This window comes from Taudactylus pleione, unplaced genomic scaffold, assembly GCF_031769625.1.
Source record: "Taudactylus pleione unplaced genomic scaffold, aTauple2 ptg000021l, whole genome shotgun sequence".
Classification (NCBI taxonomy): domain Eukaryota; kingdom Metazoa; phylum Chordata; class Amphibia; order Anura; family Myobatrachidae; genus Taudactylus; species Taudactylus pleione.
The window spans coordinates 2907188-4060620 of NW_028284423.1; the positions used below are offsets into that span (position 1 = coordinate 2907188).

General features: G+C 42.3%; 5 protein-coding genes and 1 non-coding gene across 12 annotated transcripts; 2 read left to right on the forward strand and 4 right to left on the reverse strand.

Annotated features, from left to right (window-relative positions):
- The first annotated feature begins 15748 nt into the window (after positions 1–15748).
- SH3D19 (SH3 domain containing 19) lies at positions 15749–130885 on the forward strand. Of its 3 annotated transcripts, none has more exons than XM_088448293.1 (21): positions 15749–16361; positions 65817–65856; positions 75955–75995; positions 78782–78824; positions 81586–81721; positions 82608–82800; positions 84378–85358; positions 98601–98708; positions 100449–100549; positions 100959–101017; positions 103101–103356; positions 104775–104843; positions 110599–110739; positions 113413–113479; positions 117961–118091; positions 119679–119734; positions 124645–124838; positions 125012–125058; positions 125469–125652; positions 126635–126729; positions 128798–130885. In XM_088448293.1, exons 1-21 carry the CDS (start codon positions 16268–16270, stop codon positions 128903–128905), a joined length of 3144 nt encoding a protein of 1047 aa, XP_088304419.1. In that variant the 5' UTR covers positions 15749–16267; the 3' UTR covers positions 128906–130885. The 3 variants fall into 3 exon arrangements, with proteins under 3 accessions (XP_088304419.1, XP_088304430.1, XP_088304440.1); XM_088448304.1 differs by having other exon boundaries at positions 82611–82800; XM_088448314.1 differs by lacking the exons at positions 15749–16361; positions 65817–65856; positions 75955–75995 and adding an exon at positions 78635–78666.
- Positions 130886–154193: 23308 nt separating this feature from the next.
- On the reverse strand, positions 154194–161974 carry RPS3A (ribosomal protein S3A). Its single transcript, XM_088448329.1, has 6 exons — positions 161866–161974; positions 161267–161370; positions 159724–159911; positions 156651–156859; positions 155462–155571; positions 154194–154368 (listed from the first exon to the last, which is right to left on the reverse strand). Exons 1-6 carry the CDS (start codon positions 161925–161927, stop codon positions 154247–154249), a joined length of 795 nt encoding a protein of 264 aa, XP_088304455.1. The 5' UTR covers positions 161928–161974; the 3' UTR covers positions 154194–154246.
- Positions 156518–156587, reverse strand: LOC148539680 (small nucleolar RNA SNORD73). Its single transcript, XR_015869919.1, has one exon. It is a non-coding gene; the product is annotated as a small nucleolar RNA SNORD73 (small nucleolar RNA).
- Positions 161975–299145: 137171 nt separating the features above from the next.
- On the forward strand, positions 299146–925903 carry LRBA (LPS responsive beige-like anchor protein). 2 transcript variants are annotated; one of them, XM_088448343.1, is made up of 56 exons: positions 299146–299523; positions 330214–330445; positions 343992–344092; positions 345195–345290; positions 345998–346119; positions 349997–350123; positions 350757–350876; positions 357937–358083; positions 358526–358723; positions 359334–359467; positions 361590–361698; positions 363583–363735; positions 366181–366349; positions 366576–366655; positions 372362–372424; positions 379717–379814; positions 379942–380034; positions 382859–382967; positions 384761–384842; positions 388913–389036; positions 389318–389510; positions 396642–397640; positions 398705–398880; positions 403713–403866; positions 405112–405292; positions 406158–406285; positions 407688–407795; positions 414985–415165; positions 417954–418353; positions 427212–427342; positions 431392–431470; positions 435757–435890; positions 445801–445862; positions 504279–504343; positions 525189–525297; positions 569980–570146; positions 641655–641779; positions 670074–670220; positions 673963–674099; positions 734928–735045; positions 740823–740925; positions 742927–743042; positions 743155–743267; positions 757458–757598; positions 762343–762462; positions 776396–776548; positions 818179–818346; positions 826218–826307; positions 835930–836122; positions 839876–839938; positions 849802–849957; positions 863576–863743; positions 907804–907905; positions 908520–908716; positions 922785–922936; positions 924240–925903. In XM_088448343.1, the coding sequence occupies exons 1-56, from the start codon at positions 299323–299325 to the stop codon at positions 924328–924330; spliced, it is 8478 nt and encodes a 2825-aa protein (XP_088304469.1). In that variant the 5' UTR covers positions 299146–299322; the 3' UTR covers positions 924331–925903. The 2 variants fall into 2 exon arrangements, with proteins under 2 accessions (XP_088304469.1, XP_088304480.1); XM_088448354.1 differs by having other exon boundaries at positions 835945–836122; positions 924240–925902.
- On the reverse strand, positions 670825–679066 carry MAB21L2 (mab-21 like 2). 2 transcript variants are annotated; one of them, XR_015869895.1, is made up of 2 exons: positions 676030–679066; positions 670825–674078 (listed from the first exon to the last, which is right to left on the reverse strand). XR_015869895.1 is itself a non-coding variant. In XM_088448365.1 (1 exon), exon 1 carries the CDS (start codon positions 678130–678132, stop codon positions 677053–677055), a length of 1080 nt encoding a protein of 359 aa, XP_088304491.1. In that variant the 5' UTR covers positions 678133–679066; the 3' UTR covers positions 675796–677052. The 2 variants fall into 2 exon arrangements, 1 of the variants encoding a protein (XP_088304491.1); XM_088448365.1 differs by lacking the exon at positions 670825–674078 and having other exon boundaries at positions 675796–679066.
- Positions 925904–977248: 51345 nt separating the features above from the next.
- On the reverse strand, positions 977249–1114950 carry DCLK2 (doublecortin like kinase 2). 3 transcript variants are annotated; one of them, XM_088448381.1, is made up of 18 exons: positions 1114784–1114950; positions 1113894–1114336; positions 1098075–1098409; positions 1034550–1034652; positions 1034246–1034341; positions 1031276–1031326; positions 1024103–1024197; positions 1013689–1013755; positions 1012883–1012991; positions 1011187–1011244; positions 1004567–1004686; positions 1002211–1002357; positions 995883–996016; positions 994877–994954; positions 993328–993424; positions 990929–991009; positions 988039–988152; positions 977249–979714 (listed from the first exon to the last, which is right to left on the reverse strand). In XM_088448381.1, the coding sequence occupies exons 2-18, from the start codon at positions 1114306–1114308 to the stop codon at positions 979571–979573; spliced, it is 2244 nt and encodes a 747-aa protein (XP_088304507.1). In that variant the 5' UTR covers positions 1114309–1114336; positions 1114784–1114950; the 3' UTR covers positions 977249–979570. The 3 variants fall into 3 exon arrangements, 2 of the variants coding, with proteins under 2 accessions (XP_088304507.1, XP_088304516.1); XR_015869896.1 differs by adding an exon at positions 985428–985518 and having other exon boundaries at positions 979636–979714; positions 1113894–1114950; XM_088448390.1 differs by lacking the exon at positions 1031276–1031326 and having other exon boundaries at positions 1113894–1114950.
- Positions 1114951–1153433: the final 38483 nt, after the last annotated feature.

A 1153433-nucleotide genomic window follows, 5' to 3' on the forward strand; every position in this document is an offset into this window, starting at 1 on the left:
GATCGCATCCCATGGGACCCACTCATTTTTATAAAAGTGAGCCCTCAATCCTAATTGTGGGGTAAAATATGCACTATAGCACGTAAATGTGATCTCTGAGTGGTGGTGTGTCTTTGGGGCTGTGATGCCTTTATCAAAGAGGTGAAAAGTGTATAACTCCCGATGCCCGGTATTAGATGTCGAAGCCGGATGGTTGGCTAAGACAGAATCTGTTAAAATCAAAATCTGCACGACGCCATTTTGCGAATGGCTACTCAGCGCCATTTTGCAAATCCTACACAGTATACGGCGCTATGTTATTATTTAGCATTGTGCGTTTCCTACGCAATAGAACATGGTTAAAAGTCCTTAGAAAAACAATACGTACATTTATTAATACACATATATCAGTGATGACTGACAAAGTCTTGTAGACATGTCTGTGACAAATAATTAAGAGTACACAAAGATACTGTGAGTGTTTGCTCCGCATATAGATACAGTATGTCTGTAACAATTGAAGTATAACACAGACACTGATATGCTCAGAGAGAGTGGATTTAGAAACAATTGTCAGACGATTAGCTATCGTTAGAAATTGTAGGCCTTGTTTCCCATGCTGATGTGGTTAAGAGGGACTGACAATTGCATTGTGAATAAACATAGGAAAGCCTTTTGTTAAAATTATCAGACTGCTTGCCAAAGCAAAGTCCATTGACTGTCATTTTTGTTCAGACAGAAGTAATATTACTGTTTGGAATATATATATATATATATATATATATATATGTATATATATGTATATATATTAGGGATGTGCGCCGGACCATTTTTGCCGGATTTGGATTTGGATTTGGTTCTAATTCGTCGTCCGGCTTTGGATTTGGATTTGGATTTGCCAAACTGCGGTGACTGGCTTTGGATTTGGATTTGGATTTGGATTTGGATTTTTTTACAAAAATTGACAAAAAAAGCTAAAATCACATAAATTGGTCTTTTTTTTCTTCCTAGAGTATTATTAACCTCAATAACATTAATTTCCAGTCAATTTAGACCATATCACAGCTTATAATATTGTTTTCAACATTATTGGCCAAAGGTTGCAGTGAGCTGACTGGTTACTAAGCGACAAAGCAGCGGCACAACGACACAGACACCACAGTATAAAGCACATCTATGACACATTGCCACACAGCAGTGGCAGAAATGAAAAGTAGTGCACCCACCCAGTGGGGTACGGCCAGCAGAGTCACAGTACTTGTTTACAAAGTGGGCTACGGCCCTAGGAGTCACAGTGCACAATCTTATTAGCATTACACCGCACATAGGGCCTGATTCACATTACACCATAAAGTAGTGTCTCTTATTTATGTTACGACACACAGTAGTGCCCCTTTTACACAATGCCCACAGTAGTGACCCTTTTACACAATGCCCACAGTAGCGGTGTCCCTTACACAATGTCCCCCAGCAGTGGTGCCCCCTATGCAGTCCCCTTAGTAGTACGGTCCACTATGCAGTGCCCCCAGTTGAATGCTCCCCAGTAGTATGCCCCCCATTAGCAGGCCCCCCCAGTAGTATGTCCCCCATTAGCAGGCCCCCCCAGTAGTATGCCCCCCATTAGCATGCCACCCAGTAGTATGCCCCCCCAGTAGTATGGCTCCCCCAGTAGTAGGCTGCCCCAGTAGCAGGCCCCCCCAGTAGTAGGCTGCTCCAGTAGTAGCCCCCCCTGTAGTATGGGCCCCCCCTGTAGTATGGCCCCCCCTGTAGTAGGCCCCCCCAGTAGTATGGCCCCCCCAGTAGCAGACCCCCCCCCAGTAGTATAGCCCCCCCCAGTAGCAGGCCCCTCTGTAGTATGGCCCCCCCAGTAGTATTGCCTCCCCCAGTAGCAGACCCCCCCCCAGTAGTGCAGACCCCCCCCCAGTAGTATAGCCCCCCCAGTAGCAGGCCCCTCTGTAGTATGGCCCCCCCAGTAGTATAGCCCCCCCCCAGTAGCAGACCCCCCCAGTAGTGCAGACCCCCCCCCCCCCAGTAGCGCCCCCGGACCTTTGACAAGTAAAAAAATAAAAAAAATAAAACTTACCTGTATCCCCGCTCCCGCGCCGTCCGCTCTGTCACACGCTGAGGAGGGAGCCGGAAGACGGAGCTCATGTGTGAGCTCCAGCCGGCTCCCTCCGTGCAGCAGCCAATGAGAGTCTGTGTGACTCTCATTGGCTGCTGTAACAAACACACAGCTGCCGCTGGCGGCTGTGTGTCTGTGTCTGTGTAGGGCAGAGCGCTATCACTGCGCTCTGCCCTACACGCGAGGAGACCTGATGTCGGATTCTCTAGTGAGAATCCGACATCAGGCGGCCGCCGTTCGGCCCCGAACGGGGATCCGAGTCAGGCGGTGAACACCCGAACAGGGTTCGGGTGGACTCGGATCCCCAATGTTCGGAGCGGTTCGGATTCCACAGAATCCGAACCGCTCATCTCTAATATATATACACACACACATATATACATACTTAAACAATCACATGGGTATCCGCAATGCGTGCACACACACACATATATATATATATATATGTGCACGCATTGTGGATACCCATGTGATTAAGTATGTATATATGTGTGTGTGTGTGTGTATGTAGATATATATATATATATATATATATATACATACATACAGTAGCAATTATGAATAGAAACACACACAGCACATGTTTTGCACTGTAACACAAACCCTGCACACAGCGCACCTTTTACATTGCATGTAGACACACAATGCATCCTTACATATAACCATAAATATACACGCACTCATAAAAGGTTCCTGCACGTAATGGTTTATATTAAAGTTATTACTTATGATGTAAAATGTATATATTTGATATTAATGGTATACAACATGATAGACATGGCATGTTTGATACTAAACTGACACACTGTTTATATCCAAATATCTGAACCTATCAGCAAGGGAGTCGCATCTTGCGTTCGATCAGGGCCGGTTCTATGGTTACGCATGGTACGCGGCCGCGTAAGGCGCCACATAGTGAAGGGCGCCGTGGCCGCGACCATGCAGAATTATCAGTGGCTTACTGCGGTGCAGACTGTGTCTCTGTGACACAGCTGCACCGCGCGTGTAGCGCTGACTGGACGGAGTTCGGTCAGCGCTACACAGTGCCAAACACACAGCCGCCGGTGCCGGCAGCTGTGTGTTTGTTTCAGCAGCTGATGAGAGTCTGTCAGACTCTCATCGGCTGCTGCTGCTCCCACTGCGGGAGCCATCTTCCGGCTCCCGCAGTGGGTAATGGGAGAGACTTCATGACGTCATGAAGTCTCTCCCATAATGCAAAGCGGCCCTGGAGAATGGTCGGGAGTAGCTGATAGCGGCGGCGGGAGCAGGAGCGGGGGGTTCAGGTAAGTGTTTGTTTTTGTTTTTTTTTTATTACGTTTGTCTCTACTGGGGGGGGCTACAAGGGGGGATTACTACTGGGGGCACTTGAAGGGGGGATTACTACAGGGGGCACTAGAAGGGAGGATTACTACTTGGGCACTTGAAGGGGGGATTACTATTGGTGGCACTAGAAGGGAGGATTACTACTGGGGGCACTAGAAGGGAGGATTACTACTGGGGGTACTTGAAGGGGGGACTACTACTGGGGGCACTTGAAGGGGGGACTACTACTGGGGGCACTTGAAGGGGGGATTACTAGAGGGGGCACTAGAAGGGAGGATTACTACTTGGGCACTTGAAGGGGGGATTACTACTGGTGGCACTAGAAGGAAGGATTACTACTGGGGACACTAGAAGGAAGGACTACTACTGGGGGCACTAGAAGGGGGGATTACTACTGGGGGCACTAGAAGGGAGGATTACCCCTGGGGGCACTAGAAGGGAGGATTACTACTGGGGGCACTAGAAGGGAGGATTACTACTGGGGGCACTAGAAGGGAGGATTACTACTGGGGGCACTAGAAGGGGGGATTACTACTGGGGGCACTAGAAGGGGGGATTACTACTGGGGGCACTTGAAGGGGGGATTACTACTGGGGGTACTTGAAGGGGGGATTACTACTGGGGCACTAGAAGAGAGGATTACTACTGGGGGCACTTGAAGGGGGGATTACTACTGGTGGCACTAGAAGGGGGGACTACTACTGGGGGCACTAGAAGGGGGGACTACTACTGGGGGCACTAGAAGGGGGGACTACTACTGGGGGCACTAGAAGGGGGGACTACTACTGGGGGCACTTGAAGGGGGGATTACTACTGGGGGCACTTGAAGGGGGGATTACTACTGGGGGCACTAGAAGGGGGGACTACTACTGGGGCACTATATAAGCTTACTAATATGGGCACAAGGGGCACTGCACAGGGGGGACCACTACCGCAGGCACTGCATAGGGGGGGCGCCAAAAAACCTACTCGCTTACCAAAAAATTTGGGCTAGGGCCGGCCCTGCGTTCGATGGTTATGGAATATAGGAAATTATTGGTTAGACTGTATACACTGTAATGTAGTGTCTCTATCTAGTTTAAATCAATTAAAGGAAGACAATGTAATCTGGAGAATTGGGACATACCCCTAGTGAACTGTCCTATGAACTACAGCGTACTACAAAGACCAAGAGCAAGAACCAATGGAATTATGTTTGTCTGTATACATTGTTGTTATCATGATCTGTTAGGGTTAGGGATGTGCAGGCTCGGTTCTACTCGGTTCCGTTCGGTTCTTTTTACCGAATCTTATTGGCTATCGAAAACTCGTGACAGCTGAAACCCAATAAGATCCGGTAAAAAGAACCGAACGGAACCGAGTAGAACCGAGCCTGCACATCCCTAGTTAGGGTATATACCCTGTGTCCAGGTCCCAGTCAGTAGCCATTCTTCTTGGTTGACCGCAAGCTTCTGGATTGATGACTGTAACTGGGACCGATGGGCATGCGTATGTATCGACTGTACCTTGTTTATGTATAATCTTTTGCGCTAATTGCATGTAGATCACAGCGTGTAACTACATGCTTTTTATGTGAATAATAACTTTTTGTGCTTTGGAACCACACTCAAAGTCTGGAAAGCAATTATTTCTTGTGCGACTTACAACGCTAAATAGCGACATTTATGGTGTATAGATTATTAGGTAATCATACCAGGTACTGCTTTAAGCTGGATTTCCAGATGAACTAGTCTAGGAACCAGGAGGATTGCAGGATGCACCAGGTATAGCTGTTAGCAGGATACCGGATGAACTGGTCTAGGAACCAGCAGGATTTCAGGATGCACTTGCAGACAGATACAGCATGAACTATACACAACGGGAAGTAACGAGATGTTCAGGCCCAGAATGCTATCAGAGGAGGATATATATATACCCTGGGTCTGGCAGCAATTCGTGGATATGGACAGGTGGTCTGGTAGTAGTACTCTGAGTGGTGGAGGGCAAAACATGCAGAGGGAGTGATCAACTCTGCAGTACTGAGAGACAGAACCACACCTGCGATTCCAATCAAGGCTAGCAGTGCTCACAGACAGAGGAGGGTCCAGGTGAATAATCACTTGTGGAAAGGAATGCATTCCCAGCATGATCAGAGCAGATCTCCCAGGCAAATTACACACACAGATCCATGAGACAGCTGGCAGGGGTAAGTCTACAGACAAAAGGTGAAAACTAGACAGGGTCGTGACACCGCCCAATGTGAGAGGTGCTGCATTCCTGACTGCTATGAAATGTGTTATTGAAAATACATCTATGAACCTCCACGCCGCTATTTGCTGCATATACACCACAAGAAGTGCTCTTTCTATACCTTCAGTTTGTATCTACAATGCTGGCTCCAGGCTTGTGCATAGCTGTTCTGACAAACAAATCCTGCTGCAGGTGCAGCATCACCACTGCTCTCCTACATCTAGAGCTGGTGAGTTATCCTGCATAATTATTGTGTATCATCACAGCAGCCATTGGATTCACACTGTATTTGACAGAGACATCTGGACAGTAATACAAAGGGATCCATACCCCTTCAATCAGATTTGTCATGCCCTTTCACCATGAGGCCACGCCCATTTTTAATCCTATGTTTAAATTGGAAAAATGAAGAGGGGGACGCCAATGCTCTTTCTGGCCCAGGACACCAAAAAGTCTAGTTACGGTTTTGGTGACACCCATATCCAGAATCACCTGGGAGATTTAAAGTGGAGGATAACATACAAAATTAACTGTGTAGCCTTTACATTGAATACGTAATACACCAGCCAAGTTTAAATTTGCACTTAAACCAACAACACCAGGTTAACTTGTAATCTATTTCAAGACACATCACTGGAAGGGTATGAAGGTGGCCAAACATTAATCCCAACACACATGCAGTAAATATAAACATAAAGTATATGTGAAGAAGATTGTCTATAAAGTATTCACTTTAAATACATAGTCGTAAGGGGTAATGCAGTCACAAACTTTCATACAGCAGATAAAAATGATATTAGGAAAAGTACTACATACCTACTAGCCAGCCCACCGGCATGTCTCCACCTTCAAACTTCTCCCACAGAGATGACTGGTGTAGGATATAGGACGCCTCCTGCTGCATTACCATACTAGTGCTATCGCAGCAGCGACAATGTTAGCAGCTGCGATAATAACTACATCCGCAGCCGAATCAGCCTCTTAGTAAACAATTTATTAAAGTAAGATATCTCACAAAAAATAAAAAAATACACAATGAATGAATCCTAGTATAATCTCTTGGACAAAAGCAAACGAATCCTCTCTAATATATGAGAGACCAATAAACAAAACATCAATAGTATAATGTGTATTGAAGAACTACAAGTCCCAAATTCAATAAATTCTCAGATATTTCATCATAATATAAAACAATGATTAATTCATATGAATATTATTGATTATTTAATGTTTACAGTTTACACACAATATGGTATATTATATTTTATACTATGTCCACCATTTGCATAAAAGGATCCAAATGTGGTTATGTAAATTTAAGACAGGTAAACATTATTTTTTGTCTGTTTTCCCTTTAAGAACAGACGCTTTGCAGAAAAATAAGCCGGGTGAGCAGAAAGAAGACTATTTTTCACAGCAAAGTGAGTACAGTAACACCACACTGTATATATCTGAGTGGTAGATGTGAAAAGCAAACTATAGCCTGTCCTTTTCAGACAGCAACTCTCCTCACATACTTAGTACATTTACACTTACCATTATACAAAAGAATTAAGTCAGACGTCCTGGGGACAACAGGAGAGCACTAGGAGCCTATTCATCATTGTGGGCCAGTTGGCCACAGATAATTAAGTATCTAACTTGCCACGAGTTGCGGAGGTAGATATTTAACTACAGAAGCAATTTAGCAATGGTACTTATCTTTGCTGATCTGGTCGATTGCCCATGCGTGACCTGAGTTCATGCATGCGCACAGCCAGGGGTGTATATAGGGATCCAAGCACCCGTGGCAATGTAATGTACTGGCGCCCCCCTTATGCAGTGCCCCCAGTAGTAATCCCCCAGTAGTAATCCCCCCTATGCTGCATTGCCCCCAGTAGTAGCCTCCCCTATACAGTGCACGCAGTAGTAATCCCCCCTATGCTGCATTGCCCCCAGTAGTAGCCCCCTATACAGTGCCCCCAGTAGTAATCCCCCCTATGCTGCATTGCCCCCAGTAGTAGTCCCCCCTATACAGTGCCAACAGTAGTAGACCCCAGTAGTAGGTCCCTATACAGTGCCTCCAGTAATAGTACCCAGGAGTAGTCTCCCCCTATACAATACCCCCAATAATAGTACCCAGCAGTAGTCCCCCCTATACAGTGCCTCCAGTAATAGTACCCAGTAGTAGCCCCCCTAAACAGTGCCCCCAGTTGTAGACCCCCTATACAGTGCTTCCAGTAGTGGCCACCCCTATACAGTGCTCCCAGTAGTGGCCATCCCTATACAGTGCTCCCAGTAGTGGCCACCCCAATACAGTAGCGGGCACCCCCCCATAAAGTGCCCCAGTAGCGGCCACCCCCTATTTCAGTGCCCCCCCCCCGTAGTGCCAGGCTTCTCCACACACACACACACAAAAAAAATTTCTACTTACCTGGTCCCCACTCCTGACATGACCGCAGCTGTCTGAGTCTCGGCCCGCTCTTCTCCTGCATGGGAGAGATGTCATGACGTATGATGTCTCTCCCGTCACATGCTGTGGGGGGAACCGGAACACGGAGCTCATGAGTGAGCTCCAGCCAGCTCCCTCCGCGGACGATGCAGCAGCTAATGAGAGTCTGTCTGATTCTCATTAGCTGGCTGCTATTACAAACACACAGCCGCCGCTGACGGCTGTCTGTTTGTAAACTGTGTAGGGCAGACCGCTCTCACTGCGGTCTGCCCTACACTTGTGGGGCCGAGGGACTTGTCCACCCCTTGGCTACTGGTGGCACTGACGGGCGGCACCCCCCCTTTGGTCGGCACCCCTGGCGAGTGCCATCCTGGCCAATGGGTAGATACGCCCCTGCGCACAGCCACAGGGCACACAGTGGGGTGGCAGCGGAGGGATTCGTTCGGATCCCCCTTCACAAACCCGGACCTCCTTCCCAGAGGAAAAAGCGGGGCTCCAGGAACCAATGTCATCTGAAGATAGCTGATTCCTGCACGCAAACTCTGAAAACTCTGAATACTAGGAGGTCCCATCCGGCCCTTAATAATTATGCATTTATAATGGCTACGCCCAGCAACAGGGGGGGGGACAAAGGGGACACCCCTACCAGGCCCTGAGGTCCAGAGGGGCCCCAAGGACTTGATGGGCACAAAATGGGGCTGTGGATGGCAGACTCTGTTCCAGCGACCGGGCCGTGGCCGCCGGGACCCATAGACGCCGCCCAGCCCCGAGGCCCTTGTAACCTGGCCCAGGCAGCGCTGGGCTCTTTCAGGTGGCTCAGCTGCGACCTGGGCCAGGACTGACCTTTAAGTGACAAAGCGGCAGCGTGACAGCATAGGCCACGTCACCGCACGTCAGACAGCCTGCTCCGCTGCAGTGTTGAAGCGATAGGGTATGGTAGAGGAATAGGGTCTGGGGCAGCAGAAGATGATGGGTGCTGGGGAAGGAAGAAGGAGAAGGGGACATAGGAAGCTGATAGGGGCTGGGGGCAGAGGAAGGTGATGGGGCTGGAGACAGATGAAGATGATGGGGGCTGGAGATAGAGGAAGATGAAGGGCAGAGAAAGGTGATGGAGGCTGGGGGTAGAAGGTGACACGGGCTGGTGCAGAGGAAGGTGATGGGGGCTGGGGGCAGACGGTGACATGGGCTGGGGGCAGAGGAAGGTGATGGGGCTGGGGATAGAGGAAGATGAAGGGGCAGAGGAAGGTGATGGGGGAGAAGGGGACATGGATTGTGGGCAGAGGAAGGTGATGGGGGCTTCTAGGCTGAGGATGGTGATGAGAGGCTGAATTTGAGGAATGAGTACTGCGGATGGCTGGCTGCAGACACCATCCCTCCTACCCCTGAGGCATCCACAGCACTGTCATCAAGAAGACCTTGCAAGAGATGGCAGCCAAGAACTACAGCCTGCATTGTTAGTGACAGAGAGACAGTGTGGTAAGCCATAGAGTATTTTTACTTTATTTAAAGGCTGGCATATCTTACAGTTAACATTCTCATGCTTCACATATCACACATGCAGGGGAGGGATGTGCGGGATTGGGGGTGGTGTTGAGAAGGTGGGGCCCCCAGAGACATCAGTGTACCAGGCCCCGAGATTTCTGTTGCCGGTCCTGGTAATGGCCCCATAAAGGATAACAAATAGGCCCTTCAGAGGTAGATTTACTAAGACTTCTACAAATGAATAGTGGAGGTGTTGGCTATTATAACCAATCAGATTCTAGCTATCATTTCCTAGCATATATTAGATAAATGATAGCTAGACTCTATTTGTTATGGGGAACAACACATATTTTCCTTTTTAGAAGGTTTAAGACCCCAAACTCAAAGTATAGAACCCTTGGCGTATCTATAATGGGCCAATGATTAATACTTACCTCTCCAGAGTCCCCCGTCGGCGCTGCTGTAACAGAACAAATCACTGGAGAATGGAGTGGCAGCCATTTTTCCCCAGAGATTTGCACAAGCACAGTAGAGGCGTCTCCAGGAATATGGCAAGGGTGCCATGTTACTGGAGACCTGTGCATGCGCAGTAGACTCTGGGACAATGCCAGAATCTACTGCAACACAGACAGGAGGGTGCCCACACGGAGTAGTCTGCACACAGGCTCCCTCATCTCTTAAACCACTCCTGTATATAACATTTGGTGTTAGATACATTTTTACTCACATTTACTAGCAGATTTCTACAATTAATGAGAACGAGTGATGATTTGGTGAAATTGCCTTTTTTGGCATGATCTTAGAGCGATCTACAAGTCACCATATCTATCAGGGATGTGCATTCAGGGGAGGCATACTTCTGAGATTTGATATAAAAAAGATTACAATAATACAAAGAAGATATTTGTAACGTATACACATCTACTTTGTTTATTGTAATAAATTTTATAGTTAACACTCACCAGCTTTGTGGAGCTCCCTGGAATTGCAGGGAGACGAGAGATGAGATGAGATATGAGCCTCACTTCTGTATAGTCAGACATTGATTGCAGAGCTGGGGGCGGAGCCAGAACACGGGCAGCTGCACAGAAAGAGAGCTAATGGAGGCATGCCTCGGAGTATGGGCAGCGTGCTTTGAGCACTGATGGACACCTTGGATGTGTCATGTGACCAGGAAGTGCACTGCAGGTTTAGAGATTGGAGCTCAGTCAGCAGCAGCAAGAGAAGACACAGTGATGCAGGTAGGAGAATCAATGGATGCTGAAGCTTAGTGTAGTGAGGGCAGAGTTACTGTGACTAGGGGGTGAGTCAGGCCCCCAGCACTCAGCCCCATCTCCATCTGTGCCTCCCCAGCCATTTACCTCACTGCACATCACTGATATCTATCAAAGCTAAACTGTTGAGAAATTGCTGCAAAGTATTATAAAGAAGATGTGAAGATGAATTTATTATAAGGGGGACACATTTCCTTTAATTTGGCAGCCAGGAGTTACTAGAAGGCCTCACATGAAAAATTCACATGACCATTGTGGCTAAATGCGTTAGAAGGCGGGACCTGTTATCATGCTGCTGCTCTTGCACTAACGTTTCACCTAGACTGCAAGCAGGTGGTCATTGTACACAGCTATTGCCGCTAGCAGCTATTGCCGACTCTGCTTTTAACAAGCCTACACTGCATAGTGAGATGCTGTTATCCACCGGACAACTCTGGTAAGTTACCCCTGGGAGGTTCACTTTCTAACAGGTTGGAGTATCCTATACACCTGAAGATTCTATCATACCGGCGCTGGCTGTTCCTTGCGTATTAGAGCCAGGCACACACTGTCCAGTTTGCCGTTGCAGCAATACCCCGCAAATGTGTCCAGGTAGTGTGTAAGTGGCATATCTACTGACCCTGGGCCTGATTCAGTATGGATCACACGGTTGCGTTCGCATGCACCTGCTCATTGCGAAAATATGCTAATGAACGCAATCACATGGCAGCACTATACCAAGACATCCACCGCTGTATAAAGCCACCCACTTCCCATGATATGCATCCACAAGTCAGCGAAAACATAGGTAACATCGAGTAACATTGAACCGATATGCACAGTTGAGGATGAACTGCTGAACTTCCTGTCGCCAACTAGATCTCTGGCTACGTATACAATCGCAGGGGTTTCATTATGCACGCGCCTGTAACGGCATTCAAACGCACAGGCACGCCTGCGTTTGCCCGACCACGCCCCTCTTCACCCCCAAACGGTCACTTCCTGTCAATCACTGTGTAATGGGACTGCGTGCGATTCCCGATCATATCGGTCGGTTTGCCCATGCACTCTGCGATGCATGCGCAGAGTGCAAACATCGGCCGGCTGCATGCGAACCAACCTGAATCAGGCCCCCTGTTCCATGTTGCTCCTTTGTGTGGCGCACATTCTGATGCTGCAGTGATTTCAATTAATCATACTCCTGTCTGAGCTTATAAGTACTTCACCATTTGTTTGGGATCCCAAGCTTTTGCTATACTGATTGAAAACATCAGGGAAGGCAGCTGTGATATTTGGATATATGCGATTGTAAAACCAGGCAGATTGAGTATATTACTCTGGACTCACGATTCAATAGTCTGGGACAATCAATAGTATACCTTAATCACGTTTGCTTAAAAAAACATTTTAAGCTAATTAACATCATTTTATATGTAGTTTTTGACACATTGATATTTTAATGTATGTTTTATTATTATGTTTCTTGGTTTGTGTAATATTAAATTTATGTACGTTTTTTGACATTCAACTCATATTTATTATCTTTTATAACACCTGGAGTTTTTTAGGGTTAGTGCTAACTCTTTGGTCTCTTGGCTATTTAAATTTGACCTCGGCATCCATAGATGCGGACATGAAGATACTCAGCTCCCTCCACTTAGAATAACATCGATTATTCATAATCCTCATGCGTATTCAGAGTTTGCAGTTGCCGCATATTGCCGACAATTTGAGTTTTATCCCTCCAGATCGCTAGAAAATAAATCCGGTGGTTTTGACTGTAAATTTGTAGGCAGTATACAGCGATGTGTGGTTATTTCAAACCCACTGGGAAAAACTATGGGCCTGATTCAGAGCCGGACGCTCTGACAGAGCACTCGCTCTGAATCCGGGCCGTCCTTCTGTTTTTTTTAGAGCGGCCTCCTGGCCGCTCGCATAGCTGTGGGTGACCACCCACAGCTATAGCGAGCGGCCAGGAAGATGGTCGCCATGGTCAAGACCATGGCGACCATCGGGCTTGCGACGAGACCCTTGTGGTAGGGTCTCGTTGCCGCAAGCCCTAGAGTGCTTTCGGCTCTAACAGAGCCGAAAGCATTCCCACTGACATCACTTGTGATGTCAGTGGGGCCGGCCCCAGACGGTAGGCTTTGGGAACGCCTCCGTCTGGGCAGCCACGCCCCTGGCCCGCCCACCAAAGGGGGCATGTTGTCACTCAACATCGACAGCACGCCCCCTTTGGTACGAGACCCGGAGCGACGGATTGCCCGTCGCTATCCGGGTCTCGCGCATGCGCACGATGGAGTCGGCTCTGTCGTGCACATGCGAACTGGGCCACCATCAACCCACTTGCGAGCGCACAGCGCTCGCTCGCGGGTCTGAATCAGGCCCTATGTTTGATAAAACTTAGACCTTAAGCTAGGCACAGTACATACTATACAATCGGACCGATCAGCCAATTTTTTACTACTCTGTCCGATAATCTCAGAGGGCTTGATTCACAGGTGCACATAATGTTAATGCCGCTCACAGATGGCTGGTTGTCAGTCTGCATGGTTACCGCTGGGAGACACAGAACGAGTGTGGACGCAAGAGCTGGTAATTTCAGTGGAGGTTCCTGGGAGGGAGGCTAAAAAGATGCAGGTGTGTCGTGGTCAGCGACTGCGTCTAAAGTTGCTCTGACACCGGCAGCCATGTTCAGACTGATAATGAACGCCTGGTGCAATGTTTGATATTGCGACCAATGATGCGACTTACTATGCAGTGGCAGATTAGAGATGCAGTGGGTGGGCGTTTATGTACGAATACCATCAGCCGCAGCATTAGCTAAAAGACGCAGTCGCGCTACGGCATCACAGGCAGTTGCGGCTGCAATAGCTTACACCTCCGAATCAGGCCTAGAGTGTATACACAGCACCCGGGGCCGATTATCATTCCAAAACAGCTGGATTGGATCTGACCTGCTGCAGGCATTTCTCAAAATGGAGAAGCAGAATTCCTGGCCTCGGTGACGCAGGTAAGACGGCCATTCTGAGTAGCCATTGGCTTTCTCAGCTGGCATGCAGCTGCAACCATTGCAACCGTTGGTCGTGATGGTGATCAGTTGCTGCGTCTTCGGACACAGCACTTGGATTTGCAATACTGTCAAGATGTGTCTATTGCCTTCAGAAGCCTCCTGTATCATATGTTCTGTGTCCACATGTGAATCAGGCCCTGTGTCCAGGGCCATCTCTTCCATTGGGCTTGTTTGGCAGTTGCAAAGGGCCCGAAGCTTGTAGGGGCCCACCAACCAGTCCCCCTGCAGCCCGGCCAGTTGGTAAATTTGTGATATTTTTTATAAGCCAGCCGCCGGAGCACTGTATTCTGATCTAACCTCCCCCCCCCCATCCCCCCCCCCCCGGTGACGAGTACTCACCTCAGTCCCAGTTTCACTTCGTCTGCCGGCTTCAGACAGAGGGGCCCATTTATCAAAGTTAATTTGAGGTAAGTATCCCCCGGATGTATGAAAGAGGGACCGCATCAGGTATCTCCGATACCTGCTGCGATCCCTCCATTGCCGCCCGCAGCCGCCTCCCCCATAGGTTTCTATGGGGGATGCAATGCCGCCAAATGTATCAATATCGGGAATGCGAAGCATTCCCAATATTGGCCCCAGCAGCTAACGCTATCTGAAGATAGCGTTAGCCGCCGTAGTCTATGAGGACTTACCGCATTTCAGCCGGCGGAGGGATCTCCCAGATCCCTCCGTCGGCAATGGGCGCCGCTCATGTGCAGTCCGCGGGACTGCGCATGCGCGGCAGTCCCGCATGCACTCCGGCCACATCGCAGGGACGGGCTCCTTTCAGAGCCCGTCTCCTTGCATCTGCCGGTACATACATTCAGCCGGTATGATCGCATTTTGCAATGTGATCATGGGCGGTACTGGATGCCCTGATCGCATTGCAAAATGCGATCATTAATAAATGGGCCCCAGAGTCTCTCTGCATGTGTGGGAGGTCTGATGGGCATGCAGGAGGGTTTTATTTTATTGACCATTTACATTTTGTCCCGTAAATGGGTGGGTAGGGGCCCCAGTGCATTGCTTTGCCCAGTGCCCACACTGCTGTTAAAACAGCCCTGCCTGTGTCCCGGCATTTTCACCTTAAAATAAAGATCTTTCCTACCTTTTCACCTGCTTGGGGGGTGCGCACAAAAAATGCCAATTTGCTAGCAGAGTGTATACGAGTTTGGAATTGGATTGCAAAGACAATACACTGTGATAATTTGCTGAGAAAACGGTTTGCATGAGCCAACTCGCACCTAAATAGATTGACCCCTACAAATCAGATATTCTCAAGATTGTTTAATCACTCTGAAAATTGTAAAGTGGGTTGGATTATGATTGAAATCGTTCAGGTGTATACCTAGCATTAGTCTGTTACTGGGTCAAAATTATGGGGAGAATTTACGAAGCAGCGGCTTCCCGGCGGTTTACAGGTACATATTGAAAACGGCAACCGGAGTCAGTGTAAAGCACGACGCTGCTTCGTAAATTCCCCCCATAGTATCTCTGTCCACCCCTTTGAATAAATGTTGAAATGACACCGACATGCTGAAATCTGAACATCTACATAAAAGCATATTAAGAAATCTATTTCTGACATAGACAATCCATCATTGTCTGTGATTCTGGCAGGTAGGACTTACAATGGATTAATATATATGTACTGTACAGTATATAAAGATTATCTCAGGAGCAATAATATGCAGATTATTACACCTTACAGTAATTCATGTATTAGAGGGGCCAGTTCCCAGCAATGTGTATTTAGGGCAGAAAGTCCTGGCTAGCTGTGATTGCAGGAACTGTGTATTATTCTCACACATGCCTGCACCCATCTACTTGCTGCAGGTACCTCCTCCTCCTCCTCCTCACTCCCTCCCCCTCCGCCTTTTGTTTTACTATCACAGGGAAACCGAGGGAACAATTTCCTGTTGACACCGGAATATTTAGAAAGTGTTGGGAAGGAGGAAAGAAGAGCAGGCGGAGGGGAGGACAGCAGCAGCATCTGGGGTGGAAGTTTGATGCTATTCCCTCTCCTTGCTCCCAGCTGAGGAGTGCCCCTGTGGGGTGACTGTCAGAAGGAGGCCCTGCTTGGATGTATGATCTCACCCAGTACAAAGTTTGGGTGCAGCAGGGGTGACACACATTGGGGATCAGGGTGACAGGAGGAGCTGGGCTGAGATTGGACTGGATGTGAAATCAGGTGCACCCAGGGATCTCTGTGCCTGCTGCTGGGGCACGCAGAGCATTGCATGGGAAAGGATGGCAATGCCTGTCTCTCTCTCCTGCAGGATATGCTGCTGAGCTCTGTGCAGGAATAGCAGACTGATCGCATCTCGGCCTCCTGCAGACGTGGGGAAGAGAAATGTGATTGAATCTCCAATGCTGTTATCCTGTGCTGTCTGCTGATGGCTGAAGCCTGGCTGGAGGAGGAGGAGGAGGAGCTGAGGGACAGTACTGGGAACAGGAGACACAGGAGGTCCAACCTGAACCAAGCTGCAGGTAACCATGGAGAGAGGGGGCTGCAGTGCTGCTGCTGTGCCATGCTCTATGTATGTATGGAGGCAGCAGCACACATGCCTGGGCACAGCAGGCATGCCTACAGAGCCTCCCTAATCCTCAGGGACCTTACACTGATTAGCTGCTGGACAGGGACCAAGGCTATTCTCTGAAAAATGCTAAGCAGGAACCTATGGAAGCATGTTATGGTGGTAGACTGGTGGAGCCATTTTCTTTGCAGCTTCATAGTGTAATATATATATTTTATACTGAAGATTAATTTAACAAGGTAACCACTTATATTTTACAATGCTGTTCAACAAGCTGAGGACTTAGTTGTGTTCTATGTTTTATTCATGGGTTTATTTTAGGACACACAAAAGGGCATGTCTGGCCAGAGTATGTTTCGTGTCAGACCTTTTATATCTTTATTTATACTTTAGTCTAGAACACACCTGAATATCTGTGTAGAGGCTATATGGTACCTTGTGATATTAATTGGGTCCATTTGTCTTAAGCCATCAGCGAAGTGTTTATCACTGTCACCTGGTGCTTAGTGACATCATGTATATGGAATAATGTTTTGTTTACATCATTGTGTAGCCAGTAATACTGTATGGTATCAGTCCAGTAAATAATATAACAATAGTAAATTATACAAATATATTGAGAAGGTCTTGATGAAACTGTATATACATAATTACAGTACTCACAGGTATATGTTTTATACTTAAGTACCTTCAGATATATTTATTGCATTTATTTCTCCCTCTTTATACATTTACACTTATTACACCAGTTTTTGCTTGTGTTGTAAGCTAGCCTTATAAAGAGGGTTACCTCCTTAAAACACTGATTAGAATATTATAGAGCAACTGTCCACAGCTCTTCAGTAACTTTAGCAGTTCTTGTATTTGCCAGCCTTTTGAATCCAAGGTCCAGAAACACATTGGTGATAATATGCTTATAATTCTATTTTATTTTATTAAAGGGTGGTACCTACTGATAAGTTATGTGGTTAAACATCGAAAATATTTAACATACAACCAAGAATGCTTTTGTTTTGCTTTTACCAAGTTACTAACTTATACTCACTTTTTATTTTTCATGACAAATGAAATGGTATAGAAAAAAAAGCCCCATGTCCGGATTAGCAATTCATTCAGTTGATATATGTGATGACATACAGCACTAACTACCATAATGTTAGCCTCAGACTGTGTTATTTAACAAAGTGTACATAACTTGACTATTTTGTAAACGTTATTGCCGACAACGACATATCGTTACAACAATTTCGTATAATCGTCTAGTGTGTTTACGCACTATATTGGTAACGTTGCGCTCTCCCACGGGTCGTTAATGATATCCCCAGTGGTCTGTATTTGCAGTACAGTCTGGGAATATTGGGCCTGATTCAGACCCACTCGCGAGCGGCTGTCCGCTCGCAAGTGGGTCGATGTTCTGGACTGAGCATGCGCACGACGGAGGGAGCTCCGTCGTGCGCATGCGCCAGACGCGACTAGCGAAGGAAAGTCCTTCGCTCGTTGTGTCCGATCAAAGGGGGCGTGCTGTCAATGTTGATTGACAGCACGCCCCCTTTGGTAGGCGTGCCGGGGGCGTGCCTCCCTGACGGGGGCGTTCCCACGGGAACGCCTCCCGTCAAAAGCCGGCCCACTGACATCACTAGTGATGTCAGTGGGAGTGATTTTGGCTCTGATAGAGCCAAAATCACTCCGGAGCTTGCGGTTGAAAACCTCAACTGCAGGCTCCGGCTCGCAGTTTCGATGGTCGCGATGGTCACGACCATCGCGGCCATCAAAATGCACGCTCGTATAGCCTGTGGGTGGTGACCCACAGCTATACGAGCGTCCAGGAGGACGCTCCATTTTCATGGAGACCGGCCCTCATTCAGAGCGTGCGCTCTGCTCAGAGCGTACGGCTCTGAATGAGGGCCATTGTTAGCGATGCCATACTGCCGCATGCGGCATGAACCCGCTCAACCCACCCCCCCAGGCCGTCGTTCGTGGTTGCCGGCATCGGCATGAGTGTATGCACTTACCGATGCCGGCACCCCCAATGGATCCTGTCGCTGCTGATATTGTTGGTACACACATAGTCTCGTGTTTCCGCACCTTAAGTTCTCTTACCAGAGTAACACAGTATTTTATTATGTAGGAATTTTAAAAGGATTTAACCTTCTAGTAAATAGTAAGCATAGTCCCATCAACATTTTGCTTCCCTCGATGTTTGTAATGTATGTGAAAGACTTGCAGAGCACCTTGAGCCATATGTTCAAGGGGAAAAAGTATAGCCTATAAACACAGACTATTATGTATGTTTACTGATTTATGCTTGTAGCTATTAATTGTATCCACCCCTATCTCTAGGCAGTTACTTATAATCACTTATTATATAAACTAAATGCCCCTTTAGATCGTGTTGGGTACGGGATCCTGACGGTCAGAATCCAGACGGATTTTGGTAAGTATTTTAACCCTAACCCAACTGTTCCGCAGCCTAATCCTAACGCAGCCTAACCCTAACACTTACCATCGGGATCTGTTGGGATTGTTATTGTCTGTATTGTGATCGTCGGGATCCTGACTTTGGGGGTCTATTTACTAAGCACTGTTAGGAGATAGTGAAAAGTGATAAGGAGCCAGCCAATCATCTCCCAACTGTCATTTTTTCAAATGCCTGTGAGATGGCAGTTAGGAGCTGATTGGCTGGCACCTTATCACTTTTCACACTGCTTAGTAACTAGACCCCTATATCACTTTAGACCACGGACACATACCCTCTGATGTTGCCTTGTGTTTGACTTGTATTTGTTACTATCATTTGGATATCACTGCAGGCACCCCCACTGTGTTCACCCCCTGTAAGCTAAAAGCGTAAAGCACAATGGGGCTGATGCACAGTTGGCTGTGATTGTGCCTCAAATCATACACAAAAAATACTTACACTGAAACAGTTACTATTGCGGGCAGGTGTAAAGCTAAACCTATCGCAAGATGCAGACACAAGTGGCTATGCACCTGGTTTATGTCAGGCATACATCACCAATGCAAATGTTTTTAACTATTTGTTTTGCTTGCAAAATACACAATCACTATTAGCTCTCGCTGAGCATTAGATGGAAAAAAAACCCTGTAATATAGCAGTAACCCGTCTTGTGTGCGAGAAAGAAATATGTACTTCAGCACACAAAGCACAATAGATGCATGAAGTTGAAAAAATGATAGACATGTGCCAGCAAACATCCAGCCACAAGCCGTCCATTAATGCTGGTGACCATCATCATTGTCACTCTCCAAATGCACCTGTTCTTGACCACTAGCAAGCAATACGACTTTCTGGTTCCGGTCTGTGCCTGGTGGCCCTTTCCCTGTCTCATCTTTCCAGGCACAGACTGGTATAGAAAAAGTAGTGTCCAGTAGAGCCATAACTAGACTTTTTGGTGCCCTGTGCCGGAGAGAGCATTGGCGCCCCCCCTCTATTTTTTAAATAGGGACATAAAATAGTACACTTGAAAAAGGACAATGGCCTCATGGGGATGGGTCAGGGAAGAGATAGGGGAGGCCAGTAGATGCTGGGGGTAAAAGAAGAGGAAGCTACAAGTAAGAATGATAATAAACAGGAAAATTGACAGGCCCAAACAGCGGCCCCTTCCCTACGGTGCCCTGTACCATGGCAGGTCGCACTACCCTAGTTACAGCCCTGGTGTCCAGTTTCAAACAGATGTACATGCATTTTACTAGTGCAGTGTTCTCCCCAGAAATTTTTTCCAGTCGGGTGGCATCAAAGAGTAGCCGGGTGGGGGCCTTCGTAATTATGCGCATGCCGGGAAAAGGGGTATCTCCCTTACCAATCCAGCCCGACAGGTCTCAGGCTGGTCCCCCAGCCTGTATGACTCTCCTTGGCTAGCTGCGCTGCTATGATAAACACACAGCTGCCGCTGGCGGCTGTGTGTGCTTCTGTGTAGGGCAGACCGCTACTCACTGCGGTCTGCCCTACATTTGTGTGACACTAGCGGCGGGTGCGGGCCCCGGTGCAATGCATCGGCTGCACCGCCGATGTTACAGTGCAGGGGGGTGGGGGACTTTTACTGGGCAGACCGCCCGACAAATAAAGCGTGGGGAGAACACTGTAGTGGTAAAAAGTGCTATTAAAATAGTCAGTTTTTATCCATTAAAAATTAAATGTACTAATTGTTTTATGGTCCACGGATTTGTCCACATTAGAACGATATCTGCATGATTTGCCGTATCGGAACGACAAATCGCGCATATCGTCTAATGTGTATGCACAATCACGCTCTCCCACTGACTATATATATACGTATATATATACGTTTGGTTGAGCGTACTGTCGGTCAATCAAACTATATATAGCTGATAACATAACTATAGCAAACTATAGTGTTATGATAGTGAAGGAAGGAGTTGTAGTTTGCCTGAGCTGCTGAAGAAGGGAAAATGAATATGTAATGGAAGGACCTCTAAGACCATTATCCTGAACAGGGCAGAATCTAGGATATCTGTCAACCAGTGCAAGGCAGCAATTTTGCGCCCCCTCCCTTCCCGTACCTGGATTTTGTCCTTGCTCCTCCATAAGGCAGTGCACTAGTCAGAAGTCCCTGGTATAGTGACTTACATTATTCCACACACCATAATGCCCATTACACATTATGCCACACACTGTAATGCCTATTACCAAAGTGCCACTTACATACTGTATTTGCCCAACACCATTTTATGCCGCACAGTAAGGCTTCTAATTACTTTAAAATTACCTGCTCGTTGTCAGGGATTTTATGCTCATTACCAGAGGTTCCATGCTCATTGCTAGGGGTTACATGCTTGTTGCCGGGGGTTTCATGCTCGTTGCCAGGGGGTTTCATGCTCATTGCTATGAGGTCCAATAGGACCTCTAGCATCTGTCTCCTCCTTGGTAGTGCCCATTTTTGGATGGCCGTTTTCAGCAGAGTCCATGCGTGGGGCTAGTCCGCATGAAATCTGCTGAAAGCAGCCATCCAAAAATAGCCACCGCCAAGGAGGAGACAGACACTAGAGGTCGAATAAGGACCTCTAGCATCTGTCTCTTCCTTGGCAGCGGCCATTTTTAGATGGCAGTTTTCTGAATCTGCAGCCTCCAAGCTACTGCGAATCAGCCCTTTTTCACCCCCTGAGTTCTAGCACCCGGTGCACGTGCACCTCTAGGCCCCCCCCCTAGTTGCGGCCCTGTCCTGAATAATAGATTGATTTACAGAGAAGATAAAATAAAATCTGTTTATAGCAAAGTTTTTATTTCTGACAGATATTAGAGAAACCATTCACTGTCTTTTTGGTGTTTTATTTTTTTTCTGAGAGCTGAAACAATCCAGAGAAGGTCCGATGTCGAGAGTACACAGTGCTCAATTATCGTTCTTATTTAAACAATAAATCATCAGATCACGTAATACAATATTTGCGGCACGATATCGACATATTGTTGACAACATACGACTTGCAGCTGTCCAGATCAGAGGGACAGATTCAACTGCTTTTGAAACGATCATCAGCCCCTAGTGCTGTGTACACCAGGGCTGGCTCCAGTGGTCAGAGCACCCTGTGCCGGCCCCCTCCAGAGTGCCCTATCTTCGCGTCCGGCATGGGGCGTGGCCTAATTACCATAGGCCACGCCCCCTACGTGACGTTATTAGGAGGCGTGTCCGCCTCCAAATAACGTCAGGCTGGGGGAAGCCTCACTAGCTGGGCTTCCCCCAGCCCTCTCCCGTCACTGAATGGATGCCGCGCGCATGCGCGCAGCATCCTTTCAGATCCTCCGGGGTCCGGCATAGCTGCGGCGGTGGGGGTCCCCAACCTCCTGATTTAACCACCCGTGGGCCACTTCGGCCCACGGGTGGAACAGCGGGACAGCAATGTCCTGCTGAAATCGGGATGTTGGGGAGGGGTGCACCCTCTATGGGTGGCGCCCCTGTGCGACCGCTCAGGTCGAACACCCCTAGAGCCGGCCCTGGTGTACACACTGTGGAATAATCTGATCACACAGCTGAGAATTGGCTATTTGGCCCAATTATTGCACAGTGCGAACCCCACTTAAGTTTATTTTTAAGACTATGGGGGAGATGTATCAAGTCTTAGACATAAAGTGAAGTTACCCAAAGCAACCAATCAGCTTCTGTTATTTATCTAGCACAGTATTTCAAATGATAGAACGTGCTTTGGGCAACTTATCCACTCTCTCTGGGCCTGATTCAGAACCGCTCGCTCTGAATCAGGGCCGGGATTTTTTTATGTGGTAGGTTCTCGCCCATCGCAAGCCCCAGAGAGCTTTCGGCTCTAACAGAGTCGGAAGCTCTCCACTGACGTCACTTGTGATGTCAGTGGGGCCACCCCCAAACGGCAGGCGTTCTCATGGGAACGCCTCCGTTTGGGCAGCCACCTCCCCGGCCTGCCCACCAAACGGGGCGAGCTGTCACTTAACATCGACAGCTCGCCCCCTTTGGTGCGAGACCAGGAGCGACGGACTGCCCGTCGCTAGCTGGGTCTCGCGCATACGCACGACGGAGCCGGCTCTGTCATGCGCTGTGGGCCACCATCGACCCGCTTGTGAGCGCTCAGCGCTTGCGACCAGTTCTGAATCAGGCCCTCTGTCCTAAGCTTGATACATCTTATTACATATTCCTGTTTTGTGTATCCAACAGTATTATTCTGACAACATTTCCCAAAATGTATTTTTACTATTACAGTAAATGGATAAATACGGCTTTCCACACCTTTACCACTTAAATGGTTGCCAGCATGGGTATGCCACCAGTGGTTTCTTAGGTAGCCTTGCACTGTAATACCTGTACCCAGGCGATATTTATATTTGTATACTCTATGGGGGCGATTCAATTTAGTGGCAGTTGAATAGCGCCAGGAGGGAGCTCTCGGAGCTATTCAATTTACCGCAATGTTTACTCCGACGGAAAGCAGAACTTAAGCCAGAGAAAGCTGGTTCTCCCGACTTAACCTGGGTGTGTTGTTGCGAGAACCGGCATTCTTCAACTAAAGTGCTGGCCGTGAGGCTGTTAGTGCTGCGCTAAGCCGGAACACAGCCTCGCAGCTGGCACTTTAGTCGGATTTCTCCTCGCACCGTCAGGAGGGTGCAAGAAAAAATCATTAGAGGGACTAAACCGTGCGCTGAATTGAATAGCTCTGGGAGCTCTTCCTTGGTGCCATTCATTTCCCGCTGAATTGAATACCCCGCTATATTTTTAAATGGGGGCAATTTAATCCCCAGCACGGTGATGTAGTTCCTGGGATGAGCGCCCGGAGCTATTCAATTGCCTGCATTGTGCCCTGCACTTAAGTCATGAGATGCAGTTTACCGGGACTAATACTGCTTCCACACGGGATGCTGCCCCAAGGCACTAGATAAGTCGGATTAGTGCTCTCACCTCAGGAGGGTACGAGCAGAAATCCTCTAGTCTCTGGATTACAGTGTGGCCAATTGAATAGCTGCAGCCACACATACCAGGAGCTACATCGCTGCACTGGGAATTGAATTGTCCCCAATGTATCTTAATATTTTCTTATTCACAACTGTATTAAATAATCTACTGAAATATCCATATAACCTAGGCACTGAATTGTTTAAAGGACTGTCGCTCTGACATACAATGCAATAGCAGAAAAATTATCACTTACATTTTTATCTCAAGTCGAGTTCAAGGTCATCTGGGTATAGTTTAACTGGAGTGTTTGGTAATTATTCACCTAAGAGATCAATTTCCCTTACAGTAATGGAGACAGATATTTCAGGGAGTGAATATTGTTTTCTTTATTGAATAGATGTATCATTCTGAGAGTGGTGAATGGGATGGGCAATAATCTACATTAAGGCATAACACCCTAATATCTGGCATGGCATTTTGTCTTGCAAGGTTCCCTGCTCTCCACAAAGTCTAATGCTGGGTACACACTAGACCAGGGGTCCTCAAACTTTTTAAACAGGGGGCCAGTTCACTGTCCCTCAGACCGTTGGAGGGCTGGACTATAGTATGAACAAATTCCTATGCACACTGCATATATCTTATTTTGAAGTGAAGAAACAAAACGGGAACAAATACAATATTTAAAATGAAGTAAAGTTAAATCAACAAATTTACCAGTATTTCAATGGGAACTATGGGCCTGCTTTTGGCTAATGAGATGGTCAATGTCTGGTTCCATATTTGTCACTGCTAGTCGTAACAAGTGATGCAAGTGTGCATCCGTTAGTCTTGATCTGGTTGGAGATTTCAAATGTTTCATTCTAGAAAAAGTCTGTTCACAGACATAAGTGCTGCCAAAGATGGTTGCCATGTTGAGTGCATGGTTCCTGAGATGAGGATATGTCTCAGAGGGGAGAGATGCATAGAAATATCAAATTGAATATCCTACACTCCGAGTCAATTTTTCTTTTTCTTGACATCATTGTTTCCTAGGGATTCCAAATTGCTATTAGTAAAATACCAATATATATATACAGCGCTACAAAAACAATATACCAGCAATAACTTTGCCCACACAGAGACATACAGACTGCAAGGCCCATCATTGCAGTCTGATTGGTGAAACTCCGCTTTTACCTCAGGCTCACACTGAGGTAATAATGTTCCCAACTTCCTCCAAGCTGCCTCTGCGCTGTGATGCCTCCGTTTCCCGCACTCTCTCTCCTGCTCTTCGCGCTCCCGCTTCCGACCTTCACTGCCCACAAGTCACCGCTCAGGCGGCCCTCCCAAATGCCCTGGCTTCCTCTGAATCCTGGGAGATGAGAGTTGTAGTCCGGCTGCGCTGTTCGGATCCTCTCACCGCCTGAAGCTAGATTGCAGCCAACAATTCTCATGATCCAGCGCTTCAGCCGGCCAGCCAATTGGCGGCGGCCGCCGCCCCCTCTCCCTCTTCCACCAATGACCATCCTTCTCATGTAAAAAAAAATGACAGACAGGCAGCGGCGGCATAAACACCCGGCGGGCCATATAAATGTCCTCAGTGGGCCGCTTGTGGCCCGCGGGCCGTAGTTTGAGGACCCCTGCACTAGACAATGTGTTATCCGATCCCGCGGATCGGAGCATCATGTCGGGTACATCGTCATCATGTCGGGTACATCGTAATGATATATGCGCTCCTGCAGGTCATTAGCGACATCACAAGTTTTCCCTACTGCAGGGCTGACGGGATGTTTCTAACAATGCCATGCTGCAGAATGTAGCATGACACGTGTGTGTGTGTGTCCCTCCGGTTGGAGCTGGCATCGGCAAGTCTGTATGCACTTGCCGTGTGCCGGGTCCCGTTGCCGGCGATATTGCACTGGGTACACATCATCTAATGTGTGCCCAGCTTAACAGTTTCTGACCAACTAGCTTTGTATTGAGGTGTGTGGGCAACCAGTGTTCTGATGTGTGCCGTTATGATACACAGATCCCCTATGCAGCCAGTCTGACTATAGATGTGATGGAGCCAGGCCACTAAATCATATTATATTACAGGATTAGGATTTTTACAGAAAGGCATTTGTACAATGTTGTCCGGATTCTTTTTTTATTTTAATTTTTATTTTAATCCGTAGAAAAAAGTAATTCCTAAATGTTTTAGATATTTGCATAATGAGGTAGGTAAAGAAGTGTGATTATTCAGGACGTTATGGGCTATTTTGTAGGCATCTCAGAACATTTGCCCCAAACTACATTGTGACCACAGAAAACGCTAATATTAATAATGAAGCCAGTTGTTGCACTGGCAGCTTTTGGTACCTGTGCATTGTAAAAGTGTTACCAGTTAGGAGCAATTTGAGTATAGCAAACTAGTTTTATAATCCCGTGTGTGTATGTATATAAATGTGAAAATTGGTTTGAATAAATAATTGTGTGATGCAGCTTGGTCAAAAACAACCAAACCACACAAAAAATTGCCCCAGGGGGCCCATGATACATGCCACTGATACTTTAGTAACCCAGTTTTTTCAATGTACAAGACATGCATCCTTAATTAAATTGACATGAGAGTCTGCAGACCATGCACTTTTTTTCTATTTCTTCGAATTATGATAATTTCAGTAGATAAATGTGTGTGTGTGTGTGTGTGTGTATATATGTGTGTGTAATATATATATATATATATATATATATATATATATATATATTATATACAGGTTGAGTCTCTCATTTCCAAATATTTCAAAATACGTAATATTTTTAGCACTGAGAAAGTAAGACCTTTGCTTTCTGATGGTTATATGTACACAAACTTTGTTTACAGCACAAAATTATTAAAATACAGTATAAAATAACCTTCAGGCTCTGTGTATATGAAACATAAATTAATTTCATGTATGTACATAAACTTGTTTTTCTGCACAAAATTATTAAAAATATTTTATAAAATGCCTTGCAGGCTGTGTGTATAAGGTTTTTATAACACATAAATGCATTCTGTGTTTAGATTTGGGTCCAATTCGAAGATATCTCATTATGGTATGCAAATATTCCAAAATACGGAATATTCCGATATCCAAAATGCCCCTGGTCCCGAGCATTTTGGATATGGGAGACTCAACCTGTGTGTGTGTGTGTGTGTGTGTGTACGGAAGTATATTCATCAATTTCTACAAACGCTTCTCTAATTATTTATTGGAGCCATGTTTCAGTGATACACCATGGCTGTGACTTTCTCCCTTACATGTTCATGTGACAGAACATCTGCTCTGACACAGCTTTGTTGAGAAAGGTACAGGATGAGGAGAGACTGGCAGATCAGGTTTGGTAGACCACAAGGAGACAGCATACTAAGAATGAGTCAGAAATTGGAGATAAGAAATGTGAAACTGTATAGCCTACCTGCCCTTTACGTGAACATGTTTGTCATAGATTAGTCAGACTCGGGTATGTACGCTAAAGTAATACTTAAGGGGGAGATCTATCAAATCTTGGAGAGAGATAAAGTACCAACCAATCAGCTTCTATGTTATTTTATAGGCTGTGCTAGAAAAATGAAAGTAATACCACATTCACACAGAAAAACTTGAAATATCCGGCTTTTACCCAGCATGTACCCCCCTCCCCTTCACACAGAAAAGCAAATTGCCTGGTCAAGCATTTGAACACGATAAGTTACGATCATCCCGGGTATTTCTTCTGTGTGATAGGCTCAGTCTGGGTCGCAGTTTCCGGGACATCGACTCTGGTAAAAACCATGGCCGAAGTCCCAGGAATTCTGACCAATCCTGACCCTTTCTCACAGAAAAAGACCCAGTGTTGATCCGCAAATTACCAGGTCCAAATGCTTGACCCGGCAATTTGCTTTTCTGTGTGAAAAGGGTATTAGAATCAGATTGGTTGCTATGAGCAACTCACTTTATCGGTCTCCAGACATTTAATATAATGGAATTAATGGAATATTTTTTTCTGGGATTAAATGTGTATGATTAACCTAAATATTCTGTTATGTAAGTAAACACCCTACCTCAGGGCTCAACAAATCCCAGGGGCCAGGTCGCCATGGTATGGATACCTAATTAAAACCTCTATGCAATCCTGTCTATACCTTCTAAAAGCCTGCCTATACCCTCTAAAATTGTCGCAATTTAGCGTAATGAGTCGCACAGTAAATAAATGCCTTCAGACTTTGAATGTGGTTCCAAAGCAGAAAAAGTTATTATTCAATATAAAAACAGATGGTTACACAAGGTACAGTTGTTATATACACACGTGGTCTGGGCCCAGATACCGGCATCAGCATTAGAAACCTCCGTCAACAGCACAGCAAGAAGACTCAAGACTGGGGTCAGAGAGTGCACATATATACACTTACAGGGATAGGCACTACAATAGACAAGTTTTACATGATTCCATTGGTTCTTCTTAAAGGTGCTTCTGTTACAGGATAGTTCATAGGTCAATTCGAATGGACACAAACAGCCTCCCGCTGCATGCTAATCTAAGCTGCTAACATTACAGAGTACATTTTAATGTTTTAACACTCTATAGTCCATAGTTTGCAGACGCATGTTGCGATCTTCTCACCAATGATACCGGAAATCTGTGGAGACACAGTGGATCAGTACAACACCAAACACGGTCTGCTTACCATGTACTTAACCTTAGATATCAAATAACCTTTATTACACAACATTAATAATTACTGCATAAACCTTGGATATTACACTTTAATGATAGGGAACCTTTCATGTAAGTGTGCAGTGTGTAAGTATTGGGGAATTGGGTAAAGACGCTAGTTAGCGTTGTGTGACTATGTGTTTTGTGGAGTACACCATGGTACGTGTTTTGCAGAGATAATCATTTTATATGTTTTAATGACTGTCTGTATTTGTATGGTGAGGACCTTTAACTTCTTTCTATTGCGTGGGAATCGCACGACACTAAATAATAGCATCGCCATATGTACTTTTAATGGCGAGTTTCACTAAAATGGCACTGCGCGGCCAGTCACTAAATGGCGTCTCATTGCCATTCGCAAAATGGCGTCGCCCCGATCTAATTTTAAACCGATCTTGTCTCAGCCAATTATCCGGCTTCGACAGTGGCAACCAGATTTTGCTGCCTGGCCACCAGATTTTACAGGGAAGGAGGAAACAGATCTTTGTCAGCCCCAGTGGAGATTCGTGAGCATGCCTGTAGTATTGCGGCGGGCATTTCATGCACAGCAGTGCATGTGTTGAGTGTCGCCTGCGGTGACTGTTGTGCCTGTATGTCCCAGCCTGCGCGGACTTCTGCCGTCCGTCCCAACTGTCTGCTGTCACCTAACTCCGGCTGCATAGAGCTCTCCGGCAAGACGGTCTGTGTGGCCGGTGATTGCGGCTCCGGAGGGGTCATAGTGTGGCCCAAGGGGGGATGGTGCGGAGGGGTGTTTTGCCTGAGCGTACCCCCTTAGTTGTGTGGCCGTGGGGGTTGGTTTCCTGGTGGGGGGCTTAGCTGCTCAGTAATGTGGCTGTGGGTGAGTGGGGGAGAGGTTGTTTGCTGTGCAGCCACCCCCCAGGCAATGTGGTTGCAGAGGTGTGGTTTGCCTGGGGTACCCCTTAGTGGTGTGGCTGTGGGGGTTGGTTGCCTGGGTGGTGGGTGCTCAGTAATGTGGTCCCGGGGGATTTGCCAGGGAGGAGGGGGGTAGTACTTTCCGGCAGCATTGTTTATGTACAAATGTGGCCTGTTATTTCTGGAAGGGGGGGGCTGGGGGAGGTGGAGCTGTGCAGAGTGAGGGGGGGTCTCCAGTTTACTACATCGATTCAACTGTGGCCATTTTGTGGACTAGTATAGTGTGTACATTTTTTCTACTGAGGTTTGAATTTTAGTGGTGTACAATCTTCTGCATATGCCTGGTGCCCAGCACTGTGGACCTCATTCAGAGGCGGTCGCAAGAAGCGATCGCTCTCTCTGAATGAGGGTGGGCGCTTTTTTTTTTTTTTTTTTTTTTGGTGCGGCCTCCTGGTCACAAGCTAAGCTGTGGGTTACCACCCACAGCTTAGCTAGCGACCAGGGTGATGGTCGTGATGGTGATCACCATCGCAACCATCGGGGCTTGCGACCAGACCCTAAGGTTGGGTCTGGGCACTCACAAGCCCCAAGGAGCTTTCTGCTCTGATCGAGCAGGAAGCGCCCCACTGACATCACTGATGATGTCAGTGAGGCCGCCCACAAAACGGTAGGCGTTCCTTAAGGAACGCCTCCGTTTTGGAAACCACCCCCCCGGCCCGCCTACAAAAGGGGCGAGCTGTTGATCAACATCGACAGCCGCCCCTTTTTTAGCGAGCTCCGGAGCGAGAGAGTTTCTCTTTCGCTCCGGGGCTTGCGCACGCGCAGTGCGGCCGCTGTGCGTGTGCAGGGCTACCCATCGACCCGGTTGCGAGCACATTGGTGCTTGCGACCGGGTCTGAATGACCCCCTGTGTCCTATAGCCAGCGGCATTAGGTTTCAGCTGCCTAAAGTTAAATAGCTTATCAGGTCAAATGGCCAATTATCATGCAGAGCGGGGGGGAGGGGGTCTGGTTTGGTGCATGCAGTTGATTGCATTAAACAGATATCATTGCAATGCTCGGTTTGTAGTCGGGAAGCCGACGGTCGAAATGCCGACCGCCGGCTTCCGACTGTCAAATCCTGGCAGGGTAGTAATGACAGGCGACGAAATCCTGACACCTGTCATTAGACCTACGCCGGGAGCATACCGAACGAAAGTAAGCCTGGCACTGTCAGCCACGGGTGGGATGGTTAGGTTTCAGGGCTCCCGGGGGGACTTAGGGTTAGGCACCCCCCCTGGAAGGGTTAGGGGAAGGGGGGTTAGCGTTAGGCACCCCCGGGGGGAGGTTAGGGTTAGGCACCCCCCCCTAGGGGGGGAGAGGATTAGCAATAGTTAGAATACTTACCATCGGGATTTTCAGGGTTGCCGTTCTTCCACTGTCGGGATTTAAACCGTCGGACAGGTCCAGTGGTCATTCATACTGATCCCCAATACTCTGCCAGATGGTGTGTTTACAGCAATGATTAGTATAGGGGGGTTATATTTGGAAAATTAACCAGCAGTGGATGTCCATAAAGGAGGACTTACGCTTTAGCTCTTCTAAATAAGATTTGGAAGTTTAAACTATCGTTTTAAAGCTAGTTGTGTTTTAACTTATATGTTTTTACTTGAAGGCTTGTCTGGGAGGATTATTCTGGAATGAACGGAGCCCTGGTCAATTTGGTGACTAACCTGGACCGGCACAATGCAGTCCGGGGGGTAAGCATTACAGGGAGGGCGCCGGGCTGGAGAGGTGTCCTCACCGCTGCTTGCTTACAGAGAGCCTTTACAGCTGCACTCATTGCGCCTGGGACAGGCAGGCTGAGGCAGGCAGTGCAGCAATATCATGGGAGGACCTGGCACGGCAAAACTAAGGGATGGAACGGATGGCTGCAGACATAATAAATTCAGGCTGATCAGCGATTTAGCTAATGGGTGGTTTGAATATAATTGTAAGTTATGGCCGTGGCCACCCGGTCAGGAACTAATTTCATTGCCCGCCCCTGGGCAGGAGGAGCTAGTTTGTTCATCTGCCTTGTTAAGTTGTTAGAAGCAGCGTCTCTGCCAGCTATAGCGTGTAGACCAACAGTTTACATGCATGACGTATGCGATGATGTCATGCCGCGCATGTACACTGGTTCTCTCTGTGTGTGGTGTGGTGAGCCCAAAAGGCAGCTTCCTGTCTGTGACGGAGGGGAGGAGGGTGTAAAGTTATAGTTAGCAGGGGGGCACTGAACACCCTAGCACTGGCCCCTGGTCAGAGCTTTTGCAACTGGTATAGTTTCCTTAAGCATCCTGAGTTGTTGCAGCATATGCACCCGATTTACTAAAAGTCCTCATCCTCAGCGTGTACTATTAGTTGTGGAAGATACTGTACATGCTTATGTGCTGGTTTTACTGAACGCTGTGTTTGGAATGTATTAGACTATGCATTCTCATTATTACCTGTTAGGAGTAAACACTGAGCACATTAATGATGCCCAAAGTGAACTGTTTTTTGTTTAATTCTGCATTTGCTCCATAGAGAAAATTCATGTTCACTTTTCATGTGCTGAGGAGAATTTTAATCACTGACTTAAATCTAGTTAATCAGCATATGAAAAATATACAACTCTGTGCATGTGTAGTTCAAGATCACAGATATTACTGACCTAAAAATTGGTTCTTACATTTCAGCTGCCTCTTAATGCAAGTCCACACCTGTCCTTATACAAATGTAGTATCTGAATGCACATAGGACCCTAATAGCATAGCTGCTGTGTCTTCGTACGCAGTGGTTCTGAGAAGATATGCAAATGTCGCAGCCACTGTCTTTTGTACAGAGACGCCCACCGCAGGCCAGATCCGCCGCTTGTGTACAAATACACACCATTAAACAAACATCACTCACACCATCGGACCTCTGACCTGATCCACACTATGACTGCCGTCGCAAGGCCATCGTGGCACATGCGTAGGGCGACTCGGATCAATATGCAATAGTCTAAACATCAGCCAACTGTGAAAATATCGGAATTGCGTCCACCACTGAATAAGGACCTTAGGGCCCGATTCATACCCGCTCGCTAGGCTGCGCTCACACGTAGCCTGCCGATGTGTGCAATGTGCGCATGCGTGATCTTGTCCATGCAATCGGGAAGCATTTGCACGCTATACATAGACCCCTCGCTAGGGGTGACAGGACAAGCCGTTTGTGGGTGGTAACGGGGCGGGTGATGGAAACGGGGGGGGGGATAAGACGCAGCATCATAATACTCGTCACGTGGCTGAATTACACACAGCAGCAATCGCAGTGCTTGCGGTAGGATATGGTAAGCCACAAGTTCTGCGTATGGGTCCGATGTTACTGATTGTTGCATACACTTCCTGGAGATTACATGTATAAGGAAAAGTGGGCGTCTTATGACAGGCTGGTGGGCATCTATATACACACTGCCATCGCACGCCATGACATAGTGGACGTGCTAATGTCTTGCCGTGCGATTGCCGGATTTGCATACTTTGGCAGCTGATGGCTGCGTGCGAACGTATCTAGCGAGCTGGTCTGACTCGGGCCCTTAGCTCTATATGTAACGTAATGGTGGACATGCCCACATTATTTGGCCCCTTTGGTTACAAATTAGCCTTGCTTTTAATCACTAAAACTTAAACTCTGCGTTTGACTTGGGTATTAATGTAGAGTATGCCCATTCCAAGCTTATCTGTCCACAACCATTTGCATTCTTGAGTTTTATTGCATTGCAGCACTTTTTATCTATTTTTTTTTATGTTTTTCTTTTTCCATTTCAGTCGCAAAAGGTTATTGATCTCTATGGGAGTACATTGTAAACATACTTAACTGGAATTAATGTGGTTTATTGATATGACTGAAGCACCACAGAATGGTTATTCCCCACCCTGTCATCAATAGAGGTTAGTTTAATCTTTATTGATGGGTGAATAAAGCAGCGAGTCACAAGACTTCCCGTACTGCAAAGCACTGACATTGTAGCCAATGTGGGAAACCACTTGAGATTGACTCAGGTGAGTCCTAGTCAAATGTAATAGCCTACAAATTGCAGGCATTTATGAGATTTGGTCAAATTAGCCGCTAGATTAAAGCTGCAGTTAAAAAAAAAAAAAAAAAAAATGAGGCCAGTTTGGTTTGGATTATTAAGAAATGATCACTTTAAACCTAACGACTAAATAGCCAAAATCTTGCTGCAACTCTCAGGTTATTACACTTGGGCCCTAGTCCTTTAGAAATTCATTATGTGTCAGTGATCTGAATGGGCCTCGTTTATACAGTTGTATTTGTGGTTTCTTTTTAATTTCTTGTAGTTAACACAAAAGGGGTGATTTAATTCATTGCAATGTTGATCCCTGAGCTATTCAATTCACAGAGATGTTCAGTTCGACTAGAAACACTTAAGACGGAGAATGCCGGTTCTCGCAACTTAAGCAGGGTGTTTGGTCGAGAGAACTGGCATTCTCTGACTGCGTGGCTGTTACTTTAACTAGATGATCATTAGTCGAACTAAATTGTGCGGTCAATTGAATAGCTTCGGGAGCTCCCTATCGGTGCTGTTCAATTCGCATTGAATTTAATTGCCCCCAAAGAATTTGTATAGAAAACAAACAAACATTTCCGATGGGTGACAAGAACAATCCTCTTGGATAACAAAATGATGATCAATTTGATTGGAATACAAGAAGTTTTTTTTTTTCTATTTTATTAATTGATGGAAAAGGTTGTTTCAGAATTGTCTGTTTTATTTACAATGTATTACTTTGTTAGTATAATGGAATGGTGTTTTATGGACCCCTTACTGTTACGCTGGAACTTGAGGTGGCAAAGTTGCTACTCCTGAGGCTTTTCTCATTACACCTGTACCCACAGCCCATGTCTTCCAATCCGGCCGGTGTACGGGCAGTCGGTGGGTCACCCGTACACACAGCCAGATGCACCAATATATCTTTCTGTAATATCGGCATCCGCTGTGCTGCAGGGTCTACCGGATCTGTTTATATATTATGTCATTCACAGACATATCAGGTGTACACATCCGCCCATACACTCGCAATATATTGCTCGTCTGTAGAACAAGAGATATATATGACAAGTGTGTACCCAGCATAGGAGGGATATGTGTTGGGTTGTAGAAAACTCAGTTTTTCTGTGATGTCATCCGGCAATGTTATTACTTATTAGAGGCAGAACACTTGCCATAAAACGCCCCTCACATTTCCTGAGATCCTACATGTAACATCTGCACATACCCCTCAGACCTTGGCATAGTCCCCAATGCAGACTTCCTCACACACACAGACCTGTACATAAAGTGATACAGAAAAAAACTGTAAACCTGCTTGGAATAGGCAAATATCTTTCTGGAGAATAGTAAATAATAATCTCTCTTGTGTTAAACAGCACATAATGAATGGTGACTGTGTTTTGGCTAAGGCACTGGGCTTTTTCATCATTACACGCTATGATGTTGCAGTGTATGCAGTTGAGCTGTTTTTGGTGGACTAGGATCTGTTTCATACTTGCAATCAAAATATCTTTTTGTGGATATTAGCACATAATACTCAATGAAACCACTTATGCTGGGTACACACTGGCAGATATATTGGCAGTTCAATTGAACAGCCGATATATAATGTACGCGTCGGCCATTATGTTAGCCCATATGTCTGTGAACTATGTCGTTAGCAGACATATCGCGTTGGCTGTGTAGCACAGCCTATGGCAGATATATCTGCACATCGTGCTGTGTGTACGGGCGGTCAGCCGAACGCCCGTACACTTGCTGCACAGGCCGCTGTACACTTGCTGCGATGCAACCCCCGGCCAGCAGGACCGCAGTGATGGTTGTTCAGTATATATGAACAACCATCACCTGCAGATCGGTCGATCTGCATATATTTTTCTGGTGTGTACCCACCTTTTAAAGAGTGCAAAATACATAGCTAGACCTTGGCTAAATGTATTTTCCTGCTGGCACTTTAATGCTTTCCATGTATCAGTCTTCATATAACATTTGTGCTGAGCTTTACTGACCTATTCCCCCAAGCATCACATGGGGGCGCCATCCTACTGTGGTAAGAGTCACACAATTGGTTTGTTGTGGAAAAGAACAAAATTAAATACTGACAAAAAAATGCGAAAGAGGTCACTTGTATGTTTTAGCACAAGTGGTTCCAAAACCGTGTGCTTTGGCACCCTGGGATGCCTCAGGGCACTGGCAGGGGTGCCTCGGATTGGTGGTCCAGTACCAAAGAAAATTATTTTTAGTTAATGTGACGGGCAAAACCAGTGCTGATGGCTGCCAATCAAAAAATATGTGGACAAAACTGTTACTGCAAATATATATATATATATATATATATATACACATAATGACTGACATAGTTTAGCATCCCTAACTATAGAAGTAAACTTTGATGTTTCCATAGTTACAGAGGTTGCTAGAGAGCATCGTTTTTTGAAACGTGAGATGGCAGCAACAGTCGGCCTCTGAGCGATTTTAGCCAGAAATCCTAGTTATAGGGCCAGAAGTTATTCAGTATATTGTAGTAATCCACATAATGATTTTAAGTGGGCAACATAAGTTTCACGGGAATTTGTCATGCCATTACCAGAGGGGGCTGATGATGGATAGAGTCTATATAGAAAAGATGGTTACAGGTAGAATAAAGGCTAGTAACTGCTTAATAATGTCAGTCATTACAGAGTTTTAAAACTTAACGCTGTGCCTCGTGCATAATTGAACGTACACCCATTTTCAGGTGTCTCTCGGGTGAATTTTCATTGTTCTGGAACTGAGTGTATGCAAGTACAGGGAACGCAGGGTCGCTTGAAGTTGCACTTGTGATGTAAGATGTGTAATAGGGCGTTCTCCAGTTGGAAATGTTAGTGAGGATGCACTTTATAAAACTGCGGACTATGCACAGTTGTATGGAAGCGTAAATATGCCTTTATAGACTGGTACAAGTCTGTTGCATTTTTTGCATGGTGATTCCATATTATTCATCAAGAGGTGACCAGAAGAGAATTAATGGCCTGATTCAGTAAGGATCGCTTTTGCGTACGCAGCTGCGAATTCAAATGGAATGCAGCTGCAAATGCTTTCTCACATCTGTACTACCTCGCACTCCTGCGTATATATCGGTACCATTGACGCACATCGGCCCATCATGCACAATTAAACCAGGTCTGATCAGCCGCAGAAATTGCAAGTCTCGTCGCACGCAGTGAGTAATAAAGATGTGTATACAATCGCAGTGGCTAATTTATGCACACCCAGGAAACTGCTTTCAAACAAACAGACACTCCCTTGTCACCACCCCCAAACGCTCACAGCCTGTCACTAAGTTTGCAATGGATTTTTCAGTGCGTCCGTAATCGCTGTGCGGTGCATGCGATGTGTTTTAACAATCAATTGATCTGCGTAATTGCATTTGTGTAACTATTCCTTACCTGTGTTCTCCTTCCAGCAACTCACTGAGCATGTGCAAGTATCTGAGTGTTAGGGTTGGTATTAGCCCACAGAATAGTCACCACCATTCCCCACCATCTAATTTGCTTTATGTCTCAGGTAAGGTAGAGAGAGGGCCACAAATCAGCAGCTTTATTTATTTATAATGCATTTTTACTGCTAAAGTAGAATATTTTATTTCTATTTTTTGTAGTGACTTCTGGCAAAATTGTCTTTTTGTTGGTTTCAAATATTTTGATTTTGTTGCAACACGGCATTTTTGTGGTTGCCAGAATGCCTTTATTTTATACATAAAACAAGGAAATAAGAATAAAAGCCTATTAAAATGAATTTTGCTGGTCTAACTGTGGATGGGAGGGCTCCACATTTTCTAGGATTGCCTAAATATCACACCGCTCTGGGGAAAAAGTACATCACCTTATATCAGATATAACTTCAGGTCCTCCACAGCCCAACTTACTATCTTGTGTGCCGGCCTATCGCTGACATTCCCACACTCAGCATCTGATCTGGCAGATTTTGAATGCAACCCGTTGCAAGTTTTTGTCTTCTTGGGAACGGCCATACCCATCCACCTTTTGGCTCCATTGTTGAGAAGGTTTGATTTGTTTATAAAATGGAGTATATCCCCTGCATAGTCTCCAATTCCTCACATACATTTTCAGCAATTTGGTCCACCTAGCCTGATCGTTGAAGCATCCTCTCCTGCATTCTCCTGTCTGAGTGGGTCTAATTGTTGGTTGCTGATTGAAGTCTACCCCCCTCCGCCTTTTCATTATTGTGTTATTTTGCATGATAATTATCTTGTTTGTCTTATCCAGGTCTCTTCTCCCCATCCCCGTTTTTTCCCGTCTGCCGCCACCTCATTGCTTCATACTTTTCAAAATAATATAAACATTTTTTTTAACTACACGCTAGTTAATACCCAGAACCAGTCGTGTTGCTTACTACTTGTGTGGCACCCCACCAACACCCTGTGTTCCTACCCACACTGATGTGCCTATATGAAAATGTAAAATATTAATGTGACTCCTGCCATTGTCTAATATAGGACATGATTTAACTGGTTTCATTAAGGTTCAGGGACTATTTGCACTGCCCCCTCAGCGGTGGTGGACGTCAGGGGACCAGTGAGTACTGTAGCAGGCTCAAGGATTTGAACTAGAGAAAAATGGCAGTTGGTGAGGTAGCTGGACAGGAGAAGAGGCTGCGCTGCCTTGATGCTTACCTGAGGGCTGCGGCTGTACTCCGGGACGAGCAGCGGACGTCTCTGAGGCGGGAAACATCCGATGGGACTAAGCAGTGTCATCCGGGGAGGTTCTGAGAACAATCAGCCTAAGAGGGGTGTGTCGGACGACCCCTAAGGGAGTGCCTCAAGCGCAGCTGCAGAAATATAGAGACTGAGCTTGTAAAGGAGCCGGAGGTTGAGAGCTGATACTGGAGGGGTAAGAAAGCTGCTGCAACCTCAACAAATAGACACTCAGTGACATAAGCGCTTATTAACTGGAGGCCTACAGCTGTCCACCATTACATATGCACAGCAGTCCCTTCAGTGATCAGCTTGGGGTTTATAGACTGCATCATAATAGTAAAATTAACCCCCTGATACCGCATATTGGAGATTAGGTACAACAGTTACCAGCAGTGTTAGGGTGACACTTCAGTGCCAGCACTTGTAATACTATGAACTAAGGTTGCTAAGCAGAGAAGGAACTGACTGTAATACCAACACCATCGCAGCAGGATCATTTACAGAGGATTACAGTGTTGCATTAAATACAGACAAGTACTGTAGCTGGAACAGTTTAAGAACTGTTCTTCATATCCCGGGCAACGAAGGGTGCACCCTATTAACTATTTCAGTGCTGAACTAGCATTGTATGAGACATGTAAAGTGCAGTAGTGTGAGGAAAACATTTTCCTAAAAAGGTGTATAGAAAACTTTGCAATTGTATTCTTGATGCAACCTTGTCCGTTTATCATACTCACGTGAGGTTTTTGTATATATTTTAGAGATGTTAGGGGAATTGCAAAATTAGTCATTTGTTAATTGCCACTAGAGCATACTTACCCATTTATAGTTTGCAGGTTCGAAGTCCAGAGTTCGCTAGTGATCTGCAGGTTCCTGAAAAATAAAATAAACATAAGAAAGGATTCACTATTGCCATCTTTATTGTTATACTATGTTGTCTGATTACATTGTGAATAAACTCATAGTTTAGGGTATCACACTTGTATGATTTTGAGCTGTGCTCTCCATGAATCTACTGAGGTTGTTGTTTTTGTTAATACTGAAGGCGACTAAAAATGAATAGTTGCTGGATGGCAAAGGGGTCTAAACTGCACATTTTTGAGGTTCGCATTTGGCCCATGTGGCTTTAGCAGGCCAACAATGGTTTAGATGGGTTATTTCCCTGTTGTATTCCTCTTGTCTGTTTGTTTTTGAAAGTCCTGTCATGGACGCTATTTGCAGTCAGAATTTCAATTGCATCAGTGGTGGGGGCTTGGGTCAGTAACACCCTGCCAAACTGCGGAACAAGTTTCTCAGGGCAACATGGAGAGGACATTAAAGTCATGTGGCAGTTACCTGAAGGGACTTTATGCAAACCGGCTATATTGTTGTAGGCACAAATATGCACAGTGGTCCTTATTCAGAGATGGACGCAAATCCCATCGTTGGTACGATTCCATACACAGCGGACCTGTGAAAATATGACTCAGCCGCCGTCTTATGCACATAAACGCCCACCTCCGGTGTCTGACATCTGTACATAAGCGGGAACATCGTATAGACTGGTTGCACGTCGAACTTCTGAGTAAGCCTCTGCTGAGTGGCTCTCCTAAGATGCCAGGGCGTCTGCAGCTGCGAATAAATTCAGAGACTCTCTAGAGCACGCCCTGAAAACAGTCTCGACACGTGCTTGTTTCTAACAACTACCGATTACCTCCCCCCAAATGCTGACTACATTTAAATCCCCTCTGAAACTTTGGGCACTTATTCCATCGCTGCGTGTGTGCAATGCGGTCTTGATGCATGGACAATGGCAAAAAAAAAAAATCACTCCACAGCCTGCAACAGTCCCACTATGCAATGGTAAAGTTGCATAAGTGTTAGAAAAGTGGAGTTTAACATTTTTTTTTTAATGTTAACGTAAATGTAAGTGACCACATTTTAAAAGTCTAGCAAAACCAATTTTGCATCTTGACCAAAAGCGGAATAATAACTTGTTTGCAGTGTGGTCATCCATGTGAGCTTAATGCATCTCACCACATGAGGGCTTAGTGTAGGGAGCAGATGACAGCACACACAAAAACTACACTTTAGAATGCAAGGTGCCTTAAGGTGCCCACACACATACCGATCTGCCCACGATCAGCCGATGTGTACGATTTGTGTACGATTTCCCTTGAAACTCTCCCCGGCAGCTGTGCACACGATCTCCACACGATCTGCAAACGATTTGTTGTCCAATCTTCAAACGATCTCTCCTGCAGTCAGACTTTTTACAGTGCATCGCGTCCTAGATTGTCAGATTTGCCCTACTGCACGGCAGATCTGAAGATGCGATGTGCGATCAGCTCACGATTTGGCCATATTTTACATGATCTGTCGTTCCAATGTGTCGGAATCGGCTAGATCGTGTAAAATATCGCTATGTGTGTGGGCACCTTTTACACTGCGAAATAGAGCTTGTAAAAACAAATTTATGTGTAAAAAAAACAGTCACAAAACGTCATAAAATGTATCACTTACAGCTGATCTGTATTTGGATACAATCTGTTGTTTTGAACTAATGGAAAACTGGGCAATGTGCCTGATTCAGACTTGTACGCAAACCTGATAGTTTTCATACAGGCCCGATGGTAGGTGGACTGCACAGGACCTGTTGTCCTCGTTTTCTTCCAACGCAGATTTATTGGCCTCGGCAGCGTAGATGAGGCTGCCAATCTCAGTAGCTTTAGGCTTACTCAGATGACCTATGCTGCAACCTTCCCAAGCGCTGGTCGCGATGGTGATCTGATGCTGCGTCTTCGGACACAGCACTTGGATCTGCTATGCCGGTAGGAGGCGTTTTTTAACCTAAGCGGCCTCCTGCAACATTAGCATATTTGCACACAGCAGCTGCGTGAATTGGAATCGGTATGATTATAACACTGGACGGGACGCCGGCGGCAAGAAGACCGACAGCGTCATCCCGATCTTCAAAATCTTGACAGAGGCCAGTAAGAGCCCTAACCTTCCTTCAGTGGTGTCTAACCCTTACCCTCCCCCCCTCCCCCGGTGGTGCCTAACCCTTACCCCCCCCCCCCTTCCCACACCATAAACCGGTTGGTGCCTAACCCTAAACTATACCATTTAACTGGTATAACTGCCTTAGCTGCAGTATTCATAAGCCATCAGGAACCCCATCGCCAACTATATCCTTAGTAATTTGAATGACCTGTTTCCAGTAAGAGGCCAAAGAAGGGCAGAGCCACCATATATGAAGAGGTGAGCTTAGACCAGGGGTCTTCAACCTTGGCCCTCCAGCTGCTGTGGAACTACACATCCCAGCATGCACTGCCATAGTTTTAGCATGCTGTTATATCAAAAAGGTGGCAGTGAATGCTGTGATGTGTAGTTCCACAGCAGCTGGAGGGCCAAGGTTGAAGACCCTTGACTTAGACTCTTGAACACATATTTTATGATTGGCAGCCACTAGCTCTGGCTTTGAAGATCACAAAAAGTTTCCTTTATCCTGGATCCACCAACCCTTGGGACCCCTGCAAGTGTCCCATGGCACCTCTGCAAGTGCTTTGCAGCAACCCATGGTGCCAGAGCACCCTGTTTGGGAACCGCTGGGCTATGTCATAGATCTAGTAGTCCTGCATTCTTTTAACACAAATGTACAAGAAGCAAGGACTGTGCCATTTAGACCCATTATCCATCTATTGTCAGAACTATCCCTATCTTGTATTTTTGTACTTGTTCCATAATGGTACTAGGTCCTCATCTGGTAAGATGCATTAAACTCCTATAAATGGCCAAACTGGCAACAGATCCTATTTTTCAGTTCTTGGGTCGAGAGACAGAACTCTTAATGTGAAATGATTCTTGTTCGTAGGAGCCCTAAAAGAAGCTCACAACAGCTGCCTTTTAATGTGATTGTTGCCAGGAAGTCTGTTATTTTGAAATAAAAATACCCCAAAAACTTTTCTCAGTAAATAATTATCACTATTAGTAGCTGTCACATAAGCCACATTTGTATTTTTGGCTAAGCGACATCCGATATGAAGTGGCATATTGCAAAATGATCCTATGTTCGTGTCAGCGTATAATGTCAGAGTATATTGTACATTGTATTCACTAGTCAGACCCCCATATTTAGGGGTCTGCTCAGGCGCAGGACTAGTCCAGCGATCTCATTCACAGTCCCCTCTAGCCACAGCATGATTCACATTCTGCGACGTTTGGGGGGCGGAGCTGGGCGTGGCGCCGCCATTTACTGGGAGGGATGAGGCCAGGCTCTGGGTTGGTGGACATAGGTTTCCTGGCCTCACAAGTGACCAAGCACCGGCCAGGCTTATGTAAGCTTCAGCTTACGCAGCCTGGCCAATGGAGCGACCATCGGTGATTCAAGGCAAGGTCTGTGGAGACTGCACTCAGATCACAAATGCAGCAACAACGTGTCTCTTTCATACAGACACCTACTGCTGTATTCACATTTTGTTGGACGGTATTGCACAGCCGCTTCTCTGCAGCTGTGCAATACTGTCTATCTCTCAATCAGGCCCTTGGTGTCTACCAATAGAGTTACAGAAAGTCTTCCTTCTCACTCAAAGCTATTACCTTCTGTTCTGTACTGATCAGTTTGTGAAACGTTACATATGTAGTTGCTAACAGGAATTTTAACCGGATTGTGCAAGACAAATGTTGTGTTTTTGCTTTTATTCACATTTTAAGGGGGCAAATCAATAGTTTTTGCGCTCCTTATCGCGCCTTATCCCCATCTAAATAGATGGGGTGATAATCAATTGGGTTTATTATTTTTTCGCGCTTGATGTGTCTAATTTGCCCGGATTTAGCCATGTAAAAAAGCGACTATACCTGTCTAAAGTCTTTGTTAGTGCACCCAAACGGCATTGTAGCCGCCAAACCACGGGCTTATGGCACATTTCTGCTCGCCATCTCAGGAGGCTGCGGGCATCAATGTGTGCTCCTGCAGCTATTCAAGCCCTAACTGAGCAACGATTGTATTGCTCCGTCTGGTGTCCATTACACCAGAGCCGCACTACAAACATGTGAATTCTTTGCTTCATCAAACATTACTTTATTCATAAACTATTCTTTTCTTTTTCCTACCACATATAAAAATACAAAAAATACAGAGCTGGTGATTCAGTAATTCAGTATTACATATGTATTTGATTGTTCCATTCGTACAAGATGTTTGTTACCGGTTGTCCCTGAGCTTTTTATGGGTGTGTTAGAAATAAAGATAACAAGTGATAACAGTGAGAATACATATCCCTACATAAATAGTAGGAACAATGAACTACACTAGGTAAAGGGGCTGGTTCTGAGTCATACACAATTACATCCATGTGTGCGTCTTATTGTGATCGCCCGTCTGTGACTTTATGCAATGCTGCTACAGAGTCCTTCCCTGGTGTACAGACGTGAGTCTGTGTGCAAGGATCCGTAGACGCTGAAATGCCGATTGGTGAGTCTTTACACACACCATCAGTCGCATCATTGAAACTTGCACCAGTTTCTCCGACTGAGTATGGCCTCGTGGTTGAGCATCTGTGTACGCAACCACTTTCATGTACACGCCTGGACAATCCCATAACACACAGTTCATGTGCTAAGCCACATCCCTGTCACTGCCAAGGAACGCCCACTCCATTTTCGACACATTTGACTCTGTGCGCCTCAATCGCAGTTCTCATTCTGGGCGCACACTATGTGGGCTCATGTGCAGTACTACATTAACGCATGCACAGAAGAGAAAAATCGCTCCACTGCGTCCAACATCGTATGTGCTGCTCAGGCCCAATGTGTTTTATACATATTTGTATTAAAGATATTTTCATTTTTGAATATGAATAACTAACAGTATAGGTAGTTTCATTACAGTTGCAAATTCAGTTTCCTTTAGTATGGCGTCTGCTCTGTCTACGGTTCTTATAAGAGCCACATGGCCCAAATGTAGTAGCCTGATGTTTGCGGGCACTGCCATGATTTCAGCCAGATAGCCACTAGATTTAAAGCTATTAGTTTTAAAGTAAAATCAACCTGGTTTATACCACCTGCCTACATACTACGTACCTGCTATCTACCGAACTACCTACTGTGTACTTACCAACTGCCCACCTATCTACTTACCTACCTTACTACTTATCTACAGTCTATCTACATACTTACCTACCACTTGCTTACATACTACCTACCTGCTATAAACCTAACTACCTATTGTCTTCCATACTGCCCACTTTCCTACCTTAATATTTACCTGTCTACTCTCTACTTACCTATGACCTGCCTATATACTACCAACCTGCTATTAACCTTACTACCAGTTGTCTTGCCCACCTTCTGACTACCTACCTTACTACTTACCGCTCTACTGCCCACTTACCTACTATCAACTACACAGAAGAGACAGGATTGCTGCGCATGTAGCGGTCTGTGAGCTACAATTGGCTAGCGGACAGTGCCAGTTCCAAAATGACTGCAGCACTGTGCCGCTGTCTCTCCATGGATGCCTGCTGGGCCTGGCACCAAATTTACACCTTCTGTTGCTGACACATGAGAGGGAGGTCAGCGGCCACTGCTTGATGTGGAGGTGAGAGGATGCTAGTGGAAAATGGGGAAGTAAGAGGGAGCTTTACTGTGGGGCATAATGTTATAAGGGGCATTACTGTGTGGCATAATGTGAAAGGGGCACTAATTCTGCTTGGCATCACTTGTAAAGAGCATTACTGTGGCATCACTTGTAAAGAGCATTACTGTGTGGCATAAAGTGTTATAGGGGGCATTACTGTGGCATAATGTGTTATAAGGGGCACTACTATTGTGTGGCATAATGTGTATTAGGGGTACTACAGTGTGGTACACTACACTGATGAAAAGTGGGCGCATCTTAAGGACACACCCCTTCGGAGTGACCACATCCCCTTTTCCGGTACATAAGTACGACCTTATATATTCCATGACCCCATTTCAAAATTCTCACTACAACCACTGTATGTGTGTGGTGTGTGTGTGTACAGTCAGGTGCATAAATATTGGGACATTGACAGAATTTTCATATTTTGGCCTCTATTCACCACCACAATGGCTTTGAAATGAAACAAACAAGATGTGCTTTAACTGCAGTCTTTCAGATTTAATTTAAGGGTAATTATATCCAAATCAGGTGAACGGTGTAGGTATTATAACTGTTTCTATATGTGCCTCCCACTTTTTAAGGGGCCAAAAGTAATGGGACTATCAACTCAAAAGCTATTTCATGGACAGGTGTGGGCTATTCCCTCATTATTTCATTATCAATTAAGCAGGTTAAAGGTCTGGAGTTGATTCTAGGTGTGACATTTGCATTTGGAATCAGTTGCTGTCGACTCTCAATATGAGATCCAAAGAGCTGTCACTATCAGTGAAGCAAGGCATCATTAGGCTGAAAAATCAAAATAAACCCATCAGAGAGATAGCAAAAACTTTAGGTGTGGCAATATCAACTGTTTGGAACATTCTTAAAAAGAAAGAACGCATCGGAGAGCTCAGCAACACCAAAAGACCCGGAAGACCACGGAAAACAACTGTGGTGGATGACAGAAGAATTATTTCCTTGGTGAAGAAAAACCCCTTCACAACAGTTGGACAAATCAAGAGGGCTCTCCATGAGGTAGGTGTATATGTGTCAAAGTCAACAATCAAGAGAATACTTCACAAGAGTGAATATAGAGGGTTCACCACAAGATGTAAACCATTGGTGAGCCACAAAAACAGGAAGACCATATTAGAGTTTGCCAAACAACATCTAAAAAAGTCATTACAGTTCTTGAACAACATCCTATGGACAGATGAGACAATGATCAACTTGTACCAGAGTGATGGGAAGAGAAGAGTATGGAGAAGGAAAGTAACTGTTCATGATCCAAAACATACCACCTCATCAGTGAAGCATGGTGGTGGTAGTGTCATGGCGTGGGCATGTATGGCTGCCAATGGAACTGGTTCCCTTGTATTTATTGATGATGTGACTGCTGACAAAAGCAGCAGAATGAATTCTGAAGTGTTTTGGGCAATATTATATGCTCATATTCAGTCAAATGCTTCAGAACTCATTGGACAGCGCTTCACAGTGCAGATGGACAATGACCCGAAGCATACTGCAAAAGCAACCAAAGAGTTTTTTAAGGCTAAAAAGTGGAATGTTATGAAATGGCCAAGTCAATCCTCTGACCTGAATCCGATTGAGCTTGCATTTCACTTGATGAAGACAAAACTGAAGGGAAAATGCCCCAAGAACAAGCAGGAACTGAAGATATTTACAGTAGAGGCCTGGCAGAGCATCACCAGGGATGAAACCCAGCGTCTGGTGATGTCTATGCGTTCCAGACTTCAGGCTGTAATTGCCTGAAAAGGATTTGCAACAAAGTATTAAAAAGTGAGTTAGATTTAGGATTGTTTAGTTTGCCCCATTACTTTTGAGCCCTTAAAAAGTGGAAGGCAAATATAGAAACCGTTGTAATTCCTACACCGTTCACCTGATTTGAATGTAATTACCCTCAAATTAAATCTGAAGGTCTGCAGTTAAAGCACATCTTGTTTGTTTCATTTCAAAGCCATTGTGGTGGTGAATAGAAGCCAAAATATGAAAATTCTGTCAATGTCCCAATATTTATGCACCTGACTGTATGTGGGAGGGCAGCAGGCAGAAATTTGCCTAGGGTGCTTAGAAGCCTTGCATCGGCCCTGTACACATGGAACAATTGTACAGACGATATAGATGGGTTGTTAATGACTGCAAATCGTTAACGATCTATCGTTTGGCAGCAAACAACCTCACGATGCATCTTCTGTCTCCCCGTCGGCTCTCACAAAATGGAGGAGGGGAGTGGCCAGAAAAAGTGACGATCAATCGTTCATCATCCATAACATGTTGAAGAGATCCACGACCAGCGGGAGCACGCATCGGCATCACTATCGTGCCTACACAGCGCATTTTTAAATGACTTGTCGTTCCAATTGGTCAAAAACTGCAATATCGTTTAAAAAATCTTACAATGTGTGGGGGCTTTTAGGGTGTATGGCCAGCTTTAATAGGCAGAAGATATTACTTGCAGTGATTAGTAATAAATTATTTGTCGTCCGCTTTGCTATAGATTAGAAGCCCATATAGGTTATCCATGTCTCCAAAGCTAGCATATTCCACTGCCTTACTATGCAGTAATATGCTACATGCTTATGTCCTGTGTGTGACTATGGGTGTGTCTGCATGCAAAATGCTATGTTACAGTGTCACAGCTGCTGACACTGTAACGTAACATTTCACGTGCAGTTGCACATAGAATATAGGCATGCCGCATATCATTTTAATCAGCAGAAGCTGCTTGTGCGTGCTATTCACATCGCTTTGCAATTAAGACGCATTTAAAAGTAAAAAGTCATACAAATAGATACTCAGCGTTACAAAGTCGCACAGCGCTCACACATTATATTTAACGCGACTTGTAGCGCACGGAGGATAGATGAATGTGGACACATTTGTACATTGTATTTGTACATTGGTGCTCTTTTACATGTCTTTTTCCCTTCCCCTACTTCCCAGCTCCTACCTATTTTCCTCTGCAGGCTCGATTCAATTCAGCGCAATGCTGACTAGCCCTGGGATGGGAGCTGTTTGGTCCTATAGATGCCAGTTAAGTCGGAGAATGCCGGTTCTCGCAATAACCTCAGGGGTGTTTATTTGGAGAATGCCGGTTCTCTTGACTAAAGTGCCCGCTGCGAGGCTGTTAGCGCCGCGCTAAGCCGGAAAACAGCCTTGTGGCCGGCACTTTTGTTGGACTTCTCCTCGCACCCTCAGGGGGGTGCGAGAAGAAATCCTTTAATTGGACCAAACAACGCGTTGAATTGTATCGAGCTCTGTATGTCTATGTATGTCTCTGTCTTTATTTTTGTTATTTTATCATTGTGGGTGTATTTTACCCGTTTGCTTTATTGCTGTGGGTCACACTACACTTCATTGTTTGGGCAATGAAGTGTAGTTCTGGGCAGTGGCTGCTCTATATTTTTTCCATACTGTATAGCAGTGTTGATTTGGATGTTAGACCCAATGTCTGATTTTTTTTTTTTTCTTTACTATATATTGGGGTCTATTTACTAAGCCTTGGATGGAGTACCAGCCAATCCGCTCCTAACTGTCATGTCACAGGCTGTGTTTGAAAAATGATAGGAGCTGGTTGGCTGGTACTTTTTCTCCTTTCACTATCTCCATCCAAGGCTTAGTAAATAGACCTCTAAGCCTTGGAGAAAGATAAAGTATCAACCAATAACCTTTTAACTGTCATTTTTCAAACACCGCATGTAACGTGATAGGAGCTGATTGGTTGGTAGTTTATCTCCATCCACTTTAACTCTTTCCAAGGTTTAGTACATATTTATTTTTATATATTTTATTTTTTTGGTACAAGACTATGGGGTTAATGTAATAGCCTGTGGACTGCAGGCATCTGTGAGTTTCTGTGCAAGACTGCCTGATGTTTTAAAGTAGCAGTCATTTAAAAGGCAAAACCAGGTTGATTTTTCCTTTTAAATGACTTCTAATTTAAAACATTAGCAGTCTTGCACGGAACTCGTCAATGCTTGCAGACTATTAAATTTACCCCTATATCTCAATTGCGGTGTTCTAAAGTTATATTGTACATTTATAATATAGATCATGCGCTCCCAATGCAATCTTGTAGCAGCTTTCTTTTTTTGGTCAGGGAACTGGCCAGTAAGAGATCAATAAATATAGTAAAGAAGCGCTTGAGATGCAAATGAAGTAATTAATGGTGTGTTATATTGCACTGTGATATGATGTTTTCAATACCAGCAATGATGAGACTGACAGACAAACACTCAATACATATAACATAAACAGATGTTTGTAGCGCTTTCTGTGAATAATGATATATCCTGAAAAAGGCTTCCCCTTCACTGCCGTGGCGATAGGAACAAGGTAAAGTGGTCTGACCCTCAGGGTTGTCTTAACAGCAGTGTGGGCCCTGGGCAAAGCAATGCACTGGGCCCCTACCCATCCACTCACGGCAAAAAAATGTAAATGGTCAATAAAATGAAACCCTCCTGCATGCCCATCAGACCTCCCACACATGCAGAGAGACTCTGGCCCTCATTCAGAGGCGCTCACAAAATGTGGGCGGCCGCTTGGGTTTTGAAGTGCGGCCTCCTGGTCGCTAGCTAAGCTGTGGGTTACCACCCATAGCTTTTTAACACCGACCAGGTTGATGGTCGCGATGGGTTTTCCCAAGTAGGCCCAGACTTACCACAGATACTTGGCTGGAGGCACTGTTAACATTATATGTACCACTTAGTGTATAGATGGGGGAGCACAGTAGACCACCTAGTGAAATGGGAGTTAGTAACCTTGTGACCCTTTAGAGGTTAAAGGTGGGTTACATACGTACCCAATTCGTTTTGGACCTCATTAAATGCAAAATTTTAAACGAGTGTTCACCTCAATGTAATCCGTCACAGCAGCTTTACTTCATTTGCATTATTGGGTGTGTCTTAGAAACATTCAACGAATCAGCTGTTGCCTACGTACAGTATGTCATCATCAGCTCCTAACTTGCATCAGGTTTGAGTACCCACAAGTCATGTCCCTCCAATCAGGAGCATTTACGCTTTATCACTGGCCACCTTGAACATATTTTGCATTGACACACTCACAACTGTAGATCGTCCGCATCTACACGCCTCCTCCAACTCTGTCCTGGCCCTCTTGTCATAGGGAGGTGTAAGTGCAATTTTCCATGGTAACGACACGCTCAATAAGAAAATGCTGCAACTTTTACGTCCAACTTTTAATGAGATCCAGTGCAAGTAATTACAGGAGGGTATGGGGTCATTGGAAGCAATAGGCTCCATCCACACACTCGGTCTCCATGCTTTTATTGGCAATGAATGCTAGTAAAAGCATGATTTATAATGTCAGTGGGAAACTGGCGTAAGTAGTACCTTAATACTGAAAGAACATAAGAGTCTTGGAATAGAAAGAAGTAACCCCAGTAAAATAAAATAAATAAAAGCAAATAATGATCCAGGCTACATGATATTTGTTGGGATTTTTTTATTTTTCCTTTTGCAAGAAATCATCCATTTCTTTACGAATTTAGAACACTCTGCTCATGTTCGGTAACCAGAATACATACAATAAAAGTAAAAAACTAATCCAAAAGTGCAAATTGTGCACCTCCCACAATGCATTTTACATTTGTACCTGTTTTTGCACCATACAGTATATTTTTCTTGTGAACGTGGTGGTGACTTTGGACATCAAATATTTGGCTCTCCCAATGGGAGTGACTGGCTAGGCCCATACATGCTATTCCGAGTTCAGGGAGAACACAGAGAACATATTTTATTATTATTTACTCATTGCAAAAGAACGTGAATTTCATACATGCTTGTAGGTATTGGACGCCGGACTTCGGGGTATAATTTCCAGAAACACCCTTTTTGCACACTATATATTGGAATGTACATATTACCAGTGTAATAAAATGCTCCTGGACTCTTATGACTAAAACCTGGATGAGGATAAACCAAGCAGTTTGAATGAAATGAATGAAGTGGGTGGTATAGAACTTTGTAGTGATGTTTTAACCCTTTCTACCACGTACATTTCCATTCACAGTCCCCCTAACCACACTGTGGGTGTGCCGGATAGACCGTTAGCTGCATTAAATGAAAAGCAGCGCACACTTTAGTGCAGTGTTTCCCAACCTCGGTCAACAAAAGCCGGACCCTAAAGCTGGGTACACACTGGACAGATATATCTGCAGATGATGGTGGTTCAGTGTGTATGAACAACCGGCCATAATCTGTCTCTGGCTGGGGGGCGTGTCCCGCCCCTCCCCGCGACCTCTGCTGTATGTATATGGGCGGTCTGGAGACTGCCTGTACACACTGCCCGATGGACAGATATATCGATATATTGGTCATCGGCTGTACAGCAGAGCCGACGCGATATGTCTGTGAACAACGACATTCAGACATATCACTGGTAAACACTGGCCGATGGGCACCCGATATATTGGCCGATCAATTGATCGACCAATATATCGGCCAGTGTTTACCTGCATTCGTGTATCTTGATAAGTGAGGTTGGGGAAACACTGTTAGTGGTTTGCACTTTTAAATGATCTTGTGTGCATCTGTATCTCCAACATAACATTATCCCTAAAAATCTGGAATTGGTTTTACATGTGGCAAAAAAAAAAATGCAAGTTACTCAATTCCTAAGTGACAGCGGGTGTTACAATGGGAGGGGTGATCTGGAAAATAAACACACACAGAAAATTGCCCAAGCACCCTGCTGTGAACCAGTGTAACGCCGGGTACAGACTAGGACAATGTTGTTACGATTTGGCCAAATCATAACAACATATCATGCCGTGTGTATGCACAATAGGTGTGCTCCCGCGGTCTCATGCAATGTCTTCGGGTTTGATGTGTTGCACATCAAACCTGACGTTATCGCATGTGACCCCATTCATGTTACTGAAAGACGGACTGAGTGATCGTTCCATTGGTCATTACATCGTTCTGATGTGTACCCGCGGTACGATATGTTACCTTTAAGGCTGCCATTCTAATCTATAAACACATAGACTACAGATATCTTGGTTACACAGGTTTGCAGTTATATGATAAGCCAAGTCACAATATTCAGTCACATGTTCATGTGTTTTGTAAATTGGGAGCTAACTGACCAGGGGGTACCCAAAATCCTCCAAAATAGCTCACCAAGAACCGGCAACCCCTGTTACTTACTCTCCTCATACAGGCCTTTACAAATAATGCTACATAGTATGCAAGTTACTTAATGAAATATGCTTGCAAATGTGTGTGTAAGATTGCTTTATTGTATGTACAAAGAGAATGGCTACCTGTCACTGAGCTACACACAGTATCTGCAACTGCAGGAATGCACAAAGAGAATGGCTACCTGTCACTGAGCTACACACAGTATCTGCAACTGCAGGAATGCACAAAGAGAATGGCTACCTGTCACTGAGCTACACACAGTATCTGCAACTGCAGGAATGCACAAAGAGAATGGCTACCTGTCACTGAGCTACACACAGTATCTGCAACTGCAGGAATGCACAAAGAGAATGGCTACCTGTCACTGAGCTACACACAGTATCTGCAACTGCAGGAATGCACAAAGAGAATGGCTACCTGTCACTGAGCTACACACAGTATCTACAACTGTAGGAATGCACAAAGAGAATGGCTACCTGTCACTGAGCTACACACAGTATCTGCAACTGCAGGAATGCACAAAGAGAATGGCTACCTGTCACTGAGCTACACACAGTATCTACAACTGCAGGAATGCTGTATAGACCTGAAAAGCAGCCTGTGAGCACATGACAGGTAATTGAGCTAAAGCCCTTTTAACTTTATAGTGTCACTGGTAAAACTAGTTAACTGTAGGAATGTGCAGCACTATGTGGTGTAATATATGTGCTACGGCTGTGTAGTTTTTGTGAACTTCATGTACTGTAGTAAACAGGTCACAAAAATATATATATATATATATGTTATTATTGCTATAGAGTAGGAAACATTTTGCAACAAACCTGGTTTCCTTTTTTTGAGTGGTGAAAGTGAGGAGGATCCAGGCACTTCCTGAATGGCTGCATTCCTGCACTGCTCTTTGACCAGTTTAGCTTTTCCAATCATAAGTGTAGTAACACACAGGACCCATCCCTCTATTCCTCCGCCTCTCTTTCTCTTCTGGATGCTGCTGTGTGATTTCATCTCTCGCTCTCTTGCATGCCACTTCACGCTGAGTTTGGCAGTGTTTGGGGAAATACATTTGGTAACGTAAGCATTTCCACGTTCTTAGATGCTCATAAACAATGCTGGGACTAAGGGGCCAAACTAAAGTTTCATCTGGGTATAGGTAAGACCTGTATTTCATGCATTGTCTTTGTTCCTGTTTCATGTTAGTTGTATATAATATCAAGTTCTACTTGATCAGGCTTTGACTTGTAATTTGTCTTTCTTTATTATAATAGACTAATGAAAATAGTTTGTTGCCAGTTAATTAGATTTGAGCTATGAGCAAGAGGGGGTTGTCAGTAATTTGCCCGGTGTATAATCAATCGTTTAGTGCATCAGTAGTGATAAATGAAGGATACATGAAGTGCCTGTGTATATGCAGTGACTGGATACAGAACAGTTTTGAGAAGTATTGGAAAGTAGATTTAATGTAACGTCAGGATGCACTTCTGTCACTTTGTTTTATTGTTTAGTTTGTTTTTCAGAATCCTGTTGATGTGAATTAATCAGAGAATGTACAATGAAACTTTTGACAATTTAGCTTTTATTTGTACGTATACATAGTTTCCGATTGTCCCTAATTTCCAGGAATAGGCCCAGGTTTTGGAGACTTGTCTCTGGAAATGTCTATATATATATGCTATGATCATTAAATTATAATGAAGCACAGTACATGTAACAAGCTTGGCAATGTAGTGCATCCTAGCCGCTTTCCAGTTAACATGTCGACATGTTCTGAATGTCGATATTGTGAATGTTGAAAGTCACAATACAATTAGGGTTAGAGTTAGTTTTAAGCTAAATAGTACTGTTGACTTTATGTCAGTGTCACCATTGTGTATGTCGACTTCATCTGACGATATTTTGAACCTGTAGACAGGCTGAACACATCGATATTATGGTGTCGACATATTGGATTTCTAAATTCTGCATGTCAACATATCGACTAAGCCATGTGTGATGGGTAAAGATTCACCTGTTCTGTAGTAACCTGTCCTAGAAATGATTTGAGCATCTTGGTAACTATTGCCGCTTAAAATGTTAATTGAAAAATATTGTAGCTTACAAAGGAGAATTTACCTTGGAAACCAAAGCAGCGCTTCATTGTAATGTGAACATGTAGTGAAGGAAACTTAACGTGTAATGAGGCCCTAGAGGTCTTACAAACACAATTTTCTGTCATTTAGGGACACCGCTATATAGTTTGTGCTGTCAAGCTCCCATTGGAGCAGGAAAGGTTAATATGGAATGTCTCCTATAAATTAGGAGGTATTTGCTCAGCTATACAGTGCATTTCCAGATGTTGCATCCTGTCTCGGAACATTGCCAGCAGTGAATCATGGAATAAGCTGCTTTTTACTTTTATTTTTTTCCCCTCCTTTTTGTGGTGGTCTTTTTTTTTTTTTTTTTATCCCCTCTATTTTTAAAGTTGCGGCTGAAGTCTGAGCCTGACCTGTAGATGAGGATACAGCTGTGTAGGTTGCTTTCTCAGCAGTTTACTTTGTTCTAAGTTTAGGTCTTCCATCGGTCACTGGAGAGGCAGGGAAGGTTTTTGTAAAAGACTGGATCATCTCCAGACAAAGCCCAGGGATATATTTTACTATAAAGCTACTATATATAAATGAATCAGTGGTGACCCTAAATACATTTCCCAGCTGTATATGTACTATCCATGAAGTGGGGAAAGGGGGAAACATTTATGTTAAAAGAAAAGCATAAAAATATGTAGAGTACTAACCTACCACACTCCTGGCTCCCCCAGGGTCCTGGGCTTAGAATGCCAACAGAATGTAGTTAGGTTTTCCACATTCAGATGTGGACAATGACAAAGGGGGCAGCATTATGTCACACCTGGCATGCCGGGTTCTACCTCACACTGTCCTCTTTGTCATTTTCATTCTGACTGTTGAAAACTTAACACGGTTACAATACTTTACATCGCATTTCTACCATGTTGGCATGCTGGGTTCCACATAATGCTGTCCTGCCAACACCTGCATAGCATCCATGGCATCTGCCAGCCATGACAGACTCACCACAGTGAAGAGGAGCTCTGGTGCTGTGGGATCGAGGAGTAGGTAAGAAAGTCAGACATGACAACTCTACCTGAATATGAAGGAGACTCCCTGACAAAGTGGTGATCTCCATGACTCCCTGAGAAATCTAGCAATGGGCCTGATTTAGAGTTTTACAGTATTGCACAGACGCAGGGAAGCGGCTGTGCAATACCGTACAGCTAATGTGCTAATGCAGCAGGAGGAGTCTGGTGTTAGAAGTCCCTGACAGCATCGCAGATCTGAGATACAGCATTGGATCTTCTGCAAGGCCATCAGCAATCTGCGTGATCCTGAGGTTATTCCGATTGCCCCTCGCAGCTTAGCAGCCAAGGCCAGGAAGTCTGCATTGGAAGACCCTGGCCTCGGCACTTCCCAAAAAAGGGGATGACATGACCCTCTTTTCCATAACGGAGGCCGGCCCCGCACACCCCCACATGGCTGCAACGTGTCAATCAGGCTGCGGATTTGGTAAACTCATACGCCAGTGGTTTGCGTACTACTCTGGATCAGGCCCAATGTCCAAGAAGACGCTCCATGTACTGATATTTATTTATTTTTCTACTTCAGGATCCATAGACGGTCCACAGGGTGACCTGTTACTAACAGCCCCTGAAAATTTAAAGATTCTTCTAAGTGCGGCCAGCGCGAACAGTCCAGTCCATGCACTGCCGCATCATCACCCCGCTGGTGCTGAGATGCCGGTACTGATCCGGGGATCTCTGCGGGCCTCTGGGGTCTTGGCTAGCACAGACCCCGGAGGTTCCCTAGACTGTAGCGGATGCTACGGGGACGCAGGTAAGCGACCACGGTGGTGCGTGCCGAGTCGCAGGCTTTTTCCTTCAGGGTGGGGGACACTCTGGGGATGACAGCAAGTGTGGCCAGGCACTGAGTCATGCATTCACGCTAAGCCACCTGGGACTGGAGTTCTGGAACACTCCAGTGTCCCAGGGATTAAACGCTGGCCAGGTAACGAAGCATTCCCTGTCTAACAGCTGGCTCCTCCCCGCTGCACAGTGCGCCTTTCCACTGCGGTCTGGTGCGGCTGTGACAGCTTCCTTTTTCCGGCTCCACCCCCCATGAGTTCTTCGGTCATTCTCCTGGCTGTGTGTCGCAGATCTCGTCTGGCGGTGCGGAGTAGGGGTTCCCCTACATACCTCTCCTCTGGATGGCGGTCAGTGTATGTAGCACCTTTGTCCTACTAGGCGCTAAGTTTCTGTAGTTGACCTAAGTAAGTGCCGGTATTGTTTTTTTCTTCTGCATTTGTCTGCCATTGTATGCTAGTGCTGTCTGTCTGGTTTCTTTTCTAAAACTGTCATTCATTTTTTTTTTTGCTATCCCTGTATCTATTCTGAGCCATAGCACTGGTGTAAAGTCGCAATCACATTTATAAAGTATCCTCTTTACTATGTCTGGCAGTGAGAGTGATATGCCTAATTTAGTCCCTACTAAGCTGCTCTGTCAAAAATGTACAGCATTGTTAGGGGCAGGGGACATAGCCTCTGAGGAGTTATGTTTCTCTCTGCGGCTTCTGCCGTTCAACAGGAGCCGCCATGGGAGTGCTTTGCAAAAGCATTGACAACCATTGCGGGGCGTTTGGCTGGCCCTCCTGTGTTTCCACAGTTCGGTTTTCAACAGCAGCATCTTTTGCCAGCACAAAACCTGCTGCAACCACCTGCACCTACACAGGTGTTGCCATCCCCAGTGGGTTAATACAGTTCCTGCTATATTGCAGGGTACCCATCAGCAGACCAGCTAAAAGGGTCTTGCTGTCATCACAATCTACTGTATGGGATGAAGATGATGTGTCATCTGATGATGGACTGCTTCTAGATGAGTCTGATTCTGAGCCCCCTCCTCAAGAGGCAGGGGTCAAGTCAAAAATATATATTCCTGATACAGGCTGTAAATGCAGCCCTGATCATTGAGGAGGATGAGCCTCCTGTGCCCAAGTCTAGACATACATATTTCATGGAAGAAAAGGTGACTGAGGCTACACTCCCATTGTCTGACCAACTGGTGAATCACTTGGCGGTAGCATGGAAAACGCCTGGAAAGCATTATCAACCGCAGAAGCGTCTAGTCTCTGCTTATCCTTTTGCTGAGAATTATTTTTCCAAGTGGAAGACTGCACCGGCGGTGGATTCCCATGTCACACGCTTGGTAAGAAGCGCAACGCTTCCTATGCCTTCCATGTCGTCCCTGAAGGATTCTACAGACAGTAAGGTTAAGGTAGAGGTTTGCCTTAAATCTGTTTATTGCCTTCGGGGGCTGAGTGCAGACCAGATATGGCAATTTGCTGGGTGGCTCGGGCCATGGAATGCTGGCCTAATAGTCTGGAAACATCCTTAGCCCCGAATGCTGCCAGAGAGCAGCTGAATCTGGTGGGAAACCTCCGAGATTCTGCTACCTATATAAATGAGGCAGCTTACTAAATGCCAGGATTTCTTCTTACTTTTATTATGACATCTGTGCATGGTTTGCAAATCTTAAATACTTGATTCCGAGATTTGTGCTAATGCAACCACAACTGCGATCCCTTAGGGATGTCTTCCAAAGCTTCTCCGAGCATAGGGACGCCACTACTGTCTTCATATATCCGTCCGACAATGTGCATCAGCGTAAACATCGGGAACATCGACGCAGATCGCGCAGCCATGCAGTTTCTGAGTGAAGTCTGACCTGTCTCACACACTGCGTCTCTCCTGACACGCTGGGAGCTCTCATGCTGCGAAGGAGAGCGCAATGGCTAATTTATGCACACCCATAAAACAGTTTAAATGCTTCCGACACGCCAACGTTTGCCTACCCACCTCCCGCTACCTCCCCCAAACACTGACTAAATGTCACTCACTTTGCAATCTACTCCCCTGTTCAAATGTAATCGCAAAACAATCACTATGCGTGCGCAGTACGGCTTTCATGCATGTGCAATGGCGAAAAATCGCCCGATCTGCGTAAATATCAGCATTGCGGAAATCTCTGAATCAGGCTTTTGGTTCAAAGCCAAGTCTCCTATTACATTGGCACCTCATCCTAGGTGGCCATCCAATAGTGCCATTAAATCCGTCTTGCGATGGCGTGTAACCATTGTTGATTGTTTCGTATGCATGCGCTGTCAGCTTTGATTTTTGAGCATGCTTAAAAGTTCTGTGCTGCAGACACCACTTCTGCTTATCCGCTGCCGAATTTTACTAATGCAGGCCATTGGATGGGCATCAGAAGGAGTCTTGCCTTGGTTACCAACCATCGCAAACCTGGCATCGATAGGAAAAACAATTTCCATTGAGCTGGGAAAATCTATGTTTGCTAACCTTCAACTTTCGATGTCTACATCACCCCCACTCTCTAGATCAGGGGTGGCCAACCAGTCAGAGGCAAAGAGCCCAAAAATATCTGTAGGTATGTCAAAGAGCCGAGATCATGGCCACGCTGAACGCGCACATTCAAAAAGGGGAGTGGTCAGCTAGGCAATGCCCCTAGTATGATGTTTGTAGGAGCATGTAAAAGCGCATGCACACATTCACCGTGGAGGTAACTATTAAAGGGAAAGAAAAAGCCAGAACAATATAAAACATTGAAAAAACAGATCCATATATATATATATATATATATATATATATATATATATATATATACACACAGTGAAGCAAGCCAGATCCACAAAAAGTGCACTTAAAAGGCAACATACACAAATAATACACTGAAAAAGCCACATCCACATAAAACACACTGAAAAAGCTACATCCACAGAAAATACACTGATAAAGCCATATCCCCATAATATATTGATAAACAAAAAACAGATTGATATAATACAATCCAACCCCTCCATGTGTCATTTCAGCCCCCCATTTGCCACTCTAGCAGCCCCCCATATGTGGCTTCAGAAGACCCCTCGTGTCACTCCAGCCTCCTATATGTCACTCCAGCAGAAGCTCATGTGTCACAACAGCAGACCCTCATTTGCCACTCCAGCTCCCCTCCCTCTCTCCCTGGGCCACTCCAATCAAGCCACCTTCCCCTACATTCCCTCCCACTCCACGGGCCACACCAGCCCCCTCACATGTCACAAATAAAATGGAAAAAAAAACCCTGTTGCGACTGTTTGTGTCACGTAGGTAGGCTCCGGGGTCTGTGACAATGTCCTCCTCGTGACTGAAGGTTCAGTCACAAGTTGAGCTCCGTATACTGTTTGCGGCGTGACATCACCACATTGCCCATACATGCCTCCGGAACGGAGCAAACTGCTGCAAAAAACTACGAGCCTCCTCTGAACAGCTGTGCGCTCATCAGAGGAGGCAGTCAGTGTGGGAAGCCAGCAGGGGGGCCACATCAGAACAACGGAAGAGCCACAGGTTGACCACTACTGCTGTAGATGTTCTATCATAGAGGTTCTCAAACTCTGTCCTCAGGACCCCACACAGGTCACGTTTGCCAGATCTCCTGGCAGGAGCACAGGTGTATTCATTACTCACTGACACATATATTTTAAATGTTCCACAGGTGGAGCTAATTATTTCACTTGTGTTTCTGTGAGGAGACCTAGAAAACATGCACTGTTTGGGGTCCTGAGAACCGAGTTTGAGAACCTGTGTTCTAGCATAACATTAAAAATAAAGAAACATCAGAACTGTGTATGTGCCAAACTATGATACTGCTTTGGGCTCATTTACACTTTGACGTGAGTCAATTTTATGGCTCTCAGGCGGACCAGTACGCGCCCCATCAGCGCCGCACTTAGGTTATACCTTTACAATCTACCTGAAATTATTTTTCTCAAAGTAGGCAAGTAAGAAACAAGTACATATGTTGGGTTTTGTGTTTTTTATTTAACATGAATGATTACCACATTCTAATAGTAAAGTCTTAAGTGGATCTATCTCTTATGGTGCATACACACGATCAGATTTTTCCTTCAGATATGAACGATAACGATTTCAAAATCGTTCAGTCATTCATATCTGAAGGAAAATCGTTCATATCTGACATGCCTGAACGATGGACGATCAACGATGCGCGTTCCCGTTTGTCAGATAACGATATCTGACATCTGATGGGTTTGCAGTCAGACTTGGACGATTCCATTCATTTTAATGCAGTCAAAAATCGTTCAATCGTTCAAATCGTTCAAAACTTTGGTAAAATCGTTCAAATCGTTTAATCGTTCAGTCGTTCATCTGACAAATCTGACAAGTCTGACAAATCTGACCGTGTGTACGCTCCATAAAGTGTAAAATACAAGTTTTCTTAAATGAGGGGAAAAAAATACATGAAAATATACATATGTTATCATAGCTTACTAGAACTAGTCTTATTTTGTGTTTACTATGATGCTGAGTGCAGCTTGTTGCTTTCTGTTATCCTTTAATGTAACAGTGTTTGGCTAGCCAAGGCTATTTTTCTTCAGCTGGCCATGCACGGAGATGCTCCACCCTTTTGTACACGTGCAGAGCAATTGGACGTGGTGTTGTCTTTTGGCCCCTTGGGCCTAGCAACCGGAGCACTTCCCGAAATCTTCTGTTAATGTATTTGGAAGAAAACCACAGGCCAAGTTCATTTTTTCAACTGCACCAAAAATGACCAAATCAGTTTTGCTAAGGTCATTATTTGGCAACCTGCTCCTTATCAGGCCACTCACAGTGAAATATTGTTGTTCAGCCGAAGCATAGGGCAGAATTAATGTTGAGTAACTGTGCTTCCCCAGCCTTGACTTTTCAGCAAAGCTGTATTGAGCAGGGGAAATTATAATTTTATTGAACATGGGAGTTTTAAATACATTAACTTTGTGTTGTATATTTCGTGGTCCTTTTTCGAGTTAGGCCAGATACATGGATGTCACCTTGCAGCAGTCATTCAGGGGGCAGGCCGCACCACTGTATTACCTCTTCCCCTGGACTATCATTTATGTTACTAAACAGCAATCATTTGTGAGGCATACGTTCTGCAGTTATGGACCAGCTTGATATAATTCTGCAAATGAACAATGAAATCTGTACAATGCCATGTAGCCTGGCCTACAGAGGAATTCACAATTTCAGTTTGATCACTGATTAATTTAAAACATTATAAGTAGAAATAATTGCTCCTTGTTCTGTATTTTACATGAGCTGTATTATAATTAATCTAGTACATGTCACAAATAACTCTGCCTCGCCTGTATGGAGTTACAAAGCTTAGAACACTTGGTCCATCTTATTTGATACCATACGTGTTGGTTTGCACCATGTTGGAGCATCAAGGCTCCTTTCACATTACAATATTTCAGCTTTTTCCTTAAATTATAACCTTATATTCAAACTCTTTGACTCTTTTTTCTCATTAAGAATCATTAAGTAGATTCAAACATGCTTTGCTTAAGTAAAATAGTAGAGTTCTCAACTTTCCACCAGTCCTAGATTGATTTGTGCACCTAAAGCTGGGTACACACTAGTAGATATATCGTTAGATTGAATGACGAAAGATATATTGGTTTCGGATTGGCCGTTGTGTACACCCGATATGTCTGAGCAACGTTATTCACAGACACATCATCCAGCTATATCTGTGCATCTGTGTGTGTGTATGGACCAACCCCCGTCTGCCCATTCACTGGCTGCAGGGATCACCGACACTGACATCCCAGCTGGGCGACAAATTTAAATGCCTGCCCAGTTGTAATATCTGGTCTGACATATCAAGCGGTCGGTTGGTAAGTGTGTATAGCTTACCAAATCGGTCGCTCGGTCAGGCGGGTAAGTGTGTGTCCAGTTTAAGATAATACAGAGCAAATATTTGCACCTGGAATATAATACAGAGCAACGATTTACAACTGTGCTGTCGGTGGATGACCCAAATCTCACCTGTTCTTGTATTTTGCAATGCTGATTAGCAGAACTAATTTATATTCAGCAGCTGGGACGTTGGCCTGTGTACGATATTGTACTGATTCTCATTGAGGTGTCTGAAACAGTCAGTGTGCTGTGGAAAACTCAGGTTGTGTGGTGTTTATTTGGCAGCGATAAACAAGACTGGCCTCTGAGTACTGATACTGTTGTAGCTTTATAATGAGATCCCTGCAGATCCGTTCAGCTGCCTTTTTGTGCTGGACTACAGCTTTTGTTTCCATTAATCCATTCAATGGTGTGATGTATGGGTTTCGTGCCAGCAGAAAGCTCTCTGGTTGACTGTACAGCTGGAAATAGTCAGCATGGCTAGGCTGGGTGCTGAATGGCATTTCTACGTGTGAGCTTTGCAAAGCATTGAGATTGTTTGAAAAACTAATATGGAAATAATGATTACCCCCTGAGTATTGGAAAATAGATGTATTGCATTGATTCTGTTCTTTATGATGGGATTCCTTGGTCACTGCACAGACTATTTGTTTTATTTCACACTGTTATAAGATTATTCTGTAAAAAAACAAAAAATATATACAATCTGGTGGCATACACAGCTGTACAAATAACAAGAGCCAGGTAACCAATCCACCTACAACGTTACATTAGATCCTGACTTATGGGAGCACTGCCCTGGCTCCTTATTATTCTGACTCCTAGGTGTTCAATGGGTGCTGATTTCTGCATTTTGGCCTGTTCTCGTAACCATTGTGGGTATTCACAGATAAAGTAAAGCCAACTTTAAATATTGAGTGAAAATAATGGGCAAACATAGTTATCATTGCACTTTTTTTTTTTTTTTTAAATATATATATTTTTTCATTAAAAATCAGTGATACATCCTTTTTTAAGTCCGTGAGACATAAATCAACCTGAAAACTTACTAATGTTCATGATCATGTTCTTTACCTACGGATGGTGGGCCAAAATGTACTGTAAACCTGTCTAATAGTAATTCCTACTGAACAGCAAAGGGGCTATATTGGATCAATGCACCACTAATTCACACAAACTGGTTGAAACTTAGGGCTGATTCAGAGCTGAACGCTCTGACCAGAGCGCTCGCTCTGAATCAGGGCCATCCCAGCTAAATTTGGAGCGCTCACATAGCTGTGGGTGACCACCCACAGCTGTAGCGAGCGGCCAAAAAGATGGTCGCGATGGTCAAAGACCATCGCGACCATCGGGCTTACGACGAGACCCTGTGGTCAGAGCCAAAGTCACTCCCACTGACATCATAACTGATGTCAGTGGGGCCGGACTCAGACGGTAGGCGTTCCCATGGGAACGCCTCCGTCTGGCAGTCACGCCCCCGGCACACCCACCAAAGGGGGCGTGCTGTCAATCAACATCGACAGCACGCCCCCTTTGGTGCGAGACCCGGAGCGTCGGAGAGCCCGTCGCTATCCGGTTCTCGCGCATGCGCACGACGGAGCTCCCTCCGTTGTGCGCATGCGCAGTGGGGCAACATTGACCCGTTTGCGAGCGTCCTTTGCTCGCGAACGGGTCTGAATGACCCCCTTACAGCAGTGCTCTTTGTGCAGGGTGTCTGTGCTGTGCTCAATGTGCAGAATTGCTCTCCAATTGCCAGCCTGTACTTGGCATCACCACACATATAGGCAGCCTGCTTGCCAGCATGTACCGCATCACCATCAATTTGGCAACCTGTGCTCTCATTAGGTTATGTGCCCCTTCTATCCTTCTCTGCAGAGGATCCTCCGACACCTACAACTGTAACCTACAGCCTTGTGACATGCTGCCCTGTTCACACCATGTGGTAGATGTACTAAGCCTTGGAAAGAGATAAAATGGAGAAAGATAAAGTACCAACCAATCAGCTCCTAACTGTCATTTTTAAAACACATCCTGTAACATGGCAGTTAGGAGCTGATTGGTTGATACTTTATCTCTCTCCACCTTTTTCCCCTTCCCATGTGAGCTCATGAGCTCAATAGTATGGCTCTAGCTAGAGTAGCACTGTATGTTATTATATGGCTGTGCCGGGTGTATAAAAGGTCGACATGGTCATTAGGTTGACCATAAAATCTGTAGTCATGTATTTAGGTTGTAGGGTTAAATGGTCAACAATCAAAAGGTCGTCTTTTTACATGTCGACACTAAAATGTTTTTATTTTCTATTTTAGCCTAACCCTAAAAATCAAAAAAAGCCATGTGTCACCTAAATTAATGTCTACAAAATGATGGTCGACCTAATGACTGTGTTGACTTTTTTACTGTCGACCTTCTGGTGTAGACCTTCTGAACGTCAACAATACATCTTTTACCCAGTATGCTGTTGTGCCTTACAGATGTAATCGCTTGGAACCTAATGACATTTCCAGTATACACAGTGGAGATCTAGCTGGAATTTACATTTTCAAGTGCAGAGAAGAAATACTGATACATGAACATAGGTGCTACTTGCTCCTATAGCTAGGGCAGTTTGCTGGTATAAAGTTAATAGCACACACACATTTTCCCCTTTTTCATGGTGGATGAGAACATAAAATTATTGCTATTTCCGTAAGTACATGTGAAAGATCTTACAAATAAAAACGGAATCTTTATGTAATGACGACTGCCAGGATGTCTCCTGTCAGAATACCGACAATGTCATCCCGATGCTTGGTATCCCGACAGGGGTCAGGTAAGTATACTTACCCTAACCCTCCCTTCTTGTACCCTAACCCTCCCCACCCTGCACCCTAACCCTCCCCACCCTGCACCCTAACACTTCTCGTTAGTGCCTACACCTAACCCTCCCCCCTTTGTGCCTAAATCTAACCTTCCCCTCTTTGTGCCTAAACCTAACCCTCCCCATTTGTGCCTAAACTTTAACCCTCCCCTCGTTGTGCCTAAACCTAACCCTCCCCCCTTTGTTGCCTAAACCTAACCCTCCCCCATTTGTGCCTAAACCTAACCCTCCCCCATTTGTGCCTAAACCTAACCCTCCCCCCTTTGTTGCCTAAACCTAACCCTCCCCTCTTTGTGCCTAAACCTAACCCTCCCCCATTTGTGCCTAAACCTAACCCTCCCCCATTTGTGCCTAAACCTAACCCTCCCCCCTTTGTTGCCTAAACCTAACCCTCCCCTCTTTGTGCCTGAACCTAACCCTCCCCCCTTTGTTGCCTAAACCTAACCCTCCCCTCTTTGTGCCTAAACCTAACCCTCCCCTCTTTGTGCCTGAACCTAACCCTCCCCTCTTTGTGCCTGAACCTAACCCTCCCCCCTTTGTGCCTAACCAAGTGGTGCCTAGGTGCCAAACCCACTTCCATAGGGGTGCCTAACCTCCCCCCAAAACCTAACCCCGGTACGCTCCCCAAACCTAACACACACCCCCCCCATCCCCGTGGCTAACGCTAAGGGCACCCCGGACTTGCCTCTTTTGGGCTGGCATTCAGGCGTCAGGATTAAAATAGGCATCGAAATACTGACGCCTGTCATAAGTCCCCTGTCGGTATTATGACCGGCGGCATTGCGGCCACCAGTCTCATAACTACATCCCATAAAGGCTAATCAAAAAGATGTTACACTTGACTGTCCAATTTCATCCCATTGATCACAGTACTTGAAAGCAATGCTAATCACATTTAGGTCATTCTGTGCATGAACAAATTGAGGAAAATATCTTTTAGAAACACTTATACACTTGTCTCTTCCACTATTTGGGATCTTCTGTGTCTGAGTCATTTTGTTATATTGCTGCAAAAACTCAAATTAACATCTGTTCTGTGTTGTTTTTGTGCATAAAGAGTGTTTTGCTTTTTTTAACCAAATAAATGGAAACACGATGATGGGGAACCAAACCTTGTTATAAAAAGTTTCATTTTGGTAAATATTAAAGAGAATTTATGGATTGTTTATTTCATTCTATAATGTAGATTTTCCTATGTGTGTGTGTTTTTAGTTACACTTTTCTTTACTCTTGCTTTATTGCAGAACGCCCAGAAAGAAATAAGCCAGAACATCGGTTTCCCGGGTAAGTTCTGTTTCCAAACATGTTATAACAGTCAATTCTAGTGCCAGAAATTAGGATAACAGCACTTTGTCTGGAAACTGTTAACTTCACACACAAGTGGCTCAGTAACATGCAGTGAATCTACAATTCTGCTGACCAGCTAATTCATTTCTCCAATAACCCCCTCCAAGGAAAATTATATATTTGGATTTTGTGATAACCGTTGTAAACGTTTACAATCTATATAGCGTTTGTTGTTCCTGCAGAAATTCACAACTATGATTCTTTTGATAAACTAAGTGTATATATTACTTGCTCTGATGATTAGCTTGCTGCACTCCACAATTTCCCTTTGTACTTCACTTTCCCTACAATTAATATTCTAGTTTTTATTAATTTCCACATTTAAAAAGAAGTTTTAAAAATTATTTACTCAACCACTTGCCTGAATGAGGGCACGTCTCTCCTCGAACCCTGTTTTCTGCATTGATCAGTGCCCCCAATGTAATCATTCTATCTGTAGAAGTGCCGAATGTCTGACCACCATCTTACTGCGTCAGTGTGTGTGTGTGTGTGTGTGTGTGTGTGTGTGTGTGTGTGTGTGTGTCGGTGATGTATCAAACCGTTGAGAGAGAGAGAGTGGAGACGTTAAACATAGCAACCAATCAGCTTCTAACTGTCATTTATCTAGCACAGACTATGAAATTACAGTCATGCTGCCCATCCACTACCCGACATAGAAACGACAGCACGATTACGACATTGTAATCTTAGTCGTTTGTCAGTCTTTGATGATGAGCCTGCACTGAACGAGCAGTCATTCAGTGCAGGCTCATCAATCATCTGGTAACATGCTCAACCTGACGTTATCGTCAGGTTGACCAGCATGTTTGCCCGATGATAGATGTCCAATACGACCAGCGGGAGCGCGCATCGCTGGTCGTATTAGACATTAAACTTCACGATTTGCCGGCGATTACCAAGCGATTGAGTGATAACGACGGCCGCTCAATCGCTCGGTTTAATCTCCTAGTGGATTTGCAGCATTAGAATCTGATTGGTTGCTATGTTCAACGTCTCCACTTTATCTCTCTCAACGGTTTGATCCATCTTCATCCGGGACATGGAATGTAATTACTTTGGGGGTTTGCAGCCATATGACACCGCAGAGAGCAGGCCTAACATTAAGCTCCACTGCAGCTTGCGCTCTCCAATTTCTTCTGTTGTACTTACCGAAGCTGAGGATGGGGGTTACTAGTGAGAGACATCAGGCATCATTCGGAGAGGGAGAGATAAAGACTTTTTTATTTAAAAACAAATTAACCCTCAACAGAGATGAGCTACGAGGATTGTAGTCTTTCTCATGATTTCTAATATTTTAATTATTAATTTTAACCCCTGTGTATTAAAAGTGAGTCTCACTAATCCTCTACATGCGCGTTAAAAATGCTGATGGTGAGTCTTACACTTCAGTTCAGCAGAATACTAAGGAATATAGGGGAAGATCTCCCTCCATTATCTTCATTATCTATGGTTGTGGGATATCCTATCTCTGCCGGTGTAATGTCAGGGAAGGGTGGATTACACAGGGGAACTAAGGCATGTTATACATTAGTCCCAGAGATTTATGGGAAAATAAATGTGTATGCTTTTTATAAAAAAAACTAGCTGCACTTCTGGAGTTTGTATAGATTCCTATTATCACTAGCAGCATTGGGACGGGGATAACCAGAACCATTGGGACAGATAGGCTTTTGATGTTTTGTTAATATGTGCAGATGTATAGAACCTGGCAGACAGACGGAGAAACGTGCATTAGCCCTCTGATTGGCTGCTCTGAGGTCTGGGTGGCGCCGTTCCTGTGCTTCACTGTCTATCTAATGAGTCATTTTCACTCTACAAATAAGTTCTTCTCAGTCACTTTCCTGCTGTTCACTCATCATTAAACATGACTGGGAGACAGAGCACATCTGCAGCTTGGCTTCTTTTTTACCATGAGACAGGTCCCAGCCCACAGTCCATGCTACTAAGCACTGTGTAGTATTCATTTGTGGAGGAACTTGGAAATCCCTTGGAGACTAGGATCAACACAGGTTAGCATATGGCTGTAAGTGTGGTGTAATCTGGAGGGAGAGGGAGTTGTCTGTAGAAAACATCAATGGTGGAGTTTACATGCGCATGGAGTGTTGCCTCTAGAGAGGTTCAGATAACTGCAGAGAGGATATAGTAGTAGATACTTTTATCAACCCATTGTATCATCTTAGACATCTGCAGCACACACAGCAAATTCCCCCATTGTACTAGTCACAGCTAGCTATCTGAGTTATTTTATACACTAGTTGTTAGATCAGGATCTGTATTGTACAGTAATATCAGATGGACTAATGTATCATTGGGACAGGAGGTTCCTCTGAGATTGGCGGCTGCAGGAAGTTTTTCTTCTGGCAGCCGCCCAATGGGCGTTTCTGACTGGTCGCATCAGATGCGACTATATATGTTGGGAAAGCCCAGCTTGGCAGATGTGACCATAGATGTGACCACACAAGCAAGTGATTTCATGATTTTAAGAAGTTCTTTTATACTAGATGTGGCTTATCAATATACGATATACTGTATGTCAAGGAGAGGGATATTTCTGGTATATAGCTCATCACATGGCTCTCCATTGCTTACTAGTCATCAGATGGGGCCTTACTTTGTATTCTGGCCATCACTAGGGCTGTACATTGTTTTAATTCAGGGGCATCCAAATGTGGCCTGCAGTCGTCACCAATGCGACCCTCTGACCGGCCCGCAGATGGGCGTTTTCTATCCACCACTACACCCCTGCAGCTTTACTACTGTGAGTGAGGAGAACAGAGAGACAGGCAGCAGCCAGCCCAGGTATCCCACCCCTAAGCCATCCCTGGGCTGCCAACCATGCAACAGAGTCAGTCACAGGGTGGACAAAGATGCTGGAGGAACTGATTTGCTTCTGAGGAGTATAGTGACTATGCCATGTGGAGTATAGGGCCATTATCTAAGGGAAATAGGACACTATCTGAGGGATATCGTAAGCTGATGATATACTGACCAAAGTCATTATTGTCGGGACAGTATCGGGAAAATACAGAGCAGGCACTCCCACCGGAACCAGTATGGTTCTAATCCCGCCGGCGGACGCCCGGCAGGGGTAAAGATCCTGAAGCTAGAAAGGTATTAACTAACCTATTTTTACCCCCTAACCCTTCTTTAGGGGTACCTAACCCTAACCTCCCCCCGGGGGTGCCTAACCCCCCCTTCCCCTTCCCTAACCTTAACCTCCCGCGGGGGGTGCCTAACCCTAAGTCCCCCCCGGGAGCCCCTAACCCTCCACCCCGCCCCCCCCCTCCCCTGTGGCTATCCGTGCCCATTTCTCATATTCCCATATTTTTGAGGATTCCTATAAGGCAGTGTTTCAATCTTGGTCCACGAGGCACACTAAGGGGTATATTTACTAAAGTGCGGGCTTTTAAAAGTGGAGATGTTGCCTATAGCAACCAATCACATTCTATGTAACATTTATCTAGCTCCTGCTACAATATAAGATAGAATCTGATTGGTTGCTATGGGCAACATCTCCACTTTAGTAAATATACCACCAGCCCAGGTTTTAAGGATATCCATGCCAGCTAAGCACTCTGTCCGACACTTTGTCAGAGAGAACTTGTATTGGTACAGTATATGTCCATTGTATTTTATTCATGTATGTTTACCATACTCAAACACTGGAAAACAGACAAAAATAGTCGCTCAGACAAATTGATTAAAACACACAAATTCAACCAATTTGAACAATTGTTTTTTTGTCCTTTTTCCAGTGTTTAAAACCATATGATCTACTGTCATTTGCTCCCATACATTACCATGTTTTCATTCCAACCAGGAAGATTGGACAGATATCTGACGGATAATTGTATAGTGTATGCCCGGCACAAGTCTGTCTGATCATATCAGGGCCTGCAAAAGCCATAGGATATCTTTGCCAAATCCTGTTAGGTTACAAGGGTCTCTTTCTAGCCATCCCATATATGGAGGGGGTAAGGGAATATTGTGCCAGTTCCGGACATGTCACCAGTGGTCCTGCCTAAATGGACAGTTTGTCAGTTCTGGGTTCAAGATACAGTAGCAGACATTTTGGTGACACTGTAAACTTTTATAAGTGTACTGTTCCATAAGCCTCTTGAACTGTGTAGTCAGAAAAAGGCATGAGTGATTGGCTCTGTTGTCAAACTATGCACAGAAGATCCTCTCTGATGACCTGATCCAGGTTAGACGCAAGTCGGCCGCATTGGGTGCTTGGAAACAAATTGGTCTGAATTCAGAATTAGTCGCATCTATAATATGTCTGCAATGCACCTATTTATCTGCCTGTGATAGTACTATCAGCACGCAGTTGCACCAACCCCATACTTTGTTCAAGAGATCTGTGTGAAATCGGATAGATCTCTGCATTTGATCAACTATGAGTAGCCTGCTATTCCGCCTACATGTCGAAGAGACGCGGTCAGAGCACTTAGCCTTTGTGTGAATGCGCATTTACACCCACTCAAATGCAACTGCACCTGAGGTGCATTCAAATCTGAGTTACCCTTTGTTGAGCCATGGTGTGTATGCTCTGCTACAAAACGTGTGCAGTGTGTAAAATCGCAAGATCCATCTGCAAAATGGATTCTGTGAAGAATCTTGTCTCAGGTTGCCAGGTTGCTTTCCTGTTTTTCCAGAAGCCATTTATAGAGACTTCTGGTTTTGCTTGTTTATATAAATATATATAGAAGTAAACAGAAATGATATCCAGCGGTCTCTTGCTTGCTGTATTTAGACTGTGAATCTCTACACACTCCTATACATATTTCTGGACTTGACTCTGAGTTACTTTTTAATTTGCTTATTTTTTTAAATAAATAGTCTTAAAAATACAAATACAGTAAAACTGGTTGTCACAGCAGCGGGTGACAGAAGCAGAGTAGTATGCAGCAGGTGACAGAAGCAGAGTCACACATGTAGCGGGTGACCGAAGCAGAGTCACATAAGCAGAGTAGTATGCAGCGGGTGACAGAAGCAGAGTCACATAAGCAGAGTAGTATGCAGCGGGTGATAGATGCTGGGTCACATAAGCAGAATAGTGTGAAGCGGGTGATAGATCCTGGGTCACATAAGCAGAATAGTATGAAGCGGGTGATAGATACAGGGTCACATAAGCAGAGTAGTATGCAGCGGGTGACCGAAGCAGAGTCACATAAGCAGAGTAGTATGCAGCGGGTGATAGATGCTGGGTCACATAAGCAGAATAGTGTGAAGCGGGTGATAGATCCTGGGTCACATAAGCAGAATAGTATGAAGCGGGTGATAGATACAGGGTCACATAAGCAGAGTAGTATGAAGCGGGTGACAGAAGCAGAGTAGTATGCAGCAGGTGACAGAAGCAGAGTAGTATGCAGCAGGTGACAGAAGCAGAGTAGTATGCAGCAGGTGACAAGCAGAGTCACACATGCAACTGGTGAAAAATGCTGGGTCACATAAGCAGAGTCACGTATGCAGCAGGTCACAGAAGCAGACTCACATGCAGCACATCATACATACAGTAACACATGCAACGGGTCACATACTTACAGTAACACAGCGTGTCACACATACTGTGCAGTCATATGCAGCGGGTCTCGCATACAGTCACATGCAGCGAGTCTCACATACTATACAGCCACATGCAGTGGGTCACACATACTATACAGTCACATGCAGCAGGTCTCGCATATAGTCATGAATGCATTGGGTCACACATACTGTACAGTCACATGCAGCGGGTCTCACATATAGTCACATGGAGCAGGTCTCACATATAGTCATGCATGCAGCGGGTCACACATACTGTACAGTCACATGCAGCGGGTCTCACATATAGTCATGCATGCAGCTTGTCACACATACTGTACAGTCACATACTGTAGCGGCAGTCATGCAGCGGGTCACACATACTGTAAAGTCACATGCAGTGTGTCTCACATATAGTCATGCATGCAGCAGGTCACACATACTGTACAGTCACATATTATACAGTCACATGCAGTGTGTCTCACATATAGTCATGCATGCAGCGGGTCACACATACTGTACAGTCATATGCAGCAGGTCTAACATATAGTCATGCATGCATTGGGTCACACATACTATACAGTCACATGCAGCAGGTCTCGCATATAGTCATGCATGCAGCGGGTCACACATACTGTACAGTCACATGCAGCTGGTCTAACATATAGTCATGCATGCATTGGGTCAAACATACTGTACAGTCACATGCAGCAGGTGTCACATATAGTCATGCATGCAGCGGGCCACACATACTGTACAGTCACATACTGTAGCGGCAGTCATGCAGCGGGTCACACATACTGTAAAGTCACATGCAGCGGGTCTCACATATAGTCATGCATGCAGCAGGTCACACATACAGTACAGTCACATATTATACAGTCACATGCAGCGGGTCTCACATATAGTCATGCATGCAGTGGGTCTCGCATACTGTACAGTCACATGCAGCAGGTCTCGCATATAGTCATGCATGCAGCGGGTCACATATATATATATATATATATATATATATATATATATATATATATATATATATAATTTTTTTTTTTTTTTTTTTATATTAGCATTTTCAATATGAACATTACAAAGGCATAAAGAAGACCGTGAATAAATAAATGGCAAATATAGGTAATAAACATGTGAAATGTTGAAGATAATACAAATAAAATATGTTCATAGTAAGAAAAATGCTAATACAGGTTGAGTCTCCCATATCCAAAATGCTTGGGACCAGGGGTATTTTGGATAACGGAATATTCCGTATTTTGGAATATTTGCATAAAATAATGAAATATCTTGGGAATGGGACCCACATCTAAACACAGAATGCATTTATGTGTTATATACATCTTATACACATAGCCTGAAGGTCATTTTATACTATATTTTTAATAATTTTGTGCATCAAAAAAAGTGTGCGTAAATACATGAAATTCATTTATGTTTCAAATACACCTTATAAACACAGCCTGAAGGTTATGTTATACACTATTTTTAATAATTTGTGCTTTAAACAAAGTTTGTGTACATTAAACCATCAGAAAACAAAGGTTTCACTTTCTCAGTCATGCTAAAAATATTCCGTATTTCGGAATATTCCGTATTTCGGAATATTTGGATATGGGAGACTCAACCTGTATACATAAGGAAATGGAAGGGGTAAGGAAAAGAAGGAATGCCCGAGGTCAAAAGAGAAAATGGAATATCAAAGAAGGAGAAATGACAAAGCTCTAATCATTCACAAAAATATACAGCATTCACAAAAATATACACCCGGTCACTACACTCTACGGAACCACCATTCCAAAATATGAATTACAATGCTATGGAGGGTTCCCTAAATAATTTTTCCACTGAAACTCATATTTTGGAATGGTGGTTCCGTAGTGTGTAGTAACAGGGTGTATAAAAATGAAATCTTACTTGACATGAGGGGGTTATTCAAACATAGACGTTCCAACGAGGTCAGTGTGAGGATGCACTGAACAATGTAGGGATGTAACAAAATGAATACATTTCTTGTTGCGTATACAGCATAGCAGTTGTGATCTTGGAAAGAAGAGCCTGGAGCGGGTGTGGTTTGGCTGGTATCAAGAATGATGCACACATGCTGACAATTCTTAACAAAACCTAATTGATAACATGTGAGGAATGTGAAGATCCTGTTCTAGCTTTATCACGCTTTCTGCAGAATTCCCTATCATCTCAGTAGGATGCTGTTTTGTTTTATCTAGAAATAGCTGTGAAATTGAAATGTAAACTCTAATATTATGATTTTTGGACCCTTTTTCCCTTTTTCAGAATGTTTGTTTATCTTATAATTTACTCAGAATGTCAATGTGGTTTTATTTTATCTATGAAGTAGAACAGAAATGCAGGACATATGGCACAAATTATGGAACAATAAAACCATGTTTGTCTGCTAAAAATATAAAAACTAAACTAAATATTATTTACCATTGCAACTAGCAGATGAAGCAGACCTTTATTTATTGCTTAGGTATTACCAGTTATTTTTATAGCACACAGAATATTTGGTCATTCACATCAGTCCCTTCCCCAGTGAAGCTTGCAATCTATATTTTCTAGGGTATGGGGGATCATTGGCCGCCAATGGGATACCCTTAGGAGAGAAAAGGGATTCTCATCTAACCCCATAGAATAGCAGGAGAATAGAGGAGCCTCCGGCGCTGGAGGATGGTATAGCAGCGATCTTGCAATAACCTGATAAATTGTTTCTGTGACTCAGTGCTGTGACTAGACTGTCCCATACAGTCTTTCGGGACTGTCCCGATAATTGTCTCCTCATCAACCAATATAATGATCAGCCTTTTACTCACACTGAGCTATATTATAAAGTATGAATGTAATGTAATTAGTTTATCCAGGACAGGTATAAACATTTCCATTTATACTTGGTGACTCTGTTTTGGTCATTCATACTTCTTATAGCACACTAGCAGGCCCATTCATCAATGATCACATCCTCAATGCGATATTGCAACTATGATCGCATTGCAGTATGCGATCATATAGGCCAAATGTACTAAAGAGTACCCGCAGGGACAAAGGCTCCGATGTGTTTAGAGTGAAGTGTCTATTCACTCCTGTGCTGCAAATAGTTAATGATAACTGGGCCCCTGTGTGAGTAAAAGGTTGATCATTTAGATTGGTTGAAGCTGAGACCACTGTATCTCTATCACTTATATACACATACACATTAGGGTTCATTTTTGTCAGCAGTCAATTAACTAACTTACCAGTATATTTTTGGATTGTGGGAGGAAACCAGAGTATCCAGAGGAAACCCCATGCAAGGCCGTGGTGGGAAAAGACCTCAGTTCATTAAGGCAGTAATGCTAAACATTACACCAACCGTGCTGCACTTATACTGTTATTCTGTTATGTACAGTATGTCTGGGGAAAAAGAGAAAGTGAAAGAAACACATGTAATATAGTATAGTAGACAACCCCCATGGATCCCTCCCACTTCTTCAATGAAATGGGCAGGTAGTCCATTATTTGCTGTGAATCACACCACCATGGCCCACCCACTGCGATGTATTGGTGAGAACCGTGGCATTATGCCACAGGGGTCAGGGACACAATAAGATGATTCATACCTTAAAAAGTAGATAAGTATGACTTTTATAGTACCACCATATTGGGTAGAGCTTTCCAGAGAATGTTGTAACTGCAGTCTTGTTATATGAATATAATTGTGACCTGCCCAAGTTTGCAACAGATAATCATTCTTACATCATGCACTGCAGTGATTATTGTCTTTTCTATATATTTTTTTTTTGCTGCAAAATGATTGTTACAAAATTACGGCCAAAATGCCTGTCTCCCTCTGACTTTATATGTGAACTTCTGACTAGCTTAAAACTCTAGGTGTTCTACCCAGCTACTAGAAAATTGGATCTATCATCTCATCTCTCACTATCCTAAAAAAAAAAACAAAAACAAAAAAAACGTTCAGCTGTGTACGTGACCAAGGGTTTGTTTATCCCTGCGCTTTAGCTTAGTACATGATGTATGTGTTTTCTGTCTGATTCTCATGGGAACAGTCATCTGGAGAATTGGAATGAAGTACACTTGTAGATAAACAGACAGCCTCTCATTGCTTTGCTGTGGGAGAGGGTCTGAAGTTCACATGATGACAGTTTAGTAGTAAGTGGAAATACAAAGGCTGTTTATGCATCTTCACATATTTGTGCATTCGTTGCTTTTTCTTTTTTGTCTCATCTCAATAACAGAATAAAGACAAGTACATTGTGCCACTATGGAACAGCCGCTATGCCAAGTCTCTGGTTTTGATTACACAGGGCTGGGTAGGGTGGGATCATAAGATTATTTTACAGTACTGGCAAGAACAAAGTAAATTGGCTTTTGATATTGGAACTGTCCTTTTTTTGTAGTGATAGAAAGCATGCAAGCCAGGTTTTGTGTAGTTGCACGATTTGTTTTGAATGCCAATTAACCAATAATATTCCTGTTTTACAGACAAGGACCTCTGTCATCCATAAGAGCCGTTATTAAAAGAAGTAAGTTGTATTTATTGTGTGCACACTTGTTATTTATGATGCTTATTGTAATATTTTTAAATGTAGTTTCTCATTATTATATTTTGTTGCGAAGTGTGTCCCTCAACAGCTTCTGTATCCCATGTAGCGATGATATGTCAGTCTGTGGAGCTTTGTTGATTTAGCAGTAGTGTATATATTTATATGATACTGTACACAGCAGACTGTTACAGTACAGATGTGTCCTCATACATGTAGCCTCATTATGCCACGAAACGTCACTTGCCTGGAGTGAGCAGCCAGGTCCCATGCTACTATCAGGGTCACAATGATGAATCGGGCTATTGCGGCCACGACTGCGTCTTTTGCCGCAGCATGACTGCGTCTTTATGCTAATGCTGCGGCCGGTAGGATGTGAACAGAGAATCCCACCGGCTGTGGAAATAATCCGTTGCTGTGCACATTAAGACGTACCACTGGCGATTGCATCAGCCCAATGGAGGAGCAGAATCTCCGTCTGAACATGGCCGCCTGTGTCAGTGCAACTGCGGCAAAAGACGCAGTCGCTGACCGCGACATGCAAACGTCTGGCCAGCCATCCCCATGTTACCTCCCAGGATCGCCCACTGATATCCCCAGCTCTTGCCTCCAAATTTGTTCTGTGGATTCTGCTGGTAACCATCGGGACGCATGCACAGCGAGAATCATATGCATGCACAGACTGGAAACATCGGCCATCTGCGTGCAGCATCGACCTTAAACGCACTTCAATCAGGCCCTCTATGTTTTAAAGGAAAGGGCCCATTTTTCAATTTAAATAGTGAATGCTAATAAATCAGTTTGATACATTCCACCACTCACATGTATACAATAAAGTATGTATAGTTATATGCCCCAGTATAACAAACTTCCAAACCTGTAGCTATGCACAAATGCCTTCATGCAAATACATTACAATAGGAAACCTGCTAACACACACGTGCAAACTTTTGAGCGCTTTTTTATACCATATATTGTCATTTAGCTTTCCGAATGCCAAAATAACAATTTTGTTCCCATCGATGGCCAGCTCAATCACTCTAGTGTTGTATCCCATAAACTTTAATTGCTGCTTATTTCATAATATATTAGTTACATGCTGCCATGGGAAGGTATTTAAAGTAACACTGCCACCGTTAACCTATAGATTCCAGGATAAGTGCCCGGATCTATGGGCTAAAGCGCTTGCGGCAGTCGCGGTAAGGGCAGAAAGCCCTACTGACTGCAGATTTCTATTTGAGCCTCAGGAGGGGGCGAACATAAATCCGTGTTAAGTGCAGCCTGCGGGCTGCAACTGAATAGCCCAGAGCACTGTTACAAGCCCGTCGTAAGTACCGCTGCTAATTAAATCCAACCCTTAGCATTTATCACAACACTATCTATTGCTCTCCTTTAGTATACTATATCTACAGGTCTTTGTGAAAAACATTTATTTAATGATACATGCATTGCATAGATCTTTCCATCTATGCTGCGGGTGTGCTTCTGCAGAGTGAGCGTCCCATCAGGGAAAGTGTGCTGATGTTTTTGTTTCCTCTCTGGCTCGGGTGGATAACAGACGCCATCAGCACTGAACTTCTCTGGATTAACAGCAAGAAACCAAAAAATATTTTTTTTAATTGGACTTCTAAAACTTGTAGTTTCAGCTTACTGTCACTTACTATAAGGCTGGGCAGAAATTATAGTAACTACAGAACAGGATAACCTTTTCGGAGTCAGGCAAACTTCAAAACATTTATGTGATATCTACTAATTAACATCGGAATGTATACATTTCTCTTACAGACATTACATCACGTCAGTCTACATGGTAACCCTTCTCTATGCCCTTCTGTCACCTCCTCCATCCTCTCCTTCACCTCACTTCTGTATCCCCCTAAATCCCATTTTCTGTGCTCACTGTCATTCCTCAATCATTGCCCACCCATTCCCTTTATCCATCATACTCCTCTCCTCATATTCACCATTTATCCTTGATGCCCCTATCATCTCCCTTCATCAGTATTGGCATAATTATCCTCATCCTCAGTCACCATTAAGCCCCCCATCCTTAGTAACCACAATATTCTAAGATAACCCCCTCCATTGTTAACCACTGTTTTGTTATTTACCCACCATTGTGTCAGTAATTAACTTCATCATTAGCCCCATTGTTTTGTCATTAGACTTTCCATCGTTAACCTCTCCCTCACCTTCAAGCGTCTCCTCATCATTTACTTACCGGGGATTTCATCATACATCATTTCCCCTCTGAGCACTAATGTGGCACCTCATAGCCTGAGACTGCTTTATCAAAGGGGAACTGCTCTCTGATCTGCTCCCATCTGGGTAAGCGTAACATTGGCAGTCCAGTATGCTGGTCTGTTCAAGCTGCATTCTTGGTCGTCAGTCTCTGTAGTCAAAACCGAGCTCTGTAATATACACCAAGCCTTCTCTGAGAGCAGCGAGACACGGCAACCCTCCGTGGAGAAGAACAAATGTCCCAGCTCATGTAGGGCACGGCTCCAGGAGATAGGCGTCATGAGAATAATGGGGTTAGATAATAGTAGCGTATTTTAAACTGTATTTTACATAACTGTCATTTTCTGAGACATTTTTTTTATCATCTTTTATAGGATTTTACCTGAAATGTCTTGGAATTGGCTACTTTTAGGTTGTATCTAGTAAATAATTATTGTGCAATATTTTCTGTCTGTTGGTCAAATGAGTGTATGATGTGCATAAATGTTTCCATATCATACGGTAATAGCAAACTGATTTACTTCCAGCTTCCAGGACTACTGCACAGAGCGATCAGCAAAGAGAGAGAAGGTACTGCTCACAACCATTGTCCTATTCCATATAACTGGCTGCTAATTTCTCATAGGCTGGTGACATGGGTCTTATTTAATACGTCATATTGCAAGTTAAAAAAAATAATAATGTAAACATCATTGCCGTTATATACATGAAGGAATGTTTCTACTCTATATACAATGAGTTTTATTACCCTACGTGTGTGTATATGTATATATATATATATATATTTATTTATTTTTCTCTCTAGCTTGGGAGTTTGTTACCCTGTATACATGGGTGCTGGTGTCAGAGACACTGAAAAAGCGCAAAGTGCATTTAAAATGATGCATACATTGTTAAATGTATGGTCTTAATTGGTACAATGATTTTGTGTTTTCACACATGTTTACATATTCTTATTAGTATTAAATCACATGTTAAATGCATTATTTTAACAGCAGTGAGTACATTGCCGAAAGGAATATGGTTCATGGCAGCTACAATATGGTTGCAGGCTATTTTCCTAGTAAATAGACAATTACTTGTATTTTCTGCATCAAAAGTGCTTTTGACATAGAGTATGTATCATTTATACTTGTGTAAACAATATTTCCTCAATCCAAACACCCTTCATCTAATTGCTTTATATTATTTGTGTTTAACCATTTTTCTAACCATCCAAAATGTAAAATGCTAGAACTTACTGGCAGTGATATTGTAGCTTGGGAAAGACTTGGGGAAGTCACTATATAAGTTAGCACTGCTAGGGGGCATCTTACAGGAGGAAGTGTCTATCAGACGTGATGTTACACAAAGGAGCTGATGCTGGTAATTAGGGGAACAGGAACCATTTGCATTCTTTTAGACAAGTGGTTCACTAGAATCAAAGGAATAGATTGTTCTTTAATATTTTGTACCCAGTTCATAGTGCGGTTGGGTCAGATCCTTAGAAATAAGTGGACATGACAGTCTTTGTACTGTGCAATTTGCAAGATTTAAAGCAACGGAAACAAAGGGATTGACCTTGTTACTACACAGCATAGGGCTGTCTGGTAATGGAGCTGTACTGAGAAATATCTTGGGGTAAATGTTCTAGCCTGCAAACTGCAGGCATCGGTGAGTTCCGTGCAAGACTGCCTGATGTTTTAAAGTAGCAGTCATTTAAAAAGCAAAACCAGTTTGATTTTGCCTTTATAAATGACTGCTAAAACATCAGGCAGTATCGTACTGAACTAATCGATACCTGCCGTCCACAGGCTATTACATTTACCCCCTTGTGTTGACACTGTAGGCTCTCTTGCTCAGTCCTTGAGCAGTGCAACGTAAAGGGCCTATCCATTAGCAGATCTTTCTGTAAGATGAAAGACAAAAGATTTATCCCTTGAAAATTCCTGGGGCTGCTGTGACAGATATCTGTCATGTACATAACAGATTTTTACGAACGATATTGCATGACATCATTCTTTGAGTGGATTTTTTTTTTCATTAAAAAAATCGTTCGTCATTTACCGCAAAAGATATTTCTAATATCTGTCAGCGATAAACGATAATTGACCAACATGTTGGAGAGACAAAAGACCAAATTTGTTGTCGCAGGAGAGCGCATTTTTATCGTTCAGAGCCTATCAATTAGCAGATAAATTGAACGACTGAACGATAAATCGTTCATCGTTCAAATTTATCTGCTAATGGATAGGCCCCAGTAGAGTCTTAAAATTGCTTCTAGACATAACAAGCTATGATAGTAGACATCCTATTTTCTCTATACTAGTTTCTATTTCTAAAATGAACAATCTATTTTATCTCCTTGCAAACTGCAGAGTTTTCTAAAAACAGATCATTTATAGATGACTTTTCGTAATAGTCTATTAAATATCCAGTGAGCTGTAGTCTGTCTAATGGCTGAAACTACCTTTACTAAGTCATGTGTTTTATAAAAGTTTCCATCTGGTTTTCTGTGACTCACGGAAGTTATGAGCCTCTCATGTATGTTACACTCCTTTTTCTTTTTCTTTTTCAAAATGTCTATATAGTAACATCACTATGTCAAAGGAAGCAGATTCCCTTAGCAGTTCATTCTCAAGCTTTATCCATCACTCACTGATAGTAAAAGGGACCTCATTACTGACTTTTAGAAATAGACAAGTCTTGGCTTTTCAAGTATGCTATAGAACTGATCTATAAAACTTTAAAGATATAGGGCCTGATTTAGATTTGGAAATAGAGGAAGTAACTATGTACCTGGACAATCCATGTTGCAATGCAAGGGGTGCAAATACACATTTTTTTTTATTATTATTTTTTGCATGCAGGGTAAATACTTGCTGCTTTTGCATGTAGCGGACAAATGCTGGACAGCTTTGTTTTTACACTGCAATTTAAATGTCACCCCTCCAAAATCTAAATCTGTCTGCACATTTTAAATCTGCTCCACCTGCAGTGCAACATGGTTTTACCAAGGAGTATGCACACTCTGGGGGTGATCTGCTAGTATGTATAATGTGCACTAAACTATAGGATATGTTCCCAATTAATATTTGTTTGTTTTTTTATTTAAGTAATCATGTTAGTTGTTGTGGTTTATGACACTTTAACCCCATGTTAGTAGTTTACCCTAATGCCAGCTATACAGAATGTATAAGCCGTATTATAGAATGTAGTTGTTCATTACGCTGTATTACAGAATGTAGTTGTTCTTTGCCGCTGTGTTACAGAATGTTGTTTTACAGAATGTAGTTGTTTTTTAGGCACTATCATAGATATATACATCTGTATTGATTTGCTCTTTCTTCAGACGTCCTGAGATCACCATTGTAGCAGCTGAGCCTATTGGTCCTGGATCTTGGTTTCATGGTGGTCCTCCAGGGGGCTTAGGTTTTCCTCCACCACCCCCACCGCAGTGGAGGCCTAGTGAGTCCCATCCTGCCGAGGTCAGCATCGGTTCATCATGAATTCATCAGTATTTTAGCTACTCTTAGTTTTAACATATTGTGTATTATTTTTTAACAATGAAATGTTATCCAAAATCTGTTTTAGAAGTGTAAACTCATGTTGTCCCACTAGGGAGCAACTAGCTCGGGGAGCAAAATTACTTAGAGGCAAAGGGCTAACCAAGCAAGCAATGTCATTTGTGAGACTTAAGGTTGCTTCTACTAGACTTGGTGCTTGCGAGAGTCAGCATAATCATCATGGGAGCGACTTAGTGGGACAGTAGGCTTGGCAAGGAAGTGCTAGCATGAATGCAATGTAATATATTGGCATCATGGGTCTGGAATATGGAGCCATGTCACCGGCTCTAGGAAGTGGAACACCACAGGCTGCAGGGTTCCTGTCTGGGGTGTCACTTGAACGCTCCTGGCAGTAGTGCTGTAGGGTGCTGTTCCCCATGCAGGTGCTCTGAGTCAGTGAATGTGCCACCCCAGAGCCCTGCACAACTGCTCCGCTCGCAAATTCCACGTCACGGCCATTCACTACATATTGCCCAGCAGTTGTCGGATCCATTTTTAATATTTTTTGTGCTGAATCCTCTACTGCCATATGTCTGTGTACACTAAAGTATAAGAAAACAAAGAGCAGCAGAGAAGATGTTATAATATTAATACTATTACTCTTAATGAAGTATTACCATTATTTTAATTTGTGATTTACTAAAGCATTACATCACTTTATGTGTAATTATTTTACTTGCAGAAATGCATTAACATAGATAAGATAAGTCTTGTAATGTTATGCTAGCTACTGCATATAAACCCTGCACATCATACTCGTAACATTCCCGCAAATGTGGTGCGTTAATTCCATTCTCTATTTGTGCAGCAGCCGCCATCCTATGAACAGGTCATTAAAGAAATCAACCAAGTGCAGGTGGTCACAAGCAGTTCTAATGTGGAGCCCCGGCGGACAACAACATGTGCAACACAGACCGACTTTCACTTGGAAGAAGATCGCACTGTGCCAGGCAATAATGTAATTCATCAGCCTGCTGTTTGTGATCAAGCCACACTTACAGGTATGTTATCAATAGGCCTTAATGGGTATTCACTAGGTTAGTAATAACCAAGTTAACAGAGAACATAATACTTAAAAACAAAATATATATAATTATTATTTTTTTAGCAGTTGCTTGTTGTTTGACGTCCCAGTCTCAAAAAGGATAAATTCAGCGACAAAAGACTACTGCATACTAGTCACCATTTGAAAACCGTTTCCAGGGACACTTTGCTGTTACATAATTGATTGATAGAATGTATGTATACATGTTGCATGTGGAACGCTGCACACAGGACACTATGCTCAATGAAATGCCATGACCATTGGACGAGCGCTCGCTCTGAATCAGGGCGATTTTTTTTTTTTGATTGTTTTGTTTGGCCTCCTGGCCGCTCGCATAGTGGTGGGTGACCACCGACAGCTATTGCGAGCAGCCAGGTTGATGGTCGCAATGGTCAAGACCATCGCGACCATCGGGCTTGCGACGAGACCCTTGTGGTAGGGTCTCGTGGCCACAAGCCCAGTGGGAGAGCTCTAATAGAGCCGGAAGCTCTCCCACTGACATCACTGGTGATGTCAGTGGGGCCGCCCCACCCCCCCCTTCACGCCTACCAAATGGGGCGAGCTGTCAATCACTATCTACAGCTCGCCCCCTTTGGTGCGAGACCCGTAGCGACGGAGCACCCATCGCTAGCCGGGTCTCGCGCATGCACACGATGGAGCCGGCTCCGTCGTGCGCATGCCCAGTGGGCAAGCATCGACCCGGTTACAAGCGCTCAGCCCACTGGACACTATACCTGCCCACATGACCTGACCATGGTACACTATACCTACCCAGTATGGTCTGACCACTGGACACTATACCTACCCAACATGACCTGACCACTGTACACTGGACACTATACCTACCCAACATGACCTGACCACTGTACACTGGACACTATACCTACCCAGCATGACCTTTAAACTGGACACTATACCTACCCACATAACCTGACCACTGTACAATATACCTACCCAAATGACTTGACCACTATATACTCTACCTATATGGTCTGACCACTGGACACTATACCTACCCAACCTGACCTGACCACTTTACACTGGACACTATACATACCCAACATGACCTGACCACTTTACACTGGACACTATACATACCCAACATGACCTGACCACTGTACACTGGACACTATACCTACCCAACATGACCTGACCACTGGACACTATACCCACCCAACATGACTCGATCACTTTAAACTGAACAGTATACCTACCCAGCATGACCTGACCATTTGATCTAATACATACACTTCTGATTTGTTTATTTTTATTATCCTCTTTGACAAATCCCAACCTACAAAGCATTCAGTACAATAACCTGTATTGGGCCGTATTGAGGCTTTCCATGTCGGGATTTTAAAAATTACCCTTTCCTTACCCCTCATTAAATCATTTAGCAGTGATTCTCCCTGTTGTTCTGGTGAAGGTGACACTTAATACTCATGTCTCTGTATATTGTAACACTTTCATTTCCATTTTTTTAATTGCTAGATACTTTTGTTAAAAAAAAAAAATCTTTCTTTTCATCATTAGTGCAAAGGACAACAGAGAGATCCCGCCAGCCGCTAGCTTTTGTGACAAGCAATGTTCAGGACAGTGGTTTACACATAGCAGTCAGTAACACTGCTGGAACTAGCACCCGATACGAAGACTCAAATGTCACCAGATACCCTGTTCCAAGGCCCAGGACAAAATCCAATCTTAAACCTGTAGGAAACGGTTATCTAAGTATTTATCAAGGTAGCAGTGAAGTGTTCTTCCAGCCTACAGCTGAGGGAGATCATCCACCCAATCAGTCTTGTTCAAGTTTTGATGATCATTTTCTGGGGGAATTATTTGAAATGAACAATATGAGCCATGAAAGAAGCCAAAATAGTATTGTATCAAGGATTAAAGCATTTGAATCTCAAGCTGACAGTTCAGAGCATCCTCGAAGACCAGAAATTGTACCACGCTCTATCAACACTAGGGGCGTTGTCACTGGTAAGCCTGCATTGGCTCCAAAACCCATTTCTAACATGACATCTGGTGAATTGGACCCTGGGAAAGATAACAAACCAAAATTTATACCAAGAGATGGACTACAAGATACCAGTGGAACAACCAAACCAGACCTGCCAAAGAAACCAAAGCCAAGTCTCTTGAAAAGCAGCAGCAGTAATGAGTTCCCTGATGTCCTTCTTGGGACTAGTTTGTCTGGAAATCATAGTAAAGATTCTGAAAGGAAGGTCCCGGTTCCTGCCCCAAGGCCTATTGTGCCCAGGAAAACAGTGCAGACTGACCACCCTGCCTCAATGCCAGCAGGAGCCAAACCCCTCATCCCTGCTCCGAAATTGTCTGTAGCTTCTAAAGCCAAAGTATTTAACACAATAGAACCACCTGCAGCCAGGGGGCCTGCCCTAGTAGTGCAGAGCAAGTCAATGGGTGAATTAGACTTGATCAGCTTTGATGATGATATTATAACTCCTGCTTTGCTCACTCCAGATGTCACTAATGGTTCAAAGGCCAATGCTGGTAAGAATAAGTATGAGTCCATTATTTTTACTCTGTGAGAGCTTTATTTGTTTTTCGTGTGTTCTATATGGTACGAAATGAAAACTTTTAGGTTTAATCTTATTCATGCTGTAAGCTGAGTGTCAAACACTGCAAACAATTTTTTATTATAGAAGCATTATATGCATGAAATGCCTTAAACATTGTATAAAAAAGTCCAATCGCACGAACATTGCATAAAAAAAAAAAAGATTGGTATACAGATCATTAATGTAGAAAAATAAAAGTCAACAGTTGAATATTACAAGTTGGATAACAGGGCCTTTGAGAAGCCCCTCAATACATCATAAGGCTTATAATACATATCTGTATTTAATACACAAGAATTGTCAGTACATGATACAAAAGCAAATTGTAATAATAATAACCAAGGAAAAATAAAGTAAAGTAAAATAAAACACTCTCCATCAACCCTTTCCCCCTGCTGAGGTACCCCAGCCCCAGTTACACTGCAAACACATTTTTATCAAAGTAACACCGAAAGCAAAAACAAGAGTAACTTTTTCTTTGCTTATTGATTTGGTGACCGTCAATTCAATTAAAAATGGCGGCACATTTATTGAAGAGTATCCATTGAATATTATCAAATATAACTCTCCTAAATGAAGTTTTTGTTTTGTCTCTGTAAATATGGTCATATATCTGTGACTAAGTATACGTTTATTTACCCAATGTATAATTTTATGTTCTATGGCTCAGTATTAAAGTAATTAATGTGAGTAGATTTTCTCAACACCACTCTAATGCTGAGTACACACTATGTGATATATCGTTCTTACAGCCAACAAACAATATATTGTTCAGTTTGCCGAGTCATGTGTACACACGATATAGCTGTGAACGACATCTTGCAGATATATTGTGCGCATTTGTTGATGTGCATGGGCCACCCACCGCCTGCCCGTAGACTGGCCACAGGAACCGCGGACAATGATATCACAACTGAGTGATCAAATTTAAATGCCCGCCCAGTTGTGATGTCTGGACAGACATATTGAGCAGCCGATTGGTAAATGTGTATGCTTACCAAATTCGGCGCTCAGTCTGCGTGATGGCCGACCGCTGGTTTGCTCAGGTGTGTACTCAAGCATTACTTAGCATGGTATTTCTAGCTTCCTCATTATTTAGTTTAGGTTGTGTTGAAGTATGAAGCATGGCCTAGACTGATTTGCTTCTTCATCCCTGTGTCCCTTCACTTAAACAGAAAATTTGGGAAATAATTTATACGATGCACAAAATGACACTATTATTAGGGATGGTGAAATAGTTCATGTAATAGATTAATCTTAATTAAGCACTTGCACATCTTTATCTCAAATATCTATCCGGCGTCCCGCAAAAGCACTCACTCCTAGGGTAACATGATATATGTACAAAAGGAGATTCAAGGTAATGATAGCATAATAGCTGTACATTTATCATAATATACACCTGTTGGACCTGATTAGGAGTAGGCTGTAATATTGTTACACATATACACACACAAAAACACAGCTGCAGAAAGTGCAGTCTAAGGTATATCTTCAGATCATTTTATATGCTGTGACAGTCAGGGGATGACTAAGATGGGCTGTATGCATACCTTGCTGCAGCTGCAAACTTAATGAAATTTGAAAAAAAACATTAAATAACTAAAAAAAAAAAAAGTGGGAGCCACTTTCCGTATTACGAGCCAACCCCAGCCTGTTTGATTAGCACAAACACCCCTGCAACAGAGGGGATTGGGGAAGTGACTTTTAGGCCCACTAAACAAATTATTGTCTGACTCTAAGGGCAGTGTTCAATTGAAGCGAAAAGTCGTTATCAGCGATAATTTATCGCCGATTTACATTGACTTTTTGTCAGTGCGAAAAGTCAATGTAAAAAAACGCCTTTAGCTGGCGAAAAAAAAGTGCAAAATTGGGATTTAGGGGTGCAGGCTTAAAAAATAGCCTGCACCCCTGGGAATGGCCCCTAAAAATGATCTGTGTGAAAAAAAAAAAGATAGGGACACCCCAAAAAAAAATAAGTTCAATTTTGGGGTAAAAATAAATAAACTTGGGGAACAAAATTTTAACCTAATGAAAATAATTCAGGGGGGTTCCCAAGTATGCGGCAGGTGTTTTAAAGAATGCGGGTAGTAGAGGCAGGTGCATTTTTTAAGAATTTTAAAAATGCACTTTAGGGACTTAAAAATAGGATTGCACCCATTTTCATGTACCTCAAATTTGATGCACCTAGTTTGTTTTTTTTTGTAAAAAAAAATACCTAAGTGCTTTTCTTCACCCCTTCTTCCCAGGTGGAAAAAACACCTGCCGCTGCTATTTAAAAACCATACTTACCTTCCGCAGGCCAAAACGGGGGTACCCTTAGTGATCCACCATGTCAGGACATCATTAAGGGGGTCCCTGGATGAATTCCCGAAAATTCCCTCTTTTTTTTCCGAATTATTACCTTTCCACCGGGTCCCGTTTTTGCTCCTTTATAATTGATTGCGGGGATAATGCGGGCGCGCGCCCGATACTTTATCCCTGCAAAACCTCCGATCCAGCACGGGCTTTTCGCTCCAATATTGAATATGGCCCTAAAGGAGCCTACACACTTACCGATCTGCACACGATCCGACATCATGTACGATTTCCCTTGAAACTCCTCCCCGGAAGCTCTGCAAACGATTTAGTCCATCTTCAAACCATCCAACGTGCATCCGGGACTTTTTTCCAGTGCATTGTGTCCCAGATTGCCAAATCTGCCCTACAGCACAGTAGATATGACGATGTGATGTGCTACCAGCGGGGACGCGCATAGTATCGTGATCGTGAGTGGGGACTCACGATTTGAGCATTTTTTTAAAAAAATCTGTAAGTGTGTAGGCACTTTAAGTCCCAGCAATCCCCAAAAGCCATTAACTGCTTGGGAAGGCTGGAACATAGTCGCCAGAGTATGTTGGTAACTTTAAGAACTCTAAGCAATTATATGGTTTAATTGTTATATATCCTCTCATAGCGGTGGTGCCCTCAAACAATATGGCTACCTCTAGTTTATTTATTTAAAGTTACAGTCTAACTATGTTTATTTGTTTTATTAACAATTATTTATTTTATTTATTTATTAACAGTTTCTTATATAGCGCAGCATATTCCTTTGCGCTTTACAATTGTAAACCTTAATAGAACAAAACTGGGTATTAACAGACAGATATATAGGTAGGAAGGCCCTGCTTACAATCTATAGGGAAATAGGCATTGATATACAAGGATAGGTGCTATATATTGCATTTTGGTCCAGCCAGAATGCACAGTTTCTTGGTGGGCTGCATGATGCATTCACACTGGAATGTCGGCCAAATGTCATGAGGATGTGAGAGAGAGACTGTGTGAGGTTGTGTGTGGACTGTGAAAGGGGATGCAATTAGATATGGAGGCTATGAAGGTTATGTGGGTGGTTCTTGGATCTAATAAGCTTGCCTGAAGAGGTGAGTTTTCAGGGATCGCTTGAAGGATTGGACACTAGAGGAAAGTCTTATTGTGCGTGGTAAGGCATTCCATAGAGTGGATGCAGCCCGAAGAAAGTCCTGTAACCGTGAATGGGAGCAAGTAATGCCTGGGGATGAGAGACGCAGATCTTGTGCTGAGCGGAGAGGTCGGGTAAGGAGATATTTTGAAATGAGTGAAGAGATGTATGTTGGTGTGGTTTGGTTAATAGCCTTATGTGTAAGTAAGAGTATTTTGAATTGAATACGGTAGAAAACCGGCAACCAATGGAGGGACTGACAGAGCGGGAAAGCAGACGATGAACGTTTGGCAAGGAAGATGAGCCTTGCAGCTGCATTCATAATTGATTGTAATAGCGATAACCTGTTTTTGGGAAGACCAGTAAGGAGGCTATTGCAATACTCAATACGGGAAATAATAAGTGCATGGATTAGAGTTTTTGCAGTGTCTTGTGTGAGATATGGTCGAATTTTTATATGTTTTTTAGATGTATGTGACATGATTTTGAGACAGATTGAATGTGGGGAACAAAGGACAGTTCAGAGTCAAGGATGACACCAAGGCAGCGAGCTTGTGGGGCAGGGTGGATTGTCGAGTTATCAACAGTGATAGAGAGATCAGGTTGGTAACTGTTATTGGCTGGTGGAAATATAATTAATTCTGTTTTAGAAATATTAAGTTTCAGGTGGCGAGATGACATCCAAGATGAAATAGCAGAAAGACATTCAGTGACACGGACCAGTACAGATGGTGATAAATCTGGGGAAGATAGGTAGATTTGAGTATCATCCGCATACAGATGGTACTGAAATCCAAAAGAGCTGATTAGTTTGCCAAGAGAGGAGGTACAGATTGAGAATAACAGAGGCCCTAAAACAGAGCCTTGCGGTACTCCAACTGATAGAGGTAGTGAAGAGGAGGCAGAATCAGAAAAACGTACAGTAAATGAGCGATCAGATAGGTAGGAAGAGAACCAAGAAAGAGCTGTGTCCTTAAGACCTAGGGATTGTAGTGTTTGTATGAGAAGAGAGTGGTCAACAGTGTCAAAAGCAGCAGAGAGATCTAGAAGAATTAGGAGTGAGTAATGGCCTTTAGCCTTGGCAGTGACCAGATCATTTACTACCTTAGTCAGTGCTGTCTCTGTGGAGTGTCGGGAACGGAAGCCGGACTGAAGTGGGTCCAATAAGTTATGTGAGTTAAGAAAGTGTGTGAGGCGGGTGTAGACAAGTCTTTCAAGTAGCTTGGAGCTGAGAGATAGGACGGTAATTTGAGAGAGTGTTGGGGTCAGAGTTTTGTTTTTTAGAATAGGAGTAATCACTGCATGCGAGAACAGTGATGGAAAGTTGCCAGTAGAGAGAGAGAGATTACAGATTTTAGTTAGGGTTGGGATAAGCACAGGAGACAGAGCTTTACGGATTTGTGAGGGTAAAGGATCTAGAGTAGAGGTAATAGAGTAGGAGGATGAGAAGAGAGAAGATACTTCATCTTAGTTTGTGAGATCAAATGAAGAGAATGTGCCAGAGGATTCAGGTAGGGAATCGAGCAGGTCACTAGCTGAAGAAGAGCGTACCATTTAATTTCTGATCTCATCGATCTTGTCCCTAAAATAGGAAGCAAAATCTTGTGCACAGATAGTAGCAGGTGGTTTGGGTGAAGGAGGGATAAGAAGCAGTTTAAATGTATTAAAAAGTTGCTTGGGGTTAGAGGCTTGAGCAGAGATAAGAGTTTGGAAATATGTTTGTTTGGCAGTGTCCAGAGAAGTACGATAAGAGTTGTAGATAGTCTTATATGTGAGGAAGTCAGTTGGAGTATGAGACTTTCGCCACTGACGTTCAACTTTACGTGAGAGTTTTTTTTAGATGCCTTGTTAGGTTAGAATGCCACGGTTGACGTCTAACTGTACGTGGTGTGTGATGGGTAGCTGGAGCTACTTCATCGAGAACTTTTTCTAGAATCTGGTTTAGGTGTGATGCAGCAGTCTCAGGAGAAGTGAATGTAGAAATTGGTGAGAGTTGTTGTTGTAGAGAGGTAGATAGTTGTTGAAAGTTAATAGCATCAATATTTCTGCAGGTTTTAGGTTTGGTTAATTTCAAGGACGTTGATGTAATGGAGGAGAGTGTGTGATAAGGTTGTGATCTGAGAGAGGGAAAGGAGCATTAGTGAAATCAGAAAGTGAGCATAGTCGGGTGAATACAAGATCAAGGCAGTGGCCCTCCTGATGAATAGCAGTCAGTCCATTGGGAGGGGCCAAGAGATGAGGTTATAGAGAGTAGTCTAGAGGCATGAGGAGATTGTGGACTGTCAATGGGGATATTGAAATCACCCATAACGATGGTGGAGATGTCTGATGATAGGAAGTGAGGGAGCCAGGCAGAAAAATGTTCCAGAAATTGTTGAGGTGGCCCAGGTGGGCGATAGATAACAACAACTCGCACAGAAAAAGGGGCGAAAGTCTTGATACAGTGTACTTCAAATGATCTAAATGTGAGTGAAAGTACCTGTGGGAGATCTGTGTATGTAACAGGTTGGGAGAGTAATATTCCTACCCCACCTCCTTTACAATTACCAAGCCTGGAGGTGTGTGAGAAGTGTAGGTTACCACATGAAAGTGCAGCAGGAGAGACCGTGTCTGATTGTGTGAGCCATGTTTCTGTTATTGCCAGAAGGTTGAGGTTAGTTGAAATAAAGAGGTCATGGATGGATGTTAGTTTGTTGCAGACAGAGCGTGCATTCCATAAGGCACATTTTAGTGATTTGGAGACTGAAGGGAAGCACGCAATGTTTGAGGTTAGCTGGATTTATAGCTCATTGTGGGTGTGGCATGTGTGTTGGGCCTGGATTTGGTGACATGTCACCAGCTAATAGAAGCAGGGCCGGATTTGCCGCTAGGCAACCTAAGCGGCCGCCTAGGGCCCGGCGGGTCCCAAGGGGCCCTTGACCAGGCCCACCAAAAACTGTCCCTGGGCCTGGGGAGAACCTGCAGCGCTGTTTATATCATGTTGCTACTAGCACCAGCCGGGAGACAGGACACACATACCAGCGCAGTGTAGTAGCAGCATGTCGGAGGCCCGGCTGCTACTAAGCTGGAGGCGGAGTTGAGGTCGGACGGGGCTGGCTGGCCCTATCATTAAGCAGGAAGGGGCGGGCTCGGGGATGCTGCTGCTGAATGGAGTCCCACCGTGAGGAGGATGCAGCTGCGCCCACAACAGACAGTGACAGTGATTCACTGTCTCACTCCCCCGCTGTGCCGCTGTTAAGGCTGGAGCTACGTGAAGAGGCGAGCCATGCAGGCGCCGTGCATATGGAGGTCATAGGCAGGTAAATTTGCTGGTGGGGAGGGGAGGGGAGAAAGGCACGGAACTGTGAGGGGACAGGTGTTTCTGCTGGGCGGGGAGGGAGGTCTGTGCCGTGAGGGGAGAGGGTCTATGGCTGCTGACAGGGGTCGCTGATGGTGGGAGGGGGTGTATGTACTGTAAGGGGAGAGGAGTCTCTGAGGGGAGGGGATCTGTGCTGTCAGGGGAGGGTCTATGGCTGGTGAGACTGAGAGGGGTCTGTGAGGGAAGGGGGTTTCTGTACTTTGAGGGGAGAGGAGTCTGTAAGGGGAGGGTGGGTCTGTGCTGTGAGGAGGGACCTGTGATGTGAGGGGAGAGGGTCTATGGCTGCTGAGAGGGGTCTGTGAGGGAAGGGGGTTTGTGTACTTTGAGGGGAGAGGAGTCTGTAAGGGGAGGGTGGGTCTGTGCTGTGAGGGGGGGACCTGTGGTGTGAGGGGAGAGGGTCTATGGCTGCTGAGAGGTGTCTGTGAGGGGAGTGAGGTGGGAATGATGGGTACTGTGTAAGAGGGCATGTGGCGCAGTCAAGTGGACAGTGAAGGGGCCAGGCTGTCAGTGTGACTATAACAACCAGTACTCTCTACCATTATATATATATATATATATATATATATATATATATATATATATATATATATATATACATACATACAGTCAGGTCCATAAATATTGGGACATTGACAGAATTTTCATATTTTGTCCTCTATTCACCACCACAATGGCTTTGAAATGAAATGGCCTCTTAAAAAGTGGGAGGCACATATTGAAACTGTTGTAATTCCTAAACCGTTCACCCGATTTGGATGTAATTACCCTCAAATTAAATCTGAAAGTCTGCAGTTAAAGCACATCTTGTTTGTTTCATTTCAAAACCATTGTGGTGGTGAATAGAGGCAAAAATCTGAAAATTCTGTCAATGTCCCAATATTTATGGACCGGACTGTGTATGTGTGTATATATATATATATATATATATATATATATATATATATATATATATATATATATATATATATATATGTGTATGTGTGTGTGTGTGTGTGTATATATATATATATGTGTATATGTATATATATATATATATATATATTTTTATTATTATTATTTTTTCTCATATAGTGACATTCTAAAAACTGCATGTATCCTTTAGGTGTCACTAGGTCAAGACTTGACCTGGCGACACCTGCACAGTTTTTACAATGTCACTATATGCCGAAGCATTGGATCATGTGAGATATATATATATATATATATATATATATATTTATCCAAATAGCAGGGCACTCAAGACTGATAGGAATCAAAGTCAGCACAAATAGTCATTTTCAACGTTTCGTCAGGAAATGCTCATCTGAATGAAATGTTGAAAACGATTATTTGTGCTGACTTTGATTTCTAACAGTCTTGAGTGCCGTGCTATTTGGACATGTTTGCAGCTTCTGGCTCAGCAAAGGCACCAAGCAAGGATATGCCTTATGTTTTGTGAGTGCCGGACCAGTTTCTAGTGTGATTGTGTGTGTGTGTATATTTTTATTTGCTGAGTTACTACCTATTGTGTAGGTGGATTTTAGCTTATTTTCTGTTCTCTCACCTTCTCCTGTCTCCCTCTGTTCCTCCTCCCGTCTCCCCCTATGTTCTTCCCCCTTTCCTCCCGTCTCCCTCTGTTCTTCCCCCTTTGCTCCCGTGTCACAGGAGCAAGATAAGGAAAACATGGCCCTCCCCATGTGGAAAAGAATAGGCGGCATTTTTTTGTCTCCAATAAAACGTGTATTGATCACCGATAGATTAAATACACAGTCAACGTTTCAAGGTCCTAAGACCTTTTAGTCAGGATTCAAGAGTGCCTTTCCACAGATTGGACAGGTTTCCTTTGGAGAATTAAAACTGCATATATATATATATATATATATATATATATATATATATATATATATATTGATGCGTGTTTATAATATGATGTGTGTGTCTTGCTCCGGTGACACCTACTGTAATATATGTACAGGATTGTTTGATGGAGGGGGGCCCTAAACAATGGCTTGCCTAGGGCCCCGTGAGGTCTAAATCCGGCTCTGAATAGAAGGAGAGGTATCTGAATATATTGGTGGGATTTGTATGATAGATTTTTATGGTGACAGGTTGTGGATGTTATTGTCAATGTGTATAGATAAGTTAAAAGCTCATGTGTGTTTGTAAGAGGAGAGAAGATTAATGAGGTAGCAATATGTACAGAAGGATGAGCTGCAGGGAGAATAATGGATGTAGTAGCCTTAGAGCGGAAATCAATATGAAACGTAAACTTCTCTGTCGAAGTTTACGTTTCATATCGGAGATTTTATCTGCGTTAAAGTATCGGGCGCGCGCCCGCTTATCCCCGTTTTCAATATGAAATTAACGAAAACGCGAACCCTCGAAGTTGGATTTGCGTAAAGATACAAATTTTTCCTTAAAAAAAACTGTAGGACCCCCCCTAAAGTTGTGAAAACATGGGGGATCACTATGGGTAGCCCCGTTTTAGCCTTTAAATGAAAGTCGGGGATTTAAACAGCTGCAGCAGGTGTTTTTTCCCGACATTGAAGAAGTGATGCAGAAGAGCACTTAGGTTATTTTTTTCGTTTTTTTAAGTGGTCCCATCAAATTTGGGGTACATGAAAATGGGTACTAGCATATGTTTAAGTCCCTAAAGTAAGTTGTTAAAAATTCTGCAATTGTGCACCTGCCGCTATAAATCTATTCTAGAAAACACCTGCCGCATGCATGCAGAATAGCCCTGAACCTATTTCCCTATTGTTAAACAATTTTTTCCCATTTTTTTTTTTTCACCCCAATTTTTAAATTCATTTTTTGGGGTGTCTCTATTTTTTTTTAAAAACTTTTTTTGACACAGTTCTTTTTTAAATGTCATTCCCAGGGGTGCAGGCTATTTTTTTTTAAGCCTGCACCCCTAAACCCCAATTCTGCACTTTATTTCGACACCTATTCAATGGTGAAAAGTTATCCCCGTTTTTTATCAAATACTTTTCGAACCTGCGAAAATTCTTTGAAATTGAATACGGTGTAAAACTAAAACCTGCGATAATGACGTCATAAGTGCGATATTAACGCAAAAACTATGTTTTCGCTCCCATATTGAATACCCCTATTAGAGATGATTCCATGTAGTGAGATAAGAAATAGAAGTTTGTGAAGCATATTTTTCTTAATATAAAAAAAAACAATGTTAAGTAATGGGTTTGTAATTACCTGGTAATAGATGTTGTTCAATGTTTTTTTTAACTGTTCAGAATGCACACTTGATTTTAACCACACTTAATGCATAACCACACCAAGCTGCCCTCATCAAGCTTCCCTAAAGGCCCCCATACATCAGCAATCTGAAAACCACAATTGAACAATTTGAAGATTTATTGCCCGATTTTAGGATTTCCCAATCTAGCAATCTGCGCCCATACATTTACAGATCTTTTTCAGTGATGTGCAGATCGATTGCAGCAAACACAGATCTGGCAATCTTGAAAGGCCCATCATTTTACTAGTAACGGTCTGCAAATCTGCTGATCATGTCCATACACTAGCAATTTACAGCCCCAATCGATTTGTGAAATCCAACATGTTGGACAATCTGATTTAACAATTCCAATCACTTTTTGGTTGCAATCTGCGATCTGTGAAGCCCATACATTGCAGATTTTTAGACACAATCGATTGCAAATTGCACGATTGCTGCAATCCATCTCTGATGTATGGGTGCCTTAAGTTTAAGTAAACAGGCAGTATGACACTATAAACTGTGCTTCAGTGATCCCCATCCAAACACAGGTAATGACTATTGCTAGCAAGTCATAAAAGATTCCCATACATTTAAACAAAACCAATTACAAACATGTACAAAATTATACACATACTTTAAATACCCAGCTAATTTTGCATTAATGCAAATATAGATCAGGAGTTGTGGTTTGCAGGATGGCAAGGAATATCACATACCTTGCCTATACAGCTGCTGGTGCATGGGGGTTAATGCACATTCTGGCACTTGTAGTACAATTATTTATTTATCACCAGTATATTTATTTATTCAGTTAATTATAAAGCAATTGAATTCAGTTGCACTTTACAATTCGACACACAGTTAAAAAAAATTAGACTGAGTGACGACAGATAGCGGTTAGAGGTCCCTGCTCAGACAACCATATTCCGTGGAGAAATAGGAGTTTGTCACATGAGGTTAAGTGATGAATATTGAATATTGATCCAGCCAGATTCCAAGCGCAAAAAAGGTCTTAGTGATTCAAGCTTACAAAACTGTTGGCCTGGGGTCACAGTGTTGTTTGAGTAAAGAAAGAGAACTCATGTAAATATTGCGTGAACTGTGTCAAAGGGTGCTAAATGAATATATTACAGAGGTTTAGTAGGTTTCTCTGGAATATGATAATCTTGCCTGAAGAGGTAAGTTTTTGGAAGCTAGAAGAAAGTTGTTGAGGTCATTCCACAAAGTGTGTGTAGCATGAAAAACTTCTGTAACGTTAAATCTTCTGAAGTGAAGAGATGTATGTTGGTGTAGTCTTGTTTATGGCCTTGTATGGTAGTAGAAGTTATTTATATTGGATTTTGTAAATTACAGACAACCAGTGTTAGGACTGAGAGAGCAGAGCATCAATAGAGGATTTTTTTGCAAAGAAAATCAATCTAGCCGCTGCATTCAGTATAGATTGTAGGGCAGATGGTATGGGAAGGACCAGTAAGGAGACTATTTCAATAGTCAGTGCATGCAAGAGATGATTTTATTAATTTAAAGTTTAAGGTTACACACCTTTTTGTACCTCGACAAGAAGACATCACAAGGTGCACAACATTTCGGGAGGCTCCTTCCTCTTCTTCAGATGCAAGAATTAGAATAATGGGTGTGCTTGAAGAAGGTGGTATAGCCTCCCTAAACATTCTGCAGAATAAAAATAGTTGTTGCACCTATATAAGGGGAAGGAGTAAATATAGTGCACTTTGTATTATCCACTTGTCGAGGTCAAATAAACTAACTCAGATTATTATATAAAATGTATCTGTTGTCTTGTGGTGAGTAGTCTTAAACAGACTGGGACATTGTAGAACTAGAAGTACCAACATGCCTGTCTCTGTTGGAGCATATCGCTCTGCCCACTGAATGAGAATATTCCATTATTCTAAATAAAAACACACAATCCCTTAGCTTATTCCTATCTGCATTCCTCTCCAAAATCCATGGGCATTTTATTTACTCTCATCCTGAAGTAATCCATAATGATCCAATGGTTAAACTTTATTTTTATAAAAGCCCTATTGGATGAGTAAGAACATGCTTCTAGTGGAGCCTCGCTGGCAATGAAAGCAGCAGGGCTAGTTCAAGACTAACCGATTAGAACAGCTTGTCTCTGCTTGCCTGGAGAGTGAGAAAACTGTGCTTGGCTACTTGCATATGTAAACACTACATCGGTTATAAATGAACTACACTGTATCAATGAATTTCACAGATTATTTGACTTTATTTTACTTCTTGACTTTTAGTTTATATGCACCTTAAGTCATCAGTCAAGAATTGATTTTAGACTTGGTTTCATTCTCTGACACAGGTTTCCAGATTACAAAACCGGCGTGATTTCAGCGAAATTTAAAACCGCAATCAGTTATGAGGCTGGTTTTGCTGAAATCTCGGAACCCATTGCATGACCTAAATCACAGGTGTTTGGAACTAGTGACTTTTAGGGAATTATTAAGGCCTACCATGTTTGACACAACCATTGAAGATCTCTGCAACTAATTAATGGACAACAATGACACTAACTAGTATGTTTTTAAAAGCCGTAAATCTGACTGGGAGCGTTTGCTGCAAAGAAGGGGCACTTTATTTAATGCAGAAATTTACATGGTCTTCATGCAGAAAAAGCATGGTCTCCCAAGAACATTGCCATCTTCCCAAGGCAGAACTGCTCTTGTGAAAGTTTGGTTTCTGTTGGAACTCCGTAATCAATATGGTCAAAGGGAGACCGCACAACATAAATAAAATTAAATTAAAAGAAGTCTGTATAAATTAAAGAAGCTAAATTCCTTTTTGCAGTATGACCTTATTGTATATTATTGTATTATGTACCATTGTTTTTTTCTTTTACGTTCTCTTTTTATATTTTAGGATTATTTGATTAATTATGATGGATGGAAAACGTTCAGAAAAGAAATATGGGGCTTGTTTGTAATCCTGATGTCTAAAGATTTATTTTTCTGTAGTTATTTAAATTTTTTGAATGACTCTTCTAATTTTATCAGTGTCTATATACACAAGAACGCCAACAGTTTATAAATGTCCAATTCAAAACATGAAGTGTTTAATAACATGACAAAAACATTCCAAAAGCAAATTTTTCTCTCCTCAGATCCCTTCCAGCTGTTTTCCAAGGAAGAGGCTGAGAAGGAGCAGCCAGCTCCGCCTGCTATGCTGAGAAAGCCCACAGTCATCCGAATCTCTGGGAAGCTGGGAAAATGTGAGCACTGTGCAGCCACCTCTATGGTCTGCCCCCGGGATACTGGCCAACATCGTCATTGTATTGCCATCTCACACATCACTGTGCAGTTCATGTCTCTATTCAGCTATCTGCTTTACCATTGTAGATTTATAGAAGTAAAATATCAGACACCCATACATAATTCTAAGAATAATTATTACTGTTAGATTTACAGCATTTAGGTTGTTGATGTATAAGAGTGCATGGAGCTGAGATTTCACATTGTTTTGAATTAGGTCTGGAAGCTAGTAGTACCTGGATGGAGACTGCCATGTGTGTGATGGAAACTGATATAGAGCCATCATTTTTTCCGCTTCAACTTTTTCAATATCTTGTTATGCCTTTGTCCCTTTGTATAGGTAATTATAGTGAAAAGCGTTAGAGCAAGCTATGGAATTTTCTAACCATCTAAAAATCATGGTCAATTTGGACCTGGAGGGCACCTGTTGTAGTTTTGGGTTCCACGATTTCAGTAATTGTAATGCCATGTGTGTAGCAGAAGCTCGGAATGCAAAGATGTAACTACTATAGTAGCAGAAGTTGCTGCTGCAATGGGCCACCACCTCTGTAACAGCCCCATGTGAGTACATGGAGGACCATTTACCTGAGGGGCTCACAAATGTCTACTTACCGCCCTGTTATAGAAATGTTTACCTTGCAAAAAATTATTTAGTTCAATCATGTATGTCTGGATAAAGAAAAGGGTTTATTGTCCGAACAAGAGAGACACACAGTTTTGAGAGAATATGTTTACAGACTATACTATTATCTACCAATCATAATATAGGTTAATAAACTTCTATATAAAACATGTTAATTCATTAAATCTAACCTATCATATTAAATGTCATGTTATTGCATAGAGGCAAACGCGTGAACAAAATATTCAGACGTTCGGAACATCTGCTGTTTTTACTGCAGTTAAACCATAGCTTCATTTTATATCAGGAACATTGCAAGCCTGGGAAACCCACTTGAGTTATGCTGAGTTCACACTTAACGATGTGTACCCAACACAATGTCCTCCGTGGCAGGCACCGGCAAGTGCATACACATTTGCCGATGCTGGCAGTAACGGAGCGAAAGCTGGGGCCATGTGGCATTCGGCTTGCATGGCCCCTGCTGACAATATCGCCCTGGAGCATGCATCATCAGCGACATAGCTTGTATACACTGGCCGATGTGCCCGATATGACGTCCGATCCGCCAGATCGGATGACATATCGTCTAGTGTGTACCTTTCATTAGAATACAAAATAATATTATGAAGTTTTTACACAGAACATTTTCTCAGAGACGCACTTTTATTTTACTTGTGAACAAGATGGCTTCCAGCTTTTATTTTAGATAAACACTTAACTGTAGCACTCAAACAGAATTGACTATATGGCGAGCATCAACATTTGTGACATCATTTCTTTTGATTTCTTTTGATTGATTTGATTAAGAACATTGGAACTAATGTAGAAAGACTAGATGGTCTTTTTGTTTTATTTTGTGAACTGTACAAGATGAACTACAATCTGGTTAATAGGGTATACAAATACTTTTCTGTGCTGTCACCTGTGCACCAGTTTTCATAGCGCACCAATCACTTAATGTTATCATCAGTCAATTCATGTAAATGAAGGAAAAGAGCTTGGGTAGCATGAAGAAATGTTTGGAGTACAGGTGATGGATTTCCTCACCAAATGGTATAATGTCTACTTCTATTTACAGCATGCGAAGAGCTCCAGATTCCTCCCCCACTTCCTGCTGAAAAACCAGTGGGGAGTCTTTATAGTAAGCCAATGGCAAGAGCACGTCCTACAGCCAGAAAAGTAGGTTCTTAGCATTTATACTTTGTTAGCAAAATTGCAGTGACTTTATAATTCTTCTCATACTATGGTTATGCATGTTAGCCTAGTATTTTTGGACACTGTGCTAGGATTGTTACAACATGCTGCCATATTGGGCCCTTTGAGTAATATATGTCTATTGGAATAGCTTGAGCGATATTATGCTACAAGAGAGCTGTTCAAAATTGTCTGCAAATATATAGTAGAGAATTGCAAAGCAGAAAACGCATTACAATCCATGATTCCGTGAACTGTAGCACACATTGATCACTGCTTTGTAAAACTTTGCTTATCGCCAGCTACATGTTGCCCTTTAATATTCAATAAACCTATCTTTTAGTTTTTTTTTGTAGTTTTTTAGACTCTTTATGCAGAAATATTTATTTTGCAGGAGTGGGAAAAATTTGACAGTGTAGAAGAGACCTGGTCCAGGCCCGCGCTACCTACGAGGTTTGTTTTTTCAAATTGTTTGGGAGGTGGCACACCAGATTAGAGTAAACTATTTATATTCCATGACACATTTTTTTCTAGATTTTATAGACTGAATGTATTGAACCATAACAAACATGATCTTGTAGTAAACAGTAATATTATGTGTATCTGTATTGATGGCAAACCGTAACTATCCGGGATTCTCTTCTAGTTTTGTGTGACTGGTTCCTAAATAATTGATTTCTTTTGCCATTGACTGAAGTATTAACTTTAAGGTTGTGCGCAGTATTAATACTCACATTTGTCTGGCATTATATTAATAAGTAGTATGTGAGAAAGCTGCTGGCTATTCTGATAAATCTGGAATGTGTATTACAGGGGTGGTTCTGGAAGAAAGTGCCAGTCTGCTTAATTAGGTTATTGAAGATTATTGCAAATCAGAGGCAGTATGTTTAATAATGTGGCCTCATGAAACCACTGTGATTCAATATTTATCTTCTTTGCCTTAAAAATGTGTAAATTTATCAAATGTAATGCTATGTGTAATTCTTGGAGAAAAGGAGCATTTTTTTCCATGTAATAATACTGGAGCACCTGAAAGTAGCCTTTTTCTATATTACAATAAAGTTCTACAGTGTTACTGGAAATTGCAAAAGAATAGGACAAAAGATTGGTTTTACTGTGCTTTCTTGCTAAGGGGCATATCCATTTGGCTGCAAGGTCTTGTCCATAAAAAAATATGCGGACCTCGTGACCAATTTTGGATTACTGCGAGTATGTGCTCTCTCGATACCTGCGGTATCCAATTACAAAAAAATCTGGCACAATTTTTTACTTTAAATATATATACCTGAGCAAAAATAAAAAAAGGGAAATCAGCCTGTCCTCTCAAAAAAATTAAAGAAATGTTAAAAAAAACAAAAAAAACTCTTTTCATTTAATTTCGTACGAATAAAACGAAGAAAGAAAAAACCTATAAAAAAATTAGTTTTGGGGTAATTTTAGGTCAATAAAAATTCAAAAAATAAATATATAAACAAACTTTTTAAAGTTTTTAGATTCAAATGAAAAAAAATAAAATGCAAAAATAAATGGGATAAAAAGGTGAATTTGTAAAAAAAAAATAAATGCATTATTTTTGTTATAATAATTGCTTTAATTAAATTGGAGGTGCAGTAATTAAACAAAAGTTGGTTTTGGGCAATCTGAATTAATTGGTTTTAATAACAAATAATGGCATGCAATTATTGGACTATTTAAGCTCATTGGAAACTTCCAATTGCTTAATTAGTCATTAGGTGGGTTTTCTTAGGGGTTCTGAAGCAATTCCCGACAATTTTTCCTAAAAATAACGAATGTAGGAAAAATTAAACCTGCTCTGAAGGTGCACAAAAAAAAATTGCGCGCTCAAAATAAAAAAATCTCGCACCCAATTTATATATCAAAAATCTTGTACCTGCGACAAAACCCCCGCAGCGTAATATTTTTTAAAAATTTGCTCCCAATTGGATATGCTGCTAAGTGTTTCGGCTGCTTGTTACATATTTTGTTTCAGCTCTTTTGGCAAAATTCAATTCTTTCAAGAACACAAAACAAAATTTAACCAACGGTGCATTTTAGAGCATGTTTTGCAGTTTCCTGCTCACCATTGAGAATTGCGATCTTTGTTTTGCAGTATCCTTGCATCTTAAGGTGCTTACACGCTAGACGACTCGCAAAGGATGCAATGTCGTCAACGATTTCTCTTGAACTCCCCCAGCAACTCCCCTGCACTCCCAGACAAACGATATCTTGCATAAATTGTCCAATCTGACAAACTATTTTACCAACGACCTTAATCTTGTTAACGAAATTGTCAGATCTTGCCTGCTGTAGGCAAGATCTGAAGTTGCAACGTACAACCCGCGGGTACACGCATCGGCATCGTGATCATGAGTGGACACTCGCGATTTGGTCATATTTTACACAATTTGTCATTCCAATGTGTCGAAATAGGGCAAATCGTGTTAAATATTGTCTAGTGTGTACGCACCTTAAGATAAAATTAAAACTAAAGTGTTATGCTTATTATGGCATAATTTTACCATATATTCCCATCTAGGCCAATCGGTGTTAAAGTGATGGAAACTCCCCAGCCACCTACACAGAAAGGGCCGCCTGGAAGGCCACCTCCCCCTAAAATTTCCAAAAATGCCTCAAATCGAGATTGTTTACCTCGATCATCCTCTGATGCCGGCCTGAGTGCAAAGCAGAACACGTCTGGGATCAGTAGATCAAAAAGTCAAGTGGTAAAAAGACAGCAACCAGATCTACCTCCTCGACCTAAACCTGGACATCCTCTTTATAATAAATACACGGTATGCTACTAACCTTCTGCTCTGTCCCCAGCTAGCCATCACTCGCCAGGCCCATAACTCACTACCGTCTGGTCTGAAATTGTCAACTTTAAATAATAGTGGTTTTCTGTCCCACACCACGTAAATCAAACCATGAAGTTTCCTTTTCTTCTGGTATATACTTACCTTGTTCTGCGTTCACTTTGAGTCATTGAAGTGAGCACAGGTAAAGTGTTGTTCACTATTTTCAGGTACACTGCAGTCACATTCTGATTCATTACAAGACAATGCACCACTGGTGGATAACCCATGAATTTCTTTTGTTTCCACATGTGTTAATTCACGTAATACTGACTGAGTAAGCAGTGTAGCTGCTTCCACTCATTAATACAGATGTGTCCTCATACATCTAGCCTCAATACACCCCCGCAGTGCGACTTGCCTGGCGTGAGTGAGACGCCAGGTCCCGTGAGGCTCCTCTAGCGCCGGACTTCTTTTTTTGCATCTTTTTTCGATGAAAATGCATCTAAAGGTGCGTATCCATTACGCGATGGGGTAACGACAGTACGACTTCGTAATCGTTCAGTCGTTCCTCATCCTACAAGGTGCCCACACTGAACGATATGAGCGCGCATCGCTGATCGTTTTCGACATCTTCATGCACGATTAATGAGCGTTTGCACGATAACGTTATCGTACAATCGCTCATTTTAATTGGCAAGTGGATACGCGGCTTATGTCGCAATGCAACTAGGACGGACCAGCAGACTGTGCTAATTTATTTGATATGTGACACTTGTATATCTGTGTGCACCTGAGTCTGTATATGAATATGAAGCACAACGGAACTTGGAATGAAGAAAACTGCGGTCGCAACATTATAGCACTTCATATACAGATTCAGAGACTCAGTTGTACACAGATATACAAGTGTCACATATCAGATTAATCAGCACAATCTGTTAATTGCATTGCGACTTCGATTAATTTTTGGCGAAAAAAGATGCAACAAAGATGTATAAGGACACATCTGTACATTAAAATATGAAGGTAAAAATCAAAATTTTTCCCATCCAAAAGAAGTAGGTTTTCTTCCTATCGCCCAGCTGTATGCAAAGTGCCAGCATTTTGCAGCCAAAAAATAGGGGGACCTATGTGTCCTTTGTTCAGTCCATAATGGCCACCTCGTGCTTCCTTTGTGTGCATGATACTGTAAGATTACTGTATTTTTATTCTTTTATTCTGTGTGCATCAAGTCTGAACTGTAGGAATAAACATTAAAGGTTAAAGAAAGCCAGTGACTGTCATGGGAAAGCCCTATCTCTACATGGACAGGTGATCTTGTGTCTTCCAGTGAGTCCCAGTTATGCTGCTAAACATGTGTCTGTATACCCTGATATTACATAGTGTATTCATTGGTCAAAATGTTCAATTTTCAGTTGCCTCTGCCTCATGGACTTGCCGAAAAGGATATTGTGTCCAGTAATCCTGAGGTGCTGTCATTTAAGGTAAATATGTGCTAATGACGCCAACACTGCATTGCTTGTCTTTTAGTCTTCTATAGTGTATTAAGATAATATTAATAATGTGATTTTATAGTTGCAATTATTAGTTAGTAGCTATGGCCTAAATTCTAATATGTGAGTAGTGGATATATAATATCCGTATTTAATTGTTAGAGCAGCTCATTGACATTCAGTGGGATTTTGTTCTACCTACTGTAAAATCCTTAATGGAGGCCCGTCATGTCAGTATGGATGACTGGGGTGACTGTTCCTGGGGAGACATGACAATCTATTGATAGAGCTTTAAAGTTTATTACCAACAAAACTGGAGACCAAAACAGTGAAAAGTAGCCATTGGAAATGAAGATCTAGCATTTACCATATCTTGTCATCCAAAACCACCGACTCAACCAAAAACAGCCAACTAAGGCCCGTATTCAATTAGTTTCGCACCCGCGATACTTTTTCGCATGGCAGACTTTTCGTCTAAATCGCGCATTTTTAGCTGCGGTAACTTATCGTGCACGCCCCCGCTATTCGCCGTATTCAATTTCAAAACACGCGAAGACGCACCTCAGCGAATGCAAACCCGGCGAAAAGTGCTGTCAGATTTGGGGAAATCAGCCTGAAACCCCCTAAAAGATGCACTAACATTGTGGATCAATGTACATGCCCCCGATTAGCCCTAATAAAGCTATTTGGGGTACTTAAGGTGTATCAATTTCTTCTAATTAGGGTCTTTGCTGTAGTGGTGAAGAATAGCATTAAGCAGTTTTTTTTAGTGAAAATAAGTAGTCCTGTCAAATTTGGGGTACTTGAAAGTGGGTGCTAGCATATTTTAAAATCGGTAAAGTTTGAAAAAAAAAAACGCACCTGCAATCAAGAAAACACCTCACCCCTACTTGCAGACTCCCTTAAAATCTATTTTGTTACTTTTTAAGTTTGTACCCCCACTTTGCACTTTTTCACCCCCCTTTTCAAACTAATTTTTTGGGGTGTTACTCTATTTTTTTTTTTTATGCAGTTATACTTAGGGGGGCTGTTCCTAGGGTGCAGAGTGGTTTCCCCACGGTGATACTTTTCCGACAGGCGAAAACTCACATTCTGCAAAAAATGTTTGCAGATCTCGGCTTTTTGCATCTACTTGAATACGGGCCTTAGAGGCAGTAATATGAACACTCCAAAACTTACTGTGCAACAAGTAGTAATGAGGTATAGCAAATGACAGGGCCTTGCAAGCTTTGATGGCATTAAATGTGACGCACAACGTCAGGTGACTAGCAAGAGAGGGGTTTTTATAAGAGGGATATTGCCATTAGGGTTTTCCAAACTTCTTGTTTGACGAGACGCGGGAAGGAATGTCAGTGACAGGAATCCTGCTAGCACCAGTGTTACGTGGGGCAAAGTAAGCTGGCAGCTATTGTGTATGGTCTTAAATTTAGTTTGATTCAGAGAGGGGTTTTGATGCATTTGCCCATGAACCATGATATGCATTATATGTTAGGATCTACTCAGAGATATTTTTCCAATACTTTAGCAAATCTTACTGGTATAACTTTCCTGATTGAGTATCTTCTAATCTAGTATATCTAATTATTTTGAATACCGGAAATGTTTTTGGCCTTTTGTTTGCACATTGAGGACTGTATTGAGTTTTGGAGTTGCTGGAAGCGAATCCATTAGTGCAAGGTTTGCCAGCACCATCTTCAAGAGATTTCTGGTACCTGGGCTAGTGGATATGGGAAATAACCCTTAACTACCTCTGGAATAAGCCCAAAGGATGGGAGACTGAGTGCCTGTACCAGTAGATGTCCAGTACATTGGGCCTGATTCAGCAAGGATCTGCCAATTGTCGCGTTCTGCGCATGCATCGCAGTGTGCGAAAGACTCCACTGCCATAAGGACTGCGATCGCAGTGACTACTCAGAACCATCTCAGAGTTATTGACAGGAAGTTCCATTTGGGGGTGGTAACGGGGCGTTCGGCGAAACGCAGGTGTGCCAGTGCGTTTGAACGCCGTTACAGGGTGCATGCATAAATTTGCCACTGCGATGCCATACGTGCGCTGAGGTTAGCAACTTCTGAGTAAGGTCACACCTTGTGCAAGTGTGCATGAGGCTGCGATGGTACTCAGTTTTGCAGTCTTGCTAAGTATTACGGATGTGTACAGAGGTAAATTGGGCATCCTTATGTTAGGCTGCGTATGGCATTGCGATTGCAATCATTAGCACATCTTCACAGTGAGACTGCGTGTGTAAACGCTATTGCGATCGCAATAGCGATCCTTACTGATACAGGCCCATTGTACAGAAGAATGCAAGACGGGAAACGGAACTCTCAAATGTTGGAAATGAGTCCCTGTAATGTAAATTATAGGGAAAGTGGTAAGGAGGGAACTTGGCAACCCAACTAGGGGAGCAGCACAGCACATCCCCTGAAAGGTCTGCTGATCCAGAGCTGTTCCAATTACTCTTATGGTGCGTACACACTGTACGATAAAGTGGACGACTGAACGTCCATTTTCGTCCATTTTTAACACCAAAAAGATGAACGATGAAGACGACGCGCGTTCCCGCTGGTCGTTCGTCATCATCGTTCATCGGGCTGACATGCAGCAACCTGACGATCTCGTCAGGTTGCTGCATGTCAGGGAATGGGGGAGAGAGCCCGGCGCTGAACGATATCGTTAATGATATCGTTCAGCGGCTGTGCTCAATGTCATGAACGACATTGAGCATAGCCTGCCGGGGACAACACTACACGATATCGCTCAGGGAGCATATCGTCTAGTGTGTACCCACCATTACACAACTGTATTGGCTTTATCAGTCTCACCACTGAATCATTCATCTTTGATACAGTAATGATATGTGCATTCTACCCTACTAGAGATCTCTCTCACCATGGTGATTTGTGTTATAGATGCCATCTGACTCACCACATGCGTATAATTCCTTACATTGCAATTGCGCAGAATACAGAGTAGTACAGTGCTATCCAGTAATCACAGAAGCTAACTAGCTAAACACCAGGTAACTAAAGTTTATATATTGAATTGAAAGGTTTAATACTTCTAAATGGAAATAGGTGAAAGAAAAGGGAGGAAACTGCAATTATATTCCAATCATTAGTTCCTTAGAGTCTTTTCTGAGTGAATAGGAACATTATTCAATAAAGCAGAAATTGGACCACAACAGTTTTGTAAACCTGCTTTATCCCCATTTTTGTGCTGGTCTGGTCCCTTTGTTAGCAAGGAAAGTGATAGCTTATGAACAGGTACATTTTATGGTTGTGTATTATGTCTAACTGCTAAAAGTACGCCAATATACTGTGTATATATTGTCGTTGGATGTAGAGAGAATTCAAGTTACACAAGACCTGTTGTCCTGATCCTATTCTATGATATAAGTTTGGTGTATTCTGGTAAAAAGCTGACTATAGTTATTATGCAGAATACTCCTTATAGATTCAAGATGCTATGTTTGCCATATTTAGCTAAATACTGTTGTCCGTTTAAGTGAATGGGGATATACTATAAGATGCAATCAAACAACTTGCATCATTTAAGATTTGTCCAGTAAGAATTGCCGTATGTTTGGGAGTATCTGGTAGGGTGGGATGAAGGAACGAATAAGGGCACAAGAGAAGTAGAACTCCTATTACTTCTTAAAAAAAATGTTTTTTTTAGTTCAGTTCCACCATATGTGGAACATGATGCCTGTTTTGCATGATTAAACAATATAAACCAATATAAACCAAACTATTCAAACGCTGGATTGAAATGTTCCTAAAGATTCTAGAATTTAATCAATTAGAATAAAATCAGAATATAGAAAGTAAAATACCTTTTGGCTAGATGGCAGGCCAAGCACTAATGACCGGCTGCTATTCACATGGCCCAAAGTGCATGGGACCCTCAAGGGAATACCAAACACTAAAAAACTAGAGCACTAGGACAAAATTCATAGGAATGAGTGGATACAAGATCTCTCTGTAAAAATGAAAGGTATATCTTTGATTTTGACATGTGCAGAACTTCTGTTACTACTTTCTTTAATTTGTGACCATTCTTCAGCTTCTATGGTCTTACCTATTTAGTTTATGGATATCCTTTATAGATTGGTCATGGCTTATTCACATCTGTAGAAAGTTGAGATGAGCCCATTGGGATTTGATTTCGGGTTACAAAATGTTTCTGGTGGGGATAATTGGGTCTTCTCTTATCGATTGATTAGAATGATACAAAATTCTGATTTCAAGAAACTAAAAAAAAACAAAAGTGAGAGGGATGAAAACATTCCTGAAGATCTCTGGCCTCCATTAAGGAGTTGTGTGAAGTTATATCTACTAAAAGCCTAACTCTATAAACAGTCCAAAGTTTAAAGAAGTCTTAAAATGGTCCAGGTAAACTTGCTGGATTTTTCCAGAGTGGGATAATTTTGAAGGCGTTAGTACAGGGCTATATCGTTTATCATCCATCATCCCACAATATTAGAGAAAACCACATAGTCGAAGGGAAGTGTTTGGATGTGGGTCTTTCCTTGGGTGACAGAAAAAATAAGGTGTATAGAGAATACACTCCTAAAAGAATAGCTTCCATTTCTGTCCAAGGCCTTTCATACGGATTAGAATGTGGTAAATGTGATTGTGCCAGATGTGTTACTATATAACAATTCTGAATACTAGGAAGACCACATTCCCTACAGTGTTTCTGAAGTGTATGGGCTTCTTACCTGACCAGACAATTATTGTAATATAGCTCTGCAGTGCTTTCATTATTTGGGAGGATTCTCTTCTCTTTAATAGTCTGAAATAAATATATAATTCAGGACATGCATTTATATTGTAGATATTCTTCTAATCCATCGGATAAATAGTTTATGCCAATCACTTGGGGTTTCTTTATAGTTTTAATCAGGTGAGAACGTTGCTTCAAAGAGTTGCTCATATTGACCAGTTTAGAAGACCCCTAACCTATATTCTATTTTACCAGTGTATTACTTTTTATATAATTACCATTGCAGATTATTTTGCTTAACGATACTCTCTGAATTCACTTTCCTGTGTGTGTTGCCAACATTTATTTGCAGCTATTCAAGGATTGTAGTTATATTGCTTATATAGTCAACAAATAATGTAGCATTCTCTAATTCAAGACTGACCCAGCCCTGGTGGAGACTACAGTCTAATTCCCTACTACAGTCATGCAAATGTGCTTCACACCCATTGGTCACATTAATTGTTTAGCGAAAAGCCCTTTAATCTATCTATTATGCCTTTGGACTGGAGATAGGAGAGAGCCCCTTAGCAAACATTCATTCATGCAGATGTTTAGCCTGACATATGCATAGATAGTTACAGACCTTTAAATATGCTTGATAAGTCCAGATATTTTTTCACCATATTTTGAATATCCATTTTAAAACCCAAGAACACTTAATACTTTCCAGATTCAGGCTAGTGACATACAGGGAGGAATCATAGAATGTCTCAGCTCTCGCACAACTATAAATTATTACAAATGATCATCGAGTTCCCAAACCTAAAATATGTGGGTGCTCTAAGCAATGTGCTACAAGCTTTAGCAAAAGCCAAGTAATTAACCCATGCACTGCTAAGTTACTGCACATAGGCGTTTTAATGCATTACATTCACCCGCTTTCCTATAATGCAGTTACCTAAAGGAATAGATAATACAATGTATGCCTCTGTTGCTCAGCTGTGAAGTTAATATTTGGTTTGTATTTAACACAAACAGCGTGGAGATGTACTGGTGCTACTGGAGCAAAAAGATGATAACTCTATCCACTGCCAAAAGGGAGGCGTAACGGGGGACGTTAAGGTGACGAATATAAAGATCATAACTCCTCTTGATGATGGCTTTGAAAGCAAACAAAAAGTAAGCAGCTTCCTGTCACAATACTGGTGATTTGCAGGGGCGTAACTAGGTATTGAAGGCCCCATGGCAAAAGTTTGTAAGGGCCCCTATGTAACATCCTATAGTGAAAAATGTATATAACACATGTAACTTTGACATGGAAGATGGGCCCCCCTCAGCTCTGGGCTCCATAGCACCTGCACCCCTTGCACCTATGGTAGTTATTCCCATAGATTTTAGTAAAGTGCCCCAATGTGGTGTTTTATAAATAACCAGTAAGGATAACCAGAATAAACACCAATAACGTGCTTTAGCCTTCTCTCTTTTTCTTCCTTCTACTATCTCCACACTTTTTTTTCCCCGACAAGGCTGTTTCTCACTATAAATCCACCCTTACTACTGCCCTTGAATTTGTTATCCCAACAGTTACTATCAAACATCATTGTTCTACACCCCAGCCCTGCCACTCTAGACCAGGCCTGGCCAACCTGTGGCTCTCCAGCTGTTGTGAAACTGCACATCCCAGCATGCCCTGCCACAGTTTTGTTATTAGGGAATGCTAAAACGGTGGCAGGGCATGCTGGGATGTGTAGTTTCACAATAGCTGGAGAGCCACAGGTTGGTCAGGCCTGGTCTAGACTGACCTGCAACCTCCAAAAATGTTCTCGCATCATGGAACAACATTGGAGAAAATACCACTTATTCTCTAACTTTCCTCTGTACTGCTCTTTACTCTTTCTATCTCCAAACAGTCTCATCTCATATCAATGGAGGTATCTCTGGTGCTGTGAGGGGAATGGTAATGTACCATAGAAATGTCAGACCCTATAGGGTGTGACTAAACAATCCCTTACACCTCATATAGAATAGATAATTAATAATTGTGGGAGTTTGTCTAGAGAGAGACATCACAACCTCATATACCGTGGGTCACACCTCTTACTCAGGAAAAGTGAGTGAAAACTATTTTTTTTTTACATTTAATGGCATAGTACACATCAAAATATTGTCATAGATAAACTAATTTAACAGCATAAAGAACACCACTAGTAAAGACAATGCTTTTAAAAAACCTTTTTATTAATTAGCTCTTCTATTTGAGGAGTAAGGGATTGTTTAGACATTATAGGCCTATAGTGTCAATTGACATTTCTATGGTTCATTACTATTCCCCTCTCAGCACCAGATATACCTCCACTTTTAAACTGTATATCTTGGGGTTTAGCTGGGAAACACCTGTTTCTCCTTAGGCTTCAGAGCAAAGATTCCTTCTTGGCGCCACCTATATATCTATTTTTTGTACATTTATGTCAAATCTTGCATCTCCTCAAAATCTTCCAACTCCTGCCACCTCTTTGCCGCCTTTGATTCCCTTCTCTGCCCTCTCCCTCATCGGTTATTGTTTTTGCTAATATATTTTCCTCCTCAAGTTCTACTATCCCTCAGGAAATTTAATTCTAAATCCATTCTCCTGCTCCATCCCCACCTCCTAATGTTGGCCAACACACTCTTTGGACCTTCTCACTCTCCACTGTTGACGTAGTCCATTACCTTCTCCTATCACCATCCACTATGGCCTTGACCCCCTTCTTTTTTCACTCTGCACTTTCTCTTTTGGTGATCTCATCAGCTCCTTCTGTCTCCATTACCACATGTATACTAATGATGATACGAATATCTCTTTCACTGACCTGTCCTACACTGTGTGTCGCACATCCAACTTTCTCTCGTCTATCTCTTCCTGGATGCTTCTGCACTTTCTTACAATTAACATGCGATAGACTGAGCTTATTGTCTCCCCCCTCCAGTATCCTTTCTCCTCCCCACCTCTCTATTTCTGTTTCTAGTACTATTCTCTCACCGCTCACTCAAAGTCCGCTGCCTGGGTGTCATCCTTGAATCCTTCCTGTTTTTCCTTTATGCTATCTTTTATTCTTGCTGCTGTCAACTCTGCAACATCTACAGGATCAACCTGGAAGCAACCACATCTCTTATTCTTGCCTTCATCATCTCCTGCCTGGACTACTAAAACCTGTTTTGTCTGGTCTTCCTCTCTCCCACCTCTTACATCTATCCTCAATGCTGCTTCTCTCATCATCTAATTTCGTCACTCTGGCTGAACATCTTCTCTTTTTAAACTGGTTCACTGGCTCCTCTTACCCTACAGAATCCAGTTTTAACTTCTCATCCTCACTCACTCTTCCTCCTCCAACATCTCAGTTGACACTCCCTCTGGCCCTCTCCGCTCTTCATGAGAGTATTGCCATCACACCTCCCACTCCCATATCCAGGACTTTTCCAGCACTGTTCCCCTTTTGCATTACAAAAGCTGATTCCCAGGTGACCAGCGCAATATCTAGTGCCTATTCCATGGTGACTAGTCTAATTCAATGGCAACTGGAGTACAGCAGAAGAGAGACAGGGCAAGGCTGCTGTTAGTCAACATTTGCTGAGGCCCAGTAGCAACACTTAGGCTACAGTGTTGCCTAGGGGGCCACAATGGTGAAGAATATTGGGTTGATTAGATGGAGATGCAGTTGTCTCCACCACCTATGCCTTAATGCAGCTCTGACATCACGTGGGGTATTGTCCATCATAAAAAACAATTAATGGCCATGTAGCATTTAGAACCTCTTCATAAGGTTGTAAAATAGTTGTTTACTTTTAACATGATTGTTCTTTCCTTGTCTTAAGGAGTTGCCCCAGAGAATGGAAGACAGCCATACACCTCATGCATTGGTGCTGCATGACTTTGTAGGAGGTAAGTTAAGTGAAACCACTGCTTACTCTGGGGTCTATGTACTAAGCCTTAAAGAGAGATAAAGTGGATGGAGATAAATCCTGATTAGTGTTGCTTTATATACATAAATGTACACTTGCAGCGGCGGACCTCTCACTGCCCTGCCACCTATTAAAGGATACCGTCTCTTCTTCCCCTCATTATACAGTCAGGTGCATAAATATTGGGACATTGGACATAATTTTCATATTTTGGCCTCTATTCACCACCACAATGGCTTTGAAATGAAACAAACAAGATGTGCTTTAACTGCAGACTTTCAGATTTAATTTGAGGGTAATTACATCCAAATCAGGTGAACGGTGTAGGAATTACAACGGTTTCTATATGTGCCTCCCACTTTTTAAGGGGCCAAAAGTAATGGGACTATCAACTCAAAAGCTATTTCATGGACAGGTGTGGGCTATTCCCTCGTTATTTCATTATCAATTAAGCAGGTAAAAGGTCTGGAGTTGATTCTAGGTGTGACATTTGCATTTGGAATCAGTTGCTGTCGACTCTCAATATGAGATCCAAAGAGCTGTCACTATCAGTGAAGTAATCCATCATTAGGCTGAAAAATCAAAACAAACCCATCAGAGAGATAGCAAAAACATTAGGTGTGGCCAAGTCAACTGTTTGGAACATTCTTAAAAAGAAAGAATGTATGGGAGAGCTCAGCAACACCAAAAGACCCGGAAGACCACGGGAAACAACTGTGGTGAATGACAGAAGAATTATTTCCCTGGTGAGGAAAAACCCCTTCATAACAGTTGACCAAATCAAGAACACTCTCCAGGAGGTAGGAGTATATGTGTCAAAGTCCACAATCAAGAGAAGACTTCACAAGAGTGAATATATAGAGGGTTCACCACAAGATGTAAACCATTGATGAGCCACAAAAACAGGAAGACCAGATTAGAGTTTTCCAAACAACATCTAAAAAAGCCATTACAGTTCTGGAACAACATCCTATGGACAGATGAGACAAAGATCAACTTGTACCAGAGTGATGGGAAGAGAAGAGTATGGAGAAGGAAATTAACTGCTCATGATCCAAAACATACCACCTCATCAGTGAAGCATGTTGGTGGTAGTGTCATGGTGTGGGCATGTATGGCTGCCAATGGAACTGGTTCCCTTGTATTTATTGATGATGTGACTACTGAGAAAAGCAGCAAAATGAATTCTGAAGTGTTTCGGGAACTATTATATGCTCATATTTAGTCAAATGCTTCAGAACTCATTGGACATCACTTCACAGTGCAGATGGACAATGACCTGAAGCATTCTGCAAAAGCAACCGAGTTTTTTAAGGCTAAAAAGTGGAATGTTATGCAAAGACCAAGTCAATCCCCTGACCTGAATCCGATTGAGCATGCATTTCACTTGATGAAGACAAAACTGAAGGGAAAATGCCCCAAGAACAAGCAGGAACTGAAGACATTTGCAGTAGAGGCCTGGCAGAGCATCACCAGGGATGAAATCCAGCGTCTGGTGATGTCTATGCATTCCAGACTTCAGGCTGTAATTGCCTGCAAAGGATTTGCAACAAAGTATTAAAAAGTGAAAGATAGATAGAGGATTGTTTAGTTTGTCCCATTACTTTTGGCCCCTTAAAAAGTGGGAGGCACATATAGAAACCGTTGTAATTCCTACACCGTTCACCTGATTTGGATGTAATTACCCTCAAATTAAATCTGAAAGTCTGCAGTTAAAGCACATCTTGCTTGTTTCATTTCAAAGCTATTGTGGTGGTGAATAGAGGGCAAAATATGAAAATTCTGTCAATGTCCCAATATTTATGCACCTGACTGTATATTTCAGGTTCTTTTTGCTATGGGTATAGAAAGCTATTGACATTATTGTATTTTTGTAGTTACTGTACTTATTATCAACCTAAAGAACTTTTTCCTATTTTTTTACATTTTACTTTAAAACTTTTGATAAAGTAATAAAAAAATATTGAAAACTATGACATGTGAAGGGTCCTATTTTATTTAATACAGACTTTGAATAGCCGGTAGTTACCCACCACTGTTCATACCGTAGAGGCTCCTTGGCTTGGTGAGCCAGGCTATTTAGCTTACGGTGTCATCTTACTAGCATGCTGTACAGCCCCAATAGCATGGTTAGGGCTGCCATGTTACACATGTTTTCCTAAACCTTTTCTTTGTTTTAACACAAAACCTTAACCTTGCGTTCATTTGTGATGCCCTACTATGAATGAGAGATTATTTATTATTTTTTTTTAAAGGGTAAAAATAAAAGTACAATTTTATCACCGGTGGTCAGACCTTCAGAGGAAGAACAGTACAATATAGTTATAAAAAGCTTTTACACAAGTGCAACGTTACAATTCTATATCCACATAAGCCCAACGGTGACTTGCTCCGACCATGTTACTAGGTGTCAGTGGTGCAGCCATATTCCATCATGTAAAATTAATGAAAATAAAGTATTGTATCTTCAGAAAGTATTTACTTAAATAAAAGGATGTAGAGACTTACATGTCATTAAAAAAGAGCTGTCTGTATTTCTATAGGCTGAACGAGTGAGGGGAGAGTATATTTTCTTCTCCAACAGGCTTTGTGTAGCCTGTACTTAACACAAGAGGACATGTTACTGTTACCTATTTTTAATAAACAAATGTTAGTGTATTTTATCCTTTTCTTGGTTCTTAAATAAAGTACACAAGTAAGATTTAAATACTGATCGTCTGATGACGTGGTTATTAGTCATATACAAATTTTTAGTACAAGGCCAAAACCCTTAAAAAGTTGACACAAACTTTTTAAGGGTACTTTTCCTTCCTTTTTAGCACTGAATAGCATGTAAAATATAGGTGTCGTATAGAATTTAGGTCCTCTAATTTAATACATGTATATATTTTCTAGAAGTCTTTTGAAAAAACAGCACTGGGGCCCTCTAGTGTTCATACTGTGAATTCCTTACTAAGTGCCAATTTCTGTGTACCTGTCTTTGGGGTCTATGTACTAAGCCTTGGAGAGAAATTAAGTTGATAGAAATTAAGTACCAAATAACTAATTTTTCAAACACAGACTGTAAAGTGACTGGAGCTGATTGGTTGGTACTTTATCTCCCTCCAAGGCTTTGTACACAGACCCCTTTACATCTATCTCTCTACCTATGTATCTGTCACATTTGTCATTTAATTTGCTTGGCTCAACATTTTGGTTCCAATGAGAGAGAGCGTTATCGCATGCTTCCCCTTGAAGTAAGTGAAGGAGATAGTCATTGACATGCTATGATCTCTACATCACAGGAGTTGCAGTTGCTACATTTGTACATGTAAACACCACACTACAATGTCCAGCGCATATTGGATTGGGTAGAATGCAGTTGTCAAAATTATATTTTGACCCCCACTGGTCCTCTGCTCGCTTCAAAAATTAGTGATGCAATTTTTTTGCTCAAACAAGAATCCCTTTGTATCATTCAGCTATCTTCTGTGGCCGGTGGCCTGGGCCTCATCCACTATTAGTCGGCCAGATCACCTCAGTGTGTGCAATGGCATTCCCCACAAGGGTGGATATAGAGATTATGTTGTTAGATGGTCATGCTGTTTGCTCCCTCTTTGGCTATAGGCCCCAGGAAGCCTGTTCCCACCCTTTACTCTGTCAATCTCTTGCTCTGTTGTCACGCTGTAACAAAATGGGCAATGTATATCCCTCAGAGCCCAAATAATCCCACTGTGGAGAAACCCCACTTTCTTCCCCGGTCTCACTTCACACATCAGTGATCTGGTCTAAACATAGGTACTTACTCCTGAGCACCCTCCCATCTGTGGGAATCTTCTCTCTATATGATGACCTGATGAAACTTCCTGGGTTTACTAGGGAGCAGAGCCACCAGATTAGACACTTTTTTTCACTCTATGCAGTCACACCCTTCCATGCTGGCCTGTCTCTGAGTTTGATTGTCTCGGTCTATATTGTCATTCTTCTAAAGGTATCCGCTCCACTCCCTATAATGTCCTCTGGTGCTGAAAGAGACCCATGCCAATTTAAATGGGAATCTGATCTGGTGAAGCCGTTCAATAAAGAGGAATAAGATCTCTAAATCATCCATTAATGTCTCCATTAAAACATGTACCTTTTGATACAGTGTGTTTTTCTGTGACAAAAAGGTGCTGGTACTCTCCCAAAGTCACAAGATTTATAGTAGCTTTGTTCAGATGCTTATTTTATTCATTTCTGAAATTATTTCCCTGATTTCTTCCAGTACTAATTATATGAATTAAAAATGATAATAAAATGCAGGAACTGCATCCCATTGAGTATCATCAGAAAACAGGACTGGTGTCGTATATTAATGTTGGAGCTTGTCCATGGACAGTCACAGGGCCTCGTAGATAATATTATGAAGTTATGAAAGTGTTATTCCCTCTTGAAGCGTTTCTTTTGTACTAACGTAGTGATCCTATCATTGCCACTTTTCAGAACATGCAGATGACCTAAGCCTGAGCTCAGGGGAGATTGTGTACCTGCTGGAGAAGGTAGACAATGAGTGGTACAGAGGGAAATGTCATGGAAACAGCGGCATATTTCCAGCCAATCACGTCAGAATATTGGTAGGTAAATACATCTGTACAGTGGTGATTTAACTGCCTTGGGTCCTGGATTATTTTACTGTTTACTGTGTCTAGTTTTGTCTGCATTTGTATTCCCGTATTTTATATATCTGGACACAGAGGAGCAGGCAGACCATAGTGACAGGCTATTATTTACGTAGGACATTCACATCACCTACAGACAGCATGCATCAGTCATAGGACACATACATGCAAATACCTGCTTACACAGCTTCTGCCACAGCTATGGGTCCAGCCATACATTTTATCATTTTATTTTACTATAGTTGCTTTCTGGATTGTCTCTTTGTGCTTGGTAATAGTACAACACAAAATAAGCAGTGAAACCGAAATGAACCATTTGCAGACCACCCCACTTAGTTTTACAGTGCTCAGCAATGATCTGATAATAAAGGCCTGTCCATTACTTTAGAGATTACCGTATATAAACACTTGCTGTAGCAATGGAAACAAACAAATCATAATACTGTCTCCCGTGCTGGAGAGCGAATGGAGTATAAAATAAAAAATGAACAAACATTTGGGTTTTTAGTTGGCTTACAAAAGTATATCAAACTTGTAATATAGATCACATAACTGTATCTCCATATAGGTGTCTCTATAAAAAGTCTCTAATGTATAGGTGATATGTAGGGTCATGCAACATATGTTGTTTTTGTTTTTATAGTGTTTTTCAGAAGCATAAGGGGGAAATGTATCAAACCTACTAAATAGTGGAGTTGTGGACAAGTGTAGAAGATGAACATGTGTTTAAGTCTATAAAATGTTTGCCCTATTGCAATTACGGGCATTACCAATATTAAGCTTACAAGTTCTGCAGTGTATTAAGCCTCTGTTTCTTTTGTTTGCAGTGCCCTAAGACATGGGTTCTCAAACTCGGTCCTCAGGACCCCAAACAGTGCAGGTCTCCTCACAGAATCATAAGTTAAAAAATTAGCTCCACCTGTGGAACTTTTAAAATGTGTCAGTGAGTAATGAATACACTTGTGCTCCTGCTGGGTGACCTGGAAAACGTGAACTGTGTGGGGTCCTGAGGACCGAGTTTGAGAACCTCTGCCCTAAGAGAATGCAACTTCTTGTAGCCCACAAAACACTTCTTGTAGCCTCCTTGTTCTGTAGGATTATAATTCTAGTGTTTTCCAACCAGAGAGCTGTGTCACATGCTTATGGCTATTACTTCTGATAGCAATCACCCTAGTACAGTAACTTTTTTGGGAGGGGGAAGGTGAGTGGCACAAATGCCCCTGAATGCTGTGAATTGTAATCCATCTGTTTCTACTATTATTTATGAAATGCAGATCTATATTATAACAGATGGCATTTCAGCCAGTGAGAAACTTATTCTGAATTTGCCAGCTACGTGGGCTCAGGAAATTCACTGCATAGATGCTTGATGTTATGAGGATGATGACCTTTGACACGCTGATTTATGACTCCTATTATATGAGTTATAACATTTCTGATTGGATTGTAATATATTTGCATATACAAGAATGGCCCAATGGCGGCTGTTATGTGTGGAATGGGGCATATGAATGAGTACTATCTCTAAATGTATTACTTTAGGTTGATATTCCAGAAAAGGTGACTCAGAAGAGAAACTCCTCTGCATCTACAATAAAGTAAGCATGTATAAAAGTAATGATGTATTGTATATGGTGCACACACATAGCTAAACAATTTATAGATGTACTGTATACTTTATTATTTATTGTACCTCCATTTGCTTTAGTCAGGATCATTTCGGAAATTGAAAAAATTAATTGGCATATAGAACAAAAAATGTATACTTGTAATGTCAGATAAAGATACTTTGAGCAAAGTGTTCCCCAATCACGTGTAACCAAAATATTCTTGGAAATTATTGTCCCATTATTTCACATTATAAAGAAAGTAAAGAAATACGGGTGTGGCATAGGTGATCAACAACAGATGGTGGACAGACAATAGGCTGTCAGGGACAAAAGGTCGACAGTGCACATGTTCGACAGGCAGAGAACACCCCACTTCTGCTACTCGTATGATGTTTGATAACATGTATCATAACTGTGTATGTGAATTTGTATGAGTTGTATCAGTTTAAAATTTATGACAAATAGATTCTTGGAATAACAAGACTGCAACAGTGTCTTAGTAGGTGAGGTGAGAGATAAAGGAGCTGATTCTCAAGACCGTATGCAATTAGGAGCGAAAAGCCGTTTTCACGTGTTTTGGGGGGGGGGGTTTCGGAAAATGTTGTCTTTTGTTTTCTTATCCGTATTCAAATACCAGTCCGTTGTTGCTTATGCGTGAAGTCAAGGCACTGAAATAGGCAATACTTTTTTCTCCACAGAATAGCAGGTGAAAAAAAGTGTAAAATCTATATTTTGGGGTGCAGATGTTGGGTAACCACTCAAAACCCTTTGTACCCTCCCCCCCCATGGACAATTCACCCAAAAGAAGAATTTTACATTTCCAGGAACACCCCATAAAACGCCTTTGAAATTTGGGGTGAAAATTAAAAGAGTGGAGGGACATCTTCAAAGACTAGCGAAATAACCTTCTGGGGATGCTCTAAGAAGGGGAGAAGTGTTTTTGGAATTGCAGGTGCTTGTATGCAGGAGGAATTTCACTTTTCTAAACTACACATTAGAGACATAAAAATATGATAGTACCCATTTACAAGCACCCCAAATTTGATGGGACTTCTTATTTGCTCCAAAAAACACAGCTTTATGCCATTCTTCACCACTTTTACCAAGACGCTAGTAGCAAGCAATTACCACCACTTAAGTACCCTAACTAGTTCAATTAAGGCTAATACTAAACTACCATAATGATTTCCGAAGTCAGCCCATCTTTTTCAGAGTGATTCCCCCAATTCAACCTGCGCTTTTCGCCTGGTTCACATTTGCCGGGTCCCGTTTTCACCTGTTTGGGAATTGAATACGGAGGAAATCTGGCGTGCTCACAAAAAGTTTTCGCATCCAAAACACGCAAAGGTAGCGTGGCTGAATGTGTACCCAGCATAAGACATGGCCATGGCCCTCTTTTCAGGGGGAGAATTGCACCCCGTCATTATGCAACAGAAACATACTTTTGTCAGGAACCATTATTTGGCCTCTTACAGTAACAGCAAATTAATTGACCCTTAAAGATTTAACAATGCTAAGGCACTGCTTTGTCCATGGTCACAGAGGTGCATACAGTGAATAAGTACATATTAGAAGTAAACTACAATCTATACACAATACAGGCCATCACCCTCCTGTTGTCCTCTCCTGGAACTCCCTTTAAAGAGAAGGAAAGGAGATGCCACTTATTTTGGTCTTGAAAACTATGTAGCGATGTATCATATTGAATTTCATCTCACACATAAATCTAAACACAAGCTGATCTCTGCATGTTTAGTTTGAGTTTAATCAAGGCGTCCACAAAAAAGATGCCCAGTGCCAGGAGCCATCTAATGTCTGGGCTGGAACTTAAATTCCCAACGTGATAAGACTTTCATCATTACTATACAGAAAGCGTTATCGGGCTGTACAGAGTTGTGTTACAAGCAGGGTATGCATATTCACATAAATACATAATTAGTAGTAATGTGAGAGGGTCTTACCCCGTTTCTACTGCCCCTTTTCACCCACCATTCTTCCCCAACACCCTTACCCTCCTTCATGGCATCAATCACCATTGTGAGTGGCATTGCTGGGAACTGTATGGGAGAGATGTCACACAGATAATACTCTGGCCAGAGTTTCTTTATTTCACTTCTAGATATTGGCTGTTTACTCCTGTTCTAAAGCTACAGCTACACATTACTATTTATTCACTGTCATTCACTAAATGATGATTCTATGACTACTGGTGGCTACACATTACTATTTATTCACTGTCATTCACTAAATGATGATTCTATGATCACTGGTGGCTACACATTACTATTTATTCACAGCCATTCACTAAATGATGATTCTATGACCACTGGTGGCTACACATTACTATTTATTCACTGTCATTCACTAAATGATGATTCTATGACCACTGGTGGCTACACATTACTATTTATTCACTGTCATTCACTAAATGATGATTCTATGACCACTGGTGGCTATACATTACTATTTATTTACCGCCATTCACTAAATGATGATTGTATGACCACTGGTGGCTACACATTACTATTTATTCACTGTCATTCACTAAATGAGCATTGGTGGCTACACATTACTATTTATTCACTGTCATTCACTAAATGATGATTCTATGACCACTGGTGGCTACACATTACTATTTATTCACTGTCATTCACTAAATGATGATTGTATGACCACTGGTGGCTACAAATTACTATTTATTCACTGTCATTCACTAAATGATGATTCTATGACCACTGGTGGCTACACATTACTATTTATTCACTGTCATTCACTAAATTATGATTCTATGACCACTGGTGGCTACACATTACTGTTTAATCACTGTCATTCGCTAAATGATGATTTTATGACCACTGGTGGCTACACATTACTGTTCACCGCCATTCACTAAATGATGATTCTATGACCACTGGTGGCTACACATTACTATTTATTCACTGTCATTCACTAAATGAGCATTGGTGGCTACACATTACTATTTATTCACAGCCATTCACTAAATGATGATTCTATGACCACTGGTGGCTACACATTCCTATTTATTCACCGCCATTCACTAAATGATGATTCTATGACCACTGGTGGCTACACATTACTATTTATTCACTGTCATTCACTAAATGATGATTCTATGACCACTGGTGGCTACACATTCCTATTTATTCACCGCCATTCACTAAATGATGATTCTATGACCACTGGTGGCTACACATTACTATTTATTCACTGTCATTCACTAAATGATGATTGTATGACCACTGGTGGCTACACATTACTATTTATTCACTGTCATTCACTAAATGATGATTCTATGACCACTGGTGGCTACACATTACTATTTATTCACTGTCATTCACTAAATGATGATTGTATGACCACTGGTGGCGACACATTACTATTTATTCACTGTCATTGACTAAATGAGGATTCTATGACCACTGGTGGCTACACGTTACTATTTATTCACCGCCATTCACTAAATGATGATTGTATTACCACTGGTGGCTACACATTACTATTTATTCACTGTCATTCACTAAATGATTATTCTATGACTACTGGTGGCTAAACATTACTATTTATTCACTGCCATTCACTAAATGATGATTCTATGACCACTGGTGGCTACAAATTACTGTTCACTGCCATTCACTAAATGATGATTCTATGACCACTGGTGGCTACACATTACTATTTATTCACTGCCATTCACTAAATGATGATTCTATGACCACTGGTGGCTACAAATTACTGTTCACCGCCATTCACTAAATGATGATTCTATGACCACTGGTGGCTACACATTACTATTTATTCACTGTCATTCTCTAAATGATTATTCTATGACTACTGGTGGCTACACATTACTATCTATTCACCGCCATTCACTAAATGATGATTCTATGACCACTGGTGGCTACACATTACTGTTTAATCACTGCCATTCACTAAATGATGATTCTGTGACCACTGGTGGCTACACGTTACTATTTATTCACCGCCATTCACTAAATGATGATTGTATGACCACTGGTGGCTACACATTACTATTTATTCACTGTCATTCACTAAATGATTATTCTATGACTACTGGTGGCTACACATTACTATTTATTCACTGTCATTCACTAAATGACCACTGGTGGCTACACATTACTATTTATTCACCGCCAGTCACTAAATGATGATTCTATGACCACTGGTGGCTACACATTACTATTTATTCACTGTCATTCACTAAATGATGATTCTGTGACCACTGGTGGCTACACATTACTATTTATTCACTGTCATTCACTAAATTATGATTCTATGACCACTGGTGGTTACACATTACTGTTTAATCACTGTCATTCACTAAATGATGATTTTATGACCACTGGTGGCTACACATTACCTTTTATTCACTGTCATTGACTAAATGATGATTCTATGACCACTGGTGGCTACACGTTACTATTTATTCACCGCCATTCACTAAATGATGATTGTATGACCACTGGTGGCTACACATTACTATTTATTCACTGTCATTCACTAAATGATTATTCTATGACTACTGGTGGCTACACATTACTATTTATTCACCGCCATTCACTAAATGATGATTCTATGACCACTTTTGACTACACATTACTATTTATTCACTGTCATTTACTAATTGATGATTCTATGACCACTGGTGGCTACACATTACTATTTATTCACTGTCATTCACTAAATGATGATTCTATGACCACTTGTGGAATTTCTCAATATCACAAATGACTATATTTGCAGTGTTATCTTTCTCTCTCATAATTACAAACACTATAAAGCAGCGAGGTATCCTTCTGAAATATAGACAAGATACATGTGCACAATACTGATCTGAAGGTATGAATGCTTTTCCCCAGGGGCCCGCGGTGTGTGGCACGTTTTGAATTTATAGGTGATCAGAAAGACGAGCTGAGCTTCAGTGAAGGTGACACTATCATCCTGAGAGAATACATGAACGATGAATGGGTTAAAGGGGAGCTGAGAGGACGTATTGGGATCTTTCCAATCAATTTTGTGGATATTGTGGAAGACTTGCCAAACAAGACTCCAGGTACTTCTGTGGCATAAATAAATAGGGTCACTTGTTTCTGGTTCAAATCATAAATCAGTGCCTCCAAAGTAATACTGTGCGGTAAAATGACCTGACGTGAACCTGCTGCTGTGACAGTGCCAGTGACTGCCAGTCTCTCATGACTTTTTCTCTTTCTCTTTTCTTAACCCCAGATTCTTGGGATTCACAAAAGAATAAAGTGTCCGGATCATCGGCACAGGTACGCATTGGGCAGCAGTAAGATTGTACCTGATACGTAATGAAGGTTTGGAGTGTCATACTGCAGTACGCTGGCTCCCCAGAAAATACAGTAACAATTTCTCACTACAATGTTGAACAATTATTCCCAGAATGTGTATTTCTGGTTATATAAAAAATCAAGACCCCCAACATCAAACAATTAGTAGGGCTACTGGGGTCCCCTAACCACACAGTACACAGTTGTCTTTGCTGCATAAACAAATGGGAATTAATGTTTTAGCTGTGAAACAGTGTCTCCTATTAAGTTAAAATAAATATGACAACTGTTATATCAGCCTTACTTGCCACGCATACCCACAGTAGGTTTAAGTAGCTGCCGCTCCATACCCAAGCTACTCATGCCTCTGGTTTCTTGTTATTTTACAACAGAGCCGCCTGTCTGGGGAATGGGGTGAAGCACTGTATGACTTTACTGCAGAAGCAGAAGCTGACCTGCCCTTCAGAAAAGGAGACAAGATCCTGATTATAGAGCACCTGGACCCGGAGTGGTACAAAGGTCGACTGAATGGCAGAGAAGGGATTTTGCCAGCAGCGTTTGTACAGCTCTGCTCAGGTGTGTGTTGAGCTTAAAATGTCAAAGCCTCAGATATATACACTAGTAATCTTCCTGCCACATTTAGGATGGATGGACAGCAGAATGTTAAATCTTTCAGATTAGCTTTGCCAACAACTGGAAATTGTAATGGGGAAATGGATTCAGTGTGTTAGGTGTATGATTTATATATACAGCCGTACATCTCTGATAGTGAGACACGATTGCCAGTTTCTGCATATTGAGTATTTGCTACAGCTAAGGAATGTCTGGCCATACAGTCACACTAGAAATGCACATTTTTTGTGTGATTATATATTGAATAGGTTTCATGTATTAAGTCAGTAAAGTTTACTTAACATATAATACAATTTTAAATTGACCCAGCTTCTCTACAAATTGGGATGGTGCAGTTTTAAAAAGAAACAAAAAAAACACTTTCCAAATATTCTTTCATCACACAAGCTGCATTGCTTACATGGTAAAGCCCTTTAATTATTTCCCCGAATTAGATCCCTCTATGCAAATCTGATGACTGATTACTTCCTCCAGTAGCCACGACAAGTAGGCTGTCTCAGTCTGAGGTCTGTACCCACTTACATGTGTTTAATATGGACTCACTCGTAGACCTGTCAGTGATAAGCTGGGACTGGGAAGTGTCTGTAATTTGTATGCAGTTCAGCATGTGCATGTGTACTGTAGGCTGCTGCAGGATGGGGATTTGGAAATGTAAGTTATTTACACTGCTAAATCACACAAGCATAGGTTTAGCACTGATCATTTCATGGTATAGAGCAAAACCCTGCAAACATTATTTTTATCCAGGGTTATCATTTTTACATCCACAAGGAGACAGGTCCACTTACAATGAAGGCTATATATCATTATTAATACAATAGCGTGACGACTAACTATAAGTTAAGGTGTGATCGCAGAAAGGACCATGCAGCAACCTGAAGGTTTCTATAAGGTGCACATGGTGATTTCTGTGTCTGTGTTGCAGGACTTACAGCACGGCCATCTCAGGAAGGAATGCCAGCAAAGGCCAGGGCACTTTATGACTTCTGCGGGGAGAACGAGGATGAACTTTCATTTAAGGTACTTTGAGGAATGCAGCTCATCCTATAATAGTTATTGTTTAATCTGCTTCCTTTTGTGTTTAACCTTTCGTTCATTAGAATGATGTGTCTTGTTGATTTTAAAATGAACCTCTATATACCCCTGCCTATACCTTCTAAAATCCTTCCTATAAACCTCTAAGAATAACGCCAATTTGCATACGCATTCTGACCGCAAATAAAGACAGGAGTGGAATCTGTGGTTCCAACGCACAAGTATTATTCAGGTAAAAGTTCAGTCAGTTACACGCAATTGATACATACACAATTTAGGCGTAAAAGGAAATAATACAGACCCAAGTACAGTATACATACGCTGCGCCTCCGGACACGGAGATAGGCATCAGTAAGAGACCCTTAGTTCATACAACATTCAGCATGGACTAAAAAACCAGTATCCGGGCACACATATTTATCCCCCCCAGACTAAAACAGGACAATGGGGAAGTTTCTTGCTGATGTCATTGGTTCCCAGAGGAGAAGCGTATGTTACAGCACATTTAACAGGCTGGTTCAAATAGACTCTCACTGATGCTGAAGTAACGCCCTCTGTAACATTCTAACATTTAAACATTTTGTTGCTTGTAAGTTCTGCGATCCATAACTTGAGTTTGCATGATGCGATCTCTCCACCGATAACACCGGAATGCTGTAAAAAGCGTACGCATCAGAACAAAACCAAACACAACTTGCTTATCATGTATAATACCTTAGTTATCAAATACCTTTATTTCTCAGCATTTAAACTAACTAAACCAACTTAAATCATACATTTTGATGCTTATTGAACCTTATGAGTGAATATGAAATGTGTGGGTATTCAGGGTTTGGTATAAAGACGTATTAATATGTGTATGAAGAAGGGTGCAGTTAACTCTCACTGAGTGAACATTTTAGCAGTGTGACATGCTGGGCTAGATAGTTCTACATGCCTTCTGTCAGCAGGCCCCCACTTGTCCTGTGTTCAAAGGGAAAAACCTATTTTGTTCTCCTAGACTCTTGTGTGAAATGCAAATGTATTATCACCTCAAGCTGTGAAGTTTGGGGCCATCCTGTGTAGGATTCAGACAAATCCAATTGTGTATATCACAATTGCCACAACTTTACTTTATCTGCATCCAGGGATTCCCAATTTGTATGTAAAAATACCCATTGTCTATTTCTATTTACTTTTACTCAGAAAGCTTGCTTTTCCAGATGCCCTGTTCTTAGCTCCTGAGTTGTAACTTGAAATGACGCTGGTCATAAAATGGCGTCTTGCAGATTCTTGTTTCTAAAATGGAGTCTAGCTGCCATTTGTAATGATGGCGTCGCGCACGCTTCAATTTTAAACTGATCTTGTCTCAGCTAATAATCCAGTTTTGACAGTCTATAGAGAAATCAATGTCTAAGGCAACACACATTGAGTCTGAGTCAGAGCCACACTCAATACAGATGTTCACGTAGCTGAGCGATTTTTTGCAACTGCACATTCGCCAAAATTCCTAAAGACTCTTTTAGCGTACGCACAGAGGTGTCATTGAGGTCGAGACGCACAGTATCAGAAATGTTGTGGAAAAGTGATGGGCGGTGACTGGGAGGGGCTACTAGTGCATGCAAATATGGTCTTGTCAGTGGGCGTGTTATGGGAGTGTCGCGGACACGTTAATGCAAGTTGCTGCGATCAGAGCTGCAGGCATAGGAGGCCATAATCAGGCGGAGAAGCTGCATCTGCCGTGGGGCTGCTGCAAGTTTCAATGGTGCGACCGACAGTGGCGTCTAAGGACGCACCAATCGTTATTACTGCATCTCCGGACGCAGAAAGTGGGAGTCTCAGCCCTTACACATTTGGCCGCATGGTTGTACACAAGGGAAGGAGTTTGTAATGGCATCTGCATAAAGTCACAGACAGGCGACAGCCAATAGACACTGCTCTGAGAGCTTCTGGGTGCAGCTTAGGATCAGACCCATTACCTCTTATCACTTTTTTTTTACATTTTTTTTAAAAAGCCACGTATGAATAAGTAATAGAATGCCATGTGTAAGTAAGTCTCCTTCTTCCCTGACAGGCCGGTGATCTAATCTCTGCACTGGAGTCAGTTGATAACGAATGGATGAGCGGAGAACTCCATGGAAGAACGGGAATATTTCCAAAGAACTTTGTTCAGAGATGTTAACAGTATGCAGCAGACATTGCATTGTACCCTCCCACAAAACAGACTATCACCTTTGGTGCCAACTGAACTTTTTATATGAATTGTGTGAGATTTTTGCACTACGTATTTTTGTTTTTTTGTTTTCTTTTTCTTTTTTAATTTTAGAAAAGAAAATGTTTTGTTCTGGTTTATGTATGCGCTGTTTACCTGCTTGTTCTGTATGAATATATCAAGTCCAGTCAGAGATGGTAAATACATATCGCAGGCCATGTAGCAATGTAAAGGGCTTTAAAGAAGAATGTCCTTTATTGAATACACCAATAAATCCTGACTTCTGATCTACCTTGCAGTGTCCCTACAGATGAGGGACACTTAAGTGTCATGGAAGCCAGCGCGGTCAGTGTTATACATGACCAGCCTGGGAGCACGCTGTGTGTAATGTGCTGTATTTTATTGTACTTTCTTATTGCAGATATTCCTTACAGTGGCCAGGCTAGGCAATGCATTCCATGGAAGAATACTACAGTTCCACAGGTTGCTTTAGGGTTGTAGTAGCTACAATCCATTTAGTGCCTCTGTACATTACAGTGACATGTTAATGTTCCTTCATATCCTTATCACTATATATTGTTTTCTTTGGTTACTTACTTACAAGATGTCATTGTTGTATTCAGAAACGTTTCCCTCATAGACGTACTACACTTTTGTTTAGACTGTCCATTTTCCTGCAAATACTCCAGTCATTACTTCAGGGCAGACATCTTTCCTAAGTCCTGGCAACCAATCCTTCTTCAACCCTTATGTAAAACAAATTAGTGATTAGTTTTATAAACCACTAATTTTGGGATGTGACTTTTTGTAGGAATAAGTTATAGCTGACACTTGCAATAAAGCAAAGATACCTGTATTTTTCTGCCTTGAGGTGCCCTCGGAGTCACAGTATGTGGTGGCCATATTGGCACTCGGATGCTCAAAAACAACTTTGCTCCTAAGGGTACAGCTTGGCCACTGAGGACTAGTGTAAAAGCATGGATGCCATAGGCTCCACAAACACATATCCAGCACTCGGCTCTGTGGACAGACTGTTGAGCAGAGATATGTGATATATATATATCTCCAATAGTTTGAATAAATAGCACTCCTTGCCAAAATATACTGTAATACCCGTACTTCCGGCATGACCACAGTGCAGTATTGGTAAATATATTGCTATAGGATGAGTTTTACTTTTCTTTCTTTAATTAATAATCATGTTTCACAATCATTTTCTTTTGGGAGTTGCATTTGTCAGACTTTGATATGACAACATTGACCCGCTAAGCTTTGGAACAAGTGTACATACATAAATAACCCAAGAAGTGGCAAAATGTCACCAATTATCAAGTGGAAATAAGTTGCACTTTACAAATAAGTGCATTAATGAGCTATGAACGTCCATATACAGGGTAGATTTAATGGATTTTATTCTAATCATTCCTTTAGGCACTGTATAAAATACTACTTTTTATGAAGACTGTATCCTTTTTTTCTATATACTGATACACTCTGATGTAAAACAGAAACAAAACTGAAGTGTCATAGTCCGACATGGTGACTGTATGGAGTTGCACCCAAGACCCCACTTCACAACTGAATGTCTCTCTTTTACATTAATTGTAAAATTGTAAATTAATGGGCTCTGAATGAGAAGATTTCAACTTTGTTTCCTCTTTTCCTATTGCAATTTCTGCATCTTGTTATCGCACAAAGATAATACAGTAGATGCAGTGATTGCCTATATCCGCCTCATGTGTCCTCTCTTCTGTCCTATAAACAGCAATGCACTTTAAGGATCTTGATTGCTTTCCCAAGACTCTGATATTATAAACATGTAGAGGTGATAAGTGTAATATGCCTTTCGTAATGGCCTACTGAACACGAGAGGAGGGTATTGCAAGAGGATAATTTGTTTAGAACCTTTCATTGAGCAAATATACATTACTGGAACGCTACATAATAAAAGAAAATAATTTGTAATACATCAAAGAGTGTTGTCTCCTTGTTTGGATAATTTGTTTACTAACAGTCGGTAAGGAGTATATTAATTAGTGGCAAGGTCCAGCAAGTGAAACATAAATTATCTGGGCCCTGGCTACTTCAAAACCTCTGTATACATAAGCCGCCCCTGAATGGCATAATCTCTGTTCTTTACTGGTAGCTGCTAAACAGGTATCTGTCCTGAAACACGAAATTAGTTTGGAAATTGATCTTAGTGGTCCACCAGATATACACTGTGAGGGAAATGGACTTTAGATTTTCAATCTCATCCCTAGTAAATAAGACACTTATACTGTATATTATAGGCGAAAACTAGTTCCCCACATATTGCAGACTGTTATAAATCCTCTTCACTCATTTAAAGTTTGTGCCACTTCAGTAAGTTAACTGGTCAATATGCCTCAGGTGTTTAAAGACATTACTTTAGGCTGAGATGGGTTTCCAGCTTCTGTCTTTATTTGAGAGTATCAGATCATGCGCTATCAATTAATCTGTGTGTGATATGAACTCCACCCCTTAGCACTAATAATGACACCACCTAGCTCTCAGTGCTATGTGATTGTTCTGTGAATCTGCACTTTTGCACACCCTGCAAACTCCGAATGAACATCAGATTCTGACTTCTGGATTGCTTTTGACTACTCTCATTGAACCTTGCTTTGCCTAACTCTCGGTTGCTGATCCCTGCTAGTTGTGTGCCTCTGGATTGTGTAACTATGACACATTTTTGGCCAGATACTTTAAGACACATGTTTAATTGTGATTGCTCACTGTATATTGACCTATTTTAACAAGTGCCCTTGCCACAGGGGTCCAAAGTGAGAAAGCGGGTAACAATACAGAATTCCTTATTATAATATATGGTACTGCTGGAGGGGTTGAGTGAAAAAGAATGTTTTGTCCACATCTGGCTGGTCTGTCCCTCGATTGTTTAGTTTTGGAATGATGTAGTCCACCTTATTAATGATGATCTTATAATTTAAATCTTTAAGTGTCCTTTCATCTTGGATATCCTCTGGAGGGACTGGACAAACACTTGATAAGCTTAACATTGAAATCCTCAATGCAGCCAGGTACTTGGTTGCCAACAAATGGAAGCTCACAGAACTCTCTTCCCAGCAGTAAATGCTCAGTAAAATTTGGTACGACTGACTCCTCTATATTAGCCCATCTTCTCAATCCCATCCCTGGGCTTTCTATACCTTTTACACAGGCTTGGGTTTCTGAAATAGCAATTTATTCAAGGCTCTTCTAGCTGACTCAATGCAAGTGTCATTTTTGTGTTTAGACTCTTATAAGGTTCCCTCTGTGCTTTTTGAGAATGTTCTTAATTGTTTGCATTTCCATCTGATAACATATTTATGGACATCCCATAGTGTGATTTTAGAGGTTTTTCTGTTGTCGTTAAAGCAATGTATTAATACAAAGACCCTCTAGCTGTGTCTTACAGTATATATCGTACAATAATTGTTCGTTCAGTTTGCAGGTCCACTGTCTAGGGCAGGTGTAGCCAACTTGTGGCACTCCAGATGCTGTGAAACAACACAGCCCATCATGCCCTGCCACTGTTTTGCTGTTAGGGTATGCTAAAACTGTGTCAGGGCATACTGAGATGTGTAGTCCCACAGCAGCTGGAGTACCACAGGTTGCCTACTCCGGTCTAGGGAATGCATTGACCAAAGAAAGTGAGAGGTTAACTAGAGTATGGATGGAAGCAAAAGGTAAAATCGTTCTGTTTAGAATGTAGGAAGCACCAGGAATCAACTAACTCATGGAGGTTCCTTCTAACTTTCTGTCCACTAAAATAATCAGCAATTGACATGAGGAAACAATAGCATTACAAACAAGCTTCTTGACCTCTTGTTGCCCCTTTTTTCTGTATTAACTTCCATTTTGGCTGACCATTTAAACTTAAAGAATTCTAAAACAAAAAATTAAACTCCTCAATTAACTGCAATTTTTGTTTATATCCACAGCTACTATCATGGGATTAGGGTTGCATCCAATGAACCATCAGGTTAGGCCTGATAGAGACAGTCCATATAAAAATGTGTCCTTTGAGATGGTAATATATATCTGATACTGAGATATTATTATCCATATGAGACACAGCATAGAGAGCTAATAACAGAGAGCAGGTTATTTAACATAATAATGGAGATGGAAATATTAAATGCTGCCTAATCCATGGGATATAAACAAACAGAATAGAGATAATCAAACTCCGGAAACGCTAACAACAATTATCCTTGAGAAGAAAGTACCTAGTCTCCTATTTTGGAAAGCTTTAGATTTAGCTCAATCAGTTAATTAACATAGCAATCACTTTCTTAAGCTGCCCATCCATTTAGCGATGCGGGGGACGACGGCACAATTACGTCGCCGTCGTCTCCCGCGGGGTGAAGTGCATACACTGAACGTTCAGATGTTCAGTGTATGCAGATCAATCATCCCCGAACATGGCAACCTTACGGCGGTCGTCAGATTGACCGTCATGTTTGGGCGATGATTGATGTTAAAAACAACCAGCGGGCGCGCGCATCGCTGGTCGTTTTTAACCTTTACTGCCCGATTTGCGGGCGATTACCAAGCGATGGAGCGATAACGACCGTCGTTATCGCTCCATCGCTAGGTATGATCGCCTAGTGGATGGGCAGCATTAGCTGGAAACAAGCAAATGGACATCACTGTACGTTGAAAAACCTAGGAAATGGACATTAGATGTAATTGCTGCAAGGGTAATGCAATGTTATACAAGAGGACCTATAAAGAGCGTTCTCAAATAGTGTGTAAGTGTTCCGAGGTGGAGCGATGTTTCCGCTTATTCCTCTCAGCGATGAGCTATTCTTCTGTTCTGGGTATTGATTGACAATATAAAATTTTAATCGACAAGACTCTCACAGAAGGGTCCCATATATTCTGGATATTTTAGCGCACAGGTTCTCAAACTCTGTCCTCAGGATCCCAAACAGTGCATGTTTCCAGGTCTCCTCACAGAATCACAAGTGAAATTATTAGCTCTACCTGTGGATCTTTTAAAGTGTATCAGAGTAATGAATACACCTGTGCACCCGCTGGGTGACCTGGAAAATGTGAACTGTGCGGGGTCCTGAGAACCGAGTTTGAGAACCACTGTTTTAGGGTAATTAGTTTACCAATGTAAAGATCTTGTACACAATTTCTTTTTCCTACCCTGGGTAACCTGGAGAGACTGGGCACCAAATAGTTAAAGCAACTTACCCACAAGCCGAGGCTCCTCTCCTCTATACCTCAGTTTTAAGTTTGGTGCCAGCAGGAGCTGAGCACCAGGTTATTAAGGGGGGGCTATTAGATGGTCCTCCATTTTTATTTGATTACTTTTATTAGTTTATTTAGAGTGTACAGCCATGGCCAAAAGTTTTGAGAATGACACAAATATTGATTTTCGCAAAGTTTGCTGCTTCAGTGTTTTTAGACCTTTTTGTCAGATGTTACTATGATATGAAATGCTTGTAATTTTACTTCTGTATAAGTGTCAAAGGCTTTTATTGACAATTATATTAAGTTTATGCAAAGAGTCAATATTTGCAGTGTTGACCCTTCTTATTCAAGACCTCTGCAATTTGCCCTGGCATGCTGTCAATCAATTCTGGGCCACATACTGACTGATGGCTGCCCCTTCTTGCGTAATCAATGCTTGGAGTTTGTTAGAATTTGTGGGTTTTTGTTTGTCCACCTGACTCTTGAGGATTGACCACAAGTTCTCAATGGGATTAAGGTCTGAGGAGTTTCCTGGTCATGGACTCAAAATGTCGATGTTTTGTTCCCCAAGCCACTTAGTTATCACTTTTGCCTTATGGCAAGGTGCTGCATCATGCTGGAAAAAGCATTGTTCATCACCAAACTGTTCTTGGATGGTTGGGAGAAGTTGCTCTTGGAGGATGGTTTGGTACCATTCTTTATTCATGGCTGTGTTCTTAGGCAACATTGTGAACTCACTTGGCTGAGAAGCAACCCCACACATGAATGGTCTCGGGATGCTTTACTGTTAGCATGATACAGGACGAAGACTTTTGCAGGATGGCCTGGTGTCAAGGGCAGCCAAGAAGCCACTTCTCTCCAGGAAAAACATCAGGGACAGACTGATATTCTGCAAAAGGTACAGGGATTGGACTGCTGAGGACTGGTGTAAAGTTATTTTCTCTGATGAATCCCCTTTCAGATTGTTTGGGGCATCTGAAAAAAATGCTTGTCCGTAGAAGGAGAGGTGAGTGCTACCTGTGTCATGCCAACAGTAAAGCATCCTGAGACCATTCATGTGTGGGGGGTTTCTTCTCAGGCAAAATTGTGAGTGAGCCCACTCCCTTGGCTAAGAACTCAGCCATGCATAAAGAATAGTACCAAAACATCCTCCAAGAGCAACTTCTCCCAACCATCTAAGATCAGTTTGGTGACGAACAATGCCTTTTCCAGCATGATGGAGCACCTTGCCATAAGGCAAAAATGATAACGGCTCGGGGAACAAAACATCGACATTTTGAGTCCATGGTCAGGAAACTCCTCAGACCTTAATCCCATTGACAACTTGTCGTAAATCCTCAAGAGGATTGAGAGACGTACGCTGTTCAGAAGGGCACTGTGTCGCATGTAGACATAGAAGCTCTACTTAGAGCAGTTATGCCTATTCTGTTAGTGGAGGTAAGAGGCACAACCTCCTAGATCTAAGGTTCCTGTTTTCAAAAGATAGAAAAAATCACTGGTGGAATTTCCATCTTCTGCGCAGCTTGAAGATCTCTTAGCGGAAGCATGGTCACACCCTAGTAGACGCTTTCAAGTTTCCAAGCGTATTGCGGCTTTACCCTCTCCCTGCATAGGGCTAAGTGGGAGTTTCCTCCCTCGGTGGATGTCCACATTACCCATCTTATTCGGCCATACCAAATACGTTATCTCTCAAATATACTACGGATAGGAAGTTGGAAAATTTCTTAAACTATTTATGTGAATGCAGGAGCTCTGGCTCGTCCAGCTGTTGCATCTGCTTGGGTAGCTAAAGCTGTAGGCAACTGGGCAGACTCCATGGAGTCTTACCTCGGGCACCCATAGGAGTGACTTAGTGGATATGGTTGCACACGTTAGGGAAACGGCTTCGTTTCGCTCTGAAGCAGCTATAGATTCTGGACTTCTAACCTCTAAGGCAGGGATTCTCAAACTCGGTCCTCTGGACCCCACACAGTTCACGTTTTGCAGGTCACCCAGCAAGTGCACAGGTGTAATCATTACTCAATGACACAATTTAAAAGGTCCACAGGTGGAGATAATTATTTCACTTGATTCAGTGTGGAGATCTGGAAAACATGCACTGTTTGGGGTCCTGAGGACCGAGTTTGAGAACTTGTGCTCTAAGGTTTCAGCTTCTGCAGTTGCTGCCAGAAGAGCTTATTGGCTGCGCACTAGGAAAGCGGATACAGAATTTAAGAAGGCTCTGGAGGCTCTTCTCTATTCATATGACATCCTATTTGGTCCGGAATTGGACAAGATTGTCACTATATTGGCAGCCTCCAAATCAGCTTTTCTGCTGTCTGTTACCACTACAAGAGTCAGGACATTGGTATCTCGTACCTTTCATCTGCAGGGTAAGGCCAGAGGTCAGCCGTTTCCAAGAACGCTACGGTCTGCCTCCAAAAGCTCCAAGCCTAGTGGTAAGCAAGCCTGATCCACCAGACGTCCAGCTGCCAAGCCAGTGGACAAGCCTGCCGCATGATGGGGCTGGCCTCCCGGGGGATCCTGGGGGGAATGGGATTGCAATGCCGCCGGTTCAAATCCCAACAGCAGAGGTAAGTACAGCTAACCCTCTCCCGCTCCCCCAACCCACCTTTAGGGGTGCCTGACCCCGTTAGTGCCTAAATCTAACTAACCCCCCCCCCTTCCCCTAGCCTAATTCTCCCTGGGGGTGCCTAACCCTCCCCCTCAGCAGCTAAGAGGACGGGCGCCCGTACTTACCTCGTTTGGGCCCATGTCGTTCTGCATTTCGGTGTCAGGATTTTCACAGACGTCAGTATCTTGACACGTCATAAATCCCTAGCCGGCATTCCAGTGTCGGGATTGTGACCGGCGGCCTTGCGACCGCTGGTCACATAACTACATCCCCCTCTGAGTGGGAAGCCGGCTTCTTTGCTTTTCGGCAATATGGATGCAGACCAAAATGGATGCTTCGGTCAAGGATGTCATGTCTTGAGGCTACGCCCTTACTTGCATCTTTGGATATGCATGATGCTTACTTGCATATCCCTATAATTACCAATGTTTCCTCAGGTTTGCGGTACAAACCACCCACTACCAATTTCAAACGTTTCCCTTTGGTCTGTCCACGGCCCCTCGTGCGTTCACAAAGGTCATGGCAGTCCAGGCAGCACATATACGAATAATTGGCGTCAGGATTTTCCCATACCGGGACAACTTGCATCTCCTGGCTCAATCTCCAGCGGTGCTCAGGGATCACGTATGTCTGATGATACAGCTGTTTCAATCACATGGGTGGATAATCAAGTGGGAGAAGTCAACGCTGTCTCCATCCCAGGAGATGCTTCACCTGGGAGCCTTGTTGGATTCCATAACTCAGAGAGTCTTCCTTCCTCCGGACAAGATCTTGTCATTGCAAACAAGGACTCGCTGCTTTCTCAGTCTGCGACGAGTCTATTCACTCATGCATGCAAATTCTGGGGTAGTTAGTGTCGACTTCGACATGGTGCAGTACGGACAGTTTCACTCCCGACCTCTCCAGGGACTTATTCTGAGGTGTGGATCAAGTCGCGTTTGAACCTCATGGCTCAGACTTAGTCTCTCTCTACTGTGGTGGCTCAAGCATTCTCATCTGGACAAGGGTCGCCCATTTTGGATCCAGCACTGGGTCCTTCTCACCGCTGATGCAAGCCTTCGGGGGTAGTGGTCGGTAACTTGTCAACTCACCTTTCAGGGCCTTTGGACGCATCAGGAAAGCCAGCTTTCCATAAACATTCTGTAGCTTTGTGCCATGTACAGGGCTCTGTGTCAGGCTCAGCACCTCCTTTGCACTTGTCCAGTGAAGATCCAATCGGACAACGCCACAACGGTGGCCTACATAAATCACCAGGGCAGCACTCTAAGTCAAGGTGCCTTGCAAGAGGTAGGCAGAATTCTTCGCTGGGCGGAGCGGCATCTTCCAGCACTGTCCGCTGTCTTCATCCTGAAATTCTGAAGCAGACTGAGTCGTCAGGACGTACATGCCAGAGAGTGGGTGTGACATCCGGACATCTTCCAATTGTTAATCCATCGCTGGGCCCTACCAGACATCGACATTATGGCGTCTTGCTACAATCACCAGCTTCCGATATATAGCTTCCGCGCCAGGGATCCTGGAGCTCTCCTGGTGGATGCACTGGTGGTTCCTTGGACGTTTCCCCTGAATTATGTCTTCCCTCCGATCCCAATGATTCCTCGGGTCCTTTGCAAATTCAAGCGGGAAGGAGGCACTATGCTTCTGATGGCTCCGGATTGGCCTTGACTCATGTGGTGTGCAGATCTCCTGGGCATGTCCGTAGATGCACCTCTACGGCTTCCGTTGTGGCCAGATCTGCACACTCAGGGTCCATGTTTGCATCCATACATGGCCTGGCCAGGTTCGCTTTGATGAGGTGGCTCTTCCATCCCAAGAGAGAATGGATTCTCAAGACGAGTGGCTCGGTCCATGCTATAGGCTAAAAATCCTTCTGTGCGTGTTTACCACAGGATTTGGTGTACCTACTTTTCCTGGTGTTTGACCAGAGGTCTAAATCCCAGGTCCTTTCAATTCTACAGTCGGGTTTGGACTTGGGCCTTTGTCTTTCATCCTTAAAGGTCCAGGTTTTGGCTTTGACTATTCTTTTTCAAAGACAGCTCTGCTTCCTAAAGTGACAACTTTTTTTCCAGGATGTGCTTCATGTGCAGTAACTATTTGTTGCTCCTGTGGCTCCCTGGGATCTTTCCTTAGTTCTCCAGGCTCTCCATTCTGCTCCCTTTGAACCGTAACAGATGGTCGATTTGCGTTGGCTCACATGGAAAAGTGTGTTTCTTTTGGCCATTGCATCGGCTAGAAGGGTCTCGGATTTGAGTCATTCTCATGTCATTCTCCATTTCTGGTGTTTCATTCTGACAAGATCTTCCGGACTCGCCTAGGCTACCCTTCCAAGGTAGTGTCCCGATTTTATATTAATCAGGCTATAGTAGTTCCTGCATTTCAATCTTCAGATCTATCTCACTCTGAGGCTTTGGATGTCAAACGGACTAAGAAGTTTCATAAGTCGAACTTTTGTCTAGTACAATTTTCACAAGAAAGGATGGCAAGCTACTAAGCAGCTCTTAGCCCACTGGCGTCAATTTACGATTCGCCAGACTTACTCCTTGGCGATCATACCTGCCCCTGCCATGGTGATGGCCCATTCCAGCAGGTCAGTGGGGAGCACAATGTGAGGCTTACACCTTTATCAGATTTTGCGCTTTTGACACTTTTGCGCCTTTGGACGTTCTGTGCTCACTGCAGCTCAGGAGCGTCCCTACCAATAGGGGACAGCTTTAAGATGTTCCAGAGTTGTCCCTGCACCCCCTAGTGGAGGAAAAAGACATGTCTTACGTGTTAAGTCTCTTTCTTTGACTCCATAGGGGGCACAGGGTGGGGGTGGGGGTGTGTGTTTCCTTGGTGACCGGTCTGGCTGTCACCAAGGACTGGCTGTCTGGCTGTACTTCAGTGATATGTATATTCTGTATGTATGCTGGCCTTCCTTCTCTTCTGCCTCACTCCTGCAAACTAAACTGAGGTTGGAATACCAAGATCTGCAAGACCAATACGGAGTCCACCAATAAAACCATGGACTGCTCCCTCTTGAAGCGTTGTAGAATCCAAGGGAGAAGAGGGAACAAATAGACAAATTTTAACATCCATGGCGTTGACAGTGCGTCCACTGCCACTACCTCCGGGTCTCTCAAGTGAGCGCAGTAGAGAGGCAATTGATGTTGACCTGTGGAAGAACCCACCGTTAGACAAGCTGTGAAGAAAAAACTGATGATGTAGTGCATATTCTCCTGTATGCACGTCCTGCCGGCTGAGGTATTCTGCCACCCAATTTTCGACCCCTGGAATAGGCCTTCAGCAGGAGATCGTCCAGGTAAGGGGTAATGTGTTTCCTTCGGAAACAAGGGATCGCTATTATTACAGTGATGACCTTTGTGAATACCCTCGGGGCTGATAACCCGAAGGGTAAGGCCTGAACCTGGAAATGCGAGTTCTGAACTGTCATTCTTAGAAACGCCTGGTGAGACGGCCAGATAAGGATGTGGAGGTAGGCGTCTCTGAAATTTAGAGATACCATGGCTACACCTGACTGAAGGGACTTCGTCTTGAACCTGAAAAGCCTTAGGTAGGGATTGAGATCCTTCAAGTTCAGACTAGGTCTGACCAAACTGATTGGCTTAGGAAACACAAAGAGAATGAGACTGGAGTAAAAACCCTTTCCGGTCTGATTTTTGGGAATGTGTACCACCACTCATGGGTAGAAGCTTGTCTATTGCTTCTTGAAATAAGACACGCCTGTTTTTTTTTACCATAGGTTTACCAGTTTCAAACAACAGAAATCCCAAAGACACGCTCTCTACTCTGGGTACCCCCAGGTGAGAGCGAAGCAGTCATGCACTAAGCTTGGTAGTGGACATAACCTCGTGTTGAGCAGATGTTGTAGCTCCGCCACGTTCTCTGGAAGTCGATTGTCTGCCTCTGAAGCGACCACGTGAACGTCCTGGAGCACGAAAGGAAAGAAACGAGGGTCCCTAGTAAGATCTTTTAGGGGAGGAGCCGTAGACAGAAGATAAGTGGATTAACCCCCAGTAGCTTGAGAAATCCACTTATCCAGATGCACTGCAAGTAATACACTTTCCATGAATGGAAATGCTTCCATAGCTTTCTTAGAGTCTACATCCACCTGCCATTGCTTAAGCCACAGTGCTCTATGTGCCAAAATTGCCTCCTGGAAGCGATATAATAATAGTCTTTGGACGCTTCTTCGAAGGTAAGACACAGCTTTGCCTATGTGCTTTGCTAGTCCAGCAGATTACAATAGCAGGACGCAGTATCACACCTGCAACTGTATAAATGGACTTGAGAGTATTCTTCAATCTCCTGTCTGATGTGTCTTTCAAAGCAGTGGCCTCTTCTGCTATCTGCAGGAAAGAATAAAAAGATAACCGCCAGGACATCTGAAAATCTTTTATCCAATCTGACATCAGGAGAGAATCCAGGTCTTCCGAAACTGGAAATGCAACATCCTCCTTGTATCTGCACTACCTGGCAGATTGCAGAAAATAAAGGCTCTATCCCATCTGACACTGCTTAGTGGCACAGGAAAGAGTCATGGTTTTAGAGATCCAATTAATTTAGCCAAGGACCTCCCTTATGCTTTTAGAGCCGCTGACCTGGAAGCCCCTAGGCATAGAAGTAACCACTGATACTAAAGTAGTAACAAACTGCCTTAAATGCTTTCCTGACCAGCCTAAACCCCTAATTACTTACAGTTCAGGTAAGGCTACCAGTTTCTCTGCAGCAGCGTTTTTCTTTCTACTCCAGGGTCCTTAGGGATCCACAGGAATACCTTGGGGTATAGGCTTCGTCCATGGGCACCACACAGTTAAATCTGTCATCCCAGGATGCACCAGGCCCCCTCTTGTACCCCGCCCCCTGGCCAAGGCACCTGTTTCAGTAGGTGCCCGGCCGGAGCTGTCCATGCTACTGCTCTTGAAGATCTTCAAGAGCAGTAGCATGGACAGTCCAGCGGACGTCCATGCTACCGCTTTGACACTCACGCCGACGCTAACCACCGGTAGTGATCCGGGGAGCTCAGTGGGCTCTTGGGGTTCCAGCTAGCCTGTTCTACTGTCAGCCATTTTACTATCCCTATATCTCCTTTTCTCTCAGCCCTCACGGTGCCAGTGCTGTCAGGGTGGGAATTTGCCCCACAGTTTGAAGTATATCTTACTGTGCAATGGATCACATACCAATATGTCTAGTCAGGATTCTGTGTCTCTTGGTGCCCCTCTCCTGTTTTCCTGCTCCATGTGTAAAGCAGGTGTGGGGGAGGGGGTGTGTACTTCAGGATGGTTTATGCACGTTCACAGGAACCTCCCTGGGCATGTTTTGCACAATCCCTGACTATCCTGGTAATCGACTGTCTGCTCCCCCTTCGTTCCCTCAGTTGGGGTTCACGCAGCAGGCAACAGCCGGTGATAGCACAATGTCTCCTTCAACAGACTCTTTCCCAAACAGAGCCGGTCTGGGTGAACCCTCTGTCTGCCACGATGCAGAACCTAAAGGATCGGTTGCCGCTTACACCTGCTAAGAGACCTTTGTTGTGTTCCCCCCGACTACACAGTATGGGGAGGATGACATGTCATCCGATGAGGGTGAATTTGCAGACGTGTGGCACTGACACCCCACAATCAGAGGTGGGGATGAAGTCCAAGATTTATATTCTAGGCCTTATACGGGCGGTCTGTATGGCCATGGTTATTACAGATGGCAGTCTGCCAGCAACTGTGCCTACATATGCATATTTTAAGGAGGTTAAGGGGGCTGCTGCTGTTTTTCCCCTATCTGGTCAGCTAGTGGATCATTTAGAGGAGGCGCGAAAGGAAACTGTTCCAACCGCAAAAGCGTCTGGCCTATGCATACCCCTTTGCAGAGAATTATTTCACTAAATGTTGCCTCCTCAGGTGGATTCTCATGTGACGCGCTTAGCGAGGTGCGCGACATTACCTATGCCGTCCATGTCCTCTATGACTGATGCAATGGACCGTAAGGCGGAAGAGTGCCTTAAGTCTATCTACTCCCTCGCTGGAGGGGCCTCCAGACCGGCTATGGCAGTCTGCTGGGTAGCTCGGGCCATAGAAAGATGGACAGACGCCGTGGAAGCTTATCTTCGGAGATTTCCAGTGAACAATATGAGATATGGTAAGAACTTACCCTTGTTATCTCTATTTCTACGAAGTCCATAGGGTTCCACAGGATACCTTGGGGTATAGGTGTGACGTCAGTCGCAGGGCACCAAAGAGTTAAGCTTTCAGCCTCCCAGGATGCACTAGGTCCCCCTCCTATACCCCGCCCCCGAGCCAAGGCACCTCAGTTAGTTACCAAGCCATAGGCCGGAGGAGGAGAAGGAAGAGAGAGAACAAAGATCTGGACACATACAAGAATCACATTCTCACCAGAGGGAGACGGAAAACCGGTGACCAGAGCAAAGCCCATCTGCAGCACAGGTGCGACAGGGCGGGAGTCCTGTGGAACCCTATGGACTTCGTAGAAATAGAGATAACAAGGGTAAGTTCTTACCATATCTCATATTTTCTACTTCAGGGTCCATAGGGTATCCACAGGATACCTTGGGGATGTCCCAAAGCAGTATCCTTTAAGGGTGGGGACGCTCCTGTGCAGAAAGGAGAATCCGCCGCCCGAAGGAAGCATCCTGAGAGGCGAAGGTGTCAAACCTGTAATACCTCACGAAGGTATGGACAGAAGACCACGTAGCAGCCTTGCAGATCTGAACTGCCGAGGCACCACGTCGAGCTGCCCACGAAGGACCCACAGACCTAGTGGAATGAGCCTTCAGAGAAGGAGGGACCGGTAGGCCTTCATGAAGATAAGCTTCAGAAATAGCCATACGGATCCAGACTGCCAAAGTTTGCTTTGAAGCAGGCCAACCCTTTTTACGGAAGCCAAAGAGGACAAACAAAGCGTCCGACTTCCTAAACGAAGAAGTGCGGTCAACATAAGTCCTTAAGGCCCGCACAACATCCAAAGAGGCCTCACCCACGGAAAGACCCGGTGAGTTAAAGGCCGGAACAACTATTTCCTCGTTAATATGAAACTGGGAAACAACTTTGGGAAGAAACTCGGGCCGAGTGCGGAGCACTGCCCTGTTCCCATAAAAAACCAAGAAAGGGGGTCTACAAGAAAGAGCCCCTAACTCAGAAACACGTCTGGCCGAAGCAATGGCCAGAAGGAAAACAGTCTTAGCTGTTAGCCATTTAAGATCCACTGAGCCCAGTGGTTCAAACGGCGGTCCTTGGAGAGCCCTCAGGACCACAGCCAAATCCCAAGGCGCCACAGGTGGAACAAAGGGCGGCTGAATGCGGAGAACACCCTGCATAAAGGTGCGCACATCCGGGATTGTAGCAATCCTACGGTGAAACCAGACAGATAGGGCCGAAACCTGTACCTTCAAAGAAGCAAGGCGAAGCCCATGATCTAGTCCCGCTTGCAGGAAGGCGAGAATCCGAGACAGACGAAACTCCCGCGGTGCATAACCTCTCGGTCGATACCACTGGAAGAACGTATGCCACACGCGATGGTATATCCTCGCGGAAGACGGTTTCCGAGCTCGCAACATGGTACGCACCACAGAGCTGGAAAACCCCCGGGACCTCAGCATGGCCGTCTCAACAGCCACGCCGTCAAAGACAGCCGAGTCAGGTCCGGGTGAAGGCAAGGACCCTGAGACAGAAGGTCCGGTTGTAGCGGCAACCGCAGAGGAATGTCCACGGACAGACCCTGAAGGTCTGAGAACCAGTGCCGTCTGGGCCACGCGGGAGCTATCAACAGGAGCGTCCCTCCTTCCTGTTTGAATTTCCGGATTACCCGTGGAAGGGAGACCGGAGGGAACAGGAATGCGAACCGGAACGTCCACCGGACGGACAGAGCATCCACCAGAGACGCCCCTTCGTCTCTTGTGCGAGACCCGTACACCGGCAACTTGTTGTTGTGCCGGGACGCCATGAGGTCGATTTCTGGAAGACCCCACCTGTCCACCAGTAGTTGAAAAACGTCCGGGTGCAGGGACCATTCCCCCGGATGAACGTCCTGGCGACTTAGAAAGTCCGCCTCCCAATTGAGCACTCCCGGGATGAAGACCGCTGATATGGCCGGAAGATTGCGCTCCGCCCAAACCAGGATCCGAGAGACCTCTACGAGAGCCGCCCGACTGCGAGTTCCTCCTTGCCTGTTTATGTAGGCCACGGTGGTAGCGTTGTCCGACTGGACCTGCACCGGGCGACCCTGGAGAAACCGCTGTGCCTGCTGGAGAGCATTGAAGACCGCACGGAGTTCCAAGATATTTATTGGAAGCTCCGCTTCTGTCGGCGTCCACCTGCCCTGGAACAAGTGTGGACCCGAAACTGCTCCCCAGCCCCGAAGACTGGCGTCCGTTGTCAACAGGACCCAATTTGGAACCCAGAACGGACGTCCCTTGTTGAGGTGGGTCGTCTGTAACCACCACGTAAGGGACAGGCGAACCTCCTGGGTGAGCACAATCGTCTGGGACTTCAGAGACTGAGTCAGCCCGTTCCACTTGGACAGGATCAGGTGCTGCAGAGGTCTGGAGTGAAACTGGGCGTATTCCACCATGTCGAACACCGACACCATGGAGCCCAGTAACCTCATCGCCGAGTGTAAGGACACCCGGCGGCTGTGCAGACAACTGCGCACCCTTGACTGTAAAGCAGAGATCTTGTCCTCCGTCACGAAGATCCTTTGCTGTCCCGAGTCCAATAAGGCTCCAAGATGCAGAATCCTCCGAGACGGGATTAGAGTGGACTTCTGCCAGTTGATTAGCCAGCCGTGCCGTTGCAGCAGTGCAATGGTCAGGTCCAAGTGGCGTAACAGGAGCTCTGGAGATCCTGCCACCAATAACAGGTCGTCCAAATACGGCAACATGCGGACTCCCTGCAGCCGCAGAGAAGCCGCCATGACCGCCATCACCTTGGTGAAAACACGTGGTGTTGTTGCCAGGCCAAAAGGTAACGCCCGAAACTGGAAGTGGTCACTGCTGATTGCAAACCTGAGGAACTGTTGATGGCGCCAAAGAATAGGGACATGCAGGTAAGCGTCCTGTATGTCCAATGACACCAAGTAGTCCCCAGGTTCCAGCGCCAGAATGATGGACCGTAGGGTCTCCATCCGAAACTTCGGGACCCGCAAAGACTTGTTGAGTGCTTTGAGGTTGAGAATCGGACGATATGACCCATTGGGTTTCTGTACCAAAAATAGATTTGAATAGAAACCCTGGCCCCTCTGGGAGAATGGAACCGCCACTATAACTCCAGCCTGGAGCATAGTGTGCAATACCTTCCGCAGCTCCGTAGCCTTGTTCCGGTCTGATGGGAGACCCGTGGTGAAGAAGCGAGCCGGGGGTCTGTGCCGGAAGGAGAGGGCGTATCCGTGGGAAACCACCTCCAGAACCCAAGTGTCTGTCGTAGTGGTCGACCAACACTGGGCGAACTGTAGCAGGCGGCCTCCCACCCTGGGATCCCCCAAAGGGAGGCCCGGACCGTCAGGCCGCAGGCTTGTCATCTGGCTTGGGGGCCGGACGTCTGGTACTCCATGCCTGCTTCCGGGGCTTGACCGATTTCTTAGGGCCAGCCTGTCGAGGAAACGACTGTGGTTTGGGCCTGCCCTGGGCCCTAGATGACCGAAAGGACGATGGTCCCGAACCAGAAGGAGCAGCGGCCGACGGGAGACAGGCAGATTTGGCTGCCGCCAGCGTGGCCACAATCTTATCCAGATCCGGACCGAAGAGAACTTCTCCGGTAAACGGCAACGCTTCCAGACCTTTCTTGGAATCTGCGTCCGCCTTCCAGGATCGCAGCCACAAGGTGCGACGAGCAGCTACCGCTGCTGAAGAAATTCTAGACACCAGAGTACTAATGTCTAGAGCCGCCTCGTTGATGTAGGTGGCCGAATCACGGAGATTGCCAATCAACTCCGCCTGATCGGCCGGACAGTCGGATTCAAAAGAAGCCTCTAATGAATCCGCCCAGCGCTCCATCGCTCTGGCAACCCAGCAAATGGCCATAGCCGGCCATGCTGCCCCCCCTGCAAGGGAATAAGCGGACTTCAGGCAGATTTCTACCTTGCGGTCCGTAGCATCCTTAAGGGAGGACATGGATGGCATCGGCAATGTGGCACTACGGACAAGACGGGTCACGTGAGAATCCACCTGTGGAGGGGATTCCCACTTCGCAAAATAATTATCCGCGAACGGATAAGCCACCGCCAGGCGTCTCTGCGGCTGGTATCTTTTGCCAGGTTGTTTCCACGCCTCCTCTAAATGGTCCACCAACTGACCCGAAAGAGGAAAGACTGTGGCATCGCCCTTCACATCTTTGAAAAAGGCATACTTAGATTTAGCCGCTGGGGGAACTTCGTCCTCAATCACCAAGGCTGTGCGGACCGCCCGAATAAGTCCAGGAATATATACTTTGGACTTAGCATCAGCGTCCTTAGTATGGAGAGGTTCCTGATCGTAAGGATCTAGAATCTCCCCATCATCAGACGTCCCTTCGTCATCCTCATAAGGAGCGGACAGAGACGCCACCGGCCTTTTATGAGACCGCATCACAGACTCCCCTTGCAACACATCCGACAAGTGCTGTACAGAACTCGTCAGGGAGTTAACCCACGCTGGCTCCTGAGAACCCGGGAGCGGGGAAATAGGGAGACTGTGGGGTACCACCAATTGTCGTGGGAACCCCTGCATGGGTGACGACACCACAGACTGCTGGGACAAACCCATCGGAGTAAACGCGGGCTGCGGAGCTAACTGGCCCACTAAAGCTGTTAACGCCTGAGCGAAACAAGCCCAGGGCGGCTCCTGTACCGGTGCTGTAACCGTAATAGGCCGCGCCATGGACAAACACTGCCGGCAAAGGCCCTCCGCGCTACCCTCCCCCTCCGCTAACGGTACTTTGCACGTGGTACACTGTAGCCGGAGGGGAAAATCACTTTCAGACATGATGGCACCACGTATGTGACCTCTCTCACCAATTAAGTATTAAATAGGCGAGAGACCACCCTGCAGCACCGCACCGCAAGGGCTTTAGCAGAAAGAACAGGGACAGTAATAAAGCTGACAGTTTAGAGAAGAAAAGATTAAAGGCAGCAGCGCTAGCACAGTCACATACAATGCAGAAAAATAACAATTCCTGCACTAACAGCGCTGATCACTCAACTACACAGACACAGGGCCTGGTAGGACACAGCGCTGCATACACAGACCTGACCACAGCGGAGGAGAGGTATGCGGGGGGACCCAGACCACGATGCTTCCTTCCAGCGCTTCCAGCAGCGTTCACCATGCGTTCTGGAGAAGATGGCCGCCGAGGAGCAGAGAGGAGGCTGGCCTGGGGGAGGAGCGCTGCCACAGGACCAGTCGGCAGCATGCAGAGAGGGCTGTGTGCAGCGGGGGAGGCGCCGGCTGTGAGACAGGGAAGGCGTGCTCCCCTGGCATGCATTTAACCCCTGGGACGCCGCAGCGCTACCGCTCTGCTGCGGTCCGCTGTCCCAGGGGGTAGTGGAAGCGCAGGTTGGTCGCCTGGCTCCACGCTGCAGCCAGTCCCCAGGGAGCCCCCTGCCTGGGGACTTAGGACCATGTGATCAGCGGGGACCCACCGCGGGACCCCGCTGCTTACCTCTGTCCCCCTTGAATCCGGCCATGGTCCGGAGCATCTGGGGTCACCGCTAGCTGTGACCCCAGACGCCCACCAGCATCCCCGGATCAGTACCGGCGTTCTGGTACCGGCGGGGTGTAGGGAAGACAGCATGGACGTCAGGACTGACTGTCCATGCTGTTCATCCAGTTGTGCAGCCACAGCTGCATGAAGAATAAGCTTCAGGGGCTCTTCTAGCCCCCACTCCAACAGGTGCACCCGACTCCGGCCGGGCACCAAACTAAACTGAGGTGCCTTGGCTCGGGGGCGGGGTATAGGAGGGGGACCTAGTGCATCCTGGGAGGCTGAAAGCTTAACTCTTTGGTGCCCTGCGACTGACGTCACACCTATACCCCAAGGTATCCTGTGGATACCCTATGGACCCTGAAGTAGAAAGTCTGTATTAGTGGGCAATTTCCAAGATTCCGTTGCGTACATTAATGAAGCAGCTTTGGATGTGAGTCTACTGGACTTTTAGAATTTTGGCAGTGGCAGAGTCGGCTCGCCGATCCTTGTGGTTATGTTCTTGGAGGGCAGATGCTGAATCCAAGAAGGGCTTGGAATGCTTACCTTATAATGGTCAGGTCCTGTTTGGCCCTGATCTGGACAAGATCGTAGACACACTGGTGGCAGCAAGATGTGCATGTTTTCTTTTAGCACTGGTTCAATCTAGGTCTAGGACCCTGTCCATTCGGCCCTCTCACCCACAGAGTAAGCCTAAGGTGCTGTCCTTTCCGAGGCAGTCAGGATCCAATAAGACCACCAAGCCCAGAAACAGGCTTGGAGCACCAGACGTCCGCCCGCTAAGCAGGACAACAAACTCTCAGCCTGACGGGACGGGACTCCCCTCCGGGGACCCCAAGGTGGGAGGCTGACTTCTGTAATTTGCCCAGTGCTGGTGCCAGACTACCACAGACACTTGGGTAAGGGAAGTGGTCTCTCGGGTATTCCCTCTCATTCCGCAGCAGGCCTCCTCAACAGTCTTCACTGCTGGCCTACCTTCAGATCCAGAGAAGGCTCAGGCAATTCAGGAAGTGGTGCACTCTATGCTCCACATGGGGGTCATAGTGCCAGTCCCGTTACTCCTAAGGGAACAGGTTATTACTCCAACCTCTTTCTGGTTCAAAAAACAAAACAGTTCCTACCACCCTATCCTCAAGTGCCTGAACAAGTTTCTAAGGGTCCCTCTGTTCCAGAGAGAGACTCTGCGTTCCATTATATTAGCTATGGAACCTGGGGATTTTATGATGTCTCTGGATATTCAGGATGCCTATCTGCATATCCCTATTGCCAGGGCTCATCAACATTTCCTCAGATTTGCTGTACTAGACCATTACCAGTTTCAAAATCTGCCGTTTGGCCTCTCTACGCGGGTGATTACCAAGGTAATGGTGGTCATGTCGTCGCACTTGCAGCTACAGGGGGTTCGTCTGCTACCCTACCTGGACAACCTTCTACTGTTAGCAGGGTCTCCCGAAGTACTCTGCAGCCATCTGCAACTGACATTTTCAGTGTTACAGACCCACGGCTGGCTGATAAATTGGAAGGAGTCCTCCCTCTCTCCATCCCAGGAGGATGACCCGTCTGGGTGCACTGTTGGACTCTCAACAGCAGAGGATCTTCTTGACGGTAGAGAAGATCTGTGTTACAGACAAGGATACGCACTTGTCTCCAGGGTCGCCAAGTGTCCATTCACTCAGTGATCCGATTACTGGGGTTCATGGTATCGACGTCCGACATGGTGGTGTATGCCCAATTTCAGTCCAAACCTCTACAGAGGTTGATTCTCTCCAGGTGAGATGGATTAACCCCCTCAGATAAAGACAGACTATGGAGCTTTCTCCGGAGGTGCGACTATCTCTAACTTGGTGGTTACAGACGTCTAATCTCTACAGGGGACGCCCGTTTTAGCGATCCCGGACTGGGTCCTCCTCACGACGCATGTCCGTCTTCGGGGCTGGAGCGCTGTGACAGGTCCACACGTCTTTCAGGGACGGTGGAAGTCAGTGGAGTCTGCCTTCCCGATCAATAAATTGGAACTTCAGACGGTATTCAGAGCACTGCCAGAATCAAGCCTCATTCTGCACGGAAAGCCTGTGCAAAGTAAGACGCCACCACGGTGGCTTTCATCAACAGTCAAGGAGGAACTCGAAGTCAGACGGCCCCTACTTCGGAGTCTCTCCATCGACAAAAGATATTCCACATTCTGACTTGGGCAGAAGGCAATCTCCCAGCCATCTCAGCAGTGTTCATCCCAGGAAGTCCTCAACTGGGAAGCTGACTTCCTCAACTGGCACAATATGCATCCAGGGGAATTGTCTCTTCACCAGGAGGTATTTCAGATCCTAGTGGACAAGTGGGGCTTTCCAGAAAGACAGTATGGCCTCCAGACACAACCACAAGCTGCTAGTGTATGGGTCCAGAACAAGAGACGCAGAGGCTTCTCCTGGTAGACGCTCTGTCAGTATGGTGGATGTTCCAGTTTGCGTACCTGTTTTCTCCATTCTCCCTACTTCCTCGAGTGCTTCCTAAGTTCAGGCAATAAGGGGGTATGATCCTGCTGGTGGCTCCAGCATGACCAAGTCGTCACTTGTACTCAGATCTTCGGAGTCTCTCCATCGACACGCCGTTGCCTCAACATCCGGACCTGTTATCTCAGGGTCCTTGCCTTTACCCGGACCTGGGTCGTCTGTCTTTGACGGCGTGGCTCTTGAGACATCCTTCTTAAGGGCTAAGGGGTTCTCCAGCACTGTGGTGAACACTATGCTCAGAGCTCGGCAACCCGCTTCTGACAGGATTTACCACAGGGTGTGGCATACCTACTTGGAATGGTGCTGCCCCAGGGGGTACGATCCCCAGGTATTTCGGATATCCAGGGCTCTGGCTTTCCTACAGGCGGGCTTAGAAAGGGTCTCCGCCTCCCCTCCTTGAAGGTGCATGTTTCCGCACTGTCACTGTGGTTTTCAGTGAGGGATTGCTCCGCTTCCTGATATTCGCGCTTTCATGCAGGGTGTCCTTTGCATTCAGCCACACTTTGTCCCTCCAGTGGGATTTGGCTATGGTCCATAGGGCTCTCCAAGGACCTCCATTTGAACCCCTGGGCTCAGTTGACTTCAAATGGCTTACAGCGAAGACTGTATTGCTTCAGCTAGAAGGGTGTCAGATTTGGGGGCTCTCGTTGCCCTTTTTCTGATTTTTCACAGGAACAGGGCAGTTCTTAGTACTCACCTTGGTTTCCTTCCAAAGGTAGTATCCAGTTTCGACATTAATGAGGAAATTATAATACCGGCCTTTAACTCACCAGACCTTTCAGCAGGTGAGGCCTCATTGGATGCGATACGTGCTCTCTATATTTACGTGGGCCGGACCAGTTCCCTTCGGAAGTCGGACTCCTTGTTTGTCCTCTACGGTTTCCATAAGAAAGGGAGGACCTGCCAACAAGCAGAGGTTGGCGAGGTGGATTCGCATGGCGATCTCTGAGGCTTACACTCATGAGGGCATTCTAGTAGCGCCCTCTGTTGCTACTCATTCTACTCGGTCTGTGGGTCCTTCGTGTCAGACATTACACATTTGACACTTTTGGTTCTCGGGATGCTTCCTTCGGGCGGCAGGTTCTCCTCTCTGCAGAGGAGCGTCCCCTCCCTTGAAGGATACGGCTTTGGGACATCCCAAGGTATCCCTGTGGATCCCTAAGGACCCTGGAGTAGAAAACAAGAAATATGGTAAGAAATTACCTTTGTTATCTGTTTCTACGAAGTCCTTAGGGACCACAGGGCGCCCACCCTGACGCCCTGTGCTTCTGTAGGGTGGTGTTCTGGTCGCGTTTGTGTCTCCTTTTCTGTGAGAAAGTCTTGTATGTTCCAGACTTTTCTTTTTCTCCTCCTCCGGCTTGATACTAAAACTGAGGTGCCAGGGGACGAGGTATAGGAGGGGGCTCGGTGCATCCTGGGATGACAGATTTAACTGTGTGGTGCCCATGGATGAAGCCTATACCCCAAGGTATCCCTGTGGACCCTAAGGACATCGTAGAAACAGATAACAAAAGGCAAGTTCTTACCATATCTCTTGTCTCCCCTCGGGCACAAACTAAGATTGGGCTTATAGAGGGGTGGGAGCTAGTCACACTTCTTAAAATGTAAAGTGCCAGCTCCCACTTAGCAGTCTATACCCCTCTGTCTTGAAGCCTCCAGTGTCTCCTAGAGGATGACGGAGAAAAAGGGGCTACTGTGGTCATTGCAGCCTGTACATTCTAATCAGATTACATTTTTCAGCCAAGAAACAAACCGGGACTAAAACAAGCAGCTCCAAAAGACATGATTTGTTTGCCCCACAGCTTATATTGGTCAATCAACCCAAAGTGTGCACAGCCACCAACAAAATATAGCTCAAATATGATAATTTAATAAATCTAAAAAATTCCTCCCGATTTGCAAGCAGTGCAGGAATTTATCAGAAGTGTATACACATTCCAGTCAGACCTCTAACCATCTCATTCCCTCTGACACTAACAATAGCACCAGAGGTAGGAAGACGGCAGAGACCCAGGCAGGTGCTGCTCTTATTTCAGCAACTGGCACGACAATGATGGGCTAGAGCAGGGGTGGGGAACCTTTTTCTGCCGAGAACACGGGGTGGGACCACAATTGCCGGTGATTACAGCAATGCCCAGAGCATCCTGAGGATGCTCCGGGGAGCTGTAAAGGCAGCGGTGACCTTCTGAAGCGTCCTAAGGACGCTCCAGGCAGCACTGCTGCATAGATTATGGCTGCACTAGGCCTCCCGCTAGCCAGATGAGGCTAGCAAGAAAAGCTCAGAGGGCCAGACCAAATGATTCAAAGGGCCTTAAAACTGCCACCGGGCCTGAGGTTCCCCCACCCCTGGGCTAGAGGGAGGACAATGGCCAGAGCTCCCTTGCTATGGCACTAGTATATACACACACACAGGCTGGGTTCAGAGGGCTCTTAAAACACAATCAGATCTTCTTTCACGATTACCTGCACAAACATTGGCCAGACTGTATTCTGAGACATCTTTTCTAACATAATTACCTGTATTGTATATTAATTTGAACACCCAGAATTTGTATTTGCTGAAAGAGAGTTGACTCATTGTCCTGTTTAGAATCTAGCCTTGTTTCTGCAGTATTGACAATAAATTCCAACACTTCAGTAACCAGAATGTTGTCCAAGTATGGTCATATCTTTACATCCTGCCACGAATGTGGCCAATACTTTTGTAAGGGTTCATGGAGACCGTGCCAGACCAATAGTTAGAAATGGAACTGCTGTCCGTTGATCCAGGAACTTCCAGTAAAACTGCAACGTGAAAGTATCTTAAAAATCTATGGCTGTTAGTCTCCTTTGTTGATAGAATTCATGGATTCCATTCACAACGGTCTGGTGTAGACAAAACGAGTCTCCTTATTTCCTGAAGTTTTTTTGAAAGGCAATAAGAAACCTTCACCTTTCTGATCTGAAAGAACTTGGGTAATTGTACACGGTTTTGGAAAGCTTCTAGTTTAGCAGTCTAATGAAATGATATCTGCAGCAATTAAACACAGTATTTAAATCTTAGATATTTTTAAGACCATGAAACTTCATATAGGAGTTACTTTATATAAAATATACTATTATATTCATTCAAACCCCCAAAATATCCATTATATTCATTCAAAACCCCACTCACAATGGAAAGCATATTTCAGCTTCCAGACAATGAAAAAAAAAATAGCGATTTTAAATGCAACACACAACACAAATACATAGAACAGTTGTTTTATTTTTTTTTACAAGCTAGATCAGATTGATCATCTCAAACAGACTCCTGCACAGGGGGCTCATATCCATCAGCACGTTCAACTTTGGCGCCTGTGTCATCTCCGGCAGGCTTCCCAGTAGCACCGCCCTCTCCATGAAGCTCCATAAGTTTGCCCACTACAAAAAGAGAGAAAAAAAAAAAAAAGTGATTAACAAACATTTACATGCATCCAATGTATACACAATTGAATCCAGTGATAAGAAAATACAAATTGTAGGTGTATCAGAAAGATCACATGGGTTTAAAATGAGCAATCAACCCATACAAGACCAAAAAAGATTATAAATGACTCAGAAAACAGCCTGCCAACCACGCTAGACTACATCATGCAAGGATACAAAGCTAGAAGGGCGGCAGCAAAGCCAACGGAATCGGTTCAATTCCCGGCAGCGCCTGGCCGACAAAAGCAGAGTTCCCGGCAGCGGAAGCCCGACAGCGTTGGAAATCCCGATTGTCCCTAAGGTAAGTATAAACTAACCTAACCCTAACCTCCCCCCCAAGTGCCTAACCCTAATCCCCCCTCTAAGTGCCTAAGTCTAATCCCCCCCCCCCCTTCTCCGCTGCCTAAATCTAAGTCCCCCGGGGGGGTGCCTATCCCTAAGTCCCCCCCGGATGCCCTAAACCTAACCCTCCTCCCCACCCCACACCCCCTCGCGGCTGTCCGCTCGCGGCGCCCGGGAAATGTCAGGCGCCCGGAATTTCACCCTCGCCGGGATATGACAGTCGGGAAGCCGGCTGTCGGTGTTAAGGCAGCCGGTTTCCAGATTGTATACCCAGCCAACTATGGCAGCAGTCATTGTACGATTTGCAACTATAAATCAATAAAGGGAAAATAAACCACCACATCTACAGATGACCAGACGCATGTAACGTGCCCTTCATATTTTACAAGCTTCTATTGTACTTGCTACAAAACATCCCTAGGTGTGGCATTGCATGTTAAGTCCGTCAGGGCTGCACTGTCACCATTTAGACTACACATGGAACTGTAATCATAGTGGATTATCTGACCAATGCTACATTTTGTCTCACAACAAATCTCTCAACCTACAGAAGACTAACTTCATTCTATAGACAATAGGCGAGGTGCTTATTTGAATCTTAATTAACAAAAGACACTCACTTCCAGAATGTTTGCAACGTTGTAGCTTCATTTTAGTTGCATTAAATGTAATGTATTCTTCAAGTTTAATAAATGAAAACACTTACGCTCAAATTTTGGTTTCTTCAACATCTTGACTTTGCGAACATAGACGTCATGGAGAGGATAGATGGACTGACAGGCTTTCTCAATGTCTTTGCCTATGCTGTCTGGAATCCTACAGAGAAAAGAATGACCATGAATTTAAACACTTCTACATATAGAAATAGCATGCATAAGTATGCCCAAAATAGCCTCAATATGTATTCAAAAAGTGCAAGTTGCTGTAAATGCCATGAAAACATCACCAAAAGTAAATGAACGATTCCAAACACTATAACCTAGAACAGTAGTCCACATGTGGCCCTCCAGCTGCTGTGGAACTAGTGCCCAGCATACCCAGCCACAGTTTTAGCATGCCCGAATAGCAAAACTGTAGCAGGGTATAGTGTTCCCAGCTAGGCTGTTTTAGCCGCTAAGATAGCCTGCCCTGAGACTTCCTCCCCGGCGGGCCGCAGTTTCCCAAGCGTGGGAAAAGTTGAGGTGACCAATCACTGCCCGGTGAATAGACGCCCATGGCATCTATTCACCATGAGGGGAGAGCTTGGGGAAAGCCCGGCAACTTTGTAAGTGCTAGGCAAGTGTGAGACAAATTCAGGGTGTCAAAAGGACACACCCCCTCCCTGATTGGTCACACACTTTCAGAAGCTCTGGCCGGCAAGCTCAGCGCCTTGTCCGCTTCTAGTGGGAACCACTAGGGTATGCTAGAGGGCCACATGTTGAATACCCATGACCTACAAGGTCATTCATCAGTTCACCAAATGGAGAATTGAAAGGCAGCTTCTTTTTTTTTTTTTATATATATATATATAAAGAGGAATATGTGCATACGCGTTACATCAATAGAGCTGGCAGAAGGTTAAAACACATGGCTACTTGGCTTATGGGATTTGACCAGCTCCGACTGACCAAAATCCATAGAAGCATTTTATTTCACTCTTAGCTATGCTAACCTAAACTTCAGTCTGACAGAAGGGTCTGATGAAATACACACAGAAAAACTATTCTAGAAAGGTCAAAAACTCCAAATCGCTTTTTTATTTTGCATTTGAATGGTAAACGGGAATTTCTGAACGATCTCAAAATGGTAATCACAGATTGTCATTTGGGACCCAAACATTGTCATCATTCATTCCCGCATAGAACCATAAAAATATAGTTACAACAGAATATCTGATGGGTCAGCTGGAAACTTACAGCTTGTTAACAACCTCCTTTAGGTCATTAGTCTGCACTTCCCGGGTCATGATCTCCATCATCTTCTTCCGAATTTGGCGGACTTGCTGATGTTGGGCATAAGAAGTCTTTCGGATCTGGTTGTTGCGCTTCTTTGTGAAACCAACACAAAAGAGACGGAGGAGGTAGCCATCCGTTGTCTTTACGTCAACATGCGCTTCAATCATGGTCTATGGAAGAGAAAAAAAACCTTAATCTCACAAATTTCTTTACTGGAACAGTGACATTTATAGTAAACTATACGCAGTGTAAGAGGCTTGAAATTAACATTACATAGAGCTGAAGAATTTGCACTGAACACACACTTCATGTTCTATACTGCACTACACAGATAAAGGCCAGTTAGTTGCTGTGGGTTTAGTGCAATTACGCACAGATGCATGGTTCAGAAATCAGACCTACAGTATTTAATGTTCCTGAACTTCCCTACAAGTACCCTAGTTACATAATCTATAGTACTTTTGCAAAATACCATGTGTCGGCCATATAACCTTAAGGTTAATGGAGAGCACTAAAGTTATAAAAACCTCAAAACAAACATTTAACACGCACTTTTCTGCCTGACCCACAAATCCAATAATCTATTCATGCCATTAAATTATTATAAAATACAGCTAGCAGACAGCAGAATGGTTACCGATTATTTAAAGCATGCAAGTAAAATAGCTGAACACATGTTTTATTATACAAAATTTTGATTTAAGTAAAACATGACACTATACTAAAAAATAGGAAGGTAACAAATGATTGAACAGCCACCAGTAAACTTTAATATAACCTTTCTAAAATGTCCCATCTGGCTGTCTCCTACTAGCACAGCAGAAGTCCAGCTCGCAAGCAGTAACAAGGCAACACTGCTGGGCACCGATCGTGAAGCTATATGGCAATATAATAGTTGCTGTATACTGAACAATGTTCTTACAATACAGCAGGACTCCATAAAGAGTTCTGCATACCACTGCCTCTCACTGATACCCCTCCTCTTGAATCTTATGTAGAAGAGGGACAAGCTGTAATAAAAGGTTAATACGGTATACTGTCATATGCTCTGAAATTGACTATGTATACATTGTCTGTATATTTCATGCAGTTCTAGAATATTAAAAAAAAAATTCTACTGTATGAACTTGCAAAGTTGATTGAGACAAATGTGGCATGATGAAGTGTGTAGTGTGTGCCCGATACCCTGTACAGCGTAGGGAGAAGAGGGCGAGGATTTAAAAAGAAAATAAGTTAACTTAAGTTTTCTGTTCTTTTAACAAAATTGCAGTAGGAAGTATCTCTCTTCCCAATCACAAACTACTATAGCCACCCACACACATTTATAAGGGAGATTTCATTCTGAGCAAAGTCTCAGAGGAGCCTTTTGTGATGTGCTTCTGCCCCTATTAACATTGCTTATACCTGCATGTATGCAAAAATAAACCCTACTCAGTACCATAACAACCCGCAGAGAGACGTCTCTCTTGATTGAATCTTCCCCTAATGGCTAATCGTGCTATTCACGATGGCTCGCAACGATCATCTAATGTGTGTACCCCCAATTCATTGTTTGATTAATGGTCTGGTCGCATCTTCCAATTAGATGAGCTGCATGTCAGATGGGACGATGCAACCGGCTATGCAGTGCGGTAATATTACTCCTATAACATTATTTTGTGTCATTGTGCGGTGGAACGTGCAGAGTGTACGTAGACACAATATAGCGTTATATCGTATGGGCAGAGCCAGCCCTAGCCAAATTAGTGCCCTAGGCAAGATTTTGAGTGGTGCCCCCGGTCACTGTGCTGTGCTCCCAGCACAGCATCCATCACATCACCCCTCTCCCAGCACTGCACTCCTCACCCAGAACCTTTTCTACAAGTACCCTAGTTACATAGTCTGAACGGTTTTTGCAAAATACCCTGTATTGGCCATATAATCGTAAGGTTACTGGAGAGCACTAAAGAACAGTTATGTAAAACAAAACAAAAATTCTGCAGACTTATTAAACAGACTCCTCTCCCGACGCAGCACCCATCATCCAGCCCTCATCCAGCACAGCACCGTCTCTCAACACAGCACCCATCATCCCAGCCTTCATCCAGCACAGCACCGTCTCCCAACGCAGCACCCATCATCCCAGCCCTCATCCAGCACAGTACCGTCTCCCAACGCAGCACCCATCATCCCAGCCCTCATCCAGCACAGCACCGTCTCCCAACACAGCACTGTGTCAGCACCCCTGACCTGACCCATCCCTCATATTCCAGCACAGTAATTCCCCCTCACCCAGCACCCTACTTTCACAGCACGATGGCACCCCTCACATGTGCCAGTACCCCTGTCCCAGCATAGCAGCCCCCCTCACCCAGCACACCTATACCAGCAGAGCACCCCTCTCCCAGCAGTGAGCATCACAGCACTTCGGCTTTCTCCCAATTCCAGACTCACTTCACTTGAGCTCAGCCTACAAAGCCACCCGACTCGAGATACAGAAAACCAAAGGACTGCGGATGCGTTTTTCCTGGCTCAGGCTGGTAGGTCTCAGTTGTGCGTGACATTTGCTGGAGGCGGAGCCCCTAGCCGTGAGGTGCGACTCACTACTCCAAGCTCTGCAAAGGCCTGTGGAAGGTGCAGCCCTCCTGCAGCCATTTACTTATAGTTCTTAATGAGCCTCTGCCCATGCGCAGCTCATTCTCATCACAGTAGTGGCCGCTGTCCCAAATTCAGCCCGGCGCTAACTACTAGCTGTCACCCAGGTACCCCGCCCCAACAATCCGCCGCCAGCTGCACACTCACTGTTTGCTGCTGCCGGGCCAGATCGGAGTAGCAGCTGACAGTCTCAGCCCAGCTGACAGCAGGTGCGTCGGCCGTGCCTGCCCCAAATCCCCACCGGCCCTAGGCATTTGTATAGTTTGCCTATGCCTAGGGCCGGCTCTGCGTATGGGACCATTGCTAGGTAGTCCCACTACACTGATCTAGATTAATGTGCAAAAGCATCTCAAATTGTTCAAAATTGAAATAGCTAACTTTCAAAGTTACATGTACATACCTGCCATTTCTTCACCATAGAGCACATCTTGTCGCGGGTCAGATCCATGCCATGGAAGTTAGTGAGACAGTTCTTGCCCTGGACATCTTCTGTAATGAGCTTGAATTTACGGAAGGCTACTTCGTCATTCTGCAGGTCAGCAAGGCTCACCTCAAACACACGCCCCTTGAGACCATCAGAGGCAATTTCTTTTTTGAAAGGAAGATTAATGAAAATATTGGAGGGGAAAGGGATGAAAACACAGAAATGGCAGCAAGTTGTTAGCAAATCAAATGGGGATGACAAAGATCTAAAGCTGTCCTGATTTATGTCATAGGAGACCAAAACATTGCAATCATTCATTCCCATCTTCTATAAACTGGAACATGATAAAACCAGGGAATGGTTTACAGAAAGGTATTTTGTGTTAACATTTATAGACCCTTATAATCCCAAATCGATGAAAAAGGACAATGAATCAAACTCATGGCCTACATAAACACTACGTAGGAAAATGACTGCACTACCAAATAATAAATTAACAGTTACATGCGCTGCAATATCTGATATACACTTCTTCTAGACTAGAGAATGTATTTCTTCTCCGTGCCTGAAAGATCAAATTTATTTTCAGAAAGTCACTAAATGTGTAATGTTGTAACCCTAAGGCATTGAGTTACAATTAAACTGCCCATTACTAGTACATGGCATTGGGAGAGATCATTGTGTCATACCAACAAAACATTTTTCGCTTAAGCTTTATTTTAACTACTTAAAATATATAGATGTAGTTAATAGGTACAGCTATAGGAGGGTAATTGTATTAGTAGTGGAATAAACTTGTACATTGGAACCAGGAGGAAAACAAACAAGATAGTACATGTTAAACAAACACAATATGCACTTAGATTAGTGACGTTTGAAGATTTGTATATATTAGCAGATAAAAGTTCACCTATGTTTATGTCCAGCATTCCAGTGCAGGCTTGGACTGCCCATTCCAGTTACTAACAGTACCCCCACAATCACACATTGGACACTATACAGAAATGTTTTGAACGTTTTCCAGAGCCTCAATATTTCTAGGCATGCAACTAATGGTGCGTACACATGGTCAGATTTGTCAGATGAACGATTTGAACGATTTTACCAAAGTATTGAACGATTTTTGACTGCATTAAAATGAATGGAATCGTCCAAGTCTGACTGCAAACACATCAGATGTCAGATATCGTTATCTGACAAACGGGAACGCGCATCGTTCATCGTCCAGGCATGTCAGATATGTCAGATTTTCCTGCAGGTATGAACGACTGAACGATTTTTAAATCATTATCGTTCAGATCTGAAGGAAAAATCTGCCCGTGTGTATGCACCATAACTTCCAGACTTTGTAGCCACATCGCCATTTTGTTACTATGGCCAGAGTGCATACAAACAGTGTTATGTGGAGTTTCACACCATGACACCCTAAGACAGTTCTGCTTTAAATAGACAACTGCTGTCGCCCCAAGCACCTGTAAATCACATACATATCCCCCAACATGTCTGTACCGTTACTTACTGGTTCCCTGTGTCCTCGTTACCAGGGTCTTCCCAAGGTTGCGGATATTGAACATCGCTGGTGCCTTAACATCATACCAATCCTTTTTGGAGAACGGGTCAACTCTAAAAAGCAAAGAGGCACCAAACTTCAGATTGGCCAATTTACATCTAACACGTAGTCACAGCAGCTACATACATGATGGCACCACAATTACTGACACACGGACATGCTACTGTACCTGGGACAAGCCTGGGAACAGCTCCATGCCAGTCTAAGGACTGTTCCCATCAGGCCAAGCAGCTGCACAGTGCTGCCCAGCCATAGTGACAGGCTGCAGTGCCCCACATACAGGCATACACCGCACTGCCATGCTGGCTAACTAGGTACAATGACGTCCTCCGGCCTGCCCTGCACACACAGCCTGCTCTCAGGGCCAGGAGCTGGGGAAGCCTCTCTCCCATGCCGGGGAAGCAGCCGCCAGCACGTAAAGCGCAGCGTCCCTGGCTGGTCACTATCCACCGCATATCGGCGCCATCCTGGGACCCGGACACTGCGCCCCCAGCAGGACACCCCACCAGCACATCCCCCTAAATGGCCGCGCCGATATTGCTACTCACATCTTCTTCTTGGCACCCTTCTTGCCGCCTTTGGTCAGCCGCTTGTTCTTGCCGACTGCCATCTTGCAGAGCTGGGAGAGAAAGAGGAAGCGCAGGCCGCACACGCGAGATTTCAGGGAGACACCAGCGAGAGGGAGAGGACGCACGCCTGCCGCGCTGATAACGAGGACCCCTACAGGCGGGATAGAGTAAGCGCAGCAGAAGGAATAAACATGTACATATCATTATGGCATTACAATAGATAGAATGCATTATACCAACTTCTAAAGAAAAAAAAAATCCTTAGTGTTTGTGTTTAAGGGAACATGGAGCTGCTAAGATTAAACACACTATTTCAAAACATTTTTCATTGTAATATTTATTTTCTACAAATAAATATGAAGTTTAGACTGGTCACTATTCAATATTTTCTAGATGATGATTTCTGATTTTTATTGGTGTTGCTAACAGGTCTGTGGATCCTTGGCCAAACCTTTGGCTCCGACCCCTCTAATTTACTTTTGTCCAACTCCCTCATAAATGGCAAATTTATATTAATGTATATTTATTAGAAATACCAAATGTGCAGCTTTTATTTTCCTGTCTGTTTAGAGAACAGAGGCCCTGATTCAGAGGCGCTCGCAAGTGGCCGTTCGTTCGTTGTCAGCCGATGTTGTCAAACCACGCATGCGTTGGTGTAACAGTGCGCATGTGCGTACGTCTGATTGCAGTGATTTTTTTTTTGTGGGCTTTTAAAATATTTGTGTTTCTTTTTTAGGGAAACAATATTGTACGCATGTTTGTTTTTTTCATTTTTTTTTTTGGCCAAGAAACCAATCGTCCTTTTGTTTTTTGCTAAGTGTTAATTAAAACTCATAAATTGTTTTTAACCCTTGGTTTTTTTTTTAAATTAAATGTTTTTATTTCCGTTGTATTGTTTGCAAGTTTGTTTGAGGGATTACCTTTTAACCAGTTTTTGAATAAATCAACAATAGAATTTTGCAGTTTTTGAACATAATTTTATTACATGATTGTGTCCATTTTTGGATTTATTTATTTTTTTCATAAACATATTTATTTTAAGGTAAAAAAATGTACAAATGATTTTGGCCACACACAAACAAAATAAGTGGCATTTTAACAAAAAAAATAAAAACAAATAAAAACAATACACAAGAAAGGAGAGGGAGGTTTTTGGCATGAAGGAATATGGGGCAAACACAGAAATGGATTGTGGGGAAATTAGCCAGTGCTTTCATCGCCTTTTAGGCCGTTTGGCCGGGGGTTGGAGGGAGCCTGAACGGATCCGGGATCTTCTTCGGCTGGCCTGGCCAGAGGCAGATGTTGTGGCCTCTGGACTAGGCATAGGGCTAGGCACATTTGGAGGGATGGCTGTTGTTGTGCCAGAGGTCGAGGGTCCTGATGTTCCGGCAGGAAGGGAGGCCGGCTCCAACATGTGCTGGCAAACGAGCTGCTCCAGGGCATTTTCAATTCTCACGTTGGCCGCAGCAGTTTCCTCCAGGGTGTAGCAGATTGGCGTCCATCCTCAGCAGAATCTCGGTGTGCTGATCCGTTTTAACATTGAGATCAGTGAGGAGGGCCACTGCCTGCCACAGGGTCCCCAGCCGGATCTACTGCTTCCTCCCCTGCAGAGCCAGAAGAAATTCTGCGGCCAAAGCTCACCTCTGGAGCAGACTCATCCGCCTGTGTCTCTGTGAGAAAAAAGAGAAAAGAGTCAAATTATAATCTAGATATTTTCCAAAACACATTTCTGAGTTGTTAACATTACAACATTTACCTGGGGCAACATGAGGAGCCGCAAAGTCTGGCATGTCGGTATCCATGCTCGACACGCCAAACACCTCCTCATCCTGCACACACCCCTGTGCCAGCGCCTCCAAATCCGTGAGCTCAAGTGACACAGGGGTGGGACCCCCACCTGTCCCCCCTGCATGCCTAGCCCTATCAGCCAGTTTTTGTTTAAGCCGATATTTGAAGTCGCTCCATCTGTTGGTTAAAAAGTTTGCATTATTACTGCAGTATTTGGACCTGTAAACACTTTTTAGTCAAATGTAGTTTTTACGTACCGGCGTTTGACCTCCCGGGTTGAACGTTCAAACTCACCCACCCCATTGACAGCACTGGCTATGTCGTCCCACAGTTTCCATCTCTGGGTTGCACCCATATTCCTTGGTGCCTGTGCCAGGTTGTCGTTGCACATTTGCACCAAAACCACAATTTCCTTCCTTGTGAATTGTGGCTGCCTTTTTTTCTTGGCCCTAGTTTGCCTACTAGGCCCAGCAGCCTCTTTCATGGCATCCTCCACACCTTTTTTTTAAATGGTTTAAAATTTTTTAATGTAAAATGTTTCAAAATGTAATGTTAAACATAAGCATTTTCCCATAAAAAAACAAATACTTACATGGCGCCTCTTGGCTAGTACTTTGCTGCTCTGTACTCATTGTGTTTTTTCTCAATGCAGCAGACCGATTTGGGCCTTCAGTGACGTTTTTATACATGTGTCAGCATTATTCGGCCGCATCATTCTTTGTGCGCTCCTATTGTCCGTCCTTAATTTGAGCGGGAAAATGTAGACTATTTATGGCTTGGTGTGACTCCATTCGAGGTGGCATTGTTTGATTGTTGGAGGTATTTCGGTGTAGAGTGGTTTGTTGTTTCGTTGGTGGAACGTAAAGGAGCGTTTTTTTTATTACTTTCTTTGTTTAAGTTAGCATTTTTGCCTATTTTTATTTGCTATTTTTCTTTATATTTTTGAGTAAGTATTTCAATAATTCCCATAAACATTTATTAATAAATTGTGGCAACATTTTTATACTGTTTGTTTTTGGGTTTTTTTTAAAGTTATTTTGGCTGGAACCCAAGTGACCTTTTATAACTTTTTGATATTTGTCTGTTTTTGGTAAGTGTTTTTGGTTTTATTAATTAACAAATTAGGGGGGTCATTCATACCCACTCACGAGCGGCAGTCCGCTCGCAAGTGGGTCGATGTTCCCCACTGCGCATGCGCACAACGGAGGGAGCTCTGTCGTGCGCATGCGCGAGACCCGACGAGCGAAGGACTTTCCTTTGCTCGGAGTGTCTCATCAAAGGGGGCGTGCTGTCGATGGTGACTGACAGCTCGCCCCCTTTGGTGGGCGTGCTGGGGGCGTGCCTGCCAGACGGAGGCGTTCCAAAGGGAACGCCTACCGTCTGAAACCGGCCCCACTGACATCACTAGTGATGTCAGTGGGAGTGATTTTGGCTCTGATAGAGCCAAAATCACTCCTGGCCTTGCGGTTGAGAAACCCAACCGCAGGCTTTTACTCGCAGTTCCGATGGTCGCGATGGTCAAGACCATCGCGACCATCATTTTGCACGCTCGTATATGCTGTGGGTGGTAACCCACAGCTATACGAGCGTCCAGGAGGACGCTCCATATTAATGGAGGTGGGCCCTGATTCAGAGCGAGCGCTCTGGTCAGAGCGTCTGGCTCTGAATCAGGGCCTAGATGTGTTTTGTTCTTAGCATATGTTTCGCTAAGTAATGTGTGCTTGTTCTGTGTAAAATCATGTCTTAAGTCTAAAAGTAGCATACTATTTTGCAAACTAATGTGTGCTTGTTCTGTGTAAAATCATGTCTTAAGTCTAAATGTAGCGTACTATTTTGCAAACTAATGTGTGCTTGTTCTGTGTAAAATCATGTCTTAAGTCTAAATGTAGCGTACTATTTTGCAAACTAATGTGTGCTTGTTCTGTGTAAAATCATGTCTTAAGTCTAAATGTAGCGTACTATTTTGCGAAATAATGTGTGCTTGTTCTGTGTAAAATCATGTCTTAAGTCTAAATGTAGCGTACTATTTTGCGATCTAATGTGTGCTTGTTCTGTGTAAAATCATGTCTTAAGTCTAAATGTAGCGTACTATTTTGCGAAATAATGTGTGCTCCCTTCTCTAAATTTTAGAAAACTATATTTGGTTTACTTCCTAGTTTATAAAATGAATCTTAAAAATATTTTCTCCTTTTGAAATGTAGGTGGATTTTCACATGACACTACCCAGGCCTGTAAGATTCTTTGGTTTTCTTTGAAAAGATAAGTATATTTTTCTTAACACATTTGTCTAAAACAATAACTACCTTGCTTAACATTTCAGGTTGATGTTGGTTGTATTCTCTTGGCCATGGTTCCAGAACCCGACCAACCTCAACTTCGTCCCAGGCGTAGGTCTCGTAGGCGTGCAAGGCCCCAGATATATAGAACACGTGCCACCCTTTTTGGAATGCCAGATGATGAGGTATTAAGGCGCTACCGTCTGCCTCCAAAAATCATCATAGACACTCTCTCATTAATAGAGAGTGATCTTGAACGGCAAATTGACAGTCCTACAGTAATACCACCACTTATGCAATTAATGTCGGTGTTACATTTTTGTGCCTCAGGATCCTTTCAAACCACCGTGGGAATAGTCGCAGGAATCTCCCAATCCTCCTTTTCAAGGATCCTGAGGGGAGTGATGGATGCACTATTTAAACACCTCCATCATTTTATTAAAATGCCATTGGATATGGGTTCCCTTAATGTGGTGAAGGATAAATTTTACCAAATTGCTGGCTTCCCACACATCATAGGGGTTGTGGATGGCACTCACATACCACTTCAGCCTCCAGCAATGCTGGAGGCAATATTTAGGAACCAAAAACACTTTCATTCGATGAATGTAATGGTGGTATGTGATGCCTCCCTCCAGATCCTGTCCCTAAATGCCAAATTCCCAGGCAGTGCACATGATTCCTTCGTCATCCGGCAATCAGGGATTTGGCACAAATTAAAAAACCTACAAGCTGGTGATGCGTGGCTTCTGGGTAAGTTGACACCTTCTGTTGAAACCAATGCAAAGCTTGGTACACAATGGTCCTGATGTTGTTTTTTATATTTTCACAGGAGACAGTGGTTACCCTTGCACGCCCTGGCTGCTCACTCCTTATTTGGTTCCCACACCAGGGCCACAAAGTCAGTATAATTCCGCACTTACAGCCACCAGGCAGGTGGTGGAGCGCTGTATCGGCCTCATGTATTTGCCGGCTATGGTTTCCAAAATTGTGGTCCTGTGTGGGATATTTCACAACATCGCCATAAGGAGTGGTGTCCCAATGCAGCCAGAGGATGCCTTGCCTGAGGACGGCCCCCCCGAGGTTGGTCGGAGGTCAGTATGTGGGGGGGCCATACGCGATCAAATTGTTGCCAGATTTTTTAGGTAATTATTTCCACAAAGTTATTTAATTGATACAATGTAGAAATATTTTTTTGGGGGGGATTTTGGAATTTTTTGGTCTTTTGTGTGTGTTTTAACTGTGTGATTTTGTTTTGACAATTCACTTGGTGTTTATTATTTGTGTGCAATAAATTTATTTTTTTCATTAAACAACCATTTCCTTCGTAAATTACAAACAAGTGAAACCTGCTCCAAAAAATGCAAACATGCTTAATGCCTAATACTGTAATTTCTTAATTTCTAAACTTTCGTACCCTGCTTTGTGGCTAAAAACAAACACCAAAGGTATTATGGTGAATCAATATATTTACAATTCTAGGCCTAAGCAGGTTGCTTTAATTTTTACATTACCACCAAAAATATTTAATTTATTTTTGACGTTAAGTCTAAAAACCTATTGGTATTGTTATGTGTTTAATGTGCAAGCTTACATACTTACTTGACCTTTCTACAAACAAATTGACATTACTTAAAAACACAGGGACAAATAGTAGACTTATGTAAGGTTCAACAATCTAAGATTTACAGACAAGGAATGGGACTTAAATAAATCAAAATAAACTTTTTTTTATTTTATTTTATTTTTTTGTCAAAATACAGAAAATTATTGGCGCAGGATCGCCAAAATGTGGTCCAAGGCCACCAGCATGCCAATTTCATGGCCCCGGAGTTCCACCAATCCTCCTGCAATGGCCTCGTTAAGCCTCTGGGCCTCTGTGGTGAAAAAAAATGTGCGGGTTACTAAAATGACACCTTCATTTAGAATGTTCAAGCCCACAAAAAATTCAGGCTATACCAAAAAAAAACATCAGTTACAAAAACATGTCCAAAAAAAAAGGAATGCCAAACGAAAAGATTTTCAAAAAATAAGGGGCCAAAAAGTAGAAATAACCTAAAAAAACATATGTCTTAAACCTAAGCAAAACTACGACATTTGTTGGTACCGTAAACAAGAAAGACACAAGTGGGAGTGTTTGGACATGTGTCATATGTGTAAGGGGAAAACATCCTTGACATTGTTTCACAAAGATATATATAAAAAACATTTGAACTACTTTACTATTTTGAACTGCACAGGCAAAAGGACAACATCAAACAAATTAATTTCCACAATAAAAAACCAAAAAAAACCCCCAAAACCCATAGTTTACAATGTAAACATACCAGCGACACTGCGGACTGGGCCTGGAGCCACGAAATCCTCCTCATCTGAGGTGGGCCAGTGGGTAAGTGAAGGAGGAGGGGTTATGGCTGAGGGAGTGGAGGATGTGGAAAAGTGAGGTGGGTTTTGAGGGGAGGGGAAAGTTGGAGGGATGGTCAGGTGAGGAGAGGGAAGGGACTGAAGGATGGCAAGGTCTGGGGTGGAGGGGGAATTTGGGGAAGAGTGGGCAGGGGATGTTTGAGTGGGAGTGGGGGATAGGGGACGAGCCACACGTCAGCGCCTTCTGACTATCCGCTCTGCCCCTAAATGATGGAGAAAAACATTTTTAATTATTTTTTTTTTTTTTTTCAATTTTGGGATAAAATAATAAAAACAGGGATATACTGTAAACAAGCACACGCAGGTATGACCAAAATAATAAAAACAGGGATATACTGTAAACAAGCACACGCAGGTATGACCAAAATAATAAAAACAGGGATATACTGTAAACAAGCACACGCAGGTATGACCAAAATAATAAAAACAGGGATATACTGTAAACAAGCACACGCAGGTATGAGAAAAAAAATAAAATAAAACAGACACAGAAACACTTACTTTGGCCAATCCGGCGCCGCAAAAGGGCCAGCAGGCATGGTGATCGGATCCTCAGATCCGACCACCTGCGTTCCAACTGGCCGATATTACGGCGCTAGCCGAGGGAAAGCAGGCGGCGACGCACCTCCGCGTAGGCCCTACGCTTTTGAAGATTGGTCCGGTCCGGCTTTCACCGATACCCTGATGAATCATAGATGCCTGTACATGAGTTCATGTGATCACTGATATTTATTCCCTCCCGCCCCCCATGTCTCTCTGCAGTATGTCCCTGTTTTTTCTCTCTGCCCCTCTTTTTTCTCTCCCCCCCTCGTTTCCTCCTCTCTCCCATGTTGCTGTAGCCTATGCATATTATGGGATGTAGGTGGCATCCCGGTGCACTGAATGCCAGCACACACAAACCCGGCACCGGAATCCAGACAAGGGTCAGAATCCCGGGTCAATAATCCCGGCTCGACAACCCCGGCAGCTGCAATCCCGAAGGTAAATTTTAGGGTTAGGGTTATGCTGGCCATACACTAGAATGATATTGTTCCAACCAGCCAAATAGTTGGCTGTTTGGAATGATAATCATCTAGTGTGTGGGAGCAAATGATAATCAGCCGTTTGCTCCCACGTGCTGAAAAACAGCCAAATACGGTTGTACCAACTAGTTGGTGAAAATCAAACGTTTGATTTTCACCAACTAATCGTTCTAGTGTAAGGGGAGCTTTCAGCACAAGGGAGAGGGTTAGTGATTCTAGGGTTCTAGGGTTAGGCTGCAGGAGGGGAAGGTTAGGCACAAGGGAAAGGGTTTGTATTAGGCTGCGAGGGGGGTTAGGCTGCGGGAGGGGAGGGTAAGGGTTAGGCTGCAGGAGAGGGAGTTAGGGTTAGGCATTAGGGGGAGGGTTAGTTTTAGCCTGCAGGAATGGTGGGTTAGAGGTAGGATTAGGGGAAGGGTTAAATTACTTACCTGCAGGCATCGGTATTTCAACCATCGGAGTTCGGGTGCCAGGATTTCGACTGCCGGCATTCTGTATGCCGGGATTGCGTACCCAACCCCATATTACAAAAATCATGCTGAGTTGCTATGTCCTAAATGTACTCAGAAATACTTTTTTCATGTTATAAGCATTGAGCAGATAGCAGTGCAAATGTAACAAGGCTTATTCCCTCAACTTCATAGTTGTTTCGAAAGATTTAATTTAGCTAACCCCACTGTTATACCCCTTGGGCCCTTTCACATCGCAAAAGTAACCTGGGATATTGCCGGGTCGAGGTGCAGTGTGAACACGCCACCAGAAAAATTGTCGGGTCCAGCGACTTGGCATTTCAATCTTGCAATCAAGCAAGGTTGAACTTGGGAACAAGACAGGTTGATGTGCAGTGTGAACGGGTCCAACTCTCGTTATTCCACCCTGGACTCAGAAGCAGCGATGATTGGATGTTCCTGTGTCTCCTTTAATGATGTCAGCAGACAAAGCCCTGGACACACGCGCAGCACACTGCAGACAGCAACATCATTCCTGTATTAAAGTAAACGGGTTTAATATACCATAACACAAATACAGCAATATCCATTTGGAGTGAGGGAGTTGCTGGCCATAAGGGACCAGGAGGAAATAAGAAGACAGATGACAGGCTAAGTGAAAGACGCTGTTGTCTACAAAAATATAGCAAAGATCCTGGAATCCCACAGCTTCCATAGGACTCGGCAGCAGGTGGTATATTATTATTATTGTTTATTTATATGGCGCCACAAGTGTTCCGCAGCACCTTACAAAGTACATAAACAAATAGGTTGATTTACAGCACAGTACAGTACAATACAATACAGGACATGGATAATATACATTGCTACATTCGCGATCATAACTCCCAGACAGGGGCGGATTGGCAGTTACTTTCTGCGGGGAAAATCCCGGTGGGCTGATTGGTTGTGGGGCCGCTTTTCCATTGAGGCCCCGCCCCCTTATCCCCGTCACCCGCGGCCACTGGGTCCTGACACAGACTTACTATATTTTTACAGGCACCAGGACCAGCTGACTGTCAGCTCTGCCTCTGCCTTGCCGCGCCTGAGCCTCTCTCATGAGGCCAGCGCGGCCTATTTAAACCCCGCCCAGCATGCCTTTGGCGTCACACGCCGCGGAGCAGTGAAGAAGAAAAGAAGTGGAGCGGCCTGCGGGTGACAGCGGCAGAGGTAAGTTGCGGCGCCGGCGGGAATGGGAGGCCGCCAAGGCAGTCTGTCTCCTCTCTACTCTTCCCTCCCCAAGCTGTGAAGTGTCAGGTTTCATTTCACAGCCTGGGGAGAGGGCAGAGCGGAGAGGAGACATTCTGGCTAGCTGCAGTGCAGGACATTGGGGCTAGGTCCATCAGGAGAGACTCGGGATGTCTGGGGTGGGGGCCCTTCTAAGGGGGAGAGGAGATCTGTCTAAGGGGGAGGTGTTGAGGGGAGATGATCTGTCTAAGGGGGAGGTGGTGAGGGGAGATGATCTGTCTAAGGGGGATGGGGTGAGGGGAGATGATGTGTCTAAGTGGGATGGGAGATGATGTGTCTCTAAGGGGGACATGGTGAGGGGAGATGATGGGTCTAAGGGGGAGAGGGTGAGGGGAGATGTGTCTAATGGGGAGAGGGTGAGGGGAGATAATGTGTCTAAGGGGGAGAGAGTGAGGGGAGATGATGTGTCTAAGGGGGAGAGGGTGAGGGGAGATGATCTGTCTAAGGGTGAGGGGGTGAGGGGAGATGATCTATCTAAGGGTAAGGGGGTGAGGGGAGATGATCTGTCTAAGTGTTAAAGTGGGAGGGGGTGAGGGGAGATGATCTGTCTAAGGGTGAGGGGGTGAGGGGAGATGATCTAAGTGTCAAAGGGGGAGGGGGTGAGTGGAGATTATGTGTCTAAGGGGGAGGGGGTGAGGGGAGATGATGTGTCTAAGGGGGAAGGGGTGAGGGGAGATCTGCTAAAATGTGGGGGATGGACTTTCTGTGGGGAGGGGGTCTGCTATACTGAGATGATCTGTCTGTGGGGTGGGCTCATTTTGTTCTAAGGAGATATATTTCTGCGGGGAGGGGGGATGCTATACTGAGATGATCTGTTCTAAGGGGAGATGATATTTCTGTGGGGAGGTGTCTGCTATACTAGGTGGAGATGGTCTGTCTGTGGGGAGGGGCTCTGCTACACTAGGGGTGCGGGACATGATCTGTGGGGATGGGGGTATTCTGTGCTAAGGGGAGATAACCTGTGTGTGAGAAAGAAGGGTATTTCTGTGCTAGGGCAGGAAGACGCCACTAAGGAGACGCAGGATGATGGTGCTGGGGAGACGCAGGATGATGGCGCCTGGGAGACGCAGGAGGATGGCACTGTGGGGAGACACAGGCGAATGGTGCCAGAGAGAATTGGGGGTGGCACTGGAGAGGCGCAGGGGGATAGCGCTGAAGAAACACTTAAGGGGATAGGCTGGAGACACACCAGGACGGTAGGAACGCTGATACTATTAGAAGAAAACACTGGGGCACAGTAATCTTCAGTAAGATAACAATTCTAATGAAACCATATTCTAATGCAAATGGTACCAAATGAGCAAATATATTTTATTAATATTAAATTGTTCAATATAGGAAACTCCCATTTTGTCCTGCCCCAAAACATGTTACTATGTATTATCTGGTTAAACTTCTGTTGCATGATGATGACATTGGCTTTATTGCTACACAAACAGGCGGCTTCCGGACCATGTGATCTCCTACATGAATAGTGATCACCGACTCAAGAAACTGCCTGTCCAAGAAGGATCAATTTCTTCAGAGGTTCCCCGCTGCAGAGAAATCATAAAAGGTAAGAAAATACTTCTTCACCTGCTCGCTGTGCTTATTCAGTAAAGAGAGGGATTAGGGGCATGGCCATCATCTCCTGGAGCTGTGGGCATGCCCCTAGCATGAAATAATGGGGGGAGTGGCTTGTGGGCATGGCATTTCTTATTAGACCACACCCCTTGTAATTAGGCCAGACTCACTTTTCCAGTTAAAATGCTTTGATGAAATAGTGAATCATGAGAGCCCGTTTGAAGGATTGAAGAGAGGCACTCAGAATTTTTTTTATAAAAGTGCATGAGCACAATAGATATAGAAGTGGAGCTGCCCGCTTAGACTGGTAATACTATGACATATGTGCCAGTGTTTTCGGACACACAGCATTATGTACACCTGTCAGCCTGTCATCCAGCTTAGCAGGATGGGAAAGCAGCCGGACCTGTGCTCAGAAACCACCAGCAGCGTGCCAGTCTCACAAGCAGGCCCATCAGCCTCACATGCATGCCCATCAGCCTCAGGGCCGCCGAGAGCAGCGCCGGGCCCAGGTGACAGGGGGCGTGACCTAATCGTGGGAAGCATGGCCATGTCCCCTTATAAAAAAAAAATTACTTTTGGGAAGAGGGAGCTGTGTGCCGCTCAGCCTGGTGCACAGCCAATGGGGGCCGTGATAAGTGTGATCGCTCCCCCCGTAGCGTAGGCATAGGAGACTGCTTTGGCTACTGCTTAAGCAGCCATGAGCAGTCTCCCAGTGCAGCCCAGCACACAGCAGTGTGTGCTGGGCTGCTGTGACTTAAGAGGGAGGAGGAGCAGTGCCGGGCCCCTGCAGCAAGCCCAGGCCCGGGTAATTTGTACCCACTCCCCCCCCTCTCGGTGCCCCTGATCATCCTCACAAGCAAGCCCATCCTCGCCACTGTTACTACCGGATGACCCAGACGACAGCATTCTGCAAGATTCTGCGGGCCATAATGATAGCGTTTCATCAAGCATTCAGGCGGTTGTTGAGACACAGGCTTGTGCAAGTGGAACACGCAGAAACCCCAGCTTTACGGAGAAATAGTAAGTATTAAATTAAAATACAACACACATAATACTCTGGATTACATGTATGAAGTAGTGAAAAAGGTGGACAGGTGTGCCAGTGGATAAATTGCCCATGGTAACCAACTAGTTTTCATGGATAACTACGACACTGGCAGAGTTCTCCACTGTAAATTCATTTTTAAAACATATACACAATGATCAATTCATAGAGTTCAAATAATATTTATAAAAAGCAAAATAATATATGTTGCAGAGTGTAGCTTGTGTGCAGGCGGAGGAGGCCACAAACACATTTGCTAACACCACTGCTATTTTATATACTCTCACTGATGACTCATTTTTTGTTTATTATTTCCACAGTATATACGGTTCCGCCAAAGAGAAAAAAATCCAATAAAACTGAGCAAGCAGCCTGTATTATGACAAGTGTCCTGGTTGAAAAATGACAGGAAATGGACGCTGCAATGTCCACACAGGAAGACGCTCGTCTAAACAGGTTTCTGCAGGCAGAGTGTGATATGCAAAATTCATTTATTCCCCAGCTCTAGGACATGATGGATTGAACGCCAAAGGGAATCCCAGCATTTCCAGATGGAGTTTCTGGAGCAAATGTTTAGTCGCAGTCACAGTCCCACCACAACAGCAGGGTCCACACCACCCAAATCAGCCTTATCCCCAGTACAATGAGGTCCATTACTATGACCGCAGTCAACCTCCTGAAAGCCATGACAATCCAGATTATCCTATTTACAGGAATCTACCATAACTCTGCATGTTGGTTTTAAAATATTTTGTCTAAGTCCTAGGTCTTCTGGTGCAAAAATGTTATATGTTTTTCAGTTTTGGTTTTGGATCTGGATTTTTTCTTAAAATATCATAAAATCAGCTAAAATTGGCCTTTTTTTGTTCCTACAGTATTATTAATCTCAATAACATTTATTTCCAGTCATTTCCAATTAATTTTGACCACCTCACAATATTAATTTTTTTATCTAGTTAAGGCCAAAAGGTTGCATCCAGATAGCTGGCTGACAAAGCTAAGTGACACAGTGGGCGGCACTAAAAGGTGGCAGTTCAGCTTCCAATTTCCAACACGGATACAGTGTGTTATACAGTGTGGGTTGGATACACCAATAGTGTCAGCAGAGAGGGGTTGCTGACGGTGTCCTCAGTACATGGAATGGCAGTGCTGCGGTGCTGGCAGTGTCCTCAGTGAAGGGTACTGGCAATGTCGGCAGTGCCAGTGGTGTCTTTAGTGTAGGTTTGCTGGCTGTGTCAGCAGTGCGGGGGTTGCTGACGGTGTTCTCAGTACATTAAATGGCGGTGCTGGCAGTGTCCTCAGTGAAGGGTACCGGCCATGTCGGCAGTGCCAGCAGTGTCTTTAGTGCAGGTTTGCTGGCTGTGTCGGCAGTTCAGGGGTTGCTGATGGTGTCCTCAGGACATGGAATGGAAGTGCTGCGGTGCTGGCAGTGTCCTCAGTGAAGGGTACCGGCGATGTCGGCAGTGCCAGTGGTGTCTTTTATGCAGGTTTGCTGGCTGTGTTGGCAGTGCAGGGCTGTTCTTTATGAAGGGTGCCGGTGGTGTCGGCAGAGCAGAGGTGCCAGCGGTGTCCTCATTGCAGGTTTGCTGACTGTGTCAGCAGTGCAGGGGTGTTCTCAATGCAGGGTGCCAGCGGTGTCCTCAGTGCATGTGTGCTGACAGTGTCAGCAGTGCACAGGTGCTGGTGGTGTCCTCAGTGTGGCAGTGTCAGCAGTGTGGGGGTCGCTGACGGTGTCCTCAGCATGTGGGGCAGCAGTGCTGGGGTGCCGGCAGTGTCGGCAGTGGGGGATGCTGCCATTGGGGGTGCCGGCAGTGTCGGCAGCGGGGGGTGCCGGCAGTGTCAGGCTGCGGAGGATGGCAGACACCATCTTCTTTTTCTTAATATGTGCATATTAAATGGGCTTAATGCTGATTGGCTGAGAACCATGACAGACGGCTCTCTCAGCCAATCAGCGTTAAGCCTGCTCAATACAAAACCCACTCATCCCTAGTTATAACACGTACGTATCCTGTAGGCAATGATTTTACGAAACATATGATATTTTGAATGTTCTATTTTGCTACATTACATTTTGTATATGTTTCCAATTTTAAAATGTATATTGAAAACCTTTTTGAACAATATACCACACACATTGTAATGTGTGTTGAAGTTAAAATTTATAAACAGGTACACGGGTTGAACCGAAAAATAAACCTTTTTATTTTTAAACAACACGTTTGCCTTTCTTTAGCTAACTAGTGAAGGAAGGTTGGCTGTTAGAGCTGCCCAGATCTGTTCTGCGATACAGCTATGGTCCCCAACATACAGTAGACTGTAGATTCACGTTCAGGGAAATCAAAATCTGACTCCTGCACAGTCTACTCTGGCAGGAACTGCTCCTTCCCAAGCTCACATATGTTGTGCAGTACACAACACGCAGCTACAACGTCAGGCACAATCATGAGGTCCATATAACAGCGCTTCATCAGACAGCGCCAACGTCCTTTTAAGCGGCTAAATGCATTCTCAACGGCCATCCTTGCTGAACTCAGGGTGTGTGTGTAAATGCAATTTGTTCTGGGCCCAACTGTACATGTTGAGTGAAGCCCTTAATCAGCCAGCGCCATAAAGGGTAGACTAAATCCCCAATAACGTGAACCCGGGATCTCGACCCCATCAATAGTCTTGGATTTTTAATGGAAAAATATAAAAATTGGCAAGGTGGAAAAAGCATAATCACATGGAGTTACCTGTACAGCATTGCAGATTCTAAATATGTCCTTTGAGTCTAATACTACGTATAATTCGCAGTGCGCGTGCACAAGCCATTCGTTGTGATCTGATTTTGGTAGCTCCTAAGCCACTATCAGGTCGCTACTTTGAGTGACAGATAGTGCCGTTTGTGGGTGGTAACAGGGGAAGGTGCTTGTGAACGGGTGAGTGGATGTGTGAACGCAGGTGTGTCTGGCCGACAAAATGACGTTTAAAGGGCGTGCATAATTAGCAAAGTAGCGTCATTGTACAGGTCACCTGCATGTATTTCAGCCAGCGCTGATCGCTGTGCTTGCAGCAGGCTAAGGCTGCCCCGGGGGCTGCGAGCATCTCCGATGGCTCACGATGGTCTCAATTAATCCTTCATTTCCCGGAGCTGACGTGTGTTGCGAGAGGCACGGGGGCGTCTTCAGACATTTGCGAGCGCACTTTGCCGTAGCTCGCTAAAACATAGTGGGTGTCCTTATGCGATGCAGTGCGAGCGCTTCATTTAAATATCCGGCCCCATTTTGCCAGCGAGCGATCGCATCTTGCGAGCGGCTCTGAATCAGGTCCTTAGTCTGAAGCACGTAGCACAGCATACAGTATTTGTACCACTTAAAATTGAGTATACATCATGGCAGCGTACAATAATATTTGTAATGCCTAGTAGGTCCTCAAACTACACATGCTGGGTATTTTTAGCATATGAGATAATTGTAATAGAAAATATTTAGGTTTAGAAATCGCAGTATGTACAATTGAAAAATTGGTGTTTAAGTTTCAGCTGGGCAGTGGATGTAAAACTAACCATCGCATAGTCATACACCGTGCTGCCACAGCGAACAAATACAGAAAATTATTATTATTATTATCCTTTATTAATATGGTGCCACAAAGGTTCTGCAGCGCCTTACACAGTACATAAATGAGCACACAAGAAAAATTGTTAATAGTAATACAAAACAATGCAGGACAAGGACATGATTTATAAACATTGCTGTGTAACACAAGCAGCAGGGCGTCAGCAACCAAGTGTTAGGTGCCAATTGGGGGGTTAGTATTAAATGATAGTATAAGTAGGGGCTAGAGAAGCACGTGAGGGATGAGGGCCCTGCTCATGAGAGCTTACATTCTAAAGGGGAAGGGCAGACAGACAGGGGCGACACAGATGGGATAGATAGTGAGAAAGGAGCATGGAGCAGTGGCTTAGGATACAGTATATGCTGCGGAATGTGTGTGTTTAAGATGACCTTATGTTATGTCAAAATTAAGTCCTTCGTTCATCTATATGTACAAAATAAAATAGTTGCACTTTAATTTTTGTCTGTTACATTTTAGCATCTAAATACATCCAGCTAAAAATGCAGCTATTATGGGTGCCCTGCCATCCTAATAGTGAATACTTTAGTCCCGGCTGCTGGGTGCTATGCCATGCTCCTGTGAGTGAGTGTTTCTCATTTGCTAGACCCACTCACAAAGGGGTGCAGCCATGCCCAACATGCTGTGGTCCCACAGGATGTTGCTGTACCCTGGCCAGTAGCGTAACTAGGGGGGGTCGGGCAGGGTGCGTGCCCTGGGCGCCATGGGACCGGCGGCGCGGGGGGGGGCGCCACCGGCCACGGTCCGGCCCGCCCTAGTTAGCCACAAGTGTAGCGCCGACCGCAGTGATTGCGGACGGCGCTACACATTTACACAGGACCGGAGCTAGGCTTCCAGTGCCGGTCCTGTGCTGCACACCTGAGCCCGTTCCCTCCCCTGAGCGCTTGCCCAATAGCGCCAGGAGGCGGGCTCAGGCTGTGCATAACACATGCATAGCCGCCAGCACTGGCGGTGATGCGTGTGTTAAACAGCAACCAATGAGAGTCAGAAAGACTCTCATTGACTGCAGCAGCACCCACTGCAAAAGCCGGACTTCCGTCCGGCTCCTGCAGTGGGTAATGGGACTGACGTCATGACGTCTGTCCCATAATGCTGAGCGCGCCAGCCCGGGAGGACTGGTGGGCGGCGTCGCAGACCGGAGCAGCAGCAGCGTGGATTCAGGTAAGTATGTTTTTATATATATATACATATATTTTTTTTTTTAACCTATCTGCAGAACGGGGGAGAGGGATGGCTACTACTGGGAGGACCTCTACTGGGGGTGGGGGCACCATTATTGGGAGGACCTCTACTGGGGGGGGGCTACTACTGGGGGCACTTAATCGGGAGGGGGAACCTCTACTGGGGACTACTACTTGGGGGGGAACTACCACTGGGGGCATTATAAAAGGGGCCTACTAGTAGAGGCACTGCACTCGGGGGACCACTACTGGGGGCAATAATAGGAAGGGCCACTACAGGGGGCACTGGATAGGGGGGATCACTACTGGGTGCCTGCATAAGGGGACCACTACTGGGAAAACTGCATGGGGGGGACTACTGCTGGGGGCAATATATAAAGGGCACTGCATAGGGGGGGGGACTACTACTAGGGGCACCATATAAAGGGCACTGCATAGGGGGATACCGCTACTGGGCACACTGCATTGTGGGGACTGCTACTGGGAGCACTGCATAAGGGGGAACACTACATGGGGCACTGCATTTGGGGGGACCACTACTGGGGATACTGTATAAGGGGCACTGCTATGGGCCTGCATAAGAGGGACCACAACTCCATACTGGGGGTACTGTATAAGGGGTACTACTGGGGTTAAGGTGCATATGGATAGGAATGTTCAGTGTGAAAATAAAGGGGTGTGTCATGTTGACACTCCCCATTTTTAAGTGACCACGCCCATTTTTTCACCGCGCGCCAAAGGCACGCGCACATCGGGGGAGGAGGGGGGCTCCCTTTTCAAATTTGCCCTGGGCTCCAAATACCCTAGTTACGCCACTGACCCCTTGGCAGCCCTGGAGGTGACAGGCAGGGACAAGAGGAAATGGGGCTTAGTGGTGGGGTAGCAAGGTGATGGAGGGAGGGAGGTGGTTGAGAGTGGAGGAACAGGAAAGGTGGGGGAAAGAAGCAGAGGGTTGGAAAGCAGAAAAGACATAAAAATGTAGAATGCACCTGGCGCAAATCTTATTTAAAAGCACTATTCAAATCAGGAAAAGATTACTGAATCTGCAGCTCTCTATATGGGAGATCTACTCACAATCTCATAGGTACATATATGTTAGAAAAAGGATAAAAAGGAGCACTAGAAACAGTAATAGTTAATACATATTTATTATCCTATAAATGCACATAAAAATATATATATATACATTTTTCCAATAAAATTACTTTAGTGCCGTCCGGCCGGCAATATTTTATAACCCAATTGCTATCAATAAATCCAACAAAATAAAAACCACATATAAATGATACGTTTATAAAATCCACATTATTTGGGTTCTGTGTAGACTTCTAATGGCAAAACCCTTAGATAATTACTAGTTGTTCCACATCATTTTAAGCCTGCCGCAAATTGACACATATAATTATAAATACAACAAATATACAAATAATCTTCTTTCCAGCTGTAAAGATAGTTTTGCAACAAGTTGGTAATTGTTATCCTTTGTAATAGGTTGATTTATAGCAGCGTTTGTTCAATTTCTGCACTCCTGTAGTAAAAAAACGGACATAGGTATTTCTCCAATTATTTATAGCTGCTTGGTAGTGATTTGGCACTACAATATTTAGCTTTATATTGAGAATCATATACAGTCTCTAAAGAACAGCTAGTTAGCTGTAATTCTGCCCATAAATGCCTTTTTCAGAGTCTCTGCAATCTGCATCATTTATCCATCATGGCCATGTGGCTATATACAAAAAAAAAAAATGCAACTCTTTACCGAGATTTTGAACCCGCAGTTCCAGGGGATCTTCCAAGAGACTCACCCGCTGCTACCTTTTGGTTCCCGTTGCTCGTTTCTAAAGGTGAGTACACACTATAGCGATATATCTGCAGAACGAGTGATCTGCAGATATATCTGCAGATGATGGCCGTTCATACACACTGAACGACCATCATCTGCATGCTGCAGCGGATCCCGGTGGCCTGAGGGCAGGTAGGGGGTGTGGCCTAATTGCGGACCTCGTTGCCATGCCCCTTTCAAGAAAAAAAATAAAACATTCACGTTGCGGCGCTGCGCACTGGGGAGGGGGCGCTGTGAGCCCCTCAGTCTGGTGCACAGCCAATGGGGGGCGCGATGAGTGTGATCATTCCCCTCCTTTGGCATAGGAGACTCTCCGGTTGCTGCTTTAGCAGCCTCGAACAGTCTCCATGTGCAAACCAGCACACAGCAGCGTGTGCTGGGCTGCTGTGACCTAAGAGGGATGGGGAGCGGTGCCGGTCCTGGGTAAAAAGTAAAAGCTTGCAGCTCCCTCCCTCTCAGCACCCCTGTGTACTGGCGATCGGCTGATCGCCCGTACACACTTGCCAATGAACGTCGTTCACACGTCTGTACACACTGGCCGATGGGGGGCATGATATATTGGCCAATCAATTGATCGGCCAATATATTGGCCAGTGTGTACCCAGCATAAGGGATGTAGACATACAGTGCCCTTTAGTATTATGCTAGGTGAGTGTAAGTCAATACCAGCTGGCGTCACTGTATAAAAAATACGTGTTTCTCTGCCTCAGAAATCGTCATCTTCCTCAGTTAGGATTGGAAAGCAGACAGATGAGAGAAAAAGGGGGAACAGCAAGTAGAGGAGACAAGAGGGGGAGGATAGAGGTGGATAAAGTAGGTTAAGTAGAGGATTATGTAGACACTAAATAAGGGGGTGTTTGAAGGGTGTTCATGCTGTGGACGAGGTAATAAGTGAGATGAAAACTGGAGTGGAGGCTGTGTGATGTAGAGACAGTGTGGATAAAAGAAGTTAAATGTTCAAAAATACTGGTAAAAGAACAGTGCTGCTAATGTATGAGCCCAGCTCCAAAAGTGAAATATAAAGAGAGGTAGGTGAGTTGTGGGTGCCGGAATTAGTAATTAAAATAAATGTTTAAAGTAGGGATGAGCGGGTTCGGATTTCTGAAATCCGAACCCCCCCGATCCGAGGCCGATCCGAGTCAGGCTCGACTTTTCCCGCCTGACTCGGATCTGAAATCGAGGCAAAACGTCATCATCCCGCCTTCCGAGTCTCGCGGGTTTTGGATCCTATATAAGGTACCCGCGTCGGCGCCATTTTCTCACTCGGCTGTGGACAGTGAAGAGGGAGGGTGGGAGTTAGGGCTGGCTGGGCTGTGTAGTGTAGTGTAGTGCAGAGTAGTGTTGTGCTGTGCTGTGCTGCGCTGTGCTGCTGTTGTCCACTACTTCAAAGTCCATAGGGGCTGGCTGTGTTGTGCTGTGCTGCTGTTGTTAATAGGGGCTGTGTCCACTACTTCAAAGTCCATAGGGGCTGGCTGGACTGTGTTGTGCAGTCAGTTCTCCATAGGGGCTGTGTCCACTCCAAAGTCCTGTGCAGTGTCCCAGTCCTAAAGGGTTGCTGTAGTGTTGTCCAGGGGGTGCTCTGTCCATCAGGGGTGCTCCCCCCAAGTGCTAAAAAACTAATATTTTTTGTGTGTTTGTGAATTGTGTGCGCAGTAGCCGCACGTGCATCAACAAAGTAGTGCCAAGCGTGCGCCTGTGTCATAAGTAAAGGGCCGGCTGGCTTGACCGTTAAACGGTGCTGTAACCCCCAAAGTACACTCCAGTCCAAACGAAAAAAAAAATTATTTTCTGTGTTTGTGAATTGTGTGCGCAGTAGCCGCACGTGCATCAACAAAGTAGTGCCAAGCGTGCGCCTGTGTCATAAGTAAAGGGCCGGCTGGCTTGACCGTTAAAGGGTGCTGTAACCCCCAAAGTACACTCCAGTCCAAACCAAAAAAAAAATTATTTTCTGTGTTTGTGAATTGTGTGCGCAGTAGCCGCATGTGCATCAACAAAGTAGTGCCAAGCGTGCGCCTGTGTCATAAGTAAAGGACCGGCTGGCTTGACCGTTAAAGGGTGCTGTAACCCCCAAAGTACACTCCAGTCCAAACCAAAAAAAAAATTATTTTCTGTGTTTGTGAATTGTGTGCGCAGTAGCCGCACGTGCATCAACAAAGTAGTGCCAAGCGTGCGCCTGTGTCATAAGTAAAGGGCCGGCTGGCTTGACCGTTAAAGGGTGCTGTAACCCCCAAAGTACACTCCAAACCAAAAAAAAAAATATTTTCTGTGTTTGTGAATTGTGTGCGCAGTAGCCGCACGTGCATCAACAAAGTAGTGCCAAGCGTGCGCCTGTGTCATAAGTAAAGGGCCGGCTGGCTTGACCGTTAAAGGGTGCTGTAACCCCCAAAGTACACTCCAAACCAAAAAAAAAAATATTTTCTGTGTTTGTGACATGTGTGCACTGTGGCTGCACGTGCATCAACAAAGGAGCAGCGCCAAGCATGCGCCTGTGTCCCATAAGTAAAGAGCCGGCTGGCTCATTTCTTAAAGGGTGGTGTAACCCACAAAGTGCACTACTCTCCAGCAAAAATAAAAAAATATTTTCTGTGTTTGTGTGCGCTTTAGCCGCACGTATATATCAATATAACATAAATGGAGGACCAAACTTTCTACGATAAAAATAAAATAGGGAAAGATCAAGAACCACTTCCTCCTAGTGCTATTGCTGCTGCTGGGAGTTGTTCATCATCCCAGAGAGGAAGTAGGAACATCACTACTTTTACTAAACAATTGACCCTCCAACAGTCCCTAGCGATGAGGATGAAGTACGACTGCAGTCATCCTGAAGCAAAACGTATAACTGAGGCCTTGACTGCTATGTTGGTGTTAGACGTGCGTCCGGTATCCGCCATTAGTGCAGTGGGATTTAGACAATTGATGGAGGTAGTGTGTCCCCGGTTCCAAATCCCGTCTAGATTCCACCTGCATCCTCAAAGCAGCAGCGACAAGCGTGCGTCTGTCTGTTAAAGGGTGGTGACACCCTCAAAGTGTGCTACACAAACAATAAAAATATTGTTCTTTTTTTTTCGGTCTTTGTGAATTGTGTGGGCTGTAGCCGCACTTGCATCCTCAAAGCAGCAGCGACAAGCGTGCGTCTGTCTGTTAAAGGATTACATCGGTGACAGCATCCAAGTAGGCATGTCAGACAGTCCGTACCTGTACTGGCAGGAAAAAGAAGCAATTTGGAGGTCCCTGTACAAACTGGCTCTATTTTACCTGAGTTGCCTCCCCTCCAGTGTGTACTCCGAAAGAGTGTTTAGTGCAGCCGGGAACCTTGTCAGCGAAAGGCGTAGGAGGTTGCTTCCACAAAATGTGGAGAAGATGATGTTCATAAAATGAATTATCAACTCTTCCAGGGAGACCAGCCTCCAGAACGTACAGAGGGACCTGTGGTTCCAGCGGGGACGAATTAATACTCTGTGAGGATGAGGATGTACACACTGAAGAGGGTGAGGAATCGGTGGATGAGGAGGATGAGGATGACATCTTGCCTCCGTAGAGCCAGTTTGTGCAGGGACAGATTAATTGCCAGCTTGTTTTGTGGGGGCCCAAACGAACCAATCATTTCAGCCACAGTTGTGTGGCAGACCCTGGCGCTGAAATGATTGGTTTGTTAAAGTGTGCATGTCCTGTTTATACAACATAAGGGTGGGTGGGAGGGCCCAAGGACATTTCCATCTTGCACCTCTTTTTTTTTCTTTGCATTATGTACAGTTTGGGGCCTAGTTTTTCTAACTGCCATCCTGTCTGCCACTGCAGTTTCACGCCTAGATGGGTCACGTGTTTGTGCCGCCCACTCGTGTCGCTTAGCATAGTCATCCAGCTACCTCGGTGCAACCTTTTGGACATAAAAACACTATTGTGAGGTGTGAGGTGTTCAGAATAGACTGGAAATGAGTGGAAATTAAGGTTATTGAGGTTAATAATAGCATAGGAGCAGAAAAACCTACAAATTCTGTGATTTTAGTTGTTTTTATGCTTTTTTTCAAAAAAATACAGATCCAAAACACAAAACCCAGAACCCAAAACACGGAAGGGTGGTTTTGGCAAAACCAATCCAGATCCAAAACACGAAGAAAGATCCAGATCCAAAACCAAAACACAAAACACGAAAAGTGGCCGGTGCACACCCCTAGTTTAAAGTGGACAGATGTGATGCAATGGAAAAAGGCAATACAATCACGATGTTCAGTAGTATGAAGGCAAAAATTACAATGTAAAGAGCTGATCCGGTCAGAGGTGTTATGAACAACAAGAGCAATCAATAAGAGCAGCACGCAGATAGGGAAGTATTTGCAATGTCTAAGCAGGGAGTGCAGTAAGGACTTTCCTGGATATGCATACAGCAGCTGTTAATGATGGTGAATTAGCTAATTAACAAAACTATGTTGCTTGTTGTCCTTCAGAAAGTATTCTGGCTTTGAGGATGTTCTCCCTCAGTTTTCCTCCAGCTTAACTCCGGCGTAACTCCATCTTAGTTATCAAATTGCAATTACACTTATAATCTAACACTTTGAATATAACACAGACTATAGCAGCCTATGGCTATGCAGCCTAACTTATCAGTAATAAGTATATCTACAGACATTTGTCTGTGAGATAATAAATAAGTATAACTGTGCGTGTCCACAAATTGCCTGCTATGACAGATGAGTTGAATATAACACAATCTGAAAATGAATATTATATTCTTACCTCTCTTGGGAAAAGCCATCCGCCTCGGTCGACCTCTGCTAGGCGGAGCAGATTGGAATTTGCAAGGACTCTCGAGTCATGTGCTCGTCCGGGCCACCCAATAAAGACATCTGTGATGCTATAAATATATAATAGTAATAATGTATAACAAGTTTTCAAAAGGACACACATTAGTACATGTGTACACAATATAAAACACTCACTGGATAACAAAAACAACAGCTTACCAATACTTGTGGTCTACAACGGCCTGTAAGACGATGGCATGCCAGCCTTTTCTATTATTATTTTTATTATTATTATTATTACCAGTTATTTATATAGCGCGCACATATTCTGCAGCGCTTTATAAAGCATATTATAATAGTCTGCCGGGTTGTCACGGGGAGCAATGATGGGGATGTATGTACCGTCTATGGCACCTGCGCACTGTGGATACCCACGCCTCAGGAAACCTTGTATTGTATCCTCTAAGTGCTCTCCTTGCGGCAGGTTGATGAACCGCTGGTAGAGAGTGTCCAGAAATGCTCGTATCACCTCATGCAGACTGTGGATAGCCCAACTCCAAACAGGCAGGAGAGTGTACGGTTCTCTCCTGGAGTAGCATACCACCACAATGCAATGGCTAGCCTCCTGCTTGGCTGTATGGGTCTCCTAAAATTGGTGGACTGCCTTAAAAAGTGGTGGGGTCAGTAGATCCAGCAGGTAATAGAATGTCGCACGCAACATCCGAAAGTGGGCCATCTGCTGCACGTCCTGAAAAGTTTCCACAGTCACCATAAAAGCTTCTTCAAGCTGGCGGTCTTGAGCCCACAATCTTCAGTCAGCTGACATGTTCAGTTTGAGAATAGTGGTCACGGTGGAGGATATGAGTCGTTGCCTTCTCAGCCACAATCTGCGCCCTCCTCCTGAAATAACTGTACAGTATGCTGCACAGTGTCAGAAGCTGCATCATGCTCTCACTGGCTGAATGAAACCGCAGGAAAGCACAAACACTCATGAGCTCTTGAAAACACATAGGTAGTCTGTCGGCCATGATTGCTGCAATGCTGTGAGCAGTCCCCACCCCTCCCTTTGGTTACCATTTGTGACCTCATCTATGTGAGCCTGTAAAAAGTAAATTTTTTATTACATCCATAGGGTATTACAGGGCAGACCCAGGTTCAGTGTGAATGGATCTGACCTGGGAATAACCCAGGTCGAAGGTGCAGTGTGAAAGGGGTCTGACCCGGGTTGCAGCCAAGATCCCGGGTCAGAGCCGGGTTTGCGATGTGAAACGTGTATAGTTTTGTCATCCGTTATAACCTTGCCTCATAATACATGCAGAATATATTCAAATATATGCACACAGCTCAGTGATACTTTTTCAATGGCTGCGTATATGCGCACTGCATGTCACCTGCAGGCGCGTGCTTCACTTGCCACAATAAAGTGGTCAAGTACTGGTTCAGTAAATGGAGGCTGGGGGAAGGTGGGTGTGTAGGCTGTGCCAGGGTAGTATGGTGGCGACATGTCACTTACTGGTCTCTGCGGCTCGCCCCTACACTCTGTCCCCTGCTATGTGGGAGGCATTGGTGGAGAAAGGCAGGTGCACACTGCAGACATTCAATTTTAATTAGAAGCTAGAGTCGGAATTGCTACATTTCTACTGACTTTGGCCCTCATTCAGAGCCACTCGCTAGCGGCAGTACGCTCGTTCCGAGCGATGTTCGCACATCTGCGCATGCGTACGGTTTTTAGTACGCATGCGCGAACCAGTCAGTGCGGCTGAAAATCGTTTGTACGCAATATAGCGAGTGCCTGCTATTTTGAGTGACAGAATGAGGCGTATGTGGGTGGTAACAGGGGAAGGTGCTTGAAAACGGGGAGTGGAGATCAGAACGCAGGCGTGCTTAAAGGTCAAAACGGGCGTTTTATGGGTGTGCATAATTAATATAGCAGCGTCATTGACCACGTCACTTGGTTTTTTTTAACTCAGAACTGCACGCAAAATAGCGGTTGAAAAAACCAACCACAAGAATAGCGAGCAGTTCATATCCTGTTCGATGTACTCGATTAATCTAATAAATAGCGGACATGACGTATGGTGCGAGCGGCCAGGGGGCGTTTTTAACAAATAAACGAGCGTATGTTTTGCTCGCTCGTTCAGACTAAGAGGTGTGAACAGACTGCAATGTGCGAACGGATCATTTGAATAGCCACCCCTTGTTTTTGAACGAACGCAAATAGCGAACGGCTCTGAATGAGGGCCTTTGCCTCCACAACTCTGCTCCAAAGCCCTGGTTCCTATCCTAAGCAGGCGGAGTGCTGTGTGCAACACCAATTAGTTTATTAGCCTGCCATAGGCAGGTGCCCCATTTTAAGTACCAGGAGTTAAGCTGGGTACAGGGGCGCCACAAAGTTTTTGGGTTGGTAGCACAAGCACTTTCAGTGTCTGTCATTTAGGAGAATGGCCGGACTAAGGGCCTGATTCAGAGCCGCTCGTAAGCGGCCGCTCGTTCGTTCCGAGCGATGTTTGCCCAACTGCGCATGCGTACGGATTTTAATACGCATGCGCGAACCAGTCAGTGTGGCCGAAAATCGTTTGTTCGCTAAATAGCGAATGCCTGCTATTTTGAGTGACAGGAGGAGGCGTATGTGGGTGGTAACAGGGGAAGGTGCTTGAAAACGGGGTGTGGAGATCCGAACGAAGACGTGCTTAAAGGTCAAAACGGGCGTTTTATGGGTGTGCATAATTAATACAGCAGCATCATTGACCACGTCACTGGGTTATTTTATAGTCAGAACTGCTCGCAAGATTGCGGTAGGAAAAACCAACCACAAGAATAGCGAGCAGTTCATACGCTGGTCGATGTACTCGATTAATCTAATAAATAGTGGACATGACGTAGGATGCGAGCGGCCAGAGGGCGTAGTTATCCAAAAAACGACCGCACGTTTTGTTCGCTCGTTCAGACATGGAGGCGTCAACAGACCGCAAAGAGCGAATGGTTCATTTGAATAGCCACCCCCTTTTCCTGAACGACCGTCCACAAATAGCGTCCGGCTCTGAATCAGGCCCTAAGTGAAGTACAGTGGCGAGGCGGAAGCAGTTTGCAACATCTGAGCTTTCTGCTAGGATTAAGGATGTCCTTCAGAGGTGTTCTTCATTTTAGTGTTAGGTGGCTTCAGAGCCGTCCCTCAGGTCACGGGGCTCTAGGCAGCTGCCTAATAGTAATGTCGGATCTTATTGTGGCACTACAAGTGCTAGCATGCACTGACAACCAATTTGTGTTGTTAAATGCTATAGCTTGTAGACCTATATTATTTGACAAAAGTACTGCTCTTGAGGGGCACACACTGGGATAGTAATTAGCCGAGCAGCCAATAATTCACACCCAGATTGGTTAATCATGGACAAAAAATGTCTTGGGGTGTCAGTTTATTCTGGCATTTGTACTGCCACAATAGTTACCATTGGGTTTTAGAGTAGCCACATGCACTATGTCAGGTGAACTTGTGGATAGCCTGAATGCAGGATCCCAGGTAAGTAAACTTTTGGCACCAAGCTTTACTTTACTTTTTGCCGCCAGAAACTGAATCTCCATTTTAAGCAACTGCTATGAACAAATTTATATTAATCAAATTTTGTTGACTGTCTTAAAAAGATGTAAAGTGGTAAATTCCAATTTGTCCTAATGCAATGAATGGATTAATTCCACATTAGAACGATATCTATAAAGCCTACAGACAAGAATGTATAATTCAATATTTGCTATTTTTACTATGCATAAGAGATAAAATAATTCCTTCTTCCCTGTAGCAAATGGGAAATAGATCTAATTCTCAGTCAATATTTTGGTTATACATTAACTTGTGCAGCCACAGATGAGTTATTTTCTTGAGAATTATGTATATAATCATACTGAAACAATTGTCAAATGAAGATATTAATTAGCATAGCCATCATGAGAGAGCTGAATTAAGGTTTTGGGGGGGCCCAGGGGACTTAAGACAAGAAACCCCCCATGGTCTAAAATGAAGAGCATATTGTCACCAGCTTTGGGTGCGTGGCACACCATCATTCCATCCTGCATGTCTCTATGACAATGACAGACATGCAGGAAAATCAAGAGGAGAACAGGGGCACCTGGTCCGTGGGCTCCCTGAGAGTGGAGGTCTGGAATACATGCCCGCAGGGGCGACAAGAGGGGAGGAGCAGATTCTAATTACCCAGGCTTGATGGAGGGGTTTGGTGGGGCCTGGTTCAACTGCTAAGGAGGACGTTGTTCCCCACAGCCCTGCTGAGGGAGACAGATGTCTGCCTGCGGGGCAGCCGGGGAGACTATGGGGGTTATTTTTAGGTGGTGTGGCCACTTTTTATTTGAGCATCACATCAACTTACAGACATCAAGCATAATATCTTGAAAATACAGAAACAAAATATCTAAAAAATGCACACACTACCGTCCAAAAGTTTGGTGTCACTTAGAAATTTCCTTATTTTTGAATGAAAAGCACAATTTTTTCAATGAAGATAACATTGAATTAATCAGGAATACACTCTATACATTGTTAATGTGGTAAATGACTATACTAGCTGCAAACGTCTGGTTTTTAAAGGAATATCTACATAGGTGTATAGAGGCCCATTTCCAGCAACCATCACTCCAGTGATCTAATGGTACATTGTGTTTGCTAAGCGCATTAGAAGACTAATGGATGATTAGAAAACCCTTGAAAAACCTTGTGCAATTATGTTAGCACAGCTGAAAATGGGTTTGCGCTTTAGAGAAGCTATAAAACTGGCCTTCCTTTGAGCTAGTTGAGTATCTGGAGCAACACATTTGTGGGTTCGATTATACTCTCCAAATGGCCAGAAAAAGAGAACTTTCATGTGAAACTCAACAGTCTATTCTTGTTCTTAGAAATGAAGGCTATTTCATGTGAGAAATTGCCAAGAAATTGAACATTTCCTACAACAGTGTGTACTACTCCCTTCAGAGAACAGCACAAACAGGCTCTAACCAGAGTAGAAAGAGAAGTGGGAGGCCCCGGTGCACAACTATGCAAGAAGACAAGTATATTAGAGTCTCTAGTTTGAGAAATAAATGCTTCACAAGTCCTCAACTGGCAGCTTCATTAAATGGTACCCGCAAAACACCAGTGTCAATGTCTACAGTGAAGAGGCAACTCCGGGATGCTGGCCTTCTAGGCAGAGTGGCAAAGAAAAAGCCATATCTGAGACTGGCTAATAAAAGGAAATGATTAATATTGGCAAAAGAACACAGACATTGGACAGAGGAAGATTGGAAAAGTGTTATGGACAGACGAATCGAAGTTTGAGGTGTTTGGTTCACACAGAAGAACATTTGTGAGATGCAGAACAAGTGAAAAGATGCTAGAAGAGTGCCTGACGCCTCTGTCAAGCAAGGTGGAGGTAATGTGATGGTCTGGAGCTGCTTTGGTGCTGGTAAAGTGGGAGATTTGTACAAGGTAAAAGGGATTTTGAATAAGGAAGGCTATCACTCCATTTTGCAACACCATGCCATACCCTGTGGACAGCTGTTGATTGGAGCCAAATTCCTCCTCCAACAGGACAATGACCCAAACAACACCTCCAAATTATGCAAGAAGCATGGTATTCTGTCTGTAATGGAGTGGCCAGCGCAGTCACCAGATCTCAACCCCATTGAGCTGTTGTGAGAGCAGCTTGACCGTATGGTACACAAGAAGTGCCCATCAAGCCAATCCAACTTGTGGGAGGTGCTTCAGGAAGCGTGGGTTAAAATTTCTTCAGATTACCTCAAACAAATTAACAGCTAGAATGTCAAAGGTGTGCAATGCTGTAATTGCTGCAAAAGGAGCATTCTTTGACGAAAGCAAAGTTTGAAGGACAAAATTATTATTTCAAATAAAAATCATTATTTCTAACCTTGCCAATGTCTTGACTATATGTTCTATTCATTTTGCAACTCATTTGATAAATAAAAGTCAGTTTTCATGTAAAACACAAAATTTTTTGGGTGACCCCAAACTTTTGAACAGTAGTATATACATCATATACAGAGATATACAATAATGTACATAGATGTAGTCAACCATATGGCTAGTATGTACACATCCAAATACATAACAAACATAATGACTGCTTTAAGGCCCTGACCCAGTTGGGTCTTTGCTAGAGACAAGAAGAGCCAAAGACCAAATCAAGTAATTATAAGGTATCAAGGAGTTAGTCCTCCAGTATTATGGGAGGATCGCCTAGCTCAAAATTAATTCTTAATGTTGGAAAAACAATACATGTTTTTGTATTCAGCACACAACATTTGCCGTATTGGCAGATCCTATAAGCAGGGGCGCCGATAGCCACACCAGGCCCAAGGGAAGAAGGGGGCGTGGCCTAATCATGGGAGGCGTGGCCAAGCCCCTTTAGGGGAAAAGAGAGATAAAAACATTTTTGAGGAGGGCGCTGTGAGCCCCTCAGCCTGGCACATAGCCAGTGGGGAGCGCGATCAGTGTGATCGCTCTCCCCACAGGCATTGGAGACTGCTGTGGCTGCGAGCAGTCTCCCAGTGGAGCCCAGCACACAGCAGCTTGTGCTGGGCTGCTTTGATGTAAGAGGGAGGGGGGCAGTGCCGGACCCAGGACCCCACTGGACTCCTCTAGCAAGCCCGGACCCAGGTAATTAGTACCCGCTCCCCCCCCTGTCGGCGCCCCTGCCTATAAGCATACTTACATACACTCCCGGAACTTGCGGGAGGCTCCTGATTTTTCGGGTAGACCCCCGCACCCCCGGAAGTGTAGGCAGAGCTCCCGCATCCTGCCCACTTCCTAGTGAAGCGGGTAGGATGGGGAGATTTAATGGGAAATTTTTGGTATGCGTTGAGGGGGCGGGTCTAAATTGCACAATTTGCATAATTTAGTCCCGCCCCCTCCTCGTGGGACCCACACATCACAGACTTTTCCGGGAAAATGGAGACGGGGGCCTAATTACATCACCAGCCCTGCCCCCATCCCCTCGAACCAGCCTGAAGGAGCAGCTGTCCAGGCTACTCCCGGAAAGCCTACCTACAAAGTAGGTAAGTATGCCTATAAGGGTAATAGGTGTCAGCAGTGTGCATTGGAGGTTAGTCCACAATGCAGAAAATCAGGCATTGGTTTATTAACCAGTGACAATCAGAGTATTGTAAAGTAATGGCGGTGCCAGTATATCTCTTATTCTCTTCTATATACAGTCAGGTCCATAAATATTGGGACATTGACAGAATTTTTATATTTTGGCCTCTATTCACCACCACAATGGCTTTGAAATGAAACAAACAAGATGTGCTTTAACTGCAGACTTTCAGAATTAATTTGAGGGTAATTACATCCAAATCAGGTGAACGGTGTAGGAATTACAACGGTTTCTGTATGTGCCTCCCACTTTTTAAGGGGCCAAAAGTAATGGGACAAACTAAACAATCCTAAATCTAACTTTCACTTTTTAATACTTTGTTGCAAATCCTTTGCAGGCAATTACAGCCTGAAGTCTGGAACGCATAGACATCACCAAACGCTGGGTTTCATCCCTGGTGATGCTCTGCCAGGCCTCTACTGCAAATGTCTTCAGTTCCTGCCTGTTCTTGGGGCATTTTCCCTTCACTTGTCTTCATCAAGTGAAATGCATGCTCAATCGGATTCAGGTCAGGGGATTGACTTGGCCATTGCATAACATTCCACTTTTTAGCCTTAAAAAACTCTTTGTTTGCTCTTGCAGTATGCTTCGGGTCATTGTTCATCTGCACTGTGAAGCGCCGTCCAATGAGTTCTGAAGTATGTGACTGAATATGAGCATATAATATTGTCCGAAACACTTCAGAATTCATTCTGATGCTTTTGTCAGCAGTCACATCATCAATAAATACAAGGGAACCAGTTCCATTGGCAGCCATACATTCCCACGCCATGACACTACCACCACCATGCTTCACTGATGAGGTGGTATGTTTTGGATCATGAGCAGTTCCTTTCCTTCACTTCTCTACCCATCACTCTGGTACAAGTTGATCTTTGTCTCATCTGTCCATAGGATGTTGTTCCAGAACTGTAATGGCTTTTTTAGATGTTGTTTGGCAAACTCTAATCTGGTCTTCCTGTTTTTGTGGCTCACCAATGGTTTGCATCTTGTGGTGAACCCTCTATATTCACTCTTGTGAAGTCTTCTCTTGATTGTTGACTTTGACACATATACATCTACCTCCTGGAGAGTGTTCTTGATTTGGCCAACTGTTGTGAAGGGGTTTTTCTTCACCAGGGAAATAATTCTTTTGTCATCCACCACAGTTGTTTTCCGTGGTCTTCCGAGTCTTTTGGTGTTGCTGAGCTCTCCGGTGCGTTCTTTCTTTTTAAGAATGTTCCAAACAGTTGATTTGGCCACACCTAATGTTTTTGCTATCTCTCTGATGGGTTTGTTTTGATTTTTCAGCCTAATGATGGCTTGCCTCACTGATAGTGACAGCTCTTTGGATCTCATATTGAGAGTTGATAGCAACTGATTCCAAATGCAAATGTCACACCTAGAATCAACTCCAGACCTTTTACCTGCTTAATTGATAATGAAATAATGAGGGAATAGCTCACACCTGTCCATGAAATAGCTTTTGAGTTGATAGTCCCATTACTTTTGGTCCCTTAAAAAGTGGGAGGCACATATTGAAACTGTTGTAATTCCTACACCGTTCACCCAATTTGGATGTAATTACCCTCAAATTAAATCTGAAAGTCTGCAGTTAAGGCACGTCTTGTTTGTTTCATTTCAAAACCATTGTGGTGGTGAATAGAGGCCAAAATCTGAAAATTCTGTCAATGTCCCAATATTTATGGACCTGACTGTATATATATATATATATATAAAATAAAATCTACGATTTAGGGGTCTGCTAATCTCTTGAACCACTGGACAGATTTTGATAGGGTTTTCACTATTCTATACAGCATTGGCAGAGGAAGGTTTAGGTGTATGAATCATTCATCTGTGAAATAAGGGAGCCGAGCAGTGGTGATTTTAGTGAAGCAAAGTCACACAAAAAATATCTTGCACCAAGCTGCTGTATAGGAGCTGGCCAGGTTGCTGAAACAGCAAGAGACAGTGAGAACCAATCAGAGATAGCAATATGTTCTGTTGCTTAACAGCAGCCTAGAGAGGGGAGGGAGTCAGGGACTGAGCAGGGTCACGTCTGAGGTAGACAAAGTGTGAGAGACAGCCTCCAATAAACCCATGAAGATGACCTTATGCAGACACAGTAGCCAGGAAGGAGCCAGGGGAGGCATACAGTAGTGATAAGGAATTAAGAAAAGAAAAAACCTTCAGAACACCATTATAGATTTCCATTTGATGGTGGCAAACACCGGACCGCCACCATCAAATGGTAAAAACACTGCTGTCGGAACAAAAACATCAAAGGTTAATAACCATCAGATTCTGATGTCCATCCTTACGCTGAACCTGCAGGCTGACTCTGGCAAACCACTCCTCCACCATGAAGTGCTCCTTTCCCATTATTATGTTCCCATTCAGCCACATGCCCACCGTGAACAGGAGGCACCTCCCATGGAAGTCAGCGCTGTTCTCAGACAGGAGCACCACAGCAAGGAAGTTCAACAGGGAACTCAGGAAATACAGGATACATTGTGCAAAAGAGGTCATTGCTAATTGCCATATTCGGCAGCTGGGGACGGGTGTGCATGGAGGCTATGGAAATATGCACAGGTGCTCCAGCCCCTGGTACATGCTGCTGATAATGCATATGGTAGCTGCAGTACAAATCTCTCATCTTCCTGCCATTCCCTGCACATCCCAGTGGCCGGGCCCCAGCCAGCTGCAGGGTAGCAGCAGTGGGGGTTGTGGTGACACTGGTAAGATGCAGAGGGCAGGAGTGAGAAGCAGGGGATTGTGGTGAGATGCAGAGGCCTGTGATAGGATGCAAGGGGCTGTGGTAAAATATATAATGCTGTGGTGAAATTCAGAGGGCAGGAGTGAGAAGCAGGAGACTGTTGTGAGATGCGGGGGGTAGGAGTAAGAAACAGGAGGCTGTTGTGAGAAGCAGGGGGTTGTGGTGAGATGTAGGGGACTGTGGTGACATGGCGTAGGTTGTTATGAGATGCAGAGGGCTTTGGTGAGATGAAATTGCTCCCTTGAGAAGCTGGGGTGGGTCGCTAGTCATGTAGATATATCGGTGCATCTGCCGGTGTTTGCATGTGATCAGCCGACTGACCCATATACTGGCCCGCAGGAACCGACAACACTGGCATCACAACTGGCAAATTTAGATGCCTGTCCAGTTGTGATGTCTGGCCAGACATTGAGCGGCTGATTGGTTAGTGTGTATTGCTTACCAAATCGGTTGCTTGGTTGGTGGAACGGTTGGCCGGTGGGTTGGTCAGGTGTGTACCCAGTTTAAAACATGAAGAGGATGAATGTAATTAATTCATTAGAGCGTAATTAACTAGATCTATGAGGAGTATAATAAATATATAAAACCATAAACACAATGGGCACCCTCCTATTTCTAAAGGTATAATTTGAATTTACTTTAAATGTTGGGCCTTTTTACCTTAAATTGGGGCAGTTTATATTTAGATAGAAGATGTAGATCTAAAAATCCTGATTTAATTTGTATCATCACACCATTAATATACATGATATGCTTGTCACACTGGCGACTTATTAGGGGAATTTTAAAGTAATACAAATTAGCAGTACTGTCAGATTTGTCCAAGACATTTAAGCATTTTTGCCATAATTTTAGTACACAAGTACATTTTATTAACCTTCCCCAATTTGTTTATTTAGTAATTTTGTATTTTTTAAAGAATAAAAAAAAAAATACATGATCATGTTGGTGCTATTTCTGTTTTCAAATTAGCAAATGTCTCAAAAGAAATCCATACGGCTGCAAATGACATTCACCTCAAGCTAATGAACCACCTTCTGTGCCATATGCCTAGTAGTGGGTTGGAGTTTTAAAACAAACCCCCTAATGTCATATTCAGTTCAACTGCATGTCTTTTCCATAAAAATCAGTGTATAAAGCGGCAATCACTTCACACTATTCACTAGAGAGAGAGATCTGCTGGAGGTCAGTCCAATATCAAAACAATGGAATTAAATATCTGGTGTACCAGACCTATGACAGCATTCTGACATATATCCTCCCAGATGTATGCTGAATTGGTTTCTCTGCCTTAATTCCTTCTGTAAACTACATACACTAAGTACACTCCATCTAGCCGTTCTCCCAGCTGTCATGTGAAATAACATTAGTATTAGTAAAGTCAGTGTCTAGTCCATAAAAGCAATGGTGACCACACATGCTGCGGTAATTACAGAGAGATCTGGCAATTTTCAGGGATTGTACAGTGCTTTCAGGGTATAATTTTGTCTAATTACTAATATCATTGAATGATTTTCTAACCCATCTTTAGTAATGTCAACTTGTTTATTGGATTTGTAAAATGAGTTAAAAAAATAAAACAACATAAAAATGCAATTGAGCAGGAAGAGAAAGGGGTGTGGTCAGGGTCGGCGCAACTCACTCAGCAGATCCTGCACTGCAGGGAGGCGCCAGGCTGGAGAGGCGCTCTCCCTGCAGCTGCTGCTGAGTCAGTTGTTGATGCTGCCGGCGGTACACCTGTCAGTTGTTGTTTGCCAGGGGCGGTACACCTGTCAGTTGTTGTTTGCCTGGGGCGGTACACCTGTCAGTTGTTGTTTACCAGGGGCGGTACACCTGTCAGTTGTTGTTTGCCTGGGGCGGTACACCTGTCAGTTGTTGTTTACCAGGGGCGGTACACCTGTCAGTTGTTGTTTGACTGGGGTGTTACACCTGTCAAACCATAACGCAAGTATCCTAAGGTGAGCTCAGGGCGGACAGAAATCTCCCAGCTACCGCTGCGCCTGTCAAACTGTATGACAGGCAGCAGCAGCCTGCAGCAGACAAGCGCAGCCGAGCCTGAGCGGCTCTTCACACAGTCCCACCCCTTGCTAATCGTGGGCTGGGGGGCAGGGTGTTAGATGCCCCCCTGGGCCGGTACAATGTAGCTTCAGTGAAGACATTCACTATTATGTGTGTGCATGGGTATTATTGTGTTCTTGTATGTGTGAGGGGTGTATTCATTATCTGTTATATGTGGGTCAATGATGGTCTCTGCAGTATCTGGTGGTCACTGCAATGCTCTCTACATTATCTGGCGGTTACTGTGTTGCTCTCTGCATTATCTGGTGGTCACTGCAATGCTCTTTGCATTATCTGGTGGTCACTACAACGCTCTGCATTATCTGGTGGTCACTGCAACGCTCTCTGCATTATCTGGTGGTCACTTCAATACTCTCGGCATTATATTGCATCACTGCGATGCTCTCTGCATTATCTGGTGGTCACTGAGATACTCTGCATTATATTGCATCACTGCGATGCTCTCTGCATTATCTGGTGGTCACTGCGATGCTCTCTGCATTATCTGGTGGTCACTGAGATACTCTCTGCATTATATGGCATCACTGCGATGCTCTCTGCATTATCTGGTGGTCACTGAGATACTCTGCATTACATTGCATCACTGCGATGCTCTCTGCATTATCTGGTGGTCACTGGGATGCTCTTTGCATTATCTGGTGGTCACTGAGATACTCTCTGCATTATATTGCATCACTGCGATGCTCTCTGCATTATCTGGTGGTCACTGCGATGCTCTTTGCATTATCTGGTGGTCACTGAGATACTCTCTGCATTATATGGCATCGCTGCTCTCTGCATTATCTGGTGGACACTGAAACGGTCTATATATTGTCTGGGGGTCACTACAACACTCTCTGCATCATCGCAAAAACAAAAGGAGAGCTGGATTAAGAGAAAATGGGGTAAATGTAATAGGGTGTGAGTTTATTCGCACATATGGATTCACACCTAATCACATGTTTTTTAGTTGTGAGTATCACTCTCAAATCACATATGTAATAGGTAGCGATATTTCAGCCACATACACTGTTCGCGTGCGACGTCTCATGAGGAAACCCTCAGGAAAAGTCGCAAATTTTAGAGCAACCGGAATGCGAAATTCATTTCAGCAAAGTCCCATGACTTAGGCATCACAAACACTATATAAACCCCTGAACCACCATATTGTGCTTTGATAGGGAGTGAGGAGCTGAGTGAATGAGAGGAGAGGTATGGTCTGACTGCAGACACAGTGACGCAGCATGGCAAGCAGGAGAGATGGGGGAGCTCAGCAGAGGCTGGAGGAGTAGGCAGATCAGGAGGTGTTTGTCAGGCATAGTCACAGCCATCACTAGGAGGAAGGATTGTCTGACCAGGAAGCGCAGGAGGAGGATGATGACACACAGGTGGAGGAGGAAAATGAAGAGGAGGAGACTGAGGGGCCTATTCATTAAACGTAAAAATTCAATGTAGATAATTAGCTTTAGAACTCTCATGGAGTTCTAGCTAATTATAGGTGGAATTCATCATTCCACCTCTCCATAAGTATCTATTCCGAAAAGCTGTCATTTTTGCGATGACAGCTTTTCGGGAAATAGATACTTTTCCCTGCCTACACTACCTTATCACATCTGGAAGCAGTGCTGCGCATGCGCTGTTACATCTGTAAAACCAGCGCATGCGCAGCACTGCCTACAGATGCGTTAAGTTTCGTAAGCCCCCCGGACCCTCCCCCCCCTCCGCCCTCCGCTCACCTTCCCCCCCCCGACTTACCTGTCCGCGCAGCAGCCTCCGGCTCCGTCCTGCTAGTCTGTCATGTGGTTTCCCAGCAGACCACATGACAGATTAGAAAAAAAAAATATTTTTTTTTCTTTTTCTAAACTTTCTTGTGCTCTGCTGGGGAGCACACATGACAGACCAGCCTCCGGAGACTGAGGACGGAGCAGAGCGCCGGAGGGACTCGTCGGGGGACCTGCACACGCGGATACAGGTAAGTGGATTCTGCTATTCGCCACCTCACAGTGGCGAATAGTAACTGCATCAAACTCCGAAAATTGATAATTTTCGGAATTTGATGAATACCATAATTTCCACATCCCCATACTAATGTATGGGGAGTGTGGAAATTAACGCAGGGGAACTTAGCAAGGAGATATCTGTGATATCTCCTGTGTTAAGTCTGTTCATGAATACCAAAATAACGTTATTTAAGGAAAATGTCCTTAAAAACGTTATTTTAGTGTTGATGAATAGGCCCCTGAGTCTGCTGGTTCTTTGCCTGGGAAGATGTGCTGTGGGCGCAATATGCACTTCACCGATGAAGAATATGTTGCACTGGTACATGCTATGGTACCAGCGTTCACACATCTCCTGGGAGAACGCGCAGACTGTACCCCCCTGGCCAGAAAGAAACAAATGTGGGTTGGCATCACAGAAGCTGCTAATTCTGTTAGTAGCTGCAGACGTGACATTTACAACATTAAAAAACATTACAACAATATCAAACGTGTTAAAGAGGAAAATGGCGGATGAAGTTAAGCAGTCCCGCAAGACGGGATGCATTCAGGAAGCAGACGGTCGAAATGCCAACCGCCGGCTTCCCAACTGTCAAATCCCGGCAGGGTACTAATGACAGGCGTCGAAATCCTGACGCCTGTCATTATACCTATGCCGGGAGACCGACGGCCGGCATACCGAACAAAGGTAAGCTGGGCAGCAGGCGCGGACAGCCGTGGGGGGGAGGGTTAGGCTAGGGGAAGGGGGGATTAGGGTTAGGCACCCCCGGGGGGAGGTTAGAGTTAGGCACCCCCCGGGAGACACATTTAGGCTGCGGGGAAGTGGGGGTTAGGTTTAGGCATCTACGGGGGGTTTATGCACTAGGGGAGAGGTTAGGGATAGGCACCCCTAAGGGAGCATTAGGGTTTGGGGGGGGGTCTGTTGCCGGTCTTCCGGCGTTGGGATTTCAACTGCTGGTTTCATACCGATCCCCCGCAAGACCGGTGGTGGGCATCACATCCCCATACACTACACATCTTATGAACAAGAGCTGAAACAGATAATTCAACCAGAGATCCTACCCGGAACTCAGATTGAGGGTACAGACAGACCTCCAAACCTGGCCTCTATTGATGAGTAATATAACAATACTCATATTACATATTTGTATTAGCATAATTTTCTTGGGTGTTAGTACTGCTCTATTACTGTACAATAAGCTGCTGCTGTAGAACTACACGTACAAGTATGCTGTGACCTAAATTGAGTAGAAAAGGTTTCAATGTTTGGGCATGCTGGGATGTGTTGTGCAACAGCCCTTAGTTTTTTATAGTTTTTTTTTGTTTGCTTGTGTAAAGTATAATGTTAGCAAGTAAAAATAGAATTGAAATCAACACTAATATGTTTTTTTAGATAAGCTAGCACAGAAAGGGCCATTGCACTGTTAGCTTAAAAACTACAGTCATTTTTTTTGTTGCTCTAAATAATTTGTAAACATATGTAATGGAGCAAATAATAATGTCTGGAATTGTTCCACAGATGCTCCAGGGAGGGAGAATTCAAAGGCAAAAAGGGCTCCTCCACATGTGGAAGAACATGTTGCAGGTATGTGCTAAAATAGAAATGTAGAAAACACATCAAATTAGTATGTACATTAACATTTAATGATGAAATAGACCCAAACCAAACATGCTTTAATGAGGACATTATCCTTAGATTTTAATACACATAACTTTAGATTAATTTCATGTGGCCACAATCTGAAAACAATGCAGAAGCATTAAAAAAAATTAATTGATGCGTGTTTTTATTTTTGTTCTAAAAAAACTTACCAGACACTCTCATTGTCCCAAATATACAGTATATATATATATATATATATATATATATATATATATAGCATGCAGCATCTTCCACGGTTACAGCTCAGTTATACATCTTAAGTAATCTGTTTGTAGGCATACAGCTTGAACACATATACACAGACATATTCTGTAACATTGTGTCACAAATACGTGAAAAATACTGCTGTATGATCCTCTGTTGAACCTCATTCCCGCCCTCTGTATTGACAACGCCCTCTGATGGGAAAGGGTCCGGCTCCCCCACAACTGCTGCAATGTCCCCAAGGTCATCATGGCCTTGCCAATGGGCCATGTTATGGAGCATGCAGCACGACCGGATGATGTCACACACTTTACACACATCTTTAAGTAGGATGCCAGCCGACCGGTCCAAACAATGAAACCTGCTTTTCAAAACCCCAAAGGTACGCTCTATTACTGACCTTGTAGCAATTGTTGTACTGGTGCTGTAAAAGGCATTGTGGTCGCAACAGAGGTATCATGAGCCAAGTCTGACACCCATATCCTGAGTCACCTAAATGATGAAAGAGGGTGTTTAAAAACTTAAATTAAACCTACTCAAATAGCATTTTTAAAATGCAAACACTTTAATTACATGTAAAGATAGAATCAGTACTAATTGCAATCCTGGCATTTTGTAATTTAAAAAACAATGGCAAAAATAAAATAAAAAAACAGTACAGCAACACACACCTAATCCAACTTAAATGTAAACTATTTGTAACTTGAAAAATAACATACCAAGTAGCCAGCCCTCTGACATGTGTCCTTCTTGAAACCTCTCCCACACGGCTGACTGGCGCAGGATATAGGCATCATGGCAAGACCCAGGGTAACCTGCAACCACACTGAGAATCTTGAGGTTAGCATTGCAGACCACCTGCACATTGAGGGAGTGGTAGCCATGTCTATTTACAAAGACATACCACTTCAAGTGTGGCGATTTGATCCCAATGTGGGTGCAGTCTATGGCTCCCAGCACATTAGGCAATGCTGAGAGCCGATAGAAAGCTACCTTAAGGTCCTGCCACTTGGACTCACAACAAGGGAATGAGATATATGTTTGCCACAACTTCTTCAGGGCAGATAACACTTGAAATAAATGCCTAGAGAAAGTGGCTTGTGTAATACCCCGCACTCACTGACTGAAATGAGCCAGTGCCAAAAAAATGCAGGGCACACATTCATTTATGCAGCCCAGGCACTGCACAGCTGCTACCAGCCAAAGGCTCCAAATCATCTCTCACCTGCTCATATAGGGTCATGAGGTTTGTGCAGTTCAATATAAATAACTGAACCACTTCATGATTTGAGCAGGAGTCCAGGTCCATCCTCAGTCTATATCCTCACCTGGCATGAAGCAGAATAGGGACCTGGATCTGGTGATGCTCCTGCGCCCTCCTCCTGTGCAGCTCCTCCATAGACAGCAGGCCACAAGCATACAGCTCCAATGAAGAATGTACAAACTCCATTTCTCCAAGCCCCACAGATGCAATGGCTGTAGGCGTGGTTTATATGGGGATGTGATTAAGTTTATAGAATTCACATGGGTTAATTTGGCTCAGATTTTTAAAATTTATGAAACTGACTTTAAACTCGCCGATCTGATCCTGGTCTAAAGTTTTTGCTATTTTTAGTAAAGATTGGAGTGCAAATTCCTAACTCACACTCTATTACATTTGGAGAGTTGTATCTTTAACACTGGAAAACAACTGGATGCGAGTTTCAAAATGGCGAATTTGAACAAGAAAAGAAACATGTGAAAAAGCCTGTTCTCACACTCTATTACATTTGAGAGTTTATGTCAAACTCGTAAAAAAAAATCTAATGTATTACATTTACCCCAATTTATTTAATTAATAAAAACCAATAAAAATAAAAATCACTATATAAAATGCATGTAACATCATAAACAACATACAATTGATGTGTACATACCAGGTTATAAAAACCACAGACAAACCATAAGAACATTTTATATATAGTGTCACCAAGACTTATTATTTAATTTGAGCAAATCGTCACATGTAGACCAGTCTGTAGTCGGGTTAATTATAGCCAACAAACCATTAGTAATAAGCAAGACATGCAGTCTCCAGCCACATATAAGCGCAGTCACAGTCAGCAGGTAAGTAGAATGTTATTATATTAAACCAGTCTTTCTGTGGTAAGTATGATGTATTAATATTACCTGACAACGCACCCGCTGTCCCTGATCTGCGGTGGCCAGCCGCTATAATGGGGGACTGTGTTGGTAGGCGGGGCTTTGAATCCCAGCGTCCCAGTCACTGAAGTGCTGCTGCTTTGAAATGCTATTCGGCTGTCATTGGTGCAGGCAGTCTCTGACAAATGGCTTGTCCTGCATATAGCCGCTGTATGTCCTATTGGTTAGGAACCTTTTGGGCTGTGGGCCTGATTCAGAGCCGCTCGTAAGCGGCCGCTCGTTCGCTCCGAGCGATATTCGCACATCTGCGCATGCGTATGGGTCGTAATGCGCATGCGCCATCCAGTCATTGCGGTCGGAAATCGTGCGCTCGCAAAACAGCGAGGGCCTGCTAATTTGAGTGAAAGAATGAGGCGTTTGTGAGTGGTAACAGGGGAAGGTGCTTGAAAACGGGGAATGGAGATCCGAACGCAGGCGTGCCAAACGGTCAAAACGGGCGGTTAATGGGTGTGCATAATTAACAAAGCAGCGTCATCAACCACGTCACTTGGTTGTCTTTAAGCCTGAACTGCTCGCAGTGATTGCGGGAAGTAAAACCTACCACAAGCACTGCGAGCAGTTCAGACGCCTTTCGATGTACTCGATTAATCTAATAAATAGCAGAGATGACGTATGATGCGAATGGCTAGGGGGCGTCTCTACAAAATAGCAAGCGCATGTTTCGTTCGCTCGCTCAGACATAGAGGCGTCAACAGACCGCAAAGAGCGAGCGCTCAATTTAAATAGCCGGACCCTTTTTCTGAACGACCGTTCGCAAATAGCGTCCGGCTCTGAATCAGGCCCTGTGTTCAAATGCTGCAGTATGGGACTGCTCAATGTGTCCTTGCTCACCTTGTCTCAGTGTCTGCTCAGCACTTCCTGGTATGTCACAGTTTTGCCGCGTTTCTCGACCTATCACGTGGGTCGTTTAATCAGAGGTCCATTATCTAGCAGTCGCCTTTACATTAAAATGAACTTCACCCAAGCTAAACAGTACTGTAATCTGCTTTCGTACTAAGATAGGCCTAATAGTAATGTTGTACATGAGTTTACATGAATGGCAAGTAAGAGACACTGACTCATGCACTGCTGCCTGAATGAATTAACTGTTTGGTTTATAGTGTCATATTTTTAGGTATATGTAATATACAGCTTTCCCTTATAAAATCCTATAGGTTAACTAGCTGTTTAAAATGTTTGAAATTGTATGTTTTCCTAACAGCCCAGGAAATGAGCAGAGAGGGTAACCCATGTGGGAGGTGTCTGTCGCAAGGGCCTGTGCGATACGGTAAACCTGCCCTGCGCAGCAGGGAGGCACAAGGCTGGAGAGGTGCCGCCCTCTCCATTTGCCGAGCACCTGCTGAGATTTTGTTACCAGCGGGCGCCCGGTGGCTCCCTCCAAGCTGCCAGAGGCTGGAGCTCACTCCAGAGCTCCACCCTCTGGCTCCCGCAGTGTGTATAGGGAGAGACGTTATGATGTCATGGCCTCTCTCCCATAGTGCCGAGTGCGAGGAGCTGTCAGAAGGCGGCAGGAGCAGGGCTTTATGTAAGTACAGTGTTGTCTGTCAGTCATTATTTGTAAGGGGCATTATTACTGTATGTCATTATGTGTAAGGGGCACTACTACTGTGGGCATTGTGTGAGGGGCACAACTACTGTGGGCATTATGTAAGGGGAACTACTACTGTGGGCATTGTGTATAAGGGGCACTACTGTAAGCATTGTGTCAGGACTTTGACTATTTCAGTAAATAAACATAAACTACACTTGCCTAAGTTCCATTGTGGTCGTTGGAGGATCTATGCTGCTTGCTGGTGTTCATCACATGCAGTGTGCAGAGAGTTAAAGTGATCATCTGTTTCTTAGGTGGAGACCTCCTTGAGAATGTATATTTCCTCTTCTCAAGACGACTGGATGGATTTTTTGCCTTGGGCTGAGTTTGCCCATAATTTTCACTATTCGTCTGCTACAGGTGTAAGTCCTTTTTTCGCCGGAATCCTCGAGTTCCTGAGCTTCAAGCAGTTCCTACAGTGGACGTTCCGGCAGCCAAAGCTACTCTCCAACATTTTTCCGGAATTTGAGACAGGTACATAAGTGTCTTAGGAAAGCCTCTCATAATTATAACATTTTTGATGATAGAAAACGTTCGGCTGTTCCTAAATATTCTGTCTGTGATCGTGTCTGGTTGTCCACTAGAAATCTTCGACTTAAAGTACCCACTATGAAATTTGCTCCCCGGTATATTGGGTCTTTCCGTATTGTAAAAATGATCAATCCAGTGGCATGTAAGTTACAGTTACCTCCAACTATGCGTGTACCTAACTACTTTCATGTCTCCTTGCTTAGACCATTGATTCTTAATCAGTTTCATGACAACTTGCCTAAAGTACCTCCTATAACAACTTCTCGAGGAGTGGAGTTTGAGATTGATAAGATTCTGGATTCACGCAAGCATCAAAATCAGTTGCAATATCTGGTAGACTGGAAGGGCTATGGCCCGGAGGAGAGATCTTGGATTAAAGACTCTAATGTCCATGCTCCTAAGTTGATACGTAATTTTCATGCTAAATTTCCTTTTAAACCTGGTGGGTGTTCGGAGACCACCCAAAAAGGGGGGGGTACTGTCAGGACTTTGACTAATTCAGTACATAAAGAGAAACTACACTTGCCGAAGTTCCATTGTGGTCATTGGAGGATCTATCCTGGTTGCTGGTGTTCATCACATGCCTTGATTGCTTATTATTCCAAACCTGATTCTATTTGGGTCACATGTTCTGAACTTCCTATGGATCACAGTCCTCTAGTATACAGCCTGTTACTAACTATGCCTCATTGTCTGTGCAACGTTACTTTCAGGTCTTCCTTGGACTCCTGCCAGATCCCCGCTGTGCCTGGTGTATGCTGTGGACCTTGCTACATCCCTGCTCGTGTTCCAGTTCAAGTTCTGATACAGGTTATCAGCTGCACTACAGAGCTCAGCATTGCCATTGTTTTTCCGTTGTTATCCTGCTCTATTACTACTACTCCATTCTACGCTACACTATTTGGTCTACTTGTTATTATTGACTCATACGGACACTGGGGTTACTTCTTCTACGGTTGTCAACTGCACCGTTACAGTCTATCCGGACCTTCATTACGCTGCAGGGCTCAACCCTGTTCCGTACCTTCATCACATCTCAGGGCTCAACCCCGCTCCGGACCTTCGTCACATTGCAGGGCTCAATCCTGCTCCAGACCTTCATCCTGCCGCAGGGCTCAACCCTGTTCCGGATCTCCATCACGTCTCAGGGCTCAGACCAGTTCTGGACCCTCATCACGCCTCAGGGCTCAACCTAGTTCCAGATCTTCATTACATCTCAGGGCTTTACCTTGTTCTAGATCTTCATTACGTCTCAGGGCTTTACCTTGTTCCAGATCTTGTTACATCTCAGGGCTCAACTCTGTTCCGGACCTCCGTCACGCTACAGGGCTCAACCCTGTTATTGATCTCCATTCTATCCTGAGGCCCTAGCCTCGTGTTGGACTCAGGGTTTCACCCTACACCAGTCTGTACTTCGAACTTTGTTTCTCACAGGGGCATACCCCTGCACCGGTTAGTGCATGTCATGAACTTTCTGTTATTGAGATTTAATGTGGAAATTTGCCACACAGTTTTTGTTCTTGAATAAATTCTATCTACTTTTATTTCCTGCTAGTGATATTTCATGAAAAGGTCATTCCTAAAACCACCTCAGTTCATACTCCCTATTAAGCCTGACTCTTCACAGGAGTCTCAAGTGTCTGTAGCCATGACAGTTTGCACAGACCTAAGAATGAACCCGGATCTGGAACAGGCTACTGGGGTACAGGTGCTCCAGGGTTTGACCGCCCGTCTGGAAGTACAGGAAAATACAAAAGTTCAAGTTTTGCAATGTTTACAGGATCTTTCTACACGTTTGAATAAATTTAAGATACCTGCTACGAATGCATCAGTGGTTTCTGCTTCTCATTTACGTCTACCGACTCCAACCTCTTATGATGGTAATCCAAAAACCTGCAGAGGATTTCTCAACCAATGTGAGATTCATTTTGTGTTATTACTGCAAACTTTTTCCACCCCTCGTATTAAAGTGGCTTATATAATGTCATTATTGTCTGGTACTGCTCTCGAATGGGCCCCTCCTTTATGGGAGAGAAATGATGATTTAATGTCTAATTACCAAGCTTTTGTTTCTACTTTTAAGAGGATATTTGACGAACCTGGAGGATCAGTGGCCGCGTCTGTGGACATTTTGCGATTGAAACAGGGAATATCTCCAGTTGGTCAGTATGTGGTTCATTTTTAAACTATAGCGGCAGAACTTAAGTTTAATAATGAATCATTAAGAGCAGCCTATTGGAATGGTCTTTCTGAGAAACTTAAAGATGAATTATTGACTCGGGATCTTCCTGAGAATTTGGATGAGTTGATTTCATTGACTATTAAAATTGATTTGCGGATGCGAGAACGAGGGGTTCAGAGGAGTCGTACTGAGCATACTAAAATTTCTCTTCCCCAGTCTCGCTCCTTTCATGGTACAACTGATGAACCTATGCAAATTAATAAATCTAAGTTATCGGAAGTAGAAAAGCAACGTAGGAGGCATTCTAATTTGTGTTTGTACTGTGCGTCCTCTGAACATTTGTTGGCTAAATGTCCAATAAGGCCGGGAAATGGTCATCCCTAGTTGATGGAGGGGAAGTCAAACTAGGGTTTCTCTCAAAGCATTTCCCCAAAAAGGATTGTTTAATCTCTGTTGGTATTCCTGATTCTGGTTCTTCGTGTCAAGTGTTTTCTGCCTTGGTAGATTCTGGAGCAGCTGGCAACTTTAGTTTGTCTTCATTGGTTCAAGAGTTGCAGATTCCTGTTGTAAAATTATCCCATTCTCTTTCCCTCTCTGCAGTGAATGGGACTAGAATTTCTAATGGATATGTTACGGATCAAATGAAGTATATGAAGCTGAGGGTTGGAGCTTTGCATGGAGAAAGTTTAGAGTTGTTGGTATTACCTACTTCTATGTATGATATAGTTCTTGGTTTACCATGGTTAACTCTTAATAACCCTCATATTGATTGGACTTGTTCTCAAATTCTTTCTTGGAGTACTAAATGCCAACTAAATTGTTTGATTCCTGTTGCACGATTGGCTGAAGTAAAAGTAGATGTTCCACCTTCTCTCCCACAGCCTTATCATGAGTTTGCTGATGTCTTTTCTGAACAGGCGGCAGACGTACTTCCCTGGGATTGTCCTATTGAACTTATTCCTGGTAAAGTGCCACCCAAAGGTCGAGTATACCCTCTCTCTGACCCTGAAACTCAAGCCATGTCGGAGTATGTGCAAGACAACCTGCAGAAGGGGTTCACCAGGCCTTCCTCGTCAACCCGCTGGAGCTGGATTCTTTTTTGTAAAGAAAAAAGATGACGGACTTCATCCATGTATCGACTTTTGAGGTCTAAATGAGATCACGGTAAAAAATAAATATCCTTTGCCTCTTATTACAGAGCTGTTCGACAGAGTTAAGGGGTCTCGACTGTTAACTAAACTTGGCTTAAGGGGAGCTTATAATTTGATCAGAATTAAAGAAGGAGATGAGTGGAAAACTGCGTTTAATACGCGAGATGGTCATTATGAGAACCTCGTTATGCCTTTTGGCTTATGTAATGCTCCCGCAGTGTTCCAGGAGTTTGTGAATTAAATTTTCTGAGATATACTTTATCAGTTTGTTATTGTTTATCTTGATGATATTTAAATTTTTTCCAGGAATCTTTCTGATCATCGTGTTCATGTCAAAGAGGTACTAAGTCATCTTCGAGCTAATAAGCTTTATGGTAAGATCTCTAAGTGTGTTTTTGAGGTCCCGGTTATACCCTTTTTGGGGTATATTATCTCTGGTTCTGAACTTCAGATGGACCCCGAGAAGGCTATACAAGATTTTGTTTTGCCCACTTCATTAAAGTCTATTCAGAGATTTTAGGCTTTGCCAATTATTATAGAATGTTTATCAAAGCATTTTCAACGATTGTGGCCCCAATTTCTGCTATGACAAGAAAAGGGGCTAACCCCAAAGTGTGGTCCCCAGAGGCATTGAATACCTTCCAGACTCTCAAAGATGCATTTTCTACGGTTCCTATTTTAGTTCAACCTGATGTTGAGAAACCATTTTTATTGGAAGTGGATGCATCCACTTATGGAGTTGGCCGCAGATGGGAGAACAGTGTTTTGTGGTTTCTTTTCACAAAAGTTTTCCAGTGCTGAGAGTAACTATTCCATCGGGGACCAAGAATTATTAGCTATTAAATTAGCGTTAGAGGAATGGAGATATTTGCTAGAAGGTGCAAAGCATCCAATTACCAGTTTTACAGATCATAAGAATTTGTTGTATTTGAAGACAGCTCATTGCTTGAACCCACGACAGGCTCGTTGGGCACTCTTTTTCTCCCGTATTGATTTTATCCTCAAGTATCATCCAGGTTCATTGAATAAAAAGGCATAAGCACTTTCTCGCTCAATGTTGAAAGAGAAAGAACAAAATGAGGATCAAAGGTACCCTATAATAAACCCTCTGGACTTCTTCAACTTCCATCTCTCCTGATCCTCCTCCTGGAAGGATATTTGTGACACCTGAATTACGAGGTAAACTCCTTTCTTGGGCTCATAATTCTCGTTTCTCTGGACATCCAGGGGTTCATAAAATGTATTCATTCCTGCAACGTTCATATTGGTGGTCCTCTATGAAAAAAGATATTCAAGAGTTTATACTTTCTTGTTCTAAATGTGTACAACATAAATCCTCCTGGCGGTCTCCTGTGGGTCCCCTCCATCCACTACCCATCCCTATCCAACCATGGACCCATTTTTCCATGGATTTTATTACAGATCTTCCCGAATGCAGGGGGTGTACGGTTATTTGGGTAGTGGTGGATCGTTTTACCAAAATGGCCCTTTTTTGTACTTTGGCACGAATTCCATCAGCCCCCAAACAAGCACAAATTTTTATCAAGGAGATATTCCATCTTCATGGACTTCCTTCTGAAATAGTGTCTGATCGTGATGTTCAGTTTGTTGCTCGTTTTTGGAAGGCGTTATGTTCGTCATTACAAATTAAATTACAATTTTCTTCTGCATATCATCCTCAGTGAAATGGACAAACCGAAAGAATGAACCAGGATTTGCAGACCTTCTTGAGAATGTATATTTCCTCTTCTCAAGACGACTGGATGGATTTTTTGCTTTGGGCTGAGTTTGCCCATAATTTTCACTATTCGTCTGCTACAGGTGTAAGTCCCTTTTTCGCCAACTGTGGCCGCATCCTCGAGTTCCTGAGCTTCAATCAGTTCTTACAGTGGATGTTCCAGCAGCCAAAGCTACTCTCCAACATTTTTCCGGAATTTGGAGACAGGTACATAAGTGTCTTAGGAAAGCCTCTCATAATAATAAAATTTTTGCTGATAGAAAACGTTCGACTGTTCCTAAATATTCTGATGATGATCGTGTCTGGTTGTCCACTAGAAATCTTCGACTTAAAGTACCCACTATGAAATTCCCCCCCCCCGGTATATTGGGCCTTTCCGTATTGTAAACATGATCAATCCAGTGGCATGTAAGTTACAGTTACCTCCAACTATGCGTGTACCTAACTCCTTTCATGTCTCCTTGCTTGGACCATTGATTCTTAATCAGTTTCATGACAGCTTGCCTAAAGTACCTCCTATAACAACTTCTCGAGGAGTGGAGTTTGAGATTGATAAGATTCTGGATTCACGTAAGCATCAAAATCAGTTGCAATATCTGGTAGACAGGAAGGGTTATGGCCCGGAGGAGAGATCTTGGATTAAAGACTCTGCTGTCCATGCTCCTAAATTGATACGTAATTTTCATGCTAAATTTCCTTTTAAACCTGGTGGGTGTTCGGAGACCACCCAAAAAGGGGGGGGGGAGTATTGTCAGGACTTTGACTATTTCAGTACATAAAGATAAACTACACTTGCCGAAGTTCCATTGTGGTCGTTGGAGGATCTATCCTGGTTGCTGGCGTCATCACATGCAGTGTGCAGAATGTTAAAGTGATCATTTGTTTCTTAGGTGTCGTCAGGTTGTTGGGTTCCTTGATTGCTTATTATTCCAAACCTGATTCTATTTGGTTACATGTTCTGAACTTCCTATGGATCACAGTCCTCTAGTATACAGCCTGTTACTAACTATGCCTCATTCTCTGTGCAACGTTACTTTCAGGTCTTCCTTGGACTCCTGCCAGATCCCCGCTGTGCCTGGTGTATGCTGTGGACCTTGCTAAATTCCTGCTCATGTTCCGGTTCAAGTTCTGATACAGGTTATCAGCTGCACTACAGAGCTCAGCATTGCCATTGTTTTTCCGTTGTTATCCTGCTCTATTACTACTACTACTCCATTCTACGCTACACTATTTGGTCTACTTGTTATTATTGACTCATACAGACACTGGGGTTACTTCTTCTACAGTTGTCAACTGCACCGTTACAGTCTAACTTTATCAGAACCTCATTATGCCACAGAGTTCAACCCTGCTCCGTACCTTCATTATGCCACAGGGCTCAACCCTGCTCCGGACCTTCATCACATCGCAGGGCTCAATCCTGCTCTGGACCTTCGTCACATCGCAGGGCTCAACCCTGCTCCATACCTTCATCCTGTCGCAGGGCTCAACCCTGTTCCAGATCTCCATCACGTCTCAGGGCTCAACCCTGTTCCGGACCCTCATCATGTCTCAGGGATCAACCCTGTTCTGGATCTTCATTACGTCTCAGGGCTTAACCTCATTCCGGATCTTGTTACATCTCAGGGCTCAACCCTGTTCCGGACCTCCGTCATGCTACAGGGCTCAACCCTGTTATTGACCTCCATTCTATCCTGAGGCCCTAGCCTCGTGTCGGACTCAGCGTTTCACCCTACACCAGTTCAGTGTGTACTTCGAACTTTTCTCACAGGGGCATGCCCCTGCACCAGTTAGTGCATGTCATGAACTTTGTGTAATTGAGATTTAATGTGGAACTTTGCCATACAGTTTTTGTTCTTGAATAAATTCTATTTAATTTATTTCGTGCTAGTGATATTTCATGAAAAGGTAATTCCTAAAACCACCTCAGTTCATACTACTTAGTAAGCCTGACTCTTCCCAGGAGTCTCAAGTGTCTGTAGCTGTGACATATTGTGTATAAGAGGCACTACTACTCTGTGTCATAACATGAATAAGGGACACTACTGTAATATGAATCAGGGGCACTATGTATGTGTGCTGTAATGTGAATAAGATTGTGCTACTTTGTGAAGTAATTTGAATTAGGGGTACTATTGTGTAGCCATGCCTCTTCCTTGTGAGACCACGCTGCTTTTTTTGTGGTGCACACGTTATAAAAACTGGGGAAAGGGTGCAAATTTATAGGTTGCAGAGGGGAGCCGAACACCCTAGCACCAGCCCTGGGTGGGTTGGTAAAATGAATATCGGGTCCACCTTTTTGTACCTTTGGAGGCCCTAGGAAGACTGTCCTGGTGTTTCTTCATATATGTTTTAATACATTAAATATGAGATATAGGGTTGTATTTTGCAATTGATGTAACACAAATGTGGCACCACGCTAAGACCCTGTGTGACCCTTGCAGAGGTGCCCTTACAAAGATGTAAAGTTATAGTGTGCTTCCTGCCATTGTCTAATATAGGCTATGATTCAACTGTTTTCATTGGGGTTCAGGGACCCCTCAATGCTGCTGGACATTAAGGGACCAGTGAGTACTTTGGAGGCTCAAGGATTGAACTAGAGGCAACAGCAGTTGGTGGCTGCACTGTGTTAGGTAACTGCTGGAGGGCATGGATCAGTGCTGTGTGGTGAGGTAAATAGCTGGGGAGGCACTAGCTAGTATCAGAGCCAGATTTACAGATACATATATGTACCCGAGGGTTCATGTGTGCCTTATACAATGGTGCAGCAGTATTTAGTGCTGGAAATTTGGTGTTTTGATCAGGGATGTGCAGAAAAGGTAGACAGGGGAGGCAGTGCCTCACCTGCCATACACTTTTTATTCCATAGTTTTGACTATAAAAATTATTACAATTAAAGAAATAAGATATTTATAATATTTTCTTTTAATATTTCTTATAATTTTTATATTAAAAACTGTGAAGTACACCTAGGTATGACAGGAAAGTCTCTGCATCACCTCACTGCACATCTCTGAAGCAGAGCTGCACGGTGTGTGTATTTTACTTGGGATTCAGTGGTTCCCTGGATGCTGTGAGGAGAGCGATGGGTGGAGCATAAAGCAGCGCTGTGTGGGAAGCGAAGCCCGGTGGTACAGCTGTAAGTCCCAGCTGATCAATGTCCTTCAGCACCATTCCAGCAGGCTCAGCAGCAGATGGTGTGTGGCAGAGACCAAAGACGCAACCTCGGCGGGCTGAGAAGCAGACACCATTACCTTATAAGGAGGTTGGTGGGCAGCAGTTTGGAGCAGTGCCAGAGAGGGGACAGCCAGTAGTAAAAAGGAGCAGCATCTCTGACAGGCTCCATCAGCTTTGGGGACATTGTACACATCAGGAGGGGTATTGCAGCTTTGCACCCTGACATCACACACCAGCTGACAGACATTACAGTTTGCTAGAGACTGGCCATATCCAGTGCAGATTAACTGCAAAAACACTATAGCAGAGGTTTCCTTCAGCACCCCATTTTTTAATGTATATAAATCCCCTCTGGAGGAAACTAGAACCCATAAAAAAGCACCTATATGGGTGCGAAACGCGTTGAAAGAAGCAGCGGAGGTTTACACCATCCAAGTGTGATTGAGCGAATAAACCCGGAACCGCATTGCCATACCCGCCCAGCATCTGACGTCATTTCCAGGCACTGCGGTCATGGAGAAGAACACTGTGTACCAGCCCTTCCACTCTCTCCAAGGAGAACCGGACTCAAGTGGTAATTGTGGGACAGATAGAGCTAGTAAGGTACTTAACATCAGTACTAGAAGATTATTTCCGTCAGTTTTCTGTTTACTCCAAGAATAAGAAAGTGCATCTGTATTACACCTCAGACAGGAATAAGCACAAATAGGCTGTTAACCAGTGATTTAATAGTAAAACCTGCAGGAGGAATTCTGTGACAGAGCAATGGTAGTCAGCAACTACACAGTGCTGGTTACTTTCTACATAGAAAAGAGTGTCATCCCAAAAAAGTGCACCACCTGTAAAGTAATCAACATATATATCTACTGTATAACTATCTATTTATCTATCTATCTATACATATATATATACAGACACATCATACTTGCCTGGAAAAGTGGGCAAGACTCCCAGCCGGCGGCATACCCCCAGACTCCCCCTGCACCTCCACACAGACATGCACACACCTGCAGTGGTGGATGGGGAGGCGATGACGAGATTTGTGTTATCATTGCCCCGTCTCCTGCTTTATAATGACGGTATTCACAGCATTATGTATTGGGGTGTAGCCACGATGATGCACTCTCACAGTCACACCCTGCTCCGCCCCCAATTCCGCATCATGGTCAACCCCCTTCCCTGCTATGCCTATCTGCCTACCCTCTCCTGGAGGAATAGTAGATGCATAACAATAGAAAGTTCTGCATACATTATTTGTCCGTGGTAGCACTTTTAAGAAAAATAAAAATATCTTTTGAAAAGATTACATTGGGGTTCTATTATTCCAATATAAAAAATATCCTGCACAACTGACCCTAATTTGTACTTTGTACCCCTCTCAGAAGGGGCAGCCAGACTGTTGGCAAGTATAATATATACATGTCGTGGTACTTGGTGTGTTAAACATATAATTATTTACTTATCCTATTGCATTGGTCAGTTTAACCAATCTTTTGTTAATGTGTAATATACTCACAGGTATTGTTGTTGTGAAACTTACTAAAATCATTACAGTTGTAGTCTAGTAATAGTAAAGTGCATAAAAGTATGATTAATAGTCTAAAGAGATATTACAATAAAGCTATTTGTTCTGGTTAAGTGTATTTGATGGCAGTAGAGGAGATATCTCGCCTGCAATGGCCACCCATGCCATGAGGTCACAAAGAAGCTAAATAATTGCATTAGTGATACACACTATACAATGTTTAATATAATATATTGCCCCGATGTGGATAGAAATGATATTTTGTACACATCGCATAGCATGTATGCATGATCCGTCGTTCCCTGCCATCGTTCGTCGCAGTGTCCCCTCTGCTGTGCAGCATGTCAGATGGGACGATGCAATGAACGACACAGTGCTGTTATATGCAGCATGTAACAATACATTGCACCATCTTACGGAAGATCGTGCAGTGTGTACAGCCTGTGCGATGTATTGTTACATTCCTCACCGCATTACTGGGTTGCACTGTCGTATGATGTGAATGCAGTTTAACACATCGCAGGGATGAGCTCCTTTCTGAGCCCCTGTCCCTAGATGTGATTGTTGATACCTTCCAACGAACAATAATTTGTTATTGCCGTGAATCACAGCGATAAGAAATTGTAATTATTGGGTTTAGAACCCAATAAATAATAAATATACCCCAAAATGTTTTATTCATGTTCTTCATTCATCACCAATATTCTTTTATGCTTTTCATTTATCCAGTTAACTGGAGCATGATGCATGTATAATGAAAACACATTCATATTTGATGGGGATGCAGTTGAAATACCAGCTTGCGAGATGCCGAGCTCAGAATGCCGGTGCCGGAATCCTGACACCAGTTAGAATCCCAGTGCCGGCATCCCCACCATCGGCATCTCAACGGTAAGTAGTGGGGTTAAGAGGAGGGTTATGAGTTAAGGTTAGGCATTAAGGGGAGGAGGGTTAAGCACTACGGGGGGGTTAAGTTTGGGCACTAGTGAGGGAGGGTTAGGGGTACGGTTAGGATACATATCCGAATCCTAACCCTGTAGGGATACCAGCATCGGGAGTCTGACCACCGGCATCCCGATCGCCGGCATCCTGTACCCAGCCCATTTAATGTATTGAACAATTGCAAATATGTCAGTAGTTCAAATAAATTATCATGTTAAATTCATTTGGTCATTGGGAACTTTTCCAATTTGGCTCCTCTAGAAATTACTATAGTCACTATATTACTATATTCACTATATTCACTATATTCACTATATTACTATATTCACTTTTTGATGCATTTCAAATGTACACAAATCATGTATCAGATTAAACTTGACAGTAGAATATTTTGTAAGGATTGGTAAAACTGCATTACATTTGTATACAATTTTCCCTTGATCCAGAACATCTTGCTACAGATATACAGTACACGAATCTGTATGGCCTGAAGATGCATCATTACTTCTCTAAGCCTATTGTTATAGCTACCACAGAAATAACAGCATCTTCATATTCCTGTGAGACACACATCCAATGATGATTGGGAAAATGATTGAGTATCCACGTAACTCCCCTTGGTGACTTTGTAATTATGAAAGTAATAGTTTCTTAGGCTATTATACAAGAGCAATAGAACATATTGTCCTATTCTTTGAAACAAACTGTAACTTCAGGGACATTGGACTGTGATATTTATTATTAACAATTACGTATATATATATATATATATATATATATATATATATATATATATATAAACTTTCAGTAAATTTAAATAAATTTACAGTAAATGATGACAATTTTCTAATGACCACGTCACAACTGTAAATATAATCATCAGGATTGGCTGTCTCGAAATGAGTGACAAAGCAGCAACACAAGTATATGTCAGTTTAAAATGAAATACAACAACTATGAAGCATAGTGGCACAGAAGTGTCAGAAGTGTCAGATAGGATGACAGAGTAATAGAGTACATAACACCAATAAAACATACATTGACTGATAGGATGGCTCCCAATTTTGAGTCCAGACTTTTCGCCTGGTGGACTTTTCGCCCCCATCACCTGTTTTCCTGGCGGAAATGTATCGCGCGCGTGCCCGCTATTCCCTGTATTCAATTCCAAAGTATGCGAATTCGGGAATCGGCAAAACTTTGTTCGGTGAAAAAATACGGGAATTTTCGGGAAATAATTGTAGGACCCCCCTAAAGATGTCCAGACATGGGGGATCACTATGGGTACCCCTGTTTTAGCCTTCAAATTAATGTCGGGTTTTTAAATATCCGCGGCAGGTGTTTTTTTCCCGACATTGAAGTAGTGATGCAGAAGAGCACTTAGCTTTTTTTTTTCATTTTTAAAAGTGGTTTCATCAAATTTGGGGTACATGAAAATGGGTACTAGCATATTTTTATGTCCCTAAACTAATTTCTTCAAAAATGCACCTGCCGCTAATAGCCTATTCTAGAAAACACCTGCTGCATACTTACAGAATACACCTGAACCTATTTCGCTATTTTTAAACACTGTTCCCCTTTTTTTTTTTCTCCCCAAAATTTTAAACAATTTTTTTGGGGTGTCCCGATTTTTTCTTTTTTGCACATTTCGTTTTAAGGGGACATTCCCAAGGGTGCAGGCTAGTTTTTTTAAGCCTCCACCCCAAAACCCCAATTCTGCATTTTTTTTCGTCTGCTAAAGGCTGGCGAAAAATTAACCCCGTTTTTTACATCGACTTTTCGCATTCCGACATTTCACCTCAAATTGAATACCGGCATATGCATGCAATGGGGCCTGACATTTCGCCTCAAATTGAATACGGGCATATGCATGCAATGGGGCCTGCATACACACTTTAGGGCAGGGGCGTCTTAGGAGAGGAGGGGGCCCGTGTGCATTCCCCTTCCGAGGCCCCCTCCTCTCTCCCCGGCAGCTGCCATCAAGCTGACGCGGCTGACCGGCGACTGCAGCATCAGTAGACTCTGGGCACTAGTCTGTGTCCAGAGTCTACTGAGCATGCGCAGATCACCGGGAAAATGGCATGGCCGCCATATTCCTGATGATTACCTCATTGCGCATGCTCAAGATGTTGGAAAAATGCCCACGACAGCCATTTTATGCATGGCTGAGACAGCCGACGAGGGACCTCAGAGAGGTAAGTATTAGATAATATGGGTGCAGGGTATGAGGTGTAGGCTCCCCCTGGACCCAGGAGCCAGTGTATAATGCACATCCTGCACCCATTATGCATACGCCCCTGCCTCAGGGCGCTTACTGGGGATACAGTGTACTGCGCAAGTCAAAAGTATCTTAACTGCATATGGAAGGAAGGGAAAGACTCCGGGATGGGCATTCTCACTTAGGAGGAGAGGTACTAAGCCTTGGAGAGAGATAAAGTGGAGAGAGATAAAGTACCAACCAATCAGCTCCTAACTGTCTTTTTACAGGCTTTCTTTTAAAAAAGACAGGACCTAATTGGTTGGTACTTTATCTCTCAGGCTTAGTACATCTACCCCATAGTCACATAGTCAATATACAGTATGGGCATGTTCACGGACCTGCTGCTATTCTGAGTTGTGATCTTTTGTGGAAATAACCGGTGGTAGGAGTACATTTTGCACCTGCTCCCCGGTAGGTGTAAGTCCTATACAATGATGATGATGGACAGCACATGATAACACCATGCCAGAGTGCTTGATTGCTTAATTAATAACTGAGGAGAATGTAATGCACTTGATAAGAACAGATTTAATTACTATAGTATCTGTCATGCAAAGCTGTGACATTTTTTTCTTAAACATATGAGGGTTGTCTAAAAAGTAATGCCTAAATGCTCATAACTGTGAAATAATATGCAATATTTATTTGAAACTTTGTCAGTTTGTAATTTAATATGTCTGCTAGCTATATATGTATTTTTGTTTAGGTAGTCCAATAAATACCATGGAATCCAAGATGAAACACAGAGCCGTCATTGAATTTCTGGAAAAAGAAGGCTGCAGTTCTACAGAAATCCACAGAAGACTGAAAAGAGTTTATGGTGAGCATACAATTGACTATAGCAATGTCAGAAGGTGGATGAAGCATTTTCAATTGGGTGAATCGTCCGTCTACGACAAACCTCGTGGTGGCAGACCATCAACTGCAGTGACAGCAGAGAACCGACACAAAGTCGATGCCATGATTCATGATTCATCGTGTGACCATCAGAGATGTCAGTGATGAACTTGAATGTAGCCATGGCATTGTAAAAACACTAATCAATGATTTAGGATATCATGAAGTGTGTGCTAAGTGGGTTCCAAAGCAATTAACCAGGGATCATAAGGCCCAGAGGGTGGAAGTGTGCAATGACCTTTTGACCAACTTTGAAGCCAACCCTGAGACGTTTCTGGAAAATGTCATTACAGGAGATGAGACCTGGGTATTCCTCTATGGAAACACACAAGTTCACATAGGCCAAAAAAGTTTAAATCACAGCAATCCATAAACAAAGTCATGGCCACATTCTTCTGGGATTGCCGAGGTGTTATTCTCATCGATTACTTGGAACCAAACCAATCAATCAACAATGATCGATACATTATTACACTTAAGAAACCATCTGCAAAAAAAGGTCAACAATTCCATTGTCAAATGTCATCTTACACCACGACAATGCCAGACCTCACACTTCGATGGCAACATCTGCGGCCATTGCCAAAATGGGGTGGGCAATAATGCCACATCTACCATACAGTCCTGATTTGGCCCCTTCTGACTTTCATCTGTTTGGCCCTCTCAAATACGGTCTCTGGGGTCAAAATTTTGAAGACATAGAGGTTGTTAAAATCGTCATATGTTCCTGGGTCAAACACCAACCACTGGAATTTTTCCAAAGTGGATTCACAGCTTGGGTTGGAGAGGTGGAGAAAATGTTTGAGGGCAGATGATGAATTTTTTGAGTAGAGTCATTCTGTTACGAAGACTTCAAAGTATTTTACTGCAAATTTTCAAATCTGTACCTATAATAAAATTTGAGTTGTGAGCATTTAGGCATTACTTTTTGAACAACCTTCGTAGCTGCATTTAGATCACATGATGGCAATATTACTTTGGGATCTATGTCACTGATACAATGTTTTTTTTGTTTGTGTTGTTTTTTTAAACCTTTTAACAGTCAACAGTCAACAGATATATATTACATCATTGCATAAATAAATGGTGATAAATGATCCATAAAAGAAGAGGAATGTAGATAAAATGCACCCAAAGAACCAGTGTTTCATGTTTGTGTAAGAAGGGCAAGGGTCTCCAAACCTCAGATGAAAGTGGTTATTATAATTTCCATGACCCTTGTGGCTATATGTCTGGAACAATTTACTGAAAGTAGATAATTACATACTGCTATACTAACTCACATTGGGGAAGAAGATTTATATCTTCTAAAGAGGACAGTGGAGAAGTTGTCCATAGCAGCCAATCAAATTCTACCTATAATTTTATAGCATTTACTAGATAAATGATAGCTAAGAGTTGACCGGTTGCTATGGGAAATGTGCATAATTAATAGGCATCGTCATTGTACACGTCACCTGGTTGTATTTCACACTGAAGTGATCATAGTGCTTGCGGAAGGGTATAGTCAAACACAAGCGCTGCGATCGCATCCGATTGTCCTTGATGTACCAATGGTTTCATACACTTCCTGGAGATGACGTGCGCAAGTGGTCATCTTATAACAGGCTGGTGGGCATCTGCATACTCAAAGTGATCGCACGCCAAGACATAGTGGGCGTGCTTATGCCTTGCCGTGCAATTGCCTGCCTTGCTGCTTGTGTGCCGGATTTGCTTACGCTGGGTGCGAGCGAATGCATCTAGCGAGCGGGTCTGAATGAGCTACATAATCCTTTGCCTCCAAACTCCTTACCCTCACATCTTCATTTGGTCTCTCCCAATGGACCTTCTCATCCTCCCATGTGAGTGGGCATTTGCTTGATCTGGTCTTCACTCACCGTTGTGATATTTCTGATTACTCCAATTACCCATTCCCCCTCTCTGACCATTACCTTCTCTCTTTTAACTTATCCCTCTCTCCATCCCCTCCTCTACCTCATAAGGCCACCATCACTAAGCGTAACATTGAGGCTATTGACAGTTTCTGTCAGGACTGCGACTGTTTCAGTACATAAAGATAGACTACTTTTGCCAAAGTTCCATTGTGGTCATTGGAGGTGTTATCCTGCTTGCTGGCAAGCTTCTCATTCAGGGGATAAAGTGTTAAAGTGATCATCTGTTTCCCAGGTGTCGTCAGGTTGTGGGATTCCTAGATTGCTCATTATTTCAAACCTGATTCCATTTGGGTCACATGTTCTGAAACTTCCTATGGATCACAGACCTCTTGTATAAAGCCTGTTACTAACTGTGTCTCAGTGACTGTGCAACAGTACTTTCAGGTCTTCCTTGGACTCCTGCCAGATCCCTGCTGTGCCTGTGGATCGCTGTGGACTTTGTTATATTCCAGATGAACTTCTGATGTCAGTGACCTGCTGCACTGCAGGGCCCAGCATTCATATTGCCTAAGTATTGCTTATTGCTCCATCACTGCAGTTTCACCATTTTGCTGCACTATTTACTTTGCCTGTTGTCTTTCCATTCCTGTGGATATTGAATTCATTCTTGTTACAGTTGTCAACTGCACCATTACAGTGTCACCTCTGCATCACGGGGCTCAACCTCGCTCCGAACCCTAGCCACACCACAGGGTCCAACCCTGCTACAATATTCTCTGCATCACGGGGCTCAACCCCACTACAATCTTCTCCACATCACGGGGCTCAACCCTGCTACAATCTTCTCCCCATTATGGGGCTCAACCCCACTACAATCTTCTCCGCATCACGGGGCTCAACCCTGCTACAATCTTCTCCGCATCATGGGGCTCAACCCCACTACAATCCTCTCTGCATCACGGGGCTCAACCCCGCTCCGAACTCTAGCCACGCCGCAGGGCTCAACCCTGTCCTGCAATCTCATCGCCTTACAGGGCTTAACCCTGCTCAGGCTTCACTACCCCACAAGGCTCAAGTTTGCTTTATCTCTCACTGCACCGCAGGGCTCAGCCCTGTCCCGGAACTATATTATTCTGCAGGGCCCGCTCTGCTCTGGATTTCCTTTACTACAAGGTTCTACCCTGGCAAAGGTCCTCAGTGTCATCCTGAGGTGTTGGCCTCATTCTGGACTCGGGGTTCCCTACCACGTTAGTTCTGATATGTTTAAGACTGCATATATAATATATATATATATACAGGGGCGGATTGGGATGGAAAAGCAGCCCGGGAAATTTCTGGAAGCAGCCCTTATGGGGGCGGGTCTGTAGATGGGGTGGGGCTTTGAACAGGGTGGTATAGTTCCTCCTCATAGAGATGATTCTGAGTTGGAGGCAGTTGCAGCCTTCCTTGCATCTTTTGCGGTATTTGCGCCTGTGACTTTATGCTAATGTAGCTATAAAACTGGCATATCAGTGGCAAACAACCCTGTGAGTATTAATCACTAAGGCTCTGTTCTCAAGCAAGGAACCAGTTTCCAATATCCTCTGGACGCGCTGTCTACTAACAGGCTTGTCTGCCCCTGATATGCCAGTTTTTCTGATGTACATGCGATTTATTGTAAGTGAGAGTCTTCCTTACCTATATGGTGATTTCTCTGCAAAGGGGAAACTCTGAAGAAATTTGTCCTCCCAGGACAGATTGTGACTTCAGTTGGTATTCACTATTGAGGTAAGAGATCACATGGTCCAAAGACGTCTGTTTGTGTAGGAATATAAACAATATCATAAACACATAACAGAAGTTCAACCACATAATACATAGTAACAGAAGTTTTAGTGCAGGGCAATTTGTGAACTTCCCTGATCAAACAATTATATTAGTAAACTTTTTATGATATTTTGTGCTACCGCTCGCCGCAAGTTTTATTTTTAACCTTAATTTACTACTGACCCGCTCGCCGGCAAGCGGTAATGGTATTGAAGCATCCAGCTGTGGTTTTCTGCCCATCTGGCTGCCGGCGTGTAAGGAGGATCAGTGTGGACGCCAGTAAACAGGAGGTGGTGAGCTGGATGGAGGGAGCGGAGCCTAGAAGGCGGATAGTGGGAGGATAGGGGTGGAGAGCGGGAGGGAAGGGGCGGACAAAGCTGCATTGTGGGCAGGACCTCGGATGATGAAGTCTTCTAGCCGGGACCTTAGCACTCGTCAGTGCTATATAAAAGCTACTGAACTCTGGAGAGTTTCAATGAAGACAACGCGCAGTAAGTGGCAAATACCGCTCGTCATTAAATAGTACCAGACTGCTATTTCTTATGCAGACATGATAAAATAGTGCTGCCTAAAAACCACGGTATGTCATGATAAATACATCCGGCTGTAATTAACATATGCAATGAGTTTGTAATGGATCAAACTTGTTAGTAAATGGAGCCCTGTATTTGCTAATTTGGTACAATTTGTACCAGTAATATGGTTTCCGTAGAATTGGTGCCTTAATGAAGATTACTGTTCCTGAGAGTTTTCCTTCTAATTCTGCCAGGTGCGGGTAATATCCAGCTACTTTCCCCCAGTTCTATTCAGCCTTACTCCCCCTGTGTATCTCCAGCCCCCCATGTGTCACTCTAGCCTTATTCCCAATGTATCTGTAGTTCCAGCATCCTTCTGTCCCTCCAGCCTAACCTCTCTATGCCTCTCCAGCCTCACCCTATCACCCGGTCTCTCTAGCTCAAGATCAAATCTATAATAGTGAGATATCACATTCTATCTTGATATTGGCACTGGTGTTGTTTTTTATTTGTTTGTACTTATGTCATGCTCCTAGTATTTCACAACCATCACATATTTTTGTGCCTCCCCCTTCTACAAATGTCTAGTGCTAATTAAAATAACCATATCTGCCAAACACATGTTTTTGTCTATGGTAGTCTCAGGGAGTGCATTATAAAGTTTTGAATTTTAAAGGATAATAAATTTGTAATAGTGTGCCCCATAAAGAAGTACTTTTTCTCCTCTTTCATGTACTAAAATACTTCTGAGAGGACCAACTCTATCTTTTAAAACAGGGATTTGAATCCAAGAAATATTGGCTCTTCTATAATATGGTGCTGTGCTGTGGTCAGCTCTCATTCCAGTTACTTACCGTATTCTGCGTTTTCCTGCTGCTCTTCTAGCCGCGGCTCCTCTCTGCTTGCCACAAGTGCGGCGCACGTGACATCACACGCTGCGTCGCAATATAGAAGAAACTTTATTGCACCTGCCACAGTGCAGCAACAAGCCAATGAATGCATGGGGAGACCTGAGACAGGGCTCCCACTCCGTTCAAGTTCCTGCTTGTAGAATGAATGGGGAACGCTGCCGCGATCGGAGCTGAGCTCCGATCGTGGCAGTCAGCCCCACAGCAATATGATTCGGCCCGGTGTCAAGCCACAGAGGTGAACAGGGGGCCAGCCCAGCGGGAACTCTCCCGAGTTCCCGGCCGCCCAATCTGCCCCTGTATATATATATATATATATTATATTTTTTTGGGGGGGGGATTCTCTCCTATACTTATTATTGCATATGTGAGCCTCTGTGCTGTTTGAGACTTTATTTGAGACCTTGCTGATTATCATTCTTTTGTGAATAAATTCTATTTTTCTTTTGTCCTGTGCTACTGAGTTTTATGGAAAGGTCATTCCTAAGACCACCCCAGTTTGTTGTGCCTAGTAGGCCTGCCTCCCTCCAGGAGTCTCAAGTGTTGGCAGTCATGACAGTTTCTTTTTCTCCCCTTTTTGACTCACTTCTCCCCCCTATTCTCTCTCCTGCCCTGAATAAGCTGCTTCCCTATACAATGCCTCCCTTACTTTTGCTCTTGACCTTGTTGCTTTGTCAATCACTACTCACCCTCGCAGATCACCCTCAACCCTGGCATTCCAAATAGTAGGGTCCTTTTGTCATTTCTTTTTATTTGATGAACCCATAAAAAAAAGTTTTTTTGCTACAAACCTTTATCTTTCTTTTTTTGGAATACCCTCCCTATCAACTGGTGAAGTATATCCCTCTGAACAGAAGAACAGGGTGACCAGATACAAGTACCTGCTATATGAATTGTTTGCATCAGAAATCGGTGAGTGGAATGTTATGGGAGCAACCCCGATATTTTAATACCTACTGAGTAGTGACGGAATAAACATCTGTATTTAAGACTACAAGAGTAATATTGATATACGCATGACATGAGTTTTGAAGTGTGAGTTGTATGCAAGGGGACCCCCCGAAACTTTACCTGGCCATATTGGGAAGCTGTTAGTTGTCAATATGTTCTAAATAAGGAACTTATACATAAATGTGTTCAAACAGGATTACACTATTTTGTATTTGTTTTCTGTTTTTCTTTTATGTATGAACCTTGATCCAAGTGTGAATATGGACACATACACGAAAGGGAAATACATTCCATTGATTTTACTTTATCAAGCGCCATTATACCCAAAATATTTTTGTTTAGATATTCATATATTTGGAGTATTTGGTGAAGTTCTTTTTCTGATTCCTTGAGCGTATTGTTTACAAACGCATTACCACCTTTCTTTCCTCCCACTCCCTCCTTGACCCTTTTCAGTCTGGCTTCCATTCTCCCCACTCCACTGAAACTGCCCTCACGAGTTAGGAGTCAGCGACCTCCTTGCTGCCAAATCCAAGGGACACTACTCTCTGCTCATTCTCCTTGACCTCTCTGTTGCTTTTGACACTGTGGACCACCCTTTCCTGCTGCAAATCCTTCACTCCCTTAGTCTACGTGACACTGCCCTCTCCTGGTTGTCCTCCTACCTCTCTGATGGATCCTTCTCTGTCTCCTCTGATGACTCTTCTTCCCTCCCACATCCTCTTACAGTCGGTGTTCCCCAAGGTTCTGTTCTTGGACCTCTCCTATTCTCCCTCTATACGTCCTCTGTAGGTGAACTCATCAGTTCTGTTGACCTCCATTATCATCTCTAGTCTGATGATACTCAGATCTATCTTTCCTCCCCTGACCTCTCCCCCTCTCTCCTCACTCATATCTCCAACTGTCTCCCTGCTATATTTTCCTGGATGTCCCAGAGGTTTCTTAAACGTAATATGTCTAAGACTGAGCCGATCATCTTCCCACCCTCCCACAGAAATTCACTTCCCACTATTTCTTTATCAATTGATGGCACAACTATCTCCTCTAGCCCCAAAGTCTTGGAGATATTCTGGACTCCTCCCTCTCTCTTCAAACCACATATCCAGAACCTCTCACAGTCTTGTCATTTCCATCTCAAAAATGTTTCCAGGATCAGACCCTCTTTTTACTACTAAGACCCCCTAATACACTAACTGATCATCTCCCTCCTCCTATCTGTCCTCCCCAACTCCCATCTTTCTCCTCTCCAGTCTGTCCTCAATGCTGCAACTCGGCTCATCTTTCTCTCCAAATGCTCTACATCTGAGTCCCCTCTCCTACAAGGCCTCCACTGTCTCCTCCTCCCCTTCAGAACTCAATTCAAGGTTCTCACACTCGCTTACAAAGCCCTCACCCATTCCTCTCCAGCGCTACACAGCACAAACACACAGCCGCCAGCACTGGCAGCTGTGTGTTTGCTGTAATCAGCAGCCGCTGAGAGTCTGTCAGACTCTAATCGGCTGCTGCTGCTCCCACTGCGGGAGCCATCTTCCGGCTCCCGCAGTGGGTAATGGGAGAGCCGTCGTCATGACGACGTCTCTCCCATAATGCAAAGCGGCCAGAGGAGCCGGTGGAAGCGTCGGGACCAGGAGCGGGAGTTTCAGGTAAGTGGGTTTTTTTTTATAAAGTCTCTCTACACTGGGGGGGGCTACTATGGGGGCCCTACCAGGGGGGGGGATTTCTATGATAGCACTACCAGGGGGGGATTACTACTGGGGGCACTACCAGGGGGGGATTACTACTGGGGGCACTACAAGGGGGGGACTACTACTACTGGGGGCACTACAAGGGGGGGACTACTACTACTGGGGGAACTACAAAGGGGGACTACTACTACTGGGGGCACTACCAGGGGGGGGATTACTATGGGGGCACTACCAGGGGGGGGATTTCTATGGTGGCACTACCAGGGGTGGATTACTACTGGGGGCACTACCAGGGGGGTGGATTACTACTGGGGGCACTACAAGGGGGGGACTACTACTCCTGGGGGAACTACAATTGGGGACTACTACTACTGGGGGCACTACAAGGGGGGGTTTACTATGGGGGCACTACCTAGGGGGGGATTTCTATGGTGGCACTACCAGGGGGGGATTACTACTGGGGGCACTACCAGGGGGGTGGATTACTACTGCGGGCACTACAAGGGGGGGACTACTACTCCTGGGGGAACTACAATTGGGGACTACTCCTACTGGGGGCACTACAAGGAGGGGTTACTACTGGGGGCACTACAAGGGGAGGGGACTACTACTAGGGGCACTGCATAGGGGGAAAGGGACTACTACTAGGGGCACTACATAGGGGGAGGGGACTACCACTGGGGGCACTGTGAGGGACCACTGCTGGGGGCTCTATATAAAGGGCAATACTGGGGGTACTGCATAGGGGGGAGACTACAACTGGGGCCACTATTTAAGGGACATTGCATAAGGGTTACCACTATTGGGGGCACTGCATGGGGGGGTGGACTGCTACTGGGGGCACTGCATAGGGGGTACCACTATTGGGGGCACTATATAAGGGGCTTACTACTGGGGGCACAAGGGGCACTGAACAGGGGGGACCACTACTGGGGGCACAAGGGGCACTGCATAGGGGGGATCACTACTGGGGGCACTACTGGAGGCCTGCATAAGGGTGTTCTCTCCTGTGGCACACGGGGGCACTGCATATGGGCACTACGACAGGGGGCTGCCCCTAATCTTAATTTTTACCTTACATTAATTCCATATGGACCCGCCTCCTCCATGAAACACTTGAGGGGGGGCGGCGCCGTAGCACGCACGTTCTTCGGGCACCCTGGCTACACACTACTCCTCTGCCAGGGCCGCCTGCATGCATTTGCCCCCCAGGCTAAAAGTTGCCAGCCAGCCCCTGTTCTTGCCCCAGTTGGTGGCATGGCAGATCCGATTTCTTTACCTGCTGCTGAAATATTCTTCATGCGGTCTCTGAATGCTGAAAATGCCTGGAAATTTTACATTCCACAGACAGTATCTCCTATACAGACCTCTTTTTTTAAGTTCACCCAAGATGTAATATATATACACATTTCACTCCAAAACCTGCAAAGAGGAATACTAAGGAGAGTCATAGCATTATGAGCCATTTTGCTATAGCATTCCTTAGTTTAACCAAGAGATTACCACCAGTATATTTATTTGTGAAGCCAGTATAACAGGGAGAAGGTGCCTATATGATTAAAGTCTTACCTCTACTTAGTTTAGTATGGCAAAGGATACAGATGGCTTGACAAATGTCTATGTTGATAATGACAATACACTTGTCATGGGTATGTGGAGGTACCACTGGTGACAGCCTTACGTGGACACAATCAACATCATCCTCATTATCTTGTTCAAGGCCAATATATTAATCATTGTTATAATAACTATTGTTAGAATCACAATTCTACCCTCATAGGGTTACACATTAGCAAGTTCTAAAGTAGTATCCTCAATTTCTATGTCTGTCATGGACACTGCTTTTGCACTGGGCATTCTGGTATGTTTAACTGGAGAAGCAGAAGCACTATAAGCAAAAAGTGGTTATGTCCTGAGCCTTTCCTAGCCACTGCCAGTGGTATGTAGGATGTTTTCCAACTTTTCCTGTGTTTTTTTTTTGTTAACAACTCACCACATTCATCAGAAGTTTAAAACTGAAATCAAGTACTAATATTTTCTTTGAGATTGCCAAACATTGTTTGGATTTGGAGCACTCCTCTTTACACTTCTTCTCAAATGACCTTTATGACTAGTGTAAGTTAAAAAAAGAAAAAAGTATGACAACTGTTCCTGGATGTTCCTGTTCTATAGAAAGATAGACAACAGTAGTAGTTACTTGAAGATGTTGCTGCCTTTCCACCAGATGAACCCCAAGGAGCACTGCTACTTTACAATTCAGACACTGCTCCGCAATATCCTTCAAATTAACACTTATGGTTCGTTTATTATATATATTTGTGTATGTGTGTTTGTTTCAAGTTGAGTCAGACAGTACTCTGTTTTTGCAGTTTGTTTTCAGAAATTTGATATTGCCCTACTATTTAAATTAATAAATGCTTTGTTTTTATTTTCATTTTTTAGGTACTGCTCTGAACATTTTTTTGAAGCTTGCTTTCTGTAATAAAATAATGCTTTAATTCCTCCCAATTTTTTTTAAACATGTTTTTATTGAACATTAGCTGTAGTACCTTGGCATTGCCCGGGCAAGTCCATGACCAAATGTGATTAGATTTAAATTGATAGTGGATTTTGTAGGCGGACATCTGAGTGACATTTAAAGTAATATTATGAAGAACATAAACAATAGTAGTGAAGTTCACCACAAGCAAAGACATTGTTAAAGATAGATATTTTGGACGAAGGCATGTAATTATATTTGTTACAAATTACAGATTGGTCAAATTAGGTTGTATAAGATCTGATTGTATGCTATTGTGATTCATAATATTAAACCACCATTCCTTGGGCTTGTTCTGTTCTGTATTCCAATAGGATAATTTTGGTGACCCTGCAGAGACCACCACACCGTGCGGTTATGGAATATCATTAATAAAGTTCTTATTTTAAATATACTTTTAGTATATTTATAATGTTACATAACTGTATATTGATGTTTAGTCTTATTTTAATCAGCATTTAATTTGTAGCGTATTATAGATAAATATTGCATCCCTGTTGTAAACATAAATGTAATATTATTGGTATAATGTTTTAGATCCAGTTTATGTATAGTTAAACAATGCAATGTGCTTAACCTGAAACTGAAACTTCCCCCTCTCCAATGATACTGTGAGACAAAGGAATTCCAGACTGGGATAGTTTTGGCGTGACCCTCAGGCTAATGAAGATCCGACTGCTTACACACAAAGAAGAAAGAACTGACCTATCCGACATCGAGCATATACATATCCCTGCCTGTTTCCAATTATCTTATTCCCTAAGGACTATTTGAAAGTGAACTTATAAATTGTACTGCAGTGACTGTTTGAAGTCAGTTCATTCAGAATTGAAGCCTTGTATTGGTGCCAACCGCGCTTGCGTATTGTAAGGGGCGGTACGCTATTTATTTCTGTTTGCAAATAAATCCTTTGGACTTTGGAACTCCAAGTGAGCTGAGCAGACTTTAAAATTATTTACCTTTCATAACATTTAATGTTTTTCTTTCTGTCTCTAATATACAGTATATGGATTGTCACCGCTTGAAACTCATGAACAAGCAACATAAAGCTGTACATGTGAAAAGCAAGACGTCTCCAAGTGCATACCTGACATTTTCAGAGTTTGGCCCTGTGAGTAGTTGATGGACATGGCAAATGCTAGCTTCAGGGGGAGTAGGAGACGCTTAAATTGAAATGGTAGATCAGTAGGTATTATGTGAATCTTGGACATTTTCTCCCGTTGGCAATCCTGTCAAAATGGTAGCTCCAATATTTATTCTGAGTCTCATAATACGTAATCTCGTACCGTTACATAGTTTGCACACCTCCATCTACCTGATTGTTATTAAAGCGCTGTATTCAATTAAAGGATCATAGTGAAATGCCGCCTTTAGCATAGACACCCAATCAGCCATCTTCAAATTAGCGCTTGTAACACATTGCTGTTGAAGCCTTTCATCTTGCTGTTTGTCTGATTGGGATGCACGAAATGAGGTCTGATAGTCAGCAGCAGTCTGTCAGCGCATAATAGTTTGCACTTGGTTCTCAGCTGCTCAAAACTTCATTTGTAGCTGGGCTTGCCTGTGCACTCTCATTTGTGTTTGCACAGAAGTTTCTCCACTGCAACCAATTTTTGCTGCTTTACCCTTAGAGGATATTTTTGACAAATTGCTCTTACGCTTGCCTGCCATTATTATTGGTATAAAGTGTGTGTGTGTAGGCGCGTGCAATTATTGAAAGAACACTGGAAGCAAACTAGACTGGAAAGATGCTAGGGAAAGATAGTAATGCTATAGTCTTTTATGTTTGCAGTGCTTGTCAGTTATAGGAAAACATACAGCCCATGTTCTAATCCAGCCTGTAAACTATTTTTATGACAATTTTCAAGTCAATTGATCGAAGGGTTTGGTCATGATTGAGTAATAAACATATATTTCATTTTTCTATATTAGTAGGAATATCAGAGAAAGAGTACAGTTAGCAATGCGGAAGGTGGTCCCAATTTTGTTTTACATTCCAGAAATCAATAAAATGCTGATTTTACCCTGACCCTCTCTCCCCAACAATCAATAACTTGTTTATATTATTACAATTATTATTTTAATGTCTATTCCTAATTACTTTACCAATATTCTAGTTTTATAAGTAGTCAATGATTGTCTTCACCATTTCACACCCACTTTAATACAATTCCAGCAGACTATGATCAGTAAACAATCAGTAAATAAATTGTAGAGATCTACAGTAAATGCTCGATATCTACAGTACTGCTTGATTGCGTTTTTACCCTTTCCAATCCTCTCTAAACCACTATTACAGTGCAGAATTCCAGCAATCAATTTGTAGATGATATATATTGAAAAATAGTTACCTGAGAGAGATTACAGGCCAATACAATCAAGGTCCAACATTTCCTGGAAATTACATTGCCTTATTTCCAGATCTAAATTTGGCAGGAGTAACTGAGCCATGACTCAAAACTTGGTTCTGACAAACTTATTTAAATTGGAACCACTCATGTCTAAATAAAACTTAAAAAAAATGACATAGTGATACAATAATATTAAACAGAAAGTAAAGATGAAAGTGCCCACATGAGTTTATAATCTAGGAGGTATGAAGGATACTTGATATATAAGATAGAGTAGGGGCAGGGCCGGTTCTAGACATTGTGGAGCTCAGGGCCAAACTTCCCAGTTGCGCAACCCCTCATAGAAACAATAATAGTGTTTATAGATGGTGTTCCTCTGCGCACGCCTTCGGTGCACACGCTTCCGGAAAGGGGGACTTTACTGATCAGGGAGGGGGCGTGTCCTGGAGGAACAACCCAATTCATCAGCAGTCTCCTATGGCTGTGGGGGGGAGCAATCACACTGATCGCGCCCCCCTCCTGCTTAGCACCGGGCTGGGGGCTTACAGCACCCCCTCCCCAGCGCTCAATGTTGCTACGCTGAAAAGGTGATATTTATTTTTTTTTTTTTCAAGGGGGCGTGGCCACGCTGCCCACAATTAGGCTATGCCCCATCCATTACCCGGGCCCGGCCAGGCTCTCAACGACCCTGGGTATTACAGCGGAGCTCTCACTGTCACACACTGCTTGGTATAGGTTGTCTGTCACTGAGTCTCAGTAACAGGCAGCCTATACCGAGCAGTGGGCCTGATTCAGAACCGGACACTCTTTGAGAGCGCTCGCTCTGAATCAGGGCATCCCTGTTATTTTTTAAAGATGGCCTCCTGGCTGCTCGCTAAGCTGTGGGTGACCACCCACAGCTTTAGCGAGCGGCCAGGTGATGGTTGCTATGGTCACGACCATCACAACCATCGGGGCTTGCAGCACGACCCTTGTGGTAGGGTCTTGTTCCCGCAAGCCCCAGTGAGCTTTCGGCTCTAATAGAGCCAGAAGCTCACCCACTGACATCACTTGTGATGTCAGTGGTGCCGCCCCCAAATGGCAGGCGTTCCTTCGGGAATGCCTCCGTTTGGCCAGCCACCCCCCCTGCCCTCTCCAAAACGGGTCAAGCTGTCAATCACAATCGACAGCTGCCCCGCTTTGGTGCGAGACCCGTAGTGACGGAGCGTCCGTCGCTGGCCGGGTCTCACGCATGCGCATGCCTGAGCCGGCTCCAGCGTGCGCATGCGCAGTGGGGGACCATCGACCAACTTGCGAGCGCTGTGCACTCACGAGTTGGTCTGAATCAGGCCCAGTGTGTGAAGAAAGGCACAGTGGGGTCGTGGGTCAGGAATAAGGGGTGGCCGCTGCGGCTAGGACCTGCTGCTGCCGGCGCCAAGGGCGGATTGGAATGGAAAATCACCCCGGAATATATCTGGTAGCAGCCCTAATGGGGGCAAGTCTGTTGAGGGGGCAGGGTCTGTGGAGGGAGGGCAGTAAACAATAATATATTATATATCCCTATATTCCCTACCCTCCAACATGACCCATTCCACCCGGTACAAATTGCTCTGCTCCTGAACTTCCCACCTTATTTATTATTGTACCAGGTGGAGAAGGCCATATTGGAGGGTCTGTATATCTAATATATATAAATATATATATATATATATATATATACACATATATACTATATATAATATCGGGGGAGTGTTTGGAGCTGTGAGGGGAAAACAGGAAAGGGGACGAGGGGGTGCTGCGGATGGTGGGGGGCAGAGTTTGGAGCTGTGAGGAGAGAGTTGGAAAGGGGACCTATTTTTTGGGGGGGGGGTTGAGAGTGCCTTGGATGGGGGAAGTGTTTGGAGCTGTAAGGATAGAGGAGGAAAGAGGGCATGTGTGTGTGTGGGGGATTGCAGCTGTGAGAAAAGAGCAGGAAAGGGGACATGTGTTGGTGGGGGGGGTGTGGGGGTGGCTGTCAGGATGCAACGGTCAAAATCCCGACACCTGTCATTTTGCCTATGCCGGGAGCCCGACGCCCGGCATACCGATCTAATGTAAGGACAGCCTTACACTGTGGTTGGAGAGGATAGTACTTGGCTTATTTGACTTAATTGTCGATTGTTGTTTGCTGGTGTAAGTAGTCTTGTCTTTTTCTGTTGTCTAGTTATTTTTTACAGTGAATATTTACTTTTGTCCTGTATCATTTTAAGTTTTGTTTTGTCATTATTTGTGTGTGTCTGTGGTGTGTGTGGGTAGTGGTGTTGGAGGTGGTTTGCTTTTTTCTTTTATTTCTCTGTGTTTAGTGTTATTTGTGTTCATGGCGGAGGGCCATAGGCGTCATTACAATGGGTGCAATGTGTGTGGTGCACATGGGCCCCTGGGTCCAGGGGGCCCATTCCACACCCATAGGTAATTATACTTACCTCTTCACCGATTTCCGAAGTGCTGCTCTGCAGCGCCGGACCGGCGGTGCAGAGAAGCAAGCACTCACTGTGAAAATGGCGGCTGCCATTTTCACAGTTATCTGCGCATGCGCTGAAAAGATGTCCCCGGGAAAGTAGGCGCGGGTGCCATTTTCCTGGAGAACCGCGCATGCGCTGTAGAGTCTAGCATGAAGCCAGAATCTACAGCGCTCAGTGCCACTGAGCCGCAGACAGAGAGGAGGGGGCCCAAACGGAGGCTGCACATGGGCCCCTCTCCTCTCTTAAAACACCCCTGCAGAGGGCAGTGGTAGTAGGAGACCAGTGGAGGTAGAGGTTTAAGTATCTGTGTAGTAGCCTTTGGAAGAGTCAGAGGCTGATGATGATGTGTCTTTGCTCAGGGCAAAGACCAAAGCAGCATATCCATTAGACGATTTTAATGAGCGATTGAACAATTACGACATTGTAATCGTTCAATCACTCATTAATCGTGCACAAATTGTGCACTATAATGTCGGAAACGACCAGCAATGTGCGTTCTCGCTGGTTGTTTCCAACATCAATCATCGCCTGAACATGCTGGTTTAATCTGCCGATAACGACAGATTAGCCATGTTCAGGGAGGGTGCCTACACTGAACGATATATCGTTCAGTGTAGGCACTACAGGGGATCAGGAATGACAGCTCAAGAGTGGCCACAACGTGCAGTTCACATTTGAGGAAATTGTGGCCCTTGTGAGAGGGGTTCTGAAACATTTTTAAGTGTTGTTTAGGCAGCATGCCTCTAGAACAAGTGGATGCAAAAACTCCCTCATTTGGAAACAAATATTGGATGAGGCGAATTGTTCTAGTTCATTGAAGCGCAGTGTCTTCAAAAAGCACTTCAGTGACATTAAGCGTTGCATGAAGCCGAAAATGGCCCCAGAGGGGCGGATGGAAAGGCAGACTGATGACGCATCACCATTTTAGCAGGAATGGCTGAAATATGAAGAGCTAGGGGTAAATTTACTAAAGTGAGAGTTTTTAAAAGTGAGTTTTAAAAGTGATGTTGCCCATAGCAACCAATCAGATTCTACTTAACATTTAACGAGCACCTTCGAGAAGATAATAGCTAGAATTTGATTGGTTGCTGTGGTCAACATCACTTTTAAAACTCACTTCTAAAAACTGTCACTTTAGTAAATTTACCCCCTTACTGTGCAGTATTATTCTGCCAGAAGTGGTGCAAGGTAACTTTGTACAAGACTCTGATGCCCCACCCAAAAAGAGTGAGTAATGACTTCATGTTCACCTTTGTATTGTTTGATAAATGTTCTGTCTATGAAATAATATTTTGTAAATATAATGTACACATATTTACTGAAAATGTGCATAGTTCTTTACAAACTGTATTTTTTTTATATTTTTTGCATACATGGAAATGTCACTTTGCAATCATAAAACAAATATGTCCACACAGCCATCATATTTAGTATGGCAATACTTAGGTGAGTTTTCCAAAACAGGCAAACTGTTTTTTTTTCGTTGTGCTTTAAAGAATTATAAATAAATAAAAATATTATTGTCATGTATTATTCAATAAATGTGAATATACATGATGCCTATACAAAGTACAGTTGATTGTATTGTATTTAAATACTTAGGCTAGTCTACATAGCATCCCTCTCTGATGTTTTGTAAACTATGTACATGCATATGTTGCCAGCCTACATGGATGTTTGTTAAATGTGTCAAAAAAACATATTTAAAAACAGTATTTGATGTATTTATTTTCACATGTTACATCACAGGCAAAAGTACATGTGTCAAAAGAAAATCAACACACCTACCCTTAAGGCAGGATGAGATTCAGGCAGGTAAATACCATTTCTGGTTTATAGTGTGTTTCGTGTCAAAACAGAATCCTGCAAACTAAAATACACTTTTTGTAAGGCCCATCTTCAGCGTGCCAATCTGCCAGGTAAAAATAAAAGCCTTCAAACCTCACTCAAGCAAACATAAACAATTGCCCCATACACTGCATACACCTCCATGTGCACAAACATTTGGTGAGTATCTGGGGGAAACAAAAAAACAAACAAGTTTCATTTCAGAAAAATTACAGCTTTACTGCATTACACATTGTTCACTTAGTAGGTGTTAGATGAATCTATTACCGTATATACTCGAGTATAAGTCGACCCGAATATAAGCCGAGGTACCTACTTTTACCACAAAAAACTGGGAAAACTTATTGACTCGAGTATAAGCCTAGGGTGGGAAATGCAGAAGCTGGTAGTGCCCCCAGTAGTAATTCCCCCTGGTTGTGCCCCCAGTAGTAATCCCCCCTGGTAGTGCCCCCAGTAGTAATTCCCATGTTCAGGGGAATTACTACAAAATGACTACAAAAAAGTGGTTTCATTATCAACAGATTTGCTGCTGTAAGGACAATAAATAAACATGTTTAGTGTAAAGTGTCTTTGACATACATTGACAACCAGGAACATCAAGAGCCGCGCCTGGCCCTGGGGAAGGGGGCGTGTACTAATTGCAGGAGGCGTGGAGCACCTCAGCCCGGCGCAAAGCCGGGAGGGGGGTGTCCGATCAGTGTGATCGCTCCCCCCCACATGCATAGGAGACTGCTGCTGCTGCTCGGCAGCTGCGAGCAGTCTCTCACTGCAGCCCAGCACACAGCAGCGTACTGGGCTGCTGTGAGATAAGAGGGAGGTGGGGTGGCACCAAACCTGGGCCCCCGACAGGCCCCTTTAGCAAGCCCGGGCCTGGGTAATTCGTACCCGCTCCCCCCTCTCTTGGCGCTCCTGTTGACATGTCTTTCATATATAGTGGAGACTTTCACATCACCTGATCACTGAGGAACATTATTCAGATTGACACTACAGCATACTTACCGAGGGGGCAGCCAAGTCAGCACAGAGTGGTGTCCGGAAAGGTGGGCTGTGCGAGGGGGTGGTGGCGCAATTGTGTCATCGTGGCCCCGTCCCTCGTTATACAGTGCTGAGAAAACAGGCATTGTATATCGGGGGCAGGGACTACGATTACGCAATGCAGCGCATGGATCACTTAATCTCCCCTGGACCGCCCACTTATTCTCGGTAAGTGGGCGGCTGTGGTGGGGCATTGGGGTGCAAGCAGTTGGAGGGGGGTGCAAGAGACTTGCCCACTTTTCCGGGTGGCCGCTACAGACAGTTCACAATCAATATGACTTTCCCTTTGACACACCACCTAACCCTGGTGTTTGAGGATAGTGCTTATATTTTCTGTCTAAGTATCTTTGATAGCTTTGAAACTGCTTATTTTTTCTGGAAGCAAATGGTTAACAGACATTATATTCCATACTGGTGTATGGAGTAGAAACAAAAGAAACAATAAATTGCTGTAATAATACAAATACCTTTCAACCAGGGGTTCAGGTTACAGTTTTCAAAACACATAACAGATTCTATTGTGGGATTCAAGAGTTAGTTGCAAACATTCACCACTCACATATTGATTCACTGATTCCATTTCTGCAATGAGAAGAGCAGAATATCCTAATCTATACTAATATAATAAGAACATTGTGTCTGTCTGTTTGTCCCAAGTTGGCACAAAAACGACTGAACCGATTTTCATGAAAACTGAATCACTTTGTAGTGGAAACTCCTAGAAATAACCTACATTTTGTTTCATACACATCCGTCAAGGTAAAGCTGATCAATAACAACATTTATTGAAATTATCAATGCAAGAGATAGGTATGGCATCATGAGTACAGCCGGTAAGCGGTGGGGGGACAGGTGCTTTGGGCCCACGTTCATTTGAATAGGATACAAAGCAGTCTGTGCACTGAGCACACAGGGACATTGGTGTAAGCGGTGGGTGAAGGCGCTGCTGCCACCAATCTGCATAGAGATGCTGGTCACATGGGCCACTCCCACAACAGGGCCCATATGCAAAGCAATGCAACTATAACATATCAATTAAAAAAAAATTGTTGCAGAAGCGATTTCATCGTGGGCGAAGCTTCGAACAACAGCTAGTATGAAATAATCTTGAACCTAGAATTTTTTTTTAGAAAAACCTATGAAATATACACAGTGGGCTAAAGCTTTTTCTACTCAGTACTTGTGACGAGGAGCATATTTTGTGAACATCCAGCTGCCGCTCAGTTACACCAATTCTGCCAGATCTCCCAACTGTCGCAATTTAGGTGAGACAGTCCAGCTTTCAGGCATGGCAAGGCTGCAGAGTCTTGTAGGGGAGGAACTTTGGAATGTTTCCTTTGGGGACTGGGGCCAGCCCAGCAAGTGGGTATGCCCCCAGCATGATGAAACATTGGGGTGTGCTGTGCAAATGCACATATGCCCCTTTTCCTGGACGTGCGCAGTGTCCCTTCCTCCAATTCTCCAATGTTGGGAAGTGTGCATTTAGCAGTACCTAGAGATGTGACTGTCATGTGCCTATAGTTGATCACTGTTGTGTATACTTGGAGGCCTGAGCAGTGCAAATAGCAAGAGCCGCTGCAAACCAAACTAATCTGGCCATTTCTGTTACAGAGTAAAGCGCATGTTTATCTCGCACAGTACCACTACCTTCCCAACAATAATAAATGTAGGCAGTAGTTGGAGCATTTGCTTAACAATGGTATTGCTGGTTGGCAAAAGCCTGAGAGTAGGCATTCCTACAAATGGGAGGTGAAATATAAGAGATCCCATTTACTCATAAACAAGCCTCCTTGGGGCCAGATTCTGATATTCACGTTGAAACTTTTTTTGCTACACGCATGTGTGAAAATCCCCAAAAACTCCTATGGCACAAATGTTACACAGTGATGCATTACTGATTGGAAATGTAAAATGAAATGAAATATATTGGAAATCTACAGAATGTGTCTTGGCAGTGATTAGGAGGTAGCACTTTAGATGCACGGAGATGGCCCGTCTCATGGGCGTGTTATGGGCATACTTGCCGGCCTTTTGGCTGCCTCCTTCGAGAGGAGGCAGCCAGATCGGCACTGCGGGGGGCTGGGGCTCAGTAAAGGAGGGCAGGTCTGGGGGCAGAGATGGGCGGGGCTCAGTGGAAATGGGTGGCTCTGCGGGGCGTGATGATGCAATTAAATCATTGTAGTCCCACTCCCTCTATGCAATGCCGAGATTTCCGGCATTGTGTAGTGGGGGGCAGAGCCACGATATCGTGATTCAATGCGAGTCACGTCATCGGCCATCTGTGCCACTCTCTTCACTGGAGAAGTGGGCAGCTGCGTCCGGGTGGCCCCAGTCCCTGGGAGATTTGTCCACCTTTGCGATTGGCCAGGAATGCCACCAAATTTTTGTAAGCCTCCCTGCTATTCCAGGATGGTTGGCAAGTATGATTATGGGAGTGTTGTGGGCATGTCACTAAAGTGTTTGTTGCTTACACAGAAGCTTCATCCTTCACATTGGAAACCATACTCCGATGGAAGAGATGGTTACATCGAAAGATACACTATGTGGAACTCCAGCATCTATAGATGCTTAAAGCGCACGGGTGCACTCAAGGGTAGGGCTTTGTACCTGCATTTGCATAATGTCACAGATGTATGAAATAAAAAAGACACAGTAGTGACAGCAGCAGTGTTGGATTCAGAATCAGGCCTTTAATGCCTTGCAAACCCTGGCATGCCTACAGACAGGGGTGGATTGGGCTACCAGGACGCCGGGCCAGTTCCTACTGGGCCGGTCCCTTTGTGGCCGCCCTTCATTCACCTCTGCTCAGCTGGCCCAGCTACCGTGATCAGAGCTGATCATCTCCGACTGGGCAGTGTTACAGCTTCTGCGCATGTGTAGAAGCTCACTGTAGTTAAAGCAAAATGGCTGACGGGGCTACTGCATGCCCAGCAGCACCTCTTCCCAATATCCTTTGCGGAGCCATCAGTCACCATTGATGGCTCCGCCTCCAGCCTGTTGGCAGCCCGCCTCCATCACCAGCTACATCTACACCCTGCACACACAGCAGCCAGCCCGGCTGCACAGTGCACACAGAAGCCAAGAACAGGAGTCGCCCGCCAATAGACGGTATGTACACTAATACTGTATCTAATAAATCTGCCTGCCTGTTTATAATATCTACTATATATAGTAGCAGCAATGCCAAGAAAAACTATATATACAGTATATATTAGGGGTGAGCGGGTTCGGATTTCTGAAATCCGAACCCCCCCGAGCCCCCCCGATCCGAGTCCGATCCGAGTCAGGCTCGACTTTTCCCGCCTGACTCGGATCTGAAATCGAGGCAAAACGTCATCATCCCGCCTTCCGAGTCTCGCGGGTTTTGGATCCTATATAAGGTACCCGCGTCGGCGCCATTTTCTCACTCGGCTGTGGACAGTGAAGAGGGAGGGTGGGAGTTAGGGCTGTGTAGTGTAGTGTAGTGTAGTGCTGCTGTTGTCCACTACTTCAAAGTCCATAGGGGCTGGCTGTGTTGTGCTGCTGTTGTTAATAGGGGCTGTGTCCACTACTTCAAAGTCCATAGGGGCTGGCTGGACTGTGTTGTGCAGTCAGTTCTCCATAGGGGCTGTGTCCACTCCAAAGTCCTGTGCAGTGTCCCAGTCCTAAAGGAGTGCTGTAGTGTTGTCCAGGGGGTGCTCTGTCCATCAGGGGTGCTCCCCCCAAGTGCTAAAAAAATAATATATTTTCTGTGTTTGTGAATTGTGTGCGCAGTAGCCGCACGTGCATCAACAAAGTAGTGCCAAGCGTGCGCCTGTGTCATAAGTAAAGGGCTGGCTGGCTTGACCGTTAAAGGGTGCTGTAACCCCCGAAAGTACACTCCAGTCCAAACCAAAAAAAAATTATTTTCTGTGTTTGTGAATTGTGTGCGCAGTAGCCGCACGTGCATCAACAAAGTAGTGCCAAGCGTGCGCCTGTGTCATAAGTAAAGGGCCGGCTGGCTTGACTGTTAAGGGTGCTGTAACCCCCGAAAGTACACTCCAGTCCAAACCAAAAAAAAATTATTTTCTGTGTTTGTGAATTGTGTGCGCAGTAGCCGCACGTGCATCAACAAAGTAGTGCCAAGCGTGCGCCTGTGTCATAAGTAAAGGGCCGGCTGGCTTGACCGTTAAGGGTGCTGTAACCCCCGAAAGTACACTCCAGTCCAAACCAAAAAAAAAATTATTTTCTGTGTTTGTGAATTGTGTGCGCAGTAGCCGCACGTGCATCAACAAAGTAGTGCCAAGCGTGCACCTGTGTCATAAGTAAAGGGCCGGCTGGCTTGACCGTTAAGGGTGCTGTAACCCCCGAAAGTACACTCCAGTCCAAACCAAAAAAAAAATTATTTTCTGTGTTTGTGAATTGTGTGCGCAGTAGCCGCACGTGCATCAACAAAGTAGTGCCAAGCGTGCGCCTGTGTCATAAATAAAGGGCCGGCTGGCTGGACCGTTAAAGGGTGCTGTAACCCCCGAAAGTACACTCCAGTCCAAACCAAAAAAAAATTATTTTCTGTGTTTGTGAATTGTGTGCGCAGTAGCCGCACGTGCATCAACAAAGTAGTGCCAAGCGTGCGCCTGTGTCATAAGTAAAGGGCCGGCTGGCTTGACCGTTAAAGGGTGCTGTAACCCCCGAAAGTACACTCCAGTCCAAACCCAAAAAAAATTATTTTCTGTGTTTGTGAATTGTGTGCGCAGTAGCCGCACGTGCATCAACAAAGTAGTGCCAAGCGTGCGCCTGTGTCATAAGTAAAGGGCCGGCTGGCTTGACCGTTAAAGGGTGCTGTAACCCCCTAAGTACACTCCAGTCCAAACCAAAAAAAAAATTATTTTCTGTGTTTGTGAATTGTGTGCGCAGTAGCCGCACGTGCATCAACAAAGTAGTGCCAAGCGTGCGCCTGTGTCATAAGTAAAGGGCCGGCTGGCTTGACCGTTAAAGGGTGCTGTAACCCCCGAAAGTACACTCCAGTCCAAACCAAAAAAAAAATTATTTTCTGTGTTTGTGAATTGTGTGCGCAGTAGCCGCACGTGCATCAACAAAGTAGTGCCAAGCGTGCGCCTGTGTCATAAGTAAAGGGCCGGCTGGCTTGACCGTTAAAGGGTGCTGTAACCCCCGAAAGTACACTCCAGTCCAAACCCAAAAAAAATTTTTTTCTGTGTTTGTGAATTGTGTGCGCAGTAGCCGCACGTGCATCAACAAAGTAGTGCCAAGCGTGCGCCTGTGTCATAAGTAAAGGGCCGGCTGGCTTGACCGTTAAAGGGTGCTGTAACCCCCTAAGTACACTCCAGTCCAAACCAAAAAAAAAATTATTTTCTGTGTTTGTGAATTGTGTGCGCAGTAGCCGCACGTGCATCAACAAAGTAGTGCCAAGCGTGCGCCTGTGTCATAAGTAAAGGGCCGGCTGGCTTGACCGTTAAAGGGTGCTGTAACCCCCGAAAGTACACTCCAGTCCAAACCAAAAAAAAATTATTTTCTGTGTTTGTGAATTGTGTGCGCAGTAGCCGCACGTGCATCAACAAAGTAGTGCCAAGCGTGCGCCTGTGTCATAAGTAAAGGGCCGGCTGGCTTGACCGTTAAAGGGTGCTGTAACCCACAAAGTACACTCCAGTCCAAACCCCAAAAAAAATTATTTTCTGTGTTTAGCCGCACGTATATATCAAATCGATATAACATAAATGGAGGACCAAACTTTCTCCGATAAAAATAAAATAGAGAAAGATCAAGAACCACTTCCTCCTAGTGCTGAAGCTGCTGCCACTAGTCATGACATAGACGATAACATGCCATCAACGTCGTCTGCCAAGGCCGATGCCCAATGTCATAGTAGAGGGCACATACAATCCCAAATGGCAAAGTTCAGGAAAATGACCTTGAAAAAGACATTTAAATCAGCTGAAGAGAAACGTAAACTTGCCAATATGCCATTTACGACACGGAGTGGCAAGGAACGGCTAAGGTCGATCCCTAGTATGTTCATGACTAGTGGTTCAGCTTCACATGACGATGGAAGCCCTCCTCCCACTAAAAAAATCAAAAGAGTTAAGCTGGCAAAAGCACAGCGAAGAACTGTGCTTTCTAAGAAGATATCACAAATCCCCAAGGAGAGTCCAAGTGTGGTGGTGGTTGCGATGCCTGACCTTCCCAGCACTGGACGGGAAGAGGTGGCTCTTTCCACCATTTGCACGCCCCCTGCAAGTGCTGAAAGGAGCACCCACAGTCCACTTGCTGATATGCAAATTGAAGATGTCACTGTTGAAGTACAACAGGATGAGGATACTGGTGTAGCTGGCGCTGAGGAGGAAGTTGGCGAGGAGGATTCTGATGGTGATGTGGTTTGTTTAAATCAGGCTCCGGGGGAGACAGTTGTTGTCCGTGGGATGAAAAAGCCCATCACGGTCATGCCTGGGCAGAAGACCAAACATTCCACCTCTTTGGTCTGGCAATATTTCTATCCAAATCCGGACAACAACTGTCTTGCCATATGTACCATATGTAAAGGTGAAATAAGTAGGGGTAGGGACGTCAACCACTTAGGAACATCCTCCCTTATACGGCACCTGCAGCGCGTTCATAAAAAGTTACTGTCAAGTTCAGAAACTTTGGCTAAGACCGTAAGCAGTCCAGGGACACCTAAATCCCGTTGTCCTGTTGTATCCAAGCGCCTGCAAACCACACCGTCAACTCCCTCCTCGTCAATTTCCTCCTTAGTTAGGATCGGAAGTAGTCCTGCAGGCCATGTCACTGGCATGACTGACTCTCCTATCCGGGATTCCTCCGGAGGATCCTGCATTGCTACGCCTACTGCTGCCGCTGCTGCTGTTGCTGCTGCTGGGAGTCGTTCATCATCCCAGAGAGGAAGTAGGAACACCACTACTTTTACTAAACAATTGACCCTCCAACAGTCCTTAGCGAGGAGGATGAAGTACGACAGCAGTCATCCTGAAGCAAAACGTATAACTGAGGCCTTGACTGCTATGTTGGTGTTAGACGTGCGTCCGGTATCCGCCATTAGTGCAGTGGGATTTAGACAATTGATGGAGGTAGTGTGTCCCCGGTTCCAAATCCCGTCTAGATTCCACTTCACTAGGCAGGCGATACCGAGACTGTACAGAAACGTCAGAAAAAGTGTCCTCAGTGTCCTGAAAAATGCCGTTGTACACAATGTCCACTTAACCACGGACATGTGGACAAGTGGAACAGGGCAGACTAAGGACTATATGACTGTGACAGCCCACTGGGTAGATGTATCACCTTACGCAGCAACAGCAGCAGCGTCACCAGTAGCAGCATCTCAGAAATGCCAGCTCGTTACAAGGCAGGCTACGCTGTGTATCACCGGTTTCAGTAAGAGGCACACCGCCGACAACCTCTTAGAGAAACTGAGGGAAATCATCGCCCAGTGGCTTACCCCACTTAGACTCTCCTGGGGATTTGTGATATCTGACAACGCCACCAATATTGTGCGGGCATTACATCTGGGCAAATTCCAGCACGTCCCATGTTTTGCTCACACAATAAACTTGGTGGTGCAGAATTTTCTGAAAAGCGACAGGGGCGTGCAGGAGACGCTTTGGGTGGCCCGAAAAATTTCTGGCCACTTTCGCCATTCAGCGACTGCGTGCCGAAGACTGGAGCACCAGCAAACACTCTTGAACCTGCCCCGCCATCACCTGAAGCAAGAGGTTGTGACGCGGTGGAACTCAACCCTCTATATGCTTCAGAGGATGGAGGAGCAGCAAAAGGCCATACAAGCCTATACATCCACCTATGACATAGGCAAAGGAGGGGGTATGCACCTGACTCAAGCGCAGTGGAGAATGATTTCCGTGTTGTGCAAGGTTCTCCAGCCCTTCGAACTTGCCACACGTGAAGTCAGTTCAGACACTGCCAGCTTGAGTCAGGTCATTCCCCTCATCAGGCTTTTGCAGAAGCAGCTGGAGAAAGTGAAGGAGGAGCTAAGACGGAGCGATTCCGCTCGGCATGTGGGACTTGTGGATGAAGCCCTTCATTCGCTTTGCCAGGATTCCAGGGTGGTCAATCTGTTGAAATCAGACCACTACGTTTTGGCCACCGTGCTCGATCCTAGGTTTAAAGCCTATGTGGTGTCTCTCTTTCCGGCCGACACAAGCCTGCAGAGGTGCAAAGACCTGCTGGTGAACACACTGTCAGCTGAAGCGGAACGTGACACGTCAACGGCTCCTTCTTCATTTTCTCCTGCAACTGGGGCTGCCAGGAAAAAACTTAGGTATCCTAAGCAACCCGCTGGCGGTGATGCAGGGCAGGCAGGACCAAGTTTGGACATCTGGTCCGGACTGAAGGACCTGGCAACAATTTCTGACATGTCTACTGTCACTGCATATGATACTGTCACCATTGACAGAATGGTGGAGGATTACATCGGTGACAGCATCCAAGTAGGCATGGCAGACAGTCCATACCTGTACTGGCAGGAAAAAGAGGCAATTTGGAGGCCCCTGTACAAACTGGCTCTATTTTACCTGAGTTGCCCCCCCTCCAGTGTGTACTCCGAAAGAGTGTTTAGTGCAGCCGGGAACCTTGTCAGCGAAAGGCATAGGAGGTTGCTTCCACAGAATGTGGAGAAGATGATGTTCATCAAAATGAATTATCAGCTCTTCCAGGGAGACCAGCCTCCAGAAGGTACAGAGGGACCTGTGGTGGTGGATTCAAGTGGGGACGAGTTAATACTTTGTGAGGATGAGGATGTACACACTGAAGAGGGTGAGGAATCGGTGGATGAGGAGGATGAGGATGACATCTTGCCTCCATAGAGCCAGTTTGTGCAGGGACACATTAATTGCCAGCTTGTTTTGTGGGGGCCCAAACGAACCAATCATTTCAGCCACAGTTGTGTGGCAGACCCTGGCGCTGAAATGATTGGTTTGTTAAAGTGTGCATGTCCTGTTTATACAACATAAGGGTGGGTGGGAGGGCCCAAGGACAATTCCATCTTGCACCTCTTTTTTTTCTTTGCATTATGTACAGTTTGGGGCCTAGTTTTTCAAACTGCCATCCTGTCTGCCACTGCAGTTTCACGCCTAGATGGGTCACGTGTTTGTGCCGCCCACTCGTGTCGCTTAGCATAGTCATCCAGCTACCTCGGTGCAACGTTTTGGACATAAAAACACTATTGTGAGGTGTGAGGTGTTCAGAATAGACTGGAAATGAGTGGAAATTAAGGTTATTGAGGTTAATAATAGCATAGGAGCAGAAAAACCTACAAATTCTGTGATTTTAGCTGTTTTTATGCTTTTTTTAAAAAAAATACAGATCCAAAACACAAAACCCAGAACCCAAAACACGGAAGGGTGGTTTTGGCAAAACCAATCCAGATCCAAAACACGAAGAAAGATCCAGATCCAAAACCAAAACACAAAACACGAAAAGTGGCCGGTGCACACCCCTAGTATATATATATATATATATATATATATATATCTATATCATATTCAATTTCTTGACACTGCAGCTATTAGTGTCAAGGGGGGGATTTGGAGCTGAAGGACCAGGGCTAGGGAATAATGAGGCAGGCAGGGGAATAGGGGGCCAATGTGTTTTATTTTTTCGTGTAGGGGACAATGTTTTTGATTGTCTTTCCTGTGGGGGCCATTGTGTTTGTTTTCCCCTAGGTGGCCAATTTGTTGTTTTGTTTTTTTCTGTGGGGGCCACAAGTTTATTAAACATACATGCACACACACATGCACAGTCACACACACTATCTCACATACTCACCTATGTATCCCTGAAGCCATTTCGCGTCCTCTTCTCCAGTAGAAAATCCATAGGTATCTGTAAAAAAATAAATCTATACTCTATATGCATGGATCACGTCCTCTTCATTCCAAAGTAGGCATCCATAGGGCTTGGCAAAACAATAAACCGAAAAATCGCTTATCACAGGACATTAGTACTGTCCTTTAAGGACAGTACTACCCGAATGATGGCTCAGCGGCGGGATTTCACTATAGAAATCCCGGTGCAGAGCACTCTTTGGCTGAGAGAGGCGATTTCGGTTCCCATCATTGAAGTCAAAAGTGGGAACCGCTCATTGGTTGAAAGGCGAAAGGCTCGTGATGTCAGTAGTTGGACTTCCTGCTCTATTAGAGCAGGAAGTCCACTGGGGCTTGCGGCAACGAGACCCTACCCCAAGGGTCTTGTCGCAAGCCTGATGGTCGCGATGGTCTTGACCATCGCGACCATCACCTGGCCGCTCGCATAAGCTGTGGGTGGTAACCCACAGCTATGCGAGCGGCCAAGAGGCCGCAACTAAAAAAACAAACGCCTGCCCTGATTCAGGGCCTGTGCCTTCTTACTTCTCAGACTTCTTTTATAAAAAAAATGCTGATAAAAAAATTATATATATATATATATATATATATATATATATTGTAACAGGGTCGGGGAACTGGTACCATCTCCTGGGGTAGATGACACTGCGCAGCAGCTGAGAAATCACACAAAGTCCGTTGGTCTGATGCAACTGGCCTCAGCCAGTTTTATTATTATGCAGCAAAACAAAATAAACAGAAATAAACGCCTTGCCGTCTGGCACTAACTAAACACAGAAGTGATCCTAGCTCACTAATAATACAAAGTACAAGAAGTTTTTACTAGGCTTGGTTTACCTGGTTTCTAACACAGATACATAAAAGACTCTTCCCTTGTGGGTGTCCCAAGGTTGCACTGTATGTTATCACACTCTAAAATGAAGCAGTGCAAACCAATAGAGAACAAGAGGTTTCAACACATTCCGTTTTCTAACACCATTGGACTCATGTTCTAGAGCAGATGTGTTAAACTCGCGGCCCCAAATGCATATTTTTGCGGCCACACATTTACTATTGAAAAACAAGTGGAATGACGGTCGCTGGAAAGCCAGCTGAGTTCCTGCTGGGCAGGCACACTCATACTGCTGTGGGGCCGGCTGCCGCGAATGGAGCTTAGCTCCGATCGAGCAGCATTCACCTTTCTGCCTGCGGAGGAAGATTCTGCACATGCACAGAATCTATATATCTAGGGACGGTAAAATGTCTGCGCAGGGAGCTGCTGCGCCTGTGCATGCCCGGCTGCAACAGCTACTCCCATGGGCATTTGCAGTTCTGACTTCACAAACCTCTGCCCCCTGCCGCACCCAGCCTGCTCATGACCAGGTGCACTGACGACATCACGCTGTCCGCACCCTCAGTCTGTGCCTAGCTACCCGCGAAGAGTGAAGAGCAGGAGGACTCATCTGCATTTTGCAAGCAAGAGGAGCAGACGGCTGTCAAAGAAGAAGGTAAATTGGAAGGGGCTTGCACAGGGGTTGGAAGCTGAATAGACAAGAACAGAAGGCACATAGGGCTAATGGCTGGAGAGGACACAGGAAGCAAGAGGGGACACGAGGCATGTGGCTGTAGGGACCATCGCGACCATCGGGCTTGCGACGAGACCCTTGTGGTAGGGTCTCGTTGCCGCAAGCCCCAGAGAGATTTTGGCTCTAACAGAGCCGAAATCTCTCCCACTGACGTCACTCGTGAGGTCAGTGGGGCCGCCCTCAAACGGAGGCGTTCACATGGGAACGCCTCCGTTTGGGCAGCCACTCACCTGGCCCGCCCACCAAACGGGGTTGAGTGACAGCACGCCCCCTTTGGTACGAGACCCGGAGCGACGGATTGCCCATTGCTATCCGGGTCTCGCTCATGCGCACGACGGAGCCGGCTCCATCGTGCGCATGCGCTCTGGGCCACCATCGACCCGGTTGCGAGCGCTCAGCGCTTGCGACCGGGTCTGAATCAGGCCCAGAGGGGGCTGGAATGGACATATGTTCCACGTCAGAGAGAAACCACCATATAGATAAGCCTTGCCTATATAGTTATTTCTCTCTAATGTGGAACATATGTCCCTTCAGCCACATGACCCATGTGTCCCCTCTAACTGAGATTGGAAAATTGGTGACAACAAAAAGATGTCAAATATCAAGAATAAAACAATAAAGTTAATGTTTTCTTCCTGATACTTGACATCTCTTTGCTTAAACTTTATTGTTGGTTTTTCTTAATAATAAACATTTCAAAATTGCATATAAGACATTTTTTTTTCTTGCGGCCCACATACTCTTAGACCTTGAATATTCTGCCCGGTTGGGATTTTGAGTATGACATGCCTGTTCTAGTGACTACCAGACCTAAGTATAGTAAGATCAGAAAAGAATGATCTTCCTCCTTAATGTGACATACTTATCTTTCTGCTTTAGTCTTGGTGAAAGCCAAATAAAGAGGGTCAGCTCATGAAGCACAGGACAATTAGCAGCTGTACGATCAGCCCTTTGCAACTCCAAACACAATATCGTAATCACGCATCCCTCCAGGTATATTCCAGCAATTTACTAAATGGAACAGTTTATCTGAATTTGAAAGTTTGACACCTTAATTTCCCATTGCTGTTACCACTTTGAAGTGTATTGCTATTCCAGAGAGATTAGTTGCTTCACACTTTTGAGATCCACATGGCCGATTCCTCATGGAACATTTACTATAAATGGCCTACTGACTGAGGGTTCAGAGATGTTTGCTAACCCGATGGTTAGCGCACAACTTCGATGGTGAGTGGTCTGCGCATGCACAGGACCCGTTCGAGTCCAGACTTTCCCAACCTGCAGCATGATTGACATGGAAACAGGGGCGTGTCACAGTCATTTTCCTGAGAAGGTCGAGGCCACAGCTTCAGCTGCTGTTGCCTGGCCAAAGGAGCAACAACTGCGAAAATCGGCCGTGATGGTGATCACAGGCTGTGAGCTCGTCGTAGTGCTGGGATCGCAGATGCAGCAAGGAGATGTCTGTTTCCTACAGACACCTCCTGCTGCCTTGCATTTGAGATGGATGGAATTGCACAGCCGCTTGTGTGCAGCTCTGCAATTCCGTCCATCTGCATAAATGCATTATTCTTCTGCTATATATCTGTTATAAATATATTTCCTCCATTTAAGATATTTGAAGGTTACTGAAGATAGGTCACTGTCATTTTATGGGTTTCTTCAATGCCACAAATTGTAAAAATGCTAACAGTTAATATTGAATGTATAGCAAATAAGAAACTAACCAGTATATTGCCAGACACCCAAAACACATTTATTAGAGGATTACACTCATCTCTGACAATTACACCAGAGCCTTTAGTTTCTTTAACCCTGAATGGCCTTTGTTCAGGACCTCCCCTTACCTACAATGCTCTCCCTTTCCTTCACATGCATTCATCCCTTAGTACCCTTTGGGCCAAATGTTTTCTATATGAATGGTCATTTTCTTTGACCTATTAACCACTTAAATGGCGAATATTATTTCCAAACACTGCTCAGAAATTGTCATATTTTCTATGATTGAATTAGGTCAAGAACATCTATTTAAAACTTATCCACAATGTATTTATATATAATATATATTTTTTAAACACATAACATTAATATTGATTATTACAACACCAACTACCAATATATATCGAACACTATTCTTCCAGCAGCCGCCCATTGTGTGTTTCTAACTAGTTGCATCTGATGCGTCCATGCCAGGCAAGTGGTTAATCTTTAAAACACTGTTTCAGTTCATTGCCTCCTCCCCACCAACTACATAATTCCACTACCTTATGAATCAAGTATTTCTCGCATGTCTTTTAGGCCAGGTCCACATCAGGCAATATATTTGACAATATATATTGCTCCAACACGGATCGGAACGATTGCAAAGTGTGTACCCTTGATTGCGCGTTCACGTGAGTCATCAGTGACATCCCGTCAGATGGGATGACGTGATTGACGAATGCATGTAGATGAATGCAGGTTGGAAGGGTATATTGTGCAGATGTACACCAGATCATGCACTTTGTACGCTGCCCCGATATATCCTTCCATCCGGCATCGGGTCGGCTGGGATACACAACATTCTGTTTTGTACCTTGCCTTAGATTCTAACCTTAATGTTAATTTTCACCTACTTTTGTAGAAATTAAGATATAATGAATAGACCCCCAAATAAAATCTGTAGGAATTGTTTGCATCAACTTTCAAGGCTTAATTTACTTTCCTTGCTGCAGAACAGCTGTACGTTTTTAACCCAATACTTGTTCTCTAAACAAAAGAAAACTTTTTGTTTATAACTCTGAAACTTATTTTTTTTCAGATTTTGTTAACCTAGGCTGTTTTTTTTTTTTAAATTAACCTTTAGCAGTTTGCCGCTTACCTTTGTTCCATTTCAGTTTATTCACCTGACTTGAATTGATAAAATTTCAACAAATAATGGAGAAATAGGGGTTCTCTAAAGCTTTGGATCAGTAGCGTTCATGAAACTCCTCGTGACAAAGACAGAGGGCCTGATTCAGATATGGAGGCACTGTCAATATTTATACAAATTGAGCGATTGTTAGCCATTACGCATGTGTGTAAGTCACATTGCACATGCGCAGCAATTGAATTATGATCACACTCACACAGATGATTCACTCACAAAGTGAGTGACGGGTAGTCACCATTTGGGGCAGGTTACGGGGGATGGTTAGAAAAACGCAGACACGTTGGACCGTTTAAACAGTTTTCTGGGCATACAGAAATTAGCCACTGCATTCTTGCTCGCAGCAGGAGAGCTCTCTGCATGTCTAGAGACCTACTATGTATGCGACAGCTTTGACTTACTCAGAAGGATGATGGCCGCCTGATCTGCGTTCGATGTTTCCGGTTTTCTGCATGAGGGGCGAATGTGAGCTGCTTTCAGTGGGCGCCTCTAAGCACTGCCGAGTTGCCCTTTAGCATATTTTCGCAAATGCGATGGCATTAGCGTCCACATCTGCATCATGCCCAGAGGTTGGCCTTTCCTCTATAGCTATATGTGATATTTATTAAAGCTATTTTAAAGAAAGCAGTATGAAGAAACAGCCTCAAGAGAGGGCCAAACCGCTTGATGCATACCAGATTAATAAAGCTAAGTAGCTGATTCATATAAATGTTGTGTAACTGGACACCATTTTATTAATAGCCAAAAAAATGGGTCTTACCTACTGTAGGCGCTAATCAGTTCTAAACCATATGGGAACATATGAGAGGTATTCAGTTTTAAATGAAACAAATATGACATTTATTTATCATAATAGAAAACATGTGATAATAAAAAACACGTGAAGATGTATGAAAACATGAAACATTTAACATACAAACTCATGAATGGGGGGATCCCAAAGATTATGGGTTAGGTCCAAGAATTCATGGGTTTGGGAATGATGGGCAAATGCCCCGACAAAGCGAGTAGATCCAATCAGATTTACCAGGATGTGGATTGAAGCTGGATGGGTGAGTGGGATGGACCATGGGAATGTCCAGAGTATTCCTTGGGATTGGTGATAGTATAAAAATGTCCCACAGGATGGGTAAGTATATATTCATATTTCAGTAAAAAGATGAAACTTGATAACATGAAGTATTTAAGTAAAGTCGTATTGGAGGAGAGGTGGGGGGCCAGCAGGTGTTGGTTTGCAGGGATTCCGGGTGGCCCTGCAATGGCTCCACTGGTTTGTACCCAAATTGTCCGGGGGTCTTTGTTTGTTGTACTTCTGGTCCAGGAGATGACACAGGTGTAGATAGCCATCCCACTCACCCATTGAGCTTCAATCCACATGCTGGTAAATCTGATTGGATCTACTCGCTTTGTCGGGGCATTTGCCCATCATTCCCAAACCCATGAATTCTTGGACCTAACCCATAATCTTTGGGATCCCCCCATTCATGATTTTGTATGTTAAAAGTTTCATGTTTTCATACGTCTTCACGTGTTTCACATACACCTACACTACCATTTTATTAATGCCACTACAGCATCCTCCAAAAATAATAGTATGTGAAATGGATTGTGGGATATTAATAAGTATATCATTTATTTGTATGACATGTTTCTCTTGGAGAGAACTCATTTTGAGACATGGATGGTGGCAATGATAGCACAAGTTATTAATTCTGTTGTGTGCACCAAAAATATGTATTTTTAGCTTTTTTTAACCATAGCTGATTTATGTCTGCTGTGTTTGACTGAGGCAAATGCACGTACTTGTGGTGCATTATCACAATTCACAAAAACACAAAACACAACCGGCCCCACTGACATCACAAGTGATGTCAGTGGGAGTGCCCTCGGCTCTAATAGAGCCGAAAGCACTCCAGGGCTTGCGGCAGACGAGACCCTACCACAAGAGTCTCGTCGCAAGCCAGATGGTCGCGATAGTCTCGACCATCGCGACCATCATTTTGGCCGCTCGCTATAGCTGTGGGTAGTCACCCACAGCTATGCGAGCGGCCAGGAGGCCGCTCAAAAAAAACAGAGGGATGGCCCTGATTCAGAGCGAGCGCTCTGTCAGAGCGTCCAGCTCTTAATCAGGGCCAGTGGCTGGCAGAGAGATATTGCTGCGTTAGACATTTAAATGGCCCTCAAGACTTAAAACTGCTTGACAATGTGGAGATAGTTATAGGCTTTATAAATAGACCCCACTGTGATTTAGGCTTCTCAGCTTCATTCCTACATCAAATTTACCTCAATCAGACATTTAATGGATCACGATACACATTACCTTCACCTAGACTGGCAGCATTACATAACTGCATGCATGAACACGGTTTTCCTGCAGCGGTTTGGAAGAAGCCCACAACTGTGCTCTGTGCTGGTAGGGATGAATGATCATTGCTTGCCATACAGCACAATTAGCGTTGGGGGACAAACGGTAGGATCTAGGCTTCCGCAAGGATTCCTGCTCTAGTAATGCAGGAAGTCCACTACTGACATCAGTAGTGATGTCAGTAAGACCTCCCTACAAACGGCAGGCATTCATAAGCGAACCCCTGCATTTGTCCAGCCACCCCCCTTACCCACCCACAAAGTGGGGCGAGCTATCACTCACCATCGACAGCCGCCCTGTCTTGTTGCGAGCCCCGTAGCGACTGAACTTCAGTCGCTTGGCGGGGCTCGCACACGCGCACGCTGGATGCGGCACATGCGCAGTGCCTAAACATCGGGCCGCTTCGAGCAGCTCTGAATCAGGGCCTCTATTCCCAATATAAATCGATATTCAACATCAATACTACCTACTTGGGGCTCCTGCTCTGTCTGCAATCTACTTACATTTTTTTTTTTGCCTTTTAAATTATGTTTATTTTAAAACATCAGCCAGACTTGCCGGGAACCTGCTGATACCTGCAGTTCGCAGGCTATTACATTTACCCCATACTATGGGCCTGATTCAGAGATGGATGCAATGCCGATGTTTATGCAGTTGTGCGATTATTGGTAGTCTGTACACATGGGTGAAATTGCCGTTAAAGTCAGCGGGAAGATTCCTGATGGGACGATGTGCTTGTTGGGCCATCTGTCAGCCGCTAACTTTATTTTGCATGCACTTCCATTATACCGTTGGGCTGGACCGCGTTAAATGATAGGTGGCCGGCTAAAGTATGAGGCCAGGAACCGGGCAGATAATAACTCAGTCAGCCTGTGGGGCTGTGGGTCCGCGGCTGTCTAATGAGGTGGGCGGAGCTAAGTGGGCGGCGGACAGTAATCAGACAGCCGGCTGGGATGAGAGAGGCCGGGCTGACTGATGAGTTGGTCGTCAGATGGAGCTGAGGATGGGAGTAGTAAAGGAAGGTACAGGAAGTACCAGTGTGTTGATATGGTGGAGAATGCGGGTAATCACACACTGAAGTTTGCAGCAAGAAAAAAAAAATTTCCTTTAAAATTTAAAGGGACAGACACGAAGTTGTGAAATCCATGAAGGTGGTGTCAGCAGATGCTCAGAGAGGCCAGGTTCTGCTTTCAGCCTACCTCTAAAGACAACATGGAGGACATTGTAAAAGCCTTGTTCCAAGCTATGGCAGCTCAGCAAGAAGCTACCAGGGCTCAGCAGGAAACGAACAAAATCCAGCAGGAATCCACCAGGATGCAACTATAGGCCTTGCAGACCACCCAGAGGCAACAACAAGTCACCATCGTGGTAACCCGCCAGGCCTTAGCGGAAAACCGCCAGGATTTAGCGGAAAACAGCCATGCCATAAAAGAGGTGGTACAGCACCTAGTAGACCGGTCTGGAGATGCATCCGCTGACCGTCCAACCCACACCCACTCCATACGCACCAGTCATTTTTTACAGAAGATAATTTCAAATGTTGATGTGGAGGCATATCTCACGGTGTTTGAGAGAACAGCAGAAAGGGAGAGTTGGCCCAAGGAACAGTGGGCAAGTCTTGTGGTACCCTTCCTGTCTGGAGAACCACAAAAGGCCTACTATGATTTGTGCCTGGCTGATGCAAAGGACTATGTAAAACTAAAACGGGAGATCCTAACTCGCTTGGGAGTCACCTCATTTGTTCGTGCCCAACGAGTCCACCGCTGGGAGTTCCAAATGGAAAAGACTCCACGCTCACAGATGCATGACCTCATCCATCTAACCAAAAAATGGCTACAGCCCGAGAGGCTGACAGGACCACAGATCATGGAAAGAGTCGTGATGGACCGCTATCTGCGATCGCTACCTGCAACTCTGCGCAAGTGGGTGAGCCATGCAGACACTAAGTCCACAGACAAGTTAGTTGAACTGATGGAGAGGTACGTGGCAGCTGAGGAGCTGATGAGTGTGCCCCACCGAGCCCTGATGGCGCGCGTCGGTGAACTCCCATTGACACTGGTAAGACTGCTCCAGGGGAGAAGGTTGCTGGCCGGTGGAATGTTCTCAAGCCTGGGGGTGTGGAACCTGGAGACAGAACCAACAAGAAAAATACTACAGTCGCGCAAGCATCATTGCTTTTTAATGAAATAGAGCAAATAGAACCCTCATATTTTATATATATATATATATATATATATATATATACATATATATAAAATTAAATAATTCTTCGATTGAGGGGTGCTACCACTGACACCTATATCATATATATAGAAGAAGAGAGAAAGAAGCGAAATGTCATGTGTGGTGCACTTCAATTAAAACATAACTTTTATTAGTATCACAGGCTAATAACCTATTAGGAAAGAGGAGCAGCGAAAATTATTTAAAAAGATATTAAGTGTAATAAAGAAAAGAAATGTGATTAAAAAATAGAACGCGACATGTGTGTCCTGACCTACTATGTTATAATAAAGATTAACTGTTACTGTTTGTGACTGTGTGTCTAATTACTATAGTAGAACCATGTGTTTAAATATCCTATTCAAATTCATAAGTATAGCACACATATGTCACATATAATCAGTATCGAAACTTCATTCAATTATTTGTTGAGTGTGTTAAAGGTTGTTACTTTGGGGGATGTTAGCATATAGTATAATCATGTGTCCACATAGGGAACCCTTATATAGGCTCACTGGTTAAGTTCACCTTGTAGCTTGGTTCATTAGGTATTTACACATTGCAAGATGTTACCATACTATATAATTATTCTTATAGGGAATTCCAATATGGGCTCAAATGTCCATTTATCAAGTAGCGTAGTTCATTTGTATGTCAGCATATCAACATGCACATTTGTATTAATTCATACAATTCTGTTTTACACTATTAGGTTAAAATCGACATTTGGGAGTAATTCTCCTTATACACCATCAAAATCAGGGTGTATAAAATGTCTAATCAGACATTTTCTGCCAGAATATTGTGCGTGGAAAATTGTTTATTAATCACGCTATTTGAATGGAATCACCCCTCAATTAGGTTTGCTACTGTGCTCAAATTATCCAGAAAGGAGATCTCTCCTATTACAGACAGTGCTTCTGGGAAGTATGCAAATACAGTATGGTAGTATCAGCGTTCCTCATCAATCATACATGCAGTAGTCTATAAAAACTCCCCTACATCATGGCTCCTTATATTTGGTTGTTAAACCAATCTATCACTGAGCACATGTAATAACACACTAGATTCACTAATTATACAACATAATTAACATTAGGTCGGATCACACACGTCGCTGCCAACGCAGCGTTTCGCTAACCAGCTTTATCAAGGCAAGCCGAATCACACGTCGGGGCATCCTTATATACCCGGACGTATCGTCCTGCACCAATCATAAGTCGTCCCAGTATCGACTATCCAATGGTAAACAGCCCTGTTCCGGTCAGCTCCGCCCATCTCTCAATGATTGACTGACGGGGAATCCCAAGGAAAATAATGACGTCAGGTCAGGTCATCCATTAGCCCGTACTACTCCAGACTCAATCAGAAGATCACTGATCCGCATCTCCAAATAGCCCCATAATAAGAAATAACTGTAGGGGGATGATCCTCTATCTCTTATCCATTTTTAGTACGCGAATCATAGGAGTATGATTGATCCGTATGAATGGTTGATTATTAAAGTAAAACTATAGTTATATGTTCTAATGCTGGTCACATGATCTTCCCATAATAATATGTATAGGGAATTATACAGACAAACTTAATGGATGCATCATTAAACTGATGCTTATAATCCTTCATATATCAATCCCTAAAGTATCTTATCCATAATTCATGATGTAAATACTCCAAAAATGTATATATGGATTGTCAATCCTACATATATAGTATTGTATGATTGTTCTTATATTCTGTATATAACTCGTAGTCAAATAACCATAGTATAATAAAAATGAGTAAATATCATATACAAATAGAAAAGTGTTTAAAAGAAAACAATAATATTATAAGTGCAAATAGTGAAGGTGAATAATAATGTAAGAGAGACCATAAGGGTCTCAAGTAAATAAAGTGAAAAAACAATTTATGATAAAAGGGAGAAATGGAAGTAGAAAATATATATAATAAGTAAAAAAATGAATAAATAAAAAAAATAAAATGAAAAAATTAAAAATAAAAATAGAAAATATATATGTTTAAATAATGTCATATCGAACATAAAAATAATATGTAAATTGCACGGGACAGTGAGATGTGTGCATAGTACAAGTGAAAGTAATTCCAAAATACTGTGTATCTCATGTGAAGGTAAAATTATAAAAAAAAGACTATATAAGGATCTAAGAATACTCAGGAAACTTAGGCCCTCTTTCAGAGCCGTACGCTCTGAGCAGAGCGCACGCTCTGAATGAGGGCCGCCCTCCATAATTATGGAGCGTCCTCCTGGACGCTCGTATAGCTGTGGGTCACCACCCACAGCCTATACGAGCGTGCAGTTTGATGGCCGCGATGGTCTTGACCATCGCGACCATCGCCACTGCGAGCCGGAGCCTGCGGTTGAGTTTTTCAACCGCAAGGCCCGGAGTGATTTTGGCTCTATCAGAGCCAAAATCACTCCCACTGACATCACTAGTGATGTCAGTGGGCCGGCTTCTGACGGTAGGCGTTCCCTTGGGAACGCCCCCGTCAGGGAGGCACGCCCCCGGCATGCCCACCAAAGGGGGCGTGCTGTCAATCAACATCGACAGCACGCCCCCTTTGATCAGACACAACGAGCGAAGGAAAGTCCTTCGCTCGTCGCGTCTGGCGCATGCGCACGACGGAGCTCCCGCCGTCTTGTGCATGCGCAGTGCACAACATCGACCCACTTGCGAGCAGACAGGCGCTTGCGAGTGGGTCTGAATCAGGCCCTTAGTTCCCTTAATACAATCGAACTTTATGTATTTCTCATATATTTCATATCTGGAGTAGATTACAAGTCTACCATTGTGGGTCTTAAAACTCACAAATTATTAAAAAGGATTAATATAAAAAGATCATACCTATTTGCCATGGATTTACCACAGAAAATCATTTACTGAATATCGATTGGAGTTGTGGGAAAGTATTGACACATTCATTTATTCCATGATGTAAATATTCCAAAAATATATACATGGATTGTCAATCCTACATATATAGTATTGTATAATTGTTCTTATATTATCTGTATAAATCATAGCCAAATAACCATAGTATATTAAAAATGAGTAAATATCATATATAGAAAAATAAAAAAATGTATAAAGAAAAAAAATAATATTATAAGTGCAAACAGTGAAGGTGCATAATAATGTAAGAGAGACCATAAGAGTCTCAAGTAAATAAAGTGAAAAAAAAAAATTATGATAAAAGGGAAAAATATAAATAAAAATTGTATAATAAATAAAAAATATATAAGTAAATAAATAAATAAATAAAAATAAAAATAAACATTTTTAAAATATGAAATATATATGTTTAAATAATGTCATATCAAACATAAAAATGATATATAAATTGCACGTTACAGTGAAATGCATGCGTAATACAAGTGGAAGTAATAACAAAATAGTGTGTATCTCATGTGAAGGTAAAATTATATAAAAAAAGGGTTATATAAGAACCTAAGAGTACTCAGGAAACTTAGGCCCTCATTCAGACCCACTCGCAAGCGGGCGCACGTACGTTAGGCGTACATACAAAATTATTTAAATTCAATGGCTCGCTCGTATTTTCGTTCGCATCTAAAATTCCTCCCTAAACTCTGACGACCCCTCCTCTAACTAACGAGCGTACGAAATAGCGAGCGTACATCCCCGAAATGGCTTGAAAGGAACGCACGCACAAGTATAAACAGGAAGTGGCCTTGTCAGATGTCGATTACCTGCTCCTTTATTCTGCCTACCTCCATCAATCGTATCATGCCAATCAATGTATCAATTAGCTTAATTGTTTGTTTTTTTTCAACACAATGCAAGAAACTTTACTCTTGTCCGTGTTTGTGTTTACCCGCAGAATACGTACGGATGAAACATTCGCTTTTATTGTTCAAAAAACATGTGAACCACAATTAAACAATTGTTCTATTGCTGTGGATCCCCGCATATTTCCCTGGGTTCATTTCTTTATTTAAATTTGCTTACGCATGTCACTGCATCAAGCCTATCATAACTCTCCAGAGATTTCTGGCCCTGTCGAACACATGACTCATACACTAACCAATAAAATTGCTCCTGTTAATTTCCAAAATACATTAGCCAATCAGTAAATTTTTACACACTTTATCAAAAATGATTTTTAAGAAAAACACCATTGCCATCATCAGAGCCTCCGCATTCACCAGGCGCGAGCTGCTGGTGCTTACGGAGGTCATTGATCGCCGGATCACCAGCCAACCTCAACCCATCACCAACCGGCAGAAGCGCTCCGCGTATGCGGAGGCACGGTCCCGCCTGCGGTCCTTCGGCTCACGCCGAAACATCGGGCAGCTGGAGCGCAGGTGGTCCGACCTGCAACGGCGAACGCCCCGCTTGCTGGCATGCTTTCGCATGCAGATCGAGGAAAGTAAGTGTTATGTATTGTGGTTTTAATGTTTGTGTTTGTGGGGCAAACTGCGTGTGCATGTTTTCCTGTCTGTCCTATTTATTATTTGTACTCATATCTGCGTGTGCATGTTTTCCTGTCTGTCCTATTTATTATTTGTACTCATATCTGCGTGTGCATGTTTTCCTGTCTGTCCTATTTATTATTTGTACTCATATCTGCGTGTGCATGTTTTCCTGTCTGTCCTATTTATTATTTGTACTCATATCTGCGTGTGCATGTTTTCCTGTCTGTCCTATTTATTATTTGTACTCATATCTGCGTGTGCATGTTTTCCCTCTATTTCTGATTTATTCATTCTACTCCTATTTGGCTTATTTTTTGGGTTGTTTTTTTTTTTTAGTTTTGGTCCCCGGATTTGTCCATAAACTAACCGCAATTTCTTTGACATATTTTAGGGGGACAGCCAAGACTCCGCCGTCACCGTCCGTCCAGACGGCGTTCCCGGCCACTATCCCCAACCCCCAGTCAACACTCCACCCCAAATCTTTCCCCTATTCCCCACTCCTCCCCATCCTTCCCAGACCCTCTCCCGAAAATGTCGGGCCTCCTTCCCCTCCGTCCCACTTCCCCCTCTCCTCCACCCACCCCTCTTCCAATTACCCCCTCCCCGGAGTCCATCATAACTCCTCCCCATTCTTTGGGGAATGACGGATCCTCCGAGGAGGATCATGGAGGCATTTCCGGAGCTCCCGTTTTGGCTCCCGGTATGTTTTTTTTTTGTTTTTTTTAAAAGCACAAACTGTTTGTATGTAATCATGTGTCGTGCCTTTCTTCGTGTTTTTGTGGCTTGACTTTTGGTGATTTTGCAGTTTGCCTTTACCTCTTCCTGGTGATTTCAACATACACATATCACACCTGTGGGAATTTGTACATAGGCCTTGTATTTTTGGCAGCACCCCCTTTTTTTTTTTTTTTTAGGTTTAGGAGTGATTTCGTTGTGTTTTTGTTTTTTTAATGTGGATTCCCTATTGTTGTATTAACCCACACACTTTTCTCACCCACAGAGGAACAGAGGCGTCGGCAAGAGGTGGCGGATTGTGTTGGCCAGATGCGCCAACATGTAATTGGCATTCTTGTGGCCCTCGACCGGCTGTCTGGCCTCCTTCCCCAGTAGTTTTTTTATTTTTGTTATCTTTTCAAAATAAATTTTTTCAGACAAATATACGTTCTGGCTCATTTTTTAAATCCAAAACCAAGATAGTTTAGCATGACATAAGTAGACTGTTCCTGCAAGGATTTCCCTTTTTTAAAAGTTAGATTGTGTTTTGTCTTTGTATGTCAAACAGACACAAGAAACACATAACAGTAACAATGTCATTTCCCTTTTTGGGTGTAGTGTCAATTACATATTTCTACATTTTACAGGTTCCTAGTTGGTGCGCAAGCTGCTTAGGGCAATCTTACAAATCCCAAGGTTGGGCCAGGCTTCCTTTTGGTGTGGGTTGGGAAGCTGAAAACATATTTCAGTTTAGCTCAACTGGCGTCAGTACTGGATTACCCCTTAGTCAAATGTAACTTGTGTTAACCTGGTTACACTTGCTGTTAACGTCCCAAAAAAGGAAGACCATTTCACTCTCCAAACATTTATTCACAACATAACAGAGAAAACAAAGTGGTCACTCCCAAAAAAAGAACACAGTGATAAATTCAAATACAACACATACCAAGAAATAATTAAATAAAAACAAAAAATCAAGAACTGGTTGACGAAGGACCATGCCAACATGATTCCACAAACATGGCGTTGCGATATGGGTTCCAGAATATATGCCCAAAAGGACCAGATCCAGGTTTGGTAAGGATAGCAGGAAGTAGTGAGCGTTGGAGTGCCAAAGATTATGTGAACAAACAGAAGATGGTGAGAAAAAAAACACAAAATTAGATGTTCGCAAACAAACACAAACACATTAGGTATAAACACTGTAGTTTTGTTACAACTTACCTAAAAAATCTGGCCACCACATCATCGCGTATGGCCCCCCCACATACTGACCTCCGACCAACCTCGGGGGGGCCATCCTCAGGTAAGGCATCCTCTGGCTGCATTGGGACACCACTCCTTATGGCAATGTTGTGAAATATCCCACACAGGACCACAATTTTAGACACCATATCCGGCACATACATGAGCTCGCCACCAGAGCGGTGGAGGCATCTGAATCGGCCTTTTAAAAGGCCGATACAGCGCTCCACCACTTGCCTGGTGGCTGTAAGTGCGGAATTATATGCACTTTGTGGCCCTGGTGTGGGAGCCAAATAAGGAGTGAGCAGCCAGGACATGCAAGGGTATCCACTGTCTCCTGTGAAAAAAAATAGACAACATCAGGAACACTGTGTATCAAGCTTAACATTGTTATGTACTAAAGGTCTCCACTTACCCAGAAGCCACGCATCACCAGCTTGTAGGTTGGTTAATTTCTGCCATATCCCTGATTGCCGGATGACGAAGGAGTCATGAGCACTTCCTGGTAATTTAGCATTCAGGGACAGGATCTGGAGGGAGGCATCACATACCACCATTACATTCAGGGAGTGATAGTGTTTACGGTTTCTAAATATTGCCTCCAGCCGTGCTGGAGGCTGAAGTGGTATGTGAGTACCATCCACAACCCCTATGATGTGTGGGAAGCCAGCTATTTGGTAAAAATTGGCCTTGGCCACACTAAGGGCACCCATATCCAAAGGCATTTTAATAAAATGATGGAGGTGCTTGAAAAGTGCCTCCATCACTGCCCTCAGGATCCGGGAAAAGGAGGATTGGGAGATGCCCGCCACTATTCCCACCGTTGTTTGAAACGATCCTGAGGCACAGAAATGTAACACCGCCATAAATTGCGTCAGTGGTGGTATTGCTGTTGGACTGTCAATTTGCCGCTCAAGATCACTTTCTATTAATGAGAGAGTGTCTATGATGATTTTGGGAGGTAGACGGTAGCGTCTTAAAACCTCATCATCGGGCATTCCAAAAAGGGTGACACGTGTTCGAAATATCTGGGGCCTTGCATGCCTACGATGCCTACGCCTGGGACGAGTTTGAGGTTGGTCGTCTTCCGGGAGCAGGGCCAGAACAATTCGCCCCAGATCTACCTGAAATTCAAAGTTTACAATGTAAGGCTTTTGAGCCACCCCAAAAGTAACATAAAACAACTTAGCTTTATGATACCATCCATAGCTGCTTACATGCCGGGGTATTGTCATGATACGTATAAACTGTAAAAAAGCCAAAAATGAGACATCAAAAATTTAGAGGGTGATTTTATGTTTGTCAAATTGGTGCAAGCCAACACATAAAATAGGCGAAACACACATTTGGCCATCGATGAAAACGACATTGAAACCGTACGTCAAATAGGGGTCAAATGGACCCCAAAAATGGAAAAGGGAAAAGCAAAACTGGTTTACATGATGAATAAGCCTCGAAAAATGGGTTAATTAGTTCGCAAATGCAAGTCACTACACCAACAGTCAAAAATGCGTTAATTAGTTCGCAAATGCAAGTCACTACACCAACAGTCAAAAATGCGTTAATTAGTTCGCAAATGCAAGTCACTACACCAACAGTCAAAAATGCGTTAATTAGTTCGCAAATGCAAGTCACTACACCAACAGTCAAAAATGCGTTAATTAGTTCGCAAATGCAAGTCACTACACCAACAGTCAAAAATGCGTTAATTAGTTCGCAAATGCAAGTCACTACACCAACAGTCAAAAATGCGTTAATTAGTTCGCAAATGCAAGAAAAATAATGGACTTACCAAAATCGAATATATAAGATTTCCAACAAAAAGGTCTTTGGGTCCGAAAGCCAAAACAAACTAAAATAGATGAAATTAGTGTAAAAAAAAATATATAAAACAAAAAACCAGAAGTAGACACCAATTGGCCACAAATTAGACTGCACAAAACTTACCAAATCAGGAAACGATGGCAAAAAATAAACCAAAAAAATGCGAACGGAAAACCAAAACAACTGTAGCAAAACAAAAAAAATACAAACACCGCCAAATCCTCCAACCGCAAACAACCAAATCCAACCAACTTAACCGCCAACAATCCAACAACGCAACCTCGACTCCACACACACCAAGCCATAAATAGTGTTTATTTTCCCGCACAAATTAAGGATGAATCATAGGGACGCACAATCAATGATGCGGCCGCAAACTAAGGACGCATGTATAAATACGTCACAAAATCACATTTAATTTCTGGTTGATTTCATTCTGGAAGCAGAGACATGGCTTCAGACCAGGGAAACAATGGCCAAAATTCCGGCAGTAAGGCCTTCATGCATTTTGTCTCAATGATTCTTTTAAAACATAATATTGTGCAAGTTGTGAAGTGGCTAAATCTGCATATTTACCCAAATAGGTGAGGAGGATGACATGGAAAAGACTGCTGGCCCCAGTCAACCCGCCAAAGCTGCCAAAAAAAAAGGCAGCCACATTTCACAAGCAAGGAGATGGAGGTTTTGATCCAGAAGTGCGTTGACATCCTGCCCCAGGCAGCCAGGAATATGAGCCAAAGCCAGAAGTGGAGAATGTGGGAGGAGGTCGCCGTTGCTGTCAATAGGGTGGGTGATTATGTCCGTCTAGCCCGGGATGTCAAACGGCGGTAAGTAAACACTTTCCCATCCTATAAACAAACCCCATTGTAAAAAAAAGGATAATGGTTCCAATTTCATTCCACAGATGGGCAGACTTCAAATATCGTCTCAAGCAAAAACTTGCCGACAGGGCTAGGCATGCAAGGGGGACAGGTGGGGGTCCCACCCCTGTGTCATTGGAGTTGACAGACTTAGAAGAGCTGGCACAGGGGTGTGTGCAGGCTGTGGAGGTGTTTGGCGTGTCCAACATGGATACGGACATGCCAGACTTTGCGGCTCCTCATGTTGGCCAAGGTAAGTCTTGTGATGTCACCAACTCTGAAATGCTATTGTGCCAATATGTAGATTCTAATGTGAGTCTTTTCGCATTTTTCCTAACAGAGAAAGAGGTGGATGAGTCTGCTCCAGAGGGGAGCCTTGGCCGCAGAATTTCTGCTGGCTCTGCAGGGGAGGAACCAGTACATCCGGCTGAGGACCCTGCAGAAGCCAGTCCAGGGCGTGCCCCCTCGCAGGCAGTGGGCCTCCTCACAGAACTCAATTTTAAATCGGATTTCCATACGGAGATTCTGCAGAGGATGGACGCCAGTCTGATACGGGTGGCTGAGGCCCTGGAGCAAAATGCTGCAGCCAACGTGACCATTGCTCAGGCCCTGGCGGAAAATACCAGGGCCAACATCCGCATCGCCGATGCCCTGGAGCAGCTCGTTCGCCAGCACATGGTGGAGCCGACCTCCCTTCCTGCCGGAACATCCGGATCCTCCACCTCTGGCACAACATCAGCCAATCCTCCAAATGTGCCTAGCCCTGTGCCTAGTCCAGAGGCCACAACATCTGCCTCTGGACAGGCCAGCCCGATGGCATCCCGGACCCGGTCTGGCGCCCACCCTCACCCAGCCAAACGGGCGAGAAAACGGTGACAGCAATGGCGACTTTTCCCACACTCCTTCTGTGCTTGGCTCATATTCCTTTCTGGTCAAAACTTCCCTCTCCTTTCTTGTGAAATTTTTTTAAATTTGGTATTTACGTTTATGTTACCAGTTATGGCTTTTTTTTTTTTTTTAACAAATATCTTTGCCACAAAAAAAAAGCAACAAAATATTAGGCCAATTTGTTTGTGTTTAAACAATAAATTTAAAACAAAAAACTGACATTGTATTGTGACATTATTGTACAATGGGTTACATTTAATCCTGGCCCTAAAGGCAAAAACTGACCCTCTTAAAAAAAAAAAAATGCCTCTTTAAGGAACGTTTAAAAAAGCACATAGCGATGCAAATTCCACAGTAAACCAAAAAAAAGGGGAGCTAATTAAAACATGATGACATTATTGTTACAATAGGCCATAACCAACAAATTGTGGCCAAAATAAAACACCAAAAATGTACGCTAATTGATTGTGTAATCATGACATTAGCAGCTCTGATTTCCACCTGCGTACGCTTTTGTGCTATCCCAATAAACTGCTTTCCAAACACATACCAAGCCGGTTTTCAATCCAACACTAATTACTTTACTGACCAGCCGCGATTAATCGCAGCACCATCGTTGAGTCCCGGGACGGAGGAGAAGGCCATCGCCAATGTGGTCGAGTAATCCTGACCCTAAGCTGTGCGAGCATTTTGAAGGGAAAGCGGATGTTCCAGTGACGTATGAGACGGTCCGAACACATTTGACGTTCGCATCTGCTAATGTATGTACGCCCCAAAAACGCCTCGCCACGCCTGCGTTTTTTCATCTCCACCCCCGTCAACACCCAAAAACGCCCTGTTCTGTCAATCACATTTGACATGTCACTTCCTGTACGCTATTTTAGGAACGAGAGAAAAAAAACTCGCAATCTGCCGTACGCACATGCGCAGTGTAACACCGACGCATGCGCGGTTAGTCAACATCGGAACGCAACGAGCGTACTGTTGTTAACGTGCGGCCCTGAATGAGGGCCTTAGTTCCCTTAAAAAAATCGAACTATGTGTATTTCTCATATATTACATATTTGGGGTAGATTACAAGTCTACTATTAAGGGTCTTAATACTCATAAATTATAATTGTATCAAACCTACAATTTTATTTCAGAAAAGCCGTATAATTATTCTCTTCATTCAACCCTTTTGGTATTAGGGTATCCATAAGGAATACAAGTCTGGTCTCTTGTTTGAGAAGTTCGCAATCCATGTCCCCACCCCTGATGTTGGTTTTGATTTTTCTCATTCCATAAGCTCTCAAACCCATGGACTTGCCTTCATGAAATTGCAAAAAATGTCTCGCTACTGGCGTCAATGGTTTAAAAAGCAGCTGTTCACGTTTGGCATTTCTTATATCTCCCAAATGTTCTAAAATTCTCTTTTTGAGAGGTCTGATCGTTTTGCAAATGTATTCCTTATTACAGGGACATTTCAAATTGTATATTACAGCCGTAGTATTACAATCAATATAGTCACAAATCTGCCAGATCTTATAAAATTTGTCTCTGTAATTTTCAGTTGTAATCATTGTCCAACATGCCTTACAAGTACCACACCTCCTGGATCCCTTCTTAGAGTACAATGGCTTCCTAGGTTCCTCAGAGTGGCTCCGAACTAGAATATACTTCAAGTTCTTGGACCGTCTCCAACTTATATTGATCTTATCTCCAACAATTTCTGTGAGATCTCTATCTGTTCTTAACACATTTAGATGTCTCTGAAGGATCTCTTGTATCTGTTTCCATTCATAACAGAATGTCCCTATAAACCTCACACATTCTGGTTCCTTCTTTTTTATTCCAGATGTTAGCAATTCATCACTCGTATATTTAATAGTCTCCTCACAGGCTTTCTTTATTATCCTATTACTATAGCCACGAGACTTCAATCTTCCACTCAGTTGATCTGATCTTTTCTGAAATATATAGTCCTCCGAGCAGTTCCGCTTCATGCGAAGGAATTCGCCCTTAGGTAATCCCCTCAAAACTGGAGGAAAATGAGAGCTCTTGCTATGTAAGAGACTGTTGATCGATGTTTTCTTACGATATAGATCTGTTGATATATGTCCATCTCTTTCAATGGTAAAGGAGATGTCTAAGAAGTTGATACTTACTTTGCTTGCTTCATGTGTTAATTTCAGGTTGAGTTTGTTGGTATTCAACTTCATTAGGAATTCCTCAAAGTGTTTCACTTCTCCCTCCCAAACTATCAAGAGATCATCAATATATCTGAGCCAAAGAGTAATGTGTTTCGTGTAGATATAATTTTCCTCACTAAACACATGTTCTCTCTCCCACCATCCCAGGTAGAGGTTAGCATACGTGGGGGCACAAGTGGTCCCCATCGCAGTACCTCGTACCTGGAGGTAGAAGTTATGATTACACACAAAGAAGTTTTTGGTGAATACAAATCGTAGTAAAGAAATTAGAAAGTTATTGAGAGCTGTATTCTGATCCATACTTAAAAAATACTCTACCGCCTTGATTCCATGTTCATGGTTAATACTCGTGTACAAACTCTCTACATCGCAAGTTATTAGCCACGTATTCTCATTCAAAATCACATCCTGGATTTTGTTCAATACATCCGACGTATCTTTAATGAAAGATGGTAATCCCAAAACATAATCCCTTAGATGGAAATCTAAGAACTTGCTAGCATTTTCTGTGAGGCTACCCATCCTGGAGACAATTGGTCTTCCAGGTGGGTTAGTCTCACTTTTATGAATCTTGGGTAGTAAGTATAAAGTTGGTATCCTTGGATGTTCCGTTCTCAAAAAATCATAGTCCTTCTTCGTTATGACACCCTCATTCTTAGCTTTCAATATGATCCTATTATATAGTTCCATGAAGTCATTGATGGGGTTAAAGATCAAACGTCCATAACAAGAGACATCCTCCAGTTGTCCCAGGGGTAACTCCCAGAGAAAGCAGGGACAGTATAGGACAATCCTTAAGAGGACCAGAAGGAGAAAGAAGAGGAAAACGAAATTTCAGGGACTGGAGGGAAGAACCCAGGGACTACAGATGATACATGAAATAGAAGAATCTGATTCCCTGAGGGTTGTTAATCTAACAGATAGAATACTTACAACATTTCAGATAGAAGTCCTTAATAAGGGATTATCCTTCTCGCCCACACAGACATTTGACAGATTTGAGTATGAAAAGGATGTAAACCTTTTCGCAAGGAAGCTTCTTCTAAAAAAGTTTTTTAGAAATACAAGAGATTTTGATGGATTAACACCTACCCCCATGATCCTCTCTGAGGAAGAATTGACAGCTGTCTCGATATTAGAGGAATTAGGCGGGACACAAATGTCTTTGGGACAAACTGAAACACTAGTCCCACATGAATCATCAGGAACCAAGACCAGTTCATTGAGAAGGAAATCCATATTTTGTCCTGATACATCGATCTGTCCCCAAGTTAAAATCTTTGTTGATCTTGTGAGTAAGGATTTGGATATTTTGGAGGGTAATAAAAAGATCATGAATTATGATTACAATTTAGGAAGAGAAGAACGAAAAGCATTAAGAGAAATGCAGACATGGACAGATACTATAATTAAACCATCTGATAAAGGTGGCAATGTGGTTCTTTGGTCCAAGGAAAAATATGTAAAAGAATTAAATCGACAACTGGAGGATGTCTCTTGTTATGGACGTTTGATCTTTAACCCCATCAATGACTTCATGGAACTATATAATAGGATCATATTGAAAGCTAAGAATGAGGGTGTCATAACGAAGAAGGACTATGATTTTTTGAGAACGGAACATCCAAGGATACCAACTTTATACTTACTACCCAAGATTCATAAAAGTGAGACTAACCCACCTGGAAGACCAATTGTCTCCAGGATGGGTAGCCTCACAGAAAATGCTAGCAAGTTCTTAGATTTCCATCTAAGGGATTTTGTTTTGGGATTACCATCTTTCATTAAAGATATGTCGGATGTATTGAACAAAATCCAGGATGTGATTTTGAATGAGAATACGTGGCTAATAACTTGCAATGTAGAGAGTTTGTACATGAGTATTAACCATGAACATGGAATCAAGGCGGTAGAGTATTTTTTAAGTATGGATCAGAATACAGCTCTCAATAACTTTTTAATTTCTTTGCTATGATTTGTACTCACCAAAAACTTCTTTGTGTGTAATCATAACTTCTACCTCCAGGTACGAGGTACTGCGATGGGGATCACTTGTGCCCCCACGTATGCTAACCTCTACCTGGGATGGTGGGAGAGAGAACATGTGTTTAGTGAGGAAAATTATATCTACACGAAACACATTACTCTTTGGCTCAGATATATTGATGATCTCTTGATAGTTTGGGAGGGAGAAGTGAAACACTTTGAGGAATTCCTAATGAAGTTGAATACCAACAAACTCAACCTGAAATTAACACATGAAGCAAGCAAAATAAGTATCAACTTCTTAGACATCTCCCTTACCATCGAAAGAGATGGACATATATCAAAAGATCTATATCGTAAGAAAACATCGATCAACAGTCTCTTACATAGCAAGAGCTCTCATTTTCCTCCAGTTTTGAGGGGATTACCTAAGGGCGAATTCTTTCGCATGAAGCGGAACTGCTCGGAGGACTATATATTTCAGAAAAGATCAGATCAACTGAGTGGAAGATTGAAGTCTCGTGGCTATAGTAATAGGATAATAAAGAAAGCCCGTGAGGAGACTATTAAATATACGAGAGATGAATTGCTAACATCTGGAATAAAAAAGAAGGAACCAGAATGTGTGAGGTTTATAGGGACATTCTATTATGAATGGAAACAGATACAAAAGATCCTTCAGAGACATCTAAATGTGTTAAGAACAGATAGAGATCTCACAGAAATTGTTGGAGATAAGATCAATATAAGTTGGAGACGGTCCAAGAACTTGAAGGATATTCTAGTTCGGAGCCACTTTGAGGAACCTAGGAAGCCATTGTACTCTAAGAAGGGATCCAGGAGGTGTGGTACTTGTAAGGCATGTTGGACAATGATTACAACTGAAAATTACAGAGACAAATTTAATAAGATCTGGCAGATTCGTGACTATATTGATTGTAATACTACGGCTGTAATATACAATTTGAAATGTCCCTGTAATAAGGAATACATTTGCAAAATGATCAGACCTCTCAAAAAGAGAATTTTAGAACATTTGGGAGATATAAGAAATGCCAAACGTGAACAGCTGCTTTTTAAACCATTGACGCCAGTAGCGAGACATTTTTTGCAATTTCATGAAGGCAAGTCCATGGGTTTGAGAGCTTATGGAATGAGAAAAATCAAAACCAACATCAGGGGTGGGGACATGGATTGCGAACTTCTCAAACAAGAGACCAGACTTGTATTCCTTATGGATACCCTAATACCAAAAGGGTTGAATGAAGAGAATAATTATACGGCTTTTCTGAAATAAAATTGTAGGTTTGATACAATTATAATTTATGAGTATTAAGACCTGTAATCTACCCCAAATATGTAATATATGAGAAATACACATAGTTCGATTTTTTTAAGGGAACTAAGTTTCCTGAGTACTCTTAGATTCTTATATAACCCTTTTTTTTATATAATTTTACCTTCACATGAGATACACACTATTTTGTTATTACTTCCACTTGTATTATGCATGCATTTCACTGTAACGTGCAATTTATATATCATTTTATGTTTGATATGACATTATTTAAACATATATATTTCATATTTTAAAATTTTTTATTTTTATTTTTATTTATTTAATTATTTACTTATATATTTTTTATTTATTATACATTTTTTATTTATGTTTTTCCCTTTTATCATAATTTTTTTTCACTTTATTTACTTGAGACTCTTATGGTCTCTCTTACATTATTATTCACCTTCACTGTTTGCACTTATAATGTTATTTTTTTTCTTTATACATTTTTTTATTTTTCTATATATGATATTTACTCATTTTTAATATACTATGGTTATTTGGCTATAAGTTATACAGATAATATAAGAACAATTATACAATACTATATATGTAGGATTGACAATCCATGTATATATTTTTGGAATATTTACATCATGGAATAAATGAATGTGTCAATACTTTCCCACAACTCCAATCGATATTCAGTAAATGATTTTCTGTGGTAAATCCGTGGCAAATAGGTATGATCTTTTTATATTAATCCTTTTTAATAATTTGTGAGTTTTAAGACCCACAATGGTAGACTTGTAATCTACTCCAGACATGAAATATATGAGAAATACATAAAGTTTGATTGTATTAAGGGAACTAAGTTTCCTGAGTATTCTTAGATCCTTATATAGTCTTTTTTTTATAATTTTACCTTCACATGAGATACACAGTATTTTGGAATTACTTTCACTTGTACTATGCACACATCTCACTGTCACGTGCAATTTACATATTATTTTTATGTTTGATATGACATTATTTAAACATATATATTTTCTATTTTTATTTTTTTCATTTTATTTTTATTTATTTATTCATTTTTTTACCTATTATATATATTTTCTACTTCCATTTCTCCCTTTTATCATAAATTGTTTTTTCACTTTATTTACTTGAGACCCTTATGGTCTTTCTTACATTATTATTCACCTTCACTATTTGCACTTATAATATTATTTTTTTCTTTTAAACACTTTTCTATTTGTATATGATATTTACTCATTTTTATTATACTATGGTTATTTGACTACAAGTTATATACAGAATATAAGAACAATCATACAATACTATATATGTAGGATTGGCAATCCATATATACATTTTTGGAGTATTTACATCATGAATTATGGATAAGATACTTTAGGGATTGATATATGAAGGATTATAAGCATCAGTTTAATGATGCATCCATTAAGTTTGTCTGTATAATTCCCTATACATATTATTATGGGGAGATCATGTGACCAGCATTAGAACATATAACTATACTTTTACTTTAATAATCAACCATTCATACGGATCAATCATACTCCTATGATTCGTGTACTAAAAATGGATAAGAGATAGAGGATCATCCCCCTATAGTTATTTCTTATTATGGGGCTATTTGGAGATGCGGACCAGTGATATTCTGATTGAGTCTGGAGTAGTGCGGGCTAATGGATGACCTGACCTGACGTCATTATTTTCCTTGGGAGTCCCCGTCAGTCAATCATTTAGAGATGGGCAGAGCTGACTGGAACAGGGCTGTTTACCATTTTATAGTCGATACTGGGACAACTTATGATTGGTGCAGGACGATACGTCCGGGTATATAAGGATGCCTCGGCTTGCCTTGAAAAAGCTGGTTAGCGAAATGCTGCGTTGGCAGCGACGTGTCTGATCTGACCTAACATTAATTATGTTGTATAATTAGTGAATCTAGTGTGTTATTACATGTGCTCAGTGATAGATTGGTTTAACAACCAAATATAAGGAGCCATGATGTAGGGGAGTTTTTATAGACTACTGCATATATGATTGATGAGGAACGCTGATACTACCATACTGTATTTGCATACTTCCCAGAAGCACTGTCTGTAATAGGAGAGATCTCCTTTCTGGATAATTTGAGCACAGTAGCAAACCTAATTGAGGGGTGATTCCATTCAAATAGCGTGATTAATAAACAATTTTCCACGCACAATATTCTGGCAGAAAATGTCTGATTAGACATTTTATACACCCTGATTTTGATGGTGTATAAGGAGAATTACTCCCAAATGTCGATTTTAACCTAATAGTGTAAAACAGAATTGTATGAATACAAATGGGCATGTTGATATGCTGACATACAAATGAACTGTGCTACTTGATAAATGGACATTTGAGCCCATATTGGAATTCCCTATAAGAATAATTATATAGTATGGTAACATCTTGCAATGTGTAAATACCTAATGAACCAAGCTACAAGGTGGACTTAACCAGTGAGCCTATATAAGGGTTCCCTATGTGGACACATGATTATACTATATGCTAACATCCCCCAAAGTAACAACCTTTAACACACTCAACAAATAATTGATTGAAGTTTCGATACTGATTATATGTGACATATGTGTGCTATACTTATGAATTTGAATAGGATATTTAAACACATGGTTCTACTATAGTAATTAGACACACAGTCACAAACAGTAACAGTTAATCTTTATTATAACATAGTAGGTCAGGACACACATGTCGCGTTCTATTTTTTAATCACATTTCTTTTCTTTATTACACTTAATATCTTTTTAAATAATTTTCGCTGCTCCTCTTTCCTAATAGGATATTAGCCTGTGATACTAATAAAAGTTACGTTTTAATTGAAGTGTACCACACATGACATTTCGCTTCTGTCTCTCTTCTTTTATATATATGAACCTGGAGACAGGCCAGCCAGGCCAGGAAGGTTCCTACCCCGTAAAAGACTAGATATTAATGTAATTCAATGTTTCCGATGTGGTGGTTTCGGCCATATTGCGGCCAATTATTCACTTATCTCTGAACCTATGCAATGTGATATTGCTCATGTCAACCGCAGGATGTCTTTCTTTGCACAACCAGCCTGTACTGCTGACCGGCAGATTGAGACAGATAAGCACATGTGTATACTCACTGTAGAAGGCAACCGAGTAGAGGCTCTGTTAGATTCTGGTAGCCAGGTCACACTTATGAAAGCTGAACTGGTGAACCCCTTGAAGCATAAGGGGAAAACTGGTGGCGTGACCTGCAAACATGGGGATACCCAGTATTATGTTACTGCAGAAGTGAACATAGCAACACCATTTGGTTCCGCGATAGTCTCTGTGGGTTTGGTACATGGCTTAATGTATGATGCAATATTGGGGAGAGACTTTGCTCACTTCTGTAAGTTGTGGGAAAGCTGATTTTGCACAGAGGTAAATCACCCTGACTCGTTTGAGAGGGTTACTGACGTAGTAGCAGAGTCAGAGATGTTCCCTTTTTCTAGTATGATTGACGAACTAGAGAATGCGGAGCATGATGGTGTTTCACCAAGTGGTGTGCCTCCCACTGAGGTAGGGAGTGTTATTGAGCCCGTGGATTGCCTGCCTGATCTTGAGGTCAGGAGAGAGGTCTTTGCCGTGGAGCAGTTATATGACCCTACTCTGGTAAAAGCCAGGGAGAATGTCAAGGTGATCAACGGTAAACCCATAGACCCCGATAGTCCTTTGTCATATCCTCACATGGCAGTATGTCAGGATTTGTTGTATAAGGTGACTAAGAAGGGGGAAGATATTGTGGAACAATTAATAGTTCCCAAAGCATACAGAACAGTGAGATCTGGCCCATGGTCATATAACGGCAGGCCATTTAGGGGTAGAGAAAACTACTGAGCGAATTGTGCAGAGGTTTTTTGGCCTGGGGTCCATAAAAGATGTATCTGACTATTGTGCGTCCTCCCCTGTATGTCAGTATCATGCTCCAAGGCCACATTTCAAAAGTCCCCTGGTTCCGTTACCCATTATTGAGGTTCCGTTTGAAAGAATAGCTATGGATTTGGTTGGGCCATTAATGAAATCTGCTCGGGGCCATCAATATATTCTGGTGATAATGGATTACGCTACCAGGTACCAGGAAGCAATACCATTATGCAATACGTCAACCAAGACCATTGCTAGAGAATTAGTCCATATCTTTAGCAGGTTGGGAATACCTGAGGAGATCCTGACTGACCAAGGTACCCCATTTATGTCAAAATTCATGAAGGAGTTATGCCGCCTGTTTAAACTTGACCAATTAAGAACCTCTGTGTACCATCTCCAGACCGATGGGTTAGTGGAGAGGTTTAATAAAACTTTAAAACACATGCTAAGTAAAGTAGTGGACAAAGATGGTAGAGATTGGGATTACTTGTTGCCTTATTTGCTGTCGGCCATAAGAGAGGTTCCAGAATCCTCTGCAGGGTTTTCCCCTTTTGATTTATTGTACGGGAGACATCCAAGGGGGCTACTTGACATTGCCAAAGAGACATGGGAGGGACAGTCCAGTCCGTATAAAACAGTTATTGAGCATGTTTCTCAAATGCAAGAAAGAATTGCTGCTGTGGTGCCGATAGTAAAAGAGCACGTGGAACAGGCCCAACAGATGGTATACAACTGCAATGCTCGCTTACGCAACTTTGCTCCTGGGGACAGAGTGTTGGTGTTGGTTCCCAGAGTAGAAAGTAAACTTTTGGCTAAATGGCAAGGACCCTTTGAAATCTTAGAAAAAGTGGGGCAGGTCAATTATAAAGTTTACCAGCCGGGGAAAAGAAAGCCAGAACAGATATACCCTGGAAGGACAGAGCAGCACTGTCAGCCATCCGAGCCCCTCCAGTAAACCCAGGGCCCATGGTACCCAAAGTGACAGTGGCAAAAACCCTGTCAGCCAGTCAACAGCAGGAATTAAAGGAATTTCTGATCAGAAATAGGGTGCTGTTTTCTGACCTACCAGGGAAAACCACAGTCATCAAACATGACATAATCACTGACCCAGGGGTTAAGGTTAACCTAAAGCCCTATAGCTTACCAGAAGCCCAAAAGAATCAGTCTCGAAGGAAATTAAAAAAATGTTAGAGTTGGGTGTAATTGAAGAATTGCATAGTGAGTGGTCAAGTCCCATTGTGCTAATTCCAAAACCCGATTGGAGTATGCGATTCTGCAATGACTTCCGGAAATTGAACAGTGTGTCAAAGTTCGATGCCTACCCTATGCCTAGGGTGGACAAATTAATTGAAAGGCTGGGGACAGCCAGATATTTAACTACTCTTGACTTAACCATAGGGTATTGGCAAGTGCCGTTAACTGAGAACGCCAAAGACAGCTTTTTCTGCACCAGAGGGGTTGTTTCAATACAAGCTGTTGCCCTTTGGGCTACATGGGGCACCTGCTACCTTTCAAAGAATGATGGACAGGATTCTAAGGCCCCATAGACAGTATGCTGCTGCTTATCTGGATGATGTGGTCATTCATAGTCCTGATTGGCAGTCTCACTTGCCCAGAGTACAAGCAGTGTTGGACTCCATCTATAAGGCAGGTTTGACTGCCAACCCAAAAAAGTGTTGTATGGGGATGGAAGAAGTAAAATATCTTGGGTACACCATTGGCAGAGGTTTGATAAAGCCACAGCTCAATAAGATTGAGGCAATCCAAAACTGGCCACGACCACTGAATAAGAAGCAGGTGAGAGCCTTCTTATGGATCACTGGGTATTATAGGAGGTTTATACCCAATTTTGCCACCATTGCAGTCCCACTAACTGACCTTGTCAAAGGCAAACAGAAAGTCATGGTGGAATGGGGTCCTGAAGCAGAGAAGGCTTTCCAGGAGTTAAAAATAGCGTTATGTACCCAACCAGTTCTGATGACCCTATATTTACACAGAGATTGTTGTTCAAACCGATGCATCAGATGTAGGCATCGGAGCTGTCCTGTCCCAAAACAAAGTGGGTGAAGAACACCCGGTTTTCTTCTTAAGCCGGAAATTAAATGTACATGAAAGAAACTATCCTACGGTCGAGAAAGAAGCATTGGCCATAAAGTGGGCATTAGAGACTCTCAGTTACTACTTGGTGGGAAGAAAGTTCAGATTGATCACTGACCATGCCCCTCTGAAATGGATGTCAGAAAACAAGGACAGTAATGCAAGAATAACAAGATGGTTCTTGGCATTAGAAACCTTTAAATTTACGGTAGAACACAGGTCAGGAAGCCAGCTGGTCAACGCAGATGCTTTGACACGTGTCCATTGTTTGGGGGCTGCGGTTGTTCCGCCCCACAGGTCAAAACAAAGGGGGGGGATATGTTATAGAAGCACTGGTAAAGTGGTCAATGGCAGGTACATTTGTCCTAGGTTTTTGGACTATGTGTTCTAAAAAAAAAAACCCAGGAGAAGTCTATTTTGTAAGCAGACCAGAGTTTTGTTTTTTTGGAAAAGCCGGTTTGGGTCCTGGGGGTGTGGATGTGAGGAGAGTGAGGGCTCCATCCACAGGCCACTCCAGGTTTTGGGCCTTTCAGCCTGGAAATGGTTAATATAAGCATGGTTTGTTGAGTGTCTCACACCTGGGAGAGCAGGCAGACTAGCCACTTGGTGATAATCCTTGTAAGTACTGTGCACGTGTTTTGTTGATGGTGAGGACAATAGGCCCTACCATTATTATAGAGAGGGAATCTGCTGTGCAGCTAGTTAGCCCAGCCGGGCTAGGACTTATGTTTATGTTTTGTTTATATTCATTTGGCACAATAAAGACTGGCACCGACCAGTTTGTACGAGAACCCCAGACTTGTATCCTGTTTTCCACGGCTGATGTGTGTGTAAAGAGGGAGTCCATCTACCCCAGGAGACAGACCCCTATCCCGGCTGTGTCACAATACCCTTGCCACATTCTCCATCTCCACCTCTATCTATGCCCCTGATAATTCCCCCTGCTGTGCCTCTACCCCCTTTGCCACCATCTCCATTTGTCCCCCTCCTTCTTTCCCCATCTGTACTGTACCTCTGCTACCACATCATGTGTGCATATTCTACCACCACACCCCCATGGCTGGTGGCTGCCATCAGAAGCCGGGCCGCAGACCACAGAAGGAAAGCCATGTACAGCACCACATACAGGTAAGCACACTTTTCTATTATATCATTTTATATTTTGTCTATATTTTTTGTATATGGGAGGTAGTTGAAATACTGGCGTGCGGTAAGTAGTGGGGTTAGGGGGAGGATTAGGCAATAGGCAGAGGGGGAGGGATTTCGGCATCTGTATTCTGACTGCCGAGATCCCGAGCGCCAACCCATGTATAAATAAATATATATATATATATATGTGCAAAAAGACTACTATACTATATTTTCATTTTTTAATATATTTTTATTTTGGCTCAGTAGTATACAAGCAGAATTGCACTACTATACTATATTTATATACAGGGGCGGATTGGCTGTTACTCACAGTGGGAAGATTCCCGAATAGTGTGTGGGGCCGCTTGTCACCTGTGGCCCTGGCCCCATCCCCCTTAGTATGTCGCCCAGTCATGAGTTTCTTGCAAGACAGACAACCACTGGCTGCCTGTCACAGCTAGTGGTGCCGACCTTTGATATCGCTAGAAGTCCCTACCCAGCTGAAAGAGAGGTATGCGCGCCACAAATGCCAGTGACGTCACTCACTTCGGAGGCAGAGTGGGTCCACGTCCGGCAGGAAGAGGTAAGTTCAGCAGGACTGTCTGCACTGCATGCCTGGGCCGCCGTCAGCTTCCGTCTGCCAGCCGGACTGTAGAGAGGAGGGGATAGGGAGTGGATACAATCATGGCTGGCAGGGAGACTCAGAGTCACTGAGTAAGTCTGTTTTTCAGGCCAGCGCTGTCATCAACACCTGCTGCAGCCAGTCGGTCAAAAAAAATGTCCTGCAGCTTGCTTATTCTATTTATTTGTTTTCTATAAACGTTTTACTTCATATTGAAATGTTTATTTTCATTAAACCGCTGTGGATTTTTATGAGTTTATTGGTCTAATTAATATATGCAGCTTGCATTGCAGGACATTTTTTTTAAAAGACTGACTGGCTGGCTGCAGAGCTGCACTAGCTGACAGGGGAGATTACAATATCGTAATCGTGCAGTCATTTCACAGTCTGTAAGTGGATACGCACCTATACTTTAGGCTTACAAACTTGTAAGGACTTAATTCTGTCTGTTCTTATTTTATTACTGTATTTGTTAACAATTGCAAAGAAAGTATTAATAATAATAGTATGTGAAGTGGCAATAAGTGTATTTGTATATATGGTATGTACTGTACATCTATGGAAGAGTAATATACATTGTGTGAGGTGGTAGGTAGTGTATATATATATATATATATATATGTATATATACAATCATGTGCAAGAAAAACTGAGACAGCCGCTTCCATTCCCTATGCATGCCACCACGCCCCCGCATTAAACTGTTTCTTCCGCAATTGAATGTCACGGACAGCAACATCTGGCACACATTGTAACATCCGATCAATTGATGAATTGAGGTTACAAATGTTTCGGGCAGGTGAATAGGAAAAGCCCATTAAGCAATGGACCCAAATGCCAACAAGGGACTTGGCTCTCTCATGAACCTATTGATATTGTACTGTACATGCAAAGAGAGCATTACGCTCAGTGCCAGCAGTACAGGAGTTGAGTTACGTAAAGGCTAACTTTTCCCACCTAGAATGTGCAATCAAGAAGCCGGAAGAAGCAACTCTCCCAATGACAGAAGCACTTCAGCTCATGCAGGAGGTAAGGAAAAAAGTGGCTCCTGGACCAGTTGGGACATCCATAGCCAAGGAGTTGGAGGCTGTGCTGGACATAATCACAATTTCAAGAAGATTAAAAAAGTGGGTCTTATTCTCTTTGGAGAGAGTGCAAGAAACACTGCCTTGGAATCCTGTGGAAATAGCATCCTTTACCTCATATGACATGGAGCGCAGTTTTAGCGCATTCAGTTCGAGGTTTTACTCCTGAAAACTTGTCAAAGTGTTTAATTGCTCAGTGTCATGTTAGAAGTAGGAATGTTCTAACTTAGGAGTTTCAAATTAGTAGTTTTCATATATGGCACAGTGTTTCATACATAATGGTATATTGTATTTCATTGTTAAGACTCAAACTAGGAGTTTCAAATGAGTAGTTATCATATGTTATTCATATATAATATGTTGTGTGGTTTTGTTTTATATTCATACAACCGATAAATTACTAAATTTAATTGTTTAAAAACTATAAAATCCCAAAATATGGATTGAAAAAAACTAATTTCTTCTTCAGGGTCCATAGGGCTCCACAGGGAGACCTTGGGGTGTAGGTGGTGGTTGAGGACCGGGCACTGAACAGTTAAAGCTTTGCTCCCATATACCCCATCCCCGAGGCTATTCAGTTTTCGTCGGTGCCCGGCCGGAGTCGGGTCACCATTATAACAGCTTTAATTTTTATGATTTTCTTTATTTTACATTTATTCTTCTGAGCCGGCAGCAGCAGACTGTCCACGACTGCTCCATCACCCCTCTGCTACCTCATCATGTGTGCAATGCCAGCTCCGCCTGGTGCTCTAGGCGGGCATCCCGGGGACCTTGCTAGCCGGCCCCGCGGGCAGACCCAGACTGCAGCCTGCTTGCGGTGGCCCGCAAATGGGCAGTCTTAACTCTGGTCTCAGGGGATGGACCGGAGGTGCTGAGGGTGAACACTGGCTCCGACCACGTGATCCACTATACCACCAGGGTACATATGGAGCGGGAATCCAGTGTCCCAGTGGTTACCAATCAGCATGGGGAGGTCAGCTTTCCCTATTACAGCGGTCCCTCCCCTCAGGGTGCCATTCCTGTGAGGTCTAGCTTCTCTGAGCTGCTCTGCTCCTCCGACCACGCCCCCCTCAGAGGTCTCTGGCGACCATCTTCTACAGGCTCAGCCAAAGCTCTCTCAGGGAATCGCAGGGTCCGGTCCCCCAACATACCTCTCACAGGATACAGGTTAAGTAGCACTATAGCCTACCAGCCTTTAAGATTGATTTTACAGTTATATGTATTTCTGCATTGTATGAGACTTATGCTGGCGCTGTCTATCTGTATATTCTCTCTATACTGTCAGCATATATCTTTCCCTTTTTTTTCTAATCTTTGCCCTAAAATACAGGTGTATTCAGAGTTTTCTGTACCTCACATTTCTTGTATATTGTGAAGGTTGTCACATAGTTAGTTACTGTACTGTGCCATATTTTGTGCTGTGCACTCCTGCAGCTTGCCCAAGCATAAGACAAGATCAGTATATTGCATTCTCACTTGTATATCACATACCTAGTGGTTGCATATTACTCAGTGAAATATTTTGTGCTATACTACTCTGCAGCTATGTCTAGCAAAGGCAAGAGTATCACACAAGCAGCTGCACCCATATGGCTCTCATGCAAATTATGTGATGCAGGCTTAAATGAGGATTTAATAGAGGATGGGCTATGTGCTAAGTGTTATACCCCTCCAGGCCCATCAGATCCCTCAGCCATGGCTCAGGACTCCACCTGGGCTTCCTTTTCTCAGGTACTGGACACTATTGTGGACCACCTAACAGTCCCGGCTGGAATTCCCCCCATGGGGTTGCTACAACAGGTACAAGCAATGCAGGTACCTCCTATGCCCCCTCCATGGGTAGACATACTCTCTAACTCAGTACAAAGTCTGGCGGCTACCTCTACAGCCTTTCAAAATATGTCGCAAGGTGAGAAGTCCCTACCCAGTAAGACTACTAAGTGTCCTGTGTTATTTTCACAGTCTACACAGCTCTCAGATTCTGAGGTGTCATCTAAAGAGGCAGAAGATGCTGATCTCTCTAAAACGGAGGCAGAAGCAGAGATTCAGTCTAAAATTAATATACCTGCTTTGGTGCGAGCGGTTAGATCTATCTTACAAATAGAAGTTGATGAACCCGGCCCCAGAGCAAAGCACTCACTATTAAAATGACAAAAAGTGGCTTCAGCAGAGTTTGCCCTCTCGGATCAACTAGTTGAGCAAATGGCAGAGGCTTGGCAGATGCTTAGTAAGAGGTTTCAGCCCCCAAAACACCTGACCTCTAGTTATCATTTTCCTGCAGCTCATTGTGCAAGATGGGAGACTATCCCTGCGGTGGATTCCCATGTCATGCATTTGATTAAAAGCGCTACATTACCTATCCCTACAGTTTCCTCACTAAAGGACCCTATGGATAAAAAAGATTGAAACTGGCCTTAAATCTGTGTACTCTCATTCAGGTGCCATTGCTTGCCCGACCATGGCTATTGCAAGGGTGGCTAAAGCAATTGAGAGCTTGGCAGACGCCCTTGAAGAATCTTTTCCCTCAGATGCCTATCAGGATCAGATATCTTATGTAGCTCATATAAGAGATGCAGCGTCATATATTGGAGAAGCGTCTTTGACCTTTGGGCCTGATTCAGAGCCGTTCGCTATTTGTGGTCGTTCGTTTAAAAACAAGGGGTGGCTATTGAAATGATCCGTACGCACATTGCAGTCTGTTCACACCTCTAAGTCTGAACGAGCGAGCAAAACATACGCTCGTTTATTTGTTAAAAACGCCCCCTGGCCGCTCGCATCCTACGTCATGTCCGCTATTTATTAGATTAATCGAGTACATCGACCAGCGTATGAACTGCTCGCTATTCTTGTGGTTGGTGTTTGCTACCACAAATTTGCGAGCAGTTCTGGCTATAAAATAACCCAGTGACGTGGTCAATGACGCTGCTGTTTTAAATATACACACCCATAAAACGCACGTTTTGACCTTTAAGCACGCCTGCGTTCGGATCTCCACTCCCCATTTTCAAGCTCCTTCCCCTGTTACCACCCACATACGCCTCATTCTGTCACTCAAAATAGCAGGCCCTCGCTATATTGCGTACCAACGATTTTCGGCCGCACTGACTGGTTCGCGCATGCGTACTAAAAACCGTACGCATGCGCAGATGTGCAAACATCGCTCGGAATGAGCGTACTGCCGCTAACGAGCGGCTCTGAATGAGGGCCTTTGTCCTTTAAATATAGGAAAAAATTAAATAATATATGGTGCAGACGGAATTAATGTCCTGGGGGGGTTGCGCTCTGGAGGGGTGGCGTCCTGTGCCCTCCGGTCCGACAACTTACCCTTCTTCTTGCTGTTGATGTTAATCCTTGTGTGAAATGCCCTTTCAGGTACACAGGACCTCATTCAGAGTCGGTCGTTGCGGCCACACGGTCGTATGCAAACAATGTTTTTCTTTCTGCGCCTGTGCATGTGCGCACGAGCTCTACCGATCAAAAATACTGTCGGTCGTAGGGCTTCCGACACGGAAGTGGATTGCTAAAGTTGATTGACAGGAAAGACCGTTTGTGGGAGTATACGGGGGTGGTGGTCTGCAAAAGGAGGCGTTCTTCAGCGTTTCCAGGCGTTTTAGGGGAGGGCATAAATTACCTGCTTCGTATGACCAAGAATTGCGGATGCATGAAAACGTCACTCTACGAACAGGCTGATCGTCCAGGCTAACGTAGGCAAGAAGCGTCCGTAAGCCACAACAGTACAATCGTTAATCTGATGTTACCTGGGATGTTTCGATTTGGAACCACACAAACCAAGCAGCTAAGATTGCTGCATTGTAACTATTAACACTGCTAATTACCTTGTAACTGATTTCACTTGCGTGTGCATTAGGGAATTCGTAACACAAATGTTTATTTGTGCTTTTTAAACATTTTTTTGGGAAAACAGTTTTTAAAACATCTAGCATTGTGTTTTGCGTAGCAGCCTTTTCAGATACCACACTTTTTAAACCTTGTATACATTGATATAGTTAAAGATAGTCATTTTTGGTATTCATTTTTTTTATTTTTTTGAAATTTGCCTTTCATCACAATGTAAATATTAATTGTTTCGGCAACATTTGTATATAATTAAAATAATTTTTTTTAAAAACTAGAAAAATTTTTTTTTGTTAAAATTAAAAAAAGAGCTTGAGACATTGGTGACAAGAAATATGGGGACTGGACAACAGGTGAGGGAGGAGATATCCAGGGCTACTTGCATCGTTTGGGCCGGCTCGGAGGAAGAGGTAAGCTACGGAAGGCCAACTGGCATGTAACACCTGGCCTGGCCAGAGGTAGATGGGATTTCCTCTGGCCTAGCTATAGGGCTCTCCATACTTGAGGGGGTGGCTGTTGGGCTGCCAGAGGTGGTGGTCCTGGGAGGAAGGGAGTCTCGCTCCATCATGGAAGGTGGGTTGACCTGCTCCTGGGTATTGGCCAAATGATCTAGGTCCCCAACATTGGTCTCCAGGGCCACCGCCACCCTCACCAGAGTGGTCTCCATCCTCAGAAGAACACATCTGTTCTCCTGAGTTTGGGAGACCAACCTGGTGAGGAGAGGCACTGCTCGGTCTGATGGTTGCCCTGGAGTAGACTCCACAGGGTCCCCAGATGGAGTACTTGGATCCTCCCCTGCAGAGTCTCCATCTGTGCTGGACCCAGACCTGACCTCAGGAGCAGGCACTACCTCCTCTGAGTCCGGAATATAAAAAACAAATTTGTTATTTGTTTTGCGGAAAAAAAAAAGCATAGACGTTTGAGCTTTATACTTTTTGTCTAACAAAATAAAATTACCTTCTTGCACATGTGGAGCGTTGAAGTTGGCCATGTCAGTGTCCAAAGTGGACACGCCGACTATCTCCTCTTCCGTCACACATCCCTGAGCCAACGTCTCCAACCTTGTCAAGGCCAGCTCCTCAGGGATGGGACCACCACCTGTCCCCGCAGCATGGTCCACCCTACTCCGTAGCTTCCTCTTCAGTTGGTACTTGAAATCCATCCAGCTGTCAATGTTATTTTGGAAAATTGAAGTGTTAGTTTATTTAAATAAGATCAAGCATTGGACTTCAGTACACTCACAATATCATTTTCTTACCATTTTTTTCTATCTGTATTTTGTAGGTTGTCCCCACAGCATTAACAGCCCTGGATATCTCCTCCCAAATCCTGTCTTTGGCTCCAGCCCCCATATTTCTTGGTGCATTGACAAGGTTCTCTATTGTCATGGTCACCAATGTCTCAAGCTCGATCCGTGAAAACAGAGGGTTTCTTGGCCTTGGCCTGCTTGGGCCCACCTCCTCCTCCTCTACTGGTAGACTTTGATTCCCAGCACCTACAACAAATTTTAAATTAGAAAAAATTTTAAACATTTTTTAAGGGAAATATGACCAGTTCTTGTGTTGTGGAAAAAATGTGATTTGCACTTACCTGGCTCAGTTGGCCTCTGCTCACCATGCTCCTCACTTGACATTCTGCTAACCTGTGAGAGAGCATGAAGAATACTGCTTGTGCAGACTTTTTCATAGATGTGATCGCATCCCTGGATTGGTTACCCGTGCATCCTTATTTCCCTAACTACAAATGCACACCTTTCCTGCATTCCGTAATTACTGGGTGGGTTGTGTTAGATGTGATCGCATCCCTGGATTGGTTACCCGTGCATCCTTATTTCCCTAACTACAAATGCACACCTTTCCTGCATTCTGTAATTACTGCGTGGGTTGTGCTAGATGTGAGCGCATCCCTGGATTGGTTACCCGTGCATCCTTATTTCCCTAACTACAAATGCACACCTTTCCTGCATTCCGTAATTACTGCGTGGGTTGTGCTAGATGTGAGCGCATCCCTGGATTGGTTACCCGTGCATCCTTATTTCCCTAACTACAAATGCACACCTTTCCTGCATTCCATAATTACTGCGTGGGTTGTGCGAGATGTGATCGCATCCCTGGATTGGTTACCCGTGCATCCTTATTTCCCTAACTACAAATGCACACCTTTCCTGCATTCCGTAATTACTGCGTGGGTTGTGCTAGATGTGATCGCATCCCTGGATTGGTTACCCGTGCATCCTTATTTCCCTAACTACAAATGCACACCTTTCCTGCATGTTTCAATAATTGGGGTTTGGTTTCTTTATTTAAGGCAAAGCCAAATTTTCCCTTACTTGTGGGTTGTAGTTGGAGTGTTTGGTGGTGCAGGAGGTGTTTGATAGTGGTTACATTGTTTGAAGTTGTTTGAGAGGTGCTTGTGTGTGTTGTTTGAGAGGTGCTTGTGTGTGTTGTTTGAGAGGTGCTTGTGTGAGTTGTTTGTGTGTTTGTTTTTATTTTGGTTGTGGGGTTTTTTTTGGTTTATTTTTTTTTTTAGTTAATTTTTTTTTTTTTTAATTTCCTTTATCTTTCTTTTTTTTTGTGTGTTCCTTAATTTTGGGTAGGGTTTTTTTTGTTTACTTTCTTTTGGGTGGTGGTTTTTTGTTTTTTTACTTTTTTTGGTGGTGGTGGTTTTTGTGTTCCTTTATGTTGGGTTTTTTTTTTTTTTTAGTGTTATGTTTTTGGTGGTGGTTTTTGTTTGTCAAATTTGATTGGTGCTGACATTTAACAAACCCCGTTAATTGTTGTGCTTGAGCCGGTTACTTGTTTGGTTTGGGTGGCCGGGATTTTGAATCCTTAAAAAATCCAACGTTATTCGAAGAATCAAGTAAGTGTGCCAGCCTACTGCATTTCATTTTTATTTTTTTTTGGATCAACAATCCTAAAAAACTTACATTTTTGGTACTAACTTTTTTTATAATTTATTAAAGGTGTTTAACAGTCCATTTTGGGCTTGAATCAGGTAAGTGTCTATTTATTCAAACCTACACTTATTTTTAAAAGAATTAAAAATATAACTTTTAATATTGTTTATTGATCTATTTGGTAAATGTAAATTTGTACATTTAACAACAATTCATATTGACGATTTAAAAAATTAAGCATGGTTTTAACAATAATAGTAGTAATATTGGTTTGTACTCAAAAAATCTAATTAATTTTTTTATTCCCTCTAATTTTAAAAACGTACAACAAATACACATGTAGTGATTTCCGAAGATGGCACTGCCCGACCCTGTAAGAATATGCACCATTATTATAAAGCTAAGTATTTTTGCACAAATAATCAAAAAACACTCTGTAGAACCAATTTAAAATATAAATTTAACTTTACAGAGCGATGTTGGACAGCTAATAGTGGCCATGTTGACCCCCACCAACCTTCCTCAGCCTCCTCCTGGGCATAGGCATAGGAGGCATGCAAGGGCCAAGATATATAGAACACATGTCACCCTTTTTGGAATGCCTGATGATGTGGTTGTAACCACTTATCGCCTGCCTCCAAATATTATCCTAGACACTCTTTCAATAATAAAGAATGATCTAGAAAGTCAGATTAACATTTCTACAGCAATCTCACCACTTACACAGTTGTTGGCGGTGTTACATTTCTGCGCTTCATGGTCCTTCCAAACCACTGTGGGGCTGGTGGGTGGCCTCTCCCAGCTCTCATTTTCACAGATCCTGAGGCGTGTGCTAGATGCATTTTTCAATCATCTAGCACATTTTATTAGTATGCCTTAGGATATGGAAGCCCTTGATGTGGTAAAGCAGAAGTTTTTTGAAATTGCAGGCTTTCCACACGTCATAGGGGTAGTGGATGGCTCTCACATAGTACTTCAGCCCCCTGCATGCAGGGAACAAATATATAGGAACCGAAAACATTACCATTCCCTAAATGTAATGGTGCTATGTGATGCCTCCCTCCAGATCCTCTCCCTGAATGCCAAATTCCCAGGCTGCAGCCATGATGCGTATGTGATCCAGCATTCAGGGATTTGGCCAAAATTAAGCACACTGTAAGCTCATGACGCGTGGATTCTTGGTAAGTAAAAATCCAGTATGTATCTCTAGTAATAGTGTAAACAGGTTTTCATGGTGAATGTATCTTTTGGTGTCCCATTTCCATCAGGTGACAGTGGATATCCTTGCACGCCCTGGCTGCTGACTCCTTATTTGACTCCCACACCAGGGCCCCAAACTCACTATAATGCCGCGTTTACTGCCACCAGGCAGGTGGTGGAGCGCTGTATCTGCCTTTTAAAGGGCCGGTTCCGGTGTCTCCATCACTCTGGTGGTGCACTCATGTACTCGCCGGATATGGTTTCTCGCATTGTGGTCCTGTGTGGGATTTTACACAACATTGCAATAAGGAGTCGAGTACTCATGCAGCCAGAGGCCTTGCCAGAGCATGGCCCCCCGGAGGAAGGTGTTGTGATGCTGTCTGGGGGGGGCAGACGCGATGATGTTGTTTCACATTTTTTTAGGTAGGCATATTTACATTTTTATTTAAAAAAAAAACACTTTTTGCAAATGTATTTTACCTTTTTCTTTTGTTTTCTTTTCCTATCAACCAAATCACAACACTTTCCAAAACCTTGCCTTTTGTTTTAGTAATTTGTATGTTTCCCATTCAAAAATCTGTTTGTTTTTTACTATAGTTGTTTATGTTTGACTAAGCCAGATGTTTTATTTGCCCAAACCCTGAGGACATTTGTTATGTGTGAATCTGTTATGAAATTATTTTTACCAGTAAAAACCTGTTGGCAACATGTTTGTTATTTAATAAATGTTTTCAATTAAATACAAATGTTGGTTTTTGTTTTTAAAAAAAGAAAGCCATTTTGAGGTAGATAATGTATGCCAACCCATAAATAAAAAATATACATTACTGCAAATGTTCTTAAGGTTTACTAATACATTTTTTAAGTTCTTACACTATGGAAAGGCACCCACCTTTGTTCACAATTTTTTTTACATGCAGAATTACACCCTTTAATGTGTGGCAAAAAAGAGGACAAATGTTTGAAATACAAAAACTTTATTTTTTTGGGGGTCAGAAAAATGAAAAAAAAAAAAGTAAACAAAAAAACTAAACATCCTCCAAACGCCCCACTATTCTTTGGAGGCAGCAGTAGGCCTGCATTAAATATCCAGAGGTGTCTCTGAGCTCCTCCTTAATTTCCCTCAGGATGTGGGTTTGCTCTGTGGAAAATATAAAAATTTTGAGGATTAAATACTTCATTAAAATTACAAACAATTTAACATTACACATTATTCAATGTACCAAAAAGTGTTTAAACACAATGATGTTACGGTGTGTTTGAAAGTATCAGCCACACAACATTATTAATAGGTTTTTACTTTTATGTTGTTAAACTAATTGGAAACCCTAACTATGTGGCATAAGCCAAAAACCACTATGATGATGTTAAAAATAATGGGAGGTGTATTCTTAAGTCATGATGGCCATATCCTTAAAACACAATGCACGTATTCACTTCTAGAATGTTGTTGATAAACCTAAAATACAATGTGTTTGTTTGCTATGGAAAACATCACTTTGCCTAAGTTCATTATAAACACAGTGTACACAACATCAACAAGGGTAGTCTGGTTCCTAGCACCTTGCCAAGTTGGGTGACATGTTTTTTTACATTGTAAAATATTAATCCGAATGTAATCATTATTTCCTAAAAATACAAAACATTTTTAAAAAACCACTAAACCTATATTTTTGTGGTCCACAATAAAAAAAAGGCCCAGCCACAAAACCTAAGGTCGTAATTCTGAAAAACAGCATTACTGCGCAATGATTTGGAACCCCATACAGAAAATTTTTAAACCAAAAAAAAAAGGTCATAAATTTGTACAAATACATGGATAACAACACCCAAAAATAAAAAAAAACATACCCACGTATGTGGGCGGAGATCCTTCCGGTGAAGGAGAATATTCGGGAGTGGGGGGAATAGTTGAAGAGGAAATGGAGAAGGAAAGAACCAAGGGAGATTTGAGAAATTTGGGATGAGTGGGCAGGGGAGGGAGGAATACTTGGGGAGGATTGGAAGAGGGAGGGTTACTGGGGGAGTATGGTGGTGGGGAGGGAGGGCTGAGGAGATGCAGAAGGTGAGGGCTGCAGGTTTTCACCAGCATGTCTTTGCATTCTGCGTGCCCTTCTCTGTCTCCGCTGTGCTTCTAAAATGTAAACATAAAATCCCCCCCAAAAAATAGTTTAGAATTTCGGCTACACAATACAAGTACACTTTACACATTCTGGACAATAGGGACAACATACAGGAGGGTTTTTTAACATTGACTAAAATAATTGGCAAAGGAACATACATTTTTAACAGTACACTAATTATTACTTTTAAACAAACGCATACTTACGTCTGCGTATTTGCGCCCGCAAATTCATGAGGAGCGCAGGCGACCGGCGCCGCAGGTCGGACCAGCGCCTCTCTAATTGGGTAATATTGCCCTGTACCCCGCTGATCGGAGGGCTCGCCTCACCTCCGCATAGGCCGCACGCTTTATGCGGTTGGAAATGGGCGGCACCGCGTGGGTAATCCGCATGTCCAGGATGTTTACCAGGACAAGCAACTCTCTCCTGGTAAAGGCCTAGGCTCTCATGATGACAATGGCCGATTTTTCAGAAAACATGAAATATACATGGGGTACAAAAAATATGATTGGCTAAAATATTTACTTTCCTGAAAAAAACCACTATTGGCCAATCCTTTAATCATGTGTCCCGAAAAATAAGGTCACATTTGATTGGCTACAACACACAGTGTGCAATTACAAACATAAGAGTGCAAATGATCCTAACGCAAAATGCACATGCATTTATAAAGTTAACACAATTAGCAAAAGTACATTCACAGTTAATAAACCTTACTTTGTTTTTCAAATTGTGTATAAAAAAAAAAAACGGAGAAAACAACCACGAAATGAACAATAAAGTTTATTGACACATGATAAAAAACTCGTTTTAAAGAACAGCAAGAGTTAAACACTTAATTAGATAATTGACAACAAGCTAATAACAAGCTGATCGATAGTCCATGTAAACATGACATGTGACCATCAAAACAGCACATAAGGCCGCAAACATCAGAACATAATTAGCATACAGCGACTGACAGCGCCTGACTACGATTGACTCGTTCGTTCAGATCAGTCGGTAGCTAGAGGAGGTGCAGTGCTAACGAATGGGCGTCACTTTGTTTACGATCGCCCTGCCGTACGATCGGATTTTGTGGTCATTGGCCGTACGACCGTGCGGCTGCAACGACTGACTCTGAATGAGGTCCACAGTCTCTCCGCCTCCATTGGAGTGTGTGACAAGTTACACACTCTCTATAGGTCCCGTTGATTCACCAGATGCGGCGAGACCACCGAAACCACAATTGATCACATGGTCGCCGGCTATCGATCGCCACGGCCGGCCGCTCTACCCACCGGATGGTGGGGAGACTAGTTCCGTATGAAGGCAGTTATGGTGTGTGCCATGTGCATACTTCCTGGATACTCTGGTTTGCCTTTCACTTCCTGAATTGAGCGAAGCCTCGCTGAATCTTTGGGAACAACTATTCTTGTTAGTGCTTAGTCCTGTAAGCATTGCTATATTAGCGTGTGTTCCAAAGATGGATTGAATGTTGTCCAACGCATTGCAGCCTTTTGGCCTTCCTCAGGGATGTGAATGTGCCATTGCTTGCCCGACCATGGCTATTGCAAGGGTGGCTAAAGCAACTGAGAGCTTGGCAGACGCCCTTGAAGAATCTTTTCCCTCAGATGCCTCTCAGGATCAGATGTCTTATGTAGCTCATATAAGAGATGCAGCTTCATATATTGGAGAAGTGTCTTTGGATGCCAGTCTCCTAGCTTCTAGAGCTTCGGCCACGGCGGTGTCTGCCCGCTGCATTCTGTGGCTGCGGTCATGAAAGGCGGATACAGATACTATGAAATCCTCAGAAGCATTACCTTACAATGGGGAGATCTTGTTTGGCCCAGACTTGGACAAGATTGTAGACACATTAGCAGCATCAAAGACTGCCTTTAGCAGCTACCGCAAAACCTAGGACAACATCCTTTAGTCCCCAAGGAAAGCCTAACAGTCAGTCCTTTCCTAGGCACTCGGCTTCCACTAGGGTTGCTAAGCCGAGGACCAAGCAGACCTGGACCACCAGACGTCCTGCTTCAAAATCCGAGGACAAGCCTTCAGCCTGATGAGACAGGCCTCCGCAGAGTAGGAGGCAGACTTATTCAGTTTGCCCAGTGCTGGCGTCAAACCACCACAGATGCTTGGGTAAGAGAAGTGGTCTCCCACGGGTGTGCCCTCTCATTTCTAAGACGGCCTCCACCAATTTTTCTACACAGGCCCTCCGTAAGACCGGAATAGGGCCCTGCTCATCCAGAAAGCCATTCAGTCCTTGCTGCAAGCAGGGGTTGTAGTTCCAGTCCAGCTATCACAGCGAGGGAACGGTTATTATTTTTGTCTCTTTCTGGTTCAGAAGCCAAATGGGTCTCATCGGCCTATCCTCAAATCTCTGAACAAGTTCATCAGGGTACCCAGGTTCACGATGGAAATCCTACACTCTATTATCCTAGCTATGGAGTGTCACGGCTGCCGACACTTGAGACTCCTGGAGGGAGGCAGGCCTACTAGGCACAATAAACTGGGGTGGTCTTTGGAATTACCTTTCCATGAAACTCTGTAGCACAGGATTAAAGTAAAATAGAATTTATTCACAAAAGAATTATAATCAGTAAGGTCTCATATAAAGTCTCAAACAGCACAGAGATTCATATATGCAATAACAAATATAGGAGAGAATCCCCAAATATATATGCAGTCTTTAACATATAAGGACTAACGTGGCAGGGAACCCAAAGTCCAGTATGAGGCTATCACCTCAGGATGGCATTGAGGACCTTGGGCAGGGTAGAACCCTGTAGTAATGGAAATCCGGAGTAGAGCGAGGCCGGCAGAATAATATAGTTCCGGGACAGGGCCGAGACCTGCGGTGCAGTGAGAGATGAAGAAAACTTGAGCCTTGTGGTATAATGAAGACAGAGCAAGATTAAACCCTGTAACGTAGCTAGAGTACGGAGCGGGGTTGAGCCCCGTGATGCGGAGAAGATTGTAGCAGGGTTGAGCCCTGTGGTGCGGCTAGGGTTCGGAGCGGGGTTGAGCCCTGTGATGCGGAGAAGATTGCAGTAGCGTTGAGCCCTGTGGTGTGGCTAGGGTTCGGAGCAGGGTTGCAGTGCAGTGACCGGTCAACACTCCTTCCAGGGACGTTGGACATCAGCCGAGTTGACCTGGCCAATCATAGTATTGAAATTCCGAGCCATCTACAAAGCTCTCAATCTGGCTCAGGACATTCTTCAGGGCAAGCCTGTACAAGTGAGGTCTGACAATGCCACAGCAGTGGCCTACATCATTAACCAAGGAGGCACTCGAAGTCGGTCAGCAATGATAGAAGTTTCACGCATTCTCACATGGGCCAAAGGTCACCTCCCGGCTAGTTCCAAAGGTCACCTCCCGCACATGGGCCAAAGGTCACCTCCCGCAGTGTTCACTCCGGGAGTTATAAACTGGGAAGCAGACTTCCTCAGCCATCACGACGTGCATGCCGGTGAATAGTCTCTCCACCCAGAAGTCTTTCAACTTCTAGTGGACAAATGGGGCCTACCAGAGGTGGACCTGATGGCCTCCAGACACAATCACAGACTGCCAGTATACGGGTCCAGAACAATGGACACCAGGACAGCCTTCGTAGATGCCTTATCAGTGAAGTGGACCTTCCATCTGGCATACATATTCCCTCCAGTCTCCCTTCTTCCTCTATTTCTTCCAAAGTTCAAACAAGACGGAGGCACTGTCCTGCTGGTGGCCCCAGCATGGCCCAGACGGCATTGGTACTCACATCTTCAGAGCCTCTCCATAGTGCACCGTTCCTGCTACCTCAGCGGCTGGACCTGATGTCTCAGGCTCCCTGTCTTCACCCGGACTTGGGTGGTCTGTATTTGAGGGCGTGGCTCTTGAGACATCCCTCCTGAGGTCTAAAGGGTTTTCTTGCTCTGTGGCTCAGACTATGCTCAGAGCACGTAAGCCGGCCTCTTTACCATAGAGTGTGGCATACCTACTTCCAATGGTGTGATGCAAGAAGCTATGACCCTCATGTGTTTCGGTTCTCTAGAGTCCTGGCCTTCCTTCAAGCTGGAATGGATCTTGGACTCCTCTTAACTTCGCTGAAGGTACGTCTCTGCTCTTTCCATTTGGTTCCAGCATAGAATTGCTTCACTGCCGGATGTCCACACCTTTCTGCAAGGTGTCCTCTGCATACAACCTCCCTTTGTCCCTCCTGTGGCTCCGTGGTGTTTGTCAGATGCTCTTCTTTGATACATTTGCCTCTCAGGATTCTTCATATGGATGCCAGATTCTCTTCTAAGCTCAGGAGCGTCCCCAACCTTGAATATTTGCTTTGGGACATCCCCAAGGTCTCCCTGTGGAGCCCTATGGACCCTGAAGAAGAAAATGAGCTATGGTAAAATTTACCTTCGTTAACTCTCTTTCTTCAAAGTCCATAGGGTCCACAGGGCACCCGCCCTGACGCACCTGGCTTCTATGGGCTATGTTTCCTAGTCACCTGTTTCCCGTCTCCTTCTGTGTACCAGTCTTCCTTCTCTCCTCTTCTCCTCCGGAGGTGTGTATGTGCATAATGCTGCATACACACAGAACAACTAGAAGAACCATAGATATCATTGATAGATTTCACTCCAACTTTCTGTAGTGCAGGTCAAACGATTTTGGTTGTACACACTGACAGGTATCTATGATAGATATGTCAGTGAAGCTATTTTTTTACAGGCAAATCTTTACAAAATCTTCCAAGTTGGCCTACATGCATGAAAGACCATAGATATCGTTATCGTTCATGCGGGAACGCGCATCGTTGGTCATTGTCAGGTTGGTGACTGCAAAAGAGTGAAAGATATGAACGAAAACGATATGAACGATATCGTACAAATCGCTCTTAAAAGTCGGACCGTGTGTACACACCATTAGGTTTGTCACAAACTGAAGTGCCTATGGTTCGGGGTATAGGGGTAAGAACCTTTGCATCCTGGGAGCAAAGCTTTAACTGTTCGGTGCCCGGTCCCTATGGACTTCGAAGAAAGAGAGTTAACGAAGGTAACTTTTATCATAACTCTCATTTTGACATACAACATTTTTTTCATCATTATACATTATCTATATAGATGCATAGACACATTGACACATGCTGACCAGGCTAATCAGGTTACACTTACGCCTTCAAGCAAAACCTCTTAAAAAAATTTAATTTGAGCACATTTTATCTCAGGTAGAGGATTGTTTTGCTTATCAAAGCAATTACTGGTTTCATTCTCATGGTAATAAAACTGGGCGTCTAATCACTAACCTACTTAGAGGTACTCAATCCCCCATGATTATACAATCCCAGAAAACTGTAGATGGTTGCCGGGTATTCTGGGAAGCAGATCACAGAAACACTTAAGGCGTTTTACAAGCAATTATATGCCACTGATACTATTACCATGACAAAACTTTTTTGACATGGCTTATGCCTTCCACAATTGTCTCCCCAACAGTCCGAGGCTTTAACGTTTCCCATCACTCTTGCAGAAATTACTAAAGTAATTAAATAATTCAAACCATTTAAAGCACTGGGTCCCGATGGCTTATAAAATATTATTATAAAATTTTGCTCCCTAGAATTGGAAATACGTTGGTGGCTGTTTACAGTTCCATTCTTGAAACAAAAACGCTACCAAGATAGATTCATTTGGCGACCCTCAAGTTCTTTCTGGTAGGGACCTGGAACTGCCTGGTTCCTATAGACCCATATTTCTTCTAAACTCAAATTACAAAATCACCACAAACATTATGGCAGAACGCCTTAAATTAGTGCTTCCTTCGCTGGTACACCCGGATCAAACTGGTTTTGTGTGGGGCCATAACTCAATGGTGAACTTTTGCAAGGTTTTTACTATTCAGCAGTGGTTGTAGTTTTCCAGGAGCTCAGACTGCACTTGCACTAGGCAAGGTTGTACCCACTCCCCACTTATATTTGCCTTAGCATTAGAACCCCTGGCCATTGCTTTAAGTTGTAAACACCTTACGGGGATCCGAGTGGGAACGCAAGAGACTAAATTAGCATTACTTGCTGATGATATGATGTTGTTTATTACAAACTCACCCCTCTCAGTCCCTACAGTGGCAGATATCCTAATTTGTTTTGGTTCCTTTGCAGGGTACAGGATGAGTTATCACAAATCAGAATACATGCGTTGAATTTATTTTCTCAATCTGATTACCAACCCTTATAATCAGCCCATTTAAAGAGCGGAATCCTCCCTGAAATAACTTGGCATACATATTACTTAAATTCTCTCTAGGCTATGCAGTGCAAACTACACACCTATATTGGCAAAGATTGAACACCTTTTGGATGGCTGGCCTTTGCTTCCACTGTCTCTACTTGGCAGAATAGAGATACTTAAAAGCATTATATTCCCGAAACGATCTTACCTTATACAAATGTTGCCATTAAGTCTCTCTAGAAGTGATATGGCTTATTGTTATAGGCTGTATTCTAAACTTCTGTGGGCCACAGAAAAATGATAGCGCTTATTTTTTCCAGCAAATTAAAGTCTTTCCAGTATTTTGGGGTATAGAAAAATGTATGTATAGTGTTTTTATACAAGTTTGTAAAGAATTTAAAAAAAAAAAGTGTTACCTTGCATGTGCAAATTCTAAAAACCTCTCTTCTGTCAATACAACACCTTCACGTACCTGTCCCGGGTTGGGTACAATATCCCGGCAGTGACCATCCAGATGGTCACAATACCAGCAGCGAAATACCAACGGTCAAAATCCTTACTAGTTATGCTGAGTATTGTAAACCTACCAATCCACTTTGGCAGCCTAACCCTCCCCCTAGTGCTTAACTCTAATACTCACCGACGGGATTCATTGGTATTTTGATAGTTGGGATTCTGCTGCCGGTATTGCGACCATCAGGATGGTCACTGCAGGGATCCTGACTACATCCCCTTGTTCCACATCATTTAACCCATTATTGAGCTTTTTAGAGAAAATGACCAGAAAACTGACATGTTTTATTAGACAAAGTATGCTATTTACAATAAAACCCTCCAGTGTTTCTGCACTGTGGCCCTGATTCAGAGCCGGACGCTCTGACAGAATGCTTGCTCTGATTCAGGGCCGGCCTTTGGGTTTTTTTTTTAGGGCGGCCTCTTGGGAAGTGACCACCCACAGCTATAGCGAGCGGCCAGGAAGATGGTCGTGATGGTCAAGAACATCGCGACCATCGGGCTTGCGACAAGACCCTTGTGGTAGGGTCTTGTTGCCGCAAGCCCAAGAGTGCTTTCGGCTCTAACAGAGCCCGTCGCTATCCAGGTCTCGCACACGACGGAGCCGGCTCCGTCGTGCGCATGCGCACTGGGCCACCATCGACCCGCTTGCGAGCGGGTCTGAATCAGGCCCAGTGTCGTGATATATTCCCTAACTTTCAACTGCACAGGAGGTTGCGCACAAAATAAATGTAAATTTACCCTGAAAAATTAATGCAAGTTTAAAATTGGATTGCAAATGAAATTCGCACTGCGAGTTCGCCGTGACAATGGTTTGCAGGTCCTAACGCGCACCTTATTGGATTGACCCAGTGGATTTTAATATGTATGTACTGTACAGGATCTGTTAGAGTAATATATAGTGTGGGAAGTAGCAGGCACTTTATATAATATGTACTATGGGTCTGATTAATTACAGATCGCTTTTGCTATCGCAGCTCTGTAATCACACACAGGTCTGCTGCGAAAATATGCTAATGAATGCTCACACTGCAAGCAGAGACGCCAGCTCTCTCACATCCGTAATACCTTGCAGTCCTGCGTATACATCGGTAACATCGAGTACCATCGACCCCTCATGCGGAATTAAAGCAGCCCTGACCTTAGAAATTACTAACCTCGTTGCACACAGTAAGAACTCAAGCTGCGTATGCCCTTGCAATGGCTAATATAGGCACGTCCGTATAACGGCGTTCAAACGGACAGGCACGCCTGCGTCTCTCCAACCACTTGCCCGTCACCACCCCCATACGCTGACTACCTGTCACTCACTCTGCAATGGCTTACCGTGCCCATTGTGCACTGCGATGCATACGCAGTACGCAACAATCGGTCAACTGCGTGCGCTGTGGCAGTTGCGATCCTTAATATCTAGAATAGTAATATATAGTGTGGGAAGTAGCAAGCAGCATATATAATATGTACTATAGCTAGAAGTGTAATATATAGTGTGGGAAGTAGCAGGCAGTGTATATAATATGTAAGTACTATATCTGGAAGGTACTATATATATATATATATATATATATATATATATATATATATATATATATATATATATGTGTAAGAGTAGCAGGCAATGTATATAATATTACTGTATCTGGAATAGTAATATATAGGTGCTGCATAAAGCAAGCATGCAATTTTTCCTCCTCACACTCGAGGCTCTAACCCGACTAGGTGAGTGTCCCCGGGTGCACGGTGCCGCCCCCATGTGCTACCACCGGCGCCAGCTACTGCTGGCTCTACCTGCGGCGGGGAGGAAAAAGGTCTGCTGGAGAGAGATACCGTCCAATCAATGAGCTCGAGCGCCAGGGACAGGACAGACCAATGGTAGCGCTGCCGTGGCAGGAGCCCGCAGCTGGCAGCCAGTAGTGTGCAGGGCAGCGGTGACAGGCACCAATGGCGGGGCGCAGGGGGCGGGGAGCGGCGGCGGCCACTTCCTAGGACGCTGCAGTGAGTGAGAGGGGGCGCTGATCCCGGCGCACCTGATACAGGGAGGAGTTCCCGGTGTGCGGCGGTAGCAGCAGCAGTCCCGGCCCGGATACCGGCGCCCGTCTGCCCCCACATTACCCCGGCACCGAAGGCAGCCTTATCCCACAGCTAGCGAGGCACGGCGGGCCCTGTGCGACCCTGCACCCAGCCATGGCCGGCCAGGAAAGACAGGTGCAGACAACAGGTGAGGAGAGGAGAGCGGCAGCGGAGGGCCCCGACCCTGGAGGTGCCATGGCCCTAGGCCCGGGAGTGCCCATTCGGGGCATTCGTATGAAGTTCGCAGTGCTGAGCGGGCTGCTGGAGGTCGGGGAGGTGAGCACAAGAGACCTGGTGGAGACTGTCTTCAACCTGGTGAGTATGAGATGCGGCCAGAACAGTCACTCTGCAGAGTGTCACATCCTCCTGCAGGTCACCTTGCTCTAAGCTTCCCTGCTCCTCCTGAGCTTCCCCCTTCATGCACTATGGGCTAATGGTAGCAGGTTCATATGACAGGGCAGCTGCAATACCACACCACATACATACATACCTCTGACAACTTCCTGAGCGCAGTCTCTCTCTCTGAGGGGGTGATCACAGGGGTATGTGTACATACTGTACTTCTGCCTGGTGCTGAGAGACCTCTGTTCTTATTGGGCCTGATTCTGAGTTGCACGCAACTCCGCTCTGTGTAGGGATGGACATCGGAAGTTGATGAATAGCAACCTTGATGTTCACGATTCGATGGAAGTACATATTTGAATTGCAGGTATGCCGTAGTTGTCAGCAGCGGTGGCTCCTACGCTCTTAGAGGTGGGGGGCCTCTGCTGCCGAGAAGACTGATCCCGAGGGGGACTCACTGCGGGTGTAGCTACTGGCTGAGTCACAGTGCCTGCAAAAACGATGTGACAGCGGCGGAGAGCCGAACATGCGCACTTTCACCGGCTTCCATAGGGCTGCATCGTCTGCAGCTCCTAGGAGCCTGGTAGGGCTGGCTGAAAGACAGAGTAGCGGCTTCATCCTGGAAGCTGCTCTCTGCTATAGCAGCCCGGACTGGCAGTCCCACCTCCCCCCTGAGACTGCCTGTTGTGTATCTGATTGGCAGCTGGCGCTTCCACTAGGAATCCACTGCCAGTAACAGTGTAGAGTGCAGTTCTGATTACAATGAGGTGGCAGGTTTTAATTGGAGGGCTGCAGCCTCGCAGCCCCTAGGCAAAATCTGCCACTGGTTGTCAGTCATCAATTTCAGCTTTTTGATGCCCATACAATGGCTGGCTGCTTCTGTGCCACTTCCAGGTGTCCGAAGCTTAACTAATGTTCACATGCTCGAAGCTCTGAATGTTTCTGTGCATGCGCACAATAAAACAATTGGTAGCTATCACATTGCTGGATATGATATGATGATTCTGATATCTATCCCTAGATCTGCAGACTGATCCCACATTCTCTAGCAACTGTACATGCGCCTGCATATGCAGCACTGAGCAACTATGGGCAGTTTAGCGTTGTATACATCTCAGCTGCATCTCCACTTGCAGCTTAGTGAAGGTAACTGGGCATTTGCACATAGGATGTGTGCTGTGGGCATGCAGATGGAATCACAAGGTATTCAGAGTTGTGCTTATGATTTTCAGATGAATCTTGCATCAAGGGTAGAGCCGTTGAAAGTCTGCACTCATTGGGGGCAATTCAATTCAGCGCGATGATGAATAGCCGCGGGAGGGAGCTCCCGCAGCTATTCAATTCAATGTGCTGTGTGCCTTGTTGGGAAGCAGGTAAGTCAGAGAATGCCGGTTCTCGTGACTTAGCCTGGGTATTAAGGAGCGGTAACCGGCACGCGGCTGTTAGCGTTGTGCTAAGCCGGCAAACAGCTGCGTGCCCGGCACTTTTGTCGGATTTCTCTTCGCATCCCCAGGGGTGTGTGAGACGAAATCCTTTGCCCGCCCAAACAGTGCGTTGAATTGAATAGCTGCGGGAGCTCACTCCCGGGGCTATTCATCATCGCACTGAATTGAATTTCACAAGCGATGGATGGGGGCCGTGCGGTCAACTCTGAATATACAGCCATGGCCAAAAGTTTTGAGAATTACACAAGTATTGGTTTTCACAAAGTTTGCTGCTTCAGTGTTTTAGACTTTTTTGTCAGATGTTACTATGGTATACTGAAGTAAAATTACAAGCAATTCATAAGTGTCAAAGGCTTTTATTTACAATTGCATTAAGTCAATATTTGCAGTGTTGACCCTACTGTTTCAAGACCTCTGCAATTCGCCCTGGCATGCTGTCAATCAACATCTGGGCCACATTCTGACTGATGGACGCCCATTCTTGCCTAATCAATGCTTGGAGTTTCAGAATTTGTGGGTTTTTGAGGATTGACCACAAGTTCTCAGTGGGATTAAGGTCTGGGAAGTTTCCTGGCCATGGATCCAAAATTTCAATGTTTTGTTCCCCGAGCCACTTAGTTATCACTTTTTCCTTATGGCAAGGTGCTCCATCATGCTGGAAAAGGCGATGGTTAGTCCCAAACTGTTCTTGGATGGTTGGGAGAAGTTGCTTTTGGAGGATGTTTTGGTACCATTCTTTATTCATGGCTGTGTTCTTTTGCAAAATTGTGAATTATCTCACTCCCTTGGCAGCCAAGCAACCCCACACATGAATGGTCTCAGTATGCTTTTACTGTTGGCATGACACAGGATGATGGAGCACCTTGCCATAAGGTAAAAGTGTTACCTAAGTGGCTCGAGAAACAAACCATAGAAATTTTGTGTCCATGGCCAGGAAACACCCCAGACCTTAATCCCATTGAGAATTTGTGGTCAATCCAAAAGAGGTGGGTGGACAAACAAAAACCCACAAATTCTGACAAACTCCAAGCATTGATTAGGCAAGAATGGGCGGCACTCCGTCAGTATGTGGCCCAGAAGTTGATTGACAGCATGTCAGGGCAAATTGCGGAGGTCTTCAAAAAGAATGGTCAACACTGCAAATATTGACTCTTTGCATAAACTTAATGTAATTGTCAATAAAAGCCTTTGGCACTTATGAAATGCTTCTAAGTTTACTTCAGTGTACCATAGTAACATCTGACAAAAAGGTCTACAAATACTGAAGCAGCAAACTTTGAAAACCAATACTTGTCATTCTCAAAACTTTTGGCCATGGCTGTAGGCAGATACTCACATTTATTTCCAAGCACACAATGCGTCTGAATTGTGTGCAACTCTATATCTGGGTCATTGTGTTTTAACTTCGATCGTAGTGGTCGGCCAATATCCTGCAAGAGTGTTTGGAATCTGCGAACTCTGTCCCTCTGTATCTTTCAATGTTCTTGGTATTTGCTTTATATGTGAAAGCTTGTGACTTTTGTAAATACTTATACTATAGAAATTTGTGATTTTGTCACCTGTAAACTATACAATTATTATAAATCAATGCGCAGTTATGCAAACTTTTTGTAAAGGTCATAAATCTTCAAATTCTGAAGTTATGGTTATATGTAATCAGGGCCGTAACTAGGGTGGTGTGGCTGGTGCCGCCACAGAGAGTGGAACTGGCTCCCCCCACCACTCTTCTACTGAAGGGGCATGTCACTCATGACGTCTCTCCTCTGCTCCCACATTTCCTATGGTGAGGAGCTGTTGGTGAGTCACCCTCAAGTGCAGTATGGTTGTTGGCGGCGCTGTGTCCATCAGTGAGCGAGCACTGTCTGCAGCAGGTCATACACAGACAGTGACCTTTCCGGTGGGGGCCAGCACCAGCAGGTGTGTGACAGTGACAGCAGGGAGCCTGTTTGATCCCCGGCAGTCAGAGGGACTCTATCAGTGGTGCTGTTCTAGTGCTGCAGCTGCAGACTAGTCACAGTGCATGCATTTGAGTGGGTTGAGGGGGGATTATTAGTACTATGACTTAAATTTGAGAATCCCCTTAGAGCACTACTGTGTGGGCATAATATGTATAAAGGGGCACTGCTGTGTTGCATAATGTGTATAAGGGGCTCTACTGTGTGGTGTAACATGTATAAAGGGTTTGGGGTAGTACATTGTGTTGTAATGTGAATAATGGTCACTACTGTGCGGTGTAATGTGAATTGGTACTTTTGTGTGGCCACGTTCCTTTCCTGTGAGGCCACGCCCCTTTTTTTGGTGTGCCCCTTTGCCGCGCACTATCCCTGTTTAAAATATAGGGGGGGGGGGAGGTACCAATGCCCTTTCTGGCACAGGACATGAAATTGATTACTTGCGACTTTTTATATACTAAGGAATGTCTGTTCAGTCTACATCATGCGGCTCCCACTGCTGCAATGAAAGGCACTTGCAACATGGCGAATGAAGGGTCACAAACGCTACTAGATCTTTATAATACACAAGATTTCCTAATAAACACACAAGTGGTGATATGAGAACTCAGTGTATACAGGTGTTTGGTATATTAAAATTATTGTACATTATGTGGCAAAGATAACTGTGTGCTAAATGAGCAATCTGCTCTGTCAGTTTGAAATGCCTATTCTGATGTAGTTAAACACAGGCATCAGGTGGTTCTGTCTTATTATTCTAGGGAGATATTGCCTCAGGGTTAGCTAGAGCTGTGATCAGCAGGTGTATGGAATACGATTCAGTGCAGGTGCTTCAGTCAGGCCTTCTCATGCAGAAAATGTGTAGTGCAAGCTAATGTTAATTATATTTAAACTGCAACAGGCAGCCTTATCATACCACGTGTGCCTCAGATTCATACAGGAAGAGTGTGTCCTTCTTTTAAGCTACAGTCATTGAGTTTAGTATCCTTTGTAGGCCTAGGTCAGATGATTTGTACTGTCATGTCATCCAGGAAATGGATACTTTTATGGCATGAGTGGGATTTAGCTTTGCATTGTTAAAACTACTTTTGTGAATGAAAAGCAGTCCGAAAACCAGCTGTGGTTTCTGATAACTAAGTTGGCATATTTACATACCCATTAAAAGAAAGAATGCAACATAAATATCAAGGAGTCCTTGTATTAGTCTGTGTGTGAATATATAGCATTTTGTGTGTATGTGATTGATGCAAAGTGTTTAGTATTATTAAAATGAATGATCTGTGGAAATGTAAATATTTTTGCACAATCCCGATCATGCTGTCTAGGGGAGTTCTGCTTAATTTAGTGGCTACGCAGGGGGCATGCAATCAGTTTCAGAGCTATGTGCCCAGCTTCTTACAGTATTGGGTAGTGGGTGTAACAGAGAAAATATTAACATGCTTCCTCTGTTGAGCCACCCACCCAGAACCTTAATTGCCAAAATAATAGTATCGTCAGCACTAGTGTCTTTTAATGCCAGGAAAGGGCTCTGAGTGATCTTAATTGAAAAGACACATATGCACTACTTCATTGACCTGCAAAATACATTAATATACTTTTTTTTTTTTTGTTTTTTTTCTTCTTCTACTAAAACCCTTTGGTTTATGATAAAAAAAAAATTGTAACAAAAAGAAAAGTGTCATTTATTTCTTGCAATTGTTTAAGGGCAGGAAGGGAAATTAGTTTCTGGTAACAATGCAACCTTAAATTTTCAGTATGCCGAATGAAAAGCTCACAGAAGTTTTGAGGCTTACGTTAAGGTCTTCCCTTACAGTTGTCCAACTTGTTTTACAAAGTTTAAATACATATCCAGGAAATAGGTTTGCTGCTTTTGGCAATATGGTATGTGTCTAAATCCACCATTTAAACAGAATAATTAGACCTTAGGAAACTGGTGTCTTCACTTGAGACCTAGGATCAGTTACAATGTCTTCTCTAAACAAGAACTATGCTCTTTCTATGTCCAGTGCTTGGTTTAAGGTTTCACTGTGGGAGTCCTGCCTCACAGAAACCTATGTTAATAATACCTGCAGTGCTAACATATTCACTTTTTTTGTATTCTATATTAGATTGTTATAGAACTATTAATTTGGGAAGGAGTGAACACAAATCCTAACCTATATTGTGTAGAATGAGTTTTCTGCGTCTATTTAAATAGTTCCTTTTTGTTTAGCACTTTTTCTTGTTTCATGGCAATTTTGTTTGTTTTTAAGATATACAGGAAACTTCTTTTTAGTATCCAGAATAAAATTTAGAGCAGTAATCCCACATACTGTATAATTTTTTTGTTTCTTTTAAATATAAAATTAAGACCATTTTAAGCATGTGTCTGATAGTTAGGATTCTTCGTTATGTTACAAATCATTATCTCTTTTGAAAGTCTCCATGCTGGCTCATAACTATTAGCATGCAACAGGGAGGAAAGGGGGAGGATGTTATATTGCCAAACGAAGTCAGAAGGGCATTCCAAAGCCTCTCTGCTCACCACAATGTGCCTTGAGACTGTGGTTGAATTGTAGTCCAAAAAAATTCTAATTAACAATTCTAAGAAATAAGAAAATAAGGGTGAAAAAACCCACAGCTTTATCAAGGAGTCTGAATCCAACCAGAAATTAACCACATATCTTCATCTAGGTTACTGTGAAGGGTGTTTTCACAAATTTAGGAAAAAATAAATTAAATACTTATTGTAAAAAGAATACTTTATTATCATAAAAGTGAACATATGCCTTTTTTTTATAGAAAGGCATATATCTTCAAAGAGCCAGGTTACAAATATTCTCAATATTTAACATTGTCCTCCAGAACAAATTCTCTATCTTCATAAACCGTAGCACTTAAAAATGCCCACAGTATTAAAGTCAGTTGGTTCAATCAGTCACTGTGATAATGATGACAACAAATGGTTATAGGTGCTTTCCTCAGGAACAGACCTAATTTGCAGTATAAGGGTGTCTATCTTCCCTCTTCTCCAACAGCCAATAGTAGCAAATGATTAGCTGAATACTTAAGCTACCACAATGTAAAAGCTGTATAGTCCCGAGTCCTTTGGTAATAAGTGAGGAGCCATTTTCCAATTACTGTGCCTCCGCCGCAGCATGTACTTGTGTGCTGTCATCTAGAAGTGAAACCCCGTCTGCTCCTCTTGTGCAGCCACAAGTGCAAGTGGGTGAGGTAGTCTATGGAACCACTAATAACCCTTTTGCATGTGAACGTGCATTAACCCAGATTTTTGCTATGTGTAAATGCAAACAACCCTGAACGAAGTTCCGATTTTCCGGGAATTTCCCGGCTCTCAGCCCGACCCTGGTAAAGAGCAGGGTCGGGCTGAGACCCAGGAAATTCCCGGATGTTTAGTCTGAAAGGAGCTTAAGTTTAATTCCCATACCCATTGACTTGCTTTTACTTAATTTTTAAGAAAAGGCTAATAAAAGCATGCTTTTTGACACCAGTTAGGGGCATGTCATGTTTACTTTATTGATCAACTGGCTCAAAAGCCTAAGGTTCATGATGATCTCTTGCAAACTTCTAAGCATGGAGATACTTAATATAAATATTCAATTCTCATCAGCTTTGGAATTTTTGAGCTGACCATAAAATTATTTTCTGGTAACATAAATGTTCAGCAATGCCACTGATGTGTCTTTTGTGGACACCAGGATTCAGTTAATTTAAACTGTCATGTGTTACTGACACCTGCTCCTTTACGAAGTGGGGACGTCACTTATTACTAATAGTAAAACGATCTTCCGCAGTTAACTTGGGATGAATGTAATACCGACTCTGTGTGAATGGAATTTCTGTGAGGCCAAGGTTCTTATGAGAGTCCTAGTCCTTTTCATTAGTGTTTTTTTTTTTTTTAACTTACCTTAATTTGGTAAGGTAGATAACATACCACAACCAACATTAACAGGGGTATTCAATATGGAAGCGAAAAGTCTGTGCTTGACTTTTCGCTCCACATCGGAGATTTTCCTGGGATAAAGTATCGGGCGTGCGCCCGCTTTATCCCCGTATTCAATATAAAAGCTACGAAAATAAAAACCTGCGAAGTGGGATCTGCGTAAAAAAAAACGTAATTTACCTGGAATAAATTGTAGGACCCCCCTAAAACTGTAAAAACATGGGGGATCACTATGGGTACCCCCGTTTTAGCCTGCAAATGAAAGTCGGGGATTTAAATAGCCGCAGCAGGTGCTTTTTTCCCGACATTGAAGAAGTGCTGCAGAAGAGCACTTAGGTTATTTTTTTTTTAGTGGTCCCATCAAATTTGGGGTACATGAAAATGGGTACTAGCATATTTTTAAGTCCCTAAAGTCTTTATTTAAAAATTCTGCAAATATTCACCTGCCGCTAATAGCCTATTCTAGAGAACACCTGCCGCATACTTGCAGAATAGCCCTGAACCAATTTCCCTATTTTTAAACACTTTTTTTTTCCCTTTTTTTTTTATCCCAAATTTAAAATAATTTTTTTGGGGTGTCCATATTTTTTTTTTTTTTTTTGACACAGTTTATTTTAAAATGACATGCCCAGGGATGCAGGCTATTTATTTTTAAGCCTGCACCCCTAAACTCCAATTCTGCACTTTTTCGCCACCTATTCAGTGGTGAAAAGTTATCCCCTTTTTTTTTAAATTTGAAATTGAATACAGTGTAAAACCAAAACCAGCGAAAAATGACGTCATCGGTGTGAAATTATCGCAAAAAATGACTTTTCGCTCCATATTGAATACCCCAGTAAGAAGTATAAAAAAACTTAATTCAGCAATACAGTGCACTAACATGAACCAACAATTACCGAATTTAATGTTCCGATGCTTCCCTATGCTTTGGAACTTACGGGCATTTACCTCTTGCCCTACTTGAAGGCATGTAAGATGCACTGTGAATAACGACTATCGCTGTGACATAATTACAGATACCTTGCTGGCTAAAGTCAGTTTATCAGGTTAGGCCTCATAAAATATATTGCTATGAGATACAATTAAATGAGCCCTTAGAACTCTTAAGGTAAAACAACTTGACCAAGGATTTGCTGGTATTTTTGAGGGCATCTGACTCCACACTTGAGAATCAATATCCTGGCTTCCTAAAGATGAGTAACCCTTGCAGAAAAATGAAGGCTTCATACATATTTCTCAATGCAAATGTACTGCTGGCCATATTGTAACACTAGTCAAAGGCCATTCCCACCTATGTAACATATTTTATTTCTCTCTGTACCGCTGTGATAGGAGAGAGCACCCTTCTTTTAGCTGGTGACTGATCATTGATTTTGGGTTTATGATAGATGGTCCACTCTCTGAACTCTCTATTTTTACTCAAGCTGGGTACACTATACAATATATTGGCCATTTAGTGTGTACCCCCAAGTCCACCCAATTCATCTGATGAATTGGGTGGTCGCTGCTTCCAGTCTGATGTGAGGTGTATACCAAGCCTTGTTTATTACTTGGTAATGCAGTCACTGGGCTCGTTCACTGTGATTTCGGCTGCTCTTTACAAGGGTTGCTGACAACATACATTTCACTTGTAAAGTGCACAGTGACCTGTGACTGCATGCCATATACTATCATGTTGGGAGCTCTACAAAAAGTAATCCAGGCATGGTGTGTGTGTGTGTGTGTATATGAGTGAAGCATCATCAGCCTTCAGCTCTCCCCCTGCTTCTTGTGTGAGTAAAGTTAAATTAAGTTGTCAGTTGATAATACAGGCCATTTATCTTAGTTCCAAGTAGCTTTGATGTTTTTATCTTCTACCCCCTGCCTTGATGTGTTTCCCTAATGTTGCTTCATTTCCATTGTTAAGTTGCAGCCTGGTCCTCTGCCATGATTACATTTAAAATGTCATTGTTCAAGAGCTTCACCTTCCTTCTTCCCAAAATGCCTGAAATTGTTTTGCTCTTTAAAAATGTGAAGTTCGTGGGATTTAAAATGTTAAATCTTACCTTGACTAATAATGTTTAAGAAGACCGTATTGCCTTGCTCATCCATCCAGTGAGCTATCAGAGAAGTGCCCTCTAAGAACACCATGGGGGTTGTGTTAATTTCCGAGTTTATGAAATCAGCATGTTTTTGGCTATATTTAAAGCGTCAATTGCTTACAAAGCTGGTTTAGCTGCAAACTTGCAGAAAACACGCTGGTTCCTTAAACTCTGAACCTATTACATAAACATTAATTTAAAAAAAATATTAGGGGTTAACATTTGTAGATAAATATCAAAGGCCTTCATAATGTTTGGTAGTGTGAGGTTAGGCCACAGTCACAAAAAAACAATGCTATATACTGGTGCCCACTATGGACACATCCCTCTTTATTTCTTCAGATTAGCTGTGGTAGTTCCCCATATATCATAGGTGTGCACAAGAGCCTTTCACATTCAAATTTCATGCTTTATGAGAATGAGGGGGTAGTGCTCGAAGGGGCTTTTTAGAATGTATTTTTCAGTTCCACTTTTAGGCAGTCAGGACTATGTGAAGAAATTAACTCTCTGCTTTCTGTCGTCACTGTGTAGGCAACAAAAACTTGCAAATTGTTTTACGTTCTCACTTGGGGCGAGATGTATTAAGCCATTGCATCATAGATGAAATATATTCTGCCACCTACTGGTATGCACTTACAAATGCGATTACACTTGCAAAGGAAATCTCTTCCGAAAAGAGCTGCCCTTAGTGAATAGGGGACTTCTAATTTATGACTTGGGAGTCCTGCGCTTCTCAATGTGTGAGCTGCAGGGGACCCTGGGAGGCATCCGGAAAGAAGCCTGTAGGCTTCTATTAGGTAACAGCAATAGATTGTGTTGCTTACTGGGTACAAGCTCTGGATAGTTTTGCTTTCTGGAGCCTTGTACATATGGGGAATACAGTCAAAACTCAGAAAAACTGCAGTTTTCAACGTTTTGGCCGCATTTTCACTTTAGTACATCCCACCCTTGATGTGTTACCAGCATAGCATTTCAATTACTGAGTTGGTTTAAGCTGGCATCATTATAATGTAGAGCAAGGTAGTGATCGATCTAGGTCCAGCATGGGGCAGGGCGCAGGACCATAAAAGAACTATCCTGCATGCCGAAAAGGGGGCATGGCTACGAGCGTCGGTGTCCTTAAGATGCTCCACCTTTTAATCACTCTTGGGGGAGTGCCCAGCTCTTGGGGACATTCTGGGGTGCCCCTAAGCTCTCCACTCACTGTGCACGGCATCTATTTACCTGCGGTGAGCACTGCATTGCAACGTTTCTTACCCGCAGGACACAGCGGCCCGCAGGTGGCAACTGCACTCTGCAGGATATTTCAGCTGTACGCTGCCATAAGGACAGGGTGTATTTTGAAATCTGGCAGGGCGCGGTGTCCTGCTAAAACAGCATGGCAGGAATGCTAGCAGGGTAGGTGATGGTTTTTTTTTTTTTTCTGTGAGTGCCAAATCGTAACTTTACAAGCACCAAAATAGTGAGTGGTGAAACCATTGCAACATATAAAAATAATTATGGGAGCTAAAAATGTTAGTGGCTCCCCTGTCCTTCCTTTTTTTAATCTAGTTTGGTCAGGTTAAATTGGTGATTTGTGGTCTGGAGAGGAAGTCATGCTTTATAACTTTGTACTGTTGTTCAACTATGAGCAGGACTAACTGTATCAGGGTTCACTCACCAGAGGCCCAGACTTTGTTGGGTATGCAGGCCATGCTTGGCTCTTTCAATTTGATTTGTGTATAGCATACTAAGTATGTCTCCCCTATGAAGGGAGGAGCAGAGAGCATACTAGGAAAGCTACGGAAACCACGAGTGCCACTTAAATATGCTTTGATTGGCCCTAGTGTTGCCTATGCCTGATAGAGTATAGCAGTGGTTCCCAAACTGCCTGCCGTGGGGTACTTGCAGGGGTGCCACGGGTTGGTGTTCAAGACCAAACCAAGGGGGCGATTCAATTAAACAACAATTGAATACCGACGGGAGGGAGCTCCCAGAGCTATTTAATGCACCGCGATGTTTACTTTGTCGGGAAGTAGTTAAGTCGGAGAATACCCCCCCCCAAATTATGTATGGTCAATGTAATAGTCAAAACCAATGTTACTGGTCCTAAAATATGTGGAAAAGCAAAAGCCCAACTCTGTCCACCACCACATAACTGAACCTAAGGGTGACCGGTTTACTTTATTTAATGATGTTTTCTGAATTTCTCAATAAGAAACTTTTGGCCTAGGGGTGTTGTGAAAAAAATGCTGATACGCTAAGGCGCCATGATTTAATAAAGTTTGGGAAATATTAGAGTATAGTTTACTTTTATCTGTATGTATTTAAACTGTTATATCTTGTATGTACATCAAAAAGAACATGTTTTAGTTTATTTTTAATTAATTTGCATATCTTTTGTTCATAATAATCTAGACTTTCTTGAAATTCAGTTATTTCAATGAATAATTGCATCATAATTCAACAAAACTTAAGGGCAGCTTTGATGGGTCAATCACTTCCTCCACTCTGATTCACATTCTAATTAAATTTTTGTAATTTAATTAGGTTACTTCCCGGAACGGCTAATACATCCTAATGTTTTCTTCACTCCCCTGCAGCAGGTGGTGATGATAGGAGGTAGGTGCTTCTGTAGCTAGGCAGGCAGAGTTTGACTAACAGCTTTGCACAGGTGCTACCTAGAAAAGCAGTGTGTGTATTAATGGATCTACACTTGAGCAGTGTCTGTGTCGTTACAGTAACTCGCATGACTGCATTCACCACTTTTGTGACCTGACTCCAGCAGGACTTTGTTCTAGAGATTTGAGAAAAGCATTGGTAGTCATTTTATACAGAGCTGCAGTAGTACACACCAAGTTAGCGCGAAACATGGATGCTAAATACATTGTTCAAAGTAGTACATTTTAAATTATGAAATTAAAATATTGGTGTGAATGGTCCCTTACCTTAGCTAGAAATTTAGTACATTTCCTAAGGCAGATCTACACTTTCCCATTCCTATTTATGTTTTAGTCCTAATTGTACCATCATCTAACTTAAAAGATAACTCTAGTAAAATCTGGAAAATTTTAACAATGATCAGTTCCCAAAGGTTCACATGGCTTTCAGGACAGATGGCGTGTCTCCTCAAATCGTATTGCGCCTTCACATTCTCAGTGGCAGTGTGCTGTTGGTGTCGCAAAGTCCAGAAAATGTAAACTGATGATAAAAATTGAATTCTGTATAGAAAAGAACAGGAACTGTACTGTGCAGATAGTCAGTTTGGTCAAACCAATTACGTTTTCAGGGAAGTGTAGGGTCCGTAGGCTGCTTTGCGTTCAACATGCTGCTGTAGCACTGGTTCATTGGTGAATAACTCCTAATGGCATGGACTGTGAAGTGCAGTGCAGGAGAATCTGTTTTCTGTCTGTAGCAAATGGAGCCAAATATTAGTTTATGATAAACTGGCAAGGTGAATATCTCCCCCCCCGCCCCAAACAAAAAAAAAATAATCTATCATGATAATGAGTGGGTTAAATAACAATTTATGAGTTAAGCAAAAAATATACATCTGGGACAGGGTCTGATGTTTTCCTTGTATATCAATGTTCTCTATGCATGTAGTCATAAATTAAAATTAAATTGAAGACTCTATTGTTTGTCTGCATTTACACATAGGAAAGGACTATACTGCACAACTCAGGACAGTGCTGTATTTGTGCTATGATATAGCTGTATATCTATCTTTTTCCTCCATTTCTTTGGTATTTCAGCAGTGTGAGCATGTGAATTGCAGTAGATATAGCTATAAAATATGAATTTGCTCATGCAACTAATTTGATTATTTGTTTAAAGGGGTGTTCATCTCATGTCAGTATTAGGACTCTTATGTGATTCCAAGAAGTTTTAAGGAAATTTCTCATCTTGCCCTTTTATTAATTGAAATATTGGTCTAATGCTGCTTACTCAGTTTGTTTAAAATGGTTTATTCTGCAACTGTGTGAAACCGCTAGCTGTAAATTACTTTTAGTTTTTTTTTCTTGTGTATTAGAAACTTTGCTGGGTACATGTAAGCCTTTCCAAAGAAGAAATGATTCAATAGATCAAAGAATACATCACTTCTGTGACCCAATTTCTTTCACCCATTCTTCTTATCTCATAATAATGTGAGAACGTCATTCTCATTGTGAAGTAGTCTAGCACCATCTGTAGTGCCATATGCAAGGCAAATATCCTATAAGAGGAAATTGCTAAAGGCAACATAGTGCTGCAGGCAGGATAAAGGAAAACTAGGATTCTAAATATTTGTCTGTAGTTACAGAAAATAGTTGCTCAGCTACATACTGAAGTTTTTTTTAAGTGTCTTTCTAAACTTTGATTTGTTACTTCTCCAATATACTACATTGTCTAAAATGTGATGTTAGACCAAATAATTTCATCAAAAACAGTTATTACAACTATTTCTGCATGGAGTCCTCCAGCACTATATTTATGACTGAATTAATCTTGCTGGCCTTTGGGGCCTTAGCTCCTCGAACCTATTTTGATTACGTGCTGGTGTCAACATTTTCAATGTCAACATGGTTACTGTCAACCTTCTGACCAAATACCCACTGATATAGTTGGGTTTGATTAGTTGACAGTCATCGTGTCCACATTCATCATAGACAAAACTCGGAAATGAGGGTCCCACAGCACAATGGACAACACCTGGTGCAACAAAAGGGGTGGATTGTTGACTTTGGCAGATTACTTACCTCTGGTGGATTATTACAGCCTTGTTATTATCTGCATCGGCCACTGAATGTTGCCAAGGACTGTGGGAAAAACCATTCATCCAATACCAGTAACACTGTGTACTATTTGGAAGGAGGATCCATTAAGGAACAATCAGATATGGTTCACCCATACTAATATGTGTCTTTTAAACATTCATATTATTTATTCATTATTATTTAATTTTTTATTTTTCTTGTATATGCACTTTATGTTTTTAGTGTAATATTGGATTCAATTTTGTATAAGAATTGCCATATCAAGTGTCCATTGGTAAACCTTTTTATATACAATAGTAGCGCTGGAATTTCTTGTTTCTTATATATGTGTTTTAAAGGGGCTGACATCCCCCCCTTTTTTCCAGCGGCTCTCTGACAGCGCTTAGGTCTAGTTTTTCTTTGGGTATTTACTTTTCTCTTTCATCCACTAGGGGACACTGGAGGTGCTTACGCTGGGGTATAGAGGCGTGGATAACTGGAGCCGGCACTTTAAATTATTTAGAAGTGTGAAGCTCCTCCCCCTCTATGCCCCATCAGCCCTCAGTTTAGAAAATGTGCCTCATGGAGCTGGTCACAATCTGCTGTGATCCAGCAGCACATATATGTTTATTATTTTCTTTTATTTAGGTTTATTTATTTTGTACACGTTTTACACTATACTAGGTACCCTTCGCCACCTCTCTAAAGGTGGGGCCCGGGTACCTGGCGCCCTGTCCTTATAGAAGGCAGGAAGGAGTGCGCAGCGCTTATATGAAAAGCATGACAGCTCCTTACCGCCACAGCACATTCTCAACATGGAAGAAGGGAAGTGCTGAAGCTGCAGAGAGACTCCATCGGGGACCACGCAGTGAGTAATCACCTGCGCATCCCCCGGCTCCCAGCCTCGCCGCTGCCCAGCGGTTTTACACAATTAGAATGCTGGGCAGCTAATGCAGAGCACTATGCTCTCCCGCTGATAAGCTCGGCACCCGGCTCAGTCTGGTGCGGGGCAGCTGATAAAGTGCGCTACAAGCGCGACCACCTGCTCACCCTCCCGCCCGGCTTTCCCTCTCCCCGCTGTTCAGTAGCGCGGGGCAGGGGATAAGTGCGCTACTAGGCGCCTGCTCTCCCTCCTCCCGCCCGGCTCTCCCTCTCCCCGCGGTTACAGTAGCGCGGGGCAGGGGATAAGTGCGCTACAAGCGCGACCAGGCTACCCGCCGGGCTCTCGCTCTCCCTGCTGTTACACGCGGGGCAGAGAGGCGGTAAAGCGGTCTGCTGTACACGCGGTGTTGCGCGCGGGGGGAGGTTAATGGCCACAGAAGCCATCTTGTAAAGCCCTTTGGGCATAAAGAAGGGGGCGGAGCTTAAAGGCAGCGCGGGTCTCTCTCTACGCGGCAAGCGGCTGTATACAGCAGGGCTGCCGCTTACTTATTACTGTCACCCCTCCATGTGCTGATGAGCCCTCATAGAGGAGTAATATTCATTCTAGCACCCTGTCACAAACCGTGCAGTTCCTCTTTCGTGCCTGGGGTGTCTCTCTCTGCTTTGGTGCTTCTAGCACACTGGTCTGTATCTCAGTAGTCTGTTATGTTAGCTGAGTGTGCTAGAAGCACCAGAGCAGAGTTCAACAACCCAGGCAGGAAAGAGGATCTGCAGGGTTGTGACTGGTGCAGGGTGCTAGAATGAACACTAAAGGAGGCTTCTGACACCGATATAGGCCCGTATTCAACTAGAGGCGAAAAGTTGGAAAAGTTTCGCCTGTCCAACTTTTCATCTCCTTCGCTTGTTTCAGAGGCGGAAGCTTTGTGCGCGTCCCTGCTTTTCTCCCTATTCAATTCCTAAACAGGCGAGAACGGAAAGCGACGAATGAGGAACAGGCGGAAAGTACTGTCAGAATTGGGGAAATCAGTCTGTACCCCAAAAAAAGATGCACTAACATAAGGAATCAATGTAGATGTGTACTAATACACCTAATAAAAGTGTTTGGGGTAGAAGAATGCATACAGCAGTATTTTTTGGTGAAAATAAGTAGTCCAGTCAAATTTGGGGTACTTGAAAATGGGTGCTAGCATATTTTAATGTTTCTAAAGTGAACTTTTTAAAAAAACTTCAAAAACGGACGTGCTACATGTACCTGCAATTCCCAAAACAGCTGACCTATCCTTCCGGACCCCCAAGAAGTCGATTTCGCTAGTTTTTATGCTTGTCACCCCACCTTTTACTTTCGCCCCCAAAATGAAAGTACTTTTTTGGGGTGTTCTGAGGTTATTTTTTTGTTGCTGTTGATTTATCCTTTTGGGGGGCTGTCCCAAGGGTTCTGAGTCGTTTCCCCACGTTTGCACTCCAAAATAACAATTTAGCACTTTTTTTCTCCTGCTATTCATAGGAGATACTTTTCTGCCTATTACAATGCATTGACTTTCCGCTTAGGCGATATCGTCCTGGAATAGAATATGGAGATACTTTGAAAACAGGTGGAAAGTCCAAATCTGCGGAACCTTATCTCCAAATGGCACTTTTCGCCTCTAATTTAATCCGGCCCATAGTTGGATAACTAGCATTGTCTGATTGACTTAATTCTGTTAAATAAATATTAAGTGTGTGTGTGGGGGGGGGGGGTTGGTTTAAATTGGGGGCTATGTTGAGGTTTCATTTCTTTATTATAATTTTAATTTTCTGTCTTCAAGCAACATGTCAGCTAGTAGCTGCATTCCGTTTCTGTCATTAAAAATTATAGTATATTTTCCTCAGGTTTTTAGGGTATAAGGGAAACTAAAAAGAAATTGAAATAAGGTATGCATAGAGACTTTTCTCTATGAAACAAAGCGTATCTTGTTTTCCTAGGGCCTAGAACGAAGCTTAGGGCTTGTACTAATCTCTGCTGCATTAGCAGGAACTCCACTGATGGCCTCCGGTCCTTCGGATCACAGGGGAAATGGCCTCTTTATTAAAACAATGCCGTACGATGGCACAAATATGCAGTGGGCAGCATCTCTAATCCAGCTGGTAGTATAATAAGAGAACTGGGAATATTCTGATCTTGTAATGATGGTTTGTTTTTCAGAGTACTTTTCTGGCTAACTCCCTATTGCATAAACAAAAGAAGGGGTTTGAGGATCGCACAGGATTAATACTGAGTGTTATACCTGGGTCTATTAAGTCCAAAAACAAGTAGAACTAGTGTTTGCTATTATTTGAACCAACTTTCATTAATTATTAGCCACACCGTGGAATAGAATTATTACGTTGGTGGTGCTCCCCAGAGTCAGAAAGAAATTAACAGTAAGAACAAGATAAAGAAGACTCTTTGCTGGAGGCACTACTTGTGTACAGTGAATATTAATAAAATGTAACTTTTAATATATCTCTTAAAATATGACAAAAGACAGACACATAGTATACATAACATAGATAATTTTGTCCTTTTTCAATTAGGAAAAAACAGGTATTTCATAATATCATTAATCACAATAATTGTATCAGAGTAGAAACAATATAATAATAATGATCCTATTTGGCTACATAGAGACACATTATAGAGAAAATGGAGCTACAGCATCACATATATGTTATGTATACAATGTGTCTGTTTGTCTTTTGTCATATTTTAAGAGATATATTAAGTTACATTTTTTTAATATTCACTGTACACAAGTAGTGCCTCCAGCAAAGAGTCTTCTTTATCTTGTTCTTACTGTTAACTCCCTATTGCATTAGCAAAGTTTCTGCACAAAAAAATTCTTTGCTAGAATGTGTTCAATTATCTTATGTATAAAAGGTATAATTAAGTTCTATTTTTAATTTGCACTGTTTCTATGACTACTACATTCTTAGAAATGTGTTACACCATTTTGCATAGTTTGTAACCAAAGTAGAGTCAAGCTTCTAGTGAAGAGATGACACTTTAATATATGGTGTACACTGTGGGGATGATTCTGAGTTAGGAGCAAATCAAAAGATAAAAAAAAAAAAAGGGGAACTCTGAATTTTGGTAATATCATGTTGCACTGCCTGTGGGGCAGAAAATGTGCAGGGTCAGATTGGGGAGGGGCATGTGCTAGTTCATATGTAAATTGCAGTATAAAATTAAAACTGCCAATATTTGTGGGTTACATGTAAAAGCAGGCAGTATTTACCCTGCATGCAATAAATAAATACATTTTAAATAATGTTAAAGTTTCGGGCACTTAACCTCTGGGTTTTAGCTCCCAAGGCAAGTCCTGCGGCTGATGGAATCCCCCCTTAGGATAGTGTTTTTATGGCACCTAACACAAATCACAATGGTAACTGTCTATTGCCCTATCCCCTATGTATGAATCAACACTCTATACAAGATACTTCTGTAAAGCTAGTCTACCAAGCCGTAAGTCACTCTGCTTGTCTTAGTTTGAAATGTTCCTCCCTCTGAGAAGCTGTAAAGTAGGGTAAACCTATTTAGTTATGTAAAGAGTGAAGTTCTTTAATGTATGCTCTTCATCTAAATAGTGAGCAGCCTTTAAATTTAGTAGGTATAGCACTAGCAAGTTTGAGGGTGTGAGCTGCTTTATTGTCTGCAATTCTGTCAACAAGTATGTACGAAATCCTTGCTGAATTCAATTTGTAACATTCGAGGAACCATAACGTGATGCTGTATAGTAACAAATGCTAGGAAGCACAGATAACACATGCGGAAATGAATGTAAAATACAGTAACTCAGTTCTTTTATTGTTTTTGTATTTTCTTTTACGTAATTATTCATTTATGCACATGCTATCTGCACTACCTAAGCTTATTTAAGTGATCTTGGGTACCTTTACTGGAAGCGATTTGCAGTTGTTACAAATTAAAATCTAAAGGTGCATACACACGTAACCGTTTTGTAACCAACGATTTTCTGTATCTGTCAGATTTGAAAAAGTGAATGATTTTTTTTGAAGTGTAATAATCGATTTTTACAACGATGAACGAAAAATGTTCCTTCCCTTAATGAAAATCGTTTTGTTGGACAGTCTGAAATGAACTTCAAACGGGAGTGCGCTTGAATGATTTTCGTTCATCTTTATAACTATTTTTTCATCTTGAACGATAACGACGTCTTTATAGTTAAATCGTTCACAAAATTGTTGCGTGTGTACGCACCTTTAGACCACCAGTCCTCAGGTAACTGCAACAGGTGCATCTACAGACAGGTATTTCTGTCTGTTCCTGCAGTTCTACATCTAATTGCATCTGTGAACTCCTCCTACATTTTCATGCCCCTGCCCTCCCCATTATGCTTCTCTAGACTTATCGAGGCTCATATGTCAGATGCTACCAACAGTACATTCGCATATATGCATGTAATCTTTGTGAGCATTTGCTGTGAAAATTTAGAGTGCGCTGTGTAAGCTGGCAAAAGTTCAACTCTGCGCCACGGTCACACTGCTCTATTTTGAAATCTGTGTACTGCGATTGGAAGGCTTTGAAATTTAACCACTTGCCTGGAATTACGCATAGTTTGCAACTCCTCCAGGCTGCGCGTTAACTGACATGGCAGCAAAGGATGCGACGTGTCAGAAATGTATAGTAGGCGACTGCCACAATGTAATCTTCCAGCAGCGCATCCCGACCCTCTGCAACCCTGTACCCTCCCCCAGTGTCTGCCATGATCGGTCAGCATGGCAGGACCCCTCACCCGGTGATTAACCACCTCTCAGCACCCCAGTGTGTTCCTGGCGCCTGCTTAGAGGAACAGCTGCTGGAGAAATCAAAGTTGTGATGGTTGCTATGTTCCGATCATCAATAGCCCGATACATATAGATGATCAATGTAATAAATATGAATGTTCAGTTTCAAATAAATAATATAAAATTTATATATTATATATATATATATATATATATATATATATATATATAATAAATAAATAAATTAAATAGTGTTGGATAAGTCATAAATAGGTGTTCTTGACCTAATTCAATCATGAAAAAAAAAAAAAAATTTGTGACTTTTTTTTTTTTTTTTTGAGTCCAGTTAAGTGGTTAAGGAAGCGGTTGCTGGCCCCGAGCATCTGTCCCTCTGTCTAGCATTATGCCAACTTTGTCCAAACATTACCAGATGCATATTAATAAGTTGATCTTTGGAAGAAAATGTTTCAGTAAAATACACCTTTTATGATCTATAAATGCTTTTTGTGGAGTCTTTTTTATGAGTGTATTTACAGTGGAACATGTGAGACTCTCTCGGCATCTAATAAAGAGCTAGTCTCCCTGCTTATTATCGCCCAGACTGTTTCCAGCTTCTATTGTATATGGTAATGTAAGAGATGCTGCTGTCTTTCCAGCTGAGACCTGCCGATGAATTGCTTGATCCCTTTCCCACTGCCAGCTGGGAGATGAATGGGCTGGTGATCTTGTATCTCTCTCTGTCCGTTCTGCTAAAACAAAGAGATCTGCTCACCTCTAATTGTTTTGCTTTCATTCATGTGTGTGACTGCCACACGTTCACTACAGTGGTAACCTACTAGTGTGCACTGCAATGATTCCGTACGGAAATCGTTTTGTTAGACCACACTGAGAAGGAAATGGGAATCTCTGGTAAAATGTGCACAGATGCTGAATTGTACCAATGCAGGTTCTTGATTGACTGAATGCTGTCCTTTAGTAATGGTGTGGTTTCATTCTGATATTCAGTTAGCTTTAATAAAGTACACAGCCACAGTGCAGGGGAGGATTATGCGTAAGAGCCCATATAAATAAAAGTTGCATGCAGGAGTTCATAAAACTAAAATGATGCCTAATTTTTTAAATCCCGGTACTGTAATGTTGTTTAATTAAATGAAATATTAACAGATAGTGCTGCTGGGTTGATGCCATGTGTTGTGGATATATATAGATCTCCTAGGCTTGGAATATAAACATTTGTCCTCTGTGGGGAGATTTCCTAACTATCCCTAAAGTTGGTATCCATATTTTACACAAGGTTCAGTCACTCGACATCAGCAATCGCCATCTTATGTTGTCATCCCCACCTTACTTATGCTGGGTACACACCTATAAAATCATCGGGACATTCTTTCCATTTTGAACCTGTTCATTCGATATCACAAGAGTGTGTACGCACCTTCCATCAAGTTTTGTTGGATGAAAACTGTAAGAATGGAAGGATTGCATGTGTACAATTTTGAGGACAAAAATTAACTTACTCCATTTTCGGATGATTGTCCATTGTGTCTCTCTCTCTATCTATCTATCTATCTATCTATCTATCTATCTATATATATATATATATATATATATATATATATATATATATATATATATCCACAATGGTCCGGCACTCGCATAACATGTAACTTGCCCGGTGCCTCCACAAAAAAGCATAGATACCACATCACACGAGTGCGGCACTCACGGCTGTGAAAACGTTCAATAAATGCAACACTGCAAAGTGATTACAACGTTTCAATCATCTATATGATTTTCGTCAGGTAGTACAAGGAAATCAGACATCTTACCTTATAACTTTTCACCCAGCATGTGACACACTGCGCAGCGCGTTCCAGCACAGAGCATGTGTGAGCGCACATTGATGACGTCAACCACATCATCATGCAGTCTCTGTCAGTGAACTGAATAGGAACCCATCACCATGGAGACAAAACATAACAGATACACAGAGTAAGAGAAAAATCAATACCGTAAATGCACAATAAACACAGATTTACATGATAACATCCAGATAAAGCCAAACTTCATTGCGAAGATGTACACGATAAGATAACTAATAAACAATTAGCTAAGACACCCTAAGGGTAATACCTCATTCAGACCTTTAGGAGCAATAACATCAAGATAGTGAAATCAAAACGATTCACGTTTCAACAACATTAAATTCCTATCACCTCCTCTAGTGGGTTGAGGGACCTGATCGATCATCCTGTATTTCAGGCATGAAAGGTTGTGTCCTGCCTCAATAAAGTGGCGAGCCACTGGCTGGTCACTGGTGCCTTTAGTAAGAGCCATTCTGATGGTAGACCTATGGACTCCCATTCTTTCTTTAAACTTTCTTGTGGTCTTACCAATATAGGTAAGTCCACAGAGGCACAGTATTTGATAGATCACATGAGTTGATTCACATGTTAAATGATATTTTCTATATAATTTCTTGCCAGAATGTGGGTGGTAAAACAGATCGCCAGAAAGCATATATCTTTGGAATCCAGCTTCTGGCAGATTTTACTCCCATGCCCGTGATGTCAGTTTTAACCAATAAATTCCGAAGGTTATCACCCCTGGAATAACATGCACGTAATGGACGCTTAATGAGCTCGCTCACACTCCATGCATGACTGGAGGGCATCTTTTCATGCAGAAAGGTTCCTCCTTTCATTCTCAGTGTCTGATTACATAGGTACCTTGCTGCAGTTTAACGTCATAGTCTGCCATGTGATCTTTAGTTACAAAGGGTGTGTAGCAGTAGATATCTGACAACTAATGTTTTAAAGGTTTACTGTGTGTCCATATCTGGCATTGGAAAGCTTTTCTAAGCATATGCACTGGCGATAATTGTCTTTTTCTATATGGAGGCTGTGTAATACACCAGAGGATTTATTTGTGATGCAGCAAACAGGATTATTCCCACATGAGACTGTACAAGTTGTTGTGCATATTGTACGTTAACTATGGCTGTTTTCCTATCTTGACTCTTCATATTCATTTTCTCACTATAAATTGGCCCATTTATTGGAACCTCTGTTCATACCGCTATTCATCAGAATATTCAGTGAATTGAGTTGCTTTTGCAAAACACGTTTCAAAATGCATAAAGCATTGTATTAATAAGTTTTATCTGATGACTTCACATTCTTTTTTTTTTCCAATGGATTTTATTGAATTTTCAAAAAACATACACATATACAATAAAAGTAAAATTAAATAAAAAAAAAAAGGGAGAAAATGGGGAGGAGGTACTGTAATACACAATAATAATAATAATAATCAATACCATGCATAAGTATCACAAACACAAATGAAAATTCGTTAATGTAGAAAACAGACCGATACTTTACAATCAGGACCTATCTCCAAGTAGCAGATCCACTCCCTCACCTTCAGTTACATATTCATGCCACTTAAACAAACGCATCATTGGTGCGGAGGTGGACGTGGAATAAGCAACTTCTACTGTTTCCATCAGGAAATCAAATTTTACCTTATGGATAATCTTATATATAGTAGGTAGGTTAGATGATTTCCATAATTGTGCTATTGCTGTTTTTGCTGCTATTAGGATATGTCCCATTATATAGCAGTCACTTTTGGACAAATTTGAGGGGTAGATGTGAAGTAGAGCTAAAGATGGCTGTACACTCACTTTCAAAACCTTAGAGATTAAATCAAATATAGCCTTCCACAAAGCCGTGAGATGAGAACAACTCCAGAAAATATTAAATATGTCCCCTTCGTACACATTGCATCTCCAGCAGTATTTTGATTGTGCTGGCCATATTACATGTAGTTTGGCTGGGGTAAAGTATAACCTATGAAGTATTTTATATTGTTGCTCTAAATGATTATAGCACTTGGACAGTTTGGGCAGTGGTTTATATAGATTCCCACTGTTGGAGAGTATATGACTCCTGAAGATCTGACTCCCAGTGATCTTGGGATTTAAATTTGACTTGGGGGCAAGCCTCAAGGCACTTAGTATACCAAAAACCTATTGAACCCTTGGAGTTTCCCTTTTTCAGTCTAGCCAAAAAATCTGGAGCTGGAGGTTCCAGAGGACCGCTCAATTTCGTAGCACTAACCAACCAATGTTGAATACGGAGATATGTAAATAATTCTCCTTGTGGTAATTGAAAATGAGATTGAATATGAGCAAAGGGGATGAGTGAGGTAGAACTCGAGATGTCAGCAATAGATTCTATACCGCGAGAACACCAGAGTTTTACCGATATGTCTGGGATTAGGCAGGAAATAGCGGCTAAGGAGAAAGTTCTAGCCGGTAATGTAATACAATTAGACTTAATTACTATTTCATCCCACAATTTAAGGGAGTCAGTAATTGCTCTAGGGGTATGTTTTGGTAGAGGGCGCATTTGTGCGGGAGTCCAATTTAGTTCTTCCAAGGGGAATTTGTCTAGTAATGCCCTTTCTAGGTCAACCCAAGGTTTAATGTTGAGGGGAAGAAACCAGTCACTAATTTGAGAAACTAAACAAGCTGACTGATATATAACTAGGTCTGGAATTTGTAACCCCCCTTGTTTCTTAGGGTTAGTCAAACGCTGGTAAGCTATCCGTGGTTTTACCCTTCCAGATATAGGACACTATGAGTTTACACGTCTTGATTAGATATTGTTTTGGAACCAAAAAAGGAATGGTCCAGAATAGGTACATTAATTTTGGCAGAATTGTCATTTTGAATGCCGCGAGGCGCCCCAACCAGGAGATTTCAAAACCCAACCAATTAATGTAGCAATTCCTTTGTGATTCGTAAAGAAACTGCCAATGAAGGCAGTCAAATGCCTTCTCGGCATCTAGGTATAAGAGAATAAACTCCTTGCATCGCCTCAACATAAGTTCTGCCAGATCAAGACTCTGCGTGTGTTATCTGATGCCTGTCTGCCACCGACAAAGCCCACCTGGCCCCGGTGGATCAGATGAGGAATTAGAGGGGATAGACGTGTGGCTAACATTTTGGCATAAATTTTAATATCGGAATTGAGTAAGGCTATTGGGCAGAAGTTCGGGCAGGTAGTGGGTGGTTTTCCTGGTTTAGGAAGAGTAATAATTTGAGCTTCCAGCGTCTCTGTTGGAAAACTGCCCTGACCCGAGACATAATTAAATAAGTAAGTAAATAACGGGGAGATAGAGCTCGCAAAATACTTATAGAATGAGTTTGTAAGAGAGAACTGGGAAGAGAGCTCTTTCAGGTGCAGGGGATCCGTGAGTCTTAGCCTATACACACCCGATTTACCTTAGGCTAACAGGGACCTCCTGATAAGCAGCAATGTATCTCTGCTGCAGTCACGCTGGAAGCAACCGTGCCCTACCACCTGCCGTAACCCCAGATCGCGGCCACCAGGACCCCGAGAAAGCCTGAAGGTGGGACGCCACAATGTCCGCTGTGCTTTTAAATGTAGAAGCCCAGGCGCCGCGGTGTAGGGTCAGAGCCTCAAATCCTCAGGAGGCTGCAGTCTAGTATTGCGGGGGCACAGGGTGTGGACCAATCAGCAACCCAAACTGCACTTTAGCAAGGGAGGCCATGTGGGACACTGTATTTAAGACTCTGCTCCTGACAAATAGAGCTATAGCAGTCATAGGACATAGGCACATCAGCCACTGAATGAACCTTTGCAGGCCCCGCGGGACGCTGGCGGTGTGTCAGCCGACACTTCAAATTCCGCCGCGTGCAGGTACAGCCTGCGAGCGCAGCTCCTGGTGTTGGGACCAAACAGCACTGAACCGGCAGGGGGCTTGGAGCAGGTAAATTACTACTCACTGTGTGGAAGGGTAGGGCCGGGAACCAGTCCGTCTGCACTCCGCACGACGGTCGAGTCAGGGACCCCGTCACTCACAGGCCCAAATCGAGGCCCCGGCTTGAAGCGGAAGTCCAGGCCACAATCCGCGAAGGCACTTAAAAGTGCCTACCGACTCCGTGACCCGAACCCCTCAGTGTAGGGATGTCAGGGGTGCACTCGGGCGCGGTGATAAGCCCTCCGGAGGTTAGAAAAAGGACTTTTAATGGTCCTCAAACTGGAGCTGCCTTGAGTACGTCCTCTCTCCTCTCTCGTCAGGCCACGCCCCCCGATGACTTTACATTCTTAATCTTGTTACTACATTTAAAGTAACTTTTCATGTGACATGCTTTAGGACACTAGTTTTGTAATGAGTCAGTTCTGTCATGAATATAAAATTCTATGAAAATATTTAAATTATGCTGATGAGAGATTTCCTTTTCACTGGTAAAATTTATGATGCAACATATGATTGGCATTTTGGTCTAACACAGGAGACCTCTTCATCCTCCCACTCCAATGGCCACACCCTGGATCTTGTCTTTTCTGAACTGCTGCATTATCTCAGACTTCATTGATTCTGCATTCCCTCCCTCTGATCATCCTATTCACTCCTTTTAGTTTCTCTCTCCCTCCCATCATCCCTTCCTTCTCCAAGTTCACTCTCACCAAGCGCAACCTTAACTCTCTTGATCTGAACTTATTCTCCTCTTCTCTGGACTTTTCTCTCTGACATTTTGAACCTTTCCTGTCCCGTCCTAGCTGTCTCCCTTGAACACCTCCCTCACGTCTGCCCTTGGCTCCATAGCCACGGCTGTTGCTATTTGCATCCATCGATCTGCACAACAATTTTGGCACTCTAGACTTAAGGCCCCCATACATCAGCAATTGATTGCAGCAATTCTGGAATTTGCAATCGATTGTGTATAAAAATCTTTCCCTTTTTCAATCGATTGCAGATAGCAAAATTTCCACAATCGATTGTGTATAAAAATCTTTCCATTTTTCAATCGATTGCAAATTACAGAATTGCTGCAATCAATTGCTGATGTATGGGATCTTTACATGCTTCCTGTAGAAATGCTCACACACTGCTGATCAGTACTGGAGGAAATTGCACTCTCATGGCTATTTCCTCCACTTCAAATTATTACTATACTTCTAGAGCTTTGCTCTTACCCACACTATACAGTCCTAGTTTAAGTCTCTTATCTTTTCTCAATCCACCAACCCTCGCCATCTCTTTGACAGTTTAAAGTTCCTCCTTTGTCTTCTCACTCTCCTCGCCCCTTTTTAAAACTTTAGCCCTCGACTTTGCCTACTTCATGTGCTAGATTGATACTATCCGCAAGGATATCAAGTCTCTCTGCTCTTCTCCTATCCCTCCCCTCAGTCAGGTTTCTGTCCTGCTAATTCTACAGAAACCACCCTCAATGAGGATTCCAGTTAACTCCTTAGTGCCAAAGCCAGCGGTCACTGGGCCTGATTCAGTAAGCATCGTTAATCTCCGTGATCGCTATGTCATACGCAGCCTAACAGAAGGACGCCCCCATCACCTTACACACATCCGTAATACTTAGCAAGAATGCAAAACCATCGGTAACAAAGAGTACAACCAGAACCTCACGCGAACTTGCACAAGATCTGACCTTACTCAGGAATTGCCAACCTCATCACACGCAGTGAAAGCCCAAGCTGTGTAGGGTATCGCAATGGCTAATTTATGCATGCCCCTGCAACATAGTTGCCGACTTTCTGGCTGCTCCTTCCGGGAGGGAGCAGCCAGATCGGCAGGGCAGTGGGGGGCGTGGCCTAAAAAAGGGGGCGTGTTTGGACGGGTGCCTGACGCTTGTAGGCGTCGCGGGGTCACGCGATTGCGTCTTTTTGGCCCCGCCCCCGCTACACAATGCTGATAATACAGGCATTGTGAGGAAGGGGGCGGGGCCAAAATGACACGAATCGTGTCACTGGCTGCCCTCGCAGCGGGGACTAGGACTAAATTGCAGTGGATGTTGGGGGGATCGGCGGCCGCCGGGAGGCTTGCCTGCCTTTCCAGGGGCGCGGGAGCTGCACCCAATTATCGGGAGGCTCCCGCCCAAATCGGGAGGGTAGGCAACCCTGCCCTGCAACTGCTTTCAAATGCACTGGCATGCCTGCGTTTTGCCAACCCCCTCCCCCGTCACACCCCCAAACGATACTTCCTGTGATTCACTCTGCGTTGGGTCTGCGTAGTCACTGCGATCACAGTCCCGATCGCAGTGGAGTCTTTGTGCACTGCGAATGCAACAATTGGCCAATTGCGTATGTGATCGCAATAGCGAAGCTTGCTGAATCATGCCCTCTGTCACTTCTCTCTTCTCATTCTTCTCAGTCTATCCACTGACTTTGCGTTAATATCACTGGTTTTAGTTTTACACCGTATTCAATTTCAAAGACTTATCGCAGTTTTGAAAAGTCTTTGATAAAAAACGGGGATAACTTTTCACCATTGAATAGGTGTCGAAAAAAAGTGCAGAATTGGGGTTTAGGGGTGCAGGCTTAAAAAAAATAGCCGGCACCCCTGAGATTGACATTTAAAAAAGAACTGTGTCAAAAAAAGTTTTACAAAAAAATAGGGACACCGCAAAAAATTTATTTAAAAATTGGGGTGCAAAAAAAAAAATGGGAAAAAATTGTTAAACAATAGGGAAATAGGTTCAGGGCTATTCTGCAAGTATGCGGCAGGTGTTTTCTAGAATAGAATTATAGCGGCAGGTGCACAAATGCAGAATTTTTAAAAACTGACTTTAGGGACTTAAAAATATGCTAGTACCCCAAATTTGATGGGACCACTAAAAAAAACGAAAAAAATAACCTAAGTGCTCTTCTGCATCACTTCTTCAATGTCGGGAAAAAAACACCTGCTCCGGCTATTTAAATCCCCGACTTTCAATTAAAGGCTAAAACGGGGGTATCCATAGTGTTCCCCCATGTTTTTACAACTTTAGGGGGGTCTTACAATTATTTTAAGGAAAAATTCGTAACTTTACGCAAATCCAACTTCGGAGTTTCCCGTTTTCGTTAATTTTATTTTGAATACGGGGATAAGCGGGAGCGCGCACCATACCTTTACGCAGAAAAAAAACTCCGATATGAAACGTTAACTGCGCCAGGGAAGTTAACCTTTCATATTGAATACCCCTCTTAGACTCTTCACTTTATTTGTTTCTTTGTCCATTCCCTCTCATTGTTCACCTATCTCAATGACTGCTCCTTTTCAGTCTCTGTCTAAGACCACCTGCCAGCCCCATCCATTGCTAGTCAGCCTTTTCCAAGGCTCTGCCCTTGGTCCCCTGCTTTTTTCAATTTATACCGCCTCCTTTGGTAAACTCCTCGGTTCCTTTGGTCTCCAAAACCACAGTTAGTTAACAATACTCAAATGTGCCTATACTTCCCAGTCCTTCCTTGGGTCTTTAACTGTTTAATCCTGAATGTCTGAGTTTTAACAAATTAAACATTTCCAAAACTAAACTCTACTCTATTTCAATAATATCTCCCTACTGGCTATCTAGGTGTAATTTTTGACTTCTTCCTATTCTTCACCCTACAAGTTTAAAATATATTCCACTGTTGCAGCTTCCATCTCGACAACATCTCTAAGATCAGGTTCTTTCTAACCGCTGATGCCACCAAACTCTTATGTACACAGTCATCATCTTCCGTTTCCACTATTGTAGACTGTTTCTCTCTGACCACCTCCTCACTCCCCTTTTCCACTTCACTCTATCATGATCACTGCTGCTTGTCTCATTCCTTTCTAAATGCTCTGTCTGCCACAGCCCCCTACAACATGCTTCACCAGCTCCCCATACCCTGAGTTTAGTTTAAACTCCTAACCCTCACTTACAAACCACTTATTAACTATCTGCCCTCCTACTGCTGACTTCATCTCTATGTACATTTCCGTCCACCTACTTAGCTCTTCTGACTACTGTCTCTACCCCCTCATGGTCAACTACTCTTATGTCCACCTCCAGGATTTCTCCCGGTCTACCCCATTCCTCTGAAACTCACTCCCATACTAAATCAGACATTCTCCCAGTATTACCATCTTCAAATGTTCGCTCAGCAAACACCTTTTCACCAAAGTCTTCCATCCCTCCTCCTAAATCTCCACTATTCTCTCATCCCCTGGCCTTCTCTACTCCTCGTTCACCTTCTACTTGTTCACCCATCTCCCTAGCATGTAATCTCTCATGGGAGGAAAGCCCTCCTTCCTCATGTTCCTCCCCAGCAGTATCCTTGCTTTTAGTGCTCCTTGTATTTCCTAGTCCCCTTTAGCGACCCTGGTTCTGTAAAAACATAATAATATATATCGAAATATTTGTCCATTTGGTGCAAATCCTTTCAAATTAATCATCTGCTCAAAAATTCTTGCACTGTATTGAAAGCTGTTGCTTCTGCACTTTACTGTAGTCTACCACTTGATGTTCCTTGTGGCTGTATTCTATTTCTGGCTTCTTGTTGCACGTTGTGACAAAGCCGGTAGAGAATAGTTACGTTGCTGTGCAGCAGAGTTGTGAATGATTGTTATACTGTGCACATTGTAAAGTTGGAAAGAAATGATAGATACAAATATTTCATGGCAATAGTGTACATTCTATCCCTCTTCAGTCTTCAAATAAATGACTGTAAATGTGTGTATTTGTATTCAGTAAAATAAACATTGTAATCTGTTAGACAATGCATATATTTTTATATAAGGGTAATTGTAGTGCAACCAGGATGGCTTATATCTCCCTGAATACTATGGTAACTTTAATTAGATGAGGATATTTTTCAAAAATGTTGATTTTTAGATGAAAATGTTTACTGAAATGAAGTTAATGAACTGTGCCCAAAGGATCTGGGAACAAATCTGTTTGGTATAGATTGGGCTGGTATTCGCACTCTCTTGTTACATATCCTACAGTTTAATGTTAAATCATTTTTTTTTTTTTTTTTTTTTTTTTGCATGATGGCTCATTAATTTATAACTCTCATTCTCATGATATTAAAATTATTACAGCTTGTAGGAGGACAATTTGATTTGGAGATGAATTTCATTATTCAAGAGGGGGAGAGCATTTTCTGTATGGTCGAATTGTTGAACAAATGCGATGTCCCCTGCCAAGCAGAGATCTGCAGCATCTTCACTGCCATCTTGAAGAAAAGCATTCGCAATCTCCTGATCTGCACAGAAGTCGGCTTGGTTGAACAAGTATTGAACATAATTGACAAAGTTGATGGCATAATTGCAGGTAATAAATTAATGCTACCATCTAGGGTATGTTGTTAGAGCAGTAACCCATGTCTAATACTCGTATAATGAATGTACAATCTGCGGTTAAAAGGCATATTGCAGACTGGGATTGATTTCTTAACACTAAACTAGTCACATGGTATAAGATGGACATTCAGCCCGATCCATGGATGGATTGATGTGTAAGCAATTTGGGGTCACAATTTGGATGGCTAATTTTGCATAGTTTCAGCAGTCAAGTGATGCAGTGAGGGATCCAATATTATGGTCATCTGGTTAGCCCTCCTGTTACAGAATACCAAATGATCTCATATGAACAAATGAAGGTCATTAGCTGATCCAAATTTCCAATCTGTTATGTTGGATCAGAATAGATGTTATGAAACCACAACTACCTGCTAGTTCAGTAAAAAATGGCAGTGGCCCCAGCCGTAGCCCTCCCCTGCCAGTGGCCCCAGCCGTAGCCCTCCCCTGCCAGTGGCCCCAGCCGTAGCCCTCCCCTGCCAGTGGCCCCAGCCGTAGCCCTCCCCTGCCAGTGGGCCCAGCCGTAGCCCTCCCCTGCCAGTGGGCCCAGCCGTAGTTTTTTTTTATTTATTTTTTTATTAGAGTTGTTGACAAAACAGTACAATAAGACTTTGGACTGTAGAGTGTGTTGAACCTATGACTCACTACTTTTGTTAGACATGTAATATGAAAATAGGAGCAATACAGAAATAGTAGTTACTGTGTATTGATTCCCCCATCCCCCCCTCTATTTTACTAGTTTTACACTACTTAAAGTTGCATTGATCATTCACAGTGCTGCATAAGTCTTTTCACAGCCACATCTGAATAAATAACTAAGTGAGCGGCCAATCACAAACGCTAATCCCCTGATCCACCCACGTCTTTCTCCATTTTAAAGTAGTGAACAGCATTGATTTCCCAGTTCTGACTTGCATGCAGATGTTTTTCCATGGAGTTTGGCTAGGGGTGGTAGAAGACTAGTAAAATTAAATGTGTACATGGTATTGCAGCTTTACATAATAGACCATTATGCTTAACTGACAGAGTGCCCGGTGTGTGTGCTTGACATTTATTAGTAAAAAACAAGCCTACAAAAAGCATGCCTATACACACTGATCAAGAGCGAACGGTGAAAGTTAATAGTAAGGACAACATAACTTCATGCTTATTAATGTAATAAGAGTATATGATTGATATACCCGGATCAAACAGATTTTATGCCTGGAAAGTCTACGGATCAAAATCTACGCAGGTTGTACTGGGTCATTCCATGCCAAATCATCACGGCTTCCAACCCGACTGTTTCAGATTTCCATGAAATTTGGTAGGATGATAGACAGCCTAAAGTAACTATATGTAAAACATTAGCCCTCAGTGTTACACTGTATTAATGCTACAGGGTTGCAAACATGACAAAAAAATGTAAAATGTATGCTGGCCAGGTCGCCTAAAACGAATCATAATTTTGTTTCTAATTGTGGTAGAACTTTCATGTTGGTCTTGTTTTGAAGGTAAGGGTCCATACTTTTCATAAAAAATAGTTTTTATTTTAATATTGACTTTTACGTTTCAAAGTCACATGATGTGACCTTTGACCGTGAATATTTTTAAAAAGTGTATGTTTAATTTTTTGTACATATATAGTATGTTATACACTTAAATAAAATCTCTCTTTGGAATAAGTTTCATTTTGGGAAGCCTTTGGGAACAGAAAATATGAAGTACGACAGTTGAACCCTTCTTGCATTAACCATGCAACTGGCAAGTTCATACTTGTCTTGTAGTGTGTCTCTCTCTGTTCTAGGGATGGCCATTGGTGGTTTTTCATTGATGGTCACCATCAATGGTACAATAGCAATCTATGGTGAACCATCGATGGTTTGCACCACTTGATGGCCACCGCTGCCAGGTATCTGGCATGGCAAGCCTTGAGCTAATTAAAAAAAAAAAGGGGGCATGGCTTAGCAGATGGTGAGGGGGAGGGGCTAAGCTCTGTGTCATGAGCAGAAAAAAACCCCGGGTTCCACTTTGCCATCGATGGCAGAAAATAATTGGCTCTCAAACCATTGAACATTGGTAGTAAACCATCGATATTTGTAAACTATTGATGGTCGATGGCCATCTCTACTGTGTTCTTCTCGGTCTGGCTGCAGCTTCTGCATTGAGAACTAGTGATACAAGGGACTAAGGGCCTGTTTCATTACGGATTGCAAGTGTGATTGCGGCTGCGATTACGCGCGCAGATCTGTTGTGAAAGTATGCTAATGTTAGCAATCGCAATATCGTCGCAATCTAATATACAGATGCCCACTTCCCCTGTCTCACATCCATAATACCTTGCATACCTGCAAAAACATCAGTAACATCAAGTACCATTGGAGCGTCACGCACAATTACAACAGGTCAGACCTTACTCTGACCAAACTTTGCTGCATGCAGTGAGACCTCAAGCTGCATATGCCGTCGCAGGGGCTAATTTATTCAAGCTCCTTGTAACGGTGTCCAAACATACAGGCACGCCTGCGTTTCACCGACCCAGTCACCATCCCCGGTCACTTCCTGTCAATCACAATGTGATGACTCTGCATGGTGTGTGCGATCGCAGTGTTGCATTCGCACACGCGCATTGTGATGCATACACATGCGCAGAATGTAACAATTGCCCGGCTGCTTGCGTAATCGCACTTGTGATCCCTGTTGAATCGGGCCCTAAGACAGTTTAACTGATACAGTTAATCAGTGAATAGTGGTAGTTTGATCAAGAGTGTGACAAATGGATAAAAAGTACATTAAGACTCAGTGCTGCAACCCATTTGATATTAAAGAATACAGCAGCAGTAGAATATTATCAGGCACAGGTTCCTCAGCTGGAATATGGAATTATATCCTTTTTTATAACTTTTGCAATTTTTGCAGCTTTCCTTTCTGCAATAGTTTTGTTCTTTCATTATTTTCCTATTGATAACTTTCATTTAATTACTGCAAAGCTGATTCAGTCCTGCTTGTCACTTCTGTGTCACTTTCCTCATCAATTGATGTGCTCGGTCCTTCTTCAGCAGTTAAAGAATCCCTTTTAATTTGTATCCTACAGTTATCACAAATCATTTGATCACAAATCATTGATCACTATTGACATGTGGCTGTATTCCTTTAAATGTTTTCTACTGCTGCTATGTCCTTTGATATCAATGGGTTGCAGCACTAAGGACTTAATTCAGAGTCGGTCGAAGCGGCTGCACGGTCGTACTAGCGGCTACGATCAGAAATTTCTCCTTGAACAATGCCAGGTCGGTAGTTTGAGTGACAGATTGCGGCGTTTGTGGGTGGTAACAGGGGAAGGTGCTTGAAAACGGGGGTGTGGAGATCCGAACGCAGGCGTGCCTCATTATGCGAACGGCGTTTTATGGGAGTGCATAATTAACAAAGTAGTGTCATGGCACACGTGACAGGGGAGGTTTTACACTGACATGATTGTAGAGCTTAAGAGAGGGTCGGGTCAATCTTTAGCTCTACGACCAGTTCCGATGGCATACGATGCTCGCGATTAATCCTTATGTAGCCGGAGATGACGCACTATGCGTACGAAATGTGGGCGTATTTTTAGCGATCCGACCGCATCCGCCCCTTGGTCGGCCAGCTAACGATCCGACCTTAGGGACGCAACATGCGTGTGCATCATTTGCATATCCGGACCCTTTTTCTATACGACCGTGCGGCCGCTTCGACCGACTCTGAATGAGGTCCTAATGTACTTATCCATTTGTCACGCTCTTGATCAAACTACCACTATTCGCTGATAAACTGTATAGGTTTCCAAACGTGGTCCTCAAGGCACCCCAACAGTTCAGGTTTTAGAAATATCCATGGTTGAGCACCCAAAAAGCACCTCCACTGTCCTACACCATAGACACCGTAACCTACATAAATACTTGACACAATAAAAGCCTGGTAAGCAGTCATTACTACACATTTCCTTGTATTTGCCAGATACAGTATAAGGGTCATTCCATGCCAAATCATTACAGCTTCCAACCCGACCGTTCGATGACGCAATTCACGCTGAACACGTCATCATGGCCTCACACCTTGCTTGTCATTGCCGGTAATATCGGCATTGTGTAAAGGTGGCGGGGCCATAATGACACAAACGCCTAGTCATGCCCCCCTGCTCAGCTTCTAATGCTGGGTGATATCCCCAGCCACGGCCCCTATGCCGACCTGGCTGCCCCCTCCCGTAGGGAAGCATGTCTTGTATAACTAGTTTTCAATGCAGAAGGTGCAGCCAGACTGAGTGGTGCAAACCATAGAGTGCTATTGTATCATCGATGGTTATCACTGATGGAGTCATCGTGGAAAATCACCGATGGCAATCCCTAGAACACAGAGAGAGACACTACAAGACAAGTATGAACTTGCCAGTTGCATGGTTAGTGCAAGAAGGGTTCAACTGCCATACTTAATATATATTATTTTTTACTCCTGTTCCCAAAGGATTCCCAAAATGAAACTTATACCAAAGAGAGATTGCATTTAGGCGTATAACCGACTTTATGTACGAAAAAATGAAACATATATATATATATATATATATATATATATATATATATTTTTAGATTTTTAAGGTCAAAGGTCACGTGACCTTCAAATATAAAAGTCAACATTTAAATATAAAACAATTTTTCACGAAAACTATGGTCCCTTCACAACAAGACCAATATGAGAGTTCTACCACAATTAGAAGCAAAGTTATGATTCATTTTAGTTGACCTGGCCAGCATACATTTTACATTTTTTTGTCATGTTTGCAAATCTGTAGCATTAATACCGTGCATCACTGAGGGCTAATATTTTACATATGGAAGTTACTTTAGGCTGTCTACCATCCTACCAAATTTCCCGAAAATTTGAGATGGTCGGGTTGAAAAGTCACTTTTTTTGTGATGATTTGGCAAGGAATGACACTGCTATCACTTAGAGAGGAGTGACCTAATAGAGCTGGGCGCTGTGGTGGTATCTCTGGATGCTACCAAAGCCTTTGATTCGGTTGAATGGGACTACCTCTGAGAGGTCCTTCGCAAATTTGGCTTTGGTCCTTGTTTTATCTGCTGGATTCAGTTATTGTATTCTTCCCCGGCAGCTTGTGTTTCGGTAAATGACTATACCACGGCCCTTTTATCCCTAGCCAGAGGGACTCTTTTGCTAGCCCTATTTGCGCTTTCTATTGAGCCCCTTGTGTGTTTCCTGTGCACTTCCCCTGATATACGTGGTCTTACTGCTGGGGTGGTGGAGGACTTTGTAGTCCTATATGCAGGCGATATGCTTTTATTCCTGGAGGATGCATCTGTCTCCCTGGATGCGATTTTAAAAATAGTTAAGCAAACCGGAGAAGCTTCCAAATATGTTATCAATTGGGATAAATCTAATTCATTCTCTATTTCCGGTAATATACCTGTATCCAACCCCTCTACTTGTCCACTTTAGTCGTCCCTGAGGTTTAAATATTTGGGAGTGTGGATTACACCTGACGCTAATAGCGGTATATTTACTAAAGAGCTGGTTTTTAGAAATAGAGTTGTTGCCCATAGTAACCAATCAGATTCTAGCTATTATAGTCTAGAAGGTGCTAGATAAATGACAAGTAGAATATGATTGGTTGCTATGGGCAACAACTCTATTTCTAAAAACCCGCACTTTAGTTAATATACCTCTGTCTCTTAAAATATTGATCCAATTACCTCCATCTTTAAATTAAGGGTGCATACATGGAAAAATGTGCCTCTTACTGTTATGAGGCGCATTCATCTTTTTAAAATGTAAATTCAGCCCAAGTGTTTGTATCTTCTACAGCACTTTCCGGTTTATATCCCTAAAGCAGTTTTTTCTGATAATGTCTTCATTTATATGAGGGGGGACGACGACAAAGACCTGCTCGAGTAGCTAATAAAATCCTATACATATCTAAGGCTTTGGGTGGTTTAGGCCTCCCTAATCTCAGTCTGTACTATATGGCTTCTCAATTGGTCCATTTTTCAGGTTGGATTTCTGAGGAATGGAATATACTCGGATTGGTTTTCTAGCTGAGCGGGTGGGGTCCTCTTTATTTCCCTTACAATTTCTGTTGTCTGGTTTTTCTGTTTCTGGTCTTCCTTTTATGCTACGGCAGGCCCTTATGGTCTGGCATTTTGCTCATACTCTATTTCTCCAGGCGGACTCTGATGAGTATTCTCCCCTTTGGATTAACTGTTCCTGCTCTGAATTGTTTAAACTCTCTTCTGATAATATTTGGATTGGAAATGGGGTATCCTCCTTAGGTCGATTATATGAAGGTGGGGTGTTTAAATCTTTTTTGCACTTACAGTTGGAGTTTGGTTCTCCTAATACGGCTTTATATAGACATTTGCAATAGCGACATGCAATGCAGGCCCAATTTGGTGACTCCCCTCCAATAATATCTCCCCCTCCAGTTAAAACTATGGTCAGGCGGTTGGGCTCTAGGAGTGTCAAATTTCTTCTATATATGCTTAATACTAACTTGTTACCAGAGTTTTTAGATCCCCTAAAACGTAAATGGGAAGTTGATCTGGGTTCTATTTCCGATGAACAATTGTCATAAATTTTAGGTTCTAATAAATTTACCACCCCATGTGTGAGGTACCAGCAGATTTTCTTTTTTGCATAGGTTGTACCGTACGCCACTTTCCTTACAGTGGTATAGTGTGCTGCCCAATGCTAATTGCCCATGATGCTATGTGAATGTACGGTAGTGTTTTAATTATGGTGAAAAGTCTGGGACGATATTCGGACCACATCCCCTTCACTTCCCCCGTTAGACACAAGGATATGTTTATTTGGATTGGATTTGGAGGGATCACACTAATTGGTACTTTATAGGTATACTCTATGCCTTATTAGGTTATAAAATAGGTTATAATAGCCAGAGTCTGGTTTGCAGCCGAGCCTCCTGATATCAAAAGGAGAGCGCTGGTTAGTGATGTCGTTAAACATGAAGGATATCGATTTAGAAATTGCAGTGCTATGTCTCTATACTATAAAAATGGGATAGGTGGTGCCAGTCCAGACTGGGTAAAAGGTCTGACACTTCCTTAGCATTCTAGTACCAAATTTATATTTTCAGATACTTTTTGTCATTTAGACACGTCTTACAAGAGTTACCTATTTGTTCATAAATTCCACTGCACGCATCTTATTTATAATATGCAATTGCTCCAGTTTTGTTATATGGATACTCATAACAAAGGTTAAGGTGTATTCTTCTTTTTCTTGGATTGTATTCAGTCCCTTATTTTTTTCATGTATTGATTTATGTATTGCCTTATCATAATGATGTAATTGTTATGTTCTGTTTGTATTTCTTTGTTGTGTGTTTACATAAAACACTAATAAAAAAATGACTTGACTGAAAAAAATGTATATTTGATTGCCTAGTTAGTACATTAGATGTTATACTGCTTAAATGCTCCTTTTATAATATCCTGTAACCTTCGCCCCACCTATAACACTTTGTACCACCTTGTCGCATCCAAGTTACCCCCAAGCTCCCTGTCCTCTGCTATGACTTTTCTGTGAGTCCTTATTCGGTGTAATTGCTGAATTATTACAGTTTTTCCCAGCAATTAGAACTTCCATGCATAGCAGAGACACTGCTGCACTTCCACATAATGAAACTCTGAAGAGACTGTCTCTTTTCTGATAACAAGCTTTCTCTTCCATCCACTAGGGGACACTGGAGGTGCTTACGCTGGGGTATAGAGGCGTGGATAGCTGGAGCCGGCACTTTAAATAATTTTGAAGTGTGAAGCTCCTCCCCCTCTATGCCCCACCAGCCCTCAGTTTAGAAAATGTGCCTACGGAGCTGGTCACATTATGCTGTGCTCCAGCAATACATTTATTTTATTATTTTCTAACATCTTTTTTTTTTTACACCTTTTAGGTACCCTTCGCCACCTCTCTAAAGGTGGGGTCCGGGTACCTGGCGCCCTGTCCTTAATAGAAGGCAGGAAGGAGTGCACAGTGCTTATACTAAAAGCACTGACGGCTCCTTACCGCCACACACACACAGCACTTCTACAAAGCCGGGCTGCCGGGCAGTCTTCAGAAGCGGCTGCCGGTCAGGTGACTCCCTCTTAAGAAGGAAGTGCTGTTCGGAGGGAAGCCGTCCAGGGAGCGCAGTGAGTAAATCACCTGCGCATCCCCCGTCTCCTGCCCCGCGGGATGCAGAGAGCGCTGTGGCGCTGATAATAGAGCTTCTCCCCTCTTCCCACTGCTGAGCGGCTAGAGGCTCCTGTTCAGCGGGGCTTGAGCAGCGCTACAGCGCTGCTCATTGACTTGCATCTCCCCTCTCCCCGCTGCTGAGCACAGCGGGGCTTGCAGGGGAAGGTGATTACTAAGTGTGGCAGCCATATTAGAGCCCCTGTGGGCTTGAGGAAGGGGGGCGGAGCTTAACAGCGCGGGCTCCCTGTCCAATTTACGCGGCAGCGGCTGTGAGAACAGCGTGGCTGCTGTTTGTTTAACCCACTGTTGTCCATTTATAGGTAGGGTGCAGCACATGCAGAAGGCTGATTCTCCTGACTACATCCCTGGCAAGAGGCTGTGAGTAATCACTGGGGTGTAAGTGCAGGGAATCTAATCTGTGGGAGGGAGTACCTCTTCCTCTGTGTCCCAACCAGCCTTCTGTTTTATTTCTAATTCACTTCTGGTGTACCTCTGGGTGACTTTGTGTATCTATGTCAAACAGAACAAAAGCGTCTCAAAAGATGTTTTTCTGTTCTAAGTGTAACAACAAACTATCCAGGCCGCATGCCACTGGATCCACGTTATGTAATGCTTGTATAGCAATAGATCCACCGATGGCTATTACGGCCACACCTGCTCCTCCATGGGCCGCTGACATGGTAGGAGTAATGACGGATTTAACTTCAGAGTTAGCTGAGGCACGTAAGTCTCAACCTCCCTGGGTGGCGGGGCTAACTAAGTCTCTAGACACCCTGGTACAGGTTATGGGTACAGCGGCATCTGCACCCTCCACACAAAAGCGTACTCTGACGACTGTTCTCCAGTCAGAGGAGTCGGATGAAGAATTCCTCACTACGGATGATACCGAAGAGGAGAATTGGAGGACACGTTACAGGACGGTACCTCTCAGGAATTGGAGTCCACTTCTCCCGGGGTGGAATCTCTAATTTTGGCGGTTAAAAAAAAACAAAACAAAAAAAACCCACTGAATTTACCTGAGGATGTAATTCCTGCATCCCAGGAGTGTGAATTATTTCATGAACAAAGAGCTCGGTAGTTTTTCCGTTCTCACTGCAACTTCAACAGCAGCTCTCATTGGCCTGGAAACAACCGGATAAATGGTTCCAAATTCCGCGCCGGTTTCCATCTAGCTACCCTTTTCTATCATCCATGCTGGACAAGTGGGAAACGCCTCCTCCAGTAGATGCGTCCGTCTCCCGTCTCTAAGAAAACAGCACTCCCAGTACCGGGGGCTACAGTACTAAAAGATCGTTAGGATCGTAAGTTGGAGACAACGCTAAGATCTATTTATACTGCAGCGGGTGCTCAACTTAGACCCACCCTTGTTACCGCTTGGGTTAACAAGGCGGTGGTTTTGCTGGGCTGACCAGTTGATTACCGGTTTGGACTCTGGTACCTCTAGAGCAGAGTTACGTCTACTTGCAGAACACATATGTGAGTCTGCAGTTTACTTGGGCGAAGCTTCAAAAGATATCAGTGAGATTAGTGCTCGCATATCCGCTTCTGCTATTTAGGTTGGTTGCGCACTTGGCATGCGGATGCAGAATCTAAGCTTGCGGTGGAGGGTTTACCATTCACTGGCGATATGCTCTTTGGCCCAGAATTAGCCAAATGGATATTCCAGTCCACGGGGGGTAAGTCTTCCTTCCTCCCATCAACTGCTCCGACCCCCAGAAGATCTTACAATGGACCTTCGTTTCATTCCTTTCGTGTGCGTCATTCCTTTCGTGGTAGAGCCAGAGGTGCTCCCACGCAAACTAGACGGCAGTGGTAGAGGTCGTCCACACACGGTTGCACGTAGACCAGAGCCTAAACCAGCAAGAAAAAAAAAAAACAGGTGGCATGACTGTCTTCCGTCCCAACTCGTACCTTCTGCAGTGGGAGCCCGTCTGCAGAACTTTCCACAAGTTTGGAACCACCAGACATCTACAGACCCGTGGATCCGCAGACTAATTTCCCTGGGGTTCCGAATAGACTTCGAAGTCCCCCCTCCACCTCGGTTCTTCACTACAAGTCTGCCAACACCTGTAGACGGGGCCAGGGTTCTACAGGAGGCTATCCAGTCTCTAGCGGTATAGTCTGTGCTAGTTCCGGTTCCGGAACATCAAAGAGGTATGGGATTTTACTCAAGCCTGTTTGTAGTACCCAAGCCGGATGGCTCGGTCAGGGCCCATCTTAAACCTCAAGTCCTTGAACCTCTATCTGAAGATGTATCGTTTCAAAATGGCAGTCATAGTGAGTTTGGATCCAGGGGAGTTCCTATTATCCCTGGATTTCAAGGATGCCTATCTCCATGTTCCCATCTGGGAACCACACCAGACCTTTCTGCGTTTTGCCATATTGAAAGATCATTATCAGTTTCGGGCATTGCTGTTCGGGTTATCCCCGGCTCGCCGCATATTCACCAAACTCATGTCAGTCATGATCGCTCTCCTTCAGTCATCAGGAGTGAACATAATCCCTTATTTGGACGACCTGTTACTCAAGGCTCCATCGGTGTCTCTTCTATCAGATCATGCCTTACTGACATATTACACTCTAATCCAACACTGTTGGATAATCAACTTCAAGAAGTCGAATCTCAGTCTGTCCCAGAAACTTCTGTTTCTGGGCATGATATTGGATACGAAATCACGGAGGATATTTCTTCCAACAGACAAGGCCAGGGATATCCGGTTATTGGTTCAACTGGTCCTCAGACCAAAGAAAGTGTCAATGCTTCTTTGTCTGCATCTCTTGGGGAAGATGGTAGCTGCTTGCGAAGCGCTACAGATTGGCCGGTTCCACTCCAGGGTATTTCAGCTGGACCTGCTAACACAGGAGTCAGGGTCTCATCTGCTTCTACATCGACAGATCTGTCTGAGCCCGGTTACCAGAGTAGCCCTTCTTTGGTGAACACAATCCAACAATCTGTTAGCAGGCAGAAGATTTGGAGTGTGGGACTGGATCATCGTAACAACGGATGCCAGCCTTCGAGGATGGGGAGCAGTAGTCCTCGATTATTACTTTCAGGGTCGATGGTCCCCTCTAGAACAGAAGTGGCCCATAAATGTTTTGGAACTCAGAGTGATTTACAATGCTCTGATAGAGGCAACAGAGTTTTTAAAGGCTCGTCCGGTAAGAGTTCAGTCCAACAACGCGACGGCCGTCACTTACATCAACCGCCAAGGAGGGATTCTGAGTCGCATGGCTATGCGAGAAGTAACTCAGATCCTTCGGTGGGCCGAGAACCAGTCAGAATGGCAGCTTCATCCAGACGTGTTCAACGTGCTGATACGTCAATGGGGATGTCCTCTGGTGGACCTCATGACGTCACGATTGAATCATCAGCTCCCATTATACATGTCAAGTCGAGATCCGCAGGCGGAAGCTGTAGACGCTCTGACAAGTCCGTGGATCTACGACTTCGTTTACATTCTTCCACCGATTCCGCTTCTTCCTCGTCTTTTAGAAAGGATAAAACAAGAGACAGCCTCTGTAATTCTCGTGGCTCCAAACTGGCCTCGGAGAAGTTGTTGGACGATCAGTGGCCCCTTCCTCTGCGCCCGGATCTTCTACAGCAGGGCCTTTTCATACACCACAACTTAGCGCAGCTGCGTTTAACAGGGTGGCTCTTGAAACCGATATCCTAAGACGCAAAGGCATCCCAGACACGGTTATTCCCACCATGCTACGCGCCAGGAAGCCAGTTTCAGCTGCGCATTATCGCATCTGGCGTGCTTATATCTCACGGTGTTCCAGTCTGGCTCTTCCATCTAGGACTTCTAGTTTGTCCCGGTTTTTTGCTTTTCCTTCAGACGGGTCTGGATTCTGGCCTTCGTCTGGGAACCTTAACGGTGCAGGTTTCTGCCCTCTCCATTTTCTTTCAAAGGAAACTGGCCCTGAGGTGCAGACGTTTCTTCAAGGAGTCTTGCGCGTGCAGCCTCCTTTTGTACCTCCAATAGCTCTCTGGGACCTTAGCTTGGTGCTTCTGTTTCTTCAGTATCCCATGTTTGAACCTTTGGAGAAGGTTGATGTTAAGTACCTGTCTTGGAAGACTGTTCTCCTCTTGGCTCTCGCTTCGGCTCGTAGGGTTTCGGAATTGGGTGCTCTGTCCTATAAGCCACCTTACCTTGTGTTTCATGCCGATAGGGCAGAACTCCAGACGGTAGCCGCCTTCCTTCTCAAGGTAGTGTCGCCTTTTCATATTAATCAGCCTATTGTGGTACCGTCGTTGGTGGAGGACTCTGGTGGTCCTTCTACCTTGGATGTGGTTCGGGCTCTCCGGATCTATGTTGCCAGGACAGCGTCCCTCCGTAGTCAGTCGCTTTTTGTCCTCTATGATGCTGTGCATGGGTTGGCCAGCATCCAGGTACGTTGGATCCGGCTGACTATTCATCAGGCTTATGTTAGTGCCGACCGTTGGCCTCCTTCGTCTATTTCAGCTCATCCCACACGTTCTGTGGGTGCGTCATGGGCGGCCAGTAGAGGAGCCTCCACGTCACAGTTGTGCCGTGCGGCCACTTGGTCTTCAGTTCACACGTTTGTCAGATTTTACAAATTTGATACGTTTGCTATGTCGGTATCCCGTTTTTGCCGCCTGCAGGCGCTGCAGAGCGCTCCCGCCCGTGGGGAAAACTTTGGGACGTCCCCAGCGTAAGCACCTCCAGTGTCCCCTAGTGGATGAAAGAAAAAATGGGATTTTGGTACCTACCAGTAAATCCTTTTCTCTGATTCCACAGGGGACACTGGACGCACACCTCTGCGCTCCTTAGCCTGCCTGTTCGGCTTGTTCCATATGTTGTATGATTCAGTTATTGTGTGTTCTTCTCTCCCTTTTTTTGCTCCGCTTGTTCTCCATCTCCTCTCGGCCTTCATTTTCTAAACTGAGGGCTGGTGGGGCATAGAGGGGGAGGAGCTTCACACTTCTAAATTATTTAAAGTGCCGGCTCCAGCTATCCACGCCTCTATACCCCAGCGTAAGCACCTCCAGTGTCCCCTGTGGAATCAGAGAAAAGGATTTACTGGTAGGTACCAAAATCCCATTTTAATTCCTGGCTATACATTGCAGTATGCATGGTCTCTACAGGTCAAGGGGGACATGATCTCTTCTGTACATCGTGGCTTTTAGTCTCCCAGGCTACCAATTTTTGGCCTTTTTTTTTTCTTTCTAGATCTGCAAGCTAATTAACCTTTAATAACCTCATTACTGTGTATGAAGGACTTTTATTTTATCACTCTGTTTTTTGTTGCATGAACATCACCTTGTGTTTTACCTGTTACAGATCTTTTGGTGGACATGTTGGGTGTTTTGGCGAGCTACAGTCTCACTGTCCGAGAGCTAAAGCTGTTTTTCAGTAAGCTACAAGGAGAAAAGGGAGAATGGGTGAGAGACCTTTTTTTGCTTGGGTACTTTTATAGTATATATATTTTATAAAAAACAAAATCTCCATCCTTAAAGAAAAACTTCACACAACAATTAATTTTAGTATTGAGTGGCACTCACTGCATTAATGTAAGATAGTGTAATTGGTTCGTCCATTTACCAGTCTTCTTAAAGCCTTAAATGTTCCAGTGCTGTTCTGTAGTCCCGATGCTGCCGACCTATTTGTTATTGATGCACCGACACGGTGAGCTCCCCACTACTGTGCCGCAATCGCTCAAGACAAGTAAAATATGTTGGCTCTTTAAAAATTGATGGTGATGATAATAAATACTCTGATTTTTATCTTCAATATATAGAACTCCTACCAAGTGCTAAATATGAGATACTGTTGAAATTATTTTCTTAACCTACTATGTTTGTATCTGTCCTGATCAAGTGTTGCATATTAAATGTTTTCACTGGTGTAAGTGGTTGCAAGCTCTATAAAGTTGATTCTTTGGGTGATATTTCTGACACCACCTATTAAAATGTAAATATTTGGTAAAAATGGCCATTTAAAGGTCATTAGTCAATGTTTGCTCCCAGACCTTAAGTTATACCATGCATGCATACAGAACATACAACTCACATGTAATCTATCCTTATATAGAGGTGTAAATGTTTATGGACCAAATGTAGGGCTTTTCCTTAGTTGCATGTGGCCAGTGGCAGCCTCTCCACTACCAGCTCTCTGCAGGCTATACCTAAAAGCTAAAATCACCAGCTGTGACAAAGATTCTTTACAATAAGAGTTGGTGAAACTGTATACAGCGCGCCCTCATAAGAGCCCCAGCACATCTGCAAAGCACAGTGGTGCTTACAATTTAAATATTCATTAATGAAACCTTCACAATGAAAGAAACCGATCTAGAATTCCAGTAAATGCAGAGAAACGTATACGGGTTTCTAATATGTTACTGCAATTTCCAGTCACAAAATATATACGGTTATTAAATAAAAAATGTATACAGATATATCTGCTGAATGGAGAAAAGATGCAATGATGTTAGGCGTTTCAATATCATTACCCTTATTGTCATAAATTTGTATCCATGCTCTTTAGCCTCTACACGCAGTTAAGCTATTGTCTGTGTTAAAGCACATGCCTCAGAAGTATGGTCCTGATGCCTTCTTCAACTTTCCTGGGAAGAGTGCTGCAGTAAGTACCTTGAGTCTTAACTCCTCTGCACTGCCTTATTATTATGTTTCCGGCAATGCAATGAACACTAGAGCCATGTGCAATCAGATCCATTGTTATAGCAAATGCCATCAGTGTGGCCCTCCAAATAAAAACATTGCTTTATAAAACCCATAAGCGTACATGGTTCCTGATACATTAGTCTTCTTGGTCTATAATGGACTAAGCTGAGATCGTAACATGGATCAAAATCTCCATTTGTGTGTTTGAAGGCCCTTTAGTTTTCCTTTCCCACTTTTTGTATATGTTTGCCAAGAAAGCATTTGATATCATTGTTAAATAATTCAAAACTAATAAAACCAATATTACACACGTATTGTATTTTATGCACCATTGCCTAATCTGTGACTGTGAAAGTGCTGATTCTTGAGGGCTCAGGGAGGTTTATATAACTAAGAAAATTAGTATCTATTTAGACAATGACACAGCTGCATCTTGTACCAGTATGTAGCAATCATGTTGGTTAAGTGATTGTGCATAGTTCATTCAGGTTGTGTAATACAATATCTTCTTCCCTCTAATAATAATAATGTGATTATTGCATATTTTTTATTATATGCTGACTAATGGTTGTTGCAGCTTAATATCTGTATTGTGAAAGTGTTATAAAATGTGCTATGCTTGGTGTTTAAGCCATTATGAAATGTTAATTATGAATTTATCTTTAGGCCATTGCCTTACCCCCAATAGCTAAATGGCCATATCAGAATGGATTCACATTTCACACTTGGCTGAGAATGGATCCCATAAACAACATCAATGTGGACAAGGCAAAACCATATTTGTATTGGTAAGTGTGGTATATTCCTTCTGCATAGTGGGCACACTTACCTTTGAGTTGGTATTTGGCGTATTGGGAAAAGTGATGAGATTAACACCTAAATTTGTTGCTAGTTAGATTACTCTTTACCTACAATTGTATTTCATTATACAGAGTTTTTTTTTTCTTTTAATTTGGGAAAAATTAAGTGTATCTGCGTGCAATGTACTGTATATTAGTCAGATACAACCTGCCATTAAATCTAAAGTATTGGTTACTTAAAGCAAAACATTTTGAGGATGCAAAACAAATGAATTCATTAAAAAAATATAAAAATCCTAAACATGGTTTGGGGAAAAACTGATTTTGTGAAACTTTTTATTGTATTGATATTATCTTACACTGTTGTGGATGTTTTTTTATTGATTTTTTTAAACCTTAGTTTTTAACAAAACAGTGTAATAACCGTCAGACGCCAAGGAGACAGCAATTAAAAAATTGTGTAAGACAGCCATCTAATAAACAAAATACCTTCTGATTTACTTGTACAATACCATCTTAGTAGTAGCAGTTTTACAAGTGGCTAAACATGCCTTGAATTGGAAAAGAAATCTAGCGTTTGAAGGAAGAGCAGATGGCACTCTCTGATTTGGATCACACTACTTAAAAGTTAAAACTAACTGTTTTGTATCTGACATGCTATAGTAGAAGGGAAGCGTGCAGCACTAGTATATTGGTCCCTTTTACATGTGAATGGAGGTGAATGGGATCCTAAAAGAATAGTCCATACATGTTTTATGTAGTTCCTACAGATTTGGTTAGAGGTCATAGTTGTAGTACTTGCAGGCTCTTAAGACTTGAAGTTAAGCTTATTCATGATGTCCACGGGGACTGCCACTACAGGGCCAAATAAGGAGGTCTCACAGTGCCAGGTCTTCCACTCAAGCTTCAGAAGATTAAACCAGGAACTGGGGCTGGTACAACATTGCCAAGCACCCCCCCCCCCCCCCCCAATCTTGCTATGGGGCTCACCCATGTAACTGATCCAAATAAATTTTAAGGTGGGTTTCTGTGGCTTTGTTAAATGCATATTAAAAATGTTTCAATACAGGAACTTTTTACGATTCCTGCCTAATATTTGGCAAGCCACAGTAGACAAAGTATCTAATTTGAAGACCATAGACCTCACTGAAAATGTCTGTGCTATGGGTATATCTGGGAATGGTTTGGACAGATCATCACTTATTTATACATATTTTCCAACTGTGATATGTGTGTGCCCTCACGTGTTATCACTTACCACTAGATTGTGACCTGCTTTGGGCTTAGATTTCTCAGCCAGCAGAATAAAAGTGTGAAGCCTATTCCTTTTCTTTCCTAGCTGGAAAATAATTATATTATACTCTATACTTTAGTACTTTATTTTATATAGACAGTTGGATCCTAAATTAATTTGTCATTGGGAGATTTGAAGTTTCAGGTCCTACTGTAATAGGTTGTGCTTACATGTTTGTAATATTATTTTATATATGAGGCACTATACATGGGTAACTTCAAAATTTTCAGGTCTCTTTTGAGTAAGATATATCTTCTGATACAGGATTCCTTGAATCTAGCATACACTATATATTCTTGTACTTTGCAAATATCTAGTCACAAGGTGTATTATTTGCACCCATCTTGTGCAGGCACAGAATTTATGCTTTGTAAGTAACGTATTCACTGATCTGCAGCCTACAGATTCGCCGCTACAAGAGATGCATGCTGGTGACAATACTGCAGTGCATACTTGTATCATATCTAAATTGGTCTGTTTTTATAACCTAAATATTCAAGTTCCCCACTGCTACCACTGTCTGGGAGAGTGTAAAATATCCCCATGCACCCTGTACAGATGCTGCATATTGCCTTCTGCTTGTTTCCCAGTGTCTTTGTCTTTAGCTCCTCTGTACTTGCTATGTGCGAGAGGTATGAGATAAGCCAAAGCCTTCTGGGAGCAGGCGTGAGCTAATTTCCGCAGCAGTTCCAATTACCTTGCATATAGCGTGCTCAGATTTCATGCTTTTCTCATTGGTGGAGTGAACAGTGAAGGCACTTCGTTTTAGGCTGTATGAATATACAAGAAAATTCTCAGTGACCTTTATGACAGGTCCTCTGCAATAATGGCGGTGTTCCCTATTCCAATCACCATGCAACAACTGCCAATTCATTTAAAGGAACAATGTTGCTAAAATAACATTTAAGGAGCAGGGGCAACAGAACTATTTTATGTTGGGGAGCAAGATAAAAATCATCCTGGCGTCCCCCCCCCCCCCCCCCCCTCTCGTCACTCTACCCTCCCCTCCCAATTACCTAAGGCTGTGGAAAGGGGTCTATCCACTACCCTTACCTAAGCAGTGGCCGCAGACTGTCAGAGATTGTGCTTCATAGTAATAGCTGCACAGCATGGAGGAGGAAGTGTAATTTGCAGTGTTTTAACTTAAAGACCGGCACATTACACCTCCTCCTCCATGCTATAATAAAGCACAGCCCCTGACAGTCCGCTGCTGCTGCTCCTTTCAAATGTTTTTGGGGCTGGCACACCGCCACCTTCCGTCCCGACTTCCATGTTGAGGAGTAAAATTGCTATTGATATTCCTTTTAATAGAGATTTACATGTGATTGCCTCCCCACCCACAGTTTCACTCTTTGATTTAATTAAGCAACCTCTCTGTTCAAGACACACTTTAAAACTGAATTAAGTTACCCATACATGAGGAGGTACTGTCTAATTGTGGAGTGACCACATCTATACCCATGCCACATGTGTACTGCTAAATTGGACCGATATGGCTGTTCTGTCCTTGGCTTGACCAGCTTGATCCTTTAGGGCCCAATTAGTCTGGCTAGCTTCTGATCATTGGCAGAACTGAATTTCCTCCACTCCCAATCTCTTTCAGATGTTGAACTATCTATAAATGGCAGATTGATCTTCCAGCTCACTGGATGTATGGCCATTTGCTACCAGTTGTACGGAACCCAAAATTTGTAATCTGTGGGGTACCCCCTCCTTCATCCTAAAGTATTCCTTTAGGAACTAGGAGTATTTTTATGATACAGGAATTGTACAGTCTTTACTCAGAAAAATGGATGATGAAACGTGGATGAAGATGCATACTGTATGTTCTCTCCCTCCCTATGCTCTGTAGCTTCCCCATGTGGGCATACTGCCATGTATGACTCCAGTTTGTAACCCAGGTTATTGTCACATTACAAATACGAATGATTATGTCAAATGTATCTTAGTGTGTACAGTGTGTGTATAGAGCAGGGGTTCCCAACCATGGTCCTCAAGGCACACTACCAGTCCAGGTTTTAGGGATAGCCATAGTTGAGCACAAGTGACTTAATTAGTACCTCAGTTATATTGATTTAAGCATCTGAGCACAATCATGGATATCACTAAAACCAAGACTGTTAGTGTGCCTTGAGGACAGAGGTTGGGATTAACACTGGTATAGAGGAATGGGATTGAAATGTCGGTTCTGTTTAGCCGCCAGTTCAAATCCCAACAGCGGATGCCCAACATGAGGAGATACCGACTGGGATTGGTAAGTATACTAACCCTCCCCTGTGCCCCCTAACCCTCCCTTAGTGGTGCCTAACTCTAACCTCCCCCTGGTGGTGCCTAACCCTAATTTCCCCCCCCAAACCTAATGCTAACCCCACTAGACTCCGTAATACTAACCCTCCCTTGCCGGGATTCCGCTGTCTGCATTGAGACCGGCGGCTCTCATCACTACATCCCTGTATAGATATAGATAATTTTTTGTATATATATATTGTTTTCTCTTTTGCACAGTTTTTATTATACGAAAATCTAATGAGGAGAGTAAATACTGCCTTTTATTATATTCCTCTTTCTTAGCTTCAGAACAAACAAAGGACTTGGGTATTCTGCTCATTTTGTTGGTGGTTGCTTAATTGTCACATCCATAAAGTCCAAGGGAAAAGGCTTCCAGCATTGCGTGAAGTTTGATTTCAAGCCACAGAAGGTGAGAAATGTTTAGTACGGGACTTTTCGCACCTAATTGAATATGCCCCCATGTCGACATTATGTGGTCATCCTTTTGACTGCTGACATAAAATACCACACACGAGCAGTATAGTTGAATGGTATCGGTTAAATGTTATAGACAAATAGGTATATTTTACAGCGCAGTAAGTACTTTTCTACCTATAGAGATCTAGGTAAATATTTGGCAGCTTTAGTGTAAAGAAGTAGAAAATGACACCTACCTGCTGTGACAAATGCTTGCAGCTTTTCATGTTATGATACTCAGTCAGTAACACTTTTAAGTCGAGATGAGCAGTTCGGTTTTACTTGGTTCTATTCGGATCTCAAAAACTGCATCATATTGGCTATACGGCTAGAACGTGTTTTGGATAGCCAATGAGATAAATCCGAATTTGTACAAATTTGGTGAAAAGAACAGAGTTGAAACCGAACTGCGCATCTACTTTTAAGTAATAAAAATCACTGTATTGATATAATTTTATGTTTACAAGTTATTAATATTCAATTAGGGTCTATAGCATTTTTCTTATAGAATCCCTGTTCTTAAAATCGATTTTGTTGTGCTAATGTTGTCTTAAAGCAATAAATATTTTTATTATGTTTGCCTTAGTGGTATATGGTGTCAATCGTCCACATTTACAATCGATGGAAGAACAGTGAACTACGATGTTATGTGAATGGTGAATTAGCTTCATATGGCGAGATAACCTGGCTTGTCAATACAAGTGACGTGAGTTCATTGACTGCGGCTTTACCAGCTTGAGTGCTATTAGCACCAGTCACAGATTTTAACATATTCTATTTTACATCTTTTGCTGTTTCACAGGATTTAATTTTAAAGGGGTAATTTATTAAACTGATTAGAAAGAGGTGTAATAAAACAAAGATATAGTGCCCCTGCATCGCACACTGTATGTGAGTCTCCAGTTCTGCTGCTGGTTGCACATGGGGCATATGCAATATGCACATCTGGTGTGGCAAAGGGAAATCTGCATATTTCCAGTTCTCCAGCCCACTGAGACTGTGAAGTTGGCTGGAAAACTGAAATAAAGCTTTAAAAAAGGAAGAGGAGGTTTTCTAGAAATTGATACCCAGAACATAGTTGCTATGACCAAAACCTTGTTTTTCTCATCTCCTTGGTTACTATCAATTGGGCGATTCAATTCAGCGCGAATTGAATAGTGCTGGGAGCGAGCCTTCGGAGCTATTCAATTCAGTGCGCTGTTTGGGTGGGCTAAGGATTTTTCCTCGCACTCCTCTGGGGATGCGAGGAGAAATCCAACCAGAGAATGCCAGTTAACGCGCCTTAACACCCTTGTTAAGCCGCAATAACCGGCATTCTCTGACCACACAGAGCACTGACTTGAATAGCGCAGGGAGCTATTCAATTCGCGTTGAATTGAATCTCCCCCAATGTTTGTTTTTAGAATGTTATTTTAATGACTTACCTATTTTGCTGTTGTGAGGCATTTCAAATGTTTTGATTCTGATGAAGAGTTAGGGATCATAGTGTATGGCTGGGTACACACTAGGTGACCCGCCAATTCAACGCCTGATGGTAATTTGGCACAATATATCGGGCGGTCGGTACACACTGAATACGGTGAATGACTGCTTAATATATAGTTCACCTGCACTATGCACTTTACTGGCGTCAGCAGCTGGGTCGCTCCATCGGCCCCTTGGGAGCGCGCATAGTGCATACACACGAACCGGACGATATGTCGGTCCAATTTGGATTATTGTCAGAGAAATTGTCTAGTGTGTATCCAGCATATGAATGTTGTGCAGATGAGAAGAATGTCAAATGTTCATTCTGATGTCCACTGGGGAGCTGCCTGGGGTGGGCATGCGCAGGGGAGCTGCTGGGGGTGGGCATGCGCAGGGGAGCTGCTGGAGGTGCCTGTTTGTGTTTGGAAATAGATTCTTTGATCATATAGTAAGCATAGGCAACACATTATAGCGGTTAACTGTGATCTAATGTACCTTGGCGATGGCTGCAAAAAATTATTATTCTAGTTGAATTGCGGCTCAAGAAAATGCCTGTTTAAATGATCATTTAAAGCAATGCAGTTGTGGTAGGAGGATGTAGAAACAAATTTTCTAAAGCAGTGTGTTCAATGTAAGACCAAATTTGTGCAGTACGTAAAATGTACATACAATATTAAATTTGACACAAACCAACCGTCAGTGATTGCTATACATAATTGACACAAATGTAGCTAAAAACATTCCAGGGTCTCTGGAATTTTAATTTGAACTAGTTTACATTCCTTTTTCATCCATCTGGGGGATGCCATTATCTCTGGGTTATGCATAGTAAGCTGTGGAGTCTGGCACTAACTAATTAAGACTGGTGCCCACCCCCTATATAAATACTCCCCTTCCACTAGAATCTCACTCTTGTTTGTAGTGCGTTGGAGTAAGGCACTAGCTACGTCTAGCTTTTAGTTAGGTTTAATTTTTCTGTTTGGTTTGGGTGCTTAGTTCCTGGCAACAGGCAACAAGCACTAGCAGAGTGGGAGCTAGATAGATAGAAATAGAGGTTTGTGTGAACCCTGTATCCCACTCTAAAGACGGCCCCTGGGGAAGTCTCCAAACTACATAGTCCCTGGGTCTCTCTCCATACCAAATACGCATCTGAGGAGGCCGCTGGCAAAAAGGTAAGCTTGATACATTTTATAGGTAAATGACCTTGTTTGCTGTATTTACTGCTTCCCGGCATGCCGCTTTAGCAGAGCGGCTGGCCATGCAGCAGCAGCTGTAGAACCCCAGTGCATGCGCCTCCACCTTTCCCAGGCTTCTGCAGGGCTCACCGATTTCAACCCCCTGACGGAGACCTCCGGCTGACGTTACAGAGCTGAACATGCTGCTTGCTTTTGTGTGAGAGGGTGGCTCGTTGAACGCCCCCATGATGCGGCGCCGCGGTAACATCAGAGCTCTGCAGTTATCTGGATGGAAGCGCCGGCGACTAGGAAACCTCCCCAAGTATTTTATTTCAGAACAGGATACCAAGCTTTGAGAAATTCCACCCATGGTGGATGCTACTATTGCTAGGTTGGTCAGGAATACTGTTATTCGAACAACACAGTCTGTAACACCTAATGATCCTATAAATAGATTGAGGCTTTACTTAAATCTATAGTCACTTTGACAGGAGTCTCGTTGCATCCTGTCCTGGCCAGCGCCAGGATAAAGGCTATCAATTCCTGGATGACCCAGATGATTACTGAATTTCAATCAGAGGATTTGTCTGAAGCTAGTTCATTAGCTGATCAGCTTTTGGAAGCTCTGACCTATAAAGGTGATACTTTAATAGATACTATCCATGTACAGGTTCATATTTCCGCTTTGGCCATTTCCGCCAGCGGTTCTCTATCGCTTAAAACATGGAAGGCAGACATAGAGTCCAAGCAAGGCTTTTGGGGGTTTTCTGTTTGTTCCAGAATGAACTAAAATTATTTCTCAGGTCATGGGAGGCAAAGGTCCTTACCTTCCAGTGTCAACACCAAAACCAAAATCCCCTAAGTTTCGTTCCTTTCGGACCCAAGGCAGGGGAAGCTTTCAGGCCTTTCCGGAGTATGCCTAGGGCTCCCCGTAGAGGTGCCTTCAGGTTGCATGGTGTCCTTGGCACCTGTCGCCCTTCTGCTGAGTCAGCAGGTCAATCAACATGACTCTCACAGGACTGGGACCCATCCCCTGGTGGGAGGCCACTTGATCAAATTCCTGGAAACTTGGATTCAATCCAACCCGGATTTTTGGATAAATCAATTGGTAGCCAGGGGTTACATTTTAGATTTGGAGGGTCCTGTTCCAGAAAGATTTCTTTTCCACTCCTCTCCCTGCGGATGGCTGCAGAAAGGCGACTCTCATACAAGCAATTTCTACGCTTTGCGACAACGGAGTAATTATTCCGGTTCTACAGCAGGACCTGGGGTTTACGCCAGTCTTTTCTTGGTAGACAATCCGGACATGTTGTTTTGTCTCATTCTCAACCTCAGGGGGTTAAATGCTTATCTCCACTTGGAAAAATTCCAGAGGAGTCCATAAGGTCAGTCATTTGTTCCATGGAGGAAGGGATATTTCTGACCTCCATAGATATCAAGGATGCCTACCTCCCATATTCCAATATGGTCATCAACATCTTCTGTGGTTTGCAGTGGAGTACCGGCATTTTCAGTTCCAGGCTCTGCCATTCGGTTTGTCCACTGCTCCAAGAGTCTTTACAAAGGTTATGGCACACATTATCTTCCTATTCAGGAGTGGGGGGGTCAATATGTTGGTTTATATGGATGATTTGTTGCTAAGGGCACCTTCAATAGCCCTATTGCAACAGCAACTTCAGATTACCATAGGCATGCCTCAGATTCGGCTGGATCATCAATTTACCCAAGTTAAATTTAATTTCATCTCAAAGGATGGTATTTTTGGGTCTTCTCTTCGACACCCAAAGTCACAGAGTGTTTCTTCCGCAGGCAAAGATTCAGGATATTCAATCCAAAATAAGGAAAATTTTACAGATGCCTCATATCTCAGTCATCAGGGCTATGCAGCTACTGGGGAAAAGGGTGGCTTCATTCGAAGCCGTTCCTTTCGCCAGAGGCGATGCCTGGCCACTGCAAGACCAATTGCTTCGTCAAGGGTGAAATCAGACCCTCGATTAAACAAGCAGATGTTCAGATTATCTCTGCAGACCCGTCAGTCACTTCTTTGGCTACAGGATGCAAATGTGAACAGGGGTTGCCAATTATCAGTAATAAATTTGATAATTGTCACCACAGATGCCAGCCTAACAGGCTGAGGGGCGGTGGTTCTAAACATGCACCTACAGTGTCTTTGATCCGTCCAGGAAGCTTCTCTTTACATAAATATACTGGAATTGAGGGTGATTCGGTAAGCATTGGTTCAGACTCAATCCCATCTAAGGAGCCTACCAGTGTGAATTCAATCAGACAATGCCACGGCAGTTGCTTATATAAACAAGCAGGGTTGCACACGCAGCTGGCGAGCAAAGAGGGATGTTTCTTACATCCTTCTTTGGGCAGAAAGTTGGGTTCCAGCTATATTGGCAATTTACATTCCAGGGGTGGACATCTGGGAGGCGGACTTCCTAAGGCACCACAGTGTGCATACAGGGGATTGGGAAGTGCACCAGGAAGTGTTTGCAGAAAAAGTCTCCAGATGGGGGTCTCCAGACATAGATCTAATGGCTTCTCATATCAACAAGAAACTTCCAAGGTACGATTCTCTGTCCCGGGATCCTCAGGCATCTCTGGCGGATGCCATGACAGCACCTTGAGTGTTCCAGCTGGAATACATCTTTCCTCCTCTGGTAATGTTACCAAGGGTAATTCAGCGGATTCGATCAGTGGCACAGCCGGTCATTCTGGTGGCTCCAGACTGGCCACACAGTCATTGGTACACAGTTCTTCGGAACATGCTGGCAGACGTTCCGTATCGACTGCCCCTGCGTCCAGATCTGTTGCTTCAGGGTCCATCCCATCACCCCGATTTGCCTCATTTGGCTTTGACGCATGGTTGTTGAATCCATCATCTTGAGGGTCAAAGGGTTTTCAGAATCTGTTGTGAAAACCATGATAGAGGTTTGAAAACCAGTCACTTCCCAGATTTATCATCGGATATGGAGTATATATATTTCTTGGTGTGAACGACATAAGTTCAAATCCGAAAAGTTCACAGTGTCTCGTCTCATGTCTCTTCTGCAAGATGGGTTGGTTAAAGGTCCTAGATTCTCTCAAATTCCAGCCCTATTGATTCTGATTCATAAACAATTAGCCACCATTCCTAAGTTCAAACCTTCTTGCAGGGGGTTCTTCGCATACAGCCTCCTTATGTCCCGCTGGTTCCACCATGGGACTTGCATTTAGTTTTGGAGGCTCTTCAAAAGGCACTTTTTGAGCCTTGGGAAATCTGTAGAATTGCAATATCTCACTTTGAAGGTTAATTTTCGTCACTTTCCTGTAAATCCCCACTTTACAGTTTTCATGAGGTTAGGGTAGTGTTACGCACTAAACCTTCCTTTCTCCCGAAAGTGTTCTTGGCTTTCCAAATTAACCAGCATATTGTCCTTCCATCCTTTTGCCAGGCTTCAGTGACTAGCAAAGCTTCTTTCTTAGTACTGTTGGATGTGGTACGTGCTTAATGCATTTACTTGGAGCGCACTGCGTCTTTGAGGTGTACGGATTCTTTGCTGGTGTTGGTTGATGCACCAAAAAGAGGCTGGCCAGTCTCGAAAGGATCCATGGCTAGATGGGTCACTTCTGCCATCCGACAGGCATATTTGCTTTCAAATGTGACTGTTCCAGACTCAATTCGGGCCCACTTGACTTGTGCTGTCGGGGCTTCTTGGGCTGTGTGGCATGGTGACACCGTTGAGCAGCTGTGCAAAGCAGCTACCTGGTCATCTGTATACACTTTTACAAAATGTTACCGCTTCTATACATTTGGAGCAAGGGACGCCAGTGTTGGGCAAAAGATTCTTCGAGTGGTCCGCTCCTATGCTCCCCCCCCCCCCCCTTAATTGGCTTGCTTTGGTAGATCCCAGAGGTAATGGTATCCCCCAGATGGCTAAAAAAGGAAATACTATTTTTACTTGCCATAAAATCTCTTCCTTGGAGTCCATTTAGGGGATGCTGGGATCCCTCCCTTGTTTGGTTTCATGCTAGTTACCTGTTGATTTACTGGTTTTCTCAGTTCCTCCATGGGTCTTTATCCGGCTTTGTTAAACATAGACTGAGGGTCTAGTGGAAGGGGACAGGTTATACAGGGGGTGGGAGCCAGTCTTAGTTAGTGTCCGACTTCACATATCACTATTCAGAACTCAACGGTATTGGCATCTTCCAGATGGACTCCAAGGAAGAGATTTTACGGCAAGTAAAAATCATTACTTAAAATAAAAATAAAGTTTTGCCTTAAATGGCATCTTGAATCGATATACTGATCACTATATATGTATAAGTGGCAAAGTATGGAACTTTAAAGTTGCGTGAAATGCCTGTCAAAATTGTAATTGGAGCTATTAATGGTGAGGAGGGGCAGATATTATTATTTAAAATAAACTGTAACTTTTAGGGGCAGAATAATTTTCGCTTTTGTCGACAGTAGGCTGTTTCTGTTCCAGCATCTGTAGGCTGTGAGCAGAATAAGCTTTTTGTTCATGAAACAGTTTGCCATTTAAACAGCTTCTGCTGCTAATTCAATCTGCCCCTTAGTGGCCAGTTTAAATCAAAATAGGAAAAGAACACCTAAAAATTTACTGCTCCAGCACTGTGAGATGGGGTCAGCAGTACTACTCTCCAGGGAAATCTTTGGTTTATTCCAATGTAGTAATGTAACAACAGGTCTTTTGTGGACTGTCCAAATTAAATGCTTTCAGTTATATTCCTATTGCTGATTACTTCTGTGCTAGTCGGCATTCTTTTCTGACAGAATATATTTAAAAAATTAAAATTATTTCTATTAAATATCGCTATACTAGAGACAGCAACACTTGTTGCGTAGGAGATCATTAGAGCCATGAGCAGCCTTGTTTGTCAATGCTTGCTTCATCGGGGCATTCATGTTTAGCTCAACCAAGGCCCCCAAAATTATTCCCAAGTCATACTTTCATAAATACATCATATAAAATATAAATTTATTTTACGTTTCTAGAAAAAGGTGAGAACTATAGTTTCCTTTCCGTTGTTTTTATGTAGTATTGTGATCTACAAGTCACATACAGGAAGATGTTTTATGGTTTCTTTCATATGTATATTATCTATCTTCTTTAGACGTTCGACAAGTGTTTCTTGGGTTCATCTGAAACAGCAGACGCTAACCGAGTATTTTGTGGGCAAATGGCTTCTGTCTACCTATTCAGCGAAGCCCTTAATGCCGCTCAGATCTTTGCAATTTATCAATTGGGCCCATCATACAAGGTAATGCTTGTGACCCATGCAATTAGCTTTAACAGGATCCCAAAATAGGGGTTGTGTGTGTATGTATGTATGTATGTATGTATGTATGTATGTATATTTATATTTGTGTATATAATTTAGTATTTAAATCTATGGGGTATTTTTTACCAAAGATTGGAGTGATATAAAGTGGATAGGTGTAAGCTGCTAACCAATTATCTTTTAACTGTCACTTTACAGGCTGTTTGAAAAGTGTTAGGAGCTGATTGGTTAATACTTTATCTTTCTCCACATTATCTCACTCCAAGCTTTGATAAATACCTCCCTAGATGTTTATTATGACATTTTCATTATGAGCTGGTTCATCTTGAAATCTGTGCTTGAACTAGTACGAAGTGGTATTTGTAGATTTTTTTTTTGCACTTGACTGGTCTGAAAATGAGCCTCTTCCTCCTTTTTACAGGGTACATTTAAATTCAAGACGGAAAGTGACCTCTTTCTTGCAGAGCACCACAAGTTGTTGTTGTATGATGGCAAGCTGTCTGGTTCCATCGCATTCACATACAACCCAAGAGCCACCGATGCTCAGCTCTGCCTGGAATCCTCTCCCAAAGATAATGCCTCTATATTTGTGCACTCACCCCATGCCCTGATGCTTCAGGTACAACAGCTTCTTAGTGTGTGCAAAACTGCCAGCTTTACTATGGAGGATGTGGTCTCTTCTGTAGTAGGATTAAATCATTATCTAGTCTTGCTACATAAATTGACTCTGAATATTATTACAAATATTGACATTATCACAGCGCTCTTTGTCTTCCCAACCTGCAATGTATTGTGCTGGGTATAGATAGACAACTGTAATCTGGATACTTCTGTTTAGCCAACTATTCATTTTTATTAGTAAAACAGGCGTGGTGACTCCTTTTACACTTCTGCAGCTATCATTGTCTGCATTGCAGATGGGCTACATGCACACTGGGTTTACAATTTTTCTCTTCCGAGGTGTTCTAAAACATATGAAGCCCTTGTAAAACGCAGGGAAAATGTTATTTAATGTATTTTTTTTCCACATGAGACATTACATATATTATTACTACAGTGCACTGTTTTGTGACCCCTCCCCTTAGTGTACCTGCGATGCTTGTAGACACAGTGATATGTGGTTAAGAAGCATTTGTCATGAAACTGATAACTTCCTGTACAATCGCTCAGACTTTCACTTCCCTTAAGATGCAAAATTTTGACCACCTATTTTTATATGTATTTTCCAGGACGTGAAAGCTGTGTTAACCCACTCCATTCAGAGTGCTATGCATTCCATTGGAGGAGTGCAGGTTCTCTTCCCTCTCTTTGCGCAGCTGGACTATAAGCAATACGGGTCTGATCACATTGACACTACTGTCTGGTGAGTTAATATGAATTTTTGGAATTTGTTTAGTTAATATTGTCTGACTGTGGGGTAAATCTACTAAGCAAGCTGGGTTTTCTGCGTTTTCCTGGCATATTTGCATCCCACAGATTTATGAAGCTAAAAACCACAGCAAAAATGGCTAAATATAAATTTGTTGCCTCTGACAGACAATTTTGTCTAAAGAGCAGCATGGATCCCGGCCTCCTTCTGTAAGAGAATCTAGCCCCATACTGATGGCACAATGGCTTATTCCTAACACTCATAGTTTAATGTTAGAAAATATCTCTACAGTACAAGCATGCCGAATCATGCCCAATTTTTTAATGGCTGCCAGGGTTTGATGACACTTGGAGAGCCATGAAAGAATAAAAAATGAAGACACTGACAGACACATTGAAAATGTTATTGAAAAAATCCCCATCCCCACATTACCCTCTTTTACCTGTTGTTTATATAAATCCAATGGGAGGATCATCTTCGATCCATGTAGCCACAATGTCCTGGCTTGGCAAAGAAGAAAAACCACATAAAACAATGCACAGCTGGTCCCCCATACAAATAACCGGTATAACGTCATTTAGTAGGTTTTCGAACTTGCCCCTTGATATGTCTGGTGGTTAGTGCTCTTTTTAATAATAATTAATAATAATAATAAAAAAAATAAATTGGGGTGGTGATTTGTGATCTCTACGGGTATTTGGCTATGGTTTTTACCTTCATTAAAAAGAAGAAAAAAACAAGCCTAGAACAGCACTGCATGAATCCAAGGTATCTGTGCAGCACTGCTCTGCGTTTTCACCATGGGTCAACTATTAAAAAAAAATCCCTAATAGTTGCCTGAGTGCGTGTTGTGCGAACATAGGCCCTCATTCAGAGCCACTCGCTATTTGCTGTCGTTCGTTCTAAAACAAGGGGTGGCTATTCAAATGAACCGTTCGCTGTTTGCGGTCTGTTCACGCCTCTATGTCTGAACGAGCGAACAAAACTTGCGTTCGTTTTTTGGAAAAATACGCCCCCTGGCCGCTCGCATCCTACGTCATGTCCGCTATTTATTAGATTAATCGAGTACATCGACAAGGGTATGAACTGCTCGCTATTCTTGGGGTTGGTGTTTGCTACCACAATTTTGCGAGCAGTTCTGACTATAAAATAACCCAGTGACGTGGTCAATGACGCTGCTGTTTTAAATATGCACACCCATAAAACGCCCGTTTTGACCTTTAAGCACGCCTGCGTTCTGATTTCCACTCCCCATTTTAAAGCACCTTCCCCTGTTACCACCCACATACGCCTCTTTCTGTCACTCAAATTAGCAGGCATTCGCTGTTTTGCGAGCACATGAATTTCGGCCGCACTGACTGGTTAGCGCATGCGTATAACGATCCGTACGCATGCGCAGTTGGGCTAACATCGCTCAGAACGAACGAGCGGCCGCTAACGAGCGGCTCTGAATCAGGCCCATAGTCTGGATTGCAGATATAGGGCTGGTGCAAGTGTGTGTGCTGATGATGATGACTGCTATTTAACTTAACCAAGCAAACAGGTAGGTGTGCAGCAGTTGCATAGCTGCATTCAACTCTGTGTGGGTGCATTTAGTTCCAAACACGTAACACAAATGCAGTTGCTGACAACTTGCGTGCAACATTGGGCCTTAGTCTTTATATACCCTGATTAATATGTCTTCAGTCTGATAGGAATATTAATACTGTGATTTTCAAGTTTTATTCCTGAATAAGTAGCAAAATGTAATGTATATTGTAGAGAGCAGAGTTTCCCAAATTCCAGATGGTTAAATCAAATGTACTGATGTACTAATTAAGTCACCTGCGCTCAAGCATAGATATCCTTAAAACTAGAGCTGTAGTGGCGGAGTTTATAAACCTCTGGTATAGAGCCATATAAGGACAATGTGTCCACAATCTTTTACTTCTAAAGACAATATAAGATTAATGTACTGTGCCTTTCATTATACTTGAATTTGATATAGTTCCTTTCATGATGTTTCCAGTACTAAGTTGATTCACAAGCTAATAAATATTGTTTTGTGCGGTACTTTTTGAATGCAAAGGTTTTTTTTTTCGGTCTGATAACTTTTTTTCTTTTGTCCTCCCTTAAGTTCCACTCTGTTGGCCTTCATTTTGGAGTTGCTGAAAAACTCTCTCGCTATGCAAGAACAGATGCTCTCCTCAAAGGGCTTCCTTGTAATAGGCTACAGTCTAGAGAAGGTAAGTTTAATGGACATGAGCAGTTCCAGATGTGTGGTGGAAAGCTTCACACTCATCTGTGATATTGATATAGTTTTAAAAATGCAATGAAATGCAGGCAGTTATTCATTGATTGTATTTGCAATGCACAGTTTTATCAGATTTTCTGTCATAAATTATGACACTGCACAGATTTTTTTTTTTTTCTCATTGAAAAAAACACAAGCCGTATAGATATTTGTGCATCTTTACAGTTGTATCATTATACAGCCATGGCCAAAAGTTTTGAGTAAAGCATCCTGAGACCATTCATGTGTGGGGTTGCTTCTCAGCCAAGGGAGTGGGCTCACTCTCAATTTTGCCTAAGAACATCCTCCAAGAGCAACTTCTCCCAACCATCCAAGAAAAGTTTGGTGATGAACAATGCCTTTTCCAGCATGATAGTTATCACTTTTGCCTTATGGGAGGTGCTCTAAGTGGCCAGGAAACTCCCCAGACCTTCATCCCATTGAGAATTTGTGGTCAATCCTCAAGAGGTGGGTGGACAAACAAAAACCCACAAATTCTGACAAACTCCAAGCATTGATTAGGCAAGAATGGGCGGCCATCAGTCAATATGTGGCCCAGAAGTTGATTGACAGCATGCCAGGGCGAATTGCAGAGGTCTTGAAAAAGAAGGGTCAACACTGCAAATATTTACTCTTTGCAAAAATTTTATGTAATTGTCAATAAAAGTCTTCGACACTTATGAAATGCTTGTAATTTTACTTCAGTATACCATAGTAACATCTGACAAAAAGGTCTAAAAACACTGAAGCAGCAAACTTTGTGAAAACCAATACTTGTTATTCTCAAAACTTTTGGCCATGCTGCAGTTGCACTAAAAAGTCCCTCTTGGCACATTAGGTCCCATGAGGCTCTGCTTGCACCGGGCATTTTTTTTGCGAAAAATTAATCTAAGTCGCAATGTGATGTATCTAGCATGCACCAGCAGACACTGCTGATTAATTTGATATGACACTTGTATATCTGTGTGCGAGCGAGTCTCTGAATCTGCAGCCAAGTTCCGTTGTGCTTCATAAACAGACTCGTGCACACAGATATACAAGTGTTGCACATTAAATTAATCAGCAGTGTCTGCTGGTGCGTCCTATGTGCAAAGATGCCCAGTGCTAGCAGAGTAACACAGGGTGGGTGCCTAACGTCAGGTAAGTCGCGCTGCATGGCGCATTGAGGCTAGATGTATGAGGACACATTGCTTTCTTGTTGACTGAACTCATTCCCAACAAACTCATTTTATATTTTGTATTGAATTAAAAATGGTCTTTTGTAGACGTTATCTGACTTGTGCATTAAATTTTAAAAGGCTTTTAATTGCATTTAGAATAACAAAATCTTCACATGTCTCCTCCACACTTGTTTTAATTTACTTGAGAAATTAATTTTAGCTGATAGTGGTCAATGTGTTCCGGTCAAGTATTCTTGTGTATACAAGTTGGGGATAAAAACTCAGTAACATCTCGCACTAACAGTCCCATCCCTGTAAAAAAGAAAAACCCAATTAATTAATATGTGAAAAATCAATAATTATTTCTAAACATGGCAATCTTTAAGTGATTTCTACCTTTTGGGTGGCTGTGATTTTAACAGAAACCTTCCCCATATTGTAAAGCAACCTGTGGGTTTGCTTCGTGTGACCTGTCGTTCTCCAGTTTACAGCCTACAAAGATGTATTTTTGCATTTTGTTTTTTTCCTATTACAGCTGACATGCACTGTATCTGAAAACACTGTATTCTCTTTTGGGAACAGCAGTTCCTATTTAAATGTGATACAACGCATTCAGTGGAATTGATAATTTTCGTAAACAAAAGCTTATTTTCTTCTCTCCCTTTGTCTGTGTACAGTCTTCCAAATTGCATGTTACTAACACCGTCCTAGAGCTCAGCCTGGCATTTTCCAAATACCTGAGCACTTTGCATAATGGGGTCCCCTTACTGAAACAGTTGTGTGACCACATTCTACTTAACCCAGCAATATGGATTCATACATCAGCAAAGGTCAGTGCATTTTTTTTCTTAACTTTTCCTTTTTCAAAATACTAAAGGCACATAATTACCTGCATGGACTTGTAGAATCTGTTTCATCCATATAGGTTGTTTTTACTACGTTTCATATTCAGCTGTATTTGACACCACAAATGTCCCACACAAATTTGCTAGGACATCTACATTGATATGCAGGCCATACATCTACAGCTCTGATTCCCCGTTCTGCCGATCCCCCGGCCATGATCTGTCGGGAAAAAACAGCATGTTCAAAATCCCCAAATTGCCGATCCCAATAATTTTTTGGTTGGGTTTGATGAATTGAGGATTTCCAACAAGTCAGATTTCCCTGACCCCGCCATCGGCAGAACGGGATTGATGCAATTCATCACAGATGTATGGGCCGCATAACAATGCTATATTCAAAGCTCCAATCTCCCACTTCATCGATATGTGGGTGTTGGCTGAACTGAAAATTTCAGGACGAGCGGCTTCAGCTCATTATTTCCCTGAAGTGACAGTGGCGCAACACCAGTTATGTGGGGGTACTGCCCCTGCCTTTTCTATAACCGCACAATCTGGCATGGATGGTGGTGTGCATGTGTGGTTGGGGCCAATGCCATATCATCCACCAGTGCTGGGCCCTAAGCCAAACTGGTACCAGTTATTTTTATAGCAGTGCCCCAGGATGCTGCTACCATTTTAGTGCTCTGATTGACTCCAGATTATTGTATCTTTCTAGCCTTGCCACCTTTTTCTCCTCTAATGCCGTTTGTTACCCCCTTCTGAAGAATACATGCTATAAGCAAGTGTTGCTCTGATCCAAGTAAAACAAAGTTTAAAATGTAAACCAGGTTTCTTTATCTGTTATCCACATGTAAGCTAAACTTGGTTTACATTGCAATAGACATGGAGGTTCTAGATAATTACCCTGTAATTGATGTAACCTGAAAATAACACTAGCATGGCAAAAAAGCTTTTAATTTAGTGTATTATTTATTTGTAGTTTGCATGTGTTGTGTGTTAGAAAGAAGTAACCTCTTTACCCATTGAGTGCAGGCATACCATTCTATGAACTGTGAACCAAGGTCCCTGATCAGAGCAGTTAGGATAAGGAGGCATAGGTTGTAGGGCACAGGTTTACAAACTCTGTCCTCTGGGCCCTAAACAGGTCATGTTTTCCAGGTCTCCTCACAGAATCACAAGTGAAATAATTAGCTTCACCTGTTTGTCTTTAAAATGCGTCAGTGAGTAATGACTACACCTGTGCACCTACCAGGTGACCTGGAAAGGAAAATGTGAACTGTTTGGGATCCTGACGACCGAGTTTGAGAACAGGTTGTTTTACGGGATGCCGGCGGTCAGAATCCCAACAAGGTTAGGATACAGACACCTATCGCTCAGTACCCTAGCTCTAACCCTTATCCTAGTGCTTACCCCTAACCCCAGTACTTGCCGTCAGGATGCCGGCCCCAGGATTCTGACAGGTGTCGGGATTCTGGCGCCGGCATCCCAAGTGTTGGCATCCCGACTATCGGTCTTTTGACCGGATCCCTTTGAGAATTACTGGTGTAGTGTTGTAACTCTTGTTGCAAATTGTGGTGTGACCACTGCTGCAACTCCTATTCACTTTGCTACCACAGGGCTGTGACCTGGACAGTGCCCTCCTGCATTTCAGGCAGACCCATTCTATGTGCCAGTTGTGGACTTTCCTGAACTCCTGCATGTCGGTCCTTCTCTTTTTATAGCTAGCTGGGCAGAAATGGCTCCTCTACCAGGTGTAGCTCACAGTGGACTGCCTGACCTAAACATTTGGGAGACTTTAATATGCATTATTGTCCCTAACCCAGAGCAGTCCTCAAGACTGGTTTACACAGGTCTGTTCATCCTTGCTCATAGCGAACTTAATAACCACCTTTAAGGATTTAGGGGTAAAGTTATAGTTTATTACAAAGGATGAAAGCCTTATTATTCAGGACTGAACCATTACTCCAGTAAGCTTAGTACTAGATTTTTTTTTTTTATTGATATAAATGTCTGCAAGTACAGTTACCTGTTCAGCATGGCTTCATAGTTTGTTTTTACTCGAGCAATATTCACTCCCTCGCACACAATGGATTCCTACTTCTCATTGCAGAAGTATTGCTATTATGTTGACTTTTGCCTATGACCTATGTACCCATAGCTGGCATCTCATGCCTGGAGTAAATGAGATGTGGCTGTTTTGCAACCCAGTTGTACCAAGTAGTGCACCTACCCACACACAGATTCCAAAGCAACAAAACAGGGCGATTAAAGAAACTATATGATTTAAAGAAAGGTTAAAACTCCTTGCCTTATATTTATAGAGCAGTTTATTTTATACATAGTAATTTTTCTAGTGTTTAATTTCTAGTGAAGGGTAGTACCTTGTTTTTTTAAATGTATTTGACCCAAATACTAATTTGCTGTCTGTAGGTACAGTTGGCCTTGTACACCTACATGTCCACTGACTTCATCAGCACAGTTAACATCTACAACGCAGTGCGGAGAATCGGGACCGTACTCCTTGTGATGCACACTCTGAAATATTTCTATTGGGTTGTTAATCCCCAGGACCGCAGTGGCATTATCCCGAAAGGATTGGGTATATTGAGTTTTTATTCTGTCTTTGAATTTGCATGGATGTATATGTAATGTCTTTCGTATATGTGTGTGTATGTATAAATGTATGTGGATATGTTTGTAGACATATATTTTTGCTACTTAGACTTTCTATGTAAAGTTGAGACTGTCTAATGCAGAATTTCTTAATAGCATGAATACTGTGTATTAACTATTTAATTTGAACTTGTCTGTGTATGTAACCCAAGATGGACCCCGGCCTAACCAGAAGGAGATCCTGTCTCTCCGAGCATTCCTGCTTATTTTTATAAAGCAGTTGGTGATGAAGGTAATATACTCATATCATGGTTGCCATTAGACAAACATGGGGAAAGTTTTCTCCTGTTTGTTTTACTCTCTATACGTGTTGTGCCTTGTCCTCTGATTAAGACCAGAAACAATCTTTTGAAAACCTGAACCCAAAAAATCAATGGATTTTTCCTCTTGAGCAGTCTTTGGTCATTTAATTGCAATTTATGGAGTAATTGAAATCTGCTGGTCCCACTTCTGGTGAGGACTATTTAGAGACTGATGGAGCATGCATTGGGACACCAACTGCTAATTTTATATATAAAATTAATTGGCCTGTTTGTCCGGTTATGCATTCTGACACCCCTGCACCACTTGGAATGAAACCAACGTGAGGTGGTCCATTTGGATCCTGGATAGATTTTAGGGGGGGGGTTAGGGTCCTGGTCGGACCTCCCGTTGGTTTACGCTGGGCAGAACTTTGACCCGGGAAGCCTTTTCTGAGCCTTCCATTGGATGGATTTGGACAATAAAACTTCAGAGTGGTAACATTGGATCCCAGAAGACAGGGGGTTGAGGTCCCCGTCTGACCTCCTGTTGGTGCACGCTGGGCAGAACTTTAACCCGGGGAGCCTATTCTGGGCCTTACACTAGATGGATTTGGATGAAAACTTCAGAAGAGGTGGCAATTTGTCTGGGATGCCTAATGGAGTGGTTGGGGTCCCGGTCGGACCTCAAGGTGGAGTGCTTCGTGCAGAACTTTGACCCAGGGAACCTGTTGTGGGCCTTCCACTGGATGTATTTGTACGACATCATATAATAGAACTTGAAGATTTAAACCCGACAACCGTATCAGAATGATGGCAAATGCGTCATATAGAAAAGTGAGCCCCGGTTGCGGGCCATGGCAATCCAGCATTGCAATCGGCTCCATACAGTGAGGGGAGGGAAGGTTCCTGCGCCAAAAGAACCTTGTGGGTCATCCAATAAACTTTAATTCCACATGGCAACCTTAAAACAACTATGAATCTGTAGGCGAAGCGAATCGGGCAGGTAATCTTTTTAACTTCCCACCTGCAAAAAAACATTTGGGTACATGGTTCTTTAAGTAGTGAGACCTCTACCCATTCCATGCAAAACACAAAATAGAGTTTGGAATAAGAGAGGCCCACAGTAGGGGGACGTTCCTGAATCCGAGACTGCAAAATGGATTTATAGACTACCACATACACTTTGTATACGTTTACTTTCAAATCTATTGGATTGTAGAGAGACTGGTCTACAACACAGAGAACCAAATGAGAATAGGCAAAAATATAGAGTTATGGTAGACTTGCCTAGAATAATGCCTTTTCTTCGAGGTCCACAGGGATGCCATGGGGATATTATGGTTGGAAGACCAGGCACCAAAGAGTTAAAGCTTTGACTCCCAAAATGCCCCGGTTCCTCCTCCATATATACCCCGCCCCTAGAAATAGGACTTCAGTTTAGTTAACAAGCTTAAAGGCAGGAGAAGGAAGAACAATCGTACACCAGAAACACTCTTACAGAAGATGAAAGAATCTGTGACTGAAAGAAAATCACCCAATGAAGCCAGGTGTGTCAGGGTGGGTGCCCTGTGGACCCTTTGGACCTCGAAGACAAGGAGTTATCTAGGTAAGTCTACCATAACTCTATATTTCTTCTTTGGGGTCCATAGGAATCCACAGGGATACTATGGGGATGTCCTATAGCAGTTCCCCTAGGGTGGGGGACTCTCCTGAGCAGAAAGGAGAACTTGTCGCCCAAAGGAAGCATCCTGGGAGGCTAAAGTATCAAAGGCATAAAACCTAATAAAAGTGTGGACAGAAGACCATGTGGAAGCCTTGCACAATTGTTCAGCAGAGGCACCATGACTGAATGCCCACCTTGACCCTACAGACCGAGTAGAATGTACTGTCACCGAGCTTGGGACAGGAGGATCAGCCTGTGTGTACACCTGAGAGATAGTCATGCGTAACCATCTCTCCAGAGTCTGCTTATTAGCTGGCCATCCTCGTTTGTGAAAACCATATAACAAAAAGAGAATCTGATTTTCTAACACAGTTGTATGCTCCACATAAGTACGGAGAGCAGGAACTACATCTAGCGAGGTTTCACCTACAGAAAGGTCTGGAGCCTGGAAAAGCTGGAACAACAATTTCTTAATTTACATGAAAACAGGACACTACCTTAGGAAGGTAATCCTCCCTTGTACGAAGAACCGCTTTATCCTGGTGTAAAATAAAAAATGAGCGACAAGAGAGCGCTGACAAATCAGAGACTCTGCGAGCAGAAGAGATGGCAAGAAGAAAAAGTCTTTGCTGTCAACAACTTCAAATCTACAGAGTCTAAAGGTTCAAATGGGGAAGCATGTAACCCCTTAAGAACCAAAGACAAAATCCCATGGTGCTACCGTTGGAACAAAAGGAGGCTGAACTTGCAGAACTCCTTGGGAAAAATTCTAATCTGGTAATGAAGCAATCTTCTTCTGGAACCAGACTGACAGTACTGCACTCGTCTAACCCTGCCTGCAGAAAAGCCAGTATCCTGGAAATCTTGAACACCTTAGGATCATCTTCCTTATGAGAACACCATTGACCAAAAGAATGCCAAATTCTGTAATAGATGCAGCATCGTTTGAATTCCAGAGCTGGAAAATCCCTTCGCTTTTAAAATGGAAGATTCAAGAGCCACGCCATCAAAGTCAGACTGGCATGTCTGGATGTTGGCAGGGATCCTGCATTAGCAGATCCTGCCACAGAAGAAAGGATATGGACTGTCTACTGACAGATTCTGTATGTCTGTGAACTAATGTTGTCTGGGCCAAGCCGGAGCCACCAGTATTACTGCTCCGCCTTCCTGCTTGAATTTCCTGAGAACTCTTGGGAGCAAGGAAATTGGAGGATTTCCCACCTAATGCACTCTCCCTGTGGGAGAGTGTAAAAAGACACTAGTCTTTTTGGAATCGAGGAACAGTCTCTACCTGGAGTGTTCCATGCTTCCCCCATAAGCTCAGTGAGCTGTTCAGGTTGAGGCAATCCATCTTAAATCATCTTCTGGTTCTGAACACCAGGTTTATCAGGTTTTAGGAGCCGGTACTTCATCTTCTAGGAAGAGAAGACACTATCAGTTTGGAATACTGACTATACACATTATTAGTCACTGTATTGTTTGATACAATTTGTTACTTCCTCCTAGAAGCTGATGAAGGCATTTAGCCTTAAGAAATAATTATTTGCAACATAAATAACAGAATAAACTATAAGTAATGAACCACTGTGTTACTAAACACTGATCATATTAAAAGAGTGACAAGTTTCGTTTTGCATATTTTATTATACACATTAATTTTCATCTCTTTTGCACAATTCTATTTTTTTTATATTTCACCATCTTAACAAATGTAATATAGTGAGATAGTTTAATGCATACCTATAAAAATATAAAATTTTAAATTACCAATGTGGGTCCCAGTGCACCAATTAAAATTACTTACTTTTCTTCTTGGTATTTGTGATTTCAGGAATAGGAAAATGTTTGTTTTAAGAATTATTTATAAGGATAGGTGAGGAAAGACATCCAGCCAGTGGGAGAGACCATTTGGTAGTACCATAGTCAAAGGCAGAGCAAATTATAATGTACAGAAATTATTTAATGGCCAGACATGGGGGTAAATAGCAGGGGATCAAGGAAATTGGACCAGTGTAAAGAGGAAATAATATTGATTGTTTGTGTGTAGTGTACTGCTTGGTGAATTGCAAATTGGGGGTTAATTCTGACTGTCAGGGATATACTACGGTATTGGTGTAAGTAAAAGTGGAGTAAAGCGAATCTCTAATAATACGAAGGATACTGGCAAAACTAGAGTGAGATTGGGGAAATTGATACCACTATTGTCTGGCATTGATTGAACTTGAGGAGGCTAATATTGGGGTATTTGATTCCATATGAAGGCATGGAATGCCGCATTAACAAGCTTCTTCTCTCTGGTACAAAACAATAGGTAATACTTGCAGCGGGTATAATAGTTTGGGAAAACTGATCATATTGAGAAGTTAGGCTCTACTATGATAAGGATTTTTGATGTTTGAATGGTAACTTCACCAACAGAACTGTTGACATGGAGCAAGTAGAGGTGTATAGAAAACGAATCAATCAGGAAAAGTTAGGAACAAGCTTGTTCTGAAAATATGGCATGAAGATGTGACGTCAAGACACAGTCAAAAGCTTTCTCTGCATCTAAACTGAAAAGCATAGGGAGAGACTGAGGAGGGACGGGTGGCTGTCAGGATGGAGGCAACAACTAGTCTCACACCTGAGTGTCGACCATTGGTAAAACCAAGCGCACTGGTTTTTATTATTGGTGATCTCACCAGTATATGTAAATTATATATAACTAAAAGTATTGACATGAAAAAATAAAACATTTAAATAAAAATAAATTTGAAGTGGGGAAAAAAACAAAACAAGAAAAAGGAAGATTACTACAATTTCAAAATTACGTTTATAATGAAATCCAACAGCAACACTAAACCATTGGGGACAATCTTAAATACTGGCATGTACTTAAACTGGACCATTACTTAAAACCAATCATCGCCACCAAACAGAAAAATATTTATAAAAGTGATCAACTTGAACTGCGTAACAAGTTTTATCCCTATGACATCATTAAACTCTACAAGCAATATGAACAAAGGCTTTCATCACTGCCTAAATTTTGAAGGATGTAAAACCACAGCTGTGAAAGCAACTAAACCAACCTCAACATTCAAATCGCACCAATGTAGAATTTCGGATTAAGGACTGTATATCATGTGAATCAGAAAGTATATCTACTACAGTGCCCTAGTGGCCTCTAATACATTGAACAAACCAAAATAAAAATAAACACACATCCAAAAATATTTATAATAGCAACAGTGGTCTGTCAATGCATAGTGGGTCCAACCACTTTTCCTTGATCCACAAGGATCCAACGGGATTGAAATTCTGAGGCATTCAAAAAATAAACCAGCACTGGAGATTAGGAGATTTGATGTACACATTAACACAAAATAAAGCAATTGGATTGATGTCAAAACATTCATCTGCTTTTGTTCATATTTCTGTTTCCAACACTATCCCCTATTTTATCACTCAACCAAGCCTAATGGCTTTCTTCTAGAGATGTGCGGGTTTGGTTTTACTCTGTTCTTTTCGCCAAAATTATCGCAAGTTTGGATTTATTTTATTGGTTTTCCAAAAAACGTGATAGCCGATAGCCAATAAGATGCCGTTTTTGAGATCCGAACATATCCGAGTAAAGCCAAACCCGCACATCTTTCTTCCCATCTTTTTTTTCTAATCCCTTCTGTTTTTCACCGCCGCAGCTCATTTGCCCTTTCAACTTTTCTACATGCACATCCTGCCAACATATATCCATTTATTTTTTGATCTTTAAATGCTAGATTTATGCCAGCCTGTTTGATAAAGGTATATGCCTTTATTACTCTCATTCTTCAGAGATATATATTCTGCATTTTGCAGCATTTCCTAGAAAAAAAACTATATATTAAAGAGTGGTAATGTCTACCCTGAAGTCATTAATACCCACTTAGTCAATACTGTGCATTCTGCCCTTATTATTCAGGCCATGTTATGTAAATTCCAGTGTGAGTGTTAGATAGCTCTCTGTTACATGCTAAAACACCCGCCCTAAGGTTTGGATTTGTATGTTCTGCAGGATTATGGAGTGAAAGAAGATGAATTGCAGGCAATTCTAAATTTCCTGCTGACCGTCCACGAGGTGAGTAAATGGCTTAGTTTTTTTGTTTTCATAATATTGCTTTGCAATGTTGCCACATGGTGGCACTGTTTAAGCCCTACATTCAGAAGACTTTATGGCTTAGGCTATATCAGGTGTGTTGGTGAATCTCCCATTCGAGTAAGTTTCTCATATTTTAATAAATTAGAGCATGGTTCTTATTAATTGCATTTTGGACAGAACGGTGACATATTGGTTAACATTGCTGCCTCACAACACTGGGAATCATGGGTTTGATTCCAACCAGGTTCATATCTGTGTGTAGTTTGTATATTCCCCTTTGTTTATGTGGGTTAATCTCCAGGTGATCTTGTTTCCTCCCTCAGTCTAAAAACATACTGATACCACTTTCAGACAGTAAATGCCAAAAAACCCGGAAGTCCCGGGAATTTAGACCTGGGTTGACCCATTCAGACAGAAAAAGGACCAGTGTAAATCACCAAATTACCGGGTAGAATTGTTTAACCCGGTAATTTGGATTTCTGCCTGAAAGGGGTATGAGAGGTTAATTAGCTGCTGAATAAATGCATTCTAGTGTGTGTGTTTTTTTTGTCTGTATGGTAGGGAACTTACCCTCTACAATGGAAAAGTGGATTAGTTGTCCATAACAGAAAGCACATCCACAGTCCCAGCACCACTGATGGAAATTATTAAATATGCTCTGTACAGCCCTGCAAAATGAGATTGGTACTAAATAAATAATAATTTTGTCCAAGACCTTACTAGGATTATGTATGTGATTGTCTTTGCTGAGTACAACTGCCAGAGTCTGCATTAACCCCCATGCACCATCAGCTGTCTAGGCAATGTATGTGATTGTCATTGCTGAGTACAACTGCCAGAGTCTGCATTAACCCCCATGCACCATCAGCTGTCTAGGCAATGTATGTGATATTATTTGACATCCTGCAAACCACAACTCATAATCTATAGTTGCATTAATGCAAAATTACCTGTGTCTTTAAAGTATGTGTTTAATTTTGTACATGCTTGTAATTGGTATTGTTTAAACGTCTGTGAATCGTTTTTGACTTGCTAGCCCTAGTCATTACCTGTGTTTGGATGGGGTACACTGAAGCATAGTTTATAGTGTCATACTGCCTGTTTACATAAACTTAGTGCAATATATGTCCATTGATCAATCTGATTTCAAGCAGCTGACCAATTGGCTCAGATGTAAGCTGGTGTCTTAAGCAGGCATATTATTTTTGAGGTGCGTACACACAAAACAATGTTGGTAACCAACGATTTTAGTGTTAGCGATTTTCGTTCAGCTTTTCCCTTGAAAAAGTGAATGAAAATCGTTCACTAAAAATCGTTTGTCACTAAATTACTGAACGATTTTCATGAACAATGAACGATTTTTTTAATCATTCATATAGTGAATGGAAATCGTTCATCGTTTATCGTTCATTATGTACAACATGAACGATTTTCTGAACGAAAATCGTTTGTGGACAGTCAGAATGGACGATGAACTACAAATGCGAATGCGCATGAACGATTATCGTTCATCGTTCAGCATAAAAAGATGAACAATTTTACAAACTATTTAACGACGTCATTATAGTTAAATTGTTCAAAAAATCGTTGTGTGTACGTACCTTTAAATAACAGTTGAAAAACATTGAACAACATCTAAGACCAGGTAATTATAAACCCATTACTTAAAAAAAATACATTTTTTTTTTTTTTTCAAATACAAAAAAGAAAATGTATCAAAAACTTTGTTTTATAATCTCACTCCATGGAATCATATCTAAGGCTACTACATCCTTTACTCTCACTGCAGCTCATCCTTCTGTACATATTGCTACCTCAGTAATCTACTCTCCACTTATAAACACACATGAGCTTTTAACTTATCTATACACAGTGACAATAACATCTACAACCTGTCGCCATAAAATCTTTCGGACAAATCCAACAATTATATTTATATCTCTCTCCTGCTGCTTCTATTAGCTGGTGACATATCACCAAATCCAGGCCCAACCCACATTCCACACCCACAACGAACTATAAATCCAGCTAACTTCATAAACATTGCGTACCTCCCTTCACCATCCAAGTCATTAAAATGTGCCTTATGGAATGCACGCTCTGTCTGCAATAAGCTAACATCCATCCATGACCTCTTTATTTCAACTAACCTCAACCTTCTGGCAATAACAGAAACATGGCTTACACAATCAGACAGTCTCCCCTGTTGCACTTTCACATGGTAACCTACACTTCTCACACACCTCCAGGCCTGGTAATTGTAAATGAGGTGAGGTAGGAATATTACTCTCCCAATCTTTCACATACACAGTTCTCCCACAGGTACCTTCACTCACATTTACATCATTTTGAAGTACATTCTATCAGGACTTTCACCCCATTCTGTCTGCGCGTTGCTGTTATCTATCGCCCACCTGGGCCACCTCAAGTTCTGGAACACTTTTCTGCCTGGCTCCTTCACTTTCTATCCTCAGACATCTCCACCATCATTATGGGTGATTTCAATATCCCCATTGACAGTCCACAATCTCCTCATGCCTCCAGACTACTCTCTCTAACCTCCTCTCTTGGCCTCTCCCAATGGACTGACTCCTCTACTCATCAGCAGGGCCACTGCCTTGATCTTGCATTTACCAGACTATGCTCAGTTTCTGATTTCACTAATGCTTCTTTCCTTCTCTCTGATCACAACCTTATCACCTGCACACTCTCCTCCATTACATCAACGTCATTGAAATCAACCAAACCTAAAACCCGCAGAAATATTAATGCTATTAACTTTCAACAACTATGTACCTTCTACAACAACAACTTTCACCAATTTCTTTCTACATTCACTTCTCCTGAGACTGCTGCATCACACCTAAACCAGATTCTAGAAAAAGCCCTCGATGAAGTAGCTCCAGCTACCCATCACACGCCACGTAGATTTAGACGTCAACCATGGCATTGTAGCTTAACAAGGCATCTACAAAAACTCACGTAAAGTTGAACGTCAGTGGCGAAAGTCTCATACTCCAAGTGACTTCCTCACATTTATGACTATCTACAACTCTTATCGTACTGCTCTGGACACTACCAAACATATTTCCAATCTCTAATCTCTGCTCAAGCCTCTAACCCCAAGCGACTTTTTAATACATTTAACTGCTTCTTACCCCTCCATCACCCAAACCACCTGCTACTATCTGTGCACAAGATCTTGCTTCCTATTTTAGGGGCACGATTGATGAGATCCGAAATGAAATGGAAGGCTCTTCCTCAGCTAGTGACCTGCTCAATTCCCTACCTGAACCCTGTGGCACATTCTCTTCAATTGATCTCACAAACGAAGATGAGATATCTACACTCTTCTCATCATCCTACTCTATTACCTCTCCTCTAGATCCTATACCCTCACAAATCAGTAAAGCTCTGTCTCCTGTGCTTATCCCAACTCTAACTAAAATCTGTAATCTCTCTCTCTCTCTCTCTACTGGCAACTTCCATCACCAGTGATCACGGTGAGCCAAAAAAATTGTGGGTCCCTGGGACCCCTCACTTTCCTAAATTGGGGTCCTACCTGACCTTTTCTGGGTCCCATCGGAATTAAAGTTTTTAACCTTTAGTGCACAATGAGACATTTTTCCATAATAGACTCAGGTGCTGGTAATCTACATTAGAGCTGCCAGTGTTAACCAACTACAGTTTTAGGGGCCCATTTATTATTGAATATTTGAGGTAAAATCCACAAAAACACTTTTTCACCTGCTGTGATCCCTCCATTCCCGTTGGCAGCCGCATCCCCCATAGGTTTCTATGAGGGATGTAATGCTGCCAGATTTATCAATATCCGGAATGCGATGCATTCCCGACATTGGCCCCATCAGCTAACACCATTAATAATAATTATTTCACCATCAGCAGGCTTATCATGCAGGCCCATGATATACAAAGAGCCCATCTATAGGAAGCAGAGGCTGCACATCACCACCACTACTGCCAGCACCACTAACAATCCCCCCTTCTCCACTACTTACAGCATCACAAACAACCCTCCCACTACTCCCAACATCACTAACAACCCCCACTACTCCTAGCATCACCAACAACCCCCCACCACTACTCCTAGCATCACCAACAACCCCCCACCACTACTCCTAGCATCACCAACAACCCCCCACCACTACTCCTAGCATCACTAACAACCCTCCCACTACTCCCAGCATCAGTAGCAACCCCGCACTACTCCCAGCATCAGTAGCAACCCCGCACTACTCCCAGCATCAGTAGCAACCCCGCACTACTCCCTGCATCACTAGCAACCCCCTACTAACTCTCTGCATCAATAACAACCCCCCCACTACTCCTAACATCACTCACAACCCCCCCCCACTACTCCCAGTTTTTTCAGAGGAGGAGGCAGGAGCGGGCAATACAGCTAGGGAGGGACATGAGAAGTGCGCCTGGCCCCAGCACCCCAGGCTCCGCTACATACCCGCTGTCGGAGCGTGATGTTCATGCTCCTAGCAGGTCCCTGGAACAGTAGGAGCGGAGGTGCTGTTACGCCGCCGAGCAAGACCAGCTTTATGTTGTGGCATGACAGCACCTCCGCTCCTACTGTTCCAGGGACCTGCTAGGAGCATGAACATCGACATGATGAAGTCTGACAGTAATTCCCGCAGCTGTACCAACCCCCACTCACCGCGCTACCCCTCTTTACAAATACCTTCAACCTGGGGGGGCCGGGGTGTTCACACTGGTGTCGGGGCGCAGTCTTCGGGCCAGATAGGCCTCCAGGACCAGGCACAGTCTTTGGGCCGGGGGGCCACAGGGACCAGTCTTCGGGCTGGGGTGTGCCGGGACCAGTCATCGGGCCGGGGGATCAGGCACACTACTCCTCAGGCTACCCCCTGATCGTCATCGTCGTCCTGGCCGGCAGCTGCACCCTGCTCCTAGCGGCCATCTGCACCATTGCCATCACCACCTGCAGCTGGCGCCGGAGGGAGAGCAAGACAGCCACGGTGGAGAGAGACCTCTCCGAACTGGATAAAGGAGAGCAGGACGGCGAGGGGCTGATAGACAGCCAGAAGTGCAACCTGTTCGATGCCAGGCCCTTCACCAACAGCACCCCTTTCACGGGGGCGGAGGCTGCAGCTACCCCGGAGGTGGCCGGTACGGAGGAGAACTATGGGACGTGTCTGTACAACACACAGAAGAGGCTGAGGACTAACAACAGCGAGGTAAGCGAGTGTGTGGGGTACAGACTGCTATCTGCCTACCGCAGAGTTACACCCCAGCTCCCGGGTACGGCGCATAATTGCTCCTTTAATAGAGCTCCCTGAGACATCAATCATATACCAGTATACCAGGAGCAAGGGGATTGGCCAGCAGAGGAGCGCATCCCCGGGGACCCAACCACTCTGAAAAAGTGAGTCCCCGGGCTTCATTTGTGGGTAAAATACGCGATACAGCGCGTATTTGCGAAAACTGATCACTGTTCAAGCACGCAGTGATTACTGCCATTCTGAAAAAAATTAATTCTGACCCTAACACTCTCTCAAATTACCGTCGTATCTCCCAGCTCCCATGCCCCTCCAAGCTACTTGAGAGACTTGTCTACCCGCCTCACACACATTCTTAACTCACACAATTTATTGGACCCACGTCAGTCCGACTTTCGTTCCCAACACTCCACAGAGACAGCACTGACTAAGGTAGTAAATGATGTTGTCACTGCCAAGGCTAAAGGCCATTACGCACTCCTAATTCTTCTAGATCTCTCTGCTGCTTTTGACACTGTTGACCACTCTCTTCTCATACAAACACTACAATCCCTAGGTCTTAAGGACACAGCTCTTTCTTGGTTCTCTTCCTACCTATCTGATCGCTCTCTTACTGTTCGTTTTTCTGATTCTCCCTCTTCTTCGCTACCTCTATCAGTTGGAGTACTGCAAGGCTCTGTCTTAGGTCCTCTGCTATTCTCAATCTATACCACCTCTTTTGGCAAACTAATCTGCTCTTTTGGATTTCAGTACCAGCTGTATGCGGATGATACTCAAATCTACCTATCTTCCCCAGATTTATCACCATCTGTATTGGTCCGTGTCACTGAATGTCTTTCTGCCATTTCAACTTGGATGTCATCTCGCCACCTGAAACTTAATATTTCCATCGGCCAATAACAGTTACCAACCTGATCTCTCTATCACTGTTGATAACTCGACAATCCACCCTGCCCCACAAGCTCGCTGCCTTGGTGTCATCCTTGACTCTAAACTGTCCTTTGTTCCCCACATTCAATCTGTCTCAAAATCATGTTGCATACATCTAAAAAACATATTGAAAATTTGACCATATCTCACACAAGACACTGCAAAAACTCTAATCCATGCACTTATTATTTCCCGCATTGACTATTGCAATAGCTTCCTTACTGGTCTTCCCAAAAACAGGCTATCACCATTACAATCCATTATGAATGCAGCTGCAAGGCTTATCTTCCTTGCGAAACGTTTATCGTCTGCTGCCCCACTCTGTCAGTCCCTCCATTGATTGCCGTTTTTTTTTCTACCATATTCAATACAAAATACTTTCACTTACACATAAGGCTATTAACCAAACCTCACCAACATACATCTCTTCACTCATCTCAAAATATCTCCCAACCTGACCTCTCCGCTCAGCACAAGATCTGCGTCTCTCATCTCCATGCATTACTTGCTCCCATTCATGGTTATAGGACTTTCTTCGGGCTGCACCCACTCTATGGAATGCCCTACCTCGCACAATAAGACTTTCCTCTAGTCTCCAATCCTTCAAGCGTTCCCTGAATACTCACCTCTTCAGGCAAGCTTATCAGATTCCAGAACCTCTTACATAACCTACATAGCTTTCATATCTAATTACATACCCTTTTACAGTCCACACACAATCTCGCACATGGTCTTTCTCTCACATCCTCATGACATTTGGTCGACATTCCTGTGTGACTGGATCATGCAGCCCACCAAGAAACTGTGCTTTCTGGCTGGACCAAAATGCAATATATATCACCTATCCTTGTGTATCAATGCCTATTTCCCTATAGGTTGTAAGCTGGCGAGCAGGGCCTTCCAACCTATATATCTGTCTGTTATTACCCAGTTTTGTTCTATTAATGTTTACAATTGTAAAGCGCAACGGATTATGCTGTGCTATATAAGAAACTGTTAATAAATAAAATAAAATAAATAGGATTGAAAGATTTTATCATTGAGTGCATCTGTTCACCATGTTCCTTCTCTGTGTAGGATGACAACTTGATGGATGTTCTGCAGTTACTTGTTGCACTGATGTCTGAGCACCCAAGTTCCATGATTCCAGCTTTTGATCAAAGGAATGGTTTAAGGTGAGAATTTTTCTAAATTGCATTTAGTCTTATATATAATATAGTTAGATTTACTTAAAGATTGATTTTTTTTTTACTTATCTTTTGGTTCTTCCTTGTCCCCCTTCCCCTTACTTATCTATAACAGGGTCGTTTATAAGCTGCTGGCATCAAAGAGTGAAGGAATAAGAGTCCAAGCTTTAAAAGTCCTGGGATACTTTTTGAAGCACTTGTCACCAAAGTAAGTGTGATGACGTTTAGGCCCATATTCAATTAGACGCGAAAAGTCGGAAAGTTTTCGCCTATTGTACTTTCCACCGCATTCGCCTGTTTGGGGTGCAAATTCGCGGCATGCGCGACCCAGCGATTCGCCCTATTCAGTTGCTGAACTGGCGAAAATGCAAATAGGCGAATGCATAACAGGCAGAAAGTACTGAATAGATTGGGGGAATCAGTCTGTATCCCAATATAAGACACACACTGACATCATTACAGATGTGTACTATTAACCCTAATAAATGTACTTTGTGTTCTTAAGTTGTGTTAAGAGCTTTCTAGAAGCATATTTGTAAAAGTGGTGAAGAATGATCGAAAACAGTATTTTTTTCGTAAAATAAAGAGTCCAGTCAAATTTGTGGTACTTGAAAATGGGGGCTAGCATTTTTTTGAGTCTTTAAAGTGCACTTTTAAAAAATGTGAAAAATCCACCTGCTGCATGCACCTGCATTCTTAAAAACACCTGCCCCATCTGTACAGCCCCCAAAGAAATCTGTTTCATTACTTTTTATCCTTGTCCCCCCACTTTTTTCATCTTCGCCTCAAAAATTACATCTTTTTTTGGGGGGTTCTAAGGTAATTTTTGTGTGTGCTTCATTTGTCTTTTTGGGGGGTGTCCAAAGGGTTCTGAATCCCCAAAATAGAGATTTTGCGCTTTTTTCCACTTGCCATTCAGTGGAGAAACTTTTGAGTTTCTGCTTAGGCAAATTGGTCCCGGAATTGAATTTGGAGATAAGACGCAAACAGGCGAAAAGCGGCAATAGGCGAAACTTTTTCACCGATCACGGCTTTTCGCCCCTAATTGAATCCGGCCCTATGTCTGTTTACGATTGTAATTATTAAGACAAATAGGAGTATATCACTAATGTTGCAGGGGTGCAAACAAGGCTTTGAAAAAGCGATCTTACACTTAATATGTGCTTTGTAAGTGTAACACAAATAACCAATAACGTAGTGCAGTTATCGGTTATTGTGCAATAAAACACTTTCCATACCATTTGAAATGGAGTTGGGAGCTCTTCATATATCCGTACCTCTCACCTAGTAAAAAAATAAACGTATGGATTGTGCATATGAAGCAAATATTGATATGTATAAATCTTTGTTATCCAGACTTGATGTCTGGTTTTGGTCGTACCATAGAGCTGCCCATGTAGGTTTCCTACTTACAAATATGGCGGTGTTTAGCCTATATTGACCCACTGAGGCACATGCTTTGCAGTGGTAGTCTATAACAAAGAATGAAATACTGAACCACTTAATGCAGCTAATTTAGGAATATTGTATTGTAATAGTTTAATGAAATATAAGAATACACACAACTTATGGCAAGACAGCTGCCAACAAACCTATTTATACCAGTTTAGCTGGTCAACCCGTTTTATGTATAGTTGTCCACACAATCCATGACATTAGATGCAATTGTGAATGATTATATGTATTTTATATATAGTACAGTGCTTACTACCTGCACACTTGCAGCCAAACTTATAACCACTTATAAAGCATCAGGAGCTGCTTAAATAATGTGCTTTGAATGGAAGCAATAGCATCCATGAAATGACACATGTAGCTGGCGCTGAAGGGTCTCACATCCCTTAAGATCTCCTCCTGAAACTTCGTATTTGCTTAACTACAGAGTAGGATGTGCTAATCACCCTCTCAGTACTTCAGTAACTCTGACAAGAGTGATGCCTTTTTAAGCTGGGTACACACTAAATGATATGTGTACCCAGCGATGTGATTGACGAGTAGGAGGCACTGAAAATGTACACAATATCAGCAATTAGCTTTTAGTACCTATCACAGTGTTGGCTAACCTTGACACTCCAGCTGTTGTGGAACTATATATCCCAGCATGCCCTGCCACAGTTTTAGCATGCCCTAATAGCAAAACTGTAGCAGTGCATGCTGGGTTATGTAGTTCCATTACAGCTGGAGTGTCAAGGTTAGCCAACACTGACCTATCACAATTCAAATAGAAGGAAGGATTGAACAATGTCAAATAGCAAGAAAGTATTGAACAATGTGACATGCATTATGAGCCTTAAAGTACATCATGAGTGACAGATGTAGCGGTTTATAAATGAAACTGTAACATGGGGAGGAAAAGGACGGAAGGGGTGGAAGGTATGTTGAGGTGAGCCACGAAAACATCAACAAATCAGTTAAAGGTAAATGTAGCCGTTTGGAAGGTGTATGAAACAAAAGCCATATGACGACTACCTAAGTCGTTACACATGGGGTTCTAAGTATTAACGAATTGTAGGGATACAAGGGATGGCATTTTTTTTATGAATTTAGTGTTTTAGCAACATGGTTTTCCCTAGTTGCTACTGTAGATGCTACTATTAATTACAGGAGTTGGCAATGTTTTTCTCTTTGGGGAGGCAGACATTGAATATATCAAGGCAAAAAAATTTTGGGACTGCCACCACCGTTACATTATATACAAACATTTACAAATTTATTAGATGAGAACTAATAATGTTAGTGGCTTTTCTGTCCTGTTATTTGGCTGTGATAAGAACAAACTGTGGGTTCACTCACCAGAGGTCCAGGCTTCACTAGGTATGCAGGCCATGCTTGGGTTGAAAGGTCTAGCATGCTAAAAAGTTCTACCCTGTGAGGGGAGGAGATGAAAGAAACTGACCCCGTCGGTGCCACAGTAGGTGACAAACATATCCCTGAGTTTATAGTTGGTACCATGTACCACCTGTATTACATATTGATTTGATAATATTTTAGTGTTGCACAATTTTTTTTTTTTTTTTTTTCCTCTGTTACAGGAGGAAAATTGAAGTTATGCAGGCCCATGGGTTATTCTCTCTCCTGTCTGAGAGACTGATGTTGGAGGCAAAAACAATCACTGTCACAACATACAATGTGCTTTTTGAGGTAAAAATTCCATTTGTAACTTTTTCCCTCATTGGTTAGCATGGGTACAATTAATGCACTCATTCAGAATGTTTCCTTTCTTCCCCAGTTGATCAACTTATCACTTTAATCATTATTAAAAAAATTTTTGTGAACTGCTCCTGTTATATAAATGGATGCCATCACCAGAAAAATATCTAATTGGCTCTAGAAAGTTTTTTTTTTTTTTTTTTTCCTTCATGCAGTAATTTGGGTACCTAGAAAACTTGTGACTCTAAGGAAAGCTTTACACACATGTACAGGAAGTGTGAGCCAATGCTAATTGACCTATATTTGATTTTTACTGCTTCAAGCTAATGTGTCTATTAAAGTATATATCTCTCTTATTTTTGGACATTTCCATGGTGTGACTCCCTCAGATTATAACTGTTTTTTTGTGAAATCTTTATCCAAGGTATAATGAAGTACACTCCATCTGGGAATGCCCATTATTTCACATCTCAAATATATACACTGTATATATGTGTTAGTGGTTCATTGAGGAGCTGCAGAAGTTAAATATTTTCAATGGTTGTTACATTTGTTAAAGCTTATTATTATTATTCACTTTAATATTAATATTATCATTGACTGTATAATTACAGTATAATGTATTAATCCTTTTATTATTTTTATTTATTTCCTATTATCTTTTATTTGTTTTTCTTTTTTTTTTACTATTAATAGTAATTGTATTTTTACTTTTATTTTTTTCATTATCTTTGTTTTGTTCATTGATAAAGGTCCACAAAGTATCCACAGCTGCATACATAGGGTAATGACACTACACATTTACAAAATAATGCGAGATGCCTGGCGCAGCGCGCATGAGCCACCAGGACCTGTGCGACTTGCTGAACGTCTTTTTTTGTGTCTTTTTCATCTGAAAATTAGTCTTGGTTGCAAACCGATGTGACAAACTGCTTCACGAGACTGCACTGTTTAATTTGATAGATAGATAGAGATATATATATATATATATAGCAGCGGACGCAGCATTGTAGCACTTTGTGTACAGATTCAGACTCATACGCGCACGGGTGTACAAGTGTCACATATCAAATTAATCAGCGCAGTCAATGATTTCTTTTTTTCACGTAAAATTTGCGCTGTAATTTTTCTCTTAAGTATGCAACTTACGAAAATTTTGGGGGTATTTATCATTAGGGGACTTTTTCAAAGGGCTCTGAAAGAAATTTCCCACCTTTTAGGCAAAAATTTAGATTTAACATTTTTTTTCTTCTGGTCTGAGATGGAGAAAACTATACTATTATCGCGGGTGTGATAATATCTGCGAAAAAATCTGCAAATATCGGCCGATATTATCGCTACTAATTGAATCCGGCCCTAAGATGCATTTTGGGGTGAACAGTAAGGGAGGAACATTAAGTTTACATGGACACAAATTAGCATAATAACAAATGAATGGATGCAATTAGCAGAATAAATCACAGCATGCAGAAACAACTCTGCATAACTCATAACAGGAGCAAACAAAGTGGACAGAGTGGATACACACATGTGACCTAGTGTAGAGATCCCTGCCCCTGGGAGCTTGCATTCTTGATGCTGAAGGTGATGATAGACAATAGTAGCTAAAGGGGCATTGAACAATCATGGTCCAGTTAGTTAGTAGTAGCTGGGAAGCTAAACACCATGTTTTATGAACAGGGTAATGCACAAACCATGTGACTACTGTATTTTGCAATAATTTACAAATCCTATTTCATAACTCAAATTTTAAATATTAACAACATATTAATGGTTTGTTTCAGATTCTCATAGAACAAATTAGCACTCAGGTGATACATAAGCAACATGCTGACCCGGACTCCACCGTCAAAATACAAAATCCTTGTAAGTAGAGATAATCATTTATGGTTTCTGTGTATATACTATAGTAGATTGAGAATACAGAGTAGCAGGGAATCCATTAATCCATAACTGTATATTTGCTCCAGTAGGAGCTAATATACGGCATATTTTAGGAAAGTGCTAGAACCAATGTGATAATGAGCTATACTTTGGATACTTACACATGTAATAGAAGAGATGTCAATTAGGTCGAAATGCAAGATTGAAATATAAAAGTAGTCCTTTGTATAAGTGAGTGTAAACGATATGATACAAAGCTAGAATGGCTAAATTCTGAATTCTTTCAAAAAATTTAATCTTCGAAAGATTTATAATTGGTACAGATACATGACAGATTATATACTTATAAGCAGTAAATTAATAAATGGTTAAGTGTAGGCTATGTATTTTTAATGGGCAATTTTTCTGATATACAAGGTATATCATTATCATTAGAACATTGTTTCTCAAACTCAGTACCGAATGGTTAACGTTTCCCAGGTCACCCAGCTGAAGAACAGGTGTAGTCATTACTCACTTGCACAATTTAAAAAATTGACAGGTAGTGCTAATGATTTCACTTGTGATTCTTTGAAGAGGCTAGGAAAAAACATACTGTTTGGGGTCCTGAGGACAGAGTTTGAGTACCTATGTGTTACAGAAATAGGAAATAGAAATAAATTCGATTTAGGGCCATATTCAATATGGGAGCGAAAAGTCCGTGCTGGACTTTTCGCTCCACATCGGAGGTTAGAGTGGGGATAAAGTATTTGGCGCCTGCCCGCTTATCCCCATATTTAATTTAAAAGGAGCGAAAACTGGACCCGTCGAAATTGGATCTGCAAAAAAAAAACGGGAATTTTCGGGAAATGAGCCTGGAACCCCCCATGAAGATGTCCAGACATGGTGGATCACTATGGGTACCCCCATTTTTGCCTGCTGAAGGAAGTCAGGGTTTGGAATATTTGGGTTTGCAAATTTGCGGCTATGAAGAAGTGGTGAAGAATAGCACTTACATTTTCTTTGGGGGGAAAATAACTATTCCTATCAAATTTGGGGTACATGAAAATGGGGGGTAAGCATTTTTTTTTAAGTCCCTAAAGATATTTTTAAAAATTCTGCAAAAATGCACCTGCCGCTACTCCGGCACCTGCCGCATATAAGGGAACCCCTCTGGATTAAATTTAGCTATTTTAGAAGTGTGTTTTGTTTTTTTTGCCCCAAAATTTACAAAAAATGTTTTGGGGTGTCCCGATTTTTTTTTTTTTTTTAAAAACTGTTTTTTAGCACAGATCGTTTTTATGGGCCATTCCCAGGGGTGCAGGCTATTTTTTTTAAAGCATGCACCCCTATACCCCAATTCTGCACTTTTTTTCGCCAGCTAAAGGCTGGTAAAACTTATCCCCGTTTTTTTGCAAAGACTTTTCACACCGGCGAAAAGTCTTTGTAACTGAATACGGGGATAATTGAAACATGCGAAAATGACGTCATCGGCGAGAATTTATCGCCGATTCCGACTTTTTGCATCCAAATTGAATATGGCCCTTAATGTATAAAAATGATATTGTTAAAGGACACCACCTTTTTCCCACACAGGTATTACAAAGAGGACTTGCAGAACTCATTCATGCTTTAGTAGTGTTGTCATTGCATGTTTGTTTCTTCAAGTATTCCCTTCACTTCTTCCGAATTACCCATGTTAGTCTCATCCAGGCGTAATAATCTTCACCATACAATAATTTGTGAAGTTATGTAGTGGTAAGGTATGGGTACAATATAATTTGGATGTGCGTGTTATGTAATTGGGGCCATGGCTTTGGTATAGAGGTCTGACGTTTTGTTACAAGAGAAAGAGATGGCAGACACCAGTCTTTACAGCGAGATAACATAACAATGTGTGGGAGATGCATCAAACCCAGTGACGTGCAGCGAGGTCAATGGATGGGGAGGCACTGGCTAGTATCAGAGCCAAATTTACACACACACATATATGAACCTGCCCCACTTGCACAGATTCCCCCCTCCCCCGTGCACACAGATTCCCCCCCTCCCCCGTGCACACAGATTCCCTCTCCCCTCCCTCGTGCACACAGATTCCCTCTCCCCTCCCCCGTGCACACAGATTCCCTCTCCCCTCCCCCGTGCACACAGATTCCCTCTCCCCTCCCCCGTGCACACAGATTCCCTCTCCCCTCCCCCGTGCACACAGATTCCCTCTCCCCTCCCCCGTGCACACAGATTCCCTCTCCCCTCCCCCGCGCACACAGATTCCCTCTCCCCTCCCCCGCGCACACAGATTCCCTCTCCCCTCCCCCGTGCACTCAGATTCCCTCTCCCCTCCCCCGTGCACTCAGATTCCCTCTCCCCTCCCCCGTGCACTCAGATTCCCTCTCCCCTCCCCCGTGCACTCAGATTCCCTCTCCCCTCCCCCGTGCACTCAGATTCCCTCTCCCCTCCCCCGTGCACTCAGATTCCCTCTCCCCTCCCCCGTGCACTCAGATTCCCTCTCCCCTCCCCCGTGCACTCAGATTCCCTCTCCCCTCCCCCGTGCACTCAGATTCCCTCTCCCCTCCCCCGTGCACTCAGATTCCCTCTCCCCTCCCCCGTGCATATTCCAATTTCCTTCTCTTCTCAGTGCTGCTGCTAAACTCTGGTGCCTGAGTACTTCCTGAACTGGTCACCTGATCATCAGAGGTGTCCATCAGAGTTCAAGGCATTCCGCCTCACAGTCAAGCATGCCTCCATTAGCTCTTTTTCTCTGTGTTTTATTGGCTGCTTTGTGGCCCAGCCGCCATCTCCAGCGATATCAGAGGTGGGGGTGAGCTTTTACTGCCTCGTCTCCCTGTATTTCTAGAGAATGCTGCAATTTTGGTGAGTTTTGCCTATAAAAACGATCAGAATAATACAAAGAAGATATTTATAAGTTATAAATATCATCTTTGTATTATTATTAATCATTTTTATAAGCAAAACTTTGCAGTCTGACAGTGAGTATGAGAGGGGAGGCTCTGCCTTCCCTGACTGCACGTCCCTGATCAAACTGTGGAGAGAGGGAAAGTCATCACCCATCCGCTCCTAACTATCATGTTTGAAAAATTACAGCTGCTGATTTGGTTTAGTTCTTTATCACTCTCCAAGCTTTAAAAAATGTCCCCCTGTGTTACTTATGCACACCATAGCAATTGTGGCAGCTTGTTGCTGGAGATTGATTTTGTAATGCTATGTGCAGGATTGCAAGGCAGAGAATGTCAGTTTTATCCTTCTATATATTTTCATGGGCAGAATACTGGCTATGGCAATAGTGAACATTTTGTAGTGAGCACTGGTGATTTGTGTAGTAGCCACGGTTTGTGAAATTCCCCCATAGTTACAGAACGCCAGTTTAGAAAACGCTTGTGTGCGATTACCATACCCATATTACCCACCTCACCTTCCAACTCTAGACATAACCAAGGCTATTTATGACCTTATTTTTATATGCTTGCAGACACAGTAAAGATGGAAATAATAAATCCCCTCGCCCTCTTGGTGTAGATGGTCTTCCTCAGCAATATAGTCTTATTTGCAGGATATGTGTAACAGATGGTGCTTGGAATGAATCAGCATGTTATGTGATAGACATTTTCTGTAGTTTTGATTTCCTTACACCTGAATCCCCATGTGTTTGCATAGAGAAAGCATCTGTCTGTAGGGCTGACAGCTTGGCTGACACTTTCTATGATTCACTACCTGCAGGCTCCCTGCCATTCTTCCTGGAGTTTTGATTGTTACAAACACATGCAAATATTGATCTAGTGCTCAGATTTAAGTGTCTAGCTGAAGTAAAGGCAGACTGATTTTTTTTTTTTTTGTAGAAATGTGTGTGTATATATATAATATGCTTGTGTGTATTTATGTCCTATTAAACGTATTGGAACGTATAGCTGTGGAGTATATAGTTGTTGATTAGAATATTTGTCTGTACTGTAATCTACAGAACAGTATATTCACTATTAGAACCCTGCTAACTATTTTATTCACTATCCTGGTATGTAGTCATGGACTATGAAATATTCTAGAATTCTGTTTCCTAGTGATTCTCAAAGTGATAGCTACACTTCTGCGGAACTCTCCTGCATCTCAAGAAGTCATGGAAGTGCGGCGGATCTTCCTTTCGGACATGATAAAACTCTTTAATAATAGCAGAGACAACAGAAGGTACGCGGCTCAGATATGGTTGGTTTTTCTGTAGAAAGTCATTATTGTGTATTAGGTTGGGCAAAAGTACACTGATCATTAATTCCTCAGCCCCGTTCACTAATGGATCTTGGATTATGTAATGGTAGATAAGGCTCCTGTTTATTAAATGTAATGTCACAAATATCTTGAAGCTGGTTAAATGTATAATATACAGTAGTAATGAGAAGTGTTCTCTTTTTATATAAAATTCTATTTAGAAAAATGTTTTTGGTATGTGACCTGTACGCTGTTACTTGCAGGAGCTTGCTGCAGTGCTCGGTGTGGCAGGAGTGGATGCTGTCTCTGTGCTATTTTAACCCCAGAAACACTGATGAGCAGAAGGTTACAGAAATGGTGTATGCCATCTTTCGTATCCTCCTGTACCATGCTGTGAAATATGAATGGGGCGGGTGGCGTGTTTGGGTGGACACGATCTCAATCACACATTCAAAGGTAACTATATTTACTCTTTTGTCAGCTGTTATTTTTTTATAGTGTCTTTGGATTTTAGTGCAAATGTAACCTAGGGGAACTATTTGTTATATAGAATAAATAGCTATAGATTAGTGATTACATTCATCCCAATGTACAATGCTTGCGCTCCATTAAGGAACTACCAGCTTTGCATATTTTAAATCAAAATGATAAATTGCTGTAGAGTATGCTGGTGTTATGTAAATGAATAAAGATATCAATAACAAAAACCTTTAGTCACTGCAATGGAATTTCATATGAACAGTAGATACAGCAGAACATGGCTGTTCACAAGCTGTGTGTAATAAAGCAGCATATAGCTACATCTAGAAGTGGCTCATTTGATGACTGGACTTTATTATTTTCTTACAGTACGATATGACATCTATTATAAACCTCTAGCGAAGGATGTAAACTACATCCCCTTACTCAGGATTAGTCTATTTAAATTCATTGAAAGCTTCTCTTTTGCTGTATCACAAAGCATGTCTGTCCAATGGCAGCTAGCTTTCCTTTCATCGACAACATGTATGGCAGCCAAACTATACAAAATTAGTAAGCAAGCCTTGAAAGTCAATAATAGAAACTTACGTCGGACCTGTACCGCTGTGGGTGGTGCAGGCAGAAAGATTCACAACCGATTTGCAATTCGGTAATAAATATCACAGTTTGTCACAATGCATGTGATAAGAAACCGGAATTAGGTGCTATAAGATATGAAGTCCATGGATTCGAAAAAAAAGTTTCCATAACAAATAGTTCTTGCAATTAATACAAAAATAACGAGGGACTTCTAATTAGCCAATTTTCCGTTGTTTAGTGTTTGTCTAGGAATTAAGGATTTAAGCAAGTGGTTCTCAAAGTGGGTGTCACGGCACACTTGGAGAGGTGCCACAGGTTTGTGGTCCTGGACCAAATTTAATTATTCATGGTCATTGTGATAGGCAAAACTAGTGCTGGTGGCTGCCAATCATAAAATATGTGGACAAGCAGAAGCACAACCCTGTCCACCGCCACATAACTTCAAAGGATGACCGGTAAGCACAATTTATTTATATTAATAATTTTTGCTGGATTTCTCAATAAGATACTTCTGGCCTAGGGGTGCCGTAAACAAAAATGATACTCTAGGGCGCTGCCATTAAAAAAACGTTTGGTAACCACTTAAGCTTTGTAAAAATGTGAGAAAATATGATGTATGAATTCTACGAAGATGGGGAAGGAATGAAAATGTACCCATACACAAGTAAGCCATTAAATATTTGTGACAAACCAAATATCTTCATCTCCTGTAATAGGATAGGGTTTTTTTTCAGTTGGGATGTTTACTAACCTACGTATATCCTAACATTACTAATTTGAACTCTTAATCATTGCCAAATATATTTTTAAAAAGTTTGAATTGGACATTGGTTGTGTAGTATGTGTTTTCATGGCGATTCTGTAATTGGTGCATTCCAGTATTAAGAAACCTTAATATTTGCATTAGCTGACAATGAAAAATAAAGGTAAAAACAACTGGACACAAATTTTGTTGTGCTGCATAGACCACAAGGTGGCGGAAATGTGCTGCAGAAGTGTGGCTTAGCTTTGTAATACTGGCAGAGCAAGCTATATGTACATACTTTTTAAGATAAAGACTTTACGTTGAAAATGAAAGAGGTTTTAATAGTTAGAAGAATCATTAAGAAATGCAAGCCATGATTTTTAGAGAACATTGATTATGTTGTGCATTCATTAGTTAACAATATTAACCAATTGCATAGAGCAGGCAGTCTAATTAGAATCCATATGTACAGTCTTTGTTACCAGTGTAACTGTCTGCAATTAACTCCCCTCATTATTTTAAGCTCGCCATAACCTTTGGCTACTAATTTAAAACACCTTTCCTTGATAAAAAGAACAAGTGTTCCAAAATTGGAAAGGCTTTGCAGTGCTACATATCAAGATACGTGCATCTGCTATAAAAAGCCAAAGAAACTCAATTGCAATTTTATTGTCCGGTTTGATAGATTTCCTGCCACCTTTGTAGCAGCGTAGCTGTTTGTCAATGTAGCCCTCTCCTCCCACAGCTGAACCACACTTTATAAGCCGTAACTGCTATACCAGCAATAATTGTCCTACTCTCGTTACTTTCCTCTAAAGAATTCAGTGTTATGTTGGGTTTTTTTTCCCCTGCATCTGTTTGTGTATACTAAAAACATTTAATCGTGTATATTTTCATTTATTTAAAAAGAAATGTACCTCTTTTATCTCCGTCATAAATAATATATTACATAAATGTATGTGTAATATCATTTTAGTTTGTAATAATAATAATGGGGGTTTCATTGTGTCAGAATTAGATTTTTTTTAGTGAAGAAATATTGTGTATGTATGGCACTGTACTTAAAATATTTTTAAGAACAAATGTAATTTTTTTAAAATTTCTGATAATTGTAAAATTTTTAAATACCATTCGAGAATTGCTGAGATGCTTACACTTTTATACAGTACCATCGTTTGGTCGAAGTGTACTGAAATTTTTATTTTATTGAACTTGTAGAAAGGCTAATATGCATATTCCAAAATAAATGCTATTTGTTCCTACTTTTTATTTGATTAACAAGCTTTAAACATGTGTGCCCTTTGACATTTAAATTCCAAGCTCCATGAACTGTTCGTTGGTTAAATACTAGTGACGGCCTTTTGGTTGGAGATTTAACGATGATCCTTAAAATGTGTCCCCTTGTGAAATGTGTTTAAATTTATGTATTTAACTACAGACCTAATTTAAAATAAGATGGCATATCTGACAATATTGGAATAAGAGTGGGAAAGAAATGTAAAAAAATAAAACTGGGTTAGAACGGCTCAACATTATCCATATGAAATAGTCTGGAAACATTTTATGCATCCTTTCAATATCCAGTATCTACAAGGATTGTTTCATTTTATCTGCCTTATTGAAGCTTTTTTGTTTGACATTTCCAAACAGCATGCAAGTTAACAGATTTCAGTACAATGTGTGGAATGTAGGAACAGTTGTGTTTAGTGTATAGCCTTAGAATTGTTGAGAGCGTTCCAGCAGTGGGGTAAGGTTGGGAAGTTAAGTGAGCTATCATTACCCAAGCATCTGCAAAGCTTTGACTAGCTCAATTATTTCCAGTCCTCCTTAGCTAGGTACCCCTGTGGCATTAAGCAAAACTGTTTTTGTTGCAAAAACTTTTTATGTACTTCTCTGACGTGACCTCGAAAAGCTTTTTTTTCCTCCTTTGTTTTACAGTAGTAGTTTTTTTTTTTTTTTTCAAATTCGGTTTTACTCTGGTTAAGGCATGTTTTGCCTAAATTCATATAGTTGTCATGTTGTTTAATCAAAACAGTTCAAAAATGGTTACCAGTGTACTTGTTAAACAAAATATTAATAAGGATGTTTGTAAAAAGATCTAGAGGTAAGTTACTAGAAGTAGATTTCAAATCTATTTTAACTAGATCCAAATCTATGTTGTGTTTAAGGGGCTAAATCGCACATTTACTGACATTTAAAATTAATATAAAAAATAGTTTGTTAGTAAATGTGCGGTTTACCCCCATGAAGCACAACATTGCTTTAGATCAATTTTAAAATCGACCTTTAGTAACTTTAACTCCTAGTTTCTGCCTGCAAATGCTAAAAAACATAATAGTGATTAACTTCTGGCCATTAAGTCATGTAGAGCTTTTTTTTTCCGATCAACATTTTTGTGTACTTGTATGAAATATAATTTTTTTTATTTATATTGTTTATACCAGATGTGTAGTCTTGTACAGATACTTAATTGCTTATTGACAAATGCTTTAGCATTTGGTTTAGTTTAAACCAACAGTTCTCACTTGCCTGACACAGTGGCGTGTATGGTCTTTCTATGTACACATTCTTGACCTGTCTGTTGATATCGGCAAAGAGTGTTTGTAGTCCAACTTCATTTCCATCTTTTCCCAGCTTAAGTATTGAATTAATACTGGTAGGTTAATTGGCTCCCTACAAAAATTAACCATAGTGCGTATGTGTGTGTGCATGTGATAGGGAATATAGATTGTTAGCTCTTCTGGGGCAGGGACTGATGTGAACAGTCAAATATTCTCTGTAAAGCGCTGTGGAATATGTGTGCGCTATATAAATAACTGGTAATAAAATAAACAAATGATAATCTGATCAGTGGAACATTATAGATTCGCAGTATGCCAACATTTTAATTGCAGCTCAAAATGTACTCAATTTTATTTAGACATGCATTTTATTTTAATAGTGATATCAGTTAAAGAAATGTTTTCTATACTTAATAAAAATGTGTCTTGAAATCAATATTGCAAAAATAAAATTTAAAATTGTTTGTTTTTTATTGGCTATTGTATTGCTATGGCCTCTGTGTGCTTCACATTTGATGTTGGCACCTTCCATTCTATTAGCCTGTGATTACTGCAATCTGTTAATTGGCAATAAAATGCTACCTTATTTCCTGCCCAGAGTCCAGTAACAAGAGGACAATATGTTTTGTGCAAAATACCGTTCACAAGAAGTAGAAAAAAAAATGCTTTAATTGAAGCTTAATTTAAATGTTAAAGTAACCCAAAAGGTTTAACAATTTCACCTATGTATATTTTATTTAAATTCCGGTTTAAGCAGTGAGAAACTATGGGAATGAGTTTCTGTATAGAACCAACTCTGTAGTGTAAGGAGGGCATGCTGTTTTCTGTACAAGCTGAGCGGCCATCTACACACTATCTGAATTCCAGATAAAATTGGAGCCATGATGATTCCCCCTTGCTTTTTAAATGGTCAATTTCTAGAAAGGGGTGTTGTTCATTTTTGGCATTTATTTGTTTATCCTTCGAAGGAATTGACTGTAAACTAGCAGCACAGGAGTTGGTAGACTGGAACTATTTATTCTGAGATTGTGTACATGTATGGATTAACTTTCCAATCAGAGTGAAGATTAATGACTGGCCTTTTAGCCAGCTAATTTACAACAAAATCTAGTAATTAATTGCAAACTATCAGCTTTTCCATTACACATGCAAGTGACAGAAGAATAACAACCATTCAATGGACTAGCTATAGATACTGGCTTGCTCCTGATACTTTAGAACTGCTGCACTCTCTTCTTGGCATGATAGACTGTGGGCATTCTAGAAACAATATAGAGTCATGAGTTACTCTAGGCAATAAATTGAGTAAATATTTTTAAAAAATGCACAATTAGTACTTCAGTCGTTTGTTTTTGTATATTGCTTGGTGTGTTTTTAGAACCTACAAGTGTCAGGTTACAGCATGTAAAGACCGTATTCTGTGGCCAAACATTACAACATGGGAGTGAGCATCAGTATAAACATTAAATATAATGTTTATAAAAACAAGCCAGCAAAAATTGCTGTTTTTTTTTTTTATTCAGGCTTCCATCCTGGGGAATATTGTTATTTGGCATCTGCATGCAATTACATTTGTAGTAACAAACATTGGAAGTGAGGGGTTTTCTGTACCAAAAAAATGCAGTATAGCAAATATCCCACAGTAACCAATTAGAAATATTCTAAATGGTAGTCGACATACCAAAACATATTGCTACTTCATGGCTATGTGTCAGTTGATTGCGCAATTCAGTAGCAAAGATTCATTTTGTTACAGATTTTGCTTGAGTTGTCCATCGGTTCTGGCCTGAGGATTTTTACGTATTCGTTTTTTGTTTTGTCCCTCGCCAACATTTTTCATGCAGCATGGAGTAATACTTCTCTTCTGCATCATTTTAATTAAATATTTTTTTTATTTTTAAATAGGATAGCATTTTTTAAAGTAATTAAAGCTGTTCACTAGTTTATATATACTGAATTTAAAAGTATGACTGACTGATTGCTTCACCTTGTCTGGATAGCACGTTACAACACTGATTAGCTTGGAGGCCTCAGAACACTGAAGTTGAGCGAGTGTCCAACCAGTCCCCTTTAATTGCAGCGCTTGTATGTTCTCCCACTGTTTGCCTGTACTTCTTCTTATGGTCCAAAAACCAGATTAATCGGATACTGATGAAGTTAACCCTTTTGTATGTGCGCATGTGGTAGGAAATATCGATTGTAGTGCCACTGGGGCAGGGACTTATGCGAGTGATTAAATATTTTCTGTAAAATGCCTAGGAATGTGTAGGTGCTATATAAAGTTTTATATAAATATTTCTTTGGACTACATAATTACATACTGCCGTTCTATCATCATGTCACTATTATTATTTAGCTTGTGTATTAAACACTTAATTTAGCTGAAGCATTTCATTTTCCTGTTAAAAATCTTTTTGTGCAACACACATTTTGCAGTACTTTGTTTTTCAAAAACATTATTTTGCATAATTTTTTGGGGGGGATTATACTGATGTGTCCATATACACCTATCCTCAAAAAGTGTGGCAGAGTTTGCGACTAAGTTGTGCCTAGTACACTGTGGACTGGATTCAATTAGTCATGGAAAATAACAGCGGGCTAATGCAGTGGCTGGCGCTATTTAATTGTAGCCCGCAGACTGAACTAAACCCAAATTTACGTTCGAGCCTATGGGAGGCTCGAACAGAGAACCACAGTAAGTGCCCTTATCACGGGTGCTGTGAGCGCATTAGCTCATAGCTCCAAGTACTTATCTCTGATTCTATGGGATAAGGCGCGTAAGACGCAGATTTAACGCACGTGGTAGAGGGCATCTGAATGAATAGCCTTGGGTGTAAAAGTTTGAGGCTACTAGCATTTTTCTTTGCGCTCTTAATTACCGCGGCTAATTGAATCCAGCCCTGTAAGTGTACCAAGATGCACAATTAAGGAATAAGTGCATAATATAAGGTAAAAATCCTAGACTGGTCTGATATGAGTGACCTGCGCCTTGCATCGTTATGCTTTGTCTGCGACTTTTTATACTAATTCCTTTGTTACAAAAAAACTCATCCTAAGTACATAGTACACTATATGCAAAATTAAGGAAAGTGCACAGCTTGGTAATCGCGCCATATGGCGCAATAGGATAGCTGTATGAATACACATTAAACATTTGGAAAATTATTTGAAAAAAGTTTAACTAAAAAAAAAAATTAACTGTTGGCTTCTATCCATTTTCAGGTCACTTTTGAAATGCACAAAGAAAGCTTGGCTCAGGTCTTCAGGGACTATGAAGACCATGTGGATGGAGAAATAGGACCTGGTCCATCAAGTCCTATACGTACCGTTTCTGGATATAGCAGACCATATGATACCGGGCCCCAAACACCACCTTTAGAACGGACAGAAACCGCATCAAATATAGAATATCCAGACGGAGGTGCAACTACAGAAAGAGAACAGAAGCATGAGGGTGTGGACAGTCTTTCCCTATCTGTAGGAAACCTGCAAAGTAAAATAGAAACTGACGTAGGTGTTGTGACTGAGTTATCACATAATCAGAATGATATCATTGCAAAGGTCGCAGTAAATGACTCAAAGGGTTCCACAGATGGAGAGATTGCAACCACAGTCTCCAATGAAAGTCAGGCTGAAGAAGCTAGCTCTGCAATAGGTGCTAATTGCAATGCGATTGAGAGTGTTGACACTTCAAGCAGCATGGCCGTGAGCCTGGATAAGGCGGAAGGCCAAGCAAATGGGGACATCACTCTGGTAGACAGTGAAGACTTGGCAACAGAGATTGAGGTTTCAAAAGAGAGTGAATATTTGGATTTGCAGAAGGAAAACCCCAAAGAAAGTAACAGCGAGGTAGTAAGCACACAGTTGCCATGTACAGAAGCTGTTGACGACTCAAGTGCACGTTCTAACAATCTATCAACAGAGACTGCTCAGGATGAGACTGTTACTCCAGATGCCTCTGAGACTGACCCTGTCCCAGAGGAAACTGTTGACGTTTGTGCGGTAAATGTAGACAAGGACATGGCTTCTACTGTCATACCCAGTTCATATGACACAGGAGATCTAACCACCAGCACCACCACCATCACCTCAGATGTTCAGAACTGTGATAAGAAAATTGCTAAGCTTGATGTGTCAAGTATTGCTACTGATACTGAAAACTTGGAACTAAAAGCTAGTGCAAGCTGTGAGCCAGACCTGTCTCCAAGACCAGGACCTGAGGTATTTACAATGCACTTTTATTTACGACATGTTTGTTAGCCAAACTTTAAGGGTTCGCGAGTATCTATTATATTCCTTTTTCTGGTCAGTGTTGCCCATTTGTACCCACTTTTGAATTTGATATCTGCAAGAATATATGGCTTTCATGTGTGAAGCAGGACTTTTATGTTCAACTGGATTCCTGATCTGTGCATGAATTTACCTTCAACTGAATGGATTCCTGCTGAAATCAGAAATGCACCACAATCGTACATACAATGTGCATTCGAGAAAAGTGTGTTGTATGTGTAAGGTTTCTCTAAACAATATGGATGCATGAACTTCATTTAATAAAATGCCTTTTGTTTGTTATTGAAGTTGGTAAAATAAGTTGTCTATGCAGTCCATTTCATGTACAGAAGTAACTTGTGACTTGTATCTTGCATACAAAACATGATTTGAAACATTGGGCCTGATTCAGAGACGGACGCTAATGCACTTTTCATGCAGATCGAGCAACTATTTGCCACTGCACATGCGCTGCGATCGCATTGCGATTAAGCATGCACCGAGGAATCCATTGCTAATTGAGTGCCAGACTGCCAGCGTTTGGGGGTGGTAATGGGTAGTGGTCACAAAAATGCAGACGTGCCTGTCCGTTTAAACGATGTTATATGGGCATGCATAAATTATCCACTGCTATTGCATACGCAGCTCTGTGTGTCAGAGGAGCACCCAAGGCTGTGTCAGGTCAGACCTGCCGTTGGGGTAAGATGACCGCCGATGTGCTTAGATGTTACCGATGTATACGTTGGTATGCGTCGCATGCAGGTAAGAAAGCAGTGGGCGTCTTTATGATCAGATGATCTTTCCTAACATTAGCATATTGTTGCAGCTGAGTTGCGTACGAAAACGCAGTTGCGATCGCATTAGCGTCCGTCTCTGAATCGAGCCCATTGTACTAGTTTCTGCTGCGGAAGCCATTACAGATGTTGGGTTAAATAGTGCATATTAATTTATTTTTACTTTAATCCATTGCATGTAGCATCATATTTACTTCATTTCTATGTTTTGCTTTTGAATAGCCTGTAAAACAGCCAGTTGCACATGAAGGAGAACGAGTGCCTCCGTCTGATGGACAGAGAAGAGATTCAAGATCTACAATGTTTCGTATCCCTGAGTTTAAATGGTCATTGATGCACCAGCGGCTGCTAACAGACTTATTATTTTCCATTGAAACTGATATTCAAATGTGGCGAAGGTTAGTTTTCTGACATTAATGGAAAACCACAAATGTATTTCTCGGTCCGTGTATTGCTTAGCAGTGCTGTGGCATTAGTAGAAATGTTTCAAAATAAAACATAGTATATAGATTTTAGTGATGGTATTAATGCCTATAAAGACGGCTGACTTGTCAGTCCCGTTTCCCAGGCGCTCCTCCCGATCAGTCTCATGCGTCTCTGAACATATGAGCCCGATCACTATCTTGCAGAAGAAATCTAATCGTGTTAACCAAAACAAAAACCGAAAAGACCAGAACAGCAGTGTTTGTCTCTCTGCTCTGAAAACATTTAAAGTTTTGTTCAAAACCAGAAATAAAACTAGCTGCATAGTGAAGTTGAAGTGTCCCTTGTCCAGACTGTGAGTGTAAGTAAGCAACACATAGTATGATCCTAATAATGTTGGTAGTGCTACAGTAAAGGCCAGAGATGGGTGAGGAGCACTAAACTTATGTTAGTACAGCAAGTTAAAAGATTAGCAGCATTGTACAGTAGTTACTGGAGAATATATGACCATGAGATTGTGTTGCATTTATTTAATTACCCTAAAGTAACTAATAATTATTTGTTAGCAAAAGTGGTCACTTTTTTTGGAGTAATTAAATTACTCCTTTATTAACCTTTTAAGGACTATATCTTTCTATCTTTCCAAAGAAGAGTATGACAAAATAATGTATTGTACCATTATAGATACCCCATAACATACAGATGTGTCCACATGCATCTATCCTCTGTGCGCTACAAGTCGCGTTACATATAATGCGAGAGCGCCGTGCAACTCTTTAGCACTGTTTTTATCATGCAACTTTTTACCTTCAAATGCGTCTTTTTCGCACATCGAATAGGACACACAAGCAGCTTCTGCTGGTTAAGATATGTGGCATGCCTATATTCTGTGTGCAACAACATGGGAAACGCCACGTTACAGTGTCAGTGACTGACACTGTAACGTAGCATTTCGCATGCAGCATATCATTTTAATCAGCAGAAGCTGCGCAAATAGGATGCATTTGAAGGGAAGCATGACGTGACTAGAAGGGCTGTTTAACGCCCAAGATGTGGGCACATCTGTAATGTGAAATCTTGCACATCTTCTGTGAAGACCTGCCTTACCATTGGCGAGGTATAGAATGATCAAATGATCTGAAACTTTGTGTATAGTTTGATACAGCAAATATTAATGCGTTGGTTGAGGTGGGGTAACGGGAGCCACAAGCAAATAGATGACAGGATAAGTTTTTAAATGGGAGGTATTGCATTCTGCCTGCTTTAAAATGGCGTTCCCACAAAAAAAGCTGAGGATTTGTACATTGCTTTTTATTATGCTATATGAGATGAAAATTTCTCCTTTAATCACACAGAAACAGCCATACATGTGGTGCTATTAAACGCAATTAATAGAAGTAATGTCCTTGCGTCAATCTGTCCAGTTTCGATTTATTTTTTCTATTAGTATGACCAGCATAGGTGTAAAGTAGGAATTGTTAATTAAAAATATTTATTCTTCATAAAAAAAAGAGAGAAGCAAAATAATATTTCATAGAATGACATTGGAGTGTAAGCATAATTTTCAGAGTATGCTCACCATAGCAATATTGTCTAAGTGACTGTGTCTCAAGACCGATGAGTTTACCATTTTAATTGGTTACCTTACAAAAAAAATCCCATCCCTAATAGTCCTTTCATCCCACTTACAGGGGTATTCAATATGGGAGCGATAACATCGTTTTTGCGTTAATATCGCACTTATGACGTCATTATCGCAGGCTTTAGTTTTACACCGTATTCAATTTCAAAGACTTATCGCAGTTTTGAAAAGTCTTTGGGCCTGATCCAGACCCACTCGCGAGCGGCTGTACGCTCGCAAGTGGGTCGATGGTCTGCACTGAGCATGCGCACGACGGAGGGAGCTCCGTCGTGCGCATGCGCCAGACACGACGAGCGAAGGACTTTCCTTCGCTCGTTGTGTCCGATCAAAGGGGGCGTGCTGTCAATGTTGATTGACAGCACGCCCCCTTTGGTGGGCGTGCCGGGGGCGTGCCTCCCTGCCGGGGGCGTTCCCCCGGGAACGCCTCCCGTCAGAAGCCGGCCCACTGACATCACTAGTGATGTCAGTGGGAGTGATTTTGGCTCTGATAGAGCCAAAATCACTCCGGAGCTTGCGGTTGAAAACCTCAACCGCAGGCTCCGGCTCGCAATTTCGATGGTCGCGATGGTCACGACCATCGCGGCCATCAAAATGCACGCTCGTATAGCCTGTGGGTGGTGACCCACAGCTATACGAGCGTCCAGGAGGACGCTCCATGAAAAAGGAGCCCGGCCCTCATGCAGAGCGTGCGCTCTGCTCAGAGCGTACGGCTCTGAATGAGGGCCTTTGATAAAATACGGGGATTACTTTTCACCATTGAAAATGGGAAAAAATTGTTTAAAAATAGGGAAATAGGTTCAGGGCTATTCTGCAAGTATGCGGCAGATGTTTTCTAGAATAGATTTATAGCGGCAGGTGCACAAATGCAGAATTTTTAAAAACTTACTTTAGGGACATCAAAATATGCTAGTACCCATTTTCATGTACCCCAAATTTTATGGGACCACTTAAAAAAACGAAAAAAAACAAAAACCTGTGCTCTTCTGCATCACTTCTTCAATGTCGGGAAAAAACACCTGCTGTGGCTATTTAAATCCCCGACTTTCATCTAAAGGCTAAAACGGGGGTACCCATAGTGATCCCCCATGTTTTTACAACTTTAGGGGGGGTCTTACAATTTTTTTAAGGAAAAATTCGTAACTTTACGCAAATCCAACTTCGGAGGCTCCCGTTTTCGGTAATTTTATATTGAAAACGGGGATAAGCGGGGGCACGCCCGATACTTTAACGCAGGTAAAAACTCCAATATGAAACATTAACTTCGACAGTGAAGTTAACGTTTCATATTGAATACCCCTCTTAGTGAGAAATCTATAAAATGCAATCTTTTTGCCCTGCCACAGTTTTGCTATTTGGCCATGCTAAAACTGTTGCAAGGCATGTTGGGATGTGTAGTTCAGCAACAGCTGTAGGGCCGCTTATTGCCCACCCCTGCTCTAAACCATGGGTAGGTAACCTCTGGCACTCCAGCCGCTGTGCAACTACACCTACCAGCATGCCTTGCCACAGTTTTGCTGTTAGGCCATGCTAAAACTGGCAAGGCATGCTTGGATGTGTAGTTCCACAGCAGCTGGAGTGCCACTGGTTGCCTACTCCTGGTCTAAGCATTTCCCTGCATCATCTACATCCTGAGAACTACAATATACAGCAAACACCACAAGAAACATAGATTTTAGTATCTATTTTTCTCTTTGTACCCTCTAAAAGCTATGGGTAAACAAATATCTGAGGGTGCGTACACATTAGATGATTTTTTGATCGATTTGCCAGATTCCGACGCATCGGAACAACAAACCGTTGAAATCGTCATGTGTGTACGCACTATGCGTGCTGCCGCGGCGTCGCCCCTCTCATCTTCAGGTTGTTCCTACATGCAGCTCAATCTGACAAAATCATGCAGTGTGTACCCTCTACCGAGCGACCAGGCAATATGCTTAACATTATATAGTTAACGATGAAATGATCGAACGACGCACGAATGGTCGTTTGGTAGATTGTACAGTTTGCACTATATCGTTTGTCTGGGAGTACAAAGGAAACCTGGGTGATCATCGCGTTATTTACAAGTCATCTAGCACCTTAAGGCCCGTATTCAATTGCTGGCGAAAAGTCTGCTAAGTTTCACCTGCCAGACTGTTCGCCGACATCGTGTGTTTTTGGAGAAAACACTTTTTGTGCGCGCGGCCGCTTTTCGCCCTATTCAATTCCAAAGGACGCGAAAACACGTCCCGGCGAATCTCAAACAGTGCATCTTTTGGAGGGTGTCAGGCTGCGTTCCCCAAATCTGACAGCACTTATCGCCTGACATGGGGGATCACTATGGATTAGCCCTGCTGAAGGTAGTTGTTGTGCTTAAATGGTCTCAATAGCTGCTATTTAGCGTCTTTGCACAAGTGGTGAACAGCATTTAGCAAGTATTTTTTGCAAAAATAAGTAGTCCCAGCAAATTTGGGGTACATGAAAATGGGTGCAAGCATGTTTAAAAATTGCTACAGTGAGGTTTTAAAAAACGCACCTTCAGCAAACACCTGCAATCAAAAAAACACCTGGGGCATACTTGGGGGACCCCCTTTCACTAGTTTTTAAGTTTGTCCCCCAACTTTGAACTTTTTTGGCCCCAAAACAAAAGTACTTTTTTGGGGTGATCTGAAGTGGTTTTTTTTTTTTTTTTTCTTTTAAACTTTTTTTTTTTTTTTTTTTTGACAGTTAACCTTTGGGGGACTGTCCCAAGGCTGCAGTGGTGTTTCTGCAACTTTGCACCCAAAACCCCCAATTCTGCACTTTTTACTGCCTGCATTCAGAGGTGAATCTTTTCCGCTGGTTACAAGGCGCAGACTTTTTACACCGGCGAAAAGTCTTTGGAATTGAATACGGGGATAAGTTCTCGCCTAGCGAAATGACGTCATCGGCGGAAACTTTTCGCCGAAAACTGCTTTTCGCCTGCAATTGAATATGACCCTAAGTCTGCTAATTGCACATATATAATGTGATATATCTACTACATTATGTTCCTGGATCACACATTAAAATAAGCGTAATGGTAGAATGGCTTTGTGGCAGTTTTTAGTGTATTCCACAGAGTAGGAAAGGAATTGCTATGAAACAAATTATTTTTTTCTTTACTACACATGGTTATCTGTTTGTTTGCTTTTTTATTTTGTGTAGCCACTCTACAAAGACTATAATGGACTTTGTGAACAGCAGTGATAATGTAATTTTTGTGCACAATACAATCCACCTCATCTCTCAGATTACTGACAACATGATAATGGCTTGTGGTGGAATACTACCATTACTTTCTGCAGCAACTTCTGCTACGGTGAGTATTGCTCCTTATTATGGATTTCATTTTCAATAAATTATTTTATACTCTAGGTTACGAGTATGTGTGCAATATAAATGAGTGCATGCACAAGTTTATGCCCTTGTATTGAGTGTATATTTGTGTTTGAAATTGTGCAGGAGAGTTCTTTATTCCACAAGATGCTTGATGGAGCTGGAAAACTCTGTTACCGGACGCCATTCTGCATTTTGTGGTGTCATTCTGTCAATTTAGGAAGCCATTCTGTAGAGTCAGGTGTCTTTCTAAAAACATCCATGAATCCTTGATGGTGTTCAAATAAAGTTGCTGTAAATAACATAACCTATAGCTAACATGTATGCAAGGGGATTGTCAGACTTTCATAACACTCCTTACATTAGTAAATAATTGGGGTGAGGAGGATCTTGAAGTAGCATTAAGTAATGATTATAATTAACTTTGCCTCCAAAGAAATGAGTTTACCCAACCCATAACAGGAAAATTAATTGCACAACATTATTAAACCACCAGAACTGTTTAAACAAGTGGTTATATTATAGAGGCTGTAAACATGCACTCATTCGATTGTCAAGGACATGGTGAGACCAGTTTCACCTGACCACCTCACCTTCCTCCACTCCTCGGTAGCCCATGGCTTGTGCTATTTGGAACACTAACCTCTCAGAAGTGCATTATCAGGTGTGATGAGTAGTTTGTAAGCTGCAATCAGATTTTTATATCCTTTTTGTTTGACTAATTTGATCAAACTGGCTGTATTATGGTTTCTGCCTACAGATTGCTGTTGCTATTTTTACTTTAAGTTCCATTATGTCTCTTTACATACCTCTGCTTGTACTCCTCTATCTTGGTTACTGAGGTCTACTCATGCAGCTCTGCTAGCCACAATCGTAGGCAACGTGGGCAGTCCAGCATTCTAGTGTATAACACTGATCAGACTACAATGTGATCTGCTTATTGCATGTGGCAGACCTATGTGCAATTCCTTGCTTTCAATAAGCTTTGAGGCCCCTAAATACTACTACTGTATATGTATATTTTAGAGCAATTACTATATAAATATCTCTATAACTATCCAACTACATGTTTGTATCTTTAATGATTTGGCTGTGTTTTTCTTTATGCCTTTGCATTGTTCACAACTATATCTTGCACATACCGTAAGCTTTTCTATTCTGAAGAGCACTATGGACGCTCCTTCAAATATCGTAATCTGCATACGTTTGCAATTTGCTCTCTTTTCAGCATGAACTGGAAAATATTGAACCAACCCAAGGCTTATCTATAGAGGCATCTATTACATTCCTGCAGAGAGCTATTGGCCTGGTAGATGTCCTCATTTTTGCAAGTTCTCTGGGCTTTGCAGACATTGAGGCTGAAAAGAACATGTCCTCTGGGGGAGTATTGCGTCAGTGTCTTCGATTAGGTGAGTTGATTTTTAACTGTTCAGAAAACATAGCTATGTACCTTTTTATTCCCCTGAATATATTTTTTTTTTATATGGTCTTTCTTTACATCAATGGGGTAATTGCAAACTGCCATTCTCCTTAAACAGACAAGGTAGTAAGCAATATCTGCTGCATTAAGATCGTTTCCTAGTGGTTTAATGTCCAGCTTAATTATTTGTATTTTGTTATTGGAGTTATGTGACACAAAACATTTCAGACCTGTTATATTGAACAAAGAACCTTTACATTTTTAGTCTATAAAATGATCTCCATGTAAAGACTTTTGATGTCAATTAGCCCCAAAGGATTGGTAATAAATAGTTTTTAGTTATCTCTCACCATAGATGTAACATTCATTCTATAAAGCGTGCATGCACAAGTTGCTGCAGTGTTAGATATCTATCCCTACAAGATGAAAACTGGTTCTGATACATCATTTGCCTGTGCTGTAGCTTGCAGAAACCAGTTAATAGTAGTGTAGATGATCCATTATTTTTTTTTTTGGTAAATCTTTTTGCACTAGGTAGTTGTCAGCCTCCCTACCGCAGAAAAACCAGGCATTTCCTATGATACTGTCCATTCAAGAGCAAGCGTTTCATTCAGCGTGCTCTCTCCAGGCCAGCTACCCCCACAAACTAGAGAGCTGGGAGGTATATTGGCTCAAGAGCCTGTTGAAGTGAATCTGACAATTTATCTGTAATGTAAGAGATTAGAATTTATGTTGGAAAGTGAACACTCCAGTAATTTTATTCAGAGGTTGTCTCTATTTTATTGGATGTTGTTTGAAAGCAAAACTGGTAAAATGACTATTAATACGTCTGTTTCTTCCCTCTTCCCATTCAGTTTGTGCAGTTGCTGTTAGAAATTGCCTGGAGTGTCAGCAGCATTTGCAATTAAAATCCACAGGAGAAAATATGAAAAACCAGAAGGCAATTCATGGCCTGGTGAGCACAGCAAAGTCTGCTGCAAAGGTAATGTGTGTGTGTGTGTGCAAAGCATGCTGAAAAACCGTGTTTTTCATTACGTTCCAAACAAAAAGGACTGTGTTTTGAGGCTTCACTGATCATAGAAGCCTGTATAGCTGTATAACCTCCTGTACAGAAAACCTTTTCTGCATCCACTGCTAAGCAACACTGGATCATTGTAATCATTACGTCAAATTGCTAGTTTGGTCTTATCGTCAGGTCTGCATAGTTGTTTTTGATTTTCATTTTTCCAGTTTGATTTTATTTCCTTTTTTTAAAAGTTTTGTGAAGTGAGTGTCCTCATTTGCGTAGGGGTGGGAATGAATGGTATTTACACTATGGTGATGGTGTACTTGGATGAGGGTAATGTAGAAATATTCTCTGATTTGAGTACTTAAATGTATGAGCTTGCAGTGGCTTCAACTTTTTAGTAAATAAAAGTAGTAGTGTATAAATATTGCTCTTCCTCCTGCACAAATGTGAGCAGAAATGCTTCTATCTAACTAATTCTGATTGGGGACAGAAACAAAAAAAAGATATAAAGCATAGCAGGCTCTGCTAACAGATAATTACTGTAAAGTAAAGCTTTGCAGCAGTAGTTATATTATACAGTAGTATATGTAAAGGGAATAAGTAAAATAAGGTTAGGAGGCCTTGGAGAAGTGTATGATCTTAGTTTGGGGCATAGTGGTATGCGCGCCTCACCACTGCTGGTTATCGTTCTAGAGTTTTTTACTAGAATACTACTATCTACTTTTTGTGAAGTACCTGATTTTAAGTTATTTTCTTCCAATAAAAGTGCATAGACAGGTACCAAATACATTGTGCTCAATGGACCACTGGATAGAGTTTGCTCATTTTAAACTTTCAAGGCTAATTTAACTCATACTTGCCAACTCTCCCTCATTGTCAGGGAGACTCCCTGAAATAGTAGCAATCTCCCTGTCTCCCTGAAGAGTCTAGTAATCTCCCTCATTTCATCCTTACCCCCATTATGAAGCTGTTATATTAAAAAACAGAGATATATACATTCAAATGGGCTTATTAGTGTCATTTCCTTGCATTGGTTATTATAAGGCACAATGATCCCTATAAATTTCTAAAAAGTATTAGTGTTTTCATCAACAAACAGATCTTACTAACTGCTTTTGGGCTGGTTTACATTTGGATGTAAGTCAGGTTTAGGACACGCCTCTCAGATTTATCAGTACACGCCCATCACATGTATGACACGCCTCTCAGATTTATCAGTACACGCCCACTGTAACACGCGCTCATAGGTGCTGCTTTCACAATCTCCCTGAAATGCTTTTTTAAAAGTAGGCAAGTATGATTTAACTTTAAGTGGCAAAACATGTTCTGGTAGCCAAATAAAAATCCTTCTGTAATTCTTCTTGTACTTGTACAGAGCCCAATTGACATTGCTACTGGAGGTATTTCCCCTATCCGAGACCTTGACAGGCTTCTGCAAGACATGGATATAAACCGCTTACGAGCTGTGGTCTTCAGAGATGTGGTGAGCGGAAGATCAATATCTTATTGCTGCATTAACTGTAAATTTGTTATTGAGAGTCCTAATGTTATGCTTGTCTTACTTTCTGGTCCTGGAGGTATTCTTTGTGTATTAGTCCTCATACCAACATGGCTTATTAACTGTAATAGTAAAGATAATTAGTTGTAGTGTGTGACCTGTACCTATTGGATTTTGTTACTTGTGTTAATTTGTTATGGCCTTTATTGGAATGCTACTTGCTCACTTTACATGCCTTGAAAACTACATAATTATATCTTTTGGAAGTGCCGATGTAAGTGCCGATGTTTAGATTGCCTGTGTGTGTTGTTTATTTTCCCCTCTTACATCAGTGACCACATCAAATGAGCACACATGGTTGAATTTGTTGTTATATTTCTGCCGACAGTAGAGGGATGCAGTCGGCATACTGACAGTCAGAATCCTAGCGCTCACCATCCCTGCGGCGGGATCCCGATGGGTCAGAATGCCGACAACGTCTAACGTTAAGTAGGAGTGTTAGTTAGGCTACCGGAGGGCAGGGTTAGGGTTAGACTGTGGGGAGGGGGGGGGGGGTGGGTTAGGGTTGGACTGTGGAGGGGAGATGGGTTAAGGTTAGGCTGCGGGTGGGGGGGAGGGTTAAGGTTAGCCTGCGGGAGGTGGGTGCGTTAGGATTAGGTTTACCATGAAAATACTTACTGAAATCTGCCTGCACTTTCACCGTCTGGATCCTGTTGCCAGCATTCTGACCGTTGGGATTCTGACTGTCGTGATGCCATACCCAACCCGGCAGAAGATACTTGCCTGGGCGAAAGGAATATACTAAATTTCTGCACACATTAACCGGTTACATGAATGTTTCCTTCCTTTGAACATGCTAATTTAGTCGCTCTTACATAACTCATTAAAATGTGTCTGCCCGTGGATTTTGGGACTAATAAGGGTTTTGGTTATTTTTTAAAGTGGTGATCATCCCAAACTACTACTAGCAGACATGGCATGTCAAATCAGCTGCTGTCTGACAACCTGGTAGAATTTATGAGCACTTTTGGGACTGCGGCAACAGCCACTAATGGTGCAGGGTGGGCAAATATCTCCCAGATCGTTTCAGGAATGGGACTTATGATGGATAAAGGAGGAGGCATCATATACTTTATATGTAGGCATGACCATGCCGCTTTTCCACCAAAGTCCCTGGTCTGACCCAGGATTTTGTACACTGACCCTGTTCTCACTGCGGCGCTGACCGAGGATATTCCCGGGTCGGTGACGTTTCACACTGCACATGGGTACAGTGCTGACGCTTGGAGATGACATCATCACCAAGCATCAGAAACTCCAGCTCTCCCCTGAACGCTAGACCGGAATGGATCAGGGAACTGGGGAGGGGGAGAGGGTGCCCTTGCAAGAGGGTGTCCTGGAAGGGTGTCTGATGTCACAGCTGTCACCAGAGAGGTGGGTAGGGTAAAAACCGTAATGGTCTGGACCATACGGGGAGGCTGTAATTTCTCCTTCCCCGGAGACAGCTGTCTCAGACACCTTCCGATTTCACCCAATCACCATGCTGTAACCTGGTCCTGGGTTGGATGACCTGGGTTACCCATTTATATTGAGCCTTACCCATGTTAAACCCTGCTTGAGGAGCCATTTGCCCTATGAGCCATTGCCACTAAGCTGTGACCTGGGCTTGACATGTCAATAACCCGGGTTTTGGGGCGGTGGAAAAGGTGTATGAGTTGATGAGATAAAACTGTCCTTTATTCATAGCTTCCAATGGAGGAGTGTTATTTGTGGTAAAAATTTATCATAACAATGTAACAAACTGCTTGTAACTGAGCACTTCTTGTACATGGGAGTATTTTTCACTTGTCACGGAATGTGGGCTTTTATTAACATTTTATTCTCCTTGCTGTCCTTAATATTAATTTAGAAAATAAATTCTTTGGATGTTATTTGCTTCATTTAAATAGACCAAATACAAAGGCATGTCTTTATTTAACAGTATTTTATTTTTCTATTTATTGCTTTTTTTAATTGTTAGTAGGCTATGTGTGGTTGTGTGTGTGTGTGTGTATGTATATATATGTGTGTATGGATATATATATGTGTGTGTGTGTATATGGATATATATATATATTTATATATATTTATTTTATATTAATTAGGAATGTGCAGGCTCGGTTAGGTTTGAGTTTGCACGCCGAGTCCGGATTTTCCCCTCCAAAAAATGGGACTCAGAAAGAGGCAAAACGTCATCTTGCATGGGCAAACATCATCATTCTTGAACTTTTGTCCAGGAATGATGATGATTGTCCATGCAAGATGACGTTTCTTGGAGGGAAAAATCCGAACTCTGCGTGCAAACTCGAACCTATCCGAGCCTGCACATCCCTAATAAATATATATATATATATATATTAGGGATGTGCAGGCTCGGATAGGTTCGAGTTTGCACGTTGAGTTCGGATTTTTCCCTCCAAAAAAACGGAACTCAGAAAGAGGCTAAACGTCATCTTACATGGACGAACATCATCAGCCTCTTTCTGAGTTCGGTTTTTTTGGAGGGAAAAATCCGAACTCAATGTGCAAACTCGAACCTATCCGAGCCTGCACATCCCTAATATATATATATATATATATATATATTTTTTTTAAATTTATTTACACTCTAGATCTATATATTACGATCTCTCAAACACGCAAGTAATCAATGTGAGTTAAATTTGCAAAACTATTGGAAAAAGTAAAATTATCCACAAAGAAGAAAGCACAGGGTCGGGTCTACTGTCTGTCAAATGCTAAATACCCATATAATTGGGTCGCTGCTCCCTGCTTCAAATGTTCCTGATTTCTCGCAGGATGGAATTTCTGTTAAAATAAATAGAAGAGGGGATGCACCATAGCTTCATAGTAATAGTAATGCTTGTACTAAAATGATTAACTCTGTGGGCTGGTTACCACATGGCTTAATACTTAACTAGTAAGGGCAAACTGCTTACACCACGCTGTGCCCTCTGTCGAAGGCGGCGAAACGCGTCAGATCGTAGTCTTGTGAAGTCAAACACACCAGTATCGGATCTTCAGACATCGTGGCTCCAGCACGGAAAGTTCTTTTGGAGGTGGCTGGCGTGGCGCGAGAGTCCAAGTACAGCATAGTGTAAGCAGTTTGCCCCGACTGGTTCAGTATTAAGCCATGTGGTAACTAGCCCACAGAGTTAATCATTTCGGTACGAGCATTACTATGAAGCTTGTGGAGATGTTTTATGTCTGTAAAATAATAATAATAATAATAATAATAATAAAAAAAATATATTTATTAATACATACATACGCGCACACTCGTTCAGTGGTGCAGCACTCCTGGTCCATATAGAATTATGACACAGTCCGCACAGTGGTATATATCAACGTTTCAGTGCCTTTTAATGCTTATGGCACTTTCATCAGGATCAACTTACATAATAAAATAGTCTTACCTTATATAAGGCGCTATTACCCAGAAGCGGTACATCCACCCGGCCGGCGGCGCTGCAAAATGACATCACTCCAAGTAGTGAGTCAAGCATTTGTGCCATGACCAAGACAGCCCCCAACGCTACAAAGAATACACAGCAATGAGACTTTCAGAAGGTGGCGCTGTCTTGCAGCTACGAACCACAATCATTAAAAAGATAATCATCAAAATGGATAAATAAGCATATAGCACATTACATACATTGTAATACATAGGATATAAACAATGAATCATATGCTATAGCTACACCTATATGCCCTAACAATGTCTTATCCCATAAAAATACCAAATCATGAGACGTACATTTTCTAATGCAAGGTAAATTACTTGGTCAATTACAACCTCTATATAACTAGCAAAGGCAAAAATGATCCTAAAAGGTATGTGACAAAAATCCCCAATGGGCTAGTTCACCTATAACTATAACACTATGCTTCTAATACCTAATCAAAATGAATTAAACCCAAATGGTCGTTTAGTCCCTTGGGAACAAGGGTACCTAATTTGTAAATCCAGTGAGTTTTGGTCTGTAGTAATCTAAGCACACAGTCTCCACCCCTAACAGACAAGGGGACCAGATCTACTAAATTAATGAACATCACCAAAGATAAAATATCTGCCTTTTAAGCCATACACAAACCAGTACTTTAGAATGATACATCTATTAACTGGCATGAAAAGCTGAACAATCAGTCACAGATATATAAACGTAACCTAATAATAAAATTTTAAAAACCCAAGCTGGATGCTGATTATGAAAACCAAAATATATACCGCTGGACTGATGGGGCTAAATATGACCGCAAGAAAACATTTTTTAGCAGAAATTTCAGACGTGGTTACGAAAGGGAATCCTCTGAGTTTTCAACCTCAGCAAGTGAGATGGATAAGAGTCAAAACTCCAAAGGTGAGGGTCACTCTTTAGAGGTAACTACCCGGGCCAAGTGGTCAGGAGGAAGAGAAGGTGGAGACACTACGCTCGACGCAGGCATCAGTGGCAGAGGAAGGGGGCATGGAAAACTCGAAGAAAACTTGGTGATAAACCTATCTTGTTATGAATTAACACCTACTGAGACTAAAATACTTGCTATGGGCCTATCATTCGTACCCATGAGCAAATTTGACCCATTCCAGTGGCAAATTGAGCAATATTGCTTTCAGCGACAACTTAAATTAAAGGAATATTTTGCGAAATCTCCCCCAGTCTTGACTCCACACATTGGTTAAAGTGTAACCTCAATCAACTTTTTAACCAGTGTCCAATAATGCGTCTATTCGCACTTTTGTCAGGATTTTAGATCCCCACTACAGTATCACGATTGCCCCCTATGAGACATAATTTGACTGGTGAAGAGCGTGCAGACAAGGGAGGTGCTTTAGTGAGCCAGGATCGACACAAGTATATTCAAGAAATCGAGAGACAACTCTGTGATAATTTGACTTATCATTTATTGGATAAAGACCCTACTGTTATTTTAAAAAAGGACTTGCAAGTGATTCTTACAGATGTAGTGAGCAATTACATAATTCCTAAGAAATTGATGGAGGCTTTAATACCTGCAATCCTGTGGTAACAAACCTATATACTACTCTGCAGATTCATAAAAACTATGGATAATCCACCAGGACATCCCATAATTGTGGCTAACAACTCTTTGTCAACCTGTGTCAATGTACTTGGATAGCCTATTACTGCCTTGTATACAAGCTCATCCGAACTTTCTGTTGGATACAGTTACATTATTAAGAAAACTCCAGCTTCTTCCAAATTTTGATAATGGTGTATGGCAGTGTAACATTGATATCAACAGCCTATACACTATAATTCCAAATGAGCTAGGGTTTGCGGCTGTTAGGCGTTACATTTCTGGACATACATTATACCAGGGACCTGATCTTACTCTTATAATAGAACTGCTCTATATGATTTTGACAAGAAATGTCTTATTTTTTTAATGGCAGATTCTATCTACAATGTGTTGGCTGTGCGATGGGGTCCAGTGTGGCCCCATCATACGCCAACATATTTATGTTCGAAGTTAAGGATGAGATCTTCTTTAGTAACGTTGATGTAGCTAGGCTCATACATAGCCTTTTACACTAGGTATATGGACAACCTACTTCTATTTTGGCAAGGCACTAAAGAGGCATTCATAGATTTGATGGAGAAACATAATAGCAAAGATCATCCAGTCAAGTTCACATACAGTATCAGTGATCAGTGTATCAATTTCCTAGATGTGCAATTGTCCATTAAAATAGTAAGATATTGCAAGCTAAACAAGAAGTCATTAACTTAGATAGGAATAGCCTACTTGTTTCCAAGCCAATATTACCATGGGTTTGGCAATATAACCCGGCGAGCAGTGAGATGAAGAGCATCTCTAAAAAAAAACAACTATGGCCTATGATATAAAGTGATAATGATCTGAAATTCAAGGACACAAGGATAATGCCATGTTATAGGCGTAATAGAACCGTAGAGAGATAATTATTATGACAGATATTGCTAACAATATACCATTGACAAATAGCTTTTTGCCCACTAAAATTACTTGCCTGTAACAGCAAGTTCGTGATTTACCAGATACTGTGTCCTTGCGGATTATCGTATATTGGTAAAACTGAACGAACATTCAAAGAGCGCATGGCAGCTCATCGCTCCACTATTAGAGCCGCCATTACCGATGGCACGTCACTTTTCTAGTGCTTCACATCCCTTGGCATCGCTCAAATGTAGAATAATAGACCATGTCCCTTTGTCTGTTAGGGGTGGAGACCGTACGCATAGATTGCTACAGACCGAACTAGCTGGATTTACAAATTAGGTACCCTCGTTCCCAATGGACTTAATGACCATTTGGGGTTAAATAATTTTGTTTCGATATTATGAGCATAGTGTTATAGTTATAGGTGAACTAGCCCATTGGGGATTTTTGTCACATACTAATTAGAATCATATCTGCCTTTGCTAGCTATATAGAGGTTGCAGTTGACCAAGTAATTGACCTTAGAAAATGTACGTCTCATGATTTGGTACGTTTATGGGATAAGACATTGTTAGGGCATATAGGTGTAGCTATAGACTGATTCATTGTTTATATCCTATGTATTGCTATGTATGTAATGCTTATATATCCTTTTTGATGATTATCTTTTTGATTGTGGTTAGTAGCTGCAAGACAGCGCCACCTTCTGAAAGTCTCATTGCTGTGTATTCTTTGTAGCATTGGGGGTTGTCTTGGGGATGGCACGGATGCTTGACTCACTACTTGGAGTGATGTCTATTTTGCAGCACCGCCGGCCGGGTGTATGTCCTGCTTCCGGGTAATTGCGTACACGAGGTGATGGGGCATTATATAAGGTAAGACAGATTTATTATGCATTTTGATGCTGATGAAAGTGCCATGAGCATTAAAGGCACTGAAACGTTGATATATACCAATATGCGGCTGTGTCATAATTCTATATGGACCAGGAGTGCTGCACCACCGAGCAACTTTGTATGTATTTATTTCTGTGCGGGCATCCAGTAGTGTATTCCTTTGAAAGGGAGAGCCGGACTCTGCTAATTTTGGGGTAAACTTGTCATATATTAAACCCTTATAGTTATTACTAAACGCCTACATTGGGGAAGCCGATTGAGCATTTATTTTGCTGTGTTTTGTTTCCATTGTGTAGGATGATAGCAAACAGGCTCAGTTTCTAGCACTGGCTGTTGTTTACTTCATCTCGGTGCTCATGGTATCTAAATATCGAGACATCCTGGAGCCTCAGAATGAGAGGAGGCAGCCTCAAGCGAGCACTGCTTCCAGTGACATGGAGAATGGTAGTGGCGATACTGCTACGTTAGGATTACAAGGTAGTTTATACATGTAATCTAAAGAAATACACAAACTGTCTTCAGAAGCTGCAACATGGCTCAGTTGTTTACTACAATACAGAAGTATTTCTGTGTGGGTTATCTTCAAATTCTAAATTGATGTCACGTAATTCTTTAAGGAGGGTTTACGGTAAAAATAAAAAAATCCTCTTTTATGATGATCATTTTTTATGTTTTTGTTTTCCTTCTTCCTGGTAAAAAAAAATGTATATCCCCTCAAAAAAAACGAATTCAGGTACTAGACCAATTAATCCAAAAGACTTCCGAATCATGCAGCTGTCTAATGGGATGCAGCTCTCCCCCGAAACAACCCCCACCTCCCCCCTGCTCCCCAAAAAGAAAACATCGAAAAAAGGGAACTGCAGTTTATATTAAAAAATAAACCAGTGTAAAATACCTAAACCATTTATTAACACAATCACAGTGAAATTAACCAGTATAAAAAACACCTAAAACATACAACAGCAACTACTAGAAAAATTATTGTAAAATAATTCTTAACCTCTACCTAATATAGGCAGAGCGATTGAGAAGGCTTCTCAAATTTTGGTCTACAATAGCAAGTGTTGTGCTGGGTACACATTGGCAGATATATTGGCCGATCAATTGATCTGCCAATATATCAGGTGCCCTTCAGTCAGTTTGTACCAGCGTTTTGTCTGTGAACGATGTAGTTCAGACGTATTCAGTCGGCTGTGCTGCACAGCCGATGCCCAATATACCTGCATATATATTGGGGCACCGTGCTGTGTGTACAGGCGGTCAGCCAACCGCCCGTACACCTGCGTCGGCAGCCGCGGGGAAGGGGGCACGACATGCTTCTGCCCAGCGGGACCAGCCCCCTTCCAACACACAAAACACTGATGATTTGTATGAACAATCATCTGCAGATATCTGTTCAGTGTGTGCCCAGCTTTAGAGTTGTAACATTACACAGGTGATTCTACTACTAGCATGAAGACCAAATAGTTTTTATCCACAGCATTGTCTCTCCAACCTAGATAATTAGATAAGAAGGTTCATTAGGGGATCAGAACATACCACCAGTAGTAATAACTCTCCATTGTAGACTAATTGTGTATAATGGCAAAAGCAAATTAAACAAGTTGTTCTTCTGTTGAGTACACACTGATAGATATCTTGGCAGATCAATTAATCGGCCAATATATCGGGTGCCCGTCGGCCAGTGTGTACCAGCGATATGTCTGTGAACGACGTTGTTCAGACATATCGAATCAGCTCTGCGACACAGCCGATGGCAGATATTTCTGCAGATATATCTGTCCATCGGTCAGTGAGTACGGGCGGTCTGGCGACCGCCCATACACTTGCAGCAGAGGCTGCGGGGTAGAGGCCCCCCGGCCAGCGGGACCTGCGGCCAGAGTCAGATGATGATTGTTCAGTGGATATGAATGACCATCAACTGCAGATCACTCATACCCAGCTTTTCAGTGTATGACACAATGTACACAGTAAGCACTGAGACCAGCCAAAGGTACAAGTTCATTATGAGATTAGCTATTGTTTAAATCAGGGGTGGGGGAACCTTTTTTCTGCCGAGGGCCACTTTGATGTATATAACATTATTCGTGGGCCCAATGCAGGCCACGCCCCTCCTCATGACATCACACAGGGGCATGGCCACGATCGCCGGTGATTACAGCAATGCCCGGAGCATCTTGAGGATGCTCCGAGGAGCTGTAAGGGCAGCGGTGTGACCATCTGAAGTGTCCTTAGGACGCACCTGGCGGCACTTCTGTATAGATTTTGGCTGCAGGGTGCAATTCTAGGCACAGTGCTAGCCAGATGAGGCTAGCCGAAAAAAGCTCAGAGGGCCAGACCAAATGATTCTGGGGGCCTTGTACAGCCCCGGGCAGGAGGTTCCCCATCCCTGGTTTAAATCATAGTAATACCTTTTAAAGAATAAATCCTATGATATTGCACAGGTTCATTATGAAACAAAACATCCCTTTAATAAATAAGACTCTGTTATTAGTCAAACAAAGACTGGCCGTTCTGCCCATAATAGACACATTTTAAAAGCGGAGTGAGTAGTCTAAAGTGCAACCAGCAAGTAGTCTCTGTGGGGTTTCTAGTATAAAAATTGTTCTATTTTCCCAGATCTTGATAAAAAAAATTGTTTGTGTTCTAGAAGCACTCACTGTTGGTCACCATGTAGTTGATAGCCTTGATGCGTGTCTCTGCACTCAGCGATTTCTTTAGAAGGAGATGACATTGTAAGACTCTGCAATGTTGCATAGCACATTATGCTGCTCTCTCTCTATAATGTGTTGTAAAGCAGAGCATATTACTGAGCAACAGGTTGGCTGGAGAGCTGCATTGACCCATTGTTTACCATGCAGACAGGGAGCAGAAAGCTGAATGTGGGCCTCTAAAGAGGTAATGAAGAAATCTTAATTCAGGTTGACAATCCCACTAAAAATGACACCCTGTTTGCGCTACAGCTCTCCTTTTTTAATTTAACTCTGCTTGTGGCCTTTTATTTTTTCATGTTCAAATAATTTGTTTGGGATTATAAATATAAATTATAAGAGGTCTAACTTGACCTGTTTTAAATAGAATAGTGCTCCCGAATGCTCAGTGAGACTGGTTGTTTTATTGATCTAAGGTACAGTGTGTTTGTCAGATTATTATTAAATATTCGATTTCTAAGCCCCTTCCATCAAATATAGTAAACAATACTGGCTTGATTTTTATATAGATGTTTAATTTGTCTTTTTATTTTTGTATGGGTGTTTGTCTGTAGATGGCACACAAGTTGTAGCACCAGCCACCAGAGATGATTCGGAGGGCACCATATCTGTAAGAAGGAGAGACTCTGGTATTGGCGAGGAACCTGTTTTAGAACCTAGCAGCAATTCAGATGCTGATGCTGGGACGAATCATGTCAGTTCAGGTCCTGATGCCGTTAGTGAAGTCTTACACACACTGTCGTCAGAAGTCAGGAAACCACAGGAGAGTGGAAATGATGGTGTAACTGAGCAGGCACCCACCAAAAATGTGAACGTAAAGGACATTCTCCGTAGCCTGGTCAGCGCGCCAGCTGAAGAATCACCGATAGATCCTGCTTTGTTACCACCTACGTTTCTTGGTGCACTGGGTGATCCTGCTGTGGACCATGCTGTGCAGTTCCGATCGTTTGACAGGTAATTTATTTTGTTGTACCAATATGTAGTATGTGCTAAAAGCAAAGTAATAGATTTGTTAGGATACATTCTTAGTTCATTGTACTTTCTTCTATACAAAGTGGGCAACAGGCCTTCTTATGTTGGTGGAACAGTCAGATACAAATATTAAGTACATAAACACAGTGAACTGAAGACATTTGGTAGTTAAGCCGTCACACACACACTCATATAAGTTGAACCTACCTAGACCTGTTCCTGATAAATGCAATTATCATTATCCCATGTACATGTTATGTAACACTATACTGTATTGCTTTGCACTACAGTAAAGAAGTTCTCAAACTTAGCGGTGATCTATAATATGTTATAATGAATATAGATTTATTCTCATCAAACGTGTGCATCTACCCCACCTTGTGTTAAGTAGTAGAGGAGCACATGTTAAAATCCCTCCCCAGACCAGGGGGCCCTGCAGGTTCTTATTATAGTCCTTCCGTTACTGTCCATGGCAAGTAACACCTGACTCCAAATCCTAAGGGTGGGGAGAGTAAGTTAGACGTGTTACTGTTTAATCACAGTAGTTGTTACGTGGATCAATGATCCTTCAGGCAACCACACTTTACAGACCATATTAATGAGTGCCGTTTGTGGGTAATGCTCCAGAAGCTAAAGGTCTGACGTGAATGGCCTCTTACAGACTTGCTCTGCCAGAATACCAACAGCATTGTTCTTGTTGAATTGAACCATGACTGAAGAAAATGAAAATGACATTCATCAAAAAGAAAAAAAAAATAATATATATATATTTACCTTTACCCACGTTTCATTTGTGTCTGTTATTGGGACCAGTGCGTCCAACCCTTCAGGGCTTCTGAATTTTCTGCCAATGTATGAATGTATGCAGTGAATGTTACTTTCTGAAGAGTAAACCCTTGGCTAATGATGCTCCGTATCCCTGTAGCTTTAACACCAATCAAGAGGATATGACCAATCATAATTAGGTAACAGAATGTGACTGACTTTTAATCAGAATAAACTTTTTGAGCTGAGATGGTTGCTTGTGTGTTTAAATGCTATTTTGCTACATAGTAAAGGAGGGGACATTATGGACTGTGACTGTGCCTTGATGACAGTCTTGGTAAAAGTGTCCTCACACTATAGCATCCTTTTTCAATAAAAATGGACTGTAATTGCCTAATATTCAGTGTTTCAATTTCCTTTTTGCCTTATGGATGCTGTTGAAATTCAGCTGTAACTGATGCATTTGGGCTCCTTCTACTCACAAAATAGGGCTTCTTTAATTACCTGTTTGTGGCCTTTTAACTGTGCAGTCCAGAATATACATTTTCAGGGGAATTGGTCCTTTGGGATAAATGTACAGTAATTGCTTTAGGTAGTGGAATGTGTATTGTTTTTGTCTTCTAGATTTCTCTAGAAAGTTCCATACAATTAAGATACTTGTCCTAATATGTAACCAAACAAAACTGTATTTGCTGCCAAAAATTGTTCCAATGTGAGTTTTGGATAGACTAGAAAATAGAAAACTATTCCCAGCTAAGCAGACATCCATATGACCATAGTGAAGGTGCGAAACCCCTCATTAAATGGTTTTAGTAACAGTCTTCCTTCTGTGGAGACTTTTTGGTTTCTAGTTACATAAAACTAAATTATATCTGTCTGGATTTCAATCTATATTGAAATACAAAAGCATACCTAGCTTTCACTTATAGTTAGCCTGTTTACTGTAGAGTTTTTATCTAACTGGTGGGGGGTTTGGAAAGCTGCTTTAATATGTGTTCTTTATTTTAAGGTAATGTATTGGTGTGATTTATTTTAGATTTGCAGAACATGTATTCTTAAATGTGCCAGGTGGGTTGTGGGTAAAAGGGAGTCCAGTGTTGTGCCCAGGTATGGAAGCTGATTGGGTACACATTGTTCAGGGGAAGCAACAAGAATGCATACTGGAGCCATCCAAGTAGTGTTTTTAGGCTAGGCTAGTGCCACCTCTTCTGTTTACTACACTTGTCCTCTAAGGTAGGCACCTTGGCTTATATGACTGGTTGCTGGAGTTCTGGATCTGGATATATGTATTCATAGGTATATGTATGTGTGTGTATGGCTCATATGCTACCAACTCAGAAGTGGCTGAGATACGTACAGCTCTGTACATGGACAAGTACATGGTTCAATCATGTATTTATTTATTTTTTTTAAGTAAAATTACGCCCTATTTTCTTCTTTCAAACTTTGCATCATCCCCTATGAGTCTGTTGCATTTGACTATAAATAAGAATTGGTGGACTATTTATCCCTTTTTAATTTGTACTTTTCCAATAAAGGGCAGTTTTCTAATCTGTAGAGTATTTAACAAAATCGATTGCATGTTTTAAAAACATGCTGTTTTTCATACTCGACGTCTTGGTCCGGTGGCAGGGCAGGCCTTAACCACTGTACACTCTTAAATGTAAAGACCCCTTGTCTGCTAGTTCTTCTCATGTATCCTTTAGTGCGGTGTCCCTGGGAATTTCAAAGCATCCCTCTGATCCTGCATTTATCTCTGGAATGCTTTGTCAGAAATCAAAACTCTCCTCATATCTTAAGGATTATCATGTATCCAGCTATAGCTGGAAAGTATACAGTAACAGCTAGGCTAGTGCATTTCCACTGAAATACTGCCAGGAGAGCAGCTGCTGTATGCAAGGTGTACACATTAGTTCCCATGTTAGTAATGTCCCCGTTATCCATCTTAACATCCATTTTGGTGATTAGTGGGTGCCTGAAATATATACTGATAAAGTTCAAGGTCTGGTCTGGTTTCTTGTCTCCTACTCTCTGCAGAAAATGGGAATTGTTAAAATGTCTTTTACTTATTTATTTCTAATGTGCTCAATGGTCATTCTTTTAGATAAGCCTTTCAAATGACTCCAGATGATGAGGCATTCTCTAGTATATGTACATTTTGTTCCATAGGATTAATGTGTGGTTTGAAACTCGTAAGGAAACAATTGATAGAGATTGCTGCATTAAATATAGAAAGACTGGTCAGGATTAGGCATGGCGGCAGTGTATTTAGGAATTAAATCGTATGTATAAGTGGGTTTCGGCAACATGTACAAATGCTCTGTGTAAATTGAAATTTAAGTTCTTCATTCTTGCTACAAATATTAAAGGACTTAAAATATTTATTTGAATGCAAGTTTAATTATGCTGTAATGTCTACCTTGTGACATGGATGAGGTGTGAACTACTTAATTGCTTGTAATTATTTGAATGTAAATTTACTCTATCAGTCTCTTGAGTATACACCGTTCTGCCACAACATTAAAACCACCTGCCTAATATTGTGTAGAACCCTTGTGCCTTCAAAACAGCCCTGTCCTGTAAATTGCGAGGTGGCGCCTCCATGGCTCAGACTTGTTTTTCCAGCACATCCCACAGATGCTCGATCAGATTCAGATCTGGGGAATTTGGAGGCCAAGTCAACACCTTTTATCTTTGTCCCTCAAGCCATTCCTGAACAATTTTTGCAGTGTGGCAGGGTGAATTCATGTTGAAATGAGGCCATTGCCATCAGGGAATACTATTGCCATGAAGACCAGGCCACCACCTTCCATTGCTCCATGGACCAGTTCTGACTCTCACATGCCCATTGTTGGCGGTGACTAGGGGTCACAATGGGCACTCTGACCTGTCTGCGGATACCCAGTAAGCTGCAATGCTTTGTGTGCTTTGATACCTTTCTATCATAGCCAGCATTAACTTTTTCAGCAAATTGTGCTACAGTAGCTCTTCTTTGGGATCAGACCAGACGGGCTAACTTTCACTCCTTATGCTCATCAATGAGCCTTGGGCGCCCATGACCCTGTCGCCGGTTTATTAGTAGACCTTCCTTTCATTGCTTTTGGTAGGTACCACAGCATACCAGGAACACTCCATAAGACTTGCAGTTTTGGAGATAAACTGACCCAGTCATCTAGCCATCACAATATTGCCCTTGTCAAAGTCGCTCAGGTCCTTACACTTGCCCATTTTTCCTGCTTCTAATACATGAACTTCAAGAACTGTGTTAGCTTGCTGCCCTAATATATTACACCTCTTCACAGTTGCCAGTGTAATGAGATAATCAATGTTATTCACTTCACTTGTCAGTGGTTTTAATGTTATGGCTGATTGGTGTACAGATGTGTCCTTCTACATCTCTCCTCAATATGCCACGCATCACTACATGCCTGTCATGAGTGAGCCCCTAGCTCCTGTGCAACTCTGCTAGCGTTGGCCGTCTTTTTTTTTTTTCTTTGTAGAGAATGCTTCTAAGTCGCAATGCGATGCGACTAGGACGCATCAAGAGACACTGCTGATCAATATTATATGTAACACTTCTATATCTGTGTGTGACTGAGTCTGTATACAGAACTTGGCATGGCGCTTCATCTTAGCACTTCATATGCTGGTGCAGAGACTCAAACAGATATACAAATGCCATAAACTAACACAAGAAAAACTGAGCACTTGTATAGGTGCACTTAAGACCTTGTTTAATATTTAAAATGAATACACTTTATTGGTATGCTTTAAAAATTCTATTAATAAAATATAAAAAACTGTGAAATATGTTAAAATATACAGTAGGAAGTGAATAAGAAACAGAATGTGCATTAAAATAGGTTCTAAAACCTTTGGCTGCTTTCTGTTTTCACTGTTATAATTTGCATAATAAAGGCTACATAGCCTTCACTTCCTATAATTTAACATATTTCACAGTTTTTGATATTTAATTTTTAAAGCATAACAATAAAGTTTATATTAATTTCTGAAATAAGGTATTTAGTGCACCTACACAAGTACTCACTTTTTCTAATGTAAATGTTTATGGTCTCAGCAGATTAGTGGGTGGCACCTCATTATTATCAGACAGGGATTTTGTTATTAGATCCGAATAAGAGAGAGACATTGTACAGTATGAGAATAAGACTGTGTTCATACACTATTGTGGATATAAGTGTGTGTGTTTGTGTGTGTGTATGCGTGTGTGTGTATGTGTATATATATGTATGTGTGTGTATGTATGTATATATAATTATAATGGCACAGCCGTGCACTTATATTAAGGCTGGATGTAAACAAAACAGAAATCTCCATAGAGAATTCCGGAGGGGGAGGGGGGGGCATGGTGTTTATGGGGTTACACACCTCAAAAGCTGTTGAAGGTACCAAGCTGAAATTTGGCATGGACGGGTAGAGCTGTTGTTCGGTGCTTCAGGTGGGTGGAAAACAGTTGGGCTGATGGGGGAAGAGACAGCAGCACGGATGAGGGGGGGGGGGGTGCGCGCAGAGTGCGGTGTATGGACTGCTACAGAGTGGTATGGACCCAGGAAGACAGTGCTGTGCAGATGGATGAAGACAGATTGGTGTGTATGAAACAATACTGGCTAGCACGAATGAGAGAACACACAACAGTAGGGATTGGGGAAAACAAATTGGTGTGGATGTGTGGGTAAACAGTGGTGCGGATGTGGGGGAAGACAGAGTTGTGCAGAAGGATGAAAGAGTGGCAAAGATGAGGGCAAGGCAGAGCGCCATGGCTGGGGGGAAGTAGTGGTGCAGATGTAAGGAAACAGAATGGCACAGATGCAAGAAGACAGGGCAGTGCAGATGGGCAAAGACAGATTGATGCGGCTTAGGGAATACAGACTACCACAGTTGGGAGACCACACAGCAAGATAGAGCAGCATGGAGGCATATAGGGGAAGAAAGTGTACGTGCATAGACACAGTAGAATAGTTTCAGCAATTAGGGATCTGAATGTGTTTTCTGAATGAAATAGATGTATTGAGTGAGAAGGATGTTGCAAGCCAGTGGGATTGTTGTGTTGACCGAATGGGAAGATTGTGGGCACTGAGTGGGATGTGGGAGCCACATAACTGCTCAGACCTCAGTTGCATAGACTGCATGTGTGTATTCAAATGAGCACACAATTGTGTGAATTAGCAGCTCCACCATTTTGTGAGTGACGGCAATCTCACTCACACTGCATCTGTAGTTAACCACAGGGTGTGATGGCATACCATATCTGTATTGCGCAAGGAACACGTCCATTAAGGCGTCAGCCTTAATGATCAGAATTTCATTGCTTTTTTAAGTTTGAGTGGCAGAAATTCCGAATTTGCACGCCGAGTTCGGATTTTTCCCTCCAAAAAAACGGAACTCAGAAAGAGGCTAAACGTCATCTTGCATGTAATTCTATGTTTAAGAAGTGTGTTGTTCTTATAATTTACTTTCTTTATGGGTTTTCTTTTTGAAGTCATCTGTAGGACCATGAGATAATATAAGAAACTTGTTATAATGAAAAAACAAATGTGTCCACATTCATCTTACTTCCTTGCGCGGTAAGCAGCCCTTCTAGTCGCGCAATGCTGTGGCGTGACTCTGATAATCCCTGCATTTTCGGTGCAACATCTGCTATAAGTGATGGGCACCCAGCAGCGCAGACTATGGAATAGCTCACGATCGTTTAGACCAGAACTGTGGGCGTGAAAAAAAAATGTAATTCCCACCTATGAATGTCAACATTATAAATGTCGACATGACAGCATTCCAGTGTCCTGCATGACCAATGAAAAACATACATATTGGCTCCCACATAAAAAAAAAACATACTACATTGGCCTCCACAGGAATAAAACACACTACATTGGCCTCCACAGGAATAAAACACACTACATTGGCCTCCACAGGAATAAAACACACTACATTGGCCTCCACAGGAATAAAACACACTACATTGGCCTCCACAGGAATAAAATTCACTACATTGGCCTCCACAGGAATAAAACACGCTACATTGGCCTCCACAGGAATAAAACACACTACTTTGGCCTCCACAGGAATAAAACACACTACTTTGGCCTCCACAAAAATAAAACACGCTACATTGGCCTCCACAGGAATAAAACACGCTACATTGGCCTCCACAGGAATAAAACACGCTACATTGGCCTCCACAAAAATAAAACACACATATTGGCCTCCACAGGAATAAAACACACTACATTGGCCTCCACAGGAATAAGACACACTACATTGGCCTCCACAGGAATAAGACACACTACATTGGCCTCCACAGGAATAAGACACACTACATTGGCCTCCACAGGAATAAAACACACTACATTGGCCTCCACAGGAATAAAACACACTACATTGGCCTCCACAAAAATAAAACACACAACAGTACAAGTGCGCTGAGCTGACAGCCGCGGCACACTTGACAACCGCAAGCGGCACACTAGTGTGCCACGGCACAGTGGTTGGAAAACGCTGATGTAGAATATCAAGCAGACAAAGTGCAAAATCCTACCCATGTATATATATGTGTATGTATGTGTGTGTATATATATATATAAAATTTATCTCTAACTTCACCATACTTTCTATATGCAGTATGAATTCATGTACAAGTAACCCAGGCAAAAAACTGTTAGTCAGCCAGATAATAGATTTATCTGACCTCAAGACTATCAAGCAAAGAGTGGAAATTAACAGAAAATGAGTGCATGTATGGGACTTATTGATTATTACTAATAATTCCACCAGTGATTAAGCAGAGAGTCAGAAGGAATTGCCTTTAGTGGTTAGGGCCTCTGGGATAAATAGATGTTGAGGATTTGGCGGTCTTTGGGCTCCTATCATTGTGTACCACCAGTGTAGACTGTTTAGTGTAATTAAGGTGAAGAACTGGATTCAGAGTAGCCACCTTCTAAAATCTGATAAAACTAAAAAATCACCAGTTGTGCGGGAATGGTCTCTGCTGTACAGGTTTATGTCTTTTAAGCACATGTACTTTTAGCTAAGATGTAATATAGCTAGGTCTGGTGATCTGTGCTCATTCAACAGGCAATAATTATCTGCACTCAAAGCCTTCTTACAGTTCAGCATAATTGGGACTAATAACACACTGACCTTATGCCTGAGAATATTTATGGTCGCTGGTCTTTTCACCCTTGTCCTGTCAGAAGTGATGTAAGCCGCTCTTTGAAATCACTGCCTTTCTCAATATTGGGAACTTAAGAGATACATTGCTTTTAAATATGACAGTGGACTGTTAAAGTGTAGCTAAATGTTGGATTTTGCAGCATGGTGGAACTTGCATGTGACATTGTATAGAAAGAGCTATCTGATTTATGGGATTAAGTTCCTAATGGTCGAGAAGGCTTCCACTGAATAATTGGCTATCGCTTTATTCACTTGTCATGGTACAATGACTTGTGTATTAAGGAAATGGGGTTTGTTAGAGGGAAGGAAGCCTTGCATGTCATCAAGAATCAAGGTGTCTCAGAGGACAACGTGATAATCAGCTTTGCCGGCCTTGAGAACAGATTTGATTTGTGATGCCTACTGATAACATCTAGTTAACTTTTAAGCAAAAATAATGAAAAATGTGTATATGGAATGAAGTGGATGTCAGATTTGCTTCTTTGTATTAATCTGTGGAAGTCTTTATCTATGGGAGCAGTTGTTTTCAGCCTGTGTACACAATGTAGTGTGTGAGTATACGATATTGCTGTTTTATGTGTACAATTATACTATCTTGTAATAAGTAATACAACAGTATAAATAGCTAAGTACAAATACATTGACTATTTTTTCTCTTTTTGTGTTTAATTATATATATATATTTTTAGATTTCATGATTTGCTCAATTTGTTTCAGAAATTATCATATTGTTTATTCCCCCAGTATTAGTTACTACCTATTGAGAGCAAGGTGTTACCCCACTGGTTTTAATTTAATGCAATACTTAGTAAATACAACTTACTACTAAAGCCTTAGAACTAGCAGTTAATAACCATTTGCCTCTGTGGTGGTGTTTTCCTCAGGAGTGTTGTTATAGCACAGAAGAAGTCTGCTACCTCTGCGCCATCCACCATCAGCGCTGTACCCCATGCAGTCAGTGTGGTGTCTTCGGTGGAAGCGTCCCAAAGTGCAGACGCGGACAGAGACTCCTCTGGTAAGTTCTTTATATTCTGATTCACAACATGATCTAGCATGCAAATGGGACTGACTCTCTTTACAAATGTCTGGTCTATTTTGCATTCAAAGAGTAAAGTTGATGGTTTATTGCAAATTATTGTTAGGTTTGTTTAAGTGCAGATGAAAGTTGGGTTTAATACCCTCTGTTGGCAAAATACCTACATCTTACAGTAGTTGCATGCTGCCCAGGCTAGTAAACCTGAAGGTTTGTGAATAAAGACTACTCTGCATACTGTAACTTTTGTCACATGGCAGCATTTCTTTTTAAACACATGAGTGCAAATTTGTAATTTCCTGATTTTTTTTTTTTTTTTCACATCAATCTAAACTGCTTAACAAAAATCTAGATGCTAAGTTAGTGTTCACTCTAGGTCTGGCAGCAGGCAATGCTCTGAACCTAGAGATAGGGCAAAGAAAAGGGGGCGTGTCTTTATGACACGTTCCCTTTTCGTCACTGCTGGGGGCGTGCCTGGCACTTAGATATGCCAGGTAGCCCCCAAGCGCTGTGGTCACTGTGAATGGATGCATGTGCCCGGCATCCATTCACCGGCGGTGACCGCTGCGCTGTCGTTTTGACCACCCGCGGGACACTGCGACCTGCAGGTGGAGACAGAACCTGCAGGCTTTCTCTTCGGGGCGCCACGCTGGAGGGCAGGGTGCATTCTGCCCTTAAGAAATAGGGCAGGGTGTGGCGCCCCGCTGAAACAGCCTAGCGGGAACACTAGCTAAGTTTTAAGTGCGTATGTTGTCCTACACTCATATTGAAATTAAGCTAGTTTACAGAAGGGTTTTCTGGTGTTTTTACAAGAGAATACTCATGTACAGTATGTACTCCACTGTTCTCTAGCACCAAAAAATAAAAAAACATGTTTGTTAGGCCAAATACAAACTCTATATATCCAGTTTATAATTACATTCTTTTAAAAGTTGTCATGAGACAATTATTTTCCAGTTTAAGTTGTTTTCGATCCAGTTTTCCCCGGGCACCAGAGGTGGATCCAGGGGGAAGAGGTCCGGCAGAGGGAGAGCAGAGAAGACTGCTGCGGTTCAGCAATAGCAGCCTCCCTCCCCAGCTCAGCACACGCTGCTGTGTGCTGGGCTTGGGAGGGTCCAGGGAAGCTGTCACTGCTGAGCACTGGCGGTCTCTGTTCTCTCCCTGCTGGATGTCCCACTGCCCTGCTATACAGTGGGCAGGGGAGAAATGTTTAGAGGGGGATTTACACTGCCTGGCATGGTCAATTATTTACAGACATCTGGTGGTTCTCAACTCCAGTACCACCAACAGGCCATGTGTTGTGGATTTATTTAATCATGCTCAGGTGAGTTAATCTATTTTGCTGTGCCAGTAAATTATTCCACCTGCTTCCACAGACTTAAATCTATAAAACCTAACCTGTTGGGAAAACTTGAGGGTTGAGAACCACTGGTATACAGCGTTATGCTAGTCAGCCACATAAAGGTACAGTAAAGTTTGGGCGGCACAGTTCTGATTTCTGGGCACTTCCTCCATCCCACACTCACCTGCCATGATGTGCTCCGCATTAAAAGGCTGCTTTTATGGGAAGGAGATGGAGAGGAGACAGTCCAGCTTTCAGAAGTCATGGACATGTCCCAGTTATGCATGGCGGCATGTGCACAAATTTGTCCTAATTTAGAAAGTTGTCAGCTATGCAATAGTACATACACAGTTTCCAGCAGTGTTTTATAATACTCGCAGTGAAGCAGGTCAGACTAAAAGCTCCAGATGACTTGAGGCAAATAATTGACATAATTGTAGCATAAATATAACTGGTGATATCACCGCAAAATGATGAGAGAGAATGTTGCACAAGATTCCAAATAAGGCATATAAGATAATAAGAAAGTATGTAATATTGTCATGTCGACATGAAACATTGTATTTTTTAATCTACCAGAAATAACACAATTATGGGACATGGTAACAATAATAATCATATCTTTGAGAAAAAATGTGAGTTAATTTTTTGATGTTGAGATAATCCAAACAAAGCATTCCTGTCATATACACACAAAGTAGTGCTATACAAAGACATGTGCGTTCCTCCTGTGGTGCTCTAGCTCACACAGAGCAGTGTACGTGCTTTATGTGGCAGAACAGGTAAGTGGCAATTATGCTTTATGCTGACTAGTTTTGGAGAGAGATTTTCTGTACACATGTGCTGCAATTCGCTGAGCTGGTCACATATGCCAAAAGGCCTCACGGGTGATGCTAAATCCAAGTGACCAGAAGGACCTCTGACATCACAACCATGTGACCTGCGTCTGCAGGGGGAGGTGCAAGGCCAGGGAGCTAGCAGTTTACTATCCACGTGGACATAGAGTGGGATTAGTAACCTGATGTCCAAAGCGTGGCAATCGAAGCCGTGAGGGTACACATTGGGTCCCATGTTCTGAACCTTGCTTCCCCCCTGCTGTCGCGGGTCACATGGTTGAGACATAGGAGGTCTTTCAGCTCACTTTACTTTAGACCTAACCATTTTAGTTGTGTTCAAAATTTAAAGTAAACCCATCATTCAAAACAAAGTTCCTAGGTATCTTTTAACATACAGAGACATTTATTAAAGAACCTTTATGTCACCAAAGCACATTTTCATTGTCCATTTTCTGTTTTACACTACTGTAATAATTCTGAATCTTTCCTTTCTCATTAGATAGGCTAGTCAGGGAGTTTGGTATAGCATTGCTACATGATGCAACTAGTAACCGTTAGTGAATGATGCATTTTACTGTAAGTCTTGATTCCTATTCACAAATGTGTATTTATTATAAGGTATGTGTTGACGATAAGTTTTTATTTTTTGTACTACATCTTGTATAAATGTTTCTACACTGTGCATTTATAGCCATGCTTGCTAAGCATAATACCTAAACTAGTAAGACCAGTATGCATTTTAATTAAGAAATGGGAATTACACATGTATGTCCTGTAAAAGGAAAAATACATTTATTGTGAGCCTTTTATTATTTTCACTACGATTGCCTGAGCTGTATATGTGTAGGTGTTAGGCCCCTCATGAATAGAGTTTGAGTTGTGGAATATATAAATCTGAACCTACATAGACAGAGTACTGCTGTTCTGGAATTTGTAAAGTTTTCCTTTCACAGAGACCTCATCGTAATACCTCCTAATAACCTCAATTTAAATAGGTTATTTTTTTTGTTTCGGGGGGAAATGTCTATTAAATCCCTACCTATTAAATCCCTACCTAGAACATAAGTTCGTAAACAGCAACTTTAAAATTAATGAAAATAGAGGGCTACGTTTTTCCAGGTTGCACAATCTTAGTACACATGTAAATGTAATCTTCACTTATATTTCTGTGTTTAAATGAAAACCCACAATGTTCTTTAGCCGGTAAGATTAACAGATTAAAGTCCTTTCAGAGTAAATACAAATACATAAACTCCCTTTATGAGGCAGCAGGAAAGAGAAAGGGTCTTAAATGATACTTTATTGCAAAAGACATTATTTGTCTAGCGCCTTGGGGACTGTGAATGTTCAATAAGCTGTGTGGAGAAGGGTGCTAGACAGATGATCTATTTGCATTTTCTTTTATGTTCTTGTGAGTGTCTGTAAAACTGTCAGTTTGAAGGAGCCAGTTTATCAGTGAAAGGATAAGAGCTGGATAAGTCGGTTTGATTCCACATGTTTGGAGTGGCTACTGTACTTATTACCCACATCTGCATTTCTAGATATTATCAGTCTTTGTAGCGATGGAAATCTGATTTTATACTCTAGCAGGCTTTTTGTTTTAAAGTTTGTTTATTTGCTATTTTATTTGATCATTTTTAAAGCGGCTAAGGTGGTTAATGCTCATGCACTACATACTCATAGATTTACACATACAAACCATGTGAAACACTGATCATTTTTATTTTATTTTTTTCTAGATTTCTATTCTTGTAATGCACTCTATGTAATGCACTGAATTTCTTCAACTGTATTAAAGTGCTACATATAGAACATGTATAATGTGTGTTTTAATTTACATATTTTTCTTATAGGCAGTGGATCATCTAATGCAAAGCTGCCATCTGTCCAGGCTGTCAGTCCTGTGTTAGAGGATTCTGCTTCTCATATGAGGTGAGCCTGTCTATTTCTCCAATGGCATATCCTAAGTTACAGGCACTCTAACTATTTTTCGCCTTCATCTAGGCTGGGGGACACTGGACCATGGGGTTGTAGATTGGGACTGCAGGAGATGACACTTAAACAAATAACCTGTAGCTTTAAACCTAGCTCCTCCCCTTTGCAACCCTAGCATGCCTGTGTATTTTAAGTGCCAATGGAGTGGGGCATGGTTTGGGTAGCTAGTTTGTGTTTTGTTTTTAAACTTTAGCTTTTCTTTTATAGTAAGGTCCTGTGCGCTGCTTTTAGCAGTGCACAGTGGGAGTGCAGCGGCTTCAGGAGCTGGCTCAGCTTGCCTGATTGCGTCGGGGAGGGGTGCACAAACTGGCGGCGCCACCCATTGCATTCTGTTCTAATCTGAAACCGCCTGGACCCGTGGACAGTGCGCACTCACCCTTTTAGAGGGTGCCAGGTGTCAGCGCTGTCGCGGATGGCGGCCTTATCTTGCCGAGTTTAAGGGGCGACTCCTTCATGAAACTGTGCCAGTAACTGGCATCTCGGGTCAAACCAAGTGTCTTCCCCACAAGGGAGGTGGAGTAACACTTTAGGAAGGTGATTGGAGAGAGAGAGCGGGGTTGGGGTGAGGAGCTGTCTCATCTGCCTCTGCGGGTTGGAAATTCTCGCAGGCATAGTTTTCCTTCACTTCCTCTCCTCTGCAGCTATTAGCCTCTCTAGGAAGACTAAGTATCCTTATTTTATTATTGCCTGTGTTTTGGAGATTGTGACAGTTTCATAGTGACCTGTGTTTTAAGGTCTACTTGCATCCGCTGCAAATAGTGAGACCGTGTGTGGCCTATGATGGACAAAACAAAGTCGGTCAAAGTGAAGAGCACTACTATGGCATTATTTTTTACCCAGTGCAATTTTAAATTACTGTGTGGACAATTGGACTCAGGAGCACTGTGCATGGACTGTCAGATGGGCCGAGTGGAGTGCAGGCTTCAGGAGGCGCCTGACCTGGCAGAGCTAGAGGTGGGCTCTGGGTCGGTCGGTCTCCGACTTGGTAAGGCTTGTAGAGCTTCAGCAAAAGGAACAGGTGTGATGGCGGCTTCCGCGCTTGTTTCTTCCATGCTGGGTACTGGATTGCGTGCTCCTGGCGGTGTGATTCCCCAACCATGGTCTAAACCGTCCTGGCTTTGTACCATGGAGCGTACAGCGTTAGTATTCTGATAAAGTTTCCTCTTATCTGGAATTTTTTTTTTGAGGATACTAAGCTGTGTATAAGCGTGTACCTTCTTCCAGGCGTCCGTTAGTGTCGGAAGAGGAGTAGGGCAAATTTCTGTATGAGTTGGTCCTCCCGGAGGGTGAGGATTTGGAGTCTTCCTTGGGTCAGGGTGTGGAAAATCTTATTACAGAGGTACGGCAGTCTCTGGACTGCCTGGTTCTGGATACCCGAGCACAGGTGGTGAGACCATTCAAACGTTGACGCAAGAGGATTGTTACTTTTCCTGTTTCATTTGGATCTCTCAGATCTCATCGAGGAGGTGTTTCCTCTTCCGCCAGACCATATGACCAAGTGGGAGCAAACTCCCAAGGTTGATGCGGCGGTGGCATGTTTAGCTAAGCACACTGCTTTTCCTGTTCAGGGCTCGGCGTCCTCTAAGGATCTGCTGGATAAGACATTGGGAGGTTGTCGTAAGTCTATTTTTATTAGCTATTGGGTAGTTATTCGACCTATCCTGGGCCGACAAACTTGTCGCGGAACTTCAGTGATTTATCCAGGGATACATTACTGGACTTGGCAGAACAGCTTCGAGGTACAGCTAAATGTGTGTGAGAGGCCGTGCCGGACAGCGCTCAGGTAGCCTGCAGAGTTTCGGCTATAGCCATCTCAGCTCGGAGGCCACTGTGGCTCCAAATCCAAGTGTTCATTGGAATTCCTTCCCTTTGTTGGTGGTGTTCTTTTCGGGCCTGAGTTAGATGCCATTATTGCCCAAGCTATTGGGGGCGAAAAGCACAGGGTCAACTTTTTTTGGGGCTTTTCACTCTTTCGAGGTATAGCGTTCACTAGAGGCCCGAGGCCGTTTTTTCCACAGCAGGGGTTCGGTTCCTAGGAGCAGATTTTCTGGTACCAACAGGCGCTTGGGATCAAAGGCTCCGGAGAATCCTAGCGCCTGAGGGGTACCTCCCCACCCAGTCCTGTCAGGGGTAGGCGGACACCTGCCCCAGTTAAGAGACCTGTGGGTGGAGCTGACGCCTGAGTGCAGGGCTTCGTTTCCTGCATTTATGTAATCTACCTCATGGATCTGCCGACGCAACGCTTTTTTGCAACAGCTCTTCCACAAGACACTGAGAAGAGGGGGGGCATTGGACCAGACTATTAGTTCCCTATTTTCTGGGTTATTATTCCGGTTCCAGCACTGGAACAGAAACTGTCTTTCTACTCCAACTTGTTCTTTGTTCAAAAACCGAACAGCTCTTTCAAGCTGATACGGGTTTTTCGCGCCTTGAACATCAGACTGTGGATGGACCATTTCCGGATGGAATCTCTGAGATCGGTGATCCATGGCATGGAGGCCTGGGCTCCTGGACAGCACGTCATGGGTCTTCGGCTGAACAAATCTGCCGTGCAGCTACGTGATCCACACATTCGCTTGTTTTTTACTGGTTTCATGCTTTTGCCTCTGGTGATGCTCACTTTGGGCGTACGGTTCTCTGGTCAGGCAGTTCTCTGGTCAGCCTGAGTGTTCCCTCCCCTGGGGGAGGCTGTTGAATTTCCCATGGCCCCGTGTACCCCAGCCTTGATGAAGGAGAAATTGGAATCTTTGGTTACTTTCTATTGAATCCTTTTCTTTGAATCAGGTTGGGGGACACTGCGTTCTCTCCATCATGCTCAGTAGTGCAGCGTTTTGTTTTTGCCTATTTGTTTCCTATGGTTTTGTTTGTTGCCACAGTTTCGTTTGTTACCACAGTTTCTCTCAGTTACTGCTTCTCCTTACCAGGCACTTTTAAAGTTGTAGCTAGGATTAAAGCTTACAGGTTGTTTTAATGCAAGTTCCTGCAGTTCCAATCAACCCCAATTGTCCAGTGTCCCCCAGCCTGATTCAGAGAAAGGGATTCAACCGTACTGGGAATACTTAGCGATAGCTGTCATACTGTGTAATGCTCATGTGTATAAACTTCTGTCAGTAATATTACTGTATGAATTCTGACTGATGTAATCACTTTAGTGTTAATTAGGAAAACGTGTGTATTTTAAGAAGCCCACAATTTACTGTTACAGATATTAGAAATCCTATCTGAGTTACAGGTTGGCATTTAATAAATACTTGCCTACTCTCCCAGAATGGCCGGGAGGCTCTCGGTAATAGAGTGGTGCGCACAAGCCGCCTGGAAAAGAGGGCAAGTCTTCCACAACTCCCTCTAGTAGCCCGCACCCCCCACCCCGCCAGCCGTTCGCAAACCCTAGCAGCTGCCCACTTACAGTGCACAAGTGGGTGGTCCAGGTGGGAATCGGTGGCGCGTTTTGTGCTGAATCGTACCATCGTAGCCCTGCCCCTAACTATACAATGCCCGTGATCTTGGCACTCTATAGCGGGGACGAAGCCATTATAAGGCGATTGCAACCTCCATCTCCCACCCCTCAACCTATGCACCCATCATGCCCCCTATTGGCTGACCTGGTTGCCTCCTTCTGAAGAAGAGGGCAGAAAAGTCAGTATGATTTAAAAGCACAAGGCTGTAGGTGCCATATAATCATGGGAGATGCATTACATCCTATATATTATAGGATATTATTTTCTATGACTATCTGTGCAGACTTAATCATTCAGTAGACTTTGTCCCTCTTGTCCTTTTACTATCTTTTAGTATTTATCTTGTAAGCCTTATTAATTTAATTCTCCAGCAATAGCTTGGCACTGTAAACTAGTGTCAGTTGGTAAGTATTGTATAATCTGGTATGAACTATGAAGTCATTTGGGGGTATGAGCTTATATTGAAGATCTGAAAATGATAGAGCATGCAAAGAAGTAGCAGACACAAATCCTCACGTTTGCCCATGGCCTGCACAGAGGGATACCAATTTGTGTAGCATATTCCTCTCTCACTACATTTTTTAGATGACTGTGCCTCTAGGTAACTCTTAGAATGAGACTTCACGACTTACTTATGTCTCTAATAAGCTGTTGCTATGCTTGAATTTATTGCATACAAGACCAGTGCCTTAATTAAACCCTTTACATCTCTATCTTTTCTGACCATTTGGGGAGTTTAAGTAAACTGGTCTCTTTTTATATTAGTATTACAGATCGGCTGGAGCATGCATTGGAGAAGGCTGCCCCTCTTCTGAGGGAGATATTTGTTGATTTCGCCCCATTTCTGTCTCGCACACTTTTAGGCAGTCACGGCCAAGAGTTACTTATTGAGGGAACAAGTAAGTAAAAACCTTTTTTTTTATTTTTTTTTTGTTATTCCAAAACTCTCAAAATCTATAATACAAGCAGCTTAAATTCTGACTCCATAGTTGGAGGCCCAGCCCACCCTCAGAGCCCCCTGCGGCTGCCATACAGTGCTCTCCCCCCCCCCCCCCCCCACACACACACACAGACACAGCCAGCACTACAGATGTTTCCTCATACACCTAGCCTCAATACACCATGCGGCATGAGATGCCTGGAGCAATTGAGCTGCGCCGAGCATTGTAGTGACCTTTTCTTTCACAGTGCAGATGCAGCAAAATACCACTCAATATGTACCAGAGACCCAGGCTGCGACTTTAATTGCACAGGAATTGGTTTTAAAGGTATACAAAATCGCAGATGAAGCACAACAAAACTTGACGGGAAAAAAGGAGCAGCCGCTGCATCAAGGCATTTTGTGTACAGATTCAGACTAATTCGCACACAGATGTATAAGTGTTGCATATCAAATTAATCAGTGCAGTCTTGATAAGCAGTTTTGTTGCATTGCAACTAAGACACATTCGGGAGAAAAAGACATGAAAAAGACGCTTGGCGGCAAGCTGAGTCACACGGGACCTGGTGCGCCAAGGAGGGCTCTTTGTTGCTACTGCTGCAATAGTTTTTGAAGACACATCTGTCCTGTCAGCACCTGGCGCTGTGCTCCACGTGTGCTCAACTCCTTCCACTTACAGCAGCCACAGGGCACCTCCCCCCACTCGTCCCAGTGAGAGATTGTATAGGATGAGGGACAAATGAGAGAAATGGGAGGGAGGAGGTGGCCAGTGAGAGAGAAGTGAGGCAGTTAAAAAGGGGACAGGGATATGAGAGAGACATGGGGAAAAAATGGACTGAAATGACAGATGGATGTGGGGGGGATGACAGATGGGAAGGTACCTGTCGGTGCTTGTTGGAGTTGGACACCCACACCACTGCCCATGCGTAACCCACTGCACACCCGCACAGTGACACCCTCCCTTTGTGTCCCCACAAACCCCCCAAAACAATGACCAGAGAGCAAAGATGGTGGAAAGAAGGCAGAATTGAGAGCGATGGGAGAAGGGGGTGAAATTACAAAGATTGGATGGATGACAGATTAAGTAGATACGGTGGTGCTATGAGGCTGTGGAGAGACGCGGGGGTGCATGAGGCTGTGGTGAGACGCGGGGGTGCATGAGGCTGTGGAGAGACACCTAGGCGAAGGGCATGAGTCTGGAGAGACTTGGTGGAGAACACATTGAGGGATTGGGATGGAGACGCACAGAGGAGATAAAACTATATGATATCCAGAATAGCTAGTGACCCGGACGAATAATGGGTTAAAAATACTAGTTGATATTAATCTGGTAAAACCTTTCTATTTAAAAGTATAATTAAAAGCTCTTGAAATTACCTGTATAACATGTATAGTATAGCAATGTTGCATATACTCCGATTGCCTTTGTGACTACAAATTGTCCTAAGGAACAATTTGGAACAATGGGATGTAGTCTGGAAGCCGATGGTCTAAATGCCGGCTTCCAGACTCTCTAATCCCGGCGTGGTTCTCATGACAGGCGTCGAACTCGACGCCTGTCATTAACCATATGCCGGAGGACCGTCGCCCGGCATACTGAACGATGGTAGGCCAGCCGCAGACAGCCGTGGGGTGGGGGGGGTTTAGGTTTAGAGCCCCCTGGGGGACTTGGGGTTAGGCACCCCCGGGAGGGTTAGGTTTAGGCTGGGGGAAGGGGGGTTAGGGTTAGACACCCCCGTGGTGGAGGTTATGGTTAGACACCCCCCTGGGGGACTTAGGTTTAGGCAGTGGGGAAGGGGAGGTTAGGTTTAGGCACTTAAGGGGAGGTTAGGGTTAGGCACCCCTAAAGGAGGGTTAAGGGGTAGAATTAGGTTAGCGATACTTACCTTAGGGACGATCGGGATCTTCACCCTTGCCGGGCTGCAGCTGTCGGGATTTGACCGGCCAGGCCATTTGCCCGGCGGTAATACCTACTACACCCCTTTTTCTTCGAAATTCACAGGGCATCCACTCTGACGCACCTCGCTTCATTGGGTAATCTTTTTTTCGAGCACGGATTCCCTCATTTTCTGAGAGAGTTTTTGTGTACGATTGTTCTTCCTTTTCCTCTTTCCTTCTCCTGCCTTGGGCTTGTTTACAGAACTAATTGCCTGTGGCCGGGGGCGAGGTATATATGGAGGAGGACCAGAGGCATCCTGGGAGCTGAAAGCTTAACTGTTTGGTGCTTGGATCACTCCAACCACATTATCCACTTGGTATTCCTGTGGACCCTATGAACTTCGAAGAAAATGTTTTTTATAGTTTTACAAATATTTTTTAACAGTATGTTGAATAATGGATACATTAAGCAAAATCATACCCTCCTGCCAAGGATGCAGAGTGTTGCCCGTTTTTTGAGGAGGTGTATCTTTTCAGATCTCCCCTGTTGGTCAGCACTAGAAGAAACAGTGTAATCATCCAATTTTTATTAGCGGCAAATACAGTGCCTTGCAAAAGTATTCACCCTCCTTGGCTTTTTTACCTTTTTTGTTATATTACAACCTGTTATTTATTTTTTTAATGTGCATTTTATGTGATGGATCTGCACAAAATAGCCTAATTTGGTGAAGTGAAATGAGAAAAATATATCTTAAAAAGAATCTTTATAAATAAAATTCTGAAAATTGGCATGTGCATATGTAATCACCCCCTTTGCTATGAAGCCCCTCAAAAGTTCTGCTGCAACCATTTACCTTCAGAAGTCACATAATTAGTGAAATGAAGCTCACCTGTGTGAAATCTAAGTGTCACGTGATTTGTCAGTATAAACACACCTTTTCTGAAAGGCCCCAGAAGCTGCAACATCACTAAGCAAGAGGCAACACACCATGAAGACCAAGAAGCTCTCCAAACAAGTCAGGGATAAAGTTGATGAGAAGTACAATTCTGGGTTGGATTATAAAAAATATCCAAATCTTTGATGATCCCCCGGAGCACCATCAAATCCATCATCATCAAATGGAAAGAACTTGGTACCACAACAAACCGGACAAGAGAGGGCTACCCACCAAAACTCACAGACCGGGCAAGGAGGGCATTAATCAGAGGCAGCACAGAGACCAAAGGTAACCCTGAAGGAGCTGCAGAGTTCCACAGCAGAGACTGATGTATCTGTGCATGTGACCACAATAAGCCGTACACTCCATAGAGCTGGGCTTTATGGAAGAGTGGCCAGAAAAAAGCCATTTCTTAATGATAAAAATAAGAACACATGATTTGAGTTTGCCAAAGGCATGTGGGCGACTCCCCAATTGTTTGGAGGAAGGTGCTCTGGTCAGATGAGACTAAGGCCCTCATTCAGAGCCGTTCGCTATTTGCGTTCGTTCGTTCAAAAACAAGGGGTGGCTATGCAAATGATCCGTTCGCACATTGCAGTCTGTTCACACCTCTAAGTCTGAACGAGCGAGCAAAACATACGCTCGTTTATTTGGTAAAAACGCCCCCTGGCCGCTCGCACCATACGTCATGTCCGCTATTTATTAGATTTATCGAGTACATCGAACAGGATATGAACTGCTCGCTATTCTTGTGGTTGGTTTTTTCAACCGCTATTTTGCGAGCAGTTCTGAGTTTAAAAAAACCAAGTGACGTGGTCATTGACGCTGCTGTATTAATTATGCACACCCATAAAACGCCCGTTTTGACCTTTAAGCACGCCTGCGATCGGATCTCCACTCCCCGTTTTCAAGCACCTTCCCCTGTTACCACCCACATACGCCTCATTCTGTCACTCAAAATAGCAGGCACTCGCTATATTGCGTACAAATGATTTTCGGCCGCACTGACTGGTTCGCGCATGCGTACTAAAAACCGTACGCATGCGCGGATGTGCGAACATCGTTCGGAACGAGCGTACTGCCGCTAGCGAGTGGCTCTGAATGAGGGCCTAAATTTGAACTTTTCTGCCACCAAGGAAAACGCTATGTCTGGCGCAAACCCAACACATCCCATCACCCCAAGAACACCATCCTCATAGTGAAACATGGTGGTGGCAGCATCATTCTGTGGGGATATAATTTTCATCAGCAGGGACTGGGAAACTGATTCGAGTCGAGGGAAAGATGGTTGGTGCTAAATACAGGGATATTCTTGAGCAAAACCCGTTTCAGTATGCCTGTGATTTGGGACTGGGATGGAGGTTCACCTTCCAGCAGGACAATGACCAGAAGCATACTGCTAAAGCAACACTCGAGTGGTTTAAGGGGAAACATTTAAATGTGTTGGAATGGCCTAGTCAAAGTCCAGATCTCAATCCAATTGAGAATCTGTGGTCAGACTTGAAGATTGCTTTTCACAAGAGGAAACCATCCAACATGAAGGAGCTGGAGCAGTTTTGCCTTGAGGAATAGGCAAAGTCCCAGGGGCAAGATGTGGCAAGCTCATAGAGACTTATCCAAAGCGACTTGCAGCTGTAATTGCCACAAAAGGTGGCTCGACAAATTACTGACTTTAGGGGGGTAAATAGTTATGCACGCTGAAGTTTTCTATTATGTTGTCCTAAATGTTGTTGGATTCACAATATTAAAAAAAAAAAAAACACAACTTCACAGTTGTAGGCATGTTCTGTGAATGAAATGATGCACACCTTCAAACAATCCATTTTAATTCCAGGTTGTGAGGCAACAAAACATGAAAAATGCAAAGGGTGGTGAATACTTTTTCAAGGCACTGTATGTCAGTAGCTATTAGATCTTTGTTACATTGAAATGTATATTTAGTAGGGAGTGCTATGTCAAATGTGGTATGGCCACAATTGTATGAAGAATAAGATTCTAAAGTTGTTTAAACATTTTATATTACTTACTGCAAATAAAGATGCATTTAAAAGTGTGATTCTTTGGCAAGCCTATTAGGCATATGGCTAAGGGTTATTAAGTAGAACTTTTCAAAGCCACTGAATCTTTGGCAGTTTTAAGCCTCTAAATTTAAAGGGGCAATAATTTTAAATACAAAACTAGGCGTGTACTTAATTTTATTGCACCATGAAATCCAGCATCCACAATCGGTGAAGACACTGCGGCTTTGAAAAGTTTTGCATAGTAAATTTAGGCCTAGTCTCTAACCATGCATTACACACTGACTGAGTTTCATCTGGATAACCCAGGCCTGCTATTATCAAAAGCATGGGTAAAAGTGTTTATCCTAAACTGAAATAATAACCTAAATAAATGATGCACTTTCACTTACAAGTGCTGCATGACTGATGTTCTGTGCTACTTAGTCATTCGTAATTGCACCTTACATTTCAACACCAATGGTTTTTCAACACCATGACTATCTTTCAGAGACATTATTTTATTTAAAACTATAAATAAATTAATAGTGCAATAAAACATAGATGGGTGAGGTACTTTTAGAGAGTGATTGTTATCATTTTTGGATGTTATCTGCAGAAGCACAACACATGTTAAACTGATTCCTAATAAGTTTTGTGTTCTTGCATAGTAGTCATTATATATGCAGAGAAAGGAAATGGTTAATTGACCTTTGCTTTCTCCACTGCAGCCCTTTCCTTTAGCCCTCTAGCTATCAATCAAGTTTCCATTTTGCTTGGTGGCAGCAGACATCCCGAACACTCTTATTAGTACTTTGACCCTTGGCCCCATAGTAAACCTAAGCAGGCGCTTAAGTAAGGTACCTATGAGATATTTTTGATTGTTTATACTCATGGAGATGGAGGTGGTGGTGGTAGTAGTAGTGGGGGTGAAAGCTTTCCATTTATAAACATGGACAACAAGTAGAATATGAATGCAATGTGATTGTCACTCTGCATCTCCCACATATAAAACACAACAAACTGTATAGTAATCCTAGCTTCAACAAAATTGGTCTGTACCCCATATCACTGCTATGTGAGTGATCCTACTGCCTCTTAGATATTATAATGGTCACGGAAATTCACATTTAATATGTAGACTCTCTATGGTATACAGGTTGAGTCTCCCATATCCAAAATGCTTGGGACCAGGGGTATTTTGGATAACGGAATATTCCGTATTTTGGAATATTTGCATATCATAATGCAATAACTTGGGAATGGGACCCCAATATACACAAAGAATGCATTTATGTGTTATATACACCTTATACACACAGCCTGCAGGTAATTTTATACAACATTTTCAATAATTTTGTGGCTCAAGCAAAGTTTGTGTACACAAATGAAATTAATTTATGTTTCATATACACCTTATACACACAGCCTGAAGGTAATTCTATACAATATTTTTAATAATTTGTGCCTTAGACAAAATTTGTGTACATTGAACCATAAAAAATCAAAGATTTCATTATCTCAGTCATGTAAAAATTATTCCGTATTTCGGAATATTCCATATTTCGGAATATTTGGATATGGGAGACTCAACCTGTACTAATTTTTTATATGTAAATTCTAGAGTTTATGTAGTGCTGTACAAATATTGTATTTTGTCATTGTGACATTTTACTGTTCATTTAACCACTGAGCCACACTTTTTCCTACAATTGGTTTTCTTCAACAATCTTTATGCTTCACGGTGCTGAAAATTTAATTTTTTTTATTTTTTATTTTTCCCCAAGCCAACAAATATTGCACCTAATTTGTGTAGGTGGCAGACACATGGCCCATACATTACTGATGTAAACATCTTTTGGGCTCATCTTTTTCGATGTTCTGTCTCACCTAAAATTTGCTGCATTGCAGGTTATAAATGTAGATTATACACAGGTTACCTGGTGTTCACAGCAGTTGTGAGATGATTCATGTACCTGTCAAGAATGCCACTGAGAGAGCACCGGCCAGGAACTACTTTTCTATATACATTTTACCAGAGTCTGTCATAGGTCTTCGTTTTTGTAAACTTTGATAATTTCAGTGTAACTTAGATTCAATAGCAACTGACATGTCAGCCATTGTTCTATGCATGTTGCCTACACTCAGTCTTTCATTGCTGACTGGCAGGGAAGATCTGTGATCGATCTACCTTAACAGCAATGCGACCTTTTTGGAACTGTAGAAATCTCTGATGTCACCTTTATGACTTCACAGAATTATTTGCATACAATGGGACACTTCAGCAGTCCTACTGAGTAGTGCATAGCATTCACTTTGAACTCTATGTACAACAAATATATATATATGTGTGTGTGTGTGTGTATGTATATATATGTATGTGTGTATATATATATATATATATATATCTATATATATATATATATATATATATATATATATCTATATCAGCTTTTTTGGTGTTTTACTTAAAATATATAATTTTCAAAACGGAGAAACAAATGCAAATACATCTACCCATCAGCCATAACATTAAAACCACTTGCCTAATATTGTGTTGGTCCCCCTTGTGCCATAAAAACAGCTCTGACACATCGAGACTTGGATTTCACAAGACCTCTGAAGGTGTCATGTAGTATCTGGTACCAAGGCTCTAGCAGCAGACTATTTTTAAGTCCTCTAAGTTGCGAGGTGGAGCCATGGGTCGGGCTGGTTTTTCCAACACATCCCACAGATGCTTGATCGAAATTGAGATCTGGGTAATTTGGAGGCCAAGTCAACACCTTGAACTCTTTGTAATGTTCCACAAACCCTTCCTAACCAATTTTTGCAGTGTGGCAGGGTGCATTATCCTGCTGAAAGATGCCATCAGGGAATACCGCTGTCCTGAAGGGGTGAACTGGGTCGGCAACATTGTCTAGGTAAGGGAATTAATGTGAAAGTAACATCCACATAAATGGCAGGACCCAAAGTTTCTCAGTAGAAAATGACCTCTGCCTGTTTACCTTATACACATTGTGCACCCTGGTGCCATCTCTTCCCCAGGTAACAAAGCACATGCAGCCAGCCGTCCACATCATGTAAAAGAAAACGTGATTCACCAGTCTAGGCCAGCTTCTTTCATTGCTCCATTGCTCAGTTCTATAGCTCATGTGCTCATTGTAGGTGCTTTCGGCTTTGGACAGGGGCCAGCATGGGCACTCTGACCATTCTACAGCTAAGTATCCCCTTATGCAGCAAGCTGTGATGCACTGTGTGTTCTGATACTTTTATATAATAGCCAGCATTAACTTTTTCAGCAAAATGTGCTACAGTAGATCTTCTGTGGGATTGGACCAAACAGGCTAGCCTTTGCGCCCCACGCTCATCAATGATGACCCTGTCCCCAATTTACTGGATGTCCTTCCTTGGACCACTTTTGGTAGGTTCTAACCCCTGCATACAGGGAACACCCCAAAAGACCTGCAGTTCTTGAGATGCTCTGACCCAGTCATCTAGCCATCGCAATTTTGCCCTTGTCAAAGTCACTTAGATTTTTACACTTGCCCGTTATTCCTGCTGCCAACACATCGTCTAGAACGAAGTGTTCACTTGCTGCCTAGTATATCTCATACCTTGACATGTGCCAGTGTAATGAGATAGTCAATGTTATTCACTTCACCTGTAAGTTTATTTTTGGAATCTTAATCCTGATTTTTTTATTATATAAATTTGGCCTATGCTGTATTCAGATGGCTATTTTAAGAATGAAAACATACAAGAGATGGAGATGAGATATAGCACATGTATGTTATAATGTGCTTATCTAAGGGTGGACTGTGGAAGACTAATTTACAAGAAACATATTTACATAATTCCATATTTACATATGCTGTATGCTTTATAATGAAACAGTTCATGAAATTCAATATGCCTTTGCACATACATTTTGCCTTGTGCAAACTCACATTTAAATGGAGAAATTAGGTAAGGTGTCTTTAAGGCCGCTCCCAAGGAAAACTGTTCATCTGAAAGAGTGTACAAGAGCTTGTCCATTTATGTATAGTTTTGTCCGAGAGATATTTAGTGAAAGAGTCGCAACAAATATAGAAATGCAGAACACCATGATCATCTCATAAAGGAATCTGATAATGTCAGTGGGTGTACAGGGGGCGTATTACCTGAAGATTGCAATGAAGTATAAATACTCTGTAACAATGTCAATGGGGGTTGATTGCTACATTAACCCTTGGATATGTTCTCCCAGTTAAAAGGGCTAGATCTATTTATTTAATTAATTAATAAAATGACATTCTTAAGTATACTGGATTGGACTTTATTACTATATGCAACAATGGAACACCTGATAAAAGGTAGACTTAAACAGTTATGAAACCTATAACTTAATATATGTAAAATGTCATAACGTATGTGCTTGACTTCACATTTCCCATCAAAACTGTTGCCTGTATAAATTCTGCCATTAGCAGAGGCAATTGGGTTCATAGGGCCTAATTCAGAGATGTACACTGTAGCTCCACCAGTGCCTTTGTATGCAGCGGCTGTGCTACAATATGCAAAAGCCACAGGACGAATCTTGTGTACATAGACTACTGCTGCCGGCTTCTGTGTTCCACTTCTGCGCCTGGAGACACAGCATCAGATTACTTGCGTTGCCATCAGACATCTTGGTTACTCAGAATGTCCGATGTCCTCTTATTGCCGAGACCAGGAAATCTGTCAGAAGCCGCAGACCCTGGCCTAGGCACGCATTGAATGTGGAGCTGACTAACCATCGCTTTCAGGACAGCAGCCCGTCACCACTCCTCCCCACCCCCCAAGCTGCTGCAGCATGTCAGTCATGCTGCGGCTTATGTGGCACTGCGACTCGATGCAGATGCCGATCTGCACATGTGCAGTGCAGATTGCAAAACATTAGAGTTGTATGTAAACCATTGGTTTGTGTACAACTCTGAATCAGATCCACAGTCCAGTCAACAGACGTTAATATCTGAAATTAAAATTTTTGTGACCTTGTTCGTTTTCCCTTCTAACTGTCCTTTTTTATTTATTTTAGGTCTGGTGTGCATGAAGTCTAGTAGCTCGGTTGTGGAGTTGGTCATGCTGCTGTGCTCCCAGGTATGTATACATTCTCTCTCTGTCTTTTTCGTCTGTTATATGGGTCAAATGCCAGCTCATGTCTTCCAGCTGCCGTGGAACTACACATTCCAGCATGCATTAATAGCAAAACTGCGGCAGAACATGCTGGGATGTATAGTTCCACAGCAGTTTGAGGCCCACATGTTGAACACCCCTGGACTAGATAAAGGATTCAAGTCTTACTTTTCCAATTGCAATAAATCTTTGATGCCTTAGAAATTTGCTTAGACCATAATTTTGTGGATACACTGTAAAGAACGATTATGGAACAACCATGGCAACCACAGTCACATGGCACATGATTTAATGAGTAGAGATGCTTTGGAACTCTCCACTGAGCTCGTGCCTGCTCTTTGTACTTTAAGTAGCACTCCCTTCATATTACTTTCGGAGAGCTGTGTTGGATCTGTGTAGCTGGCAGCAATTAATTAATTTTCCTATGTATTAAGATAGATGTGTTATCTGTACAGAGGATACTATTCCATACATTTAAGATGCAACTTTGCAAACCTAAGGCATACTGCAATAACATATATTTTTTTTTTTTAATGTGGCTTTTCTGTTTGGAGAGGAGAAGCTTTCTCCTGGCTGCCCTTTCATTAAATCCATATAGGCCTTGTTCAGTTTTTCTCAGGTGGTAGTCATGAAGTTTAAAATGTACCATTTTAAGATACCAGTAGATCCCAGCAATGAGAGTCCTGTAAAATGTCTTCTAGTGATTTTCTATTTGTAAGTGGTTGTCACTGTTAAATGATGGATGTCATTGTTTGGAAATTACCTTCCAGACCTATGAGCTGCAACAACTCCTTCTCAGAGATTATTGTAGATGTTTTCCTCCTTGGCATGGTGGTAACACAGACCTAAATGCCCTGGACAGAACTGCCAAAGATTCTGCTGTAGAGGTGGTCGCACTTGCTGCTGCTTACATAATGAATTGCTGGAATTACCAGCTTTTATTGGCATGGAAGCAGTAAGGATGTGCTTTAATAAATAATAATAAAAAAAAATAAAAATATATATAATATTTTATATTCAGTATGTATGTGTGTTATGTATAGGGAATATAGAGAATAAGTAAGACACTCCTGTTTTATATGATATAGTAATGTATTGCAATAATCCTGCAGGGATTAGTGTCCGTGGATATGTAACCCATAGGCATACTGCGTTATTATCTACGTGAGACTTAAGGCACATGTCAATGGACCTGCCTTGAGTGACTTATGTATGACAGGTCATATGTATTCATTCTGTCCATTTAGATCAGGTTACCGATTTGCCAAAGGACTTTGCAGGATAAACTGACCTAGGACAGTTGGCTTTTCTAAAAGTTCAGAAGTGCCATGCTGAACAATCCACATTGGATATCTGATTTCTACTGACTTTTAAGCTCCTTTTAAATTTTGTATTCAAGCTGTTTTTCTGTTTTATAAAAATTAAAATGTTTCATGTAAATGTTTGTGGGTTTCTATCTACAGGAGAAGTGTTGCTTATCTGCAGTATATTACAATCAGTGCAGTCTCATTTGTGTGTCTTCTCCCTTCACACAACACCAGTGTGGCCTGCCTATATAAACTGGGCTACTACCAAGTATTTGATGTACACAGAGGACACCGATAGTCATGTCCCTGGAAATAATATTGCAAATAATCTGCATCTAGGCTGGCTTTTTGTCTGCCTGTATTGGACACACTAAATGAGGAATGTGCATGAAAGGTTTAACCAATTTAACTGTAGATGGCCAATGTAACAAGTAATATAATTACATTATTGGGACAACTACTTTGGTGTTTAAATAATAGTGGTGTACTAAGATCATATTTTAATTGCGTGTGTGAAATACATTCACAATGGCCTAAACAATTCTGATGTGTAATTTTAAGTTTGGAAGCAAAATGTGTCCTGTGCATTAAAGTGTAAAAGAAGCCACATCTTGTATTTGGCTTAACCTGCACCTTGTTCCTACACCCTTTGTATGTAGCCAGATGTTGCTTTCAGTGTACAGTACATCAGCATTTAATAGTAAAATTGTCTGTGTGTGGATGAAACTGGACTTTTTGAAGTTCTCCATAGTGATTAGTATACTAATAAAATCTTGAGAAAGTACAGGAATGAGCGTACTGCAGCAGTGGTATTGAGGTCCAGGATGCTACCCTACTTCAGCATATATGTGTATTACCAACATCTCAATGTCAATTAAATAGAAATTATTTTTGTACAGTGCACAGCATGTCCACTTTATATAATGAATTTTAGATCTGCAAGGGGCTGCGGTCTAAACCTTCTATGACCTCTTGTATTTTACTCATTCATTAAATTCTGCTTCTAGGTTTCTCTTCTGTAATTAAAGTAAAATGGTTTTTATTGAGTTCTGGTATCTCTTAAAGAATAAGGTGTTCTTCCTTATTGTCCTGCTAGTAAATCCTGTCACCGAATGGTTCAGAATAGCTTTTTTTAATGAGAAGCGTATCAGTCTGTAGGTCAAGGGTTCTGACCCATTGACAAACCTTTGACCTTCATTTGCAACCTGCATGGCAAGCCTGCCCGATTAATAAGGATAATGCAAAATTAATGTTTCTTTGTATCGATTCATTTTATGTTAGTGCTTATACCACCAAATTTATTTAGACTGAACTGATAGACATTTCATGAATACAAATGAAGGAATCATAGAAGGTGTGAAGAATCAATGGTTCACATTGTCAATAAAGCGCAATAAGAACAATTACTTTAGAAGATTACACCTAATGGATTTTACAATGAAGTATCAAGACGTAGTTATGTTTCTAGTGAGCTTATTATTGCAGGCACAGGTCACAATGTAGCTCCCGCTAAGACTGATGGAACTTGTCTGCCTCAAAGCAATGACCATATATTGAAACAAAGGACAGATATATGAAGTATTCTGCATGCCATGCTGTTTACTAAAACAGTACAGCATTTATGGCCTATCTGAGAGTTTACCATTTGTCTTTCATTTGTGTGACAGGAATGCTTAAAACCATAGACACATTTTGAAGTTTAACAGTAAACATTCTGTGATGTTTCTTTGAACCCTTTTTAAACAAACACAAAGCTGTTAATTTGAGTTTGAGTAACCTACATATTTCTATAAGGTTTCAAAATACGGGCTTATTGGCAAGGTGAGTAAATGGTTCTAGAGTAGTGGTCTGCACACTTTATTCCTGTACTTCGGTTTGATCTAGTAGTCATTTCCATAGTTGCCTACTTTCCAGGTTTGGCATAGGGTCTCCTCATTAACCAGGGTGCAAAATAATGGCCTGCATCTCTGAACAGCAAGCAAAATGTTTGTTTTCTGGCTAATACAAAAATGTGGCTGCTTTTTAAAAAATAAATGTAAAAAATTCCCTTCAATCTGAAACTACGTTATAAATCCCCTATATTACACCAGTAAATAGGAACAGTTACAAAAAAAAGAGACCTATTTTAATCTTCCAATCCATAACAGCAAAATGACAACTAACTGGCCAATTTCATTGGGCTAAGTTCAATTCAAAGTAATGTTGAATAGCCGTGGGATGGAGCTCCCGCAGCTATTCAATACACCGCGCTGTTTGAGCGCGCTAAGGATTTCTTCTCGCACCCCCCTGGGGATGCAAGGAGAAATCCGACCAAAGTGCCGGTTAACGTGCCTTAACACCCTTGTTAAGGCGCGATAACGGGCAATTCTCCGACCACACAGCACACTGAATTGAATATCTCCAGGAGCTCGCTCCCGGCGCTATTCAATTCTCGTTAAATTGAATCGCCCCCATTAAGACTGATTGTGCCTGAATGCAACTTCTTGGGGAGTTATAAAGCCAGTGACCCCTGAAAGTGCGTATTTTGGGACTCCTGAAGCATGCACTCTCCATCATATAGGCAGCTCTTGCCCTTGATCAGTTGGTTTCATACCTATATGGATAAAATGTGCTTTTAAGTCATTCTACTTTTAATATATCTTTTCTTGCACAGCAGCCATACATGAAAATTGGCATTTCTGTGTCTAGTTCAGCTATCTGGTCAGGGAAATTATTTTAATTTGAGCTTTTTTATTTGACGAGAGTAGATATGGGTACCACTAAAATTCATGTAATCACATTTGTGCCTTAAATCATAGTGCCACACATGTACTGTACAATTGTTTTTATAGATACTACATTTTTTTTATACATTTTTGTAAGGTGTTATTATGTTAGCCCACAAAATGGCTGCTTCTGTGTGCCCATGGCATGCTCACTTTCATTATTGTATGTTTTCCTCTAGTTTTATGTTCTTCATTTCACTAGAAAAAAGAACAATGATCATTGTCACCTTAATGTATCTGATCAATGTTTATTACAAGAATCCCATCACTTAACCTGTGGACAGCGTACTTACATTAAGCACTATTTATTTTGGCTTATAAATGAGTAGTATACACACCTAAGCAATTTTAAATGTGTGACGTGTCTGAATTTTATTTGTTTTTTGGTGTTGGTATATCAGGGTGCATTTTTTGTTTAGACATACTTTAAGGGTACACTAGATAGACTAGAGCAGAACATTGTTTTTTTGGTATAAAAAAAGCAAATTATGTAGCTATCACAGGGTGAAATCGTTCACCTCTTACTATTGCATACACATTTGATGCTTTTCTTTGCAGTATTTTTCAAGCAGAGTTTTGGAAGCATTGGCTGCAAAATAAATGACATTTTCTAATGCATCTATTTATCATCTGTGTCACAGCCCTGTGTAATGCTAATCTAATAACTGCATATGGAACAATTGTTTAGTAGATTTGGATGCAAGGTTGTTACTCTTTCACAGAAATGGTGGAAATTCACTTTATCTACAGAAATGGAATAAGCCCTCCTTATGTGTGGCAGTTTGAAAGTGTGAATGATAAAAAGTGTAATTCTCGAATAGGCTCCAGATGTTATTGGCTTGTTATAGTGTGATAATTACATTTTTCACTTACAATTTTCCTTATTCAAAGAGGTCATGGTGGCAATCGCCAAAGCGATTCATTTTCTTAAGAAGTGTACTGTCTTGGGCTGTATGAAACCTAGAGATATATGAAATTGAATGTCTGCTCAACGCTTTCCAGATACTGGGAGGGGGCTGCTTCACTTTGATGGATTGACTTTCTTCTTTTTTGGGAGGGGTGTGCTGAGATAAGGTAGGAAGTGATATTCAACTGCTAAAATTCTAATTAATTTTTTTAAAAGTGATGGAAGGGTTTGAGGGGGAAAGATCGAGGGATCAGGTCAAAAATTGGATTTTAATTGTTTAAATAATATGGCAGCTTTACAAAGTTAACATTTATAAATGTGGCGTGAAACTTTCAACATTTGTCATGTCTCATGGATGTAATGAAGTAGGGAATAAGTTAAGTGCTTAATTAAATAACCCACATAGACTGGCTTGCACTTGGAATTGTGTTTTCCCTTTTACAGGGCTAACACGGTCATTAAGTTCTGTGATGTTAAAATGTTGTTGGATTTCAAATGTGAAGATGCCAAGTATGAACAAGTGCTAAATTGCTGTCCTTACACTCCTCTAGTAAATGGGCATTGCTACTTAAAGCTACCATGTTATCTACATTGCACCACAGCTGCAGAATACACCGCAGAGAGCAAGTAATGTGCTCGGTATGGGGGTGATTTGGGGTTGCATGCAACTCCACTTTGCGGACAGTTCTTTCTGTTTTTTGTGCTGTGCATGCTCTGTGGTTGAGCATGTGCATCTGTGAGCAGATACGGGCTGTTCAGAGGTGTAGCTATTGGTCACGTATCCACTTGTGGTTGAATGGTTGGTGTTCTCTTACAACAGGCTGGTACAAAGCCTGCCTGATGGTCACTGTAGTTGCTTCTACAAGCGGATGAATAGGGTTGTATGGATGAACACTAGGTGTGTGTACATTGGTAGGGAATATAGATTGTTAGCTCCACTGGGGCAGGGACTGATGCAAATGACTGACATATACTCTGTAAAGCGCAGCAGAATGTGTGCACTATATAAATATTTTTTAATTAATAAATGATAACTCTGAATCAGTGATTGCATGTCTCCAGATATTAGATGTTAAATGCCAGTATTTTATATATGGGAAAAAAAAACACTTAGGGCCGTATTCAATTAGCGGTGAAATCGCCAACGATAATATCATCCGATTTTGATGATTTTTGCGAGATATCACAGATTCCGGCATGCACGCTCCCGCTTTTTGCAAGATGAAAAAACAAACTGGTAGGTGCGATAAATTATCAGGCAAAAACAGGTAAAAATGTCAGGACATTCAGGAAAATTAGTCTGTACCCCCCAAAAAAGGCTAACACCATAGGAAATCAAATTAGAAGTCTATTATTGACCATAATAAAATTATTTAGGGTACTTAAATTGTCTGTTGGCTGTAATTTGCATATATGAAAAATTATAGAAAGCTATTTTTTTCCAGGAAATTACTGCTGCAGTTAAATTGAGGTTACGTAAAAATGGCTGCAAGTATATTTTGGTTTAGTAAAAGCGCACTTTTAAAAACCGTTAAAAAAATAACACCTGCTGCAGCCACCTGCAATGTTTAAAACATCTGTAGCGTCCATATGCCTCCCCCCCCTTCCCCGAAATACCAGACCCAATATGTTAAACCCATTTTCAACGATTATTTTTTCACCCAAAACTTGACAGGTCATTTTTGACCAACTTACACTAATTACAACCAACTTTTGGGGTAAATTAACTTTAGGGAGGTGGCCAAAGGGTTCTGAAAGAAATCACCACAATTTTAGGCAAAAATAAGGATTTTGCATTTTTTTTTTCACCTGGTCTGAGATGGTGAAAACTTTTCGCCTATTTCACACTATCCAATTATCACGGGTGCAATATTATCATACAAAAATAGTCGATAATTGGCCAATGATATTGTCGCCGTTATCACCGCTAATTGAAGATGCCCCTAAGGTGGTTAGTACTTTTTGGGGGTTCGCTTATGAGGAGTTCAACAAATGTGGTTATAAAATACATTTTATATTTTAAATTGTCTAAAGCAGGCTTAGTGCAGCAGAAAGGCTTTGCACATTCAAAGTCCTGATGCATATTAATCTTGCTTTGTATATTAACAATTAGCTATAAAATAAGTATTCTGTCCTCTCTAATCAGTTAATGCCTTGGTGACTTAAAGCAAAGTCAAGCCTATGTGCCTTGATAAACTATTCTTACTTGAAAGTTAAGAACTCTCGTTCTGTTTGCCCTCTGCAGTGTGCATTAATGATACTGTTTACTTTACAATTAAGTGTGTGTGTGTGTTGTCTCTTGCCTTTGATAGATACTGTAAGTATATTTTTTGGGGGATGGAGGTATAAAGTTATGCGCAGGGCTCTGTTTGGAGTGGAGGGGGATCGGCTGTATTTTAATAATTATCCTATTTATGTGGCCCCTCCCCCCCAATTTTTTTTTTATTATTATTACATTTTTATTTTAAATTTTTTTTTAAATAGAAAAGGAATATGCCCGCGATCGGTTTTACCCGTATCATACATGGTACCAGCAGCGTGGCAATATTATTGCCATAAATGTATACAAAACAGAAAAGCTTTTGCCATCAGTGCTAACAATAATATACTGCAAATCTATATGTGTAGCAAATAAAACCAAGGGGATTTTGTCATGATTTGATCAAAGCATTTAAGCCTGCAGCCCAGCTTAAGGGGACCCCTTGTTTTTCTGCAGCTCCCTACACTAACATATATGCCCAGCACACCATTACATTGCAGTTAAAATGTACTCGCCTCCTAGATACAGACGGACACATCTATACATGAGCTGGCTGTGAGCAACACCCAACTAGGCCTTAATTGAATATATAAAATCTCTACTCCCCCCCCCCCCCCCCCAAAAAAAAACCACACACACACAAAGAAAAAACTCCCTGATCGATGTATCGACGTCTCCGTTTTGCCACTAGGGTAACAGAGGGCACTGTAGGTATTTGGCACTACAGGGAAAGATTTGCTGACCATAGCCCTTCTAATGTACTGCCTGTTTAATGTGTCAGGTTGAGGTTTTATATAATACGCCACTAAAAGTTTCTGCCAGTTATATCCTGTTAATTCCTGAGTGTATAATGCTTGGGTGCTGTGGTATACATCAATGGATAGCTGTGTTTGGAAAAATTTACACACACTAGCATCACTTATGATTATTTTTTTCTCACATGTCCACTATCCCTAAAAGTTTAGAGCTGCTTCTAGGCTTGGTTTCCCAACAATGGCCCTGAGAAGTTTGTCCCGGTCCGTTAGTCAGATGTGGTCCACAGCCCCACTCCATGTATGTGTGAATGCATTTCTACTACTTTGTTCTCCAGATCTTAACTGAGTGAACCATGTACCTACTGATATGTCCTTCCTCGTCTATCATTCATACATTATGAGTTGCGCTACACAGGGCGCATGAGTGCCGCCGTCTCCCATTTAACTTGGCCGTCGCAGGGGGCGCTTTTTTTCGGAGCAGACTTTGCTGATTCAAATTATATGCGGTATATGAATGTTCTGTGTCCGGCCGAGTCTGTAAAACACAATGGAATGTGGTGTGAAAACAGCCGCTGACACTGTAACGTAGCTTATCCTATACAGATACAGCTGCAGTCGCACACAGTACATACACATGCAGATGTCCAGGGCCGAAATAAAGCTTTTGGGGGCCTCAGCGCATCCCCTAAGCCACACAGAGCCCTGCTGCCTCCATCCCCACCCCTGATTACTCACCTGGCTGTCATCCTCCCGATTCCGACAGAGCTGCTCTCTAGTTTCCTCATCAGAGCTGCTGTATGCAGTAGAACACAGCAACGGCAGCTGAGCCCCAATCCGGGAACGAGTGCCACTGGACACATGTTATCGGCAGGGTCACACCGACACTGTGTGGGGGCCCGGGGCTTCTGCCCCTGTCGCCCCTCTCCCCTCTTAATCCGGACCTGCACATATCATTTTACTCAGCAAAGTCAACTTGTGCATCTTATTCACATCTAATTGCAAATGACTCATTTGTGGTGAAAAAGACGCTCGGCATGATTAAAGTTGCCCATGATTAGGCGTGACTAGAAGGGCTAGAAGGGCTTGCTGCAGCAGCAACAACAATGAATGAGGACACATCTGTATGATTCTTAATACACTAATTTTGCACTGGTCTTTGGGACAAAGAAATTAATTGGTGTCTACACATCCCAAAAGTGACAAATTTAAATAAAAATAAAAAAAATTAAAAACTTATATTAAAGGGAGTATTTAATTTTTGTTACACAAGTAAATTGGGTTTTATATTGTTACATTTTCTTAATTTATTACATATTCAGTATTTCACAACTATGTCATCTAAATATGATAATCTTCTGTTGGAACAAAGTATTTGTAGGATTTTTTTCTACACTGTAGCACATTTATTATAACAGTGGCTGGTTCTCCAAACATTTAAACAAGCCTGGTAGGAAACCATTGCAGTTTTCTATAACATTTATGCAGTACAGGTTGAGTCTCCCATATCCAAAATGCTTGGGACCAGGGGTATTGTGGATAACGAAATATTCCGTATTTTGCAATAGTTTCATATCATAATGAAATATCTTAGGAATGGGACCCCAATATACACACATAATGCATTTATGTTATATACACCCAGCCTGCAGGTAATTTTATACAATATTTTCAATAACTTTGTGACTCAAACAAAGTTTGTGTACATACATGAAATTCATTTACAGTCAGGTGCATAAATATTGGGACATTGACAGAATTTTCATATTTTGGCCTCTATTTACCACCACAATGGCTTTGAAATGAAACAAACAAGATGTGATTTAACTGCAGACTTTCAGATTTAATTTGAGGGTAATTAATTGCATCCAAATCAGGTGAACAGTGTAGGAATTACAACAGTTTCTATATGTGCCTCCCACTTTTTAAGGGGCCAAAAGTAATGGGACAAACTAAACAATCCTAAATCTAACTTTCACTTTTTAATACTTTGTTGCAAATCCTTTGCAGGCAATTACAGCCTGAAGTCTGGAACGCATAGACATCACCATACGCTGGATTTCATCCCTGGTGATGCCCTGCCAGGCCTCTACTGCAAATGTCTTCAGTTCCTGCTTGTTCTTGGGGCGTTTTCCCTTCAGTTTTGACTTTTTAGCCTTAAAAAACCCTTTGGCTGCTTTTGCATTATGCTTCGGGTCATTGTCCATCTGCACTGTGAAGCGCCGTACAATGAGTTCTGAAGCATTTGACTGAATATGAGCATATAATATTGCCTGAAACACTTCAGAATTCATTCTGCTGCTTTTGTCAGCAGTCACATCATCAATAAATACAAGGGAACCAGTTCCATTGGCAGCCATACATGCCCACGCCATGACACTACCACCACCATGCTTCACTGATGAGGTGGTATGTTTTGGATCATGAGCTGTTCCTTTCCTTCTCCATACTCTTCTCTTCCCATCACTCTGGTACAAGTTGATCTTTGTCTCATCTGTCCATCGGATGTTGTTCCAGAACTGTACTGGCTTTTTTAGATGTTGTTTGGCAAACTCTAATCTGGTCTTCCTGTTTTTGAGGCTCACCAATGGTTTACCTCTTGTGGTGAACCCTCTATAGTCACTCTTGTGAAGTCTTCTCCTGATTGTTGACTTTGACACATATACGCCTACTTCCTGGGGAGTGTTCTTGATTTGGCCAACTGTTGTGAAGGGGTTTTCCTTCACCAAGGAAATAATTCTTCTGTCATCCACCACAGTTGTTTTCAGTGGTCTTCCGGGTCTTTTGGTGTTGCTGAGCTCTCCGGTGCGTTCTTTCTTCTTAAGAATGTTCCAAACAGTTGATTTGGCCACACCTAATGTTTTTGCTATCTCTCTGATGGGTTTGTTTTTGATTTTTCAGCCTAATGATGGCTTGCTTCACTGATAGTGACAGCTCTTTGGATCTCATATTGAGAGTCGACAGCAACTGATTCCAAATGCAAATGTCACACCTAGAATCAACTCCAGACCTTTTACCTGCTTAATTGATAATGAAATAACGAGGGAATAGCCCACACCTGTCCATGAAATAGCTTTTGAGTTGATAGTCCCATTACTTTTGGCCCCTTAAAAAGTGGGAGGCACATATAGAAACATTTGTAATTCCTACACCGTTCACCTGATTTGGATGTAATTACCCTCAAATTAAATCTGAAAGTCTGCAGTTAAAGCACATCTTGTTTGTTTCATTTCAAAGCTATTGTGGTGGTGAATAGAGGTGAATGTCCCAATATTTATGCACCTGACTGTATGTTTTATATACACCTTATACACACAGCCTGAAGGTCATTTTATACAATATTTTTTATAATTTGTTCCTTAGACAAAGTTTGTGTACATTGTACCATCAAAAATCAAAGGATTCAATTTCTCAGTCATGCCAGATTAATTCCGTATTTCGGAATATTTGGATGAGACTCAACCTGTACATGAAGATATCAATATCGATATTATGCAAACCTACAGTGCTACTTTTAGGTCTGATTAGTAATATACCTCACAGTATTTATTACTCTATCAAGCATGTTGGTTCTATTTTTTTCCATGTTTCATCTTTAATGGTATACACACATCATAATTTTGTATTACAAAGAAAGTAGATTTTGGATTTATTTTTGCTATGTCAAATTTTGACCGTCAAAATCTAATGTAAGAGTCACAGGAAAACATTAGACAAATACTCTTATAAATATGATGTCACACATCGGGGTTTCAGCTCCAGTTCCCATGGGGTCTATTTACTAAGCAGTATTAGGAGACAGAGTGAAAAGTGATAAGGTGCCAGCCAATCAGCTCCTATCACTTTTCACTCTGTCTCCTAACACTGCTTAGTAAATAGACCTCCAGGTTTGGCAGTGTCGCACCACTCTCCTCCCTGGTTGGTTCTGGCATCCCTGACCTGGCACTACTGCTGTGTGCCTGGCATTTACCCTCCTGTCAGTTCCCACTGCGTCGGAGCATGGGTGCGGCCATATTGTATTTGTTCACTTGACTACATTCTGCCAGCAGCTGCGCTCGCGTGACCTGTTGGCCAATAGGTGCTGGGAGCAGCCTATTTAAACTATGTCCTTTGCCCTAGTTCATTGCTAGAATACCTTTCTTCTCCCTGAGAACAGTCTCCTTGATCTCTCCCTGAAAACAGATCCTTGCTGCAGTGGCTTACTGCTCTGTTCCAGTTTCTGCATCTGACATTTTCTAGTGTCCTGTGCTTACAAAGTGCATCTGCCTCAGCCTCAAGTGCTTACAAGTGCATCTAACTGAGCTTCCAGTGCCCTAGACTCATACACTAGCCACCTGTGTGTATAAGTGCTTCATGCATCCTTTCAGTCTGCATTAATTCCAAGCGTCTACCATCTGGGCTGTACTGCACTTCGCACCCATTTCAGCAGGTGTCCCACTGCACGCTGGTGTATCCATCTGTTTGTACTGTTCAGCCACTCTATTATCATCTCCTGCAGACTGACACCAGTACTACAGGCGCTATGCTGGGGTCATCTACTGCCTGTCTCTACTCACTACAGTTCTGAGTACAGTATCCTTGAGAGACTATACCTGTTGTGTTTCCAGCACTCTATCCAGGATTCTCCTAAAGACTATATCTGTACGTTCACAAGCACAGATGCATATCCTTCTAGTAGTGGTCTAAAGAGTAGGAGCTTTATTAAGGCCTCAAATTTCCACTACTCTCACAGAAAATAATATACAGATCTAGGGTTTGTTGTGGTAGTGCCAAGGGGCCAATACAAAACAAATCTTAAGTGTGGAATTTTTCAGTAATGCACCTAATCTACTCAAATTAAAATCACTGAGATGTAGTGCATGTTTTCTTTGTGTGGTGTTATTTTGATTCAGCAGTTTCTGTAGTTCGTTTCTTAGTGGGTTACTAAAATCTAACCTTTTAATGCTAGCATTTCTGTTATTTAAGAGGACCGTATATGAAAAATAAATAAGTTTCTGTTCTGATCATCCTCTGCTACCCATAGTGGCCTGGAAATCTAAAATGAACAGTTCTATACAGCGGCACCTCCTACCTTTTCCTGGCAGGGGGGCTGCCTGTGTAGTGTCCCGGCCAGCTTTGTCCTGTTCTCTCTTCGGCAGAGCACCTGTAGGTGCATTGTGTATGCGCAATGCATCTGGCAGGACCCACAACTGGCGCATGCACAGAAGCCCTGGCTTCTAGGGACTGCATTGGCTGCAGCTCCTAAGAGACGCTCATGGCAAGGCAAGAGAGTGACTTCCCCCCATTGGAGGTGCTCTCACTGCTCATCGCGGTTAGGACTGGTGGTCTCTGGGGGAGAAAATACCTCTCCCGGGACTGCCTGTCTAGCTGTGGTTAGCAGATAGCGCTTCTACTATGAAGCCAGTTCTAGTAAACACTCACTGGGGTGGCAGATTTTATGGGGGTGGGGTTGGGGAGGGGAACCATAGTTTCAATATGATCATTTCCAACATTTCAAGTGAAAGTAAATGTAAGTGCTCTTAAGAAGGGTACAAACTGATACCTTATTTTGTATATCTATACAGAGCATCTGCTAGTGTGTACAGCTGATATGTCTGTGAACGACGTCGCTCAGACACATCCGATCTGCTGTGCAGCACGGCAGATAATGCTATAAATGCAGATATATCGTTTTATCTGCTGGTGTTTACGGGCGACCTGCCAATCGCCTGTACACATGCTGCAGGCATCCGGCGGTGAGTGACCGCTCAACTGTGCGGGCAAATTTAAATGCCAACTGTGCAGGCATATCACCAGAATGATTGGTAAGGGTGTAACCACTTACCAATCGTTAGATAGGTCGGCTTAAGTGAAATGGATGTACTGCTGTGGATTTCACTCTCCATGTAAACTGTTTAAGGCTTATTGATATTCTAAATTAATGGTGTTTTTACTCTCTCAGCGTTAATGCAATATAAGAAAAACCACATGCTGAAAGTGTTGAGAACCTATTGTTTGGCTGAAAGGGTACTAGCGGTAAAAGGTGGTATTTGATACTATTTACTGCAGAATTGTCACTGAATATTTTATCCCTGTGCACCGCTCTTTTCTGTGTGTGGTTATGACAGCTATTTTCTTTCCACTTAAGGTCTAAGAAATATTTCATGTAATATTACGGCAGAACATTTTTGTTTATTTGACATTAATATAGTTTTTGAAACAATAGACATTGCATTCAAGGCCACTTGATAAAAGCGTTGTTTTGCTCATCCTAATTCAGGATGACATACATTCCAATAACACTACCTCCCTTCCAAGGCTTAAAGCTAAATTTATGGCTATGCATTGTGAAGTGCATCATTTAAAAATGGTTTCAACCCAAAACATCTAATAAATAAATAATGTGTATGGCTACTAGGTCGCAGACTTTCCAGGCTAGAAATCATCCCATCGGATACTGTGCAGGCCACTATCAGAGAGGGCCTGTCAGATAAATCTTGCAGTAGCTGCATTCATGTCCTGTAAATCACATGTTATTGTGCTGCCTTCTGCCAGGTCATCTATTCTTCTCCCATTTATCAGAAATACATAGGATGTGTTGGAAAAACTCGCACCATCTCGTCTGGCCCATGAGTCTAACGTAATGAAATGAGCAAATAAGAGAAATCCAAATAAGTATTAAATGTGAATTTCAAACTTTGTCTTTCAATCAACAACCATAACATTGAAACTAAATGATGTGTAAATTATTATTTGGTACCTAAGTTCAGGTACTTCCTTCGCAATGATTTTTATTTTTTATTTAGACTCCAGAAATAAAATGTAGATACTTTTACATATCTGTATGGAATTAAGAAAAATATTGTAAATTTGCCCTGTTTTATTCCTTTTACTTGTATGAATGCCATTTTAGCAAAGTAAATTTCTGCCAAAAGGTAAAACAATAATATAATATTGGTGTGATCAGTCTGCCTCTCCATATGTACTCAATCAACTAGAGACTTTGGTTCCTTTTATGTGCATATTTGTATTGTATCATTGCAATTTAATAAGAGAACATAATCTGTATGACTCCTCCAGGGCAGCAATGACTTAATTAGTGAGAGCGGTGGTTACATTATTTTGTATTGCCCTCTCGCAGGGTATTGCCGTCTTTGAGGTATTGCTATCAGCTGGCAGAGCATATTGGGGTTTGCAGTTTGACAACAAACTGTGAAGCCACAAGTTGTCCTCATTTGCATGCTCACTTGTGCGGCCACATCGGACAGGGGTCCTGTGTTGCTTGGGCTGGGCGGCTGAATTTGCTCGTGATTTTAGTCTCAGGAACAATTTTCAGAGGGAGAGTTGTGGAGGTCTATGGTGCAAAAACACTTGTTGCCTACACAGATTCTTTCACAGGTGACTATAACAACATACCCCTCTTCAACTAGAAGCACAGAATCAGAAATACTGTTCTACAAGATTCACATATTAATGCCAATGTCCTAAAATGCAATCCATTCATATACACCTTTCAAATGTATATATTCCAAGATGTCCACTTCATTAATTCATGGGGAAAAAAAGTTACACTTCGATGTCAACGACTCCTCAGAGTAGAATTACAAACTCTTTGTGGAGCCTTAGGAGTGGACAAAGGTCATATACTTATGTTGGAGAATCTTTAACCAGACCCATAGGAGAGGATCCATTTTAATGTAGCTACTCTTCTGTGAAATACATTTTGGTCTGGAGCTGCCTCTTCCTCTGTAATGTTGTTACAGGTCTGTAAAGGAAAAATGTCAACACCATATGTTTGATAGCTGCATGCCGTACTGTCTTTTGTACATTAACATAAAAAAGCATAATACTGCATAATTGAAATGTTTTTGTGACTAGAAGACTACAGACGTGTCCATTATACACTGTAGCTTCAGCCATGCCAGGGCCCGGGTGACTCGGTCGCCGAGCGTCTTTCTCACTCAGAATGTGTCTCTTATTCACATAAATTAAACTGGGAGTAACAAAACTACATTGCTAGATTACACTCATCAATTTAATGTGTGACATTTGTACATCTCAGTCTGTGTAAAAAGGGCTTTGATGCGAACGGCCTCAGATTTCTCACGACAAATTCCGTTGTGTTTAATGTGCAACTTTGCAGGTGTGTAAAACCAATTTCTGTACAATTAATGTTGCAGCCCAGAGTCTATAGTACACTGTGAGCGGCTTTTCACGGAGTTTCTGATGCATATAAGAGGCAAAATTTTAAGAAAAGTACATACACATTACTGCTCTCGGAGCGCCTCAGTCGCGCCGGGCATCAGTGGCGGATGCCCCCCAACACACGGCTAAACACATAGCACATGGAACATAGGAGAGCGCTGTTTGGTTGGGAGATTTGGGGTGAGAGTCCTGGATGGGTATACATGCAGCCATTGGCGTAAGAATACAGAGTATGGCAGGAGAGGATCTCCAGACCAAGTTCAACAAAAGAAGGAATTGGATCAGCCGACAGCACCGGAACCCCATGCACTCAACGGTTTAAATGTCAGTGTTTGCTTGTGTGATGTATACAGTTAGTTGAATTTTTTTATTTGATTTTACAGTATGTGTGTGTCTATGTATGTATGCATCCCGGCCGCAACTAGGGGTGTGCGGCCGCACATAGAGCAGGGCTCTGTGGGAGCACTGTCGCCACCCCACGGCCCCTGCTTCTGGCTGCAGGGTGCCTGGAACTGGCACCCTGCATCCATTGGACACTACAGACAGACACCCTACCATAATTACAGCTGCCCGGAGCGTCACTGCTGCAGCTTCAGGTGATTGCGGCACTGCCCCCTTATGCGCGACGTCATGATGTCACGCGCAAAGGGGGCCGGCACAGGGCACTCAGAGTATGTATGTGAGGAGTGAAGTCGGGATTAATTTGTAAACCGCCCCCCTAAAAAAGAAGTCTAGATCCACCCCTGCCGGGCATCTCGTACATATGGCATATAGATGCTACATAAATAGATGTATAAGGGCACATCTTTATATGTGCTTATCAGTCTTTACTAATGTAGCTGTGTTACTTGCATGTTACATACATCCTATTTAATTGAAGCTACATAATGGGAATCACATACCAATGATGACAAATAATGTATATAAAGATCTAATTATAAAGTTAAGTCTAACAATTTGCAATTTGTACTGTAGTTCGTTCTGACCCTAATTAAACTCTGAGCTACTTGAAAATGTATGGTGACATTTTGGTAAGGCGACACATGATTGTGTTGGTCTGTTAATATTGATGTTTTGTATAATTGTACATAAACAATATATTAAATAAAATGGACTAGTCATTCATCATAAAGAAAAGAGAGCGTTTAATTTGACATGACCTTTATTGTGAAGTAAAGAAGACCAGGTCCCTTTATGCAATTACAGAAAGCCATTTGCTTGTTGACATTTGTTGTCATTTACAGTGAGCATTTTATTTTGACATTGCAAAAAATGTACTGAAGCGATGACCGGATTCTGTAGCGCGTATCTCTGAAAGAGCGTTCTGCCTCATATTAAGCACAAATATGTATAGGTCAATTTGTTTGCTCTGTTTTTTTATGTTGGGGGCTGAAAAAGAAAAACCTTTTTAGAATTATTTAATACAAATATTTGAATTTACAGCCCTTGTGAAAATATCTGAATCGTACAAGCTTACCATCCTTTTGATTTGGGGTTTGGTTTCCTTTTTACCAATTCTCCATTTAATTTGGTGCATGTCTCACTGCTATACCATAGCCTTGTCTATATTTTTCAAGTTCATTTATGTATGGTGTTTGTGGAATATACTGTGATGCATTTGATTTTCAATGTATTTTTGTCAAAAAATGTCTACTTGGCCCCTGCTAACAGTGATGTCTGGCTTTCAGAACTAAATGCCATGAACACATTACACATTAACAAAGCTGTTATTTTGTACATTTGGAATATAATTGTAACCCCTATTTTCTAGCTGATTTTACCTTTTTAAATGATTGCTGCTTAAAAATATGGGCAGACTCAACCGTGGCTGCATCTCTGTTGCCCCCGGTCTGTTACACAAGATTCCTTGAGGGTAGATATTGATGCTTTTACCACTCCCAGACAAGTCCAATTATTTTATTTATTTATTTTAAGTTGGATCCCAGTCTATTAGGAGCAATAACCCATTGATCCCTATCTTGGCTTCGGTTTAACATGTTTCTGGTCTCCAGAAATTGTGCTTCATGTTCTGATAGACTGTCTTCCTCAAGCCATGCTGATATATGGGGAATGGGCCTTCCTAAGTACATATACCGTGTTTTCCTGTGTAAAGGCCGCAGCGTTTTCACTGATGCAGCAATCACAATGAGACGTTCTTTAGCAGTGTTGCTGTACAGTAGCAGGTAAAACTATTTCATACGTAACATTGAGCAACATATAATTAACCTAAATATTAAACCTCACACATTTTGCCAGCCTGTGCTCATAGCCCATCACTACACAGAGCAGTCCACACTACATTACCTGCCGGTTACTCCATGACGGCTACCTCCCTAGAGGAAAACTCATAGTGCATCATGAGAGAATGTCTCTAGCTCCTCATTATCTACACAAATTAAATTGAATGTGTGGAAGGTATATAATATAGCTGGTACCCACCAGGCTACAGAAAATATATGGATTCAGTTCACCTCTGAGCTGTGGTGATATAGGATCTTCCCTCTACAATTGATAATTCTACTGTAAAGGTGCGTACACACTGGGCGATAAAGTAGACTGAACGATAACGATATCGTTCAGTCGTTCACTATATCGTCCATTTTTTACACCAAAACGATGAATGATAACAACGATGCGCCTTCCCGCGGGTCGTTCGTGATTGTCGTTCATCGGGCAAACATGCAGGCCAATCTGACGATATCATCAGGTTGCTGCATGTTGGGGAATGGAGGAGAGATCCCGGCACTGAACGATATCGTTAATGATATCGTTCAGCGGCTGTGCTCAATGTCATGAACGACATTGAGCACAACCTGCCGGGGACACACTAGACGATATCGCTCATGGAGCATATCGCCTAGTGTGTACGCACCTTAAGATTGTTGCCTTCTCGGAAGAAATCTCAGATCTTTAAAGTACAGTGACCACATCACAGTCAGTAAAAATCTGTTGTCCTTCTTCCTGGGAGTCCCCATGAAAGGTTTAGAAACCGATACATTAGCTAACAAGATCATCACCACAACTAGATTCCTTATAGCCTTTCACTGAGAGTGTCTTGATGCTCTCTCCTAGCATTAATCATTAACTAAATTTGGCACCTTGCTGAAAAAAAATGCATATTTCCTTATAATCAGACCTTTATTTTAGTTCTTCTTACGATGATGACCTTTAATATCTAGGTAGAGCTCTACCTTCATCCTATTAATGTCAAATTTGACATTCCTTTATTCGAATACGCGGGCACACTCATCCCCTATTCTCCTCTAAAGCTGGGTACACACCTATACAGTCATCGGGCCGTTCTTTTAATATCGAGAGAACAACTGTTGCATTGTATAGATGTGTACGCTGTCCCCATGCAGGGGCGTTAGCCGATAAACAGCTTTTACCACTTCTGCAACGGTCAGGATCGGGAGGTCACATCTTATGTACTGTTTAATATATATCGATTCGACCTCCCGATCTCATAGAAGCCCGTACACACTGTGCTATGTCTGCACCGTGTGTACGCGGCTGACAGGGGGTCACACTGGGGACAGACTGCACGGCTGATCGGGACAGTTTTACCTGATCAGCCTGCAATCGAAAAAGTGTGTACCCGGCTTAAAAGCAACCTACAGTACAATCATTTGCCCATATGGGTCTGTCAGATTCATTTACATAACTGCTATGGTAATTTCACTCAGGAAATTATATTTCCTATTTATCATGTTTTTCATCTGTTATATCCTTACCACAATTGTTGACTTGCTATATTATGTGGTATTGCCTAGTATTTGAAAATAAAGCTGTAAAAAGTGACACAATCCTCCTTAGTGCAATAATTTTATTGCAGGCTAATAGACGCTAATAAAATGTTTCACCTACAATAAAGTTATTGCATTTAAAATGACCTGTGTCCTTTTCATGTGCTGTCTCACCTAATAAATAAATACATATAAATATTCTCTATAGCATCTGAAGATTAGAAGACCTTTTTTTTTCTCTCCTTTTTAAGCCGCAGGTTTAATGTGAAAAGACAGTTTTACCAGTCTGAAATCTGAGCAGTGTGTTGCAGATGTTACAGCTAAAGCATATAATAATTTAGGTCTAAAGCAGTCATTTTGTGAAATACAAGACTTCCTGTTGCGACTCCTGCACACTATGGTTCAAAAAACATCACTATTTAAGGTGAAATTCATAGAAAAAGAAGCACACCCTGTGGCTTGGCAGTCTAGTCAGAAGGATGAGACCATGCTGACCTCTTTGGAAAATCTTTGAACGTTATTCTCAAGGGTGGTTGATGCAAAACAAAGTAATATCAACTGGCACTTAATTCTGGTAGCTCCCTGCTGATTGGGCTATGCATTGAAATGGGACTCTTCCTGACAGGAAGCTGAGCTCTAAACCTGGAGACTGCATAAAGTACTGTGTGCTTTCATTCGGCTCCCCTACTGTTACAGCATAGCTGTTGTGTAGACCTTACGCTCCATACTGCTAACTCAGATGTTCACAGTGGTCCATGCCTAGCCTAGAATTTCTTCAGTGTCCACATGTGCAATAAAGTCAAATTGTAGATTGATTTATACGTAAGCATCTTCAATGTACTACATTTAGACTTAAATGAAAGTATACACAGCCTTGGGTATATCTCGGATTCAAGACTCAACTAAAACACCAATCCACTGTCTCTATTTACTACAACCTCCATCTAGTGGGCCATTCCCCTTATCTATTGTATCCAGATCAATCCATTTTAAACACTCCACATTCTACTGCTCCTTTTTTTTTTTTTTTTTAAGAAATCCCTCCACTAAGTAGCTTACTACACTCTCCAGAATACAATTCAAAATCCTCATCTTCCACTACAAACACCCTCAACCACTGAACCATTATTTATATAATGCACATTACAGAATGCTTTACAGAGAATATTAGACAATCACATGAATTCCTGCCCCATAGGAGCTTGCAGTTTATATTCCCTGCCAACTTAACCTATCAGCATGTTTTTGGAATGTGGAAGTAACCAGAGTACCTGGAGGAAGCCCACGCAAACACAGGACGCACGTACAAACTCCACAGACATAGAGCTTTTGTCTGGAATTGGACTCATGACCTTACTGCTAACCACTACACCTCTATGCTGCCCTTCCTTTAATTTCATTCTTCTTTATATGCTCACCCCCTCTGATCTGCCATTGGGCACAAATAACCTTCTGTTTCAAACTTTATTTTAGTTTTGTGCTACTATTTTGAAAGCGTAACAAAATATTTGTGCCATTTGAAATCTGCAAAGTGAAACCATTTGCGCCTTCACATTATATTGGAATATTGCGCTTATACCTGCTTTTACAGTTTTGCATGATTGTCTGTGGGCCTGATGCAGAGACGGAGTAGCCTATGTTTACACAAATTGCCAATGTTTTGACTACTGCGTATGTGCTGTGATGGTCTTGCAACGACGGTCGTAATGTGCATTAGGATGTAGAGTGATTGGAGTGTCTGTTTGTGGGGGGATGGATACAAAATTGCAGGCATGTCGCAACCATTTTGGGGGAGTGTCGCAGCCAGCGACTGCGTCCCAGCATGCTGGCTAAATGGCGCCAGCTTCTTAGTTCTGTCAGACATTCTGAGCGACCTTTGGGTTTCTCAGATGTTTGTATGCAAGCCGCGGATCTGAGATGCGGAATGTGGGTGTCTCAGTACAAATCCCGGTGGCTGTGACATTGGCGTATTTTCGCACATTCACTGCATACAAAGATGCATCAGCAACGCGATTAGCGTTCCCTTCTGAATTAGGCCACTAGACTTCTTACCTTGCTTTGTTTAGATGAGGATGTGAGAAGTAATGATGGGATAGACCAGTTTGTTCCTGACTACCAACACCAATCTCTCAAATTTGGGACAATGGTAGCACAGAACTTAACCTGAAAGGAAGCACTGATCATTTTACATGCTTGTATGTTTAACTTGAGTCATGCTCAATGTTTCCAATGCACAATTGTATTTTTTTTTTAATTATTTTAAATTCAAAATAGCTTACAAAGACATAAATACTTTTTGTAGTGCTGAGCAGATCTCCAGTTATTCAGTTGAAATAGGTGAATGGAGTCCTCTCAACAAATGAAAACATGTAAAAGTACACACGGTCAGCACTGACCTGCAACAATTACTATGGACAGTGACACGCAATGAAACCAGGTTGTGATAGAAAAATAGTTATTTATACAGTTTTGTGTTAACATTTGTTCTGTATAAAATACTTAATTTATGGCAACAGTCTGTTTAATGCACTTTTATTTTATGCACATTCTGCTATTTCTGTAGTGTTTACTCTGATGTTTCATTTCTGTGATGAACTCTAAATAGTGGAGGAGTGACGCCGATCTCCTCTGTATAACTGGATGACTTGTCACAGAGTTTCCCAAACTCCGCCCTTACAGTCCAGGTTTGAAGGATATCCATGCTTAAGCACAGGTGACTTAATTAGTACCTCATTCAATTTGATTTAACCAGCTAGACTCCAGCATCAATATTGTTAAAACCTGGACTGTAATGATGGAGTTTGGGAAACTCTGGCTAAGCAGGGGCAAACGCAGGATTTTTAGGGGGGGGGTTTCCATAATATATATTATATATATATATATATATATGTATGTGTGTGTGTGTGTATATATATAGGCACACACAGCATACATACATAACATACACACACAACTTATTACTTCCAAACACACACACATTGCATACTTACACACACCCTATTTGCCGGGCTACTGCTGCCGGGTGGCCGTGATGATCCTCCCTCTTTTTCAGTTCCGTAACTAGACATTGCCCCCCTTCCCCCGTCATTTCTCACCAATTAGTATTCACCTTAAATAAATAAATAGGGAAATAGTGATAGAGTTTTTTTGCAAAGGAAAAAAAACTCCAGAGCAGTTAGTATTTTACATTACTATATCCCACCCTCCTACCCTCCCGGGACGTTCCCGATGAAGATGCACCAGCACCTGGTCAATTGAACCACACTGACACTATTATTTTTATAAAACCATGGTTCCAAACAGCCCCCCCCTTTCACTGGGACTCCTATGTTTAACACACATACATCACAAACACCCTATCCCCTTCCTCCCCACACACACACACAACACACACATCACAAACACCCTCCCCCCCAGGACTTCAATGTCACACACACATCACACACGTACATCACACAGATACAGCACACACATACCACCTAACGAGCCAACGCTAACAGGAGACTGACCTGACTTGATTCTGCAGTCAGCCTCTCAGTGCCATTCAGCCTTCCCGCACCGCGCCCAAACAGCTCCTCGTCCTCGATCCCTTGTAGGCTATGCTGCATGCACTGTGGGACTCAGTTGAGTGACATCTCTCCTTAGAGCCAGTGCACCATGCTGGGCCGGGGAAGGCAGAGTTCACAGCATGGTTGTGGATAGATCCCCTTCCATAGATGTATCTACTGAAGGGGATCTACGCACAACCCTCACAGCAGTGGGACAGGCAGGTGCGCCACTGATATACATCGCAGCGGGCACCCGGCAAATAGAAATTGCAGCAGCGGTGGGTCTGCCCCTAGAGCATTCTCCGATCTGTGCGGCCACCCTGCTTACAGCCAGAGACGGAGACAAGGCTGTCTCCGTCTCAGAATTTTTTTTTTTGGATGGTCAGGGGGGGCTTCTGAGTACTCAAACCCCCCCTGCGTGCGCTTGTGCTAAGCATTTAGATAATATTCACAATTTACTAAAATTGGAACACATGAGGCATTATATACATTTCCTTGAATAGTATGGTGTTCAATTCAATAAATGCTTAACGTCTTTTTTTTTTTTTTTTTTGCTTACAAGAAACATTAAAGCTTTGTTATTTAAATGAAAAGCATGAGTGTTTTCCCTTATACGGTAGCAAAATTCGGGAACCGCAGTTACGAGTTTCATTACAATGTTAAGTGCATTGCTATTTTCCGCTACTTGTCTTGTACTATTAGTGAAAATGTCTATTTGCATTTTGAGCACTTCAGGATATACAGTATTTTAAGATCATGGGAATATAATTGTTCGCATATTGCACTATATAGAGTTCCTTTATGAAGAGAACGTCCTATATGAATGGGATATTTCTTTGATTTGGCTTATTAAAAGTGAGTAGGGTTGGGTATTCGATCCCAGCGGTCAGAATACAGACAGCTGCATCCCAACAGTCAGAATCCCGACACCAGTAGGTAAGTACTCCTAACGCTAACCTCTACCCCTCCCCTAAAGCTCCATCCCCAGTGCTTCAACCTAACTCCCCCCCCCCCCCCCCTTCCTTAGTGCCTGCCTTTAACCCTAACCCTCCCCCTAACCCCTGATACTTACCTTCGGGATGCCATCGGTCGGGATTCTGGAGGCGGGATACTGACTGTCAGGTTTCCGGCTCGCTCCGGTATGTAGACCACTTGACTCCCGCACACCGGAATGCTAACTACATCCCCTATAATGGTCTTTATTTAGCTAAAGTGTCTACCACAAATTCATATAACATTGGATTCTTATTAGTAATTGCTGCTGTGGACCGTGTTAATTAACGGGAGGATGTGTTTATTGCACGGATGGGCAGTGTTGTGTTTGTTATTTCTGAATGCAGAATACCAAGAAGCTGCTGAGTTAGGAGTCTACAGAGAACACAGTACTTGTGTTTTTTTTTTGCATCTGAAGCCATTATGTGCTGTAAAATAATAAAGGATTTCTTTTATTAAGTTACTTGTAATTAACTTCAGCACAAAAAAAATCAAATAAATCAACCTTAATCTGTTTTGTTTGCGTTTTCATTTCTGTTTCACCGCTTTAACGTAGATTCTTTCTGTCGTCTTTTTACATAAAGTATGGAGCTGTAATTACTTTTTTGAATTAGTCTTTGACAAGCTAATGTGCATGTTGATCCAAAAATTGATTAAAGAAAAAAACTAATGAATTTTATATAACTCTTCAAGGATTTGTTAGTCATAAATATTCTACAGCAGCCTTTCTTTTGAAATCTAGAAACATTGAGCTGTCATATTAAACATGGAGTTAAGCAGTGTTAATACCTGTTATGTTACTCTTGAGCTTGTGATAAAGGGTTCTGTGTTGTAATTTCTATATTCTTACAAATGGGTAAACAAAAATAAAATGTAATGTGGTTTAAAACCATGCTGATTATTTTTCACAGAATACTAGTAAGTAGTGCAGTATTGTGAAATTGTATTCAGGGCTGATGATGCCTTTTAGCAAAAGAGAGGAATCCAGGGTGTATATTTACTAAAGGAAGAGTTTTTAGAAATGGAGATGTTGCCCATAGCAACCAATCAGATTCTACTTAACATTTAACTAGCACCTTCTAGAAGATGGCTAGAATCTGATTGGTTGCTATGGGCAACATCTCCATTTCTAAAAACTCTCACTTTAGTAAATTTACCCCCATCTAATAGTATTATGAAAAAATTAACTACTGGCACAGGATAAAGCCTGGCCTTATAGCCAAGCAGTACTGTCACCATGTTGGCCAGTCAATAGTAAAAGGAACCTGTTATGGTAGACGTGCAAGGGAGGGACCTGATGCAGCCCAGGGATGACCAGGTGGATAAACCCATAAAGACAAAAGATTTCTAATCCTTAATCAAAAGGCTACATGTGTAACACAAAACACCCTAATTAAAAAATTGTTCAGAAATAGAATTATGCCAATTTCTAATGTTTGTGCAGTTTACCAATGAAAACATGTTTTGTTTTGTTTTTGTATAAAGATCTTTTATTTAAAATAGAATACGGGAATGTGTGCAATAGTAAACTGTTTAATCTGTAAACTGTGATAGGTAACACTTCATATAATTGTACAATAATTTTGGCTACACAGGCTGCATTATCAGCTGTGATGATTAACTCGATATCACAGTGTGTGGCCCTAACACAACCATAATGTTTGATAATCTGATGAAAATAGATGGTATCGCTATCTGCCATGTTGGTAAATTCACTTGGGGCATGACTGTTTCATTGTGTAGTCACCTTCAGAAATCTCAAATAGGTCCTAGATGTCTCAAGTGATCCATCTGCCCAGGGAGACTGGTCAAATGCCTGTAATTTGGAAACCTACGTGATTTGACAAATTGGACCTGTCGCTCAGGGACAGAGCAGCACCATTTCCCTGTGTTTGACCTTAAACTACTCCTGTTTTTATATTCAGTGCTAAGAAACCTTTGTTGCAGGTTCAAACAAATTAAGGACAATGCAGCAAGAAATCACACCAATATTTATTTGTATGCGGTAGTACTGAGTCATTTCAGTAATTAAAGGATTCCTAAATGTATTCAAATTCTTCAATTGATTATAAACCTACAATATTGTAACACAATTAGGGTTTGTATTATACTAAAGGAAGTTTCAACAACATTTTACCGCCTCCTAAAAAAAGCAAACATGCAAATGTCACTATTGTATTGTATCAATCACTAAATAAAACATTAAGAATAAAACGTTGAGATTTGTGTACTGGAAGCCAAGGGAATGCATGGTTTCCTGTTTTGTTTGATAATGCAACATAGAAAGTATGTGTTTGTATGTATTTATGGTATAATAAAAATAATTGGTCCTTTGATGTACTTTCTAATGGCAACCTTACCCATTTTCCCTGAAGCAGTGTCTAATGAACAAGCCATACTTTTTTTTTTTTTTTTTTTTAACCACTTGGGCATGTAATTCCCTACAGACCTGACTTCAGACCTCAGAGGGCAGCAGCTGCCATTTGTCTTCAAGGCTGCAGTTGTCAAACAGACTGACCATGTACTAATAGGATACATTTTATACAGCCTCTCCATACATGATTGTAACAGAATCCTAATGATGATCATCTGTTCAGAGCTTGTGTCTGGTGAGTTTTAAAGCAAGTTTTATAACCCCCTTCTTGAAACCAAACTCTATTATTGATTAGAAGGAGAACTTGAATTGGTCATGTAAAAGAATATCCCCTTTAGAGTACATTTTCAGATGAGCTGTTAGGTTACACATTTGGTTATATTTACTGTGTTAACATGCACATTTGGTTGTGCAATTCCCAGGCACACTTATCAGTATTTCCTATATTTTAATAAAGATCATTCTAAAATGATGGAAACTAGTTTGTTGTATAATTTGCATCTTTTCGTATTTCTTTTTGGATATTTGCTTTAAATCTGTGTAGTTCAAGATTTGCATGAAAGCAGCTGTATATTAATATGCATGATGGGGGAATTCAATTCAGCGCGATGGTGAATAGCCGTGGGAGGGAGCTCCCGCAGTTATTCAATTCAATGCGCTGTGTGCCTTGTTGGGAAACATGTAAGTCACTCTCGTGACTTAACCTGGGTGTTAAGGCGCAGTAACCGGAATTCTCTGACTAAAGTGCCGTGCGCGCGGCTGTTACTGCCGCGTTAAGCCGACAAACAGCTGAGTGCCTGGCATTTTTGTCGGATTTCTCCTTGCATCCCAACGGGAGTACGATAAGAAATCCTTTGCCTGCCCAAACATCGCGTTGAATTGAATAGCTGTGGGATCTCCCTCCCGCTGTTTTTCACCATCGCACTGAATTGAATTCCCCCTAGTGTGCTTTATACATGATAGCTACTGTAACTTTTTATATAAATCTGAGCACTCCCACATGTAATTACTCATGACGTAACTTCTTTTTCCTGCAGAAGTTAATGAGCCTCTTCTCTAAATGCTAAATCATGTGTCTTCCATAGTCCTAACTAAAATGATGATTCAACCAAAATCTATTTTGGTTAGAAATAGATATGTGCACAATCAACATGTCACTTACATGTGGTACCCTGAGTCCACATCCCGCTAATGGTGCTATCGTTGCTATAGTCCCTTCTTTCTAGGATGCATCTTGAGGATGGACCTTGACAGCATCTGCGTGTGACCGTGCAGTGTAGGGTCAGCTTGTTGTCCTTGTTTCCACACACCGCAGATGGCAAGGAACCCGTAATGATGTAAAATACTGTATGTTACAGTCACTATGGATCAACAGCAAAAATAACTTTGCATTCATCATTTATATATTAATACATTTTGTACCTATTGTTTCACTTAAGTTGCTGTATGTGAATGTAGTAATACATGCCAAAATCCTGGCACAATTGTATGAATCTGTTAAGTAAAAAAAAAAAAAAAAGGAACGTGTGACTCGTGTCTGGATACCCTAGACACAGATGGAGCCACTAACATGATCTATCTGGGAGAGGTTGTTTCAAATGTACAGTAAGTAACAGCCTACTTGTATTTTTACTTGTGTTTGAGTACGTTGCATCATAGCTTCCCCAGTGCCTCTTGCTCCATTCAGTGAGTTTAGCTGAAGTTAAATGTATTGAGGCCAACTAAGCCATGCAAGAAAAAAATACTAGTTAACATTTCACTACTTTGTTGGTTCAAATGCATGCCACGTTTTTCCCAAGTACCTGTTGCAGGCTGTCACGGCCAGGGTATTTCAGCATGGCGCTAGGCGGGTGTTACCTGTGAGGTCGTTGTGGCGCGGGCTGTCTGGTGGCGGAGCTGGTGTCTGGCTGGGGGCTTTGGCTGCGCGCGTTGTTGTGCGGCTCTGTTGTCACACTGCGCTGGTGAGGCCTGGCGGTGTCTCCGTTCCGTTTGGCATGGGCGCCGCCATCTTGCCTTCTGGCCATGTGATGCGGCTGGCCAATCCTGGTGAGTCACATGTTCCCTCCGGCCAGTAACAGCACGGCATGGGGTATTTAGGAAGGGTCAGTGCCTTCCTTCTTTGCCAGTGCAACGTGTATCTCAGCCTAGCTGAGAGGGAGTTCTCTGTGCTTTCCTGTTCCTGTGAATTCGCTGTCTGCCAGTCTGCCTGTCAGCTCCTAGCTCCCACTGGACTACCCCGCTTCCTCCATCACCCTTGCCCATACCTGAGTGCCTGAGCCTGCTGACATCCTGCGCTTCAGTTCACTACCTGTATACCTGGCTTGTTTATTTTCAGCTCACTACAAACCTGGCTTGATTATTTTCAGTTTCACTACCTGCACACCTAGACAGCTTTAATTGTTTCTACTTGGACATTAACCCTTTTACTCCCACCACAGAACTCTTGTGCACATTATATATTCCAGGACTTTTATTTACTGCCATTATCTATCTACTCAAGCACTTATTAAAAATTCTAGTTTTATTTTTAAATCTGCTTCTGTGATCACTCCTGCTACCACCCCGGGTCCACAAACAACCCAGAACATCACACAGGCTGACTGTGGCAAGATTATTTATTTGCTTGCTTGCTTTGTTCTGAATTAAAGCATTTGGGAACCCCCTCTCTTGAAATCTTGTTTGTCTTTGAGATTTTTTAGAGTTATAGGTATCAGTCATCAAGGTTCTATACCACTGGTCTACAACCTTAATTGGGGTGGGAACTACTTGAGAAAAATGAGACTTCATGAAGAGCCACATTTTATTTTTCAATGCTATAATCTGGCTAATAACCAAATTTGTCATATAAAAACAACAAAACATTTAATAATACAGTGATAAAGATACTAGGCTTTGGATGGAGATAAAGTGAACGGATGTAAAGTGCCAGCCAATCAGCTCCTAACTGCGATTTTTCAAACACAGCCTGTGACATGGCAGTTGGGAGTTGATTGGCTGGGACTAGATCTCCATTCACTTTATGGTTCCTCACCCCCTTTTCAAAGTGCCTGATCTGTACCTCTGATGCCTGTTGAGAACTGTCAGGGTGGGGCAGGGTGCTGCTTGATGTATTATGCTGGTGGGACAGTGGATGGCCTAGTCCCACACTTCCACCTGGTCCCACACTCCCACCAAATAGTGCCCGGTCAGCGCTTCTGTTAACGCGGTCAGTGGCGAGCCTGCTAGCAGTGTCTGTGCGCCGCATGACGTACACGTCTTATGTGCGGCTTGCGTGCCGTGATGTTAGAGCCGTAAGGCGAGCTATCCCGCTGTGCTGTCGCCGTAAGCCGAGCTAACGAGATTGCGTCCTTGAGCCACCGGTCACTTGCGAGCAATGTGTTAGCGACCGCTGTTCTATACAATATTACTTTTAATTATGCTGTATGTTTTCTAGAGATACAATCATTATTTATGCATAGAATTATTCAAGGGAAATGCAAATCTTAAAGGACAACTAAACACATTTTAAATGAAATATGTTCCATGAAGGTACAATGCATAGTGTAGTTCAGTTGTTTTAAAAAGTAAAATATTACCTTCCTACTTCATTAGATAATTCAAGCTAATGGGGTCTGATACAGGTAGAAAAAAAATAGTCACTAACTACACACAGTCTTGTTGGTAGATATTCATGTCATTTTGTAGCTTTACCTGTTCTTCAATATTCAGTTGTTCTGTCCTCAGTTGTTGTTGTAACCCAAGGTTTCCCAAATGCCACCATTACAGTCCAGGTTTTAAGGATATCCATGCTTGAGTCAAGATGGTTAAATCAAATTGACTGAGGTACTAATGAAGAAAGGATCTCCTCAAAACCTAGATACTAATGAAAGTGTTTAGGAAGCTCTGTTGTAACCACTTATCGTCCTTTTCTACTTGCAATGGGTTGTGATACTTCTATTGAAAGACAAAATACTTTAATACTCCATGCAATATAGAGTGTAATTCCCAGTGTTTCTGCATGAATAGTCTTGCAGCAACATCTTGTTTCACTGTGGATATCCAGTGAAGGCTCTATGCCCTGAAGCCCCATGCTAACAATGTCCATTAAGAACTACAAATTTAACAAATAACTGGGAATTCTTCTCACAGCATCTCCATGAGGTTGACATCTATGGCCTTGCTAAAACCTTTTTTTTTTTTTTTTTTTTTTTTAAACCAGCTATTCAGTTGTAGTTATGCTGGTGTGTTAAGAACATTATTATTATTATTATCCTTTATATGGCGCCACAAGTGTACCGCAGCGCCTTACATAGTACATAGAACTAATAGGTGAACAAGAAACAAGTAACTTACAGTACAATACAGTACAGGACAAGGACCCGATTTATATACATTGCTGCAATAGCGATTAAAGCACTCACAATAAGCAGCCAGGAGTTGGCAGTCACGATTTGGTGCCCTTATGGGGAGTAAAGAGTAGAAGAAAATGTAAGGAGGACATGAGGGAAGAGGTTCCTGGTCGTGAGCGCTTACATTCTAAAGGGGAGGGGCAGACAGATGGGCGTGATACAGAAGGGGAAGATAGGGAGGAAAGAGCATGAGGTGGGTTAGGATGAGTGCTGGAAGGCCTTGATGAAGTAGTGGGTCTTGAGAGCCCGTTTGAAGATTTGTAGAGAGGTGGAGAGTCTGATGGGGAAAGGGGGGAATCCTAAAGGTAGGGAGCAGCACGGGCAAAATCTTGGATGCGGGAGTGGGAGGAAGTAATCAGTTGGCAAGAGAGGCGGCATGCATTTGTTGAGCGAAGTGGACGGGTGGGAGTGTGAAGGGAGAGAAGGTCAGAAATATATGCGGGAGAGGATTTGGTGAGGGCTTTGTAGGCAAGTGTAAGAACCTTGAATTGGCATCTGAAGGGGAAGGGGAGCCAGTGTAGGGCTTGAAGGAGAGAGGGGAAGCAGATGTAGAACGTCTGGAGAGGAAGATGAGCTGAGCAGCAGCATTGAGAACAGATTGTAGTGAAGAGAGGTGAGAGACTGGGAGGCCAGCTAGTAGAAGGTTACAGTAGTCCAATCTGGAGATGACCAGTGAGTGGATGGGGGTTTTAGTGGCATCCTGGGTGAGCAAAGGTCTAATCCTGGAGATATTTTTTAGGTGGAAACAGCAGGAATGCGAGAGGTGCTGAATGTGTGGTTTGAAGGAGAGGGAGGAGTCTAGGATAAATCCAAGACAGCGCACTTTGGGGCTAGAGGAGATAGTTGTGCCATCAATGGATAATGAAATTGTGGGAAGTGATGTAGTGGAAGAGGGTGGGAAGATGATCAGCTCAGTCTTAGACATGTTAAGTTTAAGAAAGCGCTGGGACATCCATGAAGAGACAGCAGAGAGACAGTTGGAGATACGGGTAAGGAGCGAGGGGGAGAGCTCAGGGGTGGAAAGGTAAATTTGAGTGTCATCAGCATAGAGATATTGGAGGTCAAAGGAGTTAATGAGTTCACCTAAAGAGGATGTATATAGGGAGAAAAGGAGAGGTCCAAGAACAGAATCTTGGGGAACTCCTACTGTTAGTGAAAGTGGGGGGGAGGAGGTGTCATGAGAGGGCACAGAGAAGGAACATTGTCCTATAGCATATCCATTTCAGCTGCAATTGTCAGATGGTCTCACATTTTCTACTAGAATACAGTGGTTCCCAAACTTTCTCAGTTCGAGGCACGCTTAAGGTCTCCATAATTTTTTTAAGACGCCGTCAAGCCAAGATAATTACAGCGCAGTCCCGTTTTTCATGTAGTTGGGTCAAAATAACAGGATAAGTTTTTCAAAAACAAAGAGAAAAACTGCTATACTTACCCATTGCCCCCTCCGTCTCTCTACTATTGCCCTCTTTGTCTCCCTCCCATTGCCCCTTCTCCCCCCCTTTTCCCCCCTCCTCCTTACTTACCTATTAGTTGTGATAGCCAGCGCCGTTCTGCAGTATCGCTCCTGAGATCAGACACTCTAGGACCACATTCAGCAACAGGCAGCCTCAGCATTTACTGCCTGTTGATTTACAGTGACAGCTCTCCCATGTTCATTGCAACAGCCCCCCGCCACTTTGAGACACCACAAAACAAAATACACTAGCCGGCCTCTTTAGACTACCGGCTGCCATAGCCCCCTGGTGACAGCACCTTGTCACCCCAGGGAGCCACTGCTCTAGTGTAAAGAGGTTTGCATGGCTAACTCAATGGGGTCAACCCTATTAGCCGTGAAGAAGTGCGACTATATGCCACACTTAATCCCATGGGTCCAGGGTGTGATTTGGCCATGAGGGCCAGTTACAGTGCAGTTGTTAGCATTTCTACCCGTTGTAAGGAATCCAGGTGTTGTGGTTACAAAACAACCTTAATCCCTTATCCCCTTCACCTCTGTCCTTGATACTTGGGCTGAGTTTCTTATCTTGTGGTAAAAATTTTGTTTTTAATCAATGATAGTGTTGTGCATTAAATCCAATTAACTCCACTTTTGTCTTACCTGTAATGCTCCATTTAAATTATACAGTCTTCAGTGTTCTTCATTTGTAAATATTATAATGGTGTAAACCGTATAATGATGGACATTAAATTGTCTGGTAAAAATCGGTTCAATTGATTCTGAGCATTCATAATGTTTATTGTATAGCGGTCAGCCATAGCAGTAAAACCACTGACAAGTGAAGTGAATAACATTGATTATATCATTACAATGGCACCTGTCATGGGGTGGGATATATTCGGCAGTAAGTGAACAGTCAGTTCTTGAAGCTGATGTGTTGGAATAAGGAAAAATGGGCAAATGTGAGGACATGAATGAATTTGACAATGGCCAAATTGTGATGGCTAGATGACTGGGTCAGTGCATCTCCAATTCGGCAGGTCTTATTGGGTGTTCCTGGTATGCAGTGGTCAGAACCTACCAAAAGTGGTCCAAGAAAGGACAACCAGTGAACCGGCAACAGAATCATGGTTGACCAAGGCTCAATGATGCGCATAGGGAGCGAAGGCTAGCCCGACTGGTCCTATCCCACAGCAGAGCTACTGTAGCACAGATTGCTGAAAAAGGTAATGCTGGTTATGATAGGAAGGTGTCAGAACACAGTGCATCGCAGCATCACTGCAGGCAAGGTCAGAGTGCCCATGGTGACCTTTGTCATCTGCCAAAAGCGACTGCAATGGGCACGTGAGCATCAGAGCTGGACCATGGAGCAATGGAAAAAAAGTGGCCTGGTCTGATGAATCAAGTTTTTTCTTTTACATCATGTAGACGGCTGGTTGTATGTGTATCATTACCCGGGGAATAAATGGCACCAGGATGCACTATGAGAAAAAGGCAAGCCGGCAGAGGCAGTGTGATGCTCTGGGCAATGTTCTGCTGGGAAACCTTAGGTCCTGCCATTCATTGGATGTTACCTAGACACCTACCACCCACCTAAACATTGTTGCAGACCAAGTACCCCAGTTCATGGCAACGGTATTCCATGATGGCAGTGGCCTTTTTCAGCAGGATAATGGGCTCCAAATTTCCCAGATCTCAATTTGATTGAGCATCTTTGGTATGTGCTGGAAAATCAACTCTGGGCCATGGAGGCCCTTCCTCTCAACCTACATGACTTATGAGATCTGTTTCCAGCATCTTTGCCAGATATCACAGGATATCCCCCCCCCCCCTTCAGACGTCTTGTGAAATCCATGGCTCTACGGGTCAGAGCTGTTTCTATGTCATGAGGGGGAGCTACACAATATTAGGCAGGGCATGTTAAGGTTACGGCTGACCGGTGTTTATAGAACTGTGTCTATGTATGTGTGTAAATATACAGTACTGTGCAAAAGGTTTAGGCAGGTGTGGAAAAAATGCTGCAAAGTAAGAATGCTTTAAAAAAAAATAGAAGTGTTTAATAGTTTATTTTTAGCAATTAACAAAATGCAAAGTGAATGTACAGAAGAGAAATCTAAATCAAATCAATATTTGGTGTGACCACCCTTTGACTTCAAAACAGCATCAATTCTTCTAGGCACCTTTGCACAAAGTCAGGGATTTTGCAAGATCGTAGTCATGTGTATGATTAACCAATTATACCAAACAGGTGATAATGATCATCATTTTCTTATGTAGGTTGAAAGTCATTAACTGAAACAGAAACACCTGCCTAAAACACTTTTGCACAGCATTTTGTATATATATATATATATATATATATATAGATATATATAGATAGTACCAGTCAAAAGTTTGGACACACCTTCTCATTCACTGTTTTTTGTTTATTTAAATTATTTCCAACATAGTAGATTAATACTGAAGACATCAAAACTATGAAAGAACACATATGGAATTATGTTGTAAACAAAAAAGTGTTAAATCAAAATATGTTTTATATTTTAGATTCCTCAAAGTAGCCCCCTTTTGCTTGGATGACAGCTTTGCACACTCTTGGCATTCTCTCAATCAGCTTCATGAGGTAGTCTCCTGGAATGGTTTTGAATTAACAGGTGTGCCTTGTCAAGAGTCAATCTGTGGAATTACTTGCCTTCTTAATGTGTTTGAGACCTTCAGATGTGTTGTGCAGAGGTAGGGTTGGTACACAGTGGACACCACTATTTGACTACTGTTGTAATCCATACTATGGCACCAACCACTCAACTCAGTAAAGAGAAACAACAGTCCATCATTCCTTTAAGACATGAAGGTCAGTCGATACGGAAAATTTCAAGAACTTTGAATGTATCCTCAAAGTGCAGTTGCAAAAACCATCAAATGCTATGATGAAACTGGCTCTCATGAGGACCGCCCCAGGAAAGGAAGACCAAGAGTTACCTCTGCTGCAGAGGATAAGTTCATTAGAGTTACCAGCCTCAGAAACCGCTACTTAACAGCACCTCAGATTAGAGACCACATAAAGTAGCAGACAAATCTCAACATCAACTGTTCAGAGGATACTGCGTGAATCAGGCCTTCATGGTTGTATTGCTGTGAAGAAGCCACTTCTGAGGATGAACAACGAGAAGAAGAGAATTGTTTGGGCCACGAAACAGAAGGAATGGACATTAGACCAGTTGAATCTGTACTTTGGTCTAATGAGTCCAATTTGAGATTTTTGGTTCCTACCACCGTGTCTTTGTGAGACGCAGAAAAGGTGAGCTGATGGTTTCTGCATGTGTGGTTCCCACTGTGAAGCATGGTGTGGGGGTGCTTTGCTGGTGACACTGTTGGTGATTTATTCAAAATTCAAGGCACACTTAACCAGCATGGCTACCACAGCATTCTGCAGCGCTATGCCACCCCATCTGGTTTGCGCTTACTGGGACCATCATTTGTTTTTCAACAAGACAATGACCCCAAACACACCTCTAGGCTATGTAAGGGCTACTTGACCAAGAAGGAATGTGTGGAGTGCTTTGTCAGATGACCTGGCCTCCACAATCACGCGACGTAAACCCAATTGAGCTGGTTTGGGATGAGTTGGACCGCAGAGTGAAGGAAAAGCAGCCAACAAGTGCTCAGCACCTCTGGGAACGCCTTCAAGACTGTTGGAAAACCATTCCAGGAGACTACCTCATGAAACTGATTGAGAGAATGCCAAGAGTGCGCAAGCAAAAGGGGGCTACTTTGAGGAATCTATTTAATATTTTTTTTTAAACGGAACATTCATATTTATTACATTGATCATCAATATATCGGACTATTGATGATCGGAACATAGCAACCATCGCAACTTTAATTTCCCCAGCAGCTGTTCTAAGCGGGCTCCAGGAACACACTGGGGAGCTGAGAGGTGGTTAATCGCCGGGTGAGGGGTCCTGCTGTGCTAACCGATCAGCGGTGAACGGCAGCATGGCAGACACTGGGGGAGGGTGCAGGAATGCAGAGGGGCCGGGAAGATTACATTGTGTATATATACACACGGTGGTTCGTCGGACCGGCACTCTGCTGAACTGAAAATACTGTGCTTCAGTGCCCTCTGTATGTAGGTGTATAGAGAAGCAGAAGTCAGCGGCACTTGAAGTCTTGTATGAAGTTATTTAATGTGCTTCTTACACATCCTTTATGTGTAAGGAGCACATTAAATAGCTTCATACAAGACTTCAAGTGCCGCTGACTTCTGTATATATACAGTCTGGTGCATAAATATTGGGACATTGACAGAATTTTCAAATTTTGGCCTCTATTCACCACTACAATGGCTTTGAAATTAAACAAACAAGATGTGCTTTAACTGCAGGCTTTCAGATTTAATTTGAGGGTAATTACATCCAAATCAGGTGAACGGTGTAGGAATTACAACGGTTTCTATATGTGCCTCCCACTTTTTTAGGGGCCAAAAGTAATGGGACAAACTAAACAATCCTAAATCTAACTTTCACTTTTTAATACTTTGTTGCAAATCCTTTGCAGGCAATTACAGCCTAAAGTCTGGAACGCATAGACATCACCAGACGCTGGGTTTCATCCCTGGTGATGCTCTGCCAGGCCTCTACTGCAAATGTCTTCAGTTCCTGCTTGTTCTTGGGGCATTTTCCCTTCAGTTTTGTCTTCATCAAGTGAAATGCATGCTCAATCGGATTCAGGTCAGGGGGTTGACTTGGCCATTGCATAACATTCCACTTTTTAGCCTTAAAAAACTCTTTGGCTGCTTTTGCAGTATGCTTCGGGTCATTGTCCATCTACACTGTGAAGCGCTGTCCAATAAGTTCTGAAGCATTTGACTGAATATGAGCATATAATATTTCCCGAAACACTTTAGAATTCATTCTGCTGCTTTTGTCAGCAGTCACATCATCAATAAATGCAAGGGAACCAGTTCAATTGGCAACCATACATGCCCAAGCCAGCCCAAGCCATGACACTACCACCACCATGCTTCACTGATGAGGTGGTATGTTTTGGATCATGAGCAATTCCTTTCCTTCTCCATACTCTTCTCTTCCCATCACTCTGGTACAAGGTGATCTTTGTCTCATCTTCCATAGGATGTTGTTCCCGAACTGCAATGGCTTTTTTAGATGTTTGGCAAACTCTAATCTGGTCTTCCTGTTTTTGAGGCTCACCAATGGTTTACATCTTATGGTGAACCCTCTATATTCACTCTTGTGAAGTCTTCTCTTGATTGTTGACTTTGACACATATACATCTACCTCCTGGAGAGTGTTCTTGATTTGGCCAACTGTTGTGAAGGGGTTTCTACATCAGGGTCCATAGGGTATCCACAGGATACCTTGGGGTATAGGTGATGTCAGGCATCAGGCACCATAGAGTTAAGTTTTCAGCCTCCCAGGATGCACTAGGGTCCCCCTCCTATACCCCGCCCCCGAGCCAAGGCATCTGTTTTCGTTGGTGCCCGGCTCTGAGTCGGAGCACCTGTTTAGAGGGGGGGGCTAAGGATAGTCCCTGAAGTTTTCTTCAAGGCAGCTGTGGCTGCCCATCTGGAAGTACAGCATGGACAGTCACTACTGATGTCCATGCTGTCTTCCTTACACCCCCGCCGGTACCAGAACGCCGGTACTGATCTGGGGATGCTGGTAGGCATCTGGGGTCACAGCTAGCGGTGACCCCAGATGTTTGGGACCATGGCTGGATTCAAGGGGGCAGCAGGTAAGCAGCGGGGTCCCGCAGTGGGTCCCCGCTGAAACATGGTCCAGAGTCCCCAGGCAGGGGGCTCCCTGGGGACTGGCTGTAGCGTGGAGCCAGGTAGTCAACCTGCACTTCCACTACCCCCCTGGGACAGCGGACCGCAGCTGAGCGGTAGCGCTGCGGTGTCCCAGGGGTTAATTGCATGCCAGGGGAGCGCGCCTTCCCCTCTGCACACAGCCCTCTCTCCACCTGCCGATTGGCCCTGTGGCAGTGCTTCTTCCCCAGGCCGGCCGCCTCTCTGCTCCTCGGTGGCCATCTTTATGGAAGCATGGTGGCATACCTCTCCTCCGTTGGAACAGGTCTGTGTATGCAGCGCTATGTCCTACCAGGCCCTGTGTCTGCGTAGTTGAGGATCAGCGCTGATAGTGCAGGGATTGATTTCATTGCATTGTATGTGACTGCTGCTAACGTCTGCTGCCTGTACTTTCACTTTCTACTGTCAGCCATTTCACTGTCCCTGCTCCTCTTCTGCTAAAGCCCTTGCGGTGCGGTGATTGCATGGTGGTTCTCCCACTATACTAAGAAGCTGGAGAGGAAAATCACTCTCAGACATGATGGTAAGTTTGTGACCCCTCTCACTGATACTCTGTGTACTACGTGCAAGGTACCTATAGCGGAGGGGGAAGGTAACGCGGAGGGGCTATGTCGACAGTGTTTTTTATTGGCGCGACCAATTACTGTCACGGCTCCAGTAGAGGAACCGCCCTGGGCTTGTTTCTCCAAAGCGCTTACAACCCTAGTGGGCCAGTTAGCTCCGCAACCTGCGTTCTCACAGATGGGATTGTCCCAGCAGTCAGTGGTGTCGTCACCCATGCATTCTTTTCCGAGACAACTGATGGTACCCCACAGTCTCCCTATTTCCCCTCCTCAGGTCTCTCAGGAGCCTGCGTGGGTTAATTCACTAACAAGTTCTGTACAGCATTTGTTGGACGTGTTACAAGGGGAGTCTGTGTTGCGGCCTCACAAGCGGCCGGTGGCGTCTCTGTCTGCTCCTTATGAGGATGACGACGTGACGTCCGATGATGGGGAGATTCTGGATCTTTCTGACCAAGAACCTCTCCGTACTAAAGAGTCAGACGCTAAGTCTAGGGTTTATATTCCTGGCCTTATTCGTGCAGTCCGCACAGCTTTAGTTTTTGAGAATGATGATCCTCCGGTGTCAAAGTCCAAATATGCCTTTTTCAAGGATATTAAGGGTGACGCCACAGTGTTTCCTCTTTCGGGTCAGTTAGTAGACCATTTAGAGGAGGCGTGGAAACATCCTGGTAAACGGTATCAGCCTCAAAGACGTTTAGCGGTGGCTTATCCGTTTGCGGACAATTATTTTTCTAAGTGGGAATCCCCTCCTCAGGTGGATTCTCATGTGAGACGCCTAGTCCGAAGTTCCACATTGTCCATGCCCTCTATGTCCTCCTTGAAGGATGCTACGGACCGTAAGGTGGAGATCTGCCTAAAGTCCATTTATTCCCTCGCCGGGGGGGGGGCATCCAGTCTGGCTACGGCCGTATCTTGGGTAGCCAGAGCTATGGAGCGCTGGGCGGATAGTTTGGAGGCTTCTTTGGATTCCGACTGTTCGGCTGAACAGTCCGAGTTGGTAGGCAACCTTCGAGATTCGGCCACTTACATCAATGAAGCGGCCTTGGATATTAGTACCCTCACTTCTCTGATTTCTTTGGCAGCTATTGCTGCTCGTCGCACTTTATGGTTGCGATCCTGGAAGGCGGACGCTGATTCCAAAAAGGGATTGGAAGCTTTGCCCTTTAATGGAGAAGTCCGGATCTGGACAAAATTGCGGCAACGCTGGCGGCAGCCAAGTCTGCATGTCTCCCGTCTGCTGCGGTCCCTTCCAGTTCAGGTACGTCGGCCTTATAGGTCCCAGGGTTGGCCTAAAGCACAGTCCTTTCTCCGACAGGCTGGCCCCAAGAAATCGGCCAAGCCCAGGAAACAGGCCTGGAGTACCAGACGTCCGGCCCCTAAGGCTGATGACAAGCCTGCGGCCTGACGGTACGGGCCTTCCTTTGGGGGATCCCAAAGTGGGAGGCCGCCTACGGCAGTTCGCCCAGTTTTGGTCAGCAACTATGACAGACACTTGGGTTCACGAGGTGGTTTCTCACAGGTATGCCCTCTCCTTTCGGCACAAACCCCTATCCCGATTCTTCACCACGGGTCTTCCCTTAGACCAGAACAAAGCCATTGAACTGCGAAAGGTTTTGCACACTTTGCTCCAGGCTGGAGTTATAGTGCCTGTTCCATTCTCCCAGAGGGGCCAGGGTTTCTATTCCAATCTATTTTTGGTGCAGAAACCCAATGGGTCGTACTCTCCGATTCTCAACCTCAAGGCACTCAAGTCCTTGCGGGTGCCGCGGTTTCGGATGGAAACCCGACGGTTCATCATTCTGGCGCTGGAACCTGGGGATTGCATGGTGTCGTTGAACATACAGGACGCTTACCTGCATGTCCCTATTCTTTTGCGTCACCAACAGTTCCTCAAGTTTGCAATCCGCAACGATCACTTTCAGTTCCTGGCGTTACCTTTTGGCCTGGCGACAGCACCACGGGTGTTCACCAAGGTTATGGCGGTCATGGCGGCGTTCCTGTGGCTGCAGGGAGTCCGCATGTTGCCGTACCTAGACGACCTTTTGTTGGTAGCAGGGTCTCCAGAGCTCCTTCTACACTACTTGGATCTGACGATTGCAGTACTGCAACGGCACGGCTGGTTGATAAACTGGTAAAAGTCCACCCTAATCCCGTCTCTGAGGATTCTGCACCTCGGATCCTTATTGGACAGCAGTCAGCAGCGGATCTCTGTGACGGGAGAAAAGATCTCTGCCTTGCAGTTGAGGGTGCGCAGTTGTCTGCAGAGTCGCCGTGTATGTCTACACTCGGCGATGAGGTTACTGGGCTCCATGGTGTCAGTATTCGACATGGTGGAATATGCCCAGTTTCACTCCAGACCTCTACAGCAATTGATCCTGTCCAAATGGAATGGACTGCCTCAGAGTGTAAATTCCCAGACGATGGTGCTCACTCCGGAGGTTCGCCTGTCCCTTGCCTGGTGGTTGCAGACGACCCATCTCAACAAGGGTCGTCCGTTTTGGGTGGAGAACTGGGTCCTATTGACAACGGACGCCAGCCTTCGGGGCTGGGGAGCGGTCACGGGTCCACACTTGTTCCAGGGCAGATGGACTCAGGCGGAAAAGGAGCTTCCGATAAACATCTTGGAACTCTGCGCCATTTTCAATGCTCTCCAGCAGGCACAGCGGGTTCTCCAAGGTCACCCCGAGCAGGTCCAGTCGGAGAACGCCACCACCGTGGCTTACATAAATTGAATAAGGAGGAATCCGAAGTCGGGCGGCACTCATAGAGGTGTCCCGCATCCTGGTCTGGGCGGAGCGCAATCTCCCGGCCATATCAGCAGTATTCATCCCGGGAGTCCTCAATTGGGAGGCCGACTTTCTCAGTCGCCAGGACATTCATCCGGGGGAGTGGTCTCTGCACCAGGACGTCTTTCAACTTCTGGTGGACAGGTGGGGTCTTCCAGAGATCGACCTCATGGCGTCACGGCACAACAACAAGTTGCCGGTGTACGGGTCTCGCACAAGAGATGAAAAGGCGTCTCTGGTGGATGCTCTGTCCGTCCGGTGGACGTTCCGGTTTGCTTATCTCTTTCCTCCGTTTTCTCTTCCATGGGTAATCCGGAAATTCAAACAGGAAGGAGGAACGCTCCTGTTGATAGCTCCCGCGTGGTCCAGGCGGCACTGGTTCTCAGACCTTCAGGGTCTGTCCGTGGACAGTCCTCTGCGGTTGCCGGTACGACCGGATTTACTGTCTCAGGGTCCTTGTCTTCACCCGGATCTGACTCGGCTGTCTTTGACGGCGTGGCTGTCGAGACGGCCATGTTAAGGTCCAGGGGGTTTTCCAGCTCTGTAGTACGAACTATGCTAAGAGCTCGGAAGCCGCCTTCTGCAAGAATATACCTTCGTGTGTGGCATACGTTCTTCCAGTGGTGTCGGCTGAGAGGTTATGCACCTCGGGAGTTCCGTCTGTCTAGAGTGTTGGCCTTCCTACAGGCGGGACTAGACCATGGGCTTCGCCTTGCTTCTTTGAAGGTGCAGGTGTTTGCCTGTCTGGTTATATCGTAGGATTGCTACAATCCCTGATGTGCGCACCTTTATGCAGGGTGTTCTTAGAATTCAGCCGCCATTTGTTCCACCGGTGGCGCCTTGGGATTTAGCTGTGGTCCTGAGGGCTCTCCAGGGACCGCCGTTTGAACCACTGGGCTCAGTGGACCTTAAATGGCTGACAGCTAAAACAATTTTCCTTCTGGCCATCGCTTCGGCCAGACGTGTTTCTGACTTAGGGGCTCTATCCTGTAGACACCCTTTCCTGATTTTTCATGGGAACGGGGCAGTGCTGCGCACTCGTCCTGAATTTCTTCCCAAAGTTGTTTATCGTTTTCATATCAACGAGGAAATCGCTGTGCCGGCTTTTAACTCACCTGACCTTTCAGTGGGTGAGGCCACTTTGGATGTTGTGCGGGCCTTAAGAATTTATGTTGACCACACTTCGTTTAGGAAGTCTGACGCCTTGTTTGTCCTCTATGGCTTCCGTAAAAAGGGTTGGCCTGCTTCAAAGCAGACTTTGGCAGGTTGGATTCGTATGGCCATTTCAGAAGCTTATCTTCGTGAAGGCCTTCCGGTTCCTTCCTCTGTGAGGGCTCATTCCACTAGGTCTGTGGGTCCTTCGTGGGCAGCTCGAGGTGGTGCCTCGGCAGTCCAGATCTGCAAGGCTGCCACGTGGTCCTCTGTCCATACCTTTGTGAGGTATTACGCGTTTGACACCTTTGCCTCTCAGAATGCTTCCTTTGGGCGGCGGATTCTCCTTTCAGCACAGGAGCGTCCCCACCCTTGAAGGATACTGCTTTGGGACATCCCCAAGGTATCCTGTGGATACCCTATGGACCCTGATATAGAAAATATGAGATATGGTAAGAACTTACCTTTGTTATGTCTATTTCTACGAAGTCCATAGGGTTTCACATGACTCCCGCCCTGTCGCACCTGTGCTGCAGATGGGCTTTACTCTGGTCACCGGTTTTTCCGTCTCCCTCTGGTGAGAATGTGATTCTTGTGTGTGTCCAGATCTTTTTTTCTCTCTCTTCCTTCTCCTCCTCCGGCCTATGGCTTGGTACGTAACTGAGATGCCTTGGCTCGGGGGCGGGGTATAGGAGGGGGACCCTACTGCATCCTGGGAGGCTGAAAACTTAGCTCTATGGTGCCCAATGCCTGACGTCATCACCTATACCCCCAAGGTATCCTGTTGAACCCTATGGACTTCGTAGAAATAGAGATAACAAAGGTAAGTTCTTACCATATCTCATATATTTTCTTCACCAGAGAAATAATATTATTCTGTCATCCACCACAGTTGTTTTCCGTGGTCTTCCGGGTCTTTTGGTGTTGCTGAGCTCTCCGGTGCATTCTTTCTTTTTAAGAATGTTCCAAACAGTTGATTTGGCCACACCTAATGTTTTTGCTATCTCTCTGATGGGTTTGTTTTGATTTTTCAGCCTAATGATGGCTTGCTTCACTGATAGTGACAGCTCTTTGGATCTCATATTGAGAGTTGACAGCAACTGATTCCAAATGCAAATGTCACACCTAGAATCAACTCCAGACCTTTTACCTGCTTAATTGATAATGAAATAACGAGGGAATAGCCCACACTTGTCCATGAAATAGCTTTTGAGTTGATAGTCCCATTACTTTTGGCCCCTTAAAAAGTGGAAGGCACATATAGAAACCATTGTAATTCCTACACCGTTCACCTGATTTGGATGTAATTACCCTCAAATTAAATCTGAAAGTCTGCAGTTAAAGCACATCTTGTTTGTTTCATTTCAAAACCATTGTGGTGGTGAATAGAGGCCAAAATATGAAAATTCTGTCAATGTCCCAATATTTATGCACCTGACTGTATGTATATATATTTTTAATATAGAGGTAACACTTCTAATGTATCTGATGTAAACGTGATATATTATTGATTAGGAGCTGGTTGAAATTACATTTATTGATGAGCAGTTCGGGTGTACTTGAAAAAGCTCCAAGTACAGAGCGAAACTAGTCAACAGAAGGGTTAATAATACCCAAAGGCTGCTCCTGGAAGTCCTGATATACCTGTCCTGCCGCAGCATATTGTCAGCCTGTAACACTGAGCTGAGAGAATACCACCACTTAAAGCTAAAAGGAAATTGACACGCTCCGTGGTCTCTCCTGAAGTCCGACAAAAAACACAGAGCAGCGTAGTGCTGCTGTCTTCACCCACAAGCTTGCACGGGAGGACCAGTGCGGTGTGTATATAAAGACTAATACCCCTTTCAGACATACAACCCGGGAAATTTCCTGCTCAGACCCGGGAATTTCTCCTGTGCAAATTCCCGGGTATTTGGTCAAGACCCCCCTTTCACACTGCAGTGTCTACCCGGGAAATTCCCAGGTAGACCCCTTTCAGACATAAGCCAGGTTTTTTAGTTTTAAATATTACCTGCCTCTCCTCTCCTCTGCTCTTCCTAACCTATCCCCTTTCCGGCTGCCGCTGATGATGTCATCATCATGCAGCAGGCAGCCATCCAATCAAAGTGCAGCCTCTATCTATAATATAATAACTCCTATCTACCCTGGTGGTCCAGCGGGAGTGCGGGCGGCCTGCTGTGGCTGCAAACCACCAGCGGTCTCCAGCGCCGGTGTGAGGACCCGGCCATGGTCGCTGACTCGTTTGTCAGCGCCACAGCCACCGGTGCGGGGGGGTGATGAGCAGCAGCGCAGAGCGTCCTACAGGACACTCTGCACTGCCAACTCATTGTAATGAGCAGCAGCGTAGAGCGTCCTATAGGACGCTCTGCACTGTCAATGTAAAAGTTGCTTGGTGCTGCCCGGGAGTAGTAAATTCCCGGGTAGCACCATTCAGACAGAAGCAGGGTAATTTCCCGGGACTTAAGTCCCGGGAAAAACCCTGGTCAATTGCAGGGGCGGCTACCCGGGAACATGTTCCCGGTTAGGCACCTTTCAGACAGACTCGGGTACCCGGGAATTAGGCCAAATTCCCGGGATTCTCGAGATGTCTGAGAGGGGTATAAGTTAACACACCGCATTAAAAACTTTGTGATCTGAACCCATGTATACAGGCTGATTAAGGAAACAAAGTTACTATCTTAACTTGCCGGTGAGCACATTGTATCTATCAAACACGCAGGAGACTGTAATTAGCCTCACTGATTTGTGAGATGACAGACTTGGACTTTTATGGGTTAAGATGGCCATACACGCTACAATTATCGGGGCGATCCGCCCAATGTCCGCGAATTGCCCAGATAATTGTAATGTGTGTGCGACCGACCGAAGGTTAAGTATTGCTTGGTCAGGCATGACTGACTGTCCAACATGCCCGTCCGATGCGATATTTAGGGGGCAACCTGTCGGCCTCATCGGGCAGTGTATGCCCAGCCGCGGCTGACAGACCGACATCTCCTGTGTTCAAGGAACAGGGAAATGTCGCCTCCCCTGGGGGCGGAGCGCAGATGATGTCTGCCAAATACAATGTGAGATATCTCACAGCGTTTGCGCGGACATCTGCGGCTGGCAGGCTGCCAGATAAAATATCTGTTGGTCTGTCACATTTTATCTGGCCGTGTATAGTTAAGCTGGGCAACTATTTACTAATACTACTAAATTGAATATTGCAGCCAAAGTGGTATTATTTCAAGCTATTTTCATGTAAAAAAATAAATAAATTATATATTTGCTATATGATGTGTGTTTTAGTTACTGTATGTAAGTGTCTATTAAATATGTAATTTTATTGAGAGAAGCCTTGTTGAATTGAATTTGAGTCAAGTGAAACTACAGTATCCTGGTTTATACATAAAATCCACGTATAGGCACAATCCATTTTTTGAGGTTTTTTTTAAATATAGAATGGGTGGAATATTTTGTTGTGCCATTTCATTAAATGTATGGCCCCATGGAAATATTTATTGGTGTAATGAGAACCATTATACGATGCAAAACAGGACATTTATTATTCAAGGTTTCATAGTAAAAATCCAATGTGCATTACAGCAAATCAAACAATAATATTTCAATGTATCAATGCTAGGTTTATGAATTTGTTGACCTTTCTGTGGAGATCAAGCAATTGATACTTTACTGTAAAGTAATGGGCAAGTTGTTTAAAAGTATTTGTTGAAGGCATTATACATTTAAAGCAAGGATATATAACAGCGCACAGATATTTATTGCTCTATTCATCTTAATCCACATATATCTAACCCCCTTTTTTTTTTTCGGTTTGGTTCTGCTATATGTTGCACAAATACATAAAAAATGAGAGGTAGGATAGAATATGCGTTTCAGTGGCTTTCAGTAGAAATGGGATTTATAGTTTTGTCCATATCATTGAATGTCAGTGATTTTATGTCCTTTTATTATTATTTTTTTTAACTTGGAGAAGTTGCACATTATATATACTCCATAATCTACAACTTGTTTTTAGTAGTGTCTTTCTAACAAGAGAAGATGAAAAATCACTTTGAATCTGTTGCTGATTCTGGTCTTAAAAGTTGCTCTTCCTCCAGATAAATTATTTTAGTACCGTTTTCCTTCCATTGCTCTGTCGGTCCTCTTAGTGCCCAGGCCAACTAATGTAAGAGTAATGGTGCATACACACGGTCCAACTTAAAACCAGATAACGATATTGTTTGATTATTTATATCATTATTTTTTTCAGCTCCTCTAACGAGCAAACGATGGTCAATGTGCAGGAACGTATTATCGAAATCCACCATCGCCCATGCATGCAGGCCAACCTGGTTGATATCGACCAGGTTAGCCTGTTTGTTCTAGGGACCCGCAATCGCTGATCGCGGGATCGTTAAGTCGTTAGGGGGTTGGTGCATGTGCTGGATGTTCGATATCGCACATGCAGGACGATCAGACGACGATATCTGATCGTTGTCTGATCGACCCGTGTGTACGGGCCATTAGATACACTTTATCCAAAAGTAAGGCCAAAACAATATGTATTGCCTTAAGCCTGGAAAGTTGCGCAATCTATATTACTCAACTGCAAATAAGAGTAGAAGTATAATGGGTGGCACAATGGAGACCTATAATATAATAATAATAATAATATAATTATTTTTTTTTAGAAGTATGAAAATACTGATCCTTGTTTCTTCCATTACTTTATATTGAAGTCTTCTTCCTCTGTCAGTGTCCCTTTGCAGTCACTATTCTAGCAGCCTTGTCTATGCCAAAATGACTCTATTCTGTGGGTCTTCGCCTTCTGGGTTCTGACCAGGATGCTACTCTCTGTACCAGTATAGTGAACAATGTAGCAATCCTCATGGATATTTGTGTCAGAATGTAGAAGAGACTCCTAGACGAGTCCATTTCTTTTTTCTTTGTTATAGTTTTGTTCCTGAGTGTAATACATGGGTGGTAAAAGAATTGTTCCCAACTATTTATAAGGATAATGGAAATCACATTGATATGGTGACCTGTATAATAGCACTTAATGTATGACTATGAGACCTATTTATAAAAAAAACGCGAAGGGGCCTGGCTAATTATAATTCCGTATTGTGGAGTAAGTATTGATTTTTTTCTGTAGCTATGTGCTGGGACAAAGGCTATCCTGGGGCAGAGATGAACAGTAAAGTGATAGATATTGCTATATCTTCACTGTAATTTGTGACACTGCGGATACACAGCCATAAGGTCACGCATGCAGAGCGGCATTTTGCAAAAATAACTGCATTCATGGGCCTGATTTAGAGTTTTATGCTATTAGCTTTGCTGATACAAATTTGGACGCAGCAACGATGCTAACACATGCAAATTCTGCGAGTGGCCTCTGAGGACAAAAGATGTCCCCTGATGGCAACGCAGAACTGAGTACTGCATCCGAAGACACAGAATCTGATCACCATTGCGACTATTGGTCGCGTCATCTGCCAACTGAATGAGCTTAGGACGCAGACACTGGCCTTGGCACACCCCGAAAATGGGAGCCTTTGGGAATGCTAGCTGTCACTGCCTATTCCCCGCCCCCAAATCGCAGCGGCATGTCAATCCATGCTTTGGCTTGGGGAAACTGCCACAGGACTGCAACCGTAGTCACGGAAGGAGACCTGCACATGCGCAGCGCACATCTTGTGCATGCTCAGATCTCCAACAATCAGAATTGTAAGCAAATGGGTTTCAGTACAACTCTGAATCAGGCCCAATGTACGGAGGCTGCTGGAGAAGGGTACTTTTATAAAATCTTTTTTCTTATAAAATTCCTTCATCGGCACAAAGTAGCTATGGACATCTGAAGATAAAATAATAATGCAGACTGTGGCCTGCAAAGCTAATTAGCCTTTTGCGGCGATAGCTATGAAATCTCTTGCATTTACTGTTCTGACTATTGTTAAATCAATGATTTAAGTAAAAAGGATCTTGATAAATAGGTCCATATGTGCTTTATAGTCACAGAACTCCTCCATGAGTCTAATCTTTTACATAAGGGGATATATTCTGTTTATAGGGCATACATCACATGAACATATGTAAACTGTTAGTCCATTTTACTTGTATATGAGGATCACCATAGGTTTCATATTGAAACTTTGTATATTAGAAGAATTAATTCACACCCGGCTGAGACAAAATATTTGAAGTCCCCTTGGGTTTCCATGAGCTGTATAAAATTAATAAAAATATCCTCCTATTTTACCGTAGGGAATACATATGTCCAGTTATTTATACTGGTTTGTGTTTTTGTTGTGGATTGCAATCATTTTTGTACTTTTGTGTGTTCTTTCATTCACAGATTAAAAAAAAAAAAAATAGTATTCATTTTAACTGTTTAAAGCAGTGCTTATCTTTTAATCAATTACAGTAATATAAGAAAAAACATACAAAGGCCAGAAATAAAAGATCTTTTGTCCCTTTTCTAGTGGACTGCAAGCACAATCTAATGGACTCTCCAACAGCTGATTCGAATATGTATTAGCTGAGTACTTCCATTGATTTCATTGATTTAAATGGATATCACCCTTTGGTTGCAGTGTGATCTGCCACTTTGGAGCAGATTAAATTACCCTCTAGAGGTGTTAAGATGTTATATAGAGAAGGGGCGTAAAAACAGCTTGTATTTGACACAGCAGCTGAGATAATGTCTAGTAAGTATGGCTGTTTGTGTTATAATGCTTTGTTCACCAAAGCTGCTTTGGAGTGGTGCTGAGAGAGTGCTGACATTAAAGGCAAACACTGTTGAAATGTTCTTGATAGTTTTGTTTTAAGTACTTTCTTATTACTATAACACCAGTCACCCTTCTCCTCTGATGGGGTCTCATTTGACCTTGTTACGTTTATTTTGTTAGCTACATCATGAATCCTTTTTCTTTTTTATTAATTTTTCACCACTTTTTTTTTTTTTTTATATCTTGTGTACAGGTTGAGTCTCCCATATCCAAAATGCTTGGGACCAGGGGTATTTTGGATAACAGAATATTCCGTAAATTTGGAATATTTGCATATCATAATGAAATATCTTGGGAATGGGACCCCAATATACACACAGAATGCATTTATGTGTTATATACACCTTATATTCACTGCCTGCAGGTAATTTTATACAATAATTTTGTGGCTCAAGCAATGCTTGTGTACATGCATGAAATTCATTTATGTTTCATATACAGCTTATACACACAGCCTGAAGGTAATTTTATACAATATTTTTAATAATTTGTGCCTTAGACAAAGTTTGTGTACATTTAACCATCAAAAATCAAAGGTTTCATTATCTCAGTCATGACAAAATTATTCCGTGTTTCGGAATATTTGGATATGGGAGACTCAACCTGTATAATAATTTGCGCTTAAGGATTTTAATATACAGGTTGAGTCTCCCATATCCAAATATTCAGAAATACAGATTTTTTTTTTTTTAGCATGACTGAGCTAGTTAAACCTTTTGCTTTTTGATGATTGAAAGTACACAAATTTTGTCTGAGCCACAAAATTATTGAAATATATTATATAAAATTACCTGCAGGCTGTGTATATTATGTGTATGTGAAACGTAAATGCATTCTGTGTTTAGATTTGGGTCCCTTTCCCAAGATATTTCATAATGGTATGCAAATATTCCAAAATATGGAATATTCCGATATCCAAAATAACCCCTGGATATGGGAGACTCGACCTGTATTTATTTCACAGAACTGTGAAATAAAGGCTATTTGTGGAGCAGAGAGACTTTTAAAATTTGAGAGTAGGTTTGAGAGGTTAATAATCTCTTACAGAACAAAGGTTTAGCCCTCTGGATACCTTTCTTGCCAGCTTGTGTGATAATATTTATGCTGCTATTGCGTTTTTGTCTGTTTACTTGCTGTAAAATTTTGTATGAATTCTTAAATGTCACCAGACAGGGTTGCTAAAACTACTATTGCAGTGGTTCTCAAACTCGATTCTCAGGATCCCACACAGTTCACGTTTTCCAGGTCACCTAGCAGGTGCACAGGTGTAGTCATTACTCACTGACATATTTTAAAAGATCCACAGGTGGAGGTAATTATCTCACATGTGATTTTGTGAGGAAAACATGCACTGTTTGGGGTCCTGAGGACTGAGTTTGAGAACTTGTGTTCTATTGCATTGTTTCTTTGTCATGTATCAGAGGGGTCTATTTGCATCCAATAGGCGAACCACTAGTTTGCCACCTGGTCTGGATAGACATGCTGAAGCCTTGTTGCACATAGCTGTCTCAATGAACTAAAAGCTGAGGGAGGTCCCAGGACCAACCAAGGCAACATGTATCATGGCGAGGCCAGGGGGGCTTCAGGAAGTTGCAAAGTTGCAGCATAGCTGTTTGTATGTTGGATGTAACCTGGTCATTGCCGATGCAGGTTAACTGCTTTGGTTCTACTGGACACGGTGGCAAGGATTGGCTGCAACAGTGTGCAGAACAGGAAATAGTGGCTACAAGGGAATCAAGGTGCCTCCATGGACTTTGCTACTTTGTGCTTCCTGCAGAAGCCTGAAAATATTGAGTTTAGGGCCTGATTCATATGTAGACGCAATTCTGATTTGTACACACTTGAGCGCTTATCGGCCGACCGTGCTTGCATCACGGCCGCATTGCCCATGAGCCAAGCTACCTTAGCGATACCGCTTGTAGTGAGGATGTCTTTGCAAAGTGATTGACATTCATGGGCAGTTTGGAGGAGGTTATGGGGACTAGCGAAAAAGGCAGACGTGTCGTGACCATTATATCTACCTACATCTGCGATACCGCAAACAGAAAATATGGTGCCAGCGTCTCAGTTCCCTCCGCAATTCTACACGACCATAGGGTTACTCAGGTGGTTGATTATTGAAGGATATGCGAAAGCCGCTGCATATTTCTACACACTTGCTTGGCTCTGCGAAGTCGGTGGGTGTCTCAATACATTTCCAGGCAACTGCAGCATTCGCATATTTTCGTACAGGATAGCATTAGCGTCCACATCTGAACCAGGCCCTTATTCCCTCCCACATGGGCAGAGGAGTGAGGAGCGTAACATTAAAGTGTGTGTGGCAAAGATGCATATGAGTGTGTGTAATTACAGTGTGGTGAACCTCCTGCCATTGTCACATGTATAATATTTTGTGTTGTGTGCCTTTATACAATAAAATTGCATCTACCTACTATACACTTAGGGGATTTATTTAAGCAGGTTGGGGCACATTAATTGTTACCTGCGGACAGACCAGGGCAAAAGATTCAAGTGTACTCCTGATATTGTCGCTACTGTAAAGCCGGGTATCCACTACCTGATTGAACGATAACGACATCGTTATCATTCAACCGTTTGTCAGTCGGGCGGCTTAATGTCAAAAACGACCAGCGATGCGCTCTCTCGCCCGATCATGCTGGTCAATCTGCAGATAACGACAGATTGGGCATGTTCGGTGATGAGGGAGGGTGCCTGCACTGTATGAATGATCGTTCAGTGTAGGCACAGCACAGATTGTGAAATGACTGCACGATTACAATGTCGTAATCGAGCATTCGTTTCACAGTCTGCTAGTGGATGTGCCCTTTAAGTCTCAACTGAAATTTGTGCACTTAAAGGTGCGTACACACTGGGCGATAAAGTGGACGACTGAACGATAACGATATCGTTATCGTTCAGTCGTCCACTTTATTGTCCATTTTTAAGCCCAAAAAGATGAACGATAACGACAACGCGCGTTCCCGCGGGTCGTTCGTCATCATCGTTCATCAGGCTGACATGCAGGCCAACCTGACGATGTCGTCAGGTTGCTGCATGTCAGGGAATGGGGGAGAGAGCCCGGCGCTGAACGATATCGTTAATGATGTCGTTCAGCGGCTGTGCTCAATGTCATGAACGACATTGAGCACACCCTGCCCGGGGACACACTAGACGATATCGCTCAGGGAGCATATCATCTAGTGTGTATGCACCTTGCGTCTTGAAATGTTGGTCTTGACTTGTAATACTGCTGCAGTAGCTTCTCATATATACCATGATTTTGTATGCTTATGAATTGGCTGTTGTCAGCAAAAAGCAATTCCCATAGATTTTGTGATACGAGTACAGCTGATGAGTACGTTTCTTTTCTTTTTTTTCTGACCCACAAAACCCAGCTTGGTTTTGCAGTTAAAATTATTGCTGCTTTAAAAATACGGGAGGACTTGCAGGAGTTCCTGCAGCGGCTGCAGTTTGTTATCTAATACATAAGCCTCCATGTGTCTGATGCAATTAATTACACAAAACGTCTAACCTTAAATAACTTGGCTGGCCCTAAATCATGCTGGTGACCCTAGAAACTCATCCATTTAGTCAGAGGATTATTCTATAGCTATGGAGCTAGAAGGGTCCTGCAGCGCTTTACAAAGGGATGACCTAAAGCTTGAAAATAGTAGTGTACCTTCTTTATCAGCCATTGTTTTTTCCATTGTCTGAAATGTACATATCTGATTTTACTAATTATAATCTTTTTACTTCTATTTAAAAAAAAATAACCAGATCATTCTCTTGATATTATTTAAAGGTTTTTATTTATATTATGTTGAATGCTATTTATTCTATTTAGTGATCTTTAGTTTAAAGAATTTCAATAACTCATTTAGTGATGTATGCCGTACTTGGATGTGTGAAGAAAAGGGTTATTTTCAGATATAAACAATCAATTTACAAGTCAACAGATAATGGTCAATTATGCAGCAGATGGAGCAATCAATATTATATGTTAATGACAACGAAGGCAATTAATTGAGTTTGCATTCTTGCAAAGATTTATTTACTCTTTATTTTAATACTTCCTTTATTCTCTAACAATATCAGGAAAATATATACGTTTCTGAACACATCACAAATATGTGACCGCGATGTATGTTGGCTATCAGTGTAGTATAGTAGAGTAACATGACCAGATGTATTTTATACAGTCCCCATGTGCCCAGCTTTGCCTATACCATACTGGTTTTTAACTATGGGAGTCTCTAACTCTCCAGCGTTCAGGGTTGTGGCACATTTACATGAACTACAGTAGTTGAAATGGTTAAATTTTTACTGCAATTGGTTCTCCATAGGTATAATTTGCTGTCATATATGGACAGATGTGCCAGTCTCCAACCAGTGCTGTTACTCTAGGCAGATACATACGTACATACATACGCCTGACCATTACATCAAAATACTGTAATGACATTGTTTTCAAATACATATACTTTAATATGGAGTTGGTCCCCCTATTGCAGCTATAACAGCTTCCACTCTTCTTGGAAGGCTTTCCACAAGATTTTGGAGTGTTTCTATGGGTATTTGTGCCCATTCATTCTGTAGAGCATTAATTAAGACAGGCATTGATGGTGGACAAGAAGGCCTGGCTCGCAATCTCCATTCCAGTTCATCCCAAAGGCGCTCGATGGTCAAGGCTCTGTGGAGGCCAGTCAAGTTCTTCCACACCGAACTCATCAAACCATGTCTTTATAATCCTTGCGTTGTGCACTGGGGCACAGTCATATTGGAATAGAAAAGGGCCTTCCCCAAACTGTTGCCACAAAGTTAAAAGCATAGCATTGTCCAAACTGTCTTAGTATGTTGAAGCATTAATATTGCCCTTCACTGGAGATAAGGGGCATAGCCCAAACCCTGAAAAACAGCCCCATACCATTATCCCTCCTCCACCAAACTTCACAGTTGGCACAATTTAGTCAGACAGGTAACGTTCTCCCGGCGTCTGCCACACCAGACTCGCCCATCTGACTGCCAAACAGAGAAGCGTGATTAGTCACTCCACAGAACACGTTTCCACAGTCCAGGGTCAGTGTGCACCACTCCATCAGATGCAATATAATATATATATATATATATATATATATATATATAACATACCACCAACGTTTCGGGACTCTCCCGTCCCTTTGTCAAGGTTATGCTTTTGCCTTGACCAAGGGACGGGAGAGTCCCGAAACGTTGGTGGTATGTGGATACAATGTAACTTAAACTAAAAGACTTTTTCACTAAATCTCCGAGTGCCGCAGCTTGTTTGTGTTGGACATATATATATATATATATATATATATATATATATATATAATGTGTATATGTATAATACACACAGTATGTATACAGAGGCCTGTATTCAATTTGAGGCGAAAAGTCAGACCTTGGACTTTTTGCCATCATCGGAGGTTTTTCCAGGAATAAAGTATCGGGCGTGTGCCCGCTTATCCCCGTATTCAATTTTGGATCCGGCGAAAACGGGTCCAGGCGGAAAGGTAAGTATGGAAAAGTCCTGCCAATTTTCGGGAAATCATCTTGGCACCCCACTAAAGTTGGTCTGACACGAGGGATCACTATGGGTACCCCCGTTTTGGCCTGCGGAAGGTGAGTCGGGTTGTTAAATAGCCGCGGCAGGTGCATAAATGCACCTGTGAAGAAAAGCTTTTTTTTTTTTTAAATAACTATGCCCATCAAATTTGGGGTACATGAAAATGGGTGCAAGCATATTTTTAAGTCCCTAAAGTAATTTCTTAAAATTCTGCAAAAATGCACCTGCTGCATTCTAGAAAACACGCATACATGGGAACCCCCCCTGAATCAATTTCGCTAGTTTAAAACTTTGTTCCCCAATATTATTTTTTTTTTGCCCCCAAAATGAAAGTACGTTTTTTGGATGTCCTGAGGATTTTTTAACATTTCTTTTTACACAGATTACTTTTAGGAGACACTCCCAAGCTGCACCCCTAAACCCCAATTCTGCACTGTTTTTCGCCATGTATTACACGTTGAAAACTTATCTCCGTTTTTTTAATAAAGACTTTTCACACCTGCACTATGGGGATAAGTGAAACGGATGAAAATGACATCGGCGATAAATTATCGCCGATAATGGACTTTTCGCCTCAAATTGAATATGGCCCATAGTGTGTGCAACCTAATTAATATGGTTTTACTAGTGCAGAGCAACAGTTTCATAATTGAATCAAACTTCATATAAATGGTAAGATTTTGGGGCTTATTTAATAACATGACAATATTGTTTTATATGTTGACCATTTAAAACAAAACTACGTTTTGTATAATGGTATGACAATCAGGTAATCGTTATGACAGTTGTGTCATAATCTACTTTTTTTAATGCTTGTGAAACGTATATATACTCGTTAAGTGAATGTGATTCAGTTCAGTAATGTTTGCTGATGTAGCAGAGCAACCATTTACTGCTGGTCTAATGCCTGGGCACCCTAGTTGCTGACTGCATTGGAGAGGCAGAAAAATGCTCTGTTGCTGTATCTTATATTTCAGCAATAGGAGAACTGGAACAGCACATTTTACAGATTATTCAGTAGGTTTTTTTTTTAAGTGTTTTGTTTTATGTATTTAAGAACTATAAAGAGAAACCTTGCTGTCCTTGTACAGCTATCTTGTGGTTTGTGTTCCTGCAATATCTCGGTGGTGTTTCAGGAGCGCTCTATATACAGGACCCCAGGATAAGGTACTGCAGGAAATGTTTGTCAATTAGGCACAATCTGGAATATTGACATAGCTGAATCCACTCTGCAGTCCATCCTTTCTTAAGTGTTGAAATGTGCTTTACAGTTACATGGTTGCATTAGTGGTAGGCCTGAGGCTTTTATAGTGTTTCTCCCCTGTGCCCCTGGGAGACCAATAACCAAGGCTATTATGCGCTTTGTATAGTGCATTGTTTTGTGATTGTTCTAGAAGCCATTGGTTGCATGATGAAATATTGAATTGATTATGGGACAGTGCAAATTGTTTTACATAAACCACAACTGAAATGTACAAAGTTTATTCCATAAACATATTTTTTTGTCCTTTTTATTTCCCTTCTTACATTTTTTGTATTTATAAATAGAGGAGTTAAGTTGGATAAAAATAGTTATAGATCACCTTAGCGCTGAAACAGAGTTGAGCGACGCCCCGTTTGTTGCGTGTTTTTGTTTGAATTCGCACTACATATGCACAGAAGTATGGGAGGTGCAGAGTCCTACATATTCCCATCAGATCTACACTTACCAATAGAGATGAGGAACTGACTGCGTTAAAGCAGGGTGTTCTCTCATAGGCAAAGTCACTGAGAGCATCTTCGTACAAATGTCCCCATGCAGACCAGCACATCTGCCATTGTAGGGTTGGTGTCATGGTGCGTACACACTTTCTGATATTTTAAACGACTGAACAATAACGATATCATTCAGTCGTTCACTATATCGGCCGGTGTGTACACTAAAACAATAACGACCAACCAACGATACACGCTCCCGCAGGTCGTTGGTCATTGTCGTTCATCGCCCAAACATGCAGGCCAACATGACTATATTATCAGGTTGTTGCATGTTCGGGGATAAGGGAGGGTGCCCGCCACTGAACGAGATCGTTCATGATATTGTTCAGTGTGTGTTCTTAATGTCGTTAACTACAAACCCCTGCCGGGGACACACTAGACCAGTGGTCTCCAACCTGTAGCTCGCGAGCTACCGGTAGCTCGCAGGCTTAATCTTGGTAGCTCAGCTAGCTGCAGTACTGCCGAGTCAACTTGGAGGAAGTGACCTCTGATGTGTGCTCCCCCATCGACGCCATGGGTGGAGCCACAGGGAAGCACATCAGGTGATTTCCGCAGCCTTTACAGCAATCACCTGACGTGCTTCCCCGGCGTCTGCAGAACGAGTGACCCCCGCCCAGCCCTGCCACAAAGTCACACAGCAGCCCTGCCTATATATTTTGCTTCTCTACTGCACTTACCTCCTTGGAGCCGGTAATTAACAGTGAAATGCGCCTGTGCTTACATTTACAAACTACAACAATATCACTGTAATAATTAAAAGCATTGTTATTTTCTATGAAACATATTTTTTTTCCCATTTTTATTAAATGACCTTAATTTGTTCGGTCATTTGCCTGATTTTTTTTTTTTTCTACAATTTTAGTAGCTCTTCAGGAGGTTGCATTTTTCTAAAGTAGCTCACACCCCAATTAACGTTGGAGACCACTGCACTAGACGATATCGCTCATGGAGCGAATTGTCTAGTATGTACGCACCTTAAGTCTACTCTGATGATAATAGATCTCCAGATATGTACAACTCTGTATATGGACTAATATGCACTTTTCTTCCTGCACACTCTTCCTAGGAATATTATAGGCACAATTTACTTCCAATTCTGCATATATTTCTATTATCCAATATTACGTTTGACATAGCACATGACTGGAAGCGGAGGAAATCGCAAGGCTACCATCCATATCACAGTCACAGCCAAACCTGTGACTCTAACCTACATTGTAATCAGCTAAAAGCTAAATATATTTACTCATGTTATATCTCTTCTTCACCTTCCAGGAATGGCAGAACTCTATTCAGAAAAATGCTGGCCTTGCGTTCATTGAGTTGGTTAATGAAGGAAGGTAAATGTATTTGTTTTTGTTATCTATTACTGTCTGAAAGATTTGCATGTCTATTATAAGTTGTGTATACATTTTTATTACATATATAGGCATTATATCCTGATTGTACACCCCTCACCCTACCTGTGTGACTGTTTTGTTATTGTTTTATCCATTATTTTTCATTTAACAATACTTACAAAAACCTGGGCTTAAATTTAATTCAATATTTTCATAGTATCACATCATTATAGTCAAGTTGACATGATATGGTAGGGGGTTCTTTTACTTACCCCTCCTTTCTTTTGTGAATTTAATTTCTATGAAAGGATTATGCAGTCAGGTAGAGAATAGATGATGGTAGAGAACGGAGTTTTTTTTTTAATACATGTAAAGGTATGGAAACGTTTTACATACTGTACATCTCCTTAGTTCTTTTTTAGAAGGCCATTTGTATTTCCTTTTCAATCCTCCATGGCAGCCATTACAATGGGAAGCTTTCCTTCTAGTTTAGGTGGAGGCAGGATAGATGAAAACACTCCGAGATGGTCTATAATAGAGATCCTCCTCTTCTCTGACTTGTCCTGTCTGTAGTAATTGGTAAGTCAGATAGGGACCTATTTATCAATAAATATTGGCGGGTGTTTCCGGGGGGTAACAGCAAATATTTAGTATCCCCCAAATGTAGGACGGAGGGACTGCAGCAGGTATCTCCAATATCTGCTGCGATCCCTCTATTCCCGCTGGCAGCCGCCACTCCTATAGATTTCTATAGGGGATGCAATGCTGCCATATTTACCAAGTTCCAGAATGCGATGCATTCCAGAGATTGGCCCCCGCAGATACCACCATCTGTACACACTGACGTGGTCACATGCAGGGACGGGCTCCTTTCGGAGCTCCTGTCCCTGCATTTGATTTTTGTTACATCCAGGCGTATGATTACATCCGGCAATACAATTATGGGAGCTAATATTGCGCCCAGATCGCATTGCAAATGCGACCATTAATTAATGGGCCCCTTAGTGTTTTATTGTCTGCTGTAGTACAATAAAACTGTACAGTGCAATAATGCTGCAAGTTGAGAACTGTGGGAACAGTCTGCTACCTCTGGAAGCCGTTCTGCTTGTGAAAAGTGAGAGCGCACTTTTGTATAAACACTTGTGCTCTGCATGTGCGTTCATACCATATCATTGAAATAAGCCCCTGCAAGGACCAGGTGGCAGAGGGAGGACTCGTAGCATTCCCTGTCCTTGCAAATGAGCTGGTTTGAATTGCTTATGGAAGAAATAGCATCTGTAATAAATTTGGACCCTGTCCCATCCCAAAAGCAGAAAAACACCTGCTCAAGGTTAGCACCTAAGTAATGGGTGTTTTATTTTGTGCACTTCTATACTGGATTGAAAGTGTGCTCTTAATCAGTGCTCTTGTAGAGCCTGTGGAAGGGATTAAGAAAGCCAGCCAGCAGGATATAGCAGCATAAAGTCTAAATAGTTTGTGATAAACCCTTTCTGCTTAACAAAGATGTCTTTTATACAAAATACAGTTCTCTGATTAAGGGAAGGAGTTAACCTTCAGCGCAGTAAAAAAAAATATTTTGCATAAACATTTTCAACATCACATGCAGCACAAATCTTGTGAAAAGGCACCTAATTTCCCAGAGGCTCTACAACCACACTGAAAAATATATTCTGAACTATCACTTTTTCAATAATTGCAATAAACGTAGTACACCCAAAATTTTAGGGTTTACCTTGAGCTGTTGTGTGTTTTGGCTTAGGGCTCAGGCTGATTTGTAGGTTTTTGTGGAATCATTGAACAGTAGATCTGTTTCTTGGCTTGACTTTGGTATACAAATAATGCTGGAAGCACATGCATGTGCAATAGTCTCCTCAGCGTGGAAATTATACATTTTCAAATTTTTTCTATTATATTTTTTTAATTCAATATTCTTTTAATTTTCCCATTTCAAAAAAATAAGACAAATACAATTCTCAGACAACATATGGAATACATACAGCCATGGCCAAAAGTTTTGAGAATGACACAAGTGTTGGTTTTCACAAAGTCTGCTGCTTTTTATGATGGCAATTCACATATACTCCAGAATGTTATGAAGAGTGATCAGATGAATTGCAATTAATTGCTAAGTCCCTCTTTGCCATGACAATTAACTTAATCCCCAAAACAACATTTCCACTGCATTTCAGCCCTGCCACAAAAGGACCGGCTGACGACATGTCAGAGATTCTCTCGTTAACACAGGTGAGAGTGTTGATGACGACAAGGCTGGAGATCACTCTGTCATGCTGATTGAGTTAGAATAAGAGGCTGGAAGCTTTAAAAGGAGGGTGGAGCTTGAAATCATTGTTCTTCCTCTGTTAACCATGGTTACCTGCAAGGAAACACATGCAGTCATCATTGCTTTGCACATAAAGGGCTTCACAGGCAAGGATGTTGCTACTAGTAAGATTGCACCTAAATCAACCATTTATCAGATCATCAAGAACTTCAAAGAGAGAGGTTAAACAGTTGTGAAGAATGCTTCAGGGTGCCCAAGAACGTCCAGCAAGCGTCAGGACCGTCTACTAAAGTTGTTTCAGCTGCTGGATTTGGGCACCACCAGTGCAGAGCTTGCTCAGGAATGGCAGCAGGCAGATGTGAGTGCATCTTCACGCACAGTGAGGCGAAGGAAAATGGCCTGGTGTCAAGAAGGGCAGCCAAGAAGCCACTTCTCTCCAGGAAAAACATCAAGGACAGATTGATATTCTGCAAAAGGTACAGGGATTGGACTGCTGAGGACTGGGGTAAAGTTATTTTCTCTGGTGAATCCCATTTCATATTATTTGGGGCATCTGAAAAAACACTTGTCTGGAGAAGGAAAGGTGAGCGCTACCATCAGTCCTGTGTCATGCCAACAGTAAAGCATCCTGAGACTATTCATGTGTGGGGTTGCTTCTCAGCCAAGGGAGTGGGCTCGCTCACAATTTTGCCTAAGAACACAGCCATGAATAAAGATTGGTACCAAAACATCTTTTCTCCCAACCATCCAAGAACAGTTTGGTGATGAACAATGCCTTTTCCAGCATGATGGAGCACCTTGCCATAAGGCAAAAGTGATGACTTTTGACTTTGAGATTTTTTCTGTATACTGTCCTCTCCAATCTCTCTCAAATCTTTTGCCGGTCTTATTCATTCAGTATTGTCTTCATTTTATTTATTTAATTGAACTACATTGTATTAAATTTGTGAGGAGTTTCTCACATCCTATATAAAAGTTACAATTTTAAATTTTTATCATACAGATAAATACAAGCGCGTCTATACATATGCTAAAATCCTACGGATTGGATACAATTAGGCTGCTATATCGTACAGTGTATGGACATGATTTCGGATAGTGTGCGCACCTGTGGGGGTCGTACATCACAGCCCCAGATCTTACTGCAGGTTTAGTCGATCTGGGGATGCGACGTGCGATCCCATGCAGCTCTGTGGGGGAGAGGGGGAGCCAGCATATCGGGAGGTCGGCCACCCGATCGCACAGTGTGTGGTGATCGCCCGATATGTCGGACGTCGGATTTCCTGTCGCATCACATGGTACATATCGCCCCGTGTATGGCCAGCTTAAGAGACAGGAAGAAGACACTGGTTAAGAGAATGAGCACTGTTATTTAGCATACCAGTGAGTGTTTTTAAAACTGTCTCTACCCATCCAGAATGCCCTTGTGCTATTGTATTTCATTGAGTATTAGAGGATAAAGCTTTTATTCCTTATTATTTATTCCATCAGAAGAATTGCTCTATATTATGGACAATTGTGTCAAAGCCAGACAATTTTGCATGGAGTCTGTGAATTCTGTCTTCAGAACTATTATCAAAGGAAATTTTCTAGCACAATAGATGTAAAAATGCTTATTTTCATGTTCCGGTGGCAGTACAGCACAAGTTATTGAATTATGCACCAACACTTCCAATTCATTGGTCTGCCTTTTTTTTTTAGCAACATGTCCAAGAACCTTTACAAAAGTGGTGGTGAAGTTAACAGAAAATATGGTCAAGATATGGCTCCTTTTAAATGATAAAATGGTAATAGGTCGAAACATGGAGTCAGTGCCAAGACAATGAGAATTGGACAAAAAGTCAACTGGTCCCATTATAACAGCAAATAAAATTTCTGGCTGAACAAGATGTTCCAAGTACACTATTCGAAGACATCAACTACAGATCCATCAGCAGACAACGTTAAGGAAAAGGCTTCAACTGTTTAAGAATGTTTGCCTTTACTTTAGGTCTGGTCTCGTGAACAAGTTGGCACATGCAGTCTTCATCTGGAATGACTGATCATGTGGGACCACAATTAGGCATCTCCTGGCACACAACATCAGATTATCAAGACCCACCAAGAGGTCTCTCTCATTGTGCCAAAATTAGACATATTGAATGTCACTCTTCTTTGCAGAATGGCTTACACTAAGTATAGATATGGAAGCTGCATAAAAAAGAGGCTTAAGCTGGGGTACACACGGACAGATACATTGGACGATCAATTGATCGGCCAATGTATCTGCTGCCCGTCGGTCAGTGTGTACCCGCGATATGTCGGTGAACATCGGCGTTCACCGACATACCGCATTGGCTGTGCTGCACAGCCGATGGACAGATATGTCTGCAGACATATCTGTCCATCGGCAGGTGTGTACGAGCGGTCTGCAGACTGTCCGTACATACAGCGGCAGCCGCGAGGAAGGGGGCGGGACATGTACCCCGCCGGGACCCGCCCCCTGGTCGCCGAGTCCCGCAGATGATGGCCGTTCAGTGTGTATGAACAACCATCATCTGCAGATATATCTGCAGATCACTCGATCTGCAGATATATCTGTCGGGTGTGTACCCACCTTTACAAATGCAGATAGTTCTGAGCAGATCCTCCTTCTTGAGTGAGTAGTTGGCAAACTGGGACCTTTCGGTGCTTGATAACTTGTGATAATTGGTACCTTTTGAAATACATCCTAAAAAGAACAAATCTAACACTGGGGGAAATATTGGGCAAACAAATACCTTGAGAAACACAAAAGGAGACCTCAATGAGAGAGGAATTCAGGAAGTATGTTTATTGGACCACGGGGATGGGTAGATGTTCAGAGACTGGGAACTTTTTTTTTTTGGATAAAGTATTCTTTATTAAAGAATTTTTTCAGTTTTAAACACATACAAAATAAACAAAAAGAACATTCCACATTCAGTGTTCCTGAGCAACAAATAATATAAAATAAAATTGGGAAATCATGTTATAAACCAAAATGAAATCAACCATATAAATTCTAGCTATAGCTAAGTCAGAGGGAGTGCATATCTCGACTCTACCCATCTTGTCCAAATACGGTTAAATTCATCTAGTCCAAATACGGTTAAATTTAGACTCTGCTTTACGGACAAGGTATAAATATTGCTCATGTTCCAGAGTAGCATTAACCAAAGAAACCCACTTCTGAAATTCAGGCCCACTAGGAGCCAACTATGATCGGGCCAAACAGACTTTTGCCAGAGCACATAAATTAATCGCATATTGAGTGCTACAATGGTCCAGCTCATCATCTTCTCTAGCCCCCAAAGTACAGAATTTAGGCACTGTACTGTAATGGGAATACTGGTGTGAGACATAGTAGCCCTTACCTTAATCCAAAAAACCTGAACCACTGAACATTCCCACAATAAATGCTAAATGTGCCCTGAATAATACCACATTTTAGGACAGAGATTAGACTGTGTACCTCCAAAACGTACTAATCTCACAGGGGTTAAATATACTCTGTGTAAAATAAATAATTGTATCCACTGAAAATGTATAGATGCAGTAGCCTTGCATGGAAACCCTAAAACTGATTCCCACTGCTCATCACTGAAAACACCTACTTCAGATTCCCAACCACTACGCAGTTTGGCTAAACCATCCCCATGATGCGATGACATCCTATAAGAATATACAATTGACACTGACTGCCGAGGACCTAAAGATAACACAAATTCTTTTACTGGAGAATTGGAAATAGAAGGAGGAACATCCTGAAATTGGGCAGTTAGGGCATGTCTGAGTTGCAAAAACCTATAGAAATATGTAGCCGGAAGATTAAATTCTTCCTTCAGTTGAGTAAAAGACTTCAAAACACCATTTGAAATATAACTGTCCCACTGTACCGATACCTCTTTTATCCCAAACCTGTCTAACAGAAAGAGTGTCCAATTCAGAGAAACGACACTAACACCACAAGGGGGGGTCCGGATCAATGTCATCAAACTGGATTAGTGCATGTACCTCTCGCCATATATTAATTGCTTGAACAAGTAGGGGAGGACTACTCCTGGAAATCTTACCACTTAGCAAGGTCTGCATTGGGGTATGTCCCGGCATTGCCCGTGACACAGAGAGTAAGTAAGGAGTCAGCATGGCGGTCGTGCAACCAAGACCGAACATGAGCCAACTGTGCAGCATAGTAGTAGAATTGAAATTTTGAAAGGGCCATACCACCATTCACCCTGGATCCAGTGAGAACATCAATTTTCAATCGAGGCCTCTTACCTGCCCAAATAAGCAAAGAAAGCATACTATTTAATTGCCGAAATATAGATGCAGGAATATATACTGGGGACTGTTGCAATATATAGAGAAATTTGGGTTGCAACACCATTTTTATCAGGTTCACTGTGCCCATAATTGTAAGATGAAGCTTAGTCCAAGAACCAATCTTTAAATTCAAATCTATAAAATCTCCTGTTTGATTAGATATCCAGACCCCAAAATATTTAAATCTAGAAACCCAACAAAGAGGCATAGGCATCTCAGGAGCAACAGGAGGAGCACCCTCAATGGTAATATAAAAGATTTACCCCAATTAGTAACGAGGTCTGAATAGCCGCTAAACTCTGCAAATATTTTGAAAAACGCAGGCATGGCTTTCCTATAATCTTTAAGGAACAAAAGTAAATCATCTGTGTATAAAGCTATTGTATGAACTCTAGTACCCAGCTGCAATCCCACAACATCAGAGTGAGCCCACAGAATACATGCCAGTGGTTCTATTGCTAGGGCAAAAAGGGCAGGGGATAATGGACAACCCTGTCTCGTACCACGAAATAATGAAAATGGAGGGGAAATAAAACCGTGAACAGATATTCTAGCATTGGGTCTATCATATACAAGTTGTACCCATTTGAGGAAGACAGGCCCCACCCCCATACACCGTATAACCTCGCACAAATAGGGCCATTTGACCGAGTCAAAAGCCTTTGCCGCAACGACTGAAGCTGCTTCCTGGTCGTGAGATGCCTGCAAATGAGTGTAAAGACGTCTAATGTTTATTGAGGTAGATTGACCCGGCATGAAACCGGTTTGATCCGGATGCACTATAAAGGCAATAACCTGGTTAAGTCTCAGAGACAATATTTTTGCAAGTATTTTGGCATCGTTATTGATCAGTGATATTGGTCTATAGGCATCAGGGAATCTAGGATCCTTCCCAGGCTTTGGCAAGACAATAATAACAGCCTCCGACATAAAGGATGGAAATACACCTTCCTCATACAAATCATTAAATAACTGAAACAATCTAGGAGTAAATAACCCAGCATGTTTTTTATATAATTCAATTGGTATGCCGTCATTACCTGGGGCTTTGCCACCAGGGAAGGACTTGATAGCAACCTCTATCTCTTCCAGGATGAATGGGGCATCAAGAAAGGCTTGGGCCTCAGGCGACAAGGAAGGTAAGCTAATATTAGCCACATAAGACTGCAGTTCGGCCATGGAACAGGACAACCTAGTACTATGTATGTCCTTATAGAAAGTAAAGAAAAGGTCTGCTATATCCGGAGTAGAATTAACAACCGTACCATCAGGACGCACAAGCTCAGCAACGATCGGAGATGGACGATCAGCGTGTACTAGGTGTGCTAGAGAACTCCCTGTCCTATCTGCATTCACATAGATTTAAATAATAGACTATGCATATTCCTATCGGAGATATGAGCTGTCCACGCAGACTGAGCTGCCAACCAATGGATCCTAGACGTATCCAATTTGTCCCTCAAATAGACCAGTTCCAATTGACGTGACTCTGATTCAAGTTCGGCTTCTGTCCTTCTATAAAACAGCTTCAGCTCAGCAACACACTTAATCCGAGTACCTCGCATATATGCCTTAAAGGAGTCCCACACAACTACCGCTGAGGCAGAGCCAATATTATCCGCAAAATACCCATCCCACAAAGCCTCTAATTCAGAACCAGCTTTCATTTGAATAAGCCAGAAGGGATGTAACTTCCAAAATGCTTGACCTCTAGGACTATCTGCCTTCAAGGACATCATGAGGGGAGAATGATCAGACACCCCTCTGGCTTTATAAGTAACATGACATATATTGGGGAGCAGACTGGGGGAAACCAAAGCCAAATCAATTCTCGAAAAAGAATAAGTCGCGGAGAAACATGGGAACTGCTGTAAACCCGAATGTTTAACCCTCCAGGCATCTATCCACCCCAGGCTCTCTCTAAAGCTAGCAAAACCCGATTTCCCTCTAACCAACTGTAAATGAGAGGTAGCGCGCCATTTGTCCATAAAGGGGTCTAGGAGAGTGTTAAAGTTCCCTAAACAAAGTATCGGAGTACCTGGAGATAGAGCCACAAACTCAGCTGCACACTTCAACACCTCATATGAAAAAGGAGGTGGTATATATACAGCTAATATATATAAAGGCATGGAATGTATCTTACAGTCAAGAAACGCATATCTTCCATATGGATCCAACTTAACTGAATTTAACACAAGACAGATTTTTTTTATTACAGTCGGACCCCCCTGGACGATGACGTGTGGGAGGCGTGTTATGCCCAGCCCACCCACGGCCATTTAAGAGAGAGCAGTCTACTATCAACTAAATGGGTCTCTGTTAAACAATATAACGCTGATATTATTTGTCTAAACATCTTCTGTACCAGAGAGCGTTTAACTTTATTATTGATTCCACGGACATTCCATGTAAGAAAATTTACCTTAGCCATAGCACAATGAAGAGCTCATAACTGCAAATTTCACAACATTTCCCCCTCAAACCCAGCATATAGAAACACTGAAAAATAACATCTAATATAACACCAGATCTAAAAATAATAATAAAAAAAACCTCCCAAAACCTCCAGTCCTCCCCTGCCCCCCACCCCAACATCGGCATATATATCCCAAACACCCACAAATTATGAAATTAAACTGATCTCAAACCCACAAGGGAGCAATAGAGTATAGCTTCAACCTTGGCCCTCCAGCTGCTGTGGAACTACACATCCCAGCATGCACTGCCACCTTTTTGATATAACAGCATGCTAAAACTATGGCAGTGCATGCTGGGATGTGTAGTTCCACAGCAGCTGGAGGGCCAAGGTTGAAGACCCCTGGTGCAGCAGCTACCAATGCAAGGGAGCCCCCCGGCAATAAAAAAAAAAACAGGAAAAAAAACAGCGCGATAGACACATAATTAAATCTATACATCACACATCAATATTAGAAAAGCAAAATATAGAATTTTGGTAAATAACTAATATAGAACCTGCATCTTCAAAAAAAACCCACAGAACTATTATATATCAGCAGTGAACATGTAGAAGTTCAGGTTGGAGCTAATTGACTGTTCCCCGAAGCGTAACGATCCAGCCACGCAGCCGCCTCCCGTGGAGTTGAGAAAAATTTAGATTCCCCATCTGCCACAATCCGGAAATTGGGTGGGAATATCATAGCATATGATAAATTAAGGTCTCTGAGTCTACGCTTAATAGGAAGCAATTGAGCTCTATCTTTTTGGACCTCCATTGCATAATCTGGGAAAGTAAAAATCTTCATGCCATTCATAGACAGAGGACCTTTAATGCGTCCCATCCATGACCCTGCATCCCGGTCTTTATAATTTAGCAATTTTGCAATAAAGGTGGGAGGTGGAGCACCAGGCAGAGGGCGGCGAGCAGGAACACGGTGCGCCCTTTCCACAGCAAATTGTAAGGTAATTCCAGCGTAGGCGGCCCTCCATACCAGCAATTTGTTTTGAATAGTGGCCATTTGTTGACTCATAGAAGATACCTTATCTTTCAGGGGACCATCAAATCCTCTAGGTTAGATATGCGAGTTTCCACCTCACTCACCCATTCCCTGACTTGCTGCACATCCTGTCGCAGGAGAGAGAGGTCGCATTGCACCTTTTCAATTTTATCCGAAAGACATTTCTCACTACCCGCAATAGCCTCCAGTACTTGCTGCAGAGTAACCAGAGGTGGGGCCCCAGTACTTGATCCCTGCGACTCACCTGCAGCTTCAGGGTTAGAGGATTCACTTTGTACCAGAGGAGGCGGAGCCCGAGAGGAAGGCTGGCGAGCAAACTTTACCAGCTTAGCTGCTGCGGCAGCAGCCTGCCCAGATATTCCCATGGTAGCAGCACAATCCCGCTGTGCGAATATTTAATTTGTAGACAGGGAGGGGTGAAAAAGGAGCCAGTCACGAGCCACAATATTCTATAATATATTAGTAACACTCAGTCCCACATGCAGGCAGGTAGAGTTGGAAAATAATGAAGCCACTCAGAGACTATAAAGTTATATAATATAGTAGCAGCACTCAGTCCCACACAGAGCCAGGCAGGAACTGTAACAATATAATATGCAGGCAGGGAGGACTGGAGAATCATGAAGCCACTCGGAGACTGTAAAGATATCTAATATAGTAACAGCACTCAGTCCCACACAGAGCCAGGCAGGAACTGTCAACTTAACATGCAGGCAGGGAGGGCTGAAAGAGGAGAAATCCAGTCAAAAACTGTGAAGTTATATATTAGCACAGCACTCAGTCCCAGAGGTAGCCAGGCAGGAGCTGTGGGGAGACACTATATAGGCAGGAATGGCTGTAAGGAGACAGAGCCAGTCAGGGAGTGTAATATCCTACAATATGACAGCACCACACAGGTCTCCAAGCAGGAACTGCAGTGGCACACAGCACTTACACAGCACCCAGAGCAAGACAGCAGTTGTCACCGACAGGCAGGTCAAAATGGAGGATGAAGGGAAGATGGGTGCCGGACAAAAGAAGCCACGCCCACCTCACGATCTCCAGTGAACCGAACAGTCGGGCAGCAGAGGTAAGGCAGGCTAGGTGAAAATAGGGCAGGGCACCCCTGTAGACCACCACTGTCTAAACCCGAGCGTGCGGATGTACAGGCTCCAGCCACGCCCAGGACAACACAGACACAGGCGCTCAGTGTAGAAGGGGAGCAGGATCACAGCAGAGCAGCGGCTCAAAACGGAAGCGGTAGCGCCGACCAGGACCCCGGAACGCTTCCTCAGGTGCCTCGTACTCTTATAGGTCTAATGTGACCTAAATACAGCTGGTCTATTGAGCAGGATTGCAAAATCGGATCTTAAGCCGGGGAGCTCTCCGGACTCACGTCTCACTCCACTGCCACCGTAGCCCCGCCCCCCCCAGAGACTGGGAACTTAGGTGTATTTGGAGTTATCTCCAAGGACTGTAGACTATCCTTTCTTTACCGTTTAAGAGAATTTAATTTCAACTGAGGACCCCCCCAAGTGCACTCAAAGATTACAAAGAGTTCTCTAGGTTGTAGAGTTATTGCTCAGTGGGATAGGCCATCCATTGGCATAGACCAGCAGCCCTGACGAAAAGTACATAATAGCATTGCTCAGGAGCTGCAAGATGTCATTGTTTTAGCTAGCTATAAATGATCCCCCAAGTAATCTTCAACATCAGTCTATGCATAGTTTTGAACATAGGGCCTAATTCAGAACCGCTCGCAAGCTGGTCGATGGCCGGGCAGTGCGTTTGTGTGAGCCTTGGGGCGAGTGAGAAATTCACTCGCTCCGGAGGTCGCTACAAACGGGGCGGCTGTCGATGTTGATAGACAGCTCGCCCCGTTTTGTAGGCGTTCCTGAAGGAACACCTGCCATTTGGGGGCGGCCCTACTGACATCACGAGTGATGTCAGTAGTGAGCTTCCGGCTCTATTAGACCATCACCTGTCCGCTCGCGAAAGCTTAGCGAGCGGCCAGAAGGCTGGTCAAAAAAAAAAGAAAAGGCCCTTTGGACCTGCCAGTTGCCTCCGGCAGCGAGCGGGTCTGAATCAGGGCCATAGACCGTAGGGATCCTGAGAGAGGGTTAAGCAAAAAATATCGGGGTAACTTTTAATTTTATATGAATTTTAAACCACCCAAGCAGTCATTAGTGACAACCAGATCTTGAGAAGAATTTGAGTGTACATTAATAGTGTTAATAAAGTCAGAGTGATTTTGGGATATCTGCATTGCTAGGTATTTGAACTTCCTTAACCTGCTTCACAAGAGGTAAGAAGGGTAGTGAGGTTTGGGGATGCGTAGTCAGTCTAAAATTAAGCAGGTGCACCACATACTTAATCCCAGTAAATTATGTTCCCAGAGAACTGAGCTAACTCATAAAATGGCATCAACAAATTAGATAGACTTCTCAGCATCCCACACATACAGTAAGACCAATTGCTCTTGGAGGGAAGGTTTCATTTAAATATGATTCTCCAGATGGAGTTAAACTTTTCATTTCTTCAGCTCTTATAAGAGTACAGCTATTTATAACTTAATACCTTGGTTATCTGGTGGACCATAAGAAGAATAGACCGTGAAGAGAGCATTTTGTAATCACAGGGCTAGACATGGAAGTTTTTGAGGTGGGTAATGATGAAATAGTGTCATTTATTTCCTCCAAGGTGAAGTCATGCCTCATGAAAATATTGACGGATGTCATCTGACAATTGGGGGAGGTGTTCAATAGTTTATTTATTTTTTTTCATTATACTCACGTGGCATGATGGTAAAATACTGTCCTGTCGTACCTTGAATTTCACTGCAACGTAAATAATAATAAAAAGTTATATAGTATCACTTAATGCTCCATCAGAGAAATGGGTAACGCCATAACCCCCAAATATTATAAATGCTGATGAATTTCAAATTACAAAGTGTAGCATGTCCCTTTTTGCTGCTTGTAGCATCACTCATTTTACTAATAAATATGTAGTTTGGTAGTAACATTTTCAAACCAATATGTTGGGCCTAATTCTGAGTTGGGAGTAAAGCATAAAAGAGCAAGTAACTGTGCACCTTGGTAAAACCATGCTGCACTGCAGGTGGGGCAGGTGTAAAATGTGCTTTATGCTGGGTACACACTGACAGATACATTGGCCGATCAATTGATCGGCCAATGTATCTGCTGCCCGGTGGCCAGTGTGTACCCGCGATATGTCGGTGAACTTCGCCGTTCACCGACATATCGCATTGGCTGTGCTACACAACCGATGGACAGATATGTCTGCAGACATATCTGTCCATTGGCAAGTGTGTACGTGCGGTCTGCAGACCGCCCGTACACACACAGCCGTGAGGAGGGGGTCGGGACACGCCGCCGGGACCCGAGGGCACAAGCAGATGATGTCCATTCAGTGTGTGTGAACGACCATCTGCAGATATATCTGACAGGTGTGTACCCACCCTAAAGGGGGGTATCCACTAGGCGATTTCGTTATCGTGCAATCACTTGCAAATCGCGCATGCATCGGGCATGTTTTGGTTGGAAGCAACTAGCGATGCACGTGCACGCTGGTCGCTTCCGACATCTCTCATCGCCCGTACATGCTGGTCAACCTGACGATCCCGTCAGGTTCAGCATATGCGGGGATGATAGATGTGCCTGGACTGAATGAGTGAACGTTCAGTCTAGGCATCTCACTAGATATACAAACGAGAGCACGATTGCAATGTCGTAATCGTGCTCTCATTTGTATATCTAGTAGTGGATACCCGCCTTTAGAGATTTAGAATTGGGAGTGGCGTGTCCTAACTCATATCTAAACTGCAGTGGAAAAATGTGTCCAGCATGTGTGGGCTATATGCAAAAGCAGCCAGTATTTACCCCCATGCACTAAAATAAAATAACAATGGGCTGAATTCAATTCAGTGCGATGATGAATAGCCGCAGGAGGGAGCTCCCGCAGCTATTCAATACACTGCACTGTTTGCCTTGCCGGGAATTGGTTAAGTCAGAGAATGCTGGTTCTCGCAACTTAACCTGGGTGTTAAAGCGCAGTATCCGGCTTTCTCTGACTAAAGTGCCGGGGCATGGCTATTAGCACCGGGACTACCAGAGGCAGACCTCATGGCCTCAGGCCCCAACCACAGGGTCCCCAGGTACTGTCCAGAACCAGGGATCCTGCAGCAGAGTTTGTGGACGCTCTAGCAGTGAAGTGGGTCTACAAGCTAGCGTATCTTTCCTCTGATCTCCCTCCTCCCAAGGGTCATCAGAAAATTTCAAGCAGGAGGGTGGCACAGTCATACTGATAGCCGCCGCTTGGCCCAGACGTCATTGGTTCACCGACCTTCAGAGTCTCTCCATAGACACTCCATGGCCTCTTCCTCTAAGGCTGGACCTGTTAACACAGGGTCCCTGTCTGCATCCGGACCTTCATAGTCTGTCTTTAACGGCGTGGCTCTTGACTCTTCCATCTTAAGAGCAAAGGTGTTTTACCAGTTCTTTAATTCAGACAATGCTTAGGGCATGGAAATCTTCCTCTACCCGCATTTATTAGAGTTTGGCACTCATATTTTCAATGGTGTAAGCATAGAAAATATGATCCTGACGTTTTTAGGGTCTCCCGAGTGCTTGCTTTTCTTCAGGCTGGGTTAGACTGGGGTCTCCGCCTGGCAACCCTGAAAGTTCAGGCATCTGCACTCTCAGTTTGGTTCTCAGCGAAGGATCGCCCCGCTGCCTGATGTTAAGACATTTTTTCAGGGTGTTCTGAGGGTTCAGCCTCCCTTGTCCCTCCGATGGCTCTGTGGGATTTGTCTTTGGTTCTCAGGTCTCTACAGGCTCCCCCTTTCGAACTCCTGAAATCAGTAGACCTTAAGTGGTTGACAACGAAGACAGTTTTTCTTCTTGCTATCTCCTCTACCCGCAGGGTCTCTGATTTGGCAGGCCTTTCTTGTCGCTCTCCCTTTTTTATTTTTTATCAGGATAGAGCTATTCTTCGTACCAGGGTGGATTACCTTCCTAAGGTTGTATCCCGTTTTGTAGTTCCAGCCTTCCAGTCTTCAGACCTCTCTGTAGGTGAAGCTTCTCTGGATGTTGTACGCATCCTACGTACATTGCCCCAACTCCATTAGGAAATCGGATTCTCTTTTTGTGTTGTATGGCTGTCATAAGTGAGGATGGCCAGCTAACAACAGACTCTGGCCATATGGCTTCGTATGACAGTTTCTCAAGCTTACACACAAACTGATCTCTCTGCTCCAAACACAGTGACAGCACATTCTACTCGATCTGTGGGACCATCTTGGGCGTTCCGCTGTGGGGCCTCTGCTGAACCGTTGTGAAAGGCAGCCACGTGGTCTTCCGTCCACACTTTTCTCAAAATGTATGCATTTGATACATTTGCCTCTCAGGATGTTTTCTTTGGGCGCCGGATTCTCCTTTCTGCTAAATAGGAACGTCCCCACCCTTAAAGGAACTGCTTTTGGGACATCCCAAAGGTAATTCCTGTGGACCCTATGGACCCCGAAGAAGAAAATAAGAGTTATGGTATAACATACCTTTATTAACTCTTTCTTTGAGGTCTATAGGGTCCACAAGACACCCAACCTAACGCACCTGGTGTTATTGGCTAATCTTTTTCTTTTGTATCTCTGATTCCCTCTTCTCAGAGAGAGTGTTTCTGAGGTACAATTGTCCTTCCTACTAGTCTGTCATTCTCCTGCCTTGGGCTTAGTAACAAACTAAATGCCTGTAGCCCGGGGCGTGGTATATATGAAGGAGGACCCAGTGCATCCTGGGAGCTAAAGCTTTTAACTGTTTGGTGTCTGGATCATTCCAATCACATACCCCAAGGCAATTCCTGTGGGTCCTATGTACCTTGAAGAAAAAGAGTTAACAAAGGTATGTTATACCATAACTCTTATTTTTGCTTTACTACCAACTCAGAATCAGGTCCATTTGTACCGAAAGTGTTTTGACAGCAAGAGAAATATACCACACACATTGTGATTTTGTGATTAAATTTTTTTAATCCTAAAGTATTAGATATACATATGTGTCCTCATACACTATTGCTGCAGTCACACCAAACAGTCCCTTTCAATGTGCCAGGTCCCATGTGACTCTGCTTGGACATTTCACAGTGGTGTGTAGATTTCTTAACACTCTTCTTTATATTCTCCAAAATGTCCTGTTCTATCTGGTGTGCTAAACTAGATTGTTGTTAGACAGGAACTCTGGGTCAAGATGAACCTATTCAACTAGAAATGTATGCTAAAATTGAAAATTCAATTTAGTTGAATTGACCACATTCACCACCTAAAACTGTGCAATGTATGGCCAGCTTAACGTCGCACAGATGGAGTAACTGAGTGGTTTGCTCCAAGAACCCAACCGGAAACTTTCATACTCGCATTTAATGCATACTTGCTTACATTTTAAATCTACTCTCCGGGAAAAGCCCCGGAGGGGAGATGCAGCTGGGCGATATGTCGTTCAGTATGGGCACCCTCCCTCATCCCTGAACATGCACAACCTGACTATCTCATCAGGTTGGCCTGCATGTTCAGGCGATGACAGATGCCGGCAACGACCAGCAGGAGTGCGCATCGCTGGTCGTTGCCGGCATAAGTACTGCATGATTAATGAACAATAACGATGTCGCTATCGTTCATTTTAATCGTGTCGTGGATATGCACCTTTACCTGTAGCCACTATAATGTCCTGTGAATCATAATAAACTTTATATGATCTTTACAGTATATAAACAGGAGAAATAGCGCTCCCAATGTTTACCAAAGTGTGTTTTTCCTCCTTTGGCTTTTTGTAGACCACATATGTTATCATATAGAGAGCATTTACACAAGAAGATCAACTTAGAATTCCCCAGCTTAACTTCATGATCAATAAAGCTCTTTTAATTATTCTAGTCGCTCATATCATTATCAGCCTTTGGAAACCAGTTACAAAAGTCTGCAGCACTAGACAGTCGGCATAACAAATCATACAAAATACAAGCCCGGTACAAAACAGGTTAGATACGAGGCTGATGGAGGAGGTGCTGGCTTGATACCAACGGTAGAAAGGGCCACGTTCACCTTAGCATACTATGTGTTTATACAATGGTGTATGAGCCACCAAATTCAATGTGTGTTTTATAAATATAACCTATCTTTAAAGCTGGATTATAGGCGGGACAGTTGGTGTACTTTCATGAGGAGGGGGAAGCAAACAACAAGGACCCTTAAATGAATTGCCATACCTAGACACTGCCCTACTTATACATAAATCAGGCAAACATTTCAGGCAATAAAGTTTTATTGGCAGTGCCCCACAAATATGAATCCAGCTCTGTCTAGCTCTCAGTCTCTAAGTAGTGAGGTCTCTTTATCAGGGCTGTGGAGTGTACAGGAAAGAACGTGGCGTTTGTAGTGTCTGTATCTGGTACTTTAAAGCTTGCCCTTTAATTGTTAGCATTGTTTTTGTTCACATATGTTGCACACGTCCCTCCTTTAGATGGGAGCTCATGCTAATGGCGAAATAGAGCAGATGTGGCAAATAATACCTGCCAATGTGGAAGACAAGGAGGGAGCAAAAACGGGGATACAAATCTGTGTTTATCAGCCATTTAAATGCTATCTGTACTAGCAGGCAAAGTAACGTGCATCATTTATATACGCATGAGTTATGCTGTGCTAACATCAAAAATGTATGCTAAATATAACATTCACTTGCTGCTTCAGAATTGAAAAGAAAATGATCTGGTCTTTTAGAGAGTAGAAGCACAAAACTAGTTTACTTTCCTCCCTTCTTATAGAGCTTAACCTCTTGGCTTGTAAAACAAATTTTGTAAATCTTTGCATCATACTGGTTTCAGAAGCCTGAATGTGGAGACCTCTTTCTATCAACCTTGATCCCAGAGGTCACAGAACAGTAACACGAGTGTTCAGTTACACTGCCTAGGCCTGTTCTGTTGTTGTTTCCTATTATGCAGGGGTGGCCTGCCATGACCTTCTTTGATAGAGTAACTGCTTCAGATTGTTTCCTTTATTAATGTTTCATTACTATAGATAACATGGAGTATCGCCAAACAAAGAAGCACTCGTGTATGTTACCTACTGACTAGATAACATCATTCACAAGATATCGACTAATCTTCACTTCTCCTTTCATATGTTACATGCTGTGGCTGCCACTTAACTGCAATTTTTTAAATTATTTTCTTTTTAAATCAATTTTTTTTTTTTTTATTAATGAAAACTGTGCTTCCTAGTAATGTTAGGCTACATGGTAAATTAAAAAAAATAATTCTGAAACGTGAACATTTGCTTCAGCACCTGCCCGGAGTTACAGAATCCTCTCAAGAATTGGGTCTATAGGGGAAATACTGGTTGTTATTTTATTTCTCTATTTTTATCTGTCCTGTCACAGAATCCAGTATATATTGGAACATGGGTAGATAGTGACATGGAATGGGATTTTAATGCCTTTTAATTGTTACTGTTCAGCTAGGCATATGTGGAATTATTAAATTTAGATTTTGTTAGCAATGCTATAGGAGGCACTGCAGTATGAGAATGTCCTGTGGAATGTTGGCATCTGACTACAAAACCTCATGTTTTTCTAGTGGTCTTAAGTGTCCTGACTGGAATTGCCATTCAACAAAATAAAAAATTTAAATATCCCCTTGATAAGTGACCCAATCATACACTACGAACTTTTGACGCCCCGAGCCTCTGCTTTACCACTAACTAGCCTTTCAGAAGTGACAGTTTTTTCAGGTTTGTTTGATTTCTCGTTTCGCACTAGAACAGGACAAACGACAATTTTTTAGCAGCCTACGTATTTTGTTCTGAGGGGTGTTGTCTGGGTTTTTTTGTATAATGGATAAAAGGGCCTCAGTGAACTATAACTATATTGTGACTACACACAGTTGTCACTTCAGAGATCCTAGTCTTGCTGATCACCTTTTACACTCACAGCCAAGTGGGTCATGCAGTGTTTTTCCATGCAGTCTTCTAACCTCTGCGAGGAGTTGTGGGAGGTATGTTATTTACATTTTAGTTTTTTTTTTTTTTATCACACCCACCCCTTAGAAGCACTAACTCGCGCTTAAGGTCTTCCTGTCACAGTGGAAGCCTGTTTAGCGCTGGAGTTGATTGAGGATTTCAGGTTGGAGGTAAACTTACTCAGCTTATAAAAGGTATTTTATTTTTATGGTAAAGGAAAGGTGGAACCCATACTTCTATCTCTGGAATATTTTGATGCAATGTTGCTGTTCTCTAATCCAAACATGTTTTTCTGTGACTTATGAGACCAATCAGTGAGGTTAATTCAATTAGGGGTGAATTGCTGGCTCCTTAAATGTGTCAGAATTTGTTTCTAAATCGCACACTTTAGTTCGCTGCCTCTTAAGGATGCGTATTAAAATATACACGTTAGTTTGGCTGATATGTGCACTACTTTTCCCCTAATTTAATTGCTCCCAGTGTATATAAATCTTAAGGTCATCCTATCAGATAAAAGCAGTGCTTAAATATGAGTTTGACACCCTTCTGACAGTTGTACTTTAGTGACTAGAAATGCTAGTGACAGGAAAATGAGAAACGAATATCCCATCATTCCTGGCAATAGAAGTAAAAAAAAACTTAAAATTTAAAAAATGACTGGTCCTATTAGGTCATGGGATCACACAGCAGGGTTAGTCTGCAAATAATATCCTTGGATAAAGCTGCGTGTCGTGGTGTATGCTCATAGTGGATGTTGTTACATGTTTGACATTTTTTATTTCTATTAGCTAAGTTCCAGGCCATTGGAGGTGCTTTCATGTGGAAAACAGGGAAAGGCAGTAATTAATTGTAGTGCCAAAAAAAAAGTTTTAGGGTCTACTCATTCTGGTTAATGCAGAGAAAATTCATATGAAAAAGGGAGAAGTAGTAGAATTTTTTTTTATTATTTGAAGCAATGATGGTAAGTGCACTGTGTCTTAGTCTAACTTCCCACTGTAGAGATTTCTCTACTTCTTTATTGTATTTTGCACTGCTTTTCAGTCACCAGGCAAGAGGTGTTATAAGAGAAGGAAAAATGGCGAAGTACCGCATAACATGTCAGAGCCTGCATGGAGTTACTGATTGTAAAAGGGTAAAAAAAAAAAGCAGGCCACAGCCCTGATCTGACTCAATCATTTTCTACATTTTCCACGTGAGGCCACAGCCCTGATCTGATCAAATCATATTCTACATATTCCGTGCAAGTCCACAGATCTGATCAAATCATGTTCTACATATTCCATGCAAGTCCACAGATCTGATCAAATCATGTTTTACATATTCAATGCAAGGCCACAGCCCTGATCTGATCAAATGTTGGTCTATGTATTCCTTGCAAGGCCACAGCCTGATCTGACCAAGTCATATTCTACATATTCCGTGCAAGTCCACAGATCTGATCAAATAGTGTTCTACATATTCCATGCAAGGCCACAGCCCTGATCTGATCAAATCACGTTTTACATATTCCCTTGTGGTCTTTGAAGCGAAGGACTATCCCATAAATATTGAGACTGTTGAAACGTATGTCAGACAAAGCTGTTAGTAGGAACATTTCATGTGATCCAGGTATTCTTTTTATTACTGAATCTTACATGGCTTTTTGGATTAAATGCAGAGGTTTAGTATGTTAGACTAGTTGGTACATTTTTGTTATCCTGCATGTAGAGTACGTATTCAGTATTCTAAAGCGCTGATTTTTCCCCCTGTGGTGTATTGTAGATTGCTAAGCCAGACCATGAAAGATCACCTGGTAAGAGTTGCAAACGAAGCAGAATTTATACTGAGCAGGCAGCGTGCAGAAGAAATACACAGACACTCTGAGTTTGAGGTAAGTCTAATAACTTTATTTTGTTGTATCCCAATAAAATTTTCTCCATTTGCAACCAGATTATTCTACGATTCCCACTTACAGCTTATTTTTTTGTTATAAATACATCCCGTCTTTATAGTTTTTAAATATACTCTGGTACAGAGCTTACAATTGCAAAAAATATTAGTCTTTCTCCCATTCTAGTGCTTCTTATTTTGTATTAACAGATTACTGTAGCAGCTGCCTCAACTATTAATGTTATTTTAACTAATGGTATTATTTTATTTATGCAAGGCCTTCCTCCCTCCTGTTCTTCCCCTGCATTATCCACGTAACGTCTTTTCCCCTTCAGTAACCCCGACTCTGTTTGCTCGCCCATATGTTGGCTTACAGGGTCATTAAGTACTGTATCAATTCCCTCCCGCACCAGAGTCCGCATGCTTCTGCAAGTTGCCCTACTGTTTCCCTTGTCTGTAGTGATGTTGTAATGATATGTTCAGCATTTGTGTATTGTACTTCTTATGCTCTGATTATGCTCTGATACTCTTATTGTGAAAAGTTTTTGTTACCCCGTACAGCACTGCGGACATTTTGTGGTGCTTTACAAATAAGTTAATAATAATTTTTCATAGTGATGGATTAGTTTGCGTGTGCTTACACATTACAGACAATAGGGGACAATCCTATTCCGTGTGATGATCTCGCCAGTGAGATTCATTGCGGCAGTCGGAGCCATAACTAGTCTTTTTGGTGCCCTGTGCCAGAGAGAGCATTGGCGCCCCCCTATTTTTTAAATAGGGACATAAGAGAAAGAGAAAAAGGGCCATGGCCTCATGGAAAAGGGCCAGGGAAGAGAGAGGGGAAATCAGGAGATACTGGGGATAAAAAAAGAGGAAGCTACAAGTGAGAATGATCATGAGGAAAATTGACAGGCCAAAACAGCGCCCCCTGCCCTGCGGTGCCCTGTGCCATGGCACTGGTCGCACTACCCTAGTTACGGCCCTGGCAGCAGTGGCTGCACTTTACGGCAGCTCGGATTTGCCCAGTTTTGCTCATTAGCCCCATAGAGCTGCGAGCATAATTTGGCGAATTCAGGGTCGAGTCGGGCTGCGATGGGTGCGATGTGCCGGTCCGTTGCCGGCATTTTAACGCCGTTACAACGGCACATCGCACCCTTAGCACAGAGTAGAATTGACCCCATAGAAAAATAGAATCGCAGAAACGGCCTGATGCAGGCTTTATTTTGTGGAGGAAATATTTGATAGGAGTTGGGCCATGAATCTGGACTAGCTACACATCTGGTTTAAGATAATATATGGAAGTCTGAGAAGTTGTGGAGGTTTCATTGCGACAGATATTAAGTCTTAAGGTGCATACACACGTAAAGATTTTCTATCCAACCATCCAACTAGTTGATTGGTTGGTATGAAAATCTGGTAAGGTATGAAAGCAAATGACAATCAGCAATTTGCTCCTAAATGCCGGAAAATTGACAAAAACTGTTGTTTGAATAAATTGTTTAGATCAGACATTTAACAAACTTGTCTGATGACCATTTTCATCTGTTTTCTGGCATTTAGGAGCAAATTGCTGATCATCATTTACTCCCATACGTTACCAGATTTTCATTCCAACCAATCAACTAGTTGGATGGTTGGACAGAAAATCTTTACGTGTGTACCCAGCTTAAATGAAACAATAGTTGGCTGAGATGTAATAGGGCCTAAATACAGAGAAAGAAGTTATTTGAAGTGTATATTTTTAGATAATCTATGTCTAACAAGGGAAGTCTCTGGCTAGATCTGCCTTTTTTTATAAATAATTTTTATTGAACAGTCTAAGACAATAAGGTTACAGAAACAAAGAGGGATAGGGGAAAATCCAACATGGAATAAATGCACACTTGGAAACATATTAATGGATACGTTCTGCAAAAGCCAATGATAAGGATTTACTTACGAACTGTTTGAGTTGTGGTTGAACATTATGGTGAAAGTCAGAAGACTAGAGTAATGGACAAGCCCCCACCATCTGAGACAGTTACGCCATGTAAACTACTTAATGACAGGGGCAGAATATGGTACTCCCATAGACGCCATGTCAATTTGGCTATATTATAGGGGAAGGTACTTTGAAAGTTTAGTGATCTAGAGGTGGGGTTAAAAGTGTAGCAAGGCCTACCTCAGTGGAAGTCTTAAGCCGGGTACACACCGGATCGACATGTATCGTCCACATCGGCCAGTGTGTACCAGCTATGTAATTTACACTCCTGTGCGTCGTCAGTGACATCGCCCGTCTGACCTGCATGCAGGTCCAACGGGCGGTAGCAGCATGGCCCCCTCTGTTGCTTTGTCGCTGCCGGCATTGGCAAGTGTGTATGCACTTGTCGATGCCGGGACCCGCTGTGGACGACATTGTACTGGGTACACATAGTTTAGTGATACTCAGATCTTGTCAAGCCAAACCCTTTTGGCCACAGAAGTAGCAGAAATGGGCAATTCCAGAACATATGCGTACTATTGCCAATCTGGTTCCAATGGTATTGTCAACCTAATTTTTAGTACTTTGAACAAATTTTTTGGCAGTCTATTGGGGGTGAGACAGCATTTGTCCATTAATTTAACATGCGCCTCAAAGTGGTTTAAGCATGTAGAAAATGTAGTTACATTAGATGGTGGAGTTGTAAAACTTAGCATTAGAGATGTTGTGAATATCATGAGCATTTGAAAGGAGACTACAATCAGGGCTGGGTCTGTATCAATATGAAAATGTTACGGCAAACTGGACTGTGACACTAGTTAAAAAATCACTTGTGGGCACTACATTGATCTAATTGCATCCATGGGCAGCAAACATACATAGATCGAGTAAGCTGCATCCAAAAGATGTGTGCTACAAATTCTCATGATTACTGGAGCAAGTATATGGGTCATTGCTACCAATATGGTCAGGAGTCGAATGCAGACACATAATTATGGCAATAATGCACATGTTAGCGGGTGAAATTAAGAATATATTTGGTTACACATACAATTAAAGCCAATAACAAGATAACCGTTAACCAAATGAGTAGAAATGTTTTGAGGAGCATCGCGATAGGACAATGTTATAGTGATAATAAAATTAATGTGGTGTTTTGAGAAGTTGGTGGTTAATGGCTCTTGGGTCCAAAAGTTCTTGTAGAAAAGAGCCCACAGGTCATGGCAATGAGTAATTTGCCACTTTTGTGAGTGTAGTCTCAGTGGAGTGGTTGGAGGTCTGCTTCTAAAATATCAAGCAAGTTATTATCTGAGAGGCCATGGGTAGTGAGGGTGTAGACAAGCTGCTCAATAAACTCATAGATGAGGGTAAATAGATATGGGTCATAGGTTAGGAAGAGAGACAGGAACAATAGAAATTTTCTTTAGTATTTGTGTGATAACCACATATTTTAGAGACAACAGAAATGTACCAGCAGTAAGGAAGAGTTTGAATAAGTAGGTTAGGACTTTGATTAATGTAGGAGATGGATTGCAAAGGGCTCTGAGAGAACAGGGTCAAAAGAACAGGTAGTAGAGGTGGGAGAAAAGGAGAAGTGCAGCAACTTCATCTGTCATAGTGATAAGAGCACAGGATTGCATGTGCGAAAGGCACTAGAGTGTAATTTACTGTGGTGCAGTGTCATTAATTACTGCATCTGTTTTATCTTCAAAGAAGACACGTACCCACATAAAAATATGGTGTAATCCCGGACTCCCCTAAAATACCAAAATTATGATAGTCTGGGATTCTCAAAATGAATTAGTCTCTCTCCACTTAGTAATTCTGTAACATTTGTCTTTTAGTGAGAATGAGTTTGTTGCTGATTGATAAGCTGGGAAACAAACAAAATGCTAGTATAGAATACGCATACCCCTCCCCTTGACTTGTGAATTTATGAAGCAATGCGAGAATGCTCTGCATGCTTATCCTCCAGCTGTGCCAGGGGAATGAAAGCACCTTTTTGGATACTTAAAGCCATATTCAATTAGAAGCGAAAAGCCGTTTTCGGGGGGTCTGCAAGTATGGGGGAATGTGTTTTTTAGGATTGCAGATGTTTGCTGAAGGTGCGTTTTTAATGCTTGACTTTAGCAACTATAAAATATGCTTGCATCCATCTTCATGTACCCCAAATTTTGATGGGAATACTTATTTTCCCCCAAAAAAGTTGCAAAATGCTATTCATCACCATTTGCTGAAAGACGCTAAATAGCGCCTATTGAGACCATTTAAAAACCCCAAATACCTTTACCAGGGCTATTCGGGGGTACCCATAGTGATCCCCCATGTCAGTGCATCTTTTGGGAGGTGTCAGGCTGATTTCCCCAAAACTGACAGAACTTTTCGCTGATTTCAGTTACGCCGGGTCCCGTTGTCGCCAATTTGGAATTGAATACGGGGATAAGCGGAGACGAGCGCGATACTTTTTCGCACCCAAAACCAGTGATGAAGGCGAAAAGACCGGCAACGGACTTTTCGCTTCTAATTAAGTACGGCCCTTAGAAGCTGACACTGGACTAAAATGAATTTGAAATACTTCCAATGTGCAAAAAAATTTGTTCCATTAATGACCACATTAATTTGAATGATTCTTCTTACCTTTTGAAGATGATAGTGGATAAATAAAGGCATCATAGTGAAAATGCTTGTTAGGTTCCATCCTAAAAAAAAAAAAAAAAAGCTTTAGTCTTTGCTTAGGAAACTTGAAAGATTTGAGACTAGCCATAAGACCTCCTTATCGAAGTATCTTATGTAGTTTGATACAAGGGGTCACTTACATAAAGCTCTTAATGACCAGATTAAGTTAGCCCTTTATAGGTGCTGCAATTAATTTTTCATCTGGTTTGATTATTCTGACCACATGGCTAAGGCACTTAGGGCCATATCCAATTAGCTCCGAACACTGTTCGGGCGCTAATTGTTCCCCGCGATCAGCGAAAAATAGGGATTTTTTGCCGATAATCCCCGATTTTCGCTGATATTTTTTTGGATCCCTATCCTAGTACTTAAGGCGAATTAATAGGATAGTTCGCCCGTTAACACATGGGAGCCGCGAAAAAACAGCACTTATTGTGGATTATTTTTCGGGACACATCAGGTCCCGAATAATCCCCCCCCCCCCCGATAAGTGCCGCCATGCCGACTACGGGGCTAATTGGATAGCCCGGGCGAGCTAATTAGCTGCAGTAATTTACCACGGCTAATTGGATATGGCCCGTGGTAACCAGAAGACTTGGGGGGGAACTTAAAAAACCAAAAAAACTGCACTGGTATAGGCAATATGCAGCTCAGTTCATGCATGCCTGTATAGAAAAGAACAAGCGCAAATACATGCAAGTAGTGTTGAAGGTGAACTTCGGTGTGCAGTGTATTGGAAGCTACAATCCCAACAAACCAAAATATAAAATGAACGTAAACACAAAGAGAATAATCAATAATGTTATTGCTATTTTGGTGTTGGTACAGGAACATCAAACCACAAAGATTTTGTGGTCCAGGATATTGTAGAACAAGTAGCATGTTAGAAAGCCAGTTCTTACACTGTACTGACCTTTTAGTTTCTCTTCTATCTCCACTGTGGTTGTTGGGATTTGTCCGTCTGTTTCCTCTGTTACATGTAGCGGCGTTCATCAGCGGAAGTGACATCATACATCGATTTTGCAGCAGCGTAGTGTCAAAGGGCACTACATCCAAAAGGCCAAAGTGTTTTGTGCTAAGGCACATTTTCAAGGATCCCCAGACGGGAAAGGAGGAAACATTTTTCAGGGAATAGTCATTGATTTACATGCTTATTATACTAAGCTATATAGCATCATTAAAATGTATACCATTGTAGATTATAAAGGATATCCTCTTTCTTGAAATTTGTAACTTTCGCCTGGTTTACAGACGACCTAGGGGAAATTACAGCTGTCTGTTCTTCCTCAATAGGAGAAGATCTAATGTTTTCCTTTAGGGGGCTGGTTTAGCGATTAATCTGGACTCTGCCCCTCTATAGTTCTAATTCCTCCCACTTTCTAGTTCTAAAGGTGCATACACACGTAAAGATTTTCTGCCTAACCATCCAACTAGTTGATTGGTTGGAATGAAAATCTGGTAAGGTATGAAAGCAAATGACAATCAGCAATTTTCTCCAAAATGCTGGAAAAAGGACAAAAACTGTTGTTTGAACAAATTGTTTAGATCAAACATTTAACAAACTTGTCTAAATGACCATTTTCATCTGTTTTCTGGCATTTAGGAACAAATTGCTGATCATCAGTTACTCCCATACGTTACCAGATTTTCATTCCAACCAATCAACTAGTTGGATGGTTGGACAGAAAATCTTTACGTGTGTATGCCGCTATAGTGTTACAATACAAATACAATTAAAATGATAACAAAATACACCTGTGTGCATCACCCCCCCCCCCCTGTATTAAAATACCCACTTCACAGCCCTTAGTTAAGGGTCTGCAAAATTCACAGTTCACCTTTTTGGAGATTTAAGAACTGTGATACTGCATTTATCATCGTGAGAAACATAACACATGAAGTATCTGTAGTAATGTATAACATGCTTGCACCTTTGTTAATAACATGTGGTGATTTAATCAACCAGTGTTAAAATAAATAATGGAAAGGTTTTGAACACCATACCTCTTATACCATAATCACACACTTGATGTGTGAGCTATTTGCAACTATGTACTATAGCTTCCACACTAATTTTAGATATTTGTAAGCTAATGTTAATGCTTAGGTTACACTCTCGTAGCCAGGCTGATCAGCTTCACCGCTGTTCATCAACAGACAAAAGTCCGGCCCTAATGGTTGTAATGAAGTTATAATTGCCTGCTGTAAAATGTTTTTTATCGAAGTTTCCATTGGGGTCCATTCTTCTTCAATCCTTAGATATTGCTACTAGACAATTGTTTTTGCAAAACAATTGCAAGAAAACTGTTACAAAATTACAGTACTCCAGTTACAGACCAATCTCCCTCCTCGACATAGATATCAAGCGGTTTGCCAAACTGATAGCGAATTTGGCTTAAGATCCTTCTAATCTATATGACCAATTGGGATTAGGACCTGGTGGGAGGCCAGGAATATTGCTAGCAATTGTCAGCACACCTTTCTGCTTTTAAGGTATTACCAAAATCATTGATTTCATCCATCATATAAAAAAACTTTAATATCTAGGCACCGTTCTAGTTAACTGACGCTGAGAATGCCTTTAATTGGCACTTTCTTTTTCACCTTTTGGTTCATTTGGTATTGGTTCTTACTAGCCTTAATAGGATTCTCTCTCTATACAAGAATATCTCAGCTAGTATAAAAAATGGTATACATCAGAGAGGTGCCTCTTATGTCTTTTGACCTTCGTTCTATGCTTCAAATTCTAAGCTAAGTGTAATTTGTGCTAAACTAAATGTTTCTTTAGCTGGTTGGGGTGGAGTCACTACAAAATAGTTTGAAGATCTCTTAGCTACAGTTGCTAATCCAGTGGTCTCCCTCCCCAATATGGTGGTGGAGTTCCATACTTTGGGCAACTGTCTAACTTTAATAATACTTCAGATCTGCATGGAATTTCATTGTGCACACTATAGTTTTATTCCCAATTCATGTACTTGGATGTGATGCTTTCAAAACATTCCTATCAACTTTTTTAATTCCGATATCACTTCGCTCTTAGGGGCCTATGTATTAATAATTGTGGCACTGCCACAATTATTAACAGTTTATTGAATGGAAATATCCCCGCTTTGCACTACAGTTAACTCGCAGGTACAGCGGTAGCAATAACCACTGTGCCTGCGCGTTGCATTCCCAGCATATTGGAGGAGTAATTGTAAAAGACTCCTCTGAGGGATCAGACACTGCGCATGTGCACAATGTCAGATTCGGGAGTTGTCCAGAAGCTGCAGGAGAGGTTTCCGAAGATCCGTCTCCTGCAAGATTGCCTCCATAAGCTTCCAAATAGGCTTGGAAAAATCCAGTAGTAGTGGAGAAGAGCTGCAAGTTCTGTGTGGTGAATGCACATGGCCTGATTGTGGAAGTGCAGATGAGTGTAATTTTTTGTTGTATTGTTTTTTTTGTTTTTTATTTTATTCCCCAGCTGCTACTGAAATCAAGGTAGGAAAAAGAGACCAGACTTTTGTAGGATTGTGGGCTTCTCCTTGGTTTGGTAGAATATAAACCCAGAATGTGCAAGTGTGTGTGTATATGGACTGATGTCTTTCATGTTGAACTGGGAAGAGAACATAGGTGGTCTTACTGATGAGGATCAGGGAAGCGCTGTCCAGAATGAGCCTCTCAAGTAACTCTTTTGGGTAAGAGTGTGGGCTCCTGTGCAGATCCCAGGACTAATTGTCCCACGGTTGAATTCCAAAACCTGTCTGGCACTTAGGTCAAGGAAATATTAATCAAATGATCTACAAATGTGCCCTTTTCCTGTTGTCCTTAGTGACCGTTATAATGACAAGAACCTGGCTTGCTCCAAAACAACCCTGTGTTGTATAAGTGAAAAGCAGTTGATAAAGATACAGTGCATCATGGGAGATATTTGTATACAAGTGGTGATACTGTTAACAAATATCTGAAAGAATGGTGCCATAAAAGGGAGTCTCGTTTTAATGTAAGCTGAGTTGATTATATACATTTAGAACCCCCATGGGAAAACCATGCTCTGCACATTACTGTACACACTATATAGCCGCCTTGTACCTTTCATTGATTATGAGAAACATTTACTTGATGATCACTACTAAGTTTTCACATCTTTGACATTTTATATAAGTTCTCAAACGTAATTCTTAATTGTATATTTTGAACAAAACCTCTACCGCGGAGCTGTGACCGGTATTGCTACCTCTCAATGCGTGTTCTCTTGCTTTTGCTATTGTCTGTATGATTTTTTTTTTTTTTTTTTAAATCAATAAAAACTTTTTTTTTTAAATTTTTTGTTGTATTCCATTTGATTATTTAACTTTGCAATTCCAAGAGAAGAGTAATGACAGAGGTCCATGTTTCTCATGCAGTGGTTATCCGGGCCCAGCTTTCAAGCTATGCATTGTATAGTAAACTCTCTGCACTTCATCCATAGCAGTTCCTTGTTGCAAACAGAGATGTGGTTAGATATCTGCAGTGCATGGCTTTATTATACAGAAATGGGCAGCTTGTTTCACTTGCCACATCAAGAGGTTCGACGACAGTCCTGCAGAGATGAAACGTGTTCGCTTCTTCAATCGCTACATAATTGTTTGAATAGGGAATGCTTAACAACTTCATAGAATAATTTATTTGGAAGGTTCATGCTTGACTTCACTTGCTGGTTTACCAGAACAGAAAACATTTATCTGATTTTTTTTTTTTCTCATGTCTTTCGAGATATCAAAGTAAAACAAATCAGTTCTAATTCACTACCAAATTCAGACTGGGGGCTCTATTTATTACCATTATATTTACTAAAATAAAGTGTGAAAGGGTGTTTTTACTCCCTTTTCACATCATTTTAGTATCAACTAAAGTTACTTAAGGGCAATTGGAATAGAATTCGTAAAATTCTACCCCAAGCCCTAATTATCACTTCTTTTTAGTAATCAGATCGCATTTCCCATAATTGTAATGGGAAATGCGATCTGTGTGCAAGTTACTAAAAATAAATGGTGAAAAAATACTGGGGAAAGCCCTGTGATAATAACTTCACCTGGAGGTGGCGTTATCCAGGGTCTCTCCCGGTTACCGGACTACTGCTCTACTCTAAAAGGCAGAACAGAGCCCAGAGCCGGCCCCAGTGATCAGCTGTGTGGTCTAAACAGACCACACACTGATCACTGCTTAAAAAAAAACTAAAAAAAAAAAAAAACTGACCGGAGATCGGGCTCCGGTGTCCGGTGATGTCCTCCCTCCGTTCAGCTGGTCTCCCATCCTGTACTGGGACCCGGTCAGCTGCATGAGAAACATAGACCCCGATCACCGGAGGTAAGTGTAATTAACTGAGAGGGGTTTGCGGGGGTGAGTCTTAGTGGCGGCCGGTCAGGGCATTCGCGACACTTGTGATAAGTATGCGGAGGGGATTCGCAGGGACAGAGCTTTATCGCAAGCTCTGTCCCTGCAAGGGAGTTTTAGTAAATCCCTGTGATATTGGCGAATTCAGTCGGTAATATCAAGCTACAATCTGCATTCAATATGCGGATTGTAGTAAATAGAGCCCTATGTAACCTGACCACCTGGCGTGTGGAACATATCCACCTAGATCTAGAGAATTTTGCAGTAGGTCCCGAACAGAGCTCTTTCCTATTTGAATGCATGCAATTGTATAGGCAAAAAGATATATGTTGATATTCTGGTGCAGCAATATGTATACTAGCTGTAGCTATTCTGGCTTGATTTCATCATCAATTAATGACAGTTTTATATTTCGAAAAGGTAAAGCTATAGAGACTAGAGTTTAGAGAGCTATAATTGGGGTGAATTATTCATAACACTTAAAATAACATTTAAAATATATCATCTATAGTAAAAATAACTTATGGCCTTGATGTCTCCTTTAATGCACATGGATTAAGGCATATTTTAAGAGACTCCATTTACATTCAGATTTGAGTTATAGTATAATACTGAATATGTTAAATCTAGGGTATGAGCTTTTGATACCAATACGCTGCAGTTTTCTCCCGTCCTGAAGCAGGCCCTCAGACTTACAATTGTTTTCAACGATGTTCACATTTACATAAACAGTGTGTTCATGGTAAGCAACATTCACTGCCTGTTTCTGGAACCCTACTTCTAGTTACTGATTATAGCGCACAGGTTTGGCACCGCCCCCCAATCTGCATTTGCTAAGGATTGTACATGGTTTTGCAGAAATACCTATTTTTATTCCTCTGTGTTCGATTGAAAGAGGGCAAAATCTCTCCAGTTTCTTTTTCTACCCTTCTTTTTGCTTCACTAAAATTTATTCTAAATCTACAATGTTTTACCACTTGTCAGACATTATGCAGAGCAGAAAAGTTCTCTATGTGATTTCTCTGCAGTGATTAAATGTAACATTTGCTTAGATGCAGGAAATTTACTATTTTTTTTTTCCTTTTCAGTTAGATTTCATCATGCGTAGCATTCAAGGATTCTTCACAATGTTAATCTTATTCCATTCTGCTTTATATTCTGCTCTCGAGGTGTGGTAAACAGAGACTAGTTTCTTTTCATATTGATCTATGGACCTTAGGCTACTTTTTTTTCCACAAATTCAGCATTGTATTAGGAAACAATAAATCAAACAGAAAACAGGCAATAACCTTTTAAGCCTATGAAACTGCACAGGCGTACAATAGACCTGTCTGAGGACACCAAATAGTTTCATGCATATGCATACAGAGTGACACACACATTGCGGGGAAGGTATAAGTGTGTGCCTATGCGTGTCTAGTATAAAAAAAACAGATTGCAGGCATTATGCATTCAGGTTGATCACATAGATGAAACAAAAGGCGCCAAAAGTTGGTGAAAAAGGTGCCAACAAAGGCAGAAAGATCATACTAATAGGGGTATTCAATATGAAACGTTAACTTCACTGTCGAAGTTAACGTTTCATATCGGAGTTTTTACCTGCGTTAAAGTATCGGGCGCACTCCCGCTTATACCCGTATTCAATATAAAATTAACGAAAACTGGAAACTCCGAAGTTGGATTTGCGTAAAGTTACAAATTTTTCCTTAAAAAAATTGTAAGACCCCCCTAAAGTAGTAAAAACATGGGGGAACACTATGGGTACCCCCGTTTTAGCCTTTAATTGAAAGTCGGGGATTTAAATAGCCGCAGCAGGTGTTTTTTTCCGACATTGAAGAAGTGATGCAGAAGAGCACTTAGGTTATTTTTTTCGTTTTTTTAAGAGGTCCCATAAAATTTGGGGTACATGCAAATGGGTACTAGCATATTTTGATGTCCCTAAAGTAAGTTTTTAAAAATTCTGCATTTGTGCACCTGTCGCTATAATTCTATTCTAGAAAACATCTGCCGCATACTTGCAGAATAGCCCTGAACCTATTCCCTATTGTTAAACAATTTTTTCCCATTTTTTTTTTTACCCCAATTTTGAAATTCATTTTTTGGGGTGTCCCTATTTTTTTTTTAAACTTTTTTTGACAGTTCTTGTTTAAATGTCATTCCCAGGGGTGCAGGCTATTTTTTTTAAGCCTGCACCCCTAAACCCCAATTCTGCACTTTTTTTCGACACCTATTCAATGGTGAAAAGTTATCCCCGTTTTTTATGAAAGACTTTTCAAAACTGCGATAAGTCTTTGAAATTGAATACGGTGTAAAAGTCAAACCTGCGATAATGACGTCAAAAGTGCGATATTAACGCAAAAACGATGTTATCGCTCCCATATTGAATACCCCTGTTAGAGTATTAGCTGGGATACCCGGTGTTGCACGAGTTGAAGAATGGACCTTGAAGTGTATAAGCAGCCTTCATTTTTTACTTTGCATGACCAACATTGGAGACCATGGTATATGAAAATGTGCTTGGAGAAAATTAGTAACTGTCAGTTCAGGTGCAGTGTGACAGTTGATCCTCTGACTCACTACTCTTCTGTTGGAGCTCTGCCTGCCCCCCACTGGTACATAACTTAGATCATTGCAGTTTTAGACACTGGAAGACTTCCTGAGCGAACTTGCTTAAACCATTATCTCAATTCAGAGACGACGCTGCCTACTTGTTGGGCACCATGTAGGCCTCCATGGCCCTGACAAACTTCAAACATAGACAAAAACCTAATCTTGGTCAAACTACACCACCATGCCAAATTTGATGGAGCTAGGTACAAAACTCTGGCCATGCATAAAGGATAAACAGACATACAGACACACACTTTCTTGCTTATTATATAGATATCCACATAGAAAATAAAAATAACTGAGTATTGAAGTTCATTGTATATTTCAATGTAGAGTCAATACAAACCTGAAGAAAACTAGTTTAAATATTAATTGCAAGACATGATTTATGATAATATTGGTACAGCAGGGGTGAGAATTGGAAGCATTGTTACTGGAAAATACATAACCATCAAATCCTGTATTACATTTATTTAATTGCCCTGCTCTCATATACTCTGCATGCTTCTGTCACTCTACACTCTGATAATTACCAGCTACCACATGCACCAGTCACACATTAGATCACAATATAATTTACCCACCCTGCTGCCACAGTTTTCATGTATTCTTCTTCTACTACTTTTTGAACCATAATGACATCATGTTTTGCTAAATTTTAATTACCATAAAGGGGCCTATCCATTAGCAGATCTTTCTGAAAGACAGAAGATTTATCTTTTGAAAATTCCTGGGGCTGCTGTGACAGATATCTGTCATGTACATGACAGATTTTTCCGAACGATATTGCATGACATCATTCTGGGAGTGGATTTTTTTTTTTGTTTCTATTCATTTTCATAAAAAAAATCGTTTGTCGTTTACCGCGAAAGATATTTCTAATATCTGTCAGCGATAAACGATAATTGACCAACATGTTGGAGAGACAAAAGACCCAATTTGTCGGCTGCGGGAGAGCGCATTTTTATCGTTCAGGGCCTATCCAATAGCAGATAAATTGAACGACTGAACAATAAATCGTTCATCGTTCAAATTTATCTGCTATTGTATAGGCCCCTTAAGGTTCAAATTGTAATATTCATTGAAAATATACAATTGCCATTTATAATGGAATAGAACGTTTAGCATACCTAGTCCTCAGCCCTGCTGTGATTTATGGTTTTATTTTTGCAAATATCTACCTATCTTGCAGTAAATGTTAGCTGTATGATCTAACTGTGTGTATGTTTTAGTGTTTAAAATGGCAAAATTTCTGTTGCCTTCTCTTCTTATAGGGAAAATATTGTGTGTGTGTGTATATATATATAAAATTTCCCACTACTGTCTGCTGTAGTTATTTTTGAATTATCTGAAAAGCTATTATTGGTTGCAATTGTAATGATAAATCATAGCATTTTATTTAAACTTGCTGTGACTCACTGTTCATGCACCTGTAGTGTATCCGTGTATCCAGAACATTTATGCTGCCTAATAAATAAAACAGGGTATCACTATCCTGGTTTTTATGCACAGGAAGGGGCGTGGCTGAATGAAAATGCAAGTTTGGTTTGTGATCTGATTTTACTTCCACATACATTTAAGGTGGGTACACACTATACAGATATATCTGCAGATGATGATCGTTCATACACACTGGCTGCAGGCCCCGGCGGCCAGTGGGCGTGTCGGGGGGGTGTGTCCCGGCCCCCTCCCCGCGGCTGCCGCTGTGTATGTACGGGCGGTCTGCTGACCGCCCGTACACACCTGCTGATGGACACATATCTGCAGACATATTAGTCTATCGGCTGTGCAGCACAGCCAATGCGCTATGTCTGTGAACGACGACGACGTTTAACGACATGTCGGCCGACGGGCAGCCGATATATTGGCTGATAAATTGGTCGGCCAATATATCTGTCAGTGTGTATCCAGCATTACATGATTATAACTTGATCTCATTTTGAACACTTCTAGCTCCATGTCACTCCACTTGCAAAAGTCAATCTCTATAGGAATGCATTGTATTCAGTACACAAAATGACACAATCTTGGTGTTGATAGGCATATCATGATTGGGACTCTTCTGTTCATGTTTTGGTTAGATAATGGTCAGGGCTTATGTCTCTATTTTGGCTTTGAAAATGTTGAGAGGTATTACACAGTCATGCAACATAGAGAACCAGCACCCACCTAAACAGATGTCTGGTTTCTTTAGATAGCTCATGCTGGAACATATTTAGTTATGTACATACAAATGTTTTATCAGACATGTTATTTTATATAGATTCTGCTTTCTATGAACTTTGCAGATGTGAGAACAACACTTTAGTTGTAGGAGTAGATGCCGCTGAAATACATACGTCTCTGCGTTACCGCTCTTATGTATCCTGGTAATGGAGAGTGTAAAAACGCATGACAAAGCTCCACAAATAGGCCTACGTCTGGGCACAGGCTAAACAATTAATATTTTACAAACTAGACTTGTAGAGTGATGATAGTGGTAACAACGATAATCACTACACAGAACACCTATTTATTTGGTTGTTATTGTAACTGTGCAGCCAGAGAGATGTGCTCATTTCTAAATGTAACAAGAACATACCGGTAGTTAACATTTACAAACCTCTTACATAATTACACTGCTTTGCTCTGCTACTGAGGTACTGTAGATGCTGCAGCTTTACATTTTATGTAAACTTCCATATTGGGTTGCCATTCTATAGTTCATCTATAATCAAATTAGGCTCCTTTTTAAGCTGACAGATGTATGTTGTCAATGTGAATGTATTCTGAATGTTCCCAGCTATGTCTGCATACCAGTTCTACTCTGTACATAAGACGCAATGGAAAGCTGATGGTCCAAAACAATACTGCCCTTTCTCCTTGCAGCTCGAGCAGTGATTCACTCTAATTTTCATCTGTAGATCCAAGTTTTACATGTGACATGTTTGAAAGAGAGGAGGTTGTATTCCCGCACCAAATCTTCACTGAGTAAACATTGTTTACTAATTTGGGTTATTAATGTCCTCAATGATGGCATGTTGTTGAATATTACTTCAGATACAGTATGGTTTGAGGATACAGATATATATTAAAAATGTAAGTTATCTTACATAACAGTTACTATGTACATTTACAAATATGCGGGTAAGTTTTCCCATACTTAGAATGTGAGATATGACATTGCATGTGCACGTACCAGGGAGCTGATCTGAAGCTACCGTTATCAGACCTGTCAGAGGGGATTGGTATGAAATATCCCGACGCCGGAAGACCGACAACAGTGAAGATCCCGACAGTTAAAAAGGTAAGTATTCACTAACCCCCCCATAACCCTAACCACCACACCCTTGGTGCCTAACCCCCCCCCCCATCCACGCAGCCTAAACCTAAGTCTCCCGGGGGGGGGGGTGCTTAACCCTAACCTCCTCTCGGGGGTGCTTAACCCTAGCCCCCCCTTCCCCTAGCCCAGGAGTGGGGAACCTTTTTTCTGTTGAGGGCCATTTTGATATATATATTATTTGTGGGCCTGGTGCAGGCCACGCCCCCTCCGTGTGATGGGGCCACAATCGCCGGTGATTACAGCATTGCCCGGAGCATCCTGAGGATGCTCCAGGAGCTGTAAGGGCAGCGGCATGACCATCTGAAGTGTCCTAAGGATGTTCCTGGTGGCACTGCTGCATAGATTCTGGCTGCAGGGTGCTATTCTAGGCACCCTGCTAGCCAGATGAGGCTATCAGAAAAAAGCTCCAAGGGCCACACAAAATGATTCCGGGGGCCTTATAAGGCCCCCGGGCCTGAGGTTCTCCATCCCTGCCCTAGCCTAACCCTCCCGGGGGGGTGCTTAACCTTAAGTTCCCCCCATGATCCCCTAACCCTTCCCCTCTCCCGCCCTTCGTTCGGTATGCCGGACGTCCGGCTTCCGTCGTAGGTATGACGGGTGTCGGGATTTCGACGCCTGTCATTAGTACCCTGCCGGGATTTGATGGTCAGGAAGCCGGCGGTCAGCATTTCGACAGTCTGCTTCCTGACTGCATCCTTGTCAGAGTTTGCATGGCTTTAGTCTGGGTGCACTGGTTTCCTACCACAGTCCCATAGACCTACACACAGTCCAATGACTACTACAGCCAAGCACCTCTTGGACTGTCCCCCAAAGGTAAACTGTGTCAAAAAAATGTTTTAAAGTTACCCAGGACCCCCAAAAAAGTACTTTCGTTTTGGGGGCAAAAAAAAAAAGTTGGGGGACAAGCTTCTAAACTAGCGAAATAGACTCAGGGAGGGTCCCCAAGTATGCCACAGGTGGTTTTTTTTTTTTGCAGGTGGTTGCGGCAGGTGGAATTTTCACGATTTTAAAAGATCACATTAGCTACTTTAAAATATGCTTGCACCCATTTTCATGTACCTCAAATTTGCTGGGACTACTCATTTTACAAAAAAAAAACTTGCCAAGTACTATTCTTCATCACTTTTTCAAAGACGCTAAACAGCACCTATTGAGACCATTTAAAGACCCAAAATAAATTCAGCAGGGCTATACGGGGGTACCCATAGTGAACCCCCATGTCACAGCATCTTTAGGGGGGTGTCAGGCTGATTTCCCCAAAAATGACAGCACTTTTCGCTCACTTCGTTTTTGCTGGGTCCTGTTTTCGCCAATTTGAAATTGAATAGGGGATACGCGGGGACGAGCGCGATACTTTATCGCACCCAAAACCTCCAATATCGGCGCAAAGTCCGGCAACTGACTTTTTGCATCTGATTGAATATGGCCCTAAATGTCATATCTGTCCACTCATCTTCCCGAACCCCTCTTATCCCTGATAAAAAATAAAATAAGCCTCCTGTAGTGTCCCTGCCACTGACACATCCTTCCCTCCACTCCCACTATGTGTTTGTGGCCCCACCAGTCTCTGATCTTTGCCCTCGCTTTTTTCACTGTATACCTCTTCTACTGGGGAACTAGTTTGCCTCCAGGACCACCTCTATGCTGGCGACACCCAATTCTACCTCTTCTCCCATGACCTCTTCCCTTCTGGACTATCTTGGGTAACCAACTGTCTTCTGCTTTTTTTACATGGATGTCCCAATGCTACCCAAAGTATGTCCAAAACAGAACTTCTATTTTTCCATCCTCTCCTAGTCTGCATCTCTCCTTAAGTCTCCCTCATTACAATAACACACTTCTGTCTTCTAAGCCCATCTACCTAGGTGTCCCACTTGAGTCCACCCACTACTTTATTCCTGTTGTCTTCAATATTGCCAGAATATGCACTTTTGCTACCCGCAATGCTAACAGAACTCTTCTCCACACTCGCTATCTCTCGCTTTGATTACTGCTACCTCCTGCTATATGGCATTTACCTCATCCATGTGTCTACACTTCAGACCATCTTTAATGCCACAGCAAGTCTAATCTTTCTCTCACTGCTCTACATCTGCGCCACTTTGCAAATCCCTACCCTGGTTCTCTGAGTCATCCAGAACCCAATTCAAATGACTAACCCTTACCTCTGACCTACGCCTCGTAACGGCACTAGTATTAACTTCTCACTCCTGCTATGACCTCATGTACCGCCTCTGTGCACTCTTCCTTTTCCTTTTAGAATGGAAGCTCCCTCCTGAGCACGGCCCACCATACCATTTGTTTTCATGGCTGCATTTTACAGTTATTTAAACACTTTTCTATGTCTTCTAAAAATAGGCAGCATAGTTCTTTATAATGATTTCTATATTGATGGCCATCATCTTTTGTTTAGTGGCTTCTTTATACAGGCCAGCAGCAGAAAACTTGGGGCCTGGTATACTGATGTCTCTGGGGGTCACACTACACTTGACCCAGCACCCACACATCCCTCCCCTGCATTTGTGTTATGTGATGCATAATAATGTTATTGAAAGATATGCCAGCCTTTAAATAAAGTAAAAATAGACTGTCTCTCTGTCACTGATAACGCAGTCTGTAGTTCTTGTCTGCTATCTCTTCCAAGGTTGTCTTGTTAACAGTGCTATGGATGCCCCCAGTGTAGGAGGGAGGGTGTCTGCAGCCATCCTCAGTCCTCAGCCCCTCATCACCTTACTCAGCCCTTAGCCTCTCATCACCATCCTCAATTACAGCCCCCATCACCTCAGTCCCTCACCACCACAGCCTGCCAAGTCAGCAGGGGCGTCGATGGTGTTCGACAAAGTGACCTATGTCACATCGCTGCCTCATCGACCACAAGGTCACGCTAGGTCTGAGCCACCTGGAAGAGCCCAGCTCTGCCCAGGCCAGGCTGCAAGGGAGCTGCTCGGTGGGAATGGGTTCCAGTGGTGGCCACACCCTTGTGCGGCTACTCAGCTGCAGTGGGCCTCGAACTGGCCCTGTGACGTGGTGTTGGATGCCGGCTTGATTTTTTTTAGGCTAGTTGTGAACCTTGAGGCCTAGTACGGGTGTACCCTTAGTGTCTCCCCCCTGTCACCAGGCCTGTCTTCTTATATTGTACATTTTGTACAGTGAAGAGATCCTTGGCTGCGCTACTCACCTCTGGTCTCTGGTGCGGGATCCTGGGCAGCAGCCGGTCTTCTTTGCGGCAACGCTTCAGCTGCAGGGCGCAGGTCTTCTCCACGTTGACTGGGGTTCCTGGTGTAGAGTGATGTCATCCTCCAGCGCTGCCGGCAGAGTCTCCAGTCCATGGGCGTGGCCATCTAGCTGTAGACAGGGTTCACCAGCCACTCCTGGATCTCTGGTCAGCTGGGAGTCAGCCACCAATCAGTAACAGGCACTGCAAATATAAACCCTCCTAGGATGCTCATTCAGTGCCTGTACAACGTCTTCTCAAGTCCTCTTATTTGGCTCCTGTTACGGTCTAGCCTTAGACTATATTGCCGTGTCCTGCTCTACGGTTTAAAAACAGCAATTTGGGTAAAAACTGGAAGCACCTAAAGACGCTACTCGGGGTACAAACCCGGAGCACCTATAGACTCACACCTGTGCATTCCGTCCATATCTCCGTGACTCATCTCAGCGTACTACATTTGGAGCTCGACGCACCTTTGTGTACTCAGGACTCACACACATCACAAGCCAACACCATCACAGTCTAGCTGGATATACCTCTGTATCTTTGACCTAGGATCCCCGTCTCGTCTTACTGGGCGAACCCGGGTGACTCGGACTCAGGATTCCTGCATCCGTCTACTGAGGATAATTCAGCGTCATCTGACTAATGTCCTGCTTGCTATGGAGTTAATACACTGATACCAGCCGTCTTGCTCCTACTACGCTGCTACCTTCTTGTCACAGATTCTCAAGACTCACGTTCTTTCTCTGGACTATAAGTTCTGATGCTACCCATCATTCCCAGCAATCCTCTGTTTCTTTAATAAACCTTGTAATCTTAAATCTGCTTGGATTCCAAATAGGTTTTCCTCATAGGAGAAATAATATCTGAAACCTCCTCAGTTCCTACTGCTATGGTCTCTGCCTGCAGAGTCTGATTCGTCACAGGAGGCCAACTTCCATAGAGTCGTGACAATGATTAGTGATTGTGTCTGTTTCCAGATTTATAAGCGACAACAATTGAAAGACCCCTCACTCTCCTCTCTTGATCATCTAATTGGAACACCTGGCCTTAGTAGTTTGTATATCATAGAGATATTCACATGCAATGGAATGTTGTATACAATTTAGTAAAGACAGTACATTTCCTTTGTTTTAATACAGTTTTCTTTTACTGATGATGATCATATCAATACAGGAATTCAAATAATACTTTCACCAAAATAATTTGCTAAGTGCATCTTGTAAGTTTGTCCTGGGTATGCAGCATTTTAACTTTCTTAAGCCTCTCTTTCAAACAATTTCCCTTCCAGCCCTAATTTTTTACAAATAAAATAAATAGTTTACATTGTAAGAATGTGTAGCCTCTTGTTGGCAAACACTGCATTCTTCCAGTGTGCATTAGAGCTAGATAATTCACACCTATCTGATCATCTGCACCTGTTACCTGAGAATATAGAATTCCTAAGGATGTCATTCAATTCTTCCATCAAAACAGAAAGAAGTGAATTATTAAAAAGATAAACTTAAATTTATGTTTGCTCTCTGTCAGAGTTCATATCCACAGCCAACCTTGATAGAAGATCAGAATGATTTAGACAAGTTTGCTTTAGAGATTCATAACATATGCTAGCCGGATGGAATTGAGTTATCTCTGCTCTGGAGAGTAGGTTATTGTAGCAGGAGCTGACAGAGATGAAGATAAGTGAGGGAAATTCAATTACCTTTTAGTGTTTTCTTTCTAATAGGATTCTTATTGTGAAAAAGATCCTTAGATGATGCACCTCTATTGCTTAGTAAGGTTTTAAAAATATCTGTTTTCCTGCAGGGCTCTTCATTCACGTCAAATGTAATTTTTTTTTCTGCGTCTGCAAATGCACAAACAAAAAGCCATTGTGTTACTTTAGCCTCAGTTGTTGCTCTTAGTGGTGCCTTATTTTAGTGTGTAGCCCACACTGCCAGCATAAGTGGCAGGTAAAGACAAAGAATTCAGGCACCACAACAGTCATATCAGTTCATACAATAGTAATTATTATTATATAAAAATGGAAGCCTACAGAGTTATAACTGAACTAAGAGTACCTGTAATGATAGATAAGAAGATCAGAAGGAGACTAGCCAATTTACCCAGTTCCATTCCTTTTGTTTGAAGTCTGTGACTTACTGAACTTGTCAGGTAAGTGGTCATTGGTGGGATAGCCGAAACACTTGATAGCTTCATAACTGGAGGTAGTTGAAATACCGACTTTCGGGATGCCGGAAACCTGACACCAGTCAGAATCTCAGCTCTGGCATCCCAACCACAAGTACTGGGTTTAGGGGGGATGCTGTTTCGGGATTCTGACCACTGGGATCCCGAGCACCGGCATCCTGTACCCAACCCCTTCATATCATCTAGGTAAAGCAAAAATTACCTGGAACAGAGTTATACAACTCATTCAGTACACATTCTGAGATTTATGTTCAACAGCATATTAAAATAATGTTGGGGTTGGTTCTGTTTAAAAAATGTCATGTGTGACCCAGTAAATTTTAAAAGATCACTAAACACCAAAACTAAAATTTTCAAATGTGAAGCCGTAAAGTAAAATTTATCAGTGCCACCCAAAAGTGAGCAGTGTGAATTAAGTTCTCCCACTGCATTGCATACTTTACAAAGTCAGATTTCGGAATTAATAATATCTGGTACTGTATGTTCATAAACCACTAACCTTAATTTTTGTTGTGAAATGCCTCCTTCTGTATCCCTATAGAAATATTGCTTTCTTGAGAAATGATGGACACAACACTTTATAGAAACCTTTTATGAGTGATCTACTTAAGTTTTCACAAAACTTATGGGGGTATATATACTAACGTGAGAGTTTTCAGCAGTGGTGATGTTGCCCATAGCAACCAATCAGATTCTGCTTAACACTTAACTAGAACCTTCTAGAAGATAATAGCTAGAATCTGATTTGTTTCTATGGGAAACATCTCCACTTCTAAAAACTCTCACTAAATTTACTTGGTATGATCTTGAAATGGGCCGCAAAGAAACATCTTAACATTTTGCAGTTTATTTTCTGATTATCTTTAATATCTTGAAACAATACTGGAGACACCTTGAATGAGTTACATAAATACTGTTCGTAGATGATACGGAAGGGATGTAATTATGAGACCGGCGCCTATCTTAATCCAAATGCCGAAGGACGCCAGCCCGAACTAGGTAAGTTCGTGGCGTCCTTAGCGTTAGCTGTCTGGGGAGGGGGGAGAGGGGATTAGGTTTAGGGAGCGTAGCAGGGTTAGGTTTTGGGGTGGTGGTTAGAGTTAGGCACCCCTAGGCGGGAGGGTTTGGCACCACTGGGAGGAGGGGGTTAGTGTTGGGCACTAAGGGGGGAGGGTAAAGTATACTTACCCGACCCCGATGCCGCTGTCGGTATTCTGACGAGGTATCCCGACAGCCTGCATTACAGATTCCGATACGTAATACAGCACCTGTTCTAATGTTCCCTATAGTGATTATTCTGAGAGTCACTTTGTAATAATGAATACGATAAGGTGAACAAACTGATAAGACTTTAAACTCACTCTCTAATTGTTCTATAATATTGATCTCTTTGAGAGTCTCTAACTGACTGCAGTGACAACTGGAACTGGAGGCATATACAGTGTTTTACGTGATGTCTGATCTTAAAGATAGCATGAAACTAGCAATCGTTTGATATTTAGCCCAGTATATGGTGGTTTAGGGTAGAATATGCAAGTTATCTCAATTTAAGACCTTCATATTAGTTTGGAATATCAACCACTGATCAGATTTCTAACTTGACCTTCTTTGACCTGACCAAACATAATATCTATTGTGGTGGTTATGATTTAATCTTAGAGATTTTTCTTGTCTTTAAAGGTCTGATCTACTGATTATAAAACGTCCTGCTGTAGTATTGTGCTTGGCATAATTCCAGATCTAAAATTACCATTGATTCGTGAGATTACATGGTATGAAAGGGACTATTGGTTGCCCAGTGAATGTTCTACAAGAAAAAATAATAGTCTGTGTGCCTATGTTGGAGAGACTACAGCTAAGTTAGTGCAACTTCTGTATTTCTCCTCAGTAGGATGGCTAATACAAGGAGGATTTGAATTGGAGGAATTTAGCATGCCTTTCCAGAGTGTGTTGGCAAAAATTAAGTTTGTAAAAAGGATTTAATTTTGATAAGGCATGCAATCGTTCATGTTCTGACCACTTTCTAGGTTGGAACACAAGGTTACCCACTGCAGAACAGTTGGGAAAACTTCTGTCACATGATTTTTTTTTTTTTGATTTTTTTTAATGGTTTGAATTAAGGAAATAGGTCTTTCTATGGTTTTATTTCTGAAACATAGAATTTATGTACAGTTTCTGTAACTTAAGTTGTCCAAACAATTGTAAAGGAACATTGTTTGACTCTATACTTGTCTAGGATACATTCATCTATATAATAAGCAAGAAAGTGTGTGCATCTGTTAGTCCTTTATGCATGGCCAGAGTTTTGTATCTAGCTTTGACCAGGATTAGGTTGTTGCTATTTTGGAAGTTTGACAGGGACATGGAGGTCTACATGGTGCCCACAAAGTAGTCTGTCTTGTCTCGGATTTAAAATTTTTGTTTAAGCTAGTTTGCTCAGGATGTCTTCCAGTGCCTAAAACTGCACTGATCTGAAGGCACAGGCTGATATGTAGTGAGTGATATGTAGAGCAGTGAGTCAGAGGATCAACTATCACACTGCACTTGCCCTGACAGTTACTAATTTCCTCCATGCACACACAAATGGATAGGTCCTTTTCAGGGCTAAAACCTTGTTGGCAAACAGTGGGGTCCTTTTCAGGGTCAATGGAATGGGGTTATAGGCAAGGACAATGTAAAAAAAATGAAGGATACAAATGTACTTCAAGGTCCATTCTTCAACCTGGGCAACCCCGGGTATCCCAGCTAGTTTTGAATAGAAGTTGATCTCTCAACTTTTTTTTCTTATGTCAAACATTTTCTCTGGTGTCGAAGGTGAAGAAAAAATTATTGGTTAGGGCGATAAAACCTTGGAGCTAGGCCATCTTTGTTTCTACCATCTGTAATAGATGTCTTTGAAAGGGCATAATTCAAAGAAACTGCAATTGGACCTCACACTTATTTGAATCTGCCCCTTGGAGTTAAACTCAGTTGCAACTAAAAAGATAAGGATCCTGCTCTGTTCTGTTAAAGTTGTTTATAATAATGTTTGAGGCCCAATCCCTCCAGAAAGAGGAGAGCTAAGGGCAATGCCACCCATATGACAGCCCCTCCTACAGTAATAGGAAACATCAGGCAATAATTTATTTTAATGTTCTGGGACATAGTACCATCGATACAGCAGGTTATAGCGATATTCTTTAATTTCAATACAGATAGAGCTGGTGGCTGTATTTTCCTTGAAGATTTTGAAAACATAAAGGGGATCCAAATAGTCAGTGTTTGAAATAGGTATAAGAATCTAAGGAGAACATTCATCTTAATAGTATTTATGTGGCCTATCCAGGAGATAAAGTAGGGGGATCAATTGTCAAAGTCCCATTTTAACTTACTGAAAAACATTTTTTTCATGCAAGACACTTGTCTAATCCAGTGGTTCTCAAACTCAGTCCTCAGGCCCCCCACACAGTACACATTTTGCAAGTCACCCAGCAGGTGCACAGGTGTAATCATTACTCACTGCCACATTTTAAAAGATCCACAGGTGGAGCTGATTATGTCACTTGTGATGCTGTGAGGGGCCCTGGAAAACATGCACTGTTTGGGGTCCTTAGGACCGAGTTTGAGAACCTGTGCTCTAATCAGTTAGGGTCCAAATCTGTCTCTGACATAGACCCGTAAAGTTGATAACTAGGTAGGGCTGCATATAGAGAAGCGTATGCTTCCACTCCCACAGGGTTTCACAGATGATAGACTATCGGATCCATATATAATGTCATGGACCCATAAATAACTTTCTCCAGCATGTGTACATCACCTACAGAGGAGCAGGCTGTGGAGTAGCCCTTCTTTATATATAGTTCTCTAACAGTTTCATTGGACAGTAATAAAGTTGGTAAAATGTGTGATTAATTTATTGTAAGGGAGTCAGGATAGCACGAATCCATATAAAACCATAATGGATCATGGGCACTGGACATAGACCTATCACTTTTCTGAGACAACCTTGTTACTGTAATATTTGCATATCTTACGGGGTCACCAATCCTTCGACTGTATTCAGGGTTGGACTGTCCCACAGGGGAAATCCCTCTGTTAGGTTCCAGACTGTGCACTGAAATTATACATGGTAACTTAATTAGAGGGTCAGTTAACTGTTAGAGCAAAAACATGGATGAACATGGGTGCTTGGTTTGTTTCTATAGAAACTATTCCACGATTCGTCCTCCTGCCTATCAAGATTAGAAGTTAACAGATCATTTGTTTTCTTGTATGAAAATAAAATTTCAAAATGGAGTTGAGCGGTTCATTTTGACTCAGTTCTGTTTGCCACATTAGTGCAAGTTTGGATTTATTTTATTGGCTATCCAAAACACGTGAGAACCAGATGGCTAAAATTATTCCGTTTTTGAGATTGGAACATGACCGAGTAAAACCTAACCGCTCATCTATAATTTAAAGTATAGCATATTGCAAACTTAGATTGTATTAGTAAAAAATAAAAAGTAACAAACACAATTCCACTGATAATAACTTAGATAATTGGACCTTTTTTATTGTAGTGGCAGACCCCAATAGGTATCCTTGAGTTTGCAATATGATTATAGTTATAGCCTATGACTTTATCACCTTGACTGGTGCTCCATTAGCTTCAGAACTGTGATCGTGCAGATCCCAAACTCCTGATGTAGTGAGGGCCGAAGCGAATATATTCCAATGAATATTCTAACCCTCTGTCTGCCTATCCTCATCCTCCCCATCCATTTTGCCAACTGTGCCTTAATTCTCCCCAGTATCTGAAGATGAAGTTGTGGTCCTTATCCCCGTCCCCCCGACCATATCCCTTCCTGTCTCTCTTGATGCTTGTTCCCATCTTGCCCACCTATTCAATCCCTCCCTCCCTCTCATCAGGAAATGTTCCCGCTGCATTCAAGTATGCCCTTATCTCCCCCATTCTTAAAAAATCCACCCTTGATCTTAACACTCTCTCCAATTACCACCCCATGTTTCGCCTCCCCTTTGCCTCCAAACTCCTTGAGTGGATTGTCTAAAACTGCCTTTCTTTTCTCCAACTCACTGTTTGGCCCATTTCAGTCTGGCTTTCATACTCTCCACTCTACAGAAACTGCCCTCACTAATGTCAGCAATGACCTCTTTGCTGCCAAATCCAAGGGCCAGTTCTCTCTGCTCATTCTCCTTTACCTCTCTGCTGCTTTTAACACTGTGGACCACCCTCTCATCCTGCAAATTCTTCATTCCCTCAGTCTGCATGATACTGTCCTCTCTTGGCTGTTTTCCTACCTCTCTGACCATTCTTCCTCTGTCTCCTCTCATGACTGCACTTCTCCCCATTTCCTCTATCGGTAGGTGTCGTCTAAGTTTCTGTTAGACTTCTCTTTTATGCATCCTCTCTTAATGCACTCATCCGCTCTATTGGCCTCCAATATCGCTCTCTGCTGATGACATTCAGATCTATGGTACCAGTCAAAAATTTGGACACACCTTCCCATTCAATGGTTTTTGTTTATTTAAATTAATTTCAACATAGTAGATTAATACTGAAGACATCAAAACTATGAAAGAACACATATGGAATTATGTTGTAAACAACATAGTGTTAAACAAATCAAAATATGTTTTATATTTTAAATTCCTCAAAGTAGCCCCCTTTTCCATGGATGACAGCTTTGCGCACTCTTGGCATTCTCTCAATCAGCTTCATGAGGTAGTCTCCAGGAATGGTTTTGAATTAACAGGTGTGCCTTGTCAAGAGTTAATCTGTGGAACTACTTGCCTTCTTTATGTGTTTGAGACCATCAGTTGTGTTGTGCAGAGGTAGGGTTAGTACACAGTGGACACCACTATTTTGACTACTATTGTAATCCATATTATGGCACCAATCACTCAACTCAGTAAAGAGAAACGACAGTCTATCATTACTTTAAGACATGAAGGTCAGTCGATACGGAAAATTTCAAGAACTTTGAATGTATCCTCAAGTGCAGTTGCAAAAACCATCAAATGCTATGATGAAGCTGGCTCTCATGAGGACCGCCCCAGGAAAGGAAGACCAAGAGTTACCTCTGCTGCAGAGGATAAGTTCATAGTTGCCAGCCTCAGAAACCACTACTTAACAGCACCTCAGATTAGAGACCACATAGTCTTCACACTGTTCAAGTAGCAGACAAATCTCAACATCAACTGTTCAGAGGAGACTGCGTGAATCAGGCATCCATGGTCATATTGCTGCAAAGAAGCCACTTCTGAGGATGAACAACAAGAAGAGGAGACTTGTTTGGGCAAAGAAAGACAAGGAATGGACATTAGACCAGTGGAAATCTGTACTTTGGTCTGATGAGTCCAAATTTGAGATTTTTGGTTCCAACCACCTTGTCTTTATGAGACACAGCGAAGGTGAGCAGATGGTTTCTGCATGTGTGGTTCCCACTGTGAAGCATGGAGGAGGAGGTGTGTGGGGGTGCTTTGCTGGTGACCCTGTTGGTGATTTATTCAAAATTCAAGGCACACTTAACCAGCATGGCTGCCACAGCATTCTGCAGTGCCATGCCATCCCATCTGGTGGCACTTACTGGGACCATCATTTGTTTTTCAACAAGACAATGACCCCAAACACGCCTCCACAATCACCCGACCTAAACCCAATTGAGCTGGTTTGGGATGAGTTGGACCGCAGAGTGAAGGAAAAGCAGCCAACCAGTTCTCAGCACCTGTGGGAACTCCTTCAAAACTGTTGGAAAACCATTCCAGGCTACCTCATGAGCTGATTGAGAGAATGCCAAGAGTGTGCAAAGCTGTCATCCAAGCAAAAGGAGGCTACTTTGAGGAATCTAAAATATAAAACATATTTTGATTTGTTTAACACTTTTTTGTTTACAACATAATTCCATATGTGTTCTTTCATAGTTTTGATGTCTTCAGTATTAACCTACTATGTTGAAAATAATTTAAATAAACAAAAACCATTGAATGGGAGGTGTGTCCAAACTTTTGACTGGTACTCACTCATATCTCCATTTGTTTCTCTGTTATAATAAACAAAAACTAGTTCAGTCGCTTAAATTATAATCAAATTGAATGGATATGATGAACTCCTATTACAAAAAAAGCAACTCCTAGAAGTGACACTGCAATCTCTGCTTGAAACGACTAAATAGTTATAATAATTAATATTAAATAAAAGAGCGCTTATATATAAAATTACACAATTAATAACAATGTATATAAATCGATAGCAATGTTCATACATTCTACATATAAGCAATATTAAAGCCACAGAAAGAACGCAAAAACAAACACATAAGTGAATATATTTTTTTAAAAAAAGCTCATGTAGCTTGCCTCTTTCAATTAAAAAAAACCCACACACTTGGCATATATTAGGCAGCGGGATTAATACAGCAAAGCCTAAAAGACATTTCCTCATGTGGTAAGGAGCACTGCTCACCGCAAGACTTGGATCCAAGGGGAGGTAGAGATAAAGCATTGGTAAGTGGCCGTATAAACGGCATTATACTTCTCTGTCCTCAAGGGCAATTGGAACTTTCGTTATATATTGATTCCCAATACATGTATGATTATATACATCTATAAGCACTGCCTAATATATGCCAAGAGTGTGGCTTTTTAATTGAGAGGCACGCTACATGAGCTTCTTTTTTTTTTAAAAAAATTGAGTCTAGCTACAGTAAATACTGTATATCTTTCAATTCACACCCACACAGAATTAAAAGCAAATTGCTCTCCCATAGTCTGACCCAGGACAAAGGGTTCCAAACATTTTATTACCTGTTCCCCCTCTCATAGTAAGGTCATGACCAATTCAGGATACACCCCAGGACTGCCCACATAACCTTTTCTCGAAATTCAAATAACTGTACATATTTTCCCCTGTGTCAAAGCTACATGAAATATGGTATGTTCACTTTAATCTCTCTTACTTAAGCTATAATAAGAGTGTAAACAAGACTGTTCTGTGCTGTGTGATTGGTTAGATGCCTCATGTCTCCCAAACCATACATCCTAGCGACTCTTAATTCACTCCAGTCCAGTGTACTTCAGGTATTTTTCTATTATTTTGGGAATCCATAGCTGTAGTACATATATTATTATTTTTAGTGAGCAACATATGGTGAGACCTTGGTCTCTGCTTTTAGTCTGAATACTCTTTTAGTCAGATGGCTGTTTGCTTACCTCTTACTGTGTTAGACAGCTAGGCATTCTTTTGTAATCTAGATGCAGACTTAGACAAAGACTTTTGACCTCATTCAGAGTCTCTCGCAAGCACTGTGCGCTCGCAAGCGGCCCGATGGTTTGCGAACGCGCATGCGCACATGCTTCCTTTTGCGCATGCGCGAACTACTCTGTGCGATCGCAGCTCGCTCGCCCAGCAAAGACAGCCCAGTGGAATGAGTGACAGGAGAGGCCGTTTGTGGGTGGTAACAGGGGCAGGACACTAATAATGGGGGAGTGGAGGTGCGAACGCAGGTGTGCCCGAGCGTTTCAACGCTGTTTTTAAGGCGTGCATAATTAACAGGCAGCATCATAGTACACGTCACATGCTTGTTTTTTACACTGAAGTCCTTGCAGTGCTTGCGGCAGGGTAAGGCAACTACAAGCGCTGCGATCGATACCGATGGTGCTCGATGTACCAGTGTTTTAATACACTTCCTGGAGATGACGTGCGCTAGTGGGCGTCTCTACATAGACTATTGGGTGTCGGCATACACAGAGCGATCGCTCGCACAGCCAAAGTGGGTGTGCTTATGCCTTGGCGAGCGATCGCTTCCCATGGCACCACTTTGAAAAATTTGCATACGCTGCATGCGAGCGGCTCTGAATGAGGTCCTTTGTGTTTACCAATCTCCTCTAGCTGAGGCTACTGGTCTGCACAGGTAGTTTTATTCTGCTCACAGGATATCATAAGGGATGTACATTTTAATAAAAATATACATAGCCTCCTCTGGCTTTCTGACTGTTATTAAAACTCCTATTGATCTGTGTTGGCCGAGTTTTAACATTATATCAAATGAACATAACAAAGGGCCCTCATAGACCTTACATTTACAAAATCAAGTTCATATATACAGTTATCATTTGAGCAATAGTTTAATTATCACTGGAAGACATTTTCCTCTCTATGCCCTGATCTTTACTAGACCCATTGCAGTTTTCATTGTTTTAGACACTCTGGTGTGTATGGTGATCCCATATTATTTGTAGAGTCCCTTATTGTGGTATATTTTGACAGGATCACAATCATGTGATTTATTATTATACATATGCTACATTATACTGTATTCCCTACAGTGCATAATCTGGTAGAATATATTGCATGTACTATCAGTATTTATAAAGGAGCCCAGACCATGCACTCTAGTATCCATGTTCTCTGCAGACTATGGGCTCTCTAATGGTTGGCTAAGCTTCTCCTGTGGCTGGCCACACCCCTTGTGCATTGATCCCTACTACTGCATTCCCCTGGTGGGCCCTTCATGCCCCAGTCTGACATTTACTCTAATTAACACATTCTGTCCTTACTCATGTTGTCAATTTGCCCAACCCAAAATTAATATCTGCCCACTGGAGAAGTTAATGGAGCAACAGGACCTGGAGAAGTTGAAGCAGGTTTGTCTGCTTAATCATTGTTAATCACAAGGCAAAAATGTTATCTTTCACAGACAAAGATGACTGTAAACAATGAGGTTTTTCGCCTCATTCTGAGATCCGAACTGGGCGGGAAGTTCCAAAACCAGACCACTCCTTTGTAGTTATTTGTAGTGTTGCTCTTCTCTGACTTTAATCTTAAGGGGCCTATTCATCATGGCATAATTATCACTTGTGATAATTATGTTTTAAACTCCCTGCGAGTTTAAAAAATGTTTTGGAGACATTCATCATGCCTCCCTAACAAAAGTATCACTTCCGAAAGCTGCTCTTTTTGTGGAGTCAGCTGTCGGAAAAGTGATACTTTTCCCCATGCAGCTGAGGTATCCACAAGGATTTCGTCACTGCTGCATGGCTCTCCCCCGTCTAATTCCCTCGCTGGCTCACTACCTCCCTCCCCACAGCGCATCCGGTGTCCGACCCGGGCCCCCTCCCACCCGGGCATGGGTGCCCGATGCCCCCCCCCCCGCAAGTGTCCGATGCCCCCCCTTCTTGGGGGTAAGCTGGTGTTGGTTGATGAAAATACGAGGGGCCCGCCATATATATTCAAAACAAGGACCGCACAGAACCTGGTGCTGGTTATGCTTTTGGTGGGGGACCTCACATAATTTTTTTATTTTATTTTGACACCGTCATTCCCTTTTAACACAGAAGTTCTGCTAAAAGCTGCTGCTGAGGCTAAGGCAAGTCTACTATTTTGCGGTTTTCTTTTTTAAATTGTTTTGCGCAAGTTTACAACTCGCAACCTTATATATTGTGCGAGTTGTATATTTTACATGGGAAACATCCAGATGTAATTTTTGTGCAAGACGAGAAGGCTTGATGCGAGTTTGCATGTTCTTGCACTCTATTACATTCGGCGAATGCAAACTCGCTAGTTTTGCAGAAAATACGCACGTTTTTAAAAGTCGCACTTTATTGCATTTACCCCAATATTAATTTTGTAAAGCGGGCCATACAGCAGCCGATCCGATGGATTGGTATGATTTGGCTGCTGTATCGCACCGTGTATGGGCATGATGTCGGACCGAGTGCGAACCCTTGGAGTCGTGCATCGCACCCCCTGATTTTACTGCAGGATCAGTCGATCAGGGGATGCGATGTGCGATCCCATGCAGCGCTATTCGGGTGGGGGAGAGGGGAACGGGCATATCGGGCGGTCGGCCACCTGATCGCACTGTGTGTGGGGACTGCCCTATATGTTGGACGTCGGATCCCCCATCGTGTCGCATGGTATCATCGCACAGTGTGTGGTCGGCTTTAGTTCTATTCAATAGGAGACTTGCATTGATGTTGAAAATACAAGTAGAAGGCTTTGCTGTGGCGAGTCTGTGTACAGCATCTGTGAAATCCCAAACTGTTCTAATTTCATAAGCATTTCTTTTACAAAAGTTCAGACCTGCTTTGATAATTTGTTACATGTGTGTTGCTGTGTGTTGCTACTTGAGAAGCACATACAATAGCCACTTTATTATTATTATTTGCTGTAAAAGTTTGCATGTTATATGCTTTTGGATAAAATGTTTTTGTGGAAAATGCATTTATTTTTTTACCCAGGGAATGATTTGAAACCCTTATCATGTGAGCATCGGTGTAAATTACATTAAAATGTGGTTTGGAAGCTGCAAGATGCCAGAGATTTCAAAGCTCACATATTGTATACAGTCCATTAAAACAAGAAGAAATAGTAGATGTACTTTTGATAAGTGTGCTGCCTCTGGTAACCTTGATGGCTATTATCAAGAGGATGATACTATATCTATTTCATTGGTTTACGCTTTTATTTTTTCCCTTGCTGAGAAAAATCAATACTTTCAGGCAGAGGATGACAGAAGCATCACTTCAGAACTGAGCTTGCCTGACAGACATTGTCATTGGCTGACTTTTGTTTGCTGCTGTGGTCTCCAGCTTTCATCCTTCTGGGGCTCATGCAAGCGTTTTTGTAGCATTTCCCTAGGTAGAATTTGAAAACCAGAGGTCAAGTGTACAAATAGTTCTAGGTAGACAATGTTGTCTTCATTTTGCTGGAGTGTTCTGTTACACTGGCAGCTCAGTGATGGCTTTTTGGTCATTTTTGGCATTTGAATGGCAGTCTTACATTAAGGCCTTCAAAATGTTACATTGAGACCTAACTATGTGCTCTATTGTCCATGTATAAACATTGTCTTGTTTTAGCATGTGCTGATGTGTCTACATATAGCTATCCTCCGTGTGCTACAAGTTGCATTACACAACAGTTGAGTGTTGTGCGACTCTGTAGCGCTGAGCGTCTTTCCGTGTGACTTTTTCCCTTATTATCTTAGTGATGCAAATAGGACGCACAAGCAACTTCTGCTGATTAAAATAAGCGGCATGCCTATATTCTGTGACCGACTGTGGGTGTATCCGCATGCAAAATGCTATGTTACAGTGTCTGCGGCTATGGCACTGCAACGTAGCATTTCGCATGCAGATACAGTCAGTCGCACACAGAATATAGGCATGCCGCCTGTCATGTTAATCAACATAAACGTCTTGTGTGTACTATTTTCATCACTTTGTAAATAAGGCGCATTTTAAGGTAAAAAGTTGCATGAAAATACGCTCATGCAACTTTAATTTAATACATCCCCTCTCCTCCCTCTCTCTCATGCTGTGTGTGTGTGTGTATGTATGTGTGTATGTATATATATATATATATATATATATATATAATATGTATGTATGTATATTTATATATTTCAAAATATTTTATAGAATCTGAAATATTTCCCTTTTTTCTTATTTGTTTTAGCCAGATAACTGAGTTTCCATTACATTTCTAATTAACTAATGAATTCTCCTCCTTATACGCGATCATGTTTGATCACTTCTTTGTAGTACAACAGCCCATGAGCAGTATGGTAATATATATGCCACAGAACAAGGGGTCTGTAAATGTATATTCAGCCTAAATGCCTTCTGAATTATTTACTACTAATTTATCTGGCACTGCTGCTTTAATGCCTTCAGATCATTAAATCAGTAGTCCATGTTCAGGGGGAAATACATTATCTTTCTCTAAGAAGTGAAAACACTGCAGTTTGTCGAAGTCATTTGTAAGATTTAACTATTTGTGTGCACTTTTTTTGTTAAATACTGTGGTTCTAAAACATGACTAGGGGGTATATTTACTAAAAGTGTTTTTTTTTTTTATAATGGACATGTTGCCCATAGCATCAAGTCACATTCTATCTATTATCTTCTAGAAGGTACTAGATAAATTAGAAGTAGAATTTGGTTGCTAAGGGAAACATCTCCACTTCTAAAATCTTGCACTTTAATAATTATATACCTAGGTATCTGACGTGAATTGTGCTTTTCAGCAGAAAGGTTGGAAATGTAATATAATTAGGTAAAACCATGATGGAATAGAACATATGAATACAATGTGACAGTAGCCGTACACAGTGCCATGGAGCAGCTGCAAATGTGAATGGCATCCTGGGAAATCAGAGGCACCCAGAGAGGGGTGGGTATAAAGTGTATGATCCTGGCAATGGTGACCATGGTGATGCAGGCTCTTGCTCCATTAATGCTGGTTTGTAAGATGAGGAAAGTGACTGCTTAACCATAGCCCTATAGTCAGAGTGCACAACCTAGAGGAACACCAAGAAGCAACTGTAGCCCAGGCCCAAAATTACTGTTGGTTGTCTTGTGGGAAGGGGATAAAGGGGATGAAGTATATACAGTATATTACCATTGCATAAGTTAATCAGATCACATCTCCAGTATGCTGTGCAGTTTATGGCACCACACTGTAAGGTTGTAATCCAGCTTTAAGCTCTCTGTAGGATAGCTAGAGCTGGTTCAGAGGTAGGCAAGTTCATTAATAAAGGGAATAGAACGGCATCTTGCATGGATGAACATCATCATTCCTGGACTTTTGTCCAGGAATGATGATCGTCCATGCAAGATGACGTTTTGCCTCTTTCTGAGTTCCGTTTTTTTGGAGGGAAAAATCCGAACTCAACGTGCAAACTTGAACCTATCCGAGCCTGCACATCCCTAATATATATATATATATATATATATATATATATATATATATATATATACAGTATACATGCCAATAGCCCGGCACTCCCACAATCTTACTAATGTCCAACGGTGCCCTCTGGAAAGATTTGATATGAAACCAGATGAAAACAAGCAGCAGCACTCGTGTGTGTGTATATTTATATATATTTGATGGACTGTTCAGCATTACACACACTGACACAGTGACAGACACACTCACAAAGACTACACATACAGACACACAGGGCTGCCATCAGAAATTGTGGGGCCCAGTACAAACAAACAAAGCAGGACCCCCCACAACCTCTACACACTGAGCTACCCCCTATATTTATTACACACACACACACACACACACACACACACACATAACCCATCTCAAGCCCCCAAAAAACTGTTAGTATACAACCCCCCCACAATATAATACTACACACCCTAACCTACCTTCCCTACCTGATATATTACATCCTTAAGCCTATCTCAATTCACAGATAATATTTAAGTATACACCCCCAGATACATTAATATACCTCTCATCCCCCCTTCCCATCCGATGCATAACTATACACCTCCAGATACATTTACCTCACCCCCTTCATACATCAGGGTATAGTAATGTATGAAGGGGGTGAGGTAAACCCAACTCACCCCCCCAGACAATGTTTACCCCCCCATACATTACACCTCTCAACCCCCAGACAATATGTTTACCCCTCCATACATTACACCCCTCAAACTACCTCACCAGGCCCCAGGTAATATACGTATATACCCCCACCTCACCCACATAACATGATTAAGTACATCATTCACAATACGGTACTTAACTCTAATTGCAGCATTATGTGTCCCTCACACTCCGGCTGCTGCCTGCATGGGACATAGACAGGCCCGTCATAGCAGGAGGGGGCGGGGCCTCGTAGAGGGGAGTAGACTCTGGAAAAAGCAGGGAGAAGGGACCTCACACTCCACCTGCCATAGAGACAGACAGGCCAGGCAGAGCAGGAGAGAGAGGAGGGGGCGGGACTCAGATAGGGGGCGGGGAGAGGGGACTTAACTCGTCCCCTGCAGGGGAGAAAGAAGAACAGGTGGCCTTGCATAGATGCAATGTTGCAGCTTGTTAATGGAGCAGTGCTCTGCCCTCCTGCATGCCGCTAGTCACAGTGCTGATCCTAACCGTAAACTGCTCTGTAGTTACAGGCAGACATCTGCTTGTAGCAGTTCCCAGGCAGGATCATCTGCATTGTGCGGGGCCCCCTCTGAGCCCGGTACATAATTTCCGGCTGTACCCCCCTGATGGCGGCAGTGACACAGACTTACTACACACACCGACAGACACAATACACACGCACACCAACACAGACTACACACACACATCCAGGCAAACAATGACAGCATCATTTATTAAAGAAACACCCCCACACCCCCCTCACCGGCGGCTCCAAGATAGAGCGCTGGGAATAGAGAGCCTCTCACAACGCAATGCCCCATCGGAACTGCCTAGAAGGAGCTGCGCGCTGCCACTACAGCGCTCCCTACATTCAGCTAGCAGCCCAGCCAGTTGCAAGTTAGCTGAACTCCGGCTGCTCCTTCTAATTCAGCTGCGTAGCGATGGAGCGGCGGCCAGGGGGGGTTTCTAGGTACTCGGAAACCCCCCCTGCGTGCGCGTATGAAACGTGTGGGGCACTAATGACTTGGTTCAAACTGGACAAGTCCGTCGTTCCCTTAAAGAACTATGGGTACTTCAGTACTCGGCTGTTAAATACCTCTGTATCTTAAATTTGAGATATGCGGCAACAGTAATTTCTGCATGAGTTTGGGAAAAAAAGTACGCTTATGTAACAGGCCAATAGTCTCCAATTGATCGGTTTAAACTTTAAATCTGCATTTTATTGAGAAATAGTTATGCTAAATTTAGTGCTTTTCGTAGAGCCTCAGGTCTCTGGACTTAGATGGGGGAAAGCCAGGTAGCAACACGCATCTTATTGCTGAAGCAAGTAAATTGCACATGCAGCACAGTGAAAATGGATAGCGGTAAAACGGTAAAGCATGTGGTAAAGTATAAGTAGTAGCATGCACAGTATGGCAGAATCACCATTATACATAGTCATAATATCCAAGATAGCATCCTCATGTGTTCTAGTCTCAAGCTCCAAACTTAACAGGCATGATAGCCCAATGTCCATTACATGTATATTGCACTGCTGACCACAGTTCTATGTAAACCGCAAGCCTGTGTCCACCAGACATCCAAGCAATGAATACACGTGAACTCAGCTGCCCTAAATCATGCTGTAAAGGGATGGATACATGTATTTGTTTTCAGTATGGATTTAGCTTTACAAATATTCTTAGTTGTGAAATTATATGAAATATTTAATAGCAAGACTTGAACAAATAGTTATTTTACCTTTCATGCAGTAGTAGAAACATCATTTTGAGAAAAAACCTGCTTACAATGTACAGCTATTGCCAGACATTGTTCTGTGAAAAATTCTCACTCCCTTTTAGGGCTCTATTTACTACAATCTGCATTTAAAATGCGGTATTAGTATGATATTACCGTATTGCGAATTTAGAAAATATTACAGGAATTTATCAAAAATGCAATAAAGCTCTGTCTCTGCGAATAACATCCGCATGTTTCTCCCTGTATTTTTTGGAAAAAATACAGGGAGAATGTCTGCGCATGCAACGCCGCCGGATAGCGCAACCTCTTTCCTTCGTGCAACCTCCTGATGGTGGTGATATCGCAGGGCTTCCCCCCCGGTATTTTTTCACATTTTATTTTTTTAGTAAATCTGGCTAGATCACTTTTCCCATTACAATTATCAGAAATGCGATAATTGGGGTTTGGAGTATAATTTAAAGAATTGTACTCCTGTGGCCGGGTCCCAGTTCCACTGAAAGGGGTTAACCCCCGTGCTGCAGCTCCATATTAAAAATGTTATTGGCGCTAGGCGCCTATTTTAAATATGTATTGCTGGCACCAGGCGTTGAGTGTTAAATTAATTTTAATATGTTGACTCTGCCGTGGCCCGGACCCTCTCCGGCGGCAGCACTATGTGGTGCGCCGCACCGGAAGACTGTATACAAAGATCCCCTGCAGCTGGGCCATGGTCCCAGGCTGCAGGGGGAGGGATTAGGTGCAAAGAGCCACGCTGGGGACCGGGAGCCTATCTCCTGGTGTCCCAGCTCCACAGTGCAGAGAGGGCCGCTGCAGCTGGGACTTAGTCCCAGGGCTGCATGGCTCTGTGCTGACCGATGGGGACCGGGAGCTTGGCTCCATTGAGCTTGACTCCCAGGCGTCCCAGCACTACAGTATAATGCAGCTAAGTGGAATGGCTGTACGCTGGGGGACAGGGAGAGCCCGCTCCTTCGGACCCCCAGCGCTGTGGGCAGGTATAAAGCAGCTCAACCCCCGGTGAGCTGCGCTGCACTGGCGGAGAGTCCTCGGCTGCAGGGCTCTGTTAGTGAAGCTCAGAGCTATGGGCATAGTTGGCAAATAAATATATAAACAGTTTAAATATGTGCCATGTAATAGTGTGTATGCAGCCCTGATCCAGGAAAGCAGTTCCTGAGCTACAGTGTTAAATGTATAAAGACTGGTGCAGGGCACTAGGCACAGAGTATGTATTTTAAATGTATATATTTGATTTAAAGTATCTTAAATATATTTGTAAGTGGAATTGCATTTACCTTTTGTCCTGGAAAGCCAGGGGGTTTCCCAGCCCCCTTCCAGGAATGCAGTCTGCCTCCCAATGCAGCCTCATGCCTGAAAGTGGTATGAGGGGGATGCATGGGGAGCTGGCCAATGCAGCAAGCTAATTGATTTCAGGGAGCTCCAAAGAGCTTCCCCTCCATGTCAAGGAAACCCTTCCTGGGGACCTTGGTTGCCCATTTCTGGAGCCTAGATTCAGGCTATAGGTGACAGGCCTGGTCCCTTAGCAGATTCCTGGAAGCACGTTTTGGAGGGAATGTTTTTCATTCCAGACGTGATAGAGCCTGGGCGTCGCTGAGCCCTGCGCGTGGCTCAGGCACAGGGGAGTGACCACTTCCCACTGCCCATAGGGGACAATGTTAAAGGTGAGCATGCCTTGGGCATGCAAAGCACATGCACTTAATTTGATTGGGTAAAAACCAGAGGGCGGACTTACCCCCTGTGGTAATGTGTATTGGAGTGACATAAACAAGGCCTACGAGTCTGGTAATGTGTGTCTTTTTGTACATCAAGAAGGGATGAACTGCTGTAACATCTGTATGCTGTGATACCCCCCAAAGGGAAGATCCTTTTGAAGACTATTTGAGCAATAAAACTCTTGCTTTTGCAAACGACTACATCTGAATCCTGCAACAACATAATTGAGGAAAACGCTATTCCGTTACCCGGCTGTTCCGGATTGAGCCCAGTGTCTCCAAGCTCTAGCCCTCTGCCAGCTACCGTGCATAGCCTGGTCCATTGCTAGGGATCCGTGAAATCAGCCGACACCAATCAGGAGGTATGGCCGCAACTAGTCCATGCATACGCAGCAGAAGATGTTCCAGGTGCCGGCGGTAGGAGCCTGGCTGTACGTAAGCAGTTCCAAGTGCCGATGGTAGAGGTTTGGTGGTGGCAGCAAGGTACCCGTCCCCTGCGCAGAGGGTAGAGTCAGTAACAGGCAGTTTCTGACGGTAAGAGGGAATCCCTGATAACCCAAGATCCAAAGGGGATAAAAACTAATCAGTGATTGGGTGGCAAGCTGAGGTCATCCATTCACATTGCCCTTAGTAAATTTATGTGAAACTAAAATAATGTGGAAAGGGTGTGAAAACACCCCTTTTCACTTTATTTTAGTAAAAATGTTAATAAATAGAGCCCTTAGTGTGATACTGGGATTAGGATTTAAACACTAGTTATTCTTGTGCCAGCCTCTGTTGTTGTATTCTTCTCAGTTTAATATTGTGATTAGTAAGAGCATAAAACCGGTAGATGTTGCCCAAAGATTGGTACTGTCAATGCAAAATATTGTATGCAGACATGTAAAAATTGTCTATATATAAAGTACATATAAGTTGCTTATTACTAATATGCTCCTTTACTTGTCTGTAGCCTGGGTGCTGTTTCATGCAGTCATTTTTTTAGAGTTCCGTGGTTTGTCCCACGGGTGTAAGCAGGAGGACCAATCCGAAGCCACAGTCTTGTGACTCTCCTCACATACCCCTGAGTGTACCTCCATTTATATTATTTTGCAGCTTATTTTCTTTAGTAGCAATAGATAATCTTCTATTGCTACAATGTTGTAATAAAACTTACTGCTTTGTTACCCAGTGGGGCCCTCTGCATATTCACTGACTCATCATACATGCTAACTGCATTGGCAGATTTTACTTTCATTTTTTTTTAAAGTTCTGAATATATAAAGCTTTGTGTCCTTTCTTGCATGTCTGCTATCGCTATTCTGAGATGGTGATGGCAATTGTTGGACAGCTGCCGCTGGACTTGTTTAATAGACTTCCCTATCCAACGCAAAGGCTGTTGCTCACCTGGAAGATTCCTAAATAAGCCCTATTCCCTCAAATAGTTGATTTAGGGATTTTCTCTATATCATAAATAGACTTCTTATTGTGCTGGAGAAAGATCCACTTTAAACAATGTAATAACATTATTCAAATACATGCTGTAAACTATAGCATCTAATCAGATGGTATTTAGTCTGTATATCGACGGTGAGGATGCCGGTGGTCTGAATCCCGGCGCCAGAATCCCGACGGCAGTCTGGCGGGGAAAGCTCACTCATGGGTAACAGCGGGGATCGTTGTACCAGCTGCCCAACTTCACTATTGCAGTGAATGCCGGGATGGTCCAGTGTGCACTCGCCTGCATACCTCCAACGCATTTCAACATTGTTGTCTTTCTCAAGGGCCTATGTGTTAGTGAAGCTGTGTGACTCACCAAGCAGCAGCATGTGTAACACATTCCTGGCTGGATCTGTTGACCTGCTATGTACCCTGTATACCTACTGCATTAACCCTGTTATGCTGCAACCCTGTTGTTCTGATCTACCCAGTCAGTAAACAACAACCTGGTTAAGTTATTAATTGTGTGAACTGATCTCTATCGTACACCACTGCCACCTGTATCCACATATATAGGTTCTGCCAATACTATGTGCGCATGTTTGTGAATGTTGCAACCATAGTTGACAATTCTACCTGTATCACCTTTTTATGTTTATATAACTTCTGACCATTGTCTTGATCACTAACCACACTCACAGTAGGAATTCTCAGTCCGTTCTAGTAATAAACCGCTACCACATCTATTACCCCTATATGCAAAGACACTTTCCTATATCATTTTGTATGATCAACTTTATTTGTTTTTAACAAACTATATAGTATTTTAGTGAAAGGGTGTGGTGGTGTTTTTTGCAATTGTTGGTAGGTTCTCTTGTACCCCAGAAATATTGCATGCATACAGAGCATCGCTTATTATGCTATATGTTCATGGAACCATAGCCCAGTTTAGGGAACAATGATCAGTATGGTAATGTGATGTTAAAGGTCAGTGCAAACTGTTAGCAGCTATACAGTACACCTACTTTATCTCCAGATGATCGAGTATAATTTTTATTTTCAAATGTCTGATATGCAAAGGCTAATGAGGGGCACTGAAGAGGATGTTTTATGTAACTTAAATCTGTTAAAAGCCAGTATATACTCAGCTGATGTGGTGGCATTCTCCTCACAGCTCTTAGTTTGTTTTGGTAAGTGAGATTTTGTGACTGAAGGATGCTTACTTTATCATAATATAGTCTGATAACTTTAGTAGGCTTTCATTTATTGTCCATTTGATCATTTTCCCGGTACAACTGAAGCAACAGGCAGAAATACAGTGCTTAAGTTATTATTTTTCATAATTTGCTAGTGAACTTTAAACAAAATGTCAGTATTTAAATGTCTTTTAAAGTTTAATGTTTCCATACACTGTACTACAATGCTTAATTTTAATTTTATATTATAAGGTCAAATGCAGCGCTAATGTTCCACAAAGAGACAGAGATTGATAATCGGTAAAGAATGGGCCTCTAATGTGATTTATTTCTATAGATTTTATGTCAGGTATGAAAAGTTGCTGTTCAAATTGTAAAGACTGATCCATTAGACCATTAGGAAGCACTTTAAGCATTTAGTACTTCCTTGTTTCTCCGTTTTTAGAAGTATGCTTTTTCAACTTTGTTTGTGTAAATATATTTTTAAATGCTTAATTCCTTTCTGCAAAATGTAATTCCTGAATTATCTGGAATGTATCCTGATTGCTACTTTAGCATCAGGGTAGCACAGATCAGGCCAAAGCTGGCTAGATATGGTAATTTGACACGACATTAGCTCCATCTATTTTTAGATATTCTGTTTATTTGTTAATCTGACAAATATGGTGATATATATACATAAATGTACTTAATAGTTACTTGTATAGCACATACACATTATGCAGCAGTTTACAGGAATACTTAGTCACTCACATCAATCCCTGCCCCAGTGGAGATGGCCATATAAATTTCTGAACACACACTCACACTCTATAAGAAGCCATTTAAACTACCATTATGACTTTTGGGGTGTGGGAAGAACCTGGAGGCAACTCACGTAAAACATCAGGAGAATATACAAACTCCACACAGATAGAGCTCTGGTTGGAATTCAGCACATGATTTCAGTGCAGCAAGCTATCACAGTGCCACAAATTAATTCAATATCAATTTCTACAGTATGTGATACTTGCATGATTGGACCTGCCCAATCCCTTTAGTTTGTAGCATTAGAACCACATATATAGGTGGGTCTGTGTAAGATGTGAGTCATTCTGTCTAATTTGACATTGTCCGCCACAATGTCCTCCTCTGGCCCCTGCATCAAAGGAGACTCTTCACCAAACTCCAAAAGGCTCTCCTCCTAAGCTTACGTCATGTGAGGATCAGGCTTAGAATGAGAGAGTTTGGTAGAGCAATTCTCTTAAGAATGAGAAGGTTGCATGTGATTGGCGAGTGACTGACCGCTCTGGCATGGACCTACCCCAATTGTCGTTTGAAGAATGTGTCTGCATTCTGATGAGTTTTCTGATAGGCAGTCTGAAAAAGAAAGCAAACAGATACACTTTAGTAAATGATGTACATTAAATAAACACAAAATTTTGGAAAGTTGTGTTAAAATTAGGTCTGCCCAAACATTACAGTAGCTGATTTTCATTGTTCTGTAATACAGCCACACAGGTTTTCTCTGTCTATTCAGGGTATCCTCTCCAGGGCCCATTCTCATAATGCTCATATTGCTGTGGAAACTAAGGCAAATAACACTTCAAGATGGGGCGTGTAAAGTGTTAAGACCTTTTTATTCACATTTGTCGTAGCTGTCCGTTTGAACAACATAGCTGCGCAGCAAAGGAAACAAATAATCTCGATCCTCCACCATTTCTACTGCATTGTTCGCTGAACACAAGAGAAACTGCTCCTCTGGCTAGGCCCCAAGAGAAAACCATTACTACACTTAGAATGACCTTGAATAAATGACACATTTGGTATCTTGTCACAGCACTAGGAGGATTGAGATTTGGTCCAGTACCCCTTGGGTTAGCTGAACATACTGGAGTGTGAGTGGAGCTTGATGACCTTATGATGCATTTCTTCATGTGGACCACTGAGGGAGACTGAAGTCGCAGAGAGGAATCCACGACCAGAATGCAAGAGGGATATGCTGAGGGACAGATAGCCGGGTCCCTCGATAGACAGGTTGTAGGCTTACAGGATAGCCTGTTTTGGGCAAGTGCAGCTTTCCAGGATTTGCCTCTTAACAGGCGTATTAGGCAAGGGCAGGCGTTTTTTTGGTTTTTTTGTTACTTTTTTTCTTGACCGTGTTATTTGATGAAAAAAAAATATATAGTAAAATGTCCACAAATGTCTTGTACACGATATGGAAATCTGAGTTCTATACAAGAATATCTTACTACATTCTACAATGCTTACTGTATAAATGACAAAAGTAAATAAAATAGTGATAGGCAACCTGATACACTTCAGGGAACGCATTAGACGGCCCTCTAACCTTCAAAAGGGCCGCACATTACTCTTAATTTCAGTATTAAGTTAAATCAATATGTTTAATCAATGAAAGAGACACCTATCTCTAATTGCAAAGCAGCAGGCATCTTAGACAAGCGTTACAAGATTTAACAACCAAGTATCACATTGAAAAGTTGCCCTTCACTGGCATCGGATTAGAAAAAAACAATTTTGAAAATAGAGCCACAGCAGTTTAGTTACTTGTAGCATATGCTACCTGCACATTTTTTGCTGTGAAGTATTTAATGCTATCTAAAATGTACCAATAGTTTACCTTACCATCCTAACTGCTTTTCTTCATTTCCATCTTGTTTACAGATTGTCATAATGTTACCTTTCCCAAAGTAGTGACAGGCTAATGAGGTAGAGATACAGCGTTTCCCATGAGCTTGCACTCTATAGGACTGAATGTAAACACTGTACTCTAGCAACACGTAACAAATAGACGCCATAACCAAAGTGAACGCAACTTTTAGTTAACTGCTTTTCTTAGCAAATATATATATATTTAAATATTATTTTAAATCCAAATTATTGCTTCTTTCCACTAGTCCCTTTCTGCACAATATTCAGCAGAAAAGAGAGAAGATGAAAAGATGTGTGACCATTTAATAAGGGCGGCCAAGTACAGGGACCATGTGACTGCGACACAGCTGGTGCAGAAAATCGTCAATATTCTCACAGACAAACATGGAGCTTGGGGGAGTTCTTCTGTAAGGTAAGACCATTCTTAAAGTTTGTACTGCCATTGAAGTTATCCAAGGACAGGTGAAATGGTAACAAGTGTAATTTATCTTGAGTTTGAAATAGAGCATGTAAAAGGGTGTGTATGTATATATGTATTTATATATAGATTTTTTTTTTTTTAAATTAGAGATGTTTGGTTCTCCAGAAATCCGAATCCACCCGTATTTCGTGAATCTGGGTAAATCAGAGTCGCAGTTCTAATCTCCTGAGGAAATCTGGGTCGCAGTTCTGATCTTTTTGAGGTTCGGAATTCGGATTTTAAATCCGAATTTCGGGTTTTGAATTGCATAAATTACATGATTTTAGCTGTTTTTAAAACATTTTATCTATTTTTTATTTAAAAAAAAAAATCCAGATCCTGAACCAAAACACTTGAGGGCTGTTTGCAAAAACAAATCCCGATCCAAAACTTTAAAGGAGATACAGATCCAAAACCAAAACATGGGGGTCGGCGCACATCCCCAATATATATGTATATAGTGTTCACTCTAGCTCCGGCGGCAGGCAGGGTGCCGAAGCTAGAGAGGGCAACTTTGTGCGCGCGGGCGAAAAGGGGGCGTGGCCATACAAGGGGGAGTGTCTATAAGACGCGTCCCCTTTTTCATCATACTTTGCGGCATGCCCGGCACTTACGGACATGCCGGGCAGCCCCCAAGCGCTGCAGACAGGGAGAACAGATGCCGGGCGCATGTGCCCGGCGTCTATTCTCCGGCGGTGACCGGGTCACCGCACATTTCTCCACCCGCGGGACACTGCATCCCGCGGGTGAAGACTGCACCCGCAGCTTGTGAGGGCAGGGTGCTTTTTGCCCTCCTTCTTTAGGGCAGGGTGCCACACCCTGCTAAAACAGCCTAGCGGGACCGCTATGTATATGTGTACATACATACACATATATATATCTATATATATATATATATATATATATATATACACATACACATACACAGTCAGGTGCATAAATATTGGGCAATTGACAGAATTTTAATATTTTGGCCTCTATTCACCACCGGAATGGCTTTGAAATGAAACAAACAAGATGTGCTTTAACTGCAGACTTTCAGCTTTAATTTGAGGGTAATTACATCCAAATCAGGTGAACGGTGTAGGAATTACAACGGTTTCTATATGTACCTCCCACTTTTTAAGGGGCCAAAAGTAATGGGACTATCAACTCAAAAGCTAATTCATGGACAGGTGTGGGCTATTCCCTCGTTATTGCATTATCAATTAAGCAGGTAAAAGGTCTGGAGTTGATTCTAGGTGTGACATTTGCATTTGGAATCAGTTGCTGTCGACTCTCAATATGAGATCCAAAGAGCTGTCACTATCAGTGAAGCAAGCCATCATTAGGCTGAAAAATCAAAACAAACCCATCAGAGAGAGAGCGAAAACATTAGGTGTGGCCAAATCAACTGTTTGGAACATTCTTAAAAAGAAAGAACACACCGGAGAGCTCAGCAATACCAAAAGACCCGGAAGACCACGGAAAACAACTGTGGTGGATGACAGAAGAATTATTTCCCTAATGAAGAAAAACCCCTTCATAACAGTTGGCCAAATCAAGAACACTCTCCAGGAGGTAGGTGTATATGTGTCAAAGTCAACAATCAAGAGAAGACTTCACAAAAGTGAATATAGAGGGTTCACCACAAGATGTAAACCATTGGTGAGCCTCAAAAACAGGAAGACCAGATTAGAGTTTGCCAAACAACATCTAAAAAAGCCATTACAGTTCTGGAACAACATCCTATGGACAGATGAGACAAAGATCAACTTGTACCAGAGTGATGGGAAGAGAAGAGTATGGAGAAGGAAAGGAACTGCTCATGATCCTAAACATACCACCTCATCAGTGAAGCATGGTGGTGGAAGTGTCATGGCGTGGGCATGTATGGCTGCCAATGGAACTGGTTCCCTTGTATTTATTGATGATGTGACTGCTGACAAAAGCAGCAGAATGATTTCTGAAGTGTTTCGGGCAATATTATATGCTCATATTCAGTCAAATGCTTCAGAACTCATTAGACGGCGCTTCACAGTGCAGATGGACAATGACCTGAAGCATACTGCAAAAGCAGCCAAAGAGTTTTTTTAAGACTAAAAAGTGGAATGTTATGCAATGGCCAAGTCAATCCCCTGACCTGAATCCGATTGAGCATGCATTTCACTTGATGAAGACAAAACTGAAGGGAAAATGCCCCAAGAACAAGCGGGAACTGAAGACATTTGCAGTAGAGGCCTGGCAGAGCATCACCAGGGATGAAACCCAGCGTCTGGTGATGTCTATGCGTTCCAGACTTCAGGCTGTAATTGCCTGCAAAGGATTTGCAACAAAGTATTAAAAAGTGAAAGTTAGATTTAGGATTGTTTAGTTTGTCCCATTACTGTTGGCCCCTTAAAAAGTGGGAGGCTCATATAGAAACCATTGTAATTCCTACACCGTTCACCTGATTTGAATGTAATGACCCTCAAATTAAGTCTGAAAGTCTGCAGTTAAAGTACATCTTGTTTGTTTCATTTCAAAGCCATTGTGGTGGTGAATAGAGGCCAAAATATGAAAATTCTGTCAATGTCCCAATATTTATGCACCTGACTGTATGTCTACAATGTATAAGGTCTGGCACTCCTCTCTTGAGCCCCGCTTTCTGACTGGCTTGGGTGCCTTCCTAGGGGTTAGCATACCCCAACATAGCAAAATATTGGAAGGCTGCACTCAAAGACTGTAAACTTGGTGAAAGGCGTGGTGTTTGTTAAATCAACATTTTAGGGTTTCCCCCCTCCTCGGGACCCAGGTGTGTCGTGATGAAGGTGGTGAACCCCGAAACGTCAATTTAGTAGACACAAAAGTAGACTAATATTTAGTAAAAATATTCTGGTGGCTGTATAGCAAAGAGTCACCAAAGAGTTAATCCTACGGGTACAGATCTGAATTCTGCTTATTTTATTTTTGGTGCCATGAGCATCTGAAATAGCTGTTTAACTGAGTGCACTGAGCACATTTTCCATAAACATCCATGATCACTATATTCACATCTGTTCATGCTGCCTTCATTATGTGTTGGACACAGCTGACGCTACTGTACAGAAAGCACAGCATTGCTATACCCAAAATAAAATAATCGGTCAGTGCCATCATTATGTGAATAACAGGTTTTGTCTATTTCATACCTTTAAAACAATTTATGTTGCTGTATTGGAACAAACTATTGGCACCACATGCATGTGGAAAAGCACTAGACTGGACAGCCTCCCCTTTCCTCTCCCCTAAAAGACCTTTCAATGCCACTCATGCCAGAGCAGGTGCGCACAGGGCCCATTCATCGCTACCCTGCCATGCAAAGCGAACAGGACATAACTCTCAACCTTCCAGCCCAATTAGGACAAATCTGCTGGAATCAGATTGAAGGGACAGGTTTGTCAAAACAGGACTGTCCTGCCTAAATCAGGACAGTTGGAAGGCATGGTGTTTTATTCTATATACTTTTTTGTTACTTGTTGTGTTATAATCTTGTGTGTTTGCCCAAATGTTTATTTTTTGAAAGTTTAGAGTTTTTTTTGTTTTTTTTTGCAGTATTCACCTTGCATAAGTCATAGTGTGCAAAACGCATTTCTTTTTGTTTTTACATTTTGTGAAAATATCATGGAATTTAGATGTGAGTTGATTAGAGATTTGCTTTTATTGTATGAAACAAGTGGGATCCATCTACTGTATAAGCGCATACCTTCATATATTAAAGCACAAAATGCCATAGGGAATTGTTCTCTCCCCATTGCAATTGCAACAATCATAAGACATTCATTACATACTAGCCTAGAAATCCATATTTGGTAATACATATATGTAAATCACGATATAATGTGTTATGCTATCAGAATATGTAAACATACATCTCAGGTAGTACTTGAAATTCTTATTAATGTTTCACACTTTAGTCATCTATTTAGTTAATTTCCATCAATCTTGTACCCTATTAGTCAAGAGAAGGCATTACGTTCTAAAACTGTTGCATCTGTTTTTGGGTACGTACACTGATTGTACAAGTGACACCAAGAGATTGCCATGTACGCTCCATGTGTCCGTTATCCTTGTGTACAGTGTTGCATTAAATTCTATATATAGTTCAGTATAAATGATATAAAACAGGCAACCAATATTTATTACCCAGTAAACTCAATAGGAAATAGTGCTATCACTGAGTCATTAGGTATGCAGGCAGTATTCACATGGATATATCTGGACTCCGCTATGTAGGTGTTAGGTTATGTGAGCACGTTTTGCTTTTGCATCTATCAGAGTGGCGTATTTCAACTGGTTTTTCAGAATTTCTTGCTATTTTCCTTTATGGTGAACTTGTAAAACATTTACATATATGTGAAATGCAGTAAAGAAATGTTTTTGCATATAATCTAAAGTGAGTGAATGTCACAAGTAACGAACACACTATTTATACATTCTTTGCAGAACATGACCTTTTGTCACTGAACAGAAACATATAGGGAAAATGTTGTAGGAATGTTGCTCCTTCAATTGTTCTGTGTGTAATAAGATCTTACTAATAATTAAATTTATTTAAATATATTCCCAACGGTTCTTTTTGAAACCTAGAGCTGGAGCTATGTGGCGAGCTGGAGCTATGTGGCAAAAGAGAGAAAAAAAAGTTCTTTATTATAAGTTAAATGCACATCCTTTTATATATGAAGCTGTCACTTCCTGAGTATATGCATTGTGTGAATGACTCCATTGGAGACACATGAATTCTCAGACGCTACTCTGTAGGCCAAAGCAACTTACTTTAAGTGTTTCACACTTTCCTTTACATTTTTATTATAGAATTGTAATAATTTTTGCTTGACAACATGAGCTAATAAGCCATTACTTTCACGGGGATGTAGTCACCGCCTGTCTAAATCCCAACGGCTAAAGCCCGACAAGGGACTTAAGATAGGTGTTGAAATACCGACACCTATCTTAATCCCGGCGCCGGAACACAGAAGGACGCCTGCCCGAACTAGGTAAATCTGGGGCATCCTTAGTGTTAGCTGCAGGGGGGGAGGGTTAGGATTAGGTTACATAGCGGGGTTAGCGTTAGGTTTTTTTGGGTTGAGATTAGTGTTATGCACCCCTAGGGGGGAGGGTTAGGGTGTACTGTGGTTATGCACACAACCAATTTGCCTACTTTATGCTACGCAAACTGGCAAATGTCCAGCTCTGCATCAGCCCCTACTAGCGTTCCCGCTAGACTGTTTTAGCGTGGTGTGGCGCCCTGCCCTTTTTCTGGAGGGCAAAAGCGCCCTGCCCTAACAGCCTGCGGGAACTGTCTTCACCCGCGGGTCGCAGTGTCCCGCGGGTGAAGAAATGTGCGGTGACCCGGTCACCGCCGGGGAATAGACACCGGGCGCATGCGCCCGGCATCTATTCTCCCTATCTGCAGGGCTTGGGGGCTGCCCGGCGTGTCCGTAAGTGCCAGGCACGCCCCCAAGAGTGACGAAAAGGGGACGCATCTTATAGACACGCCCCCTTTTCGATGACCACGCCCCCTTAAAGTGCCCTCTCTAGCTCCGGCGCCCTGCCTTGCGCCGGAGCTAGAGTGAACACTACCCTACAGTATGTGCCTGTCCTGCTAAACAAATGAATGAAAATAAAGTGGATTTTGATAGAATTCATATTGCAATATTGTAGCGAACAAGTTACCATTTGCTGGAATAAAAAGTGTAGATATTATTCCCCAATATCTGCCTGCTTTGGTTGGAGTCCAGTATACACAGGGTTGTCTTAACAGCAGTGTGGGCCCTGGGCAAAGCAAATGTAAATGTTCAATAAAATTAAACCCTCCTGCATGGCCCTCATGACCTCCCACACATGCAGAGAGACTGTTAGACTGTTCTGAAGCCGCGGATGCAGGGGGGCGGTTGGTGGACCCCTACAAGCTTCGGGTCCTTGGGCAACTGCCCAACAAGCCCAATGGAGGAGATGGCCCTGAGTATACATGTATTGCAGTGTTTGTTGTTTAAGGCTATCATAATAATAGTTGCACATGTGGCGTTTGAGTATAATGATTTTATATGCCATTATGCATATTGTATAATATTTGGATAATCAAATGTGCAGTCAGTCAACTTGAGTGGGTTAATAGATTTTAATAGTATGCATTGCTATATGCAGTATTTATCTTGTTTTACAAATGGTGGCATGATGAGGTGTCTCATAATGTCATTCACCTAACTGAATTCCAAGCAGTGTTATCCCACAAGCTGCATATTATGTACTTATATTAAAGTATCAGGTCAGCCTTTCACATGGCTTTATGCACAAATGCGTAATTAGGAATTGTTAAGGATTTTGAAGATCTCCTATCTGTTGTCCTATGAAAAACATGAATATAAATCAAAACAAATTGATTTAATTAAATGTATATCCCTTCGGAATCCTAATTAAAACCAAAGCTCGGCACTACAAGTGTTAATATGATCTTGTTTTCATGTCTTCTAATAAATGGATTCTCCTAAGTATTCTGGTTTAATTTAGTTTATGCTGTTTTCCTCTCTGTCCTGTGGAATTCATATGGCTTGCTTGTTGCCAGGACTCGGAGCTTTAATACTTTCCCATTAATGTCATTTATTTTGTTTCAGTATTGATGGCTTTCCTAATGCTGTCCGATCAGTAAGCTGCAACGCTGGCAGCTGGCCCAGGATCGGCACTGGTTTTAATAAATCACAATCAGACCCATGCCATTACATCAATATTTTTAGTCAATTATAGAGAAGGTCAGGTGCTGCATTCAGCGATGAAACTCCAGCATGTGGCATTATAAGAAAACATCTGGTACTGCAACAAAAATGCAAGTTGGGAAAATTGAGAGAGAGTGAAAAATCAATATTACCAAATTTGAGGCAGATCAAATTAAATCTGCATGATTATGGGCAAACCACAGATGATTACAGGCTTGACCACAGTGTGGTTATTAAACCTAATTCTGTTATACGCAGAGAAATTCCCAAGTTCCAGTTCAATAAAAATGAAAATATTCTTTTCTCCGAAGCAGATGGGATTTGTTGTTCCCTCACAGCAGGCATCTAATATCTTTTGACACCTAGTGACCTGTCTGAATGCAATTTGTGTCTTAATATCTGGCTTACACAAGCTGCTGCCACAGAGAGAAAGTCATCGTGTTCTTTATTCATGGAGATTTTTCCAGATATTATTTTTTTTTCCTGTCCCTCTGTGGAAACCAGGGGAAAAGGTATTCAGTTCACATAGTAGGCTCTGGTGAATGTTTGTCCTTTACTGTCATTGAATACTGTTATTTTTTTTTTTTTGTTTTGTTCCAAATTGGTTCAAGATTTCACTGGGAAAAATTGTAGCTGCCAGCGAGTACCTGTTCTCATACATTAATGTCACCTGAAGCGAGGCTCAGGTGAAAAGAAGAAAGAACGCTGATAAGGAACAACGGAATAAGCAAAAAATGAGCCCACAAATGAACAGAATGGCAGAAGTAATTTTTCCCCACACTGTGCAGCGAGCAGGCATTGTGTTTATTTGGGTCAGGAGACAAATCATCTTTCATGTAGATGACACCTGGTAAAGTGTCTGAATGTAAGAAGGATGAGAAGAGATGATGGAGAACAGTGGATGAAAGTCTCGGAGGACAGGCTACCCTTTCTCATCGCGTCCTTCATTGCATTCTAATAGGCTGACTAATGTACCATAGAAATTCACTCTGGTTCTTCGCCTAGTAAAGGACAGAGAGTGGCACTCCTCATCTTTGAAATAAAATTCATAGGTAAAATTGCAGACATAAATTATCGGAGGCGCGGCAATAAGGATTTCTGCGCTTTTCTATAAAACCGGTCGGCTGTTTTTACATTAACACATAGAAGCAGTTAAGTTGCAGCTGCTTTTAAGACACTGTTTGAGATTGCTTGGAATATGGTCTAATGGATGCCCTCAAGCTAGAGGCAGCTTTTTTTTTTTTTCCCCTATGAAACATTCATCTTTCCCCCCCCTCCCTCTCTTTTTATTTTTCCTCCTTAAGTCTGCATGTCAAGAGCCCTGCCGGTAAAAATCTTTGTGATGCTCTCTTCAATTTTTCTTCAGTAAATCAAATCTTCTTCCTTTCAGAAAAGATGAATGCTAGAAGGTGCGGGTGTTATAAAAGAAAAAAAGAAGACTGCAAAAAATCAATGCGGGCAAAATTGAAACAGTATGCCTTTCTATCGATTGGCCTTGTGAAATCGAAACTAACAGCTTTGTAACTGTTCCAGTGGACAGTTAGCTGACCTGTAATGGACAAACTATCAATATTAGCATTACTATTTTATCTTGTAGTATGTCATTTTGGAAGGAGAGGCCACCTCCAGAAGTGGGGGCTTGGGCTGATATTTTAATGAAATATACAAGAGGTTTATTTCAGTGCATTGCACTTGTCTTTAGTTATTTGCAGATAAGGACAGTACTTGACAAATCAAGATAACAACATTAGGCTCATTTACAAATTGCGGAACGTAAGAAAAAACTAAATAAAAACCTTGCCAAGACTAAACTTGAGCATTAAAGTCTAATGCTGCTTCTCCTATTGTTTGTGCTGGTTGGAGATTCCGACAGCAGCAAATGGGTTACACAGCTGCTGTTGTGTTTTTTTTTTGTATATTACTTCTGTGATGAGATTTCACTTAGCATTTTTATAATGAATGAAAATGGGTTCCTTGTAGAATTGCAATCCCATTAGCCTGCAGTGCACTGAAATGTGAAATGCAATCAAAGAAAATGTATGCAGACCAAAAAAAAAAAAATACATGGCTTCTCCCCAGCCCCCTCAATGCTTTTCTTTCACCGTTTCCCCACCCTGCAGTTATTGCACTTGACATCAGTGTAAAGTAACATTCATTGCTCTCTCTGGAGCTCTGACGATGTTTGGAATTTTTTTTATTGCCAACATTGGCCCAAGTAGTAATATTGTGAAATGGCTTAATAAAACTAACAATTCTCCCAGTTGTAGCTCCATTGAACCCCCCCCCCCACACACAATACACAATGACAAACAATCATTTATATAAGGCAGCACCATATATGATTGTGAGTTCTGTGCTGTTTAATGCAAAGTTGTACAACTGCATTTAAAATAAATGTGTAGCTTATAAAGCTGTTTATTGGCAGCAGTTCATATAATTTGTATCTTTCTAATAAACATATTTTTTCTATACATTTTAGTATATTTTTCCAAAGAAATGATAGCTATTTTCTCCTCTGTCTTCTGATGGGCAGTAGGACAGCCAGCACAACGCTAAAGCGACAGACCTTTGGAAACAGTCTTTTAAATCTTGGCAACTTCATAAGTAGAAGCAGTGGAGCCATGTATACTGTTATGTATAAAGCACCAACATGTTTCTCCGCCTGTAAGATAGAGATGCAAGACAAACCTTTGTAGTGTCATGGCAGGACTCATCTGACCCTGCATCATGTGTGGTTTTGTAAGGATTAACCAAACAAAACCACCTGGTCTTTCTAAAAATGATTAAAATAGCCACATACACCATCAGACTTAACATTTAAGCTGCGTACACACGTATCGATTTTGTAAATGAACGATTTTCGTTCACTTTTTAAAGGGAAAACTGAACAAAAATCATTCATTTACTAAATGTAGTGAATGATTTTATGAACTACAAACGATTTTTCTAATTTCCCTTAATGAAAATCGTTAAGTTGGTCAGTCAGAATGGACGATAAACTACAAACGGGAACGCGCATGAACGATTTTCATTAATCATTATAACTCAGAAACTGAACGACTTTTTTTAAACGATAACGACGTCGTTATAGTTAAATCGTTCAAAAAATTGTTAAATGTGTATGCACCTTTTAGCATCTCTGTTACTCTCATCCATGTGGGGGATGTCATTACAGTACTTCTGGGTTATGCGTAGTGAGGTGTGGAGTCGGGCACAAACTAATTAAGACTGTCTCCCATCCCCTATATAACCCCTCCCCTTCCACTAGAGCCTCAGGCTTGTTTTCAGTGCCTTGGAGTAAGGCACTAGCTAAGTCCTAGCTTTTATTTTAGTTTTCATAGAATATATTATACTGTAAGTAGTCTCTTTAATATGGGGCTTCGAGAAGATTCCTCATGCTGTAGATGTGGCACGAATGAGGCAACTCTCTGGCATCTCCTTTGCTAGTGCCAGGCTGTGCACCTTATTTGAAACCAGATGTCAGACTGTGTCCGTATTACTTTACCTGCTTGGCCCCCCTTGACACACTTATTTGTCTCTTTGGTTTCTCCCCTCAAGAATGGTCTAATATTACAATCTATAAGTATATTTTTAAACTGTTATCTCTGGCCAAGGTTATTATAGCACGGGCATGACTGGGGTGGATCCTCCTTCTTTCATAGCTGGATCTGCCTGGTCAATGATACTGGTAATCACAGGAGATTTCTGTATATAGCTAGAGGATCTCTCCACAAAATTTCACAAAATATGGTCACCAAAATATGGTCGAACGGGCAGCTCCTTTTTATCTGACACTGGCTGATTTGGGAAGGGGGTGCTGCCAGCACGGGTGTGGATTAACATATAGACAGTAAAAAGGTTGACAGTGTCTAGATAGATAACCAGATGTTAGACAGACAGTCAATAGGTCGACTAGGACAAAATGTCGACAGACAAAAGGTCGTCACACTAAAGGTCGACATGTAAGAAGGTCAACGAGGACAAATTTTCGACATGAAAATGGTTGACACATTTTAATTTTTTTTTTTTTAGCCCTAATCTTCACCCTAACTTCACCTTGGTGCCTAACCCTAACCATCGGGGTAAGGTATCTGACCCGAACCATCCCTTCTAGTGCCTAGCCCTAACCCTCTGGTAAGTGCCTAACCTTTCCTCCTGGTGCCTAACCCTAAACCTAACCCTAAAAAACAAAACAGAAATAATGTGTTCGACCATTTTTTGTCGACCATTTTCATGTCGACCTTTATGAACCTGTCTACCTTTTGTACCTGACGACATTCTTACATGTCGACCTTTAGTGTCGACCTTTTATCGCTGTCGACCTTTTGTCCCAGTTGACCTATTGACTGTCCGACATCTGGTGTCTATCTAGACCAGGGATGGGGAACCTCAGGCCCGGGAGCCGTATAAGGTCTGTGAAATCATTTGGTCTGGCCCTCTGAGCTTTTCTCTGCTAGCCTATCTGGCTAGCAGGGTACCTAGACTGGCACTCTGCAGCCAGAATCCATGCAGCAGTGCCGCCTGGAGAGTCCATAGGATGCTTCAAACGGTCACACAGATGCCCTTACAGCTCCCCGGAGCATACTCTGAATGCTTACGGGCATTGCTGCAATCACTGGCGATTGTGGCCCCGCCCTGTTTGACGTCACATGGAGGGAGCGTGGCCTGCACCTGACCCGCAGATAATGTTATATATATATATATATATATATATATATTTCTCAAAATGTCCTTCGGCAGAAAAAAGGTTTCCCACCCCTGAGCTTGACATTGTTGACCCTTTTACTGTCTATAGTTCGGCACCCTGCCAGCACTTGTTCTTGTATTATTTTATTTGTTGCCACACTGCTTTACTATTATTTTGCTAATGATATGTTTTGCATATATATATATATATATATATATATCTATATGTATGTATATCTATATGTATACTGCTGCATAACTGTACATATGTCATGTTCTTGTATATGTTGTTTCTATCTATTTTTCTTTATTGAAAAATCAATACCTAGCTATGTCCTAGCTTTTGGTTAGATTTAATTTCTTTATTTTGCTGTTTGGTTTGGGTACTTAGGGCCTGATTCAGAGCCGCTCGTAAGCGGCCGCTCGTTCGTTCCGAGCGATGTTTGCACAACTGCGCATGCGTACGGATCATAATACGCATGCGCGAACCCGTGAGTGCGGCCGAAAATCGTTTGTTCGCTAAATAGCGAATGCCTGCTATTTTGAGTGACACAATGAGGCGTATGTGGGTGGTAACAGGGGAAGGTGCTTGAAAACGGGGAGTGGAGATCTGAACGCAGACGTGCTTAAAGGTCAAAACGGGCGTTTTATGGGTGTGCATAATTAATACAGCAGCGTCATTGACCACGTCACTGGGTTATTTTATAGTCAGAACTGCTCGCAAGATTGCGGTAGGAAAAACCAACCACAAGAATAGCGAGCAGTTCATATGCTGGTCGATGTACTCGATTAATCTAATAGCGGACATGACGTAGGATGCGAGCGGCCAGGGGGCGTAGTTTTCCAAAAAACGACCGCATGTTTGGTTCGCTCGTTCAGACCTAGAGGCGTGAACAGACCACAAAGAGCAAACTGTTCATTTGAATAGCCACCCCTTTTTTCTGAACGAGCGAGCGCAAATAGCGTCCGGCTCTGAATGAGGTCCACAGTCCCTGGCAACAGATGACAAGCACTAGCAGAGTGGGAGTAGATAGGTTTGTGTGTAACCCTGTATCTCACTCTAAAGACAGCCCCTGGGAGAGTCACCAAACTACATAGTCCCTGGGTCTCTCTCAATACCAGACACACAACTGAGGGGGCTGCTGGCAAAAAGGTAAGCTTTATACATTTTTTATGTAAAATACCTTGTTGCTGTATTTACTGCCTCCCGGCACGCCGCTTTTACTCCGAGTGGCCGGGCAAGTTATAACTCGCATAGCTGCAGCTGTAGGGGCGGCGTGCCTCACACCTCCCCGGGATTCCACAGCACCCGCAGCTTTAAAAGCCCGACTGTTCCTCCTGGAGGACCGCTGGCTGGGATTACAGAGCAGCAATATGCTGCCGGCTTTGTGGAAGAGAGAGGCTTGTTGAACGCCCCCCAGGACATGGCATCGCTGCACATGCAGGCGCGCTGTCTGTGAAGTCATCAGTACAAGCCGCGGTAACATCAGAGCTCTGTGGTCTCTGGATAGAAACACCAGAGGTTAGTTAATGCCCAGGATGACGTCCGGCGTCCTGAATGAAGTAGGACGCCGATGGCGTACCCAGCCACACCTCCTCCAGGTATTTGAGTAACAGCAGGCTCACGGTGCTTCAGAGTCACGGACAAACAGGTGTTGAGCACTGCTGGAGTTCTGCTTGGCTGAGAGTCACTGCAAATTACAGTGGGGTGGCTGTCTATTACAGCTAAGCAGTTTAACTGGCATTATTACTTCTGGGTATACCTGGTGATATATGTTGGTGTTATAACATTGCGATCTATACACTGTATATAAGCACTTTTTACTGCACGGTTTCTGAGGAATCTAGGCAGTAACATACATTTTTATACTAAAGATTATTTGTTTGCCTTTGGTTTTTTGCAAGTGAATATGGAGTCCAGGGATTTTTGTTTGCATTTAAAAAGGTGATTTAGAGTCTTATTTAGCCTCTTAATATTTTCTGTTATTCAGAAGCAGTGGTTGTTATTTACAAAAAAAACCCATCTTTTTCTATTCAAACAGTGCTACACTTTTTCCAGAGGAATTTAGGTTGCTATCTGTATTGGTTAGATTTGACTTTCTCTCTCAGTATGGAGAAGCTAGACACGGGTTCCAATAAACAGGGTTTAGTCACTTTTTATTTTTGTACAAAATGTGAGAGAAAATTGGCAAAAAGTACGGACCCAGGGTCGCTCTGTGCTGGTTGTTAACAGGGGAATTACCGGGATGTTCGGCTGAACAGTCGGCGATGGCTGAATTGGGCCAGGTGTATGGCTGAGGCCATAGGTGAATTACGTCACTCTCAGGCAAATTATATATTACCCTGTGCTCAAGCTCCTACTTTGTCTGATCTTTCGGTAGAGTACAGATGGGCCCAGGATATGGGAAGATGTCTTGCTCAGATGGCAATGTCCCTAATAAAATGGTAATGTCCACAGGGGCCACAGCCGCTAAGAGATGTTCCGGCCATTCCTCAGTGGATTTTCCTGGAGAAAAGGCTTCAGCTACCTCTTCCCAGGAAGATGGGGAATTGGATTATGACTGGGTAAACACCTTAAACTGGCAGGGTGACTCCAATTCTGATTCAGGAGTTTCTATGTTGATGGATGCTGTCAGTGAGACTTTGCATCTACAGAAAACAGCTATTCCAGTGACTAGTTCAGTTTCTTTCTTTAAACGTAAGAAGAAACATGTATCTGTTTTCCCAGAATTTTCACATTTTGAGGAAATATTAAAAGCCTGGTTAAAACCGGATTCAAAATTTCATATTCCGAAAAAATTTAAGTATCTTTATCCCTTTTCGAACGGATACCAAGCTTTGGGAAATGCCACCCATGGTGGATGTTTTTATTGCTAGGTTGGACAGGAATACACAACACCGTCTGTAACTTCTAAAGATCCTATGCACAGAAAGAATGAGGCTGTACTTAAATATTTATTCACTTTGTCAGGAGTGTCACTGTGCCCAGTTTTGGCCAGCGCCTGGGTGATAAAGGCTATCAGTTCCTGGATGAACCAGATGGATCTTCAGACTGGGTTTTAATCAGGGGATTTGTCTAAAGCTAGTTCTCTAGCTGATCAAATTGTGAAAGCTCAACCTATATAGGTGATGCTTTAATACAGAGGTAGCCAACCTCGGTCCTCGAGAGCTGCTAACAGTTCACGTTTTCCAGACCACCTAGCTGGTGCACAGCTATATTCATTACTCACTAACACAATTGAAAAGATCCACAGGTGGAGCTAATTATTTCACTTGTGATTCTGTGAGGAGACATGGAACACATGCACTGTTGGTAGCTCTCGAGAACCATGGTTGACTACCCCTGCTTTAATAGATACTATCCATGTACAGTCTCCTATTTCCGCTTTGGCCATTTCCGCCAGACGTTCTCTTTAGCTTAAAACATGGAAGGCAGACACAGTCCAAGCATGCTTTAAAGGCATTGCCTTTTAGAAGACGTTTTCTGTTTGGTCCAAAATTAACTAAATTATTTCTTTTGTCACGGGAGGTTTAAGTCCTTACCTTCCCGTATCAACACAAAAACCAAAATCCCCTATGTTTCGTTCCTATCGAACTCCAGGCAGGGGAAACTTTTAGGCCTTCTGGGGTGTACCTAGGGACCCGTCCTCTGATGGGAGGCCGCTTACTCAAATTCCGGGAAACTTGGATTCAATCCACCCCGGATTTTTGGATAAGTCCACTAGTAACCAGGGGTTACATTTTAGATTTGGAAGGTCCTGCTCCAGAAAGATTCTTTTCCACTCCTCTCCCTTCGGATGGCTGCAGAAAGGCGGCTTTCATACAAGCAATTTCTGCGCTTTCTGATTCCGGAGTAATTATTCTGGTTCTACAGCAGGGCCTGGGGTTTACTCCAGTCTTTTCTTGGTAGACAAACCGGACAAGTTGTTTTGTCTCATTCTCAACCTCTGGGTTAAATGCTTATCTCCACTTGGAAAAATTCCAGATGGTATCCATAAGGTCAGTCATTTGTTCCATGGAGGAAGAGGAATTTCTGGCCTCCATAGATATCAAGGATGCCTACCTCCATATTCCTATTTGGCGGGTTCATCAACATCTTCTGCGGTTTGCAGTGGGGCATCAGCATTTACAGTCCAGGCTCTGCCATTCGTTTTGACCACTTCTCCCAGAGTTATGGCACATATGATCGCTCTACTCAGGGTTGGGAGGATCAATGTGTTGGCTTCTCTGGATGACTTGTTGCGAAGGGCACCCTCAATAGTCCTATTGCAACAACATCTTCAGATTACCATAGGCATGCTCCAGAGATTCAGCTGGATCATCCATTTTCCTATATCAAATTAAAATTCATCTCAGGGGGTGGTATATTTGGGTCTTCTCTTCAACACTCGGGGGTATTCAATTAGGCTGCGAAAAGTCGGAATTGACGTCATTTTCGCCTATTTCAATTATCCCCGTATTCAATTTCAAAGACTTTTCACAGGTTCGAAAAGTATTTGAAAAAAAACATGGATAACTTTTCACCATGTTTTTAAAGTGCAGAATTGGGGTTTAGGGGTGCAGGCTGAAAAAAAATAACCTGCACCCCTGGGAATGACATTTAAAAATAAACTGTGTCAAAAAAGTAAAAAAAAAAAATAGGGATACCCCAAAAAAATTTACAAAAAATTTGGGGTAAAAACAGTGTTTAAAAATAGGGAACTAGGTTCAGGGCTATTCTGCAAGTATGCGGCAGGTGTGTTCTAGAATAGGCTTTTAGCGGCAGGTGCATTTTTGCAGAAATTTAAAAAAATTACTTTAAGGACTTAAAAATATGCTAGTACCCATTTTCATGTACCCCAAATTTGATGGGACCACTTAATAAAAGGAAAAAAAAAACCTAAGTGCTCTTCTGCATCACTTCTTCAATGTAGGGAAAAAAACGCCTGCTGCGGCTATTTAAAAACCCGACTTTCTTCTGCAGGCAAAAACGGGGGTACCCATAGTGATCCCCCATGTGTGGACATCTTTAGGGGGGTCCTACAATTATTTCCCGAAAACTCCTGGTTTTTTTCGTAGATCCCATTTCGCCGGGTCTGTTTTTCGCTCATTCATTTTAAATTGAATACGAGGATAAAGCGCCCGATACTTTATTTCCAGAAAAGCTCCGATGTGGAGCGAAGTGTCCAGCACAGACTTTTCGTTCCCTAATTGAATACGGGCCTTAGTGTTAGTGTTTCTTCCGCAGGCGCTGATTCAGGAACTTCAATCCAAAATAAGGACCATTTTACAGATGCCTCATATCTCAGTCCTCAGGGCTTTGCAGCTACTGGAAAAAATGGTGGCTTCATTCGAAGCCGTTCATTTCACCAGATTTCATGCCCAACCACTGCAAAGCCAATTGCTTCATCGATGGGTGAAGTCAGACCCTCGATTAAACAGGCAGATGTTTAGATTATCTCTGCAGACTCGTCAGTCACTTCTTTGGTGGCTACAGGATGCAAATCTGAAAAGGAGTTTCCAATTGTCAGTAATAAATTGAACCATTGTCACCACAGATGCCAGCCTAACAGGCGGGGGGCGGTGGTTCTAGATAGGCACCTACACAGGGTCTTTGGTCCATCCAGGAAGCTTCTCTTTCCATAAATATACTGGAATTAAGGGTGATTCAGTATGCATTGGTTCAGGCTCCGCTCCAACAAAGGAGCCTACCAGTGCGAATCCAATCAGACAATGTCACAGCAGTTGCTTATGTAAACAAGCAGGGTGGCACACACAGCTGGCGAGCAATGAGGGAAGTTTCTCATATCCTCCATTGGGCAGGAAAATGGGTTACAGCTATTTCGGCAATTTACATTCTTGGGCTGGACAACTGGCAGGCGGACTTCTTAAGTCGCCACAGTGTGCATCCAAGGGAATGGGAATTACACCAGGAGGTGTTAGCAGAAATAGTTTCTAGATGGGGATCTCCAGACCTAGATCTAATGGCTTCTCGTCTCAAGTAACTTCCAAGGTACGGATCTCGGTCCCGGGAATCTCAGGCATCTCTGGTGGACAGGGCTGCCACCAAAAATTGTGGGGCCTTGTACTAATAAAATAGGCAGGGCCCCCTGGGGGAGAGCATACGGCAGGGAAGGCTGCACCTTATTGGAGGGGGCAGGGTAGGAAAGGCTGGAGTAGGGGGGCGGCACAGGGAAGGGAGGGCTGTTAGCAGTAGGGGAGAGGCACAGGGCATGGGAGGCTGTCTGGACTTGGGGGTGATGGGAGTGGACACGCAGTGAAAGGCTAGCTGCTTTAGGGGGACCTATGTACTTACCTTAGCTGGTCCGGAGAGAGCGGGGCCCGGGTTGCAGGGCCACAGCAGTGCAGTTATGCATCGGCAGCCAGCTAGAAAGCATCGGTCGGTGGGACTTCAAATATGGCACTGGCCGCGAATCAATCACAGCTCACGGACCGGCAGCCAATCAGCAGCGGCCACTGCTGATTGGCTGCTCGCGGGACAACCAATCAGGAACGGCCGCTCCTAATTGGCTGTCGTTCTCCAATCAGGAGCAGTCGCTCCTGATTGGCTGCCGTTCCATGAGCTCTAATTGACTCGCGACTGGCTACTTAATTGGAATGCTGCCTGTGTCGTCTTCCTGGCTGCAGTCTATAATAATGACCATCCATTAATGCTGGCATCCGGGTCCCCTCTCTCTCTGGGGCCGGGACTACCAGCCCGGCAGACCCCCCCTGATGGCGGCCCTGCTGGTGGATGCCATGACAGCACCTTGAGTGTTCCAGCTGGGATACATCTTTCCTCTTCTGGTAATGTTACCAAAGGTAATTCGTCGGATTCTATTAGTGGCATGGCCGGTCATTCAGGTGGCTCCAGACTGGTCGCGCCGTCATTGGTACACAGTTCTTCGGAACTTGCTGACAGATGTTCCATATCATCTGCATCTAGATTTGTTACTTCAGGGTCCATGTTGTCACCCCAGTTGCTTCGCTTGGTTTTGACGCAATGGTTCTTGAATCCAATATCTTGAGGGCCAAAGGGTTTTCAGAATCTGTTATGAAACCAATGATACAGTCTTGCAAACCAGTCACTTCCCAGCATTGTCATCAGATATGGAAGATATATATTTATTTGTGTGAATGACACAAGTTTAAACTAGAAAAGTTCCGAGTGTCTCTTTTCTTTTCTGCAAGAGGGGTTGGTTAAGGGTCTTAGATTGTTTTGTCTTAAGGGGCAAATTTCGGCTCTATCGATCCTGTTTCAGAGGAAATTGGCCACCATTCCTGATGATCAAACCTTCTTGCAGGGGGTTCTTTTCATACAACCTTATGTCCCGCTTGCTCCTTTTTGGGACTTGAATTTAGTTTTGGAGGCGCTTCAAAATGCACCGTTTGAGCCTTTGGAATCTGTAGAATTGTGATATCTCACTTTGAAGGTTGTTTTCCTTTTGGCCATTGCACCGGCCAGAAGGGTTTCTGAGTTAGTGGCTCTTTTTTGTAAATCTCAGCTTCTCATTTTTCATGAAGATAGGGTAGTGTTACGCATTAAACCTTCCTTTCTTCTGAAGGTGGTATCGGCTTTCCACATTAACCAGGGTGTTGTCCTTCCAGCTTTTCGCCAGGATTCAGTGACTAGTGAAGCTTCTTCCTTAGCACTGTTGGAGGTGGTACGTGCATTTCTCATTTACTTGAAGCACACTGCGTCTTTGAGGCGTACAGATTCCCTTTTGGTGTTGATTTGATGCACCAATAAGAGGCTGGCCAGCCTTGAAAGGACCCATCGCAAGATGAGTCACTTCCATTTGACAGTCATATTTGTCCTTGAATGTGATGGTTCCGGCCTCAATTAGGACCCACTTGACTCATGCTTTTGGGTGTTCTTGGGCTGTAAGGAATGGTGCCTCGGTTAAGCATCTGTGCAAATCAGCTACCTGGTCATAAGTACACACTTTTACAAAATTTTACTGCTTCCATACTTTTGGAGCGAGGGAAGCCAGTGTTTGGCAAAAAATTATTTGAAAAAGGAATTACAATTTTTACTAACCGTAAAATCTCTTCTTTGGTGTCCATCTGGGGGATGCCGGGATCCCTCCCTTGTTTGGTTTCATACTAGTTACCTATTAGTTTCTGGTTTCTCAGTTCTTTTGTGAGTATTTCTCCGTATTTGTTAAACATAGACTATGGTTCTAGTGGGAGGGGTTATATAGGGGGTGGAAGCCAGTTTTAATTAGTGTCTGACTCGACACCTCACTGCGCATAACCGAGAAGTAATGGCATCCCCCAGATCAGGGGGAGTAAAAAATCTTATTTTTGCCACCACTAATGTTGGAGTACAAAGATGATACTTTGAGGAAGTTTTAGTCACTCTGTCTTTTTTCTCACAATACAATCACAACCTAAAATAATCAGAGGTATTGTAAAAATTCCTAATATTTAGTAATCTAGGCTTGATAACAGGCAAGTTTGTCTGTCACATGGACTCATTGAGAGCACAAAAACAGAATGATACTAAAATGCAGTGTAATATGATGAGATTGATTCCCTCGAACAGGCAATGTTCCTATAATCATGCTTAGGTTCTTAAATATTCTCTTGTGCCGCCACCACTGCTCTTCATGGTGAGGTCACTAAAGAAGGATGTTTGTTTTTTTATTACCCTTGTGCTCCAACACATTTTATTCAGGAATATTATTATAAATAAAATGTTTCCCTTTTGGAACATGTTAGATACATACTATTACCTCCAGTCAAAGAATGACCCATTTCTGCACAGACACTTATGAAACAGCATGTATTTGATGTGGCTCATTCCCCTGTGTATGCATATATACAGACCCCATCTCGCATATGGATTAGAAAGGGCACCGTTATGATATAGCGGAGTTTCACTGTATAAATATATAATGACCTGGAAGTGACAATGCACCACATATTAAAGGTACCATAAAACCTATGTAATAAGCTTCTCTAATAAAATCCTGTAGTAGCGTGTCATGCTTCTTTGACACATACATAACCCAGCAAGTGGCAGACCCCGTACACACTGCTAATTGCTAGATAAAACACCAGCACCCTTGGTGCACACAGTGATTTCACAATATAAGAACATCTTACATCTTTTCTATATGCAGACAGCAGGGCCAACCAAGCACTGTCCCCACAATTAGTATCAAGACTCCGGTACAGCCTTTCACAACCTTCTGTTATCTTCGACAGATCTGCTGCAAGCTTCAAAACAGTACAGTTTCCCGAGATGTTGCGTCTTTCTTCTGCTGGCCTCCATCCCTCCTGGAGCTGCTCTTTCCTCAGCCAGACTCTCCATAACCCGGAAATTGTGGGGGCCGCCATCTTGGGACTCCCAGCTACTGTGTGCCTATGGACTGCCTTGGTCTGTTTCCTGCATCAGCTGCAACACTTTCCATGGCTCTTAAGTCTGCCTGCCTCAGTATACAGGTTGTTGACTGACTGGCTACCTACACCCCCTGCAGAATTACAATACCCCTTATCTCATCACCTTGTTATTTCAGTGATTTTTTTTGTCCACACCCATGGGACCTCTGCAGTTCTTTTTATATCTGATGTAAAGTCCAGCATGTATAAACCCACTAGGGACCATCATGCCTGTTAGACGGGGCAAGCTTTCTACCCTTGCACCTCCTATTAGATTTGTATCACAGAAAACCCCTGATCCAGTGCCTGCCGGAAAGCCTTCAGCAGTGTCAACTTCTATGGATACCTCTCCCCCTGGCTCTGACCTCACCCTTGACCCCTCTGCTGATGTTCCGCTTACAGTCCGCACGCTCCATCAGATGCTTCAGGCGTTTCGGATGGATCTGACTTTCAAGCCTCAGTCAAACAACTTACCGGTGAGGTGACAGGTATTGGTGATCGTACTAATACCTTGGAGAATAAAATCCAAGAAATAGTCTCTTCACATAACTTCCTCCTTACCTCTCACAATTCTGTTCTGGTGGAACTAGCGACTGTTGAGGACAAATAAGCTGACTTGGACGACAGGTCAGGAGAAATAACATTAAGATCAGCCGTGTTCCGGAATCTGTGTCTAATGATGACCTTCGAGACTTTGCTCTGTCCCTCTTCAAAAAATTATTGCCCTCTATGGAAGATCAGGACTTGTTGATCGACGGCATCCACCGTTTCCCTAAACCTCGGTCAGCCCCTGCAAGCTCTCCCCGAGACGTTCTACTGTGTCTTCACTTTCACTCTCAGGAGAACATTCTTAGAGCTGCACTTTTGGCGGAAGATACAGATGTTTTAAACAATCTTCAGCTATTCTCGGACCTCTCGATCCACACCATAAACAAACGCAGATCCTTTCAACCCATCACAAAAGCTCTTCGGGACTATGATATACAATACCGTTGGGGGTTTCCAGTAAAGCTTCTGGTGCAAAAAGCAAGATCTGCATGTGTTATATCATCCCTGGAAGCCTGCGCCAAACTGCTGACAGAATGGAATATTCTTGTTTCCATTGCCTTGTTTTCCCAAGGTCCTCTTCTCCAGTCAGCTAGGTCCCAGGTGAGATAAAGATATTCCAGGCTACTCTCCTTGCATTTCTCTAGTGCTTCCGGACATTTGTTAACTGAGATACGAGCTACTTTAATTCAGGTTGTTGCTTACTTTGTTATATTGACTTTATCTGTTGACGACCAGGCCCTTTATTGGGAGCATCATTCTCTCCTGCTTCCTTTCTAGGTGTTCCACTTCTAGACACTACACATTGGGCCCCTCAGCCGCAAGTATTTACGGTTTATGGACTTGTAGTGTGTTTTATTGCCTAGACTATGCGGTTTCTTTATTGTTTGCTGTTGAGTACTGTTGTTCTTCTCTCTATTCAGTTAAACTGAACTTTTAAGTCATTACAGTAGGTTACTATTATATTATATTATAATGTTTTGTAATTTACAGTGCCTTGCAAAAGTATTTACCCCTTTGCATTTTTCATGTTTTGTTGCCTCACAACCTGGAATTAAAATGGATTGTTTGAAGGCGTGCATCATTTCATTCACAGAACATGCCTACAACTGTGAAGTTGTGTTTTGTTTTATATTGTGAATCAAACAACATTTAGGACAACATAACAGAAAACTTCAGCGTGCAGAATTATTCACCCCCCTAAAGTCAGTACTTTGTTGATCCACCTTTTGCAGCAATTACAGCTGCAAGTCGCTTTGGATAAGTCTCTATGAGCTTGCCACATCTTGCCCCTGGGATTTTTGCCTATTCCTCAAGGCAAAACTGCTCCAGCTCCTTCATGTTGGATGGTTTCCGCTTGTGAAAAGCAATCTTCAAGCCTGACCACAGATTCTCAATTGGATTGAGATCTGGACTTTGACTAGGCCATTCCAACACATTTAAATGTTTCCCCTTAAACCACTTGTGTGTTGCTTTAGCAGTATGCTTCGGGTCATTGTCCTGCTGGAAGGTGAACCTCCGTCCCAGTCTCAAATCACAGGCAGACTGAAACAGGTTTTGCTCAAGAATATCCCTGTATTTAGCACCATCCATCTTTCCCTCGACTCAAATCAGTTTCCCAGTCCCTGCTGCTTAAAAACATCCCACTGTGGGGATGGTGTTCTTGGGGTGATGGGATGTGTTGGGTTAGCGCCAGACATAGCATTTTCCTTGGTGACCGAAAAGTTAAATTTTAGTCTCATCTGTCCAGAGTACCTTCCTCCATACATTTGGGGAGTCGCCCACGTGACTTTTGGCAAACTCAAATCGTGTCGTCTTATTTTTATAACTAAGTAATGACTTTTTTCTGGCCACTCTTCCAGCTCTATGTAGTGTACAGCTTATTGTGGTCACATGCACAGATACACCAGTCTTTGCTGTGGAACTGTGCAACTCCTTCAGGGTTACCTTTGGTCTCTGTGCTGCCTCTCTGATTAATGCCCTTCTTACCTGGTCTGTGAGTTTTGGTGGGCGGCCCTCTCTTGGCAGGTTTGTTGTGGTTCCATGTTCTTTCCATTTGATGATGAATGATGGATTTGATGGTGCTCTGGGGGATCATCAAAGATTTGGATATATTTTTATAACCCAACCCAGAATTGTAGTTCTCAACAACTTTGTCCCTGACTTGTATGGAGAGCTCCTTGGTCTTCATGGTGTGATGCCTCTTGGTTAGTGGTGTTGCAGCCTCTGGGGCCTTTCAGAAAAGGTGTGTTTATACTGACAGATCATGTGACACTTAGATTCAAACAGGTGGACTTTATTTCACTAATTGTGAGTTGTAAAGGTAATTGGTTGCACCAGAATTTTTAAGGGGCTTAATAGCAAGGGGGTGATTACATTTGCACATTCCAATTTTCAGAATTGTATTTATAAAGATTCTGTTTATATATATTTTTCACATTTCACTTCACCAAATTAGATGACTATGGGCCTGATTCAGACCCACTCGCGAGCGGCTGTCCGCTCGCAAGTGGGTCGATGTTATGGACTGAGCATGCGCACGACGGAGGGAGCTCCGTCGTGCGCATGCGCCAGACGCGACGAGCGAAGGAAAGTCCTTCGCTCGTTGTGTCCGATCAAAGGGGGCGTGCTGTCAATGTTGATTGACAGCACGCCCCCTTTGGTGGGCGTGCCAGGGGCGTGCCTCCCTGACGGGGGCGTTCCCACGGGAACGCCTCCCGTCAAAAGCCGGCCCACTGACATCACTAGTGATGTCAGTGGGAGTTATTTTGGCTCTGATAGAGCCAAAATCACTCCGGAGCTTGCGGTTGAAAACCTCAACCGCAGGCTCCGGCTCGCAAATTCGATGGTCGCGATGGTCTCGACCATCGCGACCATCACAATGCACGCTCGTATAGCCTGTGGGTGGTGACCCACAGCTATACGAGCGTCCAGGAGGACGCTCCATGAAAATGGAGCCCGGCCCTCATTCAGAACGTGCGCTCTGCTCAGAGCGTACGGCTCTGAATGAGGGCCTATGTGCAGATCCATCACAAAATTCAGATTAAAAATTTACAGGTTGTAATGTAAGAAAAATGGTAAAAAGCCAAGGGGGGTGAATACTTTTCCAAGGCACTGTATGTTCTATTCATGTAAGGTCTTATGGGTGGGGAATGGGACAGTCAACCCACACATGTTAACTATTTTGCCATATTTTTTCATAGCGGCAACTACTGTGGCCCGATATACTGGGACTTTTGGTTTTTTTTGCCTCCTCCCCATTTCTCCTTTTTCTTTCTCTAGTTTTACATTTTTTCCCCTTGTTTTGTATAACAGGTACATCTAGGACATATTTTCTCTCCTTTATTGTTTTATTATGCCCAATGGTTAAGGTTTTCTCTTTAAATGTCAAACGGCTTAATTGCCCGCATAAGCGACGGTTGTCCCTTTAAATTTCCACCAACATAAAGCTAATATTGTCACCCTACGAGAGACACATTTTTCCTCCCTGGCACCTCCTGTATTCAAAGATCATAGATATCCCTTATGCTATATTGCCAATGGCCCATCCAAGTGTAATGGTGTTGCTATTTTGTTCCATGTAAATACCCCATTTACTTTGCATTGAAAATTTGAGGCTAAAAATGGCAGGTTTCTCATTCTCACTGGCATTTTTGAGGAAGTCCCGGTTACACTGGTATCTCTATATGCTCCTAATTCTCGGCAAATCCCATTTTCTTCAAAATGTTTTTGAGGAAATCTCTAAAGTCCGCCGAGGAGCTCTTATATTGGTGGGTGACTTTAATTTGGTCTTTGATCCCAAACTAGATAGCTCCTCCCCCCTAGGACACCCTTTCTCAACTCGTGATGTGGGCCCCTCCCTTGCCTTTAAGAAACTGTTGGCAGAGTTTGATCTATATGATGCTGGCACACTCATTTGCCTGATGAGAGAGATTATACCTTTTTCTCCTCAGTTCACAATAGTTACTCCAGAATAGATCTTATCCTTCTAGAGAAACAAACCCTTCAGTTTACTAAAAAGATTAAAATTCTTCCCATTGCATGGTCCGACCACGCTCCCATTCTATGGATTTGGGATATGGGTCGTCAGGTTCCCTCTACATGCCCTTGGCATATTCCTGAGTGTCAATTACATGATCCTGAGACTCTTAAAGCTCTTACTGACTCCCTCACATTGTATACGCAGACTAACTCCCCTACTGATACACCTATTGGTGTGCTTTGAAAGTGGTACTCCGCGTGACTTCCATCCAGAAGGGAGCCCAGCTTAAAGCTAATTCCCCAAAAACAAGGAGTCTACCCTACGGTCTTTGGAGTCTCGGAATCAAGCCTATCCTACTAGAACATTACGTAAATAGCTCCTGGAGGTGCGACAACAGCTTCAGAAACTTTTCATGCTCCGCATGCATTAGGCTCTTTCCCGCCTCCGCCATAAGTTGTATACTTCCGGGAATAAAGCTTCCAGTCTACTAGCACGTAAGCTCCTTGGCCGTCAGGCTCATAATAGGATTAAATGTCATCTTACTCCATCCGATTCACGATGTTTTAACCCCCTTGACATTGCCAATTTCTTTTCAAATTATTGCGCAAAATTGTATAATTTACATGAAGACCCTTCCACTCCCCAACCTTCAGCTGACATTGTTTCTTCTTTTCTATACAGCCCTTCTCTCCCCTCTTTAGATTAAGATAGCCTGGCGTCCCTGAATGCCCCATGGTCTTTGGAGGAGATACAGCTGGTAATTCGACAGCTGTCTAAGGGTAAGGCCCCTGGCCCTGACTGTTTTGTTAACTCCTTTTACTCTGCATTCAGTGAGGTCCTTTACCCTGTTCTCCTACAACTATATAGGGAGGCTTCTAACACTGGCTCTTTTCCAGCTGAAATGGTGGAAGCTCAAATTGTAACTATCCCAAAAAACCGGTAAGGACCCCTGTGACTGTAAGAACTATAGACCAATAGCACCTCTTAACACAGGTGTAAAGATCTTTGCTAGATTTATAGCTAATCGCCTTAATCCCTTACTCCCAGAGCTGATGCATCCAGACCAGGTAGGCTTCGTTCTTGGACGCCAGGCTCCTGATAATACCCACATAACTGTTAAAACTTCGATATTCTTTATTAATCTCTCATTAAAATGATGTCAACGAATGGAAGGAAATCCAAAGAACCCTACAGAAACACTGGCATGTTCTTACTTTGGATACAGATTTGGCTAAGATTCTAGGAGACAAAATAAACATTAGTTGGCGGAAATCTGCCAATCTGAGGGACAGACTAGTGCACAGTCACTTCAAGCCATATGGAAAACATAAGGATAATATAGTGGGATGTTATGCATGCATGAGATGTAAGGCATGTAAATACATTGAGCAAAGAAAAGACACTTCTGACAGATATAGCAACAAGATCAAAATTAAAGAGTATATAAACTGCAATACAATTTGAGTGATATACTGCGTATATGGTACTTGTGGCCTAAAATATATAGGGATGACCAGTAGGCAACTAAAACAGAGAATCCTTGAGCATTTCAGGAATGCTAAACTAGATCAATCAAAATTCAAGACTTTCACTACTGTGGCCAGACATTTCTTAAGAAAACGCAATGCGGATCCGAATCAACTTAAAGCCTGGGGTCTAGAGAAAATCAAAATCAGAGGAGGAGATATTAACAAGGCATTATTAAAAAGAGAATTGAGAATATTTTTGATGAACAGCATTGAACCTTATGGATTAAATGAAAGAAATCAATTTACAACCTTTTTGTGAATACCCCATTCTTAGTATATTAACAATCTGCAGTCAGATTGAAAGAAAAATATATATAACAGAAATAAGAATATAATGATGTAGAATATTGGAGTCATGATCATCATACCAGCAACAGATTGAAGAGGTTATTTCCATATAACCATAAAATCTATGATTTAAGTGTGTGTTTTTATTAGGACTTAATGATAAGATTAACAAAGTATGGAACAGATTTTATTAGTACTTGAATGGGAGACCACCTTGATGACTATAATGTTGAGGGGTATCAACATATTTGATCTTCAACAAGTGATGGTTTCAGACCATGGTTTGGGAAATTTGCATATTCCTACATTGAATGGTTAAGTACTATAATTAGAGCTAATATATCCCAAGAAAATATATATATATATGTATACGGGTATGGACATCGATACATGCATATGAGTACTATTCACATTTACATTACAGAAATTAGTACATGGGGAAGTGAATATAAAGTGTTATTTCTCTTAATTTTCATTAAAACAATATGACTCAGCACATTGCTGACACCAGAGGAATACTATTCAAGAGTTATCCATGGAAATGTGATTAGGGAGTATAATATTTTATTGTATAAAGTTGTTATTATGGTGGTAGCTTAATTCACATTAGTCAAATCCTTAGTGATGTGATCACAATTATTGGTACTGACGGTGATTCACAACATTCATATATTTTACATTTTAGAAACAAGTCACTTATTATTAAATATATAATTTAATATGGGCACCAGATTTCACTGCATTTAATTTTATATTAAAATACTACACATTTATATATACTGTGTATGTGTGTGTGTATGTGTATGTATGTGTATATATATATATATATATATATATATATATATATATAATAAAAATGTTCACACTTGTATGGTTTCATACCACTTGTTAATATAATTGAATATGGGACTAGATTTCGCTGAATTCATAGTATACCATTCAAAATATTAATATATTGGGAGAAACACACTACTATAAGGGACATTTTACATCCATTATGGACGGAGCTAATATACAGTCAGGTGCATAAATATTGGGACATTGACAGAATTTTCATGTTTTGGCCTCTATTCACCACCACAATAGCTTTGAAATGAAACAAACAAGATGTGCTTTAACTGCAGACTTTCAGATTTAATTTGAGGGTAATTGCATCCAAATCAGGTGAACGGTGTAGGAATTACAACAGTTTCTATATGTGCCTCCCACTTTTTAAGGGGCCAAAAGTAATGGGACAAACGAAACAATCCTAAATCAAACTTTCACTTTTTAATACTTTGTTGCAAATCCTTTGCAGGCAATTACAGCCTGAAGTCTGGAACGCATAGACATCACCAGATGCTGGGTTTAATCCCTGGTGATGCTCTGCCAGGCCTCTACTGCAAATGTCTTCAGTACCTGCTTGTTCTTGGGGCATTTTCCCTTCAGTGTTGTCTTCATCAAGTGAAATGCACGCTCAATCGGATTCAGGTCAGGGGATTGACTTGGCCATTGCATAACATTCCATTTTTTAGCCTTAAAAAAAAAAAAACTCTGGTTGCTTTTGCAGTATGCTTCGGCTCATTGTCCATCTGCCCTGTGAAGCGCCGTCCAATGAGTTCTGAAGCATTTGACTGAATATGAGCATATAATATTGCCGGAAAAATTCCAGAATTTATTCTGCTGCTTTTGTCAGCAGTCACATCATCAATAAATACAAGGGAACCAGTTCCATTGGCAGCCATACATGCCCACTCTATGACACTACCACCACCATGCTTCACTGATGAGGTGGTATGTTTTGGATCATGAGCAGTTCCTTTCCTTCTCCATACTCTTCTCTTCCCATCACTCTGGTCCAAGTTGATCTTTGTTTCATTGGTCCATAGGATGTTGTTCCAGAACTGTAATGGCTTTCTTAGATGTTGTTTGGCAAACTCTAATCTGGTCTTCCTGTTTTTGTGGCTCACCAATGGCTTACATCTTGTGGTGAACCATCTATATTCACTCTTGTGAAGTCTTCTCTTTATTGTTGACTTTGACACATATACACCTACCTCCTGGAGAGTGTTCTTGATTTGGCCAACTATTGTGAAGGGGCTTTTCTTCACCAGGGAAATAATTCTTCTGTCATCCACCACAGTTGTTTTCTGTGGTCTTCCAGGTCTTTTGGTGTTGCTGAGCTCTCTGGTGCATTCTTTCTTTTTAAGAATGTTCCAAACAGTTGATTTGGCCACACCTAATGTTTTTGCTATCTCTCTGATGGGTTTGTTTTGATTTTTCAGCCTCATGATGGCTTGCTTCACTGATAGTGACAGCTCTTTGGATCTCATATTGAGAGTCAACAGCAACTGATTCCAAATGCAAATGTCACACCTAGAATCAACTCCAGACCTTTTACCTGCTTAATTTATAATGCAATAACGAGGGAATAGCCCACACCTGTCCATGAAATAGCTTTTGAGTTGATAGTCCCATTACTTTTGGCCCCTTAAAAAGTGGGAGGTACATATAGAAACCGTTGTAATTCCTACACCGTTCACCTGATTTGGATGTAATTACCCTCACATTAAATCTGAAAGTCTGCAGTTAAAGCATATCTTGTTTGTTTCATTTCAAAGCCATTCTGGTGGTGAATAGAGGCCAAAATATGAAAATTCTGTCAATGTCCCAATATTTATGCAACTGACTGTATGTGCGTGTATGTATATGTATGCATGTATGTGTGTGTGTGTGTGTGTATATATATATATATATATATATATATATATATATATATATATATATATATGTGTGTGTGTTTCTGTTATTTGGAAACCTACTTGTTAATTCATTTAATATACTAAGGGACTATGATAGGATAATGGCAACCTATGTTCGTGGCAAAATTAAATATTGGTGCCTCATTAGTTGTTTAATTTAATTATGAGGCAACCACAGCATACTAAAAATAATTGCATACATTTGGTTAAAGAATCACTGAGATTGAGGTAATATTATATTTATTTATAGATTAAACTATAATTGACATTTATCTGTGGATGACGTAACGACTCCAACGGCCAGGAGCCGAAGACTACATACATAATAACTAGACATTGAGATAACATCAGGGGTAGTGGAATCAATGACAACTTGGGCGGCAACAGTAAGTTTAAACAGACCAACCAGCATGCGATCCGGGGAATAAATGAGGACGGGCAGCGGCACTCGGGTTGATACTGCCTTGATAAAGCAGCCATGCAAAACGCGTGTTGGCGTTTTCATCCTAAGAGGGGTATTCAATATGAAAGGTTAACTTCCCTGGCGAAGTTAACGTTTCATATCGGAGTTTTTTTCTGCGTAAAGGTATGGTGCGCGCTCCCGCTTATCCCCGTATTCAAAATAAAATTAACGAAAACGGGAAACTCCGAAGTTGAATTTGCGTAAAGTTACGAATTTTTCCTTAAAATAATTGTAAGACCCCCCCTAAAGTTGTAAAAACATGGGGGAACACTATGGGTACCCCCGTTTTAGCCTTTAATTGAAAGTCGGGGATTTAAATAGCCGCAGCAGGTGTTTTTTTCCCGACATTGAAGAATTGATGCAGAAGAGCACTTAGGTTATTTTTTTTGTTTTTTTAAGTGGTCCCATCAAATTCGGGGTACATGAAAATGGGTACTAGCATATTTTTAAGTCCCTAATGTCAGTTTTTAAAAAGTCTGCAATTGTGCACCTGCCGCTATAAATCTATTCTAGAAAACATCTGCCGCATCCTTGCAGAATAGCCCTGAACCTATTTCCCTACTGTTTAACAATTTTTTCCCAGTTTTTTTTTGCACCCCCAATTTTTTAATTTTTTGGGGTGTCCCCATTTTTTTCATAACTTTTTTTTGACACAGTACTTTTTTAAATGTCAATCTCAGGGGTGCAGGCTATTTTTTTTAAGCCTGCACCCCTAAACCCCAATTCTGCACTTTTTTTCGACACCTATTCAATGGTGAAAAGTTATCACCGTTTTTTATCAAAGACTTTTCAAAACTGCGATAAGTCTTTGAAATTGAATAGGGTGTAAAACTAAAACCAGTGATATTAACGCAAAAAACGATGTTATCGCACCCATATTGAATACCCCTATAAATCCGTTGATCATATTAAATTGATATAGGGATGGTTTGATGTATGCTATGATGTATGTTACGGACTGCAGTAGTAAGAGATTACTGTCAGTCAGGACAGCGTTCAGACATCTGAGAAGTACACTGGAACGTTACTATAAACATAAGGAGAAACATTCACCTTTATAATAGAAATTATGCAGAGCTGTGCGGCTCATAATTAAACAGTGAAATTTATCTGCCCTGGAGCTGGAGATAGGTGAATGGCTGCACTTGTAACAAATTCAGGCTGTCATATGAAAGTGGATACATTGTGACCTACTTGTAACATTCATTACATGATAGTAGCTATTGTGACCTACTTGTAACATTCATTACATGATAGTAGCTATTGTGACCTACTTGTAACATTCATTACATGATAGTAGCTATTGTGACCTACTTGTAACATTCATTACATGATAGTAGCTATTGTGACCTACTTGTAACATTCATTACATGATAGTAGCTATTGTGACCTACTTGTAACATTCATGTCATGATAGTAGCTACTGGAGAGTTTCTTCACTATAAATCAACAGTGTCATTAGTAGAAAATAACAACTGATTTGAGTACTATTCTATATTAAAGAGGTGGAATTATAAAAATATTGCATATTGAAAACTCAAGTAAACCAATTCCCAGGAGGAATACATATATTTAATCAATGGTATTAAATCTAAGTTTAAAGTACACGATTTCTAACACTATTTTTCATACACACTACTTTTTCTATATCTAACCTTTGACTGAATTTTAATATTTTGCCTATTTGGTAACCCCTAATTAAATAATTTTAATGACAATTTAATAAAGAATATCAAAGTTTTAAGTTATTTCAGTGCTCAGTGTGAACTAAAACTAAGTACACCATAACAAATACACTTTTGTTTCTTTAAATGTTGTACACATTACAGTATATGGTAACACCTTAGGAGAAATTACTTAGATACTAATAAATTTCCCTGACAATAATTTTGGATAATATTATCCACTACGCAACCTTACTGAGCGATTGCACGATTGACATCGTAATCGTGCAATCGCTCAGTAATCGGCCGCAAATCGGGCATTTAAATGTCAAAAAATGACCAGCGATGCATGTACCCGCTGGTCGTTTTGAAATCTATCATCGCCCGTACATGCTGGCCAACCTGACTATCACGTCAGGTTCAGCATGTACGGGGATGATGGATGTGCCTACATTGAACGACTGAACGTTCAGTGTAGGCATATCACAGACTGTGAAACGACAGCACGATTATAATGTCGTAATCGTGCTCTCGTTTCACAGTCGGGAAGTGGATGTGCGGCATAAGTCTTTCTTTCAATATCTGAGTTAGTGTCACACTTAAATGTGAGCTAATAATAAATATTCACCTTATTACAATTATTACTGGTGCAGGACCAAAATATAGTCTCTTGAATTCCTGATAATACCCGTAGTTTAGATTTGATTGAATGGGTGTCATATACTAAGTCACAATTCCTTCTCCTTTCTCTCGATGCTGAAAAAGCATTCAACAGACTCCACTGGGGTATATGCGTCAGGTGATATCCAAATTTGGACTTAAAGATGTCATTATGCAGATTATCTAAATATTCTCGTGGAGCCATTTTTTATTGGTATTCCCTATTGTCAAGCCCCGGATTTGACAATCAAATCCCCTGTCCATCTTGAATGGGAGACAGATCTTCAACGTTCTTTCACCCTTAAACAATGGGAATCTATTTATCTTCTTTTTCCTTATCTAAATGTACCAACCACACCTAAATGCATGTTAAACTTTTAAATAGACTGTATTTGACACCTACTAGACTATATAAGATATGGCTCAATTTTTCCAATCTCTGCTGGCGTATTTGCCACTCTGATGGTACCATTTACCATGTTTTTTGGGATTGCCCTGTCTTGCGTCCTTTTTGGACGGAGGTGTTTGCTCTTATACATGATGTCCTAGGTCTCACTTTACCACCAGACCACTTTTTAGCTTTTCTACATTGGTACCCCACTACTACTGTTCCTAAATCTACCTATTATGTTCTCGGTAACATTTTAATTTCTGCTAGGGCTACCATAGCTCAATATTGGAAATATCCCTCCCTACACATTGGAAATATCCCCCCCTCCAAATGCTAAGGTTTTAGCCAAAACGCATTTTCATTTTGAAATGGAGACGAGAGGGGCTTCTTACTCCATGGCCCCCTCCCCTATAGTGAAATGGTATCCATGGCATTTATATGTCACAGATGGTAAGGCTGTGCCCCTTGTACACCCTATCTCCTAGATTCCTACCCCCCCCCCCCTTTAACCTTAATGAACCTCCAACGGTGGATTTGGATGCTTGATTTATTCCTTATTATGTAACTATAGATTTGATGTTTGTCTGTGAATGACCTGTTACCCTTCTCTTATTTGTTCCCCCCACCCTGTTATTTCCTTTTCTTTTTTCTGTATCCCTAGAATTGTTTACATATAATCAATAAAAAATTATTGATGGGGAAAAAAAAACAAGGGACAGGCACCCATTTTTTTCTGCTTTTGGAAATAGACTATTACACTGTGAAATCCATGGTGGTGTCTCTGTTAGATGCTTATGGAAGTCAGATTTTGCTTCACCTCTGTACCAAGAGCGAACATGAAAGCCATAATTAAAGCACTGTAACATGCTGCAACAGCTCAGCAGGAAGCTTCCAGGTTGCAGCAATTGGCCATTGAGGAGGCCCAGAGACAACAGTAATTGGATGTTGAGGAGATTTAGAGGCATCAAAAATTGGTCTTTTGAGGAAGTATAGAGACAACAGCAAGTGGATTTTGAGGAAAACCACAACAATCATTAACAGGACTGTGATGTCTTCTGAGAAGTGGTACAGCATCTGGCAGCTCTGTCTGAAAATGCTTCCACGGATATCCCAACATAGTCCAGCTTTCATACGGGCCATTGATTTTCTGTGTAAGATTACAAAAAGTGATGACGTTGAATCAGCTTTTAAAAGAATTGCTGAGAGAGAACATTGGTCTAAAAGTCTGTGGGCAGGCCTCTTGGAATGTTTCCTGTCGGGAACCGCAAAAAGCATACTTTGACTTGAGCCTTGCTGATGCCAAAGACTAAGATAAACTAAATACTGAAATTCTAACCTGTTTGGGTGTCACAGTGTCTGTTTGAGCTCAACGAGTTAATCACTGGGGAAGTGGATAAACCTCCCCACTCTCAATAGCAAGACAATCTCACCAAGAAATGGCTACAGACTCTGACAAGGCCACAGAACATAGAAAGGGTTGTTATGGATCGATCTGTGGTCCCTGTGTGCAGTTCTGCTCAAGTGGGTGAGCCACAGGGAACTTAAAACAGCAGACCAACTTGTCAAAATGGTTCTGACTATACCCAACTGCCCCTAATCCTGCAACAGCGATCTCCAGTAACAACTGGTAAGACTGTTCCAGAAGAAAAGGGGGCTGGGCAGTGGAGTGAATGTATGTATCCTGAGACTGTAGGCTTGGAACCTGGAGATTGGCCAGCTGTGCCAGGAATGTTCCAGGGTCATATTAGACTTGATACAAATATGATTAGATGTGGTGGATTGGGCCATGTTGCTGCTACTTGTCCACTTATTTCAGAACCTATGCAATTTAATACAACTTGTGTCAATCGCAGAATATCTTTTTTGTTCAGCTCTTCTCCTGCACTTCCGACCGACAGACTAATCTAGATAAACCAGTATATAATCACTTAACGATACTGGATCAGAACCTCTATACACACCTTCCTATACCTTCTAATATCCTGCCTATACCTTCTAAGGATGACGCTAATTTGCGTACGCAGCCATACAGTAAATAAAGACTTAAGACTTGGAATCAGTGGTTCCAACGCACAAGTATTATTCAAATAAAAGTAAAGTCAGTTACACGCAATTGAGGCGCAAAGGAATTATACAGACCCAAGTACAGTATACATACGCAGCACTTCCGGTTCCAGGTGTTAGGCATCAGCAAGAAACCCCTCGTCTATCAGCATTCAGCACGAAGACTAAAGACCCAGTGTTGGAGCACACATATTTATACCCCCCCAGGAATAGCCAAAACAATAGAGACGTTTGTTGCAGAGCATTTAACAGGCTGGTTCAAATAGACTCACCCAGCCTCTAACAACTGGGGGTCTCTGCCCTCCCACCCCATGCAATCATCCTAACAGTTGTTCATATAATATACATTTTGTTGCTTGAAGTCTCTGCAGTCCATAAGTTGAGAATGCATGATGCGATCTCCCTACCGATAAGAACGGAATAATGTGGAAAGATTACGCATCAGTACAAAACCAAACACGGCTTATCTAGCATGTATAAAACCTTAGTTACCAAATATCTTTATTTCACAGCGTTTATATTAACTGAACAAACTTAAATCTTATACTTTGAAGCTAATGGAACCTTGTAAGTGAATATGTAATGTGTGAGTGTACAGGGTTTGATATGAAGACGCTAGTTAACTTGGTGCGGATGCGTGCGCATTTAGCTACTAAACAGTGTTTTTCTTATGCATTTGCTAATATGCGACTAGTTAACAGCGCTATTATGCGTATCATTGTGTATATGGGAAATGATGGAAGATACAATCGCATGATGCTAATAGTATTATCGCCACATGTACTAAAGTGTGAGTTTATCTAAAATGGCGCTTAGGCGGCCATTCGCAAAATGGCGTCTTGCGATCTCACTTCCAAGATGGCGTCTTGCGGCCAGTCGCAAGATGGCGTCGCCGCAATTCAATTTTAAACTGAACTTGTCTCAGCCAATTACTCAGCTTCGACACACTGTAGAAGGCAAACAGGGTAGAGACTCTGTTAGATTCTGGTAGTACCTTGCCGTCTCTAGACTTAACCAAAGGGTACTAATAAATACTGTTGACAGACAATGCAAAAGAAAAGACAGCTTTTTTTTTTTTTTTGCATCGGAGGGGTGTTCCAATTGAAGGTGTTGCCATTTGGGTTACATGGGGCACCCGCCACCTTTGAGTATGAAAGACACAGAGCCTGATTCAGAGCCGGACGCTCTGACCAGAGCGCTCGCTCTGAATCAGGGCCCTCCTCCCTGAAAATGGAGCGGCCTCATGGACGCTCGCATAGCTGTGGGTTACCACCCACAGCTATAGCGAGCGTCCATGATGATGGTCAAGACCATCGCGACCATCGGGCTTGCGACGAGACCCTGCAGTAGGGTCTCGGTGACCACAAGCCCTGGAGTGATTTTGGCTCCATCAGAGCCAAAATCACTCCCACTGGCATCACTAGTGATGTCAGTGGGGCCGGACTCAGACGGTAGGCGTTCCCATGGGAACGCCTCCGTCTGGCAGCCACGCCCACCAAAGGGGGCGTGCTGTCACTCACCATCGACAGCACGCCCCCTTTGGGGCGAGACCCATAACGACGGCTTGGCCGTCGTTATTCGGGTCTCGCGCATGTGCACGACGGAGCTCCCTCCGTCGTGCGCATGCGCAATTAGACACCAACGACCCGCTTGCGAGCGGGTCTGAATCAGCCCCACAATTCGATGACCCCATAGACAGTATGCTTTTACTTATCTCTATGACGTAGTCCTCTATAGTCATATTGACAAAATTACTTTTAGGGTACTAGAGGTGTTGGACTCCATCTGTGAGGCAGGATTGACAGCCAACCGATAAATGCAGAGGTTTGATAAAGCCCCAACTTAATAAAATAAAAGCATTACAAAATTTGCCACCACCCCTAAATAAGAAGCAGATGAGGGCTTTCTTAGGACTCGCAGGGTATTGTAGAAGGTTTATACTCAATTTTGCCACATGTTGCTGTACCGTTGACTGACGTTACCAAGTGCAAACAGTCCGTTATGGTTAAATGGAACCCTGATACAGAAAAGGCTTTTCAAGTGGGCGTTAGAAACACTAAGGTACTACATTGTCTGAAAATCAAGAGAGCAATGGGAGATTAATAAGATGGTTTTTGGCATTGCAACATTTTATATTATCAGAACATAGTCCAGGAAGTCAACTGGCCAAAACATATGCTTTGTCCCATGTCCTTTCTTAAGAATCACCTGATCAATGTGAGCTGTAAAACAAAACATAGGAGTACATAAAATTCTCCTCCATTCAGTTTTGTGAAATGTCAGTGATCTATCCAACAGTTTGCCCAGTTTTTGAGTATACAGTAGCTATATTTTATGTAGTGTGTTACTGCCAAATGATTAACTGATTTGATATCTGCATTAACCAGCAGCTGTACAGGTGTGCCTAATAGGGGAGGTAGTTGAAATCCCAGCTGTCGGGTTGCCGGTGCTCAGAATGACTGCGCCGGCATACCTATGGTAAGTAGTGGGTTATGGTTAGGCACTAGGGCGAGGGTTAGGGTTAGGCACTAGGGGGAGGAGAGTTAGGTTTAGACACTGGTGGGGGATGTTAGGTTTAGGGTCAGGGGAGAGATGGTTGGGTGTAGGGTTAGGATACTTACCTGCAGGTGTCTGTATCCTAACCCTGTCGGGATGCCGGCGTCGAGATTCTGACCGTATCCACCCCCCCAATAGAGTGGCCACTGAGTGTATATGTTTATGGAGGAAGTTATCACGTGTTGTAGGAGGATGAATGTACAAACTAGCTAACTAAACCACCTAACAGATATAGATGTAGATATTTCGCCTTGGCAGAAAAAACTTGAATTGTTTATTATATTTTACCTATAGGAGCTGGCAATATATGTACACTTGGACCAATAGTTAGTATATGTAGTGACAATGCTACATCTTAATCTTTGTAACGCTTCTGTTAGGTGCTTAGGGTCTGTACACATTACTTCTCCAAAACAGACTCTAGCACGCTATAGTTTATTTTTCTCTTTCTCCTGCTTTGTCTCTAGTTACCCTAGCTCTGTGCAAACATGTTGCAAGATCAAGTTGGTATGTTATTCACATTGTCGGTTCATTTGTTTTACTTTCTGTCAAGAAGTGAGGAGCTAATCTATTTTTAATGGGATTATATAGTTTATGTCAGTAGCAATGTGCTGTATTTTCTTTAAAATGCTGGTAAATTTCCAACGCAAAATTGTTTTGTCCCATGTTATAATTTACTGGAGAATTTGCAAACACAGATTATCTGTGATGTAAATTCTCATGATGTTCTTAACCCTATGAGAAATCTATGTCCACCAGTGTGGTACTGCTGTTCCCAGCAGCGAGGCATATTAATCCTTTACACTAAACAGTGTAGCCACAATACCTTGTTACCAAAGGAAAATGAATGTGTTTTGTACCAGACAGGATTTAAAAGAATTTAGTTAGAAAATCATTTAAGATAACATTTACCTTTCAGCGTATAAACATCAGAGTTGCTGAGATTAAAAAGAATACCAACAAGATGTCAAGTGTACGATATATAACTGATAAAGCGTTCCATATGGTATTTCACTTTTCACAGAGATCCATCAAAACATCCTCACTCTGGGCCCTATTTAGGATTGGGACGATGGACTAGCATAAACATCTTTAATGATCTCAAACTTTTTCTTGGTAACTTTCATTTTGTCAAACAAATCTGGTAATGGTCTGTCTTTTTTTAACTATGTAGGTGGCTGAAGATGTGGATTTTGTCAGATAATTGTTAGGCAAGGAAGTCTGTGGCACAATCACTAGCTCATCCCACTTACAAGCTTTTACAGTTTAAATGGTCCACTACAGATGACAAGCCAACATGGTTAAGATTTGTGGTGATTGTGAATAAGAACCTTAATCAATGTCAAGTTGTTGGGATGCATATTGATTTTGTGCTGGGTCAAAAGGATTTATTTCAGTACAGTAGTATATAGGAGGGGCTGGCTTACATGTTATTGACTACCTTCATCTTGTGAAGCTTTTAACATCAAATTCCCCTGAAATGTACTGCGAGACTGGGTTATATAGTGCCGTAAACAGTTATGCAATACCACTTAGATATTAAGGTGCATAGATAAAATATGTATTGAAATACCAAGAAAAAAATGCATATTATTTAGGAGTCCAAAAAATTAAAACTGTTACAATCTTACTTTATACTGTATAGCGATTAGTTGTACACTTCAAAGTTAAAGGCTTGGTTCATATTTTTCTGCAGATGCTGTAATAACTATTATATGCAGAAACATATTTAATAAATTTTCAATACTGTATTATCTCTTTTAAATTGCCATTTATTTATAATTAACAATTTATTTAATTTGTTGAATTCATGATCAATCAAAGTTTTGATAAAGCTTTCAAAGAGCATTTCAGGATTTCTCCCAGTTCTGAAAACTGGAATTAGGTCTACTCACTAGCCATAATCAAGAGACTGCGGCTTGTGTTTTGTCTTTTAACACACACTTAGGGTGGAAGTAAGTGGTAAATACATAGGATCCGGTCAAAATCCTGCTGGCACCAGCATCCCGACACCTATCAGAATCTCGGCGTCGGCATCCCGACTGCCAGCTTCCTGGCGGTAAGTACTGGGTTTAGGTTTACACACTAGGAAGATGGTTAGTGTTAGGCACAAACGGGAGAGGTTTAGGTTTAGAATACGGGGAGGGGGGAAGTTTGTTTTAGGGACTAGGGGGGAGGTTAGGTTTAGGCCCCAGGGAGGGGGTTAGGTGTAAGCAGAAGGGGAGGGTTAAGATACTGACCGACAAGTGTCGGTATCCTAACCCTGTCGGCATGCCGGCATCTGGATTTTGACCGCCAGAATCGGCATCCCATACCCAAACCAAATAAATAATGCTACTTCCTTGTGCCACACAGTGCGATCGCGGAATTTGCATACCCGGCACCTTTTGGCAGCGAGCGATCGCGGCTTATCGTCCGGGTCCGAATCAGGCCCACTGTTCCTACTGCACAGTTTAATAATTGGGGGCTTTTTCTTTTCGAGAATTGAAACACTTTTTCAAAATAAAGATAGTGTGACATTTTTTGGGGTGGAAACCTTTTGAATCTGCAATACCTAGAACTTGGGAGAAGACTTAAGCTACCCATACACTGTGCGTTATGCACCTTGGGACGTGACGGCCGATCTGATGGCCGACATATCGGGCGGTCCCCACACACTGAGCGATCCGCTGCCCGATATGCCGGCACCCCCCTCCCCCACCCGCATAGCGCTGCATGGGATCGTACATCGCGTCCCCAGATCAAGTGAGCATGCAGTAAGATGTGGAGGTGCAATGTACAACCCCAGGGGAGATATCATGCCCATACACGGTACGATATAGCAGAAATATCATACCAATCCCTTGGATCGACTGCTATATCGCACGGTGTATGTGGGCCTTTAGACAAGCCAGCAGGGCAGTAACCCAAATCAGAAACAGATAAAGATAGAAAAGTCTCAACATGTAGACAAAAGACCTGTTATTTTTAACCCTAAGCCATATTGGAGTTGCTTAACTAAAATAAAAATTCTATGTCCTCGAGTGGCCCATTCAAAACCCAGACCTCTGTCCCATCGACAGTCTGAGGAAAATTAAAATTGCTTTCACAGCATTTTCCTCCGGTTTCCATTCACCTTTTTTGAACTTAAGCAGTATTGCTAATATGAATGGGCAATCTCTAAAATCAATCTCTCTTTTTTTTATCTGTAAAGTTGAGTGACTTTAATTATTATTTGACTTTAGTATTACATGTACAGTGGTAAAAACAAAAAATTTTTTTGATTCTGTGTAAAATAGCTTCTCGGCAGGCTTAAGATGAAATTTAAAGCGGCTCTAATATGAAGTGCAAAATACGATGGACTTTGCACTTCATATTAGTGCTACTTTGAGCTCAAATCAACCTAGAAGCAGTTGTTTTGTAAATATAAACCTGAGTTGAATGAATGTAAGCTCTCTATAGATAGATCCAAGTCTATTCTAGATCAGCACAGACATGTGCATCTGTAAATTATGCTTTTCTGAAATCTATGAACGTGCAAGGATGGTATGCCTTTTATATGGTTACAGTGCAATATATTGTTTTGCTTTTACAGAAAAGGTATCTTTTTATTTAAGGTCAATGTTGGGAGCCTCAACAGTATCTAAAGGGATATAAAACACTTTTTTACATTCTGTTTATAAGTTGAATTGTTTGCAGGAGTACAATATCTGTGCAGTATTGATCGTCAGGGTCCAGTAGTTAGTCAAAGGCTATCTCCTCTGACTAACCCTTTAGCAGGATGTCACCCTCCTCCCTGTGATAGATTGTTACAATCTCAGCCAGTGTAATTACACACTAACCAAGTGGGTCATTTATTTCTGCACCTTCACCATTTACCAAAAATCTCCTTTATCTTTAGAAGCCAGCTCTTCCCCTTGCAGTAAAAGCAAGTTAATGGTAACATAAAACATTGCTGTTTATAGTAGAGGTAGAAACAAACAAGAAGTCTAGAACTTCAAGTTTTACATACAGTACGGTTTCTATATATTAATGTAAGAACTAAAGTATCTTTTCTGAACTGAGGTTTTGTCTTTAGTTATTTTCTTTTGCTAGTGCAGATACAGTTTTATATCTACATCCCAGTCATTTATTTCAAGTAGTTGTATTTAGTTAACTCATGAACTACAATCCATGCACAGTATGTATGGTACTACCATACATATAACCCACATAAGCTGTGTGTATTTATAAAGTCTGGTAAAGTGTAGTGGAGGTTTATTACCCTCATGCGTGTAATCTGGTCAAAATGTGTATGGTACATGCCATAGATTTAGTCCAGGAAATGTACATTGTCCATACAGAAAGTCTATGCAATTTGGGAAATGTGTATGTTGGCCTCACCACATGTAGATGTAATTAATAACCTGTCATTGCTCATTTTGCCAACAAAGTCATTATATGTTATTTACATCTCTTTGTATGCATGCGTGGCAGTCTAGCTATATGCATATGTATAATATAAGCGTACATAAATGCATATATATGCGTGACATTGACACCTCCAAGATGCCTCACAATGTATCAACCTGGTGATGTTGCTGACAGAATATCTAATAACCTTTATACAAAGTCTATGAAGTGGGGGCAGAGCATGATTCTCTTAGACACACATCTGATCAGCCTCGCCCCCTCCCTGTGGACCTGTCATTTGTGGCACTATTCTACCCAACCTACCCACTTCACTAGGAAATGGGTCGGGTGTGGGAGAACTACCCATTCTTCTGTGGGCCTGGGAGACTCCCTGAAAATGTCTGTGTCTTCTGGGAGATAGATAAGAATGCACATAGGCTAGTCAGCTTTAAATAGTAAAAGAGTGAGCGATCGTATTCAGGGCAAGGATTTAACACCAGCTAATTAAGATAGTCATGGTGCAGCTTACAAAGGTGTGCTTTTCCAGTTTGCGGGGCAATTGATGTGGGACAAGCTGTCCGATCTAATAGAGAGATGATCTGTGTTAGCGTAATGCTAGGTATCGCCAAGGGAAAAAAGTATGTTCCACACAAGAGGTGGGGCATGATGGTGCAAAGTGTCTGGCCCCTTGCCATTAGGTGTCACTTGTATTTCCCCCCGGGATCCTCTTGGAGAAGAGAATATAGAAGTTGGCAAGCATGCCCAGGTGTCTTGTTTGATCTGTCTAACTGCAGCCACACCATGATGTTTTCCAGCAGGTGTCACTGTGTGACAGCAGAATACAGTATGCTTGTGTGTGTGTGTGTATATGTTTACATTATATATAGTATAATTCTCATTCTATACTGACCCCCAGAATAACATTACTGTGACTGTGTCTTATTGCTCCAATAAGTATTTTTTTCCCATCTTACCTTGTGACAAGTTCTTATTTTCTACAGATTGTAAGCTTGTTGGCATCACCTTCATACTGTATGTTAATACCCAACCCGATTTTGGCGCCTGTCCAGCAATGTCTATATCGCTATATACAGTATATATTAAACTCATAGAAAAATAATCAGAAAGCTGCCATTTTCAGCCATGCATCGCCACAAGTCAGTCTCCCACTTTTCAGTATTTTAAATAGAAATCACCAGATGGAATAGGTGCTGAGTAAAGTTCCAGTGTTGCTGAAATATACAGTAGTTGTACCTCTGGCTGGTGAGATTACTCTTACCAAAAAGTACAGCAGTCCCAGCCTGTACGGCAGGGTTTTAATGTCTTGGAGAAGGGGGCCTACAAAAAAAAGTTATAAAATGACACAATATCCATACAGTGTGTTAGACAACATATAATAGGTGTCTATTTACTAAGCAGTGTTAGGAGACAAAGTGAAATGAGATACGGTACCAGCCAATCAGCTCCTAACTGCCATGTCACAGGCTGTGTTTGAAAAATGACATTTGGAAGCTGATTGGCTGGTACCTCCTCTCCTTTCACTTTGTCTCCTAACACTGCTTAGTAAATTGACCCCATAGTCCCTTGTGTCCTAGAATTTTGAAGCTAGCTACATTATATATAAACACATGGTTTATAAAAAGTGCAGTGCTGTAGCTTCTGTAAGCATTATTTAACAGTAACTGTAAGCATTATTTATAAAAACCCACTTCACCTGAGCTTCTGGTATGTCTGGTACAATACAGTGATTGTTCATATGACTTTGCATCCTCTCTCTAGCGTGCGCTAAAATTTATAGTGCAATAATTAGTATATCATTTTCAGTGCTCCAATGAACTTTTGTCATAAAAATGTAAGAGGTTTTTAATTGCCAGTAATCAGGACTGCGTGTTAAAAGACTGCAGATAATTAGGAGTTCATTTGCATTTCTCTTCTCACAAATTTTCTTAGTGTTTGCAATAACTTAATTCTTTTGTTTTCCTCTTGAGGATTGGTTATTCCTGCTTTGCTAGAGTGTTCATTTTCTCTGCTGCCCATGTGGCATTGTGTGCGAAAACGATGTTCTAATATATTCCGCTTTGTATTATTAGTGGTCCCAACGGTTGTTTAATTTTTCTTTAAAATAAACGTTTATGTATGTGTACATGTGTATGCGTATATGCATATGTATTTAGTATGTATGTGTGTGTACATATGTGTATATGAATATGTATATGTGTGTATATTTTAGAGACATATATTAGAGATGAGCTGTTTGGTTTCGGCTCAGATTTCCCCGCTCAGTTCGGATCTCAGCACGAAGCAAAAAGCCATATTTCACAGAATCTGTGCTGAGGTGTTCATGAAAGATGACGTTTTGCCTCATTCTGACAACCACACTTGGTGTAAAGATCTGAGACTAAACCAAACCGCTACTCTCTAGTATGAGGTTTGTGTGTGTGTGTACATATATATTAATAAAATAGGTTGTATGTATGTTCCTGATGAACTCGAATAACTGAACCGATTTTGATCGCGATTTCACTGAAATGTTCCTTGAGATCCTCCGAGTAACATAGGCTATGAATCATCTCGCTATCATGTTAATTGGCTACACACACCACACATACACATACACCACACATATACATACACATACACCACACATATACATACACACTCACCACAAATATGCAGTTTCCGAATTTTTTTTTGGTGGAGATTTCACAATGCCTTAGTAGAAAATCTTTACTTTGTCATGACAGTGTTGCAGGAAAAAGGGCGCGCCCGACTTCCGTGATTTACGACTTCCACCCGTGCGGCTCCGGGTGCAGGACTTTTGCATTATGGTTGTATGTATAGAGCTACTGAACCGATTTCGGGTTTTCACTGAAATGTTCCTTGCGATACACACATCCAAGACATACACACACCACACATATATACATACACCACACAGTTATACACACACGCAGGTGCCTGTCCCTACAGCATAGCAGTAAATCCTCAATATAGGCTACACTCATGGACAGGGTCATAACTAGGATGGTGCAACATGTACCACGGCACAGGGCACCATAGGAAGGGGCTCTGTTCGGGCCTGTCAATTTTCTGCTTGTAATCATTCTCACTTATAGCTTCCTCCCCCCATCTTCTCCATGGCCATCTGGCCACCTCCCCAAGCACCTTCAGTCACATTCTTTAATTTAATACACACATTTCAAAATATTGTCATACCCAGGACTCGAACCTATCATCTCTCACATAGCAGTTAGACACCTTACACATGGAGCGATCTGCCCCACAATTCTAATGGCAGCCCTGAACACAGCCATCGATTTTCGACCCTGGTGTTCCCAGTACACCTCTGAGTTCAGCTGCTGGCGCAGGGTACCTACATGGATTTCCTCGCCGCTGATTTGTGCTGCAGGTACACTACAAGTAGAACTTTTTCTATACCCTTACCACACCACAGGTTCTCAAATTCAGGTTCTCGGGACCCCAAACAGTGCATGTTTTCCAGGTCTCCTCACAGAATCACAAGTGAAAAAATGAACTCCACCTGTGGAACTTTTAAAATGTGTTAGTGAGCAATGAATACACATGTGCACCTGCTGGGTGACCTGGAAAACGTGAACTGTGTGGGATCCTGAGGACCGAGTTTGAGAACCTCTGATCTACACTGTCAGCTCCAGGCTTGTGCATGGCTGTGTTTGGATGGACATATTTTGTTGCAGGTGCTCTCCTACATCTAGGGCTGGTGAGTTATTCTGCATAACTATTCTGTATAATCAAAGCAGCCTTTGGATTCACACTGTGTTTGGCAGTGACACTTGGATAACAGTGGTTCAATGGGATACGGTACCCCTTCATCATTGCACGGGACAAATCATGGCCCTCATGGCCCTTTCCCATGAGGCCACGCCCCTTTTTGGGGTACTTGTCTCATATCCCTATTTGAAAAATGGGAGGGCAGGGGGTGCCAATGCTGCTTTTGGCACAGGGAACCAAAAAGTCTAGTTACAGCTGTGGGCTGTTCGGTTGGATGCAGTTCATATGGGGAAGCCTTTACTGCCGAAAACTAGCAAATTTGCCGCCAGAGTTTTCGCGATAGCAGCATTAGAGGGAAAAAAAATTATATCAAAAGATTTTGCCATACTCCTGTTTGTCCACGTCACTGCCAGCAGGACTCCCTTGTCTTCAGGAGGATGATGGTAAGGGATGAGGAAGAGAGAAGTGGAAGATGAAAGGGTGTGGCGGGAAGAGAAAATGTGGTTTTGTGAAGGGTACAGGGAAAAGGTGGGTGTGGGAAACCAGTGTTATCTGGGAGGGCTGCAACTGAATGGTCACAGAACAGGGAAGGCTAGACCTGGGGGTTGCAGAGCAGGGTGGGCTAGACCTGAAGGACACAGGGCAGGGAGGGCTAGACTAAGAAAAAGTGCAGGACAGGGTGGGCTGGACCTATTGGGGGCATAGGGATAGCAATACATGGTGGGGGGTGGCACAGGGAAGGATGGATTAGGGAAGGGGAACACGGCAGAGAATACTGGGCTAGGGAGGCGGGCACATGGCAGTGAAGGCTGAATCTGGGGGTGCATATGGCAGGGAAGGCTGAGTAAACAACACTGCCCATTACTATATGTAAAAGATGCCAAGCATCCCCCACTGTAGGAGTGATGCCATGCAGGCAGCAGGGGGGGGGGGGGTACTTGCTAATGCTACATAAGGTGCCAATGCCTGGGTCTCACCAGCTGCCCAGGAACTGCAAGTCCCTGGATGCCCTGATGGGTGCTGGGGAGAGACATTGGGGGCACGCGGGTGGGGGCTGGGTACCTGGCTGGGGACCCAGCTCTGCATGTCGTCGGCTGGACTGTGTGTGTGTCTCCGGGGTGATACTGATGCCTGGGCTCCGTTACAGCCGCCACAGCAGCAATCAGGGAACAGGCTGGGGGTGGGGTTACACAGTAACCGGTGGAATGTAATGAGTAACCCGGCCGGGGTGACAGGCTTGAACACAAGAGAGTGACAGGCTTGAACACAAGAGAGTGAGACAGCAGCTAAGCCGAGGCGGCCATAGCATTTTGAATATGGCGCCAGCCACGAGCCAATCAGGAGTGGCTGCCGGTCCGTGAGTGGCATCATAAAGGCCGTGACCGCTGCGGTTTAGCATGATGGCAGGCAGGTTCCGGAACGCCGTTCCTGATTACATCATTTTTTTAAATAAAGGCCCCCATACACTGTGTGATATAGCAGCCGATTTGGGGCCCTTGACTTTAGGACCGGCATTCAGGTCCATTCCGCCTGAAAAATAGTCCTGGATATATTATATACTGTATGTGTGTGTTTATATATATATATATATATATATATATATATATATATAAATAATAAAATGAGATATCCGGACTCACTCACACTTTTACTGACTCGTCAACACCTATCCCAAACTCCTAGACCTAGAAACATTAATATATGTATATATGCCTTCCATGACGCAGGTACCCACTAAGAAGGGATTTTCTGAAATTCGACTCATAAGGTGGTGAAACGGGCAAAAATGTTTCCTCCCCCTGTGCAATGTCATGACTGACTGTCTCGTCGTGGCTGTAGCACAGGTCATATTCAAACACCAACTGTCATCCTAAGTGCTGCCAAACATCACTGGCAGTTGATGTGGCTCCTCTATTTAAATAGTGAGGGACGGAAATGTGTTACTACACAGGTGAGAGAGGAAAATGTGTTACAACAGCAGTGAGAGGGGAATATGTAACTACACTTTTGAGGGAGGGTAATTTGTTACTATAGAGGTGAGGGAAGAAAATGTGTTACTACACAGGTGAGGGAGGGGAATGTCAAATGTGTTACTATGGGATGAGGGAAGGGAATGTGTTCCAACATGGGAGAGGGAGGGGAATATGTTACTTCAGTGGTGAGTGAGGGTAATGTGTTACTCCAGAGGTGAGGGAGGGGAATAAGTTACTTCAGGTGTGAGTGAGGGTATTGTGTTAATACAGGTGTCAGGGGGGGGATTGCATTTATACACTGGGGACGGAGGGGAATGACGAATGTGTTACAACACGGGCAAGGGAGGGAAATGTGTTACTATAGAGGTGAGGGAGTGGAATGTGTTAGCACACAGGTGCAGGAGGGTAATGTTTTACTATAGCACGGTGGGAGGGGATGCATTATTATAGAGGAGAAGGATTAATGTGTTATTGGAGTGGTGAGATAGAAATGGAAACAGTAATTATATAGGTAGTGAGGGGGATGCAGGAGGGTGAACGATACTTATGGAAATCTATAGGACTCCCAAAAATGTGTGGGTCCACTGGACACTTCAGTAGATTAGGCAAGTATACCCATTTTCACTAGCTACTTGGTTGTTTTTTGCCCTATACATCAAAGAGCTACTGCAAGAGATAACACTGCTACAGTCGGTGAGGACCATATCAGTGATTAGTTATATTTAGCTGTAGACAAAACTGTAGTTAAATGACTAAGCAGAATCTAAAAAAAAAAAAACTCGATCCACACGGATTCCTTTACTTCACCAAATGTGAATCAACAATCCTTTGCTCGCAGGAGCTCTTACAAAGAGTATATGGGATGTAGAGAAAGTATGTACGATTTCTTTGGCACCTTTTTCATTTTAACATCTTGTAAATATTATCTGTAAATTTCAATGTGGTCTGTACAAAAACTTTTTGCTTTCAAACTGCATGAAAGGCCTCTATCTCAACACCGCATATTCAGTTCAATAGTCATCTTCTAAGTGAATCAAATACAAAATATTTGTTTCATTTTTAAAGGGAATCAGTATGAATCACCGCCGGACCTAAGCCCGGCGGATGAAATACCGACTCCAGAAGGCCGGCAGCTGAAGAACCCGACTAAGGTAAGTAACACCCCTAACCCTCCCCTTTCCCCCCCTTAACTTCCCTAACCTACCCCCTAGTGCCTAACCCTAACCTCCCCCCAGGGGTGCCTAAACCTAACCCTCCCGGGGGATGCCTAAACCGAACCAACCGGTGGTGGTGCGTGAACCTTAACTCACCCTTCTCGTAGTCTAAACCTAACCCTCCTGGTGGGTGCCTAACCCTAAATCGCCCCGAGAGTCCATAATCCTAACCCACCGGCTTCCTGACTACATCCCATTTAAGTCTTCATTTGTAACATAGGGCAATGCTCTTGGCATTGGGACCATCTCTTTTATATGATTCAAATTGGTTATTCCTGTAAAGGGTTTGTAGTCCTTGCTTATCATATGAATATTTGTAGAAGTCAGAGGATGGCAGAGCATATTTGACTTTGAAGTTCATAGGAACAGAACATTGAGTTGTCTTTTGCAAAATGTAAAAATGTCTTCTCAAAGTACAATTTTGAATAAAGTCTGGAATCAGACCCTCAGTAACAGCTAAAGACATACAGATGAAGAAAATGGTGTATGGTAGGTCAGATTGTTTTCAGAATACCAGGATTGAAGCCATAGCTGAATAAACCTGAATTGGCTTTTGCAGACTGCGTACGCTCACTTACATATACTGATTTCAACAGTTCTTACACTTTGCGCTTTAGAGCAATGGGATACATTAGGGAATGGGTGGGTAAGTGTGGCGCCCCTAGACCAACTTCTGCCAACATACCATGGCAACCAGGGTCCATGCTGTTCAAAGAAGAGAAAAAAACACCATAAAAAAAGTATTAGATTTTACTCATGCTTGCAGGGGTTGGGTATGGGATCCTGGTGGTCGGGAAGCCCGGCGGTCAGAATACCGACAGTGGCATCCGATAGTCAGAATCCTGACACATGCAGGTAAGTACCTTAAACCTAACCCTCCCCCTAACCCTAATACTTACCGTCGGGATGTTAGCACCTTGGATTCTTGAGCCGGGAATCCGACTGCTGTCTGGATTCCCGCCCCAGTTCTCTGACCGCCAGCAACCTGACCGCCGGGATGCCGACTACATCCCATTTGCAGATTTTACTCCAAAGGAATTTTAAATAATTAACAAAAAAAAAAAATTTTTTAACAATGCAGACTTGCTGTGTCCTGCTGGGCATACAATGGCAGATAAGATGCCTGTCAGACCGACAGACATTTTATCTGAAGCCAGTCACCCTGCAGATATCACGGGCATACACTGTGAGAGATCTCAGTGAATTGGCCCCGTTATCTGCGCTCCTCCCTAGGGGAGGAGACATTTCCCTGTTCCTTCCCTGTCTGTCAGTTGGCCGCTGCTGGGCATACACTGCCCGATGAGGCCGACATTTAACTTCGCATCGGACAGGCATGCTGGACAATCCGACATGCCAGACCAATCAATATTTTACCCTTGGTCGCCCACACAAACAGTACAATTATCGGGGAGATCCGCTGATATCAGGAGGATCACCCCGATAATTGTATAGTGTATTCCCGGCTTAAGGAACCGCAATAAGAAAGACAAACCCCCTGGCTTGTCGCCAATAAACAAACATCAATATAGTTCAATAGCTGCTGAACCTCATGTGGACTCTGGGGGCTCAATTCCTTAGTAGGCAGGGAAGAAAATGCACAAAAAATGTCTTTACTTAACCTGATATTAGAAAGCCATTAACAACAATGCAACATTATTAGTTATTGTGTGTATTGCATGAAATGTGTGCTGAATGTAATATGCTAACTTCAAGTCTACAGTGGCTTGTTCTAGTAGGATTTGTTGGTGGGCCTTCAGCCACTGATACTGTGTGGGCACGATTGTAGGTGTAATTAGTCCTGGACAATTAAGTGGTTGTTTCATCTTAATACTGCTAGTGGGAATAGGGATTTACATTAGTAATGTGTACATAAAAAAGAAAAGGATTACTGGTGGATTTCTAGAAATGAATGTAGTTTATGCATCACATAAAGTCAACTGTATAAGTAAACATCCATATTAACGTTTCATTCATGAAAGCCGATTTCAGCGTAACGTCTCACTTAGCTGTGAGCTATCAACATGATGCTTCCACTGTGATAAATGATGCATCTTTATATAGTGACTTTGACAGAACTAAGGCCATGATACCATTTACCACCATAAAATGTAGAGTACTACCTAGTTCGGGACTGGGTTCCTGCTTTTACAATAAAGATCATACAGTCACCATGAATATCAAATGTGAATTGCTGCTTCTAAGCATTCTCTTATTCATGTTGTGTATTTCTTAGTGTGTTTTATGGAATTATTTTTGTTATTGTTATGTTTCTTAGTTTTGGATGCTGCATGTACGATTTACTTGCAATCGCCATAAGTAAACACTTTAGGGCCTGTAGTGTCCTCTATTGATATGACTTCCCTCTAAGCACTAATCACTGGCACATGTCAATAATGATTGACATACAATGTCACTGGGTTTTAACACAATGCGAGTGAGTAACAGAGAGGTTATAAAGTTGCTGGGGGCAGATGTTCGTTCTGAGTTTGGAAAACAGGATGATGTAGCTGTGGGCGAATAGAGAGGGGCGCTGTGTTAAGCTGTTGCAGGGCCAGATCATATTGAAGTACAGTCGTGGTAGGGCTTGATATTTGTTGTTACTTTCACCAAAAACACCAAATAGGTTAGAGAGATGTTTGTCAAAAAGCCACCAAGGTAAATTTGGCAGCAGTAAATCATGCACTGTGTTTATACCAGATATACGCCATGTACATTTACATCCATGTTTATATCCTTTTGTTTTGCAAACTTCACATACTTCTGCAATACATCAGAGCAACTTCCCATATCGCTTACAAGAAAGAAACACAAAAACATAATCTATCCTGAGCAACAGAGAGAGTACCGCTTATTAACTGTGCTTTCACAAGTAGCTGATCACAAGCAGTTCACTAATACAGGTATTCGTCGTCATGATCATCAACTATTTGCACCTAGCTTTGACTGCTTCATATATGAATCTCTGTCCTGGTCTGCATGTGTTCTCACTTATGCAAACATTCCCTTACTGTGCTTGTCCAATGTTGGAAAGCCCCTTCCTTTCCCTATTCAACCTCCCCAACGGCAGGCTAGAATAAGTGCCAAAATAACGCAAATCTGCATAGGCGCATATGCAAGTGCTCTAATGAATGGGGAGAACGTTTTCATGCAAAATAAGCTATGCGGATTGGCATAGTACTCGCATTATGTCCATTGTTTCCAAATAAGTCTATCTCATGGCAATTATGGTCCACATTAATTCCATCTGTCAATATTCTCAACAACCCATTGTAGAATTTGGATATTACTAAATTGAAAGACATAAGAAAAACATTGAGCATTTGAAACATTTATAGAAAATGAAGTTAACAACTCTGTGTTAAAATGGATGTAGTTTATTATCCCATCTGTCTGGATTCCAGCGCTCAGATACCATTCGCCGGTATCCCGACACCAGTCACAGTCCCGGCACTGGCCTTCCGACCGCAGGTATCTCGACAGTATTGGGGTCGGGGTTGGAGTTAGGCACTAGGGGAAGGGTTAGGGTTAGGCACTAGGGAGAGAGGGTTAGGTTTAGGCTGCGTGGGTGGGAGGTTAGGTTTAGGCTGTGGGGGAGGGAGGTAATGTGTAGGCGCTGGGGGTGGAGAGTTAGGGCCAGAGGTAGGGTCCTAACACTGTCGGGACGCCAGCATCTGGATTCTGACAGCCAGGAAACCCTTATTCAACCCCTTATGAGGAAGGCTTATATAGTGCAAATGATAGTAACTGAGCCAACTGGAGCCCTTTCTTTTAACTCATTGCCATTATCCAGTTAGTGGCCGGGTTTCAGAGTCTTAAATCTTACATGACTGCTTCATGCCTGCTGCTGTGACCATAGTTAATTTGAAAACTGTGCAGAATAATATAGTTTTGAAAGCACAGTGTGTAAAATGCAATAATGTTAGTATAAAATATACAGCAATGCAGAATACATTTAAGTTTAGTCCTCGCATGTCTACATTCACCTTTGCACTGTATAATACAAGGAAAGTACAATTTTAGATATCGTTGTATGAAGTGATGGAGATGGGAAAATCTGGAGATTGTGAGACAGAAATCATTTCCTAGCAGTCTCTGCAGTTCGCTCACAACATTATAAATGACTGTTTCTCCATAAGGAAGTGACTAGCTTTGCAATGATGTATGAAATAATATGCATTTTGCATGTCCTGTTTGGAATGATAAAGGTCATATAGTATCATTTACATAATCTTCCAGTGAGAAAATGAAGTGTTAGCTGCATTTTCTGTGGAACATATACATTATCTGAGGCTTGAACCGTTCATTATTCATGAAAGTTAATTTTACAGTGGGTGTGAATGATCTCTTATGGCTGCCTTTTTTTTGATCATTCTGTAAAATAATATGTGGCAAAGGCTGCACAAATAGCAGGCAAACGAGTAAAGAGTGATACATTTGCATGGCTCTCCGTGCACCCGATTGGATCTTGATGGATGGCAACCATTTGTCTTTGTCAAAAAAAGGAGAAAAATTCAGACATTGAAATAAGAGTGCTATCAAAGTTTCTACAGTGCCAGAAAATGATCTTAATGCTACATTCTGCATAGTCAGTCTGAGTTTAAAATATATATATATATATATATATATATATATATATATATATATATATAATCCTTACAGTCTTCTAAATCCTTATCTGTATGTTCAATTTATTCATATATGGAGTCAGTGGTTGGAAATTAGTTTGTTCACTTAAATAATGGAATGGCTGTGCAAGTGTATGGTAGAGGAGTAAACTTCTGTCATTACAAATGTAGAAATTTCATGTTTAGGTCCAATAAAACCAATGTTGTAACCGAATACACCATTGTGTCTAAGTTTACCTATAGTTTTTGATTGTGTGTGTTATCCTTGTGTTCCAAGGAAATATGTGATGGCAAGATAGAAATATGATTATCTTGATATTCATCATTTTGCAAACCTATTGATGTAATTGGTAAATTATAAAAAAAAAACTGGATAAACGAGGCATGCTCAACTAATCAATCTATTATAACTTTGCACACATGAAAAAAGACATTCTACCAATTAGGTTTATATATATATATATATATATATATATATATATATATATATATAGTGTATGTATTCTTTTATTTGCTTCAGTAAAAAAAAAAAAAAAAAAAACTCCCAAGGTTCATATTGGATTTAAAAAGTATCAAAGCTAGGAAATAAACAATTCCATGTTACTAATTTCATGGAGCAAAGAAGCCTTTAAAATCTGGCAATCATGACATGGTAGTGAGTGTTTTCTTTGTGATTAGAATTCCTCTGGCCTGTAAAAGGGAAACAAAAGAAGCTCCATCAACGACATCACTACCTATGTATATGTGGGTAAGCAGGTTTTATCCCCAGCTAAATGTAAAAAAAAAAATATATATTCTCCTCTGGCATCGAGAAGTTAGCAGCAGATCCTTTAAGTCCTGTAATTGCCAGGTGGGTCCTCCATGACTCTGACTTATTTTTCCAGCACATCGCACAGATTGTTGATCAGATTGAGATATGGGCAATTTGGAGGCCAAGTCAGCACACTGAACTCTTTGCCATGTTCCGCAAAACATTCCGGAACCATTTTTGCAGTGTGGCAGGAAGCATCCTGCTTAAAGAACCCACTGCCAACAGAGAATACCGTTGCCATGAGTGGTGTTCTTGGTCTGCATCAATGGTAGTACGTGTCAAGGTAACATCCACATGAATGCTAGGATAAAAGGTTGACCAGCAGAACATTGCCCGGAGCATCACATTGCCTCAGCTGGCTTGCATTCTTCCCATAGTGCATCCTGGTGCCATCTCTTCGCCATGTAAATGACACACACGCACCCTGCCGGCCACATTATGTAAAACAAAACGTGATTAATCAGACCAGCTCCATGCTCCAGTTTTGTCGTTCACATGCCCACGTGTCTGCAGCTAGAAAGAAAATGCAGGTCTGCACTCTTAAGCACGAAGAATACTGATAGTCAAAACAATTATAATACATTTTAATGGAGTATAAAAAACAACACATTGAAATGAGCTCTATTCTAGGTAAGTCCTAGATAAATTGATATGTGTCAGTATTAGGAATGTTAGAAACCCACCTGTTGAGGTTCACCATGACGTGGTAGGTGGGCATGCATTTTTGGCCAAACGTGCCAAGAAACACTATTTATACTCCATGAAAAATGTAGAGTTTATTATAGTTGTTTTGATTATAAGTATTTTTAGTGCTTAGTGCAGTGTTCCTCTAAGAGTGCATAGTTTCCATTTGGTGCACAGGTGTATTCATTACTGACTGACACATTTTAAAATATCCGCAGGTGGTGCTAATTATTTTATTTGTGATTCTGTGAGGAGACCTGGAAAATGTGCTCCCTGAGGAATGATTTTGGGAAACGCTGGCATAGTGTGTACCTGCAAACTCATTTTTTTCTGCATAGCACGAAGTCTCAGCTTGGTAGCACCTTTTAATGTTTAAAATTAGGGTGTGCATCTAGCCCCCCCCCCCTTAACCAGTCTGCAGATACGCAGCCCCATGTGCAGAAAATAGCAATGCACTGTGTTCTGACACTTTTCTGTCACAGCCAACATTTACTTTTTCAGCAATTTGTATCACAGTAGCTCCTCTTCTGTGGTATAGGTCCAGACGGGCTTTCTTTCGCTTCCCACCTGCATCATTGAGCCTTGGGTGCCCATTATTCTGACGCTGGTTCACTGGCTGTCCTTCCTTGGACCACTTTTGGTGGGTACTAACTACTGTATAACGGGAACACCCCACAAGACCTGCCGGATTGGAGATGCTCTGACCAAGTCATCTAGCCATTACAATTTGGCCCTTTAACAATTGCCCAGATCCTTACATTTGCCCATTTTTCTTGCTTCCAGCACATCAACTTCAAGAGCTGACTGTTTACTTGCTGCCTAATATATCCCACCCCTTGACAGGGTAACAAGATTATCAATCTTATTCACTTCGCCTGTTAGTGGTTTTAATGTTATGACTGTCGGTGTATATATACAAGTGTGTTTCAGTAAATAAGGTAACAAAGACATCTCATTGCGTAAACGTATTCGACTCATACATATATTTATAATCAATAGTATGGCCTTGGAATGGATTATTTTTCCACATAGTGCCCATACTTGTCTAAGCACTTGTTCCAACGGTACACCAAGGCATGCATCCTGGCCTAGAAGAAATCCATGTAAAACGCCTGAAGCCAGGACATGACTGTTTGCTGAACTTCAGTCTGTTGCGAATTGCACCCAGGTGCTTCTTCAATTGTCCAAAGAGATGTAAATCATTTAGGATTGTAGGGAGGATGGTCCAGTACCTTCCAATTGTAGCGCCGTAACAACTCGCGTGTGTGGTTGACTGAGTGTGGCCTGGCATTATCGCTCAGCAAACAAGGTCGTTCTCAACTAATTGCACTCCGCAACCGGCTCAATGTGTCACAAAAGCGGACAGCATTCACAGTATCACTCTTGGTGTGGAAATCAACAAGAAGCATGCCCTTGTTTTCCCAAAACTCGGCCACTATGACATTCTTTGCTGATGGAGTTGTTTTCGTATTTCTTTGAATGTGGGGATGATGGGTATTTCCATATCATGGATGCTTGCTTTGTTTGCTGTGTCACATGATGCACCCACGTTTCATCGCCTGTAACAATTTGCTACAGCAGCTGCACTCCCTGCTCATGGTACTGTGTCAAGTGCACAAGAGACATTCCCATCCTATTGGTTTTGTGAACTTCTATGAGTTGCTTCTGTACCCAACGTGAATACATTTTGCTGTACCCCAGTTGCTCATGAACGATGTTGTGCACAGTACCCACTGGGTTGTTGATTTTGTCAGCAATATCACTAACTTGACACAGTCTGTCATCCTGAATCAGACTTTGAGTGTGGCACAAATTGTCATCTGTGTTGAACGTGCTTGGCCAGCTGGATCGCTGCTTATCCTGAACGTTTGTCCTGCCATAATCAAAGGCAGTGACCCAAACCAGTCTCCGTGACATATGATCTCCGTACACCTCAAAGTTGGCGATGAGTTTCAGCTGCTGATGTACCCTTTAGATGCAGAAATCTGTTCATACACTAGGGTCACAGGGTAGGTTTAGTGTGCGGGAGGGAGGGGAATGGTTAGGATACTTACCAACAGATGTCCATATCCTAACCCTGTCGGGATGCCGGTGTCGGGATTCTGACCGCCGAGATCTGGAGCGCCGGCATCTTGTACCCAGTTTCCGCCAGCTCCTCCATCTTACAACTGATGTTGGGACATATGACTGCTGCGCAGTCAAATGGCTGTGAGGGGAAGCAGTGGTCTACCACTTCCAATGTGGGTAAAGTCAGGATACCAATAGGAAGCATTTCGTATAACACTTCTTCAGGGAAGAACCAGGTTATGTGGGCCATCCCTGCAAGAAGCAGGCAGGACTCTGTGACTTTGCATGAGGTTGTACACAGACTAGTTGCCATTGATTGTTAAGGCTGAAGAACTGAGGTAATGTTCTGATTGAGGGCTGTTTCTTATCTTCTGATGCTGTTTGCAGGGAAAAGGCCGGGTCAGCACTAACATTGAAAAAAAATATATATTTTTTTTGTATCAAAACAGCTTGTTACAGTGTAACTAGACTTTGGTAATTTTCCTCAGGGGCCTGTGGTGCCTGCTCTCATGTAAGCAAGATATATAGGGAAAAAGTGCACCAAAACACAGAGGTTAATAAATCAGCATCAACTATCTGACACGGCTGGAAACACTGTATCGAAGTCTGCTGTAGAGATGACAACGATGGGCAGTAAAACGTCATGGCAGATGATGCGTAGCCCCAGCACACAGCTTCCGGGACTGGCCGGGGGATGTGGAGGAGAGATCGAAAGATCTCTCCCCTACTCCTGGAGCGCCCATAAGAAAGCAGTAGTCTACACCATCTGATGATGGTGTAAACTACCGGTGCTAAACTCCTAAAAGTTTAGCTTTTTGGAGTTTAGTAAGTAGGGGTCAGATCGTAGCCCCCATTGATGATAATGGGGACTGCAATCTGAAGTGCTAATTAGCACTTTGCAGGAGATTTCTGTGAAATCTCCTGCAATGTGCCATTAGTACATAGCATTGATACATAAAATTATGTATACACTTTTTATGTAAAAAATGGCTTGATACATAGGTCCCTTGGACCGTTCCTAGTGTAACTGTCTTTGTTCCATGATGGTGACCCAACTTGTATCATGAACCATAATATATATATATAAACAAGCATCTGAAATAAAGTGTAATGTGTTTCACAAATGTATAGTACTCCTGCTGCCCAAAAAAATCCTGTGTGAATGATTGCATTGTATTCTAAATAATTGAAGTACGCACTTATGAATTACATAGATTTCTGTGATATCTCTCTTATGGGCTTAGATGGGGCTTCATTACACTACAGGCAAATTCCTGCAGTATTATTTTTGTTAGCCTTCTAGTAAGAGGCTATCCACTGATATCTCTGAAAGCCTTGGCACATTTTGGGAGAGCTGCTGTAGGATTTCTCCTACCCTCCTACTGTAATGCTGCTGAATTCAGTTAAATTGAGCACTGTTACTATTACTTTGTTTAAGATTTTACTTTTGTACTTAAAATATATTACACAAGCTTACATCCACTTTCAATCAAACTAGCTAATTCCACTACTCTTTCACAACTACCTCTGTTTTTACCATCCTCCTTCTGCCAGAGTCATCTAGATGGCACCCTCATTTCTCACCCTCCCGTGGCTATTCCTCATACTGAATCTATTTCCCCATCTCCATGATACACCTGTGTCCTTTTAAACTATTTGTCTTTAGTTGGAGCATAGACTACAGCTAATCGCCCTGCTGGCCTATAATGCTTTCACAGAAATTCGGATCTGTTATGATGGTGTATTTGGTATGGCGTTTTATTAAGTTGTTATGCATATCCTACTACAAAGTGTCTCTTTCGAAAATTTCAAATATATTCTCTACATTTTTCTTCTCCAATCCTGCCGTCCAGGATTGAAGTTCATCCTCCGTCACGCTAAAGTCTGCCTCAGTTTGATGAGTAGGGTCATCAAAATATCTTCTCTATTAGAGTAAGATAGTGTGAAAGAAAAATAATTAAAGTGTAAATAGATATTTGTAAAGTGTAGTATATCTGCACACAGCATAGGGTCTTCATTTCTTTATTACACACACACATTGAATTTGTAAATACAAATTGGACCATGTTTTTTTTATTTCCGTAAAAAGACAGTTTACATTGCTGTCAATCCGATTAGGTGCAAGTTGGGACCTGCGAGCCATTCTCACGGTGAACTAGCACCACAAATTACATTTACAATTCAATTCCAAACTTGCATTGATTTGTGAAAAGGTAGGAAAAATGTTGCAGGTGTTAATGATGTGGGACAGGTACGTGGAGGTGTAAATGATGTGGGACAGGTACGTGCAGGTGTTAATGATGTGGGACAGGTATGTTGTAAGTGTAAATGATGTGGGACAGGTATGTGGGGGTGTAAATGATGTGGGACAGGTATGTTGTAGGTGTACATGATGTGGGGCAGCTATGTTGGAGGTATAAATGATGTGGGACAGGTATGTTGTAGGTGTAAATGATGTGGGACAGTTACATGGAGGTGTAAATGATGTGGGCTAGGTATGTGAAGGTGTAAATGATGGGGGACAGGTATGTTGGAGGTGCAAATGATGTGGGACAGCTACGTGGAGTTAATTGTTAATTCCAACTTTTTATAAACTTGTATAAAAATACTGTAAAGTTACTATACAGACATTTTCTGGACCCTAAAATGCTGGTAACACTTTTTAATTTGCTGAAAAACACTTGCTGGCTATCATTAATACCATTAATAAAAAGTGCCAAATTCAGCCATTTGACTCAGTTTAAGAATATACAGTACTTTCCTTATGGACACTGACAGCCTTCTATATAGTGCTGCTATATCAGGTGTCACTTTTTTGGAGTCCAGGATGGTTTCCCCACTTTATCATGCAATTCTCCCAGGTCGCATTTTGTAGAAAAGTTGTGCAACCTCATGGCAAGTACTGCGAATTGGGATGTCCAATTAAATCTCGAGTTTCTCGGGTGCGCACATTCACGTGATGTATGTGAGTCTAATGAAACCAACTCTTTTGCATACTCGTTCCTAATTGAATTGACCCAATTATGTGATACTAACATTTTGCTGTGGTGTAATTTCTGACACTTTAGTCCACGTCCAGTGCAGCCTATAACATTATCTTCCCTCCACAGGTACAAAACCACCCAAAAGAGAGCAAAACCTTAGTTGGAATCAAACCAATGGTGTTGGTGCTATCAGACAGCAGTGCCAGCTTGTCACCAAGTTGGAAAACCAAGAAGCCATTGTTATTATTTGAAGCTTAGTTAGACATCAATCTCTAGCGAAGTCTAGACCACTCCCACATACGGTAGACTCATATAAAGATAAAGTGATTTTTTTTTTGGCTTTTATTTCAGCACTATTTTTTTCCTATCTATAGTGCTGTATCTAGTGAACCTTCTTACTAGGTTAGAAGAATTTGAATAATATGCAATAATTTATTCATTAACCCTTTTTTGAGTATTAGATTAGAGGGTTTGTCTTGTGATGCCAGCCAAAGAGATGAATAATTTACCATCTTTGCATAACATTCGAAGCAGGAGAATTGAAAGGATTGATGGCGGTGAAGGTTAACACATTTTAGCAGGTTTCATTAGCTTTTCATTGTCATATGTTTGTGTCTCCAGCTGAAATAAGCCTTGCAGGAGATCCTAGTCTTGGGAACTAATTACTTGTACCGATTGCCATTCTGATGAATAGACCCTCATTGAACCATTCCCCATAGACCTAGAGCATTGCGCGATTCCCAACTGCAGCCTGCCTGATATTTGATAATAATTTTAACAGATAAATGTAAGAAAACAGAATGATGAAGTACCCATGCAGTCTATTCAGACTATCATAGAAACACACACACAGCCAGCTGTGCCTGTTTTTTCTCTAGAATCACTAATGGGAACATTTCCGTTATTAATCGAGCTTTATGAACGGCCTTACTTTTTAGTATAATTGTTTTGTGGTGCTTTTGTTGTTCCTGCTTTTAGCCTTTGTTCGTCTTTTTATTTTTTGATTCTTGATTTGGTTTATTTTATTATTTTAACTTTACAAATATGCACGTTTACATTTATTACTTTGAAGCATATCGAATAGAATTATAGAGGCTAATGGTGCGTACACACTTGGCGATTAGGAATGACAGTATGATTACGACATCGTAATTGTACAGTCGTTCCTGATCCCCCTGTAGTGCCTACACTGAACGATATGTCGTTCAGTGCAGGCACCCTCCCTCATCCCTGAACATGGCCAATCTGTCGTTATCAGCCAATTGACCGGCATGTTCAGGCAACGATAGATGTCGGAAATGACCAGCGGGAGCGCGCATCGCTGGTTGTTTCCGACATTGGGGCATATTCAATTAGGTGCAAAAAGTCCTGTACTTTTTGCATGCCTGACTTTTCGCCGACATCGCTAGTTTTCAATGCGAAAAAGTATTGTGCTCTTCCCCGCTTATCCCCGTATTCAATTAGAAATCAGCAAAAACGGGACCCGACGTAACTGTAACACGCGAAAAGTACTGTCAGATTTGGGGAAATCAGTCTGACACCCCCCAAAAGATGCACTGACATTGGGGATCACTATAGATACCTTCAGCAAGGCTATTCGGGGGTATTTGGGGTACTTAAATGCTGTCAATAGCTGCTATTTAGCGTCTTTGCAGAAATGGTGAAGAATAGCATTTAGCAGTTTTTTGGCACACAATAAGTAGTCCCAGCAAATTTGGGGTATATGAAAATGGGTGCTAGGTTATTTTAAAGTTGCTAAAGTGAAGTTTTAAAAAAAAATGCCAACAAAATCCACCACCTGCAAACTTAAAAACACCTGGTGCATACTTGGGGACCCCCCTTGAGTATATTTCGCTAGTTTTTAAATTTGTCCCCCAACTTTGGACTTTTTCGCCCTTAAAATGAAAGTACTTTTTAGGGTGTGAACTAAAGTATTTAAACTTTTTTTGACGCAGTTTACCTTTGGGGGACTGTCCCAAGGGTGCAGGGCACCCCAAAACCCCAATTCTGCACTTTTTTTCGACACCTATTAATAGGCAAAACTTTTTCACAGGTTCCATTGCATTGAGTTTCTGCATCGGTGAAAAGTCTCCGGCATTGAATATGGAGGAAGCTTTTCGCATGGCGAAATGACGTCACTTGTGAAACTTTATCGTTGAAAGCGGCTTTTCACACATAATACGGCCCATTATAGTGCACGATTTATGAGCGATTGAACGATTATGATGTCATAATCGCTCATTAATATCACCAAGTGTGTATGCACCATTAGTTTACAACATAAAGAAAACTTACGGTGCAATGGACGGTTAAATATTCATCTATTTCTCCAATTAGAAATCACGATACTTCATATAAAGCATTGAAAGGTTGTCAAGCACATGACGCAAATCATAGGTCGCAGCCTACTTCATCAGATTATTGGTCTTGGCCATATCCATTGGGATAGTCTAGAACACAGGTTCTGAAACTCTGGGCCTGATTCAGACCCAGTCGCAAGCGCTGGACGCTCGCAACCGGGTCGATGGAGGCCCACAGCGCATACGCACGACAGAGCCGGCTCCGTCGTGCGCATGCGCGAGTCCCGGCTAGCGACGGGCGATCCGTCGCTCCGGGTCTTGCACCAAAGGGGGCGAGCTGTCGATGTTGTGACAGCTCGCCCCCTTTGGTGGGTGGGCCGGGGGGGGTGGCTGCCCAAACGGAGGCGTTACCGTGAGAACGCCTGCCGTTTGGGGGCGGCCCCACTGACATTACAAGTGATGTCAGTGGAGAGCTTCCGGCTCTGTTAGAGCCAAAAGCTCTCTGGGTCTTGCGATGAATGAGACCCTACCACAAGGGTCTCGTTGCAAGTCCAATGGTCGCGATGGACTTGACCATCGCGACCATCATCATGGTTGCTCGCTATAGCTGTGGGTGGTCACAAGAGGCCACTCCAAAAAAAAAAGCCCAGCCCTGATTCAGAGTTAGCGCTCTGTCAGAGCGTCCGGGTCTGAATCAGGCCCTCTCTGCTTAGGACCCCAAACAGTGCATGTTTTCCAGGTCTCACAGAATCACAAGTGAAATAATTAGCACCACCTGTGGATCTTATAAAAAATGTCAGTGAGTAATGAATACACCTGTGCACCTGCCAAGTGACTTTGAAAATGTGAACTGTGTGGGGTCCTGAGGACCATGTTTGAGACCCACTGACCTAGAAGTGCCGTGAGTAACAAATGTCCATGTCAGCTGGTTTCTGCATCTAAATTGCCTTCCACTCCACAAATGATCGTTCACCCGGTCTTGAAACATTTCAAATTATTGTCCTTGTGTGGCGCTGTGACATTATAAAGTCACTTTATGTACGAATCTTCACAGCCATAAACTTGTTTTTAGTATTAAGTTCCAATTGCTTTTGTTTAAGTCTCGACTGATTCTGATTTGAATTTTGTGAAAATGATCATTTAAGTTTTTAAATGCTTTATCACTAATGAGCTTTATTCATTGGATGCTATTTTAGAGCTGCATTTTAACTTGGACTTTAGAAATTTGACAACATATTTAAAAATTTGTAATGACAAAAAATGTGAGGATGGAAGCTAATTTTGCAAGAAGGCAAACTGTCAGTATAGAACAAGAACAAACATAATGTTGCCATGCCCTCAGTGAGTTAATGAGGAGGTTGTACCCTAAGTTTAGGATTTAGATTTCATTATATGTCTTCTCTCTGCCTGACCAGTTATAGATCCAGTTAAGATAAGGTAAAAGCTACCTCACAATCCTGGAACCTAGGGATATCTTCCCTTCATACCCCGATTGTAGGTTATCTGGAATTGACCATCTTTTACCTTCTCTTTTATGTGGTTTGTGTCATGATTTCATCAATGTACAGCTCTGCATAATGTCAGCGCTTTTACCCAAACAGCTGACATTAGCATGTAGGATGTCGGCACACAACTCTTCATTTAAAAGGCCAATGTTGTGGAAAAAATACAGAAATTAGTGCAATAACTTTGTCTAAAGGAAATTAATTATACAGGTTGAGTCTCCCATATCTAAATATTAGGACGGAATATTCCGAAATATGGAATTTTTTGAGTGTAAATTAGATAGTGACACCTTTTGATGGTTCAATGTACACAAACTTTGATTAATGCACAAAATTATTAAAACTATTGTATAACATCAACTTCAGGCTGTGTATAAGGTGTATATGAAACATAAATGAATTTCATGTATGCACACAAACTTTGATGCACAAAATTATTAAAAATAAATGCATTCTGTGTTTAGGTTGGGTCCCATTCCCAAGATCTCATTATGGTATGCAAATATTCCATAATACTTCTGGTCCCAAGCATGGGAGACGCAACCTGTATCATCAAATGAGTGTTTCAACTTCTCCCATGTAACAGCTCTTGGGTGTAATATTCCGACAAAAGTTGCTGCGCCATCCTGAAAGATATTACCACTGTAGCCCTTTGTACATCTGTTTATTTCAGTACCCATGTAAGGGCAAAGTGGGAGACTGCACCATTGCCTAATGCTGGCATACTCTACTTCTAGTATATTTCCAGTTTTCTTTAAAAGAATGACCTTTCCCAAAGGTGTAAAAATACCCCATACAGCCTTTAGGGGGTTACTGGGATCTTTGATGAGCAGTAGTATGCCATCTGTGTATAGCAATTTATGCTCCTTCAAATCTCCCAATTTTCGCCCCATTAGATCAGTGGGGTGTGAATCATTACGGTGTTAAGAATTACAGTTATAGGGGTCATCCTTACTGGTTCGCATCTCCAAATCAGAGAAGAATTGAATAAAGTTGTATCACTGCTCAAGGCCATAACTAGGGTGGCGCGGCCAATGTGCTTGCATAGAGTGCACATTCTCTGTGGGAGGAACCGACCGCCTAGACCTGTGTATGCGCCACCACCACTGACTGCCTGCCCAATGTATAATAGTAGCGGTTAGCCCAGCTCCTTCTGTGCTGGACGCACCGCTGCTAATATACATTACAGCACTGCAGCTGCCTTCCCCGTGTGCTCCACCCCCTCTCGAGCTCCTGCAGTGTTTGCAGGGAATGGACTTCTACTGGGCACAGTCAGGATCCTTTCCTGGGCTGCTGCTGGGCACAGCTGCACAACAACTAAGGTAAACAACATAGCTGCTCCTCAGAGGAGGAGGAATGAGGTTCAGGGGCTCTACCCTGGTATATGTGTATAAGGGACTCTGCCATGGCATAATGTGTATAAGTGGCTCTACTGTGGCATAACGTGTATAAGGGACTCTACTGTGGCATAACGTGTATAAGCTGCTCTACTGTGTGACGTAATGTGTATAAGGGGCACTACTAGTGTGTGGCATAACGTGTATAAAGGGGTGCTACTGCGTGGTGTAATGTGATTAACAAACACTACTGTGTGGTATAATGTAAATTGGTACCATTTTGTGGGCACGCCCGTTCCTCATGAACCTATGCACCCTATATTTTTGGCACAAACTGTCCCTTTTGAACGGTGTTGGTGGTTGGGGAGGGCACCAATTTTCTTTCTGGCACAGGGCACCATTATGTCAGGTTACAGTTCTGTCACTGTCGTTCAGACTCATTCTAATGGCTTGCTTTATTTCTGTAACTGTCTGAATATGCACATTATCATTGTGACAACCTAGATTATCGTATAGCCTACTCAGATGTGGCATTTGCTGGTGTGAATTCTTCCTCATATGTGTAAATAATATCCATTATTACAACATTGAGTGTTACGATCGGTGTCTTCCTTAGTAGGAAATGGGGCTGATAAGAGCCATAGTCCACCTTTGGGAACAAGGAAAATTCTGGGATTATTGCATAAATTGACAGTAACGTGTTTGAGAATAGTGCTCTAAAATAAATAGTTCAGGGACTAAACCATTTCAGGTTAGATGGGTATCCTGCTATGGGGACCTTTTAATTTTAAAAATATAGAATTTTATATATACATGCATACAGAGTATTCAAAAGTAACGCAGCCATATGGGGAAACTATTTCACAGAGAGTGCTGGAAGTGGCTGCCGTTCTGTGCTGCACACAAATGGACACTGCTGATCATGTTCTTGAACACTGAAGTGTTTCCTGTGAAATTGCATAAACACATTCTGAATGGTCACTTGCCATTCTGGAATACTGTACGTGTGAGTTGCGTAGGCAGCATCCTTCAGGTACCTCCACAAGAAAAAGTCACACGTCGGACAACTTTTCCTCTGTTAACACCTCCGGTTGACCATTTGATGGAGGATTTGTATGGAGTAAATGTTCCGTACTTATTTGTGAAGGTCTCCTGCGTCCGGGCATAACTAACGGAGTAGATGTATTGCATGACAATGAATATACTCTGCCGCGACGTGTACCCCATGGGTCCTCAGTTCTGGTTTTCATTGTTTTCTTCTTTTCCAGTTGGTGAAAAACAATTACATTTGTTTCCCCTATACGGTTGCCTAACTTTTTGAACACCGTGTGTGTGTGTGTGTGTGTGTGTGTGTGTGTGTATGCATATATATATATGTATATATAATCAGCCATACATTAAAACCACCTGACTAATATTGTGTAGGTACTCATGCAACAAAACACCTCTGACTCATTGAGGCATGGACTCCACAAGAGCTCTTAAGGTGTCCTGTGGTGCCTGGCACCAAGACGGTAGCAGCAGATCCTTAAAGTCATGTAGGTTACAAGATGGGGGCCTTCATGGCTCGGACTTGTTTTTCCAGCAGATCCCACAGGTGCTCATCGGATTGAGATCCGGGAAATTTGGAGGCTGAGTCAACACCTGGAGCGCTCTTGTCGTGTCCTCAAACTATTCCTCAACAATTGTTGCGGTGTGGCAAGGCGCATTATCCTGCTGAAAGAGGCCACGGCCATCAGGGAATATTTTTGCCATAAAGGGGAATACTTGGTCTGCACCAAAGTTTAGGTAGCTGGTATTGGTTAAAGTAACATACACGTGAATGCCAGATGGTTTCCCAGCAGAACCTTGCCCAGAGCATCACACTCTCCACTGGCTTGCCTTCTTCCAGTGGTGCGTCCTGGTGCCATCTCTTTTCTAGGTAAACTATGCACACCACCCGGCAGTCAGGGCCGGTTTATAGGCAGGGTGGCAGGGGTGTCCGCACATAGGGGAACCCCTGCTCTATGGTGTATATATATATATATATATATATATATATATATGGGTCCTATTTCTCAAGCTTATTCTTCTGATTTCTCCTGCAGCATTCCAACACTGTACACATACGCTGTGTCAGCTTCAACAGGAGAAGTTTTTCAGAAACGTGAAAGACTTCCAAAAAATCCAGTAATATAACACGCAGGGACATCAGTTACCGAAACTTTTGTCCCTGCAAGTTCCCTTTGGTACATACACTTGTATATCTGTGTGCGACTAAATACGTAGCACAATGGTCCTTGGCGTGGAAATAAGCTGCGGCTGCTGCATCGTAGCACTATGTTTACAGACTCAGACGCACAAAGATATACAAGTGTTACATATCAAATTAATCAGTGCAGTCTCATGAAGTTGTTTGACCTACTGTACCTCACTGGAAGGGCTGTTTGGCACAACTGCAGCAGTAGTGTATGAGAATACAGCTGTACTAACCACTTGTATTCTGGGAGCACCCCACAAGATCTGCCATTTTGGAGATGCTCTCACCAGTCGTCTAGCCATCACAATTTGGCCCTTAGCAAAGTTGCTTAGATCCTTATGCTTGCCCATTTTTCCTGCTCACAACACATCAACTTCAAGAATTGAGTGTTCACTTGCTGCCTAATATATTCCGCCCCTTGTCAGGTGCCAGATCATCAATAATAATGTAATCAATGTCATTCACACCTGTTATTGGTTTTAATGTTATGACTGATCAGTGTATAAATATACTGTATATATGCAGTGAAGTGCCAAAAGTCATAAGATTAAAAGGTAATGGTAGATGTGTCACCGTACAGTGATGTCTTGGAAATGCCCAGACCTGCAACCGTTGTAATCTGACATCTCGTGAGTCAGTTTAAACAGCGGCTAGGCTGCTCATGGCAAGGCGACATGAATTATCAGAGTTTGAATGCGGCATTATAGTGGTTGCCCGAAGGATGGGACGTTCCATAGCCAAAGTGCGGACAAATATTCCTCGATCTATGGTGTCACATGTGTACTGGGAATACCTCATAGAAGGCATTACCAGCGCGGTGGCTGACCACAGGTGCTTAATGATCATGAATGGCGACACTGGCTCAATTCACATCCACATTCAATGCAGGAGATACCAGACGCATATCCAGAAGGTCAGTGCAGCGTTCTTTAGCTTCCCTGGGATATAGGAGCAGAAGACCCACCAGAGTGCCCCTGTTAACACTAGGACACAGCGCCTCACCTGGGCTTGTAACGTCACTAATTGGACCCTAGAAGACTGGCAACATGTGGCTTGGTCCGATGAGTCATGGCCCAGTTGTTTTGGGCTGATGGTAGAGTTCGGGTGTGGTGCAGACCCCATGAGGCCATGGACCCCAGTTGTCAGCAAAGCACCGTGGAGGCTGTTTGTATGTGTGTGTGTGTGTATATATATATATATATATATATGTATGTATAATTTTATGAAAGTCCTGGTGAGATGTTTCTGTACATGGAAGCCAGAGATCCTTCCAAGTCAGATTGTCATTGTGTGCATAGGCCAGCCCTCTACAAGTGTTGTCATCAAGACTTCATCACAGGGCTGGTCTAGCACACTATGTTCTAAATTTAAATATTATATACATAAATCTGAAACATTGCACCTCTAATTATTCATAGCACATTCTGTTACAATAATTAACAATTGTTATACCTATAAAAAAACCTTTCTTATAATTTTTTAATGTGTATATTTTTTTGTTATAACTAACCTTATATTGCTTTAGATTAAACCTAATTTCAAAAAGAGAGACTTATTGGATAATTACTTTAAATACCCTGCAGCCCTTTCATTTAACCCTCTTTTTCTTTTAAGGTTCCACCAGCCCTGGAATAGAGGTTTTTCTAGCATATTAATGATTCTGCAACTTTTTCCTATGTAAGATGTACTGAGATAATCGTTTTTTTGGAATACGCAGACTTAAAGCAAAAGGTTTTAGTGCTTATTGCATGAATCGTGCACACAGATTTGAGACTTTTTCATTGCAAGCATTCAAGCTGGGACCTGTGTCTGTCATTTAATGTGGAGTGGACTGGTAAAAGTGCACCAATAATCTTTGTCTTCTATTTATATATAATGGGTTTTTTTTTAATTCATAAACTGATGTCGTGGGTTCAATTCCCACTACGCCCCTAACTGTGTGGAGTTTGTATATTCTCCCTGTGCTTGCGTGTGTTCCCTCCCACATTCCAAAAACATACTGGTAGGTTAATTGGCTCACAAAAAAATGAACCCTAGTATTGAATATAGATTGTAAGCTCCACTGAGGCAGGGACTGATGTGAATGGCCAAATATTCTTTGTAAAGCATGGCAGAATATGTTTGCGCTATATAAATAACTGGTAATAATTAAATAAGTGTGGTGGACATGCTTGTGTTTGAGCAGCTCTTTGTTTTACCCATGATAAAGCACTGGAGACCTCGACCTACAGTCCCTGCTCATGATGAGTATATGATATAAAGTTCCCTTGATACTGCTGTGAAGGGTTTCATGAGATGCGGGGACAGGTCCAGGCCCACATTCAGATAGTTACATTTGTATTTCTAAACTGTTGCGTTTTAGTTAAATTAATAGATCAGGCATGTCTATAGCTTTAGTTTAGATGTAGTACATACCTATATTTTCTGCAGTATATCTCCCATCTATCCTGATAACTGCATAGTCTTTATAGTATTACATGACCAGCATGGGTTTTATAGCTGGTCCGTTGTATGGCAATATTGGACAACTCTGAGCTCTGTCAGAGGCTGTGCATTATACTCACAGAAATGTAAATGTTTTCTCTCACAGACAGATACACCAGCAGAGCATCTCACCTGTGAGTGGGAATCAGCACTGCTCCCCGCTGTTGCTATTAGGAAACAACATAGACAATAGAATCTGTAGAGCATGCTGTATTTAGAGGCACTATGAATAAAAGTGTTGCATATCTGATTTGGTTACCCCAGAGGCTAAAGGTTATGAATATTTTAGAGGATGATTTTAATTAAATTCCTGCACATCTAAACAGAGTAATATTTTATTATCACGTGCATCAAACAGGCACAAGCAAGATTTTCATTAAAGTTAACACTTTAAGGGCAAATGGTGTTCGGTATGATTTACTGACCTTGTGAGGGAAAGGCACAAATTAGGAAGAAAAATGATGAAAGGGGACAGACTTTGATTAATATAGGTAATGCTATCCTATATTTATAATAGCCTATTCCCTATTCTGTTTTATAAATGCAGTCTCTGGGTGAGATGCCCTGCTGGGGCTGAAATGAGCCTGAAATCGGAGCACATGCCACTAGTGCACAGGGAAGTTGATCACACTGTCAGCAATTCATTTTACAATGATGTATTTAGTGTGCATTTCACCTTCCTACCAAGCAGAGGGATTCCTTAGATGGAAAAGTGATATTGTTCTTTTCAAGGACATACCTAAAGAGAAATTATTAGTAATACGGACTGAAACTAGTGAAGAATGTGTCTGTATGAGTGCAAATGCAGATCGAGGTTATGTGAATTATCTTTATTACATTCATATACAAATAAGAAAATAAAATATGCATTTCATGCCAGCCCATTGAATTTTTTCTGGCTGGTAGTTTATACCGTACCTGTGTGTATAAATAGGACTTCACCGTTATATTTGGGAGTACTATAGCTCATTGTTTGGTATCGCTAGTAATTAATTTTTAATCATCAACCAGTGACTAAAATGTACACAGCAAGTAATCCAAAGGTGGCACGAAAAAAGTATTTTGTGATCCTATAAAATGTAAAATAAAAACAAGCCATTAAACCAGCTGTTACTTTGTTTTGGTTTTGAACTGATTTACAGCTTTGTAAGTGATACTGTAAAATAAATGTAGTTACAATTGTTCATTGGCTCGTTTCGGATAGGTCCACTGACATTTGGAGTTGTTACTTTCTTAGCTTTTCTATACATAATAAACTGCGTAAAATGAAATGTAATTAGAAAGTAGCATCTGATGAAGGAGCTCTTCAGTGAAGAAGAGATTAATAAGTTGAATTATGCAATGTTGACAGTTTTAACAGCAAACGTGAAAGAAAGAGCTAAGCAAACAGGGAAAGCTTTCTGTGAAAATTCACAGCTACCATGCTGTTTGGTAATGTGTAACATGTGTGCTCCCTGTGTTTTGTTGTAGCCGTCCCCGGGAGTTCTGGCGCCTTGACTACTGGGAAGATGACTTAAGGCGCCGTCGACGGTTTGTGCGGAACCCCCTTGGATCTACACATCCTGAAGCAACGCTCAAAGCAGCCGTAGACCATGGTCAGTATCCCTAAGATAAATCCCTTTATCAGCAAAAATATATTTTGTAATGGGGGAAGGGGGGATTCTTTCACATATTGCTACTCCTTACAGTGGTTAATAGTACAGATGTTAGAGACATGGCCATTATTATAGAGATACTGTAGTGAAGCTAAGAGATGGGACACCTTTTACAAAAGCAAAAAAAAAAATAGTCCTCTGCGGTTTTGTAAAATATGTTCAGTAACTGTGTTAGCAACATAATGCTGACATCCTTCATTAAAGCACTTTTGAGCATTTACCAATACTCCTATCCATATTCTTTTGGAACATGATACTTAATATATGCACAAATATTCTGTGTACATAATCTATATTTTGTTGGTGATAAAAATGCTGTTTGCTGTCGGGTTACTTATCTTTCTAACATACTCAACCTATGGGGAAAAAAAAGCAGGATTGTCATTTTAAAGTCACTTTATATGGCTTAGGGCCACCGTGTGTGGCTAGTTGGACTCTGTCGTACCGAAATGTTGAGTGGAATTGTGCAGAAAGAAGGCAGCACTATTGTTCCATGGGATAATAACTAAGCTGATGCTTGGCTCATAGTGGTAGAATTTGCAGTCTTGGGTGTCGTACCAGAATATCCCATAAGTGTTTGATGGGGACCATATCTGGTTACTGAGGGGCCATGATTAATGTCATGCTGCTTAAATTACTGGTGGAACATGCGCTTTGTGGAAGGTGTCAGTCTCCTTTTCCTGTCGGGAAGAAACGCTGCAGTATAGGCTGAAGAACACTCCGTACAGCTAAACAGGGATTAGCATTGACCATGCTGAACTTATCTATTGATATATGGTGGAGAATGATAGTTCTGGCATCTCATTTTTCCCAACTGTTCAGGAGCCCTTTACTGTTTGAGATTTAAGTGGTGCAAAGGTAATGTTAATTGAGCATTAATGGCAGGACCGTTTTGGCAAAGAAATGCAGTGGTCTCACATTCTGTATTTGAATCTCAAAGATTTGCTGTTTAAACTAGACTAGCCCAAATGTATCTAATAAAGTTTAACTCATGGCTTCTCCATGCACATAATCTTGGTATCAAGTATGACTTTCCCGAACAAGGGCTTGCATCAGAATAAAATTGGTGAATCACTAGGAATCACTGTCGTGACCACCTGGATAATCTGGAGAACTCTTGCTCCAAAAAACATGATTTGGAGAATATTACTGTTGTGGTACTATCCCAATTCTGTATTCTCAACACTGTCTGAGACATATGCACAGAAATTAGAGGACCCAATACCATTTATCAATAGTTAGTGTGGTGGGGGGGACAGCTACAAGTCCCCCCTCCGATGCACATGCCAGAGAAAATGTTTTAGTGTATGAATCATGCACACCAAAACTTGATAATGTATTTAAATTTAAAGCACTTACTTTTGTGATCCAGTGGTTCCCAGCAGTGTGAGGCTGCCCCTCTCTGTTCACAAGTGCAGGGAATTGGCAGTGATGGAACTTTTGCATAAACCCCATGCAAGTGAGATTGAGAGAGGGGGCTGACAGTTTTTGGTTACTTGATTCATTCCCCATGCAAAGACTGGGGTGTGGCAACGCAGTTCTAACTTTCTGTTGCATAGAGTGACCCTGTAGAAGGAGGACTTTCACCCCAAGATATGGTGTCCAGCCTCCGCCTCTGGTTTAGAGGTTGCACCAGATTCTAGGCACAAAAGTTCAAAATGTTGTTTGGGTGGGAGATTTAAAGATTAATGTCCTGATTTCTGTGTATTTTTTGCATCTTATGCTAATGCTGCAGATGGCTGCTTGGAATAAAAATCTAGTAGTGTATTTGGAGCAAATGACAATCGACCATTTGCTCCCAAACACTGGAAAACAGATGAAAATGTTCATAAATCATTTTGATTTAAACAATTTGTCTGAACGACTGCTTGTGCATTTTCTGGTATTTGGGAGCAAATTATTGATTGTCATTTGCTCCGATAAATTATTTGGATGGTTGGACAGATCATCTTAAGGCATATGGTCCGCTTTAGCCTGAGTAACAAGCAAAAAAGATTAGAAGCATAAGAGGTCCCAGGTGATGGTGGAGTGACTGTAACACCTCCCACAACTGCGTCATCATGTTGTGTAAGTTAATCTCACATTTGGTGTGTAGGTCACTCACATGCGAAATGTGAAAACAGGTTGTTGACAGATAATAAAACCCATACAAATCGATCACCAACTGGGTGGCAGAGTAAGCCCATCCTGTCACTTTTGGTCTTTTGAACTTTGCATGTTTTGGATACGCACATACAGACATTAGGTATTTCTGTCTCCCCTCTGTTCCATAATTTGCAGCTGAAAGGAGGGGTAGCAAACTCAGAGAAAGCAAGAGTGATGGTGCCTACACACATAGCAATGTGCTCACGATCCGACCTGAGGCACGATTTCCCCTGAACTCTCCCCAGGCAGCTCCCCGGCAGTCGTCACAATTTGGAGTAAAAAAATGTCCAACCTGGCTTAAGATCGATCGTGCATCCAGTGCATAAGTCACCCATAGTTTTATTATTTTAAACACCACTCTTAAGCTTAACTTAACTAAATAAATAAGACACAGACAACTGTATAGAATTGGAAAAAGAGGTCACAGCCAAATTTATTAATATCAAATTAGAATTGAATTAATTAGTCCTGGTGGCGAAAAAGCAGTGCTACCTCGGTCTACAGCTCGTAATTGTTCGCTTTACCAAAATGGGGTGGAGATTTCCACCCCGTGCGCAAGCCATCCTTTGTAGTACCCCCTCCCCTTAACTAGCACAGTGCTGGTCCCTCCCTAGGATGGAGAACTGGTTCTCCCCTAAAGTAGAAACCGACTCGCCTCTCTCAAAGGAGGAATGCTAGCCAAGCTCTGCTGCGCTAAATTGAGCCGCCGAGCAGCACTGCTTTCCGCCTACTGCGCCTTACCTGCTGGATCAAGAAACACCATATATTCCAACGAAAAACGTATTGGTACAAACCAATTTCTTACAACAAATGAATATTGGTACAAACCAATTTCTCAATATGCCGGGTGGGTAAGTGGGATCACAAACTGGAAAGAGGCAGTTGATTCCTCCTCCAGCCTTAATATACTAGTGCTAAACCCCATCTCAATGGGGCAGCTAACAGATAATGACTGGCAACTGACCTCTACCAATTGTAAACTATCAACAAAAAACAGCTTTAAGTAGTACTGTACCAAATAAAAAACAGTGTGCTTATATCTTCTCAAGCTTATTAAAGCATTCGAATATTTTTGTGTCCCAGATTGGCAAATCTGCCTTACAGCACGGCAGATCTGAAGATGTGATGTACGACGAACGGGAACACTCATCGGCATTGTGATCCTGAGTAGAAACTCACAGTTTGGGCATATTTTTCATCGATTTGTCATCACGATTCGTTGAAATCGGGCAAATCGTGTAAAAAAATGCTGTGTGTATGTAGGCACCTTGAGTCACGCTAGTACTAATATTTCACATTGTATTAGGTCTCTGTAGTTCAATAAGGGATCATTGGCTGATATAAATGTTGAATCTTATTGTGGTTAAATAAGACTGTAAGGTGTTAGGTCAACAATAATCAATACTTGACAGAATAGAAAGCCTTTAATGTGTAGCCTACAATGCCATGTTTAAGACATCATACCCTGTAGGAAGACTAGGTTGCTCATAATTGGAATAATTGGCTCATGTATCCTGGAGAGGTCAAGTATGTAACCGCATCAGAAATGGTTAATTTAGAGACTGTCAACCAAGAGAGTGCGAATTGTGGAGATTTTGATTTTTAATTGCTGTACCCTGGTATGGAAATAAAATAAAAATTGTCTTGGCCTTAAAAATAGACGTTGAACCACAGCAAGATCTAACTTTTCTGTCCTGTGTATTGTGGGAGGAGATATTTCTCTTGATGCATTTCCCGATAGAGTTCAGCTTCTCCATCTTCCTAGAGTCTGAAAACACAGTGACACAAAAAGTGGCGTGTCTGTAACACTCTGCGCATATGATGTACAGCAGAGACATCACAGGAGGTGTGTCTGCAGTTCCTGGCTACAAACAATATACAAAATGGCTCCTGGTGAATATAGAGGCACGTTTAGGCGGCCTAACCTGTCTATTGGTGATAGCTGGCGTGCCACTGGTTCCCACTTAACATCCGGCGCATGTGCACAGCAAGACCCCTTAATTTTGCCACTGATTAGGGGTGCACCATGAAGCTCCAGACAGCTTGTTTCTCATCACTGACTTGCATAGGTAGAAGTTCAAATTTACATTTGCCATTTTCCAAACTTGAAAAATACAAATTAATTAAACATAGGTAGAAACTTAGTTTCCTCCTTCAGTATATTGCTAATTATAGGAATGTCCATTTTTATTTGGTATAGCCTTCATTTAAGACCCAGATGAATGCACAAGATTGTATAAATCCTTTAATGCTTTGCACATCTCTGTGGTGGAAATGACTTTGAGGCGCTAACTCCCTCCCTATTTTCCTTTCTTGATTGCCCTTAACTACTCGGATTGTTCTGTTGATCTTCCCAACTACAGATCATATCCGGGATTTAAAGTTAGTAAAATAATGGAAAAATCTCCCTCCCACAAAAGATCAACTTAAAAGTTAAAACACATCTTCTGTTGCCCAATATATATTTTTTTTAAGACCAATTTATTATGACGAGCACAATATATAGAAATACGTAAGAATTATTCCTAAAGGTTAGTGCAGATGGGTATTTGAAAGAGAAAGTGAGCATAGTGAGACACCCATAACACGAGTTTTATATGGCTTCTTTACCTGGAAGAATAAAAGCAGTGCACATTTATGTTAAATTCCTTAGGAAAAAAGATGTTTGATATTTTTTTTGTGGATTTGAGTAAATTGAATGTCATAGATGTGCAATTTACTTACATGATATACACTAAGTCACTCACTTTTGACAAGGGCTTCTCTGCCTTGGAGCATGAATTCTATATCTTCCTTATTGTCATCACATATTCTATGATATATAGGTGTTCAGTAGAAAGTTATATACCTGTGGACGCATCTCCATTGATATTAAATCTTCCTGCTAAAAATCTATATCAAGCAGCGTGAAGCACTGTCTGTTTGAAAAGTAAAATATGACTGCACCTCTCCTATGTTGTTTTTCATTATTTGTATGAGAGCTTTCCATGCATCGGAGCATCTTTAAAAATAAATATAAAAAATGTGCTTTTAAATCATACAGCATTGCATAGAAGTGCATATCCAGCAATCAGAAAAGGAAAATATATTTGGTTTACTCAGTTTAAAGCGTGGTCACTTGAAGCATTTGTCAGTGGTCTTGGCTGAGCACACCATTTATTGCAGGTGTATTTTCATGTGTGTAACATTAAGCCATAGCTTTCTTTATATTTATAAAAGCTGACCGATAAGCAAGGACTTAAAAATACAGACAAATTAATTTCAAACCTTTATAATCTATAAAACGACCTATTTTACCTCTCTACAAATATCAATTACCTTCATGACTGTTCTGCTTATGGGTTTAACTCCTTCGTCCCTGAGTGTTATCTAACGCCTGTGCAAGTTGTTTGGTTTATTTAGAAGAAATATTGCTACATTTTTGTTATATGGGGAAGTCGATTAATGACCGTAAGCCAGTATTGAACTTTTAAGGGAAAACGCCAACATGCAGAAATGACATTGTGCTCTCTCAAGTTCTCCAGCTGAGGTAAGAAGTCTGTGTAGCTTTAGGTGATGCAAGAAGATATAAATAATCTGCTCCTGGACGGTGGACAGTTTTGTGCATTGGAACCTGGAACAGCTTAGCCTATATACCTGTGATGCCATGTTCAAAAGTCACTTAAACCTTTTTGGGGTAAATTATCTCTTTGAATTGTACTCAGCAGGGGCGTAACTAGAACTTGACAAAGGTCCACGGTTGGGACCAAAACGTTGATCCTGTATTTACTTTTAATTGTTGGAATAAAGGACTTTTTTTTTTTAGAAGACTGGTGAGTGCACCCCTTTTTTCAAAGGTTATATATAAATGTATATACATGTGTGTATATATATGTATATACAAATATATATTTCTTCTTCGGGGTCCATGGGGTCCACAGCCATTACGTTGGGGTATGAATCCCGGTCACCAAACAGTTAATACAAACGAGCTCTCTGCTCCCAGGATGCACCGGGTTTCCTCCTCATATACCCCACCTCCTGCCTCAAGTAGCCAGTTCTTCCTGTTTGGTGTGTTCACCACATAGACAGTGGGACTGCTGGAGCAGAAAAAAAAGAGAGTTTTGCTCTCTATCTCAGTTGGTGGTCCGAGCTGTCCTGGAAGAAGCCTCGCACCTGATTGGAGGCGCATCGGCCACGCGCAGCAACTACCTCCTCCGGCGCCGCACCGCTAGCCTTGGCAGGGGATTCGGTAGGGGCTTTCTGGCCCTGGACCGCAACCGGATCAAGGGGATGGCAGGTAAGCAGATGGTTGCGGCGGCCGCTGACACTGACGCCAGGGCAGTCTCCCTGTATACCTTGCCTACTGCTGGTCTAGGTTTTTACAGGGCTCTATCCTACCTAAGCTGAGGCTGATTATGGTAGTGGGAGCTTATATGCATATGGCTCGCAGAGTATTTATGCATGACATGTGATTGTTGTTTATGCATACTGTTTCTTCTGTAAAAGAACTGTAATTCCTGTATACTGTCACTGTCCTCCCCTTCCCTTGCTACAGGTGTGTGGGTTGAGAGTAGAAAGCAGCACATATACACTCAGAGCCAGTGGCATAGTGTTATGTCTAATGAGTCTGAGGGTCAGGTGGCGGGAGCCCCGTTGCTGATATCCTGTGTAGCCTGCAAGGCAGGTTTGTCCCCACAGGACTTTCTACAAAATGGGCTTTGTGGGAGCTGTTTCAGACAGCCACCACACCAATTAAGTTTGCTTGTTTCAGGCCCTGAGCCTCCTTGGGCATCATTTTCTCAGGTTATGGCTCAGGTGGCGGAACGGCTGGCTGCCCCGGTACCATCTGTTTGGGGTTTGTCTCAGCAGATGCATCACATGCCCATGATGTGGCCGCCTTGGATGGACCCTGGTGCTGGTAAGGTTATGGCATCATCCTCGGGGGTTTTTCAGCCTCAGGCTGTCAAGTCAAAGCAGCCTAAATCTAGGCGCCATGTACCGCCTTACATGGGTGAGTACTCGAGTGCCTCCTCCTCCAAGGAACAGGCACAGGACTTTTCGCAGGAGTCTAGCTCCGTGGAGGCTGATGATCATTTCCCAGTAGCCGATGTCCCTTTTCTGATAAGGGCTGTAAAATCGGTATTAAATATCGAGGAAGGGGATCTTCCGCTTAGGAAAGCCCCCCTGTTCAAGTGCCAAAAAGTGGTTAAGGCAGAATTCCCAAGATCAGAACATTTATCAGAACTTATGGAGGAAGCCTGGGTCCGTCCGGATAAGATAAGCCATTCTTCTAATAGAATGGCGCTTCTATATCCTTTTCCAGCAGAGGACTGTGCCAAGTGGGAGAATCCACCATCAGTTGATGTGCACATGGCACAGCTGATTAAACATTACCACTTTGCTAATCCCAGAAGTTTCGCTGAAGGAAACCATGGATAGGAGACTGGAGTCTTGTCTCAAATCAATTTTGTCGCTGGCAGGAACGGCCACCTGCCCAGCTGAGGCCACTGCCTGGGTAGCAAGAGCTATTGAGGAGTGGGCCAAAACTGGAGTCTTTACCAGATGCCTCTAAGGAACAACTGGATATGATCTCCTTTATTAGAGAAGGGGCCTCTTATTTTGGTGATGCCGCCTTGGATGCAGGGATCCTTTCCTCTAAAGAGGGTTTCGGCTGCAGGGCAAGGCCAAAGGTCAGCCCTCAGCGAGATTTCCACCAAGAAAGGCAGGACCCAGGAAGCCCTGGCAGAACAAACGTCCAGGATCTAGGGTCCAGGATAAACCAGTAGCCTGATGGGACGGGCCTCCCCCTGGGGGATCCCAGGGTGGGGGGGCCGACTGCTTCGGTTCTCAGAGCCCTGGCACCTCACGACGGAGGATGCCTGGGTTCAGGGAGTTGTTTCCCGAGGGTACGCCCTGACGTTTTGGAGGACTCCTCCTCAAAGGTTCTTTTGTGTAAACCCGCAGGTGGGTTCAGAAAGAGCTTTGGCCCTTCAGAAGGCTATTCTTGCCTTACTAGCATCAGAAGTAGTGATTCCGGTGCCAGAGAACCAGTTCCGAGAGGGGTTTTACTCCAATCTGTTCTTGGTTCTGAAACCGAATGGGTCATACCGGCCTATTCTAAATCTGAGAGAGCTCAACAAATTTGTTCGAGCCCCCGGTTCAGGATGGAAACATTGCAATCGACTGTGTTGGCAATGGAACAGGGGGACTATATGGTGTCCCTAGACATACAAGATGCCTACCTTCACATCCCAATCACACAGGCTCATCAAAAATGTCTTCGTTTTGCGGTAGGGGAGGAACATTTTCAGTTCCAGGCCCTGCCGTTTGACCTGTCCACAGCCCCTTGGGTATTCACCAAGGTGATGGCAGTGATGATGGCATGCCTCAAGCGCCAAGGCGTCAGGATTTTGCCTTACTTGGATGACCTCCTGTTGCTGGGGCAGTCCCCACAGCAGTTACAGGATCATTTGAGGCTGACAGTATCATGTCTGTACAGTCACGGCTGGATCATAAACTGGCAAAAGTCGTCACCCTGTCCAGTAGAACAGATGTCATTTGGGAGCGAGATTGGACTCCGTGGTGCAGAGAATATATCTGCTGGAGGAGAAGATCCTTGCTCTACAATAAAGAATACGCAGGTTGCTTCGCAACAGGCAAATATCCATTCTAGTAGCCATGCAGGTCCTGGGGTCGATGGTGGCCACCTTCAGGATGGTGGAATACGCTCAACACCACTCTAGACCACTGCAGCAATTCATTCTGTCTCGCTGGAACAAGGATCATCGCACGATAAGGTCCCAGCTACTGCATCTCTCTCCAGAGATACGGTTGTCCCTGACCTGGTGGTTGCAGACAAAGCATCTCAGGCAGGGTCGCCCCTTTTGGGTGTCGGATTGGACATTAGTCAAAACCGACGCCAGTCTTCAAGGTTGGGGGGCGATGACTGGGTCACACACTTTCCAAGGAAAGTGGTCAGTGACGGAAAGCCGGCTACCGATAAATATCCTGGAACTAAGAGCTATATTCAAAGCTTTAGTGCAGGTTCAGGATATCTTAAAGGGCAGGTCGGTGCAGATACAGTCGGACAATCGCACTGCGGTCGCCTACCTAAATCATCAAGGGGGCACGAGGAGTCGGGCCGCCTTGACAGAGGTATCAAGAATCCTGGTATGGGCAGAGACTCATCTGCCCACGATATCTGCCGTGTTCATTCCAGGAATCCTGAATTGGGAGGCCGATTTTCTCAGTCGGCAAGAGATAAATGCAGGGGAATGGGCCCTACATCCACAGGTTTTTCGGAACCTTGTGGACAGGTGGGGTCTACCAGAAATAGATCTGATGGCATCAAGAAGGAACAACAAGGTTCCCAGGTACGGATCCTGGACAAGAGATCCGAGAGCCGAGTTTGTGGACACACTGACAGTAAAGTGGTGTTACAAGCTGGTATATCGGTTTTCCCCATTTGCTCTTCTGCCCAGAGTGGTCAGAAAGATCAAACAAGAGGGCAGCACCGTCATATTAATAGCTCCGGCGTGGCCGAGACGGCACTGGTTCACAGATCTACGGTCTCTCTCCATAGACACTCCATGGCCTCTGCCATTGAGACCGGATCTGTTGCTACAGGGTCCCTGCTGGTACCCTGATCTTCATCGGCTATCTTTGACGGCATGGCTCTTGAGGCCTCCATCTTGACGGAAAAGGGGTTTTCTGAGTCTGTTATACGGACGATGCTGAAGGCACGAAAACCATCCTCAGCCCGTATATATTATAGGGTTTGGCATACTTTCTTTCAGTGGTGTGAACTGAAAGGGTATGATCCACATAAATTCCTGATATCCAGAGTGCTGGATTTTCTTCAAAGCGGTCTTTAAAAAGGGCTACGCCTGGCCTCTTTAAGGGTACAGGTGTCAGCTCTTTCAGTCTGGTTCCAACATAAAATTGCTCTGAGACCGGCTATAAAGACCTTTTTTCAGGGGGTGTTGAGGATTCAGCCTCCCTTCGTTTCCCCGGATGTTCCGTGGGACTTGACTCTAGTTCTGAAGGTTTTACAGGTTTCTCCGTTCGAGCCTTTAAATTCAATAGACTTCAAGTGGCTAACAGCAAAGAACGTATTCCTCCTTGCTATGGCATCTGCATGTAGAGTGTCGGATTTAGCTGCGCTTTCCTTCCGGGAGCCGTTCTTGATATTTCATCAAGATAGAGCAGTACTACGTACTAGGGAGTGTTACCTTCCGAAAGTGGTGTCTAAATTTCATATTAATGAAGAAATAGTAGTTCCAGCATTTCAGGGCACAAGTCTCTCACAAGGTGAGGCTTCCCTGGATGTGGTCCGGGCGTTGAGAATTTATGTTAAACGCACGAGCAAATGGAGGAAGTCCGATTCACTTTTTGTGCTTTATGGTTGTCATAAGCGTGGCTGGCCAGCCAATATACAGACACTGGCCAGGTGGATTCGCATGGCAATTTCATTGCCACAGGCTGGTATGCGTGTGCCAGATTCAGTGACGGCACATTCTACTAGGGCGGTAGGTCCATCATGGGCGGCCCGCCGGGGTGCTGCTGCTGAGCAATTATGTAAAGCAGCCACATGGTCTTCCATCCATACCTTTGTCAAATTTTATGCCTTTGACACTTTTGCCTCTCAGGATGCCTCCTTCGAGCGTAGGATTCTCCTCTCTTCCGAGAGTCAGGAGCGTCCCCGCCCGTAGGGTTAGTGCTTTGGGATATCCCCAACGTAATGGCTGTGGACCCCATGGACCCCGAAGAAGAAAATAAGAGTTGACAGTGGAGATTGAGTGCCGACCGTTTGTAATCTATACATCTGAGGAACACAGCTACAGAGAAGTGCTAAATGCAAATTATCTATCACTCCCCTTCTTAATGTTTGTTACTAAAGTTTAGTGTAATTATACACATGCATACTCTTGAGAAACACAAGCAATGGTTACGAGCTTTCATTTTTTGTTCCTTTGTTATTAATCTTATATTATTGTGGTGGTTCTGTATTTCAGCAGTAGCGCACACAGGATTGTGAGAATAAACTTGTTTGCATTTAGTTTGATCTGTAAAGCGCTATACTAATACAATATTTCCTGTACCCTGGCCACAAAGCGATAATGCCTAACAGAAATTGGTAAAGTTCACCTGTGTGACTATGACAGGACACGTAGCACATGCAATAGACGACCGTCAGCAATAAGACAAATTATTATTTTGGTGGAAATGTGCAAAACTGTCAGTGTAGCATTTTTAAAAATAAATTTAGGGCATATTTTTCCAATTCATTATCAGCCATCCTGATTTTTACACATATGTGAGACCGTTTTTATAACATGTAGCCAAATGTGTATGTGATTCATAATCTTTTCTTCTTCTGTGCAACATATATTCATATCTATTTTACATTGCTGTCAAATAATATGGTTTAAATGTTTTTTTGCATATCTTTGCCTGTAGAGCAAAGGGAAAAAAAAAGTGAATGGTCCATAGCAGGCAGTGGTGTAGCAAGTAGATGGCAAGTGTTTTATGGCACTTTTGAGTTTGTGTATGAGGGTTAATGGAAATATGAAAAAGGGACATAGAATAAATGAATAAGAATAGTAGATCGTGGCAGAGTAGGGTACCACGTGTAGAATTTGAGGAGGCAGATGTGTAAGCGGTGAGATATAGTTATAGTCATGGGATGCAATGCTCTTGGAAAATTAACCCCTTGCAGTTTAGGGAATCTCTTGTTCTGTGAAGGACACAGCCCTCCATTATTACAGCTTGCAAAGAGCAGCATTAATATGGAGTTTTTTCTTTTGAAATGAATCTTTCACGTAGTAGTTATTCTTGTGTGGTAAAAACAAGAGTCATGTAAAACGGATACGTTTTAATCTCACTAGAAAACTAGAATATTACATTTGAAGATCACATATGTAATATTTGTATACACTGAACAAAGACATTTTGTAATGAAAGGTACAAACACACCCCTGCTGCCATTGCTAGCACTGGCCTCTGGTGTTAGTGGAGTGATATTGGCTATGATGTATCTTCTGTGTAAGTGGAATCAATACTAGTTTAGTGGGTTTTATTTGCTGTTGCTAGCAATATGTGCATCAAGCTGACAAATGCTCTTTTATCTGAAGCAAATGAAATAAAGGAGATGGGGATGTATAACCCGTTCAGCCATAACACCTGCAAATTTGATTGTAAAACAGCATATTTTCAAGAAAACTGATAATGCCTGAAATACTATCAGTGTGTTTATAAAAGAGGCTTGTTTTTAGGTAGCAAATACAATTCTGTGTATTGGAGTTATGCAAAGTCATATAGGTAAATTGTTTCTTTGAAATTGTACAGCTACTTGTTCAACATTTTTTATCCAATTGTTCGTCCATATGTGATTTTTTTTTATTTCAGATTATTTTAAATTCCATTTTGATGGATAGGAATTGCTTTAGTGTTGCATATAGGATACAGGGATTTGTTAGTTACATGCTCTGGGACTCCAGGCATTATTGGAATATGGGTGTTTGTGTGAGCAATGTATAGAAGTGTTGGAAAGCAACATTGCTAGTGTCTGATGCTGATATTTTTAGACTGTGCAGATGTTAAATTCAAAGCAATCTTTTGTATTTGGATTGATGGGATCTAAAGCAGCCTCTAATGTGAAGGTGGCAGTGTAAATACCTGAAGACGAATGTTCTCTGTTCTGACGATCAATATAAGCCCGAAGACTATACTTCTGGCTATCTTCTAGTTAAAAACAAATTTGTTAATTCTGACAATTTAATTGCCCTTTCCAAGTTCGCATTAGCTTTCCTCAGAGACAACCTCAAGCCATTTTTCAACATGGAACCCTTCCCTAGAGTTATTTATAGGAGTCATTGTCTTGAAATTTGTATTCTCGGAGATATATTAATGGAAACAAACTGCTTTTATATACAAAGCCCCAAGAAATTATTTGAGTGGAATTGCACATTCTTTTAAACTGTCCTGAGTCCCTGACCTTCAGTATTATTTTACATATGAAGAGGGATGCAATATGAATGTTGCAAAGAGATGTCAAATATGATTTCTTGTTTGTTTTTTGTGCACAATTTAAAGATATGTTGAGCAACACTGTTGCTTTTCCCCTGACTCATTATTTTATAAACTGTGTACCCCAGGATCATTTCTTGAAACTGTAAAAGGACTAAACATGTCTACAATGGTCTCTAGAGCTCTGCAAATCTTACACTGAGTAATGTTTGTAAACCTTCACTTTCCATTTATGTTAGAAGAATGGTGTCAATTATTTATGCCCCTATCTCTAGATGCACTTGACATCTCTGACCTGCACTTCTCTTTAATGAACTTATACTCAAACTCTGTTTCCAGTTGCATCATCTGCCCAGGAATACCAAAAAGATTGCAAGCTGTAGTGGATGATTTTCACCTTTCACTTAAATATCAGAAATTGATAATTGGGGATAAGCACAAATGGATAATCTATATTGGGCCTTTCAAGACCATATACCCCCTCCTCCCCCATTTGCAGTCATTCATTTATCTGGCAGTGTTGTGTTTTTGGGAAAGAGAGGGCATTCCTATGTTGGCATATTGAATGGTTTAAAAAGAAAAGTTGGAAAAAAATTTTTTTTCCATTATTAGGGGGGGATTTAATAAAGCTTGGAGAGAGATACAATTCTGAGCGATAAAGCACCAACCAATCAGCTCCTAATTGTTATTTTTCAAACACAGCCTGTAACGTGGCCGTTACTGTAGGAGCTCATTGGTTGATGCTTTCCCTCACAATTTTATCTCTCTCCAAGCTTTATTAAATCTCCCCGTTTATAAAAGGTTACTTATACATTACATGCTAGAGTCTGGCTTGCACTGTCATTCTTGTGTGCACTCTACACTGAAGCATTGCATGTACTTCTCTCTGAAACAGGGTTGTATCTAGGGGTCCGAGCGCCCCTGGCAAAGTAATGGACTGGCGGGCCCTCCCCTAATTTTTTCTAAACAATTACCCTCTGTACTTCTAAAGTTAAGAACAAAGAACTTAAAGATTAATTTAATATAAAAAATTATGATGTATATAATAATAAGCCCTTTCTGTCTCTCCACCCAGCACCCCCTTCTGTCTCCATCAACCAGTACCCCCTTCTGTATCACCAGTCTGTCTACTCAGCCAACACCTCCTTCTGTCTCACCAGCTAGCCCTTATGTCTCTCCAGCCATCACACCCTTCTGTCTCCAGCCAGCACCCCTGTCTGTTTATTCAACCAGCACACCCTACTGTCTCATCAGCCACCGCCCTTCTGTTTCACCAGCCGCCCCCCCTTCTCTCTCCAGCCGCCCCCCCTTCTCTCTCCAGCCGCCCCCCCTTCTCTCTCCAGCCGCCCCCCTTCTCTCTCCAGCCGCCCCCCCCTTCTCTCTCCAGCCGCCCCCCCCTTCTCTCTCCAGCCGCCCCCCCTTCTCTCTCCAGCCGCCCCCCCTTCTCTCTCCAGCCGCCCCCCCTTCTCTCTCCAGCTGCCCCCCCTTCTCTCTCCAGCCGCCCCCCCTTCTCTCTCCAGCCGCCCCCCCTTCTCCTCTGACCGGCCAGCCGCCCCCCCTTCGGCTCTGACCGGCCAGCCGCCCCCCCTTCGGCTCTGACCGGCCAGCCGCCCCCCCTTCGGCTCTGACCCGGCCAGCCCCCCCTTTTTTCTCAATTGTGTATAGATCCCCTTCAGTCTCCCTTCTGTCTCCCAAGCCAGCTCCCATATGTTTCATCAGCCAGTACCACTTTATGGTTCATCAGCCAGTCCCCCTTCTTAGAACGTTAAATAAAAACGTTTAAACAAATTACAGTTCTGCTTGTTGGTTCTGGTTAGCTTTAAGTGTCTCAACTTTATACGAGCATGTTTGGGACTAACAAAACTGTATCAAAAAAGAGAAAAATAAGGGCATTCTGATGGAAAATGACCAGTTGTATATTGCTACACAGCAAATATGTAAAACTGTCTTTTGTTTGTAAAATGTAAATGTTGCCTATAGTATATTAACCTGCTTGTACGCCGCATAATACTCATTGCGCCTTGATTAGCCTTATTACTTTGGATTGCAGAAACTGCCTCAAATTGATTTCCCATGCCAATGAGAGAGATCTGTTATAGCATTCCAATTAGTGATGATATTGCTTAAGAAAAAAATGGCAAATTCATAGACTTGGAAAGAAAATGATGATTTGAATAGTAATACCTTTGATCATGTGACGTGTTTTATAATCCTATTTAAGTCCCTCACATCGGTCTGCCTGATTGTGAACTGCTCATTCAATGTGTGTGGGTTTTTTCTTTTTGTTTTCAATATAACTCCATTCTCAAAACTGAGTTGCATTGTTGCTCAGCACACTGGACAAGCCTTCCCCATTCATTGTTTCCCTACTTTCCTTGAAGTTGGGTCTTGAGCTATTAGCCTATGCTATTATCATCTGATAGCTGAGTTTCTTTTCTTACTCTGACTTTAAATTGGTTACACATACTAATTCAATGCAGGACAGGAAATGGAACACTGGCCGCAGATCATCACAAATACTTATTGCAGCAACACGGCTGGTACACTAGCACCCAGCAAAAGGGAATATTTTCCACACAGATGTATGACATTAGGATGTTAAAGCCTTTTTGCAGCCCCTTTTTCAGGGCAGTGTTTCCAACCTTCCAACAGTGCATGCATTGGGGTATACATTTATCCTCTGGATCCGATTCATTGAAATAAAATTGCTGATTAGTGTTTATTGCAGTTTTTTCCTAACACTTTCTTCTCACTATTGCTGCTGTTGGTTTTATTGATGACACCGCGTTATGATGCTGGTTGATGAGGCTTTGTTTCCTATCTGGCAATGTATTTGGCCACCATTCTGAATTTACTGCAGGATAGTAAATGGAGTGCTACCAGTGAAAATGACAGCAATGGCTGTATTCCTGGTGGCTAATATTCTGTTCCCAGAGATGCTAGTAACCTGTGCTATTATACTATGCTGTTTCCTGGTTTGCACTGAGTGCTATAGAATTGTTTCTTTTTATGTTTGCAAAGTAATTGGAAATAAATACAGTCAGATACATGATGAAGCAGGTTTGGTGATACTGCTTTTTATTTCAGTTTGATCTGCTTTCTAGGAGCGATTGCAGATAATATCTGCGTAATGCAATACTACATATTTGCACAATATCTTTTCTGTACCCCACACTGATTTATAATGGCAGTTACATTTTTGGAACCAGGTTATTTTTATGCTGATTATTATACCTCTCTGTTTAACATTCATTTTCTAATTCCTCCCTGCTACTGAAGGATACACGTCCTGGTTTCTTTGTTTGCCATGTGTATGAAACCAGATTGTGCAGGAGTGTATTACTGTAATTGGATAGGTAAACTGCCAGAAAATAACACACCACATTCCCACCTGTAAAATGACCGTCAGCACGTCTAGATTTTGGCTGTTTTCATATTGTGGATATCAATCTACTCTCGAGACCGCTGTAACAAAAATGACTATAACGTTTTGGCTGACATCCCAGGAAAGCACTCCCTCCTAATCCTACTGGACATCACTGCTGCTTTCAACACTGTGGATCATCCCTTTTCCTCCCCATGCTGATCAATGTACTTTCAGTTTGAGACACTGCCCTCTTATGGAACCTTTCCCGTCTTACTGACAGTTGCTCCGAATTTAATTTCCTCCCACCTCCTATTCTTCTTTACTTTAATGATGTCCTTCAATTTCACGACCTCTGCTCTCTTCACTTCCACACTTCATAAACAAATACTTATCAGTTTTCCAAGTTTATTTTGTGATCCAGCCTTTGTAATCAGGCCTTGGAATCGGGGGAAAGTGTGTACTGGTTTTGCTTTCCTGTAGTATCAATGTGATGTATAACTTAAAAACATTGGCGATGAGTTGTGCTAGATATGTAGCTTGAAATATACTCGCCAAACATTTATTCAATCACAGCGAACTTATCAAAGCAGAGTATCTACATAAAATGCGCTTCATCCCATAAACGCTGCATTTCTCAGTATAGAATGTAGGCTCATTCTTAGGGGCCCATTTATCAAAGAGTTTTGTCATACGCAACAAGTTTTAAAACTCATTGCATATCATAAATGGTGCTCCAGCCAATCAGCTCCCAACTATCCTTTTTCAAACAGATGACAGTTAGGAGCTGATTGGCTGGAGCACCATTATCATGTGCAACGAGTTTTAAAACTCATTGCGTATGCTAAAACCCGTTGATGATTGGGCCCCTTAATCCATAGATTATTTACTTAAAAGAACGCATCATTAAAGCATTATTTAATTTACATGCAAGGGCAGCATAATTGTTGACGAAATAACACATTAAACAGCCTGTAGTTTTGTCTGTACTGTATGTTAGTGTAATCCTTATATGTGGCCCAAAAAGTAACAGGCAAATTAGTAAATGGTTTTGGTTTATTACTGGTATACAACTCTTTATCCATAGACTCTAAATCAGGCTTCATTGTAAGCCAACTCCAAAACCAATTATTATTATTATCCTTTATTTATATGGCGCAACAAGTCTTCCGCAGCGCCTTACATAGTACATAAAACTAATAAGTGAACAAGAAACAAGTACATTACAGTGCAGGACAAGGATATGATTTATTAAGATTGCTGCAATAGCGATTAAAGCAGCAGGGAGTTGGTAGTAAAGTGTTAGGTGCCCTTATGGGGAGTAAGGAGTAGAAGAAAATGTAAAGAGAAGCACTTGAGGGAAGAGGTCCCTGCTCGTGAGAGCTTACATTCTAAAGGGGAGGGGCAGATAGACAGGCGTGAGACAGAAGGGGAAGATAGGGAGGAAAGAGCATGAGGTGGTTAGGATGAGAGCTGGAAGGCCTTGATGAAGTAGTGGGTCTTGAGAGCCCGTTTGAAGATTTGTAGAGAGGTGGAGAGTCAGAGAGGGAGAGCGTTCCAAAGGTAGGGAGCAGCACGGGCAAAATCTTGGATGTGGGAGGAAGTAATCAGTTGGCAAGAGAGGCGGCATGCATATGTTGAGTAAAGTGGGCGGGCGGGAGTGTGTATAGAGAAGGTCAGAAATGTATGTGGGAGAGGAATGGGTGAGGGCTTTGTAGGCGAGTGTAAGAACCTTGAATTGGCATCTGAAGGAGAAGGGGAGCCAGTGTAGGGCTTGAAGGAGAGGGGAAGCAGATGTAGAATGTCTGAAGAGGAAGATGAGCCGAGCAGCAGCATTGAGATCCGATTGTAGTGTGAGAGACTGGGAGGCCAGCTAGGAAAAGGTTACAGTAGTCCAATCTGGAGATGACCAGCGAGTGGATGAGGATTTTAGTGCCATCCTGGGTGAGGAAGGGTCTAATCCTGGAGATATTTTTTTAGGTGGCAACGGCAGGACTGCGGGGAGGTGCTGAATGTGTGGTTTAAAGGAGAGGGAGGAGTCTAGGATAAATCCAAGACAGCGCACTTTGGGGCTAGAGGAGATAGTTGTGCCATCAATAGATAATGAAATTGTGGGAAGTAAGGTATTGGAAGATGGTGGGAAGATGATCAGCTCAGTCTTAGACATGTTACGTTTAAGAAAGCGCTGGGACATCCATGAAGAGACAGCAGAGAGACAGTTGGAGATACGGGTAAGGAGCGAAGGAGAGAGCTCAGTGGTGGAAAGGTAAATTGAGTATAAACCGCATAGAGATGATATTGGAGGTCAAAGGAGTTTGAGTTCACCTAAAGAGGATGTATATAGGGAGAAAAGGAGAGGTCCAAGAACAGAACCTTGGGGAACTCTACTGTTAATGGAAATGGGGAGGAAGAGGAGTCATGAGAGGAGACAGAGAAGGAACGATCAGAGAGGTAGGAGGACAGCCAGGAGAGGTCAGTGCCATGTAAACCAAGAGAGTGAAGGATTTTCAGGAGGAGAGGGTGGTCTACAGTGTCCAATGCAGCAGAGAGGTCAAGGAGAATGAGTAGAGAGTAGTGGCCCTTGGATTTGACAGCAAGGAGGTCATTGCTGACTTTTGTGAGGGCAGTTTCAGTGGAGTGGTGAGAATGTAAGCCAGATTGAAATGAGTCAAGGAGGGAGTGGGAGGAAAGAAAGGTGGTAAGGCAGTTGTAAACAATACGCTCAAGGAGTTTGGAAGCAAAAGGAGAAGAGAGATGGTTCGTTAGTTGGAGAGTATGTTAGGATCAAGGGTAGTATCAATGTAATGTATAACTTAAAAACGTTGTCGATGAATTGTGCTAGATATGTAGCTTGAAATATACACTGCAGTAAAATTCAGTTACCAATAAGTATAATTAATAAAGCAGGCATAGGAGGTGGAATACACTGCAGTCAAATTCAGTATCCAGTTTGGCCATTAATTTATGTATTTGACACTTAATTTAAGTAACAATTACTGAGCAGGCCCTTTGTGTAAAAAAAAGTACTAAAGTCTACTCCATCTGCATGGAACAGACATCCCACAACAATCACTGTGTAATTTTACTTTGCTAATCCAATGTGTGTAATGTTAGCTTCAAATTTTATATGAAAGCCCCCATACCATGACAATTGTGTTGACATTGTAAGTAACCTCATTATATACTTCAGTACAAGCTTTTAGTAGCTACATGTCATTGATGAATTAGCTGGTGCAGTACGTGCATGTCTCTGTGGCAAAGGACCGCTAAATATAAAATACTTTGTTTATGATAATGCACTACTACTATTTTTTTTTTTCACTCTGTGGTTCCTGTTCACATTTCCACAACTCCTAAAAAGGGGAGAAAAAAAAAATAGTATTTGTGCAGTGTGTGTGTGTATGTATATGTGTGTGTATGTATATATATATATATATATATATATATATACACACAAAGCGACAGGCTGGCACGCCAATATGTTTAACATATACTTGCCCAGGTGCCATTTCAGGACCAAGTTCCAAGCCCCAATATATTCCCACAGAAGAGCGGCACTCCAGGGTCATTCAGTCACAGATACAGGATACCAAGTCCAAGATAATTATCTTGGACTTGGTATCTGTGACTGAATGACCCTGGAGTGCCGCTCTCCTGTGGGAATATATATATATTCACACATATTATATATATATATATATATATATATATATATATACATTCAGTATATATGTGTACGTACATGTATATACAGTGCATTCGGAAAGTATTCATAGCGCTTCACTTTTTCCACATTTTGTTATGTTGCACATTCCAAAATGGAATAAATTCATTTTTGTCCTCCAAATTCTACACACAATACCCCATAATGACAATGTGTAAAAGTTCTTTGAGATTCTTGCAAATTTAATAAAAAAAACTCCTAAGAAATCACATGTACAGTACATAAGTATTCACAGCCTCTGCTCAGTACATTGTTGATGCACCTTTGGCAGCAATTACAGCCTCAAGTATTTTTGAATATGATGCCACAAGCTTGGCACACCTGTCTTTTGGCAGTTTCACCCATTCCTGGTTTGTGTTCTGACATGCACTGTCAAGTGTGGGACCTTATATAGACAGGTGTATGCCTTTCAAAATCATGTCCAAACAGCTGAATTTACCACAGGTGGACTCCAATTAAGCTGTAGGAACATCTCAAGGATGATCAGTGGAAACAGGATGCACCTGAGCTCAATTTTGAGCTTCATGGCAAAGGCTGTGAATACTTATGTACATGTGATTTCTTAGTTTATTTTTGTTATAAAATTTGCAAAAATCTCAAACTTTTTACACGTTGTCATTATGGGGTATTGTGTGTAGAATTTTGAAGACAAACATTTTTTTAATAAGACTGTCACGATAAAATGTGGAAAAAGTGAAGCGCTGTGAATACTTTCCGGATGCACTGTAAACCACTCATCCTATGACGGGGTACACACACACTGAATGACACAGACACACATTGAGACACACACACCTCTATCACTAAAAAACATGAATGCAGCAGGCAAATAAATACAACCAGCATGATTTATTAAATACCCCCCACCCCCCAGTAGTGCCCCTTATACAGTGCCCACAGTAGTGGTCCCCCTATGCAGTGCCTCCAGTAGTGCCCCTTATACAGTGCCCCCAGTGTGTTTCCCCCCTATGTAGTGTGCCCAGTTGTGGTTCCCCTATGCAGTGCCCCTTATACAGTGCCCCCAGTAGTACCTCTTATACAGTGCCCCCAGTAGTGGTTCCACTATGCAGTGCCCCTTATACAGTTCCTCATATACAGTGCCCCCAGTAGCAGTGCCCATACTAGTGGTCCCCCTATGCAGTACCCCCAGTAGTGGTCCCCCTATGTAGTGCCCCTTTTACAGTGCCCCCAGTAGTGGTCCCCCCTATCCAGTGCCCCCAGTAGTGGTCCCCCCTATCCAGTGCCCCCAGTAGTGGTCCCCCCTATCCAATGCCCCCAGTACTGGTCCCCCTATGCAGTGCCCCCAGTTCTGGTCCCCCTATGCAGTGCCCACAGTAGTGGTCCCCTTATACAGCGGTCCCAGTAGTGGTCTGCTATATGCAGTGCCCCTTATACAGTGCCCCCAGTAGTGCCTCTTATACAGTGCCCCCAGTAGTGCCTCTTATACAGTGCCCCCAGTAGTGCCTCTTATACAGTGCCCCCAGTAGTGCCTCTTATACAGTGCCCCCAGTAGTGCCTCTTATACAGTGCCCCCAGTAGTGCCCACAGTAGTGGTTCACCTATGCAGTGCCCCTTATACAGTTCCTCATATACGGTGCCCCCGTATGTAGTGCCCCCAGTAGCGGTCCCCTGTGCAGTGTCCCTTATACAGTGCCCCCCAGTAGTGGTCGCCCCTATGCAGTGCCCCCAGTAGTGGTCCCCCTATGCAGTACCCTTACTAGTGGTCCCCATATGCAGTGCCCCCAGTAGTGGTCCCCCTATGTAGTGGCCCCAGTAGTGGTCCCCCCTTTGCAGTGTCCCCAGTAGTGGTCTGCCCTATGCAGTGCCCCTTACATATATAACACAATATACTTACCTGAATCCCCGCACCTTCCCCCGCTGCCATCCGCTCCTCTGTCCTCCCGCTCTGCACTATGGGAGAGACGTCATGAAGTCTCTCCCATCACCCACTGCGGGAGCCAGAAGGCAGAGCTCATGAGTAAGCTCCAGTCCAGTTCTCTCTGTGGATGCAGAAGCTAATGAGTCTGTCTGACTCTCATTGGCTGCTAAAACAAACACACCGCTGCCAGCGGTGCTGTGTTTGTCACTGTGTAGTGGGGACCGCACTCACTGCGGTCTGCACTACACTTGAAACAGACGGTTTCTGGGCACTCAGAAAACCCCACCCACTGCGTGTGCGTATGAGTTTAGTGAATTTTTAAATAGGTTCTAAAAGCATTTATGTATAAAATGTGTGCTACATAAAATATAATTCACAACTCTGCAGTAGATTTTTGGAAGAGTTTACATATGGGCCTTCTATTCCTCAGACTGAAACTGGTGATTAGAATTACAGTCTTCAGAATTCCCAGCTCTGGTGCAGTTATTGTGACAGTGAGCAGACTCGTACAGCGGTCTGGAAATGATGCATGTCATTTGTTGCAGATTTACTACACAGCGTTGGACTGGAGTAATTAGGGTCCATCAGACATTCTAGCTGAGGAACCTACTATATATTTCTAAAAAAAACAGGAAGGTTTGTACTTCTAGCATATACATATTATACTGTGATTGCAGAATAACATACAGTAGAGAGATGACTTTAGAATGTTTGTTTTTGTGGGACGTTTCAGAGATGCCACTTAAGCTTTGGACATAAGCTGGTAACTTTAGTGCAGAGGCCGACCAGCTGTAAGCTGAGAGCGAGGCTTGTGACATCCTTGTAACTTTCATAACTGGTTGCTGTCCTGACTACACTTCTCTGTAAAATCCAGTTACTATTGTAGAGAAAGTATGTAAATTATGCTCTCTAACCATTAAGTTGCATACCCACGAACATCAACAAACTGCACAAATCATTATACATTCGAGGTTCATACAACCATTCCTACTGACCCCAAAAAATAGGGAAGCAATCGGGGAGCCGACTGCCTAAATACCGGCAGCCGGCTTCCCGACTGTCTTATCCCGGCATGGGTGACCTGCGCCCGGCATCATGATCGTAGTGATGCCGGGCGCCGGGAGCGGACAGCCGCGGGGGGTCAGGGTTAGGTTTAGGGCTCCCGGGGGGGGACTTAGGGTTAGGCAACCCCCCCAGGAGGGTTAGGTTTAGGCAGCGGGGAAGGGGGTGGTTAGGGTTAGGCACTTAGAGGGGGGATTAGGGTTAGGCACTTGGGGGGGGGAGTTAGGGTTAAGCACCCCTAAGGAGGGTTAGGGTTAGGGGGGTTAGGTTAGTCTATACTTACCTATCCACGATCGGGATTTCCAGCGCTGACGGGAATCGAACCGTATATCATACCCATTCCCATGTAGAGATGCCTATTAACAGCATAGGTTGGCTGGAAATATCTGATGCCGTACTGAACAGTACATGTATAATGAAACAGTATTCCAAACCGATTTTAATGTAGTCCAATATTTCATTGAAATAGAGACGCCCGCTAATGAGTGTGACTGTGAGGACATAGAAAAAGCAGTCATGTAGAGTGTAGGCTGAGATGCATGTTCTTTTAGAGTATTCTTTGGGGCACATTTAGGTAGATTGGCATCTTTGAATACACAAAATGTGTAATAGACGATTTCTAGGCATAGCAATGCATGGTATAGATGCAATATTTGCTCTGTATTCTTCTTCCGAATTTGAAATGGCATATTTGTTCAATCACCTGTTTTACGGGTCTGTGACTGCATTACACTGGATTTCAAATGCACACCCACCATAGCCACAGAAAGAGTGCACTTTTTGAACCTAAAATGTAAATATATAATATTGTTAGTGATCCTAAAAAAAAATAAGTTACCCAAGTTATAAGTTAGATGGTTTGTTGAAGACTTACTTATTGTAGAATGCTATAAACAGAATTACTTAGCATTTGTGCTGTGATAAAAAAAAATATGTTTTTATAACTATATCACTTACCTAGGAATGTGTGCAGTATTCATTTTACTATTGCTAGTCACACATAGGCAAGAGAGAGCCCTTATTGCTAGACATATAGTGTGCCATGCCACTCTCCCTTGCATGTGCATCTCCTAGTCCTGGCAAATGCCTTCTTTGTTCTTCCATGCTGCAGTCAGCTTCCAGTGTCCTGCAAAGCAATGGGCAGCACTAAAGGAACCCATAACCTGTCTGGAAGGTGCCAGAGTCTGTCATTCTATAAGAGATTACTTTTGGTAATTATGAATAGTCATAGAACCGTGGAGTAATGGTGGCAGACGTAACTATGGCAGGTGCAGCGATCAACTCTGCTCAATTCAGTTCCTTTATATGAATGCAAAAGACCTTCAAACCGTAATGTAAGTTCAAATCATGGGTATAATGTTGTTTGCTTTATTTGCACTCTTTATAGATTTGTGTTAGCATTTGGCTATACAAGATAGGACAGCACTCATAGGAATGCTTCAGTAATTGTGCTTATACTCTTTAAATGTTAGTGTCTCGTCTGGGGGTAGAGGTTTCCCAAAGCCAGCACCCTTGACAAATGGAGGGATCTAGAGGGGATCATTCAGAACAATCACCCCCCAGCTTTGGCCAGCCCTAGTGTTTGTGGTTTATACCTTGGCCATCCACCAGTCAGAATGCAGGGACAGATGTGTTTTTTTTTTTTTTTTTATAATTCCTCCACCAACCCACTCTTGATCCACCACTGATATAGAGTAGAGGCACTGGTATGCCTTATTTTTGCAGCGTAGTGCAAAATCAAGATTTACTTTTGCTTGGGCAAGGGTATTTCAATGAGAGGAAACATTTTTAGGGGTGCTCCATGTTTTACTAATGCTTAACTATTGTCACTATACAAATGTGCTTGGATTTTGCTCCACTGTTTAGTACTGAGACCTCCCAGTTGATAACTAAGAGAAAAGAACACTTTACCCACTGTGAGGAATAGAAAAAGCTTCCAGCACACAAGTATAAAATTTAAAAAATACAATCCCAATGTCCGTTACTTTAAGACCTAAACCAAGCAATATGTTAGAAATATTGAGATTTATTTGTGTAAAGGTGTGGTTCTAAAGTGGTAGAAGATTGAACTTGATGTGACATTTACACTTTTTCACTGTATGCCTCTTCCGAGTTCTTTGCATTGTAGCCACTCTACATTTGCAGAGGTATTTCCAAAGACCATACAGTAAGCACGCACCATGAACTCCAATGGACTGTCCATCTTGGCACAATAGCTCAAAAAAATGTTATATGTGATTAATGGCATGCTTTGAAAAATGAGATCCAGTGTTGTGCATGTGGATAACACAGATAATCATATAATACTGGAAATATTTTATGTTTTATTCTATTTTGTGTGTTGAGTTTTGGAAACATGCAAAGGATACTAACTCCCAGTGTTGGACTGGTCCACGGGGGTACAGGGGAAAGCTCTGGAGGGCCTCACTGCCTAAGGGCCCCTCCGCTCCCCTAAGGATCAGGTTCCAGGCTGTGCACTTGAATTATACTTAGGTTACATTATACTGCACAGGTCCATGGTGCATTTTCTTTTTTTTTGGTTGAATTCAGTTAGCTTAGTCAATTTAACGGAGGTGAAAAAGCGAAGTGGCCTTGGGCTTTAAAGCCAGCCCCCTTTTCAATCGAGCCCCTTTTCAACGCCCCTTAAATGAACATGTTAATGGGCAGTTATCACACAGAATCTGTGATAAGTTCATGGACCTATGCCTCAACATGGTCGCGGCACCTGTTAACACGCTAGTTATCGGGGATTTCTTTCCCTGTTAAGTGCAGCCTGCGGGGCTGCCTTTGGGGCTAATTGAGTAGCTCCGGGGGATCAATTCGTCGGCAGTAAATTACCATGGCTAATTGAATTCCCTCCATTATTATGTATGCACTAGCAGTATTTACTATATTTTTATTTTTAAAGGGCCCAGGCCATGCACTTTAATGATTAGCCAAGCCTCTGTGGAGGCTGGCCACACCCCTATGTATGGGTCCCTGTCACCGCATTCCCCTGGTGGGCCCTTCATGCCCCAGTTCAACACTGCTAGTACCTCTTTATTAAACTGGTACTATGGATAGGAGGCTTTTTCAGCAATATGGCAGCACTCGGTGACTAAATATAAATCATTTTCTGATTAAAGACATTCCACTGTTTATTGAAAGACAAAACAATACAGTTTAATTTTGTTTTAAAACTTTTATTACAGTTAAATTGGTGAAGTGTAGAGATGCAATTGAGTACTTATCTTACAATAAAATATCAGTTTTGAAGAGACTTCTTATATCTGTTAATACATAAGTATTTTTATTAATATTTGGGCGTTTGGCCTATTACGTTATACTGTTGGGGTTTAGGGATGATATCTCGTGGCAATCATTTGATAATTATGTTAATAAATGCAAAAAAGCCTAGGAAACAGTTGTCTCTGCTAAATAGTGCATACTGGTATATGTTTCTGAACAGTATAAAGTGATAGTGAACCCTACTAGCAATGTTGGAGCATTGATCAGATTACGGTGTGAGAACGTGATGCTTTCAGTGTTGTGGAGGAAATGTTGACATCTCTGAAATGATGATTAAACCTATAAAGTCTAGACTTGGTTTATAAAACTGCAGCTATTTTATGGCCAGTTCTAAACACAATCATTATCCTTTAATTTGTGTTCAGGGTAGCTGCGCTCTAATTACTGAAGGAAAGAAAAGAAAGTCCTGTGGCATAGTGCTATTAGGCCACTGAGATTTGTGAAAGGCCCCAGCCCATGTGGTGTGTATTAGAGCAATGTTGGTAATTTCACTGCTGCTAACTTAAAATCCTCAAGGGGGAGTTAATTACAGGAAAACCATTCCAAATATCAATATGCTGCATATTTTCCATGACAAGGGCTTTCTCAGCTCAGGTTGAACAATTGCAAAATGTTGCACATATGCTACCTTCCCAAACTGGAATGGTGTTTCATTTCTGGCTGTATTAGGCCTCTATTCCTCCAATGGCAGCCTCCTAGCTTTATAGAGGTTTATTTATGTAAAGACAAGTGTTCTCACAATGGGGGGTGGACAGTTTTTTTTTCTTGCACCTTTTGATTGAAAGTTTGCATTTTAGTCAACAGGGCTGTAACAAGACTTATATTCTGCATTGCAGCTAAGGGGATTCCCCTTTTTCTGGTACTGTTAGGTTGTGGAACAACAGATTTTGTTTGCTGTGGAGATCTGTGTTGATCATTTTACTGGACTACACATTAAATTTTAAAGATAAAATAAAGGTTTGTCTTAGTGCAGAATAAATATCCATTAGAGGAATTATGTTATTTAATTGCATGATTGTACTCCCATAGCTGGTAAATAATCTCACTTCTCATTCTGTCAGGCATTGATACATGGGCAATTATCTCCATGTTGTGATGATTTTATTTGAAGCCCTGACAGACATGCTACTCAATCCCAAACAATATGGGGACAATGCATAGTTTGTTCATACATAATTTGTGTAACAGGCTGCCATTTTGTTCTTACTTGCTGTATTCGGCATTTCTCATATCAGCTGTTTGTTTACTTGAAAGTTCTCTATATGCCCACAGCCCAAACATGGGTCCTTTCTACATGCAGTAGACCTATTGTATTGTATAGCCAAGTGCATGTTAATTGTAAGATGTATTCCCCGATGAACCCTTTTCATGCAGTACATTGCTATAAATAGCAGCTAACAAGTGATATTCTGTCTTTTTTTATACTACAGTGTTAAAAGAATGATCATTTAAAAAGGATTTTTTTAAATTGTGTATTAACTTAAGGCATGTATTGGACTGTGTCATAATTAATTTATTCATATAAGCTCATTGTGAACAATAAATACAAAAAAAAATCACACAATGGTGTACATTTTATACAGTGTTTATAAAGTAGATTAAATACCATGTTACCACACTGTGCGTCATTGAGTGAATACATGTACTAAAGCGCTTGAAATGCCTCCATGATGACAATTCTTGTTGCACAGTACATTTAAACTTCTTATTTTCAGTTACCTTTTGTGAAAGTGATGTTTGATGTTCTTTCCTTTACTTGTAGATTCAGAAGAAGATGCCATTGTAAAAGGAAAGCAGTCCATCAAGAGTAACATTTTGGGAGGGCAGAACTCTGAGAGTGATAACCTTCTGGAAGGAGATGATGACACCTTGTCATCACTGGAAGAGAAGGACCTGGAAAATCTGACAGGTAAACTGGAAGCCATATCTGCCAAGATGCAGTCTCTACGACCCTTGCAGTACAGTGCTCCTGCCCAACGCTGTTTTCTCTTCAAACAGAGATCGTACTCCACTTATCAGACCCTTGTAATCATGATTTTTTTATCCATCTTACTTAACCTTTTAATTACCAAACTGTTCCCCATGATTAATAACCCTGCCCACCTTTACAGAATATTTAATTACTGACCCTGCAGACTGCACCTCTTTTCATCTATAGTCATGGCTGGGCAGTATCTCTCCACATATTATTCCAAGTTATTTGCCAGCCACCTAATTATGAATGCAAGTTTGGATGTTAAAAGGGCTAATTTGGGTGTATTTAATTATGCTTAAAGTAGCACAAACTAAAATATAGTATTGCCTACACTCTGAGGTACTGCCCATCTCGTCCACTCTGTTTACCAAGCCTTTGCCCACTTCAATATAAATTGATAACACTGCATAGAATATTTAAAATACTAAAAAAAAACATAAAGGAAAAAAAATGTTAAATTACTATTTTTGATTGCATGGTGGCTAATAATAAAAACAAGAAAAATTTACACTTACACATTTTTTTTTTATTTTTTTTTTAGACATTTTCAAAAGTTAAAGATGAGAACCAGAAAAAAAAAATTTTAAGCTGTGAACCACAATAGTACTACACAGCATATTTTATATATTTCATTTGATATTCTGATTTACAATCATAAATCTATAGTTACTTACCATACAGTAATGCCATGCTCTGTCACACTCGCACTAGAACTGTTGGGGTAAATAAATGTTCTATTCAGAAAGGTCTTATTAACTACATTTTTATTTATTTTTTTTTTAGCATTAGATTTTTTAATGGCATGAATCGTTTTTTGAACAGAATTTTCCATTGAACTTATTTAGTTTTAATTCACAGGTACCTGCAAATGTCTCCTCACTCGAATTGCTTTCCACCTGGTTAATAGGGTACCTATTCTATCTTATGGCTGTGCAGATGGGGCCTGCCTCAACCCCTATTTCCCCAAAGCCCCCAACACCATGTCAATTACACAAAGTCATTGCTTTGAGAACCTCACATAAAATAGCTTGCTGTGCTGGGACTTCCTATTCACTGACATTGAATGAGCATTGCAGCTAAGGGGATGTTCCCATATGTACAGGCTGTATGCAGGAGGTGCAGATTGCCACTAGCAGAAAGGTGGGATCCTTTATAAGGCTGAGGCATTTACAGGTAGCACTCTGCACTTTTTAATGTGAATATTAAATGTTACATGGGAGTATTATTTTAGCCACCGAGAGTTTATTGGTGAAACTGTAAGAGTCGTCGTTAACTTTTATAAATCAATCATCTGTGTTTTATACACAGATGATATGAGCTACTTGGTTGGACTATACAACACAATCATAATCAATACAAAAATATTTTTAATAAAGAATAAATTAATTTCTAAATATGAATTTGTTTTTCACTGGTTTTTACATTCATGGTTTTAAATGTACAATGCAGATCCTCCAGGACACCTCTCATATGAATGTATTACAGGTGTTATGTCAGCAAGTGTAGTTTGCTGCATTTCTCCTTTGTTATATATAATCTTCAATGAGGTCGGATGATTTATAGATGGATATTTATATTCTGCATTTATTAAACTTAAATAGTGGGCAGTGTATTGAAAAGGCTACTTTTCAAATAAATACGATTTGTAATTATATTTGTACAGAATGACACAATCTCATTTCTAAATTCACACAAGGCTAGGGCTATGAAATAACAGGGGGCTCCATCATTGCAGAGATATTACAAGGAAGAAAATATCTAAAACAAGATTACATTTTCTTTCCCTAATGTATAGACATCCTCTTCTGCCGAACACAATACTACTTTAATTGAGGTGACAGAGACTTAATTACATAATCCTGGCAATGGCAATAGGATTAAGAGGTAATCCTCCATAATAAAGTGGTGTGCCTAGGAAATGGAGTGTCTCTGGGCCAGGCTTCCCTTGCCTCATGCAGCTGCCCTTTCCCTCCTGTAATTGAATGTCTGGGAGTGATTGGGAAAATGTTATTTCGCCCCTGGATTACATGCTAATGCACAGGGTGCAAGGGAACACAGGGCTGCTTATTTCATTCATTTGTGAAGGTGAGCGCTGGGAAATCAAGGCAGGTCTGTAGCTATCTGCTGCCCATCTGCAAACACAATGTATCTGTACACTGGGAATAGAGGGCAGAGCTTCTCCCTCATTGTCCACATGGCACACATGAAGATTGATGGCAGATTAAAGACACTCACCCGTCTAACAATCGATGGAAATGACAATTCATCTGAAATTTTTTGGCAGTAATTCACCAAAATCATTACCTGGCCCCCCTGCTCCTCATACCCTCAGCACTATATTAATCCGAAGTTTCCATGTCACTCATGCACTGCACGGCACGGCAACCTGAATATAGATATGCTTTCTGTGCAGAAGTGATCTCCCTGCTAAAGCACTGACTGGCGGATCAATAAGCATGATGTGCCTGGTTGCAGGGTTGTCTGATGGTGTAAATGCATAGTGGTGCAGGGGGTCTGAGGGTGCATACATGTAAATGTATAATGGTGTCTGTGGGTGCATACGTCATACGCGTAAATGTATAACTATACAAAGTGTCTGAGGGTGCATCAGTGTAAATGTATATTAGTGCAGGGGGTGTAAATGTATAACTGTGCAAAGTGACTGAGGTTGCATACGTGTTAATGTATATTGTAAATGTACAGTATAACGGTGCAGGGTGTCTGAGGGTGCATACGTGTAAATGTATAAAGCTGCAGGGTGTCTGAGGGTGCATACGTGTAAATGTATAAAGCTGCAGGGTGTCTGAGGGTGCATACGTGTAGGTGCAGGGTGTCTGAGGGTGCATACGTGTAAATGTATAAAGCTGCAGGGTGTCTGAGGGTGCATACGTGTAAATGTATAAAGCTGCAGGGTGTCTGAGGGTGCATACGTGTAAATGTATAAAGGTGGAGGGTGTCTGAGGGTGCATACGTGTAAATGTGTAAAGGTGGAGGGTGTCTGAGGGTGCCTACGTGTAAATGTAGAAAGCTGCAGGGTGTCTGAGGGGTGCATACGTGTAAATGTAGAAAGGTGCAGGGTGTCTGAGGGTGCATACCTGTAAATGTATAAAGGTGGAGTGTGTCTGAGGGTGCATACGTGTAAATGTATAAAGGTGCAGGGTATCTGAGGGTACATACGTGAAAACTATATGGCGCAGGGTGTCTGGGAGTGCATATGTGTAAATGCATATTCCTACCATGCATTATGCAGAATAATCCCTGCATCGATTATACCGGGCTCTATAGGGCAGAGGCCGAGGAAATGTGATTATATTAATGTGAATGCGCTGAGCTGGAAAGAGCCCCCGGCTGCACAATTCTGACGCATCATACACTCTGGGAAACATGCAGATGTCCTAAAACAGACCTGAATCATTGGCTGCTCTGAAAAACTTTGTACCTAAAACATGCATTAAAGATCTGCTGCTATAATATGATCTTGCACATATGCCCCCTGGCAATGATGGCCCTGAATAATATACGTGCATACAGCAATGGCTGGTGACCGGGCTGAATGTCCTCTTTCCTGTTATATGGGCGATCCAAGCCCGGGTTGCTAGTACACATAATGTGGTTCTGCATTGTTATATTAATGGGGGTTCTGCTCCAGGGGTCTCACACAATAATGTCTTGGCAGGTCCGGTGAGCCTGAGCACTCCTGCTCAATTAGTAGCTCCCTCCATTGTGTTGAAAGGAATCCTGTCCGTCACATCGTTTGAGCTGTACTTTGAGGTGGATGAAGATGATCCCAACCTTAAGAAAATTGATCCAAAGGTAAGAGGAAGAGTAACAGTCTCCCGATGATTAATTACACACTGCTTGTGACAAGTTACCCTGCTACGGTCAGTGATATTTTCTACTACGCATGGGTTAGGTATATTATATAGAATTAGATTAAATTGCAAATAATATAATATTTACATTATCCCTTTGCTGCCACTGCACAGAGCAGAGTACACCAGTGTACTTCCACAGTGTACAAAGCACCTACATTGTAATTACAGTGTGCTTGGCTAATTAAATGTTCCTATGCAATAGTTGCATACCAGGGCAAGTAACCGTGTAATGAACATTGATTAGATGTGGTACTTACTATGTGTCACAGTTTTCCCCTCATATATGCAGAAGCTTGTTATTGATGGGTGAGGATATCTGGTAACAAGAGGGCCTGTGCCCGGGATACTCAGTGCTGTGCACACCGCCCAGGGCCTATCTAGCCTGCAGTATACCTGCCCCGTTACCTAAATTCACTGGCTACATTTCATTCTGCATAAATACTTAATTTGCCTGTTTTCCTCAGCAATTAAGCTTATAGCGTTATGTTTTTTTTTTTTTTCATTTGGGGTGTAAATTATAGTAGAGCTGCCCTCATGTCATTTTAATTTACTAATCTTGTGTGTTCTCAATGTAACTTTACGGAGCTCTTCCTATTATTAGTCATCACTCTGGCCGAAGCAATGTGTACATTTTCTTTGTTTTACTTTTGTTTCTTATTGCCATTTTTATTGTTAAACGAAATCACTAACTTGATACTAAACAATGTTTATATATCAGAGCTGTGTTATGTGTGATTAACACACTCGTATTATGTCCAATATTTATATTATAGAAGAAAACAAAGCTCGTGTCGTGTCCTGTCATGTATACGTTAGAGATTGTGTTAATCAGTGAAGAAGAAAACATTATGACAAGCTTTATAGCCGGCCTGCGGTGTAGATAGGATCTGAGAGATAAGAATCCCTGTTTATATTCACACTTTGTTGCTTGTTTTTACAGGGAACCAGTAGCCAGTGGCTTGCATGGTATATAAAGTATAGGAGTGTAAAATTACTGGGCAATTATCTTTTTTTGTAACTTTAATATATGGAATATTGCTATGCTTTTATTAAACGAATGCCTTGTTAAAATACGCTACAAAGAATTTACAATTGTTAAAATATATTCGTTGTATTTGTGTTTTCCTTACGTTTAGTTTTACGCTTCAAACTTTTTTTTTTTAAATAAATAACCTAATTGTTCAGAAAGAATATAGTAATTTCAAATCCACAATTTAATGTGAAGTATAACGATTAGTTAATATTAAATTCCCTTCCATAACAATGCAGTAAATTTAAAAATCTTTTGGATACAAGCTGTAGGGTGTTTAATTGTATTTTAAGGCCCCTAGGCCTTGATCAATCGGCTAGAACTGATCTCAATTACATGGGAATATGTTTAACATTGTGCTGCTAATATTTTGTGCAATATATTTGTTGGTAACCCGTACTAAAACAATTAATCATATTACAGTAAAAAGAATATTAGTAAATGTTTGACCTTTTTACGGAGTAGATTAGAATTATGTAATTAAAAGTGCTAGAAAGTAAAACATTATAGTTACGAATACCCAACATATAGGATACACAGGACGTTCTCACTCATGCAGATACAAATCACTTCTCCACCGATCACAGCCAACAAGACAGAGATCTGAAGTTATAGCATTTGTTTTTTATTATTATTATTATTATTATTATTATTCAGGTTTCATTGTGTCAGCTGCAGACCACAGTCTGACGTTGGCACTAAAATACATTTAACATCGGTAAACTTTTTAAAAGAGATTTGTACATATATAGTTTAAATAATTTTTTGTTCACTTTGTGACAAACATTCAGGCAAAATAAAAAAAAAGAAAATTGCTACATTTTATCTGAAAATGTACCTTCAATTTTCTTAAGTCCGATTGCTTCTTGTGTGACTTGATTCACATTGTTTGGAAGGAGAGGGTCCCCCCCCCTCCCCCCTCTCCTCCTGTGCAACGAAATGTCATTTTACGTCTCAGCTCTATAGAGAAAAACACAAAAAAATCCCTTTGAAGAGTGCTGGAGTCTGGTCCACTCTTACTTCTCATTACACATCAGTAATGGTACTGCCAAACGTAGACAAAAGAATGGCTCTGTGCTCCCAATTAGCCCAAGAGCACCTAGTGAAGCAGATTTCTTTTAGACATAGCTGCAGTGAGCCACGATCGCTTTACAGTCTGTCTCTGGAGTCCCCGTGAAATAAGATGCAAAGGAGTTTGAAAAAGTTGTGATCAATGCTTTTTTCTTTGAATTAGCTTTTGAGACCAGGCTTGTAAAAATAGCTGGAGTTGCATTAAATGTAGAACTTAAATAAGATCAAATAATAATAATAAAAGAAAAAACATTTGAACCCAATAGATTTAGTGACAGGAGTTATTAGCCCCCGGCTAAGCCATAGCACTCTCTTGTCCCCAATGGGTTAAACAGTGATCTTTAGCCGTGTGCCTATCAGTCACTTTGTATAAGCTATTGCTAGAATCATTCAAGTGATAATTCGGATCCCCTTGCCTGTTTAGCGATCTGCAAGTGCATTTAGTATTTGAGTGTGCTATATATATATATATATAAACAAAAAGATATATAGAGGGGATTGACCATAACTTTTTATGCACTCCTGATGTGCTTTCTATGTAGAGCAGGCTGAATGTGCGTGGGGAGATTGGGAATGTATGTACTCCACTCATCGTTCCCATGCAATGTCCTGAGGCCTGCAGTGGAAGTCAGTCTCCCTGATGCAATGTCCTGTGGCCTGCAGAGGAAGTCAGTGGAATGTGGTCTTCCGTGGCTTTGGCTGGCAGTGGGGTATATGGCCTCCCACATGCCATGACTGTGCCAGGTCTCTGTACTTGCACCATGAGTGAGTATGGCAGCACCCCAGGCGCTCATAACTTATCCAGGCTTTTGGGGTTGGTGAGGATCTCCCGGGCCAGCCTCCACGTCTGCTTGGCCGCACTCTCCAGCGCAGAGTGGGGCTTGCCCTGGAAGAGGTCAAGGTTGGGCAGGAAATAGTGCGGGCACCGGCGGCACTGCAGGCAGGAGATGAGCTGCAGCAGGATGCCGTTCAGCCGGTCCCCCAGGCAGGCCTCGTCCCAGTCCGTCTCCCGGGGGTGCTTCTCGCACTCGTACAGCAGCAGGGTCTTCATGTGATAGTTGTTGAGCGGCTGCCCCGGGAGCTCCAGGTGCCGGTCCCGCAGCGTTTTAAGCACGGACAGACACTTGTTCCTGCAGCCGCCCAGCAGCAGGCGGTTCTCGGCCTCTGCGAACTGTAGCACCCAGGCGTCACTCTCCGCGGAGCTCTGCTTGCCGGTCAGGGAGTAGCACTCTTTGGAGAGCAGGTTGAAACCCTCTGCCTTCACCTCAGCCACCCGGTTGGGGCCCGGCCAGGGGATGTGGGGCAGGGGCCACTGCGCCGCGCTGCGGGGCCATATGCCGGTGCACTTGAAGGCCGGGGTGATCTGCACCACGTAGCGCTCCCGGATCCGCAGTCTGACCTCGCTGGTGTCCGCGATCATCTTCACCACGTCCCTGTAGCTGCACTTGTCCACGGCCTGGGCCACCAGCGTCTGGAAGCGGGAGCGGATCTTGCGGGCGGACAGGTAGCCGGAGGCCGTGATGAACTCCACCCAGAGGGACATGCTCCGCTTGCGTCCGTCGCTGAGCTTCAGCACCGCGCAGCCCGGCAGGGAGCCGTCATCCACGAAGTTGAAGACCCCCATCTGGTTGAGGTACAGCACCACTTCGAACTCGGTGGGAGAGACCACCTCCAGACCCTCGTAGCGGGCATCGATCTCGGTGAGGGAGCTGATGAAGCGCGGCTCCTGCACCTCCACCTCCTTCAGCACGTCGGACACCACCTTGCACACTTCCCGGATGGTCTTGGCGATGGCCGCCTTCCTGGCCTGGCAGCGCTCCGTGTAGTACTTGTTCAGCTGGTAGACCAGCTTGGCTTGGGCGGCGATCATGTTGGGGCACAGGTCCGGGTTGTACACCGGGGGGTCGCAGTACGCTGAGGGATCCAATGCTTTGCCCCGTGGTAGTCAGTGTGACAGACAGATGCCCTGTGCCAGTGCCACTCTATGAGCTAGGGGTGGTCAGATGCTGCTATGCTGACCTCTGAGGTTGCTGCTGCTCCTGTCAGGCCGGTGAGCAGTGCTAGTATATAGTACATAGGCGAGGAGATGTGGTGTCACAGCCCCAAGAGTGAGCCCAGGCGCTGCACCAGGCTGAGCTGGCTTCTTTGCATGACCCCTTCCTTACTACTTTTACTCTTCTTCTTCTTCCCCTCTTGGAGGCGTATCCGGGGTTCCTGTATGCACAGCCAATCCTCACACACTTATCCCCGGTGGCGGCAATCCATGGCAGTATGTAATGAGGCCGTGGTGGCAGAGGTGGCACGGGGCGCTGTGTGCCCTCCTGTCTCTCACTGGCCGGCTCTCAGGGTTAGTACAGGACTTGCATAGAGTTTTATCAATGGTCCCAGGGCCCTGGCGGGGGGGCGGGTCTTCCTCGCTACAATAGAATGCTTAGCTGTCAGCGCCCCAGCCAATCAGAGGGCGCGGCGGCCAGTGAGAGGGAGAGAGATAGATAGAGAGAGTGCATCCCTGTACCAGCAGCACTCCGTCCTTACCCAGCGTCTCCCCGTCCGCTCTCCGCCTCACCTGCACGCTGCTGCCCCGGTCACCTCGCCACCCCAGCACCGTCTCGCAGGCGCCGCTCACTAAAGGGACTTTCGGAATTCACTAAAATAGCTCCAAGTGGTATTGGGTGCTGAGCTCTGTGCTGAGGGGTGTGTGATTCTGTGTGTGTGTGTATGAGCAGTGACTGCTGTGTGTGTATGGTGTGTGTGTATATGATTATCTATTGCTGTGTCTGTGTGTGTATAAATCTATGCAGTGAAAGTGACATAAGAGCAGCCTGGCTGAGAGTGAGTGCTGTGACAGAGGGGCACTGCAAGCATTGTGTCCGGGGGCCTCCTGCTCCGAGCAAGGGGTTATCACGTCACATCCCTTCTCTATTATTAAACATCTGTTTTCGTTTCACATCAGACTGATCGGCGAACACAAAAACATGTCTTGTAGAAAATAAAAATAAACCACTAATGCTGGACAATAGTGTAGATAACCTGCCTCTTTCTTTACACGTTCTGTTTAATACCCAACAATGTAACTGCATTTCTTTTTAGGTTGCATTTTAAATTAATTTCGTTCTATATTGTCCATAAGTTTATATGATGGGGTTTATTTATTTTTTTTAATGAAGAGGAAAATCTGCGATTTCTAATAATTTTTTACGTACATTGGTGTATTCGCCATTACTACTTCTATGCAGCCCGTTCAGATAGACGTGTGTTGGGATCTACGGATATACAAATCAGTTCCCTGTTTCCTTGTACGGTGCCCGTCATCTGTGTATGCTGGTTTTATTGGTACAGAAAAGTAAATATTGCTATGATATTCCTACAGTATATGTGTGTGCAAAGATATATAGATACACTTGCAAATATAAGTTTGTGTATGCGTGTATATATATATATATATATATATATATATATATATATATAAAATTATATAGTATGTGTGTGTGTATATATGTATATATATATATGTACACCATTTTTATGTATGTGCGTGTAATACATAATAAATATATATATATATATATATATATATATATATATAAAATGTGTGTGTGTTATAAGTTGGTTCGAAACTATAATGTACAAACTATTTGTATGACTCTGGTTGTGTGTAGCTTAAAGTCTATATTTTAAATTGTGAAATAAATGTCAATGTGTCCATCTTCCTAAGTAGAGAGTTGCTGCATATCAACCTATCCTTCTCAAATGAAGCCGATAGAGGCATTAATATAGATTGTATTTAATGAAATAGGAGATTGTACTTCATTAAATAGGGGGAAAACCATTGCATTGCTGTCAGCGAACGCTGTATAGGGTCCCTGTATACACCTGTATGCATTGTGTGCCTGTACCCCGATGTGTCTCCAGCCTAATGCGGCCCCTTCCCTTCTATCTCTGCCATAGGAGCATGTACATGGAAATCACCAGCAGGCTATTCTTATGTTAAAGCGGTCCACTTTTGTGAAGTAAAATCTTATGATTTACGTATAGTCTTAAACAAAATGTATGATTTTATATATTTACACAGGGAATACACTCGCCTACATTATACGGAGAAGTTTGTTCTAGTTCTATACACTATATTAATATGAATCTAGTAATATGGGTAGAAGCGCTAAACATGTCAATAGTGCAGCAAGGCAGCTAAATTCCACCACCTTGCTGCTATGTGCCATGCACTTGCTGGGCATCACTCGTCATGTGAAGTGCATTACCTCCTGTGTGCTGTGTAGAAGACGCATCAGGGCAGGTAGGGTGCATTGGGGGCAGTGCAGTGTCTGCAGGGTAAGTGAAGGCTGGGCTGCTGATCACTGATGAGTGGGCACAGAGAATTATCCCCTCCTGTCTCTGATCATGGTTGCACGGCTCACAGGCTGCTGTAGCCGCTTCCTCGCCTTTGCTATGTACAGTCGCAGGGATTTGTTGTTGCACGTTGCCACAAAGTGCCTGGATGTGTGTTTGGTAATATGCAAAGACGCAGCGTGTCTCCCATGCCTGGCCTGGACGGGTAGGTAAATGTCACTTGCGAGAAAAGCAAAGCCCCGTGCGATGTACTCAGAGGGTAGAGATATGAAAGACACTGATCACACTTGTACTAATGAGTCCTGGGAGGGAGCACACCGGGTCACATTAGCACATTGCCCATAATCATAGAGAGTGGAGGAGCCGATTGTTACACACTTGTGTGTTTGGTTACAACAAATCAATCGTTTTACTGTTTATTTCCTTTAATGTAATCAATTATTATTTCCCCGTTTGCTCTGACATTGTTGCAAGGCTGTTGCTTATGCATTAATTGGGGTTTAAGAGCCAAGGTAACTAAATGTTACAGTGTGAAAACAAAAATATTGAAGAAAATCTGTATTGCCCAAATTTCTAGAATATGCTGGATATTACCAATATGAATGCAATGGTGTTTGCTGAGTACATGAAGTTAGGTTTAATTTATTTCTGTATATTTTTCTCTTTAATGTTTTTATTTAATTTGAATCTTGTTTTTAGCAATTAAATTGGTTTCTGGATTTTAGAACTAAAGGGCTGCTGTTCTTTTAGAGTAGAATCTACCTTTTGCAATTCCTAACATTGAACAATTTGTGGAAATAAATGGCCCCTATAGAAATCAAAACTTGCAACTTTTGCGAGTTCAGTGTGATAATGTTGATTTAGGAGCTACAAATATTTTTACTGTATAAGGAATGATTGCAACATAATACAATTATCAGTTTTATAAATTAGTACCAGTTGCAATATGTTTCTTTTAACAAGAATTTAATGTTTTTTTTTGTTTGTTTAATAAAAATAAGAGCCACACGATTCCATTTATAGAAACTTTATGAGAAAAAAATCTAGTGCCCTTTGCCTGTCATTTTAATACATTCCTGCATTGTTGATGAAGCCTAAATCGCTGCTGGGAATGTGCATGAATTTGAAAAAGTGATTCAGTATTAGGTTTTTTTTTTTTTTCATCGGCAAAGTAGAGCTAACGGTTTTAGAAATGTCTGGAGATATGACAGTCTTAATCCTGTTTACAGTAGTACATTTTGCCTGCCTTTTTGTTGCTTTTGTTTCTGGAAACTTCATTTGTTCAGATGTATACTATATAACAAAATGCTTTCGGCTTGCAGTTTCAGCAAAAATCTTAAATCTTGCCCTGAATTATTGGCTCTAAATTTTACAAGATATTATATGTATCCAATTTTTTGATTAGTTATCTTGTTTCTTCGAGGAATTTTTTATTTTGAAGTGTTTATTTCAGTTGTTCAGTATTAAAAAGATGTTGGAATTTGTAAATACACAGGGCTGTTTTTTTCCTGAAATCCAGAGTTGTATACATTTCCCGGCTTTTTTTTTATCTTTGTAAAAATAAATAATATATATACTCCCTATATTTCAGGTACATACCATAGATATGATTGTAAGCTTGCGAGCAGAGCCTTCCTACCTCTGTCTGTCTCTGTTCTATTTATGTTTCCAATTGTGAAGCGCAACGGAATATGTTGCGCTATATAAGAAACTGTTAATACAATACAGTAAAAATAAATGATTAAATCTTAATCTCACCCCTGTAACTGAACAAAGGCACTGACTACAATAGTATTTATTTTTACTGCAATATCCTACCTGAATACATTTAATGTAAAGTCATTATAGGAGTGTGCATAACAATGTCTTCAGCAGTCTTTTCAGTTGACACGGGCAGCATTGCATTCTTACAGCATCACCGTCCAAAATTTGTTTCTGTTTGGATATTAGTTAATATAAATGTTTAATTAAAGTCATAAATTAGATTTTGAATGCAAACCTCTGAGCGTTGGTGGTTTTCAGTATGTGGATACAATTTATTAAAGCCAAATACTAATGCTGAGCTGTTGTTCGGAAGAATAAAAGAAAACACCACCACATTAACTGTGCTTAACATTCCCTGAACATTCATGCACTTTACTTGATTCTATGCTTCATCATGGTTTATATATTGTAGCTTTCTATATACATCTGTAGAAGATTGTATCCTTCTCTAGACTAATCATTTAGAAATGATAGCAAAATTCAATATACATTTCCATAGTTGCAGTGTACATTTCCTCAGTGTGCCTGAGTTATTGATGTTATGTTCAGTTGAAATTTAGATTATGGCAATTTTTTTAAATTTGATATTTTGTTGCAATTAAAACACCAATTTTTTTTTCTTGTAGCATATTCTCTTCAATAGTGTCCAGGCTTCAGACTGTAACCTACAATATTAATCTGTAGAACAGGGTGCCTAACATTACCTGTAGTACCAATCTGTAGAATAGGGTGCCTAACATTGCCTGTAGTACCAATATGTAGAATAGGGTGCTTAACATAGCCTGTAGTACTAATCTGTAGAATAGGATGCCTATCATAGCCTGTAGTACTAATCTGTAGAATAGGATGCCTAACGTTGCCTGTAGTACCAATCTGTAGAATAGGGTTCTAACATTGCCTGTAGTACCAATATGTAGAATAGGGTGCCTAACATAGCCTGTAGTACTAATCTGTAGATAAGGGTGCCTAACATACCCTGTAGTACTAATCTGTAGAATATAATGCCTATCATAGCCTGTAGTACTAATCTGTAGAATAGGATGCCTAACATTGCCTGTAGTACCAATCTGTAGAATAGGATGCCTATCATAGCCTGTAGTACTAATCTGTAGAATAGGATGCCTATCATTGCCTGTAGTACCAATCTGTAGAATAGGGTTCTAACATTGCCTGTAGTACCAATCTGTAGAATAGGGTGCCTAACAACATTGCTTTCATAAATCTATTTTTTTTTCCTCTTACATTTTATTTTTAAATTGAATGTAAACTATAGTATTTTTGTCTAAGTGATATATAAGCGCTGGTTTCTGCGGTGGGACGTAATACCTCTCCCTCTGGTATCTGCTTAAGAAATACATCAGTTGTGGTGTTTATGCGAAAGTCCTTCTTTGTACAAAGGTAGCTGTATATTTGTTTATTGCTTTAATTTAGTTTGCATTAACAGGATTCCAACTGCAGCTTCCTAGAAAAATTGTAACAGCAGCAAATTAATGTCATATCATTTATCACTTGACGACAGTCTATATACATGATATTTTAGCTTTAGCAATACCAAAACACTTTTTTGTTTCCTTTACTGTGTTATCATGAATAGAAATGAGTAAAGACTCAATCGAATGTACTTATAGTACCGCTCCTCCAGAACTTTCTGCAACTGTGGGGAATGCAGCAATAGTGTTGCTGTGCTTCGGTTTGGGAATCAGGAAAAGCTGTATCATCTGCACCCAACCAGCTTAAAAGCTATATATATATGCATTCGGACACTCCTGCACCGATTGGGATTAAACCAACACGAGGTGGTCCAGTTGGATTCTGGCCAGGTTTTCGTGGGTTTAGGGTCCTGGTTGGACCTCCAGTTGGTGTACGCTGGGCAGAACTTTGACCCAGGGAGCTTTTTCTGATCCTTACACTGTATGGATTTGGACGAAAACTTCACAGAGGGGTGACAATTGGTCTGGGATGCATAACTTAATAACTTGAAGATTAGGTCCCGGTCGGACCTCCCATTGGGTTACGTTGGGCAGAACTTTGACCCGGGGAGCATGTTCTGGGCCTTTCACTGGATGGATTTGGATGAAAACTTAACAGAGGGGTGGCAATAGTATTAAGAAAATAAGGCACTCAAAAGGGGCAAAAAATACTTATGGAAAATACATTCTGGCCCACGACATTATGTCATAGTTAATGAGAGGTTCAGGAGTTCCTGCTTGTTCCCGCTGAAAAATAGCACTGTGTATATATATTTTTATAATTATAAAGTCTCTGTGTGTATTTATATGTGTTCGGTGGATTGTGACATGGGTGAATTTCATGTGTGATAGCAGTGGTACGCATTTGTTCCAACGTATGGTAATATATTATTTTTTGGATTCAGATTTTAAACGTGTCCGTGTTCTCCGCCTCCAATGTTCAGTGGACAGTGCAGATGTCACAAATTTCACTAAAATAGCAACCTCGTTGTGCATTGGCCCTGGTTATGGGGCATCGGAGTGGGGTTATTAAGGCCTCTTCTAAGATACAAGGATCCTAAGAAGGAAAGCTAATGGAGTTCACAGTGTTGCTGTATAAAACGCATACAGCCACTTTGCCTAGAAGAAACGCCTTCTGTTTTATTAGTTTGCATGTTAAAATCATAAGGCATTTCTCATTTCCTTGCTGTATGACAGAAATCATTTTTTGTGATCGAGAGAATGGGAGCTTTTCCCTAACTAGAAATCAGGATGCAAACCAGCTGTCTAGGCCTAGTCCTGCCAATCTGTTTCTCTTCTGTTTTCTTCCTTCTATCTCCTTTTATTATCTCTGGATCCTAAGAAGCCTTTCTGATTTTCTGGCAGCCTTTGTCTGGGGCCTGGTTTGTTGGGATGACATTAGCTCTGGATAGCGGGAAAGAACTCTGATCTATAGCTCTGACTGCTTTCATATGATTTGCTCCCTGGGTCTGGACACTCTCCATGCCCTTTCACTTCACTATCAGATAGGCACAGAGAATGATTTGAGGTGCTACCAGATGCATAGTTAATCATTGTATCGGGGCCGCATATAGATCCATCATGGCTTGATTAGGCCTACTTTTTCCCAGCTGTTGCTGATTCCCCTTCCTCCTTAAGTGAAACTACTGCATGCGGCCTTAATTCTGTAACTCTCCTGTAACTCACACTCCGGTATTTGGTGTAGGCATTTAAATTTGGAACCTTTACTAATTTTAGTTGTATGATCCTGTCAGAGTGGAGAGAGAACTTGTGATAACCTCTGTCACATAGTATCTGAAAGAGCAGGCGACTCAAGGACGTTCTCGTTCTGTGTACAGGGTTTATCTGCTAATGCCATTCAGAATCAGCAGGGGTTACCTACACAGGTGTTTTATAGACCCTCCAGCATGACACTTTATACTTGTTATAAAAGGCACAGCTCCCACAATGTGTACTTTTACATATTGCAGTTATGTTGGCTGAATTCATTCATTGATCAGACGGGGAGGGGGTGTCTTGAAAACATTAAGCATCAACTCAGCCCAGGTTCTTGCAACAGTAAAAGTGTAAAGAACAGAAATAGTATACTTGGTGGAGGAGGTCACGTTGGAGGCTCTGTAACACCTCTTTGTCGTCTTTTAGCGTCTGACTTCCAACATATAGGGAATGTATTTATCAATTGTGAGGAGAAAGAGTACCGACCAATCAGCTTCTAACTTACATTGTACGGGCTGTGTTTGAAAAATGAGTTAGGAGATGATTGGTTGGTACTTTTTTTCTCACCATTTTATCTCTCTGCAAGCTTTGATAGACAACCCCCCACCTTAGTAGTAAACAAAGATCTCTTCATATGCCTGGATAGTTTTATATCTTCTTTTCATCATTTCTGGACAGTCAGCCTGATCATTACTTATACCTTCAACAGTAGAACACCTTTAAAATCTTCTATGAGTTTAGTCAATGAAAGGACGTATAACAATTGGAACATATTTTAATGGTAATATTGGTTTTACAATGAGTAAAAGTGTGTAGTTGGCGCAGTACTAACAATTATGGCTTTGTTGTAATTATTTTACCTGGTTGTTTTTAAGTTTATTTTGCTTAAGGTGGTAATCACTATTGTTCTTTTCAGTCTATCCATATATATTCAATAAGCAGGCCCTCCTCATGTTGCATCACTCATTGTTCTTCAATGGTAGGATAAGGTTCAGGGAAGGCGAAATAGGTCTAGATATGAGGATTCTCTCATACAGTATATTAGCAATGTGTAAGGCAGCATGGTCTTTGTTAGTGGTTTGTACATCTCTGTGACATATTGTTTTGAAAGAACATGTCATTTCATTTTAATCTAATAGGCATTACTTGAAGACTAACATTATAGTGTGTCATATCTAAGTGATACCAAACTACAGTTGAAAGCATCTGTTGCATTGATAGGAGGTCTAAGATACAGGCTTGGTAGTTGCACAGCTCTCATTGAGAATGAATAAATACCAGGGATATACCCCACCACTAAATCTTTAGTTAATTGAATGAAAGAAAAAATTCCAGCTAATTTACAAGGTAATTTATTTATCATAGTAATTGCATTACTTGTTCCATGGTCGCTAATGGACTTTTTTAATATTGAGAGTGAAATATATTCTTTGCATAGTTGGCAAAAACCTTACAAATTAGTTTCAAACTTGTGTGGTCTGATTCTTATTAGCTGACACGTTATTTGGCAGTTCCTTTAAAATAGAGAGATTACTTACTAGAGCATTGTGCTGTAATTGGTTTTATACATATAAAGCTATATCATTGTAGTTTTAATACTAAATATGTAAAGCAAAATATTTAATTTCAAAATATATCTTAAATTCTTATACACCTTTTTCATGGAGGTGTCCAATTTGGAGTTCGTTGGTAAATTTACCATTCTGGTTTATTTTATGCTTTGCATATTTTGCATATTAAGTTTTATCATTTTTAATGCTATTTTTGTTTTTCTGATTTAAGCACAAGCTATAAATATGCATTTTTATTTGCATCTCCATGAATGTCCAATTGTCCATGGATGGACAATAATTGGTGAACCTTTGTTTATGAGGCTTCACTAAGGAATTCAGTGTGAGGGTTAGTGTAGGGTTCTTCAGTTGTGTGTTCAAGGGCTTGCCCCAACTGATAACACCCTTGTTGGCGTGAAAGTGCAATGCAAATTATGACAGTTACAACTCTCTGTTTTGTTTAACTTGTCAGTGGATTTCCTGGCTCTCAGCCCATGCAATGGTGTTTCCAGCTAGTCCATACTCACCCTAAATTCAAAAGGTCACATTTATACAGGCAGCCCAAGGCAGGGCCTAATTGATGAGGAGGGCAAAGACAGAATTTACTGTTCTGCTAGCTAGTTTTATATCAGTGTCCTGAAAGCATTAGGCAGTCAGAGCCCTTTCTCATGTAAAGGCCGACCCTAGACAGAAGCTGGCAATCAGAGGAAGCAGTCACAGGAACCAGTGCAAGCAGGCTATTGATTTTTCTGTTAGGTCTAAGTAGTTTGTTGGATGGGTAATCGGTGACAGAGGCAGATATGTTGTTATTGATGAGCTCTAGAACAGTGGTGACATGACAGGCTCATATTTTTTCAGCATTGACATTATGCAACCAGTAGTGTTTAATAAATCAAAACTCCTTTAGAGCCTAGCTGCTGAAGTAGCGAGAAAAACAGTATGACTTCTGCTTTGTGTGTCCGTACGCAACACATATAGATCGAATATATATATATATATATATATATATATATACATATATATATATATACATTTGTCCAAATAATTGATTGTGAGACATTATCTTGTTTAATATTAGGTCTCTCTTGATTTAAGGTCTCACTTTGTGGCTTATATGTGTGTATAAATTTACGAACATAGATGTGTATGTGTGTGTGTGTGTATATATATATATATATATATATATATATATATACACACACACACAGAAAGATGCATGAATTAATATACTGCTGTGAATGGTTAAATATCCTCTAATACACTTCAGAATGTGTGCGCTTTATAAATAACAAAATAGGTAAGTGTTATGTAGAGCATTTTATATTTGCCTTCTCTCTCTAATATATATAAATATATATATATATATATATATATATATATATATATATGTATGTCAGGTGCATAAATATTGGGACATTGACAGAATTTTCATATTTTGGCCTCTATTCACCACCACAATGGCTATGAAATTAAACAAACAAGATGTGCTTTAACTGCAGACTTTCAGATTTAATTTGAGGGTTTCTATATGTGCCTCCCACTTTTTAAAGAGGGCAAAAGTAATGGGACAAACTAAACAATCCTAAAGCTAACTTTCACTTTTTAATACTTTGTTGCAAATCCTTTGCAGGCAATTACAGCCTGAAGTCTGGAATGCATAGACATCACCAGACGCTGGGTTTCATCCCTGGTGATGCTCTGCCAGGCCTCTACTGCAAATGTCTTCTGTTCCAGCTTGTTCTTCGGGCATTTTCCCTTCAGTTTTGTCTTCATCAAGTTTTTGCTATCTCTCTGATGGGTTTGTTTTGATTTTTCAGCCTAATGATGGCTTGCTTCACTGATAGTGACAGCTGTTTGGATCTCATATTGAGAGTCGACAGCAACTGATTCCAAATGCAAATGTCACACCTAGAATCAACACCAGACCTTTTACCTGCTTAATTGATAATGAAATAATGAGGGAATAGCCCACACCTGTCCATGAAATAGCTTTTGAGTTGATAGTCCCATTACTTTGGCCCCTTAAAAAGTGGGAGGCACATATAGAAACCGTTGTAATTCCTACACCGTTCACCTGATTTGGATGTAATTACCCTCAAATTAAATCTGAAAGTCTGCAGTTAAAGAAGCACATCTTGTTTGTTTCACTTCAAAGCCATTGGGGTGGTGAATAGAGGCCAAAATATGAAAATTCTGTCAATGTCCCAATATTTATGCACCTGACTGTATGTGTGTGTACATAATCAAACTTTATGTAGGGTACATAGTTCTTTTTGCTTTGAACACTCTATGTAGGGTGCATAGTTCTTTTTGCTTTGAACACTTTATGTAGGGTGCATAGTTCTTTTTGCTTTGATATGGAAAGGAAGAGGAAATATTAAGAAACTCATCTGTCGTTATCAAATACAGTGTAGCTACCTAAAGACTAATATTATTCATCACGCAGATGATAATGGCAATTTCGGAGGTATTCTTTCTAATATTGTAGGCACATTTTTATTGGATTGGTTTAGGTGTAATATGATAAAATATAAATATTGCCAACTTCTGAATGAAAGGTATGCATAGCTGTCTAAGGGAGTCTGGCCTTTTATGCCATGAAGATGAAAAACAGCAACAGCTCTGTGCTTCCTTGAAATATAGACATGCAATTAAGATGTTTGTACTCCACATAAACAAAGCATACATAAATAGTTAGGGGAAGGTTAAGTTACTACAAAATGGTTTAGGTTTAACTTCACCATGTTGCTCTGCATTTAATCAGTGTACACTGCCACAGCAGCACACCAATAATACACTGCCGTCCCTAATCCACTTTTAATTCCTGGTTTCCTTTTCCTGATTTCCATGTTTTAAAATAAAAGACAATAAAATGGCTCTTAATTTTTTTTTTTTCTATTCCCATTATGAAGAAAAACTATACTTTGGTCCTGATGCATTTGCCAGTAACTACTGAAATGCAGTCCCCTTACTGCAATAATCAACAACAGGTCTTGGTTTAATTAAAGTTTATTAGGGATATATAATAATAATAAAAAAAGTCTTTCAGAGTTATGACTTGTTTTGACGTTTAAGGTGGAATGGTCTTTTTTTCCCATTAAGAAGAAATAATGAATTGTGTGTACTAAAATCAGAAATTGATTATACATTTTTTACTAATGTATGGTCATTTACGTTTAAGATATTGCTGCATTAAAAATGAAATACAAAAAAAACTTTACTCATTTTTACCTTTTGACATAACCATCAAAATACACTTGTATAACTTGGCAAGATGGCACATGCTTTTGATTGACGTACAAAAAAAAATTGGATGAAATGAAACAGGATCCATAATGTTTTGTAAAAACTTCCTTTTAAATAATTCCTAGCCCTGGCATCTTGTTTAACATAGTTTGTGATGTTACACAGAGCTTGATTCTGTTTCAGAAGAGAGCCGCAGTGTTCGGAAGCTATGTTACACAGCATACTGGGCGGTAGATCTTCTCACGTTATTGTATGTCTGACTGTATGCCATCACTTTATGGGAACATTTTTGAAAGTGGAGTCAAAAAAAATCTCTAGTAAAAAAATAATCCAAATATTTGAGATTTGACATTATTGGGAATATAGAATTGTTGAGCTGCACCACTTTTTTCTCCAGTATATTTTTTACCTAACTTTTTAGAAATTAGAAATGTCTCCGTATATTCTGTCTGAATGCATCAGTTTAATCTAAACATATTAGACATACTGCAAATCATCTAACAAAAAATAGCTGAATACCAAGGTGGCTAGGCTTTGCCTACTACTTTTTAGAATTGCTGTACAGTAGGTCAACTCACATTATTGTTACTTAGGACCAGCAGCGGCTGGTTTACCTGTCTGGCCTCGGGGAGGTCTGTAATTATGTGTATGCGCAGTATCACAATCTCGCACATGCGCACAAATTAGCAAACTTGCCGGCTTCTCAGGACTGCATCGGCTGCAGCCCCTAGGAGCTGGTAAGGGCAGCGGGGAATGGCTTCACATTGGAAGTGCTCTCTGTTATTGCAGTCTGGACTGGCAGTCCCAGGGGGAGAAAACACAGATCCCTAGGACTGCCTGTTTGGCTTTAATGAGCAGGAAACACTCCCAGTGGGAAGCTACTGATAGACAGCCCCTAGAAAAATCTGTCATGGCCTAGGACCTCTTTCTCTGTCTAGACGTAATTATGATTATATATAATGTTCTAGATTATATACAGTGCTGTACTACAGAGAAAAGGACATGATGCAAATAAATTACATGCAATGGCATGAACAAGAAAGTAAAAGTGCCCTGTCTAAATTTGCTTCTAATCTAAAAGGCATAAACACTTCATAACTTACGGTAGCAGAATAACAACAATTATAGTTGATGATTGGGAATGTGAATGCAACCACTGCTGGCCAGTAGCAGCATGAGCCTCTCGTCCAACAATAAACCATTCATGGGCAACTGGCACCTCCATGCAGGCACCTTTTGGTACGGTACTGTTGATGCAAGGAAAGGCATACATGTGTATATTTGTTCTCTCTCTCTCTCTCTCTCTCTCTCTCTCTCTCTCTCTCTCTCTCTCTCTCATCCCCTCCCCCCCCCTCTCCCCCAATATTCCGAAACACAGATTTTTTTTTTTTTTTTACATGACTGAGATAGTGAAACCTTTGCTTTTGGATGGTTCAGTGTACACAAACTTTGTTAAAGGTACAGATTTATTAAAAAATATTGTATAAAATTACCTGCAGGTTGTGTGTGTATAAGAAACATTAATGAATTTCATATATGTACACAAACTTTAAGGCACAAAATTATTAAAAAATATTGTATAAAATTACCTGCAGGCTATGTGTATAGGGTGTATATAATAAAATGCATTCTGTGCTTCGATTTGGGCCCCATTCCCAATATATTTCATTATGGTTTGCAAATATTCAAAAACACGGAATATTCCGATAACCAAAATACCCCTGGTCCCAAGCATTTTGAATATGGGAGACTCAACCTGTGTGTGTATATGTGTATGGTGTGTGTATATATATATATATATATATATATGTGTGTGTGTGTGTGTGTGTGTGTGTGTGTGTATGTATGTATGTATGTATGTATATATATATATAATGTCCCCGATTTAGAGGTGTGTTTGTTTGGGCTAATCTCTTAATGGGTGGATGGATTTTGATGGGGTTTTCACTATTCTATACAGCATTGGTCGAGGAAGTTTTAGGTGTATGAACCATTCATCTGTGACAAAATGGAGCCGAGCAGTGACTATTTTAGTGAAGCAAAGTCACAGAAAATAATCTTGCACCATTCTGCTGTGTAGGAGCTGGCTAGGGTGCTGAAACAGCAAGAGACAGTGAGGGGTATATTTACTAAAGTGCAGGTTTTTAGAAGTGGAGATGTTGCCCATATCAACCAATCAGATTGTAGATGATATCTTCTAGAAGGTGCTAGATAAATTTTACATAGAATTTGATTGGTTGCTATGGGCAACATCTCCAATTCTAAAAACCTGCACTTTAGTAAATATACCCCTGGGAGTCTATCAGAGATAGTATTGTGGCCTGTTGCTTAGCAGCTGCCTAGAGAGGGGGTGGGGGGGAGTCAGGAACTGAGCATGGTCACGTCTGAGGCTAACAGAGTGAGAAACCGCCTCCAGCGAACCCATAAAGATGCCCTGATGCAGATACAGTAGTAGCCAGGAAGGAGTCGGGGAGGCATAGCTGCCAGGAATTAAAAAAAAAAAACACACAGAAAATACATCGATTGTTTTCCATTCGATGGTGGCAAAACATCGGACCACCGCCATCAAATGGTGAAAACACTACCATCGGAACAAAGACATTGATGGTTAGCAAACATTGAATTCCGATGTCCATCCCTACACTAAACCTGCAGGCGGACTCTAGCCACAACTCCTCCACTGCGAAGTGCTCCCTTTAAAGTGTTATGTTCCTGCTCAGCCAAATGCCCTCAGTGACCTCCCATGGAAGTCAGCACTGTTCTGGGACAGGGGCACCCTGGCGAGGAAGCTCAACAGGAAGCCCGGGAAATACAGGGTACATTGTGCAAAGAGGCAATTGCTCATCACCATGTTGGGCAGCTGGGGAGGGGTGCGCATGGAGGCTATGGAAATATGCACAGGTGCCCCAGCCCCGAGTACATGAATGCTTACAGTAGCTGCAATACAGATCTCTCATCCATGATCCTCCTGTCCTTCCCAGCACATCCCGGGCCCCAGCCAGCTGCAGGGCAGCAGCAGTGGGGGTTGTGATGTCACTGGTGAGATGCAGGGAGCAGGAGTGCGAAGCAGGGGGTTGTGGTGAGATGCAGGAGACTGTGATGACATGGCTTAGGTTGTTATGAGATGCAGGGGGCTTTGGCATGATGAAATTGCTCTCCTGTGAAGCAGAGGCGGGTCACTAGTATAGATATAGTGTTGTGTCAATATATAAGTATCGGATGAAATACACCTCATCACTAGCTCATTAATCCGTTTAAAGCGTGTGTTTACATATATATATATATCTGTTGGAAAACCAAATTAAGAGTGAATGAATATGAAATAATCATAATGTTAAAACCATCAAGCAGTCTTCTTTGAACAAAATGAGAGCATGTCTTAGGTGTTAAGTATAGACACCCACTGTAGCCGAGCTGGACTAAGACAAACATTCATGCACAGCAATATGGTATTTAATTCACATCATTTTCAACTTAATGAAATATTCTATTCAAATAGTTAACATGCATAACCAGTAGAGAGCAATGAGGAAATTGCCCTTTTTTTTGCCCATGTTCTCTCTCTCCTGGCCCTGTTCTACCACTCTTTTACCTCCTTCCCCTCATGTCTCTTGACCCCGTCTCCCTGTTTCTCTTGCTCCTGCCCTCCTCTTTCTCTGACTCGTCTCCCCTCACCCCTGTCCCCCCCCCCCCCCCCCCACTCTCACCCTGTCCCCTTCAATAAAGTTACATTCTAAAAATATTGACCTATTACATTGATAGCATTTGGGTGATATTGGAGGTATCAGTGATTTGTTGTTTGCTATTTGTGTAGTCTTATTTTAATGTGAGCTAAAACTATTCTAAGATTTTTGGTCCTATTGATCGAGTACTTTTTTCATAACGTTATGTAGAAAATGTAGTTTCTGCATAATTGTACGAATTGTTGCTATGTGCTAACAGCTTAATGCAAGAGAAATCTCCTGCCGGAGGCTAATTAGCGCCGCAGACCACAGTCCCCATTGTTATTATGGGGACTATGATCTGACCCCTATGTACCAAACTCCAAAAAGCAAAGCTTTACATAGTTTGGGTCCATAGGTTTACGCCATCCTCATGTTGCGTAAACTATTTTAAGCCTATGAAGCCTATCTTGCAGGAGAGGGAATCTCACGGTCCCTCTACCACAGCCTCTGCTCGGCTTCCAAATCTGACGTTGTGCGAATTCTCAGTGTCAGATTGACAGATTCCCCCCAAAATGTGAAATACTCCTTCAGTATGTGGGGATGTAACTCGCAGGGACAGCGTTTAGCACTACCATGAGAGTTACACTTTGTACCAGAATTAATATTTTAATTTTGAATGAAAATATCCCTGCTGTGTACTCACTGTTAATAATTGCATCAGTAAAGGATGCTTACTTACACATTCCAATTTGGGAGGGGGATCAGCATGTATTATGCTTCGTGGTGCTCTTGGATTACTTCGAATTTCGGGATTTGCCATTTGAGTTGTCAGTGGTTTTGGAGTTTTTACCAAAGTAATGTCATTTGTGGTGGTCACTCTGCGGCTTCGGGGGATATGGCTAATGCTTTATCTGGGTAATCTTCTCCTTGCAGCCCAGTCAGCAAGCATCCTGCAGGAACACCTGAACCTAATGATTCAACTTCTTCTGTCCCTTGGGTGGCTCCTCAATTGGCACAAGTCAAGCCTTGTACCTTCACAGCGACTGGTACACTTTTAGCCCCTCTTGGACCTGCCGGCATAGAGGGTTGGACGACACAGGAAGTCCGGCTGCCCATCAACATCTTGGAACTCCAGGCGATTCACAAAACTTGGTGTCAGGTAAGTCACCTTCCACAAGGTCATCCAGTCAAGGTTCACTCAGACAAAGCCACAACCATCGCCTATATCAATCATCAGGGCGGCATAATGTCTTCAAGCTTTGTGCAAAGTATGCAGATTTCTTGAGTGGGCGGAACAGTTACTGCTAACTCTGTTGACAGTCTGCCTGTCAGTTGTCAAACTCCAGAGTGTAGACTACCTAAGCAGCCAGAATATTCACCATGGAGAATTGTGTCTCCACCCAGAGGTCTTTCAACAATTTGTGGACTGCTGAAGCCTTCCTTCTATAGATCTAATGGTGTCCCGTCTGACCCACAGGATGGCTCGTTACTGCACCAGTATGCAGGATCCTGTGGCTTTTCTGGTGGATACTATGTTGGTTCATTGGACCTTCCCTCTCATGTATCTTTTTTTTTCCCCTATGTCTCTTCTGCCTCGGGTCATCTACAAGCCAAAGCAAAAAGGCGGACCAGCCATCCTTGTTGCTCCAGAGTGGCCACGCAGGGGCGTGTTACACCGACTTTAGTAGCATGTTGGTAGCTTCACCTTGGCGCCTGCCCCTCCAACCTGATCTCTCGCAAGGACCATTCCTATACCAAGATCTTTCTCAACTGGCTTTGACGGGGTGGCTGTTGAAACAGCCCTCTTGAAGGCTCAAAGGTTCACAGATGTTGTTGTCAAGACTATGCTCTTTGCCAGGAAAACTATTTTGGCCAAGGCGTACCACACTTCGCCTGGTGTGCTCTTCAGAAACACAATCCAGAAGTGTTTAATCTCCCCAACATTCCATCTTTACTGCAAGCAGGGTTGTATATGGGTCTCTGTCTGTCTTCTTTGAAGGTTCAGGCTTGGTCCCTCTTTGTTTATTTTGATAGCAGTACACCAGGCTGTCCAGACTTTTCTGCAGGGGGTATTTCACATCCAAACCCCTTTTGTTCCACCTTTTACACCCTGGGATTTGGTACTGTCCCTCAGCGCTATTCGACGGGCCTGCCTTTGGACTCACATGGAAGACAGTTTTCCTTCTGGCCATGTCCTCAGCCCGAGGGGTCTCTGAGCTAGGTGTGTTGTCTCACAGATATCTGTTTCTGATATTTCACCCAGACCGATTGGTCCTGCGTACTACTTGGATGTTTCTTCCGAAAGTTGTTTATCGTTTTCATATCAGTCAGGAGATTGTGGTCCCCTCCTTTCCGTGGAGGATCAAGGGGACCCTCAATTGTCCTTACGATCTTTGTATTTAGTACATAGCTCTATGTATTTACGTAGACAGGTCTCAGGACATTTGACGTAAGGACTCTTTGTTTCTGATTTATTTTGTTGTCAGATGAGATCACATGTTGGATCAGAGGGGCCATGTGTCAGGCTTACTCTTCATCTGGAACAAAAACTATAAAATTAGTACCCTCTTGTGCGCTAATCAATGCAGTCTATATATTCTGAAACATAAGAGTTTCACCAATACTCAAACTCAATATATGCATTAAAATTGTAACTGATATAATGGCACTTTGAATAAAATGTACTCCCCTGTTAATGTGAATCTGTGTCCTCAATGAAGATCCTCAAATAAACATGTAAAGAGAAAAAAACAAAATACAATCGTGTAATCTCGTTTTTATAGTATGCAAATAATATTTCATAAATTGTCCTCTTTCAAATTATGAACTTCTCTCAATACATGAGAGAATAAATTATTGGGGATGCCACCCACACATTTAACTCAGCCTTAGACTTGTAATCAGGAGTATCACAATATGTTTCTCCCCAAGCAGGTCACCACCTTCCTTCCGTCCCACTGGGTAAATAGTCCAGCAGTAAAACCAGTCATCCCCCACCAATGCGTTTCGACCCTTTAGTGAGTTTTTATCAAGGTGTATGGGGTGACTGAAGTAAACATTCTTATAAATCCTACTAATTAGCAACCTTGTGCAGTCAACCTATGGCTGTACTGTACTGTGGGGCAGAAGGAAGATATATACCTGGACTCTTATGGGATCCCTAACATCTAGATGTCCGGTATTGGAGACTATTCGTAACTCTGTTGAGTGGATATCCGATATTTTAAATCGGGAACTTGGAATCTGCTGTAATAAAAAGGTTATTTTGCCACATAACCTTTCTCTTGGGAGTAATAAAATTTTGAGCTGACTTCATGAGAACAAGGTGTCCAGATGTTGCTTTCCAAGGATATTTGATGTGCCTATTACCAAGTGGAGTTTTGTGAGTGCTATGTGGAGGGGGCCATCCTGAATTTTCTTATCTTCATGGTGGTGGCCTGCTTGGGGAGAAGAATATTGTGATACTCCTGATTACATGCCTAAGGCTGTGAGTTAAATGTGTGGGGGGCATCCTATATAGCTTCCTTCTGCAGTTTCTTCAAAGCGCCATTATATCCATTGCAATTTTTATGCATATATTACTCTACATCTGGACTTCCGGTTTGAGACACTGTAAGGGCACACTAGACCTGGTCGATGTGGACCTCCTGTGTGGCTCGTGGTGCTTCTGCGGAGCAGCTTTGCAGGGCTGCCTCCTGGTCCTCAACACACACATTCCTCGAAATGTGTTGCTTTGATACCTTCACCTCCAGGGATGCTGATTTTTGGCAAAGGGTTTTGTGCACAGCTCAGGTGCATTCCCTGCTTTAGTGGACAGCTTTGAGACATCCCCATGGTTTCTCCAGTGTCCCCCATTGCTGTAAGAGAAAACAAGATTTTGGTTCTACCTGATGAATCTTTTTCGCTGCGGCCATGGAGGACACTGGATGCCTTCCCATACGCTCCCGGCTTGGCTTGGAGGTTGTGTGGTGCTCCAGGTTCGATAACCTTCATTTGTGTGTCTTGTTTTGTATACCTGGTTTTGTTTTCCTCCTCCTCTCCACTTTCTGTCCTTTGGGCTTGCGGAGTATAGGGGAGGAGGAGCCTAAGCTGTCCAAAAAGTAATCTTTTTAGTGTCCAGACTCCACCAGCACCAGTAATTCCCCATGGTTTCTCCAGTGTTCCCTGTGTGTCACAGTTGGTACTTGAGTTACCTGACTCAGGTGATGAACTGGATTCAGTGGAGACCGGCTTGACTGGAACCATGGATGTTGTAAATAGCTCTATTTGCATATGAATTGTATGACAGTGAGAACTGCCTTTGATGATGAATGATAGGAACAGGAAACTTGTAACGTTGGAGTGGAACCAGTAGAAAACTTGGAGGGAATGGCAGGAAGGCGTGCTGAGCTGGACAGGGTACCAGTATGCAGTCTTGCAGAATTGGACTATGAACCATAAGGATTTCCGGATGCGCCAGGTATAGCTATTAGCAGGATTGCTGATTGAACTGGTCTGGGAACCAGCAGGATTTCTGGATATGCCAGGTATTGCTATTAGCAGGATTGCTAGATAAACTGGTCAGGGAACCAGCAGGAATTTTAGATATGCCAGGTATTGCTGCCAGCAGGATTACTGCATAAACTGGTCTGGGAATCAGCAGGATTTCCGGATGCACCAGGGGTTGCTGCCAGTAGGAGCCTGGGATACACTTGTACACAGGGAGGCAGATATAGCACAATCTGTACACCATGGGAAGTAACGAGATGTTCAGGCACTGAATGCTATCAGAGGAGGATGTTTATACCCTGGGTTTTGCAGGAATTGGTGGATACAGTCAGGTGGTCTGGCAGTAGCACTCTGAGTGGTGTAGGGCACAACATGCAGAAGGAGAAAACATATCTGCAGTACTGAGAGTCAGAACTACACCTGCGATTCCAATCAAGATTAGCAGTGTTTCACAGACAGGAAAGGACCCAGGTGAATAATCACTGTGGAAAGGAGTGCATAGTCCAAATGCATACAGAGAAGTGCTGCAGCCAGCATGCAGATCTCCCAGGCAAATTACACATACAAATTCACAAGACAGTTGGCAGGGCAAGTCTAAAGGCAAAAAGGTGAAAAACTCGTCAGGGTCGTGACACTATGGCCTCAGAGTAAAAGATTTAGCAGGTAAGAACATAAATCTTGTTTTCGTCCTGCATTATTTTCTCACCAAACTGTAGTTAGAGCCGGCCCTAGGCAAGATTTTGAGTGGTGCCCCCTCCCATGGGATCCTGAAAAGGGGTGCGGCCCCACAGAAGGGGCATGGTCTCACTGTGCTGTGCTCCTACCACTGATCCCAGCACCCCTCTCCTTGTACAGAACAGATCACTGCACCCCTATAACACCAGAGCACACCTCTGCCAGCAGTGAGCACTACAGCACCTCGGCCCTCACCCATTTCCAGACATACTTACCTTGAGCACAGCCTGCAGAAATGTCCGACTCCAGGTACAGCAAGTCACGGGCGGTGGACCCGCTTTTTCTGGCTCAGACTTGCAAGCCGCGTCCTAGTGCATGCTGCCCCAGTGCTAACCACTAGCCACCGTCCAGTTGCCCCACCCCGCAAACAACCACCGGCTGTTCTGCCTCTGCCCACTCACTGTTTGCTCCTGAGCTCCGACCGTGGACACTGCGTTGAGGCAGTAGCAGCTACCAGATACACTGCAGGCAGCAAGTTCCCCGGCTGTGCATGTCCCAATCCTCTGCTGGCCCTAGGGGGACTTGGATGCCCCATGGCATGCCAAATGCTCTACACATTTGCTTAGTTTGCCTATGCCTAGGGCTGGGTCTGACTGTAGTAATTTACTTTTTTCTTTGTGGATTTTGGAACTTTCTGGATAAAGGGTTTGCGTATAAGGACTGCTATACTTGTATATCCCAAGCTGTGTTTATGAACTTTCTGCAACACTCCTATGTAATCTTGGCTGGTATAGGAACTGTAAGTCCATGTGTTATTGCTGACTTCTGATACTGAACTGTAGAGGACACTTGCAGTACTGCAGACATATTTTATATGAGTTGGAATCTCTCTTCAAATACTTGTTATCTATATGGATATAATTGTGAATTATGTTCAATAAACCAAGGGTGAAAAAAAGGTTATGCATTTAGACCCCCTTCTTTTTTTTTTATATTTCCATTATAGTAGACAATTCATCTGCCATTGGCCCAAATAGAAATCTTCATTGGTTCTTTTGCTCTCTCGTACAGTAACTCTGATACTCCCCTCTGTCCACAGTGTGTCAGAGGAGTCATTATGAATGACCTATGTAAATAATTTCCCACTTACTACTAATGACAAAACCCCTCAAACTACTCACAGATGTAGGTTATTACTGTGTATTTGTAATGTTTTTTAGCCATACACAGGGCACAATGACCTTTGTTGTTATAAACTATATGTTTGTGTTGTGGAATGATGTCCCAGCTGTCAGTCTGTTTCGGGGGTGGTGTGGTTTAGGTGTATATGTGTTGTAACTATTTAGTGCTATGGTATGCTTCTGGAGTTTAGTTTGTGCAGATTACATGTACATAACCTTGTTTCACTGTGATGCATTTACTTAATTCACTAGGAGAATCAGTAGAGAATCCCTCTGCCGTATCGCTGGCATAAAAAAATGAAACGATGGAAAGGAGACAAATTAAATTTTCATGAAAGAAAACCCTAATCAGCAGTGACAGTGTAAGAGAGAGATGATTGCCACTTGGTCATTGTGCAGAAGCACTTACTGTAGATTTGGTGTCAGAGCTTCTGTTAATGATGACTAATGTCTCTCTCTGAACAAGTGCCCTCTCCTGCTGCTTCTGCCGCCGATACAGCCCAGAGAGGATGTGCCTGGAAATACAGCAATGTGCTAAAACAAAGGCAGCCAACACCGCCTCTGCGTGCTCAGCTAGATCTTACTGGGGTGTTGTGCATGCTTACTGCTTATATCAATATACGTGCATGCATTGCTAATTATGTATAACAGTGATGGGGTGGGAAGTGGAAAAATAAAAAATAACCTTTTCTTCACAAATATTATGGTTGTGCCTATATTTCTGTTACCCTCTTCTGTAGACGTGTGACACTGTAACCCTCTTCTGTAGTCCCGATTTATAGTATTTTAGTGATACCCATTATTTATTACCATTAGTATCATCATTTAATTTTGCTTTTGTGTGGATTGTGGATGAATTCTTTCTCCTCTTTGATCTTATGTCTGAGTGTCCCCATTGCTTATACATAGGATGCAGCCATTTTGTGGGCAGAACAAATATTCATAAGGCTGCAGTCTGATTATTCAGGAGAAATTAGCACATCTGCTGAATAATCCAATTTTTTTTACTTTTATATAAATAAGTCCTTTATATTGTGTGTGTGTTTGTGTGTGTGTGTGTGTATATATATATATATATATGTGTGTGTGTGTGTGTGTGTGTGTGTGTGTGTGTATGTATGTGTGTATATATATGTATAATGGCATCTGTTCTGTACATGCTCCAGACATGTACTCCTAATTGTCCTTGGAATTCTTTGCCTAATCTAATCATTGGTGTAAACAGACATGTAATACAGGGAGTCCCATAGATATAATACAGTGTTGTATCAGTTTTTGTAATTATTATTTTGTGTATTGTATTGGTACAATAAAATGAATTCTTAGACATTGTAGCTTTTTTATTTTTTCCTAAATTGAGATAGTTTCAGGAGAGCATTGCTATTGCCTGTCACATTTTTCTAATACATCTTTTGGTGTGACAAGTCTGGAAGAGCTGGAGAACACAGATGTCATAGCAGGCAGACAACACTAATTACACTGGGATTTTTCATCCCTTATGCCTGTATGAAACGGTCAATTTCACAACTTGTCCACATGCACACGGTATCCTTATAAGTGGCCATCAAGCCCCCTCCTGCTGTCTTTACTGTATCTACAGAAAGGTATTTTACACAATGCTGTAGTTCATAATTTCTAATTAATATATTTTAGGTAATCATAGTAAAGCCTATTAGCCTCAAATGAGATGCTGGTTGTTGTATTATAGAGTCCTGTAAAACTGGTATAATGAGGTGCTGCGTTATGCATTATACATGGTAGATCATATCATATAATTTATTAACATTAACTTATATTAGCACATATTCTATTGTGCTTTACAATGAGCTATGTATGTGGGATGACTTCCATAAACATTTTCTCTTTATCAAACTAACTCATTGCTATTTTAAGATACCGACATTATATCTACTAGTAAAATGTTTTTATATTCTTAAAGTCATTTCAGTTTAGGCACTGCCTTTGTCTGGCAGATAAAGCCTCACCGTTCATAGTTATATAATTTTTCTTTTCAGTGAATTCAACAGCAATTCCCTGCAGTGCATTGTTCCTATAGGGGTACATGGGTTAACTTGGGGTTACAGCAAGGCTAAAAGCTGGGGAAATAGGAGATCCAGTGTTTGCATCAGAAGCTGATACAGCAGATACAGGAGCAACTTTATCAGAGATGTATGATGAGATAAATCCGCAGTCTCTGCTGTGCAGTTATAGTAATTATGACTAATGAACCGTCCAGTCTGGATAAAATGGCATGCCCACAGGGATTGTGTCCACTCGGTTGTGACTTATGCAAGCTGAACAAAACATGGACGCTGCTCTAGATTTTGTCATCAGGCAGAGCTGTGTGTGTTGGGGGCTTTGTACACACAGATTGTTTCACTGGAAATATGTCCAGTTATATGTAATAGTCACGTTTAAATGAATCGCTGTAATATGAAATTCTGTCAAATAATTCTCTTATATAATGATATTGGAGGATTCAGGTACCCAGTCTGGCGTAAACAAACCTGACATAGTAGAAAACTAGAAAACAAATACTTTTTTATATGCTATATTTCTATTAAATGTGTGTGTTTGCAAATGAGGAATCTGCTTTAAAATAATGCAGGAACATTTCAATGTCAAACACCACCCTTCAGGCTCAAGCTGCTATGGATCTTTTTCTTATGTCCGAGATACTATGCTGTCAGATTCTGAATAGTTGTTGAGCAGAGAGAAAGGATAGCCAATGCATTCCACCGTTGTTTTTATTATAATCTGGGCATATTCTCCATGTCACCATATTTTTTGTTAAGTACAACTTTTTATTTTAATCAATAAAATGGTGCATACTACAGTATGTGTGTATGTGTTTATATTACTGTGTGCATATGCATATATATATATATTAATTCCCTGAAATATGGTTCAATATCTGACATATATATTGGAAATAATTAATAGCTAGTTTTGTTTTGCATACTACAATCTTCTGCACCCCTGACCCATTTCATACACTAATGTGGAAATAGCTTTATTTAGTAGTGTGGCTGAAACAATTGTGGATCACTGCTCCAAATAATAAATAATTGCCTACCAATTTACCTCTTGCTATAAAAAATATCACATTCTAAAAATACTGCATATTTATATAATTTTTAACCACTTGGGAGCAGATAAATTATGTAGTTTAACATTGTATTAAAAAAGTAACTGGCGCCAAGCTATTAATAACATTGTTTCCATTTAAAGTTGTAGTCCATATATTTTATTACATTTTAGAAGTATTATATCCATTAATAGTGTTACCTCTAAGCTTGACCTTAAATGTCAATTTATTGCATTTAGTTTTAAAAATATATTGAATTTAATTCAAGTTTAAAAATCTTTTATGATGATAAACTTTTGTTTTTTAATCATCTTGTTTTTATCTGCTATGTAATCAGCCGACTGAATCTGTTCTTAGTACAGTGAATTCATGTGGACTATCAATAAAGAAACCAGAATGCTTTGAGATAACTAGCCTTTGTAGTTTGCATAAAAGTTAACATTTCTCTCTTAATCTTTTATTGCTCTGGTGTTCAGGGAGTTATGTATAAATATTTGTGTGTGTATGTAGATATATATTTGTGTATATTAATGTTAATGTGTGTTTGTAGATATATATATATATATATATATATATATATATATGTGTGTGGGGGTGTATAAAAGTGTATGTGTGTGTATGTATATATATATATATATATATATATATATATATATATATATATATATATATATATATATGTGTGTGTATATATAAAAAATCCAAGGTCCTAGAAAGGAACAGGCGGCACTCCAAATGTAAACAAAATGTATTCAAAACATTAAGGTGAGAAAGACATAATTCAAAAAACAAAATGTATTCAAAACATTAAGGTGAGAAAGACATCATTCATCATGATGAATGATGTCTTTCTCACCTTAATGTTTTGAAGACATTTTGTTTACATTTGGATTTGGAGTGCCGCCTGTTCCTTTCTAGGACCTTGGATTTTTTGTATGATCATCTAGGAAGGCACCCAGAACGCTGCATTATTTATCCAGAGTGCCAGGCTCTACAAGATATATATGTGTACCCTGGCATGTTGACGTTTACCTGGGAGCCCTGGACACAATGTTGTTTATGTATGTGTGAGTGTGTATGTGTATGTATATGTATATATATAAATAATATATAACTTTATTTATACACCCCCACATATTTATTACTTTATGAGACGAATTAAAACTTGCAGCTGCTCAGGAAGTCTGGAAATTCAATTGGAACAGTAATATATTTGTTTAACATTGCAACTTAAGCTGCTGTGCTTTGATACAATTTATTGAACGCCTACAATTGCATGCATAACTTGGCTGTGGTTTCAAAATAGTTTAGTTGTACGTTATACTAACCAGAAAACAGACGTGAAAGATCTAAAAATTATTTTGCCGACACATCACTAGATGCAATTTCTGTGCGGCAGGGACATCTCAGTCTCAGTGGTTAGCCTCAAGTGTGTGATCAGAGTTGGGTTGCACCAGTTGAATAAAAACATCCCCTTATTAACTGTCTTCTTATTAACCCCAATAATGGTTGTCACTATAATGTGTCATCGCATAGCTGCAACAAGTGGGAGCACTATAATGCTTTATCAGCACTGGATCTAGGTCAGGGTATAGTCTGTAAATACAGTGTCTAATTTAGACTTAATTTGCATGCACACATAACGATTTTGTAACCATCTATTTTCTGTCAGATTTTCCCTTGAAAAAGTGAACGATTTTTGAAGTGTAATGAACGATTTTTATAACGAACAAAAAATTTCCTTCCCTTAATGAAAATTGTTATGTTGGACAGTCTGAAATGGATGATGAACGATAACTACAGACGGGATCGAGTTTGAACGTTTATCGTTCATTGTTTTAACTCAGAAACTGAATGATTTTTTGAACGATAACAACATCGTTAACAACAAATCGTTCAAAAAATTGCTACGTGTGTATGTACCTTTACGAAATAATCCAGCTAAAAGGTGTAATTTTGCAAGATGTGCTGCAGAGGGGAGGGAACAAAATGTAAATATGCAGGCAGATTAATTGATGGAGGGGTGTGTCCTAGCTAATCCCTAAATCAGTCTTCAAATGAAGTCGTCCAGCTTTTGTATACATGTAAAAGCAGACAGTATTTGCCTGATTGTAAAAGTGCATTACAACATGGTTTGCTCAGCTGCAAATTGACACCCTTTAGCTTCAGTTGCTCTTAAATCTAAATGAGGCCCATATTATTATTATTATTATTATTATTATTATTATTATTATTATTATTATTATTATTATTATTATTATTATCCTTTATTTATATGGCGCCACAAGTATTCTGCAACGCCTTACATAGTACATAGAACTAACAAGTAACAAGTAACTTACAGTACATTACAGTGCAGGACAAGGACACGATTTATATACATTGCTGCAATAGCGATTAAAGCACTCACAATAAGCAGCCGGGAGTTGGCAGTCACGTGTTAGGTGCCCTAATGGGGAGAAAAGAGTCAAAGAAAATGTAAAAGAGAAGCACATGAGGGAAGAGGTCCCTGCTCATGAGAGCTTACATTCTAAAGGGGAGCCTCTATTGCTAATCATTTGCTAGATAGTCAGCCGTGTAATATCAGTTCGAAACAAGTAGTGTTTTTAAAGTTTTTCTTTTAGTCAGGTAAAACCTGATGTTGGATTTGGGACGTGCCAAAGGGGGCTTTCATACAGAGACTGCTTCATACAGCTGACTCGCCGTAGATGGAATTGCAGCTCAACAGGTGTTTGATACTCTGATTAATCTATCTAGGAATATGTTAGAGCAGGGGTATTCAACTACATATCTCAGCATGCCCTAACTGTAGTCCCACAGTAGCTGGAGGGCCACATGTTCAATACCCCTGTGGTAGGGGTTATGTCTGCAAATAAAAATTCCCCTTACCCCCAAAAAGAAACAGTGATTACTTTTTTTTTTTATCTTTAAAATCCAGTACCATTGTAAACCTATGAAGCACCAGGGCTAGGTTTACACATGTAGATTGCATATTGCTGAAAGTAACCATTCTTTTGAAACATTCTTTAGTCCTGATGAGCAGTTTTGTTGGAGTGGAAGTGTTTGCATTTTCCGTGCCACATTCTTATTCCTTATAGATTTTATTTATAGGCAATAGTGCATGTAAGCAGATCGCAGGGGCAGAACTATAGGAGACAGTGGAGGTGCCTGCTGCCAGGCTCCAGGTCTAAAGGGGCACCTCCTCCATTGTCAACAACATATTCACCCCACTTAGAGCTGTAACTATGTACCCGCAGTGTACTGTCATGGCCGCCCAATACACCCCTTCCCAGCACCTGAGAAGCCACCATACACTAGTGGAGAGCTCCATGTCAGACCGCAAGCTGCTGCCTTCGTCTATCTATAGCCTGTCTGCATGCGAATTGCTACATTACAGTGTCAGCGGCCTGGACGGGGGCGGGGCACCAAATTATAACTTGCCTCCGGGCATCTGGATTGAACTTGCGCCACTGTAGAAATGGATGGGAACAGTGCTCGGGTAACCCAATATTTGCGTAGATCCTTCAAGAAAAACCATTCAGTACTAGCTTAGAGAGTATTTCTTTTTTTTTTTTTTTAAATGCGAAAAACCTTTCTAAAGTATCGGAGCAATATTCTGCAAATTTTTTCAGGTACAGATTCTGTACTGTACATTGAGATTCTGTAATGAAGAATATAGTTCCAGATATTCACTTTTAATAAAGCTGGAAACACACACTGCATGTCTAGCCATTTGGCCTGTGATCTGTGAGCAGTTTGGATACATATATGGCTGGTCAATTCTTACAGCTCCATTTGTTTAGGCAAGGGTCTGAGGTACTTGGTATGTATTTTTTAATACATTTTTTGGGCTGGCCAAGACTATATATGACCTACTCCACTCCCCATCTCCCCCTGAGTTTGGAGACATTTAAGTATGTTGAGGATACACAGTTTTGTTTTTTACAGATTGAGGGGGAATTCAATTAGACCTAATTTTTTTTCTGGCTAATAAAACGTAATTTTAACGCTTAAATGGCCTTCGTGCAATTCAATTAGATCACGTTTTATTCGCCTGAAAAAATATCTGTTTTTAGGGTGAATACACATAGGTTCACAGATCCTAACAGATCCTATCACAGATCCCATGTGTCAACATTGACTCCTGCCCAAAAACAGATAAACAGGGACGCCGGGAGGGGGGGGGAAGGTATTACCAGTGTTTGGTTTGTTGGAGGGGCCCAGGTCCGACACCACTGCTCCCCGCCATCCCCCTTCCTGTCAGCAGTCCAACACCTGCTGCTATGTGGTGGGCTGCAGTAGGACTAAGGAGACTGCTCTCCCTGTGCAGAGGAGCATTCGTCCAGGACACGCTCCCCTATATCCCAGGCGGCATTGTTAATACTTGTTTTTGTTTTTTCCCCCTAAGGGGTGTGGCCACACATTTAGACCCAATAAATGGTGTCTTTGGGTCTAATTATATTAGCCCGGGGAATCAATTAGTCAGCGGTAAAGTATCGTGGCTAATTGAATTCCCCCCTATGTCTAGTAAACTATTATAATAGGATAGGGCAGAGGTTTCCAAATACGGTCCTCAAGGCACCCCAACAGTTCAGGTTTTAGAGAGATCAATGATTGAGCACAGGTGGTTAAATCAAATTGACTGAGGTACTAATTAAGTCACATGTGAACAAGCATGGATATCCTTAAAAACTGGACTGTTAGGGTGCCTTGAGGACAGAGTTTGAGAACCTCTGGGATTGGGGTTATATTTTCACTATCCCCATTGAAAGACAAAAAAAAATCCCAAAACATATGCTGACTACTCATTGGCATTTTTGGCCTGAGCTTGCAATTGTGTTTTGTGTGTGCTTTATAGCAAAGACATATTTTGAGTTTATAGTCCCTTTTAAAAGTATTGAAACCTGAATCTGCGCCCAACTAAAAGGATTGTATTTTATATATACCAGAGTTTCCCAAACTCCACCATTACAGACTAGGTTCTAAGGATGTACATGCATAAGCACAAGTGAATTTAATTACAGGTAGTACCACAATTTGTTTTAACCAACTGGATTCAAGCATGGATATCCTTAAAACCTGGGCTGTAATGGCAAAGTTTGAGAAACTCTGAAATATACAGCCATGGCCAAAAGTTTTGAGAATGACACAAGTTTTGGTTTTCACAAAGTTTGCGGCTTCAGTGGTTTTAGACCTTTTTCTCAGATGTTACTATGGTATACTGAAGTAAAAATAAAAGCCTTTGACACTTATGAAATGCTTGTATTGACAATTACATTAGGTTTATGCAAAGAGTCAATATTTGCAGTGTTGACCCTTCTTTTTCAAGACCTCTGCAATTCACTCTGGCGTGCTATCAATCAACTTCTGGGCCACATACTGACTGATGGCCGCCCATTCTTGCCTAATCAATGCTTGGCATTTGTCAGAATTTGTGGGTTTTTGAGTGTCCACCCGCCTCTTGAAGATTGACCACAAATTCTCAATGGGATTAAGGTCTGGGGAGTTTCCTGGCCATGGACCCAAAATTTCAATGTTTTGTTCCCCGAGCCACTTGGAGCACCTTGCCATAAGGCAAAAGTGATAACTATCATGCTGGAAAAGGCATTGTTCATCACCAAATTGTTCTTGGATGGTTGGGAGAAATTGCTCTTGGAGGATGTTTTGGTACCATTCTTTATTCATGGCTGTGTTATTAGGGAAAATCATTGCCTCGATTATAAAAGACAACTGTTGTGCTATCTTCTTAGGAACAAAAGTGTATAATCGTCCAAACAAATATGAAGCTCCATCAAGTTCATCTATGATAAATAGGCAAACAAAATGCAATCAGGTTTGATCAATCAGAAGGATATGCAGTCTGACAATGGCTGCATGGCCTGCGTCTTCATTATTGGACAAAAGGATAGATGTTCATTCCTCATTGGCATGTTTACGGGGAAGTGCTTGTACGTGGAATCATTCCAGTCCAGTAAAAGTTGTCCTAAATATACTAAGAAAATTTAAAATTGCATCACCATTTATAACTAACAATTGCTAATGTAGAGCATTAATTGCCTGTCTGCTCAAGTTGTATATTATAATATAAATAGTTTATAGAATGTTTTAGTACACTTCTAAAAACTTGTTTTTGGAATGGTGTTTGTATTCTGTGTGTAGAACCGAAACAAGAACACATAGCAAAGGTTGGTGCCAATGTACTCTATTAAAAGTCTTATTCTATATGAATAACAACAGCAATATTTTCATTTGTGTGATGTTTCGATCTCTATAATGTTGTAACTCTAGTATGTCTAAATGCCTGAGAAAAATGTTACTGGTAAAGTAACCATGGGTATTATTTAAACAACATAAAATATCACTGCTTTGCCACTTAGTACATTTCTCAAGATGATCATCAGAGGTTTAAAATAAATATTGGTACACAGCAACATGATTGAATGCCAAGCAAGTTACACTTTTATGTTCGAGCCCTAAATCCCTGTGTTGGGATCATAATTTTCACAGTCTGAATGTGAAAAGTTGAAAAAATGGAAATGTTCGTACAGAGCATAATTCAGACTGACACATAAAAATTACATTTGTATTAGTAGTTAAAATATTTTATTTTTTTTCAATGCAATTTGATTGTAGCATGTCCAGAAAAAAAAACATACATCAGTGGATTGAAAAAAGGAAAACCTCAAAATACAATTCTATAGAATAGTTACACACATTAAAAAGATAAATTTATCACAAAACTCAAATTTACATATGTTAAGGGACATTAAAAATAACATGTTCCATGGCAATTATAAGAATTATAGTATCATAATTGACATTGATCAGTAAAAGGCAATAATCATTACAACATTTAAAAATAAATAAAACTTAAATACAAAATTATTCCGCTGGCATGACTGGGTTAAAGGGAGAGCAAAAATTAAATAGGTAATCAGGGCAGAAGTACAATAGAGGGGTTACCCGTACAAAGATTGGGCTCATACCACGTAGTAGCTTGAAAGCAATCCCTATTATATTGTTGGCGTGGCTATGAGAGGATGGCTATATAGCTTTCCCATGTCACAAATATGTTTGCAGTGCGATTTTATTTCTAAAGGGAAGCCTCCATCCAATATTTTTCTGGATTATTCCTCTCATTTTCAGATGCATTTTACGCAGATGATTTAAAAAATTCTATAAAAATGAGCAATTAAATACCAAATGAAACTAAATGTAGAAAAGTAAGCAGCACAACACTAAAAAAATTTGCAGGTTTGTAACCTACTAAAGTTTTATACATATATATATATATATATATATATATATATATCAGCTACACCACCATTACAAAAAAAAGTCCATTGTATTAAGAAGCAAGCAGCTAGTAAAATCGATAAAAAATAACAAATGCAGCGGTATAGAGGGCATGGTACATATATCAGCCTGATACCATCATTAAATGGGCTATTTTCTTTGAATTTTATTGGCTGTTTGCTCCTTAATACACTGGTCTTATTTTTGTAATGGTTTTGTGCTGGTCTTTTTTTGGCTTGGCTGAGCTTATTTGCCCGGGTTTAAATTTTCAAGTTATTAAGTTTTGTTATGTGATGTCATTGAAATCCATCCAGTAGAAGGCCCAGAACAGGCTCCCTCGGTCAAAGTTCCCAGCCGGCGCATTTCGCCGGGACGTCTGACTGGGACCCCCAACCACTCCATTAGGCATCCAAGTCCAATAGCCACCCCTCTGTGACGCTTTCATCCAAATCCGTCCAGCGTACACCAACGGGAGGTCCAACTGGGACCTCAACCTCCTAGGACAGCGGTTCCCAAAGTGTGTGCCGCTGTACTTATACAGGGTTGCTGCTGGTGGATGGTCCGAAAGCAATTTAACTGGTCAGGCTGCGCGCTGCCTCTCTAAGCAGCCTGCGGCCATTTACACAGCACAGCCATCCCCATTTCTGTTGACACTCACTGATTGTGAGAGCCGTGCGACCCTGCCCCCTCCACCTCCTGCCTTTTATGCTCTTACACCTCAGTGTTTACCAGACTCCTCTGTCTATGTGACAGTCAGTTGAAGCCATGAGGTAGTGTAATTGTTAATATCAATTAAAACTGAATATATGTAATGTAATATATATATTTTTTTAATCATTACATTTGTTATTGTCAAATAAGCTGTATTTATATCACTGGGTGGACTGGAAGGGGAGTATTGTGGACCATGGTAAAGCTTATTATTATTACATGGTTATAGATATTTTAAATAGAGATAAAGTGCAAAATCATTTTACACTTTATCTTTATTTAAATTATCTACAACCATGTAATAATTTAATTACCATGGTCCTCATTACACTCTTCCACCACACACCAGTGCTAAATATACAGCTAATTTGTTGCTGTATCTGGGCCTGATTCAGAGATGAACGCTATGCTGCATACGAAGAAGGAGCATCGGAGCAATTTTCGTAAACATTGGCCATCTGAGTAACCCTCTGGTTACTCAGGATGTCCGATTAATTCACTCTGCCGGGGCAGCTACTGGCTTCAGCACACACAGAATATGTAATGCTGCCCATCTCAGCCCCCAAATGCCAGCAGCATGTCAATAATGCTGAAGTTTTTGGGCCACTGCGAGCGACTGCACATGCATAGACCGACTTCTGCGCATGCACAGATCTAAAAACATCGGAGAGGTGTGTATAAAAATTGGGTTTACATACAGTACATCTTGCACATTTGCAAATCAAAATAAAGTTATTACTTAGTTATTGGTATATAAAGTTAGGTATTTTCTTTTGACCTAGGGGTGCCACGAAAAGAATGATAAGACACTAAGGGTGAAATAAAGTAAAAAAGTTTGGGAACCACTGGTCTAGCATGTCTTCTGGGATCCAATGTTACCACTCCAGTGGAAGGTTCAGAACAGGCTCCCCAGGTCAAAGTTCTGCCCAGCGTCCACCAACAGGAGGTCCGACCGGGACCCTAACCCCCTCTAAAACCTGGCATGGATTCAACTGTACCACCTCGCGTTGGTTTCATCCCAGTTGGTGCAGGGATATCCGAATGCATAACCGAAAGATAAACAGTCCAGTGATTTTCATTTATAAGACTTGTTGCTGTGTTGCTATGTGGCCTAATAGCCAGTGGCGTAACTTAGGGCAGGTTGGCCGGGGCTCGTGCCCTGGGTGCAGTCGAACTGGTGGCATGGGGGGGCACCGGGTACATTTTGGTTCTTTGTCTTTACGGTCCATAAGTTGCGAACGCATGTTCCGATCTTCATACCGATGATATCAGAAAGCTGTGGATAAAGTGCAGATCAGTATAATACCAAACACTGTTTATTTATCATGTATTAAACCTTAGATACCAAATAGTCTCTATTTCACAGCATTTGTAATAAATGAATAAAACTTGGATCTTTTACTTTATAGCTATGGAACCTTTTGTGTAAGTGTGCATTATGTAAGTATTAGGTATATGAGAAAAGCCGCTAGTTAGGTTTATCTGATTTGGGGCAGATGTGCATGCATGCAGCTAATAAACAGCGTTCGCATGCAGGTTATTGTGCATTCACTACTGTGCGTCATGTTAGCAGCGCAACTGTGCGCAATGTGTGGTGTTTATGCATGAGATTCTATTTACGATGGATTTAACATATATATATATATATATATACACACACACATATCTCATTCCTTACTAACAGTTTCAAACTGCAATGCAAATGTGTTATGGGCAGTGAGCTTCACTTCTCAAAGTTAATAGCTTACTTTTTTCTATACTAAATAACTATTTTAGACTTGGCAGCTTTATCTTGAAAGCTGTGGAATATATTAGCCAACAAACAAACTTCTTTGTAAGTGTGTTAATGTATGTATGTATATGTATATATATGTGTGTATATATTTATATATATATATATATATACACACGTGTGTGTGTGTGTGTGTGTGTGTGTGTGTGTATATATATATATATATATATATATATATATATATTTATTTATTTATTTATTTTTAATTTTTTTCTTATTTTTCCTAAAATCACAACTAGTTACTGAATCTAGTACACACAATTTTAGGCAGCCAATTAAAAGAGCTGGAAGGCCATGCAGAGTTTTTTTTTTTTCTTGTGGAAATATATTGTACTACAGAGCCATAACTAGACTTTTTGTTGCCCTGTGCCAGAGAGAGAATTGGTGCCCCTCCCCCACTTTTAAAATAGGGACAAAAGATAGTGCACCTGAAAAAGGGCCAATGCTTCATGGGAAAGGGCCAGGGAACAGACAGGGGAGGCCAGGAGATGCTGGGGATAAAAAAAAGAGAAAGCTACAAGTGAGAATTATAATAAACAGGAAAATTTACAGTCCCAAACACCACCCCCTGCCCTGCGGTGCCCTGTGCCTTGCCACTGGTCGCACTACCCTAATTAAAGCCCTGTTGTACTATAACCATCTTTATTCCACTGTAATAGTGGTAAGCAGTTTATAGAAACAGCAACATATATATTTATCTACAATTTTGGTGCTAATAGTCCACACATAAACAGTGATGATTATGAAAACCTGTAGAGCTTATTAAGAAAATAATATTTTCAGAACCCATAGTAGGTCTCTAATTTTGCTACAGAATCTTAAAACTGAAGGAATAAAATGTAAAGTTTATTAAAAAGGGTGATATTTACTATCATGGGCGTCAGAACGGGGGGGGACATGGGGGCAGCTTGCCCCCCAAAAAAACATTTGAAAAGCGTGGCGGCCACGGACGGTTAGGGTCTGTGCTTTATAGCAATAGGCTGCACAGCCCCTGCACCGCACGGAGGAGGAGGTGTAATGTGCTGTCTTTAAGTTAAAACACTGCACATTACACCTGCTCCTCCATGTTGTGCAGGGGATGTGCAGCCTATTGCTATAAAGCACAGCTCCTAACCGTCCGAGGCCGCTGCTCAGGTGAGAGGGAAGGAGAAGGGGGGACGCGTCCCCCAACATAAAATTGTTCTTACGCACCTGTTTACTATCAATAAATAAAGTAAATTCACCCGTTGTTTAACTGTCACTATATCAATTTACTCTCATATATACGATCACTACATTAGGTTTTATATTACGCTTTTAATGTAATAAATAAGTTATATTTTAGACTATCATTATTAAATGTGTGTGCCACATAAAAGGATAATTTCCTTGTCTAAACTTCTATACAGTTAAATATGCAAATGTCCTTCTGTGCCTTGTGTTTACCTACAAATACCTGGAAAGTATTATTAAGATGCATACTTTTGTGGCTGCACCCCTACCCCATTGCATCAGCTTCACATTATGGTGATAACTTCGCGTGGTCTAGTCCAGGGATTTGCAACATGTGGCCCGCCAGCTGCTGTGGAACTATACATTCCAGCATGTCCTACAATAGCTTTGCTATTAGGGCATACTCCAATTGTGGCATGGCATGCTGAGATGTGCAGTTCCACAGCATCTCGAGTGCCAAACATTGCCTTCCCCTGGTCTAGTCTGTCACAATCTAGTGAATAAATGAAAATTTGTGCATTGTATTGGTATTAGTTATATTATTTATTAACATTTATATGGTGTACACATATTCTAGAGTGCAATACAGAGAATATTTCAGTCATTCACCGTAGACCCTGCCCCACTGGAGATTACAATCTATATTCCCTATTACATGGACACACACCTACACATGAACAGAAGTTACCAAACACGGCCCTCAATGCACCCTAACAGTCCAGGTTTTATCTTTTTAAGTATTTACATGATTGACCACAGGTGACTTAATTAGTACCTCAGTCAATTTGATTTAACAGCACGTGCTCAACCTTGGATAACTGTAATATCTGAACTGTTGGGGTGCCTTGAGGAACACATTTGGGAATCTCTGCACTAGGGTATTTTTTTTTGTCAATAGTTAAGTAACTTACAAGTATGTTTTTCAAGTGTGGGAGGAAACACTGGAAGAACGTACAAACTCTACACAGATTGACCATGACTGGGACTTTAGCTCATGCCCTTTTTGTTAACCACTACACCAACCATATTGGCGGTTTTCTTACCTTAATTATTCTAGTCTCATAACATTTCATACAGAAACATAAGTTGATATTATAGTTGATTTGAAGATGCTGCAACCCAACATAGACTGGAACAGGCAATTTTGAATACCCCTGAATAGGTGTGGGATCACTCCATCATTATGTTTATGCGGTACCATCACTTTTCTACTGTTCCTGAACCATGCACACCATTGCAGAACAGTACCCCACAGTATCATGATAATACAGCCACCCCAACTGAATATTAGTGGCATAAATTACATTGTTACAGTAGGGTAAATATACTATTACTGAATTGCGACCAAGGTTTCAGTCCTGGCGCCTAATTTTTACAAGGACCAGGTATTTCTAATAAAGCTTATCGTTACATAAAAAAAAAAAAAAAGGTGGTTACAGGCATGGGCATTTCATAAGGTGTCTGTTATATGTGGATTAATGTGTTCCCGCCCCATTCAGTGTGGCTCTGCTTCCTCTATTCTGCTGGATACAAGTTAAGCGGCCAGGGGTGGTGTGGGAACCGGAGGGAAAAGCTTCCAAGAGAGCGCAGGGAGAAGCAGGGGGCAACCATGACCTTGTTGGGAAAGCAGCTGTCTTCTAACAGCAGCCAGTGCAGAGCAAAACTAACTGTATAATGTGCTGGAGAAACTCCGGGGCTGGGCTTTCATCTACTACGTATTCAGTAAATACAATCACTTTCTGAGCTATTTTGGATGCTGATGTACTCCTGACTGATGTGCTATATAGTTGTCATTTCATGAGCTGGGATACACCTGGTCAAATGCACAATCACCTGGGATTTATATATAAGAAGAATTGGCAAATCTTAGAGGTTATTCTTTATTAGCATGGCTCCCATATAAAGTATTTACCCATTTGCAACATGTGTGTGTAATAGTTTTTTTTTCTTAAATGTGTGCACTGAATAAAGCAAAGTCCTAGAAGTTTTGCCTTTGAAGGCTGCTTAGTGACCTGTGATCATCACACTGTGGACCAGGGTCCCTGTGTGCAAATATCAGCTAGTTACGGTAGCCTCTACTAGTGTGCCTCTGCCCCAACCCTCCCCAAGTGTGCCTTGATCCCGCTCCCCAAGTGTGCATCTGCCACCATCCGGTCCTAATTGTGCCTCTGATCGTCCCTCGGAAGTGTGCTTCTTTCCTGCTCCCTCCCCAAATTACATGTCTTATCCTATGTACTTATATTACTCATTATCCCACGTGTGGCATAATATGAAATTGGGTCCTACTGTGTAGCATAATATGAATTTGGGCCCTACTATGTGGGATAATATGAATTTTGGCCCTACTATGTGGGATAATATGAATTTTGGCCCTACTTTTTGGGAAAATATGAATGTGTTCTACTGTGTGGCATATTTTGATATGGGGTCAGAGATGGGCATGTAGCAGAATCTGATGACCATTGAGGGAGTATGTGTAGTTGTCTGATGGCATGTGGGGAGGTTGAGGGGCATTGAAGGGGCATGTGTGGTGGTCTATACAAGTTTTCATATATTTTGGACAGAAGCGATGGTCTGGCTCCTAAACATTTAAGTTGGCTACTAGATATTGCAAGAATTTGTCAAGCCCTGAATTACTGTATCATAGACAATATGAATCTATGTAGGTAAATGTAATACAATAACTACTGGCCAGGACTTGAATCTATGCAGGCTCTCTCATATTGCTTCTGCATATGTCCATTGACTCAAACTTGTTAATGTTTCCCTTCCTATATGAAAGCCAGTTTTATTGTGATTGCCCATAATTTAATATTACAAACCTGGATTGCAAATCACGAAATTGAGACACTTTCCAACCCACTTCCATGTACTCCTAGAACTTTTCATTAATTCAGGAACAATAATTATATACAGTACTTACTAATATTTAGTTTTTTGCATTGGTGACCCTGGGATTTGTCGTTAATCTGATATGACACTCCCAGGAAGAGGCCTGTTTGCAGGTGTGGCGGCCAGAGTTGCACACTTGTCCTGGGAGGCCTAGTGGTGACTGTAGGCTCAGGAGAGGAGGCTCTGGAATAATGAACTTAAATGGGGTCAGAGGAGAAGAAACTGCAGAGTTAGGGAAAGGGAGAGGACAATACAATGCTGGAGTCTAAAGTTTGTGTTCCTGCAGTCAGTGAGTGTGAAGCTCATATAGGATTTGTGCATCACCCACATGAGCTGCAAGCAATGTGTGCCTTGCTGCATCTCTCAGGAATGACATTAAGTCCTTGCAGTATTGTTGTGCTACATATTCTTAAAACTGATCAACATGGCAACATTACTCATTTTAGTTTGATCGTTGTAATTCTCATGAAAATTAAGACATGTTGTAATTTTTTTTTTTTAATACTGTAGTATAAAGATTAATATTGACTTGTGTGTGGACATTACTTTGTTACATGTGTACTGTATATATACATTAAATACTGTAAACACAGGCTATTAAAGGCTATTTCTGGTATGGTTCCAGGCCTTTTAATGATTAAAGTGGCAGTATTTGCCTTTTATAGTGTACTAATATATATTTACTAGTCTAAGGAAGCGGTGAGAAGGGCAACTGTTTAGATGCTACTTCAGGCAAGAAGCAATTTGTTTGTTGGTTACACCATTACTAGAGTGAATGCTCTCCTGATTCTTCCATGATGTTATAGAAATCTATATAAGTAATTATACTTACAGAGTTTAATAGCCATATTTTTATTTTGTGTGCTTCTTTAATGTAATGTTAATTCAGTATTGTTCATGAACATACTGTCATCCTTAGCTCTACTATCCCACTGAGTTTTTTTCTCTCTCTTTTATCCACTTTAACAGCTTAATTTTTTTTTTTCCTGAACAAAAGATTCTAGGCAGTTTGTGTAAAAAGACTCATTCATGATTGCAGGAGAGTTCACCTTTAAGTCTGGAAAAGAGTGAAAGGAGGCTATTTTATACACCACCCTGCTTCCAATCCAATTAAGAGCTCAATAATAGACGGATTAAAAGAAGTTTACTCCTTAGCAAAAGGAAAGCTTTTTAAGTAGCGCATGTTGATAGCAAAAGGCTAGAAGGGGGAAAGCGGAGAGAATTATTGAGATAATAGGCAGTAATCTTAACGCGTCTGATGTTTACGCTGGCCCCAATCTAGCAGACCTTCATAGCTGGGAGAACAATAATTCCGGGTCTTTAACCATTTTGTTGCTGGGCTTTGGTTGTCTTTTCAATTTCTTCACTTGACTGTTGGATGGTTGTACACTTTAGAAATGCCACCCAGCAAAAAGACTTGTGTTTTTTAATTTATTTTTTTCTTGAATAAATACACTTCTGCTCTTCAGCTGGAATAGAAGCAGACTAAAATAATAACATTAAACAGGTTTGGTGAAAAGAGTTTAAATAAAGATCTTGTTTAGAGTGCAAACTACAAAAACGTTATTTTGGTTAAACAGGTGCCAAGAAATACCCACTCTTGGTTTGCTAATGAATATTATGCTGTGTGTAATAGTTTGTATAAATTAACTTCTTTAAATATTATGTATGCTATATTTTAAACTACCTGGGATCACCGGCATTACCCGTGTTGAAGACTGGATTCTGAAGTACACCTCCGCCTTTATTTGTTTAAATTGCCCTCTCCTATAACCCCATTCCATTGATCCTGAAAAGGAACCCACTGTTTGCTAACATGCATGCAAACAGTGGCGTCACTACAGGGGGTGCAAAGGGTGTGGCTGCTACGGTGCCCGAGCTGCCTCTGTGGCCTACCACTTCCTCTGCACCCAGTCACACACTCAAGGTGGGCCTGTCCAGTCAGTTCCGTCAAGGGGGCCCCGGGTGTTAGCAATGTTGATTTGGTGCTGGCCCACCAGCTGATTACAGCTGGCGCACTGGCAGGCAGTCTTGGACAGACAGCACCGCTGGTTGCGAGGCAATTGGAGCTCACGGACTGGCAGCCAATCAGCAGTTTTGGCTCCTGATTGGCTGCTGGTCCACAATCTCCGATTGGCTCGTGGCCGGCACCAGATTCAAATTGCGCAGGCGCTGTCTGTCCATGTCTGCTGCTGCCTGCCAGTGTGCCAGCTGTAATTAACTGGCGCCTGGCCCCAAATACGCACAGTTCAAACGCTGCTCCCCCCCTTCCCTCTTACCTGTCAGCAGCCCAGCACGCAGCTGGGCTGCAATGGGAGACTGCCTGTGGAAGGGGGGGGGAGCGATCACACTGATCGCACCCCCACCTGAATTTGCATCGGGCTGAGGGGCTCACAGTGCCCCCACCCTTCCCCAGTGTGCAGAGCTGCAAAAGGTTTTTTTCGAAGGAACTGTGGCCACGCCTCCTGTGTTTAGGCAACGCCCCTTCCCATGGGCCTGCGATGGCTCTCTACGCCTCTGGTTACGCCCTTGCATGGAAACACAGAGGCTCTGATTTTCATTTGAACTTGCCTGAGTCATCAAGTTTGCTCAGACTGAGGTTAAAAGTATACTTTTGTTACATTCTCACAGGTTTTTGGCAGACCGACAATTTCCACTGGAGCCAGCCCTGGAACCTGTGTAGTTTGTGTCCCCATTTTTAGTGATTGTGCGTGGCCCTGACAAAGTTCAAACCTTGGCAAACACCTAATCCTGGTCAAACCACATCACCATGCCAAATTTGGTGAAGCTAGATCCAAAACTCTGGGCGCGCATAAAGAACAAAAAGACGGAGAGATAGACACACACGCTTTCTCGCTTAACATATAGATTGTCCCTTTCTGTTTCTGGTATTTGAATCCAAAAGTATACTAGACCTCTGGATGCAAATTTTCCAAAAACACCACTTACTATACAGTACGTGTTTCCTGTAGAAGGTGGTGGTAGACATTTTATTGGTAAATCCAGTATTTAGAGCATCATTTCAATGGGTGCTACTGACTACATTTCTATATATATATATAGATATATATATATATATATATATATATATATATATATAGATATATATATAATATATATAATGCACAACGTGATGTTACCAGTTCTTAGTGAATTGTCTGACTTTTGGCTCAATCTGCAAAATAGCCACTGGGTCATTCCATGTCAAGTGGACCAGTTTTGAAAATCGTACCCATCTGAACATCACCAATTTTGATAAAATTTTACATGAAGGTTGGTTATATGTCAGACTAACTTAGGAAAAAAAATAGTTCACAGTATGCAGTAGTAGCATAGCTATGGCCCTCAAAGTAGGGGGTGGGTGCAACTATCAAAATTGGAGATGGTCAGGTGGTGGTCCCCTTGACATGGAATGACCCCACCGAGAGTACGCCATGACTAGAGTTTGTTTTTGTTTTTTTGTTTCATTTATGTGAGATGTTACATTGGCAAGGCTGTTTTGCTTTTTTTTTTTATTCTTTCAACTTATTTTTGGAGAAATAAAAGTTGAATTAATGCAGTGAAAATAGTTTGGGAGGTTTTTAGTATACATGCCTAGGACCAATATGCAACAAGCTGCTCCAATTCTAAGTAAAGCTACTAACATGACAAACAATCCAGAGGATGCTTTACTCACCCATTACTATTTTTCAGAAACTGATCTCTGTTGAACATAACATATGATACATAGTGCTTGTTACAGGTACATTGTTTATTCAAAATAAAACTCTTCACATGATGAAATTAGCCATTTTCTGGGCAGGTATACATGTTCAAGAGCATTCATGAGAGTTTGAGCACATGTTCTGCCAATAACATGCCTGAGAAACCTATTTACATTCTCAATTTGCAAGACACCTGACTTGTTGCAATATTTTGTATAATTCTGCCTGTGTGGCAGGAAGATGACTAAACACACTGGCATATATATTGGTCACGTTCTGATGGGATATATCAACATGCCTGGTTACAATGGGATTGATTATCATCAAACTGTTCTAATCTATTGTGATAATTTAAGGACCTGAGCACTACGATAATAAGTAATTGCCTGATATCACTGCTTACATTGAAATGTATCTGGCCAGTTTAAGAGTTTTACCCATCATGCAGTGCTGATGTTGGAAATATCATATGGCCAGTACACTTTTTAAGTGGAATAATATAATTATATATTATCTTAAATAATATGAGACTTAAAAGCCAGATAAGGTTAGCTTGAATGACAACTGGCTGCACAATTATGGAGAACTTGTTGAACATTGAAAGATGGAGCATGGAGTGTTTGCCTAGTGACCACTGTAGAAAGTACACCATGCTCTTACAGCAATTTCTGTTTGTTGCATTCATTGCACGGTCTAATTCATTATGCTGCAGCTTGAATTGTACTGCTAATATTACATATAACAAAATATCATATACTTGACACTACTGGAAGAAAATATAAAAAGTAAGGCAGAGTATAACCTCATATGACTAGTGCTTTACAATTATAAATCCCTTCAATTAAATCTTCCTGCTATGTATCGCAAATGGCTGAATCACAGTGACCCACTACAGGGAAAACAAGTGCAGTCCATGGAGAGCATTATGGAAGAGATTCCATAGAGTTCTGTTGTGAGTTATGGGCAGACTTAGTCCAAGATCCACCATGCGTGACAGCTCTTGGCTTTAGTTGGAGCTGCTAGATGGAATTGCTGGACATATGGGGAAGGGGTTGATGAAAAAGGAGTTAATTAAAGTACTCACCAGAAGTTGGGATGCTTACACTTTTTTTAATATGGACATATTATGTAATTTCTATTCAGAAGTGTTTCACATTATATTTAGGGGGATGTAGTTTATATGCCGGCGGACGGGGTGCCGGCCGCCGTTATACAGACACCGGAATCCCGTCGCCCGGCAAAATGCAGATGCCCCTATCCCAAAGGGGATCAGGATACCGGCGTGGGCATCCCGACCGCGGGAATCTTGAATGAAGGATCCGGATAAGTATCTGCATTAGGCTGGGGATGGGGTGGTTAGGTTTTGGCACCACCGGGGGAAGTTAGGGTTAGGCACCCTCCCGGGAGGGTTAGGATTTGGCTGCGGTGAGGGGGGATATGATTAGGCACCACCGGGGGGAGGTTAGGGTCTGGCACCCTCCCGGGAGGGTTTAGTTTAGGGTGCTGGAAGGGAGGGGTTAGGGTTAGGCACCACCGGGGAAAGGCAGTTCACTCATCTGGCTACCGGCGTCGGGATTTGAACTGGCGGCTATTCATACCCATTCCATATTTAAGCTATGTTAATAAACGCAAGTAAATCTGTCACTAGAATACACTTCTCTGTATGATAGAGGTTTCTTGTCATTAGCATTTTAACCAGTATTAAAATCCAACTACATAATCTAGGTTCAATTTTCAGCATTTTGAACTTTCACAGAGACCTTTATAAATATATACATTAATTGCAAATTATTTTTTTATATCTAATTATAAAATTTGATAATTTTTAAAATGTCATAATTGCATATGATTGTGATAAAACATTTGGAAAATGTCAACATTTTCAGACGGTTATATTTTGATGGCCACAATTAAAATCAGTGACTCTATTTTATTTTTTATCAAATATGAGAAGTATGTGTCATGGCATCACTACAGGTTGAGTTTCCTATATCCAAATATTCCAAAATACAGATATATTTTTTAGCATGACTGAGATAGCCTTTGCTTTTTGATGGTTCAATGTAAACAAACTTTATTTAAGGCACAAAGTTATTACAAATATAGTATAAAATTACCTTCAGGCTGTGTGTATAAGGTGTATATGAAACATAAATGAATTTCATGTATGTACACAAACCTTGTTTGATGCACAAAATTATTGAATATATTGTATAAAATGACCTGCAGGCTGTGTGTATAAGGTGTATATAACACACAAATGCATTCTGTGTGTATATTTGGTCTCATTCCCAAGATATCTCATGATGATATGCATGTATTGGTCCCAAGCATTTTGAATATGGGAGACTCAATCTGTATAAGCTGCTCACACCTGGTACTGCTTGACCTTATATTTTTATGTCACTGCTCCCACACCCCTATATTAAAGATATGTATCCCGTTGGCTTCAAGGATTTCTTTGTGTGCTAAGATTGTTTATTTTGCAGTATAGAATAAAGTAAGCACATATATGTATATTGATTACTTCATTTAATTGGGACAAGAATGGCTCTGCCGAAATATGAATATCGTGCTACACACAATTTAAATGAACAACATGTATCATTTTTCTTTTTGTCCGGTTTTCAAATGCATTGACAAGCCTGGTTTATCTTATAGGTCTGTGTAAGTCATATTCAAGTGTCGCTATAGTAAGGTCTTTTGTACATTTAAACTTTATTTATCTTACAAATGAAGGCCACTCAATTTGTAGAACAACTGGCTATTATTATTTCCAGCTATTCTGCAGTCTTATTATTGTTCTGATCTTTTTTCTTCTATGCTTAGCATGTAGTGGGCTAAATGTTTAATGAGTCAATGTGTTAAAGGCTTCACTTTTCTTCCAATTAACCCCAAGACCACGCTGGCATTTTCGTAAATCCACAGAAGTATTTTGTGAGGCCGAAAGGGTAATCTGCAGGCAGGCTGTGAAGAATGTAAAAAGACTAACCTGCTAACAAACACTGCAATGGGACAAAAAGAGCTTAATCCGTATTATGGTAAATGCAGGCTTAATGTCCCAAAAAGGGCTTTGCCAGTGAGGAGAGAACAATGAGGCTTCACCAATAATAATAATAAAAAAAAACCCAGTGCTTTTATTTGGACTCAAAATTGTCACAGATGAATAACTCATAACACAGAGAAAAGTTGCTTTTTAAAGTATTGCTAAGCTGTGAGACTAGTTACAAAGAGATGCCTCTACATTGTGTTCAGGAGCTGAATAGTTTTAACAGTTGTAATAATGAGATTGCCTGAAAACATAGGATACATTTGAACATGCCAGGTCAGCTTAATTATATTACTCTGTGCTCCATACACATTAAAAATTACGTTTTTGAACTGAGCTAGTGATTTAGTTGTTTCTGCTCTTTTCACTGCTAAACATCTGTTCTACAGTCCATATTTATATATTTTGTTACACTTGATAAAGAGGCACTTTGTTAGCTCATATTTCAAGTTGGACAAATAATACAAACAACAAGTATGCTTGGTATAAAGTGTAATCAAGGAAATGACAATAAAAATATCACAGTGGAAATCACACTAGACACTGTTCTATCTTTATTCTGGATATTTCAGTTACAGTATAGCACGTAAGCTCCTGGGCTGGTGACAAAGGAGAGAAATGTCATTAACATCATTCTTGAGGGTTTAGAACTAAAAATGATGAAGTCTGCTTTGTGTAGTAATGTATTTACACCTGGCAAATTGGATTTTGGTTCCTAATCCTGTAGCAAATGTTTCATATGAAGAATGCCCCGAACAAGTACAGAAAATAGTTTCACGTTAAAGGAGAACTGACTCAATGTATAACTCCACTTAACTTTGTCATTTAAAAATAGTATAACTTTGGGGTGGGGGAAGTTTTTGTAGATCAAGGAAATACTCTTCTGCAAAGGCGACTCTGGGGGCGATTCAGACCCGGACACTAAGCTGCACTCTCTCGCAGCCAAAAGGGGCCGGGTATGTAAATTCCATGATCGCACTGTCTGGTATAAGGACGCCCTCTATGTCTTAGAGAGCGACGGCAGAGTGAGCGCACGACGGTATAAAGACGCCCACTTTTCTTACGTAGCACACGTCATCTCCAGGAAGTGTGTTTAATCAGAACCATCGATAACCATCGGAGCAGCACGCAGTGCTTGAGGTAGACCCTACCCCACCGCAAGCTCTGCGATCACTGCAGGCTGAAATACAACCAAGTGACGTGTACAATGACGCTTCCATGCTAATTATGCACACCCATAAAACTCCCAGACACGCCTGCATTCACAGCACCACTCTCCCGTTCACAAGCACCTTCCCGTTACCACCCACAAACTGCACTATCTGTAACTCAAAGTAGCGCTTAGTCTTTGTGCTACGAGCACACAATTCCCGATCGCAGTGACTGGTTCTCGCACGTGTACTTTGAATGCGCAGACGGGCGACAATCGTCCATAGCGAGCGTTGGCGGCTTAGCGTCCGGGTCTGAATCAGGCCCTCTGCTCCTATGAGTCCTTCACAATTCTGCCCATTTGCCTTCAACAACCCTGCACAGAGCCATTTCTGCCTCAGGGATTTGTGAGTCTTTAGAATATTTGGAGCTGTGGGGCTGGCTGTAGTGCCAAGCAAACATTGGAACAACCCCAATTTTATTATTACTGGGGCAAAGGATAACATAGATTTGTTTATTTTTCAATGTCAGTTGTTAGATCTGTTTATAAAGAGCATTGAATACAATTACTTGAAGAAATGTATTAAAATTGTTATTTATAGAATATATTTATTTTATTTATTAACAGTTTCTTATATAGCGCAGCAAATTCCGTCGCGATTTACAATTTGAATCAACATTAACATTATACCGGGTTGTTAAATACATACATACATAAAAGACATACATAAGGGTAAGAGGGCCCTGCTCGCAAGCTTACAATCTATAGAACGTGTTTGTAGCGTGTCATGTTTATATGTGAGACCCACTCATTGTGTAGCACATGCAAGCTTTGCATATTGAAATAATGATTTATATTGTTAGCTCCACATTAGAGGGAATGTGTAAAAGCGCAGTCCCTATGAGCAAATGTTTTGGTTGTGGCTTTGTGAGCAATGGATGCAGGGATGGCCCTTTTTGTTCCTTTCCGTCACTTTGATGTGATCATCAGTGGAGCAGAACTTGGGCCACATTCATAAGCTCTCATTAGGCAGCCCATTTGTCTGAGACCTCATTAATTTGATAAACTCATACTCTGATAAACAATGACAGCAATATATGACTAGATAGGCTGAATAATTTTACAGCTTTAATTGCTTCTTTATTTACTTGCATAATATGACTAGTGTGTTTCATGTATAGATAACGAGTGTGCTCCATTATTCTCCCAGATGGCACTAATGTAGCAGCATTGACACCATGCTGTCTGTACAGGAGCAATTACTACTCTCTCATTTATAGACCCTCGAGTATGTTCTCTGATTTTCAAGGGTAGCCCATGTTTAAACATAACAGTGCAGGGCACAGGTCGCATCCATGCTCTCAGGATTGGATGAGTTGACATGGTCATATGGTTCTATGCAGGAGCTGATGCCAGAAGTTTGATTGAACAACTAGAGCTGAGTTTATTGCATGAGTCCAAATGTGTCTCACAGAAGACATCAATGAAAGACAGGGGACTGTATGCTCCTCATATACTTCTGATCTCTTGGTCAGCTGTGACTTCCTGTGCTTTCTCCTTTTCTATTGCAAAACCTAATATAGTGATCAGCTTATACTGTATATCCAGGTAATGAGGCTGATTCTGAGTTGGGTGTAAAGCAAAAAAGAGCTAGTAACTGTGCACCTTGATGCACTGCAGGTGGGGCAGATTTGAAATGTGCAGACACATTTAGATTTGGGGGGTAGGGGGGGCGTGTCTAAACCCAAATCTCAATTGCAATGCACAAATAAAGCTGTCCAGTATTTGTGGGCTACATGGAAAAACAATAAATCTATTTGCATCCCCTGCATTGCGTCATGGTTTGTTCCAGATACAAAGTAACTTGCTTTTTGTTTGCTTTGCTCCCGTCTCAGAATCAGGCCCAAAGTCTCAGCATTACGGTGTTGAATATTCGGAAGACAATGGACTTGCCTTGTCTGGTAAAACAATGAGAATTATTTTGTATGCTATATTTTAGCAGCGCATAGAAGTCCCGATATCTGAGTCTTTCAGATCTGTTAGAGAAATTGCAATTTTCTGTGGTCATTTTGGTTGGCACCTTTGCTTTTATAAAATAAATGGTATGATTTGAATTGAACTGTAAAAACACACATTACTTGGTTGGTAAACAAGCATGAGTGATAAATGAGCAGCAATGGGAGCCAATAAGCAAACCAGCGCTATTACATACTTTGCTAAAATCTGGACAATTGTAAAGACATTTTATGATCCAGCAACAGTCTACTTACTGAGAAGTGTCTTAAATCATTATGGCTTTTATTTGTGTAATATTCCCTACTTTCCCTTAATTCACTTTTCTTGACAGTTATGGACATGTTTCCTAATAGCTCTGGCATTTAAAGATAAGACTGCTTGTAAACAGATTAACTTTTTTTTAAATAGGCAGCAATTTCATCCACAATAATGTACCAATTCATAAAGTAACCACTGCAACCAAAAATTTGAAAACAAGATAAATGACCTATTGTATAATGCCTACTATTAGGCTGACTTGATGGCCCTGTGTTCAGGAAGATAAGCCCCTTGTATTATTGCACTGTAATAAAATGAGATCATGTTTTAGCACTATAGATAAAGGAAACAGTGGATATATTTAATACAAGGGCTCAAAACACTTAACGTCCATAGCCTACATAAATACAGTGCCCGGTTGCCTGTAAAACAAATTATATTTCCAAGTAATATTTTAATGCGGGTTGCATTTAAAAAGAGAAAAAGGAAATTAGGTGATTGAAGTTCAATTTGTAGCCTGTTATTAACCATTCCCACTTGACTATATCAGTAAGAGGATAATGGATGCGGGTTTTATTATTACCTTCCCTATAAAATGAAGTGGTATCTGAGATAAGGAGGTGCGAATAATGAACATTGCGCGTTACAAAATCAGTCAGAGGTCCCATGTCTGTAACAGCCTGGGTTTATGGGAAGTTGCTTTTGTCTTACATTTGTTTTGATATAAGTCATTGGGATTAAAGCTTGTGCCAACCATAAGGGTCTAGAGCACATTCCTGGCACAGTGTTTATCAAATGATTACTATTATTAATTGTATTATTATTTTACTATGAGTATTATCCATAGTATAATATTTTATATCCTATCAAACATCTGACCTTAACCATATCTTTATTATTGCTATTATTTTGATTAGCACTGTTACCCTTATAGAAACTATAGAAATAATGCAGAGTTATCCCTATATTGTAAGCACTAGCAAGCATGGCCTCTGTATTTTCCATGTTATTATGTAATTTGAACACTTTCATTATATATGTACTTAACTCAAGTTATGTTCTTATCTTCTCTATTCTTGTGCTTTTTTTAAGCTTATGCATTGGGCTGTGGAACCCTTGTGATCCATATATATATATCTACTAATAATAGTCGCTGGAATATATTATATTTGTCGCTATTTAAGCATTTTCATGAATCCGTATGTAAGATGTAGTTTAATATGCGAATACGATTTGAGAAATGATCTTTCCACGTAATGAACCCGCAAGTATAGTAAAACCTTAGCACATGATGCCATGATGATGGAGGGCTGTGTTTGGTAAAGTACTTCGAAACTGATAAATATTTAAAAATAATTTGGTGCTACCTGTGTTCTAATATCTCTGTGTAATATAAAGGTTCCTATGAGATATTAGTATGGGGGTTGCTGCAGACTTTGTGCATAGTGATAACTTCCGCCTAAATCTGTCTCTTCCTAGCAACAAATATTCAAAGTCATAAAGAGTGAGTACTGGTATTGTATCTCTCATAGACTTACACTGCAGTGGTGATGGACTCTGCTGTCCATGCATTCTGCACCACTGGTGGTTGCATGCAGGATTGGATTTATAGTGTTTACTTTCGGAGCACAGGCCAGGTAATTCTATAGCCACCCTACAGTATACGATGACAGAGGCAACTGTTGATTTGCTCCTAAATTAGACTCTGGCTTCTTATGTCGGTTACTTTCCTTAACTCTCTTAAATGTTTTAGTAATAGCAGGAGAATTTCTCAAGTTTCATATATCAGCCAGCCTTATTTATTATAAGAGATGTTGCCAGTTTTGTAGCCAAAAGATGGGGGTTACTTTTCCAGATATCTAGTTTCTAAGTTTAAATATGTTCTGCATCAAAGTAGTTCATGATTTGTGTTTAATAAAAAAGCAGTAGCAAAATTTGAAGTTAACTTAAGATTTTGCCACAGACCTTGCTAGTAATAGCGCCAATTTGGTAGCCATGACCTCAAAGTAATGACATCAAATAATGAATGAGAGAATAAAAGGAACATGAGTGTTTCAGGGAGTACTGCGTGCAACTCTGGTTATAACACCTTACCCAGTTACTAGGGGAGCATATGGACTACTTTGCACCAGTTTTACTACATTATTATAAATAATAGAAGTATTTTGTCAGTTTTACGTGCTTAGGGCAGAAAGTCCAGATAGAGGAGGTTTTATTGCTTGGTACCGCACAATGTAGAGTGCTAATCCTGAAGCGTTTGTGAGCTTGGCAATATACTCTTGTGGCTGAGCAGTTTGTTGTAAACAGTCTTATCATACTGCCGAAGAAATTCCTAAGTTAATAGTTTTCCCCAATGCCGAAGCTGGTACAATGAAGCATGTTATCAGTATGTGGCCGATGTGTATTGTCATGTGTCTTATTTGTCTGTTACAAGGTCCAGTGCGTTTAAAAGTTAGTGCATTAAGTTGTGGCCATACAAAGTGAAGGAACCAGTGAGAGATGGGGGGAAATGTACTAAGCCGTGGAGAGATAAAGTACCAACCAATCAGCTCCTAACTGTCACATTATAGGCTGTGTTTGAACAATGACAGGAGCTGATTGGTTTGTACTCTCTCTCTCCACTTCATGCCTCTCCAAGGCTTAGTTTATCTACCCCTATAGAGAGAGAGAGATAGGAATATTCAAGAATGATGTAGGTGCAAGCTCTCATCTGTAAAAAGTCTGTTAGACTCTCTCTCTATGTATAACTAGCAGGTCTAAAGGGAAGCTGTTCAATAGCTGCATTAGTAGTAGACTTAATATTGTGGGGCCCTGTGAAACTTGCATCTAAAAGGCGCCAACATCCTGATGGCAGCCCTGAGACAGCGGATATCCGAGCTGAGAGAAGTTATACAGGATACACTGTTGAGATTTATAGTAAGGCTATTTTTAGGACCTGATGTGTTTGATCATATTCACATTCTGGTATTACGGGGGAAAAAAATCCCCCAAATCTGTGCTCAGTTCTCTGATAAAGCAGGCAATGATATTGGGGCTTACACAAGCATTGTAGCACTATTCTCTGGAGAAATGCACAGCAGCCGCGATCCCCATCGGAAGCAAGCCGACTTTCTAGGGCTCCTAGTGCTGTGTGAGCTGCTGCTCTGTAGTGTTATTAGTAGATTGTTTGTTTTGGGGATCCAGCGGGGCTTCAGGATTCCTACCCGCAATCATCAGGCAGCTTGACTTTGGGCACCGCCTCAGGTGATGGCAGGGCATCAGGTGACAGGGGACAGCACTGGCTGGCCAGCACCTGCTATAACCCGGCCTGTGGGACTCTCTATCACAGCTGACTTCCAGCAGGCACTACGCAGCCTTGTGTCGGTATACAGGCACTCCCAAGTTGAAAAGCTCAGAGGTCCGGTTGTGCATGTGAGATACGTTTGCAGGGAGGACTTGCTGCACAAGCTGCCATGTAAACGTCAGCTTGTGATAGGATTCGGGGGCTGTACACCATCTCAGGATGGTGTACAGTTACACTACAAAGTTCCCAAAAAAAGAAAAACTTTTTCAGAACTTGATGAATGACATCAGCCCAGCCCAGCAAACTTTAAACAAACCCTGCCTGCTCAATTTTCCCCATTTCCATGTTTCCATTCTGGCACACTGATAGAGAAGAGCATGGGCTGCTTGGCTTTCTGTGTTTTATATACAAATGTTTTCCAGTGCTGCATTATATTGCATCTTTGCAATGCAATGTTGCTGGCTCCAGTGTCTGTCTTGGGGCATGACGGACCCACTGGTGGAATGCAGTGGTAGGGCCCCATGCTTTATGGGTGTGGCCAGCCACCATAGAGGCTTGGCTAACTATTAGAGAGTGCATGGTCTGGGCCCCTTTATAAATATTGTAAATATTGAAGGTGCATGCATGATAATCTAGCAAACTGATAAACAGCAATGCACTCTGGTGAATGCATCATAGCAGGGGCATATCTATAATTGGTGCAGGGTGTGCGGGGAACACGGGCCCCTGGGTCCAGGGGTGCCCCGTACCGCACACCCTGCACCCATAATATTACTTGCCTCTCCGGAGTCCCAAGTCAGAGCAGGGGTCCGGCGCTGCAAAACGACTGGAAAATGGCCGCAGCGGCCATTTTCCCGTCGCTTGCGCATGTGCAGTACAGGGAAAATGGCCGTGGACCTGTGCATCCACTATAGACTCTCGGCACACTCTAGTGCCCAGAGTCTATAACTCCGGCGCTGGCCGCGCACGGTTCAGTGCACTACCGGCCGCCGGGCAGAGAAGAGGGGGCCCTGTCGGAGACTGCACACGGGCCCCCTCCTCTCTAGAAACACCCCTGCACCATAGTCTTGGGAATGCTCTATTATATCACATGTATTTAATAATTAAGCTTAATAGAGTAACAATGTGTATTTTAAATACACAGTCTGGATCCTGATCCCTAGAGGAAGGGGCGGGGCCCACCGGGGATTTCCACTGTACCCTTGTGGACCAGTCCAACCCTGGCTGGTCACATACACTTTTATGACTTGTTGCATTTTTCCTCCATTAATATCTTATTATATCAAAGTTTGAAACTAAACCATAAGTTACTACTAAAGACAGTTTGAAATATTTACAGGCTCGGGTCTTTAGGTGCATCTCTTTTGCACAACTATTACGCAATGAAACAGGAATTTTACTTGCTGTAAATCTGTCTGCAACATTAGCTTTTAAAGGAATAGTTTTACCCATCTAAGACAACATCAATTTGGCATTCTTTGCTTCATGTATCAAATGGCATTTTATGAAAATATCAATAGCATTGGTTAATATAAAAGAAATTAATTTTTAAAAGCAGACTAAAGGTTGACATGTGAAATATTGCATTGCCTTGCCGAAGAAGCATTTCTGTTCTCTTGTGAAATTTCAGGTCAAGAGGTCAAGTAATTTTCCCAGTCTTCAATGGGATTCAGTGAAATATGAACTTCATTGTCACCCAGCCCCATGGTGATAAGATAAAATGAGCTGATACATCATTTGCTGGGGCCTTATCATCTCCTCCGGTAATCAGAAGAGAAAACATCAGATGTTTCCAGCTATCTACCAGCGCATGTTACACACCCAATACTAAAGTCTTTTGTGCCAGATCAATACACAATTCACTGGATTTATTGAATTCTTTTCTTTAATGTCCACTGCCTAACTACCCAAATAAATCTACTCCATGTTATTATTTCTGTTTTAATGGTAATTTTTCTTCTAATAGATTTCCTCTCATATCTGAAGCAATGCATTTTTTGGAAACAATTATTTTCTGTGTCTACTGGTATTGTCTATGTACCATATACATATTCACCTCTGGACATGCAATAGTTTTGTGTTATTTTTACTCTTGGAAGACCAAATAAACATCACCTACGTTGCTGGTAGGGAAATTAGTACTAAATGGTACTACAGTGAATGTTATACATTAGCACTGTTTTTAATGGCACTGGCTTCAGTTAACACACTGGATTCAGTTACTAAAGCTGCCTTGTCATAGTTTGAGGTTGTCATAGACCTAAAGTGCTACAAAAAGCCGTAAGTTGAACTGTCATTTATCAGTTATAAGTCAAGTTCATAAGTATAGTTATGAGCAGAGCTTTCTATTGTGCCACGATTAGCTGGTACAACTGCTGTAAGAACTGCTCACCCACCTCCAGTTATTTCTGGAGCTACAGCTAAGACATATTGAAGTTGGTTAAATGTGTTATCCAGCTGATTATGTCTGATTATTGTTCTGCAAATCAGCTGCCTCTGTAGCACCTTTACAAACCACCGCAAAGCTGGGTCTTTCAGCATGCATTGTGTGGGGCTCATGCTTGCTCTCCAATTTACATAAACATTAACTGGGAACACTGCTTTAACCCCATGGATTGATCTGATAAAAAAAATAAATACTCCAACGGGGGAACATATATCCTGTGTCTGGTTTCATTTGGCCTGGGCAGTAGGTAAAATGCACACCTTATATCAGCAATATCAGGATTGTAGATTTACAGAAGTTTTGTGCTTCCCACCTGGCTCATTTTGATATTAACATAGTCCAATTACAACACGTAAATGTGATTTATAACATATGTTTTATTTATTTCTGTTTATCTGAGCATATGGGAAAAAATTAGCCTCTTTACAAACTTCAACATTGAAATCCTTGCGATCAACCAGAGTACACAGAGTTTATACAGCATACGTTACTGTGTAGCATATTTGTACTAGATACATGAGTGGGATTTGGTGCATTCACATTTTTACCAGTAAAGGCTGCAGTATATTTCACAGCCATTAAACTTGACATGATGACACTTGAGCAAAGGTAGAAATGCAGTTTCCATGCCAACGAGTTCATTGGCGGACTGGACCTCTGTTTAGGGTGCTGTCAATGTATAGAGTAAAGTCCCACAGAAGACAGTCTTACATATAATCCAGTTTTAATTGAACTCCGGAGACTTTGAAGTACTTCTGTAGAAGGGGATGATTGCATTGCATGGTGGAGCAGAGGCCTCATTTGAAACTAATCTTGTCTGATAGGATCAACAACTATTTTCAGGTAGCTGATAAATGTTTTTTTTTTTTTTTTTCTTTTCTCAGTGATGCACAATATAGATACAGTAGATGCACATATGCAATAACCATTTACTAGTATCTGGTATTATTGCTCTGTGCAAGTACTTTAAGAAGAAAACAGAAGTCTAGGTATAGCATGCTCTATAAGGGGGACTTGAAAAAGAAAATATTTTTATATAGCACTCTTCTCAAACACATTGTATTCTCTTTTAATAATCAAATCGTATTCTTTTTAAGAATGAAAAAGTTAGTGTATAGAAATATATATAATACAGTATATGTGGGTGTACACAATATACATGTGTCTTTATTATCTGCATTTGTGTAATATCTAGAAGGATAATTTCCACAACTACTACTGTGAGGTTGCTTCAACCTTATTAAGACGTGTTTTTGTGTTCAATCTATCATTAAAAGCTACATTTATTGTAACATCCTTCAAAACTGTTACTTCCAGCTACAGCGATCATCTTTTTTGTGTCCCAATCCAAATAGCAATTCCTTTTTTTTCTTATACCATGTATCAGTTTATTATTTTGTAAGTACTGAGTATTGTTTCCAATTTGTATTACTTGTATTAAAATCCTAGGACTTGGCAAATATCTAAAGTTCTAAATAGTTTACAATCTAGTCATAATTTTCTTTCTTGCGAACATTATTGTTAATGATTTGTAGGCCTGCCCTAAGTACATTGAAAAGTATAATTCAACTTTCTGATTCAGAATTTTACCTAGTGTGGCAAATTTAGATACTGGTTTTCAAATGTAGTAATTGAAGTAAATAAATTATTTCTTTATAATTTCCTAGATTCTCGCCTACACCGAGGGAGTGCATGGAAAATGGATGTTTACAGAGATTCGTGCCATATTTTCACGACGTTATCTTCTGCAAAATACAGCATTGGAAATATTCATGGCAAACAGAGGTAACAGTATAATGGGAAAGTATGAACAACTCCTTTAGATATATATATATATATATATATATATATATATATATATATATATATATGATAGATAAATAATCCCAATAAGCAGTGTATAACATCAGTGTTTGTGCAGGGGTATGTCTGTGTATGTGGGGTGGAGGGGCATGTGTGCGTGCATGTGAATATCTAGCGTTATATATAAGGTACTATTCGAAAGTTTTAGAACACTCCCATTTTTCCGAATGTAAGCAATTCAAGGTCAGTAATAAATTGAAATGGTACAAGGGTAAGCTGTAAACTGATAGAAGTTAAAAAAAATTAAAAAAAGCCTTGTTCAGGGATCATGTAATGGGTTAACAACTTACAGCTATTCTGCAGCAATGAAAAAGGATAGTTGTCTACTGAAGAGTGGAAGATGGTCTCATTGACTGATGAATCTCAGTGTGTGGGGTTTATCTACTAAGGACGATGATTTTAACAGTAAAACACACCCTTTTTTATTATTATTATTAGAAGCACATTTAAATTTTAAACTTAAAAGTGCCAGGAAGTAAATAAACCTCTGTGACACCAAGGGATATATTTACTAAAGTGTGGGTTTTTAGAAGTGGAGATGTTGCCCATAGCAACCAATCCGATTCTACTTAACATTTATGTAGTAGCCTTCTAGAAGATTAAAGCTAGAATCTGATTGGTTGATATGGGCAACATCTCCATTTCTAAAAACCTGCACTTTAGTAAATATACCCCTAACTGTCAAACATGGAGGAGGAAACGTGATTGTCTGGCATCTTGCACAGAGTGACTTGCATCTTCAACCAAAAGGGCTAGCATAGAATTTTGCAGCACCATGCAATACCTTCTGGGTCTATGCCTAGTTGGTCAAGGGTTCATCCAACAAGATGATAATGACCAAACATACCTGTCAGATCTACATTTGAGAAAAAAACAAGGCCGTATTCTTCAAATCATAGAATGTCCCGCGCAGTCTCCATATTTAAGGGAGATGTATCAAACCTTGCCTATAGCACCCAATCAGATTCTACCAGTCATTTTAAAGATTATACTTGATAAATTATAGCTACAAACTGATTGGATGATATGGGCAACTTCTCAACCTGTTCTCTTCTCCACTCTTTTGAAGGTTTGATAAATATTCCCCTACATGTGCAAGACCTTTGTGGGAACTTCTGCAGCAGTGTTTGGGAGAACTTCCTCAACAATATTTTATTTCCATTGTAGAAAGAATGTGTTTGATGGTTATGGGCTCTATTCATTGTTAATTTCTGGGTTGAAACGGAACCCGATAATTAACATTCCTACTCGCCGCAAGCGCCGGAGCAATTCATCATTGGAGACAGCTGATCCGAAAATCGGCTGTCTCCCCCGAGTCTTTTCCTTTCAGAGCAGTGAAACTAGTGCGCATGCGTGACCTACAGGCCCGGCGTCTGACGGAAGGAGCCGAACAGGGGCAGAGGGATCCAAAAGGCAAATGCTCCTGCAGTCAAGCTCCGAAAATATTTTATTTTTGGAGCTTGATGAATTTTGTCCCCATACTAGTGTATGGGGACAGCGGGCCATACTGGGAGAGAAAGGTAAGCAGGAGATAACTGTAATATCTCCTGCATTACCTATTTGATGAATGGCCCGAAAACTTAATTTCTACAAAAGCAGATAAAAATGCTCTTGTAGAAATTAAATGATGATGAATAGACCATTATATGTTTAAAAATTGGCTGCTGTGAGTTAAAAATGTAGATGACAAAACTGTAAATATTGGGTGTATTTGAATACTATTCACTGGTAGTGTGTACTATCCATGTATATGTGTTATGTACACAGACATTTACTGGAGGTTTTTTAAATATTCCTCTGATATCTCTTTACTGCACCTTTTTAAATAGGAAAAAAAATATTTTCACTAACCTAAAGATAAAAAAAGTATATTTTGAAATAAATGCAGTAAGACACTTTAGTTTGTTTATTTTATACATGGATTGCAAAAACATTTGTGTACGTTTGGACATGTTCAGTGACTTAATTTAATGAAGGAGAAAGCGAAACACATGGAAACAGATTTGATCGCACTCGACGTTGGTCACTGTAAACAATTATAATTTATATAATAAAATTGAATTATAATTTCCTATAGTATGTATATAGATTATTCTCCACAGTCATAAACAATTGTTTGACAATTCATCCAAACAAAACTAGCTCAAGAAGAACATTTAGCTACAATGAATGCGGGCAATGGAATTTTTGTGCTAGTCTCTTACAAACCATTATTTAAAAAGCACTGCTCTACACAAATATCTACACCATGTCCCATCCCATTACATAATGGTTATAAATGTAATCTAATAACTTTCTGTAAAGCTACCATGTGGATAAATTTATATTGTAAAGAAAACTAAGAGAAAAGCAATAGTGGCTTATCATGAGAAACAATAAATTGTCCATGTGTATGTGGAGGATGCGTGTAAAAGTGTACACTGTAATTATATTGTTTATTGTATTACTGCTTAAGGAGTCCCATGGGATAAAAAAAAACGCCCTTATTTTGTTTGAGATGAGATTTTTTTATTTGCTGGTGATTTTAAAAAGAGGCCTTTGTTATCCATTTAATGATTTTACTATATACTGAAACATAATTGCACTACACCTGATGGGAGGCAATGAGTTTTTATTCTACTTTTTGGTGATCATTCAACTTCAGGTTATGACGTCCTGAGTTACTATAAGTTACTATGAAAAACCCAGCAGATAATGCTATACTCCTTAATCATTACATATAGCAAAAATGAGCAAATAAATGTACCTATTTTTTTTTCTTTAAGAACAACCTAAGCTTTGAGCTGCTGTGGATTTTAGGTAATATAGTAAATATATGGAGTTTCTATAATTCTAGTGCTCCACATTTTTTTCCACTACACTGGGTGGCTGTCTCTGGATTTATCTCAGGATAATAATATAATATACGTTTTATAATATTTGAAGGCACCAAGAACAGAATTTCCTTATTTTCAGTTTTGGCAAATATAAAAGTGTAATAATGGAAATTATTTGCACAGCGTACTTTGACAATAGATTATATTGCAACTGATGCCATTGTTTAGGAATATATGTTGCATCATACATAGCTGCCAAAATGACACTTGTTTTGGTGGGGTAGAACCTCTCAACACTGATAAATATTTTTGTTGTTGTTTGAACTATTCCATATACAGTAGCAGTGGCATAACTAGGGTATTTGGAACCCAAGGCAAGTTGAAAAATGGAGCCCCCCCCCCCCTATGTGCACACGCCCAGAATAGGGCATGGTCACATGTCACAAGGGGTGTGGCCACTGAAAATGGCACACACCCCTTTCTCGTCACTCTGGGAACATTCTTTTCCATATGCACCTTAATGCAGTGCCCCCTATGCAGTGCCACAAGTAGTGGTCCCCCTTATACAGTACCCCCAGTAGTGGTCCCCCTTATGCAGGGTCATATTAGTGCCCCAGTAGTGGTCCCCCTTATGCAGGGTCATATTAGTGCTCCTTATACAGTGCCCCCAGTAGTGGTCCCCCTTATGCAGGCCCCCAGTAGTGCCCTTTTACAGTGCCCCCAGTAGTGGTTCCCCTTATGCAGTGCCTCCAGTAGTGGTCCCCCTTATGCAGGACCCCAGTAGTGCCCCCAGTGGTGATCCCCCTTATGCAGGCCCCCAGTAGTGGTTCCCCTTATGCAGGCCCCCAGTAGTGGTTCCCCTTATGCAGGCCCCCATTAGTGATCCCCCTTATGCAGGCCCCCAGTAGTGATCCCCGCTATGCAGTGCCCCTTATCCAGTGCCCCCTGTAGTGGTCCTCCCTATTCAGTGCCCCCAGTAGTGATACAGTGCCAGTAGTGCCCAAAACATGACATACACACAAAAAACAGAAAACACTGACTTACCTGAATAACCACTCCTGCCGTGCCCGCCGCTGTCTACTCCTCCGTCCTCCCGCTTGGTACTATGGGAGAGACGTCATGATGTCTCTCCCATTACCCACTGCAGGAGCCAGAAGGCAGAGCTCATGAGTGAGCTCCAGCCCGGCTCTGGCAGTGGGCGCGGCAGCCAATGAGTCTGTCTGACTCTCATTGGCTGCTGGAACACACACATCGCCGCCGGTGCTGCGGTCTGCACTACACTGGCTGACTAGAGCGGGCCTGTACTGTGGCCAGCGGCGCCCAGGGCACGAGCCCCCGCAGCCCTGCCCCAGTTACGCCACTGTACAGTAGAAATGGGAGGTAGTCAGCATCCCGGCAGATGAGTTGCGGATGGTCAAATACCGGCGCCGGAAACCTGACTGCAGTCGGGATCCAGAATCCCGACCACCGGCATCCTGAAGGTAAGTATCAGGGATTACGGGGAGGGTTAGGGTTAGGCACTAAGGTGGGAGGGTTAGGTTTAGGCACTAGTGGGGGAGTCTAGGTTCAGGAACTGGGGAGGAAGGGGTAAGTGTTAGCATTAGGGTACTTACCTAATGACGTCGAGATTCTGACTGGCGGGATGCCGCTGTCAATTATTATGACCACTAATATGCAGACTTCTGGGATCCAATACCCAACCTAGTAGAAATATAATGCACACTGTTCTGGTGGATTCCTGTGTTCCCCCAGCAAACAGTCATATCACATACTTTCTCAAAGTATTTTGGTTCTAAATCTGTCCTGAAAAACTTTGCGTAGAGATAATGTACCCCTGTTAGATTTAGTATGGAGCATCATAACAGTGTAAAACGGTTATCCACCCCAATAGTGTTAATGTTGAATGGAACAGACCGTATACTGCAGTGGTGAGTTCTGTGATTCTTTAGTCTTTACAGGTTGTGAAATGTGGACTTTGACTTGTTTATAGAAACATTGGTTCTCAAAAGAAGCAGAGGGCTGCACAACTGTGCTAATATTCTAGTTCCTGTTATCTGGGTAATGCAGTATTCAACCTCCATAGAATAGTGATTCGGGATTGTATCCCTGCACTTACTGACTTCTCGCTCATCACCTCCTTTGGTCTGTAAGGAGCTGAAGCGTTCTGACACAGTGTCTGTAAAATGATAAGGACCAGACTTTCTATGCTCACTACTGTGCATTCCCCAGATGGTGCTAAGCTTTACTCTCTCCGTGGAAGCTGATTTGTTTATAATTGTTTATTAGCATTTATTTATATATTACCAGCAAATTTCTTAGCACTTTACAATTGGGACAAAATGGTCCTAAAATAAGACCAGGTATTGACGGACAGAGGGTCTAATTAGGGTTGGAAACCGTTTTCACTTACATTAAGGAAGGGCAAACCTATACCCCTGCTTGATCCTTTCCTATCTTAATTCTCTATTTCATGCAATACCCCTAGTTTGATGAAACATGATTTTAGTGTAAAAATGAAAAGGCACCCAAGGAGAGGTAGCTTACGTATATACGGCTGTTGGCTACTGATTTTTCCAGAAGGCTATGGAAACCAAATATCCTTTTAAACTGGGAAACTTCTCAATGGAACAAATGTCGCAGCTCCCAGGGGAATATTGTTCTATGGGAGGAAGTGGATTGAAGGAAAATGAAAGTGTAAAACTTTGATAATTTAGAAAATAGACTATATTAGTAGAATACTTTTATTTGAAAGTAACACAATAAATTAAAAATGTCTGACTTAATTAGGTTTGTCTGTCATGTGTAAACAGCGTACATGAAACATCAGTAATCTGATTACAAAAGTAAGTCTGACATACTGGCGTTCTTGTTTCCAATGTGCAGTGGCTGTCATGTTCAACTTTCCAGACCAGTCTACAGTGAAAAAGGTTGTCCACTGTCTCCCCAGAGTTGGCATTGGCACGAACTTTGGGCTTCCCCAAACCAGGTAACATGACAGCTTCCTATCTTTGTTAATCTATGTTCTATCTATAATGTTTTTAAGCCTGCTATAATAATTTTTATTCTTTACGCAAATTAACCTCCAAATCCAATGAAAGGTATTCTTTCGATAAATCAATCAAATTATTTGTTTAATTATCTTTTTGCTGATTTTTTTTAAATTATATGTTACAGCATGGAGGAAATGATCTAGGGAGATAGAAAGATGTTGGTGAAGTGTTGTGTTAAATGGAGATATTCTGGGAATGCATTATGCATATACGCATCATAAATATGTATGAGGGAAAGTGCACAGACAATAACCGTTAAAAAGCTGTACCACATTCACACTGATGTGATTTATGGTGCTAGGAAATGTGCCTATCCTTGCATGAGCTTCCAAATGCACATCTGAATTTGTCTTCACTATAGTTCAAAATGTACAACTGCCCGATTTACCTTATGTTTAAAAGTGGTATTAAGTTGTGTGATTTTCCTGTGTGTATCTTTTGTGGACTGTGACTGGTTATCAGCTGCCCTATCAGTTGCCCACTGGATGGTGCCGCTGTGCCCGGGGAGTACTGGGGGTATTTTTACTAAAGTACAAGTTTTTAGAAGTGGAGATGTTGCCCATAGCAACCAATCATATTCTAGCTATTATCTTCTAGAAGGTGCTAGATAAATGTTATATAGAATCTGATTGGTTGCTATGGGCAGCATCTCCAGTTCTCAAAACCCGCACTTTAGTAAATATACCCCCTGGTGTTAAATGTTCTTTGTCAGGTGACTATGGATTATAGAGGAGTAATACCACACACCTATATTCTCACCTCAAAAAGTATGAGACTGATGGGGCTGTGTAATGAAGCCCAGCTAAACCACCATGTCATCGGTCTCAAGTTGTCCAGAATTTGTTTGGAGAAGATTCTGGGGAGTTCTGACGAATGATGTGGCCACCACGTTCGCCGAACATGAACCCAATTGAGCATTTGTGGGACGTGGTGGCGAGGTCCATTAGCACCCAAGATCCTGCACCTACAAATATCAGGGAGCTATGGGACGCTATCCAGACGCTATGGGTCAAAATCTCACCAGAGATCTTCCGTCCACTTGTGGAATTGATGCCACGTCGAGTAGCTGCACTTTGCCAGGCTAGCGGGGGTCCTACACGATACTAGGCATCTATCCCATGACTTGGCACTCCAGTGTAGGGCCATTGTATTAATGCATCTCATTTCTATGGTACATTAAGCGAAAGTACTGTAGAAGTTCAAACTTTCAAATCTGCTCCCTTACCGAGCTTTATCTCAATAATTCAGCCTGTGGCCAGGCTTTTGTAATACACCACCTTATGTGTGTAAACACTCTTCTATAATGTGATTGACTCAAAGGTGGTGCAAAATGTCAACAGTCAGAATGTCGACATTGCGAGCATCAACAGTTGGTATGTAGACATAACATTTTGCTACGGTTAGAGCCCTACCCTGTAACTGACAGCCTAACCCTGGCCCTGTAATGTCGACATCACGACTACATATCAATTGCCTCATGTGATCGTTATACATTCACTTCAGTAGACAAACTGCTCTACTGTGCACTTTGCTGTTTAGGTGGATTCTACAATTACATGTTCATAGTCTAGTACAGTGATTCCCAACCTCGGTCCTCAAGGCACAATAATAGTCCTGGTTTTAGTGATATCCATGCTTAAACACAGATAGTTAAATCAAAATTACTGAGGTGCTAATTAAGTCACCTGTGCTCAATTCTGGCTATTCTTAAAACCTGGACTGTTAGTGTGCCTTGAGGACCATGGTTGTGAACCCCTGGTCTAGTGGGTTTTCATATGTCTCGCCTGCTGTTTCTTTACTAATTCACCACACACACTAACTTTTTACATTATGTACTTGTATACTTCAGTATTATCTTGATCAACTAGAAATTGATTATATTTAATAGTTTTTTGTTCTCTAAGCTGGAATTTTAAATATCTTCTTCTTCTTGGCAGACGCATCTCCCTGGCTAGTCCTCGGCAGATATTCAAAGCATCAAACATGACTCAGCGTTGGCAGCACAGAGAAATCTCAAACTTTGAATACTTAATGTTCTTGAACACGATAGCTGGTAATGCAATGGCTGTGTGCTCTGTATATGTTTTGTGTTTCTCTCAGGACCTGTGTTTCCAATGTGTGACATCTGATCTGACAGCGGTACCAATAACTATTTGTTTTACCAGGGCGATCCTACAATGACTTGAATCAGTATCCAGTATTTCCATGGGTCATCACAAACTATGAATCTGAAGAGCTGGACTTGACCCTTCCAAGCAATTTCAGAGATTTATCAAAGGTGTGTAGCAAAATATACAGTAACCGGTAACAGTAAATCTATAATTTGTATTTCTCTCAGCTTTGCTCTGTATTTTAATTGGTTATGTGCCATGTACTTGAATTGCACATGCACATTGTGTTCTGTAGTGGATTCTCAGAACCTATGGCGAGGAGTATAACGGCAGCCATAATAGCCCATGCTGTGGGTTGCCTGTAGCATAGAAATAAATGTGTTTTTCTATGGTCTACAACCATTTCACTTGCATATTGATTATCTCCGGCAAGTAAAGAATTTTGCAGCTACTAAAGAGTGAGGCAATGTCTATGTGAGTCCGGCAGTTGTGTCAGGTTTGTGTGATGTGCACTGGAACGTTGGATAATACAATATATCTGACATGGAGTAGACCTCTGTGGGTGATTGTCCTTTAAAGTGCCAACACACTGCACTATCACACCCAAATTCAGTAGGCTTAATGTTGTGTAGTTTGGATTTATCAGTTGAAAATTAAACTGTAATATGTTGCTCTAGAAGCACTTTTGAATGGGCAGGGACCTCCTTAAATTTACTGTAGGTCCTATATGTGACATAGCCAAAAGCACACCATGACTTCCCTTCAGTTTTTCTACCAAACATCTCACACCATAGCATGACTATTCTTCTGAAGGTTGAAACATTAGATCAAATGCTAAACGGGCCATGCTGGTTATAAAGGTTTATGAAAGACTTCCCCGAAGGAAGCTGACACTGCGCATACGCACAGGCTGATGGAGAGGGAATGGAAGATCTCTCTTCTGCTCATAAGCCTCCATAAACTGAAAGCCGTTTACATCAGCTGAAGATGGTGTAAACTAATGGGGCCAAACTCCAAAAATCGTTTTCTAAATAATTTCTATGCAAAAAAAGCTTGGTAAATAGGCCTCTAAGTATGAAAAATAATTTGTGGCACAGAGGAATTGCACCATCTTTTACTAGTGCAACTTCTATTGCTGCACCTTTGTGATTGGGTGAAGGACTCTGTAAGTCTGGCCATTTATGATGGATACCTTTACTAAGAAATAGCTGTTCGATACACTCTGCTAGAAGTGCATCTGGCCATCAACTGAATATATGGCAAGGGTTCCAGTTACAAAGCAGACCCTTTTAGGGCTGATTTTGAGTTGGGAACAAAGCAAAAAAATAGTTATTTTCACACCTACGTAAACCACGTTGCAATGCAAGGGGTGCAAATACATTTCTCTATGTTTTTTTTCTTGTATACAGGGTGAATACTGGATGTTCTTGCAATTAGCCCACGAATGCATGACAACTTTTTGTTTTTCAGTACAAGTTATATTTCAGTTAGTACAAATGCCTTCCAAATCCAATGTTACATCAGATGTCCCAGGGATCTTTTTACTAAGCCTCATCCATACTTATGGTTTAGGTATCTTATAGATCTGGAGCAATTAAAAAGCAAACAAAAACTTGGGGCCTGATTCAGAGCCGCTCGTAAGCGGCCGCTCATTCGTTACGAGCGATGTTTGCACAACTGCGCATGCGTACGGATCGTAATACGCATGCGTGAACCAGTCAGTGCGGCCGAAAATCGTTTGTTCGCTAAATAGCGAATGCCTGCTATTTTGAGTGACAGGAGGAGGCGTATGTGGGTGGTAACAGGGGAAGGTGCTTGAAAACGGGGAGTGGAGATCCGGACGCAGGCGTGCTTAAAGGTCAAAACGGGCGTTTTATGGGTGTGCATAATTAATACAGCAGCGTCATTGACCACGTCACTGGGTTATTTTATAGTCAGAACTGCTCGCAAGATTGTGGTAGGAAAAACCAACCACAAGAATAGCGAGCAGTTCATGCGCTGGTCGATGTACTCGATTAATCTAATAAATAGCGGACATGACGTAGGATGCGAGCGGCCAGGGGGCGTAGTTTTCCAAAAAACGACCGCATGTTTGGTTCGCTCGTTCAGACCTAGAGGCGTGAACAGACCGCAAAGAGCGAACGGTTCATTTGAATAGCCACCCCTTTTTTCTGAACGAGCGAGCGCAAATAGCGTCCGGCTCTGAATGAGGTCCTTAGTGCAGGAGGTATCGGAGACAATTATTCTGCTTAATGCAATGGCAAGAAAGCTGGGTCACAACCTGGGAGTAAAGTGATGGCTAAAGCTCTTGTCAGAGCTGTTGTCACAACGAGAATATTTTCAGAAATAGGCACATTAAATTGTTTCTGATTGCTACGATTTGTGGCATCAAGAATTTATCATTTATGGGGTGGCATTGCATTTTTTGTTAAATAGGCCCCTTAGTCTGGAGTAAGATGTGTAAACTTTCCTCACCAAGGCCAATACACACAGAGCATAGGAAGACATGGTTGTAATGTCTTTGTTTGATAAAATCTTATTTGTTTTAAATAATCTTTCTTTTGTTGGAAACTTCACCTTTTGTCATTTTAGATTTTGTATAACACTTTAGTGATTTATTACTTTCCATTTAGCTGTAAATTGTTTTATTTTCTATTACCCCTAATTAATCTGGTTCATGCAATAGAATATAGACAAGACATTTTAATGGCTCATTCACACGAGCTAAACACTTGTTACCTTCCAAACTGAAAGCAATGAGAACATAGGTAAATACTGATAGCAAAGGATCCTTTATACACATGGACAGCATTGAAATGTGCAGAATGAAAGTGGCCAGGTTTAAATTAATCTGACAGTAAGCACCATGCATGGACATATTTCATTGATGTTTATACAGGCTATGTATGTGACACAGCATAAGGATTAATAAATCCCTTGCTTGTAATTTGTACTTGGTGTTATAATAGCGTCACTCTTGTGGACAAACTCTAATTGAGAGCTAGAGCACGACATTCTCACCAGTGTTACTTAGCTGCTGAGCCTGGTGGAGACTTCGTAATTCCAGTTAAGCATAAAATAAAGGGACGGGGGCGGGTATACTTTCTTTTTTTTTTTTTTTTAACAATTGTTACCAAACATTTTAAAATATTTTGTCACAGTAGTGGGCCTGACTCAGCACGGATCGCAATTGCAATCACGTACGCAGATCAGCCGATTGTTGCATACTGCATATGCACCGCACTATGCATGTGCCGCGATCGCACTGCGATTATGGATGCACATAGAAATTCATCGCAGAGTGAGTGACAGGCTGTGAGCGTTTGGGGGTGGTGACAGGTGAGTGGTTGCAGAAACGCAGGCGTGTCTGTCCGTTTGAACGATGTTGCATGGGCGTGAATAAATTAGCGATGAGACTTGCAATTTCTGAGACGGGTCAGAGCTGCTGTAATTGTGCGTGACAGTGCTTCGATGTTACCGATGTATACACAGGACTGCGAGGTATTACGGATGTGAGAAAGCAGTAGCAGGCATCTCTATGCTGGCTGAGCGGTGGCAGACTTTAGCATATTTTTGCAGCTGCATCGCGTGTGATTACACAGCTGCAATCGCAATTGCGATCCGTGCTGAATCAGGCCCAGTGTTTATGTAGTAAATTATCACCAGTGTGCATGCATCCAGGGCAGGAAAAGACTTGCCGCATGTTGCTGTAACACCTAGGAGTTTTCTGCTCCGCACAGTTCTTTTAGAGTTACTGTAGGATTTAGTGTGCTGGTACATATTTTGCCTTTTTATGTATTTTTTCACTCTCAAATTATGGATGACACCCAAACTGCAGACACCGGGGGCTGAGGAATGAGAGAACTTACAAGAGCTGTCTGTCTGGTACACAGACAAAGGTTAGATAAGAGACAGACCTGCATCTAGTGACTAGAATGGAGACAAATTACAGTAAAATGATTTTCCACAGAGAGAAAGGAGTTTAGAGTATATACAGAATAGTCGAAGTTAAAGCCAGAAGAGGTATGAGGACAAGGAATGAGCGGAGTGTTAGAGCAGTTTAATAATCTCACCCAGAGAACTGCAGAATGGTCCCAATTATGTACTTCGTGTTCTCTATTTTCTTTTGTTTTATTACATGTATGGGGTGATGCAGAATTGCACGCAAGTTTGCAGCAATTGTACTCAAACCGTGTGCACAGAACTAAATGCGGCTATTCATCCATATGCTGGATTGTGTGCGCATCTATGCGACTACACCGCCCCATCCATTTGCTTGTGGAAATAGCTGTCATTAATATCAGCGCACACTTGCGTTAGCATAAATATCTCTGGAGTAAGACAGCCAGGTAATATCAATCTGGCTATGCCCAACAATTCCGCCTACGTGTAAACTCTCCAATACCCACCCAGTTATGCCCATTCACCTGCAAGTAGAGCTGTGACTGAAATGCATATAACTGTGAATCCTCCTACAGGCGCGTGCTCGGCTACAGAGCAAAAGCATTGTGAAAAATCACAAGATCCATCTTCTGTTATGGTATTTTTATAAGTCGTCTATTTCAACAATGCTTCCTTACTTGCCTATCTGGTTAATTATAGTTGGGAGCAGCAATGTTTGTTATTGTGAAACCAATCTAGAGTTATGCAATTAGATGCCCAAAGGTATAAAAGGTATTTCTTCTTCAGGGTCCATAGGGCTCCACAGGGAGACAATGGGGGTGTAGGTGGGCCCTGGAGGACCGGATACCAACAGCAAAGCTTTTCAATCCCAGGATGCTCCGGTCCTTCCCCCTATACCCCGCCCACAACCTGAGGGCAACTCCGTTTCGTTGGTGTCCGGCAGGAGCTGGATCACCATTTTTAACAGTGGGGCTGCTTCAAGCTTATTTTTATGATTTATTTTTATTTCTAGTGTTTTGACTACTGTGCAGCAGCAAAAGACTGTCCCTTTGACGTCTGCTCTGCTGCTCCATCACCCCTCCACGGCGCCGTGACACCAAGCCCCAGCTAGGTACTCCTGGCAGTGCTCTAAAGGGGACTAGCTAGCAGGCTCCTCGGACCCAAGACTGCAGCCCGGAATCCAGGGGACAGCTAAGGCGGACCCCCACTTGCGGGGGCCCGCGTCTTTACACAGTCCAACCTCCGTTCTCTGGAGACGGACTGGAGGTGCTGATGTGGACACTGGTGCGCCCACGACTCCACTAGACCACCAGGGCTTTAATATACTGGTGCAGGGCATATTTAGAGGCCAGGGGACCCGGTAGTTAACTTCAACACTGGGAGAAGGCACTCTCCCTCCAGCCCCTCTCCCAGCTCAGGGCGATATTCCACTGTGGTCTAGCCATTCCCTGAGCTGCTCCTGCCTCACCCTCCGTCCCCTCAGAGACGCATGGGAGCACTTTTCTGCTTCATGGGTCTCCAGAAACACTGGGTCCAGTCTCCTGTACACCTCTCCCACGGGCCAGATACCTGGGTAAGAGAAGTGGTCTCCCATGGATATGCCCTATTCTTCATAAGGCGACCCCACCCCACCCCCCCAAAGCAGTTCTTTTGCATAGGACCTCCATCGGACCCAAGCAAGGCCCTGCTGCTCCAAAAAGCCATTCTGTCCTTACTGAATTAACCAGTAATAATTCTGGTCCCCTCCTCACAACGAGGTATGGGCTGCTATTCTACCCTTTTCCTGGTTCAGAAGCCCAACGGGTCTCATTGGCCAATCCTCACCCTCAAATTTCGGAACAAGTTTATCAGGGTGTCCAGGTTTAGATAAACCCTCTGCTCTATTATCCTAGTTATGGAGCATTGGGATTTTTGTGGTGTCTCTGGACCTTCAGGACACTTACCTACATGTACCTATAGTGCATTCTCATCAACAATATCTCCGGTTTGCTATTCTGCAGCAGCATTACCAATTTCAGGCTCTACCGTTTGGCCTCTCAACGGCCCCTCGGGTCTTTACCAGAATCATGGCAGTTATGGCAGCCTACCTTCGTCATCAAGGGATCAGACTACTCCTGTATTTAGATGACCTCTTGCTGTTGGCCAGAACCACAGATATTCTTCACCGCCGTCTGCAGGTAACAAATGCACGGTTGGCTGATCAACTGAAAAATGTCACCGAGAGTCAATTCACGCTGCAATGCAGACATTGGGATCACCTTCAACATGGTGGAGTTCGCTCAGTTTCACTCCAGGCCCTATCACCTGATCCTCTCCAGGTGGAACGGGCTACCCCATCTACTTCGATCCCAGATGATGGGCCTTCCCCCCCGGAGGTTCGCCTGTCCCTAGCCTGGTGGCTACAGACATTCCATTTAGACAAGGGTCACCCCTTTTGGATCCCGGACTGGGCTCTCTTCACCATGGATGCAAGCCTCCAAGGGTGGGGCGCAGTGACTGGCCAGCACTCCTTCCAGGGCCCCTGGACCCCAGTCGAGGCAGTGTTACCAATCAATGTCTTGGAACTTCGAGCTATCTACAGAGCTGTCACACTGGCTCAGGATATTCTTCAGGGCATGCCAGTACAAGTAAGTCCGACAACGCCACAGCAGTGGCCTACCTCAATTACCAAGGAGGCACTCGAAGTCGGGCAGCAATGGCAGAAGTGTCTCACATGGACTGAACGCCATCTCCCAGCAATTTCCGCAGTATTCATCCTGGGAGTTCTCAATTGGGAAGCAGATTTAATCAGCCGTCACAACGTGCATGCAGGAGAGTGGTCTCTACATGCAGAAGTCTTTCAGCTACTGGTGGACAAATGGGGTCTGTCAGATGTAGAGCTCATGGCTTTAAGACACAACAACAGACTTCCAGTACAGGTTGAGTCTCCCATATCTAAATACTCCGAAATACGGAATATTTTCAGCATGACTGAGATAGTGAAACCTTTGTTTTTTGATGATTCAATGTACACAAACTTTATTTAAGGCACAAAATTATTTAAAAAAAAGTATAAAATGACCTACAGGCTTTGTGTATATGATACATAAATTAATTTCATGTACGTACACAAACTTTGAACCACAAAATTATTGAAAATATTGTATAATAAGGTGTATATGTATCATAAATAACTTCTGTGTTTAGATTTGGGCAGTATTCCTAAGACATTACCATATGGTATACAAATATTCCAAAATACCCTTGGTCCCAAGCATTTTGCATATGGGAGACTCGACCTGTATATGGAACCAGGACAAGGGACCCCGACGCAGCCTTCGTGGACGCATTGTCAGTGAAATGGACCTTCCATTTGGCATATCTCTTTCCCTCAATATCCCTCGAGTTCTTCGAAAGTTAAAGCAGGAAGGGGGCACAGTCTTGTTGATAGCTCCGGTTTTGCCCAGATGCCATTGGTACTCTGATCTTCAAAGTTTCTCCATAGACATTCCTCTTCAACTTCCTCTATGAGTAGACCTGTTGGCTCAGGGTCCATGTATACATCTGTACCTAGCCCGTCTGTCTTTAATGGCTTGGCTCTTGAGACATCCCTCCTAACTGCTAATGGAGTTTTCAGCTCTCTGGTCCATACCGTGCTCAGGGCCCGTAAACCAGCCTCAGCCAGGATTTATCACAGAATATGGCATACATATTTCCAAGGGTGTACTTCGAGAAACTATGACTCAAGTTTTTAATGTGTCTGGTATTCTTGCCTTTTTTCTATACCGGATGTTCACACCTTCCTGCAAAGTGTTCTACATATGCAGCCTCCCTTTGTCCCTCCTGTGGCTCCATGGGATTTGGCAGTGGTGCTTCAAGCACTTCAGGAACATCCAATTGAACTCCTGGAATCAATGGATGTCAAGTGGCTCACTGCGAAGGCTCAGTTTCTTCTGGCTATCGCATCTGCCCTTAGGGTATTGGATTTGGGGGCGCTTTCATTTCGCTCCCCCTTTTTAATCTTTCATCGGGACAGGGCTGTTCTTAGAACACGCCCGGGTTTCCTTCCCAAGGTGGTTTTCTCGTTTCCACCTAAATGAGGAAATTGTGGTTCCGGCCTTTCAATCACCAGACATCTCGGCAGGTGAGGCCTCTTTGGATGTTGTCCGTGCTCTGAAGATCTACAAGGACCATACTACTTCCATCAGGAAATCTTTGTCCTATATGGATTCCACAAGAAGGGATGGCCAGCTAACAAACAGACTGTGGCCAGATGGATTCGCATGACTATCTCACAGGCTTGCAAGCAGTCTGGCCTTCCTGTGCCGGCTACAGTATCTGCTCATTCTACTTGCTCTGTGGGTCCCTTGTGGCCAGCCCGGCGTGGCGCCTCAGCTGAACTGCTATGCAGGGGGGCCACCTGGTCTTCTGTCCACACCTTTCTTAGGTTTTATGCCTTTGATACATTTGTCTCTCAGGATGCTTTCTGCTCCTGCCTTGGGCTTGTTAACAAAACTGAGTTGCCCTCAGGCTGTGGGCGGGGTATAGGGGGAAGAACTGGAGCATCTTGGGATTGAAAAGCTTTGCTGTTGGTATCCGGTCCTCCAGGTCCCACCTACACCCCATTGTCTCCCTGTGGACCCTATTGAATTCGAAGTAAGAGAGTTAACAATGGTAAGTTTTACCATAACTCCTTTTTCTAGTCTAATACTGTATTTAAAAATTTGTAGTAATGTAAAATATATAGCGTTACAAGTATGAGAGCCCAACAATCTAAGAGTTTAGCTTATGTTACTAGTTTATATTAATGTGACTGATAAATGATAAATGTCGGATATCATCTAGTGCGTTAGATGTCGACCAAGTCTGAAATTTACACACCAGCTCTCTTATTTTGTTTGAGGAATCTATTTACATATATTTTCAGCCCGACCAGCTTTGTTTATGCAACTGTGCACATGTTTAGGGAAGGAATTCCTCTGTGCATATGCTGCAATAACACAGACATCTAACACAGAGTTATTTTTTTTTTTTTTAAATTGCCACGTTTAATATATATTTTTCAATCTTACATGCATTTAAAAGAAAAAAAAGCACAAACTCTAGTGTTGCACTTGGGACAGTTTCAGTGCTATCAGAGCTACAGATAGAATGGAAACTGCAATAATATTGTAGCAAAGTCAGTGGTTACAAAGTTTAGGTTCCTTATGTAAACTACTTGCTGTGTAACTGCTACTGGAGTTACTGCTGTACCTTCTGCTGCTGCTGAGTTTGCTGATTTTCTGTTCTAAGTAATTGGCGGTTGCTCCTGATGTAACAGTAGAAAGAAAAGGCAGTGATACAAATCATTCTTGTGTTTTTACATTTTTTTTTCATATATCAAATGGAATCCTTAATTTGTTTATATCAATGTTATCAAAAGTTTGTCACATGAGGACATTGACAATTTTTACTGTGTTTGAATTACATTACATATATGAATGATGTCGTCATTATCTCAATAGTCTTGGATAATCTAAGACATAGACATTGTGTTCTTTTCTTATTTTACTTATTTATACACCTTTATCACCTTTATCAAACTTATGGCAAGTATGTTACAACTTTATCTAAATTAAATTAAATTAATCTTTCTCCCCCATGTATAGCAAACATTTTTTTCACTGATCTCCTCAGTGTTCCCACAATTTTTAGAGCTCAGTTCTCCACCTTCTGGGAGGGTGTCCTTTTTGGGGCATATGTATATATTGTTTTACATTTCCATATGAATGTGTCTGTGATCCTGGCGGCCAGTGTGTCTAAAATATTACTTTTAGTATTGTGTTCTATGCTTAATGCTGGCTTTGTCCACCTCTGGGGGGGAAGATGTATCAAGTATTGGAGAGAGATAAAGTGGAGAAGATAAAGTACCAATCAGTTTGATTCTAGCTGTCAGTTTACAGGCTGTGCTAGAAAAACAACAGAAGCTGACTGGTACTTCGTCTCTCTCCAAAGCTTGATACATCTCCCCCTAGGACTTTGGCAGTTTTTACAAATGTAACATGCAGCGCTACATAATGTGTTAGCAATTGTCATCTGCATAGTGTATGTGGGACATATACAACAGTTATGTGCGGTGAGATGAGGCAGAGCCATTCCTGTCATATTTAGTTTTACTCCAAAAGTTTGACTATAAAAAAAATTTAAAGAAAAAATTATAAATAACTTCTTTGTATTATTCTAATCATTTTTATAGTCAAAACTCTGTAGTAAAAGTGTATGGCAGGTGAGGCACTGCCTCCCCTGCCTACCTTTTCCGTGCATCCCTGATCAAAACTTACCAATTTCCAGCACTATATACCGCTGCACCTTTGTATAATGCCCACACGCATCCTCGGGTTTATATATGTATCTGTATATCTGGCCTCCCTAGCCATTTATCTCACCGCACATCACTGATCTATTGAAACATCTTTCCTGAATAGAAGTGTTTACAGAAGAACAATAAAAAACGTACAGTTTCATGGATTTTGCCACGTGTTCTTTGCATGTGCAGTTTACTTGGTTCATTTTTATTCTCTGGTTTTTTTTGTTTGCTTTTATTGGTTTTGTTAGTTTTAGATCCTATGCAAAAGATAAATTCGGCATGTAGAAATACACTGATAAGTCAGGCCCTGGCATTCAGGTTTTAGTATCTGCATAAAATTGTTTACAGTTTCTATTTATGAGTATATTTTTTTCCTGTCATGGAAATAAACTATGGCACGCCTGTCATCAACAATGTTATATTTATTACTAAAAAGTAAGCATGGTGGGATAGGGTTGGTTGGGGGCAGGATGACGAAAGCTGGGCATTGTTTTTCTTCTTTTCTTCTCTGTTGCTCCTGCTCTGTCCCTCTCTCTCCTTAGCTCACTGTCTTTACCTGTTTCATTAGTTCTCCAAACTGGATTGTATAAATATTTTCACCATCCCTGCTGCAGTGCAGGAAATCCATTTTTTTCCCACTCTGGCCATTTACACCACCCTGGCATAGTCAATTTATGCAAACTCCTTAAAATGGTATAGGCAGCATAGTCAAGTCATGGTAAGGGCATGCCAAGTGCTTTTGATATATTGGCTTTCTTCTGTAGCAGTGAACGGAACGTTCCATCTACATAGCTTGTCCTGCTTAATGCGGGACATTTGGGAAGTATGAAATATCTGTTGCTCAAAATCCCTTTACCTGTCAGGAAGGCATATTCTTTATCGCAGTGCATGGGGACGGTCACTGGATCTGACACTGGCCAGTCCTCCACTTTCACTGCAGTTTTGTACATTTATAAAGTAGAGGAAGTGTGTATGGCATATAACAAGGTCAAGGTACATAATGAATATAAGTAGCTAGGTCCTAGATGCCTATACGTAGACTACTGATTTGCCATCAAGATAATCTTACAGCACTTCTGGAAATATCCTAAATTTCATATTGGAAAAAGGTTACATAGTAGTCCCCTGCTTATAACAGATTCCCAACCATTCAGTAGAAATCTAATGCCATTTGGAATGCAAATTTGCGAATGTTCTGCAACTAGATTGTGATGTTTTTGACGAATTTTCAAACTATAATTTTTTCCTCATTTAAAACTATAATAAAGTGATTATTGACTGCAAGTTTTTTAAATGATGTCTAATATGTGCACAATTTAAATATACGTGCAGTAGCTACCTAATGTCATTGTCAAAATGAAATCACTAAAAAATACTAAAATATACCAAACAGCAGGCAGAGATGACACTATGTATCAAAGTTTTGAGAGCATCCCAGTTGATTCACCTGAAACTACATAAAGTAAAAGTAGATAAGTTAGGCAAGAGGTATTCCAGAGTAGGCTTGGTCAGTGACAGGTTGATGCACCCTAGTAACATTTACCTGGAACTATTCCCTAAGAGGAGCCGCAATTAAAGTACCACTACACAAAACATTTCAGTCAGTTACTGTAATGAAATAAACCATTAATTGAAATTATTGTATATGCTGTTGCCAATTAATTGTATCCCAAAGTTCCACCTGTTTTTGGTCCAGTCTAATTAAACAAACAATTTAATTAAGTGGACTATAATATTTATAATGTGGCTTGATTCCATGCACAGTGCTGGAGCTTAGTAAACTGTTTTTATGGTATATTAAAACATAGCCTACAGCAGTTGTCAGGAAGATATAGGCCAGCACAGTAAAATGTATTAGCCCAATATATTGTCTCCATTTTATTATGAGGAAGCTATGATGTACAGCTCTGTCACTGCAAATCTATTGTTCAAGGGTTTGCACTATTTTCTCTGCTCTGCCATTAATTTATAGCGGTAAACAATATGTAGCCCTTCAACTGCAGCAAAGCAGAATCTTTTAATGAGGTGGATGTTATTACCACAATAAATCAGTGCATTCATGTTATGTATAATTCAAACTGTGTATTCCCTCTGTAAGTTCTCTGAGTAAGCTGATAGTGTGTCATTGTCAGAACACAGCTATACTTTTTATATTTATTCTTTTTTCCTTTTACTTGGAGACTGGATTGAATTTTTTTTTCTTTTCTTTATTCAATTGCAAATGAGAGTTGAAGAATGTTCTAGCCAGTATGAGAAACGGAACTGTAACAATTACATTAAGAATCAATAGTGCAGGTTCTGTGGCGGCATCGATCTGTGCATGCTGCTGTTTTCACTAGAGGCAACAAAATCAGTCCTAATTGGTTTTAGTGGTATCTCCAAGAAACATAATTCTATAACCATTGATTAGAGGTGGGTGCGTAGTTCAAGAGCTTGGAAGCACACAGTCATTTGTTAAAATGCTGTGGGGAGAATTGCATTTCAGTGTTTATTCTATTTCCCATTAACTCCCTGTTGTGCAGACTGTATGTTGCAACATGTATCCTATAACTAAACCATGCGCAGAATTACCATTTACCAGTATTGGGTTACAAAGAACAGGTCTGTGATAGTGGAGACTTGTTCCATCCGAAATAGCTACCACTTATTAACCAAGAGTAGTTTACATATTGTACAGCTGCTTATTGTTATATACATAGTACAGGTTAGGTCTCCCATATCTAAAATGCTTGGGACATGGGGTATTTTGGACATCGGAATATTCGGTAGTTTGGAATATTTGCATACCATAATGAGATCTTGGGAATGGTAACTAAATCTAAACACAGAATGCATTTATGTTTTATATACACCTTATACACAAAGCTTGCAGGTAATTTCATACAATATTTTCAATAATTTTGTGGCTCAAACAAAGTTTGTGTACATTCATGAAAATCATTTGTTTCATATACACCTTATACACAGAGCCTGAAGGTAATTTTATATAATATTTTTAATAATTCTGTGCCTACAAAGTTTGTGTACATTCATGAAAATCATTTGTTTCATATACACCTTATACACAGAGCCTGAAGGTAATTTTATACAATATTTTTAATAATTCTGTGCCTACAAAGTTTGTGTACATTGAACCATCAAAAAGCAAAGGTTTCACTATCTCATTCATGCTAAAGAAAAAAAAATCCATATTTCGGAATATTTTAATATGGGAGACTCAACCTGTGTGTAATATTGTCATGGATGTCTATTAAAATATATAGAACATATTTTCTGTGTGACCCATTTCCTATCTTTCTGTCTGTTGGTTGTGACAAATTACTTGTATATTAAACAATTAATAGAAACTGTATTAAAGCTATAAGGTAAAAAAACTATTAAAAAGCAAAAAGTTTCTTCCACAAATACCTCCCCATCATACATACACCACGTAACACTTTGTGTGTGATATTTGTGCACTTTACATGTGTGTCTCAAACTCTGATTTGTGAATTTCGCACATAATAATAGATGCTACAACACCATCCGCATATTTGTCTGCTGAATCTTGGTCTCTTCAAAGCTCTTCCTTAGCTTGTGTGCAACAATGAGGGAAAAGCTGGAACAAACTATAATTCTTCGTCCTCTTATCTATGCCATACCATGTAAACACATACCATGTATTCACATATCTTGTATCCTAATACCAGAGAGGATTATTCTATTTTATATATGTATGTGTGTGTATATGTCTGATATATATATATAAAATCATATTCTCGGTTGTGTTTCCTTGTAACCTGTGAGGCTAATTGGTGCATACAGATGTATATCCATTTGTGGGTAATTATTTGTTCTTAATCACTTAGATGGTATTGAGCATTTACAGTATCTGCACTCGTTCCATGTGTAGATCTATAATTTGCTCTCCCACCTGGGATTAATTATATTTTGGAGTGCTGGTTCATTCCTTTGTCACTATACATAACATCACTAATATCCCTAACTGCAGTGCGCCCTGTAGCTGTTGGTCAAGACTATCCTTTTATAGTACTTCAAGCATAAAACCATAGCATTATTCCTGCTTATTTATACACACACACATATATCTGTAACACTAATATTTTAAAATTGTGATTCTACCTTCCAGCCTGTCGGAGCATTGAATCCCAAACGAGCAGCCTTCTTCGAAGAGCGCTATGTTACCTGGGAGGATGATCAAGTTCCAAAGTTTCACTATGGCACCCACTACTCTACTGCAAGCTTTGTACTCAGCTGGCTTCTAAGACTTGTAAGTCCTATCTGAAATTGCATTCACTGCAGATAAAGCTAGGAACCAAAGAAATTGTGACCATGATTGCATGTTAAAATTCAGCCGCTAAAAGCCTGTGAAGTCACTTAGCTCATATGCGAAATGCAATAAGATGTTTAATTATAAATGCTCAATGATGTGTATGGTTCTAAATAAGTGGTTAGGAGTTGGACCAGGGAAATTGAGGAACCACATGCAGTCCAAGTAAGGATCTCCACAAACACGTTATGGGGCACAATGCGTATGTCTGAAGTATAACACAAATACTCTTTGCAGGACTCCAAGTACACCTTGATATACACCTATGCATGTAGCTTTATGAAGCAAGATGGTGTTTGTCGGGGAATAGAAGTTTGCAGCAGCCTATATGTGGGATAAGGGAATCCCTTATAAAGTACAGAGTAGGTGGGACAGATTTCCTCCGTCCCGTTGCACATTTGTAGGTGCACTTTGCACAGTATAAAGCAAAAGGGGCCACAGGTAAGAAAGACAATCCTGATGCCTCCTCACTCTCAAGATGTGTTTGTGCCATAAATGCAACTAATCCGAGCAGTAGCTTAGAAAACCTGAAATGTTTAAATCGATGAAAGCGTTAGGAGGGGAGGTTAGACAATCAGGGGGGGGGGGGGATTAAATTAGCCCTGATAAGTTTTTCGGGGGAATAAAATGGCACTTACTGCATTTTTTCTGCCTTTGTGCAATTCAATAAGATCCTGACTTATTCGCCTGAAAAGTATCCGTTTTCTGGCGAATATACATAAAATCTGTGTACGGTCACAGACCTATGTGTTTTCGCGGCCACGAAAGCGTGGCTGCTTATCTGGGATTTTTTTTTCACCTGCCACAGGCAAGTGAAAAAAAACAAGTCCCCGTTTACTGCAGGCTCCGGGGGATCACTTATTGCCCCCCCCCCCCTCCCCCCAAGAGTGATACTGTGTGCAGTGCTCATCTTTACACTTTTCTGCACACCAAGCCACATTTTTAGTTTGATAAGACCATAGAAACACACAGGTTGTAAGTAAATACGTCTTGCGCTGTAACATGTGCGTGCTTTATAAATGCCTCCATATAGTGTTTAAGACTTCAGTTAAAGCCTTGGATTTATGTAACGCGCGTAAGTATATAATATATGATTTGCTATCTGTTTGGCCTTTGAATGCAGGATTGATATGTTGCCCTTTGTTGATATTTTCCCATTAAAGTTAAACTTGACCTGTCGCTGTCACTGACCTTTAGTAAACGTACGTCCATAGGCAATGAAATCTTTCCACACTGTCATTTTAATGTTAGTAATAGATGCTCTGTCAGCAATATTTATATGCCACAAGTGCGTTGTAACCTAGAGCTTACTATCACCCATGGTAATGTTGAAGGGTAAGTCAGTGCAATGGCTGACTTGGCTGCCATGGGTCGCAGTACGTTTGGCCGATTTTCCCGATAGAGTTAAGCTAATAAATGTTCCTTAGTAACACTGGAGTTTCAATCTTGTGTTCACAACACGCTGGTTAGTGTATTTCTTGTTTTGTTTTCTTTAAAAGTTCTGCACATAGGCATTTTATCTGTGCTCCTGTTCTGTGGCTGGGTATGATGAAATAAAATGTGGTTAGAATACACAGCAAAATAGGAATTTTATAATACTTGACTGATTAATCAAAATAGAAAAGAATTATCATGATTCTATTTTCATGATTTGAAAATTTGCAATGACATTAATAGACCAGATTATCTCCATAGAGTGTAGCATTCACTAGTTTGTGGGGAGTTCTAGCTGCATTTTCCTGCAGCTTAATGCACTACATATTAAAGAAACTTGGACGCAGAGAAACAGTCCTACATTAGTGTTTTATAGGGTTAATGTTTCAATCAAATAGGATTGAATATATAAAATAAAATATCAGGTACAGGACTTTTCTCAGTGATTATATTTATTACACTTGTACACTGTATAAGTATTGCACCTAAGAGAGATCATCTTCTTGAAGTCTTTGTTTCAATACAGACTTTGCTTAAATTTCTCATTTGCATTCTTGTCTATAGCCAGTGTCATTTATCTGTCTCTAATAATGTTAAGCAGCCATATTAAGGATCCCGTGTAATGCGTTGGTGTTTGGTGGATTAATCAGGAATTGAGTTTATTGATAGCATGTTGGTTTACAATAGTCTATGTTTCTGTAAACCTAAGCGGTAATTCATCTAGTAGAAAGTAATTTCTTCGGGAGAGCATTAGCAGCATACCATTAATTAAAGCTTGTTAGAATGGTACAAGCAGACATAAATCCTTGATATAATTTATGGTGCCTTGCTAATTTTAGGCAATTATCTACTAATATGGGCTTAAGTGTTCTTTAACTAAGAGGAGGCTTTTAAATCCTTTAAGCATTTCTCCCAATCATAAATTCCATGTGAAGAAAAATCAAAGGTAGTTTTATGCACCTAAGCTAAAAAAATGTCACAACAAAGAGGATGCCTGCTATTGGTTCATGCTAACAATCAAAACATTTTTTTCCAGAAATATTCATGCCCCTGTGATCACTTATCCGGTGATACATTTTTGTATTCAGCATATCTCCTCAATTTTAATGTTATTTGTTTATTATTCAAGGTTTTCAATGCTTTGCATTCACAACTTTGTATATTAAAGTTTCCATCCCAATCCATTCAAATTTTTGGAAGCAGCCCTAACGGGGCAGGGTCTGCTGAGGGGGTGGGATTCTCTCTGCTTAAATGGCCTGATTCTGAGTTGGACGCTGTCGCGGCTACCAACTACCATGCGTCCGAATGTGCAAGAACTGAGACACCTACTTTTAGCTTCTACAGACTGCAGTACCACTTGGTGCACCTTCTAGACGCCACCATCGTTTGCACCATAAAAAACTTGCACCAGCCCTATGCAAGTTGCATGTCATCCATCTAAGTATGGCCTACAGTGATTCAGCGTCTCTGTACACAGCTACTTTCAGTGACACCCTCTCGGCATTCCAATAACACGTTCAAACATATACATAACCACCCGGGACCTTTGTCAAGGTAGTATTATCAGTGCAATATTGTATAAGTTCAGCCAAAAAAAACAGTAAAAAAAGCATAGCACTTATGGAGACACAGACATGTCCCCCCGGCCCCCATACTTATGCCATCATAAGAGGGAAGTCCTTCAGACTCCCGCCAAAAGGAACGCATGAGGTCACTTCCGGTTGCGGGTCGCCGACCATTTGCTCCCCCGGAATCTGGGTTCGCCTGGGGAAACTAGAATAACATATCATGTGAGCCAGAATCGGACAGATATATATTTATAGCCTACAAAACAATGGAGTGGGTCTCAATAAACAGGGACAAATAAACCAACTGAAAAACCAAGGAGGGGGAAAATTTTAAAAATAAAATAAACGGTCAGTAGGACAGGTATATGTTTTGATTTTGGCTTGTTATTTGGACATTAAATGCACTGTTTTATGCTTTACTTAATGTCTGGTGAGTGACATCATTTCCCTATTAGGATCTATGTGAATAGAGTTTGTTCTCTGAAATGTTGACATCTAAACTGGAGTGAGAGAATTTTTTGATATTTTTACAAGCCTGGAGTGCCGTCCATTCATCAGGCTGCATACTAATTATATATATATATATATATATATATATATATATATATATAATGTGTATATATATATTTATTATAGCATCAAGAGGTCCGGCATTCCAAAACAACTTAATATATAACTCCAAGCGGTGCCTTTACATTTAAACTCAATAGACACATACCATTGGTGCGGCACTCACTCATAAATAGACAACTCCACTCACGGTTTATGCGTCAATGTCCTCTGGATGTACTCCTGTGAGATATATATATATATATATATATGTATGTGTGTGTATGTATGTATATATATATATATATATATATATATATATATATATATATGGGACGCATATATAAGTGGCCACCTGCTGACTCATATTCCTGGCTGCTTTCACTCAGAGGGAGCTGGAGGCGGAGCCATCAGTGGTGACTGACAGGCTCCGCAAAGGCTTATGAGAGCAGCTCCCACATCGGACATTCTTTTTTTTTCCTTCAGGTATCTTCTACGCGTGAGCAGAAGCTGTTAGCTAACACTGCCCGATCGGAGCTGAGATCTGATCGTGCCAGCTAGCCCAGCACAGGGGTGATGGACGGACACTGAGGGGACAACAGGACCGGCCCAGTGTGAACTGGCTCGGCGGCACAATTTGCCCCTGATTATACACTACTGGTCCTCTAAGCTTCGGGGGGGCAAGACCAGGCAATAACCATCATTAGGCCCTGCCCCCTTTAGCAGGGAGCTGCCTAAATGACACGATTTGTGTCATTTAGCCCCACCCCTACCTACACCCACAAATTTCTCGGAAAATCTCCACATCCTACCCACTTAACTAGGAGGTGGGCAGGATGCGTGAGATCTGCTTACTCTTTCGGAGGTGCGGGGGGTTACCCAAAAAAATTGTGAGCCTCCCGCGACTTTCGGGAGAGTAGGCATGTATACTTTTCATGTTGTTGTGTTATGTCATATAATCTGCAATATCATTGTGTTTATAATTGTCACTTGTGTCACTATTACAAATAGAATTGATCACCTTTTTAATGCATCTGTGGGAGTAATGCTAATTGCGACAGGAAATCACTTACATTACGTATGACATAAGAACATAAGACGCCTCTCTTTATCTTTTTTTTTTTTTTTTATAGGAACCTTTTACAACATTTTTCCTGAATTTTCAAGGTGGAAAATTTGACCATGCAGACAGAGCATTTTCTTCGGTCTCACGAGCCTGGCGTAACTCGCAGCGCGACACCTCAGATATCAAAGTAAGATGGTCAATCTCTGTGCATTTCTTACAACCGTATAGTGAGGTTTCTGGATCAAAATATTTTTTATTTTAGTTTTCATAGTATACAATTACTAAACTTAAACAAATGTTAGGAATGGAATTGGACTGGGATTTTATGGTCTGGCACAAATGACAGTTTTTGTGCTTTTTAAAGCTGCCTATCTCTTGTAAGGGGATCACATGTGCATTTAATATGACACAGTAATGGTTTCAAGTCATGCCCTAGCAGCCTCTTATGGTACATAACTGATTCTATCTTTGTTTTATAAGTTATAACTCAGATTTTGTTGTCCATATTCATATGTAAAGTTATGTTACGCATATGGTTCATCTTAGTGGTTCATTTACAAAGATTATAATAATGCCGCAATGGATCTGAATTTCCACTTAATTCCATACTGGGTATGCGTCACTGACCGTGACCATTTAGAAGCTGGGAAGCACAACCGTCACATAAAGTGACCTGGAGCACTCAGCGCCACATTTGGAGGGTTCTATCTTTTCAGAAGTAACCAGTAATAATGCCATCATGTACTCATGATATTTACTGCCTGACCGTTCCAATACCAGGACACAGAGATCACATAGCACCCAAGTTAAAATACTCAGTCATCATGTATAGCAGGCCTGGCCAACCTGTGGCTCTCCAGTTGTTGTGAAACTACAAGTACCTGCCATTGTTTTGCTATTAGGGAATGCTAAAATTGTGGCAGGGCATGCTAGGACTTGTGAAACTACAACAGCTGGAGAGCCCATATTGGCCAGGCCTGGTGTATAGTATAAAAGCTAAAAAATGCTTCATGGGTGACTTTGTGCATATTTAAAACTAATTCCTGTGTGGTTAAAGTCGCAGCCCAGATTGAGTGATGTTTTGCTGCATCTGTGGCAGGGGCGTTTCTAGAGAGGAGGGGGCCCATGTGCAGTCTCCAACACGGGTCCCCTCCTCTGTCCAGCGGCCAGCAGCTCACTGAGCTGTGCGCGGCCAGCGCCGGAGTTATAGACTCTGGGCACTAAAGTCTATAGAGTATGCACAGGTCACCAGGAAAATGGGCACGGCGAACTTTTCCCTGTACTGCGCATGCGCGAACGACGGGAAAATGGTGGCGGCAGCCATTTTCCAGTCGTTTCTACAGCGCCAGACCGCCGCTCCGACGTGGGACTCTGGAGAGGTAAGAAATACTATGGGTGCAGGGTGTGCTGTGCGGGACCCCCAGGGTATAGATATGCCCCTGGTCTGTGGTGCGAATAAGACGCAAATTTAAAGAAAGTCGTTGCGCTACAACACTTGGTGCGGCTCACTTGCATCAGGCATCTCGTGCCGCATGGCATATTGAGGATAGGCGTATGAGGACACATCTGTATAAGTTAGTAGATGGTAAAAAAGAATTGGGGGAGGGGAGGGAAAACCGCATAGGAATAGGATGAACGTTTAAAAAATAAACATGTATATATGTTGGTCTCTAATCTACTTGACAAACATTCAGGGTATTCAGATCAGATTATTTAGGCCACCTATACTGCCAAAAGGATTATCATTCATAGGTGTAACACTGTGGCCAGTCAGTGGTGTTCCCCAGAGTCAAATATACATAAATGCAAACTAAGAAAAAAAGTACTCTGTGTGGGGACAAGCTTAAAGAAGGAGACAGTAATAATTTAAAAAAAAAATGTATCTCATTTAAAAATTCACTTTTATTAAGATCTGTTAAAAATATGGAGCAATATAGGTAATAACTAAAACTTATTGGTAATTATTTTGGAATGTCTACAAAAATTCTTGTGCTACAATATGTCAAGCGATATATTCGTTACTTCACAATAACTTGCTTCACAAATAGATTATAGTTCTGATATTACTAGCTGATAGTGTGGAGCAGAACATACAGTATGCAGCTATATAATGCTTCTGCATATATTTTTTTTAATCTAATTTGTTCGAGTTATGCAGTGAAATATAGGTAAGACCCTGTTGTTACTCAAAAGGGGCCCCTTTAAGCATATTCACACACATCCTAGATTACATGAAACACATGGAAATGGACACCATAAATACATATACCCTATACTCTCAAATGAGATGGAATCAGAGGGTAGAGGCAATCAATAATGCAGGAGGAATCCTACGTCACATGGTGACGTAACTATTATCTCGTTTCCTGACAGATTGTAGCACAAGAAGAATTTTAGCAGAAATTCCAATATAATTAGCAATATGTATTTGTTATTACGGATTTGCGCCATGTTTGTAACATATATTAATAAAATTTAAGTTTTAAATGTAATACAATTTTTTCTGTTGTCTATTTTTTTGTTATTTGTGGCCCCCACACAGTAGATTTCCTTAGTTTGCATACTATAGCAAATGCTAAAGTTACAAAGTTAAAACTCATAATAAAACATGTTTGCTAATATGTAGATTGTTTTTAAAAGAACATTGCTTCAAACTAATATTATGTATACATATCCCTGATGACCTTGGTAGACACACAGGGTGTAATGGACAGGTTCTCATTTGGACAATGAAGGTACGGTTACATGCAGCATCTACATCAGCTTTCCTTTCTCTTAATATATTACAATTAACAATGTTTTGTTTTTTCTTTCATTTAAAGCCTTGTATCATTTTACACAGCGATAAAGGTGATAATAACTTAATTGCTGCCTGATCCTAGCCAGTTTAGCCTTGGATCTATGACCTTCCTCCTGCTTCCCAGTGCCCTGAAAACTCCTTTTTCTGTGTGTGCCCTGGGGCAGCCGTCACATTTCTTGTGACCTGTAACTTGGAAGGATTTTAGAGGAAAAACATACCCTATTTAGAAGTAGTGAGCCCCAGTCTTACTCTTCAATTCATATATATTTGTACAGCTCATTTATTTCTATTTTTTTTACCATATATATTCTTTATTTTGAATTTTTATGCATAAACAAAAAATACAGCCAGGTAAATACGCCATATAGAAAACAAAAGAGATGCCCGAATCTGTAGCAGATCTCGAGTAACATGAAAAACTACTTAACCTTCATGTGATGAGAGAGAAATATAATGGTAAATAAAAGAAGAAAAAAGATGAAGAAGGGGGGGGGATATGCCTGATGGTGGGTAGGTTGGTTGGGAGGGAGACTCCGCATGGTGGCAAATATGTACAGAGTGATAAAGGTAATGGCGAAACCTGGAGGAGTATGGGAAGTTGCTAGGGTCCTAGTAATTGTAAGAGCTCAACACATGGAAACAGCATACTAAGAGGAGCAGCCAAAATGAGGAGTAAAAAGGGGACTCTTTTTAAACTCCATCTAGGAAAACCAAGTGGAAGTAAATTCAGAGAATCCGTCCGCCACGAACAGGGAAGCACCAATGGGTAGGTAACAAAACTTTAGCAGCATTATTGAGATGCTTAAACACAGTCTTTTTATAGGTTGAGATCATGATTTTAGCCAAAACCCAGGGTCAGTCAGGATGTCCATCCCCAAAATAGAGACAACACACATTATTCCAGGGAACAATTTTGTACATTCCCAACAATTGCGGAAGATAGTGGCCGAGGCCACATCACACCTCCAATATGAAGCCGGGATCATAGCATTAAACCTATGGAGGATGACTGAGAGAGCAGGCGTGAGTTAGCTGAAATATCTTGGTCCATTTGCTATTAGCCAGTGGACTAGGCAAGCCCCTGTTCCACTGGTCTACATATCTGGCATGGACCCGTTCTTCTCCTCCACAAGTAGTTTGTAGATAACTGAAATTACTTGCTGCAGCTGTTCAAAAGGTGTAAGGTCCCTTTTGAATATGTTGTAACCTACTGGCGCAAAATACGAAATATCTGATCTGCAGGAATGACCAATGGTCACCTCCAGACAGTGAAAACTTATTTGACAGTTCCTGAAAAGTGACACTGCACCATGGCCCCACTAGCTGGCCTGCCCGCTGGAGATCTCCAAAAGTCCAGACTTAATAAGTCTGGAGTTGTATTCTTGGGACAAAATCTTTGTTATGGAATAAGGGGGGGCCAGGGATAAAGGGGAGGACAATCCTCTGCTGGAGTGAAGCCTACTTCAGCAGTCTAGGGTAGACAAAACAGTAGGATGGTACAATTTGGGTAAGTTAGATAGCCAGGGTGCAATATATATAGGTATCTGTAGCTAACTCTTTTTCAGTTAGACTCATTACTTAATGTTGGCCAATCGCTACCAATGTAAAATCCTAGTCAGCAGCACTTCGGCCTTTATAACATGCCCCGACCACACCTGGGTCTCCTACCTTCCCAGGTAAACCCACAGGCTAACATCTGCAGATCCGATAGGTCGGAGTTTTATCGGCACTGTCTGTTAGACATGCAGCAGCCTTGGTAAGATACTCATTTTTTTTTCCCGTAAATATTTTATTGTAAAACTGCAAGTTTCAATAATAACAGTCAATGGCAAAATAGGGCAATAAGAATGGCACAAAATGAGCTATATAATTTCACAATGCAAGAAAAATATGGAGAATCCACTGCAGCGTATAAAATGTGGTAAAGCATGTAGCAATAGCCAAGCATTTAAACTCAACAAATGCGTAAACACAGTGTGTCAAAAAAAAGGGCGAATTAAAAGGGGGGTTACTGGAAAATATTTCCAATTTATACCATGCTATCAAACTGCAGATTGGAGAGTTTCCTTAACTTGAGGGGGTAGAGTGACAATATACAGAAGCCAGATGGAAAATAATTTTTCTGCCCTCTTATCTTTGTTAATAGTCATTTCCAGCCAGAACATGGAACACATAGGACGCTCTAGATTGTAAAAGGGCTAAAGTTAACGTTTCAGATTAAATTTATTGGGACAGTAAGTTGTTGTTGTTGTTTTTTTTGGCAGCTGCCACAATTTTTGCCAGTAAACTGGCGTGTACCATTGGAAAGGCGGCGGGAACTAGATAGGTGGGGAAGTGATATTCCACAAAGTCTACTCTAAGTGTGGACTAAAGACCAGGATTTCCTCACAGGACCACATGCAACGCATTAAATCCGCTTCTGGCTGTCCACACTTGAAACAATTAGAGTTTGTAGAAACTCCAATGCTAAATCTTAATTGATGGGTGAAACAAGCACGGCGCAATCATTTATAGTGCATCTCCGTGTATAATGCTGAAATTAATTGTTTGTTTAATATAACAAAATATATAAGATTGGTGCACATGGATATAGTGGGAAACGTAGAGTGCAATTCCAATTGCCTCCATATCTAAACATGATACACATCGTATGTGTGCATAAATAATAGAATACTTCATAAAAGAGCAGCGAGACAGCACATCATCCAATCTACAACCCTCGGTTAAGGTAGGAAGTTGGGGTAACAGGGTGATATAACTACGTACAGGTTGAGTGTCCCGTATCCAAACTGCTTGGGACCAGGGGTATTTAAGATATCGGAATATTCTGGATTTTGGAATATATGCATACCATAATGAGATATCTTGGGAATGGGAGCCAAGTCTAAACACAGAATGCATTTATGTTTTATATACACCTTATACACACAGCCTGCCGGTAATTTTATATATTATTTTCAATAATTTTGTGGCTCAAACAAAGTTTGTGTACATACATGAAATTAATTTTTCATATACACACAGCCTGAAGATATTTTTATACAATATTTTTAATAATTGTGTGCCTTAAACAAAGTGTGTGTACATTGAACTATCAAAAAGCAAAGGTTTCACTATCTCATTCATGTTTTAAAAAAAATTCCATAATTCGGGAATATTCCGGATTTCGGAATGTTTGGATATGGGAGACTCAACCTGTACTTGAAAATAAATAAGGGGATCTGAAGTTGAAGGTAGCTCTCCTGTAAATAATCGTGGGAATAAATGGTCATAATAGACTAATATTTGGTAAATATATTGAAGCCCATGTAGGTTCTATGTTGTAAAAACATGTATTAGAAATCATGCAGTAAGTCTAGGGTTGTGGCCTACAGGGAGAAATAACAGGACACCTTCATTTGAGATTGAGCATGGCGCCAAGCTAAGCATGTGGTATGTATCAAGAGATTATGTATTAAATGAGGTGGGAAAGAGGAGGGACACACATCAATGGAATATATAGTTTTTTCCCAAACTGTGTCACCAATTCCATCTGTGCCTTTGATCCAATCAATTGCATAGCGGTAATTTGCTGCAATGGCATAAGATAGTAAGCACGGTAAATTCACGCCTTCTAAATTAGGTGATTGGCTTATTTTATATAAAGTGATTCTGGATTTTTTGTCCGCCCAGATAAATTTTCTGATGGCCTTATTCAGAATTTTCAAATTAGATTCTAGTGGAAGCAAAAGAAGCATCTGTAACAAATTTAACATCCTGGGAAAGGATATCATTTTAGTTAACTTATACCTACCAATATATGAGAGGGGGAGATATTTCCATTTTTTTAAATCATGATGTGTATGCTGTATTAGGGCAGTAAAATTGGCGTAAAGGCCAGTGGAATGTGGGGGTAATGTGAAGACCCAAATATTTTAAGATAGCCTTGGCACATTAATTGGGAAATAATTGTTTCATCCTCTTGCGGCATAAGGTTGCAGATCTAAAGCTTCCGTTTTAGTGTAATTTATTAAGAAGCCCAAGACAACAGGAAAGTCCAGCAAAATGTCAAGCAGTTTGGGAAGCGCAGAATGCAGATTTCTGAAAAATAACAATAAATCATCGGCATAAACAAAACCAGGTATAGTCAGAGTATAGTCCCCTATGTCTACACCCAAAGGAAAAAGCTGCGGATGAGGGGATCTATGGTCAGATGAAATAAAGGGGAATATATATATTTTAATAACATTTATTTTGCCCAACCAGGTAGATTTATGGGATGCCCATATTAAGTCTGAGCGTATTTTGGTCAAGAGGGGCAGGAAGTTGAGATTAAACAGGTTGCTAGTGTCATTGGAAAGAGTAATTCCCATGTAACATTTGAGAATGGTGTCAGGAAAAGCAAAATGTTGAATGTAAGCATTTAACCACAACCTCCAGCATGTTCAAATGCAAAGCTACTGATTTTGTATAATTAATCCTAAAGACAAATGTGTGTAGAATTCAGCCACATGTATCAGGAGAGTGGTAAGTAAATAGTCGGCGAATAAGGCCAGCTTAAATCCCCCATCTCCCCCCCCCCCCCCCCTGCTAGGCAGACCCCTTATATATTTTGAATACATTTAATTGTCCCAAGGCTTCTGTACACAATATGAAAATAAAAGGTACAGAGGGCAGCTTTGTCTCTTTCCATTAGCTATAAACACCGGTTGTGAAATGGTACCGTTAATCCTAGTGGACAGGTATTTATAGAGAAACAGGACTTTTTGCAAGCAGGAACATCCCAGGCCCATGTTCTCCATCACCCCTGCCATAAACTGCCAATCCTCCCTATCAAAGGCTTTCTCTGCACCTGTAGACAAAAAACAAAGTTTACTATGAGAGACATGGTGGATCAGGTTAATGATCTTTGTAGTATTCTCACCGGACTCACTGCCAGGCACAAATCCGACTTGATCAGAATGGATTGTCAGGCAAATACAGTTTCAGGTGACTGGCAATCATCTTGGCAGAAAGTTTAACATCAATATTTAGAAGAGATATACTGTAGGTATGTAGCTAGAGCACAGGGAGAGATCCTTTTCCTTTTTTTTGCAGGACTGCTATATGGGCTTCCAATGATTGGCCAGAAAAATAACTTTCATCTGAAACCTTATTGAAAGTCTGAAGCATAAGGGGCATAAGTTTGTCTTTAAACACTTTATAGTAGAAGATGGAGAACCCATCCAGACCGAATTCCTGAGTAGAAAAGGGCAACTCAAGAGCATCCTGAGCTGCATCGTAAAGCCTATGGATAGCACAGCTTATAAGATATTGAGTTATCCTCTCCTATCAAGAGTGGTTCCTCCATTGGGAGAAATTTAGAGATGTTGTAAAGTTTAGTATAAAATAAGTGAAAGGCCTTTGTAATCCCCTTATCTACAAAATTAACTGTGCCAGAGTCATCTTTTATAGAGTGAATATAAGTAATGGATCTCTGGTTTCTAAGTGCCTGGCTTGCCCCCCACAAAATATCTGTTCCTGAATTTACAAAAAGCCAGTTTAACTTTTAAAATCTAGCAATTTGTTCAATGCAGCCCTCGTCTGAAACAACTCGACATAGAATGGGGACATGGACCTTTGTGGCTCATTTTCAAAAGTTTTATTTTTTGAAGCAAAATTTTCTTTTAAGCTTCTTGTTTCTTAAGATACAATTCCTATTGGATGAGCTTTCCATGGACAACATATTTGTGGGCTTTCCACACCATATTATATTGCATATTCTTCCAAAAAGCTCATCCAGCTGAGTCTTGCTTTGTGAATTGTAAAGAAAGAGCTCATTCAGGTGACACATCCAGTTCTGACAAGACTTGTTGGGAAGAGAAAAGAGGGTAAGGTACTGTATACAGGTGCTTTGCAGGCCAAGTAATCAAACCTATAGAGGCCAATCTGAAGAGATGAAGAAATCTATTATTTAAATTTATATAGTTTATTCTAGGTCGGTCAGGAAGAGCCGCAGTAGGGGCACCATCCAGGTCTATGACACACTAAACAGTATACAACAACATATAATTTATTAAGCCATTAACAGAAAATTAATACTTGCATGGCCTAATTGAGGTTCCAAGGAAGTTCAAGAAGCAGGCAGAAGTACATGGCTGGTAGGAACATGGGGCTTGCTCCTGAGGTGTCTGACAGTCTTCCAGACATCCCTGTGAGGCAGGGGAAGATTACGAGTAGCCACAAAGACAATGATGAAAAGGAATCCAGATCTGCTGGGCCATGGAAGGAGAACATCTCTCACAGGACGGACACTGAGGGGAAAGCCCTATCGGAACTTGACACCTTTTCTGTGCAGTTCTGCCGTGAGAGGCTTGAGAACTCAACGTTGCTGCAAGGTCTGCCACAAGAGATCCTGGAAGATCTGGATTTCATGACCATTAAAGTTTTTATATGGTCAAGACGTCTGGCTTTCTTTATAATCGCCTCCTTGGTTTTGTGGAAATGTAAACAATAGTTAATGTCTCAAGGAGTACCACTTTGAAGATCCCTAGGGCACAGAGCTGGATGTGCTCTGTTAAACAACATCTAAAAGTCCGGAGCCAACTTCAGCAGCTCGTTTGGTAGGACTTATGGACCTCATTCAGAGGCGGTCGTTAGATGCAAGCGTTCGCTCTGAATGAGGGCGGTCGCTTGCATCTTGTAGTGCCGCCTCTTGGTCAATCGCTAAGCTGTGGGTTACCACCCACAGCTCTAGCGACCGACCAGGGTGATGGTCGCGATGGTCAAGCCCATCGTGACCATCGGGGCTTGCGACGAGACCCTAAGGTTGGGTCTCGGCCCTCGCAAGCCCAAGGAAGCTTCCTGCTCTGATCGAGCAGAAAGCTCCCCACTGATATCACTGCTGATGTCAGTGGGGCCGCCCCCAAACGGCAAGCGTTCCTTCGGGAACGCCTCCGTTTGGCCTGCCACGCCCCCTGCCATCCTCCCAAACGGGGAGAGCTGTCACTCACCATCGACAGCTCGCCCCCTTTGGTGCGAGACCCCTAGTGACGGAGCGCCTGTCGCTAGCCGAGTCTCGCGCATGCGCACGTTGGAGCCGGCTCCGACGTGCGCATGCCCAGTGGGGGAACATCGACACGGTTGCGAGCGCTCAGCGCTTGCGACCGGATCTGAATGACTCCCTTAATCTTTAAGCTTGCCCTGTACTCTCAAATTGTTGCAGCGGCCCCAGTTATCTAAATCTTCCCCTCAATATTGTATCTCCCTCATTTAACTGGCCTGCACGTAGAAGAGTTCCTGCATGGTAGCAGTAAGATTGTTCTCTCTGCCTTCCTCCAGAGCTCCTATCTAGAATCAATCTGTAAGAGTTCTGACTGAGAGGCAGAAATATGAGTTTTCATAGTATCTATCTATGCTAAAGCTCTTGGAAATCTTGCTTGGTCGGCATAGATTTTAGTTGCTGAATTCGGCTTTTGTGGCATGCGGCTGAGGAGAAGTAAATTGAGGCGAAGATCATGGACGAGGCCATGTTACCTGGTGACGTTGGAAAGAGTGGTCCTGTGAGGGGGGGATGCAGTGGGGCTGCTAAGTATTGAATGCAGCATAGATTTAGAAGTGGACCCTCTGGTTCTCCCTTTGTTTGTCTCCGGAAGACCCTTCTTGACCTTCTGCATTTAGGAAGTGGTTCAGCATGCAATTAGATAGAAAAATAGTATCATGGTAGAAGCAGAAGATTGTGCATGGTCCATATAGAGGATATGGCTGTTGATTATTCCTTTCCCTTAAAAGATAAATGGGGGCACCTTTATGGAGACATCAAAGCTGACAATCCAGCATCTTGAAAAGAAAACAAAAAGGACCCATAGGTGGGAGTGAATGTGCTAGTGCATGCCCTCGGTTGCAAGGACATCGTAGGCATTAGTGGAGGGAGAGAGGGGTTAAACGCTGTAGGGCAGTCCTTACCCCAGGTGGTGAGGTACACTGACACAGAGAGAGGCACATGCGGTGTACATGGAGAAAGCTGTAAGGTAGCTGACCTGGTCACAGTCCCAGCAAGAGAGATTAAATGAAAAAAGGAGCTACAAGCAAATTGTACCTATTTCTTAGGTCAACATCTGTGACAAGGGCACAGGTAAACAGACAATTCCAAAAGCTGCATCTCCCACTCCTCTGAGCACACTAGTCCCTGAAGATCACTGCACAAGGCCCTGAACCTGACCATGGGACCTGCAGCAGCCTGCCTGAAGAGTCCCTGCCAGAGACGCCACGAGTGAGCAGCCTAGAAAACGGTGTCTGCTCCCCGCAGTGAAAAAGCACCGTGACTGGTGACCGGACGCGTCATGGGATGCAGCAGGCCCACACCGCACTTAGGTGGGGAGTTTCGGTGGCTCAAGAGGGTGGATAGAGTTATGTGTAAGCAGAGCAGAGCATAGCTAAAACACATCTGCCATCTTCTGCTCCAAGGCCACGCCTTCTGCTCATTTTGTTTGCATATTTCAATAAACTATTAAAGTATCTTCAGATTGAGCCTGAATATGAGTTGAAAGCAGCTTGGCTGCAGATGCACCCGCTTTGCATGCTCTTAAAAAAAAAATATATATATATTTTCAGGTCATCTGTCTATATGCAGAGGAGTTGGCATCTCTGCAATTGACTGTCCCTGATCCCTACACATAGTTTGATAGCTGTCATCCTCACCAGGACACAATTAAATCTGCCTATACTTGGTGCAAAGGTTATATCTGAAAACACATGTATGTATTTACACTCAACTTTGCATAGCCAGCAGTTGCATCAATACTCACTGTGCCTATTTAATATTGTCCCATTGCAACCAATCCTAGTGGAGGTACGACTGAAATGCGTAAGACAATGCATCACCTATACTTGCATATGTTTGCAGGGTACACGTTTAAATTACCGACGGACAGAATCCCGGGCCCCCAATACTTTAATCAGCTGTAGAGCAGTAGGGAGGTGAAGTCCGAGTAGAAAGCGGAGCTACACAACAAGGATACATTCACAAAAGCTGTAACTGGAGAAAGCAGGGAAAAAACTGGTATACAATCGGGAGGCCCGGCTGCCTTAATGCCGGCAGCCGGCTTCCCGACTGTCATATCCCGGCGAGGGATGAAATGCCGGGCGTCTAGATGTAGACGCCTGACAGTTCACTGACGCTGGGAGACCGGTGCCCGGCATCCCGATCGAAGGGATGCCGGGCGTCTAGATGTAGACGCCTGACATTTCACTGACACTGGGAGACCGGTGCCCGGCATCCCGATCGAAGGGATGCCAGGCGCCGTGAGCGGACAGCCGCACGGGGGAGGGTTAGGTTTAGGGCACCCGGGGGGGACTTTGGGTTAGGCACCCCACCTGGGAGGTTAGGGTTAGGCTAGGGGGAGGGAGGGAGGGTTAGGGTTAGGCACCCCCGGGGGACTCAGGTTTAGGCAGCGGGGAAGGGGGGGTTAGGGTTAGGCACTTGGGGGGGAGGTTAGGGTTAGGCACCCCTAAGGTGGGTTAGGGGGTTAGGTTAGTAGATACTTACCTTAGGACGATCGGGATTTCCAGCGCTGCGGTCTTCCACTGCCGGGAACTCTGCATCTGTCGGCCAGGCACTGCCGGGAATCGATCATACCGATTCCAAAAAACTAAATTGTGTAACCTGAACTTCACAATTGTTTGACAACCTTGAGTTTTTAAAACTGATTTTAAAGGCAGGTGCTCATATTTAATAGGCTGCAATTTGCTGGCCCCAGTGTGATTTAGGTGAAATAGTTGCTAGATTTAAAGCGACACTTCATTTTAATTGAAAAACCAGGTTGTTTTTACTTTCAAATGAAATGCCACTTTAAATCTAGCATCTCTCTGAAATCACGCTTGGACCAGCTAATCACAGCCTATTACATGCGGGCCATTGTTTGTTTGCCAGAATAATCCTGAATGTATATATATTTGTGCTTATGTTTTTAATTTCAACCTATGAAATTACCTTTAGAAAATATTGTCTTAACTACTTAACTGCCAATTTTTTTTCCACAAAACCTCACAGAAATTGTCTGGTGTGCTGTTTTTTTTTTTTTTTTTTTTAAATTTAATAAAGTTTCAAAAGTATTTTTAATATGTTTTAAATAGTTTATTTTAAATATACCTAGGGATATTTTGCTCCTCAACCCCCCATCCCACTGTGTCCATAGGCCCCTATTGGCAATAGACACCCCAGTATAAATTGTTCTCCATTAGTTTTACCTCCCTAGTGGTAATTGATCCTAAGATGAGTAACCCCCCACCCCCAGTTTAATAGGTCGCCATTTATGGACTTGCCTTCCTCCTTAACCAGTGACTAGTGTAATTGAATTTAAAATCCCTTCATCCCCCATGTTTTATTAATTGGGGCATTACACCCACTTCCCCCCCTCACTCTCAGTGCCATTGCCTCCCCCCCCCCAACACCACCATGGGGTATTACTCCCCCATAGATGTGGCTGAGAGTGGAAAAGATGGTTTAGTAGAAGGTCATCAGTGGAAGTCTCGTGTTAAAAAATAATTGCCAGTAATCTGAAACCCCCTGTTAAAATCTGACTTCAGTAGTATCCGGACTGCATCATTGTGGATGCAGATATAAACAGAGTAGTATGGTTTTTTTTGTCTGCCATGACTGCATAGGCAGTTGTGTGTTCTCTGTACGACATGTCAACCCATGGAGTCCATAAGCCCTTGCAGTGAGACCTACTGTATGTGATTGATTGCTGTAATGCATATAGGTAGGGAGGTCAACACTCACAAAAAAATGTAATGTGTTAATAGTGTATGTACTAAAAGCTTCTGAGATGTTCCCATTTCTACAGGACAGTTCCTGACTTCTGTAAAATCCCCTTGGGCTATATATTATTCTGCGGCTTATTCATGAACAAATTCATCCATGAATTGATTTGGATTTTCCACTTCTAATCTCTTCCTTGAGCATAATTGTATACTTAAAATGGGATGTGGTCATAATCCCAACCATGGCGATTCCAGCGCTCAGAATGCTGGTGCCGTAATCCTGACACCTCTCAGGTTCCCAGCTACGGCATCCCGACCGCTGGAATACCGAAGTTAAGTAGCCAGGGGAGGGTAAGGGTTAGGCACTATAGGGTTAGGGTTAGGTGTCAGAATTCTGACCGGCGAGATCCCGAGCGCCGGCATCCCATATTCAACCCCTTAAGATAAATTATGAGAATTTTGTAGTTTAATGGACATGTTATAAAATGGGCACGAGGCAGACAAATTTCCATTGAACACATGATTTGATATGACTATGTCATGACATATATGGATGTGTTACAAATACTGTAATGCTTTATATGGATTGTTCCTGCAGGAGCTCATTCCTGAATTCTATTATCTGCCGGAGATGTTTGTCAACTTAAATGATTACAATCTTGGGGTGATGGATGACGGAACAGTAGTGTCTGATGTGGAGCTTCCACCATGGGCTAAGTCGCCGGAGGACTTTGTCCGCATAAACAGACTGGTAAGATCATCAATGACTGTGTATTTCTTCCTCTCAGAGTTTCCTGCTGACATCACCTTAGACAAAAACAGAATATAATAAACTAAATCTATGTCTATAGACGCACAAGCCTGTCATGTGTATTCACATACGATGTCTAGCATGTTGTTTTGCGATTTTGCATGATTAACTAATGAGTAAGCCCTATGTGGAATACACATACCTCCCACCCGTCTGGCTTTTGACAGGACAGTACCAGGTTCTGCAGTCTGCCCATCCATCCAGACTCACAGGATACTGGAAGGCAGGTACCTCTGGTGCACGTGGCAAGTGAATCATATTGTAGGAGGAGTGTAGTGAGGTAGCACTACAGAAGGGTTGTAGCCACTCCTACTGTGACACAGCCACATTCCCAGCGTGCTGAATTTTGTCCCGCTGCAAACATTCGTAATGTTGGGGGGTATAGAATGTTTATTTTTTTCCATATGCTTGCCTAATATCTTATAAGGCCACATGCATTTATGCCATAAAACCTTCTGCTCTGCCCATGTATGAAATAACAATGATCTGTTCTTGGCAACCACTAGATACCTTATCTACATGTACTGTTTGGTGAGAATCTTTGCATTAAAAAAGTTTTTCAGTGCAAATGTTTAATTGTAATTTCAGAATATAATAGGACTTTAGCAACAATATGATCAGCACTCAGGTAAATTGGGACTATCTGAAAAGGGCAGCCTGCACAAGGAGTAGACCCACCTCCAAAACCAAATATATCAAATTAATACAGTGCGGCTCTTGTTTTTAGATCTAAGTGCTTGTCCCGTGAGCGCCCCAGATCTCTGTATATTACAGAAATGAGTCACATTACAAGGTGCGAGTTTTTCCACAGTTTTAACTAGCAGGTACTCACATGTGAGTCCAAATGGAACCCTAAAACTTGCTTCCTATAACATTTGCGAGTTGCGGGACAAATTCGCACGTTCTGAATATGCAGAAATGTGCGCGTTTGCCTCGTACAAAAAAAGAAACCGTGCACCCTATTACATTTGGCCCTATGAGTAGTCTCTGGTGAGCTTATCACTCTTCAATTTTAAAATTGGAATGCAATGTTTCAAATTTTAGATTACGGTGCAATCTCTTTCATGCATGTTAGAAATGCATCTAGAAAACCTGTGAACAGCATACATTCATTTGTAAGCAATTATTACCTATATAAAACAAAGTCCTGCATATGAATTTTTAAAATGTCTCCTTTTCCCAAGCTCCGTGATAACGCTGCCTTATAGATTCCAGGGGCTGCTCCATACAGCTGTTTTTTTTCCCCGAGCTCTGTGGTTGTGGCTGAAAACCTGTGATATGTCATTTTTTTTTACGAAAATAAAGAAATTGGGAAAGTAATCGAAAAGTATACAGAAGGGGTGTAACTATGGCACTGTGCTAAATTACAGTTGCCAGAGCCTACAGCTTAATGCAGCCCTGAAGGTAGGATTTTAACATATTTACATTACCTAAAAAATATACTAAAGATGAGATTTCTTGATCATAAACAGGGGTGAGTTTAAAGTTTCCTTAGTAGGATTAAGAAGCACTATCCAATACCAACAATGAAGAGCCAACTTAGAGATAAGGTGTATGTGAAACTTTAGAAATAAAGATGCATATAATATGCTGCTACTTCAATACGGGATCTCCTGGACCCAGTGTCACTACTACACTGGTACGATAAGAAATGATGTACAGTATGAGGAGTGTGGAAAAGAGATGAGCCTCTAATTGATTAGGATGCAGGATCAAAACATTATATCAATCAAAATATAATTGCACTTTGTATTCTTGGTTAAAATAGCATAATCTCTTTGATCCATCTAGGGATATGATGTCTCTGCATGCAGTCAGAGGCGAGTTGCCAATCTGGCCCTTGGTTGTGGGTCCTCTCATCTGTCTCCCTCGCTCCTGTCTCTGGAGCAAACACTACCACTTTCAATAGGCTGCTCCTACTGCAAGCTGTGGCTTCTTTGTGTAGAGATGATTATTCCATGCCCTGTTTCAACCCAGGATCCTAAGTGCAATTTATGCTTTATATATTGTTTTTTTATCCTGCATTTTGTTTATCAGAGCTTTTCATTTTTTCGGTGCTCTGCCTACCACACAAATAACATAAAAAGTGGCAGCTCTGAATGACCTAAAATCTGCAGAAGGGAATAGTGAAGCTATTTAGACGTCACCTCTTGGCATACTTGCCTACTTTTGAAAAAGCGTTTCTGGGAGATTGTGAAATAAACATGTATGAGCGTGGCAGTAAAATGAACGCGTACTGCTACACCTGAGAGGCGTGCCATAAAAGTGATTTGCATATATTCAAATGTGAACAAGTCCCAAAGCAGTTAGTAAGATCTACTTGTGATGAAAACACATTTACACATTTCAGGGCTTGCTCATATATTGTGTTTTACAAGTGGTTCCATATAAGTGGCCACGAGAAACCTTATATGAAAATGTATTGTTCTTTATAACCAATGCAGGGAAATGGCACTGATGATCCAATTTGAATGTATGTATCTCATTTTTTTTCCATGTATATAACAGCTACTTAATGAGGGAAAGGTGCAATCAGGGAGATTGCTACTATTTCTGGGAGTCTCCCTGACAATCAGGGAGAGTTGGAAAAGTATGCCTGTTGGTGTAAAACAAAGTTTAGCTGATCTTACTATCCTGGCCTTTCCTTCTGTCTCCTCACTAGCTCTGATACACTTTTTTTTAACATTAAGTCCATTCAGACAGGGATGTGTAGGCAGGGGAGGCAGAGCCTCTCCTGTCATACTCCCTCCCCTATCATGCTCCCTGTCATGCTCCAGTGTTTTGATATAAAAACTGTTTTTATACATGTGTGCCTCCCCAGCCATTGACCTCACCGCCCGTCACTGCATTAAGGTAAGTGGTAGAGTGGTCTAATTATATTTACATTTTAGAGCCAGGCTAGAAAAAATATCATGGGCAGTCAAAAAATGTTCTTTAGTGACCAAAGTGGTCTCCACCTTCCCTGCACCCTAGTGATTGTTACCTGTTTCCAGCATTTAAATCTGATAGGATCTCTTAAAGCTGTAAGAGCGCTTCATAGATCAACTCTGTCAGAGCTCCCCAGTATTTCTGAGCTTCGTGCAAAAGCAGCCAGTGTGTGTTTTGTACCACTTGAAGCATCATTTGTCCAGGTACAAATATACACTCTAGATGGGATTGCTCCCAACACTACATGAGGCTACTAGTTGAAGTCTGTGACAAACATATGAGCAGTTTGAGTGACCTGGGAATCCACATTTTGCACATCCTCGTGGGATGTAAAATGTTTTTTTACTATGTGAGTAATGATTGACATCTCTCTTTACAGCTACATTTACACACATCAGAAAAACACCATGCAAGCAACGTAATAGGAAAATAGCTTTCTGTAACTCTGCTGGTATGAAGACATTATGCAGGAAGAAAGCTTGCTGCCAAACAAATTGATTCACTGTAGACTGTTTAAAACCAAACATGCCTCTGTAAGAGTTTTTCATTTATGTGGTTATTCCGAGGGAGCTGAAGTGACTTCCCAGTTTACTTCCTCCAGCCCACAGATTATATGCAGTGATTACTGATCCTGAAAAGCACACCACTTTGATACGTGACCTTTTTGTGGTGCTAATCGGGTTCCCAATATCATTATACTTCTCATTAATCATATTTCCAAAAGCCAGTCAGGCAGCCAGACAGACACAGCCCCTGATTTCAGGCCTGTGTTGGCAGGTTTGTGTTTTTGCTGATTATTATACTGCTATTCTTTGACTTCTAACACACCATCACCACATCAAGCTGTGTGCTACAATTAAAGTCAGATGGTTCTCAGGTTGAACAGGCAGATAAAGTTGCAGTTGTCTGTCTTCCTGAAGCTAACCAGCACCAGGACAGATTATATAAAGGATAGTTGATAATGACTGACTGTACAGTATGGGGTCAAAAACTGGGGATCAAAACATTAATTAAATGACATAAATGTTTTTTTACTGATTTATTTCTGCACTTAATTACTGCATAGCGCCCCCCCAATTTTATTTATGTTAGCAGATATCTTCATGATGACTCCTTGTGCCTAGTGTGACAAAGCTTCTCACTATGGGCTCTATTTATTAACATTATTTTTTACTAAAATAAAGTGAAAAGGGGTGTTTTCACATTATTTTAGTATCACCTACAGTAACTAAAGTGCAATTGGCGTAGAATTTGTACGCTGATACACTGCAAAAAAAAAAAAACTGACCTGACTCCAGGGACCGGAGTTCGGGGCTCCGGTTATGTCCTCTCTCCGGTCAGCTGGTCTCCCATGCTGCACTGCGGCCTGGTCGTCACCTGACAGGGTCCCAGTGCAATATGCGATGTCACCTGACCGGAGGACATCACCAGAGCCCGGATCATGCAGGTAAGTGTAATTAAGGGAGAGGGGGGGCTGCTGGGGGGAATCCACGATTGTGGGGGGCGGGGCTTGGTGACGGGGGGGTAGCAGCGGCGGTCGGTCGGCGCATGCGCGGGGCACTTGTCACAGTATTTTTTTGCGAAAAATACTGTGACTAGTGTGCGAAGGGGATTCGCAGGGACAGAACTTTCTCGCAAACTCTGTCCTTGCAAGGGATTTGTAGTAAATCCCTGTGATATTGCCTGAATTCGCAATGCGAATTCACTCAGTAATATCACACTACAATCTGCATTACCAATGCGGATTGTAGTAAATAGACCCTGACCTGATATTACATATATATGATAAATGTCACTGGAGTAATCAATTACGCAATTGTCTCTTTTCTTGCAGATTTCAGTTGTTGATTTTTGTTTTATTTTATGAATTTCAGAACATTTTCCACTAGTTACAGATTTTAGATTCTACAAAGAAGTCCTGTGATTGCTGCTTCTGCAAATGTATGAATATTTGTATTTTCAGATGTAGAATACACTGGTCTCCAGTATGAGAGGAGCTGGAACTGGTTGGTTTTGCTTTCTATCAGATGTCATATAAATATTACTTTGCATTCTTTGCATTTTTCACTTTCTCTCAAAACCTTTATTTGCTGAGATTCATACAGCATCTGCACAAGCTTCATTATGATTCTGGGGCCTATTTATGATGTTAATTTTCAGGGACCGAATGGACCCTGATAATTAACATTTTAACTCGCCGCAGCTGCCCTGACCAGTTCATCATTTCTCCAGCGTGGTGACAGTTGATGTGAAATCAGCTATACCCGCGAGCGGCTTCATTGCTCCTTTCGGGGCAGTGACGTGAGTGCGCATGCGCGACCTACTGGTCACGCATGCGCACAAGAGCCCTGACGTCCAGCGGAATAACCTGGACAGGGTCGGAGGGATCCAAAATAATCCCTCTTCGCAACCTGGACCTCCTTCCCAAAGGCAAGGAGCAGGTTGCGAGCCCGGGGGCAGGAGCATTCGCCGTACCGCACTCAAGCTCCAAAAATATTATATTTTCAGAGCTTGATGAATTCTGTCCCCATACTAGTGTTGATGAATTCTGTCCCCATACTAGTGTATGGGAACAGCGGGCCATTCCACAAAAGGAAGGTAAGTAGGAGATCTGTGATATCTCTTGCTTTACCTTCTTGTTGAATGGCCCGATAACTTAATTTTTACAATTGCAGATGAAAATGTTAATTTTCACCTGCTTTTGTGAGTGATGATGAATAGGCCCCTATGGGTGTTATGTTACAGAAAGATTAATTATGTGTGAATTGTCCACTATACTTTAATGGTGCTATTCAGTATGTTTATTAAGAGCTTTTTCTTGATTGTACAGAGAGGTCCATTCACCATCACTTAATTTCTACAAAAGCAGGTGAAAATTAAAATTTTCACCTACTTTTGTAGAAATTAGGGATCAGGGACTATTCATTATAAAGGTAATACAGGAGCCATCACTGATATCTCCTGCTTACCTTTCACCCCCGATCTGTCCCACTGTCCCCATACACTATTATGGGGACCTAAATTCATCAAGCTCCGAGATTGACCGAGGGAGCATTCGCCATCTTCATGTAGTGTTTGCTCCCGCTCCACCTCCTTCTGCCGGACATCGGGACATTGTCGTGAAGCCCAGTTCAGAATCGGGCTTGGCAGTTCTAAGTTTCACTGCTCTGAAAGGAGCAGTGAAGGGGATTGCAGAGACAGTTGATTTTCGGATTAGCTGTCTCCGCCCTGGAGCATTGTTGAATTGCTCCGGTTAATATGTATTCTACTGCAGGGAGTTAGATAATTATATGGGGCAGTCCGGCCCCTGATAATTAACATGATGAATGGACCCCAGAATGCCTTGCAGGATCGCTTCCTGTGTACGATTTGGTGTAAAGCCCTGTTTTACATAAATTCATTAATAAAGAAGTTGCCTAGTAACATTATGGATTCAAAACCATGCTAGTTGATGCATCATTCTTAATCTAAAAATAAAATGCACTATTTAAAAGTTATGAAATCTTGGAAGCCTGCAGTTACTCCTTCCATTAAGAACAGTTCTCCAAAGGGAATATGTTCATACAGATGGAGAAATGTTCTTTTGCAGCTAGCTGTACCATTGAGGGTATTGCTCTCCATGGATTTAGTTCAAGCATTCACAAACTCATAAATTGATACTGGTTTCTACCACCCGCATTATTCTGTTTGTTGTGCACAAGATATTTTATTATTTTTATTATATGTAGATCCACAAGGGCTCTGTTGTGCTGCACCTTAGTAGTTAGGCATACAGCGTAACCATTGCAAATGTAATGGTTGAACAGATAGGACAGTTATAGACGAAAGGTCAACTTTACAGATACCTAGCAACATTATCAAAAAATGCCACTTCCGCAACTCTATTAAAAAGGGAAGTCAGGAGTGGAGCTAGCAGTGCCGAAATGCTTTTATAATAATGAGGAGGCAGCTAAGGAGAATTTAGGACCTCTATTATCAGCCAGGGTTTCATCAACCGTAACGTCTGCATTTATAAAATTGATGTTGCAAGTCAGAGAGTCAGGAGGAGAGTGAAAGGAGGGCCGGGCCGATTCACATATTTTAGTGTTACGGGTCTACATTGTTCATTGTCATTATACTGTAAATGCTGTAATGGCTAGAATTGACCACGTTGATTTAAAGGTATTCCTTGCTGTGCATGTGTTTCCAGGACTAATGGTAACAACTTGATCACTTTGTATAGAGTTGCCAGATCAGCTATATTTCTACACTCTTTTGACATTTCTTATTATTTAGAGGCAACAGGTGCTTGGTATCAATGTATGCATTTTTTATCTCATTCTAACATACTAATTACATTTTCCATCAGGTATTCTGTTGACACTATTTTTTTTAACGGTGAATCTGCTCTGGGAAATATAAGATACACAAGAAGCTAGCTGGCTTGTTGGACATGGGTGTCAGATTTGGATGGTACATGCTCATATTGCACACACAGAGCATTTGTAGTCACATAATCTAGCAACACCTTGAAAGCAGAGCAGTGTTTAACCAGCTTGTCCCACGCCTAGTTTATTTTGGCCCTTTAAGCCAATAGTTGAAATACCATTACATGATCCCAAGGGAAGAACATTTTATATTGCTTGTTAGGCTTTTTTTCTCTTCCTGCGATCATAAATTGGAGATATTGTTTTCAGGAATTGAAATGGCTGATTTCCAGTTAATTCTGAATAAGCAGTGTAAAACACTGATCTGTATGGCATAGCTGTCAGTAGTGAAAGACATGTCTAAATTTTCACCATTTTAGCATATACGATTTACAGCTTAGTGGTCTGTAAAATAGCAATGGTACATGTCCTCTTTAGCTGCTGTAATCAAATACGTATTTCTTTTATTGGAAACTATTTTCCCTGGGGCTTCATTTTGTGTTGCAGTTTCTATGCCAAGGGTTAAATCAGCATTGTGTGTTTGACAGCCTCTTCATATGTTCTAACTACTATATAAAGATGATCAGGTATATTTTATCAGCTGTGTGTTTAAATGTGGAGTTACTGGGAGTGATTGTCACACCCTTCCTAAAAGAACAGGCCAGGTTTTACCCAAGAATGTGAATTTAATTAGGAACGTTGGCTAGTCTAAAAATGTCACTATGACATTACAGCAAGCAGTCACTAGAATAATTTCCTTCACGTATAGCTAAAGTGGGACTGGTTTCTCTAAATCCGCTCTTATGAAGGCAGGCCAGTGCCCAACTCCTCTACTTTAATATAAAGCTTGCTGGTTGGTAACTACTAGTCATGACTGCGTGAGAACAAGCTTGCGGGGAGACTGTTTCTTGCATTCCATTTCTTTTTCATTTACTCTTGTTAGATTAAGTTCCTTTTGCCTTCTCTGGCAGTGGGGTTTGGGGAAGTGTGTTTAGTTTGTGATTTAGGATTTTTTTTAGATGTTTTATTGTCCCCTTATTTTAGCTTTAAAAAAAAAAACACTTTTTTTTGTTGGAATATATATCTTCTTTTACACAGTGGTATAGATTGGGTGGCTCTGGCAGAGAGGATTTGGTCTCGTAGGGAGATTTAAATCTTTGCATGCAGAGACGCTATGCTGCAAAAGATTCCAGCTACTATTTCATTGTACAGATGTGACCACATACATCTACCGACAGTGGCTGTGACACTATAACGTAGCATTTTACATGCAGAACACCTGCAATCGGGCACACATCATCGGCACGCTGCATATCATTTTAATCAGCTGAAACTGCTTGTGCGTCCTATTCACACCACTTTGCAAGTAAGATGCATTTTAAGGGAAAATGTTGCCCGAAAAGACGCTCAGCGCTACTGAGTCACGCCACGGCATGGCGCGACTAGAAGGGCCATTTAACGCGCAAGGCGGCTAGCTGTATGAGGACACATCTGTAGTTTTAATATTTTGTAAGTCTTGCCACTGTAGTTTTGGTATGTAAAAGCTACAAGAAGCTTGTGTACAGCAAATACCGATATGTATTGAGTGAAGGCGCCGTTATTGCTATTTATTTACAATTTCTTATAGAATGAAAATAACTTTTTAGTATTTTATGCTTCTTTTTGCAGAAGACCTGGTACAAGTACATATGTTTTAACGTATTGTGGGAGATGGCTATTGTTTGTTTTCATATTATAAATTACTGTCTTGGTAGGAATAATTACCGGGGTTTAATAAATTCATGCATGATAATGTGAGTAGACTTTATAAGAATACTGTTTATCACTTTTACCATGTCATATACTTACTGAGAGCGACAAAACAAATGTGGGACTTTTCATCCAAATTGTAATATAGCATTTAAATTGCTCTAGAGTTACAGTATGTTGTACATTAACATTTTATTGCAAATTGCCTTCTGCTTCAAGGTGACAAATACCCTGGTACTGAGCGATTTATGGCCTGTGATGCTGCTTTAAAGGGATATAAATTATTAAAAGAAACAATAACTTCAAGATAGTTTTAATATTCCTTAACAAGCATACTTTACTAATTAAAATCACAACATCCGCAGTATAATTTTTGTTAGATTTTTTGTAAGTGCAACTAAAACACAGCATATAAGTGTATATCCTATAGAAGGGAAGTTTATTCGTCTTCATAACTTCTGTAAGACGAAAGTGCTGCGTTGTTTTTAAACTACTAAAGCAGTACTGAGTTAAACACAGTTACTAATTATTTAGATTGTTTTATATATATATATGAAACAGTCAAAACACATAGGTGTGTGTATATGTGTTATATATATATATATATATATATATATATATATACATACACATACAGTCAGGTGCATAAATATTGGGACATTGACAGAATTTTCATATTTTTGGCCTCTATTCACCACCACAATGGCTTTGTCATGAAACAAACAAGATGTGCTTTAACTGCAGACTTTCAGATTTAGTTTGAGGGTAATTACATCCAAATCAGGTGAATGGTGTAGGAATTACAACGGTTTCTATATGTGCCTCCCACTTTTTAAGGGGCCAAAAGTAATGGGACAAACTAAACAATCCTAAATCTGACTTTCACTTTTTAATACTTTGTTGCAAATCCTTTGCAGGCAATTACAGCCTGAAGTCTGGAATGCATAGACATCACCAGACGCTGGGTTTCATCCCTGGTGATGCTCTGCCAGGCCTCTACTGCAAATGTCTTCAGTTCCTGCTTGTTCTTGGGGCATTTTCCCTTCAGTTTTGTCTTCATTAAGTGAAATGCATGCTCAATCGGATTCAGGTCAGGGGATTGACTTGGCCATTGCATAACATTCCACCTTTTAGCCTTAAAGTCTTTGGTTGCTTTTGCAGTATGCTTCGGGTCATTGTCCATCTGCACTGTGAAGTGCTGTCCAATGAGTTCTGAAGCATTTGACTGAATATGAGCAAATAATATTGCCCGAAACACTTCAGAATTCATTCTGCTGCTTTTGTCAGCAGTCACATCATCAATAAATACAAGGGAACCAGTTCCATTGGCAGCCATACATGCCCACGCCATGACACTACCACCATCATGCTTCACTGATGAGGTGGTATGTTTTGGATCATGAGCAGTTCCTTTCCTTCTCCATACTCTTCTCTTCCCATCAGTCTGGTCCAAGTTGATCTTTGTCTCATCTGTCCATAGGATGTTGTTCCAGAACTGTAATGGCTTTTTTAGATGTTGTTTGGCAAACTCTAATCTGGTCTTCCTGTTTTTGTGGCTCACCAGTGGTTTACATCTTGTGGTGAACCCTCTATATTCACTCTTGTGAAGTCTTCTCTTGATTGTTGACTTTGACAGATATACACCTACCTCCTGTAGAGTGTTCTTTTTTTGGCCAACTGTTGTGAAGGGGTTTTTCTTCACCAGGGAAATAATTCTTCTGTCATCCACCACAGTTGTTTTCAGTGGTCTTCCGGGTCTTTTGGTGTTGCTGAGCTCTCCGGTGCGTTCTTTCTTTTTAAGAATGTTCCAAACAGTTGATTTGGCCACACCTAATGTTTTTGCTATCTCTCTGATGGGTTTGTTTTGATTTTTCAGCCGAATGATGGCTTGCTTCACTGATAGTGACAGCTCTTTGGATCTCATATTGAGAGTCGACAGCAACTGATTCCAAATGCAAATGTCACACCTAGAATCAACTCCAGACCTTTTACCTGCTTAATTGATAATGAAATAATGAGGGAATAGCCCACACCTGTCCATGAAATAGCTTTTGAGTTGATAGTCCCATTACTGTTGGCCCCTTAAAAAGTGGGAGGCACATATAGAAACCGTTGTAATTCCTACACCGTTCATCTGATTTGGATGTAATTACCCTCAAATTAAATCTGAAAGTCTGCAGTTAAAGTACATCTTGTTTGTTTAATTTCAAAGCCATTGTGGTGGTGAATAGAGGCCAAAATATGAAAATTCTGCCCATGTCCCAATATTTAGGCACCTGACTGTAAATATGTGTGTGTGTGTATATATATATATATATATATATATATATATACACACACACACATAGAGATAGATATATACACAGACACACACACAGTGGCTGAACTACTATGGGTGCACCTACTACAGCAGGGGTATTCAACATGCGTCCCCCCAGCTGCTGTGGAGCTGCACACCCCAGCATTCTCTTCGCAGTTTTAACATGCCCTTATTGCAATACTCTGGCAGTCTATGCTGAGATGTGTAGTACTAGTATGGCATATTGAATTACCCCTATGCTACATGGTCTGGAGGTGAGGGGTGCTAGTCATTGCTTCCACCCTCTCCTCTGTAAGGTATCCGCAGCACTACATGGGGCCCCTGGAGTTCTTTATGGAAAGCACATCTGCAGTGGGTGCAAGCGCTAGCTACACATGCTCAATACAGGCTCCCTCTGCCCTATGCAAAGTGTAGGTCTGGACTATGGGGGTGTTGGCTCTGTATTCTCAGATGGACAGATAGACACTGGGAGGTCTTCATATGAAGCACAATATGGGGTATATTAATAATCCATGTATATTTAATACATTACTCCACAATATGTCTCTATTTAACAATAAATTAGGGAAGCTTGGGTTTGTATATAATTATACACTAGTGTTTGTGGTGTTTCGGAAAGAATTGTCTATTCATGATGTGGTGTTTGCCAACAAATACAAAAATAATTCATGGCTGTTGTGCTAAGATCTAACTTTAAATACTGGTTTGAAAGTCTTTTTTTTTTTTTTACCCAATAGATACAATAAAAAGTGTTGTTTTTTTTTATGATTAACACTGATATAATTCAGATGATTTTTTTTGCTTTGTAAACTGTTTGATAATTTCGGTAAGGTTCATGCACATTCCAGCTGCCTTTTACAATGGTAGGAACTGGGCATCTGTTTGGCAAGTACCCATAATGTATACACAGGAGAGAGAGTGTGTAGGTGATCAATGGAGCAAGCACTATGCAGATGGCCCTGTGTCTGTCCCCTTCTCACTGTGCGGCATGAAGCCAGGTATTTCCTGAACACAATGTAACCTGACAATACAGAAAATGTCTGGGAGATAATTATTTCATGTGTTCCCTTTCCAGAAAGACTCGCTGCTATTTGTAATGCACAGAAAGAGTTAAGTGTTATGGCTGCATTAAGGTGTTAATGTGTCTGATTTAACTTTATATTCTTGCTTTCCTCTAAGAGTTTTATCCATAACAATGAATCTAAGGTTCTGACCATATTTCCAACACTTGGATGAAGGATTTGAAAGTTGCAGAATCCTATAAAATCAATTCAGTGTACATGTTCTAATAATACTACGGTCTTCTCTTGTTCCTAATCCAGTACTTTCTTCGGAGATTAAACATTTTCAATCAGTAATCTATTCCCTCCGTGTTATCTCTGGTCTCTCAAGTCATCCCTTATTACTTTTTCGTACACATGTCCCCACACTCTACATATCTCACCTACCACCGTCCCAGTGACTTACCCACCATCACAATTGCCACACATTTGTAACCACCCCCACATGCATCTCCTATTGCCATACTAACTACTTCTAATCTGTTCATAAATAGTATACGCCCATCTCACCCCTCACAATTTACAAGCTTGCCACTATAAATTAGGGAATGTTTTATGTCATGTAATGTTTGAATATACTTGATCTTGACATGTACTCTGCTCTGGAACACTGCTCACCTGTGTCTGTATTTTCCCTTGAGTCACAGTCTTCATGTTTGCTCTTGTGTGATGCCTGTGTTCTCGCCACCTTGTCACTACACTTGCTAATTCTTGAATGTCTGTCAAATGACACCTTCTCAGTCTCATTCTGTGTTTCTGTTTCAGCCAAGTAGCTGTACTCAAGCCTCCCCCAACTTCTGAAAATTCACCAGCTCAATATTACTCATTTGGATAATAAGTCCAAATACCAGACCTGTAAAATATTTTTTCACCTCTTCACTAAACACTCACCTACCAATATATACATTACTCGTCAGAAGTTTTCGAACACCACCATTTTTCCAGATTTTATTGAAATTTATGCAATTTAATGTCCATGTACTCTGAAATTACCACATAGAACAAATAATTGGAAATCAAAAGAAGTCATAGAATTATTTTGTTTAACATCATTTAGTATACATTTTTTGACTGCTAAAAGTAAGTCACTCTTTTACAAATGTAACTTTCGAACGCACTTATGGCATTCTTTCTACAATGGAGATCATATTTTGTTCAGGAAGTTCTTCCAAACACTTTTGCAGAAGTATTTTCTGACATCGCCTGGAGGTATGATTTGGGTCATTATCTTGCTGTAGGAGGACCCCCTTGGCCAACTAGATGTAGACAGGGTCGGTTCTAGACATTGTGGAGCTCAGAGCGAAAGTCCCCAGTTGCGCCCCCCCCCTTCCTTAAAAAAAAAAAAAAAAAGCTTTTACAGACGGTGGCTGGCGTGACCAATCGGGGTGGGGGGCCACAATTCATCACACTTTGGTGGCGTGCCCGGCACTTACTGAGGTGCTGGGCTTGACTACACCCAAGCTCTCCCCTCACGATGAGTAATTGCTGTACATAGTAATGCGCCTTATACAGTAAAGCCCTTATAACACATTATGCCACACGCAGTAATGCCCTTTATAATACATTGTAGGAGCTGCTCTTCAGTAGTATATGGGTATGTAAATGAGACTGCCTCCAGTAGTCAGTGTCAGTCTCTATTAGTAAGTGGTACCTGGGTAAGTGTAGGAGCCTGTCTCTATTGGTAAGTGGTTTTGTGCGCTGGGGAGCTTTCTGCCTGCAGTGGTACTTGCCTCGATGCCTTCGAGCTGGGGCAGGCAGGTGTACGGTCTGGCGACGTCATTGTGCCTAAGCCGCGGTCTGTGCTGCAGGGCCAGTGCAGTGGCGGGGCCCGGGCCGCTGGGGTTGTCAACTTCGGGCTGACCGCTGTTAGTGTAGTAGACGTATAGCAGCAGCATAACCCAAATACCATCACCGCCTCCACAAAGTACAAGCGGGAGCACACTCTGTTGCCCTCCTGTATGGCCGGACCAGCGAGGGCTTCTACTGGAGTGGTGGGGTGAAACTTACATACAGTCCTCCTTATATACATATATACAAACAGTCCTCTTTATTACTTACATATATACAGTCCTCCTTACATACATACTATATGCAGTCCTCCTTACTTGCATACATACTACATACAGTCCTGCTTACATACATAGGTCCCGTATTCAATTAGGGAGCGAAAAGTCCATGCTGGACTTTTCACTCCACAACGGAGCTCTTCTGGGGATAAAGTATCGGGCGCGTGCCCACTTGATCCCCGCATTCAATTTAAAGTGAGCGAAAACGGGATCCGGCGAATTGGGATCTACGGGGAAAAAAAGGGAATTTTCAGGAAATAATTGTAGGACCCCCCCTAAAGATGTCCAGACATGGGGGATCACTATGGGTACTCCCGTTTTTGCCTGCAGAAGAAAGTCGGGTTTTTAAATAGCCGCTGCAGGTGTTTTTTTCCCGACATTGAAGAAGTGATGCAGAAGAGCACTTAGGGGGTTTTTTTGTTTTTTTTAAGTGGTCCCATCAAATTTGGTATACATGAAAATGGGTACTAGCATATTTTTAAGTCTGCCGCTAATAGCCTATTCTAGAAAACACCTGCTGCATACTTACAGAATACTCATGAACCTATTTCCTTATTTTTAAACACTGTTTCCCCCCCTTTTTTTTTTTTTTCATCCCAAATTTTTAAATCATTCTTTTGGTGTGTCCCTATTTTTCTTTTTTTTACTTTTTTTGACACAGTTTACTTTTAAATTACATTCCCAGGGGTGCAGGTTATTTTTTTTTTTTAAGCCTGCACCCCTAAACTCCAATTCTGCACTTTTTTTCGCCATGTAAAACATGGTGCAAAGTTATTCCCGTTTTCTTTTTAAATACTTTTCGAACTTGCGAAAAGTCTTTGAAATTGAATATGGGGATAATTGAAATAGGCGAAAATGACGTCATCGGCGAAAAATTATTGCTGATTCCTACTTTACGCAGCCTAATTGAATAACCCCCATAGTCCTCCATACATACAGTCCTCCTTACTTACATCATACAGTCCTCCTTACATTATATATATATATATATATATATATAAAAGCGCCCTGCCCTAACAGCCTGCGGGAGCCGTTCTCACCCGCGGGACGCAGTGTCCCGCGGGTGGACAAACATGCTGTGACCCGGTCACCGCCGGAGAATAGACGCTGGACGCCCCCTTTTCATAACCACGCCCCCTTTTCGGCCGCGCGCGCGCAAGGTTGCCCTCTCTAGCTCCGGCACCCTTCCTGCCTCCGGAGCTAGAGGGAACACTATATATATATATATATATATATATATATATACATACAGTCCTATTTATTACTTACATACATATAGTCCTCCTTACATACATACTACATACAGTCCTCCTTACATACATACTACATACAGTCCTCCTCACTTACATACATAGTCCTGTATACTATTAATACAGTGCTAGTAGCAGGAAGCTGCCAGGCTCGGCTAATGCTGCAGGCAGCTACTCAGCTGTAGGATAAAGGATCCTCCATATCATGCACTGATCACTGGAGAAGCTCTAAGATCAGCAGAAATGTCTACACTCACTCCTTACAGTACGCGGGCTCCCCCCTCCAAAGTGTTACCTGCCGAGGGCTTCTCTCCAACCTCCCGGCAAACCTCACAAGAGCAGCAGTGCAGCAATCGATTACACTGGTCTGAGGCAGGCTGTTTAATGGATAAGGATACCAAGCCTGCGCTCCACGGGCCAGCACAGTGGGGTCGTGAGTAGCGGGCTGCGGGCTAGCTCCTGCTGCAGTCTCCGATACTTCTTTTTTTTTTTTTTCTTATACGGGGGACTTGGCGGCGCCTTTGTGTGGTCGGCGCTCCGGGCAACGGCCCTGTTAGCCCGCCCCTAGAACCGTCCCTGGATGTAGACCAGAGAGTATTACATGATGCTGAAAAATGCTGTGGTAGCAATTTTGGTTCAGAATGCAAGTCACCAACTCAGGATCCAGCAAAAGAGCCCCAGACCATCACTCTTCCTCCTCCATGTTTGACAGTTGGTATCATAAGGGTTTATTTGCCAAGTCAGTGGTTCACAAACTTTCTTTAATCATGGCACCCTAGAGTATCAGCATTTTTTCAAAACACTGCTAGGCCAAAAGTTTCTTACTGAGAATTTCAGCAAAAATTAATAAATTAATGAACTTGCTCTTTGCTGTCATCCTTAGGTTCAGTTGTGTGGTGGTGGACTTGGTTACGCTTCTGCTTGGCCACGTATTTTATGACTAGCAGCCACCAGCACTGGTTTTGTCTGTCACATTGACCATATATAACTTGAATTGGTACTGGACCACCAACCCATGGCATCCAGTTTGGGAACCACTTTAGTAAGGGATTTCAGGTCCACTGTTAGGAAAAAAGATTTTTTTTTTTTTTTATAATTTTTTGTGTGTGTTACTTTAAGGGGGAAACAACTTTATTTTAATAATAGAGCATTTTGTTCCTTTGCTGCCATCCTTTCCTTGGTAAATAGGCAACCAATAGGCTGTTGCTGGAGGCACCCAGTTACAGTCACCACCAGCAGTAGCCTTTTTAAATAGGGCATTATAAGTAAATCCCTTAAGTTTACACCTAGAGACAATAAAACCTTTTATATCATGATGGTGCCATAATCTGGCTGCAAGGTGACCTTTGGACCATACTTTCTTACTCCCCCGGAAAGGGTGGGAGACTCGCAAAAATTGGGTGGTTCTCCCGACCACCCAGAAGAGTGGGCAAGTCTCCCAGACCCGGCCGCCACCTGCCACCACTCATCTGCAGCGGCCCACTTACCGAGTGAAGGTAGGCGACCGTCATTACATGCACTTTCCTGCGACTTGTCTACCCTGAGCCAGGAAGCCAGCAAGCATGCGTTGGGCTATATTAAGTGGCGCAACTGTATGTCCTGTGCCCCTGGGTTCATAAGTAGATTGACTAGGAAGACATATTTAATAATCTTGGGAAACAGACAGCTAATGGAATAGCATTATGCAATATCTTTTTATTTTTTTTATGTGCAAACAATGATTTTCATCTGAATATTACTGCATTTTAACTTATGCTTGGTCATATCTGTCTTTTGTAAAAAGGTGAGAACCTGGGGGTGAGTGATTTGCTGCATAGTTTATTTTACTTAAGGAATTTTTTTTTTTCCTGGTAGATTTTGAAGACAATCCTTTGCTTCTATTGGATTACAGACGTGTTCTGGACAGCCTCGGCTGCTGCATAGCATAGTGATATTTTAATTTACTGGTCAGACATGTTTACTGTGTACTGTGTAGTTTATGAGTGTTACCATAAATGAGGTAATCGAACATTTTGGTTTCCATATGTTAAACATTACATGATGTAATGCAGCTGCACCCACCCACTAACTGTGGAAATTGTAAAAATGTACTTCACTTAGGCCAAAGGCTTTAGGTTGCTATCTGTAGTTGATAATTGAGTACTTTATTAATAGAATCGAGCAACAAACAAGTAAAAATATATATACAGTATATATATTTTATTTGTAGTACAAGACCGCAAATAAGAGATTTGGTTTTATTGCATGCATTATAAGATTGAGGGACAGAATGGTAAATCAAGTTGACATTCATATTTACGATTCCTTGGTTTTCTAGTAACAGTAACTAAAGTATGTAACTTGTGTTGTCCAATGTTACAGGTCATTTTTGTTTTTGATGAAAAACCAAAACACAGAGGGGTAGAAATGTGTAAAATGGAAATTTAGAGGCATTTCTCATAGGAAACATTGTGATTCTGGTTATCATTTTATAGGATGTGATAGATAAATGATGAGCTTAATACCTCTAACTTCTCTTTCAAGAAGTTTTTTCATAAATCTACCCCAAATTCTAGGGTTTGTGTTATTTCATTTAACTCCTACGCTGCGGAGCACGAGTGAGGCTAGTGCTCCGGATATACAGCTAGACTGAGGAGGACAGACTACATTCGTCCCCTTCAGCTAGGAGCAGCGTTACAAAAAAAAATTGATCTTTGTCCCACTGGTCCCAATGACTTGGTGAGGACTCCTGGCAGCTCCTAGGCTGGACCAAGAAATGCTGTGGACACGTTCATGTGCACCAAAATCCCTTTGGTAATATAAATATTGGGGGAGGGACTTTAAGTCCCTCTGTCTCCCCAACCCCACCACCTAGAAAGATGGGGGCACCCTTGTTTGAAAGCGGGGAATCCACTCTCTAAACTGTGTGTCCCCAAATAGAAATGATTGCTTGGTGATCAGTGTGATCACCAGCATCGTAATATGGCTTTACGGCATCCTGCGACGGACACACACCTCAACAACATGATATCATGACAGGAGGAGCAGCATCACTGCAGGAGCATCCTCAGGATGCTCTGCGGTGCTGTAAAGGCTGCAGGTAGCATATCTGGTGCGTCCAAAGACACTGGCTGCAGGGTGCAGTTCCTGCGCTAAGGAAAATAATTGTTTTCCGTATATGGGTGGTTGGGCACTTATCGCCAATAATTACACCCTTATATGTGACATTGCTCTTTAAAATTATATGGCTCCCATAACCGCTATTGTCAATATTGCCCAGCATTATGGAAATAGTTTTCCATAAATGGGGGAAGGGCACATTGTGTACAAACATGGGAATACCCTGTCGTGAAAAATGATGATATGCTGTTTTGTGTCTCTTGTTCACCAGGCAATAACTGAAACATTTCACAGAAAGTTACAGTTTTCAAAGGTGAGGTGGGGGGATCTCCAAAGCCCATATCTCTCCCATCTTGTGTCAAATAAAAAAGTGATCCCTCATTTAATGCAGTAGATTGTCTAATTTATAAAATGGTAGACCTTGTTGGTTGCCACCGCATTCTTTCTACATGTAATAAGCGTTTAAATCAAGACAGCGAAAATGTGAAAAAAAAAATGCATTTTCATTTCATGTGCAAATATTTTGGTGAAAACCTACACACAGAATCCTGTTTTTTTTTACTATTTTTGAATTATTGGTGAAACAAGAAAAACAAATTATAAATAAAAAAATAAAAAAAATGTAATTTGCTTTTGGTTCCCTTTCTTGAAATCTCAAGATAAAAACACTTTTTTGTTCATTTGGTTTTATTACTTTTTGATGTGTAAAAAGACTATTTACTGAAAACAGTCTTCTGAAAAAAAAAGTTTTAATTTGTGTGGGTGCTGCATAAAAAAAAAATCTGTGATATTGATGGTGGAATGTGACAAGCGCTAATGTCCTCCGCTCAATGGTGAGAAAACCCTCAGCAACAAAGGGGTTAAACTTTGAAAGCACGTATTTATTAACACTTCTATAGAGCCAGCAAATTATGTTGGCATCCAGTTTGCTCTAGAACACTTCTGAACTGTATTTATATTTGTATTTTCTCTTTAGTCACTGTTACAGCAGTGATATTCAGCATAAGAAAATGGAGCCCCATATTGCTAGCAATAGTTATACAGGGTTTCTGAAATAGTACTTTATAATCAAGGTTGGCTGATAATCTAGTTATTTTGGTGGTACTGCTGCCGATATTGTTAACTTGCTATAAGTGGGCTCATCTCCTGCATCTAATGATGACAGCCATTTTGTGCAAATCATGTTATCAAGCCAAACCCACTTTGGTGAACACAGATTATGAAGGGATGTGATAACACGATTAGTGCAATCATAAACATCATCCCTCCAATTTGATATAAGTAGCTTCAAAAAATCATGCTGGCCTCATTTTACAGCTCTCCAGCAGACAGGGAGAGGAAAACCGCTTTATAGGCCATCTTGTAAAGTTCCTTAAATTTTGTATACTTAAAATACTACGTTCATTCAAAATTTGCTTGAAAAATACATTGCTTAGCATATGGAAAATAGGATTCTCGTCTCTGATAGTTAACTTGGTGGAAATGTCAGCCCCTGACTTGTAGGCAAGTTGGTTTGCCAATGACCCCTCAAAATAAGGGCATTGGCGCCACCCCCTATGATTAGTACCCTTGCTTTTGTGGGGGTAGCCGGAAATACTGTACTTTTAACTAGTGTCAATATTTTTATAAAAGTATTCTTTTTTTTATTTTATTTTATGGGGTGAATCTTGAAATATAAAACTTTTTATTTGGGTCATGATATTATGTTATCATGATTAACGAGTTTTCACCATGATTTAAAGTAATCTTTAGCTGGGAGTTTTGTCTCTCTTAAAAAAAAGGTTTTTAGAGAAATTTTCATCCCTGTGTATACAGAATACACAGAGATGAAAAATTCTCTAAAAACCTGTTTTTGTTTTTTTAATATGGGTTTGTTTCCAGTTGGTGTGTACACATTTCTTTTCCATGGGATTAATAGTAGTTGTCCACTTTAAACAACTCCTTTATTACGAACTATAAACCCACATATAACAAGGGACTATTTATTTTAATTTTTTGCTAAAAAGTAAAAAAAATAAATTGACTTTTTTAGAAATTATTTATTTGTGAAACACTTAAAATATATATATATTTTTTTATTTATTGATGTTGCTGTATGTTTTTGTGTGTGTCCCAAGCACAAGATCCCCTCATCTAGGCCATCAGTTCATTAAAGCATTTCTCTGTTACTAGTTCTAAGTCAAATGCATTTCCAGTGTTGTGTTCCCATAGACTTGAGCAGACACACACTGTATAGATCTGCTCAATTACCTGATGTATGGAACCTAAACAGATTCTCTCCTGTTTTATCTGTCTTTCTCTGGAGCCATCCTCCCAAGTTAAAGAATGATAAACGAGACCCTAGCATGAGAATCTGCGCTAGTTCCAAACATTTCATCTGGTGTATAAACAACTGTTCCCTTTTACCTTTAACTGCGCATGAAGCCTTCCCCACTGAAGCTTTGCCATCTAAATAAAGTTACAAAGTGATTTTTTTTTGTTTTAGTGAACTAAATGTTTAAATTATAGTTATGTGGCTACTTTTTTTCTATTCTTTTTACATGTTGTGAATATGGGCAATTATCATGAGCAATCATAAACTGTTCTGACCTTACATCCTAACCATAAAGCCAATTGTTTTTGTAAACCCCCCTCCCCCTTTATCCAAATTGTTTGGATTATGAAAGATTTAAAGGATTTTGAAACACTTAAAAACAAAAAACTAAAACAAGGTGTCCGGTGTCTGCATCTTGCAGAGCGGAATACCTGTGCATTTTCAGGCTGTCTCAAGCCACTGTTACAGTTTGAAGACTTGTCAAGATTCATGTACAATAAAACATCCTAACGATTAAATAAGTAACATGATTATCCTCTATACACAATGTCATACATACAACATCTCCAGGTTCATGTATGTATGATATCACAGGTATAAAAGGCTGTTTGTCTTCTAAACGGTATGGCCTATATTTTCTGATGTGTTTTATTTATTTTTTTATAAATGAGGCTTCCGTCAGCATTATTAATGAAAGTGCATTTTGGTTTTAGTTTATTTACTCCAAGACTATAGATTTTCTGGCTGCTAATGAGGACTTTAGAAAGTGAAGAGTGTATACAATAACTGGCAGGCCAATTCCTCTGAGTTACTTTCAGTCGAGAAACATACTGCGTTCATAATATGAGGAATGGTAGATTGTAATAGATGACATTTTATAGCACTTTAGATAGAAACAAATATGTTAATAAAGTGTCCCTATATGATGCAATACTACACAATCATATTCTGACATTGATCGTACAGGTTAGTGCTTTGTCTCTCACCCCCAGAGCTTCTGTGAAGATACTACATTATTATATGTATATATTTTAGCTAAGTAAAGGAAACCACAATTGTTTCAGTAGCAAGCATCTATTCCATATTAGAGATCAGCCAATAAAAATGACCAATTATCAGTTTCTCGATTGTCTGCATTTATGAGGTGGAAATTCTTTTGTATTTTAGCTGACTGTATGTTTGTTTTCTTTTCAGAAATTGCATAACACTTTGGAAGATAATCACGTCCTTGCTTGAATTAGGGAAATAGTTTGTCATATTATACCTGGTCTCTTTTAGTCCATATGTTATTTATAGCTGGTGAATACTGTAGTTTAAAACTTTTTATGCTTAGTCCACAATGTTACCATATATATATATATATATATATTTATAAATACTAAAAATAAAGCTCTCTGTTTCCTTGAGTAGTATACACTTTACAGGAATGCACAAGAGTACGTGTCGTGGTACTGCCTGAGATGGTTTCCATCATTTTGACTTTAGATGCTTTATGTTTAACAGTTTTCAGATTTATATAGTTTTTGTTTGGCTGTCAAAACATTTAATTATATCTTGCTCAAAGGTGTAAAGCTGTCAAATAAATCTGAGCCTTTGCATAAACATTGCTGAATCTGCTACCACCAGTGCTACACTGAGTGGGCTGTGCCAGCTTTTTCCAGACACTCTGAAGCAGGTAGTACTAATGTACTGCTGCTGTATGTGTGGGTTATTTTTTTTTTTGTTGTTGTCAAACATTTTATTTAAGGATAGTAATAACATAAGTTTGTTCAATATACTGTGCATGTTGTAGAAGTTAAGACCAGCTCTTTTTCATTAAACTTTTAATTATTCTAATGTATTTTTTTTTTCAAAACAGTATAATTGAAAGTCAAGTATTTAATTAAAGTATGTAACCAATGAAGCTTTATCCATGTATAATGTAAAATATAAGGAGTTCAAGCATAATTTATTTGACCAAAAGACACATAATCCATACATTTATTTAAGCCCCAACTGTTTTTTTGTTCAAAAGACACATAATCCATACATTTATTTAAGCCTCAACTGTTTTTTTTGTTTTTGCCTCCAGTAACTAAATTGCTGGGTGTCTAATTTACCTTTTTAAGTAGAAATTTGTGTATAGCAATAGAAAAACTCCCCAGACTGATGTCTGCTAGACATAAGTCTCAATAAGTGCGGTACAAGATTTCAAGCTGACACGTTGTATAAAACCAGACATTTAGACAGCATCATTGTATGTCACCTGTCTGGGGGTATACATTCAACCATCAGCCATAACATTCAAACCACCATAATCCCTCTTCTTTCTTCCCTCTGTCTTTTTCCTACCCTTTCCATCTCATAATTCCTTTATTTGCATTTTTCTATGCATCTTATTTTCTCATTTTGTCTTTTTTTTTTTTATATTTTTCCTTTTTTTTTCTTTTTATTAAAGTTGTACAACTTGCATTATGTTCATTGTAACTAGATGCAATACATAATTTGTAATAGGATTTATCCTTTTTTTTTACTTCCCAGTGATATTTTCTTGTTTTATATTCATGTAATGTACTGTAGTGTTCTCACAAAGGGGGAATTTAATTAGCCCAGATAAATTAAAAGGGAGGTTTCCTCAGGCCTGTTAAATGAACGTGTTAACGGGCGTTAACACACAGAATCCATGTAAGGTACAAGGATTTGTGCGTTAACCAGTTGTTATCACCCGATAATGCAGGGTTAACGCAGATTTCTTTCTGGGTCTCAGGACACCCGAAAAGAATTCCCTGATAAGCGGGGCTAATTGAATATAGCCCATAATTCGGTTAGCATCCGTTAACTTAATGGGGCAAATTGAATTCAACCCCAAAATATTTATTATCGTATGTATCTATGTCAATTATTTATTACTACTTTTTCCGTTCAAACCAGTTTGGTGACAAAAAACCAACCCAAAAAACATAATACTGTTTAGGTCCTCCCGTGCCGCCAAAACAGCTCTGACCCATCAAGGCATGGACTCCACAAGACCTCTGAAGGTTACGTGTGGTATCTGGCACCATGATTTTGTTTTTACAGTGCATCCCACAGATTCTCGATCGTTTAAGATCTGGGGAATTTGGAGGCCAAGTCAACACCTTGAACTCGTTGTCATGTTCCTCAAACCATTCCTGAACAATATTTTGCCGTGTGGCAGGGCACATAATCCTGCTGCAATAGGCCACTGCCATCAGGAAATACTGTTGCCATGAAGGGGTGTACTTGGTCTGCAACAAAGTTTAGGTAGGTGGTAAGTAACATCCACATGAATTCCAGGACCCAAGGTTTCCCAGTAGAACATTGCCCAGAGCATCACACTGCTTCTGCTGGCTTGCCTTCCCCTAGTGCACCCATGATGTAAAAGAAATCTTTATTTATCAGACCAGGCCTCCTCCTTCCATGGCCCAGTTCTATAGCTCCTGTGCCCATTGTAGGTGCTTTTGTCAGTGGACAGGGGTCGGCACGGGCATTCTGACCAGTCTGCAGCTACATAGCAAGCTGTCATGCAATGTTTGTTCTTACACCTTTCTATCATAGCCAGCATTCACTTTTTCTGCAATTTGTGCTACAGCAGCTCTTCTGTGGGAATGGACCAGACAGGCTAGCTTTCACTCCCCACGCCCATCAATGAGACTTGGGCACCCATGTCTCTGTTGCTGGTTCACCAGTTGTCCTTCCTTGGACCACTTCTGGTAGGTAGTAACCACTGCATTCCGGGAACACCCCACAAGGGAACCTGTATGAATGACCGCCGGACGAGAGCCCGGCGGTCGAAATCCCTACGACGGCAGGCCGAACTGCGCCGATCCCGAAGGGGGTAAGTAAAGTACCTAACCCTACACCCCCTTCCCCGCATAAACCTAACCCTCCCTGGGGGTGCCTAACCCCCCTTCCTCTAGCCTAACCCTCCCCGAGGGGGTGCCTAACCCTTACCTTCCCCCGGGGGTGCCTAACCCCCCCCTTCCTCTAGCCTAACCCTCCCCGAGGGGGTGCCTAACCCTAAGTCCCCCTGGGGCTCCCTAAACCTAATTCCCCCCATCCCTTGCTACGTGGATACTTACCCCCGGTGTTGGACGATGGGACCGGCGTCCTGTCAGGGTCCCGGCTTCGGGATTAACATAGGTGTCGGTGTTTCAATGCCTATGTTAGATCCCTTGCCGGGATTACTCTATCGGGATTGTGACTGCCGGTCACATGACTGCATCCTCTACACAAGACCTGCCGTCTGGCGATGCTCTAACCAATTGATCTTACACAATTTTGCCCTTGTTATTTACGTAAATTTGTAAAAAAAAATTTAGACCCGATCTAAACATGCGCAGGAACAGTTTTGTCTGTATCATATAAAGTTATTTCTACAATAACAACATAGTTGAGCATACCATAAATACATGTCCATTCAATAAGAACGGCTTGAAATTGAGAAGGGCTATTTATGCTTGATCTTACATTATAGAGGTTTCATAGTTTTTTTCCAGTTTCTGTTAAATTGGAGGTAATTACTCCTTATTTAATCACAAAGCTGCATTCTTTCTTGGCGTGCCATCGTTTGAAGCTGTTGCTTTCAAAGACAATACAAGGTACTTGAAGCACACATTAGTAATGTCTACCATATGCCACTGGGTCCATTACTCTGGCCAACCCATCCATTTGAGGGGGAATGAGTATTGCACAATAGAATGTACAGATGTGTCCTCATACACCAAGCCTCAATACGCCATGTGGCGTGAGCTGCGCCAAGCGGTTGGTATCACAACTTTTACTTTAAATTTGCGTCTTATTCGTACCACAGACGCAGCGAAACACCACTCAATCTGTATCAAGAGACACCAGGCTGCATCTTAAACCACAAATAAATTTATTTTAAATATGTGCAAAGTCGCAGATGAAGGATAACGGTACTTGGCATGAAAAAAAGCCGCAGTCGCTGCATCGTAGCACTTCTTATACAGATTCAGACTCATTCGCACACACATATACAAGTGACGAATATCAAATGAATCAGTGCAGCGGTTTTGTCGCCTCCGATTGTTTAATTTGTGCGACAGACACACACCTGATGTGCCAAGAAGGGCTGTTTGGCACGACTGATGACACAACTGTACCACACCCCTGATAGAAAAGGACTGAGGTCCAATTTCCTTGATCCTTCTGATATCTAAATTAATATAGAGAAGATCAGGAGTGATCTTTTGAAATTACCTTGTCAATACAATATTTCGAATGAAAGCTTGTTTCAAGAAGTGTTCATAGGGAATAGGGAAGGATAAATATGGTTTGTTAGCAGATATATTTTAGTGTGTAAAAACCAAATGTAGTTGATCTGTATATTATGCAGTTCTAGAGTCATGTTCGTCAAGTAACTCCTGCCATTTATTATAAACATTTTACGTATTATGGCCTAAAGCATTAGCCTTTCTGGGCCAATATGTTATTGCTGTGGATTTTGTGACATTGAGGTATTTCATAATGATTTACAATCCAAATAAACAATAATTCCAGCATTTTTGGACAGCATGGATTTGAATTGACTTACAAAATACATTGTGTATTCATATTCTGATAACTTTGCTGTGTTTGTTATGTTATTTGTTTTATATGGAATCCCGACATTCAATAGCTCAATATAGCATTCAAATTTAAAACTATATGTTACTAAGGGAGACCATAGCAATTTAACATTAGACAGGGTAATATCATGATGTAATTAGGATAACCCCAGATGATGTAATGCTTAGCATTACTGCTTCACAGCACTGAGGTATTGGGTTCAAATCCTACCACGGCCCTAACTGTGTGTGGAGTTTCTATATTCTCCCTGCGATTGCGGGTGTTTCCTCCAGGTACTCTGGTATCCTTTCTAGGTTAATTTGCTCCCAGCAAAAATTAACCCATGTGTGCGTGTGCATGTGGAGGGGAATATTGATTGTAAATTCCACTAAAGTAGGGACTGATGAGAATGGCCAAATATTCTCTATAAAGCGCTGCAGAATATGTGTGAGCTATATAAATAACTGGTGGTAAATAAAATAAAAAATAACCCCTAGTGGCAGAAAGGACCACATTGTATTAGAATAGACCTGAATTAGTCTCGCCTACCTACAATAATAAAACATCTCAAAACAAAGATCAATTAAAATAAACTGGATCTAAACTTTGATAACTTGTCAAGTTACTGTTGGATTCTGTTTAATTTTAAATGGAGTCATCGGTGAGACCTATTGCTCTCTCATAAGACTCACTAAGGTATTGGCTAAAAGGAGGCATGTAATGATAGAGTGTAAAGAAAAGTGATATTCTGGCCATATATATGCATCTTATCTACACATTTAGCATCAAATAACTAATATTTGAGCTAATACAAATAGTGTAGCACTATTTAAAGCAGAGTAAGTTTCAACAGAATATAGAACATAAAAAATGCAAATCTATCACTTCATTGAGGTACATACAAATGGTCATTAAGGGGTTCGCTAAAGAAAATCCAATATCAATGGCATAGATATGCTTTAGGGGGTTTATTTGACCTTCTAAAGTAATGTCTGTAAGTACCTCCTGCCTAGACATGATAGTTTACATTCAGAGATAAAATATGAAAATCATTTCTGTTGCTTAATGTCAAGGGCGTTTTCACGTTTACAGAACATTCCATTCTTATAGTACCTCTGGTTGGAAGCTGTGCTCCGAGTCCACTTGATGTTATTAGTATTACTTCATGGTAACTGGTAATGCTGGTCAAGATGTTCCATGTGTGTGGTATCAAGTGCCTGCAGGCGAAGTTTAGTCTATTGAATCTGGATTAGTTTACGCCGCCAGCTTTAGTGAAATCCTATTTTCTACTCATCCAAGCCATTTACTGTTTAGATTTTCTCGATAAGTGTATGGTGGATACATGAGGACATTTCTGGAATTTTTCTCCTTTCTGTAGTGAAATTAAGTTTTTTATTGTGGTTAGTAGCTTACTAATATTGTTATATTGTACCAATACAGATTTTCTTTTTTCTTTTTGTCTCAGTTGTTTCTTGTCTCAATTTTTTTGCATTGTTGCAGGGTCTATACTGAATGGATGCTAATGATATTGGATTGTTAAACACATACATATTCAGCTTACAAAAACATACATGCACATGTTAAACAAATCATTTTCTCAATATCACACTAAACAAACAAGACTGACTACATACAAAAATATGAAAATGTCATAATAAGCATAAGTAAAACTTAAAATTTATAGTCGGTAAGGGAGTATTTTATATATTGGTTTCCTTCAGTCCAGCAGTCTCATATTGATGACTGGGTGCTGCCATAATTTCTTTGAAAGAGGTCTGATGGGCTCCATGCCTTAATAGAGCAATATGGCATCCTGGCTGGCCCCATACCCACACATGTGGCATCACGAAGAGGGAGGCGGAAGCTGAGAACCAGGCGCACCCAGTCAGTTCTCCGATGGATCTCCAGGCATCCTGCTAGTCAAATGCTGATGCCAATGGGTCGACAATGGTGCCGCTCTCTCAGCCTTGGACCCTGGAAGTTGGCACCGCTTGCACACCCCTAGCAGTAGCCCTGCATTGGGCTTTCCTGTGGGGACTATGCTAAGAAAAAATTATATGATATGACTTGTTGTAGTCCTGTTGCATTATGAGTATATAACATTCATTGTGGATGGATGGTGTGCATCAATCTTTGTAGATTAGAAAATAAAAGTCAATTGTATCAGTTATCCTTGTAGGGATATCTTTTTTCACTTTTTGTGGCAGGGGTAGTTATTTTGAGTTTATAGTTATTTCTTCTGTAGCTAAACAGTAATGAAACTTCTGAACCCCTCCGTCTAGCCAGCACAAACTACCGACATCACTCTACAAGTGCCTTTAATCTCAAAACAATTCAATACATTTTGTTCAATTACAGTAATTTAAATGACTTATCTTTAAAAAAAAAAAAAAAAAAAGTGTCTACTGAGCAAATATTTTTTTTAAATCCTCCTGCTGAAGTCCAGAACACATTATTATGGATGAAATGCATTGAGACAGTTCTTATGTTTAGGATATTTCTTTTCTTATGGCTATATTGTTCCCGTTGTTCAAATAAACTCTATTTGCACTATTTTAAATGTACACAGAATACTTTCTTTTGTGTAATAAATGTATTTTTTTAGACGTATTACACTATAATATTATTTTTAATTTCTTTATGCTTTTAAGAAGTTTGGATTCTGAGATTTGCGACACCTGTTGAAAGATCACAGTTAACAAATGAGGATTTGGAATCACCTTTAATTAATTTCCAAGTTTCACTAATTTATTTCACTAGGAGGCGTTCCCTTCCCTCACTGTAAACTCCATCTGGGAGACGGAGGAGCTTGTGGAGTAGGGAGCAAAATTAGTCGAACGCAGACAAGCATCGGGGAGGGAGATCGATAGATTGTATGTATATATATATATATAGTCAGGTCCATAAATATTGGGACATTGACAGAATTTTCAGATTTTGGCCTCTATTCACCACCACAATGGTTTTGCAATGAAACAAACAAGATGTGCTTTAACTGCAGACTTTCAGATTTAATTTGAGGGTAATTACATCCAAATCGGGTGAACGGTGTAGGCATTACAACAGTTTCAATATGTGCCTCCCACTTTTTAAGGGGCCAAAAGTAATGGGACTATCAACTCAAAAGCTATTTCATGGACAGGTGTGGGCTATTCCCTCGTTATTTCATTATCAATTAAGCAGGTAAATGGTCTGGAGTTGATTCTAGTTGTGACATTTGCATTTGAACGGTGTAGGAATTACAACGGTTTCTATATGTGCCTCCCACTTTTTAATGGGCCAAACATAATGGGACAAACTAAACAATCCTAAATCTGACTTTCACTTTTTAATACTTTGCAGACAATTACAGCCTGAAGTCTGGAACGCATAGACATCACCAGACGCTGGGTTTCATCCCTGGTGATGCTCTGCCAGGCCTCTACTGCAATTGTCTTCAGTTCCTGCTTGTTCTTGGGGCATTTTCCCTTCAGTTTTGTCTTCATCAAGTGAAATGCATGCTCAATCGAATTCATGTCAGGGGATTGACTTGGCCATTGCATAACATTCCACTTTTTAGTCTTAAAAAACTCTTTGGTTGTTTTTGCAGTATGCTTCGGGTCATTGTCCATCTGCTCTGTGAAGCTCCGTCCAATGAGTTCTGAAGCATTTGACTGAATATGAGCATATAATATTGCAAAAAAACACTTGAGAATTCATTCTGCTGCTTTTGTCAGCAGTCACATCATCAATAAATACAAGGGAACCAGTTCCATTGGCAGCCATACATGCCCACGCCATGACACTACCACCACCATGCTTCACTGATGAGGTGGTATGTTTTGGATCATGAGCAGCTCCTTTCCTTCTCCATACTCTTCTCTTCCCATCACTGGTACAAGTTGATCTTTGTCTCATCTGTCCATAGGATGTTGTTCCAGAACTGTAATGGCTTTTTTAGATGTTGTTTGGCAAACTCTAATCTGGTCTTCCTGTTTTTGTGGCTCACCAGTGGTTTACATCTTGTGGTGAACCCTCTATATTCACTCTTATGAAGTCTTCTCTTGATTGTTGACTTTGACAGATATACACCTACCTCCTGTAGAGTGTTCTTTTTTTGGCCAACTGTTGTGAAGGGGTTTTTCTTCACCAGGGAAATAATTCTTCTGTCATCCACCACAGTTGTTTTCAGTGGTCTTCCGGGTCTTTTGGTGTTGCTGAGCTCTCCGGTGCGTTCTTTCTTTTTAAGAATGTTCCAAACAGTTGATTTGGCCACACCTAATGTTTTTGCTATCTCTCTGATGGGTTTGTTTTTGATTTTTCAGCCTAATGATGGCTTGCTTCACTGATAGCGACAGCTCTTTGGATCTCATATTGAGAGTCGACAGCAACTGATTTCAAATGCAAATGTCACACCTAGAATCAACTCCAGACCTTTTACCTGCTTAATTGATAATGAAATAATGAGTGAATAGCTCACACCTGTCCATTAAATAGCTTTTGAGTTGATAGTCCCATTAGTTTTGGCCCCTTAAAAAGTGTGAGGCACATATAGAAACCGTTGTAATTCCTACACCATTCATCTGATTTGGATGTAATTATCCTCAAATTAAGTCTGAAAGTCTACAGTTAAAGCACATCTTGTTTGTTTCAATTCAAAGCCATTGTGGTGGTGAATAGAGGCCAAAATATGAAAATTCTGTCAATGTCCCAATATTTATGCACCTGACTGTGTGTGTGTGTGTATGTATGTATATATATATATATATATATATATATACACACACACACACACACACAGGAGCGCCGAGAGGGTGGGGGGCGGATTACCAGGGCCTGGCCATGCCAGGGAGCCTGGGCCACAGCTCACCAGTACCCGTTTTGCCGTTTGCTTTGTTTTTTAACCTTTTTCTAAAAAAATTTAATTAGATCACCTGTACTAAACCTCCGCGTGCGGCAGTTTGGGTGGGAGGGTAGGAGGAATGTGTGTGGGGTGTCTTGGTCACTAGACTGTGTCACTCACTCACCTGACTGAGGGAAGAGCCGCGGAATGCGCCACTGACTGCTGTGGGTGTGACAGTGCTGCAGTTTCTATTTTTTCAATGTATAAATATAATAAGAGCATCCATCCTTTAGTGTATTATAATAGGTGTGTGTGTGTGTGTGTGTGTGTATATATATATATATATATATATCTAAAAAATATATACAAAATTCGACCATATCTCACACAAGACACTGCAAAAACTCTAATCCATGCACTCATTATTTCCCGCATTGACTATTGCAATAGTCTCCTTACTGGTCTTCCCAAAAACAGGCTATCGCCATTACAATCCATTATGAATGCAGCTGCGAGGCTTATCTTCCTTGCCAAACGTTCATCGTCTGCTGCCCCGCTCTGTCAGTCCCTCCATTGGTTGCCGGTTTTCTACCATATTCAATACAAAATACTGTTACTTACACATAAGGCCATTAACCGAATTACACCAACATACATCTCTTCACTCATCTCAAAATATCTCCCAACCCGACCTCTCCGCTCAGCACAAGAACTGCGTCTCTCATCCCCACGTATTACTTGCTCCCATTTACGGTTACAGGACTTTCTTCGGGCTGCACCCACTCTATGGAATGCCTTACCACACACAATAAGACTTACCTCTACTCTTCAATCCTTCAAGCGTTCCCTGAAAACTCACCTCTTCAGACAAGCTTATCAGATTCCAGAACCGACCACATAACCTTCATAGCTTCCATGTCTTATCACATCCCCTCTCACAGTCCACACATTACCTCACATATTGTCTTTCTTTCACATACTTCTGACATTTTGCCGACATTCCTGTGTGACTGGATCATGCAGCCCACCAAGAAACTCTGCATTCTGGCCAGACCAAATTGCAATATATATAGCACCTATCCTTGTGTATCAATGCCTGTTTCCCTATAGATTGTAAGCTTGCAAGCAGGGCCCTCTTACCTCTATGTCTGTCTGTTATTACCCTGTTTTGTTCTATCAATGTTTCCAATTGTAAAGCGCAACGGAATATGCTGCGCTATATAAGAAACTGTTAATAAATAAATAAATAATATATATAAACAATATAGATATCTATAGCTATCTAAATGTGTGTAATATATCTATCTAAATGTATGAGATATATATATATATATATATATATATAGAGGTGTGTGTGTGGATATAAATATATATATATACGTGTGTGTATATAAATATATATGCACGTGTGTGTGTGTATATAAATATATATATACACGTGTGTGTGTATATAGAGATCGCACTTACATGCTATAGCACATTCTGTTACCCAAAATTACAGTGGAAGACCCACTTTCGCTAAATAAGGGGGTCCTGGGGGATGCACTCTGCAACTAATGACAGCTGTGATGTCCAGCAGACAATTGCATCCGATAGTATTCCCGCTAGGCTGTTTCAGTGGGGCGCCGAGCCCTGCCCAATTTTAAAAGGGCAAACTGTGCCCTGCCCTTTTAGCAGCGCCCCACTAAAACAGCCTGCACTGTGCCTTCACCCGTGGGCCGCAGTGTCCCGAGGGTGAGAAAGGTTGCGGTGACCGATAACCGCCAAGTGAATAAACGCGTGATGGGAGATCTTAGGGAAGCCAAGCACCTCCGTAAGTGCTGTCCACGCCCCCAAGTGTGACAATTTAGGGGCATGTCACAAAGGACGCGCCCCCTCCTTGGCCTGCCATGCCCCCATCCATTTCGGGAGCGGGCGCGCCTTGGGCATGTGCAGAGGCTCTTTGCCCGCAACTTGCCGCGGTCTAGCGGAAACACTAATACAGCTGCTATGTGCTGCGGCCAATTAGATTTAGCCCTTTCTCCCCCTCCAATAGACGGTGGAAATGTCATGTGCTGCGAATGACTCTGGGAAGTTGCTGTACCGGGGTCCAGGATTTCTCTTGGCAGCCCTGTGTATATGTGTGTGTGTGTGTGTATATATGTATATGCTGCAAAGAGGTGGAGCATGCATAGAGTAGGACAGTCTTTTCATGCAATCAAATAGACTACCTACGAGGACTTGCAGAGCAACTGCTGTCCCTGCAAGGATTTGGAAAGATAATTATCTAGATCAGTGGTCTCCAACCTGTAGCTCGCAAGCTACTGGTAGCTCACTGTATTAATTTTGGTAGATCACCTAGCTGCAGTACTGCCGAGTCAACTATGAGGAAGTGATCTCTGACGTGTGTTCCCCCGTGGCATTGACGTTGAGCCACAGGGAAAGCACGTCAGGTGATTTGCCGCTTCCACGTTCCACCCAAGGTGTCTACACTACGGCGGAGCGAGTGACTCCCGGCCAGCCCTGCCAGAAAATCACACAGCAGCCCTGCCTATATCTTTTGCTCCTCTGCTGCACGTACCTCCTTGGAGGCGGTAATTAACAGTGAAATGGGGTTTTTTTGTGCATACATTTTATTTACAAATTACAACATCACTGTAATAATTAAATGCATTTTTATTTTCTATGAAACATTTATTTATTTTTTTTCATTAAATTACCTTCAATTGTTTGATTATTAGCCAGCTTTTTTTTTTTTGTACAATTTTAGTAGCTCTTCAGGAGGTTTCATTTTTCAAAAGTAGCTCACACCTCAGTTAACGTTGGAGACCACTGATCTAGATGATATTGGCCGAAAATATTAAAGCCAATATCGTGATTATTGTTAGTGTCAAAATGATTCGCCAGACTTAGACTAAAAATACATAAAGCCAAATACAACTTGAAGTACAATTTTTTTTTAACCCTTATATTGCAAGGTAAGATTTGTCAAATCAAGCCAAGAACTTAGTCCAGTAATAAAATAATAATAATATTCTGAGGGAACCAGACTATATAATATACAGTATTCAGTATTGTCTGTGCTGTTGATTCTGTAATGTTACTGTGACTGTGTGTGTCACTATCACAGCCTGGTTCTGGTGTACAGTCAGCAGCCTCTCTACCTATGCTCTGTATCTATCTATGGCTTCTCTCTATCTATTGTCTCAGACCCTGGGTCTCTCTGGGGACAGTAGTACCTGGTCTGGGAAGTAGCAATCCTTCCAAACCATTGCCGAAATCCACACTGCCCATGCACTGCGGCGGGCAGGGAGAATGGACAGCCGGCCGCCATTGACATTAGTACATGAGGCTGGCCACCAGGGACCAACTCCAGCTTCTCTTCCGCCCTCCAGCCAGGCTCCACCGGCTTCTGACTCTTAACAGTCCTGTCCCTGCGGCTGCCACTCCAGTGACCGGGACATTTGTGCGTCCTGAAGGCAATTATCAGGACGGAAGGCCAGAAACCAGTATGATCCCTGGGAAAACAGGGATGTATAACATCTCTAAGTGTGTACAACGACACGATCCTTCCTTCTGATCACTAGGACAGATAAATTGGATGGTCGGAAGAAACAATTTTATAGTGTGCACACGTGAATATCTAAGGTTTTCCTTGCAGAACAAATCGTGACTTCATTGCATATTAAGTGAAAACTGTACAGTGTACCCAGCTTAATGGTGCATACACACGATCAGATTTTTTCTTCAGATATGGACAATAACGATTTAAAAATCGTTCAGTCGTTCATATCTGATGTAAAATCGTTCATATCTGACATGCCTGGACGATCAACGATGCGCGTTCCCGTTTGTCAGATAACGATATCTGACATCTGATGGGTTTGCAGTCAGACTTGGACGATTCCATTCATTTTAATGCAGTTAAAAATCGTTCAATAGTTCAAATCGTTGAAAACTTTGGTCAAATCGTCCAAATCGTTCAAATCGTTTAATCGTTCAGTCGTTCATCTGACAAATCTGACAAGTCTGACAAATCTGACCGTGTGTACGCTCCATTACACTGTAGTATTTGTCAGATTGGTCCGACTTCAGAAGAGTGACTTTTTTTTTTCCCAATGCAAAAGATGGAAGTGTTTTCCCTGAAAGGCCAGATCCTGTCATAGAAAATGGTGGAGCCCCATATTAATAATCTTCCTCATGCTGATATGCATTAATGTGGATGACCATGCCTGACTAAGTTTTTGAAAATTTATTCCAATTGGATTGACAGCCTCTGTAATTGCTCATATTTATACCAGACCATTTTTTTTTTCTATGTATTGTTTGTTTTTGCCTATGTATAATGCGTTTAAAGTTAAATTGTATTCATGATTTTTAATTTTTTTTAACATCTTAAATAAAGCGATAATAAAGTATAATTATACTCAGGATGGTGGATATTATAAATCCAAGTGTGATCAGTATTTTGTTGTCCACATTTAGTGTTTGCATACAGCATATGGATATATTTTATGCTCCCACCTGGACAGACTTAAACATGACATGTCCTTTTTAAAGAAAGACTATTTGGGTTATGTTTTGCAATTAAAAAGCTTATTTATAAAAATTATTGAAAGTACAACAGTGCAGTTATTACAAGTGGTAACATTCACCATAATTAAAAACATTTCATGTATCTTATTACAGTGTAGGATTTACAGTATGTTTTAGTCCCTTTTTTTTTTTTTTAAACAAAAACTTGTTTTATTTGATCTTTTTTAGCATGCTTGTTGCTAACATTTGGTTGTGACGTGAATGCTGTACATTTTAGCATGTTTCAAGTGTATTCGTCTCTATGCTTAGTAGATCTCATTAAAGAAACCGATATTAGCACGAGACAGTTTGTCATGGCTGATATGAGCCCCAGGGGAATGTAATGACAATCTGTGTACTGCTTCACACCACAACCTATTCATAGTCCGATTTGATTCTTAACAATTGGACTTCAGACTCTGATTTATTTTCCCATAAATCTGCAGCATTGCATAATATTGTATTTCTGTTCGACATTTTAGTGGATTTTGTTTTTTACAAATTTTCCTCAGAGCACACATTGGGCATAATTGATGCTCAAAGCCAGCTTTGGGAGCACTAAGAATTGATTGGTTTTGTTAGGTTTCCGACTTGTGAAGGGGGGGGATGTTAGTGCTCCTTGGTTGTACACATATTTAATGAGTCTTAATGAGGCAATTCTTTTGTGAAGACAAAGGGTAAAAATTAAGGAAGGTGTTAATTTTCACATCCCTGGGAGTACATCTGAAGGTCATTATTCTACACTTGGCAACTCCTTCCCACCCATGTGATCTCTAAAACATATTTATTTTTATTTTTAGCAACTAGAATAAAAATCCTATTAAATGTTACCATTCAGAAGGGACACCCTTTTTTTGTTTCTTTTCAGTGGGTGTAATGGTTAAACAACCACTAATAAAGGAAAAGGTTTGTGCTTGGATGCATGAATGCTAGCCGCTTGCTTGGAGCAAGATGATCTCATTAATGCCATGGTGTGCATCCTAGGATATGGAATAGAAATACTTGCCTGCAAACTTTAACTGCTGCTTGTCATTCCAAGCTCTTAAATAAACATTTGAAGGAAACACATCCGATTCATAGTGGGTGATTCATTCTGATGTGGTTCTCTTTTTCTAAGCTGTTTTCTAATTAGACCTTCTGTCAAAGTACAGGCATTGCTCTTGGGTATAATTTACTGTTACATCCCATTTCACATTAAAAATGTAGCTTATTAGCTTAACAGAGCGGGGATAACTGAAAATTGCATCTCTTCTGTGCACACTCTTTTATGATCAATCTAGAACTCTATCTGCTGCAGCCCCTATGTGTGTATCACTTAATTTTGGTTTCTGGCCATAAATCTCTTCAAAACTCTGGTGCAGAGACTATATAACAGTGTTTCCTAGTGACAGTCAGTCAGTACCTGTGTATTTGTGTGTGTATATACGTATACTATTTTATGTAATGGTATTTTATAATTGGGTCATAGTCAATAACTGGTAGTTTTGCTGACATAACAAAGAAAGATGCACTCCTGTAGATATGTAGTTTTGATCTGCAATAAGTTTGAATTAGTTTTACAGGTGCGATCTGTTGTAGAAAGAATTATATAGCTTCATCGTTTTTCTCTAAATATTATGTACAACATAATTACAGAGAATGGTAATATAGGGAGTGACAAATTTAAATCAATATATATATTACTGTACTATAATATTTCATTAAGTACTGGCATGTTGTTCCTAAAGCTCAGTTTCTCAGATTTTTTGTATATTTATAGTGCCGATCTCCACCATTTTTGTTACTAGGCACAAGCCTTTAAAAACCTGCTCTCCTCGACCTGTACAACATTTCATTACAGTGATTTCAACTTTTCTCCATTCTGGAACTTTCAGTATTTTCTGCCTGTTATTCAGAACTCTTCTTAAATGTAAATACAGTATATTCACTTCAGTACCAAATATTCATTATTAATATGTAGTAAAATAAACGTGTTCTGCAACCCATACAAATTCATATTAAGATTTTGGGGCCTATTGTATCAAGCTGTTTGAAACATAAAAATATGCAGAAACTGCTAATTAGCGCTGCAGATCGCAATAGCCATTATTATCAATGGGGACTGCGATCTCACCCCTTGTACTAAACTCCAAAAAGCTAAGCTATTCGGAGTTTAGCCTCGGTAGTTTACATCATCTTCAGATGGTGTAAACTACTGTAAGCCTATGGGGGTTCTAGGTGCAGGAGAGAGATCTCTCTATCTCTCTCACAGCCCCTGGCCGGCCCCGGAAGCTGACACTGTGCACATGCGCAGTGTCAGCCTCCCCCGGAGAAGTCTTTCACTTCTGTGAAAGACTTCTCCTAAATGCCGGGGATATAACTCGCAGGGACATCGGTTACCGCAACCGCTGTACCTGCAAGTTCCCCTTTGTACATAGCGGGGATATTTTTTTCATTAAAACGAAAATATTCCCTGCGAGTTGGACTGATTAATCGCGGCAGTAACGCGATTGTTGATACATAGACCCCTTAATGCTGACATAAAACGATTTACAAACAAAAATACTAAGCTTTAAATAGCAAGAAGTTAAAACAAATAATGTGGTTTGTTCTCTTGTATTGTGATGCATTTATTTTATGCATCCCTGTCAATTTTCAGTAATGGTAAATAGTGATTATAAATTCATTTTAAAATGTTTTATTTTTAAACATTTTTTTTTTCTTTTCACAAAGAAAGCACTATCCATTGTGCAGATCAAACTATTTTATATAATAAAATTATCAAAAAACATTGCGCTCACAAAATTAGTGAAACTAAAGGTGTTGTTTATACACTGCATCTCCTTATCGAGCTACAAGAAAAATTTTCTAAAGGAAAAGTGAATGGACAAAGCAGGAATATATCTACTGCGTGAAGCCAGCATCATTGAAGCTAACCACAGGTTCAGTATGGTCTGCAGTATACAGTAATGGGGCCCATACATCTGCTACTGATTGCCGCCTGGATCAGGGGATCGGGAAATCCAACATGTTGGATTTCTCTGATTTGTTGACCCGACCAAAAAATAATCGGGATCGGCAGCATGGCCTTGCTAACGATATCCCCAGATTAAGCTGCATGTACAGCTGACTGGTGATATCGTTAACAACCCGCGGGAGCACGCATCATTCATCGGTGAGTGCATACACACTGGACTATATGATTGATATATCGTTATCGTTCAAGGATATCGTCTAGTGTGTACGAGCCTTTACCAATTGTTGAGGTAAGCCTGGTATGGGGAAGCAGAGTTCATTTCTGGTGTCAATGCTGATCCTACAGTATTTTAGATTTCCATTACTCAAAGCTTTGAACATATTTCCTCAGTACTAAATGTTTTATATTACTTTCTTTTTATCTGCACGTAGGTTTTGCTGTAAATTTTCTTAATGTTCAAAAGGTGCTTCACGTTACGTTGCAGCTTGTTTTTTATTACTAATTCATACTTCACTCATTACTTCAGTACCTTGCTCTGTGATTGTGTTGAACAACCTCATATTTTAGTCTACTTCAAGCGTGAAATTTACACTTTCCAGTAAATGCGATTTAATCACCGCTGCCCTACAGAAAAGGTTTGTTCTTCACCACATGAAAACAAATAAATAAAACATAACATTATACAGGAATAAACCACCATGATAATTTGCATTGCTTTTATTTCAGCTCTGTGATTTTTTTTATAGCTTGCGAAACACTTATTAGATCTCTAGTGGTTGTCTCTTATTAAGCAATTGCACATGCATTAATTTTTAATAGGATAAATACTGAATTTTATGATTTTAATTTTGAGAGTATATTTATGTGAATGGTTATCACAGGTGGGCATTTTGTAGCTGGATTATCACGATGTAAATTAGACTAAGTGTACTTTGTAATCAAATATTCTGATAAATATGTTCAAGTATTTTTCGAATTTTAGCATTTCCCATTATCATTTGCTAGCAATATTTTGTTAATGGTACACCATCCGTGTATCTAAAAGAACTTTCATATTTCTTTATGTTCCTAATTTGTATATTTATACGCCCACTTGATATAGTATAATTTTTTTATTTTTTATATATATTTGTTTATTTATTTAAATACACGTTGCTTTGTTTGATGCGTGAACATATATTATTGTTTTATTTTTTTAATATATGAGCACCACAGATACTTTGGCAGGCTAAAGATATGAAAGTGTTTGATTGAAAGTTCTAATTAAGTGAATCTTTAGAAATTAGCTGAAATTAGCTGTCAGAGAGGCACATTTAAATGAGTAACGAGAGGCTTTGGCAGTAAACATTTAAATGATATAAATTGCCATTTAAGTGTATGGTTTAATGTTTGTCATACATTAATGTGACATCTGACTGCAGTGACAATCAAACAGCCTGCTGTAATTCGAACATATTTAAGGCTTTTGTGTTTAGTGCCACCCACAAATTAAGACAATTGCTGTTTTATGTGCCATCTCTAAGGCTGTGTTTAAGTCTTTGTTAATGAAAGAAGTCCATCATTTTTGTTGAATAGGTATCTATACTTTGTATTGATTGTACAATCCTATTATTAGCAGTAATGGCAGTTGGCTATTCTAACCATTGGACTTTAAAAGAGGGGCTTTATGAAGATGTTAAAAGGAGGAAGATAAAATCTAGTTTATATGAGTTTAGGAATAATTGCCTCTTGTATGATATGATATGTATCGCTCCAGAATATAGATATATAGAGGTGTAATATGTAGTTGCACCACTTGTCCCTGCAGTCTGCTGCTTGTGGTAGGTTTAGTTTGTCAGAAGGTCCAGTGTTCCTTCTGCCAGACTGTCGTATCAATGACTAGGTTTGATAAAGTAATTACTGTTTTTGTGCCCATGTATCATAAAAGGCAAGAGGGAAAAATAAAATCTTTAAATTTAAAAGCTAGGACAGGACAAGCATCGTGAATAGCTTTTCTCAATTTTCCATGACTACAAATAACTCTTATTCCATTTTAAGTATTTTATTAAAATTAATTTTCAGTTGATTCAAGCAGTAAAATAAATTGTAGCAGAATGTGTTGTATGTGCATTATTATTATTATTATATCTTTATGTGATAAATATGAATTACTTGATACCAATAGATCAATCTGAATGACCTCACTAAGGGATTGAAAGTCACAGCAGTCAGTTAAACTGAGGAGTTATTGTTATTGTCAGGAAAGCAGGTGAGCTACTCATATTTAGGAGAATAGGAGGTGCCTGTCAGCATGTGTGTGACCTAACACTTTGGTTAGGTCGTACTTACATTGAAGTTACACAGACCGGTGACTGTCAAACGGCAGAAGTTGCCTAGGACATAAATAATGAAGTATATAGTTTAAGATTGTCTTCACCTGATCCGTTTTTCTACATCTGTGCTTGCCATACCTAAGTGTCCATCTACTTTCATTGCAGGCTCTGGAAAGCGAGTTTGTCTCTTGCCAACTTCACCAATGGATTGATCTTATTTTTGGCTACAAGCAACAGGGTCCGGAAGCTGTTCGAGCACTAAATATGTTCTATTACTTGACCTATGAAGGAGCTATCAATCTCAGTTCCATAACAGATCCTGTCCTAAGAGAGGTATATTATTCTAGATTTATGATTTGTAAAAAAAAAAGGATATATTCACAAAATACAGGATATTTTTGCATTTATAATGGCTGCACTAATGTCCATTGTTTGTACTTTTAATTGTCCTTACTGGGAGATTCTTTAGGGCTTTGCTGATGAACACTGGATGTGTGCATCATTTTCAAATCAGTTCCGCAAAATGTTTTCCTCACAACTAGTTGTGGACAGAGGGAGAAGGTCAGTTAAAGTAATGGAAGTCTGGGCATCTATGGTGCTGATATGGTAAAACTGGTGTGGGCGTGGGTGGTGAATTTAAAAAAAAAAAATTAGGGATGCTCACGTTACAACTACCATATCATTAAAAAAATACCATGCTGAGACATGACTGCCGGCAGCAATATACTGGAGTGCTCCAGCACTCCCAGCACACACAGACTAGCTCCTGTGGGTGTAGCTCACTTTGAGATTCTCTTATATTAGTGATTCTGCAGAAGAATGTTTGTTTTTCAGGTTGTAAATACTAATTAAAATCAAGTTATAACTCCAGCATAACACACAGCTATGAAATATGTGCAGCTCTCACTATTCCCTTTAAATTGGTTAGTGCATTTTTGCATTGGTATGGTAGAATTAGGAAATACTTTTGTGAAGTTTGTTTTTGTACAAGAAGTGCTGCTTACACTTACATTTATGTAACATACAAGATCATTTCATCATAGTGAAAGCGTAATTTTTTTCCTCTTCTTTTTCTGTCAATTTTTAAGTTTAAGTTAGAGATTTATTTCAATCCAACCAGTACTCTAGGACACAGTCTGCCATTAATCCTTTCTTCAAACATAAACAACATCAGTCTTTAAAACATTGTTAACATTTGTTAAATGCTTTAGGAACCATACTACGCAGCTTTTCTTCTGCAGGTGCCTGACTGATCTTTGTGGCAAACACTACGTAAGGACTGGCGAGTGGGACTATAATGTGTAAAGCTTAGAATTTTAAATGTTCACGATAAAGAAAAATAGTTTGTGCGTGCTGTAAAGCTCTAAGAAAGAAAAACTGAACTGATTATGGAGTAGCAGAGTTGTAAAACAAGTCGATTACTAGCTTAAAATAAAATACACCTGCCATGTCCTTCATTGGACTTACTTATATAGCTGGGCATACATTATCAGATAACACGTCTGTCAGACCATCAAACATTTTATCTGACAGTCTGAAACCAGCAGATATCGAGGCAATACACAGTGAGAAATGATACAGTGCATGGCCTACAATATCTGGATTCCTCCCCTGGGGAGGAGACCTCTCCACGTTGCTCCACTGTGAAGGAACAAGGGAAACGTCAGACGGTCGGCCAAGGACAGCGCATACACTGCCAGATGAGCCAACTTGCAGCTCACAACTTATCATTCAGCATGTCCGACAGACCGATAATTTGTGGTTGGTCACGGAAATACACAGTACAATAATTATCGGCCAGATAACTGTATATTGTAAGCCCAGCATATGTTTTATATTTTCCATTAAGCTTACATTTTCCTTATAGTCCATTGATCTCTACATCTATGCTTAAGTTGATATACTAGCCTTGTGAATACAACTAAAACCTATTTCCACATAAACAATGTATTTTAACCACATTAGAAACTACAGTTACTACACATTTCTACTTACTGTCCAAAGAGCACTCCTAGCAATAACAGAAGGACATCTGCTGAAATTGTCATTATACGTTGCTGTTGGTGCCAGACATAACTTATTTTCTATAACCTATTATGCCCTTACTTTCCTACTTTTGAATAGTCCTTGCCTGGAGAGAATATGCAGGTGGGCAGTGATGGGGCGGGGCTAGACTATTCTAGTCATTAGGACCCTCTTATGATGAAATGCTGCGGATCATGCACGTATGAATAGGAGGCCGGGCCAACTGACATGATTATCATAGAATCGCTTCATTAAGCCCCGCCCCTCCCGACTGTCCACAGATTCTCCCTGTTCTGTCCACTTCACTTGGAAGTGGGCGGGAAAAGTGCCGGGGGATGCGGGGGGCTATCCGAAAAATCGGGAGCTGGTTTGGAGCAGGGCTCTGTGCCGCCATTTTCTGGCCCCACCCCTGAACACATGATGTTACAATGAGGAAGTGAATCTGCCTGCACCTGGATGCTCTGCAAGCCAAATGCAGGTGCCGTTGGGCAGCGACAGTGCTGCACCCTGGGCAAATGCACCACTCACACACCCCTAGATAAGGCCCTGAATGGGAGTATAGCAAATAAAAATAGGCTCACTATTGCAAAGCCATGTTGCACTGCATGTAGGGCAGATTTCAAATGTGAGCGATATAAAGATTTTAAATGTGCCCTAGTTTACTCTAAATTGCAGTGTAAAAAAATTGCCTAGAACTTGTGGGCTACATGCAAAAGCAGCCAGTATTTACCCTGCATGCACAAACAAATAAAGGTAATGCACTCCTTGCAAACTTACATGTTAAGAGCATTTTTCAAAATGTTGAAAGCACCAAGATAAGATTATTATTGCCAGCACCGACTATGCATGTATTTGAAGTCCCTGGTAAATCCCTGCCATCCTGCTTTATTATTCTGCTGTTTCATTATCATTTTGTGTCCAGTAGCCAAAGCAGTAGGTGTTTTGTACAAGCACATCAAACTTAGACATAGATACTGTTTGAAATTATCCATGAACTCCGTGCCTCTGAATGTTATTGAGTGACATTTGTTTCTGTTGCTCGTGTCTGCTTTGACTAGCTGGTTTGTCTCAGATTGGCAGTCAGGATTATATTTCAGTCAACCAACAGATGTAAGAGTCGAGAACAAGGCAGGTTGTTTTGTTTTTTTAACTGTGTCATACCTAGAAATTGGAGAGTCTTATTGTTGCGCAGTGTTACACACTTTTCATTAGCCTATCTTCTTTTGTAAGGGGTTAATATATGTGGGAAGTATTAGCTATTGAAAAAACATTAATGGAAAAATCTTTTCATTTCAGCTTCAGACAATAATGGTTTCCTGTATAACCTCAAATACTTTGTTGAATTTTTATATAATCAGTCTTAAAGTTCTTAAAAGGCACTCCTAACAAGTGTATGCACAGACTGAGAGAAAGTTATACTATCTGTAATCATTATCCTATGAAGGTAGAGCTCTATTTTCACCACTAATAGTCCATAAAATGTCATATGTGTTTTTACATCACACGCACTTGCTCCTAACTAAACAAAGTTAATTACTGGCATGGGTACCTAAAAAACTTTTTTTTCGACTGCTTTTGACATTTTTTAAATTAATCTTTATAATCTTCACATTAAATCAGAGCCCAGGGACAGTGGAAGAGCCAAAGGAAGCAGGATGGGGATTAAGGTAGAACCGGACTAGGCAGGGCCTGTAGCATGGGAAGCCCTTGCAAGTAGCAATGTAAATAATTAAACCTGACTAGATAGTGGTATAAAAGCTTTGGTGATGAACACAGGACCAGGCAAGAGAGCTGAAACAGATACGTGTTTTTTATTTGCTAAGCTCTATAGGTTACTTTATAAAAATGAGCAATTAAGAATTATAAGGGGAGATGTATCAAACTTTCTAAAGCAACCCATTAGCTCCTAGCTATCATTTACTTAGTACATTCTATAAAAGTATAGGTAGAATATGATTGGTTGTTATGGGAAACTTATCCTATTTAGAAGGTTTGAGATATCTCCTAAATTTCACGGACAACATTAAAGATTGATTTGTTTTATCCTGTCCATGTTGTTTATGGTAGAATAATAATTTAGGATTCTTTTCTTCACGAGTACCAACATTTATATTACCCAAACAACATACCACTAGCACAGCAAGAATGCGGTGATAATCTGCGTCTACTCTTTCACATTATCAGTAGTATATTATGACTATTTCTTATATATAGTTGTGTTTTAACTGTGAATCAGTGGTCGGTATATCAGTGGGGGTATGGAACATCTAAGGTTGTACTTATCGGAAAACGGGATTTGGACACTGAAGAAGTGGTGTCTTAAGTTGGGAAAGGGGGCGTGGCCACTAAAAAGGTGCATATCCTTAAGAGACACCCCTTTTTATTAATTCTAGTGTATTACACCGTAGTACCTTATACACATTGTGCCACATAATAGTAATGCCCCTAATACAATGCCCACAGTAGTAGTGCCCATAATAAAATACCAACAGTAGTCATGCCCCTATACAAATCCCACAGTAGTAGTGCCCCCTATACAGTGCTCACAGTAGTAGTGCCCCCTAAACAATGCTCACAGTAGTAGCGCCCCCTGTATTACACTGATTGCCCAAAGTACTAGCGCCACCTATACATTGCTTGCCCACACTAGTAGTATCCCTATACAATGCCCACAGTAGTAGTGCCCACTATACATTGCCCACAGTAAGTGCCCCTTGTAGTAGTGCCCCTTACACATAGACACACACACAAACAGTACTTATCTGAAGCCCTGCTCCTGCGCCCGCTGTCATCCGACCACTCCTCACGCTCGTCACTGTGGTAGAGACTCCCAACACCCACTGCGGGAACCGGAAGGAGGAGCTTAGGAGTGCGTTCCGTCCTCCGGCTGTAGTTGGGTAACAAAATCTTAGTGGGTGCCTGGCATATGAAGAAGGCAGTGGAGGCTCAGTGCTCGAAGTGCCGGGATCCCATACCGTTGTATATCGGCATACTACTGTGAAATATAATTCATTAATATAAATACCTATGCAAACCCTTCTTTGTTCCTATGACATAAAATGCCATTTCACATATGTGAGCCACGTGATATTGCACACAGTATTTGAAGAAACTCGGCCAGGAGGTTGTTCCAAACGGAATCAGTATGATTTACCGCCGGCCGCGGAGGACCGGCAGTGAAGATCCCAACACATAAGTATTTTTTCTATTTACTAACCTAACCTCCCCCCCAAGTGTCTAAGTGCCTAAACCTAACCCCCCCTTCCCCGCAGCCTAACCCTAAATCTACCGGGGGTGCCTAACCCCCCCCTTCCCCTAGCCTGACCCTAACCTCCCGGGGGGGGGTGCCTAACCCTAAGTCCTCCCCGGGAGCCCCTAACCTAACCCCCCCCCCTGCTGCTGTCTTCGCCCGACTTACCTTAGATCCGTAAGCCGCATGTCGGGCTCCCGGCGTAGGTCTAATGACAGTTGTCGGGATTGATGCCAGTCATTAGACAGTCGGGATGCTGACGGTCGGCATTTAGACCGTCGGCATCCCGACTGCATACTGTTCCAAACATCTTGGAGAAGTAACCACAGATCTTCTGTGGATGTAGGCTTGCTCAATCCTTCTGTCTTTTCGTCTTTTCAAGTAACTATTAACATTTCTATTTTTTAAAGCATTCCTACTTTGCAGCATTTTTTCCACACATGCCTAAAGCTTTTGCACAGTATTGTGTATGTGTATGTATATATATATATATATATATATATATATATATATATATAATATATAATTCTCGATTGTCAAGTTAGTAGACGAGTGCAGAATAAGTGCTAGTAAATTAATTTAAATTCCTCTCTCCCTCAGTGGTTAGAAAGACTTTCATTAAAGTGTCCGGTTTGGAATTAGCTGTACTGTACATGTGGTCGCATTAGGAGTTCTCTGATTCCTGCAGAAAGTTCTGAGTTAGTAGGTTAATTATGCATTTTATTTTTGTACCTCATATTAGAGATTAACTGTTTAATGGATATTTTGAATATATGAGCGGTCCTAAAGCTTTTATGGATTAGATTGGCCATAAAATGTCTATGCACAGCATCTTGCCCCTTCCTGTTATAGTTGGTCTGTTTTTGTTTCACAATTCACAACCTTAGTTATATCAGACAGTCATGAAAAAAGCAATTTTGAATGTGTGTCTGTAGAGGAAAAGTAACAAACCTATGTATTTACCTTAACTGCATCCATATGTGCAGTGTTTTCTACATTCCCTCTAAGCACTGGCTGGAAGCTCTTCTACCACGAGCAGTCTCTCACTACATACGGTGCTCTCAGCCTAGATTCCAGAACGGTATCCTCCGACATGTAAAGGCCAAACCTAATATGAACAAGGAAGCCAAGTCTACATAAAAAAAATTTAAATAAAAAAAAAATGCATAATTATATAGTCTGCATACTTTTTTTGCGATGTGTGGAAAAATAGCTATTGAGTATAAAAGTTAATAGATTAATTGTATTATGATAACATGAAGTCTTGAGTACTATTTATCTGTGTTCCACTATTTGCCCTTTCCACTGGTTCCTATGACTGGTCATTAAGCGCTTCTGTGCTGCTCACAGGCAGTGTGTTGAAATACCTCTGCTACTATATGCATCGCAAATGAGTGACCTGTACATCTAGAGTTCAGTTTAATTAATTAAACAATGCCTCTAATATTACATTCTCATATTTAAGTGGTGTTCTCCTTTGTGCATACTTTAAAGCTGTAATACCTAACAGTAAAACATTCTACAGCCCCAGCCAAAACCCAGGGGGAAGATGTGAGTGGGAGGGCCGATCATAAGCCACAATTCAGAAATGACAGCCTGTGACTGCTCCTGGTTATTACACACAGAGCCCTGGAAAATTGCTGCATGTAGGGGGCACCTTAGTAAAATCGGTACTTGTGTACTTTACGGATTCATTGCAGAGAGAACCCAATTAATGTTTTAAATGGTTCTTGTGTACTTTACGTACACAAGTACCAAAAGTTGTCCCCACCTAAAGAAGAAACTTGTCCCCTTGCGGGCTCGCTACGTTGGCCACAAGGTTAACTTCCCCCTCTATGCCCACTTGGATGGTAGGGAATGACGCTGGACACTGGGAATGACGATGGACACTGGCTGATGACGTCAGGGTCATCTCCGTGAATTTGATTTAGCCATTACCATGATTGATAATAATGAGTGTAGGACACGGTTCTCTCTGCAATGAGTCTGTAAAGTACACAAGTACCGTAAAATCTTTTACGTAGGTGGTGCTGCAGCTTTACAGGAAACATGCTTAAAAAAATAAATAAATAACATATTTCAGTTGTCCATGGACAAATAACTAATCTCTGTATAGTCTTAAACTGATTATCAGCAATATTTAAGCTGTATATTACAAACATGCGCTTATAGCTGGAGGAACCAATCTAATACGGTCAGAAGTTGTCAAACTATTTATGGTCACTACAATGAGTCATGGGGACGTAAATTCCAATTTTTTGCAAAAGGTCAGTGTCTATATGGAACTATATGTAACTGCTGTTCTTTATGTAGTTACTTGTGTATGAATAATCTATTCCTTAACACAAGTTGTTCATTTTAATGGCAAATGTTCTCAAAATTATAAATCGTAATGTGATATTTTACAATTTCATAATGCTTCATGTTAGTTTAAGAGTTTAAGGTAATATTAAGTTGAAGTTAATAAATAGAAGTAATCCACTCTGTTAAAGAAGCCATTCACATTTATTAATGTTGGATATTGACAACATACATAAATTTGACGTGTTTTTTTTAGTGTGTGATTGTGGTTTAATTGTATGTTGTTGCTTTTTCCTTTAGTGGGCTTTTTATTTTACTAACATTGGGATGTAGTTTATCTGTAAAGCAAGCTGTGCATACTTGGGCTAATAATCAGCCGTGCAGCCGAAATGCCTGGTTTCTGATTGTAATGGCACAGTCTGTGTCTGCTTAATATCACAAAATAGGATGGATACATTTTGCATTGTTTCTCATGGAAATAACATTTATACTCCTAAAATGACTTCACCATAAATAACAGTGCCAAGTACTAAACTTATGTAGAGTATGATGCACAGCAGGATTTAGGAGGTTATGTTCTAAAGCTCATATTTTGCACCCTATGCTAAACTACTTTTCCCGTTTTAAGGGTGTGGAAGCTCAAATCCGTAGTTTTGGACAGAACCCTTCACATCTGTTAATAGAGCCGCATCCTCCCAGGAGCTCAGCCATGCAAGTGGTAAGTAAATTGGTAGCCTATCCAATGTTACTACATGTATTAAACCAGTGTTTTCAAACCTAGACTAGATGCTTTAAACAGTGCTCCAACCAATTCAGTCTCCTCCCACAAGTGCTTATTATGTTACTTTATGAAAAGGTTACAGAGTAAATGACACGTTGGTCTTTTTCAGTTATTCACATAGTATCCTTTATTATCAAGCTGATAATTAAATTGATTTGATCTAGTTTTACTATATCTGGCCCCTGTAGATTATACCTGCCTTTATAGCTTATGAAATATATATAATTTATATTATTTGTACAAGAGCCTCACCATTTGTACAATGCGTTACACAACTAAAAGATTAGGAATAAATAAAATTTCGGACAATGTTAGGAAAAATTAGGTTTTCAGATTAGATTTGGGGCCAAAGATAACAATTTTGACTCAAGGAATGTGAGAGGTAAATAACCTACAGAATAAGTTTTAGGGCATGGTCGAGCTATTGGAGTTATTTTTGTTTTAGAAGAACAAAGAACATTCCTTGGCATATAGAATATTTATGGTAGCAAATCTAGAAAGTTACAGCAGAATAGGTTGCTGCAATGATGCTTAAGCAGGTTGCACCATTAGAGCTGGCAATGTATGCAGAGAGGAGGAGATAATCCTAAAGTTTAGCATTAATGACTGCACAGGAGAAGATGGTACAAAGGTAGTATGTCTTTGTAAGCAGGGGAGGCACAATCATGATCCAAAATCATGTTCATTTGAAAGATTCAAGTCTAATCATTACATAGTCGGAACCCATTCTAAGAAGTGTTTGCAGGCTATATTCCAAAACTGTTTTGCTTGCAGGTAAAATGATCAACAGGTGACTTGAGCATATACAATGTTTCTCAGTGACGGAAACTTGGGGAAATTGTATTTAAATAGATGACATTTAAAAAGAAATTATGTCTTTCTTGGCTCTGGAAGGCGAGACTTTAATTTCTGGGTGGTTTTTGGAGCATTACAAGTAGATGACACATTTAAACACATTGGCTGTCTGCCACTCTTGCTCAGTTAGTCTTGCTTTTTCAACCCATTTAAAGCTTGCATGTTCACGTGACTCAAGTTGTAGTTCTGTCCATAATTTATTTAAATTTTTTTTAACCCTCACAGTTACGACCATAGATCCTACCTTGTCTGTGTTGTTAGCACCACCATTAGTGGGCAGTGCTGCTACACAGAGCATTCTTCCTTAACAGGGCAAGTGCATGATGCAGAGAAGCACATGTGCTCGCTGCCTGCACAACTTGAGTCCACAAATCAAATATAAATCAAATATAAAGTTAATAAAATGTACTTACAATATAAACCATGTTCCATCCAAAATGTGTTAAAACAGAGTTCATCGTTTTCTTTCATACCTGGTTTTCCTCAATCCCACAAATTACACTGTTACCTGTGTGGACACTAGAGGCCTCCAAACATCGGGACCATTTGTCCCAATTTAAAATGCCACTTGAGCAAGTTATGTTTAAGGGGAAATGAGTCCTGGGAACTTCAAACTGGGAAAAACCGAAACATGCAGACCATTTTGTAACGGAAATTGATCCGTCGTGTAAACTGGAATAATAGACGTCCTGGCTTTATTACAGTTACTTTTTGTCCATGCTGAAAGAAGTCAAACAGTATGTTTTTATATGCTCACCATAGTCACAGGTGATAACTGTACCATGCATGTTTTATATAAAAAAACATATATGTGACATATAATATGGAGGTCAAATATCACGTTGCTTCTTCTAAGAAGTATACAATCAACCTCTTGACTAAACAGTTAAATGAATAATACCAATAAAATAGGTATACACATTTGTTTTGCATTTTGCTATTGTTAGGCATTTCTTATTTGCTCATAATGCTTTTTCTTTTCCTTGGGGCTATTATGTGCACATTTTTATTTTCGCAGGAGAAATTAAAGCCATCTTGCTCTGTGTTAAGTGCACCAGTCATAATATATACCAGGTGTAGTAATTAGCAACCACATGAAGGCAGCCTATTTGTCTGGTTGGCTGCTGTTGTTGAATCCCCTTGTGCCTTCACACTATCAGATAGCTGGATTTAATTGAGGCCACATCAGATGAGGCATTACTGACACCTTTAATTGAATGAGCATCCAGGGAGAATTAACTCATAATATTGATTGGCTTTTAGCCACTTGCTCAGAAGGGTGTCTAGATAGCTTATTAGTTGCCTTTATTTACACCTTTGTGCAAAGAGTACAAACAGGGATTCATAGTACAATATATTTTTGTAAGTACTCTTAATAACTTTTTTAAAAGGTCTGATCATAAAAATGCAAATGCAAATTTAATAGCCTTTTAGTATGGAAAAAAGATAAGTTTTACGTTATCACAATACACAGTAATGTTTTTTTTTAAACACACTAATAGTTTGATTTCTGTGCACATTAATTTGTCTTCTGATAATTCCGGATATTGTACTTTAAAATATAGTACATACTGACACTTTTGTGGTGAAACCAATTTTAAAGTTGTGATCATCGGCGCAAGGTCAGAGGGGATTTAGAACCCTGCAATTGTCCAGCATTCTTCATTCACTTTAATGTTGACTGACCTGAGCCTCTCTTCGATTTAGACTACTGTGGTGGTAAAATTGTGGCATTCTAGAATGCCTATCTGACCTTGCTCTAAGGTGAGAATATAATTCAGTTTCAAAACCAATGCTCTTTTGTTTGGGTAATACTATTATTTTATAATAATGCAAAACTTTATGCTTGTGGTGTTATCAAATAATTGCTTTTTTTTTCAATATCTCAATGTGTTTTATGCATCTTCTCTAAAGCGCCTTATTGATTTTCCTATATTTATTTAATCAGATATAAATTCTGTTTCTTGGATCCTGCCCCTTATGTTGCTTGCATGATATTAAACATTGCTTTTATGCTGATAAATTATGGTTGAGCTTTGGGTCATTTGTATAATATTTATTTTAATTCTGTATTCTTTGTGAAGCTTGGCGTGATCTGTCTGACTCACAGCAGCAAGCCCAGTGAGGAATGAAAACCTATGAATCAATATCACTTAGAAAGTTAGCTATGCAATCGATTATACAATGTTACCATTATTTCTTGGACTGTTGTTAGTAATAATGCAAAATGAAAAATATAATTTAAATAATAAGTCTAATCAACTGAAAGATTAAGTTTTTGATTATTATTTTACTCTATTAATGAAAAGTTCTTGCTTAATTTAAAGAGAGATTCGTTTAGCTGGGAGATAATATCAGAACCTCATGCACTAATCTAATGTGAGCTATTCAGGTAGAAAACCTCAATGGGGCACAAGCAAAATTAAGGGACTCCTGAGGGTGACAGACAGCACTCAGTGCCATGTGAGACCGATATGAGATGTGTTTCCTCCCTTAATTACCCGCAATGTGCTCAGCGACACTTTCCTTCGGAAGATGCTTAATCAAGTGTTAAGTATATATGTCAATAAAAATGAGACGCGTAGATATGAGCTTCAAATAATATAGTTATGATTAGAAGATACTTAAGATTATAGTGTTTGTATAGTAAGGTATATCGGTCAGGTCACCTACAGATTTGATGAATCCATATTTCTGGGGTAATTTTACATTTATGAGATTGAAGCTTTTACTGGTTCCTACATTCTTACCACAAAATGGATGCCTGCACAACAGGTCACAGGCACACTTACAAATATAATACGTATATAATCACTTTCCAGCGTAAAGTTCATAAAACAGGGGTGGGGAACCTTTTTACTGCCAAGGGCCTTTTTGATATATAGAACCTTATTCACGGGCCTGGTGCAGGCCACGCTCCCATGTGATGTCACACGGGGCAGGGCCACAATCGCCGTTAATTACAGCAATGCTAGGAGCATCCTGAAGATGCTCCGAGGAGCTGTAAGGTTAGCAGTGTACCGTGAAAAAGGTCCTAAAGACGCTGCTGGCGCCACTGCTGCATAGATTCTGGCTGCAGTGTGCCATTCTGGGGACCCCGCTAGCCATGTGAGGTTAGCAGAGAAAAGCTCCGCAGGCCTTATATGTCCCCCGGGCCTGAGGTTCCCCATCCCTGCCATAAAAGAATGTTATTTTGGGCTACACTACTGAACTCAAGCTTCCATGAGTCAGAGGCTCGAAAAATAGAACAGATACAGTTCTTATTTTGTGCTATGTGCCAATTCTATTTATGCACATGAATTAAAAGTTAAAATGTCAGCAACTGTTGAGGAAGCAAAATTTTGATATTAAGAGGCGGCTGGATTGGGTTGATCCTTGATGAGTGGCAGCTAGTCACAGTAATGCACTCAATTGTACAAAATAAATATTATGTTTAATAGGTTAAGATATTCCTTTTTAAAAAAAAAAAAAAAAAAAAGATTTTGTTGGATTTTTGAGGGTACAATAAACAAAACGGCATAGTTGGGTCAAAAGACACAAGAAGGCATAATATTCCAAGCCATATGAGAGATAACACGAACACAGTTAAGCTTCGCAATTATAAATCGAAACAAACCCCTAATGTTTTTAAATGTGGTAAGAGATATCACTATCAGAAAAGAGAAGAATGAGAGAGAGACGGAGGGGAACAAAGATGGGGGAAAGCGAGGAAGTGTTAGTAAGGAAAAATAGGGAAGGTAAGTGGCAGGAAGAGTTGGCATGTGGAGTCACTTCCAAGAGGTCATTCTAAGCTAAGTATGCGTCTCCTGATAGACTAACCAAGGAGCCCACGTCTCCGAAAACTTAGCAACATTTTCATGAATTTGGCAAGTGATATTTTCTAAGTTATATGTATGCCAAGTCGAGCCCTGCAGGGCAGCTGAGGACGGAAGGTCCAGTTTTTTCCAAGATGATGCAATCGCACAATTAGCAGCATTGAGAATATGTCTAATAAGAGATTGGGTGAGTTTATCACAGCTATTGATAGGTCGCGGGGGAAGGGAAAAGGATAAGCACGGGGGAATGGAGATACTTGTGACCTGTAGAATCAACCTATGTACTTTCTCCCAATAGCCTTTAATTTTAGGGCAATGCCGCCAAATGTGAACCAGAGACCCCTCACCTCCACAGCACCTATCTGAGGACTGAGGGAAAATAGCCTGAACTCGTGTAGGGACCAGATACCACCTATACATTCTCTTATATGCGTTTCCATTGATTCTGACACAAATGGAAGACTTCGCCATCAGCTCGCAAATTTTGATCCATTCTTTAGGATCCAAAGGAATGCCCATGTCTCTTTCCCAGGCCAGTTCGTGCGGCTCCTTTTAAGGGCCGGTTTTGACCTAGGAGAAGGTTATAGAAAGTGGAAATAAGCCCTTTAGAGCCGGAACGGAGTAAGCAGAGGGACTCCAAAAGAGAATAAGATGGGTGAGACCCTGAGCCAATTACCGTGGTAAAAAGATGATGCAATTGGAGATATTGAAAGAAGTATCTTGTTGGTATTCCTAACCTATCTTGTAGATTGGAGAACTCAGGAAAACGGGCAAACAGGAGCAATATCTCTCAAGAATTTAATATCCTTTGCCGTCCAAGGGGAGAAAGATTTAGGGTTCAATCCAGGTACAAAAAAAACATTATTTCATAGTGGAGTCATAGCGGGGCGATTCTGCGTCAAGGCAAATGTCCTATTGCAGTAGTCCCAAATAGACAAAGAGAAGCGAAGGGCTGGGGGAATAGAAAGGGTGGGTGGTCTAAACTTGTGATCCATCCAAAGAGAGAGTAAGGGGAATGAAAGGTAAGTAGCTGAGCTTCTAAGTCCACCCAACCCCTAGTGCAGGACGGAGCATGTGCAAGAACAGCCTGGGTTAAGTAGACAGCTAGATAGTATTTGTGGAAGTTTGATAGCCCCAAACCCCCCTCTCTACCACGGTAACATAAGATACGAAAGCGGACTCCTAGGTTTACGGCCCGACCAGACAAACCTGGAGACCATCCGCTGCAAGATAGTTAAAAAGATCGAGGGGACTCTGACTGGGAGCGTCTGAAACAGGTACAGAAATCTTGGAAGCACATTCATTTTGATGGCGTTAACTCGTCCAGTCCAAGAATAAAATGAGCTCCCCAGGTGTTCAGATCTCGGCGAATCCTATCTAAGAGTGGAGGGAAGTTGGCAGCAAATAATTTATCATAAGTGTTGGTTAGGTGGACACCGAGATATTTTATAGATCGGGAACAACATCAAAAGGAATAGGAGCTACGCCAAGGAGAGATAGTCGTGAGGTCCAAGAGTATAGGTAAGACTGCCTTTTTATCCTGATTTATTTTAAAATTTGACAGGCGACCATAGGATTGGATTTCTTCAAAGACCGCAGGGAGAGAAGAGATGGGGTGGGTCAAAGTGAGAAGGACATCGTCCGTGTAGAGAGCCACTTTATGGTGAGACTGATCAACTGAAATGCCCGTGATTGTCGGATTGTTGCGAATGCTTGCTGCTAGGGGCTCCATGATCAGGGCAAAGGGGAGCAGCGACAGAAGACAACCCTGACGGGTGCCATTTAAAATACTGAAAGGAGAAGAAGCAAAACCGTTGGCCAGGACCAAAGCAGATGGGTTAAAATATAAATTCCCTCTGAAACCAAAAGCATGAAGAGTGGATTTCAAGAAGGTCCTATCAACCCTGTCAAAGGCCTTCTCAGCATCCAAGGCCACCACCAGTGCAGAGAGCGACCTCGTGTTAGCAAAATTAATGAGGTCAATGACCTTCCGGGTGTTATCAAAGACCTGCCAGCCGGGGATGAAACCCACCTGATCACGGTGGACCAAGGAGGGAATAACACGGGCGAGGCGAGAAGCCAGGAGCTTAGCAAAGATTTTCAGATCAACATTAAGAAGGGATATTGGTCTGTAGCTAGCGCACAAGTCGGGGCCTCTACCTTCCTTATGAATAACCACTATCTCAGCCCTGGTGGTGGCCTCATCAAACTTCTGACCCGATAGAACAGTGTTATAAAGGTTCAACAGCAGAGGAGAGAGGGAGGAAAGGAATCTCTTGTACAAAGCCGCAGTAAACCCATCCGGGCCAGGGGCAGAGGAGGACTTCATGGACTTCACTACCAACTCCAATTCTTCATATGTGAAGTCTTCATTGAGGGCAGATACCTGTGAAGCAGATAAGCAAGGCAATCTACATGAGATAAGATATGTAGAAGTGGCTGCAGAAAGAGAAGAGGGGGAGAGCTCACGATTTTGAAGAGAATAAAGCGAAGAGTAAAAGTCCCTAAAGATATTAGCAATGGATTTTGGATCATATTGAGGGGAACCAGTAGAGTCTAGAATTTTTAGGATCCTATTTTTGGTGCGCTTAGTTTGGAGCTTACGCGCTAAGATTCTATCCACCTTATCTCCACGCTCTAGAATCTTTCTTTTAGCCATTTAGAGTACGGGACGCCTTTGATGAGAGAAGTTGGTTCAGTTGGGCTCTACTTGAGCGAAGTTGGCGAAAGAATTTATCTTTAGGAAACCTCTGGCACTTCTCAGTTAAGACTGAAGTTTTAGCCTCTAGATTGTATATTTCCTTTCTTTCTATTTTTCTACGGGTGGAAAAGATTTGAAGGAAGGTTGTTAGTAACGGATAGAGGGTAGAGAAGGAACTGCGTCTGATCAACAGGCCGCAGAAGGTGCACGATAGAAACAGCACATCCTGTGCACTTGGGGCTCGGGGGGGTAGCCCAGAGAGCATGGACAGACATAAAATAATGCAAACAAAACTTATCAGTACAATATTTCAAATATGATATAGAAATGAGGAGAGAAACGAGTAAGTAGAAAAGAAAGAAAGGAGTCGAGGAGAACCAATATAAACAAATATATTAGATGTTGTGAAAGGAAAAGTCTCCCTTGCGACCATTCACACCAGTGAGAAATGAAAAAGAAAAAGGAGGAATAACAGAGAAAAAAAAAAGGTAAAAAATAGACAATGAGGAAGGAAAACATGGATCAGATGACAATACATTAGTAGAAAAGAACATTAGGTCAAGATATTCTTATAAATTTCAGGAGAGATAAACTGGGCATTGAAGGAGGAGATCCTGGTTTAATTGGTGGCTACAGATCCTTTATGGATGCAGAAAACATCCTGAACTTTGTCCATCCACTGATCGGGTTATTTACTTTCAGTGGGACATATTTTGTTCCATTCTGCCGCAATGGCTACAATAGGTAATTATATTCCACAAAAAGCTGGTAAATAAAAAAAAGGGCTCATCACATGTAGAAGGATGAAAAGATTTAAAAAAAAATGTATTTAAAGGGGCAGTCCAAACTAAAAGTGTTAGGGCTTTGAAGTGACCATTTTACATTTGCTGGCACGAACATTCCTGGGACAGGATACAGTGTCAGAAATGATTGCACACAGTATCTGTGCAGGTGTACCTGAAAATTGGGGCTACATCTGTGTATCTGAAATAAAATCTGCTTAGTTTTTTAGTTTGTAATTTATGCCTGTAGACTAAATTTGCCAATGTTTTGTATACAAAGATGTATAGATTTCCACATGGAGATAAGCTCGGTATTGCAGCAGTTTTGCCTTGAAACCGAATCTTCAAAAAGGTTGTGACTGTACAGAGAGCATCAGGTCACCACTGACTTACTATTCACAACACCGACTGTCCTGCACTAAAGCCCTGATTGGAGGTTGAAGTGTCCACAGAATTCCTCAAATTAACCACTTAACTGACGTGGTCGTATGGGATGTGAACGCAGCCAGCTGTGCTTCAGCTGACAAGGTGCAACCACCCCGCACCGCTGTGTTTTTGAAGAGGAAATTTGTTCTACACATGTGCAGAACAGAACTCCGCAGACTCTCCTCTGGACCCGGCAATTTCTGACCGGTTTTGCTGGAAAAATCATCAGTTAAGTGGTTAAAGGTGGTTATTTCTTACTTAGGGCAAAAGTGCAGTAATCCGTAACAGTGACTTAACAAATCACTCAGATCTAATACAGGTTGGACAATTCTGGTAATTGCTGACTGCACTTTATTAGTAAATAGCCCTTAAGCTGCATACACACACAACGATTTTGTTACAAACTATTTTATGAACGATTTTCTGTCAGATTATCTGTCAGATTTTTTAAAGTGTAATGAACGATTTTTTTGACCTACAAACGATTTTTGCATATTCCCTTAATGAAAATCGTTGAGTTGACAAGTCTGACTGAACTACAAACTTGAATGCGCATGAATGATAATCGTTCAGCTTTAGTACAAAACTACCACAGGGAAGTTAGGTAATGTAAAACCAGTTGTAAAATAACAACATTAAAGATTCGTTTTGGGGATGTGTGGGTTTTTTTGTGATGTAATAAGAACCCATATTCCCAAGGTTTTATAATCTGTGCCTGGACAATAAATCAGGATCGGTTGAAATGCCTGCTTTGTGTTGCAGAGTTACAGTAGGAGATTCTGGCTCTTTCATTTCCCCACTGGGCTTGTTACTATTGCGTTTGCTTTGCATGTGTTGCTGCTGTAAGATTGTCTATTATAATCAGGTCTTCATTCTCTTGTCCTGTTTTCCTCCCCTTGTGTTCTTTGATGTGTCTTTCTCTGTACACTTTGTTCCCTTTTTCCACTTGTGTCTGGGTTCCTGTTGTACCCACTCAACAGTATCTCCTCCTGCAGACACCACTGATGTTTACGGACCAAGCTCAGCACGATGTCATTATGGTTCTAAAGTTTCCGTCCAACTCTCCCGTCACTCATGTTGCAGCGAACACTCAGCCAGGATTGGCTACCCCTGCAGTCATTACTGTCACTGCTAACAGGCTGTTTGCTGTGAACAAGTGGCACAGTCTTCCAGGTGAGTTTAAGACAAATTCACCTGAAATATTATCCCTTACAGCTTTTTTTTTTTACCATGTTTAACGTGTTCATTTGAACGGTTTGCCACAATGAGTGCAGGATCTGATCGTGGACTTTAGATTAATTTATTGGTACTAAAAGTTGTGTGTGTTTGAAAGTGACAAACGTTGTACAAAGTGATAACTAAAATGGTTTAGCATGCTGAGTAGATCTATTCACTACAGTTAATATAAACCAGGTTAGTCTTGATTCAGCATGGATCGCTATTGCAACAGCGTAGGCAGATCGATCGATGGTGCGTACTGCGCATTTGTATGCAGCACAGTGAGCATGCATGAGTTAGCATTGCGATCGTTTTGCAATCACTCAAGCAACATGAAAGCCATCACAGAGCAAGAGATATAGGCTGTGAGCGTTTGGGGGTGGTTATGGGGGTGTGGTCAGAGAAACACAAGTGTGTGTGTCCGTTTGAACACTGTTGCCTGGGCGTGCATAAATTAGCCACTGAGACAGCATACACAGCTTGAATACTCAGTGCGTTCAACAAGACTTTCAGTTCCTGCGGCAGGTCAGACTTGCTGTAATTGTGCGTGAGGGGCCGATGTTACGCAATGTTCTCGATGTATATGCAGGACTGCAAGGTATTACGGATGTGAGATAGTGGTAGTGGGCGTCTCTATGCTTGCTGTGCGATGGCTTTGCAATTACATTCATTAGCATATTTTCACAGCAGACCCCCGTGCGTAATTTCTGCTACGATCGCAATAGCGATCCATGCTGAATCAGGCCCACAGTCTGTGTGATAGTAATGAGTCTGTTAGAGTGATATCATTTCAGTACAAGTTTAGATGTCGTGTAAGAAATGATTGAGAGTAAATCTATCACACATACATAGGTAAAGTAAGAAAACGACATGGATTAATTATGTCTAATAAAAAAAATAAAAAATGCAATGGGATATTTCTGTGTATAGTATGCTGACCTGTCAGAAATTGGCAGTCTTAGTACTGGGTCAGGGGATCACTATTTCATTTCAAAGATGCACAAGGTTGATCATATTTTCCATTTCTTTTAAAAAGTTTATATATGTCACCGCCTTCTTGTTGGTCAAAGTTTATAGCTAATAAACCAGAGCTATTGGCTTACTTTCTTAGGAAGTCAATGTTTTGTGACTGTACCTGTTTACTGTCCCATATAGTACTAGTCACAGTCACACAAGGGCTTTAGGGAAGGAAATGGATACAGCTTGTATAACCTGTTGCTGCATCATGGCTCGCTTACATGGGCTAGTCACCTGGGCAAATTTGTAGCCAACCCTTAACTGATCCTTTTTTTTTTTTTTTTTTTTTTTTATTTACAAATGTCATTCATTAAATATTAACAGGTACTGTACAAGGAAAAGGATGCGATCATGACATTTACAAACAACATGAGGAGTTGTACTGTACAGTTTTTCAGCCCCTAAAATGTTGTATGATCAAGGGTAGATACTTCATAGTCAGCAATGGTCTTTGGATTTTGATATGATAGACCTTCAGATCAGTAAGCGTTATCAAAATGTTTGCAGGGTTAAAGATGAACCTTGGAGTCAGCACATTTGGTTAATATTTTCATATATGTACTGGCATGCAACCATTAACTACTTAGCATGTACTGTACTAAAAATGTTCCCAAATACACTTGAAATACACATTCTGTGTTTAAATTGGGAAGGAAGCAATGCTTCAGGAGCAGTGTCCTCTGTAATTCGCCATTGGCAGGATATTGGAACATACTTTTAGGAGCAATATTGGTGCTACACAAAGAAGTGCACCACTTGCCACAGGCAGCAGATGGTTGTCTGCTTTAGGTCAGACTGCTTCTTGTTGTTTCATTTCACATAGTGCCATGTTAGGCATCAGGACAGGGAAAGTACTGCACCTGTTACTGGATCCTAGCTGACTACAAATATAGGGCCTTATTTTGAGGGAGACTTAAATGCTATTTGTGCCTTTTTTTCACAAGTTGCATTATATTTTTAATGCGCAAGAACAAATTTTTGCAAAGGGCATCTTCTGTCAGTAATAGGACTGCTGTGCGTACATCTAGGAGTCCAAGACTGGGGCTGGAATTAATGCAGACAGTTGGTGTGCATATGCGAGCTGTGGGCATGCAGATGCAGCAAAGTACAGTAAGGGCATGATGTGTCATGGCAGATGCATAGTCACAAACATGAACATATGGAGTGGTTTGAGTTGTGGGTGCTCTGACTGTGGGTGTATCTGCATGCGAAAAGCTACATTACAGTGTCACAGCCTCTGCTGGATGCCTATATTCTGTGTGCAACTGCGGGTGTATCTGATTGCGAAATGCTATGTTAGTGTCACAGCCGCTGCTGGAAGCCTATATTCTGTGTGCAACTGCGGATATATATACATGCGAAAAGCTACGTTATAGGCATCCACTGCTGGATGCCTATATTCTGTGTGCAACCTGCGGATATATCTGCATGCGAAATGCTACATTACAGTGTCACAGCCGCTGCGGGATGCCTATATTCTGTGTGCAACTGCGGGTGTATCTGATTGCGAAAAGCTACGTTACAGTGTCACAGCCGCTGCGGGATGCCTATATTCTTTGTGCAACTGCGGGTGTATCTGCATGCGAAATGCTACATTACAGTGTCACAGCCGCTACGGGATGCCTATATTCTGTGTGCTACTGCGGATATATCTGCATGCAAAATGCTACGTTACAGTGTCACAGCCGCTGCGGGATGCCTATATTCTGTGTGCAACTGCGGATATATCTGCATGCGAAAAGCTACGTTAGTGTCACAGCCGCTGCGGGATGCCTTTATTCTGTGTGCAACTGCGGGTGTATCTGCATGCGAAATGCTACGTTACAGTGTCACAGCCGCTGCGGGATGCCTATATTCTTTGTGCAACTGCGGATATATCTGCATGCAAAATGCTACGTTACAGTGTCACAGCCGCTGCGGGATGCCTATATTCTTTGTGCAACTGCGGATATATCTGCATGCGAAATGCTACATTACAGTGTCACAGCCGCTGCGGGATGCCTATATTCTGTGTGCAACTGCGGGTGTATCTGATTGCGAAATGCTACGTTACAGTGTCACAGCCGCTGCGGGATGCCTATATTCTTTGTGCAACCTCGGGTGTATCTGATTGCGAAATGCTACGTTACAGTGTCACAGCCGCTGCGGGATGCCTATATTCTTTGTGCAACTGCGGGTGTATCTGATTGCGAAATGCTACGTTACAGTGTCACAGCTGCTGTGACATGCTTATATTCTGTGTGCAACTGCAGATATATCTGCATGCGAAATGCTACGTTAGTGTCACAGCCGCTGACACTGTAATGCAATATTTTGCAGGCAGATACACCCGCAGTCGGACACAGAATATAGACATGCCACAAAAATGCAACTTTTTTTTTTCCTGTTTGTGTCTCACTGTGAATAAGGCCTAAAATGTACAGTACAATTCTGTACACCGTAATAATGCTGAACTGTAGCCACATCAATAAGAGATGTGCCCTACTGGCGAATTACATTTCTGAATGTCCTGTAGAGAATAATATAGAGGTATATGTACAATACATGCATGCTTTGTGTTGATCTGAAAGTCTCCCCCTTTGTCTTTCTCTTTGTGTGTATTTGCCTCAGACTATCCTTGGCGTATTTGTCTGCTTTTTTTTTTTTATCCTATACACACATTTGTACTAAACCATTTTTCCCTCTCTTTAGCCCATCAAGGTGCTGTGCAGGACCAGCCGTACCAGCTGCCGGTGGAGATCGATCCTCTCATAGGTCTGTCATTCCCTCCTCTCTCTGCGATTCATTAAGCACTGTATGGTAGCCCTGAAGTATAGATTACTGTTGTTTTTCACTTGCCAGTTGTCTGGAATGGAATTCTCCTGATAAACCATTTGCATGCAAATTGGAATGCAATGAGCTGTGGCTATGCTGGTATTTCATCAACTCCCCCTCGTTGGCTTGCCTAATTTGAACAGGCCTAGGACGTGTGTCACCGAAAATTAATATGGATGCCGTAATAATGTGTGATTGAGAATGGCGCATGAAACACTGTCAGGATAATATTGGATCTTTTCATCACTCAGACTTGTTGATGAGCAGGAGCGAGGCCCTGCTATGATGAATTGGCACTCAGTAATGTGCTGGAGCTGCAGTTTTTTTTCCTAGGGAAATTTTCATTATAACAGTAAGGTTGTTCACACAGAACTAAAACCTTGGTGTTAAGGCTTCATTATTAAATGTAATCTTTTTTTTCCCTCATGGTCCTGCCTTATTGCATTGCATATTAATGTGACCTTCCAGGTAGATGCAGCTTGTGTGTATTTTGCACTAATACTTGTATGACTATGTACAGCAACATATAATGTATGATCAGGTCAAGCCTGGAAACACTGTGGTGTTTTATATCCTTTACCCATACATAAATGAACCTTTTGTCATGCACTTGATTTTTAATATGCGGGAAAATACCTGCTTGTTGGCATATGTACAAAGAGCTTTTTTTTGCAGTTGAGGTAAATAGCTGTGCGTGCATCATATTATGTGTAGTGCAGTCTCATCTTTCTCTGTCAGTCTGCTGTTCCCTTATGTGAGGAGTCAGGATGATGAGCAGTGAGATATGGTTTTATCCTCCTCAGAAGTGGAGAGCAGTCTCTCTGTGACTTATAGTGTGAGCTCCCACCGATGGAAATGGATGAGCTGCAGTTCATTATCATAGAGTTTGCTAGGCTTCCCCATCATTAAGTCCCCTGATAATAGTAAAGGAACAGCAGGAAAGCTCTGCTTACTAGCTACAAAAGCATTTTAACTCTTTTTTTTTTTTATGTGACTTGAAATCCCACTGTCTGCTCAGCAGTTATGTTGCTATGTTCTGGGTATTTTGTACACTTTACTTTCTTGTTCCAAACAGCTATGAGCAATCTTTTAAAAATGTGTGAGTGGGGTGATTGGATGACCATTTCACGATTTATATAGTATTAGGCAATATAACACACAGGACACCAGCAGCACAGACGCTTTACTGCTTTCATCTAATGATGGGTACACACCTGACAGATTTGCCAATCGATGATAGGGACTAGCCAATTTTTGGAGCTTTAAAACAATCCAATTTTGAGCCTACACAATTACTGAGCTGAGAAGGAGCACGTCATTGCTAATTTAATACAAACACCCACAAATGTGACATTTTTAACTTGAACTATCTGCAGGAATGCCGTACACGCTACATTTTCATACCAGCAGTATACCGATGACTGTTATACAGCACTCCTCATAATGGGACCTGATGACACGATTGCAGCGTACACATTATCAGGCAGAACGGTCGGAAATTGGCTTTTTGGCCCGATTATTGTATAGTGTGTACCCAGCTTCAGATGATGATTGTACTGTGTAAAGTATAGCCTAATGCGCTCCCTACTCTGAATTATACAGACATTAGAAGCTACTAGGTAGAGTGCTTTTATACAGCTCACAGACCACTTTAATGTCTTAAGCTAAGGCACTCTGTAATACATGGACTATGGACCTGATTCAGAGCCGCTCGAATCCAGCGTATGCAAATTTTTCAAAGTGACTACATGGGAAGCGATCGCTCGCCAAGGCATAAGCACACCCACTTTGGCTGTACGAGCGATCGCTCTGTGTATGCAGACACCCATAAGCTTATGTCGAGACGCCCACTACGCACGTCATCTCCAGGAAAGTGTATTAAAACATTGGTACATCGAGCACCATCGGTAGCGAACGCAGCACTTGTGGTTGCCTTACCCTGCCGCAAGCACTGCGAGGACTTCAGTGTAAAAAACAGGCATGTGACGTGTACTATGACGCTGCCTGTTTATTATGCACGCCTTAAAAACTGCGATGAAACACTGAGCACGTCTGCGTTCGCAGCCTTCACACCCCCGTTATTAGTGTCCTTCCCCTGTTCCCACCCACAAACGACCTCCTGTCACTCATTTCACTGGGCTGTCTTTGCTGGGCGAGCGGGATGCGATCGCTCAGAGTAGTTCTCTCACGCGCAGAACGAAGCGTGTGCATGCACGTTAGCAAACCATCGGGCCACTTGCGAGTGCACAGCGCTAGCGAGCGGGTCTGAATGAGGTCCAGTGTCCTTAGCAATACTTTAATACATACAAACGATCATTCTCTTTTGTCTTCTTATTTGTACATTTAATAAAATGTGTAAGTGCCCCGAACATTAATAGCAGTTCCCTATAAGATAGATATTTTGCCTGATGCTTCTTTATACTGTATACAGTACTAACTTTTTTTTCTTGTAAAAGGACTGACAGTCACAGGGAGATGGAAAATGTGGGATTTTCTGGCCAATCTGACACTGTTTAGGGAAAGATGGGAAGAAAGAACAGGGACAAGCCAGTGTCACGAAGGAGCTTTCTTTATGTAACGTTAGTCAAGATGTAAATCAGAACAGGCGGTTCTGGAAAATAACAAGCCTGATGGCACCCGCAGAGAAGAGAAGCATTTACTTACTGAGGAATTCTGTGCTGAGCAAAATGGAATGAAGGAGTATTGATGTTGCAGCTACTTTCGTTTTTCCTGAGCATAAACATATCAGTTTCTTTTGTATAACTCATGTCTGCAGAATAGTCTCACTTTCATCTCTTATAAAGTGTATTAACCTTGAGACTGGGAGTATCAGACATGTTTGTACATATGTATCCCCACTGCTACTTGATAAGTCACATGTGATGAAACGCAGGCGGTCATGAACATAAGCACGTTTCTTTATGCAATACAAACATCACTTTTGTGTTCACCAGCCTAGGTTAAAATATAATTGTGTCTTCTACCTAGGTGAATGTATTAAGCAGATCCATTGGAGAAATGAGTCTCCTGGTTGAAGTTTTGTTAGAGGATTAATAGGACTGACTCATTACGCCTTGAAAATTGAGTAGTTAGAAATCCGATTTGATCTAAAGTTATTGTAGGAAAATATTTGCCCAATTCAGATGACTAGTATACTGCAGAAAGCACTGTCATGGTGCAGGAACTAGCAAAACCAGGGCCACCTTCTACTTACCCCACAATTGGTAAATAGAACATGTTTGTCGCCACTTGGGGAGGGGAGGGTTGGGGGGGCATTTGATTTGGAGCAATGGTGACTTGACTCATCTGACTTTCAACGCTTCTAAAAGCTCATACACACTAGACGATGTGCTCTATGAACGATATTGGTGACAGATTTCCCTTGAACTTTCTGTAGTGAAGGACAAACGTTATTTGGGTGTACACACTGAAAGATATCGTACAGTGAAGTCATCCTGCCACATCTCTGAACAGGCAATTCTTGATGATATCGTCAGATTGGCCTGCATGTACGGACGACAAAAGACATCGTTAACGACCCTCTGGAGCGCGCATCATTGGTCGTTCACTGCATACACACTGAGCAATATGAACGATATGTTGTTGAATGATATCGTTATCGTCCATATCATTTATAAAAATCGTCTAGTGTGTATGCGGCTTTGGCATATAACTGACCACCAGCTGCAACAGATCTGCAAGTCCACAATACTCCTCACTGCGGTGCGATCTCCTGGTGGATATGTGTGTCATTATGGTGGTACAGCTACCTACTGACATCCAACGTGTTTTGTCACAAATGACCTATTCAGGGTGTGATTAAATAGTCTTGTAAATCCTAGCATCCTCCACGCGTTCAGCAGTGATCCTGTCAGAAGTTGAACAGGTGTATATAGGTCTTCAAGTCTGTTAAGTCACCTCATAAGAAGGGTCTAGAGGGGAGGAGTGTAACCTAAAACAACATAATACATTTTGATATAAGCCTAATATATGCACATTTTTTCATTCAAATAGATTTTACATATACTACACTATAAGCACCCTATTGGTGTTTGTGTTTTGTGTATATATGTATATATTTATATATATATATAAAATATATATTAGTATAAAATGTGTGTGAAAAGGGAAATCAGGTGGGGGGAAAACGAACACGGTGCGTAGTGTGTAAGCTCCCAGACAGGAGCAGTCTTTTACGATAGTTCTGGTGCGATTAGGGCTGTTTACAACTGAGTAATAGTTTTGAAACTTTAGACGGAAAAAAAATGACTTGTATGAGAAAGCACTCGTAATGCTGTCGTTCTGATTCTCAGAGCTATAATCCAAATCCCTGGCTGGGATAAACTACAATACTGACTTGTTTACCCGCCAAGGGAACATATTATTGCCTCGTAAAGCAACAACAATCCTTATTATTCACAAGGCATCTAGAGCAAAACTCAGAGCAGACACTTTATAGTCATATCAACCTACATTATTTTTTGCAGCATTGTAGCTCACCGATCTTTCATATCCGTGGCACTCAATATGAAAGAAGAAAAGTAAGAAGTTTAGGGATGAATATGTTGTTGGGTACTATGTACATACTTTGGTCTATCTTTGCTGGTAGGTACTGTACAGCTAAAAATTCTGTAGGTTTACTTTCAATTAAAATTTGTTGAAATACAAATATTACTAGAATACCACCATGGAAATGGAAAAGGTCTCCCTTTAAGTAAATTTGTTTAATTTCTATGGTGTAAATGACATGCTAGAGGAGCAGTACACAGTGTTCTCCCCAGGTTGTTTTCTGCAGGCGCATCGCCCGGCAGAAACAGCCTACCGCCTGGCACTTACCCCCTGCGCATTCCCTGACCCCCTTGCCGACCCCTGCTGTAGAACGCTGGCCTTTGAAGCGACCGGATGCTAAAGAAACCTCCGATCACTTCAGAGGCAAGCATTCTGAGTGATGCACTGCCCGGGTGACTTCATGACTTCACCCGCGACGTGAGGAGCCTGCCCTGTACGCCTGCTGGATCTATTAGATCCAGTCAGACTGAGGCAGCGAGAGTGGGAGCGCAAGCACGAGCACCGAGCATGTTAAGGTAAGTTCTGGGTTGGGGCTGGGACCAGTCTGGGGGCTGTGCATAAGGGGCACTATTTAAGCCTGGGGGCACTGCATAAGGGGCCAGTCTGGTGGCACTGCATAAGGGGCACTATTTAAGCCTGGGGGCACTGCATAAGGGACCAGCCTGGAGGCATTGCATAGGGGCACTACTGTATAAAGGGGAAAACTACAGGGGGCAATGTATAAAGGGGAAAACTACAGGGGGCACTGTATAAAGGGCACAAATACAGGGGGCACTGCATATGGGGATAACTACAGGGGGCACTGCATAATGGGCACTTTTGACTGAAAGTCAGTGGGGGAGCAGCCTGAGACCTGTTGGGCTGGAATGGTAAGGGAGATACCCATTTTCCCGGCGCGCGCATAATTGCGAAGGCCCCCACCCGGCTACTTCTTGATGTCACCCGGGTGGAAAACATTTCTGGGGAGAACGCGGAGAACAGCATTATCCATGTGAATGATAGGAACATATTCTGTGGATTCGGTTTGCTTTCTTAACTTGACACCAATGATTTAAGCCTTAGGAGAAGTGGAGAACCCCTACCTTGGATGAAGCCATCTAACATGAATTTTGTTCTTACATTGTGATTCCTGTTAATTGATTAGTGTAGTACATGTACACGCCAAACCATTACTACTAGTATGTTAAATTAGCATATTATTTAGGGAATAACCATTGACACCATTCAGCAAAACATAAAAATCTCCAAAATGCATTGAGAATGTAATTTTGACATCTCTCTAAGGGCTCTATTCATTATGTTAATTATTGGGGTCTGAGGTGACCCCGATAATTAACATTTCAACTCGCGGTGAGCGCTGAAGCAATGATGAATCCGTAAATCAGCTGACTATCTTTCATTGTTCACGCATGTGCTTAAAAGCCCTGGCGTCCGGCAAAAGGAGCCGAACAGGGGTGGAGGGCCTCTTAGCAAACCCGGGACTGCTGGAACAAACGCCACCTGAAAATGGCGAATGCTCCCGCAGTCAAGCTCCGAAAATATTGTATATTTGGAGCTTGATGAATTCTGTCCCCATACTAGTGAATGAGGACAGCGGGCCATTTTGGGAGAGAAAGGTAAGCAGGAGTTATCTGATATCTCCTGCATTACCTTTTTGATGAATGACCCGAAAATATAATTTCTACAAAAGCAAGTGAAAATTTTCACCTGCTTTTGTAGAAATTAAGTGATAATTAATAGAGCCCTACAACTTGTGGCTATTAAATAGCGAGACTGATGCTATATGTTTAATTATATTAAGTACATTTTAACTCCTTTCCCCTTCTATGTACTCCCCTTCTGCATCCACACACTGCTGCATTCTTATTTTCCTTTGGTCAAAGCCGTGCTGTAGCTTATCTGCCAGCTGTCTGAACAGATCCGTCCTTATCTTCTTTACCTCAGTAACTGATGCAAAACGGGTCCCCTTGAGTACAGATTTGACTTTAGGGAAAAGAAAGAAGTCACATGGTGCTAGGTCTGGCGAGTATGGAGGTTGTTCTAGAACTGCAATCTGTTTCTCGGACAGAAACTGCGTCACAGAGAGAGCTGTGTGGGCTAGTGCGTTGTCCTGATGGAGGATGAAACAATTTTTCCACAATTCTGGCCTCTACTGATTCTCTCCCGCAAAGTTGCTAGAACATTTTTGTAGTAATGTCGATTCATTGTTGCACCTTCTGGTACCCAGTCTTCCAAAATAACACCCTTGATATCAAAGTAAACAATTAACCTGGCTTTGGATTTGCTTTCACATGCTTTCCTCATTCCTGTTGATGATGGTGTTTTCCAATGCATGGACTGACATTTTGTCTTAGGATTGTACTGGAAGATCCATGTTTAATCACAGGGATAACTTTATCTAAAAAATGTGAATCTGTTTCAATTTGTTCCACAATGTCTACAAGTTTGCTTGCAATTTTTGACGGGCTCAAAAGTGAGATGCCTTGGAACCATCTTAGCACAAACTTTTGTCATGTTAAGATCTTGATTCAAAACTTGCCTAACAGTTTCTTTGTCGATGTTTACCATTTCTGCTATCATACGGATGCTGAGTTGATATTCAATTCGCACAATTTTTTTCCCACATTTTCATTTGTTTTTGATATGCAAGGCCTCCAATATCCTTACGGCCTTCACTAAATCATCTGTGTCACTCAAACACACTTGCATGTGACATACAATATGCCCCGTAAGCCTCGGTTAGCATACAGAAAGATTCGGTGGCATTTTGTTGAATTTAACTAAAAAGCTTAAGTTAACAAGTTACTCTACTTTTGAACTAAGCATTTTTACAACGCAAGGGAAAAACACAACTTCTTCGAACACTGTGTGACAGCAAATTATCTATGCAAGAGGGGTGAAACTTGCAAAACCGCTTTAGGATAGTCCAAGGTCAATGTTCCTCCAATCCCTTTTAACTCTCATTGTTTAATAGCCACACCTCATATGTAGCCCTCTAGGTGCGTTTGCTGGCTTTGTACAATTTGACAGCACCTGTGCAGTAAACAGTGTTACTGTACCATTGCTGTATTTGGAAATTTTTAGAACCTTGCAGTACCACTGCCACCACTAAATATGGGCTTGTATAATATTGTTTTAACAATAAACTCAAACTGTCTACACATAATTGGGATGGACTATTATGTAAGGAATCATTGTGCTGAACCACGGTATTATAGACAACAAGCAGTAGTAACATGGTGGAGAAGGTTTATTCACTACCACATTCTGACAACAGGTTCATTCATCCAAGAGGTGTAGTAAGTATCTCTCCTTAAGCTGGCCCTTTCTAATAGCCCCCAGCCGCAGGAGCCCATTTTCAAAATAATAGTGGTAGTGTTCTCATTACCCACCTTCTCCATTTGATTGAAACATGCCATGCATAGACCAGGTTAGTGGCAGCTACACATTGGTGTCATCAAGCACTCAAGCTGCTCTTATGACCCCAGCCAGTTGCTACACTCACTGGTTACAGGAAGGTGAGGAGTATGACACCAGTCACCTGCTGTCCATTGCATTAGATGCACGTGAATGACAGTGCTTGTAGAAGTACAGGAAAGGGAGGACTGTACCTTACTAGTGTTGCCAGATCCGGTCATACCACAGTGTCCAGTGACATAAATAAACATGTCTCACAGCTAAGGTTTAGGTAAAGAAACTACTCTAAACGTTAACAGGCAAATATATAGAACTTGTACACACAAGTTTCAAATATCAAAATATTGTACTTTTCTCATCATTTGGGGTCGATCCAATTAGCCGCGATGATCTGGCTGGCGCGAGTCTTCACGGCAGTGGGCGCACTTTACGGCAGCCCGAATGCGCAGAATTTTGTTTGCAGCCCCATAGAGCTGCGAGCAAAATTCCGCGAATTTGGGCTCAGAGCGGGCCACGAAGGGTGCGAGATACCAGTCCGTTGCCGGCGTTTTAACGCCGTTGCAACGGCAACTTGCACCCTTCACAGCTAATTGGATCGACCCCTATGACTTATATTTGTTAACACTTGTCAAAGCTTGCCTGCTGTATAGTATACTCTGTACTTAATAAGTGCTCCCGTTATATTGTACCGAACAGTAATGCTCATGTATGCTGCAGGCAATGTGAAAATTGATGCAAAGTGAATAAAATGCTGGTTAGTGTGTAGTTGGATTAAAACCAGATGGGTCCCTAGGCAGCATGCAGCTTTGGGCCCCTGTACCCCCTCTATTTTGGGCCCAAGTCATGAGCCTAGTGTGCCTAATGTATGATCTGGCTGTGTTGTGTTCATGTCCTTTTGTTAACATTTTTGTGACTATCTGCACCACGGTGTGATTAACATGTTTTAATAATGCCCCTAAATGCTTAAAATTAACACCTTGCGTATTACGTTTTAATAATTTTGATATGTATTTAACAATTTCCCATTTACAATGAAACACATCATTTATATGAAAATATACTATTTTATTGCATTTTTGATTTGATGGGAGTCTTACTTTGATATACACTGTAGAATTTGTTGCTCAAGATTAATCAAGATCATGAATCTCTGCATCCTTCTGGCTTTACATTGTCATTCCTGAAGATTGTGACTGTCCTACAAAAGAAAATATATTCAGTGTGCAGTGTTACTCTTTGTTGTAGTCTCACTGTCATGCTGGCTTTCACACATGGTCTACCCTTGTTTAGCAATAAATTTAAAGCAATCCAAGGATTGCTGGTAAGAGACATGTCAGCAAACCTCCGCCAAGTCAAGTAGCTATTTTTCAAAGTGTGTTTTATTACAAATAGCTTGGTCTGGAAAGCGGGTGGAATTTAATGCAGAGTATGGATTAGAATCATCTTCTGTTAGAATTTCAGACTTACATTGGAAGGAACCCTTTCTATCCTTTTCCTGCAGTCTATTTATTATCAGTGCTCTGCAGTTTAGTAATGCCCGGATAATGTTGTTACAAGACAGGCCAAACAAATAAATAACTCTCTCTATGTCAGCTTAATTGGGGCTGTTTTTTGTTGCTGTGCCTTTATTGCTAAAGAGGCTGATTTAAATGGATTTATTTGACTGTAGTCTGTTAAAGAGAACATGTATTAAATCTGCATTTCTTGTACCAGTCTCTTTATGTTGAAATGCCAGTTAATTTGATGGTATTAGGGATTGATATATGAAAACTGTGAAGCAAAAAAGTAATGTATGTTTATATATTATGTTTTTGCAGCCAGTAACACCGGACTGCACAGGCGGCAAATCTCTGATCTCTTAGACCAAAGCATCCAGGTCCATTCTCAGTGTTTTGTGATCACAGCAGACAACCGTTTCATTATAGTCTGTGGCTTTTGGGACAAAAGTTTCCGTGTATATTCAACCGACACAGGTAAGTTAAGTTTTAAAGTGCACATGTAGATATGAAGCTGTACTAACCTCTGCACTATTTGTGTCTACAAGTTTGTGTGTGTGTGTATATATGTGTATATATATATATATATATATATATATATATATATATGCATACACTCTGAGTTGACCTGAGTTGGGGGTGGGGGCATTACATTTTTGCTATGGGGCCCACAAAGTTCTAGTTGTGCCCCTGTATGATTGGTTCTTATTATAACAAAAGTCACCAGTAAAGGACGTATGGAATGCACAGTAACCACAGTATGACATGCTAGGGGAGCAGTGTTGCAAGTGGCGTAACTATAAATTTTGCTCCCCCCTGCCAAAAAAGTTTCTGGTGCATTCCCATCCCCCATGGCATTTTGGTACTCAGCAGTTTTTAGGCAATTTGGCTCCCAGTGCAAACAGTTAAAAATGCACCCCCATTGACCGTTTACACTGTAATTTTTCCTCCTTATAGTAATGCCCCTTACACATTATGCCACACACCATAATGCCCATTACACATTATTCCACACACCATAATGTCCATTACATATGACTCCACACACCATAATGCCCATTACAAAATATGCCACATACAGTAATGCCCATTTCACAATATGCCACTCACCGTAATGCCCATTTCACAATATGCCATGCACTGTAATGCCCATTAAACATTAAGCCACACACCGTAATGCCCATTACACATTAGGCCACACACCGTAATGCCCTATACACATTAGGCCACACACCGTAATGCTCATTGCACATTATGCCACACACCGTAATGCCCATTACACTTTATGCCACACACCATAATACTCATTGCACATTATGGCACACACCATAATGCCCTTTGTACATTATGCCACATACTGTAATGCCCATTACACATTATGCCACATACATTGTTGCCCCTAACACAATTTTATGCCCCACGGTAAGGCTTATTATTACTTTTAAATTACCTGCTCATTGCCAGGGGTCTCCTGCTGGTTGCCAGGGGTCTCCTGCTGGTTGCCAGGGGTCTCCTGCTGGTTGCCAGGGGTCTCCTGCTGGTTGCCAGGGGTCTCCTGCTGGTTGCCAGGGGTATCCTGCTGGTTGCCAGGGAGTTTCCTGCTGGTTGGCAAGGAGCTTCCTGCTGGTTGGCAAGGGGTTTCCTGCTGGTTGGCAAGGGGTTTCCTGCTGGTTGGCAAGGGGTTTCCTGCTTGTTGGCAAGGGTTTCCTGCTTGTTGGCAAGAGTTTCCTGCTTGTTGGCAAGAGTTTCCTGCTGGTTGGCAAGGGTTTCCTGCTGGTTGGCAAGGGTTTCCTGCTGGTTGGCAAGGGTTTCCTGCTGGTTGCCAGGGGTTTCCTGCTGGTTGCCAGGGGTTTCCTGCTGGTTGCCAGGGGTTTCCTGCTGGTTGCCAGGGGTTTCCTGCTGGTTGCCAGGGGTTTCCTGCTGGTTGCCAGGGGTTTCCTGCTGGTTGTCAGGGTTTCCATGCTCATTGTCAGGAGTCTCATGCTCATTGTCAGGAGTCTCATGCTCATTGTCAGGGGTTTTATACTGTGGGTTTCATGCTTATTGCCAGGGGTTTCCTGCTGGTTGCCAGGGGTTTCCTGCTGGTTGCCAGGGGTTTCCTGCTGGTTGCCAGGGGTTTCCTGCTGGTTGCCAGGGGTTTCCTGCTCGTTGTCAGGGTTTCCATGCTCATTGTCAGGAGTCTCATGCTCATTGTCAGGGGTTTTATACTGTGGGTCTCCTGCTGGTTGCCAGGGGTTTCATGCTGGTTGCCAGGGGTTTCATGCTGGTTGCCAGCGGTTCCATGCTTGTTGCCAGCGGTTCCATGCTTGTTGCCAGCGGTTCCATGCTTGTTGCCAGCGGTTCCATGCTTGTTGCCAGCGGTTCCATGCTTGTTGCCAGCGGTTCCATGCTTGTTGTCAGCGGTTCCATGCTTGTTGTCAGCGGTTCCATGCTTGTTGTCAGCGGTTCCATGCTTGTTGTCAGCGGTTCCATGCTTGTTGTCAGCGGTTCCATGCTTGTTGTCAGCGGTTCCATGCTTGTTGTCAGCGGTTCCATGCTTGTTGTCAGCGGTTCCATGCTTGTTGTCAGCGGTTCCATGCTCGTTGCCACGAGTTTCATGTTCCTTGTCACCGTAATGCTCATTGCACATTATGCCACACACTAATTCCCATTGCACAGTATGCTACACACCATGATGCCCATTACACATTATGCCACATTCATTTTTACCCCTGACACCATTTTATGCCCCACAGTAAGGCTTTTTATTACTTTAAAATTCATGCTGGTTGCCAGGGGGGTTTCATGCTGGTTGCCAGGGAGGGGGGGGTTTCATGCTTGTTGTCATCATTTCCATGCTCATTGTCAGGAGTCTCATGCTCGTTGTCAGGGGTTTTATACTCTGGATTTCATGCTGGTTGCCGGGGGTTTCATGCTGGTTGCCGGGGGTTTCATGCTGGTTGCCGGGGGTTTCATGCTGGTTGCCGGGGGTTTCATGCTGGTTGCCGGGGGTTTCATGCTGGTTGCCGAGGGTTTCATGCTCTTTGCCGAGGATTTCATGCTCTTTGCCAGTGGTCCCATGCTCTTTGCCAGGGGTCCCATGCTCATTGCCAGGGGTCCCATGCTTGTTGTCAGGGTTTCAATGCTCATTATCAGGAGTCTCATGCTAGTTGTCAGGGGTTTTATACTCTGGATTTCATGCTGGTTGCCAGGGGTTTCATGCTGGTTGCCAGGGGTTTCATGCTGGTTGCCAGGGGTTTCTTGCTGGTTGCCAGGGGTTCCATGCTCATTGTCAGGAGTCTCATGCTCATTGTCAGGGGTTTTATACTGTGGGTTTCATGCTCATTGCCAGGGGTTTCATGCTGGTTGCCAGGGGTTTCATGCTGGTTGCCAGGGGTTTTATGCTCGTTGCCAGGGATCTCATGCTCGTTGTCAGGTTTCACGTGAGAAGATGCAACTTTCTGCATGTTGTCCCGGCGGCGCCAGCGTTCCCGGCACTTCTGGTTAACACTATGTGCTGGCCTGACAGACGCTAGAGGTCCAGTAATGCCCATTACACATTATGCCACATACATTTTTGCCCCTGACACCATTTATGTCCCACAATAAGGCTTTTTATTACTTTTAAATTTCCTACTCTTTGCCAGGGGTCTCATGCGCGTTGCCAGGGGTCTCAACTTTCTGCATCTTCTCCCAGCAACGCCAGCGTTCCCAGCACTTCCGGGTAACACTATGCTCTGCCCTGACAGACTCTGGAGGTCCGGTAGGACCTCTACCATTTGTCTCCTCCTAGGTGGCGGCCATTTTTGGAGGGAAGTTTTCAGCAGATTCCATGCAGACGGTCAGTCCGCATAGAGTCTGAAGCCACCGCGCCCCCTACGGGGGCTATTCTTAGATTTCCTAAGGTTTGTGCTAAGAGGAAACTAGCTTCCACAAACCTTCTATATGATGCTCTCACAATCATGTAGGTGAGCTCTGAAATGCCATATGTACTCACTCATTTTCTACAATGTTCAAAAGTGCAGGGGGCCTTAAATCCTTCAAATATACATTTATTACCGAGAGCATAATACCTTATTTACTGATGGAACAAATGAAATGTTTATATACAATAACATTATGTAAAAAACACAGATTCAAAGGTAGATGCTAACTATTTTAAATGGTTTAAATCTGCGCATACAGTTGCCTTTAGACCCAGTTGCTGCTGCCGTTGTTGGATTATAGTTAGCAGCTCTTTTCGGGGCGGGGAGGGGGAAGCTTTTCAGTAAATGGTGGCTTGTCGGCCCCGGCTTTTTGTGTAATCTGTTTAAAATGGTTCATACAAGACTATGAGGGTTATTCAATATGAAAGGTTAACTTCCCTGGCGAAGTTAACGTTTCATATCGGAGTTTTTTTCTGCGTAAAGGTATGGTGCGCGCTCCCGCTTATCCCCGTATTCAAAATAAAATTTACGAAAACGGGAAACTCCGAAGTTGGATTTGCATAAAGTTACGAATTTTTCCTTAAAATAATTGTAAGACCCCCCTAAAGTTGTAAAAACATGGGGGAACACTATGGGTACCCCCGTTTTAGCCTTTAATTGAAAGTCGGGGCTTTAAATAGCCGCAGCAGGTGTTTTTTTCCCGACATTGAAGAAGTGATGCAGAAGAGCACTTAGGTTATTTTTTTCGTTTTTTTTAAGTGGTCCCATCAAATTTGGGGTACATGAAAATGGGTACTAGCATATTTTGATGTCCCTAAAGTCAGTTTTTAAAAATTCTTCATTTGTGCACCTGCCGCTATAATTCTATTCTAGAAAACACCTGCCGCATGCATGCAGAATAGCCCTGAACCTATTTGCCTATTGTTTAACAATTTTTTCCCATTTTTTTTTTTTTGCACCCCAATTTTTAAATTAATTTTTTGCGGTGTCCCTATTTTTTTTTTAAACTTTTTTTGACACAGTTCTTTTTTAAATGTCAATCTCAGGGGTGCAGGCTATTTTTTTTAAGCCTGCACCCCTAAACCCCAATTCTGCACTTTTTTTTGACACCTATTCAATGGTGAAAAGTTATCACCGTTTTTTATCAAAGACTTTTCAAAACTGCGATAAGTCTTTGAAATTGAATACGGTGTAAAACTAAAACCAGTGATATTAACGCAAAAAAAGTTAAAAAGTGCGATATTAACGCAAAAAACGATGTTATCGCACCCATATTGAATACCCCTATTACTGTCAATAAAACAGTAAATGAACACATAGTCCAGACATATCCACAAGTGTTGCCACTAATCAGGCCTAAGGGGGGTGGGGAGGGGACTGGAAGAGGGGACTTAAGGTGGACAGTGTAGTTCGGGGGTCTTTCCTTGAATATCAAACAATAAAACCAGATGGTAGTGAGGTCAGAAGACGTCAGTTTAGAAGAGGACGTAAGATCTTCTTGGTCATATAGAGATCAACCCTCTGGAACCACTGAAAGATATGGGGCCGAATGGGGGACCTCCAAAAGCATGGGATAAGCGCTCTCGCCGTGTTTAAGAGATGATGGAGTAGCAATTTCTTAAATTGGGAGAGGGTCCTAGCCATAAGACTGAAAAGCCAAACTTCGGGTGTGTCAGGAAGCAGGAGTCCAGTGATTATCTCTGAGACCACCCAGTAGTGCGAGTAGGCAGTGAAGAGATATAATGCCTGAGATGAAGGTAAACCCAAAACGAGTTGGACGGAAGACCAAATGTGTGCTCAAGATCTGTAAAGGATTGCAACCCTCCGGAATCTACGAAGTGACCTAGACGTAATATACCCATTGAAGACAAAATGGAGATGAGTGTTAATGATAGCCCAAGCGGAATATCTGGCTTATGTAGCAATGGTATGAGTAGCGAGGTACCTGAATGAAGGAGGGGATGTGTCTTAAGTTTTTTTCAGCATATGAGGGTAGGATCCAAAGTGGGATGATGAAAACAGGGATTTTTTTAAGCCATGGGAGAACACAGGAGGGGAGTTGTACTGCATGACCCTCAATAAGTGGCCACTGCTTAGTGGCTGGAAAACTACATTTCTATAATCCTGCCCAAATGTGCCGAATGGTAGTAGCTTAGAAAGTGAGGAAGCTGAAGGCTCCCTCTAGAGCGGCTTTGAATGGGTACTGCCAACTGAGGTTTATTATTTCCCCAAACAAACTTCCCCACGATATCCTGCAATTCCCTAATAATGATTCAGGACCATAATTGGGAGAGTTTGTAGCAGGTAGAGGACCTTTTGGTAAGACATTCATTTTTATAGTATTAATTCTGCCTTTCCAGGACAGTCCTAATAATGACACTTTCTTAAAATCAGCTTTGAACTTATTTAACAAAGAGAGAGAAATTAAGCTGTAAAAGGTTAGCGTTCGTATTGGCCAAAATAACCCAGAGATACCTAAACTGGGACGGGTGCCAGTTGGCTTCCCTATTTTTAAGGCGTGCCGAAGCCAGCAACTGCGTCTTCTGATGCAGATTCACTGGTCATGGCCTTAGTAGCGGCGTACATTCTGAGCAGCCTTTAGATGGTCAAGATGATCCGACATTGTGTCTTCAGATGCATGCAGTGGATCTGAGAAGCCGGATGTGGACATCTCATTACTAAGGACGGCACCACCAGCATTTGCATACCTTCTCAGATCGGCTGCTACCGAAGACGCTGTACTGACCACCTGCGTCCACCTCTGAATCAGGCCCATAATTGCATAGACTAACCCCTCAGGGACTGCGATTGCCCCTACCCCATTACAGAAAGATTTAAACAGAACAGAATGACGAATCACTCTAACAAGGCCCATGTGCTTGCTTCTCATTTTGCAGCTATATTGTTGTTTCTTTGTGTGATAATTGGATTTTCATTTTGGTGGTTTTCTATGAGTCTTGTTTATTCTGTCCATAGGTCCTATTTAGTGTAATCAAGTGTTTATTTTTATTCATTACACTTTATTTGAAATTCTGTATGTTCGGGTCTCGCTGTTACTCACACCAGCATTTTATTGTACAGTACATTTGGAAAGTATTCACATCGCTTCACTTTTTCGCATTTTGTTATGTTACAGCAGGGGTTCTCAACCACGGTCCTCAAGGCACACTAACAGTCCAGGTTTTAAGGATAACCATACTTGAACACAGCTGAGTTAATTAGTACCTCAGTTATTTTGACTTAACTACCCATGCTTAACCATGGATATCACTAAAACCAGGACTGTTAGTGTGCCTTGAGGACCGAGGTTGGGAATCACTGCGTTACAGCATTATTCCAAAATGGAATACATTCATTTTTGTTCTCAAAATTCTACACACAATACCCCATAATGACAACATGTAAAAAAATTTTGTTACGATTTTTGCAAATTTTATTTAAAAAAAAAAAAAAACTAAGAAATCACATGTACATGAGTATTCACAAACTTTGCTCAATACTTTGTTGATGCACCTTTGGCAGCAATTACAGCCTCAAGTCTTTTTTGAATATGATGCCACAAGCTTTTGGCACACCTATCTTTGGGCAGTTTCGCCCATTCCTCTTTGCAGCACCTCTTAAGCTCCATCAGGTTGGATGGGGAGTGTCAGTGCACAGCCATTTTCACATCTCTCCAGAGATGTTCAATTGGATTCAAGTCTGGGCTCTGGCTAGGCCACTCAAGGACATTCATAGAGTTGTCCTGAAGCCACTCCTTTGATATCTTGGCTGTGTACTTAAGGTAGTTGTCCTGCTGAAAGATGAACTATCGCCCCAGTCTGAGGTCAAGAGTGCTCTGGAGCAGGTTTTCATCCATGATGTCTCTGTACATTGCTGCATTCATCTTTCCCTCTATCCTGACTAGTCTCCCAGTTCCTGCCGCTGAAAAACATCCCCACAGCATGATGCTGCCAACACCATGCTTCACTGTAGGGATGTTATTGGCCTGGCGATGAGCGATGCCTGGTTTCCTCCAAACATAACACCTGGCATTCATGCCAGAGAGTACAATCTTTGTCTCTCATGGTCTGAGAGTCTTTCAGGTGCATTTTGGCAAACTCCAGGCGGGCTGCTATGTGCTTTTTACTAAGGAGTGGCTTCTGTCTGGCCACTCTACCATACAGGCCTGATTGGTGGATTGCTGCAGAGATGGTTATCCTTATGGAAGGTTCTCCTCTCTCCACAGAGGAATGCTGTAGCTCTGACAGAGTGACCATCGGGTTCTTGGTCACCTCCCTTCTCCCCCAATCGCTCAGTTTAGATGGCCGGCCAACTCTAGGAAGAGTCCTGGTGGTTCTGAACTTCTTCCATTTACTGATGATGGAGGCCACTGTGCTCATTGGGACCTTCAAAGCAGCAGATATTTTCTGTACCCTTCCCAAGATCTAAAGATCCTGTCTCGGAGGTCTACAGACAATTCCTTGGACTTCATGCTTGGTTTGTGCTCTGACATGCACTGTCAAGTGTGATACCTTTATATAGACAGGTGTATGCCTTTCAAAATCCTGTCCACTCAACTGAATTTACCACAGGTGGACTCCAATTAAGCTGTAGGAACATCTCAAGGAAGATCAGTGGAAACAGGATGCACCTGAGCTCAATTTTGAGCTTCATGGCAAAGGCTGTGAACACTTATGTACATGTGATTTCTTAGTGTTTTGTTTTTTTTTGTTTAAATAAATTAGCAAAAATCTCAAAAAAACTTCTTACACGTTGTCATTATGGGTTATTTTGGAATAAGGCTGTAACATAACAAAATATGGAAAAAGTGAAGCGTGAATACTTTCTGGATGCATTGTATGCGTGAGATTTGATAACTCTTGTTTCCATCTATGAGTTCCTGTTGTGGATTCTTTGGTTACAGTCAACTGTTTAATGTTTTAAATGGATAGGCAATATTTAAATATTGTCTGCACGCCAATACCAATATCATGCCTTGAAAAAGGTCGGAACATTAGGAAGTTTCCCCTCTGCCGGAATATTTATAACGCCCATTAGTAAGCACTTGGACTTGATAGTGTGGTTCAATACACTCTGGGTCTGATTCAGACCCACTCACAAGCGGGTTGATGTTGGCCCAGTGCGCATGCGCACGAGGGAGCCGGCTCCGTCGTGCGCATGCGCGAGACCCGGATAGCGACGGGCAAGCCGTCGCTCTGGGTCTCGTACCACAGGGGGCGTGCTGTCGATGGTGAGTGACAGCATGCCCCCTTTGGTGGGCGTGCCAGGGGCGTGACTGCCCAGACGGAGGCATTCCCATGGGAACGCCTACCATCTGGGGCCGGCCCCACTGACATCACAAGTGATGTCAGTGGGAGTGCTCTCAGCTCTGATAGAGCCGAAAGCACTCCAGGGCTTGCGGCAACGAGACCCTACCACAAGAGTCTTGTCGCAAGCCCGATGGTCGCGATGGTCTTGACCATCGTGACCATCTTTCTGGTCACCCACAGCTATACGAGCGGCCAGGAGGCCGCTCTAAAAATTAAGAAGGACGGCCCTGATTCAGAGCGAGCGCTCTGTCAGAGAGTCCGGCTCTGAATCAGGGTCTCTGTTCTGCTGAAGTCCTCCTATATTCCGGTAGGGGCATGTGATTTTTAGGGTAACTGCCATTCCCTGAGGGATAGTTTTCTGTGATATAGGGGTCTTTCATGAAAAAAGTGAAAACTGAATTGCTACTTTTCACTATATACGCCATCCTGAGATGGAGCAACCATTTTTTAGAAGCGAAACGGACAGCTGAGCTTCTATGATTTGCTCTACCCTCACTAAAAATTAAGTATATAAATAGAGAGAAATATGCACTTATAATTAAAACAAAAAATATAATAATATGGAATAAAAATTAATGAACAAATACTATACCAATAAAAAATAATAAAATATATTATATAAAATAAAAAATAATAAATAAAATATAATTTTTTTTTTATCTATTATATTGTATTATTTTTTATTGGTTTAGTTTTTATTAATTCATTTTTATTCCTTATTCTATTTCTTGTTTTAATTATAAGTGCATATTTCTCTCTATATACTTAATTTTTAGTAGTGATCTAATTTCATTTTTAGATTATTATTATTATATGTCATTAGTACAGTTATCCTAAACACATCGTTAAATTTTAATAGCACTGAGCTACTTATACTTACACAGAGCAGCATACTATTACCTACCTTTCCTCTACCCATGCTAGTGTATGGGTAAGTGATTTGTATACTAAGCAAGGGCAGTGCTGGAGAAATCTCAATTTCTCCACGGTAACTCCTTCTATGAATAGGAGAAAGCAGTGAAAATCTGTTTTATCACTAATAAAGGGCTTTTCACTGCTTCGTGAACTGACCCCTTGATGTGTTTGTGTACACATTGTATATATTTACACAGTTTTTTTGTTCCATCAGTACAGAAGTTATGTGAGATTTTTGCTTCTGGTCCTTCCTCTGAAAATAAATATTTCTGGGATTTGGAGCCTCCTACGTTTTTGAAAAGTGGAATAAATGAGTGGATACCGATAAAATTTCTTAGCTCAACTACATGACTAATATACCCAATATATTCATGTATTTCGTGATTTCATTCACACAGGAGGCATTAATAGCTTTATTGACCACTTTTAATTTAAATACATGATATTATTTCATTTTGTTTTTATCCCTTCAAAAAACTTTGTACAAGGTAAGTGCTTTCTGTCAAAGGAAGAAATCTATATATTATCTATTATATATTATTATTAGAAATCTATTAACTATGATTATTGTATAGCTCACACACATTCCCCAGCGCTTTACAGAGAATATTTGGCCATTTACATCACTACCTGCCCCAGTGGAGCGTACAATCTTTATTCCTTACCACGTGCTCACACACATACACACTAGGGATAATTTTTGTTGGTAGCCAATTAACCTACCAGTATATTTTTGAAGTGGGGGAGGAAAGCAGAGTACCCAAATGAAACCCACGCAAGCACAGGGAGAAAATGTGTGTGTGTGTGTGTGTACATATATATGTGCAACTAGAAACAAATTCCAAAAACAAAATTAGAATCTGACACTCAATAAATGAGTGGCTACTACTTACTCAGTATAAAGGTGCCTACACACTTACCGATTTTTTTACACGATCTGGCCGATTCCGACGCATCAGAACGACAGATCGTGTAAAAAATGCCCAAATCGTGAGTCCCCACTCAAGATCACGCTGCGATGCGCGTCCTCGCTGGTCTCGCATCATTAGATATGCCGTGCTGTAGGGTAGATCTGGCAATCTGGGACACAATGCACTGGAAAAAAGTCACAGATGCACAATAGATCATTTGAAGATGGACCAAATCGTGTGCAGAGCTGCCGGGGAGGAGTTTCAAGGGAAATCGTACACAATGTCGGATCGTGTGCAGATCAGGAAGTGTGTAGGCCCTACCTTAAGAGATGTGCTGTTGATCACATAAAAAGAAAAAACATTGATAGTGAAGAATATGAGCGCCTAAATGTGTCTGGAAAATTAGAACATTTGTGAAGTGTGTGTTTATGTATGTATGTGTATATATATATATATATATATATGTGTGTATATATATATATATATATATATGTATGTGTGTGTGTGTGTGTATATATATATATATATATATATATATATATATATATATATATACAGAAAATAGCCGGCACTCCTCCACTGCTTGAAAAATAACTTGCGCCCAGTGCCCTCTGTATTACCTCGCCTATTTGGGTGAGGAACAAATATATGTCCAAATCAGCGTCACTCGTGGCGACTTGATAAATGACACAAACCCCCGTTGTAATGTCAACGTTTCAGGGTCTTTAATGGCCCTTTCGTCAGGATATTATCCTGACGAAAGGGCCATTAAAGACCCTGAAACGATGACATTACAACAGGGTTTGTGTCATTTATCAAGTCGCCACGAGTCCTGACGAAAGGGCCATTAAAGACCCTGAAACGTTGACATTACAACGGGGTTTGTGTCATTTATCAAGTCGCCACGAGTGCCTCTGATTTGGACATATATATATATATATATATATATATATATATATACACACCCATATTGATAATAAATGACTACTTATCTGGTGGTAGTATCTTCGGCCAAATGACCCTTATTGGTTTCATGAAATAAAAAATAATAGTGCGTACGATTTTTCAACCCCGAAGATGATACTACCAGATACGTTGTCATTAATTATCAACACGGGTATATTTTTATATATATTTCACAAACGCTCTTATTTTCCAGACACATTTAGGTGCTCATACTCTTCACTATCTATATATATATATATATATATATATATATATATATATATAATATGTGCGTGGCGTGTACCCATCAGCCATAACATTAAAACTGCTGACAGGTAAAGTGAGTGACATTGATTATCTCATTACAATGACACCTGTCAGGGGATGAGATATATTAGGCTCCACCTGAACAGTTGATGTGTTGTAAGTAGGAAAAATGGGTAAGCATAAGGATTTGAGCGACTTTGACAAGGGCCAAATTGTGATGGCTGGATAAAGGGGTCAGAGCATCTCCAAAATGGCAGATCTTGTGGGGTGTTCCTAATATGCAGCTGCAGTTAGTACCTACCAAAAGTGGTCCAAGGAAGGACAACCGATGAACTGGCGACAGGATCATGGGCACCCAAGGTTCACTGATGCACATGGAGAGCGAAGGCTAGCCTTTCTGGTGCGATCCCACACGGTTGAACTGGCCCATAGGGGTACAGGGGAAATCCCTGCTGACTGGGAGCTATACCATCTGATGCAGGTATGAAGAAGGAGGCAGGCTCAGTGCAGAAAAGAGAGCACTGACATCGCTGTTATAACTTTTAAGCTGCGACTCAGACTCACAAATGAGCAGGAGTCTGTGGCACGACTGGCGTTCGGAGTACAAGCTCCAGTTGCTACGCATCTAACTGCAGTGTATATGTGTGTTAATATACTGTGTTAACCTTTACATGTCTGATTAAAAGATTGAGCAGTTCAATTAAGGCATTAGATAACAGTAAGGAGCAAAAAGCCTTACTTGCCAACTTTTGGTTTTAATTGCACTTTTTAAAGGATCGTTTACCAGCCGTGCAAACGTTAACACGTGATCTATGGTTCCTGAGGTATATTTTACTTGCCTCTCTAAATGCACCTCTTTCTTCTTACACGTGTATATTTGAAGGATTTTACTGTATTCGTCTTGACATGTGGGACACAGGATTAACACGTCTGTGAAAGCTGTTAGAAAGAAACTCTACCGTGTGTTTCTGATTGTTTAATGGCACCAGTTCTTTTAAAATTCCCAGGGATTTTTTTTCTTTTCTTCCACCCAGTTTGGTTGGAGCCGTACACATTTTAGTCATCTTGTGACAGGCGTGTTTGCATCCTCAGAGATCACTTAGAGTGAGGAAAAAAATATTATTGCCATTTCTCTGTGAGCCCGAGGAGCAGGGTAAACACGTGCAAGCCCCCATGTAATGTATAGCAGCACAGCACAATAAGTGTTCTACTCAATTATATTCTATCACTTCTGAATAAAGGGGCCCTTTTCTTTTTAGCATTCCTTGTTTTGTTTTTATACTTGTAACAGGAAATTCTTGTGGCGTAAATCATTTTTTCTAAGTAGAGCCAATACTGAAAAGGCATCATAAACCCTCTCCTGGCAGTGGGAATTATTTTCAGGCGGCCTTTTACATCCCGCAGTGCTAAGGGCCTGTGTCTGTTTTCCTTTTTCTCTTTTATTTCTTTTTATTTGCAACAGCGCTGTCAAATAAAACCAAATAACTAGAAATTGTGTTCTGTCAAAAAAAGGGAAATCCTAGTGCTTGAGAGAATACAATTTTTTTCTGTAGGAGTATTTAGGGCTTATATGATGCAAAACCTTAGGTATGAGAAATAAAGAAGACGTCTTAAAATATATTTTATAAAATAAATGCAGCTTTATTTATGAACCGGCTGCAGTTTTTTACCGTCTCTGGGTTGTATCGTGAACAAAATACAATATTTAGAGATTTGCAGAAATTTTTTTTCCCGCATTTTACGTATTTTTTTTTTTATAGATTTAGATTTTCAAAGATGGTTTGTTTTATTTTCATTAATTTTGATAGGCTTGTTTTAATAAGATAAAATTTTATTGTTCCAGGTAAACTGACTCAGGTGGTGTTTGGGCACTGGGATGTGGTCACATGCCTGGCCCGGTCTGAGTCCTACATCGGAGGGGACTGTTACATTCTCTCAGGATCACGTGATGCTACACTTTTGCTGTGGTACTGGAATGGCAAAAACAATGGAATTGGAGACAATCCAAACAGTAAGCAAAGTTCCATTTCACTTAATTTGTCATTTTATGTTCTTTCACATTATTTAAATTTTTTGTAAAGTAAGCCATAAATAGAGGAGTTGGGAATTGTCACTTTTAAACAGAGCAATACCCTGTTGTGCAACATTGCTTCGCACTATTAATGTACTCCCAGTACTTGGGGAAAAAATTTTTTAAGGTGCGAGTTGGGTCCTGCAAGCTGTTCTCACGTCGAACTCGCACCACGAATTGCATTTGCAATTCAATTCCGCATTGATTTTTCAAAGGAATACATGTTTATTGTGTGCACACCCTCCTGAGCAGGAAAAAAGGTAGGGAAAATGTTTATTTCAAGGTAAAAATGTCAGAAGACCGTTCAGAAACTCTGATACTCCCCTCCCAATGATAAACCATTCATTTGGAGGGGTTTAAATAGCATAATTTGGCCAATAAAGAAATGGCAGTTTTCAAGTGAATTTCTCTATAAAGATCAATGAAGGATACATGATGTGGGACAGGTATGTGGAGATGTTGTATGGATGGGAGAGGGATTTTAGAACTTCATACAACCTGTACAAAAACAGTATTTTTCTTTATTTCAAAATGCTGAAAAGACTAACTTGCTAAAAATAAAACACTTTCTTGCTATCATTTTGATAAGCCATTTGACACCTTTTAAGAACCTCCAGTCCTTAAGGCCACTAAAAGCCTTCTGTATGGTCCTGCTATCACAGTTGCCATTTTTTGGGTGGTGCAGGTTGGTTTCTCCACTTTTTCATGAGCTTCTCCTAGGTCGCTTTTTATTGAAAATTCGCACAACCTCGCCGTGTGTACTGCAAATTAGCATTTATAATTGAATCTCGCATTTCTCAGGTGTGCACAGTCACGTAATGTGTGTGAGTTTCATGAGACAAACTCGCTTTTGCAATTTCACTTATAATTGAATTGCCAGCTACATTAAGGTGAGAGCACCTGCTGCATTTATTCTGTAGTTCTGTACATTTTGTAAAACATGCTCACCAGCTTTTCTCACATCTGATCACCACCTAGCAGGTTTTCTCACACATACCTCTGGGAGAGTCACGCTTCGTAGTGCCCAGGCCTTGTTGGCCTCTTAATGGCCCTGTCTGTGCCCACAACATTTTGTCAAACATGCCCCTCTGCTTATCAGGTTTTCTCAAACTCTAGCTTATCTCATACATGACCAGCAGCTTTTCTCCCACGTAGCACTGTGCCCACCAGCTTTTGTCAAAAACATATTCCTCGCTGTACGCCAACTTGACCTATACACATATTCCTCATTGCACGCCAAAATGCTCCTGCACAAATTTCTCCCTGCACTTCAAATTGCCCCTATGCATATTCTTCCTTGCATGCCAACATGCCCTCTGCACATATTCCCCCTTGTTTACCAACATACGCCCAGCATATATTCCTCCTGCACACCAACTCCCCCCCTGCACAGCCAATAGTTTCTATATTACACTCGTTGCTTACGTATTTCCAGCAGTGGTGTCATCTACACATGAGCTGGTATACCAGCAGCCTAGGAGTAATCTAAACAGGCACTACTAGGCTAGTTACCGTCCCCAGGTGTCTATGAACAACTGGGGTGGACAAAAATAAGCACCCCAGATGGTGCCGCCTATCAGTCCTGGGACCTGGAACATGAGCTCTGTTACTGCACTGGTGAAAGGTAGGCCAAACAAGAATATTTCTGATTTGTTCCATTTGTGTATATTATCAGACCATCATGTTGAGAGTGATCATAAGCCAGAATGAATATATGATTTCAGTAAATAAAGTATCCAGCTAGCAGCAATGAGTAGTTTGCAGGAAGTTTTGCCCATCTTAAATGCTGGGTACTGATATATATATTGTAAAGTGTTTTTTATATGGTTTAATTGATGGTTGTCTCATTGATTTATTGAGTAGCATGTAAATGCTTCCAGTCCCGAACACTTTTACATGCTTTCTAGTTGTTCTCTGCCAGCTAATGTGGTAGATGGGTTTTGAACATCTAAAGCCGCGTATCCGCTTGCCGATTAAACAGAGCAATTGAACGATAACGACATCGTTATCGTTCAATCGCTCATTAATCGTGCACAAATTGGGCATGAAAATGTCAAAAACGACCAGCAATGCGCACTCCCGCTGGTCATTTTCGACATTAATCATTGTCTGAACGTGCCGATCAATCTGCCGATAATGACAGATTGGGCATGTTCGGGGATGAGGGAGGGTGCCTGCATTGAACGACATATCGTTCAGTGTAGGCACTATAGGGGAAGAGGAACAACTGTACTATTACAATGTTGTAATTGTACTGTCGATCCAAGATCTGCAAGTGGATACGCACCTTAAGACAATTAAAGAAAAATAACTAAACAAAAGCATATTGGAAGCAGTGAGTGGACGGGGAGCAAAACATCACTACGTAAGGCAAAAACACCAAGTGTAATAATGGCTAACCTTTGAAGAACTGAGGCATTGAGGGTTGATTGTAGAGGTAAAAACTCAGCTATTGTCTGAAATGTTTAGTGGCAGATTTTGCCAAGATTCTAATGGAAGAAATAGCAGATTTAAGCAATAGAATTTGTATATAAAGAGCAGTAAATATAATTCAAAAGATAAAGCAGCATGTGGGATCCACTGATAATTCAGCTCTACCAGCAGTATTCTTAATATCTGTCAATGGGCAATATTTAGGTGGGTAGTTTACAAGTTCTGTTGTGAATAATGTAGTTGTAATCACTGCACTGCTGAGTAGAAGTTGAACTCGTCCTAAGCACAGCAAGGTCCTAATCCATTCTGGGACCCACAGATTCATAGGTGTCCCCTCTTTCAAATGATGTAACACCAGTGGAGTTATTCTCTGGTGATCACGTGTGACCACCAAAGCACACCCCTGCACTGCAGAAATAATTATGAAGTCCAGGGATGGGGGAATATTCCTCCCATCCTAGCTTCAATAAACTCAGGAGCAGATAGGTAGAACAGTAAAAGATTGCAACTGGTAAAGATTCAAATTAACCAGCAGCCATGCCATTATGGATGACTGGTGAATGTGGAATTTGACCTTTTGGATTTAGCAGTGTTATACATAACAGAAGGTATTTTGCAAAGGATCCAAAGAGCAAGACTCTTTAGTGATTGTTGTATCGTATAGCCATTTTACTTTATTCTATGTAGATTGAAATGCAAGCTTTAAACTGGAGTTTATTACTTGCTTCTTATTATTGCTGAGAGTATAGATGTACAGTACTGTAATTTCTAGGCACACTGTTATTGGACAGGTGCATCTAAATCAGGGTTTTCAAACTTTTTTAAAAAAAAATTCACCTTTCACATCCCATAAAACTTCATATATTTTATTCAGTGACGTTTTTAATAGTATTCAGCGCATAGGTAGGTATAACGGGTATGTAGCCTCCATCTTGGAAATACTTGGTCTACATTGATCTTTGTAAATTGACCTTACTGCATTCTAGTGGATTTTTGGAATTGCAACTGACCTTATGACGTTTTTGAGGAATCTGGTTATCATATACAGTATATAAATGTTTTTATATTAGCGTGTCTATATGTACATAAGAGAAAATCCAATGTATACCTATGCACTATTGAAAATAGGGGACTTTGTCTAAAGACGTATATATGTAAAATAAGTGTAAAAATATATCAGATGTGCTAAGGAACATTTGTCTATGCGTATTTTGTAGCAGTGTTCCTCCAGCACCATGCCACTCTTTTTTTTTTTTTTTCTTTGCAAGTTTATTGCAGCAAGTTAAACACCCTGCAAAGCATGTTTGTTACTATAGAGAAGTAAGAAATTAATTAAGCCAGGAAGTAATTAATGCATAAGCTCCAGAACAAATAGTTAAAACTGCAGTGTCTCTTAGTTCGCCACTTTAAATTATTGGAGGAGAGAGTGAAAAAGCTTTGACCAATCAGAAGCTGTTCTCTTTTGATTTTAGTTTCTAATTGGTCCTTCCACTCAAGCAGCATTAGTCAAACAAACATGTATGCATGAGTTGTCACCTATACATTAGGAAACCCGTCTAGCCATTTTTAAGGTTGGGGGATTCCCTAAACGCTTAGGGAGAGCTGGTTTTCAGTACTATCCTATAAGTGAACCCTGCTTCTCTCCCCTTTGAAGTAAACCATAGCATTACTATAGAGGCAAAATGAAACTCTTGAGAAGCTAGATGTCTACTCCTGTACTGTACAGGTCTCTTTGCACTCTGATTAGGAGGAAATAATTGCTGTACAATACCGTCTGTGGAGCTGTGCAATACCATCCATCTTTGAATGAGGCCCTAGGTCCAGTTTAGTGTAAGAGATCTCTATCCTAGGATACTAGCCACATCAAGGTGTCTGGGTAGGCAATTGAAAAAAAAAAATAAAGAGATCAATATTAGATTAAGCCCTGATGTACCTACATACAGAGACTTCACAGGTATTCATATTTTGGGGAGTGCTCATTTATAACCCCCAAATTGATTGCATTTTATATGGTTGCCTTCTATTTCCTGGGTATATATTATATGCCTGCTCAGCCATAGCTATTCGGGGGAGGGGGGAGCTTGGTGGCCCACCCTGCATAGCCTGTGCGAAAAAAAATAAATGATAGTGTTTGCTGAGGTTATGGGCCACATAAATTACTTTTTCTCAATTGTATGTAAACCTCACTCATGTTAAATTGTATGTTGTTTTTTTATGTTAATTTAATCTTATATTTCTTTGAGTTGTGCTATTCTACAAGTTTACTAGAAACATCTGGCTTCACTGCTTTGTGCGTTATGCTTTATATAAACAGAATGTGATCTTGTATGCTTTAATTTGTGCCAATAAACAGATCTTTGATTAAGTACTACGGGCAAAATTTACTAAGCGACGGGTTCTAAACCCCGGTGGTTTGGCAGCGCTTTTGCTATCCATAGATTTACTAATGCCAAAACTGCTGCAAAACCGCCGTCAAAACAAATTTTAGAATAGAACAGGGCTGTCACTTAGAGGCCGCTACCAAACCCCCAGGGTTTAGAACCCGCCGCTTAGTAAATTTTGCCCTACAAATGTAAAAGAAAGTTTTATTGTAGTTATGGAATATATATGCAAGTTATTGTGGTATAGGTGTATTTGAATGTTATGTTACAAGTACTTAGTAACACAGGCACATGGGGGAGAGATAGAAATGAGTGCAGCCATGGAGGCAAACATACAAAGCTCCACAACCACACACATATTACCCCATATACACACAGGTCTCTTGATTACACTACAGTTTAATAGACTGGGATGAATAAAACAATTGTTGCTTAAAATGTTTTTAATAGCAATTGTTTCACTGAAGGCATGCAATGCATATTATGTTCTGGCTGCACTAATATCCGCTGTCACTTTTCTGCTGTATATATGAAATGAAAACACATGGAAAACAAATTAATACTTTGGTCTATTAATAATAAAAAAAAACATCCCCATGATTCAGCACAGAAACATGCTATGAGTTTTAGCCTATCCCCAGTGGTGTAACTAGGGGGGGTCGAGCAGGGTGTGTTCCCTGGACGCCGTGGGACCGTCGGCGCGGGGGGCGCCGCCGACCACGGTCCAGCCCGCCCTAGTTAGCCAGTGTAGCGCCGACCGCAGTGAGTGCGGTCAGCACTACACATTTACACAGGACCGGCGCTAGGCTTCCAGCATCGGTCCTGTGCTGCACAGCTGAGCCCGTTCCCTCCCCCTGAGCGCTTTAACGATACTGCCTTTGAACCTCTATATACCCCTGCCCATACCTTCTAATATCCTGCCTATAAACCTCTAAGGATGACGCTAATTTTCATACGCAGTCATGCAGTAAATAAAGACTCCAGACCTAGAACCTGTGGTTCCAAAGCACAAAGTATTATTCAAGTAAAAGTACAGCAGTTACACGCTATGATCCTCATATAATCTTAGCGCAAAGAGATTATACAGACCCAAGTACAATTATACATACGCAGCACTCTCTGGTCCAGATGTTAGGCATCAGCAAGAAACCCCTCGTCAATCAGCATTCAGCACGAAGACTAGGAATCCAGGGTCAGAGCACACATATTTATACCCCCCAGGAATAAACAACACAATAGAGAAGTTTGTTGCTAATACCATTGGTCCTAAAGGAGAGGGCATATGTTACAAGGCATTTAACAGGTTGGTTCAAATTAGAGATGAGCGGGTTCGGATTTACTCGGATTTACTCAGATCTCAAAACGGCATTTTATTGGCTATCAGCTATCACGTGTTTTGGATAGCCAATAAAATAAGTCCGAACTAATCCGAACTTGCGATAAGAACCGAGTAAATCCGAACCTGCACATCTCTAGTTCAAATAGACACAATCCAGCCTCTAACAACTGGTAGTTTCTGGTTTCCCGCCTCATGCAAATCCTAACAGTTGTTCATATAATGTACATTTTGTTGCTTGAAGTCTCTGCGGTCCATAAGTTGAGAATGCATGTTGCGATCTCTCCATCGATATTACCGGAATACTGTTGAGAGAGTACGCATCAGTACAATACCAAACATGGCTTACTTATCACGTATAAAACCTTAGTTACGAAATAACCTTTATTTCCTAGCAATGATAATAAATGTGCGTTCTGAAATCTTATACCTTAAAGCTTATGGAACCTTGTTTGTGAATATGTAATGTGTGAGTATGTGGGGTTTGATGTAAAGATGCTAGTTAACTTGGGGCAGATGCGTGTGCATGGCGCTAATATTCAGCGTTTTCATACAGGTTCTTATGCATTATGCACAGCGCAATTGTGCGTATTAATGTGTGTATGAGAAATGGTGCACTTAAATCTCACTTAAAATCACAGTGATTACGCAATTATAGCATGAGCCTCTACAGGCACATGAATTCTTTAGAGCACAGAGATAATGCTGATCTGAAGTCTTAGAGAATCTGTGTGGAGGGAGACCACCATAGACCGACATGGGGAGCACTTCTTCGCTCTCAGCTATCCCTAGAAGTGAACACCTAGCAGTGTGGAATGCTGAGCATTATAGTTCAATGACTTGCTCGTGCCCCAGCAGCCCCCACCCTTTTCAGGCACCAAAATACTTGTCTTTGTTCTCCCAGGGCCTGTGTAAATGCAAATTAGCACAGCTACAAGACCCAAACCTCAGATAACACTCTTGGCTTTGAAGGTATTTTATTGTAGGAAGCCTGCTAATGTAAGGTGCTACAAACGACCCTCTTGCTGTATTCGAGCAGGGCCACATGGAGTGAGAGCAGACGTTATGTCCATGAAGCTTGTCTTCACAGGCTAGTTGTCTAGTGGCCATTTGCTCTGTTTAGCTAATGCAAACCAATTTTGACATACTGTACAGCCATTTCTGAAATATATCCTTTAGGGGAATTATAATAATATACATACTTTATCCAGAGCACCCAAACTACGTAAAGTCATGAAATGGGCTTTTGATGAATCGCCGTAACTTATGGCAATGGTCACAGATGCAATCGCATGATGCTAATAGTAATATCACCACATGTACTAAAGTGTGAGTTTATCTAAAATGGCGCTTAAGCGGCCATTCGCAAAATGGCGTCTTGCGATCTCATTTCCAAGATGGCATCTTGTGGCCAGTCGCAAGATGGCATCGCTGCGATCCAATTTTAAACTGATGCCCAATAGCGCCAGGAGGCAGGCTCAGGCTGTGCATAACACACGCATCGCCGCCAGCGCTGGTGGCGATGCGTGTGTTAAACAGCAGCCAATGAGAGTCAGATAGACTCTCATTGACTGCTGCAGCAGTCTCTCCCATAATGCTGAGCGCGCCAGCCCGGGAGGAGTGGCGGGAGCGGTGTCGCGGTCCGGAGCAGCAGCGTGGATTCAGGTAAGTATATTTGTACATATATATTTTTTAAACCTGTGTGCACTACTGGAGGCACAACGGGGAGGGGAGTGGCTACTACTGGGGGAACCTCTCCTGGGGGTGGGGGCACAACCGGGGAGGGGGGGTGGCTACTACTGGGGGTACCATTACTGGGAGGACCTCTACTGGGGGCACTTAATCGGGAGGGGGAACCTCTACTGCGGACTACTGCTTGGGGGGGTGGGACTACTACTGGGGGCATTATAAAAGGGGCCTACTACTAGGGGCACTGCACTGGGGGGACCACTACTGGAGGCAATAATAGGAAGGACCACTACAGGGGGCACTGGATAAGGGGGGATCACTACTGGGGGCCTGCATCAGGGGGACCACTACTGGGAAAACTGCATGGGGGGGACTACTGCTGGGGGCACTATATAAAGGGCACTGCATAAGGAGATACCACTATTGGGTGCACTGCATTGTGGGGACTGATACTGGGGGCACTGCATAAGGGGGAACACTACATGGGGCACTGCATTTGGGGGGACCACTACTGGGGGCACTGTATAAGGGGAACTAATTGGGGTTGTATAAGGGGGACCACTACTGGGGATACTGTATAAGGGGCACTACTGGGGTTAAGGTGCATATGGATAGGAATGTTCAGCGTGAAAATAAAGGGGTGTGTCATGTTGACACGCCCCATTTTTAAGTGACCACACCCATTTTTTGCCACGCACATATCGGGAGGGGGGGCGCTCCCTTTTCAAATTTGCCATGGGCTCCAAATACCCTAGTTACGCCACTGCCTATCCCAAGTCTTACATGATTAGCGTGCACAAATGCCAAACTAAATTTACCAGTCCTTCTAGGTACGGACTCTCCAGTCCACCCCTGTACATATTAATATATATATTACTGTCAGTAGACACAAGTCGTGTTCACATTAGAAGCGAACCGTTGTATTCTCTTATAAACTGATTGATGTTTATTACAGTCATTCTCTGTTCCTGTAGACCAGTGGTTCTCAAAGTCGGTCCTCAGGACCCCACACAGGTCACGTTTTCCAGGTCACCCAGCAGGTGCACAGGTGTACTCATTACTCACTGACACATTTTAAAAGATCCACAGGTGGAGCTAATTACTTCACTTGTGATTCTGTGAGGAGACATGGAAAACGTGCACTGTTTGGGGTCCCGAGGACCAAGTTTGAGAACCTGTGCTGTAGACCAAATGCATAGTGCCAACTTCCTGCTAATATATTCTGTTGCAGGTTTTAAAGACTGAAATGACCCTAACTTTCAATGTTGTCCATTTAGTGCAGCACAGTTTCTAGTTGTACATGTTAAATGCAGTTATCACCCCATTTTCATATTCCTTACGACAAGATGGGGATTGTAGTGTTTCAAGAACATATAGGGCAGCAAAGTGTACTGCAAATTATTCTAAAACATTGACACCTATTCACGTGAAGCAAAAAACCGAGCTTGAAATACCAACAGTGGACAGGTTAAGGGGCTTCTTGGCAGCCATCATTCTGTAGCATGAGGACGGCAGTGCAATTGTGTTGTAGTATTAGGGGGGAATTCAATTAAGGTCAATAACTTAATGGGGGTGGGAGGTAGCCTGAGACAATTCAATTAGTGTCCATTTTTCTCCAGAGCCCCTTTTTAATGGCCATTTAAAAGGGGCATTAAATGCAGTTGACAACCATTAACTCATAGAGTCCATTTTTAAGTTCACGGACCTATGCGCTAACTGGGTCTTTACACCTGTTATTGCACAGTTGTCAGATTTCTTTTCGGGTTTCTGGAGACCCGAAACGAAAACTCTGAAAAGCGGAAAAATTGAATACGAGCCAGCGAATAATTCGCACCCATTCAGTTACCTGGTCTAATAGAATTTCCCTGTTAGGCTAGGTAAACACCTGAACGATGTAACAAATGATGCAACGGCCGAGGCAATTTCACTTACAATCATACGATCCCAGAACACACGATATAGAGCGTTCACACTATGCAGTCTTTGGAATGACGGCACGATATATATCGTGTCCGGGGGTTGTAGCCACTTAATTGTTTCTCCTGTACACTATGTGCGGTCCTGCGTAAACACTACACAATATACACCACATCGTTCATTGGATCGTCTCATCTGACGTCGCAATCAGATGGGATAATGCGATGAACGAGGTGTGTAAGCCATAGATTGGTGAACACACTATGCAGTGGTGGCACAGATTGGTCAAAACTACGAAGATTGCACAATATATCATATAGTGTGTACCCAGCTTTACCTACATTGTCTGTCTGAGTTTCTATATTACTGCGCACATTGTCTTTTTTTTATTTTCAATTAAAATCACTAGTCATTTTTGTTGTCCACTTACAAATTAGCAATTGCTAATTTATGTTTAATTATGTTATGTTCTGCTTCCCTTTTAGTTTTCTCCTTTTTCCCCCTCTGTTTTACAAATTTAACATCACATGAAATGTTGCCCAGTTTAATGCAACACAACATAGTACAAACCTATGGATTGCTGATAAATGATTCCTCCTACGTTGCATTGGTCTAAAAAAAAAAAAAAAAAAAATATTTGTGGGACATGATGAATAATTCACTTAGAGGTGATCTTCAGGCAAAGAACAAAAGACTCTTGGTAGTGTCAGCCTTACTACATCACCCTCCTCCCATCAGTGCTTCAGCTTGTAGCCTGGATAATAGGAGATCCGCATTTATACAGTCTTCATCACACGTATTTGCAATATGGAAGATGCACTGAAATTCTATTATGAGATAATTTTTCTCTATTTTATCATTTTGGAGTTTATTTTCCATTACAATTGTGATACAATAATTTTTGTTTAAAATTATATTTTATTTTTCTTTTTTTTCCTAGTTATATCTGAAAGTCCTTTTTACATATCGCCTTGTGGGATTATTTAAATAGAACCAAGCCGTGTTTTATAAATATGCGGAAATAGCGTGAATGGACGTTGCATATCGTTAGCTATTTGTGCAGTATTAAAATAGTATTTGTGACCCTGCTGATTACATTCTGTTTGCTAGGATAAATCTTACAACACCCTTTTTTACAGATAGATAATTTAAAGAGCACATAAGTAAATTTGCAAATGTTTATCAGTCATGTAATACATGCTAGTTTGAAAATGCATATTTTCTAAAATAAAAAAAAAGAAAATCCCAATATTACAGCACCCATACCTCACCAATACGGTGGGACTATTGGAGGAAGCCAGCTGACTTTCAGCATTTATAAAAAATACAGGGAGAGGTTTCATTCTTTCCCAAATAAAGTACAGTTCTTTGCTGCGGAATGTAATAGGTCACAAATTTGTAAAACTGCAGATTTTTCAGCGATTTTGCTTCGAGAATTAATCAGACATTTAGGGGGAGACGTTTCAAACTTTTCAGTGAGAGAAAGTGAACTAGTTGCCCATAGCAACCAATCAGCTTCTAAATGTTATTTTATAAACTGTTAGGTAAATGACAGCTAGAACTACGCTTTATCTCTGCCGAAGGTTTGACACATCATTACTATTTTTTTTTTATTTATAGGCAAATCGAACCTGGTTTTGACTTTAAAATATTGCCGCTTTAAATCTTGCTGCAAAATCGCCTGAAAGTCAGTAGTTTTACAAACCTATACAGTCTTGCCTTTATGCTCAGAAAGGAAACATTTCACATTAGTCGTATTTGCAGTTAGCTGGAATGAAGCAGTTGAAATAATGTAATTGAAAGAAAACACAAAAGTAAATAATGTTTATACTATGTGTAAAACATTATGCAATCAAACACAAAAGTTATATACTGGAATTGTATATAGAATTATTATATATAATATAATAAAATATCTCCATCTTATCAAAGAAGAATTAGAACAGCAGACTTTTAATATCAAGAGCCAAATGTAATAGGGTGAGAGTTTAGCAGTAAACTCTCACTTTTTAAACTCTGACAATGTAATAGAGTCCGAGAACATGCAAACTGGCATGTTTTTAGGCAAAACAAACCTCACGATTTTAACTTTTATCCAGCTGTTTTCCAATTTTGAAGATAAAACTCGACCAATGTGAGTTTACTGCTAAACTCTCACATTTTCTAAACTGTCACCTGATTACATTTGGCCCCAAACGTCAACCAACATAATAGTCTCTAGGTTCTAAAGAACCACCAGTGTTTGGGCATAAAATGTATATTTATTAATGTTACAACACAGTTTTTGGTAAGTTACTTAATCATCCCATGCAAAACATAGTAGCAACATTGAAGATATATATATATATATATATATATATATATATATATATATATACACACACACGAGTATGTGTGTGTGTATATATATGTCTTGTAAATTTCATTAATCGCTGCTCACACTAACAATTGCTGAATTACATAAAAATATGCTCATATTTAGGTAATGAAGAATACACCCATAACTTCTGGTATCTTTTCGTGGTTGTACTGTCAGTGTTTTCAATAATAAAGGATTATGTAAAACCTCTATCGATGTGCTTTATGCAATATAGCATTTAACATATTAAAGCTTTACAATTAATATCCTTCATGCAGCACTTAAAATAAATAAGACAAGTTATTTAAGTATAAAGCAACTAAAAAGTTCCTTTGCGTATTTTCAGTAAGTACATTAATGCAGGTTACCAGCCGTGCCGCATAAATTTCATCCGCTGCATAGTGCAACATTTGTTGAACTATTTTGCATCTTGTCAAGTGCAGGACTAGAATGTGGGTTTTGAAAGGTAATTAAAAATGATTTAAAAACTTCATTATAAAAAGAATATTATGTTGGTGCAGTTTGATCTTATAAGCAGCACACTGTAAAATAACCTAGTTGTCCAATGCTGTGGATAAGGCTGGTTTTGTTAGATATGGAATGATACAAAATCAGAAATCTTGTATTTACTGTGTGTGCACTCTATTCTTTACAGTATTGGTTTCTTTGACAAACAAGGTTTAAGTGTCTTCTATTTGCAAACGTTCTGAGATGCTCAACCATTTTTCAGCAGCTGGTATGTTTTCAAAATTAACTTTACAGCCAGGGCGCACACTATAATACTTGTTCGTTTATAGAGAGATACCTTACATAGTTTACATACTGACAGTAAATGATTTGTAAAGCTTCTGTGTAATCATTTAAACCTTCCTGTCATTAAATATTTTGTAAGTATTAGGTCAAGTGAATAAACCGTACAGTACGAACGTTAGAGATAAAACAAAATGCATGTTGGACCTTCAGAGATATGACATTGGTGGTTTGTGGTACTGTCCAATTGTAATTGTACGTTGGACAAAGCTGGAACTTTCTTCTGTTGGAGCTGTGCACATTTTTAAGAGGCTGGGACTAATTACAATGATGAATTCCGGCCCTTGATGGATTATTTAGGTAAAAATTAGTTTTGATTTGAAGGGATCAATCCATCTAAATTCTGCAATCACAGCTACTTGTGTAAGAAAAATAAATACTACAGCAGCTTCTCGTCACTGAACTTTAGGATGTAATCAAAGGAGTGTAGAAAATCCCCCCTGCCCTTACCCAAACTGTACAATTGCAACAACTCCCCAAACAGTACTAGCAACAGCAAATAACACAAACTTATTAATTTGGTGATAGAAGAGACGTAATCAGTTATTACGCTTCATTTAATAAAATATCAAATTTAATAACTAGCCATTTTCATCAATCCTATATCTTGCATTTCTGTTGTGTGTCTGTCTGAAAATCATGATTCTTTAATGTTACCAAACGTACATGTGCCAGTTGTTATGAATTTTTTTCATTTCTAGATTAATATATCCACACAGCTAAAATTACTGCACAAAATTATCTCTTTTATGAAAATTACACAAGCATTTCAGTGTTACGAAGTATATTCTCAAAATGTGTGCGTGTGTGCGTATATATATATATATATATATATATTTATATAATATTTTGTTATGGGGGGCGACACTCGCAGACATGTAGAAACAAATACCACACTGGTCTTCCTGATGAAAATTTGCTTATAGATTTAAATGTTGAATGAGGAGACCAGTGTAGTATTTTTTCTACATGTCTGTGAGTGCCACCCTCAATAGAAATATTAAAACTGTTTTAATGAATGCAGAGCACCCGTGAAAATTGATACAGCATTGAGGTTAAGTGCCGAGTAGAATTTATATATATATATATATATATATATATATCAGTATACTTTATTAGAGGCATGTTTTATACCAAAGAGGCATATATCACTAGTGATAATTTTTATTGAATACACTTTTGTTATTTATTTTATTGTATCCCTAGTAAATAATTGTGTACACTTGGAATTATTTGCAGTAGGATGAAGTGTTTAGGCTTTAGAATTCATACATTATGTTCATTTATACATACATACATACATACAGTATATGTAGCACAAATTCTACATGGTATATCTGTATTCTGATGCTGATTAGTTCTGCAGTTTGTAGGGTTATTTTGTGTTTAATGTAAAATCCTCTTTAAGCACAGCAATAGTGCCATCTGATGGTAGGTATTTTATAATACAAAAGATAGGTAACACTTTGTATGATTCACAGTGAATTTTAAACTGTGTTGCACAGTTTCAAGCCTATAAATCACATGCAAGTAAATGTTCTTCTTTACAGTTTGGCCATGGACTATAAAAAATAAAAATAAACTTCACCGTTTAGTTAAATTATTGTTTTGTTTATTTCTTCAGATACTATGTGTGAACTCTCTGCATTGCTACCTATTTCTTATGTCATAGGTCTACTTTAGTTTGTTGGTCCATTTGTTTCCAGCAGAGGGGGGGGAATACAATGTAGTAAGTGCAGTAGCAAATAATAACAGTCACTGTATAAATAAAGATGTAAAATACACTACCGTTCAAAAGTTTGGGGTCACTTAGAAATATCCTTATTTTTGAAAGAAAAGCACTGTTTTTTTCAATGAAGAACACATAAAATTAATCAGAAATATACTCTATACATTGTTAATGTGGTAAATGACTATAGTAGCTGCAAACGTCTGGTTTTTAAAGGAATATCTACATAGGTGTATAGAGGCCCATTTCCAGCAACCATCACTCCAGTGTTCTAATGGTATATTGTGTTTGCTAAGCGCATTAGAAGACTAATGGATGATTAGAAAACCCTTGTGCAATTATGTTAGCACAGCTGAAAATGGGTTTGCTCGTTAGAGAAGCTATAAAACTGGCCTTCCTTTGAGCTAGTTGAGTATCTGGAGCATCACATTTGCGGGTTCGATTATACTCTCCAAATGGCCAGAAAAAGAGAACTTTCATGTGAAACTCAACAGTCTATTCTTGTTCTTAGAAATGAAGGCTATTCCATGCGAGAAATTGGCAAGAGAACATTTCCTACAATGGTGTGTACTACTCCCTTCAGAGAACAGCACAAACAGGCTTCAACCAGAGTAGAAAGAGAAGTGGAGGCCCCGGTGCACAACTGTGCAAGAAGACAAGTACATTAGAGTCTATAGTTTGAGAAACAGATGCCTCACAAGTCCTCAACTGGCAGCTTCATTAAATAGTATCCGCAAAACGCCAGTGTCAACGTCTACAGTGAAGAGGCGACTTCGGGATGCTGGCCTTCTAGGCAGAATGGCAAAGAAAAAGCCATATCTGAGACTGGCCAATAAAAGGAAAAGATTAATATGGGCAAAAGAACACAGACATTGGATAGAGGAAGATTGGAAAAAAGTGTTATGGACAGATGAATCAAAGTTTGAGGTGTTTGGATCACACAGAAGAACATTTGTGAGATGCAGAACAAGTGAAAAGATGCTGGAAGAGTGCCTGACTCCATCTGTCACGCATGGTGGAGGTAATGTGATGGTTTGGGGCTGCTTTGATGCTGGTAACATGGGAGATTTATACAAGGTAAAAGGGATTTTGAATAAGGAAGGCTATCACTCAATTTTGCAATGCCATACCCTGTGGACAGAGCTTTATTGGAGCCACTTTCCTCCTTCAACAGGGTATTGACCCAAAGCACACCTCCAAATTATGCAAGAACTATTTAGGGAAGAAGCAGGCAGCTGGTATTCTGTCTGTAATGGAGTGGCCAGCACAGTCACCAGATCTCAACCCCATTGAGCTGTTGTGGGAGCAGCTTGACCGTATGGTACGCAAGAAGTGCCCATCAAGCCAATCCAACTTGTGGGAGGTGCTTCTGGAAGCGTGGGGTGAAATTTCTTCAGATTACCTCAACAAATTAACAGCTAGAATTCCAAAGGTCTGCAATGCTGTAATTGCTGCAAAAGGAGCATTCTTTGACGAAAGCAAAGTTTGAAGGGCAAAATTATTATTTCAAATAAAAATCATTATTTTTAACCTTGCCAGTGTCTTGACTATATGTTTTATTCATTTTGCAACTCATTTATAAATAAGTTAGTTTTCATATAAAACACGAAATTGTCTGGGTGACCCCAAACTTTTGAACGGTAGTGTATATAGTAGTAAAAAATCAGTAGGGACAAATCAAGGGTGGCAAATTCAGGATTGTGGGGTCGTCTAACTAAACAAATACAAACTTGTTTTTTTTGTTTGTATAACGCTAACTGAAATCTATCAGTTACCCATGAGGAGTGAAATGTGTGGGGCCCGAATTGTATATTTGTCTCCAGAAATGGGTTGTATACTGGTCATTGACATGCATTCTGTCTTGTGTAGTGGTCATTCGATTGCTCTCTTTACTGTATATTGGTAACATGTATGAGCTCTGTGTTGTATTGTGCTAGACTAGTACAGTATATCTGTCAAATACTCTTATTATTTTGTGGTCATTAGAGGCTCTCTGTATTTTAGATGATGATAGTATAGTCTCTGTGGTGTTTCAGTCACTAGGCAATGGACTTTGTATTAATTATTTTTTACTAATATGCTCTCTGTATTGTATATTGGTCACTAAAAAGCTCTCCGTATTGTATATCGATCACTAAGATCTCTATTGATCACTAATTTGCTTTCTTTATCATACTAGTCACTGCAAAGGTTTCTATATTCAAAAATGATTTCTAGAATGCTTTTTGCATTATTTAGTTCAACCTTGAAATTACTCTGTATTGTATATCAGGCACTAAAATGCTTTTCTGTATTCTATAGAGGTTAGCAGAATAGATTTTGCATTAAAGTGGTTAGATGGGATTGTGTTGAAATAACAATTTTCCATATAGCTCATTGGCAGTTCATAAAGATGCCCACAAGTTGCTGGCATAGCTAGTTATTAATTGGGACACACTGCTAGAAGCGCGTGGGCCACCTATTTTGGTTTGACACAGATGTCTTATGCTATCACACTCCTTTACCTATGCTGAAATTAGGGAGTGTGCTCTAATTTAGAGGGTGAAAACCAAAGAGAAATTAAAACCAATCAATTGAAGGATTATCATTTTGGTTTTATAGCACTGCAATTTATTGTAACCATTTGTGCTCAGTAAGTGGCCTCTGAGTTGCTGTGCTGGTCCCAGAATCCGTGTGAGACACTTTTTTATGTGCACGCTTCTATTTTTTTATTATCTCAATTACCAGATATGTAACACCATGTGATTTTTATCCTTGAACCACCCTCCCATTAAGATCATCCTCTAGTTCATGGTAGTGCCCCCAATTTGCCACTTCCACACCCCCTGTCTCGCTGTCAAGACCTCAGATGTTGGGAGGTTATATCTATACATTTTTACTTCTTGCCTCTTTGCTCTGGTCTGGCAGTAAAGCTGTTAAATAATGCTAAAATATAAATGCGATACTTCTCAACATTTTAAGAAGAAGAAAAAAGCTGGATTCTAGTCTACAGAATCCAAATACCTGATCTGTATTCTAAAGTATCACCTACTTTTCAGTAAATTCTGAAATTCAGAATTATCCAAACAAGAAACAGGTAAGTAGCTAACTGATTTCTAGGTAAGTCTAATTACTTAACCAATTTTAAGACTACTTCCCAGTATTTTACAATTCAGTACAGATTAATGCAAACAAGACAACAGACATTTAACAAAATAACTTTATGTAGGGCCGGCAATACCATAAAATGGTAATGACACAACAGTCACTGAATTTAGAAAAGGATACGTTATGTTAAACAATAGGAGAATGGGTAGGTCTATATCTGGCCATATTAAATTGCAAGTCTGATTCAACATCTGCATCATTGCTTGGCTTCCCTATACATTTTATTCTAGCCAAAAAAAAAGTAATTTTGTTTTTAATGTATTTTTGATTTGTTACAAGTGTGTTGTAATTTATAGTAATGAGCACTAGAACAGGTGGTCAAATAGCCTGTACTGTAATTTATCAGTTGTGATATTCTGGCCTAATTAACCAGTATTTTGTAGCTCTGTATATTTCTGCTCTGCGCTGACAGATTAATAGGAAGAAGGCCTGTGTTTAAATCCCGCAGCTGAAGGGACAGACAACTAGGCTGTTTGTTTATTCTATTATTACGATTTACCTTACAAAAATTGTTTGCTTCCTGGCTTCGTTCTCTAGTCCCCGTCTAGAAGCCAGCTATACAGACTTTTGTAAAGCATTTTCAAACAGAATTAATGCATGGAACTTTGAGAAAAGGATCCGCATTTAAATTCTACAGCCATACATGTTTGTTATTACGATTCATATACATGCTTTCTCTTTTTTTTTTTGGAGGGGGAGGGGAAACTGAGTTAATTCATGCCATATGGAGCTGGAATCCGCCATACTTGAACACAGTACAATTATTTACCTTGCTTAGTTGCTGAGAAAAATGAATATACCATACAACCCTCGGGCTATGTCTATAAACAGAGGAAAGGGTGATTTATGCCTGGGAACTACAAGTCTGTAATTTAAACCAACCATTTGTGTAACTAGACTTTGATGCAGTTTAACTGTATTTGATAACAAAAATAACACACAAATAGGAAGTGTGATGTACCTACAATTAGTATTTTAATTTGCAGTTACTCTAGTAAGACGAGTCCTAACTGCACATGTAAACATTGTGCATAACTTCATTTATTTTCAAGCAGTCATGTAAATATAGTGTGATATAGTAATATTTGCAAACTTTCTGGTTAGCGTTCGAATTGTCACTTCTTCATGTTGATGTAACTACTATTAAATTATATATTACTTATACTGCTTATTCACTGTATTTTATGTTGTTTTGTTATTGTGTTGTACTGGTGCTGCAAGTCACGCATGAGAAATAAGTTATCTCAATTTTGAAACCCAACGCTAATATTTTAGAATGCAGTGGTGGCAACAGCGCTATTGGCTGTTATTTGAATTCTTTTAATATTTTTTTTCTCTTTCTTATTACATTTATTTATTACAAACAGGAGTAAAGGTGGAGAATTGTGAACAAGCTCTAACTATTAAATATCAGTGCAGTAATTGATCCTCATACTATGGCACAGAGGACTTGAAAGAACAGCATATGTTCTACTTTCAGTTTGCTCTATATGTAAATTCAGTTAACATTTTTAAAAATCCATTACTGACTTATTTACATTTTTTCCAAAAAACGCTCAGATATAGTCGTGTTTTTTTTTTACATGATTTTATTTGTGTATGTATATATATATATATATACAGTCAGTTCCATAAATATTGGGACATTGACAGAATTTTCATATTTTGTCCTCTATTCACCACCACAATGGCTTTGAAATGAAACAAACAAGATGTGATTTAACTGAAGACTTTCAGATTTAATTTGAGGGTAAATACATCCAAATCAGGTGAACGGTGTAGGAATTACAACGGTTTCTATATGTGCCTCCCACTTTTTAAGGGGCCAAAAGTAATGGGACAAACTAAACAATCCTAAATCTAACTTTCACTTTTTAATACTTTGTTGCAAATCCTTTGCAGGCAGTTACAGCCTTTAGTCTGGAACTCATAGACAACACCAGACGCTGGGTTTCATCCCTGGTGATGCTCTGCCAGGCTTCTACTGCAAATGTCTTCAGTTCCTGCTTGTTCTTGGGGCATTTTCCCTTCAGTTTTGTCTTCATCAAGTGAAATGCATGCTCAATCGGATTCAGGTCAGGGGATTGACTTGGCCATTGCATAACATTCCACTTTTTAGCCTTAAAAAACTCTTTGGTTGCTTTTGCAGTATGCTTCGGGTCATTGTCCATCTGCACTGTGAAGCGCTGTCCAATGAGTTCTGAAGCATTTGACTGAATATGAGCATATAATATTGCCCAAAACACTTCAGAATTCATTCTGCTGCTTTTGTCAGCAGTCACATCATCAATAAATACAAGGGAACCAGTTCCATTGGCAGCCATACATGCCCACGCCATGACACTACCACTACCATGCTTCACTGATGAGGTGGTATGTTTTGGATCATGAGCAGTTCCTTTCCTTCTCTTCTCTTCCCATCACTCTGGTACAAGTTGATCTTTGTCTCATCTGTCAATAGCATGTTGTTCCAGAACTGTAATGGCTTTTTTAGATGTTGTTTGGCAAACTCTAATCTGGTCTTCCTGTTTTTGTGGCTCACCAATGGTTTGCATCTTGTGGTGAACCCTCTATATTCACTCTTGTGAAGTCTTCTCTTGATTGTTGGCTTTGACACATATACATCTACCTCCTGGAGAGTGTTCTTGATTTGGCCAACTGTTGTGAAGGGGTTTTTCTTCACCAGGGAAATAATTCTTCTGTCATCCACCACAGTTGTTTTCCGTGGTCTTCCGGGTCTTTTGGTGTTGCTGAGCTCTCCGATGCGTTCTTTCTTTCTAAGAATGTTCCAAACAGTTGATTTGGCCACACCTAATGTTTTTGCTATCTCTCTGATGGGTTTGTTTTGATTTTTCAGCCTAATGATGGCTTGCTTCACTGATGGTGACAGCTCTTTGGATCTCATATCGAGAGTTGACAGCAACTGATTCCAAATGCAAATGTCACACCTAGAATCAACTCCAGACCTTTTACCTGCTTAATTGATAATGAAATAACGAGGGAATAGCCCACACCTGTCCATAAAATAGCTTTTGAGTTGATAGTCCCATTACTTTTGGCCCCTTAAAAAGTGGGAGGCACATATTGAAACTGTTGTAATTCCTACACCGTTCACCCGATTTGGAAGTAATTACCCTCACATTAAATCTGAAAGTCTGCAGTTAAAGCACATCTTGTTTGTTTCATTTCAAAACCATTGTGGTGGTGAATAGAGGCCAAAATCTGAAAATTCTGTCAATGTACCAATATTTATGGACCTGACTGTGTGTATATATATATATTTTATACACACACACACACGATACTGTGCAAAAGTTTTAGCCAGTTGTGGAAAAAATGCTGCAAAGTGAGAGTGCTTTCAAAAATAGTGTCAATAGTTTATTTTTATCAATTTACAAAATGCAAAGTGAATGAACAGAGAGAAATCTAAATCAAATCAATATTTGGTGTGACCACCCCTTGCCTTCAAAACAGCATCAATTCTTCTAGGAACATTTGCACAAAGGCAGGGATTTTGTAGGATTATAGTCAGATGTATGATTAATCAATCATACCAAACAGGTGATGATGATCATTATTTTCATATGTAGGTTGAAACACAGACATTAACTGAAACAGAAACAGCTGTGCAGGAGGCTTGAAACTGGGTGAGGAACAGCCAAACTCTGCTACAAAGGTGAGGTTGTGGAAGACAGTTTCATGTCACAGGTCATACTCCATGGCAAGACTGAGCACATCAACAAGACACAAGGTGGTTATACTGCATCAGCAAGGTCGCTCCCAGGCAAAGATTTCAAAGCAGACTGGGGTTTCAAGATGTGCTGTTCAAGCTCTTTTGAAGAAGCACAAAGAAATGGGCAACGTTGAGGACCTTAGACGCAGTGGTCGGCCAAGGAAACTTAGCTCATCAGATGAAAGACTTGCTTACTTCCCTTCTAAATCGGAAAATGTGCAGCAGCACCATCAGCTCAGAACTGGCAGAAACTAGGTACATCCATCTACTGTTCAGAGAATTCTGTCCAGAAGTGGTATTCATGAAAGAATTGCGGCCAAAAAGCCATATCTTCAATGTGGAAAGGCCAAGTGACCCAACTATGCTTGAAAACATAGTAACTGGGGTGCAGAAAAATGGCAGCAGGTGCTTTGGACTGATGTATCAAAAATTTAAATATTTGTTTGTAACAGAAGGCATTTTGTTTGCCGAAGGGTTGGAGAGCGGTATAAAAATGAGTGTCTCCAGGTAGCAGTGAAGCATGGTGGAGGTTTCTCTGCAAGTCTGGGGCTGCATTTCAGCAAATGGAGTTTGGGATTTGGTCAGAAATAATGGTGTCCTCAGTGCTGAGAAATACAGGCAGGTACTTATCCATCATGTAATACCATCAGGGAGGCGTCTCATTGGCTCGAAATTTATTCTGCAACAGGACAATGACCCCAAACATAGAGCCAAAGTCATTAAGAACTATTTTCAGAGTAAGGAAGAACAAGGAGTCCTGGAAATTATGATTTGGCCCCCAGAGAGCCCTGATCTAAACATCATCAAGTCTGTTTGGGATCACATGAAGAGACAGAAGGATTTGAGCAAGGATTTGAGCAAGCCTACATCCACAGAAGATCTGTGGTTAGTTCTCCAAAATGTTTGGAACAACCTCCCTGTCGAGTTCCTTCAAAAACTGTGTGCAAGTGTACATAGAAGAATTGATGCTGTTTTGAAGGCAAAGGGTGGTCACACACTTTTGGCCAAACTTTTCTTAAAAGTAGATAGGTGTACCTGAGTCCCACTGCTTTCTGCAAGTTTTGAGTTGATGGCATTGCTGGATATATTCCGATTTAGCCTTCTACACAGCTGTTTCTGTCTCAGTTAATGACTTTTTCAACCTACATATGAAAATGATGATCATTATCACCTGTTTGGAATGATTGGTTAATCATACACCTGACTATAATCCTACAAAATCCCTAACTTTGTGCAAGGTTACCTAGAAGAATTGATGCTGTTTTGAAGGCAAAGGGTGGTCACACCAAATATTTATTTGATTTAGATTTTTTTCTGTTCATTCACTTTGCATTTTGTTAATTGATAAATAAATGAACACTACTATTTTTGAAAGCATTCTTAAGGTGGCCATACATCAGCGACTGTTAGTTGTGATGCGATGGGAAATGCCACCGTTTCCGGGTGGAAACGCCGACCTCCCACCATCTATGTTCGGATTGTAGACATTTGCCATGTTAAATGCCGGCGATTTGATAATCGCAATCATTTTTTGATCGCGATCGTCAAATCGGCAAAATCCAACATGTTGGATTTCTGCGATCCCACGATGCCGGGTTGCAACATCGCGGGTTCGTGGCAATCCATCGCAGATGGGGCCCATTACTTTGCAGCATTTATTCCACACCTGCCTAAAACTTTTGCATAGTACTGCATAGATATATATATAGATACAAATCCTATGGGTAGGTAGAAAAACGACACCATGCTCGGCACTGCAGTGTAAACTTTGCTGTGATGCAGTCTATTTGAAAATATACAGTATATTTTTTTTATACTGCAATGCAGAGCATGGTGTGGTTTTTCTACCTACTCATAGGATTTTGTACAGTATGGAGCACGGGCACGTAGTGAGTTGAACTATGTAAAGGAGAACTGCACGGAAAGGAGCCCCCTGAAAGGGTCGACCCACCTCCCCAGTCTCTCCCCCCCACCACCACACCCACCCTGTTGCCCAGGACTATATAGGAGAAGCACTGTGACTACTCCAATAAAACCATTTACTCCCACCTTGTGTCCACCTCTGTCATTCCATTTGTCCACCCCTCCCCACTTAATCACACCACACACACTAGCAGCCACATATACACAGTCCAACACACCCCCATCATCATTGCACCCACAGGGCGAGCGCACCTTCCGTACCCCACGGTCTCTATCCTATTTTACGCAGGACCCGGTACACCTGCGATCAGGAAGTGCAGCACCCCACTCACTCATATAGCACACCTTTCAGCCCACTAACATATCACATCTGCCCACACAGCAGAGCGCAGTCCTACCCAACCATCACCATAGTATATACTACAGTTTGGAGACTGTTCCATCCCGTAAGCGTTACTTCCGGTCCCGGAGGGATGTTGGGGGTGGAGCAATGATTGGGTCTTCTTACCATGGGTATATAAGCTGGCCAAGGGTGAGGGTGTCTATATGTCCTGTGTCACGCTGGTGATGTCCTGAGGAAGGCCGAGTTTATGCAGTCGAAACGTCGACTTGTGCCACTTGAGTATGTCATGACCTCCTAAGAAGGTTTTTTTTTTCTATTTCACTATATCAAATATTTGAAAAGAGAAGCACTGGTGAGTGCGTTTTTTACAAATTGGATTATTGATTGGTGCCCGTACTGGCTTCATTGCTTTAAGTGAGTGCTGAACCCCGTTTGAAGATATATATATATATATATATATATATATATATATATATATATACTGCAAGGAAGCGGCACTCCTGAATATGTGCAAATCACTGCAATAAATACCTAAAATCCGGTGCCTTTCAAACAGCTATACACATGGTGCAAAGAAGTTGTCATATATACATGATGGCGGCACTCAGGAAAAGACAGACTCGCAGGGTGAGTAACCAACGTTTCAATGCTGTATTATGTAGTGCATTTTCAAATAGACGAAAATGCACTACCCAATACAGCAATGAAACGTTGGTTACTCACCCTGCGAGTCTGTCTTTTTTCCTGAGTGCCGCCATCATGGATGGAGATATATATATATATATATATATATATATCTATTAGACGCATAACATTAATATTTTTTTTTTAAATCGAGAAATGATACATCGGTCCATCAATAATCGGAACATTGCGAATTTACATATTCTCGGCGACTGCCAGATATACACAGGTGCAAAGCGTCTCTTTTCATTACATATCCCTCTGCCAGGTGGGTGGTGCCGCTTTGCTGACAGATCACTTCATCCAGCGTTGGTGGGCAGAAACTGTGCTAGAAGCCCTTGGTGCAGAGGGACGAAGAGGTCTCTGAGACTGGCAGCTGCTGGAATATTATCTCCCACAGGGCGTTTCTGACTGGTTGCATCAGATGCGGCCATGTCAGGGAAAGACCAGCCTGGTGTGGTCGCCTCCAGGGCCAGATTAAGGTCTGTGGGGGCCCCTGGGCAACAAACGTGTGGGGGCCCCTGTCAATAAAATTTTAATATATATATATTCTGTGTGTGTGTGTATACGTGTATGTATATATATATATATATATATATATATATACATATATATATATATATATATATATACATACATATATATATATACAGGTTGAGTATCCCATATCCAAATATTCCGAAATACGGAATATTCTGAAATACGGAATATTTTTAGCATGACTGAGATAGTGAAAACTTTGATTTTTGATGGTTCAATGCACACGAACTTTGTTTAAGGCACAAAATTATTAAAAATAAAGTATAAATTGACCTATAGGCTGTGTGTATATGGTGTATATGACACAAATAAATTTCATTTCAAACTTTGTTTGAGGCACAAAATTATTGAAAATATTGTATAACATTACCTTCAGGCTGTGTGTATAAGGTGTATATAAATCATAAATGCATTCTGTGTTTAGATTTGGGCACTATACCTAAGACATTTTAATATGGTATGCAATTATTCCAAAATACGGAATATTCCGATATCCAAAATACCCCTGGTCCCGAGCATTTTGGATATGGGAGATTCAACCTGTGTGTATGTGTATATATATACACATACACCAGACATTTCTTGTGATTATTATATATATATATATATATATATATATATATATATATATATATATATACATACATATACATATATATATATATGTATATGTATGTATATATATATATATATATTATAATAATCACAAGAAATGTCTGGCACTCACTTTGTCAGGTGCATGAATACTGCTCCCCATTGCCTTCCTTAACAGCAAACCGAGGCATAGCTTGTTGCAGGCAATACAAACAGACTTGAGACGGCACTCAGGGATAAATAAACCTTACCTCATGTAGCACACCTGTTACAATGCATCACACACTGTAACTGCGTCCGACCCCTCCTTCCTGTGAACAGCATCACAAGTAATCATAGTAACCCAATGTAAACAAAGGAAGTACGAGTCATCTGGACCACCCACCAATCATGGTAAAGTAAAGCAGGGTTGCCAAGCAGCGCAGCAAAACAAAGAAATCCCATCACCACATAAAACATCAGCCAGTCTGAGTGACAGATCGGTGCACCAAGGACACGCCCGGACGGCGGATCATAGCCCTCAGAAAATGGCTCTGTTATTAAGCATAGAGTGTGTGCAAACACAATAATTTATATACACAGTAATAATGTGGCCAGGGGCTGGGGACAGTGGACCTCATTCAGAGCCGGTCGCACAGAGTGTGCGGTCGGTCTGAATGAGGGGAGGACGTCTTGAATTTTCAAGACGTCCTCCTTTGCGGTGGTAAGGCTGTGGATTAACACCCACAGCCTTATGACCGCCTAAGGTGATGGTCGCGATGGTCTTGACCATCGCGACCATCGGGGCTTACGACGAGACCCTAGGGTAGGGTCTCCCTTGTCGTAAGCCCCGGAGAGCTTTTGGCTCTGTCTGAGCCGGAAGCTCTCCACTGACATCACTAGTGATGTCAGTGGGGCCGCCCCCAAACGGTAGGCGTTCCCATGGGAACACCCCCTTTTGGGCTGCCACCCCCCCGGCCTGCCTTCCAAACGGGGCGAGCTGTCAATCGACATCGACAGCTCGCCCCCTTTGGATCGAGACCCGCTACGACCGGCGCTGTCGGTCGTAGCGGGTCTCACGCATGCGCACGACGGCGCCGTCATGCGCATGCTCTGTGGGGGGCCATCGACCCGGTCAGAGCGCATCGGCGCTAACGACCGGGTCTGAATGACCCCCAGTGTGTGGCGGCCCCGGAACTATCGCCCCTGTCACCCTGCCTATAATCCAGCCCTGGTCGCATCTGATGCGACCATGCCTGGCAAGTGGTTAATATAATTGGGATTCCATTTGCTTACTGCAGCTGAAATAAGAGGGGTTATTTTTCTTCAGATGATTTACTGTTTTACTAGTATTTGGGACACATCATTTGCCGTGTCACTTTTACTTTATGTTCCACTACTGTCTCCCCCCTCTCCTTCCATCTACCCTATGCTCTTCCCCCTTTCCTTTTGTCTCCCACATGTTTTTCACTGCTCTACCTTATGCCAAAAGCTCCACTCCCAGTGTTTGGCTCAGCGGTGGCTATATGTCCCTCCTGCGCATCAGTGATGTGGGTGGATGCCGGTGGAGGGGGTGATAGTTTACACGACTACCAGTGGGGGATGGTGCTGATTCGCGGAATCTCTTAGGGGGGCTGACGGTTAGCTGGGGAGAGGAGATACTGTGCCCAAGCAGACAGAGCTGGAAGGGATTGGGAATTCCCTGCAGCTCTCTAATGCAAAGCTGCTATATATAAGCCTTGTAGCATTATATAATAGATGCATGCGATATTGCCTTTTTTTCTGAGTTTTTGAATTCCTTCAGAGATTTTCAATTGCAATTCGCATGTAAAAAAATGTATTTCAAGGGGGGAAAAAAAGTACTTTGTACACATCAGTTCTGATTACTCAAATATTAATTGTAAATGCTCGGGTAAAAAGCATAGTACGAATTCAGCACACCAACTGTTGCAATTGCACATTTATATTTCACTTTGCTAAAAAAATAAAAATAAAATGGTAATATACAGTATCAAACCATAAAACCAAATACAGAGTCTAGGTGGTCACCTGAAAGAAAGAAATTATTCTTTTTACAAATTTTTTTTTCTTCGCAAAAGATTTTACATTTTGCAAAGTTTATTTGAAAATGCACACATTATTCTAATATTCCGGACTAATGCCTTCCGTCAGATACCCATATCCACTTATAAAAAACAACATGCATGAGCGCCTAATTGTTTATATGTATATATTTAAGTATGTATATATTAAATGTATGTGTAATAAATATATATACAGTATATTTATTAGTATACTGTGTGTGTGTGTGTATATATATATATATATATATATATATATATATACTTTTTAAGAAAAGCACTGTATACTGTGTATATAAAATTATGTATTATGTATATTATTTTATATTGTAATGGTTTTTCCAAAAGTGCTTGAAATGACATTTTATCCTCCAATATCTTTTGAGAAGAGCTTCCCTAATCTAGAATGGTTCAGTCTGCACTTATATGCTAAGAATATACAATAATGCCTTGCAATTTTACAGTCATCTATATCAATATGCTTAACATAAGTTGCTAATAGAATTTTGGGTTGCATTCGGTCTGAGAAGAAAAATAAATATTTTTTTCTTTCTGTAGCTTGTGTGGTATAAATCTTTACCTTAGCCTAGAGTTTACCTAGTGTAATATATGCCATTTACAAAAAAAAAAAAAAAACTTCCTTGCACAATGTCGTCTTTCTAAAAGCTGCTGGACTTTCTGTGAGGACTTTTTTTTTCTTTCAGGAAACAGAATCTTTGCTGTAATTATTCCCATTACAGGGATATAGATCATGGTTTGATGTCATTATTGCAAAGATATGCTCTCAGTCCATAAAAATGCCACTTCAGATTGATGTTATGAAAATGGCTAAACATTCCTTACGAGCACTTTTTTTTTACCAGTTTATTTCCTCCCTTATTTTTACATTATTTATTTATTTCTACAGTCCCCCAGAAAATAATGCTTAATATTTATCTTTTCACTGCACTTTCTGAAATGCAGAAAGGATGTAAAACACATATAATTTAGGAGCATAAAAATTTTAGCAAACCATTTTAATGATAACGGGCTAGATATGTATGCATATGTATAGGTATGTATATATAAAATATACACTTTTATAATGTTTGTGTAGAGTATGCAACTGAGGAACTTTATCATTCTACAAAAATATTTTAATGAAACAACTGTTTGCCTATGTGTGTTTGTGTGCGTATGCTTCATTGTGTGTATACAGTGATATTATTTGTCACTCTAGATGATGCATGGGTCAATTACCGGTGTGCCATCCTCAGGATTATATACAAAATGGTCCCACTGGTGAATAGCTATAAAGCCCCAAATGGAAAAAATAGGCAGCACTCCACGGATTTAAACAAGTTAAGTTATATTATGCATGAAAAATATAAGAAAAAAAAGTCTTGGAACAACAAACGTCTAGGTCAACGTTTCAGTGCTTTTAATAGGCACTTTAGTCATGAGCATATATGCAAGTTATATTTACAAAAAACAATGGAGCCCCAGTGTCTCATTAAGTCCCGATCTATCCATTTGGTCTCTAATACCCTTTTAGACATACTGTAGCGAGATTCCTGGATTCTTTCCGGGGCTCACAGGCACGAGTGTGGTTAGTGGCTTTTTAAGGTGAGACTGCTTTATATTTCACAGTGTTCTGGACTAAAGTGCCTATTAAAAGTACTGAAATGTTGAACTAGACGTTTGTTCCGGAATGGGTATGAGATTCCTGTCAGCGGCAGCCCGACAGGAGCAGAGTGCGACGCAGCGGAAGCCCGACAGCCCTGGAAATCCCGATCGTGGATAGGTAAGTGTCCACTAACCTAACCCCCCTAACCCTAACCCTCCTTAGGGGTGCCTAACCCTAACTTCCCCCCCAAGTGCCTAACCCTAATCCCCCCTCTAAGTGCCTAACCCTAACCACCCCCTTCCCCGCTACCTAAACCTAAGTCTCCCGGGGGGGTGCCTAACCCTAAGTCCCCCCCGGGGGTGCCTAACCCTAAGTCCCCCCCGGGGGTGCCTAACCCTAAGTCCCCCCCGGGGGTGCCTAACCCTAAGTCCCCCCCGGGGGTGCCTAACCCTAAGTCCCCCCCGGGGGTGCCTAACCCGAAGTCCCCCCCGGGGGTGCCTAACCCTAAGTCCCCCCCCGGGGGTGCCTAACCCTAAGTCCCCCCCCCGGGAGCCCTAAACCTAACCCTCCCCCCCCCCCCCCCGCGGCTGTCCGCTCGCGGCGCCCAGCATCACTGTGATCGTGATGCCGTGCGCCAGTCTCCCGGCGTCGGGGAAATGCGCGCGTCTACATCTAGACGCCCGGCATTTCACCCATGCCGGGATAAGACAGTCGGGAAGCCGACTGCCGGTATATAGGCAGTCGGCTTCCCGTTGTTCCAAATAGGCAATGGAGGAAGCAGATTTAGGTCTGTATTCAATTAGAGGCAAAAAGCCACAATCAGCGAAAAAGTTTCGCCTATTGCAGCTTTTCGCCTGGTCAGAACTTATCTCCAAATTCAATTCCAGCCGGATTTCACTTACACGGAAACTTAATGCAATGTAATAGGCAAAAAAAATTCACCTATGAATAGCAGGTGAAAAGAAGTGCAAAATCTTTATTTTGGGGTGCAAACATGGGAAAAAGACCTAGAACCCTTGACACAGTCCCCCAAAGGCCAAATCTTGAAAAAATAAGAGACCCTTAAAAACACCCCAAAAAAGTACTTTCATTTTTGGGGCGAAAAAGTAAAGAGTGGGGGAACAAGCATAAAAGCTAGCGAAATAGACTTCTTGGGGGTCTGCAAGGATGGGTCAGGTGTTTTTGGTATTGCAGGTGCATGTAGCAGGTGCGTATTTGAAATTTTTTAAAAGTTCACTTTGGAAACAATTAAATATGCTTGCACCCATTTTCAAGTACCCCAAATTTGACAGGACTAATTATTTTCACCTAAAAATACTGCTTTGTGCCATTCTTCACCACATTTGCATAAGAAGCTAATAAGAAGCTATTTAAACTACTTAAATACCCCAAACATTTTTATTAGGGCTATTAGAACACATGTACGTTGATTGCCTATGTTAGTGCATCTTTTTTTTGGGTACAGACTGACTTCCCCACTTCTGACAGTACTTTCCGCCTGTTACGCATTTGCCGCTTTCTGTTTTCGTGTGGTTTGGAATTGAATAGGGCGAAAAGCGAGGGCGCGCCCGAAAAGTTGTCACCTCTGAAACAGGCGAAGGAGGCGGTAAATTGGACAGGCGACAACTTTCCAACTTTTTGCCTCTAATTGAATACGGGCCATAGTCACAAGAGTAGACCATGGAATGATTGTTGGTGCCATGTTCACCAAGATGACCATGTTCTCGACATATTGACAAGTCCAAGTGTAGCTACAACTCATATAGTTCTTTTCCAGTAGTAAAGGGTTGTGTTTGCCCGTAATGTTGTTAAGGGAGTGTTTTCCCTGCACAGACTGAATGCTAATAGCTACTTAGTGAGCAATCATTTTCATCACTAGTCGCAGCATCATTTTTTAACTGGAGAGCGTCTTCCAAGGTGACATTGCCCCCTTCCATAGAACAGTGTTGTCACCCAGTGGTTTGACACTGTTGTTAACCATATGTCCTCTATGCTTAACAGTCACCAGTTCTGAACCCAGTCAAACATTTAATGGATATAAGTGAATGACGCCTCACTTAGGTGTCAGCTGAGTGACTTTATTTTACTGTAAGAATATGGCAACCGGTGAAATTTGGATTAAAAACAAATAGTGCTTTAGACAAAATTACCAAAGAAAATGTGAGAATTTGCATTGAAAGGGCAAGTTTTCTTTTTAAATGGCAGAGATGGCATACACATGTATGCTAATGAAAGCTCTTGAGAGAGAGAGATAAAGAACATAATGCTATTACAACCCAAATTTGGGAAGCCAAGCCACAGACTAACCAATATGGGCTACCTGGTCGTATAGAGCTACTGTACATTTAGAATTGCTCATCCTCATTTAGTGCAGACACCCAAATGGAATTTATTGCAAGTACCTATCCATTCCAAATAGAGCTCAAGAAGTGTCTATTTACAAAGATAAAAGCTGATGTAGTGATGTGGAAGAGAATAGTTAAAGATGTTTGGGGAATAGGTTCATCTTCACTGACCTCCTCACTCAAGTTATCAGAATATTCTCCTATTTTACATAGCCAAGTTTGCTTTATTTATTTGAATAATGGTACTTGGTTCTTATCATTCAGATGAGTATTTTCAGATGTTAAATTCATCTGTAAATATTGTACTGATGCTTCTGCCATATTTTCTAGGGAGTCAGTAGATATGTGGATTGGATAGAAGTTTGTTCATCTCTTATAGATTATTCTCTGCCGGTTAGGATAAGGAGGATGTCATCCACAAACAGCAACAGCGTAAACTCTTGTGAGCCCATTTGAATTCTTGACACATTAAGGTTTGTATGTATTCTTATGGCTAAAGGCTCAATTCATAATGCAAAGAGGAGAGGGAAAGGGGGCTGGCATGGCCCCTGTCTGGTGACATTACTAATCAGTACTGAGAGAGGAAACTATATCTGCATTTCAAAGTAAGCCTAAGGACCGAATAGAGGAAGTATATACAATCCAAGCCAGGGCCTGTGAAACTAAGCATTTCAGAGTGTGAGACTAAAAGCCCAATTCAGTCAAAAGTATTGTCACAATGATTAGAGATTCATAAGGATATTATTAGAATTTCCCCAATGAAATGGCAGTTAGATTTCTCAAGACAGATTTTGTTCTCTGTTACTTATACTATAGGGTGTGTATTGGCATTTCCTAGTCTGCCATTTTATAGTTTGTCAACAGAAGTATGATATTTGTAGTGTTTAGCCTGAATCATAGAGTCCTCCGGGAATGAAGGAAAGCGGAACTAGTGGATGTTTATAACTCTGCCAATTCATAGCTAGCTTTATTCATGCCTGCAGCACTTAGCCAGTATCAAGCTTCTATTTTGGAATGCACCGCAAATTTTTAGGCTGAAAGCATTTGTGTTTAAACAATGGCTAGAGGATACCAGGCAAAGGGTTCCAAACTTGTGATTTGACATTTCCACCGACACAAGGCCTGATTTAGAGATTTATGTAAATTTGTTAGTTACGTAAACTTCCAATTTTATTTTTCTCTATCTGCGCATACACAGATCCTGTGACATCGGGCGCAGTGCCCCAAAATCAGCAGCATTAGTGACATGCTGTTGGATTTTGGACGCGGCGACAAGGAGCATTACAGAAAACGGGGATGTTGGCCCCATTTTCTGGCCATGCTGAAGCCACTGGTTGTGTCTTTGGACACTTCATTGGCTGCGGCGGTGTGATTTTGCCTGACATCCTGAGTAACCTGAGGGTTACTCAGATGTCTGATGTTCACGCAGTTGATCAGATGCTGCATCTTTGGAAGCAGCAGCTGATCAGAGAAGCTGGTAGTGGGTTACTTTTTACTTAAGATGCCTCCTGCGGCTTTTGTGTATCTTGGCAAAGTACAAAGACGCAGCGGCTGTGCCAATATCATAATTCTCTGAATCAGTCCTACAGTCCTGGTTTATTTTCTTTTCTAACACTCACATGTTAAAATAATAATATACATAAAAACAAAATCATGAATAAATATTTGTATGCATAAAAAACAAACTATTTACAGGTAATTTACAATTGAAATATAAATAATCTATAATCTCCACTGCATAAATACAACATAGTTTCTTCCGTGTTACCCATAATGCATCCTGGCATCTTTTACTCTACCCACATGTTCTGACACTTTTTTTTTTTTTTTTAAACTGTCCTAAAAGAATAACAGAATTATATTGGTTACAGCACTTTCTTTTCTTTCCTGTGCTCTGCTAAATTAAAGTCAACCATAATCTAGGGTGTTGCAGTGAAAGGTAATGTAGTGATGCAGTTTTTACAGAACGTGGATAGATTACCGGGGTAACTTCTCAGCAGATGTGTGTGGGGGACTTGTAAAATAAAATATAAAAGTGCCTAAGACCAATCGACTATTGTATTTGTTATATTGAGTAAACTAATATCTGTTTCTGATAACTTTTCTGTGTTATGGTGCTTTGTACTGACATGGTGCATGGCGAGCAGGGTTGTGTTTTGTAGCAGATTTTAGGGATCTTTAATCTCATCTGCCCTATTCATCTCCCTGAAAGATCTCTATAAAGATGCAGAGAGCAGTCCTTTTAGTCCCTCTTTGGGCTTTGCACCAGCGCTCATAAACCTTTTTAAGGGACAAAGACTCGCTATAGCTTTGATGTCACTGGGACTAGCTTTTCTCTCCTAAGCTTGTTTTTCTAGCACAGTTTAGAAAATGTAAGTGGTGCCCCTAAAGCAGCACATGTTTAAAACTAAAAATCTTCCTCAGCCCCAAATCTTTTAAAGCGATTTGTTCTGCTTTACAATCAGCTCTTTAAAAGATCTTTACCATTGAGGAAACCATTCCCTAAACCATACATCTTGGCCCTAGGTTCTGTAAAAACTTTCATATCTATGAATGTGATTGCGAATATCCTCAGTGCTTCTAAAGAACACCTTAAATTGGTGGTATTCATGTCTCTTATGCTAGTTAACTTTTAATTATTCCACTTTTAATAGCATCTGCTAATCATTGCTGGCTTTTTCATTGTCCACACTGTGTATGCTGCTGTGCAGAGGCATAAGTTAAATGTTATGCATGCAGTTAAATACATAGTATGCTAGAACAATGTTTATATCTTGTTATGGGTCACTTAACCTAACATCACCAGTGTATGCAATGATTAAAAAAAAAAAAGTATTTACCGTATATACTGGAGTATAAGCCGAGTTTTTCAGGACATTTTTTGTGCTGAAAAAGCCCCCCCTCGGCTTATACTCGAGTGATGTTCCAGGACCACCATGAAAAGTACCTGCTTGAGGTGGCCGGCTGTAGCAGTGTGAGATATCCCCGGGGTGCGCTGCCCCGTCTGATCCCACTGCGCTGGTGACCTGCTCTGCACTGTATGCTTCCAGGTGAGCGGCGCCCGCAAACCCCCCCCCCCACCCCCCGTTGACCGTGCGCCAGAGCAGTTAGTGGCGAGGGGTGCTGATGCGAAGCCGAGATGCCCTCACTGGTTGCAATGCGCACATCCTGACAGTGGGTTCACTGTTATCCAGAGCAGCATAACTGCTGGGTACCGCTGCTTCTAATGAATGTGCTTCCACTGTAGTGGAAGCCTGGGGTCTCAGCTGAATGTATAAAAGTAAAGTAAATTGTTGATACCATATTGGATTTGTTGACTCTCTTTTCCACTTACAGAGCTAGTTTACTGTTTTTCTTTGAAATAAATATTCAAAAACATTTAACCTACTGATGCCTCAATTAATGTAATTTTATTGGTATCTATTTTTATTTTTGAAATTTACCAGTAGCTGCTGCATTTCCCACCCTAGGCTTATACTCGAGTCAATAAGTTTTCCCAGTTTTTTGTGGTAAAATTAGGTGCCTCGGCTTATATTCGGGTCGACTTATACTCAACTATATACGGTAGTTTGCCATGTACTTTTACATGCATCTATTAAACAATTGCAAATATAATATATATTCATATATTTGTTTCTTGTGAGGTGCAGTATAGTACAATTTTTATGGAACGCTCAGGGAACATTTTGCAGCAGACATAGAGATCATAGAATGCCTGTAGTATATAACAGGAGTGGTTCGTACATGACTAACACCAGCACAAAATGCTACATCCTTTAAATATAATTTGCTTAGTCCCTTTGTCCGGAACTCTCTTTGAATTTGAATATCTCACAGACTAATTAAGATATTGATGTGATTCTTTTGCAACTGATTTCAATCAAAAATAAATTACAGAATTTGGAATAAACCTGTATAAAATTTTATGAAAAAAAAATAGACAAAAACCATAATAAATGCTTTGGTATAGCTAACCTTAAAATGTCAAGAAACCTACCAGAACACAGAGCCGGCACAGTGTCTCGGGGGAAGCAGGATCGGGGTGCCATGTGCAAACACTGTTTACATTCTGCTCAGTTTGGCTCCTGATTGACCGCCTGGCTGCGTGACGTAGCTATTGCATAATGAGGGAGGGCACACTGGCGGCACAACACGTGAGGCTGCTGCCGTAGGTGGTGCTCTTCCCTCACCTATTTTCTCCAACACGTCGATTCCAGGCTAGCAACTCCCAGCCAACCAGCACCGGGTTTTCAAAAGCAACGCCTCTTTTATTTGCTTTCCACGAGAGCTGCTGGCAGCCGCTGATTTGCGAGAGGCTGGGAGACGGTGAGGCGGAGTAACAGTGCATTTATCATTTGCATCTATAGGGGCTCAGCTTGCAATACCCCCTGGAAACGGTCCATTTTGCTTCAGAGTCTATGGGCAAATATATCATCGCACTTACAAATTGGCGAAATGTTACATTGAAAAAATCCTCAAAAACCATAAAAGGGCGTGGCTTAGTTGGTTATGTTTCACACGCATCTTTTATTACCCGATTACGTCGTTTTAACATATGATCTAGCCATTATCTAGCAAAGCATTTTCCATACGTATGTTCTGTGTTTAAATTGGCGACATGTTCGCCACGGGCATACTAGTGCTTTAGTAAATACCAGTTTTGTCATTGTAACATTTTCTTATCCATGCCATAAGCCATCGCTGCTTGTTCTAGTCAGTGAAGGTGGTGGCAGGTAGGGCTGAAACATGGACATCATCTATGGACCAGGCAAGAAGTAATTTCTGAAAAGGATGGATTATTTTGCATGAACATTAATAATAAATCATTATATTGCAGTCACGGTTCCATGTTTTCCTAAGTACTGTAAAACCTACACATGTCTGTTTTTTTTCGAAGATGGGTATTAAAGAGGTAAATGAAGGCAGTATAGCATTGCTCTGTGCTGACATCCAATTTAGTGCTTTATTTTCCTCCAGTCCCTGCTCTCCTAGGATTTTATAGCGTCAGTCTTTTCTGGGTAAATAATATTTGGCTGAGAAATTTATGAAGTCACATACACATTTAATTAAGAACTTGAATTACATGGTTCTGTGTCTAATGTGACTTGATTCTGCTGGAGTGTTTATGGTGAGAGGTATTATTTTATTTTAGCTCAGTGTGGTGCACAATGTTTTATGGTGTGCAGCTTTGGCAGTGAACACTAAACTTTGATATAAAAATTGCAAAAATGTTTCTTTAACACTGGATGCACAACTAGCACATACATTTATTTAATGCGGCAGTACAGTATTGTACTTTGATTTAGTGTTGTACTTCCTTTTAAGGTTACTCCCATTTTTTTAAAGAAAATGTTGAATTTAATACATATATAATTTTACTTACAGTATATTCCTCAAACTGTAGAATACACTTTGTATTTTACCATGTATTTGTCAGGATATCTGTATTCTGTGCCATAGAGCTTACATAAAAATGTTAGTTTTGGTGCCTAATAATATCTGAACATCATTTAGTTCTTAAACCTTCAAAGTATGTAGACAAAAGCTAACTTTGTATGCTGCACACAGTATGAGATGGAAAAGGTTTTAATATGGACCGCTTTCATTTTTGTATTTGATTGCTGAGCCAACCACCCAGGAATATTGGCATTTGCAATTCTGTGGTGTTAAGTATGGAGTTTATATGCAGTGCATGGTTTTACTTATAATGAGAGAAAAAAATTCTTATAGTTTTGTGGAATAGCAAAATGAAAAGTATTAATATAATAATTAATTTTTTTTTGCATAATAGTCTAAAGTTGTATTAATCTAAATAATGTGTTTCTTTAGATATGTATTGAATTTTAATGTTTGGCATGTATTTTATTTTCAGAATAAGCTTTGCCAGTTTTAACTACATTTTGGTGAAATATACAGCAGGGGGAAGGGAATAATTAGTTTTTATGGTAGAAAATTAAATAAATATGTAAAATATAAGAGTAAATGTAGTATAGAGAATGAAAGGAATAAATAAAATACTGTAGGTAGCTTTTTACCCAATATAGCAAAAAAAAACAACTATTGAAACTACCAACATGGTGGGCTATTTTAAGGAAATTAAGCAAAGGAAAAATTGGTGTAGTTGTTCCAAAGAAATTAATTCTTAAGCAGAAAGTCAGTTGTTTTTCTGGGCACCTTAACTAATGGGTGCCCGACATTTCTGCTCGCAGACTCCTGAGATAGCAAGCAGAAATGTGTGAAAAGTCAATGTTTTGGGTGCCCTATCCAGGACTTTAGACGATTTGCATGCCCAAGCCCAGGGCTTTTGGGCATGAACGCAATAATTAATAGGCATCCAAAAAAATTTAATTGCTTTGTCAGACGCCCATTAATTATAGCCACCCAAAAAAAAAAACATTGAATCGCCCGATTAGACTTTGTAGCGCTGTTTAGCACTTTATTTTTCTAAAGCAGTTTTATTTTATTTTTTATATATATTTAAAGGCATGGTGACAAAAATAATTTATAAATCAGGAAAGAAATTGACACATGTCCATATAGTATTAATCACCTACCAAAAGAGAATGAACACACTTTATTACAAGGTATGCAGATCAAAATATCAAACATAGGCAGCATATTTTAAAATAAACATTTCTAAAATTTAATATTTGAAGAACTCCAGTTAATGTTAATTTTAAATATAATATCCCAAAGTTTGTGGTAACTTTTTTCCTAAAGGAACAAAGTATTGTGAAAAGACATTTTCTCGAATGTTCTCTCATCACTAAAAAAACCACAACTCCCAATAAGATGCAACGTATTTTTTGTGAATATTTGTGTATGCATCCCTTCTCACCCCATTTGTCACCACCTTCCCCCCCACCTACACACCCTCCTTTATATTTTCTACCATTATTGTAAAAACCTCATTGAAGCTTAGTTAGTACTCTAATTCTAGAACTCTAAAAATAAAAAAAGCAAATGCAAAATGTTCAGAATTGATTACATTTGGTATAATATAATGGAGTTCTTCTGTCTACATTTTAACACAAGCTTTTCAATGCCCATGTGCATGAGGGCATTTCGACATTCCCAAACATGTCTATTGGTATGGAATTGGTGTGATCATGGCTGATGTTACCACTGGAGTTTACTTTCACCATTGATTCAGCAGTTTAATTGGAATACTTGTTCAGGGTTATAGCATGTCAGGTGACCTTAACTGTGCATTATGGAGAGCATCAGCATACATCACATGTAACACATTAATGAAATGTAGAGAAGGAGACCGATTACACAGGTCTTCCGATGGAAACCGTTTGTCACAAACGTGGAATTTGTGAGCTGTGTTCCCGGACTGGGCCTTGGATCTGTATTATTTGGCGCAGACGCTCGCTGGAGGAGGCTTGGCTTAATGAAGTTTCTCCGCATGAGAGGGTGCAGCGAACTGACAGGAGTTTGAGGAATGCGGCAGTAACGAGATAGCTAGGAAGCTACGTGGAGCGGCTGGATAGCCTAGGGTAGACGTTGGTAGCTGAGTGGCTACGTGGAGCGGCTGGATAGCCGTGGGTAGACGTTGGTAGCTGAGTGGTTACGTGGAGCGGCTGGATAGCCGTGGGTAGACGTTGGTAGCTGAGAGGCTACGTGGAGCGGCTGGATAGCCGTGGGTAGACGTTGGCAGCTGAGTGGCTACGTGGAGCGGCTGGATAGCCGTGGGTAGACGTTGGTAGCTGAGTGGCTACGTGGAGCGGCTGGATAGCCGTGTGTAGACGTTGGTAGCTGAGAGGCTACGTGGAGCGGCTGGATAGCCGTGGGTAGACGTTGGTAGCTGAGTGGCTACGTGGAGCGGCTGGATAGCCGTGGGTAGACGTTGGTAGCTGAGTGGCTACGTGGAGCGGCTGGATAGCCGTGTGTAGACGTTGGTAGCTGAGAGGCTACGTGGAGCGGCTGGATAGCCGTGGGTAGACGTTGGTAGCTGAGTGGCTACGTGGAGCGGCTGGATAGCCGTGTGTAGACGTTGGTAGCTGAGAGGCTACGTGGAGCGGCTGGATAGCCGTGGGTAGACGTTGGTAGCTGAGTGGCTACGTGGAGCGGCTGGATAGCCGTGTGTAGACGTTGGTAGCTGAGAGGCTACGTGGAGCGGCTGGATAGCCGTGGGTAGACGTTGGTAGCTGAGCGGCTACGTGGAGCGGCTGGAGCGCAGTGGGAAGGCTACTTAGCTAAACTAAGAAACTAGTTGCACTGGCAACTTGTGTGAGCATTGGGGATCCTTTTATAGTGGACACTGGGAGCTGACAGGCTGAGAGAGAAGGAGAAGGCTCCTCATTGGTGGAAGTGGGGTCACATGGGCAATCCAAGATGGCCGCGCCCATGGACCGGAGGACAGCGCTTCCTGGAGGTAGTCAGCGGGGACCAGCGGTGAGCAGGAGCCGGCGTGGGAGCAGCACAGCAGCGGGACCTTCCAGAGGACAACAGCGTACAGCGCGGGAGCCGGAAGACAGCGCGGGTCAGCGCCCGCACAGGTAAGCGACGGCGTCTGATTCTGGGGTCTCCAGGCCGGTGTGTGACACCGTTTCACAAAAAAAATGCTTAAAAAAATCCCAACGTACTATTTTTCCACATAATAAAAAATGTATTTCACTATTCATTTATCCATTCTTACATATAAACATATTTATAGTTAGGCCCCTTCAGTTACTGAATTTAGTATTATTTGAAAATCTGATGTAATTATTGGAAGAAAAAGAATACATGGGGGTTGGTAAATGATCAGTTGGTCACTCTGTCACTGAAAGAAAATTTAGCTATTGTTCTCACAAAGCTCAACTACTAAGATCACAGATGGATGATGTAATGATCTTAAGGTACTGCCCATACACCTTGAACAGCAAGGAGATTACACAAAATACCTATGCTATTTGGTGCAAATGGGGCAGCTGAGCAAATAGCTAATACTGGATAAAAAAAATGCCCTAGCAGGGCTGATGTAACACCTAGATTAATTGTTGGTGGATTCTCGCCCCTCCCCCTCCGCCCCCAAAAAAACAAAACAAAAAAAAACACCTTCACCTGAAACTAGGACTTATGAGGCAGGTTGTAAGCTTGTATGTCAGTCTGTTACCCAGTCTAGTGCTATTACTGTTTGTTCCCATTGTAAAGTACAACGGAATATGCTGGCGCTGTTTAAGTAATAATAAAGTATCTGTTTAGAAAGCTTCTGGGACTGTCAGATGCCAAATTAAAAGAAGCCATTTTTGTTGGACCAGGCATTTGAAAACTCCTAACAGACAGTGAGTTTAAAAAAAAACAAATGGAAACTGTTGAAAGAGAAGTTTGGAATGTTTTTAATGACATTTATTGAAATTCTTGAGGAACTATTACGTCCATATCTTCAAGCAAATCTTGGAAAACGTTCAGTGAGCTTGAAAATCCACTTTTTGAATGATCACTTAGAACACTTTATTGAAAACCTTGGAGGTATTAGTGAAGAACATGGAGTAAGGTTCCACCAAGATGTAAAGGAGTTGGAACAATGATACCAGGGATGAAGAAACACTAGTGTTGGAGGCTACACATACAAGACCTGAATTGGCCATATATATATATATATATATATATATATATATCATACATTTTGTGAATGATCCTTACATCTTAGAGAAACATTTTATTTAGTTTTTAAATCAGCACACCAAATACCTTTTGGGATAAGCCATAGATTTGCATACAAATTGTAATAAGTCAGATTTTGCAGGCCTGTGTTATTGATAGTAAAATTTGCCAGTATGATTGAGGTGAGCTATTATAGTAGATTGCTGGACTGTATGGGAGCATCTTGGTGGTTTGAAAATATGCGAATACAATAGTGAAAGCCAACATGAGTTAAGGGTGGTTATAACATTTTTAATCACAAAGTAAATACACATAAATGTGTTTGTGTTCATGTGATGAATTTTGTTTCCCAGTATCCAAGATTTGTTACCTAGATTAAGGACTCAATTAACATACCATTGTGTTGTGCACAATTTTTTTGTCTTTAATTGTACATGTAGACAAATTCTCAAACAAAGTAAATATATTTAATTATGGTCAGTTGTCCTGCATTGATTTAATTAATACCAAAAGTGCATTTGTAAACTACAGACATTGGAGTATCGGAATGTTCTTTTTTTTTTTTTTTAATGTAAACTATGTATATCAGTGCATTTTTGTGTGTCCATGTTTCTTTCTGCACTTTCCTGGCAATTATATAAATCTTTGTTAATAATGAGTTAATGGGGGCCCATGAGAGTGTATTTTTAATCAATTTGTCAGTGTTTAAAACATACATTGGATAGATTTGTTTACTAAAAATATGCCCTAAACAAGAGCAATACATTAGATCAGTGGTTCCCAAACTTTTTTGAATCTCTGTGCCCTAGAGTATCAGGATTGTTTTCACGGCACCCCTAAATTTAAGTTTGTTATTGAGAAATTCAGAAAAAAATGTAGTAAAATAGTAAAGTGAAGTAAATTGTGCATACCTGTCATCCTTAATCAACCTGTTATATGGTGGGGACAGGTTAGCACTTCTGTTTGTTAACATATTTACATTACATTGACCATAATTATTTTGATTTGGTGCTGGGCCACCAACCTGAGGCACCCCTGCAAGTGTCCCGAGGCATGGTGCACAGTTTGGGAACCACTGCATTAGATATTTTATTGTCCAAATTGTCCAACATAGCTAGTTGATTGGCTGCAATTGGTTACTGGCCAGTTTTACTTTTTTAACATTTTAGTAAGTCAATAAATGTTAACATTACAGATTTATTACAATTGATACATTTTTACATTTACTTGTGTCTGTGCTGTATGATGGATTCAGGTGCATGTCGACACACATCTTTATTGTTTTTTTTACAAGATGCAAATAATTTATGACTGTTATTTACTATGCTGGATTCTGTAGTTCTTTTGTACCTTCATACACTTGTCTTAGCAAATATTTCAAAAGTTCTCTTACGTCTCCGGCAACGAATGACAATCCCCTAACATTTTTTTTAATCTTATAGTCTGTGTTCTTTGTGTGTAAAAGAGATATCTATTTCAATTACACTCTCACATTTGTAGTAAGGTCAAGATAAAGAACCCCTTGATCTTGTTCAAACTACTCACATGCCGACAGTATAATTTCAAAAAACGACCCCCTTCCCCTCTCTTTTCTCGTGCAGGTTTTGCTACATGAAAAGAAAAACCCATGTGCAAGACATTATTGTAGTTCTGTGCTGTCTGTCTGTGGCGACTGTTACCTCTCTTATTATGGTGTTTCCCCTCCCACCTACTCTCACAAGCAAGTTACTTACAGCAGCATGAAACATTCTCAAAAACAAATAGTATTTACTAATTTTAATTTATAATTCCTTACCAATTTTCACAATGAAAAAAATCTGCAAATATCTCACTACCATTCACTACAAATAATGATGCGATGTATGCAATAATAGCAATTCTGGTGGGATTCTGGTGAATGGGAGTAGGTGATACCTGTGCTGGAAAGTTATGATGGACCTTATATAATTTTGTAATTGGTTACATTTTGCCAAAATCTAACCAAGTTAGGATGCCTCCCAAAATTGAGTTTTCCAAATTTGGTTCTCGGCTTTCCATGCCTAATCACGTTGCTTTTGTTTTAGCTTTTGTTTTTTAAATAGTTTCCCAAACATTTTTTTCCCGGAGTTGGGCTGACCATACAGGACAATTTTTGTTTGAAGGGCCTAAAACCACAGTTCCTTCAGCTTTTGTAATTTTGGAGAGGAGGTAGTGAAATTCAACACTTTAATAGATCATGGTCCAGCAACCCAGCTTGTCCTATCAGAAAATGGAGAAAAAAAAGGCTTAAAGGTGCAAGCAGTTACCATACAGTAAAACTGTTGCTGAGCTGTCCAAAGCTTTCAATCAAAGTTCTAAGAGGTTAAGGTACACAAATGAGTACATTAATTACAGTTTAAGACATGCTGATACTATATCCACCATTAAATAGACAAAAACTGAAAAATGTGAATTAAACTATAAAGTGTTTCCTGTATGAATAATTTTCTGCTACTGCAGCCATACTAGATTAAATCCTTAGAGTCATTATTTTCTTGCAGTTGTACATTTAGAATGCACATCATCGTCCACGTAATGACTTTAGAGAGGATCGGGTGGCCATACTATTGGCAAGGTTATTTAATATGACTAACAGTCACAGGTAAAATTGATTCTTGGTCTCTGTTGCCACACTGGTGGTGTGGAATTAAAGTTTCTAGGAAACATGCCAAGAGGAAACACTACCTTTAGGATTTCAGTCTACGTTCTGTTCTCTATTAGCAACTTGTCATTTGTGTTCTCTTTCTTCCCAATTGTAGGTGAATTTGCTACACCACGTGCAATTCTGACTGGCCATGACTGTGAAATTACCTGCGCTACTGTTTGTGCAGAGCTGGGCTTGGTGATAAGTGGTTCAAAAGGTAAAGAATTTATACTCCAATCATATAAACTGATAGACTGTAAAGTGCACAATATTGATTTCATTTTCTTATATGTAATACCTGCTCATGGGATGTCAAAAGGCGTACAATAACAATGTTGACACCACAATGTTGACAGATATGATGTGCAATGCTGACATTAGGGTCAGGCAGTGATACCGGAGGGTAAGGCATGAGGGGGTAGTTACTTAGGCTGCGTGTGAGTGGGAGAAAGAGGGGGGTGGAGGGTTTTAGGGCTAGGCACTGAGGGAGGTTTAGGGATAAGGGGGACTGTACTTACTGGTATGCTAGCGCATCAGATGCTGCTGCCTGACTGTGTTATGACCACCGGTATCCATAAGCCGTCCTGCCCCGGTAAGTGACCGCTGAGCCACCAAGGACTTTATGCTAACATTCTGTCAGTGTTTACAGGAGGAATATCAACATAATGACGATGTTGACATTCACTTGTGGACTTTATGAATGTCGACATATCATACCTAACCTCCTGCTCATGACTAAGTTTGACTAGATGTTCGTTGTGATGGGTAATTGATGATTGGGTGTATGAAATATTTATCACTAGTTTTTTCTCTTTTTTTTGTGTGTTTCAGAAGGTCCATGTCTGATACATTCTATGAATGGTGACCTTCTGAGGACACTTGAAGCTCCTGGAAACTGTCTTCGACCTAAACTTATCCAGGCTTCAAGAGAGGGGCACTGTGTTATATACTATGAAAGGGGCCTTTTCTGTGTATTTGGTGTAAATGGGAAACTTCAAGCCACAATGGAAATTGATGATAATACACGGGTAAGAGTATTCTGCATTCTATGAGCTAAGAAATGCATAAAAGAAATATGGCTTATGTTATAGCGTAGTACGTGTAGTGAAAGCAAATCTACAATTGGTTACTTACTATGGGGTTCACTGTATTGTGCTATTTACACTACATTCCTAAATAAACCTTTATAATACAGTGACATATTCTGACGCCAAGTGTTGTGCAATTTAAAACTTTCAGCCATAAAAAGGTACTTTTATTATATGAATTTACTGACTCCTGTTGCGTCTTAGTAGTGTCGCATTGTGACTAAGAGGTAGTTTCGCCATGAAAGACACCTGGCGCTAGCAGAGTCGCACAGGACCTGGCGACGTCGAAAAGGGCTGTTTGGCGCAACTGCAGTAATAAGAGGACACAACTGTAGTTACACTTATACTATTTCAGGTTAAAGTCCTCTTGTAACTGTTTGATAGATAACTTATATTAAAATATTATGTTTCTGCAGTAGGTCCATCTTTTGCTTTTAGTTCTAAAGATGGATACACACTATACAATGTATTGTCCAATATATTGTTCCGCCGCGGATCAGAAACACCATATTGTGCGCATTGTATAGTGTGTACGTTCAATCCGTCATTCATTGCCGTCATTTATTGAATTGTCCCATCTGCTGTGCTGTACATCAGATGAGGCAATTCCACAGCCGACACAGTGTTACATGCAGAATGTAATTAAATATTGCACCGTGGTACGACTGACCGTGTAGTGTGTACGGCAACGCGTAGTATCGCATTGTTGGGTCACACCATTATATAGTGTGTACACTGCTGAACTTTCAACTATTTACAGTGTACACTGATGTTCCAAAAGTCATGGGGTAGGTGTCTGGTATTGTGTAGGACCCCCTCTAGCCTAAAGAAATACAGCAACTTGCCGTGGAATCGATTCCACAAGTGAACAGAAGACCTCTGGAGAGATTTTGACTCATGCCATCTGGATAGCTTCCATTTGTAGGTGCAGGATCTTGAATGCGAAAGGTCCTCTCCACCACTTCCCATAAATGATTGATTTGGTAAGTCGGGCAAACGTGGTGACCGCACCATTAGTCGGAACTCTACAGAATGCTCCTTGAACCAATTCTGGACAACTTGGGACCTATGACACGGTGCATTATCCTGGAATACTCCATTCTTGTGTGAGTACATGAAGTCCATGAAGGACTGCAAATGATCATCAAGCAATGGTTAACGGTCAATGATGTGTTCAGGTTGTCCAGCGGACCAAACTCATGGCACGTGACCACACCCCACACCATTATGGAACCACCCCAGCCTGTACAGTGCCTAGTAGACAATTGGGTTCCATGGTCTCATGGGGTCCATGCCAAACCCGAACCCCACCATCAGCCCGAAATGACTGGAACTGTTACTCATCAAACCACACCACATTGCCAGTCCTCCTGGGCCCAATTAGTGATGTCACAATCCCAGTTGAGGCACTGTGTCCAGTGTCGTATTGTTAACAGGGGCACTCTGGTGGGTCTTCTGCTCCCATAACCCATGGAAGCTAAAGAATTCTGCACTGACCTGCTGGATTTGCGTCTGGTACTTTCTGAGTTGAACGTGGATGTGATTTCAACCAGTGTCACTGGTCTGTTACCATGGACAATTCTGGCCAGTGGTCATGATCATCATGCACCCGTGATCGGCCACTGCGCTGTCCACTGTGGGTGGTAATGCCTTCCATGAGGTATTGCTGGTACAAATGTGACACTGTAGATCAAGGAATGTTGAATGTCCGCACTACTTCGGAATGGAATAGAATGTCCCATTGATCAGGCGCCCACTATCATGCCCCGTTCAAACTCCAATATTTCACATCACATTATGGTGGTACCATCTACCATTACCTTTACATACTGCTATTTCACAACTTTTGGCACTTCAGTATATATGAACTCAAAATATTATTCAACAATTCATTCTGTGCATGGTAATATGTCCACAACAATTGATCTAGGCTGGGCCTACATACAGATGTGGCATGTTAAACAGCCCTTCTAGTCACGCCATGCTACGGCACGACTTGGTAGTTATGAGTATCTCTTTGTGTAACTTTTTCCCTTAAAATTAATTTTATTCGCAAAGCGACAGGAATAGGACGCAGAAACAGCTTCTGCTAATTAAAATGATATGCACCATGCCTATGTACTGTGTGTGACTGCGGTTGTATCTGCATGCAAAATGCTACGTTACAGTGTTATAACCACTGACACTGTAACGTTGCATTTCGCATGTAGAGATTACCGCTTGCCGTATAGCATGCGGTAAAGTTGCATTTAGAGATCACCGCTTGCCGTATAGCATGCGGTAAAGTTGCATTTAGAGATTACCGCATGCCGTATAGCATTTTAGCAAAAGCTGCTTGTGTGTCCCATTCACATTGCTTTGCAATAAGACACATTTGCGCCAGAAAAGATGCTTAGAACTACCGAGTCGCACTGTGCTCACGTGTTATGAGTAATGTGACTTTGCACATGGAGGATAGATGTATGTGGACACATCTGTAGATGATGCTTATGCTGGCCATACACGCTACAATTATCGGGGCGATCCGCCTGATCTCTGCGGATCGCCCCGATAATTGTAGCGTGGGGGGCGACCGAGGGTTAAATATTGCTCGGTCGGGCATGCCGGATTGTCCAGCATGCCCCTCCGATGCGATATTTCCCGGTAAACTGTCGGCCGCATCGGGCAGTGTATGCTCAGCCGCGGCCGACAGACAGACATTTACTGTGTTCCAACCCTACGGAAGGAACAGGGAAATGTCTCCTCCCCCGGGGGCGGAGCGCAGGTGTCTGCCGAATACACTGTGAGAGAAATCTCACAGTGTATGCCGGCGACATCTGCGGCTGGCAGCCGTCCAGATAAAATGTCTGTCGGTCTGACAGACATTTTATCTGGCCGTGTATGCCCAGCATTAGTCAGACATTTTTAAGAGATTTATTTTATAGCAGTTTGCAAATTTTGTAACTAATTGTTTGTATTGTGCATAGCTACACATGAAATTTTTTATTTTTACTGTGATGATCTTTGATTGCTCAATTTCACAGTTAAAGTGCCTTCCATGCATTTCAGTTAATCTCATCCATGAGTTTATTAGGAGCAGGAGATTGCTGCTCTCAAAAGATTTTAGGCATTTTTGGGCAAATGCTCATTTGAAACAGGAAAGTATATTTCTCTGGCCGATTTAAACTCTTGCATAAAATCTCATTAAATACTGTAGTTTTGTTTTTTCCTTTGAGATAATACTTGAGGGTGAAAATCACAAATAAAAAGGCATTAAAGGACCACTAATCCCAAAAGATACAATTTTCAGATCTGTACTATTATATAAAACACACTGCTAACCAGATATTATAATGCAGTATTATCCCTATACTCCATTAAAGATTGCTGAAGCTCCTTCCATATGGTTGGGACAATATTTTTCTCGTACGCCATAAGAAAACACTAAACCACACAGTGCATTTTTACAAAGCAAGTCTGCAATGCTGTCAGTCATTCCATATCTGCTGTGTTCGAGAAGCACTTCTTTGGTAACATGGCAGAGAGAATGAAAGCACACATGGTGGACACATACTAAAGTTATTTCAGGTACATGTGTTTTTCCGCTTTTTAATAGACACCCTTAGCTATATTAGCATTTCAAATTGTATTTTGCTTGTTAAGTAATAATCTGCCTAATTTTGTATGTACTTTAAATCTCCTATTTGTGAGTGCCACACTGTAGTGAGTGATGTGAATGGGCACACAACTTATTTTGTCTGTGTGCTTTGCTTACATTATATATTTGAACTGATCTTTTTATTGTAATATTTTATAGTGGTCTATAGAAAATAATGTCAGAGGTTTGGCATAAATAATGACCCAGTGTTTGGTATCGAAATTGCCCACCATTCAATTTCCCATTAAACTGGTTGGCTTATATCAAAAAGCTTTTATTGCATTACAAATAATGATATACTAGCCCATAAACATGCTGGTATACAGTGCTGCAGCATTGGATAACATTGCAGTCTATTTTAGCGGTAAGTATTAGTACTAAGAGATAAATAGTTTAATATACTCTACAAGAGGGTTATAACAGGTCTGTGTGGTTCACTTTAACAACATGTAATTAGCATTTATGATGCTGTGCCTGTCTCTATACCAGGGGTTCTCAACCATGGTCCTCAAGGCACACTAACAGTCCAGGTTTTAAGGATAGCCACACTTGAGCACAGGTGACTTAATTAGTACCTCAGTTACTTTGATTTAACCATCTGTGCTTAAGCATGGATATCACTAAAACCAGGACTGTTGGTGTGCCTTGAGGGCCGAGGTTGGGAATCACTGCTTTTATACCTTCAGTGTGCCCAATTAAGATTTAGAGGGGTACTTACAGCAACACTTGCCATGGTTAATGACTCAGAAGGCAACTTTATTGAAAAAGAGGGGCACATCTTTCATATATAAGATATTATAATACATAGCTAGAGAGTGCCCTCTATGAAGGACTCTCACAAAATATGGTATAGATTTGGTGTTACCCACAATAGGTCCTGTGAATGTGGGTGTGCCACTTGTAAGTGATCATTTGATACAGTACAAATAAGTAATTTTTTTTATTTATAGAACATTGGTATATTATACAACGCTGTTTAATGAGGGGAGAGCATGATGCCTTTAAATTTGATACATTGATATTAAACAGAAGATACGGATAGCAGTGCCCAAATGAGCTTACAGTCTAAGTTAGGGGTCTGGGGAACAACTGACACCAAAGGCAGTGGAATAACAATTGTGGCTGTTGGTTGTCTGTCTGACTACTTTAAGGCAGAAGAATTATCAGCCAAGTATTATAGCAGCCATTAGTCACTGGCAGTGGAGTGGTAAGGTTGGAGTGAGGAAAAGCCATGGAAGGTAGAGAAACTAGTCACTTTAGAAATATTAAGACTGTCAGTTGCCGGCAGCTATAGCAATAATTATCTTAAGCATTATAAATCGAATATTCATGTAAGTATGGAAAACCCATATTTTTTTTTAGTCATTAAAACTAATTCTGATAAAATTCCTGCTCTGTTTGTATTATTTTCCCTATTTCCTTGTGTGCATTTTGTGGCATAGAATTATCACATGCCTCCTCATACTGTAAGCATGTGTTCTCTGTTACAGCTGTTCCCAGCTCTGTACGTTGTTATTAGATTGCTTAGGATAACTTACCAGCAACTTTTATTTTATATACTCTACAATTTACCACGTGCATTAATAGACAGCTGAGAGAGAAAAGTATGTGCAGGTACATGTAGTACACACACGCAAATCACGTGTGTGAAAGTCATTGCGTGTAATCTCCTTATTAGTTTGGCTGTGGGTTTAATGGGCAACTAACAATAAAATAATTACACCGTATGTCCAAGCCTATTAAGTTATTACTAAGCCAAAGAGCATATTTTAGTCACACAAGCATCTGCTGTGATTTATTCCCAGATCCATCTTAGACTGACTAAACCTCTCCCACCTTGGGTGTTTACCAGTGTGTTATTTACCATCACTGGGCAGAGGAGAGAGTTTGTGCATCATCATCATCACCTGTGTACAATATACAGACTCTATTTTCTGTTGTTTTTTTTACTTCTCTTTTGCAATAATAATGTTCATAATCTGTCACTTTCAGTTGTGATTATGTTGTCAGCCAAGCTAATAAATCTGTAAAATATCCTGAAATCCCTTGCCGGCTAGAACAGTTTCTGTAGTGTTTCAGTGTGTGCTGGGAGCTAGGGTTTGTTGCCTCAGGCTGGGGAAGTCCGCAGTCCAGGCAAACACATGTGTACCTCAGCCACATGTTTTCTTCTTGTTTTTTTTTTTTTTTTTTCCAAAGCAGTCCCTGTTGGGTTTTAGAGTTAAACAATCCACAGCGCCTTTTCCCCATCTGCTTCTGCACTTTATCATGCTGGCAGGCAAGTGGCAACTGTGTGATTAAAGTCCAGCTCCCCCCAATGTGTAGTACCTGCCCATGGCTGTGGCAGACTGATGTTTTCACTGCTTTCTTCTCAAGTAATAGGAAGGGGGGGAGGGTGCCAGAGGTGAAACCAAGGAAACCTAAGGTCAAGTCTGACTGCCATTGAGTGAATGAGGGGAGTTAAACAGGTTGTGTTTCATGTGTCACAGTAAGCCCAAGCCCACAGGATGTCAACAAAAGTAACAATTTACAATCATCGGACACAGGACAGAATTCTAATTTACTTTCTTGTAGCCTGCTCATGAAATCTACCAAGAGACCTCCAGACTGCCTGGGGATACTCAGAGCCTAATCAATGTTATACACCTGTTTTTGTTTTAAATGCTGCGTTGCCCACCATAGCCCCAGCCAAAAGCACGTCAAAGCACATCTACCATGCAATGTTTAGATGTCAGAATTAATAACTTGGATGGAAAGAAATCCACTCCTAAAACAGAGCTGTTACCTGAGGCAAAGACACTAGCTCTTGCACCCCAAGGGATCCAATTATTTGCTTTGTCTGGAGATTGGAAAGGGCACAGTAGCTGCTTACACACCATAATCTACTGGGTACAAGTGATTTCTTTGTTTGTGTTTAAGAAAATAATAGAAGCAAACAGCAGCATTGGTGTTCTAGATCATCTATAAAGCTGTTTGTTTGGTATTTCCCCATTGCCACCCTTTGTAGACATGACTCTGTCAGTGCAATTGATTTCACGTCCCTTTATATAATGCGTGTACTGCGCCGTTACTTATTTTTTATTTTTTTTATAGCAACATGTATTAGGGGAAAAAGTAGTATTGTAGTTATAAACTATTTTTTTGTACAGTACTCCTTGTCTTTTTGTAAAATTTATTACTTTACTTAGAAATCATTTTAGTGTAACATCTTACTGTCTCTCATTGTTTGTGTACAGCAGGCATGTCCAACTCAAAATACCATCCGGACCGAATATTCAAGGTCTAAGAGTGCGTGGGCCGCAAGAAAAAAAAAGTGTTCTATGCAATTTTGAAAGGTTTATTATTAATAAAAACGAATGCAGTGCCCCTTATGCAATGCCCCCTGTATTGGAGCCCCTTATGCAATGCCACTGTAGTTGTGCCAATTATGCAATGCCCCTTGTATTAGAGCCCATTATGCAAAGCCTCTGTAGTTGTGCCCAGTATGCAATGCCCCCTGCATTAGAGCCCCTTATGCAATGCCACTGTAGTTGTGCCCATTATGCAATGCCCCCTGTATAAGAGCTCCTTATGCAATGCCACATCCAGGCGGCACGGATCCCGCTCCTGCGCCCTGAGTGCATTATTCCATGTGCTGCAACTTGTGTCAACTAGGCGGCACAGGCCGCACTCCTGTGTCCAGTGTGCACCTTCTAGTGCACTGCCGCCAGTGTCATCCCGGCAGCACTTGGCACACCTCAGCGTCCAGAATACGCAATCTTGCGTTACACCGCTAGTGTCATCTCTTCTGCATTTAGCACATTAGGCTCCTAGGTAATCGTCCCTACCAATTCTGACAGCTGGCCTGTTAAGCGACCAGAGGCTTCTTTAGTCTCTGATAGCTTCAGAGACCAGCATTCCTAGTTTTAAATACACAAAACACTTCTCGATCGGAGCTAGGCTTCGATCGCGGCAGGGGTTTGGGCTGCATGATATTTGTATTTGGGCCCTTACAGTCAGGCTGCATAAAATGTTTATTTGGGTCACATGTTTGACATGCCTCGTGTACAGTATGTGGAGGCTTAGGGAGGTATCCAATTAGCCGCAATCGGCGAAAAACGGGGATTTATTGCAGATTATCCATGTTTTTCGACCACGTTTTTTTTTCCCCCTATCCTGTTATTTCGGACAAATAATATGATACAACACATAGGATCCGTGATAAGCTCACGGACCTATGTGTTTTCACCATTGAGGCTGTGAAACAACTGCATTTATCGTGGATTATTTTAAGCTCCTGATAAGTACTGGTGTCGGGCAGACTTCGGGGCTAATTGGGTAACACCAGGGGATCCATTGTTCAGGGCTAATTGGATACCACCCTTAGAATTTTATCAGTAAGGAAGTTTCTGTCAGGGAAAGTACACTCATACTGTAGGCAACTGCTACGTAATACTAATCTTTCATCTACAGTTGTGTCCACATCTATCTTCTGTTTTTTTCGTGCAACTTTTCCCTTAACAGTGTGTCTTATTCACAAAGCGATGTTACGTTACAGTGTCAGCGGCTGTAAATAAGATGCAATGTAAGGGAAAAAGTTGCATGAAAAGACGCTCAACGCGCCACGGCATGACACAATTAGGTCTGTTTAACATGCAAGAAGGCTAGATGTATGTGGACACATCTGTAGGATTTGCTTTATTTAAGCCATCAGATTTCAGCAGCCAACACTATCATTGCATAGCCTCTTCCACCTAGAACTTTAAGGCTTATGCAATTTTAATTATTTAAACACTTGGTCATATAAGGAAAGAGGAGCCTTCCTGATGAAAGATCAGTAAAATATGTACAGTACCTATTTTTATAGTTGCTACAGAGCAGCCAGTTGGTGTACACAGACCGAAGCTTAATTTTTAATTAATACTGACCAAACAGCCCCATTGGATTATCTGTGGAACAGTAATGTGAATGGGATGGTCTGTTGGTTTAAGTTTCTGTTATTACATAAATTATAGCATTCAGGTTAATTTTGTTCCCATAAATTGGTAATGCTCTGCTTGGACCATCTACAAGTTATGTTGGTGGCTCTGTGAGTGTGAAGGCTTGCTGTGTTTATCAGCTGCAGAGAGATCAATAGAATCCCTGCACTGAGTAATCTCTCTTGGGTCTCTATCCAGGCTTACTCCTGGGGGACTACGCTCAGCTGACTAAAATGATGAACTCTGACACTACATGGCTACTGAACACTATCAGAACCTTTGTTATAGTTCGCTTTTAAACACAATATTTTTGTTAAATCATTTTTATAATTATTGAAGTGAATTTTCAGATTTCTTCTCATCTATTTTCGATGTAGCTTGTAGGTAGAAAGCACTTACCATTCTTCACGCTCATCCGACAGTATATCAGTATCACACTTTTATACTTTTATTTGTAGATGGCTTGCCTGAGAACATTGTGACTGAAATTGTCCATACTAGATTTGCATACCATCCGACCATACTTTATCTACAGCACCACAATGTCCCGGGAGGCTCCTTAGTGGCTGGGTGCTGATGACACGATTTGGGCGATTTGGCTCTGCCTTCACTGCCCATAAAAGTTTCCATTTGCATCATCACAGCATCACTGAGCAGCAAGGGGTGGGCTGTGATGACACCCCCATGCATCATCACACCCCCTGCAATATCCCCCTGTACCTCCCCTCCGGGGTTAGCAAGTATGCTTTAAAAGGAAGTCCAACCCCTATTTTTGTGGCCAAATTCCACTGTCCTTTTTTATTATTATGTACTTAAAAGGAGCCATAAGGGATTCATAGCGCAGTACAAGCTGAAAGCAAACAATAAGATACAGAAGTACAGCCATATATAAATTCATGTAGAGATATAAGTACATTGTGCGGTTAACATAACTATGTACAGAAGAGGAAGAGGGGAGAGCCCTGCTCATATAAGCTTACAATCATCTTTTCTTCCAAGACGTTCCTATTTTGAATATGATTATAGATCTGTATGGAAAGACTCATGTATTGGCTTCTGAAAGCATCTGTTTGGCCCCTACATTTAGACTGGCATTTATTATATTTACATGCTTTGTAGTGTGCGTTTGTGTATACGAAGATGTGATTTATAGTCATTTGTTTCTGAAAGTTTGCAGAAGTGCCTATAATACAAGAAAGATCACATTTAAAGTTCCCCTCTACAGCCATTTGTAATGTAAAGCGGCATGTATCTGCTTTACCCTTCAGCATTTACTCATATTTACTTCCCATAAACGTCTGCACTCACCTTTTTGTAGTCCTCATTCTCTATAATCCATGCCATATTTCTTATCTTGCCTGTTAGATATTTCCAACTCCCTCTACAGGGATGTCTCTGATCATATTTACCCTTATCTTTGCCTCCTTGTGCCCCCTCTTTACTTGATGTTAGACAGTCTGCATAAAGATTTTCTGACTCATCAGCTTTACATATGATATGTTTCCTGACATGAAAAGGTCAGTCTTCCAGTCTGTGTGCGCTGAGCTGGGAAATATGTACACATTCAGTATATGCAGTTGTATTCATATTTTACTTTTTCCACAGACAGATTAAATCCATTTCAAAATGGAAAAGGGAACATACTGTAGTACACTTTCCATGGGCGATTCATAGGCTTAGCGGACCTTTTTTATTCTATATTTATGCCCCTGCCCGACGATGCTTTTGGTGGTCATATACCAAACACACTAATGCACTCACCTGGCATACAGTACATGTAATATGTTTCACATACTGGAAGTGAGACATCTATATTGGGTTACTCTCCAACAGGCAAAATAATCCAGCCAGGAGTCCTCCATTACTGTTTGGGGGAAGACATTTTGGGAATCACTGTGTTAGCTGTAGAATATTCATTATTTGTCAGAGACCTCAAACATTGGTTTTCCCATTGTGTATTAACCTGGTGGGAATGCCACCTATATAAGAGCAATCAATTATTCTTTACTTAAAATTATTTAGTGTGTTATTTAATATCTTTATATTACCATATGCTCAGTAAATGAAATAGCATCCAATCCTTCCACCTCTGTTTGCAAAGTGAATGAGCTCACATTGGTTTGTGATGAATGTACAGTATGGGATTCATATACCTGAATAGATGGCCAGTGACAGCAATTTCAGATTCAAAGACAAAATATCAGTTTTGAGAAAAAAATGACACTCCAAAACATTTGCTTCATCTTGCAGAGGGTGGAAATTGTGACCTGCGAGGACACATTCACAAATTGGATAATCTGAATAGATGGATCTAATTTAATAAAGACATCGGAGGAATCACTTTCTCGGGTTATAGAAGGGTTAAAGATTAATGGCTTTAATTTGCCTCTTACTATAGCATTTTTCTCATAAAATGCTCAGAATATAAAACGGTAGTGAACCGTGACTGGGAGGTTAATGGATTTTCTTCAGATGAATTTTCTAAGTGTAGCAAATAATTATTTGTCATGGTAATAATTGCAATTTCAAAATAGCCTCAGGGGATTGCAGCAGTGCAAACGAGGGAGCAAAATGAGTATTGATTTAGCTTATGTAATATTCTTTGTCAGTATTTCTGTGTGGTGATACATAAAGGTTCCACGGCTCATTCATGTTGATCACATATCGTATATTGCTGCAGAAGAGCATTGATCAGAATGTACACCATTATCTAATGGGACAGGTTTGTATGTGGATGTGCTGCATGGTGTACTGTGTTCATCACTACTGGGGTTTGTGCTTTTATGTTCAGTCAATTTTTTTTTGTTGTTGGTTAGTTTACTACTTGCTGCAATATTTAATATAAAGTATGACACGGTCACGGTATGCATCTAATTGTCCTGGTGTGCTTAGATGTAGATGTTCTGGAAAGTGTAATGAGAAAAGATATATGTTTTAGGATTGGATCCCTTTGGAAAACTTCCTCCCTTCCCATCTGCTCTCCCCCTGGGTGTCCTCTGATATACAGTGCATCCGAAAAGTATTCACAACGCTTCACTTTTTCCACATTTTGTTCTGTTAGAGCCTTATTCCAAAATTGAATAAATTTATTTTTGTCCTCAAAATTCTACACACAATACCCCATAATGACAACGTGTAAACAGTTGTTTTGCAATTTTTGATAATTTAATAAAGGAAAAAAAAAGAAAAAAATCACATGTACATAAGTATTCACATGCTTTGCTCAATACTTTGTTGATGCACCTTTGGCAGCAATTACAGCCTCAAGTATTTTTTAATATGATGCCACAAGCTTGGCACACCTATCTTTGGGCAGTTTCGCCCATTCCTCTTTGCAGCACCTCTCAAGCTCCATCAGGTTGGATGGGAAGCGTCAGTGCACAGCCATTTTCAGATTTCTCCAGAGATGTTCAATTGGATTCAAGTCTGGGCTCTGGCTGGGCCACTCTAGGACATTCACAGAGTTGTCCTGAACCCACTACTTTGATTTCTTCGCTGTGTGCTTAGGGTCGTTTCCTGCTGAAAGATGAACTATCGCCCCAGTCTGAGGTCAAGAGCGCTCTGGAGCAGGTTTTCATCCAGGATGTCTCTGTACATTGCTGCATTCATCTTTCCCTCTATCCTGACTAGTCTCCCAGTTCCTGCCACTGAAAAACATCCCCACAGCATGATGCTGCCACCATCATGCTTCACTGTAGGGATGGTATTGGCCTGGTGATGAGCGGTGCCTGGTTTGCTCCAAACATAATGCCTGGCATTCACGCCAAAGAGTTCAATCTTTTTCTCATCAGACCAGTCTGGCCACTCCAATATACAGGCCTGATTGGTGGATTGCTTCAGAGATGGTTGTCCTTCTGGAAGGTTCTCCTCTCTCCACAGAGGAATGCTGTAGCTCTGACAGAGTGACCATAGGTCAGTTTAGACCGCCGACCAACTCTAGGAAGAGTCCTGGTGGTTCCGAACTTCTTCCATTTATGGATGATGGAGGCCACTGTGCTCATTGGGACCTTCAAAGCAGCAGATATATTTCTGTATCCTTCCGCAGATTTGTGCCTCGAGACAATCCTGTCTCGGAGCTATACAGACAATTCCTTGGTCTACATGATTGGTTTGTGCTCTGACATGCACTGTCAAGTATGAGAACTTATATAGACAGGTGTATGCCTTTCAAAATCATGTCCAATCAACTCAATTTACCACAGGTGGACTACAATTAAGCTGTAGGAACATCTCAAGGATGATCAGTGGAAACAGGATGCCCCTGAGCTCAATATTGAGCTTCATGGCAAAGGCCGTGAATACTTAAGTACATGTGATTTCTGAAGCTGCATACACACACACACACACAACGATTTAGTAAATGAACGATTTTAGTAAACTATTTTAGTTCATTTTTTCAAGGGAAAAATTTACGAAAATCATTTACTAAAATCGTTCATTTACTAAATATAATGAACGATTTTGATGAACTACAAACAATTTTTGCATATTCCCTTACTTAAAATCGTTGAGTTGGTCAGTTCTACTGAACTACAAACATGAACGCGCATGAACAATAATCGTTCATAGTTTTAATTTAGAAAGTGAATGATTTTTCCAACGATTGAACGATAAATGATATTGTTATCGATTATTAAAAAAATCGTGTGTGTATGCACCTTTAGTGGGTTTTTTATAAATTAAATTTGCAAAAATCACGTTGTCATTATGGGGTATAGTGTGTAGAATTTTGAGGACAAAAATTAATTTATTCCATTTTGGAATAAGGCTGTAACAGAACAAAATGTGGAAAAAGTGAAGCGTTGTGAATACTTTCTGGATGCACTGTGTAAGTAACATAGATATTTTGTTTTTCTATGTTTTGATTGATTGTGCTATTCCAGTGCTAATGTTGCTTTACTTTATCAGGTTTTTGCACTCGCTCATATTGTGGTGTTAAAACGATATTTTCTTTAAAGCAAATACTTCAATAAAATATTATGTTAAAAATAAAAAATAATACAAAGTTCATATGGTAAAATCTACAGTGGCTTATAGTACATTTGTTAGAATCTATAGACAACACTACAGACAGATTACATGCATATGAACATAAGTGCTCACTGGACATATTAATGAGAACACTGCTTCACGAAAATATAGTGCACATCTATAACTTCACAACATTATTTGTTATGCTCATGTAAAATATATAGGATTTTCCCTGAAATTATACATTAAGGGGAATGCAATGTAGATTTTTGTTTGCATTTACTGGTTGTAAAAGGCACAAACGAAATGGCAACACAACTGTCCTCAATGTGTTACCTTATGTTTAAGGCTATATTGTGATAATTTGCTACATCCTGAAAATATGTATATAGCACACGTTTCCCTGCGATTCTGCGTGTAACTTGGTGTGTGTTGTATCTTCTAGGCAATACTGTTGAGTCGGGATGGACAGTACCTGCTCACAGGAGGAGATAGTGGAGTTGTCATGATTTGGCAAGTTTGTGACCTGAAACAACTGTTTGCCTATCCAGGCTGTGATGCCGGCATCCGATCCATGGCCTTGTCTTATGACCAAAGGTAAGTATAACCTGTTTGATAAGCGTAGCTGTCCAATGCTCAGAGCATCACCACCAAGAGGCAAAGTATAGCTGTCTAGTACTCCGTGCATGACCAACAGGAGACTAAGTATAGCTGTCTAGTACTCAGAGCAAAGTAATACTGTCTAGTACTCATTGCATGAAAACCAGGAGAAAAAGTATAGCTGTCTAATACTCAAAGCAAAGTATGGCTGTCTAGTACTCATTGCATGATAACCAGGAGTAGTCTGTGCATGACCACCAAGAGACAAAGTATAGCTGTCTAGTACTTTTTGCACGATAACCAAGAGACAAAGTACAGCTGTCTAGTACTCATTGCATACTAACCAGGAGACAAAGACTAGCTGTCTAGTACTTATTGCATAATAACCAGGAGACAAAGAATAGCCGGCTAGTTATCAGAGCAATGACCACCAGGAGATAAAGCTGTCTAGTACTCAGAGCAAAGTATAGCTGTCTAGTACTCATTGCATGACCACCAGGAGACAAAATATAGCTGTCTAGTACTCATTGCATAATAACCAGGAGACAAAGAATAGCCGGCTAGTTATCAGAGCAATGACCACCAGGATATAAAGCTGTCTAGTACTCAGAGCAAAGTATAGCTGTCTAGTACTCATTGCATGACCACCAGGAGACAAAATATAGCGGTCTAGTACTCAAAGCATGACCACCAAGAGGCAAAGTATAGATGTCGTCTAGTACTCCATTGCATGGTAACCAGGAGACAAAATATAGCTGTCTAGTACTCAGAGCATGATAACCAGGAGATAAAGTATAGCTGTCTGGTGCATGACCATCAGGAGAACAACGTATACTGTTCAGGAACTGATTTACACGCAGACAGGATTGTCTAGTAATAATGATGGTACATCTTCCTCTCATATTATGATATTATAGACTGTATAACAACCATTTTTATAGTGTGTCAAATAAAACCTTTGGTCTTGTTAGTTCATTTGATAGCTCATTAAATATAACTTCTTCCAGTCACAGCCCACCTTCTACATAAAGACACAGCTTAATTGTCTACACTAAATTAGACCACAGCTAATGGAAAACACACGCTGCAATCACTGGCTATCAGGGGGTTAAATTAGGTTTGCAGTTAATTTAATGTGTGCCTTACTGCTTTTACGACAATAAATAACCACACTGCGTGTTAAATGTAGACTTTCTCCTGTCTTTCCTATTGCTATTTAATTCTGGTCGTGTGCAATTATTAGACGGTTTGCTCAGAATTTAATCATCTGTCTAAATATCTGGTTTCAATTCACTTTCAGGTGCATTATGACCGGCATGGCATCTGGGAGCATTGTGCTCTTCTACAACGACTTTAACCGCTGGCACCACGAATATCAGACAAGATACTGATAGCAAGCAAGATGCCCGCACTGTACTGATGCACTGATACCGCTCACTTCTGGCAGGCCACGCAAGTCACCTGCCGCCGCTTAGGTCCTTTATAAATGGCTAATTACATCTGAATGTAATTTAAATGAAACTCAAATCAGCAAACTATTTTTAGAGTTAATTGCTATTTTTGTAGACCTTGCTTTACCTTTTTTTTGTGGGTACAAAAAAACAAGCAGAAGTATAAAAGGCTGCTGGGATTCTGTAGTAAAACAAATATATAAATAAATATATATTTTTTAGTCCTATGGAGAAGATTATTTTCATCTGTGTCTCTTGAAAATAAGCTTAATATGGTGGCTGGATCATTTATGCCAGGTCTCTGACTAGCTTTCCTGTATCTTGAGTTTATCTGAGGGTTTTCTTTCCCGTGGGCACCTTTCTAACATGCTATGTAGTGCTGCCACACTTTTCTTTTCTCTCTCTTTCCAAAAGATTGTACAGTCATAGCTCTGAGAAATCTTCAGTCAAATTGTAGTAATTATTGTTAATTGAATTTGAAACATTAGGAAGAAATCAGTTTCATCCGGATGCCAGAGTATATAAGTTCAGGGAAAGATTAAATATATTGTTCTCCCTCAAAATTACTCTTCCTTTGTTTAAAGTGGAATTAAATGGTTTGGAGATATAACATATTAAACTTGTTTAGCTGCATAGTACCCATAGCTCAAATGTGCTGCAACCAGATTTTAGCTCAGATAACGTAATAATGTCTTATTGGTAGCAGTGGGTTACTGCACATTATTGCTATTGACATTACGTTGTTAAATAGGCTTTGAAGTGAGTGGAGCTGATGTTAAATCACTCAAATGTTTCTTCACATTTTTATGAAAATGTTGATATCTAGTAAATTATAGATGGCTTCTTAAAATGTGCGGACAGGTTAAAATGTAACAGGTGAAGTCCACAGTTTTTAAATACTCTTATAAATCTGTTCAAGAAAACCCAGACATGTTCTCTTTAGTAGTCTAGAATTTCTATATTGCTCCAACTGGCTTACTACTTTCTACTAGTTTTAGCACCAAATCATGTTAATAAATTTTTGTGTAAAACCCGTCTAGTGTGTACCTGGACAGACCTAAAGTAATAATCTAATCTAAACAACATCAAGTTATTTTGTTGTTACATAGTCTTACCTTTTCTACAAGATTGCTGTGCAGAATACTGTAAAACTATTTGTGAAAAAAAAGAACTGTATTGTTTCGTATGTCTGTATTGCATAAGGACTTGTTTGTACTTTGTGATCTCCTTGTGGGCTGAACCTACATTCCACATGTTTCTTAATCAAAGATTTGTCTACTGGATCACTAGTACAGCTCACCTTTTTCTACTCATTCAATAAGCATATTTTAATTAGCTCAAGTGTGGGATGAAGTAAGTTTGAATGGACAAAAATAAATAAAATGGAATTTGTAATTGCAAATCAGAAATGTAACTTTATTTTTTGGGGTTGTGGATGTTGATCATATTTCTTCTTATGAAGTGGTGGCTCCAGAACAAAACATTTGCAGCTCTATTTGTATAGCTGTGTCCTGCTCAGGGCCTGTATTCCTGGACCTAGATAGGTGTACCATACTTTGGAATGAGCTTGGCCACAGTCAATGCTCTGATATGGTAGAGGCACCTAATGTGCCAGAAAGGAGAAATAATGTTAACAATTGTACTTCTGTACATCTCAGAGTTTGTAGATGATGTATGCTTACAAGGGCGCACAGACAATATGAGAAGAAGAAAGAAGTATATGCACCTTTTTGGTTTCTCCATTTGATGGATGATGGTCAATTTTTGGGGGTAAATGTATTGAGCTGCTGGTTTTGCCATCCATTTTTAAAATGGCAATGTTATTAAAACCAATAACCGTCGCATTTTACCTTTAATAACATTGCCGTTTTAAAAATGTCCAGTAAAATTGCAGAAAAATTGGTGATTTTGAAAGCCAGCAGCTAAAAGATTTTAATTATAACTTTATGTTCAGTTCTGCTTCTATTTATCAAGCAAGGTTTTTGAATATTGTTTAACATAAAGCTGTAAAATTGGAATAGAACATTGTCCTAGTGTTACCACATCTTTACCAAATTATACCTCCCATTGGCATATCTATAATGGGTGCATGGGCCCCTGGGACCAGGAGGTCCCACACTGCACACTCTGCTCCAATATAATTATACTTGCCTCTCTGGAGTGCTGCGGAAATCACAGGGAAAATGGCGCAGGTGGAGATTTTCCTGGAGATTTGTGCATGCACAGTAGAGAAGTCACTGGGAACATGGTGCAGGCGCCATTTTCACGGTGATCTGTGCATGTGCAGCATAATCTGGAACAAAGCCAGACTGTACTGCACTGCCATAGAAGAGCTGCCCTCATTTGTCCTTGCCTGTCACCTGTGCATAGTGTAAGCCGACATTTTGTTGTTCTGAACCATTATTCATGGTATGCGGTTTGTCAGTTCCTTAGGAACTCATGAGCTCACTGAGACACTTTATAATCATTAGGCATAGGGGCCCTGGTTCCTTGTAAATTTAAACACTGTGTTCTCATGAATATTGATTCAATCCAGAAAATTGTCACAACCTCAAAGGCAACAAGTGCTATTTAATAGGGACTTTAATACTCAAAACATGGCAGATTCTCTTCAGCCATTCTCTGAATTGGTCATTAAACAGCCAACTATTTATGTCTGAATTGTCCCTTCATTCTTTTAGCGTCAGCTGCCTATGAATTACATTTGTCGTTAATATTGGGCATCCCAAAAAGGTTGGAAAATATGCAGTTTAAAAGATGGTGACACCAATAAATCTGTTAGCAGAAGTGGAATCTGCTTCATGGCCATAGCTGTCATGAATGTTAATATTCCTAGGAGGTGGCAATGGAACTGCAGCTGGAAGGGTTGAATAATAGTTGTGCTGTTGATGAATTTGGTCTTGTTTGATATGTTTCAAGATCTTAAAATCAACTGTTTCCACAATGCATGTGAATCCATATAACATTGCCTGCAGCTGTTATGGGTCATTGCTATAAGCCATGGTCACGGCTTTGCTTATGCTGTAGAGTGCAGGTGCACAAACAGATAAAACTCCAAAACTATTAAATATATATATAATATGTTCATATGTTTTGCGTTATTTAATTTGACCAATTGACACATTTTAAAAAATTGACACTTACATTCATAAAATAAAATAATCATAATTTCTGCTTGTTTGATATGTCAGGCTTTACAGAAAAGAGGATTTAAGAACAAATCTATGATGATTAGCTGTCCGCACAGTCATATTCATTTCCATTAGTGCAAGTTTTATTATACTACCCACTAATTCACAGGGGTAACAGAACTGTATTTTAACATACACCTATTCCTACATTGAGAGTCAACAGCCGACTTAGCAACTGGTAAAATATTTAACCAATTTAATTGAGTCATACAGCTTTTGGGGGTATAAGAAATAAAAAAAAAAAAGTCCTTGGGAACCTTTGCTTCAAACAGATAATTTATAAAATTCTGGATCTAATTTCATAAGAAAAAAAAAGGAACTTTACCCTGTGACTGCAACTCCTCCGACAGGCTGGGTTGGAAGTGGGGTACACATTTCCAGTTTGATATATGTATAGTACCATCTGTAGAGAAAAGTATAAGCCATCTCTGCCAATTGCAGCTGAAATTCAGGTGCAAGATATTGAGTCTATAAATTCTGCCCGATAGTTATTCTCTCATCCGGCCTAAAATCAATCTCCAACTTGACCACCTATGTCCTATGGGACACAAATCTGACTTCCAAAAGTATATTCTAAATAGAGGAAATCATACACTTTCCCCAAGGGATTGTGGAGACATAGAGATTCAAAAGGGAAACATCACACAGGGAAGCAAGAGAACAACATGGCAAATTAGAAACATATCAGGCCAGCCATAGGATATTTTTGGGAGATGAAATCTAGTGAAATGGCCTTTGTATGTTAGATGCGAAATACAGCTGGCCCAGAAAGCTGAAACTTACATATGCTTGATTTCCATATTGTTAGTGCAAATCTAAGGGAAGGCAACAATGTTAGACTGATATGCGAACAGGAGCGGGGTGAGAAGTGGGAGAGGACCAAAGCTATAACTTCACTATCCAACCACAACCAGACAGTAGTATCTGTTATAGTCAGGGACAGCCCTGCCTCCTACTGTAATGGCTTTTTTAAGGAACACTTTGTTTGCTGTCCATGGTGACATTTCCGCTAACACAGAATATTTATAAATTGAAAGGACTTGAAAATAGTGCTGTAGTTTTGGGAAGTTTATCATTTTGATGGCAATGATCCTGCCTAGTCACAAAATAATCAATGGTTTCCAAGAAGAAATATTTGTAGACATTTTGCAGAGGAATGAAGGAAACATTTTTCATGATAAACAAAGCTAAATTTTTTCAGGGGAGGGATATGAGGGCTCAGGGTCTTAGATTTTGAAAAATCATCCTCGAATAGGAATATTTTGTATTCTGAATCGCCCACCTTCATTCCCTGAATGTCTTTGAAAGGTCTAATCAGAGCGGGCAGGGGTTCAATTACCATGGCAAATAGTGGGCATAATGGGCAAGCTTTCAGGGTATTATTATGTATGTTACAGGTTCTTCAACTCAGTCCTCAGGACCCCAAACATTGAAGGTTTCCAGGTCTCCTCACAGAATCACATGTGAAATATTATCTCCACCTGTGGACCTTTTAAAATGTGTCAGTGAGTAATAAATACACCTGTGCTCTTCTACTGGGTGACCTGGAAAACATGACCTGTATGGACTCCTGAGGACCAAGTTTGAGAACCACTGATGTATGATAATTAAGTAGAAAAAGGGAAATAATCGACCAAGGCAGTTGGGGATGAATATAAGGAGAGAAAGTTCCCTGACCACAGTCAGAGTCAAATTCACTGGAAATTCGGTCAAAGGCTTTCTTGGCATCCAGGAAGAGAGACTATAGGGGTATTATTATTATTGACAGTTTGGATCATTCTGGTGGTTGCTCTCATGTTATCCTTGACTTGACCATCAGGGATAAATCTGAACTGGTCACATTGAATCAAGATCACGAGAACTTAGGTTTACCCTATTAGCCAGGATCTTGGCATACAGCTTAGACTGAGCCTGATGCTCAGTCACATGCATTGGAGAGATTTATTATCTTCTACACATGTATCTAAGTCGCATTGTGCAGGCACCCACATGGCATTAGAGTTGCGTTTGAGGAGCATGGGAGACGCACGCTGTAAAAATGTATTGAAAATGTATTGTGGCGTGCCTGGGCAGTGACAGGGAGGTGGTCCATCTTATGGGCGATTGTGGGTGTATCACTGTAGTGTTAGTGTACACAACCGCTCACCAATCGGTATGTCAGTGTCTATGGTGGTTGGCTCATGAAGAGCTGAATTAAAGAGGGAGTGGAGAGACGGGGTCGAGGGAAGATTTGACATGCAGTAAATGCTGCTTTAACACAAAGTACTGGAGACCGAAAATTAGGCAATGTGGGAGTCCCAGCAACAGGAAAATAATACTCTGCACACTGGGGTGCTGTACTGACCCCAAGGAAAGCATATGAAATTAGGCATGGATCTAATGTAGGACATCACTAGATTAAATGGAGCACTAATTATAATGGGAAACTTTTAGCTACGTGATGTGGGCTGGAGTGGGTATAGAAGTATACGTACTGAAAGCCTTAGAAGGGAGTCCACTCTCAAAGAAATAATTAAGAAGTAAATATAGGGCCAAATGCAATTAGTCGTAACATTACTGAGATAAGCTTACTGTGTATCATATACTTGCGTTGAGGGTTTTTGCTCTTTAATTATGCCCCTTTCAACCTTCGAACCGGGAAATAAATGAGTCTAACAACCTGTGAATTTCCTGGGTCTCAGTCCCCGACCCTGGTACAGAGCAGGATTGCAGATCCAGGACTCCGACGCCGGTCGGCCCTTTTCACACATAGTCTAGACCCGGGTCAGTACGTGTGCACTGGCAAAAACCCTGGTGCTTAGGCTATGTGTGAAAGGGGTATTAGAAATTGCAGCTTTTAGTTTGCTACACCAGAGTAGGTAAAAATTGTAAAGAATCCTTATTTTAAAGGTAAAAATATTGGGACTTATTGTAGGATCTCTGGTATCTCCCTTGCAAATTAATAATTATTCACTTGAGAGGCATTTAAATAGCAATATCTGGTCAATAAAGAACATCATCTCTCAGTCAATTGTCAGGACTACAATGGCAAAGTGGTGCTGGTGGGTAGAGTACAGAAGAACAACATGAGCAATCTAGTTCCTCCTGGAAGAGTGCTGTATGCAGTGATTGTTTAGTGAACACTGATCATTTTTATAACTTGAATTCTGTTATATATGACTCTGAGCTGACATTGATAAATAGCAGGTGGTACTAGCGCCCACTCCTGTATGAAGTGCCAGTAATAGACCAGGGGGTCAGTTAGGTCCAATGGCTGGCACACAGTTTTCAAACCACATTTGCTTTCCTATTTTTATCATTTTTTCCCCCTATAATACCAATAAAATTGTTTAAAAAAAAGACCATATAAAATTAATTTCTGTAGACTAAGAAACAAAAAAAGTAACAAAAAGGGCAAATTGCCAAAGCGTGAGAATGTAGCTGCCCATGAAAACTGTATAGTCAAATTTATTTTAGTAAACATTTGCATTGTTTTAACTTCCATTCTTTTCCATTCTCTAACCTGTTTCACCTTCTTAAATAAACGTGGTCCTAATGGGTCAATGCCCCCACTTCTTGTTAATATAGAATATTTAATCACATAATGATTGTTTATACTAAACATGTATATCTGTAATATGTTCATTATTGGTGTTTTAAGCAGTACAGGACTATCTGGAGACTATTAGGAGACAGGCCGGATGAGGAAGCTGGAACATGACGCAGATCTGGAGCTGACACGTCTTCATAGCAGAACCTGATAAATGTTTTTCGTTTCTGGTCTTCAGTGCATGAATTTGGATAAATACAAGAATGTAATCATTTAAAACCCGTAGATGAGGCAGCACAGTCTTGCACTTTCTCTTCTGCTGAAATCTGTTTTGTACTATATCATTAAAGTCAATAGTCTATATTAAAGCAATTCTGTCAGCAATCAGGAAACTCGCAATGGCTATCCTAGGCCATGTAGAATAACATCGTCTGAAACAGGATACACTTGAAGGTCCAAGGTTATTTGTTTGTGTGCCATAATCAAAGGCTGGGCAGAAAATGCCCTACATCCAAAAATGAGGATATTCTTCCTGATGGTGTTTATCTTAATTGAAATGCTGCTAGAAATTACCTTAGGCTGTGTAATTTAAGAATGTCAAGTACCCCCTGGGAAAAGCACAATGAACATGGGGGAAACATGTGCACGTACCTGATCCAAATAAATGTTTCTCTGGTGGAAATGCTTTGTCTGCAGATGGCTAAGCTTATTACTAAAATATAACTTGGGGAATCAATGTGGCTATTTTAATTTATATTTAAAGCAAGTTAAGGGATCCTCTAGATTTTTTAAATTAATTTATAAATGTTATTATCATCCTTTATGTTGCAGAAGCCCCATACAGCCAGATATTTTTCATAAAGCACATCAGTCCCAGCCCCAGTGGAGCTTGCAATCTAATTCCCCTACCACATGCAAACAAATACACTTATTGAAGGAATAATTTAGTCACAATCCTATTATCCCACAAGTGTTAGGCCCTTGAGAGGAAGCCCGCACATAAACACCATGCAAACAGCACCTTGCTTGTACTTAACAAGGCACCATTGCATTAAGGCTGCAGTAGATTATTGACTCCTCTCCAATGTCCGGGAGACTTCCCGATATTTGGGTAAACCATATTGGCAGAACCTGTGTTAAAAGGTGTCAGCGTTGTGTGATGGAGGTCAGTGCACATGATGAATAGTGTAACCAGGGATTGGTTCTTTAACAAGGTTGAACAGCAGGATGTGAGACAACAGAGGGTTAATGCAGCACAATGCAGGAACATGCAACGGGAGACAGATTCAGCCAGAAGCAGGTTAATACAGGTAGAATGCAGTAGTATTTGTTTTGCACACCTGCATGTACATGCAGTGGGACTTCTAGTGCATGAGGCATGTTCTCACTTATACCCCTTTCACAGATGCTGCAATAACCTGAGTTACTGTGCAGTGTAATGGGGCCAGGTTGAAATAAGGCGGGTTGAGCGACCCGGCATTTTAGACTGGGGTAACGTTGAACACTGGTTGCGATGTAGTGTGAACAGGTAACCCTGGTCCATGCGTCCAGGTTCCATTCACAGCATAGGAAGAAAGATCTCATCTCCAATTACGTCGGCTCGGCACGTGATGGCGGTGGCCAAGCAATAAGCCGGAACAGGCCATCAGTCTGAAAGGGGTCTCAGCCAGGTCGCATCCTGGATGGACATGTGAACAAAATCCGGCATTGCAATGTGAAAAGGGTATAAGGGGTCTATTTACTAACCCTTGGATGACAATAAAGTGAACGGAGGTAAAGTACCAGCCAAACAGCTCCTAACTGCCATGTCACAGGAGCTGGTCGGTTGGTACTTTATCTCTTTTCACTTTTGATTGGAATCCCCCTCCAGGATCTCCCAGATGGAAGTCCCACAAAGTCAGCAACTATACAGCAGTGTTACCCCCGTAGTTATGATGTGCAGCAGACCATGACCACAAGTAGCTATTCCTACTATGTGACCAACACTATCTCTCTGAAAAGCACAGGGCAGTTTTATGGTATTACAGTGTTAAAGCTGTTACACTATGTCATCATAGCAGGGCCACATTGTAACAGGCCCCTGCCCGCACTATTCTATCACTAGTAAGCCGCACTGTATTATATGTCACAGCTTTGTTCCAGGTAGACGCATAAGTATGTCAAATTTAAGAGCCATGGAGTGCACCTTTTAGCTCCTTGTTTACTCTTAAACAGTATATAGCGATGTCACCAGATTCCTCCTTGCACAACTTCTTCCTATAGTAAAAGTCTCTCATTAGAAAGTAATCATGAATGGGATTGTCCTTTGTGTCTTTTGTATGTATGCATCGTTTCAATCAGTGCTCCATTTAGTAAAATAAAGTGATTGCCTTTAAACATGGCAAGCAGACTGTGCTAATTATGTTTGGAAATTATATCCTGGTTCTTGAGTTTAAGCTTTATTTCATACATGTATGTCACTGGAAATCAATGCACTGCAAATTTCTATTTAAGGACATGGGCAAAATAACAAAGTAAATACAATTTTATAAAAAATACGCAGCCAGAGCATAGATGTAAAGGAAAAAAGGTAGCGCTATATGAAGAGATGAGTCACACATATGTGACAAATAGTGCTATCAAAAGCAAGATATACAAAAGTCTATAATGCACAAAAAGTTGATATATTAATGTATGTCGTTTCTAAATACATGATTATACAGTCAGTGTCAAAACTAAAAGGAAAAATGAATGCAGCAAACAGTCACCAAACATTAACAGTGACTAACACATAAAGCGCCATAAGGGATCCGCAGCGCATTAAAAACTACATAAACAGAAATAGTGAACAAAACAAGAAAAAAGTTACTTACAGTACTGAACATTACAGGACATGGACAAGTTTACAAACATTGCTGCATTAACGTCAGGTCATAGTACCCAAATAGGTAGCAGGTGGAAGAACCCCAGGGATAAGTGCTGCTGTTGTCAGTGGGGAAGAAATTATGGTATAAGCGAGGGAAGGAAAAGTACATGAGGGCCCTGCTCATGAGAGCTTACAATATAAAGATATAGGAGGTGATTCAGAGGTAGTTGCAGTAGCGGCTGCTACTGTATCTTTATGTTAATGTCCTATTGAGACGCCCATCAGATGTGCGTACAAAGAAGCGCTATCAACCCGACCATCGGACATTGCACCTGCCTATGGCAGGTGTAGAATGTCCGACTGACCATGATCACCGGTGCCTTTAGATGCTGACACTGACATGCCCGTGACTGGTAGCCACACCCCACCCCCAGTTACCACCAAAGAACAGGGCAGCACAGATGGTGTAATGGTTAGCATTACTGCCTCACAGCACTGAGGTCATGGTTTTGATTCCCACCACGGCCCTACCTGTGTGGAGTTTGTATGTTCTCCCTGTGCTTGCGTGGGTTTCCTTCAGGTGCTTCGGTTTCCTCCCACACTCCAAAAAATATACTGGTAGGTAAATTGGCTCCCAACACAGATTAACCCTAGTGTGTATGTGTGTGAGCATGTGATAGGGAATATAGATTGTAAGTTCCACTGGGGCAGGGACTGATGTGAATGGCCAAATATTCTCTGTAAAGCGCTGCAGAATATGTGTGCGCTATATAAATAATTGGTAATAAATAAGAACCGACCATTGAAATTGCATGGACCTGCATCTCTGGGACGAATTCAGATATTTACATAAATCTCCGTGCTTGCGGATCTGTTTCTGCGATGTCGGATGCCCCTAGCCAACATTAATGGAAATGCAGCTTTTCTACTCAGAAATCATTGACATTGTTAAGGCACATCATGACGAATATATGCAAACTCAAACTAATCATTCATGAGAGACCTGATCAAGAAAATTGTTTGGCTGCAGTATCATGATCGTTGCTTCGGCCCACAAAAGTGCTGCCTCTGCTGTGTGCTGTCAGGTGCTCTACAAGAGGAGACACTTCGGCCTACACAAGTGCTGCCTCTGCTGTGTGCTGTCAGGTGCTCTACAAGAGGAGACACTTCGGCCTACACAAGTGCTGCCTCCGCTGTGTGCTGTCAGGTGTTCTACAAGAGGAGACTCTTCGGCCTACACAAGTGCTGCCTTTGCTGTGTGCTGTCAGGTGCTCTACAATAGGAGACACTTCGGCCTACACAAGTGCTGCCTCTGCTGTGTGCTGTCAGGTGCTCTACAAGAGGAGACTCTTCGGCCTACACAAGTGCTACCTTTGCTGTGTGCTGTCAGGTGCTCTACAAGAGGAGACACTTCGGCCTACACAAGTGCTGCCTCTGCTGTGTGCTGTCAGGTGCTCTACAAGAGGAGACACTTCGGCCTACGCAAGTGCTGCATGTTGTCAGGTGCTCTACAAGAGGAGACCCTTCGGCCTACACAAGTGCTGCCTCTGCTGTGTGCTGTCAGGTGCTCTACAAGAGGAGACACTTCGGCCTACACAAGTGCTGCCTCCGCTGTGTGCTGTCAGGTGCTCTACAAGAGGAGACGCTTCGGCCTACACAAGTGCTGCCTCCGCTGTGTGCTATCAGGTGCTCTACAAGAGGAGACGCTTCAGCCTACACAAGTGCTGCCTCCGCTGTGTGCTATCAGGTGCTCTACAAGAGTAGACACTTCGGCCTACACAAGTGCTGCCTCCACTGTGTGCTGTCAGGTACTCTACAAGAAGAGACGCTTCGGCCTACACAAGTGCTGCCTCCGCTGTGTGCTGTCAGGTGCTCTAAAGAGGAGACACTTCGGCCTACACAAGTGCTGCCTCCGCTGTGTGCTGTCAGGTGCTCTACAAGAGGAGACACTTCGGCCTACACAAGTGCTGCCTCCGCTGTGTGCTGTCAGGTGCTCTACAAGAGGAAACACTTCGGCCTACACAAGTGCTGCCTCCGCTGTGTGCTGTCAGGTACTCTACAAGAGGAGACGCTTCGGCCTACACAAGTGCTGCCTCCGCTGTGTGCTGTCAGGTGCTCTACAAGAGGAGACGCTTCAGCCTACACAAGTGCTGCCTCCGCTGTGTGCTGTCAGGTGCTCTACAAGAGGAAACACTTCGGCCTACACGTGCTGCCTTGTTGCTACCTTCACTACATATACAGTACACTAGCAATTCTCTCACATTCAAACAATGTTAGATACATAGGTAAAGACTTAGATACAGATGCAAAACTGCTATGCTCAGCACATGGGCAGATAAACCATAGTCCCTGCAAGTGTGGTAATTGACAACTGAAAATATATTATCCTAAAAAAAATTGTTACTAATTGCATTTTTTTTTTTATATTTTCATCTATGTCTTGGGCAAACATTATATTAACCCAAAGTCATTTAAGCATTGTGTCTTAAAACAACCTATTCCATTGTTTGCATAAAGAAACCAATAATTACTACAGGCCATGCTAGAAAACCAAATAAGGGAATTTATATATATCAGGTTATCTCCCAGCTGCCCCCTGACCAGCATGAGCATATACATCTGACTTTTTCCTTTAATGATATCTTGATGGAACTTTCCATACCGCTGGAGAATGAGCAAGGCCAGTAAGATTAGAAAGGCACAAATTAGAAAAGACATTGATTTCTAAAATTACTGCTGTAATCATGGGAGCTTCATGGATGTTAAAATAAGGAATGTTTTTCATGATGGAGGAACGCTGATCAGGAACAGAGATTACCGTTTTGGTCCTCATACTTGATTCTACTTCCTCTGTAATGAGATCGCATATGGTCATTTGAAAGAAATGACACAAAATGATTAAGTTGAATATGTTATAACATGAAAAAAAACATCCACAGCTGCAGATTGAGGAGCAAACGTATTCCCATACAGTAGTTCCTGATTGTACAAAGCCCTGTTTTTATTTATAAAGATAATTTTTCATGTTATGAATGAAACCTAAATCCATTTAATAGAATATTTTACTGGAGCCTACTTTCATGCTATGTACCCTAGTGACAGCAGAGTCACGGCTTCAACAAGCAATGAGAGTATGTTTCACATATAGGGGTATCCTGCCTTTGGGGCTTGTTCATACTGTACCTCCTGTGAATGTGCACTTTTCACATGTACAGTATTTTACAGTCATTTTTCATTTTATTTGCAGTGCTAGTCTTTACAATATTGAAATCTTATATTTGACATCCTGGGCCCAGCATTACATTATGTGTAGTGTGCTAAGGTGAAAATTTACGTTAGTAATTGAAACGTTGACTAATGAGTCAGTGTTTGCTGGTGTCTGTTTATCAAGACCTTTAAAAACCTGAGTGCTGCCGTCAGTCCACAAAACTTTTGATATTTTTTGGAGGGCACCCAGGTTGTTGCTAGTTTTCGTAATGAGTGCTGAGCATTCTACAATATGTATGTGTGTATATATATATATATATATATATATATATATATAGTCCCCAGGAGACCAGTGTAATATAAATTACATTTACTGGGACTCAAATTCAATTGTAACACAAGGTATTGAAATCATTACCATAAGAATCATGAGATAAAACAGTCCAGAAACTCATGTTTTTGTAAATGAAGTGATCCAGTGAGACAGACACTTCCAGGGCAAATATAGTATCCCAGGAACAATTGGTATATACAGAAATGTATACAAACGTAAAACTGGAGAATCAAATTCTAAAATCTTCTGACATCACAATTTTCAAAGGATAATGGTCTATTTACTAAGAAGCAGCAGTAACAGATTTTATATCACCGCATTTATCTTGAAAATGTTACAGACAGGTGAGTGATGCTCAGTTACACTGGTGATACAGCCTATTTGTATACAGCCTGCACTGTATACAAATAGAAAATGTATATATATTTTTCATGTATTTATCTTTAGATTTTCTTTTTAAGTTCAATAATATAGCATTTATTCCTATGGATCATCTGCGATCTCCATCTTGAGATAGCAATACCCACTAGAGGGTTTGCGGAGGTAGATGTAAATAGGCTTCACCCAGGCTTGGCAACAGGGGTGTACTATGTGGACAGTTGTACTGGGCTCTAGACTCCTAGGGGCCCTGGCCACTAAGGAGATTGCAGAGTCTAGTCTAGGATCTGACCACTGCTGCCACCCCTGCCTGTGTTGCTGCAATTAATACTGCAGGGCACAGGCATAAAGAAGGAGCCTGGTGGTCAGTCAGCACAATAAAGTTGTTTTTCTTTGAATTTGCGGTACAGTGCGCAAAATCATAACATTGCGCAACTGTGTGGCAGAGGACCCACGAAGAGGAGCAGCAGAAGACAGAGAAGGTAAGTGTGGGCAGGGGCTGGAGCCAGAGAGACAATGCAGGAAAGGGGGGAGGTGCTGGTGCTGGAGAGAAATAGGGGATGGAGATGCAAGAGCTGGAGAAACATGGGGGGAAGGTGTCAGAGGTTTGGAGACAATGGAGGGGGGGGCGGTATTGGAGCTGGAGAGACATAGTTGAATGGGGCTGGAGCGACAGAGTGGGATGAGGCTGGGTCTGGAGGAAAAAGGGATTAGGCTGCAGAGAAGGAGGAGGATGATGTTGAAAATACAGGAATGATGGTACTAAAAACACTAGGATGGGACTGGAGAGACACAGAGAAGATAAGCTAATGTCTGACCAGCCTGTACCTAGCGGTGAGGCATGGGGGGGGGGGGCAAGACTTCTGTTTCTGACCCTGGCTTTACCAAAGAGAATCACAAAATATACCACCAGTTATAATAATCTCAGGCTGGAGGGTGATTGGGTGAATACCCTTTTTTATGCAGAAATGGGGTTTCTATCTCTAATAAATCATTCAAAGGTTGAGGTCAGAGCATGCCAGAGTTGTTGTTATTCTCCTGTATATGACATCAACCTATCACATAGTTTTTCCATATAATATTTAATCATTTCAGTCCTTGACCAAGTGGAGCTGACAATCTAGAACACACACAATTCCTTTAGAAGTCAGGTAAGCTACCAGTTTGTCTTTGGCGTTTAGGAGTTAACCAGAGGAGCTGGAGAAAACTCACATGAATGCAGAGTAAACATACAAACTAGACACAATAAAATACCCTGGTCAGAATAAAACCCATAGCCCAGCGATGCGAGGCAGCAATGACGAAAAGGTCAGACACCAGAGGTAGCAGGAAAGAGTCGCCTCCGGACCACTGAGCCTACTACAAATTAATCATGCATAGTACTGTATATGCTTCTACATTACAGTCACACAGCTCTCCCCACCTGCAGATGCATTTGTTCCACTTCCTTACCAAGTGTTCCTCACACCTCTTAGATTATTAATTTATTTGGCCAAGGCCATCTTTACTTTGTTTCATGACATTGTTCATAATATTTTTTAAATGTACTGTGCTGTGTAATATGTTGGCACTTTATAAATATAAAATATACGTGCCTCGGATCCTCTCTCCGGGCACTGTGGTTGGGTCAATGTATTTCATCGGATTTTCATAGGAAAGCCAGAGGGGTAGCAAAACTGTTTCATGGAGATCTTCATTACTCTATTCTCCACTCGGAGGTAGACACCAAAGGCGCTACTTGATGTAGAAGTGTGGGCTCCCATTATACCATGGTAAATATCTATGCTCCAATGTTGCCACTTCTGACTTTTAGCGGGATCTTACCCACCTCCAGGAACAGCGAACTACCTTTCCCCTGATCTTGGGTGGGGATATCAATTCCGTAAATGACCCTCAACTTGATACGCAACCTCCCCATAGACTTTTTAGCCATTCCTCATGGAGACATTCAATCCCTCAAATTTACTCTCCGGCTCACGGACATCTGGCGCCTTCTTAATCCCACAGATGAAGCATTTACTTTTCTTTCTGGAGTACACCATTCATGGTCCCGAATTGGCACAATTTTATTAGCTAGTAACATCGGTTCACCACGCAGATATTCACAATATTTTAATTTCAGATCATGCACCAGTTTTGCTATCTCTTACTCGTTCTGTGCAGGCAAGTAGTTCACGTCTCTGGTGCTTCCCGAACTATCTTTACCAATCTACAGAGTTTAGGGATTTCCTTACCACACAGTGGGCAAACTATTTAGACGATAATTTGGAATGCTGGGACAGACTAACAAAACAGTTGTACGGGATCATATTATTGACTTTGTATCTAGACAAAACAAAAAATACGCTAAACAGCACACATCCTTGTATGCTGCCTTATCTAATTTTTTATGGATTCATTTAGCTTTACAGTCTGATGACTCTTTGCATCATTATACATAAGCTAAACAACTTCTAAATTATTTTCTATTATGTCAGGCCAAAAGGGACTTGGTGTTTTCCAAGTTCAAATATTTTCGTTGGGGTAACAATACTGGTCGACTGTTGGCGACTATGGCTAAATCAAGTAAACCTCGTAGATTTATTACAGCAATTAGACACCCACCTTCAGGATCCCCCAATTACTAGTTCCCCAGATATTTAAAAAAAAATTTGAATCTTATTTTTACTGATCTATACTCTGCTCCCTCTTTTGATGCAGCCGCGCACGATACACTTATGCAAGAGGCAAATTTACCTCCTCTTCATCTCAATCGGAGGGGTTGAGCGAGGACATCACCCTAGACAAAGTTACTGCAGCCATTTCTCAGCTTCAACTTCACCAAGCTCCTGGCCCTGATGGCCTGTCCCACGAATATTACAAAATTCTAAAACCTCATGTTGCCCCCGCTTTGGTGCAATTATTCAATGATATTCTCCATAACCATATGCCTTTCCCACATTTCAATTCAGCCCACACTATTTTACTTCCTAAACCTCATCGAGACCCTCAGCTCCTTGATTCTTACTGCCCTATAACTTTGCTCAACACAGGCATTAAATTGTTAGCCAAGATTATGTCGGACAGACTCCAACTTATTCTTCCTCAGATTTTTACTACCCACCAACTAGGTTTTGTGCGTGACCATCACTCTGTCAGGGGAGTGAGAATTGCTATTGCCACACTGTGGTCGCTTCTTCTTTTCAAGATGTACGTACTGCAAATGCTCTAATTAGTTTAGACACAAAGCATTTGACACTGTTCTATGGCCACATCTGTTCTCTATTCTTTCTCATTGAAATTTCCACCCTACTTTTATAAATCTTATTCGATATCTTTACATGTCCCTGTCCACCTCCCTACTCCTTAATGGTTATTGGGGAGTAGTAGGTATTACCGCCGGCCGCATGGCTGACGGCTCAATTCCCAACAGCAGCAGCCCGGCAGGGGTGAAGATCCCGATTGTTAAAAAGGTAAGTATCGCTAACCTAATTTTACCCCCTAACCCTCCCTTAGAGGTGCCTAACCCTTCCTAAGTGCCTAAACCTAACCCCCCCCTTCCCCGCAGCCTAAACTTAAATCTCCTGGGGGGATGCCTAACCCTAACCTCCCCCCTGGGGGTGCCTAATCCTAACCTCCCCCTGTGGGTGCCTAACCCTAACCCCCCCTTCCCCTAGCCTAAACCTAACCCTCCCGAGGGGGTGCCTAACCCAGAGATCTCCCCCTGGGAGCCCTAAACCTCCCCCCCCCGTGGCTGTCCGCGCCCGGCTTACCTTCGTTCAGTATGTCCGCCGTATGGATAATGACAGGCGTCGAGTTTTCGACGCCTGTCATTAGTACCTTGCTGGGATTAGAGAGTCTGGAAGCTGGCGGTCGGCATTTAGACCATCAGCTTCCTGACTACATCCCAGTTATTGAACCTTTACCTATGCGATACCCGACAGGGGTGTCCACTTTCTCCGCTCCTTTTTAATATAGCTATCGATCCCCTTCTACATATATTACAAAATGACACTATCATTAAAGGCATCTCCATTGGCTCTAAAAAAAAAATAAAACTAACTGCGTTTGCGGATGACATTTTATTATATATATCCAACCCTTCAGACAGGCTGTGAGGAAGAGCCCAGAGCTCGAAAATGCATTGGAAGTGGAAAGGAGCTGTAAGGTGGAGTTGTGCATTGATTCCAGGGACCACGTTTACAAATGCTGAGTCGGGGAATGTCCATAGACCCTTGATCCACAAGATTAACATCTATGTGCGTCTGAAATCTGGACTTCTGGTATAGTTTGCACTCCTATATCACTTTACTTTGATTATTTTTAAAGGATGACTTTTACCTATTTTCTGTGTATGAAATACATTTTGTTATACTATATAGCATGATTGGAAGGTTTTTTTTATCCCCTTTTCCTATATTTCTTTCACATGTACATTGAAGACTTTCAGTCCTGAAGGACGTACAGAGGAAGGATTACTGTGAAAAACCCTTTCTAGGGTAGTATTGCTTCAATATAGAACAACATAAGATATTTTATATCCTGTTTAATTTATCAGATGAGTACAATTTTATGTGCCAAGTTCTGACCTAAAATATATTATTTGATCTGTTCACTTTGTTTTTGAGAGGTCAAAAACTATAGGAGGAGAACTAAACTGCTGAAATTTAGGAGCGCCCAACAGTGTCCCCCAACAACTTTATATTAAACCCTTGCCTTGCAGCTTGTATGACATAAAACAACTATCGTTCAAAGTTCTGATCATACAGGTAATTTGTGGGCTCCTGCAGTTGGCACAACGTATTGCATGTTCTGGTGGGAGGAACTTGGCACATCCTGGGTGTTCCTTACCGCGGGTGCACAGCCTCTGTCCCACCACAAAAGGACATTTTTGCATCATCACAAATATGGCAAATATTGGGTCTCATCATATATCTTCAGCCCAACACATTCTGCACCTTCCAAGGGAACTTTAAATGGAAAATCTCATTTATTTGTAGCCTAATATGATCAATTACTGCTATAAAAAATCACAGAAAAGTGTCATGTGCTACAGACAGCCCATTTACTCTCACACCCACGAAGCATTAAAGACATAAAGGAGGGTAACCCAAGCGATTTTAAATTGTCAAGTAAAAGTGAATAAAGGGATTGGTCCTACAGTGGTATTAGTCTGGACAGTGAAGTGATGTTTATGCTCCTTACACAATGTGATTCTCTACAATCCTGCAAAAACAAACGCTGATTTCTGGCAGAAGTTTTGTGATTGTGCAACTATGCAGGTCTGCTAGGAGATCTAACAGGCCCAATACTAGGCTGCGTGGTTACACCCCATTGTTAATACAGGGCCACTTTACATAATGCATTGCCCACTTAAAGAGGTGTGGCCACATAGTCTTAGGGCCCAATTGCTTTGTACCCTTCCTCCACTGTCTCAGCGTCCCTGCATCTATGATGACAGAAGTTAGACAATTATATACCTTTTTTCTACCTCATGTTGAAAAAAAAAAATCTATATATCTCCATGTTTTGCACGTTCATATGATATATTTATAATGAGGACTATATTAAAGCAGCAGCTGCCGACATAGTTAAATAAATCAAACCACTGTATTATATAAAAACATGTGCATTATTGATTATTCTTTGATTATGAAGACACTTATATGATGTATCTATTTAACTTTACATGCAGGAAAAGTTTTTTACATTTTCCTACTTGGGTGCCAGCCTGTGATAGTGAGGAGCTATGGGGCTATATTTCCTTCTGGAAGTACCTATAGTCTTGTATCTGTTTATGGTCACAGATCTATGTTGCTGATGAATGCATAGTGCAACCAACACATATTTTTGAATGAGCACATTAGAAAATCAATAATGTCCTCTATTAAGCAGTTAATTAATTATTTTGACTATGCACCCCCAGGCGGGATGTAGGTAGTTACCATCCCGGCGATCAGGATGCGCCGGAATCCCGAGAGCAGTCGAAATCCCGGTGCCAGAATCCCGACTGCCACCATCTTGACTGTAAGTATTAGGGTTAGGGGGAGGGTTAGGTTCAGGTTAGGGGTTAGCATTCGGACTAGGGTTAGGCTGCAGAGGGTGGAGGATTAGGCTGCGGGAGAGAAGAGTTAAGTATAGGCTGCAGAGGGTGGAGGGTTAGGGTTAGGCTGCAGGAGGGGAGGCTTGTTAGATTCTGACTGTCGGGACGCCGCTGTCTGTATTCTGGCTCTGTACCCATCCCCACCTGGCACGACAATTGCAAACGCTTTTCACCTGCATTTTCCTTTCAATTTTAGAGTTTCAGAGGTGACAATTCAAAGCATTAGATGCAGCTAAGCCAACATTTTTTAAATAATTAATATCATGGAGGGAATTTAATTCTCTGTGGTGCCAGCACAATGTTCAGCTGCACTCATTATGGTATAATACAGTAGCGAAACATTGCTAGTTTTCCTGCATACCTCTATGACGTACCAGGGAAAATGAGTAATATTACTGGCTGTAAAGTGCCCTCACCCAACAGTCGCGCAGGAACTCCACGAACATTATATCACCCCTATGACAACTGCTAACAATGCAATACAACACAAAATAAATCTAAGCACAAATAGATAGAACATCATACATGTCAACATTGTCTCTACATCTCGCTACTACAGTTCAAAGCCTCCAATAGTAAATAGAAGCCCAGGCTTTCCAATGCAATAAACTATGTACACAGACTGCAGAGTTCAAGTAATAGTTAACATTGCATTAGCAGCATTATTTTTGCCTGTTTGATAAATTGCTTAATTATATACTTATTGTTTTTTTGCATCCAATTTATCTTAAAAAAAAAATAAAAAATCCCAACCAAACAAACAAAAAATAACGGTTAGTTACTTCCTGTATATAATCTGTGTGCAGTCATTGGGGAGGGTTCATGTAATAAATCACACCCTTTCATGGGATACAATTTTTTTAAATAAAAAACAAAAAAAAGGTTTTTAATTTTAACCAACATATCAGAAACGGTGAAAATGGTGGTATAAAGTATTGCTTGTTATGAGAAGTATAAATTAAATATGAAAAGTAAAGTATTTTTTCCAGAGTAAAAATCATCTTTGATATTAGAGCCTGTATATACACTAACCAGGTACATAGTGTGTGGATAACAAAGGTTATTACAGAGATAAATCAAAGCTGTGTTAGGCAGTATACTAAACATGAAAGAGAACACTTTAGGATGAAACTCATTGTGAAGTAATTAGATGTGTGGCATCTTTAATATTTTAATATGTTTTAACTCTCATCCTAGGTATCACTTGCATTATTTACAACACTCTATTGCCTGCATTTATCAACGCAGTCATGAACAATCTAACATCATGCTAAGCGTTTCTCTGGGAGAGTTTGCAAGCAGTGATTTATTCTATTGCTAGAAACACAAAAAGAATGAAAATCATATTTTCGCCCTACATAAAATGTAATAAAACATTGTCTCTAGAAATGTTATTTCTGGAGTAATGTAAAATATTACCATTTATCTACTGTTCTTTATGTCATATACACTGACTTTTTAGTGGTTGTTTTGGAGGCGGGTTGTACATGCAGGGGCTGATACCTAGTGGAACATAAACCTGTTTGCAGGGCGTATTTTGTGTGTTTGCGCACTGTGCGTGCTCCTGCACATACACAAGTACAACCGAAGTAGAGTTGTATACATTTCTTTTGCATCTATAATTACCATTATCACGTAGACAAAGCTCAGTGACAGCATGTTGGTGGAACTGCGGATAATGCAATATCTTTTGCACGTAGAATAGGGAGATAAATGTGACTCATGGGTGTAACTACAATAGCTTCAAGGGGTGCAGCCGCTATGGGGCCCAGAGCTGAGGGGGGCCCATCTTCCTTGTCAAAGTTACATGTGTTATATATATGTTTCACCATTGGGTGGTACATAGGGGTCCTTACAAACTTTTGCTACGGAGCCTTTAAATACCTAGTTATGCCCCTGACACAGTATGGGAGCACTTACCCCTGAATTTCATCCAAACCTGGATCCTTACAAAACATAGTTTTATCAAGACATCTTCATATATTCAATTAATGTATATATGAATTAGACTATATCATTTTCTGTGCTCCTAAATGTTTAGAGAATAGGACAAATGATACAGTATGCAAATGTGCTCTATGCACAGTAAGTTTACTCTTCATGCTCCTTACATCTCCCCCTGCTGGGTAATAATCATTTTCAAAACGGATCTGCTGCATACCTGTTCATATACTGGGAGTCTCAGGGTGTACGCACAGTCAGACACCTTTCCAATCCTATGCTCAAATGTCCCCTAACATTTGTACAGACACATACCTGTATATCGTTCTTCTCAATTGTGACCTAGCCTTCTTACCGGCATAACACTATACTAGTACAGTCACCTCTTTTATATCTCCCATGGATTGGGGTAATCTATTGGATACTGCTTTTCTATCCGCTGGATATTCCGGTAGAGCTACAGCTTATTTCTATAGTATATTGAGAATTTTACAGGATCATTCTTTATGGGCATTACTACATGGCAAACACACTTTCCGAATACGAGGCTGATAACCTACACACTCTTCAATATTCCCTTAGAACAATCTCCGCTACTACTTATAGAGAGATGTTCTATGCCCTGTGGTGTTGTTACGATATTCTGGATTCATATTAAACAATTGGCATTAGCTGACATATGGCCTGATTCGGCAGAGCACGCTAGCACACTGCTGAACGCAGATGCATGATGTTCAGGAATCTGCGCAGGCACCTGACCCGCACTGCGCATGTGCACTATGGGTACTGCGTGTTCACTCGCAGACTGGCAACAGACTGTCAGTGATTGACTGTCTGCTGTCATTTGTGGGCGGGAGGGGGCGGCCCACAAATGGCAGCAGACTGTCAATCAGGCGTGTCGCCCTCGTTGGGGTGGGGGGCGGGGGAAAGGAAGAAGCCAGGATCTCTGTCGGCTGATGGAGATTTCCTGGCCTCCTTCTCTCATCTGCGGCGGCTGGCTTGCATGACCCCATGGGTCACTTGGCCAGCCAATGTTCTCTCAGATTGTACAGCACAACTCTGATAAGTAATGTATGCAGGAGGTGTGATGCCTCCTCCTACATTACCATAATTGCAAGGACGGAAATGCAAAGCTGTTTGCGTGCAGCTTTGCAATTCCGTCCTAAGCTGAATCAGGCCCTTAGTCAATTATATTCCATTGACTCTGGAGTGGGCAGTATTGGGACATCTCCCGGGGACCACTTCAGTGTCTTCATGCTACAAAAACATAAGATTAATTCTTTCAACTGTAGTTATAAAATGCATCCTTGACCAGTGGATTCAACCAACCCATCCATCTTTAGCTATCTTTCGAGAGAAATTACTTTGTCTTCAAAATGGATTATCCATCATAAGGAAGAATAATACAGAACAATTTTTCTCAATTTGGGTAAGCTTTATTGACACTGTACATGTTGATCAACAATATGATATGAAACCAGAATACATAAAAAAAAAACGCCTACACTTAAATGGTAACGGCAAAGCTGGGCCTGGGCGAGCGTGACTCACCCCTAATCTTTTTTTTTTCCCTTTATGTTCTCCTCTCCTTCCCCACCACTTCTCCTCACTTTTTCTTTCAATTGCTTTTGATTGTATTTGAATCATTAGTTTATAATTTTTAGAATGAAAGAATGACAAAGCCATTTTTTTAATTATTTTTATATTATTACGACTTAAAATACAATTTCATAATTTTGATGTAACCAGATGGAATCACGTGCCTATACAACTAATGGTGCATACACACGATCAGATTTTTTCTTCAGATATGGACGATAACGATTTAAAAATCGTTCAGTCGTTCATATCTGAAGGAAAATCGTTCATATCTGACATGCCTGAACGATGGACGATCAACGATGCGCGTTCCCGTTTGTCAGATAACGATATCTGACATCTGATGGGTTTGCAGTCAGACTTGGACGATTCCATTCATTTTAATGCAGTCAAAAATCGTTCAAATCGTTCAAATCGTTCAAAACTTTGGTAAAATCGTTCAAATCGTTCAGATCGTTTAATCGTTCAATCGTTCATCTGACAAATCTGACAAGTCTGACAAATCTGACCGTGTGTACGCTCCATAACAGTAGCAAATTTAATGAATAATGACATCACTGAATTGTGATATTGTCTCTTTATTTCCTTTTTTTAAATTTTCATATAACATGTTACCATGTATTCGAGTACAGATTTACATTGTATCACCTTTTGTAAATTTTGTATGTACAGTAGTATTACAATAAACAAAGAAAACATTGTAAAACCTGTCTAATGGATCTTGTAATGTTTCTTGATTTCAACAAAAACATTTCAGTAAAAAAAAAAATCCTCCAAAACAAAATGAGTGTACAGGACTGTCCGTTTGGGTTAGGGATTTTATTATTATTTTATTTTTTCTGAAGACCAGTGGACTACTACATGGACCGAAGAGGAGCCAATTCAATGGGTTTGTTAAATATGATATTTAAACCAAAACAATTTGCATTAAAGAACTCCCCCTTCAGTGTGTGTGTATTGTCATTATTTTAATATTTTATTTAGAGATGGACTACAAGTGACAGCAGGCCCTTAATGCCCGGCATCCTAACATTTGTTGTTCCACAAGTGTCTGCAGGCTAGCTGGGACCTGTAGTCCCATTGTAAATAACAATATTATTTTCTATTTTTTACACCATTAACCCTGCACCCATATTTGGGGGTTCCCGACTTTCTGAGGAATTCTAGGCCTAGGCTGACCAGTTTGGGGCTGGTTTACATTTTGGCAGGGGAACCCCACACTTTGTTTCTCCCTGCTATAGCATAAGCCCTCAGCTGGTTCAGTCCTCTGCTGCTTATTGGAATATCCAGGGGACCCCATCGCCCCTAGATTTTCCAGTACTTGACCAGGCTAAGAGAGCTGTTTTTTGGTTTTCTTTTTTGATGAGGGGGTAACGCATCTTTTTTTAACATTAAACATTTATCTACTGCTTTACACACCAAAGCCTGCACGGATCATACTGATCTGTGCTGTGCTGTGAACCTGGCACATATTAACAGCAAATTAATGCTTCTATTTAACAGCAGAGTCTATCGTAACGGGGGAAATCTGACAGGGTTTTATACATAAAAATGATGACCGGTACAAATTACGCTTAGTTAATACTACATTTAAAGTTTAAACCCTCCAAACTGCCGGCGATATTCATCGATGTAGATCAGAAGTCAAACATGATTCAGAGTAAATTTGCCCCTCACTCTCAATTTGCCTGGATCTGAAATGGATCTTCCTCTCTGTCTGTCTCTTCTCTGCTGCCGGCGCTTGGCTCCGCCCCCTGAGAGCACTGCCAGTGATTCCGCTCCCCGCAGCAATGGCCATGGAGCTGTAGTTTATAACTGGCCGGCCGGCCGCTGGCGACGACAGACAGTGACAGTGCAGGGGCTGCATCAAACGGGCCGCACCCAAATGCTACCTATGATGGATAGATTATCTATCGATCTATCTATCTCAAAATATATTTACTCAGGTATGTGTAACATATCTTATTAATACAAAAGCAGAAGTTTAGAAATCACTATTCAGGGTGCTGAGAGTAGTATATTCAGATTAGGGCTTCCATGTGTTCTGGTTTTCCAGGGCTCTGCGTTTCTGTGCTGCAGGGAATTGTAAAGCCAGGATGCTTATTTTCATAAAGGGATTAGTGGGAATATGATTTCCCAGCTTTGGCAAATACAGGAAGCATAGAGTGGAAACAAACTGCACTTCACATGGGCGTCCTGTTTATTTTTTGTTTCAAACTGATGGGAGCCCTAATTCAGACATAAAAAGCAATGGCAGATTCCCATTACATGAGCTCGGCAAGGAAGACATGGAGACCCCGGGCAGGGTCTGCAGATAATTGTGTGTAAAGGAGCCAATATGTGTACACTGCTGCTTGGCATTCATTGTGTCTTTTTATTCATCTATAAGACACAAGACCCATCTGTTTACTGGCACCTGAATGTGTAGTAATAATAATAATTATAATATGAATCGCTGAGTGTAGTAGAGAGCTGCACTTGGCATCAGCACAAGGTGCTGGAGGCACTGACTGATTAAAAGGGTCGTAGCCTCCTCTAGTGGTCACAACAGAAATGTATTTATCAGGAAGTTGGAACAAGTGAAAACTAAATGAGGTTGTGATAATATAATTGCACGTCTGCATTCACCTAAACATGTGACACAAGCTGTGCTAGTTCTGTAAAGACAGCGCAGAGCAGTGTGGATACATATAAGGGTATGAGATTAGGCTATTCAGCATGTGGCTGGATTGTGTCGAGGGCTGATAACAGCCATTTCCCAACTGAACTTGTAATACCCCACAGTTGCCATTTTAGAAAAGGATTGAAATCAGTGTCATCTTAAAATGAAGTAAAAAAAACAAAAAAAAAAAAACAGAAAGAGATGAATAAGTGACAGATGGAGCTGTGGAGAGAGCTGAGGAGACGCCATTGCACAGTGATAAGCAGCTGAGACAGCAGAGAAAAAAATGGAAAAGTGTCTGGGACTTAGGGGTATAGTTACAACAGTGCAGGTTTTTATAAGTGGAGTTGTTGCCCATAGCAACCAATCAGATTCTACTTAACATTTATCTAGCACCTTCTAGAAGATAATTGATAGAATCTGATTGGTTGCTATGGGTACCCACACCATGTGTTTACCCAGTAATGGGACAACGCAATGGAATGATACACTGCAACGTCCGTACGCACTGCATGATGCTGTGCATGATGGCGCGATGCTCTGTTCCAGACTGCATTTATCAGCATGGTGTCGTTCATTACATTGTCCCATCTGACGTGCAGCACATCAGATGGGAAGTTGCGATGACTGAAGCTTGTGAACACGCAATTGAGTGTACACACTGGGGAGGGAAATCCAATTAGCCATGGGGTTTACCCCGCAGCTAATTACCCACGGCCAGCAATTCATTTAGCGGGGTTAACGTCATGCGTCACTTTCCAGAGGTGGATTTTCCCTCACCGCTTCAGATGCTATGAGGAAAGTCTGTGAAAAAAGGTACCGCGGGGGTTTAAGGTGTGGGAAAAACCCATTAATCAGTGGGTACCCATGCATTAAGCCCCAAAGCTATTTGTATTCCCCCCACTATGCCATGTGAACAATATGTTGTTCCAATTTGCCTCAAACCAACAAATCATCCAATATATCGCCTAATGTGTACCCAGCCTAACAAATGGATCCACTGCCTAAAGTCATTTTATGTATATGGTTGTGATGTAATGTCCAGAAAACACCCCATATTAACCACCCTTGTCACAAATTACTCATCCCATGTGTACTCTGACATCTGACAGCCACAGTTATATCAATAGTAACTTATACAAGTCGTTCCTCCATCAGTACTAATATGACCACTGTGCCCAGTCATAAATCTAGCTGTAGTAGTGTACCTAGTAATAAGCCCAGCAGTAATACAGCCAGCTACTAGTAGCGATTCCCATTACTGTGCCATCAGCAGTATTTGCAGGGAATAAGTCAAGCAGTAGCAGCAGTGACTAGTAATATGACCAGCAGTGTTGGTACTACCCAGTGGTATGCCAAGCAGTAGTGGTAATGACTGGTAATATGGCTAGTAGTAGTAATAAGGGCCAGCAGTGGCAGTTCACTGTCTCTAAGGTGCCCCACAGAATGTAGTGCTTCCTCAGCAGCTCTGTGTCCCATGATTGGAGGGTTTGTGATGCAGGCTTCTCAGTGGTCACCGGTATCGCATATATAGTAGGAGTCCAGGTGCACCTGGCAAAGTGAAGGATTTGGCTAACATACTACTTCTCAGCTGCACAGCAGCTCCATAACATCATGGTGATTCTGTGATGGAGCTCAGAGCAAAAGGCAAAGCCTGGGGTAATTAGCGAACTCCTTCCGTAGCGCCATGCAGCCAGGGACCCCTGGGAGGTTAAACTTTGTGGCTGGCTGAGCTGGCCGGTGAACAACCTTTGACTGAAGGCCCCTAATGAGTGCCACCCTGGCAACATGTTCCTCTCTAGATAGCCTAACCTCCCTCGTTCCAGTAGAGGACAGGGGAGATAAAACAAATCAATTAAAAAAACAAAAACACTTGGGACATTGCTATCCAGGTGTACCTGTACTTTCTGCACACATGAAATAAGCAGTGTCAGGTGACAAGAGTTAGAACAGAGGTTCCCAAACCCATTATAGCTCCCCAACAGTTTTTAGAGATATCCATGATGGAGCACAGATGGTTAAATCAAATGACTGAGACACTAAAACCTGAACTGTTTGGGAGCCTTGACAACCGCTTTTGGGAATGGTTAGAATAATTTAGGACTAATGGGAATAATAGATTACCCTAACTGGGTATGATTACAAAAATCCAGAAAACATGACCTGTTGGTGGTACTTGAGGATTGGAAAAAAAAGTGAAAGCCCCTGGACAAGGGCACACTTCATTTGTTATCCATCTCTGTTCTGCAAGTATCTAGGTCCCGATACAAGGCTTTTTCAAAATATTACACCTCTATACCTAGCAATAGAAAATGTTCATTCCTGAAGTGATGAATTGTCAGCAGCACACGTATGCAGTATATTATGGTGACATTCAACGCAACGTGTAAGCAACAGTGTGCATGTGAAAGAGAGCCCTGTGATGCCGCAATAGAGAGATCATCAGAGCCAGGTGTCAGCAGAGCTGTGGTAAAACCATGCAGGGAACCAGGAGAACGTGGTGTCTTACTTGTCAGGACTGTAAAGAGCAGAAGACAAATGTGCGGTCACCAGGGTAAAACATAGTCTCTAAAATGAAGCATCAATATTCTGTACAGAAGTCTGACTGGGAACGTCCAGCGTCCTGTAATAGACAGGGAAAAGACTGGCTTTGAAAAGAGTTGAACTCAGGACAATTGTCATTGAAATTTGTTTGAAATATCAGAGGTGATGACAGAACAAAATAGGAAAAAGAATAACAGACATTAACATTAGATGGAATTTTAGCTTTGTAGCACTGACTATAGTTCTAAGCAATGGTTATTTTATTACTAGTTTCCCGTTATAGTTATTGGTAACTCTCTTGTAAATGATCTGTACATTTTTGGGTTAAGATGAATCATTACTCCCATGAGGTTATACACATAGATGTTACACAGCCAGAGAAATAACTACAACTTTATAGGACCCACAGTAAAATCTTAGAGGCCTCAAGGTCTCTATATAGGGACATCCTTTCTCACTGCCACTCACTTATCTTTCTCAGCTGCTGCCACTTTGGACTTCACCTGCTGCTCAGAGAACAGAACTTAAAATGTCAGCTCCCACGTAAATTGTTGTTTGTTATATTTTCTCATGTGTTATGCTATAAGCTTCTTTTGTCTGATTTTACCATTCTATTTTCTAGCAAACATTCCATCCATTCTAACCATTGTGTGACCAAGATAATAGGAAACTACTACAGTGAGTGCACGTGTAATAGACAAACCATATTGCACATTGCTTTGTTCAACCTATTTCCTTCCTTGATTTAGCTGGTCTTTGTGAGACAATGCTGCCATCCAGTGGACAGTACTATATTTACTACTAGTGCCTGGTTTCCATGCTACAGGAAATTGCATGTTAAAAATAAAATAAGCAATTCAGCTAAGTCACAGAAACAGACAAATCTCAGGTGCACAACTCCAAATAATTATTAATATATATAAATGCAATAAAATTTTGCAATCAATAGAGGTTTTTAGCATAATTATGGCCAAGGTTATGGACCTACCCACCCTATCCAGGTAACCTCTTTCGGGTAGGTCCCTAACATACTAGGGTTCAAATCCAAGAGCGCAGGACCCCCCAAAACTGGACCAGCCAAGCCGCCCCAGGGCACCACCATAGTAAGAAAAGTGCAGTGTAAAGAGATAGTTAGGAGCAGCTGCTGCTGCATATAAAGAATGAAAATATAAAAGTGAAGTACATATATATTAAACACACAGTGAAGGGTTAAAATGTGTTATAAAGGAAAATGTGTTACAATGCGGTGCCCCGAGACAGCTCAACCAACACAATCCAGGGGGACCCACGCCCCAAAAATGAACCAAAGTTGCACTTCAGCTAAGTCACCTTATGTCCTTGTATCTTCTTGATAGGTGAGGAAGACAATTTGCGTTCAGGGAAATATAGTCTATCCTAAAACAGCAAAGGATATGGTAAGTTAATCATTGGAAAGAGGGAAGCAGGGCAAAAAGGTACATACAGACATCAGGAGCAGACATACTGTATTACTAAGGACTAGGTTATTAATGCTACCGGTCATAAGCCACTCCTTACAATGCAGATCTACAAACACCGCACAGCATTGACGTTCACAGAAATATTGTATGGAATAATGTGTATAAATGGGACAGCCATAATGGCAGCCAGGAAAGTATGGTGCAGTATCCAGAGCTGTAACTAGACTTTTTGGTGCCCTGTGCCAGAAAGAGCATTGGCACCCCTCTCATTTTTCAAAGGGACATAATGCACCCAGAAAAGGGGAATGGCCTCATGGGAAAGGACCAGGGAAGAGATAGGGGAGGCCAGGAGATGCTGGGGATGAAATCAGAGGAAGCTACAAGTGAGAATGATAATAAACAGAAATTTGACAGGCCCAAAAGGCGCCCCCTGACCTGTGGTGCCCTGTGCGATGGCACCGGCCGCACTACCCTAGCTACGGCCCTGGCATTATCTATAAGTCATTTCCTGGTCACTTTGCTAAATCAGGCCCAAAGCTCCAATGGGCAATGCAGATGATGATGATTTTATTGCACCTAATCAGTAACAGAGGACGGTAATGTGATCGCAGCTGCAATTTCACACGTTGGAAAGCTTACCCGGGCATAGGGACACCCACTTCTGCCTTCTCATCTGCGTCCAACGTCATGTGCCTGCGTAAGCATTGGTAACATCGATGCATATCGGGTGGCCATTGCGGCAGGTCTGATCTGTCTCAAATACTACAGCTCTTCTCGCACACAGAGAGATCTCATGCTGCGAAAACGATAGCAATGGCTAATTTATGCACGCCCACGGATCAGCGTTTACATGGTTAGACATGCTTGCATTCACCTAACCCCCCGTTACCTCCCCCAAATTCTGACAACATGACATTAATTGTGCAAATGATTGCGATGTGAGTATGTAATCGCAAAATGATTGCACCGTGTGCGCAGTGCGACTTACAAGCGCAATGGCAAATAATTGCCCAATCTGCGTAAATCCGCTGCTGAGTCAGGCCCTTTGAGCACTATCATTCATATTCGATACTGGCCAATGTTTTCCAAGAACACTTTGCTGTTGAGCCAGATGCCATGTAAGCACAAGGAACACTTACCTCTTTATCTGCCTCTTTCCTGTTATCCCTGATTCCTAACACACACACCATATGTGGCCTCCTTCTCCTCCCCAGTGCTGAGCTCTTAGCCGGCTCTGACTACTTACTCAACGAACTGAGAGCACATAGGACATAAGGAACTAGAGAAGAGAGGGAGGCTGCATCTGGAGAAGGTATGTGTGTAAATCAGGGCAGTCGCCCTGATTCATACTTGCTGACATTTTATTGATCTTCTGCGGGAGAAGCCCAGAGAGAGGTTGTAGCTGGTTACTAAGGAGACGGGACCGCACAATTCGTGTCATGAAACCCACATTGCTGCATAAACTTGCAAATCATGGGTCTGATAAGAGCGGGTGGAGCCAAAATGACACTACTCTTATTTAATTGCATAATATTGGCCCTGCCCCTCTCCACGACTCCACTGTTCCTGTCATTATACTCCACATCCTGTACCCTCCACTAGGTACTTGTCGTTATTCGGGAGATCCATACACTCTTCTGGGGGTCCAGGGGACTACGCAAAAAAATTGAGAATCTAAGCCAAATCACTAACTTCCCCATTCATTGGACAACTAAAGTATTTCAGTGGGTGCAGAAAGCCTATTGAAATGCACTGTCCATAGAATTGAGTGGCAAAAATGAAATGAATAACTAGCGACCCACCCTGGCTTCGCACGGAGCAATTTTAACTTGCCACAGTCCCCTGTATATCACAACAGGCTTCTGTTTCTTACTCCTGCACCCTGCATTTTACCACAACATCCTATATTTCACCACAGTCCCTTGCATCCCCTCACAGGCCCCTGCTTCTCACTACTTCTTCTTACCACTGCCCCCTGCATTACACCACAGGCCTCTGCTTCTCACTCCTGCCCCTGCATTTCACCAGTGTCACCACAACCCCTCATTGCTGCTGCCCTGCAGCTGACTGGGGCCTGGCCACTGACGTGCTGGAAAGGGCAGGAGGATCATGGCTGAGAGATTAGTATAGCAGCTACTGTAATGTAAGCATTATCAGCAGCATGGCCCCGAGGCTGGGGCTTCTGTGCATATTTCCATAGCCTCCATGCTCACCCCTTTGCAGAATGTACCTTGTATTTCCTGGATTTCCTGTTGAGCTTCCTCCCCTGTCCGAGAACAGCACTGACTTCCATGGGAGGTATCTCCTGTTCACCGAGGGCGTGTGGCTGAGTGGGAACATCTCACTGGAGTGGGAACACTTCACAGTGGAGGAGTGGTGGCTGGAATCTGCCTGCAGGTTCAGCGTAGGGATGGACATCGTAATCCAATGGTTACTAACCATCAATGTTCTGTTCCGATGGTAGTGTTTGCCACCATCGAATGGAAATCATTTGATAGTGTGTTTTTTTAAATTACTGATAGCTGTGCCTCCCCTGGCTCCTTCCTGTTTACTGTGTCTGCATCAGGGCATCTTCATGGGTTCATTGGAGGCTGTCTCTCACTCTGTCTGCCTCAGATGTGACCCTGCTCAGTCCCCTGACTCCCTCCCCTCTCTAGGCTGCAGATAAGCAACAGGCCACATTGCTATCTCTGATTGGCTCTCACTGTCTCAGAGAGCCAGTCAGAGTGCAGCCCTCGGTCCTGCAGCAGCAGCTGCAATTCACTCACACAGCACAACAGTTTTTTCTGTGACTTGCTTCTTTCCAAGTCTGAGTTTCAAATGCTCTATTGCTGTTTCAGCACCCTGGCCAGCTCCTATACAGCAGCTTAGTGCAATATTTTGTTTTGTGATTTGCTTTACTAAACTCGTCACTGCTAAGCTCCCTTATATCACAGAAGAATGGTTCATACACCTGAAACTTCCTCGAGCAATGCTGTATAGAATAGAGAAAACCCCATCAAAATCCATCCAGTCATTCAAGAGATTAGCCAGAATGAGCAGACAGACCCCTAAACAGGGGACTTTATTTTATATATATATATATATATATATATATATATATATATATAGAGAGAGAGAGAGAAAACAAATGTTTAAATGCTGGCCACTTGTCATTGACTGAACAGATACTGACATCCAGGTCTATTGACAACTTTAGGGAGTTAGCAGGATAGCAATTAAATTTTCTGATGTGCTGTTGTTCATGGAACATGTTGGTGTTTGTAGTTCCACAAGTCCCATATGCCTGTAGTCTACAATAATATTTAAACTAGGTTTTCTTTAATTGCTTATTTAGGTACTAGAGCATTTTCAAGTGGCAACACTTTGCTTTCTGCACTCATCACAATGCATTGCCCTTTGGAATAAATAGGAAATTTGTGTATGGGAGTTCAAAAGATCTGCAACCAATTTTCATGTAGGAATTTAATTCTAAGGGGCATATTCTATTGGCTGCGTGAATAGCAAAAAACCCGCACCTGCAAGGTTCTTCCTGCAGGTGCGGGTTTTTTGCTATTCAATTAGGTGCGCGTTTTTTGTTTTTATTTACTTGCTGGGAGTTTTTTTTGTCACGCACCACCAGAGCAAGCGTGATTTTCCCTAAAATCGTTATTTTTAGGAAAATTCAGTGGGACTTGCTCTGGCACCCCGGCGGCACCCTCCCCTTAGGACTAATTAAGTAATTTGAAGTTTCCAATTGGCTTAATTAGTCCTTAATTACTCATCTTCCGAAGCGCTGTATTCTGTATCCTGCGTCGGGAGCCGGCTCTTCTGCAGCAGGGTGAGTATGTCGGTGCGTGTGGTGCTTGTAAGTGTGTATGAGTGTGTGTGTGTGACCCCCAGTGTATGTGTGACCCCGCCGGAATGGGAGCTGGGAGAACTACATCTCCCAGCAGCCCTTGCCCCTCCCACCAGCCCCTGGAGCCTCCCAGGAGCCCCCAGGACTCCCAGCAGCCCCCATTCCAGTAAGAAGAGAGAGGGGAGGCCACGGAGACCACCGGCCAGGTAAGTGTTGATTTTTTTTTTAGATTTACGCGGCGCAGGGTTTTCAGGGCTGCAAACCCCGTTGCCACTATTTTTTAATTGAATAACGCGGGTAGCAGGAGCGCGCATACCTGCGGTATTTCTAAATTGGGCACGAGGGGCGTGAGGTTTTTTTCTCGCTAAACCTCGCGCCCAATTGTATATACCCCATAGCGTATTGTTTAGTAAGCAGAATTGTTAAAAATGGTGTGTAAAAATGTAATATTGAATAATAAAAGAAATCTACAAAATGTTGAAAATACCATCATTCAAATATGGAGAACTTTTTATTACATCAGAAACAAAAAGTACTGTACATCTTTCCTTTTTTATCTCAAACAAATGGTCTTATTTTTATTTAACTACAGTGCATTACATATTTAGTTGATCTAAAATTACATATATTCAAAGAACAAATACTTTTCTGGGCTTTTAGGGTTTCCATAACAACACGTTACAATAGATAAATTTCACTTCAAAAGCGATGTAACCAGAAATGACAGCGCCAGGCAAGATTAAAAAAAAAAGTGGTGTCCATTGTAATTGTTGTTTAAAATGTTGGCTGAATTCTTATATTGATACTGAAATAAACACACTGGAAACACAAATTAGGGAAACTAGGGAATCCTGGTGGTAACCACCTCAGTCATGGAGGATATTAGTTACTGAGGATATATATGAGTCTGTAATATGGGAGGGAGATAGTGTCAGAACATGACAATCCATTCCCACTTTCAATCCGGTAAGACAGCATCGCAGCTGCGTGGACTTTGGGAGGCCGTCCGATGATTGCTTACCCCACGCTCGCCACTGAGTGCACCATGTCATGGTCCCTGCAAGGAGAAAAAAAAAGCACCTGTCAAACCGTAATGCAGGTGTCCTAAGGCGAGCTCAGGGAGGACAGAAAAGGCCTCTCTCACTCCCTGCTTTCTGTTCTCATCCCCTGTACCTCGCTCATGGGGTGGTGGGGGACATGGAGACTCTGGTAGAAGCACAGCTCTTGCCACTACCGCCTGTGCAGCAGCAGCTGCTACTACTGGAAAGCAAGGTGGATGAAAGGTGGCCCAGAGGGATAGAAAGATCTGCAGGAGATCAAGAAAGCGTCGGTGGTGCTGGGAGTTTGTGGAAGCCCCTCTGACCAAGGTGAATCCCTGGATCAAGACTAGCGGTGGCCACAGAGAGCCATTCAATGGGCAGCTCCCGGAAGGTAAGTGCACCAGGAGAGCCACCATTTCATCGTGGTAGATGGGCTGTTTGCTGGATTACAGCCTGGGTCACCCCTGGATGGGGTTGTATGTGTGTGGGGGGTGTAAGAGTGCCACTTATCTGGCTCTTCTCTGCGTACAATCTGTGTGTCCCTATTCCTGTCTGGGGTGTTGCACCTGTTCGCACGAGGAGTAGATCTGGGGTTTTACTCTTTGCCACTGAAACTGTACTTCATCTCCGGTGCTGGGTCTGCCTCATTATGGATCTAAGGCTGAGCACTATGTGGGTGAAATGTGCTGTTTTCATTTTTAAGGGATCATCCCTCATAGGGCTGCCCCACATGACTTTGATGTATTTTAGGGGGTGCTTATAAGGTCACCTGCTGGCAACTTGATCCCTCCCCTCCTTCTAATACTAGGCTTGTGACACAGAAAAGAGAAGTGGGGGGCGGTGACAAAAGGGGTTGCCTAGTATGTCCTTTGATGACACTGCAGTCTGGCCTAGTGAGTAGAGGATTGGTGACTCCATACCAGCACCCATGATGTTTGCTTGTGTCCCTCCTGTGATGTGGGCAGGTGGGAGAAGAGGATATAGTGTAGTTCAGTGTCCATGTGATAGTTAATATAAATTGTAAGTTCCACTTTGGCATGGACTGATGTGAATTTCCAAACTCTCTGTAAAGCATTGAAGAATATTTGCGCTATATAAATAACTCACCTTCGCTATAGTGCTTCAACATGTCCCACTTTGCTGTACTCAATAATTTAACTAACAAGTACTCTCTGTAATACTCTTAATCCGACTCTGGTCTTGGGCAATTATTGTCTTTACTCCTGCACCTATGATGGCTAGCCACACTCCCTCAATAAGATGGCCACATCCCTTCAGCTTTGCACCTCCTTCCTTCAGTGGGCCCCTACAATTGCATTCCCACTGTGGGCCCTTCATGCCCCATTCTAACAACGGAGATGTGAGCTAAATTACTTTGAGCCTGGAATTATTGTTGGTGCCAGACGGGGTGTTTTGAATACTTTAGAAAATGCTAATCTCCAAGGGAGCGTAGCCTGGAGTAGCTAGGAGTAGGCAGCTCTTTCTCAGCTCTCTGGCTGAAATCCTGATAAATATTCTGTATTTGCCTGTTTCCTCTCCGGACTGCCTCCTAGCGTGGGGTAATCTCTCCTGCCTGCTTTGTGGGGGACTCTCCATTGGGTATATTCCTGCATTCTCTTTGAAGATCTGCGAGGCTGGGCCGTCCACTATACCCGGACCTGGTGGTTCTGTCCCGACTCCTGCGACTACCTAGTGGAGTGGTGATTACCTACTGGATTTCTCTTTACCTTCGGCTGCGTCTCCTAGGGTGTTATAGCCAGGTCCCGCTGTTGACTTCTACGTGGTTGCAGCTTGTCAGCGCCGGTGTTTGGGGCGCCTGGGACTAGGTCTGCCGCCATTTTGTTGCTGTAGTCCTCCCTGCCCACCTTCTGGATATCCTTGCAGTGCTGATACTACTTGGTGCGCAACTGAATGACCGGCTGGCTTGTCTGTCTCAATATCAAAATATAATAAGTAATGAGTCTGCGCAGAGACTGCAGCCAGTAGGACTCTAGAGACTCCTTATATATATTTAATTGTACATCATTTAGGGATTTATAAGAGTCCCACTCCGACGCAGTCACAATTCTATATATTAAAAGGGATCGATTTCTTACATAAAAATAAAAGGTAAGTCCACCAGATGATTCTTTCAACTCTTTATCCACAATTGTTCTTTTCCTCCTCAATTTCTCAATAGGACACACCCAAGCAGGTGAATGCTAAGGGAGAGGACTTTTTGGACTGGTGACCAGGTGAACTGAGCGGGAATTCGGGTTGGTGTCCGGGACCTCCGGTGTTGGCCGTTTACATCTTTATGTCCCTGGTATCCGGGTCCAGTATATCTCCCAAGTGGATTATGCACCCTGTGTGGTGTTATATGCTTTATGATTTTATTCTTATGTGAGTGTGATGATTTTTTAAAATAATTTTTTTGTGCATCATACGTTATTGCACTATGTTTCCTTTTTCTTTTTGTGAGGAATATTGAATATAAAGGCTCTTGGTGTGTCCTATTGAGAAATTGAGGAGGAAAAGAACAATTGTGGATAAAGAGTTGAAAGAATCATCTGGTAGACTTACCTTTTATTTTTCTGTAAGAAATCGATCCCTTTTAATATATAGAATTGTGACTGCGCCGGAGTGGGACTCTTATATATATATTTCATTGTCTGTCTCAATGTTGGTCATTTCTGCTTGATGCCTCCTGTAAACCTACTTCCTTAGCTGTGCACATTGGTTATCTTTTGATGGTGTTTTTTGCAGCTGTGCCGCTCTAGGTCATTGATCTGGTCTCCCTGCTGCTCTGGTCTCCTGATCTGTGGATATTTTCTCCTGCTGGTTTGAGAATTCCTATGGTGAATACTTACCTACTGCCTCAGCTGTGATCAGCTCGTTGTTTTCAAGATCTCCTGATATTTACTTTCCTGGACTTAGAGAGAGAGAAAGTGCATTAATATCTCTTCTTTCACTCTGTTGTATGCATACACTTTGCCATAAATATATAGCGTACTACTAAGCATTAATATATATTGTTATATATTGTTGCAATCTGCTGTGTGCGCACACATGGCCCGAATTATACAGCGTATGGCTGAGTACTTGGATATGTACACCTAGCTCAGATTACAAAGCGTACAGCGGAACAAGGATGAGGACACAATTAAGAGATCTTTCACACCATTCAATAATACAATGTTAATCAGTATGATTTAAAATGTATTGTTGTCTCCTGTTCTGCTGCGCTACGAGCATACATTCAGCCCTGAATTAGAGGAAAAAATGTCTTAATTGCTTGAATTACTGGTATGTCATACTGTTGTATACCGACACACTTCGAGTGTTTTTTATATATATATATATATATATACTTTCAAAAATAGTTTATTTTTATCGATCAACAAAATGCACAGTGAATGAACAGAAGAGAAATCTAAATCAAATCAATATTTGGTGTGACCTCCCTTTGCCTTCAAAACAGCATCAGTTCTTCTAGGCACACTTGCACACAGTTTTTGAAGGAACGCGGCAGGGAGGTTGTTCCAAACATCTTGGAGAACTAACCACAGATCTTCTGTGGATGTAGGCTTGGTCAAATCCTTCTGTCTTTTCATGTAATCCCAGACAGACTCAATGATGTTGAGATCATAGGTCTGTGGGGGCCATATCATCACTTCCAGGACTCCTATTCTTCTTTACGCTGAAGATTTACTTATTTAATTTATTTATTACCAGTTATTTATATAGCGCATATTCCGCAGCGCTGTACAGAGAATATTCGGCCATTCACATCAGTCCCTGACCCAGTGGAGCTTACACTCTATGGCCCTCATTCAGAGCCGTACGCAAACAGCAGTACGCTCGTTGCATTCCGATGTTGACTAACCGCGCCTGCGTCGGTGTAATACTGCGCATGTGCGTACGGCAGATTGCGAGCTTTTTTGGTCTCGTTTGTCAAATAGCGTACAGGAAGTGACATGTCAAATGTGATTGACAGAACAGGGCGTTTTTGGGTGTTGACGGGGGTGGAGATGGAAAAACGCAGGCGTGGCGAGGCGTTTTTGGGGCGTACATACATTAGCAGATGCGAGCGTAAAATGTGTACGGACCGACTCATACGTCACTGGATGATCCTCTTTCCCTTCAAAATGCTCGCACAGCTTAAGGTCTGGATTACTCGACCACATTGGCGATGGCCTTCTCCTCCATCCCGGCACTCCACGATGTTGCTGCGATTAATCGCGGGTGGTCAGAACAGCAATTAGTGTTGGATTGAAAACCGGCTTGGTATGTGTTTTGAAAGCAGTTTTTTGTGTTAGCACAAAAGCGTACGCAGGTGGAAATCATAGCTGCTAATGTGATGATTACACAATCAATTTACGTACATTTGTGGTTGTTTCTTTTGGGCTCAATTTGTTGGTTAGGGCCTATTGTAACAATAATGTCATCATGTTTTTTGGCTTTTACCTTTTTCTTTTGGCCTGTTGAATTTGCATCGTTACGTTAAATTTGAAACGTTCCTTAAAGAGCCCTTTTTTTGGGGGGCATGTAAAATGTGGTTTTTGCCAGTTTGTGCCTTTTGGCCCAGGATTAAATGTAATCCATTTTGACAATAATGTGAGAATACAATGTCAGTTTTTTACTTTTTTTTTATTGCTCAAAAAAAAAAAAAAAAAAAACCAATTTGTGGCAAAGTTTTTTTGCAGGATTCATTCCCAAAGTTACAATAATTGGGCCAACATAAAAGATTTATGAAATGTAGAACACAAAATTAAAAACAATTCACAAGAAAGGAGAGGGAAGTTTTGACCAGAAAGGAATATGAGCCAAGCACAGAAGGAGTGTGGGAAAAGTCGCCATTGCTGTCACCGTTTTTTCACCCGTTTGGCTGGGGGAGGGAGGGCGCCAGACCGGGTCCGGGATGTCATCGGGCTTGCCTGTCCAGAGGCAGATGTTGTGGCCTCTGGACTAGGCACAGGGCTAGGCACATTTGGAGGATTGGCTGATGTTGTGCCAGAGGTGGAGGATCCTGATGTTCCGGCAGGAAGGGAGGTCGGCTCCACCATGTGCTGGCGAACGACCTGCTCCAGGGCATTGGCGATGCGGATGTTGGCCCTGGTATTTTCCGCCAGGGCCTGACCAATGGTCACGTTGGCCGCAGCATTTTGCTCCAGGGCCTCAGCCACCCGTAGCAGACTGGCGTCCATCCTCTGCAGAATCTCCGTATGGCAATCCGATTTGAAATTGAGTTCTGTGAGGAGGGCCACTGCCTGCGAGGGGGATTGCCCTGGACTGGCTTCTGCAGGGTCCTCAGCCGGATGTGCTGGTTCCTCCCCTGCAGAGCCAGCAGAAATTCGGCGGCCAAGGCTCCCTTCTGGAGCAGACTCATCCGCCTGTGTCTCTGTTAGGAAAAATGAGAAAAGACTCACATTAGAATCTACATATTGGCCCACTAACATTTCAGAGTTGGTGACATCACAAGATTTACCTGGGACAACATGAGGAGCCGCAAAGTCTGGCATGTCCGTATCCATGTTGGACACGCCAAACACCTCCACAGGCTGCACACACCCCTGTGCCAGCTCTTCTAAATCCGTCAACTCCAATGACACAGGGGTGGGACCCCCACCTGTCCCCCTTGCATGCCTAGCCCTGTCCGCGAGTTTTTGCTTTAGGCGATATTTGAAGTCGCCCCATCTGTGGGATAAAATGGGAACCATTATCCTTTTGTTTAAAATGGGGTTTGTTTATAGGGGGGGCAAGTGTTTACTTACCGCCGTTTGACATCCCGGGCTAGACGGACATAATCACCCACCCTATTGACAGCAACGGCTACCTCTTCCCACATTCTCCACTTCTGGCTTGTACTCATATTCCTGTCTGCCTGTGGCAGGATGTCCACACACTTCTGAATCAAAACCTCCATCTCCTTTCTTGTGAAATGTGGCTGCCTTTTCTTTTTGGCAGCTTTGGCCGAAATACTGGGCCCAGCAGCCTCTTCCATGTCATCCTCCTCACCTATTTGTGTAAATATGCAGATTTCTTAAATTCACAACTTGCCCAATCTTATGTTTCAAATTAATCATTGAGACAAAATGCATGAAAGACTTACCGCCTGACTCTTGTCCATTGTTTCCCTGGTCTGTAGCCATGTCTGAGGTCCAAACAAGAAATACACCAGAATTTAAATGTGTTTTCGTGACGTATTTATACATGCGTCCTTATTTTGCGGCCGCATCATTGATTGTGCGTTCCTATGATCCCTCCTTAATTTGTGCGGGAAACGAAACACTATTTATGGCTTGGTGTGTCTCGAGTCGACGTGGCGTTTTTGGATTGTTGGAGGTTACCTTGGTTGGAGTTTCTTGTTTGCGGATTAAGGAGTTGGCGTTTGGAGTTTATTTGGTTTGCTAGATTTGCGTTTTTATTTTCCGTTCGGTTTTTTTTGGAATTTTTTTTTGGCCTCGTTTCTTGACTTGGTAAGTTTTGTGAAGTCTAACTTTGGTTCAATTGGTGTCTCATTTTGTTTCTTCTTGTTCTTAATTTTTTGATCCATAATTTCATCTCTTTTAGGTTTTTTTTTATTTCGGACCCAAAGACCTTTTGATTGGGAATCTTATATATTTGCTCTTGGTAAGTCCATTTTTTAACTTGTATTTGCGAACTAATTAGCGCATTTTTCTATGTTTGTTTATTAACTTGTATTTGCGAACTAATTAGCGCATTTTTCTCTGTTTGTATAGTGACTTGTATTGGTGAACTAATTAGCGCATTTTTCTATGTTTGTTTATTAACTTGTATTTGCGAACTAATTAGCGCATTTTTCTCTGTTTGTATAGTGACTTGTATTGGTGAACTAATTAGCGCATTTTTCTATGTTTGTTTATTAACTTGTATTTGCGAACTAATTAGCGCATTTTTCTCTGTTTGTATAGTGACTTGTATTGGCGAACTAATTAGCGCATTTTTCTATGTTTGTTTATTAACTTGTATTTGCAAACTAATTAGCGCATTTTCCTCTGTTTGTATAGTGACTTGTATTGGCGAACTAATTAGCGCATTTTTCTATGTTTGTTTATTAACTTGTATTTGCAAACTAATTAGCGCATTTTTCTCTGTTTGTATAGTGACTTGTATTGGCGAACTAATTAGCGCATTTTTCTGTTTGTTTATTAACTTGTATTTGCGAACTAATTAGCGCATTTTTCTCTGTTTGTATAGTGACTTGTATTGGCGAACTAATTAGCGCATTTTTCTATGTTAGTTCGCAAATACAAGTTAATAAACAAACATAGAAAAATGCGCTAATTAGTTCGCCAATACAAGTCACTATACAAACTGTGAAAAATGCGCTAATTAGTTCGCAAATACAAGTTAATAAACAAATTAGCGCATTTTTCACAGTTTGTATAGTGACTTGTATTGGCGAACTAATTAGCGCATTTTTAAATGCTTATTCATCCTGTAAAATTGTTTGTGGTTGCCCTTTAGCATTTTTGGCTTACATTTCACCCCATTTTGATGTACTGTGTGCAATGTCGTTTTGCTCTTTGCCCAAATGTGTGTTTCGCCTATTTTATGTTTTGTCTAGCACCAAATTTAGAAACATAAATGCACAGACTAAACTTTTACAAATTAATATTGGGATTATTTTCAGTTTGGACGTATCATGACAATACCCCGGCATGTAAGCAGCAATGGATGGTATCATCAAGCTAAGTTGTTTTAATTTTCTTTTGGGGTGGGTCCAAAGCCTTACATTCAAATCTTGCCATTTCAGGTTGATCTGGGTCGGATTGTTCTGGCCATGCTCCCGGAAGCCGACCAACCTCAATCTCGTCCCAGGCGTAGGCATCATAGGTGTGCAAGGCCCCAGATATTTCGAACACGTGTCACCCTTTTTGGAATGCCCGATGATGAGGTTTTAAGACGCTACCGTCTTCCTCCCAAAATCATCATAGACACTTTCTCATTAATAGAGAGTGATCTTGAGCGGCAAATTGACAGTCCAACAGCAATACCACCACTTACGCAATTTATGGCGGTGTTACATTTCTGTGCCTCAGGATCGTTTCAAACAATGGTGGGAATAGTGGCGGGCATCTCACAATCCTCCTTTTCCAGGATCCTGAGGGCAGTGATGGAGGCACTTTTCAAGCACCTCCATCATTTTATTAAAATGCCTTTGGATATGGGTGCCCTTAGTGTGGCCAAGGCCAATTTTTACCAAATAGCTGGCTTCCCACACATCATAGGGGTTGTGGATGGTACTCACATACCACTTCAGCCTCCAGCACGGCTGGAGGCAATATTTCGCAACCGTAAACACTATCACTCCCTGAATGTAATGGTGGTATGTGATGCCTCCCTCCAGATCCTGTCCCTGAATGCAAAATTACCAGGAAGTGCACATGACTCCGTCATCCGGCAATCAGGGATATGGCACAAATTAAACAACCTACAAGCTGGTGATGCGTGGCTTCTGGGTAAGTGGAGACCTTTAGTACATAACAATGTTAAGCTTCATACAGAGTGATCCTGATGTTGTCTATTCTTTTTCACAGGAGACAGTGGATACCCTTGCATGCCCTGGCTGCTCACTCCTTATTTGGCTCCCACACCAGGCCCACAAAGTGAGTTTAATACCGCACTTACAGCCACCAGGCAAGTGGTGGAGCGCTGTATCGGCCTTTTAAAAGGCCGATTCAGATGCCTCCACCGCTCTGGTGGCGAGCTCATGTATTTGCCGGATATGGTTTCGAAAATTGTGGTCCTGTGTGGGATATTTCACAACATCGCCATAAGGAGTGGTGTTCCAATGCAGCCAGAGGATGCCTTACCTGAGGATGGCCCCCCCGAGGTTGGTTGGAGGTCAGTATGTGGGGGGGCCATACGCGATGATGTGGTGGCCCGATATTTTAGGTAATTATTGACCAAACAACAGTGTGTATACCCAATGTGTTACGTTTTTTTGGCGTTCATCTTTTTTGATATTAATTCTTGCACCATCTTCTGTTTGTTTGCATAATCTTTGCCACTCCCATGATGACTACTTCCTGCTACCCTTCAAAAACCTTTATGTGGAAACTTCTGGAATATATTATGACACCCATATTGCAACGCCATATTTTTTAAATCATGTGGGCATGGACCTTCGTCAACCAGTTCTTGATTTGTTGTGTGTTTGTTTCCTGTTTTTGGTATGTGGTGTATTTCTGATTATCACTGTGTGTTTTGTTTGTGAGTGACCACTTTGTTTTTTGATTTCTGTTGTGAATAAATATTTGGAGAGTGTAATTTGTTTCCTTTTTGGGCACGTTAGAAGCAAGTGTAAACAAACTCCCAAACGTTAATTTTACCTAAGGGGTAACCCAGTAATGAAGCAAGTGGAGCTAAAATGTAATATGTTTTCGGGGTACTAACCAACACACCAAGGAATCCTGTACAATCAGTTGCCTTCGTAAGATTGTCCTAAGCAGATTGGCCACCAAATAGGAACCTGTAAAATGTTGTAAACTATCATGTTGTCCACCCCAAAAAAGGAAAATGACATTGGTACTGGGAGGTGTTTCTTGTGCCTGTTTGCCTTCAAAATACAACACACAATCTGTAGTGAGATTCTTTGGCAATCCTTGCTTGAAGAGTCTACTTATGTCAGTGTAAAGAATCTTGGATTTACTAAAAATGCATGAGACAGAGCGTGAATTAAAACTGATTTATTTGTAAACAATTAGAAAAAAAAACAAACAAAAAAACTAATTCCTAAGGAGGACCGCCAGATGGTCAAGGCCCTGCAGAAGCCCGGTGACTTGCTCCCGCATACGTGCCACACACTGACAGATTTCTGCCCAACGCCTCTGTTCCTCTGTGGGTGACAAAAGTTTGGGGATTAATACATCAATAATGAAGCAACATTAAAAAAAAACACAAAACAAGCAAACCAAAACTTAAAAGCTTGTGGCAAAAAAAAACATTACACGGATAAAACCCAGCACCCCAAAATGTCCTAGGCCAAAAATACAAGGGCCCTAAAAAAATGCACACAGGTGTGATATGTGTATGGTGAAATCAGCAGGAACAGGTAAAGACAACCCCCAAAAATACCCTAAGGCGACAGAAAGCCAACAAAAATGGGGACGACACATGATTAAATACAAACAGTTTGCGGTGCCCAAAACAAAAAAAAAAACATACCGTTCGGCAAAACACCAGAGCGAGAAGCCACTCCCTCGACCACCTCGGAGGTGGCTACATTCCCCAAACCTAGGGGCAGGGTGTTTGAAGAATCCTGGGAGGGGGTATTTGGAGGAGGGGCGGATGGAGAAGAGGGGGAATTGGGCTGGAGGGGAAGTAGACCAGAAATCTCGGCCACAGGGTCTGGGGAGGAGGGGGTAATTGAGGAATTGGGGGTTGGAGAGAGGGGCCGGGACCGGCGTCTTGTCTGGCGATGATGCCGTAGTCTTTGCTGTGCCCCTAAAAGATGTAAAAAATATTGTGGTTAGTTTCAACAGGAATCCAAATAAAAAAAAACAAGTACAATGACTAAATAGGACAGACATGAAAACATGCACATGCAGATATGACTACAATGACTAAATAGGACAGACATGAAAACATGCACACGCAGTTAGGGCCCACAAGATAAACTTGAAAACCACAGTCCATAAAACTTACTTTCCTCGATCTGCATGCGAAAGCATGCCAGCAAGCGGGCGTACGCCGGTGCAGGTCCGACCACCTGCGCTCCAGCTGGCCAATATGTCGGCGTGAGCCAAAGGAGCGCAGGCGGCGACGTACCTCCGCATATGCGGAACGCTTTCGGCTATTTGAGATGGGTGGAGGCTGACTGGTGATCCGCCTGTCCATCACCTCCGTGAGCACCAGCAGTTCACGCCTGGTGAATGCGGCGGATCTCATGATGGCAATGGTGTATTTTTAGAAAATTATTTTTAATAAAGCACCCAAAAAAAATTTGATTGGCTAATGTATTTGGGAAATTAACAGGACAAATTCTATTGGTTAGTGTATGAGTCATGTGTCCGACAGGGCCACAAATCTATTGAGAGTTATGATAGGCTTGATGCAGTGACATGCGTAAGCAAATTTAAATAAAGAAATGAACCACAGAAAATTTGTGGGGATACAAACAAATAGAACAATTGTTTAATTGTGGCTAACATGTCTTTTGGACAATAAAAGCGAAGGTTTCAGCCGTACGTATTCTGCGAGTAAACACAAACACGGACAAGATTAAAGTTTATTGCATTGTGTTGAAAAAACAACAACAATTAAGCTAATTGATACATTGATTGGCATGATACGATTGAGGGAGGTAGGCAGAAAAAACGAGCAGGTCATCGGAATCTGACAGGCCCACTTCCGGTTTGTACTTGTGCGTGCGTTCTCTTCAAGCCATTTCGGGGATGTACGCTCGCTATTTGGCACGCTCGTTAGAGGAGGGGTCGCCTGAGTTTGGGGCGGATTTTTAGCTGTGTACGAAAATACGAGCGAGTGCTTGAATTTAAATATTTTTTTACGTACGCCGAACGTACGTACGCCCACTTGCGAGTGGGTCTGAATCAGGGCCTATATTCCCTACCACATGCTCAAATACAGACGAGGGGTAATTTTTGTTAGGAGCCAATTGACCTACCAGTATATTTTTGGAGTGTGGGGGGAAACCGGAGCACCCGGAGGAAACCCATGCAAACACAAGGAGAATAAGCAAACTCCACACAGTTAGGGCCGTAGTGGGTATCGAACCAACAACCTCAGTGCTGTGAGGCAGTAATGGTAACCATTACACCGTCTGTGCTGACCTGAAGATAGTTTTTAAAACATTGGCTGTATGTTTGGGGTTGTTGCAGAATACATTTGGAGACAATCAGGTGCCTCCCTGATGGTATTGCATGATACAGCATTAAGGACACCATTAATCCTGACCAAATCCCAAACTCCATTTGCTGAAATGCAGCCCCAAACTTGCAAGGAACCTCCAGCATGCTTCACTGTTGCCTGCAGACACTCATTATTGTGCCGTTCTCCAGCCCTTCGGCACACAAACTGCCTTCTGATACAGCCAAATATTAAAATTGACTCATCAGTCCAGAGCACCTGCTGCCATTTTTCTGTGTTTCTATGTTTTCGTACAAAGTTGTGTCTCTTTGCCTTGTTTCCACATCGAAGGTATGGCTTTTTGGCCACAATTCTTCCATGAAGACCACTTCTGGCCAGATTTCTCCTAACAGTAGATGGGCATACCTGGGTCCCACTGGTTTCTGCCAGTTGAGCTGCTGGACATCTTCCGATTTCGAAGGGTTAATGATACGTGCCTTCGGGTACTTGTTCTATCCAATTGTTTGCTCATTTATGTCCTTCAACATACCGTTACACTATATGACACTGTCAATGTCACACTTATTTTATTCCCTGTCAACCACATTTATTGTGTATTATTGTTTTGTAGGTTTATACTTATAAAAATAATTCTCAATTTAAGAAGAAAAAGAAAATGCTAGTCTCCTGGAATAATTCATGCAAGCAAAACACATCCAATGAATGGGTGAAAACACCTTGTTTGAGGGGAAGACAGGTTTAAGTTGACAGGAAGCAAAATACCATTACAACAGTGGTATGTAGAAGAGACTCTGTCAAAGCATTTAACCTTGAAGTGGGTATGCTACCGCAGCAGAAGATCACAATGGGTTCCACTCCAGTTAGGGAACAGGAAACCTGAAGCTACAGTGGGCACAGGCTCACCAAAACAGAATAGTTGAAGATTGGAAAATGTTGCCTGGTCTGACAAATATCAATTTCTGCTGCAACATGCAATGGTTGGGATGTAATCTGGCATAAACAGCAAGAATCCATGGTCCATCCTGCCTTGTATCCATTATCTAAGGCAGTGGTTATCAATCTGGGTCCTCAGGACCCCACACAGGTCAAGTTTTGCAGGTCACCCAGCAGCTGCACTGGTGTACTCATTACTCACTGACATTTTAAAAGATCCACAGATTAAGCTAATTATTTCACCTGTGATTCTGAGGAGACCTGGAAAACATGCACCGTTTGTGGTCCTGAGGACAGAGTTTGAGAAACTGTGGTCTAAGGTATGGTGCAATTTGTGGGTAATGTTTTCATGACACAAATTAGACCCCTTAATATCAACTGAGGATGGTCAAAGCCTACCTGACTAATGTTGCCGACCATGTTCATCACTTTCTGGATACAGTCTACCCATTTTCTAATAGCACATTATCCTGCTGGAAGTAGCTATGTCAAAAAGCACACGTTATGTCTAGCTGGCTCGAGACCATGATAATAAGGTCAGTGTACTCCAATGACCTCCACAGTCAGATTTCAATCCATAGAGCACCTTTGGGATGTGGTGTAATGAGAGAATTGCAACATGAATGTGAAAGCTGACAAATCTGCAACAGCTATGTGATGAGGTCATGTCAATATGGAGTCTTGTGAGTCCAAGCCACAAAGAAATCAGTCTATTATGGAGACAAAGGGTGATCCTACCCAGTACTAGAATGAAGCACCTAATAAAGTTTCACTGAGTGAATATTTCCATACGTACAGATGAGGCAGTTTTGATTCATGAGCTTTGATGTGCACTTTATCCTTTAGTAAAACGGGTGGTTCACAAACCACACCTGATATCACATCTCCCATAAACATGATTCTTCTCTAAACTAAACCAGGATTACAAATATTATTTGTAATAAATTATCCATCCTATATAACAAAACACCCTCATATGGAAATTACATTGCATTCATGGTGACTTGTAGTCCAACACATACAAAATGTATATATTAGTAGAATAAGCTGTGATTTAATGCTTACATAGCAGCAGGGTTATACCATTATGAAGATGAGCATATTTTAGTGTCAGGAGTGTTCTGGCATTACTAAATAGCAAATGTGGTTTAACGTAGAATGAGGCTGTTATTTAAATGAAAAATAAATAAACTGAGCTGTCACATAACCCAGTATACAGAACACGGGAAAGGACTATGGAACTGACAGTACACAAAGAATTACAGGACAAGTCTTCCTTATTTACCTAACTTTGCTGTGTATGTACCACGGCAGCTGAAGTTTTACCAAAATGTATCTTTGTTGCATTTTAGCTATTTTTCAGTGGCCTACAGTAAATAATCAACTTAAAAGATCTCCACCTCAGTTGTAAACCAAATAAAGTAGTACAAGTAGATAGTAGTTGCCTTTGCTTCTCTATTACAAAACATTTATTCCCCCCATCATCATCATCAGAGGTCTGCCTACATACCATTGCCTATTCTTTGTGCTAAATCCTGGGAAAATATTTTAAATAGCCAACTATTCTATTATTGTCGAGTAAAAAATTTGTCTGCACCTGAATTTACTGAGATATATGAACAAACCAAGGATGATAATTAAAATAAATTTATTAACACAATAATAACAATTTAGCTTGCTAATAGAACTGCAGTTCCTAAAATAGACACAATAAAATCTCTTAGCAGAGACAATGTATCACTCTGCATGTAAACACCAATGTTGAATATTTAGTGCTAATTCCCAGAGGGCACAAATTAATGTCAATGATAATTAATATTCCAGCATATGTAAAGTCTGATATATTGAAAAAATATTGGTTTCCTCAAGTTGGAACAGACCACAGAGGTATCTGGGCAACGTTTCCTATACCGGAAACGTTTAGAAGCAGTTATTGCTGCACAAGGGGGGGTCATACCAAATACTGAAAGCAAAAGTTAACATACTTTTGACACTCACAGATATGTGATATTGGATAATTTCCCCCACCCCAAAAGATTAGCACGTCTAATTTTTTTGCCTCATATGTTTAATTTGGTTTTATCTACTTTTAGGACATGTGAAAATCTGAGGTAGTTTTAGGCCAATTTCAGCAGAAATATAGAAAGTTCTGAAGGGTTCACAAACTTTCAAGCACCACTGTAACTCTGTTCCCATGTGCACAATGGCACTACAGCAGTTTTATCTTAAACTAGCTGATCTACCCAGTTTCACCAGGGTAGACCTTAGAAATTTACTGTTTCCATTTCCATGTCACCACTCCAGTAACACATTAATCATTCACCTCTATAGTAATGCATCAGTGCTATAGTAAGACATTTCCCTCCCTCACCAGTGTTGTGTTAGTACACAGGTGAGGGAGTGTAATGTGTTACTACAGAGCAGTGGCGGATCCAAGGGGGGGGGGCGACTGGAGCGATCGCGCGCACCCCCCCCTCTGCTCCTCCTGCTGCTGTGTCCAGTGACGGAGTGCTGCTGCTGGCTGATGGGCCCTGTATGGGGGGGTGTGTAGGTAGGTCCCTATGTAAGTGTGTAGGTCCCTATGTAAGTGTGGGTGTGTAGCTAGGTCCCTATGTAAGTGTGGGTGAGTAGGTAGGTTCCTTGGTAAGTGTGGGTGAGTAGGTAGGTTCCTTGGTAAGTGTGGGTGTGTAGGTATGTCCCTATGTAAGTGTGGGTGTGTAGGTATGTCCCTGTGTAATATATGCGTGTGCTATATATATATATATTATATACATATACACACACAATGGGGCATATTCAAATGTGCACGAGAATAGCAAAAAACCCCTGTGAGGTTTTTCCTGCAGGTGCGGGTTTTTTGTTGTTCTATTAGGTGTGTTTTTTTTAAAAACACGCACCGGGAGGTTTTTTTCACGCACCTCCTGAGCAAGCGTGATTTATCCTAAAATCGATGAATTAAGGAAAAATCACCGGGACTAATTAAGCAATTGGAAGTATCCAGTTAGCTTAGTCCTTAATTACTCACCTTCCTCAGCGCTGTCTTCTGCATCTTCTTCTGCATCCAGCGTCGGGAGCCGGCTCTTCTGCAGCAGGGTGAGTATGTCAGTGTGTGTGGTGTATGTGTGTATGAGTGTGTGTGTATGAGTGTGTGTGACCCCCGGTGCGGTGTGTGTGGCCCCCCCGGAATGGGCGCTGGGAGAACTACATCTCCCAGCAGCCGTTGCTCCTCCCATCAGCCCCCAGGACTCCCAGCAGCCCCCTCTCCAGTAAGAAGAGAGAGGGGAAGCCACTGGGAGCCGCGGAGACCCCCTGCCAGGTAGGGGTTTTGTCATTTTTTTCATTTCACGTGGCGCAGGGTTTTCAGAGCTGAAAATCACGCGACCACTATTTTTTTAATTGAATACCGCGGATAGCGGGAGCGCGCATACCCGCAGTATTCCGGAATTGGGCGCAAGATTTTTAACTCGCTAAACCTCGCGCCCAATAGTATATGCCCCAATGTGTTTATGTGCATGTGTCGTATGAGATAGAGATATATTATATATATATATATATATATATATATCTCTATCTCTATGTGTGTGTATGTCCAGGAATACTGGCCGGCACCTTGCAGTCACCACTGTACTACACCTTCTGGCATCGCTAACTGAGGGGGAAGCATGGAGGGCTCTCACACACACGTTTCAGTGTGAATTCCAAGCAAATGCGGTCATCTATTGTAGTGTTGGAGAAGTTAAATGCGAATTCACACCAAGAGTTTGTATACATAGGTGCTCCAAAATAAGAAATACAGATAATGGAATAATCCATGTGACCATCAAACTAAAAAACAAAACAAAAAACAGCTTTAAAGGGGAGACGTTTAGGACTAGAAAGGGGTGGTGCCAGGATAGAAAAGAGGAGTCAGGGTTATCATTAAACCACCACCTCTAAATGAAAAGTCTAGATCTGCCAATGCTACAGAGGTGAGGGAGTGAAACAACACATTTGACATTCTTCTCCCTCACCTGTGTAGAAATATATTCCCTCCTCATACCTGTAGTAGCACATCACCATAACTGATCCCTGTAGTTACTTATTCCAGAGGTGAGGGAGGCGAATAACACATTCCCCTCCCTCACCTCTGTAGTAACACAATCCCTTCCATCACTATTAAAAAAGGGGAGCCACACCAACTGCCAGTGATGTTTGGCAGCACTTTGGTGTTTGTATCATTGTGGCTGTAGCACAGTTCATATTCAGACAGGACAATACACAGAGGAAACAGTTTAGTCCCTTTCAACCCCTTAGGAGCCGAATTACAAAAAATCCCTTCTTAGTGGTACCTTCGTCATGAAGGGCATATTCCTCCCGATTTTCATGTTTCTAGGTTTGGGCTGGATGTTGAGGAGTCAGTCAGGGCATTTGTGTGTGTGTGTGTATATATATATATATATATATATATATATATATATATATATTACTGTAGTTTCTAAAAATACACAATCACCCAAGGACACATGTGCAAGTCAATGGAACAGCTTGTATAAAGCATTCTGTTATAAATTTATGTAAGAAAAAGACTGATCAGTAGCTCTTACAAGGTTGAAAAGGTGAATACTCATTTGTCTGGAAATGAAATTTAACTTACCTTACTGTAATTAATGGTTGGGACTGTAATTAACAGTCTCTTGAAATATGGTTGTCATCAAGTTAGAATACACTGAATATATAATAACAAATATTTAGAACCTGTCATTAAAACAGTTTCATTTTATGATGGTTATGTAGAACTAATGTATATACACAGCAGAGAGCTTTGGAGAGTAGTATATTTTTATGTAATGTAATAATATACTAAAGGTCCGTATTCAATTAGGGAGCGAAAAGTCCACTTACATAGACTAGCGGGACGACGCAGTCTATCTGAGGTTGGCAGGATGGCGTGGCTGCCAGACGGAGGCGTTCCCATGGGAATGCCTACCGTCTGAGTCCGGCCCCACTGACATCACTAGTGATGTCAGTGGGAGTGATTTTGGCTCTGATAGAGCCAAAAACACTCCAGGGCTTGCGGTCACCGAGACCCTACCGCAGGGTCTCGTCGCAAGCCCGATGGTCGCGATGGTCTTGACCATCGCGACCATCATCATGGACGCTCGCTATAGCTGTGGGTGGTAACCCACAGCTATGCGAGTGTCCATGAGGCCGCTCCAAGTTGAGGGAGGAGGGCCCTGATTCAGAGCGAGCGCTTTGGTCAGAGCGTCCGGCTCTGAATCAGGCCCAGAGCCCCATGGTGGACAGGTAAGGTATAACTGCCAAGTAAAGTCTCTCTTGATGTTCTCAGCTTACAGTGAAAGGATTTTTCATATTTTTATGCAGCAGTGGCCATCACCGCTAGTAACAGACACATCAGGCAAATAATCTAATAACCTATACAAAGTAATCAGCAAGTAAAAACACTGCCAGTTTTCCATGAAGAGGGTGTTTATTGGAAATATTTAACACTTCTAGTACAAAATGAAAACCATATATTAAGAGAATCTAAAACATGATCAGAAAATAATTAGAAACAAATACATTAAGGGTCATACTATGTGAAAATATATCCGTGCACATGAAAAGTGCAATGCTGAGAAAAATAAAACTACAAAAACTATGACATTCATTTCCAGACTTTAGGCAAAGTCGGGCAGAACTGCACTCCCTAATTCTGTGTTTTTATGTATAGTTACTCTTAGAATGGGGTTTGGCTGTAAATACATATAAAATGAAGCTTAGCATATTTTTATGGCGTTCAGTTTCCTGGAAGTGCCATTCCTAAGGAAATATATGTATATGTAATCTCTAGATGCATTTCCCCCAATTCTTTCTGGTTAGGCAACAGGAGCTCTTCTCGGAATGTAGACTATAAAGGCTTAATAATTCACATTCAGTGAGCGCTATTAAAGCACATTTACCAGGCTTTAACACAGGTAAGCCAAGAAAGTGAGTGAATGGGCATGTAGAGATTTACACACACTTTCTGACAAGCGTTGCTTTGCGCATCATTGTCCACATTGCCAGTAGCGCTCACAAGCGTTGTCGCTCATACAATAAAAGTTTTCTCTAGGCTTTGACAGATGTTGTTTTGCAATGCCCGTATGTTGGAGCCGGTGCTGTTACTGACAATTACATTGTACAACATACTTTCACAGTAAAGTATTGGAAACTCCTTGTATGAAAACACATCTTTTAAGCTCTGCGTTACCAAACAGAGCTAAACCTCAGTAACAGCTGCTTTTATGGGGGCTAAGATATCGATGTGCTTGAATTGATCAAATGTAGATTATGGACAATTTTGTTCATCACGCAACTTATGTTTTGGTGCATTGCAGAAATACCTGTTTAATTGTCCACATTGCTGTGCAATACACATTTCACTAGGGACTGTGATATGCTATTAGGTCACATGATGGAAGAAAAACTGCCATGTATACATTCAAGTGTTCCAGCCAATCATTAAAGGGAGCATGAGATCACAGTATATTTAACCAACTGTAAATAGTATATTATTTATATGGCTGGAGAGGTAAAGATGTTTATTGAATAAGTCAGTTTACATGAAATATTAAAATTTCACAGCAGAGAATTAGATGGGACTCCATCCTAAAAATTATCACCTTTACTGTGGAACATTCTCCTGTGAATCCTTTAATTGGACTTCCCCATACATTTAACAGCATAAAAGCACAAAGCATGCACCAGCTGTTGTCTGTGAAGTGATGCAAGTAGATTGTTGTCACTTTTTGAATGAGCAGTAACAAACCCCAAACTTTTAAATAGGAAGTGAAAACTGATTAATAAATAAATTGATACATTTTATTCAATCAATTGAATAAATTGGTTATGTTTAGCTGTATAAATTCCCCGTTCCAACATGATTGTGGATGGTAAAACAAATTAGCCCCATAGTTGCACATGGTCAGTGGACATTCCTGCTGTTCATCGAAAAACTGAATAGTATTTTATATAGAATTATGGTTTTATGTTTATTTGCACGTTGTGTTGTCCAGATTACTGTAAGGATTGTTTCTGGATTGGTTTGACATGCAGCAAACTCTACATTCCATCCTGTAAGAAGTCTCTTAGCAAATTATTTTACATAATTGGTTGTAGGAGCCAAACACGGAGCTCACACGGCAGTTAATAGTAGAAGATAGGTCTTCAAATAAATAGCCACTTGTCATTCACTCATGTCACCTGACAAGTGCTTGAGCAATAGATTCCTGATATATTGCAGAATGGGGAAACTAAGCCAATTGTAGCATTAGTACAGAAACAAAGAACAAACTAGACTCACAGGTTTCCTTAAAGGTTTTTTTTTTTAAACAAAACAACCCAACCCCCTCCTAAAAAATAAATGCTACCACTTAAAGCATTGACTCTAAAATGTGCTGTAGAGATCCTCTGTTGAATATCTTAGTAGTGTTAACACAATCAGTAGACATTTGATCAGTAGCTTCAACTCTAACTAATAAAACGAAATATGGAAAAGTATCTTGTTTCATTAGAACTAATGGAAATGCAGTCCTAATAAGTTATGGTCAAGTCCAAGTCTAACGCTAATTTATTCTTTATTGAATGTAATGAAAAATGATAGAAGGCTCAGTAAAAGGAAGCCAGTAGTTTGTATCGGAAATAAAAAAGCATACATTTCATCGTAAGGGCGGTCATGGTCCACTGAATTTGGTCATCAGTCATCCATATGATGGCTGGGCCTGCTGCCCGGTAGACACAGCATTCTGCTGCTAGCTTCAATTCATCACAGCAGTTTTGTAGACCCCAAGTCCAGGTGAAGGTCATCAGCCTTTGCAGTCACTGTGCTGGTTATCTCCAGGTCAGTGGTGCAATTTTCATCACAGCGTTTACTGCAGAAGAACTGCCCCTCCTTATCAAGAGCTGTGTTCTGCAAGGGAAATCAATCTTTAGGTACACATTTAACGCTTCCCTAATACAACACACGCTAAGATTATAAGCATGCAAGTAGAGAAAAGGAGAAGTAGCAATGATCACAATATTCTCGTGGCTACTTTGCCTGAGAATAGATTTCAGATAGGATCTCTGTGTTTTTGTGAACATAACTTAGAAGATATTTTCTTAGGAGACCTAACATAAAATATAGGTACATTTATGTCATTGAAATGTTATATACATATTTTTTTAAAGTGTTACAAAATGACAATAAAACAATATACAATGAATGGAAACAGGTGCTACTGAATGACTGTAGTGGAGCTTGCTTAGAAGGGCTTGTACTGACTAACAGGACTGATGCAAACCTGCATGCAACACAGTGTTTAAAGCAAACATCACAGCTACTAGAACAAAACTAAAACATTGTGCAATACATAATGGTCACTCAAGTGCCATGCAAAGGATGATATTAGCAGAAGTGCCAACACTGTCACTTGACCTAGAAGAACCATATGCACAAAGGGATCTGCACTAGGACTAGAAATTCAAGTGTGGCCTGCAGCTCCCACCTTCCCCACAAGGGGCACAGGCATTGTAATGCTTATGACTTGAGCTCTGTCTCAGGCTTGATTTACGCTCATTAATCTAAGAGGTTTAAATAAAATTAAGAATATGATTTGAGAGTAAATAGTTTTGCTTTAAATATTTCATTGAATTATTTTGAATGCTTGTTTTGAACAGATGATATAGTCTCAGTTTATCTGTAGGATCACTATTACATCTCCTCTCTCCAGTGGGACAGGTTATCAGTGCAGCAGACAGAGCATTGCAGGTGCTGTTAGTACATACCATTGTCCTGGAGCTATGCAGAGGGAAGCAAGGCAGGCATTTGGAAACAGGAGGCATGGAGGAAAGAAGCAAGGGATAGAAACTAGACTTACTACAAGCAACATAAAAACAGAACAATAATAGCATTGTATAAACATTTTACAGATTGCTGCCAGTGTGTACACCCTGAGGTATTATTCTGTATTATAGAACAAAACTGCATTACTATATAGTGTTTTTCCCATTCACAAGTAACCTATTCTGTAGAAATGCATAACAACCACATTTGCATTTTTGCTGAGAGCTGGAAGATCCTCTATACTTCTACATCTGGAAGCCCCTTGGTAATTGCTTGCCTTGGCTGCAGCCAACATAGAACCACTAACAAGTCTATCACAGTGGATATTGCAGAGCTGAGATAGGCATGTTATGCCGCAGCATGTTGGTGGTGAGACAGTCAGGAGGGTATGCAATCGGGAAGCCGACTGCCTAAATACCGGCAGCCGGCTTCCCGACTGTCATATCCCGGCAAGGGTGAACTGCCGGGCGTCTAGATGTAGACGCCCGCATTTCCCCGACGCCGGGAGACCGGCGCCCGGCATCCCGATTGCAGTGATGCCGGGCGCCGCGAGCGGACAGCCGCGCGGGGGGGGGGGGGGTTAGGTTGAGGGCTCCCGGGGGGGACTTAGCCTAACCCTGCCGGGGGGGGTGCCTAACCCTAAGGGGAGGGAGGGTTAGGGTTAGGCACCCCCGGGGGGAACTTAGGGTTAGGCACCCCCCTGGGGGACTTAGGTTTAGGCAGCGGGGAAGGGGGTGGTTAGGCACTTAGAGGGGGGATTAGGGTTAGGCACTTCGGGGGGAACTTAGGGTTAGGCACCCCTAAGGAGGGTTAGGGTTAGGGGGGTTAGGTTAGTAGATACTCACCTATCCACGATCGGGATTTCCAGCGCTGTCGGGCTTCCACTGCTCCGAACTCTGCTCATGTCGAGCTGCCGCTGACGGGAATCGAACCGCCGGCCATGCGGCCAGCGGTATTTCATACCCATTCCGTCAGGAGAATGTGTAAAACAGCTTCCTATGGCAATTCTTATTATTTGGTAACATTTTACATAAATATAATAAAATAAATTGTATTTGTAATTATTGCAATAGATTAGTACATAAAATACCAAATCAAACTGCATAAGGTTGCTGTTGGGATCATGATCTGATGTACATGTAGTCTCATAGGAAGGCTGATGTAGAGTTGGTCACACACATTCATGCGCATCTATTCATATGTAGAGTCAGTCACATTTTGAACTTAACACTAAGTGATTCAGAGGTGGACACTATTGCAGTAGTGACTGCGTCTTTTGTCGCAGCGGCTACTGCATCTTTATTCTGATGCCGTGGCCGATGGGCATCCTATTGAGACACCTACCAGATGCGGCACAAATCCGCTGATGTGCGTACAAAGATGCACTATTGGCCCACCATAGGACATTGCACTGCCCAATGGCAGAAATGAAGTCCCTGACACAAACACGCTGGCATTGCCACCTCCATTCCTAGCTACCACCTAGAAATGTCTATGAAAATTGCATGGATCTGGATGCAATTTCAATATGCGTCTCTGTGTGGTTACCATCGGGATGCCTGGGCAGAGTGGCTCGGACGCATGCACAGAAGGAAACCATCGCCACTTGTGCCCGATGGCTTTCCTGCGTCCACCTCTGTTTCACCCCCTTAACTGGCTAATATTTTACCCCAAAACTGCTCAGAAATGGTCTTTTTTACATTTAATTAAATTTAGAATTTATTTTTTTATTTGGAAAAATAAAATATTCCTGGGGGTGACTTGCTCCCCTACACCACTTCCATAAGCCATTATTGTAATTGTATCGATGGTCACAAACTGCAAGATCACTCCCAGGGAGCAGGAGGAAATCCGTTCTGCACATATGCAGAATGGATTTCCTCTTTCAGAGCCGGGGGACAGACAAAGATGACATGGATGTGACTGTGTCAATGAAAGCCCAGCTGGCGTGTGACCGTGCCAGGTACAATAAGTAGTTAATCAGGGAGGGGTGTGCAAGCATTGGCCATGTACAGTAAGGGCAGAGGCATATTAAGAGAGGTGGGGGCCAGTGTGTATTCCCCATCTGGGGCCCCCTCCTCTCTCCCCGGTGGCCGGCATCAGACTGACGGCTGACCGGCGACCGCAGCAGCAGTAGACTCTGTGCACTAGTCTGTGCCTAAAGTCTACTGTGCATGGGCAGGTCACTGGGAAAATGGCGCTGCCGCCATTTTCTCGGTGATTTCCTCACTGTGCATGCGCAAAACACAGAGAAAATGGCAGCGGCAGCCATTTTCCGGTGTTTTGTGCAGGGCTGAGACACCCGACGAGGGTCCTCGGAGAGGTAAGTATTAGATAATATGGGTGCAGGGTATGCGGTGTGGGCCCCCCTGGACCCAGGGGCCTGTGTGCACCGCACACCCTGCACTCATTATAGACACGCCACTGAGTAAGGGAAAAATTCACAAAAATGCATCTCATGCAGACCACAACAAGGATACATATGTTCCTGGCAGGTGGCTTATATCTTGTGGATGCTTCACCCCAGGTGCAACCTACGTACTGATGCCGATCAGTCACCGCTTTAAAAAGCCCTCTCGCTGATACTATTAATATTATTAGTGTGGCTGCTCTATTCACATTATTTAATAGTTGCAATTGGTCCATGGCCTGAAAATCAGATTCTCATTTGATTTCTTTTTATAGTTGAAGACATTGGATGTAATTGTATTATACATGGCCAGGGGTGTATCTAGGGATCCAAGCGCCCCTGGCAATGTAATGTACTGGCGCCCCCCTTATGCAGTGCCCCCAGTAGTAATCCCCCAGTAGTAATCCCCCCTATGCTGCACTGCCCCCAGTAGTAGCCCCCTATACAGTGCCCCCAGTAGTAATCCCCCCTATGCTGCATTGCCCCCAGTAGTAGTCCCCCCTATACAGTGCCAACAGTAGTAGACCCCAGTAGTAGGTCCCTATACAGTGCCCCCAGTAATAGTACCCAGCAGTAGTCCCCCCTATACAGTGCCTCCAGTAATAGTACCCAGTAATAGTCCGGCCTATACAGTGCCCTCAGTAGTAGTCCCCCTATACATTGCCCCCAGTAGTAGCCCCCCTAAACAGTGCCCCCATTTGTAGACCCCCTATACAGTGCTCCCAGTAGTGGCCACCCCTATACAGTGCTCCCAGTAGTGGCCACCCCAATACAGTAGCGGGCACCCCCCCCATAAAGTGCCCCAGTAGCAGCCACCCCCTATTTCAGTGCCCCCCCCCCCCGTAGTGCCAGGCTTATCCACACACACACACACAAAACAAAACAAAAATTCTACTTACCTGGTCCCCGCTCCTGACACGACCGCTGCTGTCCGAGTCTCGGCCCGCTCTTCTCCTGCATGGGAGAGACGTCATGACGTATGACGTCTCTCCCGTCACATGCTGTGGGGGGAACCGGAACACGGAGCTCATGAGTGAGCTCGAGCCGGCTCCCTCCGCGGACGACGCAGCAGCTAATGAGAGTCTGTCTGATTCTCATTAGCTGGCTGCTATTACAAACACACAGCCGCCGCTGACGGCTGTCTGTTTGCAAACTGTGTAGGGCAGACCGCTCTCACTGCGGTCTGCCCTACACTTGTGGGGCCGAGGGACTTGTCCACCCCTTGGCTACTGGTGGCACTGACGGACGGCACACCCCCTTTGGTTGGCGCCCCTGGCGAGTGCCATCCTGGCCAATGGGTACATACGCCCCTGTACATGGCCAATGTGGCTTATTTATTAATAACACTGTCCAGGAACAGACAGACTGTCTAATGCCTAGAGTCATCCTTAAAGTACTAATTGGTATAAAGCTGGGTACCACACCTGTGTTTTTTTTTCACTAAGCTTCTGGGTGTGCTTAAGCCCAAAATTTAAAAAGGCAATACTTTTAATATCCACTGGTTTTTTATGTTCAAAGTGTTGCTCTTTTAAATTATGGACGGAAGTGCCAACTTTTACAATCTGTCACTTGGTAAATAAACCCCCTGGCACATACATGCTGTACCTCTGTTCAGCATATTGCCTGTTACGCATACAGATGAGTTTCATACACCTAGTCCTAATACTCATTGCATGAGATGTCTGGTGTGAGTGAGCCGCCAGCTCCCATGCGACTCAGTCTGCGCCGAGCATCTTTTTTGCCCGAAAATGCACCAGGAGGCTGCAAATAATTAATCAGTGCAGTCTTGTGAAGTCTCTTAGACGCAATGTCATTTTGGGGCAATAAGACACAAAAAAGATGCTTGAGCGAGGGAGTATAACAGGATCTGCCGCGCCAAGAGAGCTGTTTTTCAGGACTGTATTGCATAGCTGTCGCAGGAATGGCAAAACACAGGGATAATGTACTACAAGTACAAGCTTCATATTTCCAAACGGCCCAACACATTTCTTTACACACACGGAAACACTAACGCCACACTTCAAATTCATTCCATTCATTCCCAGATTAATATACGAGACTATATGCAGGAATTCTGAAGCAATTTCACTCTGTGTGAATAGTCCAATCATCACTAACAAGTCTACGGGCACTGACAATTACAGATTAGAACTCAACATTGAAAGAAGCAATTATGTCATAAAAAATATGTTCAACATCCATAATCTCTAGTTAAACCTTTCAATAACATTGTAAGATTAGTAGAAGTCTTATCAGAGACATGAATGCTGAGATGCAAGCCAGTCTAAACACCTCCACCAGCAAGAAGTGAAGAGCAGTGTGAAAGGAATGAGCTAAGATAAGTGAGCATGCAGAACTTTTATTACAGCATACAATATCTCTTTATACCAGGCCTCTGCTTCATTCTCATCTCCACCGGCCAAATAATGCAAGACACTGTATGTAGGTCAGAAGTCCCTTGTTACAAGTCAAACTCAAACTGTGAAATGAAATGTAGACAGCATTTTACAGTCTGAAGTGATTTCTCAACTTAACAACTCTAAGATTAAAAAAAAACAATTTCCCAGCAGCAGAGGCTGCAGGACCTCTACACTCTAAGGCCGGGTACATACTACAACGATATCTTCACAATTTGTCATTTCCAGGCAAATTGGAAAGACAAATCATGAAAATCGTTCAGCATGTACCGTCAATTGCGCGCTCCGGCGGGTCGTTTATGACATATTCTGGTTGGCCAGCTGCACGGTCAAACGGAAGATATTGTGTGCAATGCTATCTTGCTAAATGTAGCACGTCATTGTATATTGTGCCGTCGTATCACTGCATCGTGGAGTGTGTACACCAGCGGATGGTTCTGATGTGTATCCGGCCTTAAACTTCTACCACCACCTAATTTGCAGGGCTTCACTGAGAAGCCTCGCAGAGGAATCTCTATTTCCCGTGGTGACACTCAAACCTTTGCTGATTTGCATGGATGACACTTGCTGCCCTTTTCTAGGTTTTAAACTGGAGTGAGGGCTGTGGGAAGCAGGATTCTGGAGTTTAGTGGTAAGTCTTTATTGCCCATCAACCACACTGCACCACCTACTTGTGGAACATGATATTCTAATGGATGTCTACTTAAAGTCATAATTAGTCCTTTACAAAGCCTTCATCACGCTCATTCAACTAGCTGACAAATGTAGCTTTACGTTCCATTATATTACAGGAAGTTAAAACGAAAATATTTATGAAAGCAACTATAATTACTGTATCATACAGGATCAACTTGCATTTACTGTTAAACATAAAAACTAATTATTTTAGATTTAAAAATTCAGATCAAACCGTGCACACTGCTGTGTAGTAACACAGTGTCACGTACAATCAGTGTATGAATGCACAGGCATGTAGTAGTAACACAGTGTCACGTACAATCAGTGTATGAATGCACAGGCATGTAGTAGTAACAGTGTCACGTACAATCAGTGTATGAATGGACAGGCACGTAGTAGTAACACAGTGTCACGTACAATCAGTGTATGAATGCACAGGCACGTAGTAGTAACAGTGTCACGTACAATCAGTGTATGAATGCACAGGCACGTAGTAGTAACAGTGTCACGTACAATCAGTGTATGAATGCACAGGCACGTAGTAGTAACACAGTGTCACGTACAATCAGTGTATGAATGCACAGGCATGTAGTAGTAACAGTGTCACGTACAATCAGTGTATGAATGCACAGGCACGTAGTTGTAACACAGTGTCACGTACAATCAGTGTATGAATGCACAGGCATGTAGTAGTAACACAGTGTCACGTACAATCAGTGTATGAATGCACAGGCACGTAGTAGTAACACAGTGTCACGTACAATCAGTGTATGAATGCACAGGCATGTAGTAGTAACAGTGTCACGTACAATCAGTGTATGAATGCACAGGCATGTAGTAGTAACACAGTGTCACACACAATCAGTGTATGAATGCACAGGCACGTAGTACTAACAGTGTCACGTACAATCAGTGTATGAATGCACAGGCACGTAGTAGTAACACAGTGTCACGTACAATCAGTGTATGAATGCACAGGCACGTAGTAGTAACACAGTGTCACGTACAATCAGTGTATGAATGCACAGGCACGTAGTAGTAACAGTGTCACGTACAATCAGTGTATGAATGCACAGGCATGTAGTAGTAACAGTGTCACGTACAATCAGTGTATGAATGCACAGGCATGTAGTAGTAACACAGTGTCACGTACAATCAGTGTATGAATGCACAGGCACGTATTAGTAACACAGTGTCACGTACAATCAGTGTATGAATGCACAGGCACGTAGTAGTAACACAGTGTCACGTACAATCAGTGTATGAATGCACAGGCACGTAGTAGTAACACAGTGTCACGTACAATCAGTGTATGAATGCACAGGCACGTAGTAGTAACACAGTGTCACGTACAATCAGTGTATGAATGCACAGGCATGTAGTAGTAACAGTGTCACGTACAATCAGTGTATGAATGCACAGGCATGTAGTAGTAACAGTGTCACGTACAATCAGTGTATGAATGCACAGGCACGTATTAGTAACACAGTGTCACGTACAATCAGTGTATGAATGCACAGGCACGTAGTAGTAACACAGTGTCACGTACAATCAGTGTATGAATGCACAGGCACGTAGTAGTAACACAGTGTCACGTACAATCAGTGTATGAATGCACAGGCACGTAGTAGTAACACAGTGTCACGTACAATCAGTGTATGAATGCACAGGCACGTAGTAGTAACACAGTGTCACGTACAATCAGTGTATGAATGCACAGGCATGTAGTAGTAACACAGTATCACGTACAATCAGTGTATGAATGCACAGGCACGTAGTAGTAACACAGTGTCACGTACAATCAGTGTATGAATGCACAGGCACGTAGTAGTAACACAGTGTCACGTACAATCAGTGTATGAATGCACAGGCATGTAGTAGTGTAACGCATGAACAGCACTCACCATGATCACAGTTGCTGCAGCAGTGGTGTTCGTCCCCTTGGGCAGAGAGTTAAAATGCTGTTTTAATTTACCTGTGACTTCAACCTGCATATTATTCCCCTGTGATGCATCATCCTGAATAAGATACAGGAATATTTCAAGACATTCATCAGACATCCAAGACTTTCATCATCTAATAAACATGCCAGAACTATTTTAACAGAAGAGTTATAAATTTTAAAAGAGCCTGTAAGTACATGTAAAAACAAATCTATTGTAGGTCACTAGATTTGTTTCCCCTTTTCTTTGTCATATCCCTGAACAGCCATGGAGAATACTGGAAGATTTAAGCCTTAGGAGGCACCGTACAGCAATAAATGTTTAATATTAAAAGTGTTCCATGCATAACTTGGGGGACAGTTATCTCTATGCAAGTAATGCATCTACATTTACCTTATACTTAATTGGCTAGTTCTCATAAGTGCAGCAATATAAATATATCTAATTTGAGTTCTGACATACTTTAAAAGGACCCACAAACAAGTACTCATTTTATTTCAAAGGTTTTTTTATCCCTCTGATAATATGCCACATCTCTACAGAGGTGACAGCACAAAGGTAGGGAGTAAGGTTAAATAGGACCAGGGATAGACAAACTAAAATTGGAAAGCAGATGGTACACTTCATGGGTTTACGGTAACGTACATTCGGCATGACATCTATGCATCATCTATGCATCAGTAGTGAATAAAATCGTACACAAAAAGAAAGGGTGAGTCACTCATGAGGAGGCAGGGATGCTGGGACAGGGAAGTAGCTGACAGTCTGCAGCAACCTCTATATACTCTAGACCGTTCTGCAAGCATGTAGTTCCCTGTGGCATCTGCATTTGGCTTAAAGGGTACCTAGCACTGCACCCTCCAGCCTAGAAAGCCACCATGGTTATCTAAGCCTGATGGTACTGTGGACGGTGGCACCACTCCCCCACCCGTTATGGCTATACAATAAGCACCTACACTATATGTCCTACAATAATGTGTTTGATCATCCCAGCCACACCCATTGCATAAAATAAAGCATACATCCGATCAATCTCCAGAGTTACTCTTTAGCAATAAAATGGCTCAGCGATTTTTAATGCGGCACTTTCACGGAAATGAATTCTTCCCATAAAGACTGTTAGTTGACTGTGGCAGCTCTTTTACAAACTGAATGAATGAATCTGGGGTTGGCGGATGCCAGGAGAACAATTCCTGCCTGAATGCGTAATGCAACCTGTACAGTTTGGCACATGGTGAATAATGGTCTGGGGCTTTTTCTCATTGTTTGTCCTTGAGCCCATAGTTCCAGTGAAGGGAAATGTAAATACTACAGCATTCAATGACTTTTTAGAGAATTATGTGCTTCCAAGTTTGTGGCAGCAGTTTGGGATAGGTCCTTTCTTTTTACAGTGCGATAATGGCCCCACTAGTTTCATCAATAAATAGATTGCTGAATTTGTCGTGGAAGAATTTTATTGGCCTGCACAGTGAATTGGAACTCTGACTGTGAGCCAGGCCTTATAGCCCAACATCAGTGCTCAACCTCACTAATGCTCTTGTAACTGAATCTAAAGAAAAGTCTTTCCAGAGGATTGGAGGCAGCTATAGCAACTAATTCCATATTAATGGGTAATGATGGTCTGGAAAATTTGTAAAATTGGAAGCTTTAAAGGATAGGAATGTTTATATTGATCTATTGCTATAGAGTTGATTATTATCAGCCCTTCACTGAAAGGATGCTATGACATTACCAAACATTGTGAAACAATGCACTCAAATTTAGCACTGTGATTTAAATTTTGGATGCTTGGGAACCAATCAAATGGTTCCTGGGCACAAAACTGTAGCAAAAAAACAGTGGTTCTTGGGTACAACATTGGAGCAAGTAAAAAGTGGTTCCTGAGCAAAACACTGGAGCGAGTGAAACATGGTTCCTGGGCACCACACTAGAGCAAGTGAAACATGGCTCCAGGGCACAACACTGGAGCAAGTGAATAGTGGTTCCTGAGCACAACACTGGAGCAAGTGAATAGTGTTCCCGAGCACAACACTGGAGCAAGTGAATAGTGGTTCTTGAGCACAACACTGGAGCAAGTGAATAGTGGTTCTTGAGCACAACACTGGAGCAAGTGAATAGTGGTTCCTGGGCACAACACTGGAGCAAGTGAATAGTGGTTCCTGAGCACAACACTGGAGGTAGTGAATAGTGGTTCTTGAGCACAACACTGGACCTAGTGAATAGTGGTTCCTGGGCACAACACTGGAGCAAGTGAATAGTGGTTCCTGGGCACAACACTGGAGCAAGTGAATAGTGGTTCCTGGGCACAACACTGGAGCAAGTGAATAGTGGTTCCTGGGCACAACACTGGAGCAAGTGAATAGTGGTTCCTGGGCACAACACTGGAGCAAGTGAATAGTGGTTCCTGGGCACAACACTGGAGCAAGTGAATAGTGGTTCCTGGGCACAACACTGGAGCAAGTGAATAGTGGTTCTTGAGCACAACACTGGAACAAGTGAATAGTGGTTCCTGGGCACAACACTGGAGCAAGTGAATAGTGGTTCCTGGGCACAACACTGGAGCAAGTGAATAGTGGTTCCTGGGCACAACACTGAAGCAAGTGAATAGTGGTTCCTGGTCACAACACTGGAGCAAGTGACTAGTGGTTCCTGGGTATGCTTCATGGCCAACATGATAGGATCAGTGTATTCTAACAGGATGTGTGCCAGTAATTAAATACTTAATGACTCATTCAATATACATTCCATAATACAGAAGGATAAAGGCAATGACTAGAGGATTTAAAATTCACCATCATAAACCCTTTCCATCTGGTCAGACATGTGTAGAGTGGTAAGCGGCTGTACTTACAGATACCCAAGGGTGGGAGAGGATCTGCTCTGCCATAAACCTATCTTCTACATTCACTTGCAGCATACAGCTAATCAGCTCCTAGGAAGAAAACAGCACAGTCCTATTTCAGTGTGTGATGACTATGGGCTTGATTCAGAGTTGTACGCTAATCCAGTCGCGACTGCTATATGAAAACATGTAAATGTCGGAGTCACCAGGAGATGTACTGAGACGAAATCAAGCATGTGTGCAAGAATGGCTGACGGAACTAAGACGCTGGCACCAGTGACACTGTATACAAAGACACAATTGCTGGAAAGGACACTCCTATAAAACATTTGCGATAAGCCCGTTTTTCTAACCACCCCTCCGTTACCACCCACAAATGGTCCCTTAGTGTAAATCACTCTGCGTCTACATCCTCTATGTAAGTAGAGGCACCAGGGTGCATGCGCCGTGCGGCTTAAGCTGGGTACACAATAGGATGATGAAACGTCTCTCCGGCTGAACGCCATCCTATCAGATGACTGGTAAGTTGACCCACTCTGTCATGCCTGATATCACATCTGGGTGGGCATTTACATGTGCCCGTCCAGTTCAGCTGTCAGTCACCGGAGGCCTCTGCAACAAGTGTACAGACGACCCGTACACACAGCACGATGTGACAATATATCTGCAGATAGATCACCCAATGGCTGTGCTGCACAGTCACTGGGATAGGTCTGTGAACAACATTATTCACAGACATATCGCTGGTACACACCCTTCCATGATATACATGCTGTTCAATTGAACGGCTGATATATCAGCCAGTGTGTACCCAGCATTAGACCCATACAGTGTAATAAAAACATTGGCCAACTGCGTAAATACTGGCATAGTGTACAACTCTGAATCAGGCCCTAAGAAACTATAAGAGTTAAAAGCTATCCCTTCCGTAGAAGCCACTACAATCAATCATTTTGACCACAAACCTAATTTACCCCATACTGTACATTGGCTAACTGGCTATCACTAATGTATGTTGGAGAGCAGTCAGGTAAGGAAGTGGGAGATTCTCTCAGCTGATGTAAGCCCAGGAATTCTCTTTGGAATTAATCTACAGATACTGAGTCATACAGCAAAACCTAAATACTGTAGAAAACAAACACAAAGGCAGATAAACAGGGGTTTGAAGAAGTACATGACATCACTGTTTTAGAGAAAGTTTATGAAACAAATAGGACTATGGACCTCATTCAGAGCCGGACGCTATTTGCGCTCGCTCGTTCAATAAAAAGGGGTGGCTATTCAAATGAACCGTTCGCTCTTTGCGGTCTGTTCACGCCTCTAGGTCTGAACGAGCGAACCAAACATGCGGTCGTTTTTTGGAAACTACGCCCCCTGGCCGCTCGCATCCTACGTCATGTCCGCTATTTATTAGATTAATCGAGTACATCGACCAGCGTATGAACTGCTCGCTATTCTTGTGGTTGGTGTTTGCTACCACAATTTTGCGAGCAGTTCTGACTATAAAATAACCCAGTGACGTGGTCAATGACGCTGCTGTATTAATTATGCACACCCATAAAACGCCCGTTTTGACCTTTAAGCACGCCTGCATTCAGATCTCCACTCCCCGTTTTCAAGCACCTTCCCCTGTTACCACCCACATACGCCTCCTCCTGTCACTCAAAATAGCAGGCATTCGCTATTTAGCAAACAAACAATTTTCGGCCGCACTGACTGGTTCGCGCATGCGTATTACGATCCGTACGCATGCGCAGTTGTGCAAACATCGCTCGGAACGAACGAGCGGCCGCTTACGAGCGGCTCTGAATCAGGCCCTATATTTGTAACTAAAGAGGACCTGTTAGACAGAGTTAGGATGCCAATTCTATGACCCTTGATCTACTATATTATAACGTTATGAGTCTATTTTTAGTCTTCTATCACTAGGTCCAATGACAGACAAGATGGAGGATGATTGTTTCACTGTATTGTACATGTCTCCAAATATTATTTTACATAAAACGGGTTGAAAGAAACAAACCCCCCCCCCCCCCCCCCTCCCAGTAATCTGGAAAACAATGGGATGACTCCATGCAGCACTGTAAATGCTTATTAGATGATTACGAAGGACAAGCCAGTGTCCATTTTCCATCATTATTTCCTCAGGCACCTCATAAACATGGGATCTCCAATTGCTTGAGGTCAGAGATGTCACATCACATCTCTGACAACCCTCATGTTAGTGAGTGAGGCTACATACCGGGGCTTACACACTACAAACAGAATGCTAATGGGGAATATACTGACCAATTAGACATTATAAGACCTTGTACAGTAAACTGCATTTGGTTAGTTATTAGTAGGAGTGTGTACTGTATATGAAACCTGCATTTCCTTATTTCCAATACAATGATAAAATCTCAAACCTTTGCAGAGTCTGTGATGTTATCCCAATACGGGGAGGGAAATTCCAGCTTCCCAATCAGAATCTGATCAAAGAGATCTTCCTGTAGATTATTCTCACTTTGGAGGGAAGAAAACTACATGATCATCACTGTCAGCAAGGATTATGGCCTATTTATCCCATTACATTATTCTACAGAATATCAGTAGACTACCCCCACAGGGATGCCCTTTTGTATCAAAATCTCTGTGACACCCTAGCTACTTGTTTTGTCTATATACATAGTTATAAATGACAGTCAGGTCAGCAGGTTCAGCGATTTTGAGTAATCAGAATAACTAATCAGCTCTGAAATGGTTAGAGACTGATTTGCTCAGATAGGTGCAACCAATGACATCCCAAAAAAGCTTGTTTACTAATCTATGTAGACAAGCAGAAAATACAATACGCATGCACAACTATAGTCACAGAACCTCTATAGCTAAATTGCCATCATTATCTAACAAAACACAAATAATGACACCTGCAGTTTTCTAAAGCAATAAAATCTGGTGTATACTTCCTTTAGAGGCACAAAAAGATCCTAGTAGCTTGGTTTCAGAACAGGACGGTATGAGGAAGACCAGGACACATAAAAGTCTTAACACAGCAGTAATGTTTCATACAGGTCTAGGTTTGTAGGTCTTGCAAGGGATAATACATCATGTAATACTTTTACTGTTAGTAGTAATAAAAAAAATCAATTTTTAACCAATCAGGGAAGGTGGTCAGGGCTATTAAAATACATTGCATACTCTGTTAGAAGGCAGTAAAATAAATGCATGTAAGGTGATTTGACTGCTCCATCACAGATAAAACATACTGCTGTTTCACCTCAATATCCATTTATTAGCATTGTTTTAGATGGCGCTTCCTTATTACAGAGAATATTTAGGCATTTGCATTAGTCCCTGCCCCAGTGGAGCTTACAGTCTATTATACCCTAGAGAATGAAAACATGCAGTTGACACAGACACGCACTAAGGCTGGGTACACACGTAAAGATTTCCATCCAACTAGTTGATTGGTTGGAATGAAAATCTGGTAACGTATGGGAGTAACTGATGATCAGCAATTTGCTCCTAAATGCCAAAAAACAGATGAAAACGTTCGTCACACAAGTTTGTTAAATGTTTGATCTAAACAATTTGTTTAAACAGTTTTTGCCCATTTTCCGGTGTTTGGGACCAAATTGCTGATTGTCTTTTGCTTTCATACCTTACCAGATTTACATTCCAACCAATCAACTAGTTGGATGGTTGGACAGAAAATCTTTACGTGTGTACCCAGCCTTGGGTTGAGGTGATCTACAAATAGGTCAGTGAGCAAGATGTGGGTCATCATTAGTAGTAATGAGAATCATTTTCTTTTAATAATAAAAGTAAAAAATTAAAGTGACTTTTCACTGTTTGCATTATAAAGAACACTGTTGTACGAAGTATTGTCAGTATTTACAATGAATGCATATATTAGGAATTCAACATTATCCCATAAAGCAGTATAATCTCTTAAGTCGAAAAGAGAAATGTTACCTGCGGAAAGGTGGGAATCCACACAGCAAGATATACGTGATCACACCAGCTGCCCATATATCAACCTTTAAGCCGTACCTAATTATGGAAAACACAGCAAATGGATGAGCAATTTCTTGCCACCTGAATTTACAATGACAGTTTCATCAAAAGTTTTTAGAATTTGATTTTTTTAAATTGTTTCATTGTAGCTTCCATCCCATAATGCCTATCTCAGGAAGTGTGTGGCTGAATGAATAAAACAAAAAGTAGCACTAGGCGAGACCTTACATTATATAGACCTGTACACAAACTAAACAAACTACATTCACTTGCCATTTTGGTATTATTTCTTATGCTGTACTGTTTAAAAGCATAAAGCTGGGTACACACTTAGCGGCTAACCGATAGACTGAGCGCCCGATTCGGTGAGCTATACACACTTACCAATCAGCTGCTCGATAGGTCTGGCCTGACATTACAACTGGAAGGGCATCTTAATGTCCGCCCAGTTGTGATGTCAGTTGGCAGTCCCTGCAGCCTGTGTACAGGGCGGTTGGCGGGTTACCCGTACACACACATGCAGATGTACTGATCTATTTGCATGATATATCGGCATCGGCTGTGCTGCAGGGCCGACCTGATATGTCTGAACTATCCACTATGGATATATCGTTCATTGTTCTATCAAAAAATATATCTAGTAGTGTGTACCCAGTTTTAAACCCCAAATAATTTAAAAAGTTACAAAATATCTTCCACCTTGTGAGACTAATGTAATCAACACCACAATGTAAAAGTCACAAATTTGCAACACGCTGAAATCGGTTTTGGCCAGGAAAGGTCAGGGCACTAACTATTTATTTAACTACGTTTTCTATGTTCAGTTAACAAATCACATTGCTTTGAACGAATCCTTACAAGACATAAGTGCTGGCATACAATTACGCACATGCATTTATCTCAATAATCTTCAATGGCCAAAATAAAGGAAAAGAACATGCAGTTGACAGGTTGCTAAACTTACCCAGTCTCTGCAATTATCTCTGGAGCAACATAGGTTGGTGTCCCGCAAACGGTGTACAGGGGCCCATCCACTACTGTGGCCAATCCAAAGTCTCCAAGCTTCAGGGACTTTGTTTTATCAGGATATTCACAAACCTTAAACAGAGAAAAATTAAAACACGTTTTAAAAAAAAATTATAAAAAGAAAAGAAAAAAAGAATATAGAGTCTAAAAACAGTAGATTAAATTCATCATTTGACCATAATGTATCCTTCATTGATAATGTACCATTTTCTTTGCTGTTTTAACTAATAATAATTAAAGTATAATAACCTTTTAATATACATTACTGAAGAACGAAGTCAGACATGGCAACCTTTAGCACTAGTACAACAAGGTGGCACTCAAGGGAGTTTTAAGCACCAATCACAGGATCACTCCTGGTCTTAGTACGCGCTTCTCCCCTCCTCCTCAACCACCCTCCCTCTCAGTGAAGAGAGACTTTTCGAAGACCATCTCCAAACTGGAGAACACAAGTGCTGCCTACATGCCCAGCAAAGCCTCGGCCTCTGGTGAGCGAACACTGACACAGTTGAGTAACAGCACAAAAGCATATCTTCATCTCCAGGCTACAAATTATCAACCAAACCCAAGTAAACTATATTCAAACAATGGAAGGACAGGGAAGCCACTAACATTTTAGTTCCAATCTATTACGTTTGTAAATGTTGTAATGGTGGTGGCACTCTGGAAATGTAATGTTGAATGTCTGGTACCCAAATAGATAAACACTGCCTACCTTGCTCTGGTATAAGACGAGGATATGCTGTGCTACATTGGCAGAATAGTTAATCTGCAGCATAATGTTATTGTAACTTAATGTCACAATATGTTTGACAGACTTTTAGCTGATTAGTGTAAACTTTGTGTAAGTGACGTGACTGACATCTAGTCCCCCCTTCCCACATACTTGCAGCCTCATACAGCCAATGATCAGAGCTATAGTGAAATGTAAAATATGGGTATCTTGTTACATTGTATTACATAAAAGCACCACAGGGAATATTTAATCAACGTTTAGGAAGGTTTAATTCTTCCCAACAAATTGGATGCACATTGTAGGTGCCGTGATTGTATTCCCTATGTTGCAGTATAAAGGCCTTTTCATGCATGCTTGTTTTATTGTATTACAATGGTTTAAAATTAATCAGGTCAAAATGTAAATCTATGCAAATTACATCAACACAGTAAATGCCTGCACGTGGGAAATGCTGGTAAGGTAGCACAGAAATAGATTAACTCATACAACATAACAGTTTAATTTACTCCGGAGATCAGATTAGAAGATTCCCTAAGAAGACTAGCTCGGGAGATCACTGCTGGACAGCTTAGTATCATTAATATGTTGCTTACAAAATCCTCTCTTTATCCTCCAAAATACCAATCATGGGAGTATAAATCCAGGTTTGTTCTCTAAATAATCCATTTACAATTCCATTCTAAAATGGCATTAGCCCCTACTTAAAACCAACGCCAGTTATCGTCTTACAGCCTGTCACTTTAGTTCAGCTCTTTAATACAGCCAAAGCTTATCAATATAACCTGTCTGCTAGATGTCACGCAAAGCCTGGAAAACATCAAGCTTGAAGTAATTAAGGAAAAAAAAAAAAAGGAACAAAATGACCAATATTTATAACAACATAATGTTATGACAAATATTGAGAAGAGTCTCGATCATTGATGTACCTGGCCGTTTGGTGATCCGTATGACCCCTCACAGATGTGTCCTTACACATGCACTAAAAATCCCCTCTCTACGCGCCAGGTCCTGCGAGACTCTGCTAGTGCAGAACATCAGTTATTAAAATGATTAATTAGGTATGTGACACTTGTATATCTGTGTGCCAGGGGCGTATTAAGAGAGGAGTGGGCCCAAGTGCAGTCTACATCTGTGGCCCCTCCTCTCTGCCCGGCTGCTGGCAGTGCACTGAGCGCAGCAGACTTCGGGCACTAGAGTAGACTCTAGCGCTATGCCAGAGTCTACTGCGTATGGAGTGGAAGCCATTTTCCCGGGGATTACCTCACTGCACAAAACGTTGGTAACATGCCCACTGCGGCCATTTTCCAGGTGATTTTTAGAGGGAGGATACCTCCGAAGGACGACTCCGGAGAGGTAAGTATTTAATAAATGGGTGCAGGGTGTGGGCCCCCCTGGACCCGCACTGCACACCCTGTAGGTATAGATACTCCCCTGCTGTGTGCACCAGATTCTCTGAATCTGTATAAGTAGTGCTACAATGTAGTGGCAGCAGCGTTTTCAATTCCAAGTTCCGTTGTGGTTCAAATATAGACTCAAGTGCACACAGGTATACAAGTGTCACATAAAATAACTGGTGTGTCCAAGTTGCCTCTTAGATGCATTTGCGGCAAAAAAAGATGCCTGGTGTTAGCAGAGTCTCACGGGACCTGGTGGCTCACTCATGTCAGGCAGTCATGCTGCATGGGGTATGGAGGCCAGATGTATGAGTACACATCTGTATAAAGCAGATGTGTTTTGTATTTTCATTACAGAACTGATAACACACATAGGGCCCGACTCCGAGCCGCATGCAGACGATCACGTAGCTGAGCGTTTTGTGTCAAAAATCCTTAAAAACTGGTACAGCGCATGCATTACACAGAGTGTATGCACAAAGGCTCTGCTGCAATCAAGGCTAATGGTATCAGAAATGTCTTGGAAAAGTGATGAGCGTTCCTAGGCAGTGGCTTAGTGCACACAAGTAGAGCCTATCTTATAGGCGTGTTACAGGAGTCCAGGCGTTTCAGTGAAAGTGGCTGCATATACTCAACTGCTTGCGTAGGAAGCCATACTCTGATGGAGAAACTGCACCTGCCATAAAGCTGGTGCAAGTTTCGATGATGCGACAGATGGTGGCATGTCAAGTGTCACCCATCAGTATCTCAGCACATAGGGACGCTCACAGTGAGGGTCTTAGTCTTTGTACAGTTGGACACCCAGATATATACTACAAGGGAAGGACTCAGCATTTGCATAGAGCCACAGCCAGATGGCAGCCAATAGACGCACAGACAGATGCGGCTAGATCCAGCTCAAAATCAAAGCCATAGTGAGATAATTATACTGCCCCAATAATCTGCCAGTCTTCATGAAGAGCTATTATGGAGCACTATATACTCTGGTCCTCAGCAGCTAATATTAGTGCACAGTTGGTACAGAGAGTGTTCCACTAGACCAAGATCATAACTAGGGATGTGCGAGCGGTGCTGCCAAACAGTGCGCAGACTCCTGTGGGCAGCACTGCCACTCACCCACAGTTGTTTGCATCTGGCTAGCACCCACCACTGGAGCAGTCACTGCTTAATCTATTTACAATACATGGTACATTATATCTATACAATGGATGGTCAGGCCTGATTTGATGTCAATATTTACATTTTCATAACATACACAGAATGGTGCACTTAGTATTATCCACATTTGCTTTAACGGTAGCTGGTCAGTTAGTGGGCGTTCAGATTGTTGACAGGATCGGAATGTCGACAGAATGTCTACATGGACAATAGATCGACAACCAATATATTGACATACAATTAGATCAACATGGTTAATATGTCGACATGTTTAAACTTTTATTAAGGATACTGTAAAAACATTTAGCACTGCAATTACACAGAACACCAAAATGTATAAATACGCAAGAAACAAAAGTTTACATGGTGGATTTAAAGTTGGCCCACATGGTTATAAATTGGACAGAAAGAAAGGTAAAAACTAAAAATAGTAATGATATAATGTATCTGTATTGTGGGTGTGAGAACAATAAATAGAATATTCTTTCAAATAATATTTGTTATTTGACAGGCACATGATGCATGTAAAAAAAAAAAAAAAAAAAAAATGATCGGCGGCACTCCGGTATAAAGACACCAGACAGGTATAATATCAATGTTTCGCTGCTTTAATGCATCGTTTTCAAGATACAAAAGACAATAATGCAAAACTACTTACATATATCCAGCACCACACCACGTGTACTGCCGCAGCATCCGGGTCAAGCCGTAGAGCGCCCATTGATGACGTCGCCGGCGTAGTATCTGCCATGCTATGCCAATACCTCATGAAGATCTTTTACGCACGAGTAGCCGCATGCATATTCAGAGAACGTCTGCCATGGGTTAATCACTATAATGAACTTAGCTATAATATCAGCTCCATTTCAAAACAACATTGGCCAATTGTCCAGAGGGATGGTGATTTGAATTTGGCAGATACTACACTGATGTCGTCATGTTACACCTGGGGTAAGAATATCCGGGACTGGGTGGAAAAACCAGATATTAGCTGACTTGGGAGTAAGGAGGAAGAACATTTTCGAAGATTGAAACAGGGATGTTAGAAGTGCCTCAATTGCCTCATGTGTAGGTATATGACCACGTGATTATTTCTATCATCCGCACAGTGGTAAGCATTACACTATACGACATGGTATGACTTGCATTACCAAATTTGTGATTCATTTAATTATGTGCTCATGTGGATTGAGCTTTTTTGGCAAAACTGACCAGACACTACGTGAATGTATGGCCCTTCACAGGTCAGTCATTACAGCGGCCATTAAATCTGGCTCGAGTGACCAACCTGTAGCCAGGCACTTTGTAGACGCGGGCTACAATTTGTCTGCTGTCAGGTATAGCATCATAGGTCACGTTCCGGCCCTGATCCGTGGTGGTAATAAATCCCAGAAATTATTACAATGTGAGTCCCGTTGAATCTACAAATGATTAGGTACATTATACCCTAAGGGTCTTAACGAGAATCTGGGGTTACATTGCTTTTTATAATTCTGTCTCTTTCTAAAGGTCTCAAATTACGAGAGGTGCTTTCACCTGATGTGTGTTCACTATCTTTACAGTTGTCTCTTTGGTTGCCATGGACGTCGGTCCGTGTTTACATTGAGCAAATAATTAGATATTTGTGCATGCACAGAAAAAAGATAAATCACAGGTGCACAACTCCAAATTACTAATTATATATAAATACATTATGCAATAAAATGTTGCAATAAATAAAAAAATAAATAAGGGTTTTTAGCATAATCCTGACCAAGGTTATGGTCCCTAACATACTAGGCTTCAAATCCAGAGCGCAGGACACCCCCAAACCAGCTCAGCCAACCCACCCCAGGGCATCGCTCTAATGAGAAAGGTGAAGTGTAAAGTAAGATAGGTAAGAGCAGCTACGGCTGCATATATAGGATGGAGAAGTGAAAATACAAATATAATAAACAAACAATAAATGCGTTAAAATGTGCAAAAAAGGAAAAAAGTGTTATAATGCGATGCCCTGAAGCACCAAAGCAATCCAGGGGACCCATGCCCCAAATATCAACTTAAAGTTGCACTACAGTATATAATTTGTAGGACTTACCTAAATTGTGCCTATTACTAGTGTGCATTCACAATACCAGACTCCATGCTTTAAACCAATAAGGGAGGGGTGCTAGTCCAGGCTGAAGGTGTCTCATGCCTTCAGGTGTGCAAAGAAGCTATGGTGGGTAGGCCCATTACCTTGGCCATGATTATGCTAAAAACCTCCATTTATTTCTTGCAACATTTTATTGCATGTTGTTTATAAATAGTCATTTGGAGTTGTGCACCTGTGATTTGTCTTTTTCTGTGCCTGCATTAATAGTCTCAACAGGTAGCACCTTCCATTATATATATTCAGGGTGTGCAGTCTAGGACCCTTTCCTATACACTCCGATTAGATATTTGTGTTGACCTATGTATTTGGGAAACGGTTTATTTTCCTGATTCTGTTGTTCTGATAGACCATCTGTCATGTGGTGTTATTGATTTTTGTGACAGCGACTATCGACTTAATGATATTATCTCCCTTCATTATTGTGTTACTGAAATTATTCATGATTGGTGTATTTATTGGTCATTGATTTATATTAATTTGTTATCTTTCTTATGCCTCCATATACTGTGCTTGTTTTTAGATACACTGTTGGTGTCAAGGCAATGGGTCGTGCCTGCGACGTCATCAGTGGGCGCTCTACAGCTGGACCGGATGCCGCGGCAGTACACGTGGTGTGGTGCTGGGTATATGTAAGTAGTTTTGCATTATTGTCTATTGTATCTTGAAAACAATGCATTAAGGCATCGAAACGTTGATATTATACCTAACTGGTGTCATCTATATAGCGGAGGGCCGCCGATACCGTGACTATATTGGGGAAGTTTTGGCTTTCCACGGAGGACACCTGGGACTGAATAATGTACCATCTACAGTATGAGGTAGGACTACATCATTTGCTACTTACCAGTAGGTTTTCAGGTTTGATATCCCTATGAACTATATTAAGGCTGTGAAGATATTCCATAGCGCTGGCAAGATTATATACCATTGCACTGGCATCGCGCTCTGTATACTTTGTGGAAGATGTGATTGCATCGAATAAGTCCCCACCCTAGGCATACAGAAATTGGGAGAGCACAATAAACATTCAAAATAGAGGTTCAAAGATCCACAAAATAAGTGTACATATAGATATTTTTGTTTCTAAATGATGTAACTTCATTTGTTTTGAATAAGTTCCTCTATTATAAAAGACCAATAAGAACCAAATAAAAGGAATACAGAATTTTTTCAAATATATTTTATATAAACAGTCTGTTGTTCAAATAATAATTATTCAAAAATCCGGCTTTTCCACAAATGCTGAGAAACCCAGTAGCAAATCAGATGAAAACAGTGCAGGTGGATCTGTCCACAGGGACAACTTCCTAATAGGTAACATTCCACCCAATGAATAAAACATAGATATTGGTAAAATGAACCTTTCTTAATTGGTGATGGACAAATGGAAGCATTGGAGCCACCTGCTGCACTACTCATAATCCTGTGGTTGATGGGCAGCACATACCAGCTTGTACAGTGAATATTTCTTTAGCTTTAACTCGACACTACTGTTCTCCCATTCTATTATATGAAATGTACATACTACATTCTATTATATACACTGTACATACACACATTCTATTATATATACTGTACATACACACATTCTATTATATGTAATGTACATACTACATTCTATTATATACACTGTACATACACACATTCTATTATATATACTGTACATACACACATTCTATTATATATACTGTACATACTACATTCTATTATATACACTGTACATACACACATTCTATTAAATTAAATGTACATAATCGTATAATAGGCATCATAGTTACAGCAGGAGCCTTGTGATGTTATGCTACATAGGAAATGTACTATATGGTCTCTTAAGGGTGCAAAGAATATCGTTTCTTGCTGCTATAAAAAATTCTAAAAATGATTGCAAGTACAATTTAGTTGTCATCAGATCACAGATGGAAACAATGAAAGAAAGCTGAATATGGAATATAAGTTGTGATTTTGTATTTGACCTATATTTAGAAAAATGCAAGTTACAGATGTGTACACATACATCTTACTTCCTTGTGTGTACAGTCTTTCCGTGCCTAGTTTTTACCTTCAAATGTAACTTATTCACAAAGCGATGTGAATAGGACGCACAAGAAGCAACTGTTGATTAAAATGATATGCGCATGCCTATATTGTGTGCGCGATTGCGGCTGTATATGCATGCAGTATGCTACGTTACACTGTCAGTGGCTGTGATGGGATGTAGTCTGGAACCAGATGGTCTAAATGCCGACCGCCGGGTTCCAGACAGCTTTATCCCGACTAGGGATGAATGACAGACATCTAAATCTAGACGCCTGTCATTTGCCCGACGTCTGGAGACCGGCACCCGGCATCAAAATCGGTTAGGGATGCTGGGCGCCGGTCTCCAGACGTCGGGCAAATGACAGGCGTCTAGATTTAGAGGGTTAAGCTAGGGAGAGGGAGGGTTAGGCACCCCAGGGGGGAGGTTAGGGTTAGGCACCCCCCCAGGGGACTTAGGTTTAGGCAGCGGGGAAGGGGGGGTTAGGTTTAGGCACTTAGAGGGGGTGTTAGGATTAGGCGATTAGGCACAGGGGGGGAGGTTAGGCACCCCTAAGGAAGTATAGGGGGGTTAGGATAGGTTAGTAAATACTTACCTTTAGGACGATCAGGATTTCCTCCTTTTTCGGGCAGCCGCTGCGGCCGGCGGTAATACATATCACACCCGCTGTGACATAACGTAGCATTTTGCATGCAGATACACCAGCAGTTGCACACAGAATATAGAAATGCTGCATATCATTGTAAATCAACAGAAGCTGTTTGGGCAGCCTATTTGCTTCACTCTGCGAATAAGACGCATTTCAATGTAAAAAGTCGCACGAAAAGACACTCTGCGCTACAGAGTCACATGGCGCTCACGCATTATGTTTAATGCGACTTGTAGCGCACGGAGGCAAGATGTATGTGGAGACATCTGTAGCATGGCCAAAAAATTTCTTTACTACAATATAGTTTAACATAATACAATTGCATCTGTTAAGTCATTCTGTATATTGTTTGAACTTCTGACCACACAATAGCAATGTTTAAATAACAATTTCAATTAGGGTTTCCAAATGCAATTATTATGTATACTGTAGGATCCAATATAGAATCCTCTAATCTTATTAAGGACTCTGTGGAATGATCAAACATGATTAAAGTAATCGTAACAGTCCTCTTACCTTGACTAATTCCATCACCAGATAAAGCTCTGTTGTAGTGTCCATCTCTTCTATAAGCATTATAATATTGGGATGTTTAACTTGGCGCAGTATTGACACCTCATTCTCAATCAGATGTTCCTGTTTATTGGTGACAAATCTTCAATTAGAGCAGATCAAATCTAAACTTTCTGTACAGATATTCTAAAGAACATAGATTGATAATACTCTAATAACTTGCATTGCCTCATTGCCAGAAGTCTCTTAGGGGTATCAAAGTTCGATTTGGTCGATTTTAAGTTTTTGGTGACTTTGCATTTGATTTGCATTAGATTTTGAGCATCAGAGATTTAATAAAGTCAAAATCGAATGTGAAATTGAATAAAAAACTGAAGCCCCTTCAAAATCGAATATTGTGTAAACATCAGTACTTTTACATAGACCAACACAGGATCCCCTGATTTACTAATATTCGATTTTAAATCTAACTCCAAATCGACACAAAATCAAACTCAAAATCCCCAAAATAATAAACTGGCTTCATGCTGGCGATTTTAGCATGAGCACTTGCTCATGCTAAAAATGCCAGCAGGAAGCAGGTCTATTAATTTGGGGATTTCAAGTTCAATTTGAACATGGGCATCCAAAATCAAACAAAAAATCACTAGCCAAAATGAAACCATATCGAATTCGATTTAGAAAAGGCTTACAAAATCGAATTTTTGTAAATGTGGGATTTTGACAGTGATATCTACGTTCGATTTGATTAAATATCAGGTGAACTAAATCAAACTTTGATAAATATACCCCTTAGAGTTCTCATGAGAGAGGATGATAGCTGAACAGTATAGCTGGGAAAGTCGTCTTTTAGATCAATAAAATATCAGGTTTGAAAGAAAATATTTTCTCTAAGCTTTGATTGCTGAACAGGAAGTTTCCTTTAACCTTTTTATGACATGTTTTTATTACATGGAGCACTGTATATTGTCAAGTGACATGAATTACCCCAGATTTATAAATGCAAAGAAGCAGATAATTAGGGACAGTATCAGGGACCTCATGAATTTACATACTCACAAAAATATTTTGGGCTGGACGGGAAAATGTCAAGTATAATTTCTCACCAAAATATATAAGTCACAAAAAGACTCACTAATATACTTTGAAAATGACATTTTTGGCTCTGAACATATGGCCAGGCACTACCGTATAATATAAAATGCTCTTAGACATACCCATGAGAACTGGTGGAGGCTCGGTAGGAAATAGGTTTCCCCCTAGTGGTTATATATAACTTATATCTGGAATTTCCATGCTAAGTGTAAGATCATTCTAACTAACACTACAATAAAACAATAGTCAAATTATACATTTCCCAAACTTCCTATCTGTCAATTAAATACTGTAACCAATACTTCTACATAACTGACTGCGTGGAGTTCATTAGAGAACCCGAATAAATGTATGGCTATATAAATGTGCCTTTTCCTGGATCCACCCCTGGTTAGGAGTAAGGATAGATGCTGTAGGATAGTGAGCCTTATAGTTGGAGTTGCAGTCTATCTGACTCTGGGTCCCGGCTTGCAGAAGGCTCTTGTGAAGGGTATTAGCAGATAAATGAAATGGCTGCATTAAGGATAAGTAATGGTGGACATTTAGGAGTGTGGTATACGCTGTACAATTGATATCAGGGATTCAAGCTATACTATAGATGTTCACTGGGACTGCATTATATGAATAGGGTCTCTGGCTCTGACTGTTGGATGTGAAGCTCTAGCTACTTTACTGTATGACAAATACAGCATCTTCTATAACATATGTGTAAAACCCATGTTCAGTGCTTGGGGGCTGCATAGGAGTTTCACAGAAAACACTGATCATCTATAGTTATCTATCTGTGGTTTGGTTTTTATCTTTTATTTATGTATAATTGCCTCCTAATCCTGCTCTATCGAGGGAATGTGCACATTAATCTGTAAACTGCGTGGATGCTTTGCAGTCAAGAAATGAGATGTATTAAAGGTGCTGGAACTTCATCCTTTCCTTCAACAGAGACTTGGCGGAAAACCAGTTTTAATACTTTAAAGCTAATAGTGCTAAAGTTATTAAATAACAATAAAAATCATTAAGATTATTAAATATAATTACAATCATAATTTTTTTTTTTAATACAGGTAATAAATGTGATTTATATTATATTGTACTTTATGATAAAGTTATAGAGTGCACAGCTTTTGGATGTTTTGCTATTTTAGTGGGTGTCTGCAGAGCTTTTGTGGCAAACTTAAAAGTGCTGGGACTTTTAGTTTAACAACAGCTGGAGAGTCACAGGTTGGCCAAGTCTGCTCTATAGGCTCATTTGTTTGTGGAAGGGCATTAATCTGTGCACATAATCCAATATAAGTAAAGGGATCGTAATGAATGACGGCCGGACGAGAGCCCGGCAGTCGAAATCCCGACGCCAGCAGGCCGAACAGCAGAGATCCCGACGGAGGTGAGTAAACTACCTAACCCCACTCCTCCCTAACCCTCCTTTAGGGGTGCTTAACTCTAACCTCCCTCCTGGGGGGGCTAAACCTAATCCCCCCCCTCCCTGCACCCTAAACCTATCCCTCCCAGGGGGAGGGTGTCTAACCTTAACCTTCCCCCGGGGTGCCTAATCTTAACCCACCCCTTCCCCTAGCCTAACCCTAACCCTCCCTGGGGGGTGCCTATGAGGACGCGTGGACCGTACTTACCTCGTTCTGTCCTGTGTCGTTCTAGATTCCGGCGTCGGGATTATGATAGGCGTCGGTATTTGACACCTACCAATAATCCTTAGCCGGCATTCTGCCGTTGGGATTGTGACCGCCGGCCGCAACGTGACTGCATCCCATTAATAAAAGATCAAAATGGTGACTATTTAATGTGAAAGTTGAACTATGTAAGCCAGCAGAAAAAGACATGGGCATGAAGACAAAGTAGAGTGGTAAACAAAACAAACCTAAACAATGAATGTTTCAAATAATTATAATGATTTGAAAGGAGAACCCCAGAAAACTTTGCTTTCTGAGTTAATGGGTCAATAAAGTTCCTTTGACATGCAAGTCTAAAAAACATTGTGTGTCATCATTAACATTTATATAGTGTAGCACTTTCTAAACAAATACAGGGAATAAACACAGTAATAAGCATGGCTTGCAAGTCGATAGAATAATACAGTTTATACCAATACTAGTGCTCTAATGAAAATGCATGAGGTAGACACAGCACATAGCACACAGGACAAGTACACAGACAGAATACAGGCAATATGGTTTCAGCCGAGTAGCAGACGGTTACATGATCAGTATTTCAAGGGAAGTAGCAAATGACAGGTCACAAGGACTCGGCTGCTCAAGTGTCTTACTTTGTGTCCTATTCACTTTTTCAAGATATCAAGTGGTAAGACATTAGTCTAATTGGCGAATGCGATACTTTCACTCCGAATTTCATTTCAGGAATGTACATAACTCGGCAGTTAGTAGTTAAAACAAAAGTTGTTATAAGCATGGTGAGTATTGACAGTTAACATATACATATAGACTATGGAAGTACAAACACTGATGCTGGATAAACACCTATATGCCCACAAGCAAGATGGCCGCCGCATCTGTACGACTAATGAGACCTTAACAAAGATGGCGGCCGCATCAGTCTATAAAAGCCACAAACAAGATGGCAAGCATTAACCCCTGAGGAAGGCAATAGCCGATACGCGTTGGGAAGTTACACACGAATCTGATCACAGACTCGTTACACAGCCAAGTCCCACTCCCTAGTCTCCTTGCGGCAACGAGTTGAGCCGCCACGCAGCGTCTGCTGAGCCCGGGGGGTTGCACAATCTCGCGAGAGTGCATACATCCGGGAGTCTCGCGGACCGCCGGTGGGGACACTGTTCACCAGCGGCGCGTGTATCCAGACACACGCTGCTCTACAGAGTGGAACAAAGGACCAGAGGATCCCAGACGGGAGAAGAGGACGCCGTTCACCTGGAGGTGAATAGACAAGGACGCCGAGGGTAAGTTTTGTGCACCTGGGGGATACGGGACGCCGCCCCGCCAGACACAGACCTGGACACCCTGCGCCCCAAGACTCCACACTGACTCTCAGAACCAGAACAGCTGTGGTGGATGTTACCACAGCTGCATCTCACCACGTTTGCACTACCTTAGGTAGTATCATTGACTGATCCTGGACTGCAGCTGATATACACCCCCCTACCACCACATACCATACCCTGTCCTGAATCCAGGTATTCACGCTGTGACTTACAAACTTTGCATTATTTACCCAATACAGGGGCATTGTGACCCCCAATTTTACCAATAAAATACCTATTTCTATCTTTACCCACTGTGTTAGTCTTACATACTACACCAAGTGTAGCGCCGACCTCCATTAATAATTTATATAATTGTTATAATCATCACAAAGTATAGTATTATGACACTGAGAATATTTAGGCCATGGATAAAACAGGAAAGGATGAAGGGATCTTCATATTTAGGGTGTCGGAATTAAATGTTTCTCAGTGAAAACAAAAGTCAATCAATATGTGCATAGGGCCATGTGACACAAGCGGGAGGGCCATGCGACACAAGCGGGAGGGCCATGTGACACAAGCGGGAGGGCCATGCGACACAAGCGGGAGGGCCATGCGACACAAGCGGGAGGGCCATGCGACACAAGCGGGAGGGCCATGCGACACAAGTGAAAGAGAAGGATATGTACTTAATGGAAACCTTGTAGAAAAAAAACTGGAAAGCATAGTAACATACTTTGTCTGCAGAGTCATGCATCAAAGAAAATTGCTGCCTCAAAAAATGTTCCTCAAAAATCCTTTACTTTCAATAGTGACACAATCCAGAACTGGAATTAGACCTATGGGGCCCTATACAACATACAAACCATAAGAACAAGCTGGAGTAAACTGGGCCAATCAGTGCTCTTGGTGCGAGACTAGGTTACTTAATAGCTACAATATACCACCACAAGTAATTGCATGCAAGGTACATAAAATTAGCAGCAACATAAATAAATCAAAATTAAAGAAACACAACTGTTAGGATGCAACATCTGTACAATTGCCTTAAATGATTTTGGACGCTTATCAGGCAATCCACCATTTGTGCTAATTTGTATGGATAAAACAGGCACCATTTATTTATAGATCACCAGCTTCTTGGCTATAACTGAGGGAGCTATATAAAATGGTTTTCAATATATCCCAGTCAATTTTATATCACCACAAATTGCAACAAGAAATTTTTGTGCTCAATTTAACAAAGCAGTTTGCCAAGATAATACCAATCAGACTGAGATGGCGAACTCTCATTGTACTACCCGGGTGAGACCCAGCCTTACCACTGCTTAGCACACATGTGAAACACATGGATAAGCATCAGGAAGAGCTCCCGCCCACTGGGGAGTAATAATAAGCTTCCAACTATCCTTAAAACACAGAGCTGGCTCTCCAGTAGTAGCAGTTGTGACACAGGACCTGCCAGCTGTGGGAGCCCAAGCGCCTGGATTCCTGTTAGAGCTGGCAGGTTAGCAGCCACGAGTGAAAGCCAAGCTAGGTGTGCAGCAGGGAGGAAGCAGAACATAATACAAGTAGGGTAGGTGACGGAGAGCAGAAGAGTGGCAACATTTCAAAATGTTGTCATACAGCTCACAAATACCTGTTTATACCCATGCAAAACATAAAATGTATTTACACGTAGTGCATGAACCATCCAATACTATAGCATATACAGATGTGTTCTCTCTGGTCTTTGCTGCAGTCGTGCCAAGCAGCCCTCCACAGCGCACCTGGTCTCCGCTAGTGCCGGGCATCTTTTGTGTGTTTTTTTTTGCCGAAAATGCGTCTTAGGTGCCATGTGATGTGACTAGGACTCACCTGAGTCTCTTAATTAGCATGCGATGCGACTAGGACTCACCTGAGTCTCTTAATTAGCATGCGATGCGACTAGGACTCACCTGAGTCTCTTAATTAGCATGTGATGTGACTAGGACTCACCTGAGTCTCTTAATTAGCATGTGATGTGACTAGGACTCACCTGAGTCTCTTAATTAGCATGTGATGTGACTAGGACTCACCTGAGTCTCTTAATTAGCATGTGATGTGACTAGGACTCACCTGAGTCTCTTAATTAGCATGTGATGTGACTAGGACTCACCTGAGTCTCTTAATTAGCAAGTGATGTGACTAGGACTCACCTGAGTCTCTTAATTAGCATGTGATGTGACTAGGACTCACCTGAGTCTCTTAATTAGCATGTGATGTGACTAGGACTCACCTGAGTCTCTTAATTAGCATGTGAAGTGATGAAGCGGCAGCAGGATTTTCAAATTCCGTATACAGATGCACACAGATATACAAGTGTCACATATCAAATTAATCAGCAGTGTCTCCTGGTGCTTCTTAGTCCCACCACATTGGGACTTAGACGCATTTTCTGCAAAAAAAGGCGCCCGTCACTAGCAGAGACTGGCACAGAACCTGACGGCTCACTCATGCCAGGCTTATTGCGCTGCATAGTGTATTGAGACTAGATGAGCAAGGACACATCTGTACAGTACAAATAAACCTAGCGATCAAAAAATTGTTAACAAATTACCTTCCCACAGCACTTTGCCTTGTCTATGATTTTTAAAGCAAACTCTTTACCAGTTGATCTGAAAGGGAAAAAAAAAAAAGTCAAATTAGTAATTTTATGTAAGCGAGCCAAGACTCCACCCCACGTAAGGAAGCCAAGACTCCACCCCACGTAAGGAAGCCAAGACTCCACCCCAGGTAAGGAAGCCAAGACTCCACCCCAGGTAAGGAACATGTAAGGGAACCAAGCGTTCGCAACACGTAAGGGAACCAAGCGTCCGCAACATGTAAGGGAACCAAGCGTCCGCAACATGTAAGGGAAGCAAGCGTTCGCAACACGTAAGGGAACCAAGCGTCCGCAACACGTAAGGGAACCAAGCGTCCGCAACACGTAAGGGAACCAAGCGTCCGCAACATGTAAGGGAACCAAGCGTCCGCAACAATGTTGAACTGCAATAATATGACAAATACTACAGAATATTTTACTTTCTTCAAGATCAGATTTCAGCTTGGAAAATGTTCATAGCTGAGTTACTGGCTAAGTAATGCTATTCTAATGTGTATATAATGAGAGTGAAAAGCTCATCTAACAAAGAAAAGAATATGCTAATTCTGTTTTAAATTAGTATTTTCTATTACAGTGCTCCCACTAATTATCACTTAGAAATGATGCAGAGTTAGAAGCTGCTCCTGTGTGTGACTCACACGGTCTGGTTCTTATAAAACAGAGAACAGTTTCCACTGGTTCATAACCTTGTCGCTTCTCTATAAACTGGTCTAAATTTACTGTTCCTAGAGTAGGTCTGAGATTTGTATGAAGCTATTGATCTTCATCTTAAACTCTGTAGGTCATACTAGGTGTTAAAAAAAAACAATTTAATATTAGGCATACGTCGAAATGGCCATAATGACGGTATATAGATGGATGGTCCATTTACTACTGCTGTGTTGGTGACATTAAAAGGCAATTGTTACATTTGGTCTTATTCTGTATAATTTAAAATGTAATGACAGTGAGAATTGCTGTATTCTCATCCAGGACTCTCCTGGCATGGAGCAAAGAGACAGTATATAATTAGCTGGAAAAGCTCTACATATGGATAATACTTCCACAGTGTAGGTTCAGAAGTCTGCATACTGGATTGGATGTAATACCAGCACCATGGATAGCAAAAGTTGGTAAACATACATTCTTTTTATGTTGTAATTTCTCAAAAATAAGCTACATTATTGCATCCTGAGTGATAAAGTAAAACATACATAGAAAAAGTACATCCTACTGTTACTATAAAACTACACAGAATAAAGCCAACACCAGTAGTTTCTGGCTAGGTAGGATTCTGAATCTCAAATTCCCCTAATGTATTGTCTAGATTAGGGGTGGGCAATAAGCAGCCCCCAGCTGTTGTAGAACTACACATCCCAGCATGCCCTGCCACAGTTTTGCTATTTGACCATGCTAAAACCGTTGCAAGGCATGCTGGAATGTATAGTTCAACAACAGCTGGAGGGCAGCTTATTGCCCACCCCTGCTCTAGATGGTTTCAATGTATTTATTGGTTTTATACATTTTCATTGGCTAATGTTATCGGTAAAAGTGGTCAGTGACATTTCAAGGATTAACAACCTAGGTGATACGCCATACAGCAGCACAAATGACAGTAAAGTAAAAATGAAATCATTACAACACGGCGTCAGCAGTAAAATACATACAGTACCTTTCTACACATTCTTTAACAACAGCAAAGTTGCCATCTCCAATCACTTTCCCTATTTTATATTTATCCAGGATAATGGAAGCATCAGGAAATCTATTTCCGTTCAGCCCTAGAAAAAAGTAAATGACAATCGTGTCTGCACCAATCACATCATTCTGAGTAATGGATAAATGAGGATTTTCCACATGAATGGACTACTACCAACCTGTCAGCAGTACAGTGACCAGGGGCTAGATGCTTGGTCACAGCGCAGCTCCACAGGTAAATCTTACTAAACACACACACAGGGGCTTATCTATCATTAATGAGAAAGCTAATTATTTTTAATTAGTAATACGCATAATTACTTTTACTAAATACATCTTTAGAGCAATGCTTGTAGTCTCTATTGTATTGTAAACTAAGACAATTTGTAGATCAATGTTAGAAATATGCAAATTGTGTAAATAATATATTATACTTGTCACACATCCTGTATTGGCTTCAATTGCATCCTGTAGCACATGGGTAGGTAATGTCTCGCTCACCAACAGCTGTGGAACTACATATTCCAGCGTGCCCTTCCATAGTTTTAGCATGTCCTAACAGCAAAACTGTGGCAGGGCATGCTGGAATGTGTAGTTCCACAGCAGCTGTAGTGCCACACATTGCCTATCCTGCTCTAGCATGCAAGGTACTGATCAGGTAAAGTGTAAGCGCAGATGCCAGTAATAGGCGCACAGTTTAAATCTTGAGCATATGACATCACAGGGCCCAGCAGGACAATTAGATCATCTCCTTCCATTCCGCTGCCCCAGTACACTAACCTTCAGGACTGTTTAGGATTTCAGGAAGACCATTTACATTAGATGTGGATCCACAATGAGGCGGAATCTAAAAAGTACAGAAAATCTGTCACTACATTATAAACATGAGCAGTAATAGCATAATTATTATTACAATTAATTTGTTCTACGCCAACATACAACACAAAGCTATACAGAGCATGTTTAATCAGTCATATCAGCCCCTGCTCCATTGGAGCTTACGGTCTATATTCTCTTCTGTAGAAAAACACACTAGGGTCACTTTCATCAGTAGCCAATTAACTGTCCAGTATGTTTTTAACTGTTGAATCCAGTGACGGCTCCGGAGATGGGGCTGCAGCACAGTTGAAAATTGAAATAGGAGAGCCACACCAACTGCCACTCCAAGCGCTGATAAACATCGCCGGCCAGTACTCACTGGCAGTTGGTGCGGCTCCCCTATTTGAATTTTGGACTACGCTGCAGCCTCACCTCTGAAGCAGTCATTGGTTGGATCATTAAAGTTACAGTGCTGAAATGCCATGTATGCAAAACGTCAGGGCCGTAGAGAGCCCGGCAGTGTGATCGCTCCCCCCCACAGCCATAGGAGACTGCCCCGGCTGCTGCAGCAGCTGCGAGCAGTCTCGCACTGCAGAAAAGCACAAGTGTGTGCTGAGCTGCTGTGAGGGAGGGGAAGGGGGGGGCGAGCAAGCCCGAGCAAACTGTCGACGCCCCCAACCGCCTCTCGGCGCCCATGCAAAACGTACAATAGAAAATCAGAAAACCCACAATGTCTGTATGTAGTTTTTCCATCATTCAGGACAGACATCCTAATTCCTTCTGCATTTGTCACTATGACTAACTTACTCGTTTGAGCCCAGGGCTGAGATGAGACATGGCCAGACAATTAGTCAGGGATATGTATATAGGAAAACCTAAAAGCAATAGCCACATGATTGAGGTTAGGAAAACAACAAATACCAGAGTCTGGCCTCTGCTTGCTGGGTGTATACACAAATCTGTCTTCTCATAACGGTCATCGTGTCATTTATGTACATGCAGTATAGTAGGGATCTTTAAATATTCTTTATTTTTCCAATTCAACATAAAACTCCCTTATAAATAGAACGATCTCAACTATTTTAAGCCATCATCTTCTCATTAATTAGTGTAAGCGGGTGAGTTTGGTTACAATGCACTATGTACAAGGGTGGTTCAATAAATAAGGTACCAAGACCTCTCTTTGTGCAAGTTTATTAAACTCGTACATATGTATAAATCAATAGTATGACCTTGGTATAGATTACTTTTCCACATAGTCCCCATACTTGTCTAAGCATTTGTTCCACTGGTACACCAAGGCATCTATCCCGGCATAGAAGAAAGCAGTGTTAAACACCTGAAGCCAGGACATGACGGCTTGCTGTACTTCACTGTCTGTTGCGAATCGCCTTCCACCCAGGTGCTTCTTCAATGGTCCAAAGAGATGGAAATCACTCTGTGCCAGGTCAGGGCTGTAGGGAGGATGGTCCAGTACCTCCCGGTGGCAGAGTGTGGCCTGTCATTATCGTGCAGCAATACGACGCCTGTTTGCAGCAGCCAGGTCATTTTTGACAAATTGCCCTCCAAACCGGCTCAATTTGTCACAATAGCGGACAACATTCACTGTATCTCCCTTGGTGAGAAAATCAAGAAGAAGCACGCCACAAAACAGTCACCATGACCTTCTTTGCTGATGGAGTGGTTTTGAATTACTTTGAAGGTGTGGACGATGCGTGTTTCCATGTCATGGATGCTTGCTTAGTATCCGGTGTCACATGATGCACCCACGTTTCATCATCTGTAACAATACTCTGTAGGAACTGCACTCCCTCCTGGTACCTCGTCATGTGCACAAGAGACAATCCCATCCTATTGGTTTTGTGAACTTATGTGAACTGCTTCGGTACCCAGCGTGAACACTGTACCCCAGTTGTTCATGAACAATGTTGTGCAAAGTACCCACTGAGAGGTTCAGCTTGTCAGCAATATCACTAACTCGAATGCGTCTGTCCTCCTGAATCAGATCTTCAATGCGGCACAAATTGTCATCCCATATACCTCGAGAAGTTGGCGCTGAATTTTAGCTGCTGATGTGCCCTTTAGATGCAGAAATCGGATTACACTACGCACCTCAATGTTTGACTATGTTTCCGCCCCGCCATCTTACAACTGATGGTGGGACAGTATGACTGATATGAGGCACAGACTAATGGCTGCGAGGGGAGGCAGAGGTCTACCTGCTCTAGCAGGAAATTAGAATGAAATAAAGAACATTACACACGTGAGAGGTCTTGTTACTTTACTTATTAAACCACCCTCGTATAAGCTCTGATTTTGTATGCAATTTGCAGATGAACTGTATTTGAGTAATATTGACAGTACAATGTATGATATTTTAACAGACATTTGAAATTAGAAATACTGTTCCTAGTCACAGAGAAGCATTTCATTGGGGTACTCCTCCCAAATCACTGAACCGTGGGAACACAGCAGGACATTTGTGCTCAATTAAGATCAGGGTTGTCTTAACAGCAGTGTGGGCCCTGGGCAAAGCAATGTAGTGGGGCCCAGACACACCCATTCACAGGAAAAAAATGTAAATGGTCAATAAAATTAATCCCTCCTGCATGCCCATCAGACCTCCCACACATGCAGAGAGACTGACTGTTCTGAAGCTGGGGGATGAAGTGTAACTGGGACTTAGGTGAGTACTCGTTACCGGGGGTGGAGGGGGTGGAGGGGGCGGGGGGGAGTAGATCAGAATACAGTGCGGCTGCAAGGGGTGGGTTAGCGGGCCCCTACAAGCTTCGGGCCCTTGGGCAACTGCCCAACAAGCCCAATGGAAGAGATGGCCCTGATTAAGATATTTTAGTACTAGGGCTTTCATGCAAATATGTACTACACAAACAATTTGGCCATAATATTTTAGATCATACTGTAGTTACTAGTATTATTCAATAAATTTTTAAGCAGGAGTTTAACAAAAAAAAAAACTGCTGTAATATAAACTAAAATATGCTACCAAGTAATAACATTCAAGTACTTAAAATTCAGTAGTAAATATGTTTTATTTTGAAGGTGCCACATACAGTGCAATAAACTAGCAAACTAGGCAATGTGTGAAAAAAAAACTGACAATAAATAATTGGTATATTGTAGAATAATTCACTATTGAAATAGCGCTAGAAAAGGCCCTTAAATATAATTCAGATGATGTGAAAGGGTTAAAAATTGTTTAGTTAGGACTGATCTTAAACCAAAGCAGAATTGTAGATGTGGTGATTGAAGTCCATGCTCCTCCTTAAAAAACAATAACTCTAAATGTGTTACATACATGGGAGAGATGACAACTCTTTACAATCAGGTTAGACATTTTCTTGGTCTTCGCTTATCAGGGTTTTCTATTTCATGATCCTACTTTAATTATAGTACATTATATGATCAAAGTTATATAATTTTTTACTAAACAAAATATTAATTGAAAATAAAATCACTGCAACATAGTTATAGGATCTTCTAAGATAAACAATGCTACAAATCAACAGGTGTGTTAAATGTAGTCCGTGAATGAAAAAGCCACTAAAATAATGCTAGTATATCGGGATAGATTATTGGTGGAATAGCAGAGGTAATTATTTGATGCAAGTTATATAAGGTGTGTTTTAAAAGGTGCTTTCATAGCAACCAGAAAATGATGGCCTAGTAAGTCACAAAGCTTGGATATATCCATTAGGATATCACACTGCTGTGTGACCTGTTTGCCTTCAGTTAATACACCAGTTACAAATTTCTACTTATACAAGTGTCCAGCAATCAGGTTTGGCCTATAGCTGGACTCTTGCACGCTGTGCACACTGACATACTGAAAGCATGCTTTGGGAAAATCTATTATGTGTGTGTTACCTCGCACATCGCTTAACCACATCTTAAGTGCCAGCACCAATTCAATTATCTGTTCTGCAATGAGCATCGCATCAGGAACTGGTTTAAACCTCTCATTACTGCTCCTACCGGTTTCTGCAGATGTCCAAGGAATGGCAACAGTAATAAATATGTATGTCTTATGTACAGTGTTTTGGTTTTCTGTCTGTTATGTATAAAAACATCCAGTATTTACAAGATCAGCAATGCAAAATGTATTCATGTTTTGGATAATGTCCCATTTTCCTATAAGATAAATTCATCTTGACATGGAATCTCAGCCAGAAGGAATGCTGAACTCTTGCTCTAAATGAAACTAAATAGAATATATTAAGAAACAGATTATCGAGGTCGCTGTGGCAGAGACCTCGGTTCAGCTACAATGTAATGGTTATATATCAGGCATACAGATGACCAAGAAAGGGGCATGAACCGGCATGGTATAGCTTACACGCAAATGACTGCTCTGACAAACAAAGCATATGATTTATAGTAATGCGGACACTAGCAATTTGCTGTCAAATAGCAAAGGGCTAAAATCCAATTATTTATTTGGCTTTTTTCACATAATGCAGAATAAGAGAAAAAAAAAAAAGATTAGGTGATAAAAGCAATAAATGTCATCATCATCATTGTTACCCGGTTCTAAGTGAGAAGTTTCAGAGTTCACAATGTGTCTCAGTCAGAATCAATGTCCCTTAAATCTACAGGCTTGCATACCCAGGCCTGGTCAGCCCCTTGTTCATGTGGTGCAACAATGCTTTGGGATCCTAATTCTAATATGGGGATACGATTAAATGTATTTAAATTTAATTAAAATGTTAACATCATAATGTATTCTCATACTACATGTGTAGATTAAAACAGATGGACAAAAGTAATTTTATAACTATAAGGCAAACATGGTTGCACTTGTAATTGTGACACACGATCATTCATGTCTTCTGTACAGTGCTGCAGACACCTTGTCTAAGTGATTGATAATAATAATATAATAGTGTATATGGACAGAGTTTGTACATATGGTAAAGGGCTTTATAAGCCTTGGATTGTCATTTGTTATATTGGTTTTGTTTGGCCTTGTCATTTTTTCTATACATAAAAAATATCTGTTTCTTGAGGAGGAAAATGCAGGAAATACATGGTCCCTGGTAAGGTAAAGCTTTTCCTAAACTGACTGACTGCTTGAAAAATTATCACAATGATTTGAATTTTTCTTTGCAGGTTTAGAATGGGTTGTGACCAAGAAGCTGAAGTGGACCTGGAAGATACTGTGAAAGTGGCCTCATGTTGTAGTCTGGGCCAATAGAAGGTAGTTGATGTTCAACCACCATGAAGTGGACCACACATGGGCCATGGCCAGCGTGCATATAGCATCTCTATCTTCTTAGAAATAGTTAGTCCACCCTCCAAACACCCCATACAATGCTGTGTGCGCTACTGTTAGCTGCATATGGCTACATCCATAATAAGCAGTCAAGATTAAATTCTGACAGCGAAGAACAGTACCTAGAACAAGCAAACTCAGGACTGTCAAACCAGAAACGGGCAACTGGCAGTCTCTGCTTTCCCCTCTTATCTGTTTTTGTAGTTTCGATTACCAGCTGCTAGTGGGGTCTAAAGCTCTGATGGCGCTTTCCTGGATCCAGGAATATTGGAGCCCTGTTTGGAAATACCTCCTGGAAAGCTGGACACTCTCTAGGCCTTCATCCCTCCCTTACTAGTAAATAGATTGATGTATGTCATTAATATATACTTAAACTAGTGACTCTCCAGTTCTGGCCAGTGAAAGTGAAAACTCCTAGACTTATTCACCAAGATCCATTATAACAAATAATTTTTTCAGTTTGGGGCACAGTCGTCCTCTTCACTGACGGTATATACATTTGGTGGCTGTGACTTATGGCCTCAAGCATTTGGAACTAAGGGCCTGATTCAGCAGGGATCGTAATTGCAACTCATACGCAGATTGGCCAATTGTTGCATACTACGCGATTGCGGCGATCACACTGCGAATAACGCACGCAGACAGGAATCCATCGCAGAGGGAGTGGCAGGCCGTGATCTTTTGGGGGTGGTGATGAAAGCGTGGTTGCAGAAACGCAGGCGTGCCTGTCCGTTTGAACGCCGTTGCATGGGCATGCATAAATTAGCCACTGTGATGGCATACGCAGCTTGTGTACTCACTGCGTCTGATGAGACTTGCAATTTCTGAGACAGGTCAGACCTGCTGTAATTGTGCATGATGGGCCGATGTTCTCCGATGTTACCAATGTATACGCAGGACTACGAGGTATTACAGATATGAGACAGCAGTAGTGGGCGTCTCTATACTGGCTGAGCTGTGGCAGACATTAGCATATTTTCGCAGCTTCATTGTGTGCGATTACGCAGCTGTGATTGCAGATGCGATCCGTGCTGACTCAGGCCCTAAGTGGGGCAGCTCATTATAAACATTTTCTCTACTGTGGAGGTCTAACCATGTCCTTATGGGATGGCACCCAAATACTCAGATCATTTTCATATCAGCAACGTTATACTTCGCTCATAATTAGAGATATCCACTTCATTCAGTCTGTCATACTATACAGTGAGCAGTTTGGTGTAACCTCCACCCAAGTGTCACATTACCTTCGAATTTGGGCCCCTTGGCTCAAAATAGTCAGTGACCTAAAAGTTTAACAAACAGATGTATCCTTATTCCTTACACATCTTTGCTGCAGTCAGGCACCTGAGAATCACTGCAATGTTTCCTGGTAAAGCATGGTTCGGAGGTTTTCTACTGGTATAAGAAGTTGCACTAGAAAATTAGCCCCATCAACACTTTTTAATAAATAAATCAGTTTAGTAAGGAAGCGAAACACAATTTATTTCTTAATACATTTTACATAGCTGCTAACTAAAGTTACTGTACCATTCAGCTGGAAGGGATAGGATGTCCTTTACTAATGGTGCTCTAATGTTACTATTAGTTTATACCCCTATAGAAAATACATTAAATTAACCAAAAACTAGAAACTCACAAACATGTACAATGTTTTCACAAGTATCTAAGTACAAACCACAGAAAGCAAAACTGAAGCATATACATTTTCACAAGCGTGTAACCGGTTGCTAGGGAAACAGGGACACTCAGGACACTCATAACGAAGTGATCATGTGAATCACAGCATAAAGGAGAGAGAAAAACAAGTGGGTGTGGTGGGAAAGTCAACATTTAGAATGACGACAGTCAGAATGTCGACACATGTTCAGAACATGAATGTAGACCTTTTTTCTACCACATTCGGAATATCACCATTTACCATTTTGTGCATATTTTAGCCTAAACCTAAAATATACTGTCAGCATTTTGGCGTCAAGGTGTTAAATGTCAACATTCAGAACATGTCGACATTTTGACCACGTCAACCTAACATCCATCGATATTCATACTGTTGATATTCAGAACATGTGGAGATTCTGAACGGATACCAAACAAATATATTGTAAAAGAGGTAAAACCACTTGCAGGCAATCATCTGCTTTTTTTATTTATAAAAGAAAAAAAAAAAGAAAAGATAAGAACGTAAGTAACACACTTTGCTTGTACAGGGAATCTATATTTAACCTTACATTTATACATTCATTGAGGACACAATAATTATGCAACTCGAGTGTCTTGTTTACTTCTTAAGCTGTGTACACACTAGACGATATTTTGGACGATTTCCAACGGATCGGAACGTCAAATCGCGCAGTGTGTACCCACTATGCCGGGCGGTGCGCACTCCCGTGGGGTTGCCAGCTGCATTGTCCGGTCCGCCCTACATGCAGCTCAATTGACGATGCGGCTGACGACCCTATGCAGTGAGATGCAGCAAGGGCCGACACATCGGGTGGTCGGGCATTGAATCGTCTTGTGTGTACCAGCCGCATCGGATCGCTGGGTACACACATCGTTTAGTGTGTACCCAGCTTAACTCTCAAAAAACAGATCAATTAAATAAGCACAAAAAATGACAAAACAAAGAAATGTTCAGTTTAACACAATATTTGTGTAAAATCATTTCTTTCAGAACCCTTTGGGCACCCCCCCTACTGATAAATTACCCCAAAAGTTTTTTTGTAATTTTGTGTGAAAAAACAAAATCGTTGAAAATGGGTTTACCGTACTGGGTCTGGTATTTCGGGGGGCTGTATTGATGCGACAGGTGTTTTAAACATTGCACGTGGCCGCAGCAGGTCTTTTTTTTAACGTTTTTTAAAAGTGCGCTTTTATGACGTGAAAATATACTTGCACCCATTTTAACGTACCCCCAATTTACGTGCAGCAGTAATTTCCTGGAAAAAAATTGCTTTCTATCATTTTTTCAAATACACAATTTACCGCCAACCGACACAATTTAAGTACTCTAAACACTTTTATTATGGCCAATAATACACTTCTAAATTCTGATGTACATCAGCTATTTTTTGGGGGTACAGATGTATTTTCCTGCACGTGCTGACATTTTTCGCCTGTTTTACACTATCCGACTGTCGCGGGTGCAATAATTTACCGTGAAATCGAGGGTTTGATAATTTACCACGCTATCTGCACCTAATTGGATATGGCCCAGAGGGTGAGATTTATGAAAGCCTCTAAAGAGGACAGCTGAAGGAGTTGTCCATAGCAACCAATCAGATATAGAAGTTGCTTGATAAATGATAGCTGGAAGCTAATTGGTTGTCATGGGTAACTTCTCCACTTGTCCTCTTAAAAATGGTTTATACATCTTCCCATAAGTGAGGTAATTTGTGATTAGAGATCAGCAAATTGTTAACATTATTTGTGAAATCTTTGCAGTTTTGACTGTTTTACTGGCATTATTTGCCTTTAAGATTCCTACCCCAGTCATAACACAGCAGAATTAATTAAACATGCCATCCCCACTTTGAAATGTTGTGAAATTTACATTTGCAAATGCAGTGTTGACTAGCATACCATGGAATAGCTAAATAAAGGCCAATGGGAAGATTGTAACTCTACAAGTTCATAAAGATGAAACTGCCTCTACAAATTTCTGCTCATCTCTAGTGCCACGCTATTACCTCCTGCGGAGGTCATTTTTGCACACTTGTGCTCGTCACAATATCGATGATTTGTTATGCGACACACGTACAAGTTATACCTTGCTTTTTTTTTTTTAGAAGACTTTTTACATTTTCAGAAAAAAAAAACACTTTTTACTCATTGTAACACACCAAAAAAAAATAAAAATAAAAAAAATTCAACCCAAATGGCCAAAAATTGTTTTTTTAATTGTAATTTCAAGAATGGGAACCAAAAGCAAACATGATTTTTTTCATCTTATAAACAACACAAAGAAATACTTTGCGTTTCTTGTTTCGCCAGTATCCACCTTTCCAAAGTACAGGTTGAATCTCCCATATTCTGTTTGGGACCAGAGGGATTTTAGAGGGATTTTGGAACTTCCCTCATCCTGCGACTACAACATTTTTGTAGTGAGGGGCTAATGCCAGGTGATAAATTTCTATGGGGGCACATAGTTTGAAAGAGGGGGATGAATCAAACGGTGGGGGAGATGCGGTACTTAAAGTCCCCCCCTCCCCTACACACACCTTTTTCATCAATTTGAATTATTGTTTCAAACAGATCAGAGCTGTCAGCACTCTGTGGAATTGCGGAGTGTTCCCACCGGTCATCCGTATCGGTGGAGATGATTAGTTTTGTTTGTTTTACCCACCATGCAAAAAAAGCAGTTTAAGATTAAAAAAAAAAATGTGTAAGTGCGCCAGCTAAGACCAAGATGGGCGCTGGTTCTTCAGCAGGGGAAGAAGTTGCACTGCCTACTAGTGCCATTTGGCGCACACAGAGCCGTAACTAGACTTTTTGGTGCCCCATGCCAGAGAGAGCATTGGTGCCCCCACCCCCCATTTTTTAAAATAGGGACATAATATAATGCACCTGATAAAAGGTCCATGGCCTCATGGGGAAGGGCCAGGGAAGAGATAGGGGAGGCCAGGAGCAGCTGGGGATAAAATAAGAGGAAGCTACAAGAGAGAATGATGATAAACAGGAATATTGACAGGCCCTGACAGTGCCCCCTGCCCTGCAGTGCCCTGTGCCATGGCACTGGTCGCACTACCCTAGATACAGGCGCTGGGCGCACAGACCTTAAATGGAATACATCATAAATGGGATCATAGAACTGCATGCAATGTCAGTATTTAACTGAAACTCAAAACTCAAGTGTTTGTCACATTACCCAATTAGCTAGTAATAATCCTATAACTGAACATCTTTGTCAAGAAGTTCAACAGCAAATGTGGCGAAGGCCAAGTCAGCAATTCAACAGGTCACACAGGAGATTCCAGTGAGGTAAAGTAACTGTATAAGCTTTATTACTCTTATTCTGCAAACTCAATATGGTTCTTCATGCTATTAAGAAACCTGTGAGGTAACAAATAGCAAATACTTCTTTCTTACCTTCAAACCACGGAAACTTCCTGGACTTGTTGGAGATGAACAAGAAGATTTGGTGGACTTTGGAGTGGATAACTGGCTGCTTGGCGTTCCATTCACTAAGAATAAAATAATTATGCAAATAACTTAGAAAAGCAACATGCGTAAATCTCTCTATAAAGTACAAACAACCTGTGGTTTTCAGAACAAATAGATTCTTGCAGCAAGCTTTGGATTCCAGCACAGTAGCAGCCCCTAATGTGGTGAACCTGAAATGTGGGAGACTAGACACTGTCTGCCATCGTCTTCCTCCTTTACAGGTCCTTTTGTTCTTTATTCCTCTGGTCAGTCAGACTATTGTGAGAGACTATACGATAAAAGCATTCCCTGTTCAGCTACACTGCCCCATCCTTCTTAACAGTAGAAGATATTGCAGAAGTTGATCTCGATTTTTCAGACGGAGATTTTCTAATGCTGCATGCTATTTTGCTTATCATATAAAAGATATAAACATTGTATTTCTTTTTTTTCTTTCCAACCAATCCCTTGATTTATTTATTTATTTAATTTTTTTCAACCAATCCCTTGTTATTTTCCAAATAACTGTTCATCTGTAGTAATGAAGGTCTCAACATAACCTTGGTTAAACGATGCTACCTATCATGCCCAATTAACTGATGACCCAGAGAAATGGATACATAAGCAGAAACAGGAACTGCACAGTACATAGGGGAATGGTTAGAAGCATCGAGCAGGATGAATCAGCTTTATGACTCTGTTACAGCATAAGCAAGCCACTTGCTTGTCCCCTAGTGGGGATCCAATGATAAGAGCTTATTAATCAACCACCAGTGACATCTTCTGAATGGTTTCACATATTATTGGCAGAATCAGTGTTCCAGTACGTTGGTCCAGAGCAGGAAGCATTCAGAGAGTTTTGTGATTGATTATTTTGAAGGGCGATTTGACCCTATGTTTCCCATTTACCCTTCTCTACGCCTTCAGTTTCGACCACTGTAATGTATATAAACTCCTAAAATAAAGTAAACTAGCCCATATTTAATGATGAAAATGCAGATCTCTGGACAGGTGTATAGACTGACAGATGTGTCCACAAACATCCATCCTCCATGCGCTACAAACAACACGTGAGCACCATGCGACTTGGTAGTGCAGAGCGTCTGTTCATGCACCATTTTCCCTTAAAATGTGTGTTATTCGCAAAGCGATGCAAATAGGATGCACAAGCAGCTTCTGCTGATTAAAAGGACATTCTGTGTGTGACTGTGGTTATATCTGCATGCAAAATGCTACAGTACGTTACAGTATCAGTGACACTGTAACATAGTATTTCACATGTAGATACAGCCGCAGTTGCACACAGAATATAGGCATGCCACATATCATTTTAACAGCAGAAGATACTTGTACATCCCAGACAAATTTTAAGGGAAAAAGTCACATGAAAAGACGCTCGGCCTTACCAAGTTGCTCAAAGGCATTGTCTTCCTGATTAGATCAATATATTACAAATGAGAAATGTTACAGACTCAGCACGGGATGTATCATGTATCACATATCCTATCTGATACATCCCACCCCTTATCACAGGGCCGTAACTAAGGAGGTGCGACATGTGCCACGGCAGAGGGCACCAAAGGACAGTGGGTGCTGTTCAGCGGCAACTGTCAATTTTCTGTTTATAATAATTTTTACTTGTAGCTTCCATCCACCGGCATCGCCTGTCCACCCCTATCTGCTCCCTGGCCGACTCCCCCTCCATCTGGCCACCTCCCCAGGCACCTTCAGTCACATCCTCTTTTATTTAACACACGCATTTCAAAATAATGTCATACCTAGGGCTCAAACACATCACGTTTCACACAGCAAGCAGGCACATTACACAGTGAGCTATCTGCTCCTGCAAAAGAAACTTGCAAATTTTAACTATTTGAGACTCAATACACTTTTGGAAAAAATATTCAGCATTGCAGCTGGGCAGATCTATGTAGTGTCTGGCTGCAGGGGATTGGTTGTGCACTACATACATCTGCCTAGTTGCAATGGTTTTAAACTGACAATTACAACTAGCTTCATACAGTTAGAATTCACAGGCTTACTTTGCAGGAGCAGATAGCTCCATGTGTGTTATGACTGCAATGTGATGGGTTTGAGTCCAGGGTATCAGAGTTTTGAGAACTGTGTGTCTGTAACGGAAGGTGCACATATTATCCTGTACTTCCAGGAGTCTTCCTGCCTGTTAATGTGATAGTTGCTGGGTTCAAGTCCTGGGTATGACTAAGAAATGTGTGATTTAAAATAAATGATAATGTAACTGAATTACAAGGTGCTCTCAAGTTAACTGCATGAATGTGGTATAAGAGGATTGGTGTCCAAATCCATTCTCTTGGAGGGTTTTTAAAGTATTGGTGTTCTATAAATTATATATAATATGTATAGTCCGATGCATAAATATATGGAGACATTGACAGAATTTTAATATTTTGGCCTCTATTCACCACCACAATGGCTTTGAAATGAAACAAACAAGATGTGCTTTAACTGCAGACTTTCAGATTTAATTTGAGGGTAATTACATCCAAATCAGGTGAACGATGTAGGAATTACAATGGTTTCTATATGTGCCTCCCACTTTTTAAGGGGCCAAATGTAATGGGACTATCAACTCAAAAGCTATTTCATGGACAGGTGTGGGCTATTCCCTCGTTATTTCATTATCAATTAAGCAGGTAAAAGGTCTGGAGTTGATTCTAGGTGTGACATTTGCATTTGGAATCAGTTGCTGTCGACTCTCAATAGGAGATCCAAAGAGCTGTCACTATTAGTGAAGCAAGCCATCATTAGGCTGAAAAATCAAAACAAACCCATCAGTGAGATAGCAAAAAAATTAGGTGTGGCCAAATCAACTGTTTGGAACAGTCTTAAAAAGAAAGAACGCACCGGAGAGCTCAGCAACACCAAAAGACCCAGAAGACCACGGAAAACAACTGTGGTGGATGACAGAAGAATTAATTTCCTTAGTGAAGAAAAACCCCTTCACAACAGTTGGCCAAATCAAGAACACTCTCCAGGAGGTAGGTGTATATGTGTCAAAGTCAACAATCAAGAGAAGACTTCACAAGAGTGAATATAGAGGGTTCACCACAAGATGTAAACCATTGGTGAGCCTCAAAAACAGGAAGACCAGATTAGAGTTTGCCAAACAACATCTAAAAAAGCCATTACAGTTCTGGAACAACATCCTATGGACAGATGAGACAAAGATCAACTTGTAACAGAGTGATGGGAAGAGAAGAGTATGGAGAAGGAAAGGAACTGCTCATGATCAAAAACATACCACCTCATCAGTGAAGCATGGTGGTGGTAGTGTCATGGCGTGGGCATGTATGGCTGCCAATGGAACTGGTTCCCTTGTATTTATTGATGATGTGACTGCTGACAAAAGCAGTTGAATGAATTCTGAAGTGTTTCGGGCAATATTATATGCTCATATTCAGTCAAATGCTTCAGAACTCATTGGACGGCGCTTCACAGTGCAGATGGGCAATGACCCGAAGCATACTGCAAAAGCAACCAAATAATTTTTTAAGGCTAAAAAGTGGAATGTTATGCAATGGCCAAGTCAATCCCCTGACCTGAATCCGATTGAGCATGCATTTCACTTGATGAAGACAAAACTGAAGGGAAAATGCCCCAAGAACAAGCAGGAACTGAAGACATTTGCAGTAGAGGCCTGGCAGAGCATCACCAGGGATGAAACCCAGCGTCTGGTGATGTCTATGCGTTCCAGACTTCAGGCTGTAATTGCCTGCAAAGGATTTGCAACAAAGTATTAAAAAGTGAAAGCTAGATTTAGGATTGTTTAGTTTGTCCCATTACTTTTGGCCCCTTAAAAAGTGGGAGGCACATATAGAAACCGTTGTAATTCCTACACCGTTCACCTGATTTGGATGTAATTACCCTCAAATTAAATCTGAAAGTCTGCAGTTAAAGCACATCTTGTTTGTTTAATTTCAAAGCCATTGTGGTGGTGAATAGAGGCCAAAATCTGAAAATTCTGTCAATGTCCCAATATTTATGCACCTGACTGTATATATAAGTGTGTGTGTGTCCGTGTGTAGCATGTGCTTTCTTTGGGCTCTAGGGTTTGTTCGAACTTTGCGTTCAACAGGCCAGGTGGGGGAGGATAAGGGGGAACCTGTCTGTTACATGTATACTGGGCCCAACAATTTCTGATGACAACCATGAACACAGCCACTGATTCTCAACCCAGGTGTTACCAGTACACCTCGAGTACCTTTGCCGGTGAGTTCAGCTGCCCGCGCAGGGTACATACAGGGACCTCGCCATCGCTTATATTTGGCTGCTGTATACACTACAAGAAGCACTCTTTCTATAATTTCAGTTGGTGACCTACACTGCCGGCTCCATGCCTGTGCACAGCTGTTCTGATGGACAAATCCTGCTGCAGGTGCAGCTTCACCACTGCTCTCCCACATTTAGAGCTGGTGAGTTATACTGCATAAGCATTATGTATCATCACTACAGTCATTGGATTCACACTGTATTTGAGAGGGACATCTGGATAACAGTGGTACAAAGGGATCAGTGCCCCTTCATCATCATAGGGGACAAATCAGATTAGTCATGCCCCTTCTCCATGAGGCCACATCCCTTTTTCGGGCAAGTGTCTTGTACCTATTTGAAAAATGGGGGGGGGGTCTAGTTACGGCTCTGCCTCATCGCATGCATACCAGCATTTATTTACGCCATATGTATAAATAATTACACTTGGGACAAGATAACATAGCAGCTATTTCTTCGGATGTGAGGACTTACAGTGTGTGACCCACGTCCTATTGCGCATGCACAATCCGCAGGGTGGGAGGGGGGGGGGGAAGGGAGGAGAGGGATTTTTCGGATCCCTTTCTGGGGTTTTTTGAGAAAAAAAAGCTATAGGCAACAGGGCTGTAGCTAGGGTAGTGCGGCCGCTGCCATCACACAGGGCACCACAGGTCAGGGGGCGCTGTTGGGCCTGTCAAATTTCTGTTTATTATCATTCTTGCTTGTAGCTTCCTCTTATTTCATCCCCAGCATCTCCTGATCTCTCCTATCTTTTCCCTGGCCCTTCCCCATGAAGCCATGGCCCTTTTATGGGTGCATTATGTCCCTTTGAAAAATGAGGGGGGGCGCCAATGCTCTTTCTGGCACAGGGCACCAAAAAGTCTAGTTACGACTCTGATAGACAACGTCATCTAAGCTGGTGTTGCCTATTAGCACAAACTTCATGCACGATTTTCCAAAAGCAAAAATCAGGCAATCTTCTAAACATAGGCCCACAACCCTTTGCATTTTTGCCAAGGGAAACTTTACAGCTGAGCGAGTACATCTCAATACATCTACTAACCTTGGAGCACTACAGTCCCCAACAGGGAATGTTTACTGAATGTGATTAGAATGCAATTTTGCACTTGAAATAATCAAAATTATATTGCATTTCTTAATACTGGAAAATAAGATTAGATGGTAAAAATTGTATATAATATGTTGAAAAAAGTAACAATTCTAATGTATTATTTATTAGTACTAATACATAGGGGGATTTCTAAGATTAAATATGCCCAGTGACAATTCTATAAATCAAGGGACTGTCCCTCGAAATAAGGGTCACTTGGCAATTTTACATTTGACTCAACACTATAGGCTTTCATGATTTGGGGTTATATAAACAAACACAATTACCTATGTTAACTTTTTGGGTTCCTAGCTTACTGCAAGAGGATAGCAGTTAGCAGGAAATGCATCCTTCCAAGAACACTGCTGATTATAATGTGACCTTGAGGATTCTAGTCATAGGTTATACTAAAAACACTTCCTACTGAGCAGTGTCTACTTCTACACTGAAGTGCCAAATGTCATGGGATAGGTGCCTAGCATCGTAGGACCCCCTCTAGCCCAGCGTACTACAGCAACTTGATGTGGCACTGATTCCACAAGTAGATGGAAGACTTCTGGAGAGATGTTGACCCATGCCATCTGGATAGCTTCCCACAGCTCCCTGATATTAGTAGGTGCAGGATCTTGGGTGCGAATTGGCCTCTCTACCACGTCCCATAAATGCTGGATTGGGTTCATGTGGATGTGATTTGAGCCAGCCTCGCTTGTCTGTTACCACAGACAATTCTGGGCTGCTGGTCAGGATCATTAAGCCCCAGTGGTCGCCACTGCATTGTCCCTGGTGGGTGGCAATGCCTTCCATGAGGTATTCCCGATATACAGTACACACCACATGTGACATTGTAGATCAAGGAATGTTGAATGTCTGCACGACTTTGGAAATGGAATGTCCCATCCATCGGGCACCCACTCTCATGCCCCGTTCAAACTCTGATTCACGTCACCTTACCATGAGCAGCCTAGCCGGTGTTCAAGCTGACTCACAAGATGTCAGTTTACAACTGATGCAGGTCTGGGCATTTCCACATCACAGTACGGTGACGCCACCTACCAATACTTTACTTACTGATTTTCCATGACTTTTGGCACCTCACTGTATATATGCTAGGTGCATACCTGACATCACTTGTTCGATGTAATAATTTAGGACATGGCAAACCTGGAATTAATCTGTAAAATGGGGCCTATTTATTAAGCAAAATGCATTCTGAAAAAGCTGTTTCTGCACGATTGAAAAACCTTTATAGCATTTGGGCAATTTAACAGGACCGAAACCAGGAGCTATCAGATATATAGACCCCCAATAACGACCACCAACCACAGATGGGATTAGCCGCTTTAATCTAGGGGGCACTTTGGATCCCTCAACGGTACATGGACTGTGCGCATGCATGGAAATCACAAACATCTCTGTTGCCACTGTGATAAGCAAGCAATTAAAGTAATGGATGCTCTGTAACCACAATGACTTCAACAGCAAACTACCCCCATTAATTAATCCGTCATCACTGCAAATAGTGAAGATAACAGATGTTAACAGAGTTTTTAGGCGACCCTTCATATATAGGCCCCATAGGGGAATAAATACTACCACAGCCAGCAAGGTACAATGTGTGCTTGGATGATTGGAAAGAACAGATTCATGAAGCTGGACAGAAGAGTGAGTTGGCAGGTGTGCGGATAAAGCTGGGATAGAAAGCCACAATCAGAATGGCTCACCTGGGGACCTTGCTGTGGAATAGGCACTAGAGTAGTAACCAGTCCTCTTTACTGCATTCATTTTATAACAGGGGTAAAGACAGCAATAAAATACATTAATTATCAGTCAGCTTTTTTTATTATATATATATATATCCAAAAGTTTTGAGAATGTCACAAGTATTGGTTTTCACAAAGTTTCCTGCTTCAGAGTTTTTAGACCTTTTTGTCAGATGTTACTATGGTATATTACAAGCATTTCATAAGTGTCAAAGGCTTTTATTGACAATTACATTAAGTTTATGCAAAGAGTAAATATTTGCAGTGTTAACCCTTCTTTTTCAAGACCTCTGCAATTCGCCCTGGCATGCTGTCAATCAACTTCTGGGCCACAAACTGACTGATGGCCGCCCATTCTTGCCTAATCAATGCTTGGAGTTTGTCAGAATTTGTGGGTTTTTGTTTGTCCACAAAAACCCACAATTTTACTTCAGTATACCATAGTGACATCTGACAAAAAGGTCTAAAAACACTGAAGCAAGCAAACTTTGTGAATACCAATACTTGTGTCATTGTCAAAACTTTTGGCAATGGCTGGCTGGCTGTGTATATATTATATATATACATACATACATACACATATATATATTTATAATATATATATATATATATATATATATATATATATATATACACATACATATACACATACATATACACACATATATACGTACATACATACATATATATATATATATATATATATACACACACACACATATATATATATATACGTACATACATACACACACAAACATATATATATATATATATACACACACACACACACACACAACACACACATATATATATATATATATATATATATATATATATATATATATACACATATATACATACACACACACACACACACACACAAATACTACATCAGCAAGTAGCATCTGAGATGTTTTTGTGTAAATAATTGATATTAATTCCCCAATGGTAGTGTACATTTTTCTCATCACTAGGGAATTAATGATGGATTAATAATGCATTAATGGATCAAAAGTGTTGCATAGGTAGTACAAAGGTCACACGACTAATGCAAATAGAACCAACATTCCACATTTCCATTAATTTTATACGTTTTGCTTTGCTGGTTATAAAAGGCTGGTACACCAGCGTTAACCTGATGTTCTGGTTTCATGTTTAGATGTGACATTATGCAAAGAGCAGATGTGCTAATATATCAATCAACTAGAGGAACAGGGAAACTTGAAGGCACATTTCAAATCCATCAGTTTATAAGTAACTACAAAAGATCATAACTGTGGATAGTGTAGAGAACTGTAGGTGCCAATAGCCACCCCAGCAACTCAGTACCCTTTCCAATGCTCCATAACGTATGCTCGCAAATGGATAGAAGGCTCTTTGGAACATCATCACATCACTGAACAGAAAATCTGTGCCTACCATCAGGGCCGTTTCTAGGGGCAGGCGACCCGTGCAATTGCACGGGGCGCGCCGCCTCCAACCTCTGCAGCTGAAACAGAATATTAACTGCCGGGCGCCCGCTGAGATTCAGTTACCAGCGGGCGCCCGGCAGAGCAGAGCAGCCGGAGAGACGGAGGCTCCGGCTTCCGGGTCCCGGCTCCCCCAGTGTGCACTATGGGAGGACGTCATGACGTCTTTCCCATAGTGCAGAGGAGCAGCCGAGCGGAGCGGTCGCCGGAGCGGGGCTGAAAGTAAGTGTTACTGTTTTTTTTTTTTTATGTGCAGGCAGCCTGGGGACATTACTCTGGGGGCACTTCTGCGGGGGGAGACACCACTACTGGGGGCACTGCTTAGGAGGTACCACTACTGGGGGCATTACTCAGGGCCCAGGGGCACTACTACTTGGGGCTTTACTACTTTGGGCACTAGTACAAAGGGAGCATTACTATTGGGGGGACTAATACAGGGGCATTAATACTGGGGACACTATTACAGGGGGCATTACTATTTCGGGCAATACAACTGGGGACACTACTACTGGGGCACTACAGCAGGGACCATTACTATTGGGGGCATTACTGATGGGGGCATGACTACAGGGGGCACTACTAATGGTGGCATGGCATAGGGGGCACCACTCCTGGGGGCACTACTACTGGGTGCACTGTATAAAGGGCATCACTACTGTGGGCTCTGCATAAGTTGCACTACCACTGTGGGCACTGCATAAGGGGCATAAATACAGGGGACACTGCATATGGGGACAACTACAGGGGGCACTGCATAATGGGCACTTTTGCCTGAGAGCCAGTGGGGGGGAAGCCTAAGACCTGTCGGGATGGAATGGCAAGGGAGGGGGCTGGAATGAAGTGTGTATTATGTGAATCTTGTTTTTTCAATGTGTTTTATGAGGTTCTGGATTTAATAATGTATTTGAAGTGGATGTGGTTTTAAAACGTAGTTTATGTGCCTCTGGCTTTTCCAATATATTTTATGTGGAAGTGGTTTGTTGCAGTGTATTTTATGTGGATCTAGCTTTTATTTTCAATGTGCTGGGTACGCTCCCAACGCGACTAAAAACGAGTGTGATGCAAGGTCATACTTCTGCAAATGTCACACCAAAGGCATGCACACAGAAATGCGGCGTGGGCTTGTGACAGGTAGGCCACACCCCATTCATGCTGTCCGCCTTTTGTTTAACTACATATATTTTTCAGCGCTTTGCCCCTGACAGGTTAGCCAACCGAGTACTCAGTAGTCACAGTGGCTGTCATTCTGTGGTCTTTCGAGATCACACTCCCTTACTGTGAAACCCAACCCCCATACGATGAGGCCATGCCCACTCCACAATATTACTGCTTCGAGGGGGGGGGCGCATTTTGACTGCTCGCACTGGGAGCCTCAAACCCTAGAAACTGCCCTGCCTACCATTATGTACCTATATCATATTTTGATACTTGATGTGTGAGGGCTATAAACAGTTCCCATTACCTGTTGCTGGAGACTTGCTGCGCCGTGATGGCCCAGGACTCTTGGAGCCTGATGGTCTTGGGGAGCGGGAGTAGGACGATTTCATAACACGGCACTCTACAAATGAGGTAAGAGCAATAACATTTACTGGTGAGACAGGCCAAATGCAAGATGCTGACATGCAATTGACAATGTCTAGTTGTAGCTGACTCTGTATTCACATCACCTCTATTCTATTGGCTGAACCAAGACCTAAAGGCAGCTAATCCCACATTACTGCCTCCAAACTTGATTTGAAATATGTTTATACTTTTATCATAATTACCACTGTGATCCAGAACGAAGTCATCCTGCGCATAGCGGTACTTCTCTGGCCCGCAGGCTATGAAAACATCATCATCACCAAAGAAATCTTGAAGACATGTAACCTAAAGAAATAGGAAATAAACAGTTAAGTAATGTTTCCCGATATATTTGAATGCATGTCAACAACATAATAGTCATGTCACATCTACCTTGGTTGTCCAGTGGGAGACCCCTGAGTTACATGCAGTCTTTTCACACAACCCATGTGGCCCCTGTTGCTGCTACTGCTGCGACGACTACTACTGCAACGACGATGACTACTACTGCGACTCCTACTACGGCTGCTGCGACTACTACTACGACTACTGCTGCTACGACTACCACGCCTCCTCCTGCTATTGCTGCTACTACTACTACTACTTCTCATCCTACTGCTGATACTGCTCCTCCTACTACTACTGCGCCTCCTCCTGCTATTGCTGCTACTACTACTACTTCTCCTCATCCTACTGCTGTTCCTCCTCCTGCTACTACTGCGCCTCCTCCTGCTATTGCCGCTACTACTACTTCTCATCCTACTGCTCCTCCTCCTGCTTTTGCGGCTACTACTACTACTACTTCTCATCCTACTGCTATTGCTGCTACTGCTACTACTTCTCATCCTACTGCTGCTACTGCGCCTCCTCCTGCTATTGCCGCTACTACTACTACTTCTACTCATCCTACTGCTCCTCCTCCTGCTATTGCTGCTACTACTACTTCTCATCCTACTGCTGCTACTGCGCCTCCTCCTGCTATTGCTGCTACTACTTCTCCTCATCCTACTGCTACTCCTCCTCCTGCTACTACGGCGCCTCCTCCTGCTATTGCCGCTACTACTACTTCTCACCCTACTGCTCCTCCTCCTGCTATTGCTGCTACTACTACTACTACTTCTCCTCATCCTACTGCTGCTACTGCACCTCCTCCTGCTATTGCTGCTACTACTACTACTTCTCATCCTACTGCTATTGCTGCTACTGCTACTACTTCTCATCCTACTGCTGCTACTGCGCCTCCTCCTGCTATTGCCGCTACTACTACTACTTCTACTCATCCTACTGCTGCTACTGCACCTCCTCCTGCAATTGCTGCTACTGCTACTACTACTCCTCATCCTACTGCTCCTCCTCCTGCTATTGCTGCTACTACTACTTCTCATCCTACTGCTGCTACTGCGCCTCCTCCTGCTATTGCTGCTACTACTTCTCCTCATCCTACTGCTACTCCTCCTCCTGCTACTACGGCGCCTCCTCCTGCCATTGCCGCTACTACTACTTCTCACCCTACTGCTCCTCCTCCTGCTATTGCTGCTACTACTACTACTTCTCATCCTACTGCTCCTCCTCCTGCTATTGCTGCTACTATTACTACTTCTCATCCTACTGCTCCTCCTCCTGCTATTGCTGCTACTACTGCTACTTCTCCTCATCCTACTGCCGCTACTACTACTTCTCACCCTACTGCTCCTCCTCCTGCTATTGCTGCTACTACTACTACTTCTCACCCTACTGCTCCTCCTCCTGCTATTTCTGCTACTACTATTACTAATACTTCTCATCCTACTGCTCCTCCTCCTGCTATTGCTGCTACTACTACTACTTCTCCTCAACCTACTGCTGCTCCTCCTCCTGCTATTGCCGCTACTACTACTTATCATCCTACTGCTCCTCCTCCTGCTATTGCTACTACTACTTCTCATCCTACTGCTCCTCCTCCTGCTACTACTACTACTTCTCATCCTACTGCTGCTACTGCACTCCTCCTGCTATTGCTGCTACTACTACTTCTCCTCATCCTACTGCTGCTCCTCCTCCTGCTACTACTGCTTCTCATCCTACTGCTCCTCCTCCTGCTATTGCTGCTACTACGACTACTTCTCATCCTACTGCTCCTCCTCCTGCTATTGCTGCTACTACTACTACTTCTCATCCTACTGCTGCTACTGCGCCTCCTCCTGCTATTGCCGCTACTACTACTACTTCTACTCATCCTACTGCTGCTACTGCACCTCCTCCTGCAATTGCTGCTACTGCTACTACTACTCCTCATCCTACTGCTCCTCCTCCTGCTATTGCTGCTACTACTACTTCTCATCCTACTGCTGCTACTGCGCCTCCTCCTGCTATTGCTGCTACTACTTCTCCTCATCCTACTGCTACTCCTCCTCCTGCTACTACGGCGCCTCCTCCTGCCATTGCCGCTACTACTACTTCTCACCCTACTGCTCCTCCTCCTGCTATTGCTGCTACTACTACTACTTCTCATCCTACTGCTCCTCCTCCTGCTATTGCTGCTACTATTACTACTTCTCATCCTACTGCTCCTCCTCCTGCTATTGCTGCTACTACTGCTACTTCTCCTCATCCTACTGCCGCTACTACTACTTCTCACCCTACTGCTCCTCCTCCTGCTATTGCTGCTACTACTACTACTTCTCACCCTACTGCTCCTCCTCCTGCTATTTCTGCTACTACTATTACTAATACTTCTCATCCTACTGCTCCTCCTCCTGCTATTGCTGCTACTACTACTACTTCTCCTCAACCTACTGCTGCTCCTCCTCCTGCTATTGCCGCTACTACTACTTATCATCCTACTGCTCCTCCTCCTGCTATTGCTACTACTACTTCTCATCCTACTGCTCCTCCTCCTGCTACTACTACTACTTCTCATCCTACTGCTGCTACTGCACTCCTCCTGCTATTGCTGCTACTACTACTTCTCCTCATCCTACTGCTGCTCCTCCTCCTGCTACTACTGCTTCTCATCCTACTGCTCCTCCTCCTGCTATTGCTGCTACTACGACTACTTCTCATCCTACTGCTCCTCCTCCTGCTATTGCTGCTACTACTTCTCATCCTACTGCTGCTACTGCGCCTCCTCCTGCTATTGCCGCTACTACTACTACTACTTCTCCTCATCCTACTGCTGCTCCTCCTCCAGCTATTGCCACTACTATTACTTCTCATCCTACTACTCCTCCTGCTATTGCTGCTACTTCTCCTCATCCTACTGCTGCTACTGCGCATCCTCCTGCTATTGCTGCTACTCCTCCTCCTGCTATTGCCGCTACTACTACTTCTCATCCTACTGCTCCTCCTCCTGCTATTGCTGCTACTACTACTTCTCCTCCTGCTACTGCCGCTACTACTACTTCTCACCCTACTGCTCCTCCTCCTGCTATTGCTGCTACTACTACTTCTCATCCTACTGCTGCTACTGCGCCTCCTCCTGCTATTGCTGCTACTACTTCTCCTCATCCTACTGCTACTCCTCCTCCTGCTACTACGGCGCCTCCTCCTGCTATTGCCGCTACTACTACTTCTCACCCTACTGCTCCTCCTCCTGCTATTGCTGCTACTACTACTACTTCTCATCCTACTGCTCCTCCTCCTGCTATTGCTGCTACTATTACTACTTCTCATCCTACTGCTCCTCCTCCTGCTATTGCTGCTACTACTGCTACTTCTCCTCATCCTACTGCCGCTACTACTACTTCTCACCCTACTGCTCCTCCTCCTGCTATTGCTGCTACTACTACTACTTCTCACCCTACTGCTCCTCCTCCTGCTATTTCTGCTACTACTATTACTAATACTTCTCATCCTACTGCTCCTCCTCCTGCTATTGCTGCTACTACTACTTCTCCTCAACCTACTGCTGCTCCTCCTCCTGCTATTGCCGCTACTACTACTTATCATCCTACTGCTCCTCCTCCTGCTATTGCTACTACTACTTCTCATCCTACTGCTCCTCCTCCTGCTACTACTACTACTTCTCATCCTACTGCTGCTACTGCACTCCTCCTGCTATTGCTGCTACTACTACTTCTCCTCATCCTACTGCTGCTCCTCCTCCTGCTACTACTGCTTCTCATCCTACTGCTCCTCCTCCTGCTATTGCTGCTACTACGACTACTTCTCATCCTACTGCTCCTCCTCCTGCTATTGCTGCTACTACTTCTCATCCTACTGCTGCTACTGCGCCTCCTCCTGCTATTGCCGCTACTACTACTACTACTTCTCCTCATCCTACTGCTGCTCCTCCTCCAGCTATTGCCACTACTATTACTTCTCATCCTACTACTCCTCCTGCTATTGCTGCTACTTCTCCTCATCCTACTGCTGCTACTGCGCATCCTCCTGCTATTGCTGCTACTCCTCCTCCTGCTATTGCCGCTACTACTACTTCTCATCCTACTGCTCCTCCTCCTGCTATTGCTGCTACTACTACTACTTCTCCTCATCCTACTGCTCCTCCTCCTGCTACTGCCGCTACTACTACTTCTCACCCTACTGCTCCTCCTCCTGCTATTGCTGCTACTACTACTACTTCTCACCCTACTGCTCCTCCTCCTGCTATTGCTGCTACTACTATTACTAATACTTCTCATCCTACTGCTCCTCCTCCTGCTATTGCTGCTACTACTACTACTTCTCCTCAACCTACTGCTGCTCCTCCTCCAGCTATTGCCACTACTATTACTTCTCATCCTACTGCTCCTCCTGCTATTGCTGCTACTACTTCTCCTCATCCTACTGCTGCTACTGCGCATCCTCCTGCTATTGCTGCTACTACTTCTCCTCATCCTACTGCTACTCCTCCTCCTGCTATTGCCGCTACTACTACTTCTCACCCTACTGCTCCTCTTCCTGCTATTGCTGCTACTACTACTTCTCATCCTACTGCTGCTACTGCGCCTCCTCCTGCTATTGCTGCTACTCCTCCTCCTGCTATTGCCGCTACTACTACTTCTCATCCTACTGCTCCTCCTCCTGCTATTGCTGCTACTACTACTACTACTTCTCCTCATCCTACTGCTGCTCCTCCTCCTGCTACTGCCGCTACTACTACTTCTCACCCTACTGCTCCTCCTCCTGCTATTGCTGCTACTACTACTACTTCTCACCCTACTGCTCCTCCTCCTGCTATTGCTGCTACTACTATTACTAATACTTATCATCCTACTGCTCCTCCTCCTGCTATTGCTGCTACTACTACTTCTCCTCAACCTACTGCTGCTCCTCCTCCTGCTATTGCCGCTACTACTTATCATCCTACTGCTCCTCATCCTGCTATTGCTACTACTACTTCTCATCCTACTGCTCCTCCTCCTGCTACTACTACTACTTCTCATCCTACTGCTGCTACTGCACCTCCTCCTGCTACTGCTGCTACTACTACTTCTCCTCATCCTACTGCTGCTCCTCCTCCTGCTACTACTGCTTCTCATCCTACTGCTCCTCCTGCTATTGCTGCTACTACTTCTCATCCTACTGCTCCTCCTCCTGCTATTGCTGCTACTACTTCTCATCCTACTGCTGCTACTGCGCCTCCTCCTGCTATTGCCGCTACTACTACTACTTCTCCTCATCCTACTGCTGCTCCTCCTCCAGCTATTGCCACTACTATTACTTCTCATCCTACTGCTCCTCCTGCTATTGCTGCTACTACTTCTCCTCATCCTACTGCTGCTACTGCGCATCCTCCTGCTATTGCTGCTACTACTACTTCTCACCCTACTGCTCCTCCTCCTGCTATTGCTACTCCTCCTCCTCCTCCTCCTCCTCCTCAAAGGTCATGCACAGAACAATGAAAAGGCATTACTAGATCCCACCAAATATTTCTAGTGTGCCTGGGGATTGCATGCTTACTACTATTGCACATAGTCACAATACTGCTACCACTGATGCCTGTTAATCTTTATTTCATTTCATAAAATAAAAATATGAGATAGGGTAAGAACTTACCCTTGTTATCTCTATTTCTACGAAGTCCATAGGGTTCCACAGGATACCTTGGGGGTATAGGCGATGGCGGCAGACATCCAGGCACCACAGAGTTAAATTTTCAGCCTCCCAGGATGCACTGGGGTCCCTCTCCTATACCCCGCCCCCGAGCCTCAGGCCACTCAGTTTCGTAACAAGCCATAGGCCGGAGCAGGAGCAAAAAAGAGAGAGAAGACAGTCTGGAACACACAAGAATCACATTCTCACCAGAAGGAGACGGAGAAACCGGTGACCAGATCAAAGCCCATCTGCAGTACAGGTGCGACAGGGCGGGAGTCCTGTGGAACCCTATGGACTTCGTAGAAATAGAGATAACAAGGGTAATTTCTTACCATATCTCATATTTTCTACTTCAGGGTCCATAGGGTATCCACAGGATACCTTGGGGATGTCCCAAAGCAGTATCCTTTAAGGGTGGGGACGCTCCTGTGCTGTAAGGAGAATCCGCCGCCGAAAGGAAGCATCCTGAGAGGCGAAGGTATCAAAAGCATAATACCTTACAAAAATATGGACAGATGACCACGTGGCTGCCAATCACCGCTGAGCCGCCACGTCGAGCTGCCCACGGAGGACCCACAGACCTAGTGGAAGAGCTTTAATAGAGGATGGAACAGGAAGACCTGTGCATCCATCCTGCCAAAGTTAGCGTAGTGGTAGGCCAACCCATTTTATGGAAACCAGAAAGGACAAAACCGAGAGTCTGATGTCCTAAATGGACTGGTACAGTCAACTTAAATTCTTAGCGCCCGTACCACAGCCAAATAGGCCCCACCAGCAGAACAGGACTGGGGAAGTAAAGGCCAGCACTGCCCTGTTCCTAGGAAAGATGAGAAAAAGGGAGGTCTACATGACAGAGCCTCCCATTCTGAGATCCTACTGGCCAAATTAAGAGCCAGAAGGAATACAGTCCTAGTCGTAAGCCATTTGAAATCCACTGAGCCCAGTGGATCAAATGGCTGTCCTCAGAGAGCCCTAAGGACCACAGTCAAATCCCAAGGAGCCACAGGTGGAACAAAGGGATGCTGAATATAACGTACACCCTGCACAAAGGTGCGGACATCAGGAAGAGTAGCAATCCTACACTGAAACCATACTAACAGGGCAGAAACCTGCACCTTCAGGTAAGCAAGGCGAAGACCGTTATCTAAGCCCACTTGTAGGAAAGCCAACCTCTGGATATCCGGAATACCCGAGGAGCCTAGCCTCTAGGGCGACACCTGAAAGAAAGTATACCATACCCAATGGTAAATTCTTGCAGATAAAAACTTCCGAGCTCTTAGCATGGACAGAGCCCCTGTTAACTATAGAGCTGGAAAAACTCCTAGACCTTAAGAGGGCAGTCTCCACCGTCACACCGTCAAGGACAGACAACCCAGGTCTGGGTATCAGTCAGGATCCTGAGACAACAGGTCCAGGCGTAGAGGCAACAGCTTCGGAGTGTTAACTGAGAGGCTCCGAAGATCTGAGTAATAGTGCCATCTGGCCTACGCTGGAGCTATCAGCAGGAGTGTGCCTCCTTCTTGCCATTACTGGAGGAAGAAGGGATAACGGAGGGACGAGGTACACAACTTGGAAGGTCCACTGGACCTACCTACGTCTATCAGAAGAGTCTCATCTCTGAAAGGCTCCACTTGTTCACCAGAAGATTGAACACCTCCTGATAAAGAGGACATTTCCCTGAATGCACGTCTTGACGGCTGAGAAAGCCTGCTTTCCATCTGAGGATTCCTGAATGAACACTGCCGATGACGGCAGGGATATAGCCTTCCACCCAAGCCAGAATTCGGGACACCACTGTTAGTGTCGCCTGACTTCGGGAACCTCCTAGGTGGTTTACATAAGCCATCATGATGGCGTTGTCAGACTGTACCTGCACGGTACTTCCGTGGAGGACCTGTCCTGCATGCTGGAGAACCTTGAATACTGCTCAGAGTTCTCAGATGTTTATGGGAAGCGCAAAAACTACTGGTGTCCACCTGCCCTGGAACAAGTGTGGACCTGTCACTGCTTCCCAGCCATGGATACTGGCATCCGTCGTCAGAAGGACCCTGTCCGCAATCCCAAAGGGGGTGCCCCTTGTTTAGGTGAGCTTTCTGCAGCCACCAGGCCAGAGAGAGACAAACCTCCGGGGAAAGCCTATTGACTTTATCCTATGGCGCAACCCATCCCATCCGGAGAGGAGCAAGTTCTTTAGAGTGAAGCTGGGTACTCTCCACCATGTCGAACAGTGACATCCTGGAACCCAGGAACCACATTGCCAAGTGAATAGACACTCGGCGACTCTGCAGGCAACTGCGTACCTTTGCCTGTAATGCAGAGATCTTTTCCTCAATCACAAAGATCCTCAGATGTTGGGATATGGAGCATCCTCTGTGAAGAATCAGAGAGGACCATTTCCAGTTTATCAGTCAGCCATAACGTAGCAACACAGATATTGTCCGTTGCATATGGCACTGAAGTATCTCTGGAGACCGTGGTAACAACAGGAGGTCACTCGGATAGGGTAACAAGCGGACCCCCTGCATCTGCAGGTGGGCTGCTATAACTACCATGACCCTGGTAAACCGTGAGGCGCGGAGGCCAGACCAAGGGGCAAAGCCAGAAACTGGAAATGCTTATCGACCACTGCAAACCTGAGGGAAACACTGGTGTGCTAAGAAAAGAGGGATATTCAGGTAGTCACCCTGAATATATCCAACGACACCACAAAATTCCCAGGCTCCATTGGATGATGGAATGCAGGGTCCCCCTCCCGAACCGAGGAACCCTTAAGAATTTGTTGAAGGATTCGAGGTTGAGAATGTCCTAGTAAGACCCATTGGGTGTCTGTACCAGAAAGAGGATGGAGAAATACCTCATTCCCCTTTGGGGCAACGGAATAGGTACTATAACTCCTGCCTGGAGCATAGAGTGTAACACCCTCAAAAATTACAGGGCCTTGTCCTGAATTGACAGAAGACCTGTAACGAAAAACCGTCTGGGAGGCTTTTACCGGGAGGAGAGGACATACCTTCAAGAAAATACTTCTCTTACCCCAGTGTCCGTGGTGGTCAGACACCAGCACTGGGCGAACTGGAGAAGCCGGCCTCCAACTCTGGGGGCTCCCGAGAAGAGGCCCGTCCCATGAGGCTGAAGGCTTATAGTCCAACTTGGGAGTAGGACATCTTGTACTCCAAGCCTGTTCTTATGGCTGAGCATATTTCCTGGCTACTGACCATCTTGGAAAGCTGTATTTTAGACTTACCCTGGCCTCACAGGGCCGAAAAGACAAAGCCCCAGACCCTGATGGGACTGTAGCCGATGGCAGACACGCAGACGTAGCTGCTGCCTGCAGGGCCACAATTGCGTCCAGACGAGGGCCAAACAGGACTTGTCCCGTAAAAGACAAAGCATTCCAAATGGAATCTGCATCCGCTTTCCAAGAGCGCAACCACAGGGAGCGGCAAGCCGCTACTGCTGCCGAGGAGATTCTGGAAAGGAGTAGGCTATATGTAAGACCGTCTCATTATGAACGTGGCAAAGTCTCTGAGAATTTGCCACTATCCACCTGCTCTGCTGGAGAGTCAGTGTGCAGAGATCCAGTTACCTACTCAGTGTTCCATGGCTCTGGCCCCCCAGCACACGGCCATAGCCGGCCTGGAAGCCCCTCCAGCAAGGGAATATTGGATTTTAGATATATTTGCACCTTGCAATCTGGAACCTCCTTCAAAGAGGACCTGGAGGGCATGGGCAACGTAGCACTCCTCACTAGGCGTGTAACATGAGAATCTACCCGTAAAGGTAACTCCCATTCGGAAATGTAATTATCCGCAAAAGGGGTATGCAAAAGGTCAACCGTTTTTTGAGGCTGGAACCGCTTACCCGGATTTTCCACGCCTCCTCTAAATGATCCACCTGACCAGATAGAGGAATTACAGTGGCAACACCCTTATCCTTAAAGAAGGCATATTTGGATTTAGCCACGGGGGATATGTAATAACCAAAGCCGCACGGACTGCCCGTAGAAGGCCAGGTATATAAACTTTAGACCCAGACTACGCCTCCTTTGCACCAAGGGGCTCGTGTCTGAAAAAGTCAATAATGTCACCATCATCAGACGTCATGTCTTTACCCGTCTGAGACCCGAAAGGCCATTTAGAAGGCCGAAACGGTGACTCCCCCTGTAAAACGTCCATCAGGTGCTATTCCATTTGGACAATAAATTCACCCACACAGGCTCCTGCGAGACCTGGGGGGGCGAAAAACAGGATACACTGGGGTACCATCAACTGTCCAGGGACCCCTGCATGTGATGAGACCACCACAGGCTGCGATAACCCCTATGGGGAAACGCAGGGGGTGTTGCCCACAAAGGCTGTAAGCATCTTAGCCAGCCGAGGGCGGTCCCCTTTTTTTTGTGCAGGCACAGTGACAGAAATGGGGCGTGATATATAATACAACATGCCCTCCATAAACCCTCAGTGTCTACATATCCCTCCGCTAACTGCACATGATATCAGTACATTATAGCTGGAAGAGGATATCTTCGTTCACTTTCCGACATGAGGAATGTGAACGGAGCGTATGTGACCTCCCACACAGAAAAACCACGTTTACTGTGAGGTAATAAACACCCTGCGACACCGCACCGCAAGGGCTGTAGCAGAAGAACAGGGATAGGAAAAGGCTGACAGTCAGAAATGAAAGTACAGGCAAACAGCGCTAGCATTTAAGTCTCATACAATGCACAGATAATATCCTGCATTACAAACACTGCGATCAACTACACAGACCAGAGCCTGGTAGGAAACAGTGCTGCATACACTGACCTTAATTGAAGGAGAGGTATGCGGGGGACCCGGACCGCAATGGCATCTGTATCAGCTTCCAGCAGCGTTTGCCATCCCCAGCACATGTAGTGAGAAAATGGCCACCGAGGAGCAGAGAGAAGGCAGGGCCCGGGGGAGGAGCGCTGACACAGCCCGCTCAGACCGCTGTGGAATGGCACTGTGCAGCGGGGGAGACGCCGGCTGTAAGACAGGGAAGGCGTTCTCCCCTGGCATGCTATTAACCCCTGGGATGCCGCGCTGTACCGCACATGCTGCGGCCCGCTGTCCCTGGTGGTCTAGTGGAAGGCGCAGGATCAGTACCTGGCCCCACGCGTAGCCGGTCCCCAGGGAGCCCCCTGCCTGGGGACCAAACAGGACTGTGTTACCGGCGGGTGCCCACCGCGGGACCCCGCCGCTTACCTTGTTCCCCGTGCATCTGGCCACAGTCCAGGTAGCCGGGGATCATCGCTAGCTGTGACCCCAGCTACCTACCAACATCCACGGATCGGTACCGGCGTTCTGGTACCGGCGGGGTGTAGGAGTGACAGCATGGACGTCAATACTGACTGTCCTATGCTGGAGCACTCTAGTTGTGCAGCCACAGCTGCGAAGAAATATTCAGGGGCCTTAAAAAGACCCCCCTCTGTACGGTGCGACTGGTCCGGCCAGGCACCTACGAAAACTGGGTGGCCTGAGGCTCGGGGGCGGGGTATAGGAGAGGGACCCCAGTGCATCCTGGGAGGCTGAAAATTTAACTCTGTGGTGCCTGGATGTCTGCCGCCATCGCCTATACCCCCAAGGTATCCTGTGGATACCCTATGGACCCTGAAGTAGAAAAAAGGATTTATAGTGTGACCCTTTTGGAAATGTGAGGACTGCATGGAGAACGTTAATATCTAAACACAGGTTAGTAGAAAATTTATGGACATTAAAAATGTGCTTTTGCTGTCACAGTGCTTATAAATATTCTACACCACAATATATGAGACAGAGCATTACAATCCTCATCAAATCAAACCGAGGCAATGTGATAATAGTGTACTAATAAATATGAACATTTAGTGATTAGAGGATAACAATAGATGGTAAGAATTTAATCTAACGTGCTATAGAGAAAATATTGTACAGTTGTGCAATACTAATAGATACAGTATGAAATAAAAAAAAAAAGAAATATATATATATATATATATATATATATATATATTAAAACATACTTGGTAAGCATTGATCTAGTTAACACTACAAAACCGCATCACAAATCAGCGAATACATGACATTTCCATGTGGTTGCAATGCAGACAGTAGCATGAATAAACATTCCTACAATGTTCAGCCATGGGCAATATTTAATAGTGTGTGCTGCTGAACCTGCATTCCTGACACAGAAAAGTGTTTATTAGTGACACGGCAGCAACACATGGATCAGATTTCTTGATATGAAGCACACGAAAATTTCCGCAGCAGCAGAGAAAGGAACTGTTGAGACATCAGACATTCTTTTCTAATAATATTCCTCTGCATTCCGCTTGGATAAAACCTAACAAATAACCCCAGAGAGGCAGATTGCCAAGAAATTCAGAAAAAAAAAAAAAAACAGCTGACTCAATCCAGCTGCAGGGTCTCAGTGAATACATTATCCAGCAGAGTGTGGGATTGTGTAAATATCCCACCCATGGGAGCTTAGCTGATCTGCTTGTATTCTGCCAACCCTACCATTTAGCTAAGACTTTGACAACCTGTCAGCAAATCAGAACAATATGAAGGCAGCACCATGCGATTCTGGCATGCGTGAAAATGCTAACTAACGCCCTGAGAACTGAAGTGCGACACACCCTTATATATGAAACATAAATATAATAAAAAGTGCAACAGGATGTAAAATCCTTCACCCTGAAGAACTGGGATACCAGCCACTAGCTGCAGGCCTCGCTTTCCTCTTTTATCGGTTAAACAGGATGTGACTGGAAATAGAAGGGAAAAAGTATTCATCAATTTTATGACACGAAGGAAGGAAAGGAAGGGAAGTCCTCAAATAGGAAATGATTAAATAAAAAAAACCCTATTCTGATATTATAGAACAGATCACCTGTGCTAATTTGTATTTTAGCGAGTAAGCCTGCTGGTGCCAATGCAAAACTTGGGTCTTCCAGACAAGGACAATGAAAAAAATATCACAAATATCAAATGAAGGCACCAGCCGCCATGGGCCAGGAATCAGGCTAGCTGGTACTGAAATGGGTGACACCGAATTGGCCCAAATATATTTCCTTGCAGTGAATGCAAATAAATACAGCAGACATGGTCAGAAAACAGGCTGAAACGGAAACGTTCACAGCTAAAAGTGATAGTGGGTATGAAGTCATTGGGATCAATGGGTTCTATTCCCATATGCGTTTATACTGTATGCCATTATAATTTTTGATAATTAAAACATGGTAATAGATTGTATGTATAAGGATTCATACACGCTTTAACACCAGTTATACTTTTCCAAAATAACTTCTGAAGATGTAAATGCTTAAATGAAAGCTGAAATTGCATTTATTATTATAGGTGCAACTATTACATTTACGGAGGCGATTATGGATATACTAGCCAGCAGTGTTGTAGGTTAATTCCACATACACACATACAGCCATCCTCAAATCATGCCAAAACAGCACCGTTTAGCCAGTCACAGTCTTTGAGACTTAACGGCGCCAAAACACTAATCTAAGTACTAGTACAGTATAAGAACTAAAACACAAAAAACGGAGAAAAAAGTAGCACAATGGAGGGCACAAAGGCAAAAGACAGGTCCGATAAGAGTGACCAGTGTGAATCGTTATGCCTAATCTATGACTTTATACTAATTCCTCATTCAGGGATGTACGCAAACCAAAGTTTTCTGTACTGCGCATGCACAGGGCCTGTTTTGTGCATGTGCAGACGGGGTTCTGTTTCGATAGACGCAGTGCCACCTAAGCCACAGCCTGTCCGTTTGGGGGGCGGTGACGGGAAGAGTTTCTCAAAACAGATGAGTGTCGCCTCCGTTTTGTGGGAGTGCTGAGGTCAGTGTCCGACGCAGATTTACTGACACAAGACGCCTCTTGCAGCATTAGCAGATTTTTTGCACAGCAGCTGCATCCAAAGACGCAGGTGCTGTGCTTACTGCGTCCATCTCTGAATCAGGCCCAATATACCAACTTAGGGCCGTATTCACATGCCGAACTTTTTGCCTATATTGCGTATTTTAGCAGCGGAATCTTATCGTGTGCATACACACTATTCGCCCTATTCAATTCCAAAAGATGCGAAAACGGAGACACGCGAAGTCAGAACAGGCGAAAAGTAGTGTCTGAATCGGGGAAATCATCATGAACCCCCCAAAAAGATGTGGAAACATTGGGGATCAATGTAGTAGTGCCCGATTAGCCCTAATGAAACAGTTTGGGATACTTAAGTTTGCACAATTGCCACTAATTAGCATCTTTGCACAAGTGGTGAAGAATGGCATAAAGCAGTATTTTTTGGAGAAAATAAGTAGTCCTGTCAAATTTGGGGTACTTGAAAATGGGTGCTAGCATGTTTTAAAGTCGCTAAAGTGAAGTTATAAGAAACTAAAATAATGCACCTTCAGCAAACACCTGCAATCAAAATAACACCTCACCCCTACTTGCAGACCCCCTAAAAGTCAATTTCGCTAGTTTTTAAGTTTGTACCCCCACTTTGCACATTTTTGCCCCCATTTTCAAAGTGCTTTTTGGGGTGTACCTCAATATTTTTTAGGGGTTGTTTGGCGCAGTTATCCTTTGGGGGGCTGTCCCAAGGGTGCCGAGTGGTTTCCCCACATTTGAACCCCAAAATAGCGATTCTGCACTTTTTTCTCCACCTATTCAGAGGCAAATCTTTTTCGCCTATTACATTGCATTGCGTTTTTGTGTACGCGATAAGTGTTTGCAATTGAATACGGCGATAACTTTCCGCCTGGCGAAAAGTCGCAATCGGCGATACTTTTTCGCGGCTAAATTGAATACGGCCTTAGACACAAAATTGAGGAAAAAGTGCACAGCATGGGAATTGCACCAGGCGTTTCATGCCATATGACGCATAAAGAATAGGTGTAAGAGGACATCTATACTTTTACATTTACAACCATATTATATAGTGCAGTGAGAAGGTGCTACACTGATATTGATGCACTATTTTCATGTGTCATCAAGAACATGTTCACAGGATTACAAAACCACTTGAAAGAACCCATATCAAGAATTTTCCCTCTGTACTCCTGGTGTATACTCTTTATTTTCATTTTCTTCTTTAGAACATTCTGCCTTCTCTAGTACACAAGTTAGACTCCATCTGTAATGTATTTTTAGATTTAAAAAAAAATGTATATGAGATTACATCAAAGAAATATTTCTCTAAAAAAAAGTCTTGCTGGAATTATGGAGACAACAGTATTTAGTGCAATAAATTAGTATAAAATTTATAACAAAATGTACAAATATAACAATAACTTGGGTCGAAAAAATACCCTTCATATCCTACACTTGTACCATGGCTGGAAGACATATCCTGCAATCAGTTTTGCACTGCAAGGAGACGGCTGCGGTTTAAAACCTAAAGGGGCTCTGCTTCTCAGACCTAGATAGTTTAGTAACACATATGCTCCTTTATATAGATAGATGAAGATATATTTTTTCAATCAATGGAGTAGCAGTAATAAGCTTCGTAATGCTGTATTATGAGCAGAGCATAGAGCCCTGAAATATTATTATTATATGGCTGATTATTCCTATTTAAAATGAAAATATAATGTGAATTACAAAAGCTTGAGAATAATAATTCCTAGGAACAGTATTTGGAATAAATGGCAGCTTATATTGCTGTATAATCACACTGATTTTGGGCTCCTAAGAGAGGAGAGAAGCTTTCACTAGCCTGATATTTCTATATAAGGAATTTGGCAACAAATGTATCTATCTATAGAGCACCTAATGATACTTTTAGTATAAAAGATACAATTGATAATGTCAGGTAGTTTGAATACTGCTAGGAGTTCTCACTTAGATATTAATTCAGTTTATGTCATCCAGTTAATTTAGGACTGACATTTTGACTATACCAGTTTGGCAATAAGTGGGAACAATATAACCTATTTATTAGGTTTAAGTATAGGTACCTAAGATACCATTGATAATATTTAGTAGCCCTTATATTTCCCAGGCTTCTTAATTTTGGAATAAATTCAGCAGAATAATATTTATATTTAATTGGAGTAATTCTTTTATATTACTTAAGTCTCATGTGACTTTGCAGGGACTTGAACACACATCATGTAATACAATATACTGACAAATAAAGACAGATTGTTTTTTAAATGTATTTACTTTTTCACGTAATACATTTCTTTTTCTATCACGCTATTATTTTGTTTAATAAAATTTATTTTAAATATTTCGCTTTTTAAGCCCTATTTGAAGGACATACAAGTAATCATGTGTAAATAAAACATAAGAACACTGGTGCAATAAACAGCATCAACATAATAGAGTAGCCCGTGTAGTTTTTAATATACTAAATAAAAATTTTAATATTTTATTATATGACTTTTGAGTGCACCCACAGTTAAGTGGATTCCTTTCCTCTTCATGTATTTATAAGTATATCCTGCAATCACTTTCCCGACTCTCTCAGATCTTCCCTATGTGTGTATGTTACTGATCATTTATTACATTTGTTACATGGATGTTAATCATAGCACAATGTATCCAGAAGAGAATGCCGTGTACTTACTAGTAAATGCTAATGAACAGGATTCCCCAGCATACACAAAATAACCCTCACAATTTTTTCCCATCCACAAAAAAACCCAAACAGCTGTGTGTATAACTGTACAACAGGGAACACAGGCAAACCATCTTTCTACAATCTCCTATATTGGGGAGAAAATGGATTTACGTGTACAACAAAACAATAGCCCATTACTTTCTAAACTGAAATATATATCTTACTACACACAAACATTTCTCCAGTGAGGCAGCAGCCTTTAAAAACGTATGTCTAGTGAAATGAATTAAAGACAGAAATAACATTTGGGCTTGATGAGAGCTAAGAAAATTGATGCGGGGAAAGCAGGTCACCCTTTGTGTCTGTGCATCCATGAGTGAAGGGCTTGTTAGTCTTCTGCAGTCTAATGTTGTGTGCTGGAATGTCACAACTGTCACAGCCACTGAAGATATCTGGAGCTGTGATGGCTTGACCTAAGGGTTGCCACCTGTTCCATATTTTATAGGCAATGCCAGAGGAAATGACTTGGTGCCAATTATATTAATAGGGAGTAGATATAAGAGATATACCAGATATATACAAGGCAGTCATTTTTTCTGGACTTTCAGCCACTTTAAAAATTCAATGCAAGCTTGTTGCAATTTTGTTTTTGGTACTAGTGACCCCCTATTCTTGCTACATTATCATCAGAATATTTGCAGAGTTTCCTTTCTTAGCCAGAAATTGATTATGTTTAGAATAGCGCCTTGATTTACTTTACATAATGACAGGGGTGTGTCTAGGGGCCGAGTACTCCTGGCAAAGCGAGGGACTGGCGCTCTCGCCCATATGCAGTTTTAAATAGGGAAAGGGAACAGCTGTTAAACTCAGTAACGCATTTATAATTTGATGGATGGTCACTAACATGTTTCTGCAAGCAGTTTTAGGTATACAGACCTGTTGTCCGATTTATAATTGGAGATGCTCCTCCCCCAAATCAAACGCCTCCTGGGGGCTTGATCTCCACTAGTCTGCTGCCAGCAACTCCCCCCTCCGCCCCTCTAGGTTGAAAGAGCAGAGAAAAGGGGCTGAGTCGCCTATCCTCGCTCCACCACTTGCAAGTAGTGATGGTAAATCTAGTTCATTTTGGTGATTAGGTCATTATGATATAGTTCATTAAAAAGAGTAGTTCAAAAGATCAGTTCATTTAGGTCACTGCATCACTGGCTCTGATACACTGCTGATAGAAGTGACTGGAAACAGAACTAGTCTATTACACATACAGTACAGCATTTCTACTAGATGAGTCCTGTTCAAATGATCATATGTGTTTAATATGTCTGATCTTTTAATATTTAAAAAAGCAAATCACTTATACGGCAAAGTAGTAGTGACATGTTTAGCTCTGCAATGTTAGTTATCTTTGAGAAAGACCCAAATTAAGAATATTGTGATGTGTCACTTTTTCTTGCTTTTAAAACACAGTACTTGGGAAGAAAAAACAGTAATTGGAAAAAACCATTACCTTTACCCCATCTTATTTTTTAATTGTACCAATTAATGTCACTGAATGCACACCTGGGCTAGATTAAAAATGGGGTGGATGGGACTACAGCTCCAGGCCTCCACATAGACATATGCCCATCATCATTATAGCTTTATGATACTCAGCTGCCTCTTTGGCACACAGTCTGCTATAAATCATAAGTATTCTAACTGCATTTCTGTTTTCCTCTCAAAAATATAAAATATTTATATTTTTCAGTATTTAGGGAGAAAATGGGTCAGCTAGTGTAGGGGTTGTATATACCAGCTTTTGTCATTTATCTAGCACTTTCTATAAAATGACAGAAGCTGATTGGTTGCTATAGGCAACTTTTCCATTTGATCACATATCCCTCTATGTCTTGTGGAATAAACAAAACTACAGTATATAGCATGCAGCACTCAGCACTGTGTCTTGAGCTGATGGGGAATGTATCATGTGACTTGTGAGCTACATGATCCACTCACTAGACTAAACGAACTACTGACCTATATGCTAGGAGAATAATGACTCATGAGCTCTGCAGAATCCTCACAATGTCTGAGCACAGCAGTGCCACCTGTGGTAGTTTAGCAGTACTGACTCATGATTAATGTATGAGAGAGCTGATGGGGAATGTATGCCTAATGGAGCTGCTGTGCTCCCTCTATCACTGTGTCTAACTCCTCCCACTTGTTTTAGCTCCTGATGAACTGATCTTTGCCAGAGCTGTGAACTGAGTGAAATAGTTAATTTTGAAGATCAGTTCATTTGAACTGATCATTCGTAAACTACCCATCACTACTTGCAGGACTGAAACTGCCCCGACGTCATCCTCTAACACACAGCCGCAGGTACGCTGCCACTCTCCCTTCTTTTACCTTACCTCAGCATACCTCCCAACATGACCCTCTCCAGGAAGGACACAATGCTCTGGTCCTGGACTTCCCTGGTAAGAGGTGGGGCTGCAGCGCAGTTCAAAATTCAAATAGGGGAGCCACACCAACTGTCATTTCACACACTGCCAAACATCACTGGCTGGGACTCACTGGCAGTTGGTGTGACTCCCCTATTTGAATTTTGGACTGTGTTGCAGCCCCACCTCTGGAGCCGCCACTAATCATAAATTACCAGGGAAGTCCAGAACCAGAGCATTGTGTCCCTCCTGGGAGGTATGCCTCAGATCCCCAGCTCCTCTAGCCATACCTTATTTAATTGCCGGCTACTGCACGGATCCTCAGACACCTCCATCCTCCTCACTAACTTACAGGGATTTTGTCAGTCAGATGTGGTGGCTGAAAAACAGCAGCACCACTGATAAGTCTCTCCCCAAACTCTGGACCTCTGCTGCCTCCCTTTACTGTGGCGCTGTGCATCGAACGGCCCTTATCCCATGGCTGCTACCCTCTCTAGTTAGTCTGGCTAGCAGCCCCCTGGCTGCTGGTGGCACCGCAAAGCGGCTCCCCCTCCCCAGGCACTCTTGGCAAGTGCCTTCTTGGCCAAGGAGAAAATACGCCCCTGCATCACAGCTGAACACTTTCACTAATATACTGTATAAGCTCACTTGATATGCTTTGTTCAATGGGAATGTTCTGAAACGGAGCCATACACTGGAGAAACAAGGAAAGTGTGCAGTCCTTTATCTACAATGCAGTAGTTGGCCAGACATTGGCATAAACTTGTCTATTTCCGTAATCTAGACTGTGCTTAACAAAACACACGGGGTAGATGTACTAAGCCTTTGAAAAATGACAGAAGCCTATTGGTTGGCTGTACATTAGCTCTCAAACGCAGCCTGTAAAAATGACAGTGAGGAGCAGATTGGTTTATCAGTAAAAACAGGGCTTTTCACTGCTTCGTCCCATTCAGAGAAGGGGTTACCGTGAAGACATGTCAGATTTCCCCAGCGGTGTTCCAGCTCCATGTCAGGATCACTTACCAATAAAAAAGTATGGGGAAAGTGATTCACAGAAGCACTGCTGTCTCCCCGCCTTCTCCCTATTCTCCCCACCCCCTTTTCTGACTGTGGCCAATTAGAGGTGTCCCAGGGAGAGTGTCAGAGAAAAAAAGTCTGCCCCTGCTCCCCGTGTAACCGGGACTCTCCATGGATAGAGAGGTTCACGGAATGAATATATACCAATGAAGTGACCTGGAATATGCTGGGTCAATTCAGGTTGCGGTCACCACACTGCTGCTCAGTGTATCCCCCCCCGTCACTGTCTTGTATATATATTAATGAAGTGACCCAGCATTCAGGCTGCTTGCTGCCCCCGGCTCACTCTGGCCCCCTACTGTCCCTGCTTCCCTGGCTTGCTCTGACCTCCACGTCCCCCGTGAACACACTCCACTATCGGCGCGATATCCACAAGGACTGCAGCTGAATCCAGAAACGCAGGCGGCCCCGCTTTACATGAACGCAAGTGTACCTTAATTTCTACTTAACATCACTATACAGATGCAGGGCTGCCAAGAACTGCATCGTGGCCAGGTGAAGGGGGCGTGGCCTAATCACAGGAGGCGTGGGCACGCCCCCTTAAGAGAAAAAAAGGGAGAAATACTGTTGCCATGTGCTGGGGGCGCTGTGAGTACCCTCAGCCCAGCGCATCTCCAGGGGGGAGGGGGAGACGCTCGCCCCCCACAGGCAGAGGAGACTCTGCAGCAGCAAGCAGTCTCCCTTTGCAGCCCAGCACACAGCAGCATATGCTGGGCTGCTCAGCTGACAGGGAAGAGCAATGTCGGACAGGGCCCCCCCCCTCCAGGGCCCTCCAGCAAGCCTGGGCCTGGGCAATTAGTATCCGCTCCCCCCTCCTCGGCGCCCCTGTACAAATGTGTGCACATACATCTAGCCTATTTGCATGTTAAACAGTCATTCTGGTCGCTTCATACCGTGGTGCAGCTTGGTAGCACCAGGCGTCTTTTGTGTGACATTTCCCTTATTAGCAAATCGATGCAAACAGGACGCACAAGCAGCTTATGTTGATTAAAATGATATGTGACATGCCTATATCATGTGTGCAACTGCAGTTGTATCTGTATGTGAAATGCTACATTACAGTGTCACAGCTGCTGACACTATATCTTTCTCCAAGGCTTAGTGCATCTCCCCAAAGTGTGATAGTGATACTGGAGAGGAGGCAAATCAACTGGGAAAACAAAGTTACTAGGAAAAATAAAGGTATAGTGCTCCTGTTACATCTCACAGGAATAAATATATATGTTTTGTTATATTCCTGTCTGAGAAATTCTTCTAGGCAATCCCTACATCCACCATAAAAATAAATGCTTGCTCAATTCAAAAAAGCACATTTTAATGAAGAACTATGTGCATTTACTATGTACAGTGAATATAAAAATCATTCAGTATTTCATAATAAACAATAATGAAAAAAAATAAATATTTTGTACGCAACATGCTACCCTTATATTTAAAAAGAAAATAAGTGATCACCGTCATCTATTAAGCTGTATTTGAGGGTGACATGAATTTATTAATGCAGAAACTATCCAGCTGTGGATTGGTAATTACTCCAATCAAGCCTTATTATGCATCATAATTACATGAATTGTAGAACTGCATGTCATTATCTGTGTAGAAGCAGTATGAGGAGAGAGTATAGAAAAGTAATATTCACGTAGAACACATTTGTGTGTACAGTCACCTGGTAGATGTCACACTATTTCCATTCGGATAACAATACTGTATAACAGTTCTGTGCACATTCTTCTGTTGTTGAAAGATGAGAAAAGAATGCCTACGATGTCTTCCTAGGCATAAAGCATGCTTGCCAAACTTCTTACAGTCTATTTGCAGCAAAAAAACGTACATTTCGAGATGTACCAAGCCTTGGAGGGAGATAAAATGGAGACAGGGCCGGCCCCAGGTCTACTCGCACCCTGTGCAAAAATTTTTGGCGTGCCCCCGTAACAAAAAACACACATTGGCCCCTACAGAGGGGGAAAGCACCACACATATTGCCCCTCACTGTAACATTTCTCCTCACCCCTCACAGTAACACATTACAAGCCAGGAAGCAAAGAAAGGAAAGAAGGGGTGGAATTAGATGATTGCCAAAACTAAATATCAGAGCTTCAGAAAATACCGTAAGTTGTCATACAAATATACAGTAACCTAGAAACCTTTTCAATCACATACAATAGTAAAAAATAAAAAAAGAAAGGTTTTGCACAGATTTGTCACACCAGAATGAGGACAGATTTTATCATCATAGTGCCCCCAGTATCCATTAAGCCACACAGTAGTGTTCCCAGTTCATATTATGCTATACCAGTTTACATTATGCAACACACATTGCCAATATTATAGATTATATTGATAAATATTTGTATGGGGATGTAGTCACTGACCTGGAGGTCGCGAAGCCGGCATTCAGAATACCGATGCTGGTAATCTAGACAGCAGTCGGAATCCCGGATCCAGAATCCCGGCTGCTGGCATTCCGCCAGCAAGTATTAGGGGAGGGTTAGGTTTAGGGACTGGGGGTCTGATAGGGAGGGCGGGGGTATGTTAGGCTGCTGGGGGGGAGGGATTAGGTTGGGGTGCAGGAAATGTGGGTTAGGGGGGAGGGTAAGGGTTAGTATACTTACCTACTTGTGCGGATATTCTGACCGCCGGCATCCGTACCCAACCCTGTGTATGTGCCCATACATGACATGCTGCTGACTTATCTGTACTGACACTTGCTAGCTGTCTGGCTGCTGCTATTTCATATTGATGCCCTTCTCCCTAACACACTAAGGCCCGTATTCAATATGTTTCGCACCCGCGATACTTTTTCACCTGGCGGACTTTTTGCCTATATCGCGTGTTTTGTGTGCGGAAACTTTGAGCGCTTCCCCGTATTCAATATGAAAAGTACATGAAAACGGCACCCGGCGACACTTGAACAGGCGGAAAGTCCTCTCCAAAATGGGGTAATGAGCCTGATACCGCCCAAAAGATGCACTGACATGAGGGATCACTATTGATACCCTCAAATAGGCCTGCTGAAGGTATTTGGGGTACTTAAATGTTCTCAAAAGGTTCTAATTAGCGTCTTTGCATAAGTGGTGAAGAATAGCATTTAGCAGTTTTTTTTGGGAGAAAATAACTAGTCCCAGCAAATTTGGGGTACCTGAAAATGGGGGGTAGCAGATTTAAAAGTTGCTAAAGTCAAGTTTAAAAAAATCGTGAAAAATCAACCTGCCGCAAGCACCTGCAATCAAAAAAACACCTGGGGCATACTTGGGGACCCCCCTGGAGTCTATTTCTCTAGTTTTTAATTGTGTCCCTCAACTTTCGTTTTTTTTGCCCCCAAAATGAAAGTACTTTTTTGGGGTCTTGTAAAGTCTTTTTTTTTTTTTTTTTTAATTCAAACCATCCCTTTGGGGGACTGTCTTAAGCCTGCACGGGGGTTCCTGCAACGTTACACCCCAAAACCCCAATTCTGCACTTTTTCCGCCTGCTATTCATAGGCAAAACTTTTTCGCCTATTACATTGTATTGACTTTCCTAGGCGGAAAGTATTTGAAATTGAATACGGCGATACATTTCCGCCTGGCGAAATGACGTCATTTTTTGCCGATCTCGGCTTTTCGCTCCAAATTGAATACGGGCCTAAGTTGCTAACTGGAGTGCCCTGTATCTTTGTATTTCTCCATAACAGAAGTCTTCATACTGTACGTAGGCCTGGAGATTTCCCTGCTCGTCTGTGCGGTGCAGTTAGGAGGTGGTGGCACTGGGCATGGTTGTAAGTCATTGCTGACTTTGCATACTAGCTTCCATACACTGCTTTGGCAAGGTATACAATCGGGAAGCCGGCTGCCTTAATACCCGGCTGCCGGCTTACCGACTGTCATATCCCGGCGAGAGATGAAATGCCAGGCGTCTAGATGTAGACGCCTGACATTTCCCAGACGCCGGGAGACCGGCTTCCCTATCAAAGGAATGCCGGGCACCGAGAGCGGACAGCCCCGGGGGGGGGGGAGGGTTAGGTTTAGGGCAACCGGGGGGGACACTTAGGGTTAGGCACCGGCCCGGGAGGGTTAGGCTAGGGGGAGGGAGGATTAGGGTTAGGCAGCCCCCGGGGACTTAGGTTTAGGCAGCACTTACAGGGGGGATTAGGGTTAGGCACTTGGGGGGGGAGGTTAGGGATAGGCACCCCTAAGGAGGGTTAGAGTTAGATTAGGTTAGTTAGTACTTACCTCTCCACGATCAGGATTTCCAGCGCCGTTGGGCTTCCGCTGCTGGCAAATCATACCAATTCTGCTTTGGCCACCAGCCTGGAGAATGCAGTGACATTCTGAGATGTGAGGAGGTGGAGGGAGGGAGATCTACGATTGTAGATTCTCCCCTCTGCCCCAAATTTGCACACAGCAACCGGTGGTATCCCAGCTATCACAGGACTTCTGTGGCATCAGGGTCGCATTGACATCACATTCGTGACATGACCCCTTCTCAGCATACTTGCCTACTTTTGAAAGAGCATTTCAGGGAGATTGTGAAAGCAGCACCTATGAGCGCGGCGGTAAAGTGGGCGTGTACAGCTACATCTGAGAGGCGTGTCATAAAATTGATTTACATCCACATGTAAGATGAGCCCCAAAGCAGTTAGTAAGATCTACTTGTTGATGAAAACACGGATACTTCTCAGAAAATACAAGTAACCATAGGGATCATTGTGCCTTATAACCAATGCAGGGAAGTTATACTAATGATTCCATATGAATGTATATATCTCTGTTTTTTCTTTTAAATAACAGTGACGAGAGAGAGAGAGAGAGAGAGAGAGAGAGAGAGAGAGAGAGAGAGAGAGAGAATCAGCTCCTGTCACTTTACAGGCTGAGCTTGAAAAATTACAGTTTGGAGCTGATTGGTTGGTACTTTATCTCTCTCCAAGGCTAAGTACAACTACCCCTATATAACATAAGAGAAACTGCCCACTGGGGTTTAAACGCTGTGGGGTGAATGTGCGAGATTCCTGCAAGATTGGAATAGACATATCAGAGTACATACTAACTCACCCGAATCTCACATCAACTGTTCTCGCTGAGAGACACGCCTGCCAGATGTTTCTAATGTTAAACATACAACGCACCATATGCAATAGGCAGCGAGTTGTAAACTCGCCAGAATAACTTGTCAAATAATAGACTGTCCTTAGGCCAGCAAGACTGATGAAATCTGACATCTAAATCCTATTAGCTCAGATAAGGCCTATTTAAACACATTCAAAGACTAAAGAAACCAGCCCAAAAGCCATTACACTAGAACAAACCCACTTTTGTTATTTTTTAATGTTAATTTTATTTTCAATGCATTTTCAAATATAGTTTACAACCATTCTTCATATAAAGTGATGTACTTAGTCATGATCAAAATTGTCCTTTGGGAAATGTCTGAAAAAAAGAAGTTTGATGGGTTCATGGTTTGTAATTTGGCTGATGTAGTGTAATGCATGTTATATCTATTACATTTTTAAGTCAACCAAACTTTTTATGTTCATTATAAAAATAATTGTTAGCAAATTAAACAATTACAAATGTGGGCAGACACTTTATTGTTTAATAAAATTAAAGTTGAATATTAAAATAATATTTTTAAAACTCATACCACAGATTTAATTCTGTTTTTTTAATGCTCCTCAGCAACTGAGGCTCATCACATTTCTCTCCTCTGTCCTCCTTCAATTATCTCCTTCCCAAAGCTCTCAGGGGATATGTACTAAGCCTTGGAGAGAGAGAGAGAGAGAGTAAACTACACGATTTTAGCTGTTGTTAAAACTTATCTTTTTTTTTTATTTAAAAAATCCAGATCCAAAACCAACACACTTGAGGGTGGTTTGCAAAACCAAATCCAGATCCAAAACCTTGAAGGAGATACAGATCCAAATTATGTGGGGGAACATAGGGCCTGATTCAGAGCCGGACGCAATTAGCGCTCGCTCGTCCAGAAAATAGGGGTGGCTATTCAAATGAACCGTTCGCTCTTTGCGGTCTGTTCACGCCTCTAGGTCTGAACGAGCGAACAAAACTTGCGGTCGTTTTTGGGGAAACTACGCCCCCTGGTCGCTCGCATTCTACGTCATGTGCGCCATTTATTAGATTAATCGAGTACATCGACCAGGGTATGAACTGCTCGCTATTCTTGTGGTTGGTTTTTGCAACTACAATTTTGCAAGCAGTTCTGGCTATAAAATAACCCAGTGACGTGGTCAATGACGCTGCTGTGTTAATTATGCACACCCATAAAACGCCCGTTTTGACCTTTAAGCACGCCTGCGTTCGGATCTCCACTCACCGTTTTCAAGCACCTTCCCCTGTTACCACCCACATACGCCTCTTTCTGTCACTCAAATTATCAGGCATTCGCTACTTTGCGAGCACATGAATTTCGACTGCACTGACTGGTTTGCGCATGCGTATAACGATCCGTATGCATGCGCAGTTGGGCAAACATCGCTCGGAGCGAACGAGCGGCCGCTTACGAGCGGCTCTGAATCGGGCCCATAGTCACTTAATAATGAAGCTCATGTAAGGTGGATCTATCTAAACTATATTAGGTTCAGTGACACAATATGAACAGATACAGTATTACATGCTTATTAAAGTGAAATTAACAAACAAGAAACTTTTCTGCAGCATTTATTGCAGTTTTCAAATGTATATAAACTTATGAAAAGCACAACATATATTCTGGGAACCTCTGTGCACAGCTCCTATATTTTGCATATATGAAAATTTTGCAAAAAATAAAAAAAAATCTAACATACAGACTGATATTTTCTGGAGATATTTATAGCATTGAATTCACCTTCAGACTTGGAGAACTAATCAGTTCTATATCTTTTGTTTATTGATCCAAAAACCAATTTGCTAAATATTGAGCGTTAAAGAGGGTGCAACAGAGCGAATATAATTCTTTTTACTTCATTTACATCTATTGATGCATTAAATTACTAAGTGTGCCCTCACGATGATATCCTAAACACGTCAACTAGGTTATTCATATTTACACGTAATTAATGACATTCATGTCAACCAAGCCATTTGCCAAATTAAGTGGCATGATCATAAAGCACTCTGCCAGCATCCTGCAGCCCAATACACCTGCTAAGGCAGCATAGAGCACAATCCATGCGGAGTCAGGAGGAAGCCCCGCATGAAATACGGTTATCCAAGTCCAAGAGCCAATTAGCATGTTAAAGAAAGACTAGCTGTAATCTCCATTGCGTGCAACGGTCTGTGCCAAAAAAACTAAATATAATACAGTTCATCAAGTTTGGACCTATTCAGACCATCAACTGGAAGTCTGAGCAGCTTCCATTTTAAGTTTGCTGTTTTAAAAGGCATGAATGAACCAGCATTTGGAGGGTGTGCTGGCTTTTGTAGTGCTAGTTGGAGTTCCCAGGGGTGACTCCCAGGTAAGCTGGCTCTCAATTTGGATGTATTTCTGTATGAGCCTTTATCGTGAGGCCTTACAACAGATAATTACATGGCCCAGAGTGGGTACTGTTATCATGCAGAGTAGGGACTGCCAGTATCAGAGAAGCCGTGAAGTGGCCTGGCAGCTTACCATGTACTTATAAATGCATGCAACAAATATCTCTGAATTTCTATTACCATATAGAGTTCATGTATTGTTGCAGGTACAATTTAGGTGTGCTGGGGGAACTCTAGAGGATACTCCCCTTTCTGTTTTTTCCATCAACTGGAAGTCTGTCAGATGAAATTAGCAATTTGTTTGGTAAAAATATAACTGATCAATGGTACAGTCTCAAGGGAGGAATTTATCAGTCATTGCATTGTGTGTTCACTAAATGAAGCTTCTTCTCTGCCATCTGCCTCTCCAGTCATATGAATGTCCTGTGCACTTACACCACAAGGAGGAGAGCTTTCATACAGGTCAGGAACAAAGGCGTCTTGTAATGTCCTTATTTACACAGTCAGGGTGTCTTATACCTTGTGATTCACACGTTATGGGTTATACTGTGCTGTAAGATTATAAATGAGAGCATCACTACTTTATAAATAGGTATATCACTACTATACAAGGGATGTAGTTATCAGACTGGCGGATGCTGAAATCCCGATACTGAAAGTCCGACACAGGACTTAAGATAGGCGTCGAGATATAGACACCTATGGAATCCAGAATGATGCCAGTCTGAACGAGCTAAGTCCGAGGTGCCCTTAGCAGTAGAGGGAGTAGGAGTGTTAGGTTTAGGCAGCATAGCGAGGTTGTGGTTAGGTTCTGGCAGGGGGGGTTTAGGGTTAGGCACCACTGGGGGGAGGGGGGAGGGTTGGGCACCACTAGAGAGTTAGGGTTAGGCATGAAGGGGGAGACTTCGATTTAGGCACTAACAGGGAGGGATAGGCTACAAAAAGGGAGGGTTAGGGGGAAGGGTAAGTATACTTACCCGACCCCTGTTGGGATACCAACCATCGGGATACCGCTACCGGTATTGTGTCAGGAGGCATCCCGGCAGCCGGCATTACATACTGATTCCCTATACAATTATAGCAAAATTACAGACAGCAAAGTATAACTTATCACTGCATGCTTATTACATGGGAGGTAATTTGTCTGACTGTACATTTCCAAAGTTGTAAAATGGAAATAAAGAGAAACATTTGCCTGTAATTGCACAATTGAGATTAAAGAATGGAAAATGTTCAGAGAGAATCCTTACTAATTATAGGTATAATAGGTCAAAGATGAATACAATGTGTCCTTATAGATCTTTGCTAAAGATCTATAAGGCTAAAAAGCCCCTCTCGGTGCACCAGGTCCCGTGAGACTCTGCTAGTGCCGGGCATCTTTTTTTGCAGAAAATTCATCTAAATCCTAACGCACACAACCAGACACGGAGAAAGTGCAATAACACAACATAATTATACATTTTTTTTGTAAATTGGGAAAATGAATACCACTGTCAGAGCAGGAATACTGGTGCTTACACATGCCAATACACACTTATTTCCCATTCCAAATAAACCTTCTAAAAGTTAATGTTTTTGTCCTGCTGGGATAAAAGTAGGGGTAGCAATAGCAGGAGGTACAAAAGGCATAGGAAAGATACTATTTTAAGGAAATTGGTCCTACCTGTTATAAATTGGTAAATTGCTTCCAGGCTCACTGTAGCTCTAGATTACCAATGATGATGCTCTATAATGCAGTGGTGGCGAACCCTGGCACTCCAGCTGCTGTGGGACTACATAACCAAGCATGCCCTGCCACAGTTTAAGCATTCCCTAATAGCAAAACTCTGGCAGTGCAAGCTGGGATATGTAGTACCACAGCAGCTGGAGTGCCAGGGTTCCCTAGTTAAGGAGTGCTCTTGTTGCAGACGGCTGTCAGTGAATTTGGTTCATTACCTAGCTTCAACATCCTGAGACTTCATATGTCTGGGAACCTGTGTGTGATTGCATGTTTGTGACTTCCCTCTGCATTAACAATAATCTCCTGTTATCCTGACTATGGTGTTTGTTACTCCCCAACTCTATCTTAGTTTTGGACTCTCATTGTTTAACCCCTGTAGCTTTTACAAGATTTCAACAGACACTGGCTTGCTCGCTCTCTTAGCGATTGATACCACCTATCCATCATGCTAGCAACCAGTAACACCTTTAGATACGTTTAATACTGTTAGTATAATCAGGGGCGGATTGGGAACTTAAAGTGGCCCTGGAAAAAATTTGGAGAGTGGCCTCATTCAAATTTGGCGCCCCAAAACAAGCATAGGTTGTGCCAGCAAACAGCCAACTAGACAGGCAGCCATACAATACAGAGAGTAACTTTGTGTCTGCCATACAGCACAAACAGCATCCCAGTCAAGGGCGTAGCTATAGTAGGTGCAGAGAATGCAGCTGCTACGGGCACCCTCGCCCTGCATGGAGTAAAATGCCAACTCCTGAGCCCCAGCTTTTCTTTTCTCACCAGAGTGCTGCTGCAGGGTATCTGGGCCCAGAGATGATCCAAGCTACAGCCATCACTAGCTGCTGCCTGCATGAATTGTGATGTCACAATGCAGGTTACAGCCCTATATAAAGGATGCCCAGCTACTGGCAGCCATTTTGTGATGACATATTGTCCTACACTGATACTCTCAGAGTAGTTCCTTTTTTATGTAGGCGACTTTGGATAATGACTACTGATGTGAAGTTTGGATTAGATCTCCCAATAAGATCCTGAACAGCAAAATTTTTAGAAAAAAAATCTGAGCAGCATTTTAAGGTAATGACCATTTTACCTGCAGTTTTTAATTTAGAAATAATGTATAAAGCAAATTATCCGATATGGCACTGTATGACTTAAGATGGATACAGACTTATCCAAGTGGAGGATTCAACTCCAGTAGGATTGTATTAACAGTCTGGTCTGGAGACCTGGACGCAGATTCAACATCCAGTATATGCCTACACACCTGTCCAATTTTGCAGCAAATCTCAGACAGTAGATCAGAGAATGGAGCTGCTATGGCGCCCAGGCGGCCTTTGAGTGTTGCTGCAGGGCATCTGCTGCCACTGGCCCAGTCGTCTCTGCCTCCATCTCTCTTCAGTAACTGATTTATTAGGGAATCATAGCCTTCTTATATACCATTTTGTTTCAGAAACATTTAGGATTAGGGAGACTATATAATTATTTTTTTTATGTATTTTTAATTTATAATGCTTATTATATGCCAATTACAATTTATTTAATCCTGCATGTCAGCCAAGTAGGTAGATATTAGGTAATCTACAATAAAAATTTTCCCGGGGTGGGGGGCTTTGGAAAATTTGCTATTGGGCCCCCATAGGTCTTGCTTGCAATCCCAGTAAACATCAGTACAAAGTGCATCTCAATCACCACCACCAGCTTGGTTACCACCATAAAGTACATAGATCATTCCAGGGACTGCCACACATTAAATTGAGCATCCTAGTGACAATACAACACAAACAGCTACCACCATACTGCAAAGGCTTTATCCCATCATCACCATACAGCATCCCAGTGACTGCCATAATGTACAGACAGCACTCCATTGAATGTCATACTGTACATTGAGCATCAAGGTCATGCCATACAGTACATCATAATGTACATAGCACCCCAGACTTGTAGATTGATCACTCCTGGACAAACTCATGAAACAGCACTCTGGCCATAGCCCGTGTCCAACAGACTGTGTGGAGACCAGCATGGGAGATCACCATATTTGAAAGTAAATGTTTCCTATAGTTTAGTAAAATTAGCCATTATTTTGATTTAATTATTTATTATATAGAGGTGTGTTCTCATAACCTGCCACTAGTTAAAGTTGGTATTCTGCAGACTAGAGTACGAGAATGCCAAATTATATACCCCTGATTTGGTTTAATCAGAATTGTATTTTGATTGCTGGCAATCTAAACGTGTGTTTCTGTTATTTTGATAAAGGGATCTTCATATGTGCACTGTGTGTTTGGACGATTATGTGATATTTCCCTCACCACATTTATGAGAGAGGACTTAATTAAATGCTGAGGAGGGGAGGTCTTGCTGGCTGGGACGCACTCTGTTAATCCCCAGAGGTGAATCCTCAAGCTCATTGGTAACCTAGTAGACAGGACTTTCCCAGCTGCTGGACTTGGGACGTTTGTTCTCCTCCTGTCAGCAGGGCCAGATTAACAATGGAGCCGATGGAGCTAAGGTCTCCACATAAAAATAGGCCCATCATCATGGCAGTATGATGGTGATCAGCTGCATCAAATAGTCAGCCATAAATCTTATTCAAATTGTATTTCTATTTTTTTCACCAAATTCTGCAACTTTTCTCTTTTTATGTATTTAGGGAGACAGTGGGGCTTAGAGTGTAGGAGGTTGCCACACCCACACAGCACTGGTCACAGATTCTCCCCTTCTCAATATAAGCCATTGTACATTTACAGCTCCAGGCCCATGTAACCCTTAATGTAACCCTGCCTGTCAGCCATGGTTAGGAGAAGCAAGGCTGCTTATTCTTCAAAGGGGGCAGGACAAGTGGTAAAATTTCAGCTGGGGACAGACATTTGCACAGTACACAGTAACTGCAGACAGTGTTATGCAGCCTATTTGAATGGACATAGGGAAGTTACACCACTGGGCAATGTAAAAATATTATTTACAGTATATAGAAAATAAAAACACAAAGCAGCACACTGGGAATTACTGGAGAAGTTATGGTCAATCCACCCATGCCCTCAGCAGTGAGTGTACAAGGGCCTAACCCTAGTGTAGTTACCACGTAGCAGTGTGTGTTCAGGGGCTGGTCCCAGTGTAGGTGCCCTCTCAGCAGTGAGTGCTCATGGCTGCCCCCAGTATCGGTGTCTCCTCAGCAGTGAGTGCTCATGGCTGCCCCCAGTATCTGTGCCCTCTCAGCAGTGAGTGCTCATGGCTGTCCCCCAGTATAGGTGTCCCCTCAGCAGTGAGTGCTCATGGCTGCCCCCAGTATCTGTGCCCTCTCAGCAGTGAGTGCTCATGGCTGTCCCCCAGTATAGGTGTCCCCTCATCAGTGAGTGACCAGAGTGCTAACCGCAGTGTCGGTACCCTCTCAGCAGTTAGTCCAATGTGTTGAGCCCCGTGTAGGTACACCTTCAGCAGTGAGTGCCCAAGGGGCTGGTCCCAGTGTAGGTACCACCTTTAGCAGTGGGTACCCATGGGGCTGTCCCCAGCTACACCAACAACAAGAGTCACAACTTGTTCACATGTTTGCAGACACTACATGAGTTGGATTACCAGGAGTAGAGGGCACCCAGCTCCAGAGCGTCAAAGTTTGACCAGGTCCTGTAAGCCTATATCCCTACCATACTTCCAGTCTGCCTGGCTATATACCCTGGCATACTTCCAGAGGCCTGTAATACAATGCAATGAAAGATGCTGCAGCCCTCACAGACAACCAGGTGGGTAAACTCCCAGCAGCGCCCCAGACAGCAGCCCCCCAGGTGCATGCACACTCTGGAATTCATCCAGCAGCAGGCATTGCTTGGTGTCCACTGCTGGCTACCTCATGCCCAGTGATGAAAGAGAAGATGATCTCTGGGGGGCTGCAGGCAGGGAAGTAGAAGTGACGTTTGACCTCAGCCCCAGTGATGACCGAGAGGGGCAGCAGCCACCAATCCCAGCATCCACAGAATAGATCGACAGGCAGTCAGTGTATATTTGAGACACTGCCTGTGCTGCTCACTTCACATCCCTACTTTCCAGCACCTGACGCTAATAGTGGGTAACCAAGGGAGGGCGAGTAGTGGATCAGGAAGGGGTGGACTGATCTGCGAAATACAGCAATGGGTAGCTGGTCCCTGTAGAGGGGTCAGCCACCATGAACAAATCATGTCGGTTTCGGCTATTAATATGCCAGGGTCGACTCTCATTGGGTAGGTTGGGTCACATAAAAAAAAAATAAAATCAGAAAAATAAATTGTTTACAGTGGGCCCCAAAACTGTCCGGCCCACTGGAAAAACTCCCTGTGAAGTCTATGGCCAATCCGCCCCTGAGTGTAATACTGGTTGATAAGCAAATTCATTAATACTCGTAGGTCTATAACTATACTATTCACACAAATGTTTTTTTTTTCACATTTGGATCAATACCGGAATTGTTTGCTCCATCCGTGCCTATTGCTGTGAATATGCTGTGATTACGCTATTAGTGTAGCTCATGTTACTGTTATTCCAATACACGCCAGGGTACATGCAGCATTCATCAAGAATTAACAGCAATGCAGGGATTAAGCGTACACCCAAACAATCACAATGGGATACGTTCAGTATCCCGGCACAGGGGATGCTGGCACTTCGAATCCCGACACCTGTTAGAATCCCAGCACCGGCATCCCAAAGGTAAATAGTAAGGTTGGGGGAGGGTTAGGGTTAGGCACTAAGGGGGGAGGGTTAGGTTTAGGGTGCGGGAAGGGGGAGGTTAGGTTCAGGCACCAGGGAGGGAGGGTTAGGGAGAGGGGGAGAGATGAGATACCTACCGATAGGTGACGGTATCCCGGCATCAGGATTTCAACAGACGGGATCCCATGCGTTGTTATCATTTGCTTATAAATATCCCATCAAAAAAGGAGGTTGGAACGTGGACATCAGACAAAGGGCTTAATTCTGAGTCACACGGAAAAGCGCTCACAGCAGCATCTATGGACGGTCATCTATCGGAGAGTTTATTCAAATGCCCCTACAAACTCCTCCCCTTGCAAATATCCATTTGACAGAGTGCAAGAAGAGAGACACCCACTTTTAGCATCTGTTCACGCTGTAATACTGATTTATCCGTCTTTATACACCACCATTGGTTGCACCATCACTATGGCAGGTGCAAATTCTCCATCTGATTATGGCCTCCTACGTCTGTGTGTCCACTTGCATTGACATGCCCACGATGCTCCCACAACATGCCTACTGAATGGACCATTTTCATGCGCATTTCTAGCCACCTCCCAGTCATAGTCCATGAATGTCCAATACTTTTCCGCAACATTTCTGATACAGGGCTGGATGCACTATCAATTATGCAGTAATACCCCCAAAAATGCAGTATTCAGGGGTTTGACACATTTCTCATATGCACCAAGCTTCAGATTGCAAAGCTTTCCACAGCTTGACCCGGTGGGCAATGCCATCTTCAGTGGCGCTGCCCAATAGAAGACTATGGGCTTCTTTTGCAAAGTGCTCTGAGTGGGATCCAATCATATGTCTCCCAGCACCCCCCGTGGTGCATGCGTTATACAATGCATGCGCAGAGGGACTTAGACAGGCAGAGCAGAGCCGGCCCCCATTAACAGTTGTGTGGTCTAATAGATCGAAAAAAAGGAGAGATGGCAAAACTTACCCTTGTTAACTCTCTTTCTTTGAAGTACATAGGGTCCACAGGGAGATACTGGGGTGTAGGTGGTACTTGGAGGACCAGGCACTAACAGCAAAGCTTTTTCCTCTCCCAGGATGCTCCGGTCCTTCCCCCTATACCCCCGCTCACAGCCTGAAGGCAACTCAGTTTTGTTAACAAGCCAGGAGTAGGAGCAGGATAGGAGAGAAGGAAGACTGGTACACTGAGGAATCACACTCTCACACGGAGAAGGAAACAAGTGACCAAGAGAAGAAACCCATAGAAACCAGATGCGTCAGGACGGATGCCCTGTGGACCCTATGGACTTCGATGAAAGAGTTAACAAGGGTAAGTTTTTCCATAACTCTCCATTTCCTCTTCAGGGTTCATAGGGCAACAATAGGGATGTCCCAAAGTGATTGTTCAAGGGTGGGGGATGCTCCTGAGCGGAGAGGAGAACCCAGCACCCGAAGGAAGCATCCTGGAAGGCAAATGTATCAAAGGCATAGAACCTAAGAAAGGTGTGGACAGAAGACCACGTGGCCGCCTTGCATAGTTGTTTGGCAGATGCACCATGGCGGGCTGCCCACGAGGGACCCACAAAGCGAGTAGAATGAGCAGATACTGTAGTCAGCACAGTAAGGCCAGTCTGCGTGCAAGTCTGTGAGATAGTCATGCGAAGCCATCTGGCCAGAGTTTGTTAGTTGGCCATCCCTTCTTGTGGAATCCATATAGGACAAAGAGGGAGTCCAATTTCCTGATGCAACTAGTACGGTCCACGTAGATCTTCAGAGCATGGACCACATCCAAAGAGGCCTCACCTGCTGAGAGGTCTGGTCTGAAAGGCCGGAACCACAATTTCCTCATTAAGGTGGAAACGAGAGACCACCTTGGGAAGGAAGCCAGGGCGCGTTCGAAGAACAGCCCTGTCCGGATGAGAGATTAGAAATGGGGAGAGTCAGGAAAGTGCCCCTAAATCCGATACTCTACAGGCAGATGCTATAGCCAGAAGAAACAGAGTCTTTGCAGTGAGCCATTTGATATCTACTGAATCCAGGGGTTTGAATGGAGGTTCCTGAAGTGTGTGGCGAACCACTGACAAATCCCACAGAGCCACAGGAGGGACAAAGGGAGGTTGTATACATAAAACACTTTACAGGAAGGTGTGAACATCCGGTAGAGGAGCAATTCTGCGCTGGATCCAGATGGACAGAGCACTTTCAGAGAGGCTAGGCGGAGTGAGAGATCCAATCCAGCTTGAAGAAAGGCAAGGATTCTAGAAACCCTAAAAACCTGAGGGTCATAGTTTCTAGTAGCACACCACTGGAAATATGTAAGCCACACCCGGTGATAAATCCTGGCAGAGGCCGGTTTACGCGGTCTGAGCATGGTCTAGACCACAGCGCTAAAAAAACCCTTTAGACCTTAGGAGGAATTTCGCAAGAGCCAAGCCGTTAAAGATAGACGGGCCAGGTCTGGATGTAGACAGGGACCCTGAAGCATCAGATCTGGTCGTAGAGGAAGTTGGAGAGGAACATCTATGGAGAGACTTTGAAGAGTGGAGTACCAATGGCGTCTGGGACAAGGCGAAGCTACCAACAGAACCGTGCCCCCCCTCTTGCTTGAACTACTGAAGAACCTGAGGCAGAAGGGAGACTGGAGGAAAGAGGTAAGCCAAATGGAAGGTCCACGTCACAGATAATCAATCCATGAAGGCTGCGTCGAGGTCCCTTGTCCTGGCCCTCTGCACTGGAAGCTTGTGGTTGTATTGTGAGGCCATGAGGTCCATGTCCGGTAGACCCCAATTGTCCACCAGGAGCTGAAAGCCTTCTGGATTGAGAGACCACTCCCCTGCATGCATGTCATGACGGCTGAGGAAATCCACCTCCCAATTGAGAATCCTCGGGATGAATACTGTAGAGATGGCTTGGAGATGGTGTTCGGCCCATGTGAGAATGCGGGACACTTCTGCCATTGCTGACCGACTAAGCGTGCCTCCTTGTTGATTGAGGTAGGCAACTGCCGTGGCATTGTTGGACTGTACTTGTACTGGCCTGCCCTGAAGGATATCCTGAACCAGAGTGAGGGTTTTGTAAATGGCTCTGAGTTCCAGAATGTTGCTTGGCAAGACCGCCTCGGCTGGAGTCCAGTGTCCTTGGAAGGAGTGCTGGCCGGTCACTGCGCCCCACCCGCGGAGGCTTGTGTCCGTGGTGAGGAGTGCCCAGTCCAGGATCCAAAAGGGGTGACCCTTGTTTAGGTGGGATGTCTGTAATCACCAGGATAGAGACAGGCGAACCTCCGGAGAGAGGCCCATCATCTGGGATCTGAGCAGATGGGGCAGCCCATTCCACCTGGAGAGGATCAGGTGTTGTAGGGGCCTGGAGTGAAATGGAGCGAACTCCACCATGTCGAAGGTGGACACCATAGATTCCAAGGTCTACATTGCAGAGTGAATTGACACTCGGCGACTGTGGAGTAATCTGCACAATCGGTGCTGTAATACAGAGATTTTGTCTGCTGTCAGGAAGATTCTCTGAGCCTGAGAGTCCAGGTAGGCTCCCAGATGTACCATTCTTTGAGAAGGGGTCAGGGAAGTCTTTTTCCAGTTGATCAGCCAACCATGCATTTGCAGAAAGGCAACGGCTACTTGTAGATGGCAGTGAAGAATTTCTGGGGAGCTTGCCAAGAGCAAGAGATTGTCCAAGTATGGGAGCAGTCTGATCCCTTGACGATGAAGATAGGCCGCCATAACTGCCATGATCTTGGTAAAGACCCAAGGAGATGTAGAAAGCCCAAAGGACAGTGCTTGAAATTGGTAATATTACTGTAGGACAGCAAATCGGAGATACTGCTGATGAGAAGACACTATAGGTACATGTAGGTAAGCGTCTTGAATGTCCAGAGACACCATAAAGTCCCCAGGCTCCATAGCCAGGACAATAGAGCGTAGGGTTTTCATATGAAACCTGGGCACCCTGATAAACTTGTTCAGAGACTTGAGGTTGAGGATAGGCAGAAAAGACCAGTTGGGCTTCTGAACCAAGAAAAGGGTGGAATAATAGCCCTTCCCTCGCTGTGATGAGGGGACCGGAATTATTACCCCTGAGAGAAGTCAGGACTGAATGGCCTTCTGGAGGAGCAGGGCTTTGCTTGGGTCCGATGGAGTTTCTGTGCAAAAGAACTGCTGGGGGGCCGCCTCAGGAATGACACCAGAACTGGGCGAACTGAATAAGTTGGCCACCCACCCTGGGAGCTCTCAGCAAGAGGCCCGCCCCATCAGGCTGAAGGCTTGTCCTCAGATTTGGTAGGTGGACGTCTAGTAGCCCAGGTCGGTTTGGTCCTAGGCTTGGAGGCCTTACTGGATGCCGACTGCAGTGGAAAGGACTGACCTTTAGCTTTTCCTTGGGGACGAAAGGACCGAAAGGATGATATACGAGGCTTCGTAGTAGATGCAGAGCGGCAAGAGCGCCGTTTTGGAAGCTGCCATGGTAGTCACGATCTTGTCCAATTCTGGGCCAAACAGTATCTCCCCAGAATGAGGCAGACACTCCAAAGCCTTTTTAGAGTCCAAATCTGCCTTCCATGAGCGAAGCCAAACAATACGGCGAGCTACCGCGGGAATAGCAGATGCATTGGAAGCTTGGAGACCAGTATTCAAAGCCACCTATCCTAAATAGGAGGCTGCATTGCTAATGCGAGATATGTAGGACAGCTGTTCCCTCTAAGCATCAGAGGGAAATGTATCTTCTAGGGCCTCTGCCCAACTCTAAATGGCTTTTGCCACCCAAGCCGTAGCCCTGGTAGGAGGAGTAATCGCTCCTGTAAGAGAGTATATAGATTTCAGGCAAGCTTTCAATCCTATCTGTAGTCTCCTTTAAGGAGGTTGCAGTATGGATAGGTAAGGTAGCGTTCTTAACTAGGAGAGTCACGTGGGAATCCACTGCAAGGGGAACTTCCCATTTAGTGCAATCAGTAGTTTAAAGAAGGTAAAAGGAATTTAAGCGTTTAGACAGCTGAAACCTTTTACTTGGCTTATTCCATGCTTCACACATAAGATCAGATAGCTGATCAGAGTGAGGAAACTCTGGCAAAACTACCTTCTGTCGCTTAAATAGTGGCTCTTTTGCCTTAGGAGTGGGTTCCGCCTCTTCTATTTGAAGAATAGATTTTAAAGCTCTCACAAGTGCAGGTATATTCAATTTAGAGGGGGGCTCCTCCTCTCCCGAGGGGGAGTCACGTCTTTTGCCTCCCCAGATGAGAACTCAGACTCTGATAGCTGGGTGGACTGGGAAGATAACACAGCACGCTTAGTAGGTTTACTAGTGTAACCCAGGTTACGGGTTAGAGAAATATACTGAATTAATAAGAAAGTATATATGGATGTATATTTCATATATTTACACTTGAGGGAATTTAACTATTTAAAGTTGGTAAAAGTATGTTGAATATATTAGTAACCATCAATGTGTTGCTACAAATATGTAAAAGAAAAACAAATATGTAAACTATATATATGATTTAATTCATGTATAATAGGTATATGTGATTCATGTATTTATATATGGGTTGATGTGGTACTTTCTTTCTGTGATGAGGATGTGCTCCAGTGTGTGGGATGTACATGTACTGTGGAGGAAGGGGGTGGAGCGATACCACTGGGAGTAAGTTGGTTCCATAGTTGCCAAGTCTGCTTATAACAAGCGGAATTGGGCTTGTTTTTTTGCAAGTTGCTTGTTTTTGGGCTTGTTTTTTTAAGGTTGCTTGTTTTTGGGCTTGTTTATTTGGTGTGCATTGCCAAGGCACCTCTGGAGGTAAGTGTGTGTCTGTGCGTGTGTGTGTTTTGCACTGGTAGTGACAGAGAGAGAGGGGGGGGGAGAAGGTTGTGTCTGGGGCATGGAGGGCAGTAGCTGGAGTACAGGGTAAAGTTGGAGGGGCAGGCAAGAAGGTGAGGTAAACTAGATGATAGAAATGAGGCAGGTACATGGGGGTGAGTTAAAATGACTTAGGCTGTTGAAAAGAGGGGATAATGGAATTAGACAGGTGACAGGAATGAAGGAGGTAAGGAAGAGGAGCGAGAGAAATGCTGGGAAGAAGAGTCAGGTAAAGGAAAGGTTGGTACACACTAGACGATATGTCACTCAATCCTTCTGGTTGGACAGACATATCATCCACATCAGCTAGTGTGTACCCACTATGCGTGACCCTGCGCATTCCTGCGGGTCGTCCATTGGGGTCGTTACATTGGTCTGCATGTAGGGCCGATGGAACGACCCAGATGCCGACACTGGTATAATGGATGGAGCCGGTGCCCGACATATCGGACGTTTGGTTACCACATTGTGCAGTATGTATCGACCGCTCGATATATATTGCGTGGTTGGGCGTCGCATCACTGGGTACACACATCGGCAAGTGTGTACCCAGCTGAAGACTGGCAAGGGAATGAGGTATGAAAAGAGGGAGGAGGTAAAAATGTGGAGGCTGGTGTAGAGGGAGAAAAGCAATATAGGCAGATAAGCTGTGCATACATTAAAATATTTTGGTTAGAGAAGAGGGGAAATAAAGGAAGTTCGGCAGGTAGAGAGTGAGGACAAAGAGACACCCCCATAAAGTGGGCTTTTTTTATTGGGCTTTTTAGGATTGATTTGGGCTTGCTTTTTACTTATAGGTTGCTTGTTTTCCGTTTCAGAGTTGGCAACACTGGTTGGTTCCTGTCAGAGAGAGAGAGAGTCCGGTTTTCAGGAGACTAGACATGGGCAGAGTGATTCACTCTACTGAGTTGAGCCACATGGCTCAGCTCAGTGGAGTGTCTCCGGGCACAACTCTTTCACTGAGCATTGGCCATCAGTGACTCTGGGTGAGCCGCTGATAGCTCCGCCCCTCCCAGCCCTGCTGCTGATGGTTTAATCTGCACTGACTCCCCCGAGTCAGTGCACATAACCAGGACCCAGCTCTAGCGGGGCGACTCTGAGCGAGTCACAGCTCCGCCACCCCACACCCCTGCACTGCTGCTGATGGATTCATCTGCACTGACTCTGTACTCACTGGGACCCAGCTGCTAGAGCTCTGAGTGAGTCACAGCTCCGCCCCCCATAGCCCTGCACTGCTGACTCTCGACTCGAATCAGTGAAGGTAGGCACACTGGCAGGATCACATGAATGATGACTCTCCCACGTCCCGACTCCTGGAGCTGCCGCAGACTACAGTAATAACACACATTTAGACACTGTAACCCCTGGCTCCCTCTGACTATGTAACTGTGGGAGGCTAGAGAGGTGGGTGGGTGTCTCGACTCCCCAACCTTTGAGTGGCTCGAATCATTTGAAAACCTAAATGATTCGAGTCATTGTGTCGAGACACTCACCTCACAAGCCGTCTCTACAGGAGATAGAGAACAGCTCTCAGCACAGCTGACTGTCTGCATATCTCTCCCTCCAGTGTCACCCCCCTGTGTCCCAAGCAGTTTCGGGCGCAGGGGGGTGGAGTCAGAGAGGGAGTAGGAAAGCTGGTGGCAGAAGTGGTACTCACCCTGCCCTGCCCAGAGAGGCGATTGCATTGGCCAACAGCTGTGTGGGAGCAGAGGTGGGAACTGACGGTGACAAGAGGTGCCCCGATGACATTGAAGGTGGAGTTGCAGCACATCTTCACTGCTAAGAGGCAGTGTTCCAGGAGAGGGGGCGCGCTTGCAGTTTAGGAGGTGAGCAGGCAGCAGTTGAGGTCAGCATCAGCTGAGATGAGTCAGTCAGCTGAGGGGCTCCGCCATGGCCAGATTGAGGGCCACATGGGCCTGGAGCTGAAAATGACCAAGGGCCTATTATGAGAAGCAGAGGAGGTGTGACCAGTGCTGTGTGGATGTGGCCAGTGCCATGTGGGAATGTTCCCCCCTATACTCTCAGCCCCAATGTCTCCCTAAATATGTAAAAGAGAAAAAATGCTTAATTTTGTGAGGTAAATATAAATACAATTTTAACACTTATGATTTATGGCCGACTGTGTGGAGAGCAGATGGCCAGTCAACATCATGTTGTCACGACAATGGGCCTATTTTTATGTTGAGGCCTGGAGCTGTAGCTCCATCCGCCCCATTGTTAATCTGGCCCTGGGCTCCGCTGTAATAGGAGACAAAGCAGCACCTAAGGGGCCGGACTATTCAGCTGCCCGGGAGGAGAAAGCTGCATTTAGCAAAATTCAAGAGTCTGTCAGCTGAGCAGAGCCTGGATAGCAGAAGCCCCTGTTACTATAGGAGGTGGTGAGCACCCACATAGTACCAACAGCAGACATAGGAGATATATCATTCACCTACTGTATAAATGCTCACTATAGCAGTCAACTAGATAGGAGAACAGGCAGTGAGTGATTGGAACACATAATTAATACTCAGCACTACCAAGAAATCTTCAGCTTGAGAGGAGAGCTGGGGGAGCATACTTGGAGTATTAATTGTGCCAGAGGATTACATATACTGAAATATATCTTCCCCTCACTGAGGTATCATCTATATAACAACTTTATGTGAGTTACTTCAGTGACAGGCCTTCAGGTATTCTGTCATTAGGAAAACTGCTAATTCCAGGGGATAAAGCAATTCAACTTTAAACTTTGCAGCAGTTCCAACTAGAAATACAAGTGTTGGCAATTACAGGATATACACTTTTGTTGGAATAAATAAGTATATTACTACAGTTGCAGATAGAGTATAGAGGATGTCAGAGCCACAGGTCAGCGCATAAGCTTATTCTATGGCTACTTTCTCTGCTGCCTTTATGAAACGTCATTATTACTCTGATCCAACTACTTTACTGTATGAGACTATTCACACAAGTGGACATGGATAACTGTATATGACTGATATTTCCGGGGATGTCGTATTCGCTGTAACATTCTATATTCCAACATAGTTTCTATTTACGGATCAATATACTGTATCTTTATATAGATTATTCTGATGTGGTATAAATGTATTGTTCAGTTAAAATTTATGAATATATAAACAAGTATAACTGTGTATTTCAAAGTTAAGGTATATAGCAAACATTTGTTATTGCCTAAGTATTACTTATTCATATAAAGATATATGAATTATAATCTAAGTGTGTTACTTAGCTGGAGGAGCACCGAGAGTTAATGGGGAACGCCAAACCTTAGGGACAGGATTTGAGCAGGACTACTATTATAATTTATTTATTTGGTTATCTACCCCAATTTACTTAATTCCTATTAACATTTGGGTTTTCCCAAGAAGGCCCAGACTTACCACTAATACTTGGGTGGAGGCACTGATAAAAGGATGTACACCACTTGGAGCCGTATTCAATTTTAGCCGAGCCACGATACTTTTTCGCGACCCGGACTTTTCGCCTACTTCGCCTGTTTTGCAGGCGCAAAAGTATCGCGCGCGTGCACGCTTTACCCCTATTCAATTTGAAAGTATGCGAAAACAGGACCCGGCGAAACTTGAACAGGCGGAAAGTACTGTCAAAATTGGTCAAATCAGCCTGACACCCCCCAAAAGATGCTCTGACATGGGGGTTCACTATGGTACCCCCCAATTTGGCTTGCAGAAGGTATTTGGTGATTTGAAACGGGCCCAGTAGCGTTTTTTGTATACGTGATGCAGAATAGTATTCAGGAGTATTTTTTCTCCTTTTGCAGCATTTGCTGAAAGGCTGTAGAGGTAGGTGCCAGACTCTGCAGAAAGTATATCTACCCATGGGAAGGAATTCGCAGGGAGTACCTGCTGTGGCCATCCCATAGGAGGAGCTACCACAGGGACCGCTAGGTGGTCCGCAATTTTGCCAACACCTGTGAAAAAGAAGCCCAGGGGGAGTCCTGAGGAGAGGATGCAGGGGCTGATGGGCCAGGTAACGTATAACAAGATGCACATAGACCATCTTGAATTAGATTGTCTGAAGCCAAGCCTGCTAAACAGGACTTGCCAGACACCAGAGTGGGAGCAGCAGGCTGCTTGTTATACTTGCCTTTGCTAGACATAGCTAAAAGGATAATGTAGCACACAATCTGGCACAGTGCAGTGAGCAACCCAGATATATGTACAATATGGCGCAGTGTAGTGCGCAACAGATATACAGTATGTGATAACCCTCACAAATATAGGTAGATGTGAGGTACAATGAACCCCCTATACCTCAGTATGCCAGGTTTATAATGAAAGAAAGGGAAAGGTATAAGCTGACAGTTGAGAAAAATAAACAAACAGCAGCGCTAGCACAGGTAACATACAATACAGAGCATACAATATAACTGCAATGGGCACTAAATTCAACTACACAGACCGTAGTGGCTGGTAGGAAATAGTGCTATATAACCTGGCTCCTGGGAGAGGTATACAGGAAGACCAGACCTGAGGCTTTTGCAGAAAATGGCTGCCGTGAGTCTCTGAGGGGGCGGAGGGTGAGAGAGGAGCAGCTCATGGGAGGCAAGACCACAGTGGAATGGTGCTCTGAGCTGGGGGAGGGGTTGCAAGGAGAGGGTCTGCTCCCCTATGCTGACATCAACCACTGGGTCCCTGGCCTTAGCTGTCCCCTGCGCCAGTATAGGTTGTACCCTGGTGGTCTAGTGGAGTCACGGATGAACCGGTGTCCACATCAGCGCCTCTGGTCTGTCTCCTGAGAGACGGGGGTCCCCGCCTTACCTGTCTCCTTGAGTCCCGGCTTCAGTCTGGGGTCTGAGAAGCCCTGCAAGCCAGGTCCCCCCAGAGCCCCACCGAGAGTACTTAGCCGAAGGCTGGAGTCGCAGAGGGGTGATGGAGCAGCAGTGCAGACATCCAGAGCTGCTTGCTTTGTATAAAAAATGAAAATAGAAATAAATAAAAAATATAGCTCAACAACAGCCCCACTGTTCTAAAGATTATCCAGCTCCTGCCGGACACCAATGAAACGCAGTTGCCTTCAGGCTGTGGACGGGATATAGGGGGAAGGACCGGAGCATCCTGGGATAGAAAAAAGCTTTGCTGTTGGTGTCCGGTCCTTCAAGTACCTCCTACACCCAATTGTCTCCCTGTGGAGCCCTATGGACCCTGAAGTATAAAAAAAATAGTTAAACCCCCCCCCCCAAAAAAAAAAACTTCACACCTGATTCCAGGAACCGGGTATAGGTGCTCCGGTGATGTCCTCTGGGGCTACGGCCAACTGGCCTCCTGCACTGTGACCCTGGTCAGCTGCTGCATACTATATGTGAGAAGACTGAGGAGGGGATTTGCAGGGATATAGTTTTATTGCAAGCTCTGTCCCTTCAAGGGATTTTTGATAAATTCCTGTGTATATCCTAAATTGGCAACGTGAATTTAGGTGAAAATATCACACTACAACCACATTTGAAATGCGGATTGTAGTAAACAGGGCCCGTAGATCACTATATACATATCTATCTAGAGTCTCATTTTTTGGGGGGGTCCTCTTACATTTTACCCATACAAATGGCCGCGTATGGACTAACTCACATTTGCATCAACGCAGTAGACACAGCCTACACCAAACGAACATTATATATACTTATCAGATTCTCACCTCATTTACTGGATACAATGTACATTATTTTGAAGGCACAGACACACAAGAAGAATACTCCTGGTCTGGCAATTGGTCACAGAGATAGCAGGAGGACTTTTCAGGAGGAATTGATATAACAAGCCCAAATCAGTGTATCTGAGGAGAAAGAACTGCAAACTACGCAATCAAGGACTGACTGAAAACATTCATGAATGTACTGATCAAACCAAAACTGGAATGTAGGAAAAGAGATTGTTAGTTAAGGACATCGAGACTTCTGGCCATTTGGCCAAATATTGACCATACTTGGACCTTCACTCCAGTGTGACTCATTTATATATGTGACACAGTTGTATTATTTTGTACTATAACCTGTATCCCGGAAAAAAATATACGGTAACAGCAACGACCGACTAACAGCTGAAACCATCCTAAGCTGTCACCAAGACAACTTATGAAATTCCTAATTTTTCATGAAGTGAAGTTGTAAAAATATACAATTTACAGTATACATCAGTGGCCTTCCCACAGTTTGGTACAATTATGGTGACATTTTCCTTTGAAAGACTTCACTTAATATGTAGAATTATTATTATCAACCTTTATTTAGAATGCTTGTGACAGCTGAAAGACTAGGCAGAGAACGATCAGCTGATCTAATTAAATTAGCTCCAGTAGAATGTGAAGTGTATAAAACTACCGCCACTCTGTAAAACAAAATGCTGGATAATATGAAAGTATGATCACACAAAGGCTTCCAGCAAAATCTGATGTGACACATGACAGCTGCAGGGAAGGTTTTACAGGCTAATTAACTACTAATAATAGGAAGCTCAGTGGGATACAATGCATTCTAACCAGAACTTACAAGTAGGACTATGATTTGCCTTTAAAAATGACAGATGCCACGTCTGCCTCATAATCAATGGGTATTAGTTATTCTGCATAAGCAATTTGCGGATATTTTACTACTGTGAAAAAAGGCTAGGAGACAGAATGAAATGAATCAGAGACAAGATAAATCAGTTCCAGGATTTTACCACAGAATTACATTTTCAAAAAACAGATTGTCCAGTTTAATTAAAATTCCTCTCTTTCTTACAACGACCTCCTCCCCATAATGGTCCTTTACTTTTGTGCATAGGAAATAGGGGCTTAATAAACCACACTACTATTTAAGAATAGGTTAAGAAAAAAAAACTAATACAGGGGAGCAGGACCCCTCATAGCATTATTAGCACAAAATGTAACCAATATCACGAGCACTAAATCAATATCACTTCTAAAAAAAAAAAAAAAAAAGTCACAATAAGCCCTAAACATGGATGTCAGAAACCAAAATCCTGAATAGTACTCACATCTGCTTACATCTGGAAATTAATCGCATAAAAAGTCCCTAGGACAAGTGGGCATTAGTCCTATGTGGGATGTCCAAGCTACCGATAAAAATCTGAAACTATTCCCCCTGCCTTGTTATCCCGTAGATTTTATACTGGATGCCCACATACTTTTTTAGTTTAATTAATTACTGTCATTTGCAGAGAAAACTACTTTTCTGCCTCCCAGGAAACACTCACCCTTTCTAGAACAGGCACTATCCTGCTCCCCCATTCCCCAGTAATTCCATCTCCACATGGATGTCCCAATGTTATTTGCAGCTCAACATGTCTAAAACAGAACTTCTTATTTTCCATCATACCATAGTCCCCGGCTTCTCTCACATCTCCCTCACTGTGAATAACACAACTATTTCCAGAGCATGAAGCCATGGCAGCATACTTGACTCCACACTCTGCTATATACCTCACATACAGTCTCTATCCCAGTCATGTTCCCTCTATTCAAGAAATATTGCCAGAATATTCCCTTTTCTTAAGGTGCCTACACACTTGTCGACCTGCACACGATCCCACGATGTGTACGATTTCCCTTGAAACTCCTCCCCAGCAGCTCTGCATACGATTTGGTGTTTAAAGTGTCCAATTTACAAACGATCTATCGTGCATCCAGACTTTTTCCAGTGCAGCGTGTCCCAGATTGGCAGATCCGCCCTACAGCACAGCAGATCTGACGATGCGATGTACGTCCAGCGAGCAGGGCCGGCTCCAGGGGTAGCTGCGCCCTGTGCCGGCTCGGTATAAAGCTCTTATAGGGGGCGTGACCCAATTACCATAGGCCACGCCCCCTAGCTGGCGTTATTTGAGGGTGTGTCTGCATGGCACGCCTCCCGTGTAACGTCAGGCTGGGGGAGAGCCCAACACTCCGTCACTAGCTGGGCTTCCTCCAGCCCTCTCCTGGCACTGATTGGATGCCATGCGCAGCATCCATTCAGCTACTCCAGGGTCCGGCACCACCTTTCAGCTGCGGCGGTGGGGGTGCCCAACCTCCCGATTTGACCACCAGCGGCACACTTCGGCCCACGGGTGGAACAGCGCTGAAATCGGCATGTTGGGAGGGGGTGCGCCCTCTATGGGGTGGCGCCACTGTTCGACCACACTGATCGAACACTCCAAGAGATGGCCCTGCCAGCGGAGACGTGCTTTGCATCGTGAGTGGGGACTCACAATTTGGGCATATTTTACACGAACTGTCGTTCCAATGCGTCGGAATCGGCCAGATCAGGTAAAATATCGCCAAGTGTGTAGGCACCTTTACTCAAGATGCTACAAAAACTATTAGACAATTTTTCATAATTTTCCACCTTGACTACTGCAACCTCCACCTATGGTATCTGGCATTCCTGTCACCTACCTATATCCAATTTAAACCATTTTAAATATCACAGTGAAAATAATCCTGCTCTATCATTGCTCTACATCTCCTGCACCAGTTAGCAAATCACTTCACAGGCTCTCTGTCTTTCAGAATCCAATTCAAATGACTCACCCTTACCTACAAAGCCAGTAACAGCAACAATCCTTCATATGTACAATATATCACATATCAAAATATTCTTAAAATTTTGCCTCCCTTTAAATCTACCCAATTGCTTTCTCCAATGCTGCTACAAAACTTAGGGAATTTGCAACCATGGTGGATCAGACTCTGGCACAGCTTTGAAATCTTTACACCACCCTTTGAAAACCCATTTCTTCCACCTACACTATAATCCAAACACATCCTCCCAACTGTCAGAATCTCCACTCTGAAGCTCGCTTGCTACTCAACTCAGCTAGTAGAATGTAAGCTCTCTTATGAGGAGGACCCTCCATAATCTAGTTTTTATTTCAGTATTTATTTGGTACCTTGTATGCCCTCGTTTTATGCATGTCCTGTTTTTCACATTGTGTGTCACTACAGAGCATTACACCATAGAAAGCCACAATAACAATTCTTCCAACTCCCTTAAAGCTTCTTGCCTTTTACACAAGCTGTGGATACACTAGAGGATATGCCAAGTGGGTGTGGATTAACACAGACAGTAAAAAGGTAGACAATGTCTAGATAGACACCAGATGTTAGACAGTCAATAGGTTGACTGGGTCAAAAGGTCAACAGGGACAAAACGTCAACACACTAAAGGTCGACATGTAGGAAGGTCAACAGGTACAAATGGTCGACAGGGTCAAAATGATGACATGTAAATGGTAGACAAAAATAATGGGCAACACTTTTTTTATTCTATTAGCCCTATTCTTCACCCTATCCCTCCCCTTGGTCCCTAACCCTAACCCTCCCTTCCTGCTGCCTATCCCCAATTATCGGGGTAGGTGCCTGACCCTAACCGTCCCTTCTAGTGCCTAGCCCTAACTCCTGGTGCCTAACCCTAACCATCAGGGTTAGGCACTTACCCTGATGGGTTAGGCACCAGGAGTTAGGGTTAGGCACTTACCCTAACACTCCGGTAAGTGATAACCCTAAAAATAAAAAAAAGTGTCAACCATTTTAGTGTCGACCTTTTAACCCTGTCGTTCTTTCGTCCCAGTCGACCTATTGACTGTGTAACATCTAGTGCAGAGGTTCCCAAAGACTGTCCTCAAGGCTCCCTAACAGTTCAGGTTTTAGAGATATCCATGGTTAAATCAAAGTACTACTAATTAAGTCACCTGTGCTCAACCAAAGAACTCTCTAAAACCTGAACTGTTAGGGAGCCTTGAGGACCGCGTTTGGGAACCTCTGATCTAGTGTATCTAGACATTGTCGACCTTTTTACGGCCTATCTATAGTCCAGCACCCATGCCAAGTATTACATATATTTCTGCTGCTCAGCATATCTAATAGGCAGTAATGTAAGGCAACTCAATGGTGTCCTTACTGTGCTAAGCCTATAAAATCCCAAAGCAGCAGCTTACTGTTATATGATGTAAGAAGCGGCAGGATGGAGGCAGAATGAGACTCAGGGGCCTCTGTGGGGAAGAATACATTATAGAGTAGGTAGTGGTAGTAGTTGAATCTTTAAATTCCATGGGAAGGTGTTTGAAAATGATTAACAGGGGAAGAGTAGACTTCGATACTGTAACTGATGCTCCTGATGGCAATGAAATAACCGATGCCCTCTATGATAATAAAAAGTTCTCATGCTCCCATTAATAATGAAAGAACTCATGCCCCCATTAATAATGGAAGAACTTCTGTACCCATTAGTAATAAAAGAACAAGGCCCCCATTAATAATGAAATAACTCATGTCCCAACAATAATTAAATAACTAATCTCCCATTAATAATGAAAGAACCGATGCCTTGCACAAGTTAAAACTATTTGTTGCCACTATAACCCTACAAACAAGGAAAAAAGAAAATGCTGCAATAAATGATAATCACTTACCATACCTATAATGTAAAATAAATAAAAATGTACAATAAAAAAGCAACATAGAATTGAATGACAACTCAAAATGATAAGCGTGGAGAAGGATAAACAAGTCAAAAAAAAAAAAGCTCATAACTATACTTATAGTCTGGTTTTATTGGGGCATAACGTATTATGGTGAAACCCAAGGTAACACATCTGTGACAATTATTTTTATTGTACAGGTACAGATATTTCTACATGTTTGCGAGGTGCCATTATTTAATTGTGCATCTGCTGTAGAGGAAGGGGGGGGGTGTCTGAGTCAGGACTAATACTATTTAGAGATGGACATAAAGGTAACGTTAGATATAAGAGTAGCTCTATTGTACCAAAATCTAGCAATTTTTACAGAAAGACAACCAGACTTAAGGTGCCTACACACTAGACAACTCGCAAATGATGCAATGTCGTCAGTGATTTCCCTTATACTCCTTGGCAGCTCCCCGGCACTCCTGGACATACATTATAGAGCATAAAACAGTGAAATGTGACATACGACCTAACAATATATCGTGCGTCGTTAACGATTTCCAAATTGTTAGATCATGCATGATATTTCGTTTGCAGTCCAAAACCCCTGACTATCATCTTCCTCTGCCCAAATTTAAATAATGGGCTGTACTATCTAGACACAGATGTATGCACAGATCAGTGAGATCAGTGCATGCATCCGTTTAAAAAGTATTGAAGTATAAAATTGTAAAAAAAAACAAACAACAAAAAAAAAAAAAACAGACGTTGGGTCCCCCCCTAAAAGCACAACCAGCCCCGGACTTTTCAGAGCCAGTCCTGGTTGTGAAAATACAGGGGACAAAAGATGCAGGGGTCTCCTGTATTTAGCAGCTTACACCTCAGACGGGTCAGCCACTTCACACTCTCACAGCAATCCCGATCTCCACACCAACGGAGTAGCGGAAGTTTGGTCATCAGGTGAGCAGTCTATTTGTTCACACTCCCCACATTGAGCAAACAAGTGGGCTATAAGAGGTCATGATACTCTGTCCTCATCACCCATAAATATACAGCCCACATGGGGAGACGTTACGCTGATTAACTTATTTATTTTTATAAAATGCTGAGATCAAACGTGAATCAGTAGCTGTATTGACATTTAATTATCCAGGTACCTGGACTACACAATTGCATTGGCTACATATTGGTACTATATGAATATTGCACAGTTACAGAAAGGAAACTTTTTTCCATATGCAACTTTGTTTCTTATTCAATTTTTTAAATCAAATGGACACAAATATTTTATCACGGTTTGCAAACAGAGAACACAGCTGGTGCTCTTTATTAGTTTCATATGTTATATAGGTATTTGTTGAGGGTTATAATCCTTTTACATGCACAGATCATTTGATATTGAGTTGCTTCTGCACTACTTGGTCCGCACAGATATTTTGGCGCTATCCTTTATCCATTTTCATCTATTTTTACACACATATTTACACTATCAACCCGGCACCCACTGTCAGTGGCGGGCTTGGCCGGGGGGCAGGGTGCCATGTGCCCCCCGGGCCGCAGTGTCATACAGGCCGCGGGCCGTCTGAGTCACTGTGACACAGACTGCACCGCGTGTGTAGCGCTGACCGGACAGAGTTCGGTCAGCGCTACACAGCACAAACACACAGCCGCCGGAGCCGGCAGCTGTGTGTTTGCTGTAATCAGTAGCCGCTGAGAGTCTGTCAGACTCTCATCGGCTGCTGCTGCTCCCACTGCGGGAGCCATCTTCCGGCTCCCGCAGTGGGTAATGGGAGAGACGCCATGAGTATTGACGTCTCTCCCATGCAAAGCGGCCGGAGGAGCTGTTAGCGGCGGGACCAGGAGCGGGAGTTTAAGGTAAGTGATTTTTTTTTTTTTAATTAAGTCTCTCTCTACTGGGGGGGGGGGGACACTACTGGGGGCACTACTAGGGGGGACTGCTACTACCGGGGGAACTACAAGGGGGGGACTACTACTAGGGGCACTACAAGGGGAGGGGACTACTACTAGGGGCATTGCATAAGGGGGAGGGGACTACTACTAGGGGCACTACAAAGGGGGAGGGGACTACCACTGGGGGCACTACATAGGGGGACCACAGCTGGGGGCTCTATATAAAGGGCAATACTGGGGGTACTGCATAGGGGGGAGACTACAACAGGGGCCACTATTTAAGGGGCATTGCATAAGGGTTACCACTATTGGGGGCACTGCATGGGGGGTGGACTGCTACTGGGGGCACTATATAAGGGGCACTGCATAGGGGGTACCACTATTGGGGCACTATATAAGGGGCTTACTACTGGGGGCGCAAGGGGCACTGCACAGGGGGGACCACTACTGGGGGCACTATATAAGGGGCTTACTACTGGGGGCACAAGGGGCACTGCATTGGGGGGGATCACTACTGGAGGCCTGCATAAGGGTGTACTCTCCTGTGGCACACGGGGGCACTGCATATGGGCACTACGACAGGGGGCTGCCCCTAATCTTTATTTTTACCTTACATTAATCCCATATGGATCCGCCTCCTCCCTGAAACATTTGAGGGGGGGGGGGGTGCCGTAGCACGCACGTTCTTTGGGCACCCTGGCTACACGCTACTCCTCTACCAGGACCGCCTGCATGCATTTGCCCCCCAGGCTAAAAGTTGCCAGCCAGCCCCTGCCCACTGTCCACTGATCTACTGATCTATGCATGCATCTGTGTCATTAGGAAAATGTCTGTCAAGTGATGTCAGCATCGTTCGAGTCGGAACGATATACCTCGAATCATTAACGGGATTGCCAGATCTGACTGCATATAGGAAAGATCTGGGGATACAACAAACGGCTCACGGGACCGCGCACCGGCATCATTATTATACACTACATGATTTGTCGTTCCGATGCGTTGAAATCGGCCAAATCGTGCAAAATATCGTCTAGTGTGTAGGCACCTTTAGTTCACCACAGCCTCTCCAACACTAAGTGGAGGTCATGTTAAATACCCTCTGGAGTCTAGTTGGTTCCAAAAGTATGCAGACCTCACACAGCAGACATCAGAATGTCGACATGGACATAATGTTGACCTTGTGAATGTCGACGGGCAGAATGTTGACAGTCCATTTTAGTGTTAGGGTTAGGCTGTGGGTTAGGGTAAGGGTTACAAGCACCTGAAAATGCTATGTCGACATGCAGATACAACATGTTGACATTCTAATGTCGACAAACTGAATGTCGTCATTTTGTACCACACCCGGTACCAACTACCACCTATACTAGAGACTGACTCCCCCTATTTGTGGACCATGAATCCCTATTTGGGGGAGGAGACTGGCTGATGGTTACTGCCAAATTGTAAAGAGATGTTTATACATTTTGATTGCTGTTTCAGACTGCTATGTCAAAAAGCTGTGTCAGGGATCTGGAGAAAATAGGATTTTTGGGTACTTACCATTGAATCTTTTTCTCTGAGTCAGGCTGGGGGACACTGGACCATGGGTTGTAGGTGGGAAGGCGTGGATTTGGTACTAACACTGAAATCTATAACTTCTCCCCTATGCAACTCCTGATTTCAGTACTACTTCAAAAGTGCCTGGTAAGGAGAAGCAATACTCAGCGACACTGTCACTCTGAAAAATAAAATTTAAATTGACGGCCAATATGACCCAAATTCATAACTGAATACCGCGGAGCGTGAGGGAGGGAACGCAGTGTCCCCCAGCCTGACTCAGATAAAAGGATTCAACGGTAAGTACCCCAAAATCCTGTTTTCTCTTTCGTCTGGGCTGGGGGACACTGGACCATGGGATGTTCAAAAGCCACCCCAATGGGAGGGAATGCTCAGATTGTTTCCGGGGACGCCCATTTTGGGCGTAGAGTTCTCCGGTCAGGCAAATACATGAAACCTGTAGAACCGCACAAACGTGTGGACAGACGACCAGGTAGCTGCGCGACAAACCTGTTCAGCCGAGGCCCCATGATGCACTGCCTAGGAGGCCGCCACGGCCCTAGTGGAATGAGCCAACACACTAGCTGGTGCCAGGCGCCCTGCCTCTGAGTAAGCCCTTGAAATCACTGAGCAGAGCCATTTTGCAATGGTCTGCTTTGTGGCTGGCCAGCCCCGTTTGTGGGCGTCGTAGAGAACCAATACAGAGTCCGTCTTACGCAAGATCGAAGTTCTGTCTAAATAAATGCGTAGGGCCCAGACAACATCCAACAGTGATAGATCGTCCTTTTCCCCTGAGGACTCTGAAGTTGAGAAAACAAAACAGGCCATTAAAGCCAACTGAGGTAGGCCCTCATGACAAAATGGCCCCTGTAGCAGAAGATCTGGACGCAGAGGCAGACTCCAACACAGCCCTGCGGCTAGCCTGAGAACCGTGGCGAACCACGACCAGCGCGGCCAGTTTGGAGCCACTAGGATGCCTGAAACCAGCTGCTCCCTGACTCTACGGAGTACTCTTGGTAACATGGGAATTGGAGGAGAAATGTAGGCTAGACGGAAGTTCCAGGGAACGGTCATGGCATCTACTGCAAATGCCAAAGAATTTCTGGACCTTGCACAAAATCGAGGGACCTTGCAATTATGGCGAGACGCCATCAGGTCCACATCCGGCAGCCCCCATCTCTGGACCAGTTGTTGGAAAACCTCCGGGTGGAGAGACCACTCCCGTGACAGGAACGTAGTCCTGCTGAGGTAGTCTGCCTCCCAATTCTCCACCCCCGGTACGAAGACTGCTGAAATTGCCGGGAGGAATGTCTCCGCTCAAGAGAGAATGAGACTTGCCTCTGCCATGACAAGTGCGCTTTTGGTTCCACCCTGTTGGTTTACATATGCCACTGCCATGGCATTGTCTGATTGGATACTTACTGGTCGGCCTGCCAGGAGGGCCTGAGCCCGGCACAGTGCCCGATAAATGGCCCGGAGCTCCAGCATATTTATTGGTAAACCTATCTCGGATGTCGACTGGATCCCCTGGAGACAGAGGTTCTTCATTACCGCTACCCAACCTCTGAGACTTGCGTGTGGTGACAATAATCCAGTTGAGAGTCACCAGGGACCGACCCTGGAGAAGGCGATTGGTAATCAGCCACTAGCTAAGTGACTGACGGGTGCTGTCTGACAGAACCAGTAACTGAGAAGAAAGGTCATCTGAGCGGCCAGTCCAATTCCGGAGAATCTCCCACTGGAGACTCCATGAATGGAAGCGGCCATACTGGATGGTCTCGAAGGTAGAGACCATCATGCCTAGTAAACTCATGACCAGCCAAACGGATGGTCGAGGGGCAGACAGCACTTTCCAGACTAAGTCCTGAAGGGCCCGGGCTTTGGCTCGGGCAAGAAAACCCTTTCCAGTGCTGTATCGAAGATCACACCCAAATATGTCAGACGTTGGCACGGCCTGAGGGGACTCTTCTGGAGATTTAGTATCCACCCATAATGCTGTAACACCTGCACCGTGTGATCCAGGTGGAGCTGAAGTTGGGCAGTGGAATCCGCCTTTACTAGAAAATCGTCCAAATAGGGAATCACCGTTATTCCCTCGGAATGCAGTAAGCTTGCCATTGCTACCATGATCTTTGTGAAGACCGCTGAGCTGTAGCCAAACCAAATGGCAGAGCCTGGAACTGGTAATGGGCTCTTCCAACCGCAAACCTGAGTAGAAACTGATGCCCCGCCCAAATCGGTATGTGGAGTTATGCATCTCTGATGTCGATAGACGTTAGAAACTTGTTTGCCGAAATACCCTGCATCACTGATCAGAGCTGCTCCATGCAAAACCGATCCACCCACTGGCTGGCATTCAAGGCTCGTAGATTCAAAATCGGCCGATAAGTGCCGTTGGGTTTCTGGACTTGGAACAAGTTGGAGTAAAACCCCTGTCGAGACTGTGGAACAGGAACTTATAACCCCTTCTGAACAGAGGGAACTGATAGCTAAGGCAAGTCTCTTCTCCGGCTCCCTGGGTAATGCTGTAGCGAAGAAATGTTGTAGTCAATCAAATGACCTCGGGAGACAATGCCCTTTACCCAGGCATCTACTCCCGAAGCAACCCACCTGTCTCGGAAAAGAAGGAGACGGCTCCCTACCTTCCCTGAGACCGGATGGGCTGAGATCCTGTCAGGTACTCGGCTTCTCAGATGCCCTAGCACCCGGGCGGTTGAATGTGCCGGAGAATCTACCCCGGGGGGCAGAACCCCTACTGGGAAAAGAGCGTCCTTGGGCCCCCTGACCTCTAATCATTCCCCTTCCTCGAAAGGAAGAATGGAAGACTCGGAAACATGCGCCCTTTAGCTTCTGAGGCACCACAGGCAGAAAAGTGCTGTTTTCACCTGTCGCCTGGTATATAATAGTATCAAGCTCAGAACCGAACAGGATGCCTCCACAAAACGGCAGAGACTCTAAAGCGCATTTAGATTCGGCGTCCGCCTCCCAGGCACGAAGCCAGAGTGCTCTGCATGCCGCGACTACCATGGCTGAGACTCTAGAATAAATCTGCGCTCCATCTTGTGCGGCCTCACACACATACATGTGGCTGCAGATTATCTGCTCCACCAGTACCAGTAAGTCCTCACTGGATGAGTCACTGGCAAGGCCTGCCACTAGTTTGTCAGCCCACTTCTCCATGGCTCGAGACACCCATGCAGATGCCAATAATGGGCGAATAACCACTCCAGCGCCCATAAAAATACTCCTAAGGCATCCCTCCAATTTTTTGTCTAGCGGATCCTTAAATGAGGCCGCCCCTTGGACCGGCAGAGATGTGTACTTTGCTAAACAAGCCACAGCCGCATCCACTCTTGGAGGCAGCTCCCACTTAGCGACCTGCTCCTGTGGAAAGGGATAAAGGGCTGCAAATTTACGAGGAGTAGCTTTTATCTGGGGTCTTCCAGGCTTCCTCTACCAGATCTGAAAGATCCCAAAACACTGGGAAACAAACGATCCTCTTACGCCTCAGCTTAAACGGCCCTTGCGCCCTAGCTGAGGCATCAAGGTCTAGACAGTCCAAAGACTGTCGTACTGCCATAATAAGGTCCTCTACACCCTGACTTGATGCAGAGTCTGAACCGTCCTCGTCGGGCAGAACCTCCTCTTGGAGTTCCCCCTCCTCCTCTTCTTCCTCCCCCTCGGGATCTAACTCCAACAAGACACTGGATGGAGGAGGATGCTTATGCGTAGTTTAGACTCCTCAAAAAAGCGTTCCATAAAGGCAGATACTTTCTCGGCCCCTACCGCCGAGCACTCCATGGGAGGTACCCAAGGAGGATCAGGGCCCTGGTAACCACCCCCTGCAACAGCAGGCAGTGAGGGCAAAACAGGCGCTGGCGCTGCTTGGGCTAATTCCTCTCTACGGCGGAGCAATGTCACCAGGTCAGAGAGTGAACAGCTCATAGCCTGAGCCCAGGCCGGCTCCTCCGTAAGTGGAGTGGCTCCTCCAGCTATCTGCACACACGTGGGCCCCAACTGACAGTCCATGCACAAAGCCCCTGCATCCAGTTGTCCACACGGCAATTTAGCCCGACACTGGGCACATGTAAAAAATATAGCCATAGTGGGGTTCTGGCCCTTTGTGGACTTTGTCCGTCATTAGAGCACCCCTCTTCCTGTGCTGCCCTGCTGCAGCAATCAGCCCGAAAACATAAAAAATATATAACAAGTGGCAATGAATATGCAAACACTCCAAGCAGGTACAAGAACAGATTACAGTAATACTGAAAACTACTTCGCTGTATGCTGCAGGTGGAAAGGAGCTTGCTCTGTCCTCCCTCCATGCTGTTCAGGCCTGTGTCCTTTAAAAAGTTGTGATCAGACTTCCTGGGAGCCTGCATTTTTCCATTGGAAAGTGGGGGGAACCAGCAGGCATGGCTCCGCCCCCATCATACTGAAGCGTGCTTCACTGCTCCTTCCTTCAAGTGTTACTCCCCCCATTGGGGAAAGCACTTGGACTGACCCACATTTACCTACAGCACCTGGTGTTCCATCCAAGCACTAATCAGGCCCAACACTGCATAGTTTCCAAGATCAGCTTGTCCAGTGTGGTGTTGCTGTAGGTCTCACCTGCGGTCGGTCTGTAGTCAGCGCTCTCCCAACAGGAGCTGCCGACAAGAAACCTGGCAAGATGGCGCCCGCCATCCAGGACCACGCTGACTGCCTGCACCTCTACCAGGTAACAGCAGCGCGCTATCCTCCTGAAACAACGTACCTCTACCCACAGGCACTAAACTTACACTGAAGTCAGGGGTTGCAGAGGGGAGGAGTTACAGATTTCAGTGTTAGTGCCAAATCCACGCCTTCCCAACTACAACCCATGGTCCAGTGTCCCCCAGCCCAGACGAAAGAGAAATGTGTATTGGGGACGCAGTGTCGCATTGACTAGAGTGAAGACCTTTGTTGAAGTAGCTCCAATGAAGTGCAATTACCATCATCCAGGACATTGGGGGTCATTCAGAGTCGGTCGCAAGCGCTGAGCGTTCGCAACCGACTCGATGTTGCCCCACTGGGCATGCGCACAACGGAGCCGGCTTAGTCGTGCGCATGCGCGAGACCTGGCTAGTGACGTACGCTCCGTCGCGGGGGGTCTCGCAGCAGATGGGGCGAGCTGTCGATGGTGAGTTACAGCTCACCCCGTTTGGGAGGCGGGCAGGGGGCGTGCCTGCCCAAACGGAGGCGTTCCCATCGGAACGCTTGCCATTTGGGGGCGGCCCCACTGACATCATTGCTGATGTCAGTGGGGAGCTTCCTGCTCGATCAGAGCAGGAAGCTCCCTGGGGCTTACGAGTGCCCAGACCCAACCTTAGGGTCTGGTCGTAAGCCCCGATGGTCGCGATGGTCTTGGCCATTGCGACCATCACCCATGTCGGTTGCTAGAGCTGTGGGTGTTAACCCACAACTTAGCGATCGACAAGGAGGCGGTCGTTCAGGATGCAAGCGGCCACCCTGATTCAGTGCGACCGCTTGCAACTAACGACCGCCTCTGAATGAGGTCCATAGTGTACTACTATCATACAGTTAAGAGGACCAATACTTGAATTAGGAAGAGGATTAAACAGGAGCAAACTCAAAATTGCCCCAAAGTGCAGTGAGGGGAGAGATGACCGAGTGCTTCTTAAATGGTTTTTGCAGTGATCTCAATTGTCAGGAGAAGCACATTGTAGGATGTGAGAGTGCTAGTGTAGGTGTGAGAGTGCTAGTGTAGGGTGTGAGAGTGCTAGTAGAGGACAGTTGAAACTGTTACTATGGATGCCACCTTGCAAGTGGTGGCATCCAAGTTTACCCATCTAGGGGCAAGATTGTTTGCAAACCAGGCCAATTTAGATGGGACACCTGGTAGTAGAGACTGATGTCTGAGAAGTATCTTCTTCCACTGGAGTTCGTGTGCTTCTGGTTTATTCAGCTGGTTCTCAGTGGCCAGTTTTTATAAACAAATTGGACATAGCATTTATGTATTGGAGTCATAGTGAATGGATAAGATCTCTAAAGATAAAATGGACCATGGTATGATGTTCATTTTAATGGCCATAGTCCTCCCTAGCCAGGAGATAAACAGCTTCTGCCAAATGAACAGGTCCAAATTAATGTATTTGTAATGTATAATAGAGGGGGGAATTCTTTGTATAAAGGGGTAGATGTAACGGGTATTTGTCAAATTTTGCACAGACTAGGGGACCGGATGCCAAACCGCATAATTGACCGCATTTCTCATATGCGCCAAGTTGGACCTGGTGGGCAGCACATCTTCAGAGGCCATTGTCCAATAGAAGCCTATGGGCTTCTTATCACAGTGTGCTGTGAAAGGGAGCCAATTGGATACCTCCCAGCAGCCCCCGCGGCACGCGTATCTTACGACACATAAACCCAGAATTCCTCCTATCACAAAGGACAGCTCTTATCGAAAGAGCTGTGCTTTGCGAGTTTACTTGCAAATCTTCATGTATACCGGCGTTATTATCGCTGACATGCATGCGATGAGTGGCGGGATACATTGCATGCAAAATGCTATGCTTGATGCATCCTGCCTAAAGGGGTATATTTACTAAAGGTCAATTTTAATCCACTGAAAAACCTATGAAATTCAAACATCGATGTTGTATTAATTTATTTCTAGCTGTCTTGGCGTAGGCAGCGGCTCTGATTACATTACCACAGGTCACCGTCATCTGCCATGGCAGCATCCTAGAAAAGCATAGGAGAAGATGAAGAGACTTTGCTGTGAAGTAGACTATAATCGGATTTTCAATTTGTGGGGATTAAAAATATAGTCCTATCGTTTAAATTCCAGAGACATTGGTACAGTCCTGAATGAAAGTTCACATTGTATACCAAGCTGGTCCATGGTCAGACCATGTGCTGGGGAATATGCAGATAAATGAGATGTCCTTTACCAGGAAAGTGCCAAGAGAATTCATATCTATTCTGGGGTGGACATCATGCAATAAAGAATTGAATGTGTAGTCTCTAGCAGTGGGCTCTTTTATACGCAGCATCTAACAGGGGTTCCGTGTGTGGAAGAAAGTTTTATTATTTTTACTAAAGGAAAAAAAAAGTATATAACTGCCCAATATAGCTAGAGTCTCCTGCTCAGGGAGAAATTATGGGCTATACCCTCCTGTAATATTCCAGCTTGTGTAGCAGCATAAAAAAAGTAGCAATTTCATCAGAGCCTATTAGGAGCTTATAATACAGTTTTTGTCTATGCATTCTAATACCCAACCTTTGCTAGACAATACTTGGCCACTGTTCACATAAGATTGTACTGCAGTGTTACCATCTGCCATGGCTTAAATCCTTCACATTTTCAACATACTTGTTCCTGATGTCCTGCAGTTAACTTTTTTTCATGGATTATATTTCCACAAACAATCTGTTAAATTGCTGCAGCATGTTGCATTGTGGCTCCAAAGATTGTTAGATACATTTTGCAGACAAAAAATAAAAATACCTGTCCATATTGGTTAATAAGCATTGTTTGGTAATGCCATACAGACATTCTGTGACATCAGAAACTGGGTATTTATGTAGGGTTAGGTCTAAAGTGAAATGGGCTGAAGGGCCTGAGACGTCACAACCACGTAACCCGCAACGGTAGGTGGAGGAGCAAGGTTCAGATTGGGACCCAAATACCAATTTGGTCTCAAAGATTTAGGGGTCTATTTACTAAGCTTTGTTAGGAGATAAAGAGAACGGAGATAAGGTACCAGCCAAAGTAGGTAAAGTGAAAATTGCTTTGGCCCTTTTTCTTCAATTAGAATGTCGACAGGTTCATAATGTCGCTGCGAGAATGTCGACATACATTGGGTTTTTTTTTTTTTTGCATATTTTAGCCTAATCCTAAAAATAACACAAAAATGTCCCGTCAACATTTTGGTGTTGACATTTGAGAATGCTAATTTATGTCCATGTCGACATTCTGCCTGGAAACCTTTTCTACCAGGTGCCTAGACAGTCACACTATGGGCTTGATTCAGAGCTGCTCGTAAGCGGCCGCTCGTTTGCGCCGAGCGATGTTTGCCCAACTGCGCATGCGTACGGATATTTATACGCATGCGCGAACCAGTCAGTGCGGTCGAAATTCATGTGCTCGCAAAATAGCGAATGCCTGATAATTTGAGTGACAGGAGGAGGCGTATGTGGGTGGTAACAGGGGAAGGTGCTTGAAAACGGGGAGGGGAGATCCGAACGCAGGCGTGCTTAAAGGTCAAAACGGGCGTTTTATGGGTGTGCATAATTAACACAGCAGCATCTTTGACCACGTCACTGGGTTATTTTATAGTCAGAACTGCTCGCAAGATTGTGGTAGGAAAAACCAACCACAAGAATAGCGAGCAGTTCATACCCTGGTCGATGTACTCGATTAATCTAATAAATAGCGGACATGACGTAGGATGCGAGCGGCCAGGGGGCGTATTTTTTCAAAAAACGACCGCAAGTTTTGTTCGCTCGTTCAGACAGAGGTGTGAACAGACCGCAAAGAGCGAACGGTTCATTTGAATAGCCACCCCTATTTTCTGGACAAACGACCGCAAATAGCGTCCGGCTCTGAATCAGGCCCTATGTTCCATGCTATGAGGCCAGCACTGTTTGTCACATTTTTTATTTTAGAACTATTAATATTCAGAAATATCAGTCCCTACACTTTAACAGGCTTATATTTGTTGTTATTCAGCAGAACACAATGAGAACAACAGAAATACTGGCCTTTAGTTATAGAATTATCTGAAAAGAGAAAACAGGAGACCTCTTTCTAATTACCGTCTCCTAGCAACATTAATTAGCTAGCATGAGACAATAAGTAAAGCACATTATACTCTTGAATGTACTGTATCATAATGAACACTGTCGAGAATGAACGACACCTATGGTGGTGTTGATGACAAGAGAAGATAAAACACTTATTCAGCTCTTGATGCAGTTTTCAGACCCATTTATTTCTACGCCTCAGCATCACTTTGCAAATAAAATAAACTAAACATGCAGAGTCACATTATTTGGACCCTGGGAGTGCCATAGACATTGCTGCCATCCCATTAAAAGAAGCATCACCTCACATTGTGCCCTCACCCTAACGGATTCTTAAGCTGAGTAACACACTAGATATGTTAGCCCAATCCGATGGATCAAGCGATATATCGTCCATGTCAGCAAGTGTGTACGCACTATGAGCGACCGTGCGCGCTCCCACGGGGTCGTTCGTCGCATTGACAGATCGAGCCAAAGTGCTGCTCAATCTGTCAATTTGATGAATGACCCCATGCTGGTGGACGACATATTGTGCGGTCGTTCATCAGATCGTGTGGTGTCAAACGAACACAATATGTCGCTTATTGCATTGTGCGTTGGCCGGGTACACACATCAAGTGTGTACGCAGCATTACCTTAGCAGTTAGGAGGTGGGGCCGGCACCATCTTCTCCTGGGTTTGAAAGTGTGGTCATCATATCATAGCCAAGCCCCGCACTCCCTGCATAACACTAACATGGAGGAACAGCAGCCACCTGCTGCTGCATCTCCTTACCAGTGGGCTGGTACACAATGCGGGGTCAGCACAAGGGCATAACAACACTGCTGTGGTACCCAAGCCTATGTGCTGTTTACAGATTGCCGCTGATTTCCTTACCAAATTTTAGCTTTCATGGGGAAAAAATAATAAATACACAGATACCTGGAACCAAGAAGTTGCAGAAGTTATGATTACACTTTGGATACAATCATGGACTTAAATGTGTCATCTGGAAAACAGGAAGATGTATCAAAATATAAAATGATACATAATATAAATTATCAATGGAGCAATCGGCCCCTGACACTTGAGTGGGCTTTCCAAAACAACAGCGTGACTTTGGTGTGTCTAGAATAGGTAAAACTTTCAAGGGAAAAACAGCATTTCCATAGTAATGAGCACAAATGAAAAATAGGTTTGCTCATGTGTTATATATTGTGGTTAAACATGAAGAACAGTAGTGGTACTCCTTATACTAAGCCATGTATTTCTAATAAAAGCTACCTTTTAGAGTTTAAAATATTTCTTACCGGTTTTCCATCTAGAGTGCACAGTCTCTTGACAACACCGGAATCGAGCTTTATAGCATCTGTGATGTCTGTCAAGACTTGGTCGAAAGAGTGAGCAGTCTTTTTATTCAAGAGAATGCGAACAGCCTTCCGTGGCTTCACTCCACTCCGGATGACCGTCACTAGCTTAGGTTTAATGAAATCTTTGCTTTCTCTCATCTCATTCTTCAATGTAGTTAAAGATGAAAGCGAGCGACCAGATCCAGTTCTTACATTCACAGACCAGTTTGGACTTACATTTCTGTTGTAGTCTACTTTGCGATAAGACTCATTTGAGGCACAAACATAACTTTCACCTGAAATTAAATTGAAAATAGTTGATAACATGATTATTTCACATGATCCATGGTGAAGCTGGTAAAATCTGCAACAAAACTAAACAGATGTCAGAACGTTCTAGCTTTGGTGAGTCTATGCCTCTCTTACGACGGGCAAATACATGTATAGCAATTCACCTTGGGTAAGAACATGGTCATAGCAATAAGGCATTTTGTTGTGTGCTGCATCTTATGGACAAATGATGACAGAAGTCACACCTGAATGCAACAGAAAACTCTGGCCCTCATTCAGAGCCGCTCGTTAGCGGCAGTACGCTCGTTCCGAGCGATGTTTGCACATCTGCGCATGCGTACGCTTTTTAGTACGCATGCGCGAACCAGTCAGTGCGGCCGAAAATCGTTTGTACGCTATATAGCGAGTGCCTGCTATTTTGAGTGACAGAATGAGGCGTATGTGGGTGGTAACAGGGGAAGGTGCTTGAAAATGGGGAGTGGAGATCCGAACGCAGGCGTGCTTAAAGGTCAAAACGGGCGTTTTATGGGTGTGTATATTTAAAACAGCAGCGTCATTGACCACATCACTGGGTTATTTTAGAGCCAGAACTGCTCGCAAATTTGTGGTAGCAAACACCAACCACAAGAATAGCGAGCAGTTCATACCCTTGTCGATGTACTCGATTAATCTAATAAATAGCGGACATGACGTAGGATGCGAGCGGCCAGGGGACGTTTTTAACAAATAAACGAGCGTATGTTTTGCTCGTTCGTTCAGACTTAGAGGTGTGAACAGACTGCAATGTGCGTACGGATCATTTGAATAGCCACCCCTTGTTTTTAAACGAACGACCGCAAATAGCGAACGGCTCTGAATGAGGGCCTCTGTTCCCCAAAGGAATTCGTTTCACTGTAGATCCCATGGTAAATATATGTAGAATCCGCTGCAAAAAGTAACTAGGATTAGCTGCCTAATTTCCTAATTTGTCAATCTTCAGATTCAAGAACATTGCTAGCTTCTCAAGAGACCTTAGATCAGCCCCAGATATAAATTTTAGTTCCTACCATTCAAACAGGTTTTGAGGGGAGTCTTTTTCGCTTATGTTTTTGCAATAAGTGTCAGGGGGTGTTTGTAGCATAAGACAGTCTACCAGTAGCAGTATTATGCTATATAAGTATTATGCTATATAATACCAGAAGGCTAGAATCTTTAAAACATTACACCAGATATGCAAACAATTTAAAGTGTGACCAAAATCTGACATTTAAGCTAAAGCCTTTACCTGACCATATACAGTAGTTATCGTGCTGAACCTAGATATTTAATAAGGATCGGCCATGACAATGGGTCTACTTAGTATCAAAACTGTATTTCATGCTCCTAACTTTATCCAATGTAATACTCAAGCATAATAAAACCAAACATATCTGCCAACAACATCAAAAGGACTTTAAATGGAGCTTCCATTGTACTAGTAAATACGGAATTTCTTGGAAAAACTGGAACACATGCAATCTCTCTTATGTAGAATGTAGTTGCATAATTTTGTGCATTGTACGGACAAACAGACATTTTTTTGCATCTTAATCAACACAGTAGGATCTAGATAGCCCACCCCTAATCTAAAGAAAAAGAAACCTATATACCCCTGTCTAAAACAATACTGGATGGCAGTCACTAGCAATAATGTAAACACAACAGTAGTAAAAATTCTGTTACTGTATGAAACACTTATTATTATAAAGGACAGCGCAATTAAAAAGCACATGATTTACACACACAGAGTATGACAGAGTAAAACAAAATAAGAAAATAGAAGAAATGCTGTAATAAGAAACAAACAAAATCTCAAAAGAAAGAATCATTTAGATTGCTGGTAGTATGTTTGAAAACCAGCCTCAGTTCCTTAATAGAAAAACATTAGAAAGAGACATCTGCTAGGTTTGTGTTGCTACATCACTTGCAGCCAATGTAAAGTCACAGGATGGGTACAAACTAGACAGACTGGCAATTTTGCAGATGGTCGGGGAGATTACCCTTCGTCCCACCCCATGCAAAATTGCTGGTACACAACGCAGGGATGGGGAACCTTTTTTTCTGCCAAGGGCCATTTGGATATTTTTATCATCATTTGCGGGCCTTACAAAATGATCAACTTAAAAATTAGCCTGCTATATTGGCCACTTACAGCTTTGGTGGGCTCCGGCAGCCAAGAGGAGGGGGAGGCTGTGTGTCTCTATGTCGCCAGGCAGAGTAGAGGGGTAGACAGTATGGAGGGGAGTCCTGGGTTCCTGGTCGTGTGACAGGCAAGATGGAGGGGCAGCCCTGGGGTCCTCTCACCAGCACTGACATAACCAGCCCGGCTCTGCGGATGACAGCCATGTATGCCCGCTGCGCTGCCATAGCCTGCTGAGGGGGAGAATCCCACCGCTGGAGTAGTGTCACTGTGGTATGCTGAAAGAGCCACAGCCCGGCCGCCACAGTTATGGGTAATATGAAAAAAGCTCCTAGATTTATTGAATTTCGAGTCCCATCTGTGGTTGCCTTGGCAGGGCGAGACCAAATTATTTTTTGGGCCTGTTATGGCCCGTGGCCCGGACGTTCCCCACCCAATTTAATGAACGGCTGGACGATCAAACTACTTTAATTAAACTGCCTTTATAAGTGGTTCTTCTTTCTTTTTCCACATTAATTGCCACCAGGCATATATTTCAGACGTATATAAAAGAGAAAAAGATTGCCAAATATAGTGAAGTACAGTCTTTTTATTTGAAAAACAATTTAAAACATATTATCCTCCAGCACTCGGGGGTTTAGGTAACGTACCAGATGGAGAGGTGTATCTGCACACCGGCAAACACATGTGAATCAGAAAGCATTCCCGGAAAAAGCCCCTGTCTTCACAATCACTGATGTATTATGTACGTCCCCCAAAGGTAATATATATGTCCAGGGCAGTGCTAGGTCCTTCTGCTGCTCCTCCAGGCTCCCGGACTTGCTCCAATAGTCTGGAATGATGCCCACATCTAGAGGCTGCGGCCGGAGAGGAAAGGACTGGATTTGTTGAGGAGCCGGGGGTCAGGGACTGACTTCCTGGATGACGGGGAAGCTCTGCGGCTTGATGGGGAAGCTCTGCGGCTTGATTGGCCAATCAAGCCGCAGAGCTTTCCAGTCATCCGGGAAGTCAGTCCCTGACCCCCGGCTCCTCAGCAAATCCAGTCCTTTCCTCTCCGGCCGCAGCCTCTAGATGTGGGCATCATTCCAGACTATTGGAGCAAGTCCGGGAGCCTGGAGGAGCAGCAGAAGGACCTAGCACTGCCCTGGACATATATATTACCTTTGGGTGACTTACATAATACATCAGTGATTGTGAAGACAGGGGCTTTTTCCGGGACTGCCTTCTGATTCACATGTGTTTGCCGGTATGCAGATACACCTCTCCATCTGGTACGTTACCTAAACCCCAAAGTGCTGGAGGATAATATGTTTTAAATTGTTTTTCAAATAAAAAGACTGTACTTCACTATATTTGGCAATCTTTTTCTCTTTTATATACGTCTGAAATATATGCCTGGTGGCAATTAATGTGGAAAAAGAAAGAAGAACCACTTATAAAGGGACTTTCATTCTAAAGAACCTATAGGAGGGAATTACACTTTATACTGGCCTAGGAGGAAGCGCTGGGACTTTATTGTTTATGTCTATGAATATAGAGTTTTGTGACCTCTATTTATTGTTCTTGCTGCATCCAATATTGAAGCGCATTGTTATATCAATATATATTTATTTTTGGTATACTTTAATTAAACTACACAGGCCGCATGCAATATCGTGTGTTTTCGGCCGTGCAGCACTGCCAATCACACGATAACGCATGTGACCCGTGAAAGCGCGCAATCGGGCATACACACTGCCGATATTGTGCAAGTGTGTACCCACCCACAGTTTCAAAAATACTGTGGTGAAAGCAGAACAGATGGTCTCTGTGTGAGATGCTGTCCTGCCCATATGTTATAATTATAAGATGCCCAAGATGTATGGCAGGATGCATCAAGTATCGCATTTTGCATGCGATGCATCCTGCCACTCATCGCATGCATACCATTGTTAAAAACACTGGTATATGCCAGCTTATGACCCAGAAGTCCCTATGCACATGCGCGGTATGATGCGCACTGCAGGTGGTGCTGGGAGGAATCTGTGTGGATAAGAAGCCCATAGGGTCCAAGCTGCAAAAAGCTTTGCTTTCCAAAGTTTGGTGCATATGAGAAATACGGTCAAAGTCCATGAAAACGGAATTTGCTGAGGTTTGACTGCATAATTGATGATCGTGCATCCTGCCCACAGTGTAAAACAAAGCAGTTTAAAAAATTAATAATGTTGAAAGTGTCCTATGAAAACACAATTCCTTCCAGATCCCTGCTGCCGGTATAGGCCTTATTCTGATCGGATGTATCTCCCGTTTTTGTACCGACTGCGCATGTATCTGAATTGCAAAACATGGTGTGTACCTGTACCGCACGATGTGTCTGGGGTAGGTGCATGCATGTTTCCATCTTGTGCAAACGGTGTCCATCATAAAATAGGTGTTTCAGGGGAGGCAACTGGGTGGCGGGCATCAAGACGCAGGGAGCGGCTATTTCTAATGGGAGTGTCATGGGCGTACTGCTCCATGTAATTCTGGGTAGTGTGTACAGGAAAGGAAAGCCTGTTGGACAGATCTCTTGCATCTAGCATGGGTCGGTGCAAGTGCTGATACTAATGATGACGGTTGGGTCTGCAGATGCTAGAACAGTGGGCAGGATAGGTTTGCAATTTCAGATGCACAGATTTGCGACTTAGTTTGGCCGATTGTCGCATTAGTATAGGAAAGCAAGTACAAAGCCGCGGTCGTAGGAAAAAGTGGCCCCAGAAGTGTGTGACTCAGACCAACACAACTAGTTGGTGTCATTTATATAAAAGAATTAAGTTCTTAATAAAAATAAAATAAAAACATTGGTACAGTTTTGAAAACCCTTGAAAAGAAATACAAATAAAAGATGAAACACAAAAGTATCAAGCAAGTAAAACAGAATGGGTTCAAAGAGGTAAGAATGCTCAAAATATGACGGCAGCGGTCCAGACAATGAGGTGATGTTTTCCCTTTTGAATACATGCACATGTCTGTCACAGATCATGCATAAAACATTAATGCAAATGAACAATGAAAAATGGGGAGGGACGCATGGGCTATTGTATGCAAAATATGTGCATTTGCTCAAATAAAATGCACAGTGCCTCTGCATATTTCTCTGAAATGTAAATGACACCTAGTGATTACATAGTGAGACACATTAGGCGAGATGCATGAAACAACGTATTTTGGATGCAATGCATCCTGCCAATCAACGGATGCATAACGATGGCATTACTAAAGGATAGCTCTCTTGATAAGAGAAGTCCTTTGTGGTGTGGGGACTTACGGCTTTATGACCTATGAGTCCCTCTGTGCATGCGCGGCTCTAGGCCAGCACATGAGTGAGCCACGGGGGACCCTGGGAAGGATCCTAGTGGATCCCTCTCGAGGAAGTCTCCCCAAAAGAAGCCCATAGGCTTCTATTAGGCAACGCCATCTATAGATGGTGTTACCTATTGGGTCAAAGCTCCGGAAAGCGGCTTGGTGCATATGGAAAATGCGGCCAAATCCAAAACTGCATTTCCTGAGGTTTGACCGCATTTTTAGCGTTGAAGCATCCCATCCATTATGTATAAAGTTTCACCTGTTCCAATCATCCCTCTAAACCAGTGGTTCCCAAACTGGGTGCCGTGGAATCCTGGGGTGCGCAGGGCACTTGCAGTGGTGCCATAGGTTGGTTGTCCAGGACTAAATCATTATTTATGGTCAATGTGATAGGCAAAACCAGTGCCAGTGAATGCAAACCATAGAATAAATGAACAAACAGAAGCACAACCCCATCCACCACCACATAACTGAAGCAAGCGATGACAGGTAAGCACAAAATACTTCATTTAATAATGTGCATATGTGATTCTTCTATTAATGCAGGAGTTAGCTTCTGTGTTGGAGACTTGACAAGTAGGAGAGCAACTTAATTTTGATTTTGTGCTAAATTTCTCAATAAGAAATTTTTGGCCTAGGGGTGCTGTGAAAATAATGCTGATACTATGGGGCACCGTGATTCAAGAAAGTTTAGGAACCACTGCTCTAAACTGAGAGATTTGTAAGCAAACACATAAGCTTGCCTTAGTAGGAACAATTAATTGGTTATCTCTACAAGACCCTCAAATTATAAATTATAGCAGCTGTCCTAGTACAATGTTACTTTTCTGTCCCTGTGCATATGTTATTCTGCTATTAATGCAAGAGTTATTTTCTGTGTAAAGGTGCCCACACACATACAGATATACTTACAATCCGACGATGTGTCCGATTTCTCTTGAAACTCTCCCCGGCAGCTCAGCACACGATTTGGTGTCCAACCTTAATCCGGTCTCCTGCAGCCAGACTTTTTTACAGTGCATTCTGTCCTAGATTGTTAGATCTGCCGTACTGCACGGCAGATCTGACGATGTGATGTGCGACCTGCGGGGGAACGCATCGCATCGTGATCATGAGTGGGGACTCACGATTTGGGCATTTTTTACCGATCTGTCGATCCGATGTGTCGGAATCGGCCAGATCGGGTAAAAAAAACTCGCTATGTGTGTGGGCACCTTTAGAGATTTGACAAGTAGGAAAGCAACTTAATTTTGAGAAAATCATTCACAGGGCCAAAAAGCTTGTTAAATAGGTCCAAATCATTAAAATGAATGATGCCAAAGGATGACTGACAGCAGTATATTTTATCACTTAATAAGATTGCAATATGTAACTAGGTAGTGCCATTTCAATGGACCATGTTAATGTGTTAATAACAGTCAAACATTAATGAGCTCAACGTGTTGGCAACACAGAACATGAGCATTGCAGCTGTCCTCCAGGTGTCTGACTCATCTTGCTCTAAGTCACTGACATATTACATTGTTAGTTGTGAGTTATGATGCAACACCCCGAAACTGAATTTGCACCCATAAACTACATCATACACTGGCTTCAGTCCAGCGTGGATCCAAAACAGCCTTTTCAACAAGTTCACATAAACAATATTAGACAAATTGATTGCTAGTCTCAGTAAGTGTAAAGTGACAGCCAGACTTCCCAATATCTTTTTTCTTTTCTTCTTTTATTTCACAAAATAGGCCTATTCACTAAATAGTACGATGGAGTTGTCCCACACAAAGTCTGACCTGGTTAAAGTCAAAATAATTTTTAAGTAAGAAGCACTACTCGTACTTACTATTTGAAAATGTTGTACCGCAAACCTGGCTAGTACACTATGCGTGGAACACAGAAAATGACAATTTCCTCCAGACAACTTTAGGAGGTATGGCAATCTAACGAGCACCATAGTGGTGAGATATTTAAAAACATACACAGCTGAAATATTGTATTAAAAAGATGGACTAATAATGCAGACACAAATAAAAAAAAAAATAGCTAAAAACAAACAAAAAAATATTGCATTGTTTTTCATCCCAAACACGTTTTAATGGGATGTTCTAGATTCACCAGTATGCAGGGTTACCTTCTCTTTTATGTTATTTGTTTGCAGATTGATGTACAGCTCTATATAGCAAGGGCGTATCTACCCACTGGCCAGGATGGCACTCGCCAGGGGTGCTGGCTAAAGGGGGGGCACCGTCCAGCAGTGCCACCAGCAGCCAATGGGTGTACTACCCCAGGGGCTTGACCTAGCCCCGCTAGTTCCCCAACCCCACAAGTGTAGGGCAGACCACAGTAAGAGTGGTCTGCCCTACACAGTAACACACAGCCGCCAGCTACGTCCACGGAGGGAGCCGGCTGGAGATCACTCATGACATCTCTCCCATCCCATAGTGCAGAGCGAGAGCGGGCCCAGAGGAGTGGACAGCGGCAGATGTTGGCAGGAGCGGGGATCAGGTAAGTTGCTTTTTTCCTGTGTGTGTTTTTTTTTTTCAGGCATAGCACGGGGGGGGGGGGGGGGGAGCAGGGAGGAAGAATGTGGCTACTAGGGTGCACAGTATAGGGGGGAGCACTATTGGGGGCATGTTATGAGGGGTGGCCACTACTGTGGGCACTGTATAGGGGGTCACTACTGGGGGCACGTTATGGGATGGGGTGGCCACTACTGGGGGCACCGCATAGGATGGACTACTACTGGGGGCAACGCATAGGATGGACTACTACTGGGGGCACCGCATAGAGGGGACTACTACTGGAGGCACCGCATAGAGGGGACTACTACTGAGGGCTCCGCATAGTGGGGACTACTACTGAGGGCTCCGCATAGTGGGGACTACTACTGGGGGCACTTCCTGAAATTATGGGGGGGTGCCAGTCCATTACCTCGCCGGGGGCGCTCGGATCCCTAGATACACCCCTGCTATATAGTATGATTTTTTTGCAATTCGATTTATATTAAGTACCAAAACAGAATATAAAACAGGGCATAACGCCACACAGGCATACCACAATAAAGGAATATTGAAGCTTATGGTACAATTTTAACATCAACAGGGAGAAACTAAAAAAATTAACGGAAATGAATGACCAATAAGAACATGAGGCAATCAAAACAGAAACACAAAAAAACAGAAATAAAAAAAAAAAAGCAACAAAGTGAGAAGGTGGGAAGGAGAGAAAGAGATTCAACAACACTCTATATTCTTGGGAATCTTTGTAGCCCACCCAATAAAACCAAGGGCAAGAGAGTGATGTCTTTCATGTCCATAAATATAAGATTTCCAATACAGCATTGGAGTAAAAAAATAGAGGATAGGTTTCTAAGCTTCTTCCAGCAAACCAAGCTGTAGGGTTGGGAGATAGAGGCGGAACCGGAGTCCAAGGTAGGCCTGCCAGGGAGAGATTATGTGAGGCCCCATCAATGTGAATCCATTGCTTAGCAGCAGGCATGGTCAACGAGGATACTATCTGAGCTAAGTGCACTGCATAGTAATATGGGAGGAAGTCAGGTAGCTGAGGCCACCTCGAGATTTGCCCCTAGAAAGGACATCTAGTATGAGTCTTGGGGGCTCCCCCCCTAATAAACTCCCTAATGAATCCATGTAGTTCTTCAAAGAAGTCTGAGGAATGTGAATCATGAGAGTCTGAAACAAATAAAACACCCTCAGCAGAGTATTCATCTTAATAATGTTAATCTGGCCTAGCCTGGAGATCGCACCGGACCCCCTGAAGCATAGGAGGAAAGTTTAAGCTGAACAAGTCAGTTATGTAATTCTGGATAAAACCCCCCAAGTATTTAATGTGGGAGGGATGACAGTTGTGTGGGAAAGATTTGGGGAGGAAATCCATTATGTGAGGAGGTGTAAATAGGCTGAGCGCGGTAGATTTGCAGAAATTCATTTTACAGTTGGAGTGGGCACTAAATCGGTGAAATTTGCTGGACATGTTGAGGAGAGAGGTGGTTAGCTCAGAGGTCATCGACAAACAAAGCTAATTTTTGCTCCAGACCACCCAATAGAAAAACCTGAAATATCAGGGTTGGCTCTAGCAAGGGCCTCCATAGACTAGATAAAAATGAGGAGAAAGAAGGAGCAAACTTGCCTCTATTAGATATGGTGAAGGTACCAGAAAGAGTACCATTTACCCTCACCCGAATGGCTATCATACCATGCTAAAATACGGTAACAACGTAAATCACCCTGGCCCAAGTGCATGCCCCTAACAAAGCACTAACCAAAGCGGTTGAATGCCTTCTCTGCATCAGTGGACAGTAAAAGCGTGAGACATTGAAGCAGAACAAGAATGGACCAAATCAATAGTTTTAGTGGTATTGTCCTTGGCCTCTCGACCCGGGACAAACCCAGCCTGATCCGAATGAATAAGATCAGAGAGTCAGACTTTTAGTTGACTATCAGCTTTGCAAATAGCTTTATATCCACGGGAGAGATTGGGTGGTAGTTGGAGCACTGGGCAAGGTGATATGGGCCACCAAGGCCTGTGCATGAAAGTGATTAGAATCAGAAAAGGCCTGTGTTACTATGGGGACCAACTTGTCCAGGAAACATATGTAATATGAGATGGTAAAGCCTTCTGGTCCAGGGCTTTTGCACGTCTGGGTAGACAATTGCATTGCAAACCTCCTGTTCAGTAAATGGACTCTCTAGAGAGGAGATCACCTAGAGATCACCTTCTATGAAAGCTTTGGGACATCGACCTTTGTGACGTAGGGTCCGATTCGGGTGGAAAGTAGGGACCCAATAGAGAAGAGGAGGAAGTAGAGTGTCAAATTATACTGCAGACTATAAAATCTTTGGAGCAATAGTGCTATCTACATTGAATAATATACCAACACACCCTGATCCATCTCATTTTTGGTATAAAAAGGGCTGAGTGCAGAGGTCAGATCTTCTGCTCCTTAGTAACCTTTACCAAAAAGCGATTTGCAAGACCCAATTCCTTTTGAATATTTCCAAATCATAATTAAAAATGTTGTTAAATTCATTTTGAAATAATATGTTATTGCACATATTTAATAAAGGCATGATACCATCACTTTATGATTTGATGCAGACTTCAAGCACTTCTACAGCTAAATTTGAAGAAAAATGGGAGGCTGAGTCAGGAGGCTTGGTCTACCAGAGCGGGTTTCTTAATCCCCAATATCTATCTTAATAAAAGAAAACTCATATAAAAGGTATACTATAGATGGTGCTAAGCAGCCTTAAAAATAATGTAAAGTTCAACCACACCACCCAGTAAATTACAGAGATGTTGGATATTTCCTGCACATCTGAAGCTATTCTCCTAAATTAGAGGCTTTTTTGTACAAAGATCTTCCAGCTCCTTGGTAAAACCTTTCAACGTTCTATTCAAAAAGTGCCTGGTTATTCCTCTAAGCACTACCAATAGAAGATCGTGCCAATTTTCTTTCTATGCAAAAAGAGATTTGGTTACTCCTCTAAAATATCCCAATACAACAGTGACAAATTTGTTTTAATTGCCCATTTATTTCAATACTATTTCCAACATATTTGTTACATGTTACACATTGAAATAAATTGGAAATAACTATAAAATTTTGACCAACTGTGTAGTTATCCACCTATAATATCTAGGGGTCAATTCAATTAAGTGCGAGCGGCACAATGTACTGCTGCAACAGTGTGGAAATGGCAACAGAACATTAACTGTAGGGCTCCTGTAGGGCTGCAAACATCACTGAGTCCAGGGCTATCGTAAGTGCAGGGCTGTAACTAGGGTAGTGCGACCATGGCACAGGGCACCGCAGGGCAGGAGGCGTTGTTTGGGCCTGTCAATTGTCCTGTTTATTAACATTCTCACTTGTAGCTTCCTCTTCTTTTATCCCCAGCATCTCCTGGCCTCCCCTATCTCTTCCCTGGCCCTTCCCCATGAAGCCATGGCCCTTTTTCAGGTGCACTCTCTTATGTCCCCATTTCAAAAATGGGGGGGGGGGGGGCGCGCCAATGCTCTCTCTGGCACAGGGCACCAAAAAGTCTAGTTACAGCTCTGCGTAAGTGTCTCCTGAGTGCACTTACTTGTGGGACAATTGACTCAGACCTAATTGAACTGACCCCCTATAGCTTTGCCACAGTGGTGTATGTAAACTTCTGCCTTTGGTTTTAACATTGCTGGATGCAAATTTTCTCTGGATAGCCACCTGACCTGTCCTTTTGCCTGTATTTACCATTCTCTGTATTGCCCGCTTTGAACGCTTTGGATATTTGACTCTCCTGGATTGCCGCCAACCCAGACTTTTGCTTGGACACTGGACACCAATATGGCATATGTGGCAATTGCATCCTCTTGGTATTTGATTCCCTGTACAGTTTCATTAGTTTCTCCAATATTCCTGGGGCTGGTGCCTATCCCAGGATGATCTACTACTCAGTGCATTAGATATGAGATCAATTTAATACAAGTAAGCAAGTTCAGCTTTTAGGTAAAGGTGATTGCTACAGTCAGTATTCATGTGCTTCATCTGGTTCCATAATACATAAAAGCAAAATAAAAATTAAAAAAAATGCGCAGATGTGAATGAGCCCTAAAATGTTGATTACTCACTATCTGAATGTTTAGACTCTGCCCTGATCAATGTATTTTCTTGGCAGATCATTTAACCAATGAAAACACTGGGCTCCAACTTGTCCATTCTTGGGTCAAGAGCCCCTTAAGACCCTAAACATTGCTAGCTATAGAGATGTGACTCATTTAATGGAGATAGTAACAACTTTGCAAATAACAAAAGTTTACCTTCCTGATAAAGAAAGGTCTATGAAAGAATAATAATATTCATGAGAAAGTCTTTAATGTGTCTGTTTTACAAATTAGCACAAATGTTTTAAAGTATGTGACATGAAAATTAAATGAATCTGCTCCCTTTTTAGTCTAAACAGAAAGAAAAAAAATCAAAACAAAAAAGCAACATTTAACGTGTACAGGAATCAACATCAGACTCTTCATAACACAAATCTGTCAGGTGTAACATCTACTTCTATCACAGTCATTACAGAAACAAATGTAATACAATATTGTCTGTTCGATCACTATTATATTCACATGACTTTATTTATATTATTTATAATTTGCTTTACCACTACATTTGATTAAAAACAAAGCAAAGCAAAACATATTCTGATTTTATTGTGGAGCTAAATACAAATGTGAAATCACTGTCATGTTTACAATAATTAATGTCCACCATGTCATAGCTCACTTATTGGTCACAGGTTATCATGTTGCTGGCAGGTGCCTGACAGGCTTTTTAATTTACTTCTTCAGCTGGCCATACACTAGACTAGACCAACTTTTATCCAACAAGTTGGTTGGTTGGGATGAAAATCTGGTAACGTATGGGAGCAAATGACAATCAACAATTTGCTCCCAAACACCAGAAAACAGACTAAAATGGTTGTTCAGTCATGTTGGTTAAATCTTCTAAAAACAATTTGTCTGAATTACAGTTTTTGTCCATTTTTGGGGGTTTGGGAGCAAATTGTTGATTGTCATTTGCTCCCATGCATTACCAGCTTTTCAGTCGAACCAACCAACTAGTTGGACGAAAGTTGGTCAATAGTATGAACAGCTTTAGAAATGTGCTACAGTGATTTGCTGATTAAAGCAAAGGGGCATATATCGGGAATGGGATTGAAATACCGGCGGTTCAAAAACAGTGGATGCCCGAAAGGATGAAGATCCCGACTGGGGCAGGTAAGTACCCTAACCCTCCCCTGACCTCCCCCTAACCCTTTCTTAGTGGTGCCTAACTAACCGTAACCTCCCCCCGTGGGTGCCTAACCCTAACCCCCTCTTACTGCTCCCTAAACCTAACCCTCCCTGGGGGTTGCCTAAACCTAACCAACTCTACTAGGGGTGCCTAACCCTAATCCCCCCCCCAAACCTAACCCCGCTAGACTTCCTAATCCTTACCCTCCCACCCCGCAGCTAACGCCAAGGGTGCCCCGGACTTACCTTCATTCAGGCTGACGTCCTCGGCTTTTCGGCGTCAGGATTAAGATAGGCGACGGTATTTTGACGCCTATTTTAAATCCCTTGCCGGGATTCCGATGTCGGGATTGAGACCGGCGGCCGCAATAACTACATCCCATATATTGTGATGTCCCAAAAGCTTAAATGGCAGCAGCTGTTTTACATGTATCAAATCCCTTTAGGACCCTTAAATAATGAAGTTAGGGGGTGCTACAGCTAGATGTAATGTAGTACTTTATTTTTTATCAACATTGCAGAGGTAAAGACTGATGAGCCTAGTTTATTTTCATGGTTATCATCTGGAAATTTTAAATGTTGGGGTTTAGACAGGGGCAGAAATATAACCTTACACTAAAATTATTTGAGGCTATCCTCTTAAGATGTCTCCACAGATCTGCATCATCAGTGAAGTCACATTGTGCTTGGGAACAGCACAATTTCTTGTACTGAAACAAATTCTTCTTATTTTATGGGATAATCACAGATTGTAAAGATTTGTCCCTGGAAATCATTGCTTGCATGCATAAATTGCATATATGTCCTACACAAATGAAAAGACCCTTAGAAGTATATGTATTTGTCCAGTGATGTGCTGGGGCATGAAAGGCCCACCAGGGGTATGCATAGGTAGGTGCCCATGCTTAAGGGGTGTGGCCAGACATCAGTCCATGGTCCTGCTCCATGAAGTAACTGACAGTCTATAATCTATTAAAGTAATAATGTATTTATAGAGTGCATGGCTTAGAACATGACACAAAAGGGAGGGTAAGGGGCCTTCAGGCAGTTTGGTACACCAGGAATTTCCCCGGTCCTCCTGTTGGCCAGTCCATCGCTGTATTTGTCACAGCCTGGATTTTGGCAGTCTCATTATCTGCTGCAGCTATAGTTATGTATTTGCAATCAGGTTTAACAAATACAAATTATAAAAAAGGTCAGATTTGTTGTAGTGAACACTCCACCTGATTGAAAACTTATAGTCAGCTGTGGGTATGGGGGAGTAAAAACCATTTACATAAGAATATCACTAATGTAGATATAAATACAAGATTACATAGACAGGAGGAGATTTAAAGATCTGCACACTTCCTTGACCCATGTGACAACAAGTGGCTCAGTGTGTCTTGATGGCCACATGAACTGAGATTGCAAATACTCTTATTAAGCTTTATATTGAGATAGTGTAAGCTTCTTTATAGAAAAACAAAAGCTGACAGATGCTTTCAGGACCACCTGCTGGTTGTAGGATTACAGAAGATGATTTGTTGTTAGTATATGAAAAAGGAAAGCAGGTGACAATAAATAAGACTAAACACACAAACACCATTATTACTGGTTTGTCTCTGCCAATATACAAAAGCCACATACGGGAAGAGAAACAGAAAATGTGCAAAATGTACAGTATCCAATTAGTGCTTAAGACCCATGAATGGATTTGTTTAATCTGTACTATCCAATGGAGATTTCTCTAATTGCCTGTGATGTCAGTGGGTCCCTCTTGGTGCATAAACAAGCATCTAGCTATGGCTTTCCTTTTATTGATTTCTCATCACATGGGGAGTGTGGGAAAGCCTATGTAGTCATACATGATTTCAGAAGGAAACATCTTGTTTGCACTGAGCAGCTGTAGGACATATCTCAGGACTAGTTAGCTTCCATTTAACCCCTGCAGCTGGAATCCTAAGAATCATGTGGAACCCATGCGTGTTCCCTCCCTGGCCTGTCACTCACTTCTGCCAGGAGCAAGTCCCAGAATACTAATGCTTACCAGTTACCACTAAAACCAAGGCAGAGCCATTTTGCTGACAGAACACCTTCAGTTGGGTGCCTGATTAGATGTACTGCATGCCTGAATGATAAATCACCGCAGGCAGAGCACATGATATACATCACAATATAGAGATATTAAGCTAGCAAGTATGTAATAAATGATGGTGTCAGTAGTCAGGCTGTGACCTTACCTTCCTGCAGATCCTCCAGGTTGGTGATCTTCCTGCTGCCATCCAGCGTGTAGATGCAGCGCACCCCTTGGGGGAGATTGACATTGTCAGACAGGGAGCGGGTCAGCTCCATCAGCAGCGCGTCAAAGGACCTGAAGCGCTCCGCGGACACGGCGTAGGGCAGCCCCTTGAAGTAGCGGTCCCCATTGCGGTAGAAGCGCACCTTCTTGGCCTTCCTCTCCGAGCTGAGCGCCTGCAAGGTGCGGGTGCGGTAGAAGCTGCAGTGGGCGCTGTGTGCCGGGCTGGGGACCAGTCCATTGCCCCTGGCCCCTGATACGGAGCCACTGCTGTGTCCTCCACCTCCTCTCCTGGATGGCGTCTGCCATTTCTTCCTCTCTTCGAAATGCTCCAGCTCAATGCTCCTTGCATTGGCCATGGCGATGTACTATGGCCGAGCGGCACCTCTGCAAGACAAGAATCGCTGGTCAGATAGCTGTCACCATGCAATGCACCCTGTAGCTGGTTCTGTTATATTCCCCCGATGGGCAGCATGATGCATGCAGTAGTGCAAGGTGCAATAGGGGACATAGAGGATGTCTATTTGTCACAAGGCTTGCGTGGAGGTGTCACTGTCACTCCTCCATCAGTCCTTTCCAGCAGCAGCATCCCCCTTTATAGTGTGATTTTCCCACGGAGGAGGACAGGTCTAGCAGTGCCTGGAAACAATGCTGCCTCTCAGCCTCTGCATACAGGGAGGCAGATCATGCCTCGCACTGCAGCTGCACTGAATGGAGCAGCCCAGGCATTGTTCCCATGGCAGATCCGCCTCTATCCATGGATCAGCTGCTCCCTCTGTATCGCCATAACCTTCCAATTCAGCAAGGTGCTGCTACCCAGCACTGTGCACACACCCAGTCATCTGCCAGAGTCCCCGGTAAAAATGTGCTGCACAGGGGCCTCCCTGCTGCTCAGCAGCGTGATAATAACCCAGCCTCATATGCAGATAGCGATTTCTGTGGCCGCATCTACACCCCCGGCAGATGATTGGTTCATTCTCAGCTGTGTAGGAGAACCCAGATCTTGGCTGAATCTCGCCTGCTGGCGTCACTACCAGCCCCTCACTAAGGACAGAGATACTGATGTGCTGCAGTCAGTTTTTAAGTTGTCTAATACCAGCTATACGGCTCACCGTTATATCCGCCATTGCAAACGTCACAGTTTGTTGCGTTCTGTCAACAAACCTTGGTAAACACTTTGCATACATTGTTGCCTAGAAACAGACATTCTTATCTACATAGCGATGGTTAGGAAATAGAGTTAAAGTTATTTAAACGCCAAGAAGTAAGAGCCTGATTCACTACCGTATGCAACTGCATATGCAGTAGCGATTAAGCACGCAGTTCAACTGCGATAGTATGCTAATTCATTGCGATCGCTATTCCCTAGTAGCACTAGATAAGGACTGCCACTTACCAACATATGTAATTTTATGAAAGACTGCGAAACCATCGGTACCATCGCAGCCTCATGCACACTTGCACAAGCCCTGACCTTACTCAGAAATTGCTAACGACCACGCACACTATCAGGCCACAGACTGCGTAGGCCATCGCAGTGGATAATTTATGCACGCCCTGCAGCGGCATTGAAATGCACTGGCACGCCTGCATTCGCCCAACCCCCCGCCCCTGTCACCACCCACAAACAAAACTTCCTGTCAATTGTTCTGCGATCGTAGTCCCGATCGCAATAGCTAGTTTGTGCACTGCGATGCATGCGCAGAACGCAACAATTGTCAGATTGCATGCGTATTAGCAACTGCGTTCCTTGCTGAATCAGGCCCTAAGTGCAGTGCAGAATGAATGAATTCCTCTATTGCAGTTATGGATGGGGCTAGATGCCGCTACCACTGTATAAAGGACATCTGATCTGCCCATTTAGTGCCTCATTATTAGTTAGCCGCAATGTCAGTGTCGGAAACAGTTGAGCGATTATCCTTCTACTGCGCATGCATCTGAGTCAGGGCCATAACTAGGGGTGTGTGAGTGGTGCCATCGCGCAGGGCCCTAGGCGCGACACCAAAGTTGCCCATGGTCTCTGCATATGGCTAGCAAGGTGATTGGAACGCTCCGGGCATGCACCCTGCAGTCTATACAGCTGCTCTGTGCTGTACTACCCCGTGCTGGTGGCACTGCCCCTTCTGTGAGGCCATCATGACGCCTTTCTCTCACATAATGCACTGCTGTCCTGTTACGGCACTGGTCTAAATCGCACTGCACATGCGTCACGAGATGCAGTACCGGAGGCCAGGGGCGGATCTAGATTCTTGCTTTAGGGGGGGCGGTGTGTGTATGTGCAGTGGTGGCAAGGATGTGCTTGCCACCGCGTCGGCGATGCGTCCATCATCATGGATCCCAATGGGACCCCTGGGAGTGAGGTACGTGTCGCCTGTGTCATCAGACTCCTCATTAATCCGGTTTTAGTCACCTGTAGGAGGGGGACCTTGTGTGTCATATCAGGTCTGGTTCTAGACCAAGTAGAGCCCAGGGTGAAAATTCCTTTGGTGCCCCACTCACCTTACCTATATGGTGGTTTCTCTGCAATGGAGAACGTCTGAAGAAATTGATCCTCCGTGGGCAGACAGTGTCCTAAATCATTAGTCACTATTCACATTGAAGATCACATAGTCCAGAAGATGCCTGTTTGTGTAGGAATATAATCAATGTCATCATCATACAACAGAAGTTCAACCAGAAATGTGCCACCTGTGTCCCCTCCAACCTCCTGCCCCCTGTGTTCCTTCCAGCCCCGTCATTCCAGCCTTCAGCCCTCTGTGTACCCTCCAGCCCCCTCTTTCCCCACCAGCCCCATATTATTCTAGTTTCCAGACCCCTGTGATTCCAACCTTCAGCCCAATGTCCCCTCCAGCCCCCAGTCATTCCAGCATCCACCGCTCTTTGGGCCTGATTCAGAGCCGCTCGTAAGCGGCCGCTCGTTCGCTCCGAACGATGTTCGCACATCTGCGCATGCGTATGGGTCGTAATGCGCATGCGCCAACCAGTCAGTGCGGTCGGAAAACGTGTGTTCGCAAAATTGCGAGTGCCTGCTAATTTGAGTGATAGGATGAGGCGTTTGTGAGTGGTAACAGGGGAAGGTGCTTGAAAACGGGGAGTGGAGATCCGAACACAGGCGTGCCAAACGGTCAAAACGGGCGTTTTAAGGGTGTGCATAATTAACAAAGCAGCGTCATCGACCACGTCACTTGGTTGTTTCTTAGCCTGAACTGTTCGCATGATTGCGGTAGGAAAATCCAACCACAAGCACTGCGAGCAGTTCAGACGCCTTTCGATGTACTCGATTAATCTAATAAATAGCGGAGATGACGTATGATGCGAGCGGCCTGGAGGCGTCTTTACAAAATAGCGAGCACATGTTTCGTTCGCTCGCTCAGACATAGAGGCGTCAACAGACCGCAAAGAGCGAGCGCTCAATTTAAATAGCCGGCCCCTTTTTCTGAACGAGCGAGCGCAAATAGCATCCGCCTCTGAATCAGGCCCTTTGTCCCCTCCAGTCTCGTCATTCCAGTCTCCATTCCTCTGTGTCCCCTCCATTCCCCTGTCATTCCAGTCTCCAGTCCTCTGTGTACCCTCCAGCCCCCATCATTCCAGCCTCCAACCCCATTGTCATTCCAGCCTTCAGCCCTCATCATTCCAGCCTTCAGTCCTATGTGTCCCCTCCAGCCAGCTGTCATTCCAGCCTCCTGTCCCCTCCAGCCCCTCATCATTCCGGCCACCTGTCTCCCCTCCAGGCCCCTGTCATTGTGTCTCCCCTCCAGGGCCCTGTCATCCTGTCTCCCCTCCAGGCCCCTGTCATCCTGTCTCCCCTCCAAGCCCCTGTCATTCGAGCCTCCAGCCCCGAGTAACAACCAACCCACTTACCTTCATTTCTGCAGCTTTCTTCTTCCAGTTCAGCGTCCTACTGCTTCTGCTCCTCAGGCTCTTCCTCTTCCTGAGCAGTGAGCACTTGACACGTAGCACATGTCCCTGAAGAGAGCCGGCTGGGTCAAGGGGGCGTGGCCTAATCGCGGGTCCGTGGCCAGGCCCCCTTATGGAGGAAGAAAAAAATAAAAAAAATTTTGCAGTTGTGTTACAGGGGGGCAATCGCCCTGATCGCACCCCCTGGATCCGCCACTTAGGGAGGCGCATGGTCTCAGAAATGTATTGGAAATGTATTCTATCGAGTCATCTCATGTAATACATGTTCCAAAATAAAATTTCAAGCTAAATGTTTAGTTGTTTAACTTATTTATATTTTCTATTTATTACTTGAGTCTGGGGAAGTTTTTTTTTTAATGAAACTCGGTGGAAGGTGCACACCTTGCATGTTATGCCCAATGTGTACGTGTGCGGCAACGTACATAATTCTATAAATATCACTTGTTTTAATTTAATATTTTGTGTGTGTATGTGTGTGTATATATATATATATATATATATATATATATATATATATATATACAGATGAGTCACATTATTGTGTCCACATCCTACATTTGCGTGTAGCCGATGAAGTACATCACGTGCTGTGCGCTGGTTTGGTGGGTATATTATAAGATGTGCGATAAGCCATCTGCACACATATCACTGGTTGCTGTCATGGATAAAAGGGGCGATTTATCTGAGTTGCAAAAAGGGCTTATTATTAGCTTTTGGGTTGCAGTATATGTGAAACAGTGCAGTTTGTGAACTGACCGCATGCTGCTATGGTGAAGGTGTATCATGACTGGACACATGGCACGACAGCCCGGCTCTATCCTTGCCACCCCAGGGTGGTGGGTGGCGAATTGATAGTGTGAGGTGTAGTGTAAAAATTATATTTTTCATAATTGTCTTTACAGTGAAACTACAGGTCCCAGCAAGCCTCCTCTGCATGCTGGTACTTGGAGAACCACAAGTGCCAGCATGCGGGGCATTAACTACCCACTGGTACCTGTAGTTCAACTGTACAGAAATGGTTAATAAAACACACAACACACAGAGAAAATAAAGCTAATTTTTACACTACACCTTACACTATCAACCCGCCACCCACCACCCAGGGGTGGCGGGGATAGCACCGGCTATCAGCCTAGGCCAGGGGTGCCCTGGAGAAGGTAACCCCTTTATTGGGGGATCCCCAACTCCCCAGGGATCCCTGACCTGGGCTGACTAACGGTCAGGGCTGATGCTGCGGCTGGGGGCCCCGGTGAAAGGGCACCTCTGGCTGTGGCATCAGTCCCCTGTTAGAAAGGGTCCAGGGCTGGTTTTAAATATACGGGGGACCTCATGTCATTTTTTTTCTCCGTATATTTAAAACCAGCTCTGTCCCTGCTGCCTTGTGCCAGTTCATATTTTACAGTGGAACCCTACACATTTTTTTCCCTGTAAATTAAGAACCAGGACAGGCTGGCAAGCCCGGGGCTGATTAGTCTTTTGGGGGGGACCTCACGTCATTTATTTAACATATTATCCCTATTTTCACCATTTACAGAAAGAAACATACACAAATCACAATGATTGGTGTATGTTTCTGACCATCTCGCAACTCAGGGGTTGAGAGTTTGAAAAGTAATTTTAACAGAGAGTTTGCCCCTATCTCACCCGAGCTTGTCATCCCGATTTTTGGTAAATTTGAGAGATGTATGTTTTAGGTGAAAAGTACTTCCGATTTGGCCTGATGGTGATAAGATTCGAGATTGCTATCTCACCCCAGTTTTACGAGTGAGATGAGAGGAATCTCTCTCTAACTCACCCGACTTTGCCTTTAGTAAATTTGCAAGCAGGGAAAAAATCAATAAATCACCCGAGATGGTCATCTCAACCTATCTCAATTGTTAGTAAATTTACCTCTCATTGTATAAAAAAAGATAAATATATCAATGAGCAAAATGAAACAAATGTGTCAATTAAAAAATAAGGCAATAAATGTGTTTAATAGCTGCATCAAAAGTGTCGACTTCTTATAAATAAAGTAGCTCATCATAAATAAATACAATATATAGAAGATGAACTGAAAGGCTAAAATCATTATCTATTGAAAAGCCTCTAAATCAATAATATATGGTATAACAAATAGAGAATAGTTTGGTCCTATTTTACATTATTATTTTACACTGCATTTTTTCCGTGACAGCGTTGTGGTCCCTGGGTCCCTTTGCAAAAATCTCAAAAAAACTTTTTACACGTTGTCATTATTGTGTATTGTGTGCAGAATTTTGAGGACAAAAATGAATTTATTCAATTTTGAAATAAGGCTATAACATAACAAAATGTGGAAAAAGTGACACGCTCTGAATAGTTTCCGGAAGCACTGTATATACAGTATATATATATATATATATATATATATATATATATATATACACACACACACAGATGTGTCCTCACTCGTCTTTGCTGCCCCTCGAGTCAAACAGCCCCTCTTGGAGCTCCTGATCCTGTGAGTCTCTACTAGCACCTGGTGTCATTTTTGGAACAGATATCTTGTGCCACGGTTGGGCTGATCCACAGCGGTACAGGGGAAATCCCTAGTGGGCCCCACTGCTTGAGGGCCCACCCCCTTCTCTAGGGGTCAGGTTCAAAACTGCACTCAAATTGTACATTGCTACTCTATTAAAAGGTCAATTAATTGAAGGTGCAGGACCACAGATGAACATGGGTGCTTGCAGGGCTGTAGCTAGGGTAGAGCGACCTGTGCCATGACACAGGGCACCGCAGGGCAGGGGGCGCTGTTCAGGCCGGTCAATTTTCTGTTTATTATCATTCTCACTTGTAGCTTCCTCTTATTTTATCCCCAGCATCTCCTGGCCTCCCCTATCTCTTCCCTGGCCCTTCCCCATGAGGCCATGGCATTTTTTCGGTCTGTTATCTTTCTATTTAAAAAATAGGGGGACGCCAATGCTCTTTCTGGCACAGGGCACCGAAAAGTCTAGTTATGGCTCTGGGTGCTTGAGTCACTTCTATAGAAACTACACCAAGATCCCCTCTTCTGCCAATCAAAATGGGTTGTCACAACTTAACCCTATCCTCTTCTCTTGGTTATACTTAATTCCTGGGACTATGGTATATTCACTATAGCGCATTGCTGTTATCAGTCTGGTACACTATCATGCATGCATTATCAGTATTCACTGTATATATTTATAAAGTGGCCAAGACCATGCACTCTCTACTGGTTTGGCAAACCTGTGTGGTGGATGGCCACAACCACTCTGTTGGATGACCACACCAGATCACAGCATACACTGTCATATGTTTCTGTGCAGGGTTTACTGCAGAACTGATTTAGACACAAGAGCTGGGAATTTCAGTGGGCGTTCCTGGGAGGTAATAGGGGAGTGGCTAATAAAACACTGACTTGTCGTGGTCAGCACCTGCGTGTAAAGACTCAGTTACACAGGCGTCATGTTCACACTAGAGATGTGTGCAGACCCCCGTGTTCTGGTTTTGGTTCTAAATCATCATCGCATTGTGTTTTGGTTTTGGATCTGGATTTATTTAAAAATTGATATAAACAGCTAACATTATGTAACTTTGATTTGTTTTTGTTATAAACACTAATAACATTAATTTTCTGTCATTTCCAGTAATTTCCAGCAAACTTTGACCATCTCACAATATAGTTTTCATCAATATTGGCCAAAGGCTGCAGCGAGCTGGCTGGCTAAAGTAAGCGACACAAACACAGTTGTCAGTAAGTGCAGCTCACTTCAAGTTCACTTCTAACAAGCATACACAAGAGCATGTATGCACTGTATTGCAGGTGCTAGCTAGCGCCTGACAAACATACATACACAGTGACAAAGATGTCTGCAGTCTTTTACACACTTCCTACCCACTACATCAACCTGCTACTCTCTCTAATGGTGACTAGTATGTAGTATTGCAGCATGAACTACAGCCCACACCCTCTCCATACACCCTCCTGTGAGAAATGGCACCTGCAATCACTAGGGAGGGGCTTACATGCAATCTGAAATGGGTTAGGTCGGGTTGGGTATGGGATGCTGGCGCTCGGGATACGGTGGTCAGAATCCCAACGCTAACATCCCGACAGGGTTAGGATACTGACACTTGTTGGTCAGTATCCTAGCCCTCCCCCTCTCTCTACCCCTCCCAACTGCCTAAACCTAACCACCCCCTAGTTCCCTAGTACCTAACCTAATCCCCCTCTCTAAACCTAACCCTCCCCCTTTAGTGCCTAACCCTAACCCCAATACTTACCATCGGGATGCCAGCGGTCGGGATACAGACGCTGGGATCCTGACAGGTGCCAGGACTGTCAGTATTATGACTGCATCCCATCTGAAACACGCAAGATCTGTTTTTAGATACGAAATCTGAACTTGGCGAGGACTCGGTTTTCCTTGGAACTTCAAAGTGATCCGAGCCTGGACTCTGGGCCTGATTCAGAGCCGGACGCTCTGACCAGAGAGCTCGCTCTGAATCAGTGCCCTCCTACCTTAAAATGGAGCGGCCTCCTGGCCGCTCGCATAGCTGTGGGTGACCACCCACAGCATATGCGAGCGGCCAAAAAGATGGTCGCGATGGTCAAGACCATCGCAACCATCGGGCTTGCGACGAGACCCTTGTGGTAGGGTCTCGTTGCCGCAAAGCCCTGGAGTGACTTTGGCTCTATCAGAGGGGGCGTGCTGTCAGTCACCATTGACAGCACGCCCCCTTTATTGCGAGACCCATAACGACGGCTTGGCCATCGTTATTCGGGTCTCGCGCATGCACATGACGGAGCTCCCTCCGTCGTGCGCATGCGCATTGGGGGCACATCGACCCGCTTGCGAGCGTCCTGCGCTCGCGAGCGGGTCTGAATGACCCCCTCTGTTCAACTCAGAACCCCAAACTTTTCTTTGTGTTTGATCTTCATCACCGAACTCCACCCCTGGATCAGTGCACTTCCCATGGCATAAATTTCATTTTGAAAAATTCTTGGAACTTGCAAGCAAGATGCAGAGTCTCTTGTACTGTAGGAATGGCAGATAAAATCTGCATTCACTACAATTGCTCTTTCACTGTCCATAATATCTTGTTCCATCTGCAGAAAATTAACAACCTCACTCTATATTAACTAAAAAATAAAAATACATCTACTCTGAAAGGACCAGCCTAGGAGGTTCGCCAGGGTATCTATAGTTAGGGGACACTAAAACATAAAATGAATGATATAATGTCACTTATTCAATATTTACAAGATGTTGCAGTGTGTGTGGGATAATACAGGCCCTATGTTACATGGTTGAAGTGTGTTGTCTGGAATCTGCTCTTTGACCAGCACTAGACTTCAACAGTACTTTTTCTTCATCCCTTCTTCACACCACAGCAGAGAGGCAAGGGTACCCCTCCCCCCAGACACAGACCAAATATCAGACAAAAGTGTGCAAAAGTATCTTTTTTATTTATTTCTAATGACTCCAAACAGGGCTGCCATCAGAAATTATGGGGCTGACAAAATAGGCAGGGCCCCTCCCCTTGGGTGGGGGGGGCAGTTTTTCAGAGGTGGACGTCGCTGTGGATAATGTGGGTGAACAACGTGATGGTGAGGGAGTGTGCAGCTTGAGGGTAAAGGTGTGAGAGCAAGGTGAAGGTGTGGGTGTGAGAGCAGGGTGTGGGTAAGGGTGCGAGAGCAGGGTGAGGGTGTGAGACCAGGTGAGGGTGTAAAAGCAGGGTGAGGGTGTGAGAGCAGGATGAGGGTATGAGAGCAGGGTGAGGGTAAGAGAGCAGGGTGACGGTGTGGGTGTGAAAGCAGAAAGAGGGTGCGAGAGCAGACTTAGGGGGAGAGAGCAGGAGTGTCTGTACCTGGTCTCTTTCCACCACAGGAATATCTGGATGGGAAGTGGGATCCCCCACAGCCTCTCCAGCTCCTGCCCGTCCTTCTTCTGCATCATCACGCGGCGGCTGTAGCTAGCTTCTCCGCCTGCAGCTGCTGTTCCCTTTCTGCCTGGCTGCTCTCTTCCTTACCCAGCCTCTCCCCACTGGTAGGCAGTTCCTGCTCCAGGCTTACCATTTACACTCACCCAGACAGAGAGATAGACTTGGGTAGCAGGCAACGGCATTTTGAATTTAGCACCGGCCGCGGCACAATCAGAGCTTGCGGACCGGCAACCAATCAAAAGCCGCAGCTGCAGCCGCTCCTGATTGACTGCCGGTCCACAAGCTCCGATCAGCTTGTGGCCAGCACCAAGTTCAAAATACCATCGGCGCTTATCCACTTTGCTGCCACCCGGGCACCCTTTCTGTCCGGGCCCTGGACTCTAGTCCCGGCAGTCCCCCCCTGATGGCGGCCCTGACTCCAAATGCAGACTAAAATGGGTCACTCCAATACATTGAACAAATGACAAGGAAATCTCAGATCACTTTTACTAATTCAATGTCACACCCACATGTACAATCGCTGTATTATCACTAAATATGAACTAAATATGAACTAACTGGCTCTTCACCGGTGAATATTATGTACTAATAATCCTACAGACCTACTTAACGTTTCAAAAGAATACCTACATACCTACATAACAATATACATGGGACCTGATTCTGAAATCTACATACATTTGATATTTACATAAATCTCTGCTGTTTTTTGATCTGCGCATGTGCAGGAGCCGCACAGCGCATGCACAGATCTAGTCCGGCGACGTCGATCGCAGTGCCCAAAGCTGCAGCATGATTGACATGCTGCTGGCATTTGGATGTGTTGACGGGGAGCGTTACAGAAAATGTTGATCCCGTTTTCTGGGCGTGCCGAAGTCAGTGGCTGCATCCTTGGACACAGCTTCACTGGCCCTGGCAGCATAAGTCTTCTTTGGATGCAGCAGCGGATCAGAGAAGCCTGCAATGGACGTCTTTTTACTTAAGATGCCTCCAGCAGGTTCTGCATATTTTTGTACACTGCATTATGCTGCACACTGAGATATGGCAGCCCATATCAGGCAATTAGCTCTATGTTGTCCCATGTATGGAACAAATACAACAGTGATGCCCAGTTACAAAATGTAAAGAAATGTTACAAGGGATGTTTATAAATGCAGTCACAAGATGACCAGCATGGCCTGTGCACATACACATTTCTGGTTCTTTCACAATGGCACCCCTAAGGTAGGTTACCATTTCCAGAAACTCCCCCTTGTGTGCATTTCTGGGTGAGAACTGGGCGGTAACAATGTGATCACACGGAACTGTTCTGTCGTATGAGAGAGTCGTGGGAGCGTCACGGGAGTGTCATGGGAGTGTATCTTGTGTTCTGTACTATTCTGAGTTGTCCATACAGAGAATGGAAGTCTGTTTCAGATGGATCTCTTGCATCCAACATGGGGCTGGTGACAGTGCACATACTAATGATGATGGTTGTTGGTGTATATGGGAAACAGTGAGTGGAGTGGCCTCCTGCTTGACGCAGCATGTATCTAGCTCTATGGAAACTTGAATTTACATAAGGTGGCAACTCAGACTGCCATAGCATCCTGCAAGCACAGCCACTTTGTATCTGACTCAGAATCAGCCCCACTATGTGGCAGATGTAGATAACTTCACAGCACAAAGAAAGACTTCCGTTGAGGCACAGACATAACAGCTCTGCAATCGCAAGGGTAAAGCTTTGTAGGCTTACAGGTGGTTTCCACAAAAAGAGAGAGTCAGATACAGCTGGCACTGTGTCTGCTGGTGGTTGCCTGTCTGTGACTTTATGCAGGGGCGCTGAGAGGGGGGGGAGCGGGTACAGATTACCCGGGCCCGGGCTACCTGAGGGGCCCGGCGGGGGCCCGGGTCCGGTGCCGCTCCCCCTCCCTCACAGCAGCCCAGCACACAGCGTGTGCTGAGCTGCAGTGGAGACTGCTCGTGGCTGCTGAGCAGCAGCCACAGCAGTCTCCTATGCCTGTGGGGGGGAGCGATCACACTGATCGCGCCCCCCCTGGCTTTGAGCAGGGCTGAGGGGGCACAGAGCGCCCCCCCTCCCCAGCGCGCAGCGATGCTTCGCGGCACTGCATTTCTATTTTTTTGCCCGGGAAGGGGGCGTGGCCATGCCTCCCCTGGTTAGGCCACGGCCCCTATTACCCGTGCCCGCCGCGGCTTTCAGCGGGCCTGACTTTATGCAAATGCTGTTTAAATGCCTCAATCCCAACTCCAAGTCTGTGCACAGTGTGACATAATGCATACACAGAAAAAGAAAATGACTCCGCTGCGTCCGACATCAGCAGTGCACGTGACTCAGAAGCAGCCCCAAAGACTTTTAGGTGGGCACTATAATCTCCACTCTTCAATCATTACATCTAAACCCACACCAAATATAGGTTCAATGAAGAGAGGAGCAAGACCACCTTCCTTCATAAACCTAATTGAGACTTGTACCAACAGTGTGTTACATGTTACCGAAAATACAGAGAATAGAGTTATTATCTTACCTCAGCTTTTGTAGAACTGGATGCAGCATATCTACAAAGGCTCCAACTAAATACTGGCCATGAGTTTATCAGACTACTAGCTGCTGTACCCAGTTTCACTTGGGTAGACCTTAGATATTTTTATTTCTTTCATATCATCTTCACTTCATTATTATACTTAGTTTATTTTATGCCTCTGGTGTAAAGGAGCATACTAGTATCAAGAATTAGTAAATTTAGGTTTTTTTAGTCCTTAGCAGTGGCAACTCTAGAGGTGGGGCTGCAGCACAGTCCAATATTCAAGTAGGGGAGCCACACCAACTGTCACCCCAGCTGTTGGTGTGGCTCCCCTATTTGAACATTGGACTGCGCTGCAGCCCCGCCTCTGGAGCAGCCATTCATCACAGACAATGCGCTTACAGTCCCACAGCACTTGGGACATTTTTGTTTGTCTTCCAATCACCTTGGTTGAGAGGAAACATTTTACCACTTTTCACCTCTTTAAGAGATCTAATTTTGAAAAATCCCTGCTTAGTGGGCACTTACGTCATGGAAGGAACATACTCAATTCATGTTTCTATGTCAAAGGGTTTGGGCAGGCAATTGATGAGTGAGTAAGTCAGGATACTGCACAGATGGAGGGAACATTTTAGCCCTTTTCACTCCCTTAGGAGTCGAATTTCAAAACGTCCCTGCTTAGTGGATGCCAACGTCATGTAAGGCATATACTCCCCAAGTTACATGTTTCTAGGTCCATGGGGTTTGGGCTGGGTTTGGGATGAATCAGTCAGTCAGTCAGGACATTTGTTTTTATATACAGTATATAGATTGTGAATTTAATACTGCTTGCAGCATAAATTAAGCAATATTTATTAAAGTGTGAGTGTGTGGGTTGAATTTGGGCTAACCAGGACTAGGGTTTAATATTTTATTCAGGGTTTTGGTAAAGGGATCATGAATTTTGGTAATTCTAGATATTTGTAATTGCTACAGATGAAGACAATATTATTGTGAACTAGCTGGGATACCCAGCGTTGCCCGGGTTGAAGACTGGACCCTGAAGTACATCTGCAGTATTTATTTGTTTACATTGTCAGCGCCTATAACCCCATTCCATTGATCCTGAAAAGGACCCCACTGTTTGCTAACATGCATGCAAACATTGGCATAACTACCATGGGTGCAAGGGGTGTGGCTGCCTGAGCTGCCTCTGTGGCCCGCCGCTACCCCTGCAGTCCAGCCAGGGCCGCCGAGGGGGTACCGGGTGGCAGTGGTGTTGATTTGATACCGGCCCGCCAGCTGATTACATGGAGAGACAACACTGCCAGCTTGTGGGTCAATCTGCAGTGGTGGCTCCTGACTGATTGCCGGCATTCGAGCTCCGATTGATTCAAATAGCGCCGGCGCTATCTGTCCATGTCTGCCGCTGCCTGTCGGTGCGCCTGCTGTAATTAGCTGGCAGTCCAGCCCCTAATCCACACCTGCTGGCTGCTGTTGATCAATTGATCGACCAATATATCTGCCAGTGTGTACCCAGCATAACTCTGGATTTAATATGAACTTGCATGAGTCATGAAGTTTGCTCAGACTGTGAGGTTAAAAGGATACTTTTGTAGCATTCACACAGGTATTTGGCAGACTGACAATTTCCATTGGAGCCTGCAAAAAGGTAAAGGCTCCGATGGAGGCACAGCAAAGATTCAAGATACCATTAAGAAGCAAAAAGTGTTAGTTACATATGATCCTTGTCATCTGACCTCCTAAATCCAGATGAGGTGTTCCAAAAGCATGCAATTAACACCAGTGTGTATGAGGCCCATTAAAGCACAAAGATTATAGGAATGATTTTCGGGGTCAGACTGGCCCAAGGGGTACAAGGTATATCACCTAGCGGGTCCCACAGTAACTCCCTTCTCTAGGGCACTTACCTGGTTGAGCAGGACCACTGATGAACATGAGTGCTTGGTTCGCGTCTATAAAAACTACATCAAAATTCACTCTCCAACTAATCAAAGTAGGGGGTCATGACACACACCAGTCCTCTCCTCTTGTTGGCTGTGGTATTTACCATAATGAATGTAGTTCCTGACAATGATTGAAATTACATCATAGATCTGCATTCATTCACTAACCTTTAATTAAGTCATCCCAGTGGTAAGAGCTTAGATAGTCTAATTTTATTTTTCTCTCTGTAAAAGTGTTATTATGACATATCTAACAAAAAGATACACATTCATGGCAAGAGACAATTTTTTTTTTTTTAAACATTAGCTTTTTTATTGTTTCAAAATTATATGGGAAAACCTGGGGTACAGAAATAAAAAAGGGGAATAGAAAATAAAGGGGACAGAAAATAATAGGTACATTATTTGTATAGGACATATCAAATATAACATAGAAACATATGTACAGTCCAGAAATTACAACTGCGTTTGTTATCCAATATATAGCAATGATAATAGATCTAGCTATCATTAATAACATACGGTCCATTTGAAAAAAAAATATGAGCTACCGTCTGAATAGTCGAAATGTTAAATAGGACTAGGTAAATCAACTCTTCCTAAATTAACCATTGGTCTAATTATATACGATTATTTGTCATCAATTCAAAGTTCAAATCTCATGGCTTGGATATTGTGGACCAGTAGTCTGACCAATTTAACCACTGAATCAGCGGGTTTGATGTCGATGAGGAGAAGTGTATTCCAGCTGCTTCAAACTCACAGTGGTGTTGGACATTATTCTCTATGTCTTCCAGAGTAGTGATTATAGGGGAACGCCATAATTGAGCTATCCTTATTTTGGTTGCTATAAGGATGTTTCCCATTATATATCGTTCATTAATAGTCAGGGATCCTTTATATATATTAAAGATAGCTATGACAGGGAGTGGAGAAATAGAAATTCTTAAGATTTTAGATATTAGAGTAAATACCTTTCTCCATAGTATAGTGACATAGGGACAAGACCAAAATATGTGGATTAGCTAGCCCACATGGCCACAGTTCCACCAGCATAGATTAGGATGGGATGGTGAGATAATATGCATTAATTTATGAGTGAAGTATTGACGGTGAAGTAATCGGTAGTACTGTTTCATATGAGATATACATTTGGATAATTTATAGCTTGTTTTATAAATTAGGCACCAGTCATCTTCTGAGAAGACACAGGACAGATCTGCTTCCCATTTCTGTATCGTTGAATATTTATTAAATTCTGTAGGTGTAATTAGATAGGAGTACCACCATGTGATACTTCCTTTGCTATTAGTTTTATTTAGTTGATTGACTAAGAGTTTAGGGAGATCATGGACGATATGTGGGGATGGGGTTATACTGTGTAGCCAATGTCTAATTTGTAAATATTTATAAAACTCTCTAAACGAGGTGTTGAATTGTGCGTTAATTTGAGTATATGGCAAAATAATGCCGGATGTAGTAATTTCTTTAAGGGAAACTATACCCTGTGATTTCCATGACTCAAGACTTAAATTAGGTATTAGGGTAGCCAGCCCTTCCAGGGTAAAGCCGGTTGAGGGCAATTTAATATCTGGAGTCACTTTAACCATTTCCAACCAGGTTTTTCTGGTTGTGGATACTGACGTGGATCTTTCAACCCACAGAATTTTAACCTGAGATGGCATCCAAAGACAGTCAGTAAGCGGGAAGGGAGAAACCATATCCCATTCAAGCTGAGCCCATGGCATTAATTTTTCTTTTGAGAACCAAGGGGCTAATTGTGATAATAAAGAAGCTATTTGGTACCAATGTAAATCTGGAAGTCCCTGACCTCCTTCTGATTTTGGCAGGGATAGTTGTTTCCGTGCCAATCTAGGTTTCTTACCCTTCCATATATAGGAGGTAAAACGTTTTTAGATCTTAATAAGGATATACTTTGGAATTAATATGGGTAACGTTCGAAAAAAATACAATATCTTTGGCAAAACAACCATCTTTAAGGCTGAAAACCTGCCCATCCATGATACATTGCACATCATCCAATCATTTAATAATAATGACAATTGTCGTATCAAAGGTGGATAGTTAGCTGCAATTAGACTATTAGTAGTAGCCGTTAGACGGATTCCCAAATATTTAATAGAGTGATCCTACCAAGCATATGAATAAATCCCTTTAAGGGATGACAATAAACGTTGGGGAAACTTAATAGGGAGTGTCTCCGTTTTCGAGCAGTTCAATTTATAATAGGAGATTTCAGAAAATTTTTCTATTAAACCATGCAGAGCTGATAGGGAGTTAGTCAGGTCTGTGAGGGTCAGAAGAATATCGTCAGTGAACAGATTTGTTTTGTATACTTTACCAAACAGTAAGGGGCCCAAGATGTTATGGTCCTTTCTAATGGCCTCCGCCAGGGGCTCAATCGCCAGGGCGAACACCAGTGGGGAGAGAGGGCACCCCTGTCTTGTGCCATTTGTAATCAAAAATGGAGTGGATAATATACCATTAACAAAAACTCTGGCCGAAGGGGAAGAGTATAATGCCAATATTGATGTTAGGATACTGCCTTTAATTCCAAATTTCTCCAAGACTGCTCTTAAGTAGCTCCAGTTCAATCTATCGAACGCTGTTTCTGCGTCTAATGATAGAAGGAGAAGGGGCTGATCAAAACTGGAAAATGCTTCGATAATATTGATCACCTTTCTCATATTGTCTGGCCCTTGCCTTCCCATCACAAATCCTACCTGATCTTGATGTATTAACGTAGGAAGTAATATATTAAGTCTATTTGATAGGAGTTTGGCGAATATTTTTATATCCGTATTTAGGAGGGCTATTGGCCTATAATTAGCCATGGATGTCAAGTTCTTTCCTGGTTTTGGAAAGGCTACTATTCTTGCCTCTAGCATTTCTCCCGGAAACAAGCCTTCTGATGAGATATCATTAAACAGTTATGCTAAAATAGACAATGTGTCTTGGAAACTTTTAAAGAATGCAAGAGACAATTTTTAATGTATACAAGAAAAACATGTTATCAAGTACATCATAACATAGCAAGCTCAAAGTGAAAATATGAGTCCAGCAAAAATATCAACCTGAAAATAGCAGTTTTTATCCATTTTTAGAAGAAAGTATGAAAAAGAAACAAAAAGAAAGAAAATGGTGGGGTAAAGAGAAAGAAGTACACTATATGATCATAGCATCTCATATCAATAATAGGTACATTGATTATACAGAACAGTCCAACCCATTTCCCTTACTTTCTGGGAGAGAATTTGTCATGCCCTTAACTGAATTGAATTAATCAAGTTGGTGTAACAAAAAACATATGGTCAGCAATTGGTGACTGGATCTAAAAATGAAAAGCATCTATATATGGTTCCCATTTTTTTACACCCTGTTCTAAATCAGAGAATGTGTCCCTCCTAATAAAATAAATAAATTCAAATAGAACAGCTTGGATTTCACTGATCAAGGGGGAGGCTTTTTTGTTTCACTTACAAAGAATGATTTTCTTGGATATTGTAACAATTAAAGTAAGCATGGAAATCAAAGGAGTAATATTAGAAAAAACCTTCCATATAGTGAAATTTGGGAACAATAAAGGTATAGGATTAAACAATCAGATAATGAAGTTGAGAACTTTATTCCAGTATCTGCAGATCTTTGGGCATAACTACATGTTATGTATGAAATCTGCCTGGGGAGCATGACATTTAGGGCAATGAGCAGATTCCCCTGGAAACATATGCTGACGTTGTGCTGCAGGAACATAGGCCCTATGTATAAATTTATGGTGGACTTCCTGCAATGCAGCGAACTTCAAAACAGTCATAATTTTATACTGTATTAGGTGAGAAGACGTCTTGGAAATAATAGAATTCTGGAAGATCTTTAGACCAAACCATATTTAAGAAGTACCATAAATTCTCAGTGTTTTATACAACCAGATCAGAAGAAAGGTGACTAATTCTAGATACACTTGATTTCCAGGAACATAATAAGGAATCTAACACATCTGTGGATGGAGAAGAATAACTAGAGTATTGAAGTGATTTAGACATTACAAAGTGACATAATTGTAATTATATGAAAAAATGAGATTATTAAAGATTAGATTAATTGCATAAATGATAACATATGTCCACCCAGATCAAAGATGTCAGAGATGGCTTTGACTGCTTTGTATTTTCACTCAAGAAACCACAAATTATGTAAGAGTGGGACAAAAGCAGGATTTCCCCAAACAGGTATATACTAGGGATGTGCTCCGACCCTTGTGTTTTGGTTTTTGGGATCTGTATCTCCTTCGTGTTTTGGATCTGAATTTCTATTTTTGGCAAAACCGTCCTTGCGTGCTTTGGTTTTGGATCTGTATTTTTTTTTTTAAATAATAAAAACAGCTAAAATCACATAATTTGGGCCTGTTTTTGTTCCTACAGTATTATTAACCTCAATAAAATCAATTTCCACTAGTTTCCAGTCAATTTTGACCATCTCACAGCTCACAATATTGTTTTCATCCAGTTTAGGCCCATAATTTTCACCAAGCTAGCTAGCTGACTAAGCTAAGTGGCAGCAGTGGGCGGCACAGACACGTGGCAGTTCAACTTCAAACATGGCACATAAGGAATCATATGTTTTCATTAATCAAGAGACCTGAGGGAGATGGAGTATGTATGTAGTTGAAGTCAAGGAAAGGAAGGGTTGATTCATAGTAAATTTAATTTGTGTTTGATTCCAAAGAAAATTTATGAGGGATGGAGGTGAGGAGTCATTTTCAAAGAATATTTGACTCTTACACATCAGTCCTTGCCCCAGTTGAGCTCCTGTGGTAGTCCAGTATTTTTTTTTTTAAATGAAAGGGGCATGCAGGAGATGATGTCCATGGCAGCACACAAAATGGAAGCTCTGAACAGGAAGGGGGCAGAGGGATTTTTAAAGGCTGGTACTAAACATCTGTTATCATTGTGCTTCTGGGATTATGGATGGGAAAGCTGGGAGGGGAGGAGAGAGAACATCTCCAGATACCATCACAAAAGTAGCCTTTCCATGTGGTGTTTGAGTTGCATCTGACCAAACATGGCTGTTATGATCAAGGAAAACTAAGCCCAAGAGGTTGGTATCTACAAATCAAAGTTGAAAAAATGGCAGAGTATTTTGCAAGTATACCTATTTGTGATTTTAGTTGAAATAAATATAGTATGACAGTATAAAAAAAAGTAAGCATCAGAGCAGCAGCACAAAAGAATGGTAGTTTAAAAAAATATAGGACATCTATAAAACTTTTGCAACACAGCAGTGGCAGACAGGATGGCAGTTTCATAAGCTATAAAATTAAAAACATAAAGCAAAGAAAAGAGGTGTTGTATATAGGACATCCGCAGTTTAACAAACCAATCACTTCAGCGACAGGGACTGCCAATTGTGGCTTAAGCAATTGGTTTGTTTGGGCCCCCACAAAACAAGCTACCAATGGCAGCTGACATTGCTGGCAATGATCTCTCCATGTACAAACTGGCTTTACAGAGGCGCCATCATCATCCAATTCCTCACCCTCATCAGTGTGTACATCTTCACACAATATAAATTCATCCCCGTTGGAATCCACCATTAAAGCCTCAGGTTTTAATTGGCGGTAAAAGTCTTCGTCATGAAATTTATAGTTCATTTTGATGAACATCATATTTTCCACATTTTGAGGAAGTAGCCTAATATACTGATCGCTGACAAGGTTTCAGGCTGTGCTGAAAACTCTTTCTGAGTACACACTGTAGGGTGGGCAGTTCAAGTAATGCAAAGCCAGTTAGTGCAAGGGCCTCCAAATTGCCTTTTTTTGTGCCAGTAGTGAAACAGACTGTTTGACTTGCCTATTTGGATGCTATCATTAAAATAGTCCTCAACCATTTTTTGAATGGTGACCGTTCAGACGGAGTCACGGTAGAGGTCTCATTAATTGTAGGCAATTCTTTTAGACCCGACCAGATGAGCTGACAATTTGCTTACCAACAGCTCTTTCCATCTCTTCAGATCTGTGTCCACTGGGAAGAAAGACACAACACATGACTTAAACCTAGGATCGAGCATGCTCGCCAAAATGTATTGCTCTGATTGGAAGATCCTAACAGCCCTTGGATCCTGGAAAAGCGAATACAGGACTTGACCTACAAGTGTAACATGCTTAGTGGAATCGCTTCCTTCCAGCTCCTCCTTCAGTTTCTCAAGCTGCTTTTCCAACAGTCTAATGAATTACCTGACTCAAGCTGGCAGTGTCTGAACTCACTTCACAGGTGACTACTTCAAAGGGTTTCAGCACTCTGCACAACATGGAAAGTATTTTCTACTGAGCTTGAGTTTCCCCCTCCTCTTCCTATGTCATTTTTTTTTGTGTAGCTTTGGATGGCTTTTTGCTGTTCCTCCACCCGCTCAAGCATATAAAGGGTGGAATTCCACCTCATAACTACCTCTTGCTTCAGCTGGTGACAGGGCAAATTTAATATTTCTTGCAGGTGCTGCAATCTTCTACATGCACCTGCTGAATGGCGAAAGTGCCCAGATATTATGCGCGCCACGGAGAGCATTTTCTGCATGGCCCTGTAATTTAAAAAAAAAAATTGCACCACCAAGTTAATAGTGTGAGCAAAACATGGGACATGTTGGAATTCACCCAGCTGTTATGCTCTCACAATATTAGTGGTGTTGTCAGAAATCACAAATTAAATCCATTTTGCAATGACTTCCCTGAGTTTTTCTAAGAGGTTATCAGCAATATGCCTCATAGTGAAACCAGTTATATACAGTTATACACAGAGTAGCCTGCCTCTGAATACACTGCTGTTTCTTAGATGCTGCTGCTGTTGCAGCTTTTGGTGCCGCTAAAGTCAATACACCCATCCAGTGCTCTGTTCACCCATCTGGTGCAGCATTCTTAGATGCTGCTGCTGTTGCAGCTTTTGGTGCCGCTAAAGTCAATACACCCATCCAGTACTCTGTTCACCCATCTGGTGCCGCTAAAGTCAATACACCCATCCAGTGCCTCTGAATACACTGCTGTTTCTTAGATGCTGCTGCTGTTGCAGCTTTTGGTGCTGCTAAAGTCAATACACCCATCCAGTGCTCTGTTCCACTTGTCCACATATCTGTGGTTAAGTGGATAGTGGGTACAATGGCATTTTGGAGGGCACTAAGTTTTTTTAATGTCCCTGTACAGACTTGGAGTTGCTTTTCTAGTGAAGTAGAACCTAGATGGGATTTGGTAGCAGGGACAGAGGACCTCAATTAACTGTCTAAAACCCACTGCACTAATGGTGGATATTGGATGCACATCTAATACCAGCATAGATGTTATGGCGTCAGTGATCCGCTGTGCAACTCGGTGACTGCTGTCATACTTGCTCCCCCTTGCAAAGGATTGTTTAACAGTCAATTGATTTTTATAACTACTACTACTAGTAGTCTCCCTGATCCCCTTCTGGGATGAAGATCCACTCCCAGCAGCAGGCATAGCACTGAAGGATTCTACTGAGGAATCCAGGATAGGGCAGGACAGAGTTAGCATTATCAAATTGGATGCAGGACTACTTCCAATCATGATTGAAGATATTGTTGATGAAGGTGTTGGTGGTGAAGATGCCACGTTCTTGGATCTAGCAAAGAGAAGGGAGCTAGCTGCTTGTTGTTACTTTTTAGCCAAAGTTTCTGAATTTTGCAAACACTTTTGATGGATGCACTGTAGATGACGTAACAGGATTTTTAAAAACAATTGATGTATTTGGCTGCCTGCATTTGTGTGAAAGAGATGTGTGTGTGTGTGAGTGTTTGTGTATGTGGTGTATATATATGTCAGTGTATGTATCTGTGTCAGTGTGTGTGTATCTGTGTCAGTGTGTGTCTGTCTATGTGTATCCGTGTGTGTCTGTCTGTGTGTATCTGTGTCAGTGTGTGAGTTTCTGTGTCAGTGTGTGTATGTATATGTGTCAGTGTGTATATATATCTGTGTCTGTGTGTGTCTGTGTGCTTGTCCGTGTCCATCAAATACACATGAGGAAATTTGACAAGCCTACAAAAATGTAAAAAGTCACTCAAAAAAGGGTTGAGAGGTTAATTAACTAAAGCAGTCACGTATACTTTTGTCTGTCCAGAGCAGTACCCTGTCCAAGTCAGCCCCATCAGTCCTAGCTATATATATAGGGAATATCCCATCTGGAGCTTTTCAGCCCCTCATTCACATATCCTGAAGGTGTGCTGAGAGATGACACGGGGGAAGATGGTGTGACTGAGAGACAATGTGGTGGGCAGGTGATGGTGTGACTGAGAGATGACATGGGGGGAGGTGATGGTGTGCTGAGAGATGATGCAGGGGGGAGGTGATGGTGTGGCTGAGAGATGGGAGGGGAGGTGATGGTGAGAGATGATGCAGGGGGAGGCGATGGTGACTGAGAGACAATGTGGTGGGCAGGTGATGGTGTGACTGAGAGACGACATGGGGGGAGGTGATGGTGTGCTGAGAGATGATGCAGGGGGGAGGTGATGGTGTGGCTGAGAGATGGGAGGGGAGGTGATGGTGAGAGATGACGCAGGGGGAGGCGATGGTGTGCTGAGAGATTACGCAGGGGTGAGGTGATGGTGTGCTGAGAAGATGCAGGTGGGAGTTGATGGTGTGGCTGAAAGATGATGCAGGGGGGAGGCGATGGTGTGCTGAGAGATGACGCAGGGGGGGGGTAATGGTGTGGCTGAGAGATGATGCAGGGGGAAGTGATGATGTTCTGAGAAACAACGCAGGGGGGGAGGTAATGGTGTGGCGGAGAGATGATGCCGGGGGAGGTGATGATGTGCTGAGAGAAGATGCATGGGGGAAGCGATTGTGTGGCTGAGAGATGACACAGGGGAGGATATTGTGGCTGAGAGACGCAGAGGGAAGGAAGTTACATAGGGGGCAAGAGACTGGCTAAACCGCTGTTGTATGATGTCCTTGTTAATATTTCTACACAAACAGGCATCTTCGGGACGATGTGACCCTGAATCGTGAACACTGACTGAAGACGCCATCTTCCCAGGGAGGATACATTTCTTCAGAGATTCCACATTGTAGAAAACCACCGTATAGGTAAGGTGCATATGGAATGGAAAGGAATGTTCCCAAAGAGACGAGAAATGGGTGGCGTGTCATGTTGGCACACCCCATTTTCAATGACCATGCCCCTTTGGTGTGTGACCACGCCCATTTTTTGCTGCACACCAACGGCGCGAAAGTATAATTTTCTGTGTGGGGGGGGGTGCCGTGCTTCAACTTGCCCTGGGCACCAAAGACCCTAGTTATACCTCTGCTCAGTCCAACACTGATTATTGATGAGGAAGCACGCAAAGGAAACATAGCTGAGAGTGGAGGAGGAGGATGGGAGCAGGCACTAGGTGAAGAGAGAGCGTAGTGCAAGCAGCAACTTGCAGGAGGAAACTGTGGGCCTGATTCAGAGCCGGACGCTCTGACAGAGCGCTCGCTCTGAATCAGGGCCGGCCTTCTGTTTTTTTAGAGAGGCCTCCTGGCGGCCAGGAAGATGGTCGCAATGGTCAAGACCATCGCGACCATCGGGCTTGCGACTAGATCCTTGTGGTAGGGTCTCGTTGCCGCAAGCCCCAGAGTGTTTTCGGCTCTAACAGAGCCGAAAGCACTCCCACTGACATCACTTGTGATGTCAGTGGGGCCGGCCCCAGACGGTAGGCGTTCACATGAGAACGCCTCCATCTGGGCGGCCATGCCCCCGGCCCACCCACCAAAGGGGGCGTGCTGTCACTCAACATCGACAGCACGCCCCCTTTGATATGAGACCCGGAGCGACGGATTGCCCATTGCTATCCGGGTCTCGCTCATGCGCACGACGGAGCCGGCTCCGTTGTGCGTATGTGCACTGGGCCACCATCGACCCACTTGCGAGCGCATAGCGCTCGTGAGCAGGTCTGAATCAGGCCCTGTATTCCTCCTGCGGGCACCGCAAAGCCCATACTGCAGAAGCAGAAAGAGAGACAAAGGTAGAAGCAAGAGAAGTGCAGCAATGAAAGGTTAGAGATAGATTTCAGAATGTTATGCAAACAGCAGAAATGACATTCAGTAGCAAAAATCAAGAGTAGGGAAACTTCATAAGGCCGGTATCGAATTAGCTGTGGTAAATTACATCGGCTAATTATGTCGTCCAGGGCTATCCAATTAGCCCCAATGCCGGCACTTATCGGGGATATTGAGGCGCCTGCCTCAGGCAAGCAAAACCAAATCCGTGACAACAAGCCATTTATCTCCTGATCACGGCAGTGAAAATATATAGGTCCGCAACTTTTTGTGGATCCTATGGTTTTTCTTTTAGAAAAATTTTGCACGTCATTACCAGGGTTTAATTATATACCACGAAAAAAAACACTGAAAAAGACCCAAAAGTGGGGAAGAGAAAAGAGTGACCAGCAACAAAGATACAGAGGCGGACTGCAGAGAGATCCAGAGAGATTGTCACTTATGCTGTGACACAGCTATCCAGACTGAAAGCAGAGCTGAGAGTCCTGTTCTGGCTGACTTGCCTGCCTGTAAGATACACTGATAAGCTGATAAAAATACATTTATTATATACACACATCAGCAATAAGTTATCTGACATTGAGTCTATTATTAATATAACAATGCCGCAACATACACTTTAAGTGTCACAGAGTGCAAAGAGTTTCAAAAGAGTTAATGTGTCCTGGACATTGCCATATAGGAGGGAAAACCACTCATCTATTCAGAGAGTGTTAGAAATCCATGTCACTTTTATTTTATGCTTAAGAGATTTACAGACAAGCACAGCCACTGCCTCGTCTTTCTATGCAGCGCCTGTGCTAGGAGTCTGATTTCACAGCTAGTATGTTTACTGAGTTCTAGTTTCCCAGTGACCAAGGGCTCTATTCATTATGTTAATTATCGGGGTCTGATTAACATTTCGACTTGCCGCGAGCGCCGGTGCAATTCATCATTGATCTGAAAATAAGCTGTCTCCCCTTATCTTTTCACTAGTGCACCTGCATGACCTAGAATTCATGCAGGCTCGCAAAAGCTCCAGTGTCCGGTGGAAGGAGCGGACGGAGGGATCCATTTTTGCAACCCGGGACTCCTTCTCGTAGGTCAAGCTAATATATTGTATTTTTGGAGCTTAATTAATTTCTTTCCTTATACTAGTGTATGCGGACAGCGGGCTGAATTTCTTTTTCCATACTAGTGTATGGGGACAGCGGGATGAATTTCTTTCACCATACTAGTGTATGGGGACAGCAGGCTGAATTTCTTTCTCCATACTAGTGTATGGGGACAGCGGGATGAATTTCTTTCACCATACTAGTGTATGGGGATAGCGGGATGAATTTCTTTCTCCATACTAGTGTATGGGGATAGCGGGATGAATTTCTTTCTCCATACTAGTGTATGGGGACACCGGGATGAATTTCTTTCTCCATACTAGTGTATGGGGACAGCGGGCTGAATTTCTTAATCCATACTAGTGTATGGGGACAGCGGGATGAATTTCTTAATCCATACTAGTGTGTGGGGACAGCGGGCTGAATTCCTTTCCCTATACTAGTGTATGGGGACAGTGGGATGAATTTCTTTCTCCATACTAGTGTGTGGGGACAGCGGGCTGAATTTCTTTCTCCATACTAGTGTATGGGTACAACGGGCTGAATTTCTTACTCCATACTAGTGTATGGGGACAGCGGGATGAATTTCTTAATCCATACTAGTGTGTGGGGACAACGGGCTGAATTTCTTTCCCCATACTAGTGTATGGGGACAGTGGGCGGAATTTCTTTCCCCATACTAGTGTATGGGGACAGCGGGATGAATTTCTTTCCCCATACTAGTGTATGATGACATCGGGCCATTTCGTGAGAGAAAGGTAAGCAGGAGATATCTGTGATATCTCCTGCATTACCTTTTTGATGAATGGCCCGAAAACTTAATTTCTATATAAGCAGGTGAAAATTAACATTTTCATCTGCTTTTGTAGAAATTAAATGATAATGAATAGAGCAAAAAAGCAGGGACTCTCCTCATAAGCATTAAGCCCTATACATAATGTATTTGGAGTTTAGCACCTCCCTTACCACTCCTGTTAATTTATTAATTTATTTTGTGCCGATGTAGTTACACACTTTCTTATCTCTTACCCTAAATGCTAGTGACTGATCTGGAAAGTCTACCTAATTATTTCTGGCACAGCCAGTTCTTTAATAGAACTTTGAATAATATTACAAATGTTTACCTGCTGTTTCAGTTTAAAGAGAATCTTTCTGCCCCCTCATTTCTCACATAAAATTGATATATAATGTAAGTAATCTTATCATAAATATTCAAAAGGTGTGTGGAATATGATTATGAACATTTCAAAACTATTTGTCAAGTAACTGGCATCCATTCAAAATATCACACCCTGTATTCAGGCCATTGCAGTATTCTTTATTCATTACACCTTTCATCATATTTTAATTTCTTTTCCATTTTTATAGCTATGATTTAGTTTATCCTTCATGCTTTGTAATAGTTTTTACTGTATGTCATTCTTATTAAGATAATTTATTCTTAGAAATCATAGGAAAACACACAAGTTTAATGACTTTCAGTGAATGTTAGAATGTATTATATGACCAATCAGAATTTGATTCACATGAAAGAACAAGATTTTCTCATGATGGAATCCATTTTAGTCTTTCACATATTTTTCTACATGAGCGCCCATGTTTTATGTGGTCGGCTATATTTATCTAGCTGACCACACTGATTGTTTGTGACTCAATACTCATAAATATTTTCCTGTATCATATGTGGTACCTAGGATCATCTCCAGATTCTGCTGTGTGCTGGGAGGCGGAGGGTCCAGGGAGGCTGCAGCTCTCCTCTCTGTGTCTGCATGATGTGTGTGTGTGTGGGGGGCAGGGTAGCGATTGCTTAAGCATCCCGGAGTTTGGTCCCCGCAGCTTATGCCATCTGATAATGGCTTGTGCAGCTGTAGCCAATAGGCTACACATCGCAAAAATGACCGGGAAAGGGTTTCGGAGGCCACACATACGCAGTAGCCCCGAGAGGGGGAGTGAAGAGACAGCTGATGCGGTCACTCCACTCCCAGCACATCGCAGGGACGGGCTCCTTTCAGATCCCCTGTCCCTGCGAATGTCCCAACACTGTGCTCACATACTGCAATGCAATACTTTGTGCTAATATCGTACCCAGATCGCATTGAGTATGTAATAACTGAGCAGGGGCTGAGCAGGGGCGTATCTATAATGGGTGCAGGGTGTGCAGGGCACACGGGCCCCTAGGTCCAGGGGGGCCCACACCACACACCCTGCACCCATACTTCCAAATACTTACCTCTCCAAAGTCCCACATCGGCTGGAGAGGCGCTACACAGAACGCCTGGAAAGTTGCCGCAGCAGAAATCGCCAGGCAAATGGCTGCTGCACCATTTTCCCGGTGTACTGCGCGAGCGCAGTAGACTCTGGGCACAGACTAGTGGAGGGGACCCTGGATGGTGAGTGAACACGGGCCCCCTCCTCTCTAACTACACCCCTGCCCCTCTGTGAGAATGAGTGAGGTTTCCTTTAAACTTGAATAGTAGTAAAACATTTGTAAATATGTAAATAACATTTGTAAATAGTATTCAACATTACTGAACTGGTTATGCTGATTTATTTTAGGTACTCTACCCTTGTTAAGATGCATGATGGATTTTATCCCAAAAAAGACTAAGCATATACCCAAAGAATGTCCTATGTACTCGTGCTATACCTTCAAGCTGTCATATATACACTCAGGGATATGTTTACTAAAGTGTGGCTTTTTAGAACCCTAGTAGATGCAGATATAGGGCAGAAGAAGTGATATAAAGAAAAAGACTGAAGGATATATTTACTAAAGTGCTGGTTTTTAGAAGTGGAGATGTTGCCCATGGCAACCAATCAGATTCTAGCTATTATATTTTGGAAGGTGCTTCAGTAGATAAATGTTAAGTAGAATCTCATTGGTTGCTATTGCAACTTCTCCACTTCTTAAAACGCACACTTTAGTAAATAATAAATATACCCTTCAGTCTTTTTCTTTAGATCACCTCTTCTGCCCCATATCTGCATCTACTGGGGTCATACAGATAGGACCTAAGGACCTGTTTCATATATTTGCAAATGTATGTAACCAATACCTCTGAATTTCTATTATTATGTAGGATTCAAGTATTTTTGTTTATATTGCTGCAGTGTGCTGGAGGGAAAATCCCCTTTTTTTCTGTAGTTCAGTGTAAACCCAGCGCTTTACAAGCACCTGTGCAATGTCATTAAGCTGATGTGAGCGACCACCATACTTTTTGTTTGCGGACTTGATTCAGACCCAGAAGCTAATAAATGTTCGCTCGTAGCTGGCCAATGTTCGCATTCTGCGCATGCGTACACATTGCAGTGCGCGTGTGTGACCGTGCGAAAGATCGGGAAGCGTTCGCTCATTGAGCATAGACTGCCCAGCAGAGTGAGTGACAGAATAAGCCATTTGTGGGTGGTGACAGGGGCTGGCCACTAGAAATGGGGAAGTGGAGGTGCGAACGCAGGCATGCCTGAGCGTCCCAACGCCGATTCAGAAGTGTTCATAATTAAAAGGAAGAGTCATTGTACACGTCACCTGGCTATTTTTTACACTGAATTGATCACAGTGCTTGAGGTAGGGTCTAGTCAACCTCAAGCGCTGCGTTCGCTTCCGATGGTCAGGGCAGCCAAGAGCCACGGCGGGCCCGGGTGACAGGGGGAGTGGCCTAATCAGGGGAGGCATGGCCACGTCCCCTTAGGAAAAAAACACAGAATAAAAAAAACATTTTAGCAGCGCCGCTTCACTGGGAGGGGGGCACTGTGAGCCCCTCAGCCTGGTGCACAGCCAATGGGGGTCACGATCAGCATGATCGCTCCCCCCATAGGCATAGGAGACTACTCCAGCTGCTGCGAGCAGTCTCCCACTGCAGCCCAGCACACAGCAGCGTGTGCTGGGCTGCTGTGATGTAGGAGGGAGGGGGGCGCGGTGCCAGACCAGGGCCCCCGCCGGGCCCCTCCAGCAAGCCTGGGCCCGGGTAATTTGTACCTGCTCCCCCCCCTCTCGGCGCTCCTGCCGATGGTACCCAATGTACCGATGCTTGCATACACTTCCTGGAGATGACCAGTGCTAGTGGGCGTCTTTAGACAGGCTGGTGGGTGCCTGCATACACAAAGTAATCGCACACCAAGACATAGTGGGCATGCTTATGCCTTGCTGTGCGATCGCCTGCCGTGCCGTCACTTAGCCGAATTTGCATACGCTGGGTGTAAAAGATTGGGTCTGAATGAGCTCCTAAGTATTTCTATCACTAGAACTGAACAGTGTGAAAATGGTCTCTTCATACTTATATATAAACTATGCTAATACTTCTACTATCAAAAGATGGTTTTGTTCTTCCAAATTACCATTGTTGTGTTGTAGAAAGTTGTAGTGTCTACTATTAGTATCAAATTAGTTAGTTTCTCAAGAAAATCTCTTTAAATTCATCTGTGACTCTCATGGCCTAACTCATGTAATATACCAGGTCCTCGAGTGTGGTTGCTAGCGTGATGCAAACTTCTTTTCACCAGCAGCAGGGACACACCATGACAGAGTGACAAGTTAGATGTAATAATCCATTTTGCAGACACAGGGACATGAAAAAAAAGATTCTTTGAAAACAGTGTAGTGCTTTATTTGAAGAATACAAACTGGAACATATCAAGAATTGTAGCACAAACAGTCTCAGAATATCTGATTTACAGGAAGTACAATTACATTGCACGTTACTATATACTGTTACTCATCATGGACTGAACATAAATATACCTCTCATTGAAAGTAGATAGAACAATTTTGTTTAGACCAGTGATTCCCAACCTTGGCCCTCAAGGCACCCTAAAGGCATCATCAGAGATTGGAAATGGCACGATTGCTGCAATCAATCTCTGATGTATGGGGGCCTTTACAGTCCTGGTTTTAGTGATATCCATGATTGTGCACAGATGGTTTAATTAAAATAACTGAGGTACTAATTAAAGTTACCTGTGCTCAAGTATGGCTATCCCTAAAACCTGAACTGTTAGTGTGCCTTGAGGACCGTGGTTGGGAACCCCTGGTTTAGACATTGGCAGATGGCAATATATACTTTTCAACTGCAGTGAGTTAAATTAAAGTCAAATCTTGGCTAAAATGTGACCAGTTGTGTATAGCAAGCAGCAATCTTGACACAAAATATAAATTTCATCATCCAGTAACAACTGCAGACTTTTATAAAGCACAAATTGACTTGGCGCAGTTGAACTGCTCATGAAAAGCACAAATTGTAATGAAAGTTAGCACATGCAGGCCATGGAGGTACTTGTTGTGCACCAGCTACAGGGTATACTAGCAGAGGACAGTCTATGCAGAATTAAACAGCTTCAATGAGGAAATACACATGCAGTCTGTAGTGTACTTGTAGTGCACCCAATATATTAGCAGAAGACAGTCTATGCAGGATGAAACAGCTCCAATGAGGAAATACACATGCAGGCTGTAATGTACTTAAACAGCTCATAGAACAGCAAACAAGTGGCTTTAACCCCTAACAGTCTATAAAAACTGCATCTGAATGGTCTCGGAGTGGGAAGAAATAGGGAAGGTCCTATGAGGCTCTTAACTCGGGCTTCTCACCACTACTGTAACTGCGGCTCTTCTGCCACCTCCCAACATCCGGCGCTGACTGGATTGCTATGTACCGCACCAGGCTGCGCTCAGTGGGACCAGAGTCCAGATACTTTGCTGCGCTCTCTCCTTTGGAGCAGTTGCTGACAGGCACAAGCAGCACAACCATATAATAATAAGCTCCGGGCACTCTGTCTCCATCGGGGGTCCTCACAGGCTATTCTTCAGGGGCTGCTCACTCTTCTGCCTGTGGCTCCGAGGATATCCTTCCAGGTCTCCTCAGTGGGGTCTCCCTCCCAATGGGCGCTTCTCTGGTAGGCACCAATGAGGACTTCTCCCTGTGGCAGCTTCTTCCCCTGGTCCTGGCAGCACACTCCTCCACGGGCACTCCTCCGGGCAGCTCACAGCAGATGGGGTCTTCCACCAGGGTCCTTCGCCTGATCACACGGAAGGCAATGTGTGCTGTACAGGCAGTGGGTTTAAGAGCAGGGTGTCAGGCAGTTCAAATCCCCATCTCGGCTGGTCCACAGTCCAGCAGCAGATCCATCAGGTTCCAACGATCTTCTGATCAGCAGCCCCCTCACAATGCAGCAACCCTGTTATTTAGCAGTAGCTCCCTTCAGATGCTCTAGAGTCCTCTTAATTAACACTCTGGCACTGGGTGGCTCTGCTCCTTCTCTTCGCTCCGCGCTGCTCCCTGGCACCCGGGTCTCATTCAGGGACAGCCCCCTGGCTACTTTGCCCTGCGACCACTGCCACCAATAACTGGTCAGGCAATTTCCCAAGCTGGTTGGGTTGCTGGCTGAGAATTAAAATCTTCCCTGGGCCTGTGCAGCCTCAGGGACATAGAGGTCAGTAAAGGTTAAACAGCCCTGACATTGTAGCGAGTGGAGCTGTAGTATATATAGTAATAAAAAAAAAATAAAGTGGGGGATCTCTTTAGTACATATATGGGGGTACCACACTCATGCATTACAGTTCAGGTTTTAAGGATATCCATGCTTGAGTGCAGGTGACTTAATTAGTACCTCAGTCAATTTTATTTAAACATCTGGACTCAAGCATGAGTATTCTTAAAACCTGGAATGTAATGGCAGAGCTTGGAAAACTCTGCTTTAGTCCATAGGTTGTCAAATTCAGTCCTCAGAACCCCAAACAGTTCATGTTTTCCAGGTCTCCTCACAGAATCACAAGTTAAATAATTAGCTCCACCTGTGGATCTTTAATAATGTGTAAGTGAGTAATGAATAAACCTGTGCACCTGACAGGTAACCTGGAAAATGGTTTTGGGCCCTGAGGGCTGAGATTGAGAATCAATGTTTTAACCAGATAAATAGAATATATATATGGAATTATGTACAAATTTGTATCCAGTGCCATTAATCGAAATCATAAAAGCTTGAAAATGTTGTTTGATTTCAGTATATAATAAAGCAAGACTATTAAAAAAGGGATAAGCATGCAAATCCAACAGTAGACAAGATCTACAAGGTTTCAGAACATCCATAAATTACAGCTTATCTAATACCCTTTTTCCACCTAAATTCCGGGTCTGACCCGGAGTTGGAACAAAGTTCCTATCCGGATCAGACCCGGAATTTTGCCGGTGCCGACTCGGGATATTCCTGAGTCAGCGCCGCTCACCACCGCAGTCGGGTCTGCATAGACCCGGCTTTTGTGGAGTGAAAGTGGTCGCTTGGAGATGACGACATCTCCAAGCGCCACTGAAGCTGGACCAATCGGCCGGCTAGCAGCGCACTCCAGGTCATCGTGACCTGGAGTGCGCTGTCCTCACAGCAGGGTTTCACAGGCTACGCCCGTGTTAAACCCTGCTAGTTACCTGGGTTGGATTGCCGGGTCACTCGACCCGGCGATCCAACTCTCTCCCCTTTTACACCAGGGAGCTGCCCGGGTTAACCCTTCAAAAACCCGGGTTTTAGCTCCGGTGTAAAAGGGGTATAAGGCACCATGTCCTACTTGTATTGCTTTGAACTCAGTGTTGCCTTCAGTTTTTCCACCAAGTTTTTCTCTACAATTCTAATACTACTGCAGAAAACTCTTTCCTTTCAAAAATTTAGTCTTCACTCACCGCTGTAATATTTCTAATTTTTCCAACTCCCTATTCCCTCTCTCTGATCATGACCTTCTCTCTTTTAACCTCTCTCTCTCTCTCCCTCCTCTCCTCTACCTCCGAAGGCCACTATCACTAAGCGTAACATTGAGGCTATCAATGCTGTTTCTCTATCTTCCCTGGTTGACTCTCTTCTCTCACCTATCCTCTCTCTCTCCTGCCCTGAACAAGCTGCTTCCCTATACAATGCCTCCCTTACTTCTGCTCTGGACTCTGTTGCACCGGCAATCACTACTCACCCTCGCAGATCCACACTACAACCCTGGCATTCCAAATGCACCAGATATCTGCAAAAGTGTTCAAGAACTGCCGAGCGACAGTGGAGAAGATCACGCTCTAAGGCAGATTTTCCCCACTTCAAATTTATGCTCTCATCCTACAGTGTTGCCCGTTCCCTATATAAACAGTCCTATTTCAAAAACCTCATTTCCTCCCAGTCCTCAAATCCCCAGTGTCTCTTCACCACCTTCAACTCCCTCCTCTGTCCACCCCCTCCCCGCCTCCCCTCCTCACTCACTGCCATTGACTTTGCTACCTACTTTACATCCAAAATCGATTCCATATGTCAGGACATCACATCCCACCAGTCCCCCTGCTCTACACCTCCTTCTTTCCCTGATCACCCATCTCCATCCATTTCACCGACTGACAGCCTTCTCCCCTGTATCTGGAGAGGAAGTCATGGCTCTCATCCGGTCCTCCCCCCTTTCTACCTCCCCCCTTGACCCTATCCCTTCACGTCTCCTCCGCCACCTCTCTCCTTGTGCCTGTTCCCATCTTGCCCACCTCCTCAATCTCTCCCTCTCATCTGGCACTGTCCCTTCTGCATTCAAACATGCGATAGTCTCCCCCATTCTTAAAAAACCTACCCTTGATCCCAACACTCTCTCCAACTACCGTCTCATCTCTCTCCTCCCTTTTGCCTCCAAGATCCTTGAGCGTGTTGTTTACAAATGCCTTACCACCTTTCTTTCCTCCCACTCCCTCCTTGATCCTTTTCAGTCTGGCTTCTGTTCTCTCCACTCCACTGAAACTGCCCTCACAATGACCTCCTTGCTGCCAAATCCAAGGGCCACTACTCTCCGCTTATTCTCCTTGACCTCTCTGCTGCCTTCGACACTGTTGACCACCCTCTCCTGCTGCAAATCCTTCACTCCCTTGGTTTACGTGACACTGCTCTCTCCTGGCTGTCATCCTACCTCTCAGACCGGTCCTTCTCTGTCTCTTCTCATGACTCCTCTTCCCCACCACAGCCTCTTACAGTAGGTGTTCCCCAAGGTTCCGTTCTTGGACCTCTACTATTCTCCCTCTATACGTCCTCTCTAGGTGAACTCATCAGCTCATTTGACCTCCATTATCATCTCTATGCTGATGATACTCAGATCTACCTTTCCTCCCCTGACCTCTCCCCCTCTCTCCTCACTCGTATCTCCAACTGTCTCTCTGCTATTTCTTCCTGGATGTCCCAGCGATTTCTAAAACTTAATATGTCTAAGACTGAGCTGATCATTTTTCTACCCTCCAACATAACCTCACTTCCCACTATTTCTTTAACAATTGATGGCACAACTATCTCTTCTAGCCCCAAAGTGTGCTGTCTTGGAGTTATCCTGGACTCCTCCCTCTCCTACAAACCACATATCCAGAGCCTCTCACAGTCCTGTCGCTTCCATCTCAAAAATATTTCCAAGATTAGACCCTTTCTCACCCAGGATGCCACCAAAACCCTCATACACTCACTGGTCATATCCAGAATGGACTACTGTAACCTTCTCCTATCTGGCCTCCCCAACTCCCATCTCTCACCTCTCCAATCTGTCCTCAATGCTGCTGCTCGACTCATCTTCCTCTCCAAACACTCTACATCTGCCTCCCCTCTCCTACAAGCCCTCCACTGGCTCCCCTTCCCTTTTAGAACCCAATTCAAGGTTCTCACACTTGCTTACAAAGCCCTCACCCATTCCTTTCCCATTTACATGTCTGACCTCATCTCCCTCCACTCTCCTGGCTGGCCCCTTCGATCAACCAATGCACACTGCCTCTCATGCCAACTGATTACTTCCTCCCGCTCCCGCCTCCAAGATTTTGCCCGTGCTGCTCCCGACCTTTGGAACTCTCTCCCTCTCCCTATCAGACTCTCCTCCTCTTTACAATCCTTCAAACGGGCTCTCAAGACCCACTACTTCATCAAAGCCTTCCAGCTCCCATCCTAACTTGCTGCAACATGCTCCTTCCTCCGTTTAACCCATCCGTGTCACACCTGTTTGTCTGCCCCTACCCTTTAGAATGTAAGCTCTTACGAGCAGGGCCTCTACCCTCTTGTGCTTCTCCTTACTTTACTTTCGCCTACTTCTTACCCCCCTCCAGGGCACCTAACACTTGGTTGCTTATGCTCTTTTGCGTATCTAGGTGTTATGGTCACTTATGTATCAATGTATATTATCCATGTCCTTGTCCTATTTTGTACTGTAAGTCAGTTATCAAATTATTTGTTTATGTACTTTGTAAGGCGTTGCGGAACACTTGTGGCACCATATAAATAAAGGATAATAATAATAATAATAATAATAAATATTATCTCTGACAATGTAACTATTTACAACAAGGAGATATTACAAGTCCTCAATAACCACTTTACTACTTTATGGTTAACTTTTAATCATACAGACCATACATACACAACTTATCGTACATACACAACCTATGCTCCAAAATAACTATGCAACCTTCCCAATCCACTTCAACAGATGCAATCTTCTCATGCATTCCTGCCTCATTAAATATCTTCTCCACTTGATGTACATAAGAAAAAATGCTGGTACTGATACCTTCAGTGCATACATCTTAAATAAAGCTTAGAAAGCCTTAGCTGTACATTTAAAGCTTCTAATTAAGTTATCCTATTCTCAAACTGTGGACGACCGCACATTATCACGTTGTTTAAATCTAGAGACCACAGTGATCTAAACAACTGCAGTCAAACACCGCAGAACTGTAACAAGTACTTATCGGATCAGGTGCTGCTGTGCTCTGGAATTTAGGATTATTGATTCTTCCTGTTACTTGATGGAAAATGACAAGTGTGTATGTATTTACTGTTAATGGCAGGACACTGATGCTGCACCATTTATGTTGTGAAAACATTGGTGGCACGGGTCTGATGGCTTAACCATCAATAGGTTTCTATAGTACATTCTTCAATGGCCATCACTACTATTGTCTGCTTGAGGCTCCTGTGCACTGTGCTACCTATAGGGAAGGGGTGTGGCTTTCCTTTCTGCTCATACCTCCAGTCATGTGATTGCTGATGTCACTGGAGATGGGCTGTTCTATCAGGCAGCCTATTTAAACTCCACTCTGACTACAGGATGCTGCCAGAGTATTAGGGACTGATTCTGGTGATAATGCAACACACTTGCCTACTCTCCTGGAACCTGCGGTAGGCTCCTGGCTTTTAGGGTAGCCCCTGGAAGAGTAGGCATTTCTCGTATCCCGCCCACTTCTAGTGTAGTGGGCAGAATGGGGAGAATCTTACAGGGAATCAGCGGTCCGTGAGTAGGGGCCTGGACCTAATGACGTGATTATATGATAATAGCATAATGTGGTCCCACCCCCTATTTAAATGTGTGATTTGCGCCATTTTTGCCACAAGGGGCGGGGCCCAATGAAGCAGATAGTCTGGCCCTGTCCCCATCACCGCCTACCTGCATCTCCACTCCTAGCTTCTCCCAGAGAGGAAATGAATAAAGTCGGCAAGTATGCAATTGCACGTAACCACCCTGACTTGTGGTAATGTCATGGTAGTGTTGTGGACATGTATCAAAAGCTCTGTGTGATTCTGAGTGGTGCATATGAGGAATGCTTGCATGTAGCATGGGGCTGGTGCAAGTGTAGATATTAACGGTGACGGCTGCGGCAGCAAGCATAAAATAAATGGACGGCACAAACATATAAACATTCTGCATTAACTGAACAGATACCTGCATTAGCATAAAGTAGTAAATCAGGCTTCTGCATCTGCCTGCAACTTCAGCCACTTGTGAATCAGAATCAGACCCTTAGGCTTCACATACCTAGTCTCCAGGGTTCCTGACCTGTCTGATATTACTTGGTTTACTCCTGACTCTTCTTCATGCATTAAATCTTGATATACAGTATTCTGATCCATACTGTAGACATGACAGGACACTGGAGCTCTGGAGAAGTGTTTCTTTACTGAGAGCATACACAAAGTAACATGGCCACCAGGGGCAATTCCGTGGCAAGTGGAGGGTTGGCAGGGGAAATGCCGCCAGCCACACAGCCCACATCTACAGCATACTTTTCATGATACAGATGCATAACATGTAACACGAAAATATGCTGTGAATGGGGTGAACTTGATGATTTGGCCAATCCCAACAGGTCTTTCATGTTATGCTCAAAGGGTGCCATCAGTTTCCATAACATAACTGTTCGGCCTGTTAGAACAACTCTGCACTGTGTCCAATTTGTCAAATTCCTCAGGAGTATGAATGTGCATTGCCTGACCCTGGTGTAGTTGACTCGACCGGTGTGATGATTTGTCATAACTGACCATTGAGCTGATTTCTGGAAGTTGTTGTGCTTTGTTTTCTTAACCTTTCAGTGTAGTTTTGGCTTGGCTATAGCCTAAGCATAACAGTAGGACTGTGTCTTGAAAGAAGATGATGTGCTGGTGAGGAAAGCCCATAGGGTATTTCTCAGATTAAGAAGTGCCATGAATAGCTCACAGCCATCTTTGGAGCATTTTTCAAGCAAGTGTTTAGCAGAACAGACTGTTCTCTCAGACAGCTCGCTTCACTGTGGGTATCAGTGGCTGCAGGTAGTGTGTGTATGTTCCATTGTTCGATAAAGGTCTGAATATTGGCGCTCATGAAATGCATAGCATTGTCTGTGAGGAGCTGCTGTGGTAAGCCATGCAATGTTAAGGGTATGCAGTCGGGAAGCCGGCGGACCTAATCCCGACAGCCGGCTTCCCGACTGCTTTATCCCGGTGAGGGTTAAATGACAGGCATCTAAATCTAATTGCCTGTCATTTTACCGACGACAGGAGAGTGGTGCCCGGCATCCCGATCGAAGAGATGCCTGGCGCGGACAGCCGCTGGGGGGGGGGTGTTAGGTTTAGGGCTCCCAGGGGGGACTTAGGGTTAGGCACCACTCTGGGAGGTTAGGATAAGGCTAGGGAAGGGAGGGTTAGGGTTAGGCACCCCCAGGGGGGGCTTAGGGTTAGACACCACCCCGGGGGACTTAGGTTTAGGCAGCAGGGAAGGGGGGGTTAGATTTAGGCTAGAGGGGGATTAGGGTTAGGCACCCCTAAGGAGGGTTAGGGTTAGGGGAGGGAAATAGGTTAGTCTATACTTACCTTAGGGACGATCGGGATTTCCACTCATGTCGGGCAGCCGCTGTCGGGATTCCAAATGCCGGACTTGCGTCTGGCGGTAAATCATACCGATTCCATGTGAAGTGCATCTTGAGCTTGTGTTGGTGATGTTGGGTAAATAGTCCATATGAAACCAGCCAGAGTTTGCAGCCACCGCCTCCAGATGCGCCTTTCCCCTCCAAATCAAATAGACTTCTGCAACATTAGAGCAGTGAAGGTTCGGTACAATATGCAGAGAGAGAGGTTTCTTGGCATGATGAGCCTGCAGTGCATTCAAGGAACAAAATGACAATACACGCTCAATGTCAGCTGGCAGGGAAGATCAGAAAAAAACATCATCATTGCCTCTGGTAGACCTGATAGGCATAGAAACTTTGAAGAGCATGATGGATGACAAACCTTTGACCATGCAAGAGAATACCATCAGAGAGGGTAGGTTCATACCCCACTGGAAAGAAGGATCTCAAATCATGAGGCAAATTCCTGGAAGAAATAGGGCAGCCATTCAGGACAACTTGAGAAAGACGATGACTCAGGTCATCATGAAATTTGGCATCAACAGCAGATGTGCTAGAGCAGTGGTCACCAATCTTAATTGAGATGAGAGCTACTCAAGAAAATGAAACCTCTGGAAGAGCTACTAAGATTTTTGAAAAAAAAATAAAAAATCTGGCTAATAACCGAAAAATTAAAGATCATTTCATGAAAATTAAAAATGTTTCATAGAAAACAACAATTAATTTCATTAAAACAGTGATATTATGTCACATTTCACTTTTAATTACCGGCTCTAAGAAGGTGAGTACAGTAGAGTAGCAAAAGATATAGGCAGGGCAGCTGTGTGATTTTTCGGTAGGCCTGGGCAGGAGTCACTCACCCCAAATGCAGTCGACTCCTGTGATGTCCAGA

What these genes read in the sequence shown, in the direction of transcription:
- SH3D19 (XM_088448293.1), top strand. Translation starts at nt 16,268, where the DNA reads ATGGCTGAAGCCTGGCTGGAGGAGGAGGAGGAGGAGCTGAGGGACAGT. An exon ending in CCAGAACATCGGTTTCCCGG is followed by an intron (nt 65,857 to 75,954) that starts GTAAGTTCTGTT and finishes CCTGTTTTACAG; the next exon opens with ACAAGGACCTCTGTCATCCA. An exon ending in CTGAGGTGCTGTCATTTAAG is followed by an intron (nt 104,844 to 110,598) that starts GTAAATATGTGC and finishes TAACACAAACAG; the next exon opens with CGTGGAGATGTACTGGTGCT.
- RPS3A (XM_088448329.1), bottom strand. Translation starts at nt 161,927, where the DNA reads ATGGCAGTCGGCAAGAACAAGCGGCTGACCAAAGGCGGCAAGAAGGGT. An exon ending in AACGAGGACACAGGGAACCA is followed by an intron (nt 159,912 to 161,266) that starts GTAAGTAACGGT and finishes CTTTCAAAAAAG; the next exon opens with AAATTGCCTCTGATGGTCTC. An exon ending in AAGGAGGTTGTTAACAAGCT is followed by an intron (nt 155,572 to 156,650) that starts GTAAGTTTCCAG and finishes TTTTCTCTGTAG; the next exon opens with GATTCCAGACAGCATAGGCA.
- LRBA (XM_088448343.1), top strand. Translation starts at nt 299,323, where the DNA reads ATGGCCGGCCAGGAAAGACAGGTGCAGACAACAGGTGAGGAGAGGAGA. An exon ending in ACAGACACTCTGAGTTTGAG is followed by an intron (nt 525,298 to 569,979) that starts GTAAGTCTAATA and finishes TCTTTCCACTAG; the next exon opens with TCCCTTTCTGCACAATATTC. An exon ending in TGGGGGAGTTCTTCTGTAAG is followed by an intron (nt 570,147 to 641,654) that starts GTAAGACCATTC and finishes GTTTTGTTGTAG; the next exon opens with CCGTCCCCGGGAGTTCTGGC.
- MAB21L2 (XM_088448365.1), bottom strand. Translation starts at nt 678,132, where the DNA reads ATGATCGCCGCCCAAGCCAAGCTGGTCTACCAGCTGAACAAGTACTAC.
- DCLK2 (XM_088448381.1), bottom strand. Translation starts at nt 1,114,308, where the DNA reads ATGGCCAATGCAAGGAGCATTGAGCTGGAGCATTTCGAAGAGAGGAAG. An exon ending in CTTCGTTCTGGATCACAGTG is followed by an intron (nt 1,034,342 to 1,034,549) that starts GTAATTATGATA and finishes CCTCATTTGTAG; the next exon opens with AGTGCCGTGTTATGAAATCG. An exon ending in TCAAACCTGAAAACCTACTG is followed by an intron (nt 996,017 to 1,002,210) that starts GTAAGTAGCAAA and finishes TCTCTGTTTAAG; the next exon opens with GTTTGTGAATATCCTGATAA.